The sequence below is a fragment of the Musca domestica genome, unplaced genomic scaffold, assembly GCF_030504385.1.
Source record: "Musca domestica strain aabys unplaced genomic scaffold, Musca_domestica.polishedcontigs.V.1.1 78, whole genome shotgun sequence".
NCBI lineage: Eukaryota > Metazoa > Arthropoda > Insecta > Diptera > Muscidae > Musca > Musca domestica.
The window spans coordinates 2,129,167-3,282,599 of record NW_026712403.1 but is presented as its reverse complement, the minus strand read 5'-3'; the positions used below and the strand labels follow the sequence as shown (position 1 = coordinate 3,282,599).

At 35.3% G+C, this 1,153,433-nt stretch overlaps 41 protein-coding genes and 1 long non-coding RNA gene across 53 annotated transcripts; 23 read left to right on the top strand and 19 right to left on the bottom strand.

The window, feature by feature from the left end:
* Window positions 1-59,686: 59,686 nt before the first annotated feature.
* Window positions 59,687-62,522, bottom strand: LOC101898688 (uncharacterized). Its single transcript, XM_005190119.4, has 2 exons — window positions 62,172-62,522; window positions 59,687-60,948 (listed from the first exon to the last, which is right to left on the bottom strand). The coding sequence occupies exons 1-2, from the start codon at window positions 62,287-62,289 to the stop codon at window positions 59,969-59,971; spliced, it is 1,098 nt and encodes a 365-aa protein (XP_005190176.3). The 5' UTR covers window positions 62,290-62,522; the 3' UTR covers window positions 59,687-59,968.
* Window positions 62,523-64,802: 2,280 nt separating this feature from the next.
* Window positions 64,803-65,559, top strand: LOC105262415 (uncharacterized). The gene is made up of 2 exons (XM_011297395.3): window positions 64,803-64,972; window positions 65,027-65,559. Exons 1-2 carry the CDS (start codon window positions 64,864-64,866, stop codon window positions 65,494-65,496), a joined length of 579 nt encoding a protein of 192 aa, XP_011295697.2. The 5' UTR covers window positions 64,803-64,863; the 3' UTR covers window positions 65,497-65,559.
* Window positions 65,560-74,408: 8,849 nt separating this feature from the next.
* Window positions 74,409-75,255, top strand: LOC101899719 (uncharacterized). Its single transcript, XM_020039297.2, has 2 exons — window positions 74,409-74,559; window positions 74,626-75,255. Exons 1-2 carry the CDS (start codon window positions 74,463-74,465, stop codon window positions 75,195-75,197), a joined length of 669 nt encoding a protein of 222 aa, XP_019894856.2. The 5' UTR covers window positions 74,409-74,462; the 3' UTR covers window positions 75,198-75,255.
* A 23,166-nt stretch (window positions 75,256-98,421) lies between these two features.
* LOC101898855 (succinate--CoA ligase [GDP-forming] subunit beta, mitochondrial) lies at window positions 98,422-102,032 on the bottom strand. Its single transcript, XM_005190592.4, has 4 exons — window positions 101,786-102,032; window positions 101,567-101,708; window positions 101,398-101,497; window positions 98,422-99,651 (listed from the first exon to the last, which is right to left on the bottom strand). Exons 1-4 carry the CDS (start codon window positions 101,831-101,833, stop codon window positions 98,682-98,684), a joined length of 1,260 nt encoding a protein of 419 aa, XP_005190649.1. The 5' UTR covers window positions 101,834-102,032; the 3' UTR covers window positions 98,422-98,681.
* Window positions 102,033-103,979: 1,947 nt separating this feature from the next.
* Window positions 103,980-105,430, top strand: LOC101899205 (CAAX prenyl protease 2). Its single transcript, XM_005190594.4, has 3 exons — window positions 103,980-104,517; window positions 104,576-104,812; window positions 104,957-105,430. Exons 1-3 carry the CDS (start codon window positions 104,124-104,126, stop codon window positions 105,220-105,222), a joined length of 897 nt encoding a protein of 298 aa, XP_005190651.2. The 5' UTR covers window positions 103,980-104,123; the 3' UTR covers window positions 105,223-105,430.
* Window positions 105,363-107,113, bottom strand: LOC101899035 (glutaredoxin 3). The gene is made up of 4 exons (XM_005190593.4): window positions 106,945-107,113; window positions 106,721-106,880; window positions 106,408-106,658; window positions 105,363-105,637 (listed from the first exon to the last, which is right to left on the bottom strand). Exons 1-4 carry the CDS (start codon window positions 106,992-106,994, stop codon window positions 105,460-105,462), a joined length of 639 nt encoding a protein of 212 aa, XP_005190650.1. The 5' UTR covers window positions 106,995-107,113; the 3' UTR covers window positions 105,363-105,459.
* Window positions 107,114-107,373: 260 nt separating this feature from the next.
* On the top strand, window positions 107,374-109,660 carry LOC101899387 (glycosyltransferase-like domain-containing protein 1-like). The gene is made up of 4 exons (XM_005190595.4): window positions 107,374-107,579; window positions 108,278-108,560; window positions 108,620-109,138; window positions 109,198-109,660. The coding sequence occupies exons 1-4, from the start codon at window positions 107,501-107,503 to the stop codon at window positions 109,436-109,438; spliced, it is 1,122 nt and encodes a 373-aa protein (XP_005190652.1). The 5' UTR covers window positions 107,374-107,500; the 3' UTR covers window positions 109,439-109,660.
* A 218-nt stretch (window positions 109,661-109,878) lies between these two features.
* On the bottom strand, window positions 109,879-111,604 carry LOC101899559 (abscission/NoCut checkpoint regulator). Its single transcript, XM_005190596.4, has 3 exons — window positions 111,421-111,604; window positions 110,567-111,337; window positions 109,879-110,392 (listed from the first exon to the last, which is right to left on the bottom strand). The coding sequence occupies exons 1-3, from the start codon at window positions 111,466-111,468 to the stop codon at window positions 110,120-110,122; spliced, it is 1,092 nt and encodes a 363-aa protein (XP_005190653.2). The 5' UTR covers window positions 111,469-111,604; the 3' UTR covers window positions 109,879-110,119.
* A 2,631-nt stretch (window positions 111,605-114,235) lies between these two features.
* Window positions 114,236-164,149, bottom strand: LOC101899892 (nuclear cap-binding protein subunit 1). The gene is made up of 8 exons (XM_059130622.1): window positions 163,938-164,149; window positions 162,487-163,825; window positions 162,315-162,418; window positions 118,035-118,282; window positions 117,719-117,962; window positions 115,482-115,606; window positions 114,670-114,858; window positions 114,236-114,598 (listed from the first exon to the last, which is right to left on the bottom strand). The coding sequence occupies exons 1-8, from the start codon at window positions 163,978-163,980 to the stop codon at window positions 114,485-114,487; spliced, it is 2,406 nt and encodes an 801-aa protein (XP_058986605.1). The 5' UTR covers window positions 163,981-164,149; the 3' UTR covers window positions 114,236-114,484.
* LOC101898329 (uncharacterized) lies at window positions 142,871-160,450 on the top strand. Its single transcript, XM_059130621.1, has 4 exons — window positions 142,871-143,224; window positions 150,042-150,298; window positions 157,541-159,275; window positions 159,338-160,450. Exons 1-4 carry the CDS (start codon window positions 143,162-143,164, stop codon window positions 160,331-160,333), a joined length of 3,051 nt encoding a protein of 1,016 aa, XP_058986604.1. The 5' UTR covers window positions 142,871-143,161; the 3' UTR covers window positions 160,334-160,450.
* A 42,658-nt stretch (window positions 164,150-206,807) lies between the features above and the next one.
* LOC101898154 (probable G-protein coupled receptor Mth-like 1) lies at window positions 206,808-215,817 on the top strand. Its single transcript, XM_005186860.4, has 2 exons — window positions 206,808-210,350; window positions 215,425-215,817. Exon 1 carries the CDS (start codon window positions 208,111-208,113, stop codon window positions 210,337-210,339), a length of 2,229 nt encoding a protein of 742 aa, XP_005186917.2. The 5' UTR covers window positions 206,808-208,110; the 3' UTR covers window positions 210,340-210,350; window positions 215,425-215,817.
* Window positions 215,818-256,184: 40,367 nt separating this feature from the next.
* Window positions 256,185-284,702, bottom strand: LOC131806511 (uncharacterized). Of its 2 annotated transcripts, none has more exons than XR_009344064.1 (3): window positions 284,520-284,702; window positions 263,165-263,368; window positions 256,185-256,512 (listed from the first exon to the last, which is right to left on the bottom strand). It is a non-coding gene; the product is annotated as an uncharacterized LOC131806511 (long non-coding RNA). The 2 variants fall into 2 exon arrangements; XR_009344065.1 differs by lacking the exon at window positions 256,185-256,512 and adding an exon at window positions 261,767-262,230.
* Window positions 284,703-337,659: 52,957 nt separating this feature from the next.
* On the bottom strand, window positions 337,660-339,547 carry LOC101889124 (inositol polyphosphate 5-phosphatase K). Its single transcript, XM_059130630.1, has one exon. It carries the CDS (start codon window positions 339,267-339,269, stop codon window positions 337,743-337,745), a length of 1,527 nt encoding a protein of 508 aa, XP_058986613.1. The 5' UTR covers window positions 339,270-339,547; the 3' UTR covers window positions 337,660-337,742.
* A 1,541-nt stretch (window positions 339,548-341,088) lies between these two features.
* LOC101890040 (actin-related protein 8) lies at window positions 341,089-342,970 on the top strand. Its single transcript, XM_005183976.4, has one exon. The coding sequence runs from the start codon at window positions 341,203-341,205 to the stop codon at window positions 342,964-342,966; it is 1,764 nt and encodes a 587-aa protein (XP_005184033.2). The 5' UTR covers window positions 341,089-341,202; the 3' UTR covers window positions 342,967-342,970.
* Window positions 342,971-345,871: 2,901 nt separating this feature from the next.
* Window positions 345,872-351,381, bottom strand: LOC101889303 (putative sulfiredoxin). 4 transcript variants are annotated; one of them, XM_005183977.4, is made up of 4 exons: window positions 351,170-351,381; window positions 350,486-351,098; window positions 349,713-350,423; window positions 346,454-346,582 (listed from the first exon to the last, which is right to left on the bottom strand). In XM_005183977.4, the coding sequence occupies exons 1-3, from the start codon at window positions 351,293-351,295 to the stop codon at window positions 349,714-349,716; spliced, it is 1,449 nt and encodes a 482-aa protein (XP_005184034.2). In that variant the 5' UTR covers window positions 351,296-351,381; the 3' UTR covers window positions 346,454-346,582; window position 349,713. The 4 variants fall into 4 exon arrangements, with proteins under 4 accessions (XP_019892485.1, XP_005184029.1, XP_005184028.1 ...); XM_020036926.2 differs by lacking the exons at window positions 350,486-351,098; window positions 351,170-351,381 and adding an exon at window positions 345,872-346,358 and having other exon boundaries at window positions 346,419-346,582; window positions 349,713-349,841; XM_005183972.4 differs by lacking the exons at window positions 349,713-350,423; window positions 350,486-351,098; window positions 351,170-351,381 and adding exons at window positions 345,872-346,358; window positions 347,535-347,694 and having other exon boundaries at window positions 346,419-346,582.
* A 3,055-nt stretch (window positions 351,382-354,436) lies between these two features.
* Window positions 354,437-358,475, top strand: LOC101890372 (uncharacterized). 2 transcript variants are annotated; one of them, XM_020036923.2, is made up of 7 exons: window positions 354,437-355,109; window positions 355,169-355,396; window positions 355,672-355,702; window positions 355,765-355,818; window positions 355,946-356,178; window positions 356,236-356,398; window positions 356,462-356,734. In XM_020036923.2, exons 1-7 carry the CDS (start codon window positions 354,774-354,776, stop codon window positions 356,590-356,592), a joined length of 1,176 nt encoding a protein of 391 aa, XP_019892482.2. In that variant the 5' UTR covers window positions 354,437-354,773; the 3' UTR covers window positions 356,593-356,734. The 2 variants fall into 2 exon arrangements, with proteins under 2 accessions (XP_019892482.2, XP_005184035.2); XM_005183978.4 differs by lacking the exons at window positions 355,672-355,702; window positions 355,765-355,818; window positions 355,946-356,178; window positions 356,236-356,398; window positions 356,462-356,734 and adding an exon at window positions 356,935-358,475 and having other exon boundaries at window positions 354,581-355,109.
* A 1,329-nt stretch (window positions 358,476-359,804) lies between these two features.
* On the top strand, window positions 359,805-364,252 carry LOC101889702 (zinc finger protein 879). Of its 2 annotated transcripts, XM_059130624.1 has the most exons (4): window positions 359,805-360,083; window positions 360,157-360,539; window positions 360,597-360,842; window positions 361,179-364,252. In XM_059130624.1, the coding sequence occupies exons 2-4, from the start codon at window positions 360,210-360,212 to the stop codon at window positions 362,568-362,570; spliced, it is 1,968 nt and encodes a 655-aa protein (XP_058986607.1). In that variant the 5' UTR covers window positions 359,805-360,083; window positions 360,157-360,209; the 3' UTR covers window positions 362,571-364,252. The 2 variants fall into 2 exon arrangements, with proteins under 2 accessions (XP_058986607.1, XP_005184031.2); XM_005183974.4 differs by having other exon boundaries at window positions 359,805-360,539.
* A 417-nt stretch (window positions 364,253-364,669) lies between these two features.
* On the bottom strand, window positions 364,670-365,077 carry LOC131806506 (cytochrome c-2-like). Its single transcript, XM_059130645.1, has one exon. It carries the CDS (start codon window positions 365,006-365,008, stop codon window positions 364,682-364,684), a length of 327 nt encoding a protein of 108 aa, XP_058986628.1. The 5' UTR covers window positions 365,009-365,077; the 3' UTR covers window positions 364,670-364,681.
* Window positions 365,078-368,346: 3,269 nt separating this feature from the next.
* LOC101889875 (ras-related protein Rab-35) lies at window positions 368,347-375,312 on the bottom strand. The gene is made up of 3 exons (XM_005183975.4): window positions 374,006-375,312; window positions 369,668-369,967; window positions 368,347-369,602 (listed from the first exon to the last, which is right to left on the bottom strand). The coding sequence occupies exons 1-3, from the start codon at window positions 374,055-374,057 to the stop codon at window positions 369,352-369,354; spliced, it is 603 nt and encodes a 200-aa protein (XP_005184032.1). The 5' UTR covers window positions 374,058-375,312; the 3' UTR covers window positions 368,347-369,351.
* Window positions 375,313-387,123: 11,811 nt separating this feature from the next.
* LOC101890542 (serine/arginine repetitive matrix protein 2) lies at window positions 387,124-945,987 on the bottom strand. Of its 2 annotated transcripts, none has more exons than XM_059130660.1 (9): window positions 945,432-945,987; window positions 937,118-937,594; window positions 906,798-911,176; window positions 904,293-904,940; window positions 399,013-399,930; window positions 391,998-395,389; window positions 391,771-391,930; window positions 391,531-391,699; window positions 387,124-388,071 (listed from the first exon to the last, which is right to left on the bottom strand). In XM_059130660.1, exons 3-9 carry the CDS (start codon window positions 911,170-911,172, stop codon window positions 387,867-387,869), a joined length of 9,867 nt encoding a protein of 3,288 aa, XP_058986643.1. In that variant the 5' UTR covers window positions 911,173-911,176; window positions 937,118-937,594; window positions 945,432-945,987; the 3' UTR covers window positions 387,124-387,866. The 2 variants fall into 2 exon arrangements, with proteins under 2 accessions (XP_058986643.1, XP_058986642.1); XM_059130659.1 differs by having other exon boundaries at window positions 945,502-945,987.
* A 10,863-nt stretch (window positions 945,988-956,850) lies between these two features.
* Window positions 956,851-958,886, top strand: LOC131806518 (annexin B10-like). Its single transcript, XM_059130654.1, has 4 exons — window positions 956,851-957,071; window positions 957,138-957,846; window positions 958,337-958,518; window positions 958,588-958,886. The coding sequence occupies exons 1-4, from the start codon at window positions 957,060-957,062 to the stop codon at window positions 958,642-958,644; spliced, it is 960 nt and encodes a 319-aa protein (XP_058986637.1). The 5' UTR covers window positions 956,851-957,059; the 3' UTR covers window positions 958,645-958,886.
* Window positions 958,887-961,554: 2,668 nt separating this feature from the next.
* Window positions 961,555-963,577, top strand: LOC101897906 (annexin B10). The gene is made up of 4 exons (XM_005180935.4): window positions 961,555-961,802; window positions 961,858-962,566; window positions 963,123-963,304; window positions 963,371-963,577. Exons 1-4 carry the CDS (start codon window positions 961,791-961,793, stop codon window positions 963,425-963,427), a joined length of 960 nt encoding a protein of 319 aa, XP_005180992.2. The 5' UTR covers window positions 961,555-961,790; the 3' UTR covers window positions 963,428-963,577.
* A 3,393-nt stretch (window positions 963,578-966,970) lies between these two features.
* On the top strand, window positions 966,971-969,227 carry LOC101898074 (annexin B10). 2 transcript variants are annotated; one of them, XM_059130636.1, is made up of 5 exons: window positions 966,971-967,093; window positions 967,198-967,440; window positions 967,506-968,214; window positions 968,752-968,933; window positions 969,001-969,227. In XM_059130636.1, the coding sequence occupies exons 2-5, from the start codon at window positions 967,429-967,431 to the stop codon at window positions 969,055-969,057; spliced, it is 960 nt and encodes a 319-aa protein (XP_058986619.1). In that variant the 5' UTR covers window positions 966,971-967,093; window positions 967,198-967,428; the 3' UTR covers window positions 969,058-969,227. The 2 variants fall into 2 exon arrangements, with proteins under 2 accessions (XP_058986619.1, XP_005180993.2); XM_005180936.4 differs by lacking the exon at window positions 966,971-967,093 and having other exon boundaries at window positions 967,175-967,440.
* Window positions 969,228-971,820: 2,593 nt separating this feature from the next.
* Window positions 971,821-973,804, top strand: LOC101898253 (annexin B10). The gene is made up of 5 exons (XM_059130628.1): window positions 971,821-971,938; window positions 972,002-972,216; window positions 972,288-972,996; window positions 973,324-973,505; window positions 973,568-973,804. The coding sequence occupies exons 2-5, from the start codon at window positions 972,205-972,207 to the stop codon at window positions 973,622-973,624; spliced, it is 960 nt and encodes a 319-aa protein (XP_058986611.1). The 5' UTR covers window positions 971,821-971,938; window positions 972,002-972,204; the 3' UTR covers window positions 973,625-973,804.
* A 3,795-nt stretch (window positions 973,805-977,599) lies between these two features.
* LOC101898425 (very-long-chain 3-oxoacyl-CoA reductase) lies at window positions 977,600-987,806 on the top strand. The gene is made up of 5 exons (XM_005180938.4): window positions 977,600-978,016; window positions 978,410-978,456; window positions 986,623-986,698; window positions 986,768-987,108; window positions 987,181-987,806. Exons 1-5 carry the CDS (start codon window positions 977,854-977,856, stop codon window positions 987,514-987,516), a joined length of 963 nt encoding a protein of 320 aa, XP_005180995.2. The 5' UTR covers window positions 977,600-977,853; the 3' UTR covers window positions 987,517-987,806.
* Window positions 987,807-992,339: 4,533 nt separating this feature from the next.
* On the top strand, window positions 992,340-993,116 carry LOC131806497 (NADH dehydrogenase [ubiquinone] 1 beta subcomplex subunit 1-like). Its single transcript, XM_059130631.1, has 2 exons — window positions 992,340-992,481; window positions 992,673-993,116. Exon 2 carries the CDS (start codon window positions 992,850-992,852, stop codon window positions 993,012-993,014), a length of 165 nt encoding a protein of 54 aa, XP_058986614.1. The 5' UTR covers window positions 992,340-992,481; window positions 992,673-992,849; the 3' UTR covers window positions 993,015-993,116.
* A 2,115-nt stretch (window positions 993,117-995,231) lies between these two features.
* Window positions 995,232-996,169, bottom strand: LOC131806493 (FUN14 domain-containing protein 1-like). Its single transcript, XM_059130627.1, has one exon. The coding sequence runs from the start codon at window positions 995,999-996,001 to the stop codon at window positions 995,471-995,473; it is 531 nt and encodes a 176-aa protein (XP_058986610.1). The 5' UTR covers window positions 996,002-996,169; the 3' UTR covers window positions 995,232-995,470.
* Window positions 996,170-997,385: 1,216 nt separating this feature from the next.
* Window positions 997,386-1,000,038, bottom strand: LOC131806524 (TRAF2 and NCK-interacting protein kinase-like). Its single transcript, XM_059130657.1, has one exon. It carries the CDS (start codon window positions 999,951-999,953, stop codon window positions 997,620-997,622), a length of 2,334 nt encoding a protein of 777 aa, XP_058986640.1. The 5' UTR covers window positions 999,954-1,000,038; the 3' UTR covers window positions 997,386-997,619.
* A 7,120-nt stretch (window positions 1,000,039-1,007,158) lies between these two features.
* Window positions 1,007,159-1,008,816, top strand: LOC131800595 (protein YIPF5 homolog). Its single transcript, XM_059130647.1, has 5 exons — window positions 1,007,159-1,007,418; window positions 1,007,476-1,007,719; window positions 1,008,046-1,008,156; window positions 1,008,233-1,008,417; window positions 1,008,550-1,008,816. Exons 1-5 carry the CDS (start codon window positions 1,007,333-1,007,335, stop codon window positions 1,008,710-1,008,712), a joined length of 789 nt encoding a protein of 262 aa, XP_058986630.1. The 5' UTR covers window positions 1,007,159-1,007,332; the 3' UTR covers window positions 1,008,713-1,008,816.
* Window positions 1,008,817-1,008,889: 73 nt separating this feature from the next.
* Window positions 1,008,890-1,009,910, bottom strand: LOC131806509 (INO80 complex subunit C-like). Its single transcript, XM_059130649.1, has 2 exons — window positions 1,009,396-1,009,910; window positions 1,008,890-1,009,327 (listed from the first exon to the last, which is right to left on the bottom strand). The coding sequence occupies exons 1-2, from the start codon at window positions 1,009,694-1,009,696 to the stop codon at window positions 1,009,128-1,009,130; spliced, it is 501 nt and encodes a 166-aa protein (XP_058986632.1). The 5' UTR covers window positions 1,009,697-1,009,910; the 3' UTR covers window positions 1,008,890-1,009,127.
* Window positions 1,009,911-1,010,166: 256 nt separating this feature from the next.
* On the top strand, window positions 1,010,167-1,011,112 carry LOC131806508 (rhythmically expressed gene 2 protein-like). The gene has a single exon (XM_059130648.1). The coding sequence runs from the start codon at window positions 1,010,302-1,010,304 to the stop codon at window positions 1,011,064-1,011,066; it is 765 nt and encodes a 254-aa protein (XP_058986631.1). The 5' UTR covers window positions 1,010,167-1,010,301; the 3' UTR covers window positions 1,011,067-1,011,112.
* Window positions 1,011,113-1,013,784: 2,672 nt separating this feature from the next.
* Window positions 1,013,785-1,014,913, top strand: LOC131806495 (large ribosomal subunit protein eL30-like). The gene is made up of 4 exons (XM_059130629.1): window positions 1,013,785-1,013,872; window positions 1,013,948-1,014,014; window positions 1,014,084-1,014,229; window positions 1,014,691-1,014,913. Exons 2-4 carry the CDS (start codon window positions 1,013,994-1,013,996, stop codon window positions 1,014,857-1,014,859), a joined length of 336 nt encoding a protein of 111 aa, XP_058986612.1. The 5' UTR covers window positions 1,013,785-1,013,872; window positions 1,013,948-1,013,993; the 3' UTR covers window positions 1,014,860-1,014,913.
* Window positions 1,014,914-1,016,690: 1,777 nt separating this feature from the next.
* On the top strand, window positions 1,016,691-1,018,498 carry LOC131806498 (zinc finger protein 501-like). Its single transcript, XM_059130635.1, has 2 exons — window positions 1,016,691-1,016,884; window positions 1,016,949-1,018,498. Exons 1-2 carry the CDS (start codon window positions 1,016,762-1,016,764, stop codon window positions 1,018,329-1,018,331), a joined length of 1,506 nt encoding a protein of 501 aa, XP_058986618.1. The 5' UTR covers window positions 1,016,691-1,016,761; the 3' UTR covers window positions 1,018,332-1,018,498.
* Window positions 1,018,499-1,021,982: 3,484 nt separating this feature from the next.
* On the top strand, window positions 1,021,983-1,028,132 carry LOC131800594 (zinc finger protein 160-like). Its single transcript, XM_059130643.1, has 5 exons — window positions 1,021,983-1,022,323; window positions 1,022,401-1,024,016; window positions 1,024,999-1,025,005; window positions 1,026,135-1,026,437; window positions 1,026,498-1,028,132. Exons 1-5 carry the CDS (start codon window positions 1,022,198-1,022,200, stop codon window positions 1,028,094-1,028,096), a joined length of 3,651 nt encoding a protein of 1,216 aa, XP_058986626.1. The 5' UTR covers window positions 1,021,983-1,022,197; the 3' UTR covers window positions 1,028,097-1,028,132.
* Window positions 1,028,133-1,029,549: 1,417 nt separating this feature from the next.
* Window positions 1,029,550-1,035,806, top strand: LOC131800492 (zinc finger protein 43-like). Its single transcript, XM_059130642.1, has 4 exons — window positions 1,029,550-1,029,740; window positions 1,029,797-1,031,511; window positions 1,034,005-1,034,083; window positions 1,034,146-1,035,806. The coding sequence occupies exons 1-4, from the start codon at window positions 1,029,615-1,029,617 to the stop codon at window positions 1,035,712-1,035,714; spliced, it is 3,489 nt and encodes a 1,162-aa protein (XP_058986625.1). The 5' UTR covers window positions 1,029,550-1,029,614; the 3' UTR covers window positions 1,035,715-1,035,806.
* Window positions 1,035,807-1,039,004: 3,198 nt separating this feature from the next.
* On the bottom strand, window positions 1,039,005-1,041,542 carry LOC101901411 (cytoplasmic dynein 1 intermediate chain). Of its 2 annotated transcripts, none has more exons than XM_059130633.1 (6): window positions 1,041,318-1,041,542; window positions 1,041,118-1,041,249; window positions 1,040,925-1,041,055; window positions 1,040,321-1,040,787; window positions 1,039,806-1,040,259; window positions 1,039,005-1,039,729 (listed from the first exon to the last, which is right to left on the bottom strand). In XM_059130633.1, exons 1-6 carry the CDS (start codon window positions 1,041,467-1,041,469, stop codon window positions 1,039,218-1,039,220), a joined length of 1,848 nt encoding a protein of 615 aa, XP_058986616.1. In that variant the 5' UTR covers window positions 1,041,470-1,041,542; the 3' UTR covers window positions 1,039,005-1,039,217. The 2 variants fall into 2 exon arrangements, with proteins under 2 accessions (XP_058986616.1, XP_058986615.1); XM_059130632.1 differs by having other exon boundaries at window positions 1,039,008-1,039,729; window positions 1,040,321-1,040,829; window positions 1,041,318-1,041,541.
* Window positions 1,041,543-1,042,255: 713 nt separating this feature from the next.
* On the bottom strand, window positions 1,042,256-1,042,844 carry LOC131806507 (small nuclear ribonucleoprotein F). The gene is made up of 2 exons (XM_059130646.1): window positions 1,042,493-1,042,844; window positions 1,042,256-1,042,428 (listed from the first exon to the last, which is right to left on the bottom strand). The coding sequence occupies exons 1-2, from the start codon at window positions 1,042,665-1,042,667 to the stop codon at window positions 1,042,337-1,042,339; spliced, it is 267 nt and encodes an 88-aa protein (XP_058986629.1). The 5' UTR covers window positions 1,042,668-1,042,844; the 3' UTR covers window positions 1,042,256-1,042,336.
* Window positions 1,042,845-1,045,055: 2,211 nt separating this feature from the next.
* LOC101901575 (serine/threonine-protein kinase ATM) lies at window positions 1,045,056-1,067,802 on the top strand. The gene is made up of 30 exons (XM_005180957.4): window positions 1,045,056-1,045,650; window positions 1,045,706-1,045,873; window positions 1,045,948-1,046,171; window positions 1,048,781-1,048,879; window positions 1,048,944-1,049,189; window positions 1,049,254-1,049,402; window positions 1,049,466-1,050,441; window positions 1,050,502-1,050,679; window positions 1,050,745-1,050,923; window positions 1,052,749-1,052,875; window positions 1,052,933-1,053,454; window positions 1,053,512-1,053,632; window positions 1,054,656-1,054,800; window positions 1,054,863-1,055,144; window positions 1,055,214-1,055,897; window positions 1,058,448-1,058,642; window positions 1,058,709-1,058,862; window positions 1,059,107-1,059,542; window positions 1,061,686-1,061,854; window positions 1,061,912-1,062,400; window positions 1,062,461-1,062,634; window positions 1,062,699-1,062,827; window positions 1,062,887-1,063,249; window positions 1,063,310-1,063,928; window positions 1,063,994-1,064,146; window positions 1,066,409-1,066,770; window positions 1,066,830-1,066,975; window positions 1,067,048-1,067,154; window positions 1,067,219-1,067,470; window positions 1,067,524-1,067,802. The coding sequence occupies exons 1-30, from the start codon at window positions 1,045,335-1,045,337 to the stop codon at window positions 1,067,703-1,067,705; spliced, it is 8,346 nt and encodes a 2,781-aa protein (XP_005181014.2). The 5' UTR covers window positions 1,045,056-1,045,334; the 3' UTR covers window positions 1,067,706-1,067,802.
* Window positions 1,067,803-1,069,866: 2,064 nt separating this feature from the next.
* LOC101899678 (sodium-dependent nutrient amino acid transporter 1) lies at window positions 1,069,867-1,085,579 on the bottom strand. The gene is made up of 11 exons (XM_005180946.4): window positions 1,084,891-1,085,579; window positions 1,077,050-1,077,139; window positions 1,076,759-1,076,990; window positions 1,076,424-1,076,694; window positions 1,074,443-1,074,546; window positions 1,074,187-1,074,376; window positions 1,073,941-1,074,117; window positions 1,073,617-1,073,716; window positions 1,073,373-1,073,549; window positions 1,073,203-1,073,297; window positions 1,069,867-1,070,261 (listed from the first exon to the last, which is right to left on the bottom strand). Exons 1-11 carry the CDS (start codon window positions 1,085,147-1,085,149, stop codon window positions 1,070,082-1,070,084), a joined length of 1,875 nt encoding a protein of 624 aa, XP_005181003.2. The 5' UTR covers window positions 1,085,150-1,085,579; the 3' UTR covers window positions 1,069,867-1,070,081.
* Window positions 1,085,580-1,090,611: 5,032 nt separating this feature from the next.
* Window positions 1,090,612-1,115,809, bottom strand: LOC131806499 (sodium-dependent nutrient amino acid transporter 1-like). The gene is made up of 11 exons (XM_059130637.1): window positions 1,115,275-1,115,809; window positions 1,097,902-1,098,121; window positions 1,097,753-1,097,842; window positions 1,097,239-1,097,464; window positions 1,096,906-1,097,176; window positions 1,095,097-1,095,200; window positions 1,094,662-1,095,028; window positions 1,094,499-1,094,598; window positions 1,091,127-1,091,303; window positions 1,090,974-1,091,068; window positions 1,090,612-1,090,903 (listed from the first exon to the last, which is right to left on the bottom strand). Exons 1-11 carry the CDS (start codon window positions 1,115,329-1,115,331, stop codon window positions 1,090,727-1,090,729), a joined length of 1,884 nt encoding a protein of 627 aa, XP_058986620.1. The 5' UTR covers window positions 1,115,332-1,115,809; the 3' UTR covers window positions 1,090,612-1,090,726.
* Window positions 1,115,810-1,127,641: 11,832 nt separating this feature from the next.
* LOC131806492 (A-kinase anchor protein 1, mitochondrial-like) lies at window positions 1,127,642-1,146,197 on the bottom strand. Of its 3 annotated transcripts, XR_009344057.1 has the most exons (6): window positions 1,146,017-1,146,197; window positions 1,134,177-1,135,436; window positions 1,132,588-1,132,978; window positions 1,132,383-1,132,516; window positions 1,131,481-1,131,782; window positions 1,127,642-1,128,534 (listed from the first exon to the last, which is right to left on the bottom strand). XR_009344057.1 is itself a non-coding variant. In XM_059130625.1 (5 exons), exons 2-5 carry the CDS (start codon window positions 1,135,413-1,135,415, stop codon window positions 1,131,714-1,131,716), a joined length of 1,833 nt encoding a protein of 610 aa, XP_058986608.1. In that variant the 5' UTR covers window positions 1,135,416-1,135,436; window positions 1,146,017-1,146,197; the 3' UTR covers window positions 1,127,642-1,131,713. The 3 variants fall into 3 exon arrangements, 2 of the variants coding, with proteins under 2 accessions (XP_058986608.1, XP_058986609.1); XM_059130625.1 differs by having other exon boundaries at window positions 1,127,642-1,131,782; XM_059130626.1 differs by lacking the exon at window positions 1,146,017-1,146,197 and adding an exon at window positions 1,140,627-1,141,155 and having other exon boundaries at window positions 1,127,642-1,131,782.
* Window positions 1,146,198-1,149,128: 2,931 nt separating this feature from the next.
* Window positions 1,149,129-1,150,182, top strand: LOC131806522 (large ribosomal subunit protein eL36). The gene is made up of 3 exons (XM_059130655.1): window positions 1,149,129-1,149,237; window positions 1,149,401-1,149,528; window positions 1,149,805-1,150,182. The coding sequence occupies exons 2-3, from the start codon at window positions 1,149,406-1,149,408 to the stop codon at window positions 1,150,027-1,150,029; spliced, it is 348 nt and encodes a 115-aa protein (XP_058986638.1). The 5' UTR covers window positions 1,149,129-1,149,237; window positions 1,149,401-1,149,405; the 3' UTR covers window positions 1,150,030-1,150,182.
* Window positions 1,150,183-1,153,433: the final 3,251 nt, after the last annotated feature.

The window sequence follows — 1,153,433 nt, the reverse complement described above, 5'->3', positions numbered from 1 at the left end:
TAAATCGCTGAAAACTCAATATTTAAGGAGTTATGGCCATTTTAAAGTTTTCAATAATTCATGCCTTAAAAAGTGATCACAAATAATAGCTAAATCGCTGAAAACTCAATATTTAAGGAGTTATGGCCATTTTAAAGTTTTCAATAATTCATGCCTTAAAAAGTGATCACAAATAATAGCTTAAATCGCTGAAAACTCAATATTTAAGGAGTTATGGCCATTTTAAAGTTTTCAATAATTCATGCCTTAAAAAGTGATCACAAATAATAGCTTAAATCGCTGAAAACTCAATATTTAAGGAGTTATGGCCATTTTAAAGTTTTCAATAATTCATGCCTTAAAAAGTGATCACAAATAATAGCTAAATCGCTGAAAACTCAATATTTAAGGAGTTATGGCCATTTTAAAGTTTTCAATAATTCATGCCTTAAAAAGTGATCACAAATAATAGCTTAAATCGCTGAAAACTCAATATTTAAGGAGTTATGGCCATTTTAAAGTTTTCAATAATTCATGCCTTAAAAAGTGATCACAAATAATAGCTTAAATCGCTGAAAACTCAATATTTAAGGAGTTATGGCCATTTTAAAGTTATGGCAATTTTCATGCCTTAAAAAGTGATCACAAATAAAACTCAATATTTAAGGAGTTATGGCCATTATAAAGTTTTCAATAATTCATGCCTTAAAAAGTGATCACAAATAATAGCTTAAATCGCTGAAAACTCAATATTTAAGGAGTTATGGCCATTTTAAAGTTTTCAATAATTCATGCCTTAAAAAGTGATCACAAATAATAGCTTAAATCGCTGAAAACTCAATATTTAAGGAGTTATGGCCATTTTAAAGTTTTCAATAATTCATGCCTTAAAAAGTGATCACAAATAATAGCTTAAATCGCTGAAAACTCAATATTTAAGGAGTTATGGCCATTTTAAAGTTTTCAATAATTCATGCTTAAAAAGTGATCACAAATAATAGCTAAATCGCTGAAAACTCAATATTTAAGGAGTTATGGCCATTTTAAAGTTTTCAATAATTCATGCCTTAAAAAGTGATCACAAATAATAGCTAAAATCGCTGAAAACTCAATATTTAAGGAGTTATGGCCATTTTAAAGTTTTCAATAATTCATGCCTTAAAAAGTGATCACAAATAATAGCTTAAATCGCTGAAAACTCAATATTTAAGGAGTTATGGCCATTTTAAAGTTTTCAATAATTCATGCCTTAAAAAGTGATCACAAATAATAGCTTAAATCGCTGAAAACTCAATATTTAAGGAGTTATGGCCATTTTAAAGTTTTCAATAATTCATGCCTTAAAAAGTGATCACAAATAATAGCTTAAATCGCTGAAAACTCAATATTTAAGGAGTTATGGCCATTTTAAAGTTTTCAATAATTCATGCCTTAAAAAGTGATCACAAATAATAGCTAAATCGCTGAAAACTCAATATTTAAGGAGTTATGGCCATTTAAAGTTTTCAATAATTCATGCCTTAAAAAGTGATCACAAATAATAGCTTAAATCGCTGAAAACTCAATATTTAAGGAGTTATGGCCATTTTAAAGTTTTCAATAATTCATGCCTTAAAAAGTGATCACAAATAATAGCTTAAATCGCTGAAAACTCAATATTTAAGGAGTTATGGCCATTTTAAAGTTTTCAATAATTCATGCCTTTCAAAAGTGATCACAAATAATAGCTTAAATCGCTGAAAACTCAATATTTAAGGAGTTATGGCATTTTAAAGTTTTCAATAATTCATGCCTTAAAAAGTGATCACAAATAATAGCTTAAATCGCTGAAAACTCAATATTTAAGGAGTTATGGCCATTTTAAAGTTTTCAATAATTCATGCCTTAAAAAGTGATCACAAATAATAGCTTAAATCGGCTGAAAACTCAATATTTAAGGAGTCATGGCCATTTTAAAGTTTTCAATAATTCATATCTTAAAAGTGATCACAAATAATAGCTTAAATCGCTGAAAACTCAATATTTAAGGAGTTATGGCCATTTTAAAGTTTTCAATAATTCATGCCTTTCAAAAGTGATCACAAATAATAGCTAAATCGCTCAATATTTAAGGAGTTATGGCCATTTTAAAGTTTTCAATAATTCATGCCTTAAAAAGTGGATCACAAATAATAGCTAAATCGCTGAAAACTCAATATTTAAGGAGTTATGGCCACATTTAAATTTTCAATAATTCATACCTTAAAAGTGATAACAAATAATAGCTTAAATCGCTGAAAACTCAATATTTAAGTAGTTATGGCCATTTTAAAGTTTTCAATAATTCATACCTTAAAAAGTGATCACAAATAATAGCTTAAATCGCTGAAAACTCAATATTTAAGTAGTTATGGCCATTTTAAAGTTTTCAATAATTCATGCCTTAAAAAGTGATCACAAATAATAGCTTAAATCGCTGAAAACTCAATATTTAAGGAGTTATGGCCATTTTAAAGTTTTCAATAATTCATGCTTTCAAAAGTGATCACAAATAATAGCTTAAATCGCTGAAAACTCAATATTTAAGGAGTTATGGCCATTTTAAAGTTTTCAATAATTCATGCCTTAAAAAGTGATCACAAATAATAGCTTAAATCGCTGAAAACTCAATATTTAAGGAGTTATGGCCATTTTAAAGTTTTCAATAATTCATGCTTTAAAAAGTGATCACAAATAATAGCTTAAATCGCTGAAAACTCAATATTAAGGAGTTATGGCCATTTTAAAGTTTTCAATAATTCATGCCTTAAAAAGTGATCACAAATAATAGCTTAAATCGCTGAAAACTCAATATTTAGGGAGTTATGGCCATTTTAAAGTTTTCAATAATTCATGCTTTAAAAGTGATCACAAATAATAGCTAAAATCGCTAAACTCAATTTAAGGAGTTATGGCCATTTTAAAGTTTTCAATAATTCATGCCTTAAAAAGTGATCACAAATAATAGCTAAATCGCTGAAAACTCAATATTTAAGGAGTTATGGCACATTTAAAGTTTTCAATAATTCATGCCTTAAAAAGTGATCACAAATAATAGCTTAAATCGCTGAAAACTCAATATTTAAGGAGTTATGGCCATTTTAAAGTTTTCAATAATTCATGCCTTAAAAAGTGATCACAAATAATAGCTTAAATCGCTGAAAACTCAATATTTAAGGAGTTATGGCCATTTTAAAGTTTTCAATAATTCATGCTTTCAAAAGTGATCACAAATAATAGCTAAATCGCTGAAAACTCAATATTTAAGGAGTTATGGCCATTTTAAAGTTTTCAATAATTCATACCTTAAAAAGTGATCACAAATAATAGCTTTAAATCGCTGAAAACTCAATATTTAAGGAGTTATGGCCATTTTAAAGTTTTCAATAATTCATGCTTTCAAAAGTGATCACAAATAATAGCTTAAATCGGCTGAAACTTCAATATTTTAGGGAGTTATGGCCATTTTAAAGTTTTCAATAATTCATACCTTAAAAAGTGATCACAAATAATAGCTAAATCGCTGAAAACTCAATATTTAAGGAGTTATGGCCATTTTAAAGTTTTCAATAATTCATGCTTTCAAAAGTGATCACAAATAATAGCTAAAATCGCTCAATATTTAAGGAGTTATGGCCATTTTAAAGTTTTCAATAATTCATGCCTTAAAAGTGGTCACAAATAATAGCTAAAATCGCTGAAAACTCAATATTTAAGGAGTTATGGCACATTAAAATTTTCAATAATTCATACCTTAAAAAGTGATCACAAATAATAGCTTAAATCGCTGAAAACTCAATATTTAAGTAGTTATGGCCATTTTAAAGTTTTCAATAATTCATACCTTAAAAAGTGATCACAAATAATAGCTAAAATCGCTGAAAACTCAATATTTAAGGAGTTATGGCCATTTTAAAGTTTTCAATAATTCATACCTTAAAAAGTGATCACAAATAATAGCTTAAATCGCTGAAAACTCAATATTTAAGGAGTTATGGCCATTTTAAAGTTTTCAATAATTCATGCCTTAAAAAGTGGTCACAAATAATAGCTAAAATCGCTGAAAACTCAATATTTAAGGAGTTATGGCCACATTAAATTTTCAATAATTCATACCTTAAAAAGTGATCACAAATAATAGTTTAAATCGCTGAAAACTCAATATTTAAGTAGTTATGGCCATTTTAAAGTTTTCAATAATTCATGCTTTCAAAAGTGATCACAAATAATAGCTTAAATCGGTGAAAACTCAATATTTTGGGAGTTATGGCCATTTTAAAGTTTTCAATAATTCATACCTTAAAAAGTGATCACAAATAATAGCTTAAATCGCTGAAAACTCAATATTTAAGGAGTTATGGCCATTTTTAAAGTTTTCAATAATTCATGCTTTCAAAAGTGATCACAAATAATAGCTAAAATCGCTCAATATTTAAGGAGTTATGGCCATTTTAAAGTTTTCAATAATTCATGCCTTAAAAAGTGGTCACAAATAATAGCTAAAATCGCTGAAAACTCAATATTTAAGGAGTTATGGCCACATTAAAATTTTCAATAATTCATACCTTAAAAAGTGATCACAAATAATAGCTTAAATCGCTGTGAAAACTCAATATTTAAGTAGTTATGGCCATTTTAAAGTTTTCAATAATTCATACCTTAAAAAGTGATCACAAATAATAGCTTAAATCGCTGAAAACTCAATATTTAAGGAGTTATGGCCATTTTAAAGTTTTCAATAATTCATACCTTAAAAGTGATCACAAATAATAGCTAAAATCGCTGAAAACTCAATATTTAAGGAGTTATGGCCATTTTAAAGTTTTCAATAATTCATACTTTAAAAAGTGATCACAAATAATAGCTTAAATCGGTGAAAACTCAATATTTTGGAAGTTATGGCCATTTTAAAGTTTTCAATAATTCATACCTTAAAAAGTGATCACAAATAATAGCTGAAAACTCAATATTTAAGGAGTTATGGCCATTTTAAAGTTTTCAATAATTCATGCTTTCAAAAGTGATCACAAATAAAAGCTAAAATCGCTCAATATTTAAGGAGTTATGGCCATTTTAAGGTTTTCAATAATTCATGCCTTAAAAGTGGTCACAAATAATAGCTAAAATCGCTGAAAACTCAATATTTAAGGAGTTATGGCCACATTAAAATTTTCAATAATTCATACCTTAAAAAGTGATCACAAATAATAGCTTAAATCGCTGAAAACTCAATATTTAAGTAGTTATGGCCATTTTAAAGTTTTCAATAATTCATACCTTAAAAAGTGATCACAAATAATAACTTAAATCGCTGAAAACTCAATATTTAAGGAGTTATGGCCATTTTAAAGTTTTCAATAATTCATGCTTTCAAAAGTGATCACAAATAAAAGCTAAAATCGCTCAATATTTAAGGAGTTATGGCCATTTTAAGGTTTTCAATAATTCATGCCTTAAAAAGTGGTCACAAATAATAGCTAAAATCGCTGAAAACTCAATATTTAAGGAGTTATGGCCACATTAAAATTTTCAATAATTCATACCTTAACAAGTAAGCAAAGGCTACAGTCGAGCGTGGCCGACCGTTGAATACCCTACAACACTATAATAAACGATACAGTTTGTATAGGCGAGATACTCGAAAGAATTGCACAAGATATTGTGACAAATAATAAAAGAAAACCATCAGGTTTCGTTCTCTAATTTTCGAAAAATAGCAACTTAAACTAATTTGCTTATTTCCAATTTATTGGTAATTAAATGGTCTTCCTAGATCTGGAACCAATATTTCCCAAAGACCTATAATCTCTCAGAAGTGGGAAAAAATTAACATTTATTATTGGTTTTTGACTGAAACGCATCTATATGAGATACAGACATTTGACTATATTCTTCAACGAAATCGGCGTTAACGAAATAGTCAGAAGTGCGTCTTCCCTGTATTTGTGAATTCTCCAAAGAGTCACTGGAATAAACATTTTCGTATTTTGTCTACAAAAGTTGGCAAACTATTTCGCACATTGAATATTTTTGGATGACCATCCAAAACTGCTTGGCTTTTGCAATGTCCGGTAACCCCCATTCAAATGTGCGTGAGGACCGGGCGATAATTACGACCTGCTGACAATTTTGCAGTTTTTTGGTCCATTTCAACCCCTAAATATATGGCGATCATCTCCAAAAAGAGTAGGCTTCTATTCTGACCCTCATCTTATCCCCATGCAAAATTTCGTAAGGATCAGGCCATAAATTCGATCTGTATATGATATCCTGATATCCTAACTACTTAGTTTTGTTAGCTGTAGAAATATTACCAAATGTTTAATTCAAAATGAAAATATGCCAAAAATATGACAAAATCGGAAAAACTATGAGAAAATTTTACAAAATCAATATTTTCATCTTTAGAGAGATATTTTTATGCGATTTTTTTAGACGTTTTTTCTTTCCTGCCAAGAGGCCATTCTGAATTAATGAGAACTGTCGAAATCAGTTCAGCCGTTTTCGACATATAAGAGATTTTTCAAGCATATTTTCTTTGATAGACATATATATCGCACATATTGTGCTATATATTCGATTTGTTGGATCTTAACATCAATGTAAAGATAAGAAGTAACCTTGTCATGGCTTTGTGACTTCGCCGGGATTAAAAATATTCGCGGTTTAATGAAAAATTTTGAATTTTTTCAACACAAAAGTTATGGTCTATTTTACCCGCTAGATATTATCCGATGACCACCCAAATTGGTAGGCTTCTTCCCCGCCCTAAACTCTAGCTACATGCGAAATTCCGCGTCGATTGATCTATAATTGCGACCTGTATAGCTACTGCAAAATCCGACATTTTTTCAGTATTTGGTCCATTTCAACCCCTAAATATTATGCGATCATCTTCAAAAGAAATAGGGTTCTATTCTGACCTTAACCCCACCTCCATTCTAAATTTCGTGAAGATCGGGCCATAATTGCGACCTGTAGAGTGATTACAATTTAACATGGACAGACGGACAGACGGACAGACGGACGGACGGACATACATAGCTAGATCGACTCAGCTCGGCGAGCTAGGAAGATCCATATATACTTTCCTATATGGGAAACCAATATTTCGAGGTGTTACATAAATTCTGGCCCAATCAAACTTATAATACCCCCAACACATAGTGTTGTAGGGTATAAAAAGTGATCACAAATAATAGCTTAAATCGCTGAAAACTCAATATTTAAGTAGTTATGGCCATTTTAAAGTTTTCAATAATTCATACCTTAAAAAGTGATCACAAATAATAGCTTAAATCGCTGAAAACTCAATATTTAAGGAGTTATGGCCATTTTAAAGTTTTCAATAATTCATACCTTAAAAAGTGATCACAAATAATAGCTTAAATCGCTGAAAACTCAATATTTAAGGAGTTATGGCCATTTTAAAGTTTTCAATATTTCATACTTTAAAAAGTGATCACAAATAATAGCTTAAATCGCTGAAAACTCAATATTTAAGGAGTTATGGCAATTTTAAAGTTTTCAATAATTCATGCCTTAAAAAGTGGTCACAAATAATAGCTAAAATCGCTGAAAACTCAATATTTAAGGAGTTATGGCCACATTAAAATTTTCAATAATTCATACCTTAAAAAGTGATCACAAATAATAGCTTAAATCGCTGAAAACTCAATATTTAAGTAGTTATGGCCATTTTAAAGTTTTCAATAATTCATACCTTAAAAAGTGATCACAAATAATAGCTTAAATCGCTGAAAACTCAATATTTAAGGAGTTATGGCCATTTTAAAGTTTTCAATAATTCATGCTTTCAAAAGTGATAACAAATAATAGCTTAAATCGCTGAAAACTCAAGATTTAAGGAGTTATGGACATTTTAAAGTTATCAATAATTCATACCTTAGAAAGTGATCACAAATAATAGCTTAAATGGCTGAAAACTCAATATTTAAGGAGTTATGGCCATTTTAAAGTTTTCAATAATTCATGCTTTCAAAAGTGATCACAAATAATAGCTTAAATCGGTGAAAACTCAATATTTAAGGAGTTATGGCCATTTTAAAGTTTTCAATAATTCATGCCTTAAAAAGTGGTCACAAATAATAGCTAAAATCGCTGAAAACTCAATATTTAAGGAGTTATGGCCACATTAAAATTTTCAATAATTCATACCTTAAAAAGTGATCACAAATAATAGCTTAAATCGCTGAAAACTCAATATTTAAGTAGTTATGGCCATTTTAAAGTTTTCAATAATTCATACCTTAAAAAGTGATCACAAATAATAGCTTAAATCGCTGAAAACTCAATATTTAAGGAGTTATGGCCATTTTAAAGTTTTCAATAATTCATACCTTAAAAAGTGATCACAAATAATTTAAGGAGTTATGGCCATTTTAAAGTTTTCAATATTTCATACTTTAAAAAGTGATCACAAATAATAGCTTAAATCGCTGAAAACTCAATATTTAAGGAGTTATGGCAATTTTAAAGTTTTCAATAATTCATGCCTTAAAAAGTGGTCACAAATAATAGCTAAAATCGCTGAAAACTCAATATTTAAGGAGTTATGGCCACATTAAAATTTTCAATAATTCATACCTTAAAAAGTGATCACAAATAATAGCTTAAATCGCTGAAAACTCAATATTTAAGTAGTTATGGCCATTTTAAAGTTTTCAATAATTCATACCTTAAAAAGTGATCACAAATAATAGCTTAAATCGCTGAAAACTCAATATTTAAGGAGTTATGGCCATTTTAAAGTTTTCAATAATTCATGCTTTCAAAAGTGATAACAAATAATAGCTTAAATCGCTGAAAACTCAAGATTTAAGGAGTTATGGACATTTTAAAGTTATCAATAATTCATACCTTAGAAAGTGATCACAAATAATAGCTTAAATGGCTGAAAACTCAATATTTAAGGAGTTATGGCCATTTTAAAGTTTTCAATAATTCATGCTTTCAAAAGTGATCACAAATAATAGCTAAAATCGCTGAAAACTCAATATTTAAGGAGTTATGGCCATTTTAAAGTTTTCAATAATTCATGCCTTAAAAAGTGGTCACAAATAATAGCTAAAATCGCTGAAAACTCAATATTTAAGGAGTTATGGCCACATTAAAATTTTCAATAATTCATACCTTAAAAAGTGATAACAAATAATAGCTTAAATCGCTGAAAACTCAATATTTAAGTAGTTATGGCCATTTTAAAGTTTTCAATAATTCATACCTTAAAAAGTGATCACAAATAATAGCTTAAATCGCTGAAAACTCAATATTTAAGGAGTTATGGCCATTTTAAAGCTTTCAATAATTCATGCTTTCAAAAGTGATCACAAATAATAGCTTAAATCGCTGAAAACTCAATATTTAAGGAGTTATGGCCATTTTAAAGGTTTCAATAATTCATACCTTAAAAAGTGATCACAAATAATAGCTTAAATCGCTGAAAACTCAATATTTAGGGAGTTATGGCCATTTTAAAGTTTTCAATAATTCATGCTTTCAAAAGTGATCACAAATAATAGCTTAAATCGCTGAAAACTCAATATTTAAGGAGTTATGGCCATTTTAAAGTTTTCAATAATTCATACCTTAAAAAGTGATCACAAATAATAGCTTAAATCGCTGAAAACTCAATATTTAAGGAGTTATGGCCATTTTAAAGTTTTCAATAATTCATACCTTAAAAAGTGATCACAAATAATAGTTTAAATCGCTGAAAACTCAATATTTAAGGAGTTATGGCCATTTTAAAGTTTTCAATAATTCATGCTTTCAAAAGTGATCACAAATAATAGCTTAAATCGGTGAAATTTCAATATTTTGGGAGTTATGGCCATTTTAAAGTTTTCAATAATTCATACCTTAAAAAGTGATCACAAATAATAGCTAAAATCGCTGAAAACTCAATATTTAAGGAGTTATGGCCACATTAAAATTTTCAATAATTCATACCTTAAAAAGTGATCACAAATAATAGCTTAAATCGCTGAAAACTCAATATTTAAGTAGTTATGGCCATTTTAAAGTTTTCAATAATTCATACCTTAAAAAGTGATCACAAATAATAGCTTAAATCGCTGAAAACTCAATATTTAAGGAGTTATGGCCATTTTAAAGTTTTCAATAATTCATACCTTAAAAAGTGATCACAAATAATAGCTTAAATCGGTGAAAACTCAATATTTTGGAAGTTATGGCCATTTTAAAGTTTTCAATAATTCATACCTTAAAAAGTGATCACAAATAATAGCTGAAAACTCAATATTTAAGGAGTTATTGCCATTTTAAAGTTTTCAATAATTCATGCTTTCAAAAGTGATCACAAATAAAAGCTTAAATCGCTCAATATTTAAGGAGTTATGGCCATTTTAAGGTTTTCAATAATTCATGCCTTAAAAAGTGGTCACAAATAATAGCTAAAATCGCTGAAAACTCAATATTTAAGGAGTTATGGCCACATTAAAATTTTCAATAATTCATACCTTAAAAAGTGATCACAAATAATAGCTTAAATCGCTGAAAACTCAATATTTAAGTAGTTATGGCCATTTTAAAGTTTTCAATAATTCATACCTTAAAAAGTGATCACAAATAATAACTTAAATCGCTGAAAACTCAATATTTAAGGAGTTATGGCCATTTTAAAGTTTTCAATAATTCATGCTTTCAAAAGTGATCACAAATAATAGCTAAAATCGCTCAATATTTAAGGAGTTATGGCCATTTTAAAGTTTTCAATAATTCATGCCTTAAAAAGTGGTCACAAATAATAGCTAAAATCGCTGAAAACTCAATATTTAAGGAGTTATGGCCACATTAAAATTTTCAATAATTCATACCTTAAAAAGTGATCACAAATAATAGCTTAAATCGCTGAAAACTCAATATTTAAGTAGTTATGGCCATTTTAAAGTTTTCAATAATTCATGCCTTAAAAAGTGGTCACAAATAATAGCTTAAATCGCTGAAAACTCAATATTTAAGTAGTTATGGCCATTTTAAAGTTTTCAATAATTCATACTTTAAAAAGTGATCACAAATAATAGCTTAAATCGCTGAAAACTCAATATTTAAGGAGTTATGGCCATTTTAAAGTTTTCAATAATTCATGCCTTAAAAAGTGGTCACAAATAATAGCTAAAATCGCTGAAAACTCAATATTTAAGGAGTTATGGCCATTTTAAAGTTTTCAATAATTCATACTTTAAAAAGTGATCACAAATAATAGCTTAAATCGCTGAAAACTCAATATTTAAGGAGTTATGGCCATTTTAAAGTTTTCAATAATTCATGCCTTAAAAAGTGGTCACAAATAATGGCTTAAATCGCTGAAAACTCAATATTTAAGTAGTTATGGCCATTTTAAAGTTTTCAATAATTCATACCTTAAAAAGTGATCACAAATAATAGCTTAAATCGCTGAAAACTCAATATTTAAGGAGTTATGGCCATTTTAAAGTTTTCAATAATTCATACCTTAAAAAGTGATCACAAATAATAGCTTAAATCGCTGAAAACTCAATATTTAAGGAGTTATGGCCATTTTAAAGTTTTCAATAATTCATACTTTAAAAAGTGATCACAAATAATAGCTTAAATCGCTGAAAACTCAATATTTAAGGAGTTATGGCCATTTTAAAGTTTTCAATAATTCATGCCTTAAAAAGTGGTCACAAATAATAGCTAAAATCGCTGAAAACTCAATATTTAAGGAGTTATGGCCACATTAAAATTTTCAATAATTCATACCTTAAAAAGTGATCACAAATAATAGCTTAAATCGCTGAAAACTCAATATTTAAGTAGTTATGGCCATTTTAAAGTTTTCAATAATTCATACCTTAAAAAGTGATCACAAATAATAGCTTAAATGGCTGAAAACTCAATATTTAAGGAGTTATGGCCATTTTAAAGTTTTCAATAATTCATGCTTTCAAAAGTGATCACAAATAATAGCTTAAATCGGTGAAAACTCAATATTTAAGGAGTTATGGCCATTTTAAAGTTTTCAATAATTCATATCTTAAAAAGTGATCACAAATAATAGCTTAAATCGCTGAAAACTCAATATTTAAGGAGTTATGGCCATTTTAAAGTTTTCAATAATTCATGCTTTCAAAAGTGATCACAAATAATAGCTAAAATCGCTCAATATTTAAGGCCATTTTAAAGTTTTCAATAATTCATGCCTTAAAAAGTGGTCACAAATAATAGCTAAAATCGCTGAAAACTCAATATTTAAGGAGTTATGGCCACATTAAAATTTTCAATAATTCATACCTTAAAAAGTGATAACAAATAATAGCTTAAATCGCTGAAAACTCAATATTTAAGAAGTTATGGCCATTTTAAAGTTTTCAATAATTCATACCTTAAAAAGTGATCACAAATAATAGCTTAAATCGCTGAAAACTCAATATTTAAGGAGTTATGGCCATTTTAAAGCTTTCAATAATTCATGCTTTCAAAAGTGATCACAAATAATAGCTTAAATCGCTGAAAACTCAATATTTAAGGAGTTATGGCCATTTTAAAGTTTTCAATAATTCATACCTTAAAAAGTGATCACAAATAATAGCTTAAATCGCTGAAAACTCAATATTTAGGGAGTTATGGCCATTTTAAAGTTTTCAATAATTCATGCTTTCAAAAGTGATCACAAATAATAGCTTAAATCGCTGAAAACTCAATATTTAAGGAGTTATGGCCATTTTAAAGTTTTCAATAATTCATACCTTAAAAAGTGATCACAAATAATAGCTTAAATCGCTGAAAACTCAATATTTAAGGAGTTATGGCCATTTTAAAGTTTTCAATAATTCATACCTGAAAAAGTGATCACAAATAATAGTTTAAATCGCTGAAAACTCAATATTTAAGGAGTTATGGCCATTTTAAAGTTTTCAATAATTCATGCTTTCAAAAGTGATCACAAATAATAGCTTAAATCGGTGAAATTTCAATATTTTGGGAGTTATGGCCATTTTAAAGTTTTCAATAATTCATACCTTAAAAAGTGATCACAAATAATAGCTTAAATCGCTGAAAACTCAATATTTAAGGAGTTATGGCCATTTTAAAGTTTTCAATAATTCATGCTTTCAAAAGTGATCACAAATAATAGCTAAAATCGCACAATATTTAAGGAGTTATGGCCATTTTAAAGTTTTCAATAATTCATGCCTTAAAAAGTGGTCACAAATAATAGCTAAAATCGCTGAAAACTCAATATTTAAGGAGTTATGGCCACATTAAAATTTTTCAATAATTCATACCTTAAAAAGTGATCACAAATAATAGCTTAAATCGCTGAAAACTCAATATTTAAGTAGTTATGGCCATTTTAAAGTTTTCAATAATTCATACCTTAAAAAGTGATCACAAATAATAGCTTAAATCGCTGAAAACTCAATATTTAAGGAGTTATGGCCATTTTAAAGTTTTCAATAATTCATACCTTAAAAAGTGATCACAAATAATAGCTTAAATCGCTGAAAACTCAATATTTAAGGAGTTATGGCCATTTTAAAGTTTTCAATAATTCATGCCTTAAAAAGTGGTCACAAATAATAGCTAAAATCGCTGAAAACTCAATATTTAAGGAGTTATGGCCACATTAAAATTTTCAATAATTCATACCTTAAAAAGTGATCACAAATAATAGTTTAAATCGCTGAAAACTCAATATTTAAGTAGTTATGGCCATTTTAAAGTTTTCAATAATTCATACCTTAAAAAGTGATCACAAATAATAGCTTAAATCGCTGAAAACTCAATATTTAAGGAGTTATGGCCATTTTAAAGTTTTCAATAATTCATGCCTTAAAAAGTGATCACAAATAATAGCTTAAATCGCTGAAAACTCAATATTTAAGTAGTTATGGCCATTTTAAAGTTTTCAATAATTCATACCTTAAAAAGTGATCACAAATAATAGCTTAAATCGCTGAAAACTCAATATTTAAGGAGTTATGGCCATTTTAAAGTTTTCAATAATTCATACCTTAAAAAGTGATCACAAATAATAGCTTAAATCGCTGAAAACTCAATATTTAAGGAGTTATGGCCATTTTAAAGTTTTCAATAATTCATACTTTAAAAAGTGATCACAAATAATAGCTTAAATCGCTGAAAACTCAATATTTAAGGAGTTATGGCCATTTTAAAGTTTTCAATAATTCATGCCTTAAAAAGTGGTCACAAATAATAGCTTAAATCGCTGAAAACTCAATATTTAAGGAGTTATGGCCATTTTAAAGTTTTCAATAATTCATACCTTAAAAAGTGATCACAAATAATAGCTTAAATCGCTGAAAACTCAATATTTAAGGAGTTATGGCCATTTTAAAGTTTTCAATAATTCATACTTTAAAAAGTGATCACAAATAATAGCTTAAATCGCTGAAAACTCAATATTTAAGGAGTTATGGCCATTTTAAAGTTTTCAATAATTCATGCCTTAAAAAGTGGTCACAAATAATAGCTAAAATCGCTGAAAACTCAATATTTAAGGAGTTATGGCCACATTAAAATTTTCAATAATTCATACCTTAAAAAGTGATCACAAATAATAGTTTAAATCGCTGAAAACTCAATATTTAAGTAGTTATGGCCATTTTAAAGTTTTCAATAATTCATACCTTAAAAGTGATCACAAATAATAACTTAAATCGCTAAAAACTCAATATTTAAGGAGTTATGGCCATTTTAAAGTTTTCAATAATTCATGCTTTCAAAAGTGATCACAAATAATAGCTAAAATCGCTCAATATTTAAGGAGTTATGGCCATTTTAAAGTTTTCAATAATTCATGCCTTAAAAAGTGGTCACAAATAATAGCTAAAATCGCTGAAAACTCAATATTTAAGGAGTTATGGCCACATTAAAATTTTCAATAATTCATACCTTAAAAAGTGATCACAAATAATAGTTTAAATCGCTGAAAACTCAATATTTAAGTAGTTATGGCCATTTTAAAGTTTTCAATAATTCATACCTTAAAAAGTGATCACAAATAATAGCTTAAATCGCTGAAAACTCAATATTTAAGGAGTTATGGCCATTTTAAAGTTTTCAATAATTCATACTTTAAAAAGTGATCACAAATAATAGCTTAAATCGCTGAAAACTCAATATTTAAGGAGTTATGGCCATTTTAAAGTTTTCAATAATTCATGCTTTCAAAAGTGATCACAAATAATAGCTAAAATCGCTCAATATTTAAGGAGTTATGGCCACATTAAAGTTTTCAATAATTCATGCCTTAAAAAGTGATCACAAATAATAGCTTAAATCGCTGAAAACTCAATATTTAAGGAGTTATGGCCACATTAAAATTTTCAATAATTCATACCTTAAAAAGTGATCACAAATAATAGTTTAAATCGCTGAAAACTCAATATTTAAGTAGTTATGGCCATTTTAAAGTTTTCAATAATTCATACCTTAAAAAGTGATCATAAATAATAGCTTAAATCGCTGAAAACTCAATATTTAAGGAGTTATGGCCATTTTAAAGTTTTCAATAATTCATACCTTAAAAAGTGATCACAAATAATAGCTTAAATCGCTGAAAACTCAATATTTAAGGAGTTATGGCCATTTTAAAGTTTTCAATAATTCATACTTTAAAAAGTGATCACAAATAATAGCTTAAATCGCTGAAAACTCAATATTTAAGGAGTTATGGCCATTTTAAAGTTTTCAATAATTCATGCCTTAAAAAGTGGTCACAAATAATAGCTAAAATCGCTGAAAACTCAATATTTAAGGAGTTATGGCCACATTAAAATTTTCAATAATTCATACCTTAAAAAGTGATCACAAATAATAGTTTAAATCGCTGAAAACTCAATATTTAAGTAGTTATGGCCATTTTAAAGTTTTCAATAATTCATACCTTAAAAAGTGATCACAAATAATAACTTAAATCGCTAAAAACTCAATATTTAAGGAGTTATGGCCATTTTAAAGTTTTCAATAATTCATGCTTTCAAAAGTGATCACAAATAATAGCTAAAATCGCTCAATATTTAAGGAGTTATGGCCATTTTAAAGTTTTCAATAATTCATGCCTTAAAAAGTGGTCACAAATAATAGCTAAAATCGCTGAAAACTCAATATTTAAGGAGTTATGGCCACATTAAAATTTTCAATAATTCATACCTTAAAAAGTGATCACAAATAATAGCTTAAATCGCTGAAAACTCAATATTTAAGGAGTTATGGCCATTTTAAAGTTTTCAATAATTCATGCCTTAAAAAGTGGTCACAAATAATAGCTAAAATCGCTGAAAACTCAATATTTAAGGAGTTATGGCCACATTAAAATTTTCAATAATTCATACCTTAAAAAGTGATCACAAATAATAGCTTAAATCGCTGAAAACTCAATATTTAAGTAGTTATGGCCATTTTAAAGTTTTCAATAATTCACACCTTAAAAAGTGATCACAAATAATAGCTTAAATGGCTGAAAACTCAATATTTAAGGAGTTATGGCCATTTTAAAGTTTTCAATAATTCATGCTTTCAAAAGTGATCACAAATAATAGCTTAAAGTTCTTAAAACTCAATATTTAAGGAGTTATGGCCATTTTAAAGTTTTCAATAATTCATATCTTAAAAAGTGATCACAAATAATAGCTTAAATCGCTCAATATTTAAGGAGTTATGGCCATTTTAAAGTTTTCAATAATTCATGCCTTAAAAAATGATCACAAATAATAGCTTAAATAGCTAAAAACTCAGTATTTAAGGAGTTATGGCCATTTTAAAGTTTTCAATAATTCATGCTTTCAAAATTGGTCACAAATAATGGCTTAAATTGCTGAAAACTCAATATTTAAGGAGTTATGGCCATTTTAAAGTTTTCAATAATTCATGCTTTCAAAATTAGTCACAAATAATGGCTTAAATCGCTGAAAACTCAGTATTTAAGGAGTTATGGCCATTTAAAAGTTTTCAATAATTCATGCCTTAAAAAGTGATCACAAATAATAGCTTAAATCGCTGAAAACTCAATATTTAAGGAGTTATGGCCATTTTAAAGTTTTCAATAATTCATACCTTAAAAAGTGATCACAAATAATAGCTTAAATCGCTAAAAACTCAATATTTAAGGAGTTATGGCCATTTTAAAGTACTCAATAATTCATACCTTAAAAAGTGATCACAAATAATAGCTTAAATCGCTGAAAACTCAATATTTAAGGAGTTATGGCCATTTTAAAGTTTTCAATAATTCATACCTTAAAAAGTGATCACAAATAATAGCTTAAATCGCTGAAAACTCAATATTTAAGGAGTTATGGCCATTTTAAAGTTTTCAATAATTCATGCTTTCAAAAGTGATCACAAATAATAGCTAAAATCGCTGAAAACTCAATATTTAAAGAGTTATGGCCATTTTAAAGTTTTCAATAATTCATGCCTTAAAAAATGATCACAAATAATAGCTTAAATAGCTAAAAACTCAGTATTTAAGGAGTTATGGCCATTTTAAAGTTTTCAATAATTCATGCTTTCAAAATTGGTCACAAATAATGGCTTAAATTGCTGAAAACTCAATATTTAAGGAGTTATGGCCATTTTAAAGTTTTCAATAATTCATGCTTTCAAAATTAGTCACAAATAATGGCTTAAATCGCTGAAAACTCAGTATTTAAGGAGTTATGGCCATTTAAAAGTTTTCAATAATTCATGCCTTAAAAAGTGATCACAAATAATAGCTTAAATCGCTGAAAACTCAATATTTAAGGAGTTATGGCCATTTTAAAGTTTTCAATAATTCATACCTTAAAAAGTGATCACAAAAATAGCTTAAATCGCTGAAAACTCAATATTTAAGGAGTTATGGCCATTTTAAAGTTTTCAATAATTCATGCTTTCAAAAGTGGTCACAGATAATAGCTTATATCGCTGAAAACTCAATATTTAAGGAGTTATGGCCATTTAAAATTTTTCAATAATTCATGCTTTCAAAAGTGATCACAAATAATAGCTTAAATCGCTGAAAACTCAATATTTAAGGAGTTATGGCCATTTTAAAGTTTTCAATAATTCATGCCTTAAAAAGTGATCACAAATAATAGCTTAAATCGATGAAAACTCAATATTTAAGGAGTTATGGCCATTTTAAAGTTTTCAATAATTCATGCTTTCAAAATTCGTCACAAATAATGGCTTAAATCGCTGAAAACTCAATATTTAAGGAGTTATGGCCATTTTAAAGTTTTCAATAATTCATACCTTAAAAAGTGATCACAAATAATAGCTTAAATCGCTAAAAACTCAATATTTAAGGAGTTATGGTCATTTTAAAGTACTCAATAATTCATACCTTAAAAAGTGATCACAAATAATAGCTTAAATCGCTGAAAACTCAATATTTAAGGAGTTATGGCCATTTTAAAGTTTTCAATAATTCACGCCTTAAAAAGTGATCACAAATAATAGCTGAAAACTCAATATTTAAGGAGTTATGGCCATTTTAAAGTTTTCAATAATTCATGCTTTCAAAATTGGTCACAAATAATGGCTTAAATTGCTGAAAACTCAATATTTAAGGAGTTATGGCCATTTTAAAGTTTTCAATAATTCATGCTTTCAAAATTGGTCACAAATAATGTCTTAAATCGCTGAAAACTCAGTATTTAAGGAGTTATGGCCATTTTAAAGTTTTCAATAATTCATGCCTTAAAAAGTGATCACAAATAATAGCTTAAATCGCTGAAAACTCAATATTTAAGGAGTTATGGCCATTTTAAAGTTTTCAATAATTCATACCTTAAAAAGTGATCACAAATAATAGCTTAAATCGCTAAAAACTCAATATTTAAGGAGTTATGGCCATTTTAAAGTTTTCAATAATTCACGCCTTAAAAAGTAATCACAAATAATAGCTGAAAACTCAATATTTAAGGAGTTATGGCCATTTTAAAGTTTTCAATAATTCATACCTTAAAAGGGTTAACAAATAATAGCTTAAATCGCTGAAAACTCAATATTTAAGAAGTTATGGCCATTTTAAAGTTTTCAATAATTCATGCTTTCAAAAGTGATCACAAATAATAACCTCAATAGCTGAAAACTCAATATTTAAGGAGTTATGGCCATTTTAAAGTTTTCAATAATTCATGTTTTCAAAAGTGGTCACAAATAATAGCTTAAATCGCTGAAAACTCAATATTTAAGGAGTTATGGCCATGTTTTCAATCGCTGAAAACTCAATATTTAAGGAGTTATGGCCATTTTAAAGTTTTCAATAATTCATGCTTTGAAATGTGATCACAAATAATAGCTTAAATCGCTGAAAACTCAATATTTAAAGAGTCATTGCCCTTTTAAAGTTTTCAATAACTCATGCCTTAAAAAGTGATCACAAATAATAGCTAAAATCGCCGAAAACTCAATATTTAAGGAGTTATGGCCATTTTAAGGTTTTCAATATTTCATGCTTTGAAATGTGATCACAAATAATAGCTTAAATCGCTGAAAACTCAATATTTAAAGAGTCATTGCCCTTTTAAATTTTCAATAACTCATGCCTTAAAAAGTGATCACAAATAATAGCTAAAACCGCCGAACACGCAATATTAAAGGAGTTATGGCCATTTTAAACTTTTCAATAATTCATGCTTTATAAAGTGATCACAAATAATAGCTTCAATCGCTGAAAACTCAATATTTAAGGAGTTATGGCCATTTTAAAGTTTTCAATAATTCATGATTTCAAAATAGATCACAAATAATAGCTTAAATCGCTGAAAACTCAATATTTAAGGAGTTATGGCCCTTTTAAAGTTTTCAATAATTCATGCCTTAAAAAGTGATCACAAATAATAGCTAAAATCGCCTAAAACTCAATTTTAAAGTTTTCAATAATCCATGCCTTAAAAAGTGATCAAAAATAGAAGCTAAAATCGCTGAAAACTCAATATTTAAGGAGTTATGGCCATTTTAAAGTGATCACAAATAATAGCTTAAATCGCTGAAAACTCAATATTGAAGGAGTTATGGCCATTTTAAAGTTTTCAATAATTCATGCTTTAAAAAGTGATTAGAAATAATAGCTAAAATTGACTTTTCGGCGAATACTCAATATTTAAGGAATTCTGGCCATTTTAAAGTTTTCAATAATTCATGCCTTAAAAACTGTGATAATAATGCATGCCTCAAAAATAATAGCTTAAATCGCTGAAAACTCAATACTTAAGAAGTTATGGCCATTTTAAACTTTTCAATAATTCATGCCTTAAACAGCGATCACAAGTAATAGTTAGAATCGCCGAAAACTCAATATTTAAGGAGTTATGGCCATTTTAAAGATTTCAATAATTCATGCCTTAAAAAGTTATCTCAAATAATAGCTAAAATCGCCGAAAACTCAATTTTAAAGTTTTCAATAATTCATGTCTTAATAAGTGATAACAAATAATAGCTAAAATCGCCAAAAACTCAATATTTAAGGAGTTATGGTCATTTTAAAGTTTTCAATAATTCATGTCTTAAAAAGTGATAACAAATAATAGCTAAAATCGCCGAAAATTCAATTTTAAAGTTTTCAATAATTCATGCCTTAAAAAGGGATAACAAATAGAAGCTTAAATCGCTGAAAACTCAATATTTAAGGAGTTATGGCCATTTTAAAGTTTTCAATAATTCATGCCTTAAAAAGTGATCACAAATAATAGCTTAAATCGCTGAAAACTCAATATTTAAGGAGTTATGGCCATTTTAAAGTTTTCAATAATTCATGCCTTAAAAAGTGATCACAAATAATAGCTTAAATCGCTGAAAACTCAATATTTAATGAGTTATGGCCATTTTAACGTTTTCAATAATTCATGCCTTAAAAAGTGATCACAAATAACAGCTTAAATCGCTGAAAACTCAATATTTAAGGAGTTATGGCCATTTTAAAGTTTTCAATAATTCATGCCTTAAAAAGTGATCACAAATAATAGCTTAAATCGCTGAAAACTCAACATTTTAGGAGTTATGACCATTTTTAAGTTTTCAATAATTCATGCCTTAAGAAGTGATCACAAATAATAGCTTAAATCGCTGAAAACTCAATATTTAAGGAGTTATGGCCATTTTAAAGTTTTCAATAATTCATGATTTCAAAAGTGATCACAAATAATAGCTTAAATCGCTGAAAACTCAATATTTAAGGAGTTATGGCCATTTTAAAGTTTTCAATAATTCATGCCTTACAAAGTGATCACAAATAATAGCTTAAATATTGAGTTTTTGGCGATTTTAGCTATTATTTGTGATCACTTTTTAAGGCATGAATTATTGAAAACTTTAAAATGTTCATAACTCCTTAAATATTGAGTTTTCGGAGATTTTAACTATAATTTGTGATCACTTTTTAAGGCATGAATTATTGAAAACTTTAAAATGGCCATAGCTCCTTAAATATTGATTTTTCAGCGATTTCAGGTACTATTTGTTATCACTTTTTAAGGCATGAATTATTGAAAACTTTAAAATATTCATAATTCCTTAACTATTGACTTTTCGGCGATTTTAGGTATTATTTGTGATCACTTTTTAAGGCATGAATTATTGAAAACTTTAAAATGGCCATAACTCATTAATTATAGATTTTTCGTAGTTTTAGCTATTATTTGTGTAATTTTTTTAAAGCAAGAACTATTGAATATTTTAAAATGGCTATAACTCCTTGGCACAATCTTGTTCAACGGACTGTATTTAAGTCTTAACTTTGTCTCTGGTATTTAAAGGAAATACGCAAACCCTCTACACACATATTCTAACAAGATGTCCTTAAATAAGCCTTAAACTTCAGTAAATTTCAACGTATTGTGTTCTTCCGAAATTGCATTGGTTTGGCTGGGTTCAGTGGTGGGAGCAGTTACTGCAGCTAGCGATAGCAACTGGTGCTGCTGTAGCATTTTACAATTTGGATCATGATGAATCTTGATTAAGTATTTCACACATTGTCTCTTTACATTTAATACATTCGAGAATATTCGAGGTTAATAATAGAAGTGGAGGAGGTGAGTAGGGAATTGAGGGGGACTAGCTAATGTGTCAAATGTCTACGTATTGATTTTACGAAAGTAATGGAAACTTTGAAAGACATTCAACTACTTCGTATCTTCGTAGGACTTAAAAGTGGGTTATACATATTCGTAGAAGACCTTTAGAAGGCCTTGTGTCCTTTGACATCCATTGAAAAAAAATCTATTCAGAGAAGACCTTTGGAAAGTTTTCATTTACCCCTTTTGCAGATGAAATCCGAAATATTCTTCTAATAACCTTCACCATTTGGAAGTCCTTTAAAAGGCACTTATAAGGGATATTCAGGAGGTAGATTATCAATTAAGACCTTTTTGCAGACTTTTTATCTAAAAAGGTGCATTAGAAGGTCACCTACAAAAACAAAAAATGGGAGGTCTTATACCTATTTACTTCTTAGGAGAGGAATTTCATATGTAGCGGATTTTTAGATGGTATTTAGGTAAATGCCCCCTTTTAGTTCATTAATATTTAGAAGACCTTGGGGGGTCTTTCAATGGAATTATGAATTATCAACTTTTAGAGTTCTTTTAGAGATTTTCTTTCTTTAAAAAAAAAACACAAAAGGTCTTCTTCCTACAGATGACCTTTATGAAGAAGAATTCTATTCATAAAAGAAATTTGGGAGACCCTCAAACTGAGGATACTTCTAAGGTCTTCTTTTCATAAATGAAATATCATTCATTTATGGAAAGCCTCTTGGTGTCTTCGGTTTTAGAAAATTCCTTGTTCTTGTCAATTTTGGAGAGACCTTCTACCAATGTTGAACATGGGGCAGGTCTTTTATCTATAAAGGACCTTAGAAGGGACTTCCATCTACGAATTAACTATTTTTTAACGGCTCTTCGGTGCTTTCAATATTTAAGAAAAATGCTTAAGTAGATCCCCTTTACAAAGTCTTTCATATACTAGAGGCCTTTTGGAGACTTTTTCGAGATTTTCTACACATAGAAGGCCGTTGGTAGGTTTTCCATCTATAAAAGACTTTTGGAAGGTCCTTTACTTTTAAACGACCTTTGGAAGATATTCTATTGATAAAGGAATTTAGGAGGTCTTCATATATGGGCAAACCTTGAGATATAACATTATAATGGGCTCAACAAATAACTTTGGCTGTGTGACACTTAGCGCCGTCCTGTTTAAAACAAATGCTGCCAATATCCTTTTCTTGAAATTCTTGTAAACAACAGTTTGTTAACATGGCCCGATAACGTAACGGTCACTCCTGGCGCATTTTCGATGAAAAATGGCACAATTACGCCTCTTGACCATAATCCGCACCAAACAGTGACTTGTTTCGGCTTTTCAATGTATGCATGCCGACAATTAAGTTTGTTTACAGGCAGAGCTGACGGTGTTTTTATTCTCCCAAAATCCGTACGCAATCTTCTCACAAATTCTGCAATATTGGCATGACTTTCAAAGTAATGTCGCAATACTTCCCAGCGTTGTTCAAGCGTATACACAACCATGTCCGTTCAGAGGAATAATAAAAAAAAATAAAAAAAAATCGCAAGGAGAGAACTAACCTTTCAAGAACGCCAAATTCCAAGTTTCAACTAATTTTGTTGGAATGTGTGGCCTTCGAAAATCTGGAGATACCCCCATACTATACAAGCAGCCTGTATATAATATAACACTCTATATTAAATAATGTGGACTCTATCGTGATTTCAAGAGAGAGACGGACCGAAAGACGGACCTCGCTAAGTCGCCTTAGAATTTTATTTAGATCAAAAATATATACACTTTTTTGGGTCTCCAACGAATATTTCGAGGTGTTCCTTTGTTCCATTCCATTGTATGGTGGAGGGTATAACAACGTTAGATTGCGGGTCCAATAGAGGACATTCGAATATTTTAGAAGACCTAGACATTTTTATACCCTCAAAATTCATATTTAAAGTTCGTAATGGGTACTACAGCCTATGACAAAATTTTTTGTTTGCAAGTCCACGTTTTCGTATAGCCCTCATATGACGATACCCCCCGATATTCGTAGGTATTCATAATTTTAGCGACATTATTGATCGGAATTATTTCAAATTTGATATTTGACGTTCACAATGGATACTACAGCCTATGGCAGAAAATTGTCTGTGCAGGTACAGGTCTTCGTATAAGGCACCTCCTGATATTCGGTACTTTGATGACTTAAGCGACATTATTCACCGGAATTGTTTCAATTTTGGTATTTTAAGTTCATAATTGATACTACAGCCCATGACAGAAAATTTTCTGTGCAGGTCCATGCCTTCGTATAGCCCTCATATGACGGTACCCCCCATTACTCGGTATTTTATGATTTGTGCGACATTATTTACCGAAATTGTAACAAATTTTGTATTTAAGGTTCGTAAGGGGTGCTACAGCCCATTACAAAAAAAATCGTATATAACGGTACATCCCGATATTCGGTATTTTCATGATTCACCGAAATTGGTATATGATATTTATTTGAAGTTCGTAATGAGTACTACAGCCTATGACAAAAAAAAAATCGTAGGCAAGACCACGTCTTCGTATAGTCTCCATATAACAGTTTTCATTTAAGTGGTAGTTTCCGAAAGTTTTTTGAAATTTTTCAAGTTCCTTCCAAATAGTGAATGGTATTAAAAATTCGGCCGAACTTAGCTGCTTTATTACTTGTTTAGATTTTCGTCAGTTTTTCTTTACTATTGGAAGACCAATTTTGTCTAAATTCCGATATCTTCCTTACGATTCTCTACCCAAAGTTTGTAAAGACCTCTTCTATTCCAAACGCAACAATTGACCTTGCTTTGAAAAAAACTCGGGGTTCCGCATCTTACAACATGCTTACATTGCTCCACATAGATTCAAAAAAAAAGTAATTTTCGCACAAAATTTCCACGTCCCAAGTGGAGGGGAAACCATTCCTTTTCTTAAATTGTTTTCTTTTCGATTATCTATTGTGGCTTTCAGTTTTCCCATGATTTTTTGTTCATTTTTCTTACCGAAATCCAAAATATGTGGGTCATTGTCACTCAAGGATGGTTGCTCCAAGACGCAGTCACACATACACACACACACACAGCTATCAAATATCAACAAGCTTCGTAATCATTGCATCCTCCATTCCATCATGAATTGCTGGTTGCATATCAAAAACAACAACAACAACATATGTAACAAAAACACAGAAATGTAAATATATTCCAAATCGCAACGATATATAGGAATAATGTAAAACAAATATTTGTAGATATAAATTTCTTCAATGTTTTCGATAGTTTCTATTTTTTTTTTTGTTCTGGGATTAAAAAATGACATGAAATATTAGGGTGTGACACATACATAGAGGGTGAGATGAAAAAAACTGCAACCAAGTTCAGACTGCTGTCATTTCTAAACAACTTGTCCGACAGCTGTTAAAATTATTCCAGTGACAGCTCATTATATTGTTTACAAGCATACAAAAGCATTTTGGTGAGAATGTTCCAGAAACAAGGCTATTCCTGATGGAATTCAAGCGTGATAGTGTGATTTCTTTATATTTGGCTGGAAAACCACAAGAGGCTATAGTTAGAGCACTCCAGCATTTAAATGAGAATAATTGTTTTGTGTCTCGTACCATCGCTCTTTACCGTGATACTGATAGCGTAGCCCGATGTCATTGAAGTGGACGGAAGAAAACAGCAACATCAGCAGAAATAGTCCGAAAAGTAAAGAAGCGACCGACAGGCGTGGCTCTTGAGCTGAACATATCACAATATTCCATTTGACAAATATTGAAAAATGAGTGCAAGAACTTACACCGCAACAGAAAGAAAATAGACTCAAAAGAGCTAAAGAGTTGCTTCGATTGGCCGGAAGTGATGAACTGCCAAATTTAGTTTTCTCCGATGAGAAAACATTCGTTGTCCAGCAGGTAGTAAACGAACAAAATGATAGTGTTTACTTGCCGAAGAGGTCAGTTGAACCTTCGGTTGGCTACCAGAACTCAAGTGCCGGCCATGGCGATGGTGTGGGCCTCCATAACAGTCGCTCTCCACTTGTATTAATCGACTGTCGCAACAGAATAAATTCCGAATATAATCGCGAAAATATTATGAAGGGTGTATTAAAGCCGTGGTCACTCAAACATTTTGGCCGCAGACTTTAGACATTCCAACAGGACTCAGCAACACGAATGGCTACAAAATGAGATTCCTCGCTTTATTTCCAGCACACAATGGTCATCAAAGTCTCCGGATACCAATACGTTAGACCTATGTGTCTTGAGTATTTTGGAAAACAAGGTTGGCACTAAAAAATACCAAAGTGTCGATTACCTCAAGCAAGCACTTCGCCAGGAATGGGTCAAAATACCGCAGAGCAACATTCGGGCAACGTGTGACTGTTTCATTGGCCTTTTGAAGGCCATAATTCGTGCCCAAGTTGACCAATTCGAACAAATCCAAACTTATTCTAAAATTTGATGCTATTTCCGACATTTTTATACCCTACACCACAAGGTGGTCAGGGTATTATGTCTTTGTGCATTTGTTTGTAACAGGCAAAAGGAAACGAGATAGACTCATAGTTCCTTTTGATGATCTGCATAGAATCACTTTCTGAGTTGATTTATGCATGTCAGTCCGTCCGTCCGTCCGTCTGTCCTTGTATTCTTGTGAACAAAATGCAGGTCGCATTTATTATGCGATTGAGATGAAACTTTCCAAACAACATTTGTTTGGCCCAAGGACGAACCCTATTGAAATTGGAGATAATCGGTAAAAATTAGATATAGCTCCCATATATATTTTCGTCCGATTTGCCTTTTATTGTGCACCAAACGTGTAATGACTGTAGCCATGTAGGCATCTACTCTGTAGCAGTTGCCTTTGGGGCCACCTACTCTTTGGCAGTGTTCTCTGAGGCCAACTATTCTATGACAGTGATCCCTAAGGCTAGCTACTCTATGGCAGTGTCAATGGGGGTAGCTTCTTTATGACTTAGGCCTCTGAGGCTATTTGACAGTGACTCCTGAGGGCAGTTAACCTATTACTGTGGCCTCTGTTCTCTAGTTCTCTATTGCTGTAGCCTCTGTAAAAACTACTATATGGCAGTGGCCTCAGGCTACTCAATGCCAGTGGCTTCGGAGTGTAGTTTACCTATGACTGTTGCCTCTGAGGCCAGCTTCTCTGTGTCAGACAGACTGAGGCCAGCTACTCTGTGGGAGTGTCCCTGATAGTAGCTTCTGTACAACTCTGGCCTCTGAGGCCAATTTCTCTGGTGAGTTCACTTGGGGTAATTTTTGTCGTTTTTTAGCTTTTTCTTCCATTAGGGTATTATGTTTTTGTGCATTTGTTTGTAACAGGCAAAAGGAAACGAGATAGACCCATAGTTCCTTTTGATGATCTGCATAGAATCACATTCTGAGTCGATTTATGCATGTCCGTCCGTCCGTCAGTCCAGCTATTTTTGAGAACAAAGTACAGTTCGCATTTATTACCCGATCCATATGAAATTTTTCACAAATAATTTGTTTGGCCCAAGGACGAACCTTATTGAAATTGGAGATAATCGGTAAAAATTTAGATATAGCTCCCATATATATCTTCGTCCGATTTGCCTTTTATTGTGCACCAAACGTGTAATATCAGCCCGAATAGTACCAAACTATGCACATACAACCAAATTAGGCCTGAAAATAAGTATGCCAAATTTGATCGAAATCGATTCAGATATAGCTATAGCTCCCATATATACTGTTCATCCGATTTGTTATTTTTGTCCTCCGCAGCCGTAATATGCACTCTTTAACAACAATATTTGGGGAAATATATCAAATGCAGCTCAGAAATACATTTGCTAAATTTTATCGAGATAGGTTCAGATTTGGATATAGCTGCCATATATAACATCGTCCGACGTAGCTTTTATTGTGCACCAAACGTCTAATATTTGTCGAAATGGGATGGAATTTGGCACTTACGACCGAATTTAGTGTAGAAGCTAGTATGTCAAATTTCGTGAACATCGGTTCAGATATAGCTATAGCTCCCATACATACTTTTCATCCGATTTGTTATATTTGTTACCCACAGCCGTAATATGCACTCCGTAACAACGATCTTCAGGGAAATATATCAAACACAGCTCAGAAATATCTTTGCCAAATTTTATCGAGATCGGTTCAGATTTGGATATAGCTCCCATATATATCTTTATCTGATTTCAAATTAATTGTGCACCAAATGGTCAATACAAGTCCGAATTTAAAAGATACAAATGCTTCGGCATGTTTAGTCCTTTGAACTTTAAATTATAATTATAATCATAGCGTGTATGATTGAATTCTCCCATAAAAACTTTTAATTGTTATGTGGAGCTCTACAAAATTAGCAAAGTGGTGTAGGGTATCATAAAGTCGGCCCTGCCCGACTTTAGGACATTCTTTACTGGTTTTTGACTGACTTAAGTCGTCGACTGACTTTTTCGTAGAGGAACAAAAGAGTTTTAATTTGTTCTTTTCCGAAGAAGCCAGCCGATGACTTAAACCAATCAAAAAAGTGTTTTATGTATTCTCACCTTTACTGTGACAAAAACGCCTCGTGTTACCTTTCAAAAATGTAAAAAACGCAAAAAGGATAACATTTCAATTTATCTCTCAAAATATTTTGCATCCTCTCTGAATTGAAATTTTATTCTTCAAAAATGTTTAGTAGTAGTAGTTAGTAGTACCAGATTGGCACATCTTGCGCTACATAAGCGGCAATTTATCTAACAATATTGACAATGGAATGATCGATGTTCAGTCCAGAAAGTAAAAATCAATTCGGGCCACTATCACAAAAAGTGCGATTTGACAATTCCGGAAACAATTATAATGTTATATTTAAAAAGACCTCCAAGTCCGTTTTTAGGTACCGAAAGTATGTGTTAATCTATATAGCTCATTCATTACTATGGCCAAATTTCAAGTCTCCCCATAAAATAATCTGAGCTACATCTCGATTTCAATAGAAAAACGTACATCTAAAGCGAGTCAATCCAAATATCCCACCCATTATTTGAGAAATCGTTTCCGGATTTTATAAAAAAGCTATGCCTAAATTTAACCCCAAGTGGCATAAAAATTCCTTCCCAATCATTCCATCCCAATATTTTCTTGTTATTCATGCAAACAAATTCTCAAAATGCACATTTTATTGAAATTGGCTTTTGGCCAATCAATGTTAACTGGCCCCAAACGATAACTGAGCACATATGAGAGCAAGGGGCGAGAGAGAGAGAGAGCGAGATAGCACACCACAGCTACTGTTGCTTCCATTGTTTGTTCTTCGTAGCTGTGTGTTTTCTGTTTTTGCTGCTATTCATTTCGGTTCGTTTCAGTTCAAATCAATTTTCAGTTTTATCGAGAAATTGTTTGGAGAATAAATAAGAACTGAAATAGCAAACTTTTCAAAAAGTTGTTATTTGTTGTTGTTGTTGCTGTATTTAAATAAATAAAACGATGATATGTAATATCCAATGATTGGATAACTAACAAGGACTGATATGTGATGCTAATTGACTGAAGCATTGGACATAATTGTGTTAATAAATATTAAATTATAAATTTTTGTTAAATGTAATAAAATTCTGAAAAACTCGAAAAAGATGCAATAAAAAGTTCGACTTAGGCAAGTTTACTTGCGGCATGTCTCTGCTTGTAGAAGAGATTGGTAAGGGGAAAGGAAATGGAAAAAATTATTCCTCCTGGATTTTTTCATTTGTCTTTATTTTGCTTAAAAGATGTAAATAACCAGTAAAGAAAGTCTTAAAGTCGGGCGGGGCCGACTTTATGATACACTACACCACTTTGCTAATTTATTAGAGCTCAACATAACAATTAAATATTTTTATGGGAGAATTCAATCATACACGCTATGATTATAATTATAATTTAAAGTTCAAAAGACTAAATATGCCGAAGCATTTGTATCTTCTAAATTCCGACTTGTATTGCCCATTAGATATATATTGGAGCTATATCCAAATCTGAACCGATCTTGATAAAATTTGGCAAAGATATTTCTGAGCTGTATTTCATATATTTCCCTGAATATCGTTGTTACGCAGTGTATATTACGGCTGTGGGTAACAAATACAACAAATCGGATGAACAATATATATGGGACCTAGAGCTATATCTGAACCGATCTTCAACAAATTCGACATACTAGCTTCTAGACTCAATTCGGTCGCATGTGCCAAATTTCATACATTTGGGCAAATATTAGACGTTTGATGCACAGTAAAAGGTAAATCGGACGAAGTTATATATGGGAGATATATCAAAATCTTAACCGATCTCGATAAAATTTAGCAAATGTATTTCTGAGCTGTATTTGATATATTTCCCCAAATATTGTTGTTACAGAGTGCATATTACGGCTGCGGAGGACTAGAATAAAAAATCGGATGAATAATATATATTGAAGCTATAGCTATATCTGAACCGATTTCGATCAAATTTGGCATACTTATTTGCAAACCTAATTTGGTTGTATGTGCAAAATTCAATACTATCCGGGCTGGTATTACACGTTTGGTGCACAATAAAAGGCGCAGGGTGCGTCCTTGGGCCAAACAAATGATTTCTGCAAAATTTCATCTGGATCGGGTAATAAATGCGAATTGTACTTTGTTCACAAAAATACATGAACAGAGGGACGGGCGGACAGGCGGACGGACATGCATAAATCGACTCAGAATGTGATTCTATGCAGATCATCAAAAGGAACGATGAGTCTATCTCGTTTCCTTTTGCCTGTTACAAACAAATGCACAAAGACATAATACCCGGACCACCTTGTGGTGTAGGTTATAAAAATGGCCGAAAAAGCTATGATGAAAAACAAAAATTGCTGAAAAAGAAAATGCCTTGTATAATTACGAGAGGTTAGTAAAAAAAAAAAACGACAAAAATTGTCGCAGGTGAACTCACCTAGTCTAGTCAAGAGCAACTACCGATAGTTTTTGAAACATAGTTTTGGTTCTAAACTAACTTGGTTTTGACGGAGAATGACTTGAAATCGTCATAGGCTACATGGAGCTGATAGCCAGAGTTTACTGCTATAAAATAACATCAAGAGCCACGACTGTAAAATAGATGGCCATAGAGGCCATTGATGCATTGTAGCTGGCCTCAGACGTCACTGCCAAAAAGAAGCTTCCAATAGCATAGAGTACCTGGCCTTTAACAGCTCGACTCAGAAACCTCAGTCATCAAGAAGCTTGGCTCAAAGGCCACTGCCATAAATTAGCTGCCCTTAGAGGCCACAGGCATACCGAAACCGACCTCAGAGGCCAGAGTCATAAAGAAGCTACATCCGGGGACATGGCTTAAAGTAGGAACCACTGAAATATAGATGCTTGCTTCAAAGGCAAGAGTCGTAGGTGAACTGCCCATAGAAGTTACTGGCATTGAGTAGCTGATATTTGAGGCCACTGCCATGTAGTATCTTCCGCAGAGGCTATAGTCATAGAGAAACTGTCCGCAGAAGACACTGGCTTAGAGTAGGTGCCTCAGAAACCTCAATCATAAAGAATCTACCCTCAGAGAAATTTCATGGAGTAGCTGTTTTAAGGGCCACTAACATAGAGAATCTGACTTAAGAGGCAACACTCATGTAGAAACTGGCTTCAGAGGTCACTGGCATATATTACCTGATCTCAGATGCCATTGCTATAGAGTAGATGACTTCATAGGCTACAGTAATAGAGAAACTGACCTCAGGGGTAAGAGTAGCTGCCTCAGAAACAGTCATAAAGAAGCAACCCCCAGGAACACTGTCATAGCGTAGTTTGCCTTAGGGATCACTGCCTTAGAATAGTTGGTCTCAGAGGCCACTACCAAAGAGTAGGTGGCCCCAAAGGCAACTGCCTTAGTGGCTACAGTCATAAAGAAGCTTACCTGATCGACCATTGCCATAAAGTAGCTGACCTCAGACGCGACAGTAATAAGGAACTGCCCTCAGAGGCCACTGCTGCGGAGTAGCTGCCTCAGAGGCCAAAGTCATAAAGAAGCTATCCTCAGGGATATTACCATAAGGTAGTTGGCCTCAGGGGCCACTGACATAGAGAAGCTGGCTTCAGAGGCAACTATCATAGGTAAGCTGTTCTCAGAGGCCACGGGCATATAGTAGCTAATCCCTGAATCTACTGCCATGTAGTAGTTTCCGCAGAGTCTACAGTAATGGACAAACTGGCCTCAGAAGTCATTGACACAGAGAAGCTGGCCTCAGAGACAACAGTCATAGGCAAACTGCCCTAAAAGGCCACGGGCTACAGAGGCTACAGTAATAGTAACAGAGACCACATTAAAAGATTAACTGCCCTCAGGAGCCACTGTCAAAGAGTAGCTGCCTCAGAGGCCTAAGTCATAAATAAGCCACCCTCAGGGACACTGCTATAGAGTAGCTAGCCTTAGGGATCACTGCCATAGAATAGTTGGCCTCAGAGAACACTGTCAAACAAAAGGTCATTGCCATATAGTAGATGGACTTATGCTTAGGAGCTATATGTAGTTTAAACAAGTAAAAAAGCTGTAAGTTCGGCCGGGTACTCCTCCATTTCTATACGACTACGTAGGCAACTTTTGTCATAAGGCATTACAATATTCAAATACGAAACTTAAAAATATCAGTGAATAATGCAGCTAAAATCATCAAAATGCCCAACATAGGGAGGTACTATTATATGGGGCTATACCAAAACATGGACCTGCACAGACAATCCAATATCATAGGCTGTAGTATCCATTACGAAATTCAAATACCAAATTTGAAACAATTCCGGTAAATAATGTCGCTAAAATCATCAAAATACCGAATACCGGGAGGTACCGTTATATGGGGGCTATACGAAGACGTCGACCTGCACTGACAATTTTCTGCCATAGGCTATAGTATCCATTACTAACTTCAAATACCAAATTTGAAACAATTCCGGTGAATAATGTCACTTAAATCACCAAAATACCGAAAATAGGGAGGTACCATTATATGGGGGCTATACGAAGACGTGAATCTACATGGCCCATTTTCAATACCAAAAGTCCTGCAGATATAATATATATTTGAGTAAAATTTTATTCACCAACTTCATTTCGTTCGGAAGCTAGAGTGATATTCACAGACATACAGACGAACGGACGGACATCGCTAAATCGATATAGAATTTTATGCTGATCAAGAATAGATACACTTTGTGGGGTCTAAAATGTATATTTCGAGGTGTGACAAACGGAATGACAAACTTAATATAGAGGAGATACTCATAACTAGAGTCTGCATTTTGTAGATTTTGCTCCGTAGGAATTTGCAAACTGTTTATTGTGGACCGTAGTGCGTATAATTAATGGCAATAATAAACACTCACAATTATCATACGCCACCTGGTACACCTGTTTCATTTCAAAAAAAACACAAACGAATAACATTTTATTCAGAGTCAAATATAAATTACACATTTCAAATCTCCAAAACAATTTGTTTTATTAAAAAAAAAAAAACCAAACAGGCTACAACATCTGTCACTGGGGACAAAGAAAAAAGAAACAAATTCTTATTTAAATTGATTGAATTTGATAATGGTTTCAATGGAAAACGTGATATTTTTCCAATATCGCAACACAATTTGAGGAGAAGAAATTTATTGCCACAAAGCCAACCATAAAGAGCCCAAAGGAAAAGAGAAAAAAGAAACAATTGGAAAAAATAAGTATCGTATTTTTCAAGTGTCAATGTTTGTGGAACGTTTTCATAATATAAGACAAAAAAAGTGCAATTTAACGGCTGCAACAACAATAAGTGCATGTCTGTCTGGCGATATATTCCATTTTAAGGTGAATATTTGAGTAAGTAACAAATTATGAAATTTGTAGATCAGAAATAACAAATAATGGACTATTTCCATATCTTAAGATATATTCTAAAAGCGGTCATATTTTACTAGCCGCATCCAGGAAAGTTAGGATTTCTGTGAATTTCCTATTTTTGTATTTCTTAATTGGAGTTATCTTAAAATTCCATCCCAACATTCGCAAGATCCTGGATGTAATCAATTAATTTTTAAACTTTTACGGAAAAAGAACATTTAAACAAATTTCAGAGAGACGGCAGACATCGATGTCTGATTAAGGTACATAAATTGGATAGGTCCAAATGTGCATCATAGAAATTACCGTTTTAGACTCCAAAAATTATGTAACACCTCGAAATATTGATTTCCCACATAGAGAAGTATATATGGATCTTTCTATCTCGCCGAGCTGAGTCGATCTAGCTATGTATGTCCATCCGTCTGTTCATGTTAATTTGTAATCAAGCTACATAGACCGATCCCCACGAAATTAAGAATGGAGGTGGGGTTAGGGTCAGAAAAGAACCCTTTTGTTTTTGGTGATGATCGCAAAATATTTAGGGGTTGAAATGGACCAAAAATTTTTCTTGATTTTGCATTTGCTTTATAGGCCACAGTTATGAACTAATCGACGCGGAAATTTACATGGAGTTAGATTTTAGGACTGGGCAGAAGCCTACCAGTTTGAGCGGCCATCAGACAATATTTAGCGGGTAACTTGTATGTAAGAAAATTGGAAAATTTCCTCTAAACCGCGAATATTTTTAATCGCAACCAAATTATAAATACATTAAAAGGTCAATTCTGACCATTAAAGTGATGCTGATAATCACGAAATTGGATATATAGCAAAATAGGTACAATATACATATGTATTGAATTTTCACAATTCCCATCAATTCGGAATAGTCTCTTGCCAGAAAAGGATAAAATCAAAGAAAATCGCGAAAAAAATATGCCAATAAAAATGAGAATATCTTTTGTTTCATTTTTTTTTTAATTTTTGTCATATTTTTTTATCGCATGCGATTTTTTTTCAATTTGACCTACAATTTTGAATTGTACATTTTCTAAATTTTTACACCCCGCAACACTACGTTTTTAGAGTATTACATGCATGTCGCAATTATCGTTCGATCCTCACGAAATTTTGCATGGGGGTAGGATTAGGGTCACAATTAAAGGCTATTGTTCATAAAATGTACATTTAGGGGTTCAAATGGACTAAAAAAAATATTAAAAATTAAAACCGCCTTCATATATTAAACTTACTTCAAATGTTTGTAGCTCTTTCCGTTTATATAATATCAAATGGTACAATTTTAGAACTTTTCGTAACTTTAAAGTTTGAATTTCCAAAAACATGGTGATATATCTGTCCTGCACTCCAATACAGACTCTCATTCGAAATTTCCAAAAACCAAGACTTATCACACAACTACGCACCATGATTTACCCTCGTGAAAATTTCATTTTTTTCAGCCTTTAGCATTTTAGCTTCAGCCATTTCGTCTGGGCATTGGTCCGAGATCAGTCAATTATTTCACTTCTCTTTAGTATATATATAAAAAGCCCTTGGCACCTTTTCGGGTATATGTATACCCATTTATGTCTTCTTATTCTAGGGCAAAAAACGGTGTCATATTTAGTTACTTTCTTTTACTCTTCGGATTTTCAAAATAATTTAGTCCTCTAAATCGATTTTTACTAAATTCGACTGAGACATTTGTGTCCGAACCGATTTAGGCACATTAAAAATTAAATCGGATGAAGATATATGGGAGCTATAACCAAATCTAAACCAATCTCTGTAAAATTTAGCAGAGTTATTTCTAAGCCGTATCCGATAGCTGGCACCAAATATCGTTGTTGTGGAGAGATTTTTACGGGTGCAAGTGACTTAAATAGATGAAAATCAGATGAAAATTATACATGAGACCTACCGATTTTTACCAAACTTGATACACTTTTTTCCAGGCCGAATTGGCTGGTATGTGCCAAAATATATTCAATTCGAGCTTATATTATCCATTTGGTGCACAATAAACTTGAAATCGAGTAAAGATGAATATGGAAGCCATATCCAAATCTGAACCGATCTCGATAACATTTGTAAAAGGTATTTCTCAACTGTACTTGATATATTTCATCAAATATCGTTATCATGGGGTGCATACTACGACTGTGGAGGACAAAAAAACAAATCGGAACGAAGATATATATGGAAGCTATATTTAAATGTTGACCGATTGTGTCCATTTCATGATTTGTACAAAATTTCATCTCGTTCGGTTAAAAAATGCGACCTGTACTTTGTTTACAAAAAAGAAACAAGGGACTATCTCTCTCCCTTCTCCATGTTACAAACAATTGCACAATTACATAATAACCTGGCCACAGTGTGATATAGCGTATAAATTTCACCCGCAAAATATTATTCATGTCCATCCGATTTCGTAGACATTTGCCTAAACTCTCATCCCAAGCAATTTCAATTGATCGAGTATCTTCCCCCCAACGAAAGGCTTAATTTCTGACCCCAAACATAACTCCATGCAGAATTTCGTGTGACCTGTAGCGTGTTTAAAAATTTACATTGACAGACCGTTGGACGGACGGATACACATGGCTAAATTGAGTCTGTTCGATATATCGATTCATATATAACATCGTGGTCTCTGGCCAATATTTCGAAGTGTTAAAAACCTTTTGGTCCAGTGAAGGTTATACACAACATACAGTTTTGTAGAATATAGTAATGTGGTTGAGGAAAAATCAAAACACCAATGCTCGTGTCTTCTATTTTTGGCTCTACTTCCATAATCTACAGAATTTTTCCTTCCTGTCTGTTGTAATCATGCTATCTTTCGAACGAATTGAGATAGAATGCTAAAATTTTGCATATATGCATAGTTTAACAGTAGGCAGGTTAAGTTCGAAAATGGGTCATGTCGGTCCACGTTTTCGTATAGCCCCCATATACGGTACCTCCTGATATTCGGTATTTTGATGATTTCACAAACATTATTCTCCAGAATCGTTTCAAATTTCGTATTGAAAGAACTTAATGGGTACTACAACTTATGGCAAAAAAAAATCGTTTGAAGGTCCACATCTTCATATAGCCTCCATATGACGGTACCTCCCGATGCTCCGTATTTTAATGATTTTTGCGACATTATTCACCGTAACTGTAACAAATTTCGTATTTGAAGTTCGTAATGGGCACTTCGGCCTAAGACAAAAAATTCGTATGCAGGTCCACGTCTTCGTATAGTACCCATATAACAGTTTTCATTTAAGTGGTAGTTTTCGGCATTTTTGAAAATTTTCAATTTCCTTCGAAATGGTGTAGGGTATTGAAAGTTCGGCACGGCCGAACTTAGCTGCTTTTTTACTTGTTGTTTTTGTTAATAATGCATTAACCCCTTCCAATGCCGGCAATGAAACACGTTATCAAAATGGTTAAAACATACTCAGTTGGACATAATACCACCCCATTCCACTGTTCGATTATTTTTGTTTCCCGCAAAACAAAAGAGAAAATTATATGCTCAATGACAATGACTTGTGGAAAAATAACCTTCCAGTGTTTGGGTCATTGTGACAGTTGTTTATGCCATTTTCAGATCATATGTTAAAGTTGTTGTTGTGTGGCGAAGTGTTTTACTTTTTCTTCTTCTTCTTTTTTCTGGCAACAGTTATGTTTGTCTTTCAACCAGGCCATAAAATTGTGGCGCCACGTTGTTTCTTTTAACAACAACGGAGACGACGACGAGGACGAAAACGAGCGATTTGCAATACATTCTGTCATGGATTGCATTGTCACACTTGTGGAGGAGAGACATATAAACTGGCAAATGGATTCTGCTCTGCACATGTTTATGACGGAGTAACATTGGCTTTTTATGATTTTTAAGATGCTCTTCGCCGAGCAGACAGTTAGCAATGATTTGACAATATCGGGAGACATAAATTTAAATCGAAATTCAAAATTAATACGATTGGAGTCATATTCAAATCATAGTTTCGATACGTGATGGGATAAAATGATTGTCAATTTGAATATTGTAGGCCAGTTAACACATTATATTTATTGGATTCGTGCATAAAATGCCTCTCTTACATTTTATGTTTAAAATTATACTTTTAAGCGAAGGTTAAAATTTTGCACACACATGTGTATTTTGCCAGTTGGCAGGTTAAGAGAAATTTTGAGATATAGCTAGTTGTAAAGAATCGCCGACTTGTTTCGCAAGTTATGACAGATAAAAGTATTGACAATTGTGACTCCTGTTGTGGGTGAGGTGCCCAAAGGGGTTCGCAGATTATATCAACTTCACAACAGATCCTACGATAGCACAAATATTTTGATGTGTAAAATGTAGTTTTTCAAAATCTTGAACCCTTTGTGGGGGAGGTAACAGAAAAAATGGTCCGATTCCCACCATTTTTATACCCTACCATTGGTAAGGGTATTATGTCTTTGTGCATTTGTTTGTAACAGGCAAAAGGAAACGAGATAGACCTATAGTTCCTTTTGATGATCTGCATAGAATCACATTCTGAGTCGATTTATATGTTCGTCCGTCCGTCTGTCCATGTATTGTTGTAAACAAAGTACAGTTCGCATTTATTGCCCGATCCAGATGAAATTTTGCACAAATCATTTGTTTGGCTCAAGGACGAACCCTATTGAAATTGGAGATAATCGATCAAAATTTAGATATAGCTCCCATATATGTATTTCTTCGTCCGAATTGCCTTTTATTGTGCACCAAACGTGTAATATCAGCCCGAATAGTATGGAATATTGCACATACAACCAAACTAGGCCTGAAAATAAGTATGCCAAATTTGATCGAAATCGGTTCAGATATAGCTATAGCTCCCATATAAATTGTTCATCCGATTTGTTATTTTTGTCCTCCGCTGATGTAATATGCACTCTGTAACAACAATATTTGAGCAAATATATCAAATACAGCTCAGAAATAACTTAGCTAAATTTTATCCAGATCGGTTCAGATTTGGATATAGCTCCCATATATAACTTCGTCCGATTTGCCTTTTATTGTGCACCAAACGTCTAATATTTCCCCAAAAGGGATGGAATTCGGCACTTACGGCCGAATTGAGTATAGAAGCTAGTATGTCAAATTTGGCGAAGATCGGTTCAGATATAGCTATAGCTACCATATATATATTGTTCATCCGATTTGTTATATTTGTTACCCACAGCCGTAATATGCACTCCGTAACAACGATATTCAGGGACATATATCAAATACAGCTCAGAAATAGCTATGCCAAATTCTATCGAGATCGGTTCAGATTTGGATATAGCTCCCATATATATCTATATCCGATTTCAAGTTAATTATGCACCAAATGGGCAATACAAGCCCCAATTGAAAAGATATAAATTCTTCGGCAAATTAGTTCTCTGAACTTAAATTATAATTATAATCATAGCTTGTATGATTTAATTATCCCACAAAAACTTGTAATTGTTATGTGAAGCTCTACTAAATATGCAAAGTGGTGTAGGGTATCATAAAGTCGGCCCCACCCGACTTTAAGACTTTCTTTACTTGTTATAATAGATCTTGTGTTTATTGAAATATTGTGCTTTACCAAGTCTGAATGGAATAGAATGTTATCTTCCCGTTTTATGAGACTCATGGGTACTCAAAATGTTGATCCTTTGTGAGGGAGGTACCTGGAGGAGCGGAACGATATATCCCATCTTCACACCAGACCTTGGATTAATAAAAATATTGTGATGTGTGTGATTTGAAGAGAACCGTATGCTTATTTAGGATTTAATAATCATTTTGTTATTCAAAACATCGACCCTTTGTGGAGCAGGTACCAGAAGGAATGGTCCGATTTCTGTTATCTTTATAAAATATCTTGTGTTGTTGAAAATATTGAGATGTACCAAGTCAGAACGGAATCGTATGTTAATTTCGCGTTTTATGAGCTTCATGAATAGGGGAGGGGGAGGTACTGGATAGAGTGGACTGATATTGTCCATTTTCTCACCTGACCTAGCTCTGATGCAAATATTAGAATTTGCAAAGTTGGAGCAAAATCTGATTATTCTTTCTCTTTCTGTGCAGTAAATTATTTTCTTCGAAAAAGTTTACATTTTGTGGGGGAGGTACAAGAAGGAGTGGACCAATATTGGCCATCTCTGAGTCACGTTTTGGCTGCATCAAGTGATATATAAAATCTCTAGCCATATGGCTGAGGGTATAAACATGTTTATAGCGGGTGAGATAAAAAAATGCAACAAAATCAAACGCCATAATCTTTACATATTTTTCTTTAAATTTTATTGAATGAAAATCAAAAATTTCGGAAATAGCATCAAATTTTAGAATCAGTTTAGATTTGTTCAAATTTGCCAACGAATGTTTTCCAATCGGAGAAAAACAATTTCGGCAGTTCACCATTTTCGGCCAAGCGAAGCAACTCATTAGCTTTTTTGAGTCTATTTTCCTTCTGTTGCTGTGTAAGTTCTTGCACTTTTTATACCCTCCACCATAGTATGGAGGGTATATTAAGTTTGTCATTCCGTTTGCAACACCTCGAAATATACATATATTGATCAGCATAAAATTCTATGTCCATTTAGCAATGTCCGTCCGTCTGTGGAAATCACTCTAGCTTCCGAACGAAATGAAGTAGGTTGATAAAATTTTACTCAAATGTGTATTATGTATGCAGGATTTTTGGTATTGAAAATGGGCCATGCAGGTCCACATCTTCGTATAACCCCCATATAACGGTACCTCCTGATATTCGGTATTTTGATGATTTTAGCGACATTATTTACCGGAATTGTTTCAAAATTGATATTTGATGTTTGAAATGAATCCTACAGCCTATGCCAGAAAATTGTCTGTGCAGGTTCACGTCTTCGTACAGTGTACAGGTTTGGTATAGCCCTCATATAAGGGTACCTCCCGATATTCGGCACTTTTTGATTTTAGCGACATTATTCACCGGAATTCTTTCAAATTTGGTATTTGATATTCGTAGTGGATACTACAGCCTATGACAGAAAATTGGCTATGCTGGTCCACGTCTTCGTGTAGCACCCATATAATGGTACCTCCAGGTATTAGGTATTTTGATGATTTTAGCGACATTATTAATCGGACTTCTTTCAAATTTGGTATTTGATATTCGTAGTGGATACTACAGCCTATGACAGAAAATTGGCTATGCTGGTCCACGTCTTCGTATAGCCCCCTTATAACGGTGCCTCCCCATATTCGGTATTTTGATGATTTTAGCGACATTATTTACCGGAATTGTTTCAAATTTGGTATTTGAAATTCGTAATGGATACTACATCCTAAGACAGAAAACGAGCCATATAGGTCCACGTCTTCATATAGCGACTTCCGATATTGGGTATTCAGGTTATTTTAGAGACATTATTTACCGGAACTATTTCAAATTTAGTATTTGAAGTTCGTAATGTATACTACAGTCTGTGACAGGAAATTGTCTGTGCAGGTCCATGTCTTCGTATAGCGCTCATATAACGGTACCCCCCGATATGTAGCGACATTATTTAACGGAATTGTTTCAAATTTCGCCTATGCAGTTGCCTATGCAGATCCACGTCGTCGTATGGACCTTAACAGAATTTTTAACGGATTTTATTTTTTTGAAAATTGTCAAATTTGTACCAAATGGTGGAGGGTATTCAAAGTTCGGTCCGGCCGAACATACCGCTTTTTTACTTGTTGGTATTTTAATAGCTTTGACCCGAGCTCATTTTTCAATATTTGCCAAATGGAATATTGCGATGTGTTCAGCTCACCAGCCATTTTTCGGCCACTACGACGTGGGTTTCGATCAAGTCGCTTCTTTACTTTTCGAACCTTTTCTGCGGATGTTGCTGTTTTCTTTCGTCCACTTCCTTGACTTAGGGCTACGCTGCCAGTATCACGGTAACGAGCGATGGTACGAGACACAAAAGATTTATTAACATTGAAATGCTGGAGTGCTCTAACGATAGCCACTTGTGGTTTTCCAGCCAAATATAAAGAAATCACACAATCACGATTGAATTCCATCACGAATAACTCTTTTTCTCGAGAATTCTCACCAAAATGCTTTTGTACGCTTGTAAACAACATAATGAGCTGTCACTGGAATAATTTTAACAGCTGTCGAACGAGTGGCTTAGAAATGATAGCAGTCTGAAGTTGGTTGCATTTTTTTCATCTCACCCTGGATATGGGAGCTATCTGTATGGATGTATAATGAAGCTATATCTAAATCTAGACCGATTATCATTAATTTCAATAGATTTTTGCTTGCAGTTCAATAGAAGGCGTTTTTAAAAATGGTTGATGTCACTTTTGAATTTCAAACAACCACCGTAAATCTCTGAATACCCAGCGTATTTAAAAATGCAGTGCTGAAAAGTGGCGTTCACTTCTTATTTGTGCCAAAAGACTTTAAGCACTTGACCGCACGCATTCATGGCTCACACATTTGTTTTGCTGGCGTTATGGTGGTAATGGTGTTGCGCATTTGTGGCAGGCAGTGTCATGTATTGCTTGGGTGCCTTTGTGGCTTAGATATGCCTGCATTAGTTGTTTTATTTCATATTTTATTCTCATATTTGTGTGTGTGTGTAGTTGTAACACAAGTATTATAATGGCATTGTTGTAGTTGAAGTATTCTTTTCCAAGGTTCGCATAATGGCAAAGTGGTTGTTGTTACTACAAACAAACAAACACTCACACACACACACACCCTTGCACACACATTCCAACATTGGAACTGTACGAAATTTTTTACCACTTTTTTTGCCATAACAAACATAATAACTGCATTCTCGGCATGTCGGAAATTTTGTTTAGCACAGAAAAGTGGTACAGCAAAACGAACCACAACAACAAAACTTGTCCTCCAGGCAACCACTGGGATATATCCATGGCGAAACATGAGAATGCACTTACAAAATGGCATCATATCTGGGAAAAATATGAAATAAGACAGCGCTACAAGTTTAACTCACATGTGGTTCGAGGGTGAAAGTGAGATTAACATCACCCGCGTGTGATGTGAAAATGCGTTTTAAATCAAAAACATAAATGGAGTTAAGAACAAGTTAAAAAACAGTAAGTTCGGCCCGCCGAACTTTGAATACCCTCCACTCTTTGGAACGAATTTGGAATTTTCAAAAAATAAAAACCGTTAAAAATTCTGTTAAAATCTTAAAAATACCGAATATAGCCGTTATATTGGGGTCTATACGACGTGAACCTACATAGGTATTGTTTGTTGCAAGCCATTACCATATTCAAATTAGAAACTTGAAACAAATGGTGAATAATGTAGCTAAAATCATCAAAATACCCAATATAGGGAGGTACTGATATATGGGGCCTATACGAAGACCTGGACATGCACAGACAATTTTCTGTCATAAGCTGTAGTATCCATTACGAAAATCAAATCCCAAACTTGAAACAATTCCGGTGAATAATGACGCTAAAATCATCAAAATACCGAACATCGGGAGTTACCGTTATCGGGAGACTACACGAAGACGTGGACCTGCACAGACAATTTTCTGTCATAAGATGTAGTATACATTACGAACTTCAAATGCCAAATTTGAAACAATTCCGATGAATAATGATGCTAAAATTATCAAAATGCCGAATATCGGGAAGTACCGTTACATGAGGGCTATATGAAAACGTGGACATACATGACCCATTTACGAACTTAACCTGCCTACTGGCAAAATAAACATGTGTACAAAAGTTCCTTCTATCTCAATTCGTTCGAAAGATAGGGTGATTACAACAGATAGACAGACGGACATCGCTAAATCGTCTTAGCATTTTACGCTGATCAAGAATATATATACTTTGTTGGTTCCGACAAGAGTATTTCGAGGAGATACAAACGGAATGACAAAGTTAATATACCCTCCATAGTGGTGGAGGGTATAAAAAAGGCTTCTGTGGATAGAGGTAACAGTTTGACTCCCATGCGATTTAGTTGAGGAAGGAATAAAGTTGTTCTGCTTTGTGGCCTGGGGAATACATTCAATATCGGAAACTATAATCATCTCACCAGCCTACCATAGGTCTATATATGTGTTCCCCACCATAACTACATCAAAGGTAAAACAGTTCAGCAGACCTCCGCTCGAATTTTTAAAAAGAGTGAAACTAACTCGAATTAGAGCGAAGCGCTCCTGGCAGAAAAAAATTGATCAAACTCACTTTTTCGATGTCGCTCGAATAGGAGTGTGTCCGTTTTCCTCGTTCTTGAGTGGAAGCGAATTTCGTTAGAAATCTCACCCCCTTTTCTCCCTCTTCCGCCTAAATGGAATTATTTAAGGGCTCCCAGGTTCTAAGGTAAATCTGTTGAGCAGACCTCCGAAAAACTCGCTCGAATTTGTATAAAACTGATTCGAATTCTGGAAGCAGAAAAAAAGTGAGCAAACTAATTTTTTCGATGTCGCTCGAATAGGATTAAGCGAGCAAAACTCGATTGAAATCGAGCAAATTCTACTCTTATATTTTCTTTACACGATCGCACCCCCTTTCCCCCTCTTCCACCTAGATGGAACTTCCGAAAAACTCGTTAAAATTTGTATAAAGTATAAATATCACTCGAATTCGAGCGAGGGCATTCCTTGGGGCAGAGAAAAAGATCGATCCAACTCGTTTTTTTCGGTATCGCTTGAATAGGAGTGAGCATGTTTTCCTCATTTTTTAAGTAAAGGCAAAATTCGTTCGAAATCTATTAAACTCTACTCTTGTATTATTCCTTCTCCCTCCCCTCTTCCACCTAGATGGAATTATTTAAGGGCTATTAGTTAGATTAAAGGATACGCAGCTAAACTGGAGTCGGAAGCTGCCTCAATCGGAGACCAATTAATGGTTAGAGGAGAGATATAAATCAAGAAAGAAACAAGTTGAAAAGTATCAGTCGGTTTTACCGACAGATTTATACCCTCAGCCTTTCATTACGATTGTTCAAACTGTTTACCCTTTATGGGAGAGGTGAGCCAATATTGTCCATTCTGTCTCTGATCTAAATCTGATATAAATATTACAAAATTCCAGATGTGGACTACAGGGTGCGATAAAAAACTACAGCAAAGTCAAACGCCATAATTTTTACATTTTCTTTAAATTTTATTGAATGAAAGCAAAACATTTCGGAAATAGCATCAAATTTTATAATAAGTTTAGATTTGTTCGAATTGGTCACCTTTGGGACGAATTATGGCCTTCAAACGGCCAATGAAACCGCCACATGCTGCCCGAATGTTGGTCTGCGATATTTTGACCTATTTCCGCCGAAACGCTTGCTTGAGGTGATCGGCACTTTGGTATTTTTTAGTGTCTACCTTGCTTTCCAAAATACTCCAAACGCAATAGTCCAACGGATTGGTATCCGGAAATTTTGGTGGAGGAACCTCACCAAAATGCTTTTGTGGAAGAGTGGCTTAGAAATGACAGCAGTCTGAAGTTGGTTGCAGTTTTTTCATATCACCCTGTATTCAAAATGTTTAACCTTTGTGTTGAAAGAAATATTGAGATGTGCCAAATTTGGAAGCAATCGGATACTCATTTCGGATTTTACTAGCTTCGTGGCTATTCAAAATTCACCCTTTGAGGGGGAGGTACCAGAAGAAGTGGACCGATATATTCCATCTTCGCAGCAGACGTTGTGTTAGTAGAAAAATTGAAATGTGCGAAATTTGAAGACAATCAGACTCTTATATCCTATTGTATACGAGTTGTAATTATTGCAAATTTTAACCCTTTATGATATAGATCAATACTGTCCATTTTGACAAAAATACTGGAATTTGCAAGGTTTGCACAAAATCGATTGATCCTTTCTCATTTTATGAGGTAATTTATTTTTTCTTTGAAAATGGTGATCTTTTGTGGGGGAGGTGCCAGAAGAATTGGACCGAGGTTGCCCATCTCCAAACTAGATTTAAGTTTGGTAAAAATATTACGATGGTTCAAATCGAATACACCTTTAATAGTTGTCATGGGCACCAATCAGGCAGACGGACGACTCCAAATGTCCTGAAACGGATTTGTTCCAGCGAGACCTAGGGTCTAAAACCGTTATTTCGATCAGATACGTTTTGGTCGTATCAAATAATATATACCCTCTGTAGCCATGTGGCTGAGGGTATAAAAAGGTAAAAAAGAGCTAGTAATATCAATGTCCAGCCATGATATACTTTTACCAAACATATGGATGATGATGGTACCTCAGTCAGGATCAGTGTTATCCTATATTGAGGTCAGATATCTGATACTGCAGTGAGCAGTCAATATGCCCATCGCAATTCATAGATCAGGCCTACTATTTGCCAACCGAATGGTCCTAGATAGATTGCAGCTGGTTTTCAAGTTTCATCTTCGGCCAGCTGGATTAATATATTATATGTGGTTTGTTATATCGAACGAGCTAGTTCATTAGCCATTTTTTCCCAACTATATAAGTTCTTGGACCCAACTAAGCTTAATGAATTCACGTATTTCAAGGAGGGATCTTATGATCCTAGCTCGTCGTGGCCATCCTCTTGACCAACTTTGCCCAGACTTTCTGTTTCTTCGCCTTCAACAACGTTGCAGTAGCTGGAAATGGCGAAGGCACTGCTGGACTCGTCAGAGCCGATTTGGAGGGTTTTGAGGCATACTTCGGATTGGTCATCTTCCCCATGTGTGAGGTTCGGAAAACTTCTTTGTACTCTTGCCTTACTATTGAATTGGAAAGAGGTCTCTTCGGTTCTGAAGTCAGCTCATTGTGTCCACCCTCTTGGCCGACTTTGCCCAGCCCTTCTTCACCTTCTTCACCTTTGACAATGTTGCAGTGGGTGGAAATGGCGAGGCCTCAACTGGACTCGTCAGAGCCGATTTGGAGGATTTTGAGGCAGACTTCGGATTAGGCTTCTTCCCCGAAGAGCGAGCATCGGCAGTTATAGCGGCCCACACCATCACCATGGGGCCGCCATAACTGCCGATGCTCGCTCTCCGCTCGTATCGACCGTGACATCAGAATAAATGCCGAATATTATCGCGAAAATATTCTGGTGGGTGTACTAAGGTCAAACATCTTGGCCGCAAACCTTGGACATTCCAACAGGACTCAGCACCATCGCATTCAGCACAAGAATGGTTACAAAATGAGGTTCCTCGCTTCATTTCCAGCGCACAATGGCCACCAAAATCTCCGGATACCAATCCGTTGGACTATTGTGTCTGGAGTATTTTGGAAAGCAAGGTTGGTACTAAAAAATACCAGAGTGTCGATCACCTCAAGCAAGCAAGCGCTTGCCGCCGGGAATGGGCCAAAATACCGCAGAGCAACATTCGGACAGCGTGTGATGGTTTCATTGGCCATAATGAAACCATCACATATTTCGTGCCAATCACATATTTCATAATTCGTGCCAAAGATGACCAATTCGAACAAATCTAAACTTATTCCAAAATTTGATGCTACTTCCGATATTTTTGCTTTCATTCCATAAAATTTAAAAAGAAATGTAAAAATGATGGCGTTTGACTTTGTTGCAGTTTTTTTTATCTCACCCTGTATAAGCACTTTCCTCACATGAATTTCCATATTGTGCCCAATTACAATTCATGACAAGAACATGTAAATTTACCAAAGATTCGTTAGAAAAAAATTCTTATAAAACTATTTCTTTAATGTTTTTTTTTTTTTTCTTCCGACACATATTACAACACCCTAAAACATCAGCAGGAAATAGCCAAGTAATGCCATAAATCTTCCCGTTTTGCCCCTTACGAAGTTAAAAAATCTCACAACTACCATTACAATATGTTAAAGTCAACGAAATCCTTCATGATTGGCAGGACGGTAGATAGCCTTCTAATGGCAAAGAAAAAAGGAAACAAGCAACGATGAATATTAATGTTTGGCAAGTGAATAGTTTGTAGCAGGAGGAGAGCTCAAAAATTTAGAACTGTTAAAAAAACTGACGGATGAAATATATACTCGTATCGCTATAATGCGAAATGTCAAAATTTCAACCTTTCAAATCCATCCCACTCCTAATTTAAATCTTTTTAGTTGGAAATCTACCATGGTATGGAGGGTATATTAAATTTGTCACTCCGTTTGTAACACCTCGAAATATACATTTTAGACCCCACAAAGAATATATATTCTTGATCGGCATAAAATTCTATATCAATTTAGCGATGTCCGTCCGTCTATTCGTCTGTCCGTCCGTGGAAATCACTCTAGCTTCCGAACGAATTGAAATAGATTGATAAAATTTTGCTCAAATGTATATTACGTCTGCAGGACTTTTGGTATTGAAAATGGGCCATGTAGGTTCACGTCTTCGTATAGCCCCCATATAACGGTACCTCCCGATATTCGGTATTTTGACGATTTTAGCGACATTATTCACCGGAATCGTTTCAAATTTGGTATTTGAAGTTCCAAAGGGATAATACAGCCTTAGACAAAAAATTGTCTGTGCAGGTTCACGTCTTCGTATAGCTCCCATATAACTGTACCTCCCGATATTCGGTATTTTGATGATTTCAACGACATTATTAACCGGAATTGTTTCAAATTTGGTTTTTGAAGTTCGCAATGAATACTACAGCCCAAGACAGAATATTGTCTGTGCAGGTTCAAGTCTTCGTATAGCCCCCCATATAGCGGTACCTCCCGATATTCGGAATTTTGATGATTTCAACGACACCGGAATTGTTTCAAATTTGGTATTTTAAGTTCGTAATGGATACTACAGCCTAAGACAGAAAATTGTCTGTGCAGGTCCACGTCTTCGTATAGCCCCCATATTACGGCACCTCCCTATTTTCGGTGTTTTGGTGATTTAAGCGGCATTATTCACTGGAATTATTTCAAATTTGGTATTTGAAGTTCGTAATGGATACTACAGCCTGTGACAGAAAATTGTCTGTGCAGGTCCAAGTCTTCATATAGCTCCCATATAACGGTACCTCCGTATATTCAGTATTTTGACGATTTTATCGACATTATTTACCGGAATTGTTTCAAATTTGGTATTTGAAGTTCGCAATAGATACCACAGCCTAAGACAGAAAATTGTCTATGCAGGTCTAGGTCTTCGTATAGCTCCGATGTAACGGAACCTCCCTTTTTTCGGTATTTTGATAATATTTGCGACATTAATCACCTGAATTATTTCAAATTTGGTATTTGAAGTTCGTAGTGGATACTACAGCCTAAGACAGGAAATTGTCTGTGCAGGTCCAGGTTTCCGTATAGGCCCCATATATCAGTACCTCCCTATGTTCAGTATTTTGATGATTTTAGCTACATTATTCACCGGAATTGTTTCAAATTTGGTATTTGAAGTTCGTAATGGATACTACAGCCTAAGATAGAAAATTGTCTGTGCAGGTTCACGTCTTCGTATAGCCCCCATATAACGGTATCTCTCGATATTCGGTATTTTGATGATTTCAACGACATTATTAACCGGAAATGTTTCAAATTTGGTATTTTAAGTTCCAAAGGGATAATACAGCCTATGACAGAAAATTGTATATGCAGGTCCATGCCTTCGTATAGCCCCCATATTACGGCACCTCCCTATTTTCGGTGTTTTGATGACTTTAGCGACATTATTCACCGGAAAAAATTGGCATTTGAATTTCGCAATAAATACAACAGCCTATGACAGAAAATTGTCTGTGCAGGTCCACGTCTTTGTATAGCCCCCATATAATGGTACCTCACGATATTCGGTATTTTGACAATTTCAGCGACATTATTTGCCGGAATTGTTTCAAATTTGATATTTAAAGTTCCAAAGGGATAATACAGCCTATGACAGAAAATTGTCTGTGTAGGTCAACGTCTTCGTATAGTCCCCATATAACGGTACCTCTCGATATTCGGTATTTTGATGATTTTGGCGACATGATTCACCGGAATTGTTTCAAATTTGGTATTTGAAGTTCGTAATGGATACTACAGCTTATGCAGGTCCAGGTCTTCGTCTATGCCCCATATATCAGTACCTCCCCATATTCGGTATTTTGATGATTTTAGGTACAATACTCACCGAAATTGTTTGAGATGTCATAGTACGAAGTTCGTAATGGATGCTACAGGCTGTTACAGAAAATTCTTTATGTAGGTCCAGGTCTTCGTATAGCTCCGATGTAACGGTACCTGCCTATGTACGGTATTTTAATGGTTTTAGCTACATTATTCGCCGTTTATTTTATGTTCCGGATTTTGAATATGGTATGTGTGGGTCCACATCGTATAGTCCCCAATACAACGGCTATATTTTTAAAATTTTTAACAGAATTTTTAATGGATTTTATTTTTTGAAAATTTCCAAATTCTTTCAAATTGTGGAGGGTATTCAAATAGCACCTACCGATATTCCCTTAAATTCAAATTCAATGTCTATTTTGTTTGTAAATATTTTCGATAAGAATTTCAGGGTTTAATATATTTACCCCCCGCGGACCATAAAAATTTAATATAGCTCGGTCATATTGGATAATATTACCGTATCCTCCTTCTCTTTTAAAATTTAGGCAATCCCAATCCATTTGCACCAAACCTCGTACAACAATTTTGTGCTACAATGTGTAATGCAACCATGAATTCAATTTTTCTATTTGCATAAAAATGCATGCATAAAAATTGCAATCTATCCTCCTCCATGAGTTGGCAAATATCACCCCAATCTCCAAGCAAACGCAGCACCGAAAAAATAATAGAAAATCTAAATAAAAGACTCTAAAAGTCAAAAATGATTTATGATTTGGTGTCCAAAGCAATCGAATTTCTGAGCGAGAAAAAAACGCTTTGCAAACAAATAGCCAATAAAAATTGCCAATCAAATAAAAATATAAAGCAATGTCCTTGAATTCACATCGATGATGAATAAATTCGGCACACTCACACACACACGCGCTCACAGCTGCTGCACATTACTTGCATTTTCAATTGGCAATTGGCAACAACAAAAAACATTCGCTTGTAATTATCATTGGTTGGGCAAATATTTTGTCGGAACATAAATAATTCTTCAAATGATCGTAAATAATGAATATAAAAGTGTACTTAAATGCAGGCACAAACACACACACATACACTCGCAAATGCGATTTTAGTATCTCTGTATGTGAACACACATGTATACACATACTTACATATTTATGCACTTAACATTTCCACAGCTATGCCTTTGGCATTTCGTTAACAGCGCCAACAAATATCAAAGAGTGAAAAATGCAAATATCCTCCCGTAAAAAAAATATAGCAAATGTAAATACACCGACACAGAAATAAGGATTATTGTTTTTGTTGTTGTTTGTGTTACAACGTTTATGCGTGTAATCCAAGGACAATTCTTTTTTGAAATTTAAACACTTGGATTGTTACATTTTGCTAAATAATTTGAGGAGCTCATCGAAATATTTTGTGGATTGAATTTGAAACGATTATATTGAAAGGAGGGCCACTTAAAGGCCTTCCTTATGTAGTTTATATAATCAGGTTTCCAAAAATTCCTTTACACAAAAAAGTTCATTTTTAAGATATCTTTAAATAGACTTCTTAATGCAGAAGACCTCCAAAATGCAGGCGCTGCTCCAAAACATGCACCCACCCTGTAAATTTATTGCGAAGAGGTATTCTACACCCTGAGAAAGATACTATGTAAAAGCCTTAAAGATTCGTAGTTATGGATACGACCCCAAAAAGATGTAAGCTCAGGGGTATCTTAATAGAAGGGCTATGCCAGAACGTAAAATGTTAAAAAATGCTTGAAATTAGGGTTTACAATTACATGTGCACTATACCTACAAACGTCGACATATCACATTTTATACTCTAAGTCATATGGATAAACCGGGTATATATCATATTGGCCGTGTAATATGATATATACCCGGTTTATCCATAACGTGCCTCATCGAAAAAAAACTCGTTGGAATATGAAAAATCTATACAATTTGGTCTGATATTACTTATATGGTGGACAATAACCGTAAAATCGGATAAAGATGTATAGCGAGGGCATTAAAAACTCTGAATCGATTTCAATAAAATTTTACAAAGGTATTTTCGAGCTGTAGTGCATATTACCCATGTGAGGGACTTAGCTATAGCTATATTTGATCCCATTTTCACCAAAATTTGAAGCACTTGTTTTTGGGCTGAATTCCATCGGAAGTGCCAAATTTGAGTCCATTTGGGCTAATATTAAGCATTTTGTTCACAATAAACTTGAAATCGGGTAACGAAACATATGGGAGCTATTTTCAAATCTGAACCGACCTTGACAACATTTTAGGCATTTATTTCTGGTCTGATATCTGGTACCACAGATCATTGTTGAGAAGTTCATATTATGCATGTGAGAGACTTAGCAATAGCTATATATGAACCGATTTTCACCAAATTTGAAGCACTTGTTTCTAGGATGAATTCAGTACGAATTGCCAAGACTTAGTTCATTTGGGCCATTTGGTGCATAATAAATTTGATATCGGATGAAGATATATATAGGAGCTTTATACAAATCTGAACCGATCTCGATAAAATTTGGTAAAGGTATTTCTGAGCTGTATCTGATGTCCGGTATCAAATATCATTGTTTTGGAGTGCATATTACGTATTTGAGGCACTTTAACACCAAATCGGATAGAACATATATAAAAAAAATATTTTTTAAAAGCCTAGAGGACGTGGATTTTTTAAAAAATATTTTTTAAAAGCCTACAGGACGCGGATTTTTTAAAAAATATTTTTTAAAAGCCTAGAGGACGTGGATTTTTTAAAAAATATTTTTTAAAAGCCTAGAGGACGTGGATTTTTTAAAAAATATTTTTTAAAAGCCTAGAGGACGTGGATTTTTTAAAAAATATTTTTTTAAAAGCCTAGAGGACGTGGATTTTTTAAAAAATATTTCTTAAAAGCCTTGAAGACGTGGATTTTTTAAAAAATATTTTTTAAAAGCCTTGAAGACGTGGATTTTTTAAAAAATATTTTTTAAAAGCCTTGAAGACGTGGATTTTTTAAAAAAAATTTTTTAAAAGCCTAGAGGACGTGGATTTTTTAAAAAATATTTCTTAAAAGCCTTGAAGACGTGGATTTTTTAAAAAATATTTTTTTAAAAGCCTAGAGGACGTGGATTTTTTAAAAAATATTTTTTTAAAGCCTAGAGGACGTGGATTTTTTAAAAAATATTTTTTTAAAAGCCTAGAGGACGTGGATTTTTTAAAAAATATTTCTTAAAAGCCTTGAAGACGTGGATTTTTTAAAAAATATTTTTTAAAAGCCTTGAAGACGTGGATTTTTTAAAAAATATTTTTTAAAAGCCTTGAAGACGTGGATTTTTTAAAAAATATTTTTTAATAGCCTTGAAGACGTGGATTTTTTAAAAAATATTTTTTAAAAGCCTTGAAGACGTGGATTTTTTAAAAAATATTTTTTAAAAGCCTAGAGGAAGTGGATTTTTTAAAAAATATTTTTTAAAAGCCTAGTGGACGTGGATTTTTTAAAAAATATTTTTCAAAAGCCTTGAAGACGTGGATTTTTTACAAAATATTTTTTAAAAGTCTTGAAGACGTGGATTTTTTACAAAATATTTTTTAAAAGCCTTGAAGACGTGGATTTTTTAAAAAAATATTTTTTAAAAGCCTTGAAGACGTGGATTTTTTAAAAAATATTTTTAAAAGCCTTGAAGACGTGGATTTTTTAAAAAATATTTTTAAAAGCCTTGAAGACGTGGATTTTTTAAAAAATATTTTTTAAAAGCCTTGAAGACGTGGATTTTTTAAAAAATATTTTTTAAAAGCCTTGAAGACGTGGATTTTTTTAAAAAATATTTTTTAGAAGCCATGAAGACGTGGATTTTTTTAAAAAATATTTTTTAAAAGCCTTGAAGACGTGGATTTTTTAAAAAATATTTTTTAAAAGCCTTGAAGACGTGGATTTTTTAAAAAAATATTTTTTAAAAGCCTTGAAGACGTGGATTTTTTAAAAAAATATTTTTTAAAAGCCTTGAAGACGTGGATTTTTTAAAAAAATATTTTTTAAAAGCCTTGAAGACGTGGATTTTTTAAAAAAATATTTTTTAAAAGCCTTGAAGACGTGGATTTTTTAAAAAAATATTTTTTAAAAGCCTTGAAGACGTGGATTTTTTAAAAAAATATTTTTTAAAAGCCTTGAAGACGTGGATTTTTTAAAAAAATATTTTTTAAAAGCCTTGAAGACGTGGATTTTTTAAAAAAATATTTTTTAAAAGCCTTGAAGACGTGGATTTTTTAAAAAAATATTTTTTAAAAGCCTTGAAGACGTGGATTTTTTAAAAAAATATTTTTTAAAAGCCTTTTTTAAAGAGCTTACAAGAGTTGAATTTTTTTGAAGAGTCTTTGGGATCTGGATTAGCCCTGGGTTTTTAAAGAATATTTTTCGAAGAAATTTCAAAAAATTTTATTAGCAGAAATTCAAATTCTGATAAAAAAAATCGCTATTATATTTACACAATATAATAAACTATAAATTATTTTGAAAGAGAAAATATTACACGAATGACGTAAGAAAATATTTAAGATATTGAGGTAATGGTTTAAAAAAAATATAAATAAGTGGCCCGCCGAAAATTTAATATAATAATAATAATAATTATAGCAAACTATAACTGCACTAAAAGCCAAATATTGATAGGTGGTATGATCTACTAGAAATATATTCTTTTGTTACGGGAGCTCTACTAAATATGCGTAGTGGCCCCACCCGATTTTTGACTTTTCCTTACTGGTTTAGTCTATAGATTACAAAGAAACAATCAAATGTACACACACTTTCAATTTTTATAGATATTGAAGATACTAGAATATTCTCTATTTCCTATAGATATATTTATTTTTTTCCGAATTTATGGCTCACTTGGTCTATAAACTTGAAAGTAAGTGCGTGGAGAAATTTTCAAAATCATATTATGGCTCCAGTGAATAACCTTGCGACGTTGTCATACGAAGTGACCCACATACGACTACGTGCATATGTATGTATGTATGTGTGTGCAAGTCCATGAATAAGCATGTATTGGATATGTCAACGCAATGAATTACGTATTCCAAACAGAACAAAATAATACGCATTTTATGTTCCCCGTCTGAAGTGAAAACCAAACCCAAAGCGCATTGGCGGCACATAAAAATGAAAGAATTTGACTTTTTTCCAACACACAAACCATTGCAGCCGAACTGCAGTATTCAACACAAATCGGACAGACAGCCAGAAGATATTTCAGCCGGCGGCCTTCCAGCCAGTGAGTGGCTTTACTCGGAACAGCATCACGAATACTTTGGTGGTTTACACTGGCGGATGATACACTAAGCCGCCGCTGCCGCCACAGCCATCAGTGCAATGCAGGGATGGAATATTGACCGAATAACAGTGGCAAGGATTTTTGAATAGGTCGGACAATCCGTCGGCCGTGGAATGTGAGTGTGTCAGTGTGAGTGTATGTGTGTGTGTGTGTGAGTCTGCATTTGATATTGAATTACTAACCCAGTTTCTGAGGCACCAGTCGCCATCGTCGTCGTCCTGGGAATATAAATGAACACTTACCACCAATACATGGACAACTGTTGTATTTCGAAATACTTCACAATTACTGACTCACACAGACACAGAGGACATTTTTGAAATAATAGAGACAACTTGTTATGAAATAATATATACATATATGTATATAAGTATATACATGTGTGCGGCATCCAACAATGTACTGTGGGGTGGTTTAGTCGAGCCAAGTCAAGTAACAATTTGCAAGCAGGACAAATTGGATATGTTATATCTATGTACAAATGCCAACAGTGGACAAATTAGTTATTTATAATATAATTGGGTTTAATATTGGATGTTATTTCGTCTAGACTTCATTGGGTAGCAGAATTTTAGCTAATCATGTGCCTCATTAATGTATCCATGCCAGAAGGAAGATGTAAAAATACAGGTATTTTATCGAACTAATTAGTGAAGGAAATAGACGTGACATAGTCTGGTCTGTCATGGAATGAAGTTAAACTAGCCGATGACCTCTACGTTTGGTTACGATACTCGAGCGTATATGTTATTTGGTCATCAGATCTTATATTGGCAGAAATATTGAAAAAAAGCGAATTGTGATGAAAACTGAAGCCAATATCAAAATTTTAAAAGTTATTATTTCTTTTCTTCTTTAAAGTTATGAGCTTTTGCGGAAAAGGAGTTGTCCGATATATCCACCTCAGCTCTAGATACAGGGTTAGATGAAAAAACTGCAAGCAACTTCAGACTGCTGTCATTTCTAGCCCACTCATCCGACAGCTTTTAAAATTATTTCAGTGGCAGTTCATTATATTGGTACAAAAGCATTTTGGTGAGAATTTTCCAGAAAAAAATTATTCGTGATGGAATCCAAGCGTGATAGTGTGATTTCTTTATATTTGGCTGGAAAACCCCAAGTGGATATCGTTAGACCACTCCAGCATTTAAATGTAAATAAATGTTTCGTGTCTCGTACCATCGCTCGTTACCGTGATACTGGTAGAGTAGCCGGATGTCGAGGAAGTAAACGGAAGAAAACAGCAACATCAGCAGAAATGGTTCGAAAAGTAAAGAAGCGACTTGATCGAAACCCGCGTCGCAGTGGCCGAAAAATGGCTCGTGAGCTGAATATATTCCAATATTCCATTCGGCATATATTGAAAAATGAGCTCGAGGTAAAGCCATTGAAATTTCAAAAAGTGCAAGAACTTACACCGCAACGGAAAGAAAATAGACTCAAAAGAGCTAAAGGGTTTGTTTCGCTTGGCCGAAAGTGGTGAACTGCCGAATTTGGTTTTCTCCGTCTCCGATAAGAAAACATTCGTTGTCCAGCCGTTTGTAAACAAACAAAATGATCGTATTTACTTGCCAAAGAGGTCAGCTGAAAATGTGCACCTTCGGTTGGCCACCAGTGCCGGCCATGGTGATGGTGTGGGCCGTCATAACAGCCGATGGTCGCTCTCCGCTCGTAATTATCGACCGTGGCATCATAATAAATGCCGAATATTATCGCGAAAATATTCTGGAGGGTGTATTACAGCCTTGGGCACGCAAACATTTTGGCCGCAGACCTTGGACATTCCAATAGGACTCAGCACCAACGCACTCATCACGCGCCACCCAAGAATGGTTATAAAATGAGGTTCCTCGCATCATTTCCAGCGTACAATGGCCACCAAAATCTCCGGATACCAATCTGTTGGACTATTGTGTCTGGAGTATTTCGGAAAGCAAGGTTTACACTAAAAAATACAAAAGTGTCGATCACCTCAAGCAACGCTTCAGCGGGAATGGGCCAAAATACCGCAGAGCAACATTCGGGCAGTGTGTTTGGCCGTTTTATTGGCCGTTTGTGAATTCGTGCCAAAGGTAATCAATTCGAACAAATCTAAACATATCCTAAAATTTTATGCTATTTCCGAAATTTCTTTCTTTCAATAATTCAATAAAATTTCAAAAGTATGTCGTTTGACTTTGTTGTAGTTTTTTTATTTCACCCTGTAATTTCCATCATTTTCAGTTTTAGCACGTGCCCGTTTTATTTAATTCAAATTATTATAACTAACATAAGTTAAATGGATTAAACCCAACTATTCTAGCGATGCTGCTATATTTGAACTGGTATCTTTTTAAAAATGCCAACCCAGTTTTCGTTAAAAAGACGTGTATCCTTCTATTTACGCCCTATCATGTATCGACCTATAAGAATGGCCCTATAGAAGCCATGTGCCCTACGAAAGGGAGCAGAGGAGAGTATTTATCTTTCCCACAACCTTAGCCTTTTCACCGTCGAACGCCTTCTGATATACTACCCATAAGTATCTTATCCGAGACGGGAACCTGCTCCGAGCCTATCTTCAAATCGGCTGAGACCTCTGTCCGACCAAGGACAGCCATACCACATCATTTCCCTACGTTCAACTTTTAGCGCCATATAAGCAAGTACTTCCTTACGTCTATCGCTTTCTTTTTTAAAATCCTCGTCACAGATCTTCTTTTATAACATATGAGGGGGAGGTACCAGATGGAGGGGTTAGTAGAAATAATGAAATTTGTGAAATACAGGGTTGCCCATATTCGACGGACTTTGGGCCCTTTAGGCCCTTTGGGCCCATTCCAATCGGCGAGGCTTGTCCGCAAGCAACATTCTTTGCGTCAATTGAATTTTGTACGCGAACAAATGCAAATCAATGCCAATAATCCGTTGTAAAGTGGACCGAGCCATGCCCAACTGCTGAGAACGGCGTTTTTGGGATGTTCTTGGGGACCTCTCAACACTGGCTCGTACGGCAGCGATATTCTCGGCCGATCGCCTTGGTCGACTTTTATATGGCCTCTTCGGATTAGAAAGAGCCTTACCAGTCGAAAATTTTTCGTATAAACGCTTAATGGTGTTCTTAGAAGGCGCACTTCTCACATTTTTTAATATTTTAAAAACACGTTGAGTTTTCACAATCGACTTCTTCTGTTGAATGTAAATTAAATTGGTTCGTGGTAAAAATCTGCTTGGACTGACGCTTCAAACGCAGTATGTCATTAAGCGATGTGACATCTCTGTCAAAAGTTATGTTGTTGCCAGATGGGTCCGTCGAATATGGGCAACCCTGTATGAAGAGAACCGGATTCCTAATCCCTGTTTTATAATCGTTTTTGGTTATTCAAAGCTTTGAACCTTTCATGGGGGAGGTACCAGCAAGAGTGGACCGTTAGATCTCATCTTCACAGCAGATCTTGTGTTAGTAAAAATAATGGAATGTGTGAAATATGACGAGAACCGGATGCTTATTTCCGATTTGAAAATCGTTTTTGTTATTCTAAACTTTGACCCTTTGTGTGGGAGGTACCAGAAGGAATGGTCCGATCTCTGCCATCTTTATAACAAATCTTGTGTTGATGATAATATTGAAATGTACCAAATATGAATGGAATCAGATGTCAATTTCGCGTTTTATAAGCTTCATGGATATTCAAAATTTTGGCCGATATATCCCATCCTCCCGCAGACCTTGGGTTAATAAAAATATTGTGATGTGTGTAAATTGAAGATAATCGCACTCTTACATCACATTTTATAAGAGTTATAATTATTCAAAATTTGGACCCATTGTGGGAGAGGTACTTGATGGAGTGGACCGATATTGTCCATTTTTGCACCTGACCTGGCACTGATGTGAATATAAGGATTTGCAAAGTTGGAGCAAATCGGATTATCGTTTCTCTTTCTGTGAAGTAAAATATTTTTTGAAAATTTCGTCCTTTTGGGGGGGGAGGTACCAGATGGAGATGGTGTTTTGATGGGGGGGAGGTACCATCTCCGAACTCGATCTAAGTTCGATAATAATGTTACGATGTACCAAGTTTGGAAAAAATCAGTTACTCCCTTTGAGAGTTATCGTAAGAACAAGCCAGCCATACAGACAGACGGACGAACGGACATCGCTAGATCTACTCCTGCCCTGAAACGGATTTGGTCCCAAGAGACACAGGGTCTAAAACTGATTTTTCGATGAGGCACGCTTGGCCGTATCAAATTATATATACCCTCTCTAGCTATATCGCTGAGGTTATAACTAGCCATATGGCTGAGGGTATAAACAATGAGGGTCCCGTGATCAGGCAGAAAAAAATTAACGAGGACAGCAAATTATGTTTATTTATTTGAAAATTCATTTTTAACAAAAATAACAACAATTAACAATTCAACATTGGTGGGGACGAAATCGAGGATAGCGAATTTTGTCGTATCCAACTTCAATATGGAAGTTTGATAGAAACATAAAGTAAGATTCGTAGAAAAAATAGGAATGGCTAAATCAAAAAAAAATATTTTTTAATTATCCCACTCTTGAGTTAATGTTTGTTATTTAAATTTCATAAAATATTTATTTTATATTTCAAATACATTTCAAATACTTTTCTAAAAAAATGAATTTAAACCCAAGTACACCCCTAACAATGCCACCAACAAATATCCCGAAACTGCTGCATTGTTGGCACTGTTCTTTTTCTCTTTGCCATAGATTCCGGTTTTTTTGGAAAGCACATAAACCTGGGGTGAACCTCCGGTTGCAGGTTGCTGAACGCCTACGGGTTGTTGGGGTGGATTTGAAACGGCGATGGGTGATGGTGCAGCAACATTGGTTTGAGGAACGACAGGATTTACTGGAGCCAAAGAGGCACTGTTCGATGGCGGCTGATTATTTGCAACGTTTTGATTAACATCTGCCACCGGATGATAATACACCGGAGTGACGGGAATCAAATTCGAAGGGGGTAGGACATTTTGTAAAATAACACTAGGGGTGGAGGTGGCGATCTCTGGATTGTTGTTCGGTGGAGGTGTTACATAACCAATGTTTGTAACTGGCATGAAATGGGTTACATTTGAATTGGCATCAATATTCAGAGAAGGATAAATATTCGTTGCCGGTTGCTGATTAACGCTAGGAGGTGGATTTGTGTCATTGACGCTGACAAGTGTAACTACAACCGGTGGTGGTGCGGGGGCATTCACGGGTTGTACAGGTGGTAATACTGGTTGTTGCACAATAGCGGGTTGATATAGTGTTGGTATGGGTATCGATTGTACCGGTGTTGGGACCAATGGTTGCACGGGTTGCATTACTTGATTCGTTGGTTGTTGTACGACAATTGGCTGCTGCACACCGGGTGGACATATCAGCTGTTCGGTCTCAACAAATATCCGTGGATCATGGCTGCTGGGTTCCTTTACGACTTGTTTGTAACAACCATTCGGTAGTGTTTCACGTCTATCAATAATTGTTGGGGGATTTGCCACATAAACATTTTGCGGTTCGGCTGGTTTGTTGCGATTGGCAAGATAGCTGCCCAGCGCCACACCCGCCATGCCGCCAGCTAAGCCACCGGCAAAAGATCCTGCAAATACAAAGGAGAAATGTTTAGCATTATGAAACATGTTATAAGTATTTTTATACCCTCCACCATAGTATGGAGGGTATATTAAGTTTGTCATTCCCCTTGTAACACCTCGAAATATCAGCTTAAAATTCATTAAAATCACTCTAGCTTCCGAACAAATTCAAGTAGATTGATAAAGCTTTACTCAAATGTATGTTATGTCTGCAGTACTTTTGATATTGAAAATAGGTCATGTAGGTCCACGTTTTGGTATAACCCCCATATAACGGTACCTCCCGATATTCGGTATTTTGATGATTTTAGTGACACTATTTACCGGAATTGTTTCAAATTTGGTATTTGAAGTTCATAATAGATACTACAGCATAAGACAGAAAATAGTTCATGTAGGCCTACGTCTTCGTATAGCCCCCATATAACGGTGCCTCCCGATATTCGGTATTTTGATGATTTTAGCGACACTATTTTCCGAAATTGTTTCAAATTTGGTATTTAAAGTACACAATGGATACTACAGCCTAAGACAGAAAATAGGCCATATAGATCCACGTCTTCGTATAGCCCCCATATAACGGTACCTCCCGATATTCGGTATTTTGATGATTTTAGCGACACTATTTACCGGAACTATTCCAAATTTGGTATTTGAAGTTCGTAATGAATACTACAGTCTATAACAGAAAATTGTTCATGCAGGTCTACGTCTTCGCATAGCCCCCATATAACGGTACCCCCGATATTCGGTATTTTGAAGATTTTAGCGACATTATTTACCGGAACTATTTCAAATTTGGTATTTGAAGTTCGTAATGAATACTACAGTCTATGCCAGAAAATTGTTTGTGCAGGTCCACATTTTATAACCACCATGGTACCTTCCTCTATTCGGTATTTTGGTGATTTTGGCTACATTATAAACAGATTTTTCAAGATTCGCATTTGAATTTTGTGGTAGCTTATGACAATAGTTGCCTACGTACGTTCACGTCGTCGAATAGACCCTAATATACGGCTACATTCGGTATTTTTAAGATTTTAACAGAATTTTTAACGGATTTTATTTTTTTGAAAATTGTTAAATTTGTAACAAATGGTGGAGGGTATTCAAAGTTCGGCTCGGCCAAACTTGCAGCTTTTTTACTTTTTTTTGTAAAATGGGTACAGCAACAAGTTTCCACATTTGCTAATTCAATTTAACTAAGTAATATAATTAAACTTACCCAACGCCTTTTTTCCCGACTTCCATTTCGGTTTGGGTGAACATTGCACCGCTGATATATTTATTAGAGTTAGAACAGCTAAAACTCCACTTAAAATTTTGGAATTAAATAAAAACATATTTAACTTAATGGAAAAAACAGTAATACTTCACTTAACCCACAAATCACTTCGATTTCAAAATTCGCACTAAATTATCTGAAGAACATTTTTTCTCATTTCAGGTCCCATGATTAATGAAATTTGAATATTTACTCTAAACCGAAATACTCCAAGTGTTTACATTAGAAACACTTGTTCCCTTTTGTTTTTGTTGTTGGAATATTTCCAATGTTCGTGTGTGTGTGTATAAATGTAGTTGTCACACTATGCCGTACAAGTGTAAACAAATGCCAAATGTTTTATATAACCGTCGAAAGAAATAACAAAATTTTATTACTTAAAAATTATATCTGAAATATTAAATAGTTAAAAATGTGTATTGTTTTCATTCGTTTCGTAAAATCCACTGAAAATTAAGTTAAACGTAAAAAAAGTTAAAAATGGATTATGGTCGACTATTATATACCCAAAAACATACGATTTACATTCATAGAATAAACCTTATTAATGATTAAACAAGTAAATAAAGTCATAAATTCGGGCGGGCCGACTTTATGATACCCTACACCACTTTACTAATTTAGTAGAGCTTCGCATAACCCAAATATTGTTGTTACAAAGTGCATATTACGGCTGCCGAGGACAAAAATAACAAATCGGATGAACAATATATATGCGAGCTATAGCTATATCTGAACCGATTTCGATCAAATTTAGCATACGTAATTTCAGGGCCAATCTGATCATATTCCATACTATTCGGACTGATATTACACGTTTGGTGCACAATAAAAGGCAAGTCGGGCGAAGATATATATGGGAGCTATATCTAAATTTTGACCGATTATCTCCAATTTCAATAGAGTTCGTCCTTGGCCCAAACAAATGATTTGTGCAAAATTTCATCTGGATAGAGCAATAAATGCGAACTGTACTTTATTTGCAAAAATACATGGACATACGGACGGACGGACATGCATAAATCGACTCAGAATGTGATTCTATGCCGATCATCAAAAGGAACTATGGGTCTATCTCGTTTCCTTTTGCCTGTTACAAACAAATGCACAAAGACATAATACCCTGACCACCTTGTGTTGTAGGGTATAAAAATAAGAAATTCCTTCTGTGAAAATCATTCTAGCTTCCGAACGAAGTGAAATTAGGTTGATGAAATTTTACTCAAATGTATATTATGCCTGCATGACTTTTGGTATTGAAAATGCTCCATGTAGGTCCACGCCTTCATATATTCGGTACTCCCGATATTCGGTACTTTGATGATTTTAGCGACATTATTCGCCGGAATTTGTTCAAATTTGGTATTTGAAGTTCGTAATGGGCACTACAGCCTATGACAAATAATTTCGTAAGCAGGTGCACGTCTTCGTGTAGTCTCCATATAACAGTTTTCATGTAAGTGGTAGTTTCCAGAAGTTTTTTGAAAATTTTCTAGTTCCTTCCAAACGGTGGAGGGTATTAAAAGTTCGGCCCTGCCGAACTTAGCTACTTTTTTACTTGGTTATAATAAATTATAATCAATCAAAATTCGCACACTGCAATATTTCTACTAACATTAGAACTAGTGTTAAGACGTCACCCAGAAATAAAATACATGTTCGCAATATTAGTACTATTAGTACCACAATGTAGCGTAAAGTATAGAAAAAGAAACATCACACTTTAGACAATGGGAACCCATAAAATCTAAAAAAGTCTATAATTTGACTAATTTATGAAAAAAGAGCATATTCAAATTTATTTAAAAAAATTTCAAAATTAAATACCATATGGCGCCCAATGTGGAATTCGTCAAAATCAAACGTTCAGAAAATCATATTTGATTTTTGAACCTCACGATGGGCTCCCGATAACAACAGCCGATTTGTAATACACAGACATGGGACAGTTTTGGCAAAATTTTAAGAAATAACTCGCTTAAATGTTGGAAACTCTTCAATTATAAATGACACGTTGGGCGCCACCTATTAAATTTAATGTTTATGCTTCAAGTTTATGAATATAATTCTCCACAGCTTTTCTAGAACTGCTTAAGAGTCTCAAATGCCAATGCAGTCATGTCATAAAATGCGTCCGCCCATCTGGAAGGGAATTCCAGATTCGTAGTTTTTCAAAATTGTAAGTCTTTATTAGTGCCGAACGAGTCATATCTTGCAATTTCGTTATATTTCTTCAAATTGAGATTATGGAAATGTTTGTTAAGTTTTTTAGACAGGAAGATTTGGTAATTAAAAAAACATTAAGTATCCCTCTCTTCAAAAAATTAAATGCTTTAACCAAATATTTTCTTTCGTGGGAATGTTGAACCTGCTTAAATTGGAAATGTTACAAGCAAAATGATGAACTTAATAATAAACCTATTGTTCTTAACGTTGAATAACAGAACAAATACATTTTTTCGGAAATGAGTAATAGCTTAAGTCAATAAAACATTTTTATTATGAATGTATGCATAATTAAACGCTAAATTAAAAAAAAGCGATACCCCAATTACATTCACAGGCACGTTCCAAAGACAACAAAAATTTCCCAGCTTAAATTGTTTTTCCAAAATATGAAATCATTTGAAAAATGGCAACAGCCAATGGAGCACTTCGTACCACAATAACGCTGGCATTGCTGATGCTAACGACGCATTCGCCTGGCATTGAATGTAGGCCTGAACCCAAATCAGGTTTTCGTGAGTAACACTTTTTATTGATTTTGAACAATTATCAGATATTTCTCCTTCCAGTCGGCGGGGTGCTTGGTGGAGCCGTTGGCTCCATGATTGGCAAAAGCATCAGTGATCACACTAGCCATCATAAGAAATATCAAAGCGTGCCCCAAACCACCATCGAAACACGTGAAACATATTCGAATGGCTGCTACAAACAAGTGATCAAGGAACCAAATATCTCTAGCCCTGGCACGTTCATTGAGACCGAACAAATTATATGTCCACCAAATGTTGCTCCGCCAGTGGTTAATGTCATGACACAGCCTGCAAGTGTTCCTGTTGTTGGAGTAATGCCAGCACAAACACCAGTTACAACTGTATATCAAACAAATGCAGTGGCATCATCTCCAGCCATTGTTAGCACCCAACCCCATATCACAGTTCTCTCCAAGAAAATCGGTTCTTATGGTAATGGTGGTAACAGCTTGACAAAAACGGGGTTGTTTGCAGTAATACCCTTAGTATTTTTGATTCAATTTATGTAGAACATTATCATTGGTATCTTTAAATAAATATATTGTTGGAGGGAAGTTTGGTACTTTATGATACATTTGATGCCTTGAATTCATGCCCATGGTTGTGTAGGTAGACTAATAGAAATTCTCGGTTGGATAACACCAATTTTTATACCCTACCCAATATAGTGGTAAGGGTTTTTGTCTTTGTGCATTTGTTTGTAACATGGAGAAGGAAGCGAGATAGAGCCATAGTTACTTTTGAGGATCATCTTAGAATCACTTTCTGAGTCCGTCCGTCCCTCTGTCCATGTATTCTTGTGAACAAAATGCAGGTCGCATTTATTATCCGATTGGGATGCAATTTTCCAAATAATATTTTTTTTTGGCCCAAGGATACAGTCCATAAATACCACTGCCAAATTTTATCAAGATCGTCTCAGATTTGGATATAGCTCCCATATATATTTTCAACAGATTTCGGATAAATTGTGCACCAAATTTGCAATATCTGTCCAAATGACATGATTGCAAATCCGACCGAATTCAGTCGAGAAGCAAGTATATCAAAATTGCTGAATATTGTTTCAGATATAGCTATAGCTCCCCTATATATGTTTCATCTGATTTGGTGTTTAAGTCGTTTTAATATAATCTTTCTCGAAGTGATATCATGAATTCTATGGCAATGTTATTGGGTAGGCGAGGTAAAAATGTGCCGGTCAAATTTCGTAAAAATCGATTTCGAATTGGATATAGCTCCCATTAGTTCCCTCAGTTCCCACATTCAAATAAGCTTCATATTTGGTATGGCCTTCTTCTCTTAAATTCCCAAAATACAGGGTGACATAAAAAATAAAAAGATAAAAAAACTGCAACAAATTCAAACGAAATAATTTTTAAACATTTTGTTCGATGTTATTGAATGAAATCGAGAAATGTCGGAAATAGCATCAAATTTTAGAATAAGTTTAGATTTGGGCGAATTGGTCACCTTTGACACGAACTATGGCCTTCAAACGGCAAATGAAACCGTCTCACGCTGCCCGAATGTTGCTCTGCGGTATTTTGGCTCATTTCAGAGAAGCGCTTGCTTGAGGTGATCGACATTTTGGTATTTTTTTATTGCCAACCTTGCTTTCCAAAATACTCCAGACACTATAGTCCAACGGATTGGTATTCGAAGATTTTGGTGGTGGTGGCTGAAAATGAAGCGAGGATCCGCATTTTGTAACCATTCTTCGGTGGCGCGTGCTGAGTGCCATGGTGATGAGTCCTGTTTAAATGTCCAAGGTCTGTGGCCAAAATGTTTGCGTGCCCAAGGTTTTAATACACCCTCCAGAACCTTTTTGCGATAATATTTGTCCTTTATTCTGATGTCAACTATGGCGGCCCACACCATCACCATGACCGGCGCTTGAGTTCTGGTGGCCAACCGAAGCTGCACATTTTCAGCTGACCTCTTTGGCAAGTAAACATTTTGTTTGTTTACAAACTGCTCGACAACGAATGTTTTCTCATCGGAGAAAACCAAGTTCGGAAGTTCACCACTTTCGGCCAAGCAAAGCAACTCTTTAGCTCTTTTGAGATTATTTTCTTTCTGTTGCGATGTAATTTCTTGCACTTTTTAGAATTTCAATGGGTTAGGCCGAGCCTTGTCGTTAAAACGCCAAAATGCTTTTGTAGCTTGTAAACAATATAATGACCTGTCACTGTAATAATTTTAACAGCTGTCGGACGAGTGGCATAGAAATTACACCAGTCTAAAGTTGGTTGCAGTTTTTTCATCTTACCCTGTACTTTTCACTTATACATGCATTTTTACCCTCCACCATACTATGGAGGGTATGTTAACTTTGTCATTTCGTTTGTTACTCCTTGATGTCATAGCAATGCCCATCTATCTATGTATCTGTCTATAGTAATCACGTTATCTTTTGCACGAATTGAAAAAGAAGGCTAAAATTTTTCACACACATGTGTATTTTGTCTATAGCAGTTTAATTTTGTTGTTGCAAAATGGTCAGGCTTATCCCTTTATTGTTGTTTTTATAAAAACAACGTTTGTTTATTAGTGGAGAACGATGGTAATGTTTACCAGGGGGTAAGGCAGGGAATACCTAGGTTTCGGAAAGAGCCACCAATCCTCATCAGTTCCCTTGTTTTTGTCTGGGATATTCTCCCCAGAAGTTATTTTAAAAATAACTTCTATGACAAAAAACATTTTTTACCCAAGTGACGAGATCGTAAGCTCAATAGAAGAGGAACCAAAGAATTATATAAAACTAAAATTCTTTTGGAAAGTCTTCTAAATCTTACAACCGCACTTATAAACATTTTCATCTTTCTCCACTTGTTATGCTTTCGTTCAACCTGAACGAAGTAGCATAACCATGTAAGTTGGTTTTGTCTGTTACAACAAAAACCCCTTCGTCGACCGTGCCTTGTCTATAAATAGAACAGTGTGGCTTGTTTGTTCGGGATACCGTAGTATTTTGTTGTTGCAAAATGGTCAGGCTTATCCCTTTATTGTTGTTTTTATAAAAACAACGTTTGTTTATTAGTGGAGAACGATAGTTCGTAATAGGTCCACGTTTTCGTATAGCCCCCATTGTACCACCATATATTCGGTATTTGGACGATTTAAGCTTAATTTTCAAACGAAATTGTTTACAATTCGATATTTTGGGTTCGTAATGGGTTCTACCACCTATTACTGGCATTTTGCTGATTTTAGCCACATCTTTTATCAGATTTGTTTATACCCTCAGCCATATGGCTACATAGGGTATATATCATTTGATACGACCAAAACGTTTTAGACCCTAGTTCTCCTCGGACCAAATACGTTTCAGGACATTTGGTGTCGATCTAGCGATGTCCCTCCGTCCATCTGTTTGGCTAGTGCGCACGATAACTCTCGAAGGGAATATCCGATTTGATCCAAACTTGGTGCATCGTAATGTTATTCTCAAACTTAGACCGAGTTCGAAGATGGACAATATCGGTCCACTCCTTCCTGCACAGAAAGAGAAGGAATAATCCGATTTTGCTCCAACTTTGTAAATCCTAATATTTGCATCCGTGCTAGGTCAGGTGCGAAATGGACAATATCGGTCAACTACATCAAGGATCAACATGTTGAATAATTATAACTCTTATAAAATGTAATGTAGGTGTTCGATTGTCTTTAAATTCACCACTTCTTCTGGTAGCGCCCTCACAAAGGGTCAAAAGTTTGAATATTCATGAAGCTCATAAAACTCGAAAATAACATCCGATTCCATACATCTCAATATTTCCATCAACACAAAACCAAGATGGTAGAGACCGGACCATTCCTTCTGGTACCTCTCACACAAAGGGTCAGAGATTTGAACATCCAAAATGATCATAGAATCCGAAATAAGTATCCGGTGCTCTTTATACTTCACACATCTTAACATTTTCGATAACACAAGATCTGTTATGAAGATGATAGAGATCGAACCGTTCCTTCTGGTACCTCCCCCACAAAGGGTCAACATTTTGAACAGCCAAAACTATCATAAAATGCGAAATAAGCATTCGGTTATCTTAAAATTTCGCACATGCCATTATTTTTACTAACACAAGATCTGCTGTGAAGATGAGATATGTCGGCGCACTCCTTCTGGTACCTTCCCCGCATAAGGTTCAAGAAAGCGAAATAAGCATCCAACTGACTTGAAATTACCAAATACCGAACATTTTTGCTAACACAAGATCTGTTGTGAAGATGATATATATCTGGGAACACCTTCTGGAGCCTCATCCACAAAGACAATAGGGTAAGTGTACCAGTAGTCGGCACTTTTAGGATTTTCGCGTTTGTAATCGCTCACCATTCTGAGTGGAACTTTTCAATCATTACAAAGTTAATTTATTCAGATTTGAAATTTTGTATAGTTTTTGCAATAATAAATAAAGTTTTAATAACCTTTTATTAAATTTCATAAATTTGTAGTTTTATTAAAACAATGCTTTTTTGCCAGTAGTCGGCACCACTTGCCAATTGTCTGTATGGCATGTTGCAACAGTCGGCATACCAATTTTTTTGTAAGAATAATTAATGATAATAATAAATTAATTCATAAAAATATAATATTTTTGTTTAGTTAAACTGATTCGACGTCTTTACTGTACTTCTCTTAAGAATATGGATTGTTGAGGACTTTCACATACAGAAATTTAATTTTTATTAGAATAAATCATCTTTTCTTAGCGAAATTGTACACAAAGATAGCTGACAATATATTTGAAGTAAACAAAATATATTTAGTTATAAAAGTTTCATTTATTTGGGCTTAAAAATAAAAAGTGCCGACTACTGGGACATGCCGAACTTAGGCACACTTACCCTAGTTGTTTTTATAAAAAGAACAATAATAGGATTAAGCCTGACTTTTTTGCAACAACAAAATACTATGGTATCCAGAACAAACATGCCAACACTTTTAAAGGTTTTATTTGCGTCATGGTGGAGGCTATTAAGACTTATCGAATTATATTTTTTATACCCTCTGCATATATCATCTGATACCTATGTCTCTTTGAACCAAATCCGTTTAATGGCATTTAGAGTGTCCGCCCGTTCATCTGGCTGACTGATGCGCACGACAACTCTCGAAGGGAATATCCGATTTTGTCCAAATTTGGTATATCGTAATATTAATGTCAAACTTAGATTGAGTTCGGTGATGGCCGACATCGGTCCACTCCTTCTGGCGCCTTCCCCCACAAAAGGTCAAAAATTTCAAAGAAAATGATTTTTCTCATAGGGAAGAACTAATCATTCGATTTTGTGCAAACTTTGTAGTTTTTTCAGGTGCGTAAATGGACAATATCCGCCCACCCTTTCAAGTGCCTTCCCCACAAAGGGTAAATATTTGGAATATCTCTAACACTTATAAAATGTGAAATGAGAGTCCGATTGCCTTCAAATGATATATCCCAATAATTTTATTAACGTAAGATCTGGTATAAGATGGGATATATCGATCTACTCCTTTTTGGTACCTTCTCCACAACGGATCAAAACATCTATGAAGCTCATAAATAGCAGAATTAGCATCAGATTCTTTTCAAACTAAGTACATCTTAATATCTCTATCGACACAGGATATGTTGTGAAAATTGTAGATAAAAGCTCACTCCTTTTGGTACCTCCCGCACAAAGGGTCGAAATTTTGAATAAAATGCAAATAAGGCATCCAATTATCTTAAAATCCAACACATCCGAATATTTTTACTAAAACAATATTTTGTCTAAAGATGTAACATATAGGACCACTCCCTTTGACATCTCCTATACAAAGGGTAAAAATTTGGAATAACCTAAACTCTTAAAAAAATGCGAAATAAACATCCGATTCATTCGAAGCTTCACACATTTCTATAATTCCACTACCTTTAAAATTGTCATATATGACCCGGCAGCATATACCCAGTAAAACTTATTTCCCAATAAAGATCTTGTATTCTACTACGCATTTGCCAAAACGATAACACTGTCCTCTCTGCCGCTTCCGCCACAAAAACATTGAAATTAGTTTCCAATCTATAACAAAAAACGCCACACTCTGAAATGAGAACATTTTTAGACCGATGACTTTATTCTTACTGCGTTCTCTTCACAGTTAGTTTGAATTGAATATTGACTAATTGAAATTATTTTAATTTTATTTTGTGAAAACACTTGTCTCTCTTGGTAAATACAGAGTTGGTGTGACGTAGCTGTTCAAACAATAGTTTCACATTTGTAAATGAATGCATAACGAAAGCTATTAAAAGGTGTAGGTGATTCATTTAAACTTGAATTTATGCAAATGTAGTAAAAAAAATAGTATAAAGTAAGTTCCTTAGAAAAAGTACCCTTCAGGTCTAATTGAGCCCCTATTTTTTTGAAATTGTTTACTTTTTAATTTACCGGAACGAGTTTCACCAAATGGTAGAATTCGGTGGAATATGAAAAAATCAATTCAATTTAGGCTGATATTACATATGTGGTGAGCAATAACCGTAAAGTCGTGTAAAGATATATATCGAAGCTATAAAAAAAATCTGAACCGATCTAATAAAAGTTGGCAGAGATATTGTCGAACAGTATCTGATGTCCGGTATCAAATATGATTGTTGTGAAGTGCATATTACGCATGCGAGGGACTTTAACACCAAATCCGATTAAACATATATATGAGAGCTATAGCTATATCTGAGCCGATTTTCACCAGCATTTGATGCACTTGTTTTTAGGCTGAATTTCGTAATCAATAAAATTTGCAGAGGTATTTTGGAGCCCCATAGGTTATCTGGTACCAGATATCATTCTTGTGGAGTGCATATTATGCATGTGAGGGACTTAAAACCCCAAATCGGATGAAACATATACAGAGTGAGATAAAAAAAAAATACTGCAACAAAGTCAAACGCCATAATTTTTACATTTTTTTTCTTAAATTTTAGTGAGTGAAAGCAAAAAATGTCGGAAATAGCATCAAATTTAAGAATATGTTTAGATTTGTTCGAATTGGTCACCTTTGACACGAATTATGGCCTTCAAACGGGCAATGAAACCGTCACACGCTGCCCGAATGTTGCTCTGCGGTATTTTGGCCCATTCCCAGCGAAGCGCTTGCTTGAGGTGATCGACATTTTGGTATTTTTTAGTGCCAACCTTACTTTCCAAAATACTCCAGACACAATAGTCCAACGGATTGGTATCCGGAGGTTTTGGTGGCCATTGTGCGCTGAAAATAAAGCGAAGAACCTCATTTTTCTTTATATTTGGTGCAATGGTGCTGAGTCCTGTTGGATTTGCGGCCAAAATCTTTGCGTGCCCAAGGCTTTAATACACCCCCAGAATATTTTCGCGATAATATAAGGCATTTATTCTGATGCCACGGTCGACAATATACGAGCGGAGAGCGACCATCAAATGTTATGGCGGCAACACCAGGCCGGCGTGTGAGCTCTGGTGGCTAACCGAAAGTGCACATTTTCAGCTGACCTCTTTGGCACGTAAACACGATCATTTTGTTTGTTTGTCTGCTGGACAACGAATATTTTCTCATCGGAGGAAACCCAATTCTGCAGTTCACCATTTTCGGTCAAGCGAAGCAACACTTTAGCTATGTTGAGTCTATTTTCTTTCTGTTGCGGTGTAAGTTCTTGCACTTTTTGGAATTTCAATGGCTTTAATCCGAGCTAATTTTTCAATATTTGCCGAATGGAATATCGCAATATGTTCAGCTCACGGGCCATTTTTTCGGCCACTGCGACGTGGGTTTCTATCAAGTCGATCCTTTACTTTTCGAACCATTTCTGCTGATGTTGCTGTTTTCTCCCGTCCACTTCCTTGCCGTCGGGCTACGCAAGGAGCGAGACACAAACGATTTATTCACATTTAAACGCTGGAGTGCTCCAACGATAGCCAGTTGTGGTTTTTCCAGCCAAATATAAACAAATCACACCATCACGCTTGAATTCCATCACGAATAACTTTTTTTCTGGAAAATTCTCACCAAAATGCTTTTGTACGCTTGTAAACAATATAATGATCTGTCACTGGAATAATTTTAACAGCTGTCGGACAAGTGACTTAGAAATGATAGCAGTCTGAAGTTGGTTGCAGTTTTTTCATCTCACCCTGTACATGGGGGTCGATTTCCTCCAAATCTGAAGTACTTGTTTCTATGCTGAAATCGGTCGTAGGTGCCAAAATTCAGGTCAGTTCGACTGATATTGGTAATTTGGTGCACAATAAATCTGTTATTGATATATATGGAAGCTATATCCAAATCTGATCCGATCTTGATAAAATTTGACAGAGGTATTTCTGAGCTGTATCTGATATCTGGTACCATAGATCATTGTTGTGGAGTTTATATTACACATGTAAGGGACTTAAAACACCAAATCTGATTAATCATATGTATGGGAGCTATAGCCATATCTGTACCGATTTCCACTAAATTTGATGTACTTGCTTCTAGACTGAATTCGGTTGGATGTGCCAAAATTCAGGTCATTTGGACTGATATTGACCATTTGGTGCACAGTAAACCTGATATGGGATAAAGTTATAAATGGGAGCTATATCCAAATCTGAACCGATCTTGATAAAATTTGATAGAGCTATTTCTAGACTTTATCTGATATCTGGGACCATAGATACTAGTTGTGGAGTTTATATTACACATGTAAGGGACTTAAAAACCCAAATCGCATGAAACATATATTTAGGAAGCTCTAGCTATATCTGTATCGATTTTCAAAAATGATGTACTTGCTTCAAGACTAAATTTGGTCGAATGTGCCAAAATGCAGGTCATTTGGACTGATATTGGCAATTTGGTGCACAATTAACCCGAAATCGGTAGAGCTATATGGGAGTTATATCTAAATCTGATCCGATGATCACCAATTTCAATAAGGTTCGTCTTGGCCAAGCAAATATTATTTAGAAAATTTCATCTCAATCGCATAATTAATGCGACCTGCGTTTTGTTCACAAAAATGCATGGCCAGACGGACTGGCATGCATAAATCGGCTCAGAAAGTGATTCTATGAAAATCCCCAAAAGTAACTATGGGTCTATCTCGCTCTCTTCTCCATGTTACAAACAAATGCATAAAGACATATTACCCTTACCACTATATGGTGTAGGGTATGAATAGCTAGCTGCTACCTAGAAACAAGTTATACAGATCGTTACAAATCGTTCAATCATCAAAATACTCATCTATTCACCTTCTAAAATTCCATCATAGAGGCATCCCACTGTATTAAATAAATTGCACTGTTGTAACAAATGTTTAACTCGAACATCAAATATGTAACCAATATGTAAACATTGCAAAGGTGACAATTGAAATATTTTTCCGATCTAAAATAGTATAACGAATTAGTTCAATACAGACCTCTTATCAACGAATGTGAAAAATTCGAATTTTATAATTTTCCGATAATTAAAAAAATGATCGCAAAAATAAACCAAAAGTATGTAACATATTTTCTAACGGCAATCCTAACATTTACCACACTTCAATTAATCCATTGTGAGCCGCAAATAGGTAAAATCATTCAACAATATTATTTTCTTTGGATGTCTAAAAATTTATTTGCTTTGCTTTATTAAGCCTACAGCAACAGAACCCACCAACAAATTATTGTTCCCGCAACGGTTATTGAAAGAAGTGAACCCTTGGCCAATGGCTGTTACAATGAAACCATTAAGGAACCCGATCATAGCGACTTGAGTCGTTTCATTTACACCGAACAGTTGATATGTCCACCCGGGGTTAATATGACAGCAATGACTCAACACTACGCTAGGCCACAGACAAATTCTGGTTTTCCGCCCACTGCACCAGCGGATATTGGAAAATCATATGTCGCCCTACAACCTGTACCGACGATGCAGAACCACTCAGCATTTAATACTCACTACCAGAATCAATCATACGCTGTTAATGCCACGCCACCGTTGGCACCTGCCTGGCCAGCTCCAATGCCACCGACAGCAGCTGTTGCCCCTCCACGACCCATTGTAACAGAAAAACCTAACACTGTAACCTCACAAGTTATGGTCTTGTCTCAGAAAACCGGCCAGTATGCCAAAGAGCGAAAAGCTAATACCGCTGCTAATTTGTTGGTCGTCAAAACATATGTTATCGTTGTGTCATTGTTTTTGTTTTCCATATTAATGTAGAATAATTAAAAAATGTATTGACGGGAAATAACAATAAATACGTCTTGTGATACTGACAGTGGGTTTTAAAAATCAGTTTCGAAAATACTTGGTATTTATACCCTACACCACATAGTGGTAAGGGTATTATGTCTTTGTGCATATCTTTGTAACATGAAGAAGGAAGCGAGATAGACCCATAGTTACTTTTGAGGATCTTCATAGAATCACTTTTTGAGTTGATTTATGCACGTCAGTCCGTCCGTCCGTCTGTCCATGTATTCGTGTGAACAAAATGCAGGTCGCATTTACGATCCGATTGAGATGGAATTTTCCAAACAACATTTGTTTGGCCCAAGGACGAACCCTATTGAAATTGGAGATAATTGGTAGAAAATTAGATATAGCTCCCATATATATCTTCGTCCGATTTGCCTTTTATTGTGCACCAAACGTCTAATATTTGCCCAAATGGGCTGAAATTTTGCACATACAACCTGAAAATAAGTATGCCAAATTTGATCGAAATCGGTTCAGATATAGCTATAGTTCCCATATATAATGTTCATCCGATTTGTTATTTTTATCCTCCGCAACCGTAATATGCACTCTGTAACAACAATATTTGGGGAAATATATCAATTGCAGCTCAGAAATACCTTTGATAAATTTTATCGAGATCGGTTCAGATTTGGTTATAGCTACCATATATAACTTCGTCCGATTTACCTTTTATTGCGCACCAAACGTCTAATATTTGCCCAAATGGGATGGAATTTGGCACTTACAACCGAATTGAGTCTAGAAGCTAGTATGTTAAATTTGATGAAGATATGTTCAGATATAGCTATAGCTCCCACATATATTGTTCATCGGATTTGTTATATTTGTTACCCACAGCCGTAATATGCACTCCGATATCCAGGGAAATATATCAAATACAGCTCAGAAATATCTTTGCCAATTTTTATCGAGATCGGCCCAGATTTGGATATAGCTCCCATATATATCTTTATCTGATTTCAAATTAATTTTGCACCAAATGGGCAATACAAGTCCGAATTTAGAAGATACAAATGCTTCAGCATATCTAGTCCTTTGAACTTTAGATTACAATTATAATCATAGCGTGTATGATTAAATTCTCCCATAAAATCTTTTAATTGCTATGTGGAGCTCTACAAAATTAGCAAAGTGGTGTAGGGTATCATAAAGTCGGCCGACTTTAGGACTTTCGTTACTGGTTTTATCTACAATAACTTGCGAGACAAGCCAGCAATTCTAAGCCTAATCTTCGGAACCTACTCCATAGAAGGTCAACAATTTGAATAATCACAACAGAAGTCAAATTATATTTAAATAATCGAGCATTGGCAGAGGGTATACATCTGTCGGGGAAGCCGATTGGTACCTTTTAACTTGTTTGATTTAATTTTTAATTATTGAAAGTCTACTGATATTAAAGTCCTCGACCTTGATCTATGTTTAGTAACAATACTTGAACCAAATCGGATTTTGGCTTCCATGGTTGTGCTGCCACTGGACCGATTTTTATGAAGTTTAAATAAAGTTTAAGCTGTCTCTCCTGCCATATTTTTCCAAAGTAGCTAACATACCATAAGAAAATCTTCAAAGTTGGGCACCGCTTTCAGTTTATCAAAGCATTAATATGATTTCAGTAATGTTATAACTTTTTGAAAGGATTAAAAATGTGGAACCACTTTATATTCATGTCTTAATCAAAATTCATAATGTGTTTGGTATAGTATAGCATGGAAGTATAGTTCGATCTTACGAATTGTCTAACATTTTTAAGGTACATTTGATGAGAATTCTACTTTATTCTATTTAATTTTCTGTTCAACTATGTCTTAATTACGGAACTTACAAACATTTTAATTTGAATTTAATTCCCATGTTCCGCAGAAACAAATAATGCAACATACTCAAAGGCGAACTACCACCATGACAACATATATGAAACATTCTCCAACACACACACACATCCACAGTGTAATCACAAACATATATCTGTGGCGACAATTTCATTCTCAGTCTCTTGATATTAATTATATAGCCAAGGCAATAATGACAACTTCTCACTTCCAGAATATGTGACGCCAGAGCAGACAGTCAGCAGCCAACCAAGTCCAGTGCACAAAGCGTTCAGTACTACAGAAGGATGTAAATCACCTCTTTTAGACAGAGAGACAGACAGACAGTTGACAGTGGCATACAATTAAAATTGCATACCTAACTGTACATTACTACCACGTGTATCCTTGAGCAGGAGAAAACAAAGAGGTGAAAATTGGCAAAAGAAAAAATGCGATGCGAAAGAAGGGAGTGTGCTTTGCCATAGCCAAGATTTAGCAGACTGTGAAAATAACATTTTATGCAAACACAAAGGATGTACAAACCTTGGAGAGTAATCGGTTACAAAGATTTGAATAAAAATAATATTCTTCGACATAAATATAATTTCAAAAAGTAATATTCTGAGCAGCTATCAATAGATTTTTCTACGACAGAGATAGAATTTTCTCTACAGCGAAATATATACTCAGAAGCTATGTTCAAACTGAATCTGAACCGATCTTGACAAAAATTTAGGCATTTATTTCTGGGCCTGATACCAAAGATCATGGATGTGGAGTGCATATTACGCATGTGAGGGACTTAACACCCCAAATCGGATACAACATATATATGGGAGCTATAGCTATTTCTGAACTGATTTTCAAAATTTGAAGCATTTGTTACTAGGATGAATTCAGTCGGAATTGCCAATATTCAGGTCATTTGGGCTGATATTAGCCATTTGGTGCACAATAAACCTGGTATCGGACAAATATATATATATATATATATATATATATATATATATATATATATATATATATATAAATTTGAAGTGCTAGCTTTTGGGCTGAATTCCGTCGAAAGTGGTAAAATTCAGTTCATTTGGGCTGATATTAGCCATTTAGTGCACAATTATCCCGAAATCCGTTGAAGATATATGTGAGAGCTATATCCGAAATTGAAGCGATTTTCACCAATTTCAATAGGGGTTGTCCTTGGGCCAAACGAATATTGCTTGGAAAATTTCATCTCAATCGAATTATAAATGTGACCTGCACACAAAAATATATGGACAGACAGACAGAGGGACGGTCGGACTGACATATATAAATCGACTCAGAAAGTGACTCTATGAATATTCTCAAATGTAACTATGGTTCTATCTCGCTTCCTCACCACAATGTGGTGTAGGGTACAAAAATTCGTTGGAAAATTTTGTTGGGCAATATAGCCAACTATCTGTCAGTGAGGCGGTGCGATATTCAAATACCAAGTTATAATCTTATTCCAATCTAGATCCAATAGGAAATAAGGCGGCAGCACCATCCGGATCTTAATTGAGACAAAACTACTCGGATTTGTCGGAGCAGCTCTTGCTCTTCAGCTGTGATGGAAGGCGGATGGTCTACTAATACAGTATACACTCTATATCCTTCCATAACTTCTGAGACCGCGTTAGAGTGAATTCTATTCAGTCCCGCTTGATAGGCCTGTTGATTCAGAGGCTCTATCTTATACTTCTGTATCTCTCACTCTCTAGATAATGAAGGTATTTCCTTACGTGCCTGGGCGGAGGTTGCTTTTCCGGCATATGGTGATTCAGATAGCTCTGCCTGTAACACCCAAGCAGGCATTGCATTTTATTATGCTGTCGCACCGGTAAGACCTTTGCCTTCTCATGTTGGTGGTCGACAGGTGTCATAAGGAGGCACCCTGTTGCGGTCCTAAGGGCGACATTCTGGCAGGACCATACCGGAGCCGCATAGTTTACCACAGACCGGTCTATCGCGTTGTAAGAGGTCAACAAGGTTTCCTTATCAGCTCCCCAAGAGCTGCCTGCCAGAGACTTGAGAACCTTGTTCCTACTTGTAATCCTATCGCAGATATATGTGGTATGCGCAGACGACTTGAAGAGGCTATCGAATGTGACCCCTAAGACTTTGGGGTAGTTGGTGGTTGGAATTACAACACCATCGACCTGCACATTCAAAGATAGCCTCATCTTCGCAGTCGATGTGGTTAAAAGTGTGACCGTCGATTTATTGACGGATATCTTCATATTCCCTGCAGTGAATAAGGCGGTGAGAACATCTTAGTAAGCATTTAACCGATCGCATATGTCATCTATGATGGGTCCGGACGCCACGAGCGTACAATCAAATACAAATACATCTTTAATATCTTTGTATTCTGCTTTAGTACTTATTAAGGTATCCTGCAACCGTAGTTTTGAATATCCTTGTAGTCTGCTTGAGCACTTATTGAGACCTCTCGTATCCTTGAACATCCTTGTAGTCTGTTGAAGTAATTAAGATCTCCCGCAACAATATCCTTGAATATCCTCATAGCCTTCTTGAGTACTTTTTAAGGTTTCTTTCAACCGTTGCTTTGAATATCCTTGTAGTCTGCTTGAGCACTTATTAAGGTCTCTCATAACCGTATTCTTGAATATCCTTGTAGTCAGGTTTAGTACTTATTAAGGTCTCTTGCAACCGCGTCCTTGAATATCATTGTAGTCTGTTGAAGTATTAAGTTCTCCCGCAACAATATCCCTGAATATCCTCGTAGTCTTCTTGAGTACTTTTTAAGATTTCTTTCAACCGTAGCTTTGAATATCCTTGTAGTCTGCTTGAGTACTTATTATAATCTCTTGCAACCGTATCTTTGAATTCACCTGAAGTCCTACGAATCTCCTGTAGACATAGCCGTACACACCCTCATAGGTCCTGTTTGAGTTCCAGTATCCAGGTCTCTTGCATTAAATCCATATGATAGTCAAAAGAAAACTATCCCGAACCCTGAGCACCAAATCATGTTTCCCTGTCCCTTATCTAGTTTTCGAGTTAAAGGTCAATTTTCTATTCCGAAACGAAGACGATTAAGATTAGTTTCACTTTCCGCAGAATATCAAATAAAAACCACTGTCTTTCACTGTCTGTCTCAAAAGGAATACATTTCTGTACGAACTCTTCGAAACCGACGAGCTATTCCAGCCCAAGGGGAGAAATCCTGTCCTTACAAAGTTCGAGATAAGTCGCTTAAAAAATGTAGTCAAAATCTTCAAAATACCGAATGTTAGGAGACACAGTTATATGGAGATAATCTCCAAAACCTGGAGCTATATAGGCAATTTTCTGGAAGGATGTTTCCAACAGACCGGACACACAAATTGGAAAGTTCGGTTCAAAAATGTTGCTAAATCTCTCAAAAAATCTTAATTCTTCGGGAATAGTTACATAGGACCTATACCAAACCTTGGACCTATATAACCCATTCTCAATTCTACGGATTTAAAATATATTTAAGTGAAATTTTGTCAATCTACTTCATTCCGTTCAGAATCTAGAGAAATTTCCACAGACGGACATGTGTGACCTTTCAATGAGGTACATTTTGGCACATCAAGTGATATATATCTTCTGTAAAAATACCGAATATCGGGGGTACCGTTATATGAGGGCTATACGATATCGTGGACCTATATAGATAATTCTCTGCCGAGGTATAAAGTACCCACAAGGAACTACTTGTGTGGATTTTAAGACAATTCCATTGAAAAGTGTGGCTAACATCATCAAAATACCGAATATCGGGGGGTACAGTTATATGGGGGATATACGATATCGTGGACATATATAGACAATTCTTTTTGAGGGGGTAAAATGCCCACAAGGGACTTCTTTTGTGGAATTTCAGACAATTCCATTGAAAAATGTGGATAAAATCATCAAAATACCAAATATCGGGTGTACCGTTATATGGGCGCTATACGATATGGTGGACCTATATAGATAATTCTCTGCCGAGGTACAAAGTACCCACAAGGAACTCCTTGTGTGGATTTTCAGACAATTCCGATGAAAAATGTGGGTAAAATCATCAAAATACCGAATATCGGGGGGTACCGTTATATGGGGGATATACGATATCGTGGACCTGTATAGACAATTCTCTCTCAGGGGGTAAAGTACTCACAAGGAACTACTTGTGTGGATTTTAAGACAATTCCATTGAAAAATGTGGCTAACTCATCAAAATACCGAATATCGAAGGGTACCGTTATATGGGGGCTATACGATATCGTGGACCTATATATATAATTCTCTTCCGAGGTATAAAGTACCCACAAGGTACTCCTTGTATGGATTTTCAGACAATTCCGTTGAAAAATGTGGGTAAAATCATCAAAATATCTAATATCGGGGGGTACCGTTATATGGGGGCTATACAATATCGTGGACCTATATATATAATTCTCTTCCGAGGTATAAAGTACCCACAAGGTACTCCTTGTATGGATTTTCAGACAATTCCGTTGAAAAATGTGGGTAAAATCATCAAAATACCGAATATCGGGGAGTAGCGTGATTACAACAGACAGACGGCTAAATCGTCATAGGATTTTACGCTGATCAAGAATATATATAATTTGTTGGGTCTAAAATGATTATTTCGATGAGTTACAAACGGAATGACGAACTTAATATACCCTATATACTATGTATAGTGGAGGGTATAAAAAATACCAAAGTGTCGATCAAGCAAGCGCTTCAGCAGGAAGCGTGTGACGATTTCATTGGCCGTTTGAAATCTAAATGTATTCCAAAATTTGATGCTATTTCCAACATTTCTTGCTTTCATTCAATAAAATTTAAAAAAATGTAGAAATTATGGCGTTTGACTTTGTGGCAGTTTTTTGTATCTCACCCTGTATATACATATATATATATATATATATATATATATATATATATATATATATATATATATATATATATATATATATATATATATATATATATATATATATATATATATATATATATATATATATATATATATATATATATATATATATACACCCTATATATATACTGTAACCGCAATGCAGAGGTTGTATTCTTCCTTCAAACCGGTTATTTCCCGGTATCTTTGAAACCTCTGAGCCCAAAACAACGTCCAATATGTACATGTGTGTATTTACCTTCTGACCCGCATATTCAATCCCATGTCTAGAAGAACATGCTTACGCATGTTATTTATCTTCTATTGAAATAGCATTGAAATGCTACAAAAGGCCAAGTAACGAATGCCAAGTTGGCAAAACAAAAGCAAAAACAAGTGGAAATTAGTGAAAAGAACAATCGTCAGCTCTAAACTTACAACATCCTTTGCTGCTGCTGCAGCAGCGTCAGCAACAACAACAACACCAATACGAACAAACAAGTGCAACAAATATAATGGGTTGCAGTTGGCACAAACACCAATAAAACTACCATGTAAATGGTGCTGATGTTGGTAACAACCTGAAGGTTATCCTTCAACACAAAACACCTACCGAATAAAGCCATGGCCTTTTGCAACAACAGCTGTATTTGTCGTCTGTCTCAGTAGGCACCATCAGCATCACCATCATCCGCAATTCTAACTACGATGTTGATGACATCAACATACCTATGAGTATGCTTCTACGCTTTATGTTGCCACTTGCAGCACAGGTTCACAAATGTAATTTACCCCAAGAGCCAACCAACTAGTAGGGCGGGCGGGCAGACAGGCAGTCGGCCAGGCAACACAATCTCAACGCCGACGAAGACATTTGTAAGCCATGGCCTAACGCGGCACATTCGGTTCCGTTTTATGTCGAGCACTGTGGAAAACATTGTGTGTCTGTTGGCACACTGACTGGAACTAACACCCTGTTCGAATGAATGACACAGATTCCCATACAGACGTAAAACCACAACAAGTGCGTATTAAAATGGAATTGTCGGTTAATCTACATGCCGTAAAACTGGCTGAATGTTTTTTTTTTCTTCTTGGAATTTTGTCAATATCAATTAAATTTGTATTGCGTTTTCAGAATTTAAACATAGCGCCAGACAGGTGTTTGCTTGGATGATTACAACATCAACGGAAGGTGAAATATGTATCGACAATTCTATAACCTCCACCATACATAGTATGGAGGGTATATTAAGTTCGCCATTCCATTTGTAACTGATCGAAATAATAATTTTAGACCCACGATTTAGTCCTGTCCGTCCGTCCGTCTGTTGTAATCACGATAAAAGATAGGAAGCTAACATTTTGCACAGATTAGTCTATTGTCTGCAGGTAGGTCAAGTTCGAAGATGGGCTATATAGGTCCACGATATCGTATATCGCCCATATAACGGTGTGTACATTACTCCCTGAAAGAGAATTCTCTATATAGGTCCACGATATCGCATATCCCCATATAACGGTACCTCCAGATATTCGAAATTATGGAATTTTCTGAAAATCCACACGAGGAGTCCCTTCTATGAAGGAGAATTGTCTATATAGGTCCATGATATCGAATAGCTTCCCATAAAACGGTACCCCCCGATCTATAACGGAAAATTGTCTATGCTGGTCCATGTCTTGGTATAGCCCTCCCTTTATTCGGTATTTTGATGATGCTAGCCAGATAACGAGACTGCAGACGAATTGGCCTGGCTAGAATCCGAATCAACTACCATCGAAGCAGATAACTCGGTTAAACCACCACTTGGCCACTTCCTACAGGTTATTCACAGACACTGCTCTGAGAGAATCCAGCTGGCTGGACGAAATGGCTTGCACCATCTCCAAAAGAATCTGGCCCACACTCTCGGAGAAGAGAACAAAGTCGCTACTGTCATTATCGAAACCTGATTTAAAGCTTGTGGTGGGTATCATCACAGGTCACTGTAAGGTGAGGGCAATGACCTCGAAATGGTATAGCGACGATATTGACTACTGTAGGATCTGTCAAGATGAAGAAGAAATTGAGACAGTCGAACACTTGCTCGGTCACTGCCCAGCACTCATTAATGTGAGACATAGGCTGGTGGAGGAACTAGGGTCACATGATCTGTCTTTTTTTCTAACACTGACCCTCTAGTAATTCTTCAATTAGCCAGAAGATTCAAGTTGCTACAAACGACACGGCAAATTCGTTAGCCGTATATCACACTCTATAATTCAATCTTCACCCCCTTCTATCAACCATTCCTTCCTTTTTTCTCACTATTCTTTCTGGGATGAACACAATGGACCTATAGGTCTCCGAGTGGAGCGATTATCAAATGGTAGCTGAGCGTCCTTTAACCTTACCTAACCTTACCGTAATTGTTTCAAATTTCGTATCTGAAGTTCGCAATAGGTATTACAGCCTATGATAAAAAATTACTTATCGAGGTCCACGTCTTCATCCAAGTGGTATTTTTCAAAAAAAAGGTTCTGATTTTACCAACATTCGTAGAGGATTTGTTTCTTTAGTTCTACACTCTGTATTGTCAGATGGATAAGATGTGCAGGATCATTACCACCGGTCATCGAGTGGCGGATTTACACCAAAATAGAGGGTAATTACATCATGGCATCAGTCACAGTCGTACTAACCCTTGCCAAAGATAACCGAAACTTTTCATCTACGATTTGTTAGCTTAAGTGAAGTTCTCTTTTAGCGTTCGTCCGTTTCCAGAGCTGGCAAAAAACCCCGAGCATCATCGAGCCGACTACGATCTACCCATTCTTACCAGGCAGACTAATACAATTCGAGCATCATAGAGCCAATTGCTCTAGCCGATCGTCACTTAGCAGACTTTATAACCCGAACACGTCTAGACGACTGCACCAGAATACTATACAACCCGATTGTTACCAGTTTGACTACATTTACCGGAACACGTACAGTCGCTTGCACCATAATAGTATAAACTGCTTGTCATTAAGCCGACCTCATTAGCCCGAACTCGTCGAACTGACTGGCGAATGTCACTAAGCCAATTCTATATATTGTACAGTTCGACTCCATCAACTCGAACACGTTGAGCAGCCTACATCGTAATAATAATTCCCAATTGACACCATGCGTACTATGTTAACCCAACTCGTCGAGTCGACTGCTATACCCAATTGTCACCAGGTCGACTACATAAATACCAACACATCGAGACGACTGCTACAGCCAATTGTCACAGGGCGAACTGCAGCAGAATACTATAACCTCTTTGGCAACTGACCTATTGGAGTTAAACTAACTATGAAATGTCGAACAAATTTTATTTGTTTGAAAATTGATTCCGAAACCTTTAAACACCGAAAATTAACAAGTACCGTTATATGGGGACCCAATCGCAGCGAGAACTGAATTTCGAGACTATTTCGGATGGGCTCATCCGACAATAATGAGATTTTCAAGCAAAAGTCTCTACAAATAACTTAAAATTTAACATTTCGGAGGGGCCGTTGCTCTTTCTGTGCGACCGCCAGACTACGTCGTGGTGTGAGGACTATACTATATCGTCATCCGATGTATTCCATTTTCAAGACCAATCAAGATACGTATAATATGAAACGTGGTTAGGTAGGAAAATGAACTATTTACGTCTGTTCCCTTCACAAACGGTCATAAAAAATTTTGGAAATCGAGGACCCCAGGAATGCCTCACTAAGAATTGTGAATTTTATAAGAATAATAATAATTTTATAAGAATACAAAAGTGGCCGCTACATCGTCAGCCAAAAGTCCACCTTAAAATTTTAGATTTGTTCCAAAAGTTCGTGTCAGGCCTTTTTAGAACTCAAAATGCACAATTTGTTTAGATTGACAAAAAAATTTTTTGAATCCAAACATTATGCATCGTACTAAATTTTCAGACTTTCAAGGTTTTAAGGAATCGGTTATATATTATATTATATATATCGTGTTTTGAGCATAACATATAGGGTGTTTTTTAAGCGCGATAGAACTTGAAATTGTAAAAAATATCACAAAAAATTTAATTTTAATCACATTTTTTTTTTTATTCGAAAGATCAATACGTGACATTAACATTTGAAAATGATTTCGGGCATATGGGCACAGCGGCTGAAGTGCTTTCTGGACGTCCAATTTTTTGCCACTTTTTCGAGTATGTCACGAAAAACACGAATATTGCTGGCCTCCAAGGCGTCAATTGTGGCTGGTTTATCAGCATAAACCAGTGACTTCACGTAGCCCCACAGGAAATAATCGAGAGGTGTCAAATCACACGACCTTGAAGGCCAATTGACAGGTCCACTTCTGGAAATCAACTTATCGCCAAATTTTGATTTCAATAAGTCTATTGTTGCGTTCACATCTCCTCCGGATCAATGTCATCCATATTTTTAAACAAATAATCATTGATCATGGTGTGGTAACGATCTCCATTGACCGCAACGCGAGCTCCGGCCTCATTTTTGAAGAAAGAAGGTATGATGATGCCACCAGCGTAAAAATCGCACAGTGCATTTTTCTGGATGTATTGGTGTCTGTTTGGTCTCTTGTGTATTGGTCCCACTCTAAATGCGACAATTTTGCTTATTAACAAAAATGCGCCTCATCGCTGAACACAATTTTGCGTTAAAACAACGGGTCATTGGCCAACTGCTCTACAGCCTGATTTTCGAAGTAAATTTGGATAAAATCGTAGCGTTGTTCAAACGTGAGTCTATTCATGATGATTTGTTAGAGTATACTGAAACAAATAAAACAAGATTCATCAAAATTGAATTTTTTGTGTTACTTTTTACAATTTAAAGCTCTATCTAGCTTAAAAAAACACCCTTTACATGAAATCGACCGAAATATATTATGGGAGCTATACACAAATTTGGCAATTTTTTTGGTACCAAATGTCGTCTCTCTGTCCGAATTTCATTGGAATCGTACATACATATCGTTTTTGGTGCATCAAATACATGAATTCGGCCGAAAATGTATTTTGGAGCTATATCCAAATCTGAACCGATTTTATTATAATTTGGCAAACAATTTTTTAGACAAATTGCATCGCACATTCCAAATTTCATTGAAACGTGGCGTACACAGCGGGTTAAATGCAGCATATATATATGAAATCAGCCGAAGATATATATGGAAGCTAGATTTCAATATAATTTGGCAAATTTATTTTTTTCCAAATTCCGTTACGCATTCCAAATTTGAAGACTGTATCTGTAATCGATCAATAGATATGTGCATATAAAATCTAATTTTTTGGAAGTACCTCCAATTCTGATACTATATCTCCAGTTTCAAGTGGAATTTCAAAAATTTATATAGCCTATGTTACTTTCAGGCGATGTTGTAGTATACTTGGAAATTGTCAGGAAAATCTGTGCAGCGGTTTTCGAGTACACAAACTACAAACAAACATTTTCTTCTTTTAAAGATATCTATCTGAAAAATATTTTAAGCAAATTTCGACTTTCGATATTATATATTATATATTATATAATTATACCCTACACCACAAGGTGGTCAGGGTATTATGTCTTTGTGCATTTGTTTGTAACAGGCAAAAGGAAACGAGATAGACCCATAGTTCCTTTTGATGATCTGCATAGAATCACTTTCTGAGTTGATTTATGCATGTCAGTCCGTCAGTCAGTCCATCCGTCAGTCCGTCTGTCCATGTATTCTTGTGAACAAAATGCAGGTCGCATTTTTTATACGATTGAGATGAAATTTTCCAAGCAGTATTTGTTTGACCCAAGGACGAACCCTATTGAAATTTGAGATAATAGGCAAAAATTTAGATATAGCTCCCATATATATGAAATAGTATGAAATTTTGCACATGCAACCAAATTAGGCCTGAAAATAATTATGCCAAATTTAATCGAAATCGGTTCAGATATAGCTATAGCTCCCATATATATTGTTCATCCGATTTGTTATTTTTGTCCTCCGCAGCAGTAATATACACTCTGTAACAACAATATTTGGGGAAATATATCAAATACAGCTCAGAAATACCTTTGCTAAATTTTATCGAGTTCGGTTCAGATTTGGATATAGCTCCCATATATAACTTCGTCCGATTTAATTTTTATTGTGCACCAAACGTCGAATATTTGACCAAATGGGATGGAATTTGGCACTTATGACCGAATTGAGTCTAGAAGCTAGTATGTAAAATTTGGTGAAGATTGTTCAGATATAGCTATAGCTCCCATATATATTGTTCATCCGATTTGTTGTATTTGTTACCCACAGCCGTAATATGCACTCCGTAAAAACGATATTTAGAGAAATATATCAGCTCAGAAATATCTTGGCCAAATTTTATCAACATCGGTTCAGATTTGGATATAGCTCCCATATATATCTTTATCTGATTTCAAATTAATTTTGCACCAAATGGGCAATACAAGTCCGTATTTAAAAGATACAAATGCTTCGGGTTATTTAGTCCCTTGAATTTTAAATTATAATCATAGCGTGTATGAACTTTTAATTGTTATGCGGAGATCTACTAAATTAGCAAAGTGGTGTAGGGTATCATAAAGTCGGCCTCGCCCGACTTTAAGACTTTCTTTACTGTTTTTAATATAATCCTTCTCGAAGTGATATCATGCACTCCATAGCAATGTAATTTGGTATAAAAGATTAAAATGTTTCCGACAAATTTTGTGAAAATCGATTCAGAATTGGATATACCTCCCATGTATTTGTTCCCTCTGAAACCAAACTGTAACTGCTCCAAATGTTGATAGGTGGAATGATCTACTTCAAAAAAAATTATTTTGTTAGCTCTACTAAGTATGCATAGTAGGGTGTAGGGTATCATATTGTCGGCCCTGCCCGACTTTTGATTTTCCCTACTGGTTTAGCTTTCTACTTGCCGAAATTCGTTTCCAACATAAATAGTCATTTCATATGAACTTATATTGGCAACCACTCGAAAGAAATACATGCACTTATCTTTTCAAGAATTCCCTTTTTACCTTGAAATAAATGCACACACACGCATACCTTGTTCGAAATTTATTCAAACAAAATATTGCAAATAGTTGACAAAAATTTGATTGTCAATAACTTTGTGTTTTCAATGGAAACATTTGTGAACTACAAAAGAATACAAAGAAAAAACTCTTAAATTGGTGATCTCAAGATATGTCATTATTCGAAAAATAAGTCAATGTTCTTCTTTGGTATTTGTGTTCCAACTTGACCGGTTGCTTTTGATTGGAGTGATGCATATTTCAGGTGTATGTTTATGATGTATGTTTGTGATGCATGTGACATATCTATATTCATTAGTGGAGATAATTGAGCAAAGTTTCAACGATATACATGTATTTTGAACACAGAATTTGTCTCAAGGGCAGTCAGTGTTTGTTTTGTTACATGTGCCCGTTCGAATGTGTGTGTGTGTGTAAAAAGGATATTGAAGTTGGCTGAACTTTGACCATTCAATTAATTACATGCACTCGTCAGATATGTTTCTTATAATTAACCATCATTAATTAGCATTAAGAAAATCGTGTTTTTAGGATTCTGATCCCTGGATGTATTTGCAGAGTGGGAATGCATGTTGCTTGCTATGTATTCTATTTCCATGGTTCCAAAATATTTTTGATGGACATAAATAAGTAAGAATATTTGGGCGACAGAAGGACAATCGCTCTAACGTCCCATTCTTAACAAAATTTCGGAAATTTCGAAAAAAAAAAAAATAATAACGTTTGAAATGCAAAATAGGTAAAATGATAAACATATTAGAAAACAGTGAGTTTGGGAGCTATACCTATATCTGGACCGATTTACATCGAATTTTAAGTACTGGTTTCAATGCAGAATTCAATCATAATTCCCAAAATTCAGTCCATTTGGGCTGATATAAGCCATTTAGTGCACAATAAACCTGATATCGGATAAAGATATATATGGGAGCTATATATATGACAGAGGTATTTTCGAGCAGTATCTGATGTTCGGCACCAAATATCATTCTTGTGAAGTACATATTACGCATGTGAGGGACTTAAAACCCCAAATCGGATGAAACATATATATGGGAGCTATAGCTATATCTGAACCGATTTTCTCCAAATTTGATATACTTGCTTCTAGGCTGAATTCGGTGGGCTGTACCAAAATACAGGACTTTTGGACTGATATTGGCCATTTGCTGCACAATTAAATAATCCGGAATCGATTGAAGATATATGTGAGCTATATCTAAATTTGATCCGAATATCACTAATTTCAATAGGGGCCCAAGGTCGACCTTGGGCCAAATAAATATTGTTTGGAAAATTTCATCTCAATCGGATAATAAATGCGACCTGCATTTTGTCCACAAGAATACATGGACAGACGGACGGACTGACATGCATAAACCGACTCCGAAAGAGATTCTTTGAAGATCCTCAAAAGTAACTCTAGGTCTATCTCGCTTCTTTCTTCATGTTATAAACAAATGCACAAAGACATAATACCCTTACCACTATGTGGTGTAGGGTATAATCAATGATGCTTTTACTAAGAAGTCCTTGAAAAATTCTTCAAATTCCGAGATTTATTTTGCTAAGGAATTATGGCTGGAAAGATGCAAAAAAAGGTTTTTGGAAAACCGAAATTTAAGGTTACAAAAAATTCTAAAATGGTGAAAATTAGAAGTTTTGTAAGAAATGTAAAAAATATGGTATTGTGTGAACTGATAGTGGTAAAATCTTGGAATTTGTTATAAAGGTGGTAAAGATGGTTTTCCCAATGTGTACTAGGTGTGCGAACTGTACTAAATGGTACTAAAATTGAAATATATTGGTTTATTGGGGTCCCTTTTGGTGGTAGGTTTGTAATAAAGACGTGGTTTTGGAAATGTGAACCACAAGTGTACGAAAAGTACTAAATAGTTCATTATTAGGTACAATTTAGTATAGAATGAATAGATAATGTTCGGTACAGATGGCGATTCGGTATTAGAGTCATTCATGTCATACGTGTCTTGTCATTCATATAGCCTGGACATTTGAAGATGGTTTCTGAAATGTGTGCTATAATTGTACGAAAAGTACTGAAAGGTACTATATATGGTATTGGTAAAGGGATACATAAATTAGACGTTAAGATTAATGATGGTGTGTGTGTTTGTGATTTGATGGTGGGTATGGGGAATGTGGGAATGTGTCCTATATTTGTACGAAAAGTACTAAATGGTACTAAATTAAGTATTAGGCGAAGAAATAGGGAACTTTGATATTAAGGTCACTGTTGATGTCTGTGTTCAAGATAAGGAAGTGGTATAAAAAATGTGTACAATAAATATACGAGAAGTACTAAAGAGTACTAAATGTGTTACAATTCAGTATTGCGTGAACAGGTGGTGCTTGAAATTTGAAATTTGGTGTTAGGGTCGCTGTTCATGGTCGCGACTGAGGTGGAGGTGGTATTAGAAATATGTACTTGGTATGGGGTGAAGAGACAGGGATAGAATCCCGAATTGAATACTGTGTTTTTTATTGGTATCTGGAATTGTGATATGGAACAGGTTTTCGAAATGTGTGCTATAATTGGACGAAAAGTGCTAAAAAGAACTAAATTTTGTATTAGGTGCAGGAATAGAGGTGAAATTAGATATATATGTCACTGTTGGTATCTATGGTTAAGATAAGGAGGTGGTATTGGGTGTGTGTACCATAATTGTTCGAAAAGTACTAAGTGATACTAAATTAGGTGTTGGGTGAAGGGATAAATTTGGAATCCCGAAAATTGATATGGATGTCTTTTTTGGTATTAGGAATTCAGAGATGGATGTGGTTTTGTAAGTACGTACTATAATTGTACGAAAAATACTAAATGGTACTAAATTTGGATCAGTGATGATGTCCAGGATCGAGAGATGTTGATTGTTTTGGATATGCGTACTAAATGTTACTAAATTTGGTGTTGGTTGCATCGATAGAACTGAAATTCTGTAATTTGATATTGAGGTCACTGCTGGTTTCTGGGGTTTATAGGGGTGGAGACGTTAAAATAGTTTTGGTCAGAAAAATTCGATGTATGTCCATTGCGCAATTGTTTTGCAAATATCCTCCCCGGAAATCTTCAAAATGAAAGATTTTTAAGATTTTTGGTGTAAAAAGTTAAGAAATTGCGCATTTTGAGTACTAACGATTGGAAAAGCAGTAACTTCGATCGGGTCGAACTTTGAATACCCTCCACCATTTGGAACAAATCTGAAAAAAAAAACAAAATCTGTTATAAATTCTGTTAAAATCTTAAAAATACCGAATGTAGCCGTTATATTGGGGTCTATACGAAAACGTGTCATAAGCCATTACAGTATTGAAATACGAAACTTTAAACGAACTCTAACTTACGAACTCTAAATACGAAATTTGAAACAACAAAAATGTCGCTGAAATCATCAAAATACCGAATATTGGGAGGTACCGTTATATGGAGGCTATACGAAGACGTGGGCCTGCATATGCAATTTTTTTTTCATAGGCTGTAGTACTCATTATGAATTTTAAATACGAAATTTGAAACAACTCCGGTGATTGATGTCCCTAAAATCGTCAAAATATCCAATATAGGGGGGTATCGATGTATGGGGGCTATACGATAACGTGGACCTATATATAGACATTTCCCTTCCAGGGGGTAAAGTGCTTAAAAAGAACTTCTAGAATGGATTTTTAAACAATTCCATTGATAAATTTAGCTTAAATCATCAAAATACCGAAAATTGAAATATATGGTCTGTTTCAGAACAGCAAAATTGTAAAAATTGTTACTACTATAGCCGATTTTCCCTTTACGATATCGAAAAATATTGCAAAAATAGTAGATTCTTGCAGGTTCTGGAACAGGCCAATAATGATAGGCAAAGTTTGTGATTTATAATTTTTAAAAAAGTTTGACAATTTATGGAGAGTTACCAATAAGAGTAGCAATAATATTTAAATGAGATGAGATGAGGCAAAAGAAAGAGAGGGTCAATATTATCCTGATTTAAGCGTGATAGGATATTACTTTGTGGCAAGTTTTTATAAAATCTGACACTCCCTAAATTTCATTAATTTTGAATTTTTGTAACTGAGATACCAGATTCCGTCTTAATAAAGGGTTTTAAATTGCCTGAAATGTGGAGATGTGCGAAGTTTGTAAAATCAAAAACGTTTCGAAATGCTCCCCTCCAAAGGTGTTGCTTGGTCGAAAAAAATGTTATAACTGAATTTTAAATAAATTTATCTTGAGCAAAAATACAATGGGTGCCGTCGTAACTATGCCCCTCCCTAGTTCCTTGTACTTGGATCTAATCAAAATAGTCGAAATCAGTACGATCTGCTTCAACAACCCCAAAAAAATGCATCAAACCTTGATGTTACACTACTCCCATTTAATATTAAAGGTATTTCTCTTATTTCCAAATGAATCGACTGAAGTTTTAATAAAAGGACTCACAATAAATACAAAGCTGTCCTGCAAAAGTTTGGTCAAATAGCTCCCATACAAAAGTACTACACTTCTTCCACCTTTATCCAATTATTATTTAAGTGAACACATGTAAACACTTCCTGGAACATATGCATTTACGTATGTTTTCAATGTCACAATTGTCAATGTTAAAATACTGGATTCATAGCCTATGGCTCTCAATGAATGAATAACCTTCCGAGCCGACACCCACACACGAACACACACAGACCCGTCCAGGTTATGCATAACATGTTGCAATTTACAATTCTCCTGAATGCTAGCATCGTTTCGAGTATCTTACACAAAATCCTTTACACGCAAAATGCCAAGTGTAATTCCCTTTGACTTGCCATGCAAAACGTTTCCAATTACTGGCACTGGCTCCTACGTACACATCTTTATCCCACTCAATGGAAAGTCATTTGCCGTGCTGTTGTTGTCCTCGTCGTCGCCATTCGTTCGTTATTACTTCCCGTTCAAGTACGCACACTGCTGCCTGCACACCTGATTCTTTAAATAGACCGAGTGACAACAGACGCTTCTTTCTTTCTTTTTTTCTTTTTTCCTTGTCCTTTTTGCTTATGAAGAAGAAGGTTGTCCGGAATGTGTGTTAGTTTTGCATGATTGTGGCTTGTAAGTTTACCCAACATCTTCGTTTATCATTGATACTCAACATCGCTGTGTCCTTCAACCTGCTACCACCAAGGAGGAGGGGTGGACATTGCCATCTATGACCAATGTGTATAGCGTTTACGTAGAACTCAGCTGGTAAAGAGGGACAGCCGTGGGTATGTTATTATTGTCGGTTGACATTTGAATGCATTCATTCATGCATCCATGCATCCGTGGTCAGGTTCAATTGCATTTACTCACCTGTCGGAAAACAGAAAACAAGTGCGTGCACTGCACACAGCCGCTAGTCGTAACGAAAATCCTTTGGCTATTTTTAAACCAGCTTTGCTTGAAAATTGCATTTCAATGTTTTGGTTGCAACAACAGACGGCAACATTTTCGACTAGTTCTCTTCTCTTGTTCTCAGACACACAAACATGTCTTTATTGTTGCTGATATTAGTAAAGGATACGGTACGACTCTCACTTGGCATTGACAATCAACTTTGTGTTGTGTCAATGCCTGTAAGTTAATGGCGAGAGAGAAAGAGAGAGCGAATGCAAAACTGCTAGAATTTGCTGAATTGTGTCGTGAGGGGTAATAGAAATGGTTTCACATTACGTTATAGTGCCGTTTACGCATTGTGGGGGAAAATGTAATGTTATCGAAGAGTAAATTATGCAGTTCCCATGCTTTTAAATAGTTGGTGCGTCGATGCGTATACGTATTGACAATTAATAATACTATGCATCACCTCTTCGAAATTTTTTAATTCTTTTTTTTATTATATAGTGTCTTCGGCAATATTGTAGATCAAATCAGAATAATTATTTTGATAAAAAAAAATTAGCCCTCAAGCGTGTCAGCAAAGGGGTCTTTTTAGATTTTTTTTAAAAACTTTTTTTAGAAACTCCCTTTAAACGGGACCGTAGTAAGTCCAAATATTCTAGAAAATTATTTGTCATAAAATTCTACTGTGTGTTCTAGAACATACTAAAAGACAAAAATATTTCTTATCGAATTTTACTATAAATCTCCATAGTAAAGAAATCTCTATTTCCACTGCATATCAAAACCAGAAAGGAAAAGTCAAATGTCGGGCGGGGCCGACTAAATGATACCCTACACCACTATGCATATTAAGTAGAGCTCCCGTAACAAAAGAATTTATATTCGGAATTTCTTTGCAGTACATCATACCATCTGTCAACCTTTGGCTTTAGATCAGTTATAGTTTAGTTTCTGAGGGAACATATCCAATTCTGAATCGATTTCGAGAAGGATTATATTAAAAAAATATATACCAGAGCCGAGTTCCACAAAATGGAAACGTACGTCCCGAAATTTACTCCATTTGGGCTGATATTAGCCATTATTTGCACAATAAACCTGAAATCGGATTAAGGATATATATGGAAACTATATCCAAATCTTAGCCGTTCTCGATGAAATTTGGTAAAGGTATTTCCGAACTCTATAAGATATCTGGTAACAAACATCATTGTTGCCGAATGCATATCCCGAATCGGATGAAACATATATATGGGAGCTATAGCTTTATCTGAACCGATTTTCCAAATTTTATGTACTTGCTTCTAGAATAAATTCGGTGGGATGTGCCAAAATTCAAGTCATTTGGACTTTTATTGACCATTTGGTGCATAATTAACCCGAAATCGGTTAAAGATATATATGGGAGCTACATATATCCAAATCCGAACCGATCTTTATAAAATTTAGCAGAGGTATTTCTGGGCTGGTACCAAATATCATTGTTGTGAGGACTTAAACACCAAATCGGATGAAACATATATATAGGAGCTATAGCTATATCTAAACCGATTTTCACCAAATTTGAAATACTGGGTTCTAGAATGAAATCAGTCGTAAAGGCCAAAATTCAGTCTATTTGGGCCGATATTAGTCATTTGGTGCACGATAAACCTGATATCGGATAAAGATATATACGGCGGCTTTATCCTAATCTGAACCGATCTCCATAAAATTTGACAGAGGTATTTTCGAGCAGTGTCTGATTTTCGGTACCAAATATCATCCTTGTGGAGTGCATATTACGTATGTGAGGGACTTAAACAACAAATCGGATGAAACATATACATAGCTATAGCTATATCTAAACCGATTTTCACCAAATTTTATGTACTTGTTTGTAGACTGAATTCGGTTGAATGTCATTTGGTCATTTGGTCATTAACCCGAAATCGGATGAAGATATGTATATGGGAGCTTATCTAAATCTGATCCAATGATCACCAATTTCAATAGGGTTCGTCCTTTGGTCAAGCAAGTATGTTTTGGAAAATTTCATCTCTATCGAATAATAAATGCGACCTGCATTTTGTTCACCAGAATACATAGAAAGATGGACGGACGGACTGACATGTATAAATCGACTCAGAAAGAGATTCTATTAAGATCCTCATGAGTCTATCTCGCATACTTCTCCATGTTACAAACAAATGCACAAAGACATAATACCCTTACCACTATGTGGTGTAGAGTATAAAAATAGAATCCGTGAAAAATTCAGTTAAAATCATCAAAATACCGTATATATTGAGGTACGGATATTTAGGGGCCATACCAAGAACTGGACCTGCATAGACAATTTACTGTCATAGACAGTAGTACCCATTACCAACTTCAAATAAGAAATTTTAAAGAATTCCTATGAATTATGTCGCCAAAATTATCAATAGCTAAAATTATAAAAATATGGAATATAGGGGGGGTACCGTTATATGAGGGCTATACGATGAGTTGGTCTTGCTTAGACAATTTTCTATCATGGGCTGTAGTACCCATTAGGAACTTCAAATATGGCATTTGATACAATTCCGGTGAATAGCGTCGCTAAATCATTAAAATACCGAATATCGGGAGGTATCGTTATATGGTGACTATACGAAATCGTGGACCTGCATATGCAATTTTTCGTCATAGTTGTAGTATCCATTAAGATCTTAAAATACGAAGTTTAACACCATTCTGGTGGATGATGTCGCTAAAATCATCAATATACCGAATATCGGGAGGTAATGTAATGGTAATGTTTTGCCAACGAAGCTAGAACCCACCAACAAATACCAATTTTTAGACAAATCCGTGAAAAAAAATGTTGCGAAAATCATCCAAATCATCCATCCGAATATCTTTATGGGGTCAATGAATATTAAGGGGTGTTACAAACGGAATGACAATGTTAATGTACCCTCCTTTCTAAGGTGGAGAGTATAAAAATATTATCAATTTTAGTTAATAAAAAATATTGTTTATATCAAAAAAAAATTAGTTCCTTTATGCACTTCTCTGCAAGTATCCTTATCATCTCAATGTACAATATCCAATTCCAATATTGTGGAAAATTCCAAGTGGAGTAGTCAGATCAAGGCTTCACTAAATCAAAACCCCAAACTCAGTTTCGGGTTCTAAGGCCAAACGTTGTAAAAGCCCTTATATAGTTTTGAACCTATACAAAGGGACAAAGGGATATAGATATATTTCGCTACATTTAGGATAGAGCTTTGAAATGAAATTTTGGCAGTACTGCACCACATTTATTTAACTTTGCCAAAATTTTCATTTTTTTTCGCGATATTAAACGATTCCAAATTTTCAGCTGCTTATGCCTTATTATGACATATTGGGCCCGCAGAAATATATAATATATAATTGTCGAGTTTTATATTTGCCTTTTAAGTATTTTTCTTGGTGAGAGTGCAAAAAAGTTTAGTTCATTCAAATTTAACGGGGTTTTTAAATTGTTACAAATATTTCAGAAAGCATTTGAAGATAATGTTAAAAAATCCCTAGTCTTATGTATCAAAAATTATCTGTTCCCAGCTGTAAGTCTAGGCAAGCTTTTCCTATAATACATGCTAAAAAACTCTCCACAATTGCTAAAAATATCACTAGATGGCAATGTAGTTAACTTTCCCATTGAGATAAAGGATAACAAAATTTAAGTCTATCCAAAATTCATAGTTTGTTCTAAAAGTATGGTGGGCTAAACAAATTCATTGCAAACAGTTTTGCGACATTAAAAAGCTCCAAAGTCAATAGCTTTTCCGAAAGCTGTTTTTGTCTCTAGCTACACCCCTACTGTAATTTCTATGAAGCAGTCTGCAGTTTGAAATTCTATAAAGTTGTCCCATTATTTCTAATCGAAGCAATGTTAAGCATTGCTTTATATTACATCCATATTCATGAATTTACTTACATAAAAACAACACTTTCTTATCGGGTTGTTTGTAAAAAAGGCACATAAAAAACAACAAATTACCTTAAAATATATTTTCAATTTATTTTCAAAATAAATGTAAAGGGTGTAAAACAAACAAAAAATTGTATATCTAATATGAAACTTCTACTTTTGCTTTTAATTGAAAAATATAGCGATCCTTTAATTTTCTACAAGAAAAAAATTTAACATACGGAAATGCACGTCTGGTTCAAACCATAATTTCTATATTTTAATATGTCTTCTGAACACTTCGAAAACGGGATAACAACTAATCCTTAATTTCCTTACGAATTCTTTAATTAAGAGCTGCAACAGCTTTTTGGGCAGCATCGTCCAAATCTGTTGCCGTTTGTATAGCTAAACCAGAATTTTTCAAAATTTGACGAGCTTCATCGACATTGGTGCCTTCAAGGCGCACAACTAAAGGTACATTTAGACTTAGTTTCTTAGAAGCTGCCACAACACCATTGGCAATTGTTGCACAATTGACAATGCCACCGAAAACATTTACCAAAATTCCTTTCACTTTGGGATCTGAGGTCAAAATTTCAAATGCCTTCAACACTTGATCTTCCTTGACACCACCGCCAACATCAAGGAAATTAGCTGGATCACCGCCATTCAGCTTAATAATGTCCATGGTGGCCATGGCCAAACCAGCTCCATTTACCAAGCAACCAATATTACCATCCATGGCAACATAATTGAGATTATGTTTGGCTGCCTCAATTTCCCTTGGATCAGATTCCTCTTCACTTATGTCCATGGCAAAGATTTCCTTCTGTCTATACTGGGCATTATCATCAAAGTTCAGTTTGGCATCTACAGAGATGACCTCACCTTTGTCAGTCTCAGCTAATGGATTAATTTCGATTTGTACTGCATCAACAGCCTTAAATAAGGTAAAAAGTTTTTGAATCTCCTCAGCACATGTTTCAATGCATTTTCCCTTGAATTCCAAAAATTTAGCAACTTTTTCTAAAGTTTCCTGAGGTATGGGTTTGTCAATGTTCAAAGGAATTGTAAGAATTTTCTCTGGGGTTTCTTCAGCCACAGCCTCAATGTCAACACCGCCGGCAGGTGAGGCAATCAGTACGGGTCCATTGTGTTCACGATCCAGTAAAATGCAAAGATAGGTTTCACGAATAATATTCACACTGCGTGCAACCATGACTTTCTTGACCATAATACCAGATTTTGGTGTTTGTTTGGTAATCAAACGATTACCAATCATCTTTTTGGTCAAATCGAGGACTTCATCTTTTCTGGAAAAATAAATAATAATGTAAGTGGTTATTATTGGTTTTGAATACTTTCAATAAGAGTATTTATAACAATAAAATTTATAATAACAATAAAAAACAAGTAAAAAAGCTGAATACCCTCCACCATTTGGAACGAATTTGGCCATTTTCAAAAAATAAATTAAATTCATAAAAAATTCTATTAAAATCTTAAAAATGCCGAATGTAAATGTTATATTAGTGTCTAAGCCATTACAATATTCAAATGCGAAACTTGAAAAAAATCGGTAAATAACGTAGCTAAAATTTGAAACAATTCCGATGAACAATGTCGCTAAAATCATCAAAATACCGAATATCGGAAGGTTCCGTTTAATGGGGGCTATCAATTTACTGTCAACGGCTGTAGTATCCATTTCGAACTTCAAATACCAAATTTGAAACAATTCCGGTGAATAATGTAGCAAATATTATCAAAATACCGAGTTTTGGGAGCTGCCGTTATATGGGGGCTATACGAAGGAGTGGACCTGCACAATCAATTTTCTGTCAACGGCTGTAGTATCCATTTCGAACTGCAAATACCAAATTTGAAACAATTCCGGTGAATAATGTCGCAAATATTATCAAAATACCGAATAAAGGGAGGTATCGTTGTGTGGGGGCTATACTAAGACGTGGACCTGCACAGACAAATTTCTGTCATAGGCTGTAGTATCCATTGCGATCTTCAAATACCAAATTTGAAACATTTCCTGTGAATAATGTCGCTTAAATCATCAAAATAACGAAAATAGGGAGGTACCATTATATGGGGGCTATACGAAGGCGTGGACCTGCACGGACAATTTTCTGTCATAAACTGTAGTATCCATTATGTACTTCAAATACCAAACTTGAAACCTTTCCGGTGAATAATGTCGCTTAAATCACAAAAATACCGAAAAAGGGAGGTAGCATTATATGGGGACTATACCTAAACGTGGACCTACATGGCCTATTTTCAATACCAAAAGTCCTGCAGGCATAATATACATTTGAGTAAAATTTTAACATCCTACTTCATTTTTTTCGAAAGCTATAGTGAATTCCACAGACGGACATCAAAGTAAATACACTTAGTACATGGATGTATCTACACCGATTCTTCCAAACAGAATATGTATTGCCGAATTTGTTATTTTATAAGTCGTTGCTCTTTCAAATGAAGATGTCCAAAGTTCAGAAAACAGAGATAACAAAAGAATTAAATACATATTATACTGATTCGCCAATATTATTATGATTAAGACAATTATAAGTCATCAATTGAATTATAAAATTAGCAATAACAATCAAAAATTTGTTTTAAATATTAATTTGCCTATATCTACCCACCCTTTTAATTATATGAGATATAGCTTTGGCCTTATTTCAAACAGGTTCAACCGTATGGTTATACATCTTTCCTAGTTAATTAAAGCGTTAGTAAACATCATCCGACCCATTCTGACACAAGCAGTAGGGCTGTCATTTAAATATTTATGGACTGTGCCTTGTGTTTCCACGATTCAAAAGATAGCTCTTTGTTTTCCCTTATTGCATGATCCTGTTTGTGTGAAGTAAGGATAACCATGTCTTGTTTTTAATTTTGCCTGTCACTATGCCTGTCTGTAGCATTGAATCCATAACATGCTCAACATACTTCTATAGGTTCTCTATTTACATTTAATCTACTATCACAATTCAAGCACCTATTACCAGTAATACCACACATGCCATACTTACTTTGTGGTTATGTGTACACCACCTTTGAAGCCATTATCGAAGGTACCCTTGCCACGACCACCGGCTAAAATTTGAGCCTTTACAACATATTCGGGACACTCTGTAACAAAATTAAAAAATAAACATACCAATTAACAACCTACAACATAAACGTACACACACAACCTACCAAATTGCTTCAAAACTTCAGCATCTTTGCCTGAGTTATCCAACACCTTGAATTGCTGTATGGCCACATTGTACTTTTGCAAGAGATCTTTACTCTGGAACTCCAATAAGTTCAAATGACGTACTTGTTGCAAGGCTGTGATCTATATTATTTATTGATCCATAGAGAAATTTTAATTTCCATTTTCAAAAAATTTAAATATTTCCACAAAAAACTAACCTTTTTGTTGAGTGTATTACGCAGGGTATGGGCAGCAATGTTAATCATGTTTATTTTGTTATTATTGTACTCAAAATGTCGTCAGTCAGAGAATCCTTAGTTTGTTTTGTGTTCTCAATGCAAAATATTGATAATCTATATTCATAAATAACAACTCTATGCAAAAGAACTTTGAACTTTTGAAGAACGAAAAAAGTCGGTTCAACTTGTTATCAACAGCCGGTCGGTCTCAACGGGAAGGGCTATCAAAATCGACTTATAGCTAATCGATAAATCGATTTTTTTTTATAATTTTTAATACCCTTCACAATGTAATGGTGGGCATATTAGTTTGTCGTTCTGATTGAAACCCACTGAAATAATAATTTAAGATACTACGAAGTATATATTTTCTTGATCGCGTAAGATGAGGAGCATATGTCAGCGTGAACAAACATATTGAAAACATAAAAAACAATTTTCGTTTCGCTATACGTTTTGTTGACAAGAACCAGTAGTGGAATTCTGTAACTCATTTTCTGAGTTACCGAAAAAATCGGTAAAATTCAAATGCTTATAATTTCGGTAATTAACGAAAATTTTCGGTAAGCTAGCGACGAAATGAAAGTCGTCTCTAAGACCTGCCGATAGATTTTAATGTTGTAACCTTTTATTTGATTTTTATAACAAAATTTTGGCTCTGAAAGTTACTAATTTTTGTCGGTAACTCAAAAATGAGTTAAGGAATCCCACTACAGAACTGCAAGAACGTAAAAGTTTTTACTACGATAACCGATTTTAACTTTATGATATCGAAAAAAATTTCAAAACTGATAGATTCTTGCATGGTACTATGATATCAAGGTAGGGCTATGATACCATATGATTTCAATTTTTTTATTTTCTTGGCTTAATATGTCATCTTTATTTGTTTATGTATGTGTTTTCTTTTCAATAACAAAAAAAATGTTCAGAAAACATTCAAATTCGGATGTTTTCAAAATGTTTATTTCATCGTATGCATCGACAAAATCTAGAGTTTTTGTAGCGAAATAATCCTTTAGAGATATATAGAACCTGGTTTTGAAAAGAAGTGTTGAACTTTCATTCAGTTTTCGAGGTTTTCAATTATTTATTCAGAATAAATGCAACAAGTTGTTTGATTTTTTATTGTTTTGATACTAATTCTGACATTACAAGCCAAACAGGTAGACCTCTATACTTGCAATTTTTTCAAAGTTGACCTACCTTCTCTTCATTGTACCATGGATTCTTGTAGGTTCTGGAGCAGAGCACTCGTCTTTCTTTGTTTATGATTTTTCTGGTGACATTAGTATTACCTTCTACCAACAAATGCCTATATTTGGTATGTTCCAGAACTGTTATTGTGTAAAAACAGTTCATATGTTAATTTCCCATTATACACATACAATTTTAGCGTTATTCTGTAACAAACGGCCAATTTTTGTTAAAAATTATAGGTATTTTCCAATTGTTCTCCCTCTCTCTTTTTCTCTGATGATCTCTCTCGTATTTCTTATTACAAAATCCCAAAAAAGCAATGCGAAGTAAAAGCTTTAGCGGTTATGTCACTGATATTGAAAGCATTTTCTTCAAAAACCCAAATATTTTTTCTATAGTTACACAAACAGGCTGAAGAAGAAGTTACTAAGAAAAAAATATTTTCTCTCTCTCTCTCTCAATTACAAAAAGTAAACAGCTTCTATCAAAACATTTGTAAAATAACAGCTGCTCCATCAAAGCGACTTTGGAGCAAATCTTAATAGCATAATTTGTGACATTTTATAAAGGGATTACATAGCCGCACCAAAATCCTGCCGTCGTTTTCCATTATAATTGAACATTAAATTGCTTAGCCATGACTTCAAGCTTTTTATGTACTTTCACCTTTACTTTATGGAGGTTTTATTTTTAAATTTTCGTAATACAAGAATTGAGCCCCAAAATCTGCAAGAATGTAAAAATTTTTTTGTAGCTTGTTTTGATATGGGTTTTTCAAAAATTTTATCAAAATTTTAATAATTTTTCATTCACATTTTTGAATTCCTAATATGTTTTAAAAGTTCACTATACCAATTTCACGTTTGTTCCATGATGCCTACTCTACTCAGTTCTATCGTAGCAATTTTGGCGCTAACTGTAAAATGTCAACTTCGGCAAAAGAGAGTTATCGATTTCCTCGACTCGATGTTTTCTAAAAGTCGATTAATTTGTTAGTTCATAGTCGACGTATTGACATTTTCTCATCGTAAAATATGTTTATATTAAATATTTGTTTTAATTAGACAATAACAAACGTAGCTTAGATAGGTCACGATCGCACATTTATTGCCCCACCATGAATGAAACAAACGAAACTAAAATGGAGCCCAACTACATATTTGACGATGTACCTCGAATTTCTCCCCTAATAACAGTCAGCTGCTGTCTGGCCATGTCCGTGCTTTATGTGTCAAGTTTGTACATATGGAACAATAAACACAATCGTGATCACCCGGCCACAGTCAAGAGACGTTTCCTTAGTGTGACCGTGGTGATGTTGATAACACCGATATTTGTATATAAATTTTCATCCAAGGAACTGTTGGAAAAGATTCCATTTTATGAGTTACTTGGATTGCGGTGGCACGGTCTTTTAATGGCCATTGTTGTTCCTTATCTCTTGACAATGTTGCTGTTTTTGGGACCACTGTGCGTGGAGCTGCAAAACGATACAATGAAAGTGTTCATGGGTAGGTGTTAAAGCTCCTAAGTGAAAATAATAATGATAATTTCCTTCTTTTTCAACAGATATAAATTTCTGGAAAAGTTCTTTTAAGAATATTTTGTGGATACGTAATCACATAATGGCACCATTGAGTGAGGAGTTTGTGTTCCGTGCCTGTATGATGCCACTAATACTTCAAAGTTTTACACCAGTTACAGCTGTGTTCATTACACCATTATTTTTTGGTGTAGCTCATGTACATCACATAGTCGAGAGACTAAGTATGGGCATGGAATTTACAACAGCTTTAATAATATCAAGTAAGTTGTAGAGAAACTATGACGTTCACCTTTGATTTACAGTTGTTTAAGTGTCACAAGACCCTGACCTCTGGGACCACACAATGTGTTTAACAAATTAAATTAAAAATGTTTTCTTTTCGTATATGTTGTTTTTTCTTTCAGTCTCCCAACTGACATATACAACACTATTTGGATTTTACTCCGCTTACCTCTTCCTACGCACAGGGCATTTCGTAGCACCATTTTTGGTACATGCCTTCTGTAATCACATGGGACTGCCGGATATACAGGAATTGTGGCAGCAACATCTGTGGAAACGCATCCTTTTAATTGTCTGTTATTTTGTTGGTTTCATCGCGTGGATATTTGTCTTACCCATTGCAACGCATCCAACCTTATATGCCAATAGTATATTTTGGCCTTACTAGCAGTCTGCGCTTGCACAATTAACCAACAAGTCTGTTGTATATGCCAAACCAGGGACAATGGCGGAATCAAAGTGTCCAGCAAAATACATAGAATATTAAGTTAAAAAGTTTTAATTACTATTAGTTTACTACTAACAATATTTAGTTAATCTTAATCCATTTATTTTGTAAAAAATAATAGTCTCACATGTTTGTTTATTTGAATGAATGTTACTCGTGTATTTTATTTTTCATTTATTAGCCTTTTAGAGTAGTTTCCAGTTCGTTGTTGGCTTTGAGCTCTTTGATAATGTCCAGACCGCCAACTAGTTCTCCTTTAACATATACTTGGGGATATGTTGGCCAATCGGAATATGTTTTGAGACCTTGACGTACTTCTTCATCGGTTAGGATGTCAAACGTTTCATAGGGAAGTCTGAAATGAGTAAATACAATTAGTTACGGATTTTCATAAAAATTAGGAACATCGAAGAGATTAGAGATTTGGCATATTTAAATTTTTGTCGTAATTTAAAAGCCAAAAATATTTTCTATCAAAAATCTTGATTGTTAAAATATTTTGGTCAAAGGTCGTTTGTGCGTTGCTGATTACGTTTAAACAAAAGAATATGAAATAAATTATCACCACATGGCAAATTCGTCATGAATTCTTTCCAGGGAAATTTCTGGGTTTACATTTGCAAAGGGTAAATGTATCAGGCTTGTCAGGAAACTTTTATTTTGTAAACATAACCTATAATTGAGTTCATAAAGTGTGGCAGCAACAGAAATAGGCAAAATGCCAAGAACTTTATGTTTGATCATATCATAAACATTTAAAATATCTATAAAAATTTCGCGATCTTAAGAAACAAGTCTATCTTCCACATTAGTAGCCCATAATTGATTTTTAATTTGAAACTTTCAAACTAATATAGTTTAGCATAGCCAGACAAAATTAAAAAAAAAAAAACTTTTTATTGGCTCGCAATCCAAACCACTGATCCATTTTGAATGATAAAAGGTTTCTGACAATTTTATACAAAAAAGGCCTTCAAATCACCACATATATTATTTAGGTATTGCCTGTAAAAAAAGTTGCGAAATTACTGAAGTATTCCTTGAATCAATGAATCCAGTAATTCAGTTTTACGTTTCTAATATCAAACTCTTTTAAAAAGGATTCGGTAATATCATCCTACATACCCAGTTTCATTGACAATAGCAATCAGTTGCTTGGAAAAACCACAACGGGGAGCTTCACGATCACCCTTCATGAAAATCATTAGAGGTGCTTTATTTATCAGTGCCTTCAGACGTTCCTCCAGGGGTTGATCACTTGTGGCCGATGCACCCAGTTTTTTACATTTTGCACTAAGTGAGGGGATATCTACACCATCAACACGATCTACCGCCGTTCCTTTGGTGAAAAAGATTACAGTGGGTACAGCCTCAATCTGTTATGAAAACAAACGCATTAATAACTCAGGCGATGTGTGTAAAAAATTAAATCACCCACCTGATGTTTCATTGCCACTTCGGGATATTCTTCGGCGGTAATTGTTATAAATTGCAATTTATCACCTAATAATTTGCTCAGATCTTCCAATACATCCAAAACCTGTTTGCATTGTTCTGCCCATTCTGCCGAAAATAATACCACTGATGTTTTGTCGGCACTGCAAAGGAATTGGTCAAGTTTAGGTTTTAATTGTCGAGCAAATTTAACAACAAATTACATACCCAATTAGTTGTTTGTATTCCTCTTCAGATTTAATTACAGTTACCGGCATTTTGAATTATATACTTTTGTATTTTCACAACTTTTTTATATATATAATTTGTTTTGCAAATGAGTATGGTACGTGATTTTTCTCCTTTTCGATGGGTCAATGCAAATGTCAAATGAAATGTTAGGTTAAAATGTGTTAGGGTTGCCAAAGTATTGTAAAAAAGTAGACGGTAGGGGAAAAACAACGAATGTGCTTTCTGCTGTCACTTGTAGTGGTTGATAAAAACAAATATCTAATATGGATATATTTCATCACTTCATTTCATCCATTCCAATCAGACATAATTAATCCCTTCTACAAATGCACTTTGCCACACGTTTTCATTTAGGACGCCAACAGAGAAAAACATATGTGCTCCCCGCCTTGTCAAATAAGCAAAACAATGTTGAGCCGTTCCATTTTGATTAAGTAGACTTTGTACTCTGGATAAATGAAATTCTTGTAATTTTGTTTAATAAATTCATTAATTATACACACTTTTTACAATAAATATACTAAGTCAAAGTATGTCGAAGCCTTCTATTTTGATAATAGAACCATTTTATGGTGGTAGCCATAAGCAGTTAATTGATACACTGATCGAATGTAAGTTGTGGTCGCATAGGCATGAACTGTGTATCTCACTAAATATACCCACAAAAAATTCCGATTGGAAAGCCACATTTGCGGCTTAAAGTTATTTGAAGTGTTTCTCAATGAAGCCATGGCTATTCCACGTTGTGTATAGTATGTTGGATAATTGGAAGGAGGTGCAGATTGTTCTTGCCTTGGTATATGACGGTGCTGGAATGCAGGAATACGACTGTGTTGGAATGCAGTTTGAATCGGTGTAATCATTAAAAGGCCAAAATGACTTAGGCATATTACAATACCCTACAAGAACGTGCAACTCCCGTTTTTATGTAGCCACGACTCCATACGGTCAACATAAATGCCAATAGTTATTTGTACTCCAAACCAGACATGCTCATCGCTAGATGTTTTTGCACAAAAAAATGGAAACTACTTCTTCATTTATAGCTACCATGGTTTTACAAATTCCACAGAGACACCTACCAATTTAAAGTCTCTTGTTATTGTCTGCATCGTTGTTCCAAGCACGTGCTAGTTGTTAAATCTGGCTTCCTTTACGATTATTAAAGCAGCTCGATATAGGAAATGACCTAAAATAGACTCAGAAATTCACACCCATGGTACCAAATATTCTCCCATAATTCCTCAAACAACACTGTGACTAAGAAAAGAGTTACTTCTTTAATAATAGAATCTATTTTCCTTTTCAGGTCTAAATGTGACTGATTATGAAATTTTTAGTCTTCCGGCAAAGAAATGGCATTGGCGTGCCCGCACAGGAGCATTGTATTTTTCCCAAGTGATTCCACAAAATCATGAGTACAAAGTTTTATTCTCATCATCTGTACTAAACTTGGCTGAGCTATTGGGCTGTCGTCCTGATTTAAATGTTTGCAAGAAAATCATATATTTCCATGAAAATCAATTGGTTTATCCAGTGCGGGAAGTCAAAGAAAGAGATTGTCAATATGGTCTTAATCAAATAATGACATGGTATGTATTATAATTCTTTAACATTAAATATATTATCATTTTTCTCTTCCCCCATTTAGTCTTGCGGCTGACAATATAATTTTCAATTCAAATTTTAATCGCACATCGTTTCTGGATAACATTCAGCCATTCCTGAACATACAACCTGACTTAAAACTAAAACATTTACGTGAGAAAATCGAAAAGAAATGTGAAGTAATCTACTTCCCCATCAAGTTCCATGCGTTTCCAAATAAGCGCCTTATTGTGGGCGGTGATGTACAAATGAACTCACTGACCACAGAGAATGCAAATGACTGTCTTCACCTAATATGGCCACATCGTTGGGAACATGATAAAAATCCCAAATTACTAGTCGAGGTGTTGCTGGAGTTAAATAAACGTCAGGTGGATTTTAAAGTTACAATATGTGGTGAAACGTATCACACCTCACCGGAGGCATTTGAGGGTTTACAGGATAAGCTGGGCTCAAAATTAATCAATTATGGTTTCCTGTCGCGTGATAAATATGTTAAGACACTGCTGGATGGTGATGTGGTGATATCGACTGCTGGCCATGAATTTTATGGAGTAGCCATGTAAGTACAAAAAAAAAACTATATCTAATTTCATTAATGCATTAATGAATATATTTCAGGCTTGAGGCGACCTATTGTGGCTGTATGCCCATTGCCCCCAACAAACTGGTCTACCCCGAATTATATCCCAAAGAAAACCTATACAATACTTCCAATCAACTTATCAAAATGCTTTACAATTGGTGCCGTAATCCAGCCCTGTTCCGCAAACAACGTGAGAAATTCTTTGAATATTTCACATTTGATCGTTATTCTGCGCAACATTTAGTACCAAAATATTTGGAAAAAATGCGTTTTTAGTCTCAACAATAGAAATATTCAACATTGCCCAGCACAATGCCATAGTGCAATAACTCGAATTTAGAGTATAAGTCTGATACGCATGAATAGTAGAGTAGAAGTTAAACTCCATCATACCCTCTCCCTACCCAAAGATGAAAAGCAGAAGTGACATACATATATATTTTTTGGTAACTGAATATTATTTTGATACAAAATATGACGCCACAAAACCGAAACTAACTAAAACTGACCAATTTTTGTAAGTGAAAAAGTGCTGAACTTGTTAGAATGTATTAGCAAATTGTAATACAAGATATTACAACTATTATCAAGTTGTATAATTTGTTATGACTAAGTAAAGATCAAATAGAACATAGTAGGAACTATATGTGTTTTTCCCCGCTTAGAGGAAATGTTTTTGACCTTAGCAATTATATAAATATTTTTAAATATTATGCTTCCGTGTAGCTTAATTGGAGCAAAAAGTTTTTTATTTGAAATTCAAATATTTTTTTATAAATTGTTCGTTTTTTCCTATGTGTATTGCCTTAAATCCTTTTATTTGGACATTAAATTAATGATAATTGTTAAGTTTTTATAACAAAAAAAAGTAAAATCAATAAGCATATTGATTATAAATATATAATATCAAAATATGTCTATTAGAATATAAATAATAAAGAAATAACAAAGCTGGTCCTAGAAGTGGTCTTCTTTGAATTTGGGCGGTGCACTGTAGGGTTCCTTGACATGACTGCGATATTCTTCATCGTCATCGTGGCATTCTCGAAAACAGGTGGCACAGAAAAGTTCACCTTCACAGCCTAGGCAACGAATAACGGCATCTTCATTACAAATATTGCACCAGGGCAATTCTTCGGTTTCAGTGCCCGCTGGCGGTGGCGGGACACTGGATGCCAGTTCACTTTCCAATGTATTTGGAGCTTCTGGTAAACGGGCTTCAGCCAAATACTGAAAATATAAGGGAGATACGCTTAAATCTACTTATATGACTCAATTCTAAACATAGGTGGATTTTATTTTTTTAGAAGCTTATTTCAACAAAACAAATATTTAAAAAAATTGGGTTCCTTAATTGTCTACCTATGGGTGTGGGTTTTGTACCGAGCGCACAAATATTCTTACCTTCTGCATAATATCCTTTAGTATCGCTTCATCATCGATTTCATTATCACTCGGAGTATTGGTATCCGGTGATATGTCTCCCACCGGTCTCGTTAAACCACTTGCAGCTGCAGCACCATCGACTGGTGTATCACGCAATGCTCTTAATCTTCTCTCAATATCTGATATTGCATCATTACGTTCACTTTCAATACGCCGATCCAATTGAGCTTCACCCATAAATTGTTTTAACAAATCATTCATTTTTTCTTGATCTGAACGTTGATCCACATTCAAAAGTAAATCCTTTTTCGAATAGTCCTTATAAGGTATACCATTCAAGTTCGCCAATCTGGAGCGAATTTCCTCATCCGAAGGCAATTGCTGTGGGCCACCATTGGTCTTTAAGTTTTTCAAACGTTGTAATATTGCCGAATCCAGATTTTCCGTTATATCCGAATTTTCACCACTGGAATGTGTAGATGTTGTCATTTGTGTGGGTGATATTGGTGCCAAAACCTCACCCGTCAAAGCTGCCGATGGCTCGACCTCAAGTAATTTGTTAATATCTGTATTCAGATTGTTCTCGATGGTCTTTCCCCGATTGGTTTTCGTCACAATTGTACCAGGCAAAGAATCCACATCGATTACCTTTTCGGCGGCTTGCAATTTAGATAGCTTATCAAAGCATATTAGACAGACATTCATCACCTTGTCGTTGTGTTTGGGAACAGCCACTGGTCGCTTGAGACACTTGGCACAATAGGAGTAACCACAATTCGGACAACCATACTAATTGGGAATAATAAAGATATTGGAAATCAATTAACTTTTATCCTGTTCTGAGTCATTGTTTACTTAGTTGTCTTTCCTACCTCTTTGGTAAATAGGCCATATTTTTTACTGCAGCCAAAGCAGGACATTTTTTGGGCCAATTGAACAGTCAAATTCAAACTATTTTTATCATTAAAATAAAGTTTTCTTATTTGTTTATCTTGTCGAATAAGAGAACAACAAAAGATTTTCTTTGCAAAATAGGAATACGAAGCCGTTGATATTTCAACGCCGTTGTTTAATCTGATTAGATAGCAGCTGTTGTTAGGGATGCCGATATTGGAATTTAAGCTGGCAAAAGAATTCGTGATGCCAGATCTAAAAAGTAAAAAGCCGTTATAGATGGTGATGTTCAAAAAAAGCTAATTGAGACTAATTTTTGTCGACATCTAAATTATTTGACTTATAATGGATTTAACAATATATAAGGTGTATCTTCCATCTGAAGTGGATGTTCAAGATGTGATAAGCGGTAGCAGAGCAGACTGCCACACATTCTGCGCTGTAAACTAGGATGCCCAACTTCGTCTCCTTAAGCAGATTGCCGATTTCATAACCTCTGAACGCTGCACTTTTCTTAACAATGGAAGAGCTCACTGGCCAGAATTCAGAGAGTTCACTAAACGTCGCTACATAGGTCTGTCCAATCCTTCTGATGTATCGATAGCAGAAAAGTTTTTGCGAGACACAGTGAAAGCTGTAGCCGCTCGCTATATATACCTGCTGGTCGAATACCCGAAATAGGACAAAATTTCCTAGCAAAGGCAGCGGGACTAGCAAATGAGAGCTAAGATCTCAGTATTTCCAACCCTATTAATCCCAAAATTAGTCTAGCCAGGCAAGGATGCCAGGCAGCTTAGAGATCGTTACGTAGGCGGATGGTTGTACGATCATGGCATAGTGGTTGATGAAGTATGTGAAAGTTTGAACCCCTACAACGCGGAGCTTGCCGTATACTTCCACGCGAGGAATATGAAAATATTCGCCACTAAATTAACGGCCACACACTTCACCACATGGTCTGAGGATATTAGAACAAAGCTGAATGTGTAGGTCGAGGGAAACACAATACCGACTACAACTGCTCCAACATCCTAGAGACAGCATGATCAAGTCGCCCGCGCAAGCCACAGCTATTTGCGACAAAATGAAAAATGGGAACAAGGTCCTAGATGGCACCACTTGGGATGCGAACAAGGAGACCTTGTTGACTTCTTATAACACGATAGGCCGGTCTTTGGTCAGCTATGCGGACCCAGTGTGCTCAGCGAATTTGTAAGTGTTGAGCAGTAGAAGAATATCGAGACCTGCCAAAATGCTGGTATGAGAACTGCGACAGAGTGCCTTCTCATGACACCAGTGGACCATCAACATGAGGAGGGGAAGGTTCTTCCCTTATGTCAGCATAATCATATGCTTTCGTGGACGGCACTTCTCCACCCAGGCATGTCAGGAAGAACCTGTATGATTTAGAAAGAGATATTAAACGTACAAGGGAGAGCGTCCAGATCAGGAAGCGTTTCGGGCAGGCCTGAATAGCATTTATACTGACGCAGTTGACGATGTAGTTAAACATTACTATATGAATGCCATCCTCGGAGTCCACCCCCATCCATTGAACGTCGGGTGGGTAGTTTTGTCTCAATTTCGTTCAGGATAGTGCAGCCATTGCAATTCTTATTAGACGCGAATTGATATGAAATGCTCGCAAAATGCGCTGAACCTTTTTTATTTGCCTAACCTACCCAAATCCAGAGGATTTTTAGCTGCAGCCCATAAAAGTAGTTGACTTCATAAACCTTGGCGTTGATGCAGTATTAGCCCAGAAGATTATAAACCCGTAATTCCAGAAGAAATTTTTACACATAGGCTCCTTTTCATAGGCGATCTTTGGAAAACTTTCCTTTTAAGGACGAAAATCGAAGGCCTCCTAAATGAAAGGTTCTCCCATCTCCAGGTCTTCATGGCCAATGGAACAGCTCCAGCTTTTTCATAGACAACAGAACTAGTCTAACTTTCTCAGTGACAACAGAAAAGCATCAGCTCTTCCATGGACAATAAAAGAGCTCCAGGTCTTTATGCACAATGGAAAAGCTCCAGCTCTTCTATGCACAATGGAAAAGCTCCAACTCTTCCATAAACAACAGAGGATATTCCAAAGGTCTTGCTGTTAAAAAATATTTTTTGAAGTTACAGACAAAAAACAAGGGAACTGATGAGGTTTGGTGGCTCTTTCCGACACCTAGGTATTCCCTGCCTTACCGCCTGGTAAACATTACCATCGTTCTCCACTAATAAACAAACTTTGTTTTTATAAAAACAACAATAAATGGATTAAGCCTGACCATTTTGCAACAAAATACTATGGTATCCCGAACAAACAAGCCAAGACTGTTTTATTGCATCAGCTCTCCCATGGACTATTAAAGATTTTTTGAAAGTTCTTCCTTTTTAAAAACATATTTTGAAAGTCTTCCTTCTATAGAGCAAGAACCTCAGTTTGTAGAACACCTCCGTCTTCTATTTACCGAAGATCGGCTGTGTTTTAGCGATCTTTCATCTATAGAAGAATCTTCCTTCAATAGAAAAAATTTAGAAGGTATACCTTCATTTATAAATCGTCGTTTCATAAAAGAGTTTTTAAAATACTCTATCTAGTCAGGGCACTTAGAATTTATTTTGTCTATGGAAGGTCTCCTTAAAACCCCTAAATTGTCTTCTATTCGATTAGAATATTTAGAAGAGTCAAATATTGTTTCGAATATATAAAGAGAAATATTAAAACACTATAAATAATATTTCTACCTAAAAGTAACTTTAGCACATTTTAATTAAAATAATTATTAAAACTCTCCATTAACACAAAACCATTTATTAAGTTTAAGTAATTTATTTTTTCATTAAACTTCGTTAACATAATTGGGGGAGGGTTTCCCGCTACACTGTTTCAATTATATTTATACAATACAAATATTGTTATGATTACAAGTGATATATTTTCAATTTGAAAACATTTATTATATAATTAAATGAAATGTTATAAACACAAAAATTATGTCCTTGTTTCCGCTTATGATGTTTCTGGTATAGCTATTCTGTAAACGCTTAAGCCCGGAGTGCAACAAACTGATGGAACACATCCAATATGTGTGAATCCAGATCGGATGTGAACAGAAGGGTCTCCAAGGTGCTACTGTATTTTTGGACTTGTTCATGATGCTGTGAAGGATAAAATGGAGAATATTTTTTTAATTAAAAGGTTTTTTTTCAATAAAACTTTAAACTCTTACCATTAGGAAAACTTGTTGTAAACGCCCAATTGTCCAGCGATACCAATCTGTATCGGGATCACGTCCATCTGTGTCCGATCTAACTAAATGTTCTGAGAGAATCATAATGAATCTCTGGAATACAATGAGAAACAGACGTTTCTGATCGACATTTGCAGCTTCCAGTTTCTCCTCCATGCGTTCAACCATCTGGAAAATAAGAGTCATCTACATTAGTTACATTCAGTGTTGGTAATAGAAAACATGTTTAAACATGCGATTTCTCACTATGGTAGAGTTGCAATTGAAAAACATATTTAAATATTTTCTAAAGTGAAATAAAACCTTGATAAGATTAATGAATATGCTTGATTCTTCTTGTCGTTTTGAAACAGATTTAGAAAATATGTAAAAACTTGGCATGGGCATTGTTTCCATCTAGATTTTGTTTCATGGTGTCTAAACGAAACTAAAACTAAATCTAAGTGAAGATAAGAAGAAGACGTTGGTGGTGGTGCTATGAAATATGCCATTAAACGAAGCGTGGTGAATAAAAGCACAACAACTCCATTAGCTGTTGTTAAATTACAAACAAATATTGTTTAATTCTTTAATTGCATAATTAAATTCGTACAGCAACAACAACACCACAACTATGCTATCATAGCCCCCAAATTGTGTTCTTTAGTCTTTTAATGCGCATTATACTGTAATAAAAGCGAACGTAAAAGAAACTCTTCTAATGGCCAGAGAAGTAGTTGTGGTTGAAACCATCATATCACAGACATAGATTGAATACGCATTGTTTCGCCTGAACGCTACAATTCACTTACCTCTTCTGTCGGCTTGTCGACCGTTGTTACGGGTTTCTTACGTTTTGGTGCTGCCTCATCTTCTGAATCGCTTGATGATGAGTCGGCTTTTGATAATTTTTCCTTGGCGTCATTCAATTCAATTGCTAAAAATAAAAACAAAATAGAATATGATTTTTAGATACTAATCATACAGAAAATGAAAACGATTAGAGCTGTATTACGATGTAGCTCTTTTACATTTCTAAATTATTTTGTATTTTAATTTTTTATCCAAATATTCAGAAAGTAATAAGTTGTGAGCTATTGTCAATAGTAGAATAAAAATGTTAGATCCTTATTATAAAGAAAGTAAAAACAATTTGAGCCTCAATACCACGAATTTTTAAAATTTAACATTTTTTGCCAAATATTCAAAGAGGAATAACTTGGTGTTGTAACAGCAATAACATGCTGAGTATTGAGTTCCACAAATCTGTTTCTTCCCCTAACTCCAAATTGAAAAATTGGGCTACCTTCATGCGCTTCTTTCAAAGATCATCGGAAGTGGGTTTTGAAGATTTAGCGGAGCAATAAAGAGACACAGCATATATAACCCTGGGCTGTCGTTTCACACATTTTCGTCAGCTCCCACCCAATAGGATTAGAGACATTTGCATCATCCAGGACAAAAACTACACTGATTTGTTTAGGCAGTTAACGTTCTTCAGTTGCAAAGGATGATGGGATGGAATCCAAAGATGGCATTCAAACTGTAATGGTTGTTGTAATAGCTTCACATCTTTTGTTTGATTTCTGCTAGTCTGGCTCTAACTGCAGGTTCAAAAAATTCGACTACATTCGCGGACTGTAACCAAAGATCCGCTGGAATGAGTTGGGAAAGTTAGGCAGGCAATTGAAAAGATGCAGTGTATTGTGCGGGCCTGTATCACACGCTGGGCTGACGTTCCGCACATCTTTATCAATTCGTGCCAAATACGAACAGAGACCATTGCTCCATCCTGGACGTAGTTGGGCTAAAACTACCATGGTTTGTCTATACAGATTACGTTTTTCAGCTGCAATGGACTGGGGTGGAATCCGACGCATGAGTGTGATTGCTATTCAGACCTTCCGGATGAGCTTCCTGATCTTGAGGCACCCTCCCTTGTATCGTTGGACTATTTTCTATAGATCAAGTAGTTTCTTCCTGACTCGCCTGGGTGAGGAAGTCTACCATATAACGGTGAGGACGACTTACACGGTAACACCCAAGCGGATACTGTAACGAAAGCATGCAGATGGTCCATTGGTGTCATGATGAGGCAACCTATCGCAGTTCTCAGGACTGTATGTAGCACTTATTTTTGCAGAATACATAGCTGACCAGCCAAGTACTGCCATCGCCTTAGCGCCTTGAGGACCTTAGTCTTACTTTTCATTTTGCCGCTGATAGCTGTGACTTGAACATGCTGTCGAATGTGACCTCTAGGATCTTGGTGTAGGCTCACGGTTGTTATTATATTTCCCTCGACCTGCAAATTCAATTCTGTTCTCATCTCCGCAGACCATGTGGTAAACACTGTGGCCGTTGATTTTTTGGGGGATATTTTCATATTTGTCGCGTGAAAGTAGTCGACAAGCTCCGCGAGATAGCTGTTCACACTGACACATATGACAAGTCAAAGGCTACCAACACTGTTCTAACATGCTTGTTCCTGTGTCCAACAAGCTTGTTCCTGTGTTGTCTCCCCACTAAGATATATGGATATGGCGGGCAATGCTGTTGTGATACTACTATGTAGTGTGTAGAACCTATGTTGATGGCTGACTTCAACTTAAATGGAGACTATTCCTGAAAATTTGCATACTGATATTATCCTCGAGGTCAATTAACTTATATAACAACACAGTATATTTCCAAACGGAAGTCTACGAATTAGAGCAATATTGGTTAATAACTCTAACTAAATTAAAAAAGCTCTCAATGGGGCCTATACAAAAATATGGACAGCCTACATTATTATGGAGGTCAAGAGAATATGGGCATACAATTTTACACTGAACTTAAAAATAGGAGTACAACATTTTCGACGAGTAGTTTGAGTAGAAAACATGTAGAACAGAAGGGCATAATTCCATCCCATAACAGATACAAAATGTAGCAATTGCTACAAAGTATTTTAAATTTGATGTTCATGTCCTTCGATTCTACCTATCTAATTGAAACTTCTGTAAATTATCATAAAATTAATATACAATCTAATTCCAATACTTACTTAGTTTTATAACATGCTTATTCATTTTCCGTATGGTCAAATGTAATATCTCCCAAAGATACATTTTTGTAAATTCACCAGTCATTTCTTTCGAGAAAATCCAGGTGGCTACTGCCGAACAGTCCACAATCTGAGTCTTCAACAGCTTATCAATAATGACAACCATCATTTGTTGATGATTTTGCCACAATTCGAAAACATTGTGAAGTATGCAGATTTGGGCTTCTTCAGATTCTGCCAAGGCCTAAAAGCAAAACCAAAAGAATTTTCATTAAAATATTTTTAAAAATAACTATTTTTAATGAAAGAAACTCACCTTAAAAACTAAATGAAATTTCGATATTGCCGCAAAACTGTGTGAAAATGATTTCGAGCCCAAATTCAACAGAGTCTGAACAAAGACATCGATTTTCAATGGATTAAACGAGGTTTCCGACATTTCCTGATCGGCATTTTCACCTGAATTTGGCAATTCTTTTAGGATGTTGATAACTTCCTCGGGGGTGCATTTTTGGCGTATAGCCACCACCAGTTGATGGGCTACTTGGGTGCCAGCCAATGAAGCTGTAAACGAAATACAAATAAATAAATAAAATAATTAAAAACAATTGTTGTGATTACATAAATGGTGTAAACTATAAAAACGACGAAAAATAAGGAAATGCAGTGCAAACAGAAACAAGACCACCATGTGTGCGATAATATTTCTTTTTTTTCTGTTTTTGCAATTAATTGCCGAACGCAAAAGTGTCGCGTTAAGCAAAAACATTTTTATAAACAATGGGTCTATACACTTTCATTTATTTATTTAATGAAATTGTTATTACGTTGACATCGCGATTATTACATATTTAGGTATGGTTTGGTATTCAGACATCACAAAATGCCTACAGACTAACTTTCGTATATAGAAACAATATTTGTAATGGACAGTGGTTCTTTGGTGAACCTTTCAGATTTACAAGATTCAAGTGTTAAAAAACATTGAAGGCAAAGAACGGCTTCCAATTGATTCCTTATTAGAAAGCTTTTCTTATATGCATTTGTAACTATTTTCCAGACGGAAATAGTTAATCTAATTTTTTCCAAATGAATTTTGTGGCCAACGTCCGTTACCACTGTACCACATTCTTTTGTTACAACTCACTAGAGGACAATGCACGTTCACCACTATTAAACAAAACAATGCTACAAGCCACCCACAAAAAAGCCATATGTGCTTGTATGTTAGGGTGGAATGAAATGCGTGGACAAAGTTTTCCCAATCCAACAGCCGTGAGTTCTACGATGTTTAGGATTGACCTGAAACGTCGATTTGGCGATCGCTCTATCTTAGCGAACGAATTGAAGTAGGTTGATAAAATTTTACTCAGATGTTTGTGTGTTCTGAAGGACTTTTGGTATTGAAAATAGGCTATATAGGTCCACGTTTTGGTATAGCCCTCAAATAACTGTAACGACAGATTTAAGGGCTTTTGTCCGTTTTAGTTACAATTTTATCCCATATTTGCTGTAAATTGGTAGCATATGTTCCTATTATGTAAGGAACATCCTTGCATAGAACTGTCAATGTAGGTCCAAGTTTTGATATAGTCCCCACATAAACTGTACCTCCAAATATTCGGTATTTTATTGATTTGAGTCACACTTTTTACCGGAAATGTTTCAAATTTGCAATTTGAAGTTCTTAATTGGTACTACATCCTATGACAGAAAATTGTTCATATAGGTCCACGTCTTCGTATAGCCCCCATATAACGGTACCTCCCTATATTTGGTATTTTGATGATTTTAACGACTTCATTCAAGGGAATTGTTTCAAATTTTGAATTTTAAGTTCGTAATGGATGCTACAGCCTGTGAACGAAAAATTTCATATGCAGGTCCAGGTCTTGGTATAGCCCCCATAAAACTCTACCTTCAGATATTCGGTATTTTTATGATTTTAGCGACATTATTCACCGGAATTGTATCAAGTTTCGTATTTAAATATCGTAATGGCCTATGACGAAAATTGCATTCACAGGTTCAACCTAAACTTCCCTATTCGGTATTTTTATGATTTAGCAGTATTTTTTAACGGATTTTTTTTTAATTTGTAAATTTGCTTCCAGATTGTGGAGGGTATTCAAAGTTCGGCCTAGCGGAAATTACTGCTTTTTTACTTGTTTCATTTAACGTTACACTTGCACAAATTCGATTTTGAAATTACAACGGACTCCAAGGTAAAATAGATGAGATATTGGATCTTATGACTCCTGCAGAGGTGTAAAGAAACTAAAGTTAATCTGAATATTTATGGGTACACCCCATTTTTAAAAGAAAGCACAAGAAGTAAACTATTCGGACCAGCATTCCGATTTATCATTTTCAGGATAGGCCTATCTCGCTTGAGGTAGTCTCCAGTGACCCATACATAGAGTGTATATGGGAAACAGGGAGCATTGGGTGCCATATCCACACATGTTAGTCGAGGACTCAACCAGAACAGATATATCAGAGGTCAACCCTCCAAGTCAAGTTTTAAACCTGGAATAATCAACTATATGTGTGGACCCAAATTGTACATGCAAATCCGAAATAAAAAAGTCCAAGCTCCGTAGTGTACAACATGGAGTTCCCAAAGGTTGGGTGATATCTCCGGAAATGTTCAACCTCTTCCTTTCCGGAGATGGGAATACAAATGAATGGTGCTGGTGGAGGAACATTAATTTCCGACCACAAACTATCTCGGTCTCCCTAGTGTCATATTCGACAACATATTTCAGTCATCAGCGCGATAGATTGAAACGAGAGAACAAGGTCCTCAAGGCGCCAGGCGGCAGCGCTGGTGCGGAAAAGAAGACCTTGTTGACCTCTTATAACGCGAGTGGAAAATATTCAGAATGCTGTCATAAGAACTACAAAAGGTTGCCTTGCCATGACACCAGTGGACTGACTATCTACATGAGGAGGCAAAGGTCCATCCCGTACATCAGCATTAATATAAGCTTTCGTTGCAGTACTAACTTGGGTTTTACCGTTTGAGTCATCCAAACACTGATGCAATCGCCGATGCAGTCAACCATTACAGTATGAATGCCATCTTCACCCCCTATTCAATGCAACTGAAGAGCGTCGGTTGCCTAGATAAACCAGAGGAGTTTTGTCTCAATTAAGTTCATGATGGTTTAGTAGTCACAATTCTTATTAAGCATAGATTCATAAAGATTTGCAGAACGTCCGCCTAGCGAGTGATACGCTGCATATTTTTAATTTCCCTGCTAAATCTGCCTATTGTTATTCCTTTCTCTTTTATGTTTCCCTATCCCTCACAACAACATCGCAACCTTTAAGCTAATTTAACCTACACCATTCGCACCAGAAGATCTTTGGCACCAGCCCATCAAAGCAGCCGACTTACAAACATATGTTACTGCAACAACAACAGAGTAAATTTCGCAAATAAAAGTTGTAGCCACCGGATCACCCTAATATCTGCATGGCTCATAGCATACAACACAAATGGTGCACACAGAAAATATAGTGACGTCGCAGCAGAGTGTGTTTTTATGCTGTTGTCACCATTACATTTGTTTCGCCAAGAAAGTACTTCGATTTGAATAACTCAACACTGTTATTATTTGTCTGGAACTAAATAAATGAGTTTAGGCTAAAACCATTCGTCGGCATAGGACTGCGTTTTTCTTTGGTCGCACATGTAAAGATTAGGTTGTATCGATCTTTGTAGTATTTTTACAAATTTTTCAGTTATAAATTTAATTTAAAACAATTAAGGTAAAGATCATACAAACTATTATCGTTTTTTGAATGCCTATTATGGCTTTAAAGGAGTTATAATTTGAAACCGAAAGGAACTACTCTGAATCAATTTTAATTCATTTGAGATACATCAACAGTTATCGCAATATAATATTTCAATTTCAGATACCAACAGAGTCCTTGATATCAAAGCTGAGGATTCCGATTATATTCTTTCACCCAGTACGAAATTTATTACCATTTATTAATTTTGGTACAAATAAAGGACTCATTTTCGAACCACCGCCATAACTCAAACACAGATACCATAAGTAATCTAAATATCAAATTTCAGAATGTTATCTCCATCCCTTCACCCGGTAACAAACCACCTCAAAAAAATTTCAGATTTTAAGCACGATGGGTGAAAACCCAATATCAGATTGTATCAAATTTAGTATCATAAGTACGAATTTCCAAAACTTCCTACATAATCTTCATTCCAAATTTCAGGATTCCAGCTCTATCGGATTACCTAAATCCAAATTGTACCAAATTTAGAACTTTTAGTACACATAAGTACAAATTTCAAAAATTAATTACCCCTCAGTCTTAGAACGCAATAGAAATCTTACTTCTAAATTTCAGAATTCTGTTCATCCCAATCGAAATTGTGCCAAATCTAGTACCATTTAGTACTTTTTGTGCACATAAGTACGAATTTCGAAAACTTTCTCCATATCCCAATTCTGCATTCTGCCAGTAATGTTAATTCCAAATCTCAGGATTCCATCTCCATCCGTTACTCCAAATTCAAATTGTAGTACTTCTTGTATACATGAGTACACACACGTCGACTCTACTCCCCAACCTCGATTCCCATTCCAAATTTAAAGTTTTTATCTCTAACCGTTCACAGTACTTTTCTTTTCTCAAATGCAAAGAGTAACATATTTAGTATTTTTTAACACTTTTCGTATCATTCTAGTATGAATTTCCAAAAAACAAGTAAAAAAGCAGTAAGTTCAGCCGAGCCGAACTTTGAATACCCTCCACCATTTGGGACGAATTAGAAAATTTTCAAAAAAATAAAATCCATTAAAAATTCTGTTAAAAACTAAAAAATACCGAATATCGGAAGGTGCCGATATATGGGGGATGTACGATATTGTGGACCTATATAGACAATTATCTTCTAGGGTATAAAGTACTCACAAGGAAATCCTTGAGTGAATTTTCAGACAATACCGTTGAAAATGTGACTAAAATCGTCAAAATACCGAATATTGGGGGTATTCATGTATGGGGGATATGAGATATCGTGAACCTATATAGATAATTCTCTTCCAGGCACAAAGTATTCACAAAGAACTCATTGTGTGAATTTTCAAAGAATTCGATTTAAAAATGTTGCAAAAATCATCAAAATGCCGAATATCGGGAGGTGCCGATATATGGGGGCTATACGATATCGTGAACCTATATAGACAATTCTCTTCTAGGGGACAATTCCGATGAAACATGTGGGTAAAATCATCAAAATACCGAATATCGGGGGGTACAGTTATATTGGGGATATACGATATTGTGGACCTATATAGACAATTCTTTTTGAGGGGGTAAAATGCCCACAAGGGACACCTTTTGCAGAATTTCAGACAATTCCATTGAAAAATGTTGCTAAAATCATCCAAATACCGAATATCGGGAGGTGCCGTTATATGGGAGCTATACGATATCGTGGACCTATATAGATAGTTCTCTGCCGAGGTAGTACCCACAAGAAACTACTTGTGTGGATTTTCAGACAATTCCATTAAAAATGTAACTAAAATCATCAAAATACCGAATATCGGGAGGTGCTGTTATATGGGGGCTATACGATATCGTGGACCGATATAGCCCATCTTCGAACTTGACCTACCTGCATACAAAAGACAGATCTGTGCAAAATTTTAGCTTCTTATCTTTATTCGTTTTGACTGTAGCGTGACTACAACATACAGTCGGACAGGGCTAAATCGTCTTAGAATTTTACGCTGATCAAGAATATATATGCTTTGTTGGGTCTAAAATTATTATTTCGATGAGTTACAAACGGAATGACGAACTTAATATACCCTCCATACTATGTATGGTGGAGGGTATAAAAACACCCTTTCCTTCCAAGCAAGGTGGCCCTCACTCAAAATTTCAAGCTTCTAGCTTCAGTCGTTTCGTCTGGGTGTTGATGAATCTTTCAGTCAGTCAATTGCTTAACTCAGACAGACATTTTTGCTGTAGTAAGGCTTAAAAAATTTCCATCACGATCTTCCCTTTACAATTTAATTTCCGATACGTCCCAATGTGAATGTGCATGCAACCATGTAATCTTAGACGAACATATCTCCGCGTCGGATACATGTTGTGCCTACTTTTGATTAAAAGAAAAAAATATTACGTCTATATTCACGATTAGAGTAACAAACACTTAGACATGTTCGCAACCATAAATAAGAGAGTTGTAGCTCGGAATAGCACCGAAGCGATAAATTATCCAATTGATGTTTGGATATTAGAGATGGATGAATGGGCGATGAATGAATGAATGAATGGTACATGCAGAAGATTGGGGTTTTCATTCGCAAAAAAACGCATGTTCCAATATGACAAGAGTGTGGTATGACGCTGAATTACGCAAGCCTACCCTAGCGATTGTAATGAGCCATGTTTGATGCCAAAAAATTAAAACAATTTAATTTTATTAATTCGCCTCTCAAGCTGAAGGTTTTATGAGAAAAATTCGTCGAGGTGGCATATAATAAATAAATAAGGTTAATCAGCGAAACATTTATGAAATTTAGTACCAAAAGAAACATTAAAGGCAACACTGCTGGGTTAACAAGGTCTTCCTTGACATGCCAGCAAAGAAGTACCATCTTTTGGTTAATTTAATGTAAAAAAAACGAAGAAGAGAAGTAGCCATTAATCATCTCTTGGAAAAACATGTCCAATGTCAATGAAAATTTATGTAAATTCAAAATTTATTTAAACTTGTATTTAAAAATATTTGTTAGTTTTAAGACAATGTACACTGAGAGATTTTTGTTGTGGCATTTCAATTTATCGCAATAAATTGATAATTGGCTTAAGTCTAGTTCAGTAAAAACTCGGAGCCTTTTTTTTGTTTTTGAAAAAGTGTCCAGGAGTCGTTATTTGTACCCTGATTTCGTGAAAGGCCCCAGATATCCGGATATTAAAGTCCGGGTCCAATATGTATTATATATGTACATATATCATATAAAAGCTAAAAACTTAAATATTCACATGATTATTTGAAATGGTTCGGAATTACATCAAAATGATCGATTTTTTATCCGGATTTATTAAAAAATCCCTAAAAGTCTGAAAACCCCATTTTTGAGAGTCCACAAATATATATGCCATCCATGGCACTATAACCTTTCCAAAATGCTACAATATATATTATTATCATGGTTCCAAAGATATCTTTGAACCCGGTCGAGCCGATTCTGTTCAGAACATTGGCATTATATTTTCAGAATGAAATTTTTTTTTGAAAAAATGTCCAGGAGTAGGTATTTGTACCCTGATTTCGGGAAAGGCCCCAGATATTCGGATATTAAAGTCCGAGTTCAATATGTATAAAAAAGCTAAAAACTTAAATATTCACATGATTATTTGAAACGGTTCGGAATTTACATCAAAACGATCGATTTTTTGATCCGGATTTTTTAAAAAATCCCTAAAAGACTGAAAACCCCATTTTTGAGAGTCCACAAATATATATGCCATACATGGCACTATAACCTTTCCAAAATGCTACAATATATATTATTATCATGGTTCCAAAGATATCTTTGAACCCGGTCGACCCGATTCTGTTCAGAACATTGCCATTATATTTTCAGAATGAAAAACTTTATTTAACGTAGCCGTCGTTGGGAAAATCCATCCTCAAGCCTCGGGCAAAAGGTCGGCTATTTAAAAATATCAAATTTAGGAAAACTTTGCTTGGCGGAGCCAGTTTTTCACATTCCCTTAGGAGGAAATCTTAAACACCGGCAGAAGGCAGGCTACTTAAAAAATATCAAATTAAAAAAATGGTTTGCGTAGCCGACTTTGGACAGGAGAAAATCTCAAAAAAATTATTTCGATGAATTGAACAGAATTGGGTTGCCCGAGTTCAAAGACTCTTATCTCTGGATCTAGGAAAGATATAGCACAGATTGTAGCATTTTGGAAAGGTGATAGCGTAAATTATAATTCTGCATATATTTTGGAGACACCCATAGTGGGGACTTTTTTGTCTTTTGGGGAAATTTTTAAAATAAAAGTCCGGGTCCAAAAAATCCGCAATTTTGATATAACTTTGGTTTCGAATAATCAAATTTAAAAACTTTAGTTCGCGTAGCCGGTGTTGGACTTACACAGAAGAGAATATGTAAAGCCCCGCTACCTAGAATAGCATCAAATTCAGATGTACTGAACAGAATCGGGTAATCCGGGTTCAAAGACACTTATCTCTAGATCCAGGAAAGATAAAAGTACATATTGTAGCATTTTATTGATGATAGTGCATATATTTCGTGGACACCCAAAATGACGATTTTTTCGACTTTGGTGGGATTTATTAAGAAATCTTGGTTCAAAAAAATCGATAATCTTGATATAACTTTGGTTTCTAATAATAAAATTTAGAAAGTCTTTAATTCGCGTAGCCGGTGTTGGACTTACCCAGAGGAGAATGTCTACCTAAAACAGCATAAAATTTAGAAAAACCTTGGTCCGATGTACTGAACAGAATCGAGTCGACCGGATTCACAGACCCTTATCTCTGGATCCATTTTGGAAGGTGATAGTGTCAACTATAATTCTGCATAAATTTTGTGGACTCCCAATGTGGAGACTTTTTCGACCTTTGAAGAATTTTTTAAAAAAATCCGGGTCCAAAAAATCCCTAATTTTTTTGATATAACTTTGGTTTCGAATAATAAAATTTAGAAAGACTTTAGTTTGTGTAGCCGGTGTTGGATTTACACAGAGGGGAAAATGTCAAGCCCCGCTAACTAAAACATCATCAAATTTAGAAAAACCTTGTTTCGGTGCAATGAAGAGAATCGGGTTGTTCGGGTTCAAAGACACTTATCTCCGATCTGAATGAAAGATGAAAGCACATATTATAGCATTTTTGAAGGGTGATACTGTCAACTATAATTTTGCATAAATTTTATGGACTCCCAAAATGGGAACTTTTTCGACTTTTGGGGCATTTATTAAAAAAATCGAGTCCAAAAAATCGATAATTTTGATATAACTCCCGAACTAATTTATATAATGTGACCACTTGTTGGATAGGTGTTTCAATAGCTTTCATATGATATATAAATTATGTATATAACCATATCGGTAGATCTGAGTCTAACCCGGATCTTGAAACCGGGTTTTCGGGTAAAATATCCGGGTCCATCCCCAAGAAAAAATACTTTCTCGGAATCAGGGTACAAATACCTAGCTCCGGAAAAAATGTTTAAAAAAATCTGAGATTTTTTGCTAAACTAGAGTTCCAAAATGTTTTCATCGAAATAAAGGCATTGGTATGGCATCTATGTATCTTTGGAAGAAATCCATTTCAGGAGATTTGCATTCGATTTGATCCAGGCTATGCAAGTCGTAATATTTCTATCAATCTAAGATCTATGGTGAAGATGTATAATATTGGTTCATTCCATTTGCTACCTCACACACACTCGGTGAACAGAAAGCAAAGACAGGCCATAGCAACATCAAAACCGGTTTTACTACTAAATACATAAATCAGTAAAAAAAAGTTATTACTCGATTTTACTCTTTCTCTATTTCGAGCATTTCGAATCCCATTCTTATTTTTCAAACATGAGTAACTCGCGAGTAAAAACGAACAACTCTGAGTGTTTCTCATTATTATTTTTTGGAACATTTTTTTTACTTCAAAATAGGTTCCATGCCTCATTTTCTAAGTGTATGCAACGCCAAATTCTGCCACAAACTGAAGAATCTTCATTAACTTACAAGACAAAGTTAATTGAAAGCAACAAAATGTAGAAGGCCAAAGTTTGGAAAACAATTTTTGCTACGCCGCTACACAATGATGTTTGATGTCAAAGATTAAGGTTTTGGGAAAAAAAATCTGCACTTGACTCACCCACACACACACACACAATCGTCTGTCATACAAATTTATCCCAAAGATTATCCACCAGCTATAGTTAGTGCGAAATCATGTCTTTGTATTTTTTGGTATTGTTACAACAAAGCTAATTAGCAGCGACGTCGTGGAAAACACTGGACAATGGAAGCACGCGTTTAGAGTCAAAGAATAATGAAATTTGCTTGGGTTTTCAATTCAACTTATGTGAATATGTTTCGGGGGAACTTCAGTTTTTTTTTATATTTTTAATAACTGTAACACAACGTTTTTTATGTTTTCTGAAAATAATAAAACAAATTAGCAAACTTCACGAGGGAAGACAGACGGAGACCTTGGAAGACATTGGAGACGGGAATAGATGTTAACAAGAAGAGTTACAGCTAAATCTTGTTACTGAAAATGACAACATGTTTCCCTACTAAATGATTAATATGAAAATTAGTAGCTTATCCTATGGTAATTATATATTTATAACCTTGAAATCTATATATGCAAAATAGTAGTGAAATAACTGACTGACAGAAAATGAACACCCAGACGAAGCGGCTGAAGGTAAAATCTTAAATTTTGCACGAGAGCCAGTCTTGGAGCGTAGGCTTATGATAAGGCTGGGTTTTTGATAATTCATACCAAAAGGATACGAAAAGTACTAAATTTGGAATGAGGGCATAGTTCTAATTTATTAAAACTCTCGTATTTTTTTTTAATTTTTTTTTTAGAGATAGATACTTGTATCCTGATTCCGGGAAATTTTTACGAGACAAACGGACGGATGCCCGGATATTTGACGGAAAATACTGGTCCAAGACCCGGATTAGATCCGGATCTACTAAGATGGACAATATAGATATCATTTGAAAGCTAATGAAAATACCTATCCAATAAGTCAGGTCACGTGATGGTGTTTTGGGAGTTGTATCAAAATTATTGATTTTCGGGACACGGATTTTTAAAAAATCCCACAAAACCGGAAAAATGTCCCATTTTGGGAGTCCACAAAACCTATGCCAAAATGTAGTTGACACTATAACCTTTCTAAAATGCTATAATATGTTTTATTATGTTTCTTGGATTCAGAGATGTGGGTCTTTGAACCCGGACGAGCCGATGATATTTGGCACATTCTGTTTAGTTTTTTTTTTTTCTAAAATTTATTCTGTTTAAGTAGCCGGCCTTGGGGCTTGGGATGATGTCGTTGTATATATCGGTTTAGTAGGTCCGGGTCTTGGATCCGGACTTTTGGGTCAAATATCCCGGTAACCGGATATGTCTCCCAAGAAAAAAAAAATACTTTCCCAGAATCAGGATACATATACCCACCTTTGGAAAATTTTCCAAAAAATTGGAGAATTTTTACTAAACTAGAGTTGTTCCAAAATGGTTTCATCGAAATAACGGCATTGGTACGGCATCTATGTATCTTTGAAAGAAATCCATTTCAGACGTTTTTGGATTCGATTTGACCCAAGCTGTGCAAATCGTAATATTTCTATCAAACTTAGATTAAAGGTGAAGATGGAATATATCGAGCCACTCCCTTTTGTATATCACACACAAACGGTGAACAGAAAGCAACGACAGTCTACAGCAACATCAAAACTGGCAAACACAATTTCTTTTTACTCGATTTTACTCTTTCTCTATTTCGAGCATTTTGAATCCCTTTCTTATTTTTCAAACATAAGTAACTCGCGACTAAAAACGAAGAAATCTGAGAGTTGTTTTATTTTAAGATTTTTACATACAAATAGATTTTCTGCCTCATTTTCCAAGTGTATGCAACGCCAAATTCTGCCACAAACTGAGGTATCTTCTTCTGCACTTTACAAGACAAAGTTAATTGAAAGCAACAAAATGTAGAAGGCCAAAGTTTGGAAAACAATTTTTGCTACGCCGCTACACAATGATGTTTGATGTCAAAGATTAAGGTTTTGGGAAAAAAATCTGCACTTGACTTCCCCCTCCCCACACTCACACACACAAAAAATCGTGTGTCATACACATTTATCCCAAAGATTATCCACCAGCTATAGCTAGTGCGAAATCATGTTTTTGTATTTTTTGGTATTGTTACAACAAAGCTAATTAGCAGCGACGTCGTGGAAAACACTGGACAATGGAAGCACGCGTTTAGAGTCAAAGAATAATGTAATTTGCTTTGTTTTTCATTTCAACTTATGTTTGGGTTAACTTCATTTTTTTCAATAACTGTAACACAGCGTTTTCTATGTTTTTTTTTTTTAACTATGAAGCAAATTAGCAAACTTTACGAGGGAAGACAGCCGGAGGCCTTGGAAGGCATTGAAGAAACGAATTGATGTTAACAAGAAGTAATACAGGTACATCTTGTCACTGAAAATGACAACATGTTTCCCTACTAAATGATTAATATGGAAATTTATAGCTTATCCTATGGTAATTATATATTTATAACCTTGAAATCTATATAAGCAAAATAGTAGTGAAATAACTGACTGATTGAGAATCAACGCCCAGACGAAGCGGCTGAAGTTAAAATGTTAAAATTTTGCACGAGAGCCAGTCTTGGTGCGTAGGCATGTGATAAGGCTGGGGTTTTAGAAATTCGTACTAAAAGTACTAAATTTGGAATGAGGGCAGGGCATAGCTCTAGTTAAGTAAAAAAGCTCTCATATTTTTAAAAGTTTTTTTCAGTGTTGGTATTTGTATCCTGATTCCGGGAAAGTTATTTTTACGGGGAAACGGACCCGGATACCCAGATATTTGACTCGAAAAGCCGGGTCTAAGACCCGGGTTAGACCCATACCTACTAAACCGATATGGACAATATAAGTAACATGAAAGCTAATGAAAATACCTATCCAACATGTGATCACATGGGAGTAGTATCAAAACAAATGATTTTTTCGACACGAAATCTTAAAAAAACTCCTCAGAGTCGTAAAAGGTCCCACTTCGGATGTTCGACCCGAAATTCCGGGTCCAACACCAGGGTTAGACCCGGACCTACTAAACCAATATTGGCAACATCGGAGAGCTAATGTAAATACCTATCCAACAAGTGGTCATATAATGGGGTTCGGAAGTTGTATCAAAACCATTGATTTTTTGGAAATGAATATAAAAAACCTAAAAGTCGGAATAGGCCCTCTTTGGGGAGTCCATAATATGTATGCCAAATTATAGTTGACACTATAACCTTTCTTTCTTGGATCCAGATATATGGGTCTTTGAATATGGACGAGCCGATTATGTTCAGATTCGCATGCAAATGCTCGCAAAATGCGCTGATCCTTTTAAGGGCGAAAATCGAAGGTCTTCTAAATGAATGGTTCTCCCTCTTCAGGTCTTTCATGGTCAATAGAACAGCTCCAGCTCTTTCATAGACAACCGAACTAGTCCAACTTTCCCAGTGACAACAGAAAAGCATCAGCTCTTCCATGGACAGTTGAGAAGCATCAGCTCCTCCATGGACAATAAAAGAGCTCCAGCTCTTCTATGTACAATAGAAAAGCTCCAACTCTTCCATATACAAGAGAAGATATTCCAAAGGTCTTGCTGTTAAAAAATATTTTTTGAAAGTCTTTCTTCTATATAGAGGAAGGACTTCAGTTTCCAATGTTAGTACAGGGTGAGATAAAAAACTGCAACTAACTTCAGACTGCTGTCATCTCTAAGCCACTCGTCCGACAGCTGTTAAAATTTTTCCAGTGACAGCTCATTATATTGTTTACAAGTGTACAAAAGCATTCTGGTGAGAATAGTGTGATTTCTTTATATTTGTCTGGAAAACCACAAGTGGCTATCGTTAGAGCACTCCAGCATTTAAATGTGAATAAATCTCTTGTGTCTCGTACCATCGCTCGTTACTGGTAGCGTAGACGTCAAGGAAGTGGACGGAAGAAAACAGCAATATTAACAAAAATGGTTCGAAAAGTAAAGAAGTGTCTTGATTGAAACCCGCGTCGCAGTGGCCGAAAAATGGCTCGTGACCTGAACATATCGCAATATTCCATTCGGAAAATGTTGAAAAATGAGCTCGGGGTAAAGCCATTGAAATTCCAAAATGTGCAAGAATTTTTACTGCAAAAGAAAGAAAATAGCCTCAAAAGAGCTAAAGAGTTGCTTCGCTTGACCGAAAGTGAACTGCCGAATTTGGTTTTTTCCGATGAGAAAACATTCGTTGTCCGTGTTCGCAGTTTGTAAACAAACAAAATGATCTCGTTTACTTGCCAAAGAGGTCAACTGAAAATGTGCATCTTCGGTTGGCCACCAGAACTCAAGCGCGGCCATGGTGATGGTGTAGGCCCCCATAACAGCCGATGGTGGCCCTCCGCTGGTATTAATCGACCGTGGCCGATTAATTATGCCGAATATTATCGCGAAAATATTCTGGAGGGTGCATTAAAGCCTTGGGCACGGAAACATTTTGGCCGAAGACCTTGGACATTCCAACAGGACCCAGCACCATCGCACTCAGTACGTGCCACCCAAGAATGGTTACAAAATGAGGTATCTCGCATCATTTCCAGCGCACAATGGCCACCAAAATCTCCGGATGCCAATCCGTTAAAGTATTATGTCTGGAGCATTTTGGAAAGCAAGGTTGGCACTAAAAAATACCGAAGTGTCGATCATCTCAAGCAAGCGCTTACCCGGGAATGGGCAAAAATATCGCAGAGAAACATTCGGGCAGCGTGTGACGGTTTCATTGGCCATTTGAAGGCCATAATTCGTGCCAAAGGTGACCAATTCGAAAAAATCTAAACTTATTCTAAAATTTGATGCTATTTCCGACATTTTTTGCTTTCATTCAATAAAATTTAGAAAAAAATGTAAAAATTATGGCGTTTGACTTTGTTGCAGTTTTTTATGTCACCCTGTGTGATGGAGGTTATATAAACTGACCCAACATCCTTTAACATTCCTTTTTATACCCTCCACCGTGGAAAGGAGGGTATATTAACTTTCCGTCATTCCGTTTGTAACATCCTTAAATATTCGTCGTATCCCACATTTTTTCACGGATTTGTCTGAAAATTGGTATTTGTAGGTCATAACGGGTGCGTGTGGCAAAACATTACATGTATGGGTTCACGTTTTGGTATAGCCCCCATATAAAGGTACCTCCCGATATTCGGTATTTTAATTTTTTTTGCCACATTTTTTCACGGATTTGTCTATAAATTGGTATTCGTCCATGATTTGGTATATGTATGGGTCCATGATTTGGTATATTTGATGATTTTTGACACATTTTTTCACGGATTTGTCTGAAAATTGGTATTTGTAGGTCATAATGGGTTCTAGCTCCTTTGGCGAAACATTGTATGTGTACAGTTTTGTAGATAGGCTGAACGTACACCAGAAAACAGCCACGGTTGTCTTCTTCCTAGAATACTTAAATGATTTTGTTACATGTGTAGTCTGTTTGGGTCAGTCATAAATATTGTATTGATGATAAGGAAATGTCTCGCCCAACTAGTTGTCTTAAGGATAAAAGGTTTTATTACCCGCCATGCTGTGTGTACGTGGGGTGCATTTATTACCCCTAGCATTTATGACTGCATTGTGGGAATTTACTTTAAGGTAGAGTGTCTAGGTACAGCATGCATCCTAATGGCTGTTGAAGTATTTGTTATGTACTCTAATAAATAAGTGTATTGGTATTTGTAGTTTTAGTGATAGTTTAAAGATATGATAAAAAATAAAGTTAGTTCCCTTAGAACATTCAACGAAACGACATCGAGCGGTCTTATTTAATTTTCTCCCCCTAACAAATTGGTGACCCCTAGATTTAAACACGCGCCGGAAATAGTAAAAAAAAGTGCAGTGCAGTAGTGAAGTTAAAAATTATCGAAAAAAAAGTGCAGTGCAGTAATCGAAAAAAAAAAAAAAAAAAAAAAATAATAATAATAAAAAAAAAAAAATAATAAAAAAATAATAATAAACAAAAAAAAATAATAATAAACAAAAAAAATAATAATAAACACAAAAAAAGTAGCAGATTAAAGTCGGTAAGTCCAATTTTTGTTTGTTAATTGTCTTATTATTGTTAGGAAGCGATCCAAGAAAGCTTAGTTCACTCGCTGAAAAAATGGAGAGTTTAAAGACAATAGACAGACAACAAGTTTTAGGCCGTGACTTGACACTATTGTATAATGAGTTGCAGGTTTTGTTAAAAAAAACTATATGGGGAGAAAGTGTAGGACAGCGAGTGGACGAAATTTGTAAATCTTTCTTGGAATTTAGTGCCGAGTTTGAGGCAAATGACAAGGGACTCCAATCACCATCCCATGTATTGAGTAAGAACGATTACTTTACAAGTTCGTTCGTTACTCAAGTAAAGGATGTGATTGAAAAATTTGCGATACAATATCGGGAAATTAGTGGGAAGTTAGAAGAATTTAGGAATTTAAGAGGTTCCACATTAACGTTGAACCAATTTCCTGGCGCAAGTGCTCTTCCTGCTAATTCTGATACGAAGCGTTTATCTCTAATGCCGTCAAATTCGAGTAAGGGCATGGAGAATAAAGAAAACGATGCAGAAAAAAAAGCATCGCCGGAAAAAGAAATAAATTCTAATTCCCGTCTGGTGTCACATTTTCAGTACACCTTAGGTGATTTAGATGGTATTTTGAATGAGGCCTTGGAAAATGAGATTCCACGAGAAGAAATTCGTGAAAATTTTAACAAGGCCGAAGCGGTTTATTTTAAATATTTTAATGAGTTTGGTGACGACGAGTTAACCGAACTCTTTTTTAATTTAAAAGACAGGTTCATGGCAATTCCTAGGAAAGAGAAAAAACCAATGTCTCTTCCATTTAAGCTTCCAACGATTGAAATTCCGGTATTTAATGGAAAAATGGAAGAATGGGAATCGTTCAGGGAATTATTCGAGCAGCTTGTACTCGATCAGCCAATAACGAAAACACAAAAAATGTGTATGTTAAAGGCGAAAGTAAGTGGCGAGGCACGTAGAAAAATATCTAAATTGCCCGCTACAGAAGAATATTTTGAAACGGCATGGAATATATTGAAGGATCATTACTCTAACAAAAGAGCTACTACTTCGATATATTTCAGATCCATCATAGATGCTCCTTACGTGTCATACAATTCACACAGTGTGAAAAAATTTGTAGACATGGTAGGGGAAAGTTTACAGGCGTTAGAAGCAACACGACTTGATGCAGAAGAAATGTATCAAGGATTCGTGTGCTATTTACTGCAGAGAAACCTGGATGAACAATTAAGAATCCAGTTTGAGCAGTCTGTAGGAGCACAGAAACAGCTTCCAAAAGTTGACGATCTAATGAAGTTTCTGAAACAAATGCAGTACTCATTAGAAGCGAGTCAACAATTCACTGGGTATTACGGTAAGCAAAAATCCGTAGACTCAACATATATAGGGGGGGATATGTCAAAAACGCTTTCACAAAATGTGAAAGAGGGGCGTTTTGACAGAAAGACGAAAGGGCAATACGGACCAAAGGAAAAATGTCCTCTTGGGTGCCCAGTGGCGCATGTGCTAAACAAATGTTCCAAATTTCGCGTCCTTCCCGTGGATAAAAAGTGGAACATTGTTGTAGAAAACAACATTTGTTCTCGATGCCTAGCTAGTGGGCATTACAAAAAAATATGCACTAGTTCTATAAATTGTAGAAGTTGTCAAGGCGAACACAACTCCTTGTTACATAAGGAGAAAGTTTGCTCTAAAAGTGCGGTCGTTAACAATAGGCATAAGGAGAATACATGCGTATTGTTAGCAACGGCTACTGTCTTGATAAAGGACAAAGAAAATAAATGGAGAACTTGTAGAGCATTATTAGACAGTGGCTCTCAAGTCTGTCTGATGACGGAAACGTTAAAAGACAAATTAGGATTAACTGGAACAAGATCTCAAATTGAAATTGAAGGTTTATCCAGGAATAAATGCCTATGCCAAGAAAAGGTAGATATACAAATGAAGTCAAGAACTTCAAAATATAATATCAATATGGAAGTGTTGGTAATACCAACCATATTGTCAAACGTGCCAGAAACTAAAGTTGTGGAAGAGAACTTTCCGCAGGGAATGACTCTAGCAGACCCCAATTACAACATACCAAATGGAATAGATATGTTGTTGGGGGCAGAAATATTTTATGACGTACTGGTGGATGGTAAGATTAAATCTGGGACTAGTATCCTAAAAAATACAAAATTAGGATGGTTAGTTAGTGGTCCGGCGGTTATCGACACATCTACCAAGGATATTAAGGTCGTAGCAACAATTCAGACGTCATGCGACGAGGAATTGCGAAAGTTTTGGGAGATTGAGGAGATCCCCAAAATGGTAAAACTTACATCAGAAGAAAAAAGATGTGAGGAATTGTTTGATAATGGCGTCAAAAGAACTCCAGATGGCAAATTTGAAGTTCGACTGCCATTCAAGCAAGGCACAGACATGTTAGGCGATTCAAAAATAGTGGCAAGGAGAAGGTTCATGGCATTGGAGAGGAAGCTGAATAAAAATAGTGAGCTTAAGATGCAATACCATGAATTCCTTAGACAGTATTTAGAGTTGGGACATATGAGCCTGGTGAGGAATCTACGTGATGTAGAAGGTGGTTATTATTTACCTCATCATTGCGTCCTCAGACCAGAGAGCTCAACAACAAAATTGAGGGTAGTGTTTGACGCATCGTGTAAGTCGTCAAAAGGGTCTTCGTTAAATGGCGTGCTCCATACTGGGCCAAGAATACAAGACGAGCTGTTTAGTATTCTGCTCAGATTTAGGAAGCACAAGTATGTGTTTTCTGCCGATATAGAAAAAATGTATCGACAAATATGGGTTGCAGATGCAGACAAGAAATTCCAATTAATATACTGGAGGTTTAATGCGAATCATGAAATTAAAACATATTCATTAAATACAGTTACCTACGGAACTGCATCTGCTCCATATTTAGCGGTAAAATGTCTGCAAAGAATAGCAGATATAAAGGAAATGTCGCATCCTTTAGAGTCACTGGTGATAAGAAGTGATTTCTACATGGATGATCTCATGACTGGTGGAGATAGTCTTCATCATGTCATACAAATGAGAAAAAATATCGCAAGAATATTGGATGAGTTTGGCATGCCACTAAGAAAATGGGGTGCAAATAATGATGCAATTTTAGAAGGAGTAGAAAAAAATAATATCGAAGAGATACTCGATATTGAAAATGGAGAACCATCGGTGAAGACACTAGGAGTCAGATGGTCTCCAGAAAGTGATGTATTTTCTCTCAAGTACAAGGCCACAGAGGATACAAGAATTACGAAACGATCCATATTGGGTGAGATCGCGAAGTTATTTGATCCTTTAGGGCTCGTTGGTCCAGTCATAGTGACTGCGAAGATTTTGCTTCAAGATTTGTGGAAGCAGAAAATAGATTGGGATGATGAAGTTCCACAGATTATATGTACCACCTGGACGAAAATTCGGAAGGAGTTACTAGAACTCGAGAAAGTAAAGGTTAAGCGCCACATAATCTGCCAGGATCCAGAAAGAGTAGAACTGGTAGGGTTTTCTGATGCTTCTATGAGAGCATATGGTGCTGTGGTCTATTTGAGATCTATAGACAGAGAAGGGAAAATTTCGGTGCGGTTGGTAGCTTCCAAGTCGAGGGTAGCACCAATAAAAATAGTTACGCTACCAAGATTGGAACTATGTGCTTCAGTATTACTGGTAGACCTAATGACAAAGGTTAAGGAAGCATTAAGAATGGAAGTTGACGGAGTTTACTATTGCACCGATTCAGCAATAGTTCTAAGCTGGATTAAGCTTGATCCAGGTAGGCTGCAGATATTTGTCTCCAATAGAGTGAATGAAATTCAAACCAAAAGTATGGTAGAAAATTGGAGACATGTATCGTCGGAAAAGAATCCTGCAGACTTATTATCGAGAGGCGTATTTCCAAAAGAAATAATTGGAAATTCACTTTGGTTTGAAGGCCCAGACTTCTTAAGGGAAAACTCACTCATGGCGAGGGAACCGGAACCTTTAATAGATATACCGGAAATTAAAAAGGCGGCTAAAGTTAACGTGGGGGTAAAAAAAACACCTGTGTGGGAAATGGTAAATCACCGAAATAAATTTTCGTTTTTAAGAAATGTGATGGCCTGGGTGTTGAAGTTTATCAACACAACAAGAAAGGGTTCCGCGAAGTCGTATGTGGTATATAGAAAAGAGGCGCTTCAATTAATATTGAAGGATATTCAGAAGGACTGCTTTTCCCACGAAATATCTTGCTTAAATAAAGAAGATAAAATAGCCAAATCTTCAAAGATAGGGACATTTTGTCCATTTGTGGATGAAGCAGGAATTTTAAGGGTAGGTGGAAGACTACGAAATAGCAATTTGTCTTTTGAAGCCAAACACCCCATATTGCTGCCATACAAAAATAAGATAGTGGAATTAATGATGGAAGAATTACATCAGGAGAAGCTTCATATCGGACCTCAAAGGTTACTAGCCATATTTAGGCAACAGTTTTGGCCTCTACGTGGTAAGCAGTTGGCTAAAAAAGTGGTGAGCAAATGCTACAGATGTTTTAGGGCAGAGCCTAGGAATTTACATCAATTGATGGGTAATTTGCCTGAGGATCGAGTTATTAGAACCCGACCCTTTTTAAACACAGGGATCGACTTTTTAGGACCACTGACGATACATCACAAAATTAGAGGGAAGAATTACATCAGGAGAAGCTTCATATCGGACCTCAAGGGTTACTAGCCATATTTAGGCAACAGTTTTGGCCTCTACGTGGTAAGCAGTTGGCTAAAAAAGTGGTGAGCAAATGCTACAGATGTTTTAGGGCAGAGCCTAGGAATTTACATCAATTGATGGGTAATTTGCCTGAGGATCGAGTTATTAGAACCCGACCCTTTTTAAACACAGGGATCGACTTTTTAGGACCACTGACGATACATCACAAAATTAGAGGGAAGCGAACGGACAAAGGATATGTATGTGTGTTCGTGTGCTTTGCTACAAAAGCTGTCCACTTAGAGGTAGTATCCGATTTGACAGCGGCAGCGTTCATTGGGGCATTGAAAAGGTTTGTCGCCAGAAGAGGTTGTCCACTAAAAATTTATTCAGACAACGGAACAAATTTTGTTGGGGCTGCAAACAGTTTGCATGAAGTGTATAAGTTGTTTAAGAGTAGCAACCTTACGAAAGATATTGACAGGTTTTGTACATCAAGGGATATTGAGTGGGTTAATATTCCGGCTAGGTCTCCGCATGTAGGAGGTCTGTGGGAAAGCTGCGTCAAGTCGGTAAAAAGGCATTTACATAGAGTAGCAGTTGGAACCATGACATTTGAAGAAATGTGCACGCTCATGGCACAGATAGAGTCCATTTTGAATTCTCGTCCGTTAATACCATTGTCAGACGACCCAAATGATTTCAATGTTTTGACGCCGGCCCATTTCCTGATAGGAGAAGACCTTTCAACGTTCATTGACGCAGATTCGAATAGAAGCTATCAAGGGATGCGGGGACATTGGAAAGACGTGCAGGCTAGAACAGAGGAGTTTTGGAAGAGGTGGTCCGGTGAATACTTATGCGAGCTCCAAAGAAGGTATAAGTGGGCTGACAAGTGGGAAAATATAAAACCTGGAACCCTGGTTCTATTAAAGGAAGATAACCTTCCACCCCTTTCCTGGAGGCGCGGCAGGGTCATCCGAACTATAATGGGTTCGGATGGATTGTGCCGTATGATAGACGTAAGGACAAGCAATGGAGAAACGAAAAGATCGGTCCACAATGTTTGTCCTTTTCCTATCGACGATAATGATATTGATCATGATAAAGCGGGAGCAGTCAAAACAATTCCCGTAATGAAAAATAATGGTGGCTCGGTCGAATCGGCCACATCAATTAAAGATAAGGGTAGAAAATTCAAAGCAAAAGATCTATTCTTATATATTTTATTTATGCTAACAATATGTAACCCAGTTAAGAGTCAAGTAGAGGTAACTAATTTTGAAGATAGGGCTGGCGTGTTTTTTGAGGAAGTTGTTGCTGTCGGCCTGACTAAATCATCTTGGAATATTGTGGCGCACGTGAAAATGACTGAGTATACGTCTGGGATAAAGGCGTTAGACGAAGCAGTAAAAAAATTCAACGAGGATGTGATGAGAATACCCGAAATGAAGCAGTTAAAGTGCATTCAGCGGTTGCAAGAAGCCCATGACCGCATGAGGAATCAACATGACGTTATAATGTCGTCAGCTCCAGTTCAAAGAATTAGAAGGTCGGCGGTGCCGTTTGTTGGTAGCATATTTCGCTCGCTATTTGGCTTGATGGACGAAGAGCATGCTGATGATCTGGTCAAGAGAATTACAATGGTCGAAGATAACCAAAAATCCTTGGTAGAGTTGTTAGACAATCAGACATCTCTCCAGGACATTACGACCAGAATAATAAAGGAGCAGAATCAGGCCGTGTTTACAAACATTGCAAATTTAGATGAATCTCTTGGAGAGCTGAGTAAAAAAATCGACGAGATCAACAGGAGAGAGAGCGTGGCTATGAAGGCGACGGAAGCGTTGTCTGCTATCCAAGATGTGGAGATCGTACAAAGAGATCTTATTGAGGCAATGGTTAATGTTCGGGGTAGCTTTCTTCATGAAATTCTTCCCGTGAAAGTCTTCAAGCAGCAGATCCAGGTCATAAAATCATCTATTGGAAGAAGATTACACCTGCCAACCGAGTCTCCGATCGAGCTAGCAAAAATTGCTGATGTGTCGACCAGAACAACTGAAGAATATATGTTGTTCAATATCCGCCTTCCTCTGATAAACACTGATCAATTTACCGCTTATGCAATACAGTCCTATCCAGTCGTACAGGACGGGTTGTCTGTTCAGTTAAAGGCTCACAGCAATTACCTATTGATAGATGAAAAGAAAACAACATTTTACGCCCTCACAGAAGACGACTTTGCCAGATGTCAAAAAATGGACAGAATGATCATATGCCAGCAATTGCATCCCATCTATAATACAAGAGAAGCCACTGAATGTGAAGTTAGGTTGTTTTTAAAACCGAACCAAATGCCTGAGAGTTGTGACTTCGCCATTACAAAGTTTCACAACTTCTGGAAGCAACTTCGAACACCCAATATGTGGGTATTCTCAGTTACGAGCGGTACCGTCACAGAAGTCAAATGTGGTGGTAAGCGACAAAATACTAGAATTCGAAATCAAGGATTACTAAGAATGCAGCCGGGTTGTACGTTAGAGACTGAAGAGATGAAGTTGTGGGCGCACGAGAATTACCGCAGTGAAGTCAACTACGTTTTTCCGCAATTCAACATTTCCGCATCCCTGCCATCTCTCACCCATCTATCTTTGAAGAATAAAATCGAAGTCTACAAATTACCTGACATTCCGCAAGTTAAACGGTTTCTGGGTTTTCCTGTTCATCTCGATACGCATCACCTAATGCACTACAGTCTCAACTTTACAACGTGCCTTTTCATCGCGGGTATCATCATTGCGCTGTACTTGGTTATCCGAAGGTTGTATCATCTATCCAGCCGTTACCTGCCGGTGTCTATCGCCCTTCCTCAAATTAGATAGGGTAGTTGTATATAAAAGTTTGATGAATGTAATTAGAAGATAGTTATGTTTATATCTGTATATTATTCTGAATAACTAAAAGAAATATATATCGGGAACTAAAGTGTAACAGATACTATTAACATATATTAGTCAAATAATCAATCTTCCAAAAATGATAATGTATAGTAACGGTTGTAAGATAAGGAATAAAGAAGATCGCTAAAATTAAAATAAATGTTAGAACTTAAGAATTTGATAAAGTCATTTTCATATTAAAACTTTCATTGTCATGGGTATATTTTTTAATATGATGTAGTTGCTCTCCATGTTATGTTGCTTTGAATTGTGTAAAATTAATATATTGACAACTAAAATAATTGGTCAAGTACTGCATTGCATATTTACAAGATACAATCTCTTATTTATAAGTTGTTGGAAAATTACAATCTTCCAAGGCCGGGAGCATGTACAGTTTTGTAGATAGGCTGAACGTACACCAGAAAACAGCCACGGTTGTCTTCTTCCTAGAATACTTAAATGATTTTGTTACATGTGTAGTCTGTTTGGGTCAGTCATAAATATTGTATTGATGATAAGGAAATGTCTCGCCCAACTAGTTGTCTTAAGGATAAAAGGTTTTATTACCCGCCATGCTGTGTGTACGTGGGGTGCATTTATTACCCCTAGCATTTATGACTGCATTGTGGGAATTTACTTTAAGGTAGAGTGTCTAGGTACAGCATGCATCCTAATGGCTGTTGAAGTATTTGTTATGTACTCTAATAAATAAGTGTATTGGTATTTGTAGTTTTAGTGATAGTTTAAAGATATGATAAAAAATAAAGTTAGTTCCCTTAGAACATTCAACGAAACGACATCGAGCGGTCTTATTTAATTTTCTCCCCCTAACAGTATGTGTAGGTCCACGATTTGGTACCCTAAGGTGGAGGGTATTAAAAGTTTGGCCCGGCCGAACTTAATGTTTTTTTACTTGTTCTATGGAGATATATTTACAAGTTAGTTTATTCGACTCTGTACGCTCCAAGTATATGTTAAGTATATTCGAAAATCTGACCATATCCACGAAATCTCTCCTCACTCCAGTCACGTTAAAATTCAATCACTTAACTACTGACCTGTTAATTAACGATGACAAATATTAAACCAAATGGTTCAGCATAAATATGTCATACAATTTTGTTCAAATCCAAGCCAAGTAGATTAAATGTTTATTGTTTTCCATTAATGAAATCAATATGGATTTCCATTTGGCAGAGAAGCCGCCTGGCTGGTGGGCCTAACCTATGGAAACAATAAAATGAAAATTGTTGTTATTTGTACTTTATGTGGTTACATGAACTATTGGCGGATTTGCAGAAGTACCTACTACTCACACAAGTACTCTATGGCCCCATCATATGTGGGTGCACTCTCCCAAAACATTTGTGTTTTCCAAGACAAGCTTCAACGAAAGCGAAATAAAGAGACTCCGTTTTAAGCATTGTTTTTGGCGGGTGTCTGCTGTTTTTTTTTTTTTTTTTGGTTTTTCTTCGAGAAAACCCAAACCCCACAAACGCAATGGAACATTTTATTATGGCCTGTCGGTTAGCTTAATATTTCAGTTGTTGTTATTTGCGCGTTGCGACAGGTCGTTTTGAAAACTGAACCTTCCTCGATACGAAAACTGAAGTGCGTTTTAATAAACGAAAAAATAAAAAATTAATGAACGGTTTCTTTTTGCTGCTCTAATTAGACAAATTAAGAGATTGTGTCTGTGTTTCGTTGTCGTGTTTTATTAAAAGGAGTTATGAAATTTAATTTGAAAATTGTCGTTTAATGAAATACCTAGTTAAAAAAATAAGTGAATCATATCCTAAACAATTGGACGATAATTTTAAAGTCTTCACAAAATCAATGCACAATTTTGGACAATGGATTACCAAATTGTGTTCAAATGTTCAACGCTTTTGAAATGCTTGTTAATATTTTCAATTGTAAGTGTTTTATATGAAAATGTGAAATTAAGTTTCAAGGAGAAAAGGAATATCTATCAAAAAATAAAACGTATAACATTATTTATTTTACATATAAATTGAACAAGAATTCAGCCTCGGATGAGAAAAAAATATGATAAAAATATGATATCCTTCATGCAAGGATATATCAATATACAAGAACTTTCTAAGGACTAAGGACTGAAAACAAATTCATTCACAGCGGGATTTTTTTATACCCTACACCACAAGGTGTTCAGGGTATTATGTCTTTGTGCATTTGTTTGTAACAGGCAAAAGGAAACGAGACAGACCCATATTTCCTATTGATGATCTGCATAGAATCACATTCGATTTACGCATGTCGGTCCTTCCGTCCGTCTGTCCATGTATTTTTGTAAACAATGTACAGTTCGCATTTATTGCCCTATCCAGATGAAATTTTGCATAAATCATTTGTTTGGCCCAAGGATGAACCCTATTGAAATTGGAAATAATCGGTCAAAATTTAGATCCCATCCCATAGCTCCCATATATATCTTCGTCCTATTTGCCTTTTATTGTGCACCAAACGTGTAATATCAGTCCGAATAGTATGGAATTTTGCACGTACGATCAGATTGGACCTGAAAATAAGTATGCCAAATTTGATCGAAATCGGTTCAGATATAGCTATAGCTCCCATATATACTGTTCATCCGATTTGTTATTTTTGTCCTTCGCAACCGTAATAAGCACTCTGTAACAACAATATTTGGGGAAATATATCAAATACAGCTCAGAAATACATTTGCTAAATTTTATCGAGATCGGTTCAGATTTGGTTATAGCTCCCATATATAACTTCGTCCGATTTACCTTTGATTGTGCACCAAACGTCTAATATTTGCCCAAATGGGATGAAATTTGGCACTTACGACCGAATTGAGTCTAGAAGCTAGTATGTCAAATTTGGTGAAGATCGGTTCAGATATAGCTATAGCTCCCATATATAATATTCATCCAATTTTGTTATATTTGTTACCCACAGCCGTAATATGTACTCCGTAACAACGATATTCAGGGAAATATATCAAATACAGCTCAGAAATATCTTTGCCAAATTTTATCGAGATCGGTTCCGATTTGGATATAGCTCCCATATATATTTTTATCCGATTTCAAATTAATTGTGCACCAAATGGGCAATACAAGTCGTCCGAATTTAAAAGATACAAATGCTTCGGCATATTTAGTCTTTTATAATCATAGCGTGTATGATTGAATTCTCCCTTAAAACTTTTAATTGTTATGCGGAGCTCTACTAAATTAGCAAAGTGGTGTAGGGTATCATAAAGCTCCGCCCGACTTTAAGACTTTCTTTACTGTTTTTTTTTTCCGAAATTTGTGACTATTTTACCAAAAAATTCATAATATGAATTAATTATTCATAGTTCAAAAGTTGCAGGACATAATTATCACTATTAATTTTTTGTGGGGGTTTTTGTATCCGTTCGAAATCACTTTTGTTTTCTTAAAAACTTTACTACCATATCGGTCATTTAATTTAGTGTCAAATTCCAAAAATTTCAGTAAAAAACCATTTTTAATTTTACCATTAAAATTTGACTTCCCCAATAAAAAATATCATTGCCCAGAAAGTGAAACAACATAGACAATTATTTCCCAAGAGGTCACCAGAGGACTGCAAGTAGAAAAACTGTAACTCACTGAGTTCTACCGATATCAGCATTGCTCTCTATCTTAGAGTAGGATGAGACCGTAACCTTGTAACAAATGTCGCATTTGAGTTCTTAAAACTACGCAGTTCATCATTTCAATCAGTGATTCTTGGTCAGGGATAATAGCAGTGCACAACCGTTCTTAAAGGAATAGCAATATTTAAAGACTGTTAGGTTATAGTTAAAAATTTCCTAAGGGTTGCCCAAGGGCCGATTTTAAATATTTTGAATGTCACTACAATATTTTTATCTTTTTAATGAGTATAATACCCTCACACAAATAATTTTCAATATAATTCACGTTTTGATATAAAAACCAGTAAAGAAAGTCTTAAAGTCGGGCGGGGCCGACTTTATGATACCCTACACCACTTTGCTAATTTAGTAGGGCTGCGCATAACAATTAAACGTTTTTATGGGAGAATTCAATCGTACTCCCTATGATTATAATTATAATTTAAAGTTCAAAGGACTAAATATGCCGAAGCATTTGTATCTTTTAAATTCCGACTTGCATTGGCCATTTGGCGCACAATTAATTTGAAATCGGATAAAGATATATATGGGAGCTATATCCAAATCGGAACCGATCTCGAGACAATTTGGCAAAGATATTTCTGAGCTGTATTTGATATATTTTCCTGAATATCGTTGTTACGGAGTGCATATTACGGCTGTGGGTAACAAATATAACAAATCGGATGAACAGTATACATGAGAGCTATAGCTAAACCGATCTTTACCAAATTTAACATACTAGCTTCTAGACTCAATTCGTTCGTAAGTGCCAAATTCCATCCCATTAGGACAAATATTAGACGTTTAGTGCATAATAAAAGGTAAATCGGACGAAGTTATATATGGGAGCTATAACCCAATCTGAATCGATCTCGATAAAATTTAACAAAGGTATTTCTGAGCTGTATTTGATATATTTCCCCAAATATTGTTGTTTTAGAGTGCATATTACGGTTGCGGAGGACAAAAATAACAAATCGGATGAACAATATATATGGGAGCTATAGCTATATCTGAACCGATTTCGATCAAATTTGGCATACTTATTTTTAGCCCTATTTTGGTTGTATGTGCAAAATTCCATACTATTCGGACTGATATTACACATTTGGTGCACAATAAAAAGCAAATCGGACGAAGATATATATGGGAGCTATATCTAAATTTTGACCGATTATCTCCAATTTCAATAGGATTCGTTCTTGGGCCAAACAAATGATTTGTGCAAAATTTCATCTGGATAGGGATTTATTGCCCTTATTTATTGCGAACTGTACTTTGTTAACAAAAATACATGGACAGAAGGACGGACGGACGGACATGCATAAATCGAAAAATAAATCGCCTACTTCCCACACTTTATATGAGATATCTGCAAATTTTTGGAAAATGTGGAAATATGCGTGATTTAATAGATATAGAGGACCGAAGTATTCCATTTTCATACTTCATCTAATACAGATAAAAATATATGTGCAAAATTTGATGGAAATCGGACTTTTATATCCAATTTTATGCGAAATCATGAATGCTTTACTCATCTCAGTTTTCAGGTTGAGAAAAATATTTAGATATAGCAGGTTAAAAAGAATCGCTGACTTGTTTTGAAAGTTATGACAGATAAATGTATTGAAATTTGTGACCCTTTGTGGGTGAAGTATCAGAAGGGGTTCGAAGATATATGTCATCTTCAAAACAGATCTGTGTTAGCAAATATGTTTGTATGTGTGAAATTTGAAGAGAGTTGGAGGCTTATTTCGCTTTCTTTGAGCGTTTTTTATACCTTGAACCCTGTATGGGGGAGTTACCAAAAGAAATGATCCGATCTCTACCATTTTTGTAACAGATCTAGTGTTGATGGAAATATTGAGATGTACCAAGTCTGGAATGGAATCGAATGTTAATTTCGCTTTTTATGAGCTTCATGGATATTCAAAATGTTGACCCTTTGTGGGGGAGGTACCAGAAGGAGTGGACCGATCTCTACCAACTTTATAACAGATCTTGTGCTTATGGAAATATTGAAATGTGCCAAGTCTGAATCGGATATTAATTTCGCTTTTTATGAGCATGAAATTCAAAATTTTGACCGTTTGTGGGGGAGGTACCATAAGAAGTGGACCGATATATCCCATCTTCACACCAGATCTTGGGTTAATAAAAATATTGTGATGTGTAAAATCTGAAGACAATCGAACCCTATATAACATTTTATAAGAGATATAATTATTTAAAAGTTTGACCCTTTGTGGGGGAGGTAATATATGGAGTGGACCGACATTGTCTATTTTCGCACCTGACCTAACACTGATGCAAATATTAGGATTTGCAAAGTTGGAGCAAAATCGGATTATCCTTTCTCTTTCTGTGCAGTAAAATTTTTATCATCGAAAATGAAGTATCAGAAGGAGTTGACCGTTGTGCGTACCAGCCAGACAGACAAACAGACGGACACCTCTAGATCGACTCCAAATGTCCTGAAACGGATTTGGTCCAAAGAGAACTAGGGTCTAAAACCATTATTTCGATGAGACACGTGTTGGCCGTATCAAATGATACGTACCCTCTGTAGACATATGGCTGAGTGTATAATAAACATTGATAATGTGACTTAAATGAATCATTTTGGGAGGTAATGTCATATGAGAGTTATGTATAATGCTGGAACCATATACATAATTTCCTACCAGAGGAAATTATGCGAACTTCGAAAACCACCCTTCAATTGATTCTATTGAACATGCGGGTAAATTCATAGTACTGATAGTACAGTTATGGCCTGTTATATCAGGGCTATGTATCTAAAATCGTGTAAATAGGAGGAGGGGAGGTACGGTTATATGGGGTCCATACCACAACTTGAACCCATATGGAAATCTCACTGCAAGGATAGTTTCCGTCCACTGTAAACAAAAATTGCCTTTTTACAGCCAATTCGGTAGAAAAATATTACTTAAACCCCTATACTATCCTGATTCAGGTTGTTTAAGGGGGTTATAACAAATCCCATATATTGACCCATATATCCCATTTTCAATACCAATAAGTTCGGTTTTGCCGAAAGAGGAGTATCCTCAAACAATGTCCGTTTGTATCTGACCTAAATATTACAAGATGCCAGGTTTTGACTATGTCGACTACATCTTTCACTTTATATGAGATATGTGTTTATTATTTATGGAAAATGTTGAACTTTTGTGCGGGTTTAAGACGTAAAAGTGGCCCGAAGTATCTAATTTTCATAATTTCTACAATTCTGATAAAAATCGAACAATTATTTCCAATTTTATGCAAATAATGTGAGATCTGTGGTTGATAGAAATATTTAGATACACGAAGTTTGAAGAAAATCGAAGATTATTCAAAATGTTGATCCCTTGCGGGGGAGGTACAAGAAGGAGTAGGCCGATATTGTTCGATCTCACATCTCACATTGCACAAATTTGGATAATAATTTCTCTTTTTATAAGAAAAATTATTTTCATTAAAAATTTCGACCTTTCGTTGGGGAGGCACTAGAGGTAGTGGATTGATATTGCCCATCTCGAACACGATCTAAGTTTGACAACAATAATACAATGTACAAAGTTTGTACCAAATCAGATACTTCATTCGAGAGTTTTCGTGCGCACAAGCCAGCTAGGCAGAAGGACGGACACCTATAGAACGACTGCAAAGGTCTTTAAACGGATTTCGGTCCAAGTTGAGTGTCTAAACCGTTAATTCGATAAAGCTCGTTTTGGCCGTATCAAACCATCTGGAGCCGTATGTCTAAGGGTAAAAAATACTAAAAACCTAAAATATATTTAAGTGAAATTTGTGCCCCTACTTCATTCTATTCGAAAGCTAATGAATGATTTCCACACATACACAGAATCACACAACCATACAATTTTATGTTGATCAAAAATATATATAATTTGTTTGGTATAAAATGCTTATTTCGAGGAGTTATAAACGAAATCACATGAGAAATACCAATAATACCAAATAAGAGCCAAATTAATGAGGGCTACTTCAAACCATTGACCTACATTGAAAAATGTTTAAGGTGTGGATAAGACCATTTATATAGCTGAAATCCGGGAGTACCTACCCCATATGTGGAATCACATTGATCATTTTTGTCATGGAAGGTTTCTACTAATTAGAAACTCAGAATATGAAAATTTGCAAAAATTAGTTGGAAAATATGACTAAAACGTAAAAAATACCAGAAATTTGGAGGCTATACTAAAAAGTGCACCTATATGATGTTTTGTAGCAAAAATTCTAGATATAATCAAAGGATCCCTATTAAATTTCAAAGCTCTGTCTTAAAATTTCCGGCAAAATAGATCAAAATATTGGAGACCTTTGTGTATGGTTATGGTTGAAAAAAGTTTGGCCTGAGAACTATTACTATCATCTCTATTTGGAATGTCTCCACTCCCCTGACCATGACCCAAGAATCGTTGCACTGTGTTATAACTGAAATTTTTTGCAAAGCATGTAGGATCATATTCACACCAAGAACTGTGACAATCCACCCATGGTAGTGCACGCATTAAACCCAGGGTTTGGGTACAGAGACCATCGAATAATAAATCTACCCGTCGTATTTTCTTTTTTTTTCGTTAAATTCCACCGCTCCGCACTTTCTAAACCTAACCAATCCAACACATCGTCATTTAAACTAATCAATACAATTTATAATGTTATATTTAGAGAAAGTTATAATTTTTTTTATTTTCAATCAATCTCCGTTTCCATAAATAATTGAAAAACGTGTCCAAGGCCCTCGAAATAGTTGAAATCAGGGAGTACCTTCATATGAGAGTTATACGTATTAAATATGTTTTATGATTTATTTACTTTTGAGGTCCAATAATAACAATTTTCGCAATTCGAAAAAATTAAATTTTTCTTAACATCATGGGAAATTTAAAAATTAGTTTTCCAACACATTCATATATATATTTTTTTGTTTCCACGAATTTAATATCCAATTATTTTATTATTATAAATTGCACATTTTTTGTATTTTTGGATAAATTGCCAATAACGTTTAACAACAATGTTTTCTTTTTCGTTTCCAGGTCAACTGTGTGCTGAGTATAGTCAATCGAGATTTAGTGCTAACACCCAAACAAGGCCTACAGTTGAGCGGCAAACGCATTTACTATGATGAAAATGCTGGCGCTGATGCAACAACGTCCATCGGCCACAGTGGCCGGAGTAACAGTAGCAGTGAAGCGGCGTCGTCGGTACGGCCATGGGAGCGTACATTGAAACATGTTACATATCTAACACTTTTTACAAATACCCCGAATGGCATTATTACCGGTAATTTCAGGTAAGATGTAGGGCTTTTCTTCTTTGTTTTATTGTGGTTGGATTTAGATTGCATAGATGCAAGTGAAAAAGGAGAGAGAGAGAGAGAGTTTGATGGAGTGTTGGGTTGGCAAAATGCAGGTGTTATGAAAGCAACAGTTTTGGGGGAGTAAAAAATGACGAAGTAATAAATTTGCATACATTCACAACGATGAGTGTGAATTAGGCAATGAAGGGAAAATTATAATGTGGTAATTTAACATCCTGCTGGCCAATATTTTTGTGTTTCTACCTTTGTAAATAGAAATGCAAATAAATAACATGGAAAATATAGTCGTTTGTAGAAACTAAAACAAAAGCAAGTTTATGTCTTAAGTCTTTTGTTTTTAAAACTCATCACATACTTTGAGATGACTAATGGTTTAATACCGGGTAAATTGGATAAAAACGCTAGAACTGGAAATGTCCCGAAACGGATTTGATTCAAAGAGACCTAGGATTTCAAAACCGTCATTTCAATGATGCACGTTTTGGCCGTATTAAATGATATATACCCTATCTAGCCATATGGCTGATGGTATATCAAATTAAATGGAATCAGTCGGTGTTGCCAACAGCTGCATATCAATGTTCGGTTATCTCAATATATTTTGACTTGCGTTATGATTATTAAAACTGTTGACCCTTCATAGGAGAGATTCCGAAGGAGTGGGACAATATTTTCCATTTCATATCTGACATAAATCTTAAAAAAATATTAACATTTATTACATTTGGATTTCATATCGATTACTTGCTTCACGAAAAGTCCGCGTTTTAAGAGAGTTATAATTATTTAAAATTTTGACCCGTTGTGGGGGAGGTACCAGAAGGAGTAGTCCGATATTGTATATCTTCATAAACATCTTGTGTTGATAGAAGTTCTTAAAATCAAATCTTGTGTTAGTGGAAATATTGAATTGAGCGAAATTTGACGATAATCGAACTCTTAGTTTCAAATTTTATAAACGTTTTAATTATTCAAAATTTTGACCATTTGTGGGGGAGGTACCAGAAGGAGTGGTCCTCCTTCACACCATTTCTTCCTTAGGTAGAAGTATTGGGATATGTGAAATTTGGAAAGAATCGGATGCTCATTTCTTGTTTTACGATCTTCATTGTTATTAATTGTTTATTAAATGTTAACCCGCTGTGGGGGAGGTACCAGATAGGGGTATGCCGAAATATCCCATCTTCACACCAGATCTTTTGTTAACAAATATAATGGAATGTGTGACATTTGAAGGCAATCGATTCTTATTTCACATTTTATAAGAGTTATTCGAAATTTTGACCCTCTGTGGGAGGAGGTACTTGATGGAGTTGACCGATATTGTCCCACCTGACGTTGCACTGATGGAAATATTAGGATTTACAAAGTTGGAGCTAAATTGAATCATCCTTTCTCTTTCTGTGCAGTAAAATATTTTTTTTTTGAAAATTACATCCTTTGGGGAATGTACCAGAAGGAGTGGACTGATATATCTCCTTTTTGCAGCAGATCTTGTGTTAACTAAAATACTGGGATGTGTGAGATTTGAAGATAAACGTATGCTAATTTCTCATTTTACGAGCGTTTTATTTATTTAAAATTGTGTCCCCTTTATGGGTTAGGTACCAAAAGGAGTAGAACCATATATCCCATCTTCACACCAGATCTTGTGTTATTGAAAATATTGGGATGCGTGGAATTCGATGAAGATAATCATTTTACAAGCGTTTTTATAAAAAGGTTGACCTCTTTGTGGGGGAGGTACTTAATGGAGTGGACCCATATTTTCTATTTTTGGACCTATCGTAGCACTGATAAAAATATGAGCATTTGCAAAAATTTTACAAAATTGAATAATACTGCCTTGTTCTGTATAAGGTTACTTATTTTCTTTGACAATTTGAATTTTTTTGTGGGAGGTACCAAAAAGAGTGCCAACACCGAACTAGAACTAATATTACGATAAACCGGATACTCCCTTGAGAGTTATCGTGCCCACCAGCCAGCCAAATAGCAGACGGACGGACATCACTAGATCGACTAAAAATGTCCCGAAACGAATTTGGTCTAAAGAGAACTTGGATTTAAAACCGTTATTTCGATGACGCACGGACACCCATATATTGACTTCAAATGTCCTGAAATGGATTTGGTCCAAGGAGACCCATGATCTAAACCCGTTATTTCGAAGAGACACGTTTTGGCCCTATCAAATGATATATCCCTTTATAGCCATATGGCTGAGGGTATATAAAGCAGTTAAAAGTATAAATTTAAATATGCGTTTCAAATTAAAAAAAATACAGAATACTGGGTAGTTCCCATATAATTGAGAGGTATACGAAAATCTGGACATTTATAGACATTTTGCTGCGGAGGGAATAACACCCATTACGGACTTCAAATACCAAATTTCAAACAATCATATTGAAAAAAGGGGCTAATCATAAAAACACTAAATTTCTGAAGTTTTCGTTATAAGTGGTTTAAGTAGTTTTCGTTTTCAGAACGTAAACCTGTAAAGAACATTTTTTTGTCATTTTGTGGTGGCAACCAAAATGAATTACAACTATCGAATTAAAAAAAATCCTTGAAAAAAGTGGCTTATATGGTCGAACTACTGAATATCCGGAAGTACCGTTATATGGTATTAAAGTAATCGAGGACCAGCATAGGGAAATTTTTGGCGGAGACTTTGAAAGGTAGTGTGAACTTTAATAACCGCTTTGTGAAAATTTCGTTCAAAAATGAGGCTAACTCATCCAAATAGCCATTACCAGGAGCAACGGTTATTTGGGGTCTCTACAACAACTTGAACCCATTTTGACTTGTTTTTTGCACCATAGTATGGTGGAAGTTATAGGGAAAATTAAAAATATCGATGATATAGACGTTTAAAAAAAAACTAAAACAAAATAAAACAAGTTCGTGTCTTAAGTCTTTTGTTTTCGAAACCAACAACATTAGTCATTTCTTCTGGTTTAAGTCCGTTTGGTATATGAGAATCTTTTTTTTTTATTTTTGCCCATACACGCAATGGCATGTTGACATCTGTATTTATTAATACTTTTTGAACAACATGATGAAATAATTTTCTCACAATTATTATTGAGAAAGTCAGACTATTATCAAATTTTATGATATAATTTCTTGTTTCATAAGATTTAGAAAAGGGGATAGTCCAAAGAAATAGTAAAAAATTGTATTTTAATAATACGCAAGTCATTTCTTACATTTGTTTAGTATATTTTTGTTTAGAGAACAGCAGCTATAGAAAAATGTAAATAAATTGAAAATAATAATTGATAATATCGAATGCCTTAAATTCTGAAATTTCGTATGCTTTTGGTGCGTAGTGGTGAGATATGTCCAAGTTTTTAGGAAATTTTGTCCTAAAGACAATGAAATTACTGAAAAGTACTATGTGCTGTGTCTGAAATTTGGCATGTGGGTAACAGTAATTGCGTATGGAAGAGGTGCTATAAGTTCTATATATAAGGTACTAAATGTGTGAATAATTCTGAAATTCAGAATGTCACTGTAGGTGTATTGGGGATATGATACATATCCACATCTAACAGACTACTAAGAGTTACCAAATGTTGTACTCCGCTATTCAGAGAACGATATTTCGGTTGAGATATGGTTGCATATTCAGAAATTCGAACAGAAAGTGTAGTAAAAGTAGCAAAAGGTACAAAATGCTGTACCATGGTATTAGGCAAAAGGGAGTAGCTGGAATTCTGAATATGTTACACACTGCACACTGTTAGTGTGTAGGAGGGACGTTCGCAGGGTTGGCCCGGGACCACTCCGAAATGGCTACTATTCTACCATACTTTACATGGAAAACACTTTTCTGCTAGTTGGCCATCCCATTAAACGAATGAAAAGTACAAACTTTTAATACCCTCCACCTTAGGGTAAAGCAAACATTAGAGCCTATATACCAAATTTTAAACATATTCATGGTAAAATGTGCCAAAATACCGAATATCAGGAAATTCGGCTATATGGGGCTATACAAAAACGTGGACCTATACATACAGTGTTTCCCCAAAAGAGCTAGAACCCATTAAGACCAACAAATACCAATTTTTTAGACAAATCCGTGAAAAATTGTGGCATAAATCATCAAAATACCGAATATCGGGATGTACCGTTATATGGGGACTATACCAAAACGTGGACCGATATATCTCATTTTCAATACCAACCATCATAGACACAATGCAAATTGCTCTGCTAAATTGTGACGCCCTACGTCAAATAATGTGGGCTGTATCGTGATTTCAACAGACAGACAGACGGACATCGTTAAATCGACTTAGAATTTTATGCTGATTATGAATATATATACTTTATGGGGTCTACGACGAATATTTAAGGATGTTACAAACGGAATGACAAAGGTGGAGGGTATAATAACTTCTGGAAATTTCTGTGAAAAGTAAAAAATGGTGTAAATGAAAAAATTAGCTTGGACTTTTAAGTTTGCATAAGGTTTACGGTTCATTTGGGTTTAAACAAGGAGAAGTAATGAAATAACTGACAGACTGAGAATCAACGCCCAGACGAAACACCTGAGCCTTGAATATTGAAATTTTGCACGAGGGTCAGTCTTGGTGCGTAGGTATGTGATTAGGCTGTGTTTTTTTCTTTTTTTCGGAAATTCGTACTAAAAAGGTAAGAAAAGTTCTAAAATTAACTAAAAATTAACTTAACTTGTATTGGCAATTGGAACGAGAGTCACTGATGGAGTGCACGATAGATGTACCAAAATTGAATCCTTTTTATTGGAAAAACGGAAGGGACTAGTATTCTGAAATGGAGTGCAGGATATATGTACCAAAGGCATACGATTCGAATTTAAGGATACGAAAAGTTTAAAAATAGTACTGGAAATTTGGTATGAGAACCAAGGTTTGAAAATAAGTTTGATATAAGAGTTTGCGTGAACTGTTTTAAATGGTACAACATTTGGAACAGTTTGGTTCACGGTGAACGGATGAAGCTGGAAATTTTGAAAATTTGTATTAGGGCAATTTGGTATTGGGTGAACAGATAGTGCTTGAAGTCTGAAATTTGGTATGTGGGTCACTTTTCATATGTAGCCTGGACATATGGAGGAGGTTTCGGAAATGTGCGCTATAATTGTACAAAAGGTACGGAATTGTACTATATTTGGTGTTGGGTGAAGGGATCGAAATACAATTGATATTTCAATTGCTGAAGGTATCTTCTTTTGAGATTTGGCAGAGGTTTGAAAATGCTTCCTATCCTAGTACGAAAAATACTAAATGGTACTAAATTTGGTATTGGGTGAAGGGATATGGCTGGAATCCCAAAATTGTATATTTGAGATATTGTTTTAAAATGCGTATATTAAATGTTCGAAAAGTAATAAAAACTACTTAATTTTGTAATGGGGGAAGTTATAGAGCTGAAACTTGAAATTTTATATTGAGATTCCATTGAGATATGGAACGATTTAGCAAATGAGTGCAAAAATTATAAGGAAAGTACTAAATGTCACTAAATTGTGTATTGAGTGAATGTATGGAGCTGGAATCACGGAATTTCATATTGAGGTCTCTGTTGGTAACTGGTGGAAGTTTTGCAAATACGTACTATAATTGATAAAAAAAAGTACTACATGGTACCAATTTTGAAGATTGATAGTTGATATTGAGACCACTGTTGGTTTCTAGGGTTTACATATGGAGACGTTGGAATAGTTTTTGGACAGAAAAATTGGATGTGGGTTTTTAGATCAAAATAAGCTTTGAACATTCGTCCTGTTTTATATATATATTTTTTTGCTATAATTTAAATATGCGTATGTATCATATCTTTCCGATTACAGGTTAAGTTGTTTGTACTTCCCTTTGACCCGTAGAAAGTTGTAGTTTCTACCAACAAAATATTTTTTTATGCGACAAAAATATTCCTAAACAACGGATCGACTTTTGAACGATTTTGTAACGACTGAGAAATGTAGCCCAAATAAAGTTCGGAATAGGTTCATATTTTGACATAGCCCCCATATCTAGATACACCACGATGTAAAATATTTATCAGGTTTTAGCTAAATTCCATGATATTTTTTTTTAATAAATGTTTTTTTTGAGTTATGATGAGGATGCAAAAAATTACCTATATGGGCACCCCATATGTACGTCCCCATAAAACGACAAACAGATTTAAGTTATTCGATATCTTAAAAAAATTTTGAACAGATTTTACAATAGTTGTGTGTTTTAAGTTGCATAAGCATAGAAACCAAACTATGGGTCCACGATTGCCAGCAGACTCCAAAAATCAGCCAAAAGTTGTTTATCATTATTCAGTTGCAAAGCGAAAAAAGTGAATATAAATAGTACTCCGCAGAGAGAAAACTACGTCGATTTAAGCGTGATTATACAATGGTTGCATCAGTATCGTGCTTAAGCCCAAAGTAATACCCGCGGTATTTTGTCCATTGGAACCTCCGAAATGATACAATTTGCCCATTACTGGCAACGTTGGCGATGCCACCCCACCGCAAACTCCATATCTCAAGGCGCTATATTTGGGTTCTCTGCCAATTTTTTAACACGAAAACGTTAAATAATACTAGGGCTGCTTGAATGCACAAACCCAGTCTCTCTCAGTCACACTATATAAGAAATTGGACTTGTATATTTAAAGCCCTAATATTCATTACGTAAGATACGAAGAGGAGCTACGAAGTCCTATGTATTCAATTATAGAGCAAAATAACCTCGTTAACGGGAATCTGGGAAAGTAAACCCTCTTCAAAAAAATTCTTGAATTCTGCTGAAAAATAACAATACCGAGCTCTGACTGCAAGGAGCTACAGTCAAAAAAATCGTGTAATGGATGAAAAAAAACATAGGGGTAGACTGGTTTTCCTCTTGGCCGTAACGGGCATACAAAAACGTTTCGAAAATCTTATATTCTTACTCTTTGGGTACGAATTAGTCGATGTATTCACAATTTCGACTACTTAGGTGGTTCATTTTCAGTGATACCTGTCTTTTTGACTGTCATTGTACTTATGAGCATGTTTCCTATTAATTATCCAACAGTGTTCGTGACTTGTCTTTTGTATTCGATTTAAATCCTGCAAAGCATAGTTCTCTTCTTCTTAATCTCTTTACATAAAAATCATATTAAAGATCTCTCTGGATTAACTACCACCCGTTCATTCAACTTATTTCCTCATTTCAGCAAAGTTCGTGAATACAATGAATTTTTACAATCGCCTTACCTACGCACTCCCAAACCTATCGACTCACGTTTCGGAGATATTGTTACTCTGGCCCAGGGACGTTTGGAATCACTGACAAACGGCAGCTATCGTTTTGTTGAAGGCAATTGTGATTATGCTTGTGCCCGAGAAAATAAAATGGTTGCAACATGGCATGTCCAAAAGATACGACATCGGGATGTGGATCGTAAATTTCACTATGAAATTAAATTCAGTGTTAGTCCCATGACGGCGACACAACCCAGTGAAACTGTGGTAAGAGGTGGACCCAATAAACGAACAGCAATGGATAATAATAACAATGCCCTTCAGCATAAATCGAATAATATCCAAACATTTATTCAGAAAGAAGATGACTATCCGCATAGTTTTAGTAAATTGAGATCAATCGCTAATAGTGATGATGACGGCTTTGTGGAACGTCGCTATGATGGTTCAAGAAATATAAGACAGTTTAATCCAGGTCAACAGCACACACAAATTACTCCCATGCCACAATCCACTTTTCTGCGGGGTATTTATCGACCACCTCCTCCTCAGCCTGTGGTGCAGCATGCACATCACCCCCACTTGACAAATTCCGGGCCACCATTGCCAGATCAACTGAATATTGGTGAATATTACAAGGGAAGCTATGGCCCCAAGGCCTCATCAAAAATTGAATTGTTTCCAAATTTATTGACCATGATGTTTGGTAAACCTCATATTTATCCCAAATATCCAACAACATATCGACCGCATAACGTTGCTGTGGAACAACAAATACATTTTCCACGTCCCGAAGCGTATACAGCACCAGCTGTGGCCACCGTTCCCCAACATCTACCCTATGTGCAACAGCAGCATCATCATCCAGAATTTCCAGCTGGCGGACATTTTATCCATGGTCAGGAGTACACGAAGATACCAGAATACTATCAATCCCATGAACATATTACCTCGTCCAAAGAAGTTCTAAGTCCGGTAATAACACATCACTATCACCATCACTTCTTTATGACGAATTCAAGTGACAGTGAAGAGCATAGTTCTGCTGGCAATCGTAATGGCGGCAATGGTGGCGGGAGTGAGGAAGAACAAAATGTCAATCCCAACATTTTATATAAGACAAATGTCCATGTTGTAACACCCCAACCGGAACAAGCAGTTCAGGTTAGTCAAACGAATGAGGAACATAAACCACATATCGTTTTGGCCCACCAAATCTTGCAGCAACAATATCAAGTACAACAACAGCAGCAGCAGCAGCTGGCTAAGCATCAACCACCACAGCACCATGAACATCAACATCTACAGTTTCCCAACACCTCTCCAGCACCACAGAAATTTGTTTTCCCTATTGCTGAAATAGAACAACACCGGGTGGTGCATGTAACACCCGTACCACCTTTACGTAAACCACAATATCAACAACATCACTATCAGCAGCCCTATGTCCAGCAGCAATACTCTACAGCTCATGCTCCCATTGCAATTTATCCGGCTCCTGTAGAAGAACAAGATAAGGCAGATATTCCCACACCGCGTAGTAAACCTTTTATACAGAGTCAGCCAATGGATGAAGAGCCCATACGTTATTCGGAACCTGATCCCTTATATGCCAATGTGGATGAACATCAAGAAGATCAGGTAACCTATGTTCCGGTACCAGAAGAGGAGGAATCTCAAGAGCCCCAGTTGGAAGAACCTCAACATGTAAGTGAAGTATCTGCAAAAAATTATCAAAATTATTAATATATTCACAATTTATTTTTCAGTACGAAAATCATCCATTCCAGGAAACAGAAAGAACAGATGATACTACAAAACAACATTCTGAATCTATAGAAGCTCAAGTTCCGGCGCCACAGCAAGGTTATGCGGCGAAAAATTCCTATGAAACCAGTCGTCATGACAATGAGGACAATATTGATACTGACAACGAAGAACATGAAGCCAGTACCCATCATCAAGGAACTCAAGAATATTTGGAAGAAAACACCAGTCAGTCCACAACCACCACGAAAGCTTCTACCCATAAATCCACAGATAATAACATTGACACCGAAACGGAAGCTAATAAAGCAACTCTAGCAGCAACCCCGAAACCCAAACCCTTGTCTGTCAGAGGCAAAAGGGTACGGGTTAAAGTCACAAAACTCACTTCAAGTACTACGACCAAACCAAAACTGTTTTCAACCCGTGTAACAACTGAAAAGGAAATTCTAGCCACAACTCCCATTTCAACAACGAGCAGCAGCACTGCAAACTCGCTCAAAGAACAAAAACAATTCATATCCACATCGACCACAGAAAGTCCTTTGAAATCCCTGAGCCGTTATCGTAATACCAACAAACGTCTAACCTTCACCACAACGACAACTGAAAAGCCGGTCTTAAAATGGAAGCCAAGACGTAAAGAGGCCACGGCCAAAGCCTTAAGTCTAAAGAATTTTGGAAAACAAGCAGCATCCGAGCAAAAAAATCAGGCAACCATTCGTGAGGTAACAAAGGCGAATAATATCGATCCAATAGTTTCCACAACGGAAACACAACAACCCGACAATACTCTGGATAATGTTTCAATGCTGGAGACAACCTCCACCACAATGTCCTCGCTAATTGTAGATGCCTCATTGCCGCCAGCCACAACAAGTGTCTCGGAAACTTACGAAGTTTTGACACAAAAATCGATTAGCTATAAAGTTGGAGAAAATGGCGAAGAAATTCCACTTCTAATCAATGATTCAGACAATGAAGTGAAAGCTTTGTAAAAAAAAAACCCAAAAGTTTGAAAGCAAAACTGGAGGGTTTTTGGAATTTGAGAGTATTCTGTAAATATAATTTTTCTTAATAATTTTGTGAATTTTTAAAGCAACGAACGAATATTGTTAATTATTTATTAAATAAATATTTTATATATGATACTAAATATAAAAGCTAAACCGAACATTTTTATATTATGCCAGTTAGGACGGTTCATGTTTCGTTTTTTATGTTTCCTTTAGGAATGCGCTAATTTGGAAACTGAAATGTCTAGAATACCTTTTTCCGATTTTCCCTTAAAAAAGCGACAGATGTGATTTTTACATGTCGTGTTCAAAAGATTCGACATCGTGATGTGGATCGCAAATTCCAAATTAAATTCAGTGTTAGTCCCATGACGGCGACACAACCCGTTGAAACTGTGGTAAGAGGTGAACCCAATAAGCGAACAGCAATTGATAATAGCAACAATGCCCAACAGCAAAAATGGCATAATATTCAAACATTTATTCAAAAAGAAGATGACTATCCACATAGTATTGAAATCAATTACTAATGGCGATGATGAAGATTTTGTGGATCGTCGTTATGATGGCTTAAGAAACATACGACAATTTAATCCAGGTCCACAGCACACACAAATTACTCCCATGCCACGATCCACTTTTCTACGGGGTATTCATCGATCACCTCCTCCTCAATATGTGGTGCAGCATGCACATCATCCCCACTTGACAAATTCCGGCCCACCACTACCACATCAACTGAACATTGGTGAATATTACAAAGGAAGTTATGAAACCAAGGCCTCATCAAAATTGAATTGTTCCCAAATTTATTGACCATGATGTTTGGCAAACCTCATATTTATCCCAAATATTCAACAACATATCGGGCACATAACGTGGCTGTGAAACAACAAATACATTTTCCACGTTCCGAAGCATATGCTATACCAGCAGTTGCTGCTGTTCCCCAACATCTACCATATGTTCAGCAGCATCATCATCAAGAATTTCCAGCTGGCGGAAATTTTATGCATGGACAGGAGTATACCAAGATTCCAGAATATTATCAACCTTTTTCCGATTTTACCTTAAACAAGCGACAGATTTGATTTTTAAATATTTAAACTTTAGAACCAGCATAAAAATTCACGAATATCCTTATTGATTTGAAGACCTTCGTCCTGGGGGCGGGCTTGTACCGCATGCTGGACAGATGTTCTCTACATTTTTATTGTTCTGCACACTAAAAAAATTTAGACAACAAGCAACATTATCTTTGCTTATGTGGTCAACGGTGATCTAAAACGTTAACAGCATAGGCAGATCAATAAAAATGTGGAGAACATCTGATATATCTCTTATATCTTTGGAGCTTTGGAGTGGGTTTGTTAATCGGCAGTTAATAGAAAATCTCCATAGAAAAATGTATCACGGTATCTTATTCAAAATTTTACCCATTCGAGGTATTTCAATTTCTTCAGAATATAAATATGATTTTTTGTAAAAAATCGTTATTGTTTCTGGTGTTAATCCACACATAATCAGCAGCAAGTTCTAAGTCGATATGGCCTTGGTCATCTATTGATAGAGATTTGATATTATGCATAGGATATGTCGTGTTGAAAAGAAAATTGATTCTTCCACGTTTAGGTATGACCCCATATATCGCTAACTAATGGTTTTTCGTATTTTGAAGATTTCGGCTCCACTTTACAACCACATCAGCTGTAATTTGTAGTTCCTATTTTTTTTTTTTTTTTTTTGGTTAGAATAACTCCAATGAAAGGATTTTAGATATAGCCTATTAGTCAAAGTTATCATTGATTTTTGGTAAATTTTGTAGAACTAAAATTACAAGTTGCACCAGGCACTCGCCAATTGCCTTAAAACGTAAAACTATTTGCCAAAATGAACAATTTTTCTCAGTAAGGAAGTATTTTAATGCATTTTTAAAATTAAATAAAAAATTCTTTCGACTTACCGGCTTCCTCAGATGCATATTTGTAATTTGGTGCTGGTTGAACTGGTAACAATTTACCATAGGTCTCGGGCATCATTTCCACGATACGTTGGTGGTACGATAATCTAAAATAATTAATAAATTAGCATTAAAAAATATCTTATTTTCAAATAATATACGCTCTTTGGCTTACCTCAAACACTTCTGTAAAACTTCCTGTATAAATTTGGGACGTGGATGTTCCATGTCCAATAGCAAGCAACTATCCCATTCCTCCCATGACCAAGTAAATTTGAAATTACTCAAATGGTACGAGAACCAGTTAACAAAACGATCAAAGCATGAAGTATTCATGGAATCAATGCGCATGAAAAGAATTTCCGTTGCTTGGGCCAACACTTGCGGCAATGTGGCCGGATGTAATTTACACAATTCAATCAGAATCGAACCATAAACAATATCTAAATAACGTGGAGTTGGCATGTGGAATAGCTCAGCAAAAATCACCTCCACAATACAATATTCGAGTGGTACTTTATTTTTATATGGGAATGCCAATAGTTGTGCAGCACAATCTTTACGTTCCTTATGATGCATTTCAATAATGTGATGAAGATGTTCTTCGATCAGAAAACGTTCAATTGAATGGGCTCCGGGTAGATTTGGGCCATCTGGACAATCGGTATAATCGAACATGCGATACACCACCCAGGGCATGGGATACTCATATGATTCGTGATGTGGTGGTGGTACAATCTGTGGCAAGTTATGTTGCAGAGCTTCACACAAAATGGAATCGAATGACAAGTAGGGTCTTTGAAGATGCTTTTCGGCCCAATTATCTTGACGCAATTTACGTATTTGTGCCCACAAACAATCCAAGTATTCTTCCTGGGGATGAGGAGCATCCACAGACCATACACGCAATGCATTGTGATGTTTCTTGGAACGTTTATTGAGATATACCTCAATACGCAGCAATAATGACTCCAACGAAGTTTCTTTCTTCTCATAGAGATCTCGACCAACCCATGGCAGGGTTGATAACACAGCAAACACATACCAATCACGTCTTACTTGTGGTACTGGATCTTCATTGGATACATCGATCATGGTATCCAACAACTGCAGCAATGAAGAAGCCGAAATGACATGACAATTCACCAAATCGGCCAAGAAACGCAGTGAATAGCGTGCATTATTCCATTTGCACTGTTTCAAAGACTCCTTGAATATTTTAACCATGTGATCGACAAACTCGCCGCCAAATTTGTAATTTTTGGCATTCAACAGGCCCACGAGCGTCGTATAAATGGTACACTTCTCCGGCATTTTCACGGCACAATCTGAGAGGATGCGTAAGATTTTCAGGCGAAAGGTACCCAAATCAGCTTCAAGCACCGACACCAGACCCTCCAAGTTGGACTCCACCGATGAGGTGCTACGTTCACCCACACGCAAAATCAAGGACTCCAAACGATCTTCAATTTCTTGATTCTCTGAAACGCGGCGGCGCTTACGGTTGCGGTGTTCTGGAAATGGGAACATAAACATCAATTTTCCAAATTTGCATGTCCATGAAAATAAATGCACTGTGGCATTCGGCAAATGTGGTGCCACACATATTGCCATTGTGTGTCTTACCATAACCATCGTCGTCTCCATCGTGATGACGTCTGCGATTCATGTTATTTGGTATCGGTTCCTCGAATAACTAATGAAACAAGAAATATTTTGCTAATTGTTAATTAAAAACGTATTGAAAGTTTTCTTTTTTTGCAAAATTTTCAACACGCCGAAAATGCTTTTGTTTCAACCCAGACACGAAGCGGAACGATATGTTTGACGGCGGCGGCTTACAAGTGTAAACTAATTATCGGCGTTGCGTTGTGCTTCCTGTGTACTCTGTACACAAACACATTAACATCTCATATGCAATTATGCACCAATACATTCAAAATAGAGATAGTTGCGAATGAAGGATGAGGCAACACGTCGAATGTATAGAAAGTGGAAGAGGCAAAACGCCGCAACAGCTGTCTATTCACACGAGGAAACGAGTGTGGAAAATGTATGTGTTCACTAAATGAACGAAGGGGCGAGTGTCAAGGAAGAGCTGTCTGCATTATTCACCGTACCAATTTGGTTTTTACAAATTGTCAAAAATACCAAAAATTGTCTTTCTCCCCAGGTACGCTTTCCAATAGAAGTTTTGCGTTGTATTTCAAAGAAATTAGGTTCCACTTAAGCTAATCGATTAAAGATGAATACCATTAGACCCAGTTATTTATTCAATAACCTTTGTTCTACCTTCTGTATGTGTGGCATAGGCATATTATTTGATTTTTTTATTTTCTTCGCTTAATATGCCAACTTTTTTGTTTATGTGTGTGTATTTTTTCAATAATAAAAAATTGCATAGAAAATATTCAAATTCGGGTGTTTTCAAAATGCTTATTTTAAAGTATGAATCGACAAAATCTACAGTTTTTGTAGCGAAATGAGCCTTTAGAGATATAAAGAACATGATTTTGAATAGAAATGTTGACCTTTCATTCAGTTTTCGCGGTTTCCAATTATTTATTCAAAATCAATGCCACAAGTTGTTTGGTTTTTTGATTGTTTTGATAGTAACATTTTTTTCAAAGTTAAGCTGGAAATACATAAAGAGCATATTTGGCTGGCTTAAGTCATTGGCTGGCTTCTTCGGAAATTAACAAAGGAGCCTAGGGCCAAAATCGAACTAAGTCAACCTAAAACTCCTTTGTTCATCTACGACATAGATGCCCAGTAGTGGCTGATTTCAGCAATTTCAACTCACACGTATTCTTACGCTCTTTTGTTTGATCGCCAATCAACCAATAGGAAAGCAGAAATATGAGTGGGAGAGACAAGCTACACAGGCAGAAGTTCTGTGTAATATTAACATTTAATCGTAATCGAGACTGCTGTTAGTGAACACATAAACTGAAAATTATTGCGATATGTCAATGATGTCATTTGAAAAGTATTTTATGATACAAAATGCTTTTGATGATATGCAATGTTTTATATGTTATAAGACATTAAAAAAAATAAGAAATATAATTTAAAAAAAACATTTTGAAACTACTTAAATAAATGCATTTATCAAGAGTATTACTAAAACATGTATATTCATTAATTTTACATTTCATAGAAAAAGAAAAAAAAATGACGACACCCGCCACACATATGCTTTCGTCGCTATCCCGTTGACGACTAAATAAAATGAATAGAAAAATCTTTTCTTCCAGTGTTATTTTGTCGCTCTCACCAACACTATTACATTGGGCATCTATGATCTACGAAGAAGCCAGCCGATGACTTAAGCCAGCCAAATATGCTCTTTATGTATTTCCAGCTTTAGCCTACCTTATCTTCATATTTCTGTTCAAAATATATATTTCTAGAGATTAATTTCAATTAAATTAGTTATGTTTGGACTGGACTCATCTATTTAATTTATATAATTTTGAGAACAAACAACGTATCTAAAATATTAATGGGAACATGATATAAATTTGGCATATTTAAAAGGGATAGCTAGATCGACGCGTAACTTTACATTAAATCGATTGTAAGCTAATCGAAAATCGATTTTGTCAGTAGACGACGGAACTGTTACCACTGATTTTGAATATTTCACGTTTTTTTCTTGTTTTGACTAAAAGACTACTCTTTCAACAATAGCATATTGATAATGCATTATTACAATGATGTAGAAAATTATAAGCAAAAAAGGTCCATCAAACTTTATTTTTATTTCACTTAAATATGACACATGTTGAGACGAGTTATAGCATAACGTAACGTGAAAGAATTGTTTGTCCATTTATAGAACATAAACGATATATGTAGATATGGAACTTGAACTGCACACAGAGAAAGAAAGCATAATCCGATTTTGCTTCCAGGTGCGAAAATGGACAATATCTGTTCACTCCATCAAGTACCTCCCCCACAAAGGATCAACATTTTAAATAATTATTACTGTAATAAAATGTGATGTAAGAGTCCGATTGTCTTCAAATTAAACGCATCACAATACTTTTATTAACCCAAGGTCTGGTGTAAAGATGAAATATATCGGTCCCCTCCTTCTGATACCTCCCCCACAAAGGGTTAAAATATTAAATATCTATGAAGCTCATAAGACGCGAAATAAAGAATATTTCTATCAACACAAGATCTGTTATAAAGATGATAGAGATCGGATCATTCCTTCTGGTACATTTTCCACAAAGGGTCTAAGTTTTGAATAACCGAAATGATTATTAAATTCCAAAAAAAAAAAGAAACATCCGGTTCTGTTCATATTTCACACATCCCATTATTTCTACTAACACAGGATCTGCTGTGAAGATGGGATGTATCGGTCACCTCTTTCTGGTACCTTCCCCACAAAGACTCAAAATTTTGAATAACCATGATGCTTCTAAAACGCGAAATTAACATCCGATTCATTTCAGACTTGGTAAATCTTAATATTATCATCGACACAAGATCTGTTTTAAAAATGGTAAAGATCGGGCCATTTCCAGTGCTACCTCCCCCACATAGGGTTAAATATTTTGAAAACCAAAACGCTCAAAGAAAACTAAAAACGCATGCAACTTCCTTCAAAGTTCACACATTTCGTTATTTCTACGAACACAAAATTTGCTGTCAAGATGGGATATATCTGCGAACCCATTCTGGTACCTCATCCTTAAAGGGTTACAATTTTCAATTCTTTCATCTGTCATAACTTGCGAAGCAAGTCAGCGATACTTTACAACTTAGTATATCTACATATTTCTCTCAACCAAAAACCTGGAATGAATATGGAATTTGTGATATCGCACAAAAATTGGATGTAAATGCTAGATTTTTTCGTAATTTTGCCCATATCAATATTTTTAACTATATTATATGAGGTATGAAAATGGAATACTTCGGTCGACTATATCTTTTTAACATTTTCTAAAAATTATCGTATATTTCATATAAGTTGAAGGAAGTAACCAAACCTGGTACGTCGCAATATTTATATCAATATATTATAATCATAACAGAAGTCAAAATATATTTAAATAATCGAACATGGGCTGAAGGTATACATCTGTCGGAAAAACTAGTTTTTCTTTTAATATAAGTAGATTTTATATATTTTCTTATACGACGGAAATCGGAGGTGAGAATACATAAAATGCTTTTTTGACCAGCCTTAGGCTGGAAATACATAAAGCGCTTTTTTGGCTGGCTTAAGTCATCGGCTGGCTTCTTCGGAAATGAACAAAGGAGCCTAGGGCCAAAATCGAACTAGGTCAACCTAAAACTCCTTTGTTCATTTACGAAGAAGCCAGCCGATGACTTAAGCCAGCCAAATATGCGCTTTATGTATTTCCAGCCTAAGGCTGGTCAAAAAAGCATTTTATGTATTCTCACCTTTATTTTCACAGAACGTTATTATTGTACCATGGGAAATGTTCCATGTTTCGTAAACACAGAGTAGAGAAACCCAACAATTTTTGGAAAAAATACCGTACAATAAATTCTCACCCACTAATTTCATCTAGAAAAAAAAGCGCCTATGCACTTTAAAGCTATAAAACATAATCCGACAATAGTTTAAGGGCGAAATAAACAAGATCATGATGAAGTGGAAAATATTCGTAAATCATTTTCCTAGAGTAATTAATTACCAGCAACACAACACTTCTTGTTTGGTAAGAATGTCTAATAAATTTTCTAATCCCTTTTCTCTTAGACCATCAGCCCACAATTTTGTGTGTCTGTTTTGGGGGTTCTTCTCTCTGCTGCTTCTGTTTGTTTTCCAAAGAAGATCGTTTTTCACCAAAGACAAAATAAAGAAAACAAACAAAATTTGAGAAGAAGAACAACAACCAGATTACAGAATACAAATCGTATGGGAAATCTTTGGGGTAGAGATATCTCCATCAAAGGAATATGGGTTTCGTTCTTTGTAATTAAAATAAATTAACATATTTTATGATATTTATCAATCGAAATGGATACTAAAATGTGACTGCGTCTCTAAATTTCAATCGAAAAAAATAATAACTTTTTAGGTGCTGCACTCACTCCTCACTCATTAAGTAGAGACATTTTTCCAATATTTTCTCATAAGTGGTTGGGATGGGGAGACGGGCCATAAATTGATAATTAAATTAAAAAGAGATGGCATAGGATTACAACAACTTTAGGAATGACAACAAAAACAACACATTCCAATATGCCAGCCTTTTGTTGTTTTTTGAAAATAGATAAAACCAAACTCTAATTTTAGAGATTATAGAATATTGGAATCTGCGTTTTTTTTTCTTGTTAATGAAAAAGACCGGAATGTGTTACGTTTTGTTTTTGGTGTGGATGAATGCAGAGCGACATTTCATTTATGAAATGTCACTTACTAAGGGTGATTTAGGCAGACAGACAGACAGATATATGATTGGGGACAGAAAGACAACATACTTAAGAACAAATGAATTTGTTACAAGCAAGATCTACACAAGGATGGGAAGGGGAAGAGTCACTTAAATCGATATTATATTCATCTATGGATTATTAAACAATACAAGGAGTTTTTTTTGGTATAGATCATGTTACGCGGAGATTATGAGAAATGATTCTAAATTTTATTTTTGGATCGAATGCGCTATTCTTTGTCACAAATCAAATCGATAGAAGATATGTCATTATATACAGTATGTCACATATTACATTACACGCAGTAACATTTTTTTTTCAATATTTTTCTTAAGATTTCAGATTTAAGATTTATTTCAATTCTGGGCATTTTTAACTAAAATGAAATTTCAATTTTTTATAAATTAAACACTCAATTACAACAGAAATAAAAACTGCAACAGTTTTGAGGTATAACAAAATGCTTGGCACAAATCAGATTTTATGAAGTATAAAGTTCACATTATTGGGGTCTCATTATTACATATTTCCTTTAAAATATATGCATTTTCCAATAGATATCTTAAAAATCAAAGATATTCGTGCAAAAAAAAATCCACACGACATGGCAAAACGATAGAGGTAAACTTACTTGCTAAATCGAATATGGCAACCCTTTTCTAACGTACACGACCTTGCCAATTCTCATATAAACATATCACATCTAAAATATTTACGTATGGCGAGTGTCAATTTAACAAAAATAATATATAGGCCCGTTTTGTGTATCTTTTATAGTCCGGTTTTGTTATATCTAAATTTAGAAAAAAAGTAAGGGATAAAGTTCACAATATCGGGTTTTCATTATTACATCTTTCCTTTAAAAAAATGCATTTTTTACAGAGATATGACAAGCTTTTTGTAAAAGTAACTGGTAGTAACTGCATTTTTTCACAATGGCATCTTAATTTTATTTTAAAACTAATAAACAAAATGCGAATTTGTAATTAATTTCGTGATATAAATTTATAATTCAGTTCTTCAACATAAAATAAACGATTTGCATTATCCATTTTTTTTACTTAACTAAATTTTGCTGTTACTGTATTTTATCAATAAACAAATAAAAAAGCTGTTCGGCCGGGCCGAACTTTGAATACCCTCCACAATTTAGAACGAATTTGAAAAATTTCGAAAAAGATAACATTCGCCAAAAATTCTGCTAAAGTTTTAAAAATACCGAATATAGCCGTTATATTGAGCCTGTACGACGTGCACCTACATAGGCATTGTTTGTCACAAGCCAATACCATATTCAAATTCGAAACTTGAAATAAACGGTGAATAATGTAACCAAAATCATCAAAATACCGTACAAAGGGAGGTACCGTTGTGTAGGAGCTATACGAAAACCTGGACCTGCATAGACAATTTTCTGTCACAGGCTGTAGCTTCCATTACGAATTTCAAGTACGACATCTCAAACAATTTCGTTGAGTATTGTACCTAAAATCGTCAAAATACTGAATATAAGGAGGTACTGATGTATGGGGCCTATACGAAGACTTGGACCTGCATAGGCAATTTTCTGTCACAGACTGTAGTTTCCATTACGAACTCTAAATACGTAATTTGAAACAATGCTGTTGAATAATGACGCTAAAATCATCAAAGTACCGTATATCGAGAGGTACCGTTATATTGGGGATATACGAAGACGTGGACCTGCACAGACAATTGTCTGTCTTAGGCTGTAGTATTCATTACGAACTTCAAACACCAAATTTGAAACAATTCTGGTGAATAATGTCGCTAAAATCATCAAAATACCGAATATCGGAGGTACCGTTGTATGGGGGCTATACGAAGACGTGGACCTACACAGACAATTTTCTGTCATAGGCTGTAGTACCCATTACGGACTTCAAATACCAACTTTGAAACAATTCCGGTGAATAATGTCGCTAAAATCATCATAGTTCCGGATATCGGGAGATACCTTTATATGGGGACTATATGAAGACATGGATTTGCACAGACAATTTACTGTCATTGGCTGTAGCATCCGTTACGAACTTCAAACACCAAATTTGAGGCAATTCGGGTGAATAAAGTCGCTAAAATCATCAAAATACCGAATATCGGGAGGTATCGTTTTAAGGGGGCTATACGAAGACGTGGACCTGCACAGACAATTTGCTGTCATAGGCTGTAGAACCTATTACGAACTTCAAATACCAAATTTGAAACATTTCCGTTGAATAATGTCGTTTAAATCATGGGGGCTATACTAAAACGTGGACCTACATCATTTTCAATACCAAAAGTCCTGCAGACATAATACACATTTGAGTAAAATTTTATCAACCTACTTCATTTCGTTCGGAATGGGTTGATATCTTTATGTGTTTAAGTCCAAGAACAGATCAATAAACATTGTATTCCTAAGATATAGAGCGTATTGCTGTTACGTGTAATTTGGGTAAACGTAATTTATTATTTTTGTAAAATCTGCCACTCGTCATACGACAATATGTTAGATATGAATTAGATGTTATTTGAAAAATGACAGAAAAGGGTTGCCAAGTTAAGTTTAACAAATGTTTATTGTTTTGTCATGGAAAAAACCAAGAAAAAGGGGATATATGTCTGTCATTAAAAAATACTCTGAAAGCAATCTATGATTAAAGCAATAACTAATCTATAAATGAAAAGAAAACTGAATAGTCGGAAAATATTTCAAAAAAACATAATCAAAAAATAAATTTGATAAAACTGGACAAAAATAGTTGTGTTCCAAAACCTGCAAATTAGTACTAATTAGCACTAATTCTGCTACAACGCGTTCCCGTACTCCAAAAACTAGCAAAACTTGCAGCTTTCTCGAGAAAAAATGGCGCTGAGTGGTGCTCATTTCTGCTTGTTTTAGCTACATGAATTTGGCCGAGCAGAAATGTGCATATTGTAAGTTTGACATTTAATTGGCAGGGCTAACAAGGTTGAAAAATGTATTGATACATTTCAATAAAGAAAATGATCAACTTGAAAACTAAATGAAAAACTAATATTTGTCGTGCAAAAAAAAAGAGAAAATATGGAGCACCTAATGTATTCACTTTTGGATGATTCCAGCAGTGAAGAGGACTGGCTGAATGAGGAATCAGATTATTAATTATTATTATAAATTATTAATTTTAACTTATCGTCTTCAATACTCATTTTTTAAATGTTGGCGCTCTTTTCAGTAAGGTTTCACGAGTCCGATTTAGGCTGTTTACTTTTGGAATTTTGAATTTTGACATTTTATCGCATTTCTGCTAATTTTCCGTTCCCTTATTTTTTTAGCAAACCTAAATGAGAATGACATTTCGAACTGTTCTCTCTTCTGCTATTTTTACTACTAAAAAAGTACTGGAACACAACTAATAATAATGAACATTTTTTGAATATCTAAAACACCGACCGATTCTTTGAAAATATGCCATCAAAACATTCAGATAGTCGTCTTTTACGAAGAAGCCGATGACTTAAGCTCTAGTCAAAAACCTTCTACATACCTCCATGGTACCATGGCTCAATAAGAAAGGTTGCTCAACTTCAAAGAAACTAGAAAAATGCAACTCTGTAACGGAGTCTTATAGTGTCAAATAGACTTTTAAATATGCAACAGTTGGTTTTGTTTATTTTTAATTTTTTTTTTACGAAATTGTATCTAAAATAGTAGAACAACACAGTTTTATCCTAAAATTGTACAAAATGTTGTCCATTACCGTCGAAAATATGCATTTATTTTGCAACGAATTGGAAATATTTTCAAATTGTTGTAGTTTTTATTTAAAACAGTACACACACATACACAAAATTGACAGATAGGGGGTAACCTTGTTCTACCTTCTGTTCTACCCATGGTACAATGAATTCAAGGTAGGGCAGAACTACGATATGATTTAATTTTTTTTATTTTTCTGGCTTAATATGTCAACTTCATTTGCTTATGTGTGTGTCTTCTTTTCAATAATAAAAAATTGTTCAGAAAATATTCAAATTCGGGTGTTTTCAAAATGCTTATTGCAACGAATGCATCGACAAAATCTACAGTTTTTGTCGCGAAATAAACCGTAAGAGATATATAGAACATGATATTGAAAAGAAATTTTGACCATTCATTCAGTTTTCGCGGTTTTAAATTATTTATTCAAAATCAATGCAACAAGTTGTTTGCTTTTTTATTGTTTTGATAGTAATTCTGACATTACAAGCCAAACAGGTAGACCTTTATACATGCAATTTTTTCAAAGTTGACCTACCTTCTCTTCATTGTACCATGGTTCTACCTATTGCAATGTATGCATCGACAATATCTACAATTTTTGTAGCGAAATAAACATTTACACTGCCTTTACACGGTGGCATTTTTAGTTGGCATTTTTATCGATTCTCTTTTAAAATTTCTGTGTAAATCTTCGCGCCTTCACACGATGGCATTTTTCGCTTGACATTTTTTCTGACATTTTATTTTATTCAGTATTTCGTATAGAGCTGTATTGTTGTGCTAATTGTTTGTAACAGATATTTATTTTAAAATTAAATGTGTGAATCTAAAGAAGAAATGATGGAAAAAGTTATTGAAGTGTTAAATATTGCAGTGGAAAGCTCAGATTTCAGTAATGAGCTTGATGTCGGCATTGTTTTGGGGCTATTAGAGTGTTGTGAAACAGTGGCCAATATATCTAGTTATTAAAATTATTAAATTCAATCACATCTCAATAAAAGAAACGCATCAAAAAATAACAATAAAGAAACGATATGAAATGTCAAAATCAATCAAAATAAAAAATTCGGAAGAAGCAAAAAAGGAATTGCAAAGAAAATGGCTTATAACCCTGTGCGGTGGCTTATTCTGCCATGCCACCGTGTAAAGGCAGTGTTAGAGATATATAGAACATGATTTTGAAATGAAATTTTGACCTTTCATTCAGTTTTCGCGATTTTCAATTATTTGTTCAAACTCAATACAACAAGTTGTTTGTTTTTTGGTTGTTTTCATAGTAATTCTGACATTACAAGCCAAACAGGTGGACCTCTATACTTGCATTTTTCAAAGTTAGCCTACCTTGTTTTCATTGTACCATGATCCAAACGGGCTTTAAGGGTGTATCCAAAAACACGTGGTCAAACCACTGGATATATTAAGCACAGTGGCATAATCTTCAATAAAATAAACGCGCTATTAGTTAAATGTCGGCATACACTAATATACTCAATTTACATCCTCTGTGAAAATATTTTATTATGCGCTGCTTAACAATTTATAACAAAAAAGAAAAAACAAATCACAAAATTCTAAACTGGATCCTAAAAATATCATGAAGAACATCTAGAGATGAAAAATACACGATAAGTGGAGAAATTGTTGAAGTTCCAAAGAAAACAAAACTAAAAGAACCGCATTTCATTCAGTGTCAACATAATGAGTATCTTTGTTTGTCTTTATGGCCATGACTGTCTGCCAGACTGTTTATGTGCCCGGTTGTCTTCATCTTCTTCTATCTGTCTGCCAGTCTCTCGGTTTCTACGATGTCTTGTAAATGTTAACGGCAACTGCTATGGAATGTCATAAAATAGAAACAACAACTTAATACAAGGGTACAATTTTTAACACCTCCCATTTCGAATAAAAACAAATGAATTCTTCACAAATCTAAACGCAAACATGAAATAGTTTTGGAGCGGATGTTCGCACTTAGGAACACATTAGTTGGAAATTTTTGTAATAATAACAAATAGTTTACCTTTTTCTACTCAAAAAGACCGAAATATATCGCACAATTGTTAGAAGTGCAAACAACATTGAGGTTATGTTGTTTTGGTTTTAGAACGATGCAACAAAATAGTGAAAAGTTTGCACCTTGTGAAGTTGCTCGATTTACTAATCAATAGTTAAATATTGAAAAAATGTTAAACTAATGCAATATTTACAAGTTGTTAGTTTCGGGTACAGGTGTCCCATGGATGTATGTATTGTGTAGCAACACATGGCGAAAAAAATTGATACTACATTTATAACAGCTGATCATTAAAATATATCTATCGGGTTTACATGCAAAACTTTTACCCAGGTTAACCACATGGTAGAAGGGAAAGTCATGCAATCACATGTTTGCAATTTAATTTGACAACATTCCATTGTCAAAAAGTACATTTATAGATCCATTGTATAGGGTAAGTGTGCCAGTAGTCGGCACTTTTAGAATTTTCATGTTTCAATCTTTCAAAAATAAAGTTGTTCAGATTCCTAATTTTGTTTAGTTTTCGAAATAATAAACAATAATTGAATTTGTTTTTATTAAATTGGCAAAATTTGCAATTTTACTAAAATAGTTGTTTTTTGCCAGTTGTCGGCACCATTTTCCAATGCTCGGCATGTCTATTTGCCAGTAGTCGGCATATAGTATTTCAGTAAAAAAAAAAATTTAATTTGGATTTTTTTATTTCTAATAGTATAAAACAATGATATATTACTAATTCACAGTTCAATTAATTAATTTCGTTTTTAAATAGTGTTTTATTAAATTATCATTCTAAACCAAATATAGGTAGAAAATCAAGAATAGTATGGTTACCTTCAGTAACGTATGGATTTTCAATTAAAATACAAATGAGATTAAATAAAAAAGTACCTTTCTTATATTTGGAATTTGTGATTTGATTCCATTCCTTTCTTCAAAAATGCCACCGCTATCTAAAACGTCAAATAGCTGATTTAAAAAACCTACTTAATTTAGAAAAGTTGGTCAAAAAGCACAAACAAAAACAACTGCCGACACAATTTTTTTTTATTTGTGTAGTTTTTGGATAATTTTTTAATAGTTTTCTCAAGTTTTGTTGAAATGGATCAAAAATTATATTTTTCTAGTAATCGGCACCCCCTGCCGACTACTGGCAAATCTCTTTTTTTCTGTTCCTAATGTCGGCATTAAATAATATAACAGAAAAATGCTTGATTTGGATGTTTTTAAGTTATAAAAGTGATCTTCAGAATGTTATTTACTATTATTAAATATTTCTGATTCCAAAAGTATTAAATGTAATTTACTTAAATCGATTATTAAGTTGACACTACCACTAATTTTTTCTTTACAAACAAGCACTATCGCATGCGTTGGAAGACACTCACTGACGAAAACCGTTATTCTCTCGTAATAAATGATTGTTTTTTTTTACAGAAAGAGAGCAGAGAAGACTGTTGACGTTTATGCTATTATCATAGACAAATTAGGTATAGACTAAAAAGTTGTACCATCTGCTATCTTCGAAAAAAGAGCTTCAATAGATGTCGTTCATGCTGTGAGGGTGCAAAAGTCTATTCACTCAATTCTCTCAAAATACAAAATATTGAATATTTTTATGATTTATTATTATTTATCAATTGAAAACGAAACAGTGACTTTGTTTACATTGACATTACCCAACTATGTCGTAAAATATAAAAATATAGAACTTATGCTATGTTTACGTTAGAACTTTTTGCAGGGTTAACCTACTTCAAGAGGATTTATTTGAAGTATATATAATGGATATGACAATTTTAATCCAAATCTAGTGGTTTAACCCATTTATATGTAAACGTACTGTTAAATAGCAGAAACATAAATAATTTTTTTTCGAAGTCGAGTGACTTCACTGGCCCTGAGTGACTTTACTGGCCCAAGATCAATCATAGTGACATCTGCCGGAAGGCGTAAATTTTAAAACTTTTTAGTCCAAACCTTTATTTGTCTATGCTATTATTTCATTATTTGGTCAATTCTATTCTTAGTGATTTAAGTTTAAATTTCAAAACTGCCGACTACTGGGACATACCGACCTTAGGCGCACTTACCCTATAGATAAATCAGAGGTGGAAACCTGTTTTCTATGCAGTGAAATTTTGACAAGGTAAATTACAGAAAATGCAGAGATGGATATGCTTATTTGAAATGAATTTTACCATGGTTAACACAGACAAATGGCCAATAAATTCAACTACAGGGTGAGATGAAAAAACTACAACCAACTTCAGACTGCTGTCATTTCTAAGCCACTCGTTCGACAGCTGTTATAGTTATTCCAGTGACAGCTCATTATATTGTTTACAAGCGTACAAAAAAATTTTGGTGAGAATTTTCCAGAAAAAAAGTTATTCGTGATGGAATTCATGCGTGATTTCTTTATATTTGGCTGAAAACCCACAAATGGCTATCGTTAGAACACTCCAGCATTTAAATGTGAATAAATCTTTTGTGTCTCGTGCCATCGCTAGTTACCGTGATACTGGTAGCGTAGCCCGACGTCAAGGAAGTGGACGAAAGAATACAGCCACATCAGCAGAAATGGTTCGAAAAGTAAAGAAGCGACTTAATCGAGACCCGCTTCGCAGTGGCCGAAAAATGGCTCGTGAGCTGAACATATCGCAACATTCCATTCAGCAAATATTGAAAAAAGAGCTCGGGGTAAGGCCATTGAAATTCCAAAAAGTGCAAGAACTAACACCGCAACAGAAAGAAAATAGACTCAAAAGAGCTAAAGAGTTGCTTCGCTTGGCCGAAAGTGGTGAACCGCCGAATTTGGTTTAGTCCGATGAGAAAACATTTGTTGTCCAGCAATTTGTAAACAAACAAAATTATCGTGTTTACTTGCCAAAGAGGTCAGCTTCCTTCGGTTGGCCACCAGAACTCAATCGCTGGTGATGGTGTGGGCTGCCATAACAACCGCATTAGAATAAATGCCGAATATTATCGACATGTTTGGACACGCAAGCATCAACACCATCGCTCTCAGCACGCGTCACCCAAGAATGGTTACAAAATGTGGTTCCTCGCTTCATTTCCAGCGCACAATGGCCACCAAAAATCACCGGATGCCAATCCGTTGGACTATTGTGTCTGGAGTATTTTGGAAAGCAAGGTTGGCACTAAAACATACCAAAGTGTCGATTACCTCAAGCAAGCGCTTCGCCGGGAATGGGACGGTTTCATTGGCCGTTTGAAGGCCATAATTCGTGCCAAAGATGACCAATTCGAACAAATCTAAACTTGGTCTAAAATTTGATGCTATTTCCGACGTAATCTGCTTTCATTCAATGACATTTAAAAAAATGTTAAAATTATGGCGTTTGACTTTCTTGCAGTTTTTTTTTATCGCACCCTATATCTTCAACCGATTTCGGGTTAATTGTGCACCAATTGGCTAATATCAATCCAAATGACCTGCATTTTGGCACATCCGACCAAATTCAGTCTAGAAGTAAGTACATCGAATTTGGTGAAAATCGGTTCAGATATAACTATAGCTCCCATATATAAAAATGTTTCTACTGCTCTAAAGCCAAAGGTTGATAGGTGGTATGATCTACTGTAAATAAATTCTTTTGCTACGGGAGTTCTACTAAATGTGCATATTGGTGTAGGGTATCATATAGTCGGCCCGTCCGACTTATGACCATTCCTTACTGTTTTTTTTGTTTTTTTGAAATATTTCAAGTTCCTTTCCAATGTTGGAAGGTGTAAAAATCAGCTTTTTTACTTGTTTCTTTGATGATATCGAAAAAATTGCAAAGCTAGTAGATTCCTGCAGGTTCAGTTACATACCTTATGTTTTTCTATCTTGGACTCAATTTTGGGGAATAACCCAATGATAAAACTAGTAAAGTAAATGAGATAAATGTGGCATTCCCTCTGAAAGAACCAACTTAACCAGAAAGACTGGAACGGATATATTTGATGATGGTTGAAGTATTGCCATCTTAATCTTATTCCAAGTTTACTTTAGTAGTTTTTGTAGGGTTAACATAGAGTGGAAATACATAAAGCGCATATTTGGCTGGCTTAAGGGTGCAAGTACATAAAAGGCTTGAAGTCAAGGCTAGACATATTAATGTCAAGTTATAATGGATAATGACGGCAGGATTTTAGTGCGGCTCTGTACTCCCTTTATGAAATGTTACAAAATATGCCTAGCCATGACTTCAAGCTTCTTATGTACTTGCAGCTTAAGTCATCGGCTGGCTTCTTCGTAGATGAACAAATGAGTTTTAGGTTGACTTAGTTCGACTTTGGCCCTATGCTCCTGTGTTCATTTCCGAAGAAGCTGGGTGGCTTCAATTTCTTCCGACTGTTCTGATTTCAGATTTTTTTTCCGAAATTTCTGACGTTTTTTTCAGAAATTTCTGGTAGAAATTGGTCCGATTTTCTAAATGTTTTTTTTTAGAATTTCTGCACATTTTCCTTCGTTCGCGAAAAAAACTCGAAAAATATCCAAACTGAGAGTAGACTGTCTAGACTGCCTGTTAGAAAATCGAAATTTTTTCCCAAATTTTGGGCGATTTTTTTTTTCGGAAAATCTGAATTATATTTTGAATTTTCTTTCGAATTCTGACCGATTTCTTTTAGAAAATCTGAATATTCCGCCGAGTTACCTGACGAATTCTGCCCGATTTCTTTCTTTTTTCCGAAAATCTATTTTTTTCTCATATTTTTCCAAGAATTTTCAAATCCGGACCGAATTCGTCCAGAAAATCTAACATTTGCATATGAGAGTAGACTGTCTGTCAGAAAATCGAAATTTTCTCTCAAATTTTGAGCGATTTTTTTCGGAAAATCTGAATTATATTCTGAATTTTCTTTCGAATTCTGACCGATTTCTTTTAGAAAATCTGAATATTCCGCCGAGTTTCCTGACGAATTCTGCTTGATTTCTTTCTTTTTTCCGAAAATCTATTTTTTTCTCCTATTTTTCCAAGAATTTTCACTGAATCCGGACCGAATTCGTCCAGAAAATCTAACATTTTTTTCGATTTTTTCCGAATTCGGTGACCACGTCCATACAACTTACGTGCCGAAATCGGAATCAGAATTGGACATTTTTTCAGAGATTCCGACAGAAATCAGACGAAATTCGGCAAAACTTGTTTACTGGGCAACCAGATAAGCGCTTTATGTATTCCCACCTTTAGTTAAAGAGGATTTATTTGAATTATAAGTAATGGATATGACAATTTTAATCTAAATCCATTTATATGTAAACGTACTGTAGCTAGGCATGGTAGAAAAATACAGGTAGATGCATCAACGCTTAAGAGCATTGATATGTCAAAAATTTTTAAATTTCTTTTCAAATATAAGTAGATTTTTATATGTTTTCATATACGGCGTCATTCTGAGGTTATTATAATATGCATTTTTCAACAACTTTTACAAAATTTAAATAATTTTTCATTCAACATTTTCAATTCCCAAATTGGTTTGACAGTTCATTGTCCCAGCAGCTGCGTCGATGCGTCTACCTATATTCTTCTACCATGGTAGCTAGGTTTAAAGCATGGTACAATGAAGAGAAGGTAGGTCAACTTTGAAAAAATTGCAAGTATAGAGGTTTACCTGTTTGGCTTGTAATGTCAGAATTACTATCAAAACAATAAAAAAGCAAACAACTTGTTGCATTGATTTTGAATAAATAATTTAAAAAAACGCGAAAACTGAATGAATGGTCAAAATTTCTTTTCAATATCATGTTCTATATATCTCTTATGGTTTATTTCGCGACAAAAACTGTAGATTTTGTCGATGCATTCGTTGCAATGAGCATTTTGAAAACACCCGAATTTGAATATTTTCTGAACAATTTTTTATTATTGAAAAGACGACACACACATAAGCAAATGAAGTTGACATATTAGGCCAGAAAAATAAAAAAATTAAATCATATGGTAGTTCTGCCCTACCTTGAATTCATTGTACCATGGTTTAAAGGTAGATGAATTAGCTACTCGCATTTGCGAATTGATTCAACAAACTTATAATTTTGACATTTAATAGTGCCATCAGCTGGGACAATGCGACTACCTAGTACGGAGTTCAACTCAAAAATTGTAAAACTATTACAAAATAGTATCATATTTTGGAATACAAATAATATTTAAAGGGATTTTACCAAATGTCATTGAGTGGGGCATTCAGTAGATATTTCATTATAATGGTTAAAGAAAAAACCCCTCTTTCCCATTAAAAAAAAAATACAATTTGAACGCCTTCATTCTATTTAGTAAATAAATATCTTCATATAAACAAATGTGTGCATTCTTTATTTTACCTCATCCCATAATCATCCGGAAATTCGATAAACTCCCATCAGAAATATAAACATGGAAACACATTTATTTTCTCGGAAGTGCATCTATTTTCGGTGGAATTATTATTAAATGCCACATTTGTTAGACAGATAACGACGACATCACCAGGCTATAAATAGAAACGATGAAGCATCCGAATGTGTTGTGTTTTGTTTTTTAACTAAATCCGTGTAAATGATCCAGAATTGCTATAATTACGAACCGAACTTCCCCACAATTGGATATGGTAGAAGATACTAAAAACAACAACAACAACGGCGATATATTCAAGAGTCAATCAAAAATTCCCACTCATAAGTCTGTGTGGGGATGTGTGTTCGACGTGAGAATAATTTATGTACACACATCACATAACGCCCGCCCATCAGCTCCGTAAAAAAAGATCGATCAGACCATGTGCACAAATCACTTTTTTGCCCCAAGTCGTTGTTGTTGGTGTTTTTTTTCTCTAGTCGAAAAGTCATCAACACGATGCGAGTGATGAAGCAATGAGCGCGTTTTGGCCTTTCCCATTCATTCTCTGCACTTTCTTATGGGGAGAAAAATAGATATTTGTTGTTTTAATAACGAATTGTTTGTTTATATTTGGGCGAACGTTGAACGAATGAACTAAGAAACGATTGAACACAGCAAGAGAATCTCCCCACTCGGTTCAATAAAAAAACTAAGAAATGTAAACAAACCAAACAAATGATAAACAACAACAACGACATCGATGATGAACAATGAAAAGAAAATCGAAACTAAAAAACCCGAAAAAATGCCAAGGTCAGTAAACCTCCATGTGTTCGGGCGAAACAGCATGACACGCCACGCCAAGCTACGGTACATCTCTACCGCATCATTGGGACTACTTAAAGATACTTTTTTTTTTACATGTGCAGTTACATACATCCGCACATACGCAACACACATGAGTTCGTCTCGGCGTATATTTACACGGACGGATGTCTGGCGACATTAAGTTGGTTGGCATTGTTCGTTTTCATTTTCATTACTGAAAATTCTTGAGAGCTATTTTTTTTTATTCTGAGATATTTTTTTTTTGGTTCTCTTTCCCTGAAAACACCACACAACAATGTCTGATGTATTTGGTTCCATATAAAAAAAGTGAAAATTTCACACAAAAAAGAGTTAATTTCTTGCATTAATTCCAAACACATTCATATTTTTTCATAAACAAATTGATTCGTTAAGGAAATGTGAACAGTTAATGGTATTTAACTGCTTTTAATTAATCTGGCAGGGGAGTTGCCAGATTTAGGGATTTATATTGGGTATTTTACACACATTGAACCATCATCCTATAAATTGGTCATTTAGCAGAAAAACCCGATCTCAGCGAAGCCGCAAAATGCTTATTGTATCAGTTTTAGATGTATCAGATTTAGATGTTAGATGGAAAGCTATGGCAATTCTGAACCATTGGGACGTGTTATTTTATTAGGCTAAAACCAAGCAATCTTTGATCGTTTATATGGTTAAACTCTAGATAACTTGTATGTTCTCGTACCGTAACTTTTGACGGTAGTATCTAAAGGTGGGAATGCATAAAGCGCTTATTTGGCTGGCTTCTTAATAGAGGAACAAAGCAAAAAACCTAAAATGCTAAAGACTAGACAAAATGCATTTTGAGCAAATGGTTTGTGTCTACAATACAAAGAGTAACAGCTCATGGCAGTGACATGCTAATATAAATCCCACAATTACAGAAACGAATAACAAATAAAAATTTGAAAAATTCAAAATTTTATTCCATAGACTTTCCCAGTTATTTGCATATTACCTTAGCGGTTTAAATCACATAACATTGGTAATTATGTTGTTACGATATCATAACAACAGAGGTATTTTCAAAGGGTTGCCATATTTTGACTCTGTTTTATTCCTATCTTTATACTTTTATGTCTTTGGTTACGATCATGGCAGAAGAATACATGAAGATGCATCAACGCTTGGGAGCATTGATATGTCAAAAAAATTTAAATGTTTTTTCAAATATAAGTAGATTTTTATATGTTTTCTTATACTACGTCAGTCGGAGGCTATTATAATTCGCGTTTTTCAACAATTTTTACAAATTTAAATAATTTTTCATTCAACATTTTCAATTCCAAAATTGGTTTGACAGTTCATTGTCCCAGCAGCTGTGTCGACACGTCTACCTAATTATTCCATCATGATAGCAACAGAGGTATTTTCAAAGGGTTGCCATATTTAGACTCTGTATTGTCCTATCTTTCGTTGTTCATTTCCAAAGAATAAACGCTTTATGTATTCCCACCTTAAGAGAACTATGGTTGAAACCATAGGTACAATAGGGAAGTAGAACAGCTTCGTTTAACTACATAAATACATTCCTGAGGGTATGCCCGTTTTCAGTCAGAAGTATAAAGTTATACGCAACAAGTTAATTGTTTTTTATATCCTCCACCTTGAAAGAGATGGTATATTAACAGGATGAGATGAAAAAACTGCAACCAACTTCAGACTGCAGTCATTTCTAAGCCATTCGTCCGATAGCTGTTAAAATTATTCCAGTGACTCAGCTCATTGCATTGTTTACAAGCGTACAAAAGCATTTTGGTGAGAATTTACCAGAAAAAATGGTATTCGTGATGAAATTCAAGCGTGATGGTGTGATTTCTTTATATTTGGCTGGAATACCACAAGTGGCTGTCGTTAGAGCACTCCAGCATTTAAATGTGAATAAATCTTTTTTGTCTCGTACCATCGCTCGTTACCGTGACACTGGTAGCGTAGCCCCACGCCAAGGAAGTGGACGGAAGAAAACAGCAAAATCCGCAGAAATGGTTTGAAAAGTAAAGAAGCGATTTGATCGAAACCAGCGTCGCAGTGACCGAAAAATGGCTCGTGAGCTGAACATATCGCAATATTCCATTCTGTAAATATTGAAAAATGAGCTCGGGGTAAAGCCATTGAAATTCCAAAAAGTGCAAGAACTTACACCGCAACGGAAAGAAAATAGACTCAAAAGAGCTAAAGAGTTGCTTCGTTTGGCTGAAAGTGCTGAAGTGCCGAATTTGGTTTTCTCCGATGAGAAAACAGTCGTTGTCCACCATTTTTTAAGAAGCGAAATAATCCTGATTACTTTCCAAAGAGGTCAGCTGAAAATGTGCACCTTCGGTTGGCTACCAGAACTCAAGCGCCGGCCATGGTGATAGTGTGGGCCGCCATGACAGCCGATGGTCGCTCTCCTTTCGTATTAATTGACCGTGGCATCAGAATAAATGGCAAATATTATCGCATATAAATATTCTGGAGGGTGTATTAAAGTCTTGGGTACCCAAACATTTTGGCCGCAGACCTTGGACATTCCAACAGGACTCAGCACCATCGCACTCAGTACGCGCCACCCAAGAATGGTTACAAAATGAGGTTCCTCGCTTCATTTCCAGCGCACAATGGCCACCAAAATCTCCGGATACCAATCCGTTGGACTATTGTGTCTGGAGTATTTTGGAAAGCAAGTTTGGCGCTGAAAGTGTCGATCACTTCAAGCAAGCGTTTCGCCGGGAATGGGCCAAAATACCGCAGAGCAACATTCGGGCAGCGTGTGACGGTTTCATTGGCCGTCTGTCCATGTATTCTTGTGAACAAAATGCAGGTCGCATTTATTATCCGATTGAGATGAATGAACATTTCCAAAAAATACAAATTTGGCCTAACGACGAACTCTATTGAAATTGGTGATAATCGGATCAGATTTAGACTTTTTCGAATTAATTGTGCACCAAATGGCCATTATAAGTCCAAATGAATTTTGAAATTCAGTCTAGAGGCAAGTACATCAAATTTGGGAAAATCGGTTCACATATAGCTATAGCTCCCATATAGGTGTTTAGGTCCCTCACATTTGTTATTGCAGTCTGGAAGAATGATATTTGGTACCAGATATCATATACAGCCCAGAAATAACTCTGTCAAATTTTATCAAGATTGGTTCAGATTTGTATATAGCTCCCATATATATCTCAAACCGATATCGGGTTAATTGTGCACCAAATGGCCAATATAAGAGCAAATGACCTGAATTTTGGTACATTCCACCAAATTCAGTCTAGAAGCAAGTACATCAAATTTACTTACTGGGTTATTATTTTTAAAAAATATTAATAACATTAATACAAAAGACAATGTTGAAAAAAAAAATGCTAAAAATAAATTAACATGTGGTTATTAATGCAAGAGGAGGATGATAAAAATTGCGGCCAGTAAACCCTCGTGGTCTAAATGTGGACTAATATAACTTCCCAACATTTTAAAAAATCCTTTTTTGAGTTTCAAAAATTAAAGCCACTTGCACATCCCACCCAGCATAAATAAATCTGGCAACACTCCATTCAAGTCAACGACAAAAAAAGCAATTAACGATTACAAGACACCTCAACCCCGGCCACCAAAACAATCCGCAACCAACACAATTTATTTTCGAGTGAGTGAACGAAGGCAAACATTCAAAATTGACGAACAGATGGATGGACAGACGACGGAACCACTTATCAAAAGTTCAACCACAAGTTCAAAAACATTTTGTACGATGTGGACATGCCAGCAGCAACCAAAAAAAAAAATATTGCACAATATTCATTGTTGACTTTGTGTGTCGAGTGGGGGGGGGGGGGGGATGGAGAGGATTGTCAATGGATTTAATGACGTTTACTACGTCACAAGTCGGCATTAAGACGACGACTACGACGACAGCAACAACAAAGTCCACTTGAATGAAAAAGCTTAAAGGTGACAATGCAAAATGGCTTGACTCGAGAGTTCGGGGACGTATTGCTTGCTGCATGCAATAGGCCGGCAGGCAATGCGTAAAGCCGGAATTATGTAAATGATTACGTTATGGTGTTGTTGGGGTTTTTTTTGCATGATATCATATGTTGTTGGAGGTTTATTTGCTGTCTCTCAGTCCGGCTAGGCATGAGTATGTCTGTCCGTCCAACCAGTGCCTGGGCTCTTTGCCACACAGTCGATTGCCCGGCGCATTTAATCGCACAATTTAAGTATTTATGAGTTGGCCTGCCTTTGCCTTTGTTGAGGCCTGGTTGGTTATGCGTGAGGTTTTTGTTAATTCTCGAATAAGCAATAAGAAAAACAACAACAACAAACAGAAAATCTAGGACAAAATAACAGAACCATACGAAATTGTTAAATGCTCGTTTTGGTGGGGTTTTTGAAATGCACAAAAATATGTGAATTTGTTTGTTGTTGCAATCATCATGCAAGAGCAAGGAAAGATGAACATCTAAGTGTGGCACCCCCTCCTCTGCTGCAAATTGTTCTGTTGCCATTGTAAAATTCACCAGTGCGTTTGGTTTTTATACCCTACACCACAAGGTGGTCAGGGTATTGTCTTTGTGCATTTGTTTGTAACAGGCAAAAGAAAACGAGATAGACCCATAGTTCCTTTTGATGATCTGAATAGAATCACATTCTGAGTCGATTTATGCATGTCCGTCCGTCCGTCTGTCCATGTATTTTCTTAAACAAAGTACAGTTCGCATTTATTGCCCTATCCAGATGAAATTTTGCACAAATCATTTGTTTGGTCCAAGGACGAACACTATTGAAAATTTAGATATAGCTCCCATATATCTTCGTCCGATTTGCCTCTTATTATGCACCAAACGTGTAATATTATCCCGAATAGTATGAAATTTTGCACATACAACCAAATTAAGCCTGAAAACAGGTATGCCAAATGTGATCGAAATCGGTTCAGATATAGCTATAGCTCCAATATATATTGTTCATCCGATTTGTTATTTTTGTCCTCCGCAGCCGTAATATGTACTTTGTAACAACAATATTTGGGGAAATTTATCAAATACAGCTCAGAAATACATTTGCTAAATTTTATCGAGATCGGTTCAGATTTGGATATATCTCCCACATATAACTTCGTCCGATTTGTCTTTTATTGTGCACCAAACGTCTAATATTTGCCCAAATGGGATGAAATTTGGCACTTATGACCAAATTGAGTCTAGAAGCTAGTATGTCAAATTTGGTGAAGAACGGTTCAGATATAGCTATAGCTCCCATATATACTGTTCATCCGATTTGTTATATTTGTTACCCACAGCCGTAATATGCACTCCGTAACAACGATATTCAGGGAAATATATGAAATGCAGCTCAGAAATATCTTTGCCAAATTTTATCGAGATCGGTTCCGATTTGGATATAGCTCCCATATATATCTTTATTCGATTTCAAATTAATTTGCACCAAATGGCCAATGCAAGTCGGAATTTAAAAGATACAAATGCTTCGGCATATTTAGTCCTTTGAACTTTAAATTATAATTATAATCATGGCGTGTATGATTGAATTCTCCCATAAAAACTTTTAATTGTTATGCGGAGCCCTACTAAATTAGCATAGAGGTGTAGGGTATCATAAAGTCGGCCCCGCCCGACTTTAAGACTTTCTTTACTGGTTTTATTTGTATTCATACATGGCCTGAATGAATTTGAAATACCCACCACTCACTCACAGTCGGATGTCGAATGGATCACATCAAATTTTTTCCGGCATTTCTTTTTTTCCTCTGCTATTGTTATACAATTTTTGGGCATTTCCCATTGAGGCGTTCGTACGCGCATTCACATTGCTTTGAGTAGGCTGCTTTTCAAAAGGCCTATAGAAATTGTGCCTCGTATTTCATCAATGTGACAAAAGAAAACTGATATCCATACATCTTCCGAATGATCTAAATTGGAAGAAAAGAGATTAACACCTCATTTTGCGTTACACATGTTTTTAAGCCGTTTTCAATGTTTTTAAATGCGAGATCTAAATAGGTTTATGGTTTCAGTCAAATATGTGATGTTCAAATTATATTTGAGATGTGCGATTGCACAAAAATTTCCAAAGCAGCCTTGTTTTTGCGAACCACCACAGGTATTTGTAGTACTCATAAAGGTGGGACAACATAAAACGCTTTTTTTGACTGGCTTAAGTCATTGGATGGCTCATGATCCAAGTATAAGGGTGGAAATATATAAAGCGCATATTTGGCTGGCTTAAGTCATGGGCTGGCTTCTTCGTAGATGAGCAAAGGAGTTTTAGGTTGACTTAGTTCGATTTTGGCCCTAGGCTCCTTTGTTTATTTGTAGATGAACAATGGAGTTTTAGGTTGACTTAGTTCGATTTTGGACCTAGGCTCCTTTGTTAATTTCCGAAGAAGCCAGCCAGATAAGTGCTTTATGTATTCCCACCTTAAGGGCCCCCTTTTCAGCTCGGCTGATTACCAAACGATCTGTTAATAAAATTTGAAATCGCTGCAATTAGAACAAACGGCATTTATTCAAATTTATAAAATTTTTTGAAAAATGCATATCGTAACAACCTCCGATTGGTGTCGTATAAGAAAACTTATTCTACCAGCGCTGTTATACATACATTTTCCAATCCAGTTGTCAAAAAATTTACACCAAACATATTCGCCATAAAATTCTTCTGTCAAGTCGAAAATATTTATTTTCGCCGAAGCATGATTTTTGACATTTCATCAGATAAAATAACAGCTGTTTTTAGATTAATTCGATCGAAGGAAGACCCTAAGGTGGGAATACATAAAGCGCTTAAGGGGCTGGTTTCTTCGGAAATTAACAAAGGAGCCTAGGGCCAAAATCGAACTAAGTCAACCTAAAATTCCTCTATTCATCTACGAAGAAGCTACACAGATAAGTGTTTTATGTATTTCCACCCTTATAGTTAGGCAATGGGATTCTTCGTAGAAGAACAAAGGAGTTTTAGGTTGACTTAGTTCGATTTTGGCCCTACTCTCCTTTGTTCTTTTCCGAAGAATGCGACCGACGACTTAAGCCAGTCAAAAAAGTGTTTTATGTATTCTCACATTGACTGCACCACATTTGGCACGGTAAACGTTTTTCAGACCCATGGTAGAAGAATATAGGTAGACGCATCGACACAGCTGCTGGAACAATAAACTGTCAAACCCAATTTGGAATTGAAAATGTTGAATGAAAAATTATTTAAATTTGCAAAAATTGTTGAAAGCGCGTATTGTAATAACCTCCGAATGATGTCGTATAAGAAAACCTATAAATATCTACTTATATTTGAAAATACATTTGACAATTTTTGGCATATCAATGTTCCCAAGCGATGGCGCATCTACCTGTATTCTTCTACCATGGTCAGGCCTAAGCATAGTGTCGCCAGGACTGATAAATGACGTGACTTTGTCAACCCGTCATTTCTCTTGGGTCAGAAAAACTTCCCGATTACCGTCTCCATAAGGAGATCGTCTGATTTCATAACCTTTAAACCCCGCTCTTTAACCTTTGAGAAAGATCACAGGCCAGAATTCAAAGAGTTCACCAACTTTCGCTTCAGAGAACTGCTTAACGCTTCTGATGTTCGGGTAGCAGGAAGGATTTTCCGTGATATCATGAAAGCTGCAGCCGCTAAATACCAGGTAGTCGACAACCTGAAATTGGACCAAATTTTCCTGCAGCCTCATCCGTTTCAACCCTACTGATGCCAGAATCAGTGAATTGACAGTGGATATCAACCGGTTGGTACAGGAACAAAAGAGTAAAAAGTGGCTAAACCATCTGAAGTGTTGCAACATTGGAACCGATATAAGTAAACTACGGGAAACCGTTAAAGCGCTCTCGAAACCTGGGAAAAAGGTGATAGGACTTCAATCACTTTAAACGACGTAACGTTCACTGATCCGAAAAGATGCGCTGGATATTTTAACTGACAATTTGACGAGCGCCGCGAGAACGATTGGGCAAAGCGAAGAGTACTTCTTCGTATAAGGCCTCTTCCCGACGAAGAGACACCACCACCGTTTACTATGGGTGATGTTGCGAAAGCGTTGAACTCAGACGGCAACAAGTGGATACACCTGAAGTTTAGTACCTGACAAAAGTCGCTCCCATCCTTCCCGAAGCCTAGAAAATGGGCCGTGCAAGGATGGCAGCAAAGGCGAATCATACAGTCCATTTTCGCTTTTGTCGCCAGTATCAAAGACTCTTGAGGCGTTACTCCTCTCCAGCCCAGAGGAAACAATCCAGTTACCAACCATCAACACAGATTTCGTATACAACACAGCCCCACAACAGCATATACATCGAAGATTTAACCAGAACAAGCCTAGTCATAGAACCGTATTGGAAGCCCTTGACCTTTAAAAAGCATTTGACACAGTCAATTACGCCACACTGTTTGAGGATGCATACCCTCCGGAGAGTTTGAAATATTGGATAATAAACTATACGTGTTGGCGAGTCGTACGTGAAATTCTGGAACAAGTAGTCCAAATACCCCATTGAAAAGCGTGAACACAACATATATTTTAAATTCCTTGATGGTACATCAATTAAATGGCTTATTTTTTAATGTGTTAAGGTGTGAGTACATAAACAGATTGACATCATGGCTAGGCATATTAATGTCAAACTATAATGAAGGAGGAAGTCATCTTCCTCTTCTGTAGGATCTAGGAAAAATTATCTAAATACACAATGATAGATCTGACAATTTTTATGCAATAAATAGAAAAATGGATATGTGAAAAATTTCCACTCAAAATGTTTAAAAAAATATTTTCAATTTCGAAATCACGAACATAAAAAAACATTAAATCATAAAAATATTAAGTGAAAAGCCCATAATCTCATTTCACATAAAACCCATTAACATATTATTTTGATGGTTTTTTAAGAATTCAATGAATTTTAATGTTTTTAGTAGAGCAAAATTATGGTGGGAGTTGCGCCCATTAATGGACGATATAATGGCGTGCTGTAAATATTAATAAATCCCCATCGAGGTGTTTATGTGAAAAAGAGAAATGGGTTTAAGACGCGTATAAACATATTGTGGTTTTCACACAAGATGTTTTTTCAGACACAATACGACATGCTATTTTGGAAAAAATATCAATTATATTATAAAATCAAAATATTTAAAATTAACCCTTGGTAAAATTAAGAAGGTAAAGTCATGCAGTCATATGTTTACAATTTTTTCAAAATTATTCATTTGACAACTTCTCATTGTTAAGTGTATCTTCATAAATCCATTGTACATACACAAATCAGAATTGGGAACCTGTTTTCTATGCAGTGAAATTACAGCAAAAGCTTATTTGAAATGACTTTACCTTCTAATTTTTACCATTATTTTATACATGTTTCGATGAAAATTGCCCGGTAGAATTAAGAAGGTAACGTCATGCAATCAGAAGTTTGCAAAAATTTGTAGAAATGGAAACCTGTTTCCTATGCAGTTAATTTTGACAAAATGCAGAGCTGTGAATGCTCATTTAAAATGAGTTTACATTAATTTCATTATACCATGGTATATACTTAAATCGAAACCTCTTTACAACTAAGCCAAATCTGACAAGGTTAATTACAGAAAAAATGCTGAGCTGGATATTATTATATGATTATATCATGGTAGAAGAATACAGGTAGATGCATCAACGCTTGGGAACATTGAATGTCAAAAAATTTAAAATGTTTTTTCAAATATAATTACATTTTTATATGTTTTCTTATACGACGTTATTCGGAGGTTATTCTAATTCGCGTTTTTCAACCATTTTTGGAAATTTAAACAATTTTTCATTCAACATTTTCAATTCCAAAGTTGGTTTGACAGTTCATTGTCCCAGCAGCTGCGTCGTTGCATCTACCTATATTCTTCTACCGTGGATTATATGAAATGAGGTTACCTTGGTTTAATTGTAGGTGTTTTTTTTTTTTTTTTTCTTAAAGCACTATCAGACTGAATGGGATTTTCGTTTGTGCTATCAATTTTACTATCCATATGTATTTCCGTGTGTCTGTCAAAATTGCCACTTTACATATGACTCATAATATTTGCAATCACACAGTTGCATATGCTTATTTTGTTTTTTGATTATATTATATATTAAAAAAAATTAAAATTATTTGTGAATGAATTTTTACTGCAAATTTAATTGTATATATTTTTAGACAATAAACAAGCGTTTTTGATTAAATTATTAATTATGAAAATAGGGCTCGCTGTGATCGAAAAATTGCTTATGTACTTATGTATTTCACAACCTAAATGTCGTCCATGTATCACACGATATGTGCAACTTCTGCATATGGAAATTTTGACATTACCAGTAAGGAAAAGTCGGTCGTGGCCGACTATATGATACTCTACACCACTATGCATATTTAGTAGAGCTCCCGTAAAATATAGTTTAATTGAAGTAGATCACACTATAATTTGGTTTCAGTGGGAACTAATATATGGGAGGCATATCCGATTCTGAATCGATTTTCACTAAATTTAACGGAGATATTTTAATCTTTTATAGCAAAAAAGATTGCTATAGAGTGCATGATATTAGTTCGAGAAGGATTATATAAAAAAATATATAGCGGAGCCGAGTTCCACAAAATGGAAACGTACATCCCGAAATTCACTGCATTTGGGCTGATATTAGCCATTATTTGCACAATATCAAGGATATACAGGATGAAATAAAAAAAATGTAACAAAGTCAAACGTCACAATTTTTAAATAATTTTTTTAATTCTATTGAATTAAAGCAAAATATGTCGGAAATAGCATGAAATTTTAGAATAAGTTTAGATTTGTTGGAATTGTTAACCGTTGGCACGAATTATGGCCTTCAAACGGACAATGAAGCCGTCACACTCTGCCCGAATGTTGCTTTGCGGTATTTTGGTCCATTCCCGGCGAAACGCTTGCTTGAGGTGATCGACACTTTGGTATTTCATAGTACCAACTTTGCTTTCCAAAATACTCCAGACTCAATAGTCCAGCGGATTGGTATCCAGAGATTTTGGTGGCCATTGTGCGCTGGAAATGATGCAAGGAACTCAGTTTGTAACTATTCTTGGGTGCGGCCAAAATGTTTGCGTGCCCAAGGCTTTAATACCCTCCCGAATATTTTCCCGATAATATTCGGCATTTATTCTGATGCCACTGTCGATTAATACGAGCGGAGAGCGACCATGGCTGTTATGGCGGCCCACACCCTCACCATGGCCGGCGCTTGAGTATCTGGTCTGGTGGCCAACCAAAGGTGCACATTTTCAGCTGACCTCTTTGGCAAGTAAACACGATCATTATGTTTGTTTACAAACTGTGGGACAACGAATAGTTTCTCATCGGATAAAACCAAATTCGGCAGTTCACCATTTCACCGGCCAAGCGAAGCAACTCTTTAGCTCTTTTGAGTCTATTTTCTTTCTGTTGCGGTGTAAGTTCTTGTACTTCTTGGAATATCTGGTACCAAATATTGCTGTCGAATACATATTACGAATGTGAGGGACTTAAACACCAAATCGAATGAAACCTGTATATGGCATCTACAGCTATATCTGAAGCGATTTCCATTAAATTTGATGTACTTGCTTCCAGACTGAATTCGGTCGGATGTGCCAAATTTGAGGACTTTTGGACTTATGTTGCCAATTTGGTGCACAATTAACCCGAAATCGGACGAAGATATATATGAAGCTATATCGAAATTTGAACCGATTCTCACCAATTTCAATAGGGCCAAAAAAATATTGTTTTGAAATTTTCATCTCAATCGGATGCATTTATTATCCTGCATTTTGTTCACAAGAATACATGAACAGACGGACGGACGGACTGACATGCATAAATCTACTCAGAAAGTGATTCTTTGAAGATCCTCAAATGTAACTATGGGTCTATCTCGCTTCCATCTGCATGTTACAAAGAAATGCACAAAGACATAATACCCTTACCACTATGTGGTGTAGGGTATACAAATTATAATTGTTTGTTAATGAGTTTCTACCGCGAATTTTAATAAACAAACATTTTTAATTAATTTTTTTTTTTAATTTAAATTACTGATTATAAAAATAGGGCTCACGGTGATCGAAAAAGTCATCCATGTATCACACGATATGTGCAACTTGTACACATGGAAAATTTGACATTACATATCTAAAAAACATTTCGTCTGATAGAACCTTTAGCAGGCAGGTTACAAAATGTATCATATTTTGTTTCGATCATTACAAAATATGGCCAAACCCCATGATTATTGATGATGTCTAGAATACCCAACCAAATACACATTTTTTGCCATTAATTGGATTCCCATCGAGATTGATGATATCTCACATGTGTTAATAGTTGTAGAAATAATAAATTAGAATATGACCTTAACTTCTTGTAAATACAACATAAATTAATAACGTACATACATACATAAATACATAAATTAATAACGAGACTTCAATCTAATAAATATCATTAATCATCCGAAAGTGCCAATAGTTTTTTTCAACGCTTTTAAAATAGCATTTCTTGCCAGCCCAGGAACACTTGCTGGGCTGTTGCCACATGGAAAATCAGAAAAACCATGGAGGGATTGCCATTGGAATTATGTTCTCATTCTCTACAATGTGTCACTCTCTCTCTACCTCTCTCTTTCTTTGCTCTCTGCGTAAATCTGTTGGTGACACAGTTTTTTTCTTTTGTTTACATTTTCAAATAAAAATATTATTCCTTCATTTGTTGGTTAATGCTGTCGATGCTGTTGTTACAGATTTAAATTATGAAATCTCAACTTTCATCAACTAAATTAGGCCGCATCATCATGTCCCCCCAAAAACAACAACAACAGCAGCAGCAGCAATGAGATCAACCAAAAAAAAAACAAAAATGCTACTAGAAAAAAATTTGTGTGCACATCTATGAAAATCTCATAGATCATCGTCAGTTTGCGTTAAGGTTGCACAATGGGTTGAAACATACGACGCTGTAAAATGGTGTTATACCAGATTCCAATCAGTGTGTTCCAATAGAGTGTTTTGACAACTCGTCTGGATGATCAACTGTGTCAAATGGAATATCTATCGCTTGTGTCATGATTCGATCTATTAAGGCTCTATCAGACGAAATGTGTTGTTTTAATAAGTAATGTGAAATATTCCATATGTAGAAGTAGCACATATCGTGTGATACATGAACGACATGGTAGAATAATACAGGTAGCTGCATCAACGCTTGGGAACATTTATGGTAGAAGAATATAGGTAGACGCGTCGACACAGCTGCTGGGACAATGAGCTGTCAAACCAATTTTGGAATTGAAAATGTTGAATGAAAAATTATTTAAATTTGTAAAAATTGTTGAAAAACGCGAATTATAATAGCCTACGAATGACGTAGTATAAGAAAACATATAAAAATCTACTTATATTTGAAAAAAAAACATTTAAATTTTTTGACATATCAATGCTCCCAAGCGTTGATGCATCTACCTGTATTCTTCTGCCATGGGAACATTGATATGTCAATAATTTTTAAATGTTTCTTCTATGACAAAAGTATAAGGCACCCATTCCAAGCTAACTACTGAAATCACAGAACAAAAGATAAATAAAAGGCAAAAAAATTGTAAACAAGTGATGACATTTGCAGGGACATATTGTTGTTGCGCCATGGTTTCTTCAAAACTAAGTATATTTGTACAGGGTGAGATGAAAAACTGTAACCAACTTCAGACTGCTATCATTTATAAGCCACTCGTCCTACAGCTGTTAAAATAATTCCAGTGACAGCTCATTATATTGTTTACAAACGTAGAAAAGCATTTTGGCGAGAATTTTCCAGAAAAAAAAAGTTATTCGTGATGGAATTCAAGCGTGATAGTGTGATTTCTTTATATTTGGCTGGCAATCGTTAGAGCACTCCAACCATGGTAGAAGAATACAGGTAGTAGCATCGACACAGCTGCTGAGACAATGAACTGTCAAACCAATTTTGGAATTGAAAATTTTGAATGAAAAATTATTAAAATTTGTAAAAATTATTAAAAAATGCATATAATAACAACCTCCGATTGGTGTCGTATAGGAAAACATATACAAATCTACTTAGTTTTGAAGAAACATTTAAGAAAAGTTCACATATCAATGTTCCTAAGGGTTGATGAATCAAAGGTTGATGCATCTACCTGTATTCCTACCATGACTGCAACATTTAAATGTGAATAAATTGTTGGTGTCTCGTATCATCGCACGTAACCGTGACACTGATAGCGTAGCCCCCCGACGTCAAGGAAGTGGACGAAAGAAAACAGCAACATTAGCAGAAATGGTTCGAAAAGTAAAGAAGCGATTTGATCGAAACCCACATCGCAGTAGCCCAAAAATGGCTCGTGAACTGAACATATCGCAATATTCCATTCGGTAAATATTGAAAAATGAGCTCGGCGTAAAGCCATTGAAATTGCAAAAAAGTGCAAGAACTTACACCGCAACAGTACGAAAATAGACTCAAAAGAGCTAAAGAGTTGCTTCGCTTGGTTGAAAGTGGTGAAATGCCGAATTTGGTTTTCTCCATCTCCGATGAGAAAACATTCGTTGTCCAGCAGTTTGTAAACAAAGGTAGTGATCGTGTTTACTTGCCAAAGAGGTCAGCTGAAATGTGCACCTTCGATTGGCCACCAGAGCTCAATCGCCGGCCATGGCGATAGTGGCGCCACAACAGCCGAAGGTCGCTCGTATTAATCGACCGTGGCGTTAGAATAAATGCCGAATATTATCGCGAAAATATTCTGGAGGGCGTATTAAAGCCTTGGGCACGCAAACATTTTGGACGCAGACCTTGGACATTCCAACAGGATTCAGCACCATCATTTTCGGTTGACCACCAGAACTCAAGCGCCGACATAACAGCCGACGGTCGTTCTCCGTTCGTATTAATCAATCGATGGCATCAGAATAAATGCCGAATATTATCGCGAAAATATTCTGGAGGATGTATTGAAGCTTTGGGCACACAAATATTTTTGCCGCAGACCTTGGACATTCCAACAGGACTCAGCACCATCGCACTCAGCACGCGCCACCCAAGAATGGTTACAAAATGAGGTTCCTCGCTTCATTTCTAGCGCACAATGGCCATCAAAATCTTCGGATACCAATCCGTTGGACTATTGTGTCTGGAGTATTTTCGAAAGCAAGGTTGGCACTAAAAAATACCATAGTGTCGATCACCTCAAGCAAGCGCTTCGCCGAGAATGGGCCAAAATACCGCAGAGCAACATTCAGGCAGCGTGTGACGGTTTGTTGGCCATTTGAAGGCCATAATTCGTGCCAAAGGTGACCAATTCGAACAAATCTAAACTTATTCTAAAATTTTGATGCTATTGACATTTTCTCCGTCATTCAATCAAATTTAAAAAAATGTAAAAATTATGGCGTTTTACTTTTATGCAGTTTTTTTTACCCTCCACCATAGTGTGGAGGCTATATTAAGTTTGTCATTCCATTTGTAACACCTCGAAATATACATTTTAGACCCCACAAAGTATATATATATTTTTTTTTTGATCGGCATAAAATTCTATATCGATTTATGAAAGTCCGTCCGTCCGTCTCCCTCTGTGGAAATCACTCTAGCTTCCGAACGAAATGAAGTAGGTTGATAAAATTTTACTCAAATGTGTACTATGTCTGTAGGACTTTTGGTATTGAAAATGGGCCATGTAGGTAAGCGTCTTCGTATAGCCCCCCATGTAACGGTACCTCCCGATATTCGGTATTTTGATGATTTTAGCGACATTATTTACCGGAATTGTTTCAAAATTGGTATTTGAAGTTTGTAATGAATACTATAGCCTATGACAGAAAATTGTCCGTGCATGTCCACGTCTTCGTATAGCCCCCATATTAACGGTACCCCCGATATTCGGTATTTTGATGATTTTAGCGACATTATTTACCGGAATTGTTTCAAAATTGGTATTTGAAGTTTGTAATGAATACTATAGCCTATGACAGAAAATTGTGTGTGTAGGTCCACGTCTTCGTATAGCCCCCATATAACGGTACCTCCCGATATTCGGTATTTTAATGATTTTAGCGACATTATTTACCGGAATTGTTTCAAATTTGGTATTCGAAGTTCGTAATGGATACTATAGCCTATGACAGAAATTTGTCTGTGCATGTCCACGTCTTCGTATAGCCCCCATATAACGGTACCTCCCGATATTCGGTATTTTAATGATTTTAGCGACATTATTTGCCGGAATTGTTTCAAATTTGGTATTTGATTTTTGTAATGAATACTACAGCCTACGACAGAAAATTGTCCGTGCATGTCCACGTCTTCGTATAGCCCCCATATTAACGGTACCCCCGATATACGGTATTTTGATGATTTTAGCGACATTATTTATCGGATTTTTTTCAAATTTCGCATTTGAAGTTCGTAATAAATACTATACGGGCTTATGACAAATTTTGCGTATGCAGGTCCATGTCGTCGTATAGACCCTAATAATATACGGCTACATTCGGTATTTTTAAGATTTTAACAGAATTTTTAATGGATTTTAATTTTTTGAAAATTGCCGAATTTGTACCAAATGGTGCAGGGTATTCAAAGTTCGGCCCGGCCGAACTTACAGCTTTTTTACTTGTTAGAAAAAAATTTCCTCAATAAATAAATCATGACAACGGAAAATATTAAACTGAATGACAACCCTGAAAGTTCCAAATACATTAAAGGATTTTTGGCTGGCTGGGGTCATCGGAGGTTGACTTAAAAATACCTTTTTTATGTGAGAATACATATAAAAAGTTTTTTAATGGCGTAACTCATCAGCCGACTTATTCGTCAAAGATCAGAGGAGCATGGGGTAAACAAGTACAAATTATGGACCTAAAACGTCTATTTTTTAAGAAGAAGCCAGTCAAAAAAAGGCTTTATGTATCCTCACCTTTAATCAGTAATTTTGTTGCGGAAAGTGAGAAAGATTTTCCATTTTCACTGGAAAAATAAAAATTACCTTTGATAACATCTCCATTAATTATGTTCGTCCACCATATGCATAACATTGGATCCGCTCTCAAATCGGTACCTTTCCGAGATCTTCAAATATTTATAAACCTAAAATCTTTATGCTCCCTCACAGCCCACTGTGCATCGTATTGTACTGCCAAAAAAACCACATTACACGCAGACTGACTACCACACATCGTCTATCGTTCGGCTTTCAACGCATTAAACTACAAACACCACCACCAACAACAACACTAAAAGCTCTCATAATCCAATCCAAGACATCAAGGCAAATCGATCGACCGAATCGACGATTGTTGCCACACTAATTATCATTACGAGTGCGTCTGCCAATGTGTTCCGCCGTTCGCTGTGTATTTTGGGCAGTCAACAAAAAGAAAAAATAATATTTTCTTTTTTTCTTTGGATCTGAAAGACAAGCGTTACGTCGCCACACGCCGCCAGTGAAGGGGAAATCTGGATCTATTGAAAAACAATATCAATGGCAGAGCCATCAACATTATTTGCATTATTAGTTTATTGTTCGCCTTCTTTGTCTCAATAGTTTTCCGAAATTTTCCGCCACCGAAGACAAATACAAATGACCTAGCGCTAATGTGTTCGAAATCGAATTGACAGTTTCACTGAAAATTTAAATAAATATTTTTCTTCGAAGCTGATGATGATTGAGGTTAATGTGGGTGAACATTTCCGTACTCTTTGTTAAATTTTTGCGAATTTTTTAGAAAATGACGTCAGGAATTTTCGAAAATCAAAGGGGAGCTTTAAAAATTAAAAAGGAAACTTTGAAATGTTTTCTATGCAGGTGACCGAAATCGAACTAAATAAACCTAGACTTAGGGTGGGAATCATGGTAGAAGAATATAGGTAGACGCGTCGAAACAGCTGCTTGGACAATGAACTGACAAACCAATTTTGGAATTGAAAATGTTGAATGAAAAATTATTTAAATTTGTAAAAATTGTTGAAAAACGCGAATTATAATAGCCTCCGAATGACGTAGTATAAGAAAGTATATAAAAATCTACTTATATTTGAAAAAAAATTTAATTTTTTTGACATATCAATTCTCCCAAGCGTTGATGCATCTACCTGTATTCTTCAGCCATGATGGGAATACATAAAGGTGCAAGTACATAAAAAGCTTGAAGTTATGGTCAGGCATATTTTGTGACATTTCATAAAGAGATTACAGAGCCACCTTAAAATCCTGCCGCCGTTTTCCATTATAATTTGACATTTATATGCCAAGCCATGACTTCAAGCTTTTTATGTACTTGCAACTTAAAGCGCATTTTTGGCTGCCTTAAGTCATCGGCTGACTTCTTTGTAGAGGAACAAAGAAGTTTTAGGTTGACTTTGTTCGATTTTGGTGCCAGGCTCCTTTGTTCATTTCCCAAAAAGCCAGCCGATGACTTAAGCCAGCCAAATAAGCGCTTTATGTATTCCCACCTTTATGTCGGAAAAAAATCTCTTAAAGGTGAGAATACATAAAAAACTTTTTTGACCGGCTTCAACTTTAGGCTGACTAAGTTCAAATTTTGCCTTCATTCTTATACGAAAAACCTAGCCGATGAATTAAGATGAGCATACATACAGGGTGAGATAAAAAAACTGCAACAAAGTCAAATGCCATAATTTTTAAATGTTTTTTTTTTAAATTTTATTGAATGAAGGCAAGAAATGTTGGAAATAGCATTAAATTTTAGAATAACTTTAGATATGTTCGAATTGGTCACCTTTGACACGAATTATGGCCTTCAAACGGCCAATGAAACCGTCACACGCTGCCCGAATGTTGCTCTGCGGTATTTTGGCCCATTCCCGGCGAAGCGCTTGCTTGATGTAATCGACACTTGGGTATTTTTTTAGTGCCAACCTTGCTTTCCAAAATACTCCAGAGACAATAGTCCAACGGATTGGTATCTGGAGATTTTGGTGGGCATTGTGCGCTGGAAATGAAGCGAGGAACCTCATTTTGTAACCATTCTTGGGTGGCGCGTGCTGAGTGCAATGGTGGTGGAGTCCTGTTGGAATGTCCAAGGTCTGCGGCCAAAATGTTTGAGTACCCATGGCTTTAATTTACCCTTCAGAATATTTTGTGATAATATTTGGCATTTATTCTGATGTCACGGTCGATTAATACGAGCGGAGAGCGACCATCGGCTCTTATGGTGGCCCACACCATCACCATGGCCGGCGCTTGAGTTCTGGTGGCCAACCGAAGGTGCACATTTTCAGCTGACCTCTTGGGCTAATAAACACGATCATTTTGTTTGTTTACCAACCGCTGGACAACGAATGTTTTCTCATCGGAGAAAACCAAATTCGGCAGTTCACCACTTTCGGCCAAGCGAAGCAACTTTTTAGCTCTTTTGAGTCTATTTTCTTCCTTTTGCGGTGTAAGTTCTTACACTTTTTTGAATTTTAATAGCTTTACCCCGAGCTCATTTTTCAATATTTGCCGAATGGAATATTGCGATATGTTCAGCTCACGAGCCATTTTTCAGCCACTGCGACGCGGGTTTCCATCAAGTCGCTTTTTGAACCATTTCTGCTGATGTTGCTGTTTTCTTGCGTCCACTTCCTTGACGTCGAGCTATGCCACCAGTATTGCCGTAACGAGCGATGGTATGAAACACAAAATATTTATTCATATTTAAAGGCTGGAGTGCTCTAACGATAGCCACTTGTGTTTTTCCAGCCAAATATAAAGAAATCACACTATCACGCTAGGATTCCATCACGAATAACTTTTTTTTCCGGAAAATTCTCACCAAAATGCTTTTGTAAGCTTGTAAACAATATATTGAGCTGTCACTGGAATAATTTTAATAGCTGTCGGACGAGAGCCTTAGAAATGACAGCAGTCTGAAGTTGGTTGCAGTTTCTTCATCTCACCCTGTAAGTCTACCTAAAGCTCCTTTTTTTACGGAGAAGCCAGCCAATGACTTAAGGGTGGGAATATATAAAACGCTTAAGGTGAGAGTACATACATATTTTGTGACATATCATAAAGGGATGCCAGAGTCGCACTCAAATTCTGCCGTCGTTTCTCTTTATAATTGACATATAAATGCCTAGCCATGATGCCAAGCTGCTTATGTATCCTCACCTTTATTTGACTGACTTAAGTCATTGTCTGGCTTCTTCGTAGAGGCATAAAGAAATTTTAGGTTGACATAGTTCGATTTTGGGTCTATGCATCGCCAGTCAAAAAAAGCGTTTTATGTATTCTCAGCCTAAGAAGGGTTTAGTTCAGTTGTTTCTTTTTTCAAATTAATTCAAAATGACCTACCATGCTTTGAAGAACACAGAACATCTCAAAAAAATTCTCTGTTCCAATACCTGCAAGAATCTACTAGTTTTGCAATTTTATTCGACATTATTAAGGGAAAATCGGTTATCCCGGTAAAAACTTTTACATTCCAAAAATTTGTTGAAAAAATCAAAAAATTAATAAGGCTTTAATTTAAAAAGAAATTTTCCATATGGCAAAACGTGTTTTTTTACAAAGCAAAAAAAACAAAAAAAATAAATAAATTCCAATCTTAAATATCGGGCAATCAAGTTTCCTGAAATGAGACTTGTTAAACCGCTTTTTATAAACAAAATTTTGAAAAAAAAATATGGCTAAAAATTGAAATTTATTTTCGCAAAAAATAACAAACCCATTAATTAGTGAATTTTTGTTAATTGTAAACAAAATGTCAAACATTAAATAAACATCCCAAAAATAACATCTCCATGGAAGAGACATCAAAGAGTTTGTTACACGCACACACACAAATACACATTATATTGTGATAACGATCATCATCATTGTCGTCATTAGATACTCTTTAGCAACGACAAAAGGAAAATGTGATGATGAACTACATTTTCCATGCACACACAACGAGGCAGGCAGTCCACATGATTATTGTCATGCAATAAAAAAAATAAACAACAACAACACCAAGAAAAACATATCACATTTATTTGTTTCCAAGAAAAATATGATAGCACATTAAAACAAAAAGAAAACAAAATTACAATTAATGAACACATGTGGGTATTCTATTCTCTCTCATCTAATGAAAGTTCATATTAGATGAGAGATAATCAGCGGCAAACGCATTCAGAGAGAGAGAGAGAGAGAGACCGAGAGTAAGGATCAACCACATACTTATTCTCTTTCTTGTTGGCTTGGCTGAACACATGTTGTAAAATTTACATTGTAAATCATAGATGCCCAGTAGTGGCTGATTTCAGCAATTTCAACTCACACGTATTCTTACGCTCTTTTGTTTGATCGCCAATCAACCAATAGGAAAGCAGATATATGAGTGGGAGAGACAAGCTACACAGGCAGAAATTCTGTGTAATATTTACATTTAATCGTAATCGAGACTGCTGTTAGTGAACACATAAACTGAAAATTATTGTGATATGTCAGTGATGTCATTTCAAAAGCATTTTATGCTACAAAATGCTTTTGATGATATGCAATGTGTTATATGTTATAAGACATTTAAAAAAATAAGAAATATAATAAAAAAACATTTTGAAACTGTTCATAAAGACATGAATTGTTTGCAGGGGGAAGAAAAAGAAAAACGATTTAAAATGTATAAGAAACTTTTTATAAAAAAAGTTGAAGGAATGGGTAAATCAATATAGAGGTAATGATGAAGATATGGTGGAGGAGAATTTAAAAATGGGTTTATCTAACTTAATAAGTTTATATATTATAATAAAAAAGGGAAGGCCATTTTCAGATGGGCCGTTTGTCAAAAATATGTTGTGTCAAGTTTTTGAAAAACTTAATTTTAACACTAATTTTATTAAAAAATTACCTTTGTCCCGCAATAGTATAACCCGGCGATCCCTGTACATTCATTAATTTTACATTTCCCAGAAAAAGCAAAAAATTACGACACCCGCCACACATGTGCTTTCGTCGCTATCTCGTTGGCGACTAAATAAAATGAATAGAAAAATATTTTCTTCCAGTGTTATTTCGTCGCTCTCACCAATACTATTACATTGGGCATCTATGTTGTAAATTCACCATAGGCACACACACACACGCTTTAGTAGCAGCAGAGAATGGTGCCGCAAAATAATACCCTTTTATACAACACTGCTTGCTGAAGTGCAAGCAGACAGAAGCAGAGGCACACTACGTCATACAAAAACAACATAATGAGAATATACAGTGTTGCCAATGAACCAATAAATTCTACTTGAAAATCGCCATTTTTCTATTGGTAACAACGTTGCGTTTTTCAACATGGAAGCTTTAAATCATGATAAAATTAAAAAGATAAAGTCGTTTCAAATAAGCCTATCCATCTCTGCATTTTCTGTAATTGACCTTATCAAATTTCAATGTACAATGGATTTATAAATATACATTTTGACAATGGGATCTTGTCAAATAAATAATTTTGAACAAATTATGAACATATGATTGCTTTTTAATTCTACAATGCTTTAAATATATATTGAGGAATTTAAAAATTTGATTGGGCACCATCGCAGTCAAAAAGCGATTAATGATTGCAAATTTGCCAAAAATTTTCATTAATTACCGAAGTTATAAGTATTTTAATTTAACGATTTTTGTCGGTAACTCAGAAAACGAATTACAGATTTGCACTAGTGAGCTCAAATTTTAAATAAAAAAATAAACTAAGTCAACCTAAAAATCATCTGTTTTTAAAAAAATGAAACAGTGGACGACTTAAAGGTGAGCATACATAAAATGCCTTTTTGAGTGGCTTAAGTAATCGACTGGCTTCTTCGGAAAAGAAAAAAGGAGCGTAGGGCTAAAAACGAACTAAGTCAACCTGAAACTCCTTTGTTCCTCTACGAAAGGCCCAACCGATGACTTAAGGCAGTCAAAAAAACGCCTTTTATGTATTCTCACCTTAAGTTTCTCATTCTGTTTGTTACACCTTGAAATAAACATTTACAAAGAATATATATTCTTGATCAGCATAAAATTCCGTTTCGATTTTGCAATGTCCGTTCGTCTGACTGTATATCCGTCTGTGGAAATCACCCTAGCTTCCGAACGAAATAAAAATAAATTGATAAAAATGTATTCATATGTATTTTAGGTTTGCAAGACTTTTAGTGTTGAAATGGTCTATATAGGTCCAAGTTTTGGTATAGGTCCCATATAACTATACCGACCGATTTAAGTTTTTTTGGGTGTTTTAGTCACAATTTCCAATAGCATTTTCTGCAAATTGGGGATATGTGTTCCCAGTATGTAAGAAACTTCCCTGCAGAAAATTGAACAAATGGGCCAAAAATTTTGGTATAGACCCCCTATATAATTGTACCTTCGAATATTTGGAATTTTAATGTTTAGTGTCATAGCTTTTAACGGAATTGTTTCAGATTTGGTATTTGGAGTTCGCAATGGGTGCTACCTCCTATGAAATAACATTTGCTGTTCAGATACACGCCTTCATTTAGCCCCCATATAACAGTACCTCTCAATATTCGGCATTTTTAAGATTTTAGCCACACGAACTCAAATTCGAAATTTGGAGTTTGAAGTGGATACCGCCATATAACTGCACTTCTCAATATTCGGTATTTTGATGATTCGTGTCACAGTTTTCACCGGAATTGTTTCAAATTTGTTATAAAGAGTTCATAATCGGTACTGCCTCCCATGACAGAAATTTACCTGCACAGATCCACGCCTTCGTATAGCCCCCATATGCCTCCCAATATTCGGTATTTTGACGAATTTAGCCACATTTTTCAACAGATTATCTCAACTTCGGAATTTAGAGTTCGTAATAGGAACCGTCTTCTCTGGCGGATAAGTGGTTATAAGGGTCCACGTTTTCGAATAGCCCTAAAATATCTGTAATTCGGAATATTTTAAATTATAGTGCCATTTTCAACGGATTTTTTTCCGATTTCAAAGTTTCATGCAAAGGGTGAAGTGTGTTAAATGCCCGGCCTGGACGTACTTATCCGTTTTTTTATTTTTAGATTTAATGTCTATTGAACTCAACAGGACCTTCTAAATCCAGCTATGTGTAAACGTAGTATAAAAGTATAATTGTTCTGTTCGTATTTTTTCTATCAAATGCTCTGTTCCAGGGGCTGGATTCTTTCTCATTTGACATTTCTTTCCTTTATAAAAAAATTTCATTTCACTTTTTCATAGAACAAGAATTGAGGCCCAGAACTTTGGCATTTCTTTCCTTTATAAAAAATTTCATTTCACTTTTTCATAGAACAAGAATTGAGGCCCAAAACTTTTACATTCTTGCAGTTCCGAAACAAAGCAGATGGAAAACCCATGTTAAAATTAAGAAAGTAAAATCAGTTCAAAAATAACTATCCCAAAGACTCTGCCTTTTCATGTAACTTACCATTTTTTTACCACAAATTTTACTGAAGTAAAAACAGGTTCTCATCTCTGATTTCTGTGTATACAATGGATTTATAAAGGTTTACATACCAAGGTTTACATACCAAATCTCTACCCGTCTTAACCCTGTTAATTGACCAATCATGATAAATTTGACAATAAAAATAATATATTAATTTTATTGTATTGTAAATAATTTCGATAATAGCACGTTTTGTTCAAATGTGGTGCATATAAAAATCACCATATTAGCATTACTTGAATGCACGCACATTGTTTATGTGCCGCGAGATGTGTGCATGTGTGTTGTACATCTGGCATACAACATGTTTTTTTTGAATACAACAAAGGCGACGACGCCAGCAGCGACGTCGACGGCGATGACACCACAACGACGGCAGCTTGCCAATGTTGAATATCTCTCAAGAGAAATCAGATGTATTTTACAATTCGAACGCTACAATACATGATTACGGATGACGGGCGCGTTAAATACTGAACAAAAAAGAAGAAAACAACAAACATAAACAAAAATAGTGAAGAAAAGAAATTTGTTATAAAAAATAAGAAACAAAAATATACTTAAAAAAATTATAGAAAAGTCTAAAGAAAGAAGTTAAAAGAAATCGATTTACTGAATCTTTTTATTTGAAGTGAGTGCTAAAGAAGTTAAAAAAATAACGCAAAACAAGAAGAAAGAAAGAGTATGACAACAATACGAGTTAGTGAGCTAGCTCTGTGTCTACAGATGATGAAGAATGTGAAGTACATTGCCATGTAGTACTTCTTCTTTTATTAAATCCAGGCAGTGTGTACTTACTCGCATACATACAAACAAACAAACATAGATAATAGTAATACGAGAATAAACAAAAGCACCGGAGCAGCTCCAGCCGTCAGTCTCATTGTCTTAAACCAGTAACAGTGTGTGTTTTTATTGTTGTTACTCGATATTAGTTGGTTTCTTAAGCAACAGCCCCCCAAAGAACTAGCAGCAACTACTTTTCTTATTGTCTTACTTTGAGAGTGCGAGAGAGAAGAGAGCAAGTGTGCGGTCCAACAAAATAATTGATGACAATGACAGAGTAAAACAAATAATTGAATGTTATGTGAGAGTAATTGCATTTACAAACAGAATACAGTGGTCAGAAACCAGTGCATAAAACAAACAGAGAGTTGCATTTATCAAGTGAGAGGTAGAGAGGAGAGAGAGTGAGTGTGTTGTGAGTTGTAATAAGCAAGAGTAGAAGAAACAACAACTGCAATAGTGAAATTGTAACCAATTGCTTGCAAAACAATGGAATTCATCAAGTGAAGCCAAGCAAAGCAGAACAATACCAAACAAGAAATAATAGCAGCAACAGACAACCACAAGACATTGATGAAAAGAAAATAGTTTGAAGTAAAAGCAAAGAAAGAAATAAAAATACCTACCTTTCGACAATCAAAAAGAAGACAACAAAAGGTGTTAATACTACTCCCCTTTTTGTAGATGACATCAAGAGCAGGGGGAAAATCACCAGCAGCAGCAACAAAACGAACGACATACCAAACAATGCATTTTTAATTACACAGTGAGAAAAGAAAAGCAAATTTAGATAAATACCTTAAAAAAGTGAAAAATAATAAACAGTGTGAAAGAAAAATACACATAAATTTTCCTCTTTTTGATACCAACTCGAGAGAATTGAAATTAATTGCAAAGTGTTGTGTTAAACAACCAAGGAAAGTTGAATGTTTATTTTATGAATGAATTTTATAGCTGCTGCCATTCCTCATCATCACCATCACCCGGTGACCACTACCACTGCTACAAATCAGCTGCCGATCATTTTAATTTTGCCATTAAAAGTGAAAGAAACAAACGTTGAGGGTTTATTAAACTATAAAATACGTTCGGAAAGTACCTAGCACTACTCCGAGAAGAGACGTAGACAGGACAAGACACAATGGCTGCGACATTTATTCAAGATAACAGCATGCAGCAGCACAATTGCCATGCGAAAGGGGGTAACAGTCGGCCGCCACACAGAAAAGAAAGGCAAAGCAAAGCTGCCGTTGGAATATTATGTCAACGATTATGGCTGGCATTGTTCTGTTTAAGCATCATCATGACACAACAGTGTTTAGCTTTAGTTTTAATGGAAACACCAGCACCACCACCACACACAACATCAGACAATTTGGCAGCTGCCGAGGATAATTCAACAAATCGAACAGAGATACCCTTACCACCACAATACATAAAGCCCTCCACCAACTCACCCCCTGTGAGCAGGACACCAGCAAATCGTTTGCCAGCACCCAAGAGGGTTGAACTTAACAAATGTTGTCTTTTTGCTGAATATCTGGATAAAACCAAAACTTGTTTGGCCGGAGCCACAGATAAATGGGTACCTTTGATTTATCTAATGAATCGCAAGGAATACTACCGACCACAGGGTTCCAGTCCAAAGTTCCTAACATTTCAGGATAATGTCTTTCCCATCAGTAAGGCCCGCGGCCTTGAGGAAGAACAATTGAATGGGGATGATGATGACAATGTTTCCTGTACCGTAGACGATTTGGTTTTATACACTGGCACCGACAGTTTTGTCATCTTCTCCAATGGCTCCCTCTTTCTGCCCGATCGTCTGCTATCCATACCACCACAACGTTTCTGTGTTGATCAACAAGCCGCCTTGGTGTGTTTCCCCAAGCCCAAACACCCGGAACCCACATTAAAATTTCGCAAATGCTGTCTACATGGCATCTACGATATTCGCAAGAAACGCTGTGTCACCGATGGAACCCATAAAAACCAATTGAATCTATCCCTGCCACACAATGTCAGCTATCAAACTATCTACGGATTTCCAAAATGCAACGAAGAAGATGCCATTGAAAACTCCAGCTATGCCTTGGCAGGAAATTGGTCTGTCGAACAATTGCTGTCAAACGAAACAGGGCACTTTCATTTGTCCGATCATCAAAAGAACATATCCGGCGAGGATTACTGCCTAGAGTACATACGTTCCCACAACAACGAAGCTGAGGAACTAAAGGTCTTTGCTTGTCTTCATCACTTTGGCAAGGTTTCGGATGAGGAGTCTCACATTGCCACCCTCAGTGTTGGGCTATTTATCTCCGTAATATTTTTGGCCGCCACCCTGGTGGCCAGCTATCTAATGCCTTCCATACACCATGTCCTGCATTGGAGATGCCAAATCTACTATGTGTTCTGCTTATTAATTGGCAATTTCCTATTGGCCTATAGTACAGTGAGTAATTCAACCATCACAGATGTTGGCCTGTGTAAATTGGTGGCCTCTGGCATCCACCTATTTTATCTGGCTGCCTTCTTTTGGCTCAACACCATGTGTTTTAATATTTGGTGGACATTCCGAGATTTCCGTCCAAGTTCATTGGAAAGAAATCAAGAAGTAATACGTCTACGCTTGTACTCAGCCTACGCCTGGGGTATCCCCCTGCTAATTGCAGCCATTGCGGCATGTGTTGACCTGATGCCCGAATCGGCCTTATTACGTCCTGGCTTTGGTGAACGCAATGATAATGGAGACCTTGTCTGTTGGTTCAATCGAAAAGAAAAATCACCCATTTCTGCCTATTTCTTTGGACCAATTGGAATTTTATTGGGCATCAATATTATGCTCTTCCTATCCACCACCTATCAACTGACCTGTGGTCTGTGGAAACGCGATGATGTCAAATCGACCACAGAGAAAACGGCACTGGGTAAAGTTTGCCTTAAACTGGTTGTTGTAATGGGCGTTACCTGGTTTGCCGATGTCCTGGTGTGGATAATTTTTGGCGCTGCCGGCGATAACGTTGTCATCGACTTCATCAATGCCATACAAGGTGTATTCATATTTCTTGTGGTCGGTTGTCAACCACAAGTATGGGCTGCATGCCGTCGTTTCTGTTGTCCCCGATCGCGTCAAGAAATCACCAATACCACAAACGGTGTACAACATTCTTCATCGTCACAAGGTCTACCTTCGTTGGCAGCTTGCGGTGGCGAAATAACTCAGAATACATCAGTGCATAATACAACGCTTGGCGGCGGGGGAGGTGGAGGAAATAGTCTTGGTAACCATATACCACCACCACCATCAGCGGCGGCGACGGCGGTAACCACAACATCTACAATGAAAATTCCCATGGAGACTGTATGCTAACAAAATAAATGGTAAGTAATCTACAAAAAATGTTGAGGGAGGGAAGGGTGAAGGGTTATTTAATATTTGATATCTTTGGTATTTCGTAGAGTGCATACTGATATTCTTGTAGCCATAATTTTACACTCTAGTTCAAAATAGTTATTTTGAAATTTAGATTGTTAATCATTTGGTATGGTTTCGCAATCAACTTATTTTATTAAGATTACTACCTAAACGGGTGTAATGGGAAACAATTTCGCATGTTCCATAATATTTAGAATAGCGAGTACGTAGTTATTTTGTTATATCGAAGTAGGATTAATCTCAATAGGGGTTAGCTATGAGAGCGTATGAGCAGGGCATATAATTGACTCCCATTTTAAATTTTGAAAGTATAGAGGAGGACCATGCTGTTTTAGGTGCATCCATAGAAGGAAGGATCCGCTTGTCGATCCGCTTGTAATACCATCAAATATTCGTCGGAGACCCCATATAGGGGTCATATTTCTGATCAGCATAGACTTTTTAATTCGTCCGTCTGTCCATCTCTCTGTCTGTTGAAATAAAGATATATACCATAATTTTTGACGTAGATCTTTGAAATTAGGTACTTTAGGTTGCATTGTAATAGGCATTGACAAGTTACAAAGTATCAGCCAATGTCCGTTTATTTAAATATATTTTGACTTGCGTTATGATTATTCAAATGGTTTGCTACTTATGGGAGGGTTATCGAAGCAATTGCAATACCAATATTGTTGACCTAAGTCTGATATACATATTACTACTATATTTCCATTATATGAGATATGTGACAAATTTTGGAAAATTTTACAAATGTACGTGTGGTACCAAATGTAATGGATCGAAGTATTCCACTGCATAAAATATTGGGATAGGCAAAATTTAAACTTGTTTCGAATCTTACGCGAACAATTGCTAATCAATGCGGATAATTTGTTATGATGCTTTTTTAGGAAAGGCAGGAAGTGAGTGTGATTCTTATTCACTTGAGAATGTTCGACACTTATAGAGATTGCTTTTCACCAAAGTCGTCATATCAAAAAACTGAAAAAGCCAAGTGACCATTGCCTTTGCCGGGATGGAATCATGATATTGGTAGCGAATAGCAAATATTGCAATTACTGATTCAAAAACATAATAATAGAGAGTAATATGAAGTTAGGCCATTGAGAGAATGCTCCAGACTAAAGCAATCGTTAATCATTTTTTTTAACTAACCCACAAGAAGTGGGTGGGTAGTCAGACCCACAAGAAGTGGGTCGATAAGTTCCATATTCACATCAAATTTTGATTGAGAGAAATATTTATATATGGTGGTAGGGTGGTACCAGAAGGAGCGTTTTTGTAATAGAAAATGTTAGCCTGTTTAGGGGGGAAGTATTAGAAGAAGTGGACCGATATATCCAATCTTCAAGCCACATATTGTGTTGATAGAAATATTGGAATGTGCCGAGTTTGAAATTAATCTGATGCTCATTTTGCCTTTTTGAAATTTTTGATTATTCCAATATAATTTGGAAAATTTATTTATGTACCAAATCTCATTACAAATTACAGATCTGGCTCACATAAGTGGTACAATTGTTATACCCTACAACACATAGTAGTAAGGGTATTATGTCTTTGTGCATTTGTTTGTAACATGGAGAAGGAAGCAAGATAGATCCATAGTTACTGTTTATTATACGATTGAAATGAAATTTTGCAAACAATATTTGTTTGGCCTAAGGACGAATCCAATTGAAATTGGAGATAATCCGATCAGATTTAGATATAGCTCCCATATATCTTCAACCGATTTCGGGTTGACTAATATAAGTCCAAATGACCTGTATTTCGGTACATCCCACCGAATTCAGTCTAGCAGAAAGTAAATCAATTTTAGTGTAAATCGGTTCAGATGTAGCTATAGCGCCCATATATATGTTTTATCCGATTTGGGATTTAAAGTCCCTCACAAGCGTAATATGTATTCCTCAACAATGATCTTGGTATCAGATATCAAATACAGCTCTGAAATAGGTGTATCAAATTTTGTTACTTTAAGGTACAAAAAGATTGGTTCAGATTTGAATATAGCTCCCAAATGTAGTCAGATCCATTCGACTTTAACTCTCGTATAATTTTTTTTAATTTTGTGATATACCTACATACCCAATTGTGAAGGATCAGAAATAGGGGACTGATAAAGAATCCTTACTACACGGAGTGAATAAATTGCCTCTCTAGCATGTGTTTTAGACCCGTTGTAGGGGATGTACCAGAAATAGTGGGCCGTTTTATCCGTTCTTGATAGCGGATTTTGTGTTGAGAGAAATATTTGGATTTGAGAAATTTGAAGACAATCAGACTCTTATTTTTTAATTTTTGTTTTGAACCTTTGTGGGGGAGCTACTTGATAGAGGGGGCCGATATTGTCCATTTTCGCACCTGATCCATTTTCGCACCTGATCAAATTCTAGGACTTGCAAAGTTTGCACATAATTGGAAGATTCTTTCTTATTCTTAAATAAATTATTTTCTTTAAAAATTTTAAATTTTTTGTGGCGGAGTTAATGGATCGAGTGGGCCGATCTTGTTCATCTTCGAACTCGATATAAATTTGATAATAACATTTCGATGTACCAAGTTTGGATCAAATTGGATATTTCCTTCTAGAGTTATTGTGCGCACCACGCAGTAAGACAGACGGAGTGTCCGTCCACCCCTAAATCGATTCCCAATGTCTTAAAACAGATTTGGTCCAAAGAGACCTAGGGTCTAAAACCGTTATATCGATGAGGCGTATTTTGACCTATCAAATGATAGCTGTATGGCTGAGGGTATAATGAGCAATATCGGTCCAGGTTTCGTATAGTCCCCATATAACGATGCCTCCCGATATTCGGTATTTTTTTAATTTCTACCACATTTCTCAACGTAATGGTTTTAAATTTGGCATTTGTAGTTCAGTATGGCTTCTAGCATACTACAGAACATGACAGGGCTTATTTTCCTATAGACCCTTATTTTCCTATAGACCCTTCCAATGTAACGATACCTCTCTATATTCGGTATTTTGATGATTTTAGCCATGTTTTTTTTTCTAATTGTTTTAAATTTGGTGTTTGAAACTTTTAATTAATAACAACATCTCTGCTGAAAATTTTTAATCTAGGTCCTCGTTTTGCTATAACCGTTCCATCCGATATTCAGTATTCTGATGATTTTAGCTACAGTTTCCAAGGATTTTGTTTTGAATTTGATATTTAGAGTTTGTAATGGGTTATGTATCCGGTCGTTGAACATAGGTTATATAGGTCCATGTTTTCCTATAGCAGCCCCATATAACCTTGTGTCGATATTCGGTATTTAAACAATTGTAAATGTCTCAAATTTGTTATTTAGAAGTGGAATTGGGTTCTACCTTCTATGGCATAATTTTGTCTATATAGGTCCACGATTTCCTATAGCCTCCATATAACAGTACCTTCAAATATTGGGTATTTTTATGATTATACCAACTTTTTGCAATGTAAAGATAAAAGATAAAACCCATCTAGGCAAAAATAGTCTACGTGCGTCCATGTTTCAGCCGATATCACTGCTATTTACAATTTCAAATGGATTTTGTTTGTATATTGCGAAGTAAAGGTGATAGTTTTTGGTTAGTAGGTCAAAATCCGTTTTGGGTTTCAGGGACAAAATTTTTAGGACCCATTACATATGGCTTTAACCCTACACAAAGGGCCTTAAATACTGTGCTCTATACTTCGCAACATTTAAGATAGATTTTTTTTTTAAATTTGAACCAGGTCTATGGGTCACATCTACAATTATTTGTACAAAATATTATTCATGTCGGTATAGCCCCCGGGTATAACCCGATTTAATTTAACAATATTTTTTTCATACTAATTTCGGGAAATTTGGGTTCTTCGTGAGAAAAGAAAACATCCTCGCAAAAACTTATCAACAAAGGCACGCGCTCTTGTAAAACCCTCACATGTAGGTGTCCTCAGATTTAAGCTATTTCCGGTGTCTTGCCACATTTTTCAGTTGATATTGAGCTTTTTTTGGTTTCTAAGGGGGTAGAAAACCTCTGCAGAAATTTTTCAATGTAGGTCAATGTTTCGGAATATTGCCCCTATAAATTTACCTCCTGATTTTACCTATTTCGAGGGACTTTGCAACATTTTCCAATTTAATGTACACCTTTAAAACCCGGTTAAATTTACATTACTTCTGGTGGCCTACTCTTTTATAAGACAGTTTTAATAAAGGAATTGCTTTATCCTTGTCATACCTCCCTCGTCCTCTATCTTTAATAACTACTTACCCCAGGGAAGGAAACAATGTTATGCATTTGGGTGTTTAATGTATTTTTCTATAATGTCACATAGGTTATTGCAACCTTCTGGGGGCCTGAGGGCTTTAACATGTGTTCGTGTTCGTGTTGCCGTTGCAGCTGCAGCTGCAAACAGAAACTTGTTTGTTTCGCTTTTATTGATATTTTTTATGATTTTTAATTTGTTCTCTTTGCGTGTGTATGTGTGTGTAAACATAATCCCATATGGCGGGATTTGATTATGCCCCTTGAATTTTATTGGAAAAAACGTTTTGTTTTGGTCCCTTTTTATTGCTGCTGATTGTGTTATGTTACTTCAGCTGTGATTTTAATGATCTTGTCATTTTTGTGAAGTGTTTTCAAATGATTACATTCTTGGGATTAAGTATCAGTTTCGGTGTCAAGAAATTCTTTAGTATGTAAATGTGGTCAGCCAAGAGAGGTATATTATTCAATACGATCGAAATGCGTCTCGTCGAAAATAAAGTTGTGGAATGAAATCCGTGTCAAATCAGATCTTTAAAATAGATATCAAATCTTTGCTGTTATGACCGCAGTCTGACAGTCAGTCTCTACCAGCCCAACTCTCCCACCAAATATAAGACGTTTCTCAAAAATTTTTCGTAGACAAAAGATCATCTCCTTAAAAACTTTTCTAATCTATCTATCCAACTTTGGCTAACCGCATGCATTTTTAATAAAAAAAACAAATTACCAAAACGACAGTCCACTATCCTTTTGATTCGTTACAGGTTGGCTCTCTATGATGCATGGGAAATGTAAATATCCAAAGAAGGACCTCAATTTGCGCCCGCCCCGCCCCTCGATTGCCGAAAAAGAAACCAAGGACATATTGCCAAAGGTATAAGGACGACAAAGGCTATCGATGCTCTGCCAAATTTTTTGTTTGGTTTGGCCAATCAAAGGCTAACATTTCAAGGACACAACGAAAGGACAGTTCAAAACAAAAAAAAACTATGACGATTTGATGACATTTGTAAAAAATCACTGAGGAGTTTTGCAATGCAAGGTTCCCAAAAAAATTAAAAACTGTATTATAACATACTATTACCATAACTTATTGTAAATATAATTTTAATAAAAAAAAAACTGCGATAATAAACAATTTTATACAACGACAAAAACATTCCGAGTTCATCTTCACTTCATTTTATGGTTTTGGAAGAGATTTCAAAATTTCGTGGTAAATAGAGGTAGTTAGGAAATTTTCATTTTCAGATTGGTAAGTGTCCTAGATTTTGGACTTTGAACCCCTAACACCATAGAGTAGAGCTTTTAGGGAATTTGTTTCAAGGACCAAACCAGATTTTGAAAAAAAAAAAAATGTTTAAGACCTACCGTGAATTTTTAGAGGAATATTCCCAGGACTTTTTTACACAAATTAATGCACTGTACCACAGCGAGGTTGCGTTTCCTCCAACAAAGGCAAAAAATGGCAATGAAGAAGTTGGGTTTTCGCTCCTGAAATTCAATTATGAATGAAAACAAGTAAAATCGGGTTTGCCGACAGATGTATACCCTCAGCCTTGAGTTATGATTACTGTCATAGAAACCAATTTTGTCACTATTGGTTTTAAAAATGACAAGAAAAAATGATTTGGCGTCATGAAAATCAATGTTATTGGTTTTATTTTCGAATTAGAATTTTATCGGTTTTGGTTGTCATAGAAGCCAATGTTATTGGTTTTGTTATTGAAAATAAACCAAGTTGCTTAGAGCTCTCACTTTTCATTTGCTTGGGATTTTTTAAACAATTTTTAAAGGACTATAAACGTGGATTTTTTTAAAGAATTTTTAAAGGACTATAAACGGCGATTTTTTTAAAGAATTTTTAAAGGATATTTAAAGGGCCATAAACTTGGATTTTTTAAAGATTTTTAAAGAACTATAAACGTGGATTTTTTTAAAGCATTTTTAAAGGACTATAAACGTGGATTTTTTTAAAGCATTTTTAAAGGACTATAAACGTGGATTTTTTTAAAGAATTTTTAAAGGACTATAAACGGCGATTTTTTTAAAGAATTTTTAAAGGATATTTAAAGGGCCATAAACTTGGATTTTTTAAAGATTTTTAAAGAACTATAAACGTGGATTTTTTAAAGATTTTTTAAAGGACTATAAACGTGGATTTTTTAAAGATTTTTTAAAGGACTATAAACGTGGATTTTTTAAAGATTTTTTAAAGGATATTTAAAGGACTATAAACGTGGATTTTTTTTAAGAATTTTTAAAGGATATTTAAAGGACTATAAACGTGGATTTTTTTTAAGAATTTTTAAAGGATATTTAAAGGACCATAAACTTGGATTTTTTAAAGATTTTTAAAGGACTATAAACGTGGATTTTTTAAAGGACTATAAACGTGGATTTTTTAAAGATTTTTAAAGGACTATAAACGTGGATTTTTTAAAGATTTTTTAAAGGACTATAAACGTGGATTTTTTAAAGATTTTTTAAAGGACTATTAACGTGGATTTTTTAAAGATTTTTAAAGGACTATAAACGTGGATTTTTTAAAGGACTATAAACGTGGATTTTTTAAAGATTTTTAAAGGATATTTAAAGGACTATAAACGTGGATTTTTTAAAGATTTTTTAAAGGATATTTATAGGACTATAAACGTGGATTTTTTAAACGTTTTTTAAAGGATTTTTAAAGGACTATAAACGCGGATTTTTTAAAGGATATTTATAGGACCATAAACCATAAATCTGCAAAGCAGCTTTATGAGTAAGTTCACAATCTTACTTTATTTATAGCGACTTATTCCTTTTTTTATTCACTTTACTTTACACCAAATGAAACCAACATTGGTTTACAAAAACGACAATAAGCAAAACCGACATGGTTTCTGTGACAGCCCTGATAATTAATCAAAATTTTGACCCTTTGTGGGGGAGGTACTTGAGACCTAGCGTTATTTCGATGAGGCACGTTTTGGCCGTAACAAATGATATATACTCTCTCTAGCCATATGGCTGAGGGCATAATTATCTGTTATTATTATACCCTCTGCACCACATAGTGGCGGTAGTGTAACATGGAAAAGGAAGCGAGATAGACACATAGTTACTTTTGAGAATCTTTATAGAATCACTTTCTGAGTCTATTTATGCATGTTAGTCCTTCTGTCCTTCCGTCTGAACAAAATGCAGGTCGCATTTATTTTCCGATTGAAATGAAATTTTCCAAAACAATATTTGTTTGGCCCAAGGACGAACCTTATTGAAATTGATGAGAATCGGTTTCATGCGATTTATGGCTTTAAATCCCTCACTTGCGTAATATGCACTACACAGGAATAATATTTGGTACCAGAAATAAAACAAAGCTCAGAAATACCTCTGCCTAATTTTATCAGGATCGGTTCAGATTTGGATATTGCTCCGATATCAGTTTAATTGTGCATCAAATGGCCAATATCAGCCCAAATGAACTGAATTTTGACAATTCAAACTGGATTCATCCTAGAAACAAGTATTTCAAATTTCGATTCAGATATAGCTATAGCTCCCATATATATGTTTCATCCGATTCGGGGTTTCCCTCACATGCGTCATATGGACACCGTAGCAATAATATTTGATAGCAGATATCAGATATAGCACCGAAATAAGTATTTGGATATAGAGTTTTTGGATCCCATATATATCTTTATCCGATTTCAGGTTTTTTTGCACCAAATGACTGAGAATTCAGCCTAAAAGCAAGTGCTTCAAATTTTGGTGAAAATCGGTTCAGATATAGCTATAGCTCCCATATATATGTTCCATCCGATTTGGTATTAAAGTCCCTCACATGCTATGCATATATGCACTCAACAACAATGATATTTGATACCGGGCATCAGATACTGCACGAAGATTCCTCGGCCAAATTTAATCGAAATCGGTTCAGATTTTTATTTCGCTTCGATATACATCTTCATCCGTTTTTAGGGTTATCGCTCACCATACATGTTAGGTTAGGGGTAAATTGAATAGATTTTTTTATACTCAACCGTATTTTACCGTTTGGTGAAACTTGATCCGGTATATCTATTGCTCCAATAAATATTTTTTAATATAATCCTTATCGAAGTCATATGCACTCGCACGCTATTTGGTTCATGGATCGTATGATCCACTTTACATAAATATAAACTTTTTTTGCTACGGAAGCTCTATTAAATACGCATAGTGGTGTAGGGTATCATATAGTCGGTCTCGCCCGACTTTTGACCTTTCCTTACTGGTTTTTTATTGATTACAGTCATTCAATTTGGCTGTGCCAAAATCTGCTAAAAATTTATAAATTTTTCGCAGTTTGTATTCAACGTGAAATTCTCATTTAATTATCGGCAAAATGTAAACGTGTCATATTTCCTTTTTCTCAATTTTTATGGCAAATTGTGTCTGTAAACTATTTAGGGCGTTCGTTTTCTACCAATATCCGGGTTGTGTAAAAGGAAACATACTCGAAAGACTTTTTAAACACTCGAACAATGTTTTTTTAGAACAGCCTCGGTAATTTGCTTTTGCTTTGATTGAAAATTTCCAACTGTGAGGTAATATAATTGTGATATTTTGTAATACGTTCTTTAAAATCGTCTACCTGCAATATCATGTTTCCCATTCACAATTATCCATGCACGTTATTATTTTTATGCCGTCTAAAGGACGTGGAGTGTCAGAAATGTAGAGCCTAAACACTTCCGGAAATATCACCCCAACTAGGGGAAATCCCTGTTACAACATACAGATATTCGACTTCTTATTTCTGAATTCCACGAAGAACTGGCGCCCAACATTTCAAACTTGCCTGGAGGGCGAAGTGCTTATATGTGTGCAAATGACGTGTAAAGCTGTTGTTGTGCTGCGCAATTGCCACCAGGAACGGGAACTATTAACGACAAGTTTAGGAGTTTAGTTAGAAACTCAAGTTCTTATTAATTCAGTTGTTTCAACATTATCATATAGAATCCGTCAAGATCAAGCGATTTGGATGACTTTGCGCCTCATGACAACATCTCCCAACGTATATTGTGGTGGTACCTCCTGGGCTGGGAGAGATTGTACTCTTGTCACTCTCAGGGTGCTCTATAAATTTCCGGTTAAAAAGACTTACGCACATCTTCGGATCTGTCACTACAACGCCTTTAAATAAGATAGATGTCCAGTCTAGAAATGTTTTCCTAGAAATGTTGTCCGTTTGTGGGGGAGGTACTACAACTAGAGGACCGATCATCGCTCTATATGACAGAAATTTTGAAATGTAAAACAAAAACACAGGAAATTTTCTGAAATAATTCCGTAAAAAGTGTAGCTATAACATTTTATGTATTCAAACTACTGTGAAGAGTACAAAAACTTAGCAAAAAAATCGAAAGACATTTTCGAATTTTCAGACTTTTCAATACAAACAAGTTAAAAAGCAGTAAGTTCGGCCGGGCCGAAACTTGAATACCCACCACCATTTGAAACAAATTTGGAAATTTTCAAAAAATAAAATGATTAAAAAAATTTGTTAAAATTTTAAAAATATAGAATATAGCCCTTATATTGGGGATCTGCATAGGCATGGTTTGTTATAAGCCATTACCATATTCAAATACGAAACTTGAAATAAACGGTGAATAATGTAGCTAAAATCCTCAAAATATCGTTTATAGGGAGGTACCGTTATATCGGAGCTGTGCGAAGACCTGGACAAGCATAGACAATTTTCTGTCACAGGCTATAGCATCAATTACGAACGTCAAATACGACATCTCAAATAATTTCGGTGGGTATTGTACTTAAACTCTTCAAAATACTGAATATCGAGAGGTACCGTTATATGGGGCCTATACGAAGACGTGGACCTGCATAGACAATTTTCTGTCACAGACTTTAGTTCCCATTACGAACTCTAAATATGCAATTTGAAACAATTCCGATGAATAATGACGCTAAAATGATCAAAATTTGGGAGGTACCGTTATATGGGGGCTATACGAAGACGTGGACCTGTAAAGTCAATTTTCTGTCATAGGCTGTAGTATCCATTACGAATCTCAAATACCAAATTTGAAACAATTCCGGTGAATAATGTCGCTAAAATCATAAAAATACCGAATATCGGGAGGTACCGTTATATGGCGGCTATACGAAGACGTGGACCTGCACAGACAATATTCTGCCTTATACTGAGTATCCATTGCGAATTTCAAATACCAACTTTGAAACAATTCTGGTGAATAGTCTCGCTAAAATCATCAAAATACCAAATATCGGGAGGTACCGTTATATGGGAGCTATACCAAAACGTGGACCTACATGGCCCATTTACGAACTTAACCTGCCTACTGAAAAAAGAAACACGTGTGCAAAATTTTAGCCTTCTATCTCAATTCGTTCAAAAGATAGCGTTATTACGACAGACAGACAGACAGACGGACATGGCTAAATCGACTTAGAATTTTACGCTGATCAAGAATATATACACTTTGTTGGGTCTGACATAAGTATTTCGAGGAGTTACAAACGGAATGACAAAGTTAATATACCCTCCATAGTATGGTGGAGGGTATAAAAACCAATCGATCGAAAGCGGAGTTACATGAAGTGCTCCTGGAGGGAATTTTTCGCTATTTCTTAAACTCTATCATAATATGATGGAGGCATAATAAATGTGTCATTCCCTTTGCAACACATCGAAATATTCGTTTCAAATCCTATAAAGTATTTGACCTTAAATGTTTAGAATTAATTAACTCAAATCTTTTTCGTGAATGGAAAATTTGTATCGGGTTTTAACCATTAGAATATTTTTGCAAATTTTTGTTATGAATGGAATTTTCAAGGGTTTCACCCTAAATTTTCAATACATTTTCAAAATCTGTTTGCAATTTTCAAATAAGTTGTTCCCGAGGCGTGACGACGTTGCATTTTATTGCCTCCTTGATCTCCCGTCGAATGTTATTGCAATATGTTTCTGTGAAGTAATTTAAGGCGTAAATTTAAACACAAAATTACCTTGTTCTAATTACCCAGCTAATCCCAAATGCAGTGTTGGAAGGAGAGAAAAGAGAGAGAGAGTGAATTAACCCATTTCAAACAATGGGATTCTTTTGGAATATCCTTCTTCTCTTGAAAAGGTTCAACGACAGTAATGTTTGTCTTTTTAGGAATAACCATAAAATCTTTTGAAGGACTCGTGTGGATTTTCTACCTGAGTTTTGTTCGCCGAACAGCTTGATGCCACTGTTTCCTCTTGTCGGAATTTGGTTTGAGAAGTATTGAAACAAAGTTACATACATAAATACATGAGATAAACTCTAATTGCATGCAATCATTTTGCAAACAGGGAACACTTGGGAGCTCTATAATAAGGGGTTAATACAAAAAATAAGCAAAGGATCTTATCTTTCTTATTATCAATGGCACAAAGTGTTCAGGTCTGACTAGGAAAAGAAGGGTTGAAATTTGGAGACTGTACAACCCTTTATGTCTGCAAGAGTGGCAAATTACAAATTGAAGTTCAATACCAGCAGAGGACCAAACCAAATAAAAGAAAACAAGTTAAAAAGCATCAGTCGGTTTTGCCGACAGATGTACAGGGTGAGATAAAAAAATGCAACAAAGTCAAACGCCATAATTTTTACACTTTTTTTTAATTTTATTGAATAAAAGCAAAAAATGTCGGAAATAGCATCTGTCTGTGCGGGTCCACGTCTTCGTATAGCCCCCATATTACGGTACCTCCGATATTCAGTATTTTCTTGATTTTAGCGACATTATTTACCGGAATTGTTTCAAATTTCGCATTTGAAGTTCGCTATGAATACTACAGCCTATGACAGAAAATTGTCTGTGCAGGTCCACGTCTTCGTATAGCCCCCATATAACAGTACCGCCCGATATTCGGTATTTTGATGATTTTCGCGACATTATTTACCGGAATTATTTCAAATTTTGTATTTGAAGTTCGTAATGGATACTACAGCCTATGATAGAAACTTGTCTGTTCAGCTCCACGTTTTATAACCCCCATGGTACCTCCCTATATTCGGTATTTTGATGAGTTTAGCTACATTATAAACAGTTTTTTTTTCAAGTTTCGCATTTGAATATTGTAATAGCTTGCGACAAAAGTTGCCTATGCAGGCCCATGTCGTCGTATAGACCCTAATATAACAGCTACATTCGGTATTTTTAAGATTTTAACAGAATTTTTAACGGATTTTATTTTTTTGAAAATTGCCAAATTTTTTCCAAGTGGTAGAGGGTATTCAAAGATCGGCCCGGACGAAATTACAGCTTTTTACTTGTTTTTTTACTAATTTGACGACGTTTTGTGGAGAAAAGTACCACTTAGTTCAGGTGACATGCCTTTGTAAAGGGTGTGGGGTGATTTGTAAGTAGTTCCAACTGCCAAAAAAAGAAGAACATTATTTGTTAATGGGAGTTTTGCAGTACTTTTAAAACAGGATAGTTAGTTCCTGAGATCATTATCTGATAAAAAAAAAATTTGGCAGTTTTTAGTTGGGTCCATATTTATTTCTAAAATCGTAGTATTTCTGTACTATTTCATCGTTTCATACTACAACTCGGAAATGATTGTTTCCTCATATTTTGCCCGACAATAATTGTTGAAATTTTGGAAATATTGGTACCTCATAAATGTCCAATTTACACAAATAATTCGATTGAAACGAAAACAAGCTATAAAATATCTTTCAATACTTGGATCTGATCTACATTTGGAAAACCATAAATACGGCACATAACTAAATTAATAAATTTCCTATTTGTTGTTATGCCCCGTCAAAATGGTCTTCTTCTTCTTCTTGTTTTGGATCTGTGTTGTCTTAACAACCATTTATAACCATTTTCACACCTTTAATGTTTGCGTTAATGCCATATTTAGTTGTGGGATTATAAATTCAATTGCAATTGGATTATGGAAAAACCGCACCAATCAGCCAGTCGGCCGACCAGCCTGCCAGTAAAAACTTAAAATGCATTTCCAATCGGCAAGTGTGTGCGCACATATCGTTTCGAGTTTGTTGCTTTTATTCGTATCTGTTATTGTTGCTTTTTCAAATGCCATTAATTTCGAATTTATGCATTTCTAAATATTTACACAATATAAATAATATCGTAGCCAAAGAGTAGCAGGAGGAGGAGGAGGAGGGGGAGGAGGAGAGGGGGGGAGAAATATACTGCCGACAATTAACGTCTTCTGCTCTGTCGATTAAGTAGACAGTCAGCAGTTTTTTTTCAGTGCGCGTAGCGAAAATTTTGTGTCTTGAAAAAGTAAATAATGGACCGACAAAAGGCCACAAAGTACATTTGTGGTCAAGAAAATATCAGAATAATTATTATGGCAGTTAGAAACGAATCTCATAAATATTTAGTGATCTAAACGCCAGCAGAGCTTTATTTGGCTGGGTTAATTCTCCCTCTCTCTCTCTCTCTCACTCTTTAAGTTACATTTACATACGTCAGAGTAATTACATTATCTTTTTTGGTCCTTCGAACGCAAAAATATTTTCATAGAAGAGAAGAAAGTCTAATAGCCCAACAATTGCCAGAAGTTTAGATTTTAGGGTACCAGAGGGCCACAGAGGGTATATATCTTTTGATACGGCCAAAATGTGGCCTTTTCGAAATAATGATCTTAGAGACTAGGTATCTTTGGGCCAAATCCCTTTCCGGACATTTGGAGTCGATCTCTCTCACTCTTTAAGTTACATTTACATTCGTCAGAGTAATTACATTCTCTTTTTTGGTCCTTCGAACGCAAAAATATTTTCATAGAAGAGAAGAAAATCCAATAGCCCAATGATTGCCAGAAGTTTAGATTTTAGGGTACCAGAGGGCCACAGAGGGTATATATCTTTTGATACGGCCAAAATGTGGTAGGTATCTTTGGGCCAAATCCCTTTCCGGACATTTGGAGTCGATCTTGGAGTGTACGTCTATCTTCCTGCCTCTCTGGTGAGCACGATAACGAAGGGAGTATCTGATTTGGTCCCAACCTGGTGTAGATTTGTATTATTATCAAACTTAGATTGAGTTCGGAGATGGACGATATCGGTCCACTCCCCCACCCCCACCACACAAAAGTTAAAAATTTTCAACGAAAATATTTTGCTTCATAGAAAGGGAAAAGATTATCCGATTTTGTTCAACATTTGCAACTCCTAATATTTTTTTATCAGTAAAAGGTTAGGTGCGACAAAGGATAATATCGGCCCACTCTAACAAGTACCTCCCACACAAAGGGTCAGCATTTGGAATAACAAGTTAAAAAGTATCAGTCGATTTTGCGGGCAGACGAATACCCTCAGCCAATGTTTGATTATTTAAATATATTTTGACTTGTGTTATAATTATTCAAATTGTTGACCCACTATAGAGTAGGTTCCGAAGAAATGGTCCAATACTGTCCATTTCGGACCTAAATAAATATGATATAAATATTGCGACGCGCCAGATTTGGTCTATATCGACTACTTCCTTCTCTTTATATGAGATATGTGATAATTTTTTTTTTGAAAGGTTAAAATGATCGTGGGGTACCAGATGTAGTCGATCGAAGGATTCCATTTTCATATCTCATCCAATACAAATAAAAATATTGGCAAAGGTAAAATTACAAGAAAATCGAACGTTTATATCCAATTTTATGCGGAATCATAATTTCCATGTTCATTTCAGGTTTCTGGTTGAGAGAAACATTCAGATATATCAAGTTGTAAAGAATCGCTGAGTTGTTTCGTAATTTTTGACAGATAAAAGTATTGAAAATTGTGACCTTTTGTGGGGGTCCGCAGATATATATCATCTTCACAACAGATCTTGGGTTAGCAAAAATATATGTATGTGCGAAATTTGAAGGGAGTTGGATGCTTATTTCGCTTTCTTTGAGAGTTTCGTTTTTTTAAATATTGAACCCTATGTGGGCAGGTCCCAGAAGAAATGGTCCGATCTATACCATCTTTATAGCAGATCTTGTGTTAATGGAAATATTGAGATATACTAAGTCTGGAATGGAATCTGATGTTGATTTCGCTTTTTATGAACTTCATGGATATTGAAAATTTTGAACCACTGTGGTGGAGGTATCAGAAGGAGAGGACGGATTTATCGCATCTTCACAACAGATCTTGTGTTAGCAAAAATATTTGTATGAGTGAAATATTAAGATAAACTGATGCTTATTTCGGATTTTATAAGCGTTTTGGTTATTCAAAACTTTGACTCTTTTTGGGGGAGTCACCAGAAGGAAGGGTCCGATCTCTACCGTCTTTATAACATATGCTGTGTTGATAGAAATATTCAGACGTGTGAAGTCTAAATGGAATCGGATGTTAATTTTGCGTTTTATGAGCTTAATGGATATTCCAAATTCCGACCTTTTGTGTGGGAGGTACCTGAAAGAGTGGACCGATATATTACGTCTTACTACCACATCTTGGCTTCATAAAATTAGTAGGATGTGTGAAATTCGAAGACAATCGTACACTTACATCACATTTTATAAGAGTTATAATTATTCAAAATTTTGACCCTTTGTGGAGGAGGTACTTGATGGAGTTGACCGATATTGTCAATTTTCGCACCTGACGTAGCACTGATGCAAATATTAGGATTTGCAAAGTTTCAGCAAAATCGGATTATCGTTTCTTTTTCTGTGCAGGAAATATTTTTTTTGTGGGGGAAGTACCAGAAGGAGCGGACCGATATATTCCATCCTAGCACCAGACCTTGGGTTGATAAAAATATTTGGATGTGTGAAATTTGAAGACAATCGTACACTTACATTATATTTTATAAGAGTTATAATTATTCAAAATTTGGACCCTTCGTGGAGGAGGTACTTGATAAAGTTAACCGATATTGTCAATTTTCGCACTTGACCTAGCACAGATGGAAATATTATGATTTTCAAAGTTAGAGCAAAATCTGATTATCCTTTCTCTTTCTGTGCAGTAAATTCTTTTCTCTGAAAATTTTGACATTTTGTGCGGGAGGTACCAGAAGGAGTGAACCGATATTGCCCATCTCCGAATTCGATCTAAGTTTGATAATAATATTACGATATACCAAGTTTGGACCAAATCTGTCGGACTAGTCAGACAGACTGACGAATACCCCTAGATCGACTCCAAATATCCGGAAATGGATTAGGTCCAAAAAGACCTAGGGCCTAAAATCGTTATTTCAATGAGGTACATTTTGGAGGTATCAAATGATATATACCTTCTCTAGCCATATGGCTGAGGGTATAAACATTATAATTAAAAACAAGTAAAAAAGCAGTAAGTTCGGCCGGGCCGATCTTTGAATACCCTCCACCATTTGGCAATTTTCGAAAAAAAAATAAAATCCGTAAAAATTCTGTAAAAATCTTAAAAATACCCAATGTAGCCGTTATATTAGGATCTATACGACGACGTGTACCTGCATAGGCAACTTTTGTCATAAGCCATTACAATATTCAAATGCGAAACTTGAAATAAAAATTCGGTGAATAATGTCGATAAAATCATCAAAATACCGAATATCGGGAGGTACCCTTATATGGGGGCTAATACGAAAACGTGGACCTGCACAGACAATTGTCTGTCATAGGCTGTAGTATTCATTACGAACTTCAAATACCAAATTTGAAACAATTCCGGTGAATGATGTCGCTAAAATCATCAAAATACCGAATATCGGGAGGTACCGTTAAATGGGGGGTTATACGAAGACCTGCACAGACAATTTTCTGTCTTAGGCTGTAGTATCCATTACGAAGTTCAAATACCAATTTTGAAATAATTCCGGTGAATAATGTCACTAAACTTATCAAAATACCGAATATGGGGAGGTAACGTTATATGGGTGCTATACGAAGACGTGGACCTGCACAGACAATTTTCTGTCATAGGCTGTAGTATCTATTACGAACCTTAAAAACCAATTTTTAAACAATTCCGGTGAATAATGTCGCTAAAATCATCAAAATACCGAATATCGGGAGGTATTGTTATATGGGGGCTATACCAAAACGTGGACCTACATGGCCCATTTTCAATACCAAAATTCCAGCAGACATAATACACATTTGAGTAAAATTTTCTCAATCTACTTCATTTCGTTCGGAAGCTATAGTGATTTTCACAGACGGATATCGCTAAATCGGTATAGAATTTTATGCTGATCAAGAATATATATATATATATATATATATATATATATATACTTTGTGGGGTCTAAAATGTATATACTTTGAGGTGTTACAAACGGAATGACAAACTTAATATACCCTCCATGCTATAGTGGAGGGTATAATTAAAAAAAAAACATTTTAAACCTTTAACGCCCAATTTAAAATCCAGAATATACGAGTTTAAAAATGAAGCGGGTTGTCACTGGGCCCAAATAGTCTGGAGGATTACTTTCCGAATATATAAACTTTATAAGCAAGACAAGAGTTTCAGACTTAGGAATTTTTCGAATTTTCTGAAAAAAATATCGCTCAATTTTAGAGATGTTTCAGATAAAAGGGTCCACTGAACAGAAACTAAGACTGAAGCGAGATTGCGGCTGATTGAGGGCCCAAATGAAAGTTCTCAAGGCGTACTTCCCAGGGCATAACTTATTATTGTCAACCCCCACTGGCAATACATGAAGTAATTTGTTTACCTTAATTTGTTTGTCGGGCTAATGTTGAAAATAAAGAGGTTGTCTGCAATTAGATTTTATCTCGTGTAGGTATGTCATTTTGTTTCGAAAATTTTGCACACATGACGTAAACAAAAGGAGGCCGTTTGCTATTGCGCACAAAACTCAGGTAGAAAAATCCACATGAGACCTACAAATGATGGTGTGCTTCATCTCTCATAAACACAGAATAAGAAACAAAAATACTTCAACGCCTTTTTCAAGCGGAAAAGGATATCCCATTGTTTGAAATTGGTTACCTACCATTTTCCATCCAAAACGGAGTTTGGCATTAGCTGGGTAATTAGAACATGGTAAATCTATGTTTTTGCGCCTTAAATAGTTCCACGAAACATATTGCAATAAGATTTGTAAGAAAGTGCGGATGCTCGTTGTGAATAGGGATTAAAGTGCCCATAAAATACATCACGCCATGCATTCTACCGAATTAAGAAGTGCTAACACATTTTGCAAAAGGTATTGGAAATTGCGGTGAAAATTCCATTCCATTCATGGCAAAAAAATTGGATTTCTCTTGGATAAGACCCAACATAGATTTCCATTCATAAGGACTATAAAAGATTTGAAAAAATTATAAAAACCTTAAGCTTCATCTATAATCGTTGATTTTTTAAACACTTTTTTTCGAGGCACGTCGTACACGACGTACATTTTCTGAAAAATGTTCGTAAGGTCTTTCTAATGTTGTGATTTTTTATATTCTCTATTACAGTTCGTCCTTGAAATAAACATTTAAGACCCCACAAATATATTTTTGATCAGTATAAGATTATCTCTTCATCCTTCTGTGGAAATCACTTAAGCCTCCGTACAAAATGAAGTATGTTGATAATAATTTTGTGGAGATGCATTTTATGTCCGCAGAATTTTTGGTATTGAAAATAGGCAATATAGTCCTCATTTAAATATAGCCCCATATAACTAACTATAACCGCCACATTTAAGGTGGTTTGGCGATTTTTGTCATATTTTAATAACCTCAGCCATATGGTTGGAGAGGGTATATAACATTTCATACGTCCAAAACGTTCCTCATCAAAATAACGATTTTCGACTCTAGGTCTCTTTGGTCCAAATCCGTTTCAGGATATTTGGAGTCGATCTAGCGATGTCCGTCTGTCTGTCTGGCTGGTGTGCACGATAACTCTCGAAGGGAGTATCAGATTTGGTCCAAATTTGGTACATCGTAATATTATTATCAAACTTAGATCGAGTTCGGAGATGGGCAATATCGATCCACTCTTCCAAGGACCTCCCTCACAAAAGGTCGAAATTTTCAACGAAAAAAAATATTTTACTGCACAGAAAGAGAAAGAATCATCCGATTTTGCTCCAACTTTGCAAATCTCAATATTTGCATCAATGCTAGGCCATGTGGGAAAATGGACAATATCGGTCCACTCCATCAAGTACCTCCTCCACAAAGGCTCGACGTTTGGAATAATTATAACTCTTATAGAATGTGATGTAAAAGTCCGATTGTCTTCAAACTACACACATCACGCAGTATCAACACAAAATCTGTTATAAAGATGGTGAGGATCGGACCATTCCTTCTGGTACCTCCCCAACAAAGGGTCAAAGTTTTGAATAACCAAAACTATTATAAAATCCGAATTAAGCATCAAGTTCTCTTCATATTTCACACGTCACAATATTTTTATTAACCTATGATCTGGTGTGAAGATAGAATATAATGATCCACTCCCTCTGGTACCTTCCACACAAAGGGTCAAAATTTTGTATATCCGTAAAGCTTAAAAAAATCGAAAGTAACATCCGATTCCATTCAGACTTGACAAAACTCAATATTTCTATCAGCACAAAATCTGTTATAAAGATGGAGAGGATCGGGCCATTCCTTCTGGTACCTCCCCAACAAAGGATCAACATTTTGAATACCAAAACGATTATAAAATCCGAAATAAGCACCCGGTTCTCTTCATATTTCACACATCACAATATTTGTATTAACCCAAGGTCTGGTGTAAAGATGGTCCACTCCTTGTGGTACGTCTCCCACAAAGGGTCAAAAATGTTAATACCCATGAAGCTCATAAAACGTGAAATTAACATTCGATTCCATTCCGACTTGGTACATCTCAATCTTTCCATCAACACAACATAAGTGATAATGATGGTAGAGATCGGACCATTTCTTCTGGCACGTCCCTCTCATAGGGTTCAAGATTTTGAAAAACAAAACACGAAAGCGAAATAAGCATCCAACTCTCCTTGAATTTCACACTTACAAACATTTTTGCTAATACAATATCTGTTGTGAATATGATATATATGTGCGAACCCCTTCCGATACCTTACCCACTAAGGGTTGCAATTTTCTATATTTTGATCTGTCATAACTTGCGAAACAAGCCAGCGAATCTTTACAAAATTCCCCACAAAAAAAAAAAAAAAAAAAAAACTCGCACGATCTAGGCAGAGAATTGACCGGTCCGGAACCTGAAATAAAATGTTCACCAAACGCGCCTCTCAATTAGTCCATTGCTAGACGTTCTGTGTAACAGGTATTTTTTCGATTCGATTGGTTGATCTTTTATAATTATGCCAGCATATCTTCTGAATGGTCCTTCGAGCTACACAAAATTACCTCCCATTTTTATACCCTCCGCCATATATAGTATGGAGGGTATATTAAGTTCGTCATTCCGTTTGTAACTCATCGATATTCAGACCTAACAAAGTATATCTATTCTCAGTGTAAAATTCTAAGACGATTTAGCCCTCTCCGCTCGTCCGTCTCTGTAAGAGTGAAAACGAGTTAAGATGAGAAGAGAATTGTGTAAACAGGTCCACGGTATCGTACATCCCTCATATAACGGTACTTCCCGATATTCGGTATTTTGATGATTTTAGAATTTTTTTAATGGAGTTTTCTGACGATTAGCACAAGAACATCCTTCTGAGTACTTTACCCTTGGAAGAGAATTACCTATATGGGTTCCTATAGGTTCACGATGTCGTATATCCTCCACATAACGGTACCTCCCGATATTCGGTATTTTGATGATTTTAGCCAAAATTTTTGATGGAATCGTCTGGAAATGAAGACAAGAAGTTCCGTCGGAGCACTTCTTCCAGGGGGTAAGGAAGAGAATTGCCCCCATACAATGGTACCTCCCTTTATACGGTATTTTGATGATCTTAGGGACATTATTCACAGGAATTATTTCATATTTGGTATTTGAGGTTTGTAATGGATACTACAGCCTATGACAGAAAATTTTCTGTGCAGGTCCACCTCTTCGTATAGCCCCCATATAACGGATTTCCCTCGAGCTATATTTTCGACGGATTTTTTTGGAAAATTTTCAAGATCCTTCAAAATGGTGGAGGGTAATAAAAGTTCGATCCCCCGAACTTAGCCGCTTTTTTCCTTGTCATAGTTCCAAAGGAAATCCCAATCTTTAATAATTTATTAATTTAATGCCTTTATCACATTAGAGCCACAAGCTGAATTATTTCCCTCTTCGTTAGAAGCTACTGTGGCGAATTCGGAACATAAATCGAAAACAGTGAATTTTTAATGGACAGCTGAGTATTAAATTGATTTGCAACACCACTTGTTTAAATAAAATCGCAAAAAATCGCCACGGCAGCTATGGTTTTACATATTTTCCTTCATTTAGTCCACGAAGTGGAATATAAATTTGCCCATAACTTTTGTTCCAGACATTTGGCCAATTTCATGGTTTCGTGGCATGCAAACCAATTCAAATTTTATTGTGAAGCAAAGAAAAACGAAACACAAAAAGAAGAAGCAAAAACGGCTGCCATGAAGTAGAACTATCGATGTTGATGATGTGCAGCGGACATTTAGTCAATGTCTTCTTGGCTGGGACAGCAGGGAGGGACGTCGATTATTTTTTTCAGGAAAAAATTGTTCATTAATGTTCAATAATGCCATTATTTATGGTTTATTTTTATATATGTGTGTACATTTCAAACATCAAAGATATAAAAGACAACAACAACAGCAGCAGTGCCGGCAACACACTTGAGTAGCATTCGCCACAAAATAGACAGAATATTACTTGAGGAGACCAGCAGAAGACATGCTCACCAGAAAAACTAATGGCTGGTTTCTCGAGATCACAAGCAGAAGTCCAGCCAGCAGTAATATTTAATATTTTTTGTTGTTATTATCATCGTCATCAATGAATAAATGGATGAATGCCGGATCGCCACGGCCACAGAAGCCCAAAACAGAAAACACTGAAGACAGCACACATCATATTTCCTGTTGTTTATGTCTTGCCTTCAATCCCTTTCATTCCTTTGTTGTCTTCCTCACATTTATCTCCTGCATCCATTTTCTTTATTACATATTTGCGGCGGAATAATTGAGGTTATATTGTAGTAGATGTGCGGATAAATTCGACGTGCAAAATTACAAGGAGTAGCTGAAAATTATTGATGCTGCGTTTATTCAAAAGAAAAAAAAGAGAAATAGTCGCTGCAATGAGTAATTTGAAAACTCGATATTCCTTGGTTCCTGCCAATAAAATTTCACAACTTTAAATACTGAAGGAACTGAAAATGATTCAAGCCACCCAAATTGGAAAAATATATTATTAATCGGAAACGCATACACTCGTTTTCCCTCGAGATTGGAACTTGCTCATGAGCGAGATTTCTCGAAGAGTGGGAGTTTTATACGGAGAATTCTCTTCACTCTTCTTATACTCTCCATCTTGAAAAGGAGGGTTCATTAACTTTGTCATTCCGTTTGTAACATCCTTAAATATTCGTCGTAGACCCCATAGAGTATATATATTCCTGATCAGCATAGAATTCGAAGTCGATTTAACTATGTCCTTCTGTCTGTCTGTCTCTTGAAATCACAAAAGAGCCCACATTATTTGACGTAGAGCTTAAAAATTTGGCAGAACAATTTGTATTGTGTCTAGGATGGTTGGTAATGAAAATGAGATATATCGGTCCATGTTTTGATATAGACACCATGTAACGGTACCATCCGATATTTCGATGATGATGATTTTTTCACGGATTTGTTTAAAAATTGGTATTTGTAGTTCGTAATAAGTTCTACCTCCGGTGGCGGAACATAGTATATATGAGTCCACGTATTGTTATAGCCCCATATAACGGTACCTCCCGATATTCGGTATTTTGATGATTTTTGCTACATTTTTACACGGATTTGTCTAAAAATTTATATTTGTAGGTCGTAATAGGTCCAAGCTCCTGTGGCGAAATATTGTTTGTATAGGTCCATGTTTTGTTATAGACCCCATATAACGGTATCTTCCGATTTTCGGTATTTTTGCGATTTTTGCCACATATTTGCACGGATTTGTCTAAAAATTGGTGTTTGTAGTTCATAATGGGTTCTAGCTCCTGTGGCAGAACATTGAATATTTATGTCCACGTTTTCCTATAGCGCACATATAACGATACCCACCGATATTCGGTATTTTGATAATCCTAGTCACATTTACCCACGAAATTGTTTCAAATTTGGTATTTTAGAAGCTTTGGTAGAAGACAATCCTTGAAGTATAAAATTGCCTATATAGGTTCCTGTTTTGGTATGGTCCCCATATAAAGGCCTCGCCCACTTTATAGTTTTTTTGAAAAGCTGAACTGTAGTTTAAAGTGGAACACGTTTGAATTCAGATACTTTTATAAAAATTGTTTTCTTTACCAAATGGTGGAGGGTTTTAAAAGTAAGGTCAGGCCGAACTTAATACATACGTCAGGCCGAACTTGTTATACCCTACACCACATAGTGGTAAGGGTATTATGTCTTTGTGCATTTGTTTGTAACATGGAGAAGGAAGAGAGATAGACCCATAGCTACTTTTAAGGATCTTCATGGATCACTTTCTGAGTCGATTTATGCATGTCAGTCCACCTGTCCGTCCGTCTGCAGGTAGCATTTATTATCCGATTGAGATGAAATTTTCCAAACAATATTTTGTTTGGCCCACGGACGGTCCCTATGGAAACATATCTTCAACCGATTTCGGGTTAATAGTGCCTCAAAAGGCCAATATCAGTTTAAATGACCTAAATTTTGGTACATCCCACTAAATACAGTCTAGAAGCAAGTACATTAAATTTGGTGAAAATCGGTTCAGGTATAGCTATAGCTCTCATATGCACTCTACGTGGACTATATATTTCAGCCGAATTGGTCTTGAAGTCCCTCACATTCGTAATATGCACTCCACAAGAATTATATTTGGTACCGGGCATCAGATACTGTTCGAAAATACGTATGCCAAATTTTATCAAGATCAGTTCAGATTTGGGTATAGCTCCCATATATATATTTAACCGATTTCGGATTAATTGTGCACCAAATGGCCAATATAAGTCGAAATGACCTGGCACATCCCACCTAATTCAGCCTAGAAGCAGGTACGCCAACTTTGGAGAAAAACGGTTCAGATATAGCTATAGCTCCCATATGTATGTTTCATCCGATTCGGTCTTAAGTCCCTCACATTCGTAATATGCATTCAACAACAATGATATTTGGTACCAGATGTCAGATACATCCCAGAAATACCGGATATATCTCCCACATATATCTTCAACCGATTTCGGATTAATTGTGCACCAAATGGTCAATATAAGTCCAAATGACCTGAATTTTGGCACATCCGATCGAATTTAGTCTAGAAGCAAGTACAACAAATTTCGTGATATTTGCTACCACATATCTTATAGAGCTCGAAAATACCTTTGCAAAATTTTCTATTTGAAGGAACTCGGCTCCGATACATATTTTTTTATACCCTCCACCATACTATGGAGGGTATATTAACTTTGTCATTCCGTTCGTAACTCCCCGAAATACTCATGTCAGACCCAACAAGATATATATATTCTTGATCAGCGTAAAATTCTAAGTCGATTTAGCGTCTGTCTGTCTGTCTGTCCATCTGTCTGTCTGTTGTAATCACGCTATCTTTCGAATGAATTCAGATAGATGGCTAAAATTTTGCACACATGTTTATTTTTCCAGCAGGCAGGTTAAGTTCGTGTATGGGTCATGTAGGCCCACGTTTTCATATAGCCGGACGTTATTCACCGGAATTTTTTCAAAAATTGTTATTTGAAGTTCGAAATGGATACTACACCCTAAGACAGAAAATTGTCTGTGCAGGTCCACGTCTTCGTATAACCCCCATATAACTGTACCTCCCAATATTCGGTATTTTGATGATTTTAGCGTCATTATTCAACAGAATTGTTTCAAATGACGTATTTAGAGTTCGTTATGGGAACTACAGTCTGTGACAGAAAATTGTCTGCAGGCCCAGGTCTTCGTATAGGCCCCATATATCAGTACCTCCCTATATTCCGTTTTTTGACGATTTTAGGTATTTGATAAATTGTTTGAGATGTGGTATTTGAAGTTCGTAATGGATGCTACAGCCTGTGACAGAAAATTGTCTATGCAGGTCCAGGTCTTCGCACAGCTCCGATATAACTGTACCTCCCTATATACGATATTTTGATGATTTTAGCTACATTATTCACCATTTATTTAAAGTTTCGAATTTGAATATGGTAATAGCTTATGACTAGCAATGCCTATGTAGGCCCACGTCGTATAGACCCCAATAAAACGGTTACATTTGGTATTTTTAAAATTTTATCAGAATGTTTTAAGGATTTTATTTTTTGAAAATTTCCAAATTCGTTCCAAATGGTGGAGGGTATTCAAAGTTCGGGCCGGCCGAACTTACTGCTTTTTAATTTGTTTAATATAATCCTTCTCGAAGTGATATCATGCACTCTATAGCAATGTTATTTGGTATAAAAGATAAAATTGTCTACATCAAATTTAGTGAAAATCGATTCAAAATTGGATATGATTCCGCTACATATTAGTCCCCTCTGAAACCAAAAAATAACTGCTCTAAAGCCAAAGGTTGATAGGTGGTATGATCTACTTCACATAAAATCTTTTGTTGCGGGAGCTCTACTGAATATGCATAGTGGTGTAGGGTATCATATAGTCCGGTCCGCCCAACTTTTGACTGCTCGGCAAGAGTAGAATCTTCTTGTTTTTCGGACGAATTTTGTCGCCACTCTAAAACGAGCAAAGCATGCTCTTCCTTATACGTGCGAATAAGGTTGCTCGTTTGGTTTTTTACTATTCTCAGGAGTGCGGGAGTGAAATTCGATCGAAGTTTTTGGAATGTCTGTTTATGATATTTTATAACCGATACATTTTTTTATCATAAAGTATCGAGCGATAACCACTTGACAAACTGCTTATTGTATACACTGTACAACAAAAATAATTACAGGAAAACCCACTAGCTTATGAAAGTAGAGCTAATAATAGAGTTTAGATCGCAAAGTAATCTGAATAGAGGGGTAATTTCGCCTCTCTCCCATATTTTTTTTTTAAATGTTCGGATTGGAAATTCTTGGAATCCTCATGTCCAAGGAATATAGTGTCTTCAACAATATTATTGGTAAGAATATGAGGAATATTTACAAGGACATTTTTACCCTCAAGCGAGTAACAAGCCGGGTCTTTTCGGCCCTTTTTTATGTGCCCTCAGTCATATGGCTACCGAGGGTATATATCATTTGATACGGCCAAAATGTGCCTTAACAAAATTACGGGTTTAGACCCCAGGTCCTTTTGAACCAAATCCTTTTCAGGACATTTGCAGTCGATCTATGGGTCTCCGTCTGTCTGTATGGCTGGCTGGTGCGCACGATAAAACTCGAAAGAGTATCCGATTTCTTCCAAACTTGGTACATCGTAATATTTTTGTCTAACTTCGATTGAGTTTGAAGATGGGCAATCTAAGATGGGCCCTAATTTTAATAATTATAACTCTCACAAAATGGAAAATAGGAGCCCGATTTTCTTGAAATTTAAGAAATCCTAATATTTCTACTAACACAAGATCTGATGTGAAGTTGGGATATATCAGTCCACACCTTCTGGTACCTTCCCCACAAAAGGTTAATATTTTCACAGAAAATAATTTGCCGTATAGAACAAGAAACGATCATCCAGTTTTGTAAAAACTTTGGTACCTTCCCATCATTTTCCTAATTATAACTCTTAACAAATGTGAAATAAGAGCTCGATCGTCTTCAAATACCGCACATCTCAATATTTTTATTATCACAAGATCTAGTACCATTAACAGATACAACGGATCACTGCTTCCACGTCAAAATTTCCTTCCAAATGGTGGAGGGTATCACAAGTTCGGCCCGGTTGAAATTAGATTTTTTTTTTGTACATCTTAATGCCTCTATCCACTTGGCCGCATTTCCGGCTTCATAAGACACAAATTTGTTTCTGCTTTTTTGAAAAAATAAAAAAAAATATATAATCTCAAAAACGTAACGTGCCAAATAAAGAATGTCATGGACAAATTTGTGAAAGTAGACAAAGTAAACCGCAGACAGCAGTTCTGCTGACTTACAACTGTGCAACTTTTAAATGGCTATTTAAAAAACAATTATTATTATTTTTAATTCTGGCAAACCGCAATTTTTCTGAAAATATTTTCATTTTTTCGGTCGCTTGGCAAACCAGAAGCCGTCAAGCAGCCATCAAGTCATGCACAATAACATTATTGTAATTGTTCGTATTGTTATTGCTGTTGTTGTTCCTCATCTCTTTAATTAACACATGCTTGCAATGATGAGCAGCGGCATAAGTTATCGCTTGCTTTCATGTTTCCTGGCCGCTTAACGTTTGGCAAAGAACAGCAAAATTAATGTCCGAAAAGAACGACAACGTTTACATTGATGGCTTCAATTTATTTCGATCAGAGATAAATAAAAACAATTAAAAAAGTTGTAAGTTCGGCCGGGCCGAACTTTGAATACCCTCCAACATTTGGAAGGATTTTTGGCAATTCTCAAAACAAAAAAATCCATTAAAAATTCTGTTAAAATCTTAAAAATACCGAATGTAGCTGTTATATTAGGGTCTATACGACGACATAGACCTGCATAGGTCACTTTTGTCATAGGCCATTACAATATTCAAGTGCGAAACTTAAAAAAAAAACGGTGAATAATGTAGCTACAGTCATCAAAATATTGAATATCGAGAGGTACCGGTATATGGGGGCTATACGAAGACGTGGACCTGCACAGGCAATTTTCTGTCATAGGCTGCCAAATTTGAAACAATTCGGGTGAATAATGTCGCTAAAATCATCAAAATACCGAATATCGAGAGGTAACGTTATATGGGGGCTATACGAAGTCGTGGACCTGCACAGACAATTTTCTGTTTTATGCTGTAATATCTTTTACGAACTTCAAATACCAAATTTGAAATAGTTCCGGTAAATAATGTCGCTAAAATCATCAAAATACCGAATATCGGGAGATACCGTTATATGGGGGCATTACCAAAACGTAGACCTATATGGCCCATTTTCAATACCAAAAGTCCTGCAGACATAATATACATTTAAGTAAAAGATTATCAGTCTACTTCATTTCGTTCGGGAGCTAGAGTGATTTCCACAGACTGACAGACGAATGTATATTTCGAGGTGTTACAAACGGAATGACAAACTTAATATAATACTATGGGTGGAGAGTATAAAAACTGCAACAAAGTCAAACGTCATAATTTTTATATATATTATTTTTAAAAGATGTCGGAAACAGCATCAGATTTTAGAATACGTTTAGATTTGGTCGAATTTGTAACCTTTGGCACGAATTATGGCCTTCAAACGCCACACGCTGCCCGAATGTTGCTCTGCGGTATTTTGGTCCATTCCCGGCAAAGCGCTTACTTGAGGTGATCGACACTTTGGTATTTTTTAGTGCCAACCTTGCTTTACAAAATACACAAGACACAATAATCCAACGGATTGGTATCCGGAGATTTCGGTGGCCATCGTGCGCTGGAAATGAAGCGAGGAAGCTCATTTTGTAACCATTCTTGGGTGGCGCGTGCTGAGTGCGAAAGTCCCAGGTCTGCGGCCAAAATGTTTGCGAGCTCAAGGCTTTAATACACCCTCCAGAATTTTTTCGCGATAATATTCGGCATTTATTCTGATACCACGGTCGATTAATACTAGCGGAAATAGTGGGATGTGTGAAATATTAAGAGAAGCGGATGCTTAATTCGTATTTTAAAATCCGTTTTGGTTATTTAAATTGTTGACCCTTTGTGGGGGGAGGTACCAGAAGGAGTGGACCGAAATATTCTATCTTCACACCAGACTTTGAATTAAAAAAAGATATTGGAATGTGTGTAATTTAAAGACAATCGGACACTTAAATCACATTTTATAAGAGTTATAGTTATTCCAAATGTTGACCCTTTGTGGGGGAGGTACTTGTTGGAGTGGACCGATATTGTCCATTTTCCATTTCCATTTGTCCAAAGTTGGGACAAAATCGGATTATCCTTTCTTTTCTGTGCAGTAAATTATTTTCTTTGAAAATTTTGACATTTTATGTGGGATTTACCAGAAGCAATGGACCGATATTGCCCATTTCCGAACTGAATCTAAGTTTGACAATAATATTGCGATGTACCAAGTTTGGATCAAATCGGATGCTCCCTTCGAGAGTTATCGTGCGCACCAGCCAGACAGAATGTCCTGAAACGGATTTGGTCCAAAGGGAACTAGGGTCTGAAACCGGCACGTTTTAACCGTATTAAATGATATATACCCTTTCTAGCCATATGGCTGAGGGTATAAAAAAGCCTAAAAGGAACTCTAGGAATGAATCTAAAATTTGAAGTTAGACAACTTGCTGATGTAGTAGCGGGCACTAGCTAGGCCCTTATATTATTACAAGAGTCGTGGCCATATCAATCGATTTGATTGAAAATTTGTATTTTGGTTTCTCTGGGGGAAGAAAGCCTTCAAACAGAAGACCGGACCGGTTCCAATGTCAATTAGACTTTTATTAAAAATTTCAAAGCTCCATATGAAATTGTATGGACTCTTATCACAGCACAGACCATATCTTGGAGGACGTTGTTCAATTATTTTTTTTTACCCTCCACCATACTATGGAGGGTATATTAATTTTGTCATTCCGTTTGTAACTCCTCGAAATACTCATATCAGACCCAACAATGTATATATATATTCTTGATCAGCGTAAAATTCTAAGACGATTTGGCCATGTCCGTCTGTCTGTCTGTCCGTCTGTGTCTGTCTGTTGTTATCACACTATCTTTCGAACAAATTGAGATAGAAGGCTAAAATTATGCACACATGTATATTTTGCCAGTAGGCAGGTTAAGTTCGTAAATGGGCCATGTAGGTCCACGTTTTCATATAGCCTCTATATAACGGTACCTCCCGATATTCGGTATTTTGATGATTTTAGCGACATTTTTCACCGGAATTGTTTCAAATCTGGCATTTGAAGTTCGTAATGGATACTACAGCCTAAGACAGAAAATTATCTGTGCAGGTCCACGTCTTCGTGTAGCCCCCATATAACGTTACCCCCCCCGATATTCGGTATTTTGATGATTTTATCGACATTATTTAGCGAAATCGTTCCAAATTTGGCGTTTGAAGTTCGTAATAGATACTGCAGCATAAAACAGAAAATGGGCCATATAGGTCCACGTCTTCATACAGCCCCCATATACCGTACCCCCCGATATTCGGTATTTTGATGATTTTAGCGACATTATTTACCGGAATTGTTTCAAATTTCGCATGTGAAGTTCATAATGGATACTTCAGCCCATGCCAGAAAATTGTCTGTGCAGGCCCACGTCGTCGTATAAGCATTCGGTATTTTTAAGATTCTAACAGAATTTTTAACGGATTTTATTTATTTTTTTTTTTTTTTTTGGAAATTGCCAAATTTGTACCACATGGTGGAGGGTATTAAAAGTTCGGCCCGGCCGAACTTACAGCTTTTTAACTTGTTTTTTTTTTGATTTTGAAAATTCCCACGAAACTCACGTAATATTCGCCAAAAATCCTTCCAATTCATTCTTAATAAGTAAGAAAAGGCTATAGTCGTGCTGGGCCGATCATGTGATACCCTACAACACTGCAATATGTTGGAAGACCCCTTATGTCCAAATCCATTTCGAACAATTTGTTTTTGAAATTATGCCCATATGTTACCCTTGGCTTTTTGACCGGGGGAATTTGGCCAATATTTACGCATTCCGTCGTGTTAAGTACTCAAAACAATTTCAAACGAAAGTTGTGGTCCATTGTACAGCTTAATATAATCCAATGGTGGTCCAAAATGCTAGACTTCTTCCCTGTACTTAACTCTCTTTTCATGCAAAATTCAGTGTCGATTGGTTTTCAATTTTGAACTGTAGAGCGACTGCAAAATCAGAAAAATTTAAATTTTTTGGTCCATTTGAACCACATCTTCTGTAATTGTGAACCCCCAAATGTACATCTTCTATTGTGGCCCGTAGAGAGACAGCAAAGTCAGGAAAATCTTTCTGTTTATGGACCATTTCAACCCCAAAATATTTTGCGATCATCTCCAAAAACATTAGGCTTCTATTCTGACCCTAACCCCACCTCCATTTTTAATTTCGTGTGGATCTGGCCATACTTGCGACTTGTGGCGTGATTATAAATTACCATGGACAGACGGACGGGCGGACATACATGGCTTGATTGACTCAGCTCAGCGAGATAGGAAGATGCATATATACTTTCCTATCTAGGGGTTTCCAATATTTCGAGGTGTTACATAATTTTTTGCCCAATCAAACTTATGGGGGCATTAGTAGTTTCAATCATAGTGGAACCAACTTTCCATCCTCTCTCCCTTTCTCGGCGGTTCAAAAATTAATAATTATTATTTTCAAAAAAAAAAAAAAAAAAAAAAAAAAAACTTCAAGTGAATTGTGAAAGGTAGGGCAAAAAGTTCATGCCGTAACCCGACAATCACCCATCACCAACCACACATTCTAAACCTGAACTCTTTACCTATCCTCCATTTTTTCCCCTTGTACTTCTTTTCTAATTGCTTTCTAATCACCTTTTAGCTCAAAAATTTTACGCCATGCAATTATTTATGGTCAGAGATTTTTTTGTTATTGTTGTTTTGATTTTAGGAAATTACTTTCTTGTCTTGAAGCTAATTTATGGTACGCAATGGAGGATTTAGTGTGGCTGGGAAGAATGAGAAGAAAAAAAACAAATGTTTCTTTTTCACGCTTTGATTGATAGATAAACTGACAAAATGAAAGATTTTCTAATTTTCCTCGTATTTTGTAATTGAAACTCTCCCACTCAGAGCGAGTGATGGATTTCACGATGACGGCGACGATGGTGATGTAGGCAATAGGTTGTTGTTGCTGCGATCGTTTAGTCAGGTAGAATTATAAATAAAAAGAAAATTTATTAGAGTTTTCACTTTCGCAAAAAAGAAAAAAAAACAGAGAAAAACAATTGTTGTTGTTGTTTATGTTTCCACGATGTTTGATTTTCGGAGAAATTTGTTTTAAGTGTTCTGTGGAAAAATTTGCACAGCAGAAATAAAAAAACAAAATAATTAAAACGAAACAAAACATTTTTTTAAGAATTGTGTTAATCTGTTTTTTGTTCTTTTTTTGGTTGCTTGCCTCTGCTTGAATTGGTTTCCTGTTTTCCAAAGAAATAACTCAAATACGACAACAACAAATAAATACGAAACATCAGCAAGAAATTATTCTCGTTTTTTATTCGTTATTTATTTTTTGGCGCATGCCATAAAAAACATTTATGAGGTCCAATAAAGAAAAATCTGTGCAAAAGGGGAAATTAAATGAAAATACAATATTTTCACCACCATAAAAAAAAAAACAACAAGAACACCAGTTCTCCAAATAAATCAGAAATTGATGGATGGCATTTGGGAAGGACTGTCAGAACTATGATCTTGAATTTTTTTGAAGGACAGAATCGTGCATTTTGTACTTTTTTTTAAAAAGCTAGAATCGTGGACTTTTTAAAAAAGGTCAATCAGGACCATATTTGAGGGATTTTTTGAGGAATATTTTTAAGAGAATAATCAGGGTTATAATCGCAAAGTTTATTTTTAGAGTGACATTTTCAGCCATATTTGAGAATTTTAAAAGAATTGTTTTGGTAAGACATTCAGGGTCATAATCTTGGACTTTAGGAATATTTTTAAAATAACAATCAGGCCCGCATTCGTGGATTTTGAAGCTATATCAGGATAATAATTGCGGATTTTTAAAGAAAATTTTGAGGGTGATATTTATACCCATATTTGGGAATTTGTAAAGATTTTTTTTTAGAAAGACAATCCGGGTCCTAACTTGAATTTTTAAAACTTTTTTCGAAAAACAATCAGGCCCATATTCGTGGATATTGAATATATATTTTTAGGAGGGCAATCAGTGGATTTTTAAAAATATTTTTGAAAGGACAATCGGGGCCATATTCAAAGAATTTTTGAAGAATATTTTTAAAAGTATATTCAGGATAATAATTGCGGATTTTTTAAAGAAAATCTTTAGAGTGATATTTAGAGCAATATTTGAGATTTTTTTAGAGGACAATCAGGGACAAAATCTAGGAATTTAAGATTTTCTTTAAAAGAACAATCAGGCCCATATTCGTGGATATTGAAGGTATGCCTCTAAAAGAGCAATTAGGTCTATAATGGTGATTTATTAAGGAAAATTGTTAGCAGCACTATCGGAAGTGTCTCTCTACAAAACTATTTTTTTTTTTCAAATCCAAGCTTATGGCCCTGATTGTCCTTCTAAAATTTTTCTTAAACATTCGGTCTTCTAAAGATAATTTAACAAAATCCACAACTACACAACTAGATTTTTTAAGATTATCTTTAGAAGGGCAAATTTTAAAGAATATTTTAAGAAGAACAATCAGGGCCATAATCTTGGATTTTGTAAAAAATGCTTTTGTAGAGATACAATCAGGACCATTATAGAGGACTTTTAAAGAAAAATTTAAGAACGACTCTAGTAGAATTTTATGACAATTAATTTTATAGAATATGTTTCCTTGCGACGATCCCGTTCAAAGGGAGTTTTTAGCCATATTTAAAAAAAGAACCAACTCGCTTAAGGTTTAAAATTTTCAACCAAAATAATCCTCTCAATATTTCTATCAATTTAATTTCTATCAGGCGGAAAGATGAATTATATCGGACCACATAATACCAAATTGTTTCCTTTTAGAAGTTTAGTGCCATTTTAGAAGTTTTCGAAACCTTAAATTTCGAATTTCCAAAAAAAAAAAAAAAACATGTCCTGAATTCCGAAAAATTTTCATAACTACCTACACTATACAGTCCAATAGAAATTCTAAGGGGAGAGATAAAAAAACTGCAACCTACTTCAGACTGCGGTCATATATAAACCACTCGTCCGACAGCTCTTAAAATTATTCCAGTGACAGCTCATTATATTGTTTACAAGCGTCAAAAAGCATTTTGGTGAGCATTTTCCAGAAGAATAACGAATAACTTCGTGATAGAATTCAAGCGTGATATCTGTATATTTGGCTGGAAAACCACAAGTGGCTATCGTTAGAGCACTCCAGCATTTAAATGTGAATAATTCTTTTGTGTCTCGCGCCATCGCTCGTTACCGTGATACTGTTAGCGTAGCCCGACGTCAAGGAAGTGGACGGAAGAAGACAGCAACATCAGCAGAAACGGTTCGAAAAGTAAAAAAGCGACATGATCGAAACCCGCGTCGCAGTTGCCGAAAATGGCTCGTGAGCTGAACATATCGCAATATTCCATTCAGCAAATAGCTCAGGGCAAAGCCATTGGAATTACAAAAAATGCAAGAACCGCAACCGCACTGCTACAGAGAGAAAATAGACTCAAAAGAGCTGCTTCGCTTGCCCGAAAGTGGTGAACTGCCGAATTTGTTTTTCTCCAATGAGAAAACATTTGTTGTCCAGCATTTTGTAAACAAACAAAATGATCGTGTTTACGTGCCAAAGAGGTCAGTTGAAAATGTGCACCTTCGGTTGGCCACCAGAACTCAAGTGCCGGCCATGGTGATGGTGTAGACCGCCATAACAGCCGAACAGCTCTCTGCTTGTATTAATCGACCGTGGTATCAGAATAAATGCCAAATTTTATCGCGAAAATATTCTGGAGGGTGTATTAAAGCCTTGGGCACGCAAACATTTTGGCCACAGACCTTGGACATTCCAACAGGACTCAGCGCCATCGCACTCAGCACTCGCCATCTAAGAAAATGAGGCTCCTCGCTTCATTTCCAGTGTACAATGGCCACCAAATCTGGGAATACCAATCTGTTGTACTATTGTGTCTTGAATATTTTGGAAAACAAGGTCGGCACTAAAAAATACTAAAGTGTCGATTACCTCAAGCAAGTGCTTCGTCGAGAATGGGCCAAAATACCGCAGAGCAACATTCGGGCAGCGTGTGGCGGTTTCATTGGCGGTTTAAAGGCCATAATTCGTGCCAAAGGTGACCAATTCGAACAAATCTAAACTTATTCTAGAATTTGATGATATTTTCGACATTTTTTGCTTTCAATCAATAAAATTTAAAAAAAATGTAAAAATTATGGTGTTCGATTTTGTTGCAGTTTTTTTATCTCACCCTGTATCTGCAACATTTGAAGGAAATCGAACAGTTATCCAGATTTATGCGAAATCCGATCTCTACCATCTTTATAACAGATCATGCGTTGATGGAAATATTGGCATACGTCGAGTTTGAATGCAATTGGATGTTAATTTCACGTTTAAGAGATTCTTGGATATTCAAAATTTTTACCTTTTGTGGGGAGTGGACTGATATTTTCACACCAGCACTTTATCACAAACCTATTACAGGACCCAAATACAAAATTTCATCTTCATCCCTATTTTTTATCTTTACCCTTAATAAAAAATCTAGTGCCATTCAGTGCAGTTCTCATATTTAGTACATATTTCCAAAACCACCTTCACATATCAAAATTTCCAAAATTTGATTCTTATACCGAATTTGTTTAAAATCTAGTACTATTTAGTACATATAAGTTCGAATTTCCAAAGTTTCTCAAATACCGCAATCCTAAACTCCCACAGTAACCACAATTCTAATTATCAGGATTCTATCCTTATCGGTCCGCTTAAGTAAAAATTGTAACAAATTTAGTATCATATAGTACAGATAAGTACGAATTTCGAAAACTTCCTACATATCACAACCCTACACTTTGACAGTAATATTTTTTTTTTCAATTTTTTTAGCTCCATTGGTTTACCCAAATCCAAATTGCACCAAATTAAGCACCATTTGCTGGACAACGAATGTTTTCTCATCGGAGAAAATCAAATTCGGCAGTTCACCACTTTCGGCCAAGCAACTTTTTAGCTTTTTTGAGTCTATTTTCTCCCTGTTGCGGTGTAAGTTCTTGCACTTTTTAAAATTTCAATGGCTTTACCCCGAGCTCATTTTCCAATATTTGCCGAATGGAATATTGCGATGGCGATGTTCAGCTCACGGGCCATTTTTCGGCCATTGCGACTCGGGGTTTCGACCAATTCGCTTCTTTACTTTTCGAACCATTTCTGCTGATGTTGCTGTTGTTCTTCCGTCCACTTCCTTGACGTCGGGCTACGCTACCACAAAAGATTTATTAACATTTAAATGCTGGAGTGCTCTAACGGAGTATGGTTTTCCGCCCGAATATAAAGAAATCACACTATCACGCTTAAATTCCATGACAAATAACTTTTTTCTGGAAAATTCTCACCAAAATGTTTTTTGTACACTTGTAACCAATATAATGAGCTGTCACGGGAATAATTTTAACAGCTGTCGGACGAGTGGCTTATATATGACAGCAGTATGAAGTTGGTTGAAGTTTTTTGTATATCCAAATTTCAGGATTCTAACTCTATTGGTTCTCCCAAAATTTAAGTTGTACCAAATTTAGTACACATAAGTACGAAAAATTAACTTTTTCCTCTTTGCCTCAGTCCTGAAATGTAACAGTAATTTGTTTCTAAATTGCAGAATTTCAGCTCGAAATTGTAATAAATTTAGTTTCATTTAGTACTTTTCCTGCACATAGGTACAAATTGCGAAAACTACCTCTATATTCCAATCCTACACTCCGTCAGTAATGTTAATTTCAAATTTCAGGATTCCAATTCCATCCATTTTTTCAAATTCAAATTGCACCAAATTTATTACCGTTTAGTACTTTTCGTATACATGAGTACCCACTTCTAAAACTATCTCTAATTACTAATCCGAATTAATTTTTTATTCTCATTTTAGGTAAGGATTGTAATCCACAACTCCGTCTGTTTAAATTCTTGTGATGCAAATAATGTAAGTATTTAAAAAAATATTTCCGTCTTGAAATATGGTACACCGATTTCGTGTAGCTACCTTCTGGAATCGGGTTTAAAAGATTAATTGAATTAGTTTTTTTCTGTGACTATATCTTTTTCATTTTTTTTTTTATCGAATATTTCGAATATTACATTTTCTTGTTAACAATTTCTCCCACAACGGCTAGAATTTCATCCAGCGAGATGTATCCTTTTCGTTACCCTAAATCCCATAACAAATGACATACCAAATACGTATGTGTGTCACATGTCACACAAATAGTAGTCGAAACAAACCAACAAAAAAACGAGTTTCAGCTTGCCTCAATGCAGTTCCCTTTTTTTCACTCACCGGCATTGTTCTAGGCCACTCCATTGCTTTAACCTTTTTTTTTAATAAAACGGGGAAAAAACCCAATTATTGTCTTCAAGTAGAACGCCCCATATAGGGTTAAATATTGTGGCAGCTGTTGAAATGAGAAAATAAAAAACGAAGCGATCAATACAAAAAAGTAAAAATGATTTACCTGACTGGCTTGGTGTCTGTCTGCCACTCTGACCGATTGTTGCCTGACGGTCTGCTGTTGCGCTTGATTGGCGGTAACACGCACACACATGTATTTCCAACAATTTTGGGTTGGGTTTACATTAAAAAATCGACTATTTAAACGTTCACTGTTCAATTTATTATCGAACGGCATGTGGTTGTGGGGGTAGGGGTAAGAGAGTAGGCCGTTTTCTTTCACCATCCACCCAGAAAAGAAAGGAGCTCTATTCAATAGTGCAATGACAAAAAAAAAGTTATGCGTGCAACATATTTTTTCCTAGACCCACACATGAATGCCACAAACAAATAATATTTTCTGGTATCTGGGTAATGAAAGTCTCAATACAGTCTGGCGGAAAAGTGTTAGTCTCCATACAGTCTCTCCGAAAAGTATGGTACATAAAGGCAAAATCCAAGGGTGAAGTAGTGGTACGAACATTTTAAGTAATTTTATTTAATTTCTAATTTAATATTTTTTGTTCGCAAGGGGCATAAAATTGTTTCTTACGTCCAGAGGGGCAGTGTTGATTTGACCAAGACTTCACTGATACATCGCCGCTAATTTCAATAAATTAATTGGGTATACAATGGGTTCAGCGTGTGGGTTATTTTCCATCAACATATTCATTTTATAAATTTCATGCATTTAACAAACCCATTGTATTAATTCTCTCGCCCTAAATCCCAATATTGGTACCAAGTTTAGAAAAATAAGAAGATTTTCGCCGACTTCCAATGCCAACAAGTTTCGTACAACTACATATTTCTAAATATTATCACATCAGAAATTATGCATTCGGATTTTAATTTTTTCAAATAATTTTGGTTCCCTGATCATTCTTTTATTTTTCGTGTCCACGTTGGGCGCCAAATTGTACTCAATTATTTTTTATACCCAAATATGGAACAATTTTGGCCAAATTTAATGAAATAACTTTAGGTATTTTACGTTTTATCAAAAGGAATGGGCCAATTCACATCAAGTTTGCCATATTCACATCAGGTCTTGTGCTGGTAAAAAGATATAGAAAGATCTACTTCGTCAGCGAAAAGTCCATATTAAACATTTTAGATTCGTTCCATCAGTTCGTGTGAGGCCTTCTGAGTACTCAAAATGCACAATTTGTTCAGTTTGACAAGATTTTTATATTTTCAGCCATATGACTTCAGACCCCAGGTCTCTTTGGACCAAATACGTGACAGGACATTTGGTGTCGATCTAGCGATAACTGTCGAAGGTAGTACCGATTTGGTTCAAACTTGGTGCATCGAAATATTATTATCAAACTTATATCGAGTTCGGAGATGGGCAATATCTGTCCACTCCTTCTGGTACCTCCCTCACAAAATGACAACACTTTCAAAGAAAATAATTTGCTGCACAGAAAGAAAAAGGATAATCCAATTTTGATCCAACTTTGCGAATCCTAATATTTGTATCATTGCTAGGTTAGGTTCGAAAATGGACAGCATCGGTTTCAGTATCATCAAGTATAAGTATGACTCCTCCACCACTAAGGGTCAACAAATTATAACTCTTATAAAATGTGATGTAAGAGTTCGGTTGCTTTCAAATTTTACACATCCCAATAATTTTATTAACCCAAGGTCTGGTGTTAAGATGGAATATATCGGCCCACACAAAAGGTCGAAATTTTCAAAAAATATATTTTCCGCACAGAAGGAGAAACAATAATCCGATTTTGCTCCAACTTTCCAAATCCAAATATTTTCGTCAGTGTCAGGTCAGGTGCGTCCAATTGTCTTCAAATTTCTCACATCCTAATTATTTTGGTGTTAAGATAGACTTTATCGGTCCACTCCTGCTGGTACCTCCCCCACAAAAGGTCGAAATTTTGAATATTCATTAACCTCATAAAACGCGAAGTAAACATCCGATTCCATTTAGACATGGCAAATCTGAATATTTCCATCAACACAGGATCTGTTATAAAGGCGGTAGAGATTGGACTATTCACAAAGGGTCAAAGTTTTGAATAACTAAAACATTTATTAAATCCGAAATAAGTATCAAGTTTTCTTTATATTTCACATATCCCATTATTTTTACTGACACAAGATCTGCTGAGAGGATGGGAAATATCGATCGACTCTATCAAATACCTCCACCACAAAGGGTCAACATTTTGAAAAATTATAACCCTTAAAATTACACACATCCCATTATCTCTACTAACACTAGATCTGATGCGAAGATGGAATGTATAGGACCACTCCTTCTGGTACCTCCCCCACAAATGATCAAAATTTTGAATATCCATGAAGCTCATAAAAAGCCAAATTAACATCCGACTCCATTCAGACTTCAATATTTCTTTTAATACAAGATCTGTTATAAAGATGGTAGAGATCGGAGCATTCCTTCTGGTACCTCCCCACATAGTGGGAAAAATAAAACGCTCAAAGAGAGCGGAATAAGCATCCAATCCTCTTCAAATTCCACACTTACAATCATTTTTCCTAACACAAAATCTGTTGTGAAGATGATATATATCTGCGAACCTCTTCTGGTACCTCACACACAAAGGTCACAACTTTCAATGCTTCAATCTGTCATAACTTGCAAAACAAATCAGCGATTCTTTTCAACTTTCTATATCAAAATATTTCTCTCAACCACAAGCCTCAGATTTCGAGCACTTTTTGTTCACCTAATCCCTAATTGTATCAAACATAGTACTATTTAGTACTCTTTGTGTACTTGTAGTACATATTTCCAAAATCACCTCTTTATCACAAACCTACTACCAACCGGGACTCCATTACAAAATTCTAGCTTCATTCGTTCTCCCCTAATCAAACTTTTCCCAATTTAGTACCATTTAATACAGTTTGCACACTTAGTACACATGGCTGGCTTTGGAACCACCCCAACATATCAAACGTTCTTTTCAACCTTGATTCTCATAACAAATTTCAAGTTTTTAGCTCTATCCGTTCACATAATACCAAAATAGAACGATTTTAGAAGTTAAGTACCATTGTAGAACTTTTTGCACGCTTGAAGTTCGATTTTCGAAAAACCCTTTGTCCCATCGGTGATTCTTCTTACAAATTTTACACTATATCTTGTTTTGGAGAAATGTTGGGGTGAACCGATGTATTTCATCTTCATACTAGATCTTGTGTTGGTGAAAATATTAGGATGTGCAAAGTTGGAAAATTATTGGATTTTCATTTCGCCTTTTATAATTTCAAACTATTAACTCTATGTGCTCGCTATATATTATGTCACGGAATTAGTACCTTTTGTACTTTTTGTACCCTTTCGTGCTCTTACAACCCTCTTTCTTCCTGTTTCCAAAAAATACAGTCATATTTTTCTCTTCAACATCACTTAATACCATTACCCATTTGCTTGATACTACAGGGCATCATTTAGTACTTTAATGTACTTTTCGTACCTTTTTGGCTCGAACGCCTAAAAATCCAGCATCGGCTTAGCCCCAAGAACAAAGAGTGACGCATATTCAAATTTCAAGTTTTCAGCCTGGCCCATTCGTTAAAAAATATGAATAAAATTTTGTACTGTTTAGTACCATTCAAACACATTATTTAGTACTTTTTGGTACTATTAGTAACATTATAGCTCAAATGTCCAATTCCCAGCTTCGCCTTACCCCTATATGGACACAGTAAGCCACATTTGAAATTTAATGATTCTATTTTACCCACCCGTTATCATGGCAGGGCTTTTAGTACATTTTAGTACTATTTGTACTGTTTTACTTCGAATTTCTAAAAAACTCAGACTATCATTGAAACACGTTACAAATTACAAAGTTCTAGCTTTATTGGCACGCGAAATATCATGTCACAACATTTAGTACCCTTTGGTACTTTTTGTACCCTTTTAGTTCCTGTTTCCAAAAATACATTCCTATCTCAGCCTTAAAACCGTCAATGGTCTACATTCTAAATATGAATATTCTTGCTTTTTCAATTCATATCTTTCTTCTTTCTCTCAAAAATACATTCATATCTTTGCCCTACACCCTACAAGCGATCTACATTCCAAATATCAGAATTCTAGTTTTATTCATTAGCTAAATTCCACGGCACAACGTGGCGCATAAGTAATACTCCTATCGGAAAATGCTGTACATTTTACGATTGGTCCGTAATTTTTCAATTACAGCCAAAAAAAAAAAGAAAACATCGGAAGTTTACGTTTGCGCCACCTTGTACATTCATATGTATGTACTTGACAGACATTCTGAAGTTTCTGGCTATATTTAAGACATTAGGGGCTAATCGTAAAATTTATAACATTTTCTGAAAGGAGGATTACTTTTGCGGCACTTTGTACTAGTTTTTTTTCCTGGTTTAAGTACCTTTTTAGTTCGAATTTCCTAAAATATAGCCATATATTTACCTTATACCCCACTAGGGACCTACATTCTGAATATCAACTTTAAAAATAAATGTACTTATTAACTAAATTCCATGACAGCGTGTGGTACATTTTGCATCCTATTATTTCAAGAAAAGTTCAACCTAAGCTCTACACACCACCATTCCGATTTTGGTAATACAAGCTTTATCCCTTGGTATTATACCAGGGCACAGCATTTGGTACTTTACTATTAATACCCTACACCACATAGTGGTAAGGGTATTATGTCTTTGTGCATTTGTGTGTAACATGGAGAAGGAAGCGAGATAGACCCATAGTTAATTTTGAGGATCTCCATAGAATCACTTTCTGAGTTGATTTATGCATGTCAGTCCGTCCGTCCGTCCGCCCGTCTGTCCGTCCAAACAACAAAATACAGGTCGCATTTATTATCCGATTGAGATGAAATTTTCCAAACAACATTTGTTTGATCCAAGGACGAACCCTATTGAAATTGGAGATAATCGGTCAACATTTAGATATAGCTCCCATATATATCTTCGTCCGATTCGCCTTTTATTGTGCACCAAACGTGTAATATCAGTCCGAATAGTATGGAATTTTACACATACAACCAAATTAGGCCTGAAAATAAGTATGCCAAAATTGATCGATATCGGTTCAGATATGGCTATAGCTCCCATATATATTGTTCATACGATTTGTTATTTTTGTCCCCCGCAGCCGTAATATGCACTCTGTAACAACAATATTTGGGGAAATATATCAAATACAGCCCAGAAATACATTTGCTAAATTTTATCGAGATCGGTTCAGATTTGGATATAGCTCCCATATATAACTTCGTCCGATTTGCCTTTTATTGTGCACCAAACGTCTAATATTTGTCCAAATGGGATGGAATTTGGCACTTCCGACCGAATTGAGTCTAGAAGCTAGTATGTCAAATTTGAAGATCGGTTCAGATATAGCTATAGCTCCCATATATAATGTTCATCCGATTTGTTACCCACAACCGTAATATGCATTATCATAAACCGTAATATGCATTATCATAAAGTATCATAAAGTCGGCACCGCCCGACTTTAAGACTTTCTTTACTGGTTTTCGCATATTTTAGATCGAACTTTCAAAAACACAAAAGAATGACATTCCTAGAGTCAACATTGGTCCAAATTCTAAATCCAAGCTTATTCGTTCGGTAAATACCACGGCACAATATATAGTACATTTTAGTACCGATTCAATTCGAATGTCCAACCTATTCTCCCCTGACCTCTACACATTAACAGTGAAATACATTCCAAATGTATGTTCGCTTTTCTAATTGGTTTAGTACTATAACACAGTGTAAAATGACTATTGGTACACTTTAGTACCATTTTATTTATAATTTCCAATAATCAAATCGTTTTTCATACCTAATTATACACTTATGACACACTGTACCAGTCAAATATACATCCATGTTTAAGGTACGCTATTAACATGTTTTGGCCATAGGTTGCATGCTCTATGTGCGATTGCAGTTACACATGTTGTATGTATCAACCTCCATACATCCACATGCAACAATATCAACCTCCATACATACATCCATGTATGTATGTTTATACAAAGATTTATACAATCACAACTACTACCCGTTATGATCTTCTTTTCTTCAGGTACACAATTCGTAAGACTCACAACTGGGGGATATTTGAAAATCTCATTGCTTGACGGTACAGTTGGTAGTGAGCGACAAGGGGGGATGGGGTATGTCTGTATGTACGTGTGTCTGCGCATGCGTGATAGATTGATAGATAAACTAGTTTGAATGATGACGATGACGACGACGACCAGATGATAATGATAAAGACAAATCTTAAGAAATAAAACTAAAAATAACATGTACCTAGACTTTCACATTGGGGCATGTTGGGCAAGGAACAAGGTATGGAATTCTATCACAAATTCGTTTAGTGCAACACTTGTCTGATCATGTCAAAATAATAAGTGAAGAAAATGTGATGTCCCCCCATCTGGATTGTAATACCCATAGGGTATGGCGCCCAATGTGAAATCCGTCATTATCAAATGTTTCGAAAAATAACTGCAATCTTATTTTTTCTGAAATAACTGTTGGGTTTCTGATCGAATTTTGAATTTGTAAACCCCACGTTGGGCGCCATATAGTGTTCAATTATTTTCAAAACCAATATATGGGTGAGTTTTGGCAAGAATTTATGAAATAACTTTGGGTAAACTATGGAATCTTAAAAGTAATTTGAAAGAAAATAAACATCACTCAATGGCGCCCAACAAGAAATCAAAATTTAAAAAAAAAAATGAAATTTATGAAGTTTACCCGAAGTTATTACAAAAATCTGGGGCATATCTGCATTGAAAAAAAATACATTAAATAACATCACATATATTAAATAATATGCAATGTTCCGAAAATATCTGCAATCTTCATTATCCTTAAACATAACTTTTGGGTTTCTGATCATCTTTTAAATTTGTGAACCTCACGCTTGGCGCCAAATACTTCTCAATGATTTTTAAAATCCAGACGTGGATGATTTTTGGCAAGACTCTATGAAATAACTTTAGGTTAGTTTAAATAAAACAAACATCAAACAATAGCGCCCAATGAGACGCTTTTCTAAAAATTGAGTTTTTGAAAAAAAAACAATGCATATCCAAAGTTATTTCAGAAATATAGGCCAGGACTCCTCCCCGTCTGGATTGTTAAAAAAAAAACAAGCTAATAAGTTTTAATCAATATCCGTTTGTTTAAATAAATGTTGACTTGAGTTATGATTATTCAAACTGTTGACCCTTTCTGTGGGAGGTTCCATAAAGCCCATTTCGTATCTGAATTTAATCTGATAATCTAATAATATTACGGTTAAGAGGAAATCGGATACTCTCTTCGCAGCAAGCAGGCAGACGGGCGGTTGGACATCCCTAGATCGACTCCAAATGTCCTAAAACAGATTTCGTCCAAATTGACCTAAGATATAATGATTAAATACATCCAATGTAAAATTAATTCATACCAGAAATATTCACAGCACAGATGTAAATAGTTTTTATACCCTACACCACAAGGTGGTCGGGGTATTATGTGTTTGTGCATTTGTTTGTAACAGGCAAAAGGAAACGAGATAGAACCATAGTTCTTTTTGATAATCTGCATAGAATCACATTCTGAGTCGATTTATGCATGTCCGTCCGTCCGTCTGTCCGTCCGTCCGTCTGTCCATGTATTTTTGTAAACAAAGTACAGTTCGCATTTATTGTCCTATCCAAATGAAATTTTGCACAAACCATTTGTTTGGCCCAAGGACGAACCCTATTGAAATTGGAGATAATCGGTCAAAATTTAGATATAGCTCTCTCTTCGTCCGATTTGCCTTTTATTGTGCACCAAACATGTAATATTTGCCCAAATGGGATGACATTTGGCACTTACGACCGAATCGAGCTAGTATGTCAAATTTGGTGAAGATCGGTTCAGATATAGCTATGGCTCCCATATATATGTTTCATCCGATTTGTTATTTTTGTCCTCCGCAGCCGTAATATGCACTCTGTAACAACAATATTTGGGAAAATATATCAAATGCAGCTCAGAAATACCTTTGCTAAATTTTATCGAGATCGGTTCAGATTTGGATATAGCTCCCATATATAACTTCGTCCGATTTGCCTTTTATTGTGCACCAAAGGTGTAATATCAGCCCGAATAATATGGAATTTTGCACATACAACCGAATTAGGCCTGAAAATAAGTACGCCAAATTTGATCGAAATCGGTTCAGATATAGCTATAGCTCCCACATATATGTTTCATCCGATTTGTTATTTTTATCCTCCGCAGCCGTAATATGCACTCTGTAACAACAATATTTGGGGAAATATATCAAATACAGCTCAGAAATACATTTGCTAAATTTTATCAAGATCGGTTCAGATTTGGATATAGCTCCCATATATAACTTCGTCCGATTTACCTGTTATTGTGCACCAAACGTCTAATATTTGCCCAAATGGGATGAAATTTGGCACTTACGAATCGCGTCTAGAAGCTAGTATGTAAAATTTGGTGAAGATCGGTTCAGATATAGCTATGGCTCCCATATATATTGTTCATCCGATTTCTAGTATTTGTTACCCACAGCCGCAATATGCACTCCGTAACAACGATATCAAATTAGGTCTGAAAATAAGTATGCCAAATTTGATCGAAATCGGTTCAGATATAGCTATAGCTCCCATATATATTTTTCATCCGATTTGTTGTATTTGTTACCCACAGCCGTAATATGCACTACTTAACAACGATATTCAGGGAAATTTATCAAATACAGCTCAGAAAAATCTTTGCCAAATTTTATCGAGATCGGTTCAGATTTGGATATAGCTCCCACATATATCTTTATCTGATTTCAAATTAATTTTGCACCAAATGGGCAATACAAGTCCGAATTTAAAAGATACAAATGCTTCGGCATGTTTACTCCTTTGAACTTTAAATAATAATTATAATCATAGCGTGTATGATTAAATTCTCCCAAAAAATCTTTTAATTGTTATGTGGAGCTCTACTAAATTAGCAAAGTGGTGTAGGGTATCATAAAGTCGGCCCCGCCCGACTTTAGGACTTTCTTTACTGGTTTTTTTTTAATAAATTTGTACGCCAGACTCTATTCAATTTATTTACAATCAGATCTGAGACAGTTTTGTGCAAATTATTATAAACTATCTTTGTGTTTACCCCGAAGTTTTAAAAATAATTGAAGGAATTATGTGAAACTATACCACATTTTACAAAATTGAGAAATTTGGGAGATACACATAGCATACTAAAGGTATTACAAAAATCTTGGCAAAACCGTTCCATCTGAAATTAAAAAAAAAATATTGAATATGGCGGCCAATGCAAATCAAGTGGTCCGAAAAATATGTACAATACAGATGCAAAAATTTCGCATTTGTTTTCAAAACAATTTTTAGTTTATCATAATTTTTTATTGTGAACCTCTCGTTGGGCGCCAGATGATATTTACCGATTTGTAATACACAGACGCAAAATTTTATGAAATAGCTTTGGGAGTTGTATAACTTTTGAGTTTCCGATCGTTTTTGGTTTATGAATCTCACGTTGCGGGCAAATGATATTAAATAATTTGTAATACCCAACTATGGCCCAGTTTTGGCAAATTGTTAAGAACTAACGTTGTGAATGGGTAACACGTTGGGCGCCATATATAAAAATTAATGTTTTTGCGTTATTTTTTAGCATATATTTCTCAAATGGCTTTAAGAGTTCCGAATTCCATAATAAACTCCTCATTCTTTATCGAGTTATTCGTATAATTTTTGAGTTGCTGATCATTTTTGATGTTACGAAACCCACATTGGGGGCAAGATGAGATTTATTGATTTCTAATATAACGACGTGAGCCAGATTTGGCAAAATTTTATTAAATAACTTTTGGAATATATCGTTTTATTTCCTTTAAATGTTGAAAATATTGCATTTCTGGGTAACAAGTTGGGCGCCATATATAAAAAATAATGTTTATATATCAATTTTAAGCAGCTTTTCTAGCATTGCTTTAAGAGCTCCAAAGTTCATAATAAATTCCTCGTTATTTGTATATATTCTAATCATTTTTGATTTGAGGTCCCCCGTTGGGCGCCATGTAATATTAAATGATTTTTAATATACAGACATGGCACAGTTTTGCCTAAATTTTATGAAACATCATTGGGGAATGTTACGTTTTATCTCCTTTAAATGTTGGACATTTTGCATTTCTGGGTGACAAGTCGGGCGCCATATATTAAAATTAGTATTTATACATCAAGTCTTAGCATATATTTCTTGAATTGCTTTAAGAGTTCCAAATTCCATAATAAATCCCTCATTTTTTATCATGTTATTCGTATAATTTTCGAGTCGCTGATAATTTTTGATGATACGAAACCCACGTGCGTCAGATTTGTTAAAATTTTATGAAATAACTTTAACGTTTTATTTCCCTTACATTTTGGGTAGTTTTCCAGTTCTGGGTGACACATTGGGCGCCGTATATAAAAATTAGTGTTTATACGTTAAGAGTCCCAAAGTTTAAGATAATCCCGCATTTTTTATCAGTTATTCGTATAATTTTTGAGTTTCATATCATTTGTGATTGGTCTACCCCACGTTGGGCGCCAGATTATATTAAATGATTTCTGATACACAGACAAGGAATAGTTTCGGCAACATTTTTTAAAGAACAGGTAAAAATATAATTTGGATATTTTGAAAGTGGCTCATGGTAGGGATATTTTTGTTTTAATTCTAGAAATAAAGGAACAAAAATGACTTGTAATGTGCAATATTAACTTGCTTACACATTTCATTACTTTTCAGCACAAAATCCTTTAATACTCTTTACAATTTGTAAATAGTGCCACTGTTCATTTTTTCATACAAATCAAGATAATATTCCACATACATTTTTAATGCGTTTTGTTTAAACGGAAAGATAAAACGACGACGACAAAATGTGGCAATAGATCAAGTTTTCTGTTATTTTTTTATGGTTTGTCCATTTCATAGCTGTCTCTCTGGGTAAAAAGTTCACATTGCGTGCCGCGAGATTTGTTTAATGCATTTTCCTAAATACACACACACACATCACAACAACAACAAAATATCGCTAAATGTTTTTTGAAATCGTAAAAAAGAAATGTTCAACAGAAAAAAAGAGTTCAAAAAGTTAATGTAAATGTGTTTACAAATTGCTTTCGCAAGAAGTCGGTAAAACGCTTCCACAACACAACTTGGGTAGGGGAATGCAACGGCACAACTTTACAACAAATGAACGAACGGGGAAAAATGAACGAAAAACAACGATTGGTTTATTAACTCATTTGCTGGTGAACCGGAAAACTTCTACGAGTCGGACGGGCAATCGTCGTAAAACGCCAAGAAACATATCTGGGCTGCATGGCTCAACTGCTGCGGCTGCATTCTGCTAATTGCTTTTGAAATTAGCGTTTTTTGTCTTCAGTTGTAGCAAGCATGAAGGAAAATAAAGAAAACAGCAGCAGCACCAGCAACAATATCAACTTTAGTAGCAATGCAATGAATGCCTCAAAGAAAGCAATAAAACGTGGACTGAAGTGAAATGCGTGAAACAGATTTGTTTCACTTGACCGTATTTTCGAAATAGATAATCTCTTAGTAAAATGAGTAAAACGCAGTTTAAAAAAATAAATATTTTTTTAAAAAAACTATCAGTCATGCATTTTTTTCTTTGAAATCGACCAAACCCTGACATGTAACAAAAAATGTTTCAAGGACAATCTCATCCGTGATTTTTATACCCTCAGTCATTTGGCTACAGAGGGTATATATTATTCGATACGGGCAAAACGTGCTTAATCGAAATAACGGTTTTAGACCCTAGGTCTCTTTGGACCAAATCCGTTTCAGGACATTTGGAGTCGATCTAGCGAGGTCTTTCCGCCCGTCCATATGTCTGTCTGGCTGGCTGGTACGCATGATAACGCTCGAAGAAGAGTATCCGATTTGATCCAAACTTGGTACATCGTAATATTATTGTCAAACTTAGATCGAGTTCTTAGATGCGCAATATCGGTCCACTCCTTTTGATGCCTTCCTCACAAAAATGTCATCATTTTCAAAGAATATAATGTACTGCAAAAAGAGAGAAAGCATCATTCGATTTTGTTCAAACTTTACAAATCCTAATATTTGCGTCAGTTCTAGGTTAGGTGGATAATATCGGTCCACTCCAACAAGTGACTCCCCCACAATAATTCTAACTCTTATAAAATGTGATGTAAGAACCCAATTATCTTAAAATTTTACACATCCCAATATTTATATAAACCCAAGATATGTTGTGTAGATGGAATATATCGTTTCACTCCTTCTGGTATCTCCCACACAAAGGGTCAAATTTTTGAAAACCCATGAGGCTCATAAAACGCGAAATTAACATCCGATTCCTTTCCAGACTTGGCACATCTCAATATTTTCATCAACACAATATCAGTTATAAAGATGGTAGAGATCGGACCATTTCTTCTGGTACCTCCCCCACATAGGGTTCAAGATTATGAAAAACAAAACCCTCCAAGAAAGCGAAGTAAGCATCCAACTCTCTTCAAATTTCACACATACGAATATTTTTGCTAACACAAGATCAAGTTGTGACGATATATATACAGGGTGAGATAAAAAAAACTGCAACAAAGTCAAACGCCATAGTTTTTACATTTTTTTTTAATTTTATTAAATGAAAGAAAAAAGTGTCGGAAATAGCATCAAATTTTAGAATAAGTTTAGATGTGTTCGAGTCGGTCACCTTTGGCACGAATTATGGCCTTCAAATGGCCAATGACACCGTCACACGCTGCCCGAATGTGGTTCTGCGGTATTTTGGCCCATTCCCGGCGAAGCGCTTGCTTGAGGTGATCGACACTATGGTATTTTTTAGTGCCAACCTTGTTTTCCAAAATGCTCCAGACACAATAGTCCAATGGATTGGTATCCGGAGATTTTGGTGGCCATTGTGCGCTGGAAATAAAGCGAGGAACCTCACTTTGTAACCAATCTTGGATGATGCGTACTGAGTGCGATGGTGCTAAGTCCTGTTGGAATGTCCAAGCTATGCGGCCAAAAAGGTTGCGTGGCCCAAGGCTTTAGAACAACCTCCAGAATATTTTCGTGATAATATTCGGCATTTATTTTAATACCACGGTCGATTAATACCAGCGGTGAGTGACTATCGGCTGTTATGGCGGCCCACACCATCGCCATGGCCGCCGCTTGAGTTCTGGTGGCCAACCGAAGGTGCACATTTTCAGCTGACCTCTTTGGCAAGTAAACACGATCTTTTTGTTTGTTTTTAAAACTACTGAACAACGAATGTTTTTTCATCGGAGAAAACCAAATTCGGCAGTTCGCCACATTCGGTCAAGCGAAGCAACTCTTTAGCTCTTTTGAGTCTATTTTCTTTCAGTTGCGGTATAAGTTCTTGCACTTTTTGGAATTTCATAAGCTTTACCCTGAGCTCATTTTTCAATATTTGCCGAATGGAATATTGCAATATGTTCAGCTCACGAGCCATTTTTCGGCCACTGTGACGCAGGTTTCGATCGAGTCGCTTCTTTACTTTTCGAATCATTTCTGCTGATGTTGCTGTTTTCTTCCCTCCTCTTCCTTGATGTCGGGCTACGCTACCAGTATCACGGTAACAAGCGATGGTACGAGATACAAAAGTTTTATTCACATTTAAATGCTGGAGTGCTCTAACGATAGCCACTTGTGGTTTTCCAGCCAAATATAAAGTAATCTCACTATCACGCTTGAATTCCATCACGAATAACTTTTTTTCTGGAAAATTCTCACCAAAATGCTTTTGTACGCTTGTAAACAATATAATGAGCTGTCACTGGAATAATTTTAACAGATGTCGGACGAGTGGCTTAGAAATGACAGCAGTCTGAAGTTGTGTGCAGTTTTTTCATCTCACTCTGTATAGGTTCCATTAAGACTTAGTGCATCTCAATATTTCCATCAAAGATCTGTTATGAAGACGATAGAGAGTGAAGATGACATATATATGCGAACATTTTTTGGTATCTCACCCACAAAGGGTCACAATTTTCAATACTTTTATCTGTCATAACTTGCGATTCTTTACAACTTGCTATATCTAAATATATGTCTCTCAACCAGAAACCTGAGATGATTATGGAATTTATGATTTCGTATAAAATTGGAGAAAAATTTTCGATTTTCTTGTAATTGTGCCCAAACCAATATTTTTATTTGAATTAGATCAAGTATGAAAATAGAAAACTTCGGTCGACTATATGTGGTACCTCACGCACACTTTCTAAAAATTATCACATACCTCATATAAAATGAAGGAAGCAGTCGATATAGTCCAAACCTGGCACGTCGCAAATATTTATATCATATTTATTTAGCTGCTGTGCGAGATTGACAAAATAGACCCATTCCTTCGGAACCTACTCCCTAGAGGCTGAATAATTTGAAAAATCATAACAAAAATCAAAATATATTTAAATAATCGAATATAGGCTGAGGGTATACATACATCTGTCGGCAAAACCGACTGATACTATTTTACTTGTCTTTTTTATTTTTTGTTATTTTAAAATTGTAAAATTAAATAATCTTCAGCTTTTATAAGATTTTCTATTTTTAGCCTAATTTCCCTTTTGCTTTTGCCTAATTTTAATTTCAATATTACTTCAATATCCCCAGTCATTGCTCTCTTTTTGACAATTAATCAAATTAGCTTCCTCATAAACATTCCTTATCGCATTTCTTTGCAGAACTTCTATTCTTTGTCTATTTGGCCATGCCCTCTGTCTATTACTAATCAAACAAATGGGGGAAGTCTTCCCATTAACATACATACATACGACAGTATGTACAAATGTCTGAAGATTAGTGCATCGAACGACATACATACATACATACACTCACAATTGAAACGTGATAAATTCATTGAATCCGAACACCCATGAAATCATTGAAAAGAACTCGTCATCATTCATTCATTCGGCTGCTGAAAAAGTGACGTTATCGTCGTTGTTTCGTCATTTCGAGCATTTGGGGGGAATATTTTGACACATGTTGTCGCCGGTCAGCACGAAGAATTGTGATTCACATGTAAATACCGCAGGGCACCTGCAATGTATGATTAAATTAAATTTTTTTAAATATAATTTTAATAATTGTCGATGAGCTATTTATGTGATTTATGTGTATTCACGCTATCTTTAGAACGAATTGAGATATAAGGCTAAAATTCTGCATACATGCATGGTTTAAATGGGCCATGTTGGTCCATGTTTTCGGATGGCCCGACCTCCCGATATTTAGTATTTTCATGATTTTAGTGACATTATTTACCGGAATTATTTCTAATTTCATATTAAACGTTCGTAATAGGTACTGCAGTTTATGACAACAATGTTTGAATGCAGTCCACGTCTTCGTAAAGTTCCCATATAACGGTACCTCTCTATATTCGGTATTTTGATGATTTCGGCAACATTATTCGCCGGAATCGTTTCAAATTTCGTATTGGAAGATCTTAATGGGTACTACAACCTATGGAAAAAAATTCGTATACAGGTCTACGTCTTCGTGTAGTATCCATATGAAGGTACCTCCCGATATTCGGTATTTTGATGATGTTTGCGACATTTCATATAACGGGTTTCATTTAAGTGATAGTTTTCGGATTTTTTTTTTAATTTTCAAGTTCCTTCCAATAGTGGAGGGTACTAAAAATTCAGCCCGGTCGAACTTGGATGTTTTTATACCCTCAGCCATATGGCTACAGAGGGTATATATCATTTGATACGGCCAAAACGTGCCTAGTCGAAATAACGGTTTTAGACCCTAGGTCTCTTTGGACCAAATCCGTTTCAGAACATTTGGAGTCGATCTAGCGATGTCCGTCCGTCCGTCTGTCTGTCTGTCTGGCTGGCTGGTGCGCACGATAACTCTCGAAGGGAGTATCCGATTTGGTCCAAACTTGGTACATCGTAATATTTTTGTCAAACTTAGATCGAGTTCGAAGATGGGCAATATAGGTCCACTCCTTCTGGTACCTTCCCCACAAAAGGTCGAAATTTGCAAAAAATTTATTCTTTGCACAGAAAGAGAAGGGAAAATCTGATGTTGCTCCAAATTTTGCAAATCCTAATATTTGCATCAGTTTTACGTTAGGTGTAAAAATGGACAATATCGGTCCACTCCTTCTGGTTCATCCCCACAAAAGGTCGAAATTTACAAATCATATATTTTTTGCACAAGAGAGAAACGATGACCCGATTTTGGTCCAACTTTGCAAATCCTAATATTTGCATCAGTGCTAGGTCTGGTCCGAAAATGGACAATATCACTCCTTCAAGTACCTTACCCACAAATGGTCAAAATTTTGTATAATTACAACTCTCATAAAATGTGATTTAAGAGTTCGATTGTCTTCAAATTTCACCCATCCCAATCATTTTATTAGTCAAGGTCTGGTGTTAAGATGGAGTAGATCGGTCCACTTCTTCTGGCACCTCACCCACAAAAGGGACACAATTTTCAATATTTTCATCTATCATAAATTGCAAAGCAACTCAGCGATTCTTTACAATTGTTATATCCATCTACTATAATTTATTTTTTTATATGTAATTAGTTTTATATATAATAATATTTATATCATATTTATTTAGGTGGGATACGAAATAGACAATATTGAACGATTCTTTCAAAACCCACTCCATAGAGGGTGAATAGGGCTGAGGGTATACATCTGTCGGCAAAACCGACCGATACTTTTTTACTTGTTTTTAACTATTAGAGCCTTTGTGGAAAAGTCTTACATTATTACAAGCAAGTACACGCTACTTCGTCGGCGAATAGTCCTGTAAATTAGAATAGAGACCAATCTCCCTCTTCGATTGTCAACTCTATTCAGTTTTCAGTGAGAAAAGAATACAACCGCTTTGCTTGGGTGTAGATTCAATTCTATTTTGGATCCTGCTCGGGGGATCAATGTTTTTAATGATAAGAATAGAGTCCAATTTCCCTCTTCGATTGTCAACTCTATTCCGTTATCGGCTCGACTGGAGCAATATTTAGTGAGAAAAGAAACACGACCAAATGGTTTGGGTGTTATTTCAATTCTTAGTATTTGGCTCGAAGTACCAGTCCACCTTAAAATTTTATATTTGTTCCAATATTTCTCCGTCCTCGACCTCAACAGTGTTCCCAAATAAGTACCATTTATAGTACGCATTTGCAAAACGATCACCAGATGTCAATATCAAAATTCAGGATTTCGGCTCTTTAATCTCCCCCATTACCAAATTTAATACCATTTACTACACATTTTTAAAACAATCTCCCTATCTCAATCCCAGATACCAACAGTGACCTCAATATCAAAATTCAGGATTTCGGCTCTTTACTCTCCCCCATTACCAAATTTAGCACCAATTAGTACAATTACAGTACGCATATCCAAAACCAGCCCTTTCTCTCAAACACAGACACCAACAGTGACATCCATATCAAATTTCAGGACTTCAGCTCTACTCCTTCACCCAATGCCAAATGTAGTACCATGTAGTACTTCTCGTACTTTTTAGTACACATTTCAAAAACCATCTCCATATCTCTATCCCACATACCACATGAGATCTCAATGTCAAATTTCAGGATTCAAGCTCCTTTCCCTTCACTCAATACCCAATTTAGTAACACTTAGTACTTTTCGAACAATTTTAGTAGGCATATCCAAAATCACCTCCACAACTTAACCACAGACACCAACGGTGATATCTATATCAGATTTTAGGATTTCAGCTGTATTCCTTCACCGAATACCAAATTTAGTATCAAATTTCAGAATTCCAGTTTTATCCCTTCACCAAAAAGAAAAAAACAATTTAGTAACATTTAGTACTTTTCGAATAATTATGGTACACTTTTTCAAATCCACCTCAATATCATAACCACAGACACCACAAATTTCAGGATTTCAGCTGTATTCCTCCACCGAATACCAAATTTAGTACCATTTTGTAATTTCCGTGCAAGTATAGGACGCATTTCTAAACCTCCGCCAAACTCATTCCATAACTAATCTAAATATCAAATTCCAGAATTGTATCTCTATCCCTGCAAGCAATGCAAAATTTAGTACCATTTAGTACTTTTCGTACAATTATGGTACACATTTCCGAAACCACCTCCATATGTCCAGGCTACACGTGAACAGCGATCCTAATACCAAATGACAGATTTCAAGCAGTATCATTCACCCAATACCAAATTGTACCAGCAATATAGTTCTATTTAGTACTTTTCGTGCACTTCTAGTACACATTAGTACCATTAGGTACTTTTCGAACAAATATAGGACACATTTCAAAATCATCGCCAAATATCATCATTTAGTACAGTTCGCACATTTAGCACACATTTGTATAACTATCTTCATATATCAAACTTACTTTCCAATTTTGATTTCCGTACCAAATTTCCAGTTTTAAGCTCTGTCCGTTCACATGATAGCTAATGGTACCATTTTAGAACTTTTCGTAATCTTAAAGTTCGAATTTCCAAAAGGCCTATCCTGCACTCCACCAGTGACTCTCATTCCAAATTTCAGTATTCCAGCTCATTTCGTTTGTCTAATATAAAGTATTCAATTTTTGGAACGTTTTAGTACTTCTTTGAGTACGTATTAAAAAAAAAAACAGTCTTATCACGCGCCTAGGCTTACCCTCGTGCAAAATTTCAAGAGCTGTTTCGTCTGGGATCAACGTCCCTCGATCCGTCAGTTAGTTATCTCACTATTCTTTTTTTATAATCTCAGCCATATAGCTAGAGAGTGTATATATCATTTGATGCGGTTAAGATGAGTCTACTCGAAATAAGGGACAAAATCCGTTTCAGGACATTTGAAGTCGACCTAGCGATGTCCGGCCTTACTGACTAGTACGAACGATTACCCTGGAAGGGAGTATCCGATTTGGTCCAAACTTGGTACATCGTAATATTATTATCAAAATTAGATCGAGTTCGGAGATAGGCAATATCGGTTTACTCCTTCTGGTACCTCCCGCACAAAAAGTCGAAATTTAAAAAAAAAAACATTTTATTGCACCTAAAGAGAAAGAATAATCGGATTTTGCTTCAACTTTGCAAATTCTAATATTTGCATCAGTGCTAGGTCAGATGCGAAAATGGACAATATCGGTCAACTCCATCAAGTACCTCCCACACAACGGGTCAAATTTTTGAATAATCATAACACTTATAAAATGCGAAATAAAATTAAATTAAAATTAACATCCGATTCCATTCAAACTTGGCAAATTTCAATATTTCCATCAGCATAAGATCTGTTATAAAGGTGGTAGAGATCGAGCCATTCCTTGTGGTACCTCCCCCACAAACGGTCAAAGTTGTGAATAACAGAAACGATTATAAAATCCGAAATAATCATCTTGTTCTCTTTAAATTTCGCACATGCCATTATGTTTACTAAAACAAGATTTGCTGTGAAAATGGGATATATCTGCGTATTCCTTCTGGTACCTCCCCGACAAAGGGTTCACAATTTTGAAAAACAAAACGCTCTTAAATCGCAAAATAAGCATTCAACTCTCTTCAAACGTCGCACATCCAAACATTTTTGTTAATGCGAACCCCTTCTGGTACCTCATCAAAAAAGTGTCACAATTTCCAATACTTATATCTGTCATAACTTGCGAATCAAGTCGGTGTTACTATAGAATTAGGTATATCTAAATATTTCTCTTAACCAAAAATCTGATATGAATATGAAATTTATCGGAATTTATAATTTCTTATAAAATTGGATACGAATGTTCGATTTCCTTTAAATTTTGCACATACCAATATTTTTATCTGTATTAGATGAAGGGGAATATTTCGGTCCACTATATCTGGTATCTGGCGTATTTCCAATTTTTTCAAAAATTTCCATATCTCATATAAAGTATATTAAGTATACTATATAGTCCAAATATGGTACGTGGTAATCTTTATATCAGACTTAGGTTAGATATGAGTTGGACAATATTGGCCAACTGCTTCGGAACCTCCCCCATAAAGGGTCAACAGTTAGAATAATCATAACTCAAGGCTGGGGGTATATATCTGTCGGTAAAAGCGACTGATATTATTTGACTTATTTTAAGTATTACTGACTACACCTTTTTGAGTTTCTGGTAGAAATTACTGAGTAATCTTAATTTCCAAAAAAGAACCAGTAAAAAAAAGTCCTAAAGTCGTGCGAGGCCGACTTTATGATACCCTACACCACTTTACTAATTTAGAAAAGCTCCGCATAACAATTAAAAGTTTTTATGGGAGAATTCAATCATACACGCCATGATTATGATTATAATTTAAAGTTCAAAGGACTAAATATGCCGAAGCATTTGTATCTATTAAATTCGGATTTGTATTGCCCACTTGGTGTAAAATTAATTTGAAATCGGCAAAATATATATATATATATATATATATATATGGGAGCTATATCCAAATCTAAACCGATCTCGATAAAATTAAAAAAATAGATATTTCTGAGCTGAGGACAAAAATAACAAATCGGATGAACAATATATATAAGAGCTATAGCTATATCTGAACCGATCTTCACCAAATTTGACATACTAGCTTCTAGACTCAATTCGGTCGTAAGTGACAAATTTCATACCATTTGGGCAAATATTAGACGCTTGGTGCACAATAAAAGATAAATCGACGAAGTTATGTATAGGAGATATATCCAAATCTGAACCGATCTCGATAAAATTTAGCAAATGTATTTCTGAGCTGCATTTGATATATTTCCCCAAATATTGTTGTTACAGAGTGCATATTACGGCTGCGGAGGACAAACATAACAAATCGGATGAACAATATATATGGGAGCTATAGCTATACCTGAACCGATTTCGGTCAAATTTGGCATACTTATTTTCAGGTCCAATCTGATCGTACGTGCAAAATTCCATACTATTCGGGCTTATATTACACGTTTGGCGCATAATAAAATGGAAATCGGACGAAGATATATATGGGAGCTATATCTAAATGTTTACCGATTATCTCCAATTTCAATAGGGTTCGTCCTTGGGCCAAACAAATGATTTGTGCAAATTTTCATTGTTTACAAAAATACATGGACAGACGGACGGACGGACATGCATAAATCGACTCAAAATGTGATTCTATGCAGATCATCAAAAGGAACTATGGGTCTATCTACTTTCCTTTTGCCTGTTACAAACAAATGCACAAAGACATAATACCCTTACCACTATGTGGTGTAGGTTATAATTATTTAAAAAAACAAACGTTGGCTGAGGGTATACTTCTGTCGGCAAAACCGACTGATACTTTTGGATTTGTTTAAATATTATATAATAATGTTGCTTTTAATATATTTTTTTAAAATATGACTGACTACAATTTTTTGAGTTTCTCGTAGCTGAGAATTGAATTTCCAAAAAAGAAAAAGCTCATTGACCTTTTATTGAATAAATATTTACTTGGCGTATCTTACGACTTTACAGGTACTATCTCAAAAGGCAGACATTTGATTTCGATTTTCATGAACACTTGACGGGAGTGCTAATTGACTGACTGATGGATTAACCTCAAGTGAGTGCTCACCACTCCTCCGATGTTTACACTCTGGCCACTTCTTTAAATTCAACAAATAAAAGCAGCTATGGGCGGTCGATCGGTCGTTGACTTTCCAAATAAAATACCAGACAATTGAACATATCATCATCGTCATGATCGCATAGATATGCCATATATGGTTCTTATAATTGAAAAACAAATCTCTTTTTTGTTGGCATTCACACTTCCAGATTAATAATGACAGCCAATGGACAAGTGAAAAAAAAACTACTCCAAATAATCTTCTTAATTCGGATTTGAATGTAGCTGGGATTTAAGTTAATTCGTCTTCTTGTCACAGACAACAATGCAGCCAGGCATTTTCCAGTGGAATATCCCATGCCTTTGGAATTTGTTGTAATTTTCAAAAAAATTTAAAAAAAAAACAATGCAAATGAACTTCACAAACAATTATACGACCCCGCATTTTTTCTATAATTTCCGAATTAAATTATTTATTTTTTTCTCTTCGATGTTGTTGCTATTCCTTTTAATATTTGCGTGGTCGTGGTCGTCGTTGTTGTGATGACGTTTTTCTATACTCGGCATTAATTCATTCATCTCTCCTCCATTGTCTACACGTTAATTTCCTTATTAATTTCTTCTCAGGCACTCAGCAATTGTTTCAATGGCCACTGCAGCTGCAGCTAAAGCAGCAGACCCCCAAGCACATTGAACCACGACCCTCATGCCATGTTGTTGTAGGCGTTATGAATCTGCTGCTAATTAATTGAATTACATCTCCAAACATATTTTACGAGTGTAGACGGAGTCTAGCATCCTCTCAGACAGATACAAACAGAAATACATGCATATGTGTATGTATGTAATTAAATTAGTTACAAAGAGATTCCATCTCGACTATGATGAGGGTAGATTAGAGTTCAAATACAAAGTTGAGAGACAATATCCAAATTACTATCAATTTGATATGTAAATTGAGGGTGTGTTCGAAAGACAGTACAATAACATTTTTTGATCTGAAAACAAGTAAAAAGCAGTAAGTTCGGCCTGGCCGATCCACGATTTGGAACGAATTCGGAAAATTTCAAGAAAATAAAATCCCTTGCAAATTCTGTTAAAATCTTAAAAATTTCCGAATATAGCCGTTCTATTCGGGTTTGTACGAAGACGTGGACCTGCATGGGCAACTTTTGTCATAGGCCATTACAATATTCAAATACGAAACTTGAAAAAAAAAAATCCGTTGAGTAGTGTAGCTAAAATCATCAAAATACCGCATATAGGGAGGTACCGATACATGGGGGCTATACAAAAGACCTGGGCCTGCATAAACAATTTTCCGTCACAGGCTGTAGTACCCATTAGGAGCTTGAAATACAAAATGTGAAACAATTCTATTGAATATTGTACCCAAAATCGTCAAAATACCGAATATTGGAAGGTACCGATATATGGGGGCTATACGAAGACCTGGACCTGCATAAACAATTTTCTGTCACAGGCTGTAGTACCTAATAGGAACTTCAAAGACGAAATTTGAAACAACTACGGGGTATATTGTATCCAAAATCGTCAAAATACCGAATATAGGGAGGTACCGATATATGGGGGAAACCAAAGACCTGGGCCTGCATAAACCATTTTCCGTCACAGGCTGTAGTACCTAATAGGAACTTCAATTACGAAATTTCAAACAATTTAGGAGAATATTGTACCTAAAATCGTCAAAATGCGGAATATTGGGAGGTACCGTTTTTTTAGGCTATATGAAGACGTGGGCCTACTGACGCAATTTTTTGTCATGGGTTGTAGTAACCATTATAAACTTAAAATACGAAGTTTGAAACAATTATGGTTAATATTGTACCTAAAGTACCGAATGCAGGGAGATACCGATATATATGGGTGCTATACGAGATCGTGGTCCTGCATTGAAAATTTTCTGTCAAAGGCTGTAGTTCCCATTAGGAACTTAAAATACCAAATTTGAAACAATTCCCGTGAATATTGTACCTAAAATCGTCAAAAGAATTGTATGCTGATCAAGAATATACCTACTTTGTGGGGTCTAAAATGTATATTTCGAGGTGTTACAAACTGAATGAGAAACGTATACCCTCCATACTATGGTGGAGGGTATTATTAGTTAATGGTAACACAATATGCCCTTGGTTTGAGAAATATTTTAATGAGAAGAAATTGGGATTTTCTGAAATTATGTTAGGTTCAATGTACAAATGTTACACAGTAACGGCAATAAAAATTGCACACCCCGATGAAGCAAACTTCCCCCCCCCCCCCCCCACTGGATTTTTTTGGGAATAATTGTTAATACTTTTTCCAACAAAATCATTTTCCATGTGGTAATAGACGAATTTGCTTTGAGAAGGGAGAACTGTTATTATGGAATATGTCGGTCCAGTCCTTCTGGTACCTCTTCCTCAAAGGGTCAAAACTTTGAATAATTATATCACTTATATTATGCGAAATAAGCATCCGATTCTCTTCAAATTTCACACATCTTATTATTTCTACAAGCACAAGATCAGCTGTCGATATGGAATATATCGGTCCAACCCCCATATAATGGTACCTCCCGATATTTGGTATTTTGATGATTTTAGGGACTGTAATCACTGGAATTGTTTCATATTTTTTATTTGAAGTTCGTAACGGATACTACAGGCTATGACAGAAAATAGTCTGTGCAGGTCTACGTCTTTGTTTATCCCCCCATATAACGGTACCTCCCTATATTCATCATTTTGATGATTTTAGCGACATTACTCACCTAATTATACCCTACACCACAAGGTGGTAAGGGTATTATGTCTTTGTGCATTTGTTTGTAACAGGCAAAAGGAAACGAGATAGACCCATAGTTCCTTTTGATGATCTGCATAGAATCACTTTCTGAGTTGATATATGCATGTCAGTCCGTCTGTCCATGTATTCTTGTGAACAAAATCCTGGTCGCATTTATTATCTGATTGAGATGAAATTTTCCAAACAACATTTGTTTGGCCTAAGGACGAACCCTATTGAAATTGGAGATAATCGGTAAAAATTTAGATATAGCTCCCATATATTACCTTTATTGTGCACCAAACGTGTATTATCAGCCAGAATATTATGGAATTTTGCACATACAATCAAAATAGGCCTGAAAATAAGTATGCCAAATTTGATTGAAATCGGTTCAGATATAGCTATAGCTCCCATATATATTGTTCATCCGATTTGTTGTTTTTGTCCTCTGCAGCTGTAATATGCACTCTGTAACAACAATATTTGGGGAAATCTATCAAATACAGCTCAGAAATACCTTTGCAAAATTTTATCGAGCTCGGTTCAGACTTGGATATAGCTCCCTTATATAACTTCGTCCGATTTACCTTTTATTGTGCACCAAACGTCTAATATGGGATGGAATTTGGCACATACGACCGAATTGAGTCTAGAAGCTAGTATGTCAAATTTGGTGAAGATCGGTTCAGATATAGCTATAGCTCCCATATATACTGTTCATCCGATTTGTTATATTTGTTACCCACAGCCGTAATATGCACTCCGTAACAACGATATTCAGGGAAATATATCAAATACAGCTCAGAAATATCTTTGCCAAATTTTATCGAGATCGGTTCAGATTTGGATATAGCTCCCATATATATATTTTGCCGATTTCAAATTAATTGTGCACCAAATGTGCAATACAAGTCCCAATTTAAAATATACAATTGCTTCGGCACATTTAGTCCTCTGAATTTTAAATTATAATTATAACCATAGGGTGTATGATTGAATTCTCCCATAAAAACTTTCAATTGTAATGTGGAGCTCAACTAAATTAGCAAAGTGGTGTAGGGTATCATAAAATCGGCCCGCCCAACTTTAGGACTTTCTTTACTGGATTTTTTATTCAAGTTTAGCATTTGAGTATTGTAATGGTTTATGGAAAATGTTGCCTATGCACGGTCCAGGTCCACGTCGTCGTATAGACCCAAATATAACGGCTACATTCGGTATTTTTAAGATTTTAACAGAACTTTTAACGGATTTTATTATTTTGAAAATTGCCAAAATCGTTCGAAATTGTGGAGGGAATTTAAAGATCGGCCCGGCCGATCTTACACCTTTTTTATTTTTTTTTTTAAATTCATAATTTTTAAATTTATTTTTGAAAAGTTCCATGACTCCAAAAAATTAAACATTCAATATATTCAGGAATATTAAAAATCACTAGCGTCAAAAAAGTGTCACAAAAATTGCATAAATCAGGAGCGTGAAAAATAATTTAAGAACAAGTTTTTTTTTTAATATTTTTCACGATAGTGGCCTTTTAAAAAAATGTTTTCATGAATACTTTGCAAAAAAATCTGGAGTGCCAAACAATTTAAAAATTCACGAGTTTTTAAGAATATTTTCGAAACATCCCACAAATCCACAAACTTACAAAACTATTTCATAATTTCATAATACTGGATGGCGTTCGGTGTCGAAATTTCCCTTTGTTTCACAATGGCCAATGTTTCGATTCTTCAAATCAATATTAATTAGTCCATATTTTCACTGGATTATTCTTTCAACATTTTTAATTAATATTTAAATATTTTTTCAGATATAACTTACCATCCCATATTTGGTTAAGAAAACGAAATTATTCTTTTTTAACATCTGGCAAATTTTCGCAATTTTCACAATAACATCAGTTAATTTGCTGTCTTCAAGACACGTAAGTTATTATTTGCAGAAGCCAACTGCTGGCCTCCTCCTTAATCAACAAAAAAATAAATACAAAAATCCGATGATTAATTGTTTTGTGCCAATATTTTAAATGAATTTTTATTTATAAACAAAAAAATTCCGCCAATTTAATTTATATGTATTGGGAACAACAATAAATTCATGAGTAAAAAATTTGTTATAATTTTCTCCACCTATAACGACCCTCTTCCCCCGCCCCATCCCCTCTGACTTCTTGGCATATTACATTGATCCAAAGCAATATTTTGTGGCCAGTGGTTGATGAAATTTTTGCCATTACTCTGCACTTGTCAGTCGGCCGATGTCGGCTGGAGTCATAAATCAAGTTCGTTGGAAATTTTGTATTCCAATTTTTATCTAAAAAAAAAACAAGTCTCTTTCTTGTTTCTTCTTCTTTTCCATTTTGGCTTTCATTGCAATTTTAGTTCTCCGGCTTTCAAGTTTTGTGTAATTTACGCACACACAATGGAAATTAATTAAAAAAATATATACTTGACTTTTTGGCATATGGCCGGCCAAATGGAGATGGCCAGTCCAGTTGGTTGTTAGTGTTGGTAGTTTGGAGGGGGGGACTTTCTAGAACGGCACTTGGCCGTATTGCCTCAGCAGCAAAAACAAAATCACGTAGCATTATTTCAAAGAGTTTTTAATTTGTGCTCTGATTTCTCTGCAGAAGTACTCGAGGCATATGCGGACACACATATCTTTGTGCGTATTTTTGTAATATTCTGGTTAATAAAACAAATATTTTTGTTGGTATTTTTAAATTCCATTTTAAATGACACATATTGCGGAAATTTCATTTATACAAAAAATATTGCTGTGTAAACATTGTATTCACAAATTTCTGGCAACAACTTGAAGCTGTAAATTTTCCGCATTTTAATAAGCCCACATCAAACACATGTGTTTTTAAAAAAAAAATATAGAATTTTAAAATATTTGAAATTATTTTTTATGTCTGTGGTTAGTCTTTGAAAAAAGTATCAATCGGTTTTGCCGACAGATGTATACCCTCAGCCAATGTACATTTCTCTCTCTATATATACATATAAAACCAGTAAGAAAAGGTAAAAATTCGGGCAGGTCCGACTATATGATACCCTACACCACTATGTGTTTTTAGTAGAGCTTCCGTAACAAAAAAGTTAATATTGGGAATTTGTGTGAAGTACATCATACCAACTATGAACCTTATTTGAATGCGTATCATGGTTTTAGAGTAGTCACAATTTGGGAACTATCGATTGAATGGATTTTAAACAAATTCGACATAGGCTTTTGTATCTCTAGTGCATGATATGACTTCGATAATAATTATTTAAAATAATATTTATTGGAGCAATAGATATACCGGACCGAGTTTCACCAAATGGAAAAAACGCTTAGTATGAAACAAGTAAAAAAGCTGTAAGTTCGGCCGGGCCGAACTTTGAATTCTCTCCACCATTTAAAACGAATTTGTCAATTTTCAAAAACAATAAAATCCGTTAAAAATTCTGTTAAAATCTTAAAAATACCGAATGTAGCTATTATATTAGGGTCTATACGAAGACATGAACCTACGTAGGTAACATTTGTCATAAGCCATTACAATATTCAAATGCAGAACCCAAAAAAAATCGGTTATAATGTCGATAAAATCAAAATACGGTATATCGGGAGGTACCGTTATATGGAGGCTATAGTAAGACGTGGACCTGCACAGACAATTTTTTGTCGTAGGCTATAGTATCCATTACGAACTTCAAATATCAAATTTGAAACAATTCTGGTGAAAAATGTCCCTAAAATCATTAAAATACCGAATATCGGGAGTTGCGTTATATTGGGGGCTTGATGAAGAGGTGGACCTGCACAGACAATTTTCTGTCTTAGGCTGTAGTATCCATTATGAGCTTTAAATACCAAATTTGAAACAATTCCGGTGAATAAATTCGCTAAAATCATCAAAATACCGAATATCGGGAGGTACCGTTATATGGGGGCTATACGAAGACGTGGACCTGCACGAACAATTTTCTGTCTTAGGCTGTAGCATACATTACGAACTTTAAATAACAAATTTGAAACTATTTCGGTGAAAAATGTCGCTAAAATCATCAAAATACTGAAAATAGGGAGGTACCATTATATGGGGGCAATACCAAAACGTGGACCTACATGGTCCATTTACCACCAAAAGTCCTGCAGACGTAATATACATTTGAGTAAAATTGTATCAACTTACTTCAATTCGTTCGGAAGCTAGAGTGATTTCCACAGACGGATGGACGGACGGACATCGCTATGGAATTGACATAGAATTTTATGCTGATCAGGAATATATATACTTTGTGGGGTCTAAATGAATATTTCGAGGTGTTACAAATGAAATGACAAATTTAACCTAGAACCGTTGCACTAGGGCCAATCTCAGTGCGCAGACGTGTGATAAGGCAGAGTTTTTTGAAATTAGTGCTAAACAGGTAGGCCTATGATAAGACTGTGTTTTTCGAAATTAGTGCTAAAAGGGTACGATAAGTACTAAAATGTACTAAAAACAAATAAATTGTATTGGACAATTAAAATGAGCTAAAATTCTGAAATTTGAAACGAAAATCACTGATGGAGTGCAGGATAGATGTACCAAAGGATTTTCGGAAATTCGAACTTTAAGTTTACGAAAAATTATAAAATGGTACTAAAATTCTAAAATGGTACCATTTGGTGATGTGTGAACGGATAGAGCCAAAAACTTGAAATTTGGCATTAGAATCAAGATGGGAAAGTAAGTTTGATATATGAAGGTGGTCTCAGAAAAGTGTACTAAATGTCAAATGTTACTAAATTTGGAACAGTTTGGTTATTGGTGATCAGATGAACCTGGAATTTTGAAATTTTGTATTGGGCTCTCAGTAGGATGATAAGTTTGTGATAAAGAGGTGGTTTTTGTAATGTGTACTACAAGTTCAAAAAGTTCTAGATAGGTATACACTTGGTACCATTTGGTATTGAGTCAAAAGATAGTGCTTGAAAACTTACATTTCGTATTAGGGTCACTGTTCATGTGCAGCCTGAACATATGAAGATAGTTTTGGAAATGTGTACTTGTACGAAAAGTACTAAGTGGTACTAAATTGGGTTTTGGGGGAAGGGATAGGGCTGGAATCCTTAAATTTGGTATCTGGAATTGAGAGAAGGAGGGGGTTTTGAAAATATATGCTATAATTGTGCGAAAAGTACTATATAGTACTAAATTTGGCACTATTTGGTATTAGGTGATAAGATAGTGTCAGAAAGCTGAAATTTGGTATTAGGGTCGCTTTTCATGTGTAGCCAGGACATATGGAGATGGTTTCGGAAATGTGTACTATAATTGTACGAAAAATTGAGAATGGTACCATGTTTGGTGTTGGGGGATAAAACTCTGAAATTTGATATTTCGATTATTGATGGTATATGCTTTTGAAATTTTGAAGGTGGTTTGGAAATGCGTCCTATATGTAAACAAAAAGTACTAAATTTAGTATTAGGTGAAGGGATAGAGATATAATTCTGAAATTTGATATTAAGATCTGTTGGTATTTGGAATTGAGATATAGATGTGGTTTTGGAAATGTGTACTATAATAGTACTAAATTTGATACTGGGTGAAGGAATAGAGCTGAAATCATGCAATTTGATATAGACGTCACAGTTGTTGTCTGTGGTTAATATATAGAGGTGGTTTTGGAAATATGTACTATAATTGTTCGAAAAGTACTAAATGGTACTAAATTTAGTATTGGGTTAGGGGATATAGGCAGAGCTCTGAAATTTGATATTAAGATTACTTAGGGTATCAGTGTTAGAGATTTGGCGGTGGTTTTGATATGTGTACTATAATTGTACGAAAATTACTAAATATTACTAAATTTGATATTGGGTGAAGAAATAGAGCTAAAATCTTGAAAATTAATAGGGTTTCCACTATTGGTGTCTGCGGATATGAAATGGTGGTGGTTTTGGAACTGTGTTTCATATTTGTACGAAAAATACTAAATGGTACTAAATTTGGTATTGGGTGAAGTGATAGGGCTGAAATCTTCAAATTTGATACTGAGGTCCCTGTTTGTTTGAGGTCTTTTTTTCCTGTCAACCTCTCCAAAGATTTCAATTGAGGTTCTGATACCAGTCCTTCAACAAATATCTTTGAAATATCAAATTAATAGAACCTTTGAAGATATTTATGTATCAAAAACCGTTAAAAAATTTTTTTTGTAAAAAATAATAATAAGTAATAAGAAAATTAATTAATTGCAATAGAAAAAACAATGCATTTTAATCCGAAATTTTCAAAAAACACGGAAGGGGGGAACTTGCCCCACCTCTATATTCTGGTTACTTTGCGATTTAAAAACTTTCCAAACGCCGATACACGGGTCTTCTTTTTTTTGGCTCCACTTTCATAATCTGCTGAATTTTCCCTCTAAGTATTGAAAATATTGAATTTTGTCGCACAGTGTAATAGGAATATAAAATTCATCAATTTTTGCCACTGTTACTTTTTTAGTCCTTGGTGTACATTATGATTTATACAGTTCTCGTTTTTTCTGATTTCCCCTTCAATGCATTCCCAACTCATCTTGAACAAAAATGTTAATGAGCCTCCTCAGTTGATGTAGAATTTTTAATTAATGTCTTATTAAAAATAAAATTATTCATATTTTGATCACGAAGTTTCGGAACGATATCACATTTTTGGGCACATTTCCAAAAATTGGAGTTGTGTTGGAAATCCATATATCTATAGTAAAGAGGAGACAGGAGTATGTCTGTTACACGTTTTTTAATTCAGCTGGCTTGTCAAGCAATGACAAAAATCACAGACATCAGACAGCCACTGGGCTCCAAAGGCGGAGCAAGAGACGACATGTTATTTCAATGACTACGCTGACGCCTCATTGCAAAGGGAAAACTTTCCAAGGAAAAAAAATTACGTTCCCTTACTAATTGAATTTTCTAGCAAAGGTACGAGTTACTTAACATTTACCCTCCCCTAGTTCTGGCGGGCACAATTCTTCTTCGTCTTCTTTTCCATATTACAACAATTTATCACAACTAAAATTAATTAGTTTTAATTGTAAATTAAACAAAAAGTCATTCATCCCGGCCAGCCCATCCATACATCCATTTCTTCATGTAGCCGTATGGCCACCGTCGACGGACAGGCAGACAGACATGGCGCATTGCTGAACATTTCGTCATACGTATATACGTACGCATTGCATATCATTGAATCAGTGAAGATTCAAGAACTCCAACAACAACACCAAATGTTATGTAAACGAGGGGAGTTACCCAGCAAACAGCTGTAGGAGCCAAATAACCATTTGAAAGGTAATATAAACCGACTACCTTCTACATTACCAGTAGTTTAAATATAAGGGGATATTCCATAAAAAATAGTAAAAATAAATTACTTTTCTCATTACCAAGTAATGAGTAAGGTTGGCACAAATTATACCCGTTCGACTACAACACCGAAGGTTGTGAGTTTAAGACTCGGCATCGGCAAAGGATGAAAAACATAACAAAATAAGAGAAGTTGTAAATATAAGACTGGAAACAACCCTCTCTCTTCCCCTCAATGTGACAGCGTGCAGGGTATAAGCCTTCTAGTTCAATACCAGCTGGAGACAAAACTAAAAAAGTCAATTTAAAGAAAAAAAGTATGGAAAGGTCAAAAGTCGGACGGGGCCGACTATATAATACCCTACACCACTAAGCGTGTATAGTAGATCTCTCGTAACAAAAAATATGAAACTTATTTGAATGTGTACCATGGCTATAGAGCAGTCACAGTTTGGGAACTATATCCTACTCTAAATCGATTTTCAACAAATATGACGGTGGCTCTAGCACCAAACAACATTAAACAAGTAAAAAAGCTGTAAGTTCGGTCAGGCCGAACTTTGAATACCCTCCACCATTTGGTACAAATTTGGAAATTTTCACAAAAATAAAATCCGTTAGAAATTCTGTTCAAAACTTTAAAAAAACACCGAATGTAGTCGTATATTAGGTCCATGCGACGACGTGGACGTGGAAGTTGCTTATGCAGAACTTTGACACAAGCTATTACAATATTCAAATGCGAAACTTGAAAAAAAAAACTGTTTATAATGTAGCTAAAATCTTCAAAATATAGGGAGGTACCATGGTAGTTATAAAACGTGGACCTGCACCGATAATTTTCTGGTATAGGCTTAGTATCCGTTACGAACTTCAAATATAAAATTTGATATAATTCCGGTGAATAATGTCGCTAAAATCATCAAAATACCGAATAATGGGGGGGGACCTGCGCACGCGATATTTTGTCATAGGCTGTAGCACCTCCTACGAACTTCAAATACGAAATTTGAAACAATTTCAGTAAAAATATCATTAACATACCGTACATTGGGAGGTACCGTTATATGGGGGCTATATGAAAACGTGGATCTATATGGCCCATTTAAGAACTTAACCTGCCTACCGGTAAACTACACGTGTGTTCAAAATTTTAGCCTTCCATCTCAATTCTTTCGAAAGATAGCGTGATTACAACCGACAGACAGACCGACGGACATCGCTAAATCGACCTAGAATTTTACGCTGATCTAGAATATATGTACCTTGTTGGGTCTGACATTAGTATTTCGAGGATTTACAAACGGAATGACAAAGTTAATATACACTCCATAGTATGGTGGAGGATATAAAAAATGTATCGTGGTTCTGAAAGTTTACATCGCAAAGTAACTCTACATTTTTTGAAAATTTCGGTTTAATATTCCTTGGAATTTGCTGATTTTGTTTGGCTTCGGCAACATTGCAAATAAAAACACAAGGATTTTTTTGGTTGAAAATTTAACTTTAATTCGAGTCTACAAAGGGGTCTTTATGGTCCTTTTTTGAAATCATGGTTAAAGTCAAGTCAAAATATTCCACAAAGTTGTTCGTCATAAAATTCTACTAGAATACGTCAAAAATCTAAATCTTGTCTAAATGCCAGGATAGAATTCCTTAAAACATATTTTAGGGTTGAAGATGTACTTTCTGTGACTTTATGAAAAAATCTCCTACAAAACATTATTCCAAAAGAATTAAGTCAAAGTCAAAAATATTCCCCATCAAGTTCTGTTTTAAGTTACCAAAGAAAAGAAATCTCGATTTCCACTGTATACAAAAAAAAAAATTCCAAAAAAATTTCCTAATTTTATACCCTACACCATATAGTTGCAAAGACATAAAATGGTAAAGACTAGACAAAATGCATTTTGAGCAAAAGGTTTGTGGCTATACTACCTTGAATAACAGCTCATGACAGAGGCAAGTTAATATAAAAACACAATTATACGAAAGAATGACAAATAAAAATTTGAATAATCCAAAATACTGGTTTCAAAGTTCTATTCCATATACCTTCCCAAATAATTGCATACGGTCTTAGCGGTTTAAATTGCTTAACATTGGTAACTATGTTGTTACGATATCATAACAACAGAGGCATTTTTCACAGGGTTGCCATATTTTACTCTGTCTTGTCCTATCTTTACACTTCTATGTCTTTGATAGTTGTAGGGGTTTTATGTCATTGTGCATTTGTTTGTAACATGGAGAAGCAAGCGAGATAGACCCATAGTTACTTTTGAGGATATTCATAGATTCACTTTCTGAATCGATTTATGCATGTCTGTTCGTACGTCCTTCTATACATGTATTTTTGGGAGCAAAATGCAGGACATTTGGATGAACCCTATCGAAATTGGTGAGAATCGGTTCAAATTTAGATATTGTCCCATACATATCTTCAACCGATTTTGGGATAATTGTGCAGCAAATGGTAGAGGCAAGTACAGGGTTGCCCATATTCGACGGACCCATCTGGCAACGCCATAACTTTTGACAGAGATGTCACATCGCTTAATGACATACCGCGTTTGAAGTGTCAGTCCAAGCAGATTTTAAAAAATGTGAGAAGTGCGCCTTCTAAGAACACCATTAAGCGTTTATACGAAAAATTTTCGACTGGTAAGGTTCTTTCTAATCCAAACCACGACCACGGCGATCTGCCGAGAATATCGCAGCCGTACGAGCCAGTGTTGAGAGGTCCCTAAGAACATCCCAAAAACGCCGTTCTCAGCAGTTGGGCATGGCTCGGTCCACTTTACAACGGATTATTCGCATTTGTTCCCGTACAAAATTCAATTGACGCAAAGAATGTTGCCTGCGGACAAGCCTCGTCGATTGGAATGGGCTCAAAGGGCCCAAAGGTCCGTCGAATATGGGCAACCCTGTACATCGAATTTGGAGAAAATCAGTTCAGATATAGTTATACCTCCCATATATATATTTCATCCGAATTGGGGTTTTAAGTCTCTAACATGCGTAAGATGCACTCCACAAGAACTTATAGACTTCAAAATTTCCTCCTCTATTTATACGAGATCGTATCGGATATAGCCCCCATATCTTTATCAGATATCAGGTTTATTGTCACAAATAGCTAATACCAGCAAAAATGCGCTTTTCGGTAATTCCGAATGAATTTATCCTAGAAACAAGTACTTTAAATTTTTGTGAAAATTGGTTCAGATTTTCCTCATGCGCAATATGCAATATTCCCTTACATGCGCAATATGTACTCCACAACAATTGTATTTGATACCGGGCATCAGATGCTGCTCAAAAATTCCTCTGCCAAATTGTATTCAGATTGATTTAGATTTTTACATAGCTTCGATATACACCTTCATACGATTTTACGGTTGTTGCTCACCATATAATAGATTTTTTCATATTCAACCGGATTTTACCATTTGGCGAAACCCGGTCCGGTATATCTATTGCTCTAATAAATATTTTTTAATATAATTCTTATTGAAGTCACTTCAGGCACTGCATATTTCGTTCATAGGTGGTATGATCTATTTCACATAAATCCCCAATATATATTTAGGTTACGTTGCGATGTGAATTTTCAGAAACTCCGATACCCGTGTCTTCTATTATAAGCTTTACTTTCACAATTTGCTGGAGTTTCCCTGTGATTATTTTTTCTGTTGCACAGTGTAATGGATGTGTTTGCTGGGTTGTCATGTTGTATGAGAGTCTCATAGGATTTTGGTTTATGTGTGGACCTGCTACCTTTAGTGAAATTCGTATGAAGTTGTTTTTTTTTTGCTTTAGTTTGTCTCCCTGTTTCGATCCGTTTTCTTTATGAGCTCCTGCACTTGATGTAGTAGAATATGCGTACCGGGTGAGTTACTTGCTTCACCATGCAAAACATTTATCCAATTTAACATTTTTTAAAGGAAAAGAAATGGTGGATGAGCGTATATTTCATTTTCCGATTAATGACGACTTCAATGTAACCCTATATTGCATTATTATGGATCAAATCAAAACATTCTAAAAGGGTTCTTCAATATTTCGACTGTGTAATTCTGGCCGTCATTCTAAAAATATTCTCCAACACAAGCAAAACGAAACGTCAAACTAGATAATCAATACATATTAATCGAGTCCATCCAAACTTGTGCGCTTCTTAACTGTTCTTACCTCATGCAAAATTCCGGGTCGATTGATCTGAAATTATGACCTGTAGAGAGATTGTAAAATCTAAGAATAATCTGTTTTTGATCCATTTCAAACCCTTAAAGACTTCTATTCTGGCCCTGACTCAACGCAAAATGTCGTGAGGTTTGGAGTCATAATTGTGACATGTAGCGTGATACATAAATTAACTCAGCTCGGCAAGATAGGTAGATCCATATGTAAAATCGTGGGTCTTGAACCAATATTTCGTGGTGTTACAAATTTTCGTTGTAGGTTTCAAAACAATTTGCATTAATGCACTTACCAATCGTCTGGATGTTCCATCTTCAACTTTTTACGGATTGGGTTGATATTTCCGTCACTTTCATTTACACTTTTATCCAAAACCAACGAATCATTTTTAGAAAATTTTCAGAAAAAATTTGGAAACATAAATTAATTTTTGACAGAAGGGCAAAAGTTAAAATGAGCCTTTACTCCCAGACGAAAAAAGCAATTGAACTCAAATAAAAACTTGATTGTCTGGGTAGCAATTGGTTGTCTGCCTTGAATAAAACTTCTGTTAAAAGGCTATATGACTTCTTTATAATATATGTTGAAAGTTTTAAGATTAACTCTGGTAGTCCTTTCAAAAGAATTCCCAACAATTCAAGATTGTTTTCATACCCTCAGCCATATGGCTACAGAGGGTATATATCATTTGATACGGTCAAAACGTGCCTAGTCGAAAAAACGGTTTTAGACCCTAGGTCTCTTTGGACCAAATCCGTTTGCGAACATTTGGAGTCGATCTACCGATGTCCGTCCGTCCGTCCGTCTGTCTGTCTGGCTGGTGCGCACGATAACTCTCGAAGGGGGTACCCGATTTGATCCAAACTTGGTACATCGTAATATTTTTGTCAAACTTAGATCGAGTTCGGAGATGGGCAATATCGGTTCACTCCTTCTGGTACCTCCCACACAAAATGTCAAAATTTTCAAAGAAAATAATTTATTGCACAAAAAGAGAAAGGATAATCCGATTTAGCTGGAACTTTGCGAATCCCAATATTTTCATCAGTGCTAGGTCATGTGCGAAAATGGACAATATCGGTCCACTCCATCAGGGACCTCCCCCACAAAGGGTCAAAATTTTGGATAATTAAAACTCTTATAAAATGTGATGTAAGAGTCCGATACTCTTCAAATTTCACACATCCCAATAATTTTATTAGTTCAAGGTCTGGTGTGAAAATGGAATGTATCGGCCCACTCCTTCTGGTAGCTCCCCCACAAAGTGTCGAAATTTTGAATACCCATGAAGGTAATAAAACGCCAAATTAACATCCGATTCCATTTAGACTTGGCACATCTCAACATTTCTATCAACACAAGATCTGTTATGTTATAGATCGAACTATTTCTTCTCCCTCATACATAGGGTTCAAGATTTTGAAAAACGAACGCCCAAATAAAGCGGAATAAACATCCAACTCTCCTCAAATTTCACATATACAAATATTTTTGCTAACACAAGATCGGTTGTGAAGCTAATTTATATCTGCCAATCCCTTCTGGGGTCACAATTTTCAATAATTTTATCTGTCATAACTTTCGAAACAATTTCGCAATTCTTTACTACTTGCTATGCTCAAATATTTCTCTAAATAAGAAGCCTGATATGAATATGAAATTTATCGGAATTTATGATTTCGCATAATATTGGACATAAATATCCTTTCTTTTATTGTTGCCAAATATTTCGCTCAATATTTTTTATTTGTATCAGATGAAGTATAAAAGTGGAATATTTCGGTAGACTCTATCTTGTACATCACGCACATTTTAACATTTTCTAAAAATTATTACATATCTCATATATAGTGAAGGAGTTAGTCGATATAATCCATACCAGGAACGTCGGAATATTTATATCATATTTTGGGGTCCGATACGAAATAGACAATATTGGCCCATTCCTTCGGAACCTGCTCCATAGAGGGTAAAACGTTTGAATAATTGTAACACTAGTCAAATTATATTTAAATGATCGAACACAGGCTGAGGGTATATATCTGTCGGCAATACCGACCGATACTTTTTAACTTGTTCTGGTATTCTTTGGGCCTTTGCTTGGATATTGCCCTGAAAGTCCTTGAAAATATTTTTTAAAAAAAAATCGAAATTATTGTCCTTGAATTTTTTTAATCCGATCAAATTTCTTTGGAAATATTCTAAAAATATTCACGTTAATGGTTCTGATATACCTTCTAATATTGTTTCTTTAAAAATTCTACGATTATCACTTCAGAACTACTTCTGAACATATTCTTTAAAAATCATGATTATAGCCCTAGTTGTCCTTTAAAAATTATCTTAAAAATCCTCTAAATAATTTTTAAATTCACAATTATGGTTTTTAAATTTCTTCCAAGAAGAGAGATCTTTAAACAATCCACGATTATATTCCTCCTTTGAAATATCCTCCTTAAATATCCACGATCATGACTCGAATGCTTCTTCCAGAAATGTTCTCATAAATCCACGATTAAAGATATCGGAAATCGGTGTTTATGGCTCTGATAGTCTTCGTGAATTTTCTTCTTTAAAATCTTTGATTATGGCTGAAATAGCCCTTAAAAAATCCTTGAATGTGTAAATCGTAAAGTAACCTAAATGGAGGGGCTAGAACCAGATTAAGATTCCTTGGAATACTTGCATTTAACTAATAGCAATAGTTTGATCATTTAATTTAATTATTTTAACCCTTACTCGAGGGATCTTTTTTAAAATATGATTAAAACTCCCTTTAAACGGAATCGTAAAAACTCAATATATTACAGAATTTATCAAAAGTTCAAATCTTACCTAAACGCCAGGAATTCATATGCATAATAAAAAGGCATTATTTATTATTTAAAATGCTGAGTTTTGATTTCGTAATTTGTTCTACTGCTGTTGCAGAACAATTTCTATAGCCCCATTCCGCCTATATTCGTTTTAAATTTAATACGAACAGAGCCTGCATTCGTAAAAAATTTACATGGCTGGATTAACTCCGAATATTTTGAATAATTTTCGTTTTCACAATGAAGTCCATTCAACCATCCACGATTTTGGCTCAGGTCATAATCTGTGACGAGCCTTCGCACAAGGAACCCTACTAATATTCTATGGGAAATATTTTCAAAACTCAAAAAATATTGTGCTTTGAAAATAATTTTTAACAATCCCTTTTAGTCCTGGCAAAAATATTTAAAACAAGTAAAAAAGCCGTAAAGTTCGGCCGGACCAAACTGAAGTAACTTAGGAAATTTCAAAAAAAGAAAAAAACCGTCGAACAATACCGACTAAATGAAAACCATTATGTAGGCCCTATGCGAAGACGTGGATCTGCATAAGTAATTTTATGTCATTGTCTGTAGTACCAATTCCGATCTTCTAATACAAAATTTGAAACAATTCCGGTAAATCATCAAAATAACGAATATTGGAAGGTACTGTTATATGGGGGCTATACGAAGACGTGGACCGACATGGCACATTTACAAACTTAACCTGCGTACTGACAAAACACACATTTGCACAAAATGTCAGCCTTCTATCTCAATTCCTTTGAAAGATAGCGTGATCACATGAGACAGACATCGCTAAATCGGCTTAGAATTTAACGCTGATCAAGGATATACACAGGGTGAGATGGATATATTGCAACCAACTTCAGACTGCTGTCATTTCTAAGCCACTCGTCCAACAGCTGTTAAAATTTATTATTTCATTTTATTGCTTACAAGCGTACATAAGAATTTTGGGGAGAATTTTCCAGACGGAGTTCAAGCGTGATAGTGTGATTTCTTTATAATTGGCTGTAAAACCACAAATGGCTGTCGTTGGAGCACTCCAGCATTGAAATGAGAATAAATCTTTTGTGTCTCGTACCATCGCTCGTTACCGTGATACTGGTAGCATAGCCGACGTCAAGGAAGTGGACGGAAGAAAACAACAACATCAGCAGAAGTGGTTCGAAATGTAAAGAAGCGACTTGATCGAAACCCACGTCGCACTGGCCGCAAAATGGTGAGCTGAACATATCGCAATATTCCATTCGGCAAATATTGAAAAATGAGCTCGGAGTAAAGCCATTGAAATTCTAAAATGTGCAAGAACTTACATCGCAACAGAAAGAAAATAGACTCAAAAGAGCTAAAGAGTTGCTTCACTTGGCCGAAAGCGGTGAACTGCCGAATTTGGTTTTCTCTGATGAGAAAACATTCATTGTCCAGCAGTTTGTAAACAAACCAAATGATTGTGTTTACTTGCCAAAGAGGTCAGGTGAAAATGTGCACCTCCGCTTGGCCAACAGAATTCAAGCCCCGGCCATTGTGATGGTGTGGGCCGCCATAACAGCCCATTGTCGCTCTCCGCTCGTATTAAACAACCGTCGCATCAGAATAAATGCCGAATATTATCGCAAAAAAATATTCTGAAGGGTGTATTAAAGCCTTGTACACACAAACATTTTGGCCGCAGACCTTGGACATTCCAACAGGACTCAGCACCATCGCACTCAGCACGCGCCACCCAAAAATGGTTACAAAATGTGGCTCCTCGCTTCATTTCCAGCGCACAATGGCCACCGAAATTCACCGGATACCAATCTGTTGGACTATTGTGTCTGGAGTATTTTGGAAAGCAAGGTTGGCACTAAAAAATACCAAAGTGTCGTTCATTTCAAGCAAGCGCCAAAATACCGCAGATCAACATTCGGGCAGCGTGTGACGGTTTCATTGGCCGTTTGAAGGTCATTGGCCTTTTTAAGGCCATAATTCGTGCCAAAGGTTACCAATTCGAACAAATCTAAACTTATTCTAAAATTTGATGCAATTTCCGACATTTTTTTCTTGCATTCAATAAAATTAAAAAAAAAAAAAAAAATAAAAATTATGGCGTTTGACTTTGTTGCAGTTTTTTTTATCTCATCCTGACAATGAGTATTTCGAGGAGTTACAAACGGAATGACAATGACAATGGAGATTATAAAAAATGTGTATTTAGTGGAAAAATGTTTAAAATTTTTTCCGGAATTTTTTCCGCTTAAAAATCCAAATTCATATCTCTGATATTCCCCCTGCAAAAAATTTTCTCTCACACTCCACGATTATTGCCATGACAGTTTTTCTAAAAATATTCTTTAAAAACACAGGATCTTAACTTTTAAAAATATTCTTTAAAATCTGCTATCTTATCTCTTATACTATTCACGTTCATATCTCTTATAATATTCTCGTTATAAGTTCTATAGTCTTTTTATAAAAATATTCTCCTAAAATTCACAATTATGACTCGGATGGTCCTTCTAAGCAATATTCTTTAAAAATAAACGTTTATGGCTCTGAAAACCTTCTAAAAACGTCCATTAAATAAGCCGGAATGCAGCCTCAATTGTCCACCTATATATCCCTCTCTTAATTTTTTTTTTATCTCTAAATGATATATTATTTAACATATCTTGACGATTTACTGTGGTAGTACACCGGTCCCTAGACCCTCTTTTGTTTTATTGTCTTTGAGCTTTGTTTTGACCTGGCTTCTTTCCATTCGATTATCATGTTTTGTTTTTGTTGCTACTCCAAAAAAACGGGTGGTGTCGTTGCTTTTTTTTAACTTAAAGTTAACTAACTACTCAGTAGTGAGTCCAAAGTGAGCGCATATGGACTCACTATGGAAGTGTCTGTGCCGACGAGAGGATTGAGTGGCCTGCACGATAAATATGTCTGTGTGTGTTATTACGAACATTGCGGTTGGCCTGCTTGTTGGCTGGCTGACTGCATGCAGGCATGTAAATGGCCATAATGTTGGAAATATCGCACCGGCAGCTGGTAATGGAAGTTCGTTCTTGCGTAATACATAATTCGTACGAGCTTGTTCGAGTGGCTGACAGTGGCGTTGTATAGCTGGCTAGCTCTCTGGCCTGAGGTTGTTTGAGTTTTTTTTTTTCATTCCTCTTTTGCTGTCGTACATCTTCCAAATGTTCAAAGTTTAATTTTTTGCTTGTTTATAAACACAAGTAAATAGCAATAACAACAACAAGAACAACATGTAACAACATTTTGTGGTTTTTGGTTTGTTGTTATTATTATTGTTGGTTTTTTGTCTTTTCGTATAAATTCCAAGTAGTTGGCTGGCCTTTGATGGGCCTGAACTCGATTTAAATTGCACACGCATATCATTAAAAAAAATGTTTATTAAAGTAAAATAATAAGGTTTTCCAGTTGAATGTTTATATGAGACAATCCACGTTTTTATAAGAACAGATTTAACCCGTCAACAAAATGTTTTTAAAAATTGCAAAATTTCATCGACCTTAGTCCCGAAAACTTAATTTATAAAAAATCAAGATTAAAGAACTGATGGCTCTTTAAAAATGTATTTGTTAAAAATTCATGATTTTAAAAAATGATCGCTAATTGAAACATCGTGTTAAAAAATTCACGATTATGCACCTGAATGCACTTCTAAAAATATTAATTGGTAATTGTTCAGTAATTACGGGAAAATCCAGCAGATTACGAAAGTAGAGCTAAAAAACGAAGACAAGTGTATGAGTTACTCTCCTTTCCACTTTTTTTTTTAAATTTTCGGATATAGTGTCTTCGTCAATATTACAGATAAAATCACTAGGATTATTTGGTCGATAACACTGTGCAATAAAATTCAATTTTTTCAATTATTACGGGGAAATTCAGCAGATTTTGAAAGTAGAGTTAAAAAAGAAGACACGTATATCGTCGTTTTGAAAGTTAACATCGCAAACTAACCCATATAGAGGGGACAAGGCCCTTCCTTTTCCACACTTTGTAACACCTCGAAATATACATTTTAGACCCCACAAAGTATATATATATTCTTGATCATATAACATTCTATGTCGATTTAGCGGTGTCCGTCCGTCTGTGGAAATCCTTCTTGCTTCCGAAGCAAATGAAGTAGGTTGATAAAATTTTACTCAAATGTGTATTATGACTGCAGAAATTTTGGTATTGAAAATGGGTCATGTAGGTCTACGTTTTGGTATAGCCCCCATATAATGGTACCTCCCTATTTTCGGTATTTTGGTGATTTAGGCGACATTATTCACCGGAAATGTTTCAAAGTTGGTATTTGAAGATTGTAATGGATACTCAGCCTATGACAGAAAATTGTCTGTGCAGGTCCACGCCTTTATTCACCACGACATTATTCACCGGAATTGTTTCAAATTTGGTATTTGAAGTTCGTAATGGATACTACAGCCTAAAACAAAATAAGATAAGAAAATTCTCTGTGCAGATCCACGTTGTGGTATAGCCCACATATAATGATGCCTCCCTTTATTCGGTATTTTGATGATTTTTGCTACATTATTCATCGAATTTTTTCAAGTTTCGCGTTTGAATATTGTAATATCTTATGGCAGAAGTACGTCGTCGTATAGACCCTAATATAAGGGCTACATTCGGTATTTTTTAAGATTTAACAGAGTTTTTAACGGATTGTATTTTTAAAAATTGCTAAATTCGTTCCAAATGGTGGAGGGTATTTAAAGTTCGGCCCAGACGAGCTTACAGCTTTTTTACTTGTTAGATGTATAGTGTTAGGTACATAGTGTATTCCGAATAACAATGCGAGAATTATTTTTGCCTACATTTTTAACCCTCAAGCGAGTCACCAAGGGGGTAATTTTGGTCTTTGTTTCTAAACATGGTCAAAAACTCCCTTTAAACGGGATCGTAGCAAGTCAAAATATTCCACATAATTATTTGTAGTAAAATTTTACTATAGTTCCCAGAAGACAACAAAAGTCCACATCTTACTTAAACGCCTAGAATTATTACTTCATGTAATCATGCGAGTTTTTGCAAAATTCTCATACAAAGCTCCTTTTAAGACTGATAACGTCAAAGACAAAAATATTCTTAATCAAATTTCACTGCAAGTCACCACAGAAAAGAAATCTCTATTTTCAATGTAGGTCAAAAAACCATTTGCATCAATGTTGCCAAAAAACACTCGAAAATATTTATTAATTTTTTTAGATCAAATTTCTGCGGTATTTCATTTTAGGCGGAGGCTGTCAAAATAAGAAATATTCTACACAAAATTTAGTTATTATAGTTTTAAAATAAATTACATTCGAAATTTAAGTACTACCACACAGACAAATTCTGTGTTTGATTTTTATACCCCCAGCCATATGGCTACAGAGATATCACTTGATACGAAATAATGGTTTTAGAACCTAAGTCTCTTTGGTCCAAAATCCGTTTCAGGACATTTGGAGTCGATCTAGCGATTTCCGTCCGTCCGTCTGGCTTCAGACTTGGTACATCTCAATATTTCCATCAACACAAAATCTGTTATAGAGATGGTAGAGATCGGACCATTTCTTCTGGTATCTCCCCCACATGGGGTTCATTTTCGCACATGCAAACATTTTTGCCAACACAAGAGCTGTTGTGAAGATGATATATAATTGCGAACCCCTTCTGGTACCTCACCGACAAAGGGTAACAATCTTCAGTACTATTATCTGTCATAACTTGCAAAACAGGTCAGCGATTTTTCACAACTAGCTATTTCTAAATATTTCTCTCCAAGTCGAAACCAGCGATGAATATGGAATTTATGATTCCGCATAAAATTTGATATAAATGCTCGATTTTCTTCTAATTTTGCCCATGCCAATAGTTTTATTTGTATTAGAAGAAGTGTGAAAATTGAATAATTCGGTTGACTATGTCTGGTACCTCACACCCATTCTAACATTTTCTATAAATTAACAAATATCTCATATAAAGTGAAGGAAGTAGTCGATATAGTCCAAACCTGGCACGAAGCAATATTATTTATCATATTTATTTAGGTCCGATACGAAATAAACAATATTGGCACATTCCTTCGGAACCTACTCCTTAGAGGGATCAATATTTGAGTAATCATAACATAAGTCAAAATATATTTAAATAATCGAACATTGGCTGAGGGTATTCATCTGTCGTCAAAGCCGACTGGTACTTTTTAACTTCTTTTTTGTAAAATCTGCCACTCGTCACATGTAAATATTTTAGATATGAAAATAAATGTTAATAAAAATAAAAATGACGAAAAGGAGTTTGTCAGAAAAGGGTTGCCATTACCGATTTGGCAAATGAGATTACCTCCATAAATTTTGCCATGTTACTTTCCTAAAAAGGTGTAACAAATATTCTGATATAATTCACAATTATTAGACTAATAATTCTAGTCTTAATATCTTTTGGTAAAAATAAACTTTATATTCGGATCCAAGAACTTTCTTAAAAATATTTTAGAAAAATCCACAATTTCCAATCTCTGATCTATGTCAGATATCTGGTACCAAATACCATTGTATTGGAGTGCATATAGCGAATGTGAGGAACTTAAACACCAACTCAGATGAAACACATATATGGGAAATATAGCTATATCTGAACCTATTTTCACCAAATTTAAAGTACTTGCTTCCATTGAAGATGCACAATAAACCCGTTAAAATGTAAGAGATGCATTACTGGGGTTTCTCGATTTTAGTACTCATAAAAAAATTATATTTTTTATTTCCTAATTATGGAGCTAATATCAATTCCAGAAATACTTTTTTCTTGACCGCAATCACCTGTGGAGTTTATTGTTATTATTTTTCAAACCTAATTAAACAAAGGCTGCATTCCGGCAACATGATCTGAATATTTTCTTGACTAAATACAAAACAAAAACAATTGATACAATTTGTCGCCGATGAGTCATCCAACCATCGAATAAAATAATTAAATAACACACACAAAATATGTTTGGCAATATTCTCCGCGTGCATTCAATTTACGCTCAATTCAACAAAAAAAATCCAAATTCCCATTTAATGCCGATAAATATTTGTGTTAATTGTTGGCCATTGTCGGTTTAGTGTTTGGCCTAAAAGTCTTCTTCAATTGTTATTAGCCAGCATGGTGAAATTAGCCTGAAGGTGGGTATTTGTTTTTCTTTCGCTGAGGAGGTGATAATTTATTCAATGCGTAGCATTTTTCAGTTCGCTTGATGATGGAATTTGCGGTTGGTCAGGTGTTGCTTGGGTACACGTCGTCGTCGGTGTCGTCATTTATTCATGTCATGATTCATGCATTCCATCATTTAAGCCCCAATAAAAGGTGTTAACATACACAAATACAAATTTCTTGTTCGATATTGGCTTTGATTAAGAAGAGAGCTTGTTCTTATTGTTATCGTTGTTTTTATTGGCAGAGATAAGAAATGATGCCAATTAGAGGTTAGGTTTGAAATTTCTTTGTGCGGTTTGATTCTAAAAAGAATGTAATAGAAAGTTGAAATACAGAAGCCATTGTTTGGTGGGGAGTCATATTACAATAAATGAATTTATCAATGGGGGGAGGGAGGCGTTATTTTCATACCACATTACCACATTATGGTGCGATAGTGAGAATGACGGAATTCTGTCACTTTGGAATTTCATTTTCATGGAAAAAACATAGCATCAAACCCAAGTAAAGACAATTTTCTTGGAAAAACTTTAAATTGGGAATGTAGGGCATACAAATTAGAACATTTGTAATTATTTTCAAATTTATTTTGAACATTTTTGAGGACTAAAAATGCACAATATCTGACAACAAACAAAATAAGCCTGTGGCCGAAGATGATTAAAAATTGTCATAATTTTCAAAGTGAAGTAAAATTTTTAGTGTTATGAGGAAGTTATATCAAGATTTTAAATTGAAAACTTTGGCCAATACTTTACACGAAATTCGCAACTACAGCTACTTCGAGAAGAGAAATAAGCTAACATTTTCAAAACCTTTAAAATCGTACTAAATTACAAAAATGATAGTTAAAAAAAATCCAAATACAAACAACATATTTGAAAAATCAAGTACAATATTAAATAATATCATGGCCAACAAAAATTAATCTGCGAGTTTAAAAAGCTAACGATTTGAAAAAAAAATTAGAAATGGAAAGGACTTCTTGTAAATTTCTTATTAAAAAGAATATTTTGAAATTCGTTGTTACTTTATTGAGTTGAAAAGAATATATAAAAATATGACTTTATTAAAAAATATGTTTTAAAACTCATGATATAAAAATTTGATTATGCAAGATTAAAATATTTAACAATTTAAGATTTTGGAAGAAAATCACACTGTGGCTATACTTTTTTTAGTGTAAAGTTTGCAAAGAATTCTTTAAAAATAATTTGAAATGTGCTTTGGAAATTTCGTCAATTGAAAATAATAATTTGATATTGAAATAAATATTTCATTAATGAAGACTCGACTAAAAATTTAAGACTTATAAAAAATCAAAATCACGTTAAGACTTTAAAAACATTAGATTTTTATAAAAAAAAATATTTCAAATTCTAAAAAAAATCAAAAATAAGTAATTTTTTATTAGTTGTTGCAAAATTGTGAAGCTTAATCCATTTATTTTTGTTTTTATGAAAACAACGTTTGTTTATTAGTGGAGAACGATGGTAATGTTTACCAGGGGGTAAGGCAGGGAATACCTAGGATTCGGAAAGAGCCACCAATCCTCACCAGTTCCCTTGTTTTTTGTCTGTCTAAATAAAAATCCATGAATGAAAAAATTGAATGAAAAGAATTGCAAATATATTAAAAAAAAAAGGAAAAATTATATTAAAAAAAATACTTAAAATTTAATTTTAAAATTATTTTGAATTACACTTTGCCACAAAATTAAAGCTTTCAATAATTACGGGAAAAAACTGCAGATTATGAAATTAGAGCTAAAAATAGAAGACACGTGTATCGGCGCTTTGAAAGTTTAGATCACAAGTAACATAAATAGAGGGTTAAGGTCCCTCCTCTTCCACATTTTTTTTTTAATTTTTTGGAATAATATTACTTGAAATCCTTTAATTTTAGGTATATATATCTTCGGTAATGTAGCAGATAACAACACGATGAAATTTTCGATAAAAAATGTTAACCATCAAGCCATTCGAATTGGAAGTATTTTGGTTATTTTTTAAAATATGGTTAAAAATTACCTTTAAACCTTAAACAGAATTTTTTGTCATAAAATACTACTACAGGTCCTAGAAGACATCAAAAGTCAAAATCTTACCAGAACGCCAGGAATTCATATATATTTTAAAGAGACATTCTATGGTTATAGCCATACTTTATGTAAGTTTATGCAAAAAATCTCTAATAAGGCATAATTTTAGAATAATGACGTCAGATTGATCATTATCTATCTCTATATTCATTATTTATCAATCAAATATTTACATTAATGTTGAAAAAAAAAAAACTAAAATATATTTCGTAATTTTTTTTATAAATTTTTCTTCGGCCGTTTTTATTATTTTTTATTTTTTCTTTTTTTATTGAATTTACGCCTGAAAGTAACATAAAGTTTAGTTTTGAACAGAAGGTGTCAAAGGAAGAAATGTTCTACATAAAATTTCACAATAAAACTCAAAACAAACCATCTATATACTATAGTTTTTAAGAAAATTATATTGGAAATCATCTATTTTGGCTGATATTAGCTATTTGGTCCACAAAAATCCTGAAATCGGATAAAGATATGTATGGGAGCTATATCCAAATCTGAACCGATCTTGACAAAATTTAAGGAACTTACTTCTGAGTTGTATCTGACATCTGGTACCAAAGATTATTGTTGTGGAGTGTATATTACACATGTGAGGGACTTAAAACCTCAAATCGGATGAAACATTTTTTTTCACCAAATTTGAAGTACTTGTTTCTAGGATGAATTAAGTAGCAACTGCCAAAGCTAAGTCCATTTGGGCTGATATTAGCCATTTGGTGCACAATTAAACCGAAATCGGATAAAGATATAAAACCAATATATGGAATCTGGAGCTATATCCAAATCTGATCTGATTCCGATAAAAATTGTTAGTGGTATTTTTGAGCTCCATAAGTATCTGGTACCAAATATAATCCTTGTGATGTGCGTATTACGCATGTGAAGGACTTAAAACCACAATTCGGATAAAACATATATATGGGAACTTTAGCTATATCTGAGCCGATTCGATGTACTTGCGTCTAGACTGAATTCAGTTGGATGTGCAAAATTCAGGCCACTTGGTGCAGAATTAACCCCAAGTCGGTTAAAGATATATTGGAGCTATATCTAAACTTGAACCGATTCTCACTAATTTTAATAGGGTTCGTCCTTAAATAAAAGGAATATTGTTTGAAAAATTGCATCTCAATCAATCTCAATAAATCGACCTGCATTTTCTTCACAAGAATACATCAGATCACACAGAAAGTGATTCTATGAAGATCCTCAAAAGTAACTATGGGTCTATCTCGCTTTCCTATCCATGTTAACAACAAATGCACAAAGACTTCATACCCTTGCCACTATGTGGTGTAGGGTATAATTAGGAAATATTTTCGGTTTTTTTGGGAACATATTTTTGATATATAATGGGAATTCAGGTTTCTTTTCATTGGTGACCTATAGTAAAATTTGATAGGGGAATATTTTTGTCCCTGATGACCTTCTTCTAAAAGGATGTTTTGTAAGACAATTTTGCATAAACTCACACAAAGCACGACTTAAAGCCTACAATACTCGACGGATTTTGAGGAATCTTGATCCGAAAATTTCCAAAAATGCTGGAGAGGGGAGAACTTGTCCCCTCTATTTAGGTTACTTTCCGATGTAAACTTTCAAAATGCCGGTGAACGTATCTTCTATTTTTAGTCCTACTTTCATTATCTGCTCGATATTCCCCGTAATGATTTAAAAAAATTCAATTTTTTCGCACAGTCTTATTGGGGGCAAGAAAACACACAAAAATGCACCTGAGGCTAATTTTAAAAAATAATCTTTAAATATAAGAAATAAATAAAATAAAATCGACTTAATTTACGACAATAATTTCAATTGCTCGCTCTTATCTTTCACGATTTTTTATAAAAAAAAAAAGAAAACCCAAATGCCCAATATTATGTTTCGATCTACCCAGAATTTCCTGTAATTATTGTGGTATAATTATTATTGGGTCAAAGTCATAAAGTACGAACCATTGTTAATGACGTTCATTGATTTATGGGTAATTATTTTTATTATTAAATGCCACACAGTAACTTGATATTGTTTTTTTTTTCTCATATTCTGTTTCATTATTTAATTCCACATTAAAGAAAAAAATATAAACATTTTTTCTTTGTTTTCTTCCGTTTCTTTTTCTAGGCCGAACATTTATTGGGAAATGGATTTTTAACGCAGCTACATTGACGTATCAGAACTGAAAAAAATGCAACTTATTAACAACGAACATTAAACTACAGTGCAAAAATTCTATGGAAACTTAGCAACGACAATTTATGCCAAAAAACAAAAAAACAACAACAACAAAATCAAGCCTAGATGATCATTAAACTTGACAACAGCAATGTGTATCATTATGCCTTACAATTTTAATTATTATATGACAAATTCCATAATCCAAGAGCCCATAATTATGTTTAATGGAACTCCAACTCGAATATCCCCCCAAATGTAAACACAAATGAGAGAAACGAGAGAGAGAGAGAGAGAGAGATTGAGAGGCTGATGATCATAACATGCAATTGTTTTCAATTGCCAATGAAGTTCCAAGAGGAAGAGCTGCTTTACTTGTAAACAGTATTTTTACACACACGCACACAAACACATACTCATACTTACTTATAAGAGATCAAACCTCCGACCACAATCCAGTCATGCAACCCATCATTGCCTCAACTAAATTCTGAATTATGATTTATTAAAGAAAATTATTGAAACCAATTGAAGAATGATGATGATGCTGAAACCACAACCCAATATCTTGGCAACAGCAGAGTTTCGGTTCAGGAAAAAAGAGGGGAGCAATTGCAGAAAATTACCCCAACACCATGTTGTCTTGCTCATCTCATAAATAAGACAATCTGGACAGCCGGCAATTCAATCATCCACCAGCATATTACTTCAAACATCATCATCATCTTCAACGACAACTTCATCATCATTATTATCAGGCAGCATATTGCCACCACACTAGCTGGAGTCCCCCTCCGAAAAAAGCTTAATTTGAAAATATATCAACAACAACATCATGGAACAAATTTGCCACCACAACCCAAAGCTTGAGATCAGTTGGGGCAGCAACATCATCATTATCAATATCAAGCAGAACATTGCCGCCGCTACCTAGAGGCCCAGTTCAGTTGGGTCATCAATATTACTTCAAAAATTCATCATCATCAACATCATCGTTATTATCATCCAGAATATTGACACCACCACCAGCTGGAGGAGCCATAACAGACAACCACATCGAAGTAAAGCGAAAAAGAAGAAGAAGTGATCACTTCAGTTGCGACGACGGCTATGACAGGAATTTTGTTTCGTCTGGGCTTCTGCTCGATTCTGTTTGAAATCAATGCCTTGAATTGTGATGTGATTTGATTTTAATTAAGTTTTTCTCTACTTCGCCAGCAAGGAGAGAAGGGATTCCGAAAACAAAGCAAAACCAAGCGAAGCCAATACAGAGGATGATGTCTGTCCTCCATTCATTCATTCATGCACATTCTGGCAAACAAAAAAAAAACTGATTACCCATAATCGCTGTCGTCATTGTCGTCGCCTGGTGGCTGAAATAAATTTCATCTGAAAAAAATCAACAGCACTCTGCAGTGGATTTGCTTTTGTCTTCTTTTACCCAGGAATCCAAACAAACACAACGAACAATGGCCAAGCAAAGGAGAACTGTCTCTTGTGTGGATTTTTATACTTATAAGGCTTCCTTCCCTGTTTTTTTATATGTCAAAATTGAACAACTATCATTTAAGTTTTTTTTTAATTTTTAAAGTCTGATTCAGAAATTTTTGTTAGAATGTAAATTATATTTTTTTTATTTAATTAAAAAGAACCTTATTTTTTATTGTTTTATTTAAGTACAATCAAACATTGTTATAATTTTAATGTTATACAAAAAGAAAACTTAAAATATTGTTAAGATTCAATTCTGTATGTATGTATGTATTCAATGTATTTATTGTCTTATTAATTTATAGTAAACTAGCAAGTGCCCGCCACGAAAAGTCCAGCTTTTAGATTTTGGAACGTTGTTCTTAGGCTTTTTATACCCTCAGCCATATGGCTGCAGAGGGTATATATCATATGATACGGCCAAAACGTGCGTCATCGGAATAACGGTTTTAGATCCTAAGTGTCTTGGACAAAATCCGTTTCAGGACATTTGGAGTCGATCTAGCGATGCCCGTCCGTCCGTCCGTCCCTCGGTCTGGCTGGTGCGCACGATAACTCCCGAAGGGCTTATCCGATTTGATCCAAACTTGGTACATCGTAATTTTATTATCAAACTTAAATCGATTTCGGATATGGACAATATCGGTGCACTCTTTCTGGTACCTCCCCTACAACTTGTCGAAATTTTCAAAGAAAACATCTAATAATATCTGCATTAGTGCTAGGTAAGGTCGAAAATGGACAACATCAGTCTACTCTATCAAGTGCCTCGCCCACAAAGGGTCAAAATTTTAAATAATTATAACACTTATAAAATGTGGTGCAAGAGTCGATTGTCTTCAAATTTCACAGTTTCCAATATTCTGGCGTCCACTATAGGTCCACTACTTCTGGTACCTCCTCCTAAAAAGGTCGAACATTTCACAAAATATATATATATTTTCTGCACAAAAAGCGAAACGATAATCCGATTTTGCCTCAACATTGATATATTAAATATTAATATTTGCATCAGTGATAGGTCAAGTACCTCCCCCACAAACGGTCAAAATTTGGAATAATTAAAACTCTTATAAAATGTGATGTAAGAGTCCGATTGTCTTCAAATTACTCATATCACAATATAATTATTAGCGCAAGGTCTGGTGTGAAGATGGAATACATCGGTCCACTCCTTTTGGGACCTCCCTTACAAAGGGTTAAAATTTTGAATATGCATGAAGCTCATAAAACACGAAATTAACATCCGATTCCATTTAGACTTGGTACATCTCAATATTTCCATCAACACAAGATTTGTTAAAAATATGGTAGAGATCGGACCATTCCTTCTGCTACCTCCCCCATATAGAGTTCAAATTTTTTGAAAAACAAAACGCTCAAAGAAAATTAGATTAACATCCAAATCTCTTCAAACTTCACACATCCAAATATTTTTGCTAACGCAAGATCTTTCGTGAAAATGATATATACAGGGTGAGATAAAAAACCTGCAACAAAGTCAAACGCCATAATTTTTACACGTTTTTAAATTTATTGAATGAAAGCAAAAAATGTCTGAAATAGCATAAAATTTTTGAATAAGTTTAGATTTGTTCGAATTGGGCACCTTTGGCACGAAACGGCCAATGAAACCATCACACGCTGCCCGAATCTTGCTCTGCGGTATTTTGGCCCATTTCCGGTGGATCTCTTGCTTGAGGTGATCGACACTTTGATATTTTTTAGTGCCAACCTTGCTTTCTAAAATACACCAGTCACAATAGTCCAACGGATTGGTATCCGGAGATTTTGGTGGCCATTGTGCGCTGGAAATGAAGCGAGGAACTTCGTTTTGTAACCATTCTTGGGTTGCGCGGGCAAAGTGCGATGGTGCTGAGTCCTGCAGGAATGTCCAAGGTCTGCGACCAAAATGTTTGCGTGCCCAAGACTTTAATACATCCTCCAGAATATTTTCGCGATAATATTCGGGATTTATTCTGATGCCACGGTCGATTAAGTTCCGGCGCTTGAGTTCTGGTGGCCAACCGAAGGTGCACATTTTCAGCTGACCTCTTTGGCAAGTAAACACGATCATTTTGTTTGTTTACAAACTGCTGGACAACGAAAGTTTTCTCATCGGAGAAAACCAAATTCGGCAGTTCACCACTTTCAGCCAAGCGAAGCAACTCTTTAGATCTTTTGAGTCTATTTTCTTTCTGTTGCGGTGTAAATTTCTGCACTTTTTGGAATTTCAATGGCTTTACCCTGCGATATGTTCAGCTCACGAGCCATTTTTTCGGCCAGTGCGACGCGGGTTTCGGTCAAGTCGATTCTTTACTTTTCGAACCGTTTCTGCTGATGTTGCTGTTTTCTTCCGTCCACCTCCTTGACGTCGGTCTACGCTAGAGACACAAAAGATTTATTCACATTTAAATGCTGGAGTGCTCGAACGATAGCCACTTGTGGTTTTCCAGGCAAATATAAAGAAATCACACTATCACGCTTGAATTCCATCGCGAATAACTCTTTTTTTCTGGAAAACTCTCACCAAAATGCTTTTGTACGCTTGTAAACAATATAATGAGCTGTCACTGGAATAATTTTAAGAGCTGTCGTACGTGTGGCTTAGGAATGACAGCAGCCTGAAGTTGGTTGCAGTTTTTTCATCTCACCCTGTGTATTCGTGATCTGCATAAAGTTCTAAGTCGTCTTAAGGACGTCCGTCTGTCTGTCTGTTGAAAACACGGTACCGCTCACATTATTTGACGTAGAGCTTAAAAATTTGGCGAACAATTTGTATTGTATCTAGGATGGTATTGTGGCTAGGATTGATATTGAAAATGAGATATATCGGTCCACGTTTTTATATAGACGCCATATAGCGGTACCTCCCGATATTCGGTATTTTGATGATTTTCGACACATTTTCCACGGATTTGTAAAAAAATGTGCATTTGTAGTTCGCAATGGGTTCTAACTCCGGTGGCAGAACATTGAAAATTTTAGGTACACGTTTTTGTATAGCCCCCATATAACGGTACCTCCCGATATTCCGTATGTTGATGATTTTTGTTACATTTTCCACAGAGTTTTCCAAAACATGGTATTTGTATTTGGCAATGGGTTCTAGCTCCGGTGGCAGAACATTGAATATTTAGGTCCACGTTTTCCTATAGCTCACACCCACCGATATTCGTTATTTTGATAATCCTTGATGGGTAAATACCCACGAAATTATTTCAAATTTGGTATTTATAGAGATTTGGTAGATGGCAATCCTTGAAGTATAAAATTGTCTATAGAGGTTCCCGTTTTGGTATGGCCCCCATATAGCGGCCTCACCCATTTTATGTTTTTTTGAAAAGCTTAATAGCATTATCTAACTGTGTTACTGGTATTTGTTTTGTTTAAAGTGGAGCACGTTTCAGATACTATTATTTAAACATTTATTCTGTACCCAAAGGTGGAGGGTATTAAAAGTTTGGCCCGGCCGAACTTAATGGTTTTTTTTTTACTTGTTTGCTCTATTTTCGTAATCTGATGGACTTTCCCTGTAAAAAATTGAAATTTGTCGCACAGGGTTGAACAACGAATAAAGAGCCTTTGAATTTTACACGAATACTTCGAGGTCGAGGTAAAAATAAACAAATGAATGTAAAATTTTGGGAAAAAAACAAATGTGGGAAGAAAATCACTACTCCCTTTCATATGTTTCGAATTTTACTGAAACATATTGATACTTTAAAAATTTAGAATATTTATTTATTTAATTTATTTATTTATTTATTTTTTTTTTTTTTTTTGAAAAATATATCTAAATTGTTCTCCTCACATGTTTATCATAACCATGTTTGACTGTATTCCTTTTAAACTGACTTTGTGTCTTTTTTTTTAAGCATTATTTTAGACTACTTTGTTATAATTTATTTTTAGTTTGATTTTCTTTGTTATAATTAGGATTTATGTATAAAATATGTGAACAGCTAACTCATTTCCTTTTGTATTCTCATTCTGCCTTACATTCATACCTTTAATCATCAATATCACAGGCACAAATACACTGTGCTACAGTCCATAAATAATATTATCAAGATGCGATTTACAGTCTTTTACTGCACACTCGCTAAAGGTTTTTAGAGGAATACGTAGTTTCCAGCATAAGTTCACTTGGATGGTACTCGTCGAGCATGGCAAGAGCTTTCCGTCGTCTACATCTTTAATAGTCCGCATTATTAAAACGTCCCCCAAATTTTTTGTAAATATATGTGGTTTTAATTATAAGTTAAATAATATTAAATATATTATATAAGTAAAGTATTATTTTAAATGTAATGTGTTATTTAAATTTGAATGCTGTTTATTTGTTTTGTTTTAATTATGACCTAATTTAAACCAAGTTATTGTCGATTTGAAATCTGTGACATGGCTGGGAAACAAATGAGTACGTCATTAAAATAAATGTGTATAAATTTAAATAAAGTTAAGAATAATACAATTTATTTTTTGAAAGCAAGCAAAATTTTGTTTTTTTTTTTTTTAATTATTTTTATTTTCCATTTTGTATATTCTTGATCAGCATATAATTCTATGTCGATTTAGCGATGTCCGTCCGTCTGTTTGTCTGTGGAAATCACTCTAGCTTCTGAACGAAATGAAGTAGATCGATAAAATTTTACTCAAATGCATATTATGTCTGCAGGACTTTTGATATTGAAAATGGGCCGTTTTGATATATCCCCCATATAATGGTACCTCCCGATATTCGATATTTTGATGATTTTAGCGACATTATTCACCGGAATTGTTTCAAATTTGATATTTAAAGTTCGAAATGGATACTACAGCCTAAGAAAGGTCTACGTCTTTGTATAGCCCCCATACAACGGTACTCCCCCAATATTCGATATTTTGACTATTTTAGGGATATTATTTACCGGAGCTGATTCAAAGTTCGTATTTAGCGTTCGTAATGCGTAATGTTCGCATTTGAAGTTCCTAATAGATACTACAGCCTGTAACAGAAAAATGTCTACGCAGGTCCAGGCCTTTGTATAGCCCCCATACAATAGTACCTCCCTATATTGATGATTTTAGCTACATTATTCACCGATTTTTTTCAAGTTTCGCATTTGAATATTGTAATGGATTATGACAAAATTTGGTTATACAGGTCCACGTCATCTTTGGGATCCTAATATGACGGCTACATTTGGTATTTTTAAGATTTTAACAGAATTTTTAACGGATTTTATTTTTTTGAAAATTGCCAAATTCGTTCCAAATGGTGGCGGATATTCAAAGTTCGGCCCGGCCGAACTTACAGTTTTTTTACTTGTTCATTATTGGATTTTGGATATCGGAAGATATTCAGTATTTTTAAATCAAGGAAATGTAGATGTAAGCAAGCGTGCTCTCAGCCAGCGTTATTTGTCTGCACATGCGCACAATTAAAACCATAAAAAAAAACATTTAATAAGAGAATAACAATATAGGGAGAACATTAAAGTGCAACTCTTTCCGGTCCCGTTTTAGGCTCTGGGATGACGCTTATGCAACCGTTACCCTAAATCTTAGATATTTTGAAACTAAATTATTTGGCTATTCAAAAAATGTTACCTAGACTATTGTGGTGATTTTTAAAAGAGGCGAAAATGAACGCATTTTTACTGGTTTATGGTTACTAGTGTTTTTTTAAAAATGAATCATCTTAAAAAAAAAAACTTTATTAATTCATTTTGACAATTTAGTGTTTTTAACAAATAAAATGCAAAAATAATTTTTGCAAAAAAAAAATGGATTCTGAATCCCTAACAAAATTCTCAATATATATATTCGGGCGACTCTATAAGAATTTAATTTTTCCTGTAGCACAGTGTCATTGTCATATTATTTGACTTTGGTGAACTGGGAGCATGTGCGCCGCCTGAGAAACAAATTATTCACTGGAAGCTTAATCAAAGAAATGATACAACGAATTTAATTAAGCCTTACAAGTCATTTAACATTTCATTTGATTTGAGAACAACAAATTTAACAAAAAAATATTAATACGGACCAACAGAATACAAAGAAAAGTCACAAAGGCCTGGCAATATTGTCAATTTTTGGTTCTCTTTGTGCATGGAAAGTACATTTTGAAAGTATCGAGTTTAGTCGGTTATGGCAAAAAAAGTCAGAAAAATTCGACAAAATTATTTTTTTAAATAATTACAGGGAAAATTTTGCAGATTATGAAAATAGAGCTAACATTAGAAGATACGTGTATCGACGCAAAGTAACCAAAGTGGAGGGGGCAATTGAACGCCTCTTCCACACTTTTTTGAGATTTTGAGTTAATTATCCTTGGAGTCGGTTAATTTTAGGTAATTGGTTTAGGTCTTCAGCCATGTTACAGATACAAACACGAGTTTTATTTCGGTCGAAATATTTAACCCTCAAATATGTCTTCTTTGTTCTTTTATGAACTGATGGTAAAAAATCCCTTTAAACGTAATTAAAATATATTCAAAATATTGTACAAAATTATTTATCATAAAATTCTACTATAGGTCCTAGAAGGCGTCAAAATCTTACCGAAACGCCACATTTTAGTGTTAAAGCCATACTTTATTGGAGTCTATGCAAAAATCTCCTACAAAGCATAATTTTATATTCTTCTTCAAATTTTACTATGAGTCACCAAAGACAAGTAATCTATAATTCCACTGCATATCAAAAAATTATTTGCATCAATGATCCCAAAAAACCAAAAATATGTATTTCCCATTTTATTTCCACTGCTCTTTTTTTTTTTTTTTTTTTTGATTTTGCGCCTAGAAATAAAATAAAATTTTATTCAGAAGGTGTCAAAAGAAGAAATATTTTACCTAAAATTTTATTGTAAATCTCAGAAAAAAAACATTCATTTAGGTATAATAGTTTTTTTTCGAAAATTACAAAACAACGGGTCAAAATTTTGAATCATCTTGGAGCGAAATAAGAATTCTTTTGATTCTTTCTAAACTCCACATATTCCATTATTTCTACTAACACAAGGTCTTGTGTGAAAATAATAGATATCGGCCTACTCCTTTCGGTACTTCCCCACAGAGGAATAACATTTTTTAAAATAAATTCTCTTTAAATTTCACAGATTCGAATACTTTTTCTAACGCAAGATCTGGTGTAAAGATGATAGATATCGGCCCACCCCTTTTTGGCACTGGCCCCACAAAACTTGACGGTTTTCAATACTCCTATTTCTTATAACTAGGGAATAAGTGATTCTTTTCAAAATTGGTATATATAAATATTTCGATCAACTAGAGATCTGATATGAATTTGGAAATTATCGGTCTACTCCTTATAGTACCTTCCACCCACTAAATTTTGCTCATCGCAATATGTTATCATATTGTTCAATATATCTGGTACCTCACTCACATTTCAGCAGTTGTATGTATATACATATTTTGACATGCCTTATGATTATTCAAACTGTTGACCCTTTATGAAGGAGAAGGAGGTGCCGAAGGAGTAGACCAATATTGTCCATTCAGTATCTGGCATGATTTAAATATCACAACCTGCCAGATCTGGACTATATCGGCTACTTCCTACCCTTTATATGAGATATGTGATATATTTTAGAAAATGTTAAAATATGCGTGAGGTACCAGATATAGTCGACGAAAGTATTCCATTTTCAAACTTCATCTAATACAGATACAAATATTGGGATGTGCAAAATTAGAAGAAAATCGAACATTTATATCCAATTATCTGCGAAATCATAATTTCCATGTTCATTTCAGGTTTCTGGTCGAGAGAAATATTTAGATATATCAAGTAGTAAAGAATCGCTGACTTATTTCCCAAGTTATGACAGATAAAAAAATTGAAATTGTGATCCTTTGTTGGGGAGGTACCAGAAGGAGTAGACCAGTATATCCCATCATCACACAAGACCTCTTAGACTAATAAAAGCGAGTGTGTAATTTGAAGACAATCGGACAGTTACATCACATTTTTTAAGTGTTGTAATTATTCAAAGTTTTGACCCTTTGTAGGGGAGGTATTTGATGGTCCATTTTCCCACCTGACCTAGCACTGATGCAAATATTAGGATTTGCAAAGTTGGAGCAAAATAGGATTATCCTCTCTCTTTATGTGCAGTAAATTATTTTCTTTGAAAATGTTGACATTTTTTGGGGGGAGGTACCAGGAGGAGTAGATCGATATTGCCTATCTTCAATCTCGATCAAAGTTAGATTATAACATTACAGACAGAAGGACTCCCCTAGATCGACTCCAAAAGCCCCGAAACGAAATTTGTCCAAAGGGACCTAGGGTCAATAACAGTTATTTCGATGAGGCACGTTTTGGCCGTATCAAATGATATAAAATATGGCGAACTTACCCTACATAATTAAAAAACAGATAGTCGAGCATACGTCACTGAAGGTTAGGTTATAACAAACAACTTTAATCCGAACCCTATTCAAAACAATTATATTTGTGTTTGAAATACACATTGCTTCATTCCTAGAATCAACACTAACAGCAAAACATTCATTTAATTGTTTTAGTTTTAAAAAGAAAATTATCTCATAAATAAAATATTTGCAAACCAAACAAAAAAAATCGTGATCTTTACGTACAAACATACTCATATACAGACTAACAGGCTAGCGGGCAAACAAACATAATTACCCCCCATCTAGCCATTAAGACAAGCAAATATGCTGTAAATATGTCTAATTACCGCCCTCCTACTCCATACACACCAACGCTCTTTTAAGATTTTATAGTTTCAAGAAAGAAAAAAAAAATGAAAAGTATATACAGGGTGAGATAAAAAAAATTGCAACAAAGTCAAACGCAATCATTTGTATACCTTCCACCATACTATGGAGGGTATATTAACTTTGTCATTCCGTTTGTAACTCCTCGAAATACTCATATCAGACCCAACAAAGTATATATATTCTTGATCAGCGTAAAATTCTAAGTCGATTTAGCGATGTCCGTCTGTCTGTCTGTCTGTCTGTCTGTCTGTCTGTCTGTCTGTTGTAATCACGCTATCTTTCGAATGAATTGAGATTTTTGCACACATGTTTATTTTTCCAGTAGGCTGGTTAAGTTCGTAAATGGGCCATGTAGGTCCACGTCTTCATATAGCCCCCATATAACGGTACCTCCCTATATTCGGTATTTTGATGATTTTAGCGACATTATTCACCGGAATTGTTTCAAAATTGGTATTTGAAGTTCGTTATGGGAACTACAGTCTGTGACAGAAAATTGTCTGTGCGGGTCCAGGTCTTCGTATAGGCCCCATATATCAGTACCTCCCTATATTCGGTATTTTGACGATTTTAGGTACAATACCCACCGAAGTTGTTTGAGATGTGGTATTTGAAGTTCGTAATAGATGCTACAGCCTGTGACAGAAAATTGTCTATGCTGGTCCGCACAGCTCCAATTTAACGGCACCTCCTTATATACGATATTTTGATGATTTTAGCTACATTATTCGCCGTTTATTTCAAGTTTCGAATTTGCTTAATGGCTTATGACAAACAATGCCTATGTATGTCCACGTCGTATATACCCCAATATAACGGCTATATTCGGTATTTTTAAAATTTTAACAGAATTTTTTAAGGATTTTATTTTTTAAAAATTTCCAAATTCGTTGCAAATGGTGGAGGGTATTAAAAGTGAGATGCTGTCAAACGAATAATTTTGAAAAAATGTAAACATAACTTTACCTTCTTGATTCTACTATGATATATATTTTTTTAATTTTATTGAATGAAAGCAAAAAATGTCGGAAATGGCATCAAATTTTAAAATAAGTTTACATTTGTTCGAATTAGTCCCCTTTGGCACGAATTGTGGCCTTCAAATGGCCAATTAAACCGCCACACGCTGCCCGAATGCTGCTCTGCGATATTTTGGCCCATTCCCGGCGAAGCGCTTGCTTGAGGTGATCGACACCTTGGTATTTTTTAGTGCCAACATTGCTTTCCAAAATACTCCAGACACAATAGTCCAAGGGATTGGTTTCCAGAGATTTTGGTGGCCATTGTGCGCTGGAAATGAAGCGAGGAACCTCAGTTTGTAACCATTCTTGGGTGGCGCGTGCTGAGTGCGATGGTACTGAGTCCTATTGGAATGTCCAAGGTCTGCGGCCAAAATGTTCGAGTGCCCAAGGCTTTGATACACCCTCCAGAATATTTTCGCTATAATATTCGGCATTTATTCTGATGCCGCGGTCAATTAATACGAGTGGAGAGCGATCATCGGCTGTTATGGCGGTCCACATCATCACCTTGGCCGGCGTTTGAGTTCTGGTGGCCAACCGAAGGTGCACATTTTCAGCTGACCCTTTTGGCAAGTAAACACGATCATTTTGTTTGTTTAAAAACTGCTAGACAGCGAATATTTTCTCATCGGAGACGGAGAAACCCAAATTCGGCAGTTCACCACTTTCGGACAAGCGAAGCAACTCTTTAGCTCTTTTGAGTCTATTTTCTTTCTGTTGCGGTGTAAGTTCTTATCCCACTTTTTGGAATTTCAATGGCTTTACCCCGAGCTCATTTTTCAATATATGCCGAATGGAATATCGCGATTGCGATATGTTCAGCTCACGAGACATTTTTCGACCATTGCGAAGCGGGTTTCGATCAAGTCGCTTCTTTACTTCTAGAACCATTTCTGCTGATGTTGCTGTTTTCTTCCATCCACTTCATTGAAGTCGGGCTACGCTACCGGTATCACGGTAACGAGCGATGGTAAGAAACACTAAAAATCTATTCACATTTAAATGCTGGAGTGCTCTAACGATAGCCACTTGTGGTTTTCCAGCCAAATATCAAGAAATCACACTATCACGCTTGAATTCCATCACGAATAACTTTTTTTCTGGAAAATTCTCACCAAAATGTTAATATAACATGTTAAAAAGCAGAAAGTTCGGCGGGCCGAACTTTGAATACCCTCCACCATTAGGAACGAATTTGGAAATAAAATGCTTAAAAAATTCTGTTAAAATTTTAAAAATACCGAATGAAGCCGTGGACCTACATGGGCATTGTTTGTCATAAGTCATTACCATATTCAAAATAAAAACTTGAAATAAATGTTGAATAATGTAGCTAAAATCATCAAAATATCGTATATAGGGAGGTAGTGTTATATCGGAGCTGGGCGAAGACCTGAACCAGCATAGACAATTTTCTGCCATAGTCTGTAGCATCCATTACGAACTTCAAATACCCAAATTGAAACAATTCCGGTTAATAATGTCGCTAAAATAATCAAAATACCGAATATCGGGAGCTACCGTTATATGGGGGCTATACGAAGACGTGAACCTGCATAGACAATTTTCTGTTTTATGCTGTAGTATTCATTTCGAAATTAAAATACCAAATTTGAAACAAATCCGGTTAATAATGTCGCTAAAATCATCAAAATACCGAATATAGGGAGGTACCGTTATATGGGGCCTGCACAGACAATTTTCTGTCTTAGGCTGTAGTATCCATTACGAATTTCAAATACCTAATTTTAAACAATTCCGGTTAATAATGTCGCTAAAATCATCAAAATACCGAATATCGGGGGTACCTTTATATGGGGGTTATACGAAGGCCTGGACCTGCATAGACAATTTTCTGTCTTTGGCTGTAGTATCCATTACGAATTTTAAATGCCAAAATTGAAACAATTCCGGTTAATAATGTCGCTAAAATCCTCAAAATACCGAATATCGGGAGGTACCGTTATATGGAGCCTATACGAAGACGTAGACCTACATGGCCCATTTACGAACTTAACCTGCCTACTGGAAAAATAAACATGTGTGCAAAATTTTAGCCTTCTACCTCAATTCGTTCGAAAGATAGCGTGATTACAACAGACAGGCAGACGGAAGACAGACAGACAGGCGGAAATGGCTAATTTGACTTAGAATTTAACGCTGATCAAAAATATATGTATATACTTTGTTGGGTCTGACATGAGTATTTCGAGGAGTTACAAACGGAATGACAAAATTAATATACCCTCCATAGTATGGTGGGGGGTATAAAAACCACAGTTACAGAAACAAATAACAAATAAAAATTTGAAAAATCCAAAATTTTGGTTTTAGAATTTTATTCCATAGTCCTTTCCAAAAATTTGCATATTGCCTTAAAGCTTTAAATCAGTTAGCATTGGTAGCTATGTTGTTATGATATCGCATGGCAGAAGAATACAGGTAGATGCATCAACGCTTGGGAGCATTGATATGTCAAAAAATTTGAAATGTTTTTTGAAATATGAGTAGATTTTTTAATGTTTTCTTATACGACGTCATTCGGAGGTTATTATAATTCGAGATTTTTAACAATTTTTACAAATTTAAATAATTTTTCATTCAACATTTTCAATTCCAAAATTGGTTTGACAGTTCATTGTCCCAGCAGCTGTGTCGATGCGTCTACCTATATTCTTCTACCATGTGATATCGTAACAACAGAGGTATTTTAACAGGGTTGCCATATTTTGACTCTGTTTTGTCCCATCTTTACACTTCTATGTCTTTGACAGCTGTCGTACCTGTGGCTTGGAAATGACAGCAGTCTGAAGTTGGTTGCTGTTTTTTCATCTCACCCTGTATATATAATGTGTACATATATATTTGAAAAAAAAAAAACTAATTTAAACAACAATTTAGTTAACGCAAAATAATTAATATAATTTTATTGTTATTATTTTCATTTTTTTTTTTTTTTTGACTTTATGTTCAACGTTTGTATACAATTTATGTGTAGTTACTATTAATTTATGATTTGTTTATTAAAAAAACACACGCATTTTTTGGCAAAGTTGCAAAGAAATTATAATTTTGTGTTTATTTTATTTTTTCTTTCTTCAAATCGATTTTTTTATGAATTAAAACAACGAACAAATATTTTGAACCAAACAAAAACAATGTAAACATTTTTTCCATTTTTTTTCTTCAAGTGTTTTTTATTTCTTCTACTCGGTGATAAAAAGCAGATGCAAAACTACATGCCATGCTCGCCATGTGCTTTGCTGACCAGATAGATAATTTTCCCAAGTTGTTGCTGTTGTTGTTTTCTCCTTGTAATTTATTTAGTTTATTAATGCAGTCAAACACACACACAGTGCCAGCCAACCAGCCAGCCAGGCAGGCACTTGAAACTGCCATTTTTGCCTTGCTTTTTTTATCTCAGACCTCAGAAGTGTCATGGAATGCATTTTGTGTAACAACAGCTGTCCGGGATAGTGGCTGGCGCTAAGAGCGGTTTCTTTGTTCCGAAATCACTGTTGTATGGAGATTTTGTGAATCTCAACTAAATCCATTAGAATATCCATTAACTAGGGCATTTCGTTGGAATATTCCTTTTGTTGTTGTATTCGAAAGAGTGCATATTTCGGTGATTAGATAAACGATTGTTGTTTTTGTTTTACCCATGGCGATGGTCAGTATTCAGAATTTGTGGTAAAAAAACAACAACTCCACAATTTCCCCATAAACTTTTTGTTTTGTTTCCCGCTGTGTATTAAAAAAAACGACGTCATAGCCCGGCACATGTTTACATGGTAATTAACTTAATATCTTTTCAATTACAAAATTCCATTCAATGTTTGCTTGCATACCGGTCCGAAAAACGTGGGAAGATTTTTAAAATAATACTTGTTACAATAACATCTCAGCTTAACAGTCGATTTGAAGAGAGTGTCACAATTCCATGCAAAAAAAAAAATAAATTCAATTAAGAACTCATTTTTATACCCTCAACCAAATATGGCTACAGAGGCTACATATCATTTGATACCGCCAAAACGTGTTTCATAGAAATAATGGGTTTAGATTCTAGGCCTCTTTGGACCAAATCCATTTCAGGACATTTGGAATCGATCTAGGTGTGTACGTCTGCCTGTAACTCTCAAATGGAGTATCCGATTTAGTTCTAACTTGGTCCATCGTCATATTGTTATCAAACATAGATCGGGTTCGGAGATAAGCAACATCGGTCCACTTCTCTGGTACCTCCCCACAAAACGTCAAAATTTTGACATAAAATAAATTATCTTACAGAACAAGAGAGGATCATTCAATTTTGTGGAAACTTTACAAATCCCAATATTTTTGTCAGTACTAGGTCAGGTGCAAAAATGGACAATATCAGCCCGCTCCATCAGTACCTTTACAACCATGGGTCAAGATTTCGAATAATTATTATACCCTCAGTCAATATGGATAGAGAGGGTATATTATCATTTGATACTGTCAAAAATGTGCCACATCGAAAAAATGGTTTTAGACCCTAGGTCTCTGGAGTCGTGAAGTCGATCGAGATCGGAGATGAGCAGTATCGGTCCACTCCTTCTGGTACACAGAAATTTTCATAAAAATAGTTTACTGCACAGATAGAGAAAGGATAATCCGATTTTGATCCAACTTTGCAAATCCTAATTTTTGCATCAGTGCTAAGTCAGGTGCGATAGCGGACAACATCGGTCAACTCCATCAAGTCAACATCAACTCCATTGACCCCACAAAAGGTCAACATTTTTAATAATTAAATTAAAATTAAATTATCTCTTATAAAATGTGATATAAGAGTGTGATTGTCTTCGAATCTACACATCACAATACTTTTATTAACCCAAGACTTCGTGTGAAGAGGGATATATCGGTCTACTCCTTATGGTACCCACACATGGTCATAATTTAGAATATTAATAAATCTCATAAAACGCGAAATTAATATCCAATTCCATTCAAACTTGCCACATATCAATATTTTTATCAACACAAGGTCTGTTATAAAGATAGTAGAGATCGGATCTTTTCTTCTGGTCCCCCAACCCCCATTAAGGGTTAACATTTTGAATAAACAACACGAGCATAAAATCCGAAATAAACATCCAGTCAAATCAAATTTCACACATCCCATTATTTCTCCTACACAAGATCTGCTGTAAAGATGCGATATATCGGCGCAGTGATTCTGGTACCTCCTCCACAACGGGTCAAAATATAACATAACCATGACGTTCATAAAAGGCAAAATGAACATCCGATTCTTTTCAAACATTGTATGTCGTAAGATTTTTACCAACACAAGATCTAGTATGGATATGGGATACATCGGTCCACTCATTTTTGTACTTTCCCCACAAAGAGTCGAAATTTTAAATAATTATATTCTATCCATATTAATACATGAGTAAAGTAATTAACTGACTGAACGATTTATCAACGTCCAGACGAAACAGCTGAAGTTCAAATCTTAAAATTTTGGGTGAGGGTCACTCTTGGTCCGAGTCGATGTTAGGAGGTAGTTATGGAAGTGTGTACTCATGTATACTAAAAATACTAAACGATACTAAATTTAGTACAATTTGAATTTGGATGAACGGATGAAGCTGGAATACTGTAGTTTGAAAATAACATTACTGGCGGAGTGTAGGATTGGGATATGGAGGAAGTTTTCAAAATGTGTACTTATCTGCACGAAAAGTACTAGAAATGTTTGCAAACTGTACTAAATGGTATTAAATTTAGAACAGTTTGATTTAGGGTGAACGAATGGAGCTAGAATTTCCAAGTTTTTGTATTGGGATCCTAGTTGGTGGTAGGTATGCGATAGAGGTGGTTTTGGAAATGTGTACTACAAGTGCACGAAAAGCACTAAAATGTACTGAAAATTTAATACTTTGTTTTGAACAATCGAAATGAGCTAGAAAGCTAGAAAAAAATCGGAGTCACTGATGGAGATGCACAAAATGGTTATGGGAAATTCGAATTTTAAAGCTACGAAAAGTTCTATAATAGTACTAAACTTTTAAAATGGTACCATTTGGTATTATGTGAACGGATAGAGTTAAGAACTAGAAATTTGTTGTGAGAATCAAGGTAGGAATTAAGTTTGATACATGAAGTTGGTTTTGAAAATGTGTACTAAGTGTGCGAACTGGACATGTTGTTTGTTTTAGGGTGAACGGATGAAGCTGGAACTTTGAAGTTTTGTATTGGGGTCCCTGTTGGTGATAGGTTTGTGATAAAGAGGTGGTTTTGGAAATGTGTACTGTAAGCTGTTCCTGTGTAGCCTGGACTGTACGAAAAGTAATACCATGTATTTGGTATTGGTTGAAGGGATAGAGATTAAATTCTAAAATTTTATATTTAGATTACTGATGGTATCTGTGTTGGAGATTTGGCCAATTGGGTGAAGAGAGATAGAGCTGGAATCCCTATATTTGATATTGAGGTCTCTGTTGGTATCTGAGATTGAGATATGGGGGTGGTTTTGGAAATGTGTTCTATAATTGTCCGAAAAGTACTTAATAATCCTAAATTAAGTAATAGTTAACAAAATAAAGCTTTAATCCCTATTTTTGATATTGAGTTCTCTGTTGGTATCTGAGACTGAGATATGGAGGTGGTTTTGGAAATGTTTACTATAATTACGTGAACTAAATTTTACTAAATTTGGGTATTGGGCGAAGGGATGGGGCTGGAATCCTCGAATTTGATATGGAGGTCTTCGATGGTTCGAAAAGTATTAATTGGGTTTTGGGTGAAGGGATAGATCAGGAAACCTTATATTTGACATTGAGGTCTCAGTTGGCATCTGGGATTGAGAAATGGAGGTGGTTTTGGAAATGTGTACTATAATAGTTCGAATATTACTAAATGTTCCTAAATTGAGTATTGGGCGAAGGGATAGAGCTGGAATCCCTGACTTTGATATTGAGTACTGTGTTGGTATCTGGGATTGAGATATTGAGGTGATTTTGGAAATGTGTACTACAATTATATGAAAAGTACTAAATAGTACTTAATTTGGTTCACTGATGGTATATAGGATGGGAAAAAGTCGATTGTTTTAGATTCGTATTAAATGTTGCTAAATCTAGTGTTGGGTGAAGGGGTAGAGCTGAAGGTCTGAAATTTGATATTGAGGTCACTGGTGGTTTCTAGGGTTTATATATGGGGAAGTTTAAATAGTTTTGGCCAGAAAAATTGGATGTGGGTTCATTGTGTAATTTTTTTGCCAATATCCTCTTCGGTTAAATGAACTATTTTGTAGACATTTTCTTTACGAAAAAGGGCAAATTAGAATAATATAAAACCAGAACATTTACATCTTTTTTTTTTGTATATTGAAAATAAAAACGAACAATAATAAAAATATAAATGTTTGGATTTAGAGAAGAAGAAAAAACTCTTGCTATTATTTAGTCGGCTTAAAGATATGGGCCATAGTGGGAAGGCGAGTATTTTTGTACGGTTCTTTGGATATTAGCAAAAGACTCTAAAAAAATGACCTACTTTGAACATTTTTTGCTGGGACAACTCATTTTGGCCGGAAGGTATAGGCCTTTACCAAAAAGAACTAATTTTTTATATTTTGTTTAAACGCTTTAAGTGAATGAATTCGCTCATACATTCTCAGCTAGTCCTATTTTGGTTTTATTCCAAAAAATCCTCTTATGTATTCACAACTTTAATATGCTTTTGAGTTTGATTTCCAAATGCATTTTATGTCTCAGGTTTTTTGCTGAAGCAATAATCAACCGGTTTTCTGTTTCATTCAAAAAATAGAAATGTTTTTATTATTGCTGTTATTTGTTGTGTCAATATAACAAAAGGTTAAGATTTCAGTAAGAAATATTCGACATATCTTAGAACTGAAGTCATTTCATAAAATGTACAGTGGAACATGGCAATACTGATGTTGGGTAAAAAGTTGCCATGGAAATTGATTGATTTGTTAGCTAAATGAAATCCCTGTAAAAGTTCCGATATAGAAGAAGAGTAACGCCTTGTTTGTGATGTGATCTCATCAATTCTGTATAAATCTAGATCGATGACGGCCATTTCGATACCGCCATCAATAAGGTTGGCTTCACTTCAACTTCTATTTGTATTGAATTCCAATTAGTGGCGCCCAATCAGGCGATGTGATTGTAGCCATTATTTTTTTTAACCTATCAACTTGAGTTCGTTATAACCACATCACACTGTATGTGTATGCATTTATTTTGACATATCAATTTACATACGCGACAACTGGTATTAAAATCTTGAGTCCGAGTCAAGTAGATGTCGCAGAGGAGAGATAGAGAGAATATGACATGGCTCGTAAACTGATCACAATGACCTTGATCATTGTCGCATCGCAGCGCACGGCGTCGATATGTCGTAGCCACTATAATTTATTTAATAAAATCACAAAAAACACCAGCAACAGCAGCAACAACAACATCGACATCAAAATCAAAAGGGGCACACACCAAACAAAATATTCTCTCTTAACCATTTAAGATAAATTTATGATGATAAACCGCAAAAATGGAAAAAAGAAACACTAACGAAGAAATTAACAAAACAAACACGAAGAAGAAGAGGTAGAGGTAAGGAAAAAAATCATCGCACAAATGACAACGAATTAAGAAATCATAACGTTTTTTTATTTTTTATTTTATTTTTTTTATTAAATTAATTCAATTAACAATCGAACGAACGAGCAACGATGATGATCACGACCTTGCTGCCCAATCAGCTGCCTGGTCTTTAACTTAGTTTACATATGTACACCCAGTTTATGAATGTACAAATATGACTGAATATTGCAGCAGATTATAATTAATAATGGGTTTTTATACGATTTACATGGATATATAAATGAAATTAAAAATTAAATTAATTGTACAAAAATAAAAAAAATATTTAAACTTTTTGGAAAGACTTTAAATGTAAGTGATATAATTTAATTATCTTATAAAATTTATAAAATTAAGGGAACTCATGTTTTAAATTATACCAAAATAAATAATGTTTTGAGACGTGCCTCATCAAAATAACGATTTTAGACCCTAGATCCCTTTGGACCAAATCCGTTTTAGGACATTTGGAGTCGATCTAGCGATGTCCGTCCGTCCATCTGTCTGGCTGGTGCTCACGTTAACTCTCGAAGGGAGTATATGATTTGGCCCAAACTTGGTACGTCGTAATATTTTTCTCAAACTTATATCGAGTTGGGAGATGGGCAATATTGGTCCACTCCTTCTGGTACCACCCCATTAAAGGTCAACATTTTCAAAAAAAAAATATTTTAGGATAGGATAATCCGGGTTTGCTTCAACTTCTCAAATCCTAATAATTGCATAAGTTCCGGGACAGGTGAAAATATGGACAATTTCTGTCCACTTCATTAAGTACCTCCTCCGCAATAGGCCAACATTTTGAATAATTATAACTCTTATAAAATGTGATGTAAGTGTCCGATTATCTTTAAATTACACACATCACAACATTTTTATTAATCCAAGGTCTGGTGTGAAGATGGGATATATCGGTCCACTCCTTCTGGTCATAAAATACAAAATTAACATCTTATTCCATTCAGACTTGGCACATCTCAATATTTCCATCAACACAAGATCTGTTAAAAAGATGGTAGAGATCGGACCATTCCACCTGACACCTCCCCCACAAAGGGTCAACGTTTTGAATAACCAAAAGCGATCATAAAATTCGAAATAAGCATCCGATTGTCTTCATATTTCACACATTCCATTATTTCTACTAACACAAGATCTGCTGTGGGATCTGTCCACTCCCTCTGGTACCTCAGACTCGCAAAGGAAATTTTCTGTCATAAGCTGTAGTACCCATTTGGAAGTGTAAATTCGAAATTAGAAACAATTTCGGAGAATAGTGTTGCTAAAATCATTAAGATACCGAATAGAAGGAGGTACCGATATTTAGAGGCTATACGAAGACGTGGACCTGCATAGACAATTTTCTGTCATAGGCTGTAGTACCCATTAAGAACTTCTAAGAGCTGGACCAGCATAGACACTTTTTTATAATATATTTTAGTACCTATTAGGAACCTAAAATATGAAATTTGAAAAAATTCAGATAAATAAAGTCATAAAAATACCGAATATAGGGAGGCGCCGTTTTATGGAAGCTATACGAAGACCTAAACCTGCATAGACAATTCTCTGTCATAGGCAGTAGCACCTAATAGGAACTTTAAATAAGAAATTTGAAAAAATCCGGTGAATAATGTCACTAAAATCATCAAAATACCGTATATAGTGAGGTGCAGTTATATGGGGGCTATAACTAAACATTTTCAATACCAAAAGTCTTGAAGACGAAACACACATTTGAGTATAATTTTATCAACCTACTTCAATTCGTTCGGAAGATAGAGTGATTTCCACAGACTGACGGATCTTCAAAGTAGATTTTGTATTTTCAATGATTTTAGCCACATTATTTACCGGAATTATTTCAACTTTCATATTTAAAGTTCGTAATGAGTACTACAGCCTATGACAAAAATTTTTGTATGCAGAACCATGTCTTCGCATAGCCCCCATACAACGGTACCTCACCATATTCGGTATTTTGATGATTTCAGCAACATTATTCACTGGAATTATTTCAAATTTCGTATTGGAAGATCTTAATTGGTGATACAACCTATGGAAAAAAATTTGGTATGCAGGTCCACGTCTTCGTATAGCACCCATATAACGCTACTTCCCGATATTCGGTATTTTCATGATTTTAGCTACATTATTTACCGGAATTATTTCAAATTTCATATTTAAATTTAGTAATAGGTACTACAGCCAATGACAAAATATTTCGTATGCAGGTCCACGTCTTTGTATAGTCCCCAAATAAGTTTCATTAAATGGTAGTTTTCAGATTTTTTTTTTTTTGAAATTTTAAAGTTCCTTCCAAATGGTGGAGGTTATTAAAAGTTCGGCCCGGCCGAACTTATCTACTTTTTTACTTGTTTGAATATGAATTTGCATTTATTATGGAGCTTTTAAATTGTATTGTAAGGTTTGAATTACTTCAGAAATCATTGATGCATGTCGGACCACTTTCTGTCATAGCCTAAACCTCGGGTAAACCTCGATTTACGTTTTTGTGATATTTTCAACATATGCTGCCTGAAATTTGGTTACAAACATACACAGATACACTTTCGACTCTGAAAGTGATTCAATGCAGTTTTTAGGGAAGGGTTTGATCACACACCCAAATGGGAGACTAATGGTCTAGCCCAATATATTTGAATCAAAACAAAATCAACCACAATTTGGTAATAAAACTTAATCCATTGGACTCAATGGGGTCATTACACTCGAGCAGGCCTACGCCATAAAAGATGGTGTCAATCAATTACAATTACATGTATTGATTTTTTGAAATAAATAAATAAATAAATAAAAATAAATAAATAAATAAAACAAATATTATTTGTAAACCTATATATTTCTTCGAAAGAAGAGTTGAATGCACCAACTATTTACATGAACCTCATAAAAATATCTACATTTATCTTGGTATTAAATTTGAAAAATAAATGAAATGCTATAAATAATCAAATGTAAACAATTGTTACGAATTTTCTTTTCCAATAATCGCGGTGAACGCAATTCTTATCGCAACACAAAGTGTGACAAACAGCGGAATGGTAACTTCATTTATTGGAACCACCTTCGTTATCTTTCCGCTATTTGTTTATATGGCCAATGTTTACAATTGCATGATGATGGTGTTTACCAACTAACAAGAGATAAAGGTCTATCAGGCCTACATCACCGATGAGTCGATACTCAGTTAAATATTGAACTGTGTGTGTGTTGTTTTAAATATTATTGACGTATTTGTTAAAGAGTTTAATTAATTATATATTTGTTATCAATGTTGCGATCGTAGCTCAATTTTTTTTCAATAAAATGCTGAAATGAATTGTTTTATTTCGGAAAGAAAAATGAGATTACGATTTTAATGAAAATAACTTTTTTCATTTTAAATTTTCATAAAATAAGAACCTAGCCCTTGGATGACAAATAAATACTTTGGTAAAGGCTAGTTCACACATATACACAAATTGTTTTTTGAACATTTATAGCACACTTTTAGGCGCATAGTTGTTCAACTTAAAATAAGCATTTTAAAGGGGTTTTCAACAAGAGTAAATTGGTATTACTTGGCATTTCATTACCTTTTACTTCTGAAGTGAAAGGTACCGACATTGGACAAGGATATAGCGTTTCAATAATGCATTGACATTTTTAAAATTAACTACAAAGATATAGAAAATTTCAGCCGGAGTTCCGAGGGACATACAATAAAGATAGTATTTGCATATCCTATCATTATACTACACCAAATATTCGTGAAAATAAACAGTTGGCGAATTTTGAAAAAAAAAATGGGGAGTAATTTCGAACTTTATGTGAATTATGATTATTAACAATATCACTCCTTTGTAAAATAGGTACCTGACGATTTGAACCAAAATATGTTGGCATGCTAAAAACATATAGACCAGAGGGCTGCAATGAGTATGATCGAGTAGGCTTGATCACACACAGTGGAAATACAATCAAACTCAATCAGTCGGTCAGATGTAACATGTTCATTCGAGTTGCTCAAGTCATACGATAAAGTTGTGATCAAACATGTATTGATCGAAGTTTTGTGTTCACAATCAAACAGCTCACATGAGTTATTTGTTTACGAACTTATGTTGAATTGCACATAACGGGTCGATCATGTATGATGAGTCTGATCGGTTTTATTTATCCTAGTTAAGTGAGTGATTTGATTTGATTAAAACACAAATGTTCGAATCTGAGCGAAATCATGATTGTAATTTTACTAAGGATTTCATAACTATAAGCTGTTCCCATTAAAGAAATTGGTGCAAATTATATTTAATAAACATACAATTTTTTCATTTTATTTGGGTTTTTCGTATGTTAGACCTCAGTAACTTATTAAAAAGAAAAAAAATAATAATATTTTTAATAAAGAAACACATCATTTAAAGAAATTGGTGCAAATTATATTTAATAAACATACAATTTTTTCATTTTATTTGGGTTTTTCGTATGTTAGACCTCAGTAACTTATTAAAAAGAAAAAAAATAATAATATTTTTAATAAAGAAACACATCATTGGTATTTAGTAAACTAAAAATGTTTAAATATTTTTTTTGTTACAATATTGGTCAAGATTTTTCACAAACTTCGACCATTTCGTTTACCTACCCGTGTGTAGTTTCTACTTGCATCAATTTCGGTCACACTACCACAATATTTATTTATTTTATTTATTTATATATTTATTTCATACCATAATACTAAAGCCTCCAAGGCCAATGATAGTATTAATAACGTAATTATGCTCCGAGTAGAAAATAATAACTTAAAACTAATTATAACTAAGTCAATATTCTTCCATTTCAAATATTAAAAAAGTTAAAATAAACTGCCCCAACTTGATTGAATGGTTGAATAAACAATGACGCTGAGCGAACTCGATTCAAAGAAGACAATCACGGTTGTGATTGCTCATTTACATTCATGTGTTCGATCAACTCATGTTGCTGAACACATCAAACCGTCTCGAACACTCATTTTTGATTGTGAGTGAAGTGATTCAAACTGAGCGTTCGATTCGATCCGAAGCGAAAACGGTCATTTCATTCAGATCAAACTAAACGACAGCATCAACAAAAATCATGTAAGAAACCGAGTGTGCTTGAATTTTTGCATACTCGTTGCAGCCCTCTGATATAGACAATAATACGGGTGAGATAAAAAGATCTGCAACAAAGTCAAACGCCATAATTTGTACATTTTTATACCCTCAGTCATATGGCTACAAATGATACGGCCAAAGCGTGCCTAGTCGAAATAACGGTTTTAGACCGAGTATTCGATTTGATCCAAAGTTGGTACATCGTAATATTATTGTCAAACTTAGAGTTCGGAGATGGACAATATCGGTCCAAAATATTTTTCCACATTTCCACATTTTTTCCACAGATGGAGAAACGATAATCCGATTTTGCTCCAACTTTGCAAATCCTAATAATTGCATCAGTGATACGTCAGGTGCGAAAATGACCAATATCGATCCACTCCATCAACTACGTCCCCCACAAAGGGTTAAAATTTAGAATAATTATAATTCTTCTACAATGTGATTTAAGAATCCGATTGTCTTGAAATTTCACACATCCCAATATTTTTATCAATCCAAGGTCTGCTATAAAGATGGAATATATCGGTCTGTTGCTTTTGGTACCTCCCCCACAAAAGTTGGATATTTTCAAAAAAATATTTTTTGCACAGAAGGAGAAGCGATAATCCGATTTTGCTCCAACTTCGCAAATCCTAATATTTCTATCAGTGCTACGTCAGGTGTGAAAATGGACAATATCGGTCCACTCCATCATGTGCTTCCCCCACAAAGGGCCAAAAATTTGATTATTTACAACTCTTATAAAATTTAATTTAAGAGTCCGATTGGCTTCAATTTTCACACATCCCAATAAATTTATTAACCCCAGGTCTGGTGCCAAGATGGAATACATAGGTCCACTCTTTCTGGTACCTCAACATAAAAGTTCGACATTTTCAAAAAAAAAAAATATTTTCTGCACAGAAAGAGAATCAATAAACTGATTTTGCTTCAACTTTGCAAATCCTAATATTTGCGCCAGTTCTAGGTCAGGTCTAAAATGTGATGTAAGAATGCGATTGTCTTGAAATTTCACACATCCCAATATTTTTATAAACCTAAGATCTGGTGCTAAAATGGAATATATCGGTCCACTCCTTCTGGTACATCCCACACAAAAGGTCGAAATTTTGCTCATAAGCGAAATTAACATTCGATTCCATTTAGACTTGGCACATCTGAGTATTTTTATCAACACAGGATCTGTTATAAAAATGGTAGAGATCGGATCATTCTTTCTGGTACCTCCCCACAAAGTGTCAAATTTTTGAATAACCAAAACGTTTATAAAATCCGAAATAAGCATCAGGTTCTTGTTATATATCACTCATCCCACCATTTTCCCTAAGAAAAGGTCTTTTGTGAAGATGGGATATATCGGTCCACTCTTTCTGGTACCTCCCCCACAAAGGCTCAAAATTATGAATATCCATGAAGCTCATAAAAAACGAAATTAACATTCGATTATATTCAGAAGGTACATCTCAATATTTCCATCAACACAAGATCTGTTATAAATATGGTAGATATCGGACCATTTCCCCCACATAGGGTTCAAAACGATTAATGAAAGCGAAATAAACATCCAACTCTCTTCAAATTTCATACAGTCATTTTTGCTAACACAAAATATGTGTGAAGATGATATATATCTGCGAACCACTTCTGGTACCTCACCCATAAAGGGTCACAATTTTCAATACTTCTTTACAACTTGCTATATCTAAATATTTCCAAAGACCTAAAATGGTAAAGACTAGACAAAATGCATTCTGAGCAAATGGTTTGTGTCTATACTATCTAGATTACAGTTCATGACAGTACCTTGTTAATATAAAAACACATTTATAGAAAAAAATGATAAACAAAAGATAGAAAAATCCAAAAATTGGGTTTCAAAATTCTATTCCATAGACTTTTCAGATTAATTGCATATTGCCTAAGCGGTTTAAATCGCATAACATTGCTAACTATGTTGTTACAATATCATAACAACAGAGGTATTTCCACAGGGTTGCCATATCATTTTAACATTTTCTAAAAATTATCACATATCTCATATAAAGTGAAGTAGGTAACCCATATAATCCAAACCTGGCACGTCGTAATATTTATATCATATTTATTTAGGTCCGATACGAAATGAAAGGATCAACTATTTGAATAATCATAACAAAAGTCAAAATATATTTTAATAATCGAACCATGGCTGAGAGTATACATCTGTCGGCAAACGCGACTGATATTTTTTAACTTGTTTCCGTAGATTTTGGATATGTTTTATGCATATCCAACTGTCATCGAAATGTATCTCTACCAGTTACATAATTCTCTTTTTTTCCTTTTCTCATCTTCACATACAGTTTCTCTATAGACAGTCATTGTCATGAAAACTATTCGGATCATCGTTCTTAGCACACTTCCTGACCTGATGTGCATTATCTTCGTTTTGTTTGGATTAAGTACAAGGTCATTGTCGTGACACCATTTTGTGAAGTTTTTGCATTTCTCCTGCATGATATCTTTTTGCTTCGTTTTGTGATGTGATACTACAGTGGCGCTATCGTCTGCATATGTTGAATATGCTTATACGTATGTACATATGTAAGTGATGATTTATTTTGTTGGTGCATACAAGATATTAAATAGAGCATAACTCTGTCTCACACTAAATTCGGCTGTGTTCACAAAGCTTGCAGCTTGATTGGACGAAGTTGGTCTCATTGAGGTATTATTTGTATGAAATAAAATTATATGAGGCTGGGTCTCAATTCTTGATTTACGAGGATATTTTATAGGAAATATATTTTTAATTTCATAGAACAGGAATCCAGCCCCTGGTGTTCAACTGTCTCTAAATCCTTTTCCAATAAAAATGTTATTTTATAATCCACACCACATAGTGGTAAGGGTATTATGTCTTTGTGCATTGTTTCGTAACATGGAGAGGGATGCGAGATAGACCCATAGTTACTTTTGAGAATCTTCATAGAATCACTTTCTTAGTCGATTTATGTCCGTCTGTCCGTCCATCCGTTCGTCTGTCCTAGTATTATTGTGAACAAAATGCAGGTCGCATTTATTATCCGATTGAAGTGAAATTTTCCATACAATATTTGTTTAGCCCAAGGACAAACCCTATTGAAATTGAGGAGAATCGGTTACAATTTAGATATAGCTCGAATATATATCTTCAACCGATTTCGGATAAATTGTGCACCAAATGGCCAATATAAATCCAAATGATCTGAATTTTGGCACATACGACCGAATTCAGTCTAAAAGCAAGTACATCCAATTTGGTGAAAATCGGTTCAGATATACAGGGTGAGATAAAAAAAAAACTGCAACCAAGTCAAATGCCATAATTTTTACATTTTTTTAAATCTTATTAAATAAAATAAAAGAATGTCGGAAATAGCATCAAATTTTAGAATACGTTTAGATTTGTTCGAATTGGTCACCTTTGGAACGAATTATGGCCTTCAAAAGGCCAATGAAACCGTCACACGCTGCCCGAATGTTGTTCTGCGGTATTTTGGCCCATTTTCGGTGAAGCGCTTTAGCGCCAACCTTGCTTTCCAAATATTCCAGACACAATAGTCCAACGGATTGGTATCCGGGGACTTTGGTGACAATTTTGCGCTGGAAATGAAGCGAGGAACCTCATTTTGTATCCATTCTTGGGTGGCGCGTGCTGAGTGCGATGGTGCTGAGTCCTGTTGGAGTGTCTAAGGTCTGCGGCCAAAATATTTGCGTGTCCAAGGCTTTAATACACCCTCCAGAATATTTTCGCGATAATATTCGACATTTATTCTGATGTCATGATCGATTAATACCATGACCAGCGCTTGAGTTCTTGTGGCCAACCGAAGGTGCACATTTTCGGCTGACCTCTTTGGCAAGTAAACACGATAATTTTGTTTGTTTACAAACTGCTGGACAACGAATGTTTTCTCATCGGAGAAAACCAAATTCGGCAGTTCACCATTTTCGGCCAAGCGAAGCAACTCTTTAGCTCTTTTGAGTCTATTTTCTTTCTGTTGCGGTGTAAGTTCTTGCACTTTTTGGAATTTCAATGGCTTTACACCGAGATCTTCCTTCAACACTGGAATAATTTTAAAAGCTGTCGGACGAGTGCCTTAGAAATCACAGCAGTCTGAAGTTGGATGCAGTTTTTTCATCTCAACCTGTACTACTGATAATCCTTGAAAAAATATATTTAAAAACACCCACGACTTCTACTGGTCCTGGGAAAATATTTTTAAAAAATTCACGACTTGAGATGGTCCTTGAATTTTATCGAGATTGGCTAAGATTCGGATATAGCTCCCATGTACATCCCTAATCCGATTTTAGGTTTATTATGCAAATAATGGCTAATATCAGTCCAAATGGATTGAATTTTGGTACATCCGACCGAATGTAGAAGCAAGTACCACAAATTGGTTCAGATATAGCTATAGCTCCCATGTATACATATGTTTCATCCGATTTAGTGTTCAAATCCCTCACATTAGTAATATGCAACCCACAACAATGATATTTCATACCAGATATCTTATAGAGCTCGGAAATACCTTTGCCAAATTTTATCGAAATCGGCTAAGATTTGGATATGGCTCCCATACATATCTTCAACCGATTTCCGGTTAATTGTGCACCAAAAAGCCAATATCAGTCCAAGACTGAATTTTGGCACATCCGACTGAACTTAGTCTAGAAACAAGTACATAAAATTTGGAGAAAATCGGTTCAGATATAGCTTTAGCTCCCATATATATGTTCCATCCGATTTGGTGCTTAAGTCCCTCACATTCGTGTCATTCCGTTTGTAACTCCTCGAAATACTCATATCAGACCCAACAAAGTATATATATTCTTGATCAGCGTAAAATTCTAAGTCGATTTAGCGATGTCCGTCTGTCTGTCTGTCTGTCTGTCTGTCCGTCTGTCTGTCTGTTGTAATCACGCTATCTTTCGAATGAATTGAGATAGGTGGCTAAAATTTTGCACACATGTTTATTTTTCCAGTAGGCAGGTTAAGTTCGTAAATGGGCCATGTAGGTCCACGTTTTCATATAGCCCCCATATAAAGGTACTTCCCTATATTCGGTATTTTGATGATTTTAGCGACATTATGTACGGTAATTGTTTCAAATTTGGTATTTGAAGTTCAAAATAGATACTACACCCTAAGACGGAAAATTATCCGTGCAGGTCCACGTCTTCGTATAGCCCCCATATAACGGTACCTCCCGATATTCGGTATTTTGATGATTATGGCGACATTATTCACGGGAATTGTTTCAAACTTGGTATTTGAAGTTCAAAATAGATACTACACCCTAAGACGGAAAATTATCCGTGCAGGTCCACGTCTTCGTATAGCCCCCATATAACGGTACCTCCCGATATTCGGTATTTTGATGATTATGGCGACATTATTCACGGGAATTGTTTCAAATTTGGTATTTGAAGTTCAAAATGGATACTACACCCTAAGACGGAAAATTATCCGTGCAGGTCCACGTCTTCGTATAGCCCCCATATAACGGTACCTCCCGATATTCGGTATTTTGATGATTATGGCGACATTATTCACGGGAATTGTTTCAAACTTGGTATTTGAAGTTCAAAATGGATACTACACCCTAAGACGGAAAATTATCCGTGCAGGTCCACGTCTTCGTATAGCCCCCATATAACGGTACCTCCCTATATTCCGTATTTTGATGATTTTAGCGACATTATTCACCGGAATTGTTTTAAAATTGGTATTTGAAGTTCGTTATGGGAACTACAGTCTGTGACAGAAATTTGTCTGTGCGGGTCCAGGTCTTCGTATAACCCCCATATAACGGTACCTCCCTATATTCGGTATTTTGATGATTTTAGCTACATTATTCACCGTTTATTTCAAGTTTCGAATTTGAATATGGTAATGGCTTATGACAAACAATGCCTATGTATGTCCACGTCGTATAGACCCCAAAATAACGGCTATATTCGGTATTTTTAAAATTTTAACAGAATTTTTTAAGGATTTTATTTTTTGAAAATTTCCAAATTCGTTGCAAATGGTGGAGGGTATTAAAAGTTCGGCCCGGCCGAACTTACTGCTTTTTAACTTGTTTTAATATAATCCTTCTCGAACTGATATCATGTCTCCGTCAAATTTAGTGAAAATCGATTCAGAATTTGATATGCCTCCCATATATTAGTTCCCTCTGAAACCAAATTATAACTGTTCTAAAACCAAATGTTGATAGGTGGTATGATCTACTTCAAATAAATTCTTTTGTTACGAGAGTTGCATAGTGGTGTAAGGTATCATATAGTCGGCCCCACCCGACTTTTAACTTTCCCTTACTGTTTTTTTAATAAATTTTACATTGTTTTAGAATGTCCTGAACCTCAAAAAGGCTTCCTTGAAAAGCTGGGACTATTTTTCGTACAAGCATTCTTAAAAAGGTCCTTCTTAACCAATCGCCATCAAATCCTTATTTGCCAATAAGTAAACTACATTTTTTATTTAAATTTTCCATAGTTTTCTTTATTAATTTTCTTTATTTAAGAATTGAACTTCAAAAATTGCACTTTTTCTAAGATGAACATTGAATATAACAATTGCAAGACTATAATATATATGTTGGGTATGTTGTACATTTTTATATATCACATTTATAAATATAATTTAATTTAATTAATTATTTATTTATTTATTTATTTGTATAAATATTACACTGATATACATGCCATAAAAATGTGTTATTTTCCAGTAAATATGTAATTTAATATGTAATTATGTTATTTCAGTAAATGTGTATTAATATCGAATATACAATACGTGCAAATATTTGGAATGAAAGCTTCTCTTTGCTTGGCTATGTGGCCCCTCCATTCGTAAATTGTGGTTTAGTTATTTCATTTAAGTGCATGTTCAATATTTGAGACTATTAAATATTTGTATTTAGCAAACAAAAGATGAACTTAAAATCGATTACAACAATAAAACCATCAAAAGAAACAAGTATCTTCATTAAATATAAGTAGGGAGAGGAAACAATAATATTTACTTTGTAAATTGTAATACTGAAAATAATACTTTGGACGGGAGATATGGTTATGTTAAATATAGTCTTCTTTTATAATACTATTGATATTTGTTGGGAAAGGGAGTTGAAAATATTATTTGTTGTTTATCTCGTAGGTAGACTTTAAGAGTTTAAGTTTATATACGAGTATATACTAGCAAGTGCTTGCTACTTCGTCAGCGACACCTTAACATTTTAAAATCGTTCAGTACTAAAAATAAACAATTTTTTCAGTTTGACAATATTTTTTAATCAAAACTTCATAAATCGTACTAAATTTTCAGATTTTATATGTTATTCAAGTTTTTTTCTTCGGAAAGAACGATAGGAACATTTTTAACTTATCATCAAAAAGTCTTCAAGATCTTTAATTTTTAAACCTACAGAAGAGTATATCCAATTTTTCTGTCCAAAAATATTTCAAAGTCTCCATATGTATACCCTAGAAATCAAACGTGACTTCAATATCAATTTTCAGAATTTCAACTCTATCCCTTCACCCAATATCAAACTTAGTAACATTTAGTACTTGTCGTACAATTATACTACACAATTGCAAACCCGTTCCATATCTCTTTCTAGACACCAACAATTAACGCTCTCATCTCCATCCTTTCACCCAATACCCAATTTAGTACAACTCAGTACTTTTCGAACAATTATAGTACATATTTCCAAAACCAACTCCAAATCTCAATCTCAGACACCAGCTGTGGCATCTATATCAAATGTCAGGATTTCAGCTTTTTTCCTTAACCCATGATCAAATGTGGTACTATTTATTACTTTTCGTGCATATATTACGCATTTCCAAAACCATCTCCATACCCTTAATTCCAGATGCCAACAGGGACCTCAATATCAAATTCGAGGATTCCAGCAATAGCATTTGACCACATAACAAATTTAGTACCATTTAGTACTTTTCGTACAAATATAGGATGCATTTCGTAACCACAGCCAAATCTCAAGTACAGATAACATCAGTAATCGATGTACTTTTCGTACAATTACAGTTATAGCACACATTTCCGAAATCACCTCCATATTTCCAGGCAACACATGAACTGCCCCCAATATTAAATTTCCGATTTCCAGCACAATATGTTCTCACAACACGTAACAACATTTGGAAGGATGGAGTTCCTGGGAATGGTTTCTTGTTCAATAAAAATATGAAATGAAAATTTCCTTTTTTTAATGGGTATCTACAACTTTTGCTACGAACGAATAATAACTCGGGCCATCTTCCAATTTATCCGGAACAAATTGAGTAATTGATAAATCCAGGAATAAGGTCAGATAACCTCAACCTATTGTTTCAAGTTTCTTTAAAATCAGCATGGATATGCCAACTGGACCAAGGACTTTGAATCGCTTGGATTTGGAGTTAACTGTATGAGGGCAAATAGTTACGGATGCCGATGGATATATTTGAATCTCCTTGCATGGATGTTCTATGAATTGAAGATAGAACTGTGTGGCATATATTTTGTCATCGAAATACGTAATGTTATTGAAGGCGAGAGCAAAGAGATTTTTCTTTATTTTAAAGCAGCTCCTATCGGTAGACCAAAGTTGCTTCGAATTGTTATTGCAATGGTCAAGGTGTTCTAGCCATCTGAAGCATGGGTACTCATGAAGAAGAGTGTATATTTTAATAGTTTGAATTGAATTTTTATTTCTTCAGACAGCCGGGTTGTCAAAGAAAGTTTCTTTCCGCAGAAAATAAACACTTAGCCGCTTTTGGTACTGTATCTCGAATATTTTCTCATCCTTCCTGGTACATGATAATATGAATATAGAGATTATCAATGAATATTGTGTTGTCATCCCACATGGCCACATAATAATGCCTAAATGTAAATTTTCCGGGTTCAATTTAATCGTTGGATTCCTCTAAACTGGCAAGGTAAGAATTGTTCGTTAAGAAGAAACAGAAGAGAAAAGAAGAGAAGAGAATAGAATAGAATAGAAGAGAAGAGAAGAGAAGAGAAAAGAAGAAAACAAGTGATAGACTGTCGATTGAAATCTCCAGAGAGTTTGTGCATCCTACAATTAATTCTTGACGAGAAGTCCTCTTTGTTGGAATCGAAATCGGATTCTTCTATCTGGTTCACAATACGAAGACAGCATGGATTGTTCGATATTTAGGAATACCAAATAATTTAGGAACGTTCAAATCTCAAAGAACAAGTAAACAAGTATCGGTCGGTTTTGCCGACAGATGTATACCATCAGCCAATGTTCGATTGTTTAAAAGTATTTTGACTTCTGTTATGATTATTCAAACTAATAACCCTCTATGGAATTGGTTGTCCCTTTCGTATCGGACCTAATTAATGTGATATAAATATTGCGACATGCCAGGTTTGGACTATATTGGTAACTTCCTTCACTTTACATGAGATATGTGATAATTTTTGGAAAATATTAACATGTGCGTGAGGTACCAGATCGATCGAAGTATTCCATTGTCATGCTTCATCTAATACAGATGAAAATATTTATATGGCCAAAATTACAAGAAAATCAAACACTTACAGGGTAAGATGGAAAAACTGTAACCAACTTCAGACTGCTGTCATTTCTAAGCCACTCGTCAGACAGCTGTTAAAATTATTCCAGTGACAGCTCATTACAATGTTTAGATTCGTACAAAAGCATTTTGGTGAGAATTTTCCAGAAAAAAAGTTATTCGTGATGGAGTTCAAGCGTGATAGTGTGATTTCTTTATATTTGGCTGGAAAACCACAATTGACTATCGTTAGAGTACTTCACTCAAGCGGCGGCCATGGTGATGGTGTGGGCCGCCATAACAGCTGATGGTCGCTCTCCGCTCGTATTAATGGACCATGGCATCAGAATAAATGACGAATATTGTCGCGAAAATATTCTGGAGGATGTATTAAAGCATTGGGCACGTAAACATTTTGGTCGCTGACCTTGAACATTCTAACAGGACTCAGCACCATCGAACACAGCACGCGCCACCCAACAATGGTTACAAAATGACCTCGCTTCATTTCCAGCGCACAATGGCCACCAAAATCTCCGGATACCAATCCGTTGGATACTCCGTTGGAGTATTTTGGAAAGCAAGGTTGGCACTAAAAAATACCAAAGTGTCGATCACCTCAAGCAAGCGCTTCGCCGGTAATGGGCCGGGAATGGGCCTTTGAAGGCCATATTTCGTGCCAAAGGTGGCCTATTCGAACAAATCTGATGCTATTTCCAACATTTTTTGCTTTCATTCAATAAAATGTAAATAAAATGTAAAAATTATGGCGTTTAACTTTGTTGCAGTTTTATAGCTCACCCTGTACAACTAAAAGCAATCAGTTTAGTTTTATTAGAAGCAGATTTGCATTCCCTTCGCCTATACCTTTTTTTTTGCTTCTCTTTTCTCTGTTTTTTTTTATTTGTATCTTTTTTATGCACGTTTTAGTTTCATATTCATTCAGCTCTTTGGAACCTAGTTACTTATTAATAACTGCATGCACAATTAAATAATAATTACAAAATTTAAATCAATAATAATCTTAAATTTTCAAGCGTTTCAAGCCACATTTTCAATTATGTCAGATTCCATAATAGTTTAGATTTCGTCTCTTAAATACTACTCATAGCGTTGAATTCAATGATTTCATATTATTAGTTGACTATTTGCAATTTCACATCATAATACTATTCTTAGCTCTGGCTTAATAAAAACATTACGTCAATAAATATGGTTAATTGTTTACTTATTTGTATTTTGTATTTTTCCCAAATAACTTAGTCACAACTTGTTGATTTTAACAAGCAGAAAACATTTGAAAGTTTTAGCTAGAGCGTAACATAAGAGCTATAGGTGACGTTAAAGGAAATATGTCTGGAAATGGATTTAAAAAAAACTCATAAAATAAGAAAACATTTAATTAAGAAAAACTATTTTTGGGTACATCTTTAGATTTAAGAGCATAAGGACCAAGCAGTAATACATCTTTTGTTTCATTCGAGTTGATGTGACTTTTTATGTAGCTATTTTTAATAGATTTAGCTTTCTTTCACTTTATTCTCTATTGCCATATATCGTCTTTATTTAAATGTCTTTAAAACTTTACAAAATATTATTAAACCAAAATAACAGAAAACAAAACAAAAACAGCAAGGTATAAAACTATTTTATAAAACAATAACAAATAACATAAAATAAAAGATAATTGTTCAAAATTTGTTTTTTTTTTTTTTTCGTTTGGAAGCTATTTTATATTGCACCATATTTATGATAATTTATGTACATTGTGTAACGTTGTAACGTGGTAACGCTTTAATACACAGGTCCACATTAAACAAGTAACACGATTTAAAAAACTGGAACATCGAATCGACAAGTGCTGTGGTAAACGTGTTAATATGGTGATTGGTCGGTGTTTGCTATAAGAAAAGAGAAAAAATGGGTTAGTGAAAATATTATTTACTTGTAATTAAATGTAAAGAAAGTATTTTATGGAGATTAGTTTTGAAAATATGTAAGAATGTAAAAACTAATGGATGCTTTATATTTATAATAATAAAATAAAAAATAAATAGAAAAGGTGAAAATTTAATGGAGCAAAGAACCATTTTATGTTTCCTCGAACATTTCGTGTTTCCTCCTAACATTGTTGTGTCATTTTTTCTTTTCTGATAAGATGCCTCACCCCCTTGCATACATTACCATCTTTCTCCACTAATAAACAAACATTGTTTTTATAAAATCTACAATAATAGGATTAAGCCAAACTATTTTGCAACAACAAAATAAAATTATAAGGTTAAACAAACATGAGATTATTGGCCGAAATGTTGTGAATAAATCTACATATGTTTAGGTTTTTTTCACCAAATGTTTGGAATCTTTTCTCTTCATTGAAAATCTGAAGTGCGAACTTGCAACCGATAGTATACAAGGTAGCGCAAAAGTAATCTTCCGATTGTTTTGTCTGTAATTAAAAAAACGGAATCGGTTTGATTCTTCTTGTGGATTACTTTTACTTGGGCTTTTAGTTATTTTACATCAAGTCGAGAATACGAGACGATACGAAAGAAGTCTGGAGTGGTAAAATCCGACGATCTTGCTGGATGTAAATTACTTGCTAAAATGAAAAGTGGCCTCATCACTCATGATTATTTTTGGTGAAAAATCATCTGCTTCTTGGTGGTGATTAAGGATGGATTGAGCGTATGTTAGACGCGATTGGCGGCCAGCAGCTAACAGCTGATGCATCCGGACTTTGTACGGAAACATCTTCAAATCTTGTACCGAAATTCTCTGTAAAGACTATCGACTGATACCCATTTGCGTGGCACATCGTCTTGTCGATGTCGACGGCGGTTCCATGACACTCTCGGCTACAGCAGCTATATTATCTGCAGAACGAAAACTCCGGGGTCTGCCACGTCTGACAGCATCTTTTGTTGTGCAAGTCTCTTCAAGGCGAGCGGCTAAACGTCGCAGTGTTTCACAAGTAGGCGTTGGACAGTCAGGAAATCTGCGCCGAAATTCATGTTTTGCTAAAGTCCCTAACCGATTATTGGTAAAAAAAAATAGTCACAGACAGCAACATCAGCAGAAATCGTTCGAAAAGTAAAGAAACCCGCGTTGCAGTGGCCGAAAAATGTCTCGTGAGCTGAACATATCGCAATATTCCATTCGGCAAATATTGAAAAATGAGCTCAGGTAAAGCCATTGAAATTCCAAAAAGTGCAATAACTTACACCGCAACAGAAAGAAAATAGGCACAAAAGAGCTAAAGAGTTGCTTCGCTTGGCCGAAAGTGGTGAACTGCCGAATTTGGTTTTCTCCGATGAGGAAACATTCGTTGTCCAACATTTTGTAAACAAACAAAATGATCGTGTTTACTTGCCAAAAAGGTCAGCTGAAAATGTGCACCTTCGGTTGGCCACCAAAGCTCAAGCGCCGGTCATGGTGATGGTGTGGGCCGCCATAACAGCCGATGGTCGCTCTCCGCTCGTATTAATCGAACGAGGCATCAGAATAAATGCCAAATATTATCTCGAAAACAATCTTGAGGGTGTATTAAAACCTTGGGCCGCAGACCTTGGATAATCCAACAGGACTCAGCACCATCGCACTCAAGCACGCTTCATTTCCAGCGCACAATGGCCACCAAAATCTTCGGATACCAATCCTTTGGACTATTGTGTCTGGAGTATTTTGGAAAGCAAGGTTGGCACTAAAAAATACCAAATCGTCGATCACCTCAAGCTAGCGCTTCGCTGAGAATGGGCCAAAATACCGCAGAGCAACATTTGGGCAGCGTGTGACGGTTTCATTGGCCGTTTAAAGGCCATATTTCGTGCCAAAGTTGACCAATTCGAACCAATCTAAACTTATTCTAAAATCTGATGCTATTTCCGACATTTTTTTGCATTAATTCAATACAATTAAAAAATAAAAATAATGGCGTATCTCACCCTTTATAATGCGGAAATATTTACATTGATAGCATATTTATGTATATACTAATGATTTTAAAAATTTACATTTCTAGAAGAGATAATTTGGGATTTTCTTGCGAAGATTTTAATATATAATGTATAAAAATCCAACGCATTTCCGCATTTATAAAAACTACTACTATCAATGCCTAAAACTTTCCAATAAATAACAAATATATGTTGATAAATTTTATCGCTGTTCATTGGAGCCCCCCAACATTTGTCTTTGCCAATCTATATTTATATTAGATAAGCACAATGTCATCAATATCAATGTAAGCTTGTTACTTTTTCCACAGTGTCACTAATTACATGTGATAATGGATGTGTGGAAAATCGTCAACATCACAATGGACAATTAGTTTTACGATGTTAATTTACATTTTGAATTATTCTACTTACAATTCGGTGTAATTTTTTTGTTTTTGAAATGCCTTTTTCCATAAATTTGGGTAAATCGAGGTAGGACCGAGGAGGTTTCATTTAAGGTTTTATTGGTTCGGGGGTTGTTTGGTGGTACGGATTTCATATCAATAATATATCACTGGCATAGCCAAATGAAAACCTCTGTTAGTCTACGTTGGAAAGTCTCGGTGTTGAGGGTCGCTTTTCGGCCTTGAAAACATTACTTATGCCAGCCACACTTGATACACCCCGTAATCCGGTGTTATGGAAATAGATTAGCACATATTCTTCGCCATCCTTAAGATCGGCATCATCATCAAATTCAAGACGAACTAATTCCTCATTGGCTTGTTGTTGACGTCGTACACGCTCACGATTTGGATTGTGATGGCGATGGCCATGCCTGCGATGTCTGCGTCCTCCTGTATTGCTATCCCAAAATGGATCATTAGCCTCTGGAGTGGATGGAGGAGACTCTGTCTTATTGACATATTCATATGAAACATATTCCTTAAGACTAGCATAGTTGACCGGATAAATGCCTATCCAATCGAAATCGCGTTCTTGTAAATCCAAAGGTTTCTTGTACTCCACAGTGTTTTCCTCGTCAATTTTCCAAGCAGTGATGTCCTTGAATTCAACACATGGCGCACGATAATTGGGATATAGTTTAATGGTAAATTCACTAGTCACCGGCTTGTGATCACTGATGCAATAGCCAGGAATGGATTTGTAGGCACACTGTTCTATTTCCAAATTATTATTGGGTTGTTTATTGTTCGGTTGAACCGAATACAAAATACGATCTGTCCATGCTGGTCTTCTCTTCAGATTATAGTCCGAAGTACCTTCGTGAAACTTAAAGGTGGGTGGAAAGGCAGGTTTACGTTCTTGCAGTAATTGGAATGCCTCTTGTGTCTGTTGCCGAACATATGAAAGCTGATCACGACTCATTAATTCCTCTAGAGCCTCGTCTTTGATAACTTTATCACGAATTTCCTGGGCTGAATCATCACCCATAAGGCGGAAATTTAAATCACCAAAAAGAAAAACGTAATCGTGGTCATAGATTTCCCTATAGCGTGGCACATGATAGTGGTGATTATCCATTATTTGTTTGAAATCCTCAATCCTCTCGTCCAAATGATGGTCATGGGCAGCCAAATGGCATACCACAAAACACAAGGCACAGCCATAAAGATTGAAACGCACCGAAACGGCACCCTTATTGCCCCAAATGCCACCGAATCCAGTCCGTGTAAATTCTGGTTCAATATCACGTAAATGTGGTACATGCTGCCGTCTCACAAATAAGCTAACCAATAATCCTTGCATTTGCTCGGTTTTAATGAGCACATAATTGAAATCCTTCAACAAGTGCTTGACCTTGTCCGTCCAAGGGTCTTCCTTGAACAAACCCAATACTTGTTGTTGAGGTTGAACATTGACCTCTTGCAATCCAATAGCATATATATCGGGTAAATGATGATCTTCGACCAGATTGCTAATACCCAACAAGTTGCGCAATGAAATGTTGTCTGGAAAACGGGAACCAACATTCCAAGTGACCACAAACACTCGATATGTTGCTAGCTGGGTGGACAATATGTTTGTACCCGTAGTGGTGCTGCTGCCTTCTCCATTCATATGGGCAGCAACAGAAGCTGCACTATCTTTATTACTTGAACTCATTGCCTGGAAAGTTCAAGATTGTAACTGTGTGTTCTCTCAACAATAGTTTTATCCAATTAAATTACAGCGATTTCGTAGTTTACTTATCGAAAATATGGTCAAATATGGTAGCTGCTTGTTTGTTGTTGTTGACACTTGCTTCGCACTTGTCGTTTCACGTTCACTATGGTTATTGTTTTTGTTGTTTTTTTATTAATTCACTAAATATTGCGCTACCATAAATGAAGTCACTCTCATGAGTCTGACACAAATAAACAATAAACTCGACTGACAACATAGGGCTATACAAGTCGACATTTAGATGTATCAAAAAAAATAGTGACATTTCAAAGACAGCTGTATTATGTGGTCGCATAAGCGAAGTAGGCGGTTGCATATTTCAAAATAAGTTGTTTTTAAAACAAAATATCGGGGGAGTAAATTGTGGTGGTTTGGAGTAATGAAAATTGTAACCATATTTTGAAGTACAGTGAGTGTTTTTAATCAAAAATTTTAAAAATATTTTTTTAATCATATTTTGAAGTCCAAATTGTAAAAATTCCGAGGAGTTCAATTCATTTTTCGAGATTTTCTCTCAAATTAAAATGTCAAAAAATTTCTGACACATTAATGTTCCCTAGCATTGATGCATCTAGCTGTATTATTTTACCATGAAAGGAAATGTGGTCACATCAGATGTTATGTTGGTTTATATATACATGGATATGCAAAGTTAGACGAAAATCGGTCAATCGGTTCGCATTTTATAAGTATTATGAATATTTGTGATAGGTGCCAAAAAGCGTCGGACGATATATATCATATTTACACCAGATGTAGTGTTGGTTGAAATATTTAGATAAGCGAAGTTTGAAGCACAGCGTTTGAGTATTCAAATTTAGTACCTTTGTGGAGAGCTACCGGAAGTATTAGGCCGATATAAGACGTAATGTTGGTTCAAAAATGAACTTGTGCCAAAATTTGAAGAAAATTGGAGGACATTTTACTTGTCTGCTTTATGCAATTTACAAGAGATTTTAACTAGAATTAAAAAAAAAAATATTTTTAAACAAAGTCAAATAATAGATACAAATAGTTTCATTTGACATGATTGAAACAGATTTGCTTCTGAATTCTTCAAGTGACACTATCTTTCTAATCTTTTATGATTTCTAGTTGAAAGACGCTAGCTTCAGAGTTGTGTTTTTGAATTAAGCTGACCTATCTTGTAATCATGGAACAATCAGGAGATAGAGCAGCTCCGTAAAGCTACAAAAATACAGACCTGAGACTATATCCGCATCCTGTCAGAATAATTCAAAATTATGTCTACGAATTTTTTTCATTAATTTGATAATTTTTCCCATTTCTAAAAGGAGTTGAATAGCGCGAAAAATAAACGATATGACTGATATAATTTTTAATTTTTTTTATCATTAAACATACATATAAACTTTGTTTATTCTACCTCGTGTTATTGTTCCATGAATCAATCCATGGCAGAAGAATACAGGTAGATGCATCAACGCTTAGGAGCATTGATATGTCAAAAAAAAATTTAAATATTTTTTTAAATATAAGTAGATTTTAATAAGTTTTCTAATACGACGTCATTCGGAGGTTATTATAATTCGTGCTTTCCAACAATTTTTACAAATTTATATAATTTTTCATTCAACATTTTCAATTCCAAAATTGGTTTGACAGTTCATTGTCCCAGCAGCTGTGTCGATGCGTCTACCTATATTCTTCTACCATGAATCAATCCACATTTACACTGGAACGCTTTTAACTTTGCCTTCATAACAAAGTTAGATATCATTTCACTTTGACTATTGTTTACATTGTATAAGAAGCTGATATAAACAAACCGAACAGGTTTTTCTCCCGGTTTTAGGAAACATAGAACCCAAAGGTTCCCAATATAAATATATAATTGACTTGAAACCTCACAATGCATGCCCAGAAAATAATAGTAATCCATCCAGGATCGCTTCATTTGCGCATTGGTCGTGCTAGTGACCTAAATCCCATAACTATACTGCACGCAATCGGAAGGCTTCGTAAGACGACAGACAGCAAACAAGACACGAGCCTGGGATATCATGATACCATGTTACCAAACCTGGCCAAAGAAAAGGATATTGACATAATGCAAGAGTTTGAGGAAAGCCGACTTCTAGTTTCTCATTCATTACAATCGCATGTCACACAATATGAAGAACGTGGAGGAGGTGCAAAGCGACTTCGAATAGCCACGCCGCCACAGCAAATTGCAACATTCAATCGAAGATCTGTTCCTGAAGAACTTCCATTAGATACTTCAATTAAAAGTGAGATAACAGAAGTAAAAGAAGATGATAAAGTGGAATCAAAGAAAATAAAAGTAAACATTTTTGATGATGATATTCTTAGACTGAATAAAGATGAAAGAAACGAATATAACATACACTTTCCAATGAAGAGAGGAGATCTTAATTTACATAGCAACATTGGTGGTTCTGTGACCTCTGTAATGTCTGATTTGGAGTCTATATGGTGCCATGTGATTGAGGAACGCATGGGAATACCCCGGCGTACTTTGGGACAATACGGAGCTGTTTTGGTAATTAGTGACGTCTACAATCGAAGCGTATTGCGAGAATTAGTGACAATACTGCTACAACGTCTGGGATTCCGTGCTTGTTTTCTAGTCCAGGACCATGTTGCCGCCACATTTGGAGCTGGTTTAGGTTATGCATGTGTCGTTGATGTGGGCGATCAAAAATGTTCAATATCATGTGTTGAAGATGGTATATCACATCCCGACACCCGAGTACGCTTAGGCTATGGTAGCGGAGATTTAGCGCAAGTTTTCCTTGCATTATTGAGAAAATGTAGTTTTCCCTACAAGGAATGCAATGTTGAGGAAAGTTACGCTGACGCTGCTCTTATCAATAATCTAAAAGAGCTCTATTGTCATTTAAACCTGGAGGTATGTGGAGCCCAAGAGAAAATCTTTGAGGTGAAAAAGGAAAACAAGCGACTACGTTACACCTTCCAGTTGGGCGATGAATGTGTTGTCGCCCCTCTGGCATTCTTTCATACTGAATTATTTAATATAACTGGGAAAAAGAAGACGGTACAATTACAAATGCGCAGCAGCCAACAATCTGATCCAGAAGATTGCTTCGATGCAGAATATATTCGGGAAACGGGACGAGTACGTAATGGCAGAGGAGATCAATTGCTTGACGGAGCTATGCCCATAACTGGAGATACACCAGACGAAGAACTCGTTGTGGTTGACAATTTTGATGTTGACGATCGTTCGGCGAATGTACGTAACACGGATAAGGAAGAACAGATGTACTTTGCACCTGGTAGCGGTCAAATTGTACCCATTGACGTGGCTGTTGTACGCAGTATTGAACGTTGCATGACCGAGGATATGAAACGTAAAATGTATGGCAGTATTTTATTGGTGGGTGGTGGTAGTAAATTAAGCGGCTTCTCCAAGTGGTTGGAACAAAAAATTATTCTACACGTACGTTCGGCTGAACAATATGCCTACGAGGTAAATGTATGTGTCAAGGAAATGGAGGCATCAATGATTGCATGGAAAGGTGCTGCCATTATGTCATGTTTAGAAAGTGCGCCGGAACTATGGTTATTCGCTGATGAATGGCAAAAATGTGGACTACGTATATTACGTGAGAAAAGTATATTTATGTGGTGAATATGGAATTGTACTGCCGTTATTTTTAAAATTGTAAATTTATTATATTATTTAAAAGCTTAGCATTAAGATTTTTAGGAATAAACAAGAAACCAGTAAAGAAAAGTCAAAAGTCGGGCGAGGGCGACTATATGATACCCTACACCAATATGCATATTTAGCAAAGCTCTCGTAACAAAAGAATTTATTTGAAGTAGATCACACCACCTATAAACATTTGGCTTTAGAGCAGTTTTAGTTTGGTTTCAGAGGGAACTAATATATGGGAAGCATATTCAATTCGAAATTAATTTCCACTATAGATTTGATGATATCTCTTCGAGAAGGATTATATTAAAAAAAATATATATCGGAGACGAGTTCCACAAATGGAAACGTACGTCCCGAAACTCACTCCATTTGGGCTGATATTAGTCATTTTTTGCACAATAAGCCAGAAATCGATTTAAGCATATATATGGGAGCTATATCCAAATCTTAACCGATCTCGATAAAATTTGGCAAAGGTATTTCTGAGCTCTATAAGATATCTTGTACCAAATATCATTGTTGTCGAATGCATGTTACGAATATGAGGGACTTAAACACCAAATCGGATGAAACATATATAAGGGAGATATAGCTATATCAGAAGCGATTTTCTCAAACTTTGCTGTGCTTTCTTCTAGACTGAATTCTATCGAATGTGCAAAGATTCAGGCCATTTGGAATGTTATTGGTCATTTGGTGCACAATTAACCCGAAATCGGTTGAAGATATATATGGACGCTACATCCAAATTTGAACCGAGCTTGATACAATTTGGCAGAGGTATTTTCGAGCAGTATCTGATGTACCGTACCAAATTTCGTTCACACCAAATCGGATGAAACATACAGGGTGAGATAAGAAAACTGCAACAAAGTCAAACGCCATAATTTCACATATTTTTTAAAATTTTATTGATTGAAAATATCGGAAATAGCATCAAATTTTAAAATAAGTTTAGATATGTTCGAATTGTTCACCTTTGGCATGAATTATGACCTTCAAACGGCCAATGAAACCGTCATAACTGCCCGAATGTTGCTCTGCGGTATTTTGGCCCATTTCCTGGTGAAGCGCTTTCTTAAAGTGATCTTTCTTGCTTTCCAAAATATTCCAGACACAATAGACCACTAGATTAGTATCCGGAGATTTGGTGGCCATTGTGCGCTTGAAATGAAGTGAGGAACCTCATTTTGTAACCATTCTTGGGTGGCGCGTGCTGAGTGCGATGGTGCTGAGTCCTGTTGGAATGTCAAAGGTCTGCGACCAAAATGTTTGCTTGCCCAAGGCTATTTTCGCGATAATATTGGGCATTTATTCTGATGCCACGGTCGATTAATACGAGCGGAGAGCGACCAACGTCTGTTATGGCGGCCCACAACATCACCATGGTCGGTGCTTGAGTTCTGGGGCACATTTTCAGCTGATCTCTTTGTCAAGTAAATCAATTGAGTTCTGGTGCACAATTTTAGCTGACCTCTTTGTCAAGTAAACACGAGCATTTTGTTTGTTTACAAACTGCTGAACTGGTGCGGTTGCGGTTCTTGCGCTTTTTGGAATTTTAATGGCTTTGCTCTGAGCTGATTTTTTTAAAATTTACCGAATCAAATATTGCGACATGTTCAGCTCACGAGCCATTTTCGTTCAAGTCGCTTCTTTACTTTCCGAACCATTTCTGCTGATGTTGCTGTTTTCTTCCGTCCACTTCCTTGACGTCGGGCTACGCTACCAGTATCACGGTAACGAGCGATGGTACGAGACACAAAAGATTTATTCACATTTAAATCCTAGAGTGCTCTAACGATAGCCACTTGCGGTTTTCCAGGCAAATATATATAAATCCCACTACCACGCTTGAATTCCATTACGAATAACTTTTTTCTGGACAATTCTCATCAAAATGCTTTTGTACGCTTGTAAACAATATAATGAGTTGTCACTGGAATTATTTTAAAAGCTATCGGACGAGTGGCTTCGAAATGAAAGCAGTCTAAATTTGGTTGCAGTTTTTTATCTCACCCTGTATATATGGGAGATGTATATCTGAACCGATTTTCTCCAAATTAGATGTTGCTTCTAGACTGAATTCTGTCGGATGTGCTGAAATTCAGTTCATTAGGATTTATATTGGCCATTCGGTTGAAGATAAATGAGAGCTATATCTAAATCTGATCCGATTATCACCAATTTCAATAGAGCTCGTCCTTGGGCCAAACAAATAATGTTTGGAAAATGTTATCTCAATCGGATAATAAATGCGATATGCCTTTTGTTCACAAGAATACATGGACAGGCGGACGGACAACCGGACTTACATGCATAAATCGACTCAGAAAGTGATTCTATGAAGATCCTCAAAAGTAACTAATGGTCTATCTCAGTTCCTTCTCCATGTTACAAACAAATGCACAAAGACATAATACCCTTACGACTATGTGGTGTAGGGTATAAAAAAGGCCATTCTTCCAATCAATATTAAGTCAGACCTTTAAAGATATTTAACTTTGGTTCGTTGGCATGAATGTGAGGTTAGGGTCTCTCGTTTATATGGACGCTACATGTAGCAATTTCGTAACGCTCAAAATGAAATCCAGTAATCAACTCAGTTGAATAAATATATGTTTCATTTCTGTATAATCCAAACTTAATATATTATATATGGGTTCTTATTTACAACGTAATAACAAATTTCTTCAAAAATAAAATCGAAATCTAATATTTATACAATAGCGCAATAAAATTGCAAATTTAATAACAATATATATTTGCAATAAAGTCCTCCTGAAAACCGGTTAACATTCATGAAGGGAATATGTTACGCAGCAAAATTTTAATTCCCAAGATGTTGTGGAATCTTTTACATTGGGTGAAAGAAGTCTTCTGGGCGTGGGTAAAGAAGTATTTATTGAAATATTTTAAACAATTGTAAAACCTATATGTCTTCTAGAAACCCAACTTATATAAGAATTGTGTATTTTGTCCTTAAATAGAGGACTTGTAAATTTATATATAAAATGTCTTCTTTATTAATACCTGTGGAATTTTTGTGGAGGAACCAATATTAATTTTAATATTTTTTATACAATAAAACGGAATAAAACATAAAATCTCACATAAAAAAATTAAAAAAAAAAATCTCTATAAAGTTGAGCTTATTCTAAATTTTTGGGTGTGCTGGAACCCATATAAGTATACAAATCGGCTAGTGTTGAATGGACGAGTTTTGCTTTAATTGTGTCACGATTCAATCGTTTGTGGGCCTCAAAGCGGTGACAACCTCCGAAGCTGTAGAAATAATCACCTCCCTTGGAACCTTTTATCCAGAGAACATCAATGGGTGGCACATTAACAGATTGCTGATCATTCTGAAAAAAATGAAAATAAATTAATAACAATATGAAAATCGAATACTAAACGGAAAATACCTCTAAGGTTTCCATCAAAGATTTCACTTTATCATCATCTAATACTGGTGGGATGGGTCGATGTATAACTCGCATTGGCACATTATGAATTTCCTCAATATTGGCTGAATGTACGCTGCGATCAACACAGGTGGCTGCCGACATTTTGGTGGAATCAAGTCTTTCTGTAATATGGAAAATTGTTATTACAATCAGCAACTTGGAGTTGTACATTTTTCTTTGTTGGATGCGAGAGAGAATTGAGAAAGTTTTCAAGTTTTTGCCAATTCACTCCAAAGCGAAGAAAAAAAATGAGTAAATAAATTAAATGTTTACAATTAACGTTCATACTTGTTGTGATCTGGACGAAAACACGTCTGCTCGCTGGCAAAACAAACTTTGTAATGAATTCCATTTCAAGACGTTGACCGATTTGCCCAAACAAAAGCTTTGCATGAACAGCCTTGCTGTTGTTTTGTCACCCCTCCCTCACTAGAACTTGTTTTGATTTTGCGTTGCGCTTTCTTTGTTGTTTTTGTAGTAGCTAACAATTTTATTTTTGTTTGTTTTTAAGGCAACCACACCAGCAGCTAAGTATATCTTAAAAAGCCGGGTAATGAGACATCTGTGGGAGGTGCAGGTACATAGCGTTTATTATTGCCACAAGAGTGTCAGAATATTAAAAGTGGGGGAAAACATCCAAGATAAAGTAACACCGAGCAAACAGACTTATTATTAGCTTGTCATTTGATAACAATCTTCAATTAATGGTTTTGAACTTGTTTAGATTGAGACAAGTTGAAGGCAAAAAAGGCCAAAAAATTGGTGCACCTATTATGCAGAAATACCACATTTAAAGAAAACAATATATATATAAATATTGGACATTGCAATGTATAACAATAGCCCCTCTCTCATGCACTTTGTTAATTAGCATTCAATTTATACACTACACATGTATATTTGTTTATTTTTAAAGCTTGATAAACATTTAAATGTCTTTTTTTCCACTTTTGTTTTGATACAGAAAAATAATATATGCTTTTATTTTTTATTTATCAGCTGTGGCCTCACCCCAAAGCCACTTGAATATTCTACTGTAATATTCGTTGTTTTATTCAAATGTATTTTCAATACCTTGCCTCCGTTTAGATGTCTAACAACTTTTCACATGTTTTCTTTTTTTTTTACTTTCCCTCTCTGTAGTTTTTTTTGTCATCTTATCTTTTAACGCGATTGATAAGGATAACAACTTGTGTTTACTTTTTCACCAAATTATTAATTTATCTTCTCACTCAGTCAACACCAAACTATGCACTAAACGTTTGAGTTTTAGCTGTTTTAGCTTTAAACGGAAATAGTTAAAAGCTTTAAGTTTTCATATTTGTATGCATGCCGGTGGTCATCGAATTTGTTATACCTACCTAACATCATGTACTCACTCTTCGAATATAATATTTACCTTCAGAAATATTGTTTTGACCAAATTAGATTATATCTCTAGATATTAAAACATTAAAATAACTATTAGCCCCGCACGATAAACGTAGAAATTTGTGAGGAAAATTATAAGTTCGAAATAAACCCAACGATTGATAGCGCAACGATCAAGTTAAATCAAAGAAATGATTCATAAGAAACATGATAATTGACTTTTATTTTTGTTGTCATTAAGAGCACGAGAAAATTTCGCCATAAAAGCCATTATTGCAAGGGCTTAGATCTAGTAAAATGTGGCTAAAATCATCAAAATATTTTATATCGAGAGGTACCATTATATGGGGGCTATACGAGAAAGTGGACCTATATAAACTATGTTCCGCCATCGGAACTTGAACCACACGACAAATTCGTAAAAAAATGTGCAAAAATTATAAAAATACCGAATATCGGAAGGTAGAATTTGGTGCTGATTATGAGATAAAAAAAACTGCAACAAAGTCAAACGCCATAATTTTTACATTTTCTAAAAATTTAATGAATGAAAGCAAAAAATTTCGGAAATAGCATCAACTTTTAGAATAAATTTGGATTTGTTCGAATTGGTCACCTTTGGCAGCACGAATTATTGCCTTCAACCGGGTAAATGAAACCGTCACACGCTGCCCGAATGCTGCTCTGTGGTATTTTAGCCCATTCCCGGCGAAGCGCTTGCTTATGGTGATGGACACTTTGGTATTTTTAGTGCCAACCTAGCTTTCCAAAATACTCCAGACACAATAGTCCAACGGATTGGTATCCGGAGATTTTAGTGGTCGTTGTGCGCTGGAAATGAAGCAAGGAACTTCATTTTGTAACCATTCTTGGGTGACACGTGCTGAGTGCGATGGTACTGAGTCCTGTTGGAATGTCCAACGTCTGCGGCCAAAATGTTTGCGCACCCAAGGCTTTAATACACCCTCCAGAAACGAATAACTTTTTTTCTGGAAAATTCTCACCAAAATGCTTTTGTACGCTTATAACCTATACAATGAGCTGTCACTGGAATAATTTTAACAGCTGTCGGACGAGTGGCTTGGAAATGACTGCAGTCTGAAGTTGGTTGCAGTTTTTTTCATCTCACCTTGTATACTATATGGGGTCTACGACGAATATTTAGGGATGTTACAAACGGAATGACAAAGTTAGTGTACACCTCCTTTTTTAAATTTCTTTCCAGAGGTAGGTATTTGCACCCTGATTCCGGGAAAGTAATTTCTTCTTGGGGTACGGACCCGGATATTTGACTCAAAAGTCCGGGACCAAGATGATGGATGGTATAGTTTAGTATCATTTGAAAGCTAATGAAAATACCTAACAAACAAGCGGTCAATTGTGGTTGATTAATTTTTTGAACCGGATTTTTTTTAAAAAATCTTCCAAATGTCGATAAAGGCCCCGTTTATGCCAAATAATAGATGACACTATAACCTTTCCAAAAAGCTACAATATTTTGTTCAGTTTTTCTAAATTTTATGCTGTTTTAGGTAGAGCTTGAGATTTACTCCTCTGGGTATGTCTAATAATGGTTACGCGAACTAAATTTTTCTAAATTTGATCCTTTTTTAAAGTGGTGGTCATGTGAACACTTGGTGGGTAGGTATTTTCATTAGCTTTCAATTTATACTTATATTGTCCTTTTCCCATAAAGGGGTCAAAACTTTGAATAACAAAACGCTCATAAGATATGAAATAAGCATCCGATTCTCTTGAAATTTTACACATCCCAAGTTCTTGTCTGAAGATGATATATATTAGATGATATATTAGCTTAAAAAGGTTAGTCTCATTAAATAGGGAAATAAATAAAATGAAATAAACAAAAAGTAAACATACTTCACTTGAATCCAAAGACAGATAGGAAATGATCAACGGCCATATCAATGGCATAATCAGGTGGATCTTCATCACTCTCTGCATTTTCATCATCGCTGTTATTTGCAGTGCTTTTGTCTTCAACAGTCAATCGCATGTCATGATCTCGAATATTGCTTTCATTTTGAATTTGTTGTAAATTCCTGTGTATTTCCATATTTATAACTTCCGTAGCGGGTTGCATATTATGATCATTTGCATTGCCATCTATTCGATTCATACTTTTATGTAATGTGGAGTTCTTTTCATAATGGCTGCTACTACTAGGAGTGACTTCACACATTTTTGCTGCCAAATCAATTGATCCTATTTTTTCATCCCCTTTCGACGTTTGCAAATCCTCGGAATTTTGTGTTAAATGTGGAATTAAACCTTCCAATGATGGATTTACAGCTGTTGCTATCGAATCATTGGATATTTCGGTACTAACACTACTGCACTGCTCATCTAAATTTTCAATAGTTGGTCCTTTATTTACCCTCAAGGATATATCTAAATCAGATATCTCTTCAAAATGATGAGTTTCTGATAATGTTCTAACTATGGTACGTTCCGTTACCGAACATGTATCACATTTAAATTCTCGTACTGGAATGTCTGTGTCGGGAATACAAAATGGATTGTGGGCCCCAACAAGACCACACAAGGTACATCTTATGATTGACCATTTGGCTGGAATATGTAAAACCAATGTTATTCCAAATTGTCCACTTATTATTGAAATGTGATCTTACGTGATGTATATACCCGCCCTTTCGGACAATTGCATGGTGTCATGTCGCAACGCTTTGTGGATCGATGCAAATCTCTGTATGCATCTTTTTCACGTTCCCAATCTGCATCACGATCAGGCACAAATATACCCATATATTTGATATCTTCTCGAAACTCTTTATTTTTACACCATATACACTTCAAATAGTAGCCAGCCTTCAAAGCATACTTCTTTAGACATAAACTATGAACATACCCATTTTTACAGCATTTCGCACTAATCCAATTAGTCGGACTGTATATTCCCATATATTGTCTACATATATAGCACGCAGCTTTGTTTGGTTGGGGATTAGATTTCATTAGGGCCTTTTGTTCATCGCTGAGAGGAACACAGTTCCTACAATATGATTTGAACTCGCCAATAAACTCCGACAGACACTTATTGGTGTGACCACAAATTAGGTGGAAATATTTTTTGCAACCATGACACATTATTGTAGCATAATTTGCGTTGCAATACATGCAATGCCGTTTCGTCGCCAATTTTATTTCCTTTCGTATGTCACGCAAATGAAATCCCAATATTCCTCCGTGATCTTCACCATTCTGTGGCAAGTTTGTCGAAAGGAGCTGGAGGAGGAGAAATGATATATATAGTTAATTTACATACTATTATTATAAAATAGTTGCAGACTACGTACCAAACAATAATAGTGAACAGTTATATTACTTCTTGTCATCCATTCTCCAAAAAGGATAACATCTTCCTCATCGGTACTGGATGTTTGTTTACACAAATCACAAGTTTTCTCACCTTTGTTATTCATATTTATTTCAATGTCATTTTAATTTATAAATCTAAAATTAAATTAATAGAACTTAAATTTAAATTAATTTAAAAAAATCTCTTGGTTTGCCGCATTCCGGGGAAAGAAAAGTTCAATGGAATTATTCTGTGAAGTGAACTTCTGAATTTAATCCAGTTATCTGTGACTTTTGTCAGATTTCTAGGCTATAGAACATTTACAAACATGTCCATGGTAGAAGAATACAGTTAGCATGGTACAATGATATCAAGGTAGGGCTATGATACCATATGATTTCAATTTTTTTATTTTCTTGGCTTAATATGTCATCTTTATTTGTTTTTGTATGTGTTTTCTTGTCAATAACAAAAAATTGTTCAGAAAATATTCAAATTCGGGTGTTTTCAAAATGTTTATTTCATCGTATGCATCGACAAAATCTAGAGTTTTTGTAGCGAAATAATCCTTTAGAGATATATAGAACCTGGTTTTGAAAAGAAGTGTTGACCTTTCATTCAGTTTTCGCGGTTTTCAATTATTTATTCAAAATAAATGCAACAAGTTGTTTGATTTTGTTATTGTTTTGATACTATTTCTGACATTACAAGCCAAACAGGTAGACCTCTATACTTGCATTTTTTTCAAAGTTGACCTACCTTGATATCATTGTACCATGACAGTTAGAAGCATCGAAGAATACAGTTAGACCTCACAAGGTATATATTCTTGATCAGCATACAATTCTATGCCGACTTAGCGATGTCCGTCCGTCTGTGGAAATCCGTCCGTCCGCCTGTGGAAATGACAGGACTTTTGGTATAACTGTACCTCTCCATATTCGGTATTTTGCTGATTTCAGCGACATTATCATAATGGTTACTACAGCCTATGACAGAGAATTGTATATGCAGGTCCAGGTTTTTGTGTAGCTCCCATATGTCGCTACCTCCCTATATTCGATATTTTGCTGATTTCTGTGACATTATTCACCGGAATTGTTTCTAATTTCGTATTTATAAGTTCCTAATAGTTCCTGTGACAGAAAATTGTCTGTACAGTTCCACGTCTTCACATAGCCACCCTATATCGGTACTTTGATGATTTTAGCTACATTACTCACCGGAATCGCGGCCTGTGACACTTTATTCGGTTTTTTTTAATTTTTTGCCACGTTATTCATCGGAATTGTTCCAAGTTTCGAAATTGGAATACTATAATGGATATGACAAAAGTTGCCTATGCACAACCACATTGACCCATGGTACAATGAAGAGAAGGTAGGCCAACTTTGAAAAAATTGCAAGTATAGAGGTCTACCTGTTTGGCTTGTAATGTCAGAATTAGTATCAAAACAATAAAAAATCATTTATTTTGAATAAATAATTGAAAACCGCGATAACTGAATGAAAGGTATTGAAAAGAAAACACATACATAAACAAATAAAGATGACATATTAAGCCAAGAAAATAAAAAAATTGAAATCATATGGTAGTTCTGCCCTACCTTGAATTCATTGTACCATGATTGTACCATGCATTGACCCCAATATACTGGTAACTCCTTATATTCTGCATTCGGATTTTTTTTATTATTACCAAATTAGTTCCATTTTTTGGAGGGTTTTATAGCCTTTTGATTGTTCAAATAGAAATTTATTTTCATAAGACGAGTCACATATTTTACAAAAATAATAAATTATTTATAATTTTAGGCGTTTCTCGACACGTAAAAAAGTTGTATGTTTGCTATTTTTGAGGACGAATTTTGCTTATCTTTGCTGGGGCCTGGTCATATAAAAGTAGAGATTTTGAACTCTTGGTCTTGTGTAGTCCTCGAATGACGTTTTATTTTAATTCAGTTTTGAAGAGTCAAAGCCCCAGAAAATCTTCACATTACATGCGGAAAAATCTTCCAAATAGAATGACAAATCTTCGCAAATCAAAACTTTTACTGAGTATTTCCTGCAATAAATTATAAAAAATATATTTGTAATGAAATGGATAATATTTTTATTCAACTTCTGTGACATAATTCACTTTAAGTACAATCATGGCATAATTACAGAAGGTAAAACAAAGCCACCCCGCAAATTTTTCTTTTTGTGTCCTTATTCTGTCAAAACATATACACATTTGGTGTATGTGTGTGTATTGTTTTGAATAAAAAATACAATAATTTAAAATTATATCAAATTAGGCTGCAAAATAAATGCATATTTCGACATTAATACGCAACACATTATACAATTTTGGAACACAACTATATTGTACCTAAAATTCCATTCTTGTTTCGCCGGTTTTCACTATTATAAAAATTAAAAAAAAGAAAAAGAAACGAAACCAGTAGTTGAATGTTTATGAATTCTTTTGTAAAAACATTGTTTGATTTTTCCTGATAACCTATTTTGCTTTAATGGTAACTGATGGTGAATTTTCTGTGTCTGCAACTTTTTGTAAATTGTAATCTTTTAATATTGAAAGTAGAGTTGCACTTTGGTTGATGTGGTTCTTCTCGAATTTCCCTGTGGTTAAAGTTATATGGGTCGTGTAATACAACATGCCAACCAAAATAGTGTATCATGTTTGGAATCTGTTCAAATGCACAAAAATGTACTGAATTTATGAAATTTTAACGATATACAGATGCCCCATTAATGAAAATCCATTAAAGAAAAAAGCCCGTTGTGCGTAGATATGATGGAAGATAAAATTATTAATATTTTTAAATAATAAATTCGTTTTACTTATTCTGTGATAATTCACAATGGTAGAAAATAATACAAACGTCACTTGTGAAACTTACATGAATTTAAACAAAGACGACCAATCAATATAACTTGTCTTTAGGAGCAAATTTATTTTAAAATTTATTAAATGTGCGTTTTAATATCAAAAGAAGAGGGCAGATGGGCCTTTACGCCACTGAACGTGAACGTAAACACACTGACCTGTGTGAACACACTCTATCAAGAATTGCTGATTTGTTTGGCATCGTTAAATGCCATTGATCGCCGATTATCAAATTCGTCCACGGGCTCTGTAGTTAAGGATGGGAAAACAAAATTTCTAGTTTCTAAGATTTATCTTTGTTATCTGTTGACGAAGCATAGGTGAAAAACATTGCAAACATTTGCCAATATTTCAAATTTCTCTGTAAATATACATTTTGTAAATATACATTGATCCCGGACTTTCGTACGCCGTCCGTCTGTCATGTCGCACCGCCGTCGAATTCAATTTAATTTGTAACTAGTTCCGAGCTCTTTAGTGAAGAAGTTATGCATTACACTCATTCGTAAACAACAGAGACAGATTACCCGGAGTTTCTTTCTGTTTTTTTTTTATCGGGTATTCCTTTGTGGCCTTCATATTTGCAAAGGAACTACAATAAAAAAGCTAAGCCACTTAATATAGTTTGCCCACTAGTATGCTTATATAGAGAACACGGAAATTTTCCATTTGCGAAACCCTTCCACGCTGTAGAAAACACAAAATAACCATGAGTGTGCTAGCATATCCACCAACAACAAATGAAGAATTTCGTCGCTGCACCAAACAATGTGGAATTGTTATGTCGACGGAAGATCAACAATATTTCGCTTTGGAATGTGTGTTGTGTACAGAGAGATTTCTTTATTTAAATGCTTTCATTGAACATATAAGAAGGAAACATGCATCGCGTCCAACTAGCAATGAAGTGAGGCCAAATAAACGTCGTCACGATGATGGAGAAGTAAATGAAAGCTTGACAGGCGGCCATCCGCCAATGCCAGAGACTTCGTCTGTCGTGATCAAGGAAGAAAAGTGCTATTTGGACGAGGACAATCCTGACGATGTGAGTATATTTTGATCGTTCACTATTTACAGAGAGGATATTAAGAATATTTATTACAGGCTGCATGTATTAAAAATGAACCCTTGGTGAACAACGATTTTGATGGATATTATGGGGGACAAAATGACACAAATCTCAGTATGACGGCTGAGGATTCAAGTTATATGGCAGATACCAGTTATGCGGCCGAATCTAATGCCAGCTATAATGATGATTATGAAGATGATGGAGAAACCGGTGGCGATGATACTAATTATGATGACATGGTTGAAGAGTCCCTATTAAATGTAAGTACGGCCTATATTTGACAAATACGGTTTTAAGAACGTAAATTCGAGGAAGTACACAAAGCAAAGTATAAAACTATGTAATAAATACTTCAGCAAACAAAAAGTCTTGTAGAAGTCAAAAAGATGTGCGTTATTTCTGCCTTTTTAAAATAGTAATTAAAAAACAATATCTAAACATTGATTTCGCACAAAAACAGGTTTAACCCATCTCTGGAGATATTCTAAATAACAGTTTAAAAAGTTTGTCTTTTTTTGAATTTGTTTTAAAACAGGATGTAAAGAAAAGGACCCTAGAATCTAAAGGTAAAACGTTAGCGAAACTCCGTAATTTGTATACGTATTTATATATCTTATTTTCTCGATAGTTGATAATGTCACACAAATGATTGATATTAGTGCGGACAAGATGGCCGTAGCTAGTAAGTATGAGTATATCCTCAATCAAATAGTTCTGTTCACTTACTAATAGATTAAAGTATTTAGATAGTTTTACTGGGTCACGCTTTACAAAATTATATTGAACCATATCTTTATTTGTCCTAACAGATATTCAAAGATTACTTGTCACCGTTGTGAAACAAAATAAGACTATCATTGAACAAAATGAAAGAAGAAATCAGGAATTCGTAGCTTTGAGAAATACATTAACAGAATCCATGGCGGATGTTAAACGTACAACTTATTCAAATACAAATATTCAACCGTTAATATTTAAGACCGTTGATGATGTACTAAACTATGATAACGAATTGAAAGATGAGACGAAAAAATTAGGCTTGGTACGTAAAATTTCGCGACTTAAATTCGAATTTAACTCTGAACATTTTAAATTTCAGATATCTCGATTCAAAAGAGAACCACAGGACGATATTAGGAAATTTGTACACAATAATCTGAAAATTATATTTCAGGATGATAATCTTTGCTCTAAATTTTCTTGGTCCAGCCTAAAGTCTAATATTGCAGTGAAAGATTTTAATTCAATACAAATTCTCAAAGGTATTCGTTTATATTAGGTATTTTACATGGACACCATATAATTTATATGAAATCTTCGAACAGATGTAGCTGTAGAATGTATTCCGCAAACCACATATTCGACGGTGGAGGCAAATGTACGTAGATTTTTTAATTCAGCCAAAGATAGACTGAATAAGTGCAAAAAAAGGAAACTAGAAGTGGAAGAGGCATAATTTTACTTTTTATTTATAATTTAAGTGTAATTGTTCTTTATGTTGATCTTTTAATGGAAGAATGTATTAGTTTACAATTTTGGTAAACAATTTCTTTGCGATAATGATTTTTGCATTCAATTCAATAAAAAATAAAAGCATATCCAATTTGTTATAAAGTTTCTAGAGATTTTGGAATCTGTAGCAATTTTCCACTTGCGCAGTTCGAACGACTTTTGAGTTTGCTGGATGATTAGATTAATTTCAAAATATTAGATTTCGAATTGAAAAAGTTTGAAACTCCTATACCTTATATCGATACTATAACTTTATATAATGAAGTCTTTTTTTCCCACCACACAGAGTTCCCCGATTCCGGGTGTAACCAACCACATAAAAGATCGTAAAATGATTGTATTTCTTATTGAGGCCTTTCGACGCAACTCCTTTCTTTGGAATCCTGATCATCCGCAATTTCGAGATCGTATTAAACGCAACCAATTTCTCAAATGGATGCATGACGAATTTAAGAGACGTTATAATTTAACATTAGCCAGAGATGCAATAACACGCAAATGGGAAAATTTGCGCACTGTCTATAAACGTGAATGTACGCGAATGGCTTTGGAAAATACCAACATCAGTACTTTGTGGTATTTCAAGGAATTATACTTTTTAAACCATTTATATGGTGGTAAACAGGAAAATATGGAGACTGTTGTTCAAGGGGCCGCCTCTCGAAAGCGTATGTTTGCCATATGGAATGATGTATCCACAAATAAATTGATAGAACTTTTAAGAGTATACGCCTGTTTTTATGACAGAAACCATGCTGACTATGGCAACAAAGAAAAGAAAGCTGAGGCATTTCAACAAATGGCCAATGAACTTGCACCCATCATCGAGGTGACACCCATACAGATATCAAAACGAATTGCCCAATTGAGATACGATTATGCAAAACAAAAGCAGGAAAGAATTAGGTGTGAAATAACCGGCAAGATATTCACACCCAACTATAGCTATTATGATCAGCTGTTATTCATGGACAGTGATATTGCTCCGTTTAAGTGTGACCTTTGTGTCTCGGTTTTAAGATCAACACAAGAACTAGATGCCCACATGATGTCTCACAAGCAGCAAAATTCTCAGTTTTCGAATATATCTTCGTCGAGCAGCATAAATCCGAGCGGTAATAGTATTAACGATTTTAATGGTGGTTCGAATTACTTTTGTCCCGTTTGTGAATTATGTTTCAATGATTTGGAGCAGCTTAATCGCCACAAACAAATCCATCCACAATTCAGGGAAGTGCGATATCAGTGTGATCTATGCACAGCTAGTTTTCGCGATAAAACCATCTACGATGAACACATACGAAGGCATAATGATGAGTTACTTTTACCTGATTTGAATCTCCTTCCACCAATAGACAACAATGCTGAAATAATAACAGGTGAAAATTCACCATATTTCTCTCCGGCAGACGATTCCCACTCTTCATCACCCAAATACAAATGCAACTATGCCGGATGTCATAGAGAATTTACGACACGTTCGAATATGATGGTTCATTCGAAAACTCACTGCAGCGACGAACAATTCGGTTGCGATGTTTGCGGAAAAGTATTTAGAACTTCTAAAAATCTACAAAATCACAAACAAATACATAGTGCGATTAAGAAATATGTATGCAAGATATGTGGATCCGCATTTGCCCAGGCTGCAGGTCTATATCTACACAAAAGGCGGCATAATCGCCAGATGTAATACATCAAAAAACGAAATTATTTAAGAACAAAGTAATGTAAGTTGAACTTGAAGTGATCTTTATAAAAAAAAATATCATGAACGATACATGTAGAACAAAATTTTAATGCAAAGGAATTGACATAAAATAGAAATTGCGGGCTTTTTTATTTTTCTGGGTTAAATGAGAAAAAGAAAATAATTCAAAACATTTTAATATCATACTAATAGTATGTTTACATTATAGTTTTTCTATAGGGTTAACCTCCTTTTTAAGACTTATTAAATCCAGGGCCTCAATTCTTGTTCTATGAAAATGTGAAATTAAAACTTTTATAAAGGAAAGAAATGTCAAATGAAAATTAAAAAAAAAAACATATTCTCATAGAACAAATTCCAGCTTCAGTAAACTGTAAACGTACAGGCAATCTACCATGGAAGAAGAATATAGGTAGACCCATCGACACAGCTGCTGGGACAATTAACTGTCAAACAAACTTTGGACTTGAAAATGTTGACTGAAAAATTATTTAAATTTGAAAAATTGTTGAAGAATGGGAATTATAATAACCTACGAAAGACGTTGTATAAGAAAACATATAAAGATCTACTCATATTTGAAAAAAAAAAAAACATTTAACATTTTTTGACATATCAATGTTCCCAAGCGTTGATGCATACCTGTATTGTCCTACCGTGCAAATTACTTTCAGTAAAATCACGTTTAGATATTTCGTTTAAAAGTACGTCTACACTTGGTCTGTGCCTGTAATGTAAATTTTGTTTTTACTACGATAACCGATTTTCCCATTCTGATACCGAAGAAAATTTCAGAACTAGTAGATTCTTGCACGTACTGGAACAGAGCAACTTACTAAATCGTTAGGAGTTCAACTGCCAGTTCTATAGCGTACACGTTAAACTAAACGACTCTTTTTATTGTGTCATATACGTAATGAAATTGATAGTTGAAATCCACTGGAATTGTTATGTGTACGGCCTTTGACTTTTATACTCCGTTTCCATGGGTCTTGATCGCAACTATGTTCCCTTTATTATGGAAACTCAAAAAATAATAAAAAAATTGCGAGATTTCAAAGTATAAAAATAAAAAATACTTCAGAAAGAGTGAAAATCTTGAATTGACATCCTCGTTTTAAAATTTACGTTACAGTTTACCGGATATGGTAAATATAATAGCCAATTCCATTGCATATACTATCAACAAATTCTCATAAAGGGAGGTAAACACAGAAAAATTCCTAATGTAAACATATTATAACATGTACTATGTCGCAATCAAAATCGTATACAAATGCTCTGTTCTAGAACCTGCAAGAATCTTCTAATTTTGCATTCGATATCATTAAAGGCTAATCGGTTTCCGTAATAAAATCTTACATTTTTGCAGTTCTGCATCAGACCAAATTATCTTCATTCATTTATAACATGTTTACATATGTGATATAAGACTCACACGATATCCTGAAATATGACACAGAAAAATAAAATATATATTTTCTTATGCCTTCCGGCCCGTAATATTGAAAATATGCATAAGTTAACAGCTACCCTTTCAATGTGATATATTTGTTTACTGAAACTGTGGCGCCGGCAACAGTAACAACATGGGACCAAGCCAAAGAGTCGCCAACGCCGTCAACTATAATGTGTCAGCTTCGACGACAATGTTTGCCACTAAAAGTCGGTTTGCGTATCCCTAATCGAAAGGAATCAAGGAAGAAATACAAATAAAATATACTGTAATTAGAGAAAAACACATAAACCAAATCGTATATATATACACAGGAAAATCTCTATTATCTTTATATATAGCGAGATTTTCCTCTTGTGAAATTTTTTCCCAACTATAAAGTGTACAACAAATTATGAGTGTACTCGCATATCCACCCACAAATGATGAGGAAATATTACGCCGATGCACAAAACAATGCGGAATAATTACATCCACGGAAGATCAACAATACTTTGCCCTAGAGTGTACATCGTGTCAAGAGAGGTTTCTTTACTTTGATGCCTTTATAGAACATATTCAGACAAAACACGACACATCATGCAACAGTGAAGGTAGACCACGAAAACGTCGCCATGATGAAGATGAGAATGAAGACTTGACGGATGACCATCCGCCAATTCTTGAACCTCCGGTGGTTATGATAAAGGAAGAAAAGTATGACTTGGGAGATAATGACGATGATGTACGTTTAGTGTAAAGATTAATATTCATTAGCCCAACTAATGCGTTGTTTTTACAGGAGGCACGAATTGACAATGAGCCATTGTTTAATAATGATGATGACTATGCTGATGGCTACTATGGTGGCGTTAAAAAGGAGCAAATTGATCCCGATCTTAGTATGGGAGGAGGGGATTCAAGTTATATGGCTGATACTAGTTATATGAGTGATTCTTTTCCCGGTTACAATGAGGATTATGAAGATGGAGAAGAGGGTGGTGACGATGTAAACTATGATGATATGGTAGAAGAATCCTTGTTAGATGTAAGTTTGATTTGGCGTCAGTATGCGTATGTAATCGTATTCTAAGTATTAATAGCCGTATTTTAAAAGATGACTGCCATTTATACGGTAGTCAAAGGCCTACATTTTCCTTTGTTAACAGAGGCAATTGATAATGGAGCATAATTTTTAATTTGTCAGTTTCTAAGACGTCCTTCTATTCTTTTTCTTATATTTTTATATTGAAATAGAATGGTGAAGGGAGGAATAGTAAACATATTGAATTAGGTGGATAATCATATTTTAAGTTGAAAATGACAATTTTTAATATTTTGTAAAGTCATTAAATATTACATTCTCTTTATTTTCATGCCCCAGAGCTCTGCTGGTCCAGGCGTTACCAACCACATAAAAGATCGCAGAATGATACAATTTCTAATCGAGGCCTATCGCAGAAATAACTTTCTCTGGGATCATCATCATCCACAGTTTCGAGATCGTGTTAAGCGCGGACAATTTCTTGAGTGGATCAATGCAGAATTCAAGAGACGTTTTAATTTGGTACTGGCTAAAGATGCTGTAACGCGAAAATGGGATAATTTGCGCACTGTATACAAGCGTGAATGTAATCGTATGGCTTTGGAGAGAACTAATGTCAGTACTTTGTGGTATTTTAAAGAATTATTCTTTCTTAATCGAATGTATGGTGGCAATCAAAAGATGTCCGATGCCATTATAAAGGAAACCATCTACCGTAGACGATTTTCGGCTCTATGGAATGACATATCAACAAACAAATTGATAGAACTTTTAAAAAATTATCCCTGTTTCTATGACAAGTATCACATTGATTATCGCAGCAAAGAGAAGCGGGGCGAAGCATTGCAAAGAATGGTAAAAGATCTGGCACCATTCATTGAAGTGACCTCAATACAGATATCAAAACGTATATCACAATTGAGATTCGATTATTCAAAACAGAAACAAGAAAGAATTATGTGTGACATGGCTGGGAGATCGTTTACACCAAATTATACCTATTACGAAACTATGTCTTTCATGGACGGTGACATTGCGCCGTTCAAGTGCGATCATTGTCCTTTGATTCTCAATTCACCGCGAGAATTAGACACTCATCTACTATCACATCAGCACAAAGCTGAATCTCAAAATATGAATTCGTCTGGCGCGGCCAATCAGAGTGGTGGTTTTAATGGTGTTTCAAATTACTACTGTCCTATTTGTCAGTTATGTTTCACTGATCTGGAACAATTGAATCGACACAAACAACAGCATCCACAACTCAAGGAGGTAAAATATCACTGTGACCTGTGTACAGCTAGTTTCCGGGAAAAAAGTAACTACGACGAACACATGCGAAGGCACAATGATGAATTGCTTCTACCGGATTTGAATCTCATTACGCCAGCAGACAGCAATGATGAGGTTATAACCGGTGATAATTCGCCTTATCACTCGACATCTGAAGATTCAATTAAATCACCAAAAAAACATAAATGCACTTATCCGATGTGTACAAGAGAATTTACGACACGTTCTAAATTGAACGAACATGCCAAATTACATTACAGCGATGAGGTATACCCCTGCGATGTATGCGGCAAATCTTTTAGATCTATGAAAAATCTACAAAATCACAAACAAATACACGATGCCGTCAAGAAATATGTTTGCAAAGTATGTGGCTCTGCATTTGCCCAAGCGGCTGGTTTATATTTACACAGGAGGCGGCACAATCGTCCGGAGTAATGTACTTAAAGCAATTTTATTTATTTCGAAAAGTAATGCAAGTTGAACTTTGCGCGACAAAGGTGAAACATATATATACAGATAAATTATGATATTGATACAATTAACAAGATTTGCGGTTTAACACAGTTGGACAAACATTTAAAAAGCAGTACGTTATTTTAATATGTTTTGTATTCCCTCTTGTCTTTTCTATTTTTAAAATCTCAAAATATTGTAACTTTAAATAATTTAACTTTTATTTTAATCGTATAAACAAAATAATTGTTTAGCTCGCGAACTATTTTTCGACTCATTTTCAAGAATTTTTGTTTAACATAAAACTATTATATACTTCTATGAAATTCAAACTATTTTGTCGCCTATATTTCCACAAAACCCCGGCTTACAAAAAGAAATGCTATTTGTCAGCGCCTTAGTAAATATTTTCCATTATTCCTTTTCATAGTTTCCATTGCTTTATTATTGATTTCAGTGGTATGTGCGACAAAAATTCCAACAACAAGTCCCTGCAAAAATCGAAAAAGTTATTTTTTTGTACGAAAATGGCTTCAATTTGTCAATAGTTTAATATTTAATTAATCACTTTTTTCTGATATATTTATTTTATTACTTTTCCTCCTAACTCAGTATTAAAGAAAAATGATGTATGATTTCATTGCTTTTACCTATATATAATGCAGCAGCTTAATAAGTTATAATGAATATAATTTAAAATTAAAATATATATTGTATATAATTACAAAATAATGCATTATTTTTTAATTTATCAGCATCCACCACTATATATCTAGAGATTATTATTTGTATGTAGCGATAAATGTTTAAGTATTTTATTTTCCCATTTAAAAATCAGATTTTATAAAACTAATCATGTATCTCCTTTTCGAACTAAGCATAAAATCCAAACATTCCACACATCACCGAACATCAAACAAAAACTAGAATTAAACGTAATATTTTTAATGCAAATATATAGACACATACACCAATCTACTTAACTAATAACTTAAACGAAACAATAATATTTTTTTATAGTTTTAGTCCATTCTTATGCAAGGTTAAACAACAAAGTATTTGACACAACAGCAAACAAGAATTAACCGAGATTATCTGCAAAAAAAAAAAAAACAAACAAATAAATAAATAAGTTTAGAAACAACACAAAAAAAAAAAATTAACAGCATAGATCACCAATGCTTTGCAATAAGTAACCTTTAAGATAAAATAGCAAAACTACCATGGAAATTTAACATGTACCAGCAACCATGTATGTGGCAAGTTTTCTTTTGGATATTTCTGCTTTTGCATCACTACAAAGCAAAATTAAAATTCTTGAAAATTTAAAATAGGGCTGTTCCAGAACCTGCAAGAATGTTATATTTTTTCGATATCGTAAAAGTAAAATAGGTTATCGTAGTAAAAATTTTGTACTCTTAAAATTCTGAAACAGACCAACAAAAATAATTAAAAAGCTTTTCTTTAAATTTCATTTGAAACAAGCATCTTCTTTGGGAAATTCAAAATCATATCGTGGTTGTTGGCCCTCATACAACAAGATGAATTAGAAATAACAATTTGTTAAGTAATAAATAGCAGTGTCTTACATATGGTATTGAATAACAACAAACAGTTTATTGTCTTAAAATATAAATAATAAAAACAATCCTTTAATAAGATCATTAACTGGCATTTTAATATCTTTTGGAATTCGTTTTTATACCCTACACCACACGGTAAGTGGTAAGGGTATTATGTCTTTGTGCATTTGTTTGTAACAGGGAGAAGGAAGCGAGATAGATCCATAGTTCCAATATCTCTCCAAATGACCTGAATTTTGGTGCATCTCAAGTACATCAAGTTTGAAGAAAATCGGTTCAGATATAGCTATAGCTCCCATATATACCTTTATCCGATATCAGGTTTATTGTGCACCAAATGGCTAATATCAGCCCAAATGGACTGAATTTTGGGAATTACGACTGAATTCATCCTTCTTTTTTTTACATTAACTAAAGTAATGTTTATTTAAAATTTAGGTATTAACATAAAGAATTGATTTAGGTTGTGTTACATAAATTATAATTTGTGGCGATGAAACGGGATGGAAATTAAGCGGTAGCGGATTTCAGGTAGGCAATGAGGTCAGCGCAATCTCCAGGCTTCTTCAAACCAGCAAATATCATCTTTGTGCCTGGGATGTATTTCTTGGGGTTTTCCAAGTATTTGAACAAGGTATCTTCATTCCAGGCGATGCCCTTGGATTTGTTGGCATCTGTGTAGGCGAATCCAGCGGCTTGACCAGTCTTGCGGCCGAACAAACCATGCAAATTAGGGCCTACTTTGTGTTTACCGCCAGCTTCGACAGTGTGGCATTGAGCACAACGTTGGACGAAGAGTTTCTTGCCCTTTTCAACATCACCAGCTGGAACACCCATGTTTTTCAATTTGATTTCGATTTGCACAGCGCGGACTCTTGAACACTTCAAATTTGGTGTAAATCAGTTCAGATATAGCTACAGCTCCCATATATATGTATTATCCGATTTGGGATTTAAAGTCCCTCACAAGCGTAATATGCATTCCACAACAATGATCTTTCGTACCAGATATCAGATACAGCTCTGAAATAAGTGTATCAAGATCGGATCAGAATTGGATATAGCTCCCATATATATCTTTAACCAATTTAGGGTTAATTATTCTTCAAATAGCCAATATCAATCCAAATGACCTGAATTTTTGTATTTCCGACCGACTACATACATTAATTTTGATGAAAATCGGATCAGATACAGCTATAGCTCCCATACATATGTTTCATCCGATTTGGTGTTGGAGGAACTTAAATATACATTCGACTAAAATGTTATTTGGATATCAGATACAGACCAGAAATACCTCTGCAACATTTTATCGAGATCGATTCATATTTGGATATAGCTCCCATATATATCTGCAACCGATTTCGGATTAATTGTGCACCAAATGGCCATTATCAATGCAAACAGCTTGAATTTTGGAACATCCGACCGAATTCAGTCTAGAAGCAAGTACATCAAATTTGAAGAAAATCGGTAAAGATATAGCTATAGCTCCCATTATATATGGTTTCATCCGATTTGGTGTTTAAGTCCCTCACATTCGCAATGTGAATTCGACAACAATGATATTTGGCCCGAGATAGCTTATAGAGTTCGGAAATACCTCTGCCAAATTGTATCAAGATCGTATCAGATTTGGATATAGCTCCCATATATGTATATCTTCAACCGACTTCGGTTTAATTGCCAATCTGCCAATATCTGTCCAAAAGTCCTGAATTCTGGCACATCCGACCGAATTCAGTAGAAGCAAGTACAGGGTGAGGTAAAAAATGCACCAAAGTCAAACTTTATAATTTTTACATTTTTTTAAATTTTATTGAATGAAAGCAAAATATGTCGGAAATAGCATCAAATTTTAGAATAAGTTTAGATTTGTTCGAATTGGTCACCTTTGGCACGAATTATGGCCTTCAAACGGCCAATGAAACCGTCACACGCTGCCCGAATATTGCTCTGCGGTATTTAGGCCCATTCCCGGCGAAGCGCTTACTTGAAGTGATCGACACTTTGGTAGTTTTTTAGTGCCAACCTTGCTTTCCAAAATACTCCAGTCACAATAGTCCCACGGATTGGTATCCGGCCATTGTGCGCTGGAAATGAAGCGAGGAACCTCATTTTGTAACCATTCTTGGGTGGCGCGTGCTGAATGCGATGGTGCTGAGTGCTGTTGGAATGTCCAAGGTCTGGGGACAAAATGTTTGCGTAACCAAGGCTTTAATACACCTTCCAGAATATTTTCGCGATAATATTCGGCTTTTATTCTGATGCCGCGGTAGATACGATAATATGAGTGGAGAGCGACCATCGGCTGTTAGGGCGGCCCACAACATCTCCATGACCGGCGCTTGAGTTCTGGTGGCCAACCGAAGGTGCACATTTTCAGCTGACCTCTTTGGCAACTAAACACGATCATTTTGTTTTGTTTACAAACTGCTGGACAACGAATGTTTTCTCATCGGAGAAAACCAAATTCGGCAGTTCACCACTTTTGGCCAAGCGAAGCAACTCTTTAGCTCTTTAGAGTCTATTTTCTTTCTGTTGCGTTGGAAGTTATTGCACTTTTTCGAATTTCAATGGCTTTATCACGGCACATTTTTCAATATTTGCCGAATGAAATATTACGATATGTTCAGCTCACAAGCCATTTTTCGGCCACTGCGACGCGGGTTTTGATCAAGTCGCTTCATTACTTTTCGAACCATTTCTGCTTATGTTGATGCTTTCTTCCGTCCACTTTCTTGACGTCGAGACAAAAAAGATTTATTCACATTTAAATGCTGGAGTGCTCTAACATAGCTGCTTGTGGTTTTCCAGCCAAATATAAATAAATTGCACTATCACGCTTGAATTTCATCGCGAATAACTTTTTTCTGGAAAATTCTCAAAAATGCTTTTGTACGCTTGTAAACAATACAATTAGCTGTCACTGGAATAATTTTAACAGCTGTCGGACGAGTGAAATGACAGCAGTCTGAAGTCGGTTGCAGTTTTTTTCATCTCACCCTGTATCTCTATCGAGTCGATCTATTAATCAAAGACTAGATAAAATGCATTCAGAGCAAATGGTTTGTGGCTATACTACCTTGAATAACAGTTCATGACAAAGGCATGTTAATATAAAAAACACAATTATAGGAAAGAATGACAAATAAAAGTTTGGATAAGCCAAAATATTAGTTTCAAAATTCTATTCCATATATCTTCCCAAACAATTGCATACTGCCTTAGCGTTTAAATTGCTTAACATTGGTAACTATGTTGTTACGATATCATAACAACAGAGGTATTTTTCACAGGGTTGCCATATTTCCTATCTTAAGATCATTTCCAATTGGCATGTTTTAATACTTTTATAGCGCGAATTTCCTCAAACGATTTCCTAACTAAGTTAGTTAAAACCTAATAAACATAATTTACGGATGGAAAGAAGACATAAATTTATACGTTATGAATGCCGTTCCCGAGGTCAACCCATTGCAAAGACATAGAAGTGTAAAGATGGGACAAGATAGAGTCAAGATATGGCAACCCTGTGAAAATACCTCTGTTGTTATGATATCGTAACAACATAGTTAGCAATGTTAAGCGATTAAAACCGCTTAGGCAATATGCAATTAACTGGGAAAGTCTATGGAGTAAAATTTTGAAACCCAATTTTTGGATTTTTCAAATTTTTGTTTGTCTTATTTTTCTATAAATGGGTTTTTTATATTAACATGGTCCTGTCATGAGCTGTTGTCTAGATAGTATAGACACAAACCATTTGCTCAAAATGCATTTTGTCTAGTCTTTACCATTTTAGGTCTTTGCCCATTGCATTTGAAGAATTTCCACTGCATAAACAAATCTACTACATTCTCACCACCTCAATTCGTATTGACCACAGATTAATGATAATGTGTAGAACATTTATCAAGCAGAAGGAACCGGCCGGTACAGCAAGCACCATTTGTTCAAGGATAAATGGAAATTGTTAAGGTTTTTCAAAGAATGATACGATTCTTTAAGATATAAGAAAAGCTACTGGCCGGCACACCATGCCCCATTTGTTCAAGGATTCATGGAAATTGCTAAGGGTTTTCCAAAGAATGATACGATGTTTTGAGATAGTGTCAGACAATTGTGTAACATACAAACTGAGATTTTAGAGTGAAATAAAATGTAATAAAATAGTTTAAAATTTTTATACTTTATTTTCCTTTTTATAATTATATGTGGGGCATTTATCATTTGTTTATAAATCGATCAGATCATATAAATAGGCTTTTATATAATATAGAGTTGAATAGAGTTTGAAATAAAATTTATATAGTTTAGCCATTTAATATAATTGCTAATTTATGATTCAATCTAAATAATATATATATTAAAAATAATAGTGTGGGAGTGTTTTTGTTGGTTGTTCTTCCGTTTTATATTATGACAGAGACATAATTGTTGGTAAGACGATGTTTCACTTACATTATTACATTGGGTAGATGAAACCAAGGGCGGGGAAAATAATAAGAGAAGTGGTATAGGCTAACATTTCAGCACTTGGAAATGCAATTCAAAGGAGTTTCAATCAATTGAACGCCATTTAAAAATGCTGAAGACAGACAGAACGTGGTGAAGGAAATGAAAAAAAAAAAACACATTTCAACAGAAGAGTTATAAACAAAATAACTGTGGAAAAAAGAAAATGAAACAAATCTAACATACATTTTGACCAATGGCCAAATTTAAATGAAAAACAAATATGTCTTTCAATCCAATCCAGTTCCAGCTATGACTGCAAAGAAACCCTTTTATTTTTCACGACATTGAATGCGCATTTTAATATCAATTTAAAAAACGGGCTCTGTTCTAAACTCTAAATACATATGTATATTCGATTATTACATGCACCAGTTGGGAGTTTTGAGGTGTTCCTACGTTACGTTATTATTACGATTTCGTTTTGTTTTGTGTGTTTTTCTGTCTTATAAAAGTTATCATATTTTTTATACAAAATAATCCTTTTTACATTCTTTCTTAGTTTAATTTATTCCCAATTATGTTTGTTCGCATTGTTTTTGCTGCATCTCTTGGAAAGATGAACATGTTAATGATGGAAAATAGAATGAAAGCGACAACGGCAACGGCGGTAGTGGTGGTTGTGGTGGTCTACGTGAAAATACAATTGTCTTCCGTTTTCAACTACAACATCTAGTCTTTTTGGGTTTATTGGATTTCTTTAAATTGATGGTATCTTTTTGCTGTTCATTTTGTGCGGTGCGCAACTTGTGCTGAAGGACTTGTCTCGTTATTGAAAGGAACATTTCCTCAACTTTGATATTTTCTTTGGCGGATGTTTCGAATAGTTCAATATCCATTTGTTGTGCAAAACGTTGCGCATCTTCGGTAATGACAACTTTTCGTTCGGGATCGTCGTTTTTATTGCCAACTAGGAAAAAAATCACAAAAATAATAAGCATTCAATTATCTCAATTGGAAACGCTTTTAACATACCTAATACTTTGTTTACAACATCACAATTATTTTGAATTTCATCCAACCATCGGCGTACATTCGCAAATGATTCACCATTTGTTACATCGTATACAACAATAACGCCATGCGTTCCACGATAGTAGGTGCTTGTAATTGTTCGAAATCTCTCTTGGCCGGCTGTGTCCCAAATTTGCAATTTAACACGTTTGCCATCGATCACCACTGTGCGTATCTTAAAGTCCACACCGATTGTTGTTATATAGCTTCCCGAAAATGTGTCATCGGAAAATCGGATCAGTAGTGAAGATTTACCAACACCTGTGGGAGAAAAATAATAAAAAGATACAATTTGTTTAAACTTTACGTGGGCAATTTTTTTAAACTATTAAATTGTTGTTATTGTTCAGTTTGATTGTTATTGAAAGTTTTTAAAAATTTGAGTTATTATTCTTTTCAAAAGCTGTTATCTATAAAAAAATGTTTGTGTCCAACCAACTGACTGCCTTATCTTGTCCGTTAAAGCATCACAACTGAACTTAGAAACTTAACCCTTTATAGTCTTATTCGTAATGAATTTCACATATACAGGGTGAGATGAAAAAACTGCAACCAAATTCAGACTACTGTCTGTGAGAATTTTTCAGAAAAAAAAGTTATTCGTGATGGTTGGAAAACCACAAGTGGCTATCGTTAGAGCACTCCAGCATTTATATGTGAATAAATCTTCTGTGTCTCGTACCATCGCTCGTTACCGTCATACTGGTAGCGTATCCCGACGTCAAGGAACTGGGCGGAAGAAAACAGCAACATCAGCAGAAATTGTTCGAAAAGTAAAGAAGCGACTTGATCGAAACACGCGTCGCAGTGGCGGAAAAATGGCTCCTGAGCTGAACATATCGCAATATTCCATTCGGCAATAGAGGTCAGCAGAAAATGTGCACCTTCGGTTGGCCACCAGAACTCAAGGGCCGGCAATAGTGATGGTGTGGGCCGCCATAACAACCGATTGTCGCTCTCCGCTCGTATTAATCGACCGTGGCTTCAGAATAAATGCGGAATATTATCGCGACAATATTCTAGAGGGTGTATTTAAGCCTTGGGCACGCGAACATTTTGGCCGCAGACCTTGGACATTGCAACAGGACTCAGCACGTGCCACTCAAGAATTGTTACAAAATGAGGTTCCTCGCTTCATTTCCAGCGTACAATGGCCACAAAAATCTCCGGCTACCAATCCGTTAGACTATTATGTCTGGAGTATTTTGGAAAGCAATATTGGCACTAAAAAATATTAAAGTGTCGATCAATGGACCATTTGCCGGGAATGGACCAAAATACCGCAGAGCAACATTCGGGCAGCGTGTGACGGTTTCATTGGCCGTGTGAAGGCCATACATCGTACCAATTCGAATCTAAACTTATTCTAACATTTGATGCTATTTCCCACATTTTTTTGCTTTCATTCAATAAAGTTTAAAAACAAGTGAAAATTATGGCGTTTGACTTTGTTGCAGTTTTTTATCTCAATATATGTCAATATAAAGCTACAACGGCCATTATTTCGAGAGGTGCAGTACATTCTCTCTCAACCGACGATTAATGTTGGGGAGCAAACACTTCTTTTCTAACAAAAAAATCTCAAATTGATGGCATATTCTACAAGAATAAAAATATGTGTCGCACATATATAGTTCGTAAATTCCGATTATCGAACTAGAACGACACAAACTTTAAGTGTGCGAACTGCACTAAATGGTACTAAATTTGAAACAACATTGTTTAGAGTGAACGGATGAAGCTGAAATGTGTTTGTATTGGGATTCCTATTGGTGGTAGTTTGGTAATATAGAGGTAAGAGGTAGCAAAGGCACAAACCACTTACATTTTGTGTTGGTACACAAGGGTTTAATTAGCAAATAGTTTTTATATTTTTAATGATTTCTACTTTTTTTTTTTGTTAAATCAAAGTATTTTCAGCAGAAATAGAAATAAAATAATTCTCCTAAATTAATTTAAGAGGAAAATGACACAATATCCCGACGAAGACGAATAACCAGAGAGATGTTTGCAGAAGGGAAACTGCATGGAATTTGCTGAATTGCACAAAAACTATGATAGCTACTTCAGCCCGGCTTCAATAACACAATTTGTACTTAAATGCACGAAAAGTACTATATTTGGTATTGGGTGAATACATAGTGCTCAAAATCTGAAATTTTACATTAGGGTGGTTTCGGAAATGTGTACTATAATTGTACGAAAAGTACTAAATTGAATTGAATTTGATTTGAAGGTCACTGCTTGTTTTTAGTGTTTACATATGGAGACGTATAATGGTTTCTCATCGATAAACTTCAAATTTTGTTGTGAAAGGTAAACATTTTCCTATTATTCTATTCGAAATAAAGAAACTTGAATAATATATAAAACCTTGAGTCTGAAAACTAAGTACGATGTATGAAGTTTTGATTAAAAATTTTGTCCAACTCAACAAATCGTGTGTATTTAGTACTAAAAAGAGTTTAGATCCAGCTGGAGGAAAATTCTGAAACTTTTAAGGTGCAAGTAGAATAAGAAGCTTGAAGTCATGGCTTGGCATATTTTGTGACATTTCATAAAGGGATTACAGAGCCGCACTAAAATCCTGTCATCGTTTTCTATTATAATTTGACATTAATGTGCCTAGCCATGTCTTCAAGCTTTGTATGTACTTGCACCCTTAGGTCTTGTTATCCTAATCACAGCGACAGAACTTTTTTTTGGGAAAATCAATACTTTCCGAGATATAGGGTTCTAAAGTTCCAAAAGTACCCCCTTTTTTCTTCCCATTTCCTTTCCAGTAATCGAAATGAAAGCTTACAACAACAAAACATTTTCGGGAGGTGGGTCCACACTTCCCGAAATATAGGGTTCCAAATATTAAAAAGTAACTTCCTTATATTTTGTAGGTTATTTAAAAAATATTAAATTTAAGTGAACTTTTGTTAGCGGAGTCGGTGTTGGACATACATCAGAGAAGATTTCAAGCCCTGGCAGAAGTCTGTCTACTTTAATAAGTTTTCGTTCGCGAAGCCGGTGTTGGACATACCACAGAGGAGAAAATTTCAGGCCCGAGGCCGGCTACTTTAAAAAGCTTTGGTTCGCGAAGCCCTTCTGGACATATCTACATAACGTAAGTGAGTAAAATAGAACCTTGATTTAATAATGAGAAGGAAAATTTATAGTTATTTTCAATTTTGGACATGGGTATTTCATAGACGTGTTTGTGAAAGTGGTGTTCTAGTATTGATATTTTACCCACATGTGGGCAAGATAATCCGTTGATATAACATGACAAGATTCTTGTCAGTTTTGGTTTGTATTTGTTTGTGTTTCATTATTCTTTGTAGACAATATCAGAATCTCAATTTATTTCTTTCTTTCCACAGTGCAAACCTATGACCTGTCTATCTTTGAGTTGATGTTATATTCCTGTTTTAGAAAAAGAACATAAATATAATTGATTGACTTGTTCCCTAAAAAATTACCTTAGTAGCTACTAAAGTTTTCCAAATGATCATTCCTAAAGCTTCGCATCTTCATAGAAAGTTTAAATTTAGTTTTCATATTTTGCACATTTTACTTAGGACGCACATGATTTGCACATCTAATCTATTAAGGCCAATCACAAAAATTTAAAGAATCATATAAGAACAGATTATCTTTTTTTTTGGTCAACAACAATGTGACTAAAGTGTGTAGAGAAATAGCAACAGAACTATGCAGCATGTATGCTGATTAGTCACACCATTGCACTACATGCAGCGGCATAGAGGGCACGAATGTGCAACAACAGGAACGATGACATGCATATGAAGCTCGGGGATCTTATGAAAATGAATGCAGGCAAAATGGGAAAAAAATAAAATAAACAAAACGGCATATTAAAACAAAAGAAAAATAGAAGTTTAAAACTGGCCATACCGAATAGTGTTCATGCTTCTTGCAACACAATAAATACATTAAAAATATTTTCCATTCTAGGAATATTTCAGAAAAAATTTGGCATTTACAAAACTAAACTGCTATGAGAGAAGCTTAAAAAGCAGATTGCAAATATTTTTAAATTCATATTTGAAAATTTTTATAAATTTTGGTTCGGATTGACGAATAATGATCAGGGTTCACGGTTACAAACGACCTGACATCTAAAACACACCCCTTCCTAGATTGTAGTGACCCTGCTTACAATGCTATATATTTGCAAAAATTAGGACAACTGGGTAAAGATCTCATCTCAGTGCCAATACATACAGATGATATACATGTACAAAAAAGTATAAACGAAAATAAACAAAGAATTCAGTGAAAACTTACCACTATCGCCGATAATTAAAAGTTTGAATAAGTGATCAAAACCACGAGACATGTTTGTAATGACGATTATGATGATGATGGTGGTGGTTGGTGAGTGTGTTAAGAGACGGGTAAGATTACTGCTGCTGCTGGTGGGAGGGTGGCTATTAAATAATATTTGCTGTTATGCGTTTAACACAGCGGCTGGAATAATTACTGTCTGCTCTGGAATACTGCTATCAAATCGTATGTTAAATTTTGCTTATTAATATCCAAAGAGGATCGGGAAGACTAAAGAATGATGAGTATGCGGTATCTTTGTCTACGTCGCGATATTCGTTAAATGCCTTTAGTTAATGTTAATAAGCGAATTAGCATACAAATGCATTGAATTTGTTTATCAACAGTATTCCTTTCCCGCATGTGCAACCAGTAAACAATGTAGACTTGTAGTTTGTTCGAGGGCGGGTGGGTTTCAAATGCTTCCGTTTCGTTTTCTTGTTACTTATTTTGGGATTTGATTTGGGGCCTTATTTTGTGACTTTGGAATTGATAAGAAAATCACTTGTTCATATCTTTTGTTGTTGTTGCTTCTCGTACTCCTCTCCTCTCTTCTCTTCGCTTTGTAAATGTGAAGGTGATTCTCTCAGTGGTCAGGGCTTGAGGGCGTTAGACAACCGGTAATATGTTGCGTGGAGCAAAAAGTTTTTATCGTTCCGTCTTAGTTTTGATATGCCAAATACTTTAGATAACATCAATGAAATGAGAGAGACGCGGGGAAGACAAGACTTTGATGATGTAAAATTCTGCCTCCAAAACAATAATTTTAACTTTGATCCATGTCAATGAGAGATAACAATTACAACACTTAGAAGCTGTTCCTATGCTGATTCTTTTAATTCCTCCAACTCCTTGCCCTTTCCCACAAAACCTTTGTCCAATACGACCGACCGACGTACACACACACAGATATATTATTGACTTGATGGCTGGCTGGCTGCTGTTCGTGTTTGTTGGTTATGATGTTCTGTTGTTGTTGCTTTTTTTGTATGAATTTACTACTCCCTCTTCATTCGTTTTTTTTTTTGCAATTCGCTTCCTTTTCACTTTCACACTCAAAATCCAAAATTGTACCAGATTTCTTTGATGGTTTACCGTAAAACTTCGTTATTTATCTGACGGCCGACAAAATATTGTTGTTCAATCACAATATTTCACTAAACGATACTAATTTTAGTTATTTTACATAGAATTATTAAAATTTTTTTATAATCTCCCCTTCAAATGCGTCATATTTGTCTACGGCAACAAAGAACCGAGCCATGCTGGAAATATAGCTATCGGCGTCAGTTGGAAAATTGCATTGCCATTATTTGTTTCTAGAACGGCGTTAATTATCAATGTTCAAACTTGGAACAACAATTATTTCAATAACAGTTCGTACATTTCTTTTCTTGATGTACAGTACGATTTTTCGTTTGTCCAATAATATGATACAGTACATGATACAATAATAGGAGGGGGAATAAATCAACATGTTAGATATATACATATTTCTGCTTTTGGTGAACTTACTCTTTCAAAATATATACAAATTTTCGATATGTTATTTGAAAATAAATAGAAACAAATTTGGAAAACTGCCAGATACAACAAATCAAAAAAAAAAAAAAAAATTATAAAATAAATGATCAAAAGCCTCATTAAAAAAATTCGTTTTCGATGTTATAGTACGTTTACTTATAAATGGGTTAACCCACTGGATTTGGATTAAAACTGTCATATCGATTACTCATACTTCAAATAAATCCTCTTAAAGCATCAAGTTAACCCTTAAAAAAGTTCTAACCTAAACATCAATGAGAAATCAAAAAATGTTTCGGGTTAACTTACATTATCAGGATTAATTGCTTAAGTCGGGTGTATTCAACCAGATTGACCATAAAAACATAGCTCTTCTTCGCTAGGTTTTTGCGTTTGAAAGTGGTAAAGGTGAGAGTTCATAAACAGCTTGAATTCTTCGCATGGCACATTGTGTGACATATCATAAAGGGTTGTCAGAGCCGCACTCGAATTCTGCCATCGTTTCCCTTTATAATTTGACATTAATATGCCAAGTCATGATGCCAATACGTTGTTTTCGTATTGCATTTACACAAATCAAAAAATAACTTAATATTGTATTTGCTCACGATAATACATTGGAAGATGCACTATTTTCCTTACAGGCGGTCACTAAAGTGAATAAATACATAAGGTGGGAATACATAAAGCGCTTATTTGGCTGCCTTAAGTAATCGGCTGGCTAGCCATGACTTCAAACTTCTTATGTACTTACACCTTTATTGTGATTGGCATGGTAGAAGAATACAGGTAGACGCATCGACACAGCTGCTGGGACAATGAACTGTCAAACCAATTTTGGAATTGAAAATTTCGAATATAAAATTATTCAAACTTGTAAAAATGTCTTTAAAAACACACATAATATAATAACCTCCGTTTGACGTCGTTTAAGAAAACATATAAAAATATACTTGAAAAAAAACCAAAATAAAATTTTTGACATATCAATGTCTCCAAGATTTAATACATCTACCAGCATTTTTCTACCATGGTGATTGGCCAATTATCAAGTTTAACCCAGATAAAGATTTTGTATATAGACGCGCTACAACCCTATTATTGCCAAAAAATAATAATTTTAAATAAAAAAATTAAAACAAACAAACAAAAAAAAAAAACAGCTGGTGGGACAATGAACTGTCAAACCAATTTTGAAATTGAAAATTTTGAATGAAAAATTATTCAATTTCGTTAAAACAGTTAAAAAAGCATATTATAACAACCTATTGGCGTCGTATAAGAAAAAATTTCCAAATCTACTTAGTTTTGATAAAAAAAAATATATTTTAAAAATTTTGACATCTCAGTGTTCCCAAGCGCATATGCATCTACCTGAATTTTTTTACCATGGTGTCAACTAGCAAATATACCTTTACAATACGTTTAGAAAACCCAGTCGGTTTAAATTGTCAATTCCATTGTATATACCTCAAATAAATCTTCATAACCAAGGTTAACCCGGAAAAAGCTCTAACGTAAACACACCTTTATACTATTACTACTATACTATTGGCATCGTTAAACCACCAAATCCCCAGAATGCGAACAAATAATACGCAACAAAGTTTTGTTTTTTTACTAATATTTTTATATGTATATGATTTTTATTTTATTCAATTTTTCTTATTGATTTCTGCACATCATTGTATCATTTCACTATTACTTCCTTGTATTTTCTTTTAATTGATGTTTTGTTTTTTGGACTTTGCAAATTAGAATAAAAAGAAATACACAGTTGTTTTTGGTTCAATTGCAGGGACAATTAAAAAAATATATAATAAGCATTTTAACACTGGTTTTTGTAGTTGTTTTTGTATTGTTGATGAAGATGTTATTGCTGGTTGACATTTCATTGTTGGTTTTGTTTACATTTATTGTGGATATTTTAGTTTAATTAATTCGCTAAACACATTCACAATTACAGTTACATAATTTTTAATCGTTTTCTTTTAGTTAATTAATTAATAATAAATTTCAAATATAAATATTCAACAACAAAATTTTATATGGTTTTTTCTTAATTTTTTCGCTTAATTATGTTGGGAATTTTAAATGGTTTTGCTAGGTAAGATTTTCATCAACAATTCTTTTTTACTGTTATCATTTGAAAAACAAAAATTAATAAACACAAAATACACAATGTGTTTTTTATTATTTTAAAATAATTGCTTTTACAAGCGCGATTATAAACGTTTAATAAAATTTAAAGATATTTTTCTTAATAAAAACAAACAATTATTTTCAATCAATTTCTGTTTTCTGTTTAAATTGATCAATTATTTATCCATTTTGTAGTTTATTTCCTATATTTTAACATTGTTGAGGCCTTTTTTTCTCATAGTTCAGTATTCGCTTGATTTTGTTTCTCATAATTTCTAATAATGTTTTATTCCGTGTTGGTTTTGCTTTAATGGTTTCTTACCGTTATATATAACTACTACTATATAGAATATATTTATTGTTTTTTTTAAATATATATGTATATATTTCTTTAAAGTATATGTATAAATATAAGTGTTTCTTTTGGTTGTTGTTACAGTTTTTGTTTTGCTTTTCATACATAAGTTTTTCATTACATTTGCTTAGGCATAAAAATGTTGTTTTTTTGTTGTTGTTTTATAATTGAATTTGTATTTCCTGTTTGTTGTTGTTCTGCGTGTATGTTCCATTATAAGTTTGGTACAGAGTAGTACCGATTCCAATTGGGGTTTCCACATTAGCGGTTAATATCATATTAAAGTAAGGAAGTGTGGTAACATCAAAGTAAGACAGTGTTCACACAAAGCAATTTTTAATGTTGACAAACAGTCGTATAGATTAAGCCATGGTAGAAGAATATAGGTAGACGCGTCGACACAGCTGCTGGGACAATGAACTGTCAAATCAATTTTGGAATTGAAAATGTTGAATGAAAAATTATTTAAATTTGTAAAAATTGTCGAAAAACGCGATTTATTATAGCCTTCGAATGACGTAGTATAAGAAAACATATAAAAATCTACTTATATTTGAACAAACTTTTGAATTTTATTGACATATCAATGCTCCCAAGCGTTGATGCATCTACCTGTATTCTTCTGCCATGGATTAAGCATAGGTCATGGTAGAAGAATACAGGTAGTCGCATTAACAGCTGCTGGTACAATGAGCGAAATTAAAAATGTTGAATGAAAAATTATTGAAAAATTCGTTTAATAACAAACTCCCATTTGCATCGTCGAATCTAGGTAGATGCATTAACGCCTCGGATGAGTGATATGTCAAAATTTTAAAAACGTTTTTTCAAAAATAAGTAGATTTTTATATATTTTCTTATACAACGCAAATCGGAGGTTGTTATGATATGCATTTTTCAACATTTTAACGAATTTGAATAATTTTTCATTCAACATTTTCAAGTTCAAAATTTGTTGGACAGTTCATTGTCCCAGCAGGTGTGTCGAAGCGACTTCCTGTATTCTTCTACCATGCATTTCTCTTAAGATTAAATCCATGGTAGAAGAATTCAGATAGTCGCATCGACACAGCTGATGGGACAATGAACTGTCAAACTAATTTTGGAATTGTAATTTTTGAATGAAAAATTTTTCAAATTTGTAAAATTTGTTATGAACGCATATCATAACAACCTCCGATTGGCGTCGTATAAGAGAATATATACAAATCTAATTATTTTTCAAGAAAGTACGTTTACATACTCGGATTAACACTGATAATTTAAATTTCATGGTATACATGTAGCCGATCAACACAGGTGGTTACCACAGCTGGTCATCGGTACAATGAACTGTCAAAACGTTTTTGCAACATAATATTTTTAATGAAAAACGATCTAATGTTGTTAAATTTATTGGAAAACATATATCATAACTTCGTAAAAGAAAATTTTTGCATATTTTTTAAATATTTTTGACATATCAATGCTTACAAGCGCTGATGTATCCACCTTTATACTTCTACCATGGATTTTGTATGTAAACGTATTTTTACTGTTTATATTAAAAGTATTTGTTATAAAAAAGATTTGTGTGAACACTGTATTAAATATTCCATAAAAGTATTTAATTACGTTAAATTATTAAAAAAATATGTTTGTATTTGTATACAAATCATATGTATAAAACCCCATCTAAATCTTAATCAAATTTTATCCGCTGACCCTAAGTAGTACGTACAAAGTTTTTCATATTAGTATGTTTGCTTATATTTTACTAAATATATAAGTTTCTTTTGCATTAAATGCATCTCAAATATGTTTGTATATAAATTCAATTTAATGTGTGTATGATGAAAATTGCACAGTGGTTGGTTAATAATTTAAATATAAATAATACAAATATTTGAAAATAAAAAAATGTATATAAACGTCGTCAAATACACTATTGTATGAAAATCAAGCTTTAGTAGTTCATGTAAACGTACCTTAAAACAAGTACTTCCACTCATGGCATTAGAATACAGCTAGTCGCATCGACGCTGCTGCTGGGACAATGAACTGTCAAACAGATTTTGGAATTGAAAATATTGAATGAAAAATTATTGAAATTTGAAAAAATTGTTGAAAAATACATATAATAACAAAATCCGATTTGCTTCGTAAAAGAAAAATATAAAAATGTACTTATTTTTGACAAAACATTTTAAAAATTTTGACATATCAATGTTTAAATGTTCAAATTACCGACCAAAATGAAGTAGTCGTTAAGTCTTTCCGATAGCAACAGTGTTTTCAACGTTAGTTTGGACTTTTCATTTATAATTTTGCGTTATATTTTTACATATGTTTGTCGGTAACTCAAAATGCGTTAGAGAATATCATTACTGACGTGTTTATATACAATGTCAAATGAGATGCTGTCAAAGATTTTGGGAAAAAACTGTGAACATTTGATTGCATAAGGCTACCCCCTTAATTATACCATGCATAAGGGTTCAAATACATAAAGCGAATATTTGGCCGACTTTAGTCATCGGCTGGCTTCTTCGTAGATAAACAAAGAAGTTTTAGGTTGACACAGTTCGATTTTGGCCCTAGGCTTCTTTGTTCATTTCCGTAGAATCCAGCCGATGACTTAAGCCAGCTAAATATGCGCTTTGTGTATTCCCACCTTAATGGTCATAAGTCAAACAATTTAAATGTTTCTTTAAAAATAAGTAGATTTGTATATTTTTTCCTATTCGAAGCCAATCGGAGGTTGTAATAATATGCATGATTAAGAAGTCTTAATAAATTTTCATTCAAAAATTTATTATTATTATATTTATTCATTACGTTTAGTTTTTTTTTTGACTGGCTTAAGTCATCGGCTGGCTTCTTCGGAAATGAACAAAGGAGCCTGGGGCAAAAATCGAACTAAGTCAACCTAAAACTCCTTTGTTCCTCTACAAAGAAGCCAGCCGATAACTTAAGTAAGTCAAAAGCGCGTTTTATGCATTCTAACCTTAAATAATCAGCTGGCATCTTCGTAGAAGAACAAAGTAGTCTTAGGTTGACTTAGTTCAATTTCGGCCTATAATTTATATTTGCTCATCCTACTTAAGCGAGTCAAAAAAGCGTTTTAAGTATTTACACTTTAAATTCTTTTTCAAAAAGTTAAAATTGACAAGGTATATTACAGGGCAGGATATTATTGTTTGTACCATGCATTTTATAACAATAAGAATAATGACAATAATAATAATTATAATAATAATAATATTAATAATACTAGTAATAATAATACTAGTAATAATAATAATAAACTAATAATACAATAACCACTGCACAATTATTTCCATTTTATGTTGTTTTTCGGTAACATAATGTATGCTTTTACATTATTTGCTTAACATACGTTTAAAAGTTGAAGGTTCTTATTCTCGTTATACCTTGTTAGTTACAATATTCAGATTTTTTCTATTATGTAATGTATTATGTATGTGTACATATACGAAATTCAGTGGATGTCAATTGTCAACTTAATTGCCAAAACGTCATATGAAATTCACTACATTTCAACCATTACGTTACAACTGAATTTCGTACATGTAAACATACTAAACATTCTTGTTATGATACAATTCCAATGAGGACTCAAAACATCGCTTTTATTTAAAATTAATCCATCTTTACACTTAAACCCTTAAACCTCTGGATTTGTTATATGTGTACAGTGTTTTATACTCCATATCGGGATAGAAGAGTGATCCCTCGTAATTAACTGGACGAAAAATTTCCGTGTGTATGTCAAAATTGTCATTTTACATATGACTTATAATTCTCGCTATCACACACTTGCATATGTTTTTTCTATTTCTTTTGGTTACGTTGTCATGATATTGTATTTTCTAAAAAATAATATGGATGACTTTATACCGCAAAATTATTTTCACACAACAAACAAACAATACTTTTGATTAAAATTTATTTTTTCGACGAAAATAGGGCTCGCTGTGATCGAGAAATTAAATATGTATTTTACTCATGTATTTTACAACTGGAATATCGTCTACGTATCGCACGATGACTCTACATATGTAAAAACATATTGTCTGAAATAGCCTGAATACATAAATTATTGTTGTAAAGGGCTACAGAGTAAACGTAACCTGAATAATGATGATGATGTCAACTCTGCTGTGATACATTATAAATACAAAGCGACGCCTTGTACCTATAAAGGTGAGAATACATAAGACGCTTTCTTGACTGGCTTCTTCGAAAAGGAACAAAGGAGCGTAGTGTCAAAATCGAACTAAGGCAACCTAAAATTCCTCTACGAAGAAGCCAGCAGATTCTTAAGCTAGCCAAAAAAGCGGTTTATGTATTCTCAGCTTTAGTCAAAACACAAAAAAAGATGTTACCGTATGAGTACTCGGTCACTTAAAGACTGTTTACACCGACATCTAAATTACGAGACTTGCGATGTAAAAAGAACTATAACTACCCACCTACATTTAATTATGCATTTAATCATGATAAAGAAAAAAGGTCGCATCAACTCAGTTGTCAAAGAATTTTTGAAATGCAAACATTTTTGAAATATCAATGTTCCCAAGCGTTAATGCATCTCTCTGTATTCTTCTATCATGCATTTAATGAAGATTTATTATTTATTTGACGTATAACCAAAGGATTTGACAATCTAAATGACGCGTTTTACGATAACGTGTTCGATGTAAATAGACTTATTCCGCTTGGGAACATTGATATGTCAGAAATTTAAAAATCTTTAAGTAGATTTTATTACTTTTATTATATGACACCATATTTGAATAATTTTTCAATCAAAATTTTCAATTTCACAACTGGTTTGACAGTTCATTGTCTTAGCAGCTGTGTCGATGCGACTTATAGCCACTTCTAGTATGCTTAGCCCCATGGTAGAAGAATATAGGTGGACGCGTCGACACAGCTGCTGGGACAATGAACTGTCAAACCAATTTTGGAATTGAAAATGTTGAATGAAAAATTATTTAAATTTGTAAAAATTGTTAAAAATGCGAATTATAATAGCTTCCGAATGACGTAGTATAAGAAAACATATAAAAATCTACTTATATTTGTAAAAACATTTACATTTTTTGACATATCAATGCTCCCAAGCGTTGATGCATCTACCTGTATTCTTCTGCCATGCTTAGCCATTAGTCTTAAAATACGTTTACAATTACAAAATCTAGTGGATTTCATTTAGATTGCCAAGGATTTACGTAAAGCACATAATTTAGGTGGCGGTGTAATTCAAACGCTAGAGAAATCATTTTTTTTGGAAGTGGTGTAAAAAGGCGAAGAATTTTGAAGCTTTGTGTTTTAGCCTTCATTGGTCATGTAAGTTCTACGTTATGTTTATATTTTTGTAAATGTCCTAAAAATGTATTTTAGTTCTGTTTTCTCTTTTTATTATTAATTTTGCTCTTTTTCTTGTTCTCCTAATATATATTTATGCCAAAATTTTTTTAAGTATGAGTGTGTGTATGATTTTTTTTATATTGGACTCCACATAAGCTATAGCTTATTAAGTAGGTGAATTGGGTTAAATTGGTTATAGTTACGGATTTGATTTTGTCTGTTCTTTATGTAGGATATAGTAATAATAATAATAATTTTAATAGAAAACGTAATTTTATACCAAAAAAAAAGGAAAAATAGAAGTGAAAAATTGCCAAATTTGGAGATTTCGTAATACTGTTAAAGAAAGTATAAACATTAAACCAACTAGCGTCATTTATTTATATCGCACGAAAACACTTTGCTATTTTATACTATTATATGAATTTGCAAACAATGCAATTTTCCCTATGCATGTTAATTTGAAAGGAAAAACAAGTAATCAAATTCGTTAAAATTGTTGAAAAATGCATTTCATAAGAACCTCCGATTGCGTTGTATAAGAAAACATATAAAAATCGACTTATTTTTGAAAAACATATTTAAAAAAAATTGACATATCTATGTTCCCAAGCGTGGATGCATCTACAGCATCTACTGTTTTACCTCCTTAGTTTTAATTTGGAACGAAAATAGGTTAAAAGTACGAAATTGAAAGTTGAAAAAATTCAACTTTGACGGAACATAAATTACAGATAATGCAGGCTACCTTGAAATAATCGTACCATGTTTGTATCACACCAGAATTAAAAAAGTTAATATCATTTGCCAAATCGCTAAAGGCATCCCGTTTTATACCCTCAGCTATATGACTACACATTCGGACCAAATCCATTTCAGGACTTTTGGAGTCGATCTGGGGGTGTCCGTCTGCCTGTCTGGCTGGTGTGCACGTAGTATTATTATCAAACTCAGATCGAGTTCGGAGATGAACAATATCGGCCCACACCTTCTGGCACCCAAACAAAGGTCAACATTTTCACAGAAAATAATTTAACTTATAGAACATTTAATTTAGTTCAAACTTTGCAAGCCCTAATGTTTTCATCAGCGCTAGGTCAGATGCGAAAATGGACTGTATCGCCTCACTCTATCAAGTACCTCTCACACTCTTATAAAATGTGAAATAGGAACTCGATTATTTTCAAATGTCGCACATCTCAATATTTCCAACACAAGATCTGGTGCGAACAAAGGATGGAACAGGCCACTCCTTCTAATACCACCCCCACAACAGGTCAACATTTTGAATAATCATGCAGCTCATAAAATCTAAAATCAACATTTGGCTTATCCCAGTCGGACCACGTCTTCGGGTATCTCTCCCAAAATTGTTGAATAATTATAATCCTCACAAAATGTAAAATATGCATCAGATTCTCTTCAAACTTCAAACATCCAGAATATTTCCTCGGCCCATTTTTTCTGATGCATCTTCCACAAATTATCTGAATTTTCAATATTTATATCTCTCATAACTTTCAAACTTTATAATATGAATAGTCCTCCCGTTGTGGGGAGGTACAACGGGCTAAAATTCTGATTAATAAATATTCGCATAAAATTGGAAATAAATGCTCGATGTTCTTTAAAATTTGCCCATCCCAATATTTTTATCAGTGTTAGATGAAGTATGACATTTAAAAAAGCAGTAAATTCGGCCGATGAATAATGTCACTAAAATCGTCAAAATACCAAATATAGGGAGGTACCGTTTTATGGAGGCTATACGAAGATGTGGGCCTGCATTCGCAATTTTTTGCCATAGGCTGCAGTACCCATCACAAATTCTAAATACGTAATCCGAAACCAAATCCGGTGAATAATGTCCCTAAAATCGTAAAAATATCGTATATCGGGGGGTACCTTTGTATGTTGGCTACACGATATCGTGGACCTATATAGACATTTCTCTTCCAGAGGATAAAAAGAACTTGTAGTATGGATGGAATGTAGATAAAATCATCATAAAATACCGAACATAGGGAGGTACCGTAATATGGAGGATACGATATCGTGTACTTATATAGAATATACTCATCCAGGGGGGTGAAGTACTCAGAAGGAACTCCTTTGGTGAATTTTCAGACAATTTCATTGAAAAATTAGGTTACTATCATCAAAACACCGAATATCGGAGGTACCGTTATAGCACATCTTCCAAATTGACTTGGCTGCAAACCTAATCTGTGCAAAATTTTAGCTTCCTATCTTCATTCGTTTTGACTCTAGCGTGATTACAACAGACGAGCAGAAGGACGGACAGGGCTAAATCGTCTTAGAATTTTACGCTGATCAAAAATATATATACTTTGTTATGTCTAAAATTATTATTTCGATGAGTTACAAACAGAATGAGGAACTTAATATACTCTCCATACTATGTATGTTGGAGGGTATAAAAAGCATGGAACCCTTCGGTCCACTATATTTGTTGCCTCACGCACATTTCCACAGTTTCCAAAATTATCATATATCTTGTAAAAAGTGAAAGAAGTAGTCTATAAAGTTCAAATCTGACACGTTTTAAACATTTAATATTGACTTCCACTTCTCAAAAGCAACTATGGGTATATCTCGCTTCCTTCTCAAAACACATAGACATAATACCCTCCACTATGTGGTGTAGGGTATAATAAAATCCACTGGATTCAAAATTTGAAGTGTGCGCAATAAGAAAAGTGACTTGGATACAAAATTTTTGTTTTGGAATATATGTATAAGAATACCCGCTGAGTTCAAGTCCATGTATCAGCACAATCAATTAGAATATGCCAAGGTACAAACCAGGGAAATACAATAAGCCACTTCATTTAAAAAAAAAAACATGATAAATGGACTGATAGAAAATATTGGGGTTTAGTCAACTATCTTCAGAAATAAATAAAAAATAACTTTTTTTGAACATTTTTTTGAATGCATTTTTTTTATTCAGAAACTTAAGAAATTAAGGCGTTTTTCAAAATGGCCATAAAACTAAACAACAAATATTTCATCAATAATAAAATAAATGTAAAAAAAAAACAATGGAAAATATTATTAGAAAAAAATCTATATATGTATGTGTGTATATATGCGTATGTATGAATATACAAAACATTTGTTTCTATATATCAAAATCAAATATAGTATTAAATAAATACATAAGCTTTTTTTATTTAAAATATAAATATTTATTTATAGATAATTACTAAATTCAAACAATTGTCTAAGCTCTAGAGCTTTACAAAATATAAACTGAAGTTTTCCAAAACTAAATTGTTGAAGTATATGTTTAGGTATTTATTAGTAAATACAATTGAAATAAATATTATTAAATAATACTTAAGCAATGTTATATAAAAATAGAATTGAAAACACACACAAAACTAAATGGATATATTTTTTTTTTGATTTTTTAGCGGAAAATAAAGAAAATTTATTGAAAAGGAGTTTAAGGTAGATATACTATCTTAAATGTGTCCATATTTCTTTAAAAATTCTCTGAAAGAACTTAAAACTGTTCGAACGTGGCGATTTTTAAAATCAGTAAGGAAATTATTTTGTTGCTTGCAAATCAATTTGGTTTGAGGAATTCAAGAGGATTAAATAGGGCTAATACACTTTTTCACTTCTATTTTAGACTTAAACTAAATGAAAAGGGTTTTTGAATATAGAAATTAGAAAATATATTCTTTTCTTAAAAAAATATACATATGCAACTTAAATTTAAACTCACAAAAGTTCCTTACAAAAACAATTTACATTACAAAAATTAAAAAAAAAACTAATTTCAAATTAGCCTTGGTTTCTAATATTATTAGAGTAAAAATAATAGTTTCAATAGATAATTCTGCTTCCGGTTTTGTGTTCTTGTTGTTGTTATTTTCTTAAATTTATGCCTAAATATTTTGGTTAAATTTTGTGGTTAGTTTTGTTGGTAACTTTTTCTTAGCTTTTGATGTTCAGTTTTTTTATTTTTTAATACTAGTTGTTGTAGTCTAGATTTGATGTACATACATACCACACACACATTATGTATGTGGATGTATGTTTTAATGTAAATGTACCTTGTATGTAATAATAGTATTTGTTTTTTAGCTTCATTGTTTTTGTGTTAATTATTATTTTTTTGTTATATAATTTAGTTTAGTTTTACACCTCCCCCCATCTTGTTGGTGAGGAGGGAGAATGCAAAATGATCTACTAAAAAAAATTTACTTAAATAAATGTTTACTGTTTCATAAAAGGCCTTAACAATTCATTTCTTTGTTTGTTGTATGCACTTTTGAGGTTATGTTTTATTTCTTGTATTGATATCCATCTGCTCTTCCACTACGTGTTGATGGGGGAGAGAGAGACAGAGAGAGCGAGAGCACGTCGAAAACAGCTCGTGTTTACATCAATCTATGAATTAACTACATAATAATCCTGCTTATTTGGCATCTTAAGAAGACGTCTGGTCCGGAACTCATATGCTCGACGACAGAACATAACCAATTCCGGATTTGTGTTCTCTGGTACAACACGTATACTATAGTAATTGGGTCGTTTCGGTACAATATTGACATCTTCGATATCTTCTTCGGCTGCTCGTAGTCTTCGGCGATATCTGGAATTGAAATAAAAAACGAAATAGTGAGAATAATAATTAAAAGTTAAGAGGTTTAATAAAACTAAACATATACAGGGTGAGATGAAAAAAACTGCAACCAGCCGACAGCTGTTAAGATTATTCCAATTACAGCTCATTATATTGTTTACAAGCGTACAAAAACATTTTGGTGAGAATTTTCCAGAAAAAAGTTATTCGTGATGGTTGGAAAACCACAAATGGCTATCGTTAGAGCACTCCAGCATTTAAATGTCAACAAATATTTTGTGTCTCGTACCATCGCTTGTTACCGTGATACTGGTAGCGTAGCCCGACGTTAAGGAAGTGGACGGAAGAAAACAGCAACATCAGCAAAAATGATTCGAAAAGTAAAAAAGCGACTTGATCGGAACCTGCGTCGCAGTGACCGAAAAATGGCTTGTGAGCTGAACATATCGCAATATTCCATTCGGCAAATATTGAAAAATGAACTCGGGGTAAATCCATTGAAATTCCTAAAAGTGCACGAACTTACACCGAAAGTGGTGAACTGCCGAATTTTGCTTTCTCCGATGAGAAAACATTCGTTGTCCAGCAGTTTGTAAGCAAACAAAATGATCGTGTTTACTTGCCAAAGAAGTCAGCTAAAAATGTGCACCTTCGGTTGGCCACCAGGCGCCGGCCATGATGATGATGTGGACCACCGTAACAGCCGATGGTCGCTCTCCCCTCGTATTAATCGACCGTGGTATCAGAATAAATACCGAATATTATCGCGAAAATATTGTGGAGGGTGTATTCAAGCCTTTGGCACGCAAACATTTGGGCCGCAGACCTTGGACATTCCAACAGGACTCAGCACCATCGCACTCAAGCACGTGCCACCCAAGAATGGCTACAAAATGAGGTTCCTCGCCTCATTTCCAGCGCACAATGGCCACCAAAATCTCCGGATACCAATCCGTTGGACTATTGTGTCTGGAGTATATTGAAAAGCAAGGGTGGCACTAAAAAATACAAAAGTGTCGATTATCTCAAGGAAGCGCTTCGCCGGGAATCGGCTAAAATACCGCAGAGCAACATTCGGGTAGTGCGTTTGAAGGCCATAATTCGTGCCAAAATGATCAATTCGAACAAATCTAAACTTATTCTAAAATTTGATGCTATTACCGACATTTTTGCTTTCATTCAATAAAATTTAAAAAAAATGTAAAAATTGTGGCGTTTGACTTTGTTGCAGTTTTTTTAGTTCATCCTGTACTACGATCTTAAAAAAAACTTCGTACAAAGCCCTAAACATGACTGGCCCTTTTGACTGATTAAAGTCATCGGCTGGCTTCTTCTAAACTAACCTAAAACTCCTTTGTTCCTATACGAAGACGCCAGCCGATGACTTAAGCCAGTCACAAAAAAAACGTTTTATGTATTCTCACCTTTATGTTTCAGTAAAGCAAAGAAGTTTCCGTTTAATTCCTCGGCAACAATAAATAGGCTTATACCTCCTAAAAACCTGAATACTATGAATTCTCAAAGAAGAAGAGCTTTCAATTTCTGAAACCTTCGGACAAGCCACGCAATGGAGACTACCTTAAGAATTTCTCAAGATGTTTTTTCCGGACGTAGAAATCGAAAAAAACGTCGAAGTGGTCGAGAAACACCATCAGCTCAATCATGAGTGTCCGCAGGGAATTCTACTCCCACGAAAATCATTTTTCTCGAGAGATTACTCCTCCATTCATGAATAATTGAGAAGAAATAATTTGCGAATATGGCCACACCAATGGGCCTCCTTCGTACCTTGCGAATCCTATTTGTTGGGCAAATTTGAAGTGTTTTTGTTCTTTTTATGAAAATTAAATGAAAAAAAAAAAAATGGCAAATTATTGAATAAATAATGGTGTAATGGTCATGGGGTTAAGCCTAATTATTTTGCAACAACGGACAAAATATGTTGCAAACTTACTCCTCTTAAATAGTTTGGTAAAAAAATTCAAAATCAAACAATGATACGTCAAATGTTTTATCAAAAATAAGTAGATTTTTATATGTTTTCTTATATGGCACTAATCGGAGGTTGTTATGATATGCATTTTTCAACAACTTTTACAAATTTCAATAATTTTTAATTTAAAAATTTCAATTCCAAAATTCGTCTGACAGCTCTTTGTCCCTGCAGCTGTGTTGATGCGAATACCTGTATTCTTCTACCATGGTTTCTGGCAAATCGGTAGGTAAATGTAGGTATAGACAAAAGTGGGTTTTTAGATTTTTTTGAAAGGAAATGTCTTTATTTCAGTATTTCGATTTTTCCGATCAGTTGACAATCGACTTTCTATGATCTCAAAATTGAAAATCGAATACAAAAAGTCGAAGTCAATATTGCCTGCAGCAATGACCACAAATTCGATCTAGGCTTTTAAGACTAACACAGTTGTTTAATGGTTAGTCGATAGTCGACTAGAAACCACAGAAAAAAATGTCAAGGCGAAAACCCCAATAATAAAGAAGTCATGGACAAAATAAGGCAAAATAAATATTTTACAGTACCAAACCGAAGATTTCAAACAATCTAAAAATGCAAAAACTCAATAATAAAGAATAATATATTGAATGTGGATCATGGTTCAAGCCCTCCGCAGTTAAATGTGGAAGCTCACAGGAAGACAGTTAGCAATCAAAAGCGAAGGTGTACCTCAAATAATGGGACACCGAGTTCTAGAAGGAACATGTTTTCTTTAATCTAAGAATTAGGAAGGGAAGAAATTAAAAAATGTTCATGGAAGAAGTTACAAAAAAGGTTACGATGCAGGGCCTAAATAAACCAGTACCGGCTGGTGTTTGTAATCCAGCCACGAGTCACATCTCGTCGATATTCAGCGATCGTGAGCAAAATTCTTCCACAGATGTGGGCGCATTGGCATCTGTGGTCGAGGACACTGCTACAAACAGCAAACAGATTGATAAGGAAATTTCGGAGTAGGTTAAGTTCGATCCAGTATACGTCAGAGAATTTCGCAGCAAGTTCGAAACTTGAAGTCGTTGGACGCCAAAACAAGACTTTGGACGCGAAAAGATGGGAAGCATCGGATGAGCATTCCATTTCGGATCATCGATATTTAAGTTTTAAACTAACACTAATCGGAACTGCAATACGCAACTCCTGGAAACTTTTTGGCGAAAAAGTTGACAGATTAAATGATGTATCAAAAATAATTCTGAAAGATAGTGTAGGGCGTTTGGCGAACATACACTTTCCGCGGAGCAGACCGGCACGCCAAGATATGTCAGCAGCTAGTGGAAATATGATTGATGAAATTGACGAAATTACACATCATAAAATCGAAATCGACGTTAGCCGACTTTGTCAGTAAAGTTAAAATCGAAAGTCAACTTTTTTGTTTGACAATCGAAAAGTTTCAAATTCGACTTTTGTGTTGGATTACATATCCTAAGAAAGAACTACTCCATAACACTTACCTGCAGTATTCACTAAATGTCAGGACATAGCATTTATCTTCAATACAGGCAACCGAATTGTGATCACGATGTCGTGAGGCATACACCTCATCTGGGCTATCGCTGGGTTGGCGTCCCTGTTCGGTGTGTTCGGGGCGATAGTACCACAAGAGAGACATCATCATTTCACCTGTTAAAGAGAAAACAAGAGCAAGGGTTCAAATCAATCTATTTTTAAATGCATCTCAATCGGGAACTTACCATCCTCAGGATTTTCCCAGAGATGGGCAACCTTGGCCACATAGGGTAGCTCGTTATCTTCATTGGCCTTTAGAAGAACACAGTCACGGGTGCGTATAATATCACCCTCAACGTGACGCATAGCAGGATAACAAGTACGTATGACCAAAGGATCATCGCTCTGAAAGAAGCAACAACAATTATTGAAAAATATAATGTCTTTGTGTGTGTGTGTGTGTGCAACTCACATTCAAGAACACCGCCCCCTGGAACTGTTCACCCTCCCATGTCCAGCCATTATTCCATTTTGGCACAACATCATTACGTGTGGCCGGCGGCAGTGTTTCGTCCAGCTCAAACGACACTGTGGAATGTTTCAACTTTTGACGCTTTCGATTGCCAAATTTGGAACGTGAACGATTTCGCTTGACCCCATGATGGTGACACACCACCCGGGGCATTGGAGGTAATGTGGGCTGTATAAAAAGTTGTTGTTGCTGCTGCTGCTGCGGCGTTGGTGTGGTTGATGTTGTACTGCTATTTCCATTGGAATGTTCTGTCACAGATGTATGTTCTGTTGTGGATGGAAGATCAGCATCAGCTCCAGCATCTGGTAGTTCGGGGGTGTTTTGAGCGTTTAATGTGACAACAGATGAAACATTGTGCTGTTCCCCATCCAGCTCTATTACCATCTCCTTTGTCCCATCTACAGCCTGTTCCGCCGTTTCGTCGGATTTGGTATCTTCAGGAGGTTCCCCATTCAAAATTTGAGCTTCTTTAGGAATTTCATTGTTGTTCGTTTCCATTGCTGCACTGGATATCGGTTCGGCTACGCAGTCCATGGAGTTATTCTCCATCGAGTGTCGTTCCTTGGATTTTGATTTTTTAGAAGACTTTTGTTCCACCTTTGATTTTTTCGATTTTCCCTCCTTGGCGCTCTTGGTTGTCTGTTTGGGTTCCGCGGATTTGCACCTATTCTGGTCGAGATATTCAATGCTGGGATCACTAGCCGTCATGTGCGTTGTATTCGCCAAAGCTGCTGACTTTGAGGTAGTTGCTGTTAGTGATGGAACTGCATCGAAAACCGTTCGAACATTTAATGGTTCAGAGTTGATGGCATTTTGAACTTTGAGAGGTTTCTTTGTTTCCGATTTGGAACGTTTTTCCGAAGTGGTTTTTGATTTCTTGTGGATTTTATGGGCCAAAGGACTGCGGCCAGCTTTTGATTCGTTTGCCATATGGGAGGACTTGTGTGGACTGGGAGAGCATGTTGTTGTTGTTGTTGTTGTTGTGACCAGTGACGATGATGTACGGCATTCGGGTTCTGAGAAATATCCTCGGGCAACTGCATCAATAGTTTCCATTAAATGCAAGGGTATGGCTGGTTTCTTGGCCGGTTTACCTCGTTTCGGTGAGGGTTTTGGGGTTATCTGAGGCGATGACTTGGCCTCATTGTTGTTGGCCAATAATTGTGGCTGTGGCTTCTGGATTTCCAACATTTCCACTTCATCCTCAACCAAGTTAACCACCTCATCCTCTTCGGCTTCTTCTTTTTTAATAGCCTGCTCCTCTCTATCAGGTTCCTCTTCACCCTTAATGTCGGGTTGATTGCTTGCCTCTTTGGCTTCCTTGCGGCGTTTTTGCCGCAGCTCAGCTCTCCTTTGCTCCTTCGTCTCACGCCGTCGTTTCTCCATGGCTGCAAGCTTTTTCTTTCGATTCCTTAGACTTTCCTTCTGCTGATCGGTCAACATTAATTCTCGTCTTCGTATGCCATTGTTGAGGGCAGCACTACCTTTGGGCGATTTTGAGCAGTGGATGCGACCAAATCGTGATTTCTTTTCAAATTTACGACTCAGACAGAGATACGTTTTGGGTTCGGCTTGTTTAATTAGGCTCTTATAGCTGTTGGGGGGTGATTTTTTGCATTGGTTTTTGTTAATTTCCAAAATTCCTCTACGCTTCCCCGAACATTTGGGCGCCACAGGACTGTGACACAAATCGAGCACCTCATCATCTGATGTTGTGGAGAGGTCTATGTCACAGTTCACGGCTGGCAGGGGTGATCGAGCTGTGGCGGGTAAGCAGTGTCTGGAGGACAATAGACGCATTCTACCTTGAGATTTGCTAGCACCCTCGCCCATGCTGCAATTGGGCGCCACTTTTCTCTCTTCGTGTGGCGTAATAATTTCACAATCTAGCTCCACCTTTACCTTGCTTTCATGTAAAATTTCGCAGAGTGTAATCGGCTCGGCTTTTATGACTTTAAGCTCTTCTTTCTCTTGAATGATATGTTTTTGAGAGGCTGATTGTTGGCTGAGCGCCTGTTGTGGAGCGGCTGCAACATGCTGTTGCTGTTGCAGCAACATTGTATCGATCAGCTGCTCATCTTCCAGTTTGATTTTCTCGGATTTGATTTCGGCCTTAAGCAAAAGTGGGGCATGGACTTCATCGATTTCCTGTTTGGTCATGACATTATGCACCAGGTAGTGTGCTGGAGATGGAGATGCAGCTATTTTACCCAGGCCATTGTGCTCAGGTGTTGTGACTTTTTGGGTAACGGAAGTTTTTGGCAGGGGTGTTGTGGTGGCTTGGGATGAAGTGTTGCTGCTATGTAGTGGTGATGCAGGCTGGGATCCATTGCGACTCTGGATGCCAACAGGCGGTGGTGGCTGCTGTACTCCAGGCGGATTTGTAGAACTTACTTGATTGGCTGCATACACCATATTCCTGGCCATTGATTTGCCAATGCGAGCCTTCCTTCCCACCGTGTTCATATGTGGAGAATTTGTGGCTCCCACAATGGGAACGCTGGCATTTACCCCATTCGCTAGGGGTGGGGTACTGGTGGTTAAATCATAGGCCTCTATGGGTTGGACCTGGGCAGCTATGCCACGTAAATGAGAGGTGACCTCCATCTCGGCACTGTTCGCCGTTTTATCTATGACTTGATCCTGGTCCTGAATATCGGCCATATGATCGGTGTCGATCGTATCCCTTAGTTTGTCTTCATTTGTACTATAACAGTCGGGCGGTGTTAGGGGTGTAACGACATTCTCTTCGTACTGGCTCTTGTTGTCGGTGTCGTCGACAGCCAATTCGGTTTTTACCGCTATCGTTAGTAGGGGGATTTTATTCGGGTTTGTCGGTATTGGTTCCATTGGGTTGGGAATATTTTTAACTGGGCCTCTATTGGTATTGACGGCATTATTGTTGTTGGCATTCGGTGTATTGTTGTTAAGACGATTACTGTTGTTGTTGTTGTTGTTCGTCATAGTCGAATCGTTCGTTTGCGACTTGTTGTTGTGCTGTTGTTGCTGCTGCTGCTGCTGCAAACTCAATACATTCAAGGTGTTGCTGTTGTTGTTGTTGCTGCTGCAATGATTGTTGCTCATGGATGCCACCGTGGAGGTTGAGTTGTTGTTGCTGCCGCTGTGATGATTGTATGATGTATTGTTGTTGCTGCTGCTGCCGTTGAGAGAGTGATTGACATTGTTGTTGCTGTTGTAATTGCTGCTGCTGCTGTTGTTGACGATGTTGCTGTTGTTGTTGCTGCTGCTGCTGTTGCTACCAATATGAGGCCCAGTATGGACGTTTTTTGGACACGATTGTTGCATTGGACACGGACATTGTGGTGGATATTCTGGAAATGTAAAAAAAATGAGAGGAATGAAATTTGGCGAAATGTGTAGGGGGAAACTTAAAATGTCCGAAAGTTTTTGACATTTTGACAATGTGTTTTCCCGGGGAGGAATAAATTGGAAACAGCTGTGAAATGTTATATTCGTTTATAAGGAATCACTGATGGTGTGACGTGGTCAAATAGGATTTTTTACGAAGTAGTATGAATAGTACAAAAAGTGCAAAATGGTACTGCAGTGTAAATTAACCTATTCTGAAATTATGTATTAAGGTCTCTTGGGGTAAAACTTTAATAACGGCACGAAAAGTACCAAATTGTACTAAATACGTACGTCTTAATGGAGAGGTAGTTTGAATTTTGACAAGAAAATCAAGCCGTCTCAGGACATTTGGAGTCGATCTAGCGATGTCCGTCCGTCTGTCCGACTGATGCTCTCGAAGGGATTATCCGATTTGATCCAAACTTGGTACATCGAAATATTATTACCAAACATAGATCTAGGTCGGAGATGGGCAATATCGGTCCACTCCTTCCGGTACCTCCCCCACAAAATGTCAACATTTTGAAGGAAAAACAATTTACAGCGCCGAAAGAGAAAAGATAACCCGATTTTACTCCAACTTTGCAAATCCTAATATTTTTATGAGTGCTAGGTCAGGTGCGAAAATGGATAATATATGGTCACTCCATCAAGTACCTTCCCACAAAGGGGCCAAAATTTTTAATATCCATAAAGCTCATAGAACACGAAATTAACATCAGATTCCATTCAGACCTGACACAGCTCAATATTTCCATCCACACAAGATATGTTATAAAGATGGTAGAGATCGGACTATTTCTTCTAGTACCTCCCCCACAAAGGGTCAAAATTTTGAATAACCTAAACAATTTTAAAATCCGAAATAAGCATCCGGTTCTCTTTAAATCACACACATCACAATATTTTTATTAACCCAAGGTCTGGTGTTAAAATGGGATCACCATTGGGATCAAATTTTTGAGTATCCAAGAAGCTTATTAAACGCGACAAATAACGTCCGATTCCATTCAGACATGGTATATCTCAATATTTCCATGAACACAAGATCTGTTATGAAGATGGTAGATATCCGACCATTTCTTCTGGTACCTCCCCCACATAGGGTTCAAGATTTTGAAAAAACGTTCAAAGTAAGCGAAATAAGCTTCCAACTCTCTTTAAATTTCTATTGTGAGGATGATGACTTTCTGGCACCTCATCCCTTCTGGTACCTCATCCACAAATGGTCACAATTTCCAATACCTATAGCTGTCATAACTTGCGAAACAAGTCGGCGATTCTTTACAACTTGCTATATCTAAATATATATCTTAACCAGAAATCTGATATGAATATGCAATTTATCGGAATATATGATTTCGAATAAAATTGGATATAAAAGTTCAATTTCCTTCAAATTTTGCACATAACATTTTTTTATCTCTATTAGATGAAGTATGAGGATAGAATATTTCGGTCCGCTATATCTTTTACCTCTCGCATTTTTCCACATTATTCAAGAATAGGCACATACCTCATATAATGTATAGAAAGTAGTCGATATAGTCCAAAAGATACGAATTGGTCAATATTGGCCAACTGCTTTAATATTGGCCAACTGTCACATAAAGAGTCAACTCAAGGCTGGGGTTATACATCTGTTGGCAAAAACTACTGATCCTATTTTACTTGTTATTTTAGATGAACTTTTTGAGTTGGGATCTTGAAAATTGGTATTAAAATCATTTTTGGAAAGTAGAGTTCAGTTGAGGAGTTCGATTGGAAATTCGGAATAACTGCTAAATGGTAGTGGAAATTCGGAATAACTGCTTTGGTAGCAATTGCATGGTAAAATTCACGGTACAATAAGGAGGTAGAACAGCTTCGTAAAACTACAGAAGTGCAGCCCTGAGGCTATGACCGCTTCCCGTCAAATTTCCTTTGAACAAGTTGTTTTCATTTATTCAATAATTTTCCTCAATTTTGAAATCAGTTAAACAGCGGGAAAAATTAATTAAATGCCTGGATTTTTTTTTCAAAAATATGATCTAAACGAGTCTATCGAATAGCTTTAGTGCGTGTCTCGTTATTCTGTTTTTATTTTTCAAAACAATAAACACATACACTTAGAAAAAAATTGTAATCAGCTGGTAGCTCTACCTTACCTTTTTATTTTACCATGTTATCAAGTATAGAATTAGAATAAAAATGTACTTTAAATGTACAAAGTGTATAAATGTTGCTAGATTTGTTTCTGTCAGATAAACGAATAGCCTGTGAATTCTAGAGTAAGGTATGAACTTCATTTTAGGCATGTAGGGCTAAGTTTGTACTAAAGTACGAATGGTTTTTGATTTGGTACCACTGAGATTTCGAAATTTTGGTATTACAATCTCTATTTGCGTATTGGGTTTCGACGTGGTAGGGTTTTTGTTATACCGGTGTTGTTCTACATTCGACTAAGTTGGATAACATTGGCATGGGGCGTAAAAAAAGAGCTGTTTTTTTTACAATTGTATTAGGATCACTGTGGGGGTCTAGAGTTTTGTTTCTAAAAATGTACGGAAAAGATAAAACTTTGAATTTTTATATTCACTGTATTTTTGGCAAGACCGATCGATATTTGTATTATAAGCTTGCGAAAAGTCCCAAGTGGTACTAAATTTGAAAGAAATTGTGTTAGGGTAATAAATGGAGCCCTTATATCGAGTTTGGTTTAAAGTCTCTCAAACAAACCGTTTTACAAAAAAAAAAAAAAGACTTTCAATGGACTGGTCCTTTATCCAGTGTCTTAAGAGGGATTTTCTTTTGGTAGAAGTCCAATAATATTTGAAAACTTAGCACTCATGATAATTTAATCCAAACTATAGTAAGATAATGAACCTTTCTCTGTGTATCTGTGTATTGCTCTAGACTTATAGAGCGTTCTAAATCATTTTTTGTTATAATTTTCTGAGCCAAAATTTCATTTTCTAGTAGTTTCCCAAAAATACGATCGTTTCTTATTTTCATTTTTGAACAATGGCCCTACTGGCGTATGAATAACGATAACACTCATACGCCCGCACAAACACACATAAATTCATTAAGAAAATGTCATCCTCTCTCTCTCTAAAAACCATTCACTTCGTTCTAAATCATTCCAACAAACGTAATATCTAAAAAACCATCTACCTTTGAGTGACTCTTGCCCAGTGCTTGAGTCGAATTTTCTCTTGGCGAAACCTTATCCCTGTTATAATTCCTCCCGAATTTAATTAATTTATAGAAGCCTTCTCTAAGATTCTGCATTAGGTTCTGAGCTCAATATTGATTTTAAATTGTTGTCTTAAGACTGTTTTTGTTATTAGTTCCAGACATATCTGTTTTAGTAGTTTCCCAAAAATACGATCGTTTTTTTCCAAACAATGACCTTCCTGGCGTATGTATAACGACAACAATTATACGCCCTTTGCTATCCATAATTTAATTAATAAATTCTCATCCTCTCTCTCTCATTCCCTCTAATTCATCATTTACCACTCATTTCAACTATCATCATCATTCCCAATCATCACTCATCAACATCTGAACTTAATATAAGAACCATACTTTTCCTTACCCATATACGGAGCCTGAATACTGCGTGTATAACATTGACCGGCTGCACTGCTGCCAGTACCATAGCCCGCATAATAGCCCTGTGGTCCGGCATAATGTTCCAAATGTTGACTGTGACCGGCCGGCGGACCTGCTGGCACCAATTGTGTGCCACCCGGTGGCGGTGGTGGTGGCGGTTGACCTGCCTGACTTGGCGGCGGTGGTGGTCCTGCCACCTGGCCGCCAGTCGAACCAGCTGAGTTAGGTGGTGGCGGCGGCGGTCCTTGTTCATATAGATCGCTGGGTGGTGGCGGATGACCCGGCTGATAGTAGGGGTAACGGCGATAGGCCGAATGATGTGGCGGTGGTGGTGGGGCACTTTGATAAACTTTGGTTGTTGGAAAATACGGTTGATAGGCAGGTGGTGAATAACACATTGGTTCACCGGGATACGGTGAATAATAGCTTGCAGGATATGCGGGGGCATAATGCATTTGGGCATGCATTGATCGGGGATATGGTGGGCTTTGATGTGCTGCTGCGGCCGCAGCCGCCGCTGCTGCTGCATGAGCGGCTGCCTGTTGGTGTAGCTGATGTTGTTGCTGCTGCTGTTGTTGATTGTGATGGGCAGCGGCTGCCGCTGCGGCGGCACTGCTATTACCACTTTGTGGTGGATAACGATAGGGTGCCAAATCGCCGCCGGTTAGTAGGAGTTCGGAATCGCCACCCTCGGCGGGCGATGCATTTGGTTGGCCGGGCGCCGGAAGATGTTCGCCGCCATCGACGACCGTCGCCGATTGTGTTTGGGATTTGACTTTTGTGTTGGTCGTCGCTAACAATGGCACATTTGGTGGTAACGATGATGGAGGCGGTGGTGGTCCAGCTGTAACTGGCTGTATAACATGTGGTGAGATCAATGGACCCGCTGGTTGGTAGTAACCTGAAAAAAAAACACGAAAAATGAATTAATTTTTATTTACTTTTGCAGGTAAAAAAATTGAGATCGTTACACAAATAAAATTCGAAAAATACAATAATTAGACTATTAGGCAGAATCCCAATTCTTCTCCCAATAGCACGGAAAAGAAGAGTGATATTCAGTCGACACCGAACGCAATATGTGAGATCTATGTTAAAAATATATGCTCTGTTCCAGAATCTGCAAGAATCTACTAGTTTTGTATTTTTTTCGATATCATAAAGGATAAATAACGTTATCGTAGTCGATACCTAACCGATTGTCGATAGCTTATCAATAGCTCATTGGTAGCTTACCGCCAGGTTATTAATCAAGTCGATAGCTTATCGGCAGCTCATTAATCTATATATATAAAATAAAGTTGTGTTAGTTACTACGCTTATAACTTAAGAACCGCTGAACTGATTTTAATGATTCATACAAATTCGGAATTGTCTCCTATCCGAAAAGGATAATATCCAAAAAAAAATTGCGTAAAAATGTGATATATTAACATTTCCATTTTGACTTTTGAAATGTACAATAGTAATGTTTTATTTTGCATGATTTTTTTCCATTTTGACTTATAGTACGTTTACATATAAATGGGTTAACCCACAGTATTTGGATTAAAATTGTCATATCCATTACTTATACTTCAAATAAATCCTCTTGAAGTAGGTTAAACCTGCAAAAAGTTCTAACGTAAACATGACATTACTTTTTTTCTAATGTACATTTGTAGTGTTTTTTATATTTTATTTTTGAATTCGAATATTAATACCAATTTATTTAATTGACTTGATTTCTTGAGAACTGAAATTGAAAAAAATGAAATAAGTGCGAAATACGATATTAACTGACATCTACCATTCAACTCCAGGGCCTACATCGTACTTCAGCTGGAAGATGCGCACACATTTAAACAAACAAAAATGACCGAAAAAGCCTAATGGGGCTCATTTCAAAGCGTGGACCTACTTCTTTCATGTGACAATAATCCGTTCAATGAGAGCTCAAAATGCAAAATTGTTTGGGAGTACAATCAGTAAAATACCAAATATAAAGGGTGCAAAATAGTAGAGCGAATGGGACTTTTAGTAAGAAAAGGATTTCTATCCTTCCAGAAATTCTTCCCGAACATTCAAGATACCTTAAATTGCAGGCCATGATATCGATCATATATAGCCATCGTATGATTTAAGCTATTTTTGGGGTCTTTGCACTTTCTTCTATTTTTGGCCCTTATTTGGCATCTTTGTTTGTAAGGGGGTAGAGAATCTCTTCGCATAACATTTTCGGAGTAGGGCCCATATTGGTCTTGACCACATTCATCAATTGATTAGACTAAAAAATTTATGCTACCCTGGGGTAAGGAACCATCATACAGATAATTGCCACATAGGAATTTATTTAAGTAATGTCCCCACATTGGAGTATCTCCAAGTCCACTTTCACATCTAATGTGTGGTCAGAAAAGAAAATTTTGTATTCGATTGAATTTGTAACCCCCAAAACAATATTGGTTGGGAACGTAGATTTGGGATGTACATCTATATGAAATAAATTGTGAAAACATGAACAAATTACAAATATAAGAAAGTATCACGGGACCGAATATTTGTTGAATCGTCATTGAATTATACTATGATGAAAAATATGGACTTTATGGGGTCTCCAATTTACAATTTAAATGACAAATAAAATTAGTTCCCATCTTACGGTAATGGGTGTAAAATAGTAATTATATTTGACTATTCTGAAATCAGTCTGCCTTCAATTATGAGGTGGATAAAGCTATTTTTACTTATTTAAATCACGTGATTTTTTTTTCAGGTTGACATGCTATGTTGTTCTGCTATATTTTTGACTTGGCCTCTATTTGTCATCTTGGATTCTAAGGGGTGATGAAAGTTTTTAATGTAGGTCGATGTTTCGCAGTAGTGCCCATATAAAGGTACTTCCTGATTTTACCATATTTCAAAGGATTTGACTAAAAATGTGTATTTGGGGGGTGAAAATCTTACACAAAAATTTCAACATATCTACAAATTTTAGAAGTTTCTCCATGTAATAGCACTCCCTCAAGTCCACCTTTTGGCGGACACTCAGATCGACATGGTTAGGGGGACTTATGTGGGCTCAAATGTACAATCTGAGGTGCTAATGGGTTTAAAAAAGTAATTAACTTTGGCTATCCTTAAATCATTCAGTCCTCAATTATGAGGTGTACAATATACAGTAAATTCCAAATTACTGCTCATTTGACTAAAAATTAATCGACCAGTATGTGAACACTTATAACAGTCATATCTGTGAATAATTATGCTTTGACAAATATGCATAATAGACAAAAACTACGGGCCGGCAACGCGGACCGGGCCAGCTAGTAGCTCATAAATGTCAAGTCGGTAGTTCATCCATTCTTCCAGTTCTGGAACAGAGCAATGGCCTGTCGATAGCTAATCGACTGCTTTTCGATAGTTCACCAATAGCCCATCGATGATTCGTAGATAGCTCGTTAAGATTTTATCAATAGTTAATCGTTTCTTTGTCGAAAACAAATCGATTACTTGCTAATAGCCCATAGATACCTCACCGATAATTTGTCGATACCTAACCGATTATCGATAGCTTATCAATAGCTCATTGGTAGTTTACCGTCAGGTTGTTAATCAAGTCGATAGCTTATCGGCAGCTCGTTAATAGCTCATAAATGTCAAGGCGGTAGTTCATCCATTCTTGCAGTTCTGGAACAGAGCATCGACCATCTAGATAGCTATTCGATTGCGTTTTCGATAGTTCTCCAATAGCCCATCTATGACTCGTCAATAGCTTAAAAATAATTCATTGAGATCTCATCAATTGTTAATTGTTTGCTTATCGATATTTTGTCGAAAACTAATCGATTACTTTTGATAGCTCATAAATATCTTACCGATAATGTCAAACCGATTATAGCTCATTGGTAGCTTACCGCCAGGTCGTTAATCGATACCAAGTTGATAGCTTATCGGCAGCTCGTTAATAGTTCATAAATATCTAGTCCGTAGTTCATCCATAGCTCATCGATAATTTATTGCTAACTTGTCGATATTTGAAGTATAGCCTATTGAGAGCTCATGGATAGTTAATGGTTAGCCTGTATAGTCAATAGAAGGTTAGCCTTATCAAAAGCTTGATGGCTCGTTGAAGCTCAATCGCAAATAGCTCAATTATAATTAAGTCGATACCTAACCGGTAGTTCGTCGATAGGTTACCGACAGGTTGTTAATCGATGCCTAGTTGACAGCTTACTGACAGATCGTTAAAAATTTAGTCGGTAGCTCGTCGTTAGTTCATCCATAGCATGTCGGTAGGAAATCGATAAAACATTGCTAACACATAGATAATCCAGCGAGAGCATGTAGATAGCTCATTCATAGCTCGTCGATACAATGTAGCCGTCGATAACCCATTCTTAATCGATTGCCAGTTCATCGATTGCACGTCGATAGCTCATCCATGGTTTGTCGACACTATGTCGTACAAGTCGACAGCACTCCAGTATCCTATTTTTATACCCTCCATCATACATAGTATGGAGGGTATATTAAGTTCGTCATTCCGAGATCGTATAGCCCCCATATAACGGTACCCCACGATATTCGGTATTTTGATGATTGTAGTCAAACTTTGTCAATGAAATTATCTGAAAATCCACAAAAGGAGTTCCTACTGAGTACTTTACCCACTGGGACATTATTCGCCGGATTTGTTCCAAATTTCGTATTTAGAATACGTAATGGATACTACAGCTTATGACAAAAAACTGCGTATGCAGGCTCACGTCTCCGTATAGCCTCCATATAACGGTACCTCCCAATATTTGGTATTTTGATGATTTTAGCGACATTATTCACCGGAGTTGTTTCAAATTTCGTATTTGGAGATCGCAATGGGAACTACAGTTTGTGACAGAAAATTTTCTATACAGGTCCAGGTCTTCGTATAGGCCCTATATATGAGTACCTCCCTATATTCGGTATTTTGATGATTTTAGATACAATATTCTCCGAAATTGTTTGAGATGTCGTGTTTGAAGTTCCTAATAGGTACTACAGCCTGTGACAGAAAATTGTCTATGAAGGTCCAGGTCTTCGTATAGCTCCGATATAACGGCACCTCTCTATATTCGGTATTTTGATGATTTTAGGTAGTTTACTCACCGGATATATTTTTTCAAATTTCGTATTTGAATATTGTAATGGCTTATGACAAAAATTGCCTATGCAGGTCCACGTCTTCGTATAGATCCCAATTTGACGGCTTAATTCGTTATTTTTCAGATTTTATCAGAATTTTTAACGGATTTTGTTGTTTTTTTTTTTTTGAAAATTTCTAAATTCTTTCCGAATATTGGAGGGGATTCAAATTCGGCCCGGCCGAATTTACAGCTTTTTTACTTGTCATATTCTATATACATAACCTATAGAGGTTTTTCGGGGTGAAGTTTCTTGGAAATTGTCGATCTATAAACCCCTGTAGTAGATGTTCATCTATCTCTAGAAGACTTGTAATAAATATTTTATCTAAGAAATCCTGTAGAAAGCCTTCGATCTTTAGACGGGGAATATAAATTCAAAAAAGTAGTTGTAAAAAAGGAACAAACTCCGAAAGTGTTAAGGTGTTAAGGTCAGAATGCAAAGTGTTAAGATGAGAATAAATAAAACAGCTTTTTTTTGACTGGCACAAGGAGTTTTAGGTTGACTTAGTTCGATTTTGGACCCTAATTTACACTTGTTTACTCTACGCTACTTTGTTCTTTTCCAAAGAAGCCAGCCGATGACTTAAGCCAGCCAAAAAAGCCTGTTGTGTACTCTCACCTTTAGAGATTAAAACCTGGTAGAATTTTGGATTTACTGTTAATTTTAAAATAAATTTTGAGACCAACAAATCTAAAAAAAAATAAAATCTCCAAAAATAGCAACGGCTAAAACATAAGCAAACTACAGCAGCAACAGCATCCATATTGGCTTTAAATCTTCGCTTGACATTATCGGTAGTCATAAGTAGCCAATGCATAATCAATGTTTTTGCAGATTGTTGTTGTTGTTTTTTTTTTTTCATTTTTACTTCTTTTTTTTACCAATCTCTGGCTATGTATCCACGTACATAGGAAATGTGAAGGAAAAACACAACCGAACAATCCAATACAACGTACTCCTTGCTGGGGGCCTTAACAATCAGCATTGAAGTAAAACATTACCCCCTACCTATGATTAGGCAGGCTTATGGTCTGTAAACTATATGACAGGCATCGTCACAATATCGCTTTGGGCCATAAGCAGCTAGCTGGTCAAATATAATCTTGGTCATATTCATGGTAATCATCATGACTGGTCATGGCTGTAAGATACGTTGTTGTTGATGTTGTTGGAATTTGTTTGTAAGCCTTGTAATTGCCAAATGACTTTAAGACCTTTTCATTGCTAACAGAACTGACAGTCGTTCGACTATCCGAAAAAAGAAATTACATGCAATTAGTTGTTGTTATTTTTGTTGTTGTCGGTATTTGTGGTGTTATAAGAGCTTTTGTCTTGTAAATTGAGCGCATATTATTGCCGATAACAAGGAAAACGCTTTCACTTTATTATTTACCAATGTAATCATTAAATCGAATCATAAATCAATTTTATTAATAAAGCTATTAAATCGAGAAAAAAAACTTTCACTGCTATGGTAATGGAATTTATTATTTTGTAGATTAGGTTATTGATTTATCGGGAAATATGCGGAGAAAAAGTAATCCCCTTTATTGAAAGTTTATCAATAGTTCGTCGATACTTAATCGATAGCTCTCCGAAATCTCATCGATTAAGGTTCATCGATAACTCGCCGCTAGTTGGTCAATAGATAGTGGATAACCGATAGTTTGTCGATAGCTCATTGCTAGTTAATCGAAAGCTCGTTGATAGTTCATTGACGCTTTCTCGATAGATCTTCGATATCACATCGATAAATAGTCGATAGCATGGAAACACTTTCACTTTATTATTTAGATACGTAGCTATTAAGTCGAATCATAAATAAATTTTGAGTTTTGCCTTGTTAAGGCGAAGATCATATGTTTTATGATTTAAGTGTTTGTTTTCTCTTTCGAGACGAGCTTAATGATCTGAAATTTGCAGTGAAAAGGAAAGCCAGATAGACACTATCACACACTCACCACTATGCGACGCGTTTCGCCGTTGGTTAAGCGGCTCATCAGGCATATTTGGTGTGGATGATGGCTTACAAGGGCCGTTCTCTGGAAAGTAGTATATATTTCGAACTTATTGCAAATTAGCATATGCGAATTATACACTAGAAACTCTCCAGGTTCGACTCAAGTTCTATTGGCAGATCTTTTTCACAGCAACGTTTTGTTTTTGTAGTGATGGATTTTTTGTCCACAACAACTACATTGCTTCCAATGCATACACTTGTTTTAGTGCTGCTTTAGGAAGACGGGTTAATGGCTCAGAACGTAGAGACGGCAACTCAGAATTTCAGCCGAGCCTGGCTGTGGGATTTGAACCGCGGACCTCTGTGTGCAGCCAACTAGAAGTTGCCGTCTCTACGTTCTGAGCCATTAACCCGTCTTCCTAAAGCAGCACTAAAACAAGTGTATGCATTGGAAGCAATGTAGTTGTTGTGGACAAAAAATCCATCACTACAAAAACAAAACGTTGCTGTGAAAAAGATCTGCCAATAGAACTTGAGTCGAACCTGGAGAGTTTCTAGTGTATAATTCGCATATGCTAATTTGCAATAAGTTCGAAATATATACTACTTTCCAGAGAACGGCCCTTGTAAGCCATCATCCACATCAAATATGCCTGATGAGCCGCTTAACCAACGGCGAAACGCGTCGCATAGTGGTGAGTGTGTGATAGTGTCTATCTGGCTTTCCTTTTCACTGCAAATTTCAGATCATTAAGCTCGTCTCGAAAGAGAAAACAAACACTTAAATAAATAAATTTTATTAATAAAGCCTTTTTTCACTTTAACTGGAATTTAAATTATTATTTTTGTAGATTAAGTTATTAGTTTATCAAGAGATGGAAAAATGGATGTTTGCGCGTAATCTCGTCTATAACTCAACGAGAGCTAAGAGGTAGTGCATCGATAGCTCGTCAATATTTGATAAACAACTCCCTGAAAATTAATCAATAACTCGTCGATAGTTAGTCAATAGATAGTTGATAATCGATAGTTCCGTCGATAGCTAGGTATGGAATATAAATTCATCGATTTGCAGTTTAAGTTAATAGTTTTTTCCGCGAAATCAAAGCTATCGATAGGTAGTTAATAACTTGAAGATGTTTCATCGATATATCAGAGATAGCACATCGATAGCATGTCCATTGTACAACAAATGGCACGTCGAAAGTAAATCGATAATACGGCGAAAGCTTACCGATAGCTAGATGCTAAGTAATATATAGCTTTTCTATAGCGCATTAATTAAGGCCCGATTACACATGATGTACGAGCCATATACAAAGTATTTTTTCATATTATAAATTTTACATTAATATAGCATAATTTAAGGAGCTCTCAACAATTTTTAAATTTAAAAGTAATGCTATTAAAAGTAAATACTATAAATAAACTCGTATTAAATTTATTATATACTTTTAGTATTTTAAATTAACTTATTTATTTTTAATTAATTTAATTATAGTTAAAAGTTTCTAGAGAGAGCCTAAAAGTATGTTATAAAAATGAAAAAGAAAAATGTAGAAAATTTAGCTTTACATATGACTTTAGCATAATGAGTAATGTTGCCTGTACTAATTGCTAAATCGACGATGGCTCATAAATGTCTTCTCGATATTTCACCGAAAATTCTTTAATTACTAATCGATAGCTCGTCGATAGAATGTCGAGAGCTAATTCATAGCTAGTCTATAGTTCACTATCAATTCATCAATAGCTCATTAAAAGCTCCTCGATAGATCCACTATAGCTAGTTGTCAGTTCGCTGATGGCTGGTGACTAAGGCACAAATAGTTCATCGATTACTAATCGATAGATTTTCTATAGAAGATTAATAGCAGGTCGAGTTCTAATCCATGGCTGGTTGATCGTAGCTCAGCGATAACTTATAAATAGACCATCTAAAGCTCGTCGACAGCTCATCGATGGCTTGTTGATAGCGTGCTAAAATCTTGATAGCTCCTTAGCTCATAGACAGCCTATTGATAGCTAAACTAAACTATAAGTGGCCATTCGATTACTCATCTCTAACATATCGTTAGCTCAGGGATAGCACGTCTATAGCTTATAAATATTGCTTAAAAGCTCGACAAGAGGTCATGTATAGCTTGTCCATAGGAAATCTATAACTCGTCAAATCTCATCGATTGATCGATTATAGATAGTTTATGGTTCACCGAAAGTATGGCAAGAGCTAAGCCATAGTTCGACGTTAGTTTATTAATTACTCATCGATAGCTCATTGAGAGCTCGATAATGTCTCGTCGACAACATACCGATATAAAGTCGAAATATCTCGATAGTTCATCGATTATTTTCATGAATACAATTGGTTCTCAATAGACAATTTTAAGCTTTCTTTTGTGTTTCGATGGTACATCGATAACTCATTGATACGTCATAGCTCATCGAAGACAAATTAAAAACTCGTAAACAATTTATGGTTAGCTTAAAGAAAGCTCATCTATAAATCGTCGTTAGCTTGTGGATATATAGTTAATAGCTCATCGATAACACGACGAGAGCTAATCGGAATCTTGTACATAGCTCGTCGCATGATAACACGACGATAGCTCATCGTTGGCAATTTATCGATAGTCGGTCGATAGATCGTTTACAGTTTTCTGATATCTCGTCGATAGCAGGGCGATAGATAGTTAAAATCTTGTCGAAAACGCAACAACAGCTCACCGATAACTATTGAATAGCTTCAATTTAAAGAGAAGGCAGAAAGGGAGTTCTGTTTCTATGGAGGACCTATTGTATGTCTTCTTGTGGGTATAGAATACAGATGGTAGGTATTTTATCACAAAAAGACCGATAAAAATTCTTTTTTTAATAGAAGACACAAAGAAGGTCTTCTTTGTAAGAATGACAATAGAAAGGGGACTAATTGAAGGTCTTCTTTGTTTAGAAGAACAATTGAAGGTCTTTGTGAATGATCTTAAAAAGGCCAGTGGAAAACTGAAAAGCCTGTGGAAGGTCTGCTATCACTGAAAGACCTGTGGATGGACTCAGCCAAATGGCTACAGAGGGTATATATAATTCGATACGGCCAAAACGTGCTTCATCGAAATAACCGTTTTAGACCCTAGATCTCTTTGGACCAAATCCGTTTCAGGATATTTGGAGTCGATCTGCGATGTCCGTCCATCTGTCTGCCGAAGGGAGTATCCGATTTGGTCCAAAACATTGTATATTGTAATATTGTTACTAAACTTCGATCGAGTTAGGAGAAGGGCAATATCGGTCCACTCCATCAAGTACCTCCCTCCACGAAAGGACAAATTTTAAAAAAAAAAAAAAAGAATTATTATACTGCACAAAACGAGGAAGGATAATCCGATTTGGCTCCAACTTTGCAAATCCTAATATTTGCATCAGTGCTACGCCAGGTGCGAAAATGGACAATATCGGTCAACTCTATCAAGTACCTCCCCCACAAAGGGTCAACATTTTAAATAATTAAAACTCTTATAAAATTTGATGTAAGTGTTCGATTATCATCAAATTACACACATCACAATATTTTTATTAACCCAAGATCTGCTGTGAAGATGGAACATATCGGTCCACTCCTTCTGGTACCTCCCCCACGAAAGGTCAAAATATTGAATATTCATAAAGTTCATCAAACACTAAATTAACATCCGATTCCATTCAGACTTGACATATGTCAATATTTGTATCAACACTAGATCTGTTATAAGTAAAGATCGGACCATTCCTTTTGATACCTCCCCCACAAAGGATCAAAATTTTGAATAACCAAAACGATCATAAAATCCGAAAGAAGTATCCGGTTCTCTCCATATTTTACACATCGCAATATTTCTACTAAGACAAGATCTGATGTGAAGATGAGATATGTCGCCCAACTCCTTCTGGTACATCACCCATAAAGGGTCAAAGTTTTGAATATCCTTGAAGCTCATAAAACGTGAAATACACAGCCGATTCCATTCAGACTTGGTACATCTCAATATTTCCATCAACACAAGATATATTATAAAGATGATAAAGGTCGGTCCACTCCTTCTGGTACCTCCCCCATGAAGGGTCAAAATATTGAATATTCATAAAGCTCATCAAACACTAAATTAACATCCGATTCCATTCAGACTTGGCAAAATTTTGAATAACCAAAACGATCATAAAATCCGGAAAAAGTATCCGGCTCTCTCCATATTTTACACATTACAATATTTCTACTAACACAAGATCTGCTATGAAGATAAGATATATTGCCCAACTACTTCTGGTACCTCCCCCACAAAGGGTCAACATTTTGAATATCCATGAAGCTCATAAAACGTGAAATTTACAGCCGATTCCATTCAGACTTGGTACATCTCAATATTTCCATCAACACAAGATATGTTATAAAGATGATAAAGGTCGGACCATTTCTTCTGGTACCTCCCCCATATAACGTTCAAAGAAAGCTAACTAAGCATCAAACTCTCTTCTAATTTCACAAATACTAACATTTTCTATAGATAGTCCACAGGCTATCTATAGAAAACGTGTCGAAGAGCTAGGTGGCGCTGTGGGAAATATTCCATTTCTAAAAGACCTGTGGACGTATACTTGTTTTAGAATAACTGTTGAAGGTATCTTATGTATTGAACATTTTTGTAAAGTGTCTTAATTATGGAAGCCCTGTGAAAAATATTCTAACTAAAATTTCTCTTTGTAAGATATTTTATCCCAGGAGGACCTCTGGCGGGTTTTTCATTTTTTTTTCAGAAATTGTGTAAAGACTTCTTTTTGTAGAAGTTGTACTAAAAGTCTTCCATCTGTAAAATACCTGGGGTTGACCTTACTTTTGTTGAAAACCTATAGAAGTTCTATTATCTCTAGAAGACCTTTAGAAGGTATTGTATCTCTCTCTCTCTCTCTGATTAACCCCTATGCTAAGTCGTCTATCTCTACTAGGCCTGTCGGAAATTGTCCATTTCAACCTGAGTTTTTCTTTGAGTGTAACATAACTGCAACTGAAAAAATATATGTATGTTTATGTGCAAACATTTCCTCATTTGCACCGTTAAGGCTGGTTGGAAAAACTCTGGATGCAACTTTTCCTCTATGAGAGCAACTTCAACTGCAACTGCAACAACAGCAAAAGCAACAGTAATTGATGCTGGTTGCTTTGCCTGTCTGCCTGCCTGCTTGGTTCGTTGCTTGTCTGCGATAAAAGAGTTATGTAAAAATATTTTCAACTCTCCTGTTTTTGTTGTTGGTTTGCCAAACAACTTGGACAAACTGTTTGTACCGTTGTTTTTTTTTTGTTGTAAACGCTGGTGCTTTTTTATTTCAGTTTGGTATGAGTTCATTTGGCTGGAATATATGTTTCAACTTCAAATGTTTTCGTTTTGTTGCTGCATTGGTTTGGCCAACAACAATAACAACAACAAGATTGGTCAAAAGAAAAAGTTGACAGCTTGTGTGTTGCAGATATTTGTCGTCGTCTTTGTTGTCGAAGTTGTTGCCAGTGCTGTTTTGCCATTGCCTACCACACTACTGCTGTTGCTACAGCAGTTATTTATCGTTTAGTTGGGTTTTCGGCTTGTAAGAGCTGTTGATAAATCTGAATTTGCAAAAAAAAAATCCTGATTTGAGTACATTTTTTGATGCTGTTGTTGCAAAAAAAAAAAAATAAAAGAAACAAAAACTGATTTTTTCCCGATAGAAATCTGGTTAAACTGTTAGTCCACAAAAAATACGAAAAAAAACTTCCAACAGCATTTTTATATGACATTAGCTTATAAAGCTATTTCCTGTCGTCATTTGATATGGTTTTGCCTGTTATGGAGATTTTTATTTTTTTTTTATTTAAGAAAAATTACCAATTTTGATATGAATCGTAGCAATATTTCCGTATTTGATGGTGTTGAAAATTATGCACGTTTAATGGTGGCCATTTGGGTGTTATATAACGTTTTTTTTTCGATTTTTATGATAATGCTAATGGTTTGACGAGCTGTGTGTGTGTGTTCTGTACTCACAGTTGACGGAAGCCAAAGGCGGACAAAAAGTGGAAAAAAGCAGACAGCCACAAAAAGGGGCAGGGTTTCCATGATCGAACTTATCGCTCACTTAATTCCTTTAAATTTGTTATCTGCAACTGAACCTCATCTGCTTAAACCCGGATTACACATGATGTTTTAGAGTCACGTGTAAAGAGATTTTTTCCACTATTATCTGTAGCACTTTTGTAGACTACTTTGAGCCGCTTACATGGGGTTCGCAGATATATATCAGACTCATAACAGATCTTGTGTGAATTTTGAAGGGAGTTGGATGCTTATTTCGCTGTCTTCTAGCGTTTTGTTTTTCAAAATCTTGAACCCTATGTGGGGGAGGTACCAGAAGAAATGGTCCGATCTCTACCATCTTTATAACAGAACGTATTTTGATGGAAATAATGAGATGTATCAAGTCTGGATGGAATCGGCTGTGAATTTCGCGTTTTATGAGCTTCATGGATATTCAAAATTTTGACCCTTTGTGGGGGAGGTATCAGAAGGAGCGGACCGATATGTGCCATCTCTACACCAGACCTTGGGTTAATAAAAATATTATGATGTGTAAAATATGAAGAGAACCGGATGCTTATTTGGGATTTTATAATCGTTTTGGTTATTCAAAATTTTAACCCTTTGTGGGGGAGATATCAGAAAGAATGGTCCGATCTCTACCATCTTTATAACAGATCTTGTGTTGACGGATATATTGAGGTGTACCAAGTCTGAATGGAACCGCATGTTAATTTCGCGTTTTATGAGCTTCATAGATATTTAAAATGTTGACCCTTTGTGGAGGAGGTACCAGAAATAGCGGACCGATATATCCCATCTTTACATCCGATCTTGTGTTAGTAGAAATAATGGGATTTGTGAAATATGAAGAGAACCGGATGCTTATTTGGGATTTTATAATCGTTTTGGTTATTCAATACGTTGACCCTTTGTAGGGGAGGTACAAGAAGGAATGGTCCGATCGGTACCATCTTTATAACAGATCTTGTGTTGATGGAAATATTGAGATGTACAAAGTTTGAATGGAATCGGCTGTGAATTTCGCGTTCAAAGAGGTTCATGGATATTCAAAATTTTGATCCTTTGTGGGGGAGGTACCAGAAGTAGCGGACCGATATATCCCATCCTCACACCAGACCTTGGGATAATAAAAATATTGTGATTTGTAAAATATGAAGAGAACCGGATGCTTATTTCTAATTTTATAATCATTTTGGTTATTCAAAACTTTGACCCTTTGTGGGGGAGGTGCCAGAAGGAATGGTCCGATTTCTACCATCTTTTTAAAATATCATGTGTTGATAGAAATATTGAGATGTATCAAGTCTGAATGGAATCGGCTGTGAATTTCGCGTTTTATGAGCTTCATGGATATTCAAAATTTTGATCCTTTGTGGGGGAGGTACCAGATGGAGTGGACCCATATATCCCATCTTTACACAAGACCTTGGGCTAAGAAAAATATTGTAATGTGTAAAATATGAAGAGAACCGGATGGTTGTTTCGGATTTTACAATCGTTTTGGTTATTCAAAATGTTGACCCTTTGTGGGGCAGGCACCAGAAGAAATGGTCCGATCTCTACCATCTTTATAACAGAACTTATGTTAATGGAAATATTGAGATGTGCCAAGTCTGAATGGAATCGGCTGTGAATTTCGCGTTTTATGAGCTTCATGGATATTCAAAATTTTGACCCTTTGTGCGGTAGGTACCAGAAGGAGCGGACAGATATATCCCATCTCTACATCAGACCTTGGGCTAATAAAAAAATTTTGTGATGTGTGTAATTTGAAGGCAATCGGACATTTTTTCGCATTTTATAAGAGTTATAATTATTCAAAATATTGACCCTTTATAGGGGAGGTACTTGATGGAGTTGACAGATATTGTCAAATTTCGCGTCTGGGACCAAAATCAATCAAAATCGGATTATTCTTTCTCATTCTGTGCAGAAAAATATTTTGTTTGAAATTGCTGATATTTTGTGGGGTAGGTTCCAGAAGGAGTGGACCGATATTACCCATCTCCGAAGTCGATCTAAGTTTAACAATAATATTACGATGTACCATGTTTGGACTAAATCGGATACTCCTTACGAGAGTTATCGAAGACGGACGGGCATCGCTATATCGACTTCAAATGTCCCGAAACGGATATGGTCCAAAGAGGGTCCTTGGGTCTAAAACCGTTATTTCGATGAGGCACGTTGTGCCCATATCAAATGATATATACCATCTCTAGCCATATGGCTAAGGGTATAAATATACTATCTACTTGATATGGTGTAGGGTTGCTTTTAAGTTGAAACCATTTTTGCTATAAAAATATAGAATACAAAATGTGAAAAAAAATCAATTTTAATCTGACTACAAAATCATGTGTAAAAAATCAATAGTTAATCACATTTTCCCCGCTCCCGCTCACCAATAACACAACCGCTTCCGATTAACTTCATTTCGATTACTACCAATAAACAATAACAACCCGAGGATAATTGGCCATATCATCATCCTCATCAGTGTCGAGTGTTAATGGTAAATATTTTCATTTACCCTGTCATGTAATAACAATCGGTGCTTATGATATATATTCCCCTCCCTCCCTCAGCCGATAAATTATTCATTGCCATTGATTTACTACTGTTAATTAAATTTCACATAACATTTCAATACAAAATTAATGATATCAATTGGCCAAATGTGTGAGTTGTTGATGAGACTCTCGGCTGTTGCGTTGCGTTAAAAGTTTATTTTGATATTAAATTAAAACAGAATATATAATTAAATATTATCATTAGCAGATGGATGATAAGTTACTTTACTCATTAAGACAATTCTATTAGTAATGTGTGGGATATTTCACATTAAATGGGAATGTGTGGTGCATACCTTTAGGGGCATGTTTTTTTTCAGTATTGGAGAGTTGCTGTGACGAAAAATACAACATAGAGGGTTGGTTTTCACATCTTGTTCTCCATATGTAAAGTGAAATTTTCACATCGATCTTTAGCATTTTAGTTGTATACTTTTAGGCGCTCCCACAATTTTTAAATAACAAGTTTTAAAGTATTAGTCGATTTTGCCGACAGATGTATGTATGAAGATTTTATATTTATTTAAATATATTTTGACTTTTGACACAAAAAATATCCAGCAGATTATGAATGAAGAGTTAAAAGAAGAAGACACGTATATCGGCGTTTTGAAAGTTTTCATAGAAAAGTAACCAAAATATAAGAGGGGAAGGCCCCTCTCTCTTGAACACTTTTGTAAATATTCGGATTAAGATTTCTCGAAATTTGTGCATTTTAGGTATATAGTGTCTTAGGCAATATTACAGATAAAAATACGGGGAATATTTTTTGGCCTTTTTTTAATTTGGTTAAAAACATCCTTTAAATGGGATTATAGCAAGCCAAAAAAATCTATAAAATTATTTTTCAAAAAATTCTATTACAGGTCCTAGAAGATGCCAAAAGTCTAAATCTCACATAAACGCTAAAAACACATTTTAGGGTTAAGCATCTCCTACAAAGCATAATTTTAGGAGGATGACATCTAAGACAAAAATATTCTTTTCTATCAAATGTTATTATAAGTCATCAAAGAAAATAAATCTCTATTTCCACTGTATATCAAAAAATATTTACATCAAGGCTCTCAAAAAAATCTCGAAAATGGCTAGAGAGGGTATATATCATTTGATACGACCAAAACGTGCCTCATCGCAATTAACGGTTTTAGACCTAGGCCTTTGTGAACCAAATTCGTCTCAGGACATTTGGAGTCGATCTAGCGATGTCCGATCTTCCATCCGTCTGGCTGGCTGATTTAATCCAAATTTGGAAAATCGTATTATTATCAAACCTAGATCGACTTCGGAGATGTCGGTCCACTCCTTCTGGTACCTACCCCACAAAATGCCAACATTTTCAGAAAATAAATTAATACAAATAATTTAATGCACAGATAGCGAAAGGATAATCCGATTTTACCCCATCTTTGCATAATATTTCCATCATTGCTAGGTTAGGTGGGAAAATGTTGAATATCGGTTCCATCATGTACCTTCTCCATAAAGGGTCAACATTTTGAATAATTATAATTCTTATAAAATGTGATGTAAGTATCCGATTGTGTTCAAATTACACACATCGCAATTTTTTAATTAAACCAAGGTCTGGGTGTAACTCTTTCCACTCTTTCTGGTACCTTCCCACAAAGGGTCAAAATGTTGGATATCCGTGAAGCTGATAAAACGCGAAATTAACATCCGATTCTATTCAGACTTCGTAAATCTCAATATTTCCATCAACATATGATCTGTTAAAAAAATATGGTACAGATCGGAATATTTCTTCTGGTACCGCCCCCACCAAAGTATGAAAGTTTTGAATAACCAAAACAAATATAAACTCCGAAATAGACATTCGGTTCTGTTCACATTTCACACATTCCATTATTTCTACTAACACAAGGTATAATCTCAAGATTGAAGATATCGGTTCACTCCTTCTGGTACCTCCCCCACAAAGGGTGACATTTTTTAATATCTTTGAAGCTCAAATAATGCCAAATTAACATCCGATTCTAGGCAGCCTTGGTACATCTCAATATTTCTATAAACACAAGATCTATTATAAAAATGGCACAGGCCGGACCATTCCTTCTGAAACCACCAAGGGTCAAAGTTTTAAATAATCAAAACCATCATAAAATCCGAAATAAGCATTTGGTTTCCTTCAAATTACACACATCGCAATATTTTTATTAATCCAAGGTCAGGTGTGAAAATGGGATATATCGGCCTACTTCTTCTGGTGCCTCCCCCACAAAGGGTCAACATTTTGAGTTTCCGTGAAGCTCATAAAACGCGAAATTAACAACCGATTCCATTCAGACTTGCTACATTTCACTATTTCCATCAACACAAGATCTGTTATAAAGATGGTAATGATCGAACATTTATTCTGGTACCTCCCCCACATAAGGTTCAAGATTTTTGAAAAACAAAACGCTCAAAGAAACCTAAATACTCTCTTCAAATATCACAAATCCAAATATATTTTCTAACCCAAAATCTGTCATGAAGATGACATATATCTGCCAACACCTTCTGGTATATATCTGGTTCTGGTCCAACACTTATATCTGTCATAACTTGCGAATGCTTGCCAATCTATTTTGGGTACTTTTCGATATAAACTTTCAAAACGCCGATATACTTGTCTCCTTTCTTTAGCTGTACTTCCATGATTGCTGGATTATCCCTGAAATTATTGGATAATTTCAATTTTGTGGCTCAATGAAACAAAAGAAACACGAAATGTTGCCAACAAGATAATAACTAAAAAATTACCCTTTAGTTACTGGTGCCAAAAAGTCCTTAATAAACCCATTATTTGATATTCAAATTTATTGCAAAAGTGGAAAAAATAGCTAAATTTTGCTAAAGTAAATATTTTTTATTTTCAAATCAATAAATATTTTCCCTCAGTTTAGAAATTTTGGTAACGAAAGTAGAGGGAATTTACTAATTCAAAAATAGATAAGCTCAAGGTTTCTTATTCCTTCCGTTCTCATTACTTCTATTACTCATTCCCTGGCTAAAAATTAAAATATCTTCTCTCCACTCCCATGAAATAACTCATATATAAATATTTATTTGCAAAGCTATGATTTCTGGTCTCTCATGAATTATGAAGTCAAATATACGTATGAATCATTTATTGATTACATACCGGCTGACACACTGTTGAAATCTGTGTGCCTGTGTGAGTGTGTGTGTGGCAATACTTCATAATTACAGTAATTATGTTGAGAATACTTGGCCAGTGAAGTATCAGTTCACATTCAAACACATATAACACATACTTACATACATAGGTGTTAACTGTGATAAGTGGCTGCTTCAAATCTACTTCCATGTAATGATATACATGTATGGCTGTATGTGTGCATGTTGTTAAGTGCATATGTGTGTGTGTATTTGAAATATTTAATGAAATTAATATCCTGTCATTTACACTTCTTCCCCAAATTGTGCATGACAAACATACACACACACTTGCACACAAGTCGCGCCTTCTCCAATAATAAATTATGCGATAAATTTCAACATGAACATCATTAGTTGTAGGAATGAATGGAGGAGATGACAGGGGGGGGGGGAGGTGGTTAAACGAAGTAAGATTACAATTTTATAACATCAATAGATAGACAAACACTTCATGGCCGTGAATGTGGTTTAGTAGCTCCAACTGAACGACTGACTGACTGGATGAATGAAGGAATAAATGATAGATGGTTGACTGCCTCCTGACTGACTGACTAACAGATACGTTGATGGTGTTTGGTTGGATGAATGTTCAAATGACTTTTGGTCTCTCCTTTACCATTGAATGAACGAATGATTGAAAGTCTGAATGACTGAACGACTGCATATCTAGTTGTTTCGAATCACGTTTATCGTGATTTCATATTTAACGCACGTTTTCTTTTTTTTTGCTTTGTTAACACATTACACGGTTGGAGGAAGAGATAATGAGAAATCAATGAAAATCGCAATTATAAGAATGAACTTATTAACAGGGCTAATAGAATTATTGCTGCGGGATTCTGATGGGCTGTGAAAAAGGATTAGTTAAATGCAGTTCGATGTAAGGAGAGGAGGCAATTGGCAAAAATGTGATGCATACTTTTAGGCGCTAGAAAACAATAATAACGCTGCAAGGAAATAAATTGGTTTGAAATTAAATAATTTTATTTAAAACAAGTAAAAAAGCAGTAAGTTCGACTGGGCATAGCTTAAGATCCGTTAAAAATTCTATTAAAAATTTATAAAAACCGAATATAGCCGTTATATTTGGGCCTATACGAAGACGTGGGCCTGCATAGGTAGCTTCTGTCATAAGCCATTACAATATTTTAATAGGAAATTTGAAAAAAAAAAAACAGTAAAGAAAGTCCTAAAGTCGGGCGAGGCCGATTTTATGATACCACTACACCACTTTGCTAATTTAGTTGAGCTCCACATAACAATTAAAAGTTTTTATGGGAGAATTCAATCATACATCCTGTGATTATAATTATAATATAAAATTCAAATGACTAAATATGCCGAAGCATTTGCATCGTTTAAATTCGGACTTGTATTGCCCATTTGGTGCAATATTAATTTGAAATCAGATAAAGATATATATGTGGGAGCTATATCCAAATCTAAACCGATCTGGATAAAATTTGGCAAAGATATTTCTGAGCTATATTTGATATATTTCCCTGAATATCGTTGTTACGGAGTGCATATTACGGCTGTGGGTAACAAATATAACAAATCGGATGAACAATATATATGGGAGCTATAGCTATATCTGAACCGATCTTCACCAAATTTGGCATACTACCTTCTAGACTCAATTCGGTCGTATGTGCCAAATTCCATCCCATTTGGACAAATATTAGACGTTTGGTGCACAATAAAAGGTAAATCGGACGAAATTATATATGGTAGTTATATCCAAATCTGAACCGATCTCGATAAAATTTAGCAAAGGCATTTCTGAACTGCATTTGATATATTTCCCCAAATATTGTTGTTACAGAGTGCATATTACGGCTGCGGAGGACAAAAATAACAAATCGGATGAACAATATATATGGGAGCCATAGCTATATCTTAACCGATTTCGATCAAATTTGGCATACTTATTTTCAGGCCTAATTTGGCTGTATGTGCAAAATTCCATACTATTCGGGCTGATATTACACGTTTGGTGCACAATAAAAGACATATCGGACGAATATATATATATGGGACTATATCTAAATTTTTACCGATTATCTCCAGTTTCAATAGGGTTCGTCCTTGGGCCAAATAAATGTTGTTTGGAAAATTTCATCTCAATCGGATAATAAATGCGACCTGCATTTTGTTCACAAGAATACATGGACGGACAGAAGGACTGACATGCATAAATCAACTCAGAAAGTGATTCTATGCAGATCATCAAAAGGAACTATGGGTCTATCTCGTTTTGCCTGTTACAAACAAATGCACAAAGACATAATACCCTGACCACCTTGTGGTGTAGGGTATAAAAACGATAAATATTGTAGCTAAATTCATCAAAATTCCGAATATAGGGAGCTACCGTACATATATCGGACCTATACGCAGACCTGCACAGACAGTTTTCTGTCACAGGCTATAGTACCTATTAGGAACATCTAATACGAAGTTTCAAACAATTGCGGTGAATATTGTACCTAGAATCGCAAAAAAAACCTATATAGGGAGGCGCTGATATATGGGGCCTATACGAAGACCTGGACCTGCACAGACAATTTTCTGTTATAGACTGTAGTTCCTATTACGAACTCTAAATACGAAATTTGAAATAACTCCGGTGAATAATGTCGCTTAAATCATAGGCTGTGGTACCCATTACGAATTAATTCTAATAGGAAATTTGTAATAATGTAGCTAAAATCATCAAAATACCGAATATGGGAGGCATAGTTATATGGTGGATATACGATATCGTGGACCTATATAGGCTATACTTTTTTAGCGGGTAAAATACCCAGAAGGAACTCCTTTTGTGCATTTTCAGACAATGTCATTGAAAAAGTTGACTACAATCATCAAAATACCGAATATTGCGGGGGACCGTTATATGGGAGCTATACGGAGCTATGGACCGATATAGCGTATCTTCGAACTTTTTTTCTGCCTGCAGAAATAATGGGATGTGTGAAATATGAAAAGAACCGAATGCTTATTTCGAATTTTATGGTCATTTGGGTTATTCAAATATTTTGATCTTTTGTGGGGGAGGTACTTGATGGAGTGGATCGATATGGTTCACCTGACCTAGCACTGATGCAAATATTAGGTTTTGCAAAGTTGGAGCAAAATCAGATTATCATTTTAAAAATATTTTTTTTTTAATTTCGACCGTTTGTGGGGGATGTACCAGAAGGAGTGGACCGATATTGCCCATCTCCTAATTCGATGTAAGTTTGACAATAATTTTACGATTTACCAATTTTGGATCAAATCGGATACTCCCTTCGAGAGTTATCGTGCGCACCAGCGAGCCAGACAGACAGACGGACATCGCTAGATCGAGTTCAAATGTCTTGAAACGGATTTGATTCCAGGAGTCCTAGGATCTAAAACCGTACGAGCGAAGAGCGACTATCGGCGCTTTCGGCCAAGCGAAGCAATTCCTTCAATGGCTTTAACCCGAGCTGATTTTTCAATATTTGCCGAATGGAATATTGTGATATGTTCAGCTCACGAGCCATTTTCCGGCCACTGCGATACGGGTTTCGATCAAGTCGCTTCTTTACTTTTCGAAACATTTCTGCTGATGTTGCTGTTTTCTTCCGTTCACTTCCTTGACGTCGGGCTACCACTTGTGGTTTTCCGGCCAAATATAAAGAAATCACACTATCACGCTTGAATTCCATCACGAATATTTTTTTTCTGAAAAATTCTCACCAAAATGCTTCTGTACGCTTGTAGAAAATATAATGAGCTGTCACTGGAATAATTTTAACAGCTGTCGGACGAGTGGTGTAGAAATGACAGCAGTCTGAAGTTGGTTGCAGTTTTTTCATCTCACCCTGTATATATGAATTCGTGGCATATAGGTAAGATTTGGACTTTTGACATCTTTCAGGACCTGTTGTAAAATTTTATGACAAATAATTTTGTAAAATATGATGACTTGCTACGATTCCGTTTAAAGAAAATTGTTCAAAAAAAAACCCTTTGGTGACTCGCTTGAGGAATACAACTTCTTGCCAAAATAATCCTCGTATATTTATCTGCAACATTGCCGAAGAAACTATATATCTAAAGTCTACGGATTCCGAGGAATCTTAATCCGAACATTTCAAAAAAAAAAAAAAAAAAAAAAAAAAAAAAAAGTGCGGAAGAGGAACATGTCGAAGAAACTATATATCTAAAGTCTACAGATTCCGAGGAATTTTAATCAGAACATTTCCAAAAAAAAAAAATTTTGAACTTCCCCTCCCCCCATTTTTGATTCTTTGAAATGTTAAATTTCAAATTCACGTGTCTTCTCTTTTTAGATCTACCATTAGGATCTGCTGAATTTTCACTGTAATAATTTTCTGTGTTGCCCTGTGAAATATTTATTACAAGTCCGCCAAATTAATACCCTGTCTTCACCTAGCATTTACGTTTCTCTAATTCGCCTGACTTCCGATTTGATTAATTTACAACTTGACTGATTTAGAATGAATCGATGTCATCGATACCACAATCTCTAGACGGTGACAATTAAAATGTTGTCATTCTCACGCGCTGCTGTATTCCCTCCCAATTCCCGAACAAGAATCGACGAACATTCAAGTGGCGTATAACAATTATTGACACATTGGAAAGGCAGCAGATAGCTGGCTGTCAAATAAAATAACAACAACAACAAAGTTGTATTTCTCCATGACGAGCAGGGGAATGAGGGGGAAATCTATCCATCCATCTATCATATGTCGTATTAATCAATTTCCACATATTCTGTGTGTGCACTGTGTCCGTGGTGGTGGTCGTTCGGTCATGCATCAAGACTTGATGACACCATCAATTATTGCACGCTCGCGCCCATTTTTTTCTTTTTCCTCCACACTGCTGAATACTCCGCGAAGTTGACGTTTGCAGACGGATGTATGGAGGCATGCCGTGTTCCTGCACATTTTCAATTAATACAAAATTTTTACACGTTTTAATCATTTAATTGATAATTTGCATAACATAACACGGAGGGTGAAGAGAGGGACAGGGAGGGAGATGAGTAAATTATAAATTTGCAGGTTGTAAAGTTATGGGAGGAGCGAGAATATATACTCATATTCATAATTAACTAAACACAATGTTTTGACTCAACCATGAAACGAGGGTAGTTCGAGAAGAAAAGGTAATTTAATTTGGGGAATGTGTAAATTGATTTTAAATGAAAATAAAAATTTTAGTTGCATACTTTTAGGCGTGTACTTTTAAATAAGCAATTTAGACTGTAGAACAGGTATGACCAGCCTCCAGCGAAAAAGTATCAACAAAGCACAGATATTCTCTTTCGATTTTCATTTACCATTGATTGGATAGGGCTAGAGAATCCCTTACCACCACTAATGCATATTTTGTGGGCAAGGCTGCTGTTGAAACTTCATCAACGGCATTTTTGTATGGAACTATTCACTGAATTTTATCTGAATTAGTTTCAACTGATTTAGGGGCGAACTATTGATATGCAACTCGAAAAACGACCGACGACGATTTTTGAAAAAAAAAAATATTTTCTGAAAGATTACACTGTGCCACAAATTTCAATTTTTCGAATAATTCCATGGAAACTGCAGCAGATCATGAACGTAGAGCTAAAAATAGAAAAAACACGTGTATCAGAGCTTTAAAAGTAGATATCGCAATGTAACCTGATAAGAGGAAGCAATCCTGAAAAGAGGAGGAACACTTTTTCGGATTAAGATCCGTTGAAATCCGCTGATTTTAGGTAGAATTATTTTAGTCACACGAGAATTATTTTTGTCACAAATTTTAACCCCCATACAAGCCACCAAAGGGGACTTCTTGCTCCTGTTTTGAAAATATGGTTAAAAACTTCCTTTAAACTGCATCGTAGCTAGTCAAACTATTCTACTAAATTATTTATCATAAAATTCTACCATACGTCCTCGAAGACCTCAAAGGCCTAAATCTTACCTAATCGCCAGGAATTCATATTTTACAGATGAGATGAAAAACTGCAACCAATTTCAGACTGCTGTCATTTCTAAGCCATTCGTCCGACAACTGTTAAAATTATTCCAGTGACAGCTCATTATATTGTTTACAACAACTTTCCAGAAAATAAGTTATTCGTGATGGAATTCAAGCGTGATGGTGTGATTTCTTTATGCTTGGCTGGAAAACCACAAGTGGAGCATTCCAGCACTTAAATGTGAATAAATCTTTAGTCTCGTACTATCACTCATCACCGTGAAACTGGTAGTGTAGCCCGACGTCAAGGAAGTGGACAGAAGAAAACAGCAACATCAGCGAAAATGGTTCGAAATATAAAGAAGCGACTTAATCGAAACTTGCGTCGCAGTGGCTTAAAAATGGCTCGTGAGCTGAACATATTGCAATACTCCATTCGGAAAATATTGAAAAATGAGCTCGGGGTAAAGCCATTGAATTTCCAAAAAGTACAAGAACTTACACTGCAACAGTAAGAAAATAGACTCACAAGAGCTAAAGAGTTGCTTCGCTTGGCCGAAAGTGGCGAACTGCCGAATTTTGGTTTCTCCGATGAGAAAACATTCGATGTCCAGCAGTTTGTAAACAAACAAAATGATCAGGGTTTACTTGCCAAAGAGGTCAGCTGAAAATGTGCACCTTCGGTTGGCCACCAGAACTCAAGCGCCAGCCATGGTGATGGTGTGGGCCGCCATAACCGCCGATGGTCGTTCTCCGCTCGTATTAATCGACCGTTGCATCAGAATAAATGCAAAATATTATCGCGAAAATATTCTGGAGGGTGTATTAAAGACTTTGGCACGCTCACATTTTGGTCGCAGACCTTGGACATCCCAACAGGACTCAGCACCATCGCACTCAGCACGCGTCATCCAAGAATGGTTTCAAAATGAGGTTCCTCGCTTCATTTCCAGCGCACAATGGCCACCAAAATCTCCGGATACCAAGCCGTTGGACCATTGTGTTTGGAAAGAAAGGTTGGCACTAGGAAAATACCAAAGTGTCGATCACCTCAAGCAAGCGTTTCGCCGGGAATGGGCCGAAATACCGTAGAGCAACATTTGGACAACTTGTGAAGGTTTCATTGGCCATTTGAAGGCCATAATTCGTGCCAAAGGTGACCAATTCGAACAAGTCTAAACTTATTCTAAAATTTGATGCCATTTCGTACATTTTTGGATTTCATTTAATAAAATCGAAAAATATGTAAAAAATATGGCCTTTGACTTTGTTGCAGTTTTTTTCTCACCCAGTAAATTTTTAAAATATTTGAAATTCTGCCGTTTATTTAGGATTTAGACTTTTGACGTCTCCCGATGTAGAATTTTATGAAAAATAATTTTGTAAAATATTTAGACTTCCTACAACGCCTTTTAAGGGAAGATTTTAATCATATTTTCAAAAAAGAACCAAAAAGACTCCTTTGCGTGTCGAGCTTGGCGGTTAAATTTTTCGACCAAAATCTTGTGCCAATTTATACCCTACACCATATAGTGCTAAGGGTATTATGTCTTTGTCCATTTGTTTGTAACATGGAGAAGGAAGCGAGATAGACCCATAGTTACATTTGAGGATCTTCAAAGAATCACTTTCTGAGTAGATTTACGCATGTCAGTCCGTCTCTTCGTCCATCTGTCCATGTATTCTTGTGAACAAAATGTAGGTCGCATTTATTATCTGATTGATATGCAATTTTCTAAATAATATTTGTTTGGCCCAAGGAAGAAACCTATTGAAATTGATGAGAATCGTTTCAAATTTAGATATAGACCCCATTTATATCCTCAACCGATTTCGGGGCAATTTTTCACCAAATGGCCAATATAAGTCCAAATGACCTGAATTTTGGCACATCCGACCGAATTAAGTCAAGAAGCAAGTACATCAAATTTGGTGAAAATCGGTTCAGATATAGCTCACATATATATGTTTCATCCGATTTAGTGTTTAAGTCCCTAACATTCGTAATATGTACTCCACAAGAATGATATTTCGCACTAGATATCAGATACAGCCCAAAAATACCTCTGCCAAATTTTATAAAAATCGGTTTAGATTTGGATATTGCTTCCAAATATATATCTTCAACCGATTTCGGTTTAATTCTGCACCAAATGGCCAATATCAGTCCAAATTACCTGAATTTTGGCTATTTCGAAGGAATTCAGTCTAGAAGCAAGTACATCAAATTTGATGAAAATCGGTTCAGATTTAGCTATAGCTCCCATATATATTTGTTTCATCCGATTTAGTATTTAAGTTCGACAACAGTGAAATTTGGTACCAGATATCTTATTGAGCTCGGAAACATATTTGCAAAATTTTATCGAGATCGGCTAAGATTTGGATATAGCTCCCATATATATCCTTAATCTGATTTCAGATTTATTGTGCCTATAATGGGTAATATCAGCCCAAATGGAGTGAATTTTGGGACGTGAGTATCATATAGTCGGCCCCTAACCTAGAATACACGAATTCCCAAGAATCTTAATCCGAATATTCCCAAAAAGTGTAGAAGAGGGGGGAACTTGCCTCCTCCTTTAGGTTACTTTGCGTTGTAAGCTTTCAAAACACCGATATACAGGGTTGTCCATATTCGACGGACCCATCTGGCAACGCCATAACTTTTGACAGAGATGTCACATCGCTTAATGACATACCGCGTTTGAAGCGTCAGTCCAAGCAGATTTTTACCATGAACCAATACATGCCACGCGAGCGCTCTGAAATAGTTGAAATTTACATTCAACAGAAGAAGTCAATTGTGAAAACTCAACGTGCGCCTTCTAAGAACACCATTAAGCGTTTATACGAAAAATTTTCGACTGGTAAGACTCTTTCTAATCCGAAGAGGCCATATAAAAGTCGACCAAGGCGATCGGCCGAGAATATCGCTGCCGTACAAGCCAGTGTTGAGAGGTCCCCAAGAACATCCCAAAAACGCCGTTCTCAGCAGTTGGGCATGGCTCGGTCCACTTTACAACGGATTATTCGCATTGATTTGCATTTGTTCCCGTACAAAATTCAATTGACGCAAAGAATGTTGCCTGCGGACAAGCCTCGTCGATTGGAATGTGCCCAAAGAGTCATGGGTACGTCGAATATGGGCAACCCCGTACGTGTGTTCTACTTTCATAATCTGCTGGATTTTTGTCTCTGTAATTACTTTTTGTGTTGCACAATGTAATCTCTTGTTATAAAAAATTCTAAATTTCCGCATGTACTTTACTGATGGTCCTCAGAAAAATTCTTGAAATTATCTCCCCTTTCCCCCATCCTGATTAATTACATTTAAAATACTCCAGGATAATTAGCATCAGTCTCTCATATATATTTTCCCACAATTCACCATTCCCACCTGAAAAGGTATTTATTATTCAATCCATATATGCAAAAAATAAAAAATACGACGCAATCTCAAATCCCCAGTCGCACACAGCGGTAGTTTAGCAAATATTTATCAAATTCCTTCAACCCATTACATTATTCCTAACTATTTAGTTACTCCCAACTGGAATGACCTCATTGTTTGGTTGTTTCGTTGGCACGGAAACCTGCAGGAGATTATGATGATGCACTCCAATGATGACACCATAATAATCATAATTATATGCAACGTCATCGGAGTTCTCATCGCCATGCCATCACTGCCACAGTCAGTCACAGCCAGCCAGCCAGTCAGTCAGTCACTCAATCCATAGACATTGTCATTGGTGTGGACAAATTTGTACAACAATCTTGTCGTGAAGGGCTTTTGGTTGGGAACGCGGGAACATTGCTGAAATACTTGATGACGTTGGCAAATGTATGACAATTCGTTGTTGTTGGCTGTCATGTTTGGGAACACATTATGTTTAGTTCCCCCCCTCGGTAATTTCTAGTGCATAGCTTCGCATGCATGCAACGCAGTGGCTGGCTGCATTTCCATGGAACGAATCTCTCCTGTACTCCACTTGCCAAGCCACTACTCATTCATGGTCGGGTATTTACAGGTATGAATATTTAACATTTTACACAACAACAAAAAACAGTATCCCTCCTCTTCTTCCTACCGCTGTTGCTGCTATTTTCATCAAGTCCCCATGGAATAGAATAAATAAGTCTAACATTTTGTTGGTTCGCTTCACTGGCATGCCTCCTGGCACTCACTCCATTCCACTCTATGCCACTCTCTTATCGTTTGTGCTTAATATGGTCGAGTTGGGAATCATCAAAGTTGTTGTCCCTATGTAGGAGACCTGATGGTCCCCTTGTTGCAGAGTATTCTATGTTACATCAGAACGGAGGTAGCCAACCAGGCAACACTAAAGCTCATTGAAATGCATCGCCTGTCATTACGACAAGCCTTATTATGTTTAGTTTATTTTATTCTTCTTCTTCATTATTTTGTGTGTGTGTGTGGCATGCCACAATATAAGAGCTTGCGCTTCCCTTCGTTGGAGGGAGGACCTTTTCATGATAATTTTACAGGCAGTGGTGAGACATAAAACTTTGATTACTGAGTTGGAAGAAGAAACATAATTTTGAATAAAAAAATATTATTTCAGAAACACATTTTCTTAGACAAATTCCACGATGTCTAGCGATCTCTCCTCTCCAATCCTTAGAAAATTTTAAAATTTTAAAAACACGACCCTTATATACCTTTCGATTTATTTTACAAAAGTCAACGATTCTTTAGTGAATACAGAAAAAATTTAAAAAATCGTCGATCCTAACTCAAGTTCAGGAAGAAGTTCACAACCTCTGAATTAAAAAAAATAAATAAAGAAAAATAATAAAAGACTTCAGAACCTTTGGGACATTATCATCATTTGGAACGAATTTAGAAATTTTCAAACAATAAAATCCTTAAAAAATTCTGTTAGAAATTAAAAAAAAAACGAATATAGCCGTTATGTTGGGGTCTAAACGACATGGACCTACTGTCATAAAAAATCCAATTCGAAACAAAATCTTCATAATATCGTATATAGGCAGGTACCGTTATATCGGAGCTGTGCGAAGATCTGAATCAACATAGACAATATTCTGTCTATGCATCCATAACGAACTTCAAATACGACATCTCATTCGGTGGGTATTGTACCTAAACTCGTCAAAATACCGAATATAGGGAGGTACTGGTATATGGGACCTATACGAAGACCTGGACCTGCACAGACAATTTTTTGTCATAGGCTGTAGTATCCATTACGAACTCTAAGTACGTAATTTGAAACTACTCTGGTGAATAATGACGCTCAAATCATCAAAATACCGAATATTGGGAGGTACCGTTATATGGGGACTATACGAAGACGTGGACCTGCACAGACAATTTTCTGTCTTAGGCTGTAGTATCCATTTCGAACTTCAAATACCTAATTTGATACAATTCTGGTGAATAATGTCGCTAAAATCGTCAAAATACCGAATATCGGGAGGTAGCTTTATATGGGGACTATATGAAAACGTGAACCTACATGGCCCATTTACAAACTTAACCTGCCTACTGTATTTTTAGCTCTAATTTCATAATCCGCTAGATTTTTTCTGTAACTATTTTTTGTGTTGCACAGAGTCATACTCCAAGGATTCGTGGTGGACCTTTTAAAATATATTTTTTCCAAGGACTCTCAAGCGAGCAATTGTAGTTTTGTTAAAAATCCAAAGAATTGTAGGACTATAATAAATAATAAAATAAATAAAAGAAAATCCAAGCACTTATTCTGGATTTTTAAAATTATTTTTCTAAGGACTTAGAGAACAAAAATCGTGGATGTATTTACATTTGTTTCCCAAGGACTCGCAGGACATTAGTTTTGCATTTAAAAATGTGAGGAATTATATGATAATTGTCCAAGGATTTAAAGACAATTATAACTGATTTTTGAAATTATTTTTTTAAGGTTTCACAGGACGATCGTCGGACATATTTCTAAATTTTTGTCTCAGTCCTAAGACCGACAATCGTCGATTCCTTTCTAATATATTTTCCAAGGACTCTCAGACCAACAAAGCAACAGGAGAGACCATAAATTATTATATTTGCCACATATTTTTTGCTTTAGACTGAGTTGTTTTGCCACATTACGTATGCGTTTAGAAGATGAATAGAAAAAGTTCTTCTAACTTAAAATGTATGTGAGTATGTGTCTATGTGTGTTCTATTATATTTTCCATGTCAGCCAGCCACTTATTCCTCACAACTATTACTGCTCTCTTGCATATTTGCTACTACTTCTGCCACTAGTACTTCTAAAACGATGACGACGTCGGATTGTTAAAATGCCAGGCATCCTTTCGGTTGGAACACTTCTCCCAGGGGGTTAGGTTGTTGGGTGTTAATGCTAATGATGATACTTGTAATGTTACATTTAATGAGGCATCCAGTTTAAGTCTTATTCAGTTGTTGTTGTTGTTGTTGTTGTCGTCACTCTATCACTTCCATCATCGTCGTCATCATCATCATCGTCTCGTCATCGCAATGCTCATTCTCAATCTCCGTCGTAATTTTCTTGTTGTTAACACTTCAAGAAAAATACGGTGTGGCGTAGATCAAAAAGTCTTGGCATGAATTAACATCCACTTGTATCACAGAAAAAATAAGTAGCAGTGGAAGATTGACAAAAGAGAGATAGAGACTAGAAGTAGGGATAGAACTAAGGCCACTGAGACTCAACACTATTTAAGTGTGTCATCAAATGTGGAGGGTGGGTGGCTAATCGAAAATATGAGGTTATTGCCTTTTTAATGAGAACTAAATCAAGGATACTTATAAGGCATGTGATTGAGGTTCTACAGAGGTTAAAATTAGACAATCATAACACTGAGCGACAATATTCAAATTTTTCAATAATTGCGGAAAAAATCCAGCAGATTATGAAAGTAGAGCTAAAAAGAATGGACGTGTATCGGCGTTTTAAAAATTTAACTCACAAGGTAACCTAAATAGAGCTGGAACATTTTTTTTGGAAATTATTAAAACAACAATGCGTGGATTATTTTGGCCGAAAATTTTAACATTCAAGCGAGTCCATAAAGGGGTATTTTTGTTCCTTTTTTAAAAGTATGCTAAGGTAAATTCCCTTTGAACAAAATAAAAAAAAAATACCAAAAATATTCTCCAATTTTTTGTATAAATTTTTCTTTGGACTATAGACGCCTGAAAGTAACATAAAATTTCGTTTTAAGAGGAAAGTGTCAAAAGAAGAAATATTCTACACAAAATTTCATTATAAATCTCAGAATAAACTACATATCTAGAGGTAATAGTTTTTATGAAAATTACAGTCGAAATTTATGTAGTACAAGTGAGTATTATGTGTTTTTAACTTTTGACCGTCAATTTAACAGGTTTCCATTCTAAGTTAAAATCTCCCTTAATACTTCATTTTTTGGTCTATGTAGTCGAAACTCCTTCGGGGGTTTGATCTAAAAACGTGTGCTATCAATAGGCTATTTTTCAAAACTCAAACTGGTTACTGTACTGTGAAATTATAAAAAAAATGAAACAAATTGGTAAAAAGTGAACAAGGACTTTTTATTAACATAAATTGCTGATATTTTTTCATAGTACATATTGAATATAAAGATTTCTTTTGTTCACAAGCTTACAATGAAATTTAATCTAGAATAATTCTTCCTTTGAGACTTTCCCCAAAAAAATGAAGTATAACGGCAGATTTTGACTTGGATTGGAAATGTGTTAAATTAACAGTAATAAAAGCAACACACAAAATGTCCACTTATAGAAGATAAGTTTTGAATGTAATTTTCTTAAAAAATTATTGTACCTAGATATAAGGTTTATTCTGTGATGTATAGTGCAATTTTGTGTAGAATATTTCTTCTCTTAGAATCTTATGCCTAAAATTAAACTTTATCTAACTTTTAGGCGTTAACTCGAAAAAGATCCGAGAAAAAATTGCTAAAAAAAATTAGGAAATATATTAATTTTTTTTTTATTACCAAAATTGATTATACTTTTTCATGATAAATGTTGTACAAGAACATAAATTTCGAATGTTATTTTCAGAAAAACTATTGTACCTAGATATATAGTTTATTCTGAGATTAAAATTGAAATTTTGTGTAGAATATTTTATTGAACCTTTTGCCTAAAACCAAATTTTTTGTTACTTTCAGGCGTCAACTCGAAACAAGTTCGTGAAAAAATTGATCAAAAAATTATGAAATATTTTCAAGGTTTTTTATTAAGAAAAATTTATGATACTTTTTTATAATACATGCTGAATATACAAATTTCGTTTGTTCAGCGACTCCCAATGAAATTTGATCTAGAATAATTCTTTCGTTCAGACTTTCCGCAAAAAATGAAGTATAAAGGTAGATTTTGACTAGAATTGAAAACGACTTAAATTGAGAGTAAAAAAGCAGACACATAATTTTCATTTATACTACTTACATTTCGAATGTAATTTTCTTTAAAACTATTGTACCTAGATATATAGTTTATTCTGAGGTTTATAATGAAATTTTGTGTAGAAAATTTCTTCTCTTAGAACCTTCTGCCTAAAACGAAATTAGATCTAACTTTCAGGCGTCAACTCGAAAAAGATCCGAGAAAAAAATGAAAAAAAAAAAAAAAAATAGGTAATATTTTTTTATTTTGTTTTATTACCAAAAGTTGATGATACTTTTTCATGGTACATGTTGAATACACAAATTTGTTTTGTTCAGCGACTTCCTTTGAGACTTTCCCCAAAAAATGAAGTATGAAGGGAGATTTTGTCTTGAAATGAAAACGTCTTAAATTAAGAATAAAAAAAGCAAACACACCATTCTCACTTATAGCACATACATTTCGACTGTAATTTTCAGAAAAACTATTGTAGCTAGAATTACGGTTTATTCTGAGTTTTATAATGAATTTTTGTGTAGAATATTTTTTCTTTAAACATCTTCAGCCTAAAATGAAATTTAATGTTACTTTCAGGCGTCAACTCGAAAAACGGCCGAGGAAAAATTGATCATAAATTATTATGATACTTCACAAAAATTTGTGATACTTTTTCATGATATATGTTGAATACACAACCTTCTTTTGTTCAGCGACTCCCAATGAAATTTAATTATGAATAATTCTTCCTTTGAGACTTTTCTCAAAAAATGAAGTATAAAGGCAGATTTCGTCTTGGATTGAAAACGACTTAAATTAAGAGTGAGAAAGCAAGCACATAATTCTCACTTATAGTACATACATTTCGAATGTAATTTGCATAAAAACTATTGTACCTAGATATATGATATATTTATAGTGAAATTTTGTGTAGAATATTTCTTCTCTTAGACCCTTCAGTCTAAAACGAAATTTTATGTTACTTTTAGGCTTCAACTCGAGAAACGGCCGAGGAGAAATTGATAAAAAAAATTGTGAAATATTTTTTACAGTTTTTTATTAATAAAAATAGATGATATTTTTTAAGGAATATATTGAATTTAGAACTTTATTTTGTTCAGAGACTCAAAATGAAATTTGATCTAGAACAGTTCTTCCTTTGATATTTTCTCCAAATAATACTTGGATTAAAAACATCTTAAATTAAGAATAAAATATCAGACACATAATTTTCATTTGTAGTACATAAATTCAAATGTAATTTTCTTAAAAACTAGTGTACCTAGATATATAGTTTATTCTGAGATTAATAATGAAATTTTATGTAGAATATTTCGTCTTTTAGACCCTTTAGACTAAAACGAAATTTTACTTTACTTTCAGGCGTCAACTCGAAACTAGTCCGTGAAAAAAATTGATGAAAAAATTTCGAATTAATTTAGAGTTTTTTTTTTTCTGGCAAAATTGATGCGAATATTTTTTTAATATACAATGAAAATAGAGATTTCTTTTCTTCGGTGGCTTATAGTGAAATTTGATAAAGAATATTTTTGTCTTTGACGGCATCCTTCCTAAATGATGTTTTGTTAGAGATTTTTGCACAAACTCACATAAAGTACGGCTGTAACCCCAACATGTGTTTTTAATAAAAAGGAATTCCTGGCTTTCGGTTACGATTTAGACACTTGATGTCTTCTAGGACCTAGAGTAGAATTTCATGACAAATAATTTTGTAGAATATTTTGACTTGCTACGATCCCATTTATGGGGAGTTTTTAACCATATTTTCAAAAAAAGACTAAAAAGACCCTTTTGTTGTCTCGCTTGAGGGTTAAAATGTTCCATCTAAATAATCCCCGTGTTTTTATCTGCAATATTGCCAAAGACACTATATACCTTAAATGCATGGATTCCAAGGAATCTTACTTCGAAAATGTCCAAAAAGTGTGGAAGAGGGGGAAAATTGCCCCCTCTATTTAGGTTACTTTGTCAATACAGGTGTCTTTTATTTTTTGCGCTAATTTCATTATCTTTTAGATTTTTCCCGTATTTTTATTTTGTTTTTATTACACAGTGTAATCGTGAAAAAATATTTTCTACGATTGTCAGATCCATAAATGTTATTTTTAATATATGTCCTACAATTTTGTATTTCAGGCGTATCTTTATTGCCTTTTTGTTTATCTCTCTCTCTTACATTTTATCTCCATTGAGACTCCCAATAAGATTTTCTCACCTGTTGTTGGCATTAACGCCTTCAATGAAACTGCTAATAATCATCACCATAAAATTGAGCCATTAAATATATTTCCACCCATAGAATCAGCCAAGTGGTGTAACATTAGACGAACATCCAACCACTTAAATAGATCACAGAGTAAAGGTGTAAACACACACACATGCATACGCAAAACCGTGTACGGTAGCACATACAATAATTACAATACTACACGCACTTGTTCTTACATAATTTAATTCTTGTACACCCAAAAAAAGGGAGAAGAGAGGGAGGTGAGAGGGTTTACACCCCCCCCCCCACCACAACTTGCATACCTATCAACAAAACTTGTAAGGCGGCATGTTAGATGAATGTGTAAGGCGTGTTAAAACACAACCGTAAACTATAACCAAAAAACCTGGGGGAAGGCAAAGAGGGCGGAGCGGAGTGAGTTGTTTGTTGTACACACATGGAATAGATAGTGATAATTATTATTTTCATGGTTAACACTTGTGTGTTTTGTTTTTGTGTCGTATTCGTATTCTTTTCTCAGTTAATAATCTTGTAACCAGTTTGTTGTTTGTGTGTTTCTTTTACAACCTACCCCACTGAATTGAGTGTTGAGCCCAAGTGTGAATCAGATTAGGTTGTGTGTTGCGTACGTGCGTGCCGCCTAAGGGCCTATCGTAAATGTTGTTGTCGCCTAAACGTTGGGTGCTTTTCCACTTAGCATTTGGTAAATTTAATTACATGGAAAATATTTGGCCTAATAGATTTCGTATTACATTCCAAAGAAGGTGAGCAGTTTTGTTATGAGAACTTGAATGAAGGTGGGAATTGTAAATAAAAAACAATGAATATTCATGGGCCACATGAAAGAATTAAAACTTTTAGTTGTTAGTAGTTCAGAATTATTCCGACAAATTTCTGGAGTTTTTCAGAATATTTTTGAGCGAATATATTTTAAAGAGAATCCGAGATATACAGTGTGAGACAAGAGAACTTCAACAAAATCAAACGCCGTAATTTTATTATTTCTTTAATTTTATCGAATGAAAGCAAAAAAATGCCGGAAATAGCATCAAACTTTGGAATAAGTTTAGATTTGTTCGAACTGGTCACCTTTGGCATGAATTATGCCCTTCAAACGGGCAATAAAACCGTCACACGCTGCCCGAATGTTGCTCTGCGGTATTTTGGCCCATTCCCGGCGTGCCAACCTTGCTTTCTAAAATACTCCAGACACAATAGTCCAACGGATTGGTATCCAACGGATTGGGGCCATTGTGCGTTGGAAATGAAGCGAGGAACCTCATTTTGTAACCATTCTTGGGTGGCGCGTGCTGAGTGCGATGGTGCTGAGTCCTGTTGAAATGTCCAAGGTCTGCGTACCCAAGGCTTTAATACACCGTCCAGAATAGTTTTGAGATAATATTCGGAATTTATTCTGATGCCATGATCGATTAATACGAGTGGAGATCGACCATCGGCTTTTATGGCGGGCCACACCATCACCCTGGCCGGCGCTTGACTTCTGGTGGCCAACCGAAGGTGCAAATTTGCATCAAACCACTTTGGCAAGTAAACACGATCATTTTGTTTGTTTACAAACAGCTGGACAACGAATGTTTCCTCATCGGAGAAAACCAAATTCGGCAGTTCACCACATTCGGCCAAACGAAGCAACTCTTTAGCTCTTTTAAGTCTATTTTCTTTCTGTTGCGGTGCGAGTTATTCCACTTTTTGGAATTTCAATGGCTTTACCCCGAGCTCATATTTTAATATTTGCCGAATGGAATATTGCGATATGTTTAGCTCACGAGCCATTTTTCGGCCACTGCGGTGTGTGTCGATCAAGTTGCTTCTTTACTTTTCGAACCATTTCTGCTGATGTTGCTATTTTCTTCCGCCCACTTCCTTGACGTCGAGCAGGAGTAAGCCAATTACAACGAGAAAGGTGACGAAACTACGGTTAGACAGGGCAGAGCAAAGTGCAAAGAAGGCTACAGCGAACGGGGGCAAGAGTGTAATCTCGCAAAAAAAAAAAACATCATCAAAGGCGGCTGAAATGTGCGGATTGGTCGAACTGCAATCTATAAGGGAGCCAGGGTCAATACCTGAGATTATCAGTAATCTGTAGACATGCCGTAGTCCATTGACTACTGCCTTGAATCCCTATGAGAGGGAAGCAGAGACGCCTTCCTGCCTTTCTTTGAGATATCTCCTATAATGGAGTTGAAAGATATCCTAAGACCGGTTGAGAAGTACAATTAAGGCCTTCGCGTTGGAAATTTGTGTGTTCTAAATTTCGTTATAACGGGATGGTTCTTAAAGTAGCCATATGTGAGGAAGGAGGTGCCTTCCTCAGAAGCCGAGGGGGACTGGTAAGCTGTGGGTTGCGAAGAATTTACATTCGCTTCTTACAAAACAAGGAGTCTGATCTAAGCTTGGTATAGATCAATATGTAACATTGCAAGGCCGCGGCTGCTGAACTCCAGCTGAACATAGTCCTCAACCCCATAGCAAGAGGGAAATGCAGCTCATATAGATGATCTTTGAATTGGCACTTGCGGTATAGATCGATAACTCTGTGAGGACTTTCAATCTCTGAGAGAACTCTGGGTAATTCAAAAAAGGCCAAGGCATCGTATCACCACCCCGGTGCATCATGGTTGGAGCCGTCAATGAGAGAATAATGTAAAATCCCCTCGACTTTATCGTCATGGTCCAGGAGCCATATACATATAGGGTTACCATATAGGGTTATCGGGCTGTATGGCAAGAACTTTGCGGTTTTTGCATCCACAAATGGGAGAAGGAGACAACACCACCGAAAGGCTGGATGGAGGTAGTACGAAGATGAGGACCCACCACACAAAAATAATCTGTACCTACACTGGGATACTATAGTATTTTTTTGTTGCAAAATGGCCAGGCTTAATCCCTTTATTGTTGTTTTTATAAAAACAACGTTTGTTTATTAGTAGAGAACAATGGTAATGTTTACTAGGGGGTAAGGCAGGGAATACCTAGATTTCGGAAAGAGCCACCAATCCTCATCACTCCCCTTGTTCTTTGTCTGGGATATTCTCCCCAGAAGTTATTTTAAAAATAACTTCTATGACAAAAAAAAAAAACCTTTTTTACCAAAGTGGCGTAAGAGAGATCGTAGAGATCGTAAGCTCAATAGAAGAAGAACCAAAAAATTAAATAAAACCAAATTTTTTTTTGGAAAATCTTCAAAATCTTCCGACCTACTTAAAAAAATTGGCAGTACAAGCGACATCCTCCAAGGATGTGACGCAAACGCCCATCAATTTCTCAGGGTAAGCATTGATACGCATTATTTAGAGGATGAACACGTCAGACCAAAGGTCTCCGAGTGAAGCAGTTACCGACTTCCGTGTAGAGCTGTTCATCCCTCTACCAAAAACAAAGGGAGAGAACTAAGAGATCTTTGGAAGAAACTGCTACAAAACAACATTTTTTGGATTTTTTAACTTTTCCTAACCATTAATATGTTATATACTTTAGAATAAATATTTTCCGATTATATATTTGCAAATCGCATTTAATTTTCCCCCTTCTGATTTCACTCTCCCACGTGTCGCATGTCACTCAAATCGTTTAACGGCAAAATCAATTTTAAATACCTCAAGTGAACAAATAACTCTCATGCCTCTATCTCTCTCTCCCGCTCTTCAAAGCGAGTCGTCCGTTCGTTTATTGTCAACCTTCAGCTTAAATCACGCCAAAATAAACTCATGGCTATTTAAAATTCAAAATCGTGTCAAAAGCTATGACACTTGGAGCTACAAAATGGTAACCAAAACGAAACGAAACGAAATGCCATTAACGGGCAAACATCACTGGTTGTTGTTGGAACGCACCATAGCAGCTTATAAAATAGCACGGGTATGCCAAGGACGATTCTGTGTGTGTGTGTGAGTGTGTATGTGTGGCTGTGTGAAAACAATGAATAACTATGTACAACTACTGGCCCAACAACAACAAGAACAGCAGCAACAACAACGATACAACTATAGAAAAACATTTTGACAAGCTTAGTGACTTAACTACCACTAACTATGCGAGTGAGTGAGTGAGCGAATGAATGAGTGACTGAATTCTTGGATGGATGGATGGTTGACTACTTGAATGGCCAGCTGGGTTTACTTGTTCGGTTGGTAGATTTAGGTTCTATGGTCGACTACCTTCGACTCGAACCAGTGACAAAATGCCATAACAGGCCAACGATGAAAGGACATATTGCTGCTGCTGTTGTTGATGATGTTTGGAAAATGGAAAAACGTCCAACGAGAAATGAATGAACGAACGAGCGAATGAAGGTGTAGCTGAAAGGAAAATGCAAAACGTTAGTCAAATTTCGAAAAAAAACACCGGAGTTTAGGTTCATGCGGCTGCTGTCAAAGGTGCTTCAATGGCTGGGCTTATTAAAAGAGTTTACCGTTACGCAAGTTATGCACGGTGGGCATGAAGCAGGAGATATAGGGATTATTTCATGGTTTGAATGAAACCAAGCTCGGTGTTCCACGCGAACATGTTTTTCAACACCAGTCAAGGACAATTTTAGATTATTTAAAAGAAATACTGCTAGAGACATTTTTTAAAATATGTATTTTCATGTTATTTTTTTGCAACAACTAATTATTTTTATTATTTTAAACACAAAATATTTTTCCAAGGACTATCAAGACAATTAATCTCTGAGAAACGTTCACATATTTTTTAAATACTGCTGAAGGACCAGGGACATTTTTCATAATATTTTCCAAGGACTACAAGGACATTTCTGTTTTTTTTTTAAATATTCTCCATTTTTTTATTTATTTTTTTTTTTTTGAATAAAAAATATTTTCCAAAGACTATCATGCCAATATTCATGGATTTTGTCGACACATTTTTCCTAAGGACTATCAAGGCAAAATCCTTGAAAATATTTTTATTAATTACGAATAAAATACAGCAGATTAAGAAAGTATTTCAAAAACTAGAAGACTAGAAGAAGATTCCTTGGAAATCGTTCAAGGAATATTTTGGTCGAAGATTTTAACCCTCTAGCCGGTCGTCAAAGGGGTATTTTTGGTCCTATTTTGAAAATTTGGTTAAAACTCCCAAAGGACTACAATGAAATTTGTTAACATATTTTTCCAAGGACTAAAATGGAAAAATTCATGGGTATATTTTTTATTATTATATTATGCAGCAGATTATGAAAGTAAAGCTAAAAATAAAAGTTTTGAAAATTTATATGGAAAAGAAACCTACCATGGGGGGGGGGGTAAATTTCCCCCCTCTTACACAGTTTTTGAAATTTTCGAACTAAGATTCCTTGAAATTCGTTCAATTTAAGTATATAGTGTCTCCGATAATATTGCAGATAAAAATACAAGGAATATTTTGGTTGAAAAATTTTAACCCTTAAGGGGCCTTTTTGGTCCTTTATTGAAAATATAATAAAAAATTCTCGAATGACTACAAGGACATTTGTGATTTTTTTAATATTTCCCAATTTTTTTCAATAAAATATATGTTTTCGAGGGCTATCATGACAATATTCGTGGATTTTTTTAACATAATCTCCAAGGACTAACATATATTCGTGGATATATTTTTATAAATTACGAGGAAAATACAGCAGATTATGAAAATAAGAATAGAAGATACGTCTATCGACGTTTTGAAGGTTTATATGGCAAAGTAACTTAAATAGTGGGGACAGGGTCCCCCTCTTCCACATTTTTTTGAAATTTTCAGATTAAGATTCCTTGGAACCCGAGTGTCGGCGTTTTGAAAGTGTCGGCGTTTTGAAAGTTTACATAGTAAAGTAACATAGTAAATAGTGCGGGAAAGTTCCCAAATTCGGCACTTTTGGAATTTTTTGGATTAATGTTCCTTGGAATCCGTTTATTTTAGGTATATAGTGTCTTGATTCTCTAGAAAGTCGGCAAAAGAGCCTTTTTGATATTTTTTTGAAAACATGGCTAAAAATTCCCCTTAAACGGCATGGTAGCAAGTCAAAATATTCTACAGAATTATTCGTCATACAAATCTATTATAGGTCCTAGAAGACGTCTAAATGTCTAAATCTTACCTAAACGCCAGGAATTAATATATATAACAAATACATTTTAGGGTTAAAACCGTACATTATGGGAATTTATACAAAAAAAAAAAAAAATCATTTTAGAAGGATGACGTCAAAGACAAAAATATTCTGTAACAAGTAAAAAAACATTAAGTTCGGCCGGGCCAAACTTTTAATACCCTCCACCCTAGGGTAAAAGAACATTAGAAGAAATGTGGCAAAAAACATTAAAATGCCGAATATCGGGAGGTACCGTTATATAGGGGCTACACCAACACGTGCACCTATAATTACAATGTTTCGCCACACGAACTAGGACCCATTATGACCCACAAATACCAACTTTTACACAAATCAGTGAAAAAATGTGGCATAAATCATCAAAATACCGAATATCGGGAGGTACCGTTATATGGGGACTATACCAGAACGTGGACCTATACATGCAATGTTTTGCCACACGCTCAGGGACCCGTTGTGACCTACAAATACCAATTTTCAGACAAAGCCGTGAAAAAATGTGGCATAAATCATCAAAATACCGAATATCGGTAGGTACCGTTATATGGGGGCTATACCAAAACGTGGACCTACACATGCAATGTTTTGCCACACGCTCAGGGACTCGTCATGACCTACAAATACCAATTTTCAGATAAATCCGTGAAAAAATGTGGCATAAATCATCAAAATACCGAATATCGGGAGGTACCGTTATATGGGGACTATACCAGAACGTGGACCGATATATCTCATTTTCAATACCAACCATCCTAGGGACAATACACACACTTGTGCCAAATTTCAAAGGTCTACGTCAAATAATGTGGGCTCTATCGTGATTTCAACAGACAGACGGACAGACAGACAGACAGACGGACAGACAGACAGACGGACATGGCTAAATCGTCTTAGAATTTTATGCTGATTATGAATATATATACTTTATGGGGTCTACGACGAATATTTAGAGGTGTTACAAACGGAATGACAAAGTTAATATACCCTCCTACCCATGGTGGAGGGTATAATAAATTTCCCCATGAGCCACGAAAGAGAAGAAATCTGTATCTCCATTGTATATCAAAAAAATATTTGTATCAATGTACCCGAAAAAAACCCCGAAAATATTTCTTAATTTTTTATTAAGTTTTCGTCGGACTTTTTTCGAGTTGACGACTGCAAGTATCATAAAATCTCGTTTTAGACATAAAGTGTCAAAAGAGGAAATATTCAACACAATATTTCACTACAAATCTCAGAGTAAACCATGTACCTAGGTACTATAGTTTTAATGGAAATTACATTCGAAATTGCTACCATATAGGCTTGAACATATTACAGTCTGGTAATGTGAAATTATAAGAACATTTGCAGCGAATTGGGAAAAAGTGCTAATTTTTTTTTTTTTAAAGCTATAGTGGTTTTTTATTTACAACCAATGATCATATTTTTATAGGGTTTATATTGAATATACATATAATTTCGCCTTTGATACTTTCCACAAAAAATGATGTATAAGTGGAGATTTTGGCTTGGAGTTAAAATTAGTTAAATAAACAGTAAAAAAGCATTGTCACTTTTAGAACATAAATTTCGAATATATTTTCAATTAAAACTATTGTCCATAGATATATGGTTTATTCTGAGATTTATAGTGAAATTTTGTGTAGAATATTTCTTCTTTTGACACCTTCTGCGTAAAAAAAAAATTATGTTACTTTCTGCAGTCAAATCGAAAAAAGTCCAAGGAAAAAGTGATACAAAAACTTAGGAAATGTTATCGATTTTTGTTGGAAACATTGTTGGATTTTTTTATATAAAATGGAAATTGAGATTTCTTTTCCATGACAACTCATTCTGAAATTTGATGAAGAATATTTTTGTCTTTGACATCATCTCTCTAAGATGATGCTTTGTTGGAGATTTCTGCATGAACTCACATAAAGTATGGCCTTAACCCTATAAAGACATCCTCAGGGCGGTCTATAAAGACATCATTGAGGCGATCTATAAAGACACCCTTGAGGCGATCTATAAAGACACCCTTGAAGCGGTCTATAAAGACACCCTTGAGGCGGTCTGTAAAGACCGCCATTGAGGCGGTCTATGAAGACGTCCTTTTTTTTGGTGACTTACAGTGAAATTCGGTGAAGAATATTTTTGTCTTTAATATCATCTCTAAGATGATGCTTTGTTGGAGATTTCTGCATGAACTCAGACAAAGTATGGCTTTAACCATAATGTATTTTTACTACATTTGAATTCCTGGCGTTTAGGTAAGATTTAGACTTTTAATGTCTTGTAGGATCCATAGTAGAACTTTACGGCAAATAATTCTGTAGAATATTTTTATTTTCTATGATCCCGTTTAGTGGGGTTTTAAACCATAGTTTTACAAAAGGTCGAAAAAGAGTCATTGTGGACTCGCTTAAGGGTTAACATTTCTAACCAAAATAATGCCCGTATTATTGTCTGAAATATTGCCGAAGACACTATACACTTAAAATTAACGGATTCCTTAATAGGATTCCTCCATTGAGATTATTTCGGATGTAAACTTTGAAGATGCTAATACACGTGTCTTCTATTTTTAGCTCTAGTTTCATAATCTGCTGGATTTTTCCTGCAATTATTTTTTGTGCTTGCACAGTGTAATCGGCTTTGTAAATCGTATTTTTCCAAGGACTAACATGGATTTAAAAAAAATGTTCAGAGCTATCATTGCAATTTTTGGCGGTTTTTTAGAAAAAAATTATATTTAAGGACTATCACCTGTTACTTTCCTACTTTCTTTTGCATTGCTAAAAAATCTTCATTTGTCCAAGATATATTTTCTCAGCCTAGGAGAATTATTTGCATCATACAAATTGCTCTAATTTCCCAAAACACTGTCCAGCACGTTATGCCGACATTGAAGGGTTGTGTCCTTCTCCCACCTTTCCCATGTTTTCGTTTTATTTTTTGCAAAGTCTCAATCGCTCCATCAAATATACTTTGTTATTTGCTTGACGCAAACGATCTGTCAATTTTATTGACACTTGGTATATGTTCAATTTCGAAGCCCATCAGCAAGTACCGGGGCCATATGAGGAGGTATCCTTTAGGTGTTGGACGGTGATGTCAAATCAGTACAGGAAACATTGAAACAATAGCAGAGCCAGTGAGAACAAACCTTCAAATACACATCCACACCAAAAGCAAGAAACAACAACAACGAAAAAATAATGGGCTTTCAACATTTGTTGGACAAAACTGTTAAAATCTCTTCAAAAGTTTTTTGTTGTTGTTGGTGTGCGTTTCAGTTCTTTTTCCTTCCGACCACAACATGGATTTTTTCTGCCTGGACTTGTCATTCTTTGCTTGTCATTAATCATGTTGTCAGTGCTGTCACCGTGACAAACTGCCAACAATTGGCAATTTCTTTCTCTCTCTCTCGCTCTGCAATGAAGTACAACATGTTAGTTTTTTTTTTTTATACAAAACTCTCAATCAGTCAGAGGATACCGGAATCTATTGCATGTTTGTTGCCATCCATTGAAGGTGAGGATGTAGCCAATATAAAAAATCTTCAATTTGGTCTATAATTTACCGATTAATCGTCTTACAAACGAACAACACTTCCAAATCAGAAAATTTTGTTCTAAAAATAAGTAATCTGTTAATAAAGTTCTCCCGGATGCCTATAAAGGCCTATTTGAGGCCGTTTATTGAGACGCCCTCCAGGTCGTCCATAGAGAGACATCCTTGAGGCGGTCTATAAAGACATCCTTGAGGCGGCCTATAAAGACATCCTTGAGGCGGTCTATAGAGACATCCTTGAGGAGGTCTATAAAGACGTCTTGAGGTCATTAATAAAGACGTCCTTGAAGCCTATAAAGACGTCTATAAAGACGTCCTTGATGTTGTCTATAAATACATCCTTAATGTTGTCTATAAAGACATCCTTCAGTCCGTCTATAAAGACATCCTTGCAGCTGTCAATAAAGACATCCTTGAGGCGGTCTATAAAGACAGCCTTGAGGCGGTCTATAAAGAAATCCTTGAAGCGATCTATAAAGACATTCTTGGGCGGTCTATAAAAACATCCTTGAGGCGGTCTATAGAGACATCCTTGAGGCGATCTATAAAGACATCCTTGAGGCGGTCTACGAAGACATCCTTACGGCAGTCTATAAAGACATCCTTAAGGTGATCTATAAAGACATCCTTGAGGCGGTCTATAGAGACATCCTTGAGGAGGTCTATAAAGACGTCTTGAGGTCATTTATAAAGACGTCCTTGAAGCCTATAAAGACGTCTATAAAGACGTCCTTGATGTTGTCTATAAATACATCCTTAATGTTGTCTATAAAGACATCCTTCAGTCCGTCTATAAAGACATCCTTGCAGCTGTCAATAAAGACATCCTTGAGGCGGTCTATAAAGACATCCTTGAGACGGTCTATAAAAATATCCTTGAGGCGGTCTATAAGGACATCCTTGAGGCAGTCTATAAAGACATCCTTGAGGCGATCTATAAAGACATCCTTGAGGCTATCTATAAAGTCATCCTTGAGGCTGTCTGTAAAGACGTCCTAGATGCGGTATATAAAGACATAGTTGAGGCCGTCTATAAAGAAGTTTTTGAGGCGGTCTATAAAGACATCCTTGAGGCAGTCTATAAAGACATCCTTGAGGCGGTCTATAAAGACATTCTTGAGGAGGACTATAAAGAAATCCTTGAGGCTGTCTATAAAGACATCCTTGAGGCCGTCTATAAAGACTACCTTGAGGCCGTCTATAAAGACTACCTTGAGGCCGTCTATAAAGACGTCCTTGAGGCCGTCTATAAATACGTCTTTGAGGCTTTCTATAAAGACGTTCCTCTTCTGACGTCCTTTTTTTGTTTAATTTTCAAAAAAAGCCTTCGAAGATAATATAAATAAGTTCATGCTTTAGTAATTTTTATTGACTTACTTATCCGATGACGTCACAATATAGTCTAGTTTTCTTACCTATAAAGAAAAAAAAGAGAATGGCAATTAGATTTTTATTCTAAGTAATAAAAAAATTATTTTTTTTAATTAACAAAGTTAACAAAGTTTCCTTCATAGCTAGAATATATTTTAAGTTGGCAAAGCTTTAAGGAATTATAAAAATTCTATAGCACACAAACCCATACAACAACTTAATTAAATTGAGGCAAAAGAATTCTCCCGTGACCCACCAATTGAAATAAACGAAGAGAAAATCAAACATCATCATAAATGTCACATTAAAATGGAATAACAAAATTGACATTGTGCTCCACAAGAGCATGGCACTCACATGGACACGCTCTATGCCATTCAATTAGGCTTCTACATTCCACCCATTTCACCCCCCATCCCCTACCATCCATTTTTGTGCTACACCAGAGGACGACAACATTGCAATGATGTTTACTTTTTACCTGTCAACACTTGACAGGAGATTTGAAAATATAAATAAATAAGAAAAAATACAAAAAACAACAACAACTATGTTAACTATGAGGGCACACTTCTGTGGAACGACAACAACTCGTCTACAACAGCAGCAACACCAACAACAACAACAATAGAAACACTAACAGCCTGACAACATTCTCACAAAATTTATGGTCAAATGATAAATTGCTGAAATGTTTTGTGAGGCGTCGCAAAACACCAACGACAACAACAACAACATCGGAAAAAACGTAACGTAAAAAAATGAAATATTTTTAAAAATTTGCCAAAGAGAACAAAACGCAACCCTACTCATGTCATGTGTCAATATTATAATAAATTTGTCATAGCTTTTTGTCGTGGTGTTGCTGTCTCGCTTCCTCTATCTGTGTGTGTGTGTGTGCTCACTTATAATGACATTATTTGTTGCCCATTGTCACTGACCATGGCTAGCTGGAGTTTTCTTTATAAACATGTGACATGGGACAACGTTATTTGTGGTGTTCAAGTGGTCCACTTGGCTAGGGTCTATTTGCAGGAATGCTGGTAAAATTATCTACGATTATTGCTATAGGCCAGGGATGGGATTATTAGTAACTATTGTTTTTTTTTTTTTTGTAAATCGATTATGAGAATGCATTTACAGTGACTTCATGGAAAATTAAGTTTTTGATCCTCATAAAGATTCTCTTGAGGCTGTCTATAAAGACGCCCTTGACGTCTTTAAAGGCTGTCTACAAGGCATCCTTGAGGCGGTCTATAAAGACGTCCTTGAACTGTCTATAAGACATCCTTGACGCGGTCTATAAAAATATCCTTGAGGCTGTCTATAAAGACATCATTGAAGCTGTCTATAAAGACATCCTTGAGGTGGTATATAAATATATCCTTGAGGGGGTCTCCAGGCCGTCTATAAAGACCCCCTTGAGGCCATCTATAATGACGTCCGCCCTCCAGGTCGTCTATAAAGACGCCCTCCAGGTCGTCTATAAAGACGTCCTCCAGGCCGTCTATAAAGACGTCCTCCAGGCCGTCTATAAAGACGTCCTCCAGGCCGTCTATAAAGACGTCCCCCAGGCCGTCTATAAAGACGTCCTCCAGGCCGTCTATAAAGACGTCCCCCAGGCCGTCTATAAAGACGTCCTCCAGGCCGTCTATAAAGACGTCCTCCAGGCCGTCTATAAAAACGTCCTCCAGGCCGTCTATAAAAACGTCCTCCAGGCCGTCTATAAAGACGTCCTCCAGGCCGTCTATAAAGACGTCGACCTATTGGCCGTTTAAAAATTCTTCCTATTGGTGGTATATAAAAATTCGCCCTATTGGCCAAATACAAAGCCATCCTATGGGCCCTCTATACAAGGTGACATAAAAAACTGCAACAAAGTCAAAGGCCATAATTTTTAATTTTTTTTTTTAATTTTATTGAATGAAAACAAAAAATGTCGGAAATAGCATCAACTTTTAGAATAAGTTTAGATTTGTTCGAATTGGTCTCCTTTGGCACGAATTATGGCCTTCAAACGGCCAATGAAACCGTCACACGCTGTCCGAATGTTGCTCTGCGGTATTCTGGCCCATTCTCGCCGAAGCGCTTGCTTAAGGTGATCGACACTTTGGTATTTGCTTTCAAAAATACTCCAGGCACATTGGTCCAACGGATTGGTATCCGGAGATTTTGGTGGCCATTGTGCGCTGGAAATGAAGCGAGGAACCTCATTTTGTAACCATTCTTGGGTGGTGCGTGCTGAGTGCGATGGTGCTGAGTCCTGTTGGAATGTCCAAGGTCTGTGGCCAAAATGTTTGCGTGTCCAAGCCTTTTATACACCCTCCAGAATATTTTCGCGATAATATTCGGAATTTATTCTGATGCCACGATTAATACGAGCGGAGAGCGACCATCGGCTGTTATGGCGCCCCACATCATCATCATGGCCGGCGCTTGAGTTCTGGTAGCCAACCGAAGCAGGACATTTCCAGCTGACCTCTTTGGCAAAAGAAAAAGAAATCACACTATCACGCTTGAATTCCATCACGAATAACTTTTTTGTGGAAAATTCTCACCAAAATGCTGTTGTACGCTTGTAAACAATATAATGAGCTGTCACTGGAATAATTTAAACAGCTTTCGGACGAGTGGCTTAGAAATGACAGCAGTCTGAAATTGGTTGCAGTTTTTTCATCTCACTTTGTAAATAAGCCCTATTGATCGTCTGTATAGAAGTCCTATTGGACTAAAGATGCTCTTCGGTCACCCATTAAAAAGTCTTCTGCCGATCCACAAAATTCTCTTTCCGGCCTTCTATGACCGTCTTAAACACATCCCTTTGGCCGAATAAGAAAGGCGCTATTCGGGCCATCTGAAAAGACATCCCTTGAATTACCAAGAAAGACGTCATTATATAAGTCTTAAAACAGGTATATCTGCCACCATAGAGATATCCTTCTGATTCCCTCTTAAGATACCCTTTCGTTTAATACGAGTATACATTCCAATTGTCGTTAATATCCACTTCTAAATTTTTTATTAATTCCAGCTTTCCATCTCTGTGATCATACGCACTTTTGCTCTTTTTCCTGCAAGATCACTCCTTGTGTCTGACATGGATTATATGCTCGTTTCGTTTTCCTTTGCCATAACTTGACGTTAGGCGTCGTTGTGCTTGGGTGTATTGTCTTGTCGGTGCGTATCTCTGCCGTTTTGGCCATGGCGTGACAAATTATTTATGATCACGACAAACAATGTGAATGTGTAGTTCTCTCGTTAGGACAACATAATAAAGTATCTGCTATCGACTTGTCGATACAGACAAACAAACAAGCGAAAAAAGAAAATGCAAAAGCTATTTTTTAATTTTTAATGACATTTCGCTCTATTTCGTACCAGGTTTCAATGTGTTTGAGGAAATCGGGGTTATAGAAGAAATACATTTCATTGAATATAGAATTTCTGTTAAAAAAAATATAATCTAAGGTTCCGTATTAAATGCCTTACTCATTAAAAGATAAAAAATGTGTTTTTTTTAAATCAACCCTATCATTTGAATATTTGCTACATTGTTGCATCGGTTGGGGTTTTATTCCGACAATAGCTTTTATCGCAGTCCAATTGTGTGTTTTCAGCGACAAGAATAACCTAATTCAGTTTTAAATAAGTTTGCGGTTTTGTGGTTTTTGGAATCGGAGCAAACAGAAAAAAAAACAAGAAAAGAAATAAAAAAAATCTCAATCCAATCCCGAAGTGTGAAATTCCACACTTGATAATCAAATTTACAAATTGTGCATGAAATTTGTGTCACTCCGAAGTCGGATTATGGCGCGTGATTGTTTGTCGTTGTTGTATAAAATAAGTTTGAGATTATTAATGTATGTGTGTTTCGATTTCAAAATTAGGTATAAAAGGTTCGAATTTAAGATATTAAGGGCATACATGCGGATCTTTCAAGCACATGTATCGATGGTGCGTTAGATATAGCCTTCTTCTTGTTGATCTTTTGAAAGATCTCCTAGTTATAGAGGAAATGTCATATAGTTTCTTTACAGGTCTTCTGTAGTTGTAGGATCCTTTACAGGCCTTCTATAAATAGTTTACTCCTGTACCGATCGTCTATGAATAAAATAATTTCCACAGGTCTTCACGGATATAATACCTATATATTTATATAGGAGCTTCTACAAGACTTTTATGCATAGAAGTGCTTTTATAGGTCTTCCACAGAAATAAGAGTTTTTACATGTTTTCTATGGATAGGAAAGCTTTCACAGCCCTTTTGGGGAAGTTTTCACAGACCTTTAATCCTCTGTAGATTAAAAAGCTGTTACAGGTCTTCCAGGTATGTAAGAGCTTTTACATGTCTTCTATAGCTGAAGGAGCTTTCAGCGAACTTTTACAGTTTGGAAAAGTTTTCACATGTCTTCTATAGATATAAGAGCTTTTGAAGGACTTCTGTGTATGGAAGAGACTTTACTCATTACATAAAATATCCTCTGAAAATCTTCTTAATACAGAAGAGTTTCTCCCATTATTTTGCGGATAGATTAGCTTTTATAAGTCTTCTATGGATGTACGAGCTTTCGGAGGCAGCTTAATATGGTATTATCTGGATGGAGGACTTTTTACGGGTCCTGAAAAGATAGAACACCTGGAGAGAAAAGATTTTTTTGAATAATAAAGCTTTTACAGCTTATACAAGCAGTCTTCTAGGAGTTAAATAAGTTACAAGACATCTATGTATGGAAGAGCTTTTACATCTCTTCTATAGTTGAAAAATCTTTAAGCGAACTTTTACAATTAGAAGAGTTTTTAAAAGTATTTTATGGATTTAAGAGCTTTTACGGGAATTCTATGTATGTGAGAGCTTTTAAACGCCTTCTGCATATAAAATATCCTCTGAAAATCTTCCATAGACAGAAGAGTTGCGGCAGGAATTATGTACAGCTTTTACAAGTCTTCTATGAATATAAAAGCTTTTTTCGGAAGATTTTTATATGGTATTATCTGGTTGAAAGACTTTCTGCAGGTTGAAAAGATAGAAAAGTCTTCTATGGGTCGTAGAGCAGTTAGAGATCTGTTTTTAGTTAAAGAGCTTTTGCATATAATCTATAAATGGGGAATCTGATGTAGATCTCCTTTGTATGGAAGAGCTCTTGTACGGTCTATAACGGTAGCTTTTACAAGTCTTGTAGGCCATTTTCTTTAGGTCTTTTGGGGATAGACGAGCTTGTATGAGGCTTTACGGATGTAAGAGCTATATTTGGTCTTGTAGGGATAGATGAGCTTTGATAGGGATGAGAGCTAGGTCTAGGTCTTATATGGATAGAAAAATTCGAGTAGATTTATTGTCTGTAGAGAAAAGTCTTTTGGATAGAAAAGCTTTTACAAGCTGTCTTCCATGGATCTCTACGGTCGATTAGAGTAGAGGTCTTTTTTTGAATAAAAGAGCTTTTGCATGCCATCTAAATACTGAGAATCTGATAGAGGTATTCTTTGTCACTTCATATAAATGTAAAAAGCATTTGCTAGTCTTCTATGGACAGAAGAGTTTCTACAGGTCTATTGGGGATAGAAGAGCCTTTTTGCGTCATCTATATAATATAAGAGCTTCATTAGGTCTTTTAGCTATAGATGAACTTTGATAGGTATGAGAGATTTTCTAGGTCTTATATGGACACCGATGATTTGTTTTTTTGGCTAGAAGTCCTTTCCCATGTTCACAAAGAATAAAATTTCTTTTACAAGACCCATTGTTATGGCAACGCTTTTAGTCGAACAGGTTTGACTGGCATTTTATTGATGAAAGAACTTTTATAAGTTGTGTGAATTGAAGAACCTTTGAAGCTCTATTGTAATAATCAATCCTTTTGAAGATCCCCTCCTGTTCCTTGGAGGATGTGGGTCGTTCAATGCCTTTTTGGGGAAAGCTTGAGAAAAGCTCATTAAAACTTTTGTTAGGTTATCGTAACCTAATCGTTAGTTTATTGATAGAGCTTCTATAGCTGACTGATGTCTCATATATCATATCATGACGATAGCTTTGATTCAAATAGAGAACCTGTTATGGGTATATTTTGCATGGAAAAGCCTTTAGCTTTTACAATTCTTCTATGATCAGAAGAGTTTCTACAGGTCGTTTAGGAATAGAAGAGCCTTTTTAAGTCTTCTAGAGGATTATTAGGACTTATAGCGATATATGAGCTTTTATAGGTATGGGGGCTTTTCTAGATAGAAGTCCTTTTCCTTGTTCACAAAGAAAATAACTCCTTTTACAGGACCTATTATCACTGCAGTGCTTTTAGGGGTTTTCTGTGGATCGAGCAGCCAAAAGAGCTTTAAAAAGTTCTATAAAAAAGGTTATTTCAAGTTATTCCATAATAACAAGATCCTTTATGGACCTTTCATATAAAAAGATCCTCTCAAAATCTCATATAGTTATAAGACCCTTCCCTGGTCCTTGGAGGATATAGGTCTTCTATGGATAGAATGCGTATCTATAGCTTTCCCATGCCTCATCGACAGCACAAAAAAAGTCGTACAAGAAGCTCATCGGTAGCCCTTCGATTGCTCATTGATTGGCATCTGTGGCTCATCGATAAAAGATCGATAGCTTGTCAAAAGCTCATCGATATTACATTGATAGCTAGTTGACAGCTCTTTGATATTCCATTCCTAGCTCATTGTCAATAGCACTTCGTTAGTTAATCGATGACTTGTCGGTAGCCAAGCCACATACATCGATATTTTATCCGCACCTTATCGACAGATAATTTATAGTGCATCCATAGTTTAGCTCGTCGATAGTAGGTCGAAAGTTCATTGAAACTTCATCGATAGTTCAACGATAACTCGTAGAAAGCATCGATAATTCGTCGATAGTCAATAAATAGCCCTTCGATTTTTTCAATATCAATATCTTGTAAATAGCTTATCCATAGCCAGTGGATATTTCATGCATAGCACATTCCTAGCTTATCGATAACTATCCGAGACCTCATCAATATTTTGTCGATATCTCATTAATAGTACGACATTAAATTATCGATTGTTTGTCAATAAATATATCGATAAATATCGATAATTCATAGTTACCTACGCGAAAGCTCATTGTTAGAGCATATATAGATCTCCGATAGATAGCTCATAACTGATTGAATATTAGTAGTTTATCGCATTGATAGCTTATCGATAATTTATTGATATCTGATAAATAGTTGGCAATAGCTTTGATAGTTCATCGGTGGCTCAACGATAGGTAAGAGCTATTGCTTATTGATTGTCAGTTATAGCTGGTCAAAACCTGGTCGATAGGCCAACGATAATTCGTCGAAAGCTGTTAAATAGCTTATCGATAATTTTTCGATAGTCAATAAATAGCCCTTATACATCTTCAATATCGACATCTTGTTAATACCTTATCGATAACCAGTGGATATTTCATCCATAGCACATACCTAGCTTATCGATAATTATCCGAGACCTTATGAATATTTTGTCGATATCTTGTCAATATCGATAGTTTGTCAATATCTATATATATATATATATATATATATATATATATATATATATATATATATATATATATATATATATATATATATATATATATATATATATATATATATATATATATATATATATATATCATAGTTACCTAGCCCATACCTCATGGATAGTGCATCTTTAGCTCTTCGGTAGATATCTCATTATTAGCATCAATTTCATTGATATCTTATCGATAATTCATTTATATCGAATAAATAGTTAATCGATAGTCTAAAATGATTCGAAGTGGTATTTACTTCGATGGCGTGGCAATAGCTTATCCAAATCTCTTGGATATCTCAACGATGGCACATTCCTAGGTTATCGGTAGCTTATCGATAATTCATCGACTGCTAAACAATATCTTTTCTATATTTCTCTGATAAAACATCGATAACCTATCAATATCTCATCGAGAGGCTTTTAATATCTCTTCGACAGCTCATTCATAGTAAGTCGATATCTCACCGATTGTTCATCGAAAAATGTCGATAGTTCATCGATAACTCGTTGTAACTCAATAATAACTCGTAGATGGATTGTCGATAGCTCGTCAGTTACATGTCGATATCTTTTGGATTGCTCGACGATATATCCCCGATAGCTCATCGATAAACTGTCGAAAGCTTATCGATAAAGCGTCGAATGCTCATCTATAGCTTATAGACAAATTGTTGATAGCACATCGATAACTCGACACACAACGTTGGGCAATGGGCACGAACCCCTTTGGGAATTCGTTAAAGCCTCGTAAAAAGGTCGCTAGCTCCTGGAGAAGTGTTTGATAATTTATCGATAATTAATCGAAAGAAATTCGATAGCATGTTGATAGATTAATTGCATGTCATCGTTAACTATTGATAACTCACATTACGTCAATAGATTGCTTATAGTTTATTCGTTTTTTTATATCGTACCTCCTCGATATCAAGAGAGGACCTTTTTCTTGATTATAATTGACTTCAATATATCTGCAATCCTATGGATAACTAAAAATTCTAAAAATAAAATATATATTTTTTTTCTGAGATTAATCATTTACCTCGACCCAAGATTTGTGCGGCATAAAAAAGTTCCTGAAAATGATTTGCCTGCTGGCGTAACAATGAAAAGGATTCAGCCAAATTGGCGGCCATGGCAGCGGCCCCTAGGCCTCCAACCAGGGGTGGTAATGTGGGAGCGGCAGCAGCAGCAGCCGCTGGTGCTGGGGGTAATGATGTTGTTGTTTGCTGCTGCTGCTGTTGTTGGGTGGGTGGTGGTGCTGCAGCGCCGGATAATGCGCTGGGTGTTGATGGCAACGCCAGCGGCTGTATGGGTGGTGGTGCCAATGCCAAAAGCGATGCTGTTGCTGCTGCCGCTGACGCTGGGGGAATATTACTTCCAGGTATTAGTCCCAGTGTTGGCTGTTGTGGTTGTGGTTGGGTGACACGAGACGCTGCCAAACCGCTGGCAGCACTTGCATTTGAGGGCACGAGACTTCGACTGGTTTTCGTGGAAGTCATTGTGGGAGATGACAGTGCGGCCAGGTGATGTTGATGCTGATGATGATGGTGCTGTAGCAATTGCTGTTGATATAAGGGGGAGGTGGTTGTTAAATGGTGTTGAGATTGTTGATGTTGCAGTTGCATCTGATAATGTTGCGGCTCTGTCGGAGACATTGCCAAACCCGAATCGGATGACACAGTTTCACAGATACTGCTTGTCGTGCTGCCAACACTGGAACACCGTTGCGGATTTTGTAGAGTCGGTTGCAACAGATGTTGACACAATGCAGGGCTGGGGGGTATGATCGTGGTTAAGGGTAAGCTGGCAACACCTGTTGGGGTTGTCGTTGTTGTGGTTGCTGGCATTGCTGTAGTACTAGTAGTTGTTGTTGTTGCTGCCGTACTGCCGGCGCTTGGATAACGCATTGACTTAATCATGTCTGTGGTGTTAATGGCCAGCGCTGTGACTGCGGCATCGTCGGTCATTAAACCGCCGGCTGGGCTGGACTTTGGTATATTTTTCAGCGACTTCATGGTAAAGTTGTTAAATAATGTTGTTCCCGCTGTTGCTGCTGTTGTTGTTAATAATAATTTACTGTTTGGTTGACAATGTTCACAGTTTTGCATATTTCGCATAAATTGAGTGGTGGTAGTGGGGAGGGGGGAATGCTAGCGAATTATGCCAATAACAAGAATAATAAATTTCCGCAAAACAGATAGCGGCTGCCGATGGTGTTCCTGTCGGCGTTGTTTTCAGTTAGTTGTTGTTGATTTAATGTTAACAATTTTCAATATGTTGTTGTAGTTTTTGTTGTTGTTGTTGTATAATAAAATATAGATTTGTAATTGTTGTTGTTTTTGTGTTTGGTTTGGTTTTATAACAAGGAAGTATTGTTTTAAGGCATCTTAGTTTAATAATGATTTTATTTTTTAATTAAAGTTATTTTGTTGTTGTTTTTTGTAATTGTTATTGTTGTTGAGTTTTGTTTTATTTGGCCACAATATTTTGATTATTTTGTTGTTGTTGTTCTTTTCTTGTATACTTGTCTTCACATTGTTTACGCTGTAAAAAAATGGAGTTTGTCTTCGAATCAATTTGTTGCATGGCAGTTTTCTGCAATAACGTTGGCACATGAATCCATTATGGATTGAAAAATTGGGGTGGTATCGGAAAATAACCCAAAATTTTCAAAAAAAAAGTAAATAAATAAAAAATACCATAAAAGTATACAACCCGTAGCACCATGTTAATTAGGTCAACCGATATGAACAATAAATCCTGTATATATTTGGAAGATATATAGATCGAATATTCCATTAAAAAAATTCTACACTGTGCGACAAATTTCAGTTTTTCCAAAATTACAAAAAAAAAAAAGAAAAAAAAAATAAATAAATAAAAAGATTTTAAAAATATGAGACATGTGCATAGACGTTTTGAAAGTTTACCTCGGGAGGTAACCAAGATAGAACGCGTAAGTTTCGCACCATTTTTATACCCTCCACCATACATGGAGGGTATATTATGTTCGTCATTCCGTTTATAACTCATGCACGATTTAGCCCTATCCGTCCGTCCGTCAGTCCGTCTGTTGTAATCACGCTACGGCCAAAACTAATAAAGATAGGAAGCTAAAATTTTGCACAGGTTTGTCTTTTGTCTGCAGGCAGGCCAAGTTCGAAGATGGGATATATCGGTCCACGATATCGTATAGCCCCCATACCTCCCGATATTCGGTATTTTGATGATTTTAATCACATTTTTTAAGGGAATTGTCTGAAATTCCACACAAGAAGTTCATTGTGAGTACTTTACCCCCTGAACGAGAATTGTCCATATAGGTTCACCATATCGTATAGCCCCCATTTAATGGAACCCCCCCTCCCTATATTCGGTATTTTGATGATTTTACTCACATTTTTCAATGGAAGTGTCTGAAATTCCAAACAAGAAGTTCATTGTGGGTACTTTAACCCCTAAAAGAGAATTGTCTATATAGGTGAACGATATCGTATAGTCCCCATATAACGGTACCCCCTATACTCGGTAATTTGATAATTGTAGCTACATTTTTCAATGGGATTGTCTGAAATTCTGAAATTCCACACAAGAAGTTCATTGAGAGTACTTTACCCCCTGAAAGAGAATTGTCTATATAGATCCACGATATCGTATAGTCCCCATACAACGGTACCCCCCGATATTTGGTATTTTGTTGATTTTAACCACAATTGTCAACGGAATCGTCTGAAAATCTACAAAAGGAGTTCCTTGTGAGTACTTTACCTCCTGGAAGAGGTCGACGATATCGTCTTTGTGAATACTTTACCCCCAGACATAGATTTGTCTATATAGTTCCACAATATCGTATATCCCTCCAATATGTCGGCACCTTACGATATTTGGTATTTTTAAGATTTAAAAAAAATTTTTAATGGATTTTATTTTTTTGAAAATTTCCTAATTCGTACCAAATGGTGGAGGGTATTCAAAGTTCGGCCGGGCCGAACTTACTGTTTTTTTACTTGTTTGATTTTTGAAAATATTGGAAGAATTGTAGAAACCATGCATTTTGGGTGTATAGAGTCTTTGGCAATTCCACTGCCAAAAAAACCGGGGAATATTTCTTTAATGCGAATTAAACTTCAGTCGAGCCATTGAAGGGGTCTTTTGGGATATTTTCTTCAAAAAATTTGAAAACTCCATTAAGTTGCGACGGTATCATCAAAATATTCTACAAAATTGTTCATAATAATTTTTTTACTATAGGCCTTAGAATACACCAAAACTTCGGAACTTAACTAAAAGCCGCAAATCGTGAGAACTAAAATCACGTTGTAGGGTTAAATTCACACTCCCTCTGAGTTTATGCCAAATTTTTCAGTAAAATGTCATTTGAGGGTTTGGTATGGGCCCCACATAATTGTTTCGACAGATTTAAGGTTTTTTCTTTTTAATACCCTCAGCCATATGGCTAGGGTATCATTTGATACGGCCAAAACGTGCCTCATCGAAATAACGGTTATAGACCTTTGGACCAAATAAGTTTCAGGACATTTGGAGTCGATCTAGCGATGTCCGCACGTCTGTCTGTCTGATAACACTCGAAGGGAGTAACAGATTTGGTACAAACTTGGTACATCGTAATACTATTGTCAAACTTAGATCGAGTTCGGAGATGGGCAACATCGGTTTACTCGTTCTAGTACCTCCTCCATAAAAGATCGAAATTTCAATTTTTTTTTTCTGCACAGAAAGAGAAAGTATAATCCGATTGGAGCAATCCAACCTTGCAAAACCACTCCGTTCCTTCCTCGCTATGTATCGAAATTTTCGAAAAATTACATCTCTCATAAAAACCAAAATAAACATCCGTTTCTTATCAAATTTCACACATCTCAATATCTTTATTAGCAGGAGATTTGATGTGAAGATGTAATATATCGGTCCACACCTTCTGGTACCTCCCCCACAAAGGGTTACTATTTTGTATAACCAGAACACTCACAGTGTGAAATTACAATCCGATTCATTCTTCTCATTCTGATCAAATTTTACACGTCTCATTATTTCTACTAAGACAAGATCTGTTGTGAAGATGGTATATATCGAACCACTCCTTCTAGTATCTACCCGTTTCGTTTTTGCCAGAAGTATAGACCGCTATGCCAACTCTCTGAATTATAACTCCATTTCTTGGCATTAGGCAGACCTCCGAAAAACTCGCTCGATTTCGAGTAAAGACTGAAACTCATTTTAAGTCGGGCGAGAGCAGTGCTGCATGTAGAAAAAAACCAAAACTCTGTTTTTAGAATTTGCTCGAATAAGGGCGAGCATGCCTTGCTCGATCTAGAGTGGGAGCAAAATTGACGTGCTTTCTTTTAGTTGTTGTCATACAATTGTAATATTTGTATGTATGTAGCAAACAAAATATTTTTTTATTCGATTTCACTTCTTCTTCACTCTTTTGAAAACTCTCACTATATTTCGAACGATTCGGCTTCCACTCTAATTTTTGCAACAGGAGTGACTCGGGAGCGCTCCGACACAAAACAAGAGTGACAAGTAGAATTTGTAAAAAAAAACTCAAACTCAGCGATGACTCTCGCTCCCGACCATGTTTCACTCCCGACTGAAGACGAGCAAATCTGTGTTCTGCTTATAGCTCGAAGACAAATCGAGTCAGTTCTGAACACTTGTGGAACTTCAAGACGATTTTGAGTACTATTTCTCTCTGAAATGTTAATAAATCAGCATAATATTTTAAATCTCAAAAAATCACATGGATTCAGATTTGCACTCCCAGTTTTTTTCCATCAAAATATTCATTGACATTGGAAGATAGCACATGTGGCATCAGGGGGAGGGCCATAACAAACAAATGCATAACAACAAAAACAACCGGCAATAAAGGAAATACAAACATGTGTTAGGTTAACAATTTTATTTATGTCATAACATTTTTGTTGAAAATAACAACAGCAGCAGCATTTAGTTTATTTGTATTTTAATTCAGTCGTTCGGATGTGTCGTTTAGATAACTCCTCTTGCTCTCCCTCATTCATCACACCCCCATGTTTCTCATCTACTTTCTTTGCTTCACCCGGTGTTTGGTTTATTGCAAATAAAGCAGAACATTTCATTTTAACAAAAAAAATCTCTCTACTGTTGCTATTTTTTGGCTTTTGTTAAACCGCATGTGGTAAATAAACGAATAACTGAACTGCAAGCAGCAGTGTATTCGAAAATACAATAATAAAGCGAGTGAAACTATGCAAATAGAATTTGCGGTCTGGAGTGTAAATACATATGTACGTATGTTTGTATGTATGATTGTTTGCAGTCGAATAACATACAGGTAGTGTGTGTGACAATTTGTCAGAATTTTAGATTTAAATAAAAATTTGCTTTTGTCTGTGTGTGTATTTGAGAAGAATATGTTAGATTATTTATGAGTTAGTTTCGGGTGAATTGTTTGGCTGAAATGAAGCGCATATGTCGGATAAATTTTTGATAATAAAAAATAAATGTTTGAACAATGAGAAATCGACATTTCCCTGTAATTGGAATTTAGCCATAGGGAGTATGAGTGCTGCCAGCAGTCATACAACCCAGTGTACAATTATTAAAATAAATTTAGTACATTATTTGTTATGACCAAAGTATTCAGATTATCCTTATAATTCTTCCAACCGTAAATGAATAAAAAATACAAAATACTCATTTTTAACCAAATCAATTGGAAAATATGGACAAGAGCTCCACAATAATTTATAATTATTATAAGGGTTTCACAGAGTGAGATGGAAAAACTGTAACCAATCTCAGACTGCTGTCATTTCTAAGCCACTCGTCCGACAGCTGTTAAAATTATTTCAGTGACAGCTCATTATATTGTTTACAAGCATAGAAAAGAATTTTGGTGTGAATTTTCCAGAAAAAAAGTTATTCCTAATGGAATTCAAGCGTGATAGAGTGATTTCTTTATATTTGGCTGGAAAACCACAAGTGGCTATCGCTAGAACACTCCAGCATTTAAATGTAAATAAATCTTTTGTGTCTCGTACCATCGCTCGTTACCGTCATACTGGCAGCATAGCCCGACGTCAAGGAAGTCGATGGAAGAAAACAGCAACATCAGCAGAAATGGTTCGAAAAGTAAAGAAGCCGCTTGATCGAAACCCGTGTCGCAGTGGCCGCAAAACGGCTCGTGAGCTGAACATATCGCAATACTCCATTCGGCAAATATTGAAAAATGAGCTCGGGGTAAAGCCATTGAAATTCCAAAAAGAGCAAGAACTTACACCGCAACAGGAAAAAATAGACTCAAAAGAGCTAAAGAGTTGCTTCGCTTGGCTGAAAGTGGTGAACTGCCGAATTTGGTTTTCTCCGATGAGACAACATTCGTTGTCCAGCAGTTTGTAAAAAAAATCAAAATGATCATGTTTACTTGCCAAAGAGGTCAGCTGAAAATGTGCACCTTCAGTTGGCCACCACAACTCAACACCACTCGTATTAATCGACCGTGGCATCAGAATAAATGCGCGGATATTATCGCAAAATATTCTGGTGGGTGTATTAAAGACGTGGGCACGCAAACATTTTGCCCGCAGACCTTGGACATTCCAACAGGACTCAGCATCATCGCACTCAGCACGCGCCACCCAAAATGGTTACAAAATGAGGTTTCTCGCTTCATTTCTAGGGCACAATGACCACCAAAATCTGTGGATACCAATCCCTTACACGATTGTGTCTCGAGTATTTTGGAAAGCAAGTTTGGCACTAAAAAATACCAAAGTGTCGATCACCTCAAGCAACCGCTTCGCCGGGGATGGGCCAACATACCGCAGAGCAACATTCAAGCAGCGTGTGGCGGTTTCATTGGCCGTTTGAAGGCCATAATTCGTGCCAAAGGTAACCAATTCGAAATTTCGACATTTTTTTCGTTCAATAAATTAAAAAAAATGTAAAAATTATGGCGTTTGACTTTGTTGCAGTTTTTTTATCTCACCCTATAAACAAATGGCCACATTTTGGGTCTAGGTATCGGAAAACCGACTGAAACTTTTTAAGTTGTTTATATTTAAGTTTTATAATAAGTGACATCCAATTCTGAATTTCAATTCAAACCTGTATCTTAACCCTTTTTTCCCATTTCTCCTAAACATTTGCTTTCTTATTTCCCCAAAAAATTAAAATTTTACTCATTCTTTCCCTTCGTTTTGTTAAATGTTTCCCATTCACACAGGACATTGTTTTCACACAAAAATCACCAAAACGCAAACACATCTGTAACAACAACATGGAAAAGGCAACAAAGCAATTGAAATTCAAAAAATAACATACTCTGGGCTTTTGTTTTTCTAACTTTCATTTAGGCAGCAGGAAGATAGCATAAAAATATATCACCCATTGTCTGTGGTGGTGTGTGTGCGCCACTTTTATGTGAATGGGTGTTTCCCCGATAACAGCTTCAAAAAACGTTAAAAAAGTGCCTACGAAAAAAAACTCCCAGGATTAGGAAACATTTTGTTTCAATTCTTTTCTCCTCTCCTGCTCTCAGAAAAAGTTAAAAAATGTGCAAAATCAAGAGGAACTAAGAGATATGTTAGAACCATCAAATAACCTTAGGTTGGCGTTTTGAATGTCGGTTTGAGGTTTTTTGGTGTGTGCTTTTTTGTTCATATTTTGTGTTTTTTTTTTTTTTTTTTTTTGCCGGACCATGTGTGAATTTGTGAGGCGGAAAAAAGTGCCCAAGTGATAAATGCCAGTTTATCACTTGCATGAAATATTCATAGTTGTTGCTCTTTGTTTTTTTTCCGCTTCGGTGATATAAAAAATAACGAAGAAACTCGAAAGAGAAACACATAGAAAATATTATTCGTTTAGCCATGATTGCGTATACTTGGTGTCATAACGTATACGCCATGCTAGCTTAGTGGAATTTGATACTTATTTCAGAAAAGTTTTAGATAAATAAAGCAACAAGTAAACATCATCCAATTGAATATTTAGATGCTGTTCCTTTTAAATACTTCAAACATCATCTAAATATTCAGAAGTTTTTTCAGAAGAATAATAGGAAAAATTTCCCTTTTTTTTACCAAAGGTCTTCAAAATCTTTAATTTTGTAGTTCACCGAGGCGGATTCATCCTAGACACCAACAGATCAAAATTAAGTACTATTTACTACTTTTCGCAATTATAGTACGCATTTGCAAAACCAGCCCCATACCCAAATTCCAGATAACAACAGAGGCCACAATATCAAATTTTTGGGATTCCAACTCTTCCCTTTCAACAAAATTATAGTACACATTTCCGAAACCACTTCCAAATTTCAACCTCAGACACAAACAGAGATCTCAGTCAATCAATACCATATACTAAGAGAGACCTCAATACCAAATTTCGGGATTCCAGCCTTATCAATTTCAAATTTGAGGATTCCATCCCTATCACTTCACCCAATACCAAATTTAGTACCATTTTGTACTTTTCGTACAAATTTAGAACGTATTCCCAAACCACCGCCAAATCTCAAACACAGATACAGTCAGTAGTCTAAATTTCAGAATTTTATCTCTATCTCTCCAACCTATAGCAAATATAGTATATTCAGTAATTTCCAGGCACTATCTGTCCAACCAAAACCAAATTTCACCAAATATAGTACAATTCAATACTTTTCGTACATTTATAGTATACTTTTCGAAATCATACCCATATGTCCAGGCTATACATGAACAGCAACCCTTATAACAAATTTTAGATTTCAAACACAATCTCCGAAGATTTCACCTGTATTCCTGTACCCAATGCCAAATTAAGTACTATTTAGTACTTTTCGTGCTATTATACTACACATTTGCAAAACTACCTCCATATCTCAAATCCAGATATCAACAGAGACCTCAATATCAAATTTTGGGATTCCAGCCCTATCCCCTCATCCAATACCCAATTTAGTACCAATCAGTACTTTTCGTATAATATATAGTATATATTCGTATTCGTATAAACATAGCACGTATTTTCAAATCACCGTCAAATCTCAAAACACAGATAGCATCAGTAATCTAAATATCAAATTCCAGAATTTTATATACACATCTTCACACAAAACCATTTATAGTACCATTCAGTATGTCCCGGCTACACATGAACATCATCCCTAATACCAAATTTCAGATTTCAAGTACTATTCGTTCACACAATAGCAAATATAGTACCACTTCTGTTACAAGTATAGTACTCATTTACCAAATCTCCACCTCAGATACCAATAGGTGGATCTATATCAAATTTGAGGATTTCAGCTCTATTCCTTCATCCAATACCAAATGTAGTACTCTTTAGTATATTCTGTACAAATATAGGACGTATTTCCAACCATTGCCAAATCTCAAATACAGATGTCATCAGTAATATAAGTATCAAATTTCAGAATTTTATCTCTTTCCTTCCACCCTATACTAAATATAGTACCATTTAGTACTTTTGGTACAATTATAGAACATATTTCCGAAATCACATCCATATCGTCCAGGTTACAAATGAACAGAGACCCTAATAACAACTTTTAGATTTCAAGAACTATCTGTTCATCCAAACTTAGATCGAGTTCGGAGATGGGCAATATCGTTCCACTCCTTCTAGTACCTCAGCCACAAAAGGCCGAAATTTAAAAAAAAAAATATATATTTTCTGCACAGAAAGAGAAGCAACAATCCGATTTTGCTCCAAGCTTGCAAATCCTAATATTTGTCTCAGTTATAGGTCAGGTGTAAAAATGGATAATATCAGTCCCCCCATCAAGTACCTTCAGAATAAAGGGTCAACATTTTGAATAAATACAATTCTTATAAAATCTGATGTAAATTTGTCCGATTGTCTTCAAATTTCTGGTCTGGTGTTAGGATGGAATATATCGGTCCACTCCTTCTGGTACCTCCCCACAAAGGGTCAAAATTTTATGAAGCTCATAAAACACGAAATTAACATCCGATTCTATTCAGAATTGGCACATCACAATATTTCTAGGAACATAAGATCTGTTATAAATATGAAAGAGATCGGTCCATTCCTTGTGGTACCTCCTCCACAAAGGGTCGAAGTTTTAAATAACCAAAACAATCATAAAATCCGAAAAAAAGCATCTGGTTCTCTTCAAATTACACATATCACAATATTTTTATTAACCCAAGGTCTAGTGTGAAAATGGGATATATCGGTCCACTTCTTCTGCTACAAGATCTGTTGTAAAGATGCTATATATCTGCGAACCGCTTGTAGTACCTCACCCACGAAGGGTTACAATTTTTAATACTTTTATCTGTCATAACTTGTGGAACAAGTCAGCGTTTCTTTACCACTTGCAATATCTAAATATTGCTCTCAACCAGAGACCGGAGATGAATATGGAATTTATAATTTCGCCAAAAATTGGATCTAAAAGGTCGATTTTGTTGTACTTTTGCCCATTCAAATCTCTCTCTCCATAGAGGACAACAATTTGGTTCATGATTATTCAGAAGTCAAAATATATTTATATAATCGAACATTGGCTGAGGGTATACATCTGTCGGCAAAACCGACTGATACATTTTAACTTGTTGTTTTCGTACTTTTTGTACCCGTTTAGTACGAATGCCAGTTATATCACTATCCCACTTTTCCGATATTTTCAATTTTCACCCTGCTTCAAAAAGTGGACATAAAAATTATGTTGTGCAAATTGTGGGTTGTGTCCTCCTTAAATTCGGTTTTGACAACATAAAATATGTGAATATTCATAGCAGCTCACAAAATCTTCAAATACACCGCAGTGGACCACCACACAACGACTCTGTTGTATTTTTGGTGAAAGTTTTTGCAGCTCTCGAAAAAGATTTATTGTTATGTGAAATGTTTTGCATTAAAGAAAGTGGTGGCTAGCCACAACCATTTTAATTGACAAAATAAAGCCGATTTTCCACATCACCGAAAAGGTGTTATTTAAATCCGGATTATGGTTGTTACATCATGGCAGTGACATAAGCAGGCGTTAATGTTTGGTTAAAAGTTAATGAGCCTTAAAAAAAAATATTAAAATATGCAAAGGGATTAATTATGGCTCGAAGTTAATAGTTCTTTAAATAATTGAAATATTTTAATTTTAAATTGCCTTAAAAATTATAGAAAAATTGTATTTAAGTTCGCCATGAGCTGCCAAATGCGTCGTTGGCAAAGAAAATGTTTTTTTTTTTTTTTTTTTCAAAATTTATTTAAATTTTGTATTTGGCATTGGGGTTTATATTTCGACTTAGAAAGTCATTGCAAGTGGCGCATCTGCGACAAGAGTTTGAAAGACACACAGACATTTAGATGTATAACTACTGCTCTACTCCCTCGTTCTCTCTCTCTCTCCCTCAATATCCCTCTCCCAGGCAAGTTGTTTTCAAGATTTGTAAAACATTGCAAAAATAATATCTCAGCTCTTCACAACTGGACAACCCACCCACACACACTCAATTTTTGGTGCGTTCCAACCATTCATGTTAACTGGCTGGATGTCTGTCGGCCTGCCTGCCCGTCTGTCCGTCCGTCCGGCCCTGCTTTGTATATATTCCAGTTAATCTCATTTGTATTGTTGCAATGTTGCTTTTTATTGTTTGGTAGTTTCTTTCATTGGGGCTTCAGGCTGTGCTGTGTTTTTAGTTGCCGCCGTTTATGGCCATAATCGGCTTAACTAACTCAAAGCTTTTGGTATTACAAAGCCTTATAAAATGCCCGATTGACAAAAACAATTCAAATGAGCTTTTATTTTGAATTTGAATTTAATTCAATTAAGATTTAATTTTAATGTCGCAGACTATGGAACGGGAATTTGCTGATGGTATTTTTTGAGGGAGTTAAGATGGGGAGTTTTAAAACAATTAATTTTACATTGGTTGGACCTAATTTTTAGTAGGAAACATAGCATAAATATGATTCGAAGTAGCTATTCTATGTTAAAAGTTATTGTGCGTATGACTGATGTCATCACTTATACGTCACGTTAGTTGGCCCATCATTTAATGATTTACTTTTTATAAAATATAATTTCTTATAATATTATGGATCGGATAAGTAATGAAATAGTACAAATTGTACCGAACAGTTTGTAAGAGACTCTGAAGATATAAATTAGTAGAAATTCGCATTTTGGGATTTTTCTTTTTAAATTTCGGTTAGGATTTTTCTTAATTTTAGTACTTTAATGGTACGAAATGTACGTATAGGTACACCACGGCACAACATTATTGCTGTGCGATCGGTAAATGCTATAGTTTTGATTTTTTATTGAGGGTTACTCTTGGGTACGGAATTATGGAATTTTCTTAGTACAACATAGTTAATGGGCGATCTGTAATAGCTAGAGCTTTGAAATTTTATATTGGGAACTTTAAAATCATTAATTTTAAAGTGGTTGGAGCTGATGTTTAGTAGGAAATGTTGTTTTTAGAAGATTAAGTTACTTGTTCTTCCTTAGAAGCTATTGTGCGTATGACTGATGTCATCACTCATACGACATGAGTAAATGGGCACATAAGTTGATGATTTAGCAGTTGCTTGCGAACTTTTTATAAAATATAATTTCCAATAATGTGATGGGTCGGAAAAGTAACGAAATAGTAAAAATTGTACCGAAAATTTTGTTAAAGGACTCTGCAGAGATGAAATAGTAGAAATTCCCATTTTTGGAATTTTTTATCACAACATGGATAAATACTGTGCGGGGGTGATCTTAAAACTTCGACTAGGATTTTTCCTAATCTTGTACTTTAAGGGTATGAAATGTACATAAGGTTACAGCACAACATTTTTGCTGTGCGATCGGTAAATGCTAGAACTTTTATTTTTTATTGAGGGTTACTTTTGGATGCGAAAATACGGCTTAGGGGATTTTCACTTTGAGGGATCTGTAATAGCTAGAGCTTTACAATTTTATATGGGGTGATCTAGAAAATTCGGATTGGATTTATAAAATTTTAGCACTTTGTAATTTTAGGTACGAAATATAATTTTAGGTACAAAACGGAACAATATTGTTGTTGCGCAATCGGTAAATGCTAGAGCTTTGATTTTTTATTTAAGGTTACTTTTGGGTGTGATTAGACAGGTTTTGGGGATTTTCACTTCGAGGTTACGGAATTTTGGCACTTTTTTAGTACAACATAGATAATAAGCCATCTGTAATAACTAGAGCTTTGAAATTTCATATGCGGTGATCTGAAAAATTTGGATTGGGCTTTTCAAAATTTTGTACATTAAAGGTACGTACTTAAATGTACAAAACGGCACAACATTATTATTGCCCGATTGGCAAATGTTATAACTGTATATTTATACCCTCAGTCATATGGCTACAGAGGGTATATATCATTTGATACGGCCAAAAACGAGCCTCATTGACATGACGGTTTTAGACCCTAGGTCTTGTTGGACCAAATCCGTTTCTGAACATTTCGAGTCGATCTAGCGATGTCCGTCCGTCTGCCTGGATGGAGCGCACGATAACTCTCAAAGGGAGTGTCCGATTTGGTCCAAACTTGGTACATCAAACTGAGATTAAAGTTCGGAGATGGACAATTTCGGTCCACTCCATCAAGTACTCCCACAGAGGGTCAAAATTTTGAATAATTATAACTCTTATAAAATGTGAAATAAAAGTCCGATTGTCTTCAAATTACACACATCATAATATTTTTGTTAACACAAGGTCTGGTGTGAAAATTGTATCGGTCCACTCCCCATAAAGGGTGGGGGTGCCCATATCACAATATTTTTATTAACTCAAGGCCTGCTGTGAAGACGGGATATATAACTCCACTCCATCTGGTATCTCCCCAAAAATGGTCAATATTTTGAATATCCATGTAGCTCATAAAAGGCGAAATTAACATCCGATTCCATTCGGATCGCTCGTTATCGTGATACTGGAGCGTAGACCGACATCAAAAAAGTGGACGGAAGAAAACAGCAACTTCAGCAGAAATTGTTCGAAAATTAAAAAAGCGACTTGATCGAAACCCGTGAGCTGAACATATCGCAATATTCCATTAGGCAAATATTGAAAATTGAGCTCGGGGTAAAGCCATTGAAATTCCATAAAGTGTAAGTTGCCAAGTTGCTTCGCTTGTCCGAAAGTGGTGAATTGCCGAATTTGGTTTTCTTCGATGAGAAAACAGTCGTTGTCCAGCAGTTTGTTAACTATAAAATGATCGTGTTTACTTGCCAAAGAGATCAGCTGAAAATGTGCACCTTCGCTTGGCCACCTCAACTCAAGCGCCGGCCTTGGTGATGGTGTGGGCCGCCATAATAGCCGATGGTCGCTCTCCGCTCGTATTAATCGACAGTGGCATCGGAATGAATGCCGAATATCATCGCGAAAATATTCTGGTGGGTGTATTAAAGCCTTGGGCACGCAAACATTTTGGCCGCAGACCTTGGACATTCCAACAGAACTCCGGATACCGATCCGTTGGACTATTGTGTCTGGAGTATTTTGGAAAGCAAGATTGACACTAAAAAATACCAAAGTGTCGATAACCTCAAGCAAGAGCTTCGCCGGGAATGGACCAAAGCACCACAGAGCAACATTCGGGCAGCGTGTGACACTTGGCATTGGCCGTTTGAAGGCCATAATTCGTGTCAAAGGTGACCAATTCGATCAAATCTAAACTTATTCTAATTCTTTGATGCTATTTCCGACATTTTTTGCTTTCATTCAATAAAAATTAAAAAAATGTAAAAATTATGGCGTTTGACTTTGTTGCATTTTTTTTATCTCACTCTTTAGTCCAAACCTGACACGTCGCCATATTTATATCATATTTATTTAGGTCCGATACGAAATGGAAAATACTGGATCTTTCCTTCGGAACCTACTCCATAGAGGCTCAAAATTTGAATAACCATCAGAAGTCAAAATATATTTAAATCATGGAACATTGGCTGAGGGTGTACATCTGTCAACAGAACCTACAGGTACTTTTTAAGGGGTATTTTTTAAGCTAGATAGAACTTTAAATGGTAAAAAGTAACACAAAAAATTAAATTTTGATGAAACATTTTTTTATGTGTTTCGGAATGCTCTGACAGATTATCATGAATAGACTCACGCTTGAACATCGCTACGAAATTATCCAAATTTACTTTGAAAATCAGGCTCTAGAGCAGTTGGCAAATGACCCGTTGTTTAATTGCAAAATTGTGTTTAGCAATGAGGCGCATTTTTGGCTTAACGGGTTTGTTAATAAGCAAAATTGCCGTATATGGAGTGAGACCAATCCACAAGAGACCCTACAGACTCCATTACGCTGGTGGCATCATCGGACCTTATTTCTTCAAAAATGAGGCCGGAGCTCGCGCTACGGTCAATGGAGATCGTTACCGCACCATGATCAATAATTTTTTGTTTACAAATATGGATGACATTGATCCGGAGGAGATGTGGTTTCAACAGGATGGCGCTACGTGCCATACGACCAACACAACCATCGACTTATTAAAATCAAAATTTGGCGTTAAGTTGATTTCGAGAAGTGGACCTGTCAATTGGCCTCCAAGGTCGTGCGATTTGGCACATCTCGAGTATTTCCTGTGGGGCTACGTGAAGGCTCTGGTTTATGCTGATAAACCAGCAACAAATGACGCCTTGGAGGCCAGCATGTTCGCGTTATTCGTGACATACGGCCAGCAGGGCTCGAAAAAGGTGGCCAATAATTGGACGTCCAGAACAGCCGCGGTGCCCGTATGCCCGTAATCATTTTCAAATGTTAATGTCACGTATTGATCTTTCCAATAAAAAATTGTTTAAAATTTGATTTTTTGTGTTAATTTTAACAATTTCAAGTTCTATGGGGCTTAAAAAACAGCCTTTATCTTGCTTTTATTTAGAATGGTTTAGATTCAAGAACCAGTTTTAAAATTTCGAATAATTTCCATTATTATAGGGCTATGGTGCGTATGATCGACGTCGTCACGCATACTTTTGCTTGAATTAAAATAGAATCACTATTTCAATAGCATTTGAATACAATTTTTTTGGCGACTAATAACTTAAACAAGGTGGTCAAGAAGACTTATTAGGACAACTATTTGACAATGAACTAAGTATTTTTTGCGCTATTGAGATTTGACTCTCTTTGATTTTCAAATCACAATTATATTTTTTGAGAGCAAACTTAGATGTCATATGGACTTTCTTGCCGACCTTATATGGGCTATGACTTATTCGACAACATTTTGGAAAAAATATTCACTCAAACATAAATTAAAACTACTTTGAAGTTTTCTTCTAATTTTGAACATTAGTTTCTCTAATAAAGCGTTATTTTCATATAAAATTACTAAATTAAACACATTTCTTGACAATAGAATATTATTTAAAAATCTGCCATAACCTCATTCTAAATTTCTCAAAATTCCATCACAAATTCCTACCACAAATTATAGCTTGATTGATTGCTGTCATTGCCACCTCATTGCAATTTCGACAAGACAAATTCCCAACACCCCCCCCCCATTTTAGTTATACAATTTGCCCTCCCTGGCAGCGGAAAAAGTTTTGCCCCGAAAATAAATTATGTTCTTGAAAAACTGCTCGTCCTTTCTAATAACATTTCAATGGTGGTAGGAATCTTTGATGCTTGTTATGCAAATTGTAATGACTTCACAAAATTTTTTTCTTCCTCTTCTTCTTTTTCGATGTGGAAAACAATTTGTTTGATAATGTTGATGGAAGTTGATGTTGTCAGAAAAAATGAAAAAAAAAAAAACAATTTCCTTTTAAGAAAATGTCACATGAATTTATACGCTAGTAATTCCAACACATTTTCCTTTCTCTTTGGCCATCCACCACCCACTTTCTAGACAGGAAACAGGACTTAGAAATATGCCAATGATTGCTCTAATTTTTTGGGGCGAGAGATTAAAAGCAAAAAGTGCCAAGTTGGTTTTGTTTTTTGAGAAAAGATCTTGGATATAGAAATTTTTGAAAGAATTCTGGGGAAATTGCTTGAAGACAGCTTGAAAACAATTACTAAATTTATAATTTATTTAAAATGCCTAATGACACCAATTAAAACTGTCACGGAGGTTGGGGTGTCGTATACGTATTGGCATCACTCATACACACTATAACGTATACGCCACCAGTTTTTGTTAGTTATTCGGCATTTTCTTCACCTTTGAATTTTTAATTTATGGTAATATTACTTTGACTCTATGAAACAATAGAAAAATTTCTTTCTATGCAAGTGTCGGGAGCAAACACTATTTATCTTATTTATCGATTATTTCTTAAATACAATTACATATCTAAAGAATGTTTAAGCATGTAGCATACCCATTTAATGTAATGATATTAGAATAATACATGATAGTTTTAAGTGTCCCTGATATTTATTGTTAATACCTTGTCTTTAATGAAATGAATGAAGTCTCAATAAATAAAAAAAAAGGCCAGAATTGTTCCAAAGTTACTATTTTCTGATATTTTTGTTTATTAACAAGAAGTACACCCTCAGCCAATGTTCGATTATATTTAAATACATTTTGACTTCTTTTATGATTATTTGAATTGATGACCCTCCATGGAGTAGGTTCCGAAGGAATGAGCCAATATTGTCCATTTCGTATGGGACCTAAATAAATATGATATATATATTGCGAAGTGCTAGATTTGGACAATATTGACTACTTCCTTTACTTTATTTGAGTCACGTGATAGATTTTGGAAAATACTGAAATTTGCGTGAGGTGACAGATGTAGTGGACCAAAGTTTTCAACTTCCTCTAAAACTGAAAAATTATCGGGATGTGTGAAATTTGAAGAGAATAGGATGTTTGTTTAGATTTTTATTAATGTTTTGCTATTCAAAATTTATACCCCAGGTACCAGAAGGAGTGGACCGATACATTCCATCTTCACAGCAGATCTTGTGTTAGTAGAAATAATGGGATGTGTGAAATATGAGGAGAGCCGTATGCTTATTTCAGATTTAGTGATCGTTTTGTTTATTCCAAATGTTGACCCTTTGTGGGGAGGTAACAGAAGGAATGGTCCGATCTCTACTATCTTTATAACCGATCTTGTGTTGATGGAAATATTGAGATGTGTCGAATTTGAATGGAATCGGACGTTAATTTCGCGTTTTATAAGCTTTATGGATATTCAAAATTTTGACCCTTTATGGGGGAGGTACCAGAAGGAGTGGAGCTATATATCCCATTTTCATATCAGATCTTGTGTTAATAAAAATATTGGGATGTGGGAAATATAAAGAGAACCGGTTGCCTATTTCAGATTTTATGATCGTTTTGGTTATTCCAAGTTTTGACCCTTTATAGGGGAGGTATCAGAAGAAATGGTCCGACCTCAACTATCTTAACAACATGTCTTGTGTAGCTCAAAATATTGAAATGTGCCGAGTTTGAATGGAATCGGATGATAATTTCGCGTTTTATGAGCGTCATGGATATTTAGAATTTTGACCCTTTATGGAGGAGGTACCACAAGGAGTGGACCGACATATTCCATCTTCATACCACCCCTTGTGTTAATAAAAAAATTTTGGATGGGCGATTTTTGAAGAGAACCGGATGCTTATTTTGGATTTAGTGATCGTTTTGGTTATTCTAAATTTTGACCCTTTATAGGGGAGGTATCAGAAGGAATGGTCCGATCTCTTCCATCTTTATTACAGACCTTGTGCTGACGGAAGTATTGAGATGTGCCGAGTTTTAATGGAATCGGATGTTAATTTCGCGTTTTATGAGCTTCATGGGTATTCAAAATGTTGAACCTTTGTGGGGGAGGTAACAGAAGGAGTGGACCGATATATCCCATCTTCCCAGCAGATCATGTGCTGGCAGAAACAATGGGATGTGTGAAATATGAGGAGCACCGTACGTTTATTTCAGATTAAGTGATCGTTTTGTTTATTCCAAATTTTGACCCTTTGTGGGGAGGTAACAGAAGGAATGGTCCGATCTCTACTATCTTTATAACCGATCTTGTGTTGAAAGAAATATTGAGATGTGTCGAGTTTGAATGGAATCGGATGTTAATTTCGCGTTTTATGAGCCTCATGGATATTCAAAATTTTGACCCTTTGTGGGGGAGGTACCAGTAGGAGTGGACCTATTTATCCTATCTTCATATCAGATATTGTGTTAATAAAAATATTGAGATGTGTGAAATATGAAGAGAATCGGATGCTCATTTCGGATTTTATGATCGTTTTTTGTTATTAAAAATTTTGACTCTCTGTGGGGGAGGTACAGAAGAAATGGTCCGATCTCTACCATCTCCACAACATGTCGTACTTAATGGAGTGGACCGATATTGTCCATCCTGACTAAGCACTAATGCATTCTCTTTTTGTGCAGTAAATTTTATTTACTTATTTTTCTGTTTTTTTCATTTTTTTTTTGTTTGAAAATCTCCACTTTTTGTGGGGAAGGTACCAGAAGGAGTGGGCCGATATTGTCCATTTTCACACCAGATCTTGGGTTGGTAAATATGTTGTGATGTGTGAATTCTGAAGACAATCGGAGTCTTATATAAGGTTTAATGGGGTTATAATTATTCACAATTTTTACCCTTTGTGGAAGAGCTAACAGAGGGAGTGGACCGATATTACCCATCTCCGAACTGTATCTAAGTTTGACAATAATATTACGATGTACCAAGTTTGGACCAAATTGGATACTGTCTTTGAGAGTTATCGTGCACACCAGCTAGTCGGACAGACGGACGGACGAACATCGCTAGATCGAATCCAAGTGTCCTAAAACGAATTTGGCCCAAGAGACATAATGTCTAAAATAGTTATTTCGAAAAGGCACGTTGTGGCCTTATCAAATGATATGTATCTGATATATGTAGCCAGATGCCTAAGCGTACCCACTTAATGTTGAAGAAATTTCCTTAGTCCCCCAGAAACCGCACTTAAGCTCTTTGGCATTTCACCTTATCCTGGGGGAAATTTTTGTGCATAAATAATGATAATGACGTGAAAGATGTTGTTGACGTTAAGGCTCCCTAAACAATGTTGGCATTAATGAAATCAAGTGACAAAATAAAAATTCCTCAAAAAGTAGGACCAACATTTTCTAGGAATTTATAAGGCATTCTGTTCATGAGTTTCGAACTTTGCTACTTGCTGACACTTTTAAAGCCAGTAAACAAGACAACGTTGATAACTAAACCCATAACAAAATGTTCACGTTTATGGTGCCAACATTTTCACCCAAAAAAAAGTCATTTTGGCAAAATGTGGGCGTTCTTGTGTTGTTGTTGGCACATCTTTTGCTTAGCGTTGTTGTTATTGTTGTTTTTGTTTCTTGTTATTATTGGCAATTCTATTTCTGCTCAATGCTGGTTAATAATAAACCGTATTATTTTCGTTAACAATATCTCTGATGATTGCGGGTGTGTGTGAGTGAGTGTGTGTATGTGTGTCTGTGTGGGTGGGTGGGATGTGATTGTGAATTTAATTAAAACGTCTTTCACCATAAGCGTGAGCATGAACACCTCGCAGCACGTGTGTGTGGTTTTGCAGAAACGCCCTCGCCCTACCCTCACTCAGAGCCTTAGAAGTTCGCAACAAGAAAACGAGAGTAAAAGAAACACAAACGTGGGGAATTGTCAGCAGTTAAATACATTTGTTGCGATAAGATCCTACAATTGTTGAGGCGTTCAGTATCGTTGTTGTTGTTATTGTTGCTAAGATGTGTTGTTTTTTTGTTGTTATTCTTCTTCTGGTTTCTGTTAATGCTTCGTGGGGATTTGTCGCATTGAGGTTGCCATGAGGATTATGATACATAAAACCCTTAATCCGTAGGTGTTGACAGATGTGATTAATTTATTAAGTGGAGGAAAAGTGTGTCTTAATTGGCGGTAGACCAATACCGGCAGGCAGCCAGGCACAAATAAGACGGATCATTAGATGTGAAAAATTAATTTTCAAAGGTAATTTTTTTGGGTGGCCAATTAAAAATGCGAAAGGTAATGAAGGTGTTGAAAAATGCAACAAAAATTTTCTAAATATTAAAAAAATAAATTCAAATTTTAAATTTGTAAAGCCAAAAAAATGACATTTAAGTGAAATATAAATAAAAAAAAAAAAATAACAAATAAAAAATAAAACAAAAAATAAAAAAATTAAAAAAAAATAAAAAAAAAAATAAATAAATAAGTAATAAAATAAAATAAATAAATAAATAAATAAATGAAATATAAATAGAAATTCGGCCAATCGTCCTGTAGCTAGAGAGGGTATATATATTTTTATGGCACCATTATCAAAACAAAGATTTTAGACCCTAGGCCTCTTTAGACTAAATCTGTTTTATGAAATTTTTAGTCGATTTAGCGATATTCGTTCGTCTGGCAACGAGTAAAAAGTAAAATATCCAATTTGGCCCAATCGTGATATTTTAACCAAAATTAGAACAAGTTCGGAAATAAAATTTCGGATTAAAAATTATCGATCAACTCCCTTCGGTATCTTTCCCACAAAATTTCGAATGTTTGCGAAAAAAACACAAATCTTATATTAAGCGATAGGAGCGATAGTTAACATAGTTAAAATTTGGCTTAAACTTAATTCAGGTTCAAAATTGGTACATTCCCAACAACGAGTGAAAATTTTCAATAATTATCATAATTCTCGTAATTATGAAAATAGTACTCGATTTTTTTTTTAAACTTACCACATCCCAATACTTGACTATATTAGAGCAGAGAGTGTAAAAATGGAATATATCGGTCAAATCTTTTTAATACCTTCCCAACAAAAGTTCAAAATTTAGAAAAAAAACACGCATTGGGCAGCTGTTACGTATAATCATAGCTTATACGACATCACAATCGTACCTTACTTAAATTCGATAGCAAAAATTATACAAGTGATTCTCATTAACTTGGTAATGCCGGTCCCATATAGTGTTCGGTTTGGGTTACGATGAGAGATTTTCCGGATCATCTTCCGTCCTCCGACTAACAAAATCGTCAGTTGGAAATACTGAGTGGCCAGTAATTAATTTACACAGGGGAATCGGCTCGCTGTTCCGCAGGTGCTTTGCCGCACCGTATTATAGCTTAAACATTGGTAGTGAATTAGAAGTAGTCATAAACCGCAGTGCTAGCTAGAAAGTTTTGTAGCCATTATAGATGACCCAATTAGTTAAACCCGAACATACTCACAATGAGTTGTCGAATACGAAAGAGGCCCGGTCCATCTGCAAAGGCCTAGACATCGGCTGTCGAACATATCTTCGGACCGCTGCAAAATTCGAACGAGCCCCGGTCCATCTGCAAAGGCCTTGACATCGGCTACTGAGCGTATCCACAGTTAATTACAAACCCGAACCAATGCCGATCCATCTTAGAAGACCTGGACAGCTGATCCTGAGTATATCTTCAGTGAACTACAGTCTCCTAACTATTATTTCACGAGTTCACAACTCGTCTTCAAAGATCTGGAAGAAAACCACGTTCATCGTAAATACCAATTATCCGCCACTCGTCAGCCCGATAACCATTCACCGAGGTTCCAGATTACATATAAATCGTCAACATACTGAACGACGACTTGCAATACAACTCCTGATCTTCCTCACTTTATCCGTGGGTTACCCACGAGTATCACACTTCACATCAATCACCCAAGTACCAATCGTGAACCCGACATCGTTACGTGATAGTTCTAGATTGTTCACGAGTCATTTACTCTCTTGCCTACGAGACATTGTAAACTTTGATTTCCTGATCATCAATTGGACAGCTCTAATTCGAATTCCCAAGCATTTTCGAAGGCAATTCGCTGTACTATATTTTGAATTCATCTTATCGCATTTAAACTCTATTGGATTGTAATTTAGTATTCAAATCAATAAAGCATCTGATTTATACCTCAAGGAAAGGGTAAGGTTTTCTGGGTCCTTATGGAGACTCTGGATAATTCTCAGTTTACCTCAACTGACGAGTCGACGGCGTTACAATATTTTTAGAGATAAGAATTCAAACAGACGACAACCCAATGAAATGACAAAGTTTTGGCCTTAAAAATAGAAACGGACAATGTTTGTACAGTAAACTGTGCTTATACCTCAGTTGCTCAGTGTTTTGAGGAACGTTCCCCATTAACAACGAGATCAGAAACTCATAAGCCACCGCTATATAATTTTGTGGTAATAGGGGCTATTTCAAAATCTTGACCTACATCGGATATTGTTATTGTATAGAGGTGTTTCTATCTATGAAGATTTTAAGATACTGAATTTCAGCCAAGCCAGCTGGAAAAAAGCGGCTGGGACACCTTTATATGACTACAATCGGCCAGTACCGCTATATAAAGCTTAGGTAAAAAAGTGGATCATTTAACTTTTTCTTAATGCGAATTTACATTCTTTGAGAACTTGCATGCTAAATTACACCTTGCGGTTAGAATCTTCCGATGTATGGGGTTTATGTCTATTAGTAGACAGACCTCCGAAAAACTCCCCCGAATTAGTGTAAAGTGTCGAAATTGCTTGAATTCGAGCAAGAGCACTCTTGGAAGTAGAAAAATCAAAAAGAGCTATTTTTCGGTATCTTTTTAATAAGGGCGAACGTGCTTTGCTCGTTTAATAGTGGGAGCAAAATTCTTTTAGCTTTTGTCACAACGTTTCTATTTTCTATTTCTATCTATGTGAATTTTCTCAAACTTCTGATTTCACTCTTTCAGCAAACTTTTACTCAATTTTGTACGATTCCGCTTTCACTCAAAATTTTGAAACAGGAGTGACTGTGACTTTCGGGAGTGCTCCCAAAGAAAAAAAAAAAAATGAAGAGTAAACTTCTCATGAAACTCTTCTTCCACTCTTTGAATATTTCCTTCTCTTAGAAGAAATATGGAAATTTTCAAAAAAAAAAAAAAAAAAAAAAAAAATTGAAATATACTGTTAACATCATAAAAATGCCGAATATAGGGAGTAACCGTTATATTGGGTCAATATGAAGACGGGACATAGGCATATTTTGTCATAGGTCATTTCAACATTCCAATATCTCATTTACGAATTGGACACACGAAATTTGAAAAAATTCCGGTGAATAATGTCGCTAAAATCATGAAAATACCGAACATAGGGGGTACCATTATATGGGTCTATACGAAGACGGGGACCTATATACCTTATTTTTTAATTCCAAAAGTCCTTTTAATTAACTGTGACTTGAAAGAGCGTTTAAAAAGTTTTAAACATTTTCTTTTTTCGAAAACCAAACTTCGTACATTAAATCTAAGCTTAAGTCCTTCTAGATCGGTCTATGCTTATAGTAAAATATGTTGTATATTCTAGTACTTTATAGTATTATTTTTTTTAAAGCTTAGTTTATTTCTAACTTCCACATTAAGCATGTCGATCATATCAAATTTGAAATTTTTAATAAAAAAAAAATACTTTCAAATTTTCAACAAATTCCGAAAAATATGCAAAAACGAGGAAATACATAAGCACTATTTTGTCATAGGCTGTAGTACCCATTAAATACAAAATTTGAAACAATTCTGTTAAATAATGTCACTAATATCATAAAAATACCGAAAAAGTTAGGTCCCGTTATATGGGGGCTATACGAAGACCTGGATCTGCAGGTACCATTTTCTATCATCGACTTAGAACCGACTTTACGCTGATCAAAAATATATTTATTTTGTTGGGTCTGACATAGGTATTTCGAGGAGTTAAAAACGGGATCACGAAGTAACCAGTAAAGAAAGTCCTAAAGTCGGGCGGGGCCGACTTTTTGATACCCTACACCACTTTGCTAATTTAGTAGAGATCCACATAACAATTAAAAGTTTTTATGCGAAAATTCAATCATACACGCTATGATTTTAATTATAATTTAAAGTTCAAAGGACTAAATATGCCGAAGCATTTGTATCTTTTAAATTCGGACTTGTATTGCCCATTTGGTGCTTAATTAATTTGAAATCGGATAAAGATATATATGGGAGCTATATCCAAATCTGAACCGATCTCGATAAAAGATATCTCTGAGCTGCATTTGATATATTTCCCCAAATATTGTTGGTACAGAGTACATAATACGGCTGCGGAGGACAAAAATAACAAATCGGATGAACCATATATATGGGAGCTATAGCTATATCTGAACCGATTTCGATCAAATTTCGCATACTTATTTTCAGGCCTAATTTGATACATTTCCCTGAATATCGTTGTTACGGAGTGCATATTCCGGCTGTGGATAACAAATACTACAAATCGGATGAACAATATATATGTGAGCTATAGCTATATCTTAACCGATCTTCATCAAATTTGACATACTAGCTTCTAGACTCAATTCGGTCGTAAGTACCAAATTCCATCCCATTTGGGGATGGGGATTCCATTAGACGTTTGGTGCTCAATAAAATGTTAATCGGACGAAGTTATATATGGGAGCTATATCCAAATCTGAACCGATCTCGATAAAATTTGGCAAAGATATTTCTGAGCTGTATTTGATATATTTCCCCAAATATTGTTGTTACAGAGTGCATATTACGGGCGGCGGAGCACAAAAATAACAAATCGGATGAACAATATATATGGGAGCTATACCTATATCTGAACCAATTTCGATCAAATTTGGCATACTTATTTGCAGGCCTAATCTGGTTGTATATGCAAAATTCCATACTATTCGGGCTGATATTACACGTTTGGTGCACAATAAAAGGCAAATCGGAAGAAGTTATATATGGGAGCTATATCTAAATATCAATCGGATAATAATTGCGACCTGCATTTTGTTCACAAGAATACATGGACAGACGGATGGACTGACATGCATGAATCAACTCAGAAAGTGATTTTATGGAGATCCTCAAAATTAACTATGGGTCTATCTCGCTTCCTTCTCCATGTTACAAACAAATGCACAAAGACATAATACCCTTACCACTATGTGGTGTAGGGTATAAAAATCGTGGATGTTTCGAAAAAATCCACCTTTTTGTACTTGTTAAATAATCAAAGCTAATACTTTTTTTTTTTAAAAATTGAATCTCCAAATGTGTATTTCATGATTTTAAAATTGTTATTCTAATTTCGCGATCTTTCTTCCTACTATCTTAAATAAGAAACTTCTGGGAAGGACAACATTTAATCAGTGATGAAGCAGGAGTTTGGGAGATCTGACATTCTTAAAACAAACCAAACTTAACCCCAAATTCCAACCACAACAAAAAATGTAGTCTTTTTAGAGATTTTATGGGATTTACATAACTAATAGATCACACCTTACTCGCATGGCCAAATATTTAAAATAAACCCCACTTCTTCCTAATTCCCAACCTAATGTATTCCAAATCTTTTTAATTTTTAAGATTTTTTTTTTAAATTCCCACATAATTTTTAGTTTATCTTAAATTAGAGACCAATATATTTGAATAACATTAGCTGTGGAATAGATTAGCATTAATTTTTTTTTTTCGTAATTTACTAGATGGCTACCTTAAGGTAAAACGATAGCCCCCACCCTCCTAGAGCTATTTAACAAATCTCTTGTTGAGACATTTCACAAATTGTTATTGTCTTTTTTTAAAAATTATTTGGCGATAATTTCATTTCATCTTTTGAGTTGTGTTGACAAAACTAATGACCTGGGAACTGGACAAAAAAAGGCCAAGAAGTCATGACAACAAAACTGGGAATCTCCTTCTCATGTTGTTGTTGTGACTTGAAATATTTCAACTGTTGTTAGGCAGCTTATCAGTCCATAAAAAAACGAAGCAAAAACAACATTTATATTGGGCAGAACACAATCGTCACCGGCAGTAACAACAACATTGTCGTCATCATCATCGTCTCACAGCTAGCGTGAAATCAAACAAACAAAACGATAACGAACTGCTGCTGTGCGTAGCTCACCATTCTCTTTTTTTATTGGGTTTATGGATGAGCGGCCGGCCGGCTGAGTGACACGGCAAATAGCCATTCATGCCAGTCATTGAACCATTTAAGACATTCATTCATTCATTAAATGTTTGTTAACACAAAAGACCGGCAAACAGCAGCCAACAAAATGTGAGCAACGGCCAATGGCCAAATGTGAAGAGGAACACAAGGTATGGTGGCCAGCATTAGCGTGGGGCACAGTGGTTCGACTTCCCTAGTCAAGCTAATTTTTTTTTATCGCAAATATAAAAGTTATTTGTGGATTTCGTAGGAAAACATTTTGAATGGTAGTCAAAAACTTATTTCAAAATATATGAAAGTGTGGGCGTGGCATATTTTTAGTTGTTTTGGAAATAATTTGAATTTTGAAAATTTATGGAGGAATATGAATTTATTTATCGAAAACAATTACCGATATAGGTTTAATTTTTATTTTGCTAGATTGGTAGAATTTATGATACGAAGTACTGTAGCCTTTTCACAAGAAACAAAATACCTCAGGCAAAATAAAATGCCTCAGGCGCAATGTTCTCGACATATTCAAACTTCTGGGGACTCGAGCTCGTGATTCAAGGAAAGGCATTAAGCAATGCTTCTTTTGAAAATATTAAAATGAAAGTAGTCAAAAACCAGTAAAGAAAGACTTAAATTCGGGCGGGGCCGACTTTATGATACATACACCACTTTGCTGATTTAATAGAGCTCCGCATAACAATTAACAATTTTTATGGGAGAATTCAATCATACACGCTATGATTATAATTATAATTTAAAGTTCAAAGGACTAAATATGCCGAAGCATTTGTATCTTTTAAATTCGGACTTGTATTGCCCATTTGGTGCACAATTAATTTGAAATCGGATAAAGATATATTTGGGAGCCAAATCGGAACCGATCTCGATAAAGATATTTCTATATTCTGAGCGGTATTTGATATATTTCCCTGAATATCGTTGTTACGCAGTGCATATTACGGCTGTGCGTAACAAATACAACAAATCGGATGAACAGTATATATGGGAGCTATAGCTATACCTGAACCGATCTTTACCAAATTAACGATAAGTGCCAAATTTCATCCCATTTGGGCAATATTAAACGTTTGGTGCACAATAAAAGGTAAATCGGACGAAGTTCTATATGGGAGCCATATCCAAATCTGAACCGATCTGGATAAAATTTAGCAAATGTATTTCTGAGCTGTATTTGATATATTTCCCCAAATATTGTAGTTACAGAGTGCATATTACGGATGCGGAGAACAAAAATAACAAATCGGATTAACAATTATTATGGGAGCTATAGCTATATCTGAACCGATTTCGATCAAATTTGGCATACTTATTTTCAGGCCTAATTTGGTTGTATGTACAAAATTCCATACCATTCGGGCTGATATTACACGTTTGGTGCACAATAAAAGGCAAATCGGACGAAGATATATAAGTGAGCTATATCTAAATTTTGACCGATTATCTTCAATTTCAACACGGTTCGTCCTTGGACTAAACAAATGATTTGTGCAAAATTTCATCTGGATATGGCAATAAATGCGAAGTGTACTTTGTTTATAAAAATACATGGACAGACGGACGGACGGACAGACGTACATGCATAAATCGACTCAGAATGTGATTATATGCAGATCGTCAAAAGGAACTGTGGGTCTATCACGTTTCCTTTTGCCTGTTAAAAACAAATGCACAAAGACATAATACCCTGACCACCTTGTGGTGTAGGATATAAAAAGTTTATATTATTTTATGGTGTGGGTTTGGCGGGACACGCCCATTTTTTTTTGTCATCTACATATATAAAGGGGTGACGAAATAAAGCCAGAATTTTGAAATGTTCTCGAAAACTATTACCGATAAAGGTTTTATTTGTTGTTTGTTCGAAAGGTAGAATTGTCTTCTTTAAGAAATTGAAAAACAATCTATTGTAGCGTTTACACGAGATTGGGCAGTTTATTTTTCCGCAGGTAGTAATTTTTTGGAAAATTAAAAGTTTTAGGGGATAAGATCTTTCAATGATCGGGAAGGCATGGATCAATGTCTTCAACAGAAAACTAGCTGAGAGTATCGTCTTTTGGAAATATAAAAAAAATGAAAGTAGTCAATAAAGGAAGGTTATAATATTTTATGGTGTGGGTTTGGCGGGCCACACCCATTTTTGGCATCTACATATAAGAAAGGGGCGGCGAAAAACCCGACTCATTGAGAATCAATGCCCCGACAAAGCGGCGGAAGCTAGATTTTTGAAATTTTGCACGAGGGTCAGCCTTGGTACGTAGTCGCGTGAAAAGGCTTAATTTTTGGAAATTCATACTCAAAGGCTACGAAGAGTACTAATATGTACTAAAAATTAATACTTTGAATGTGCATTCTGATGAAATTTTTAAATGTGAAATGACAGTCACTGGTGGAGTGAAGAATATATGTACCACCGGGTTTTTCGAAATCCCAAGTTTAGGATTTCCAAAAATTCTAAAATGGTACTAAATTTCTAAAATGGTACCATTTGGAAATATGTGAACGGGTAGAGCTAAAAACTTGAAATTTGGTATGAGAATCAATGATGGCGAATAAGTTTGGAAATTGAAGTTGGTTCCTTGAAATGTGTACTAAGTGTGCCAGCTATACTAAATGGTACTAAATTTGGAACGGAATGAGTTTGAAAATTAAAAAATTTGAATGTGAGAACCATTGATGGAGTGCAGGATAGATGTACGAAAGGGTTTTTGGATATTCGTACTTCAAAGTTACAAAAAGTTCTAAAATAGTACTAAACTTTTAAAAATGGAACTAAAATATTATGTGAAAATTTGAAACTTGGTATGAGAATCAAGGTTGGAAAGTACGTTTGATAATTGAAGGTGTTTTTTTTTTGAAATATGTTCTAAATGCGCGGACTGTACTAAAAGGTACTGAATTTGTAACGGAATGAGCTAGAATTCAGAAATTTGTATTTGTTAGTCACTGATGGAGGACAGAATATATGTACCACAGGGTTTTTCGGAATTCGAAGTTTAAGATTTCTAAAAGTTCTAAAATGGTAGTAAATTTCTGAAATGGTACCATTTGGTAATTTGTGAACGGATAGAGCTAAAAACTTGACATTTGGTATGAGAATCAATGATGGATAATGCTTTTGATAGTTGACGGTGGTTTTTTGAAATGTGTACGAAGCCGGGGAGCTGTACTAAATGTTACTAAATTTGGAAAATTTGGTTAAGGGTGAACGGATGCAGTTGGAACTTTAAATATTTGTTTTTGGGAATTTTTGAATTTTTAAATTTGGTATTAGGGTTGCTGTTCATGTGCCGTCTGGACATACAGAGGTGGTTTCGGGAATGTGTACTACAAGTACACAAAAAGTACTGAGTGATGCTATATTTGGTATTTGGTTAAGGGATAGAGATACAATTCTGAAATAAGGTGCAACTTGGAATTTGGTGAAATATATAGTGCTTGAAATCTAAAATTTGATGTTAGGGTCGCTTTTCATGTAGCCTGGACATATCAAGGTGTTTTGGGAAGCTCGTACGATAATTGTACAAAAAGTACTGAATGGTACTAAATTTGGTTTTGGGTGAAAAGTTAGCTGAAAGCATTAAATTTAATATGATATATGTCACTGTTGGTGTATGAGGTTAAGATATGGAGGTGGTTTTGGAATTGTATACTATTATTTTTCGAAAAGTACTAAATAGTACTTAATTTGTTATTGGGTAAGAGGATAGGTGAAAGCATGAAATTTGATATGATTTATGTCACTGTTGCTGTCTGAGGTTAAGCTATGGAGGTGGTTTAAAAAAAGTGTACTATAATTACTCGAAAAGTAGAAAGTGGTACTAAATTTGGTATTGGGTGAAGGGACAGAGCTGGAATTCCGAAATTTTATATTGAGGAGCCTGTTGTTATCTGAAATTGCAAAATATAATAAAATTGTACGAATGTACGAAAAGTACCAAATAGTACTAAATTTGGTATCCGATAAAGGAATAGAGCTGAAATCCTGAAATTTGATATAGATGTCACTGTTTGTGCCTGTGGTTAAGATATTGAGGTGGTTTCGAAAATGTGTACCATAATTGTACGAAAAGAACTAAATAGTACCAAATTTGATATTGGGTGAAGGAATAGAGATGAACTCATGAAATTTGATGAAATGTCACTGTTGGTGCCTGCGGTGGTTTCGAAAATGTGTGGTATACGAAAGGTACTAAGTGGTACTAAAATTTGTATTCGTTAAAGGTATGAAGCTTGAATCCCGAAATTTGATATTGAGGTCTCCGTATACATCTAGGATAAAAATAGGGAGGCGGTCTTAGAAATATGCACTATAATTGTACAAAAAGTACTAAGTGATACTAAATTGGATATTGGGAGAAGGGATAGACATGGAATCCTTAAATTTGATATTGAGATCTCTGTTGATATCTGGAATTGAGATAAGGAAGTGATTTTGGAAATGTGTACTATAGTTGTACGAACAGTACTAAATAGTACCAAATTTGAAATTGTGTAAACGAATAGAGCTGAAATCCTGAAATTTGATGTTCAAAAACAAGTTAGTTGTACTAAATTGGGTATTGGATGAAGAGCTGGGGCTGGAATCCCGAAATTTGATAATGAGGTCTATATCTGTTGGTATCTGGTGTTGTTGTTCGAAAAGTACTAAATAATACAAATTTAGGATCTCTGTTGGATATCTGGCGATATGTATATTGTTTTGAATATGCGTTTTAAATGTTAATTAATTCGGAGTTGGGGAAAAATTCAGAGCAGAAATCCTGAAATTTCATATTAAGGCCTCCTTTGGTTTTTGCGGTTTACATATGGAGACGTTGAAATTGTTTTGGACAGAAATATTGGATGTGGGTTCATTGTGCAATGGATTTACCAATATCCTCTACCTAAAGCACACGGATTCCAAGAAATGTTAATCCGAAAATATCAAAAAGTGTCAATAACTCGCACCCCTCTATTTAGGTTATTTTTCGATGTAAACTTTCAACACGTCGATATGGGAGTTATATCCAAATCTGTACTGATTCAATTTTAATTTGACAAATTTATTTTGGTACCTTCCAAATTTCATTGAAATTTGAGATACATTGCGTTTCTGATGCATTAAATATACGAAATCGGCCGAAAATATATATGAAAGCTATATCAAAGCCTCAACCGATTTCAATATAATTTGGCAAATTTTTCCAAATTTATTTATTTATTTATTTAGTTCCGTCACACATCCCAATTTTTTTTAAATTTTCATCTAAAATCCCTCACCAGTCACTGGACCAAAAATTTTAAACTTGTTACCTGCCGAACAAATAAGAATTTAAATTAAAAAAAAAATATTTTGAACCCCTGTTCGTTGCTGAGTTTGTGGTATTTTCAGATGCTGCTATGGTTGCCGCTTTTATTTGGCCGCCACTCTACTTAGCCTGCCTCGAATGTCATGCTCAATGTGTACTAATACCCCTCTTATCTTCTGCTTCTTCTAAAGCGTGTTAACTAAGCCGTTATTGCCAACACTCCGGTTATTTGATTATTTAATGCTTTCCGTTGATTTCCTCTTCTTGTTTCTGTCTGCTAGTTGTTGTTGATGTTTACCTGCTCACAGCTTATAGCGCTTAGAGCGTGGTCTTATTATGTGTTTGTTGCGGAAGCCGATAAAGGTAATGCCGTTGAAAGCCCCCCAAAAGTTTCTCAGGTATTTGCTTTGCTGAGAAAATCTATTTTAATTTCGTTGTCTGCTTCTCCCCACCAGGCTTCCTTTTTCATATCCATCATCATCTTCTTTGACTTACATCAAGATATTTATTGATTACTCGGTGAAGCCCATCATTGGCGCCAAACTTTTTGATGCCTGAAAAGAATTTTGCGAACAATTAATCTGCCGTTGCTGCGGCTGCCAAAACTGACGGGTATTCGTTTAATATTTGCCGCCAACTTTTCAAGTTATGTGAGGGAATGAAGTGGCCGGATAATTGTAATTTGAAGTTTCCAAAAAGGCAGGGAGTGGAAATGGATACGACCAGTACTTATAGTTCGCATTCTAGTTATGAAAGTATTTGCAAGTTTTGTGTGAGAGTTGGGGGAAATATTAAAATGTTTTAGGACTCTTTTATTTGAGGAATTTGGGAGGACGGCAGCAAATTTTATTCGGTAAGAGGAAGCGAGTCTAAAAGAAATTTTTTTCGAAGTGTTTCGAAAGGAAATTTATGGAAATTGCCACTGAAGACGGGGAAGTTATGGATAACACTGTGCAACAAAATTTATTTAAATTGCCACTGAAGACGGGGAAGTTATGGATAACACTGTGCAACAAAATTTATTTTCTTTTTTTTTTCTAAATAATTACCACAAAAATCCAGCAGATTATGAAAGTAGAGCTAAAAATAAATGACATGTGCTTTTTTAAAATTTGCAGCGCAAAGTAACCTAAATGTCCCCCACTAAGTTCCTCTATACATTTTGAGATTTTCTAATTAAGATTCCTTGGAATCTATTGATTGTGGAAATAGGGTGTAGGATAAAAAATGTCGGAAATAGCATCCAATTTTAGAATAAGTTTAGATTTGTTCGAATTGGTCACTTTTGGCACGAATTATGGCCTTCATACGGCCAATGAAATCGTCACACGCTGCCAGAATGTTGCTCTGCGTTATATTGGCCCATTCCCCTCGAAGCGCTTGCTTGAGGTGATCGACACTTTGGTATTATTTTAGTGCCAACCTTGCTTTCCAAAATACTCCAGACACAATAGTCCAACGGATTGGTATCTGGAGATTTTGCTGGCCATTGTCCGCTGGAAATAAGGCGCGGAACCTCATTTTATAACTATACTAGGGTCCTGTTGGAAAGTCCAAGGTCTGCGGCCAAAATGTTTGCGAGCCCTAGGCTTTAATACACCCTCCAGAATATTTTCGCGATAATATTCGGTATTTATTCTGATGCCACGATCGATTAATACGAGCGAAGAGCGACCATTGGCTGTTATGGCGGCCTACACCATCAATCTGGTGGCCAACCGAAGGTGCACATTTTCAGCTGACCTCTTTGGCGATCACGAAACACGATCATTTTTTTGTTTACATTCTGCTGTACAGCGGATGTTTTCTCATTGGAGAAAACCAAATTCGGCAGTTCACCATATTTTCTTTCCGTTGCGGTGTAAGTTCTTGAACTTTCTGGAATTTCAATGGCTTTACCCCGTGCTCATTTTTCAATATTTGCCGAATGGAATATTGCGATATGTCCAGCTCACGAGCCATTTTTCGGCCCCTGCTACGCGGGTTTCGATCAAGTCGCTTCTTTAATTTTCGCATCATTTCTGCTGATGTTGCTGTTTTCTTCCGTCCACTTCCTTGACATCGGGCTAAGCTACCAGTATCACGGTAACGAGCGATGGTACGAGACACAAAAGATTCACCTTTAAATGCCACTCTAGGTAATCTGTTAGGGAAGCTGTGGGAGACGTTGGAAATTTCAAAAACTTATAATATACTCGTTCATATTACCATTTATTTCAAGCGGTATGTCGAAACAGTTTTTCTCTTCAATACTACATCAACATGTTTTGCATTTGTTCTCGACAAATGTGTTTTATATTTTTTAATCATTTTTACATATCCACGTAAATACGCATCAATCAACACATCATTAGAAATAATTGGATTTCAGTCTCTTCTCGGTTTTTACAACAAGTGTTTAAAAGCACAATTTTGTTTCTAACCAGACCAAATCATACAACTATGACCTTTCCATCTTGACACTTCATTTCTGGCAGAAAAAATAAACAAAACATTTCTGACAGAAAAATAAACAGCAATTCCTACCTATTTCACGTTGCACATCTTTTTAGATCTTTTCGCCAAATAATTTCATATATACTTTCAAATCATATATTTCCACCTTAGCTTCATCCCACTGGAGAAACGCCTCTGCAACTTGCATGGTAATGAAACTACACCAGATAATTTGATACGTTTGCTAATTATTCTAATTTTTTTTCCTTTTAAAACAATTATTGATCTTTACCTCTGACCTTGCTGTAATAATGTTTTGTTTTTGTTCTAGTCTCCTTTGTTACGATCAAGAACCTGTTTTACGTGTTCCCTTTTAACCTTAGCTTGAACTATCAAAAGTGATCAGACTGTACAGTACAGATATAAATATTGTAAACTTCTGCTTGGTACTGAAAAAATGCATTTTTTTTTGGATAAGCTTATTTCATCGATAAAATAGAAATAATACTATTTACCAAAAATTCGATATAATCCAATCGCAAAAAAATAGTCGAAAAGTGGTTTAAACTTTTGAGCAAAAATAGTACAAAACCATACAACTTTGGTTGTCCATTATCGATAAGCGCGCAATCGTTCTTGTAGTTTTGACGTTTCTTTTCTTATACCCTCGAAAATTTGCTCTGGTCTACATCAAAAATCCAAAAGTACTTCCTTTTTGTATTAACCTTCAAAGCGGAAAGTTCATAATCTGCCCGATTAACCAAACTAAATCCGTTTGCATCCCAATACTTCTATTAAAATAAAGCAAAATTTAAATCAGGTTTGTGTTATCCCTTAGCATGTTTTTGGATTCTTTGATTATTATTGAATAATTAAATTTTAAACAGGGTAAATTACGTACATGCTAGAATCCAAGCATAGATCAGACCCAATCAAGAAAATTCAGTTGGCTGATATACCCAAACCATCAATTTTCGGAGCGTAAAAGACATTTCAAGTGACCAGGATAAGGATTTTTACATTGAGATCGGGACCTCTCTCTTTGTGGCGGGGCGAAGCCGCTAACAAAAGATTATCCCTATAACACCTACCGGAAAGTGGTAACCAGCCCTCAATCTGGAGTAAATTTTGTAATTAATTCCCCATACAAATTGTGGAAAGTGGTTGCATATAAAGTTTGAAGCTTAATTGAGGCCCATCCTCCTAAAATCCTCTTGACCCAATCTGGACACACCTTCAAATCGGCATCTCACAGTCATTTTTAGATTGGAAACCAAGTGATGTTTGTTTTTTTAAAGAAACCCCGAAAGAATTACAAAGAATTGTATTTCCGCATAATTCGATTTAATATTGGTGCCATAAAACACTCTGAATCCAATTGGACCTAGTAAGCAATGCGTAACGTCGGCAGAATCCTTAAATCATATAAAATAGTATTATAAACTAACCATAAAACACATCTATGGTCCATAGAAAATTTCATTTTCTACAAAGAAAATTATTTTCCACACCAATATCTATTTCCATCTTTGAACACCCGCTTTTAGTTTTTTTTTATGAAAATAGGTCAAAAATCATTTAATACTGAAAAATACAACAAATCTTAAAAGGGGATACTTCCCTCGTTAGTATCTATGAATTTCATTATGCTCCATCTCTCTCTATACTACTTTGAATCGTAAAAAAATTATCAATGAAATATTACAGAGCACTAGTAGTTTGAATAGCACTGAAAATTTAGAGAAAACAAAATCAATATTTTACATACTTAACTCTCCCAGCTATGTAAGCAACAACAAAAACATCATCACCCGCATCCAGTCGTGCTTGGAGGCCTTCACCATGATCGGAGAAAGAGGGTAAGCAATAACACAGATTATATTTTTTTTGTATGTTCTCTTATTGATTTTGTTTACGTTTTACTTGGAGAGACACCATAATTCAGAGGCAATCACAATTATCAACGTATTTGAGTGTAACATTCATTCACTTGCATTTTTGCTTCTTACTCCATTTTTTTTTTTTTTTTGTTAAATATCTATTGTGATACCTGGGAATCTTATGATCTCTCTCCGATATTGATTACTTTGTTTTTGTGCCTCTTTGATAATTTCATTGTTTGCTAACCATGAGGTATTAATCCATTAAGAACCTCGATAAAATTTACTCCTAAATATTTGTATACTCAGAAAAAAATAATATTTATAGAACTTATTTAAGCATAAATAATATGTTTTATTAGAAATTTTCGGCATACCGAGTTTCTTTATTTAATGTATATTGTATATTTTTTTTTATAATAATTTTCATGATTTTTAATATGAAATTTTGCCCTCCCATAAATTTATAAATATGTAAGGAATAATAATTGTAACATATTAATAGGAATTAGTACACATTTCAAAGTTTGGCCAATGTTAGAATTTTTTTTTGAAACCAATATGCCATCGTTTTTAATATATTTTGAATAAACTATTATTTTGTATTCAACATGGAATTCTAAATAACTTGAAGTTTCTTACTTATATGGGTTAGTTAATAAGGAGTGACACACATTAGGGGTTCTACTATAATTCATAAAGGCCAGTAGAAAAATGGTCGGCGAGGGTCATGAGGCCTATACTCTCAATAATATCAGAGAGTACATAAATCTATATAAGCATCGACTAACAACCAAACTACATATAAAATCATGGTTTTTCAGTTTGTGGGGTATTTTATCTAATTTTTAATTTTCTCTAATAAAATTTTTCTTTCATTTTTTGCTTAATATTAAAATTAAATCCGGGAGTCTAAAATAATTATGTAATGTAAAAATGGCTTGGGTATGAGGAGGACGCGAACCCCCCCAACCGACTGTAGCTAGAATTGCAAAGGCTCCCAAAGTCCGAACTCATCCCAATATCCTGAATGCATCAGATGTTCAGAAAAATTGCTTTCACACGAATTAGTACGAGTTCATTACAAAGCAGGCCCTAAGTATATTTCTCCCCAATCCTTAAAGAAGTCAAGAAAAATAATAAAGTAGTCCCCTTTCCTCATTGTTCATACCTTCTCCTCTCCCTTTTAAGCAAATTTTTCAATTTGTAATTTCAAATATAATTTTCATAATTACCCTCCCGTCGACATTTGCTAACTTCCGCAACAACCAAACATAAATGCATGTTCATATAATTGGTCCTTGCAGAAAAAAACGAAACATGCAAATGGCCAACACTTTGTCGTTTAGGTTGTAATCACCTTGTCTTGGACAAAGTTTTACCAATGTTTTGGCCAAAGTCTAGACGTCGCACAAATCGTTCCGTCACCTTGGTGTGTTAACTGCATATAAAAATGAACAATATTTCCAAACTGCCTCTCATGGTTATGCTTTCAAACAATTTTAATGCCATAACTATGTTCGTAGAAAAAAACGCAGCACTTCAGGGAACTACCATTGCACCGACACTTTGAAAAGTCTTCCTGCAGTACAGTACAGGAATTCAAAGTAAAGTTCTAAAAAGTAAAAACAATATGAAAATTTTTCCAACCAGCAACCATTCTCCGTAACATCCAATAAACACACACACACACTTCTGTGGCCGGGCAAAGAAAGTAAGGCATAATTAACTTTGTTAGTAATTTTTAATTAGCCGTCATCGTTGATTTCAACACAATTTGCCCAATTAATCGCCCGATTTTAGTTTGTGCAAAAAGAATGCACAAAACGTTTTGTGGGGGGGCGCAAAACTTGGCCAAAGTTTTCCCAATGGCTTATGATTGAAATTAAGTGTATAATTAATATCTTGAAAATTTGTAGGAAATTTGGTTGAAGATTTTTGTAAATATTTTCAAAAGAGCCGTAAATCATGACGGAAGAATTTATTATTTATTGTTAGGGGGCAAAATTGTGCAAATAACACAATGGCGTATACATTGTGACAATATGTATACGCACCGGAGCCCGCATTTAAACTAACTATCAGAAAAGAAGATTGTCTTAAGTTATTCATGATTTTTTTTGAGGATATATACTAATTCCTATCTTTTGATTATAAAAATACTATAAACTTTATTTTTTGCGAATCAAATCGGTGAGTTTGGGTCACGAAAAAAAAAATGCAGAAAGCATATGGGAGGCAAAACTTGCCGAAAAATTGCCCTGGCTTATGCTTGAAATTATTAATTTAATTTCTTGAAAATTTGTAGGAAATTTGGTTGAAGATTTCGTAAATATTGGGAAATAGCGATGAGTCATGGTGTCTAAAGTTTGTATTTATGATCAAGAAGCAAAATTGTGCATGGTGGCGTATACATTGTGACAATATGTATACGCAACGGATTTTTTTTGAGATGGTCTACTAAATCCTCTCTTTTGATTATAAAAATAGTACAAACCAATGAAACAAATGCAAATCAAATCGATTGAATTTGGTTCACGAAACAAAAATGCAAAAAGCATTTGGGAACCAAAACTTGCCGAAAATTTGCCCATGACTTATGGTTGAAATTAAGTTTATAATTATTTTTTTTTTTTTTTTTCAAAATCGTAAGAATTTTTGTTGAAGATACTGTAAATATTTCCAAATGCCGATATGTTATGACGGATAAATTTATTTTATATTGCCAAGGAGCAAAATTGTTTAATTAACACTATGGCGTATACATTGTGACAATATGTATGCGCACCATAGCACCAAATTAAACCAGTAAAGAAAGTCTTAAAGTCGGGCGGGTCGACTTTATGATACCCTACACCACTTTGCTAATTTAGTACAGCTCCACATAACAATTAAAAGTCTTTATGGGAAAATTCAATCATACACGCTATGATTATAATTATAATTTAGAGTTCAAAGGACTAAATATGCCGAAGCATTTGTAACGTTTAAATTCGGACTTGTATTGCCCATTTGGTCACAATTAATTTGAAATCGGATAAAGATATATATGAGAGCTATATCCAAATATGAACCGATCTCGATAAAATTTGGTAAAGATATATCTGAGCTGTATTTGATATATTTCCATGAATATAGTTGTTACGGAGTGCATATTACGGCTGTGTGTAACAAATATAACAAATCGGATGAACAATATATATGGGAGCTATATCCAAATCTAAACCGATCTCCATAAAATTTAGCAAAGGTATTTCTGAGCTACATTTGATATATTTCCCCAAATATTGTTGTTACAGAGTGCATATTACGGCTGCTGAGGACAAAAATAACAAATCGGATGAAAAATATATATGGGAGCTATAGCTATATCTGAACCGATTTCGATCAAATTTGGCATACTTATTTTAAGGCCTAATTTGGTTGTATGTGCAAAATTCCATACTATTCGGGCCGACAGTACACGTTTGGTGCACAATAAAAGGCAAATCGGACGAAGATATATATGCGAGCTATATCTAAATTTTTACCGATTATCTCCAATTTCAATAGGATTCGTTCTTGGGCCAAACAAATGATTTGTGCAAAATTTCATTTGGATAGGGCAATAAATGCGAACTGTACTTTATTTACAAAAATTCATGGACAGACCGACAGACAGACGGACGGACGGACGGCCATGCATAAATCGATTCAGAATGTGATTCTATGCAGATCGTCAAAAGGAACTATGGTTCTATCACGTTTCCTTTCGCCTGTTACAAACAAATGCACAAAGACATAATACCCTGACCACCTTGTGGTGTAGGGTATAAAAAGTGCGGAAATTTAAGTTGTTCCTGAATTTTTTGAAAAGGCCAAGTTAAATCTTTTTTCTTTACTGAAGTAAAATAAGTAAAAAAAGCTAAGTTCGGCCGGGTCGAACTTTTAATACCCTCCACCATTTGGAAGGAACTTTTAAATTTATAAAAAAAAACTTCCGGAAACTACCATTTAAATGAAAACTGTTATATGGAGACTATAAGAAGACGTGGACCTGCATATACAATTTTTGTCATAAGCTGTAGCACCCATTACGGACTTCAAATACAAAATTTGTTACAATTCCGTTGAATAATGTCGCACAAATCATAAAAATAACGAGTATTGGGAGGTATCGTCATATGGGGGCTATGCGAAGATGTGGACCTACAAACAAACATTTTTTTGTCATAGGCTGTAACACCCATTACTATCTTCAAATAAGAAATTTGAAATAATTCCGGTAAATAATGTCGCTAAAATCATGAAATACCAAATATCTGGAGGGAGGTACCGTTATATAGGGGCTATACGATGACTTGAACCTGTATGTGAAACTTTTCTTCATAGGTTGTAGTAACCATTACGATCTCCCAATACGAAATTTGAAACGATTCCGATGAATAATGTTGCTGAAATCATCAAAATACCGACTATCGGGAGATACCGTTATATGGGGTCTTTATGAAAACGTGGACCTACATGGCCCATTTACGAACTTAACCTGCTTACTGGTAAACTATACATGTATGCAAAATTTTAGCCTTCTATATCAATTCGTTCGAAGGATAGCGTGATTACAACAGACAGACAGACAGAGAGAGAGAGAGAGAGACGGACGGGTGGACTGAGAGACAGAGGGACATCGCTAGATCATCTTAGAATTTTACGCTGATCCAAAATATATGTACTTTGTAAGGTCTATTATGAATATTTCGAAAAGTTACAAACGGAATGACAAAGCTAATATACCCTCCAAAGAATAGTGGAGGGTATAAAAACATAACAATTTGACATCGAACTAGGTTGTTTCGTCCGTCTCTCTCACTGTTTGTCTGACTGCTGGTTGGTGCCCACGATAACTCTCGACAGAAGTATCCGATTTGGTCCAAACTTGGAACATCGCAATATTATTGTCAAATTTAGACCATCTTCGGAGATGGGTAATATCGGTCCACTCCTTCTGATACCTCCACCACAAAATGTCAAATTTTTTTAAAGAAAAAAGTTTACCATATAGAACAATAAAATATCATCCGATTTCGCTCCAACTTAGCATATCCTAATATTTGTGTTAGTGCTAGGTCAGGTGCGAAAATGAACAATATCGGCCCAGTCCATCAAGTACCTCCCCCACAAAGGGCTTAAGCTGCGAATAATTACAACTCTTATAAAATGTGAAATAAGGGTCCAATTGCACAAGATCGAGTGTGAAGATGGGCTATATTGAACTAGTACCTCCCCCACAAAGGGTTAAAAATTTGAATATCCATGAAGCTTATAAAACAGGAAAAAGAGCATCCGATCCCATTCAAACTTGGTACATCTCAATATTTCCATCAACACAACATCTGTTATAAAGATTGTAGAGATCGGACCATTCATTCTGGTACCTCCCCAAAAAGGGTCGGAGATTTGAAAAACCAAAACGATCATAAAATTCGAAATAAGTATCTGGTGCTCTTCATATTTCACACATTCCACTATTTCTACTAACACAAGACCTGGTGTTAAGGTGAGATATATCGGTCCATTCTACTGTACCTCCCCCACAAACGGGTCAAAATTTTGAATATCCATGAAGCTCATAAAATGCGAAATTATCATCCGGTTCCATTTCGACTTGTAACATCTCAATATTTCTATGAACACAAGATCTGTCATAAAGATGGAATATGTCGGCCCACTCCTTCTGATACACCCTCCCACAACGCATTAAAATTTTGAGTAGCCATGAAGTTTGTAAAACTCGAAATGAACATCCGATTGCTTCCAAACTTGGCATAACCTTTATGCTTCTATAAATACAAGATTTGTTGTAAAGATGTAATATGTCGGACGACTCCTTGTGGTACTTTTCCCATAGAGGGTAAAAATTTGGAAAAAAATATATATATTTCTAATAAAATTTTAAATAGCCATTTGGTTTTCTTCAAATTTGATGCATTCAAATATATTTATTAACAAAAGATTTGTTGTGAATATGGTAGATATGGGACCACTCCTTCTGGTACCTCCCCCACAACGGGTCAAAATTTTGAGTAGCCATGAAGTTCGTAAAACGTGAAATAAGCATCCAATTCTTTTCAAACTCGGCACACCTCCATATTTTCATCAACTCAAGACCAGGTATGAAGATGGAATATGTCGGACCACTCCTTCTGATACCTCCCCACATCGGGTCAAAATTTTCTGTAATTATATCTCTCATAAAATGCGAAATTCGGATTCTCTTCAAATTTCACACATCTCAATAATATTTTTATTAACGCAAGTTCGATGCAAACAATAGAGATCGGCATACTCCTTCTGGTATCTTTCCTTCAGAGGTTCATAGGTGTCTGATTTTTCTCCTGGAACCTCTCGGTAAACCCAACTTATACTTTTTAACATCTTACTTTTCTACAAAAATCGATCACCTTTCATCACTTTCACCGTTTATTCCTCCTTTCCTTTTCTTTTTCACGCAGGATGATGACAATGGGCTGAAAAATCTCCGAGTGAGGTATTTACAATTTCAATTGTAACTTTACATCCTCTAACCTAACCTATGTGGGTCCTTTTACTTAAAAAAAGTTCTCACTTTATTTGAACAAATTTGCCAAATTGAAATCTCCCACCTCCTACTTATTTTCCATAGAATTCTAAAAAATGGTAAAACATTTTTCAAATCTTCCCAATAAACGCTTCCAGTCAAGTGGCCAATTTGTCGTTATGAATAAATTAGCGCAGCGCGAAAAAATACAAAACACAGATGGCCATTCCCAAAACGTTTGAACTTTGGACCTTCACCGTGTTCCTCGGGCCTCCTCATTTTGTGAGGAGGCAACCATAGCCAACCACTTGTTTTGTTTCATTGTTTCTCTTACCTTGGCACTTGACAGAAGCCAATGGCTGCAGCAACACGAAACGAAACACCAGCCGCTGCTGTCAGTGTGTGGGTTTTAGTTTAGTTTGATGTTCGTTCGTTTGGTTCGGTTCGGTCATTGTCATAATTATGTGAAAAATAACACCTTTTCGTTCGCTAAGTTTGTTTGGCGTTCTTTTATGATTTTGATTGATGGTTTCATTTTGGTTTGGAATTTTCTCTGTGCCTGTATTGCGGTGTCGATGAAACGATGACTGGCTAATGGAATTTGATGCCAAAAACATTTGAATGAAATGGAATTTTTCCTAGCAGCAGGGCGTAAGAAGAGTAGATTTTGTTCAAGTGGACGAAACGAAGAAGAAACGAAAAAAATCTGTTCGAAGGCTAATTGCAAAGAAAGCTAAGCAATATTTTCTGCCACTCAAATTTCTGACAGCAATCAACACCTCTTGAGCACAACAAAAAATTCCTCAGCTGTCATTGATCTCGTTCGAAGTTTCCTGCATTCATTTCTCGAAAATTGATTTCTTCTTTTGGTCCATTGCAACTAACCAATTGATTTTCCAACCTTGTTTTTCTGTGTGCTCTCCAAAGCACAAAGAAGACATTCTTTAGTATCCTTTCATTCGTTTATGGCTTGTATTGTAATACAGCTTTCCTCAAATGTCCTTACACACACACACACACACACTCATGGACTCACTGGACCATCAATGTACGTGTGTGCACACAAGTCAATCAGGACACGTTGCAAATACATGCATTGAATATGCATCATTTTCTTACAACAGCAGTATCCTTTCTCTATTATCCTGTTTCTGTTGCTTTCTATTCCTTTTTCCTAAGTTCTTTATTGAATTTGATGTTGAGCAGGCAGCACGTAGCTAAGCTACAGAATATCGGATGATAGAAATGGAAAATTTATTGTTATCCTGTGCAAGTATGTGGCTCGTTTGAATGCCCTCATAATGCCTCCCCATTGCAACAGAAACAACAATTCCAACAAAAAAAAGGGGGGGGGGGAAACATATATCCGACTAAAGCAACAAGATGTTCAGGCCATAAGTATTCAATGACATAATACTGTTGTTGTAAACTAGTTTATTGTTGTTGTTACTATTATTATTTTTTTTTTTTAATGGGAATCCTCGGGCAGGAATTTTAAATAGAAAATATTATTTTTATGCCTGAAACGTGTGTATGAGTGAATTGAACATGGATAATCCCCAGAAGGCATGGATGAGGTAATTTCTTCATTTCAATGGACAATATGGCATTTGGTACTATTTTGGTACAAATTTTTATATGCTCAAAAATACCAAAGGCTACCAAATTCAAAACTTTTAGTTCAATGAAAATCGTACAATATTTTTGAAACTTTAGTACTTTTCGTACCTTTTTAATTTCAAATTCTCAAGACTATTAAGATGATCAAAATCCAAAAATCTGGTTTCACAAATATTTAGGACCAATGGTACAATATTTAGTTTTACCTGTCAGTAGTATTTGCCCCTAATGTCCAGTTTCAGGTGTTTAGCAACACACCCTCTCATTTGGTCTTTTTGTAGTCTCAAAACGCACGAGTTTGAAAATTTCATGATTCTAGCTCTTAGAGTACAAAAAGTTGCCTCCAATATTTTTCTCTTGCTGCGTAGGATGAAGTTTTGGAAATTCGATCTAAAAGCGTACGAAAAGTGCTAAAATGTACTAAAAATTTCATACTTTATATTGGACAAGCGGAATGAGCTAGAATTTGACATGAGAGTCACAGATGGAGTGTAGGATATATGTACCAAAGGGTTTTTGGAAATTCGAACTTTCATGTTACGAAGAGTTCGAAAATAGTTCTATGCCTCTAAAAGGGTACCATTTGGTATTGGAGTGCCTATTGGTGGTTGGATAGTGTTGAGAGGTGGTTTTGGAGATGTGTACTATAAGTGCACGAAAAATACTAAATAAAACTACAGGGTCAGATGAAAAAACTGCAACAAACTTCAGACTCCTGTCATTTCTAAGCCACTCGTCGACAGCTGTAAAAATTATTCCAGTGACAGCTCATTCTATTGTTTACAAGCATACGGAAGCATTTTGGTGAGAATTAAAAAAAAAAAAAAAAGTTATTCGTGATGGAATTCAAGCGAGATTTCTTTATATTTGGCTGGGAAAACTACAAGTGACTATCGTTAGAGCACTACAGCATTTAAATGTGAATAAATCTTCTGTGTCTTGTACCATCGCTCGTTACCATGATACTGGTAGCGTAGCCCGACGTCAAGGAAGTGGGCGGAAGAAAACTGCAACATCAGCAGAAATGGTTTGAAAAATAACTAAGCGACTTGATCGAAACCCGTGTCGTAGTGGCCGAAAAATGGCTCATGAGCTGAACATATCGCAATATTCCATTCCGTCAAATATTGAAAAATGAGCTCGGGGTCAAGCCATTGAAATTCCAAAAAGTTCAAGAACTTACACCGCATCGGAAAGAAAATAGACTCAAAAGAGCTAAAGAGTTGTTTCGCTTGGCCGAAAGTGGTGAACTGCCGAATTTGGTTTTCTCCGTCTCCGATGAGAAAACATTCGTTGTCCAGCAGTTTGTAAACAAACAAAATGATCGTGTTTACTTGCCAAAGAGACCAGCTGAAAATGTGCATCTTCGGTTGGCCACCAGAACTCAAGCGCCGGTCATGGTGATGGTGTGGGCCGCCATAACAGCCGATGGTCGCTCTCCGCTCGTGTTAATCGACCGTGGCATCAGAATAAATGCCGAATATTATCGCGAGGGTATATTAAAGCCTAGGACACGCAAACATTTTGGCCGCAGACCTTGGACCCAAGAATGTTTACAAAATGAGATTCCTCGCTTCATTTCCAGCGCACAATGGCCAACAAAATCTCCGGATTCTAATCCGTTGGACTATTGTGTAGGAAGTATTTTGAAAAGCAAGGTTGGCACTAAAAAATACTGGCCAAAATATCGCAGAGCAACATTCGGGCAGCGTGTGACGGTTTCATTGGCCCTTTGAAGGCCATAATTCATGCCAAAGGTGACCAATTCGAACAAATCTAAACTTATTCTAAAATTTGATGCTATTTTCGAAATTTTTTTCCTCTCACTAAATACAATTTAAAAAATATGTACAAATTATGGTGTTTGACTTTGTTGCAGTTTACTGTTCATTGGAAGCCTTGACTTATGGAGGTGGTTTCGGAAAAATGCACTATAATTGTATGAAGAGTACTAAGTTGTACTAAATTAAGTTTTGGAGTAAGATAAAGTGTTAGAATCCCCAAATTTGATTTAAGTTCTCTGTTGGTGTCTGAAATTGAGATATGGGGATAGTTTCGGCAGTGTGTGCTTTAATTATACGAAAAGCACAAAGTGGTACTAAATTGGGATTTGGGGGAAGGGATAGAGCTGGAATCCCGAACTTTGACATTGAGATCTCTGTTGGTATCTGGAAATGATGTACTTAGAAATGCGTACTACTCTTAGAAATGTGTACAATTGTTGAACGAAAAGTACTAAATAGTGCTACATTTGGTACAATTTAGTATTGGGAGAACAAATAGTGCTTGCTGTTTTAAATTTGGCATTAGGTTTCGGAAGTGTGTACTCTAATTGTACGAAAAGTACTGAATGGTACTATATTTGGTGTTAGGTGAAAGAATAGAGATACAAATCTGAAATTTGATATTTAAATTACTGATGGTATCTGTGTTTGAAGATTTGTAGGGTGGTTTGAAGGTGAATCTTATATTTTTACAAAAAGTCCTAAATGGTAGTAAATTGCGCATTGGGTGAAGGAATAGAGATGAAATCCTGAAATTTGATACAGATGTCACTGTTGGTGCCTGTGGTTGAGAGAAGGGGTTAGTTTTTAATATGTGTACTATAATTGTACTAAATGGTACTAAATTTGGTAATGGGCGATATTAAGGTATCTGCTGGTGCCTGAGGTTGAGATATAGGGATTGAAAATGCATACAATAGGTGTTCGAAAAATACTAAATTGTACGAAATTTGTACCAGAAAATGTTGTCCTTTTTATTCTATTTTCACACCACAGCTAGAGTAGACGGTGGATATTTGCATGTGCGAAATTAAAAGACAAGAAGCTATTGTTTTACAATTTATAAGAGTTGTAATTACTTAACACATTTGACCCGTTTGCGGGGGAAATAACAGAAGGGGTGAGCCTTTATATCCGATCTTCCCAGCAGATTTTGTGTCAAATAAAATATTGGGAAGTGGGAAATGTCGAAGAGAATTGGATGCTTGTTTCGCATTTTATGGGGTTTTTGGTTATTCATAATTCTTACACCTTTGTAGAGGAGGTACTAGAATGGGTGGGTCCATATATAGAAGCTCTATCAAAATCTGAATCTTCCAAATTTTGAGTTATTATATCCGTGAAATAAAATACAGATATATATATAGAAGCTCTATCAAAATCTGAACCGATCTCGATTGTGAGGTTTATGGGAGCTATAGCTACGCCTGAATTCAATTTTCACATAATTTGTGGTACTTGCTTCTCGGCTGAATTCGGTCGTGTGTGCCGAAATACATGCTATTTGGACGAATATTACACATACGGCTCACAATCAAAATAGAAATCGGATGAAGATATATATGGTAGCTATATCTAAATGTGGACCAATTCTCACCACTTTCAATGCGACCAAACGGACTCAGCCTCAGAATGTGGTTCTGTGAATATCATCAAAAGGAACTATAGGTCTATCTCGATTCATTTTGCCGTTCCAAAAAAAAAAAAAAAAAAAAAAAATTCCCTGCGCCGCAGCAGCGTAGGGTCTAACTACCCTGCTGACCACTTCATAAATTAATTTTGTTCATATTTTTACATACTTTTTCCCCTAACATTATTATGCATTGTTTATAATTTATTGTATTTTAATTGACTTAGCTGAACTCAATTTATTCTTATTTCAAAAAAACATAAATTTATATTCATTTAGTTATGGGGTAATAGTTGTAAAAAACCTCCATTATTTTGTTGGACATTTTACAATTGGCAACAAATTATGGAGCAATAAAAACTACTTCCGTATCCTATTTAAAGAGTCATAAAAAGGATAATAACAAACGAAAAAAAAGACACAAAACGGGATAGATGATTGAAATTTACAGTTATTGGCAACAGATTTACATAGAAATACGTGGCAGCAGTGGATGAACAACTATAACGACCATAAATTATTAAATAACTACATACGCATATAATAAATAACAATAATAGTGAAGATCAATCGATATTAGGGTGGAATGAAAAATCAGAAAATAAAATTAAAGTTACATCAAAAATATAATTTTTATATTTATTTTATAATTTTTTTTTCTTCGTAGCTTCAGAAGGCCACTTATTGTCGCAAGGGGCCTTTCTAATACTTTAGAGAGCTAAAAGCTTTTTTTTGCATTATTTCTTTTGGCAAAGTAGACAGTCTGTCTCTCAGCTCATACCCAACCAAATTTTGTATGGCCACTAAAAGTATTGTCGTTCTATAAACGAAACATATGCTGTTGGCTGCCAATAAATGTTGCATTCAGAGGAAAAAAAATAAAATAAAAATAAAAAATAAACTACAGCAACCTGAATGTATCCACTAAACGAGAACCTAACTAAAATCTTAGAAATTTGCAACAGTTTAGAAATGAGCCGCAACTAAAGAGGAAAAAATGAAACGGATTTTCAATATTTTATGGCATCCTGCAGCGTTGGCGACAATGGTGCGCCAGACATCCAATAATTGAACGTTTTAGTGGTGCTTTGGCTGTCGAATGGTGGTGACTGCACATTTGATGACAACAAGCGAGAGGTTGAGGTAGGCCAACCAAAAACAACACGTTAAGGCACAGTGGGGTTCTTCAATGAAATTAAGGAAATTTGGAATTAAGGAATTCAGAAAAATTGCTGATATAAAATACTCTCAGTACTCAGAACATTAAAATTCTTTGGAGACAGAGTAGAGACTTTTATCAACGGAAAATTTATCGCCTTAAGAGCGATTATTTCTGTAGAGAAAAGTGAAGAATAAATTTTTAAAATAAAAAATATCCGCAGTGGCATGAGGAGATTTTCTTCTAAGCGAGAGGTTGAGGTTGGCCGGCCAAAATAACACGCCAAGGCACTGTGGCGTTCTAGATTGAAATGAAATTCACGATAATTGCATCGAAAAAATATTCTTAAATTTTAGTGGGCGGAGTAGGAAATTTTATTTAAGAAGAATTTATCGCCTTACGATGGCTTCTTTTCTGTGGAGAAAAATTAGGAATGATTTTTTTATAGAAACAAATATTCTCAATGGTCTGAGGAACGATTGAACCGACTGATAATTAATTTTTCCTATGGAAAAAAACTAACCTCAGTATTTTGAGTTTCTCAGTGGTTAATACTGACTCAGGCCGACTGAATAGTGATTTTTTTGTATAAAAAATTATCTTCTTGTATTTTTTTATTTGAAAGACTTATCTCTGTACCCAAAGGTACGATATTTTATCTTCAGATGCCTAAGAAAGAACTTTTTTCTATATAAAAAGTCCTCACTGGCCAAAGGAGTAGTCTAAACGAAACTCAGTGGTCGGGTCTTTTAATAGCAAAAATCTCGCCTCCTACCAATATGGAAGGCTATTATTCTAATGATTTTTTCTATAAGAAAAATTGCTAATGAAAGCCATTGCAGATATATTTTCTCCTGAGGACATAGAGGATATTTTTCTATTTTAAGCTAAAACAAAAAAATATTCAATGCCACTTGGGATTTTTTGTCGTTTTTGAGAATTTTTTTATAGAAAATATCGGTCTCCAGGTCACTGATAAAGACTCTTCTAGACTCCTGGCCACTGAAGCTTTTATTCTCTCTAGAAAAAAGTTCATCCTCCTGCCAATGAGGATATTTTTGAAAGTCAGGCCACTCAGCCTATTTTTTTTTCAAAAGAAATAATTGATCCTCGGGCAACTAAGGCCTTTTTTTCATAAAAGAAAATTGGTCCACTGGCTGCTGAAACTATTTCGTTTCTATGGAAAAAATAATTCGTGGATATTTTTTTTTCGTAGAAAAAATCTGACTCCTGGCCACTGAAGCTTTTTTTCTCTCTAGAAAAAAAGACCATTCTCCAGCCAATGATGATATTTTTGAAAGTCAGAACACGCAGACTATTTTTCTTTAAAAAAAAAAAAAAAAATAGATTCTTAGGTCACAGAGGCTCTGACAGATGAAACTTTCTTTTAATAAAAAAAGTGATCTCCTATCACTGAAGCTATTTATTTTATTGAAAAAAAAATCGATCCTCTGGGCACTCAGGATATGTTTTCTATAGAAAAAAATCAACGCTCTGGCCATTGAAAAAAAATATTTTTCACAGAAAAAATCGATTCTATGGCCAAGGAGACTAATTTTCTATAGAAAAAATCGATTCTTTTTCTGAGGCTAGTCTTTTTTATAAAATAATTCGATTCCAAGGCCATTGTAGCAAGAGCTTGTTTTTATACCCTCAGCCACATAGCAACAGAGGGTATATGACATATAATGCGAGCAAAACGTGCTTCATCGAAATATCGGTTTTAGACTATGGGTCTCTTTGGACCACACCTGTTTCCAAAATTAAGTACCATTTAGTACTTTTTGTCCAAATATAGGACACATTTCCCAGGTCACCTCCAAATTTCTGATTTCAAGCAATATATATTCGCCCAATACCAAAGTGTACCATTTCCAAAACAACCTCTTTATCACAAACCTATCACCAGCAAAGACCCCAATTCAAAATTTCAAAAAATCCGGATTCATCCGTTCACCCCAAACTAAAATCTTCTAAATATACAGGCTGAGATGAAAAAACTGCAACCAACTTCAGACTGCTGTCATTTCTAAACCACTCGTCCGACAGCTGTTAGAATTATTTCAGTGACAGCTCATTATATTTTTTACATGCGTACAAAAGCATTTGGGTGAGAATTTTCCAGAAAAAAAGTTATTCGTGATGGAGTTCAAGCGTGATGGTGTGATTTCCTTATATTTGGCTGGAAAACAACAAGTGGCTATCGTTAGAGCACTCCAGCATTTAAATGTGAATAAATCTTTTGTGTCTCGTACCATCGCTCGTTACCGTGATAATGGTAGCCTAGCCTGTCGTCAAGGAAGTGGACGGAAGAAAACAGCAACATCAGCAGAAATGGTTCGAAAAGCAAAGAAGCGACTTCAACGAAACCCTCGTCGCAGTGGCCGAAAAATGGCTCGTAAGCTGAACATATTGAAATATTCCATTCGGCAAATATTGAAAAAAGTACATTGCCATTGAAATTCGAAAAAGTGCAAGACCTTACACCTCATCGGAAAGAAAATAGATTCAAAAGAGCTAAAGAGTTGCTTCGCTTGGCCGAAAGTGGTGAACTGCCGAATTAGGTTTTCTCCGTTGAGAATACACTCGTTGTCGAGCAGAGCAGTTTGTAAACAAACAAAATTATCGTGTTTACCTGCCAAAGTGGTCAGCTGAAAATGTGCACCTTCGGTTGGTCACCAGAACTCAAGCGCCGGCCATAGTGATGGTGTGGCCCGTCATAACAGCCGATGGTTGCTGCTCTCCCTTCGCATTAATCGACCGTGGCATCAGAATAAATGCCGAATATTACCGCGAAAATATTCTGGAGGGTGTATTAAAGCCTTGGGCATGCAAACATTTTGGCCGAAGACCTTGGATATTCCAACAGGACTCAGCAAGCGCCAAATGAGGTTCCTCGCTTTATTTCCAGCGCACAATGGCCACCAAAATCTCCGGATACCAATCCGTTTGACTAATGAGTCTGGATTATTTTGGAAAGCAAAGTTGGCACTTAAAAATACCAAAGTGTCGATCACTTCAAGCATTGGCCATTTGAAGGCCATAATTTGTGCCAAAGGTGACCAATTCCAAAAAAATATAAAATTATTCTAAAATTTGATGCTAGTTCCGAAATGTTTTGCTTTCATTCAATAAATTAAAAAAAAAAATTAAATGATGGCATTTGACTTTTTTGCAGTTTTTTTTTTATCTCACCCTGTATATATATCGTTTAACTATTCATCAACGCCCAGACGTAACGGCTAAAGCTAGAATCTTGAGATTTTGGGTAACTCTTGGTCCGAAGGGGTCTGGGTTTTTGAGAATTCGTACTATCGTTCTAGTACGAATTTTTAAAGACGAAAATTAATAAACGGTAATAAATATGGTACCCTTTGAGGAAGCAGTAGAGCTACAACTCTTAAATTTAGAATAGGGGTCACTAATGGAGTGTATGATAGATGTACCAAAGGGTTTTTGGAAATTCGAACTAAAAGTGTACGTTAAATTCCTAAAATGTACTACATACCGTATCATTTGGGAGTATCTTCTCCTAATGCAACCGAGGATATTTTTTCTATAAAAAAAGATAATTCTCCAGGTCAATGAAGATATCGTTTCCATCCTTAGGATTTTGAGGATACTTTATTTCTACAGAAAAGAATATACCCCGCCGATGTACATACACGGTGCATGCCTACACCACTTAACACAAAAAAAAAATTCCCCCAGCCTAAACACTTCGATTACAGATTAACCACGAATGAAGTGCAGAGCAGTGGTAGTCCGGCACTTAGCGGATTAACTGCCTGCCAATTTTCTTAGATTGGCCGAACGTTTGGCATTGCGGTTAAATCTAAGAATCGCATAGCAAATCTTTGCTTTTGGATTAAACTGACCATGATCTCATAGCTAGGCTTACGAACAAAAAAAAAAGAACCGAACAAACACCAGGCATGGCAAAACAAACAATGTACCACCATGTGTTTGTTCGGAGTACACTTTCATAATTCTTGTTGCGAAATGGAAACAGTGAAAACAAACAGCAGCAACAACAAGAAGGAAATACGGTAGCTCAACATGTCTACACCCCAAAGTGGTTGTGGTCGGATGGCCGGTCGCTTGGTGATTCTCTTGGCTGGGGCTATTGAGAAGATGAACAGTAAGGCTATTTGCTTTCTTGATGCCACCACCACCACCACCATTGTTGTTGTTGCTGGCATTGTTGTCTAAGGCTCTAAAGAAGACAGAACAACAACATGCCAACTGTTTTGTTGTCTTGATTGCTGTTGGCCATATATCGACGACTGCTAACGATATGTTGGCATTGGCCCCATGAAGTTGAGAGGAAAAAAAATAGCCGTATCAGCACCCGAAGAAGAAGAAGAAGATGTTTAATGTTGTTGCCGAGGCTGGCTGCCAATGCCGCCACATAGCGAAAACGCCACTTGTTGTTGCCTCGCTATGGCATCTGCTGGCATCGTCGTTGTATGTATTTATGGTGGAACAATTGTTGTGTCGGCCCATGGGGGATCCATGCTCAGCCATAAACAATGGCAATCCCTGTTAAGCTTCTAAACTGGCTACTGGTATTTATCCTTTCGACTGTGTTTTATTTGCGGGTTTTTTATTTTAAATTTCCTCCTTTAGTCATATAATAATCCGGCCAATGTTTATTTTGCATTTGATTTGCCTAGGCCATGTTCTCCCAATTTTTGTTCAAACTTTAAAGGCGTTTCCATGCCCCGTTAATGTTTAATAAATGCCTGCAATTTCCAAGCTCTTTTTGCGATGGGAGGTGAGGGTCGTTTTTCGTATTTTTTTTCTTATTGTTGTTGGCTGCCAATGATGATGAATAGCACTGCTGCTGATGCCAAATATAATAGCCGGCAAACGCGTAGGTGGGTGTGTTGCTGTTGCATAGCTTATTTATTTTTGTGGTTGTGGCTGTTACTTGTTTTGGCATTGATGCCCATCATTTATTTGTGTTTTTTTTCTATTTTTTTTTTTTGGCTGTCGTGGTTTCATAGATTCTAACATTCTCGGTTGCAGATGGTGTTGTTGTTGTCTTTTTTTTTTGTTTTTTTTTTTGGTTTTGTTGTGTTTTCATTTGAACATCTTTGTTTATTTTGTTGGTAATATTCCAACTACAACCATTACAAGTTCTAATTGAGGATATTTAAATATGGCCAAGATTTGGAGACTGAATATATTTAGAATAACATTTTTAGGGGACTGTCAGGGACGTCATCGTAAATTTTTAAAAATGTCAAAAGATCACAAAATAGAGCTGTGTTTTGAGAAATTCGTACTAGAACGGTACGAAAAGTATTAAAAGGTACGAAATGTGATACTTTTGTATGTGAGGAAGCAATAGAGCTAGAACTCTTAAATTTGTAATTACGGTATATGATAGGTATACCTAAGGGCTTTTTTACATTCGAACTATAATTCTACGAAAAGTACTAAAATGTACTAAATTTGGTACCGTATTTTTAGGGGACTATGTGTATGATAGATACGCCAAATGAATGTATGATAGATATGCCAAAGGATTTTTTTGAAATTCGCACTATAATTCGTAAACAATTTTTTAAAATGTCATAAGAGCATCAAATAAGGCTGGGTTTTATGGAAATTCCGACTAGAACGGTACGAAAAGTATTAAAAGGTACTAAATATGGTCCCCTTGGGATTTGAGGAAGCATTAGAGCTAGAACTCTTAAATTTGGAATGAGGGTATATGATAGATATACCTAAGGTTTTTTGGAAATTCGTACTATAGTTGCACGAAAAGTACCAAAATGTACTAAATTTTGTACCGCATTTTTAAGGGACTGTCAAAATCGTAATCCATTTTTCAAAGTGTCATAAGATCCTAAAATAAGGCTCATATTTTGGAAATTGGTACTAGAAAGGTAAGAAAAGTATTAAAAGGTACTAAATATGGTCCCCTGGGGATTTGAGGAAGGAGTAGAGGAAGAACTCCTAAATTTGAAACGAGGGTCACTGATTGAGTGTATGATAGATATGTCAAAGGATTTTTTTTTTGAAATTCGCACTATAATTCTACGAAAAGTACTAAAATGTACTAAATTTGGTACCGTATTTTTAGAGGACTGTCAGAGTCGAAATCAATTTTTCAAAATGTCATAAGATTATAAAATAAGGCTCGTTTTTTGGAAATTCGTACCCGAACGGTACGAAAAGTATTAAAAGGTACGAAATATGGTACTCTTTCTACAGGGTAAGATGAGAAAACTGAAAAATGAAATATTGAAAAATGATCGTGTTTACTTGCCAAAGAGGTCAGCTGAAAATGTGCACCTTCGATTGGCCACCAGAACTCAAGCGCCGGCCATGGTGATGGTGTGAAATTTGGAATGAGAATCGAGATTGAGGAATAGAGTCGAAGTTAAGGAGGTAGTTTTGGAAGTGTGTACACAGGTATCCGAACAGTACTAAACGGTACTAAATTAGTACATTTGGAATTTGGAGGAACAGAAGGGGATGGAATCCTGAAATTTGAGGGTTGGTTGAATTGGGATATGGAGGAAGATTTCGAAATTTGTACTTATGTTCACGAAAAGTACCAAATGGTACTTAATTTGATAAATTTCAACTTTTCGGAAAACCAATAGAGCTGGGATCCTGAAATTTGGATACAAGATTACTTATACATTGTAAAACTTAGGTATGTAGGTAGTTTTGAAAATTCGTACTTATGTGTACTAATTGGGTACAATTTAAATTTTTAGGACAACAAATATAATTGGAATCCTGAAAATATAGAAATTAATTACTAAATGCAGGATTGGGATATGTAGAAAGTTTTGGAAACTCGTACTTATGTGTGTACTAAGTGGTACTTAATTTGCTACATTTTAAATTTCGGGTGAACCGGTAGAGCTGGAAGCCTGAAATTTGAAATGGTGCTAAATGTGGTACAATTTGTATTTGTGTTAAACAATAGAACTGGTGAACTGGTGGTGAAAATTGGCATTGTGATTAATGTGGGAGTGTAGGATTGGGGTATGTAGGAAGCTTTAGAAATTCGTACTTATATGTACTAAAATGTACTAAATAAAGTACAACTTGTATTTGGGCAAACCAGATGGAGTGAAATCTTAAAATATGGAGTTGGGATTACTGTGAGAGTGTAGGATCGGGATTATTGGGAAATTCCTATTGCATTGCAGGATTGGGATATGTAGGAAATTCGTACTTATGTGTACTAAATGGGACTAAATTTGGTACACATTGGAATTGTGATGAACCGATGGAGCTGGAATTCTGAAATTTGGAATGAGAGCCACTGCTGGAGTGTAGGTAAGATGTACAAAAGGGTTTTTGACAATTCAATCTTAAAGTTTCGAAAAGTTCCAAAATTGTACTAAACATCTAAAATGGTACCATTTGGTATTATGTGAATAGATAGAGCTTAAAAATTGAAATTTGGTATGAGAATCAATTTTTGAAAAGTAGCCTTGATATAAGAAGATGGATTAGGAAATGTGTACTAAGTGTGCGTACTTTACTAAATTTGAAACAGTTTGAAAGTTGAGATTTAGTGTGATCGGATGAAGCTGAAATTTTGTATTGGGTTCCTTGATGGTGGTAGGTTTGTAATAAAGAGGTGGTTTTGGAAATGAGTACTACAAGTGTACGAACTGTACTAAATAGTAATTACATTAGAATAGTTTGGTTAAGGGTGAACAGATGACGCTGGAATTTAGAAATATATCTGATGGTGGCATGTTTGTGTTGAAGCGGTGATTTCGGAAATGTACACTAAAAGTATACGGAAAGTACGAATTAGTACTATATTTGGAAAAATTTGGTATTGGGAAATCTAAAATTTCAAATTGGGGTCTCTGGTCATGAATACCTTCGAGATGGTTTCGGAAATGTGTACTATAATTGTACGAAAAGTACTGAATGGTACTAAATTTCGTATTGTGTGAAGGGAAAGAAAAGAATTCTAAAATTTAATACTTAGATTACTAATGATATCTGTGTTTAAGATTTGACGGTGGTTTAGAATAGCGTAAATTTTTACTAAATGGTACCAAATTTTGTATTGGGTAAAGGGATAGACCTATAATCCCGAAATTTTATATTGAGATCTCTCTTGGTATCTGGAATTGAGGTATGGAGGTGGTTTTAGAAATACGTGCTATTATTATACGATGGACGTTATTAAAGTTTACATCGAAAAATAACCCTAAATAGAGGAGGCAAGTTCCACCCTCTTCCACATTTTTTGAAATTTTCGGATTAGGAACTCTTAGAATCCCATGATTTTTAGGTATATACAACAATATTAAAGATAGCAATACTCGGATAACTTTGGTCAAATATTTTAATCCTTAAGCGAGAGGTCTTTGTTGGGCCTTTTTTAAAAATATTGTAAAAAACACTTTTTAAACGGGATCGGGATCTCGTCACTTGGTAAAAAATGTTTTTTGTCATAGAAGTTATTTTTAAAGTAACTTCTGGGGAGAATATCCCAGACAAAAACAAGGGAACTGATGAGGATTGGTGGCTCTTTCCGAAACCTTGGTATTCCTTGCCTTACCCCTTGGTAAACATTACCATCGTTCTCCATTAAAAAACAAACGATGTTTTTATAAAAACAACAATAAAGGAATTAAGCCTGACCATTTTGCAGAAACTATGGTATGCCGAACAAACAAGCCTACACTGTTCAATATTCTACAATTTTATTTGTCATACAAATCTAATATAGGTCCTGGAAGGCATCAAAAGTCTAAAACTTATGTAAACACCAGAAATTCATACTATAAAGGCATTTTAGGGTTAAACTCCTACATTGTTTGATTTTATGCAAAATTCTACTACAAAGCATCATTTTAGGGAAATGACGTCAAAGGCATAAATATTCTTCACTAAATTTCCATATAAGTCTCTAAAGAGAAGAAATCTCTATTTCCATCAATGTTCCTATAAAAATCCGAAAAAAAAATATTTCTTATTTTTTATTTATTTTTTTTTTGGACTTATTTCGATTTGATGCCTGAAAGTAACATAAAATGTGGTTTTAGGCAGAAAGTGATAAAAGAGGAAAAATTCTACACAACATTTCACTATAAATCTCAGAATAAAGCAAATGTCTAGGACTAATAGCTTCTGTGGAAATTACATTCAAAATTTATATACAACAAGTGAAAATTATGTGTTTACGGTTTTTGGTGTTAATTTAACACGTTTCAAATTTAAGCCAAAATCTCCCTTTATACTTCACTTTTTGGACAAAGTGTCAAAAGAAAAAATATTCTGGATCAAATTTCAATGTGAGTCTCTGAACAAAAGAAGTTTGTATATATAATATATACCATAGAAAAGTGTCATGAATTTCGATTTATAAATACATTTTTTTATTTTGGGCAAGTGCAGCACAATACTTTCTCATAATTTCACTGTCCAATACCACAGAACTTATCAAATGTAACATTCCAAAACCAAGCCCTACACCCTCCCGCTTTGTGTCACTGAAATTGTTATCCCAATTTCAACACCGTATCATTGAGCCGTTAGCTTTTTGACATTGTATTGACATATCAATAATCAAAGTCATGTTCTGTTTTCTTTCTGGTGGGCTTCTGTTATTTTCCCCATTGGTATGCATGTATGTGTGTGTGTGGTAAATAAAGTCCCCCTCCTGTTTTTTGTTTGTGGTTGTGTGGGTGTTGACGATATTTGTTTTCCATTTTCCATTGGGATATCAATATGTTAGCTGGTGTTATGGCCAACAGCAACAAAAACAATATCGAGCCGAATTGTAACCAAGGGATTTTGGGATATCAACGAATGTTGTTGTTGTTGGGTTAATATTTGTATTTGTTTCAGGTTGTTGTTATTTTTTGTGTGTTCTTCATTGGCAGCAGCATCGGTTTGATGACTTTATTACATTTAAAATTCATGAATTGGCCACAGGCTATTTACAATTCAAAGGGAGGACGTGTTTGTGTGTGTGAGGTAGTTGATTTTTTTATTTCTCCTACATTTACACATGCAATTCACCACCACATATATATGCACTTCATCAACATCATCAGCATCATAACCCATCAGCGATTCCATTCCACATCAATGCCGGTGATATATTTTGCACGCCACCTGTTCCTCATGGATTTGTCCATTCATATGTTTCGTTTGATTCACTTATCCCATGAATTGATAGTTCAATGATTCCGTTTCATTTTTTTTTTTTTTTGGTTTCCATATCAAAATGGTGTTAATTTGCAGCGGAGATCAAAGGGAGACACTGAGGAGAGAAGTAGAGAGAGAGGTATACCCCAAAAAATCGTTGAAGTGGCAAAATCTATTTATTGAAGCAGACCAAACACTCAATAAAACAAAGTCACCAACCACAAAAAACACACACAAATAAAAAAAAAAGAAAAGAGGGGAGGGAGGGAAACCAGAAGAAACGTTTCTGTCATTGTGATTTGTTCAGCAATTTGTGTTCGGTTTTCTTTTTTGGTGTTACGTTTGCTTTGGCTTCTGATTTACAATTCACAATTCAAAGTTTTTGTTTTGGTTTCGGTTTTTGTTTCAAGTGTTTTCTTTTCAACGAAAGCAAAAAGAATATTTGATTATGAGTTACCATAGAAGAAGAAGAAGAAGAGGAAGTGTGTTGGGAAAAATAGTTGCAATGGCAAAAAGTGATGTCGTTGGGGGAAGGGGCAAGGAGAGGAAATTGGTCAGCATTACTGGTATGAATGAGAAATAATAAAAAAAAGTAAGGTGAGATTTTCGTACTTGGATTTTCTAAAATATATTACACTGTGCAACACAAAAAATAATTACAGAGAAAATCTAGCAGATTATGAAAGTAGAGCTGAATGGCAGGTGTATCGGCATTTTGAAAGTTTACACCGCCAAGTAATCTAAATTCAGGGGGCAAGTTCCCTCCCCTTCAACACTTTTGGAAATATTCGGAGTGCAATTCTTTGGAATCCTAACATTTTAGGTATATTGTGCCTTCGGCAATATTCCAGATAACAATACGAGGATTATTTTAACCCTCCAACGAGTCAAAATATGGGTCTTTTTGGTCCTTTTTTCAAAGTGTGGTTAAAAACTCACTGGGATCTTATAAAGTTAAAATATTCTATAAATCAAATATAAAATATAACTACAGCAGGTTATAATGTAAAGATAAAAATACAAAGCACGTGTATCGGGCATCGGTGTTTTGAAAGTTTCCCCCCTCTTCCACAGTTTTGGAAATATTCGGCTTTAGATTCCTTGGAATCCTTTCATAAGTATAGGTATATTGTGTCCTAATATGTCAAAAAATTCTACAAATCAAACATAAAATATAACTACAGGGAAAAATCGACCAGATTATGAAAGTAGAGCCAAAAATAGAAAACACTTGTATCAGCGTTTGGAAAGCTTATATTGCAAAGTAACCAAAATTGAGGGGCAAGGTCCCCCCTCTTCTACACTTTTGGATATTTTCGTATTAAGATTCCTTGAAATCATTTGACTTTAGGAAATTTTGTCTTTGCCAATATTACAGATGACAATACGAGGATTATCGTGGCCAGGAAATTAAACCCTCGAGCGAGTACAAAAGGGAGTCTTTTTGGTCCTGCTTAAAAGCTCTCTTAAAATGGAATCTTATAAAGTCAAAATATTCTACAAATCAAATATAAAATATAATTCCAGGGAAATTCAGCAGATTATGAAAGTAGAGCTAAAAATAGAAGAAACGTGTATCGACTCTTAGAAAGTTTATATTGCTAAGTAATCAAAATACAGGAGGGAGGGGGAACCCCCACTTCCACACTTTTGGAAATTTTCGTATTAAGATTCCTTGGAATCCGCTGACTTTAGGTATATTGTATCTTCGGCAATATTACAGATAACAACACGAGAATTATTCCCTCACAATGGGATCTTATAAAGTCAAAATATTCTGCAAATCAAATATAAAATATAATTCCAGGGAATAATTCCAGAGCTAAAAATATCGGATATCGGCGTTTTGAAAGTTTGCATAGCAAGATAGCCAAAATTAAGGGGTTAAGTTTCACCTCTTCTCGCACATTTGAAAGTTTTCGTATTAGCATGCCTTATAATCCGTTGATTCTAGGTATATTGGTCAGAAATTTTAACCCTCAGGCGAGTCAACAAATTTTTCTTTTTGGTCCTTTTTTCAAAATATGGTTAAAACCCCCTCAAAATGAGATCCAAGCAAGTCAAATTATTCTAGAAAATTGTTTGTCATAGAATTCTACTATGGGTCTCAGAAGACACCAAACTCCTTATTCTTACCTAAACGTCAGGAATTCATATATATTTAAAATACATTTTAGGGTTAAAGCGTTGGAAAAAGCGTTAATGGAAAAATCTCCAACAAAGGACCATTTTTGAGGAATTACATTAAAGACAAAAATATTTATCATCAAGTTTCAGTATAAGTCACCAAAATCTATATTTCCATTCTATTTAAAAAATATATATTCCTATCAAAAATTCCAAAAAATGTTTTCTAATTTTTTCGAATAATTTTTGCTTGACCTTTTTTCGAGTTGAAGCCTGAAAGTTACATAAAATTTCTTTTAAGACAGAAATTGTAAATCTTAGACTAAACTAAAAACCTAAGTGCTACAAAATTCTACAATAGGTCTTAGAAGACATCAAACGTCAAAATCTTACCTAAACGCCAGGTATTCATACATATAAAAAACCCGTACTTCATGTGAATTCATGAAAATGCTCCTACAAAGCATCATTTTAAAAAAAATGCCGTCAAAGACATAAGTTTTTCTCATCAAATTTCACTATGAGTCACCAAAGAAAATAAATCTCTATAACCATTACGTATCAAGAAAATATATGCTTTAAATTGCCAAAAAATCCCGAAAATATTTCCTTTTTTATAATTTATTTCTCGGACATTTTTCGAGTTGACGCTGAAAAGTAACATACAATTTTGTATAAGGGTGAAAGTGTCAAAAGAGGAAATATTCAGCACAAAATGTGACTATAAATCTCAGAATAAACCATATGTCTAGGTTTAATTGTTTTGAAGAAAATTACATTCGGAATATACCAAAACGCCACGAATTTTATTTTATTTATAAATATTAAAAATACATTTTAAGTTAAGACCGTACTTCCTGTAAGTTTATCATTTTAAAAAAAATGCGTCAAATATTGCTCATCAAATTTCGTCATGAGTCACCAAAGAAAATATATCTCTATAACCAATATATATTAGGAAAAAATGTGCATTAAAATTACCAAAAAAAAAAAAAAAAAAAAAAAAAAAAAAAAAATATTACCTATTTTTTACAATTTTATCCCTTGATTTTTTCCAAGTTGACACATAAAATTTTCATTTGACTATAAATCTCAGAAGAAACCATATATCTAAGTTTAATAGTTTTCATGGGAATTACATTCGAAATTTACCAAATTGCTACGAATTGTATTTTATTTATAAATATTGTAAACACGTTTGGAGTTGAGGCCGCACTTTATGTCAGTTTATGCAAAATTATGCTCAAAGCCCCATTTTAGAGGAATTACGTTAAAGACAAAAATATTCCTTATCAAATTTCACTATAAGCTCCTTAAGAAAAGAAATCTCCATTTTCAACATATATCGAGAAGATAGTTGCGTCAATGTTGCCAAAAAAAGCAAAAATTATTAATTTTTTGGTCAATTTATTTTTTTTTTTAATTGGTGCATGAAAGTAACATAAAATTTCGTTTTAGGCATGTGTCAAAATAAGAAATGTTCCCTATAAAATTTCCTTTAAAATCTTAGAATAAAATATATGTCTAGGTTTAATAGTTTTTAGAGAAAATTACATTCGAATCTGATGTACCACAAGTGGAAATTAGGTGTTGACGTTTTTTACTATTAATTTAAAATGTTTCCAATCCAAGTCAAAATCTCACTTTATACTTTAATTTCTGCAGAAAGTGTCAAAGGAACATTTATTCTAGATCAAATTTCATTGTAAGTCTCTTAACAAAAGAAATTTGTACATTCAATGTGTGCCATGAAAAAATATCATCAATTTTTGTTAATAAAAAAACAATTTTCCTATTTGGCAAAACTATTTCCTAATTTTTTGATGAATTTTTCCTCGGACTTTTTTGGTGTTAACTCCTGAAAGCAACATAAAAATTCGTTTTTGGCAGAAGGTGTCAAAGGAAGAAATGTTCGACACAAAATTCCACTATAAATCTAATAATAAAAAGCACATCTAAGATTTGCAGTTTTTAAGAAAATTACATTCGAAATTTATGTACCACAAGTAAAAATTATATGTTGAAGATTTTTACTATTAATTTAATTTTTACTATTTCCAATCCAAGTCAAAATCTCACTTTATACTTTAATTTCTGCAGAAAGTGTCAAAGGATGAATTATTCTAGATCAAATTTCATTGTAAGTCTCTTAACAAAAGAAGTTTGTATATTCAATATATATCATGAAAAATATCATAAATTTTTGTTAATAAAAATCTTGTTTATTTCTGAAACATTTAACAGCTTTTTCCAATTCGATGGACATTTTCTTATAATTTCACTAACCAATAGCCCTTAAAAGTATAAATAGGCCTCAGAAATCATGGTTCTTCAATATTAATTAAGGGCGAGAAGGGAAACCAAACACTCTGTGTTGAGATCAGTTCCAAATCTCACTCCTGAGAAATAAAACACAACCGCTCGTTTGGGTTGCTGGTTTAAATCTGATTTTATTTTCAAAAATATTGTTCTTAACTGCTACAAAAACTGATCTAACTTAACCTATTCGCAGCCACACAATTGTCCTTATCTATTTTTAGATTTACAATGAACCATTGCGTAGCTGTTTGTCCCTTCATTCAAGTGGTCTTGGCTACCTACTGGCGCATCGATAATTGTGTGTGTGTGTGGGTCATGGACTTTATTATTTTACACATTACCATATGCGACAGCGCACAAGATCACTGAATTGTACACATGTGGTATTTTATGACCGCTGGGAAACTGATAGTGTTTAAATATTTATTTTTAATTGTTAGATTTTCCCAGCGCCTCAACCGCACACAAAAGGATGTACAAAGTATTTTGTACAAATATAGTTCCGACATTTAATTCTTTATTTTTCGAAACCATGTGGAGTGATTTTTCGTGATAATTCGTTCCCAAAAAAAAAAAAAAAAAAAAAATCATTTCCATACTCTCAACCTCAACATATGGCCACATGAATTCCCCTTTCGCTTTTTTACGATAAACTAAAAAAAAATACTTAAATGTCAAAACTTTCATAATAACAACGCAATGTCCGAAAAGAAGAATGGCCAAAGTTTTCCAATGAACACCCCGATAATAACAAATTTTGCTAATTTTCTTCAAGTTGCCAAAAAAAAAAAGAAAAGCAAAGCAAAAAGAAATTGTTTGGTCTCAAAATGTGTGGTAGCAGCAGACCTGGTCAAATGGTCAGAGGACACACCCAACATGATGTCTCTCTTTCTCTCCCTGTCTAAGCAAACGACCAAGAAGCTGTTATGGATGATAATTTGTAGTGAAGTTAGGACATCGTAAAAGCAGTGTTGCACCGAAAGAAAAAAACTTGTGCATTAAAATGTTTAACAAGTTACCGGGCATTGAAACGAGCCAGCGAAGAAGAAAAAGCTAGCAATCTCCAAGAGCAGTTAAGGAGCATAAAAGTACTGATAAATTACCATGCTCCCAAAAGAAACGAAAAAACACGAAACTTTTTTACGATCTTCAAAAGTTTTAACGCGGGCGTGGGTGACCAGGGGGAGGTTGCCTTTTTCAGGCGACTTTTACAACAAGCTTTTATTGCAAAACTGCGAAAGCGGGAGCATAATCAACTGAAAGTGAACTATTCAAAATTGCACACATACATATACACAGTGTATGTTCCGAGGTTTGTTTTTTTGGCAACAACATTATGGCCTAAAAGCCAACCATCAATACTGCTGGCTGGCTGGCTGGCTGGCTGGTTGGCTGGTTGGCTGTTTGGTTGGCATCAGACACCACACAAAGAGCAGCAGCAGCAGCAACATGGGCCATCAGTACCATCACGTCAACATCATGCTGCCATCATCAAGCCACACCAAACAATGGCCAACCGCATAGCCATGGCCATAAACAAAACATTGTTCAACATGAAAGCAGCAACATCCGTAGAAACTACAGCAGCAGCAGCAGCAGCAGCACGCCAAACAACATTCAGACAAATGTTGCATCCATCCAACTTTCTCCTTTCACCAAAATCGGTCAAAAAATAAAATGCAAAAAAAAAACGACAACAACCACAAACAAAAAAATGAGAACCCAATGAATTACAACAAACATCGGATTGCAACGAACAACAACGAAAAAAACGGAATGTATGTCGTTCATATATTGACGTTGTTGTTGCTGCTGACTGTTTTAATTCTGTTGCAGTTTGAAGCAAAATTGTCTGCCAGCAAACATTAAAAACGAAATAACATTTGTTTCGGCCAAATATTTAGGTCTCATTTTTATGCTGAATTATCGGAGCATGCTGCTGCTGCTGGCCCGTTGCATTGCTGCTACACTCATTTCGACGTGTGGCCGAATTGAACGAAGGAAAAAAAACAAATATGACCACAACGTCCAAATATGAGCATTGAATTCGATACGCCACCAAACCAATGGCCGATGAATTTTTAATGTGCGTTCTTGTTCTGTTTTTTTTTTGTAGAACATAAAATTGAAAGTGTGGTATGACATTTTTTAATTTTGAATGATAGGATTTTGGTCTTCAAGGTCGAAGGGGGAACGATTTGAATTTGGAAGAATTTTTGATGATTTTAGGAATTTTTTATATTTTCCCAAGAAATTGGGAACATTTTATTCCTACATAGATATATATTTTTTTATACATAGAAATCGGAGGTGATAGGCAATGAGTAAATCGGCTTGGAAAAACACATAGGAGGTTTTAGGAAAGGCCAAAAAAAAAAAAAAAATACTTCCATGATCTTGAGAGAGACATGGGCAGCGATAAAGAGTCCTCGCGAGTACATCTGCTTGAATATTAAAAAGGGGAATCACAATTTTCCCAATTGAGTAAGAGTTTACTCTAAGAGCAAAATTGAGAGTACTCGCTCTCATTCGAATGGCACCGAAATAATCATTTGAGAGAAAGTATGTATAGCTCGGACATTTAAAGAGATCGACCAATATGGCTAAAATTGTTGTTATGTTTGTAGATATTACGGGATTGAAATCCCTTATTGTAAAATATTTTTTTTTTGCGTATGAATCTGTTAGTGCTTGACAAGGGACCCATAATCTAGGATTATTGACAAATATTTTTAAGAAACAATAGTTGTGTTTTTTTATACCCTCTACCATGCTATGGAGGGTATATTAATTTTGTCATTCCGTTTGTAACTCCTCGAAATACTCATGTCAGACCCAACAAAGTATATATATTCTTGATCAGCGTAAAATTCTAAGACGATTCAGCCATGTCCTTCTGTGTGTCTGTCTGTCTGTCTGTCGTAATCACGCTATCCTTCGAACGAATTGAGATAGAAGGCTAACATTTTGCACACATGTATATTTTGCCAGTAGGCAGGTTGAGTTCAGTTAAATGGGCCATGTAGGTCCACGTTTTCATATAGCTCCCATATAACGGTATCTCCCGATATTCGGTATTTTGATGATTTTAGCTACATTATTCAACGGAATTGTTTTAAATTTGGTATTTAAAGTTCGTAATGGATACTACAGCCTATGCCAGAAAATTGTCTGTGCAGGTCCACGTCTTCGTATAGCCCCAATATAACGGTACCTCCCGATAATCGGTATTGTGATGACTGTAGCTACATTATTCACCGATCTTTTTTCTAAGTTTCGCATTTGAATATTGTAAAGGCTTATGAAGAAAAATTCCTATGCAGGTCCATGTCGTCGTATTGGCCCTAATATAACGGCTACATTCGGTATTTCTAAGATTTTAATGGATTTTATTGTTTTTGAGAATTGCCAAATTCGTTCCAAAATGGTGGAGGGTATTCAAAGTTCGGCCCGGCCGAACTTACAGCTTTTTTACTTGTTAAATATATTTAAAAGGTCTTGGTGATAGTTTTTTTTTTTAATTTTTCAAAGAAGTTTTCAAAGGATTAAAAAAAGCCGAGGATATTTTAAAAGTATTTTGGAGGAACAAAAATTGTTTTGGAACACATAAATATATTTTTAAAGGACCAAGAATTGTTGCAATTTTCTTTAAAAATATTTTTATACCTAGATCTTGGGATGTCCGTCCGACCGTCTGTCTGGCTGTCTGTCTGTCTGTCTGTTTGACTAGTGCGCACGATAACTCTGGAAGGGAGTATCCGATTCTGTCCAAACTTGGCACATCGTAATATTATTGTTAAACTTGGATCGAACTTGGAGAGGGGCAATATCGGTCTTCTCTTTCTGGTACATCCTCCAAAAGAGGTCAAAATTAAAAAAAAAAATATATGTATATATAGGGTGAGATGAAAAATCTGCAATCAACTTCAGACTGCTATCATTTCTAAGCCACTCGTCCGACAGCTGTTAAAATTATTACAGTGACAGCTCATTATATTGTTTACAAGAATAGAAAAGCATTTTGGTGAGAATTTTCCAAAAAAAAGTTATTCGTGATGAAACTCAATCGTGATAGTGTGATTTCTTTATATTTGACTGGAAAACTACAAGTGGTTTTCGCTAGGGCACTCCTGCATTTAAATGTGAATAAATCTTGTATGTCTCCTACCATCGCTCGTTACCGTGATACTGGTAGTGTAGCCCGACGTCAAGGAAGTGGACGGAAGAAAACAGCAACATCAGCAAAAATGGATGGATAGAAAACTAAAGAAGCGACTTCATCGAAACCCGCGTCGCAATGGCCGAAAAATGACTCGTGAGCTGAACATATCGCAATATTCCATTCGGCAAATATTGAAAAATGAGCTCGGGGTAAAGCCATTGAAATTCCAAAAAGTGCAAGAACTTACACCGCAACCGAAAGAAAATAGACTCAAAAGAGTTGCTTCGCTTTGCCGAAAGTGGTGAACTGCCGAATTTGGATTTCTCCGATGAGAAAACATTCGTTGTGCAGCAGTTTGTAAAAAAACAAAATGATCGTGTTTACTTGCCAAAGAGGTCAGGTGAAAGTGAGCACCTTCAGTTGGTCAGCACACCAGGCACTCAGCGCCGGCCATAACAGCTGATGGTCGCTCTCCGGTCGTATTTATCGACCGTGGCATCAGAATTAATGTCAAATATTATCGCGAAAATATTCTGGAGGGTGTATTAAAGCCTTGGATAATCAAACATTTTGGCACCATCGCACTCAGCACGCGCCACCCTAGAATGGTTACAAAATGAGGTTCCTCCATTTCCAGCGCACATTGGCCACCAAAATCTCCGGAAACCAACCCGTTGGACTATTGTGTCTGGAGTTTTTTTTTGGAAAGCAAGGTTGGCACTAAAAAATACAACAGTGTCGATCACCTCAAGCAGGCGCTTCGCTGGAAATGTGTCAAAATACCGCAGAGCAAATTCGGGCAGTGTGTGGTGGTTTCATTGGCCGTTTGAAGACCATAATTCATGCCAAGGGTGACCAATTCGAACTAATCTAAACTTATTCTAAAATTTGATGCTATTTCCGACATTTTTTGTTGTCATTCAATAAAATTAAAAAAAAGTAAAAATTATGGCGTTTGACTTTGTTGCAGTTTTTTTTTTCTCGTCCTGTTGAAATGTTTTAAAAATTAAAACTATAAGCCTTGAATATTTGTTTCTTTTAAATATATCTATGTTCACCTTGAATTGTTTTAATAAAAATCCAATCTTAATTCCCAGAGTATTTTTTTGTATAAAAATATTTGTTGTAACTTTAATATTTTGCCATTTTCTTCTTCTATCCATTACAAATATTCGCCCCTCAGAAGCTTGAACGCTGCTGTTATTTTTTATTTTTTATTTTTTTGTTTAATTTATGCCATTCACCCAAGTTATCCAAAGATTGTTGCCATTAGCTGAGACGACATTGCAACGGACGGCAACGACTTCAACAAAGTCGGTATGAACCCATATTTGGTAGAAGCTCTAAATTTGCAGTTAAGCAAAGTTTAATAGGCACCCATTCGATGTTAACTTGCCTCTTTTATTTATTTTTTTTTTTTCAAATAATTAAATATTTAATTTACTGAAAGATAAACTAAATATGGAGACTATATGTTCGCATAAGGCCAAAGACAAAAGTACAAAGCAGTGCAGACTGCATTCCTAATCGACGCTTAATTAATCATCGATATCCGATAAAAGTCTGGTGTTGGTGTTGCTGTCGCACAACATTGCAATTTTGCGACAATTAACAGAATAACAACGGCTACAAAAACAACAACAAGAAAGATGAACGTCCTACATATCAATCTCTGGTGATTTGCTGCTTGCTGTCGCTGTACAGATACTTTGCAGGGGCGTAGTTTGTCGATTGTCGGATACGGTGGTAATTGGGGGGTGTCGGAATTTATAAGGAATTTTTTTGGATTATGGGTAAGTACGCTGCAAACACTTCTAATTACCAAATAATGTGTTGGTATGCTATATTTAGACACCAGTAACCACTAACAAAGCAGCATGGAAATATAAATAAAAGTTGCAAAAGCAAAGGGTGATTTTTTAGCCTCTATGTTGTTGGCAAAACTGCTTCATATTTTGTTTCACTGTCAAACATCGTAAGTTTGGTCTATAATTTTTACCATGAATCGTTTTAAAAACGGACATAAGATTGCATCTATGACTGACTGACCGAGAATCAAGGCCCAGACGAAACGGCTGAAGCTAGAACCTTGAAATTTTGCACGAGAGTCAGTCTTGGTGCTAAGGCTGAAGTTCTTACCAAAAGGGTACGAAAAGTACTAAGATGTACTAAACATTTAACGTATTGGACTATCGGAATGAGCTAGAATTCTTAAATTTGGAATAAGAGTCATTGACGGTGTGCAGGATAGGATTTTTGGAAATTCTGGAACTTTAAAGTTACGAATAGTTGTAAAATGGTACTAAATTTCTACAACGGTACCATTTGGTATTATGTGAATGGAAAGAGCTAAAACCTTAAAAATTTGGTATGAAAATGAAGGTTGGAAAGTAAATTTGATATATGAAGGTGGTTTTGGAAATGTGTACTAAGTGTGCGATCTGTACTAAATGGTACCTAATGTGGAACATCTTTGTTGAGGGGAAGCTGGAATTTTCAATTTTGTGTGTGGTGTCCGTATTGGTGGAAGGTTTCTGAAAAAAGAGGTGGTTTTGGAAGTGTGTACTACTAGTCCACGAAAAGTACTAAATATTACAATATTTGGTACAATTTGATATTGGGTGAATAGTTAGTGATTGAAAACTGAATTTTGGTATTAGGGTGGCTGTTTATGTATGGCCTGGTCATGTGAATGTGGTTTCGGAAATTTGTACTTTAATTGTACAAAAAGTACTGAATGGTACTAAATTTGGTATTGGGTGAAGGGATAGAGAAATAATTCTTAAATTCGATATTTAGATCACTGATGGTCCCTGCGTTTGAGATTTGGAGGTGGCATTGGAAATGTGTCCTATATTTGTACGAAAAGTACTAAATGGTACTAAATTTGGTATTGGGTGAAGGAATAGAGTTGGAATCCTGAAATTTGAAATAGATGTAACTGTTGATGTCTGTTTTTAAAATAAGGTGGTGGTATTAGAAATGTGTCCTATAATTGTACGAGAAGTACTAAATCGTACTAAATTTGGTACAATTTGGTATTGGCTGAATAGTTTGTGCTTGAAATCTCAAATTTGGTATTAGGGTCGATATTTATGTATAGCCTGGACATACGAAGGTGGTTTCGGAAATGCGTACGATAGTTGTACAAAAAGTACTAAATGGTACTTAATTTGATATTGGGTGAAGGGATAGAGAAATAATTCTTAAATTTGATATTTAGATCACTGATGGTGCCTGCGTTTGAAATTTGGAGGTGGTATTGGAAATGTGTCCAATATTTGTACGAAAAGTACTAAATAGTACTACATTTGGTATTGGGTGAAGGAATAGAGCTGGAATCCTGAAATTTGAAATAAACGTAACTGTTGATGTCTGTTTTTAAGATAATGTGGTGGTATTAGAAATGTGTCCTATAATTGTACGAGAATTACTAAATCGTACTAAATTTGTTACAATTTGGTATTGGCTGAATAGTTTGTGCTTGAAATCTCAAATTTGGTATTAGGGTCGATATTTATGTATAGCCTGGACATACGAAGGTGGTTTCGGTAATGTGTACGATAATTGTACAAAAAGTTCTAAATGGTACTTAATTTGGTATTGGGTGAAGGGATAGAGAAATAATTCTTAAATTTGATATTTATATCACTGATGGTGCCTGCGTTTGAGATTTGGTGGTGGTATTGGAAATGTGTCCAATATTTGTACGAAAAGTACTAAATGGTACAAAAGTTCGTATTGGGTGAAGGAATAGAGCTGAAATCCTGAAATTTGAAATATATGTAACTCTTGTATGTAATATATGATGTCTGTTTTTAAGATAAGGAGGTGGTATTATAAATGTGTCCTATAATTGTACGAGAAGTACTAAATAGTACGCAATTTGTTACAATTTGGTATTGCGTGAACAGGTGGTGCTTGAAATCTGAAATTTTATTTTTGGGTCGGTGTTAATGTATGGCCTGAACATATGAAGGTGGTTTTTGGAAATTTGTACTTCAATTGTACGCAAAGTACTAAATGGTACTTAATTTGGTATTGGGTGAAGGGACAGAGAAGTAATTCTTAAATTTGATATTTAGGTGCCTGATGGTGCCTGCGTTTTAGATTTGGAGGTAATATTGGAAATGTGTTCTATATTTGTAGGAAAAGTGCTAAATGGTACAAAATTTTGGATTGGGTGAACATATAGGGCTAAATTGGGGACATTTTATATTGACATGGCTGAGATATGAAAAGGTTTTGCCAATGAGTATTAAATTTATACGAAAAGTAATAATTGCACTAAATTTGGTATTGAGTGAATGTATAGAGCTATAATTCTGAAATTTGACATTGAGGTCTCTGTTAGCATTGTGTTCAGATCTGGTTTGTTGTTATCAATTTTTTGCTGGGTAAGAAGAGAGGACACTTCTTTACTCTTCCTATCTCTATTTCCCATCTCTCTTCCTACCTCTTTTAAAAGTTTTCAAACTCTCTCTTTTAGCAACTGACATTCAAATATGGAATCTACAAATTTCTTAGTGTTGCGGAATTAATGCATTCAGTCATATTTTAAACATTTTTTTTATCGAATTTCCCCTTCCTCAAACTACGCCCCATTCCTTTCCTACGCCAACCTCCTGTCCCGTGGCCATTAATCAAAAGCAATTTGTCAATAAATCATTACAAATTTAATAATTATTTAGAATCTGGTTAATGAATTGTCACAGTCGGCGGGACAATGAAATCACAACAAAGTCACACAACAAACGCCATAAATGACTTGGTCTTGTCATCATCGTTGACGTTGGCTTTTGTTGTCATTTTTAACAGCGAGAGCGAGAGATAATATATTAAATAACTTAACAATGGAATTAATTCATTAGATATTAATTATTTATAATCGCAATTTTTAATCAGGCCAGGAAGTAAAAAAAAGAAAACAGAAAAAAAGTGTTTAAATTAAATATGTAATATGGAAGGTATTTGTTGGCTGATATGGGCCTGACGGTATAGTAATTATATTAACATGATTTCACAATTAAACACAGGGTCTTAATTGAGAGAGGGAGAGAGAAGAGGGTCATATTCAACCAAAATAACAAAGAATTTTTGTCAAGAGTAGGCATCATTTGCAAATTTAAAGACAAGTTAGCTAAACGAAATGGCGCCCAAATGATTTTCAATTGAAAATAAAGTTAAGTTGACAAAAGCTTGTGTGTGAGCAAAGGAAGTTTTTAAGAAGACCACCAGGCATTGTCGAAACTGGTCCCTGGTGATATTTAAATCAAAATTTGTTCCTGGAGCTATTAAGAAAAATACCGGAAAAATACTCCTTCTTGAACTCTTACCCAAGAGGTAAAACTACGGTTCTAACAACATGTGAAACCAGCTTCCATTTTGTATCAAACTTAGCATATATAAATTAGATAGCATAAGATTTCGCATGCAAGTTCTCCCCGAACTTGTGCCTAAATTCCCCAAAGAATCTGAGGAAGTTACAAACAATGTGGATACACTTCCTTCACTTTATATGAGATATGTGATAATTTTTAGAAAATTTTAACATGTATATGAGGTACCAGATACCGATCGACTATCGAAGTATTCCACTTTCTTACTTCGTCTAATACAGATACAAATATGGGCAAAATTACAAGAAAATCGAACATTTAGATCCAATTTTATGCGAATTCATAAATTCCATATTCATCTTAGGGCAGATCATGACAGATAAATTAATTGAAAATTCTCACCCTTTGTGGGTGAGGTACCAGCACAGGTTTTGTGTTAGTTAAAAATGTTTGTATGGTGGAATTTGAGAGAGAGAGAGAGAGAGAGAGAGTGAGGGGGAGTTGGATGCTTGTTGCGCTTTCTTTGATCATTTTGGTTTTCAAAATCTTGAACCCTATGTAGGAGAGGCATCAGAAAAAATGGTCCGATGTCTGGCATCATTATAACTGATCTTGTGTTGATGGATATATTTATATGTACCAGGTATAAATGAAATCGGATGTTAATTTCGCGTTTTATGAGCTTCATGGATATTTCAACATTTGACCCTTTGTGGGGAGGTACAAGAAGGAGTGGACTGAGATCTTGTATTAGTAGAAATAATGGGATGTGTGAAATATGAAGAGGACCAGATGCTTATTTCGGTTTTATAATCGTTTTGGTTATTCAAAACTTTGACTTTTTGTGGGGGAGGTACCAGAAGGAATGGTTCTATCTATACCATTATTATAACAGATCTGGTGCTAACAGAAATATTGAGATGTGCCAAGAATGAAATTGAATATTAATTTCGCGTTTTATGAGTTTCATGGATATTGAGAATGTTGACCCTTGTGTGTTGGAGCTACCAGAAGGAGTGGACCGATTTATTCCATCTACACACACCAGACCTTGGGTAAATACAAATATTGTAATGTGCGAAGACAATCGGGTTCTTATATAAAATTTTATAAGAGTTATAATTAATCAAAATGTTGACGCTTTATGGGGGAGGTACCAGAATGGTCTGAATGGTCTGATCTTTACCATCTTTATAACAGATAATTCTGAATGGAATCGAATGTTAGTTCGTGTTCTATGAGCTTTATGGATATTCGAAGTGTTGACCCTTTGTGGGAGGTACTTGATTGAGTGGCCGTTTTCGCACCTGACCTAGCATTGATGCAAATATTAGTATTTGGAGCAAAATCGGATTATCTTTTCTCTTTCTTTGCAGTAAATTATATTCTCTAAAAATGCAGATATTTTGTGGGGGAGGTACCAGAAGGAGTAGACCGAACTCCGAACTCGATCTAAGTTTGACAATAGCATTACGATGTACCAAGTTTGGATCAAATCGGATACTACCTTCGAGAGTTATCGTGCGCACCAGCCAGGCAGACATATAGACGGACGAACGGACATCGTTAGATCAACTCTAAATGTCATGAAACGGATTTGGCCCAAAGAGACCTAGGGTCTAAAACCGTTATTTCGATGAGGCACGTTTTGGTCGTATCAAAAGATATATAATGACGAAGAGTCAATATTTAAGGAGTTATGGCAATTTTAAAATTTTCGATAATTCCTGCATAAAAAACTGATCAGAAATAATAGCTAACAAGTAAAAAAGCATCTAAGTTCGGCCGGACCATTTGGAAGGAATTTGAAAAACTTTAACAAAATCTCGTCGAAAAATATCGTTTAAATGATACGTGTTTTCTTTTTAGCTCCACTTGCATAACCTGCAGAACATTGCACCGTGTTAATGATAAGCACCGTCTCACAGTCCCTACCTCGCATTCTTTTAAAAGTGTTCCAATATTAATGTACAGTGCTAGGATCAACTTCAAATCGTTCTAATTTATAAAAAAAATTATCTTCCATTTGGGCGCCGTTTTGTAATGTAAATATTTTTTTTGGGGTGGTCTAAGATAATCTGAAATCTGGCCGGATCGTAACGAAATGTGGTATAGGCATAATTGCGCAAAAGCTCATATTTTAAGAGATAAACAGATTTTGCCAAATGGCGCCCAAATGTAAGATACGATCTTTTTTGTGAATTAAAGCGATATTGAAGTCGATCTGAACACTTTAGGGTACAAATTAAATTTTAATTTTATTGGACAACTAACAAAAATATACCACATGATTTAACTAAAGAATATTTCATCTGATACCTAATAACACCGCTAATCTATTTTACCTTTTTCTGCTTAACTTGTATTGGCGAGTAGATTAGAAGCTTGTTTTTTTGGCAGGGCAAGCCAATACAAATTATTACAGAAGCCATATTTTTTGAAGATAAGAATTGCTACAAATCTCTACCAAATCACACACCTATGCAGGCCTACTGGACATAGAGGGCCCAGAAGTTAATACCAGACGATGGAACAAAATTTCCAAGTATAAAAAAGGGAAATCCAACTGGTTTTTAGCATTGTTATACCCTCCACCTTGGAAAGGGGGGTATATTAACTTTGTCATTCCGTTTGTAACATCCCTAAATATTCGTCGTAGACCCCATGATGTTTATATATTCATAATCAGCATAAAATTCTAAGTCGATTTAACGATGTCCGTCTGTCTGTCTGTCAGTCTGTCTGTCTGTTGAAATCACGATACAGCCACATTATTTGACGTAGAGTGTCAAAATTTTGCAGAATAATTTGTATTGTGTCTAAGATGGTTGGTATTGAAAATGAGATATATCGGTCAACGTTTTGGTACAGTCCCCATATAGCGGTACCTCCCGATATTCGGTATTTTGATGATTTTTGCCCCATTTTGTCACGGCTTTGTCTGAGAATTGGTATTTGTAGGTCATAATGGGTCCTAGTTCTTGTGGCGAAACATTGTCCACGCGTCCACGCTTTGGTATAGCCCCATATAATATGTATATCCCGATATTCGGCATTTTGATGGTGTTTGTCACATTTTTTCACGGATTTGTTAAGAAATTGGAATTAGTTGGTCATAATAGGTTCTAGCTCCGTTGGCGAAACATTGTATGTATAGGTCCACGTTTTTGTATATCCCTATATAGCGGTACCTCCCAATATTTGGTATTTTGATGATTTTCCCACGAATATGTATAAAAAAAATTGGTATTTGTGCGACATAATTGGTTCTAATGTTTTCTTTATCCCAAGGTGAACGGTATTAAAAGCTCGGCCCGGCCGAAGTTAATGTTTTTTTAACTTGTTTTCTTCCTGACGATAAGAAATTCCTAAACTTCACAGCTGTTGAAAATATAAAAAGCATTTTAGCAATTTTTCGAAATTACTGTGCTTTTAACCGAAACACGATAAAATCTCAACCAAAAAATGAAAATTCCCTGAAAAAACCCTCACAAAATTCGAATTACTGAAATTTTCTTAATTGTGAAATAAGTTCATAAATACATAATTAGTAAGTACATTTTTGAAAAAATACAACCATTTTGCACTAGCTGAGTTGTGGCGACAAGTGTATGAAAAGGTTGAATGCGTTGTTGGTACTTAACATGGGAGAATACAAAAGTCCACAAACCTCCTTTTTCCAAGCAAAGTAAAAAAAAAAAAAAACAAAAAAAGAACGTGTGTCATTCTATAGCTGACAATTTAAGCAGCAAAGCGAATGGTGTTCATGTTGACAACAACGTCGACAATGACGTTAAGTATCTTAAGTTGCGTTATTTTTTCTCGAGCTTGTATATAATTTTTTTTTCGTTCTTCATTTTCAGTTACGCTGCCAGCCAACGATGTTCAGCAATTTCGTAGATGCCCTGTAAAATGTCCTCACACATCGTTGCGAATGTGTGTGGCTGAGTGTGTGTTTGTGTGTGACATGGTGGTAGTATGTTTCTAAGTTATGGAAAACCATTAAAATCATAAAATTCTCTTGAAGTGTGGGTGCAGAGAGTAGAGTTGAGTTCACTTTATTTAGTTGTTGTTTTTTATTTCCTTTCAACCCATGTCCTTTCATTTCCAAGTGGAGGAGTGGTTTGTTTTCCATGTGTGTGTTTGTTGTGTCGACATTATGTCGATTATAATGTATGTTGTTTAGTGGGTTTTTATATGTGAATCATATATGTCGGACAGAATTTGGTCCAGTGAATTAAGACATCTAAAGTATTTTTTTTAGCAAGGAAGATGAAGAAGAAAACTAGGATCTTCCTTGGAGAAAATTTTGAAAATAAAAATAAAACAAGTTAAAAAGTAACAGTCGGTTTTGTCGACAGATATATACCCTCAGCTTATGTCTGATAATAAAATATATTTTTGGGATGAAGTGGGCCAACATTTCCTATTTCGTACATGACCTAAGTCTGATATAATTTTTGCGATGTGCCAGGTTTGCACCATCCACCCCCATATTTGAGATACTTCTATTTTTTTTTAACTGTAAAACTGTTGTGTGGGAGGTAGAAGAAAACTAATAATATTAATAATGATAAAAATATTGAGATGTGCAATAATTACTTATTTCCAGTTTCAACATTTTTAACGCTCCTCCCTACAAAAGGGGGTATCTAAAGGAGAGGGTTGAAAAATACGTTAATAATTGGGATATGCGATATTTGAACAAAATCTGATGTTTATTTCGCATTTAAAGAGAAATATAATTATTCCAAAAATTTGAACTGCTGTGGGGGAGGTACCGGAAGATGTGGTCCGACATATTCCAACTTCATATCCGGTCTTGTGTTGATAGAAAAATTGTGATATTCCCAGTTTAAAAGGAATGGAATGCTCTTTTCACGTTTTACGAGCTTCATGGCTATCGAAGACCCGTTGTGGGGGAAGTATCGGAAGGGTATATTTTACCTTCACGCCAGATCTTGTGTTAATAGAAATATTGCAGTGCAGAGCAATGTGAAGACAATCAAACTCTTATTTTTCATTTTATAAGAGTTATAATTATTCCAAATTTTGACCCTTTGTGAGGGATGTACTAGAAGCTGTGAGCCGATATTGTCCATTTTCGCATTTAACATAACATACACTTGTGTGTATCTATTATCTTTGAAGAGAAAGAATCGAATGGACCTTTTCCTTTCTATGAGGTAGATTATTTTTTGTGAAAATTTTGACCTTTTGTGGGGAGATATCATCAGGAGTGGACCGCAGTTGTCTATTTTCGAACTCAATTTACTTTTGATAATAATAATACGATGTACCAAGTTTGGGCGAGAGTTATCGTGTCAAACAGACGGTCACCCCTAGAACAACTCCAACTGTCCTGAAACAGAGTTGGTCCAAAGAGACCTATGGTCTAAAACCGTTATTGCGATGAGACTCGTTTTGACCTCATTTAAAGATCTTCCAGTTATGGACAACAGCTTCATTTTAAACTTCTGGTATTTCTTGCAAAGTCTCCTTTTTGAGAAAACTTTATGGTCTTATTTTAAAGGTGAGGCCTTCAGTTCTGTCTTCTTTCCTAAAAAATAGGAGTGGACCGACATTGCTCAATTTCGAACTCAATTTACTTTTGATAATAATATTGCGATGTACCAAGTTTGGACGAGAGTTATCGAGTCAAAGGACGGTCACCCCTAGAACGACTCCAACTATCCTGAAACAGCTTTGGTCCAAAGAGGCCTATGGTCTAAAACCGTTATTGCGATGAGGCTCGTTTTGGCCTCATTCGAAGACCTTCCAGTTTTGGACTACAGCTTCTTTTTACACTTCTGGTATTTCTTGCAAAGTCTCCTTTATGAGAAACCTTTATGGTTTTATTTTAAGGTGAGGCCTTCAGTTCTGTCTTCTTTTCTAAAAAATATCCTTTGTTCGTTTAAATTTTATATTTTTTTGGTACGTCTTCTTCATGAAGGAACCTTATAGTATTTCCCGAAATAATATTCTATTCTAAAATGTAGAAGGATTCTGGTCTACTTTAAACCTGACTTGCCTTGGTCTTCAGGTGTTTTTTTTCAGAGAAGATCGCCATTTGAGTGATTCTATGTCTAACAACTGGCATTTTTACATTTTCCCAATTGCAGATTGGATTTTTATGGGGACAAACCGTTTATTTTCAATGCAGCTCCATTGACTTGAAAGAGTTATCATCACTTATACGTTTTTATAATCAGAATTCCGAAATGTATAATCAATTTTTTTTGGCTAACAGGACTACAACTCGAGTAGAAAGTAAAACCCACTCGAACTTCCGTGAGTAGCAAAAAATAAATTGAGTATACGCTACATTTCTATGTCACTCGAATAACTTGACTGTTTTTCAAGAGAGAGTAACAATTGTTTCAAATTCCAGATTCTACTCTTGCCTAGTACCTTAGAGTAAACTTAAACTCTATTTCAAAAAAGTTTGCTCTCCCTCCTCGTTTTTAAACAGAACTATTTGAACTTTTCCAACTTACTTGCATAAAACAAAAGAGTGGAGAGTTAATGTCTTGTAAAATTCGCTCTCTTCGAGTTCTCCCACTTGCGAGTATTTTTTTAACTTCAGCTATAAGTACTCTAATATATTGGACTAGAAATACATAAATATTTGATGCCTAAACCACTTCCAGATTTAGCTATTGAAAAAAGTGGTTTATGTTCATAGTTTTAGGAACATAAAGGCTTGGGATTCGAGTTTGGAACCTGCGTTTCTCGTCTAATTTGAAAAATTTAAGAAGTGTTTTGACTTCGTATAAAAATTAATACTCCAACTTCGGTTCTGTTGAAAAGAATGTTCTATAACTCCAAATCTTTGTTTAGAAGATCAAATACCTTCGAATTTGTATACCCTACACCACATAGTGGTAAAGGTATTATGTCTTTGTGCATTTGTTTGTAACATGGAGAAGGAAGCGAGATAGATCCATAGTTACTATTGAGGATCTCCATAGAATCATTTTCTGAGTTGATTTATGCATGTCAGTCCGTCTGTTCGTCCGTCTGTACATGTATTCTTGTGAACAAAATGCAGGTCGCATTTATTATCCGATTGAGATGAAATTTTGCACAAATCATTTGCTTGGTCCAAGGACGAACCCTATTGAAATTGGAGATAATCGGTAAAAAATTAGATATAGCTCCCATATATATCTTCGTCCGATTTGCTTTTTATTGTGCACCAAACGTGTAATATCAGCCCAAATATTATGGATTTTTGCACATACAACCAAATTAGGCCTGAAAATAAGTATGCCAAGCTCCCATATATATTGTTCATCCGATTTGTTATTTTTGTCCTCCGCAGCCGTAATATGCACTCTGTAATAACAATATTTGGGGAAATATAGCAAATACAGCTCAGAAATACATTTGCTAAATTTTATCGAGTTCGGTTCAGATTTGGATATAGCTCCCATATATAACTTCGTCCGATTTACCTTTTATTGTGCACTAAGCGTCTAAAATGGGATGGAATTTGGCACATGCGACCGAATTGAGTCTAGAAGGTAGTATGCCGAATTTGGTGAAGATCGGTTCAGATATAGCTATAGCTCCCATATATATTGTTCATCCGATTTGTTGTATTTGTTACCCACAGCCGTAATATGCACTCCGTAACAACGATATTCAGGGAAATATATCAAATACAGCTCAGAAATATCTTTGTCAAATTTTATCGAGATCGGTTCAGATTTGGATGTAGCTCCCATATATATCTTTATCTGATTTCAAATTAATTTTGCGCCAAATGGGCAATACAAGTCCGAATTTAAAAGATACAAATACTTCGGCTTATTTAGTCCTTTCAACTTTAAATTATAATTATAATCATAAACACTTTTAATTGTTATGTGGAGCTCTAATAAATTAGCAAAGTGGTGTAGGGTATCATAAAGTCGGCCCGCCAGACTTTAGGACTTTCTTTACTGTTTTTTTTTTAATTAATTCACTGGTGTTCTTTTCAAAACAATTACTTTTCGAACTTTTGACAATAATCTGCCCCTCCATAAAGACCTGGAGGTTTTTTAAGGCCCACAAATTCTTTTATATTAACTCTTCTTTTCCCCGAATAAAACTCAGCTTCCAAAACATGGTCCTTAGACATCCACCAAAGGTTTCAAGTCAGTATACCATATAGAAACAGTACTTCTGCAAGTGTAACAGTGAATAACCCCAAAAGTGAGCATGAGTTTGAGTTGAAGTTCTTTTATAACGTTTTGGTACAGAATCATGGATGGTGTAACGGAGTTGGGGGTGGGTTTTTGAGGAGAAACCTCAAGTGATTCAAGTGTTCTGCGAATAAATGAGAATGCATCTAGAAAAAGAAGAAAAAAAGAAAAACACTGGATGCCAGTTTAGGGTTTTTTGGTCTTACCTGGATGGTTGGATGGCTGGCTGGCTAGCTGCCGGGTATAAGTGTCTTTGCTTAACACAGAATGTGAGCAAAGACAAAAACACAGTACCGACAAAGTTTCAGGTTACAAGTGTTTTTAACATAAATTTTTATTTTGTTACGACACACACACACGCACACACATGCCTCACTCACACACACACACATATGGATGTGTAGAGTACGCAATGCATACGAAAAAAATTCCTTACATATGTATGTATGTGTGAGTGAATAAAAATTCCAGCTCTTATGGCTTTTGATGACTGACTGTGTGTGTGTGTGTGTGCATGGTGCGGGCCAGCCCCGGCTTGTGGCAAGTAGACGATGCTAAGTTTTTGTTGTTGTTGCTACATAAAGGCAACTGTTTACCATGTACTCTCTGATGTTGCAAATTCGGCCCTAAGTGCGAACATATTCTCGCTTTAGAGCAGAGAACTTTTTTCGCCGTTGAAGATCTGAATAAAAACAAAGCAATTCCACCACAATGGCAGCCGGTTGGAGTGTGAAGTACCTGCACCTGCAAACAACATATGGCTGTGTGTGTGTGTGTGTTTGTGGCACGTGCACACTTTACACTGGCTGTTGTTTTACACTTGTCGTGTTGGTTATATCTCAGAAATGTCTGAGAGACACAGATATACGTGCGTGTCCGTGCCACTGACGTCATGTGTAAAAGTGATTTAAGCCATGGCGATAACATTTGAAAAGGTGTTGTCAGCGGTGGTGGTGGGAATTTTGTCGGTTGGCAGTTTTTGCCAAAATAATGGTGGTATTCTGTTTTTAGATGTTAATGGCCCCTAAATGTACAAGATGAGATGAAAAAACGACAAACAAATTCAGACTGCTGTCATTTCTAGGCCAATCGTCCGACAGCTGTTAAAATTATTCCAGTGACAGCTCATTATATTATTTACAAGCGTCCAGAAGCCTTTTGGTGAGAATTTTTCAGAAAAAAAGTTATTCGTGATGGAATGCGGAAGCGTGATAATGTGATTTCTTTATATTTGGCTGGAAAACCACAAGTGGCGATCGTTAGAGCACTCCAGCATTTAAATGTGAATAAATCATTTTGTGTCTCGTACCATCGCTCGTTACCGTGATACTGGTAGCGTAGCCCGACGCCAAGAAAGTGGACGGAAGAAGACAGCAACACCAGCAGAAATGGTACTGGTAGCGTAGCCCGACGTCAAGAAAGTTGACGGAAGAAGACAGCAACACCAGCAGAAATGGTGTGAAAAGTAAGCGAAGCGACTTGATCGAAATCCGCGTCACAGTGGCCGAAAAATGGCTCGCGAGCTGAACATATCGCAATATTTCATTAGGAAAATATTGAAAAATGAGCTCGGCAGAAAGCCATTGAAATTCCAAAAAGTGCAAGAACTTACACGGCAACAGAAAGAAAAGAGACTCAAAAGAGCTAAAGAGTTGCCCCTGCTTGGTGGAAAGTGGTAACCTGCCGAATTTGGTTTTCTTCCAATGCGAAAACATTCGTTGTCCAGCAGTTTGTAAACAAACGAAATGATCGTGTTTACTTGCCATAGAGGTCAGCTGAAAATGCGCACTTTCGGTTGGCCACCAGAACTCAAGCGCCGGCCAGGGTGATGGTGTGGGGCCGCCATAACAGCCGATGATCGCTGTCCGCTTGTATTAGCCGACCGTGGCATCAGAATAAATGCCGAATATTACCGCGGAAATATTCTGGAGGGCGTATTAAAGCAGGAATGGTTACAAAATGAGGTTCCTCGCTTCATTTCCAGCGCACAATGGCCACCATAATCTCCAGATACCAATCTGTTAGACTATTGTGTCTGGAGTATTTTGGAACGCAAGGTTGGCACTAAAAAATACCAAAGATCACCTCAAGCAAGCGCTACGCCGGAAACGACCCAAAATACCGCAGAGCAACATTCGAACAGCGTGTAAGGGTTCCATTGGCAGAACTCAGCACCATCGCACTCAGCACGCGCCACCCAAGAATGATTAAAAAATGAGCAGCCTCGCTTCATTTCCAGCGCATAATGGCCATCAAAATCTCCGGATACCAATCCGTTGGCACTTACAAATACCACAGTGTCGATCACCTCAAACAAGCGCTTCGCCGGGAATGGGCCAAAATGCCGCAGAGCAACATTCGGACAGAGTGTAAGGGTTCCATTGGCAGAACTCAGCACCATCGCACTCAGCACGCGCCACCCAAGAATGATTAAAAAATGAGCAGCCTCGCTTCATTTCCAGCGCATAATGGCCATCAAAATCTCCGGATACCAATCCGTTGGCACTTACAAATACCACAGTGTCGATCACCTCAAGCAAGCGCTTCGCCCGGAATGGGCTACAATATCGAAGAGCAACATTCGGACAGCGTGTGACGGTTTCATTTGCAGAACTCAGCACCATCGCACTCAGCACGCGCCACCCTAGAATTGTGACAAAATGAGGTTCCTCGCTTCATTTCAAGCGCACAATGGCCACCAAAATCTCCGGATACCAGTCCGTTGGACCATTGCGTCTGGATTGTTTTTGGAAAGCAAGGTTGGCACTAAAAAATACCGCAGTGTCGATCACCTCAAGCAAGCGTTTGGCGCGGAATGGACCAAAGTACTGCAGATCACCATTCGGGCAGCGTGTGACTGGTTCATTGGCAGAACTCAGCACCATCGCACTCAGCAGGCGACACCGCCCAAGAAAGGTTATAAGATGAGGTTCCTCGCTTCATTTCCAGCGCACAATGGCCACCAAAATCTCCGGATATCGATCCGTTGGAATATTGTGTCTGGAGTATTTTGGAAAGCAAGGTTAAAACTAAAAAATACAACAGCGTCGATCACCTCAAGCAAGCGCTTCGCCGGGAATGGGCCAAAATACCGCAGAGCAACATTCGGGCAGCGTGTGACGGTTTCATTGGCCATTTGAAGGCCATAATTCGTACCAAAGGTGACCAATTCGAATAAATCTAAACTTATTCTAAAATTTGATGCTATTTCCGACATTTTCAAAAAAAAAAAAAAAAAAAAATTATTGTTTATCTCATATAAAGTGTAGGATGTAGTCGATATAGCCCAAACCTGGCAGGTCACAATATTTATATCATATTTACTTAGGTCCGATACGAAATGGTTAATATTGGCCCATTTCTTCGAAACCTACTCCAGAGAGGGTCAGTAATTTAAAAAATTACAACAGAAGTCAAAATATATTTAAATAATCCAACATTGGCTGAGGGTATACTTCTGTCGGCTGACTGATACTTTCTCACTTGTTTTGTGACATAATTTCATTTAATTACCACGAATTCTGGCAAGAAGAAAAAACACTAAATAAAAATGCAAATTTCGAAGGAATATTTTGAATAAAATCTCCCATTCTCCCATTCTCTCACCCGCCATATCCTTTTTAATGCTGTAAATTTCGTAGAGACGTTCAGCAACCATAAAAAGCCAAAAAAGTGTAAAAAACCGAAATGTGCGAAATTTTACGCTTTTCACAGTAAAATATATTATCCGCTTTATTGTATTCCAAAAAAATTTAAAAGTGTTTGTAAGTGAGTGAGCAGTGGTGTGCGTGAGCGAGAAGTGTCCTTTTGTTATCAACAATGGAGAAATGCCAGTGACAGAAACCAACTACTACTGTCACAGCCAAAAGACTTACACAAATGCCTCCACTGCACAAAAAAGCCAGAAACTGGAACTGGAACGCAGTAAATAGCAAGGCATAACGTTGCGACTAAAAAAAACAGACTAAAATATGCTGAAAATTTAGCTTATTTTGTGGAGAAGCGTAGATGTGAAAAGAGATGGCTGTGGAGGAGGAGCAGGAGTAGGCAAAAGATATGCCAACTGTCAAATTGTAGAAAAGCAAAAAAAAAACGAAAACGAAAACTAGAAATGTTAGCCAACCATCAAACTGAAAAAAAATGAGAAAAAAAAAAACAGTTAGGAGGAGATTTTGCAAGCCACCTTCTTCTCTTCGTATTTTTGTATCTCAGAGTATGTCAGTGTAGATACGCATATCATTCAGCATTTGGCATCTCAATGCTTGCAGCTTAAAATGCCTGTCACTGTCGTCGTTAGATTAGAAATGTATGCCAAAAAATGCATCAACATTCGGTCGACTGTTTGCCTAGCCTACCCACCTATCTTCTGGCATACCTCCCTTGTTTCTCATTCTCCCCTCCCTCTCCATTAGTGCTTTGCTTAAAATATTTACCGAGAAATAGTAAAGTAGTCTCATTTTATGCTATCTTTGTTTTCCACGGGCTTTCTACTTTCCTTGCTTTGTTTGGTTGCATTGTTGTATACCTTTTTTTCCTGTTTCTTTCTTCTTCGTCTTCGTCGTTGTTGTTGTCGACGTCGTCGTCGCCGCTGCCGTTGTAAGTTTACAAGAGGAAGTGCTTTTGTTTATTTTTCTGCATTTAGCAGCTATAACAATGGAAGCAAAACGAACAAAAAACGAGAGAAAAAAACTCGTCAGTAATCAAAGAACAATAGGCAAAAGTCTGGCTTTGGGGAAGTTAATAAAAGGTAGACAAACTCAAGAGGAATGATGGAATTTGAAAAAATGATAAACATTTTATTAAACGACAATTTTTGGATTACAAAAATTCGGAAAAATTCGTTAGAATTTGGGTATCAGATAATACAATAATTACACTATGCTACAAAATTAAATTTCTTCAATAATTATAGGGAAAATCCAGCAGATTATGAAAGTAGGGCTAAAAATAGAAGACACATATATCGGCGTTTTTAAATTTTACATCGAAAAGTAACTAAAATGCAACTAAAACTCTTCCACACTTTTTTAAAAATCCTCCGATTAAGATTCCTCGAAATCCATATATTTTAGGAGGCCTCCAGCTTGTCTATAGACACTGGCTGGCCTCCAGCTCGTCTATAGACACTGGCTGGCCTCCAGCTCGTCTATAGACACTGGCTGGCCTCCAGCTCGTCTATAGACACTGGCTGGCCTCCAGCTCGTCTATAGACACTGGCTGGCCTCCAGCTCGTCTATAGACACTGGCTGGCCTCCAGCTCGTCTATAGACACTGGCTGGCCTCCAGCTCGTCTATAGACACTGGCTGGCCTCCAGCTCGTCTATAGACACTGGCTGGCCTCCAGCTCGTCTATAGACACTGGCTGGCCTCCAGCTCGTCTATAGACACTGGCTGGCCTCCAGCTCGTCTATAGACATTGGCTGGCCTCCAGCTCGTCTATAGACACTGGCTGGCCTCCAGCTCGTCTATAGACACTGGCTGGCCTCCAGCTCGTCTATAGACACCGGCTGGCCTCCAGCTCAGAAAGAAAATAGACTCAAGAGAGCTAAAGAGTTGCTTCGCTTGGCCGAAAATGGTGAACTGTCGAATTTGATTATCTCCGATGAGAAAACATTCGTTGTCCAGCAGTTTGTAAAGAAACAAAATGAATATTCGGTATTTTTATGATTTTATCGTCAGTGTTCACCGGAATTGTTTCAAATTACGTTTTTAGAATTCGTAATGGGATCTACAGTCTGTGACAGAAAATATGTCAGTATCTCTATATGTCAGTACCTCCCTATATTCGGTATTTTAACGAGTTTAGTTACAATACCCACCGAAATTGTTTGAGATGTCGTATTTGAAGTTCGTAATGGATGCTATAGGCTGTGACAGAAAATTGTCTATGCTGGTCTTCTCACAGCACCGATATAACGGTACAGCACCCTATATAGGATATTTTGACGATTGTAGCTACATTATTCACCGTTTATTTCAAGTTTCGAATTTGAAGATGGTAATGGCTTATGCCAGACAATGCCTTTTTTGGTCTACGGTATTTTTAGAATTTTAACAGAATTTTTTAAGGATTTTATTTTTTGGAAATTTCCAAATTCGTTCCAAATGGTGAAGGGTATTCAAAGTTCGACCCGGCCGAACTTATTGCTTTTTAACTTGTTTTTTATTCGTTTGTTTCTGCTAAAGAGGAAGTTCCTTAAGGTATATGACAGGTTTTTGATGCCTTATCTTTGAAAATGTTCCCATCCCCCAGATGCAAAGGAACACACATTTCACCTTTTTCACAAATTCATAAAATTATTCCTATTTTTTTTATTTTTGTTTGCTAACTAAAGTCAATTTTTCCATATTTCATAATTTTATGGATTTTTATTAGCATATTTCCATGTTGTCTGTGGTTTCAGTTAATACGAAGCTCTTATTTGCGGTTAATTGGTTTGTATGGCGGAATCGCATTGCATTCGCTTGTGGATTCCCATATTAAAACGCTTGTTAATTATCAGATGATGAGTGTGTCATTTGTGGTCTCTTTTGTTGTACCCCTCCGTTACTGCGATGTTTCTCTTCCTTTGAAGAGGGTGAGAAGTAATAATGACAGAAGTATGACCAACAAACAGTGGGGTATTTAAATTCAAAGTCCTAATTGATAATTTACATAAAAGAGGGATTTCCCGTCGTAGCTACATTTGAAAAGGTTTTGGAAAAATTCCTCAACAATTCTCTGCCAGTTTTGCCTTGAAATTCCCATTGATATGATCAACTGTTCTTTTTTGGCATTGACAACAATGTGAACAATATTTAGTGCCTTCATAACATTTTGCCAAAACGTTGTGAATTTTGTAACTTATATATTTATGTAAAAACAGGGGCGTAACTTCAAATTCTTCTCTTGGAGGTGAAGAAATGTAATCTTCCTAAGGAAATATTTTTTTTATTTTATTTTATTTATATTTTAGAAACTCAAATCAATATCCGGGTAATTTGAAATATTTTTTTACTGGCACCCCCCCCCCCCCCCCCCCTCTTCTCTAACATATATCGACCGACGCCACTGATATGTGAAAACATATATTTTACATTTATTCACCATGCTCATGTTCAACATAAAACCTAAAATAATTGATGCCTTTGGAATTGAGCCATACACAAACTTGCCTGGCCTGAACGGCTGACTATAATGCTTTAGGCCACACAAAGGAAACTGGGCTGTTATTAAACTGTTAAGCGGCAGTCTGTTTTTTCTCAGCTGTTGTGAGATCACAAAAATTAGTATTAATCTACAATGGCGGTTTAGCCAGTTTTATTTCATTTTTTTTTTGCTCGACATCATTTTATTTTAATTTGATGTTGTGATGTGGAGGTTAATATGTTTTCAAGCAAATTACTTCGGAATAAAACGGAATTTCTTTACATGATATATACATACATATATGGTATTATATACATATATTCAATATATGATAAACTTGCGGGTTTTCTGTGTCCCAAATGCTAAAATTGAGCTTACATACCCGAAATGTCGAATTACAGTTGATTTGGTTTTAAATCGGGGCTGGAACCTCCAAAATAACAAGGCAGGGGTATCGTTATATAGGGAGTAAACATATAGCGATTATTTTTTGAAAAGAGTAAATCTACCTGCTGCGAACAAGAAAAAATATCACATTACAACAGATTAATTTGGACAGGTAAAAATGCTGAATACCCTCCACCATTTGAAAAACTTCTGTTAGAATCTTAAAAATACCGAACGTAGCTATTATATTAGGGTCTATCTATCTGTTTATAATGTAGCTAAAATCATCAAAATACGGAATATATGGAGGTACCATGGTGGTTATAAAACGTGGATCTGCACAGACAATTTTCTGACATAGGCTGTAATATCCATTACGAACTTCAAATGCGAAATTTGAAACAATTCCGGTAAATAACGTCGCTAAAATCATGAAAATACAGAATATCGGGGGGTACCGTTATATGGGGGCTATACGAAGGCGTGGACCTGCTCAGACAATTTTCTGTCATAGGCTGTAGCATCCATTACGAACTTCAAATACAAAATGTGAAACAATTCCGGTAAATAATGTCGCTAAAATCATCAAAATACCGAATATCGGGAGGTATCGTTATATGGGGGCTATACGAAGGCGTGGACCTGCACAGAAAATTTTCTGTCACAGGCTGTAGCATCCATTACGAACTTCAAATACAAAATTTGAAACAATTCCGGTAAATAATGTTGCTAAAATCGTCAAAATACCGAATATCGGGAGGTATCGTTATATGAGGGCTATACGAAGACGTGGACCTACATGGCCCATTTTCTGTCTTAAGCCGTAGCATCTGTTATGAACTTTAAATATTAATTTTGAAACAATTCCGGTAAAACATGTCGCTAAAATCATCAAAATATCGAATATCGGGGGGTATCGTTATATGGGGGCTATACGAAGACGTGGACCTACATGGCCCATTTTCTGTCTTAAGCCGTAGCATCTGTTACGAACTTTAAATATTAATTTTGAAACAATTCCGGTAAAACATGTCGCTAGAATCATCGAAATACCGCGGAGGTACAGTTATATGGGGGCTATACGAAGACGTGGACCTACATGGCCCATTTTCAGACAGACGGATAGACGGACAGGCGGACGGACATTGATAAATCGACATAGAATTTTATGCTGATCAAGAATATATATACTTTGTGGGGTCTAAAATGTATATTTCGAGGTGTTACAAACGGAATGACAAACTTAATATATGGTGGAGGGTATAAAAATGGGACCAACCAAAGCCTTCTAAATATCGAAAACCAGGTGGCTCATTTATATGGGGTCATATCAGAAATCGGACTTTTTTGGGAGGTGTTAAATTTCCCAAAGAGAACACGAAAAGATAGATTACAGTTGGTTCGGTTGGAAAGTTGAACCGAAAACTTCAAAGTGTGGGAAATTCGAGGTATCGTTATGCGGGGCCTATACTTAAACGTGGACCTATATAATATCAATATTTCTGAAAGGTTTCAAAGCTCTATATTTGATATTGTGAGTTCTATCGTAATTTCGAAAGACAAAGAGGCATATGGATTGACACCGGGATGGGCATGGCTAAATTACAACATTAGATTGAAAATGGTACCAAATGTGGATTCTTATAAGAAAGTGTTTTAGCGAGAAGTTAAATTGCCCAAAGGGAATCCGAAATGGTAAATTATAGCTTGTTCGGTCGATAATTTTAAAATATCGAAAACATCAGGTACCGTTATATGGCGGCTACGTGAACCTTGACCTATTTGATATCAATGCCTATAAAAAAATTCAAAGCTCTATCTTTAATAGTGAGCGGTCTATTGTAATTTCAAAAGACATACGGATGAACACTCGGACAGACATGTCTACATATGTTATAGTTGGTAGATCTTTTGCAGGTCCGTTGAGGATAGAAAATCTTGTGCAATTTTTTTTTTATGGCCAGAATACTTTTAAAGGTTTCTGTGAATAAAATATAAAAATCTTTTATGGTCATTCTATGGATTGAAGTGCTGTTACTGGTCTCCTATACAGAGAATATGTTTTACAGGTCTTCTACGGGTAGAACACTTTATAGAGGTATCTTCTACAATCCCTTTATGACTAGAATACCTCTACAGGATCTCTATGACATCTTATATGTCTTTGAAGGACACTTTACAGATTTTCTATGGCTACAATACCATGGACAGGTCGCTTATGTACAGAAGAGCTTTTCTAGGTGATCTAGGGAAAGAAGATAGGACTTCCAAGACTAGGAGACCCACTCGATGACCTTAAAAATAATTCCCTCCGGCAAATAACCTATTTAATGTATTCTATTGGTTGCAGATTCCTCCAATCCTTTGAAGATCCTCACAAGGTTTTTCATTCATAGGAGACCTACTAAACATTATTTCCGTGAAAATATATTTAAAATTAAGCTAGCAAAGACATAGGATATTAACCGGAATCAGAATAGATTAATACAGAGAGAGAGAGAGCTAGAGAGAGAGCGAGAAAGCTAGAGAGAGTGATCACCTATATAAGTAAAAGAGTAAAGTAATTGATAAATTGTCCTAACGATTCATCAACGCCCAGACCAAACGGCTGTAGCTAGAATCTTGAGATTTTGGGTGACGGTCACTCTTAATCCGATAAGTCTGGTTTTTTGGATATTCGTACTAGAAAGGTACGAAAAGTACTAAATATGATACTCTTTCTATTTGACAAACCCTAGCTAGAATTCTTAAATTTGAAATGGGGGCCACCAAAGGGTTTTTGCAAATTACCACTATAAGTGTACGAAAAGTACTAAAATGTACTGCATTGGTACCATTTCGTATCATGTGAACTGTTAGAGGTAACAACGTGAAATTTGGAATGGGAATCAATGTTGAGGTGTAGGGTCGATGTAAGGTGGTTGTGTAAGTGTGTACACAAAAAGTACTAAACGGTACGAAATTTGGCACAATTCGAATTTGAAGGAACGAATGGAGCTGGTATTCTGAAATTTAAAATTAACATTACTGGCGGAGTATAGGATTGGAATATGGAGGTAATTTTCGAAATATGTACTTATGTGCACGAAAAGTACCAAATGGTACTGAATTTGGTACAATTTCGATTTTGGTGAACCGATAGAGCTGAAATGTTGAAATTTGAAAATAAAATTACTATGAGAGTGTATGATTGATAAGTACGTATATAGTTTTAGAAATTTGGGGTGTAGAATTGAGGTATGCAAGAATTTTTTGAAATTCCTACTTATGTGTACGAAATTTGGTACAATTTGAATTTGTGTGAACCGGAAACCGGAAATCTAAATATCGTATTACCACTGGCAACCTTAAACATGCCTCTTATGTAGAAGATATTTCATTCATTTAGCACCTGTAAAATCCTCTATTATTAAGAAAAAAAAAACGTTCTACATATCTTTTATGGACGGACACCCTTCCAAAAGGGCCTCCAGGGGACACAAGATACGATTTTGAAGGTTTCCAATGAAAATAAGTTATTTAAATATCCGAGAAGACAAATTTAATATTTATTTAGCAAAAACGCCAAATTCTCGGGTTTTACTCGAGTTCAGAAAGGGTTAATAGAGAGAGAGAGAGAGAGAGGGAGAGAGATTCAAATTCAACGTTGTAGAAAGAAGGCACTTGGTAGAGCTCCCATGGATTGAAGACTTTTTATAGAGGTTTAATAAAGAGAAAATCTTTTAGAGATCTTTATTTTTATTTTGGGAGTCTCTTATGAATAGAAGACCTTTATAGGTATTTAGTGGCAGGATGACCTTTTCAGGTTTTCTTTGGAAAAAGATGGTTCACAAGTCATCTAAAGAAAAACTCTCTTTTAAACATTTTCTCTTGATAAAATAAACGAATATTTCCAGTATAGGGAGAATTTCGTACCCGGCTCTAATTTTTCCTGACCTTCAAACATATTTTTGTTATAGAATAATCCTCAATCTTATAGCAAAAATTAGAGCTGGGAACAAATTTCCTTCCTGATTGGAAAAATTCGATTGTTATCCAGTTCTCCAGAATATGTGAACGAATTTCGTCGAATACCCCTTGCTTTGAAAGATATGACTTTTCTGCTTTTTCTCTCCGCTGCTGAAAAGAAGTGGCACATTCTTCTTGACCACCGAACCGAACATTTCGGTTCGAGTGTAACGACGACAACTTAACCTGTTAAGAACCATAATTATGCAAATGATTTCCCTTCGTTTGGGGTTATTGTTGTTCGGGCAAAAAGCAACAAAAAAGGTTGCCGTTGTTGTTGTAGAGTTAGCCTGGGCCATGCTTCAACAACAAACATTTAGCCTTCAGAATGGTTGGGTTGAAATGTTTCTGTTAAGATATGGAAAAATTCAATTAAAGATTACCTTGCCAGCAACCACTAGGTCTTACTGTAGGTTCTTCTGTTGGGCCATGGAGTGTAGACAGCGAAAACATTGGCATTGTTTGTTTTTCGTTCTTCCCAAAAAAAAACGAGGTAAATGAAGGAAAAGAAGAAGATGGTGATGAGGAAGATTATCATCATCAACGACAGCAAACAACAGTTGTTGTATGAAGGAAGATTATCGTTGTCCCTGGAACAGCTGAAGTTGATATGTTGTTGGTTCGTTCTTCTCTTCCGCTGGCTTTTGTGGTCGATAGCCGTCGTGGCATCTCCACTGCCTCTGCCTTTGGCTAAATGGCATGCGTCATAAGGCAAATTGCTGCCGTTTTGTGGCCAATACAATATGGCTTGAATTCAAACCAAGCAAAGAGCAGACAATTGTTTCGTTTCGGGCTTATTATCGTCGTTGTGGTCGTGGATACTGGTGTCGTCGTCGTCACAAGAAACCGCAAATAAAGAAATACATATTTTCATCAGTTTCCACCAGGAATTGGTAGGGCCGTTTTTAGCTGTTATTGTTGTTGTTGCTGCTGCCAGGTATATTGTTTTCAATATTGTCTTGGTCTTGACCTGTTGTGGCAGTTGGCCAGCCAGCCAGTCTCTTTCTTTCTTTTTTTTTTGTTATCTTAAACGTCACGGTCAGCTTAACACATTTGGTGTGTGGCTGTGAATGGATTGTCGATCGGGGGGGCATAGCAACCTGCAAAAACAGCTGGATTTAAGGCAAAGCTAAGGAATTGCAAATAAAACACAAAAGCCAAAAAGAAGACATTTTCTTTCCCCGGCTAATAAGAGAGCAAAGGAACTGTGGCCGTCTTCAAAACAGTAGTTAAGTTAGCGCATCAGTAGCAGCAGGCGCAGCGGACTATCAAAAGGAAAAAAGGGCGTTCTTTTGGCTGTTTTTAGAGATAAAATATTTCCCTTAACTACAGGTGAGTTGTTGCAAAGACGAAACAAAACGAAGGAGTAAAACAGCCACTCAATTGACAGGAACAGCAACAACAACAATCGACGACGGGTTCACAGTGTGTGCTTAATAAGTGTCATGTTGTGGTTGTCTTGTTGCACCTGTTGGTTGGATGGGTAGATTGGTTGGCTGGATGATTGTTGGTGTTACGTTTTATGTTGACCCTTTTCTTGGCATTGTCGTCGTTGGGGGGGGAGCCGAATGCCAACCTAATGCTTTGTTTCGCCAACAAATATCACTGAAATGGACTCCCTGTTCACAGGTAGTGCGGCAAAATAAGAAAACATGGAAGATACAAAAAGCGATGTGTTAATGAATTAATTGATCGCCTGAGAGGAACACCGAATGAAATCATCCTGGGAAGATATATTTATTTTTTTAATAGGGGAAATTGATATTTTGGATAAAAAAATATAAAAATTTGATAAAAAAAAAAACTCTGGAAATTGCGCAGAAGAGAATGGTTGTAAAAATGTATTAACTTTTCGAAGGGTCTTGTTCTCATACAAGAGCTGTAGAAGGGTTTCCATTAATGCAAGATCAGTAAAAGCTTTTCCGAGATCTATCCATAAGACCCTTGTGGAGAATTTTCGATTCATAGGTTCTATGTGTAGGTTTTACACATAGAAGGTGGTATATATTTATCGATCCATAAAAGACCTATAAAAGGTATTGTATACAAAATGTTGAATGACATCGCTGCAAAGGTTCATCTCTCCATGAGAGATCTTTAAAGAGTCATCTCACACCCAGTAAGGCATGCAAACTGGGTTTCTATCCGTAAAAGGTATCCTATCCACGTAGAGATGACTTATATTCATAAAAGTACTTTGAAAGCTCTTAATTCATTTTGAGCTAAACTTGTACTTTTGAGGATAATAATTTCACAGGACTATTCATCAGAGAAGACCGGAAATACATCTACTGTTCATAAAAGGTCCTTTATGCTTGCAAGATTCTACTCCAAGGAAAAGCTATAGAGTCTTCTATCCCTAGAAGATTTATACACAAACTTTAAAAGATTTACTATCTAGAGAAGTCCATAGAGCTTTTAAAGATCTTCTAACCATAGAATCATTTAAAATTGATTCTATTCATAAATTACTCGAAGATTCTTCTCATGGGCTTCCTATCCTTCCATGGAAGACCTGTAAAATCTCTTTCATTGATATTTGAGCTTTGGATTGTCTGGTACCCATACAATTTCTATAGACGACATTAAAGATATTTAAAGAGTTTTTAAAGCTAAATGTGAAGAAGATTCCGGATCCAAGGAAAAGCTATAGAGTCTTCTATACCTAGAAGATTTATAAACAAACTTTAAAAGATTTACTATCTACAGAGGTCCAACGAAATACTACCTAACCATAGAGCTTTTAACGATCTTCTAACCATAGAATCATTTAAAGTTGAGTCTGTTCATAAATTACTCGAAGATTCTACTCATGGACTTCCTATACTTCCATTGAAGATCTGTAAAAGCTCTTTCATTGATATTGGAGCTTTGGATTGTCTGCTACCCATAAAATATCTATAGACGGCCTTAAAGACATTTAAAAGTTCTTTAATTAACAGAATATTTTTTAAAGCTCTTCTATCTATAGACAACCTCAGCAAGTGTTTTATAAATAGAATATCCGTAGATACAATAGAAGCTCGATGCATAAACGACGACGAGAAGGCCTTTTATCACAAGATCTACGAAAGTTCTTCTTTTCGTTGACATTGAAGTCTCTCAAAATGTCCTCTGACAAAGATCTCTTTTACTCACAGAAGCTCTATAAAAGCTTTTCATGACATAAGATACCTCTAAAAGGTCACCTGTCCTTAAAGTTTTCTTCTTCCTTTAGAAGACCAGTGGAAAGCGAAAGTTCTTATATCCATAAAATACCTGTGCCTAAAAAGTCCTTCTTTCCGCTTAAGGCTTGTAAAGACTCTTCCATCTGTCTATTATACCTTTTGAAGATATTCTACTAATACAAGGCATGTAGAATCTTTTCTCTCTTCAAAAGAATTGAAAAAGAATAGAGGAGCAGAGAGGAAACCTACCTGAAAACCTCTCCATTCCATTGAATTCGTGTAAAAGCTCTTCCATCTATAAAATATCTTTTACGAATTCAAGACCTTCTCTCCACAACAGATGTTTAAGAGGTCCTCCGTCCATAGAAGACATGCAAAAGCTCTTCTGTCCATTAAAGAACAGAACAAAATATGTGAAAGGTCTTCTTTTTAAAAGCTTCAAAGTCCTCCAAAAAGCCTGCTGACAATTGAAAGTTGAATTGGAATTGAAAGCTGTTCAGGCTATAGAAAATATGAAAAAATCTTCAGGCGGCATATAACCTCTTAGGGCTATAAAACATCTACAAAGGGGACTTCTTGCCACAGGGTGCCTGTGGAAGGTCTCTTATTCGTAAAAGACAAGTAAAGATTCTTCTAGCCGTAAAATATCTGTGACATGTTCTGTGAAAGCACTTCTATCCGTAGGCAACTTTAAAAGCTGTATCATTCGTAGAGTAACCGAAAAGGCTGTTTCATCCCCTTCGAAAGACTGTCTTGAAGAAGGTCTTCTATTCACAGAACATCTTGAAAAGGCTGTTTCATCCCTGTCGAAAGGAGTCTTGAAGAAGGTCCTCTATCCACAAAATTTCTTTAAAAGCTCTTAGTTCATAAAGATCCTATAAATAGTCTTCTACTATCAGATTATCCGTAAAAGTTGTTCTAGCTACAAAAGACAACTTTAAAAGCTTTCGTAGAGAGTCTGATAAAAGCCATCTACATGTAGACGTAAATGGCACTCAATCCCTAGAAGTTCTGCAAAAGCGTTTTTATCCACAGAATACCTGAGAAAACTTTCATATTCGTAAAAAACCTGAGAAACCTTGTGCATCTGCTGAAGGATAATACAAGGTATTTTTCCATAGATGTTTTACAAGAGGTCCTCAATCAATAGAAGTTCTGTAAAAGCTTTTTATACGTATAACACTTTTAAAAGCTCTTCTGTTAAAGATGTGCTATCTATAAAGGCTATAAAAGCTTAGATCTTCCGTCGAAAAGAGTCTTATAGAAAATCCTCTATCCCTAGAAATGCTGTAGAAGCTCTTCCATCAGTAAATCGGTAAATGATCTAACGTCCATAAAATACCTGAAGAAAATCTTCTATCCATAGAAATTCTGAAGAAGCTAGAGAGAAAGCATTCGTCGTCCAGCAGTAGGTAAACAAACAAAATGATCCTGATTGATCCTGACGCGAGGTCAGCTGAAAATGTTCACTTTCGGTTGGCAACCAGAACTCAAGCGCCGGCCATAGTGATTGTGTGGGCCGCAATTAAAGCCGTTGGTCGCTCTCCACTCGTATTAATCGACCGTGGCATCAGAATACATGCTGAATACTATCGCGAAAATATTCTGGAGGGTGTAATAAAGCCTTGGGCACGCAAACATTTTGGCCGCAGACCTTGGACATTCCAATAGGACTCAGTACCATCGCACTCAGCACGCGCCACTCAAGAATGGTTACAAAATGAGGTTCCTCGCTTCATTTCCAGCGCACAATGGCCACCAAAATCTCCGGATACCAATCCGTTGGACCACTGCGTCTGGAATATTTTGGAAAGCAATGTTGGCACTAAAAAATACCAATGTGTCGATCACCTCAAGCAAGCGCTTCGCCGAAAATGGACCAAAATACCGCAGAGCAACATTTGGACAGCTTATGACGGTTTTATTGGCCGTTTGAAGGCCATAATTCGTGCCAAAGGTGATCAATTCGAAAACATCTAAACTTATTCTAAAATTTTATGCTATTTCCGGCATTTTTTGGTTTCATTCAATAAAATTTAAAAAAATTATCTCACCCTGTATAAGTAGGAGTATTTCAGTTGAGAGGAGATGTGTAAACTGCATCCTACATCTTCAATTCCTGGAAAGAAAAGTCTGTTTCTATCAAACCCCTGTCTTGTATCCGAATTTGTGGAATTCAAATCCCCCACTTATGGAATATGGCTTTGCTTCTTCGAATCCTCTCAAATATCAAATTTCAATTTCCCCAATGTGAACACATACACATGCAATTACGAAGCAGCTTGAAATGACCAGCAATTTCGTTATCCTGCGTAATATATACTTCTATTAACTTCCCTGGCTATATCATTTCCAAACACACAAAAATACCGAAAAATATAATTATTTTGTCCAAAACAAGTCATATCAAATCAAATCGATTGCCAATAATTTGCTGCAACAATTTGGTAAATATTTGGCAACATGTCCCCCCCCCCACCTTCTCCATGTTTACATTAGTTGTTCATTTCGCGCGGAGAATTAAGTTATTCAAACATTTAGTCATTTGGCGATTTGTTCAATGTTTTCATACATTATTTGCATTTTGAGTAGCTAATGTTGACCATTCATTGACCATTTGCGGTGGGCCTGGCCAGGTTGGCCGGCCGCTCTGTGGAACTCCACAGAGTTAAAGGCTACATCGTTATGTTAGGAGTATCCATTCATTTGTAATGTCATGTTTCAAATAGTGATTGCCACAAATCCCCAATAGACGGTGATCCATGACAACAATTACAGAAATCGTAACATTTATTTAACCGCGCGCACTCACACATACACGCACAGCTATTTCACATACATAGACAAGTGGTTAACATTTTATTCTACCCCAGAGGGTATTTTCTCAATACTCGCTAGGAGCAGCAGCAATGGAATTGGTGTAGCCAACCAGCCAATGCCAATTTTGTGGCATTACAATTTCACAGACACACACACATACATATACACATATGTATACACACACATTTATTTGTACATCTTCATGAGTCATTTATGTGCAGAGAATACATTGTCCAACCAACCGACCGACAGTTAGACAAACAATCCGCCCCAGTGCGGCTATGCTCAAAAGCATATTGCCATTCATTCATTCAATAAATCAAGTTATGTTTGATTGCGATTAATTTGGTCAGTTTACAACAAATTGATTGGCATTGGTCTAATTACATAAATGTGTGAGTGTGCGAGTATACACGTGTGTGTGTGTGTGCGTGTGAGTATGTTGGAATCTATCACCGACCCAATAAGCCAATAAAAGTAAATAAATGTATTCTAATTTGTAATTATGTCGAAAATGGATCAGGTGGCTATTTTGTATTTGAAAATTATGTTTAACATTAAATTAGGCCGATTGAGAGAGGTAAATTAAAAAAAAAACCGAACATAAAATAATCAAAAATTATAGACTATCTCAGATTATGACCAAAAAGTACAGAATCCTTCGTAGTTTGAGGACTTCCTAGCCCATGTGCTTGCCTCACGTTTTCATGCAGAGGATCTGCCTTCATAAGGAACAGGTTAGCGATCTTCCATTTATATATCACAATTGAATGTCATCTACCATCATACACCTTGACGAACTTAAATATGGAAAACATGCAACAGCTCTTTTATTTAAGAAAGACCTTCGGAAAATTACGACTATAGAATATAAGAGTTTTTTATACCCTCCTCCAACATATTATGGAGGGTATATTAAGTTTGTCATTCCGTTTGTAACACCTCGAAATATACATCTTAGACCCCACAAAGTATATATATTCTGATCAGTATAAAAATATATGTCGATTTAGCGATGTTCGTCCGTCTGTGGAAATCACTCTGGCTTCCGAACGAAATGAAATAGGTTGATAAAATTGTACTCAAATGTGTATTATGTCTTCAGGACTTTTGGCATTGAAAATGGGTCATGTAAGTCTACGTTTTGGTATAGCTCCCCTATAATGGTACCTCCCGATATTCGGTATTTTGATGATTCTTGCGACAATATTCATCGGAAATGTTTCAAATTTGGTATTTGAAGTTCGTAGTACAGCCTAAGACAGAAAATTATCTGTGCAGGTCCATGTCTTCGTAAAGCCCCCATATAACGGTACCTACCGATATTCGGTTTTTTGATGATTTTTGCGACATTATTCACTGGAATTGTTTCAAATTTGTTATTCGAAGTTCCTAGTGGATACTACAGGCTATGACAGAAAATTGTCTGTGCAGCTCCACGTCTTCGTATAGCTCCTATATAACGGTACCTCCCTATATTCGGTATTTTGGTGATTTTAGCGTCATTATTCACCGGAATTAAATTACGCATTTAGAGTTCATAATGGAAACTACAGTCTGTGACAGAAAATTGTCTATGCAGGTTCAGGTTCAGGCCCCATATACCAATTTAGGTACAATACTTACCGAAATTGTTTGAAATGTCGTATTTGAAGTTCGTAATGGATGCTACAGCCTATGACAGAAAATTGTCTATGCTGGTCTATGTCTTCGCACAGCTCCGATATAACGGTACCTCCCTATATACGACATTTTGATGTTTTCAACTACATTATTCACCGTTTATTTCAAGATTCGAATTTGAATATGAATATAATGGCTACATTCGGAATTTTTAAGATTTTAACGGAAATTTAATTTTTTGAAAATTCTAAATTCGTTTCACATATTGGAGGGTATTCAAAGATTGGCCCGGTCGAACTTACAGCACAAGATCATCCATATATGTTGGTCTTCTTAAGGAGTTCAATTTATGGACTTATAAAGCTTTTAAAAGCTTTCCAATCTCCAGATGATCTTCTCTTCATAAAAAATCGGCATATGGCTCATGAGTTTTAAAAAATGTCCTGCCAAAGCTCTTCTATCTACAGAAGACCTACAGAAGAAGCTTACGATCTCTGAAGACCTTCCAGAAATGTTATAATAAAGAAGACCTGTGCAAGATCAGAAACCAGAACCTTTTGAATGAAATCTTCTTGGCATAGAAAGTCGTCAAAGAAATTCTATTAAAAACTGCAGAAGGGGCTCTATCTGTAGAGACCTAATGAAAGACCCTCTTGCAATAGGCTTACAGAAGTTCAAGACATGAAAGATCTGCCAAACATCTTCTCTTTAAGAATAAAATACTGGGTTCTAATAACAAAGAACTTGTGTTAAGTCCTCTAAATATAGAAAACATGTAAACGTTCTTCGATGTATAGAAGACCTGCAGAAGATCTTTTCTCTTGGAGCTGCCATTCCAGAAATTGCTGATAGTTTGCAATTGGCAAGACATCTTGTTGTAGAAAATCTCTAAAAGGACTTTTATGTTCTAAAAGCCTGCTAAGCATTTTCTATCTATAGCAGACCCACTAAAAGTCATTCAAAGTCAAGGTAGGATTTGCCATCTGTAAAAGTACCTTCAAAATATTTTAATTTACAGAAACTCTTCTATTTATGGGATAGAAGCTCTCTATCCATTGATGGATCTATAGATGACCTGTCGAAGTCTTCGAAAGATTTCAGAAATGTATTCTGCCTTTAAAAAAAATATGATCTTGCTTTAAAAATTGAAGGTTTAAAGAAAGACTTCATTCGATAAAACCCTTTGAAAGATATTTTATCTCTAGAAGGAATAAAATTGGTATTTTTTGTAGAATAACTGTACCCGGCCTCCTCTTATGAAAAGGCTTCCATTTGTAGAAGAATTGCTGAAAATCTCTTATCTATAGAAGACCTAGATTGCAGCTTTTATATGAAGTTTAATTACAGAAGGACTACGGAGGAAAAGTACAATCTGCGCAGTTTGACAGGACAAAATTCCAAAATCACCTCCATATTTTGACATCTATATCAAATTTTACTTTTGGTAAAATTATAGGACACATTTTCAAAACCGACGCCTCTATATCACAATTCCAGATACCGAGATATATCTCATCAAATTTGAGAATTCCAGCACTATACCCTCACTCAATACCAAATTTAATACCATTTAGTACTTTTCTTACAATTATAGTACAATTTTTCAAAACCACATTCATATCTCAATTCCAGATATCAACAGAGATCTCAATATAAAATGTGAGAATTCCAGCCCTACCCTTTCACCTAATACCAAATTTAGTGCCATTTAGTACTTTTCGTGCAAATATAGGACGCATTTCCAAAACTACCTCCATATATTAACAACAGACACCAACGGCGACATCTACATCAAATTTGAGAATTCCATTTCTATCACTTCACCCAATACCAAATTTAGTATCTCTATCCTGGACACCAAAAGTGATTCAAATTTAGTACTATTTGGTACTTTTCGAGCAAATATAGGACGCATTTCTAAAATCACCTCCATATCTCAATTCCAGATACCAAATATCAATATTAAATGTGTGGATTCCAGCTCTATCCCTTCTTGTACAGTTATAGTACATATTTCCGAAACTACATCCATATGTCCAGGCTATACATGAATCAGCGATCCTAATACCAAATTTTAGATTTCAAGTACTATCTTTTAACCCATTTACAAAATTGTACCAAATATAGTACTATTTCGTACTTTTCGTGCACTTGTAGTGTAGATTTCCAAAACCACCTCTTTATCAGAAAAATACTACTAACAGGAATCCCAATTCCAGCACTTCAAATTACCAGCTTCTTCCGTTTACCCAAAACGGGATTGTACCAAATTTGGTACCAATTAGTACAGTTCCTACACTTGGTACACATTTCCAAGGCCACTTTCCTACTTCAACCCCATATCCAAAAATTGATTCTCAACCCGAATTTCAAAATCTTACCACCGTTCGCGTAATTCTAAATGGTACCAAATTTCGTGCATTTTAGTACATGTATTGATAGAATTCTATGCTACACAACATCAAAGACTGTCTCTCCAAATTTCCAGAAGGGTAAGATACAGTTGGATTTGTGGAAATTGGAACTGAAAGAGTACATTATGTGCATTATGTGGCAGGACATGACATTTGTAGAACGGTTAGGCTGGAGTTCTGTTGGTGTGAAGGTGTATTTTTGGAATCAGCAGCTGAAATGGCACTAAAAAGTACTGAATTACTAAAAATGGGGTTTTATTTGCATCTATTGAATTCGAGTAAACGCTTTGCTACCCAGAGAAGTCCTGGAGACTTCTTTTTTTTAATTATTACAATGGGACCTGGAGATTAAATATACAAAATTCTCTACTCTCAAGATACTAGGAGCTACAATGTAATTTAAAAAATTGTATATTCCGCCACTATTGCAGCGCAAACGTTTTCATAGCACAACCTAAACCAAATTTTTACAAACGTTTCTATTTTTATACCCTCCACCTTTGAGAGGAGGGTATATTAACCTTGTCACATAAAGTATATATATTCATAATCAGCATAAAATTCTAAGTCGATGTAACGATGTCCGTCTGTCTATCTGTGGAAATCACGATACAGCCCACATTATTTGACGTAGGGCACCAAAATTTAGCAGAGCACTTTGTATTGTGTCTAGGATGATTGGTATTGATATTCGGTATTTTGATGATTTATGCCACATTTTTTCACGGATTTGTCTAAAAATTGGTATTTGTTGGTCATAACGGGTCCCTGTGCGTGTGGCAAAATATTGCATGTATAGGTCCACCTTTTTTGGTATAGCCTCCATATAAAGGTACCTCCCGATATTCGGTATTTTTTCACGGATTTGTCTAAAAATTGGTATTTGTTGGTCATAATAGGTTCCAGCTCCGATGGCGAAACATTGCATGTATGGGTCCATGATTTGGCATAGCCCCCATATAACGGTACCTCCCGAAATTCGGTATTTTAATTTTTTGCCACATTTTTTCACGGATTTGTTTGAAAATTGGTATTTGTAGGTCATAATGGGCTCTAGCTCCTTTGGCGAAACATTGCATGTGTAGGTCCACGATTTGGTATAGCCCCCATATAACGGTACCTCCCGATATTCGGCATTTTAATGGTTTTTGCCACATTTCTTCTAATGTTTCCTTTACCCTAAGGTGGAGGGTATTAAAAGTTTGGGCCGGCCGAACTTAATGTCTTTTTTTTACTTGTTTCCATTTATTGAAAACCTTATTCAGCTGATTTTTTATAATTTTTTTTTCTCCTCTATCTTTGGAGACCCTCGCACAGCAAATTTTGGCCTTATAAGTAGAAGTCTGAATAAGACATAAAAATTAAATAAACTTTGAAATGAAAAAAAAAAAAAAATAATAATGAACAGAAAAAAAGTCATAAAACCTTCCAAATAAAGACATTTGATAGAGACTAGAGCAAAGCAAAGTGACGACGACATACAGACATATTTCTATACACACAGCAAATTAAATGGAAAAACAACAACAACAAACGCTATAATAAATTATTGCATAAAAATGCAAAATAAATATCGTGCCGAACTAAGCTTTAAATGCTCGCACGTTTTTTTTTTTTTTTTTTGGCTTTTGTGGGATTTTTCAATGTGACAGAATAGAGAATTTGTAAACATACACACGCACATTAAAATGGATACATATGTATATGTGCACCAAAATATACATATGTATGTTTAATAGAATAAAAAAAGCAGAATAACAAAAAATAAGTCCCAAAACAACAAAGCATTCAATTTGAAATTATTTCAAACACCAGACCAGACAGACATAAAGCCATTGAGGGGCCTGACAGACAACTTTTAGTTTTATTTAAATTTTCTGTTTCTTTTTTTTTTGTCTCTGTTGTTGACGCTGTTTTTTTATGACGATTATCATTTAGCACTTTATGAATTTATGAGAAATGCGTGTGCAGAAATAAAAAATAATAGTCACAGACACCGGCACATTAACACTTCGGAGTCGTAGCCTAACGCTGTTTGGTTGGTTGGTTGGTTATTGGCCGACGACGTTAAATTTATTGTTGCGCATGCGTAAATGCTTGACTTAATTAAGCGATAATAGCACCAGCTTAACTACAATATAAGTTCCACAAACACTTCAAGCTGTCGCGCTTTATATGGGTTTCACTTTTTAGTTGTTGTTGTTGTTTTTTGTTGTTGTTGTTGTTACTATTTGGTGTCATTAGTGTAATTAAATGATAGTGTCGAACACCAGAGGAGGCTTTTCGATTGGAAAGTTAGAACATAGAAGTTCTCATAGAAGTGTTTGCAGGCAAGAGCTCTCAACTGCCAGTGGGAATTATTTTCAGCCATTTCTTGATAGTAGATATGGGAGAAAGCATTGATTTATACACTTCCGGTTTAATACGTATACGAAAATCTGATCTGAGTAAAGTGTTTACCAATTTTGAGTAATCAAATCTCTAGAAGTCGAGGCATCAAAAATATACGAAATAAGAACTAAGGCAATACCAAGTTGGGCCGTAGATATATATGGCTGTGAGGCATGGACAAGCGGTGCCTGACAATTATTCAAAAGAAAAACCTCCAACAATTTTGGGTCTAATAATTCTTCGGCAATTTTCTTAAAATATTTCACAATAATAACGCCTTAAAAATCGTCTTAAGACCACCAGAATTAGACTTCCCATAAAAATTCAACACTTTGAGTTCATGGTACTCCAAAAAAATTTATTTCGCCAACGAGAAGTTCACCTTAGAATTTTAGGTCTTTTTAGGTCTCCAAATGCAAAGTTTGTTCAGTTTGACATTCACACATTATACTAAATTTTCAGACTTTCTAGTTTTTATATATTACTCAAGTTTATTCCTGTTTCGAAAAAAATAATAGAAAAATGTTAATCTTTTACACCAAGAAGTCTTAAATTTTTTTAATTTTTATTGATAAAACCATTGCACAATGGACCCACATCGAATTTTTCTTTTCATAACTATTTCAACGTTTCCATATGTAAACCCTAGAAACCAACAGAGATCTCAATATCAAATTTCAGGATATCAGTTCAATCCCTTCACTCAATATCAAATTTAGTAACATTTAGAATGCATGTCCTAGACACCAACAGTGATCCAAATTTAGTACTCTTTAGAATTTTTCAACACTTTTCCAATTTTCAAAACCACCACCAGACACCAGCAAAGACCTCAATATCAAATTACGGGATTCAAGCCCCATCACTTCATTCAATTTTATATTGCTGGTGTCTGGAGGTGGTTTTTATACCCTACAACACTATGTGTTGGGGGTATTATAAGTTTGATTGGGCCAAAAATTATGTAACACCACGAAATATTGATTTCCCACATAGGAAAGTATATATGGATCTTCCTATCTCGCCGAACTGAGTCGATCTAGCTATGTATGTCCGTCCGTCCGTCTGTCCGTCTGTCCGTCTGTCCATGTTAATTTGTAATCACTCTACAGGTCGCAATTATGGCCCGATCTTTACGAAATTTAGAATGGAGGTGGGGCTAGGGTCAGGACAGAACCCTTTTTCTTTTGGAGATGATCGCCAAATGTTTAGGGCTTGAAATAGACCAAATACTAAAAAAATGTCGGATTTTGCAGTAGCTATACAGGTCGCAATTATAGACCAATCGCATGTAGCTAGAGTTTAGGGCGAGGAAGAAGCCTACCAATTTGGGTGGTCATCGGATAATATTTAGCGGGTAAAATAAGCCTTATCTTTTTTGTTAAAAAAAATTCAAAATTTTTCGCGAATATTTTAAATCCCGGCGAAATCACAAAGCCATGACAAGGTTACTTCTGATCTTTACATTGATGTTAACATCCAACAAAACGGATATATAGCAAAATATGTGCGATATATATGTCTATCAAAGAAGATATGCTTGGAAGATCTCATATATGTCGAGGACGGCTGAACTGATTTCGACAGTTCTCATTAATTCAGAATGGCCTCTTGGCAGGAAAGAAAAAAAGTCTAAAAAATTGCATAAAAGTATCTCTCTAAAGATGAAAATACTGATTTAGTAATATTTTCTCATATTTTTTCCATTTTGTCATATTTTTGGCATATTTTCATTTTGAATTAAACATTTGGTAATATTTCTACAGCTAACAAAACTAAGTAGTTAGGATATCAGGATATCATATACAGATCGCATTTATGGCCCGATCCTTACGAAATTTTGCATGGGGATAAGATGAGGGTCAGAATAGAAGCCTACTCTTTTTGGAGATGATCGGCATATATTTAGGGGTTGAAATGGACCAAAAAACTGCAAAATTGTCAGCAGGTCGTAATTATGGGGGTTACCGGTCATTGCAAAAGCCAAGCAGTTTTGGATGGCCATCCAAAAAGTATTCAATGTGTAAAGGAGTTTGACAACTTTTGTAGACAAAATACGAAAATGTCCATTCCAGTGACTTTTTAGAGAATTGACAAATACAGGAAAGACGCACTTCTGACTATTTTTTAACGCTGATTTCGTTGAAGATTGTAGTCAAATGTCTGTATCTCATATAGATGCATTTCAGTCAAAAACCAATAATAAATGTTAATCTTGTGCCACTTCTGAGAGATTATAGGTCTTTGGGACATATTGGTTCCAGATCTAGGAAGACCATTTCCGTGCAAAATCTACCAATAAATTGGAAATGAGCAAATTAGTTTAAAGTTCTATTATTCGAAAATCAGAGAACGAAACCTGATGGTTTTCTTTTATTATTTGTCACAATATCTTGTGGAATTCTTTCGAGTATCTCGCCTATATAAACTGTATCGTTTATTATAGTGTTGTAGGGTATTCAACGGTCGGCCCCGCTCGACTGTAGCCTTTGCTTACTTGTTTAGATTGGAAAAGAGTTGGAAAAATACTAAATAGTACTTTTCGTACAAATATAGAAAGCTTTTCCAAAACAACCACCATATCATAAAAACAGACACCAAATTTAAGGATTTCAGTTCTATTCATTCACCCAATATCAAATTTAGTACCATTTAGTACTTTTTCGTATAATTATAGAATACATTTTCAGAACCATCTCCAGATCTCAATTCCAGATATCAACACAGACCGCACAATACCAAATTTCAGGATTTAAGCTCTACATATTTATTCACCCAATACCAAATTTCGTAATATTTGGCCCTTTTCGTACAGAAATAGGACGTATTCAGAAGGCACCGCCAAATCTCATACGCAGGAACCATCAGTATTAAATTTCAGGATTTTTTCTACATCCCTTCAACCAATACCAAATGTAGTACCATTCAGTACATTTTGTACAATTATAGTACAGATTTTCGAAACCACCGCTATATGTCCAGGCTACACATGAACAGCGAGCCTAGTTCCAAATTTCAGATTTCAAACACTAATTGGTCACCCAATAATCAATTTAGTAACTATTCGTACAAATATAGGACACATTTCCAAACTACCGCCAAATATCACATTTCAGAATTTTATCCCTTCAACCAATACCAAATATTGTACTTTTCGTACAATTGTAGTACATGTTTTCGAAAACACCTCCACGGCTACACATGCACAGTGACTCTTATATTAAAATTTAAAGATTATATGTTCACAAAAAAACAAAAAAAAAAAAAAAAAAAAAAATTTTGTACCAAATTTAGTACTATTTAGTACTTTATGTTATCACATACCGACCACCAACAGGGACCCCTATACAAAATTTCAAAATGCCTCCGTTCATCCTAAACCAACCTGTTCCAAATTTAGTATCATTTAGTACAGTTGGCACACTTCGTGCACATTTTCAAAACCCCTTCGTTATATTAAACTTATTTTCAAACCTTGATTCTCATTCTAAATTTCAAGTTTTGAACCCTATCCCTTCACATGCTACTAAATGGAAACACTTTTGAAGTTTAGTACCATTTTAGAACTTTTGGTAACCTTAAAGTTCAAATTTTCAAAAACCCTTTGGTCCATATATCCTGCACTCCATTAGTGACTCTCATTCCACATTTTTTTCTCATCCCATTTGTCCAGTAAAAAATATTAAATTTTTAGTAGATTTAAGTATTTTCCGTACCCTTTTAGTACGAATTTACAACAAACCCAGCCTCAAAAAATAGTTATTCGTCCAAATCCGTGCCAATTGGTTGTAAGACAATCGGATTCTTACATCACATTTTATAACACTTATAATTATTCAAAATGTTTAGCCTTTGTGGGGGAGGTACTTGATAGGGTGGATCGATATTACCCATTTTTGCACCTGTCCTAGAACTGACGCAAATATTAGGATTTGCAAAGTTGGAGCAAACCCCGATTATTGCTTCTCAGATTTTTTTTTTTTTTTTGAAAATTTGAACCTTGCGTGGGGTGGTATCAGAAGGAGTGAACCGATATATCCCATCTTAACACCTGACCTTGGGTTAATATAAATATTGGGATGTATGAAATTTGAAGGCAATCGGACTCTTACATCACATTTTATGAGAGTTGTAATTATTTAAAATTTTGACCCTTTGTGGGGGAGGTACTTGATGGAATGGACCGATATTGTCCATTTTCACACCAAATTTTCAACTCCAAATGTTCTGAAACGGTTTTGACCGTATCAAATGATATATATCCTCTGTAGCCATATGGCTGAGGGTATAATTAAGAACAACTATAGTCTCCAAATTTGCTATCCAGTGTATCGGTAGCCTTCAATAAAGGCCAACAATTAACCCTTTGAGGACCTGGTCAAAAATAAGGAATGTGCTCCAAAAGAAATCATGAACTATAAATCTATAATCAATATATTGTGGATTAAAATAGTCTCGTTGTCCAAAGTGGAGGCTCTCACGGACTGTGGTATAGCAACTCCTCGAGAAGACTTAAACTGGTGGAAAGAAAAGATGTTCCATGCCCGTCTAAGCCGAAGGTTTGGTTTAAAGTGTACGGCACGGAAGCGATGCTTGAAATATTTGGTCTCCAAATTAAGATGTTGAACGTCGATAGATGAGCCTTTTTACTGGGTGGAGAAGAAGAATGGCGTTCTCCTTATAGCCAGTCCGAGAAGCACAAAGAGTACGGCATCTTATTTCTCTAATGTCGTCTCTTTAAATTAGAGCGGGCAAGCTGGATAATAAGCGATAACACGCAGCGGGAACACCATACTACGTAGAACCCAATTTATTGAAGGTTCAGTGAACCAGGTGAAATGATTAGAGCCATGTCGGTAAATAGGGGACCCTAGGAATGTTCAGAGCTATGTTCTTGGATTAAATTCTGTAAAATATGACATTTTTCGTTAGACAATTTGGTTTTCTAGTCTGTCCATTTGCATCAACGGTTCTCTATATCTGTTCGACGAATGGTAGATAGAACAAAACACACAAACTGGTAAACCAAACAGCTAAGTTTGGACAGAACATGGTCCAAAAAAGTAAGGGGAAAACTTCAGGTTTTAGATCGAAGTGAATATGAAGTGGCGTTTTCTGTCTGTAGTTTCAACTCATATAAATCACTGTCTTTAGCAGAAAAAATATAAGGGGTTACTATAAAAAAAAAATCAGAGATAGCTTCAACCCTAATGATATTGAGGATTCATTTAGTTGTACCGAAACTATTCATTTAAAATTTCTCATACATGTATTTATTCTGGGATCCATATTGAATAGCTTTGTTTTTAGCTTTATTTAATTTAACGTTTTTGACTTTTATGTTCTGCCGTCCAAAAATCGGCTACAGAACAAAAGTCGCAGATAAAACAAAATGTTTTTTTGAACAAGGTCGACCAGGTTGTAGTTTTTTTTTATGGCAAATATTGAAAAAATAATAATAAAAAACCATAAAAAAAACGAAATAAAAATCTAAAACCAATGAAAAACGGCAATCATGGCTCACGCAAGTCATGACGTTGATGGTGGTCGGTGGTGGAGGCGGCGGCGGAGATAGTGGTGGCAAAGTGTGAAGCAAAGCCGGTATAAAAAAAAAAACAAAAACAATGGCACGTTTTAAGCCTCTCCTATTTCAAAGCAAAGCAAAATGAAAAACAAAAAAATAAATCAAACAAAACACAAAGAAAACAAAAAAGCTACTTTGTTGAAAATAATTACATTTGACCATTCTTATCACACAATTCAAATAACAATGGCAAAACAAAAATGAAATAGAAAAAAAAAAAAAATAAAACAATAAATATCGCAAAAAAGCGGTTTGAAATATTGTTTAGAATAGTGTGGGGATTAGTATGAAATTAAAAACAAATAATACTATTGAAAAGGTTCTTAACCTTTGCAGTTGGAAAGGGAAAGGCAATGCCCTGATGATTATGAAATTATAGATTCAATATTAAATAATAGATTACAAAAAAGATGCTTAAATTTGGAAAATGCCATTTTTTTGCTATGGACATTTTGTAAAGGGAACAGATTTTCATGGCTGATTTTAAAAAGTTAGGGTCAAGATTGTTGTTACATATTTTCCGTATTAAAAATTGTTATTTGTTCCTGGATATTTTTTCATAGTTTTTATCAGGTTGACCAAGTCTAAGTCTGGTAGGCGGAGTCGAAAATAGTAACTTTATTTCAGGATGATTTTTTCCCTTTATTCTTCTCGACACAAGTATGCACCCCTTACCCATTTTTTGGAATTTGGAATTTTGGACAATAATTATTACACTGTGCGACAAAATTAATTTTTTTCAATAATTTCAGGGGAAATCTGGCAGTTTTTGAAATTAAAGCTAAAAATAGAAAACAAGGTAAATTGACGTTTTAAAAAAAGAGTTAAAAGGACACTGTAAATCGGCATTTTGAAAGTTTACATCGAAAAGTAACCCAAATGGAGATGGCAAATTTTCCGTCTCACGTATTTTTTAATTTTCGGATTAAGATTCCTCGGAATTCCTGATTTTAGGTATATAATGTCTTCGGCAATATTGCAGATAAAAATAAAAGGATTATTTTTGTCGAATATTTTAAACCTCAAAGGAGCCCACAAAGGGGTCTTTTTCGACCTGTTTTGTAATATATGGTTGAAAACTCGCTTTAAACGGACGGGATCGTAGCGAATCGAAATATTCTGCAAAATTATTTGTCATAAAATTCTACTATTGGTCTTGGAGGTGTTAAAAGTCTAAATCTTACCTAAAGGTCAGGAATTCATATTGAAAAATATTTTAGGATTAAAGCCGTACTTCATGAGAATTTATGCAAAAATCTTCTTCAAAGCATCACTCTATAAGGATAATGTCAAACAAAAAAATATTCTCCATTAAATTTCAAGGAAAGGAAATCTCTATTCTCATTGTATATCTAAAAAATATTTTATTGTATATTTTTATTAAAAAAAAAACAACTCGGAAAAATTTCCTAACACTTTTATTTAATTTGTTACTCGTTTTTTTTTTTTTTTGACGCCGGGAGGAAACATAAAATTTCGTTTTAGGCGAATGGTGTCAAACGAAGAAGAAATATTCTACCCAAAATTTATCTATATACTTCAGGATAAACAATATTTGCAGGCTTAATAATTTTTAAGAAAATTACATTCGATATTTAAAGAAAAAATGAAAATAGTGTGTTTGCGTTTTTACTTTTAATTTCAATCCAAGTCAAAATCTCCCCTTTTCATTAATTTTTTGGCGAAAATGTCAAAGAAAGAGCTCTTCTAGATACAATTTCATGAAGAGTTTTAGAACAAAAGGAATGTGTATATTCAATACCTACCATGAAATGATATCATAACTTTTCGTTAACAAAACCTTGCATATTTCTGAAATATTAAGCATGTTTTTCAAATTCGCTGCAATTGTCTTATAATTTAAGTAACTATTTATGTAAATACAATTTTCTTTTGTTCACAGACTCACAATGAAATTTGATCTAGAAAAATTCTTCCTTTGACACTTTCCCCAAAAAATGAAATAAAAAGGGAGATTTTAACTTGGATTGGAAAGGAGTTACATTAACCGTAAAAAAGTAAACATATTGATGAAAAAACTGCAACCAACTTCAGACTGCTGTCATTTCTAAGACACTCATCCGACAGCTGTTAAAATTATCCCAGTGACAGCTCATTATATTGTTAACAAGCCTACAAAAGCATTTTGGTGAGAATTTTCCAGAAAAAAAGTTATTTGTGATGGAATTCAAGCGTGATAGGGAGATTTCTTTATATTTGGCTGGAAAACCACAAGTAGCTATTATTAGAGCACTCCAGCATTTAAATGTGAATAAATCTTTTGTGTCTCGTAGCATCCATCGCTCGTTACCGTGATAGGAAATGGACGGAAGAAAACAGCAACATCAGCAGAAATGGTTTGAAAATGTAAAGAAGCGATTTGATCGAAACCTGCGTCCCGAGGCCGAAAAATGGTTCGTAAGCTGAACATATCGCAATATTTCATTCGGCAAATTTTGAAAAATGAGCTGGGGGTAAAGCCATTGAAAGTCCAAAAAGTGCAAGAACTTACACCGCAACAGAAAGAAAATAGACTCAAAAGAGCTAAAGAATGGCTTCGCTTGACCGAAAGTGGTGAACTGCCGAATTTGTTTTTTTTGGTTTTCTCGTTGTCCAGCATTTTGTAAACAAACAGGATTATCCTGGATCGTGTTTATTTGCCAAAGAGGTCAGCTGAAAATATGAACCTCCCGAACTCAAGCGCCGGTCATGGTGATAGTGTGGGCCGCCATAACAGCCGATGGTCGCTCTCCGCTCGTATTAATCGACCGTGGCATCAGAATAAATGCCGAATATTATCGCGAAAATATTCTGAAGCCTTGGGCACGCAAACATTTTGGCCGCAGGTCTTCGGACATTCCAGCAGGACTCAGCAACATCGCACTCAGCACGAGCCACCCAAGAATGGTTGCAAAATGAGGTTACTCGCCTCATTTCCAGTGCACAATGGCCACCAAAATCTCCGGATACCTATCCGTTGGACTATTGTGTCTGGGTTATTTTGGAAAGCAAGGTTGGCACTAAAAAATACCACAGTGTCGATCACCCGTCAGCGCTTGCTTGGGCGCTTAGCGCGGAATGGTCCAAAATACCGCAGAGCAACATTCGGACAGCGTGTGACGGTTTCATTAGCAGGACTCAGCATCATCGCACCCAGCACACGCCACCCAAAAATTGTTACAAAATTAGGTTCTTCGCTTTATTTCCAGCGGACAATGGCCACCAAAATCATCGGATACCAATCCGTTGGACTATTGTGTCTAGAGTATTTTGGAAAGCAAGGTTGGCACTAAAAAATACCAAAGTGGCGATCACCTCAAGCAAATGCTTCACCGGAAATGTCAAAATACCGCAGAGCAACATTCGGGTAGCATGTGACGGTTTCATTGGCCGTTTGAAGGCCATAATTCGTGCCAAAGGTGACCAATTCGAACAAATCTAAACTTATTCTAAATTTGATGCTATTTCCGATATTTTTTGTTTTTATTCAATAAAATTTAAAAAAAAATGTAAAAATTATGGCGTTTGACTTTGTTGCAGTTTTTTTTTAATCTCACCCTGTAAAGGGGATTTTAACTTGGATTGGAACCGATTTAAATTAACCGTAAAAAAACGTACACACACAATTCATTAAAAAATATATACATTTCGAATTCAATTTTCTTGAAAACTATTAAACCTAGAGATATGATTATTTCTGAGAACTAAGGTGAAATGTTGTGTAGATTATTTCCTTTTTTGACACTTTCTGCCTAAAACCAAATTTTATGTTACTTTCAGGTGACAACTTGAAAAAAGTCCAAGAAAAAATTGATCACAAAAATTAGGAAATATTTTCGTTTTTTTTTTTTTTTTTTTTTTGTTTGGCAACATTGCTGAAAACATTTTCTAGTTACAGAATGGAAATAGAGATTTCTTTTCTTTGGTGACTCATAGTGAAATGTGATGAAGAATATTTTTGTCTTTGACGTCATCCTTCTAAAGTGATGGTCTGCAGTCGGTTTTTACATAAACTCAAATGAAGTACGGCTTTAACCTACATAGAAATATTTGTTTCAAACTCCATGAATTATGTAATTTTGATGAGCATAAAATTCACATCTGGTTTTCAGTCTAAAAACCTGTTAAAATCTAATTAGAGGCTCTGTGGACCCTCTCTTTGAAGATTTGCAAAACCATGTTCTGTTTTCACGACGACTTTTATTGAAAAAGTGCCATAACGTCCCGCATTGGTATAGCCCACATAAAACAAATCAAGATAAATATTTCCTTATTTTTTATCATTTTTTTTCTCGGACTTTTTTCGAGTTAAGGCATGAAAGTAAGGTAAAATTTGGTTTTAGGCAGAAAGTGTCAAAAGAGGAAATAATCTACACAACATTTCACCTTAGTTCTCAACCTAATATTTAGCACTTTCATGGTTTCAACTCCAAATTTCAACAAATTTGGCAGTAATTTTCCATGTTCGTTGTTTTCAATATTTAGGTTCTCCTCAAATGTTTTAGTATTTCAAATTTATAAATAGAAACTTTTGATGTTTATTTTTAGTTAAGAATTCACTTATTTTTTTTTTTTGCACAACGACCCGTTCATATAAATAAATCACTCGCCACAAATATTTTAATATATTCTGTTTCCCCTTAGTTATTTGAATTAAAGATTTATGAATTTTTAACGCCGCCCACATTCCACTAAGAAGACAAATTCCTTTTAGTAGTTTTATTGGCACTTTTGTTTGTTTTTATGGTTTGATTTCAAAATCTTTTTGATACAAAGAAATTTCAACGAAGCACAAAAAAAAAACAACAAAAAATTCGAAATAAAATTCACAGATGGTTGTCTAATTCTTGATAGGGTGAGTTTTATTTCTGTAGCCGCAAAGTCTAATTTATTTGATAACAAAAAAAAAAAAAAATAAATAAATAAATAAAACAAAAATTAAAAAAGCTAAAACAAAACAGAAAAACCACTAAAATTTGCTCTTTTGTTATGAGAAGTTCAATAAAATTAAAATTTTAGTGGAAAAAGTTAAATAGTTTTAAATGCTAGACTGGTATACGGGTTGCTTTTCGAACACCATACAGTGACTTCAAATTCGATGTTGCCAACCAAAACCCCAACCCCATTTTTCCATCACAGATTACAAATATTATTAAAGAGATTTGAGGGAAAATAATATGAATTACGGTAGCGAAGAAATCATGTCAAAATATTAAAAGAAAAATATTTAAAATGCCCACTACTTCGACAGCGAAAAGTACACATTAAAAAATACTACCATTGTACCATTAAGTACAATTATATTATGCTTATCCAAAAGAAGCATCTTCTTTCAAGCACAGACACCAACAGTGACATTCATATCGAATTTCGGGATTTCAGACTCTATTCCTTCACCCAATACCACATTTTATACCATTTAGTACTTTTTGTACAAATATAGGACGAATTTCTAAATCCACGTCCATATCTTAACCACATTCCGGGATTCCAGCTCTGTTCCTTTGCCTACTATCAAAATTAGTACCAATCAGTACTTTTCGAACAATTATAGTACGAATTTCCAAAACCACCTCCATATCTCAATTCCAGATAACAACAGTAACATCCATCTCAAATTTCGGGACTTCAGTCCTTTCCCTTCACCCAATGTCAAATATAGTACCATTTAGTACTTTTGATAAAATTATGGGAAGCGTTTCCAAGACCACCGCCAAATCTCAAATCTCATAGACACCAATATTTTTCCAAATATCAAATTACAAAATGTTATCTCAAACCCTTCACTCAATTCCAAGTTTAGTACTATTCAGTACTTTTCGTACAATTATAATACACATGTCCGAAACCACCTTCATATGTCCAGATTTCAGCGACTGAACAGCGACTCTAATACCAAATCTGATGTTTCAAAAATCTCCAAACCATGATGCAATATTCTCCTTTAGTATTACCTAGACTTCTATTAGAAAGTGGTAGCACCCCCCCACAGAGTTCCAAAGTTCTATTCCACTGATACCAATACGAAGATCAGTTATATGAGCTTTACTTCCCTCGTGGTTAGGTGAGAAGGTTTATTTTACACCTTTGCTGCTGTATGGGTTACAGTATCCGGTTGAGAATGCCACTCCACATCGAGCCGATGCTCTAGCGGAAATTTGGGTATAAACCACAACTAGCACGTTCCACCCAAAAACAGGGGTCTCGTCGTAGTCGGGCTAGATCAACGGGCCTAGGGGCTTTTGACACAGACGGTACCTGCAGAGTCTCCGGTCAGGCTTCGTAGTCGAAACAACTACAAATTTTTGTTTCAAATATTTGATTTAATTTGGAGCGGAAACACGAAAATCTGGGACTAGATCGACTCGGAACTTTGAAAAAATGTAACAGAAAAATAAAAAGGTGGGTCCAATTCCATTATAATTTTTCCTCCATCAGCCTTCTGTCTCTTTTATTTATTTATTTCCTTCAACACGAGTTTGCTTATCAATTAATATTTTACCGTAATGTTTATTACAAAAATATCTAGCACCTGCACTTCGATATACCCATAGTTGATGTCAGGGTTGGGAAAGAGTAATTGTCAATGTTTGCTTGAGTCGGAGAATAAGCCAAACATTTAAAAGGAGCTACTTTTGGAGGAACTAAATATTTTTCTTTTTTTAAGATTTTTCATAAGGTGTATAGAATGTTTCTGTTGTTGCCAGGGTTGGGAAAGAGTAATTGTCAAGGTTTGCTTGAGTCGGAGAATTAGCCAGGAATTTGGAGGAGTTATTTTTAGTGAAATCAAATATATTTTCTTTATTTTAAGATTTTTCATAAAGTTTTTTTATTTGAATTTATTTTTTGTTGTCAGGGTTGGAAAAGGGTAATTGCAAAAGTTTTGCATGGGATCGGAAACATAACAAAAAGCTAATTGAGAAGAAATGGGAATAAGTACTCTTGGAAGGACTAGACCTTTTTTTATTATTGCAATTTAAAGCTGAGCAAATATACTCATTACAAATCTGCTTACCAACCCATTATTTTAACAAGAAAATGCCACATGAAATAGATATTTATATTTTATCGACTTTGGCCATTCAAAGGTTAAATGTACTTTTATTAACCGATCTTCAACGACTTGTTCAGTGTGATATACCTTTGTGAAATAATAAAAATAATCGGAAACAGGGTTGTGAAATTGCAACAATATTCAAAAAAAAAAAAAAAAAACTCTCATTACAACTCTGGTTACCATAATGGGTTGGTTTTTTCTTTTGGATATTATTACAACTTCCCACCACTGTTTTCGAGTTTTTTTTTTTTCATTTTGCAAAATAAAACCACCAACAATATTTAATTGCAACAAACGAAAACGAAAAAAAAAAAAAAACAATCAAATAAACAACAAACAATACGCAACCTTTCGTTATCTAAAATTTTATCTGCACACAACAAAGCAAAAAAAAAAAAAAAAAAAAAAATAAATAAACAAAACAAATGCAAAAATATAAGCGTTGTTATTATGAAAATAACCAAAAAGGTGATATAATATGTCAAGAGCGAATATTCTACTTTTTTGGAAATTTACCTGGAATTCGACAATCACAAATGCAATGAGATTTGTGTCAATATTTTTCATTGGAATTTTTTTTTGGGCAGAATGGTGAATGATTTGACAATTAGAAGATAAATAAGTTATTCTATGGGTATTACTGAGATTGTATTAGGTGTATAGGTATTCAGGGAATTAGAATAAATGATGATATTATTGGAGCCTAAATAATTTTGTTTAAATTGAAGATTTCGTCTAACCTTGAGTTAAGTAATCGAACGCTGGTAATATTTTTTGGTAATAAAAAAATCATTTTTGGTAATAAAAAAGAAGTTCGTTTGCTTTGAAAACGTTTAAAGAATAACTCTTTATTTTTAACCACTTTGATACACAATTCGGCTATTCCAAGTTTTCGGTCGGTGGAGATAAAAAATATTTAATAAAAAAAATTAATAAAAAACAGTAAAGAAAGTCCTAAAGTCGGGCTGGGCCAACTTTATGATAACCTACACCACTTTGCTAATTTAGTAGAGCTCCGCATAACAATTAAAAGTTTTTATGGGAGAATTCCATCATACACGCTATGATTATAATTATAATTTAATGTTCAAAGGACTAAATATGCCGAAGCATTTGTATCTTTTAAATTCGGACATGTGTTGTCCATTTGGTGCACAAATAATTTTAAATCGGATAAAGATATATATGGGAGCTATATCCAAATCTTAACCGATCTCGATAAAATTTAGCAAAGGTATTTCTGAGCTGTAATTGATATATTTCCCTGAATATCGTTATTACGGAGTGCATATTACGGCTGTGGGTAACAAATACAACAAATCGGACGAACAATGTATATGAGAGCTATGGCTATATCTGAACCGATCTTCACCAAATTTGGCATACTAGCTTCTAGACTCAATTCGGTCGTGAATGCCATCCCATTTGGGCAAATATTAGACGTTTGGTGCACAAAAAAAGTAAATCGGACGAAGTTATATATGGGAGATATATCCAAATCTGAACCGATCTCGATAAAATTTAGCAATGGTATTTCTGAGCTGTATTTTATATATTTCCCTGAATATCGTTGTTACAGAGTGCATATTACGGCTGCAGAGGACAAAAAATAACAAATCGGATGAACAATATATATGGAAGGTATAGTTATATCTGAACCGATTTCGATCAAATTTGGCATACTTATTTTCAGGCCTAATTTGATTGTATGTGCAAAATTCCATACTATTCGGGCTGATATTACACGTTTGTTGGACAATAAAAGGCAAATCGGACGAAGATATATATGGGAGCTATATCTAAATTTTTACAGATTATCTCTAATTTCAATAGGGTTCGTCCTTGGGCCAAAAAAATGTTGTTTGGAAAATTTCATATCAATCGGATAATAAATGCGATCTGCATTTTGTTCACATAAAATACATGGACAGACGGACGGACGGACAGACGGACTGACATGCATAAATCAACTCAGAAAGTGATTCTATGAAGATCCTCAAAAGTAACTATGGGTCTATCTCGCTTCCCTTTCCATGTTACAAACATGGAATTGCACAAAATTTACGCTCTAAAATACATAGTTTACTCTACATTAAATTTTCACTCTTTAAGACACATTTTTTGATCCCGCTGGGTCGAAGTTGTGATGGCTCACTACAAACAAAAGTACTTCACCTTCACATCGATTTATCAAACGTTGATTTACCTCAAAAAATCTCGGATATATGTCTAAAGGAAGATTCTTTTTCGAATGGATTACCATTTATATTTACAATGAAATTCAGGAAACCCACAGCTCTAAAAAAATGCCGCCTACAATTCGAGTGGAGAGTGAAAATCATTCGCCTTCTGGTGGGAGAAGTCCTGCGAGTTAAAAAAAAGAAATCGAATATTTTCTATTTTCCTATACCACTTACATAAGAGCGAGTAGGCATTGCTCATTTCGGAGTGAAAGAAAAATCGTCTCGAAATCGAGCAGATTATAATCTTCTCTAGCATTTGTCATATCTTTGTTGTATTTGTAAATACGTGAATTTTTTTAATGCGCAAATGCAAACGAAACAAAAACAAAGCATGGTCTCCAATTTTGTCGATGTGTCGATTTTACTCTTAGAGTAAAAGTTTACTCTATTTCGAGTTAATTCATTTTTTTCATACAGAAATAACTCGTGAGTACTCCAAAATACAACAAAAGTGTGGAAAAGAAATTTCGTGTAAAATTCGTACTCTGCGATCACTTCCGATAGTGGTCAATTTTTAATCGCGGAAAAATGTGAGGAAATCTGATCTCTGACTCTGTGATTAATTATTCTATGTTCAATATTTTGACAATGAGAAAAATGTCTCATCTGTTATAGACTGAAGATCCGATTTAAATCGAAATCGTGAAATCCGGCGATTTATGTTGGAATTCTATGTGTCAGGAAAACTTCGACACCCTTTACCCCAGCAAGGATATTTCTGCCAAAAAAAAAAAAATAAAAAAAAATACTAGCCTTTAACTGATGTTAATATTGCCCTGGCCAAAATACTTTAACTGGGGCTTAGGTAGTCGAAGTTATCCTGACACATAGAATTCCGAAAAAATCGCATATTTTGACGTTTTTGACAAATTGTTAGGTTATCGCCGTTAAAAATGGGGTTACTCTCCCTCTATCTCTCTCTGTCTATCTCTCTATCTCCCTCTCTATCTCTCTCTTTCCGAAACTGAGTAAAATTTAGGTGGTTTGTATCTTCCTGAAAATTTTTAAAATTTATTTTCAAAAAGATTTTTTTATAACGAAACAAGTAAAAAAGCAGTAAGTTCGGCTGGGCAGAACTTTGAATACCCTCCACCATTTGAAACAAATTAGAAAATGTTTAAAAAAATAAAATCCATTGAAAATTCTGTTAAAATCTTTAAAATACCTAATATCGGAAGGTGCCGATATATGGGTGGATATACGATATTGTGGACCTATATAGACAAATCTATGTCTGGGGGTAAAGTACTCACTGGGACCTCCATATATGGACTTTCAGATAATTCCATTGGGAAATGTGGCTAAAATCATCAAAATACCGAATATCGGGGGGTACCGTTATATGGGGTCTATACGATATTGTTAACCTATATAGATAACTCTCTTTCAGGGCGTAAAGTGCTCACAAAGAACCTCTTGTGTGGAGTTTCAGACAATTCCACTGAAAAATGTGGCTGAAATCATCAAAATACCGAATATCGGAGGGTACCGTTATATGGGGGATATACGATATCGTGGACCGATATAGCCCATCTTCGAACTTGAACTGCCTGCAGACAAAAGAGAGATCTTGGCAAAATTTTAGCTCTCTATCTTAATTCGTTTAGCCTGTAGCGTGATTGCAACAGACGGACAGGGCTACATCGTCTTAGAATTTTACGCTGATCAAGATTATACAAAACTTTGTTGGGTCTAAAATGATTATTTCGATGAGTTACAAACGGAATGACGAACTTAATATACCCTCCATACTATGTATGGTGGAGGGTATAAAAATATGATCCAAGCAAAATATTGGAATCAGTAGGAACATTTTTTAATTTACAAACCTTCATTTTCGAACATTTCTTATTAAGAAAAATGCGTTTTTTATGCTAAGTATTTTTTCCAAATGTATGTCAACTACCCTACCCTTTGCCAAGCATTGCATAAAGTATTTTTGATCTATTGGCCATATATCATTCATAGCAAAGCAAAAGAAAGGGGGGGGGGGCCTAATATTCGTATCTGTATCTATCTATCAATTTATTTGCATCTACAAACAAATTTGCCAAAATGACTGCAATATGTTGCCATAAATATTTTTTTTTTATGTTGTTTCATTATGGATTTGCAGTGTTGGCCTGCCTCATCAGATTGAATGTAAAAAAAGAGAATAAAAAAAAAAACAAAAATAGAAAACTGATACAAAATTTGCCGCATGAGCTTTTTATGTTTTTTTTTATGAATATCTCAAGATATGTGTCAATGTATGACCTCCATAATGGCGTGCAGGGTATAGTAATTTTGACATTATTTTTATACCTTCCACCATAGTATGGAGGCTATATCAAGTTTGTCATTCCGTTTGTAACACCTCAAAATATAAATATTAGACCCCGCAAATTATATCTATTCTTGATCACCATAAAATTCTATGTCGATTTAGCGTTGTCCGTCCGTCTGTCCCTCTGTGGAAATCGCTCTAGCTTCTGAACGAAATTAAGTACATTGATAACATTTTACTCAAATGTATATTATGTCTGCAAGACTTTTGGTATTGAAATTGGACCATGTAGGTCCACGTTTTAGTGTAGCCCCCATATAACGGTACCTCCCGATATTCGGTATTTTGGTGATTTTAGCGACATCACTCACCGGAATTGTTTTAAATTTGGTATTTGAAGTTCATAATACATAGTACAGCCTAAGACAGAAAATGATCTGAACAGGTCCATGTCTTCGTATAGCCCCCATATAATGGTACCTCCCTATATTTGGTATTTTGATGATTTTAGCTCCATTATTCACCTATTTTGTTTTTTTCAAGTTTCGCATTTGAATATTGTAATGGCTTATGACAAAAGTTGCCTATGCAGGTCCACGTCGTCGTTTACATACGGTAACATTCGGTATTTTTAAGATTTTAGCAGAATTGTCAATGGATTTTATTTTTTTGAAAATGGCCAAGTTCGTTCCAAATGTTGGAGGGTATTCAAAGTTCGGCCCGGCCGAATTTACAACTTTTTTACTTTTTTTTTTTTTTTTTTGATGGTGCATATATATGTATATATTTTTTTTTTTTGATATAAAGTGAAAATAGAGATTTCCTACCCTTGGTGACTTATAGTGAAATTTGATGAGGAATATTTTTGTCTTTGATATCATCCTTCGAACATTATGTTTTGTAGGAGATTTTTACATAAAGTCACACAAAATACGACTTTAACCCTAAAATGTGATTTTAATATATTTGAATTCCTGGCGTTTAGGTAAGATTAAGACTTTAAATGTTTTTACGACCTATAGTAGAATTCTATGACAAATAATTTTGTGGAATATTTTGACTTGGTACGATCCCGTTCAAAAAGAGTTTTTAACCATATTTTTAATAAAGGACCAAAAAGACCACTATGTTGACTCGCTTGAGGGTTAAAATGTTGAAGCAAATTAATCCTCGTGTTCTTATCTACAATATTGATAAAGACACTAAACACCTAAGGGCACTCTTCATCAAGGGATTCCAAGGAATCTTAAACCGAAAATTTCCAAAAAAAATATGTGCAAGAGGGGGAAATGTCCCCCCCCCCCTCTGTTTACGTTACTTATCAATATAAATTTAAAAGACGGCGATACTTGGTGTCCTCTATTTTTAGCTCTACTTTCATAATCTGCTAGTTTTTTCAGTTTTCTCCAGGATATTTACGAGAAATTCAGAGGGGAAATAAGAGTTGTCGTGCCAATTTCAGTCCGAATTCGGAAACCCGTAAACACTAACTGCCATAGGGAAAAATGTTAAATTAAAAAGTTGATTTCAATTAAAAAAAATTTTTTGGTCGCCGTCATCGTTGACCTATCTTGGAAAACTTATAGCCCATCGAACACTCTTTTTTTATCGTTATAATGCCTGATGACACGACATCAGTTACGTTGCTTTTCTTTGCTGATTGATTACGAAAAATGCAGAAGAGAAACGAGAAAAAAGCTATAAGTTCGACCGGGCCGAACTTTGAATGCCCTCCACCAATTGGAACGATTTTGGCAAATTTCAAAAAAAATAAAATCCGTTAAAAATTCTTATAAAATCTTAAAAAAATAATAGAATAATAACGAATATCGGGAGATACCTCTATATGAGGGCTATAAGAAAACGTGGACCTGCATAGACAATTTTCTGTCTTAGGCTGTAGTATCCATTACGAACTTCAAATACCATATTTGAAACAATTCTGGTGAATGATGTCATTAAAATCATCAAAATATCGAATATCGGGAGGTACCCTTATATGGGGGCTATGAGAAGACGTGAACCTGCACCGTCAATCCTCTGTTATTGGCTGTAGTATCCATTACGAATTTCCAGTACCAAGTTTGAAACAATTCCGGTGAATAATGTCTCTAAAAAAGTCGAAATACCGAATATCGGGAGGTACCGCTATATCGGGGCTATACGAAGACGTGAACCAGCACAGACAATCTCCTGTCATAGGCTGTAGTACCCATTACGAACTTCAAATGACAAATTTGAATCATTTCCGATGAATAATGTGGCTAAAATCATCAAAATACCGAATATGGGGAGGTAACGTTATATTGAGCCTTTACCAAAACGGGGTCCTACATGGCCCATTCTCAATACCAAAAGTCCTGCAGACATAATATACATTTGAGTAAAATTATATCAACATAATTCATTTCGTTCGGTAGCTAGAGTGATTTCCACAGACGGACAGAAGAATAGACGGACAGATGGATATTGATAAATCGACATAGAATTTTATGCTGATCAAAATGTATATTTGGAGTTGTAACACCTCGGAATGACAAACTTAATATACTCATTACAAACGTTGTGTGTTACAATAAAACTTGAATTTACCTAAACTACAATTTGGTCATTGCTTTTGCGGCTATTTGGCCATATTCCCAAAAAAAAAAAAACAGGCAACCCGAGGGGCAGACACATGGAGGCAACATAAAAATTACGAAAATTGGCCGAAAGAGGGAAAAAAACTTTATTTTCATTTACATTTTTCCGAACTTCCAAATTTCGTTTTTGATGCACTGCTGAAATGAATGAAGAAAAATTGTCAGTGATGCCTGAAATGAAGATGGACTGACGACGACTGGTGGCTATAAGTTTCATTGCTGCAAAGACTACACTTTCTGTGTGTGGGAGGTCCATGGTTTTCGTGGCTCTCCTGGGGTGGAGAGGGGTTGCATTTGTATTTCTTCTGCCGGCAAAAAAAAAAAAAAAACACACATTTTATTCAATTCATTGGCAGAAACGTAACGTTACGAATTTCAGCTGCCTGAATACAAGAAAAACATATTTTGAGCTCATCATTAATTTATCCACAACTCTAGCTGGGGCGGTAGAACATGAAAAAGCATTTCCTTTAAGATTTATTTGCATATTTGTGCGCTGCAATGAATTTTTTCGTCGTCGTTTAAATACTTTTTGCTGATGTTGCTGAAAGTACTTTTTTCGATTGGATTATTTTTTTTTTTTTTTTGAGTATGGAAATGCTTTCATCAAAGAAATATACAATTTTCTATTTGGAAATGCACAGTGGGCGGGAAGCGAAAAATTATTTTTTTTTAGTTTTTCAAATATTATATAAATATTTTTGGTTCTTTTTTAGCAGCAGCATCAAAAATTGTTTAAAAATTGTTCGAATGCAGATAAAGTGGTGAAAATAAAATATTATTAAAATATTTTGGTTCTGTTTTAGTGCCTCGCTATCCCATCCTAAGTCCCTGTACTACGAGGACTGTAATTTTTATACCCTACACCACATAGTGGTCAGGGTATTATGTCTTTGTGCATTTGTTTGTAACAGGCAAAAGGAAACGAGATAGACCCATAGTTCCTTTTGATGATCTGCATAGAATCACTTTCTGAGTCGATTTATGCATGTCCGTCCGTCTGTTCATGTATTTTTGTAAACAAAATGCAGGTCGCATTTATTATTCGATTGAGATGAAATTTTCTAAATAACATTTGTTTGGCTCAAGGACGAACCCTTTTGAAATTGGTGAAAATCGGTATAAATTTCGATATAGCTCCCATATATATGTTCCTCCGATTTTAGGTTTTTTGTGCACCAAATGGCTAATATCAGACCAAATGGTGTGAATTTTGCTGCATCCGACCGAATTCAGCCTACAAGCATGTGCTTCAAATTTGATGAAAATCGGTTCAGATATAGCTATAGCCCCCATATCTATGTTTCATCCGATTTTGGTGTTCAAGTCCCCTACATTCGTTGCATGCACTGCACAAGACTTATATTTAGCACCAGATACCAGATACAGCCTAGCAATTCATAGATCAAATTTTATCAAGATCGGTTCAGATTCGGATATAGCTCCCATATATATCTTTATCCGATTTTAGGTTTTTTGTACACCAAATGGCTAATTTCAGCCCAAACTGAGTGATATGTTGCACTTCCAAGCGAATTCATTCAAGAAGTTAATATTTAAAAATTGGTGAAAATCGCTTCAGATATAGCTATAGCTCCCATATAAATGTTTCATCCGATTTTGGTGTTTAAGTCCCTCACATTCGCAATATACACCCCATAAAAATGATATTTGGTACCAGATATTAGATTCAGCTTAGCAATACATGATTCAAATTTTATCAAGATCGGATCAGATTTGGATATAGCTTCCCTATATATCTTCGTCCGAATTTGGGTTTTTTGTGCGCCAAATGGCTAATATTAGTCCAAATAGATTTTCGCACTTCAACCGAATTTAGCATAGGAGCAAGAATTTCAAATTTGCTCCCATATATATGTTTCATCCGATTTGGTGTTTAAATCTCCAACTTTCGGAATATGCACTCTACCATAATCATATTTTGTACCAGATATCTCATAGAGCTCAGAAATGTTCAATATAGACCTTTATTTTCTGAGAGCTATACTAAATAGGCATAGTGGTGTAGGGTATCATATAGTCGGCCCCGCCCGATTTTTGAGCTTTCCCTACTGGTTTTATCATAAAAATTCCTATTTTTTTCATTGTGATAGAATTTTTAAATATATTTTCGGTCAAAAAAACCTACATCGATTGAAAAATAAAAAAGAGATTTTTTCATAAAAATTAACATTCTCGTGGCACAGGGACTTGGGATAGAATAGCGAGGCACCATAATATTTTAATAATATTTTACCTTTACCACTGTCTTCTTTATCTGCCTTCGCGCAATTTTTGAACAATTTTTGTAATGTCTTGTTGCCGTGTTTTTCCTCTGCCTGCCTTAATTTCTCGCTAATGTGTTAATGTCATGTCATTTGCTGCATTTAACCTGGATCCATTACAAGTAATTAAATTTTATAATTTTGTTTTGATATTGCGTTGTATTTTCTGTCTCTGGCTTTAATTAACGAACAATTATACTCTTGATGGATTTGTAAATTAACGGACATGTGGATTTTGGTTCACACGTAGCAAAAAAATAAGCGAATATCAAGGGGATATTAAAAAAAACGTTGGCGTTTTGAAAGCTTACATCACAGAGTAGCCTAAACAGAGGGAGAACAGTTCCCCCTCTTCCTCTTTTTGAAATTTTTTGATTAACATGTTTTGAAATTCTTACATTTTAGATCGAGTCTTCGGCAATATGCCTGATAAAAAGGATTATTTTGGTAAAAAATATTAGACCTTCAGAGAGACACAAAGGAGCCCTTTTCAAAAAAAAAAAAAAAATAAATAAATAAATAAAATAAAAATAAAAAATAAATAAATAAAAAAAAAAAATAAATAAAAATAAAAAAAAATAAATAAATAAAAAAAACCCGTATCAAACGGAATCGTAACAAGTCAAAAAATTGTAGAATTTCACTATAGGTCCCAGGATATATCAAAATTATTAATTAATTCCTAAACGCCGAAATTTTATAACTTTTAAATACTCTTTTTTAAGGGTTAAAGTTGTACCTCATTCGAGGTTATAAAAATTCTCCTGCGAAAACTCAATTAAAAAGTATGACGTAAAAGACAAAAATATTCTTCTTCGAATTTCATTTTAAGCCACCAAAGAAAAGAAATCTCTATTTCCCCTACAATTCAATAAAAATATATTTCCATTTTGGCAAAAAGTATTATTTCTTCCATATTTTTTCCCTTATATTTTCATAACTTTTCGGTATTCTGAATTCTATATATGAAGGAATGATCTAAAAAAAAACTGCAACAAAATCAATCGCCATAATTTTTACATTTTTTTTTTAAATTTTATTGAATGAAAGCCAAAAATGTCGGAAATAGCTTCAAATTTTAGAATAAGTTTAGATTTGTTGGAATTGGCCCCCTTTAGCACGAATTATGGCCTTCAAACGGCCAATGAAACAGTCGCAACATTCATTCGCAGCCTGCATGTTGATCTGCGGTATTTTGGTCCATTCTCGGAAATGGGCTTGCTTGAGGTAATCGACACTTTGGTATTTTTTAGTGCCAACCTTGCTTTCCAAAATACTCCAGACACAATAGTCCAATGGATTGGTATCCGGAGATTTTGGTGGCCATTGTGCGCTGGAAATAAAGCGAGGAACCCGATTCTTAGAAGGCGCATGTTGAGTCTGATGGTCCTGAGTTCTGCCAACAAAACCGTCACACGCTGTCCGAATGTTGCTCTGCAGTATTTTGGACCATTCCGGGCGAAGCGCTTGCTTGAGGTGAACGACACTTTGGTATTTTTTAGTGCCAACCATGCTTTCCAAAATACTCCAGACACAATAGTTCAACGGATGGGTATCCGGATATTTTGGTGACATTGTGCGCTGGAAATGAAGCAAGGAACCTCATTTTGTAACCGTTCTTGGTTGGTGCGTGCTGAGTGCGATGGTGCTGACTCAGGTTGGAATGTCCAAGGTCTGCGGCCAAAATGTTTGCGTGCAAAAGGCTTTAATACACCCTCCAGAATATTTTCTGATGTCACGGTCGATTAATACGAGCGGAGAGCGACAGTCGTCTGTTATGGCGGCCCACACCATCAGGATGGCCGGCGCTTGAGTTCTAGTGGTTAAATCTGGTACCCAAAAAAATTTGCCGAATTATTTTGAAATCGGTTGTGGTTTAGGTGTAGCTCCCATATATATATTTCGGCCGATTTCATGTATGTTATGCACCATTGTTATGTTATGACCGATTCCGACTCGATAAAAAAGCTTTTTTGGCAATTTTCAAAAAATATCATAAAATCCATTAAAAATTCTGTTAAAATCTTAAAAATACCGAATGACGACGTGGATCTGCATACGCTACTTTTGTTATAAGCCTGCGCAGACAATTTTCTGGCATAGACTGTAGTATCCATTACGAACTTCAAATACAAAATTTGATATAATTCCGGTATTCAAAATACCGAATATCGGGGGTACCGTTAAATGGGGCTATACGAAGACGGGGACCTGCACGGACAATTTTCTGTCATTGTCTGTGGTATACATTACGTATTTCGAATACCAAATTTGAAGCAATAATGTCGCTAAAATCATCAAAATACCGAATATCGGGAGGTATCGTTATATGGGTGCTATACGAAGACGTGGACCTACATGGCCGTTTTCTGTTTTAGGCTGTAGCATCCATTACAAACATCAAATACCAGTTTTGAAACAATTCCGGTAAATAATGTCGCTAAAATCATCAAAATACCGCATATCGGGAGGTACCGTTATATGGGGGCTAATCGAAGATGTGAACCTACATGGCCCATTTTTAATACCAAAAGTCCTGCAGATGTAATACACAGGTAAGTAATTTTTTATCAACTTACTTCATTTCGTTCGGAAGCTATTGTGATTTCCACAGACGGACAGACTGACGGACATTATCGACATAGAATTTTATGCTGATCATATTCTTCGGGTCTAAAATGTATATTTCGAGGTGTTACAAACGGAATGACAACCTTAATATACCCTCCATACTATGGTGGAGGGTATAAAAATTGATTATAATAGTAAAAACATTTACAATCTTGCAGTTCTGCAACAGACCACCATATGTTTCACATTTTAATCTTATTTCCGTTTAATTTTGGCAAATTTTGGTATTTTCATTGGATCCAAGTACATTTACCTTACCTCCACCCCCATTTAAACTAGTCTACATTTTATTTTTCGTTTTCGATCTAAAATTTATTAAACACAACACCTTTTAACAACTATTTCCAATGCATTTATAACGTTGTTCCGCTAAATGGAAATATGTTTAGAGCACAAATTTAACAGCAACAACAGAAAAAAATATTTAAAAAATTATATTGCAAAAAAAATAATATAAACAACAACAATTTTGAATATTTAGTGCGCGGTGGTTATTTAACATATGAATGAAGCGGATTTTTATTTGAATATTTCAAATTATGCACGTAAGTTGTTGAATGGTGATGGTGTTGTTGTTGCTGTTGTCGTCATTCTTGTTGGCTGTTGACTGAATTTATTGTTGTCACACACAGCAGGCATTTCTGTATGAGTTGGCTGCTGTCGTTGTTGTTATTGTTGTTGCTGCTGTTGTCTATGAATAAACAAGTGAATTGTCGCTGTTGCTGTTTTCAGTCATTGCACACAGTCCAGTGTTTATTTAAAGTTCTTATTTTTTGGTGTTGTTGCTGTAGTTTTGTTTCTATTTCTGCCATTAAATATGCAAAATCTATTCATTGAATACAATTTGTTTAACGATTTAGCCAACCAGCCAGCTATGACTGACTGCAGCTGGAACAGAATCCGCTCAGAAATAATATCAACACATCTGTGGCGGGAGATCGAAAAAAACACAAGTGAGAATTGCAAAAAACAAAAAAAAACCAGTAAAGAAAGTCTTAAAGTCGGGCGGGCCGACTTTATGATACCCTACACCACTTTACTAATTAAGTAGAGCTCCACATAACAATTAAAAGTTTTTATGGGAGAATTCAATCATACACGCTATGATTATAATTATAATTTAAAGTTCAAAGGACTAAATATGCACAATTAATTTGAAATCGGATAAAGATATATATGGGAGCTATATCCAAATCTGAACCGATCTCGATAAAATTTGGCAAAGATATTTCTGAGCTGTATTTGATATATTTCCCTGAATATCGCACTCCGTACATATTACGGTTGTAACAAATATAACAAATCGGATGAATAATATATATGGAAGCTATAACTATATCTGAACCGATCTTCACCAAATTTGAAATACTAGCTTCTAGACTCAATTCGGACGTGCGTGCCAAATTCCATCCCATTTGGACAAATATTAGACGTTTGGTGCACAATAAAAGGTAAATCGGACGAAGTTATATATGGGAGCTATATCCAAATCTGAACCGATCTCGATAAAATTTAGCAACTGTATTTCTGAGCTGTATTTGATATATTTCCCCAAATATTGTTGTTGCATAGTGCATATTACGGCGGCGGTGGACAAAAATAACAAATCGGATGAACAATATATATGGGAGCTATAGCTATATCTGAACCGATTTCGATCAAATTTGGCATACATATTTTCAGGCCTAATTTGGGTGTATATGCAAAATTCCATACAATTCGGGCTGATATTACACGTTTGGTGCACAATAAAAGGCAAATCGGACGAAGATATATATGGGAGGTATATCTAAATTTTGACCGATTATCTCCAATTTCAATAGGGTTCGTCCTTGAGCCAAACAAAAGATCTATGCAAAATTTCATTTGGATCGGGCAATAAATGCGACCTGTACTTTGTTTACAAAAATACATGGACAGACGGACGGACGGACAGACGGACGGACGGACGGACAGACGGACGGACGGACGGACAGACGGACGGACGGACATGCATAAATCGACTCAGAATGCGATTCTATGCAGATCATCAAAAGGAACTATGGGTCTATCTCGTTTCCTTCTGCCTGTTACAAACAAATGCACAAAGACATAATACCCTGACCACCTTGTGGTGTAGGGTATAAAAATCAAGAATAACAGGTTCTCATTGCACAAATGAGGTGAGGGGATTGGGATGCTGTCAAGGATACAAGACATTTCTTCCTGACTATAAGGTCCTCAGGTATCGTGATATGTATCCCAAAAAGAATTATTTAAGATAAGTTTTATTTAAAAAAAATCCACTAAAAAAATACAATGGTCAAAAAGCAAGCATTCGTCTTAGGTGAACAACTATCTAAACCTATATCCATAAAAGCGGAAAATGCTTGTACGTTGGATTATTTGTCTGTAATTTATGGACTCAAAAACCGCTAAAGAGATTTTTCATAGAGCAACATAGGTTATATAATTTTTTTAAATTCCACTTGGTACTGAAGATATTGCATCAGAATTGGAGATTCCACCAAAAAAAAAAAATATATATATAGATTTTGTATGCACTTATCTGTTCATCGATTACAGGAACAATATTCAATTTTAAAATTTTTACCGAATTCCTCCAAAATTTTGGAGGAATTTAAAAAATTTCCAAAAATTCCATGGAAAAATTCCGCTCAAAGGAAACCCCGATATATGGGGGGCTATAAGAAGACGTGATCCTGCATATACAATTGTCATCAGCTGTAGTACCCATTACAAGCTTCAAATACGAAATTTGAAAAAGTTCCTGTAAAAATATATCGCCAAAATCATCGAAATGCGGAATATCGGAGGGTACCGTTATATGGGAGATATACGATATCGTGGACCCATATAGACAATTCACTTTCAGGGGCTAAAGTACTCACAAAGAAGTTCTTGTGTAAAATTTCAGAAAATTCCATTGAAAAATGTTGCTAAATTATCAAAATTTCGAATATCGCGTGTTACCGATATATGGAGGCCCATCTTTGAACTTGACTGGTAGCTGCAAAATTTTAGCTTTTTATCTTAATTTGTTTTGATTCTAGTGTGATTGCAACAGACGGACAGGGGGTGCTTAGAATTTTACACTGCTCAAGAATATATTATTAGGGTGAGATGAAAACTAAACTTCAACCAACTTCAGACTGCTGTAATTTTTAAGCCACTCCTCCGACAGCTGTTAAAATTGTTCCAGTGACAGTTCGTTACAAGCGTACAAAAGTATTTTGGTGAGAATTTTCCAGAAAAAAAGTTATTCGTAATGGAAGTCAAGCGTGATAGTGTGATTTCTTTATATTTGGCTGGAAAACCACAAGTGGCTATCTTTAGAGCATTCCAGCATTTTTAATGTGAATAAATCTTTTGTGTCTCGTACCATCGCTCGTTACCGTGATACCGACGTCGACGTCAAGGAAGTGGACGGAAGAAAACAGCAACATCAGCAGAAATGGTTCGAAAGGTAAAGAAGCTACTTGAACTAAACCCGCGTCGCAGTGGCCGAAAAATGGCTGTTGAGCTGAACATATTGCAATATTCCATTCGGCAAATATTGAATAATGAGCTCGGGGTAAAGCCATTGAAATTCCAAAACGCGAAAGAACTTACACCGCAACAGAAAGAAAATAGACTCAAAAGAGCTAAAGGCTTCGCATGGCCGAAAGTGGTGAACTGCTGAATTTGGGTTTCTCCGATGAGAAAACATTCCTTGTCCAGCAGTCTATAAACAAACAAAATGATCGTGTTTACTTGCCAAAGAGGTCAGCTGAAAATGTGCACCTTTGGTTGGCCACCAGAACTCAAGCGTCGGCCATGGTGATGGTGTGGGTCGCCATACCAGCCGATGGTCGCTCTTCGCTCGTATTAATCGACCGTGGCATCAGAATAAATTCCAAATGTAATCGCGAAAATATTTTGGAGGGTGTATTAAAGCCTTGGGACATTCCAACAGGACTCAGCACCATCGCACTCAGCACGCGCCACCCAAGAATGGTTACAAAATGAGGTTCCTCGCTTCATTTCCAGCGCAAAATGGCCACCAAAATCTCCGGATACCAATCCGTTGGACTATTGTGTCTGGAGTATTTTGGAAAGCAAGGTTGGCACTAAGAAATAACAAAGTGTCGATCACCTCAAGCAAGCGCTTCGCAGAGCAATATTCGAGCAGGGTGTGACGTTTTCATTGGCCATTTGAAGAACATAATTCGTGCCAAAGGTGACCAATTCGAATAAATCGAAATTTATTCTAAAATTGATGTTATTTCCGACATTTTTTGCTGTCATCAATAAAATTTGAAAAAAAAAAATTGTAAAAATGATGGCTTTTGACTTTGTTGCAGTTTTTTTTTTTTATCGCACCCCGTATACGGGGGCTATATCCAAACCTGAACCGGTCTTGATACATTTTGGCAGAGGTATTTCTGGGCTGTATCTGATATCAGACGCCAAATAGCATTCTTGTGGGGTGCCTACTAAGAATGTGGGGGACCTTAAACACAAAATCGGATTAAACCTATATATGGGAGCTATAGCTATATCTGAATTGATTTTCTCGAAATTCGATGCACTTGCTTCTAAAATGAATTCGGTCCGATGTACCAAAATGTAGGTCATTTGGACTTATATTGGCCATTAATCCGAAATCGGTTGAAGATTATCACCAATTTTAAGTTGGTCTTCCTTGGGCCAAACAAATATTGTTTGGAAAATTTCATCTCAATCGGATAATAAATGCGGACGGACTGACTGACATGCATAAATCGATTTAGAAAATGATTATATGAAGATCCGCGAAAGTAACTATGGTTCTATCTCCATTCCTGCTCCCTGTTACAAACAAATGCACAAAGACATAATACCCTTACCACTATGTGGTGTAGGGTATCAAAAAATCAAAATTTTCGATATAGTTTCAAAAAATATTGACTGAATATTGCTTTAACAAATATTTTTCCGTCTTCTCCCAACTTCCCACAAAAAGAAAAAATTCTTGACTTTACAATGTCAGGTGTTCGCACAAATCCGCCATTGCACTTGCCACTACGACCCTTATTAGTCAATGGAAAAAAAAAAAACACACTTCGCAAATATTTCACATCAAGTGGCGTCGTAGCATTAAAACAAACTGTTGTGCCTTGAGAAAATAAAAAAAATGATTTATTTGGCGCACGTGTTCCAAAAGCCAAACAATATTTTGTCTTATATCCTCCATTTAAGCTGCATATCAATCAGTCAACAGAATATTCACATTTTTCGAAACAGACCCAGCTCAAAACACACACACACACAAGTGGGAAATACAAAATGAAAACAAACATCATTCAGTTATGTTTGCCCAGAACAAACAAATGTCTACACCGAAAAAAGAGAATCAAACAAACATAGACCTCAAAATTTCAATTTTGTGTTGGGTCAGGTTTTTTGTCGTCCCAGCCAGATTCTTTTGGGGACTTGCAGGGGAATTTTTAAAAAAATCCTAAGGCAAATCGCCAGTTTTTATTTTTTTTGTGTTTGGATTTTCAAGGTTATCCTCACATAAGAGTGCAATAAATTAATGTAAGGCTCGACTTTGTATCATCAAAAAAGTGGAAAAGGGAATATTTAAGTGTGCCTCTTAAACTCAATAGCTTTCGGCACTAAGGAAAATTTATATGAAATTCCATATACAAAATAAAAATATATATCAATATCGATACTTATTTGCGTATGTGTATTCATTTTAGTTCTCGCTTGTCGCTTATATTCAAAAAGGCAATCAAACCTGACTTAAAAAAAAAAAAAAACAAGTAAAAAAGTATCAGTCGGTCTTGCCGATTCACCTCAGGTTTCTGGCAAAGAGAGCTACATTTAGATATAGCAAGTTATAAGGAAATGCTGACTTGTTTCGCAAGTTCTGACAGATAAAAGATTGGAAATTGTGACCCTTTGTGAGAGTGGTACCAGAAGAGGTTGGCAGATGAATATCACCTTCACAACAGACCTTGTGTTAGCAAGGGTGTTTGTGTATGTGTGTGGAATCTGAAGATAATTGGATTCTTATTTTGCTTTCTTTGTGCGTTTTGATTTCAAAAATCTTAAAACCTATGTGGGGGAGGTACCAGAAGGAATGATCCGATCTCTACCATCTTTATAAAAGATCTTGTTTTAATAGAAATATTGAGATGTGGTAAGTTTGAATGGAATCAGATGTTAATTTCGCGTTTTATTGGCTTCAAGGATATTCAAAATTTTGACCCTTTGTGGGGGAGCTATCAGAAGGAGTGGACCGATATCTTCCATCTTCACACCAGACCGTGGGTTAATAAAAATATTGTGATGTGTGTAATTTGAAGAGAACCGGATGCTTATTTCGGATTTTATAATCGTTTTGTTTATTCAGAACTTTGACCCTTAATGGGGGAGGTACCAGAAGGAATGGTCCGATCTCCACCATTTTTATAATGGATCTTTTGTTGATGGGAACATTGAGATGTGCCAAGTCTGAATGGAATCCCGAGCTAATTTCGCGTTTAATGAGCTTCATGGATATTTTACATTTTGGACCTTCGTTGGGAAGGTAACAGAAGGAATGTATCGATATATTTCATCTTCACAGCAGATCTTGCGTTAGTAGAAATAGTGGGATGTGTGAAATATGAAGAGAAACGGATGCTTATTTCGAATTTTATGATCGTTTTAATTATTCAAAAAATACCAGAAGGTATGGTCCGATCTCTACCATTTTTATAACAGATCTTGCGTTGGTGGAAATATTAAAATGTTCCAAGCCTAAATGGAATTGGATGTTAATTTCGCGTCTTATAAGATATTCAAAATTTTGGCACTTTGTGGGGGTGGTACCAGAAGAAATGGTCTGATCTCTACTATCTTTTTAACAGATCTTGTATTGATGGAAATATTAGAATGTGCCAAGTCTTAATGGAATCTGATCTAAATTTCGCATTCTATTTTGTGGGGGAGGATTGGACCGATATATTCCATCTTCACACCAGACCGTGGGTTAATAAAAATACTGTGATGCGTATAATTTGAAGAGGACCGGATGCTTATTTCAGATTTTATAATCGTTTTGGTTATTCAAAACTTTGACCCTTTGTGGGGGAGGTACCAGAAGAAATGGTTTGATCTCTATCATCTTTTTAACAGATCTTGTGTTGATGGAAATATTAGAATGTGCCAAATCTAAATGGAATCGGATGTAAATTTCGCATTTTATGAACTCAATGGATATTCAAATTTTTGTGGGAGAGGAGTGGACCGATATATTCCATCTTAACACCAGATATTTGGGTTTAAAAAACTATTGGGATGTGTGAAAATTTAAGATAATCGGATAATTACCACACATTTTATGAGAGTAAAAATTATTTAAAATGTTGACCCTTTGTGGGGGAGGTACTTGATGGAGTGGAATATATTATCCATTTTTTTCACCTGATCTACAACAGACACAAATATTAGGATTTGCAAAGTTGGAGCAAAATCGGATTATTGCTTCTCTTTCTGTGCAAAAAATATTTTTTGGTTTTGTTTTTTTGAAAATTTCGATCTTTTGTAGGGGTGGTATTGGAAGGAATGGACCGCCTTATTCCATCTTGGCACCAGACCTTAGATTCATAAAATTATTGGGATGTGTGCAATTTGAATACAATCGGACTTTTACATCACATTTTATAAGAGTTGTAATTATTCAAAATTTTGACCCTATGTGGGGGAGGTATTTGAGGGAGTGGACCGGTATTGTCCATTTTCGCACCTGACCTAGCACTGACGCAAATACTATGATAAGTTGGAGGAAAATCGGAATATCGTTTCTCTTTCTGTACAATAAATTATTTTCTTGGAAATTTTTGGCATTTTGTGTGGGTGGTACCAGAAGGAGTGAACCGATATTACCCATCTCCGAACTCGATCTATGTTTGATAATAATATTTCCAGGTACAAATTTTGGATCAAATCGGATACTCTCTTAAAGAGTTAGTGTGCGCACCAGCAAGGCGGACATCCTTAGATCAATTCCAAATATCCTGAAACGGATTTGGTCAAAAGTTACCTAATTCGACGAGGCACGTTTTGGCCGTATCAAATGTTACACTCTTTGCTAATTTTCGAAGAAAAATTACCCAATTTTGCTTTTGGACTAAAATCTGCAACAAGCAATGACTCATTTTCGGTTGGTGGTGGGTTTTTCAATGTATGCGTGCGGGCTCTCTGTGCCCCGACTGGGACAAATTTGTTTGTTTACATACGGAGCTGACGGTACTTCTCTTCTTCCAAAATCCGTATTCAATTTCCGCACATATTCTGCGGTATTGCCATGATTCATCAAGGTAATGTTGCAATATTTCCCAGCGTTGTTAAAGCTGATACACAACCATATCCGTTCAGAGGAAGGATAAAACTAATTATCTTTCATACCAGATATGACCTAAAAAATAAGCACTAGTTGAAAGATACGGAAGTAGAAAACTGAACTAGAGTGAAGTTTAGTAAAAACTCTTCGAAATTTGTTTCCAGAGATAGGTATTTTTACCCCGATTTCGGGAAACTATCTATCTATCCTATCCAACAAGTGGTCACATTGTGGGGTTATTTAAAGCGGTTCGGAAATTATACTCAAATTATCGATTTTTTTGGACCCGGATTTTTACCCGGATTATAGCTAACACTCTTACCTTTCCAAAATGCTACAATTTGTGCTAATACCTTGTTCGCACCCTTTTATTAACTCCCTTTTTATCAAATTCTGTAGGTCAAATTTATTGTACAACAACTGTTGAGATTTTCTCCTCTGGGTATGTCCCACACCGGCTAATGCGAACCGAAGTTTTCAAAATTTGATACCTTTTATAAATAGCCGGCCTTTGGACGGGGCTTGAGATTTTATTCCTCTTGGTGTGGGACATACGGCTAACGCGAAACAAAGTTTTCTAAATTTGACACTTTATGTAAGTAGCCGTCCGGGTGGAAGGACCCATTTATCTGAACCCAGAAAAGGTATTAGCACATATTTTAGCATTTCAGAAAGGTAAGACTGTCAGCTGTAATTTAGCATCAACTTTGTTAACCTCCATAATGGACCCTTTTTCGACTTTTTGGGATTTTTATAAAAAATAATTTGGCTATAACTTCCGAACCGCTGCAAAATAATCCCATGATGTGACCACTTATTGAATAACGATACCTATTTTATTAATATAGGGTAAGTGGATCCGGGTCTAGAACGGTCTCAAACCCAGACTTTCTGGTCAAAAATCTGGGGTCCTGTGTCCGTCCCTCAAGAAAAAAAATAGCTTCTCGGAATCAGGATAAAAATACCTACCCCTGGAAAAATTAAAAAAAAAAAAAATTGAAGAATTTTTATTGAACTAGAGTTACTGGTGATACATCCAAAAATGTAGAATTTGAACGCCACCAGATCTTCTAGACATCGAAGGCCACTCACAAAATAAGTACATTTCCATTGAACATATGTTAGATCTGCCCCCTCCAATATCACCAAAAAACAGTACACCACTTGCTGTTGTTGTAAATTGCCCATTAATCTGAACCACAGCAACAACAAGTGTCGAATTATCAAAACTCATTATGAGTGGTGTAGGTTATACACTCCAAGCCAAATATGTTTCATGTAATAACATTTACAACAATGCCCTCCATTTAGCATTTGTTTATAATTGTTGTTGTTGTTGCGACAAATGTGTGTGAACATTAAATATGACTCATATCTATGCTGACTAATGACAAGGGCTGGTTAGGCCGAGGAATAACATATTGTAACACTAGCTACGCAGCTAAACACATTATTAAGGCAATAAACCAAGAGGGAGAGTGAGTGCGAGAGAGAGAGCCAGGCCTAATGCCATGTGTCTGGCATAAAAATATGGACTAGAACTTCATAAAGCATTACGCCAAACAAAGGCTGTCCCACAAAATTGGGTGGCCATCTAAATTGTGTGTTAATAATCTCAAATAGGCAGGCCTGTTGAGCAGTGTTGCCGTTTTGGGCGTTTCCGTCCAAATTTGGGCGGAAAAAAGATTAATTTTGAGGTTTGGGCGGATTTTGGGCGGATTTTTTCCATATTGAGTACAAATTTATTTTTCATTGTTTATTTTTAGGTAATTTAATTTTTTTTATTACTAACTGAATTTTATACTTTTTTTTATTGAGATGAATCGTTTTTTATTTTATAGATTTTTGTTAAGTTTTTTTTAATAATATATATAATACATTAGGCTGTAGTCGTGCGGGGCCGACCATGTGATACCCTACAACACTACAATATGTTAGAAGCCCCCTCATGTCCAAATCTATTTTGGAAGATTTCGCTTTTGAAATTGTCACGGAGCACTGACCAGATATTACCCTTAGCATTTTGAACAGGGACATTCTCCCAATAATTATGCTCTCCGTCGTGCTGTTAGTTTTTGTGGTCCATTTTACGGCTAAATATATTCCAATGGTCATCCAAAATGCCAGAATTCTTCCCTGTGCTTACCGATCTTCTTAGGCGTGTCGATTGTCTTCAATTGTGTGATCAGGAATTTTTTTCTGTTTTTGGTTCATGTAAACCCCTAGATATTTTCCGATCATCTCTAAAAGCAAGAGGCCCCTGTGTCTCCGATATCCGTGTCTACGATATTTGGTCAACGAAATATTCGTCAACGAAATCAGCATTGTGTATCGCCTGTAAGTAATGTTGGAATTTTTTTACACAAAAGTAGTGGTCCATTCTACCCGCTGTCCTAAGCTCTAACTTCATGCGAAATTTCGTGTCCTTAGGTTTATATTTGGGACCTTTATAACGGCTGCAAAATCAAGAACATTTTGAATTGCTGGTCCATTTCAACCCCTAAATATATTGCGGACATCTTTGAAAACAATAGGCTAAGCCCTTCTGAGCCTAACCCTACCTTTGTGAAAAATTTCATGAGGATGGAACGATAATTGCAATCTGTATATAAATAATAACCATAACCTGTGTCGTAAAGTGAAAAAAATATTACAAAACAAATACTTCAATATTATAAGTCAATTTAACAAAAAAAAAAAAATAGCATGCGACAAAAATATGAAAAAATAAATAAAATGTCACAAAATACTACAAAATCTATATGAACATCATTATTGGTATCTTTTTATGTGATTTTTTAGTATTTATACTTTAATGCCCCAAGGGCATTCTAAATTGACAAAATTTGTCAAAATCGCTCAAGCCATTCTGAAGATATAAGCATTCTAGTTGACATCCCCTTCCTTTGTATATATACATTGTATATATTTCTCTATATATATCCGATATTTTTACTATCGGCATCTACGTAACGGTCAGAATTGACCTGTTCGTCTATTTGTGATTTCGCCGGCAGTAAACATATTCGCGGATTAATGGAAAAAATTGACTTTTATTCATCGCAAATGCTATGGTCTACTAAACCACTAAATATTACCCGATGACCATCAAAATTGGAAGGCTTCTGCCCACTCCAAAGCTCTAGCCCCATGCTAAATTTCGATTGGTCTATGATTGTGACCTGTAGAGCAACTGCAAAATCAGGAAATTTTTCAGTTTTTGGTCCATTTTAACCCCTAAATATTATGCGATCATCTCCAAAAGAAGTAGGGTTCTATTCTGACCTTAACCCCAGCTACAGACGGACAGACGGACATACATAGCTAGATGGACTCAGCTCGGCGAGATAGGAAGATCCATATATACTTTCCTATGTGGGAAACCAATATTTCGTGGTGTTACATAATTTTTGGCCCAATGAAAGTTATAATACCCCCAACACAAATTTTATTTTCTCTAATGTATTTAATACATTGAATGTAATAAAACTTGAGTACCTTTTTTATGTATAGTGTAAGATTTTCAAAAAAATTACTTGAATACAAACTACATATAAATTATTCAACTTTTTACAGTTGGGCGGATATGGTCGATTTTGGGCGGTTTTTAGAAAAATGTTGGGGTGAAATAAAAATTTCAAACGGCAACACTGCTGTTGAGACTAATGCCAATGAAGATGATGATGGAGATGGAGATGGGGATAACACGATGGGAATGATGACGACAATAATGTGAGGCTGGTCGGTTCTGCTTTTATTTCTGGCTAATGAAGTGTAACGATTTGTTATTTTATTTTGTTGCTGTTGTTGTTTTTGCTGCTGCTGCTGGCTTTTGAATGTTTATTAAATGAATTTCATGCATTTGTGGTCTTTGTTATTGTTTTTTTTTTCTGTTTTGCTAATGATATTCGCAATCTATGAATATTCACTGCTACAATTGTATTGGTGTTTATTGGTATTTTGTACTTTTTTTGATTGTTGCTGTTGTTTTTGCAATTTCGACTTGTAAATTATGGCCGGCTCATTTGTTTTTGTGTGGCGAAAATTTATTCAGTGCAGTGGAAAAATTTTGCAAAACTGCTAAAAGTTTTCCATAATGGCTTGATTGAGAGACAAAAAATTATATGAATATTGGCAATTTTCCACTGAGTGGTGGTAACAGACTTGGGGGCAAAAAATTAAATGAGATAAATGTTTGGGGATTAAGAATCTTTATCGCGGTATATTATATTAAAAACAGCAAAATATTAAAAAAAGAAAATGATTTTTATACCCTACACCACCAGGGTGGTCAGGGTATTATGTCTTTGTGCATTTGTTGGTAACAGGCAAAAGGAAACGAGATAGACCCATAGTTCCTTTAGGTGATCTGCATAGAATCACATTCTGAGTCGATTTATGCATGTCCATCCATCCGTCCGTCAGCCCATGTATTCTTGTAAACAAAGTACAGTACGCATTTATTACCCGATCCAGATGAAATTTTCCACAAATCATTTGTTTGGCCCAAGGACGAACCCTATTGAAATTGGAGATAATCGGTCAAAATTTAGATATAGCTCCCATATATATCTTCGTCCGATTTGCTTTTTATTGTGCACCAAACGTGTAATATCAGCCCGAATAGTATGGAATTTTGCACATACAACCAAATTAGGCCTGAAAACAAGTATGCCAAATTTGATCGAAATCGGTTCAGATAAAGCTATAGCTCCCATATATATTGTTCATCCGATTTGTTATTTTTGTCCTCCGCTGCCGTAATAAGCACTCTGTAACAACAATATTTGGGGAATTATATCAAATACAGCTCAGAAATACATTTGCTAAATTTGATCGAGATCGGTTTGGATATATCTCCCATATATAACTTCGTCCGATTTACCCTTTATTGTGCACCAAACGTCTAATATTTGCCCAAATGGGATGGAATTTGGCACTTACGACCGAATTGAGTCTAGAAGCAAGTACATCAAATTTGGTGAAAATCGGTTCAAATATAGATATAGCTCCCGTACATATGCTTTATCAGATTTGTGGTTTTAAGTCCCTCACATTCGTAACATGCACTCCACAAGAATGATATTTTGTACCAGATATTAGATATAGCTTAGGAATACCTCTATCCAATTTCATCGAGATTTGAATATAGCTTCCATATATATCTTTATCCGATATCAGGTTTATTCTGCACAAAATTTCTAATATCAGGCCAAATGACCTGAAAATAGGCAATTGCGAATGAATTCATCCTAGAAACAAGTACTACAAATACCTAAATCAGCTAAAACTAAGAAAATTTGAGTTAAGCTAGAATAAAATATTTATCCTTGGAAAAACCTTCTTAAATCTGAAGACATAAAGACTACATATTGTTATGAAGAAGGAATAATAATAAAAAATATATAAAAAAAATTGGCAGGCAATTAAGCCCAAATGAACTGTATCTTGGCAATTCCGACTGAATTCATTCTAAAAACAAGTACTTGAAATTTGGTGAAAATATATATAATATATATACAGATATATAGCTATAGCCCCCCATATATATGTTTCATCCAATTTGGGGTCTTAAGTCCCGCGCATGCGTAATATGCACCCCACATCAATGGTATTTAACACCGGACATCAGTTACTGCTCAAAAATACCTCTGTCAAATTTTATCGAGATCGGTTCAGATTTTTATATGCCGTCGACATACCTCTTCATCCAATTTTACGGTTATTGTCCACCATATATGTAATATCAGACCAAATAGGTTAGATTTTTTCGTATACAACCGATTTTACCATTTGGTGAAACTCCGTCCGGTATACCTATTGCTCCAATAAATGTTTTTTTTAAATATAAGAAATTTATATAAGTCATATCATACACTATACAACAAATAGGGGTGTAGGGCCCAGCCCGACTTATGACCTTTCCTCATTGTTTCTTTTTGTCCCTGGTGAAAGTATTGTATATCCATTGATATTAAAAAGTTGGATAACTTTTGAAAAATGTTTGAAAGGTTTTCTTGAAGTTACGTTGACCTTTGATTCGAATACATATTGGCTAAATAACACTGTGCAACACAAAAAATAATTACCAGGGGAAAATCCCGCATATTATGAAAGTAGAGCTAAACAAGAAGACACGTATATCGGCGTTCTGAAAGTCAACATCAAAAAGTTACCAAACGAGAGGGGGAAGTCCCCCCCTCCTTTCCACACTTTTGGAATGTTTCGGATTAAAATTCTTCGGAATACGAGGCATATTTTCCTTGAATTACCTTCTATTTTAGTTATTGCAAGGGTCTTGGCCATAAGTTAAATTAACTCAAAATAGATTGGAAAATAATATCACTATATAACTGCTGTACCAAATGGTGGACCTATAATGATAATTTTTGTTCATAGCGATTCTTTATAATAAGAACTCAAAATGGTCAAATTAGACAATATTATGTGGAATACATGGTCAAAACGTAAAAAATACTTGAAATCGGAGTTATAAGGGGACTATGCCAATAAGTTGACCGATAGGACCCATTTTCTGTGGCTACGGCTTTAAACCAAAAATGTGTTTCAATATATATGATTTCTTGCGTTTAGATAAGATGTAGACTTTTGATGTCTTTTAGGACCTATAGTAGAATTTTATGGTAAATAATTTTTCACAATATTTCAACTGGCTACGATCCCGTTTGAAGGAAGTTTTTCACCAAATTTTACAAAAAGGACCAATAATAGCCCTTTGTTGAATCGCTTGCGACTTAAAATTTTCAAATAAATTGCCTCGTGTTTTTTGTCTGCAATATTGCAAAAAAATCTACGAAAACCGAGGAATCTTAATCCGAAAATTTCCTAAGGTATGGTAAAGAGGGGAACTTTTTTTGGGTACTTTTCGATTTTGGTTATTTTTCGATGTCTTCTTTTTTTAGCTCTACCTTCATAATCTGCTGCATTCATATTGGAATGTCTTACATCTCCATAGTTTTAATTTTTTTACTTTATTATTCTTTACTTTTCTTTTGTGGTCTACTTCCGTAATCTTCACTTAGGAGCTAGGGAAGCATGTAAAGTGGTATTAAAGATGAAATCGGTTTTAAATAATACGCCCCAAGAGAGAAGTTAAGAATAACAAAATACTTCTTTTAAGCGCCACTAAATCCTATTATACTGGTATGAGCGGATTTCTTGACCTCAGGCATGAGCATTGCGGCAAAGATGATGAAATAAATCTTGGGGCTAAAAATATGACATGACTAGAGGTTTTTTTTTCTGAAATTGTGTATTTTAAATTGTTCGCACACAGAGATAGAGAGAGAGAGGGTCTCTAAAAATTAAAAATAATTTTTTAAAGCCATCTTTATGCGGGAAATTTTGCCACCACTGGATTAAGATTCCCAGATGCTCGATACATTCCTTGGTATTTTACGTAAAAAAGTCGTATACGTTATGTCATCACTTATACCTAACGATATGCTCGTTAATGCAACCTTGAGGGACAAATTTAGGTTTATTTATTGAAATCTAATTGGTTATCCTGAATTAGAGATTCTACAGTAAAATTGGTGTTTTGGTCCTTTTTTAAAAATATGGTTAAAAACTTCCTATAAACCGGATCGTAGCAATTCAAAATATTTGAAAAAAATATTTGTCTGAAAATTCTGCTATAGGTTTTAGAAGACGTCAATAGTCGAAGTTTTATCTTAATGCCAGGAATTCGTAAATATTTAAAACATATTTTAGGTTTAAAGTCGTACTTTTTGAGAGTTTGTGCAAAAATCTCCAGCAAAGCATTATTTTAAAAACGAAAATACTCCCAAATTTTTCTCGGGCATTTTCCGAATTCACGGCTGAAAGTAACTTAAAATTTGGTTTTCGACAGAAGGTATCAAAGGAAGAAATATTCTACACAAAATTTCGTTATAATTCTCAGACTAAACCATATATCTAGGTGCAGCAGTTTCTATGAAAATCACATTCACAATTTATGCATTAAAAGTAAAAAATAATGTCCTTGCTTTGTTGCTGTTAATTTAACACGAATTCAATCCGAGTTAAAATCTACCTTTATACTTAATTTTTTGCGGAAAGTTTTAAGGAAAGAATTTTTCTAGATCAAATTTCATTATGAGTCTCCGAAGAAAAGAAATTTGAATACTTAATATGTACCATAAAAAATAGCACACATTTTTTTTTTTTTTTTTTTTTTTGTTAATAAAAGCCTTGATTATTTTTGGGAAAATTTAGCACTTTCTCCCAATTCGCTTCAAATTTTCCCACAATTTCATGATACAATAGCCGCACGAAGTTGTGGAAAATACCTTGTAACTTGAAAGTACTCGTCTTTCCTCCAATATTTTAGAAATCAGTGATGAAAGAAAAATGGGGTATTGGCCAGAAAAATCGGATTCTGATTATTTTTTTTTTTCGTTGGGGATTTAACACAATTTCCAATCGACTTGGTTTTAATTTTGGTTTATCTTTTGATAGAATTCCTCTAGAAAGAATCGTTTGATATAAGTTCACGCCTCATGTACAATGTTACTATTCATGTACAATGTTACTATTGGTACATTTTCGTTTTTTAGGTTAAAACATTTTTCGGATAATTCTTCTTGGTCTTCTTACGCCTATTTCAAAAGAACGTTTTTTCTTCCCTATTCGAGTTTCTATTAATGTAATATTCTGGACATAAACGACAATTCGATACTGTTCTGAAAGTTATCAAGCGGAATTTAGCCGAAAAATTATGAAATGTATATTCGTTATGTAGGCGTATACGTTATGACAACACTCATACGCTCTGTAGATCCCCGAAAAATGAGACACATGCTACTACCTTAATGAAAATATTACATTCATACATTTACTTAAACTTGCCTAAATGATAATCAAAACTTTCACTAGCAAACAAAAATAGATGGGGCGAGTTCTTCTCTCTTCAAAAATTTTAAAAATTTTCGAATTCAGATTCCTCGGAATCCGTGAACTTTAGGTATATAGTATCTACGGCAATTTTGCACATACAAATACGAAAAAAATGGTTAAAAAGTCAAGTCGAAATATTCTACGAAATTATTTGTCAGAAAATTCTACTATAGGTCCTAGAAGACGTCAAGAGTCCAAATCTCATTTAAACGCCAGGAATTCATAAATATTTAAAACGCATTTTAAGGTTAAAGCCGTAATTTTTGACAGTTTGTGCAAAAATATCCAACAAAGCCTTATTTTAACAACGAAAATACTCCCCAATTTTTTTTGATAAATTTTTCCTCGAACATTTTCCGAATTCACGGCTGAAAGTAACTTCAAATTTGCTGAAAGGCTGAAAGTAACTCAAAATTTCATTATAAATCTGAGACTAAACCATGTATCTAGGTGCAGCAGTTTCTATGAAAATCACATTCAAAATTTATGCATTAAAAGTAAAAATAATGCACTTGCTTTGTTGCTGTTAATTTAACACGTATTCAATCCGAGTAAAAATCTACCTTTTTACTTCATTTTTTGCGAAAAGTGTTAAAGAAAGAATTTTTCTAGATCAAATTTCATTACGAGTCTCCGAACAAAAGAAATTTGAATACTTAATATGTACCATAAAAATGGCATACATTTTGTTCATAAAAAAATTGATTATTGTTCCGAATTCGCTGCAAATGTTCTTACAATTTTACCGTACAATAGCCGCTCGAAGTTTGTGAAAAATGTACAGTAGACGTGATAGTAGGTGTCTTACCTCCAATGTTGTAGAAATCAGTGATGATAGAAAAATGAGGTATTGGCCATGAAATCTGATAATATTTTTTTTTTTTTTTTTTGGTGGGGGGATTTTACGCAATTTACAATCGATGGTTTCTTTTTTTATTGATAGAATTCCTCTAGAAAGAAACATTTGATATAAGTTCACGCCTCATGTACAATGTAACTGTTCGCATTTTTGTATTTTGAGGACTGCTTTGGTACATTTTCGCTTTTTTAGGTGAAAACATTTTTCGGATAATTCATCTTGGACTTCTTACGCCTATTTCAAAAGCACGTTTTTTCTTCCTTTTTCGAGTTTCTATTAATGTAATATTCTGGACCTAATCGACAATTCGATACTGTTCTGAAAGTTATCAAGCGGAATTTAGCCGGAAAAATTAAGACATTTATATTCGTTATGTAGGCGTATACGTTATGACAACACTCATACGCTCCTCAGATCCTCAAAAAGGAGACACATGGTACTACCTCAATGAAAATATTCCTTTCATACATTTACTTAAACTTGCCTAAATAATAATAAAAACTTTCACTAGCAGCCTTAAATATTTCTTACCAATCCCAAAACAATCCATGAATATGTCAACACCCTTTACGGATAAACACACACAGATGGTTATGCTGTGAAACATAAACATGGATAAGTCATAAATTTCATTAACTCTTACATCTGTCAATCTGACTGACTTTTCTGGCTGCCTGATGGTTGGGGAGAGATATGGAGGTAGGATGGGTAGCCAGGCAGCCAGCCAGCCAGTAGATGGCTAAGTAGTCAGTCAATCTGTGCGCGTCACTAACAGAATAAATCAGTCAGAGTGTGAGTACTTACTGTTACTGTGTTTGTGTAGCAAGTTGGAAAAAACAAAACATGAACATGACTACACATGGAGAAATTTGGCATACCAATAAAAAAAATATTGAAATAAACAATTATAAAATTGTAAACGATTAGGGGCGAACACAACAACGCCAAGATAAAGCGCCTGGGGGATAGAAACTTGAAATTATCGACAAGATGAAGCACCTTGAGCCAGAATCTTAAAATTTTGCTTGTAGGTGGATATTAGTGGTAAGGTGGACGATAAGAGTACAAAAAAATTTATGTTTGGGAGTAAATTCTATACATTTTGGGTTCGAACCTTCCAATTTCTCATATTGGACAGTACTGATAGGGGAAATAAGATAATGTTGTGTTTTTGGAATTTTTAATAAAAAGGGGACTAAAAAGTACTAAAATTTTTTTATGGATTCAAATTTTGTTTTGTGAAAAATAGAATTTAATTGCCTCCTTCAACGCCAAGATGAAGAACACAGGGCGAGAATCTTTAAATAGTGCATGAAGTTAGCTATTATTTGCTAGGTTGGCATCAAGAGTCGGTTTTTTTTTTTGGAAATTCGTACAAAAATGTACCTAAAAAGTACAAAATAAATTTTTCAAAAAAAAAAAAAAAAAAAAAAAAAAAAAAAAAAAAACATTAAGTGGGTTAGGCCGTTATATGGGGGCCATACCAAGAAGGGGAACCTATATAGAAAATTTTATACTTCAAGTATAGTCATCTACCAAATCTTCTAAAATACCAAATTTGAAAGAATTTCGTGGGTAAATGTGATTAGGATTATGAAAATACCGAATATCGGAGGGTATCGTTAATATTCAATGTTCTGGCACCGATGCTAGAACCCATTATGAACTACAAATACCAATTGTAATACAAATCGGTGGAAAAATGCTAACATCGCTAAATCGACTCCAAAAGTCCTGAAACGGAGTTGGTCGAAAGAGGCTAAGGTCTAAAATCATTATTTCGATGAGGCACGTTTTGGACGTATCAAATGATATACACCCTCTGTAGCCATATGGCTGAGGGTATAAACCATTATATGGAGGCCATACGAAGACGTGGACCTGCATAAATAATTTTCTGCCATGGGCTGTAGAACCGATTGCGTACCGCATATACCGAATTTGAAACAATTTCGACAAAATATGTCGTTAAATTCATCAAAATACCGAATATCGGGAGGTACCGTTATATGGGGGCTATACGAATACGTGGTCGTGTATAGACAAATTTCCGTCATAGGTTGTAAAACCCATTACGAACTTCAAATACGAAATTTGAAACAATTCTGGTCTATAATTTTTCTAGAATCATCAAAATACCGAATATTGGGAGGTACCGTTACATGGAGGCTATACGAAAACGTGAACCTACATAGGCAACTTTCTGTCACAGATGGAAGTACTCTATAACGAACTTCAAATGCGGCAGGTACCGTTATATGGGGGGCTATACGAAGACGTGGATGGAATAGAAAATTTTCCGTCATAGGTTGTACTACCCATTACGAACTTCAAATACGAAATTTGAAACAACTCCGATGAATAATGTCACTAAGATCATCAAAATACAGAATATCGGGAGGTATCGTTATTTGGGGGCTATAGGAAAACCTGGACCTACATAAGTAATTTTCTGCGTAGGCTGTAGTACCCATTATGAACTTCAAATACGAAATTTGAAACGATTACGGCTAGTAATGTCTCCAATATCATCAAAATACCGAATATTCGGAGGTACTGTTATATGGAGCTATACGAAAACGTGGACCTACATAGGCAACTTTCTGTCAAAGATGGTAGTACCCATTAGGAACTTCAAGTACGAAATTTGAAACAACTCCGATGAATAAAGTCACTAAGATCATCAAAATACAGATTATCGGGAGGTATAGTTATATGGGGGCTATAAGAAAAAGGTGGACCTGCATAAGTAATTTACTGTCATAGGCTGTAGTACCCATTACGAACTTCAAATATGAAGTTTGTAACAATTTCTGTTTGCTATGTCGCCAAAATTATAAAAATATCGAATAATTGCATTGGGGGCTATGCGAGGACGTGAACCTGCACAGACAATTTTCTGTCTTAGGCTGTAGTATCCAATACGAATTTTAAAAACATTCTGGTCTATAATGTTTCTAGAGTCAATAAAATACCGAATATTAGGGGGTTCGGTTATATGGGGACTCTACGAAGACGTGGACCTCCATTCGAATACGAAATTTGAAACAATTCCGGTAAATTATGTCACTATATTCATCAAAATACAGAATGTCTGGAGGTCCCCGTTGACCGAAATTTCCAATTTACGAACTTAACATGCCTACTGGCAGGTTTTAGCCTGTGTTTTTTAGCCTTCTATCTCAATTCGTGCGAAAGATAGCCCGTTTACAACAGAGAGACAGGCAGGCAGACAAACGGACGGACATCGACTAAGAATTCTACGCTGATCAATAATATATGTTGGATGGTCTGACCGGAGTATTTCGAGGAGTTGCAAACGAAATGCCAAAGTTAAAATACCCTCCTAAAAACTACCAAAAATTTAGTAAATGTTGAGGAGTTCAGCTAGAATTCTTACATCTTGGGGCTTAGAGGTGATAAACTTCAGCATTTATGGAAGTTTGTACTGAAACATACTAAACATTGGTAGGTACTAAATACTAAAATCTACCAATAACTGAATTCCTGATCTGAAAATTTACAGTTTTAGAATAAGAAAAATGAAAATGTTATCATAGTTTTGAAAAATCCAATATCGTTTCAATGGTTTATTTTTATATATCTCTGTGAGACCTTAGTGGGTAATGGAACTCTTTCCGGATTTTTATTAATAAATTGCCAAATTTGTCTACCTTTCCGAAATCCATTTCTTCACCGTGTACCAAAAAACTGGCACACATTCACTTCATATCTCATCCACATCCCAATCCAATCTCTCGCTCTTCTACGGCGAACATAATGAAACGAAATGGGAAATAAATCAAATTAAGCTGTCAATGTTGTTATACGTTTCTGGTGCTGGTTCGATGGTGCTTTGCAACACATCGTTGTTACACACGAACACACACACTCGATTTTCATCACTACCTCCGCCACTCACCGTTTCGTCCCTTTTAATTCCCTTAGGCAAACTTAAAATTGTCTGTTGTAGTTATTTCCATGGAAAGACAGGAAAAAAGTACTCATCTGGGTGATGGTGTTGAGAAAGTGAGTGAATGGGGAGTGAGTAGAGAGTGAATGGATGAGAGAAATTGTGTAAAGTAGTTGAAGTTAATGGTGACTAGTTGTTGTTGTTGTTGCTGTTGCAACAAGTCCATCCATGTTGTATTCAATCCAAAAAGAACTTCATTAATGCCAATATTTACGCTTACATTGAAATGATATCGGATGAGAAGAATGGCTTGCTAATGCCCAGGATTATAGTTGGAATTTTTGTTTGATATGATTAGATGGGATTTGTGATAACAACGGTGAGAAGTTTTCTTTTTTTTCATGGCTGCTGTTTTGCGTGCTGATAGGTTGCTGAATAAAAATGGAAGTAATCCAAATCGAAAGAATATCTCGAACTGGCCATGAATTCAGAGATGAATACTAAAATAACCGTTTTAGACCTTAGGTCTCTTTGGACCAAATCCATTTCAGAACATTTGGAATCGATCTAGCGATGTCCGTCCGACCGTCCGTCTGTCTGGCTGGTGGGCACAATAACTCTTAAAGGGAGCGTCCGATTTGATCCAAAGATGGTACATAATAATATTATTGTCAAACTTAAATCGAGTTCGGAGATGCGAAATATCGGTCCACTGGTACCTCCCCCTTAAAAGGCTGGATTTTTTTTTCAAAAAAAAAAAAAAAAATGACTTACTGCACAGAAAGAGAAAGGATAATCCGATATTGCTCAGAATTTGCAAATCCCAGTATTTGTATTAGTACTATGTTAGGTGCGAAAATGGATAATATCGGTCCACTCCTTCTGGTACCTCCTCCGTGACGGGTAAAAATTTTAGAATAACCATGAATCTCATAAAACGCAAAATAAGTATCCGATTCCTTTCAAACTCGGCACATTCCAATATTTCTATCAAAACAAGATTTGTTTTGAAGAAGGAATATATCGGCCCAGTCCTTCTGGTACGTTCCCCTCAAAGGTTCAAAATTTTGAATAACCAAGACGATAATAAAATCGTAGTCAAAATCTGATTCTTTTTAAACTTCACACATCGCAATAATTTTCATAACGTAAGATCTCGCAAAAGAATGGTAGATATCGGACCACTCCTCCATATACCTCCCCCACAAGGGGATCAACATTTTGTATAACAAAACGCTCATATATGTGAAATAGGCATCCGATTCCCTTCAAATTGCACGTACCCCAATATTTCTCCCAACACAAGATCTTGGTGTGAAGATAATAAGATATCCACCCAACCCTTCTGGTACCTTCCCAACAAAGAGTCACAATTCGAAATTTCTCATAACTTGAAACAAGTCAGCGATTCTCTTTTTAAATATACTATATCTAATAATTCTCTCAGCCAGAGACCTTGTGGTATCTTCCACACAAAAGCTGAAAATTATTATTATCATCTATTCGAATAAAATTGGAAATAAATTTTAGATGCTATTTAAATTTGACATACCAATATTTTTGTCAGTATTAGATGAAGTGTAATACCGTAGTCCACAATGTAGGGGACCTCACGCTGATTTCAACATTTTCCAAAAATTATCCCGTGAAGGAAGTACTCGATATTGTCCAAATCTGGCCCGTTTTAATATTTATGGAAGACTTAGGCGAGTGAGGTGGGCGACTCCTTCGGAATCTCTCCCAAAAAGAGGAGAGGCAAAACTGACTTCTATTTATACCCTACACCACATAGTGGTAAGGGTATTATGTCTTTGTGTATTTGTTTGTAACATGAAGAAGGAAGCGAGATAGACCCATAGTTACTTTTGAGGATCTCCATAGAATTACTTTCTGAGTTGATTTATGCATGTCAGTCCATCCGTCCGTCTGTCCATGTATTCTTGTGAACAAAATGCAGGTCGCATTTATTATCCGATTGAGATGAAATTTTCCATACAACATTTGTTTGGCCCAAGGACGAACCCTTTTGAAATTGGAGATAATCGGTAAACATTTAGATATAGCTCCCATATATATCTTCGTCCGATTTGGCTTTTATTGTGTGAAATTTTGCACATACAACCAAATTAGATCTGAAAATAAGTATGCCAAATTTGATCGAAATCGGTTCAGATATAGCTATAGCTCCCATATATATTATTCATTCGATTTGTTATTTTTTTCCTCCGCAGCCGTAATATGCCCTCTGTAGCAACAATATTTGGGGAAATATATCAAATGCAGCTCAGAAATATCTTTGCTAAATTTTATCGAGATCGGTTCAGATTTGGATATAGCTCCCATATATATATAACTTCGTCCGATTTACCTTTTATTGTGCACCAAACGTTTAAGATTTGCCCAAATGGGATAAAATCTGGCACATACGACCGAATTGGGTCTAGAAGGTAGTATGCCAAATTTGATCGAAATCGGTTCAGATATAGCTATAGCTCCCATATATATTGTTCATCCGATTTGTTATTTTGTCCTCCGCAGCCGTAATATGCACTCCGTAACAACGATATTCAGGAAAATATATCAAATGCAGCACAGAAATACCTTTGCTAAATTTTATCGAGATCGGTTCAGATTTGGTTATAGCTCCCATATATATCTTTATCTGATTTCAAATTAATTGCGCACCAAATGGGCAATACAATTCCGAATTTAAAAGATACAAATGATTCGGCATATTTAGTCCTTTGAACTTTAAATTATAATTATAATCATAGCGTGTATGATTGAATTCTCCCATAACAACTTTTAATTGTTATGTGGAGCTCTACTAAATTAGCAAAGTGGTGTAGGGTATCATAAAGTCGGCCCGCTTGACTTTAGGACTTCCTATACTGGTTTTTAACTTGTTTAACAACTTTTCTGTGACCTTCATGAAAATTCCAAAGTTCGAATTATACAGTCCCGTACTTTTTATTACTTTTCGTACCCTTAAAGAACGACATTTTAAGAACTCCACTTATCTTAACGTTTTGCATCAAGGCCGACCTCATTCCAAATTTTCAAATATTTGGCTCTTACCGATCACTGAATATTGTACAAATGTTAACACTTTCTAACTTCTCCAAACCTTAAAGTACCAAGTTCGACATTTCCCGATAAATATGGTGTCTTCCTAGAAGGAGTTTCTATTGCTAAGGTGAAAATTTAAATATCAAGAGCAAAAATTCCTTTATTACAAAATATCTTTTGTTTGGATAAAAAAAAAATAAAAATGCAAAAAGGGATAATTCCCAACATGTCCATCTTTAAAAAAAAATTCCCTGCTCAAAAATTCAAATATTTCCAGGCAAATCAACCCCTTGGGATTTTTTTCCTACAAAGAAAATTCAAATTCCATACGCATATCGTAACATCCCCCTCGCTTTAAAAATCCATACACAAAAACAAAATACTACGCAACAAGAAAAAAAATAAAAGACCGAAAACTACCGACCAGCAATAAATAGTGCGTAATAAGAACGAAATTCAAGAATAAATTATGGCGACGACAAACAAAGAATGGAAAAATACTCCAAAAGGAACAGGGAACTGTATTTCCGCATTAATCATCAGCACAAATAATCAGCATCATTATCAACATCATTGTCATTAGAGTAATGATTACGATGAGGATGATGATAATGATGACCACCATCATTATCATCATCATCCTCCTCATCATTCTCTTGATGATTTCCACAAGAATAACAAAGAGATTTCACTTCATCTTAGGGGAGGCCAACAGATACAATTTACATTTGCTCTCTCTCTTTCTCTTTCTCCCTCTCACTCTCTCTCGCTCTCCCTTTCCATTTACTCACACACAACAATGTCCTTGACTTTTTGGTAGGGATATTCGACAATTGTTTCAGTTTTCGTTATTGTTGTTGTTGTTGCTTTTCTTGTTAGTAAAGACTTCATTAGCACCCAGAGCAATTGTGTAGCGAGCGGGGGAACTCAAGGACACAGAAGGACGGAGGACAGAGTAGAAGAAATTAAACAAACTTTAAGTGAAACGTGTCAGAGTATTTGTGGTTGTCTTACAACACAGCTTGGGCTTTAATTCTTCAAATGAATACAACTACTGCCATTGTCCTTGCCTTTGGTATCCTTGATGAACTGTGAGTGTGTTAAAACTTTACCCTCCTGAATCCTTGTATGTGTGTGACTACACTGCTTTGCTTTGTTATTGTACCCCTCACAAGGTATCTTCGTCGTTTATTTGCCACTGCCACAGTGTGGTATTATCTCCCTATCATGTCAGTGTATTGGTGTGTATACACAAACAAGGTCAGTGAATACATGCATGCAAGCATGCATACAATTCAATGCAATCAATGTAGGATATTGCATTGGAAAAACAACAAAAGCAACAACAACACCGACACCAACAACACTCAGACTGAGAATGAACTGTTGCTATTCCTTTTTGTGTGAGAAACGTTAAATGTTTCAGTTTTTCGTATCGATTGTGCTACTGGTGAGGTAAATCGTTTTGCGTCATTCAGTGCCGTTAAGTGGTCGGGGCACAGTGTTTGGGAATAATAAAAAGTGGGATTTAAATTGAAAATGCATGGTGCTTTCTTATTGGGGATTGAAAGGGCCTAGCTCTAGTTAAGTAAAACCTTCTTTTTTTGTATTTTTTTTTAAAAGGGCAGATATTTTTACCCTGATTAGGAAAAGTAAATAAGAATTAAATTTCGGGCAAAATTCTAATATCACATAATTGCAGGAAAATCCCAGTAGGTTATAAAACTGGGGATAAAAATGGAATATCGTGTACCGGCGCTTTGAAAAATTATATCTCAATGTAAACTTACTAAAATAAAGAAGGCAAATCCTCTCTACTCACTATTTTTATACCCTCATCCATATGGCTACAGTGGGTATATATATCATTTGATAAGACGAAAAATGCCTCATCGATTTTTGATAAGACAAAAAAATGCCAGATCCTAGGGCTCTTTGAACCAAATCCGTTTCAGCACATTTGGAGTCGATCTAGGGGTGACCGACCATCTGTCTGTCTAGCTGGTGCGCACGAAAACCCTTGAAGGGAGAAACTGATTTGATACAGACTTGGTACATCGTAATAATATCGTCAAACCTAGATTGAGTTCGGAGATGGGTAATTTAGGTCCACTACTTCTGGTACCTTACCCACAAAAGGTTACATTTTTCGCAGAAAATAATATACTTTTTGGAACAACATAGAATAATCCAATTATGTGCAAACTTTGTAAATCCCAATATTTTTGTCATTGTTAGGTCAGGTGTGAAAATGGATAATATCGGTCCACTCCATCGTGTACCTCCCCCACAAAGAGTCAAATTTTTTGATAATTATAACTCTTACAAAATGCGAAATAGCCATCCGATTCTCTCCAAACATCCTAATATTTCCACTAACGTAAAATCTAGTGTGAAGATGGGATATATCGGACCAATCCTTCTAGTAACTCCCTCACAATGGGTCAAAGTTTTCCTTCTTTTCTTTTTATCTTTCATAAAATGCTAAATATTCATCCGTTTCCTTTCAAAATTCATATATTCCAATACTTTTACTAAGACACGATTTGGTGTGAAGTTGGGATATATCAGTCCACTCCTTCTGGTATAACCTCCATAAAAGGGTAAACATTTTCAATAACCATGAAGCTCATGGAACGCGAAAAGAGCATCCGGTTATTTTAAAACTTAGCAAGTCTCAATATTTCTATCAACAAAAGATCAGGTGTGAAGTTGGATTATATCAGACCACTCCTTCTGGTACCTCCGCCACAACGGGTGTAAATTTTGTATAACCATGAAGTTCGTAAAACGCGAAATGAGTATCCGATTACTTTCAAACTTGGCACATACCAATATTTCTATCAACACAAGACCATGTGGAAAGATGGAATGTGTCGGACTTCTAAAACTTTTATAAAATGTAAAATGAGAGCTCGAATGTCTTCAAATTTCGTACATCTCAAAATTTCTACCCAAACAAAATCTCGTATAAAGAACAGGTAGAACGAAACACTACTTCTGGTACCTTTCACACTAGGGGTCCAAATTTTGAAAAAAAAAAAAAAAACCATGAAGCTCATAAAGCGCGCAATGAGCATCCGGTTCTTTTCAAACTCGGAACACCCTAATATTTTTATCAACACAGATCTGGTGTGAAGATGGAATATATCGATTCACTGCTCCTGGTACCTCCCCCACAAAGACTAAAAAAATTGTGAATATTCATGAAGCTCATAACACGCGAAATTAAAATACGATTCCATTCAGGCTTGGTACATCTCAATATTTCCATCAACACAAGATCTTTTATAAATATGGTAGAGATCGGACTACTTCTTCTTTTACCTCCCCACAATGGGTCAAAGTTTTTGAATAACCAAAACGATTTTAAAATCTGAAATAAGCATTCGGTCCTCTTCATGTTTCACACATCCCATTATTTTGATATATCGGCCCACTCCTTCTGGTACCTCCCCCACAAAGGGTCAATATTTTGAATATCTATGAAGCTGATAAAACGTGAAATTAATATCCGATTCAGTCCAGACTTGGTACATCTCAATATATCCATCAAGATCTGTTATAAAGATGGTAGAAATCGGACCATTTCTTCTGGAACCTCCCCTACACAGGGTTCAAGATTTTAATAAACAAAACGCTCAAAAAAAGCGAAAAAAGCTTTCAACCCTTTGCGGAGGTACTTGATGGAGTGGACCGATATTGTCTATTTTCGCACCTGAACTAGAGCTGTTGCAAATATTAGGATTTGCAAAGTTGGAGAAAAATCGGATTATCCGTTCGTTTCTGTACAGTAAAATATTTTTTGAGAATTTCGACTTTTTGTAGGGGGGGTACAAGAGGTAGTGGGCCGATATTGGCTATCACCGAACTCGATCTAAGGTTGATAAAAATATTACAATGTACGAAGTTTGAACCAAATCGGATACTCCCTTCGAGAGTTATCGTGCTCACCAGCCAGGGACCTAGGGTCTAAACCGTTATTCCGATGAGGCACGTGTTGCCGTATCAAGTAATATATACCCTCTCCAGTCATATGGCTGAGGATATTCAAATTGGGGTCAGATGTATGGGGATTGCTGAAATGGAGAAATGTTACAATGACAACATCCGACCTTTAAATTAGAAGTGGATTCATTATTTTTACAAGAAATTTAGAGGACAAAACTTAATATTTGAAAAGGCATTTCCATTTTTGCTTTAGTCCTAACGCTTTTAAGATACCCACCAAAATCTTGTTTTTTTTATAACCCCAGTGTATTTTTGTGCCACTGTGCCAAATGTTACGAAAATTCCGACTTCGTTTTCATTCTCACCAATGTCGCTCTGTCATTCTTGTTATGTGTGTTGATACTCAATTAGTGAGTGAGTTTGTGTGGTCCTTTATTTCCCCCGACCAACCTTATAATTCAGGCATCAGCACCCAGCTGCAAAAGCAGCTGCTACTGACAAAGATCATCTCTACGATCAAGGCGTTTACCTTTTTCTTCCTGTTGACGGCGTTGTTGTTGTTCTTATTTTTCGAATTAAACGTTAAAGGGGTGAAGAGAATTTTGCTATAAATTCGTAACACCAAGGAGTTCGGTAGGTATTTTTATAAAAAAAAAAATACCAGACCAATTTCAAGGTGTTCTATTCAATACCAGCTCCTGCATTCTTCTAAAATTAGTCTTTTGTGCGAGTAATCCTTGCTGGAATTGGCATTGGCAATTCATGCAATAGACATTGACTAATAGATGGAGTTAAGCAGCGAGATGAGTAGCCGTGGTAGGAATTGACATTGTGACGACTGGTGCTTGTGCAACAATTCTGCTTTCATGCGTCATTGCGGCACGTATTTCGTCTACAATTCACATTTAAATGCCACCACGAAAAAGCGACAGCAGTCCTACCGGCCGTGGATGGTCGATGGAGGATGATTATGACGTTAAAGGGAATGTTTTCGTAAATCCTACCAGTGTGTACCTTCCTTCCTACCTACCATTCACTGTGTGTTACATGTTGCCGATTGTCCTTTCTGTCGTTCTGCATGTCTGTCTATCTTTGCTCTGATGCTCTTCACTGTCTTCTACGCTGTCTTTGGCAGCCAACACCACCATTCAACATTAAGCCGATGACTGACATTGATGCCCGTCGCAAATGATTACGCGATTGCGAATTTCATTCCACGAGTATTCCACGAGGGGGGAATTCGGAGATAGATGGGGGGGGGGCATTGCTTACTGTCATTGTCCAAAAAAAAAAGACAAGGAGAGGAACAACAAAAGGATTTCAATTTGTATGCCACATCATGTATGCAAGTAAAGGTGAATGTATGTGCGCGGGTCTTTTTTTCAGGTCTGACGTATACGCCGAACAATTCGTGTTTTGATTGCCTTGGGACAGGATTTTCTCATATGCATTGTTCAAGGCTAAAAAAAAAACAAAAATACATTCGTGGCACAAAATTTAGGTTAAGGTTTGCATTACGTCTGCACCATGGCATTCGGTGGACGATTGGCTAACTGAATGCCTTTCTAAGCTGTAATAGGTAAACAGATTTGCTGTTGGGAATGGGAAGGGCATGAAATGAGTTCTTCCAATCAAATTTTTCTCAAAAATAGAAAGCAACTTTAAAGAACAAATTCGAATATTTTTTGAAAGAATGTGAAAGGATGTGACTCGAAATCAATTCTCATTTCCAATATACAAAACCAACTCAGGGCCCGTTTATCTTTCGCATTCATTTACTTCCGACATACATACGCAGAATCTCAGAGTAAGGTGAATGGATGGGTGGCAGACTTACCAAAGCACAGGTGAAAGGAAAAGGTTTTGAAACTTCGCATTGGGGTTACTGATGGTGTAAAGAGGTAATATAGGGCGATATTTTCGGATCTGTTTTATTCTTAAAATTTCGAAAAGTACAATAAAGGACAAATATTAAAAAATGAGCTCAGGGTAAGCCAAAGAAATTCCAAAAACTACAAGAACTTACACAGCGACAGAAAGAAAATAGACTCAAAAGAACTAAAGAGTTGCTTCGCTTGGACGAAAGTGGTGAACTGCCGAATTTGGTTTTCTCCGATAAGAAAACATTCGTTGTCCAGCAGTTTGTAAACAAACAAAATGATCGTGTTTACTTGCCAAGGAGGTCAGATGAAAATGTGACCTTCGGTTGGCCAGCAGAACTCAAGTGCCGGCCATGGTGTGGGCCGCCATAACAGCCGATGTTCGCTCTCCGCTCGTATTAATCGACCGTGGCATCAGAATAAATGACGAATATTATCGCGAAAATATTCTGGAGGGTGTATTAAAACCTTGGACACGCAAATATTTTGGTCGCAGACCTTGGACATTCCAAAAGGACTCAGCACCATCGCAATCAGCCAGGCGCCAATCAAGAATGGTCACAAAATGAGGTTCCTCGTTTCATTTCCAGCGCACAATGGCCACCAAAATCTCCGGATACCAATCCGTTGAACAATTGTGTCTGGAGTATTTTGGGGTGGTACTGGATGGGGTATACTGATATTGTCCATTTTCGCACCAGTGCTAATGCAAGTATTACGATTTGCAAATCTTGAAGATAAATAATTTTCTGTAAAAATTTTGACCTTTTGTGGGGGAGCTACCAAAAGGGGTGGACCGACATTGCCAATCGATCTAAGTTTGACAAGTTTGATTAAATCGGATACTCCCTTCGAGAGTCATCCTTTGTACCAGCAAGACAGAAAGACAAACGGACGGACATACAGATTTAGATCAACTCCAAATGTTCTTAAAAGGTTTTGGTCCAAAGTGACCTGGCGTCTAAAATCGTCATTTGGATGAGCAGCGACATTTTTGTGGACCGCAACTTGACAATGTCAATATTTTGGATTAAGGCAAATACAGAACTTATTTCGCCCAATAACAAGTTAGCATGTGGCTAGAGTTTAGGGCTGGGCAGAAGCCTTCCAATTTTGATGATCAACGAGTAATATTTAGTGGGTGAAATAGACCATAACATTTGTGTAAAGTAAAAGTAAAAATTTCCATTAAACCGCGAATATTTTTAATCCCCGCGAAATCACAAATAGACGAACAGGTCAATTCTGACCGTTACTTCGATGCGAAATATATGTATACAATGTGTATATGCAAAAGAAGGGGATGTTAGCTAGAATGCTTATATCTCAAGAATGGCTCAACCGATTTTGACAAATTTCGTCAATTCAAAATGCCCTCTTGGGCATGCAAATCGTGATATTTATATAGCTTTTGTAGTATTTTGTAACATTTTTGAATTTTTCATATTTTTTATCGCATGCGATTTTTTCAATTTGACTTAATATTGAAGTGTATATTTTGTAATATTTTTTTTACCTCATAACACAGGTTAGGTTTATTATATACAGTCTGCATTTATCGTCCGATCCTCACGAAAATTTTTACAATGGTAGGGTTAGGCTCAGAAGGGCTAGGCCTATTGTTTTCAAAGATGCCCGAAATATATTAAGGGATTCAAATGAACCAAAAACAGAACAATTTTCCTGATCACACATTTGAAACCAATCGACATGCCTGAGAAGCGATTTAAGGTCAGGGATGAATTCTAGCATTTTGGATGAACATTGGATTATATTTAGCTGTAAAATGGACCACAACAACTAACAGCACGACGGAGTGCGTCCCTTTTCAAAATGCTAAGGGTAATATCTGCGCAGTGCTCCGTGTTATAATTTCAAAAGCGGAATCTTCCAAAATGGATTTGGACATAAAGGGGCTTTTAACATATTGTAGTGTTGTAGGGTATCACATGGTCGGCCCCGCACGACTATAGCCTTTGCTTACTTGCGGGCATTTTTGCGGGTCACCGTAGTTATTTTGTTGTTGCAAAATAGTTAGATTTAATCCCATAAGGTCCTTTTACGATGTCCTTTTAATTTGAAAAAAAAAATGTTCATGGAATTGTCCTGAATTCTTTGCAGAGTACCCTTAAGTTATTGTAGGAGAGATTCACCCCAAGAATTTAAGAGCTTATACGGTCGTGTAATATTGTACTTATATAATTTTTAAATACATTTTTCATATACACAATAAAATTCATGTGCCAACGTTATAGGAAATATTTTTTTTAATAAATTTGATAATAATTTATGCTTACTCATTGATATAAGGATTAACATTATTTTGTTTTCAATTTGTATCCATAAAATACAATATAGTTTTAATATATTTCACTTTTATTTGGTTTACGTTTTATTCACATTTTTTTTTTATTCACAAAACTGCGACTTTGGGCACAATTTAAATATATATTTTATTGCCTGCAAATTGATAAACACTTTTCATATTATTTTTGTAATATTCTCACAAACTTTGTTATATATTGTTTATTTTTTCAGGTATTTATTGCATTTTGTTGGATTTAAAGAGGTTGGTTTTTATTAACAATATGTTCCCACGAATATCATCCATCACAGAATGAAAAAAAAAAAACAAAAAAATTATTTGTTTTTCTTTGAGTATTGAATACATTTAAAGAGATTTTAGATAGGACTCTCATATGGTTATACTCTCCAACCTATGATACAAGTTCAAGTATTATTTAAATAGTTTCCTGTGTGGTTAGCTTGAAATCTTCACATAACAGAACGATTATATTTGACTTCCGTTGAGGCGTTAGACTACCGATTTGAAAATGGTCTGCTAAATTTTTGTTATACCCTCCACCTTGGAAAGGCGGGTATATTCTCTTTTTAATTCCGTTTGTAACATCCCCAAATATTCGTCGTAGACCCCATAATGTATATATATTCATAATCAGCATAAAATTCTAAGCCGATTTAACGATTTCCGTCTGTCTGTCTATTGAAATCACGATATAGGCCACATTATTTGTCATAGAGCTTCAAAATTTAGCCGAATAATTTGTATTGTGTCTAGGATGGTAGGTATTGATTCCGACTACAATTACACATTTTGTGCACAATAAAAGGTACATCGGACGAAAATATCTATGGGAGCTGTATTCAAATTTTGACCAATTATTTCCAATTTCAATAGGGTTTGTCCTTGGACCAATGATTTGTGCAAAATTTCAATAAATAGATAGGTGGACGGACAGACGGAAGGATATGCATAAATTGTCTCAGAATGTGATTCTATGCAGATCATCAAAAGGAACTATGGGTCTATCTCGCTTCCTTCTCTATGTTACAGACAAATGCACAAAGACAAAATACCCTGACCACAGTGTGGAGTAGGACAGCATTACATTTCGCATGACAATGCAATTTTAGGGGTCAAATCCTCCATGCCGTAAAATGTTCAAAATTTTTGTTAAGGAAACCGGAATTTTGAAATGAATATTTTCTTGCATAGAATTGAAGAAATAAATGTGGATGGACATTTGATCAGTCATTTCTCGGTCATGATATTCCGTATTTTGAAGGCCAGAATTCCCCGCCTAGATCGTATGATTTAACACAGTTAGATTGTTCTCATTGTGAGTTTTTGAAATCGATGGCCGAATTTACTATTTTTATACCTTCCACAATAACTTCCACCATATATAGTGTTCCGCATTCCGTTTGTAACTCATCGAAATAATAATTTTAGACCCAACAAAGTATATAAATTCTTGATCAGCGTAAAATTCTAAGACGATTTGCCCTGTCCGTCCGTCCGTCCGTCTGTTGTAATCAGGCTACAGTCAAATCGAATTAAGATAGAAAGCTAAATTTTGGCACATATCTGTCTTTTGCCTGCATGCAGGTCAAGTTAGACCCCATATAAATGTACCCCCGATAATCGGTATTTTGATGATTTTACCCACATTTTTCAAGGGAATTGTCTGAAATTCTGCACAAGGAGTTCTTTGTGAGTACTTTACCCAGAGACATAGGTCCACAATATCGTATATCCCCCCATATATCGGTACCTTCCGATATTCAGTATTTTTAAGATTTTAACAGAATTTTTAATGAATTTTATTTTTTGAAATTTTCTTAATTAGTTCCAAATGGTGGAGGGTATATGGTCGATATTTCATAATTTCATTGGGATCTTAATTCGCACCTACATTGGGTCCATTGTGGGGTTCATTCCAAGCTATGCCCGTCTTGTAAAGAAAATTTGAAATCATATCTGTGATGGAAGATATTTGCCGAGAAAATTTATTAATTAATAATTTTTCTTTCTTTAATTTTATTTTCGACACAACATAAATATTTTTTATAAAATTTCTTTTGATTTTGTTTACTAAAAAAATATTTTTCATTATTTTTTTTTTTTGTAATTTGTTTACACGTTTTGCCTTCAAAACATTATATTTATTTTTCAATTTTTTTACATGCACACTTATTTAAATTAAAAAAATATTTTTTATCATTTTTTTTCTGCATTTACAACGACACAAAATTATTGTTAATTGACGCGAGCCGCCAACGTAACACGAAATTGTAAACGTATGGAATGTAACAGCAACGCGAACGAGCGAGCGACCGAACGAACGAACAACACATTCCGTTGATGTTGGCGACGGCAACACGGCAACGACACAAGACAAGGCGCGTTGCTGCAGCTGTTGATGGGACTGATTGTAGAGTTGCCGATTATTGCCAAGTGCTGCGGCGGTTGGTGGTTTCATGTGTGAGATACTTGTTTTTGGTGTTTTTTTTTTTCTGAACAACATGGACCGATGCTGACCGAACATGAATCCGATTTACACGGCAACAATCAGACAAACCAACAAACAAACAGACAGACAGACAATTTATGGTTGTTGGTTTGATGTTGCTGTTTGTTTGGGTTTGAAATGAGTTTTCTTTATTTTTTTTTTTTTTTTTTTGTTTGTGTCGAACGAACAGTGGCTTTGTTGTAATGTGAATGTTGTACGTTGTTGTCGTTGTAATAAACAAGTAATATATGATGTTGTTGCTGTTGTTGTTATTGCTTTTATGTCGTGTGCTGTAGTTTAAGATAATTTCACAAATTCCAACTCGGCTGAGAAGAGGTTATCCCTCCATTCTCAATTCTCTTGTTCACTTCTCACACTCGCACTCAGTCGTTGGCTGGCTGTGGCTGGCAGTGACACTCACTTACAATGCGGCAGCAGCACAACCCAGGCGGGCAAACAGCCAGCCGCCAGCCAGTTATGTGGACTGACAGGATTTTCTCTTTTTTTCATGTAACAGATATAGGAATTTTTTGCACTTCTTTTTTTTTATCGGATTTTGTATGTTGCACTGCCACACTACTTTTCATTCATCTCCGAGTGGTTGAAATATATACATATATATCCGAGAGAGAGAGGGTGAGAGATATGTAACAAAAATTCTGGTAAATTCTAAAATTTTATTTCAATTTTTATTTCCATCTTTTTCACAAAAATTACACTTCACTTGGATGCGATTTTTTTGGGGGGTGGGGGATTTCATTACCATTTACATAAATTGCTTTTTGTTGTTGCTTTGATTGCATATTCCACAATTGGGTTGTTGTTTTTGTTGTTGGTGTTGCATTGGTAGTATTTCATACTACACGGCGTATGATTGATGGCATATTTAATGCCCCAAACAATAAGGACCTTTTTCAATGAATTTCTTCTTCTTTTCTCACAAATGCCTTTTTCTTGTCGATGTATTTCCGTGAAAGGCGTGCTTTCCAAAATTTCACTTAAATTTTCGTTTAAATTTCCATTATCTTTTCAGGAATTTTCCACACTTTACGAATTTTTATTTTGACAGCAAAATAAAGCCGAACCACAAAAACTCAAAACTTCGACAGCGACAACTTAACAATGAGAAAAACTAAGGCAAAACAACTAAAAAACCATAACAAAAAAATCGCTGCTTTTTTGTTGTTGATTTGTTGCTGTTTTTTTTTCTTGTTTTCTTCAATATAAAATTTTCCTTTTAGTTGTTGTTGTTATTTTTCTCTTGTTGTGTTGTTTTTTTTGTGCGCGAATTCACTTGCTTTACTCTCAAGCGTATGGTTCCTATAAAACGGTTGTTAACGAGACGACAGGTAGAGCAACACTAAAAAATATTTCGACCATAGAAAATTCCATGAGATACGCTTGAGAAATTGGCAAACTACTACTCATTTAATGCTAATGCTCTCAATGTTATATTGTTGCCTCTCTATGGAAGAGATATAACAACAGTTGCTTACGTTTTTTTCGTGCTCTTTGGAGCCATAGCTCAACTGAATGGTAGGTTTCTTGGTGTTGACATAACGGCACACATTTGGGGAGGGGGATTCTCTTTGCATTTGACTCTCTTTACAGATGGATGTCTCTCACACAATAAAGGTAAATTGTGATAGAGTACTTAGGGGCTGCTTGGGTTGTTTAACCGTACATATGTTCAGTTAGGTGTATGACTTGTGTGTGTGCATGGTGTACTCTTTTTATTGATTCTTTCTCATGTACGTCTCATTTAGTCAGTAGTTGAGAGTAACAGTGGGTAATAACATTTTAGCACACAAAACAAAAATGTTAAAGTTTTCATTTGAATTTTAATTTGTTTTGGAAATTTAATGGTGAGAGGAACTCCTAAATACGATCAATAAAATCTATCCTGAAAAGTAGAAATGAACGAAAGGAACACAAAAGGATACGAAAACACTATAATTCTGTAAGAAGTCGATAAGGAAAAGCTGGGTTTTAAGACCACAGAATATCTTCGAATTCGAACCTGTCCCACTTTAAACTGCAAATACCAGTAAGATCGGTTGTGGAATGAATACAATTAATGTTTTTTTTTTAATCCCATAATGTGGGTGCTGCCGTTATAAGGGCGATATACCAAACTGTAAATCTGCATGTCGTTATAAGGTTTCTATAGGAAAACGTTGACCTATGTATAAAATGTTGTGCTACACACAACAAACTCTGAACAAAAACATTTAAATTTCTTGAAAACAATTTAAAAAGTATCAGTCGGTTTTGCCGACAGATGTGTTCCCTCAGTCAATATTCGATTATTTATATATATTTTGACTTCTGTTATGATTTTTCAAATTGTTTACCCTCTATGAAGTAGTTTCCGAAGAAATGTAGCAATATTGTCCATTTTGTATCGGACCTAAATTGGTTACTTCCTTCACTTTATATGAGCTATGTGATAGTTTTTAGAAAATATTAAAATGTGCGTGAGGATACCAGAAGAATTAAATTTTCATACTTCATCTAATACAGATAAAAATATTGGTGTTGGCAAAATTACAAGAAATTCGAACAGCTATATCCAATTTTGTGCGAAATCATATATTCCATATTCATCTCAGGATTCTGGTTGAGAGAAATATTTAGATATAGAAAATGGTACAGAATCGAAGACTTGGTTCACAAGTTATGACAAATAAAAGTATTAAAAATTTTGACTCTTTATGGGTGAGTTACCAGAAGAGGTTCGCAGATACATATATATCATCTTCACAACAGATCTTGTGTCAGCAAATATGTTTGTATGTGTGAAATTTGAAGAGAGAGTTGGATGCTTATTTCGCTTTCTTTGGGCATTTTGTTTTTGAAAATCTTGAACCTTATGTGTGGTTGATACCAGAAGGTATGGTCCGATCTCTACCATCTTTATAACAGATCTTGTGTTGATGGTAGTATTGAGATGTGCCTAGTTTGAATAAAATCGGATGTTAATTTTGCGTTTTATGACCTTTATCAGTATTTATAATTTTGACCCTTTTTTTTGGGGGGGAGGTACCAGAAGGACTGAACCGATATATTCCATCTTCACACTAGACCTTGGATTTATAAAAATTTTGTGATGTGTCTAAATTGAAGACAATCGGAGTCTTACATCACATTTTTTAAGCTTTATAATTATTCAAAACCTGGACCCTTTGAGGAGGAGTTGACCGTTATTGTGCATCTTCGCACCTGACCTAGCAGTGATGCAAATATTAGGATTTGCAAAATTTAACCTGGGCAATAAATTGTTTTTTTTTTTTTTTTTTTGAAATTTCGACCTTTTTTGACCCATCTTCGAACTCGGTGTAAGCTTGGCAATAATATTACGATGTACCAAGTTTGGACCAAACTGGATACTCCCATCGAGAGTTATCCAAATGTCCTGAAACGGATTTGGTCCACAGAGACCTAGGGTCTAAAACAGAGACCTAGGGTCAAATGATATATACCCTCTCTGGCCATATGACTGAGGGTACAAAAAACAGAAGCATTATTTCCACTTGCAGTATATACGATTTCCATTGTCCGATTTTCGACAAATTTAGTACCACATAGTACTTTTCGAACAATCATTGTACACATTTCCAATACCACCTCCTTCTCTCAAGTATAGACACTAACAGTGAGATCTACATCAAATTTCAGATCTATCCTTTCATCTACTACCAAATATAGTACCATTCAACACTTTTCGTAGAATTATAGTACACATTTCCAAACTTATCACCATAAATGAATCTCAAATACCAACAGAGACCTCAATATCAAATTTCGGGATTCTAGCACTAATCCTTAACCCCTAACCCGAAGAATATATCAAATATGGTGCCATTCAGTACATTACGTACAATTAAAGTACACATATCCGAAAGCCCCTCTATATGTCCAGGCTACACATGAAAAGTGACCTTAATACCAAATTTCAGATTTTAAGCACTATCGCTCCACCCAATGTTAAATTGTACAAAATTTAGTACCATTTAATATTTTTCGTACACACCTTCTCTATATCTCAAATCTACCACCGACAGGGACTCAAATAGAAAATCTAAAAATACCAGCTTCATACGTTCAATCTAAACTAAACTTCGCACACTTAGTACACATTTCCAGAACCACCCTCATATATCAAATTTACTATCCAACCTTGATTCTCGTAACAAAATTCAAGATTTTTAACTCAATCCGTTGACATAACACCAAATGGTACCATTTAAGAAGTTTACTACCATTTTAGGACATTACGTGACCTTAAAGTTCGAATTTCCATAAACCCTATGGTACATCTATCCTGCACTCCATTAGTGAGTCTCATACCAAATTTCAGAATTCTAACTCATTCCGATCGTCCAATACAAAGTATTTAAATGTTAGTACATTTTAGTACTATTCGAGTTTATTTAGTACGAATTTCCAAAAATCTATCCTAATCTAACTAACTCCAGTGAACATTTCAAAAATTTGTAGCTAATTCCGTTTGTCCGATACAAAATATCTAATTTTTAGTACATTTTAGTAGAATTAGTATTCTTTTAGTACTTTTCGTATTCTTTTATTTATCACAAGCCTACGCGCCAAGACTAACCCTCGTAAAAATTTCAAGATTCTAGCTTCTGCCATTTCGTTTGGGCATTGCTTCTCGGTCAGTCAGTTTGATATCGAATATCAAACTGGGGGTTTTAAAAATTAACAAGTAAAAAAGCTGTAAGTTCGGCCGGGCCGAACTTTGCATACCCTCCACCATTTGGTACAAATTTGGCAAATTTTCAAAAAAAAAAAAATAAATAAAATAAAATCCGTTAAAGAACCTGTTAAAATCTTAAAAATACCGAATGTAGCCATATATTAGGGTCTATAAGACGACGTGGACCTGCATAGGCAACTTTTGTCATAAGTCATTACAATATACAAATGAGAAACTTAAAAAAAAATCTGTTTATAATGTAGCTAAAATCATCAAAATACCGAATATAAGGAGGTACCATTGGGGTTACAAAACGTGGCCCGGCACAGACAATTTTCTGGCATGGACTGTAGTATCCATAAGGAACTTCAAATGCGGATTTTGAAACAATTCCGGTGAATAATGTCGCTAAAATCATCAAAAAACAGAATATCGGGGGGTACCGTTGCATGGGGGCTATACGAAGACGTGGACCTGCACAGACAATTTTCTGTCATAGGCTGTAGTATCCCATAAGGAACTTCAAATGCGAAATTTGAAACAATTCCGGTGAATAATGTCGCTAAAATCGTCAAAATACGGAATATCGGGGGCTACCGTTATATGGGGGCTATACGAAGGCGTGAACCTGCTTCAAATACCGAATTTTAAATAGTTCCGGTAAATGATGTCTCAAATTATCGAAATAGCCAATATCGGGAGGAACCATTATGTGGGGGCAATAGGAAGACGTTGTCCTACATAGCTTATTTTCTGTCTTAGACTGTAGTATCCATTACGAACTTCAAATACCAAATGTGAAACAATTCCGGTAAATAATGTCGCTTAAATCACCAAAATACCGAAAAAAGAAAGGTACTATTATATGGGGGCTGCACAGACATTTTCTGTCATGGGCTGTAGTATCCATTACAAACTTCAAATGCAAAATTTGAAACAATTCCGGTTAATAATGTCGCTAAAATCATCAAAATACCGAATATCGGGGGTATCGGTATATGGGGGCTATACGAAGACGTGTACCCAGATGGCCCATTTTCAATACCAAAAGCAGACATAGATACATTTGCAGACATAATATACATTTGACTAAAATTTTATCAACTTGCGTCATTTCGTTCGGAAGCTAGAGTGATTTCCACAGACGGACGGACATTGCAAAATCGACATAGAATTTTATGCTGATCAAGAATATATATACTTTGTGGGGTCTAAAATGTATCTTTCGAGGTGTTACAAACGGAATTACAAACTTAATATACCCTCCATACTATGGTGGAGGGTATAAAAAGGGGAAATCTTGGGTCATCATACAGTGTAAAGGAGTATTTCAATATATCATTCTAATATCAAACGGTGTATTTCAAAAATTAGCTAGAATGCTTTGGACAAAAACAGTGCAGTTAAGGCACGATCAATACTAATTTCAAACAAGACGATATAAAAATAAGTCTGGATTATTTGAAAATCAAATAGTGTGTTTTGAAAATTGTTACGAAAACTTGTTGGCAATATCGGTTCCAAAAATATTTTTAAAGGCTTTTTTCCCGATGGTTCAATATTTTAAATTGTTCTCCTAATTTAAATCATTACCACCTGACTACATTTTCAATTGAATTGCAATTGTGCTATTTTTTCACACATCACTGTCATTACAACTACGTAACACTTTTGTTGTATACACTCGTTCTCATTCATTTTTGCAGGTTAAATGAGAGATAAATATGTTTATACTTTTTTTTCATGTTTCTTGCTCGCCCGCCAACCATAGGACGAGGCGTTTGACATTTCATGTATCATTTAGTTCGAAGAGACAGAGAGAGGGAGAGATGGCTAATTTGTTGCAAATGCTCTTAAAATGGAAAAAATAAATAAACAAAAACATAAATAAAAAAAGTATTCTCAGTCTACCTACACGAAATAAAATAAATTCAACTCTTTTAAAATCTTTTGTAAACAAAAAAAAAAATTAAATATTCTATTTTTTGAATTTCCATATCGATTATGGTCGCCTGATCTAAACGTGAACGTATAAACGTCACCTCGCGTTACTCAGGGATCAGCTGACACACAGAACGATTGTAGGTTGGTTGTTGCCGGTGACGATCACCAGCAACAAAGAATCGACGAATACCAATGACGAGAGGGTATTCCGCTAGCATCCATGGTGATGATGACGATGTCCCCACTGAATTCTGTTGCGATTCAGTTGCTGTTGTTGGCGGCATACATCAATTGTAATTGATTTGTTTATTTCACAATTGTATTAAATGAGGGATGAAATCATTAAAACAACAAGAGCAGCAACAACACTTTTTTCCTTCACCCGCAATTTTCAATTTTTTCACTAGTCTGCTTGGACAAATTTCGCTTTTTTTCTTGCTGTCTCGTTGCAGATTTTTTTAGTTTTTTTTTTTGGTTTTGGGGAATTTATGATTCAGACGACAAGATTTTTTTTCCGTTGCGTTGATTTTAAAATCGAAAAAACCGTCGCAGACAAAACCCATCACCATCCGCCACCGCAGCGTCAGCAGCATCATTTTTAAATGGTTAATTATAATGTCGCTGATGAAATAATGTAGGCGTGAAATTGTTTCACAGTTCAGTAGATGATAATACAACATTTAAATAATTGCAGGCGGGTGTCGGCGGAGTTTTAACGTTATGAAAAATAAAAAAAAAACATTTTTTTAATATTTTCATAAATGTTTTGATTTTCCCACCTATAGTGAGAAAATATTGTGAAACTATTGAAAAAATTGGAATTCTGATTGGTTTTAAGGAAATTCAGGCGGGGAAATTGCTAAAATGATAACTTTATAAAGGGTCCAAAATCTTACAATTTATTAACTCTTTCATATTTTGTGATTGGTGACACTCATGTCTAATTTGAAAGATAACACTGTTCGACGAATTTCAATTTTTCCAATAATTTCGCGGAAAATCCAACAGATTCTAAAAGCAGAGCTTAAAAGGAGACACGTGTATCGGCGTTTTGAAGAGATAGCATAGAAGGAATGCGAACAATTCGACATGTCACCTTTAGTCGAGTTAAATCTGACTCCAGCTGCCGACGAATATTTCTGATAAAAGCACAACTAGTTAACCGTCTAACACAATAGAGTGATTGAGAATTATTTCTCCATGTAATGGGCGGTTTGTGAGTAGAAAAAAGAAAACTGTAGCTGATATGTTACAGGTTGTGGCGTAAAATCGATCGATTGCTCTAGATATTAGAGAAGATAACTTTATCATAGAATTTAGTTGTGACTTATTGAGAAGACCTCTTATATACAGAAGGTCTTATAAAAACCATTTACAGGGTGAGATGAGAAGACTGCAACCGTGAGCTGAACATCGCAATCGCAATATTCCATTTGGCAAAGCCATTGAAATTCCAAAAAGTGCAAGAACTTAAACCGCTACATACAGAAAATAGACTCAATAGAGCCAAAGAGTTGCTTCGTTTGGTCGAAAGTGGTGAACTGCCGAATTTGGTTTTCTCCGATGTCAGAACATTCGTTGTCCAGCAGTTTGTAAACAAACAAAATGATCGTGTTTACTTGCCAAAGAGGTCAGCAATGATCGTGTGCACCTTCGGTTGGCCACCAGAACTCAAGCGTCGGCCATGTTGATGGTGGATGGCCGCATTAACATCCCATTGTCGCTCTCCGCTCGTATTAATCGACCGTGGCATTAGAATAAATGCCGAATATAATATTCTGGAGGGTATATTAAAACCTTGGACATTCCAACAGGACTCAGCACCATCGCACTCAGCACACGCCACCCAAGAATTTTTACAAAATGAGGTTCCTCGCTTCATTTCCAGCGCACAATGGCCACCAAAATCTCCGGATACCAATCCGCAAGCAAGTTTGGCACTAAAAAATACCAAAGTGTCGATCACCTCAAGCAAGCGATTCGCCGGGAATGGGCCAAAATACCGCAGAGCAACATTCGGGCAAGGCTTCATTGGCCGTTTGAAGAGGATAATTCGTGCCAAAGGTGACCAATTCGAACAAATCTAGCTTATTCTAAAATTTGATGCTATTCCCGACATTTTTTGCTTTAATTCAATAAAATTTAAAAAAAAAGTTAAAAATATGGCGTTTGACTTTGTAGCAGTGTTTTTTATTTAACCCTGAATATATAGACAATTCTCCTTCAGGGTGTAAAATACTCACAAGGAACACCTTTTGTGGACAAGAAGTTCCTTGTGACAATTTCATTGCAAAATGCGGCTAAAATCATCAAAATAGCGAATATAGGGGGGGGGGGGTACCGTTATATGGGGGCTATACGATATTGTAGACCTATATATGTATATAAATCTCCTTCAGGCGGTAAAGTACTCACAAAGAACTCCTTGCGTAGAATTTCAGACAATTCTATTGAAAAATGTGGCTAAAATCACATAAAGAAGCTATACGACACCGTGGACCGATAAAGCCCATCTTCGAACTTGTCCTGCCTGCAGATAAAAGTCAAATCCGTTCAAAGTTTTAGCTTCCTATCTTAATTCGTTTTGACTGTGGAGTGATTACAACAGACGGACGGACGTACAGGGCTAAGACGTCTTAGAATTTTTCGCTGATCAAGAATATATACACTTTGTTGGACTGCGGGACATACATATCTTAATCGATTTCGAATTTGATGCTGAGCAAAAATAAACATGAATACTACATGGGGTCTGAGACGTGTATTTTGAAGCTTTGCAAATGGCATATCAACAAGTCATTGTATTTATACCCTACACCACAAGATGGTCAGGGTATTATGTCTTTGTACATCTGTTTGTAACAGGCAAAAGGAAACGAGATAGACCCATAGTTCCTTTTGATGATCTGCATAGAATCACATTCTGAGTCGATTTATGCCTGTCCGTCCGTCCGTCCATCTGTCCGTCTGTCCGACCTTCCGTCTGTCCATGTATTTTTGTAAACAAAGTACAGTTCGCATTTATTGCCCGATGCACATGAAATTTTTCACAAATCATTTGTTTGGCCCAAGGACGAACCCTGTTGAAATTGGAGATAATCGGTAAAAATTTAGATATAGCTTCCATATATATCTTCGTCCGATTTGCCTTTAATTGTGCACCAAACGTGTAATATCAGGCCGAATAGTATGGAATTTTGCACATACAACCAAATTAGACCTGAAAATAAGTATGCCAAACTTGATCGAAATCGGTTCAGATATAGCTATAGCTCCCATATATAATGTTCATCCGATTTGTTATATTTGTTAGCCACAGCCGTAATATGCACTCTGTAACAACAATATTTGGGGAAATATATCAAATACAGCTCAGAAATACATTTGCTAAATTTTATCGAAATCGGTTCAGATTTGGATATAGCTTCCATATATAACTTCGTCAGATTTACTTTTTATTGTGCACCAAACGTCTAATATTTGTCCAAATGAGATGGAATTTGGCATTTATGATCGAATTGAGTCTAGAAGGTAGTATGTCAAATTTGGTGAAGATCGGTTCAGATATAGCTATAGCTCCCATATATATTGTTTATCCGATTTCTTACTCACAGCCGTAATATGCACTCCGTAACAACGATATTCAGAGAAATATATCAAATACGGCTCAGAAATATCTTTGCCAAATTTTATCGAGATCGGTTCAGATTTGGATATAGCTCCCATATATATCTTTATCCGATTTCAAATTAATTGTGCATAAAAACTTTTAATTGTTATGTGGATCTCTACTAAATTAGCAAAGTGGTGTAGGGTATCATAAAGTCGGCCCCGCCCAACTTTAAGACTTTCTTTACACCAATATAACGGCAATATTCGGTATTTTTAAAATTTTACCAAAGTTTTTTCAGGATTTTATTTCTAAATTTGTTCCAAACTGTGGACTTACTGCTTTTTAATTTGTTTTATTAAACATTTGTTTCATATTTCCTCATTATTGGTGGACATATTGAAGTTTACTTTCTTAGCAAACAAATTTCAAATTGATTTTATTTTCAAGAATATTCCGGAAAAATAATAGATTTTTTATGGCCCCAAATACAATCCTGGGATGGGACTTAATATATAAAATTTCTATTTTAAAATATATATTCCAATATATTATAACTTACCCAAAGTTACAGTGTAAGTAAAATTATTACAAAAGGATGTACATACCTGGAATGAGAGAAAATAACAAGCAAATTATTGTAGTTTTCATTAAATATATATCTATGTATAGAAGAGCAGAGTGAAAATGATGTTCATGTTAATCAACGCCCAGAAGAAACGTCTGAAGCTAGCATCTTACAAATTTTTATGCGGGTCACATTTGGTACTATGAGTCGGTTTTTGAATTTTCGTACCAAAAGGTACGAATGGGCGTACCAAAACAGAAGAGCTAGAATTTAGTAAAAGTTAAGTAAAATGGTATCAGTCGGTTTTGCCGACAGATGTATACCCTTGGTCAATGTTCAATTATTTTAATATATTTTAACTTCTGTTATGATTATTCAAATTTTTGATCCTCTATGGAGTAGGTTCCGAAGGAATGGACCAATATTGGCCATTTCATATCGAATCTAAATAAATATGATATAAATATTGCGACGGGCCAGGTTTGGACTAAATCGACTACTTCCTTCACTTTATATGACATATGTTATAATCTTAAAAAATTCTTAAAATGTGCGTGGGGTACCATATATAGTCGACCGAAGTATTCCATTTTCAAATTTCATCTAATACAGATAAAAATACTGGTATTGGCAAAATTACAAGAAAATCTAACATTTATATCCAATTTTATGCAAAATCATAAATTCCATGTTCAGGTTGAGAGAAATATTTAAATATAGCAATTTGTGAAGAATATCTGACTTGTTTCGCAATTTATGGCAAATAAAAGTATTGCCAATTGCGACCTTCTATGGGTGAGGGATCTTCTTTACAAAAATGTGAAATTTTGAAGAGAGTTTGATGCTTATTTCTTTCGTTGCCCATTTTGTTTTTCAAAACCTTGAACCCTATGTGGGGTGATGTGATGCGATCTCTACCATCTTTATCACAGATCATGGTAGAAGAATACAGGTAGATGCATCTACGCTTGGGAACATTGATATGTCAAAAAAATTTAAATGTTTTTTTTTTTTTTTTTCAAATATAAGTAGATTTATATATGTTTTCTTATACGACGTCATTCGCGTTTTTCAACAATTTTTCCAAAATTAAAAAAAAATAATCATTCAAGATTTTCAATTCCAAAATTGGTTTGACAGTTTATTGTCCCAGCAGCTGTGTCGAAGCGTCTACCTGTATTCTTCTACCATGTTACAGATCTTGTGTTGTTAGAATTATTGAGATGTGCCAAATCTGAATGAAATCGGATGTTAATTTCTCGATTTATGAGCTTCATGGATATTTAAAATTTTGACCCTGTGTGGGGAAGGTACCAGAAGGAGTGTACCTATCTTTACACCAAATCTTGTGTTAAAAAAATATTGTGATGAAAAATTTGCAGGCAATCGGAATCTTATATCACATTTTATAAGAGTTATAATTATTTCAAATTTTGACCTTTTCTGGAGGAGATACCAGAAGGAGTGGATCGACATATCTCATCTTCACAGCAGATCTTTCTGGGGGGAGTAAACAGAAGGAGTGGACCGAAATATCCCATCTTCACAGCAGATCTTGTGCTAGTTAAAATAATGAGATATGTGAATTATGAAGAGGACCGCATGCTTACTTCGGATTTTATAATCGTTTTGGTCATACAAAACTTTGAACCTTTGTGGGGGAGGTACCAGAAGGAATGATTCGATCTCTACCATCTTTATAATAGATTTTATGTTTACGGAAATATTAATATGTTCCAAGTCTGAATGGAATCGGATGTTAATCTCGCGTTTTATGACCTTTATAGATAATCAAAATTTTGACCCTCTGTGGGGAAGGTACCAGAAGAAGTGGACCGATATAATCCATCCATAACCCAGACATTGGGTTAATAAACACATTGTGATGTGTGTAATTTGAGGACAATTTTGACCCTTTGTGGGGGAGGTACTTGATGGAGTGGACCGATATTATCCATTTTGCATCAATGCTATCAAATATATTGCCCATCTCCGAATTCGATGTAAGTTTGACAATAATATCACGATTTACCAAGATTGGATGTAATCGGATATTCGCTTCGAAAGTTATAGTGCAGACAGACGGACGGACCCACATCGCTACTCCAAATGTCCTGAAACGGATTTCATTCAAAGAGACATAGGGCCCAAAACCGTTATTTCAATGAAGCACGTTTTGGCTATATCAAATGATATATACCCTCTTCTCTAGCCATATGACTGAGGGTATAGAAATATTGCATATGTGTCCGGTATCCCATATCTGGCATAATTCTGAAACATAACATGAACGACAGATTCTCCATTTGTTTGTTGTCGTATTTTAATAAATACCTATTACAAGTGGATGTCCTTTAAAAAATTTGGTCTTGAAGATTTATTAGTTGTAATGTATTAGTAATTAGATATTTTCAAATGAATCTCTGTTTCGGAGTTTGAACACTATGCAAGGTGCAAATCTACAAAATTTGAAAATCGCCAGAATCACGTTTTGTTTTGTCTTTTTTTTAATTTTTTTTTGCTCAACTTAATTTTCTACGAATAGTTTTTGTTTTACGAACCACCAGGCAGGAAATTCATAATCAATGATTACAACATTATGATGTTATGAATAATGCTGCTGCTTGAAAATATATAAACAATAGGTCTGTCTAACAAGTGATGTAGTAAAAATTCCTCAAGAATTTAATCTCACCGCCAAATAATTGCAAGGTTTGCTAGAAATTTTAACAAATGTTACCAAATGTTGTCTTTCTTAGGCAAAAGTCATGTAGTCATGTGTGTGGGTGGTTGGATTTACTGACCGACACACCACATCTTCAAGCGAGATATGATGTGGTCTAATGGGGAAGGTGAAGTATGAGAAACATCGGATACTGAGAGCTTACACTCGGCAATAGAAGACAGTTATGAAGACATATGTGAAAGGTGAATTTTGTATTGGGGTTCCTGTTGGTGGTTGCTTTCTGATAAAGAGGTGGTTTTGGAAATGTGTACTACATGTGCACGAAAAGTAGTACATAGAACGGTATTTGGTACATTTTGGTACTGGATGAACAGATACTGCTTTAAATTTGAAATTTTGTATTATGGCATCTTTTTATGAATAGCCTGAGCATATGGAGCTGGTTTCGGAAATGCGTACTATAATAGTTCGAAAAGTACTAACTGATACTAAATTGGGTATTGGGTAAAGGAATAGAGATAACATTCTAAAATTTGATATTTAGATTAATGATGGTATCTGTGTTTGAGATTTGGCGGTGGTTTGGAATTGTGTCCTATACAGGGTGAGATGAAAAACTGCAACAAACTTCAGACTGCTGTCATTTAAAAGCCACTCTTCCGACAGCTGTTAAAATTGTTCCAATGACATCTCAATATATTGTTTGTAAGAGTACAAACGCATTTTGGTGGCAATTTTCCAGAAAAAAAGTTATTCGTGATAGAATTCAAGCGTGATAGTGTGATTTCTTTATATTTGACTGGAAAACCACAAGTGGCTATCGTTAGAGCACTTCAGCACTTAAATGTGAACAAATCTTTTGTGTCTCGTACCATCGCTCGTTAGCGTGATACTAGCGTAGCCCGACGTTAAGGAAGTGGACGGAAGAAAACAGCAACATCAGCAAAAATGGTTCAAAAAGTAAAGAAGCGACTTGATCGAAACCCGCGTCGCAGTGGCCGACAAATGGCTCGTGAGCTGAACATATCGCAATATTCTATTCGGAAAATATTGAAAAAAAAAAAAAAATATAGCTCAGGGTAAAGAAATTGAAATTCCAAAAAGTGCAAGAACTTACACCGCAACAGAAAGAAAATAGACTCAAAAAAAGCTAAAGAGTTGTTTCGCTTGGCCGAAAGTGGGGAACTGCCGTATTTGGTTTTCTCCGATAAGAAAACATTCGTTGTCCAGCAGTTTGTAAACAAACGAAGTGATCGTGTTTACTTGCCACACAATGTGCACCTTCGGTTGGCCACCAGAACTCAAGCGCCGGCCATGGTTATGGTGTGGGCCGCCATAACAGCCGATGGTCGCTTTCTACTCGTATTTATCGACCGTGGCATCAGAATAAATGCCGAATATTATAGCGAAAATATGCTGGAGAGTGTATTAAAGCCTTGGGCACGCAAACATTTTGGCCGCAGACCTTAGACATTCCAACAGGACTCAGCACCATTGCACTTAGTATGCACCACCCAAGAATGGTTACAAAACGAGGTTCCTCGCTTCATTTCCAGCGCACAATGGCCAACAAAATCTCCGGATACCAATCCGTTGGACTATTGTGTCTGCAGCATTTCGGAAAGCAAGGTTGGCACTGAATATTACCAAAGTGTCAATCAGCTCAAGCAAGCGCTTCGCCGGTACCCGAATGTTGCTCTGTGGTATTTAGGTCCATATATCACAGAGCAACATTCGGGCAGCGTGTAACGTTTTCATTGGCCGTTTGAAGGTCATAATTCGTGTTAAAGGTGACCAATTCGAACAAAAATGAAATATGATGGTGGTTTCGGAAATGCGTACGAAAATTTGTAAATGGTACTATGTTGGGTATTGAGTGAAGGGATAGGGCTGAATTCCCGAAATGTGGAAATCTGAGATTTTTAGTATGATTGTGGTTTTGAAATTTTGTACTTTTATTGTACGAATAGAAGAAAATAGAACCAAATTTGTAAATAATAATAAATAGTTCTAAATGGTACTAATTTGTACTTAGTACTATGTATGCCAGATTTGGACTATATCGACAATTTCCTACACTTTTTTATGAGATATATGATAATTTTTGGAACATGTTGAAATGTGCCTTAGGTACCAAATATAATTTTACTTCAAGTAATACTGATAAAGATATTGGGAGCTCTAATATAAGTATTGGAATGTGTAAAATCTTTAGAGAATCGTAAGCATTTTTCGCATTTTATGATCGTTTTTGTTATTCCCATTGTGGGAGAGGAACCAGAAAGTGGGGACCGTTTTATCTCAAATTTATATATTATATTTATATATAAACGATTTGTGTTGGTAGAAATATTGAGATGTGAGAAATTTGAAGACGACCGGACTCCTGTGGTGGAGGTACTTAATGGAGTGTACCGATATTGTCCATTTTAACACAAGATCTTGTGTTGTCAAAATTATTGTTACACCACATCTTATGATGGTAGAAATATTGGGATGTGCAGAGTTGAAATTAATCGGGTACTTATTTCGCGTTTATGAGGTTCATGGTTATTAAAAATGTTGACCCGTTGTGGGGGAGGTACCAGTAGGAGTTGGCTGATAAATCTTGCATGAGTAGAAGTAATGATATGTGTGACATCTGAGGAGAATCGGATGATTATTTCTAATTTTATGAGCGTTTTGGTTTTTCAAAATTTTGACCCTTTGTGGGGGAGGTACCAGAAGGAGTGGACCGATATTGTCCATTTTTGCACCTGACTAAGAACTAAGGCAAATACTAGGATTTGCAAAGCGGAAGCAAAATCGGATTATCGTTTCTCTCTCCGTGCAAAAAAAATGTTTTTTTTTTTTTTTTGAAAATTTCGACCTTTTGTGGGGAGAGGTAGCAGAAGGAGTGGAGCGATGTATTCCAGCTTTACACCAGACCTTGGGTTAATAAAATGATTGGAATGTATGAAATTTGAAGACAATTGGACTCTTACGTCACATTTTATTAGAGTTCTAATTATTCAAAATTTTGACTTGATGGAGTTGACCGGTATTGTCCATTTTCGCACCTGACCTAGAATTGACGCAAACATAAGGATTTGTAAAGTTGGAGCAAAATCGGATTATCGTTACTCTTTTTTTTTTTTGAAAATTTTGACCTTTTGTGGGAGGGAACCGGATGAGGTGAACCGATATTGCCCATCTCCGAACTCGATATAAGTTTGATTATAATGTTACCATGTAACGGGTTTGGACCAAATCGGAAACTCCCTTCGAGAGTTATCGTGCGCTCCAGCCAGCCGGACAGACGGACGAACACCCCTAGATTGACTCCAAATATTGTGAAACAGATTTAGTCTAAAGAGACCTTGGGTCTAACCGTTATTTCTTTCAGCCACTTTTGGACGTATCAAATGTAGCCATATGGCTGGGGGATTAATAAAAGTAACTACCTTTAAGCAACAATTGATAATCAGCTGGATCTTCTAAACCTACTGACAGCTGATCAATATTAGGGTAGTTCACATTCAATCATTTATCGTTACTAATAAAACTAAAATAGTAACAAATCATTTATTATGAAAATTAACTGATGAAGCGTGGAAATATATACAGGTAGCCGCATCAACCCAGCTGGTGGTAGAATGAACTTTCAGAAAAAAATCGGATTTCAAATTATGTATATTAATTAAATTTATGGAAAAAAATATATATAAATTAAATTTTTAAATATTTTTGACATATTAATGTTGAGTGAATTTTACTGTCAAAATTGCTCTCCCAATTCGCTCTCATTTACTGGAATTTTAAATTATCAAATGTTTGTCAAACTATTTATTTGTCAAACAGACCTAATATAAATAATAACGGGACGTTCCCTTAAATGAAACTATTTCACCACGTTATTCAATAATTATTTTTGGAATAGATTATCTCAAATTCCGAGAAAATCTATGAATTTGACTTACCATCTTGGGAGTCATCCTCTTCCTTAATGGTTATCATTTTTTTGGAAAACCAGCAGCTAAGTTGATAGAATTTCGTTGCGACGTAATTTCAGAACCAAAATATATTTTCTTTTTTTTGGAAAATATTATCCTTTACTTGTTTTTTTTTTTAATGCCCGCAATAACCCGGCAGAAATAAATCGCAAAATTAAGACGTTCCAAAACAAAAGCGAATCAAAACAAAAATCACAAATTGAAATTCACTTCAGCCAAGAAAAAAAACAAAATAAATATCAGCTCACAGAGAGCTATAGGCACAGCCAAGCTATGGTAACCGCACTTAAAGCGCCACTAAAGCAATACGAAATACAACGAATCGGGTATAAAAACAAACTACACACAAAAGTGTAAAGAGAAATGGCAAACAGCAATGAAAAACAAAACTAGTGGCGCAAAATGCCAGGCATCGAAAAAACACAGAAGGGTGAAGCGGAGACCCGTAAAGGGGGCATAGCCAAAGAGAAAAGCTAAACGCCAAACAAAAAACAGAAACAAATATAATTAACAACAGCAACAACAACTACCATAAATGGTCTCATGGCTTGTCAAGACCTGGACGGGGAAAGAGAAAGAGAGCCATGGACCGACCATATGTAAAAAAAACGATATCACAAATAAACCGACACGAAGTATGGCAACGAACGAAGGAAAATGTCAATGTGCAAAAATTGAAAGAATATTGCCGCTGCTCGTGTAGTTGGTTTATTTGTTTTGTTGTTATTGCTCGTATTGGGCACCACCAACAGCAGCAGCAACAACAACGACGACCAAATGAGTTGAGAGCATGAAAAATAAACAAAGAGGCAATAGTTCTCCCCATCAGGAATGGAGAATAACCGCTAAGAGAGGCAACATCAAACACATTGGGCAGCACTCTCATGATAGCGGCAAAAGCCGATGCCGATGGAAACAAACAAACCAAATACGAGCACCAACTCGTATGAGGACTCCATAGACTTCGTGAATACACGAATTTCCACGAAGTTGTAATGCATTGTGATTGGTTCACGAAGTTGCAACGACAAGTACCTCGTGCCGGCAGCAAGAGTTGTTTCATTCATAAAACAAGAAATAAACAACAGTAAGAGAATTGAATATCTTTGCTCTCTTCCACCTCACTCTCCCACAGAGAAAACAAATATTCAACACTCTTCTTCGTTTCTTACAATCAAAACAAAACAACGCAATTTTTATTCATTTAATTTTTTGTTTTTACGTCACTGGCATTTTGTTGATTTTCTGCAATAAGAACACCCCCCTCCCGATTACGGATTGCGTTGCTGGGCCATTGGGTAGATGTGTGGTGCCTGGAAGAATTTTGTTGGTTTGGCGGCTTGTTTATTTTATCTGTTTTATTTTTTTCATTCGGGGCGATTTGTTTGTTGTTGGCATGTGGGGGGTTTTGGGTTAATGGTTTAGTGTTGTCAAGGTGTTGGGTGCACTTGAAATGTTGTCTCATATTGTGGGGCTGGCTGGGCGAAGGTGGCAAGTGTTAAACGATTCACGGGGTTTTCAAAAATATTGCAAAGGTTAAAGTTCAGTACAGGGGGAGGAGGGGTTTTGTAAAAGAAGCTAACGAACACTTATGGACATTTTGCTGGTATATGGACAAAATGTCAAGGGGACAAATTTGAAAGGTCTTCAGGACTGGATGCATGAGTTGTTTTTTCGTCCTAGATTGTAAACACAAGTTCGGGAATCCAGGGAACCGGACCCCACTTTTTATGTGAACAATTTCCTTGTGTGCCAGTTGGACCCCAAAAATGGTCCCGATATGCATTTGCAACTATTTCGGTGAATGGAGTCCAATTTTTCATTTTCTTACCCTCCGCCACATTGTGACATGGGGTATTATGTCAGTGTTTTTTATATCCTCCACCATACATAGTATGGAGGGTACATTGAGACCGTCATTCCGTTTGTAACTCACTGAAATATTAAATTTAGACCTGTATATGATTAGCTTTAAATTCTAAGACGATTTAGCCCTATCCGTCCGTCCGTCTCTCCTTCTGATTGTAATCACATTAGAGTCAAAACGAATAAAGATAGGAAGCTAAAATTTTGCACAGATCAGTCTTTTGTCTGCAGACAGGTCAAGTTCGATATCATATACCCTCCATATAACAGTACCCGTCGATATTCGGTATTTTGATGATTTTAGCTATATTCTTCACCGGAGTTGCTTCAAATTTCGTATTAGAGTTTGTAATGAGCACTACAGCCCATGACGAAAAGTTGCGTATGTGGGCCCATGTCTTCGTATAGCCTCCATATCACGGTACCTCCCAATATTCGGTATTTTTTTGATTTTAGAGACATTCTTCGCCGGAGTTGCTTCAAGTTTCGTATATGAAGTTCCTAGTGGGCGTTCTCGTATAGCCCCCAAATATCGATACCTCCCTCTATTCAGTATTTTGACGATTTTAGGCATAAAATTCACCGGAATTCAAATTTCGCATATGAAGTTCCTAATGGGTACTACAGCCTGTGGCAGAAAATTGCCTATGGAGGTCCAGGTCTTCGTATAGCCCTCATATATCGGTACCCCATATATGCGGTATTTATACCCTACACCACAAGGTGGTGGCAAAAAGAAACGAGATAGACCCATAGTTACTTTTGAGGATCTCCATAGAATTACTTTCTGAGTTGAATTATGCATGTCAGTCCGTCTGTCTGTCCATGTATTCTTGTGAACAAAATGCAGGTCGCATTTATTATCCGATTGAGATGAAATTTTCCAAACAACATTTGTTTGGACCAAGGACGAACCCTATTGAAATTGGAAATAATCGGCAAAAATTTAGATAGAGCTCCCATATATATCTTCGTCTAATGGAATAGTATGGAATTTTGCACATACAACCAAATTAGGCCTGAAAATAAGTATGCCAAATTTGATCGAAATCGGTTCAGATATAGCTATAGCTCCCGTATATATTGTTCATCCGCGTCTAATATTTGCCCAAATGGGATGGAATTTGGCACATGCGACCGAATTGAGTCTAGAAGCTAGTATGCCAAATTTGGTGAGGATCGGTTCAGATATAGCTATAGCTCCCATATATATTGTTCATCCGATTTGTTATATTTGTTATCCACAATATGCACTCCGTAACAACGATATTCAGGGAAATATATCAAATACAGCTCAGAAATATCTTTCCCAAATTTTATCGAGATCGGTTCAGATTTGGATATAGCTCCCATATATATCTTTATCTGATTCAAATTAATTTTGCACCAAATGGGCAATACAAGTCCGAATTTAAAAGATACAAATGCTTCGGCATATTTAGTCCTTTGAATTTTAAATTATAATTATAAGGTGTATGATTGAATTCTCCCATAAAAACTTTTAATTGTTATGTGGAGCTCAACTAACTTAGCAAAGTGGTGTAGGGTATCATAAAATCGGCCCCGCCCGACTTTAAGACTTTCTTTACTGGTTTGATGATGATATTGATTATTCGCCGGATTTTTTTCAAGTTCCGTATTTGAATATTGAAATGGCCTATGACAAAAGTTACCTATACAGGTCCAGGTCTTCGAATAGGGTCCAATATAATGGCGACTTTATTCGGTATTTTTAAGATTTTAAAAGAATTTTTAATTTTTTATTTTATTTATTTATTTTTTTTTTTTTGAAAATTTTCAAATTCTTTCTTGAATGGGTATTCAAGCCTCGGCCCGGCCTAAATTACTGCTGTTTTACTTTTGTTTTTGTAAAATGAATATGGAAACGAGATAATCCCATAGTTTATCTTGGAGATCCTCAAAATATCACACCGCCCCTCAGCGTGTCCTTATATATTAGTCAGCAAGGTGCATTTATTGTCTTATTGAGAGGACAAGCCCTCTTAAAATCAAATCTTGATTCCTATGTGGGGAAGGTACCGGAGAAAGTGGTGCGTTTCCTTCTATCTTTAAAACAGATCTTATGTTGATGGAAATATTGAGATGTACCAAGTCTGAACGGAATCGGATGTTCATTTCGAATTCTATTAGCGCCATTGATATTCAACATTTTGATTTTTTTGTGCTGGAGGTACCAGAAGGAATGTTCCGGTCTCTACCATATTTATAACAGATCTTGTGTTGAAGGAAATATTAAGATGTGCAAAGTCTGAATGGATTCGGATTTTAATTTCACGTTTTTTGAGCGTCATGGGTATTCAAAATGTTGACACTTTGTGGGGGAGGTACCAGAAGGAGTGGACCGATATCTCCCATCTTCACAACAGATATTGTGTTAGTAGAAATAATGAGATGTGTAAAATATGAACAGAACCTAATGCTTATTTCGGATTTTATGATCCTTTTGGTTATATAAAATTTTGACTCTTTGTGGGGGAGTTACAAGAAGGAGTGGACCGATATATTCCATCTTAACACCATATCGTGGGTTTATAAAAATATTGGGATGTGTGAAATTTGAATTTAAAAATTTGTACCCCTTGTGCGGGAGGCACTCGACGGAGTGGACCTACATTACCCATTTTTGCACCTGACCCATAAATGACGAAAATATTAAGAATTGCAAAGTTGGGGGAAAATTGGATTATCCTTTCATATTCTGTGCAGAAAATATATTTTTTTTAAATTTCGACCTTTTGTGGGGGAGGTTCAAGAAGGAGTGGACTGATATATTCCATCTTAACACCAGATCTTGGACTATTAAAATTATTGGGATGTGTGAAATTTGAAAACAATCGGACTCTTACATCACATTTTATAAGAGTTGTAATTATTCAAAATTTTGACCCTTTTTAGGGGAGGTACTTGATAGAGTGGACCGATATTGTCCATTTCCGAACCTGATCTAGAACTGACGCAACTATTAGGATTTGCAAAGTTGAAGCAAAATCGTATTATCTTTTACCTTTCTGTGCAGAAAAAATATTTTTTTTTCAGAAAATGTCGAACTTTTATGGGTTAGGTTCCAGAAGGTGTGGTCCGATATAGTGTCCATATCCGAACTTGATCTAAGTTTGACAATAACTTTACCATGCATCATTGGATCAAATCAAATACTGCCTTCGAGAGTTACCGTGCGCACCAATCTGACAGACTGACGGACGGAGGGACGGACATCGCTTGATCGACTCCAAATGTCCTGAAACGGTTCAAATAGACCTAGAGACTAAACCCGTCATTTCGATGAGGCGCGTTTTGGCCGTATCAAATGATATATATCCTCTTTAGCCATATGGCTGAGGGAATAAAAATTAATAGGTCATCGTCTTTTAATACCTAAATTCAGATGAGACTACTTCTAAAAAACGTCATCGAAACAAAGTTAAACCAAACGCTTTATTAATTACAAATTAACATAATAAACAAACACAACGTTGTTGTTGTTTTCTTCTTGCAAATAGAACCGTCACAAATCGTACAAATCTAAAAGTAAATATTTTTCAAGTACCCACACACCGTTGTTGGTTTTTTAAATATTTGCTGCAAAAACAAAACAAAATTAAAACACTTTGTTTTACACTCGTCATTATTTGTGCACCTGAGAAGCGTTTTAAGAACTTTTTTGTTGTTGTTGCTGCTACTTTTGTTGTTTCTGTTATTTGCCACCGTTTATCTTATCGTATGGCAGCGAACCATAAAACTCTTAAGGCGGCTTTTCTTTTCTTGTATTCACCCCCCTCCTATCTATCGATTGTCGTAGAGAGGGGGGGGGGGGGAATTGTTGTTATATGTTTATGGCTGTAAGTCTTTGCCAACACACGCCGAACACATCATAAATCATTTAAGAAATTTGATTACTTTTTGATTTGATTAACATCGGCTGAACTAAACGACGAGGTCTAATGCAAAGGCGCTGTGTTGCGACAGCAGCAACAACAATTTTATGTTGAGGGTCAATTGAAAAAGAAATTGAACGTTTTATTAAATCATACCGCCGCGCTAAACGGGAGTCAATGGGTCCAGCAGCAAACAGCATAATTGGCCAATGTGAGATGATGATAGGCAAAATGTTTTTTTTTTTTTTTATTAGGGTATTGGACAAAAAAATGAATCAGGTTGAAGGATATGGAGTAGAGCTTGGTTAATATTACTGGGGTATTGTCATAAGCCATTACCATATTTAAATTCGAAACTTGAAATAAACGGTGAATAATGTAGCTAAAATCATCAAAATATCGTATATAAGGAGGTACCGCTATATCGGAGCTGTGCGAAGATCTGGACCAGCATAGACAATTTTCTGTCACAGGCTGTAGCATCCATTACGAACTTCAAATACGACATCTCAAACAATTTCGGTGGGTTTTGTACCTAAACTCGTCAAAATACCGAATATAGGGATGTACTGATGTATGGGGCCTATACGAAGACCTGGACCTGCATAGACAATTTTCTGTTCTAGGCTGTAGTATCCATTTCGAACTTCATATACCAAATTTGAAACAATTCCGGTGAAAAATGTCACTAAAAACATCAGAATACTGAATATCGGGAGGTACCGTTATATGGGGGCTATACGAAGACGTGGACCTGCACATACAATTTTCTGTCTTAAGCTGTAGTATCCATTTCGAACTTCAAATACGACATTAAAAACAGTTCCGGTAAATAATGTCGCTAAAATCATCAAAATACCGAATATCGAAAGTTACCGTATATATACGAATTCTAATCTAAACTCCAGGAATTCACATGTCTTAAAAAATCGTTATAAAAAATTGCATCAATATTGGCAAAAAATATCCGAAAATATTACCAATTTTTATACCCTCAGCCAGCTACAATACGGTCAAAACGTGCCTCATCGAAACAACGGTTTTAGACCCTAGATGTCTTTGGTTTAAATCCGTTTCATTTGGAGTCGATCTAACGATGTCCGTCCGGCCGTCTTTCTGTCTGTCTGGCTGGTACGCACGGTAGCTCTCGAAGGGAGCATCCGATTTTGGTCTAAACTTGGTACATCGTAATATTTTTGTCAAACTTTGATCGAATTGGGAGATTGGCAATATCGGTTCACTCCATCAAAAAATATATTTCCTGTACAGAAAGGGAAAGGATAATCCGATTTTGCTCCAACTTTGCAAATCCTAATATTTGCATCAGTGCTAGGTCAGGGGCGAATATGGACAATAATGGTCCACTCCATCAAGTGACTCCCCCACAGGTCAAAATTTTGAATAATTACAACTCTTATAAAATGTGATGTAAGGATCCGATTGTCTTAAAAAGTGCAAAAACTTACACCGCAACTGAAAGAAAATAGCCTAAAAAGAGCTAAAGAGTTGCTTCGCTTGGCCGAAAGTGGTGAACTGCCGAATTTGGTTTTCTCCGCTTCGATGAGAAAACATTCGTTGTCCGGCAGTTTGTAAACAAACAAAATGATCGGGTTTATTTGCCAAAGAGGTCAGATGAAAATGTGCACCTTCGGTTGGCCACCAAAACTCAAGCGCCGGCCATGGTGATGGTGTGGGCCGCCATAACAGCCGATGGTCTCTCTCCGCTCGTATTAATTGACCGTGGCATCAGAATTAATGCCGAATATTATCGCGAAAATATTCTGGAGGTGGTAGACCTTGGACATTCCTACAGGACTCAGCACCATCGCACTCATCACGCGCAACCCAAAAATGGTCACTCCTCACTTAATTTCCAGCGCACAATGGCCACCAAAATCTCCGGATACCAATCCATTGGACTATTGTGTCTGGAGTATTTTAGAAAACAAGGTGGGCAATAAATAATACCAAAGTGTCGATCACCTCAAGTAAGTGCTTCGCTGGGAATTTGTCAAAATACCGCAGAGCAACATTCGGGCAGCGTGTGACGGTTTCATTGGCCGTTTGAAGGCCAGTAATTCGTGACAAAAGTGACCAGTTCGAACAAATCTTAACTGATTCCAAAATTTGATGCTATTTCCGACATTTTTTGCTTTCATTCAATAAAATTTAAAAATAAAAAAAAGGTAAAAGTTATGGCTTTGACTTTGTTGCAGTTTTTTTATCTCACTCTGTATATAGCCTTTGGTGCCTGGTTCGATTTTCCACAAAACCTTGTTCATCCTAATCAGTTGAGGAGGGCCCATCGCAATAGTCGCGTAATTTACAAATTATAACACAGATAAAGACATTCCGTTTTTATTATTGTCTCCAAATATAGATATTTCTCTAAGTTAATTATCAAATAAAGAACCTCCCGGCACACATCATGCCTGCCATACATTCGACCATAATTGACTGGCTGGCTGACAACAACAACGGCAACATAAATTTTATCATCAGCAGACTAGCACCAAACCCTTAAGGAAGGCAACACAACTGCAAACAATCGAAATCAAGACAAATGCACACACACACACACGATGTGCTATAATTATATTAAGTGCTCATAATAAACAATCATAAAATATCTACTACTCGCTGGCATTCACCTGCGAGTCTAGCTTCTCCCCACATCTCAGATATGGATGTCTAAATGTTTTGGTGGGTTAGATGCCGTTTTCCCAGGCACATCTCCGAGAATCTCTCACACACACACAGCGCAATAACCGTCTTCATTAAACCAAGCAAAAACGTGAGATGACGATGCAGGGAAAAATCAACAAAAAAAGAAGCAAACAGAACAAAGAAACTTCAAAGTCGTTAATTGCCAGCAGTAGCTCCCTATCGGTCCGAAGCCAACCAGCCAACCATCCAACCATCCAACTTGTCATAAATGTGTGACTTGAACAAAATATGAGGTGTCACTTGCAACTGTTGCCGCTTGCAGCTACATGGGGTTCTATGGGCTCCTTACCACCCCCCTCCCCCCTCTACTCCTTCTTTCAAACAATTCCAAACACTCCATGGATATCCCTTTCTTGCGGAATTCTTCTTGGTTCTTTTATGGTCGCAACCGCCATATGTGCTGTTTTTATGGCGAAAATCATAACGAAGATGTGCAATAAAAAGTGGTCCCCTTCTTTCTCATATATTTAGACATTTCTAATATGTTGGCAGAATGAGTTGCCCGGAATTTAAGCTTGTTCACAATTAATTGAGAAGTTGTCATAACGTGTAAGTGTTGCTAATTATTAATTTAACGATCCCAAATGGAGTAAAGTTTTGCGACCACCGGGGGTTGTTAATTATAATCAAAAGAAAAGGAATCTTGTGACAAAGTGGGTAGACAAAGCACCAGAAGACTATGGCAGATAGCTCTATGTAACAGCGGCGTAAAAAATGAATCCCAGACGAAAAGAAACAAGTCAAAAAATACATAAAGTTCGGCAGGGCTAAACTTTTAATACCCTCCACCTTAGGGTAAAGGAAACATTAGAGCACATTATGACCCACATATTACCAACTTTTAGAAAAATTCATTGGAAAACTTGCCAAAAATCATCAAAATACCGAATATCGGGAAATATGGCTATATGGGGCTATACATAAACGTGGACCTATACATACAGTGTTTCCCCAAAGGAGCCACCCACTATGACCTTCAACTACCAATTTTCAGAGAAATTCTTAAAAAAATGTGGCAAAAATCATCAAAACACCGAATATCTGGAGTTACCGTTATACCAAATCGTGGACCCATACATGCAATGTTTCGTCACCGGAGTTGGACCAACAAATACCAATTTTAAGACATATCCGTGAAAAAATGTGGCAAAAATAATAAAAATACCGAATATCGGGAGGTACCGTTATATGAGGACTATACCAAGACGTGGGCCGATATATCTAATTTTCAATACCAACCATCCTAGACACAATACAAATTGCTCTACTAAATTTTGGCGCTCTTCGTCAAATAATGTGGGCTGTATCGTGATTTCAACAGACAGACAGAGGGACATCGTTAAATCGACTTAGAATTTTATGCTGATTATGAATATATATAGGTTATGGGGTCTACGACGAATATTTAAGGATGTTACAAACGGAATGACAAAGTTAATATACCCTTCTTTCCAAGGTGGAGGGTATAAAAATGCCCATACTTAGGGTATATTTTCATTTAAATCTGATACAAAAGGACCCCAAGTTCCCGATTTTCTACACTTATGGAATTTTTCAGATTAAGATTTTTCGGAATTCGTGGATTTTAGGTATACAACCTCTTCGGGAAAATTGCAGATAAAAACACGAGAATAATTTTATTCGACAATCTTAACCCTCGAGCGGGTAAACAAAGGGGTCTTTTTGGTACTCTTTTTAAAAGAATGCTAGTTAAAATATTCTAAAAAATTTTTGACCTATTTTGTTGTTGCAAAATGGTCAGGCTTAATCCCTTTATTGTTGTTGTAATAAAAACAACGATTGTTTATTAGTGGAGAACTGTGGTAATGTTTATCAGGGGTTAAGGCATGGAAACATGTAAAACCACATTTTAGGGTTAAAGCCGTACTTTGTGTGAGTATATCTTCCGCAGCATGTCAAAAAATATTTGCACCAATGTTCCTAAAATACAATGTGCCCCAAATTTTTAGACCTTCAGCCCTATGGCTACAGAGGGTATATATCATTTGATACAGCCAAAACGGGGCTCATCGAAATATGGGTTTTAGACCCTAGGTCTCTTTGAACCAAATCCGTTTCAGGACATTGGGAGTCGATCTAGTGATGTCCGTCCGTCCGACTGTCTGGCTGGCTAGTGCGTACGATAACTCTCGAAGGGAGTTTCCAATTTGACCCAAATTTGGCACATCGTAATATTATTGTCAAACTTAGATCGAGTTCGGAGCCGGATCTTGAATGGAATCGGATGTTCATTTCGCTTTTTATGAGCTTAATGGATATTAAACAATTTCAGCTTTTGTGGGAGTGGTACCAGAAGGAGGGGACCATCTTTTGTTAGCGGAAATAATGGGATGTGTGATAGATTAAGAGAATATGATGCTTATTTCGGATTTTATAAACATTTTAGTTATTCCAAACTTTGACCCTTTGTGGGGAAGGTACCAGAAGAAATGGTCCAATCTCTAACAGATCCTGTGTTGATAGAAATATTCAGATGTGCTAAGTCTAAATGGAATCAGATATTAATTTCGTGTTTTATGAACTCGATGGATATTAAAAATTTCCAACTTTTGTGGGGGAGGCGCCAGAAGGAGTGGACCGACATATTCCATCTTAACACCAGATCTTGAGTTTATAAAAATATTGGGATGTGTGAAATTTTAAGACAATCGGATTCTTACATCACACTTTATAAGAGTTATAATAATTCAAAATTCTTACCCTATGCGGAGGCACTTTATAAAGTGGACCGATATTATCCAATTTTGCACCTGACCTAGAACTGACGCAGATATTAAGATTCTCAAAGTTGGAACAAAATCGGATTATTGCTTCTCTTTCTGTGCAGAAAACTTCCACCTTTTGTGGGGAGGTACCAGAAGGAGTGAACAAATGTATTCCATCTTGGTACCAGACCATGGGTTAATAAAATTATTGGGATGTTTGAAATTTGAAGACAATAGGACTCTTACATCACATTTTATAAGAGTTGTAATTATTCAACATTTTGACCCTTTGTGGGGGAGGTACCTGATGGAGTTGACCGATATTTTCCATTTTCACACCTGACCTAACACTGATGAAAATATTAGAATTCGCAAAGTTGGAGCAAAATCGGTTTATCCCTTCACTTTCTGTGCAATAAGTTATTTTCTTTGGAAGAAGTGGGCCGATATTGCCCATCTCCGAACTCGATCTGAGTTTGACAATAGTATTACGATGTACCAAGTTTGGACCAAATCGGATACTCCCTTCGAGAGTTATCGTTCGCATCATCCAGCCAGACAGACGGACGATCGGACGGACAGACAGACGGACATCGCTAGATTGACTACAAATGTCCTAAAATGGATTTGGTCCAAAGAGACCAAGGGTCTGAGGGTATGAAAAACTCCGTTTAAACGGGATGGTATCAAGTCAAAATATTCAAAAAAAAATTATTTGTCATACGATTCCGAGATCCTAGGAGGCGTGAAAGATCCAAATCTTACCCAAACGCCCACAATGTATTTTTAATATATAGGAATTAAAAAGGTTAAATCCGTGCTTTCTGTAAGTTTGTGATGATGTTAAAGACAAAAATATTCTACATCAAGTTTGTATATAAGTCACAAAAGAAACGAAATCTCTGTTCTCATTGTATATAAGGAAAATATTTGTATCAATGCTGCAAAAAAACACTTAGAAATATTTTCGAATTTTTTTCTCGACTTTTCTTCGAGTTGACGGCTCGAAGTTGCATAAAATTTAGTTTTAGGAAGAATTGGCCAAAAAAAATATTCTACACAAAATGTTACTGTAAGTCACAAATGAAAAAAAAATCTCATTTCTCATTGTATATCAATAAAATATCGGTACGAAAGTTGCAAAACCGAAAAAAAAACGAAAATATTTCTGAATTTTTTGATACATTTTTCCCCTGTCGTTTTTCTATTTGATGCATGAAAGTAACATAAAATTTCGTTTAAGGCAAAAGTAGTCAAAAGAAGAAATATTCTACACGAGATTTCCCTATAAATCTCAGAATAAACTATACATCTATGTTTGCTAGTTTTTAAGAAAACTCTATTCGAAATTTAGATTTTAAAAGCGAAAATTATGTCTTTGCTCTTTTGACACGTATCCAATCCGAGTCAAAATCTCCCTTTATACCTCATTTTTTGGGGAAAGTGTCAAAGGATGAATTATTCTACATCAAATTTCATTGTGAGTCTTTGAACAAAATAAATTGGTATACTTAATATTTACCTTAAAAAAACTTTATTAATTTTTGTTAATAAAATGCCTAGTTTATTTCTGAAAAATTAGCAATTTTTCCCATTTTTTTTTTGTTTTGCAAATATTTTCCTCAATTTTTTGCAAATAATTTCAGTGTAAAATGGCTTGGTTGCAGGTTGTGAAATCACCAATCTTCAGTGTTTTTTAAAAGCACCAGAAGTGCTAAGATCTGCAAACTTAGTGGCATTTGTCAATGTGGATTTTGAAGAAACCCGGTTGTAATAAAGAGCTATCAAACTCATTCCTCTACCTAATCTTCTGAAACTCCAAGAATTCTGTTGAAATGGATGATAAATTACACCGACGATAAAATTCCTTGCTTTTCAAAGATGGTCTTAAGCATATATTTTTACACCAGTTCGGCCTCAAAATGAATATGTATGTTGGCGGAGTTTTGAACAACTTCAATTGTGCTACCAATGTACCTTACATTCCAAAAAAAAAAAAAAACAATTTAAAAAAGTTCAACCGGGCCGAACTTTGAATACCCTCCACCATTTGGAACGAATTTGGAAAATTTCCAAAAAATAAAATCCGTTTAAAATTCTGTTAAAATCTTAAAAATGCCGAATATAGCCGTTATATTGGGGTCTATACGACGTGGACCTACATAGGCATTGTTTGTCATAAGCCATTACCATATTCAAATTCGAAACTTGAAATAAACGGTGAATAATGTCGCTAAAATCATCAAAATACCGAATATTGGGAGGTATCGCTATATCGGAGCTGTGCGAAGACCTGGACCTGCATAGACAATTTTTTGTCACAGCCTGTAGCATCCATTACGAACTTCAAATACGACATCTCAAACAATTTCGGTGATTATTGTACCTAAAATCGTCAAAATACCGAATATAGGGAAGTACTGATATATGGAGCCTATACGAAGACCTCGACCTGCACAGACAATTTTCTGTCACAGACTGTAGCTCCCATTACGAACTCTAAATATACAATTTAAAACAAATCTGGTGAACAATGACGATTAAATCATTAAAATACCGAATATTGTGAGGTACCGTTATTTGGGGGCTATACGTAGACGTGGACAGACAATTTTCTGTCGCAGGCTGTAGTATCCATTACGAACTTTAAATACAAAAACTGGAACAATTCTGGTGAATAATGTCGCTAAAATCATTAAAATACCGAATATCGGGAGGTACCGTTATATCGGAGCTATACGAAGACGTGAACTTGCTCAGACAATTTTCTGTCAAAGGCTGTAGTATCCATTACGAACTTTAAATACAAAAACTGGAACAATTCTGGTGAATAATGTCGCTAAAATCATCAAAATACCGAATATCGGAAGGTACCGTTATATGGGGGCTATATGAAAACGTGGACCTACATGGCCCATTTACGAACTTAACCTGCCTACTGGAAAAATAAACACGTGTGCTAAATTTTACCCTCTTATCTCAATTCGTTCGAAATATAGCGTGATTACAACAGACAGACGGTGAGACATACAGACAGACAGACATACAGACAGACGACATACAGACGGACATGGCTAAATCGTCTTAGAATTTTACGCTGATCAAGAATATATATACTTTGTTGGGTCTGATATGAGTATTTCGAGGAGTTACAAAGGGATGGACAAAATTAATATACCCTGCATAGTATGGTAGAGGGTATAAAATCAAAGAAAATATTTAAATCCCTGAAAGAACATGTTGTCATAAATATTGAAAAAAGCCAAACGCGACAAAAAAATATTCGTCACTGTATTTACAGTTCAGTACGGTGGCAATCTAACCCAGTTATGGGGATAATCTTTGACATCGTTTAAACCACTAGAAGGGCTTTGCCTTCCGCACAACAACGACATGTCGACACAACAACGACAACAAACATATTTTTCTGGATTCTCGCAAAACTGTGTAACACCAACGTCAATCATTAGATAGCATCCGGGGCCAAAACAGTGAATGAAGAGTATTGGGACGGACATCATTTCGTAGCTGAATTTTACGTATTCCTCTTCCTCTCTTCTTCATTGTCCTCTAACATCTCGCATCGCCATTTCAAAACTCACTTTGTCATCAACATGTTGTCTTGTAACCGCATTCATAATCCCGTTTTTTTTGGGCAACGACACCATCCGCTAGTTATTCGCTGACAAACCGTTATGATTCCTTTCTTTGCAGCGGATAAACCCGAAATAACACGAAATGCCACAACAGCGGTTTGAAAAGCCCGAAAATAAACAAAGCAGCTTTAGAAAATTCCGGAATTTAGAATTGGGACAAAAAAAGATAACCAAAGCAAAGCACATGACAAGCGACAAACGGTGAATACATAACGAAATGTTTAGGACATAAAATGTGAGGGAAGAAGATGGGAAAGGGGGGAAAGTGTTTTCAGGTGAAAGATGATGGAAAGGAGCTATGGGACAAATATCTAAAAACGACGTACGATTTTTTTATACCCTCCACCATACTATGGAGGGTCTATTAATTTTGTTATTCCGTTTGTAACTCCTCGAAATACTCATGTCAGACCCAACAAAGTATATATATTCTTGATCAGCGTAAAATTCGTTTCGATGAGTCGATTTAGCCTTGTCCGTCTGTCCGCCTGTCTGTCTGTTGTAATCACGCTATCTTTCGAACGAATTGAGATAGAAGGCTAAAATTTTGCACACATGTTTATTTTGCCAGTAGGCAGGTTAAGTTCGTAAATGGGCCACTAGGTCCACGTTTTCATATAGCCCCCATATAACGGTACCTCCAGATTTTCGGTATTTTGATTGATTTTAGCGACATTATTCACCGGAATTGTTTCATATTTAGTATTTGAAGTTCGAAATGGATACTACAGCCTAAGGCAGAAAATTGTCTATACAGGTCCAGGTCTTCATATAGGCCCCATAAATAAGTACCTCCTTATATTCGGTATTTTGACGATTTTAGGTCAATACTCACCGAAATTGTTTGAGATGTCGTATTTGAAGTTCGTTATGAAAGCTACAGCCTGTACAGAAAATTGTCTATGCAGATCCAGGTCTTCGTATAACTCCTATATAACGGCACCTCCCTGTGTACGTTATTTTGATGATTTTGGCTATTCACCGTTCATTTCAAGTTTCGAATTTGAATATGGTAATGGCTTGCGACAAACAATGCCTATGTATGTGCACGTCGTACAGGCCCTAATATAACGGCTATATTCGGTATTTTTAAAGTGAATTTTTGCCGAATGTTATCTTTTTCGAAAATTTCCGAATATGTTGCAAAAGGTGAAGGCTATTCAAAGTTCGGCCCGGCCGAACTTACGGCCTTTTTTTCTTGCTTAAATATATTCAGGGAAATTCCGGCAGATTATAAAAGTAGAGCTAAAAATAGAAGACATGTGTAACGGCGTTTTGAAGGATTACATCGCCAAGTATCTTAAATAGAGGAGGTAAGTACTGACCTCTTCAAAATTTTTGAATATTTTCAAATTAATATTCCTTGGAATCCGTGCATTTTAGTTAAATAGTGTCTTTGGCAATAATACTGACAACAATACATGGTTTATTTTCGTCGAACATTTTAACCGTCTAGCGAGCCACAAAAGGGGTCTTTTTGGTACTTTTTTGAAAATCTGGCTGAAAACTCCCTTTAAACGGTATGGTAGGATGTCGAAATATTCCACAAAATTATTTGTCATGAAATTCTACTATAGGTCCTAGAAGACGTGAAGGGTGTAAGTCTTATCTAAAGGCCAGAAATTTGGATATATTAAAAACACATTTTAGGGTTAAACCGTACTTGACGTGAGTTTGTGCAAAATTCACCCACAAACCAGCATTTTAGAGGGATGATGCCAGAGACGGGATTATTCTACATCAATTTTCACTATAGGTTACCAAAGAAAAGAAATCTCTATTTCAATTATATACCAAGAAAATATTTGTAGAAATGCTGTCAAAAAGGTGAAATTATTTCTGAATTGTGTTATCAATTTTTTTTACTTTTTTCAAGTTGATGCCTTAAACTAAAATAAAACATCGTTTTAGATAAAAAATGTTAAAGGAGGAAATATTCTACACAACATTTCACTATAAGTCACCAAATAAAAGAAATCTCTATTGTCATTGTATATCAGAAAAATGCTTCAATTCTGCAAAAGAAACAAAAAAATAAACCAACTTTTGATCATTTTTTCCTTGCCTTTTTTCGAGTTGACGCCTCAAAGTAACATAGAATTTCGTTTTAGATAAAAAATGTTAAAAGAAGAAATAATCTACACAAAATTTCACTATAAGTCACCAAAGGAAAGGAATCTCTATTGTCATTGTATATCAGAAAAATGCTGGCATCAATTCTGCAAAAAATAATAAAAAATTATTCAAATTTTTGATCAATTTTTCCTTGGCTTTCTTCGATTTGACGCCTGAAAGTAACATACAGTTTCGTTTTTGGCACAAAGTGTCAAAAGAAGAAATATTCTACCCAAGATTTCACTATAAGTCACCAAAGAAAAGAAATCTCTATTCTTATTGTATATCAGGATAATATTTGTATGTTGCCAAAAAAAACTCAAAATATTTTCGATTTTTTTGATCAATTTTTCCTTGGCTTTCTTCGATTTGACGCCTGAAAGTAACATACATTTTCGTTTCTGGCAGAAAGTGTCAAAAGAAAAAATATTCTACCCAAGATTTTACTATAAGTCACCGAAGAAAAGAAATCTCTATTGTCATTGTATATCAGGACAATATTTGTAGGTTGCCAAAAAAAACCCAAAATATTTTCGAATTTTTTGATTAATGTTTCTTTGGACTTTTTCCAAGTTGACGCCTGAAAGTAACATAAAATATCGTTTCTTGCAGAAAATGTCAAAAGAATAAATAATCTACACAAAATTTCACTATAAGTCACCAAAGAAAAGAAATCTTTATTGTCATTGTATATCAGAAAAATGCTGGCATCAATTCTGCAAAAAAAATAAATAATAAAAAATTATTCCAATTTTTGATCAATTTTTCCTTGGCTCTCTTCGATTTGACGCCTGAAAGTAACATACAGTTTCGTTTCTGGCAGAAAGTGTCAAAGGAAGAAATATTCTACCCAAGATTTCACTATAGGTCACCTAAGAAACGAAATCTCTATTTTCATTGTATGTCGGGAAAATATTTGTATGTTGCCAAAAAAACCTCAAAATATTTTCGAATTTTTTGATCAAATTTTCTTTGGACTTTTTTCGAGTTTCTGGCAGAACGTGTGAAAAGAAGAAATATTCTACACAAAATTTCACTAAAAGTCACCAAAGAAAGATATCTCTATTGTCATTGTATATCAGAAAAATAATGGCATCAATTCTGCAAAAAGAAAAGACAGAAATGTTTCCAATTTTTTTGATCAATTTTTCTTTGGCCTTTTTCGAGTTGACACCTGAAAGTAACACAAAATTTCGTTTTTGGCAGAAAGTGTCAAAAGAACTAATATTCTACACAAAATTTCACGATAAATCTCACAATAAACCATGTATCTATGTTTTATTGTTTTTAAGAAAATTGCATTTGAAATTACATTCAACATTGTCAAAAAAAACCAAAAAATATTTCCAAATTTTATTGATCCGTTTTTCTTTGGACTTTTTCCGAGTTGATGCCTGAAAGTAACATAAAATTTTATTTTTAACAATAAGTGTCAAAATAAGAAATATTCTACATAAAATTTCACTATAAATCTCAGAACAAACCATACATCTGGGTATAATAGTTCTGAAGAAAATTACTGTCGACATGTATATACTAAAAGTTCAAATTTCAACTTGAGATAAAAAAAACTGCAATAAAGTCAAATGCCACAATTTTTACATTTTTTTTTTTTAATTTATTGAATGAAAGCAAAAAATGTCGGAAATATCATCAAATTTAGAATAAGTTAATATTTGAATAAATTGATACAATATCTACGTTTTTTAATAACGTAGATACAATATCTACATTATTTGAATAACGTAGATACAATTTCTACCTTATTTGAAAAACGTAGATAAAATATCTACGTTATTTGTAAAACGTAGATACAATATCTTCGTCATTTGAATAGCGTAGATACAATATCTACGTTATTTGAATAACATAGATACAATATTTACATTATTTTAATGTCATAGATACAATATCTACAATATTTGAATAACATAGATACAATATCTACGTTATTTAATAACGTAGATACAATATCTACGTCGTTTGAATAGCGTAGATACAATATCTACGTTATTTGAATAACATAGATACAATATTTAGATTATTTAAATGTCATAGATACAATATCTACAATATTTGAATAACATAGATGCAATATCTACGTTATTTAAATAACGTAGATACAATATCTACATTATTTAAATGTCATAGATACTGTTTCTCTCCGTATGAGACGTTGATGTTCTCTCAGGCATACAAACCGTGACCGTATAGAAATAAAAAGATAAAAAAAACCAAGGGGGATTAGTATTAATATAATATAAATGACCGTTTATTGTTGTGAGAGTTTGTCAACCCGAGTTGACAGATTACCTTTTTTATGCGGTTAGCTCCGTAGCTAGCAAGAGAGTTACTATGAATGCCAAGTCGCAATGCATCGAGGTGGCTGGAAGCACCGATGCTTCCAGGAAATCTCTAACAGCAACACGGGCTGAGAGAGTACCCAGAGAGAGTTGTAGAGAAATGACTTGGAAAAGCTGCCTACGGTCCGAGCTGTGCGAACGTAGGCCCCAAGGAGAGTTGTAGGGAAAATCTTCAGACTAGGAAGGCTTTCTCCCTACGGTCCGAGCCAAGCGAACGTAGGCTCCAAGGGGAAGTAGCAGGCAACCTTTTAGCCCAAGAATGCATCTCTCTACGGTCCGTACTAAGCGAACGTAGGCTCTCTGGATCGTTTGGCAATTTGCAATTCTAACTTAAACATTGCCGCCCACCTTGAAACATTGGACAATGTTACAATAATTATAAATATAAATTAGTTTGCTATATTAATTATTATCGTTTGTACCAAATTGCGTGGAATCAATATAATTCGTATTGGCCATTTAATTTATGGTAGCAAGCAATGTAATTCGACGGATCCCGAGATCCCTTTGACCATAAATTAAATGGAATCAACAAGTTATGAACTTAATCAAAGTAACTTAATAGTAAGAAGACGTGAGATCAGTTTCTAGTGAGCGTATTTCATATTTTGTTTATTAATTCATTTGTAAATTGATAACGAGTGCATGAGTTTAAAATAATCCATCCGAACCGTATATTGTGACATAAATAAGAAACCCAAGAGAAAGTAGCATAATTTAATTGGCGAGAACGACGCGCTTTGTTATTGGCCCTTGTGATGTCTTTACGTTAATTAGCCGAACCATTCCATTACCGCCGGGGTGAACCTTAACAACTCGATCTAGCCTCCAAGCCAAATTTTGTGAGTTTTCTTCCCGTTTTCTATTACAAAACGATTGAGGTACAGCTGAACCTCTGCGAAATCTTTTAATCGGAGGAGACAATATTGAATCGCCTAAAAGATTTTCCTTTTTTTCGAAATGCAGCCTAGAACTAAAAACTTGCATATGTTTTGTTAACAATGGGCCCGTTAAGATCCAACCGAATACCGTATTTTGAGCTACAAGTGACCCTAGAACCTTTTGATGAGCTCCCTCTAACACTATCTGGGGATACAAATCAGCACCTATCAACAAATCTACCGGACGACTGTCAAAGAGGTGAGGATCAGCTAATGGTAGCTTGGGCAATTGATCAAAAAGATTAGACCGAACAGCAAATGAAGGCAAGTTTTCCGAAATCTGAGGGAGAATGAAAGCGACGGTCTCAAGCTTAACAGAAGGAATGTGGTTAGAACCAAGGCAAATCGAACAATTTTTCCTTACTGTGGCAGAAACGGAACCGTTAACACCCGAAACCGTAGCATCTACCGTACGTACTGGTAACCGAAGTTGCTTTTGAATGCGATCAGTAATGAAGGACGCCTCAGATCCAGGATCAATTAGAGCCCGAACTGGATAAGAGGCACCCTGATGAAGGATATTGACCATAGCCGTACCTAGCAAGACATTCCTATTCTGCGATGTGTGAAAAACTTGCGTATTGGTGGTAGTGGGATTAGAACCAGTAGAAGTGGATGCGACGTTAGGATTTGATAGGGCAAACGAGGGCGAGGATGAGCTATTTGATACCCGAGTATCACTGCTTTGTCTATGTATTAACGAATGATGAGTGCCTTTGCAAATACTACACCGATTAGAACTTTTGCACTCTTTAACTGAATGTCCCCGAGACAGACAGTTCCAACAACATCCCTGTGTTTTGACAACAGACAATTTCTTTTCTATCGACAATATTCGGAATTTAGGACATGACCGAAGAGAATGGTTTTGTCTAGGGCAGAGGGAACAAAAGAATTCCGAAGTGGATTTGGCGTGAACAATCACCGAAGCGCTAGTGAAGTGAGGCTGAACCCTGGCCTGATTAGATCTGGTATGTGAATCAGGTCCCTTAATGTCCCGTAAACAATCAAGAGTCTGAATTCTCTCTGTCAAAAATGCATCTAAATCTGACCACAAAGATATTGCTGATTTATCCCGTATACTTTGCTCCCACAAGGTGACCGTTAACCTAGGCAAACGTTGAATGCACAAAAAGACTAAAATAGGATCCCATTGATCCGTTGGAATATCATAAACTGCCATAGCCGACAAACAAGTGTTTATGCCCCGTTGAATTATTTTTAAATTGGAACTAGATTCTCGATCTACAGCGGGAAGGTCAAATAAAATCTTCAGATGACTATTTACAATGACTCGTTTATTGTCATATGTGTTTTTTAAAGCGGTCCAAGCTAAAGTGAAACTTCGGTGAGTAAGAGGAAATTTGTTTACGATTTCCCTAGCTTCCCCGGATGTTTTTTGCACTAAATGGCAAAGTTTCTCTATATCACTTAAGCGGGCATTGTTTATGAAAACCGTAGTAAACAAATCCCGGAAAGTCGGCCATGAAAGAAAATCTCCTTTGAAAACCTCAATATCGCACGGAGGAAGGGTAAGAGAGTGAACATTATCCGAAGGAAACCAACCCGAGACGTTGTTTCTAGCACTTTTCATTGAATCAACTTCAGAAGCAATTGTATCGACCTGCGTTCCCATATCCTTAGATGTTCGGGACGACGAACTTAAATTGGGAACTGCGTTTTCCGAAGTTTCAATTAATGACACAATAGAACCATTTAAGATAGAATTAGAAGGTGACGATGGGAGTTTCCGATATTTGGTAAGTCTCCGCTTAATGGCCGAAAGACATTTAATATATGTCTGATGCGAAACCTCATATTTACTGTCTACTGAATCGATATCCTCATTTTGTGAATCTACCGATGACATCAAATAGTCCAGGCATTTATCAAACATTTCCTGAACTTTAGCCCACAATTTCTCGATTTCAGCGCCGCGAACCTCTAGTTCAAACTCATCTATATCCTCATCGCGCACCAAATTGAAATGTGCATCAAATTTAATGAGAGCATCCGAAGCTCTAATAAACATGTCCAATGGGGTAAATGGCATGGTGAATAAGAAACCAGAAAAATACTTAAAATTGCAGCGGAAAAAATATATACTCAATAAGATCTACGATTTATCAAGTTAAAGGCAAACAACGAGCACTAGATAGGTAAAATCTCTAAAAATATTGATTTCCTACGAAATTATGCTTGAAATCTGCAAAAAAATAATTTCACCTATTATATTTTCAAAATTTCAGTGGGGCTGTCCGTAGGGTGTGCGTTTAGAGAAAAAGTAAAATTCCGAGAAATACTACACAGCTGATATTTAATGTAAGAAAATATAAAAACAATCTGAAAATCTCGTTCAATTTTCCAAGAGAAATAAACAATTTTGTTATTTTTGGCGTATATGACCGAATGTAGGGTACGCAAGAAAATAAAACTGAAGTTCAATGAAAAACAGATAATAATATTTGCAAAAAGAACCCAAATAAATATTTTTATACAAATAAATCAAAACTATTCTTAGCCGACAAAAAATATTTATTTGTACATATGTGGCTGGTTGTAGCGTGCACAACATCCAAAAACCCGTTGGTAGCAAAAAATTAATTAATTTGAGAAAATACGCCAATTTTCTGTTTTAATAAATTTATTAAAAATAAATTATGAATTTTTCACCTGCGACCCACTGTGCAGCGAAATAACGAAAGCAGACAAAACGAAATAAAACACAAGCGACGTCGACAGCGTAGTCAACGTGCCTGTGGTGGTGCATAAGAAAGCGGTCAAGCGGCAGAGCAGCAACAACTGAGTGTGTTGTTGTTAGAAAAAATAAAGAAGTAAGTGCAAGCTCTCACAACAACGGAGCGAACAACCAAATAGTTTTTTTTTCGGTATGCGACCAGTGGTTGGAATATCGATATGTTGTTATTGTTATTTTTTTTCAATGCAATGAGAGACGGCGAATAGGCATAACAATAACAACAAACAACTAGATCGTTTGGCGAAGTAGGTATGCTGTAAGTGAATGATCAAAACGAAAGGCAAATTCACTACTGCATAAACCAATGCTCTTTTTTTTTTTTTTTTTTTTTTTTTTTTTTTTAAACGACAATAAATGATGCTTATAGAGAAGTATGTCTGTCCGAATTCAAACTTTAACAAATATTAAATTGTTAACACTTCTTGGAAGGGACTTCAATGCATGGGTATTATAAAAAGGAAACACAATGCTAACCAAATACGTATATTGCCGTTAATGCCGAGATTAGGGTGATAGATGGACGACCAGCACATATGTGTTTAATACAATTATGTTCCGAATATGCACTCGCGACTTTTTTCCTTTCGTTTATTCTATTTTTTCCTTTTCGCTCACTTTTAGAAAATGATTTCACGTACCTGTTATTTTGTTGATAATTGATGAAGATGATGGTTTTATGTATGTTGTGTGGACTGTATGAGGATGCGGGGGGATGATTTTCCGTACGTAATGCCTGGAGAAAGCAAAGGGAAAGGCACTGATGAGAAATCCGGCTCGATTGGACCAAATGTTTCTCTCCGTATGAGACGTTGATGTTCTCTCAGGCATACAAATCGTGACCGTATAGAAATAAAAAGATAAATAAAACCAAGGGGGATTAGTATTAATATAATATAAATGACCGTTTATTGTTGTGAGAGTTTGTCAACCCGAGTTGACAGATTACCTTTTTTATGCGGTTAGCTCCGTAGCTAGCAAGAGAGTTACTATGAATGCCAAGTCGCAATGCATCGAGGTGGCTGGAAGCACCGATGCTTCCAGGAAATCTCTAACAGCAACACGGGCTGAGAGAGTACCCAGAGAGAGTTGTAGAGAAATGACTTGGAAAAGCTGCCTACGGTCCGAGCTGTGCGAACGTAGGCCCCAAGGAGAGTTGTAGGGAAAATCTTCAGACTAGGAAGGCTTTCTCCCTACGGTCCGAGCCAAGCGAACGTAGGCTCCAAGGGGAAGTAGCAGGCAACCTTTTAGCCCAAGAATGCATCTCTCTACGGTCCGTACTAAGCGAACGTAGGCTCTCTGGATCGTTTGGCAATTTGCAATTCTAACTTAAACAGATACAATATCTTCAATATTTGAATAACTTAGATACAATATTTAAGTTATTTAAATAACGTAGATATTGCATCTATGTTATTCAAATATTGTAGATATTGTATCTATGACATTTAAATAATCTAAATATTGTATCTATGTTATTCAAATAACGTAGATATTGTATCTACGCTATTCAAACGACGTAGATACGTAGATACCTCAAGCTGCGCTAGATACTCTACTGGGTTTAAGCCCGCTGGCCATACATGTAGAGGAACTGGCATTCAGGTGTGCTCTTCGGCTCAGGGAATTAGGTGAATGGCGTAGCCAACCATTTGGTCACTCTACGATTCTAAGGCGTGTAAGGACTGTGGGAGAGATAGCCTATGCAAGTGATTATATTTCACCACGATTAAGCTTCTGCCCACCTGAAATACACATACCTGACAGAGAAGTCTGGTCCCAAAACAGCCCACCTTTCCGCGGCATATCTGTATATACCGACGGCTCAAAGATGGAATGCGGTACGGGAGCAGGTGTCTTCTGTGACACCCTTAATATCCGTGAATCCTACAAGCTCAGAAACAACTGTAGCGTTTTTCAGGCAGAAATCCTGGCGGTCAAAAAGGCCACAGACCTGCTAGTCACGAGGAACATAGAGGTCGGAAGTCCGGTGACTATATATGTCGATAGTCAGGCGGCACTGAAAGCACTAAATTCCTTTACTATCAAGTCTAGGGCTGTTTTAAGCTGCAGGGAAGCCTTGGAACACTCTAGGTTGTCAATCAAGCTTTGTTGGGTTCCCGGCCATTACAATATCACAGGTAACGAAACTGCAGATGAATTGGCCAGGCTAGGATCCGAATCAACTACAATAGAAATAGATAATTCGGTCAAACCACCACTGTGCCACTTCCTACAGATCGTTCGCAAACACTACCAGGAAAAGACACAACAAAAATGGCTGGATGAAACGGGATGTACCATCTCCAAAAGAATCTGGCCTGTGCTCTCAGAGAAGAGAACAAGATCGCTGATGTCATTGTCTAAACCAGATTTAAAACTTGTGGTGGGCATCATCACAGGTCACTGTAAGGTGAGGGCTATGACCTCAAAATGGGACAGCGATGATATTGATTACTGCAGGATCTGTCAAGATGAAGAAGAAATTGAGACAATCGAACACTTGCTCTGCCACTGCCCAGCGCTCATTAACGTGAGACATAAACTAGTGGGAGAACTAGTGTCACGTGATCTGTCCTCTTTTTCTACCACGGACCCTGCAGTGATCCTTCAATTAGCCAGAAGGTTCAAGTGGCTAAAGACGACACGGCAAACTCAGCCGTAGACTACGTACTATCTACTTCCTACTGTCAATTCTTATACTTTCTCTATCTTTCGCTCTAACTCTTTCCTAGGATGAACACAATGGACCTATAGGTCTCCGAGTGGAGCAGTTGCTAAATGCAGCTGCGCGTCCTTTAACCTAACCTAACCTACGTAGATACAATTTTTACATTATGTGAATATTGTAGATACAATACCTACGTTATATGAACAGCGAATATCGATGTTTGAATATCTTAGATACAATATCTATGAAATATAGATATCGTAGTTTCAATATGCGATCATCATTTCGATATAATATTTACATGACATAGATATAATATCTAAACCATTTGAATATCGCAGATACATTATTCACATTATTTGGATAACATAGATACAATATCTTCATTATTTACCAAAAATATATGTATCCGATAGATGTATATCCATGAATTTTTTCCATCCACCTACCTGGTGGCATTATTTCATACGCTCCCCTTGAAAGCCAGGCATGCAAACTTCGTTTGCTAAGAAATTTCTTTCGCTGCTTTCGTCCATTGGAAATAAAAGTTGAAGCCATGCTAGGAGCAACAACGACAAAAACGTTGACAACAACAACAACAATTCCCCCCACCAAAATAGAATCAACAAAAAATCTAGAGCAAGTCAACACTCTCGAAAGATGACACAAACTTTGGCTAACAAGAGGAGCATTGAACGGTACTGCCGATGTTGTTGCTCCAAAATACAAGTACGGCATAGATGCGAGTTTTGCACTGGGGGGAGCTTGGAAAGGGGGGACATTGGAAACACACAGAAGATGATGGAGCGAACCAAAATAAAGCAACGACACCAAAAAAAAAAAGACCAGCAGAGACCCTGCAGCAAAAATGGCACAATTTTAATGGATTTTACCGCAACAGCAACAAGACGATACAACATTCCGCATCCTGCATTCAACTATTTCTGTTCTTCGTTTCATTTCGTTTTTTCGGGGAGACATGCCATGAGGAGGAACTAAACCAGTTTCCATCAATGATGAAATGCTTGTGGAAAGGCAGATTCGTAGCAGCAGCCAGAAGTTTCACTGGCCAACAGAGGAGAAAAACAAAAACCACACACATGAATGTGAAACATATCTGTTGCACAAATGCACGGCAGACGTTGTAGCTGTGCGTTGTAGGAAAGACAAAAAACTTCTTAAGCGGCAGCAGATGTTGCAACATGAAATGACCAGAGAGCATCGTTGTTATTTGCGCACACACGATGATTATCATGATGCGGAACTTTGCTTTCCAACTTTTTTTTCAGGAGGAAATAAATTCCCGATAAATGTTCTAAGTGATAGGTTTTTACCGTTTGCAGATTTTTTGTGTTTTTTGCTTGTTTTGGTGGTTATGGCTCTGATTTAGTTTTGGAAAATGGGAGATAAGGATGTTTTTTTTTGCTGAGAAGCTTAAAAATGAAATATTTGATAGGGAAATACATGGGTTTTAATTATACCCTACACCACAAGGAGGTCAGGGTATTATGTCTTTGTGCATTTGTTTGTAACATGGAGAAGGAAGCGAGATATACCCATAGTTCCTTTTGATGATCTGCATAGAATCACATTCTGAGTCGATTTATGCATGTCCTTCCGTCCGCCTGTCCGTCTGTCCATGTTTTTTTAAACAAATTACAATTCGCATTTATTGCCCTATCCAGATGAAATTTTGCACAAATCATTTGTTTGGCCCAAGGACGAACTCTATTGAAATTGGAGATAATCGGTAAAAATTTAGATATAGCTCCCATATATATCTTCGTCCGATTTGCCTTTTATTGTGCACCAAACGTGTAATATAAGCCCGAATATATGGAATTTTACACATACAACCAAATTAGGCCTGAAAATAAGTATGCCAAATGTGATCGAAATCGGTTCAGATATAGCTATAGCTCCCATTAATATATTGTTCATCCGATTTGTTATTTTTTCCTCCGCAGCCGTAATATGCACTCTGTAACAACAATTTTTGAAGAAATATATTAAATACAGCTCAGAAATACGTTTGCTAAATTTTGTCGAGATCGGTTCAGATTTGGATATAGCTCCCATATATAACTTCGTCCGTTTTAACTTTGATTGTGCACCAAACGTCTAATATTTACCCAAATCGGATGAAATTTGGCACTTACGACCGAATTGAGTCTAGAATCTAGTATGTCAAATTTGGTGAAGATCGGTTCAGATATAGCTATAGCTCACATATATACTGTTCATCCGATTTGTTACTCACAACCGTAAAATGCACTCCGTAACAACGATATTCAGGGAAATATATCAAATACAGCTCAGAAATACCTTTGCTAAATTTTATCGAGATCGGTTCCGATTTGGATATAGCTCCCATATATATTTTTATCCGATTTCAAATTAATTTTGCACAAAATGGGCAATAAAAGTCCGAATTTAAAAGATACAAATGCTTCGGCATATTTTGTCCTTTGAACTTTAAATTATAATTATAATCATAGCGTGTATGATTGAATTCTCCCATAAAAACTTTTAATTGTTATGCGGAGCTCTTCTAAATGAGCAAAATGGAGTAGGGTATCATAAAGCTTAAATAAATTAAAACTTTAAGACTTTCTTTACTGGTTTTTATTTACGAATGATTTAATAGAAAATGTTTTGGCACATTTGAGACCATTTCGACCGTATTTGGGTATCGACGGCAGCTTCAGGGGAGTTTTTCGATACATACCATTTTCAAACTTACTTAAACACATACAAATACATAGAAATAATCTTGTATTGATTTTCCACTTTTAGGGAATGCACATCTTATCTAAGTCCTACCTAAATATTGTGATTAGCCCAGGTACTCACTTCCCTAAATTAATAAACTCCTGCTTGTACCTCCCTCACAAAGGGATACAATTTGAATAATCATATTCATATGTAAAATTGGTCGCTGATTTTAAAACGTCGTACATCCAGATATTTTTCCAATATGAGATAAAGTGCAAATTGGTGATCTGATTCATGTACCTCCATTTAATGAATTCCTTTCTGGTACCTCCAATATAAATGGTCAAACATTTTTGAAAGTTATGAAGGGTGGAACTCCTTTTTTCTCCGCAATTCGAAACTCTCAATATATCTACTAGAGTATGTACGCTATTAGGATTTGCAGCTTTGCTCAGAAGTCAGATTTAATATTTAGCTCAATTTTTGCACATCTTTATATGCTCTTCCAACACTGACCAGGTTAATTTTAAAGGCTCGCTGGAGAAAAAAAGAATTTGAAAATTATTGTCAGGGACTATCAGAATAGTAGATTCAAAATTTGTTTTTATACCCTCCACCATAGTATGGAGGGTATATTATTCTTGTCATTCCGTTTGTAACACCTCGAAATATACATTTTAGACCCCACAATGTATATATATTCTTGATCAGGATAAAATTCTATATCGATTTAGCGATGTCCGTCCGTCTGTCCGTCTATCCGTCTGTACGTCTGTGGAAATCACTCTAGCTTCCGAACGAATTGAAGTAGATTGATAAAATTTTACTCAAATGTATATTATGTCTGCCGGACTTTTGGTATGGTCCCCATATAACGGTACCTCCCGATATTCAGTGTTTTGATGATTTTAGCGACATTATTTACCGGAATTGTTTCAAAGTTCGTATTTGAAGTTCGTACTAGATACTACATCCTATGACAGAAAATTGTCTGTGCAGGTCCACGGTTTATAACTCCCATGGTACCTCCCTATGTTCAGAATTTTGATTATTTTAGCTAAATTATAAACAGTTTCGCTTCGGAATATTATAATAGCTAATGACAAAAATTGCCTATGCAGATCCACGACCCTAATATACGGCTACATTCAGTATTTTTAACGGATTTTAACAGAATTTTTAACGGATTTTATTTATTTATTATTTTTTTTTTCTTTGAAAATTACCAAATTTGGAAGGTATTCAAAGTTCGGCCCGGTCGAACTTACAGCTTTTTTACTTGTTTCAATATGAGATCAAGTGTAAATTGGACCTTGATTCCTCATCCTCCATTTAATGAATTCCTTTCTGGTACTTCCAATAAAAATGGTCAAAACTATAAAAAGGTGGAATTCTGAATTTTTCCCCAGATAGAAACTCCCAATATATCTACTAGATTATGTACGCTATTAGGATTTTGCAGGTTTGCTCTGAAAACAGATTTAAGATAAAGTTGGAATCTCGCATTAAGATGTGGTATACGTTTTAGCTCAATTTTTTGGAAAACTTTATATGTTTGTCCAACTTTGACCAGGTTAATTTTTTAAAAGGCTCCCTGGTGAAAATATGTATTTTTTAAAAATTATTGTCAAGGCTTTTTAGACCAAAAATAGTAGATTTAGTTTTTTTAAGTTCTAGAACAGGAATCGCGGATTTTGCATATATATTTGTCAAGGACTTCCTTACTATATATGAATCGGAGATTTTTTAAATCCATTTTTATAATCACGTTTTGTATCCCGGCGTAATCACAATTACATTAAAAGGTCACTTCTGGTCATTACGGTGATTCTGTTGGTCACGATATCGGATATATAGGAAAAAGAGGTACAATATACATGTAAAAGAAATACAGGGCGAGATGAAAAAACTACAACCAGCTTCAACAACTGCAGTCATATCTAAGCCACTCGTCCGACAGCTGTCAAAATTATTCCAGCGACAGCTCATTATATTGTTTACAAGCGTACAAAACCATTTTGGTGAGAATTTTCCAGAAAAAAAGTTATTCGTGATGTAGTTCAAGCGTGATAGTATTATTTCTTTATATTTGGCTGGCAAAACCACAAGTGGCTATCGTTAGAGCACTCCAGCATTTAAATGTGAAAAAATCTTTTGTGCTTCGTATCGTCGCTCGTTACCGTGATACTGGTAGCGTAGCTCGACGTCAAGAAAGTGGGCGGAAGAAAACTGCAACTTCAGCAGAAATGGTTCGAAAAGTAAAGAAGCCACTTGATGGAAACACCCGTCGCAGTGGCCGAAGAATGGCTCGTGAACTGAACATATCGGAATATTCTATTCGGCAATTATTGAAAAATGAGCTCGGGGTAAAGCCATTGAAATTCCAAAAAGTGCAAGAACTTACACCGCAACAGAAAGAGAATAAACTCATAAGAGCTAAAGAGTTGCTTCGCTTGGCCAAATTTGGTTTTCTCCGATGGGAAAACATTCGTTGTTCAACAGTTTGTAAACAAACAAAATGATCGCGTTTACTTGCCAAAGAGGTCAGCTGAAAATGTCCACCTTCGGTTGGGCACTAGAATTCAAGCGGCGGTCATGGTGTTGATGTGGGCCGCCATAACAGCCGATGGTCGCTCTCCGCTCGTTTTAATCGACCGTGGTATCAGAATAAATGCCGAATATTATCGCGAAAATATTCTGGAGGGTGTATTAAAGCCTTGGGCACGCAAACATTTTGGCCGCAGACCTTGGACATTCCAACAGGACTCAGCGCCATCGCACTCAGCGCGTGCAACACAAGAATGGTTACAAAATGTGGTTCCTAGCTTCATTTCCAGCACACATCGACCACCAAAATCTACGGATACCAAACCGTTGGAAAAAATTCCAAAGTGTCGAAAAGAAATACCTAGGTGTCGATCACCTCAAGCAACCGCATCGCCGGGAATGGGACAAAATACCGCAGAGCAACATTCGGACAGCTTGTGACGGTTTCATTGACCGTTTGAAGGCCATGATTCGTGCCGAAGGTGACCAATTTGAACAAATCTAAACTTATTCTAAAATTTGATGCTATTTCCGACATTTTTTGCCTTCATTCAATAAAATTTAAAAAAAAAATTACGTATTGTAGAGATTATGTCGAACTTGCAACAAGTATGAGTCATACCAAAAAATCTATGTTTTTGTTTGAAAATCTACATAATTGCTTGAAAGACTCAACATAGCACCTTCAATGCCTTGCTTAAACCTCCCAGCCAGTATGTTCGAACCTCATGTTATTTACAACAATTTGTAAATACTCAACTTATAAAAAATATGCTAATTCTGCAATGTTGCTAATACACATGACCAGCGAGTTATTTATTTGTTAATATCAGTTATTTTATATGCAAATAACTTTACTAAGTTTTTTTGCTGCAATGAAAAGGAATCATAAAATTTCAGCCAACAACATTGAAATGGCAGACCTCCAGGACAGGAAAAAAAAAATAAAGCAGAAAAACATAAAACGGAACACATTTTTACCTGCATTGCTGAGCATAACAAATAAATGGGATGGCTAATAAAGACTTTAAGAGTCAAAATAACCACAAGAAGACATTCACATGGCCATAAACCAGCCTCCATACACTCTGCCGGACATAGGAGAAAACATAGCACTCCAATGGCAAATATCTCCCAGTTTGGGATGGGGGCCCGCTTGATGGCCAATAAAACTTTTTTTTTTTGCTTTAGTAGTAGTTGTAGTAGTGTGGTTGTTGTTGTTGCTGCTGCTGTTGTTGTTTGCCAACAGCTTTTAGACATTATTTAAAGGCATAATAACATTATTTCTTGGCAAAAATATCATAATTTTCTTTTATGTCTGGATACCCCAGCCATTGAAATGTTCAACTTTTAATCCCCTCTCCTCTCCCTACTCCAATTCCTCACAGCCGACAAAATATGTTCAATGCCTGGGATTCTTTCCATTCAATCGATAAGCTCTGCAGTAGCGTTGAATTTGACATTTCCAATTGCTGCAAATAAAATAAATTTTTCAAACTATACCTCCTCCAAGGTACTCGGAGATAGAGGAGAGAACCCACCGAAACAGACACTCACCCAACATTGTTGGGTACTAAGCTACCAATTTCAAATGTGAACACAACATAAAAATGGGAAAACTTGGAAGAAACGAAACAAAACCATCATGGCAAAGCCATAAGGAGTTAGGATGCTGAGTGTCTGCCAGGCGCATTCATTGTGGGTCTATGACAGCTACCAGTATAGAAATATCTTCCCTTCATACCTCTCCATTCCTTTGTCAAAGATGTGGTTGTTTTTTTTTTGCATTTTTTTCTACTGAAACTCGGGAGAAAATGGAACAATGTACTCCATGGCACTCAGAGGCCCAGCAACACCGGTACTATGGAGCAACTCCACATGCCTTGCTGCCGCCAAGCTTTAACATAAATTTGTGTTTTATTTCTCTGTTTTTTTTTTTTTTTTAGTTTTATTTTTATTTCGGTTTTCAACTTGCAACACCATTGACAGCAGCAACGGCAGCAATGACAGTCACAGGCACCAATGAAATGACAAGCCAACAACATATTCGATGTTTGTCTCATACATCTCGTAGTTGTAAAACACCATCGACTGGCTTTACCTTCCAATATTTTTTGCTCCCTAGCTGAATGTCTGAAAGCCTAGCAGCCTGTTGGTGGCGTACATTTTTGGATTGTCAGAATTTTTTTTAAAGGAGACCAAGATGTGGAAAAAATTTGGTATGTTCGACCAAACAGTTTTGAATAAGGGTTTTGAAATTGAGATTTTTGTTTTCAGGAAAGGTAAAATTCTCCAACTGAACAACATTTTAGAAGGATGACTTCAAAGACAAAAATATTCTTTATAAAATTCTACTATAAGTCACCAACAGAAAGAAATCTATATTTCCATTTTTTATCAAGAAAATATTTGCATCAATGTTGCCAAAAAATTAACCGAAAATATTTCATAATTTTTTTTTACCAATATTTTCTATGGACTTTCCTGAAATTTACATAAAATTTCGTTTTCGGCAAAAGGTGTCAAAAGGACAAATAATTTGCACAAAATTTCACTATAAATCTCAGAAGAAACCATATATCTAGATTTCGTCATTTCTTAGAAACATACATTCGAACTTTGTATATCACTCATGAAATTTGTGTGTTAACATTTGTTGCTACGAATTTATCATGTTTCCTATCCAAGTCGAAATCTCCCCGTAAACTTCATTTTTTTTTGTTGGGGAAAGTGTCAAGGGAAGAATTGTACAAGATTGAATTTCATTGAAAGTTTCTGAACAATAGATATCTGTATAATTAATATGAACCATAGAAAAATATGAACAATTTTGGGTCATAAAACACATTTTTATTTTCGACAAATTTAGCAGTTTCTCCGAATTCTCTCTCTCTCTCAGCCGTTTCATCTCGGTGTTAATTCCAAATCAGTCAGTTATTTATGAAATAATTGACTAACTGATCAATGCCAATACAAAACGGCTGAAGCTAGAAATTTTGCACTAGGGCCAGTCTTGGTTCGTAGGCCGTAATAAAAGGGCACGGAAAATACTAAAATGTATTAAAAAACAAGTTAAAAAGTATCAGTCGGGTTTGTCAACAGATGTATACCCCCAGCCTTGAGTTATGATTTTTCAAACTGTTGACCCTGTATGGGGGAGGTTCTGAAGCAGTTGGCCAATATTGTCTAATATTGTCCAATTCGTATGTGACCTAAGGCTGATATAAATATTACAACGTGCCAGATTTGGCCTATTTCGAATACTCCCTACATGTCTCCCTATGAGATATGGATAAATTTTTGGAAAATATGGAAATATGGGTGACCATATTAAAGGAGGGTATATTAACATTGTCATTCCGTTTGTAACATCCTTAAATATTCGTCGTAGACCCCATAAAGTATATATATTCATAATCAGCATAAAATTCTAAGTCGATTTAACGATGTCAGTCTGTCTATCTGTCCGTCTGTCTGTCTGTTGAAATCACGATACAGCCCACATTATTTGAAGTAGAGCGCCAAAATTTAGCAGAGCAATTTTTATTGTGTCTAGGATGATTGGTATTGAAAATGAGATATATCGTTCCACGTTTTGGTATAGCCCCCATACAACGGTACCTCCCGATATTCGGTATTTTGATTATTTTTGCCACATTTTTTCACGGATTTGTCTAAAAATAGGTATTTGTTGGTCATAATGGGTTCCAGCTCCGGTGGGAAACATTGCGAAACATTGGGTCCACGATTTGGTTTAGCCCCCATATAACGGTACCTCCCGATATTCGGTTATTTTGATGATTTTTGACACATTTCTTCACTGATATGTCTAAAAATTGGTAGTTGTAGATCATAATGGGTCCCAGTTCGTGTGGCGAAACATTGTATGTATAGGTCCACGTTTTGGTATAGCCCCATATAACGGTACCTCCCGATATTCGGTAGTTTGATGATTTTTGCCACGTTTTTTCACGGATTTGTCTGAAAATTGGTATTTGTAGGTTATAATGGGTTCTAGCTCCTTTGGCGAAACATTGCATATTTAGATCCAGGATTTGGTATAGGCCCCATATAACGGTAACTCCCGAGGTTCGGCATTTTAATGGTTTTTGCCACATTTCTTCTAATGTTTCCTTTACCCTAAGGTGGAGGATATTAAAAGTTTAGGCCGGCCGAACTTAATGTTTTTTTACATGTTATACTTCATCTAATACAGATAAAAATATTGGTATGTGAAAAATTTGAGAGGAAATCGAACATTTGTATCCAATTTCATACGAAATCATAAATTCTGATTAATTGCATATTCATATCAGATTTCTGTTTCAGAGAAGTATTTAGATATTGCAAGTTGTACAGGGTTGCCCACATTCGACGGACCCATGGCCCATTCCAATCGACGAGGCTTGTCCGCAGGCAACATTCTTTGCGCCAATTGAATTTTGTACGGGAACAAATGCAAATCAATGCAAATAATTCGTTGTAAAGTGGACAGAGCCATGCCCAACTGCTGAGAACGGCGTTTTTGGGATGTTCTTGGGGACCTCTCAACACTGGCTCGTACGGCAGCGATATTCTCGGCCGATCGCCTTGGTCGACTTTTATATGGCCTCTTCGGATTAGAAAGAGCCTTACCAGTCGGAGATTTTTCGTATAAACGCTTAATGGTGTTCTTAGAAGGCGCACTTCTCACATTTTTTAATGTTTTAAAAGCACGTTGAGTTTTCACAATTGACTTCTTCTGTTGAATGTAAATTTCAACTATTTCAGAGCGCTCGCGTGGCGTGTATTGGTTCATGGTAAAAATCAGCTTGGACTGACGCTTCAAACGCGGTATGTCATTAAGCGATGTGACATCTCTGTCAAAAGTTATGGCGTTGCCAGATGGGTCCGTCGAATATAGACAACCCTGTATGTTGACCACTCTTTCTGGATATTTACCAAAAAAGTTGAACATTTTCAAAAAGTATATACACATTATTCAAAGCTGTCACTTCCAATGAATATATCAGACTAAGGTCATAACCGAAGTGGACAATATTGTTCTACGCCATCGGTAGCTCTCTTATAAAGGGTAAAAATTTTGAATAATAAAAAAAAAACAAGTAAAAAAGCTGTAAGTTCGGCCGGGCCGAACTTTGAATACCTTCCACCGTTCGGTACAAATTTGGCAATTTTCAAAAAAAAAAAAAAAAAATAAATAAATAAAACTTAATATACCCTCCATACTATGGTGGAGGGTATAAAAACATCTTAAAATATATTTTAATAAACGGATAAAGGCTGAGGGTATCAATTTGTCGGCAAAGCCGACTGATACTCTTAGCTTGTTTAATCAGCATTTGATGAAATTAAATACTTCGATCCACCATATCTTCTACCTCACGCATATTTCAACATTTAATATAAAGTGAATTCATTAGTCAATATTGTTCAAATCTGGTACGTTGTTATTTTTTTATATCAGATTTTGGTCAGATACGGAATGGCTAAACCGAATGATACTTTTTTTGGTATAGTCTCCTATTTCAAATATTTTTCGTTTTTGACATATCTTTCGCCAAATTGTGACATTTTGGGTAGAACAATTATTAGCAATGTGAGTCCACTATTTAGAAGAGTCCATTCAATGAACATGCATACCGAGGTAGTTATTCATAGAATTTTTGTCTGTCGGAATTTTTACAACAAGTTGCTTGAAATATTTTCCATTTAGAAAAAATGCAATTTTTTCTATTTTAAATATCGCCCCTCTTAACTTCAAGTTCCTCAGTTGTTCCTGGTCCCTTATATGTGGAGATATTTTATAATTCCTTGATTCTTGTCTAATTTTATTTTCAACACAATCAGTATTCTAATTTCAAGTGAAAGAACTCTAAATTTTTAAATCTTTCATTTCGATACTTTTAATTCCTTTCTATTTTGCTACTACGGCAAAAAAACAACAAGAAGTTCTTGAAATAAAACGAAAAAACGAATCTAATAAATGGAGATAACTTTTCGGCCAGAAAACCGCACACACACATACAGACACACTGAGACAAGCTACGGGGGAAAAAACGTCCAGCTCAGTGGATAGAAAACTAAACTAAATTCATAATTTACCCGATATACAAACTGAAAGACAGATAAGCCCGGAACAGAAGAAGATTTTTGCTTTTTGCTGGATGGCTGGCCGGCTGACTGGCCAAGCTCTTGTTGTCCAAACATTAGCAGCAACAACAACAACGACAACATTGGGAGTTTATCCACTCCGGTCCGATCGTTAGACCACAATTGCATTAGTTTTATCCCCCCAAAAAAATAGAAAAAAAAAAAATAAAAACTCTACGGGAAAAGAAGAACTTTTTAAAAAGTATTTTTCTGCAGTTTATATGGCCAGCTTGTTGTGTTGACTAGCTGGATAGCTAGCTAACTGGTCGGTTGTTTGGATGGTTGCTTGCTTGACTCCATGGACTGAATGAGTGACCGGGAATGGGCCTCTGTGGGGCAGAGTGTTAACAGTGCCTAATACTGTTGTCCAAAACCAAAAGCAACTGTTGGCATCAACAACAACAACTCCAACTTCAATCCGACGAAGAAGTGGTAACAACTTGTTTAGTCAACTTTCTACTGGAGATTTGAGGTCCTCCTTTCTTCGATGCGGACAGAGTGCTATAGCCTAAAATGCCATACCATGGGGGTTTATTTTTTTTTTCAAAACAAATAGTTATGAATATATGTTTCGAGTGCATGTTTTTGTGTTTAAAAATACATAAAAATTTCCCAAAACAATAAGCAAGAGAATGGCTGGAGTACTAACTGCCAACAACAACAACTTCAATTTATATTATTTGTTTAGGACATTCCGAGATTAACTTTTGTGGCTTTGGAAAAAATTTTAGTTTTACATGTGTATTTGTGTTGCTACATAAATATTTGTAAAACATAAATAATAAAGTAATTATAGATGCAAATGTTAGTTGGAAGTCAAGAGATCTCAAATCATGAGAGATTTGGAAAAATGTGGAAAGATAGAGAAAAGTTTTTCCAAAACAGGCTACAAGCTTTCAGCCCAGTTGCCAACAAATATATATATCCTTAGCCTATGACTTTTTTACATATATTTTTATGAACAGTATGCAATCAAAATATATGATTTGTACTTTAGCCAGAAAGTCCGTAAAATAGGTTTGAAGAAAATCCAGGATTTTTTGTCCGGAGGTCCTTAAAAATGTATTTTTATAACCTTCACCATACACAGTATCAACGTAAAATACGATTTAGCCCTGCCCGTCCGTCCGTCCATCAATTGCAATCGTAGTATATTGATCAGCGTAAAATTCTAAGATGATTGAACCCTCCGCCTGTAAGTCCGCCTATCCGTTTGTTGTTGTAGCAGCTCATACATCTGTGTTCGTTCGGTTTCCATTTTCTGACTCAATTCAATCAGGTTCTGCCTCTAAGTCCAATCTCAAAAAGGATGCAACCTGTATGGGTTGTGTCCATAATGAGACTGGAGTTAGGTGAGTAGGCTTGGCTGGGCAGCGAAAAAGGTGCAGCGTGTCATGTGGGCCTGTGCCACATGCTGGGCAGATGTTCTGCACGTCGCCGTTAATCCGGGCCCAGTTCAATGGCTTCTGACACCGCATTAGAGTGTCACCGTCTAGTGTCAGAATAAATTAAGATAGGAAGCTAAACATTTCCACAGATAAGTCTTTTGTATGCAGGCATGTCAAGTTCGAAGATGGACTATATCGGTATTCGATATCGTATAGCCCCCATAAACCGTACCACCTGATATTCGGTATTTTGATGATTGTAGCCAAATTTTTCAATGGAATTGTTTGAAAATCCACACAAGGAGTTCCTTCTAATACTTTACCCCCTGAAAGAGAATTGTCTACAGGGTGGAGATAAAAAACTGCAACCAATTCCAGACTGCTGTCATTTCTAAGCCACTCGTCCGACAGCTGTTAAAATTATTCCAGCTCACTATATTGTTTGCAAGCGTTTTAGTGAAAATTTTCCACAACATTTTCCAGAGAATAGTGTGATTTCTTTATATTTGCATCAGCAGAAGTGGTTCGAAAAGTATAGAAGCAACTTGATCGAAACCCGCGTCGCAAAGACCAACAAATGACTCGTGAGCTGAACATATCGCCATACTCCATTCGGCAAATATTGAAAAATGAGCTCGGAGTAAATCCATTGAAATTCCAAAGAGTTCAAGAACTTACACCGCAACAGAAAATAGACTCAAAAGAGCTAAAGAGTTGCTTCGCTTGGCCGAAAGTGGTGAACTGCCTAATTTGGTTTTCTCCGATGAGAAAACATTCGTTGTCCAGCGGTTTGTAAACAAACAAATGATTCTGTTTACTTGCCAAAGAGGTCAGCTGAAAATGTACACCTTCGCTTGGCCACCAGAACTCAAGCGCCGGCCATGGTGATGGTGTGGGCCGCCATAACAGCCGATGGTGGCTCTCCGCACGTATTAATCGGCCGTGTACTCAGCGCCATCGTAAAAATACAAAAATTATGGCGTTTGACTTTGTTGCAGTTTTTTATCTCACCCTGTATACGGGAGTTATATCCAAATCTTAGCCGATTTCGATAACATTTGGCAAATGTAATTTCGCATTTTATGAAATACATAATTATTTAAAATGTTGACCCGTTATGGGGGAGGTACCAGAAAGAGTGGACCAAATCTTGTGATGACAAAAATGTTGGAGTGTAGGAAATTTAAAGGCAATCGTGGCATTAGTTTCCATCTTATAAGAGTTATAATGATTCCAAATTCCGTCCCTTGGTGGGGGAAGTACTTGACGGAGTGGCACGATATTGTCCATATTTCACATCTGATCTAGCACTGACAAAGATATTGGGATTTCAAAGCTTGAACAGAATCGAAGTATCCCTTCTCTTGCTTATTTCGCATTTCATGCGATATAATTATTGAAAATGTTGAACTGTAATGGAGGAGGTACCAGAAGGAGTGGTTGTATATATTTCTTATTCATACCTGATCTTGCGTTGATGAAAATATGGCGATCTGTAAAATTTGAGACAATCGGTCTCGTGTTTCACATTTTATTAAAATTAAAATTATTCCAAATGTTGACCCTTTGTGGGGGAGGTACTTGATGGAGCAGACCGATATTGTCCATATTCGTACCAGGCTTATCACTAATACTAATATTGGGATTTGCAGTTTGAAATAAATTAGATGATCCTTTTCATGCTTTAGTAGATAAATTATTTTCTATGAAAACTTCGACCTTTTGTGGGGGAGGTATGGGAAGAAGTGGACCGATATTGCAAATATCGAACCTGATTTAAGTTTCTCAATAAATTTACGACGTACCAAGTTTGCACCTAATCGAATACTCCCTTCGAGGGTTATCGTGCGCACCAGCCAGCCAGACAGACGGCTCCAAATGTCCTAAAATGAATTTGGCCCAAAGAGACCCAGGCTCAAAAACCGTTATTTCGATGACGTACGTTTTGGCCGTATCAAATGATATACACAAATATGGCTGAGGGTATAAATACTGAAAATCCCCAAACTTGACTCAAATTTATATAACCTTCATGATCAAGTGTAGAGTACTTCAAATTTTTTCTTGATACGTCCCCCATATAACACTACTTCCAGATTTTCATTATTTTGGAGATTTTTGCCCATAATTTCGAACCAAATCAGCTGCAATTTGGCATTTCGGGCTCCTGTGGGTAGATTTATTCCTCTCTAAACCAACCAAATCAACTCTAAATCTTTGCACAAAGAATATCTAATATTTGATATTTGGATAAGATTAACTCCTCGAAAGATATGTTCAAAAAGATAGAGCCCGCATATAACGTTCATAACTTCACATGGTGGAGGATATAAAAATTTCGATCGAGTCTAAAAATAAAATAGCAGTGTTAATTTTTGACCTTAAACTCCTCGACACTTGCTCTACTGATTTTTATACGCTATCAGTCGAAGAAAATCTTAAGATGTTGTAAAGAAAAGAAGTTTTTTACCGAACTTTAACTAGGAAACGTTACCTTATAAAACGTAAAAGTAAAAAAAAATTGTTTCAAAACTTTTTTTATCACCCCATTTACACCACCTTAAAGTGCCTGTAACCCATTTATTTTAATGAAATTTAACCAGAAAATATATTTCATCAACCTAAAGCGTTTCAAAAGATTGAATTTTAATGAAATTTCTTAACCGCCAACTTTATTTTGACAATTTTCATTTTTAAGATGGCCCTCCGTCCCCAGAAACTTATCTGCCAGCCACAAACGAAAAGACGACAGCAAAAAAGTCAACGCGAAACCAAAAAAAGAAGAATGGCGTTGAACAAAAGCCAACAATTTTCCTGGAGACGGAGAGAGAGAGCGGGAAAAGTCAAACATGAACTTAAGAAGTTAAAGGCTTTATAAACGAAAAGGTCAAACAAGTCAAATTTTAAGGGTTTTTGATGCAGTTGTTTTGGTGTTTTTAAACGGGCAACAACAACAGCAGCAGTGACAGCAAACAAAACCAACAACAACAACGATAACATCGTCACCAACAACTGAAAAACTGTTTTTAACCTTTTAAACGCTTTTAAGATTAGTTTTCTCCTGTCATCATCAACGACGTCGTCGTTGTTGTTGACGCTTTTGTAGTTGACTCAAAGGAAGGGAAAACAGCATCTTTCCTGGAGTCAAAAAGAAAACGTCAGGTGGGGCACGGCATGAGGAGAAATAAAGTAGTTACGAACCAAATTTCAATGCTACCATCAAATTTTCTTACCACAGCAGATTTTTGGTGTTCAAAGCGCAGCCAGGATTTGTGGCCGAAGAAAATTGTCATGCACCACAGCACAGAGTCCCCAAAATCATCTTCAGTAGGATAGTATGGATAGTTGAACAGAGTTGCAGTTCGAGTTCAAGACAATAAAGAAAATAAAATGGAAATGGACAAACGTTGCAATAATGTTGTCTTTGTTGCCTTCGATGTTATTTGAGCTGCAGCAGTTTTCCATATTGTGAACAATTTACAGATTATCACCCGGACAATTACAAATGACTGGAGAGAGAAGGGATAGACTCGGAATGGAAGAAGCAAATGGCTATAACTTTTGTTGTTGTTGTAAATGTGTGTGTTTTGAACACCGTTTTCAAGGAGCTTTGAATTATTTTTTTTTGAAATGCAAACAAAAAAATACATTTAGTCCTTAACAGGTTAATAAGATATTCATTAATTTTTTGTGAGGACTTCCCTTCAAGGAAGGCGTTTTTTAAGGTTTTTCATAACCTCAGACATATGGCTAGAGAGGGTATATATCATTTGATACGGCCAAAAGGTACCTCATCGAAATAACGTTTTTAATCATAGGTCTCTTTGGACCAAATTCGTTTCAGGACATTTGTAGTTGATTTAGCGATGTCCGGCCGTCCGCACGATAACTCTCGAAGGAAGTATACAATTTGGTCCGATCGTGATACATGGTAATATTATTATCAAACATAGATCGAGTTCGAAGATGGGCAATATCGGTTCACACCAACTCCACATCTTTACAAATCCTATTAATGGCATCAGTCAGGGGGAGGTACTTAACCCCACACAAGGCCAAAATTGTGAATAATTATAACTCTTATAAAATGTGATGTAAGTGTCTGATTATCTTTTATTAACCCAAGATCTGCTATGAAGGTGGGATACCAAGTCTGAATGGAATCGCATGTTATTTTCGCGTTTTATGAGTTTCATGGATATCAAAACATTTGACCCTTTGTGGAGGAGATACCAAAAGTAGTGGCCCGATATATTCCATCTTCACGCCAGGTCTTGTGTTAGCAGAAATATTGGGATGTGCTAAGGTTGAAAATAATTGTAAGAATTTTATTAGCTTCATAGTTATTCGAAACTTTGACCCTTTGTGAGGGAGGTACCACAAGGAGTAGACCGACATATTCCATCTTCACTCCAGATCTTGGGTTAATAAAAATATTGTGATGTGCGAAAAATGGAGGGAATCGGACACTTACATCACATTTTATAAGAGTTATAATTATTCAAAAAGTTGACACTTTGTGGGGTAGATACTTGATAGAGTGGATTGATATTGTTCATTTTCGCACCTGACCTAGAACTGATGCAAATATTAGGATTCGCAAAGTTGGAGGAAAATCAGATTTTCATTTCTCTTTCTTTTCAGTAAATAGTTTTCTTTGAAAATTTTGAACTTTTGTGGGGGAGGTACTAAAAGGAGTGGATCGATATTGGTCATTTCGGAACTCGATCTAAGTTTGATAATATAAAAATAATATAATATTACGATGTACCAAGTTTGGATCAAATCAAATACTCTCTTCGAGAGTTATCATGCCCACAGCCAGACAGACGGAAGGACATAGCTAGATTGATGCCAAAAGTCCTGAAACGGATTTGGTCCGTTTTGACCGTATCAAATGATATATACCCTCTCTAGTCATATGGCTGGGGGTATAATAATCGAACATTAGCTGGCTGATACTTTTTAATAGGACGTAAATATGGGGCACTTGCCACGAAATTTAGCACAGTCTCGTACCTCCGCGGTTAAAAACATCCAGTTTTTTTAATTGAATCATTTTTTTTAAATCAATCATTTAATTGAACTGAACAAAGCTGGGAAATATTTCTTTGAAAGTCATGGTAATGTTGCAGATTTGAAAGATCCGTATTTTGAAAGATCAAAATTTCAGCTCTAGCCGTTATACATTTAGTTCCCATTAGTTGCTCTGTTAAAGCAATACCTTATCTCATGTTTCGCACAAATGGGGCATGGCAAAAATAGAAAATTCTAGCCGCAAAAATATAGGTTTTAAGCCAAATGAACTTAGTTTATGCAGTAATAGTAACATTTAGTAGTAGTCTCGCATCATCAATGACCTTATATGGAATTTTAAGTTTCTTACGGTAAAAATACATAATTTTAGTAAAAATTACAGTTTTTAGAACTTTTGGTTTCTACGAATTTCAAAAATTCGAAAAAAAGAGTTTTCTCACGAAAATGGTGTTATCACACACAAACATTTGCCAATCTCTCCATGGAATATTGTTTGTTGCAAACAGAAAACAACAAGAGGAGCACACAACAAAACCAACAAAATCAAATCTTTATAAACTCAGCAGAAAAATATGTACGAATGTTTGTCGGTTACTTTGCAACGAGCAATGTGAAAGTACTGAGATATTCGAAGAGCAACAACAACTGCAGCTAAGGAAAAAGCAGATTTGCTTGACAAACTAAAGTTACAGACTTAATGTTGGCCAACTACTAATGTTGCTCCACTTTGTCTATAACTTCTAAGGTTGTTGTTGTTGTTGTTTGTGAGGGAGAAGGAGTTCTCTCTGGATGATATCGCCCAGACATTTGGTGTCTTAATTACTTTTATGCAGTGACCAAACAACAAATGACAAGCAACCAAACAGAAAAGGAAGACACAAATTGCAAGTTATCTTTGCCTAACAAAAGAAATTGGTAGTTTGTGTAAAAAAGGGCACATAGTTAAGTAAATGTAGTCTATATTTTATGACTACATTTCTAATGGTTCCAGAATTCAAAATATAAAAATCTACACTTTTCGCAGGCATATTCTGCACTAATATCAAAAAATAGATATTGAAAGAGATGGTATCACCCAAAGAATTTCAACATCGAGAATTCACTCCCACAATTTGATCATCTGAACCGAACATACACAAAAATTTCTCCGATTTTTTTCTACGAATAAAATCTGCATTATGACTTGGCTGACGACTGGGGTTGATGAAGGATATCTGCTCCATATAAAAGAACATGTTTAAATTAAGTTTTTTTTTTTTACCTTAATTCTCTGCAGCATCCTTCTACACCCTTGGCAATAATTTGTGTTTTATGAAACATTTGTACTCAACTCCTAGGATAATAACTCATCATCGCACATATAACCACTCTTAAAAATTGAGGGATTTTTTATACATACCCATCGTGAGAATTAAAATTAATTTATTCAAAATGTGTAAGAAAACATACCTGAAATGAAAAAAGAAATTGAATATTATTGAATTATGCAAGAAAATAACAAGTAAAAAAGCTGTGAGTTCGTGGTCGGGCCGAACTTTAAATACCCTCCACCATTTGGTATTAATTTGGCAATTTTAAAAAAATTAATACCCATTAAAATTTCTGTTAAAATCATAAAAATACCGAATGTAGCCGTATATTAGGGTGTATACGACGACGTGGACCTGCATACGAAACTTTTGTCATAAGCCTGTACAGACAATTTTCTGGCATAGCCTGTAATATCCATTACGAACTTAAAATACAAAATTTGAAATAATTCCGGTAAATATGTCGCTAAAATCATCAAAATACCGAATATCGGGCGGAACCGTTATATGGGGGCTATACGAAGACATAGACCTGCACAGACAATTTTCTGGCATAGGCTGTACGAACTTCAAATACAAAATTTGAAATAATTCTGGTAAATAATGTCGCTAAAATCATCAAAATACCGTATATCGGGGGTACCGTTATATGAGGGCTATGCGAAGACGTGGACCTGCACAGACAATTTTCTGTCTTATGCTGTAGTTTCCATTACGAACTTCAAATACCAAATTTGAAACATCCCGGTAAATAATGTCGCTAAAATCATCAAAATACCGAAAATCGAGGGGTACCGTTATATGGCGGCAATACGAAGACGTGGACTGCTCAGACAATTTTCTGTCATAGGCTGTTGTATCCATTACCAACTTCAAATACCAATCTTGAAACAATTCCGGTGAATAATGTCGCTAAAATGAACAAAATATCGATTATCGGGAGGTACCAAAACGTGACCTGAGCCTCAATTCTTGTTCTGTGAAAATGTGAAATGAAAACTTTTATAAAGGAAATATTTTTCATTTCATATTTTCATAAAACAAGAATCCAATCTCAGCACAGACAATTTCCTGTCATAGGCTGTAGTAACCATTACGAACTTCAAATACCAAATTTGAAACAATTCCGGTGAATGATGTCGCAAAAATCATCAAAATACCGAATATCGGGATGTACCGTTATAAGGGGGCTATACCAAAACGTGGACCTACATGACCCATTTTCAATACCAAAAGTCCTGCAGATGTAATACACAGTTGAATAAATTTTTATCAACTTACTTTATTTCGTTCGGAAGCTAGAGTGATTTCCACAGATGGACAGACGGACGGACATCGCTAAATCGACATAGAATTATATGCTGATCAAGATTACATATACTTTGTGGGGTCTAAAATGTATATTTCGAGGTGTTACCAACGGAATGACAAACTTAATATACCCTCCATACTATGGTGGAGGGTATAACAATTATTCATTTTAACATCACTTTAAGTAATTCTTACTTTTTATCAAGTAACGAATAAAGGGTATTTGTATTTCCTGGAATACCGGATGAGATGAAAAAACTGCAAACAACTTCAGACTGCTGTCATTTCTAAGCCATTCGTCCGACAGCTGTTAAAATTATTCCAGTGACAACTCATTATACTGTTTACAAGCGTACAAAAGCATGTTGGTGAGAATTTTCCAGAAAAAAAGTTATTCGTGATGGAATTCAAGGTGGATAGTGTGATTTCTTTATATTTTGGCTGGAAAACCACAAGAGGCTATCGTTAGAGCCATCCAGCATTTAAAATTGAATAAATCTTTTCTCGTACCATCGCTCGTTGTCGTGATACTGGTAGCGTAGCCCGACATTAAGGAAGTAGACGGAAGAAATCAGAAACATCAGCAGAAGTAGTTTGATAAGTAAAGAAGCGACTTGATCGAAACCCGCGTCGCAGTGGCCGAAAAATGGCTCGTGAGCTGAAAATCGCAATCGCAATCTTCCATTCTTCAAATATTGAAAACTGAGCTCGGGGTGTAGCCATTGAAATTCCAAAAAGGGCAAAAACTTACACCGCAACAGAAAGAACATAGACTCAAAAGAGCTAAAGAGTTGCTTCGCTTGGCCTAAAAAGTGGTGAACTGCCGAATTTGTTTTTCTCTGATGAGAAAACATTCGTTGTCCAGCAGTTTGTAAACAAACAAAATAATCGTGTTTACTTGCCACAGGGGTCAGCTGAAAATGTGCACCATCGGTTGGTCACCAGAACTAAAGCGCTGGCCATGGCGATGGTGTGGGCTGCCATAACAGCCGATGGTCGCTCTCCGCTGGTATTAATCGACCGTGGCATCAGAACAAATGCAGAATAGTATCGCAAAAATAGTCTGGAGGGTGTATTAAAGTCTGGGCACGCAAACATTTTGGCCGCAGACCTTGGACATTCCAACAGGACTCAGCATCATGATTACAAAATGAGCTCGCTTCATTTCCAGCTCACAATGGCCACCAAAATCTCCGGATACCTATCCGATGGACTATTGTGTCTGGAGTATTTTGGAAAGCAAGGTTGGCACTAAACAATACCAAAGTGTCGATCACCTCAAGCAAGCGCTTCGCCGGGAATGGACCGAAATATCGTAGAGCAACATTGGACCCTACTTCTTTTAAGTTGTTGCAATGGGAACGTTACTTTGTATGGTGAGAGACGATATCCAATTTTTTATACCCAAAATTCAAGAGCTTTGACTTGCATGATGTGTGGTTTCAACGAGTCGATGCCACACAGCAAACTTAACAATGGATTTACTGAGAACCGAGTTCGGTGAACATTTTATTTAACGTTTAGAAAAGGTTAGGCTATTTTTTCTGGGACTGAATTCAGGCTCATACCTATACAGATGAGCCAGCTTCAATTGATGCATTGGAAGATAACATTGAAGAATTTATTCCAGAGTTGCTGGCCGAAATGTTGGAAAGAGTATGACAAAATTAGACTTAGTGGATGGACCTTTTAAGTGACATGAATTAATCGAGGACTCTGAAAAACTAGCTCGAATTTGTTCAAAGAGTGAAACTAACTTGATTTCAAGCGATTTCAGGGAGCAGAAAAAATTTAGAGCAAACTAAATTTTTTGATGTCGCTCGAATAAGAGCGAACATATTTTACTCGTTTTCGTGTGAGAGCAAAATTAGTTAAAAATCTAGCAGATTCTATTATTGGCGAGCTCTCTGTTACTTTTTTTATACCTCTACCATACTATGGAGGATATATTAACTTTGTCATTCCGTTTGTAACTCCTCGAAATACTCATGTCAGACCCAACAAAGTATATATATTCTTGATCAGCGTAAAATTTTAAGTCGATTAAGCAATGTCCGTCTATCAGTCTGTCTGTCTGTTGTAATCACGCTGTCTTTCGAATGAATTGAGATAGAAGGCTAAAACCTCGGTATTTTGATGATTTGTGCCATATTATTAACCGGAATTGTTTCAAATTTGGTATTTAAAGTTCGAAATGGATACTACAGCCTAAAACAGAAAATTGTTTGCCCACGTCTTCATTTACCCCCCATGTAACGGTGAATTGTTTCAAATTTGGTATTTGAAGTTCGAAATATATAGTTCGCTCTAAGACAGAAAATTGTCTGTGCAGGTCCACGGCTTCGAATAGCCCCCATATAACGGTACCTCCCAATATTCGGTATTTTGATGATTTTAGCGACATTTTTTACCTGAATTGTTTCAAATTTAGTATTTGGAGTTCGTAGTGGATACTTCAATACAATTGTCTGTGCAAGTCCATGTCTTCGTATAGCCCCCATAAAACGGTACCTCCCGATATTCGGTATTTTGATGATTTTAGCCTCATTATTCACCGGAGTAGTTTCAAATTACGTATTTAGAGTTCGTAATGGGAACTACAGTCTGTGACAGAAAATATATCAGTACCTCCCTATATTCGGTATTTTGCCGATTTTAGGTACAAAACCCACCGAAATTGTTTGAGATGTGGCATTTGAAGTTCGTCATGGATGCTACAGCCTGTGACAGAAAATTGTCTATGCAGGCCCAGGTCTTCGCACAGCTCCGATATGTGCGGCATTTTGATGATTTTAGCTACCATTATTCACCGTTTATTTCACGTTTCGAATTTGAATATAGTAATGGCTTATGACAAACAATGCCTATGTAGGTCCACGTCGTATAGACCCCAATATAACGGCTATATTTGGTATTTTTAAAATTTTAACAGAATTTTTTAAGGATTTTACTTTTTGAAAATTTCCAAATAAGTTCCAAATGATGGAGGGTATTCAAAGATCGGCCCGGCCGAACTTAATGCTTTTTAACTTGTTAAAGTTGTTATTATATTTCTATGTATGTGTATTTTTTCTGTCCCTCTACCCCTCTCCTCCCTCTCTTATCCCTTTTACCCAAAAATTTCCCGTTTTTTCGTACATTCGTAAAGGACACTAAAATAAACCTTTGGTATTGGAACACGAAAAAAAATTTAAATTTGAAAAAATTTCAACCAATATCATCCACCCTAGTTCAAATTTGCTAACCCCCCAGATTGACTGTTTTATTGTGTTTTGCTGGAGGGTCACTAGGCAACGTGACGTCTATGTTCATTTCCCATTACAATTATAACCCCATCAGGTGCTTGGAACAATACCACCCAGATGAGAGTTACCTGGTATATCATATCGTACATGTATGGAACATAGTAGGTATTGAAAGGAAATCCCAAAGAAAACAAAAAAATGAAAGATAATTTATTAATGATTGCCAATGTTGCCATGTTGCATAACGAATTTATCCCCTTTGTAGGTGTACATTCGTGTGTGTGTGCGGGAACATCAAATGCATATTCTACTCTCATTACAACAGGGTTTTAATGGAATAAAAAGCTTCTCCATCTCAGCAAAATATTAAAGGATAACGGTGGCTTGATGTTCCCGCCGCTACAGTTAACGTAATTATGTATTACGTGTAGCAACACACACAAGCACCCGCGTACTCACACACACATACAACGTTAAGGACAAATTCAAAATCAGAAATGCATTGTGTGTTGTAGCCCCCCCCCCCCCCTTTTAATTAAGGATATCATGATCCAGTAATACTCCACAAGCAAAGCCAAATGGGAAAATTTGCATCAAGGACATTACTAAGCATCTCAGCGAGGAAATTAAACCAAGAGGAGATTTGAGTTGGGGTTAACTTGATGTCAGATATAATTTTAGTTTGAGTGATGAATTGCCATGAAATGAGTTTAAATGATTGCATTTTCGAGGATGAAGTGGCCGTTTAAGCAGTCGAAAAAAACAGCTAATCGTTTAATTTTAAAATATAAAAGTAAAAGTCTTTTATTGGGGTTAATGGCTCTGAATGAAGTTATTCAGGTCAATCAAACCAAATTATTGGAAAATTGTGTGGTAGGTTGTAATAGAAGTAGGAATGAAGCAGTTGAGACAGAGAAATGGATAACATCAGTCTATTATGTTTTTTGACGGTGCTACCAGAAAAGGAAAGATGTGCCTTTATTGGAATATCTGTCTCTTTAGGTCAAAGGTCATTTGTGACTAAGTATTTTAAGACTTTCCTTTCGAGTTGAGTTATTAACTTTGGAGTCGAGTTATTAACCTAGCCCAGGCCCATATATTCCCTCCTCGATCGACTCCAAATGTCCTGAAGCGGATTGCGTCCAAAAAGACCAAGGGTCTTAAACCATTATTTCGATGAGGGCGTTCTTTCCTCAAGTTATATAAAACCTCTGTAGCCAAATGGTTGAGGGTATAACAACAGAATCAGGACTCCAAAAAAATCTGAAAAAAATCTGTTTTCTCCGAAAAAATAATATTTAATTGTAATTGTAATAATTGTACCGACGTTATTCCAGCTCATCAATAACACTGTGCGACAAAGTTCAACTTATTCAATAGTTATGGTAAAAATCCAGCAGATTATGAAAGCAGAGCTAAAAAGAAGACATGTGTATAGGGGTTAAGAAATTTAACATAGCAAAGTAACCTAAATAGAGGGGGCATGTTTCCCCCTATTCCACACATTTGGAATTCGAAATTTCGAATTGAGATTCCTTGGAATCCGTGCATTTATGGTATATAGGGTGTTCAGCAATGTTACAGATAAAAATCGGAGGAATATTTTAACAAGTTAAAAAAGGGTATTTTTGATCCTTTTTTTAAAAATTTGGTAAAAACTCCGGTTAAACGGGATCGTAACAAGATAGAATATCCTACAAAAATATTTGTCATAAAATACTACTACAGGTCCTAGAACACGTCAGAAGTCTAAATCTTACGGTTAAATTAGAGTTAAATTTCCCCCTCTTCCACACTTTTGGAAATTTTCGGATTAAGATTCCTCGAAAGCCGTGCACTTAAGGTATATAGTGTCATTAGCAATATTGCAGATAAAAATGCGAGGAAATGTAACCCTCATGCGAGTCAAAAAAAGGGTCTTTTTGGTCATTTTTTAAAATATGGTAAAAACTCCCTTAAAACGGGATCGTAAGAAGATAGAATATTCTACAAAAATATTTGCCATAAAATTCTACTATTGGCCAGAAGCCTACGTAAACGTCTGGAATCCATATACAGGTTAAGATAACAAAAAAATGCAACAAAGTCAAACGCCATAACTTTGACATTATTTTTATTCTATTAAATGAAAGCAAAAAAATTTCGGAAATATAATCAAATTTTAGAATAAGATTAGATTTGTTCCAATTGGTCACCTTTGGCACGAATTATGGCCTTCAAACGGCCTCTGCGGTATTTCGGCCCATTCCCAGCGAAGCGCTTGCTTGAGGTAATCGACACTTTGGTATTTTTTAGAGCCAACCTTGCTTTCCAAAATACTCCAGACACAATAGTCCAACGGATTGGTATCCGGAGATTTTGGTGGCCATTCTGCGCTGGAAATGAAGCGAGGAACCTCATTTTGTAACTATTCTTGGCTGGCGCGTGCTCAGTACGATGGTGATGAGTCTGGTTGCAATGTCCAATGTCTGTGGCCTCCAGAAAATTTTCGCTATAATATTCGGCATTTATTCTGATGTCACGGTCGATTAATACGAGCGGAGAGCGACCATCGGCTGTTAAGGCGGCCCACACCATCACCACGACCGGCGCTTGAGTTCTGGTGGCCAACCAAAGGTGCACATTTGCTGCTGACCTCTTTGGCAAGTAAACACGATCATTTTGTTTGTTTACAAACTGCTGGACAACGAATGTGTTCTCATCGGAGAAAACGAAATTTGGCTGTTCTCCACTTTCGGTCAAGCGAAGTAACTCTTTACCTCTTTTGAGTTTATTTTCCTTCTGTTGGGGTGTAAGTTCGTTTTGGAATTTCAATGGCTTTACCCCGAGCTCATTTTCCACTATTTGCCGAATGGAATATTGCGATATGTTCAGCTTACGAGCAGCAGTCTCAAATTGGTTGAAGTCTTTTCATCTCACCCTGTACAAATTTCTTTTGTTCAGAGACTAACAACGAAATTTGATGTAAAATAATTTTTGTTTAGACACTATTCCCAAAAATGTAATTTTAGGGGAGATTTTGACTTTGAATGGAAACGTGTTAAATTAACAGAAAAAAAACGTAGACACATAATTTTCTCTTGTAATATATAAATTTCAAATGCAATTTTCTCACAAACTATTAAACCTAGATATGCGGTCTATCCTGAGATTTATAACGAAATTTTGTGTAGAATATTTCTTCTCTTTGAACTATCTTCCTAAAATGAAATTTTATGTTACTTTCAAGCATCAACTCGATAATGATCCGAGAAAAAATTCATCAAAAAATTAGGAAATATTTTAAAATGTTTTTGTATTATAAAAAATTGATTATATTTTTTCATGGCACATATTGAATATACAAAATTCTTTTGTTCAGAGACTCACGATAAAATTTGATCTAGAACAATTTTTTCTCTGAGACATTTTCCAAAAAATGAAGTATAAAGGGTGATTTTGACGTGAATTGAAAACGCCTTAAATTAACAGTAAAAAAACAAAACACATAATTTATAGTACATACATTTCAGGTGTAATTTTCAGAAAAAAATATTGCACCTAGATATATGGTTTATTCTGAGATTTATAACGAAATTTTGTGTAGAATATTTCTTTCTTTAATACTTTCCACAAAGAATGAGACTGAATGCCACTTTCAGGCGTGAACTCGAAAACAGTCCAAACAATAGTTTATCATTTTTTCTTTTTTTTTTGGGAATATTGATACAAATTTTTTTTGCAATCCAATGGAAATAGAGATTTTTTTTGCTTCTGGTAACTTATAGCAAATTTGATGAAGAATATTTTTGTTGTCTTTAACATCATCCTTCTAAAATAACGATTTATAGGTGATTATTGCATAAACTCACATTAAATACATCATTAATCCTAAAATGTTTTTATATATATATATATATATATATATATATAAGAAACATTTTAGGATTAATGATGTATTTAATGTATATATATATATATATATATATATATATATATATATATATATATATATATATATATATATATATATATATATATATATATATATATATATATATATATATATATATATATATATATATATATATATATATATATGGACCTATGGTAGAATTTGATGAGAAATATTTTTGTGGAATATTTTGACTTGTTATGATTCCGTTTGAAGGGAGATTTTAATCTAATAAAAAAAGGACTAGAAAGACCCCTTTATTGACTCGCATGAAGGTTAACATTTTCCTCGTTTTTATGCCCTCCACCATAGTATGGAGGGTATATTAAGTTTGTCATTCCGTTTGTAACACCTCGAAATAAACATTTAAGACCCCACAAAGTATATATTCTTAAGCAGCATAAAATTCTATGTCGATTTAGCAATGTCCGTCCGTCTGTGGAAATCACTCTAGCTTCCGAACGAAATGAAGTAGGTTGATAAAATTTTACTCAAATGTCTATTATGTCTGCAGGATATTTGGTATTGAAAATGAGCCATGTAGGTCCACGTCTTCGTATAGCCCCCATATAACGGTACCTCCCGATATTCGGTATTTTGATGATTTTAGCGACATTATTCACCGGAATTGTTTCAAATTTGGTATTTGAAGTTCGTAATAGACACTACAGCATAAAACAGAAAATGGGTCATGCAGGTCCATGTCTTCGTATAGCCCCCATATAACGGTATCTCCCAATATGCAGTATTTTAATGACTTTAGCGACATTATTTACCGGAATTGTTTCAAATTCGGTATTTGAAGTTCGTCAAGATACTACGGCTTAAGGCAGAAAATTGTCTGTGTAGGTCCACGTCTTCGTATACCCCCCATATAACAGTACCTCCCGATATTGGGTATTTTGATGATTTTAGCGAAATTATTTACCGGAATTGTTTCAAATTTCGCATTTGAAGTTCGTAATGGATACTACAGCCTATGACAGAAAATTGTCTGTACAGGTCCACGTTTTATAACCCCCATGGTAGCACCCTATATTCGGTATTTTTATGATTTTAGCTACGTTATAAACAGATTTTTTTTCAAGTTTCGCATTTGAATATTGTAATAGCTTGTGACAAAACTCGCCTATGCAGGTCCACGTCGTCGTATAGACCTTAACAGAAATTTTAACGGATTTTTTTTTTTTTTTTTGTGTTTGAAAATCGCCGAATTTTTTCGTCCCGGCCGATTTTACAGCTTTTTTACTTGTTTTATCTTCAATAGTGCCAAAGACACTATATACCTTAAGTGCCTGGATTCCGAGGAATCTTAATTCGAACATTTCCAAAAGTGTGGGAAAGGGGGGGGGGGGGGTGCATACCCCTTCAATTTAGCTTACTTTGCGATGTAAACATTCCAAACACCTATACAGGTGGCTCCTTTTTTAGCTCTATTTCATACTCAGCTAGATTTTCCCGAAATTATTATTTTCTTCTTCTTTTTTTGTGTTGCTCTGTGTAATTTTTCCTTCATATCTCATAACAGCGATTCTCAACATTCTTGTGTAAATATTACGCCTTAATGTTGCTAATGTGATATAAACATTTTTTAATTAAGGTTACCATTATTACAAACACATAGAACGAACTCCACAAAGAGATTGGGAGAGAGATAGAGAGAGAGCTAAAGGTCTTCTGCCCCATTGTAGTTGTACTTCAACATCATTGCTCACTATCGTCATCATCATTATCATCATTTACAATGGATGGATTTGCTGAGGACAAGCGCTGGTAAATACAGTTGCGCATGCTCATACAACCGTAACCGTTCTGCCTACATTGTCTTCCCTGGCGATGGGCAACTTTTGTACTACAGCTCAATGCAGATCTGTGAGAGAAAAAAATGAAACTGGTGAACTGACTGGCAGACAGACAGCCACACAGATCAGATAGAGCCAGTCAGTCAGACAGACAGACTGATTGTTAGACAGGCATTCAGATCTTAACTGGCGTATGAAATTGTACTTCTTTGGTTTCTTGCTGCTCTTGTACCACCACAGAGGTCTTGAACTGTAAAGCGCGATATAAACCTTAGGAATGGCAAATGAAGCCAAGCAGTCAGTCAGCCAGCCAGCCAGCGAGTCATCCACCAACAAAAGAATAAATATTTTGAATTTTTTTGTTCATTGTTTTCATTTGGATGGATGTCGAATGCGAAGCAAGTAAAGAAGCAGTCCATCTCTCCGCTCCGTGTTGCTTTGAATATGAATGTGTAACGCAAAAAGCTGAGGGAAAAATATGCCATCGCACTTTTTTTGTTATTGTTGTTGTCGTTGTTGCCGTATTCACATGGATTTCTTTATTCCATTATTCTTCTGTCCATTTCCGTTTCGCACAAAAACTTTTGTCGCCCGTTTCAAGTTCACTTATTCGTGAGAAAATTGTCTTGTCATTATCGCGCCAGCCAGACAGTGGTCTCGTCAGCGTCAGCGCTTGAACTTTGCGCCGATGGGGAAAATTCAAAGTCAAAGTGAAGGTTCCGCATTGACATAATGTACAACAACCACAATGGGGAAGCAAATAGTGGCTGTGGCATGTAAATTAGACATAAGGGTATTCGATGTTGAAAAATGAAAAAAAATAAAGAAAATATAAGTATTAAAATATATTAAGAACCTGAGTTCAAATATTGCTAAACGGAAACTCTTATTAAAAATAGAAAGATTAAATGAAAAATTTTCTACGAACCATAATCTTATAAAAGATATTTTATTCTATTCATGGGAGATTTTCAAAGACGTAAAGGGTATTTTTTAATAAACCCCACAGGAAGAAGTCGCAATGTATTAATGTATCAACTTCTGATTCTGATGATAACACAGCTCAGAAATTTTTCCAAGAAAAAAGCTGTAAGTTCGGCCGGGCCGAACTTTGAATACCCTCTACCTATGGGAACGAATTTGACAATTTTCAAAAAAAAAAAATAAAATAAAAATTGTTAAAATCGCTAAAGTCATAAAAATACCGAATATCGGGAGGTATCGTTATAAGGGGGCTATACGAAGACGTGGACCTGAACAAACAATTTTCTGTAGTAGGCTGTAGTATCTATTACGAACTTCAAATACCAAATTTGAAACAATTCCGGTGAATAATGTCGCTAAAATCAACAAAATATCGAATAGTGGGAGGTGCGGTTATATGGGGGCTATACCAAAACATGGACCTACATGGCCCATTTTCTATACCAAAATTCTGCCTACATAATATACATTTGAGTAAAATTGTGATTTCTGTGTGATTTCCACAGATGGAGAGACGGATAGACGGACGAACATCACTTAGTCGACATAGAATTTTACGCTGATCAAGAATATACAGGGTGAGATAAAAAAACTGCAACAAAGTCAAACGCCATAATTTTTACATTTTTTTTTTTAATTTTATTGAATGACCGCAAAAATTGTCGGAAAGAGCATTAAATTTTAGAATAAGTTTAGATTTGTTCGAATTGGTTACCTTTTGCACGAAGTATGGCCTTCAAACGGCCAATGAAACACGCCACGCCATTCCCAGCGAAGCGCTCGCTTGAGGTGATCGACACTTTGGTATTTTTTAGTGCCAACCTCCAGATACCTCCAAATACCAGAAGAAGTGAATCGATATATCCCATCTTCACAGCAGATTGTGTTGGTAGAAATAATGGGATATGTAAAATATGAAGAGAATTGGACGCTTATTTCAGATTTTATAATCGTTTTTGTTATTCAAAAATTTTGACTCTTTGTGGGAAGGTATCAGAAGGAATGGTCCGATCTCTACCATCTTTATAACAGATCTTGTGTTGATGGAAATATTGAGATGTGCCAAGTCGGAATGAAATTGAATGATAATTTCGCGTTTTATGAGCTTAATGGATATTCAAAAATTCGACCCTTTGGGGGTACCAGGTACCAGAAAGAGTCGACCGATATATTCCATCTTAAAACCAGATCTTAGGTTAATAAAATTTTTGGTATGTGTGAAATTTGAATCAATTGGATTCTTACATCACATTTTATAAGAGTTATAATTATTCAAAATTTTGTCCCTTTGTGGGGGAGGTACTTGATGGAGTGGACCGATATTGTCCATTTTATTACCTGACCTAGCACTGATGCAAATATTAGGATTTGCAAAGTTGAAACAATATTGAATTATCCTTCCGCTTTCTGTGCAGTAAATTATGTTCTTTGAAATTGCTGACATTTTGTTGGGGGTGGTACCAGAAGAAGTGGACAGATATTGCCTATTTCCGATCTCGATCTAAGTTTGACAATAATATTACAATGTACTATGTTTGGATCAAATCGGATAACTCCCTTCGAGAGTTATATTGCGCACCAGCCAAAGTGACCTACGGTCTAAAACCGTTATTTCGATGAGGCAGTAGCCATATGGCTGAGTATATAAAAATATGGAAATATTTTTGGGAAATTTTTCTTGACGACTTCTAGGACCTGTAATAGAATTTGGGGACAAATAATTTAGCAGAAATATATACTAATATACCGTTAATAGGAAGTTTGTATCCTTATTTTAATAAAGGACCACTCGCTTAGGGTTAAAATTTACGGTCAATATATTCGCCTTAATATACCCACACACCTCCAAATCTCGTTAGAGTCCACATTCTTTAAACTAGAACTTTGAATTTGACACAAGGGATTATATTATATGCAGGCTGATTCCTGTTGAAAATGGGGTATATTCTCTCACAATTTCCAACCAAATTAGGTGAAACTTGACAATTGGTGTTGTCTGTAGGTCAGTTTCCTCTATGCAAAAAATTGTCGATTCAGGTCCACTAATTGGTACCTCCTCCCGATTTTAGGTATTTCAAAGGTTTCTGCCACAATTTTCAACTAAATTAGCTGAAACTTAACAATTGGAGTTCTCGGTAGGTCTGTTTTCCCCCAGCAAAAATATTCGCTACAGGTCCACCAATTGGTATGCACCCATATAAAGGTACCTCCGGGTGTTCGGTATTTTTGAGGTTTTTGCCACAATTTCCAACCAAATCAGTATTCGGCCCGGCCGAAATCAAAGCCCTTGTTATTTGTTAGCTCTACTTTCATAATCATCTGCATTTTACTCGTAATTATTTTCCTGAAAATATATACTTCATACACAGATTTTGGGAATTTTAGGAAAAAACTATTGGAATTTTTGTCACAAAATTTAAAATTGACCACACTGCCGTATAAACTATTTATTATACCCTCCACCATAGTATGTTGCGTATATTAAGTTTGTCATTCCGTTTGTAATACATCGAAATGCACTACAGGGTAGATGAAAAAACTGCAACCAACTTCAGACTGCTGTCATTTCTAAGCCACTCCGACAGCTGTTAAAATTATTTCAGTGACAGCTCAATACTTTGTTTACAAGCGTACAAGAGAATTTTTCAGAAAAAAAGTTATTTGTGATGGAATTTAAGCGTGATAGTGTGATTTCTTTATATTTGGCTGGAAAACCACAAGTGGCCATCGTTAGAGCACTCCAGACTTCAAATAAATGGACGGAAGAAAACAGCAAAGTCAGCAGAAATGGTTCGAAGTAAAGGATTGACTTGATCGAAACCCGCGTTGCAGTGGCCGAAAAATGGCTCGTGATCTGAACATCACAATCGCAAAATTCCATTCGGCAAATAATAAAAAATGTGCTCGAAGTAAAGCCATTGAAATTCCAAAAAGTGCAAGAACTTACACCCCGATGGAAAGAAAATAGACTCATACGAGCTAAAGAGTTTCTTCGCTTGGTCGAAAGTGGTGAACTGCCGAATTTGGTTTTCTCCGATGAGAAAACATTCGTTGTCCAGCAGCTTGTAAACAAACAACGCAGCGAAGCGCTCGCTTGAGGTGATCGACACTTTGGTATTTTTTAGTGCCAACCTCCAGATACCTCCAAATACTCCAGACCAACCTTACTATCCGAAAAAGGTAAGGTTGGCCTTGTTGTTGTGGTACCTTCCCCACAAAGGGTCAAAGTTTTGAAAATTTATGAAGCTCAAAAAAGAATAGAAATAACCATCCAACCCTCGTAAAATTTCACTCACATACAAACATTTTTGCTACTACAAGATTGTGAAGATGATATATACAGGGTTGCCCATATTCGACTGACCAATGACCCATTCCAATCGACGAGGCTTGTCCGCAGGCAACATTCTTTGTGTCAATTGAATTTTGTACGGAAACAAATGCAAATCAATGCGAATAATCCGTTGTAAAGTGGACCGAGCCATGCCCAACTGCTGAGAACGGCGTTGTTGGGATGTTCTTGGGGACCTCTCAACACTGGATCGTACGGCAGCGATATTCTCGGCCGATCGCCTTCGTCGACTTTTATATGGCCTCTACGGATTAGAAAGAGCCTTACCAGTCGAAAATTGTTCGTATAAACGCTTAATGGTGTTCTTAGAATGCGCACTTCTCACATTTTTTAATTTTGAGTTTTCACAATTGACTTCTTCTGTTGAATGTAAATTTCAACTTCCGTCGGCTATATCTGGTAATTCACGCACATTTTAACATTTTCCAAAAATTATCACATATCTCATATAAAGTGACGGAAGTACCCAATGTAGTCTAAAACTGCCACTTCGCAATATTTATATCATATTTATTAAGGTTCGATACGAAATGGACAATATTGGCCCATTCCTTCGGAACTTACTCCATAGAGGGTCATCAATTTGAATAATCAAAACAAAAGTCAAAATATATTTTAATAATCGAACATTGGCTGAGGGTATATATCGGTCGGCAAATCAACTGATACTTTTCAGCTTGTTTTTATGAATTCGGACCTCATGACCAATATTGCAACTAAATATTGCAACGTGCATTGTCCATTCCCTGGTTTTTAGATTCGGGTCATAACGAATGGCCCTAAAGAGACATTTGAGCAGGAGAAATCAATTCGTAATACAGACATAAAGAAAGTATAGCCCCACCTTTCATTTTCGACAGGTATTTACTTTTCTACACCCAAAATTTACTCCGATTTTCACAAAATTTATTTTCTACTTCAATTGGACTACTGTGTCAATGGCAATTTTCCAGTGTCAACGACTTCATTTTTTTGGCCTTTTCCTCTCCTCTTTTATTTAACAATGAATGAATTGTAAAAGAACAAAGAAATGTGAAATAACTTTTACAATTTGTTCACAAATTATTATTTATAAATGTCGTAGTTTTTATCTGTGAGTGTGTGTGTGACCTAACCATTGTTAGCTCTATATAATTAAAGTTTACAAATTATAATAATTTCTTTTTCTTTCGTAAATAATATAATGTGTGTGAGTGAGTGTGTAACTTGAATAAAACTTTTTGTACAGAGAGAAGACGACGACGATGACGATGACGACGCAGAAGAACAATAGAGTTTGCCAAAAATTTGTATTCTTTGTTGCCGGAGTCTTCCTGTTCTCGGGCTGGCCCTCATAATGACTTAATGTTCGTATAATTTGTAAATTGACTTAATTGCGATTAATTTATGCAAAAAACAGAGTACTTGTTACTTAAAGGTTGGGGGAAAAGAGGTTAAGAATGGCGAAAGGCGGAAATGAAATGTCCAAGAAAAAATAAGTTGAAATGAAATTTCACCATGACCGACAAAATAAAAAAGAGGTCAAAATAGCACAATTTTCCGTTACGATAATTGAAGATTATACAGAGAAGACCAACTCAAATTCCCTACTTATTTCCTCTTATTTATTTATACATATTTTTCAAATTTCCAATTTTTCAGACGCAACATTGTCGTAATGCTAATATCAGCCAGACAGCCAGCAATGTGTGTTTGATGCAACCATGGGCGTAGTTAGGCTAAATTTTAGAGGGAGCTTTAGGATTCTAAGGGATTTAAATACACAGACAAATTTTATAAAATTTATCTTCGAGGGGGGGAGGGAGGTTGAATTTGAAAGGGGGGGGGGGGGTAATCTACACCTCTGGATTTTGATTTACTAGACCCTGTAGGAATTGCAATGGAAAAACGAGATGCTGGTCACAAAATACACATATCCCGTAACTCAGCAAGAATCTCATTACCAAATAATGCCTTTGACAAGCACTGGTAATAAAATACAAACTGGCAATCCTAACCCCTTAAGTTAGGTGGGAGTTACCGTCGGATTTGTAACCGCCTGAGAGAGACTTCCCAGTTCTCCTCTATTGGATCATTGCAGAAGTAGCATTTCTTCACCCGTTCTGCGACATTTTTGTGTAATATCGTATTATACCCTCAGCCATATGGCAAGAGAGAGTATGCAGGGTGAGATAAAAAAAAAAACGGCAACAAAGTCAGAAGCCATAATTTTTATATATTTTTTTTTTTCTAAAAAATGTCGGAAATATCTTCAAATGTTAGAATAAGTTTAGATTTGATAGAATTGGTCACCTTTGGCACAAATCATGGCCTTCAAATGGGCAATGAACCGTCACATGCTGCCCGAATGTTGCTCTGCGGTATTTTGGCCCATTCCCGGCAAAGCACTTGCTTGAGGTGATCGACACTTTGGTATTTTTTACTGCCAACCTTGCTTTCTAAAATACTCCAGAGACAATAGTCCAACGGATTGGTATCCGGAGATTTTGGTGGCCATTGTGCACTGGAAATGAAGCGAGGAACCTCATTTTGTAACCATTCATGGGTGGCGCGTGCACTCAGCCGATGGTGCTGAGTCCTGTTGGAAGGTCCAAGGTCTGGGGCGAAAATGTTTGGGTGCCCAAGGCTTTAATACACCCTCCAGAATATTTTGGCGATAATATTCGGCATTTGTTCTCTGATGTCACGGTCGATAAATACGAGCGGAGAACGAACATCCGCTGTTATGGCGGCCCACACCATCATCATGGCCGGCCCTTGAGTTCTGGTGGCCAACCGAAGGTGGACATTATCAGCTGACCTCTTTGGCAAGTAAAACCGATCATTTTCTTTGTTTACAAACTACTGGTCAACAAATGCTTTCTCATCGGAGAAAACCAAATTCGGCAGTTCTCCACTTTCGGCCAAGCGAAGCAACTCTTTAGCTCTTTTGAGTCTATTTTCTCTCTGTTGCGGTGTAAGTTCTTGCACTCTTTGGAATTTCAATGGCCTTACCCCGAGCTCATTTTTCAAAATTTGCCGAATGGAATATTGCGATCTGCGTTCAGCTCAGAAAGTATTGATAGGAACGATTTTTAATAGCAAAAATTTCTGCCCGGAATAGGCTGCAGTTGTTGTTAAGATTGAATGAATTTCTTATAGTCAAGCATTCATAGAACTTCCCGCAGCCGTTCCGCTCTCCATTGTTTAAATATTGCTATATATGGCTATGTTTCGGGTCCAGATGTCCCTGTCAGGTATATGAATTCCTTGTAATTCGAAGTTCAGCCGAGATGCAGTCACTGACTTTGACCCCACCTACTCCGGAATGCACCTGTAATCAGTAGAGATGCTCCTCTTTGAACTTTATCAATGCTTCTCTTAAAATATGTTTCCCCTAACGAGAGCCACCAAACGAGCGTTCCGTAGCTGAGAATCGAATGGACAAGTGACTCCTACATCCATTTGTAGCTCATACCTACAGGGTGAGATAAAAAAAACTGCAACAAACTCAAACGCCATCATTTTTATACCCTCCACCATACTATGGAGGGTATATTAACTTTGTCATTCCGTTTGTAACTCCTCGAAATAATCATGTCAGACCCAACAAAGTATATATATTCTTGATCAGCGTAAAATTCTAAGTCGATTTAGCAATGCTCGTTTGTCTGTCCGTCCGTACGTCTGTCTGTTGTAATCACGCTATCTTTCGAACGAATTGAGATAGAAGGCTAAAATTTTGCACACATGTTTATTTTTCTAGTTAAGTTCGTAAATGGGCCATGTAGGTCCACGCTCTCATATAGCCCCCATATAACGGTACCTCCTGATATTCGGTATTTTGATGATTTTAGCGGCATTATTCACCGGAATTGTTTCAACTTTGGTATTTGAAGTTCGAAATGGATACTACAGCCTATGACAGAAAATTATCTGGGCAGGTCCAGGTCTCCGTATAGCCCCCATATAATGGTACCTCCCAAAATTCGGTATTTTGATGATATTAGCGACATTATTAATCGGAATTATTTTAAATTCGGTATTTGAGATTCGTAATGGATGCTACAGCCTATCACAGAAAATTGTCTGTGCAGGTCCAGGTCTTCGTATAGCCCCCATATAATGGTACCTCCCAAAATTCGGTATTTTGGTGATTTTAGCGCCATTATTCACCGGAATTGTTTCAAATTTGGTATTTGAGATTCGTAATCGATGCTAAAGCCTATGACAGAATATTGTCTATGCAGGTCCAGGTCTTCGTATAGCCCCCATATAATGGTACCTCCCAAAATTCGGTATTTTGATGATATTAGCGACATTATTCGTCGGAATTGCTTCAAATTACGTATTTAGAGTTCGTAATGGGAACTACAGTCTGTGACACAAAAATGTCTATGCAGGCCCAGGTCTTCGTATAGGCCCCATATATATTAGTACCTCCCTATATACGGTATTTTGACGAGTTTAGGTACAATACCCACCGAAATTGTGTGAGATATCGTATTTGACGTTAGTAATGGATGCTATAGCCTGTGACAGAAAATGGTCTATGCTGGTCCAGGTCTTCGCACAGTTCCGATATAATGGTACCTTCCTATATACGACATTTTGATGATTTTAGCTACATTATTCACCGTTTATTTCAAGTTTCGAATTTGAATACGGTAATGGCTAATGGCAAACAATGCCTATGTAGGTCCACGTCGTATAGACCCCAAGGTAACGGCAATATTGTTTTTTTTTTTTAAATTTAACCGAGTTTTTTAAGGATTTTATTTTTTTTAAATTTCCAAATTCGTTCCAAATGGTGGAGTGCCGAACTTACTGCTTTTTAACTTGTTACATTTTTTTTAATTTTATTGAGTGAAAACAAAAAATGTCGGAAATGGCAATCTCTCAATGGCTTACCCCGAGCCATTTATCGGTCACTGCCACGCGGATTTCGATCAAGTCGCTTCTCTTACTTTTCGAACCATTTCTGCTGATGTTGCTGTTTTCTCCCACCCACTTCCTTGACGTCGGGCTACGCTACCAGTATCACGGTAACGAGCGATGCTACGAGACACAAAAGATTTATTCACATTTAAATGCTGGAGTGCTCCAACGATAGCCTCTCGGGGTTTTCCAGCCAAATATAAAGAAATCACACTATCCCGCTTGAGTTCCACCACGAATAACTTTTTTTCTGGAAATTTCTCGCCAAAATGCTTTTGAACGCTTGTAGACAATACAATGAGCTATCACTGGAATAATTTTAACAGCTGTCAGAAGAGTGGCTTAGAAATGACAGCAGTCTGAAATTAGTTGCAATTTTTCCATCTCACCCTGTATTTTTCCCACCACTATATTTGCAGAATATATTTGAGGGCGATTATAGAGAAAACCAACTCAAATGCCCTACTTATTTCCAAACACTTATTTATTAATCTTTTTAAATTCGAAACTATTTTTGATTTGAAATCCATCTATTTGCCCCCCATGGGGATTCGATTTGCCAAATTGAATTCTCCTCCGCCTCATCACATGACTTCTTGCTAATGTTCTCCTTAATATTCTCAAAAATAACACATTATTATAATTAAGTTTGATATTTTGTTTTCAATTTAGTTGATGATGCCAACCGACCACCACTACCACACAGCTACCACCTACCGATTGACTGACTGACAACCCGACTATCCATTTATTTATCCATTCATAAATGCCCGCCATCTATTCACATTTCAATTCAATTCGATTCGATTCGTTTCATTTGCAATTTTGTTTATTTATGAAGCCATCCATAAAAATTTTTCAAATCAATTGAATTGAGTTTTCTTTACATTATCACACTGTAGGTGTGATGGTGTGTCTGTGATGGTGTTAGTGCTGCCCTGAAAAATTCGATGATGATCTCACATTGCTGCTGCTGCCCCGGCAACTCATCACAAATTTCTCAAATAAACTTGGCCAAGTGTTTGGTCTATGTTTGTAGGTGTAATTGTCGGTTTATTTATTTATTTATTTGCATAATCGGAAGGAATTGTATAAGGACCTTAAGTCTATTTGAATTGAGAAATTAAATGTTATGTCTTGAAGGGACTTGCAAATATTGAAAACCAGCAGGAGAACTTTAATCAGTTACTGTTATATAAATACCAAACGTGGTTAATTGATAGGCAATTGCCAAGGAATTAAACGGGAGGGTTAATGGGAAAACAACAAAGAAAGGAAGAGTTTGAAGGAGTCGACTATATTTTAATTGAATACCATAGCAAATATTAGTGTATAGTAGGTCAAAGAAGATTTAAACAAGATAAAGAGTACCAGTCTACCAGTTTGCCGACAGTTTGATACCCTCAGCCTTTATCCCTTTATTAAAATATATTTTGAAATATTTTATTATTATATAAAATTTTCATCCTCTATAGGAGAGCCACCGATGGAGTAGAATAATATTTTCCATTTCACTTATGACCTTAGTCTGATATAACCAAAGGATTTGGCAGGTTTGGATAATGTGTATATACTTTTTGAAAATACTCAACTTTTTGTTGGGAGTTACCAGAAAGATTGAGTCAACATACCCCATATATCAGATTTTTTAAGTAAATCGCGGATTTATTTCGCATCTATAGGAGTTATAATTATTCTTAATGTTAAAAAGTGGAGAAGGTCCAGGGGAAGTGGGTCTACAAAATTCATATTCAAATCAGATCTCTTGTTGGTAAAAATATTGTAATATACAATGTTTGAAGAAAATCTTTGACATATTTGGCATATTATGAGAATTATAATTATTTAAAAAATTGACCCATCGTGGACGAGGTACCAGAAAGGGAGTACCGATATATTATATTTCCATAGTAGATCTTGTGAGGTATAATGTTGTTTCAAATCGCCTCATGTTTGTTTATTCAAAATATTAATCCGTCGCACAGTGGGATAAAATGCCCAAAAACGGAGATTAATTCAGGGAAGCATTCTATCGCTCTAAAATTTTGCTCAGACATTCATATTACCTCTAATATGTTTGGCATTAAGAATGGGACATATCGGTCCACGTTTCTGTAAGGCCCCCATATAGCGTTTCTTCTTGATTTTTGGTATTTTGAAGGTTTCGGCCACAATTTCAAACGCAATCATGAGTATCTTGATATTTTGAGTTCTTAGCGGAAAAAATCTTTCTCCTTGCAAAATATATAATGGTACTTCCTAATATTAGGTATTTTGAGGGTTTAAGACAGAGTTGTTTACAAACTTATTATTTGGTATTTTGTTTCCCAATGGATGGAAACAAAATACACAAAAATTGCCTATATAAATCCAAAATTTGAGTAAAGCCAGAAAAAATAATTTTTCTTTTGTAAAACCTTCTAAAAACTGAAGAAAAAAGACTATCTGAAATAGACTAAAACCTTATTAATATATTTAGAAGAAAAAAATATATGTGACTGATATTTAAAAAATCATCCTCCCTTAAATCTCTCTCATTGTCTAAAATCGGATAATCAGTCAAAATTGAGGGTGAGGCAAGTAACCTCATCACTGATTTTTTAAAAAGGCTGGAATATATATAAAAAATAAAAAGGCAACAAAAATAAAAAAACAAATAAAACAGAGAACTAGATCAAAGTACATTCACTGCAGAATCAGTTGACTATTTTCACGATTTTTTAAATTTAACAAAAACGGCAGAAAACGGCACGAGTTTTTCGTTGATTATAAAAGATGACATTCCGTACTAAAATACAAAATTGAAGTTTTAAGACATTTTCGATATCATTTTTTTTAAACTCCATATACTTTTCGGATATGGCGAAAATATGGTAATATTTTGAATTAATTTTTAAAATATTTTGACATCATTATTTTTAAAACTTTTTAATTCAAAAACACCGGAAACAACCTGTATTCGATGTTTCAATTTTAAAATGATCATTTTTGATGAGAAAGAAACTAAATTATTGCACTTTAAAGCACCAAGGATAAGTTTTTTCGATTCTTCTTGCGAAAAAGTGAAATATTTCTTAACTTTGCCACTGTGCAATTAGAAAACTAAACAAGGTATGACTTTAAAATTTTCGGTATTGGTGTAGAATTTAGTGTTCTATAATAGTGTACAAACATTTAATCCAAACGACGGATTTTATTTTTCAATTAATCTCCGTGTTTTGTGATTTCACACCTCTGTGTGTCGTGGGGGGTTCCATCTATCCCTTCATCATGCCTGATATTGTGTTGGTAGAAATATTGGGATATATGTAATTTGAAGGAAAATTGGATTCATATTTCACACTTTATAATAGTTGTTATTATTCAAAGTTTTGACCCGTTTTGGGGGAGATATTAGAAATTCAAATTATTCAAAATGTTGACCTTTGTGCAGGAGGTACCAGAACGTGTGAGCCGGTATATCGCATTTTCACACCCTATCTTGTAATGACTAAAAGGAGCAGTCCAATCTAGTCCATTCACTCTCCCGATCTTGCGGTAATGCAAATATTACGATTTGCAAAGTTTAAACAAAATTAGATTATCTTTTCCCCTTCGGTGCAGAAAAATAATTGTCGACAGATGTATACTTTCAGCCAATGTTCGATTTTTATACCCTCAGCCATAAGCTAGAGAGGGGTATATATCATTTGATACGGCCAAAACGTGCCACATCGAAATAATGGTTTTAGACCCTAGGTCTGTCTGGACCAAATCCGTTTCTGAACATTTGAATCGATTTAGCGATGTTCAACTCTCGAAGGGAGTATCCGGTTTGGTGCAAACTTGGTACATCGCAATATTTTTATCAAACTTAGATGAAGTTCGGAGATGGGCAATATCGGTCCACTTCTTCTGGTTTCTTCCCCACAAAACCTCAAAATTTTCATACTGCACAGAAAGACAAAGGATAACCCGATTTGGCTTCAAGTTTGTAAATCCTAATATTGACAATATAGGTCTACTACATCAAGACCCCACAAAGGGTCAACATTTCGATTAAATATAACTCTTATAAAATGTGATATAGGAGTCCGATTGTCTTAAAACTTCACACATCACAATATTTTAAATAACGCAAGATCTGATGTAAAGATGGAATATATCGATCCACTCTTTCTGAATATCCACGAAACTCATAAAACGCGAAAACATTCGATTTCATTTAGACTTGGCACATGTCAATATTTCCACAAACACAGAATTATAAACGATCATAACGAACATAAAATCCGAAATAAGCATCCGATTCTCTTCATTTTTCACACATCCTATTATTTTTACTAACACAAGATCTGTTGCGAAGATGATATATATCTGCGAACCTCTTCTGGTTTCAATATTGGCCATCTTCTTCGGAATCTACCCCATGTAGGGTTAAAAGTTTTAACAATCATAACTCAAGACGGGGGTATAAATCTGTCGGCAAAACCGACTGGTACTATTTTATTTGTCTTTTCAAAAATTTGAACTTTTGAGTGGGAAGGTGCCAGGTGCTATATGGCCCATCAGAGAACTCGATCTAAATTTTGTAAAAATATTACTATGTCGAAGTTTGGAAGGGCAGACGGCAAGTTGGTATTTAAATGTCCTGAAACGGATTCCGCCCAAAGAGACCTAGGGACATTACATCGAGTTCGGAGATGAGTTTGTGGTCATATTAGTTAAATTCGGGATTTATCAAAACGAACCTTAGGGTTTCGGCACAACTGCTACCTGATGAGGGCCGATGTTCTACCTTAGAGCTGAATGAGGGCACGTTTTTATACAGCGTGAGATGAGAAAACTTTAACAAACTTCAGACTGCTGTCATATCAAAACCACTTGTCCGACAGCTGTTCAAATTATTCTTTTGTGTCTCGTACCATCGCTCGTTGCCGTGATACGGGTAGCGAAGCCTGACGTCACGGAAGTGGACGGTAGAAAACAGCAACATCAGCAGAAATGGTTCGAAAAGTAAAGAAGCGACTTGATCGAAACCCGCGTCGCAGTAGTCGAAAAATGGCTTGTGAACTGAACATATTGCAATATTCCATTATTGAAAAATGAGCTCGGGTTAAAGCCACTGAAATTCCAAAAAGTGCAAGAACTTACATCGCAGCTTAAAGAAAATAGACTCAATAGAGCTAAAGAGTTGATTCGCTTGGCCGAAAGTGGTGAACTGCCGAATTTGGTTTTCTCCGATGAGAAAACATTCGTTGTCCAGCATTTTGTAAACAAACAAAATTATCGTTTTTTCTTGCCAAAGAAGTCAGCTGAAAATGTGCACCTTCGGTTGGCCACCAGACCAGACAATCAAGCGCCGGCCATGGTGATGGTGTGGGTCGCCATAACAGCCGATAGTCGCTCTCCGCTCGTATTAATCGACCGTGGAATCAGAATAAATGCCGAATATTATCGCGAAAATATTATGGAGGTGTATTAAAGCCTTGGGCAAGAAAACATTTTAGCTCTAGACCCTGGACATTCCAAGAGGACTCAGCACCTTCGCACTCAGCACTCGCCACCCAAGAATGTTTACAAAATGAGGTTCCTCGCTTCATTTCCAGCGCACAATGGCCACTAAAATCTCCGGATACCAATCCGTTGGACTATTGTTTCTGGAGTATTTTGGAAAGCAAGGTTGGCACTAAAAATACCAAAATATCGATCAAGCAAGCGTTTCGCCGGGAATGGTGGGCCAAAATATCTCAGAGCAACATTCGGCCTTTTGAAGGCCATAATTCGTGCCAAAAGTAACCAATTCGAACAAATCTAAACTTTTTCTAAAATGTGATGCTATTTCCGAATTATTTGCTTTTATTAAAAAAAGTAAAAATTATATCGTTTGACTTTGTTGCAGTTTTTTTATCACCCTGTTGCATCTCTTTGATGTAACAACCCTAGCACCTTATTTTCGAAATCCGTCTCATGATATATTTTAGTCGATGTAATGTCTTCCGTTTCTGGATGCACTAGTGTTCCTCCACTTTTATCATTTTTATAAAAGAAAAATAAAAAATTGGGTCCGTTGATATTACAATTTTCAACTTCGAAAAAGGGAAAGTTGTGCTGAATATTGCCCATCGCAATACTAATGTTCAACAAAAATCCGGTGCAACGAAGGACTAATTCCCTGCACAATGTTTGATAACATTAACTTTTCATATATAGATTACTAAAACGTATATTGAAATACTCAAAATATTCTATTACAATCCAATAAAATCTAAATTTCAACATTCTATTATGGTGCCAAGAGAACATCACCCATTGGCACACCTCGAACCATCTGCCTTATTCTGATTGTCCCATATGTGCGTTGTGTGTGAACACATTTCACAAAAATTGAACTGTATGAAGGAGAAGAAAAAAAATAACAACACAAACAAAATGCTTTTGACAAGTTTGCCGTGCTGTCAGACGCTTTTTCGTTTTGAAAATTAAATAGAAAAAAACAGCAGATACACTTACACACACACACATACAAAAAAAGTAATAACACCAACGATAGTTTCATACGATTCGTATGTACGATTATTGTGCCGTCGTAGAATTTGTACGCGCCACACAAATGCAGTCATTGAGTTCAAGGCATTTTTGAATTCAATTTCAATTTCAATGCAATTATTTTGAAATGTCTGTTTATAAACGTCGACAAAATACTTTGGGAATTCTCAACGAAAAGTGGGTATTTAGAACAAATTGTGAAAAGTTTTTTTGTTTTTTTATGAGGTACCTAAGAGACTTTGGTTGGTGATTTTGGAAAAAAAAAGGATAAGAAATGATAAACAAACGCATTAAAAGTTAATGCTTGAACATTTTATTGAATTGTTTTGAAATGAAATTATGTATACAGGGTGAGATAAAAAACTGCAACAAAGTTAAACGCCATAATTTTTACATTTTTATACCCTCTACCTTGGAAAGGAGGGTATATTAACTTTGTCATTCCGTTTGTAACATCCTTAAACATTCGTCTTAGATCCCATAAAGTATATATATTCGTAATCAGCATAAAATTCTAAGTCGATTTAACGATGTCCGTCTGTCCGTCTGACTGTCCGTCTGTCTGTTGAAATCACGATACAGCCCACATTATTTGACGTAGAGCGCCAAAATTTAGCAGAGGTATTTGAACTGTGTCTAGGATGGTTGGTATTGAAAATGAGATATATTGGTCCACGTTCTGGTATAGCCCCCATAAAACGGGACCTCCCGATGTTCGGTATTTTGATGATTTATGCCACATTTTTTCACGGATTTGTCTGAAAATTGGTATTTGTAGGTCATAATGGGTTCTAGCTCCTTTGGCGAAACATTGTATGTGTAGGTCCACGAAAGTAAAAAATGTCGGAAATAGCATCAAATTTTAGAATAAGTTTAGATTTGTTCGAATTGGTCACCTCTGGCAGGAATTATGGCCTTTAAACGACCAATGAAACCGTCACACGCTGCCCGAATATTGCTCTGCAGTATTTGGACCAATTCCTGGCGCTTGCTTGAGATGATCAACATTTTGGTATTTTTAGTGCCAACCTTGTTTTCTAAAATACTCCAGACACAATAGTCCAACGGATTGGTAACCGGAGATTTTGGTGGCCATTGTGCGCTGGTAATGAAGCGAGGAACCTCATTTTGTAACCATTCTTGGATGGCGCGTGCTGAGTCCTGTTGGAATGTCGAAAGTCTGCGGTCAAAATGTTTGCGTGTTCAAGGCTTTAATACGCCCTCCACAATATTTTCGCGATAATATTCGGCATTTATTCTGATGCTACGGTCGATCAATAGTGCGGAGAGCGACCATCGGCTGTTATGGCGGCCGACACAATCACCTTGGCCGGCGATTGGTGGCCAACCGAAGTTCCATATTTTCTGTTGTGGTGTAAGTTTTTGCACTATTTGGAATTTCAATGGCTTTACCCCGAGCTCATTTTTTAATATTTGCCGAGTGGAATATTGTAATATGTTCAGCTCACGAGCCATACTGTTCTAGCCATTTCTGCTGATGTTGCTGTTTTTTTCCGCCCACTTCCTGGAGTATTCTAACGATAGCCATGGATTGCTCTAATGATAAATGCTGGAGTGCACTTACGATAGCCACTTGTGGTTTTCCAGCCAAATATAAAGAAATCAAACTATCACGCTTGAACTCCATCACGAATTACTTTTTCTGGAAAATTCTCAACAAAATGATTTATGCATGCAAAATCGCAAAATTGAGATGTACAAAGTCTAAATGGAATCTGATGTTAATTTCGCGTTTTATGAGTTTCGTGGATATTCAAAACCTTGACTCTTTCTGGGGTAGGTACCAGAAGGGGCAGATCGATATATTCCATCTTCACACCAGACCTTAGAACCGGTTGCTTATTTCGGATTTTATGATCTTTGACCCTTTGTGGGGCAGGTACCAGAAGGAATGGCCCGATCTCTTCCATATTTTAAACAGATCTTGTATTGATAGGAATATTGAGATGTGCCAAATGGAATCGGATGTTAATTTCGCGTTTTATGAGGTTCATGGATATTCAAAATTTTGACCGCTTGTGGGGGAGGTAGCAGCAGGAGTGGGCCGATATATCTCACCTTAACGCCAGGTCTTGTGTTAGTAGAAATAATGGGATGTATGTAATTTGAAGACTATCGGACTCTTAGTTCGCATTTTATAAGAATTACAATTATTCAAAATTTTGACATTTTATGAGGGAGGTACTTGATGGAGTGGACCGATGTAGTCCATTTTCTCACATGACCTAGCACTAATACAAATATTAGGATTTGCGCAGTTTGTTTGTTTAAATTATTTCCCTTGAAAAATGCCAACATTTTGTGTGGGAGGTACCAGAAGGATTTGGCCGATATTGCCCATCTCCGAACTCCACCTAAGTTTGATAATAATATCAGAATGTATCTAGTTTGGATCAAATCGGATGCTCCCTTCGAGAGTTATCGTGCGCACCAGCCAGACAGACGGAAGGACGGACGGATTTGGTCCAAAGAGACCTAGGGTTTAAACCCGTTATTTCGACTAGGCACGTTTGGCCGTATTAAACGATATAGGGTATACAAATGTCTTAGGGTATAAAAAAACTTAATTGATCTGAAAAAAGGTACAAAAAGTACTAAATTTGGTATTGCGTGAAGGATAGTGCTTAAAATCTCAAATTTGGCATTAGGATCACTGTTAGTGTGTAAGGTTGAGATTTGGAGGTGGTTTTGGAAATACATACTAGAAGGTACGAAATTTTACTAAATTTTGATATTTGGATAATGTCTAAAATTTGCAATAAAGACCGGCGTTTAAACGATTGGGTTGATACAAGGATGAGGGATTTGGAAATACGTAATAAAAAAGTACAAATTAGTTTTAACTTTGGGTATTTGGGGAAGGAATAAAGCTAGAAATCTTAAATTTAGACTGAGAGTCATTGATGTTGTTAGATACATACATATATACATACTAATAATAAAATATGTACCAAAATTCGCTAAAATTAGTACCATTTAGAATTATGTGAATGGATAGTGTCAAGTCTTCAATTTTGCTTCTGATGGTTTCGAAAATATATACTTAGTGTAAGAACTGTACTAAATGGTACCAAGTTTGGTACAATTCCGTTTTGGGTGAACGGAAGAGGCTTGTTATTTGAAATGTTAGTATTGCTGTCACTATTAAGGCAAAGAGTTAGGGCTCCCGACATTCGGTATTTTGATAATTTCAGCAACAATTTTCTCCGGAATCGTTTCAAATGTAGTATTTGATGTTCGTAATGGATACTACAGCCTATTAAAAAAAGTTTTGTAAGTAGGTCCACGTCTTCGTATAGTCCTCATATAATGATTTTCATTTAAGTGGTGGTTCCAAATGGTAGAGGGTATTGAAAGATTGATCTGGCCGAACATAGCTTCTTTTTTACTAGTTTTTTTTTTTTTTTTTTTTTGAAAAATTTCAAATTCCTTCTAAATGGTGGAGGGTATTCAAAGTTCGGACCGCACGAACTTACTGCTTTTTTACATGCTTTCTCCTGAATTTGAGCGATTTTACCTCGTCTGTCCGGGATTCTTTTAAGCAATGTAATTATTCAACCACTAACCTATGGACTTGAAATTTTGCGTGACGTTCGGCAAACAATCATATGTATTGAATTTTGATTAGGTAGAATATTTAGGGGTCACTACGAATGTATGTCTATGGTCTTTGCTAGATTTCAAGGAGAGATGGCTTTGTACTGAGATTGATGTGGCTAAAAAATCCGGAAAATAAGTGAATATAGACATATTTAAAATTTGAAAAATTTTAGTTTGGCCATAATGACACTCTATCATGTCGGCGAAAAGCTTCAAAATTTTAAAGAGGGCATTAAAAAACGACCAGTTTGAGTTGAACAAATTCTTACTTGCATTTTTTTGTGTTTCTCACATCCCAAAAAATACGAGAATATGCGCTACGTAAATTCAGATTACAAAATAGCGGAAATATGGTTTTCGAAACGGTTGTTGTTGTAGCATTGATATATATTGTTGTTTATAAACTGCTAGTCAGGTGGAAGTCAGCTACTCTTATGGGCTGTAGCCAAAGATCCTCTGGAATGAGAAGTGTAGATTTGGCAGGACAATTTAAAAATGTGTAGCGTATTGTGCGAGCCTGTATCACACTCTAGGCAGACGTTCCGCACATCTTCGTCCATTCGCACCCACTACGAATTGATACGGCTACACCATCCTAAACGTAGTTGGGTCTAAAAACAGAGAATTACACACACGGTAACACCCAAGCACCCCAGAAAGCATATGATTATGCCTTCTTCTCCATTAGAGTCAAGGGGTTGCACCCCGTTGCTGTTCTCGGAACAACTCTAGTTTAGTAAAAACTCTTCGATTTTTTTCGAAATTTTTTCCTGAGGTAAGTATTTTTACTTTGATTCCGGGAAACTATTTTTTCTTGGGGGACGGACCCGGGAATCCAGATTTTTGACCCGAAAGTCCGGATTCAAGATACGGCCTGGATCCGGATGCACTTACCCAATATAGACAATATAGGTATCGTTTGAAATTGAAGAGTTTTTACTAAACTAGAGTTAAGCCCAGCTCTCATGTCGACATTTTGGCAGGTCTACGTTTCCATTGTGTTCCAGTTGTATGTGCAGTCCTGTGTGGTCTGCCGCATAGTTAACTACAGACCGCTAGTTCGCGATAGTTCGCTTTATAAGAGATTAACATGGTTTGCACGGATTTCGAGGATTCTTAATCCGAAAATTTCTAAAGTGGGCTAGAGAGGGAACTTGCCACCTCTCTTTGGGTTACTTTGCAATGTGAACTTGGAAATAGCCGATACAAGTGTCTTCTTTTTTATACCCTCAGCCATATGGCTACAGAGAGAATATATCAGGACATTTGGAGTCGATCTAGGAATGTCCGTTCGTCTGTGTGTCTGGCTGCTGCGCCCGATAACTATCGAAAAGAGTATCCAGTTTGATCCAAACTTGGTACATCCCAATATTACAGTCAAACTTAGATCGAGTTCGGAGATGGGCAATATCGGTCCAATCCTTCTGGTACTTCCGCCACAAAATGTCAATATTTTCAAAGTATAATAATTTACTGCACAGAAAGAGAAAGAATAATCTGATTTTGCTTCAACTTTACAAATCCTAATATTTGCATCACTGCTAGGTCAGGTGCAAAAATGGTGAATATCGGCCCACTCCATCTAGTACCTCCCCCACCAAGGGTTAAAATTTTAAATAACTATAAATTTTATAAAATGTGATGTAAGTGCCCAAATGTCTTCAAATTACTCACATCTCAATATTATTATTAACCGATGATCTTGTGTGGAGATGGAATATATCGGTCCACTCCTTCTGGTGCCTCCTCAAAAAACGGCCAAAATGTTCAATGTGTCAGAACCCCATAAAACGCGAAATTAATATTCAGTTTTATTCAGACTTGGCACATCCCAATATTTCTATCAACACAATATCTGTTATAAAAATTGTAGAAACGGAACATTCTTTCTGGTACCACCCCTACAAAGGGTCCAAACTTTGAATATCAAAAACGAGCATAAAATAAAATTTTACACATCCCATTATTTCTACTAACCTAAGGTCTGTTATGAAGATGGAATATATCGGTCAACTACTTCTGGCACCTCCCCCACAAACTGTCAAAATTTTGATTACCCATGAAGCTCATAAAACGCGAAATTAACATCCGATTCCATTCAGACTTGGTGCATCTCAATATTTCCATCAACACAAGATCTTTTATACCCGCCACATAGGGTTTAAGATTTTGAAAAACAGGCATTTTAGACCCTTTTCGGTGAGGCACATTTCGGTTGCATCATATGTTACATACCCAAAAATCCAGGTTTTGATCATTTGACCTGACCACAACACAACTATAATAAATCAAGGTCATCCATGAATTTTTATCCAACCCAGAACCCAATAACCCAGATATTTTCCTCCTCTGATTTAAAATGACCTACATCCCTCTGCAAAAACGAACGACACTCTTACTCTTATTTATGCATATTTAAATAATTATTATTATTGTTATTATTTTTATTTGAGCATCGAATCAACAATGTATTCCGAACGCAATCAGCCAGCCAGCGTAATTTGCTCTAAGCATTTTAGACGATTTACACAATAAATTAAATTTTAATGGGAAATACCTTTTTATGGGAAATGGAAAATTAGTCAAACGAATTGGCAACCTAGCTGGAGGGGCTGTGATGTTTATTTTCAGTTTCAGCTCATTGTTATTTCGCCCTGATGATAGCAGCAGCAGCAACGGCAACAGTATTACTATAATCAGTGTAATTGTTATTGCACTGCCGTTATGCTTCCGTGGTTACCTTAATCAGTTTCAGTTGCAATTAAATTGGTCGAACGACTAAAACGACCGAACGGCAGGCATGCCCCCTAAACATGGCAATTGCTGTTGTGTGACAAAATCGCAGGGAGCAACAGAGGAGAGAGGGGAGAGAAAACTAAATAAACGTTATTTGCATTTTCAATATAAAACCTCAGTGCTGTCCTCCCTACTCTATGAAAATCTCCAGCACCTTGTTATTACTCTGCCACCCCCTACTGCTTTGCAAGCATTTTTGGCCTAGCATTGCTCTTTATTTCTGTTGCCATTTGTCATCGTATTTCTTGGCTAAGGTATTCTTTGTCTCTCTCCCATCTCCCCTGTCCGGTCTGGACTGTCCAATGACCAAGTCATTTGCCTGCGGTGGCTAATTAAATTGTTTATGCGTTTTCTGCTAAAATTGAAAAAAAGGCAACATCGCAAATACAATTCACTTGAAGATCATCTGATGATGATGATAGCGACTGTGGCGAACTACGTCACAGTCCCACACGGAGGAATATTGAGAAAATTGTATTTGGTTTTTATAATTCGTTTTAAAATTTAATGTCGCATTATATGGCTATTAGGATGATGAAGAAAATTAAATTTGAAAATTTGTTTTAGAAATGAAAATGAAAGCAATTTTTTCTTTTAATGAAGCCAAGTAAAAATGGAGGACAGCCATTGTAGTGATGGGAATCAGGACTTTCCAAAAGTATCATTTGTAATGGATTCATTCAGAAGAACATTATTTCGCTCAAAGTCTGTCAATCCAGCAACTAAATTTTCGCATTGTAAGATTTTTCTTTATTTGACCAATGCTGAAATCTGTCAGTTCGAAATTATACAGGGTGAGATAAAAAAAACTGCAACAAAGTCAACTGCCATAATTTTTACTTCTTTTTCAATTTTTTTTTTTTTTTTTTTTGAATTTTTTTATACTCTACACCACAAGGTGTTCAGGGTATTATGTCTTTGTGCATTTGTTTGTAACAGGCGAAAGGAAACGACATAGACCCTTAGTTCCTTTTGATGATCTGCATAGAATCACATTCTGAGTCGATTTATGCATGTCCGTCCGTCCGTCTGTACGTCCGTCTGTCCATGTATTTTTGTAAACAAACTAAAGATCGCATTTATTGCCCTATCCAGATGAAATTTTGCACAAATCATTTGTTTGGCCCAAGGACGTACTCTATGGAAATTGGAGATAATCGGTAAAAATTTAGATATAGCTCCCATATATATCTTCGTCCGATTTGCCTTTTATTGGGCACCAAACGTGTAATATAAGCCCGAATAATATGCAATTTTGCACATACAAGCAAATTAGGCCTAAAAATAAGTATGCCAAATTTGATCGAAATCGGTTCAGATATAGCTATAGCTCCCATATATATTGTTCATCTGATTTGTTATTTTTGTCCTCCGCAGCCGTAATATGCACTCTGTAACAACAATATTTGGGGAAATATATTAAATACAACTCAGCAATAGCCTTGCTAAATTTTATCGAGATCGGTTCAGATTTGGATATAGCTCCCATATATAACTTCGTCCGATTTACCTTTTATTGTGCACCAAGCGTCTAATATTTGCCCAAATGGGATGAAATTTGGCACTTACGACCAAATTGAGTCTAGAAGCTAGTATGTCAAATTTGGTGAAGATCGGTTCAGATATAGCTATAGCTCCCATATATACTGTTCATCCGATTTGTCATATTTGTTACCCACAACCGTAATATGCACTCCGTAACAACGATATTCAGGGAAATATATCAAATACAGCTCAGAAATATCTTTGCCAAATTTTATCGAGATCGGTTCCGATTTGGATATACCTCCCATATATATCTTTATCCGATTTCAAATTAATTGTGTACCAAATGGGCAACACGAGTGCAAATTCAAATGCTTCGGCATATTTAGTCCTTGGAACTTTAAATTACAATTATAATCATAGCGCGTATCATGGAATTCTCCCATAAAAACTTTTAATTGTTATGCGGAGCTCTACTAAATTAGCAAAGTGGTGTAGGGTATCATAAAGTCGGCCCCGCCCGACTTTAAGACTTTCTTTACTGGTTTCATTCTTTGATTGAAAGTAAAAAAGCATTGAATTTCAGAATAAGTTTAGATTTGCTCGAATTGGTCACCTTTGGCACGAATTAAGGCCTTCAAACGCCCAATGAAACCGTCACACGCTGCTCGAATGTTGCTCTGCGGTATTTTGGCGAAGCGCTTGCTTGAGGTGATCGACATTTTGGTATTTTTTAGTGCCAACCTTGCTTTCCAAAAACACTCCAGACACAATAGTCCAACGGATTGGTATCCAGAGATTTTGGTGGCCATTGTGTGCTGGAAATGAAGCGAGGAACCTCATTTTGTAACCATTCTTGGGTGGCGCAGTGCTGAGTGCGATGGTGCTGAGTCCTGTTGGAATGTCCAAGGTCTGCGGCCAAAATGTTTGCGTGCCCATGGCTTTAATACACCCTCCAGAAATGGTTCGCTATAATATTCGGCATTTATTCTGATGCCATGGTCGATTAATACGAGCGGAGAGCGACCATCGGCTGTTAAGGCGGCCCACATCATCACCATGGCCGGCGCTTGATTGTCTGGTCTGGTGGCCAACCGAAGGTGCACATTTTCAGCTGACTGACCTCTTTGGCAAGTAAGCCAGATTATTTTGTTTGTTTATAAACTGTCGGACAACGAATGTTTTCTCATCGGAGAAAACCAAATTCGGCAGTTCACCACTTTCGGCCAAGCGGAACAACTCTTGAGCTCTTTTGAGTCTATTTTCTTTCTGTTGCGGTGCGGTTACGGTTCTTGCTCTTTTTGGAATTTCAATGGCTTTACCCCGAGCTCATTTTTTAATATTTGTTGAATGGAATATTGCGATATGTTCAGCTCACAAGCCATTTTTCGGCCACTGCGACGCGGCTTTCGATCTAGTGGCTTCTTAACTTTTCGAACCATTTCTGCTGATGTTGCTGTTTTCTTCCGACCACTTCCTTGACGTCGGGCTACGCTTCCAGTATCACGGTAAGGAGCGATGGTACGAGACACAAAAAATTTATTCACATTTAAATGGTGGAGTGCACTAACGATAGCCACTTGTGGTTTTCCAGTCAAATATAAAGAAATCACACTATCACGCTTGAATTGCATCACGAATAACTTTTTGTCTGGAAAATTCTCACCAAAATGCTTTTGTATGCTTGTAAACAACATGATGAGCTGTCACTGGAATAATTTTAACAGCTGTCAGATAATGGTAAAACTTTGAAATTTGGTATGAGAATCAATTCTCAGAAGTGGGTTTGTTGTAAGAAGATGGTTTTGGAAATGTGTACAAAGTTTAAGAACTGTACTAAATGGCACTGAATTTAGTAAAATTCTGTTTTGGATGAACGGACGAAGCTGGTAATTTGAAATGTGGGTATTAGGGTCACTGCTGGTGGGTAGGGTTAAGATAAAATTTTGAGGTTGGAAATTCGTTCAGCAAGCGCACGAAAGTTATTAAGAGACCGATATTACTTGGAATCTAAAATTTGGCATTGGGGTCACTGTTAGTGTATAGGATTGAGAATTGAAGCTGGTTTAGAAATGTGTACTATAGGTGCACGCAAGGTGCTAATTAGTACTATATTTAGCAAAATTTGGTATTGGTTGAGCTGTTAGTACTTGAAATCAGAAATTAGGGTCGCTGTTCATACGTAGCCTGGAAATATGAAAGGTGGTTTCGGAAATGTGTACTATAATTGTACGAAAAGTACAAAATGTACAAACAAATTTGGCCTTGGTTGAAGGGATAGAGATAATATTCTGAATTTATCAGGGCTGTCATAGAAACCAATTTTCACTATTGGTTTTAAAAACGACAATGATTTGGTGTCATGGAAATCAATATTAGAATTTTATCGGTTTTGGGTGTCATAGAATCCAATGTTATTGGTTTTGTTATTGGAAATAAACCAAGTTGCTTAGAGGTGTCACTTTTCATTTGATTTGAATTTTTAAACAATTTTTAAAGGATATTCAAAGGACTAAAAATGTGGATTTTTAAACAATTTTTAAAGGATATTCAAAAGGCTAAAAATGTGAATTTTTTAAACAATTTTTAAAGGATTTTCAAAGGACTAAAAATATGGATTTTTTAAACAATTTTTAAAGGATTAAAGGATTAAAGGACTATAGACGTGGATTTTTTAAAGATTTTTTAAAGGATATTTAAAGGACGATAAACGTGAATTTTTAAGGATTTTTTAATGATTTTTTAAAGGATATTTAAAGGACCATAAACGTGGATTTTTAAGGATTTTTTAAAGATTTCTTAAAGGACTATAAACGTGGATTTTTTAAAGATTTTTTAAATGATATTTAAAGGACCATAATCGTGGATTTTTTAAAGAATTTTTAAAGGACCATAAACCAAAAATATGCAAAGCAGCTTTATGAGTAAGTTCACAATAAAAAATTTACATACGCTATCTCCAACAACTCCAGTGGGTTGCTGAAATCTCTAAGAGCTTTTCTCGTCACCTTTTCTGAGCGTTTTTGTCCAACAACACCACTGCTGATGCCATCTTACTTTATTTGTAGCGACTTATTCCTCTTTTTATTTACTTTACTTTTATTGATATTTCAATGACAAATAAACAAACAACACATGTAAGCAACAACAGCTGTTTCGAACATTGGTTTTTTGTTTACATTCGAAATTGACAAAACCAACTTGCTTTCATGACACCAAATGAAACCAACATTGGTTTACAAAAACGACAATAAGCAAAACCGACATGGTTTCTGTGACAGCCCTGTATATATTTAGATTACTTTTGGTGTCTGATGTTGAAATTTTGCAGTGGTTTGGAAATAAGTCCTATATTGACACAAAAAGTGGTAAATTGTACTAAATTTGGTATTTGGTGAAGGGATAGGGCTGGAATCCTCAAATTTGATATTGAGGTCTCTCTGTTGGTGTTCGGAATCGCAAAATGGAGGTGGTTTCGGAAATGTGTACCATAATTATACAAAAAGTACGAAACAGTACTTAATATGGTACAATTTGGTATTGCGTGAACAGATGCTGTTTGAAAACGGAAATTTGGTATTAGGGTAGTTGTTCATGCGTATCCAGAGCATGTGAAAGTTGGTTTCGGAAATGTGTACTATAATTGAACAACAAGTACTAAATGGTACTATATTTGGTATTGGTTGATGAGATAGATATACAATATCAGATATTGAGATTAATTAATTAATCTCTGATTAATATCAGAGATTGAGATAAGGAGCTGGGTTTGGAAATGCGTCCCATATTTGTACGAAAAGTACATAGTTTGGTATTGAGTGAAGGAATAGAGCTGGAATCTCCAAATTTGATATTGAGGTCTCTGTTGATATCTGTAATCGAGTTATAGAGGTGGTTTTGGAAATGTGTCCTATATTTGTACGAAAAGTACTAAATGGTACTAAATTTAATACTCGGTAAAGGAATATAGCTGAAATCCAGAAATTTGATATTGAGGTCTTTGTTGGTATCTGTAATTGAGATATGGAGGTGGTTTTGGAATTGTGTACTACAAGTACATCAAAACAGTACTAAATTTGGTACAATTTTGTATTGGGTGAACTGATGTTGTTTGAAATCTGAAATTCGGTATGTTCATGTGTAAGCTGTACATATGGAGATGAAATGCCAACTACTACAATTGTTCGAAAAGTACTAATTGTTACTAAATTTGGTATTGGTCCAAGGAAAAGAGATAAAATTCTGAAAGTTAATATTTGGATTACTGTTGATATCTTTGTTTGAGATTTGGAGGGGGTTTGGATATGTGTACTTTATACGCACGATAAGTACTAAATTTGGTCTTGGTTGAAGGGGTAGATCTGAAACCATGAAATTTTATATTAAGGTCTCTGTTGGTATCTGTGATTGAGATATGTAGTTGTTTTTTTTTTTTTTTATTTGGAAATGAGTACTATAATTGTGCGAAAAGTACTATATTGTACTTGTTTTGGTATTAGCTGAAGGGATAGAGCTGGAATCTTGAAATTTGATATTGAGGTCTTTGCAGATATCTGGGATTGCGATATGGGGATGGTTTTAGAAATATGTACTGTAATTATTAAAAAAGTATTAAATATTACTAAATTTGGTGGAGGTGCTTTTTTTTTTTTTGATGTGGAGGTGCTTTCGGAAATGTGTACTATAATTGTTCGAAATGGTACTAAATTGTGTAGAATTTGGTATTGGATGAAGGAACAGAGCTCGAATCTTCAAATTTGATATTGAGGCCTCCGTTGGTATATGGAATTGAAACATGTCGGTGGTTTCGAAAATGTGTACTATAATTGTACGAAACGTACTAAATGATGCTAAATTTGATATTGGCTGAAGCGATTGAGCTGGAATTCCTAAGTTTGTTATGGATATCGCTGATGATGTCTATGGTTAATAGAAGGAGATGGTTTCTGACATTCGTACTATAATTGTAATAATTGGCAATAAATTTTGATAATGGAGGAAATTAAAGAACTGAAATCCTGAAATTTGATATTAACGTCGATGTTGGTATCCGAGGCTGAGACATGGAGATTGCTTTAAAATTGGTAATTTAAATGTACGAAAAGTACTAAATGGTACTAAATTTGGTATTCGGGCAAGGAATGGAGCTGAAATTCTGAAATTTAATATTGAGGGTACCAGGGTTTACATATGGAGACGTTGAAATATTTTTGGACAGAAAAATTAGATGTGGGTCCCTTGTGGTTTTACAGTGTCCACCTAAAGAATGAATGATTCTTAAGACTTTTTGGTGTAAAAGTTTAACATTTTCCTATTATTCTTTGCGTAAAAGGAAAAATTTGAATAATATACAAAATCTGGAAATTCTGAAAATATTGTACGATGCATGAATTTTTAATTTAAAAAACTGAATCTGAACAAATTGTGCATTTCGAATACTAACAAGTAAAAAAGCTGTAATTTCGGCCGGGCCGAACTGACTTCAACTTCAACTACAAAATTTTAAAAAATTCCGGTAAATAATGTCGCTATAATTATCAACATACCGAATATCGGAGCGTACCGTTATATGGGGGCTATACGAAGATGTGGACATACATGGCCCGTTTCCTGTCTTATGCTGTAATATCCATTACAAACATCAAATACCAAATTTGAAACAATGCCGGTAAATAATGTCGCTAAAATAATCAAAATACCGCATATCTGAAGGTACCGTTATATGGGGCCTATACGAAGATGTGGACCTACATGGCCCATTTTCAATACCAAAAGTCCACATTTACATACACATTTGAGTAAATTTTTATCAACTTTCTTCATTTCGTTCGGAAGCTAGAGTGATTTTCACAGACGGACACACTGACGGATATCGCCAAATCGACATAGAATTTTATGCTGATCGGGAATATATATACTTTGTGGGGTCCAAAATGTATATTTCAGGAGTTACATACTATGGTGGAGGGTGTAAAAAGGCTCTAAATTTTTAATTTGGATTGGTGGCTCTTTCCGAAACATAGGTATTCCCTGCCTTACCCCCTGGTAAACATTACCATCGTTCTCCACTAATAAACAAACGCTGTTTTATAAAGGGATAAGCCTGACCATTTTGCAACAACATTTTTTTGAAAATGCAAGTAGAGATTACTAAATATCGAATGTTAGAGTTGAGTCTGAAACGAGCATAGAGAATTTCATTTATATCGAATTTTTTCGATATCAAATGCAAAAATGTAGGGAGGTTTTCTTTCATGAAACCTCTAAAATCCTTTGAAGACAATATATTACAAATGTCCTTTGCTTACTTTACACTTTCCTTAGACTTCTTTAGGAGGTTCTATTATACAGAATTCTTAAAGTATATTATGGACTGTGAAGTGTCCATGGATAACTTGTAACATTTCAGAACATATTTCATTTAATTTAAAGAAAAAACTCCCAAGGAATTTCAACCATTTAATATCCGTCTAGAGATTCAGTTGAAAACAAAAAAAAAAAAAAAAAAAAAAAAAAAAAAACACACACCAGGACAGAAAAATTTGTTACCATATCTGTGAACATGCATGTTGTGGTTTATTCCAATATCGTTCAGCAACAACATTTCTAAACGACGACGATGACGACAACAACATTAATTGATTGATTTCGAAGCGTGTTCAATGGAACACCACAAGAAATGTAACCAAACACCGGCGCAATAGGAACGCGGTTAGAGGTCTATAAAAATATCAACAAATCGAAATGGTTGACCAACAAAGTCTGTGTATCTCTTGTGGCCGGTAGTGTAGCTCAGCTTCAATACTGCAAGAGTTTGTGGGGTAAATGCATACATGGCAGCGAAAAAAAGTGTTTCCCCTCTTTATATCTCATGTGGCGAGATTTCTTTTTTTTTGTTTCGATCGAAATGCATGCGGACTTTGAGGTTTTACAAGTCATTGCAGCCGTGTGGCTAAATGGTGCGATTGGTGGTTTTGTTGCAAAGTTAAATATATATTAACATAAAATGCGCATGTTTCCAAACCGTAACAGGCGTTAAAACATTTTGTTTTATAAGGTTGTTGTTGTTGTTTTTTTTAATTTGTTGGGTTTTATTGCACTCAGTGCTAAATGTCGGGGAGTTATGTTGAATTTGTTGCTTGATAGACGACGGTGTCAAAGGGGCCCAGTCCGTATCGATGGTTTCACCAGGGACTATCAGGGAAGTAAAATATTAACTATTTGCAATCCAATTTTTTTTTCAACGAGGAATTAAAATTGAAATAAATGTGAATACATTATCTTGTTGATAAGGGGGCTTATACATACCCTGTTGATACATGTTTTTGACTATTAATAAATATTCGGTACATACCTGAAAGTAGATAAGAAAAAAACATAAAATTAGTATCATTATATGGCGACATAAATAACCAGAACTTTAAAAGAATTTACGCCATAGATGAGACTTAAACCTTAGTTTACGAAAATAAAAATAAATACAGATTAGGCAAGGATTCGAACTTAACTCTTTAAACAACTAAAGAACATGTTGGGTAATCATTTAAACTCCCCTCGAGAATTATCGTTCGCCAGATGATCGACGCCAAATGTCCCAAAAAGGATTTCGTCCAAAGAGACATGGGTTCTAAAACTTTTTTTTCGACAGGTCATATTTTTAGCTGTAGTTAATGTACAGGGTTGCCCATATTCGACGGACCCATGTTTTTTTTTTTTTTTTTTAAATCATAGAAAAAAATAAAAATTTGGCGGTTGGCAATGTTAATCATTTCATTTGTTCCAAGTAGATTTGTTTACATCAATTTTTGAATTTGATATCTCTCAAATGGCCGCCTCTGGCGTTGATGACGTATTGTGCCCTTTTTGCTGCATTTTCAATCGTTTTTGCCAACATTTCGGGCGAAATAGCGGCTATTTCTTCACGAATGTTGTCCTTGAGCTCGTCTACGGTCCTTGGCTTGTTAACGTAAACCTTTCACTTCAAATATCCCCACAAGAAGAAGTCAGGCGGCGTCAAATAGGGCGAACGCGGTGGCCAGTCCAAATCACCACTTTTCGACATCAAACGGCCCGGAAACAAATTCTTCAGAAAATCGATTGTTATGCGACTTGTGTGCGGTGAGAACTGCCTCATACGCTTTCGACGAATAATTGGCATCACAAAATTGGTCATCATGTCGCGATAACGCTCCTGATTGATGGTAACAGCATGGCCATTTTCATTTTGGAAGAAAAACGTCCCAATGACCGTTTTTGCACTAACGCCGCACCAAACTGTGATTTTTTCTTCATGAAGAGGCACTTCTTGAATCTCCTGAGGATTTTCAGTGGCGTAAAAACGGCAATTTTGCTTATTTACGGTCCCATTCAAAGTGAAATGGGCTTCATCGGACATGATAATTTTGTTCCAAATTTGCTCGTCATCTTCGGCCATTTCGATGACTCTTTGGGCCCATTCCAATCGACGAGGCTTGTCCGCAGGCAACGTTCTTTGCGTAAAGTGGACCGAGCCATGTCCAACTGCTGAGAACGGCGTTTTTGGGGTGTTCTTGGGGACCTCTCAACACTGGCTCGTACGGCAGCGATATTCTCGGTCGATCGCCTTGGTCGACTTTTATATGGCCTCTTCGGATTAGAAAGAGCCTTACCAGTCGAAAATTTTTCGTATAAACGCTTAATGGTGTTCTTAGTAGGCGCACTTCTCACATTTTTTTAAGTTTTTAAAGCACGTTGAGTTTTCACAATTGACTTCTTCTGTTGAATGTAAATTTCAACTATATCAGAGCGCTCGCGTGGCGGGTATTGGTTCATGGTAAAAATCTGCTTGGACTGACGCTTCAAACTCGGTATGTCATTAAGCGATGTGACATCTCTGTCAAAAGTTATGGCGTTGCCAGATGGCTCCGTCGAATATGGACAACCCTGTGTTATCGTGCAACAAATGATCGACATGTCCCTGAAAGGGATTTCGACCAAAGACACATGAGGTCTAAATCGATTTTCCGATGAGATATTTATATTTATTTAAAGTTGCGTATATCGTGAAGCTAATTCCGTTAATAACTTGTGCTTCGTTCGAAGCAATTGACTAGCAGAAAGGGATAAGGTCCGGTAATAAAACGGGGAAATTCTAACTCTATACATAGAACAAAGATCAAAATATCCTTGTATATAAATATGGGAAATGTTGATAACATTCAGAGTCTATCTTGACCAATTTTTCCTAACTTCAGCTTACAGTCACTTCGGATGCAGATCATATAGTTATAAAGAGTTAGTCGGTTGTGCCGACAGATGTATACCCTCAGCCAGTGCTCGATTATTTAAATATATACTCAAATTGTTGACCCAGCATGGAGTAGGTTCCGAAGGAATGGGCCAATATAGTCCATTTCGTATCTGTCCTAAATAAATATAAAATAAATATTGTGACGTGCCAGGTTTGGAATATATTGGTGACTTCCTTCACTTTACATGAGATATTTGAAAATTTTTAGAAACTGCTAAAATGAGCGTGAGCTGCCACATTTAGGCGACCGGCGATAAAAATATTGGTATGTGCAATATTACAAGAAAATCGAACATTTATAACCAATTTTATGCGGAATCATAAATTCCATACTCATCTCAGGTTTCTGGTTGAGAGAAATATTTTGTTCTAAAAAATCGCTGACTTGTTTCGCAATTTCTAACAGATAAAAGTATTGAAAATTGTGACCCTGTTGGGGGAGGTCCGATCTCTACCATATTTATAACAGGTCTTGTGTTTATTGAAATATTGATATGTGTCTAGTCTCAATGGAATCGGATGTTTATTTCGCGTTTAAGGAACATCATGGGCATGCAAAATTTCGCCCCTTTGTGGGGGAGGTACCAGAAGGAGTGCGCCGTTACGTCGCATCTTCACAGCAGATCTTGATTTAGTAGAAATAGTGGGATGAACGTAATTTGAAGAGAACTGAATGCTAATTTCGGATTTTATGATCGTTTTGGTTATTCAAAATTTAAACCCTTTGTGTGGGAGGTACCGGAAGGGATGGTTCGATCTCTACCATCATTATACCCGATTTTGAGTTGATGGAAATATTGAGATGTTCCAAGTCTGAATGGAATCGGATGTTAATTTCGTGTTTTCGATAGCACGGTTTGGCTGTATCAAATGATGTACAAGGTTTCCCATATTCGACGGAGCCATCTGGCAACGCCATAACTTTTGACAGAGATGTCACATCGCTTAATGACATACAGCGTTTGAAGCGTCAGTCCAAGCAGATTTTTACCATGAACCAATACACGCCACGCGAGCGCTCTGAAATAGTTGAAATTTACATTCAACAGAAGAAGTCAATTGTGAAAAAAAAAATGTGAGAAGTACGCCTTCTAAGAACACCATTAAGCGTTTATACGAAAAATTTTCGACTGGTAAGGCTCTTTCTAATCCAAAGAGGCCATATAAAAGTCGACCAAGGCGTTCGGCCGAGAATATCGCTGCCGTACGAGCCAGAGCTGAGAGGTTCCCAAGAACATCCCAAAAACGCCGTTCTCAGCAGTTGGGCATGGCTCGGTCCACTTAACAATGGATTATTCGCATGGATTTGCATTTGTTCCCGTACAAACTTCAATTGACGCAAAGAATGTTGCCTGCGGACAAGCCTCGTCGATTGGAATGGGCCATGGGTCCGTCGAATATGGGCAACCCATATATAAATATATTCAGACTTCTGTTATGATTATTCAAATTGTTGACCCTCTGTGAAGTCGGTTCCGAAGGAATGGGCCAATATAGCCAATATATATTGCGACGTGCCAAGTTTGGACTACATACTCTACTTCCTTCACTTTATATAAGATATGTAATAATTTTTAGAAAATGTTGAAATGTAAAGTGAGGTGCCAGATATAGTCGACCGAATCATATAAAACAGATAAAAATATTGGTATGGGCAAAATTACAAGAAAGTCGAAAATTTATATCCAATTGAAAGTTGAAGACAGACCGACAGACTTCTTTCGCTTTCTTAGAGAGTTTTAATTTCAAAATCCTGAAGATATGGTCCGCTCTCTACCAACTTTTTAACAGATCTTGCGTTGATGGACATTGTGAGATGTACCAAGCCTGAATGGAATCAGATGTTAATTACGCGTTATATGAACTTTATGGATATTTAAAATATTGACCCTTTGTGGGGGAGATACCAGAAGGAGTGGACCGATATATCCCATCTTCACAGCAGATCTTGCTTTAGTAGAAATAATGGGATGTGTGACATTTGAAGAAAATTGGATTCTTATTATGGATTTTATGATCGTTTTGGTTGGTTGATTAAATTTTTTACCCTTTTTGGGGAGGTACCAGAACAAATGATCCGATCTCTACTAACTTTAAACAGATCTTGTGTTTTAATAAAATATTAAAATTTACCAAATATGAATGGAATCGGCTGTTAATTTCGTGTTTTATGAGCTTCATTGATATTCAATATTTTGACCGTTTGTGGGGGAGGTACCAGAAGAAGTGGACCGAAAAATTTCATCTTCACAGTAGATTTTGTGTTAGTAGAAATAATGGGAAGTTCGAAATATGAATAGAACCGAATTTTATTCGAATTTAATAATGGTTTTGGTTATTCGAAACTTTGTGGGGGAGGCACAAGAAGAAATGGTCCGATCTCCACCATCTTCATAATAGGTCTTGTCTAAATGGAATCGAATGTTAATTTCGGGTTTTATGAGCTTCATGAATATTCAAAATTTTGACCATTTGTGGGGGAGGTCCTCTCGTACGTGGACCGATATAATCCATTTTCACACCAGAACTTGGGTTAATAAAATATTGTAATGGGTGTGGAATTTGAAGACAATAGAACTTCTATATCACAATTTATGAAATGTTGCCCCTTTTTAGGGGAGGTACATGATAGAGTGGACTGATATTGGCCATTTTCGCACCTGATCTAGCACTGATGCAAATATTAGGATTTGAAAAGTTGGAGCTAAATCGGATTATTCTTTCCCTTTCTGTGCAATAAATTATTTTCTTTGGGGAAGGTACCAGAAGGAACGGACCGATATATTCCATCTTAACACCAGGCCTTGGGTTAATAAAATTATTGAGATGTGTGAAATTTGAAGACAATCGGACTCTTACATCACAATTTATAAGAGTTGTAATTATTCAAAATTTTGACCCTCTGTGGTGAGGTACCTGATGGAGTAGACCGATATTGTTCATTTTGAATGAAAGCAAAAAATATAGAAAATAGCATCAAATTTTAGAATAAGTTTAGATTTGTTCGAATTGGTCACCTTTGGCACGATCTATGGCCTTCAAACGGCCAATGAAACCGTCACACGCTGCCCGAATGTTGCTCTGCGGTATTTTGGCCCATTCCCGCTGAAACGCTTGCTTAAGGTGATCGACACTTTGGCATTTTTTAGTGCCAACCTTGCTTTCCAAAATACTCCAGACAAATACTCCGGATTGGTATCCGAAGTTTTTGGTGGCCATTGTGCGCTGGAATTGAAGCGAGGAACCTCATTTTGTAACCATTCTTGGGTGGCGCGTGCGGTGTGTGATGAGTCCTGGCATGCCCAAGGCTTTTATACAACCTCCAGAGTATTTTCCCGATAATATTCGGTATTTATTCTGATACCATGGTCGATGAATACGAGCGGAGAGTGACCATCGGCTGTTATGGCGGCCTACACCATCACCATGGCCGGCACTTGAGTTCTGTTGGCCAACCGAAGGTGCACATTTTCATCTGACCTCTTTGGCAAGTAAACACGATCATTTTGTTTGTTTACAAACAGCTGGACAACGAATGTTTTCTCATCGGAGAAACCCTAACTCGGCAGTTCACCACTTTCGGCCAAGCGAAGCAACTCTTTAGCTCTTTTGAGTCTATTTTCTTTCTGTTGCGGTGTAAGTTCTTGCACTTTTTGGAATTTCAATGGCTTTACCCCGAGCTCATTTTTCAATATTTGCCGAAAAGAATATTGCGATATGTTCCGCTCACGAGCCATTTTTCAGTCACTGCGACGCGGTTATACCGCCAGTATTACTGTAACGAGCGATGGTACGAGACACAAAAGATTTATTCATATTTAAAGCCGAAGTACTCTAACGATAGCCACTTGTGGTTTTGGAGCCAAATATTTGAAGAAATCACACTGCCATGCTTGAACTCCATCAGGAATAACTTTTTTTCTGGAAAATTCTCAACAAAAATGCTTTTGTACGCTTGTAAACAATATAATGGGCGGTCACTTGAATAATTTTAACAGCTGTCGGACGATTGGCTTAAAAATGACAGCAGTCTGAAGTTGGTTGCAGTTTTTTCATCCCAGCCTGTATACCCTCTGTGAACATATGGCTGAGGGTATAACAATCAAAGACATAGAAGTGTAAAGATAAGACAAGACAGAGTAAAATATGGCAACCCTGTGAAAAATGCCTCTGTTGTTATGATATCGTAACAACATAGTTACCAATGTTAAGCAATTTAAACCGCAAAGACAGTATGCAATTATTTGGAAGGTATGTGGAATAGAACTTTGAAACCAATATTTTTGATTATTCAAATTTTTATTTGTCATTCTTTCCTATAATTGTGTTTTTTATATTAACTTGCCTCTGTCATGAGCTGTTATTCAAGGTAGTATAGCCACAAACCTTTTGGTCAGAATGCATTTTGTCTAGTCATTACCATTTTATGTCTTTGTAACAATTCCACCAATGCTCCTTAGAGTTCTCTTCTGAAGCCAAATATTTGGACACAATTTTGGGACTAAGATAGAACATAAACGTCGCTGAACGGGTGAAGAAAGTCTTTATTGCACCCTACCCCTACAATAATTCAATAGGAAAGAACTGGGAAGTCTGCCTCAGGCAGTTACAATTCCAAATGTAACTATACATCCTCCCAGTCTCTCTCAAGTCTCTCTCAGGTAGTTTCAATTCCAAATGTAACTATTCATCCTCCCAACTAGCTTAGGGGTTAGAATGCCAGTTTGTATTTTTATACCAGTGCCAAAATATGCTTGTCGAACCCATTATTTGGTAATGAGATTCTTGCTGAGTTTCGGGATATGTGTATTTTGTGACCAGCGTTTCTCTTTTCCATAATAATTTCTTTATGGGTCTAGTAAATGAAAATCCAGAGACGTAGATTTCACCCCCCCCCCCCCCCTTAACCAAATGCGAAAATTATTCCCCCCTTGAAGCTAAATTTTATAAAATTTGTCTTTGCTTAAAAACCCCTAAAATCATAAAGCTCCCACTAAAAATTAGTGTAACTACGCCCATGATTGCATCACACACACTTTGCTTCTGGTTGACTGATATTAGCATTACGACAATGTCGCGTCTGAAACAATTGCAAATGTCCGTTTTTGTTGTTGTTGTTTTTGTTTTTCACTCTTATTTTATATTCATCGACAGCAGGGTGTGGCCCCCAGGTTTTATGTCTTGCCATACGACTCGAACACTTGCCTGAACTGATTTTATTTAGCTTTGAAACAAAGTGCCACCAAAGCTTATGAAAAAAAAAACATTTTGCAAAAAAAAAAAACAACAACAACAACTACAACAAAAACACATAGAGTATCATAAAATAGCAAACAAAACTAAGACGGGAACAAGCGTTTGACACTTTTGCATCTATGCAGAGAGCAGGCAGGCAAGGAGGCAGACAGTCGGTAAGCCAGTACTTTTATTGAACAATTTCAAAATGCAAAAAAAGCTAACTTGGGGTCTAGGAAAGGGTGTCTGAAACCAAGTGCCACCACCACCGCCAGCCAGCCAGCAGCCTGTATTGTGCCTATAACTCGAGGTGTTTTATGATTTGTGGCTTTGCTCTCTGACGTGACGTGACATGTGATGTGAGTTGAGTTGAGCGAAGCGCTGGACTGAAATGAAGCGAACTATGGCTAAGGTGTCGATTGTTGCAGCAACTGGTGCTGTACAGACGGACCACAGAACGTGTGTCGGTACAATGTCTGTCAGCCTTTTTTTCTCTCCCCCACCACTGCTGAGACCCCAGATTTGCCATTTATAGCTTCATTTTGTTATAATTAGTTTAGCTATTTCAATTTTTCTCTTCAGTGCCCATAGGAAGGCTCAGCCATTGGCGTGGTCGTATAATGATATTATTTTTCATTTTCATTTTTTTTTTTTTTTTGCAAAAGTGTAAATTAAATATTTAAATGGATTTTTCATTTAAAGTATTTAAGCGGCGTATTTAAGAGCTTGTTGTTGTTATTATTGTTAAGTGGCAAGTGGTATTAGCATGGAATGCCTTTTCCTAGCTGGTGTTAGTGGAAGCGTGAAACACGAAACACGTCATATCAATGTAAGTTGGTGTTTTATGTGTGAGCCAACCAACTGCAAGCCATTGGGGATATGAGTTGTGGTGGGCCCAGGTCGCTTCTCGCTCTTTGCCATTCATCGATTTTCTCCATCACCAATTATCAATTACATGATTTATAAGCCATAGCATAATTAACACACTCGGAATTAATTGAATGGCGAAAGTAAGAAAAATTGGGGGAGCGAAATGTGAGTTGTTAAAAGGTAGGGGTTTTTTTTCAGGATATAACGTTTTTAGGGTCAAAGTGGAATTAGAAAAAATACTTAACATAATTAAAATTTGAAGGTTGAAAACGTAACGAGGGTATCTCAAAAGCAAGTGAAAACAACATTCTGCTCTGAAGGGACGAATATTTTATGCTCTCCACATTGAAAAACTTACAGGGTGAGATGAAAAAACTGCAACAAACTTCAGACTGCCGTCATTTCTAAGCCACTCGTCCGACAGCTGTTAAAATTATTCCAGTGAAAGCTCATTTTATTTTTTACAAGCGTACAAAAGCATTTTGGTGAGAATATTTCTGCAAAAGAAGGTTATTCGTGATTGAAGTCAAGCGTGATAGTGTGATTTCTTTATATTTTGCTGGAAAACCACAAGTGGCTATCGCTAGAGCACTCCAGCATTTAAATGTGAATAAATCTTTTGTGTCTCGTATCATCGCTCTTTACCGTGATACTGGTACCTCGACGTCAAGGAAGTGGACGGAAGAAAACAGCAATATCAGCAAAAAAGATTCGAAAAGTAAAGAAGCGACTTGATCGAAACCCACGTCGCAGTGGCTGAAATTCCAAGAAGTGTGAAATTCCAAGAAGTGCAAAAACTTACTCCGCAACAGAAAGAAAATAGACTCAAAAGAGCTAAACAGTTGCTTCACTTGGCCGAAAGTGGTGAACTGCCGAATTTTGTTTTCTCCGATGAGAAAACATTTGTTGTCCAGCAGTTTGTAAACAAACAAAATGATCGTGTTTACTTGCCAAAGAGGTTAGGTGAAAATGTGCACCTTCTGTTGGCCACCAGAACTCAAGCGCCGGCCATTGTGATAGTTGGTGTAGGCCGCCATAACAGCCAATGGTCGATCTCCGCTCGTATTAATCGGCCATGTCATCAGAAAAAAAATGCAAAATATTATCGCGAAAATATTCTGGAGGGTGTATGAAAGCCTTGAGCAAGCAAACATTTTGGCCGCAGACCTTGAATATTTCCACAGGACTAAGCACCATCGTACTCAGCACGCGCGCCACCCAAGAATGGTTACAAACTGAGGTTCCTCGCTTTATTTCCAGCGCACAATGGCCACCTAAATCCAACAGGACTAAGCACCATCGTACTCAGCACGCGCGGCTCCCAAGAATGGTTACAAAATGAGGTTCCTCGCTTCATTTCCAGCACCACCAAAATCTCCGGATACCAATCCGTTGAACTACTATGTCTGGAGTATCTTGGAAAGCAAGGTTGGCATTTAAAAATACCAAAGTATCGATCACCCCAAGCAAGCGCTTCGCCGGGAATGGGCCATAATACCGCAGAGCAATATTCGGACAGCGTGTGACGGTTTTCTTGGCCGTTTGAAGGCCATAATTCGTGCCAAAGATGACCAATTCGAACAAATCTAAATTTATTCTAAAATTTAATGCTATTTCCGACATTTTTTGCTTTCATTCAAAAAATTAAAAAAAAAATGTAAAAATTATGGCCTTTGACTTTGTTGCAGTTTTTTTTTTTATCTCACCCTGTATTTAAATGATCGGATATTAGCTGAGGGTAAACATCTGTAGACAAGACCCACTGAGACTTTTTAACATTGCCGTGAAGATAACTTGTAAGTAAACTGTTGTAGCAAAGACACAAACCACTTGGAATTTATGTTGGTACACAAAGGGTTATTTGAATAATTACAGTTTTAATGATTTTTAGCTCTATCCATTCACATTATATCAAATGGTGTCACTTTAGAAGTTTAGTACCACTTTAGAACTTTTCGTAACCCTAATGTTCGATTTTTCCAAAACCCTATGGTACATCAGTCCATCGGTGACTCTCGTTCCAAATATCTACCTTTATCTGTGTTTCCATTACAAGGTATTTACTTATTGATACATTTTAGCACTTTTCGTGACTTCTTAGTACGAATTTCCAGAAACCCAGCCTTATCAGCGCCTACACTTCAAGACTGACCCTTATGCAAAATTCGTCTTGCCATTGATTTCAGACAGTCTGTCAGTCAGTTATTTTTAACTAATATTTTAAATATACAGATGAACAAAAATAGGGGATTTTCAATACTTTTTCATCTGTTTAGGGACCTCCTCACAAAGAGGAGTTTATATTTAAAGATCTTTTCAAAGAAAATCTTACTCACTCATATCTCATAAAAAATTTATCTTTTTTATAATTTTTAGAAAGTTTATAAAGTTTACTCCTTTCAAGTTTTCCACATTTGAGAACAAAACTTGTAATTTATTCCAAAATGGAGGCTTCTTTATCGAACAGTTATTTGAAAGGAGGTTTCCTCCAAATACAGCTTCCATTTTTATTATGCCCTCCACCATACTATGGAGGGCACCTCTTTCCGTTTGTAACACCTCGAAATACTCATGTCAGACCCAACAAAGTATATATATCTTTCGAACGAATTGAGATAGAAGGCTAAAATTTTGCACACATGTTTATTTTTCCAGTAGGCAGTTAAGTTCGTAAAGAGGCCATGTAGGTCCAAGTTTTCATATAGCCCCCATATAAAGGTACCTACCGATATTCGGTGTTTTGATGATTTTAGCGACATTATTCACCAGAATTGTTTCAAATTTGGTATTTGAAGTTCGTAATGGATACTACAGCCTAAGACAAAATTGTCTATGCTGGTCAAGGTCTTCGTATAGCCCCCATATAACAGTACCTCCCAATATTCGGTATTTTGATGATTTTATCGGCATTATTCAGCGGAATACTTTCAAATTAAGTATTTAGACTTTGTAATGGGAACTACAGTCTGTGATACAGAATTTTTTATGCAGATCCAGGTCTTCGTATAATCCCCATATATCACTACCTCCCTATATTCGGTATTTAGACGATTTTAGGTACAATACCCTCCGAAATTGTATGAGATGTGGCATTTGAAGTTCGTAATGGATGCTACAGTCTGTGTCAGAAAATTGTCTGTGTAGGTCTATGTCTTCGTATAGGCCCCATATAACTGCACCTCCCAATATTCGTTATTTTGATGATTTTAGCGTCATTATTCACAGTCTGTGACAGAAAATTGTCTATGCAGGTCCAGGTCTTCGTATAGCTCCGATATAACGGTACTTCCCTATTTTGATGATTTTAACTACATTATTCACCGTTTATTTTAAGTTTCGAATTTGAATATGGTAATGGCTAATGACAAACGTCGTATAGGCACTAATATAATGGCTATATTCTGTATTTTTAAGATGTTAACAGAATTTTTGGCGAATGGTATCTTTTTCGAAAATTTCCAAATTCGTTCCAAATGGTGGAGGTTATTCAAAGTTCGGCCCGACCGAACTTACTGCTTTTTTACTTGTTAGGATTAGGTTCGGCACTAAAAAGCAGCTTTTTTAAGAAGTGTTTCCCTAAGTCCAAGAATAGGTGTTCAAGAGGCTTCTTATAAAGAGGAGTAAATATTTCAAGATTTTTTCAAGGAAAAACGTATTCATATCCTATGAATATTGTTATTTATATTCTTTTCCTAATTTAGGGGGATTAAAAAATGTAGGCTCTTTTCAAATTCATTTTCCAAATTTGTTAAGTGAAGTATGTTGTTCCAAAATTGAGGTTTGCTTTATGAAAATTTATTGACTATTTAAGGCTTTAATTTTCATTATTTTTTTACCTTAAGTCTAAATACACCTCCCAAACATACCTCATGTATTTTTTCCAAAATTTTGAATATTTTTCATCCATTTGAGTTAAATTCATTTTTGAATTATAATTAAAATATGGCTACTATTCCCATATCCCAATGTAGAGATATTAAAAAAATAATAAATTTTACATTTTAATAACAATAAAATTAATAATGTGCGAAAAAATGTCCTACCGTCAACATTTGTATACATATATATTTTTTAACCACAAGCCACACTTACCGATTGTCATATAAGTGGTGAAGAACATAATCGCGCTACGTTGTAATTGTGGTGTTCGATGATGCGTGGCAATGGAAAAACGGAATATGAATTATATCCGGCTGATGACAAATACTGTTGCGCTGCTATGCCTGCCGGCGTTTGTAATCGCTTTACAGTTATTTATCGACGACGGGAACGACGACGACGATGATGGTAAATCGATGTAAGCTGTCATTATTGTCTCTGTTACATGTCAACGCTGGCATTCGTTTCATTATTTCACAGTTGTCGTCTCAATGCAAAACACCCTCACTCACATTCGCACACACACACACATACATGTGCATGCAGCAATAAAATTTGTAACACTGATTGTTTGAGGAATTTAAATTACTTCACATTTAATTTGATTGATTTATTTATTTTTGTTGTTATTTTCAGTTTTTCCTTTTTTTGCTTTTTTTGTTTGGAAATCGAAAACAATTTTGTGGTGAAATCGTTGATTTAAAAACCACAATTTTCCATTCGAATGATGCCGGGTCAAAGGAGGGAGGAAGGGGGAATATTGAATATTGTTAAATTACATTTGCGAAAAAATCATGGACAATTTAAATTTAAATTGAATCCGTTTAACAAAAGCACAAAAAAAACAAAAACTATGGTCATGCAAATTGTTCAGATAATTGCAATAATTGAATGTGATTTTTATAGACGATATTGGGATTATGTTTTACTCACTAAATTGAATAATTTCACAAAATGATCTAAACGAAGAATTAAGTATTTAAAAAAATATAAATAAATAAAGGGCTAAAATTCACAACAACAAAAAATTGAAGATGTATGGAATTTAATCCGTTTCTCATAATTACAAAATAAATTTATTACAAAATTCATTTTCAAAAATTTTTACTACCTGCAAATTTTTTGAATAAAAAAAAAAACAAAAATATTCGATGACAAATATTGAGTTGAATCATAGGTGCAGCCGTTGCTGGTCTTAGAATATTTATACCCTACACCACATAGTGGTAAGGGTATTATGTCTTTGTGCATTTGTGTGTAACAAGGAGAAGGAAGCCAGATAGACCCATAGTTACTTTTGAGGATCTCCATAGAATCACTTTCTGAGTTGATTTATTCTGTTATTCTGTCCATGTATTCTTGTGAACAAAATGCAGGTCGCATTTATTATCCGATTGAGATGAAATTTTCCAAACAACATTTGTTTGGCCCAAGGACGAACCCTATTGAAATCGGTAACAATTTAGATATAGCTCCCATATATATCTTCGTCCGATTTGCCTTTTATTGTGCACCAAACGTGTAATATCAGCCCGAATAGTATGGAATTTTGCACATACAACCATTTTGGGCCTAAAAAAAATATGCCAAATTTGATCGAAATCTGTTCAGATATAGCTATAGCTCCCATATATATTATTCATCCGATTTGTTATTTTTGTCCTCCGCAGCCGTAATATGCACTCTGTAACAACAATATTTGGGGAAATATATCAAATACAGTTCAGAAATACCTTTGCTAAATTTTATCCACATCGGTTCAGATTTGGATATAGCTCCCATACATAACTTCGTCCGATTTACCTTTTATTGTGCACCAAACATCTAATATTTGCCCAAATGGGATGGAATTTGGCACATACGACCGAATTGAGTCTAGAAGCTAGTATATCAAATTTGGTGAAGATCGGTTTAGATATAGCTATAGCTTCCATATATATTGTTCATCCGATTTGTTATATTTGTTACCCACAACCGTAATATGAACTCCGTAACAACGATATTCAGGGAAATATATCAAATACAGCTCAGAAATATCTTTGCCAAATTTTATCGAGATCGGTTCAGATTTGGATATAGCTCTCATATATATCTTTATCCGATTTCAAACTAATTGTGCATTAAAACTTTTAATTGTTATGTGGAGCTCTACTAAATTAGCAAAGTGGTGTAGGGTATCATAAAGTCGGCCCCGCCCGACTTTAGAACCTTTTTTACTGGTTTTCAGATGAATCAGCATTCCATGTTGTAAGTTCTATGACTGGAAGTTATTATGAAGGACCACGTCTTCGTATATATGAATTTCTGGCGTTTGGGTAAGATTAAGACTCTTCCAGGACCTACAGTAAAATTTTATGACATTTTGTAGAATATTTTGACTTGCTACGGTTCCGTAAGAGAGTTTTTAAACGAATTTTCAAAAAAGCACCAAAAAGACCCTTTTGTTGGCTCGCTTGAGGGTTAGCGTTTTGATTAGAAAAATCCTCGTGCCGAAGAAACTATGTACCTAAAATCAACGAATTCCAATTTCAATTCGAAAATGTTAAAAATGTAGAAAGAGGGGGATTTAGGTTACTTTACAATGTAAACATTCAAAACGCCAATACACATGACTTCTATTTTTAGCTCCACTTTCATAATCTGCTTGATATTTAGTGTTATTTAGAACCTATTAGTTTAAGTTCCAAAATTAAGAATGTATGAAGGTACAGCTACATTGATGAATCATATGATGTGTCGGTCTACTCCTACGGTGACGTAGCTGGAAATATCTTTCCGATCGGAAAGAGCAGTGGTTTCAATTGCATAAAATAAACATGTCCAAACAAGCTGTGCAGAAAACGTCTAAAAATACTCCAATACTCTCGAAATAACTAAAACAACGATCGATTTATGCAGCGAGATGTAGGCTATCAGACAGTCGGCCCACTTGACTTTAGGCCTTCCCTTGCTTAATTTTTTTTCTCTCTCTTATCCCTTTTGCTTTTTATAGAAATATTTTTTTTTGTTTTCGAAAATTTCAATTATCGAAAAAGCCATTCTTAAAATTCACTGTTGTTTGTAAAAACGCCTGCGAATCAGTACACATTTTGTGCTCCTTTGAGAGATAGTGGAATTTTAAAATTTGTTTACTTTATCCTTGAATCTCATCAGTCAGTCGATGAATTTTGTGTCAACAAAATTTATTCCAATGCAAAGCTTTGACACCATGAAACAATGGCTTTGGCCATTGGAAGGATTTTCAAAAGAGATGTAGAGAATATCGTATGAGTGAGAGAAAAACACCACACACACAAACCCACCCACAGTTTCAAATCCATCCAAGTAAACATCTTTCAAGGACCCGAGTATGTTCAAGTGGCATTGGCGGAGAATTGAATTTTGCACATTTGCCTGAATAAATTAGGGAGTGAAATTTAACTGGGTCAAGGTTGCGAGGGTGATATTGTTTGAATAGTTGTGAAAATGTGAAACGAGCAATATAGAGTATCAATTTTTAGTTGAAGTTGCATTTTGAAATTTTCTGCCATCCCATTCGAAATAAATGTGAATTTTTATCTAACCATAAAAACTGAAAAATGATGTAATTTACCATAATATGTGACCTATTGACTCCCCCGTGCAATCAAATTAATTTTTCCCATAATTACAAGAATACTACAGTGGATTTTGAAAGTAGAACTAAAAATGTAAGACATATTGTTTACATCACAAAGTAGCCTAAATACAGGGTGCAATTCCCACAATACCCCCACACAGTTTTTGCAATTTTGGAATTAAGATTACTTGAAATTCTGGGATTTTCAATATAAAGTGACTCCGGTAATAGTATTAACAACAATTCAAGGGATTTATTGGTCGGAAAGTTTTACCCTCTGGGGAATCACAAAAGGGGTCTTCTTTGTCCTTTTCTCAAAGAATGGGCTTTACCCTTAAGTAGGGGGTACACCAAAAACAAAAAAAAAAAAACGCAAAAAAACGGACCGACATGATTCTTGAAGCATTCCAAAGCTATCCATAAGTTTGCCAAGCTCTACATTAAATGTCCAATATCAAAATATTGGATAATGGTTAAGGCTATATTAAGGGCCCTAAATAAAGTTTGATCGGAGAACTAAAAACATTTTTGAGGTTTTAATCTACAAACCGAATACTAACAAATCCGCTATGAATTTCCCCATTTCCCAGATTGACTGTGGTACAATGAAATTTTAAGAAAATTTGCAGGGAATTTGAAAAAAAGTGAAATATGTCGAAAATATAGGCAATTTTTTAATAAAGAAAAATTTATGATACCTTAATATGATATATATTTTAAGTTTAGACATTTCTTTTGTTCAGAGACTCATAATGAAATTTGATCACGAAAATTTCTTCCTTTGACACTTTCCCCAAAAAATTAAGTATTATTGGAAATTTTGAGCAAAGATTAGAAACGTATTAAACTAACTGCCGAAAAAGTAATCCAACGATTTTCACTTTTAATACATAAACTTCGATTGCCATTTTCTTAAAAAATATTAGACCTAGATATATTGTTTGTTTTGAGACCTATAAAGACATTTTGTGCGGAATATTTTCTCTTTTGACAGATTCTAGCTAAAACGAAGTTATATGTTACTTTAAGGCGTCGACTCGAAAAAAGTCCAAGAAAATCTTGAACAAAAAATTAAAAAATATTTTGTTTTTTATTTTTTTTTTTGTGTTTATTATTCGGAATATTTTTTATAAACACTAAAAATAAAGATTTCTTTCCTTTGGAGACTTATAGTGAAATTTGATGAAGAATATTTTTATCATTGATGGCATCCTTCTAAAATGATGATTTGTGAGAGATTTTTGCATAAGCTCACCTAAAGTGCGGTTTTAATTCTAAAATGTGTGTTTTAACTTATATGACATGTTTTTAACATATATGTATATATATTAAGTTTAGACATTTCTTTTATTCAGGGACTCATAGTGAAATTTGATTGAGAATATTTCCTTCTTTGATACTTTCCCCAAAAAATTAAGTATTATGGGAGATTTTAAGTCAAGATTAGAAGCGTATGAAATATACATTGGAAAACGTAATCAAAAAATTTTAAATTTTAATATACAAATTTCGATTACAATTTTCTTAAAGACTGTTATACATAGCTATATAGTTTGTTCTGAGACATATAGTGAAATTTTGTGCGGAATATTTTCTCTTTTGGAACATTATTAAAAATATTTTTTGATAAACAATAAAAATAGCGATTTAATTTCTTTTGTGACTTATAGTGAAATTTGATGAAAAATATTTTTGTCTTTGACATTAGCATTCTAAAATGATAATTTGCAGGAGATTTTTGCATAAACTCACCTAAAGTACGTTTTTAATTCTAAAATGTGTTTTTAACATATATGACATGTTTTTAACATATATGTATATGTTAAGTTTACACATTTCTTTTCTTCAGAGACTCATAGTGAAATTTGATTTAGAATATTTCTTTCTTTGATACTCTCCACAAAAAATTAAGTATTGTGGGAGATTTTGAGTAAAGATAAGAAGCGTATGAAATAAACACTCGAAAATAAAATCAAAAAATTTTCACTTTTAATATACAAATTTCGATGACAATTTTCTTAAAAACTATTATACATAGACATATAGTTTATTCTGAGACTTATAGTGAAATTTTGTGCGGAATATTTTCTCTTTTGACAGATTTTAGCTAAAACTAAGTTATATGCTACTTTCAGGCATAAACTCGAAAAAAGTACGAGAAACAATTTATCAAGAAATTTGGTAGATTTATTTATTTATTTATTTATTTATTTTTTTTTTTTGGAATATTAATGCATATATATTCTTGATATATAATGAATATAGAGATTCCTTTCCTTTGGTGACTTATAGTGAAATTTGATGAAGAATTTTTTTGTCTTTGATGGCATCCTTCTAAAATGATGCTTTGTAGCAGATTTTTGCATAAACTCTCACAAAGTACGGTTTTGCCCCTAAAACTCCTGGCCTTGAGGTAAGATTTAGACTTTTGGAGTTTAGAGAATTGAATTTTGCACATTTGCCTGAATTAATTAGGGAATGAAATTTAAAGGGGTCAAGATTGTGAAGGCAATATCGTTTGAATAATCATGAAACTGAGATAAAAGCAATATAGTGTCAATTTTGAATTGAAGTTGCATTTTGGAAATTTTGGCCTTCCCAACTGAAATGTATGCAATTAAATGATTAATTTGAATTGTTCTGCTGTATTGCTATAAATGGATAAGAAAAAAACCAATAAATACGAAAAACACCTGCCAATATTCTCAATTTTTCTTGAGTGGCGCCCAAACATCAATTTATGCCACATGCCACTTAATACTCTCAGCGGATTTGCGTCAATTAAAAAGAATCACACCCACTTCGATTGTCATTCAAGTTGCCGCTGTTGTTGTTGTTGTTATTTTTATTGCTACTGCTGTTGTTGCTGAATAAGTTTTTTTCTTGCCAATTGCCAGTCATTAACGCCACGAAACTCCTTTGGAATGCCAAATCATTAATTGTGGTTCTATGGCTGGCAGTTGGTGGTTCGCTGTTTCTTCACTTGTTTTATTTTCTTGGTAATAAATTCCGACATAATTTATATTCTGAATTAATATTTCAACACCAGCACCACCATCACCATCACAGAACACATTTCAAATGTTGGCCGTGGGCACATCATTCAAAAAGGCAAAGAAATATGACTGGAATGGAACAGGAGTTGCTTTGGCGGCGGCTGAGGTGATGGCCAAGAAATGCTCAGTTTTTTTTTTTTTTTTTTGTTGCAAAAAAAATACTAATCACTCAAGCACCTAGCTACCTTTGTTCGCAGAATAATAATTTTTTGTCCCGGGGCCAAGGTGTTACCTAGCATTTTCCGCAGTAAAACAACATTTTATTAACTTGCCACTTGGTGTTTCCCAACGCATGTTTGGCGGCAGCGTTAAACGAATTAGCAAGTCGACGTGAATGCGTGCATGTGATAATTACCCAGAAACGTTCCTTTATTTTTTCCACACTCACTTGAGCCTATTTGCGGCGAAAATGGATAATATGTGAAATGATGTGATGAAAAATACCAGGAAAATGCTGAAATATAAATGAGCCACAAAGTATTTCGCTACTGCCAGCGTTTCTGATGATTTATGGAGAGGAAATGCCATAGTGACATGCAAAACGCTTTGCTGCTGCTAATGGGCGAAATTCTCGGGAAATCATTTTCATTTTTTGTCTTAGAATATTTTGAGTTATGACATTGGAAAAACGGGGAAATCTTATTGGAATTATAACAAAAAAAAAAATCTAATTTTACGTAACGTTGAGTTAATAGGGAATTTTGTTTTTCCTTGGAAATAATGTCATTTTCATTAGTTTTTTTTTTTTTTTTTTGAAGAATAAAATTATTTAGTGATTCTCGATATAGGAAAGAAAAGTCTAAATACCTAAACGCCACAATTTAGGGTTAAATCCGTACCTTATGTGAGGTTTTGGGAAAAATCGCCTATAAAGCATAAATTTAGAAACATGACGTCAAAGACCAATATATTCTTCATCAAATTTCACTGTAAGTCACCAAAGAAAATTAATATTTAATTAATTAAAAAAAAAAAAAAACAAATCAAATAGTATCGGTCGGTTTTACCGACAAATGTATACCTCCAGCCATGACTTATGGTTATTCAAACTCTTGACTTTTCATAGTGGAGGTTCCGAATAGTTGGTCAATATTGACCAATTCATATCTGACCTAAGACTAATATAAATATTACAACGTGACAGATTTCGACTATATCGACTACTTCCAGTACTTTATATGAGATATGTGCAAATTTTTGAAAATGTGGAAATATGTCTGATACAGATAAACATATTGGTATGTGCAAAATTTAAAAGAAATCAAACATTTATATCCAATTTTATGCGAAATCATAAATTCCCATTAATTACATATTCATATCAGGTTTCTGGTTAAGAGAAATATTTAGATATAGCAAGTTATATAGAATCGCCGACTTGAAAATTGTAACCCTTTGTGGGTATTCGCAGATATATGTGTGGGGGAGGTACCCGAGGAGGTCTACAATCTTTATAACAGATCTTGTGTTGACGGAAATATTGAGATGGATCAAATCTTAATGGAAACGGACTTTATTCTCCCGGTTTATGGATACTCAACATTTTGACCCTTTGTAGGGGAGGTACCCGAAGGGATAGACCGATATATCTCATATTTAAACCAGACCTAAACTATTGTGATGTGTGTAATTTGAGGAGAACCGGACTCTTATATCGGATTTATGATCGTTTTGGTTATTCAAAATGTTAACCTTTTGTGGAAGAGGTACCAGAATTAACAGTCCGATCTCTACCATCTTTATAACAAAACTTGTAATAAAAGAATATATAAATAATATTCAAATTTTTTACACGGTACCCGAAGGAGTGGACCGATATATTCCATCTTTACACCAGATCTTGGATTTTAAAAAATAATGTGATGTGGGTAATTTGTAAACTATCGGATTTTTATATTTTATAATTATTCTTATATTTTATAATTAATTTTAGATATAATTTTAATTTTAGAATAATTATATAATAATTTTAAAGTGAGAATAATTATAAATTTATATAATTATACTTATTTTATAATTATTTTATAATTACTCTAAACTTTGACATTTTGTAGAGGAGATACTTGATGGAGTGGACCTACATTGTCCATTTTCGCTGACCTAGCACTGATGCAAATATTGGGATATGCTAAGTTGGAGCAAAATTGGGTAGTTCGTTCTCTTTCTGTGCAAAAAAATATTTTCTTTGAAAATGTTGTCATTTTGTGTGAGAGGTACCCGAGGGAGTGGACTGATATTGCCCATCTCCGAAATCGACCTAAGTTTGACAAGAATATCACGATTTATTAAGTTTGGGTCAAATCGAATACTCCATCTTCAAGAGTTATCGTGTGCACCAGCCAGAGAGACAGACAGACGGACGGACGGACATCGCTAGTCGACTCCAAATTTCCTGAAACGGATTTGGTCCAAAGAGTCCTTGGGTCTAAAACCGTTAATTTGATGAGGCACATTTTGGCCATATGAAATTATACATACGTTCTGTAGCCATATGGCTGAGGATATAAAAATATATATAAATATTATAACGTGGCAGGTTCGGACAGTATCGGCTACTTCCCTCACTAAAAGTATCGAATAATTACACTGTGCCACAAATTTGTATTTTTTCAATAATTACAGAGAAGTCCAGTAGATATATTGTGTCTTGGGCAATATTACAGATAAATACAGGAAGATTATTTTATTTTAGCCCTTAAGTGAGTCTTTTTTTTTTTTAAATATGGTTAAAAACTCAAAATATTCTACAAAATTATTTGTCATAAAATTTTACTATAGGTTCCGGGAGACGTCAAAACTTTAAGTCTCACTCAAACGCCAGGAATTTATATACATTAAAACACATTTTAAGGTTAAAGGCGTACTACAAACATGTTTATGCAAAATTCTCCCATAAAGCATAAGTTTAGAATGGTGACATCAAAGACAAAAATATTCTTTATAAAATTTCAAGAAATGTCAACAAAAAAAAATTGATCTGTATTTCCATCTTGCCAAAAAATCGCTAAAATATTTCCTAATTCTTTGGATAAATTTTGCATCGGCCTTTTTTGAGTTGATGCATAACATTTTAATATTGCTTTAAAATATGGTTAAAAACTCTACTTAAACGGGACCATAGCAATATAAAATATTCTACAAAATTATTTGTTATTCAATTCTGCCATAGGTCCTGGAAGACATCATGACAGGAATTTTAGGGTTAATACCGTAGTTTATGTTTTATACAAAAATCTCCTACAGAGCATCATTTTAGAAGACTAATGCCAAGGGGAAAAATCAAAAATTTACTATACTTCACTATAGGATAGAAATCTCTAAGTAAACTATATATCAAGAATATGTTTGCGTTAACGTTGCAAAAAAACACGAAAATATTCTCTAATTGCTTATTTTTCCTCGGATGTTTTCCAAATTGATGCATAAATCAAAATATGATTAATTAACCAAGTCAAAATATTGCACAAATTTGTAAAATTTTACTATTGGTCTTAGAAGAGATAAAAAAATTCTAATATTACCTTAACCAGCAAATCATATATATCAAAAACACCTATTAGTGTTATTTTAATTTGTGGGAAAATCTCCTGCAAAGCATCTTCTTAGAAGGATGCCTTCAAAGACAAACATATTCTTCTTAAAATTTCACCGTAAGTGACCAAAGAAAAGAATTCTCTATTTTTATTATATATTAAAAAATATGTATATATATGTTCCAAAAGAAAAAAAATAAATAAATAAAAAAAATATTTCCTAATTTGTTGTTCACTTTCTCTCTTGGACATTTTTCTATTTTATGTCAAAAATTAACATATAACTTCGTTTTAGGTAGAATCTGTCAAAAGAGAAAATGTTCCGCACAAAATTTCACTATAAGTCTCAGAATAAACTATATGTCTATGTATAACAGTTTTTAAGAAAATTGCAATCGAAATTTGTATATTAAAAGTGGAAATCGTTTGATTACGTTGTCGACTGTTAGTTTTATACGTTTCTAATCTTGGCTCAAAATCTCCAGTAATACTTAATTTTTTGGGGAGAGTATCAAAGGAAGAAATATTCTAAATCAAATTTTAGTATGAGCCTTTGAAAACAAGAAATGTCTAAATTTAATATATATCAAAAAAAAAAATATATCACCAACTCTGGTATATAAAAAATAAATCTGATTTTCGACAAATTTAACAATTTTTCAGTATTCCCTGCAAATTTTCAATTTTTAAGCGGATCGTAGCAAGTCTATGTAAAAATATCCAACAAAGCATCATTGTAAAGAGATAATGTCAAAGACAAAAATTTTCTTTAATAATTTTCACTATAAGTCACCAAAACAAAAAATAAATCTCTATTTTTATTGTACAACAAAAAATATTTGCATCAAAAAAAAGCTTTCCCCAATTTTTTGTTAAATTTTTTCTTGCACTTTTTTCAAGTTTACTCCCGAAAGTAACATACAACTTCATTCTAGCAAGAATCTGTCAAAGGAGAAAATATTCCGCACAAAATATAACTATGAGTCTCGGAATAAACTATATGCCTATGTATAACAGTTTTTAAGAAAATGACAATCGAAATTTGTATAATAAAAGTGGAAATCGTTTGATTACGTTGTCGACTGTTAGTTTTATACGTTTCTAATCTTGGCTCAAAATCTCCAGTAATACTTAATTTTTTGGGGAGAGTATCAAAGGAAGAAATATTCTAAATCAAATTTTAGTATGAGCCTTTGAACAAAAGAAATGTCTAAATTTAATATATATCAAAAAAAAATATATCACCAACTCTGGTATATAAAAAATAAATCTGATTTTCGACAAATTTAACAATTTTTCAGTATTCCCTGCAAATTTTCACCTTTTAAGCGGATCGTAGCAAGTCTATGTAAAACTATCCAACAAAGCATCATTGTAAAGAGATAATGTCAAAGACAAAAATATTCTTCAATAAATTTCACTATAAGTCACTACAAAAAAAAAACGAAATCTCTATTTTTATCAATATGTTCATCAAAAAAGAAGAAACTTTCCCCAATTTTTTGTTAAATTTTTTCTTGCACTTTTTTCAAGTTTACTCCCGAAAGTAACATACAACTTCATTCTAGCTAGAATCTGTCAAAGGAGAAAATATTCCGCACAAAATATAACTATGAGTCTCGGAATAAACTATATGCCTATGTATAACAGTTTTTAAGAAATTTGCAATCGAAATTTGTATAATAAAAGTGGGTTGATTACGTTGTCGACTACTAGTTTTATCATGGCTCAAAATCTCCAGCAATACTTAATTTTTTGGGGAAAGTGGCAAATGAAGAAATATTCTAAATCAAATTTCAATATGAGTCTCTCAACAAAATAAATGTCTAAACTTAAAATATATATCATAAAAAGGTATCATAAATTTTGCTTTATTAAAAATTTGCCTATATTTTCGACAAATTTGGCTTTTTCGAATTCCCGGCTAATTTTCTTAATATTTCACAGTAGAACAATCAATCTGGATTGTGTGGAAATTCATAGCGGAGTTGAGAGTATTTGATTTGTAGATCAAAACCTCAAAAGGGGTTTTGGTTGTCTAATCAAACTTTGTTTAGGATCCTTTATATAGCCTTAACCGTAGATCAATATTTTGATATATGTACCACAACATTTAATATCGAGTTTTGAACATTTATGGAAAGCCTTTGAATACTTCAAGAATCATGTCGGTCCGATATATCCCTTGTATTGTTGTTAATACTATTACCGGAGTCACTATATATTAAAAATCAATGATTTCGTGTAATCTTATTTTGAAAATTGCAAAAAACGATGTGGGGGCTAGGGTGGGAATTGCTCCCTCTATTTAGGTTACTTTGTGATGTTAACAATATGTCTTACATTTTTAGTTCTACTTTCAAAATCTACTGTGGTATTCCTATGATTATGGGAAAAATTAATTTGATTGCACAGGGAAGTCCATAGGTCACATGTTGGAGTAAATTACATCATATCTTAGATTTTATGGTTAGATAAAAATTCACATTTACCTTGAATGGGATGGCCGAAAATTCGACAATGCAACTCCAACTAAAAATTAATACTCAATATTGCTCTTTTCTCATTTTCACGATTATTCAAACAATATTGCCTTCCTAACCTTGACCCAGTTAAATTTCACTCCCTAATTTATTCAGCCAAATGTGCAAAATTCAATTCTCTGCCAATGCCACTTGAACGTACTTGGGGTCCTTGAAAGATGTTTACTTGGATGGATTTGAAACTGTGGGTGGATATGTGTGTGGTGTTTTTCTCTCACACATTCAAATGGCCAAAGTCATTGTTTCATGGTGTGAAAGCCATGGATTGGAATAAATTTTGCTGACAAATAATTCATCGACTGACTGATGAGATTCAAGGATAAAGTAAACAAAACTTTAAAATTCCACTTCCAACCAAAAGAGTACCAAACGTGTGCTCATACGAAAAAGCGTTTATACAAATACAACAGTTAATTTTAAGAATGGCTTTTTCCAAAAAAAAGAAGATATTTAAAAAAAAAAGCAGTGAGGGGTGAAATGAGACCAAAATCCTTCTACAACTGGTATTTCTTCTCAGCAATATGATAAAAGAAACAGGTAGGGAAAGGGCATGGGTCAAGCGGGCCGACTATGTGACAGCCTACATGGCCTACATTGGTGCTTTTCTATTTTAAGATGTTTTCTGAACAGATTGTAAAACCTTAGTTTATGCTGTTGAAACTTCTGCTATTACCGTTTGAAAAAATATTTCCAGCTAGGTCGCAGTAGGGGTAGGCCGAAACATCACATCTTCTCGGGAGAACTCAATTTATGTTAAATGATATACAGGGTGAGATAAAACAAATAAAAAAGAAGGTAAGTTCGACCGGGTCGAAATATTAATATCCTCCACCATGTCAAAGGAAATTGAAAATTTTCAAAACAAAAAAAAAAAAAAAAAACATCCGAAAACTACTACATAAATGAAAACCGGTTTATGGTGACTATACGAAGACGTGGACATGTATACGAATTTTTTTGTCATAGGCTGTAGTGCTCATTACGAACTTAAAATACGAAATTTTTTACAAATTCGGTGAATAATGTCGCAGAAATCATGAAAATACGGAGTATCGGGAGGTACCAAAGACGTGGACCCGCACAGACTATTTTCTGTCTTAGGTTGTAGTACCCATAAGATCTTCCAGTAGGAAATTTGAAACAATTCCGGTGAATAATGTCGCTGAAATTATCAAAATACCGAATATCGGGAGTTACCGTTATTTGGACAGACAGACGGAGGTCGATAGATCGAATTTTACGCTGATCCAGAATATATATACTTTATAGGGTCTAGTGTGAATATTTCGAGGAGTTACAAACGGAATGACAATGTTGGAGGGTGGAGGGTATAAAAAACTGCAACAAAGGCAAAGGCCATAACTTTTGCACTTTTTTTTAAATTTAATTGAATGACAGCAAAAAATGTCGGTAACAGCATTAAATTTTAGAATAAGTTTAGATTTGTTCGAATTGGTCACTTTTGGCACGAACTATGGCCTTCAAAGGGCCAATGAAATCGTCACACGCTGCACGAATGTTGCTCTGCGGTATTTGGGTCCATTCCCGGCGAAGCGCTTGCTTGAGGTGATCGACACTTTGGTATTATTTAGTGTCAACTTTGCTTTCCAAAATAATCCAGACACAATAGTCCAACGGATTTGGTATCCGGAGATTTTGGTGGCCATTGTGCGCTGGGAATAAGGCGAGGAATCTCATTTTGTAACCATTCTTGGGTGGCGCGTGATGAGTCCTGTTGGAATGTCCAAGGTCTGCGGCCAAAATGTTTGCGTGCCCAAAGCTTTAATACACCCTCCAGAATATTTTCGCGATAATATTCGGCATTTATTTTGATGCCACGGTCGAATAATACGAGCGGTGAGCGACCATCGGTCATTGGCTATTATGGCGGCCCACACTATCACCATGGACGGCGCTTGAGTTCTGGTGGCCAACCGAAGATGCACATTTTCAGCTGACCTCCTTGGCAAGTAAAAGCGATTATTTTGTTAATTTACAAACTGCTAGACAACAAATGTTTCCTCATCGGAGAAAACTAAATTCGGCAGTTTACCACTTTCGGCCAAGCGATGCAACTCTTTAGCTCTATTGAGTCTATATTCTTTCTGTTGCGGTGCACTTTTTGGAATCTCACCACGAGCTCATTTTTTAATATTTGCCGAATGGAATATTGCGATATCGAACCATTTCTGCTGATGTTGCTGTTTTCCTTCCGTCCACTTTCTTGACGTCGGGCTACGCTACCAGTATCACGGTACGAGGCACAAACGGTTAATTCACATTTAAATGCTGGAGTGCTCTAATGATAGCCACTTGTGGTTTTGCCAGTCAAATATAAAGAAATCACATAATCACGCTTGAATTCCATCACGAATAACTTTTGTTCTGGAATATTCTCACCAAAATGCTTTTGTACGCAAGTAAACAATATAATGAGCTGTCACAGGAATAATTTTAACAGCGGTCGTGCGAATGGCTTAGAAATGACAGCAGTCTGGAGATGGTTGCAGTTTTCTCATCTCACCCTGTATATGACACCTTCGAACCAAAAGTGATTATCTCCCAATATTTCAAGATTCCAACTTCCATAAAATGAGGACCATATGGAATAACACCTTTCGAAAGTTATGGTGCGCAGCTCCTATTAAGCCTATATTGCTGGCAACCTTTTATGTATATATCCTCGTGTAGTCATATGGCTGAGCGTATAAAAATCAATATCCTTTACAATTAGTTGTTGTTTTTGTTCCTACCTTACCGATTTGTTTTCCAAATGAATTCCCCACGGTCTAATAACATCAATTTGCCTTGATGTTGTATAAATTTCCCCCTTTTGTGCGACATGTAAATGCATTGTTTGCAGTTTTATCCTACAAAGTTCAGAGTACTGGGCGTAGCAACGTAAATTCTCAAGGGGGGACATTTTAAGCTGTACTCAATGTACTCTTTGGTAATCCTTTATAAATGTGCGATGCAATTTGTTTCCTCTATGGGGTCTTGAAACCCCCCACCCCCCTTCACTCACATGTAGCATCGCTGCATCGCTGAAATGTCAACAGAATTTATTCCCTCCAACCACAAAACGTTCCAAAATTTATTATCCTTTTTCACATCCTTTGTCCTTTTTTTCGCTGTTGTGACGACGATTGTGGGTTATGTGTTCGCACACACACACACACACCACACAGCGTTCAATGTTTGAACAACAGCTTTTAAATTAAATGAAACAAAAAGGACAAGCGTTTGAATAAACAACGAGGCGAACAAAACATGGATTGGAGGTTAAAATGTCAAGGTCAAAATGTCACATCCAGGGTCGTATTGTGCGTGTGTGTGTGTTGTAAAATACATGCATTCATCTGTGCTTAACTGAAAAATAAACAAACTGGGGTAAAACAATAGTTTTTTGGAGAACATTTAAGAGATCCCCCCTTTATTGAAATAAAATGTGAGGAAGCTAAGAAAAGGAAGAGCCCTCCGGTAGACTCAAAGTACAATCGTTCTAGTCAATAATGGAAAATAATTTCTTTCAAATGACCACGGCTGGCCACGCACTAGCCTACACTGCGCCTATATTTCGCCAAAAAGACTTTACGAATATTGTCCTTTAAAGTGTCGATTGTCTCTGGCTTGTCCGAGTAACACTTATCTGTGAGGGCACCCCACAAATAATAGTCCCACGGTGTCAAATCGTAGATTCGAAATGGACAACCGACATCAGCTCTGCTGCTTATAATGCAATCTTCAACAAGTAAAAAAGCAGTAAGTTCGGCCGGGCCGAACTTTAAATACCTTCCACCATTTGAACCGAATTTGGAAATTTTCGAAAAAGATAACATTCGCCAAAAATTCTGTTAACATCTTAAAAATACAGAATATAACCGTTATATTAGGGTCTGTACGACGTGGTTTGTCATTAGCCATTACCATATTCAAATTCGAAACTTGAAATAAAAGGTGAATAATGTAGCTAAAAACATCAAAATTCCGTATATAGGGAGGTACTGTTATATCGGAACTATACGAAGACCTGGACCTGCATAGACAATTTTCTGTCACATGCTATAGCATCCATTACGAACTTCAAATATGACATCTCAAACAATTTCGTTGAGTATTGTACCTAAAATCGTCAAAATACCGAATATGGGGAGGTACCATTATATGGGGGCTATACGAAAACGTGGACCTGCACGGCCCATTTACGAACTTAACCTACCTACTTAAAAATAAACATGTGTGCAAAATTTTAGACTTCTATCTCAATTTGTTCGAAAGATAGCGTGATTACAACAGACAGACAGATGGACAGACAGACAGACACGCACACACAGACAGACGGACATGGCTAAATCGTCTTAGAATTTTACGCTGATCAAGAATATACGTTGTTGGGTCTGACATGAGTATTTCGAGGAGTTACAAATGTAATGAAAAAATTAATATACCTTCCATAGTATGGTGAAGATATAAAAACAGGATGCAAAACATCGAGTGTAGTTTTGTCGGTGTGGCACTCAGCGCCATCTTTTTGAAACCAAATCTTGCCAATAACCTGCCTTTAATTTTTGTTAACAAAAATTCGTTCAACATCGTCGGATAACGTGCTTCTTGCTCCTTGTTCATTTTCGAAGAAATATGGCTCCATCCCACACTTTTCCTTCATTCCTTTTTCTATTTCCCTACAAAGTTCTAAAGCCTAGTATCGGTTAATGCCGTCGAAATAACTTTAATCAGGGTATGTTTTTATAAAGGGCTTTACCAGAACGTGGACTTGTTTTAATAATTTTTTGCTGTAGCGTTTCTATACATTATTAATAAAAGCAAAACAAAATCTGGCAGAATTAAAGGGAAAACATATCCAAAACCTCGGAATCCTTACATGGGGGCTATTTCCAAAAGTGGGCAGTATCAATAATTCTGGATGTAATCCAAAGATCTCTATAAAATTTCAAAGCTTAATCCTAAATGTTGCGAAATATTTCTCAAACTTTTGTTTAGAGTCCCTTGAATATAGTCAAAATCAAAAAAAGGTCCTGAAAATTTTGATTTTTTTGGATCGTGAACGATAATGCAAAATATCATTCCACCTGTACTTTGTTGGGATATTTTTTAAAAAGTCCTGATTTTTCTCAAAATTGGGTTAGTTGAGTATTTTTATACCCTCAGCCATATGGCTAGAGAGTGTATATAGGGTAAGATGAAAAAAACTGCAACCAACTACAGCATGCTGTCATTTCTAAGCCTCTCGAGGGACAGCTGTCAGAATTATTCCAGTGATAGCTGATTATATTGTTGACAAGCGTAAAAAAGCATTTTGGTGAGAATTTTCCGGAAAAAAAGTTATTCGTCATGGAATTAAAGCGTGATAGTCTAATTTCTTTATATTTGGCTAGAAAACCACAAGTGACTATCGTTAGAGCACTGCAGCATTTAAATGTGCATAAATATTTTGTGTCTCGTAACATTGCTCGTTACGGTGATACTGGTAGCATAGACCGACGTCAAGGAAGTGGATGGAAGGAAAACAGCAACATCAGCACAAATGGTTCGAAATGTAAAGAAGCGACTTGATCAAAACCCGCGTCGCAGTGGCCGAAAAATGACTCGTGAGCTGAACATATCACAATCTTCCATTCGGCAAATATTGAAAAATGAGTTCGGGGTAAAGCCATTGAAATTCCAAAAAGTGCAAGAACTTACACCGCAACAGAAAGAAAATAGACTCAAAAGAGCTAAATAGTTGCTTAGCTTGGCCGAAAGTGGTGAACTGCCGAATTTGGTGTTCTCCGATGAGAAAACATTCGTTGTCCAGCATTTTGTAAAAAAAAAACACAAAATGATCATGTTTACCTGCCAAAGAGGTCAGCTGAAAATGTGCACCTTCGGTTGGCAACCAGAACTCCAGCGCCGGCCATTTTGATGGTGTGGGCCGCCATAACAGCCGGTAGTCGCTCTCCGCTCGTATTAATCGACCGTGGCAGCAGAATAAATGCCGAATATTATCGCGAAAATATTCTGAAGGGTGTATCAAAGCCTTAGGCACGCAAACATTTTGGCCGCAGACCTTGGACATTCCAACAGGACTCAGCACCATCGCACACAGCACACGCCAACACAGCATAGTTACAAAATGAGGTTCCTCGCTTCATTTTCAGCGCACAATGGCCACCAAAATCTCCGGATACCAAATCCGTTGGACTATTGTGTCTGGATTATTTTGGAAAGCAAGGTTGGCACTAAAAAATACCAAAGTGTCGATCACCTCAAGCAAGCACTTCGCCGGGAATGGGCCAAAATACCGCAGAGTAACATTCGGGCAGCATGTGACGGTTTCATTGGCCGTTTGAAGGCCATAATTCGTGCCAAAGGTGACCAATTCGAATAAATCTAAATTTATTCTAAAATTTGATGCTATTTCCGAAATTTTTTCCTTTTATTCAAAAATATTAAAAAATTAAAAAAAATGTAAAAATTATGGAGGTTGATTTGTTGCAGTTTCAGTTTTTTTAGCTCACCTTGTAAATTTGGCATCAGGTAAAGGGGTAGGGATAAAAATATGAGATTTTATATTTAGATAACTGAAGGTATCTTTATTGGAGATTTGACGATGGCTTGGAAACGCGTCCTATATTTGTACGAAAAGTACTAAATGGTACTAAATTTGTATTGGGTAAAGGGATGTGGCTGCAATCCCCAAATATGATAGAAAGCTCTCTCTTGGTATCGAGAATTAAGATATGGAGGTGGTTTTGGAAATAATCGCACAAAAAGTACTAAGTAGTACTAAATATAGTATCGGATGATGGAAGAGAGCTGAAATCTTGAAATATGTGGTATTTGTGGGAGATATGGATGTGATCAAAACAAAAGTTAAATATTGAAATTGAAGTATTTGAAAGTGGAAATTAAAACAAATTTCTAAAGGGTTCCTTGCCGAAGAGATTTTTGCTCGCACAAATGAAAAAGTATGTCCTTTGGTCACAGCCTATGGTTATTATATATACAAGTAGGATTTTTTTTCGCTGAGAGGTCTCTCGAAACTGAATTATGTTGTTGTACATTTTACATGAAGTAGGTAATTTTTGGCTAGTGGGGCACCCCTTTTCCCTGGAAATAGTTTCGATAGAATATATCTGCCAGCAATCCGATTAATAGTTTCCAACTTGTTGGAAGTTCTTTTGCTTCGATTTAATTCTTATTTAAATACTTTCAAAACAGTTTCCAGCAACGCAATTGAAAAAGTTGTACCTTTCGAAAAAATCCCTTAAAAATTCTTCTTCCCCTAATGGAATAACATCCTCTGGAAAAAAAATCTAACTAAAACCCCCACTTTATTCACTTTACCAACACGTCCCATTCTGTGCCACACTCAACTACAGCAACTTGTTGCTTTTTTTCTTGTATGCCAATATATTTCAGTTTTTATTTCATTGGCCCCAAACACTTGCCAATCATTGGTGTTCAGACTCCAAATCCATGTTGTGGCTTTGTGCGAGAAACCTCCTTCCCCCTCTTCTCAACCCTCTCCTCTCGATGAACCACAACAAAAAAAGTTAACAGTCGTAAACACGTACAGCACATTTATTGTTTCGATTGCAATCTTCGATTGAAAAAAAACAGCAAAAACTGCAACTGATCCTAAGCCAAAGCCTGAAACCACAGTATGCGTTTAGAAAGCTGGTTTCATTGCTGGAGCTCTCCCAGCAGCAAAAACGACAATCAGCTTAAGAGTTTTTCGTTTCGTCCATAAAGAAACTAACATTAAATGCGTGTACTGCCATCCGCTTGGCCATCGATATAGAGTGGAGGCTTTGTTATTTGTCTCGTGGATTTGAAACGGAGTTGCCAGATTGCTGAGGGTGATCTGAGTAATTAAAAAAGGTAGTGTACTGAGTGGGTGAATATAGGATAGTCAAGGTGGGATGTCACCTTTCACGAAAAGGTGTGATATGTGAGGAGGTTCGGTCTTGGTTAGTAGACGCGTGATAAGGATGGGTTTTTTTGAAATTCGTTACGAAAGGTACTCAAAAATGTACTAAAAATTTAATATTTTGTATCGGCCAAAAGGAATGAGCTAGAATTTGGAATGAGAGTCACTAATGAAATTCAGGATGAACCAAAAAATGAAATTCGAACTTTAAGGTCACGAAGAGTTCTAAATTGGTACTAAACTTCTAAAATGGTACCATTTGGGATTATGAGAAACTTGTTTTGGAAATCAAAGTTAGAAAGTAAGTTTTATATATGAAGTTGTGGTTTCGAAAATGTGTACTAAGTGTGCCGACTGTACTGAATGGTACTAAATTTGGAACAGTTTGGTTTAGGGTGAACGGATAAAGCTGGAACTTTGAAATATTGTATTGCGGTCCCTGTTGGTGGTAGGTTTGTGATAAAGCGCTGGTTTTGGAAATGTGCACTACAAGTGCACGAAAAGTACTAAATGGTACTATATTTGGTACAAATTCATATTGGGTGAACTGATATTGTTTTAAATCTGACATTTGGTATTAGGGTCGCTTTTCAGGTGTACCCAAAACATGTGGGGGTGGTTACGGAAACGTGTACTATAATTGTACCAAAAGTACTAAATAGTACAAACTTTGGTTGAATGAATATAGCAGAAATCCCAAATATTGTTATAGATACCACTGTTGGTGTCTGCGATTGAGATAAAGAAGCGGATTTGGAAATATGTACTACAAGTGTACTAAAAAGTATGTTTGGTACAATTTGATTTTGCGTGAAAGCATAGTGCTTGGAATCAAAATTTTGATATTTGGGTCGCTGGAAATATGTGTGGCCTGGAAATATGGAGGTGATTTTTGAAATGTTTACTCTAATTATACGAAAAGTACAGAATGGTACTAAGTTTGGTATTGGGTGCAGGGATAAAGATACAATTCTGAAATTTGATATTTAGACTACTGATGGTATCTTTGTCTGAGATGTGGCGGTGGTCTGGAAATGTGTCCTATATTTGTACGAAAAGTACTAAATTCGATATTAAATCCAGATAACTTGTTGGTATCTGGAATTCAGATATGGAGGTGGTTTGGGTGATGTGTACTACAAGTACACGAAAAGTACTAAATTTGAGAAGATAGTGCTTTAAATACGAACATTTGATGTTGGGGTTGCTGTTCATGTGTAGCCTGGACATATGGAGGTGATTTCAGAAATGTATACTATAATTATACGAAATGGTACTATATTTAATATTGGGCGACGGGATAAAGCAGGAATACGCAAATTTGATTTTGAAGTCTCCGTTGGTATCTGAACTTAAGATATGAAACTGGGTTTGGATATGTGAACTATAAATGTACGAAAAGTTCCATATAGTACTAAATTTGGTATTGGGTGGAGGAATAGAGATGAAACCGTAAAATTTTATATTGCAATAACTGTTGGTGTCTAGGATTGATATATGGAACGGTTGTCAAATGTAAATATTCCTCGGAATCCGTAATTTTAGATATATAGTATAGAAGATAAAAATACGAAGAATATTTTAATCGAAAGTTTTAACCTAAGATCCTAAAATCTGATATTGATTTCTCTGCTGGTATTTGGAATTGTGAAAGGGAGATGGTTTTGGAAATATGTACTATAGATGTTCGAAAAGTACTAAATGGTACTAAATTTGGTATTGGGTGAGGGGATAGGGCTGAAATCCTCAAATTTGCTATTGAGGTCTCTGTTGATATCTGGGAAAGAGATATGGACGTGGTCTCGGAAATGTGTACTATTATTGTACGAAAAGTACTTAATAGTACTATATTTGGTATTGGCTGAAGGGATAGAGATAAAATTCTGAAATTTTATATAGATATCGCTGTTGGTGTCTGTGGTTAAGATATAGAGGCGGATTTGGAAATGTTTACTATAGTTGTTCGAAAAGAAGTAAATGGTAATAAATTTGGTATTGGATCAAGAGATGGGGTTGGAATCCTAAAATTTGTAATTGAGGTCTCGGGTGGTATCTGGGAATGAGATATGGATGTGGTTTTGCAAATTTGTATTTTAATTGTAAACGAAGGTACTAAATAGTACTATATATGGTATTGGATGAAGGAATAGAGATGAAACCGTAAAATTTTATATTGCGTTAACTGTTGGTGTCTATGATTGATATATGGAACGGTTGTCAAATGTAAATATTCCTCGGAATCCGTAATTTTAGATATATATTATAGCAGATAAAAATGCGAAGAATATTTTAGTCGAAAGTTTGACACTAAGATCCTAAAATCTGATATTGATTTCTCTGCTGGTATTTGGAATTGTGAAAGGGAAATGGTTTTGGAAATATGTACTATAGATGTTCGAAAAGTACTAAATGGTACTAAATTTGGTATTGGGTGAAAGGATTGAGTTAGAAGCATGACATTTTATACTGCGATAACTGTTGGTGTCTAGGATTGAGATATGGAACGGTTCTGAAATCTTAATATTCCTTGTAATTCGTGAATTTTAGGTATATAGTGTCTTTAGCAATATTGAAGATTAGAAGAATATATATATATATGGAACGTTTTAACCCTCAAGCGAGTCAATAGAGAGGTATTTTTGGACCTCTTTTATATCCTCGCCCATATGGCTACAGAGGATAAATTTAATTTTCGAAATATCTGTTTTTTACAGTAGGTCTTTTTGGACCAAATCCGATTCAGGGCATTCGGAGTCGATCTGGCTAGCTGATGCGCACGATAACTCTCGAAGGTAGAATCCAATTTGGTAAATCGTAATATATTTATCAAACTTAGATCGAGTTCGGAGATGGGCAATATTAGTCTACTTCTTCTGGTACCTTCCACAAAATGTCGAAATTTTCAAAAAAAAAAAAAAAAAAAATACTGCACGGAAAATGAACGGATAATCCGATTTTGGTGCAACTTAGTAAATCCTAATATTTGCATCGGTGCTAGGTCAGGTGAGAAAATGGATATCGCTCCACTCCATGAAGTACCTGCCCTGAATAATTATAACTCTTAAAAATGTGATGTTAGAGTCCGATTGTCTTCAAATTACACACAACTAAATATTTTTAGTTACCCAAGGTCTGGTGGGAAGAGGGAATATATCGATCCACTCCTTCTGGCATCTGCCCCACAAATGATCAATATTTCTGAATATCCATGAAGCTCATAAAACGCGAAATTTACATCCGATTCAATTCAGACTTGGCACATCTCAATATTTCCATCACCACAAGATCTGTTATGTAGATGGTAGAGATCGGACCATTTCTTGTGATACCTCCCGCACCAAGGGTCAAAATTTTGAATATCCATGAAACTTAAAAACGTGAAATATTTATCCGATTTCATTCAAATTGCCACATCTCAATATTTCTATCAACACAAGATTTGTCACAAATAAGGTAGATGTCGGACCATCTCTTCTGGTACCTCCCAAAGGGTCAAAGTTGTGAATAACCAAAACGATCATAAAATCCGAAGTAAACATCCGGTTCTCTTCATATTTCACACATCGCATTATTTCTATCAACACATGATATACTGTGAAGATTAAAGAAATGTATCAGCCCACTCCTTCCTGTACCTCTACACACAAAGGTTCAAATAAGTACATGTGATGCTGTTGTAATAGTCAAATTTTTGGTAAACAAGTTAACGTTACTTCACCGCGAATACGTGGTGGAGTCGGTTATAAAAGGCCAGTCGATGGCAGAATCGGGGGAGTGAGTGTAAGACCTTGAACGTGACAACACCAGCTTCGATAAATGCTTAATTCGAAAATTTTCCTTGACATCCTTCCTTAGATTACTTATCCAGATTTCTAATCCTTGAATCCCGGTGATAATTTTTTAATATCCTTTACTTCTTAAGTACTTATTAGGGTCTCTTGGAACCGTATCCTTGAATATCCTACAGTGCTTGAGTACTTATTAAGGTATCTTGCAGCCGTATCCTTAAATATCCTGTAGTGATTGAGGACTTATTAAGGTCTCTTGCAACCGTATCCTGCTTGAGTACTTATTAAGGTATCTTTCAACTGATCCTCGTAGTGATTGAGAACTTCTTAAGCTCTCTTGCACTGTATTCTAGATCCCTGAAGTGCTTGAGTACTTATTTAGGTCTCTTGCAACCAAATCCTTGAATATGCTGTAGTGCTTGGCTACTCATTAAGGTATCTTACAACCGTATCCTAGATCCTTGTAGTGCTTGAATACTTATTAAGGTCCCTGCAACCGTATCCTAGATCCTTTTAGCGCTTGAACTTATTAAGGTCTCTTGCAAGCGTATCGTTGAATATCCTGTAGTGCTTGGGTACTTTTTAAGGTATCTTGCAACCGTATCCTAGGTCCCCGTAGTAATTGAGTACTTATTAAGGTATCTTTCAACTGATCCTCCTAGTGATTGAGTACTTCTTAAGGTCTCTTGCACTGTATCCTAGATCCTTGTAGTTTGCTTGAGTACTTATTAAGGTCTCTTGCAACCGTATCCTGAATATCCTGTAGTGCTTGGGTACTTGTTAAGGTATCTTGGAAACGTATCCTAGATCCTTGTGGAGGTTGAGTACTTATTAAGGTCTCTTGCAACCATATCCTTGACTATTCTGTAGAGCTTGAGTACTTATTAAGGTCTCTTGCAACCGTATCCTTGAATATCCTGTTGCCTGCTTGAGTACTTATTCAGGTCTCTCGCACTGAATCCATCCCGAATCTTGAGCATCCAAATCCTGTGTCTATGTCCCGTTTCTCAAGTATTTACCCATGTCTCGAGGTGAAAAACCACCTGCAATCCCTGACCGAAGGGGATTAGGATAATTTTTATTTACTGTACAGGGTTGTTCATATTCGCCGGACCCATGTTTTTTTTGAGCCCATTCCAATCGACGAGGCTTGTCCGCAGGCAACATTCTTTGCGTCAATTGAATTTTGCTCGGGAACAAATGCAAATCAATGCGAATAATCCGTTGTAAAGTGGACCGAGCCATGCCCAACTGCTGAGAACGGCGTTTTTGGGATGTTCTTGGGGACCTCTCAGCACTGGCTCGTACGGCAGCGATATTCTCGGCCGATCGCCTTGGTCGACTTTTATATGGCCTCTTCGGATTAGAAAGAGCCTTACCAGTCGAATATTTTTCGTACAAAAGGTTAATGGTGTTCTTAGAAGGAGAACTTCTCACATTTTTTAATGTTTTAAAAGCACCTTGAGTTTTCACAATTGACTTCTTGTAAATTTCAACTATTTCAGAGCGCTCGCGTGGCTTGTATTGATTCATGGTAAAAATCTGCTTGGACTGACGCTTCAAACGCGGTATGTCATTAAGCGATGTGACATCTCTGTCAAAAGTTATGGCGTTGCCAGATGGGTCCGTCGAATATGGGCAACCCTGTATAATACCACTATTTCTCTTTGAAGGTAGTGGTCGATATAGTCCAAACCTGGTACGTCGCACTTTTTATATCATATTTTAGGTCCGATACGAAATGGACAATATTAGCCCATTTCTTCGGAATCTACTCCACAAAGGGTCAACTATTTGAATAATCGTAACAGGAGTCAAAACATATTTAAATCATCGAACATTGCCTGAGGGTATACATCTGTCGGCAAAACTGACTTATACTTTTTAGCTTATTAAACCCTTTTTTTGTTCCATAGTGTAGTCTGGCAACTCTGTCAAATCTATGATTCAAATACTGCGAGTCTGTCCTTTATGTGTGTACTTTTTTTTTTGGACTGTGCCTAAGTGTAGTTTGGTAGCTGATTTCGCAAAGCATACAAGACCAGCAACAACAACAACAGCAATAACAACCACAAAAGCAACACAAATTACATTAATAATATAAACTGGTGGCCGTTATCGCGCTGCTGGATGGAAACCCGCTGTTACACGCCTTCCTTTCAAAGGTGTTTTTCATTTGTTTTTGAATTTTTTTCCTTTTTTTCGCAAAGCTTTGGTTGTTATTTTTTATGTGGCATTTTATTAGCACTGCTCCGTATTTGTCTTTGGACTTTAACTTAAATTTAATAGCTTTACGTAGCTCAATTGTGTGGCGCAAAACAATGGTGGCGGCGGTTTGCTTCGCTATGGGCGGGGGTCGTATCTGGGGAGTGGGGGGGTTGGCGTATGATGCATAAAATGTTGTTGTTTGCATAAATTTGTTTTAAAATAAATGTTTTTATTTGTCAGCATTTTCTTCGTTATTAATTTTTATTTGCCTTCACAGCTTTACAATAAAGTCGCTCTCTCGGCATGTATCTCCCAGTGTGTGTGCATCTCCGTGTGTGTGTTTGTCTGTTGTTGGTGAAACTTTGTTGCTGCCACGACAATTTTATGTTAATTTTTTTATTTAGTTGAGTTTCTTTGTTTATTAAAGGCAAATATATACTTTACTATTTTCTTTTATTATTTTGTGGATTTCGTTATTTATTGAGCATTAGGTGGTTGTAAAAAAATTGAAGAGGCAATAGAAAGCAACTAGGCAGGGCAATGGCAGTCCAAGGGAATGTTGATGGTATGTGTGATTCACCACGGGTCTATTGATAGTCTCATGAATACTTAACACTGAAAAAAAATTAAATACTACGGCATCCGTGAAATCACAAGACTTTTTAAATGCCCTGCTATTGGGATACAAACAATCTTTCCAGGATTTCTTTCAAAAGTTGGAACAATTTTAATAATTTCCAATAGAAACTGGGGAGCTATTCGAGCCGAATAATTCGTTGAAATGTAATCTATCTTCCTTAGTCCTTTAGTAAAACATATATATTTAGACTGATGCTGGTGTGGATGCTCTTAAAAAGTCAACAAATAACACCCTCAGCCACCATAGCTACAAGTGCGAAGTTTACCTCCACCTCAACAAAAATGATGATTAAGATTGGACCCGAACTGCGATTCTTGATTGTCTGCTACCACTGGCAGGGCGAAGCGGACGAGAAGCTTGGGAGAAGACCTTAACTTTTTAACGACAGCGTTAAAAGACATCCGCTAGCAATCCGCCATATCACTGCAAATATAAGAATAAGGCTAAACCAGGACAGTATTCCTGTAGAGTTCTGGAAAAACCATGTCAGGCGCTCCAGGCCTAGACTTCTAGTAAGGAGTTGACTCCCAAGGAAGTCGACCTGAATAGTCCCAGCGGCTCCAATACCAACTCGTCGGTAAATACTGACGAGGCCACAGTCCCAAGGCAGAACACAATAGATATAGAAAGAGCACAGATCGGAGACAGAGCTCTCCCAACACCAAGACCGCCAAACCCAGGGGGATGAGGAATAAAAAGGCTACATCGACGAGCAATAAAACACTGTACGAGTAGATGATGGAAATTCAACAAAGCTTGCTAGTAAGGGGCTACAGCTTTTCAGAACGAACCTGAATTTCGTTAGGAAATTCGATAGGAAATATCCAGCGCACACGAATGAAATCAGTGAAAGGTCTAAAACAAGGCAACGACAGCGGGAAACCTCTGCTCATCTGGAAAGGAAAGAAGATCTCAAAAAAGGTATTTTAGGTGCCAGAGTCGTAGGTACCCAGACCGGGCCTATAAAAGATTCAAGGAAGAAGACGAAAACTGGAAAAAAAAGCTCTCAAAAAAGGCCTCTGATGTACCAGAGTCCCATACCGGGCCTCAAAAAAGACTGCGAGAAAAAGAAGACGAAATCGAAGCCTGCTAAACCCTTTAAACCGGGTTTGCCGGGCCCATCAGTTGATTCATCAACATAACCCACAACAAGGGAGAACATGGTGAAGAGGGCAGAGACGACTGCAACGAAGGCTACAGAGAGCGGACATGAGCGGATTTCTTCCCTGTAGAGTTGCCAACCTCTCAATCAATGGCTGTGAAGAGGATGCGTTCAGCTAAGGACCAGCAGACCAATACGAAGAAAATTGTGACGACGTAGATGATATATTGCCCGTCTCGTATGCTTTGGAAACACACTTATGGCAAGGCGAATCTCTTTCCTGTCGGTAATGTTTCGAAAAAAAAACTTTTCGATCCAAAACTAGGTGACCTTAGAGTAGCGGTCATTGAGGCTAATGCCAATGGATACATCAGCAAAGAACATTGGCTGTGAAACATTGGGAAGATCCAGTACATCTACCTGTCCGATGAGGTTAAACAGCGGAACAGTGGGGATTGGCCGAACTGCAATCTATAGGGGAGCCAGGGTAATTACAGGCGAAAATAAGGAATCGGTAGATTTCCTAGTTTTCGCAACTAATTGTCTTGAATCCCTTTTGGGAAGACAGCAAGTTCGCCGCCGTGCCTGTCTTGGAGATTTAATGCTTCACTAGGATGCCACCTCTTACACTGGAGTAAAAGGAGATCCTAATGCCTATTGAGAAGCGTGTACTAAATTCCTTTACTAAGATTTTTGCGTATATTTCCGGACAAAAATGGTGCAAATGATACCACCAATACAGCCATTTACGAAATTTTATCCCGAGTATTCCAAGCCAGTAGCAACCCGAAAATGTCGAATTGATTACTATCATCAAGCTACATGAACATTCATTGAGACGATTTCCAACGGCCTCATCAGCCCATAAATAAACTCTTCCAGGCAACTCCAATCTATTCGGGCGATCGATATGTACTAAAAGGGTACGAAAAGAACTAAAATGTACTAAAAACTGAATAATCTGTATTGCTCAAAAACAATGAGATAAAATACTAAAATTTGGATTGAGATTTTTGGGAATTCGAACTTTTCTAAAATGGTACCAAACTTCTGAAATGGTACAATTTGGTATTATGGATTGGTATGGATTGGTATTATGGAACGGATTGAGCTAAAAACTTGAATTTTGCTATGAGAATCAATGTTGGAAAGTTACTTTGATATATGGAGATGGTTTCGGAAATGTGTACTGTAGTACTATAAAATTTGAAGGTTTCTGTTGATGTCTAGAATTGAGATATGGAGGTGGTTTTGGTAATGTGTACTTCAAGTGCAAAAAAAGTACCCACAGTGCTTAAAATCTAACCTGGACATGTGGAGATTAAGGGATAGAGCTAAAGAGCTGAGAATGATATTCGGGGGTGGATTTGGAAATGCGAACTGTAGTTTTTTGAAAAATACTAAATGGTACTAAATTTAGTATTGGATAATACAATAGAGCTGGAATCCCGAAATTTAATATTGAGGCTTCTGTTGGTATCTGGTGTTGAGATCTGGTGGTGGTTTCGGAAGTGTATACTATAATTGTACGAAAAGTACTAAGTGTTTCTAAATTTGTTCTTTGTTGAAGGGATAAAGATTACATTTGATATTTAGAAGGCTGAAGGGATAAGGCTGAAATTTTTGATTTGATATTGAGGTCTCTGTTGTAGTCTAGGATTAAGATATGGAACGGGTTTTCAACTGAGTGCTACAATTACACTAAATGGTACTAATTCTTGATCACACTTGATGTCTAGGATTGTTTTGGATATGCGTACTAAATGTTACAAAATACGTTGTTGGGTGAATCGAGGTCATTGTGGTTTCTAGGGTTTTCATATGGACACGTTAAAAAAGTTTTTAACTGAAATATTGGATATTGTGTGGCGCTAAAGGTAAATCGTTTCTTTATTGGTCAAACTGAACATGCGGAAAGGTGCTAAATTTTTTAGGAAAAAAAAATAGATTTTTTATTAACAAAAATTTATGCAATTTTTATGGTACATATCGAATATACAAATTTCTTTTGTTCGGAGACTCGTAATGAAATTTGATCCAGAATATTTCTTCCTTTGACTCTTTGCCCGAAAAATGAAGTTTAAAGGGTGATTTTGACTCGGATTAGATATGTGTTAAATTAACGGTACAAAATAGCAAAGACATAATTTTCACTTTCAGTTTATAAACTCTGAATGTAGTTTCCGTAAAAACTATCAAACCTATATATATGGTTTATTCCGAGATGTATAGTGAAATTTTATGTAGAATATTTCATCTTTGTATACCTTCCACCTAAATTGAAATTTTATGTTACTTTCAGGCGTCAAATCGAAAAAAGTCCGAGGAAAATTTGATCCAAAAAAATAACTATTCATTTTTTTTCGTTTTTTTTTCGGAACATTGATGCAAAATTATTTTGGCATAGAATGAAAATAGAGATTTTTTTTCTTCGATGACTCTTAGTAAAATTTGAAAAGGAATATTTTTGTCCTTGACGCCATCCTTCTTAACGATTTGTTGGAGATTGAACACAAATTACGGGTTTAACAACAAACAAATGTCTTTTAACAGTGACCTTTACCTTTAGGTAAAATTTAAACCCTTGACGTCTTCTAAAACCTATAATAGAATTTTATGACAAATAATTTTGTGGTATGCTTTGACTTACTCCGATCCCGTTTAAAGGGAGTTTTTTACCATATTTTAAAAAGAGGACCAAAAAAACCTTTATTGAATCGCCTGGGGGTTAATATTTTTCTACCAATATTCCCCGTATTTTTATCTGGAATATTGCGAAGACACTATATGGCTAAAAAAAACCTTTTGCTGACTCGTTCGAGGGTTAAAATTTTTCCAACAAAACATTCTCCGTATTTTTATCTGCAATATTGCCAGAGACACTATAAACCCAAAATGCAAGGGTTTCGCCTGATCTTAATCTGAATATTTCCAAAAGTGTTGAGGAGGGGGTAATTTGCTTCCTCTATTTTGGCTTCTTTGCGATATAAACTTTCAAAACGCCGATACATGTGCATTCTTTTTATATCCTCCACCATACTATGGAGGGTACATTAACGTTGTCATTCTACTTGTAACTCTTCGAAATACTCATGTCAGACCCAACAAAGTATATATGTTGTTAATCAGCGTAAAATTCTGAGTCGATATAGCGATGTCCGTCGGTCTGTTTGCCGTCTGTCGTCTGTTTGTTGTAATCACGCTATGTTTCGAACAAATTCAGATAGAAGGCTGCAATTTTTCAAACATGTGTATTTTGTCAGTAGACAGGTTATATTCGTAAATGGGCTATGTAGGTCTATGTTTTCATACAGCCCTCATATAACGATACCTCCCGATGTTCGGTATGTTGATGATTTTAGCTACATTATTAACAGGAAGTGTTTCAAATTTCATAGCAGAAGTTCTTAATGGGTGTTACAAAGTATGGCAAAGAAGTATCTGTGGAAATTCTTGTCTTCGTATAACCCCCACATAACGGTACCTCCCTATATTCGGTATTTTGATGATTTTAGCGACATTTTTTACCAGAATTTTCACAAATTTTGTATTCAAAGTTCGTAATGGGTACTGCAATATATAACAAAAATCGCAGGTACTTGTCTTCGTATAACCCCCATATAACGAGACCTCTACCTCCCTCCCTCTCTTCGGTATTTGGATTATTTTGAGGTATTATTCACCAGAATTGTTTCAAATTTCGTAAGTGAGGTTCGTAATGGTTAATACAGCTTTTAAAAAAAGGTTAACTATGTAGGAACATGTCTTCGTATAGCCCCACCATATGGTTTATCATTTGAGAGGTTTTTACGGATTTGTTTTTTTTTTATTTATTTATTTATTTATTTTTTTTTTTTTTTTGAGGAAATTTTTTAAGGTCCTTCTATAACTGTGCTACCTTTATACACTCCACGATACTATGGAGGGTATATTAACTTTGTCATTCCGTATCACGTTATCTTTCGAACGAATTGAGATAGAAGGCTAACATTTTGCACACGTGTTTATTTTTCTAGTAGGCAGGTTAAGTTCGTAAATGGGCCATGTAGGTCCACGTTTTCATATAGCCCCCTTATATAAGTACCTCCCGATATTCGGTATTTTGATGATTTTAGCGACATTATTCACCGGAATTGTTTCAGATTACGCATTTAGAGTTCGTAAGGGGAACTGCAGTCTGTGACAGAAAATTGTCTGTGCAGGTCCACGTCTTCGTATTGCTCCCATACAACGCTACTTTCCGATATTCGGTATTTTGATGATTTTAGCGACATTGTTCACAGGAATTGTTTCAGATTTGGTATTTGAAGTTCGAAATGGATACTACAGCCTATGACAGAAAATTGTCTGTGCAGGTCCACGTCTTCGCATACCCCCCATATAACGGTACCACCCAACATTAGGTATTTTGATGATTTTAGCGTCATTATTTAACGGAATTGTTTCAAATTACGTATTAAGAGTTCGTAATGGAAACTACAGTCTGTGACAGAAAATTGTCTATGCATGTACAGGTCTTCGTATAGGCCCCATATATCAGTACCTCCCTATATTCGGTAGGTACAATACCCACCGACATTTTTTGAGATGTCTTATTTGACGTTCGTAATGGATGCTATAGCCTGTGGCAGAAAATTGTCCATGCTGGTCCAGGTCTTCGCACAGCTACGATATAACGGTACCTCCCTATGTACGATATTTTGATGATTTTAGCTACAGTATTCACCGTTTAGTTCAAGTTTAGTCCAATATGACAACTATATTCAGTATTTTTAAAATTTTAACCGATTTTTTTAGGGACTTTATTTTTTGAAAATTTCCAAATTAGTTTCAAATGGTGGAGGGTATTCAAAGTTCGGCCGGCCGAACATACTACTTTTTAACTTGTTTTAGCTCTAATTTCAAAATCTGCTGGATTTTCCCCGTAATTATTGATCAAATGTAATTTTGTCGCACAGTGTAATAAAATCAGATATTTTTCAAAAGGTCCTAGGCCACAAATAGTTTTTCAGGTATTTTCCAGCCTCATATTTATCGAGGATTTCTTAAAGATATTTTTTACAAGGTTTTCGTGGAAAAAAATATTGAATTGTTAGAAATTATTTCCCAGGACCTTCCTTATCAATATCAAGGATAATTTTAAGAATAATTTTCAAATATCTATCTCAATAAGTCTGCTCTTGAGCGACAAACGTATTTAAGATGTGACAGAACTTAACAGAAACTTGTTGGACTGTTGAGGCCGTATTACTACTTATTTTTTCTGCTTCAATGCCAGAGATTTTACATTTTTAAATCTAAAGTCTTGGTTTTCCACTTTTTAAGAATATTGAGATTTTATGAAAAAAGTTCATAGGCTGAGGATATATTTCTGTCGGCAAACTAATTCAATTGAATACAATCAAGTTATCCATACGACATTACGATAGTAAATTTTCCTAAATTGTTCCAAATTCGAATACCTACGACAAAAATAGTCGCAAAATCCTTTCCATTTAATAATAATTTCATTTAAATTGAACCGTTCAAGTGGTGTGAATAATAAGAACATTTAAGACTGACATTACCCTCTATTTTATCTGCACTGACATCGGCTCGAATTACTTAACAAACCTAGTGTGGTTGACATAATCCCATAACACTTCTGCTGCCATAAATTCTACTATCTTATCTCTCTCTCTATCTCTTTTCTGTTTTCCATTCTTTCAAAGATTCCGACAATTGCCACATTTACATGCGATCAAATGTTGAAATTAACAACAATTTAATAAATTCGTCTAAACGCCAAGCTAAGCTCCTTAATTATAAACTATGACTAGAGACGCAGACACACACGCAGGCACACACATACACACGCACAGAGGCATTGCCTCGTAGTCACACATTCAGCCATAGATCCACAACCAAGCCCAGACGAACAACAACACCATGTAATACAACTACAAATTCAATCTGTTTTATAATCTGGCTAAAATCTACTAATCGCTTTGAGGCTTATCGGATATTTGCCATTTTTAACTCTTTAAAAGAAAAAACGACTTTAATATTCAAATTGAAAATTTGCCTGCTTAGCTACCAGCCACCAGAGGTAGGCTAGACAATGTCTATGGTGAACATACTCGTATATTGGGGTTTACTGTTTAATATTTTGTGGATGGCGTTTTTTTTGGCGTTGCGTTAACTTAAATCAGCAGCCATAAACGCTGGGAGGAAAAATCATAGCCGAAGAAAAAAACTACAAAAATCGCCTGAAAACAAGTTTCCTTAAACGTTTTAACAACACAAACAAATTTGTCGGAACGAAACAACAAAGGGTAAACCGAAATTGGAGACCATATTTTTCGACATGTGATCATTTTCAAAATGGAACTTAAATTTGAAAAGAAATTAGAAGATCCCAGAGAAAATTTGGAGGATAAATGAGCCGATAACATATTAAAAGGTGATGTAGAAATTAATATTTGTTAAGAGATTTTGGCACAGTTGCGATACTTTTAAAATAAACGGCCAAAAAATACAGAATAAATAATTTAATAAAATTTCAATTTTTTTAATGTCGTTTTCATAAAAAAAGTCTTATACCTAGATATATAGTTTATTCCGATATTTATAGCTCCTTTTTTTTTATTAAAATAAAATATGATTATTATTAAAAATTATGTTACTTAAGGCGTCAAATCGAAAAAAGGCAGAGGAAAAGTTGATCCAAAAATTAGGAAATATTTTCAGGATTTTTGGAAATATTTAAGCATTTTTTTTATATATATATCCAATATATAGCGATTTATTTTCTTTAGTGACTTATAGTGAAATTTGGTGGGGAATATTTTTGCCTTTGACGTCATCCTCCTAAAATGATGCCTTGTTGGAGATTTTTGCATTAACTCCCACAAAGTACGGCTTTAACCCTAAAATTTGTTTTTAAGAAATACGAATTTCCAGCGTTTAGGTAAGGTTTTGATGTCCTCTGGGACCAATAGTAGAATTTAATGGCAAATAATTTTATAGAATATTTTGGCCGGCTACGATCCTGTTTAGATGGAGTTTTTAATCATATATTAAAAAAATAACCAAATAGCCTCTGTATAAGTTCGATACGTTCCACCACAACATCCCAATTCCCGTCAATCACGGATGCTGGTTGGCACACTAGCATCTCCGCTACAACTGCCTTGGCGGAGACTGTAGTGAGCGGATCGCCGCTGGGCATTGGTTGTTGTCGGTTTTCTTTCATTGGAAGTATAAAAAAAACAAGGGATCCTCTGCGACCACATAGAACCTCTGCGTTCATTTGTCTGTATTTGTATATGTAGTAGTAGATAGACATGGGATTCTCAGCGATCACTCAGAACCACTGCGTTCACTTGTCTTGTAGAAACGGAAGCATAAACACACGCCTCAGTCGCCAACATACCAAAAGGTAATTTATCGATGAAAAGAAGGAAACCTAATAAAGCATAAATTATATTTGGAAATATACTAATTTATCTTTGTTTTATTTCTCGTAATTTTCTTTCTTTACACACCACACACGCGTATCACCCGCACCTCACTACATCGCTCACCTACACAACATCTCACATAAAAGCTCTGGAGAGTTTTGTTGCTCTTGCCGCTATACGAAGCCTTTCCTCCAATCCCCTTAGTTAAATAGCCTCCATTTTTTTATTTGCTTGAAGGGTTAAATTTGTCTACCCAAATAATCTTTGTGTTTTTATCTGCAAATTGCTCAAGGCTCTATAGACCCAAGACCGATTCCAATAAATCAAAATCCGAAAGTTTTGAAAAATGTGGAAAAGGTAAGAAAACGTAGACTTAGGTAACCTAAGAACACTTCATAAATTTTTTGACCACTTTGGGGAGGTGGAACGAAATCGTCTACCTACGTGACCTATTCACCCTTCTGGGATATTTTGACTAATTTCCACAAGGAACGAAATCGAGGGGTGATTGGGTAAATTTTGGCCAGTTCCGGTGGTACGATAACATGAAACCAATAGAAAACACTTTTTGTAAATGTTTATCAATTCCGAAGGAGGTACAAAAATGTGGAAGAGTGTGGGTGCTTTTTTGATAGTTTCGACCAGTTTGAAGGAGGAGCTAATGCCGGCCTAACCTTTTTGGTATCAGTCTAGTTGACCTAGGTCAGACAAGGAAATTGAAAATGTGCGCCGACTTTCTGTCGTACTTCTTCCAAAAAAAAATTAAAAATTTTAATAAAACAGGTTAAAAGATATCATTCGGTTTTGCCGACAGATGTATACCCTCCGCCAATGTTCAATTTTTTAAATATATTTTGACTTCGGTTACGATTTTTCAAATTGTTGGCTCTCTATGGAGTAGGTTCCGAAGGAATAAATATGATATAAATATTGCGACGTGCCAGGTTTGGACTATTTTGAGATAGTATAGATAGATATATATGAGATAATTTTTAGAAAATGTTTAAGGTGCGCGCGTTTCGAGATATAGTCGACCGAAGTATTCCATTTTCATACTTCATCTAATATAGATAAAAATATTGGTATGGCCAAAATTATGAGAAAATCGATCATTTATATCCAATTTTATGCGAAATTTTAAATTCCGTGTTCATTACCGGTTTCTGGTTGAGAGAAATATTTACAAGCTGACTTTTTTCACAAATCATGGCAGATAAAAGTGTTGAAAATTGTGACCCTTTGTAGGTGAGGTACCCGAAGGGGTTCACAAACATATAGCGTCTTTACAACATCCCTTGTGTGGGCAAAAATGTTTGTATGTGTGAAATTTGAAAAGAATTGAGAGGTTTTTGTTTGCTTTTTTTCAAAAAGCTTGAACCCTATATGGGGGAGGTGTCAGAAGAAATGGTTCGATTGCTACCATCTTTATTACAGATCTTGTGTTAATGGAAATATTGAGATGTACAAAGTTTGGAATGGAATTGAATATTGATATCGCTTTTTATAAGTTTCATGGATATTCAAAATTTTGAGCCTTTGCGGAGGAGGTACCAGAAGGAGAGGACCTTGTGTTAGAAAAAATGTTCGTATGTGTAAAATATAAAGAGAAGATGATGCTTATTTCGGAGTTTATAAACGTTTTGGATATTCAAAACTTTGACCCTGTGGGGGGGGGGGGGAGGTCCTAGCAGGAATGGTCCGATCTCTACCGTCTTTATAACAGATCCTGTGTTAATGGAAATATTCAAATGTGCCAAGTCTAAATGGAATCAAATGTTAATTTCGCGTTTTATGAGCTTAATGGATATTCAAAATTTCAAAATTTTGTAGGGGAGGTACCAGAAGGAGTGGATTGATGTAGTCCATCTTAATACCAGATCTTGGGTTCATAAAAATATTAGGATGTGTGAAATTTAAAGACAATCAGATTCTTACATAACATTTTGTAAGAGTTGTGACTATTCAAAATTTTGACCCTTTGTGGGGGAGGTACTTGATGGAGTGGACCGATATTGCTCATTTTAGCACCTGGCCTAGAACTGACGCAAATATTAAGATTTGCAAGTTGGAGCAAAATCGAATTATCATTTCTCCTTCTGTGCAGAAAATATTTTGTTTGCTTGGTTTTTTTATTTTTATTTTATTTATTTATTTATTTTTTTTTTATAGAATTCTGCGCTTTGTGGGGGAGGTACCAGAAGGAGGTTCAATAAATTTATTGGGATGTGTGGAATTTCAAGACAATCGGACTCTTAAATCAAATTGTATAATTATTCAAAATTTTTATAATTATTCAAAATTTTGAACCCTTGTGGGGACTAATATTGTCCATTTTCGCACCTGACCTAGCACAGATGCAAATATTAGAATTTGCAAGGTTGGAGAAAAATCGGATTATCTTTTCTCTCTCTGTGCAGTAAATTATTTTCTCTGAAAATGTTGATATTTTGTGTGGAAGGTACCAGAAGGAGTGGACCGATATTGCCCATCTCCATCTATGTTTGGCAATAATATTACCATGTATCAAGTTTGGATCAAATCGGATACTTCCTTCGAGAGTTATCGTGCGCACCAGCCAGATGGACCGACGGACATCACTAGATCGACTCCAAATGTCCTGAAACGGATTTGGCCCAAAGCGACCTAGGGTCTTAAAACGTTATTTCGATGAGACAGGTTTTGACCTATTAAATGATACATATAACTTCTCTAGCCATATGGCTGAGGCTATAAAAACAGTTAATTGATGCATTCCATTTCAATTGTTTTACCCTCCACCATACATAGTATGGAGGGTATATTACGTTCGTCATTCCGTCTGTAACTCATCGAGATAATAGTTTTAGACCCTGCAAAGTATATATATATATATTCTTGATCAGGGTAAAATTCTAAGACGATTTAGATAGGAAGATAAGGAAGCTAAAATTTTGCACCTATCTGTTTTTAGTCTGCAGGCAGGCCAAGTTCGAAGATGGGCTATATCGGATCGTATAGTCTCTATATAACCCCAATATTCGGTATTTTTATGATTTAAACCACATTTTTCTATGGAATTTTCTGAAATTCTACGCAAGGAATTCTTCGTGACAACTTCAATCCATATCGTATAGCCCCCCTACAACGGTACGTCCCGATATTCGGTATTTTGATGATTTTAGCCACATTTTTCAAAAAATGAAAATCCACACAATGAATATCTGACCCCCTGAAAGAGATATAGGTTTACGAGATCGTATAGCCCCCATATAACGCCCCCTCCGGTATTCGCAATTTTTATGACTTAAGTCACATTTTTTAATAGCATTGTCTGGAATTCTACACAGGGCATTCTCTAGGAGTACTTTACTGTCTGAAAAAGAATTTTCTATATAGGTCCACGATATCGTATAGGTCCACGATATCGTTTCAAATTTCGTATTTGAAGTCCGTAATGGGTACAACAACCTCAAGCTAAAAATATTATTATTTAAACAATTTCCTTGCTTAAAATAAAATTTAATTTTCTTGGATTGTTCCAATTTGCTAAAAAATATTACTCTGTGCTAAAATCCATCCAAATCGGATGGACATCACTATATTGATTAAAAATGTCCTGATACACATTTTATCAAAAGATACATGGAGACTTAATCACCAATTGGATGAGCCGTATCAAATGACAAAAGACCAAGGGTTTCAAAAAAGATGTTGTAGGTGCAACCCGAAAAATGAACAAATGGCTGGCTGGCATGAAATTGTCATTAGACTCGTAGCAGATCATATAAGCCCAATTCTATAGAGTCTAATCTAATTATATCACCATAACAAGCACGCCAATAAAGCTGCAGCATCAACAACTTAATAAACAGACCCTCCAAAGACTCTCCACAGCTTTTTCGTAACCTAAACCCCCAAGCACTAATTCCAAATTCTGCTAAACCTCATTTCAAATTAATTTCACCTCTTTAACCATTTTGTTATACATTTCATTCATCGCGCCGATCACGCAAATTGGCAAGCACTCAAAAACATTCCCCCCATTTACATATTTGCCGCCACACTACAAAACACGACCCACCGTTTAGTGTTCTGTCAACGCAATTAGCGACACCCTATCGATGGTCTTTTAATTTATGCACTTATTTTTCACTACTCAATTTATGGTTAATTTTATGCTTTTAACTTTTTTTTTTTTTTTTTTTTTTTTTTTTGAGTCACGCAACTTTATCTTTGTGTGTTGTTTTTGTACACACACACTTTTTTCCCCATCGTTCTCCAAATAGATTGGCATGGAACGCAACGATTTTCTTGGCGTATGGGATTTTTTTTTGTCGTTGTCGTTGCTTAGGATTTCGTACGCGCGTCATGTCCAATGCTCGGCAAAAAGAAAACACCACAACTAAACAAAATAACTCGGTGCCGTGGAAAACCACTTCGGACTTCTTTGTATATTGCCCTGTCTGTTCACTGATCATCGCTGCTGTAGCTGTTGTTTGGCAAATTCCCGATTTGCTACTTAGCCAGTGTTTTTTTCGATTCCGCATCTTGCCAATACTGCTGTGTTACTGTTTGGGAGCGCTCGCGCACAAAGCATCAGATTTGCAATGTTGACACTTTTGACATTTCCACAGCATGTCTCTATGCAGGGTTACAGAGCAAGAAGGAGGCGAGATATGGAATAGGGTTATGGAAACAGATGTTGATTTTTCTTAAAATCCTGAAATTTTGGGTGAGGATCACTCTCGGTGAGATAAGACTGGGTTTTTGGAAATCCGTACTAGAACGGTACGAAAAGTACTACATATGGTACGCTTTGTATTTGACGAAACAGTAGAGCTTGAATAGAGAGTCCCGATGAAGTATATGAATGATATACTAAAGGTTTTTTGGAAATTCGCAAAATAAATTTACGAAAAGTACAAAAATGTACAACATTTGGTACCATTTTGTATCATGTAAATGGTTAGAAAAAAATAGAAATTTGGAATGGGAATCAAGGTTGAGGAGTAGAGTCGATGTAAGAAGGTTAATTTTGGAAATGTATACACATATATACCAAAAGTACTAAACCGTACCAAATTTAGTACAATTCGAATTTGGAGGAATGGATGGAGCTAGAATCCTGAAATTTGAAATCTTGGTGGAGTGTAGAATTGGGATATGGAGGTAGTTTTCGAAATTTGTATTTTATGCACGAAAAATACTAAATGGTACTAAATTTGGTACAATTTCAATTTGCGTGAACGGATTGAGCTAGAATGCTGAAATTTGAAAATCATATTACTATACCATTGTAGGACTGAGATATGTAGGGAATTTGGGTAGGGTACTAAAATGTTTACAATTTAAATTTTAGGAGAACCAAAAGATTTGGAATCCTAAAATTTTAACATTAATTTTAATATATGGAGGTAATTTTGGAAATTTGTACTTATAGTTCATATAAGTACTAAATGGTACTAAATTTGGATTTGGGTGAACCGATAGAGCTGGAAATCTGAAATTTGAAAATAATATTACTGTCAGAATGTTGGATTGAAATATGGAGGTTGTTTTGGAATTTGTACTTGCATGTACTACAACGCACTAAATTTGGTACAATTTAAAATTTAAGTGAGTCGATACCGCTAGGATCCTGAATTTTGAAAATAAGATTGCGGAATATAGCATTGGAATATAAAGGTACTATTGGAAATTTGTACTTATGTGTACTAAATGGTACTAAATTTGCTACAATGTGGGTTTAGATGAACCGATAGGGCTGGAATCCTGGAATTTGGAATTTCGATTATTGTTGGAGTGTAGGATTTGGAAATTTTGGGAAATTCGTACTTATGTGTACTAAGTGGTACTAAATTTGTTAAAATTTAAGTTTTGGGTGAACCGATAGATATTGACTCCCGAAATTTTAAAATAAGGTTTCTATTGGATTGTATGACGGGGTTGGGAATGTGTACTTATGTGTACTAAATTTGAATTTCGGTGAACCAATAGAGCTGGAATCCTGAAATTTAACATTCAGATTACTGTTGGAGTGTAGGATTGAGATATGGAGTTAGTTATGGGAATTTGTACTTATGTGTACTAAATGGTACAAAATTTGGTAAAATTTCAATTTGGGCGATAATAGAGCTAAAATCCTGAAAATTGGTGGTTGGTTGGGCGTGAAGGAGTGGTTATGGACATGTGTACTACAAGTGTACGAAAAGTACTAAATTTGTTATTGGGTAAATCCCGGGGTAAATAAAACAGATAGTGTTTGAAATCTGGTATTAGGGTTGCTATTTATATATATCCTGGATATATGGAGGTGGTTTCCGAAATGTGTACTATAAATGTACGAAAAGTACCAAATGTTACTAAATTTGATATTTGGGTGAAAGGATAGAGCTGGAATCCTGAAATTTAATATAGATGTCACTGTTGGCGTCAGTGGTTAAGATATCGAGGTGATTTTGGAAATGCGTACTATTTTTGGCCGAAATGTACTAAATTTGGTACTGGGTAAACGCATAGAGTGGCAATCCTAAAATTTGATACTAAGAACACTGATAGTATCTTGGTTTGAGATTTGGCGGTGGTTTAGAAATGTGTCCCATATTCCCACGTAAAGTACTAAATGGTACTAAATTTGGCAGTGGGTGAAGGGATAGGGCTGGAATCGTCAAATTAGATATTGAGGTCTTTCTCGGTACATGAAATTCAGATATGGAGGTGATTTTGGAAATATGTACTCTAATTGTACGAAAAGTTGTAGATAGTACTACATTAGGTAGTAGGTAAAAGGATAGAGCCTGAAATTAGATTCTGAGGTATCTGGCATTAATATTTTGCAGTGGGTTTGGAAATACCTACTATATTTGTACTTAGAGTATTAAGTGGTACTAAATTTGGTATCGGATGAAGGGATGAAGCTAAAATTGAGAAAACTGATATTTAGATTATATATTGTATCATTGTTTGAGATTTGGCGGTGATTTGAAAATGTGTCCTATATTTGTTATGTTATGTACTAAATGGTACCATATTTGGTGTTGGATGATGGGATCGAGCTGGAATCCGGAAATTTGATATGGATGTCACCGTTTGTGTCTGTTGTTGAGCGAAGGAGCTGGTTTTGGATATGCGTACCATAATTGCACAAAAAGTACTAAATGGTACCATACTCGCTTTTGGGTGCAGGGAAAGGGCTGAAATCTCCAAATTTGATATTGAGGTCGCTCTTGGTATATGAAATTGAGGTATAAAGGAGGGTTTGGAAATGTGTACCATAATTTTACAAAAAGTTCTAAATTTGGTGTTGTGTGAAGGGATAGAGCTGAAATTCAGAAATTTGATATCGAGGTTTCTATGGGTATCTGGAATTGAGTATTGTTATTGAATTGTACGAAAACCCTGAGGTCAGTTTTTTTCTATAGAAAAAAATTCACACCTCAGTTCACACTGAGGTCAGTTTTTTTCTATAGAAAAAAATTCACAACTCAGTTAACTAAGAATTTTTTTTTTTTTCAAAAAAAATTCTTTACTCCTTTCTCATAACCCTCCCTAAAACAATTTCGCCGATTCCAATATTTTGAAGTACCTTGCGGTAAGTTTAGAGTAAATATTTTACGTTTTAATGCCTTGTAAATGCCACGCGTTGTAAATGTCTTCCATCGGATATTAGACGCAGCGACTTTTGCCAAGCCGGCGATGATGGCTGATGCATGTTCAGCGATACATGCAAGAATTTATTTATTACATAGTTGCCTGCCGTTCGCCTGTGGAGCTGGGGGCATCCATTTGGGCCCATAGTCATGTATGAGCGTATTGCAACCAGTTGGCAGGATGGCTGGCATACACTCATGTGTATGAGGAAATGGCATCTTTGACAAGTCGCACTTTATGTTCAATGAATGATGGCGAAGATGCATTAGGCGGTTCAACAAAGATTTATCTGCTGAAGGGAAAACAAATCGAACAAAAACATGGGCTAAGTAGAAATCTTGATTTCATGGGTGGTGGTTGTGGTGAAGACTAGGAATTTAGGAAAATTTGTAAGCAGCCTTGAAGATAGGCAATAAAATATGAAATTATTATAAAAAGCCTAAGCACACCTAATGAACTGACGTGAATGGTGTGAACCCTTATGGATGATTAAAATATCAAGTAGTTGATACAGTATACTGGATTTTTTCTGATTCCAAAAAAGAAACTGCAAGCTATACTTCGAATTACTTTTACCCTTCGTTATTGTAAATGTAAAAAAAAATTGCCTAGTTTTGGGAGTTATTCTTCTCCTCTGACAACCACCTTCCAGCAACCAATTCCATTCCCCTTACGAACTTCAAATAATAATCGTTCGTCGTCGGGAAACACAGATTAAATCATTTTAGACCAGTAAAGAAAGTCTTAAAGTCGGGCGGGGCCGACTTTATGATACCCTACACCACTTTGCTAATTTAGTAGAGCTCCACATAACAATTAAAAGTTTCTATGTGAGAATCCAATCATACACGCTATGATTATAATTATAATTTAAAGTTCAAAGACTAAATATGCCGAAGCATTTGTATCTTTAAAATTCGGACTTGTATTGCTAAATGGGAGCTATATCCAAATCTGAACCGATCTCGATAAAATTTGACAAAGATATTTCTGAGCTGTATTTCATATATTTCCCTGAATATCGTTGTTACGGAGTGCATATTACGGCTGTGGATAACAAATATAACAAATCGGATGAACATTATATATGGGAGCTATAGCTATATCTGAATCCGACCTTCACCAAATTTGACATACTAGCTTCTAGACTCAATTCGGTCGTATGTGTCAAATTCCATTCCCCATTTGGACAAATATTAGACGTTTGGTGCACAATAAAAGGTAAATCGGACGAAGTTATATATGGGAGATATATCCAAATCCGAACCGATCTCGATAAAATTTAGCAAAGGTATTTCTGAGCTGTATTTGATATATTTCCCCAAATATTGTTGTTGCAAAGTGCATATTACGGCTGCGGAGGACTAAAATAACAAATCGGATGAACAATATATATTGGAGCTATAGCTATGTCTGAACCGATTTCGATCAAATTTGGCATACTTATTTTCAGACCTAATTTGGTTGTATGTACAAAATTCCATACTATTCAGGCTGACGTTACACGTTTGGTGCACAATAAAAGGCAAATCGGACGAAGATATATATGGAAGCTATATCTAAATGTTGACCGATTATCTCCAATTTCAATAGGGCTCGTCCTTAGGCCAAACAAATAATCTGTGCAAAATTTCATCTGGATCGGGTAATAAATGCGAACAGTAATTTGTTTACAAAAATACATGGACAGACGGACGGACCGACATGCATAAATCGACTCAGAATGTGATTCTATGCAGATCATCAAGAGGAACTATGGGTCCATCTCGTTTCCTCTTACCTGTTACAAACAAATGCACAAAGACATAATACCCTGACCACCTTGTGGTGTAGGGTATAAAAATCATTGCCTATTCTTAGGCGCATAACATAATTCCGCTCACACTTCATTAGCATACTGTGGACAATGTCTGCATATTCGTGCCATCCTTAGAGAGCCCATTTATCATTCTGTCAAAAGTTCTCAATAATTCATATCAATTGACAGTAATAACTGTCAGTTTACCTTAAATTACTCTGACCATAGAAATGAGTTGATTCGTTAACCAGTCAGTCACTCGGTGTTCAGTCGATTAATCGCTACTGTTGTGATACATTCAAATGCGTTTTGTATTCAAATGAAAATCGAAAGAAAAAACTCTCTCGGCAGACAAACGGACAGACAGACATTGGTCTAGACGACAATGGTCATGTGCCATAGTCGGCTGGCTATTTTGTGTGGCATGATGGGTTTTATAAGCAAACAAAAATTAACATATGAATATGATGTGTGTGTGATTGTTGTGAGGTGATGAGGAGCGGTGGAGGAAGGGGCAGTGGAGATTATGACAATAATGGTGACAGCAACTTATGAATTTTGTAAAATCAATTATAATATGGCCGCTGTTGTCTTTATGGATATGGATATTCAATTAGAGACTGAATTGAAGGGTAAATAAATTTATTTGAATGACTTTTATGTGCATATCCATGGAGGGGGATCTAGACAATCTAGGAGGGCCTAGAGATAGATGAAGGTTTAAAAAAGATATTATATCGGAGAAATTGTTGATTTGAACGGTATGGCCCTCAATTTGTGTTTTACTAAAAATTTTTAGGCCCGATATTTTTTTAAAAATTTCAACATCTTCTGATACTGAAATCTCTAAACAAATATATGCCGAAAAACTTACACAGTGCAACAAAATTCCACTATTGTCAATAATTACAGAGAAGTAGATCCAGTAGGCTATCAAAGAAGAGATAAACGACGAGGAAAGTTTGTAATGCGAAGTAACCGAAAGTAACATATAAAGACAGAAAATTGTCTATGCAGGTCCAGGACTTCGTATAGGCCCCGTATATCAGTACCTCCCTATATTCGGTATCTTGACGAGTTTATGTACAATACCCACTGACATTGTTTGTTATTTTAAGTTTGAATTTGAGGCTACAGCCTGTGACAGAAAATTGTCTATCCAGGTCCAGGTCTTCGCACAGCTCCGATATAACGGGTTCACGTCGTATAGATCCCAATATAACGGCTATATTCGGTATTTTTAAAAATTTAACAGAATTTTTTTAGTGATACGACAAAATAACTTCTTTTCAATAATTTCAAAAAAATATCCAGCAGAATATGAAAGTAGCTCTAAAACAAGAAGACACTTGTATAGACTTATAAAAACATCGCTACGTAACCTAAATAGAGGGGGTAAATTCCCCTTTTCCATATTTTTGGAAATTTTTGGATGGCAATATTAGAGACAAGAATACGAGGATTAATTTGCCGACAATTTTAACCCTCAATCGAGCCCCCAAAGTAATCTTTTTGGCCCTTTTTTCAAAATTTGGTTAAAAATTCCCCATATTTGGGATCGTAGCCTGTCAAAATATTCTTCAAAATTACTTATCGTAAAATTCTACGATAGGTCCTAGAAGACGTCAAAAGTCTTAACCTTACCCAAACGCCAGAAATTCATGACAATTAAAAAAACAACTCATTTTAGGGTTAAAGCCGTACTTGAGGTGAGTTTGTGCAAAAATGCCCATCAAATCATCATTTTAGAAGGATGACGTCAAAAACAAGAATATTATTTAACAAATTTTACTGTAAGTCACCAATAAAAAGAAGTTTCTACTCCCCCTCCTTATCACAAAAATAATTGCATCAATGTTCTAAAAAAATTAAAATATTTCCTAATTTTTTTTGATAAATTTTCTTAGGTCTCCTTGGAGGCTGCGCCTGAAAGTAACGTGTTACGGGAAGAAATATTCTTCACAAAATTTCACTATAAATCTCGGATTAAACCATATATATCATTGATATTTCTTAAACGAATCACCAAAGTGATGTTTTTGGTCCTTTTTTCAAAATATGCTTGAAAACTCTCCTTAAATGGGGTCGTAGTCTGTCAAAATATTCTACCAAAATATTTATCATAAAATTCTACCATAGGGCCTAGAAGACGTCAAAAGTCTTAATTTTACCCAAATGCCAGGAATTCATGAAAATTATGAAAAAAAATCATTTTAGGGTTATTAATGTTCTTCATGCGGATCATTGCTAAATTTTCCTACAGATCATCGTTTTAGAAGAATGACGTCAAAGACAAAAATATTCTTCATAAAATTTCACCATAAGTCACCAAAGGAAAGAAGTTTATATTCCCCTCCCTATCAACAAAATATTAGCATCAATGTTACAAAAAAAAAAAACTGAAAATATTTTCTAATTTTTTTGATAAATTTTTCTTGGGCCTTTTTGGAGACTGCGCCTGAGAGTAACATTAAACTCCATTTTTGGCGAAAGGTGTTAAAGAAAGAAATATTCTTCACAAAATTTCACTACAAATCTCAGAATAAATCATATATATCTTAACCTTCAAACGAGTCACAAAAGTTATCTTCTTGGTCCTTCTTTTTTAAATATGGTTAAAAATTCCCCTCATTTGGGATCGTAGCCTGTCAAAATATTCTACCAAATTATTTATATAAAATTCTACCATGGGTCCTAGAAGACGTCAAAAGTCTAAATCTTACCAAAAGGTAATTAAAAAAAAATTAAAAAAAAAATCATTTTAAGGGTTAAAGCAGTACTTAAGGTGAGTTTGTGCAAAAATGCATATCAAATAATCATTTAAGAAGGATGACATCAAAAACAAAAATATTCTTTAACAAATTTTACTATAAGTAACCAATGGAAAGAAATTTATACTCCACCTCCCCCATCAAAAAAAAATAATAGCATCAATGTTCTAAAAAAAATTAAATATTTCCTAATTTTTTTTATAAATTTTTCTTCGGTCTTTTTGGAGACTGCGCCTGAAAGTAACGTGTTAAGGGAAGAAATATCACAAAATTTCACTATAAATCTCGGATTAAACCATATATATCATTTGATATTTCTTAAACGAATCACCAAAGTGATGTTTTTGTTCCTTTTTTCAAAATATGCTTGAAAACTCTCCTAAAATGGGGTCGTAGTCTGTCAAAATATTCTACCAAAATATTTATCATAAAATTCTACCATAGGACCTAGAAGACGTCAAAAGTCTTAATTTTACCCAAATGCCAGGAATTCATGAAAATTATGAAAAAAAAACTCATTTTAGGGTTAAAGCAGTACTTAAGGTGAGTTTGTGCAAAAATGCATATCAAATCATCATTTTAGAAGGATGACGTCAAAAACAAAAATATTCTTTATTAAATTTTACTGTAAGTCACCAATGGAAAGAAATTTCTACTCCCCCTCCTTATCACAAAAATAATTGCATCAATGTTCTAAAAAAATTAAAATATTTCCTAATTTTTTTGATAATTTTTCTTAGGTCTCTTTGGAGACTGCGCCTGAAAGTAACGTGTTAAGGGAAGAAATATTCTTCACAAAATTTCACTATATATCTCGGAATAAACCATATTTCTTAAACGAGTCACCAAAGTAATCTATTTGGCCATTTTTTTTTTAAATTTGGTTAAACATTCCTATTGGGCGGGATCATTGCAAATTAAAATATTCTGCAAAATTATTTGTCATAAAATTCTACTATAGGTCCTAGAATACGTTGAAAGTCTAAATCTTACCCAAACGCTAGAAATTCATGAAAATTAAAAAAAAAAACTCATTTTAGGGTTAATAATGTTCTTCATGCGAATCTTTGCTAAATTTTCGTACAAATCATCGTTTTAGAAGGAAGACGTCAAAGACAAAAATATTCTTCATAAAATTTCACCCTAAGTTACCAAAGGAAAGAAATCTCTATTCCCCTTCATATCAACAAAATATTTGCATCAAAAACAAAAAAAAAAAAAAAACTGAAAATATTTCCTAAATTTTTTGATAAATTTTCCTTTCTTTTTTGTCTTTTTTGGAGACTGCGCCTGAAAGTAGCATTAAATGCCATTCTTGGCGAAAGGTGTTAAAGGAAGAAATGTTCTTGACAAAATTTCACCATAAACTTCAAAATAAACCATAAAACTTAAACTTCAAACGAGTCACCAAAGTTATCTTTTAGGTCCTTTTTTTCAAAATATGTTTAAAAACTCCCCTTAATTGGGATCGTAGCCTGCCAAAATATTTTACAAAATTATTTATCATAAAATTCTACTCTAGGTCCTAGAAGACGTCGAAAGTCTAAATCTTAGCCAAATGCCAGAAATTCATGAAAATTAAAAAAACAACTCATTTTAGGGTTAAAGCCGTACTTTACGCGAGTTTATGCAAAAATTTCCTAGAAAGCGGCATTTTAGAAGGATGACGTCAGAGACAAAAATATTCTTCATAAAATTTCACCCTAACTCACCAAAGGAAAGAAATTTCTACTCCCCCTCCTTATCAAGAAACGATTTGCATCAATGTTAGAAAAAAAGTTGACAATATTTCCTAAATTTTTTGATAAAATTTCCTTCGGTCTATTTTTGGAGACTGCGCTTGAAATTAACATTCAATGCCATTTTTGGCGAAAGGTGTTAAAGGAAGAAATATTCTTCACAATTTTTTTTAAAATATGGTTAAAAATTCCTCTTAAATGGGATCGTAGCAAGTCAGAAGAATCGACAAAATTATTTGTCATAAAATGTTTAAAATGGTCCTTAAAGACGTCAAAAGTCGAAAACTTAGAAAACGGCCCGGTATTCATAAATATTAAAAAAACACACATTTTAGGGTTAAAAAGGGACTTCATGTCATTCCTTGCAAAATTTTCCTACAAATCATCAATGATGAAATGATGACGTCCAAGACAAAAATATTCTGCATAAAATTTCACCACATGTCACCACAGAAAAGAAACCTCTATTTCCCCTCTTTATCAAAAAAAAAAAAAAAATAAATAAAATATTTGCATCAACGTTCCAAAAAAAAAAAACTGAAAATATTTCCAATTTTTTTTTTTTTGATAATTTTTTTCTCGGACTTTTTTCGAGTTGACGCATTAACAGTCACATAAAATTTCGTTTTAGGCAAAAAGTGTCCAAAGAAGAAATATTCTTCACAAAATTTCACTATGAATCTCAGAATTAACCATATATCTTAACCTACAAACGAGTCATCAAAGCGGTCTTTTTTGTCCTTTTATCAGAATATGCGTAAAACACCCTTTAAACGGGATCGTAGCAATTCAAAATATTTTACAAAATTATTTCTCATAAAATTCTAATATAGGTCTTAGAAGACGTCAAAAGTCTGAACCTTACCCAAACGCCAGGAATTCTTAATTATTTTCACAGTGCACACATCACAATATTTTTTTATTAACCCAAGGTCTGGTGTGAAGATGAAATATATCAGTCCACTCCTTCTGGTACCTCCTCCAGAGAAGGTCGAAATGTTGAATATCCACGAAGCTCATAAAACGCGAAATTAACATCCGATTCCATTCAGACTTTGCGCATCTCAATATTTCCATCAACACAAGATCTGTTATAAAAATGGTAGAGATCGGACCATTCCTTCTGGTACCTCCACCACGAAGGGTGAAAGTTTTGAATAATCTATACTATCATAAAATCTGAAATATGCATCAGGTTTACTTCAAATTTCACAAATCCAATTTTTTTTACTAACAAAAGATCTGCTGTAAAAATACTATATATCGGCGCACTCTTTCTTGTACTTCCCCCACAAAGGGTCAAAATTCTGGAGCTCATAAAACGCGAAATCAGCATCCGATTCTATCAGACTTGGTATACCTCAATATTTCCATCGACCCAAGATCTGTTGTAAGGATGGTAGAGATCGGACCATTTCTTCGTGTACCACCTCCATATAGGGTTCAGGATTTTGAAAGACAAAATCTTTACAGAAAGCGAAATAAGCATTTAACTCTCTTCAAATTTCATGCACACAAACATTTCTGCTGAAACAACATCTGTTGCGAAGATGCTATATATCTTCGAACCCCTTCTGGTACCTCAGCCACAAAGAGTCACAATTTTCAGTAACTTTATCTGTCATAACTTGCGACACAAGTCAGCGATTAGTTACAACTTCCTATATCCAAATATCTCCCTCAACCACAAACCTTAAATGAATATGGAATTCATGATCTCGCATAAAATTGAATATAAATGTCCGGTTTTCTTTTAATTTTGTCCATACCAATATTTTTATCTGTTTTACACAAAGTATGAAAATGGTGGACTTCAGTGGACACTTCGAACATTTTCTTAAAATTATCACATATCTCATATAAAGTGAAGGAAGCTGTCGATATAGTACAAAACTGGCACGTCGCAATATTTTAATCCAATTTGTTCAGATCCGATACGAAATGATCAATATTGATCCATTCCTTCAGAACCTTCTCCATAGAGGGTCAACAGTTTGAATAATCAAAACAGAAGTCAAAATATATTTAAATACTCGAAAATTGGCTAAGGGTATACAACCGGCGTTTTGGAAAATTTGAAGATAAAGTAATAGTGGTCGTTTGTAGATCAAAACCCCAAAGGAATTTCGAGTTCTTAGGTCAAAATTGTTGAGGTCTTTATATAGTTTTGACCAAATACCAGAACAAAAGGGGTCCGTACGGTATGAGATATATTTCCCAACATTTAGAACTGAGCTTTGAAATTCGATAGAGAGCTTTGAATTACATCCAGAATCGTTGGAACAGAAATTAGGTTAATTTTTTGAAATGATCATCCTGTATGGATAACTTCGATTTCATGGCCGACGTTTTCCATTTAATTTCGCCCAAATGTTGGCATTTTGAGCATATATCCCTTATTTTGCCGTGCCATATTCCGATAGAAGACCTCTTACAGGTCCTGACGTATAGAATACCTCTTCTAGGGCTTCCTATTCATATATGTATAAAAATATATTCCTACTCAGTCCATAAATGTGTTTCTTTTCTCATAATCTCCCCTCACGGAGTAAATTTTTTAATTTCATATTTCTACATCTCTTGGTGTCGCATGAGAACACCAAACTTCAGCAAAAGTGACAATTAAAAATCCATTAAAGAGAATTAAATTGTTTCAAATCATCACTTGACATCATCACCTACAAATGACGACTACGACGACAACAACGAGACCGGTAGTTAGTAACATGAATTATCCGCGAGCCCAACAGGCAGTGACGGAAAGCAGAACAAAAAATCTAAACATCCCATTTTAAGTTGGGAGTACAAAATTACATATTTGATGTAAGGCAGGCAGGCAGGCGGACGGCACTCCCTTTTACTGGGGAGTAAACGTACACCGAAAGAAAAAATTTTCTAAAATGGAGAACCGAAATATATTCCAGAGAAAAATTGGACCAATATTTTTCATCTATAAAATAAACAGATTACAAATTTGAATATCTTCAGGTATTTCAAAATTTGCGACCAATTTTTAATTTTAGAAAAAAAAAATTAGTGCAATTTTTTTCCAGTGTATACAGACGACGCCTTCTCTGAGCTCCCTATTCCTTCTTGTCAAATTTGATGTTTTGCTGCTAAATTTCCCATTACAAATCTGCCTAGCTACCATTCCCTATTCCACCACATCACCTCTAGGCACCGACTGCTGGCCGCCCATCCATCCATACAGCCATCCATCATAAGAATAAATCACATGAAAATCAAGTCATTGGCGAAATGTGCACCGCATCGTCCCCTAACCAAAAAGAACATCTCTGGGCAAAAGAAAAGATCTCCAACATCACTTAAAGCCTGTGCAGTGCTCACCCATTCCAACCAACCGAACTACCGACCGACCAACAACAGGCACATCATTTGCACCATTTAACGCATGTTTTTACTTTCCGGCCGAACAGCAACAACAAAATGCAACATTAATAGCGCCAGACCCAACATCAACAACAACAAAATAAACCAAGAGTAGCAACGATTTAAAGATGAAGGCCCAGATATGACTTAAAAGCGAAATGGAAGCAAAAGCAAAAGAAGGATGAAGAACAGAATCGCACCGAGAAAAAAAAAACGACAAATCTGTTGACAAGTCACTTGACACATTCAACTTTTAGTCGGTTGTGTTGGCAGCCAAGCAGAGGCAGTCCGTCAGACAGGCGAATGATTTGTATGGCAGCCACTAAAAAACACACATCAACAACAAATATACACTCATCCAAACACACACACACACGCACACATGACGAAGTAGATTTGCGGAAAGGAAGCACCCAGTCAGTGGAGAGGTGTGAGAAGGAGTTCCACACACACATCTTTTAATGAATGTCGTATTTATTTATGAGGACTTTCATGTTCGACACACACTCATTCGCAACTGATGAGGTTGTTTAGAAAGGGAATCATTCTCTAATTCCTGCTTGACATTATATTCAGTGTTAATACTTAAGTAAGTGTGCAATTTTTTGGTACGGCTGAAAATTTAGAGGGATTGTAAAAACAGCGATCAACCCAAATCCGTGAAAGTGCCTTAGCAAATATATATGACTTTTATGAGTAGCCAAGTTAGGATATGACGATTTTTTTTTAATTTGTTGCAACTAAGCTCATACATACAGTGTTCGAGAACTGAGAACTCTATAGAAAACTCTCCTCTATGGAAAACATAGAGAAAATGTCTTCTATAAAAATGTGACTTTAAAAACAAGTAAAAAAGCTGTAAGTTTGGCCGGGCCGAACTTTGAATACCCTCCACCATTTGGAACGAATTTGGCCATTCTCAAAAACAATAAAATCCGTTAAAACTTCTGTTAAAATCTTAAAAATACCGAATGTGGCTATCATATTAGGGTAGCTATTAGGGTAGGGTAGGGTAGCTATTAAATTAGGGTCTATTCGACGACATGAACCTGCTTGGGTAACATTTGTCATAAGCCGTTACAATATTCAAATGCGAAACTTAAAAAACAATCGGTTATAATGTCGATTAAATCAAAATACCGAATATCGGGAGGTACCGTTATATGGGGGCTACACGAAGACGTGGACCTGTACAGACAATCTTCTGTCGTAGGATGTAGTATCCATTATGAACTTCAAATATCAAATTTGAAACGATTCTTTCGAAAAATGTCCCTAAAATCATTAAAATACCGAATATCGGGAGGTACAATTATATGGGGGCTTTACGAAGAGGTGAACCTGCATAGACAATTTTCTGCCTTAGGCTGTAGTATCCATTACGAACTTCAAATACCAAATTTGAAACAATTCCGGTGAAGAAATTCGCTAAAATCATCAAAATACCGAATATCGGGAGGTACCGTTATATGGGGGCTTCACGAAGAAGTGAACCTGCATAGACAATTTTCTGTCGTAGGCTGTAGTATCCATTAAGAACTTCAAATATCAAATTTGAAACGATTCCGGTGAAGAAATTCGCTAAAATCATCAAAATACCGAATATCGGGAGGTACAGTTATATGGGGGCTATACAAAAACGTGGACCTACATGGTCCATTTTCAATACCAAAAGTCCTGCAGATATAACATACATTTGAGCAAAATTTTATCAATCTACTTCAATTCGTTCGGAAGCTAGAGTGATTTCCACAGACGGATAAACGGATAGATGGACAGACGGCTAAATCGACATAGAATTTTATGCTGATCAAGAATATATAGACTTTGTGGGGTCTAAAATGTGTATTTCGAGGTGTTACAAACGGAATGACAAACTTAATATACCCTCCATACTATGGTGGAGGGTATAAAAATGTCAGTCGGTTTTGCCGACAGATGTATACCCTCAGCCGATGTTCCATTTTTTAAATATATTTTGCCTTTTGTTATGATTATTCAAACGATTGACCCTCTATGGAGTAGGTCTCGAAGGAATGGGACAATATTGTTCATTTCGTATCGGATCTAAATAAATATTATATAATAAGCATCGTTTTCTTTGAGCGTTTTATTTTTCAAAATCCTGAACCCTATTTCGGAACGTACCGGAAAAAAATTGTCCGATATCTACCATCTTTACAACAGATCTTGTGTTGATGGAAATATTGAGATATACCAAGTCTGATTAAAGTTCGATGATAATTTCGCGTTTTATGAGCTATATGGATATTCAAAATTTTGACCCTGTGGGGGGAGGTACCCTAAGGAGTGGATATCCCATGTTCACACCACACATTGGTTAATAAAAAATATTGTGGTGTTTGTAATATGAAGAGAGCCGGTAGCTTATTTTGGGTTTTATAATCGTTTTGACTATTAGAACTTTGACCCTTTGTGGGAGAGGTAACAGAAGGAATGGTTCGATCTCTACCATATTTATAACAGGTCTTGTGTGGGTAGAAATAATGAGATGTGCCAAGTCTGAATGGAATCGGATCTTAATTAATTATGAGCTTCATAGAAATTCAAAATTAACAAATTATGAGCTTCGATCTTATGTGGGCGAGCTACCAAAGGAGTGGACCGATATTGCCGATCTCTGAATTCGATCTAAATTTGATTATAAGATTACGATGTACCAAATTTGGATCAAATCAGATACTCCCTTTGAGAGTTATCGTGCGCACCAGCCAACCAGACAGATGAACGGTCGTCGCTAGATCGATTCCAAATGTCTTGAAACGGATTTAGTCCACAGAGACCTAGGTTCTAAAACCGTTATTTCGATAAGGACATTTTGGCCGTATCAAATGATATGTACCCTCTCTCGCCATATGGTTGAGGGTATAAAAAGTGTAAAGTAATTGACTAACTGACTTTTGGATACGGGATACCCTTGACCCAAAGGTGCCAGATAAGGCCGGGTTTTTGGAAATCCGTACTAGAACGGTACGAAAATTACTAAATAGAGTACCCTTTATATTTCAAGTAGAGCTAGAACTCCTAAATTCGGAATGAGGGTCAAGGATGGTGTACAGGATAGACATATCAAAGAATTTTTGGAAAATCACACTAACTGTGCGAAAAGTACTAAAATGTACTAAATTTGGTACCATATGATATTATGTGAACGGATAGAGCTAACAACTTCGGTTTGGTAGTAAGTTTTATATATGAAGGTGGTTCTGGAAGTGTGTACTAAGTGTGCGAACTGTACTAAATGGTACTAAATTTGTATCAGAATGGTTTACGGTGAACGGATGAAGCTGAAAATTGCCCTGGGATCCCTGTTGGTGGAAGGTTTGTGTTAAAGAGGTGGTTTTTGAAAATGTGTACTACAAGCGTACGCAGTATAATAAATAGTTCTATATTTGCTACAATTTTGTATAGTGATTGAAATCTGAAATTAGATATGATATGGCCTTGGTTTTGGAAACATGTACTATAACTGTACGAAAAGTACTAAGTAGTACTAAATTATGTATTGGTGGAAAAAATCCTCAAATTTGATATTGAGCTCACTGATGGTATCTGGAAATGAGATAAGGAGGTGGTTTTGGAATTGTGTACTATAATTGTGAGAAAAGTACTAAATAGTTTTAAATTTTGTATTGGGTGAAGGAATTGATCTGAAATCCTGAAATCTGTCGTGGGATTCTCTAACTCATTTTTTTAGTTACCGACAAAAATCGGTAACTTTCAGATGCAAAATTTTGTTATAAAAAACAAATAAAAGTTGACAACATTGGTATCTATCGGTAGGTCTAAGCGACGACTCTCATTTCGCCGCTAGCTTAGCGAAAATTTTCGTTAATTACCGAAATTATAAGCATTTGAATTTTAACGATTTTTTCGGTAACTCAGAAAATGAGTTACAGAATTCCACTACTAATATAGAAGACACTGTCGGTGTCTGTGGTACAGAAAAGGAGGTGGTTGTGGCAATGCGCCGTTGGCTGTTAGGATAGAGATGAATTTCTTAAAATTGATACAAATGTCGCGCTGTTGATGTCTGTGGTTGAGAGAAGGAGCTGGTTTCGGATAGGTGTTCTATAATTGTACTAAATGGTACTAAATTTGGTAAAGGCGGAAATTCCAAAGCTGAAGTCTTGCAAATTTTTATTAAGGTTAATGTTGGTTTCTAGGGTTTGACACAACTCAATATTTCTGTCAACACAAGATTTGTTTTAAAGATGGTAGAGATCGGACCATTCCGTCTGGTACCTCGCCCTCAAAGGGTACAAGTTTGGAACAACCAAAACGATTATAAAATCCGAAATAAGCATCAGGTGCCCTTCACATTTCACACATCTTATTATTTCTCTTAACACAAAATCTGCTGTGAGGATAGGATATATCGGTCCACTCCTTCTGATACCTCCCCCAAAAAGGGTCAAACTTTTAAATAACCAAAACTATAATAAATACAAAATAAGCATTCGGTTTTCTACATATTTCACAAATCTCAACATTTTCGATCTGTTGGCAAGATGGTTGACAATTTGCAGTACTTTAATTTGTCATAACTTGCGAAACAAGTCAGCGATTCTTTACGACTTGTTACATCAAAATATTTCTCTCAACCAGAAACCTGATATGAATATACAATGATATATACACTGTATAGCCATATGGCTAAGGGTATAATTAATCGGAATCCTATCCAAGCCGAGCCAAAATCTCCCTTTATTCTTAATTATTTGGGCAAAGTGTCAAAGTAAAAATTATTCTAGATCAAATTTCATTGGAAAATATTACCAATTTCGGTTCAATAATTTATTATTTTTTTTAAATTGTTTTTTTTTTTTTTTTTTTTTTTTTTGAAAATTGAGCAATTTTCCAAATTCGCCGCTCTAAGACGAAATATTGTTAGGGATTTAATATAGTTTTGCCATGCACATGTTCTCAACATTTAGGACAGAGCCTTGAAATTTGATAGAGATCTTTAGATTATATCGAGAATCATTGTTACAAAGGTAGGTTGTGTCGGTCCAACTTTTGCTATAGCCCCCATGTAAGAATAACTCCAATTGCACTGCTTTTTCAATTTTTACCTGTTTTCTATTTAATTTCTGCAAATGTTTACATTTTGCAATCTTATTTTGTTAAAACGAAGTTTACAAAAATTATCAATATACGTCATTCTTTGGTAATGGGATGTTTTTATGGATGATTCGCATTTAATTTACGCCTCATTTATTTCTTTTGAATACATTTGTAATATGTAATTACATTTGTTTGTCAGCAAACAAATTCTGAAAATAATTTTTAATTTTAGAAAACTTATCCCCTCGACAATTCATAAAAAAAATCTACAATAAGATTATACCTAATAACATATTTAAAGTAATTAGAACAAGATGACAGCAATTAATGAGTACTTATTAAAAATTTAAAACAAAACAAAAGTCATTAAAAACTTTGACAATAAAAACAATTACAACGTTTGCAAAAGGAGCCGTTGCTATTGTAAAAATGGACAAGTCACTTGTGGTTGTCCAACAAAAAACAAAAACTGTCAATTTAAGATTAAAGAACAACAACTTGTGATTATTAGTAAAGGCAAAGGAGCTCCATCAGCCCCGTCATCGTACAGGCCACTTTGCATGCTAAATACGGCTGAAAATCTATTCGAGAGACTACTGAAGACCAGAATAGACGATGCGGGAGGATTATCTGAAGGGGGCAATATGGCTCCAGAAGTGGAAAGTTAACAATTGGTGCAATGAAGGAAGTAGTTTATGTGTTTTCCGTTGCTCAGCAGCGAAATAACTACAGCAGGTCGATAGTCCTACTAGCCACATTTGGTGTGAAAAATGCTTTCAATAGCCTAAGATGGACAGATGTCATATACCCCATGGAATCTAGCTTTTAAATCCCTTTTAAATCTTATGAGAGTAATAAGAAGCTATCTAAGTCGAAGAGTGATTAAATACAGTACACCTGATGGCACCATAGAGGTGCAGGTAACATCAGGAACTGCGCAGGGTTCCATCCTAGGCCCCGACCTATGGAATATCAGTTATGATGGAATACTAAATCTGGATATACCCGAGAACACCTTTATAGTAGGATACGCAGAGGATATTGCTGCCGTCATCCAGGCCAGGGCCATAGATGATGTCCAGCGTGCGTTTAAACAAGTCATGATCCGCACCAGAGCATGACTGATATCGCATGGATTAGAGCTAGCCATGTACGAAATATAACTCGTATTATTGACCAGGCAACATATTTCAGTAGAAATCGATATGCATGTGAACAGCCCCACCATTCGTACGCAGAGAGCCATAACGTACCTCAGTATAAGACTCGACAATAAACTGACGTTTTCGTCGCAGTTGAGCCATGTAGCCGAGAAGGCTACCACTAAGCAGATTGATGGCAAACGTCGGAGGGCCCCTACCCTGCAAGGGGAGGTTACTGTATGGTTGTGAAATCTGGGCCGGGAGCATGCTCAATAAGCAGAGGGCACAGAAACTGCTGAAAGTACAGAACAGCGGCACTGAGCGATACAAGTTATAGCGTTTATGGTACCTACCGATTTGGTAGCAGAAGAGAGACAGAAAATATTTGAGGTCTTTTGAAAAATGCCAGACACGCTGGCAGCGAGAGACATATGGAAGATGGACAGCGAGGGTCATCCCAAATATAGAAGCATGGACAAAACGGAAGCACGGCAATGTAAACTGTTAAATAACACAGATGCTTTCCGGACATGGGTGTTTACGTAAATATCTGTTTAAGGACGGAAAGAGTGATTCCCCTTATTGTTGGTATGAAGACGAAGTAATTTAAGACGACGCAGAACATACCATCTTATCATGCTGTCGGTGGACAAACCTACGCTCAGAAGTAGAACTGCAAGGAAGTGCAATCACGGTGACGAACATAGTTGCGAAAATGATAGAAGCCGAAGAAAAATGGAATGCAATTTCCAAATTCTGCAAGCATTTATTAAAAATAAAAAAGAAGGACTTCGACAACCCTATAAGACCACGAAATGAATAGCGGAGCTCGGACGTAAGCTAGAAAAAGAAGAAGGCCAAAGAAACGCGGGAGCCACTTGAAGTAATACGAGAGTGGTGCCGAGGTGGTAGTAACTCTCAGAGGTCGGCAGGTGGGTGTTTAAGTCGGTACCAAGATCAAGCCCGACATACCACGATGATTGACGGCTCACATGAATGCGTAAATGTGCATTTTTCGCAATTGCTCCGCAAAAATATATATATGTTATTATTATTATTATTATTATTATTATTATTATTATTATTATTATTATTATTATTATTATTATTATTATTATTATTATTATTATTATTATTATTATTATTATTATTATTATTATTATTATTATTATTATTATTATTATTATTATTATTATTATTATTATTATTATTATTATTATTATTATTATTATTATTATTATTATTATTATTATTATTATTATTATTATTATTATTATTATTATTATTATTATTATTATTATTATTATTATTATTATTATTATTATTATTATTATTATTATTATTATTATTATTATTATTATTATTATTATTATTATTATTATTATTATTATTATTATTATTATTATTATTATTATTATTATTATTATTATTATTATTATTATTATTATTATTATTATTATTATTATTATTATTATTATTATTATTATTATTATTATTATTATTATTATTATTATTATTATTATTATTATTATTATTATTATTATATTATTATTATTATTATTATTATTATTATTATTATTATTATTATTATTATTATTATTAATTAATTAATTAATTTCAAGTTTTTAATTCACTCCTTACACCTTTTTTACGAAATTGTTTCTTTAAATACAATTATGTCCCAAAGTTTTGCAATCTCGCAAAGTGTTTAACACGCATTTACCGGCTTATAATTACATGTTGTTATTGTTATTTTTTGTTAATATTTCCAACAAATGTTATTCTTGTTGTTGCTTTTGCGGAACAATTGTGTTTGTTTCATAATTGCCCAACATCAGAAGAAATCTAACTTTAATTGAGGTGCTAAAAATAAATTATCGCACATTTGTAAAACAAGCTGAAAAAATCATAAAACACAATCACTGCCCCCTCACTCCACCTCCACCAGAGAGAGAGCTCCTTGCCTAAAAATGGCGGCATATCACGAAACGAAACACAACGCAACGTTTGGCGTTCGGTAGGCAATCATAACACATTTCTTGTCGATTCGCAAAAAAAAATGTTGCAGAGAAAAAATGAATTCGACACACAAAAAATATATAAACTCAACATTATTTGGTTAACACAATTGCGTGCCTGTAATAGACCGGTTAAAAATGGGAAATGAAAAAAAAATGAAACGAATGGGGATATTTTGTTTGTTGCCGTAGGGATGACAGTACAGGATTTGCCCATGATGGTTAGGAAATAAGGGCAATCCCAAATCAAAAAAAAAAAAAGTAGGAAATAAGGCCATTCCCAAATCAAAAAAAATTAAAAAAGGCTGTAAGCCGGGCCGAACTTTGGACCTGCATAGGTAACTTTTGTCATAAGCAATTCCAATAATCAAACGCGAAACTTGAGAAAAATAGGTGAAGCATGTAGCTAAAATCATGAACATCGGGAGGTACTATTATATAGGGGCTATACCAAAATGTGGACCTGCACAGACAATTTTCTGTCATAGGCTGTAATAACTATTGCGAACTTCAAATACCAAATTTAAAACAATTCCGGTGAATAATGTCGCTAAAATCATCAAAATAGCGAATATCGGGAGGTACCGTTATATGGGGGCTATACGAAGACGTGGACCTGCACAGACAATATTCTGTCTTAGGGTGTAGTATCCATTTCGAACTTCAAATACCAAATTTGAAACAATTCCGGTGAATAATGTAGTTAAAATCATCAAAATACCGAATATAGGGAGGTACTGATGTATGGGGCCCATACGAAGATTTGGACCTGCATAGACAACTTTCCGTTACAGGCTGTAGTATCCACTACGAACTTCAAATACTAAATTTGAAATAATTCCGGTGAATAATGTCGCTAAAATCATCAAAATAGCGAATATCGGGAGGTACCGTTATATGGGGGCTATACGAAGACCTGCATAGACAATTTTCTGTCTTAGACTGCAGCATCCATTTTGAACTTCAAATACCAAATTTGAAATAATTCCGGTAAATAATGTCGCTAAAATCATCAAAATACCGAATACCGGGAGGTACCCTTATATGGGGGATATATGAAGACGTGGACCGGCACAGACAATTTTCTGTCACAGGCTGTAGAATCCATTACGAACTTCAAATACCAAATTTGAAATAATTCCCGTAAATAATGTCGCTAAAATCGTCAAAATACCGAAAATAGGGAGGTACTGATGTATGGGGCCTATACAAAGATTTGGACCTGCATAGACAACTTTCTGTCACGGCTGTAGTATCCACTACGAACTTCAAATACCAAAATTGAAACAATTCCGGTGAAAAATGTCGCTAAAATCATCAAAATACCGAACATCGGGAGGTACCGTTATGTGGACCTGCGCTGACAATTTTCTATCAGAGGCTGTAGTATCCATTACGAACTTCAAATAACAAATTTGAAACAATTCCGGTGAAAAATGTCGCTAAAATCATAAAAATACCGAATATCGGGAGGTACCGTTATATGGGGGCTATATGAAGACGTGCACCTGCACAGACAATTTCCTGTCCTAGGCTGTAGTATACATTTCGAACTTCAAATAACAAATTTGAAACAATTCCAGTGAAAAATGTCGCTAAAATCATCAAAATACCGAATATCGTGGGGGTACCGTTATATGGGGGCTTTAGGAAAACGTGGAGCTACATGACCCATTTACGAACTTAATCTGCCTACTGGCAAAATAAACATGTGTGCAAATTTTTAGCCTTCTATCTCAATTCGTTCGAAAGATAGCGTGACAGACAGACAGGCAGACGGACGGACAGACAGACAGACGGACATCGCGAATCGACATAGAATTTAACGCTGATCCAGAATATATAAACTTTGTTGGGTCTGACATGAGTATTTCGAGGAGTTACAAACGGAATTATAAAGTCAATATACCCTCCATAGAATGGTGGAGGGTATAAAAATGGATTTGTTTGTCCCCTGTAAAATCTTGAAATGACGTCACTCGGCATCCCTACCTCAAACTTTTACATGTATTACGGCGCAATTATGACAAGTTGTGTGTTTGTGTGGAACTTTCATTCCATCATTGTCGTTCGCTCGTTCATACAACATTATTTTGTGTATTTTTTCCCCTTAAACAAGTAGTCAGGGGGTAGTAGGGGTGGGAGAGGGGTAATAGCATGAGCTGTGATTGCGTTACCACAAAATGATGTGCAAATGATTGCGCATATCCGTCGACATAAACTCCTGTTAATTCGTTCTTATGACGAAAGTTTTCACTTGTGTATTTCACATATGCGAACTCACAACAGGGCGATTATGGATATAAATAACTTAATGGGATTATAGGGGTGGAGCGAGGTTGTTCCTGTGATACTCAAGGTGGAATAGGAAATTTGTAAATGACAATGTGAATACAATACAAGAGATTTTTGATCTCAAGATAACAATAACTGAGCGATATATGGACTAAAAAATTAAAAAGTTCTGAAAATTATTTCGACCCTTATTTTTTTAATTAACTGACATTAATAAATATATATTTAAAGCTACACGATATGCTGCCATTCCAAGTTTTCCAAACTCGTATTCAAAAACCAAGCCTATCCTCTTCACGAAAATTAAATTTCCCTTCTCACTTATAAAAATGTCAGCGTCCTGTCAACGCCTGATATTGAAACCCTTCCTTAATTTGTTCACTCCTGTTATTCCGTTTTTTTTTTTCCTCAACAAAAAATGTTCATCACCTCAACTTAAGAAGTAAATGAAGGCGAACTTCTTCTTCTCCTTCAAGTGCTGAGTGAACAGCAAACAAAGCATCCTTAAAAATGTAATGCGATTACTGAAAAAAACAAATATCCTCCACCTCCAACATCTCGAAGAGGCCCATGACGACGTCATGTGATGTGATGCGATGCGAATGATGTTGATGAATGAAAACTTGAAATATTTTTCATGTAGTTAAAAAAAAAGTTTTAAGTAGAGAAGATTTTTACTTACTTTTAATTTTAAGAACTTGACATGAGAGTTGAAGAAATTCGTTGTGGTATTTGGAGGGGGTATAGGAAGTCCTCAGATGTTAAGGAGTCTCTGAGTAATACACTCAAGGAACATGATTTTTTAAGACAAACTCTGTGGCGATTCCGCCGACTTTTTTAAATGGAAGGATCAGCCTACAAACACATGTATGGAAAAGGTACAAACCAGACAGAGCGAACACATTTAGTTCAATGTACGTCCTATATCCATGCCAACGGTTCGAAGCAAGCCATGTTTAGACGTTTTACGGAAGGTTTGAACCAAAAAAGTGAATATTCGAATATAAACTTCGTCTTGATGACACATTACTTTGTGGAAACTTATTTTAATCTGAAAATTTCCAAAACTTGCCGCCTTTATTTTGGTTATTTTGCGATGTAAACTTTCAAAGCGTCGATACATGTGCCTTATATTTTTATTCCCTCAGCCATATGGCTAGAGAGGGTATATATCATTTGATACGATCAAATTAACGGTTTTTGACCTTAGATCTCTTTGGAATAAATCCGTTTCGGGACATTTTGAGTCGATCTAGCCATGTCCGTCCAACTGTCTGGCTGGTGCGCACGATAGCTCTCGAAGGGAGCATCCGATTTGGTTCAAACTTGGCACATCGTAATATTTTTGTCAAACTTAAATCGAGTTCGGAGATTGCCCATCTCGTCCACTCCTTCTGGTACTCCCCCACAAAAGGTCGAAATTTTCAAAAAAAAAAATATTTTCTGCACGGAAAGAGATACGACAATCCGATTTTATTCCAACTTTGCAAGTATTAATATTTGCGTTAGTGCTAGGTCAGGTGTGAAAATGAAAAATATCGGTCTACTCCTTCTGGTACCTCTCCCACAAAGGGTCAACATTTTAAATAATCACAACTCTCATAAAATGTGATTGTCTTCAAATTTCACACATTCCAATATTTATATTAACCCAAGGTCTGGTGTTAATGTGGAACATATATGTCCCCTCCTTCTGGTATCTGCCCCACAAAAATAATATATTTTTTGCACAGAAAGTGAAAGGATAATCCGATTTTGTCCCACTTTGCAAATCCTAATATTTGCGTCAGTGCTAAGTTAGGTGGGAAAATTGACAATATCGGTCCACTCCATCAAGTACCTCCCCCACAAATGGACAACGTTTTGAATAATTATAACTCTCATAAAATGTGATGTAAGATTCCGATTGTCTTCAAATTTCAAACATTCCAATATATTTTCGAAATTTTGAAAAAATATATTTTCTGCACAGAAAGAGAAGCGATAATCCGATTTTGCTCCCACTTTGCGAATTCTAATATTTGCCTCCGTTCTCGGTCAGGTGCACAAATGGTGCTTCCCCTACAAATGGTCAACATTTTGATAATTATAACTCTTATAAAATGTGATGTAAGAATCTGATGGTCTTCAAATTTCACACATTCCAATATTTTTACAAACACAAGATCTGGTGTTAAGATGGAATAAAAGGGGAATCTCATTCTGGTACCTCTCTCACAAAAGGTCGACATTTTATATATATACATTAACCTCATAAAACGCGAAATTAACATCCTCTAAATGGAGACTGGGCACATCGTAATATTTTCATCAACACAGAATCTTTTATTAAAACGGCAGAGATCGGACCATTCCTTCTGGTCCCTCCCCTACAAAGGGTCAAAATTTTGAATATCCATGAAGATCATAAAACGCGAAATAAGCAACAGGTTATCTGTATATACAAGATCTGTTGTAAAGATGGGATATACCGGTCTCCACTCTATCTGGTACCTGCCCAACAAAGGCTCAAAATTTGAATATGATTTTGAATATTGAGCGAAATTAACATCCAATTCCATTTCAAAATTGGCACATCTCAATATTTCCATCAATACAAGATCTGTTATAAAGATGGTAGAGATCGGATTTTCGGTACCTCCTCTACATGGGGTTCAAGATTTTGAAAAAGAAATCGATCGAAGAAAGCGAAATAAGCATCCAAGATCTGCCAACCCCTTCTGGCACCTCACCCACAAAGGGTCACAATTTCCAATACTTATATCTGTCTTTACTTGTCAAACAAGTCGGCGAGTCTTTAAAACTTGCTATATACAAATATTTATCTTAACCAGAAATCTGATATGAAAGTTCTTTATCGAAATTTATGATTTCGTATAGATCATACCAATATTTTTATCGGTATTAGATGAAGTCGAATATATCGGTCCGCTATATCATGCATATTTCCACAATTTCCAAAAATTTGCATATATTTCATATAAAGTATAGGAAGCAGACAATATAGTCCAAATATGGAACGTTGTAATATTTATATCAGATTTAGGTCTTATACGAATTGGACAATATTGTTCAATTGCTTTGGAAACTCCCCCATAAAGAGTCAACCGTTTGAATAATCATAACTCAAGGCTGAGGGTATAAATCTGTCGGCTAAACCGACTGATACTATTTTACTTGTTAGCTCTACTTCCACAATCTATATGATTTTCCTTGTTATTATAAAAAAAATCGACATTTCACGCACACTGTTAAATAAAATATTTATAGAGAAATCGAAAAAGAGTTTCTGTAAAAGAAGTTTTTATATACCAAAATTGTTTATATATTTTTATGGTATATGTTAAGTATAGAAATTTCATTTGTTCTGGGACTACAAATGAAATTTGATGTACAATATTTCTTTCTTTGATATTATCCCCAAAGAATGAAGTATTAAGAGAGATTTTGGCATAGAATGGAAAAAGGTTAAATTTGAAGAAAAAACCCATAACACCCATAACATACACATTTCGAATACAATTTTCTTAAAAACTATTAAACCTAGATAAATGGTTAATTCTGAGTTTTATAGTGAAATTTTGTGTAGAATATTTCTTCCATTTACACTTTCTGTTTAAAACGAAATTTTATGTAACTTTCAGGCGTTAAATGGAAAAAAGTCCTAGAAAAAATTTACCAACAAAAAATCGGGGAATAATTTCTTGTTTTTCATGGGAAAATTGATGCAACTACTTTTTTGATATACAGTTGAAATGGAAATTTCTTTTCTTTGGTGACCTATTGTAAAATTTGATGAACAATATTTTTGTCTCTAACGTCATGCTTCTAAAATGATGTCTTGTTGGAGATTTTTACACAAACTCACACAAAGTACAGCTTTAACCCTAAAATGTTTTTTTTTTATGTACGCGAATTTCTGGCTTTTGTATAATATATAGACCCTTGACGTCTTCTATGATCTACATATAGTAAAATTTTATGACAAGTAATTTATTCGGAATTTTTCTACATTGACACTTTCTGCCTCAAATTAAGCTTTATGTGACTTTCCGGCATCAAGTCGGAAAAAAGTTCGGGGAAAAATTTATCAAAAAAAATAGGATATATTTTCGCGGTTTTTTGGAAACATTGATGTAAATATTTTTTTTTTTTTTTTTTTTTGATATACAACAGAAATAGAGATTTCTTTTCTATGGTGAGCTATAGTTAAATTTGATGAAGAATATTTTCATCTTTAACGTTATCCTTCTAAAATAATGCCTTGTTGGAGATTTTTGCAAAAACTCCCACAAAGTACGGATTTAATCCTTAAATGTGTTTTTGATGTACACGTATTTCTGGCATTTGTAAAAGATATAGACCCTTGACGTCTTCTAGGACCTATAGTAGAATTTTATGACAAATAATAATTTCAGAATATTTTCTCCATTTACACTTTTTGCCTCAAATGAAACCTTATGTGACTTTCTGGCATCAAGTCGGAAAAGTCCAAGGAAATATTCCCCAAAAAAATTACAAAATATTTTGGTTTTGTTTAGGGACATTGTTGAAAATATTTTCTTGGTATATAATTGAAATAGAGATTTCTTTTCTTTGGTAACTCATAGCAAAATTTGATGAAGAATATATTTGTCTTTGATGTCATCCTTCTAAAATGAAGATTTATTGGAGATTTTTGCACAAATTCACACAAAGTGCGGATTTAACCCTAAAATGTTCTTAATGTATATTAATTTTTGGCGTTATGGTAAGATTTAGAGTTTCGATGTCTTCTAGGAGCTATAATAGAATTTCATGAGAAATAATTTTGCGGAATATTTTGTCTAACTACGATCCCGATAAAAGGGGGTTTTGAACCATTTTTTGGAAAAAGGACCAAAAAGACCCGTTTACTGACTCGCTTGAGGGTTAACATTTTCGACATAAATATTCCTCGTATTTTTATCTGCAATATTGCCAAAGCCACTATGTAGCTAGAATCAAAGGATTCCAAGGAATCTTAATCCGAAGCTCATTATCATTTAGATTGCTGCTGAGGCAGAGTGTTGGTAGGTGTCATTATTTTTGGGATACTGTAACGCAGATGGGATATAATTGGGGTTACTAGGAGTAATGAAAGTGACGTGTGAGCCCACTAAATTCTTGGTGAATTGTTAAATGTCTTTCGCTGCATTCGTATCCTTGCATACGCCCAAGTAGTCTACTTCTGAAATTTTTAAATACCAAACTTTTTAAATTTTTTTATTTTATTATTTTTGTTTTGGTTCCTCCACTAAAGGAACTAGAAACCCGTTCAAGGCCATTTATTGACATTTATAAATTTCCATTTCGTTTTGTATTGAATATTTACAACAGTGTTGTTCATATCGCATGAATGAATGAATGACTGAATGCATATAAAGTAGCATTTCAAAATTCATATGGAACGGTTTTTTTTCTCATGGTAAGAGAGGGTGTGACGACAATGGCAGGAAGAGGAAATCACATGCAAATCACTTTGAATTGGCAAACTTATGTCATGTCATGATTTCATATTTTCCGCTTGAATTCCATTCACTCAGTTTTGTGGAGGGAGGGCGGATGGGTGGCTGATGGATGGCTGATGATCAATAAATGCAGTTTTGGTTATCGGTGCGAGGGGGTTTGGGGCATATGCACAAAAAATGTTCGTAACACAGAAAAATCGAAAAATAGAGATTGGGAAAGGGATTTTGTTTTAGCGGAGCGAGTTAGGAGAATTACACATTTTGTGTGGAATATTGGGTGTCTTTGAAACGAAATTTGTTATGAAATTTCTGGGAAAAAGTTATTATTGTTACAATTGATTTGAATTTAGGAACATATGCTTTTTGTAAGCCAAACAAGTAAAAAAGTATCTGTCGGTTTTGCCGACAGACGTATACCCTCAGCCAATGTTCGGTTATCTATAAAAGAGTAAAGTAATTGACTGGCTGGATGACTGACTTAACGATTCATCAACGCCAAGGCGAGGAATGTGGGAGGGAATGTGGGAGAGATAGTCTATGACATACACATACCTGACAGAGTCGCCTGGGCCCATAACAACCCACCTTTCCTTACATTCCTTTACTATCAAGTCTAGGACTGTTTTGAACTGCAGGGAAGCCTTGGAAAACACTGGGTTGTCCATCATAACATCCCAGGTAACGAGACTGCAGACGATTTGGCCAGGCTAGAATCCGAATCAACTACAATTGAAGTAGACAACTCGGTTAAACCACCACTGTGCCATTTCCTACAGGTCACTCACAGACATTTCTCTGAGAGAATCCAACAAAAATGGCCGGACGAAATGGTATGCACCATCTCCAAAAGAATCTGTCCCACCCTCTCAGAGAAGAGAACAAGGTCGCTAATGTCATTGAGCAAAACCTGATTTAAAACTTGTGGTGGGTATCATCACAGGTCATTGAAAGGTGAGGGCTATGACCTCGAAATGAGACAACGACGATATTGACTACTGTAGGATCTGTCAAGATGAAGAAGAAATCGAGACAGTCGAACACTTGCTCTGCCACTGTCCAGCACTCATTGATGTGAGACACAAACTAGTGGGAGAACTAATGTCAAATGATCTGTCTTCTTTTTCTAACACTGACCCTATAGTAATCCTTCAATTAGCCAGAAGATTCAAGTGGTTAAAGACGACACGGCAAACTCCTCAGCCGTAGATCACACTCTATAACTCTATCTCTTATCTTCACCTCTTCTACCAACCACTTTTTCCTCTTTTCTTAACATTCTTCTAGGATGAACACAATGGACCTCCACTCTTGGTCCGAGTAGAGCGGTTGCCATATGGTATCCGCTCGTCCTTTAACCTAACCTAACATAACGCCAAGGGGAAACGGCTGAAGCTAGAATCTTGAAATTTTGAGTGAGGATCCCTCTTGGTCCGAATGGGTCATAAGGCTGCATTTATGGAAATACCTACTATAACGGTACGAAAGGTATTAAAATGTACGAAATATGGTACCCTTTGTATTTGAGGAAGCAGTACAGCTAGAATTCTTAAATTTGGAACGAAGGCCACTGATGACGTTTATGATAGATGTTCCAAAGGGTTTTTGGAAATTCGCACTATAATTGTACAAAGAGGTTTAAAAAAGTACTGCATTTGATACCAATTCGTATCATGTGAACGGTTAGAGCTAAAAACTAGAAATTTGGAATGGGGATCAACGTTGAGGAGTAGAGTCGATATAAAGAGGTAGTTGTGGAAGTGTGTGTACTCATGTATACGAAAAGTACTAAACGGTACTGAAAAGTACTAAATGTTACTTAATGTGCCACAATTTCGATTTGGGCGAACCGATAGAGCTGAAATTCTGAAATTTGGAAATAAGAACACCATTACATCCAAGGATAGAGGAATGTAAGTAGTTTTGGAAATGTTTACTTATTTGTACTAAATGGTACTAAATTTGGTAATTTAAATTTTGGAAGAACCAATAGATTTGGCAACTTGAAATTTGGAAGTAAGATTACTATTGCATTCTAGGATGGCGGTATGTAGGCAGTTTTGGACATTCGTACTTTTGTGTACTAAATTGTACTAAATTTGGTCCAATTTAAATTTTTGTATAACCCATAGTGTTGGAAACCTTGAAATTTTGAATTGAGATTACTATTGCATTGTAGGAATGAGGTGTGTAGGTAGTTTTGGAAATTCGCAATTATGTGTACTAAATGGTACTAAATTTAGTACAATTTTAATTTTGGGTGAAATATTACTACTGCATTCTAGGACTGAGGAATGTAGGTAGTTTTGGAAATTCGTACTTGTGTGTACAATTTAAATTTTGGGTGAACCGATAGAGTTGGAATCCTGAAATTTGAAAATTGGACTGGATGATATAGGTACTTATGAAAACTTTTACTTACACTTAAATGGTACTAAATTTGGTACAATTTGGATTTCTTAAAATTTGGTATTACTATTACTCTTTGAGTTTAAGATTGGGTTATGTAGGAAGTTTTGAAAATTCGTACTTATGTGTACTAAATGCTACTGAATTTGGTATTGGGTGAAGGGATAGGGCTTGAATCATCAAATTTGATAATGAGGTTACTGTTGCTCTCTGTGTTTAAGATATGGAGGTGGTTTTGGAGTACTATTTTCGTATTAGGTGAATGGCTAGAGCAGAAAACCTGAAATTTGATATGGATGTCACTGTAGATGTCTGTGTTTGAGAGATTTTGAAATTGGTATAGATTTGGAATTTTGGAATTAGTAACGAGGTAAGTTTTGGTGCCTTTGGTGTAAAAAAAGGAAGTAGTACATTTGTAGTATAACTGTACAAAAAGTATGGTAATGCGTTTGTGATTGGGATAGAGACGGAATTGTGAAATTTGATTTGGAAGCCACAGTTGGAATATATTTTTGAGAGAAACAGGTGAATTTGGGAATGCGTACCGTGATTGTTCAAAAAGTACTAAAGGTTACTAAATTTCGTATTGGGCGAATGTATAAAGCTGGAGTCTCGAAACTTGATATTGAGGTATATCTTGTTATCTGGTGTTGAGATATGGGGGGGGGGGTAGTTTTGGAACTTTGTACTATAATTGTTCGAAATTTTTCTAAATGGTACTAATTTTGGATCATCGTTGCTGTCTAGGATGGTGAGGTGAGTATCGAAATAGATGCTAATATATTTTTAAAATATATTTGGCTCTCGTTATGATTATTCAAACTGTTGACCCTTCATATAAGAAGTTCCGAAAGAGTGGGCCAATATTAACCATTTCGTATCTGACATAAGTCTGATAAAAATATTAAAATGTATCAGATTTGGATTTTTTATCGACTAATTGTTTCAATTTGTGTTAGATATTGGATAATATTTCAAAAAGTTCACGTTCTATGAGAGTTTAGGTTATTTAAAATTTTGATCTGTTGTGGGGGAGATACCAAAAGCAGTAGCTCGATATTGTTCATCTGCACAACACACATTGTATTGATGTTCATTTCGCGTTTAAGCACATAGGTAAATCCAAATTTCAACCCGCTCTTTATACCAAAACTTGTGTTAGTGGTAATATTGAAATATGCGAAATTTGAAGATAATCGGCCTCAGATTATAAAACGGCCTCAAATTTTATAAACGTTATAATTATTCAAAATTTTGACCCTTTGTGCGGAGGTACCGGAAGGAGTAGACCGATATATTACATCTTCACACCGGACTGTGAGTTAATAAAAATATAGTGATGTGTGTTATTTGCAGACAATCGGACCCTTATATCGCATTTTAAGAGTTATAATTATTCAAAATTTTGACCCTTGTGGGGGAGGTACTTAATGAGTGGACCGATATTTTCCATTTTCGCAACTGACCTAGCACTGACGCAAATATTCGGATTTGCGTTGAGTTGAAGCAAAATAAGAGTCTCCTTTCTCTTTCTATGCAGTAAAATATTTTCTTTGAAAATTTCGACCTCTTGTTTATGGGAGGTACCAGAAACAGTGGACCGACATTGTCCATCTCCCAACTCCATGTAAGTTTGATAAAAATATTGCGATGCAACAAGTTTGGACCAAATTACTGAATACTCCCTTCGAGAGTTATCGTGCGCACCAGCCATCAAGACAGACAGACGGACGGACGAACATCGTTAGATCGACACCAAATGTCCTGAAACGGATTTTGTCCAAAGAGACCTAGGGTCTAAAACCATTATTTTGATGAGGTACGTTTTTGACGTATCAAATGATATATACCCTCTCTAGCCATATGACTGAGGATATAACCAATAAGGTCAAAAGTCGGCCGGGACCGACTGTATGATACCCTACACCACTATGCATATTTAGTAGAGCTCCCACAACAAAATAATTTATATGAATTAGATCATATCACCTATCAACTTTTGTCTTTAGAGTAGTTATAGTTTGATTTCAGAGGGTACCAACAGATGGGAGGCATATCCAATTCTGAATCGATTTTCACTAAATTTGACGGAGACATTTTAATCTTTTATACGAAATAACATTATCTTTTAACATAATATTTTATACGAAATAACATAAAGTGTATGATATCTCTTCGAGAATTATTTAAAAAAATATATATATGTATATATCGAAGCCGAACTCCGCAAAATGGAAACGTACGTCCCGAAATTCACTCCATTTGGTTGAATGTGCCAAAATTTAAGTCATTTGGACTGATATCAGCCATTTGGTGCAAAATTAACCCGAAATCGCTTGAAGATATATATGGGAGCTACATCCAAATCTGAATTGATCTTGATGGAATTTGCCATAGGTATCTCTGGGCTGTAACTGATGTCTGATACCAAACATTATTCTTGTGGGGTGCATTTTTACGAATGTGAGGGACTTAAACACCAAATTGAATGAAACATATATATGGGAACTCTAGCTATATCTGCACCGATTTTCTTTGATTTACTTGCTTCCAGACTGAATTCGGTTGGATGTGCCAAAATTCAGGCCATTTGGACTTATATTGACCATTTGGTGCACAATTAAAACGAAATCGGTTGAAATAATATATGAAAGCTATATATATATTTGATTCTAACCAATTTCAATAGGGTTCGTCCTTGGGACAGACAAATCTTGTTTGGATAATTTCATCTCACTCGCATAATAAATGTGACCTGCATTTTCTTCACAAAAATACATGGACGGACGGACGGACGGACATGCATAAGTTGACTCAGAAAGTGATTCTATGAATATCCTCAACAGTAACTACGTGTCTATCTCGCCTCCTTCTCCTTGCTACAAACAAATTCACAAAGACATAATACCCTTATATCTATGTGGTGTAGGGTATAAAAATTGAAAATTGTGATCCTTTGTGGCTGAGGTACCGAAGGGGCTAGCAGATATATGTTGTTAGCAAAAATGTTTGTATGTGTGAAATTGGAAGAGAGTTGAGTGGTTATTTCGATTTCTTTGAGCGTTTTGTTTTTCAAAATCTCGAACCCTATGTGGGGAAAGTACCAAAAGGAATGGTCCGATCTCTACCTTTACCTTTACCTTTATTTACCTTTCTCTTTATAACATATCTTGTATTGATAGAAATATTGAGATGTGCCAAGTCTGAACGGAACCGCTTGTTATTTTTGCATTTTATGAGCTTCATGGATATTCAATATTTTCACCCTTAGTGGGGGAGGTGCCAGAAGAAGTGGGCCGATATTATTCCATCTTCACTCCAGACCTTGGGTTAATAAAAATAATGGAATGTGTGAAATATGAAGAGAATTCGGATTATATAATCGTTTTGGTTATTCAAAATTTCGACCCATTGTGGGGGAATTACGGATTGTGTTCTCTCTCTTTCTCTGCAGTAAATTATTTACTTTGAAAGTTTTGAAATTTTGTGGGGGAGGTACCAGAAGGATATATTGCCCATCTCCGAACCCAATCTAAGTTTGACAATAATATTACGATGTTCCAAGTTTCGAGAGTTATCGTGCGCACCAGTCAGCTAGAGAGACGGACGGTCATCGCTAGATCGACTCTAAATGTCCTGAAATTGATTTGGTCCAAAGAGACCTAGGGGATTAAACCGTTATTTCGATGACGCACGTTTTGCCCGTATCAAATGATATATACCCTCTCTAACCATATGGCTGAGGGTATAATAAATTATTGTTTCTTTCTATTCATATATGACGTGTTACGGAGCTCTCTATTCAAAGTGATCCAATATAGAACTTTTAGTTGTATTCCAAATAAATTTTTTATTAAAAAAGGCGACTCCACAATTCATTCTGCTTAGCTATTTACATAGATTCCAATTTTAACGCATTTATTTCCCGATCCTGTTACAAATTCCCAAAACAAATCACCGATTTTATTTTCCAAATCTAAAGCTTTTTAGATTTTCCATTGAATATCACCGACGCAGAGATTGAAAAGACATTTAGCCATCCTCAATGGCATTTTGAGATTCTTTTCCCACAAATAAAAGTAGCATTTGCATCCAATCTGCATTTGCAGTTGACATTTTGGTATTTCAAATGAACAGAACGTCCTTGAAAATGTTAATGCCATATTGACCCAACAAAAGCACACGCACACACACGGGCGCACACACTTACAAGTCTATAATTACATAACAAATGCACATATCACACACACACTGTTGGCAAATGTATATAGTCTGGTTTGAATATGGCATGGCAATCTGGAAAACACACACATAAACATATGTGTGTATGTGAGTGTGTTTATCGATTTATTTGTACATTCGTTGCTAGCATGACCACCACTCACATATAGGGTATGTGTGATAGCATGTATGTGTGTTTGTGCATTTTCAAAGTTGAAATGTCAACATGCACTCGTAGTTTACGCACTTTTTCATTTGCATTGCCCCGAAGGATAATTTCATACTGTATTATGGCAACAATTGAATTTGATTGAGTGTGTGCACAGTGGTTTTATAAATGGATATATAATTTATAGAATTCAATCTGCAAAATCTGCAAAATCTCCAAACAAACCTCTTCAATTGCCGTCATCATAATTGAAGAGGTTTGTTTGGAGCAGAGATATATAATATAATCCAGTTTCTCTTAGATGTTATCTACGCTGAAAACTTATCATTCTCATACGTTCTGATAGAGGATGGTTCCAATTTGATATCTACAATTTTGTTATAATAATACCTAAATCATTTGAATATCATACAAAAGGCCATGGAGAAGGGATATTATGTTTCAATATGGAGAAATGTGCCTAATTTACCTCTATTCCTATATCTTGTAGGCGAATGTGTGTATTTCAGCATTCTGAATGTTCTCTCTGAATTACCAGAAGCCGCAATATTAATTGCAACTACATACCCTCTGTATTACCAGTAAGCTAAAAAATAATGAGATTTTATTATAAATTATGTAAAGCAAAGCAGCTGACTTTTGTCATAAAAAGTAATGAATAACTGCGAAACAGAGTATGCACGTCTGGCTAGCTAGTAGAGGAAATCGCGCTCTTTATCGACAAAAAATTACAAATTGAAGTGTGCTAAATAAAACAAACATCTAACACTAGTGTTTGAACTGTTTTTATACACTCCGGCATATGACTAGAGAGGGTATATATGTCATTAAATACGGCCAAAACGTGCCTCATCGAAATAACGGTTTTAGACCATAGGTCTCTTTGGACCAAATCCGCTTCAGGACATTTGGAGTCGATCTAGCGATGACCGTCCGTCCGTCTGTTGTCCAAATTAGATACATCGTGATATTATTATCAAACATAGATCAAGTTCGGAGATAGGCAATATCGTTCCACTCCTTCTTGTACCTCCCTGACAAAAGTTAGAAATTTTCCAAACAATATTTTACTGCACAGAAAGGGAAAGGATCATTCGATTTTGCACCAACTTTGCAAATACCGATGATTTTGCCAGTGCTGAGTCAGGTACGAATATGGACAATGTCGGTCCACTCCTAATACCTCCCCCACAAAAGGTAAATATTTTCATAGAAGATAATTAACCGCATAGGAAGAGAATGGATAATCTGATTTAGTTGGATCTAAAATCGTTATTTAGATGAGGTACGTTTTGGGGCCGTATAAAATGATATATACCCTTTCTAGCCGTATGGCTGAGGGTATCAAAAATATTTTACTGCACAGAAAGAGAAAGGATCATCCGATTTTGCTCTATCTTTGCAAATCCTAATATTTGAATCAATATTAATCAATATCGGTCGACTCCATCAAGTACTTCCCCCACAATGTATCAAAATTTGAATAATTATAATTCTCAAAAAAGGTGATCTAAGAGTCCGACTATCTTCAAATTACACACATCACAATATTTTTATTAACCCAAATTCAGTTATAAATATGGAATATATCGGTTCACTCCTTCTGGCACCTCCCCCACAAAGGATCGAATATCCTTGAAGCTCTTATAACGCGAAATTGGCATCCGATTTCATTAATACGTGGCATATCTCAATATTTATATTAACACAAGATTTGTTAAAAATATGATGGAGATTGGCCCATTCCCTCCCTCAAAGGATCAAAATTTTGAATAACGATTATAAAATAAGCTTCCGGTTCCCTTTATATTTCACATAATACAATATTTTTAGTAGCCCAGGGTCTGGTGTGAAGATGGAATATATCGGTCGTCTCCTTCTGGTACCTGCCCCACAAAGGGTCAATGTTCTGAATAACCAAAATGATTATAAAATCTGAAATAAGCATCCGATTACCTTTAAATTACACACATCGTCTGGTACCTCCCCCACAATGGGTCAAAATGTTTAATGTACATGAAGCTCATAAAACCGGTGGCACATCTCATTATTTCCATAAACATAAAATCTGTTATAAAGAAGGTAGAGATCGGACGATTCCTACTGCTTCCTCTCCCACAAAGGGTCAAAGTTTGTATAACCAAAACCATTATAAAATCCGAAATAAACATTCGGTTCTTCTCATATTTAACACAAGCCATTATATCTACTAATTCAAGACCTGCTGTGGAAATTGGATATATCGGTTCACACCTTCTGGTACCTACCCCACAAAGGGTCAAAATTTTGAATATCCATGAAGCTTATAAAAACGCGAAATTAACATCCGATTCCATTCAGACTTGGTCCTTTAAAAAATTTCCAACAACACAAGATCTATTATAAAAATGGCAGCGATCGGTCCATTCCTTCTTGTACCTCCCCAATATAGGGTTCAAGATTTTGAAAAACAAAACGCTCAAAAAAAAAGCGAAATAAGCTTCCAACTCTCTTTAAATTTCACACATGCAAATATTTTTGTCTAACACAAGTTCTGTTGTGAAGATGATTTATATCTGTGAATCCCTTCTGCTACGCCACCCACAGAGGGTCACAATTTTCAATATTTTTATTTGTCATAAATATGTTTCAGTCAGCGATTTTTTTCGACTTGCTATATTTAAATATTCCTCTCAACCAGAAACCTGAGATGAATATGGAATTTAGGATTTCGCATAAAATTGTATATAAAATGTTCCATTTTCTTGTAATTTTGCCCATACCAATATTTTTATCTGCATTAGATGAAGTGGAATCTTTCGGTCCGCTATATCTGGTACCTCATGCATATTTCCACAATTTTGAAAAATTTGCTCTTACCTCTTACTCATAGGAAGTAGTCGATATAGTCCAAATATGGCCTGTTATAATATTTATATCAGGCTTAGGTAAATATTGGCCAACTGCTGCGAAACCTCCTCCATAAGGGGTCAACAGTTTATATAATCATAACTCAAGACCGGGGTTATATTCTTGTTGGCAAAACCGACAGATACTATTTAACTTGTTGTAGTAAATTTCAAAAACTCCACCCAACTCATGTTTTGCACCAAAAGTGAGAAATATCGAAATTCGAATTGCAAAAGTATATAATTTTCTGGTTTAAAATACCCGATGTGGCCTTCATACTAAATTTAGAAGTCCTAGCTCTGCTTCTCTTCGTTTAGCACTTTTTAGAAAGATTTCCAAACCAAAAATGTAATTTTTTAATAATTTTTAGTACTTTTCTAGTACAAATTTCCAAAGCAACAACTTATCTGTTATCTCGTATCAGTATTGACTTATATGCCAATCTTACAATAAAAGCCTCAAGAGTGTAGAATATTAACCCAAAAACACAGATCATCGACCACCTACTCAACAACAGCTACCTAAATGTCAAGTTTCACAATTCTAGTCCTCCCTAGCGTTCACAGTTTTATTTATTGAAGATAAATTTTATATTTTGTTTGGAGAAAGGTAAGACCTAACACATTTGTAGGTGAGGTTCTGCCACACTTGAATTTATCCCATTGAATTTAGCCATTTGCCAGCTATTGAATAATTTGCTTAAATCTTAAGCAAATTTTACGATATTTTCTATGCCCTTTATCGAAGCGACCTAATTTTGTCCCCCATTTCCTTCTCACTTTGTATTTTTATTGAATTTCCCTCCAATTATTTTTGCAAAATAATGCAATACAAATTTTTCTTACCATCCTTCTTTTGCAAGACAAACAAAAATTAGGTTTTCTCCGTTCTACAAAAGGCGAAGCAAAGCCATCTGCCCTTAAGAGGAAACCCTTTGAAGAAAGCAAAGGTAAGCGCATTGGGGGGGGGGGGCATCAACACACTAGAATTGATAACATTTTTATTTACTTTATATGAATATGAGAAAGTAACGAACGTACACACACACACACACACACACATGTACATCAGTGATGGCATATGTAGGTGAAGAATACGTGGTCTCAATGAGTTTTTATACCCTCCACCATACTGTAGAGGGTATATTAACCTTGTCATTCCGTTTGTAACTCCTCGAAATACTCATGTCAGACCCAACAAAGTATATTCTTGATCAGCGTAAAATTCTAAGTCGATTTCGTCGATGTCCTTCTGTCTGTCCGTAGCGACATCCGTCTGTCTGTTGTAATCACGCTATCTTTCGAACGAATTGAGATAGGAGGCTAAACTTTTGCACACATGTTTATTTTGCCAGTAGCCAGGTTAAGTTCATAAATGGGTCATGTAGGTCCAAGTTTTCATATAGCCCCCATATAACGGTACCTCCCGATATTCGGTATTTTGATGATTTTAGCGACATTATTCACCGGAATTGTTTCAAATTTGGTATTTGAAGTTCGTAATGGATACTACAGCCTTAGACAGAAAATTATCTGTGCAGGTCCACGTCTTCGTATAGCCCCCATATAACGGTACCTCTCAATATTCGGTATTTTGATGATTTTAGCGACATTATTCACCGGAATTGTAGCAAATTCGGTATTAGAAGTTCGTAATGGATTCTACACTCTAAGACCAAAAATTGTCTGTGCAGATCTACGTCTTCGTATAGCCCCCATATAACGGTACCTCCCTATATTCGTTATTTAATTATCCTAGCGACATTATTCACCGGAATTGTTTCAAATTTGTTATTTGAAGTTCGTAATAGATACTACAGCCTATGACAGAAAATTGTCTGTGCAAGTCCACGTCTTCGTATAGCCCCCATATAACGGTACCTCCCTATATTCGGTATTTTGAAGATCTTAGCAACATTATTCACCGGAATTGTATCAAATTTGGTATTTGAAATTCGCAATGGATACTACAGCCTAAGACAGAAAATTGTCTGTCCAGGTCCACGTCTTCGTATAGCCCCCATATAACGGTACCTCCCGATATTCGGTATTTTGATGATTTCAGCGACATTATTCACCGGAAAGGTTTCAAATTAGGTATTTAGAGTTCATAATGGGAACTACAGTCTGTGACAGAAAATAGTCTATGCAAGTCCAGGTCTTCATATAGGCCCCATATATCAGTACCTCCCAATATTCGGTATTTTGACGAGTTAAGGAAAAACACCTACCGAAATTGTTTGAGATGTCGTATTTGAAGTTCGTAATGGATGCTACAGCCTGTGACAGAAAATTGTCTATAGCCCCCGTATAACGGCGCCTCCTTATATTCGGTATTTTGAAGATTTTAGTGATATACGATATTTTGATGATTTTAGCTACATTATTCACCGTTTATTTCAAGTTCCCAATTTGAATTTGGTAATGACTTATGATAAACAATGCCTATGTAGGTCCACGTCGTATAGACACCAACGGCTATATGTGGTATTTTTGAAACTTTAACAGAATTTTTTTAAGGATTTTAATTTTTAAAAATTTTTAAATTCTTTCCAAATGTTGGAGGGTATTCAAAGTTCGGCCCGGCCGAACATACTGCTTTTTAACTTGTTTTTTTTTTTTTTTTTGCTTTACAAACCCCTAGTCTGCTGGGGGAGCGTAGAAAGCAAGCAGATTATGTCACTGCACTTGCAAGTGTCGGTCGTGGGTGCATGTGTCTGTGTCTGTGTCTGTGTGTGTGTGACAAAGTGTTAGTACAAAAGGACCTTTTTGCAAGGATGCACTTTGCAATGTAGCAACCACAGTTTAGCATGTTTTACCATAATAATACTTTAGCAGCTTATAGGGTGGTGTACACGTGCACACACACCAACACATTCACACACACTGACACCCCAACAACACATCATCACAATAATGTATGCATATGTGTAATAATGTCATAATACATATATAATAGCAAAGTGTAACATATACATATAAAGGTATACATATATAATCATGACACAGTAAATGGATCATGTCTGGAGGGTAATATTTACCGTAACACACACACACATACGAACAAATGCCATTGCATTGGCTTTTGCAACAAAAGCTAAAACACCTACAAGCCGACTATTGTTTGTATGTGTCAGTTTCGTTTCTTGCCTACAAAAGGTGTATGTATGTATGTAGGAATATGTGATTGCATAAAGAACAACATCGATACAAAGCAACAAAGGCAGGGAGGGTGGGAGGTAGACAACAGACCATTGTCATGACCTGCTTATTGTGTATCCAAAAAAGCCTGAGATTTATTAGGTTGCAATGGTATAGCAATTATAGCATTTTCAGATTAAATGAAACCTTTTGCAATTCAAATGAAACTTTTTGCAGCGGAAATGAAACCGTTTGCAGTGGAATTGAAACCTTTTGCAGTGGAAATGAAACCTTTTGCAGGGGAAATGAAACCTTTTGCAACCGAAATGAAACCTTTTGCAACCGAAATGAAATTTTTTGCAAATCAAATGAAACTTTTAGATTTTTAGAAGGAAAAATAACCAAACATTTTTAATTTTAGTAGGTTTAAAATTAAATCAACTAATTATAACTAATATATAGTTAAAGAGGTATTTTTATTGATTATTAATATCTATGTTTTTATAAAGCTTTCATAAAACGCAAGTGTAGATGCAGAAAGATTGAAAAAAGTTTTTCAAGGTATTTTTTCAAAGGACCCGAAATAGGTACCTTTTTATAATCTCCTCCATGGAAAGGAGGATATATTAAATTTGTCATTCGGTTTGTAACACCTCTAAATATTCGTCGTAGACCCCATAAAGTATATACAATCATGATCATAGTTGATTTAATGATTTCCACTTATCTGTCTATTGAAATCACGACTGCTCTATCTCAATAATCAATAAAGCTGCGAAGCGGGAATCCTTCATTAGGTAAGATTAATAGTATACTATAACTATAAAAAATTGTGGTAAAGCTTAATTTCACATTTCAGTCCTGGCCATACCTATAAAGGCCAAAATTTGTTTAAATTTCTCTTTTTAGTGTTAAGCATTTGGAATTTAATAATATGGAAGCATTTTATATCAAATCAATAAAGAACCATTTGTTATTACAATAATTGAAAATTTAAAAATAATATAAATAAATGTAGACATTTATAATCAATAAAAAATCCTCTTTGCCAATATATTAGTTATAGTTAGTTGATTTAATTTTAAACCTACTAAAAATAAAAATGTTTTGTTATTTTTCCTTCTAAAAATCTAAAAGTTTCAATTGATTTGCAAAAAGTTTCATTTCGGTTGCAAAAGGTTTCAATTCCACTGCAAAAGGTTTCATTTCCGCTGCAAAAAGTTTCATTTGAATTGCAAAAGGTTTCATTGAATCTGAAAATGCTATATTTAAACTATCCATATATTAATAAACAAATAAAAAAGCAGTATGTTCGGACGGGTCGAACTTTGAATACCCTCCACCATTTGGTAAAAATTTTATAATTTTCAAAAAAATAAAATCCGTTAAAAATTTTGTTAAAATCTTAAAAATACCGTATGTAGCCGTATATTAGGGTCTATACGACGACGTGAACCTGCATAGGCAACTTTTGTTACAAGCTATTACAATATTCAAATGCGAAACTTTAAAAAAAAACATCTGTTTATAATGTAGCTAAAATCATCAAAACACCGAATATAAGGAGGCACCATGGGGGTTATAAAACGTGGACCTGCACAGACAATTTTCTGTCGTAGGCTGTAGTATCCATTACGAACTTCAAATGCGAAATTTGAAACAATTCCCGTAAATAATGTCACTAAAATCATCAAAATACCGAATATCGGTGGTTCCGAAGACGTGGACCTGCACAGACAATTTTCTGTCACAGGCTGTCATAGGCTGTAGTATTCATTATGAAATTCGAATACCAAATTTGAAATAGTTCCGGTAAATAATGTCTCTAAAATCAGCAAAGTACCGAATATCGGGGGGTACCGTTATATGGGGGATATACGAAGACGTGGACCTACATGGCTCATTTTCAATACCAAAAAATCATCCAGACTTAATACACATTTGAGTGAAATATTAACAACCTAATTCATTTCGTTCGGAAGCTAGAATGATTTCCGCAGACGGACAGACGGACGGACAGGGCTAAATCGTCGTGTTGGGTCTAAAATGATTATTTCGAGTAGTTACAAACGGAATGACAAACTTAATATACCCTTCATACTATGTATGGTGGAGGGTATAAAAAGTAAAGACAGTCAATTACTGTCTGACTGATTGACTGACGATTCATCAACGCCCAGACGAAACGGCTGAAGCTAGAATTCAAATTTTTGGTGAGGTTCACTCCTGGTCCGAAGAGTTATATTATTTAGTACCTTTTAATATTTTTAGTAAATAGATAAAGCTGGGTATTTGGAAATTTGTACTAGAACGGTACGAAAAGTAGTAAAAGGTACTAAATGTGATACCCTTTATATTAGAGGAAACAGTAGAGCTAGAAATCTTAAATTTGGAATGTGGGTCACTGATGAAGTGTATGATATATGTACCAAAGGGTTTTTAGAAACTCGCACTATAGGTTACGAAAAGTACTAAAATGTACTACATTTGGTATGGTATTTCGTATCATGTGAATGGTTAGAGCGAAAAACTGGAATGGGAATCAAATTAAAGGAGTAGAGTCAATGTAAGAAGTAGTTTCGGAAATGTATACTCATGTATACGAAATGTACAAAACGGTACTAAATTTAGTACCGATTGAATTTGAAGGAACGGATGGAGCTGGAATCCTAAAATTTGAAATTAACATTATTGGCGGGATGTAGGATTGGGATATGGAGGAAGTTTTCGAAATGTGTGCTTAAGAAAAGTTCTAAATGGTACCAAAGGGTTTATTAGAAATTGACACTTAAGTATAAGGAAAGTACTAAAATGTACTAGATTTGGTTCTATTTGGTATCATGTGAACTTTTGGAACTAAAATTTGAAATTGGAAATGGGAATCAACGTCGAGGAGTATGGTAGGGAAGGTAGTTTTGGAAGTGTGTACACATGTACACGAAAAGTGCTAAACGGTACTAAATTCGTTACAATTTGAATTTGGAAGAACGGATGGAGCTGGAATCCTGAAATTCGAAATAAACATTGCTGGTGGAGTCTAGGATTGGGATATGGAGGACATTTTCGAATTTAGGACTCCTGTGCAGGAAAAGTACTGAATGTTACTAAATTTGGTACGATTTCGATTTGGGAGAACCAATAGAGCTGGAATTCTGAAATTCAGAAATAAGATTACTATTTGCGTTCTAAGACTGAGGAATTTAGGTAGTTTTGGACATTTGTACTTATGGGTGCTAAATGGTACTAAATTTGGTACAATTTAAATTTTGGGAGAACCAATTGAGTTGGAATTCTAAAATTTGAAATAAGTTTACTATTGCATTGAAGGACTGAGTTTCGTGTACTAAATGGTACTCAATTTTGTACAATTTAAATTTTGAACGAGCCGGTAGTGTTGGAATCAAGAAGTTTTGAAATAAGATTTCTATTGGACTATATGATGTAGGTAGTAACGAAAATTTGTACTAAATATTCTAAATGGTACTAAATTTGGTAAAATTTGAATTTTGGTGAGCCAATAGAGCTGGTGTCTTGAAAAGTGGAAATAAGATTACTGTCGGAGTATAGGATTGGAATATGTAGGTAATTTTGGAAATTAGTGCTTATATACTACTAAATGGTACTTAATTTGGTACAATTTAAATTTTGGGAGAAATAGAGTTGGAATCTCAAATAAGTTTATTACTGCATTGTAGAACTGAGGTATGATTTGGATTTGAGTGATCCAAAAGAGTTGGTATCCTGAAAATTAGAATTAAGATTATTATCGGAGTGTAGGATTGGGATATGAAGGTTGATTTGGAAATTTGTACTTATATGTACTAAAATGCACTAAATAAAGTACAATTTATATTGGGGTGAACCAACAGAGGTGGAATACTAAAATTTGGAATTGGATAACTGTGGGAATATAGCATTGGGGTATGTAAGAAGATTTGGAAATTCGTACCTATGTGTTCTAAATTGTACTAAATTTGGTACAAACTGGAATTTGATGAACTAATGAAGCTGGAATTCTGAAATTTGGAATGAGAGTCACTGATGAAGTGCAGGGCAGATGCCCCAAAGGTTTATTGAAAATTCGAACTTTAAATTTAGGAAATGTTCAAAAATGTTACTAACCTTCTAAAATGGTACCGTTTGGTATTATATAAACGGATTAAGCTAAAAACTTGAAATTTTGTATGAGAATTAGGATTGAAAAGTAAGTATTTTGGTTTTGGAAATGTGTACTAAGTGGGGGAACTATACCAAATAGTACTAAATTTGTAACAGTTTTGTTTACGGTGAACGGATGAGGATGAAGTTGTGAAATTTTGTATTGAGGTCCCTGCTGGTGGTAGATTTGTGATAAAAAAGTGGTTTTGCTAATGTGTACTACAAGTCCACGAAGGGTACTAAATAGTACTACGTTTGGCACAATTTGGCTTTGGATGAACTGATAGTGCACAAAATCTGAAATTTCGCATAAGGCTCGATGTTCATGTGTAGCCTGGAAATATGGAGGTGGTTTCGGAAATATGTACTTTAATTGAACGAAACGTACTGAATGGTACTATATTTGGTATTGGGTGAAGGGGTAGAGGTAAAATTCAAGAATTTGACATGGATAGCGCTGAAATCTTCAAATTTAATATCGAGGTCTCTGTCGGTATAAGGAATTGAGATTTGGTAGTGGTTTTGCCAAAGTGTACCATAATTGTTCGAATAGTACTTCGTAGTACTATATTTGGCATTGGGTGAAGGGATAAGGCTGGAATCTTGAAATTTGATATAAAGGTCTGAGTTGGTATCTAGAATTGACATATAGAAATTGTTTTGAAAATGTGAACTATAATCGTACGAAAACTACTGAATGGTGCCATATTTGGTATTTAGTTAATCTATAGAGCCGAAAATTGGTATATAGAGGTATCTCTATTGGTATCTGGTGTTGAGATATGGAGGTGGATTTGGTAATATGTATCATAGTTGTAATAAATGGTACTTAATTTGGCAACGGGGGAAATTAAAGAGTTAAAACTCTAAAATGTGATATAAGGTCACTGTTGGTATCTGAGTTTGCGGTAAGGAGAATGCTTTGAAACTGCGTACTTTAACTGTATGAAAAGAACTAAATTTATATTGGTTGGAATCCTCAAATTTGATATTGAGGTCACTGTTGGGGTCTGTGATTCAGATATGGAGGTGGGTTTGGATATGCGTACTATAATTGTACGAAAAGTACTAAATTGTACTCAATTTGGTATTGTGTGAAGGTATAGAGCTGATGATATAGACGAGGAATCTACGTGTGTGGAAATCCGCATGAATGAATAAGGTGGAAATTTAAGTAAATTAAAATTTTAAGGGTATGAAAAGGTACACATGGCCTAACATTGTTGTAGAACAACCAATAAAAGCTAAAACGTTGAAATTTTGAAAGAGCTTGGATATAAGCTACAGTATGATTTTTTGTATGAGGTCCACTTTAGGGGTATATGGTCAACAATCAAAAAAAAAAAAAAAAAAAAAAAAAAACAACGGTATATTTGTGTGATAAGGCGGGATTTTGAAAAATCTCTCCCCCTTTTCCATAGTTTTTGAAAGCCCTTGGAATGACAGATTTTAAATATTATGAAAATATTTTGTCCTCGGATTTATTCCCTTTCTTAATTTTGGTTCATATAAAAGATTCAATATAGGCTCTTTTTTCATGAATACCCTTTGATGTCTTGCCAAGATGACAATACGAAATGTACATATGTGGCTTTATAAATATATGTGGGGTGCAGACAAAACCGCAAGGTATTCTTTTATTCACAAATCCATATATCTTTGTATATCCATGTCAGACTTCAGACAAAAGTGACTTTTGTGAGGTGCAATGGATTTTTTGTGTCATTGGCTGGTGGCAACACCTTTGTCTGGCATACAGCAAAGGAAGGATGTTGGACAATAACAATGGCCGGATGTTCTTTTTTAAAATGAAAAAATTATATAAGCATCCTATAATTGCATAAAAAGTAAAAAAAATATATATCAAAATATACCATGGCAAAGATCATATACTACCAAAATTCTAGGCTTAATTACTTTCCGCCTTGAAATGTATAAGATTCAAAAAATCGTAGATAAAATGTTAGAGTTGCTTCAAAATAACCCCTGTTATCAGAGATTCCACTTCATTTTAGTTTTCAAAAAAGGTTATATAACGATATTACATTTATTTTTTTTAATATTTCCAAACAGGATTTAAATGCACATCTGTTTAAGCTAAACGCTTTTTTTTGAAATCGGCAAATAATATTTTACCCAATTTAGTATTGAGCCGAAACACATGTACATCACATGCAGATAACCCCGCTTACACCTGTCTCTCTCCCGTTCTCCTACCCTCTCTCTCTCTCTCTCTCTCTCTCTCTCTCTCCTACTCCCTTTCTCTCTTTATACGCGCCCTCACATCGTCTACTTGACATATTTCTGCCAGGCTTATGGATCAGCCGAATGCACATGCAGCGAAAACACAAGTCATTAAACATCAACAAAGGCATGATGCGGAAAAACATAAACATGAAAAGGGAAGCGGGGGAAAATCATTTCCATCAATGATGGCACACAAAAAAGGTGAAATATCAAAGGCACAAAAACATCAAAAGGAGAACTTAAATTTTATTTAATCACAAAAAAGGAAGAGATGAAAGGTTTTCGTTTTTGGCAGTTTTTTTTTTAACGAAACAAGTCAAATCAATTGCGAAATACAAGAACACAAAAAAAGGATTTTAAAGTGAAATCGATGTCACAAAGTCGATTGCCGCGTGACAAACCAAAACCAGATATAGGGCACCTGTGTGTATAATTGTTGACAACATGTATACGCCATGAAGTCCCATAAGAAGCAAATAATAATGTCGATCTTAACATACTCCCAACAAAATCTGTAGAAAATTGTTATCATTCAATTCTTGAAATACCGTAGAGTGTTTTGTTTCCTAACCAAAACCAGAGGTCTGATGTGAATATAGGTTCAGTTCTTTTAGTAGCTCCACCACAATAGCTGTATATTTTGATTAACAATTATACGCATAAACTAAATGTTAATTTTTTTTTTAATTTTGCTCATAACAATATTTTTTTCAGTACTTTATGAAGTGGAATACTTCGGTCCACAATATATGGTACCTCACGCAGATTTCTACATTTTCCAAAAATTATTACATATCTCATGTAAAGGTGAATGAAGTAGTCGATATAGCCCAAATCTGGTACCTTAGACTTTGGTTAGATACGAAATGGGAAATATTGGCCTACTTCTTCGGAAATCCCACCACAAAGGCTCAATAGTTTGAATAATCATAACGCAAGGCTGTAGGTATACATCTGTCGGCAAACCAGAGTGATATCTTCTAACTTGTTTTACTTTTTTTACTTGTTTAAAGTTCAAGATCGTATTGTTATTTTAGCGTGTTGTTATTTTCAACACGCATACACCATGAAGACCTACAGCGTACACTAATATTGTCAATATTTATATATAAATAATTTCGAGCCTTCAAAATCAGAAGTTGTAAAAATATTTTGTAAGGAAAATTTTTTATTCTATAGAGACCGTAGACCGATATTGTCTATCTCCGAAATCGATCTAAGTTTGACAATATTACGATGTACCAAGTTTGAATCAAATCGGATACTCCCTTCGAGATTTATCGTGCTCACCAGTCAGCCACACAGACAGACGTACGGATACCCATAGATCGACTCCGAAGGACTCCTAGGATCTTAAACCGTTATTTCGATGAGACTCATTTTGGTCACATCAAATGATATTTAGAGACTTTTTATTCATTAATTAGATAAGAAAGAGATGGAAAATATGGAGAGTTAAAGGCTTGATGAAATGATTTTAGGACAGTAATTTGCCAAGCCAAGAGATACTTTAAGCAATAAATGATAATGATGTGAAAAACATGTTAGATTTTTTATCTCTCGCCTATCAAGTAGTCTAACACTTCTTTGATAATATGAGACATCTGTTATATCATCTCAGAATGGGATCCTAACTGCTTTAGACTATGCGAGGATGGATATTACTATGTTCAATCGCCTCTATATCTTCTTCATCCTCGCATAGTCTAAAGCAGTTAGGATCCCATTCTGAAATCATATAACTTAAACTTAAAGTTAATAGGTTTACCACGACTCTTAGACCTAACCTTCTGAATGAGAGAAGGAAACAGATTCTTCTGCTCGAGACACAGTTACCAAGTGCCATTGCATGCCAGCTATCTCAAAGAAGATCTCATTGACACAACTGCTGTATATTAGTCCAACATTTGGACGGTACAAATTCTAAACAGGTATAAAAGAAACTAAGTTCGGCCGGGTCGAACTTTTAATACCCTCCACCGTTTGGAAAAAAACTGGAAAAACTTAAAAAAATCTCCACTTAAATGAAACCCGTTATATGGGAGCTATAGAAAGACAAGGGCCTGCAATTTTTTTTACAAGAGGTACAGAATATGCGGACAAAAAATACTAGAATATCTCAAGAAATTAGTAAAAATGTCTCCAACTTTGGCTAGGAATATTTTTGAATTACATCATATTTGTATTTTTCGCCAGGAAGATTTTTAAAATTGTGGGGCGTGTCAGACTTTATCATACCCTACACCATAATGCATATTTAGCAGAGCCACCAGTAACAAATAATGAAAACTATGACCGTCATCGAATAGAACCAACATATGGGAGCTGTATCTTAATCGATTTCCAATTTTTTTGTAATAGACTGTAGTAGCCATTAGGACATTCAAATACGAAAGTTAAAGCAATTCTGTTGAATAATTTCGCTACAACCATCAAATACGTGGGCCTGCATAGACAATTTTCTGTCATTGTTCGAAATATCCATTACAAACTTCAACCACGGAATGTGAAACAATTTCGGTGAATAATGTCGCTAATATCATCAAAATACCGAATATCGGGAAGTATCGCTATATGGGGGCTATGCGAGGACGTGAACCTGCACATACAATTTTCTGTCATAGGATGTAGTATCCATTACGAAATTCAAATACCAAATTTAAAACAATTCCGGTGAATAATGCCGCTTAAAACACCAAAATACCGAAAATAGGGAGCTATATCAAATTATGGGGGATATACCATAACTTGGACCTGCACAGACAATGTTCTGTCTGTCGGTTGAAATGTCCATTACGAACTTCACGCTAAAATCATTAAAATACCGAATATCGGGAGGTATCGTTACATGGTGGCAATACGAAAACATGGTCCTGCAATTTTTTGTCACAGGCTGTGGTACCCATTACGAACTTTAAAAACGAAATTTGAAACAATTCTGGATTATGACGTTTCTAATACCATAAAAATACTGAATATTGGGAGGTACTGTTATATGGGTGCTATATGAAAATGTGAACCGACGAGACCCATTTACGAACTTATCCTGCCTACAGGCAAAATACACATGTGTGCAAAAATTGTAGCCTTCTATCTCAATTCGTTCGACAGATATCGTTATTACAACAGACGGACATTGCTAAATCGACTTAAAATTTTACGCTGATCCAATATACATAGAGTATATATACTTTGTAGGGTATAACATGAATATTTCGAGTATTTACAAACGGAATGACAAAGCTAATATATCCTCAATAGAATGGTAGGGGGTATAAAAACAATTAGAATACGTTATAAGGTTCTTCACGATTCCTTCCTTCCTGCAAAATCCTCATTAATACTTACGATTTTGTTCAAAGGTTTCAGACCCAAAAAATTGAAAATTATGTTAGAATATATTTTAAGGACCTCTTGCCCAAAATTGAGAATTGTGTGGAAATTCTTTAAGGATTTGCTTGTAAAAATCCATCTAATCCGGTACCGTTTGATTCGATTCTTAAATAATTCTCGTCCCTTTGAAAATAACACAAACCACATTTTTTTGTGACATATAGCGTATTTAGGAAATAGATCTGTCGACATACAAACTTGCATGAAAACCTTAAAATCAAAAAAAAAATTAGATCTGAAATTACAAAAAATTAGATCTGAAAATATTCAAGTATTTTCATCTGCCTTTAATGTGAATTACAATTATAACCATCACTGGATTCAAACACTATATAAAGAGATTAACATAAATAATTATATTATTATTTCGAACCAATCTTCCAGTATCATATTCAATATCCTGTTTCAAAAACTTAATTAGCATTGCAGGGATGATGTACTTGACCAGGAATCTTCTTGATTGTTTTAACTAGAATGGCAAATTAAATTTACATTGGTTGCTTCCCATGTCTTTTTTCAAGATCTGCCCTAGCATATATCCTTTATATCCTCTATAATTTTTTACATTTATTAAAGTAGAGATTTAGTTGTTTTGTTGGTGTTTGTAAGGCACACACATACACTGATATGGTTCAATATATAAGGAAAATGACTTGTAGGAGCTAACATGTCACCATGTGTGACCCATAGGTAAGCATATACACACATAGACATCCTTACACACGCGCATCTTTAAAACAACTAAAGGATCAATTTTAATTGTTATTCTTATACATATACAAACTCTCTCTCTCACACACACAAACTTTGTCTTGTTGGAAGTCTGATGAACATGTGTGTGTTACAACACACATTTAGCTATAGCATCATCATTGATAGTTGGTATCCCATCTCTGGCAATTTAAATTGATAGTTTTGCTGTTACATATCTTCTTTCTATTTTTCCATTCATTCAATTTTTTAATGGCCACCATGCGATGGCTGCCGCTTCTGCCACTGTTGCTTTCTATGGCCATTGAAATGGCAAGAATTTAATTGCCTGTTACAAGTGCCATTAATGTTGTGTTTTTTTTTTCCTTTTTTTAGAAAATTACTTTTTTCCTCCAAGTGCAGCAAATTATTGAAGGTATTTTATTTCGAAAGCTGCTAAAATGTGCTCCGATTATAACACCTTTAATGGCATATGGATAAAGTTAATGTGTATTCATTGGATGAGATTCAATGAGAATTCAAATGGTTTCATTGATTTGCATGGACATTCAAGTAGTGAATTTCAAGGAGATTCAATTTAATTCAATATTCGATAAAAGTTTTTGCTAAAAAGGATTTTTTGTCCAGAAAGAGCAAAAGGTGGAGATAAAAATTGATTGAATTTTTTTAAATCCAATATTCAATAAAGAAGATAAAAATCGTATGGGAGGAGCATTTAAGGGTCCACACTGTACCATAATCGATATTAATAAAAGAGTAAAGTAATAGACTCACTGACTGACACCGATTCAGGGTCACTAATGGAGTGTATGTACCAAAGGGTTTGTGGAAAATAAAAAAATCGATAAAATACTAAAATGTACCACATTTGGTACAATGTGAACGGTTAGACCAAAAAGCAACTAAGTTCAGCCGGACCGAACTTTTAATACCTTCCACCATTTGGAAAGAAGTTGAAAAATTTCAAATAACTTCCCGGAACTACCACTTAAATGAAAACTGTTATGTGGAGACTATACGAAGACGTGGACCCGCTTACGACATTTTTTTTTTTTTTTTGTCATATGCTGTAGTACACATTACGAACATCAAATACCAAATTTGAAACAATTCCGGTGAATAATGTCGCACAAATCGCAAAAATACCGAGGCTGCAGCACCCATTACGAACTTCAAATGCGAAATTTGAAATGATTCCGGTAAATAATGTCGCTAAAATCATGAAAATATCGAATATCGGAAGGTACCGTTATATAGGGGATATACGAAGATGTGAATTTTCATACGAAATTTTTTCTCCATAGGTTGTAGTAACCATTAAGATCTTCCAATACAAAATTTGAAACGATTCCGGTGAATAATGTTGCCGAAATCATCAAAATATCGAATATCGGGAGCTACCGTTATATGGGGCCTATACGAAGACGTAGACCAACATACAAAAGTTCTTGTCATAGGCTATAGTACCCATTACGAACTTCAAATACCAAATTTGAAATAATTCCGGTGAATAATGTCGCACAAATCATAAATATACCGAGTATCGGGAGGTACCGTCATATGGGGGCTATACGAAGACGTGGATTGAAATACAAAAATTTTTGTCATAGGCTGTAGCACCCATTGAGAACTTTAAATATGAAATTTGAAATAATTCAGGTAAATACTGTCGCTAAAATCATGAAATTACCGAATATCGGGAGGTACACGAAAACTTGGACCGATATGGCCCATTTAAGAACTTAACCTGCCTATTGGTAAACTATGCATGTATGCAAAATTTCCCAATTTCCCTATCCCAATTCGTTCAAAAGATAGCTATTATAGATTACAACAGACAGACGGACAGAGGGACATCGCTAGATCGTCTTATGCTAAATGGTACTAAATTTGGTACAATTTCGATTTGGCGAACCAATAGAGCTGGAATTTTAAAATTTAAAAATAAGAATACTAATGCATTCTAAACTGAGTAATGTAGGTGATTTGGAAATTCGTAATTATGTGTACTAAATGGTACTAAATTTGGTACAATTTAAATTTTGGGAGAACCGATAGAGTTGGTATCCTGAAATTTGGAAATAAGTTTGCTATTGCATTGTAGGACTGAGGAATGTAGGTAGTTTGGGAAATTAGTACTTTATGTACAAAATGGTACTAAATTTGGTACAATTTCAATTTAGGGAGAACGAATAGAGTTGGGAATTCTAAAATTAGAAAATATATTTTCTATTGGGCTTATAATGTAGATAGTTTTGGAAATTCATACTTATGTGTACTAAATGGTACTAAATTTGGTACAATTTCAATTTTGGGTGAACCGGTAGAGCTGGAGTCCTGAAATTTGAAAATAAATTTTCTAAATGTACAAAATGGTACTAAATTTGGTACAATTTAAATTAAGGGAGAACCAATAGAGTTGGGAATCCTGAAATTTCGAAATAAGGTATTTTTGGAAATTTGTACTTCATACTAAATGGTACTAAATTGTTAAGGTTAAGTTTTGGGTGAACCAATAGAGCTGGTTTCATAAAAATTGTAATTAAGATTACTGTCGGAGTGTAGGATTGGGATCAGAAGGTAGTTTCGGAAATTTGTACTTATGTGTACTTAAATGTACTAGATTTGGTACAATTTGGATTTAGGTGAACAAATAGAGCTGAAATTACTGTGGTAGTGTAGGATTGGAGTTATGTAGAAAGCTTTGGAAATTCGTACTTTTGTGTACCAAATGATCCTAATTTTCGTACAAATTGGATTTAAGTAAAGCAATGGTATCCTGAAAAATTAAAAAAATGCTACTGTTGAAGTGTGGGATTGGGCTATGCAGGTAATTTTAGAAACTCGTACACATATGTACTAATATGTCGTAAATATGGTACAATTTGTATTTGGGCGAACCAAAAGGGGTGGGTTCATAATATTTGGAAATGGTATTACTTTGGAAGTGTGGGATTGGGTTATGTAGGAAGCTTTGGAAATTTGTACTAATTTCTACGAAATGGAACTAAATTTGGTATAAATTGGAAATTGCTATGAACCGATGGTGCTGGCTTTCTGACATGTGGAATGATAGTCACTGATGGAGTGCAGTAAGATGTACCAAAGGGTTTTTGAAAATTCCAACTTTAAATTTACGAACAGGATGCTTTTGGAAAAGTATGCTATGTGTGCCAACTGTACTAAATGGTACTAAATTTAGATCAGTTTGTTTTAGGGTAAACTGATGGAATTACGAAATTTTGGTATTGAGATCCCTGTCGGCGGTAAGTTTGAGAGTGAAAGTTAATTTTGGAAATGCGTACGATAAAAGTACTAAATAGTACTATTTGCTACAATTTGATATTGAGTGAACAGATAGAGCTTGAAATCTTAAAATTGGTATTGGGGTCGCTGTTCATGTGTAGCCTGGACATGTGGAGGTGGTTTAGAAAATGTGTATTATAGTTGTACGAAAAGTACTAAATGGTACTAATTTTGGTATTTGGGTTAAGGAATAGAGATGTAATTCTGAAATTTGATATAGATGTCACGGTTGGTGTCTGTAGCTGAGAGAAAGACCTGGGTTTGGAGCCATAGAGCTGAACTCTGTTTTGAGGTCTCTGTTGGTATCTGCAATTGAAATACAGAGGAAATGTGTTATATTGAAAATGTGTACTAAATAGTACTATTTTTGACACAGTTTGGTATTAGGTGAGCAGATAGTGTTTTAAATCTGAAATTTGTATTAGGGTCGCTGTTCAAGTGTAGCCTGGACATATTGAGGTTGTTTCGGATATGGTAAATGGTACCAAATTTGGTATTAAGTGAAGGGATAGAGCTGTAAACCTCAAAAGTATTGGATTTTTTAGTCAAATCTTTGCTGGTATCTGAAGATGTGGACTTGTTTTTGGAAATGTGTGCTATAATTGTACGAAATAGTACTAAGTTTGGTATTAGGTAAAGGGATAAGGTTGAAATTATCAAATTTAAAATTGAGGTCTCTCCTGCTATCTGGAATTGAAATAAGAAAGTGGTTTTGGAAATGGGTACCACACTTGTACGAAAAATGCTAAATAGTACTAATTTTGGATCACTGTTGGTATCAAGGTACTTAATTTGGTTCTGGATGGAAGGATAGAAATACAATTCTTATGTGGTGAAGATATCAATACAATTGTACTAAAAGTACTGAATGGTACAATATTTGGTATTTTGTGAAGGAATATAGATAGAATTCTGAAGCTTCAGAATGCGAGCGCATAATTTACGAAGATTTGAGATTTGGCGGTAGTTTTGGAAATGTGTACTATAATTGTACTAAATAGAAATTACAGAGCTGAAATCCTGGAGTTTGATATTGAGGTCACTGTTTTCCTATTATTATTTAGGAAAAGGGAAAAACTTAAAAAACGTATTAAACCCTGAAAGTCTTAAATTTAGTAAGAAGTATGAGGTCTTGATTGAAAAATTTACTGCAATTTTGAAAAAAAAAAATAATTTTGTCGCGCAGTGTTATTTTCTTTCCATAAACTTATTGCCCCCAGGTGAAAGATACATGAGTTTAATAAATCCAAATCAAACACTCTTTTGTTCCAATCCCTCAAAAAGGGCCTAAAAGTCACTTCCAGTTTTCCTATTTTATTCTAATGGATCTCTCGATTACAAATACCTCCAATGACTTTACTTGCTTTGCCCCATAGGGCAAACATTCATTATACGCACCATTAACCCATCCAAAACAAATAAAGGTGTCAACCGGAACACCAGGCAGAACAAATTCAACAACCAACTAACACAAGTAAACAAACGAACCAAGCTATGATGAATTACAAAACACTAGAAAAAAAACAACTCAATAGTTATTTACAATTGATAGATAGCTAGACAGAACCAAAAAAAACAACAAATCGATTTCACACTCAAACACCCATCCATACCACCCATCCACCCACCAATCCAGCCACTCTATACCACACCACACTTGGGTTCACCCAACACTTGGTTGGCTGTTTGATTACTGGAAGCAAAAGTGTGAACAGATGCCAGCTGCGATAAAATTGGCAACAAAGTGGAACAATAACAGCAACAACGACAACAGCAGCAGCAAGTACACGCAACAAGAAGCCAACACCAAAAACAAAAAAAAAAACAATCGATAAACTCCATATGGTACCGCAGAATGCCGGAAAAAACACTTGTTAGCTTACGCACTAAAATTTGTATTGTGATAGGGGGAGGGAGAGATGTGAAGCAGGGAAGTCATACACACAACGCATTCCCTTACACAGCCACACATGTGAGTACAGTAAACGGAAAACACCGGTAAAACAACGACACATATGTGGGAGAGAGTGTGAGAGAAAATAAAGAGAGAGAGAGAGTTAGAAGAAGGACATTTCTTTATAAGGTAGGTTCCTGCATTTGTCACATGTTTCACCAGAAAAATGAAACAAGGCTCTCAGAATATAGGGTATACACAACATTCTCTTTTTATGTAACATCATATCTCCCTCTCTCTCTCTTTTTCATAATTCTCTTGGAAACACGTGCAAAATAAATGTTAGGAACTCTTGAAATGTAAACTTCTCTTCTATGCAACCATGTGTCTGAGAGTCCTTTGCGAGAGTAGGAAGACTAAAGCCGGCACAGTGAATGCTGATAACAAAAACAAACAAAAACGAAAGAAGGAAGTGCAATGAGCGAAACAGCGAAAACAAAATACAAACAAAACATAAATTATAATTTCTAGGAAAATTCCAGAACACCATCTTCTTTGGACCAGGAAATAGGGATATATACGTTGAAATGTGTGACAGAGAAAAAAAAAATAGAAGGAGAGAGAGTGAGTGAGAGAGAGAGAGGCAACAATGAATGAGGAAATGTATATAGAATAAAAAAATAAACAAACTACACGAGAAACCGTCTAAGCCAAGAATATTTTCGTGCTCGATATTTTGTTCCTGCCGTTTCGGCAGAAGGATGTGGAAAGGAGATATAACTGCCAAAATTTCTAAAGCACACACCCCCACATTGGATTTCTTCTTTTAGAAATAAGGATACTCAGGCAAAAATACAGTGTTCGGAACATAAAACTGGGCGTTCGGAACATATACCCTCAGCGATATGACTACATTTGATACGGCCAAAATATGCCTCATCGACATAACGGTCTTAGACCCAAGCTCTCTTTGGAAAAAATCAGTTTCAGGACATTTTGAGTCGAACTGGTTGGCTGTTGCGCTCGAAGGGAGTATCCGATTTGATTCAAACTTGGTACATCGCAATATTGATGTCAAACTTAGATCGAGTTTAGAGATGGGCAACATCGGTCTACTGCTTCTGGTACCTACCCCCATTTTTAACAGACCAATATTTTTATCTGTATTAGATGAAGTATGAAAATTATATACTTCGGTCGGCTATATCTGGTAGCTCACGCCCTTTTTCAATATTTTCTAAAAATTATCACATATCTTATACGAAGTGAAGGAAGTAACCAATATAGTCCAAACCTGGCACTTCGCAATATTTATATCATTTGTATTTCGGTCGATTACGAAATGGACAGTATTGATCCATTCCTTCGCAACGGAGACAAAATATATTCAGATAATCGAACGGCAAAACCGACTGATAATTATACCCTCAGCCATAAGGCTAGAAAGGGTATATCATTTGATAGGGCCAAAATGCGCCTCATCGGATTTAGATCCTAGGTCTCTTTTGACCAAATTCCGCTTCAGGACATTTGGGGTCCATCTTTCGATGTCCGTCTGTCCGTCCGTCTGTCTTTATAGCTGGTGCGCACGACAACTCTCCAAGGGAGTATTCGATTTGATTCAAACTTGGTACATCGTAATATTGTTGTCAAAATTAAATCCAGTTTGGAGATGGGCTATATCGGCCCCCTCCTTCCGGTACCTCCCCCATAACGGGACATAATTTTCCAAAAAAAAAAAATCTTATAGAACAAAAAAAGCATCATCCAATTTTGTGCAGTCGTAGCAAATCGTAATATTTATATCAGTGCTCGGTATATTGACAGACAATACCAAAATGCATCAGTGCTAGGTCAGGTGAGAAAATGGACAATATCCGCGCACTCGATCTCAAGTAACTCCCCCACAAAGGGTCAAAATTTTCAATATCCATGATTCTATTCCGACTTGTACATCTCAATATTGCCATTAACACAAGATCTTTTATAACGACGGTAGAGATCGGACCATTCTTTCTGGTACCTCCCCCACAAAGGGTAAACTTTTGAAAACCCAAAACGATTATTAAATCCGAAAATTCTTTTCCCATTTCTTCATCTGCTGTGAAGATGGGATGTCTGGGTCTACTCCTTCTGATAACTTCCTCACAATGGAAGTTATCAGAAGGAGTAGACCCATTTTTCAAAGAAAATATTTTACTGCCCAGAAAGAATATTTTACTGCCCACATTTTCATATATTTGCATCAGTGCTAGGTCAGGTGCGAAGATGTACAATATCGGTCCACTCTATCAAATATCTCGCCCACAAAGGGTCACCATTTTGAATAATTTTAACTCTTTTAAAATATGAAACAAAAGTCCGATTGTCTTCAAATTTGACATATTCCAATATTTCTACTAACAAAAGATCTGCTGTGAAGATGGCATATATCGGACCAATCCTTCTGGTACCTCCCCAACAAGGAGTCAAATATTAAATAAGAAAAAAAGATTTAAAAAATCCGAAACAAGCATCCAGTTTTCTTCATACTTCACAAATTCCAAAATCTTCTCTAAAGATTGGGTATATCGGTCCACTCTTTCTGGTACCTCCCCCACAAAGGATAAAAGTTTTAAGTAACCAAAACGATTATAAATTATGAAATAAACATCCGGTTCTCTTCGTGTGCCACACATACTATTATTTTTAATAAACCAAGATCTGATGTTAAGATGGAATATATCGGTCCACTCCTTCTGGTACCACCCCCACAAAGGGTCAAAATTTTGAATATCCATGAAACTCATAAAACGCGTATTTAACATTAATTTCCATTCAGATTTGGCGCATCTCATTATTTCCATCAACACAAGATCTGTTATAAAGATGGTAGAGATCAGACAATTTCGTCTGGTACCTCCCCTCACATAGGGTTAAAATTTTGAAAAACCAAAACGATCATAAAATCCGAAGTAAGCATCCAACTCTCTCCAAATTTCACACATACAAACATTTTTGCTAGCACAAGACCTGTTGTAAAGATGATACATACCTGCGAACCCCGTCTGGTACCTTACCCATAAAGGGTCACAAATTTCAATACTATTATCGGTCATAACATGCGAAACAAATCAGCGATTCTGTACAACTTTCTATATCTCTCAACCAGAAACCTGAGTTGAATATGGAATTTATGATTTCGCATAGAACTGGATATAAATGTTCGATTTTCGCGTTATTTTGGTCACACAAATATTTTTATCTGTATTAGATCAAGTGTGACAGCGGAATACCTCGGTCGACTATACCTGTAAACACACGCACATTTTAAGATATTCTAAAAGTTATCGCATGTGGTTTACATACCACTGAAGGAAGTTGCCAACCTGTTACTAAGTTACCCCATATTTATATCGTATTTATTTAGGTCCGACACGAAATAGAGAAATTTGGCCCATTTCCTCAAAACCCTCTCCATAGAAGTTTAAAAGTTTGAATAATCATAACAGAAGTCAAAATATATTTAAATAATCGAACAATGGCTGAGGGTATACATCTGTCGTCAAAACTGATTGATACTTTGTAGCTTTCTTTTTAAATTTCGATCCTTGTGTTGAGCGGGGGTTGGGGAGAGTACCTGAAGTAGTCCACCTCCGAACTCGATCTAAGTTTGACAAAATTTTTACGAAGTACCAAGTTTGGACCACATCTGAGGGTATAAAAATTATACAACTCTGTTGTAAAGTAATCGGAATAGCTAGAGGTTTTAAATTATGCCTGAGATTCACACCAAGTAGAGGCATGAGATGCGGAAGGCTTTTCGGAACATCAAATTTTGACCTGTTGGGGTCTAATAACTTTGGAATGTTTAGCTCATTCTTTGGCAGAGGATGGTATGATAGCCAGACTGAAAAAAAATAATTGACGAATCCTACAAATATTTCCAACGAACTACGATAGGTCAACAAATTTGCTACCCATAATGGCGGAGAAGCCTATCGAAAGATCTGAAGGGGGAATACAAGGTTTTGGTTTGGGACCGATGACCGTGCATCAACGACCAGACGAAACCGCTGAACCAAGGTATAGAAACCAAACTAAGTTTGGTATATGAAGGTGATTTTGGAAATGAGTACTAAGTATGCAAACTTTACTAAATGGTAATGAATTTGGAACAGTTTGGTTTCGAATGAACGGATGATGCTGGAATTTTGAAAATTTGTTGGAAACAGGTTTGTGATAAAGAGGTGGTTTCGAAAACGTGTACTACAAGTGCACGAAAAATACTTAAGAGTTCTATATTTGATACAATTTGGCATTGGGTGCACAGATAGTTTGAAATTTGTTCTAAGGATCGCTGTTCATGCGTAGCCCGGAGTATTGGAGGAGGAGATAGAGATAAAATTCTGAATTTGATATTTAGATTAATGACAGTTTCTGCGTTTGAGATTTGGTGGTGGTTTAGAAATGCATCCTGTATTTGTACGAAAGGGACTAAATGGTACCAAATTCGGTGTTGGATGAAGGGATAGGGCTGGAATTCTCAAATCTGAAACTTGGCACAATTTGGTATTAGGTGATCAGATAGTGCTTGAAATCTGAAATTTGTTATTGGGGTAGCTGTTCGAGTGTAGCCTGGACATATGGAGGTGGTTTAGGAAATGTGTACTATTATTGTACGAAAAGTACTATATTTGGTATTGGTTGAAGGGATAGAGATACAATTCTGAAATTTAATGATTAGATTACTGATGGTATATTTTTTTGAGATTTTGATATTTAGATCTCTGTTGTTTGTATTTTTCAAATACAAACTAAAATGGTTCGAAAAGTACTAAATGGTACTAAATGGTGTTGGATGCAGAGATGTAGATTGTTTTGTAGATTTTTATATGCGTACTAAATGTTACTAAAATTGGTATTGGATAAAGGGAAAGAGCTAAAATTAGATTTTGAGTTCACTGTTGGTTTCTACGGTTCACATGTGAAGACGTTGACATAGTTTTGGACTGAAAAATTGGATGTAGTTCTATTGTGCAACGGTTTTATTTATATTCTCCTTGGTAAAATTCCCAATGAAAGATTTTGTCCTGTAAAAGGTAAACCCATTATTCTTTCATGAAAAGGGAAAAATTGAATTATATACGAAACCTTGAAAATCTGAAAATTTAGTACGATATATGAAGATCTAATGAAAAAAATCAAGAAGAACAAAAAATAGTGCATTTTGAGTATTAAAAAGGCCTAACACGAACTCTCGGAACGAATCTAAAATTTAGAGGTGGACTTCTCGCTAACGGTATAGAGAGCTTTTGCTAATTCAATATAAACTCATTTTTAGGACCTTTCCTTTTTATCTATTACATCCATTTCAAAAACCCCATTTGAATAATAATTACTGGCGAATTGGGCAGCTGTTTTTATTCCGGCTCATTTTAAAGCACCCTACTTCGCACTCAAATATTTTTATATTTATATTTAGGACGGTTCAAGACAATTTTGATAAACATTTTCAGTCAAAGTAGATTAGATCGATTTTTTATTTCATTTCGTTTTACTGTTCGAAATAACGCCAAAATGACGGTTGACAATGTAAGTCTGTTTGTAAGTGACACAGAGTTAACGGCAGTGGTGTCTTCATAAGCAGCACGAGGAGGAGGTGTCACAACGTACAATGGCACTACGAAGATGTGAAACATCTTCACCGAGAATCCACAGGAAAATCCAAATAAAATAGAAAACAACAACAAAAAACACAAACTAGGGAGTGGAACATGAAAATAAAAACAAAAAATACGATTTGGAAGAAAATTTATACCACACCATTAATATTGGAGGAATGAACGAAGGAAAATGGCACATATTTTTATAAAAACTTTAAATTTTAAGAAAACAGAACTTTTAAAGAATTATGTGGAATTTAGACATTTTTTCGATTTATATTTTATAATAAATTAAATTAATTCAAAATCGTTTGCTTTATTCATGTAAAACACTAAAGACTATTCACCACAAATACGTCTAGTGGTAATGACCGGCATTTTTAATTAAGCGAGCGATACCGGCTTCAAATGACATCCATGTTATGGGCTCAACACACGGCACATACTTTTAATTATTTTTATTTATTTTTTTTTTATAAAAAACGCTTTTAATTTTTATTTTAATTACAAAATTGTTTACATATTGTTGTTTTTTTTTTTTTTTTTCTTCCCAAAAAAATGCAATAAATTTTCGATGTTGTAACCGTTTCAAATAGTTGCAGTATCAAATGCTTACTAAGCTCTTCGAGGGATTTGAACGCGAGTTCAATGATACAATTTTTTTTTTGCCAGAAAAAGTCAACATAGCCCACATACACACACGTACACATACATATCTCCGTCCCATACTACTTATGTATTTTGTGCTCTGTTATCAGTGTAATGGAGTGGGTCGGAGGACATTCTTTTCAATAATGGAGAGCAAAAAAATTAAGAATTTTTTCTGAGGCTGGGATAAATATTTAACGTGACTGGCTGATATTTTAACTATGACTAAATGGAAGTTTCCCCAGACTTGAAGCTCCAACGTGGCTGAAAAACCAAGAATAGGTTCTTTCTGTTATACAAAAAGATTAAATCGTTGGGAAAATGTAAAATACTCATTGGGCATTACAGTAATATGGAAGTTGTGGCTTGAAAAATATTTGGAACTCTTCTGAAGACTTCAAAACAACATCAACTATTATTATAACTCTTTAAATCTGGAATGTGATGAGATCGGACATGGCATCCAAAGTTGGTTTTTGTTAAAACGACAAAGCCAAACCGCCTGGAAAAAATGTTCAAACCGAAATTGGGCCTTATGACAATATAAATATCGGTCATAAGCCTTCTGGACGTAGGGACAAAATTTTATAAAAAAAAAGCCAGTAAGGAAAGTTCAAAAGTCGGACGGGGCCGACTATATGATACCCTACACCACTATGCATATTTAGTAGAGCTCTCGTAAATGAAAGGTTTATATTGGGCATTTCTGAGCTCTATGAGGTATCTGGTACAAAATATTTTTATGGTAGAGTGCATATTCCCAAAGTTGGAGATTTAAACACCAAATCGGATGAAACATATATATGGAGCTAGAGATATATTTCAACCGATTTTTACCAAGTTTTAAATATTAACTTCTACAATGAATTAGCTCGGAAGTGTAATTTTTCACTCACTTTGGGCTGAAATTAGCCATTTGGTGCACATGAAACCTAAAATCGGACGAAGATATATAGGGAAGCTATATCCAAATCTGATCCAATCTTGATAAAATTTGAGTCATGTATTGCTAGGCTAAATTTAATATCTGGTACTAAATATCATTTTTGTGGGGTGTATATTACGAATTTGAGGGACTTAAACACCAAATCGGATAGAACATATATATGGGAGATATAGCTATATCTGAACCGATTTTCACCATATTTAAAGTACTCATTTCTACACTAAATTCGGTCGGAAGTGCTAAAATTCACACCATTTGACTAATATTAGGCATTTGGTGCACAAGAAAACTTAAAATCGGATGAAGATATATATGGGAGCTAAAACCAAATCTGAACCGAACTTCATAAAATTTGATTTATAAATTGCTAGGCTGTATCTGATATCTGGTGCTAAATACCGGTCTTGTGGAGTGCATATAACGAATGTAAGGGACTTAAACACCAAAATCGAATGAAACATACATATGGGAGCTATAGCTATATCTGAACCGATTTTCACCATATTTGAAACACATGCTTGTGGGCTGAATTCGGTCAAATGCAGCAAAATTCACACCATTTGGACTGATATTAGCCATTTGGTGCACAAGAAACCCAAAATCTGATGAAGATATATATGGGAGCTATATATAAATTTGGACCGATTTTCGCCAATTTCAATAGGGTTCGTCCTTGACCCAAATAAATGTTATTTAGAAAATTTCATCTCAATCGAATAATAAATGTGACCTGCATTTTGTTTCCTAAATTACGTGTACGGACGAACGGACATGCATAAATCGACTCAGAATGTGATTCTATGCAGATCATCAAAAGGAACTATGGGTCTATCTCGTCTATCTTTTTGCCTATTACAAACAAATGCACAAAGACATAATACCCTGACCACCTTGTGGTGTAGGGTATAAAAATCAAATTTTGAAGTTAAAGACTAAAGAATGACGAACGTCTGTGAATTCGCTGGATTTAACTTACGTAATAAAAACCCCGCCAAAGAGGATCAAATGGAGAAAACTCAGCAAAGAAATGAAAAAACTGGCATCATACAACCCAGCTAAGATTTAAAATCGGGTGAAACATATAAATGTGAGCACTAGCTATATCTGAATCGATGTAATTTAAACTTGGCAGACTTTATTCTAGTCGGACCTCGGGTCTATGAATCACGAAATTTCACTAAAATTAGAGGTGGCGCCGAATAGCAAGGAGTTATCTATCCTACCCACTGAGAATCCAGAAGTCTTCAAAATCTTATATTAGTAAAACCATTGCACAATGGACCACACATCGAATTTTTCTGTCGAAAACTATTTCAACGTCTCCATATGTAAACCCTAAAAATCAACAGTGACTTCAACATCAAATTTCAGAAGATTGGAATATTTAGTACAATCTACATTTCTCTATCCTAGACAAAAAATTTCAATTCCAAAAATTAGTATCATCTAGTACTTTTCGAACACATTTATAAAACCACCACAAGATACCAACCGCAAACTCTATTTCAAATTTCGGGATTCCAGTTCGATACACTCACTCAATACCAAATTCAGTAACATTTAGTACTGTTCGTACAGTTTTAGTACTTATTTGACACCAAGTACTTATTCATCACCATTCCTTCACCCCATACCACATTTAGTACTGTTCAGTACTTTTCGAACAACTACAGTATACAATTTCGAAACCACCTCCATATGTCCAGAGCCCTTTATACAAAATTTCTGATTTCAAGGCATATTTATTCCCCCAATACAACATTGTACCAAATATAGTACGATTTAGTATTTTGCGAACATCTTTAGTACCCATTTCTAAAATCACCTCCATATCTCAAACCTAATTACCAAAAAAACACCTCAATATCAAATTTGAAGACTCCAGTCCCATCCCTGCACTCAATACCAAATTTAGTACTACTAACTTTCGTACAATTTTAGTACACATTTCCGAAATCACCTCTATATCTTAACCGCAGACATCACATCCATATCAAATTTCAGGATTTCAGATCAATTCTTTCACCTAATACCAAATTTAGTACTAATTAGTACTTTTCGAGCAATTATAGTACATATTTCCAAAACCACCTCCATATCTTAATTCCATATATCAATAGAGGGCCTCAATATAAAATTTGAGGACTCCAGTCCTATCCCTTCACCCAATACCAAATTTAGTACCATTTAGTACTTTTCGGACAAATATAGGACGCATTTCGAAAATACCGCCAAATCTCAAACACAGATACCATCTGTAATCTAAACGTCAAAATTCAAAATTTTTACCTCCATCCCTTCATCCAATACTAAATGTAGTACCAGTTAGTACTTTTCGTACAATTATAGAGGAAGTATTTCCGACCCACAATCAAATCTCAAACACACATGATTTTCCAATATACCAGCCTTATATTGACCCTTGTGCAAAATTTCAGATTTTTGTTTCAGCTCTTTCGTAGGCTTTGATTAAAAATGTGTAGAAAGTTGGGCACTGATTTTCGACGTTAATTGTTCAAAATTTTGACCATTTGTGGGGGAGTGAAACTAACCTATCTCTTCTCTAAATATAACCCGGAGCTCACTTCCTCAATGTGAGATTTTTATGTTTTTTTGTGAACATTTATTGGGATGGTACCATTTTCCCACTTGATCTAATCTAGGCAAAAGTTTATTGAAGTTTGGAAATTGATGCCACATTTTGTGATATTTATTGTTGCCTAAAAATTTGAACCCTTTGTGGGCAACGAGGGGAAATAAATACAAAATCTTAAACAAGTCCCTTGGCAAATGTGGCTGGAATCGTAAAAATACCTGAAATCGTAAAAATACTGGGTACGGAGAAGAGATAACCTATCAACTGAGAAGCCAAAATATTAAATTACAGTTGAATTGGTTGAAAATTGTGAATAACATCTTTAAAATATCAAATGTTCGAAGGTGCTGTTATATGAAGACTAGACGTAAATGAGGACCGATGTAGCCTACTTGTACAGACAGGCAAACAGACTCTGTCTGGCTGACTCGCTGGTGCGCACGAAAACTCTCGAAGGTAGTATCCGATGTAGTACAAACTTGGTACATAATAATATTATTGTCAAACTTAAATCGAGTTCGGAGATAGGTGACACCGGTCCATTAGATACCTCCCCTACAACAGATCAAAATTTTCAAAGAAAATAATCTACCATACAGAACAGGTAAGGGTCATTTCAGTATTTGTATCAGTGCTAAGATAGGTAAAAATTGAACAATATCGGCATACTTCATTAAGCACCTCGCCTCACAGACGATCAAAATTTGGAACAAATAAAAGCTTATAAATTGAGAAAAATATTCCGATCGCTTTCAAATTTGACAAATCCCAATACTATTTTTTAGCACAAAATCAGATGTGCAGTTGGAATATGTCGGACCACTCCTTCTGGTACCTCCCCCACAAATGGTCAAAATTTTGAATACCCATGAAGCTCATAAAACGCGAAATTAAATCCGATTTCATTCACCCTTGGAACATTTCAATACTTCTATCAACACAAGATTTGTTATAAAGATTTTAAATATCGGACCATTCTTTTTGGTGCCTCCTCCACAAAGGGTCAAAGTTTTGAATAAAATCCGAAATAAGCATCAGGTTCTCTTCATATTTCACACATCCAATTATTTCTACTAACACATGCTCAGGCAGCAAATGCAACCACATTATCTATCTAAGACCCGACTTAATGTACAACAACACAAAAAAACATATTTAATACATAGAAAATATTTTTTCCCACATCTATGTTGCCCGAAAAGGATGAATGACTGCCGGTAGAAGGTAGAAAGAAGCAATAGAGAACATTGTAAGTTGGATGTGGCGGGGCCAAAACTAGGGAAGAAGGTGGGGGTGCTGGTGCACTCAACAAATCTCAATGTGCCACACGAAGTCAGTTTTCGTTGCTGTAAGCAACGACCGGCATTCTGGTGTAAACCCCTCTTCCCCACCGAAATCTTCTCTTCTTCTTAAGCTACCATTTCTCTGAAATGTTTTCTTCCAACGTTGCTATGAAAGAATAGAAACGTGATAGCAGAATGACATTTCCTTAAATTTTAAAAACATTTCCCACTCTCTCTGGGAGAAATCTATGTAACATGGCTCTCTTTTTTCTCTAACTCTCTTTTTTGGGAAAACATTTGCTATTTCCTTGGATAGCATTTCTGGCTCTTAAATTAAATTATAGTCAACTTTTTGGCTCTCTTTTTTTCTGGCTTCTCTTTCGCAATTCCTCAGGTTATGGATTTTCGTCATCATCAGTGTCTTTGATTTGCAAGGATAATCACCCGAAGCTATGGTCTGTGTTTCCTGGCTACTTTGTTTTTGCATGGCCTTTGATGGTAGCTCATCCAATTTGTTGCTATTCTTTCGATTACCAAATGTGGTGCGGCGTGGGTGCCCCCAGCTTATTTTTTGGGGGCAAAATGCCTGACGTCAGTAATGCCGTTGAATGGTGACTCAAAAGGTCAAACTGATGGACACCTTTGACATTATTAAATTCTCAAATCGGGAAGGACAACCATATGGAGGACATTACTTACGGTTATATTGACTGTTACGAAAGCAGGATATAGCGAATGGAAGAAGTTGAAGGACTTACCTAAAACGAAAAAAGAGAAAAAAAATGAAATTAATTTTGGGGAATTTTAAATGTTTAAAAAATTAAGGATAATTAAAAAAAAAGAAGAGAAAAATAATTGATTTGAATCGGATAGAAGGGATCTGCATAACAACAGTCCTGGAGAATGTTTTTTGGGACTTCCAAGGCAATAATCGTTGATTTGTAGAGAATATTTTTGGAGGGATTTTCGGAAAAATAATCGTGGTTTGTTTAAGAATATCCTATGAAGGACTTTCAGGACAATAGTCCTTTTTTTCTTTGAAGGAATTTAGAAATATTCGTTGAATGACTTTCTGAGCAATAATCCCGGATTTGAAGGACTTTCGGACCAATCATCGTGATTTGTTAAAGAATATTCTTTGAAGGACTTTTAGATTAATAATCCAGGATTTTTTAAGAACATTCTTTGAAGGACGTTTGGATAAATAATCGAAGCACTTTCAGAGCAATAACCGTAGATATTTTAAAAATCTACTTTGAAGGACTTTTAGAGCAGTAATCCTGGATTTTTTAAGAAAATTTTTGAAGGACTTTCAGAGCAATAATTTCTGATTCTTTAGGAATCTCTTTGAAGGACTTTCAGAGCAATTATCTTCGATTTTTTAAAAATATTTGTTGAAGGACTTTCGGGACCATAGTCCTATATTTTTTAAAAATGTTCTTTAAAGGACTTTCAGAGCAATAATCTTGGATTGTTTAAAAATATCCTTCGAAGGACTTTCGGACCAATCATCGTGATTTGTTAAAGAATATTCTTTAAATGACTCACAGAGCAATAAATGGGAATTTTTAACGAATCTTTTTGAAGGACTTTCAGAACAATAATCGCGTATTTTTTAGGAAACTCCTTTGAAGGACTTTCAGGGGAATAATCGTGGATTTTTTTAAGAATATTTTTGAAGGCTTTCAGGGTAATAATCGAGGATTTTTTAAGAATCTCCGTTGATGGACTTTTAGGCAATAATCCAATAATTCAGAACATTCTTTGAAGGACTTTCGGAGAAATAATCGTGGTTTGTTTAAGAATATCCTTCGAAGGGCTTTCAGAACAATGATCGTGGATTTTTTAAAAATCTACTTTGAAGGACTTTTAGAGCAGTAATCCTGGATTTTTTTAAGAAACATTTTCGAAGGATTTTCAGAGCAATAATCTTGGATTCTTTAGGAATCTCTTTGAAGGACTTTCAGAGCAATAATCGAGGATTTTTTAAGAATCTCCTTTGAAGGACTTTCAGAGCAATAATCGAGGATTTTTTAAGAATTTCCTTTGAAGGACTTTCAGACCAATAATCGTGGATTTTTTAAAAATATTCGTTGAAGGACTTTCGAGGGGTTTTTAAGAATCTCCTTTGAAGGACTTTTAGGATATTATTCTTTGAATATTCTTTGAATGACTCCCAGAGCAATAAATGGGAATTTTTAACGAATATTATTTGCAGGACTTTCAGAAAAAATAATCGTGAATTTGTTACGAATATTCCTTGAAGGACTTTCTGAGCATTAAACGTGGACTTTCTGAGCCAAAGTCCTGGATTTTTTTAAAAATGTTCCTTAAAGGACTTTCAGGGGAATAATCGTGGATTTTTTAAGAATGTTTTTAAATTCTTTCAGGGCAATAATCGTGGATTTTTTAAGAATGTTTTTAAATTCTTTCAGGGCAATAATCGTGGATTTGTTAAGAATCTTCTTTGAAGGACTTTCAGAACAATAATCGCGGATTTTTTAGAAATATTCTTAAAAGGACAATAATCGTGGATTTGTTACGAATATTCCTTGAAGGACTTTATGAGCATTAATCGTGGTTTTTTTAAGAATCTCCTTTGAAGGAATTTCAGGGCCATAGTCCTGGTTTTTTTTAAATGTTCCTTAAAGGACTTTCAGGAGAACAATCGTGGATTTTTTAAGAATATTTCTTAAAGGCTTTCAGGGCAATAATCGAGGTTTTGTTAAGAATCTCCTTTGAAGGACTTTCAGAACAATAATCGCGGATTTTTTAGAAATATTCTTTAAGGGACTTTCAGGGGAATAATCGTGGATTTGTTAAGAATCTCCTTTGAAGGACTTTTAGGGCCATAGTCCTGGATTTTTTAAACATGTTTCTTAAAAGACTTTCAGGGGAATAATCGTGGATTTTTTAAGAACACTTTTAAAGGAATCTCCTTCGAAGGACTTTCAGAGCAATAATCGCGGATTATTTAGGAATCTGCTTTGAAGGACTTTCAGAACAGTAATCGCGGATTTTTTAGAAATATTCTTTAAAGGACTTTCAGGGGAATAATCGCGGATTTTTTAGGATTATTCTTTGAAGGACTTTCAGAGCAATAATCGTGCATTTATTGAGAATCTGCCTTGAAAGGACTTTCAGAGTAATAATCCAGGATTTTTAAGGATAATTTTTGAAGAACTAGAATAGAATATTCTTTCAAGGACTTTCTTAAGGATATTCCTTGAAGGACTTTTAGAGCAATAATCGTGGATTTCTTAAGGCTAATTTTTAAAGGACTTTCAGAGCAATAGCCGTAGATTAGTTAAGAATATCCCTTGAAGGACTTCCGGAGCAATAATCCTCGATTTTTTTAAGAATCTCAATTGAAGAACTTTCAGATCAACAATCGTGGATTTTTAAGGATCATGTTGAAGGATTTTCAGAGCAATTATTATGGATTTTTTAAGGATACTTTTAAAAAGACTTTCAGAGCAATGATCGATGGTTTTTAAGAATCTCATTTGAAGGACTTTTAGGGCAACAATTGTTGCCTTTTTAGGAATATTCTTTGAAGGACTTTCAGATCAATAATCGTGAATTTTTAAGGATCATGTTGAAGGACTTTCAGAGCAATAATCGCGGCTTTTTTAAGAACATTCTTTGAAGGACTTTTAGGGCAATAGTCCCGGATTTTTTTAAAAATATTTTTTGAAGGACTTTCAGAGCAATAATTGTGGATTTTTTAGGAATTTTCTTTAAAGGAATATTCTTTTGAATTTCTAAGAATATTTTTCAAGATTTCATTGCATCAATCTTATTTATTTCTAGCCACAACCTCAGTTTATGTAAGCTATCCAAATTTTCACTGCCGACAAAATTCTATAATTTCAAGCAACAAATTTCCGTTTTGTTAGCTTTAATAAAATTTATTGCCACTTAAAGTATCATAAAATGCTGTTTGGAAAAGTCAAGAGCATTAAAATATCCAACAAATCCTGCTATTAAACACCCAGCGCTTAAACGAGAAGAATATGATTTATTCAAATTGAAACAAATGCTCAGCATGGAATTCAAGAGACAGGGGGGACAAACGAATGCCAAAAAAACGAATTTCTATAAATCACAAACAATTTATCCTTGTTGCGAGCAGGGGGTCACCTCTTCCCAACCCCACCAGTCACCCCAACAATTGTAAGTAGGGAATTGTCATCTAAGAAGCAATCAGAAGAGAACAATTCCCAATGCGGGGAGGATGATTGAACAAAACAGAAATGGTAGAATGTTGAGCAGAATTTGGGAGAACAACAATTGGGGTGCCAAGGAGGAGGACGAGGAGGTCGAGCACCATATTTTGTGCTGTTTTCCATCTCAGCGTATTTTAATTTTCATTGCTTTTGGCATTGTTCCGCTCGCTTTTAGTTGCGACTTTTTAGTTTGAAAATTTCCTGCCATTTGGCAATGGGGCGGGAGCGAGGGCAACAAATTCAGTTTGTGTTAAGGCCAAGGAACAATTTTTGCACAAAATGTTCCTAGCTTTATTCCCCATGCTTGGTAGAGATGATGAAAATGTTTCATAAAAACGAACTAAAGAACCGAAACGTGCTCAAGTGCCACCAAAAAAACAGAGGAAACTCAAAACGTTATTCATTGCTGCGAAATTTTCGGCTAGCATCTCGCCGTGGCAAGTCTGCCAGCAATGAATAGAAATTCCTGGAAACACATTCCAATAGGACACACACAAGGATGTTCATATGTACGAATGTATGTTTGTATGTGTGTGATAACCAGGAAGTTTTTCGTTGTACATTTACATAACTGATTATTTGTTCCCGTTTGTCTTATTGTTGTTGGTGTCGTTGCTGTTATCATTATGGCAATGGAGGACTGGCGTGAGCACAGCATCAAACGGGGAAATCATGTTCATATTTATGTGTCAAGCTGTGCCATTTTTTGTTGTGATTTGAAAAAGGAATATTACCCAGCAAACATTATGATTGGAAAACAAAAAAATATATATAAAACGACTTTCGAAGCCAACTAAGGCCCGTTGGAGCAATAATCGTGTTTGATAATATCCTTTGAAGGACTTTCAGAGAGACAATCGTGGAAGGACTTTCAGAGCATTAAGCGTTTATTTATTAAAAATATTTTTTGAAGGACTTTTAGAGCAACAAACATCGATTTATTAAAAAAATATTTTTTGAAGGATTTTCAGGGTAAAAAACGTGAATTTATTAAAAATAATTTTTAGAGGACTTTCAGAACAACATTGATGGACTTTTGATAATATCCCTTGAAGGACTTCGGAGCAAAAAACGTGGATTTATTAAAAATATTTTTTAAAATATATTCAGAGCAAAAATCGTAGATTTTTTTATAATATCCTTTGAAGGACACTTGGATCAATAATCGCGGATTTATTAAAAATATTTTTTGAAATACTTTCAGAGCAACAATCGTGGATTTTTTTATGAGTATCCTTTGAAGGTCTTTCAGAGCAACAATCGTGGATTTTTTTATGAATATCCTTTAAAGGACTTTCAGAGCAATAGACGTGGATACATTAAAAATATTTTTTGAAGGACTTTCGTATCAACAATCGGGGATTTTTTAAAAATATTTTTTCAAGGATTTTCAGAAAAAAAATCATCGTGCATTTGATATCCTGTGAAGGACTTTCAGAGCAATAATCGCGGATTTATCAAAAATATGTTTTAAAGGACTTTCAGAGCAATAAACGACGATTTATTAAAAAATATTTTTTGAAGGACTTTCATGGTAATATACGTGGATTTATTAAAAATAATTTTTAAAGGACTTTCAGAGCAATAATCGGGATTTTTTTTAAGAATATCCTTTGAAGGACTTTCAGAGCAACAATCGTGGATTTTTTTGAAAATATCCTTTGATGGACTTTCAGAGCAACAATCGTGGATTTTTTAATAATGTCCTTTGAAGGACTTTCAGAGCAGCAATCGTGAATTTTTTGAGAATATCCTTTGAATGACTTTCAGAGCAATAAACGTTGACTTATTAAAAATCATTTTTAAAGATAATTTCCCTTGAATTCCCTTTGATAATATCCCTTGAAGGACTTTCAGAGCAATAAACGTGGATTTATTAAAAATATTTATGAAATACTTTCAGAGTAAAAATCGTGGATTTTTTGATAATATCCTTTGAAGGACTTTCGGATCAATAATCGCGGATTTTTTAAAAATATTTTTTGAAGGACTTTCAGAGCAATAATCGCGGATTAATTAAAAATATGTTTTAAAGGACTTTCAGAGCAATAATCGGGGATTCTTTTAAGAATATCCTTAGAAGGACTTTTAGAGCAACAATCGTGGATTTTTAGGGAATATTTTTTAAAGGACTTTCAGAGCAACAATCGTGGATTTATTAAAAATATTTTTTGAAGGACTTTCAAAGCAACAATCATGGACTTTTGATGATATCCTTTGAAGGACTTTCGGATCAATAATTGTGGATTTTTTAAAAATATTTTTAAGGACTTTCAGAGCAATAAACGTTAACTTATTAAAAATATGTTTTAAAGGACTTTCAGAGCAATAATCGCGGATTTATTAAAAATATTTTTAAAAGATTCTCAGAGCAGTAAACGTGGATTTATAAAAAATATGTTTTAAAGGACTTTCAGAGCAAAAATCGTGGATTTTTTGGTAATATCCTTTGAAGGACTTTCGGATCAATAATCGCGGATATTTTAAAAAATATTTTTTAAGGGCTTTCAGAGCAACAATCGTAGATTTATTAAAAATATTTTTTGAAGGACTTTCAGAGCAACAATCCTGGACTTTTGATAATATCCCTTGAAGGACTTTCACAGCAATAAAAGTGGATTTATTAAAAATATTTTTTGAAAAACTTTCAGAGCAATAATAGCGGATTTTTTGATAATATCCTTTGAAGGACTTTCGGATCAATAATCGCGGATCTATCAGAAATATGTTTTAAAGGACTTTCAGAGCAATAGTCGCGGATTTATTAAAAATATTTTTTGAAATACTTTCAGAGCAAAAATCATCAATTTATTAAAAATAGTTTTTAAAGGACTTTCAGAGCAACAATTGTGGATTTTTTGAAAATATTATTCGAAGGACTTTCAGAGCAATAAACGTGGATTTATTAAAAATCATTTTTAAAGGACTTTCAGAGCAACAATCGTGGACTTTTGATAATATCCCTTGAAAGACTTTCAGAGCAATAAACGTGGTTTTGTTAAAAATATTTTTTGAAATACTTTCAGAGCAAAAATCGTGGATTTTTTGATAATATCCTTTGAAGGACTTTTGGATCAAGAAAAGCGGATTTTTTAAAAATATTTTTAAACGACTTTCAGAGCAATAATCGCTGATTTATCAAAAATATGTTTCAAAGGACTTTCAGAGCAATAATCGGGAATGTTTTAAGAATGTCCTTTGATGGACTTTCAGAGCAATAATCGCGGATTTATCAAAAATATGTTTTAAAGGACTTTCAGAGCAATAATCGGGAATTTTTTTAAGAATATCCTTTGAAGGACTTTCAGAGCAACAATCGTTGATTTATTAAAAATATTTTTTGAAGGACTTTCAAAGCAACAATCATGGACTTTTGATGATATCCTTTGAAGGACTTTCGGATCAATAATTGTGGATTTTTTAAAAATATTTTTAAGGACTTTCAGAGCAATAAACGTTAACTTATTAAAAATATGTTTTAAAGGACTTTCAGAGCAATAATCGCGGATTTATTAAAAATATTTTTAAAAGATTCTCAGAGCAGTAAACGTGGATTTATTAAAAATATTTTTTAAAGGACTTTCAGAGCAACAACCGTGGATTTTTTATATATTTTTTCAGAAATATTTTTTGAAGGACTTTCAGAGCAATAATTGATGGATTTTTAAGAATATTTTTGAAGAACATTTTTATATTTAAAAGAGTAAAAAATGAATGAGTGAGTGACTGACTGATTTATCAAAAGCTAGATTCTTGAAATTTTGCATGTGGGTCAGTGTTGGTGAGTAGAGGTAAGACAAAGCTGGGTTTTTGGCAATTCGAACTAGAAGTGTACTAAAAACATTAAATTTCGTACCTATGGTATTGCGAGAACGAATATAGCTAAAATCTTCACATTTGATATACAAATTAAGTTTGGGAAGTAGCGTTGGATAGGGAAAAATTTTGAAATCTGGTATGAGAAACAATGTGAGGAGCTGGTTTTTGAAATGTCTACTAAGTTTAAGAACTGTACTAAATAATAATAAATTCAGTACAATTTGCTTTTGGTTGAACTGATGGATCTGGAAATTTAAAATGTTGATATTGGGGTCTCTGGTTAAGATAAAGAGTTGGGTTTGGAAATTTTTTCACCAAGCGTACGATAGGTACTAAATATGGTTTTGCGTGAACGAATACTGCTTGAATCTGAAACATGGCATTAGTAACACTATTAATGTGTAGATGCTAGTACTAAAAAGTACTACATTTGGTATTTGGGTAAGGAATTGCGTTGGAAGTCTAAAATTTTCGGATTGGTTTATACATGGTGAGGGATTTGGAAATACATACTAAAAATTTAGAAAATTACTAAATAGTAATAACTTTGGTATTTGGAGAAAGGAGTACAACTGGCAATCTGAAGTTGAGAGTCTTTGATGTTATGTAGGATAGAGAAAATAAAGGGTTTGTCGAAATTCGAAAAATACAAAAGTACTAAAGGTACTAAAATACACTAAATCTGGTACCATTTGGAATTATGAGAACGGATAGTGGTAAAATCTTGGAATTTGATATCAGGATCTATTCGTGGAAACCTGGTTGATGTACGCAGTTGGTTTTGGAAATGTATACTAAGTGTAAGAACTGTACTAAATTATACTAAATTTGGTACAATTCCATTCTTGGGTGATTAGAAGAAGGTGGTAGTTTGAAATGTTGGTTTTGAGATCGCTGTTGGATGTTGGTGTGTGATACACAGGTGGTTTGGGAAATGTATACTACAAGTGCACGAAAAGTACAAAACAATACTGTATTTGGTACAATTTTGTATTGGTTGAGCAGATAGTGCTTGACATCTGAAATGTGTTATTTGGGTCGCTGTCTATGTGTAGCCTGAATACATAGAGGTTGTTTCGGAAATGTATACTATAATTGTACGAAAAGTACTGAATGGTACTATATTTGGTATTGGGTCAAGGTATAGAGATAAAATTCTCAAAATTGATATTTGGCCTACTGAAGGAATCAGTGATTGAGATTTGGCGGTGGTTTAGAAATGCGTCCTATATCTTTAGGTATTAGGTGAAGGGATAGGGCTGGGATCATCAAATTTGATACTGAGGCCTCTGTCGATATTTGGAATTGAGATATGGATGTGGTTTTGGAAATGCGTACGAAAAGTCCTAAATTGAATTATATTCTGTTTTGGGTGAAGGTATAGAGCTGAAATCCTGAAATTTGATATAGATGTCCCTACTGGGGTATGTGGTTCAGAGAAGAAGCTGATTTTGAATATGAGTAATATAATTGTACAAAAAAGTACTAAATTTGGAAATAGGGAACAAAATATAGAGCTTCAATCCTGAAATGTGATATTAAGGTCACTGTTGGTATCTGAGATTGAGATATGGAGACCGTTTTTTTTTATGTTTTTTTTTTTTTTTTTTTTGTTTATTGACTACACTATACGAAAAAAAACAATTGGATGGTATTGGATGAAAGGATAGGGCTGAAATCCTCAAGTGGGAAATTGAGGTCTCTGTTGGTATCTAGAATTGTACTATATGGTACATTGTTGGTGTCTAGGATGGAAAGATGTAGATTGTTGTGGATAGTTGTTATATATGTTACTACATGTTGTATTGATTGAATGGATAGTTCTGAAATTGCGTAATTTCATGTTGAGATTGAAGTCTTTTCGGTGTAATAAGTAAATATTTCCGATTTTTTTCTTTACGAAAAAGGAAAAACTTGATTAATATATAAAATCCTGAAAGTCGGAAAATTTAGTACGATGTATAAAGTTTTGATTCAAACATTTTTTCAAACCGAACTGTTGGAACGAATCTAAAGTATTAAGGTGGACTTTTCGCTGTCGATGTAGCGGGCACTTGCTAGTAGTCAATGTGCAGGGTGAAATAAAAAAAGACGGCAGCAAAGTCAAACGCCATAATTTTTACATTTTTTTTTTAATTTATTGAATGAAAGCAAAAAATATCGGAAATAGCACCAAATTTTAGAATAAGTTTAGATCTGTTCGACTTGGTCACCTTTGGTAGGAATTATGGCCTTCAAACGGCCAATGAAACCGTCACACGCTTACCGAACGTGGCTCTGCGATATTTTGGCCCATTTCCGGCGAAGCGCTTGCTTGAGGTGATCGACACTTTGGTATTTTTTAGTACCAACTTTACTTTCCAAAATACTCCAGACACAATAGTCCAACGGATTGGTATCCGGCCACTTGTGGTTTTCAAGCCAAATATAAAGAAATCCCACTATCACGCTTGAATTCCATCACGAATAACTATTTTTCTGGAAAATTATCACAAAAATGCTATTGAACGCTTATAAACAATATTATGAGCTGTCACTGGAATAATTTTAACAGCTGTCGGACGAGTGGCTTAGAAATGACAGCAGTCTGGAGTTGGTTGCAGTTTTTTCATCTCATCCTGTATATGAAGGTTCCGATAAATGTAGAAGAGAGTGAAATTTGCTATTTATGTTACTTGGCGTTGAAAACTTGCTAAAGGCCGATATACCTGTCTTCTACTTTTAGATCTATTTTTATAATTTTTATAATCTATTTTTATAATCCTTTAATTATTGAAAAAATTGAATTTTACCGCACTCGGTAATTGTAGATTTTTAAATATATACTTTTGAGGAATTTTTGAAATATTTCTTAGGATTTGAATTAATTTTAAAAATATTTCCTGGGTTATTAACCGGAAAACATTAGCATGTGAAAATATGTTCTGAAAAACAACAACAACAAAAAAACAATACATAATGATTTTCTATGCCAGATAGAACACAGCTGGTTATTCCGCTCTCTCTCCCCATTTTAATGTGCCCACATGCTGTGCTTTTTATATTGTCTTAAATGTGACAAAACACTTCCTTTTAGGTAACTCCTTTTTGAATTTTGTTTTTTACAAAATGCGATTTGGCAGGCACAAGGAATGTGTGTGTGCGTGTGTCGGGATTTTCTGCAAAAGAAAAATTCCATGAGTTTTGAATTTAAGATAAAAACCCCTTTTTGATTTATTACACTTTCACTAGGAGAAGGGGCTTTAAAAATGGATATTTTTTTGGGTTACAAAATTCGATTGTTAATTCAGCATGGCATAAAATTTTACCGGTGTAAGAGGAAGTGTATATGGAAAATTATATTACCTGGAATTTGGTTTCGAATTTTTATGGATAAAGTAATCGTTAGACATTTCCAAAAGCTGAAATTAAAAAAGTTAAAAATTTGGATTTTCACAAAAATTCTAAGGGTGGAAATACATTAAGAGCTTTTCTGACTGGCTTAAGTCATCGGCTGGTTTCCTCAAAGAGGAACAAAGGAGTCCTATGTTGACTTAGTTCGATTTTGGTCCTACACTCCTTTGTTCTTTTACAAAGAAGGCAGCCGATGGCCACCCTTAGAATTTTTGTGAAAATCCAAATTTGTTTTAGAGTTGTGCCAATCTAGTTCATAGTTCAGTAAACCAGTTCCTAGACGTATGAGCGATTTCATTAATTTCATATCACTCATACGCAGTGTCATACTCAGTGTTTTTCATACTAAAGAGTCCACGGTACTAAATAAGGAAATACAGGTTGATATGAAAAAAACTGCAATCAACTTTAGACAGCTGTCATTTCTAAGCCACTCATCCCACCGCAGTTAAAATTATTCCAGTGACAGCTCATTATATTGTTTACAAGCGTACGAAAGCATTTTGGTGAGAATTTTCCAGAAAAAAAGTTATTCGTGATGGAATTCAAGCGTGAGAGAGTGATTTCTTTATATTTGGCTGGAGAACCAAAGGTGGCTATCGTTAGAGCACTCCAGCATTTAAATGTGAACAAATCTTTTGTGTCTCGTATCGTCGCTCGTTACCGTGATACTGATAGCGAAGCCCAACGTCAAGAAAGTGGACGGAAGAAAACAGCAACATCAGCAGAAATGGTTCGAAAAGTAAAGAAGCGACTTGATCGAAACCCGCGTCGCAGTTGGCCGAAAAAAATGGCTCATGAGCTGAACATATCGCAATATTCCATTCGGCAAATATTGAAAAATGAGCTCTGGGTAAAGCCATTAAAATTTCAAAAAGTGCAAGAACTTACACCGCAACAGAAAGAAAATAGACTCAAAAAAGCTAAAGAGTTGTTTCGCTTGGCCGAAAGTGGTGAATGGCCGATTTTGGTTTTCTCCGATGAGAAAACATTCGTTGTCCATCAGTTTGTAAACAAACAATATGATCGTGTTTACTTGCCAAAGAGGTCGGCCGAAAATGTGAAAATGTGCAAGCGCCGGCCATGGTGATTGTGTGGGCCGCCATAATAGCCGATAGTCGCTCTCCGCTCGTATTAATCATCTGTGGTATCAAAATAAATTCCAAATATTATTGCGAAAATATTTTGGAGGGTGTATTAAAGCCTTGGGTACGCAAACATTTTGGCCGAAGACCTTGGACATTCCAACAGGACTCAGCACGCGCCACCCAAGAATGATTACAAAATGAGGTTCCTCGCTTCATTTCCAGTGCACAATGGCCACCAAAATCTCCGGAAACCAATCCGTTGGACTATTGTGTCTGAAGTATTTTGGAAAGTAAGGTTGGCACTAAAAAATAGCAAAGGATCGATCACCTCAAGCAAGCGCTGCACCGGGAATGGGCCAAAATACCGCAGAGCAACATTCGGGCAGCGTGTGACAGTTGGCTGTTTGAAGGCCATACTTTGTGCCAAAGCTGACCAATTCGAAGAAATCTAAAGTTATTCTAAAATTTGATGCTCTTTCCGAAATTTTTTGCTTTCATTCAATAAAATATAAAAAAATGTAAAAATGATGGCGTTTGACGTTGTTGCAGTTTTTTTATCTCACCCGAGTACAGAGTTCAGTACTGCCGTTCCTAGACGTATGAGTGATTTCATAAATTTCACATCACTCATACGCAAGGTTTTCATGCAAAAGACCGGGGTAGTCTACTGAACTAAATACGGAACTAGATTGGCAGAACACTAAATTTTTAATTACCCAATGACTTGCAGTTTTTTATAATTTTATAAAACGACTCTTTTCAAAATTTTTCTTGAATCACAAAAGGTTTCCAAATGGCTTCATGAAAATTCTTCCTTCAAATGTTAACACTATAGCCATTGCCCTCAACATTCCACCATCACAACTTCTTTCTCTTTTAAGAAATGCTTAAAAATTGCCAAATCCTTTTTAAAATTCTCTTTGCTACACTACTGCGCATGTTTTCAGAGAGAGGGGGAGACAGAGAGAGTAAGCGATTTTTTATTCGAATTTGTAGATTGTCCATGGACACAATTAGTTTGAAAACTGCCAACGATTTCGTTTTGGTTCCAAACAACATCTGGTGTCTTGTCGCACAGCACACCCATGAGACTCATTAAAATCAAATAAAATAAATGATTTTTATTTGTCAATTTTGTTCGAACACAACAAAGTTTTTGATTAGTTACTCATACATACAGATATACAGATGCTATAAATTGTCAAAATGTTTGGCATCGGTTCAAATAAATGGGGTCTCTTTAAACGAGAAGATTAAATTTTGAATTGAGGTTGAAAAACATATTTGTTTGTCAATATCTATTTTAACCTTAAATTGAAAGCGTATACGCAATGACATCCATCATACGCACTGATGGGAGTAATATTTAAAAAACTAAAAGTGGTGGCGTATTAGTAACGACGTCCATCATACGCCCGAAAGTTCTCAATGAAATTTATTTAAACGAAGACAATTTTAATTTTTTTTTTCAAAATTTTAATTTTCATTGCATAATTGACCCAGTATGATCCCTTCTTGGGAAAATAAATATTAGAACCCCAGTAGAAGACTATTAAGGAATTTTTTTTTTTGCGGGACGTTCAGAGCAATAATCTTGTGATTTTTTTATACTCTCCACCATTCTATGGAGGGATCAGCGCAAAATTCTAAGACGATCTAGCGATGTCAGTCTGTCTGTTGTAATTACGCTATCTTTCGAACGAATTGAGATAGAAGGCTACAATTTTGCACACATGTTTATTTTGCCAGTAGGCAAGTCTAGTTCTTAAATGGGTCAAGTCGGTCCGTATAGCCCCCATATAACGGTACCTCCCGATAGTCGGTATTTTCATGATTTTAGAGACATTATTCACCAGAATCGTTTCAAATTTCGTTTTTGAAGTTCGTAATAGGTACCAAAGCATATGAAAAAAAATGTTTGTATGCAGGTCCACGTCTTCGTATAACAACCACAGAACGGTTTTTATTTAAGTGGTAGTTTTCGGAATTTATTTGAAATTTTTCAAGTTTTTTTCCAAATGGTGGAGGGTATTAAAAGTTCGGCCCGGCAGAACTTAGCTGCTTTTTTATATTTCAAAATTTTAAAATACAAAAATGTTTGATTTTTTTAATATTTTTACAAAATTAAGGGTAATTTTTGAACAGGTATAGTGCTGGTTTGTATATCTAACATGAGCTCTAATACAGCCCCACACAAAATAGTCTAAAGGCAATAAATCGCTAGATTAAGGTGGCAAATGGACCGGTGCCGAATGTGAAATAAAATGTTCACCAAAATCGCCCTTGAAGTCGCATGTTACGCGTGCCGTGTTGTTGAAACCATATGTCATGCAAGTCAAGATCTTACACTTAAGGAAAAAAAAATGGATATTATCTTAAGTCCTCCAAGATGGAAGAAGGCACAGGCGTGGATATTTTAAACATATCCAAGGACTATCAACGCCATAGCCGTGGATTTTGATACCCTCAGCCATATGCCTACAGAGGGTATAAAGTGTGAGATAAAAAAAAACTTCAACAAAGTCAAATGCCATAATTTTTAATTTTTTTGATTTTATTGAATGAAAGCAAAAAATGTCGGAAATAGCATCAAATATTAGAATAACTTTAGATATGTTCGAATTGGTCACCTTTGGCACGGATTAAGGCCTTCAAACGGCCAATGAAACAGTCACATGCTGCCCGAATGTTGCTCTGCCGTATTTTTGCCCATTCCCGGCGAAGCACTTGCTTGAGTTGATCGACACTTTGGTATTTTTTGGTGCCTACCTTTCCAAATTACTCCAGACACAATTGCATTGCTGTCCGCAGATTTCGGTGGCCATTGTGCGCTGGAAATGAAGCGAGGGACCTCATTTTGTAACCATTATTGAGTGGCGGGTGCTGATAGAATGTCAAAGGTCTGCCGCCAAAATGTTTACGTGCCCAAGGCTTTAATACACCCTCCAGAATATTTTCGCGATAATATTGGGCATTTATTTTGATGCCACGGTCGATTAATACGAGCGGAGAGGGACCATCGGCTGTTATGGCGCCCACACCATCACCATGGCCGGCGCTTGAGCTCTGGTGGCCAACCGAAGGTGCACATTTTTAGCTGACCTCTTTGGCATGTAAACACGATCATTTTGTTTGTTTACAAACTGCTGAACAACGAATGTTTTCTCATCGGAGAAAAACAAATTCGGCAGTTCACCACTTTCGGCCAAGCGAAACATCTGTTTAGCTTTTTTGAGTCTATTTTCTTTCTGTTGCGGTGGAAGTTCTTGCATTTTTTTAGAATTTCAATGGCTTTACTCCTAGCTTATTTTTCAATATTTGCCGAATGGAATATAGCGGTATGTTCAGCTCACGAGCCATTTTTCGGCCACTGCGACGCGGGTTCGATCAAGTCGCTTCTTTACTTTTCGAACCATTTCTGCTGATATTGCTGTTTTCTGCCATCCACTTCCTTGACGTCGGGCTACGCTACCAGTATCACGGTAACGAGTGATGGTACGAGATACAAAAGATTTATTCACATTTGAATGCTGGAGTGCTCTAACGATAGCCACTTGGGGTTTTCCAGTCAAATATAAAGAAATCACACTATCACGCTTAAATTCCATCACGAATAACTTTTTTTCTGGAAAATTCTCACCAAAATGCCGCTTGTACGCTTGTAAACAATATAATGAGCTGTCTCTAGAATAATTTTAACAGCTATCGTACGAGTGGCTTAGAAATGACAGCAGTCTGAAGTTGGTTGCAGTTTTTTCATCTCATCCTGTAAATGTCAAATTACAAATATTACAATATTTTTATTAACCCTAGGTCTGGTGTGAAGATGGAATACATCGGTCCACTGCTTCAGTTACCTCCCCCACAAAGGGTCAACATTTGGAATAGCCACGCAGCTCATAAAACGCGAAATTAATCCGCGGTTCCATTCAGACTGAGTACATCTCAATATTTCCATCAACACAAGATCTGTTTTAAATATGATAGAGGTCGAATATTTCTTCTGGTACTTCCCCCACATTTAGTTTAAGATTTTTAAAAACAAAACGCTTAAGGAAAGCAGATTAAGAATGAAAATTGAATTCTTCGGTCGACTTTATCTGGTACTTCACGCACATTTTAACATTTTTTAAACATATTAACCAAATTTTTTCAAAAATTCCCGGAGCCATTAGCGTGAATTTCTTAAACATATTTTTCCAAGGACTATCAAAGCCATTGGCGTGGATACTTTAAACATATATTTCCAAGGACTATGAAAGCGATATGCGTCGTGGAATTTTTTTAAACGACTATTAAAGCCATAGGCTTCGTGTATTTTTTTCAAAGGACTATCAAATCCGTAGGCTTCGTGGGTTTTTTCCAACGACTATCAAAGCCATAGGCGTCGTGGATTTTTAAACATATTTTTCCAAGGACTATTAAAACCATAGGCGTGGATATTTTTCCAAGGACTGTCAAAGCCATAGGCGTGGATATTTTTAAAACCTATTTTTTCAAGGCCTATTAAAGCTATAGGCGTGGATATTTTTCCAGGGACTATCAAAGCCATAGGCGAGGATTTTTTTAAAACCTATTTTTTCAAGGACTATTAAAGCCATAGGCGTGGATATTTCTCCAAGGACTGTCAAAGCCATAGGCGTGGATATTTTTAAAACCTATTTTTTCAAGGACTATTAAAGCTATAGGCGTGGATATTTTTCCAGGGACTATCAAAGCCATAGGCGTGGATATTTTTCCAAGGACTGTCAAAGCCATAGGCGTGGATATTTTTAAAACCTATTTTTTCAAGGACTATTAAAGCCATAGGCGTGGATATTTTTAAAACCTATTTTTCCAAGGACTATTAAAACCATAGGCGTGGATATTTTTCCAAGGACTGTCAAAGCCATAGGCGTGGATATTTTTAAAACCTATTTTTTCAAGGACTATTAAAGCTATAGGCGTGGATATTTTTCCAGGGACTATCAAAGCCATAGGCGAGGATTTTTTTAAAACCTATTTTTTCAAGGACTACTAAAGCCATAGGCGTGGATATTTCTCCAAGGACTATCAAAGCCATAGGCATGGATATTTTTCCAAGGACTATCAAAGCCATAGGCGAGGATTTTTTTAAACCTATTTTTTAAGGACTATTAAAGCCTTAGGCGTGGATATTTTTCCAAGGACTATCAAAGCCATAGGTGTGGATATTTTGCCAAGGACTATCAAAGCCATAGGTGAGGATTTTTTTTCAAGAATTATCAAAGCCATATGCGAGGATTTTTTTAAAACCAAATTTTCAAGGATTATTAAAGCGATAGGCCTGGATATTTTTCCAAGGACTATCAAAGCCATAGGCGTGGATATTTTTCCAAGGACTATCAAAGCCATCGGTAAGAATTTTTTTCCAAGGACTACCAAAGCCATAGGCGCGAATTTAAAAAAAAAAACATTTTTCCAAGGACTATCAAAGCCAGACCACTTTATTTTAATTTTCGAAATAAAAATATTTCCTCCCTCTCACTAACTCAAATCCACTCCGAATTTATTCCCTTTTAAAATTATACTCAATTCATTTTAGAATCTTTTAAATATTCTAAACTAAATTACATAGTATCATTACCAAGCAAAGCCCATTTAATTAATGGCTTTAGAATACCAAAATTCTCATAATGTTCATTTGTTATCTCTCTCTCGCCCTCTGCCTTGCATAGTTTCCAAAACAACATAAATATTATTGAACATCAACCGCTTACATTGTGTATGTGTGCGTGGCATTTATTATTAACATCAGAGTCCACAATTCATTTATAAATTATGTGGAATTATTGTTGCCTTTGTTGCTGTTGTTTCTACCATGACCGAGGACATAATTAAAATGCCATTGAATGTGCGATAATCCGTTGACAAATACCATCAATAAAAATTAGCGGAAAAAGCTGCTGGTGCTAATTGTGAGCAGCCGGTGAATAAATTTTGCAAAAAAAAAAAAAAAGAAATACACAATAACAAAATGTATTCTATTACACTGGGCAACACAAAAAATAATAATTAGAAGAAAAAATGAGTAGATTATGAAAGTAGAGCTAAAAATGGGAGACAGGTATGTATATCGGTATTTTGAAAGTTTACATTGCAGAGTAATCGAAGTAGAGGAGAAATGTTACCCGCCTCTTCCACATTTTTTTCCTGGATTAAGATTTCCTGGAAACAGTTGCTTTTAGGTATATTGTGTCTGACTTAAGGTATATAGAGACTTCGGCAATATTGCAGATAAAAACACGTGGATTATTTTCATAGAATTTTAATCCACACGCGAGTCAACAAAAGTTTATTTTTGGTCCTTTTTCAAAAACTATTTGTTTTAAAATTTTACTGTACGTCCTAGAAGACATCAAAAGTCTAAATCTTCCATAAACACAGAAATGCACATATATATTGAGGCACATTTTAGGGTTAAAGCCGTACTTTATGTGAGTCTAAGAAAAAATCTCCAACAAAAAATCAATGAAGCAGGAAGATGTTAGGGACAAAAATATTCTTCATCAAATTTCACCCAGGAAGAAAAATCTCTATCTATTTCTATTACATACCGAGAAAATATTAGAATCAATGTTGCCAAATAAAACTCGAAAAAATATTTTTTCCAAAACCCCCTCACATACACATATATACATCTATATCAAATTTAAAGCTTCAGCTCAATTTCCTCACCCAATATCAAATTCGGTACCATTTAATACTTTTCGAACAATTACAGGCTGAAATGAAAAATCTGAAACCAACTTCAGACTGTTGTCATTTCTAAGCCACTAGTGCGACAGCTGTTAAAATTATTCCAGTGACAGCCCATTGTATTGTTTACAAGCGTACAAGCGGCATTTTGGTGAGAATTTTCCAGAAAAAAAGTTATTCCTGATGGAGTTCAAGTGTGATAGTGTGATTTCTTTATATTTGGCTGGGGAACAACAAGCGGCTATCGCCAGAGCACTCCAGCATTTACATGTGAATGAATCTTTTGTGTTTTGTATCATCGCTCGTTACCGTGATACTGGTAGCGTAGCCCGACGTCAAGGAAGTGGACGGAAGAAAACAGCAACATCAGCAGAAATGCTTTGAAAAGTAATGAAGCGACTTGATCGAAACCCGTGTTGCAGGGGCGAAAATTGGCTCGTGAGCTGAACATATCGCAATATTCCAATTGACAAATATTGAAAAAAAGCTCCGGGTTAAGCCATTGAAATTCCAAAAAAAGCAAAAAGCGTGATAGTGTGATTTCTTTATATTTGTCTGGAAAACCACAAGTGGCTAGAGGTTAGAGCACTCCAGAATTTAAATGTGAATAAATCTTTTGTGTCTCGTACTAACGCTCGTTAACGTGATACTGGTAGTATAATCCGACGTCAAGGAAGTGGACGGAAGAAAACAGCAACATCAGCAGAAATGGTTCGAAAAGTAAGCGAAGCGACTTGATCGAAATTCGCGTCGCAGTGGCTCGTGAGCTGAACATTTCGCAATATTCCATTCGGCAAATATCGAAATATGAGCTCGGGGTAAACCATTGAAATTCCAAAGAACTTACACCGCAACAGAAAGAAAATAGACTCAAAGGAGTTAAATAGTTGCTTCGCTTGGCCGAAAGTGTTGAACTGCCGAATTTGGTTTTCTCCGTATCCGATGAGAAAACATTCGTTGTCCAGCAGTTTGTAAACAAACAAAATGATCGTGTTAACTTGCCAAAGAAGTCAGCTGAAAATGTGCACCTTCGGTTGGCCACCATAACTCAAGCGCCGGCCATGGTAATGTTATGTGCCGCCATAACAGCCAATGGTCGCTCTCCGCTCATATTAATCCACCGTGTCATCAGAATAAATGCCGAATATTATAGCGAAAATATACTGGAGAGTGTATTCAAGCCTTGGGTACGCAAACATTTTGGCCGCAGACCTTGGACATTTCAACAGGGCTCAGCACCATCGCACACAAGCACGCGCCACCCAAGAATGGTTACAAAGTGAGGTTCCTCGCTTCCTTTCCAGCGCACAATGACCACCATCCAATCTGCGGATACCAATCCGTTGGACTGTTGTGTCTGGAGTATTTTGGAAAGCAAGGTTAGCACTAAATAATACCAAAGTGTCGACCGCCTCAAGCAAGCGCTTCGCCGGGAATGGGGCAAAATACCGCAGAACAACATTCCGACAGCGTGTGACGGTTTCATTGGCCGTTTGAAGGCCATAATTCGTGCCAATGGTGACCAATTCAAACAAATCTAAACTTTTTCCGACATTTTTTTCTTAAATAAAATTAAAAAAAAAAATTAAAAATTATGGCGTTTGACTTTGTTGAAGTTTTTTTATCTCGCCCTCCATATCCCGCTTCTATATGCTAACAGCGGCCTCAATATCAAATTTCGATATTCCAGCACCCTTCACCGAATACAAAAAAACAAGATCTGTTATAAAGATGGTAGAGATTGGATCATTTTTTCTGATACCTCCCCCACAAAGGGTTAACATTTTGAATAATCAAAACGATAAAAAAAATCCGAAATAAGCATCCGGTTCTCTACAAATTTCACACATGTCATTTTTTACCAAGACATGATCTGCTGTGAAAGTTGGATGTCTCCGCGCTCTCCTTCTGGTACTTCTCCCACAAATGGTTCAAAGTTATAAAAAACCGTCTTAATCGGTTATGTAACTTGTTTTGATATCGATTATCTCTCTATTTAAAAAACTCCTCCTCCCCACAAAAAAGAATTCCATTCAATTTGGCCATGCTTTAATTAATTGGCACCAATTTTCTTTTGCACTCGGAAATTTACTACAAATGGCCTTGCAATTCATCCGTAACAACTGTGGCATGGCGACATAATTTGCAACAAACAAACGAGCCAAGTCAATGGCCTTCCCAAACGGAGGTCCTTGCAAACAAACAAAGTTTGTTCTTTCTTAGAACTGCAGAGTTGGAAGAAAATATGGAAAAAGAAGAGAAAAAACTAAAAGTCACTTCGTGACATAACACAAAGGCAAATAATATATATATTTTTTTTTTTTTTATTTGCAGAATTTTCTTCAAAATTTCCATTTAGTGTTTTGCTCAATCCGAAATCCTTCCACAGCACTTTCCCAGAACATTTCCTTAAATCCCGAAAAGAAATCATGCCACACACCAACGAATGAATTGGATTTTAATGAAACTGCCTGTCCCGCGTTCCTCTTTTCAATTAATTGCATCATTAATTTTTAATGTTCTCACATCCGGACTTGGTGGTTCGAACACTTGAAAATATATTTTTTTGTGACACGCTAACGAGGAAAAACAAAAGCTTTTCCCTTTTTCGCCTTGTATTGTTTATCGGTTCTTCGAAGACATCAATGTGTGTGTGTGTGCCAGCCATTGCAATCATCGTTCCGGGCTTTTGTTTTCCATTTGAAATTAATAGACGTCTGTTATTTTGCGCTATAATGGCGTTTTATTGTCGTTTCGATTTTTTGTAGTCGTTGTTGTTGTTTTTGTTTTTTGTTGTTGGCAAAAAATATTTTAATTGAAAAGGAACAGGAAATTTCATTAAACTTGTATTTCCGTTTTTCCACTTAGCCGTTTTTTTTTTTTTTTTTTTTTTTTTTTGCCCAGTTAAGTGATTTCACGAAACATAGAAATAAAAGGAGATTGGAAAAACAAAGACACAGAGCTGTTGAAAAATAGTTGAAAAGTTTTCCACGGGATTGGCAAAAAATCGCATGGATTTTTAATGACAAAAAAAGGGTTTGGCAAATTCTGATCTACTAAGTGACACACATTTTTAAAATATTACAAAATGGGGGTCGCGGAGTCGTTAATACCAAAATTGTACCATTTTAGAAGTTATGTAATCTTAAAGTTCGAATTTCCAAATTGTCTATCTTGCAACCCATTAGTGATTCTCATTTCAAATTTCGGAATTCTACCTCATTTTGTCCAATACAAAGTAGTACATTTTTAGTACTTTTCGTTGAAAAATAGTTGAGAAGTTTTCCGCAGGATTGGCAAAGAAAATCTCATGTATTCTTAATGATAAAAGAGGGTTTGGCAAATTTTGATCTACTAAGTGACACATATTTTAAAAATATTATAAAGGGGCGTGTCGGAGTCGGGGTCGGAAAATTTTGCCAGATCAAAGTCCAAGTCGAGAATAATAACTCAACTCCTTCTCCTAATAATAATTATGGCCTTTGCAGCATGGCCTCAGAGGCAATACAACATTTTATACCGCCAAAATGCCTGATAACTTTCGTATGAAGAATCTAATGTGTTCCAAATCTTCACCCATCATAATATTTTTGTCAAGCTTAGATCTAATAAGAAGTTGGGTAGCATCGTCCCACTCCTTAACCTTTTGCCAATTAAGGATCTCACAGGAAGCGAATGCAGCATAGGATTTATTTTTTCTTGAATTTTGTTGAAATTGGGGCAATATTGGCCCACTCCTACCCCTTCCATATAGTAATCTAATAATTCAGTCAACTGTAGATATAGCGCAAAGATGGGCCATATAGATCGATCAACTCCTTTTGGTACCACCCCCCACAAAAATTGTAAAAATTCCAGAAAGTTGTATAACAGTTTTATACTCTAGGTCTATTTGGACCAAATTCGTTTCAGGGCATTTGGAGTCGATCTGGGGTGCCCCTCCTTCCGTCTGGCCGGCTGGTGCGCAAAATAACTCTTGACAGAAGCATCCGATTTGGTACCAAACTTGGTACTTAGTTATATTATTGTCAAAGTTAGATCGAGTTCGGTGATGTCCAATATCGGTCCACTCCTTCTGGTACCTCCCCACAAAAGCACAAACTTTTCATAAAAAAAAAAACAATTTACTTCAAAAAACAATAAAGGACCATCCAAATGTTGTAAATCCTAGTATTTGTATTAGTGCTGAGTTAGGTGCGAAAATGGAATGTATCGGTCCACTCAATTAAGTACCTTCCCCATAGGTCAAAATTTTGAATAATTATTATCTTTTATAAAATGTGAAAAAAGACTCCGATTCTCTTCAAATTCCACACAGTCTAATATTTCTAGTAACACAAGATCTGGTGTAAAGATGGGATATATCGGTCCACTACTCTTGGTATCTCCCCCAAAAATGGGGTCAACATTGAAGATCATAAAACGCGAAATGAGCATACGATTATTTTCAAACTCAGCACATCCCAATTATTCTATCAACACCGTATCTGGTGTGAAGATGGGATAAAGCAAAGGACAAAGGGTCAAAATTCTGATTAATTATATCTCTTATAAAATGCGAAATAAGCATCAGATTATCTTCAAATTTCACACATCGCAATATTTCTAGTAACACAAGATGGGATATATCGGGAAACTCCTTCTGGTACCTCCCCCACAAATGGGTTAACATTTGGAATAACCATGAGGGTCATAAAACGCGAAATGAGCATAAGATTATTTTCAAATTCGGCATATCCCAATATTTCAATCAACACAAGATCAGGTGTGAAGATGGTACATTTCGGAAAATTCCGTCTGGTATCTCCTACAAATAGTCAAAATTTTGAATAATTATATATGTTCTAAAATGCGAAATAAGCATCAGATTCTCAGATTCTAACACAAGATCTGGTGTAAAGATGGGATATATCAGGCAACTCCTTGTGGAACCTGAAAACAACAGTTATTGTACAGGGTTGCCCATATTCGACGGACCTTTGGGACCATTCCAATCGACGAGGCTTATCCGCAGGCAACATTCCTTGTACGGGAAAAAATGCAAATCAATGCGAATAATCCATTGTAAAGTGGACCGAGCCATGCCCAACTGCTGAGAACGGCGTTTTGGGATGTTCTTGGGGACGTCTCAACACTGGCTCGTACGGCAGCGATATTCTCTGCCGATCGCCTTGGTCGACTTTTATATGGCCTCTTCCGATTAGAAAGAGCCTTACCAGTCGAAAATGTTTCGTATAAACGCTTAATGGTGCTCTTAGAAGGCGTACTTCTCACATTTTTTAATGTTTTAAAATCACGTTGAGTTTTCACAATTGACTTCTTCTGTTGAATGTAAATTTCAACTATTTCAGAGCGCTCGCGTGGCGTTTTTTGGTTCATGGTAAAAATCTGCTTGGACTGACGCTTCAAACGCGGTATGTCATTAAGCGATGTGACATCTCTGTCAAAAGTTATGGCGTTGCCAAATGGGTCCGTCGAATATGGGCAACCCTACACCTTTCCAAAACTACCTCCATTTCTCAATCTCACATACCAACAGATACTCCAATATTAAATTTCGGAATTCCAGCTTTATTTCTTTACCTAATACCCAATTTAGTGCCGCTTAGTACGCATTTCCAAAACCACCTCCATATCTCAATCCCAGGCACCAACAGTGACATATATATCAAATTTCAGTATTTCAGCTCAATTATTCTATTCTCAATATACTCTCATTAGTACAATTTGGTACTTTTCCTACAATTATAGTACATATTTCCGAAACCATCGCCATATCTAAACCATAGACACCAACGGTGACATCTATGTCGATTTTGAGAATTTCAGCCCAATTCCTATACCGAATACCAAATTCAGAACTTTTCGTACCACTATATAGTACACATTTCCAAAACCATCTCTATATCTCCATTCCATATACTTACAGAAACATATATATATAAAATTTTAGGATTCCAGGCCTATACCTTCACTCAATACAAAACTTAGCACTGATTAATACTTTACGTACAATTAAAGTATACATTTCCGAAACCAACTCCATATCTCTATCCCAGATACCCACAGAAACCTCAATATCAAATTTTGGAATTCCACCTCTATTCCTTTACCCAATATAAAATTTAGTACCACTAAGTACTCTTCGTACAATTATATTACGCATTTCCAAAATCACCACCATATCTGAACCACAGACACCAAAAGTGTAATTTATATCAAATTTTTGAGATTCCAGACCTATTCCTTCACCGAATTCCAAATTTAGTACCATTTAGTACTTTTTGTACGAATATAGGTCCCATTTCCAATACTTACTTAAGCATCATTTTCAACCGATTTCGGGTTAATTGTGCACCAAATGGCCAATATTAGTCCTAATGATTTTGGCACATCCGACCGAATTCAGTCTAGAAGCAAGTATATACAATTTGGTAAAAATCGTTTCAAATATAGATATAGCTGTCATTTGTATCTTTATCCGATATCAGGTTTATTGTGCACCAAATGGCCAATATGAGTCCAAATGGCCTGAATTTTGGTAATTCCGACTGAATTTATTCTAGAAACAAGTAATTCAAATTTAGGTGAAAATTGGTTCAGATATATCTATAGCTCCCATATTTATTTTTGATCCGGTTTGCTGCTAAAGTCCCTTACAGGCGTAATATGCACTCCACAGCAATGATATTTGATACCGAACCTCAGACCATTTCCCATACTTACTTAAGTACCATTTGGTACTCTTTGTACAAATATACGACGTATTTACAAATCTTAACTAAATTTCAAACACAGATACAGTCAGTTATCTCAATATAAAATTTCAGAATTTAATCTCTATCCCTTCACCCAATACAAAATATACTAGCAATCAGTACTTTTAATATAACACATTTCCGAAGCCACATCTATGCATCCTAGGCATCAATAGTACTTTTCGATCAAAACCACCACCAGATACCAAAAAAAGAGCTCAATATCAAATTTACGATTCCAGCCCTCTTCACCCAATTCCAAATTAGTACTTTTGGTACAATTATAGCACATATTCCCGGAACCACCTCTATATGACCAGGCTTCACATGAACAGTGACCCTAATACAAAGCACTATCTGTTAACACAATACTAAATTCTGCCAAATATAGTACTATTTAGTACTTTTCGTGCACTTGTAGTAGACATTTCCAAAACCACCTCTGGGACCCTAATTCCTACATTTCAAATTACTAGCTCTTTCCGTTCACCGAATAATTCAACCAAATTTATTAAACTTCTCACACTAAGTACATATTTCCAAAACCACCTCCTTACATCAACACATTTCCAAGAATTGATTCTCATTCCAAATTTCCAGATTTTACCACTAGCCGTCCACCTAATAAACCAGTAAAGAAAGTCTTAAAGTCGGGCGTGGCCGACTTTATGATACCCTACACCATCTTTCTAATTTAGTAGAGCTCCGCATAACAATTAAAAGTTTTTATGGGAGAATTCAATCATACACGCTATGATTATAATTATAATTTAAAGTTCAAAGGACTAAATATGCCGAAACATTGTATCTTTTAAATTCGGGGCAATGGTGCACAATTAATTTGAAATCGGATAAAGATATATATTGGAGCTATATCCGAATCTGAACCGATCTCGATAAAATTTGGCAAAGATATTTCTGAGCTGTATTTCATATATTTGCCTGAATATCGTTGTTACGGAGTGCATATTACGGCTGTGGGTAACAAATATAACAAATCGGATGAACAGTATATATGGGAGCTATAGCTATATCTGAACCGATCTTCACCAAATTCGACATACTAGCTTCTAGACTCAATTCGGTCGTAAGTGCCAAATTCCATCCCATTTGGGCAAATATTAGACGTTTGGTACACAATCAAAGGTAAATCGGATGAAGTTATATATGGGAGCTATATCCAAATCTGAACCGATCTCGATAAAATTTATCAAATGTATTTCTGAGCTGCATTTGATATATTTCCACAAATATTGTTGTTACAGAGTGCATATTACGGCTGCGGAGGATAAAAATAACAAATCGGATGAACAATATATATGGGAGCTATAGCTATATCTGAACCGATTTCGATCAAATTTGGCATACTTATTTTCAGGTCTAATTTGGTTGCATGTGCAAAATTCAATACTATTCGGGCTGATATTACACGTTTGGTGCACAATTAAAGGCAAATCGGACGAAGATTTATATGGGAGATATATCTAAATTTTTACCGATTATCTCCAAATTCAATTGGGTTCGACCTTGGGCCAAACAAATGATTTGTGCAAAATTTCATCATCGGGCAGTAAATGCGAACTGTACTTTGTTTACAAAAATACATGGACAGACAGACATGCATAAATCGCCTCAGAATGTGATTCTATGGAGATCCTAAAAAGGAACTATGGGTCTATCTCGTTTCCTTTTGCCTGTTACAAACAAATGCACAAAGATATAATACCCTGACCCTGACCTTATGGTGTAGGGTATAAAAATGGTACCAAATTTTTTGCATTAAAAAAATCCCTTAGTTTGTCTACAGGATCAAAGGACTCTAACTACAAATTTCAGATTTTCTGCTTTATTCCTTCACCCAATTAAAAACTTAGTACCATTTGTTTCACAGCGTAGACCTCAATATCAAATTCCAGAAATTCAGCTCTTTCCCTTCATCGAATACCCAATTTAGTACTACTTAGTACTTTTCGAACATTTATGGTACATATTTGCAAAACCACCTCCATATCTCAATTCTAGATACCAACCGAGACCTCAGTATCAAAATATGGGATTCCAGCCCTATTCTTTTACTCAAAATCAAATTATGGCAATAATTAGTACTTTTCGAATAAATAAAGGACTCATGCCCGAAACCACCTCCATATATCCAGACTATACATGAACAGGCAACCCAATACGAATTTCAGACTTCAAGCATGACATGTTAACAGAATACTAATTTGTACCAAAAATATAGTACAATTTAATACCTTTCGTTCACTTGTAGTAGACATTTCCACAGCCACCTTCACGTCTCAAACCTTCTTTCCAACCTTGGATCTCATACCAAAAATTCAGGTTTTTAGCTCTATCCGTTCACATAACACCAAAATTGTACCATTTTCAAAGTTTAGTACAATTTTGGCACTTTTCCAATTTATCTATCCCACACTCCATCAGCGACTCTTATTTCAAATTTCGTAATTCTACCTCATTCTGTCCAATAAAAAGTTTTACATTTTTAGTACTTGTCGTATCCCTTCAGTATCCTTAACCCACGCCTACACACAAAAAATGAGCCTCGGGCGAAATTTCAGGATCCTAGATTCTAGCTTTCTAGCTTCAAACCGTCTCGTTCTCAAATTAGTTATTCCGCAAAATAAACATCTGCATTGTGTAACAAAATTGAATAGTATTACGTGCAGTAAACATCCTGCCTCATAAGAATAAATACCAGATTTGAAGAAGATCTCTCATGTCGTGATGAAAATAATGATGAGCGTATGCCAAAAAACTGAATAAGTATGAATGAAGAAGAGGCAAACAAAGCCATGAAACTAAAAACACAAACCATACTTTTATTTGAGGAAAAAGTAACAACAAAGGATCTCCCAGGAAGAGAAAGAGAAGTAGGCCTGTATAAATAGACATCCTCATAAACTGCCACAACAACGATGTCGTCTTCCACGACTTACTTTCATTTCATCTCCATCGCAAGTAGCAAGCGGCGGCATCATGATTGTGTCCTACTTAAATTTTCAGTTTTATCTTCAAAACACATTCCAGCCATTGAGCGGTAAATGAAAATCCCAAAACTGAACAATACAACCAAAGGGAAACAATCAAAAATTGAGTGGCAACTAAGGCAACAATGTCTTCATTTTCATCAGCATCATCTCCAAAATTTCACCAAACTGTGAAGATGTGCCAGGAATTGTGTGTGTGTGTTTGTGCGTCTGTATGCGTCGTCCTTATAACATAACCAAAATTAAGATCCTATTGTAGTCCTTAAAACAAAGGCCTTACATCGTGGAAAACCCAAAATCGTTTAACTGCTTTAAAAGGCGATATTTTGTTAAATATTAAACAATTGGAAGGTTTTCTGGTTGATGAGTCGTTGGTGGGGGTCGGCCGGAGATGCCTGGAATTTTTGAACGTTGATAATTTATTATTTCAGTTGAAATTGCCGTTAACGATTGACGAAGTAAAAATAAAAGCGAAGAAAGTGAAAATTCTTTGAATCCTCTGGCCATGGGGGAGATAATTAAATATTATGGATTTATAAAAGATTCAACTTCGGAACCTGATGAGTCAGCATTTGGTATTTATCCCTGCACCACATAGTGGTAAAGGTATTCAGGGCTGTCATAGAAACCAATTTTGTCACTATTGGTTTTCATAGAAGCCAATGTTATTATTGGTTTTGTTTTTGGAAATAAATAAACCAACCAACCTGTCACTTTTCATTTGCTTTGGATTTTTAAAACAATTTTTAAAGGATATTCAAAGGACTAAAAAAGTGGATTCTTTAAACAATTTTTAAAGGACTAGAAACTTCGATTTTTTAAAGAATTTTAAAGGACATTTAAAGGACAATAAACGTGGATTTTTTAAAGAATTTTTAAAGGACTATAGACGTGGATTTTTTGAAGGACTATAGACGTGGATTTTTTTAAAGAATTTTTAAAGGACTATGAACGTGGATTTTTTTAAAGAATTTTTAAAGGACTATAAACGTGGATTTTTTTAAAGAATTTTTAAAGGACTATAAACGTGGATTTTTTAAAAAATTTTTAAAGGACTATAAACGAGGATTTTTTAACATTTTTTAAAGGACTATAAAGAATTTTTAAAGGACTATAAACGTGGATTTTTTTAAAGAATTTTTAAAGGACTTTAAACGTGGATTTTTTAAAAAAATTTTAAAGGACTATAAACGAGGATTTTTTAACATTTTTTAAAGGACTATAAACGTAGATTTTTTTAAGTATTTTTTAAAGGATATTTAAAGAACCATAAACGTGGATTTTTAAGGATTTTTTAAAGATTTTTTAAAGACTTTTTAAAGAATTTTTAAAGGACCATAAACGTGGATTTTTTATAGAATTTTTAAAGGACCATAAACGTGGATTTTTTAAAGAATTTTTAAAGGACCATAAACGTGGATTTTTTAAAGAATTTTTAAAGGACCATAAACGTGGATTTTTTAAAGAATTTTTAAAGGACCATAAACGTGGATTTTTTAAAGAATTTTTAAAGGACCATAAACGTGGATTTTTTAAAGAATTTTTAAAGGACCATAAACGTGGATTTTTTAAAGAATTTTTAAAGGACCATAAACGTGGATTTTTTAAAGAATTTTTAAAGGACCATAAACGTGGATTTTTTAAAGAATTTTTAAAGGACCATAAACGTGGATTTTTCAAAGAATTTTTAAAGGACCATAAACGTGGATTTTTTAAAGAATTTTTAAAGGACCATAAACGTGGATTTTTTAAAGAATTTTTAAAGGACCATAAACGTGGATTTTTTAAAGAATTTTTAAAGGACCATAAACGTGGATTTTTTAAAGAATTTTAAAGGACCATAAACGTGGATTTTTTAAAGAATTTTTAAAGGACCATAAACGTGGATTTTTTAAAGAATTTTTAAAGGACCATAAACGTGGATTTTTTAAAGAATTTTTAAAGGACCATAAACGTGGATTTTTTAAAGAATTTTTAAAGGACCATAAACGTGGATTTTTTAAAGAATTTTTAAAGGACCATAAACGTGGATTTTTTAAAGAATTGTTAAAGGACCACAAGCCATAAATCTGCAAAGCAGCTTTATGAGTAAGTTCACAATAAAAAAAAATACTTGCGCTATCTCCGGCAATTCCAGTGGGTTGCTGAAATCTCTAAGAGCTTTTCTCGACCATATTTAGACCCGTATCAGACCCATATTTACACTTGTGGATCTTTACAGAATAACTTTCTGAGTACATTTATGCATGTCCATCCGTCCGTCTGTCTGTCCATCTGACCATGTATTTTTGTGAACAAAATTATTATCCGATCGAGATGAAATTTTCCGAACAAAATTTCTTTGACTCAAGGACGAACCCTATTGAAAATGGCCCCAAATGACAAGTATCAATCCAAATGACCTGAATTTCGGCACAACCGGACGAACTCAGTCTAGAAGTAAGTACATCAAAGTTGGTGAAAATCGGTTCAGATAAAGCTATAGCTCCCATATATATGCTTCATTCGATTATGTGTTTAAATCCCTAACATGCGTAACATGCACTCCACAAGAATGATATTTGGTACCATATGTCAGATACAGCTCAGAAATCAGTGTCAAGATCGGTTCAGATTTGCATATAGCTCCCATATATATCTTTATCCGATTTCAGGCTTTTGCGCAACAAAGGCTAATATCAGCCCAAATGAACTGAATTTTGGCACTTTCAACGGAATTCAGATCAGAAGCAAGTTTTTCAAATATATTTAATATCGAGCATCAGACACTTGTCGAATATACCTTTACCTTTTATGTAGCTTCGATATACAGGGTGAGATGAAACTGAACTGCAACCAACTTCAGACTGCTGTCATTTCTAAGCCACTCGTCCGGCAGCTGTTAAAATTATTCCAGTGACAGCTCATTATATTGTTTACAAGCGTACAAAAGCACTTTGGCGAAAAATGGCTCGTGAACTGAACATATCGGAATATCCCATTCGGCAAATATTGAAAAATGAGCTCGGGGTAAGGCCATTGAGATTCCAAAAAGTGCAAGAACTTACACCGCAACAGAAAGAAAATAGGCTCAAAAGGGCTAAAGAATTGCTTCGCTTGGCCAAAAGTGGTGAACTGCCGAATTTGGTTTTCTCCGATGAGTAAACAAAAAGGTTAGCTGAAAATGTGCACCTTCGGTTGGGCACCAGAACTCAAGGGCCGGCCATGGTGATGGTGTGTGCCGCATTACATCCGATGGTTGCTCTCTGCTCGTCTTAATCGACCGTGGGATCAAAAAAAATACAGAATATTATCGCGAAAATATTCTGGAGGGTGTATTAAAGCCTTGGGCATGAAAACATTTTGGCCGCAGACCTTCGACATTCCAACAGGACTTAGCACCATCGCACTCAGCATGCCCCACCCAAGAATGGTTACAAAATAAGGTTTCTCGCCTCATTTCCAGCCCACAATTTCCACCAAAATCTCCGGATACCAATCCGTTGAAGTATTGTGTCTGGATTATTTTGGAAAGCAAGGTTGGCACTAAAAAATACCAAAATGACGATCACCAACACCAAGCACTTCGCAGGGAATGGGCCAAAATACTCCAGAGCAACATTCGGGCAGCGTGTGACGGTTTTATTGGTCGTTTGAAGGCCATAATTCGTGCAAAAGGTGTCGAATTCGAACAAGTCTAAACTTTTTCTAAAATTTTATGCAATTTCCGACATTTTTTGCTTTCATTCAAAAACATTTAAAAAAAAAATGTAAAAATTATGGCGCTTGACTTTATTGCAGTTTTTTTTATCTCATGTTTCATCCGATTTGGTGTTAAAGTCCCTCGAATGCATATTATGCACTTCGCAACAATTATATTTGATAGCGGACATCATATACAGCTCGAGAATACCTCTGCCAAATTTGATCGATTTTCATATTCAATCGAATTTTATACCCTACACCACAAGGTGGTCAGGGTATTATGTCTTTGTGCATTTGTTTGTAACAGGCAAAAGGAAACGAGATAGACCCATAGTTCCTTTTGATGATCTGCATAGAATCACGATTTATGTATGTCCGTCCGTCTGTTCGTCTGTCCATTTACTTTTGTAAACAAAGTACAGGTCGCATTTATTGCCCGATCCAGATGAACATTTGCACAGATCATTTGCTTGGCCCAAGGACGAACCCTATTGAAATTGGAGATAATCGGTAAAAATTTAGATATAGCTCCCATATATATCTTCGTCCGATTTGTCTTTTATTGTGCACCAAACGTGTAATATCAGCCCGAATAGTATGGAATTTTGCACGTACCATCAGATTGGACCTGAAAATAAGTGTGCCAAATTTGATCGAAATCGGTTCAGATATAGCTATAGTTCCCATATATATTGTTCATCCGATTTTTTAATTTTGTCCTCCGCAGCCGTAATATGCACTCTGCAACAACAATATTTGGGGAAATATATCAAATACAGCTCAGAAATAACTTTGACAAATTTTATAGAGATCGGTTCAGATTTGGATATAGCTCCCATATATAACTTCGTCCGATTTACCTTTTATTGTGCACCAAACGTCTAATATTTGCCCAAATTGGATGAAATTTGGCACTTACGACCGAGTCTAGAAGCTAGTATGTCAAATTTGGTGAAGATCGGTTCAGATATAGCTATAGCTCCCATATATACTGTTCATCCGATTTGTCATATTTGTTACCCACAGCCGTAATATGCACTCCGTAACAACGATATTCAGGGAAATATATTAAATACAGCTCAGAAATATCTTTTGCCAAATTTTATCAAGATCGGTTCCGATTTGGATATAGCTCCCATATATAGCTTCATCTGATTTCAAATTAATTTTGCACCAAATGGGCAATACAAGTCCGAATTTAAAAGATACAAATGCTTCGTCATATTTAGTCCTTGGAACTTTAAATTATAATTATAATTATAATCATAGCGCGATTGATTGAAGTCTCCCATAAAAACTTTTAATTGTTATGTGGAGCTCTACTAAATTAGCAAAGTGGTGTAGGGTATCGTAAAGTCGGCCCTGCCCGACTTTGAGACTTTCTTTACTGGTTTTTTAGATAAGACTTTGGTCATGAACTATATTGCCCTCTCCTTCTTCCATAGTTGTGAGTGGCTGACTGACTAATACATCAACGCCCAGGAGAAGCGGCTGAAGCTAGAATCATGAAATTTGACATGTGGGCCAATTTTGATGTTTAGGGGTGAGATAAGGCTGGGTTTTAAGAAATTCGTACTAAATGGGTACTAGAAGGTATCAACAATTGAAACCACTCTGTTGGGCAAACATATAGAGCAAGAAGTCTTTGGAATAAGGATCGATGATGGGGTGTAGGATAGATGTACCAATGTTTTTTTTTTTTTTTTTTTTTTTTTTTTTTTTGGAAATTCGTAAATACTGCTTGAAATCTGAAATCTGAGATTTGGAGGTGGTTTGTCGAAATACGTAAATAATAAATAATACTAAATTTATCATTTGGGAAGGGGTTTAATTGGGAAGTCGAAACTTTGGACATTATGAACACATTTTATGCGATTTGAATGCAACATTCCTGGGGATTTGGAAATACGTACGAAAAAAGTACGAAATCAGGTCTCTGGTGGTAATTGTACGAACAGTACTAAATGATACTAAATTGAGTAATGGGTGAAGGGATAGAGCTGGAATTTCGAACTTTGATATTTGGGTCTCTGTTGCGAAAAGTGCTAAATGGTACTGCATTTGGTATTGCGTGAACAAATACTGCTTGAAATCTGAAATTTGGCATTAGGATCACTCTTAGTGTGTAGGGTTGAAATTTGGAGGTGGTTATGGAAATACGTACTAAATAGTACTATATGGCACTAAATTTGGTATTAGGGTAAGGGATTGAGTTGGAAGTCTAAAATTTGTGGGGGGTTGGGAAAATACGCACTAAAAAGTGTTTAAAGTACCGAATAGTATTGACTTTGGTATTCGATGAACGGATAGGTCTAGAATCCTCAAATTTGATATTCAGGTCTCTCATGGTATCTGAAATTTAGATATTGAGGTGATTTTGGATATTTCTACAAAAATGAGGGTATTGAATGGACTAAACTGAGTATTGGATGAAGGAAGAGAGCTGGAATCCCTAAATTTAATATTAAGGTCTCTGTTGGTATCAACTGCGTCCTATATTTGTACGAAAAGTACTAAATGGTACTTAATTTCGCATTGCATGAACGGATACTGAAATTAGGCATTAAGATCACTCTTAATGTGTAGGTTTGAGATTTGGAGGTGGTTTTTCAAAATAAGTACTAAATGGTCCTAAATAGTACAACATTTATTACTCAGGTAAGGAATTGATTGGGAAGTCTACATTTTGGCATTTTGATCATATTTTGTGCGATTTGATTGATACATGGCTGGAGATTTGGAAATACGTACGAAAAAAGTACGAAAACTTAATTTTGGTATTTGGGGTTGATTTTGAAAATGTCTTCAGTACAAGTGCACGAAAAGTACTAAATAGTACTATATTTGGTAAAATTTGGTATTGGGTGAACGGATGGTGCTTGGAATCTGACAATTGGTATTAAAGTTGCTGTTCATGTGTAGCCTAGACATATGGGGTGGTTTCGAAAATGTGTCCTTAATTTGTACAAAAAATACTGAATGGTACTATATTTGCTATTGGATGAAAGGATAGAGATAAAATTGAGATGTGGAGGTGGTTTTGGGAATATGCTCTATGTTTGTACTAAAAGTACAAAATGGTACTAAATTTGGTATTGAGTGAAGGATAAGAGCTGAAATCCTGAAATTTGATATAGATGTCACTGTTGGTGTCTGTGGTTAAGATATGTAGGTAATTTTTGGAAATGTATATTATAATTGTTCGAAAAGTACGAAGTGGTACTAAATTGGAAATTGAGTAAAGGAATAGAGCTGAAATCCTGAAATATGATATTGAGGTCTCTATTGGAATCTGGAATTGAGATGTGGAGGTGGTTTTGGAAATTGCCAAAAACTGGAACTGGAAGCTACTACAAATGTAATACCTTTTAAAATGTTTGAATGTGCTTTTTTTACTTACTGTGCCTAATAGTCTGATAATTATCGTATAGTGAAATTTTGCCGGAACTTACCTAAAAAGAAAAGAAGAAATTAGAAAAAATATTAGGGCTATGTGCGGATTTACTAAAATATAAACAAGAAGATACTATTACTGATATATTAAAAAGTTAAAAAAATATCAGTCAGTTTTGCCGACAGATGTATATGCTCAGGCTATGTCATTTTTTTAAATATATTTTGACATAGATTATGAATATTCGAAATTTTTTGAACCTTTATGGAGGAAATGCCAAAAGGAATGGACCAATTCTATTCACATCACATCTGAACTAACTCTGGTGTAAAGTATTTGGATGATATTAAATACATCCTTAACTCTATATGAGATATGGGATAATTTTTCCAGATATAGTGGACCGAAGTGTTCTGCTTAATCTGAAAAATAAAAATATACTGAAAAAAATATTGGGATGGGAATAATATTTAATCAAAAATTAATTTCATATTCACGTCAGATCTCTGTTTGAGAGAAATATTGAGACATTCCAAGAAGTAAGAACTGTGTTAAATCGTACTAAATTTGGTACAATTCCGATTTGGGTGGATGGAAGAAGCTGGTAGTTTGAAATCCTGGTATTTGGGTCCCTTTTTGGTGGTAGGTTTGTGATAAAGAGGTGGTCTTGGTGGAAAAGTGGAAATGTGTACCTAATATAAGAACTGTACTAAGTGGTACTAAATTTGGAAAAGTTTGGTTTACGGTGAACGGAAAAAGTTAAAACTTTGGAATTTTGTATTGGGCTCGCTTTTGCTGGCAGATTTGTGATAAAAAGTGGTTTTGGAAATGTGTACCACAAGTGCACGAAAAGTACTGAATAGTACAATTTTTTGACACAATTTGGTATTGGGTGAACGGGAAGGGTCGCCGTTCATTTGTAGCCTGGACATATGGAGGTGGTTTCGGATATGCTTACTATAATTGTACGAAAAGTACTAAATTTAGTCTTTGTTGAAGGAATAGATAAAATTCTGAAATTTTGATAGTTAGATTATTGATGGTATCTGTGTTTGAGATTGGGCGGCAGTTTGGAAATGCGTCCGATATTTGTACGAAAAGTACTAAATGGTCCTAAATTTGGTATTGAGAAAAGAAATATAGCTGTAATCGTGAAATTTGATATTGAGGTCTTTGTTGTTATCTAGAATTGAGATATGGAAGTGGTTTAGGAAATGTGTACTATAATTGTACGAACAGTACTAAATGGTACTAAATTTAGTAGGGGGTAAAGGAATAGAGCTGAAATCCTGAAGTTTGATATTGAGGACTCTTTTGGTAACTGATATTTTGATCTGGTAGTGGTTTTGGAAATGTGTACTATAATTGAGCATAATGTACGAAAAGTACTAAGTAGTAAAAAATTTGGTATAGGCTGAAGGAATAGGGCTGGAATCCTTAAATTTGGTATTTAATATATTTAATGAGATATGCAGGTGGTTTTGGAAATGTCACTATAATTGTGCGAAAAGTACTAAATGGTACTTATTTTGGATCACTGTTCGTTTTGAGGATGGAGAGATGTTACTAAATTTAGCATTGGATGAAGGGATAGAGCTGAAATCCTTAAATTTGATATTGAGGACTCTATTGCTTTCTAGGTTTTACAGATGGAAATGTTCAAATAGTTTTGGAGAGAAAAATTGGATTTGGGTCAAATGTGCAACGGTTAAACTATCCTCCTCGATAAACTACAAAATGAAAGATTTTAAAGACTTTTAAAGACATTTTCCTATAATTCTTTCCGAAAAAGAGAAAAACTTAATTTTTTTAAAAAACCTTGAAAGTCTGAAAGCTTAGTACGTTTGGGAGGTTTTGATTGAAAAGTGTCTTTAAACTAAAATAATTGTGAATTTTGAGATCCAAAAAGATCTCATATGAACTATTGGAACGAATCTAAAATTTTAAGGTGAAATTTTCGTACGGGTAATTTTAAGTCCGCAAAGGCGCTTTAAAAACACTTCTGAGAAATAAATTTGTTTTATAAACATTTTCCGCTGATTTTATCCATTAATATAGCCAACATTTTCCGCCTAAATGTAACCGGTAATATGCAACTGCATAGACAATTTTTTGTCGTAAGTTGTAGTACCCATTACGAACTTCAAATTCGAAATTTGAAACAATTCCGGTGATTAATGCCGCTAAAATCATTAAAATACCGAATATTGGGAGGCACCGTTATATGACACCGCTAAATCTACTTAGAATTTTACGCTGATGCAGGATATAATATTTTGTAGGGTCTAACATGGGTATTTCGAGAAGGTACAAAAGGAATGTTAAAAGTAAATATACCCTCCACCTATTTTAGTTGTCTTTCGAAGTAAAATTTAGCCGTATGTTAAGTTTGTCATTCCGTTTGTAACACCTCGAAACATATATTTAAGATCGCACAAAGTATATTTATTCTTGATCAGCATAAAATTCTGGTCGATTTAGCGATGTCCGTCAGTCTGTTCGTCTATCCGTCTGTGGAAATACTCTAGCTTCCGAACGAATTCAAGTAGATTGATAAAATTTTACTGAAATGTATGTTATGTCAGCAGGACTTTTGGTATTGAAAATGGGTCATGTAGGTCCACGTCTTCGTATAGCCCCCATATAACGGTACCTCCCGATATTCGGTAATTTGATGATTTTAGCGACAATATTTAACGGAACTATTTCAAATTTGGTATTCAAAGTTCGTAATGGATACTACACCATAAGACAGAAAATGGACTATGTAGATCCACGTCTCCGTATAGCCCCCATATAACGGTGCCTCCCGATATTCGGTATTTTGATGATTTTAGCGACTTTATTTACCAGAACTATTTCAAATTTAGTATTCGAAGTTCGTAATGAATACTACAGCCTATGACAGAAAATTGTATGTGCAGGTCCACGTCTTCGTGTAGCCCCCACATAACGGTACCCCCCGATATTCGGTATTTTGATGATTTTAGCGACAATATTTACCGGAACTATTTCAAATTTGGTATTCAAAGTTCGTAATGGATACTACACCATAAGACAGAAAATGGACTATGTAGATCCACGTCTCCGTATAGCCCCCATATAACGGTGCCTCCCGATATTCGGTATTTTGATGATTTTAGCGACTTTATTTACCAGAACTATTTCAAATTTAGTATTCGAAGTTCGTAATGACAGAAAATTGTATGTGCAGGCTTATAACAAAAGTTGCGTATGCAGGTCCACGTCTTCGATATACGGAATGTTAACGATTTTAGCGACATTATTTACCGGAATTATTTCAAATTTGGTATTTGAAGTTCGTAATGAAAATTACAGCCCATGGCAGAAAATTGTATGTTCAAGCTTATGACAAAAGTTGCCTATGCAGTTCCACGTCGTCGTATAGCCCTAATATAGGGCTACATTCGGTATTTTTAAGATTTTAACAGAATTTTTAACGGATTTTATTTTTTTGAAAATTCCCAAATTTGTCCCAAATGGTGGAGGGTATTCAAAGTTCGGCCCGGCCGAAGTTAAAGCTTTTTTACTTGTTTCTCGTAATTTTTGAAAAAAAAAAAAAACAATTTTGTCGCACAGTGTAATAGAAAGGATAAAATTGTGTGGAGCGAGCCACATACTTTAATTTTTAGATATTTGATAGTATGTATGTATGTATTTCAATACAACAATTTCTGAAACATGTAAAACCACATTTTAAAAAAATCCAAAATTTTTCCAACACCCCTCGTACATAGATAGATCTTCTGCTCCAAAACTTCCAACATATTTCGATTTGCAATCATGTTAATTTTTTTTCTTCTTTGTTTATTTTTGCAATTCAATTTAATAAAAATTCATTCCCATCTCTGTCAACTGACATTTACACCAGCGTACGAAAAAAAAACAACAACAACAAAGTTTTATTTCGAAGAGCAGCAGCAACAACAAAAACTTAAAATTGTTTTAAAGCTGATAAATACAGGACCAACAACCACTGCAAAGGCAACGGCATCAGCCGGCGAAGGTGTAAAGTACAAGTAAAGCGGAAGTAACTAAAGAACAAATAGAAGACGATAAAAGTTGGTGGAGGATTGATGTTGCACTTTCAACTTTGTTGGAAATGCGTCGTTCCTGTGTGTGTGTGAGAATGGGTGTGTGTGTTGTATGCACACACAACATTCCAACGTTAACAACTTTTAATGTTGATTTCTACAAGTTGTGTGTGTGTGTGTGCGTGCGAGTGTTTGTGTGTTTTTCTATTTGCCATGACACGAAAAAAAAAAAAAACAAAAAACTAGAAGACGAACTAAACATTTTACAAGAAGTAACACTTAAACACTTACTTCAAATACGAAGAACAACATTTTTCAATAAGAAAAATTATCACCGTTAAGAAAAAGGGAAACGGGGGGAGACGAAGAAGGGGAAGAGAGAAAGAAATGAGCTACGAAAAAAAAAAACTCATTAAAACTTGTGTTACACTAGCCAATGGCAATATATGTATGTATGTCTGGATGTGAGGGAATTCTCGGGAGCTTGAAGAAAAGGGAGTTGTAAAGGGGGATAGAAAGTATGATGGATGTTTTTTCCTATTTTTTTTTGTTTTTGTATTTCTTCCTTCTTTTTGTTAACTGATGAAGCCTTGAACTTTTTCCAGTAAAGTCATTAGTGTTGCGATATGTTGGAGCACATACATGTATGTCGCATTTTATATATGTATGTGTGGGTTTGGTATAACATTCTCATTATTTATGTAATTGACAGAATTTCTTTTGCATTATCCAAGCAATAGACAATTTTGGAATTTTCTCAAAATGTAAGAAAGACTTGTGAAGTTCAAGTCGGCACCTTCTCTGAAGTCGGAGTCTAAGTAGAAAAAAAAATAGTTGAAAGGAGTCCACAAATGAGCGCTTAATTTTTAGTGGTTTGCCGTTATATAATTAGTTTCAAAAAAATATTTTAAACAAGTAAAAAAAGCTGTAAGTTCGGCCGAGCCAAACTTTTAATACCCTCCACTTTTTGTTACAAATTTGGCAATTTTCAAAAAAAAAAAAATACGACGACATGGACCTGCATAGGCAACATTTGTCATAAGTTATTACAATATTTAAATGCGAAACTTGAAGAAAAATCTATTTATAATGTAGCTAATATCATCAAAATACCGAATATAGGGGGTACCGTTATATGGGGGCCATACGAAGACGTGGACCTGCACAGACAATTTTCTGGCATGGGCTGAAGTATCCATTACGAACTTCACTTGCGAAATTTGAAACAATCCCGGTAAATAATGTCGCTAAAATCATCAAAATACCGAATATTGGGGGGTACGGTATATGGAGGGCTATACGAAGACGTGGACCTAGATGGACCATTTTCTGTTTTATGCTGAAGTATCAATTACGAACTTCAAATACCAAATTTGGAACAATTCCGTTAAATAATGTCGCTAAAATCATCAAAATACCGAATATCGGAGGGTACCGTTATATGGGGCCTATATGAAGACGTGGACCTGCATGGCTCATTTTTTGACTTAGGATGTAGTATCCATTACGAACTTCAAATACCAAATTTGGAACGATTCCGTTAAATAATGTCGCTAAAATCATCAAAATACCGAATATCGGGGGGTACCGTTATATGGGGGCTATATGAAGACGTGGACCTGCATGGCTCATTTTTTGACTTAAGATGTAGTATCCATTACGAACTTCAAATGCCAAATTTTAAACAATTCCGGTGAATAATGTCGCTAAAATCATCAAAATACCGAATATCGGGAGGTACCGTTATATGGGGGCTATATGATAACTTGGACCTACATGGCCCATTTACGAACTTAACCTGCCTACTGGAAAAATATCAATTTGTTCGAAAGATAGCGTGATTACAACAGACAGACAGATAGACACACAGACAGGCACACAGACAGACACACAGACAGACGGCTGATCAAGAATATATATACTTTGTTGGGTCTGACATGAGTATTTCGAGGAGTTACAGACGGAATGACAAAATTAATATACCCTCCATAGTATGGTGGAGGGTATAAAAATGGAATATTCTCTAAATATACGGAGATGGGCTGCATCGGTGCGTGATACGTATAACGGCACCCCCCCCCCCCCCCCCCCCTATATTCGGCATTTTGATGATTTTAGCCACATTTTTCAATGGAATTGTCTGAGTACTTCTTTGCGAGTATTTTACCCACGGAAAGAGAATTGACTATATAGGTATACGATATTGTATATCACCCAAATAACAGTACAGATTCCAGCCCCATCCATTCACCGAATACCAAATGTAGAACTATTTAGTACTTTTCGTACCTACATATTTATGGCATTTCCAAACCACCACCAAATCTCAAACAAACACACCAATAGTGACATCTATATTACATTTCTGTATTCCAGCTCTAATCCTTCATCCAATACCCAATTAAGTACCATTAAGTACTTTTCGTACAAATATAGGACATACTTCCGAAATCACCTCCACATGTCCAGGCTACACATGAACCCTCATACCAAGTTTCAGATTTCAAGCACAATATGTCCACTCAATAAAAATTGTACCAAATATACTACTATAAAGTATTTTTCTTGCATTTATAGTACACATTTCCAAAACCACCTCTTTATCACAAACCTACCATCAACAGGGACCGCAATACCAACATTTCAGATTAAAATCTTCATCTGTTCAACCAAAACAAAATTATACCAAATGTTGTACCATTTATTTCAACCTTCAAACTTAGTACACATTTTCAAAAACCACCTCCTTACGTTGACCCCATCGCCAAGAATAGATTCTAATACTAAATTTCAGGATTTTACCACTATACATTCACATAATTCCAAGTGGTACGAAATTTGGTGCATTTTAGTACTTTTGGTACACTTACTGTTAGAATTTCAATAATCCCTCAGTTTGTCTATCCCACACAACATCAAAGACTCAATCTCCAAATTTCCAGTTTTCTAGCTCTACTCCTTCACCCAATACCCAATTTAGTACCACTTAGTACTTTTCAAGCAATTATAGTACACATTTCCAAAACCACCTCCATATCTAAATTCCAGACTTCTCCCAATACCAAATTTAGTACCATTTAGTACTTTTCGTACAGTTATAGTAAACATTTCCGAAAAGGCTACACATGAACAGCAACACATTCATCCAAAACCATTTTCTTACACCGCAACCCAAAATTACAAAATTTATCCGTTCACCCTAAACTAAACTGTTCCGAATCGACATGAGATGATAGCCAACTTTCTTCTGCCCAAATTGAAAGGGCTTAACCTGCATGCCAAGTATTTTCAACAAGATGGTGTCAAATGCCTGTAACAATAAGCTGATTGAAAGGCGAGTTCGGTGAAAATTTTATTTCACGTTCGGAGCCGGTATATTGGCCGCCTAGATCTATTTTTTGGGCTATGTCTGTTTTTTCTGGGCTATGTTTAAGCTCATGTCTATACAGACTAGCCAGCTTCGATCACCTCATTGGAAAACAACATTGAAGCATTTATTCGTGATATACCGGAGCTATTTCAGGAGACCATACAACAAAGCCAATTGAACTAAACCTAGTACTGATTGGACCGCCTATAAGTCTAACTTTAATAAATACAAAAGTGATTTAAAGAAAGCTAAAAGTAAGTCCATATAGGTAGGGGATAATGCTGCCAGCCAGCTTCGTAGGCATTTTAAAACGAGGATAATCTCTGGTCTAGAGACTCTTGACCTTCTATCAGGTATCCACTTCCCTGGTTGTAAGGATTTAGATGATAGATATCAATCATTAACACCTACCTCATGAAGAGGAAGTGGAGACACTCATCGAAATTATAACAAGCTATTTCAAGCTCTTATGGGTGAACAACACCTTTCCCCAGGTCCTGATGATAAAATAGCGTCAATATTGCAAAATGCATGTGAGTCAGTGTTAGACGTCTTACAGGAAATCATGAATGCTTCTGTCAGGTTCTTGATTCTAGATATCAAAATATAGGATTCCAGCCCTATTCCTTGACCCAATATCAAATTATGGCACTAATTACTAGGACGCGTCCGCGGAACTACCTACATATGTCCAGGCTACACAGAAACAGCGTCTCTACTCAGCTTTCAGATTTCAAACATTTTCTCTTCACCTAAAGCCAATTTGTACCAAATATAGTACTATTTAAAACAGTTCGTACACCAGCTTCATTTTTAAACTTATTTTTCACCCTCAAATCTCATACAAAATTTCAAGGTTTTAGCTCCATCTGTTCACATAATACGAAATGGTACCATTTTAGAAGTTAAGTTCCTTTTTAGAACTTTTCCTAACTTTAATGTTCGAATTTCTAATAACCCTTTCGTGCAGCTATCATTTCTAAGCCGCTCGTCCGACAGCTGTTAAAATTATTCCAGAGACAGCTTACAAGCGTACAAAAGCATTTTGGTGAGAATTTTCCAGAAAAAAGGTTATTCGTGATGGAATTCAAGCGGGATAGTGCGATTTCTTTATATTTGGCTGGAAAACCACAAGTGGCTATCGTTGGAGGACTCCAGCATTTTAATGTGGATAAATAATTTTGTGTCTCGTACCATCGCTCGTTCCGTGATACTGATAGCGTAGCCCGACGTCAAGGAATTGGACGGAAGAAAACAGCAACATCAGCAGAAATGGTTCGAAAAAAGGATTGAAGCAACTTGATCGAAGCCCGCGTCGCAGTGGCCGAAAAATTGCTCGTGAGCTGAACCTCTCGCAATTTTCCATTCCGCAAATATTGAAAAATGAGCTCGGGGTAAAGCCATTGAAATCCATAAAAGTGCTGGAACTTACAACGCAACAGAAAGAAAAAAGACTAAAAAGAGCTAAAGAGTTGCTTCGCTTGGCCGAAAGATGTGAACTGCCGAATTTGGGTTTCTCCGTCTCCGATGAGAAAACATCCGTTGTCCAGCAGTTTGTCAACAAACAAAACGATCGTGTTTACTTGCCAAGGAGGTCAGCTGAAAATTTACACCTTCGGTTGACCACCAGAACTCAGGCGCCGGCCATGGTGATGATGTGGGCCGCCATAACAGCCGATGGTCGCTTTCCGCTCGTATTAATTTACCGTGGCATCAGAATGAATGCCGAATATCGTGAAATATTCTGGAGTGTGTATTAAAGCCTTGGGCACGCAAACATTTTGGATGCAGACCTTGGACATACCAACAGGACTCATCAGCATCGCACTCAGCACGCACCACCCAAGAATTGTTACAAAATGAGGTTCCTCGCTTCATTTCCAGCGCAAAATGGCCACCAAAATCTCCGGATACCAATCCGTTGGACTATTGTGTCTGGAGTATTTTGGAAAGCAAGATTGGCACTAAAAATACCAAAGTGTCGATCACCTCAAGCAAGCGCTTCGCCGGAAATGGGCCAAAATACCGCAGAGCAACATTCGGGCAGCGTGTGACGGTTTCATTGGCCGTTTTAAGGTCATAATTTGTGCCAAAGGTGATCAATTCGAACAAATCTAAACTTATTCTAAAATTTAAAATTTTTTGCATTCATTCAATAAAATTAAAAAAATTAATAAAAATTATGTCGTTCGACTTAGTTGCAGATTTTTTTATCTCACCCTGGAGATATATAAAATGTGCCTTAATCCTTCACCTAAATTAGGATGACCAAACGACGAACATTGCTTAATCAATATTATGCTGAGAACTCAATATACCCTCTCTTCTATGAATGGCATTGCAGTATTAAGACTATCTTCAAAAAGGATTAGAAAGTCGGAAGTCAGATTAACTGTTATTTGTTTCCAAATACTCTGTATTTGTTGTTGTTGTTGTCCATATTTCCTTGAGTTACTTTGGAATTGCTAAACTAGTCATAAAGTTGTGCCTTCGGAAAGTTAAATAAACACAACACCTTAACAAAGTCCAAAAACAAAAGCAAAAGTTTTCCATCATCCCCCCCATTCCAGCTCCTGCATTTAGTAGTCACAAGGATCCTACAACTAACTCCTCCCACAATTCAACTCCCATCAATGTGTCTGATACACAACACACACCGAACATTGCTACTTTTAACGCCCCCGTCTAAAACTAGCAACGTTTTCCGTCTAACCACACCTTCCTTCCTTGCTTCCTTCCTTGCTGGCATATCCTTTTTCCGGTTTTAAGCAAATGTTTTACTATTCTCTCAACACGTGCCATATTGTTTGTTTTAGACACTGTTATTGTTTTCCATGTTCTCTGCTTTGGCAAACATGATTCATCACCAGAACTGCAAGTTATGGTGAGAGGGGAGGTAGAAAATGCATGAAAAATTGGAACGGAAACTTTTATTTTTAGAATTTTCGGTGCGGTTAAACAACAAAGTCCACATGTGTTGGAGATTTTTCCCCAACAGATCCAAACAATTCGGAGCAAAGGACCTCTGACATATTTGTTGTTATTGTGATGTGAACAAACAAAAAACAACCGAAGAAGAGCTCAACAGTGAAAAAATAACAAATTTGTTTAGCTCTTTTTTTCAGTTCGAAAATCTGTTCTGGATTAAATGCCAAAGAAACCACCTAACAACAGCAAAAACAACAAAAACGCCAAGAAAAATTCAAACTCCGGGGTGTTGACAAAACTTTTAATGTTTATGAGGAAAATATTTTAAATAAAAATCAAAAGTTTTTCTTGTTGTCCAAAATCATGTAGAGGAAAAATCACAGATGAGAGAGGATGTGGACAGAAAGAGAGAGAGGGAGAGGAATATATATCAGGAAAACAAGTTACTTTCAATTAAATTATATGAAGAGGAGCAGGAAAATTGAAAAATAGTAGTATACGACACTAAGTTCGGTCGAACCTGACTTTTTATACCCCACGCCTTAGAAAATCATATTAGAGATTTTTTGTTAGGCGGTATATTTTTGGGGAATGTTTCATAAATTGGACCCATTAAAGCGCAGACAAAGCGGCAGGAACTAGAACCTTGAAATTTAGCATTTAGTCACTGATGGTGTGAAGGGGATGAAATAAGGGGGATTTAACTTAAAGGGTACTAAATTATTAAATGGTACGAAATGATATAATATAGCTCAGTACGAGCTAGGACTTTGAAATGTAGCATGGGAATCGCTCTTGTCATATATATGATATATTTATATCCTCAGCCATATGGCTAGAGGAGGTAATTATCATTTGATGCGATCTCTTTGGACCAAATCCGTTTCAAGGTACGAAATGGTACAATATAGCTCAGTATGAGCTAGGACTTGAAATGTAGCATAAGGGGTCACTCTTGTCATATATATATATGATATATTTATATCCTCAGCCATATGACTAGAGGGTGTATTTATCATTTGATACGGCCTCTTTAGCCAAAATCCATTTCAGGACATTTGAAATCGATCTAGCGATGTCAGTTCGTCTGTTTGTCTGGCTGGCTGGTGCGCATTTTAACTTTCGAAGGCAGTATCCGATTCGGTCTAAACTTGGTACATCGGAATATTATTATCCAGCCATATGGATAGAGGGGGTATTTATCATCTGCTACGACCTCTTTAGACCAAATCCGTTTCAGGACATTTGAAATCGATCTAGCGATGTCCGTTCGTCTGTTTGTATGGCTGGCTGGAGCGCATTTTAGCTTTCGAAGGCAGTATCCGATTCGGCCAAAACTTAGTACATCGGAATTTTATTATCAAACTTAGGACGAGTTCGGTAGCTCCCCTTTCTGGTATCTCCACCACAAAATGTCGAAATTTTCACAGAAAATAATCTATCTCAGAAAAGAAACTAATTCAAACTTTACAAATCCTAATAACAATTTCAGTTCTAGGCCAGCTACGAAAATTGACAATATCGGTCCACACCATCATGTACCTCCCACACAAAGGTTCAAATTTTTGAATAATTATAACTCTTTTAAAATATAAAACAATGGTTCTATTGTCTTAGAATAAATCAATAATTTTACCAACACGAGATTTAGGAAGAATATGAAATATATCGTACCACTTCTTCTGGTACCTCCCACACAAGGGCGTCAAAATTTTGAATAATTGTATATCTCATAAAAAGCGAAATAGACATATGATTGATTCTAAACTTCTCACATTCCAATATTTATACCAACATAAGATCTGGTGTGAATATGATACATATCGGCCCACCCTTCTGGTACCACTCCCATACAGGTTCTCAATTTTTAATACTTATATCTTTCATAACTTGCGGAACAATTCGGCGATTCTTTTCAAATTTGGTATACCTCTACCTTTTTTTTTCAATAAAATCTGACATGAATATGGAATTTATCGGATCACTCCTTCTCGTACTTTCCCGCAAAAGGTTAAAATTTTGAAAATGATTATAGATGTCTGATTTTAATATAGCTCCATTGCGAAGAGTAAGAACTCTGAGTTTATCAAAGGACACGAAACTTTTTGGGATGAAATACGTTTCAGGACATTTAGAGTCGATTTTTCCATGTCAGTTCGTCCGACTGTGTCGCTGAGGTGTGTAGTTGGCATTATTTATTGTTATTGCATTTTGCAACAATTTTCGGGTTATGGTCTGGGGAGGGGAAATTCTAAGTGGAGATGGTAGTATTCGATTAGTAAATCAAAATCCCCAAAAAGTTTTGGGTTGCCAGGCCAAACTTCTTTTTAGGACCCATTATATGTAAAGCCTGAACCATATGCAAAGGGTAACCAGGGGGTTGCATGTAGAATCAATTGTACAAAACATGGGTTATGTCGGTTCATCTTTTGGTATAGCCCCACATAAATAGCCTCCTATTTAAATATTAGTATACCCTTAGCCATATGGCTAGAGAGGGTATATATCATTTGATACGGTCAAAACGTGACTAGTCGAAATAACGGTTTTAGGTCTCTTTGGACCAAATCCGTTTCAGTACATTTGGAGTCGATCTAGCGATGTCTGTCTGTCCGTCCGTCCGTCTGTCTGGCTGGCTGGTGCGCACGATAACTCTCGAAGCGAGTAACCGATTCGATCCAAACTTGGTACATCGTAATATTATTATGAAACTTAGATCAAGTTTGGACCCCCACAAAAGTTCCAGATTATTAAAAAATATTTTTCCTGTGCAGAAAGAGAAAGGATAATTCGATTTTGCTCCAACTTTGTAAATCCTAATATTTGCATCAGTGCTAAGTTAGGCGCAAAAATTTACAATACCGGTTCACTCCATCAAGTAGCTCCCCCACAAAGGGTCAAAATTTTTAATAATTATAATTCTTATAAAATGTGATGTAAGAGTCCGATTGTCTTCCAATTACACACATAACAATATTTTTATTAATCTAAGGTTTGGTGTGAACATGTATCGGTCCACTCTTTCTAGTACCTCCCCCACAAAGGGTTAACATTTTGAACATCCATGAAGCTCAAAAAAGCGAAATTAACATCCGATTCCACTCAGACTTGCTACATCTCAATATTTCCATCAACACAAGATCTGTAAAAATGATGGTAAAGATCGGACCATTTCTTCTGGTACTTCCCCCACAAAGGGTCAAAGTTTTGAATAACCAAAGCGATTATAAAATCCGAAATAAGCATCCGGTTCTCTTCATATTTTACACATCCCACTACTTCGGCTAGCACAAAATCCACTCCTTCTGGTACCTCCCCTACAAGGGGTCCACATTTTGAATATCCATGAAGCTCAAAAAACGAAAAATTAACATCCGATTCCATTCAGACTTGGTACATCTCAATATTTGCATCAACACAAGATCTGTTCTGTTCTGTTGGACCATTCCTCCATCCAACTCTGGTACCTCACTCTCAAAGGGTCACAATTTTCAGTACTCTTACCTGTCATAACTTGCGAAACAAGTCAGCGATTCTTTACAACTTGCTATAGCTAAATATATCTCTCTTTGCCAGAAACCTGAGGTGAATATGGAGTTAAGATTTCGCATAAAATTGGTTCGATTTTTTTTTATAATTTTGCCCACAACAATATTTTTATACCCTCCACCATACTATGGAGGGTATATTAACTTTGTCATTCCGTTTGTAACTCCTCGAAATACTCATATCAGACCCAACAAAGTATACATATTTTTGATCAGCGTAAAATTCTAAGTCGATTTAGCGATGTCCGTCTGTCTGTCCGTCTGTCTGTCTGTTGTAATCACGCTATCTTTCGAATGAATTGAGATAGATGGCTAAAATTTTGCACACATGTTTATTTTTCCAGTAGGCAGGTTAAATAAAGTTAAAGTAAATGTCCTGGAAGAGGACACCCTATGAAACCATGGCGGGCACCAACAAGTACCGGAAGAAAAAATAAATACTCATGTCGAGAAAAGGCTTAAATGCAACAATCCTATATACATGCCTTTCATTGGAAATAGTCTGCCAAAATTGGCTGCTTTTTTCTCCAGAAAATATAAAAAAATTACGTTTATTTCGATATAAAAAAATATTGTCATTAAGGACCCGCCATGCCTACATTTACAACTAGTTTGGTCTACATTTTCCCATTTCTTAGATTCAATAAATAAAAAAATAAAATACTTTACTATCCAATTCCATAGAGAAATTAGAAATCGGATTTATGACCAAAAGTATTGACTTCTGAGCAACCGTCAACCGGGGAGGGAGATACCTGAATAAGTGGGCCGATATCATCCTTTGTTGCACTTTCCCCAAATATGATGCAAATATAGAACCACATTACATAAAATATATATTTTTGCAACCAACGTTTGATGAACTAGAGGTCCTTGAAAAAAAAATAAAATAAAATTCTTTAAAAAATCCACGTTTGATGATGTGAAGTTCCTTGAAAAAAATTATTTAAATTATCCATATTTGATGAACTGGAAGTCCTTGAAAAAAAAAATTATTTAAAATATCCACAATTGATGAACTAAAGGTCCTTGAAATAAAATTCTTTAAAAAATCCAAATTTGATGAACTAAAGGTCCTTGAAAAAAATTCTTTAAAAAATCCAAGTTTGATGAACTAAAGGTCCTTGAAATAAAATTCTTTAAAAAATCCACGTTTGATGAACCAAAGGTCCTTGAAATAAAATTCTTTAAAAAATCCACGTTTGATGGACCAATGGTCCTTGAATAAAATAAAATAAAATTCTTTAAAAAATCCACGTTTGATGAACCAAAGGTCCTTGAAAAAAATAAAATAAAATTCTTTAAAAAATCCACGTTTGATGAACTAAAATTCTTTAAAAAATGTCCTTTTAAACTAAAGGTCCTTGAAAAAAAATTCTTTAAAAAATCCACGTTTGATGAACTAAAATTCTTTAAAAAATGTCCTTTTAAACTAAAGGTCCTTGAAAAAAAATTCTTTAAAAAATCCAAGCTTGATGAACCAAAGGTCCTTGAAAAAAATAAAATAAAATTCTTTAAAAAATCCAAGCTTGATGAACCAAAGGTCCTTGAAAAAAATAAAATAAAATTCTTTAAAAAATCCACGTTTGATGAACCAAAGGTCCTTGAAAAAAAATAAAATAAAATTCTTTAAAAAATCCACGTTTGATGAACTAAAGGTCCTTGAAAAAAAATATTTAAAAAATCCACTTTTTATGAACTTTAGGTCCTTGAAAAAAAATATTTAAAAAATCCACTTTTTATAAACTTAAGGTCCTTGAAAAAAATTATTTAAAAAATCCAAGTTTGATAAACCAAAGGTCCTTGAAAAAAAATTATTTAAAAAATCCACTTTGATGAACTAAAGGTCATTGAAAAAAATATTTAAAAAATCCACTTTTTATGAACTTAAGGTCCTTGAAAAAAAAATTTAAAAATACCACTTTTATGAACTTAAGGTCCTTGAAAAAAATTATTTAAAAAATCCAAGTTTGATAAACCAAAGGTCCTTGAAAAAAATTATTTAAAAAATCCACTTTGATGAACTAAAGGTCATTGAAAAAAAATATTTAAAAAATCCACTTTTTATGAACTTTAGGTCCCTGAAAAAAAATATTTAAAAAATCCACTTTTTATAAACTTAAGGTCCTTGAAAAAAATTATTTAAAAAATGTCCGTTTAAACTTAAGGTCCTTGAAAAAAATATTTAAAAAATCCACTTTTTATGAACTTAAGGTCCTTGAAAAAAATATTTAAAAAATCCACTTTTTATAAACTTAAGGACCTTGAAAAAAATTATTTAAAAAATCCAAGTTTGATAAACCAAAGGTCCTTGAAAAAAATTATTTAAAAAATCCACTTTGATGAACTAAAGGTCATTGAAAAAAAATATTTAAAAAATCCACTTTTTATGAACTTAAGGTCCTTGAAAAAAATATTAAAAAAAACCACTTTTATGAACTTAAGGTCCTTGAAAAAATTATTTAAAAAATCCAAGTTTGATAAACCAAAGGTCCTTGAAAAAAAAATATTTAAAAAATCCACTTTGATGAACTAAAGGTCATTGAAAAAAAATATTTAAAAAATCCACTTTTTATGAACTTTAGGTCCTTGAAAAAAAATATTTAAAAAATCCACTTTTTATAAACTTAAGGTCCTTGAAAAAAATTATTTAAAAAATGTCCGTTTAAACTAAAGGTCCTTGAAAAAAATTCTTTAAAAAATCCACGTTTGATGAACCAAAGGTCCTTGAAATAAAATTCTTTAAAAATGTCCTTTTAAACTAAAGGTCCTTCAATTAAAATTCTTTAAAAAATCCACGATTGATGAACCAAAGGTCCTTGAAATAAAATTCTTTAAAAAATTCACGATTGATGAACTAAAGGTCCTTGAAATAAAATTCTTTAAAAATTCCACGTTTGATGAACTAAAGGTCCTTAAAAAAATTCTTTAAAAAATTCACGTTTGATGAACTAAAGGTCCTTGAAATAAAATTCTTTAAAAAATCCACAATTGATGAACTAAAGGTCCTTGAAATAAAATTCTTTAAAAAATCCACGTTTGATGAACTAAAGGTCCTTGAAATAAAATAATTTAAAAAATCCACGTTTGATGAACTAAAGGTCCTTGGAAAAAAATCTATGAAAAATCCACGTTTGATGAACTAAAGGTCCTTGAAATAAAATTCTTTAAAAAATGTATTTTTAAACTAAAAGTCCTTGACAAATTCTTTACAAGATCCACGTTTGATGAACCAAAGGTCCTTGAAATAAAATTCTTTAAAAAAAACACGTTTGATGAACCAAAGGTCCTTGAAATAAAATTCTTTACAAGATCCACGTTTGATGAACCAAAGGTCCTTGAAATAAAATTCTTTAAAAAAAACACGTTTGATGAACCAAAGGTCCTTGAAATAAAATTCTTTACAAGATCCACGTTTGATGAACCAAAGGTCCTTGAAATAAAATTCTTTAAAAAAAACACGTTTGATGAACCAAAGGTCCTTGAAATAAAATTCTTTACAAGATCCACGTTTGATGAACCAAAGGTCCTTGAAATAAAATTCTTTAAAAAAAACACGTTTGATGAACCAAAGGTCCTTGAAATAAAATTCTTTACAAGATCCACGTTTGATGAACCAAAGGTCCTTGAAATAAAATTCTTTAAAAAATCCACGTTTAATGAACCAAAAGTCCTTGAAATAAAATTTTTTGAAAAATCTACGTTTGATGAACTAAAGGTCCTTGGAAAAAATTCTTTGAAAAATCCACTTTTGATGAACCAAAAGTCCTTGAAATAAAATTCGTTAAAAAATCCACGTTTGATGAACTAAAGGTCCTTGGAAAAAATTCTTTAAAAAATCCACGTTTGATGAACTAAAGGTCCTTGGAAAAAATTCTTTAAAAAATCCACGTTTGATTAACTAAAGGTCCTTGGAAATTTTTTTTTAAAAAATCCACGTTTGATGAACCAAAGGTCCTTGAAATAAAATTATTCAAAAAATCCATGTTTGATGAACTAAAGGTCCTTGAAAAAATTATTTAAAAATCCACGTTTGATGAACTAGAGGTCCTTGAAAATAGTTATTTAAAAAATCCACGTTTGATGAACTAAAGGTCCTTGAAATAAAATTCTTTAAAAATGTCCTTTTAAACTAAAGGCCCTTGAAAAAAAATTCTTTAAAACATGTCCTTTTAAACTAAAGGTCCTTGAAAAATGTGATGATGTGAATTTCCTTGAAAAAAATTATTAAAAAAATCCACGTTTGGTGATGTGAAGGTCCATATGGGTCAATATTTTGTAATTAATTTTAAAGTTATCCCGACAATATTCTCTTGGGCAGTTTCAATTCTAAAGAAACGACCCTCAATATTTTTACACACACGTTTGCTGGAATTAATAACAGTTTCTCAACAATTTCCTTCATTAATCAACTCCGAACTCATTTAAAATTCCGCAACTATTTATTATTCCAACACCAAGAAAAACAATAGCTACTATAATGGAAAGTTATGATTTCTTGACCACGATTCTTCATTCCCTCCAATCTGCTCTCCTGGTCCCCAGTGAAAAGTTCAATTGAATTATTTGAAAATCAAGAGTTCAAAGTTTTCTCTCTCTCTCTATGTATATTTCTCTCTCCCACTCGCCTGCTCATCTTAAAGTAGAGTAGTTATAATTGACTGTGACTTGAACCTTTATACTTCATTTAATGATGGCAATTTTAGTTTTTCCACAACTTATCCCTAGAGAATCGAAAGAAAACCAAAAGAAGTCAAAGATACAGATATGTGTGCTTGGGTTTGGGGTTGGCTTATGCCTGGAATCCTAGGACCAAAGTTAATTTTCTTGGGGGTGGATGGTGACGGGTTAGGAGCAAAGAATTATTGAATTCAAACAATGAAATGAAGAAACTTTTATTATTTCAATACTTTGTGAAAACACAAGGCACACTCTCACACACACACTCTCTCAACTAACACACACTCATCCAACATATTAAAAATTCTTTATTTATTTTATAAAAGATCTTCTTCGTTGTCTTTTTCTTTTCTTTTTTTCCTCAAAGAAAAATGAATGAATGAAAAGTTTTCTTCTTGCAGCACTAAATGATGAAAAATAATTCCTCTGCCATCCGTTGTGGCATTCAAAAGAGAAAACTTATCGAAAAGGCTTTTCCTTGGTTTGAATTATTTCAAATATTCTCCTTTGTCTACTGGGGATGGGGGAGGGGTAGGTGTTAAAGTTTTTAAAAAGGATTTATTAAAAGATTTCAATGGCAAAATTTTATTTGAATGAACAAAGGAGGAAAAACGGTAATTTTAATAGGAAATTAATTTTAGAGGAGATAGAGAAAGATTACATGAAGAAAGAGACAGAGAGAGAGAGAGAGAGAGTGAGAGAGAAAATTACATAATTTAAAAAAAACAAGTTGAGAAGTAACAGTCGGTTTTGCCGACTGGTGTATATCCTCAGCCAATGTTCGATTATTTAAATATGTTTTGACTTCAGTTCCGATTATTCAAATTGTTGACCCTCTATGGAGTAGGTTACAAAGGAATTGGTCAGTATTGTCCATTTCGCATCGGACCTAAATAAATATGATATAAATATTGCCACGTTCCAATTTTGATAATTTGTAGAAAATTGTAAAATATGGGTCCGGTACCAGATATAGCCGACCGAGGTATCCCATTTTCATACCTCATTTAATAGAGATAAAAATATTGGTATTAGTCAAATTACAAGAAAATCGAAAATTTTTATCCAATTTTATGCGAAATCATAAATTCCATATTCATCTAAGGTTTCCGGTTGAGAGATATAATTTAGATGCAGCAAGTTGTAAAGAATCACCGTCTTGTTTCACAATTTATGACAGATAAAAGTATTGAAAGTCCCTTTGTGGGTAAGGTATCAGAGAGGTTCGCAGATATAGAGGGAGAGATGAAAAAACTGCAACCAACTTCAGACTGCTGTAATTTCAAGGCTACTCGTCCGACAGCTGCTAAAATTATTCCAGTGACAGCTCATTTTATTGCTTACAAGCGTACAAAAGCATTTTATTGAGAATTTCACAGAAAAAAACTTATTCGTGATGGAATTGAAGCGTGATAGTGCGATTTCTTTATATTTGGCTGGAAAACCACAAGTGGCTAGAGGTTAGAGTACTCCAGCATTTAAATGTGAATAAATCTTTTGAGTCTCGTACCATCGCTCGTTATCGTGATACTGGCAGCGTAGCCCGACATCAAGGAAGTGGACGGAAGAAAACAGCAACATCTGCAGAAATGGTTCGAAAAGTAAAGAAGCGACTTAATCGAAACCTCGCAATGACCGAAAAATGGCTCGTGAGCTGAACATCGCAATCACAATATTCCTTTCGACAAATATTGAAAAAAGGGCCCGGGGCAAAGCCTTTGAAATTCCAAAAAGTGCAAGAACTTAAACCGCAACAGAAAGAAAATAGACTCAAAAGAGCTTGGCCGAAAGTTGTGAACAGCCGAATTTGGTTTTTATTTTAACATTCGTTATCCAGCAGTTTGTAAACAATCAAAATGATCGTGTTTACTTGCCAAAGAGGTCAGCTGAAAATGTGCATTTTCGGTTGGCCACCAGAACTCAAGCGCCGACCATGGTGATGGTGTGGGTCGCATTAACAGCCAATGGTCGCTCTCCGCTCGTATTAATCGACCGTGGCATCAGAAAAAATGGCGAATATATTGCGAAAATATTCTGAGGTTGGAGGTTGGGCACGCAAACATTTTGGCCGCAGACCTTGGACATTCCAACCTGAGTCGGCACCATCGCACTAAGCACACACCACTCAAAAATGGTTACAAAATGAGGTTCCTCGTTTCATTTCCAGCGCACAATGGCCACCAACATCTCCGGATACCAATCCGTTGCACTATTGTGTCTGGAGTATTTTGAAAAGCAAGGTTGGCACTAAAAAATACCAAAGTGTCGATCACCTCAAGCAAGCGCTTCGCCGGGAATGGCCAAAATACCCCTGAGCAACATTCAGGCAGCATGTGACGGTTTCATTGGCCGTTTGAAGGCCATAATTCGTGCCAAAGGCGACCAATTCGAACAAATCTAAACTTAGTCGAAAATTTGATGCTATTTCCGACATTTTTTTGCTTTCATTCAATAAAATTAAAAAAATGTAAAAATTATAGCATTTGACTTTGAAGTCGATTTAAAGACGAAAATCTCACTTTCGGAATCTGGAAAGAGCCTTCCTTTCTACACCGTACTATGGAGGGTATATTAACTTTGTCATTCCGTTTGTAACTCCTTGAAATAGTCATGCCAGACCAAACTAAGTATATATATTCTTGATCAGCGTACAATTCAAAGTCGATTAAGCGATTTACGTCCGTCTGTTGTAATTACGCTATCTTTCGAAGGAATTGAGATGGAAGGCCAAAAATGTTGCACTCATGTGCATTTTGCCAGTATCCAGGCTAAGTTCGTAAATGGATCATCTCGATCCACGACTTCGTATAACCCCTATATAACGTTACCTCCCAATATTCGGTATTTTTATGGTATTAGAGAAATTATATACCGGAGTTGTTTTAAATTTCGTATTTAAAAGTTCCATAAACCTATATTTTTTAAACCAGTTTTTCGGCCGCCGACGTGCAATGGCTTTGAATGCCTTCGTTATGGCTTAATTAAGAAATTTCCATAAATTTTTAGGTGTGGTGAGTTTCGGCAAAAATTCACCACACCTTGAAAATACTGTCAAATAATCTTATATCAGATAGTGACATAAACTAGAAGGATTATAAACATTTTCTAAAGTGTGGTGAGTATTTTCTGCCATTTTTTGCACAAAGTAGGAACAATATATCATTTTTATAAAATTTATTTACGAAATTATAGGATATAAGGATGCTTATTCGTGGCACACGATCTTACAGCACTAAAATGTTGACGTCAAACGTATCTAATTATGCAATTTCATTAATTTTGCCAGTGTGGTGAGTTTTGCAAAAATTCAAATTCAGCAATTTTTTAACAATTTTATTATTTTTTTTTTTCTTATTTATTTCATAAAATTCTATAACTTTCGCTAGTTTATTCCTCGCAAATAAGCTTGTATCGAATTGTAAGGTCTTTGAATGCCTTCGCTGCGGTTTATATAAGAAATTTCTATAAATTTTTAGGTCTGGTGAGCTTCGGCAGAAATTCACCACACCTTGAAATTTATATAAAATGCATCTATATCACCTTCTAATGTAAGATAAAATCATTATAGGCCTTTTTGAGGGTATGGTGTTTATATATATACATGGCTTTTTCAACCTCTTGAGAGCAAAAGGATTTAGTTTCGCCAAATTTTAACTTCTTGCTAAGTACTATGTTACTAAGTGCTTGTTTCCACCAAATTTTTAAATTTTCTATTTTCGTAGATAATTTCCATTACGAAATCCAAAGATCGGAAAGATTTAAGATTTATATATAAGATTTGTATATTGTTAGGAAGCTTAAAATTAGGTCAACAGTACAGACAGTTCTTTACAAGGATATTTCAGTCCTCTGGAAACCAAACTGCTGATTTACAGCAAATTCGCTCGAAAAATATGAATAAATCGCCAAAAAATACCTTAATTGGGCGGTACTGATACTGTGGATATATATGGCCCATTTTCAATGCTAACAATTGCATGGACCTAAAATTCATCTGAGTTAAAATTTTACGAACCTATTTCGTCTCGATAAAAAGGTAGAGTAATAGAGTAGAGTAATTTCCACATAAGGATAGGCAGACGGATGGACATGGCTACAGCGATATAGGGTTTCATGCTGATCAAGAATATATATATTTTGTGGGGTCTAAAATGCTTATTTTGAGAAGTTACAAACGCGACTATACGAATATAGAACTGAAGTGATATCGAGTCAATATTGTCCTTAAGGAGAGGAGAATAATTTATTAGGGCACTCATTTTCTCTCCCAACAACAAGTCTCTGTTGAGCACACACTCATACTTGCATACACCACCACAACAAGTTGTCAAACAAGTTTCCTCTCCCTCCAACTGATAAGTAAATGTCAATCTCCTTGTACAACTCCTTGCATGTCCTTACCAAGTTGCAGGACCTTCAAGATGTCAATTATGCAGGACACCAATAAGGATTATTAAAATGCATTTAATTTGTAGATTTTCCAAAGGACTTGATGAGTCTCAAGTGTCACAGAGGTAATACATCAATTAAGTCGTAGTTCATAATTAATTCATTTTGTAAGGAGGAACAAGAATAACTTTCGGGAGAGGAGGGAGAGAATTTTAAGGAGAGATAACAAAGAAACTTTGCAAGAGCAAAGTTTCGAAGGATAAGGAGGGATGAACCGGAAAACAATTCTCTTAGAGTTTTACTTATTCAGTATTCCAATTAAGAATATACCAATATAGTGGGCCATGAGGTGTGGTAGGTCTGATCTAAGAATCGCAGTGGGCATACTGACTGGCCACTGCAGTATCAGGAACCTGACCTCAATATGGGACAACAGGGTTCCTAACTACAGTTGATAATTCATAAACGTTTAGGCAATTTTTCAAATTCCTACTCACCACTTGTTTCATTTGCTGCGCCCTGAGATCCCGACTGCTGTTGTGCTGCTGCTGCTGCTGCTTGTGCCTGCTGATGTTGTTGTTGTTGATGCTGCTGTGACTGCTGCTGATGATGGATGTTTGTGGAACAGAATGCACTGCCACCCAAGCCAGCCGACAATGGGGGCTGGCTTGAAGGAGGTGGTGCCGCTGATGCAACACCTGTTGCACTACTCGGATATCCACTACTGGCACGATATGTTGGCGGTGGCGAACCAGGATCACAATGACCCGGTGGTGGCGGCCCATAATGTGATGGTGGCGGAGGACCCGCGGCATAGTGATGAGGCGGTGGTGGCATACCATGATGTTCGGCACCGGCCTGTTGATACTGATGATGGGCATGCACATGGGCATATTGATGCTGATGATGCACCCCGCCAGCGCCATGTGGTGACATATGATGTGCATGATAGGCAGCAGCCGCTGCTGCTGCTGCCGCCGCATAGGAAGGAGGCGGTGGACCATGATGTTCCATGGGTTCAGTGTGAATGCCCAAATCGGCGGGGTTGTAGAGACCGGCGGCGGCATTCAGTGTCTCCGACAGTGATGAGGCCGAGGTTGCCTGCGAGGTGGCAGTTGTGGGCGGAGGTGAGACAATTGGAGTGCCTGGAATGAAGATATGAAGGATAATGGTAAGTAAACAAATAATCTAGGGTATTTTTAAAGAGGATTTCCAAGGACTCTATTGGCAATAAACGTGAATTTTTTACGAAGATTTTTTCAAGGACTCTCTAGCTCATAAAAGTGGATTTTTTAAAGAGGATTTTTTCAAGGACTCTCTAAACATAATAAACGGACTCGCTAGGCCATAAACGTGGATTTTTTAAAGAAGATTTTCTCAAGGACTCTTTAGGTCATAAACGAGGATTTTTTAAAGAAGATTTTCTCAAGGACTCTAAGCCCACAAACGTGGATTTTTTAAAGAAGATTTTCTCAAGGACTCTTTAGGTCATAAACGTGGATTTTTTAAAGAAGATTTTCTCAAGAACTCTTAGCCCATAAACGTGGATTTTTTAAAGAACATTTTCTCAAGGACTCTTTAGGTCATAAACGTGGATTTTTTAAAGAAGATTTTCTCAAGAACTCTTAGCCCATAAACGTGGATTTTTTAAAGAAGATTTTCTCAAGGACTCTTTAGGTCATAAACATGGATTTTTTAAAGAAGATTTTCTCAAGGACTCTTTAGGTCATAAACGTGGATTTTTTAAAGAAGATTTTCTCATGGACTCTCTAGGACATAAACGTGGATTATTTAAAGAAGATTTTCTCACGGACTCTCTAGGACATAAACGTGGATTATTAAATATTTTCTTAAGGACTCTTAGGCCACAATTGTGGATTTTGAAGGAAGATTTCCTCAAGGACTCTCTAGGCCATAAACGTGGATTTTTTAAAGGAAGATTTCCTCAAGGACTCTCTAGGCCATAAACGTGGATTTTTAAAAAAGATTTTCTCAAGGACTTTCTGAACATTAAACGTGGATTTTTAAAGAAGATTTTCTCAGGGACTCTCTAAGCAATAAACGTGGATTTTTAAAGAAGATTTCTTCAAGGACTCTCTAGGCCATAAACGTGGATTTTTAAAAAAGATTTTCTCAAGGACTCTCTAGGCCATAAACGTGGATTTTTAAAGATTTTCTCAAGGACTCTCTAGGCCATAAACGTGGATTTTTTAAAGAAGATTTTCTCAAGGACTCTCTAGGCCATAAATGTGGATTTTATAAAGAAGATTTTCTCAAGGACTCTCTAGGCAATAAACGTGGATTTTTTAAAGAAGATTTTCTCAAGGACTCTCTAGGCCATAAACGTGGATTTTTTAAAGGAGACTTTCTCAAGGACTCTTTGGAACATAAACGTGGATTTTTAAAGAAGGTTTTCTCAAGGACTCTCTAGGCCATAAACGTGGATTTTTAAAGAAGATTTTGTTAAGGACTCTCAAGGCCATAAACGTGGATTTTTTAAAGAAGATTTTCTCAAGGACTCTGTAAGACATAAACGTGGATTTTAAACAGATTTTCTCAAGGACTCTGTAGGACATAAACATGGATTTTTAAAGAGGATTTTTTCGAGGACTTCTAGGCCATAAACGTAGATTTTTAAAGAAGATTTTTTCAAGGACTTCCAGGCCATAAACGTGGATTTTTAAAGAAGATTTTTTCAAGGACTTCCAGGCCATAAACGTGGATTTTTAAAGAAGATTTTCGCAAGGACTTCTAGGCCATAAACGTGGAAGAAGATTTCTTCAAAGAAGATTTCTTCAAGGACTATCTAAGCAATAAACGTGGATTTTTAAAAACAGGTTCTTCGAGGTCATTTTACATGAATTTTTCTAAAAAAATTTAAGGACTATTAGAGCAAAAAATGTGAGTTTCTTAAAACAAATTTGAAGGACTCTCTGTGGTGAATTTTTAAGAAATTTCTTTCACGGACCATAACAGTATGGATAACACAAAACTTTACTCACCTTCACTAGCCCCACTGCCGGCAGCACCGGGAGGCAGCATACTTGACAGAGCACTCAATGGCGTATAAGACTTTGGCGGTGGCTCCGTTGAACCGGGCCTCAGCAAACGCTCCTCCGTAACGCTAGACTGAACACGATATTGCATCTTACAATAGGCCTCCTGGCCAGCACCTGAACTTGAATTGACATAGACCCCAGTAATGGTGACATCTGTATCCTGGACAATAACCACACTCGATGAGGTGGGACGACTTGAATCCTTGGCCTCTTTCGTGCTACTCGTTGTGGTACTGCTACCCGACGAACTCGATGTGGTGGTAGTAGTTGTATCTGTATTGGTTTCTTTGGTATCCTTGGAATACTTGGAATCATTGCTTTCCTCACAGATATTTGTGGGTTGTTTTTCCAGCTTCGTGGGTGTGTTGGGAGTGGCTTGGGTGGATTTTGTTTCAGCGACAGCAGGAGTAGAGGTTTTCAAAGGAGTTGTTGTAAGGGGAGTGGGTGTTGTGGTGGTGGTGGAGGTCGTGGTATTGCTGCTAGTTGCTGTAGGTTCCATAGATGTGCTTGTTGTTGTTTCTTTGATTGTGGGAGTACTTCGGGATACCACCGAACTGGGGTTGGCTGCTGCAGTTACAGTTGCCTCCCTTGTAAGATCGGGAGTGGCTGTCTTACTGGGTGATGCTGTTGCCGCACCTGTGGCCGAGGCACTGGCATTGCCGGGCGTTTTGACCGCTTTGCCTTCCCTACCCTTGGCCTCCTTGGACTTTTTACTCGGCGTCTTCTGCTCATCTTCATAGGTCTCATAGCCACTGAGCTGGCCCAAATTCCTATCCAAATGTCGTTCCACTTCATAGGTGGCTGCCACAATGGCACTGGCATTCAAGCTGGCCATACGCTTGCGGGCCAATATACCCTTATAGTCCCCAATGAGTTCCTCTTTGAAAATCCGCTTTCGTTTCTTCGGAGGCTTTTTGGCCTCTGGTAGCTTGAGTTTTGACGGCTTTTCTTTATCCCCGCCTTCTTCCTTATCCGAAGATTCAGAATTACCCTCCTCCGCCGAACTACCGGTGCTTAGTTTAACCATTTTCTTAAGGGGTTTCTTGATTTTTGTATACTTCCGTTTGACTTTAATGGGTGTTTCCGGTTCCTTGGATTCACCTTCTCCCTTGGCTTTTGCCTTAAGCTGCTTTTCCATTTCCTTTTCTTTCTTGGCTTGCAGCCGCTTTTGCAGCTTTTTCTTTTTGAGTCTCATTTGTTCGATTTCGTCTAGCTCACTATCGCTATCGAATTCCCAGTATTTGCCAAAACCTCGTCCGCCGGCATCATTGCGTTGCTCCCTTTTCAGCTCTCCCACAGGCTCTTCAATGGGTTCTGTGGGTTCCTTTTCCGCCTTAGGGGCATCCTCAATCTTCAAAGGGTCTTCGGACTTTTTCTCCTTCTTGGTTTTGGGTTTATCCTCTGATTTTGTGGAGCTGGCCGGCGTGTCCTTGGGTTTCTCTTTTTCCTTGTCCTTTTCTGCATCCTTTTCCTTTTGTTTTGGGGTGGGAGTATCCTCCTGTTTTTTATCCTTGTCCTTCTCCTCATCACTGTTGTCCAGGGTCCGTATCTTTGGCGGCATTAATGTGGCTTTGGACAGACCCAATTCATAGGCTGTGCGAGATTCATTTTCGTAGAGACACTGCACCTTGGCGAGGGCATTTAAAGAGGCCATGCGATGCCTTTTTTGGCTAAAGACAATCAGATTTTTATCATCCTCGGAGTCACTACTCTCGGCAGTTTCTTCCTCATCTCCATTGGATTTTTTACCGACTTTCTTGGTGGGCTTCTCAAAGTTTTTCCCTATTTTCGATTTTGCCGGCCTGCCAGCTTTCAGGTTCTTTTGCTTTTGCAGATTTTTGACCTTGGCGGACATTAGCTTTTTGTTCAGGGCAAGGGGTTTCTTTTTGGTTAATTCCTTTTTGGGTGGCTTTTTATTGACCACTTCCTTTTCTCCTTCTTCCTCTGTCTTTTCTTCTGCACCCTTTTCTTCTTCTGTCTTATCCTCCTCATTCCGATCCTTAACTTCCAACTCATCTTTGGCAAGATCCTCCTTATCCTCCTCTTTCGTTTCAAGATCCTCTTTTGCCACTTTCAGCTCTTTTTCCTCTTCTTTGTTTTCCTCCTTCTCTTCATCGTTTTGAGCCTTTTCTTTGAGCGAGGAGAACTTTGCCGGCTCCTTTTTGGGTGTGGACTTCTTCTGGGTCTTCTTCTCTTCCTCAGAGAATTCCAAGAGATTCTTAAGTGTGGGCAATTCCATGCGTATGTTCTCCTCATCTTCTGAGCCGGATTTAAAGGCATAGATATCATCATCCTTGGCCGTGGCTTCCTTGTTTTCCGTCTTAGCCTTGGCCGCCATGATTTTTGAGTATTGAGATTTTTTGGTAACCGGTTTGGGTATCTTGGGTTTGATGGGATTGACCTTGTATTTGGGCTGAAGCCTCTGCTTGATGTTGGCTATCTTGGGAGGCTGGGTCTTCAACACCTTGGGAGGTTTGTCAGAACTCAGAGTTTTACTGACTTCCTTTGGAGCTGATTCTGTTGTTGTCTCTTTTGTTGGAGTTTCCGCATCTTCCTTAGCTTGCTGTTGTTGCTCCTCCCTATTGGAGTTACCCCCTTGACCAGACTTCTGAACCGCAATCTCCTCGATTTCCATTTGCACTTCCTCCGTATTTGAGTCTATGGTCACCTTGAGTATTTCCTCCTTTTCTTCTTCATAGAATTCGTCTAATTTATTGCACTTTGTTTGCTTCAGCTCTTCGGATGCCTCCAGGGTCTCTGGGGGCTTATTGGAACCACTGGGAGATTTTTTGGGAGATTTACTGGGAGTTTTTGATTTTTCTTCTTCCAATGGGGTTGCTTCGACCTTCGTATCCTCTTTAACCTTATCATCTATTTTATTTTTCTCTTCTTCCGTTTCTTCTTCCTTTTCGAGTATTTTCTTGGTTTCCTTTTCCGGAGTTTCCTCCTTCTGTGTTATTTTGTGTTTTGGAGATTTTCGTTTTTGAGGTGTTGCCACCTTTGGTTCTTGAGATTCTTCCTTAGTCGACTTAATTGTTTCCTCTTCTTTGATTTCTTCTTTATCCTTCTCCACGTTCTTCTTCTCCTCCATTCCCCTACTTTCCTTTTCACTTTTCTGATCTTTGTTTACTTCCGAGAATTCATTGATTTCCTTGCTTTCCACAGCTTCCTGCTTTGTTTCCTTTTCTTCATCTTTTTTGTTCTCCTCTTTTGGCAGCTCTTCTAACTCTTGCTTATCCTTCTCTTCCATTTCCTTACATTTCTCTTCCTTTCCCTTTGCCATTGTCACTTTTTTCTGCTTTGGATTGCTTTCCATTCTGGCCTTTTTCTTTTTATTATCTCCCAAATCACCCGCCAATTGCTGATCCGCTTTACCTTCCTCCTCGTCTTTTTTCTCCTCCCCTTTAGACGTTTGTATCCCACTCTTCTCCACCTGGCTCTCTTTACCACCTGCCTTCGCCTTTTCACTTACTTTCGAACTTTGTGCTCTTCTCCTGTCCTCCTCACTCACCTTAGGCCTCTTCAGCGGCTTGTTATTGTTACTCAAGGTGGCTATAACTTTGACAGCTGCCGCCCGTGATTTCGTTTTGACATTTTCCGATATCGACGATTTCATACCAAGCTCCTGGATATTTTGTTCCTTGGGCAGGATATTATCGAATCCGCTTATTTTAATATCTAAGTTCTTAAGCATTTTACTAATGGCCTTGTGTTTGCCATCCTTTTTGTCCTGACTCTTGCCAGAGGACTCTACGGAACTTATGGTACTTGAATTGGAACTCTGAGGACCCTCTTTGCGTGAATCTTCCTTGTCTTTTTCCAATTGTTTTTTCAGTTCCTCTTTTTGTGACTTGAGTGGATGGGTTTCATTATTCTCCGTCGATGTCTTCTTGACATTCTCTCTGGACGAAGCTCGTGTTGTGCTCTTTTTCTCTTCTTCCGCTTTGGGTTTTTCTTTACTCTTCGAACGTTCGTGTAGCTTGGAAGCGTCTTTGCTGGGCGATGATGTTACCGGCTCTGGATCGGTTTTATCTTTAGCACTCCCAGACTTAGGATTCTTTTTGGAGGGTGACACCGTTTTTGTGTTATCCTTTTTGTTGGGTGTCCCAGCCGCCGAGGTGGAAGCTGGAGCTGTAGTGTTTCCAGTTTTGGCCGAAGGTTTACGTGAAGCAGGCGATTGACTGGCACTACCGGTGGCGGAACGTTGTTTTTTGGCCGAAGCTGTTGTTGCTGAAGACGCCGCTGCTGCTGTCGTACTGGCTACCGTACTTGAACGTTGCTGTCGCTCAGCAACAGATAAACGGCGTTTAGGTCCCATCCCCCTGAAAAGAGAGCAGAAAAAAAATTGAAATTTAGAAATTTGAAAAAAAAAATATTTTGAAAGAAAACACTCAGTGACAAAATGTTTATAAAGCCGTATAGCCAAGTGGCGTATACGTTGCAACATAAGTTATACGCCCTGGGGGAGCTCAATTCTTATTCAGGGTAAATGTACAATGAAGTATTTTTTATTCTCAAAGATAAAAAAGTAGTGGAATAACGCTGAGAAGTAACGCCCAGATGAAAAGGCTGAAGCTAAAATATTTAAATTCTGATGAGGCTGGGCTCTTGGAAATTCTAAAATAAAAGAATTCGAAAGGTACTAAAATGTACTAAAAATGAACGCTTTGTATTGGATAAACAAACTGAGCTAGAATTCTTGGAAATTTGGAAGGAGAGTCACTGGATATTTGGATATTCGAACTTTAGGGTTACGAAAAGTTCTAAAATTGTACAAAACTTCGAAAATGATGTCATTTGGTATTATATGAACGGATAAAGCTGAAATTTGGTATGACAAGGTTGGAAAATAAGTTTGTTTTATGAAGGTAGTTTTGGAAATGTGTGCTAAGTGTAAGAACTGTTCTAACTGGTACTAAATTTCGTACAACTCCGTTTTGGGTGAACGAATGAAGCTGAAACGTTAAAACTTTGTATCAGGGTCCCTGTTGGTGGTTGGTTTGAAGTAAAGAGGTGGTTTTTGGAATGAGTACTACAAGTACACGAAAAGTATTAAATAGTACTATATTTAATACATTTTGATATTGGGTGGACAGTAATGTTATGGTGGTGGTTATGGAAATGTGTACTATAGCTGCACGAAAAGTACTAAATGTCGGTATCAGGGAAGGGATGGCACTGAAATCCTCAAATTGATATTGATGTCTATGTTGGTATCTGGAATTGAGATATGGAAGTGGTTTTGGATGTGTGTACTATAATCGTTCGAAAAGTACTAAATGGTACTAAATTTGGTAGTGGGTAATGGACAAGAGCTGGAAGCCTCTGTTGGTATCTGACATTAAGATATGGTGGTGGTTTTGAAAATGTGTACTATAATTGTATGGAAAGTACTAAACGGTAGTATATTTGGTATTGGGTGAAGGGATAGAGAAAAAATTCTGAAATTTGATATTGAGGTCTCCGTTGGTATCTGGAATTGAGATGTGAAGGTGGTTCCTAATATGTGTCCTATATTTCTACACAAAGCACTAAATGGTACTAAATGCTGATATTGGGTAAATGGATAGTGTTGGAAGCCTCCAATTTGATTTGAAAATGTGTACTTTATTTGTAAGAAAAGTACCAGATAGTACTAAATTCTGTATTGGGCGAAGGAACACAGCAGAATTCGTGAAATTTTATATAGATGTCACTGTTGTTGTATGTAGTTAAGAGAAGGAGTTAGTTTTGGATATGCGTTCCGTAATTGTACTAAATGAACTACTAAACTTAGTATTGGGAGAAATTAAAGATCTGAAATCGTGAAATTGCCACCCTATAGTAATTATCTAATGTCCACCCAAATTGTCCTGTCTTAATTTCTCAATCCATGTAAAATTCCGTGTCGATTGATTTTTAATAATGGCCAGTAGAGCGACTACTAAATCAGGATTTTTATACCCTCATCCATATGGTTAGAGAGGCTATATATCATTTGTTACGGTCAAAACTTGCCTTATCGAAATAACGGTTTTTGACCCTAGGTCTCTTTGGACCAAATCCGCTTCAGGACATTTGGAGTCGATCTAGAGATGTCCGTCCGTCTGTCTGGCTGGTGCGCACGATAACTCTCGAAGGGAGTATCCGATTTGGTCCAAACTTTGCACATCGTAATATTATTATCAAACTCAGATCGAGCTAGCTTACGTCATAGAACAACAAAATATCATAAAATGTTGTTTAAACTTTCGAAATCTTAATATCTATATCACTGCAATATCAGTCCATCCCATCAAGTACCTCCCCCACAATGAATCAATATTTGAAAAATTATAGATCTTATAAAATGCGATGTAAAAATCCAATTGTCTGCAAATCACACACATCGCAATATTATTATTAACCCAAGATCTGTTGTAAAGATGGCATATGTAGGACTACTCCTTTTGGTACCTATCCCACAAAGGGTAAAAATTTGGAATATTTAAAAGACGTTTAAAATGTAAAAAAAGCCTTAGATTATCTTCAAATATCGCATATCCAAATATTTTTATTAACCCAAGGTCTGGTGTAAAGATGGAATATATCGATCCACTCCTTCTGGTACCTCCCCCCAAAGAAGGGTCAACATTTGAAGTTGAAGTTGAAGTGAATGAAGTTCATAACACCGAAATTAACTTCCAATTCCATTTGACTTGGCACATTTGAATATTTCTACTAACACGTAATCTGTTATAAAAACGGTAGAGATTGGAACATTCCTTCTGGTACCTCCCCCACAAAGGGTCAAAGTTTTGAATAACAGAAACGTTCATTAAATCCGAAGTAAGCATCAAGTTCTCCTTATATTTCACACACATCATTATTTCTGGGATATGCTGTGAAGATTGGATATATCGGTCCACCCCTTCTTGTACCTCCCCCAAAAAAAAATATCCACGAAGCTTATAAAACGCGAAATTAACATCCGACTCCATTCAGACTTTGTACATCTCAGTTTTGCCATCAACACATGTTATAAAGATGGTAGAGATCGCCCAATTCCTTCTGGTATCTTCGAGATTTTGAAAAACAAAACGTCCAACGAAAACGAAATAAGCATCCAACTCTCTTCAAATTTCACACACACACAAACATTTTTGGTAACACAGGATCTGTTGTAAAGAGTCACAAAGGTCACAATTTTCAATACTTATATCTGTCATAACTTGCGATGCAGGTAAGCGATTTTTTACAACTTGCTATATCTATTGAATTTATCGAAATTTATGATTTCGCATAAAATTGGATATAAATGTTCGATTTTCTTGTAATTTTGCCCATACCGATATTTTTATCTGTATTAGATGAAGTATAAATATGGGATATATTGGTCCTGGAATGTCGCATTATTTATATTATATTTATATAGGTCCGATACGAAATATACAAAATTGATCCATTCCTTCGGAACCTACTCCATAGAGGGTTAACAACTTGAACAGTAATATCATGAGTCGAAATATATTTAATTAACCGAACATTAGCTGTCTACTAAACCGACTGATACTTATTACCTTGTTATTTCTTCAATCAATTTTAAAAACTTGTTGTATTTTTTATTTCTCGTCAGCATTGATTGCAAATTGCTCTATTCTCTCAATAGAACTTTATGAGCCCATATGAGTTATTCATACTGGCGTATGAGTTATTCCAGTGGTTATACGCACTAGTGTACAAACAAATATAACGTCAAGGTATATTAAATAGGTAGTGTCGTCAACAAAATTTAAGACTAAAAGTGTGAAAAGTTTCTGTAGATTTAGAACAATTTTTGACTAAATATTGGGAAACCTATTTTAAATTGAAAATTTTGATTTTTTCATGCAAAATATATGTTGCATTTCACCCGCCCAAAGATTATCGAAATAGGTAGACTTCTGCCCCGTCTTAATCTTTGAAATTCCTAGTCAATTGTTTACAATCATGAAACACTCCCACAAAATCAGGAAATACTTCAGTTTTGGATTCATATCTTCCCCTAAATATTTTGTATAAACTCCAAAAAAATTATAGGGTTATATTCTGATCAAAAACCATACCCCTGTAAAATATGATGATTGTATACTTAAGAGCTACAAGCAAACAAAAAACTCTTCCCCCAGTATCTCAAAAGTTCGCCTCAGGACGATTTTTTACCCTACATCACATGTGGTAAGGGTATTATGTCTTTGTGCATTTGTTTGTAACATGGAGAAGGAAGCGAGATAGATCCATAGTTACTTTTGAGGATCTTCATAGAATCACTTTCTAAGCCGATTTATGCATGTCAGTCCGTCCGTTGTCCATGTATTTTTGTGAAGAAAATGCAGGTCGCATTTATTATCCGATTGCGATGAAATTTTCCTAATAATATTTGTTTGGCCCAAGGACAAATCCTATAGAAATTGATGAAAATCGGTTTAAATTTAGATATTGGTCTCTTTAATCGATTACGAGTTAATTGTGCACCAAATGGCCAATATCAGTCCAAATGACCTGAATTTTGGTACATCTGACCGAATTCAGTCTAGAAGCAAGTATATCAAATTTGGAGAAAATCAGTTCAGATAGAGCTATTGTTCTCATATGTATCTTCGACCGATTTCACATTTATTGTGCACCAAACGGCTAATATCAACTCAAACGGACTGAATTTTGGCACTTCCGATGGAATTTAGCCTAGAAGCAAGTATATCAATTTTAGTTCAGATATATCAATAGCTCCCATACATATGTTTCATCCGATTTGATGCTAAAGTCCTTCACATGCGTAATATGCACTCCAGAAGAATGATATTTGCGATATCAGGTTTACTGTGCACCAAATGTCTAATATCAGCCCAAATGGACTGGATCCTATAAACCAGTACTCCAAACTTGGTGGAAATCGGTTCAGATAAAGCTATAGCTCCCATTTATATATTTCATCCGATTTGATGTTAAAGTTCTTCACATGCGAAAAGTACACTCCACAACTATGATATTTAACACCGGACAACAGATGAAGCTCAGATATAAGTGTTGAAAATTTCATCAAGATCGGTTCATTCGATATAGCTCTCTTTACATTTTCGACCGATTTCACGTTTATTGTGCACCAAACGGCTAATATCAGCTCAAATGGACTGAATTTTGGCAATTCAGACTGAATTAATCCCAGAAATCAGTACTTCAAATTTGGTGTAAATCATTTCAGATATAGCTATAGCTCCCATATATATGTTTTATCCGATTTGGGGTTTAAGTCCTTCACATGCGTAATATTCACTTCACGACAATAATCGTTGGTACCAGATATCAGATACAGCTGAGAAATAGGTGTTTCATATTTTGTCAAAATCGGTTAAGATTTGAATATAGCTCCCATATATATCTTAATCCGATTTCAGGTTTTTTTGTGCACCAAATGGCTAATATCAGCCCAAATGAACTGAATCTTGACAATTCTGACAAATTTGGTGAAAATTGGTTCAGATATAGCTTTATCTCCCATATATATGTTTGATCCGATTGGATACTAAAGTGCTTCACATACGTAATATACAATCCACAACAATGATATTTGATACCGGACATCAAATGCAACTCGAAAATACCTCTGCCAAATTTTATCGAGATTGGTACAGATTGTTATATGTACCTTCGATATATATCTTCATCCGATTTTACGGTTATTGTTTACCATATATGTAAATCTAGCCCAAATTGAATAGAGTTTTTCATATTCAACCGAATTTTTCCATTGGGTGAAACTTGTTCAGGTATATCAATTGCTTCAATAATTATTTGTTTAATATAATACTCATATCATGCACTGTATAGCAAGGTATGACCTACTTTCCAAAAATTCCCAATATAATTTTTTTGGTGCGGGAACTCTACTAAATTCGCATGGTGGTGTAGGTTATCATATAGTCGGCTCCGCCAGACTTTTGATCTTTCCTTACTTGATTTTGATATACGTTGGGGCTTTCGTTCCCAAAAGTAATGCCCAGTACAAAACCTGAACCTATATTGGTTGAACCATCTCCCCACTGAACCTGAGACAACATATTGCAGGCATTAAAAGTTCTAGTTCAATATAATCTGAATTTGACTAAAATTGAGAGTTTGAATATGTGTATCATTGAATCCCATCAATTCAAAATATTTCTGATGACATAAATTGAGAGAAAACCAATTCTGAATCGCTACGGAGCGTATACGTTCTAACAACATGTATACGCACCATGAAACCCCTACATAAATTGAGTATTTCTAGAGAAATTACAAACATTTATATATGTTGGAAGTTGGTTATCGTCCTAGAATAACAAGAAATTGTCTCTTTGAATTTCGTTATTTAATTTTTAGGGAAAAAATATTTATCGAAAAAAAAAAAAAAACTATTCAAAACCTTATGTCCGAATAAAATGATATATACTCTCTGTAGCCATATGGCTGAAGGTATAAAAACAACATATTCCGTAAATCGAACTACTTTTTAACAGCTTTTTTCACTAATTTTTCTTCCGTCCTTCCTTCCGCCCTCTATTTCAAACATACAATTGTTGAACATTCAATCTCAGTTTCCGTTCGTCTGCGAGTACACACGGCACGTGTTAAAGTGTTGTAGTCAAACGTGTAGTTGACTAAACATGTCCAAGGGCTTTGTGTGTTCGCTCTCTTTCTCTCTCTCTCTCGCCCCACTGCTTTGAAGTGTATTTTTTGCCAGCATTTATGGGGTTGTAAGTGGAGTTGTTGTAATGTAAGCCATTGGCGATAATGTGTGTTTGATTTTTTATTGGGATTTTAATCGTTTGAATGCAATGTTTGTTTCCTGTTCAATACCTTTTTAGGATTTTCAAAAGTTTCTCTCTCTCTCTCCCTCTTTTAGATTTTACATTATTTACAATACCAAGAGCCAAAATAAAAAGAATAGAAATTTTAAAATGATTTCAATGGCCTTTCAAGTAAATCGTTTATAATAGTTTCCACTTTTTTCAGCTGGAGGTCACGTAAATTGAAAAGTTTTTCGAGCTCAAATAACAAATCTATTAGAACTTTTGAAATATTAGTTCAACAATTGAAATTTTGAAAGGAATGGTGGGGCGTGAAGAGGAAATTGAAGAATTTATTTAATTAGACAAAAACAAGAGGAAACAAATACTTTTTCATTTGTTTGTCTGTATAGCCACATCTGTCGGCTATGTTCAGCAAATGTTCGGTTAAATAAATATATTTCGACTTATGTTAGGATTATTCAAATTGTTGACCCCTCTATGGAGTAGGTTCCGAAGGAATGGGCCAATATTGTCCATTTCGTATCGGACCTAAAAAAACATGATGTAGATACTGCGACGTGCCAGGTTTGGACCATAATGGTTGCATTCACTTCACTTTATATGGGATATGTGATAATTTTTAGAAAATGTTAAAATGAGGTACCACTGCGACCGAAGTATCGAACATTTATATCTAATTTTATGCGATATCATAAATTCCATATTTAACTCAGGATTCTGGTTGAGAGGAATATTTAGATATTGAATTTTATATTTAGTATTGAAAATTGTAACCTCTGTGGGTGAGGTTCCAGAAGAAATGATTCGATCTCTACCATCTTTTTAACAGATGTTGTATTGATGGAATTATTGATATGTGCCAAGTCTGAATGGAATCGGATGTTAATTTCGTGTTTTATGAGCTTCACGGACATTCCAAATTTTGACCATTTGGGGGGGAGGTACCCGAAAGAGTGGACCGATATATCCCATCCATACAGCATGTCTTGTGTTGGAAGAAGTAATGGAAAATGGCGAGAACCGGATGCTTATTTCGGATTTTATAACCGTTTTGGTTATTCAGAATTTTGATCCTTTGTGGGTGAAGTACCAGAAGAAATGGTCCGACCTCTACCATCTTTATAACAGGCCTTGTGTTGATGGAAATATTGAGATGTGCCAAGTCTGAATTGAATCAGATGTTAAAATCGCGTTTTATGAGCTTCAGGGAAATTCAAAATATTGACCCTTTGTGGGGGAGGTACCAGAAGGAGTGGACCAATATATTCCATCTTCACAACAGATCTTACGTTAGTGGAAATAATGGGATGTGTAAAATATTAAGAGACCCGCATGCTTAATTCGGATGATATAATCGTTTTGGCTTTTCATAATGTTGACCCTTTGTGGGGGAGGTACAAGAAGGAATGGCCCGATCTCTACCATCCTTAAAACTGATCTTGTGTTGATGGAAATATTGAGATTTGCCAAGTCTGAATGGAATCGGATGTTAATTTCGCGTTTTATGAGTTTCACGGATATTCAAAATTTTGACCCTTTGTGGGGAAGGTACCAGAAGGAGTGGACCGATATATCTCATCTTCACACCAGACCTTGTATGTAATAATATGTAATATGAAGAGAACCGGCTGCTTATTTCGGACTTTATAATCGTTTTGGTTATTCAAAACTTTGACCCTTTGTGGGGGAGGTACCAGAAGGAATGGTCCGATCTCTACCGTTTTTAAAACAGATCCTGTGTTAATGGAAATATACAGATGTGCAAAGTCTAAACAGAATCGGATGTTAATTTCGCGTTTTATGAGCTTAATGGATATTTAAAATTTCGACTCTTTGTGGAGGAGGTACCAGATGGAGTGGGCCAATATGACTCATCTTCACACCAGACCTTGGGTTAATAAAAATATTGCGATGCGTGTAATTTGAAGACAACCGGACTCTTACATTACATTTTATAAAACTTATAATTATTCAAAATTCCGACCCTTTGTGGAATAGGTACCTGAATGAGTGAACCGTATATCCCATCTTCATAGCAGATGTTTTGTAAATACAAATAATGACATGTGTGAAATATGAAGAGAAACGGAAGCTTATTTCGGATTTAATGAACGTTTTAATTATTCAAATCTTTGACCCTTTGTGGGACAAGTACCAGAAGGTATAGCCCGATCTCTACAATCTTCATAACAAATATTGTGTTCATAAAAATATTGACATGTGCCAAGTCTGAAAGGAATCGGATATTAATTTCGGGTTTTATGAGCTTCATGAGTATTCAAAATTTTGAACCTTTGTAGGGGAGGTACCAGAAGGAGTGGACCGATATATTCCATCTTAGCACTAAATCTTTAGTTAAAAAAAAATTGGGATGTGTAAAATTTTAAGACAATCGGTCTCTTATATCACATTTTATCAGAGTTATAATCATTCAAAATTTTGACCCCTTGTGGGGGAGATACTTGATGGAGTGGACCAATATCCATCTTTGCATCTGACCTAGCACTGACGCAAATATTAAGATTTGCAAAGTTGGAGCAAAATTGGATTATCCTTTGTCTTTCTGTGCAAAAAATATTTTTTGAAAAATTTCGACCTTTTGTGGGGGAGGTACCAGAAGAAGTGGGACGATATTGTCCATCTTCGAGCTCGATCTAAGTTTGATAAAAATATTACGATTTACCAAGTTTGGAGAAAATCAGATGCTCCCTTCGAGAGTTATCGTGCGCACCAGCCAGCACACAAAGAGACGGATGAATATCACTAGATCGACTCCAAATGTCCTGAAATGGTTTTGGTCCAAAGAGACCTAGGGTCTAAAACCGTTATTGCGATGAGTCACGTTTTGACCGTATCAAATGTGATATACCCTAACTAGCCATATGGCTGAGGGTTTAACTAGCCATATGACAGAGGGTATAAAAACAATTATTAGGAGCGGATTCAATACAGCTAAACATTTCATAGCCTCCATTATGCGAAACTTTATTTGGTATTTATTTGCTGAGGTACGACGAAGTTCAACTCGCTCATTTGGTAATTTGCCACTACCTCCGCTGAAAAATTAGTTCTTGTTTCAGGTATTCGGCCAACAGGTATATAGCTAGCTTTGATGACGTCCACGAGGTACCTATGTGCTCCCTTAATATCCGATGGGTTGGGTAATTATCTGAGACTGCGATTGTTATATTCTTTGAATTCTTGCCAATTGGCTTTCCCATGGTTAAGGAAAGTGCGGTGTTCAGAGTCTATGTAGTCAGGTGGTCTGTTAAGGGCGACAATAATGGGGAGGGGGTCTAGGCCTAATGAAATTGCCAGGTTATGTCACTTTTCAGACCTTATATATATATATATCTGTCGGAGCACCGACTAAATTTTTCAAACATGTTTTTCCTCCATGAAAAGTGAAAACCATTTTTTATTTAAACACAGCGGAAAAATGACAATTTCCACAACAACAAAAAACACCTTCTCTCCAACAGCAACAATTTGGCAAAATATTAATATTCAGTGGATTTCCACGTGGAGCTGCTGGCAAAGGGAGATAAGTTCTGTGAAATGGAATTTATGTTCCTTTTCTTTTTTATGCCAGACAAATGGCAAACGCATGTTACCGGAACCACTGGCAATGAAGATTCCTCTGCTCGATTGCCATTACTACGAACTACGACCAAGAACATCAAACATGACACATTGACTGTACGAAAATGTTCTCCAGCATGGCGAACATGCTTTTCGCGTTCTGCGTCAAGTGACAAGTTTTGTGAAAAAAATAAACAAATGGTTTCATGACGGAAAAAATTGTGGTCCAACAGAGGCATGAAGGAATGTTTGAGAGCAAACACAGATATTCAGACATGTTTGCATGTGCAAGCCAGTAGGGCATGGTAACTAGTTGAATTCAACCTCCCCTAGTTGGGAGTTGTCTTGGCTACAGTTCTCATTAATTTCCATAAAATTGGCTTATTTTTTACACAAGTTTAGATGATTGGATTCTGAAGTTATAGAAAATTCGATAACTTCTGGTTCCAAAATAACTGATATTTTCGGAATTTATTTTTCTGATAAAATATCCTTCTTCCAATCCAGCTGTTGAAAATTTCAACCATATATATTAATATTGTGACAGATTTATGTTTGGTTCCTCATGACCCCCAACTAGTCACAAATCGTTAGTGCCATGAGGAATGTTGTCACTTCAAAGCACCCGAACGGTAGTAACTCACACGTGCCCACAATTTATTTGCCGAATGAAAAAAGGATGTTGCGTGTAGACCATGTGAGAGTGCAAATATTTACACTCCCTATTTTTTTGGTGATGTTTTTTTTTTAACATTTTCGCGGAACTAGAACATTTTTTTTTTTTTTTCGAAACACATGTAGGAATGTTCTGTACATTTGTATGTGTGTGTGGTGAGTATTTTGCATATGTCATGTATCTGAGAATATTTAAAATTTCACTTTCTAAAAGATATGTGGGTGAAGTTTCGAAACATGTTATTATTCATTTATGTTTGTTATTCTTCTGGAGGGAGATATAAGTGTTATAACAAAGAATATATTAACAAGTAAAAAGCTGGCCGAACTTTAAATACCCTCCACCATTTGGTACAAATTTGGCAATTTTCACAAAAATAAAATCCGTTAAAAATCCTGTTAAAATCTTAAAAATAACGAATATAGCCGTATATAATGGGCCTATAAGACGACGTGGACCTGCAAAGGCAACTTTTGTCATTCAAATGCGAAACTTGAAAAAAAATCTGTTTATAATGTAGCTAAAATCATCAAAATACCGAATATAGGCAGGTACCATGGGGGTTATAAATCGTGGACCTGCACAGACAATTTTCTGGCTTAGGCTGTAGTATCTATTACGAACTTCAAATACCGAATTTTAAATAGTTCCGGTAAATAATGTCTCTAACATCATCAAAATAGCCAATATCGGGAGGAACCGTTATATGGGGGCTATACGAAGACGTGGACCTACATGGCCCATTTTCTTTCTTTTGCTGACGTATCTATTACGAACTTCAAATACTAAATTTTAAACAATTCCGGTAAATAATGCCGCTAAAATCATCAAAATACAGAATATCGGAGTCTACCGTTATATGGGGGCTATACGAAGACGTGGACCTATATGGCCTATTTTCTGTCTTAGGCTGTAGTATCCATTGCGATACTAAATTTGAAACAATTCCGGTAAATAATTTCGCTAAAACCATCAAAATACCGAATATCGGGGGCTACCGTTATACGGGGGCTATAGGGGGCTCATTACCAATTGTATACACTAACAGCGACCCTAATGCCAAATTTCAGATTTCAAGCACTAGCTGTTCACCCAATACCAAATTGTACCAAATATAATACTATTTAGCACTTTTTGTGCACTCGTAGTACACTTTTCCAAAACCACCTCCATATCTTAACCCCAGATACCAACGGTGTTATCTATATCAAATTTCAGGATTTCAACTCTATTCCTTCATCCAATACCAAATTAAGTACCATTTAGTACTTTTCGTACAATTGTAGTTAACATTTCCGAAACCACCTGCATATGTTCAGGCCACACATGAACAGCGACCATAGTACCAAATTTCAAGCACCATATGTTCACCCAATAACAAATTGTAACAAAGATTGTACTATTTAGTACTTTTGGTGCACTTGTTGGACACATTTCCAAAACCACCTCTTTATCACTAAGCTACCACCAACAGGGATTTCAATATGGAAACTTCGAAATTTCAATTTAAACCAACGCCATATCTCAAACCCAGGTATCAACACAGTCTTCAATGTCAAATTTCGGGATTCCAGACCTATTCCTTCAGCCAATATCAAATATAGTACCATTTGGTACTTTTCGTGCAATTATAGTAAACATTTGCAAACAATCTCCATATTTCAACAAAAGACACCAACAACGACTTCAATACCAAATTTCAGGATTTTAGCTCTTAATTTCCCACGTTGCCAAATTTAGTACCACTTAGTACAATTATAGTACACATTTGAAAATCCACTTCTATTACTCAATTCCAGTTACCAAAAAAAAATCAATATCAAATTCCAGAGGATTCCAGACCTATCCCTTTACCCAATACAAAATATAGTACCATTTAGTATCTAAATACCAACATTTCAAAATATCCACTTCTTATGTTCATCTAAAACGGAATTGTACAAAATAAAGTACCATTTAGTACAGTTCTTATACATTTTTAGAACCACCTTCATATATCAAACATACTTTGCAACCTTGATTCTTATACCGAATTTCACATTTTTTGCTCAATCCGTTTACAAGTACCAAATGTATCATATTTTTTTAGAAGTTACGTACCATTTTAGAACTTTTCGTTACCTTAAAGATCGAATTTTCAAAAACCCTTTGGTACATCTAACCTGCATTGCATCAGTGAGTCTCATTGCAAATTTCTAGCTCATTCCATTTGTCCAATACAAAATATTAAATTTTTCGTACATTTTAGTACTTTTCATACCCTTTTAGTACGAATTACTAAAAGCATAGTCTTACCACACGCTTACGCACCAAGACTGACCCTCGTACAAAATTTCAAGATTCTTGTTCTTTTTGAAACCTTTTTTTTTCGATTGTTTCCAACGCCTCAAATTCTAAAGTAGGAAAATCCAGGGCCAGGGCCTGGCATCCATAAGGGTCAATTTTCAGATTATTTTGCTTAAAAAATCGAATTTTTGGCTACGCCGGATGTTGTGACCCTCATACCCAAAATGGAAGCTTCTCGAATACAAGTTTCACTGTTGTAGTGGTGATAGTAAAACTGTTCCTACTTTTTAGTATAAAATTCCAAGCCCTCTTCCTTTTGCACCAAATACCATCCGTACATAACACATCCAGTTTAGCACATCTGACACCAGAAGTGGCTGAATGTAACATTTAAGATATCCAGCTCTCTCCTCTTCATTTTTTCCTTTTGGTACTTTTTTGTACCCTCCACTATACTATGGAGGGTATATTTACTTTGTCATTCCGTTTGTAACTCATCGAAATACTCATTTCAGACCCAACAAAGTATATATATTCTTGATCAGCGTAAAAAAGTCGATTTATCGATGTCCGTCTGTCTGTTTGTCCGTCCGTCTGTCTGTCTATCTGTCCGTCTGTTGTAATCACGCTAACTTTCGAACGAATTGAGATAGAATCTAAAATTTTACACACAAGTTTATTTTGCTAGTAGGCAGGTTAAGTTCGTAAATGGGCCATGTAGGTCCACGTTTTCATATAGCCTCCATATAATGGAACCTCCCAATATTCGGTATTTTGATGATTTTAGCGTCTATATTCACCGGAGTAGTTTCAAATTACGTATTTAGAGTTCGTAATGGGAACTACGGTCTGTGACAGAAAATTGTCTGTGCAGGTCCAGGTCTTCGTATAGGTCCCATATATCAGTACCTCTCTATATTCGGTATTTCGACGATTTTAGGTACAATACTCACCAAAATTGTTTGAGATGTCATATTTGAAGTTCGTAATGGATACTACAGCCTATGACAGAAATTTGTCTGTGTAGGTCCACGTCTTTATATAGCCCCCATATAACGGTACCTCCCAATATTCGGTATTTTGATGATTTTAGCGTCTTTATTCATGTCCGGAGCAGTTTCAATATTCGATATTTTGACGATTTTAGGTACAATACTGACCGAAATTGTTTGAGATGTCGTATTTAAAGTTCGTAATGGATGCAACAGCCTGTGACAGAAAATTTGCTATGCAGGTATAGTATAGCTCCGATATAACGATACCTCCCTACATACGATATTTCGATGATTTTAGCCGTATTATTAACCGTTTTTTCCAAGTTTCGAATTTGAATATAGTAATGGCCTATGACAAACAATGCCTATGTAGGCCCACATCGTATAGACCCCAATATGTTTTTGAGATTTTAACAGAATTTTTAACTTATTTTATTTTTGGAAAATTTCCAAATTCGTTCCAAATGGTGGTGGGTATTTAAAGTTCGGCTTTTTAACTTGTTTTGGCTGGCTTAGTTCATCGGCTGGCTTCTTCGTAAAACAACAAAGGTCAGAAAAGCCTTTTATGTACTCTCACCTTTAATCGAATTTTCAAAACATAACCATCATCTAAAAAAGTTATTGTTTAATTTTATAGTTTTTCATTCGCTTTCTCTTCTCAGATGTCATTTTTATTCTTCCCCAACAATATCATTCCTCAGCATATGAAAAACTTTTCTCCTTCCCCCCCTCTCCGAATTAAAATGTTATTAAAACCAATAAGAACAGCAATTAAAACGCCATAATAACATTACTGTTATTATAAATACGATTAACATAACAGTCATAAATGTATACATAATAATAATTATATGAATGCATGTATGTGTGGGTATGTGTGAGTCAGTGCGTGTGTACTCGCGTGCGTGCAGAAAACATTTATCCCTACATAATTATTAACAATGTATCTGAATAAATAATCTCAGAATGTATCTACAAAATGGTTGGAGGAAGTAAACTGCAAAGAAAGAAAGAAGAACTACTGGCGGCGCTTATTTTACAATTTGTTGCATGTCACATGCTATGTTCTGGAAATCACACTCTCTCTCTCTCTCGCTCTTGGTTTGTTCTCCACTGTATAAAAGATAGTTAACATTTTATAAAACATTGTTGCAGACTGTTAACATTCGTAACAGAAATGTACATCTCGCTTTGTCAAACTCTCGTTTTTGTTCTCTCCACACTTCTAACCCTTAATTTGTGTCAGATAGAACATTCTGCCAGAGTAGATATCTGTAGTAAATTTTGCTTTTGTTATTGTTGTTTTTGTAAGATAAACAAAAAATGAAACGTGTTTAATGTAATCTGTGTTGTGTGTGTGTTACTTGTTGGAGGGTTCGGAAGTAGCAAACAACAAAAAGAAGAAGGAAGTTGAATAGAAAACCACCACGAAAAGACGAACACCAAAATCTTATAATACGATCATACAATGACACGGTATTAAGTTGTCGAATACAAATATTTTCGATTCTACTGTTCTATTCTAAATCTTGCGACAATAGAGGGTACATATCACTTGATACAGCCAAAAAAATTAGACGAGAAAAGGAAGCAACGGTCAAAGAACCTATGTCTCTTTGAACAATCGAAAGGAGTATCCGACTTAGTCCAAACTTGGTATATTGTTATATTTATATCCCCAGCACTGGCTACATAGGATATACAGGGCGAAATAAAAAAAACTGCAAAAAAAATGTCGGAAATAGCATAAAATTTTAGAATAAGTTTAGATTTCTTCGAATTGGTCAGCTTTGGCACGAATTATGGCATTGAAACGGCCAATGAAACCGTCACACGCTGCCCGAATGTTGCTCTGCGGTATTTTGGCCCATTCCCGGTGAAGCGCTTGCTTGAGGTGATCGACACTTTGGTATTTTTGAGTGCCAACCTTGCTTTACAAAATACTCCAGACACAATAGTTCAATGGATTGATATCCAGAGATTTTGGTGGCCATTGTGCGCTGGGAATGAATCTCATTTTGTAACCATTCTTGGGTGGCGCGTGCTGAGGGCGATGGTGCTAAGTCCTGTTGGAATGTCCAAGGTACACCCTCCAGAATATTTTCGCGATAATATTCGGCATTTATTCTGATGCCACGGGCACTTAATACGAGCGGAGAGTGACCATCGGCTGTTATGGCGGCCCACTCCATCACCATGACCGGCGCTTGAGTTCAGGTGGCCAACCGAAGGTGCACATTTTCAGCTGACCTCTTTAGTTTAGCTGGACAACGAATGTTTTTTCATCGGAGGCGGAGAAAACCAAATTCGGCAGTTCACCACTTTCGGCAAAGCGAAGCAACTCTTTAGCTCTTTTGAGTCTATTTTCTTTCTGTTGTGGTGTAAGTTCTTGCACTTTTTGGAATTTCAATGGCCTTACCCCGAGCTCATTTTTCAATATTTGCCGCATGGAATATTGCGATTGCGATATGTTCAGCTCAAGAGCTATTTTTCGGCCACTGCGACGTGGGTTTCGATCAAGTCGCTTCTTTACTTTTCCAATTATTTCTGCTGATGTTGCTGTTTTCTTCCGTCCACCTTCTTGAGATCGGGCTACGCTACAGTATCACAGTAACGAGACACAAAAGATTTATTCACATTTAAATGCAGGAGTGCTCTTGGTTAATTGTAATATTTTTTTAAAACCGTATCGGTCCACTCCTACTGGTCCTCCCCCACAAAAGCTCAAAATGTTCAAAGAAAAATAATTTGCCTAATAGAACAAGAAAGGATTAACCAATTTTGTCCGAACTTTGCAAATATTCATTTTCGTATCAGTGCTACATCAGGTGCGGAAATGGACAGCATCGGCCCACCCCATCAAGTAGCTCCCCCACAAAGGATCAACATTTATAATAATTATAAATCTTATAAAATATGATCATTCTGTGGTCACTCTTGGTCCGAAGGGGTCAGATAAGGCAGGGTTTTTGGGAATTCGTACTAGAAAGGTGCGAAAAGTATGAAAAGGTAATAACTATGGTACCTAATGTATTTGAGGAAGCAGTAGAGAGTTGAATTTGGAGGATCGGCTGAAACTGGAATCCTGAAACTTAAAATTAACATTACTGACGGAGTGTAGGATTGGGAGAAATTTTTGAAATTTGTACTTATGTGCATAAAAAGTACTAAATAGTACTAAATATGATACAATTTCGATTTAGGTGAACCGAGTGGAGTTGGAATTCTAAAATTTAGAAATAAGGTCACTATTGCATTCTGAGACTAAGGAATGTAGGTAGTTTTGGGAATTAAATTACTATTGCATTCTCGGACTGAGGTATGTAGGCAGTTTTGGGAATTCGTACTTATTAGTACTACATGGTACTAAAATTTGGAACAATTTTAATTTGGGGATAGACCGAAAGAGATGGAATCCTGAAATTTGAACATAAGATTTCTATTTGACTGTATGTTGTAGGTAGTTATGAAAATTTGTACTAAGTGTTCTAAATGGTACTAAATTTGGTACAATTTGGTTAAGGGCGAACGGATGAAGCTGGAATTTTGAAATTTTGTACTGGATGCCTGTTGGTGGTATGTTTGTGATAAAGAGGTGGGTTTGGCAATGTGTACTACAAGTGCACGTAAAAGTACAAAATAGTAGTATACAGGGTGAGATAAAAAAACTGCAACCAACTTCAGACTGCTGTCATTTCTAAGGCACTAATCCGACGGCTGTTAAAATTATTCCTGTGACTGCTCATTATATTGTTTACAAGCATACAAAACCATTTTGGTGAGAATTTTCCAGAAAAAAAGTTATTCGTGATGGGATTCAAGCATGATAGTGTGATTCTTTATATTTGGCTGGAAAACCACAAGTGGCTATCGTTGGAGTACTCCAGCATTTAAATGTGAATAAATCTTTTGTATCTCATACCATCACTCGTTACCGTGATACTGGTAGCGTAGCCCGACGTTAAGGAAATGGACGGAGGAAAACAGCAACGGCAGCAGAAATGGTTCCAAAAATAAAGAAGCGACTTGATCGAAACCCGCGTCTCAGTGGATGAAAAATGGCTCGTGAGCTGAACATATCGTAATATTCCATTCGGCAAATATTGAAAAATGAGCTCGGGGTAAAGTCATTTAAATTCCAAAATTGCAAGAACTTACAACGCAACGGAAAGAAAATAGACTCAAAAGAGCTAAAGAGTTACGTCACCTGGCCGAAAGTAGTTAACTGCCAAATTTTGTTTTCTCCGATGAGAAGACATTCGTTGTCCAGCAGTTTGTAAACAAACAAAATTATCGTGGATAGTGTTTACCTACCAAAGAGGACAGCTGAAAATGCGCAACTTCGGTTGGCCACCAGAACTCAAGCGCCGGGCATGGTGATGGTGTGGGGGCGCCATACCAGCCGATGGTCCCTCTCTGCTCGTATTAATCGACCGTGGCATCAGAATAAATCCCGAATATTATCGCGAAAATATTCTGGAGGGTGTATTAAAGCCTTGGGCACGCAAACATTTTGCCCGCAGACATTGGACATTCCAACAGGACTCAGCACCATCGTACTCAGCACGCGCCACCCAAGAATGGTTACAAACTTACGTTCCTCGCTCCAAATCTCCGGATACCAGTCCGTTAGACTATTGTGTCTGGGTTATTTTTAAAAGCAAGGTTGGCACTAAAATGTACCAAAGTGTCGAACACCTTAAGCAAGCGCTTCGCCGGGAATGGGCAAAAATACCGCAGAGCAACATTCGGGCAGCGTGTGACGGTTTCATTGGCCGTTTGAAGGCCATAGTTCGTGCCAAAGTTTACCAATTCGAACAAATCTAAACTTATTCTGAGATTTGATGCTATTTCCGACATTTTTTCTTTCATTCAATAAAATTTAAAAAAAATGAAAATTATGACGTTTGACTTTGTTGCAGTTTTTTTATCGCACCCTGTATTTTAATGAACGGACATGGGCTGAGGGTATACATCTTTCGGATTTGTCTAGCAAACAAGATCCTAAATACTCAACTCAGAACGAACAGATCTATTTTTGTATTCTCAGCCATATGGCTATACAAAAGCGCACCTCATCGTCTTCTCTGTGGACGAAATCCATTTCAGGGCATTTGGAGTCGATTTTCGTTCGTTCGTCTTTCTGGCTGGTGTGTACTATAACTCTCGGAGGTACTACCCGATTTCCTCCAAACTTCGTACATTATAATATTATTATCATGCTATAATCGGCTTCGGAGAAGGACAATATCGGTTCACTTCTTTTGGTAGCTCTCCCTCCAGGGGTCAAAATTTTAAATGACCACAACGCTTATTAAACGGATCAAAATCTTAAATACCCATAACCCACATAAAATTCTAAATGAGCATCAAAATGACATCTGGTGCAAAGATGGAATATTTCAGATCCCCTCCTTCTGGTACCTTGGTTGGTTCGGTTCAGTGGTTAACGCTACCTTTCGAACCATGGTTCGGTTTTAGAATTTGTTTTTTTTTTTTTTTTTTGTTTCAGGCGGCACGAATGTGGTCTTTGTTTGGTGAAGTGGAATGTGTAAATACGTACATATCGTACCGCACACAAACTGCTTGTCAAAATCTATTAGTCGCAGTGGATAGCCTCCAAGTAATTTTTAACATATTTTTAGTAAAAATACATTTACTTATATAATAAGAATTATTTTTTTTTTAATATTTCGTTCGGGCCGAACTTTGAATATCCTCCACTCCATTTCAAACGAATTTGGCAATTTTCAAAAACAATAAAATCCGTTGAGAATTCTGTTAAAATCTTAAAAATACCAAATATAGCCGTTATATTGGGATCTATACGAAAGCGTGGACCTGCATAGACAACATTTGCCATAAGCCATTACAATATTTAAATGCGAAACTTAAAAAAAATCGATGAATAATGTAGCTAAGATCAACAAAGTAGCGAATATCGGGAGGTACCGTTATATGGGGGCTATACGAAGACGTGAACCTGCACAGACAATTTTCTGTCTTAGGCTGCAGTATCCATTTTGAACTTCAAATACCAAATTTGAAACAATTCCGGTGAATAATGTCGCTAAAATCATCAAAATACCAAAATTCCATACTTCTATATGGGGGCTATATGAAAACGTGGACTTACATGGCCTATTTTCAATACCAAAAGTCCTGCAGACATAATATAACTTCTGTGTAAAATTTTATCAATCTACTTCATTTTCTTCAGAAGCTAGAGGGATTTACACAGACAGATAGACGGACGGACATCGCTAAATTGATATAGAATTTTATGCTGATCATGAATATATATACTTTGTGGGGTCTAAAATGTATATTTCAAAGTGTTACAAACGGAATGACGTACTTAAAATACCCTCCATACTATGGTAGAGGATATAAAAAGATTGCACAAAGGTTTACCTTTGTGTGACTCTTCCGCGTACTTTTCCGCATATAAACAAATGGCAAAATTTTAATAATAAAAAATAAATTCTCCCGCTCTCTTTGCCCATTTGCCAACAACAACTGCCAATGTTTTTGTTTACAAGTCACATAAACAAATACAAAACAATTGTGTCACACCAAAAGGTATTTGACAGATGACAACAGCAACGAATTGTAAAAAGTATCTCAAACTGTGTGTGCAGTAGACACGCGCCTTGTAATCTTGTGTGCTCTCTGAGAGAGAGAGAGAGAAACTGAGTGTATTTGGCTGAATCTGCACACCTGAAACGAAGTTGTTTACGTTTTGTTGTTATTGTTGTTTTGGAAAACTCTACAAAACGTATTTACCCAACACACTGACATTTGCCAATTGAAGTGCCGATTTGAGCTGATTGGACCTAAAGATTCATAGATTATCTTATTGAAATGTGATAGATATTGGAATTTTTATACCCTACACCACAAGGTGGTCGGGGTATTATGTCTTTGTGCATTTCTTTGTAACAGGCAAAAGGAAACGAGATAGACCCATAGTTCCTTTTGATGATCTGCATAGAATCACATTCTGAGTCGATTTATGCATTCCCTCTGTCCGTCTGTCCATGTATTTTTGTAAACAAAGTACAGGTCGCATTTATTGCCCGATCCAGATGAAATGTTTCACAGATCATTTGTTTGGCCCAAGGACGAAACCTATTGAAATTGGAGATAATCGGTAACAATTTAGATATAGCTCCCACATATATCTTCGTCCGATTTGCTTTTTTTTTGTGCACGGAACGTGTAATATCAGCCCGAATTGTATGGAATTTTGCATATACACCCAAATTAGGCCTGAAAATATGTATGCCAAATCTGATCAAATCGGTTCAGATATAGCTATAGCTCCCATATATATTGTTCATCCGATTTGTTACTTTTGTCCACCGCCGCCGTAATATGCACTCTGCAACAACAATATTTGGGGAAATATATCAAATACAGCTCAGAAATACATTTGCCAAATTTTATCGAGATCGGTTCAGATTTGGATATAGCTCCCATATATAACTTCGTCCGATTTACCTTTTATTGTGCACCAAACGTCTAATATTTGTCCAAATTGGATGGAATTTGGCACTTACGACCGAATTGAGTCTAGAAACTAGTATGTCAAATTTGGTGAAGATCGGTTCAGATATAGCTATAGCTTCCATATATATTATTCGTCCGATTTGTTATATCTGTTACCCACAACCGTAATATGCACTCCGTAACAACGATATTCAGGGAAATATATCAAATACAGCCAAATTTTATCGAGATCGGTTCAGATTTGGATATAGCTCCCATATATATCTTTATCCGATTTCAAATTAATTGTGCACCAAATGGGCAATACAATTCCGAATTTAAAAGATACAAATGCTTCGGCATATTTAGTCCTTTAACTTTAAATTATAATTATAATCATGGCGTGTATGATTGAATTCTCCCATAAAAACTTTTAATTGTTATGTGGAGCTCTACTAAATTAGGAAAGTGGTGTAGGGTATCATAAAGTCGGCCCCGCCCGACTTTAAGACTTTCTTTACTGGTTTAAATTTGAAGTAATTTTTAAACAAATGATAGGTTCTAAAAAAGATTTTTTCTGGGGAATAAGAGGCCTTCTCAAGATGGAAGATTATCAACGAGCTATTATAGGCACAGAAACTTATTTTGGGTTGGAGTTCTTCCAAAGATAGCATATCTTTAATGGTCTTCTAAAGATTCAAAGCTTGTAAAGGATCGAAGAAGTCGTCTTTCCAAAATGACAACTACTATTGATAAAGGATACAGATAAAAGAAAATCTCCAAAATGTATTTTTCTTTATTCGAAGGCTTCAGAGTGGTCTTCCTCAGCAACAATTTTTAAAGTGGAGTAGGCACCAGGAGGATTTTGCTATTAAGAGTATTAAATACCCAATTTGAATCAATTTCGTGAAAATGTTGGCTAAAAAAAAACAAAACACCCAATATCAGGGCCATAAAGGAAAATCCGGACCTACAAAGACAATGCTCTGCCACCGGAGCTAGAACTCATTACTGTTAGAAAATGTGGCTTATATCGTCAAAATACCGAATATCAGGTAATATCGGGATTAAAAAAAGTGGACTTATGTGGACAATGTTTTGGCAACGGAGCTAGAACCCGTTGGAAACCCTAATTATCAAATTTAGAGCAATTCCGTGGAAAATGTTGCTAAAATCAAATCAAAATACCAAATATCGTGAGATACCGTTATATGAGGGCTATACGAAAACATGGACCATTTCCAAACTTAATCTGCCTACCAAATTTGCAACAATTCCGTGGACAAATGTGAAACTCCAAAAATTTTGAGGCGAGCAAACACGTGAGTGACTTATTGGATCCACGCAGTCCCGGAATAGGCGTCTGTTTGGAATTTTTGACCAGCTCCGAGGAAGGAACGCAAAGTTTGATCGAGGTAGCCTATTGGGTCTACGCGGTACTGGAATAAGAATCTGTTTAGAAATTATGACCACCTCCGGGGAAGATACGAACAGTTTGATCCTGGTAACCTATTGGGTCCATGTGATCATGGAATAGAACCCTGCTTGACCTGCTACGGGTAGGTAAGAAAACGTGGATCCAGTTGATCAATTGCTGTCCCAGAATAGAACGCTGTATGGAAATTTTGGAAGCACACAAACGAGTGCCTAGGTGACCTTTTGGGTCCACGCAGTCCCAGAATAGGCGTCTGTTTGGAATTATTGACCAGCCCCGAGGGAGGTACGCAAAGTTTGATCCAGGTAGCTTATTGGGTCTAAGCGGTACTGGAGTAAGAATCTGTTTGGAAATTTCGGCCATCTCGGAGGGAGGCATGAATAGTTCGATCCAGGTGAACTGTTGGGTCCATTCGATCATGGAATAGGACTCTGCTTGACTTGCTACGGAGAGGTATGAAAACGTGGATAAAGTTGATCTTTTGCTGTCCCAGAATAGGACCCTGTATGGAAATTTTGGAAGCACACAAACGAGTGCCTAGGTGACCTTTTAAGTTCACGTAGTCCCGGAATAGGAATCTGTTTGGAAATTTTGACCAGCTCCGAATTAGGTACAAAAGGGTGGAACTAAGTGGCCTATTGGGTTCACACGGTCCTGAAATAGTGGCGTGTTTGGATATTTTGACCAGCTACGGAGACATACGAAAAGGAGGATCCATGTGGTCTATTACTGTTCTAAAGCAGAACGCTGTATAGAAATTTTCTGCATGGAAACTGGACCTAGGTGACCAATGACCGTTTTTCGGTCCACATTTTCGTATCTCCCTCATATTTTGACCTTGTTTAGAAAATGTTGACAAGTTTCGGAGGAGGAATAAAAGCGAGGACCTGGAAAACACCATGGCCGCTTTTGGATCTATGTTTTGTACCTCCAGGTTTGGACCCTCTTTGGAAATGTTCACCATAGGTCACGCTTTTCGTGAATGACGAACAGTCCAGTAGGATGTACCGAAACGTGGACCTACATGAACTATGGATCCTTTTTTTCCCACGGGGCCCTTAATGCTTCCTTTTGGGAGTTTCCACCAGTTCCTGGCCTATGGCTTCTTTTTGTTTCACGTGCCGATACCACGAACGGAATTTAATCGTTTTTTAAAATTTTTATCATTTTCGGGGGATGTACGAAAACCTTAGTGACCTATGGCCCCTTTCCGGTGGATGTGCGAAAACGTAGACCTATATGACATATGTTCTCTTTATAAAAATTTCGAAAAGTCCAGGAGGAGACAGGAGTTTCGACCAGTTCCTACGAAACCAGTGGTTCTTTTTAGATTCAGGCGTTCGTACCTTTCCCTGGAATTGTACCTAGTTTGAATAATTTTCACGATTGCTGGGGAGGTACGAAAAACGGATACCTAGGTGACATATAGCCCTTTTTCGAGAATATAACCCTTTTTGGAACTACAATTTCGAACAGTCCAGGTCCTTTTCGATCTTTCGATCCTTTGTGAGGTGCTCAAACCTTTCCCGGAATTACGAACAGTTTGGAAATGTTGACATATTGGCCCTGATCAGCCCACGTGGCCGGTACTGGTCCTTTTTGGGAATTTATGTCAGTTCCTAGCTGACCTATGGGTCCTTTCCGGTGAGGTGTTTAGACCTCCCCCAGGAATTAGACCTAGTTTCGAAACTATGGCCATTTCTGGGAAAATGTATACCTTAGAGACGAATGGCCCCTTTTGAGAATTTAAAACAGTCTAGACGGAGGTTCGATAAGGTGGACCTAGGTAACCAATGGGTTCTTTTTGTCCATGCGGACCCAGTAATGGATAAATTCCTAGTTGACATATAGCTCCTTCACGGTCTACGTACCGGGATATGCCCGGTTTTTTTTTGGATATTTTAACCAGTTCCGGCAGAGGTACAAACAAACAGAGAACTAGGTGACCTATAGTCCTTTTTGGAAAATATTGACCATTTCCGGGGGGATAAACGTAAACGGAAACCTAGTCCCCAAAATGTTGACCTTTTGTGATGAAGGGGGGGGGGGGGGGGGCACCAGAACTCAAGTGCCACCAGAACTCAAGTGCCGGCCGGCATGGTGCGAGTTGCCTTAACAGCCGATGGTCACTCTTCGCTCGTATTAATCGACCATGGCATCAGAATAAATGCCGAATATTATCGCGAAAATAGTTTGGAGGGTGTATTAAAGCCTAGGGCACGCAAACATTTTGGCACGCGCCACCCAAGAATGGTTACAAAATGAGGTTCCTCGCTTCATTTCCAGCGCACAATGGCCACCAAAATTTCCGGATACCAATCCGTTGGACTATTGTGTCTGGAGTATTTTGGAAAGCAAGGTTGGCACTAAAAAATACCAAAGTTACGATCACCTCAAGCAAGCGCTTCGCCGGGAATGGACCAAAAAACCGCAGAGCAACATTCGGACAGCATGTGACGGTTTCATTGGCCGTTTGAGGGCCATAATTCGTGTCAAAGGTAATCAATTCGAACAAATCTAAACTTATTCTAAAATTTAAGCTATTTCCGATATTTTTTGCATTCATTCAATAAAATTTAAAAAAAAAATAAAAGTTATGGCGTTTGACTTTGTTGCAGTTTTTTCATATCACCCTGTGCTTTCATAATCTGCCGAGTTTTTCTTGAAATTATTTTTGGTATTGCCTAGTGAAATATAAGACTTTAAAGAGTCTGCTATACATTGAAAATCCCCCCAACTTTTTTAATATTTTTCAAGGCCCCTTGGAGGCTTTCTATGCAATGGAGACTATTTCAAAGTTTTCTATACATATTAGAATATTTTGACAAAGACTTGCATTTCTGAAAGCGAAGGAAGAAAAGAGTCATAAAAATTTCAACTTTAAGACCCATCTTGAGATTTGACTGTACTCTAATTATACCATAACTTTCACTTAAATAATATTTCACTTAAAATAAATCTGATTTTAATTTTCATTTACTCTATAAAAACGCAATCTCGCATTGACTTACCTTTACATGTGACCCCCTTTATTGAGCGGTGTCTTTTTCATTACCGATGCCAGAGGGAAAGGGAGAAAGAAAACGAAATAAATCCGTAAAATGGGGATGTCGGGAAATTACTTAATATTTGTGTGGTTATTCCTTTGCGGGGCCCATTAATAATAATTTTGGGGGGGGGGGAGGGATTTCTGATGTTTTTATTTCACTTAAGGATGTACTATTTTCTTCTGCACGGAAGAAAAGCCATCATTGATCTCTCTTAACCGATTTCACAGGTATTCGTTTTTCGCAATTGATTTCACTTAAATGGGATTCACTTCGTGTATATGATTATCTTCCATTTTCTTGAATTTTCCACGTAACTTTTTGTTGTTGAAAATATGTATATTGCACAAATCCTATTTCGATTTCATATTTTTTTCTTTTGATATTTATTTTTCAATATTTTTTTAATGTAATTTTCAATGTTGCTTTGATAATTTTTGGCTGTAGAGAACATTTTTTATTTGAGTGTTTTTTTTTTTTTTTTTTTTTGGGGAAAAGTTACTTTGATATTCTTTCATTACATTTTGAAAAATTAAGGGAATATCAAGGAATATATTTTGCAGATACATGTCCGTCCACCATATAACCTGAAATATTGCACTCGTAGACTGGCTGACCGAGAATCAACGCCCAGACGAAATGGCTGAAGGTAAAATCTTCAGCTGTTGCACTAGGATCAGTCTTGGTGCGTAGGCGTGAGATAAGGCTGAGTTTTTCAAATTCGTACTAAAATGGTACGAAAAATATTAAAATGTACTAAAAATTGAATACTTTGTATTGGACAAACGGAGTGATCTAAAATTCTGAAATTTGTAATAAGAGTCACTGGTGAAGGATAGATGTACAAAAAGGGATTTTGGAGATTCGAACTTTAAGACTACGAAAAGTTCTAAAATGGAACTAAACTTCTAAAACGGTACCATTTGGTATTATGTGAATGGATAGAGGTAAAAACTTGAAATTTGGCATAAGGGTGCAAGTACATAAAAGGCTTGAAGTCAAGGCTGGGCATATTAATGTCAAGTTATAATGGATAACGACGGCAGGATTTTAGCGCGGCTCTGTACTCCCCTTATGAAATGTTGCAAAATATGCCTAGCCATGACTTCAAGCTTCTTATGTACTTGCAGCTTAAGAATCAAGGTTGGAAATGAAATTTGATAAATGAAGGTGATTTTCAAAATGTGTACTAAGTGTGCGAACTGTACTAAATGGTACTAAATTTGGGACAGTTTGGCTTAGGGTGAACAGATGAAGCTGGAATTTTGTATTGCGAGCCATATTGGTGGTAGGTTTGTGATGGTTTTGGAAATATGTACTACAAGTGCACGAAAAGTACTATATGGTACTATATTTGGTACAATTTGGTATTGGGTGAACAGATAGGGCTGGAAATCTGAAATTTTGTATTAGAGTCGCTGTGTATGTTTAGCCTGGACATATGAAGGTGGTTTCAGAAATATGGTATTGGGTGAAGGGATAGAGATAGAGTTCTGAAATTTTATATTGAGGTCTCTGGAAATGTAATATGGAGGAGGTTTTTGTAATGTGTGCTATAATTATACAAAAAGTACTAAATGGCACCATATTTGGTATTGGGTGAAGGGATAGAGATAGGATGCTGAAATTTTATATTGAGGTCTCTGTTGGTCTCTGGAAATGTGATATGAAGGAGGTTTTGGAAATGTGTGCTATAATTGTACGAAAAGTACTAAATGGTACTATATTTGGTATTGGGTGAAGGGATAGAGATATAATTGCGAAATTTTGTTATTGAGGTCTCTGTTGGTATCTGGAAATGTGATATGGAGGAGGTTCTGGAAATGTGTATCATAATTATACGAAAAGTAATAAATTGTTCTAAATTTTGTATTGTGTGAAGGTAGAGAACTGAAATCCTGACATTTAATATTGACGTCCTAGTTGGTATCTGGGACTGAGATATAGAGATGGTTTTGGAAATGTAATATATAATTGTTCGAAAAGTACTAAGTGGTACTAAATTGGGTGATTGGATGTCTTGATAGAGCTGGAATACTGAATGTTAGTCCGCCAATTTCACTTAATGATAGTACGCTAGTCGTTTTGTCCTCATGTCTGCGCATTTAATGCTCAAACCTTGAACTCTAGTCTTGCCGCCTCCCAAAGCTTTGCTCAATCTAGATTTATATCACTTGAAATTCGGGCATTTTAGGCTGTTATTTTTTTACCTCTAATCCCAGTATAGCCAAATACCACCGACGGAGCCCGAAGATCATTTTCAAGCTAAATTCTCTACAAAAAAAATCCTACATTCGTGCCAGGTACCCATATGATGCGTAATGATTCACCATTTTTATGGACGTAATGTTAGCGCACTAGCCAGTAGTGCTCCTACACCGAAACTACCACCCGGGCCCGCTTTTGCATTACTTCAAAATTATATCAAATTGGTCAACATTTTTTCATTAAAAAATTGAGAATTGCGACCATCTATCTTTATTTTCCAACATGAGTTTAACCAAAACCTCAATGAACAACTGAGAGGCAAATGTTATACAGACCCCTTTCGTTCTCCCAGCGTGTTTGGTGAAAATCGGTTCAGATGTAGCTTTAGCTCCCATATATATGGTTCATCCGATTTTGCACTCCAAGAGAGTGAGTGCTACTAAATATGCATAGTGTTGTAGGGTATCATATAGTCGGCCCGCCCCACTTTTGACTTTTCATTACTGATTTTATGTTTCGGTTTCATTGACGGAGGATCAACTATTCAAATTTCATTACATGCAAATTTTAGGGATTTTGAGGATAGCCGTCGTTTTTTACTATGATAATGTATCCGGGTCAACGGTGCGATATTTCAAAATATGGAGAGAGAGAGAGAGAGGAAGTCATTGACCTCACCAATAAGGATTTATAATTTATACTAGATTGGAAGGTATTCAAGATCTCCGTAGAAGACATTTATCAGAAACTTCATAGAAACCCCAATTTTCAGATTCTGCGATATGAAGGCTACACCGTTTGGGTGATTTGACCCCAACCTCAATCTTAGATGACGACAACTTTGTAGATGCGATAACGAGCGTTATGCTTGAGTGCTATGAGAAATTCTGTCCGCTTACATACCCTGGCAAAAAACACACACAAGTCTGGTGTCGAAACATCTAGCCAACCTAAGGAAGGATAGCAGAAGATTGTATAAAAGTACCTATAAGACCAAACAACATACGGACTGGGAAGCCTATGAGGTCGGCTTTAAAAAGTACAAAAATGAGAACCAAATTGTCTCACTGAGTCGATAGAGAACATCAATGACGTTGCCAGATTTCGTAAAGTCCTTTCAAAGGATCCTAAATCCATATCAAGTATAAAGCGGGGTGATGGCACATGTGGCTGATTCCGGTCTTGAGACTCTTAATCTGTTATTAAGCACTCAATTCCCAAACAGCTAAGATGCGATAATCAATTGGCAATTCGATCAAAGCAATCGGTATTGCAAAACGGAGAATAGAAATCTGATTGATTGGCCAAAAATCAAGCGGGCCACAGACAGTAGCCCTACAAATCAACCGGACAAGACGGTATTACTTCCGCCATGATACAATAGCTCCGATTCTGGGAGAGATTGTTAGGGTTTGTCTAAATCTAATGCCCATTCCGGTATTGTGAATGGAAGTCACCGTCATGATCAATGCGATCGCTATAGCTTAGCGGAGAATATGCATCTGATTGATAGAATTATAAGCACCCTCCAAAATCAAGTGGGCCATAGACATGTCCAAACCCTTCAAATCATCCGGGTATTATTCCCGCAATGTTACAACATGCTTCGGCGGCAATAGCTCCGATTCTGGGAGAGATTATTAAGGGTCGTCTACATCTATCACACATTCCAGTAGTGTGGAGAGAAGTCGCCGCCACTCACAACCCTAAAATTGGGAAACCAAGTCATTTACTTCCAAGGAACTACAGACCTATTAGTCTCTCCTCCTTTCTATTAAAAATCCTATAAAGGTTAATTGACGTTGACAGCAGACCTCTTTTACTCCCAACTGCAGATCAGCACTGCTCAGCATGCCTGTATAAAAGGTAAATCCGTTGAGACAGCGCAATATGATGTCGTGGGTTACATCGAGAAAAATATAAATGGTTCTCTATTCCCCTTGGCAGTCTTTCTCGATTTCGAGGGAGCCTTTACAAATGTCAGAGTCGAATCCATAACTCTTTTTCAAAGCTTGATTTATCCCAGCTCCTCATAGATTGGTTTGATGCCATGCTCACCAATTCGCAGATTGGGGAGATGTCTATTAGGAGATAGGTTAGGATAGGTTTTCAAATCCAATGCAAGGAGCTCTCGTTAAACTGTTAAGGTGAACACGCAGTAATGGACTAAGCATAAACCCATTAAAACCCGTGCTCGTCCTCTTCATGAGAAAACGTAAACGTCCTGTTTTTTCACCGCCAATGATAGATGGAGTTACGTTGAACTTATCTTCTCAAATACCTCGATACTGATCTCAAAATACAGAGGATCCTGTAAATATAGGTTTAATCGCACTCTACTCTTGTAAGAACTCAATAGGAAAAATATTAGATCTTAATCCGCGTATAATCAAGTGGATATATGAGTCAATTGTTCGCCCGATCCGAGTAATTGGAGCTCTACTTTGGGTAGGTCATCCTACTATCGAGGCATTGATAAAGTCCAAAGTGTTGAATCGTTATTGATCGCAGGTACATTTACAAACACACCTCAGGCCGCAATGGGTAACCTACTTTGCTTGAGTCCATTAAGTCTTTACTAGATGTACCCTTCGAATTTAGGCAATGGCGCAGGCAATCCTTTGGACACTTTGCGACCTTAGGACAAACGGAATGCATAGATGGCGAAATCAAAAACAATGACTACATATCACCACGGTTGAACTTCGAACCACTTGACATCCACATATTTGACAGGGAAGTTTGGACCGGTAACAACCCATTTTTATGAGGTGTAACTGTCTATACCGACGATTCTAAGATGGATTGAGGCACAAGTGCTGGGGTCTTCTGTGATGTCCCTAATATACGCAAATCCTACAAACTAAGCAACGGAAATTAGGCGGAAATCTTTGCGATCCATCAAGCTCTGCTGGCGTCAGGAGATTTCATCAAAAATGGATGAAGGGGTATGTGATGTCCCTAAGAAAATCTGGCTTTTAATCTCCGAGAAAAGAACACGATCGCTTATCTCCATTACCAAACCTGACCTACAGCTTCTGGTTCGAGCTCCAGGTTTAAAAATTCGGCTAACTTAAGGGGATGTAATCAGATATCTTCTGGAGTAAGATGGGTAGGTTTGGCGGGGCAGTTAAAGATTTGCAGCGTGTACTGCTGGCCTGTATCACACGACGGGCAAACATCACGGACATCTTCGTCAATTCACTAGTATTCACAGACCACAATAGAGCCGCATAGCTGACCACAGACCGACCTATCGTGTTGTAAGAGGTCAACATTGTTTCCTTGTCTGCACCACGAGTGCTGCCGGTTAGCGCCTTGAGGACATTATTATACTTTTCATTTCCCTACATATAAATAGAGGATTGAACCAGAACAAGCCGTGCCAAAGAACTGTGTTTGTAGCCCTTGACCTATCAAAGACATTCGATACGGTTAATCATGCCACACTGTTTGAGGATGTGAGGAGAACTACCCACCGGCCAAGTTTGAAACATTGGATAGTCAACTATATCTGTGGACGCCAGTCGTATGTGGTATTCCGGAACAAGAAGTCCTAAGCCCGTGGAGTGAAACAGGAATTTCCTCAATGCATGGTGATATCTCCGAAACTGTTCAACCTCTACCTTTTCGGAAATCCTCTCCATTCAGATGGCATAGAGATCAGTGGTCACATTCGATAGCATGTTCAAATCGTCCGCACAATCCACAGCTATTTGCCACAAGATAAAGCTTCTGGGGGTATCATCACTGCAGATCACTGCAGCGTGAGAGCCATGTCTTCTAAATGGAGTAGCGACGATACTAATGTTTAGGTATAGCCTCCAGGTTTCGATTTTTTAAAGGCTTCTGCCACAACTTTCAGCGAATAACCGTACCTTTCTGTCTCAATTTCCAACCTAATAAGATGATATGGGTTTCGCTTGTTGGGGTATTTCTTATTTTAATTAAAAAGGATTGACATATTTTACTCCGCTCATTATTTCATTTTACTTTGATAATCATAATAGTGGAGGGTATATAAATCACTTTTCACCTATTCAAATTTAAGATGAACCCAAAGGACCAGGAGGTCTCCGAGTGGAGTGGTTAGCGTAGGGCAACCGCACGTCCTTTAGCCTAACCTAATCCAACATAAGGGATCAGAGCAGCTATAGCACAATTCTCCAACTCGTTTTTGGAACAACTCTAGTTTAGTAAGAGCCCCTGATTCCGGGAAACTATTTTCCTCCATTTTTTTTTTTTTTAATTTTTTTTCCACTGGTAGGTATTTGTACCCTGATTCCGGGAAACTATTTATTTTTTGAGGGACGCCAGCTTTTTGACTTATACCAAAATAGATATTATATGTCACATAATGAAGTTATATAAAGTGGTTCGGAAGATATAGTCAAATTATAGATTTTTTCTACCCGGATTTTTTATAAAACCCCCAAAAGGTCGAAAAACGACCCAATATGGCTGATGCCAATTTATAGCTTTTACTCTCACCTTTCTAAAATGCTACCATTTGTGCTAATACATTTTTCGGGTTCAGAGATATGGGCCTTTCCACCCGTATAACCCGATTCTAACCAGTTCATTAAAATTATGTTTGGTTAGGATAGGTATTTTTATAAGCTTTCAAACGATACACATATTGTGTATATCGGATAAGCGGGTCTAGCCCGGGTCCAAACCTGGACTTTCGGGTCAAAAAATCTGGAGTCCTCCAAGAAAAAAAAATTGTTTCCCGGAATCAGGGTAAAAATACGTACCACTGGACAAATTTTCAAAAAAAATTGATTAAAAATAGTTTCCCGAAATTAGGAGAAAATTTCAAAAAAAAAATTGAAGAATTTTTTACTAAACTAGAGTTAAGCCATATTTTTTTCAGTGCTTGTTGGCTTGAAATTCTATAGATATTTCATCAAAGGGCTATCGGTTCTATAATCCCAGCAGGGCCTCAATACTTGTTCTATGAAAATGTGAAATGAAAACTTTTATAGAGAAATGTCAAATGAAAAATATTATAAAGGAAATATTTTTCATTTAATATTTTCATAGAACAAGAATCCAGTCCCAGAACTATTTTATAATCCCACATCTTGATCCAAATCTCATAAATTACTGTTGCGGAAAATATTCATCCATTCCCATAATTTCTTTATTTTATTTAAGTGTTTAAACATTAATTATTCATAACCGTATTTGTTTATTTTCTTTCATTTATTTTCCCATATTTTATTTATTTGTTTTTTGTTTATTATTTGCATTTTTTATACAAATATAAAAGAAAACAACAAATTTACAGAGTAGGATTAGCAATGCATGCAAATTCCCCCACCGCATAACAACAAAACCCCAGCACATTTTCTATGTCGTCATGATAGGCTGCCGCCGTTGTACACAAACACAGCTGAGAGAGAATTTACACTTCCCCTCTCACACAACCAAACAAAACCAATAAAACAAAATGTGTTTGCTTTTGCACCACACAGCAACAACAACATGTGTTGGTCTCTGCAAATTTGCCCCATGCAGAGAGTGTTTGCCAGAGAGAGAGCGGGAGAGAGACAGCGAAAAATACCAGAAATAAACAAATGAGAATTCTCTTTCTTTTTTTCCGTTTTTTTTTTTTGTTGTTTTCTGTTACACTCATTGATTTGATATCTTGTAGATACTTTACAGATTCCGAACGCAAAAAAAGAACACACACACACGCACACCGTTACAAAGGCAACATCAGCGAAAAAAAAATCCATAGATACACATACACAAAATATCGACGACAATGAAAAGCGAAAAAAATTCGCCTTTTATTTGAAAAATTAATAAAAATTCTGAGATATTTATTTCACAGCTCATCACTGTTGTAATGGACCAAAGGATGACAAATGCCAATGGCCTAGGGGAAATGCAAATGTAATGAAAGAAACCAAATGAAATTTCCCAAGAAAAACTCATTAAAAACTGGGCGCGTTTATGGCAATTTTTTCTACTGTGGCACACAACAGAGCAGCACAATGACGACGGCCTCATCGGTCGTTGCTTTCCACATTTTTTTTTTTTTTGGATTTTTTATACAAACATTTTGGCATTTCTTGGCGAAAAAATGGCCAGAAATTGGAAACTTATTTCACCACAAACACGCAACATACAACTTGCTCCGATCCGCACCTTTTGGCCGTACACTAGCTTTACAATGTAGCTACGAATTTTTACATTTTTACGACATTGCAGGGCAATGGATAAAGACGAAGACGCGAGCGACACTACCAACAGCTTGAGGTTTTTTTCTTTGCGATTTTTTCGTCTTGTTTTATAAACTTATTGAATGCATTTTGTTGTTGTTATTATTGCTATTATTTTTTCTTAATTATTTCTTGTTTTGCTGCCTTAATGGCAACACAAAACGCGTTGCACAAACACTCAATCATTCAATTCTCTTGAATTCATTTTTGCTTTGCTCTTTTCTTTCTGATTTTTCTTTTTTGTTTAACCTTAATTTTTATGCGAAAAATTCCAACCGGGAACACAAGGTATCTATAAGATTTTCGGCACAGTACTGGATTCCAATTTACATGAATTGGGAGTCGAAACTGGTACTGTTGGCTGGCTGGCTGACTGGCCGCTCTGTCTGTTGTGTGAAGTGACTTGGCTGAACAAAACAAAAAAAAACATAATGAATAGTTTCGCCTACTCTTGGTGGTGGCGGTGTTGTTGTTGTTGCTGCTTTATATGGTGTTGTTGTATCGTCCTCTTCTGCTTCGGGTTGCTTCTTTCTTGTGTTGTGTGTTTATTTATTTATTTTGTGTATTGTTTTGTTTCATATTCTCATTCAACATTCTGGCTGGCTGGCTGACTCTTCTTCTGCAAGGCTCTCATTGTACAATTTACTCTCTCTCTCTCCCCAATCTCACTTGCTCTGTTACTCACACACATCATATGGTGGTTACTCACCACATGCAATTGGGTACTCGAAATTGACAACGAATAATTAAGCCATTGCTGAATATGTTATTATCGTTTGTCTTTCGTGCCTTCATTCGTAAACAAAAACGGTTTGTTTACAAAATATTTGCCTCGCCAGCAGTTTTGTGGATTTTGTTTTTGACAACCACAGACATTCAAAGAAAGTAAAGATTAATGCAAATGTTCTTTCGAAATGATTTGTTAAACAATCAATCTGCCATTCCACCCTGCTCTTAGGTTTGTTGTTAATTATTTAAATTGTGTTTGCCTATGCGTGACCGGAAATAAGACAAGAAATTCGTGATTGTGTCATAATGGAGGGATTATGTTAAGTCTCTTACATTAACAGAGCGGAACTACTGTAGATTTAACAGTCTCTCTTATTTTTCTTTAGTTAGAGTTAACAGTTGCACACTAGGCCTCAAACGAAATATTCTTAAATGTCTTGCGGTTAATACACATTTTTATTATTTTTATTTATTTCTATTATTACACTGTGCAACACAAAAGATAATTACAGGGAAAACTCATTAGAGTGTGAAAGAAGAGCTAAACATAGAAGACACGTGTATCGGCGTTTTGAAATATTTTATTTACAGAACATTGTAAAATTTAGAAGGTAAAGTCATTTCAATTAATTACACTCATCTCAGCATTTTCTGTAATTTACCTTGTTAAATTTCACTGAATAGAAAAAAGTTTTCCATCTCTGATTTCTGTATATACAATGGAAATGTAAATATACTTTTTGACAATGAAATGCATAATCAAATGCATAATTTTGAAAAAAAATGTAAACATATGATAAAATGACTTTATCTTGATTCTACCATGATTCAGAATAAGATCCCTTGACTTTTACATTTATTGTGTCTGTAAGAAAATATTTTAAATGAGCAGAAAAACAAAATGAAGGATTTTTCAGTCGGAAAATATGCGATAAAAAATAGGGGAGAAATCGGTCTGTTTTGCCGACAGATGTAAAACTCTTGATCCTCCATGGAGTGGGTTTGAAAGAATGGGCCAATATTGTCCTTTTCGTATCGTTAATAAATGCGATATAAATATAGCGACGTGCCACGTTTGGACTATATTGGTTACTTCCTTCACTTTATATGAGATATGTGATAATTTTTAGAAAATTTTAAAATGTGTTGAGTTACCAGATATAGTCGACCGAAGTATTCAATTTTCATACTTCATTTAATACAGATAAAAATATTGGTGTGGGCAAAAATACAAGAAAATCGAACATTTATATCCAATTTTATGCGAAATCATAAATTTCTTATTCATCTCAGGATTCTGAATGAGAGACATATATTTAAATATAGCAAGTTGTAAAGTATCGCTGAGTTGTTTTGCAATTTATGACAGATAAAAGTATTGAAAATTTTGTCCCTTTGTATGTGAGGCACCAGAAGGGGTTCGCAGATATATAGCATCTTCAAAACAGATCTTTTGTTAGCAAAAATGTTTGTATGTGTGAAATTTGAAGAGAGTTGGATGCTTATTTCGCTTTCTTTGAGCGTTTTTCAAAATTTTGATCCCTATGTGGGGCAGGTAGCAAAAGAAATGGTCCTATCTCTACCATCTTTATAACAGATTTTGTGTTGATGGAAATATTGAGATGTACCATATCTGGAATGGAATCGGATGTTGATTTCCCTTTTTATGAACTTCATGGATATTCAAAATTTTTAGCGTCCGTCTATTCCGTCTTACTATCAGACCTTGGGTTCATATCAATAGTAGGATGTGTGAAATTTGAAGACAATCGGACTCTTACATCATATTTTTTAAGAGTTATAAGTATTCAACATTTTGACCCTTTGTGGGGAAGGTACTTGATGGAATGGACTGATATTGTCCACTTTCACACCTGACCTAGCACTGATGCAAATATTTCTCTTTCTGTGCAAAAAATTTATTTTTTAAAAATTTCGACCTTTTGTGGGGGAGTGCACCGATATTGTCCATCTTAACACCAGACCTTGGGTTAATATAAATATTGGGATGTGTTAAATTTGAAAACAATCGGACTCTTAGGTCACATATTATAAGAGTTATAGCAATTCAAAATGTTGACCCTTTGTGGGGGAGGTATTGGATGGAGTCTACCGATATTGTCAATTTTCGTATCTGACTTAGCACTGATGCAAATATTAGAATTTGCAAAGTTGGAGCAAAATTGGATTATCCTTTCGCTTTCTGTGTAGTAAAATATATTTTTTCAAAATTTTCACCTTTTGTGGGGGAGGTCGCAGAAGAAGTGTACCGATATCGCCCATCTCCGAATACGTTCTAAGTTTGATAGTAATATTACGATGTACCAAGTTTTGGGCCAAATCGGATACTCCCTTCGAGAGTTGTCATGCGCACCAGCTAGAAAAACGCAGACGGACGGACATGGCTAGATCCACTCCATATGTTCTGAAACGGATTTATTCCAAAAAGACCTTGGGCCTAAAACCATTATTTCGATGAGGCTCGTTTTGGCGGTATCAAATGTAGCCATAAATTGACGTGAAAAATCCCTATTGTGTTGAGTTATTCCAGCAACTAAAATCGTTTATCTCCCAACGGACGAAATATGGCAGATACGACCGAAAATTTAAATTCCAAACTGACCATCGACCTCCGGTTTGTCTTAACAGCCTTAATGAACCTAATATGTGACTTCAGAGAAGGAAAATTGAACTAAATAAATTCGATTTTGATATAGAACATAAAAAGGGCAAACGAATCAAGTTGCTGATTCCCTCAGTCGTCTAAATGTTATTAAGTCATATGGAAAAGCAGAATAGTCCATTTCCATCGCCGATAGAAGACCACGATATTGGTAGCGATCAGCAAATATTGCACAGGTGTCAGTTTTGTAAAACATTGCTCTCTTTAACCAAGAGTAATATGAAGTTAACCCAGTGACGGAATACTCTAGATTTAAGCAATCATAAGTTCAAAAATATGAACAAAATATATGATATACAGTAGGATATAGCAAATATTTATGGCGGTATTGAAGGCAATATGCATCTTAATGAAATACCTCAATATATTTTCAAAAACCAGATTACTATTGAATTGGGCTGTAAAAATAAAATATGAAAACAAAATAAGCAATCAAATTTGAATAAGAATCTGTGTTAGTCATACTACGAGATATATTACCTTTACATGGTAAAATATGATTATTTTGTGAAAATTTTAAAATAAATAAGCTCTTACAAAAAATAGGAGTGAAATATTATTCTAGAACATACGATATGACAATTTTAAAATGTTCCAAATTCCTTAAAGATATTTGATTTTATTTTCTTTGCTTAATATGTCAACTTTATTTGTTTCAAAAATAAAAAAATGTTCAGAAAATATTCACAATCGGGTGTTTTCAAAATGCTTATTGTAATGCTTATGCATCGACAAAATCTACCGTTTTTGTAGCGAAATAAACCTTTAGAGATATATAGAACATGATTTTGAAAAAAAAAATTACCTTTCATTCAGTTTTCTCGCTTTTCAATAAGTTATTCAAAATCAACGCAACAAAAGTTGTGCTCCAGAACCTATAAATTAGTACTAATTAGTACTAATTCTGCTACAACGCGTTCCCGTACTGCAAAAACTAGCAGATCTCTCGAGAAAAAAATGGCGCTGAGTGGTGCACATTTCTGCTTGTTTTAGCTACATGAATTTGGCCGAGCAGAAATGTGCAAATTGTGAATTTGACATTTAATTGGCAGGGCTAACAAGGTTGAAAAATGTATTGATACATTTCAATGTTCCCGCGTCATAACAAAAATAAAGAAATGATCAACTTAAAAACTAAAGGAAAAACTAATATTTGTAGTGCAAAAAAAAAAAAAAACAAAAAGAGAAAATATGGAGCACTTTTGGATGATTCCAGTAGTGAAGAGGACTGGCTGAATGATGAATCAGATTATTAATTATTATTATAGATTATTAATTTTAACGTATCGTCTTCTTTTTTTTTTTTTTTTTTTTTTTTTGTACTTCAGTAGTTGTCAAGTATGTTGGTGGAACACACAGTGTTCATTCACCATTACTGGTTATTGGTTACTTGCAACCATATAAAGTACTCTCTTTATTGTTGTGAATTTCTATTTACATATGATTACATTAGGGTGTTTTTAAAAGAGTTGTAGAAAAACAGAATTAATTAAAAAAAAAGAAAAACAATTTTCGAAAAAAAAGTTGAAATTACAATTCAATTTTACATTTCTGGATAAAATTTAAGAGATCATTGAAGTGGTCTATATTCATGGACATAAGAACATCAGGTAAGTTGTTGAAATGTTTGAAAACATTGTAGTTATTTCTTTCTCTTCTAAATTTTTTGCAATTGAACAATATATGCTCCTCATCTTCGATGACGTCACAGGTTTCGCAGTGATTGGAGTCGCAAATTCCCACTCTGTGGAAGTATTTTTTGGTATAAGTATGGCCGGTAAACAGTCTATTGATTATTTTTATGCTTTCAGGTTTCATCTGCAAATGTTTGTGCCATGGTTGCTTGGGAGGATTCGGGAAAAACCGGTAAAAGTATGCACCTTTTTCAAGTGATGTCTCCTTGAAGTAATCCACAAATTCATTCCAGAGAAGTGCGTCAATTTTTTGCGATGCATCAGTAACCGAAAATTCGAAAGGTATGATACATCCAGCTTCCGTTGCCTGCTTGGCATAGTAGTCAGCCGTTTCATTAATTGAAATTCCAACATGGGATGGAACCCAAACGAAAGTGACCTTATTTATGGAGGAACAGGCGATCTTTTGGACAATGTTGGCAGTGGTATGATTATTGGAGGAATTGCAATTCAAAAGTAAACAAGCATTCTTGCTGTCGGTGAATATAGCCGCTGTGCTGATTCCATCCTCGATGATTATGTCGATAGCTTTTTCTATAGCATATAGTTCTCCCGATAAGGAGGAAAGTTTTTCTTCAATTTTGAATAAAAAGTTCTGCTTGGCGGAAATATTACAAACAGCGCATCCTGTGTTATTATTGGATACCGAGGCATCCGTCGCCCAAATGGACACTCCTTCAGACATGAAATCATTTAGAGTGTTGCGGAAAAGTGCTTGTAAAACTTCAGAAGCAACATCTTTTTTTGAAGAATCAAAAATGTCTAGTTTAATTGAAATTTTGGAGGGTTTAACGTTTTGTCCAATTCTGGTTTTGTCAAAAATATTTTGAAATTTGGTATAAACATAGCCAATGCTGGTGTTCCTGGACGGATTAGTTATGAAGTAGTTATATAGAGAGGAATTATAAATTTTTAATCTAATTAACTCCTTGGCCGCAAGATGTTGAGCTCTAAGATCTGTTGGAAGAACACCAGCAAGAGCGCATACGACATGATTGGGTGTTGATGGGACAAGCCCCAAATTTCTTCTTAGCATTTGATTTTGAAAACTAGACAGTTTTTTGTTTATGTATGCTGGCCTATGAGCCATTGATGAAATAGCATATTCTGTTTTGGAAAATACTAAGGACTTACATAAATTTACAGCTTTATCCGGAAGAATTCCTTGCTTTGGGCCAGTTACCATTTTTAATGCATTTAAGGTGTTTTTGCAGGATAGAATAACTTCATCATAATGTTCTTTGAGGGAAAGACTATTTTTAATATGTCTGCCCAAGAATTTAATTGACGTTACGACGTTGACTTGAATTCCATTGATCAAAATACAGGGTTTCTTACGGCCTCCTTTGGCAACATACATCACAGCTGTTTTTTCGGTATTTACGCCAAGATTTAATTTGGAGAGTAATGTTACTAAATTGTTGGTTTTGTGTTGTAGTATCCGGTTTGCAATTTCAAAGTTTGAGTTATGTACTAGGAGTATAAAATCATCGGCATATTGAAAAAGATCTGTGTTGTTGTCTGATATACCATGCAGACCAAGTGTGTATAGATTAAAAAGAGTTGGACTTAAGCAACTTCCTTGCGGAATACCATTGTATATGTTGAGGCGGGAATTTCCTATTATAAGTGTTCTTTTGCATAAGAAATTTATGATCCAAGTCCTAATTTGCTCGGGTATGTTTAATTCATGTAATATGGTTCGCAGGCAGCAAATGTCAACACATTCATACGCCTTGCACACATCCATTGATAGCACTAATACTTTATCATTCCTTTCCTTGCAAATGTTAATTGTGTGGAGAATGTCGTTGATGCAAGTTGAGGTAGACACATGCTTTCTATAGGCATAAGATCTGGTTGGCAGTAAGTTATTTTCTTCTACAAAGTGATTTAAACGCTGTTTTACCATCAGGTTTATAATTTTTGCTAAGACTGATATTAAAGCAATGGGTCTAAAGTTCGTTGGCACATCTAAGTCTTTTCCTTTTTTTGGTATTGGTACAATTTTGATTTCTCTCCACGTATCAAGGAAACTGCAGTTTTTCCATAATTTGTTATAAGCAATTAGGAGGTTTTCCTTTGCTTCTGTTGAAAAATTGCTAATCATTTCATAGGTAACTCCATCCAGTCCAGCTGCAGATGGTTTCTTTTTTTGGTGTAAAACGTGAAATAATTCTTCTGTGGAAAAATCATGGGTTTCATTGATGTATACAACATTGGAAATGGTTTGGTTGTTGTTTGGAACTTGGTCCTTTAGATGTTGGAGATATGTTTCATTATTGTCTGAACACCACTTAGCGCAAGATTGAGTCTCAAAATATGCCTTACAGCCCTTGATGTATCGAAAAAGAGATTTTGAGTTGGATATTGTATTTAAATCATTTAGTTTTGAAGCTTTCGCTAGAGCTTTGGCCCTTTTTATAGCATTTCGGAAATTGTTCCTTGTTACTATGGCATTCAGAGCATTTTCTGTATTCTTGTATCTTTCAAACTTTTTCTCAGCAGCATCTTTAAGACGTAGTAATTTCATAAGGTCATCGTTCCACCACGAGTTTAACTTTGTTTTAGGTCCGATAACAAAGATCGATTTTTTCACCTGATTATTTAGATCGGATTGAATGCTATCCATATCAGTATCAATACGAAGATTGGAGATATTTTTTAGCAAATGTTTTTTTGCAAGAAAGGTTTTTTCTTTTTGTTGTATATTGTCAATATCCAATATAATGGGTTTATGGTGGCTACCGCCAATGGTTATATTTTGGACTTTCCAGGTAATTTGTGAAAGTGAGTTGGTAAAAGTGAGATCCAAGACAGAGCCATTAGATATATTTTGCAAATTTTTATTAAAAGTTGGAGAACCATCATTTATGCATCGAAAGACGGAACTATCGAACAAATTTTTTACGGTCAATCCTCGTACAGTGTCAAAAACGTCTCCATATTCTTTGCACCTTGCATTGAAATCTCCAGCAATTATGACATTGGACCTTCCTTCTAATAAAGTAAACAATTTGATCATTTCTGTTTTCAAGTCATTCGATTTGACTGAATGTGCAAAATACAATGATATTATGGTGTAATTTGGATATAAATTTGTTGTTTCACAGATTAAAATGTCTAAGTTCGTATTGAAGCTGATTTTTTTTATATGAATATTCTCCTTATGTAAAATGGCTACGCCACCATAGTTATCACTTCTCTTCTTGGTGATAAGCTTGTAATTTTGTATAAATGTGTTGTTGGTATTTTCATCAACATTAAATATTTCACTAAGTATGCAAATGTCCACAGACCATTTGTGAATGTATATTTCTAGATAGCTTTTATTTTTAGTTAGGCTCTGAATATTGTGCTGTAAAATTCTCATTGTTAGGAGAAACTACTGAATTTTCTTCTGTTGTTGCTTTTATGGCATTTGCAAAACTATTAAGCATATCTAAGCCTTCGCTGCAATTTACTTTTGACAAAATAATAGTCATTTGATGTGTAAATGACGACAATATTTTTTCGTAGTCAGAAACTTTTGAGAAATTCTTAAAATCAAAAGTTGGTTTGGTGGGAATTAAATGTTCGACATCTGCTGTATCGTGGGAACGTTTTGGGACTTCAGTTGCAATTTTACTATATTTAGTTCTGGTTATTTTTCGATTGAACTCTTCATCTAGAGTCCTGTGCGTTGGTTTGGATACCTTTGAGATGGTTGGGAACTCATTCTCGTATTGTGGATCATCTAAAATGGCGTAATAGTTTGGGGAGTTTTTCTGCACGACCTCCTTTCTAGAGAGATTTGAAATAGCCATAGCCTCATACAGATTTTTTTCTTCCGAATATTTAGGACATTTTTTCGCATCCATGGCATTGTGTTTAATATCATTGCATAAGATACAACGAGGAAAGGAACAGAATGTATTACATTTGATAGTTGAGAGACAAAAGTCGCATTTTGACTCTCCGCATTGATTTGGGCAGATTATTTTATTTCCACAGAGAAGACATCGTTTATGGGATCTACATCTGACAGCAATATGTCCTAATCGACCACAATTTTTGCAAAGGCGTATTGGCGGAATATAAAGCTCAGCTTCAACTAATGAGTTGAACATTCTGATTTCTTTCACAACGAAGTCGGCGACAAGACCAATTTTAATAGTTTGTGAGGGGACAAACTGTCCTTTATCGTTTTTGTAATTAAAGCGAAAGATTGAGACAGCTTTAAAATCATTATCACTGTTGTTTATTTGTTCGATAATCATTTTACCACTGAACACGGTAGGCATTGATTTCACCACATAAAATTTTTGCAAAAATCTATCTGGTATGAAAGCATTAAGACCAATATTTTTTAACCTTGGATCCAAAACAAAGTTATTCGCAGACTCGCTGTTGTTAAAAGTCAAACGGAAGGTTTTGTATGATACGTTTTTGGATACAAAATGATATTTGATATTTGCATTGGCAAGTTTTGCGTACAAATGAAGCTCTGAGTTTTTTCTCCTTAAGCTAATTGGCTCATCAGTAGTGACCAGTACAAAATAAGGACCAGGATGAAGTTTTTGATAAAGAATCTTTGTATTTTCATAGATGTTAAAATTATGGAAATTTGATTCATTGGTGTTAGCAGATTGAGGTATATTGGGTTGAGGTATGTTGGGGTGCGTAGGAGAGGTGCTATTGGTGTTGGAAAAATTGTTATTTGAGCTGATGGTGATGGAGTTGGTGGTATTGGGAAAGGTTGTGTTGGCAGTGGAATTATCATTAGTGTTAGTAGTTGTTTTGCATATTTTTCCATTTGACATATTTTTGTTCTGAGTATTTTGTACATCCATAAAAGTTGTTGGTGCTGCTGAAGTTTCTGCGACAATATTTTGCTGGGTGTTTTGTATGGCTGTTGTAGTTGTTGGTGTAACTGTTGGAAAAGACACCATTTTGTCCTCTGCTGCATCTTGAATTTGAACATTCTTAAATTTTTTCCTATCCGGGTTATTCACTGGTAGAAATTTCCTCCGCGTTACAGAACGAGGAGGTGGGTCCTCGTCCTCCATCCTGTGAGTTTTGAGAAACCTTTTTTTGGCACAAAGTGTTTATTTCCCAATAAATTAAAAAGGAAACAAAATAAACAAAGTTCTTTGTTTATGTGTTATGTGCGTGTGTTGAATATCAAAACAAAAAAGAACAAAAGAGAGAAGAAGATAAAAAGTTGCGGCCCGCGCGTGTAGTCTAACGTCAACAAGAGTTGAAAAGCGACTGACGTATCGTCTTCAATACTAATTTTTTTAAATTTTGGCGTCCGTTTCAGTAAGGTTTCACCAGTCCGATTTGGACTGTTTACTCTTGGAATTTTGAATTTTGACATTTTATCGCATTTCTGCTAATTTTCCGTTCCCTTATTTTTTGAGCACACCTAATTGAGAATGACATTTCGAACATACACAAAATTGATAGAAGTCGGGCACACTTAAAAAAATTGTATCATCCGGTAGCTCTGCCTTACATTTTTATTGTACCATGGTATGTAGTATGAAATTTTATTCTACCTTCCGTTATTGTGCCATAGGAAAACTATATATTTCTCACTCTTTAAGAAAGTTATTGGCAACCATCATAGATTTTGAAAGTAAATAAAAAACCCAAACTTTTTTGCATACTTTTAGGCGTTTACTAATAAATATACCACTTCGATCTTTTAAGTGCTAAGTACGTATATACGTTCTTTTCTAATATTATTAAGTAATATTTCATTTAAATTTTAAATATTAAAAAAACAATTTTTTTATATATTTACAATTTTATATATGTCGAATGTGTGTAAACGATATTCGACACTTGTTCCCGGTTTGGTGGGAGATAATTGTGTCTCTAGAACCCTTTTAAACTAATTTTTCGATCTTCTAGAAACCTTTTTGCTGTTTCTGATTCGATTCTTAGCTTTATCGCGCCTTTACGTTTAGTCTATTTGCCTATTTCCCTACGTTAACGAGTTAACATAAGAAGGAACTGTCCCATTTTACCCACTGTAACAGGGTAACCCTTATTCTCTACAAAACAGCTGGAATGCCGGTCATGTTTTCCGATCTAAGGGACACTTATGTTTGTCGGCCTTTCTGTTTTGATTCCACATATTCCGATCTAGGGAAAACTTATTGTTGTCGGCCTTTCTATTTTGATTTTTTGATTGCATATCGTATCGCAGTGTCGTGTCCTAAGTTCGTTGGTGGCGTCGGTAAAAGGAAGTTAACGAAGTTTCAGCGAAAGGAAGACAATTTTCTACGTGCTTTTAAACATTACAGGTCTATTCCGTAACACTTATCAATCACACAGATTATTTCCCTCTTATTCTCAAGAAATACTTCACTATGGATTATGATGTAAGTACTTTCTAAATATCCAAACATGGTAGTTTAATAAAACATACGAAAATTTGTTTTCTTTAGCCCATCCCAACTGTTGTACCAGCCGAGCCGTTGGATGTTGAAGCCGACACGGTGGCATTGCGTACCGCAATGAAAGGTTTCGGCACCGACGAACAGGCCATCATTGATATTCTAACTGCCCGCTCAAATGCCCAGCGTCAAATGATAAAAGAAAATTTCTTGCGTGAATACGGACGAGATTTGATTGAAGATTTGAAAAGCGAATTGGGTGGTAAATTCGAAGATGTTATCATTGCCCTGATGATGACACCTGTACAGTATTTGTGCAAACAATTGCATAAAGCCATGGCAGGAATGGGTACTAACGAAAGCACATTGGTGGAAATACTTTGCACTAAATCGAATGAGGAAATGGCAGAAATTGTAAAGTGTTACGAAGAGATGTACGATCGTCCATTGGCCGAGCATATGTGCAGTGAAACATCGGGTCACTTTCGTAGACTGCTAACATTGATTGTAACAGGTGTGAGAGATCCAGTGGGTACTGTAGATCCGGATAAAGCCCGGGAACAAGCTGAGCAACTGTATAATGCTGGTGAAGCTAAATTGGGTACCGATGAAGAGGTGTTCAATCGTATTCTAGCCCATGGTAGCTTTGCTCAATTGCGTTTGGTATTTGAAGAATATAAACAATTGTCGGGCGAGACTATTGAACAAGCCATTAAACATGAAATGAGTGGAGAATTACATGAAGCAATGATGGCCATTGGTGAGTAGAATGGAAAACACTGATTATGCATGCATTGAAGTTCTGGAGCACCAAATTAAAGAAAAACGTATATAGCAAAAATTTTCGATTTTTCAATGAGAGTATTATTATACCCTGCACCTCTGTTAAAGATAAAAGACATATTTATTTTTGGATAAATGATAAATTAGGCACAGCCGTTTGTGGTTTTGAAAATAAGCCACATCGATCCATATATATTTACTTTAAGTTCCTTATTTACTTTTCCTATCAAAAGAAGGACCATTTCGTTGGCAATGCTTTGAAATAAAAAAAATATATTCTTGATTAGCATACACTGACTCGGAACTACATACTATCATGAACGACAGGACAGTCAGATACAGCCGATTCAAACGCATTTTTAATTTTTTGAAGTCAATTCTTTATCTAATGGGATGAAAAACTTTAATTTCGAAGTAAATCAAATATTTGGTAAATTATTAAAATTTCATTTTCTTTTCATTTTCAGTCGAATGTGTTCAGTCTCCACCGGCCTTCTTTGCCAATCGCCTGTTCAAAGCAATGGATGGTCTTGGCACAGATGATACTACCCTAATACGCATTATTGTGTCACGTTCTGAAATCGATTTGGGTAATATCAAAGAAGAATTTGAACGTATTTACAATCGCACTCTGGTCAGTGCTGTAAAGGTATGTATTTGAGTTGATATTTTTTGTTTCAGTTCTTTTTTTACAAATGACCCATTTTTCTATTTACAGTCTGAAACATCCGGCGATTACAAACGTGCCCTGTGTGCTCTGATTGGCGGTGCCTAAAGATACTCTAAAATTGAAAAAACAACGAATCTCTTTGGCCAAATCCCTTTTCATGCAGGACGGCTCAAAATTTAAAATGAATCTTAGTTTTTGTGTAGAGCAGCTTTATTCATTTATACAAGTATTAAAAAGTGTTGTGTTATTTGTCCCTGTGTAATCGTCCTATATATCTCTGTGTTATATTTTATGCTGTTTCAGCACATAATAAATGTAGTGCCTCGTACAAAATTCATATCACAAAATGTAATACTTCTTTGAATTTTGGAGAAATATTAAAAAGTTTGGAAAGTATAAAAACTGTGATGAGGTAATGTATAAAATTCTACCAGAGGTTAACAATGGACGTCTTAACCATTACAATTATATCAATCATAAATGTAGTTGGTAATTGCAGGGCCACACGAAAACCCTCGGTTCAAAAAAAAGATTGCAGAAAATGAAAAATTTTGAAGTGCTAACACAGGTCTAAAGGCTTATTTTAGTTTATTTGTTTATTAAAACATTCATATAGGTGAATGCAAATAACAATAAGTTTTTATATTTTGTATGTATGGACAACCATGGTAAAATGAATTTAAGGTAGGGTAGAACTACCATATGATTTTAATTTTTTTATTTTTCTGTCAACTCTATTTGTTTATGTATGTGTATTCTTTTCAAAAAAAAAATAAATTGTTCAGAAAATATTGAAATTCGGGTGTTTTCAAAATACTTATTGCGACGTATGCATCGACAAAATCTACAGTTTTTGTCGCGAAATAAACCATAAGAGATATATATAACATGATTTCGAAAAGAAATTTTGACCTTTCATTCAGTTTTCGCGGTTTTAAATTATTTACTCAAAATCAATGCAACAAGTTGTTTGCTTTTTTATTGTTTTGATAGTAATTTGACATTACAAGCCAAACAGGTAGACCTCTATACTTGCAATTTTTTCAAAGTTAGCCTAACTTGTTTACAGTTTGTGTCTGTGGTTAAGATATGGATGTGGTTTTGTAAATATTTACTATAATTGTTCGAAAAGTACAAAGTGGTACTAAATTTGGTATTGGGCGAAGGAATAGTGTTGAAATGCGGAAATTTGATATGGATGCTACTGTTGGTATTTGCAGTTGAGAGATGGAGGTGGTTTCGGGAATGCCTACTACGAACGTATAAAAAGTGCAAAATGCCACAAAATGTGCCGGGTGTTGGAATAGAGCTGAAATTTTGATATCTGATATTGAGGTCACTATTTGTTTCATCCTTGTATAAATGAAATAGGGAATTTCAAAAGAGTACAATAAAAATTGCCATCAGTAAACTCACCTAATATATATCAGGACTAATATATAAAACTTTGAAAATCTGAAAATTAGCACGATGTATGAAGTTTTGAATAAAAAATGTGTCAAACCAAACAAATTGTACATTTTGAGTGTTAAAAAGGCCTAGGACGAGCTGTTGAAACTAATTTTAAGGTGGACTTTTCGCTGACGAAGCAGCCGGCCCTTGCTAGTAATATTGATATTTATACCCTCAGCCATATGGCTAGAGAGGGTATATATCCTTTGATACGGTCAAAACGTGTCTCATCGAAATAATGATTTTAGACCCTTGGTCTCTTTGGTCCAAATCCGTTTCAGGATATTTGGAGTCGATCTAGCGATGTTCGTTTGTCTGTCCGCCTGTCTGTCTAACTCTTACAAAATGTGACGTAAGAGTCTGATTGTCTTCAAATTACACACATCCCAATATTTTTATTAAAACAAAGTCCGGTGTGAAGATGGGATATATCGCTCCATTCCTTCTGATACCTTCCCCACGCGTAATTAAAATCTGATTCCATTCAGACTTGGTACATCTCAATATTTCCATGAACCCAAGATCTTTAATAAATATGGTAGAGATCGGCCCATTCCTTCTGGTACCTCCCCCACATAGGGTACAATATTTTGAAAAGCAATACGTTCAAAGAATAAGCTTCAAATTTTCCACATCCAAACATTTATGCTAACACAAGATCTGTTGTGAAGATGATACATATCTGCGAACCCCTTCTGGTACCTTAGTCACAATGGGTCACAAATTCCCATACTTTTGTCTGTCATAACTTGCGAAATGAAGACGAAATAACTTCAAATCAAAGTTTAAATTTGTTCGAATTGGTCACCTTGGGCACGAATTTTGGACTTCATACGGCCAATGAACCTTCACATGCTGCCCGAATGTTGCTCTGCGATATTTTGCCACATTGCTGGCGAAGCGCTTGCTGGAGGTAATCGACACTTTGGTATTTTTTAGTGCCAACTTTGCTTTCCTAAATACTCCAGACACAATAGTCCAACGGATTGGTATCCGGAGATTTTGGTGTATATTTTTATTTATTATAGCTAAGAAGTTATTGATAATTAATTCAAAATATTAAGCGCTCTTAGGAATTTGTATGCTTTTAAAAATAAAGACATCTATTATCATTGTTTCTGGATTTCCGGATTGGATTTATCCAACTATAATAGCACTTCTTTGTATCAAAGGATATACCTTTTAAATTCTTAATGTATTTATACATTCATTTGGGCATCTATATTTATTCAACAACATCATGGAATTAATCCATAAAATTTGGAGAGGAAAACTAATGGTCTGTTCCAGAACTGCAAGAATGTAAAAGTTTTTACTATGATAACCGATTCTCCCTTTACGATATCGGAGAAAATTGCAAAACTAGTAGATTCTTGCAAGTACTGGAACAAAACATGAAATAATATAAATTTTCAAATATTAACGGCCCGTGTGATGCCGTATCCCCTATAAAAAATTCCACCGGTATGGTACCAACACAAATTTCAAACGAAGAAACAAACAAAACAAATATCTGGAAAATATAATTATTCTTTTTTTGCTCTTGCCAATCGTGCTCTTTTTTTAGTTAGTTGTATTGTTGACAGACAACAAACTGGCGATTCAGAAGTAGCAGCGGTATTCGAAGTGTAGCAAGCGTGACAACAAAACACACACGTATACAACCCAAAGAATTTATAGGGGCGTCATAAAAAAAAGAAAGACGAGAAAAAAAGAAAGTACACTTTGTTTATAGTTGGAGTACGTAGTACAACGTCACTCAAGTATAATTAATTTATTAAGAAGAAATATTTTCAATCATGGATTACACAGTAAGTACGGAAAGTGAAAAATTGAAAATTACTTAAATATTTTATTTTTCTTTAGCCTACTCCCTCGGTGGTTCCAGCCAATCCTTTTGATGCTGAAGCCGATGCGGCTGCATTGCGTGGCGCAATGAAAGGTTTTGGCACTGATGAACAGGCCATTATTGATATTCTCACAGCCCGTTCCAATGCCCAACGTCAGCAGATAAAAGAACAATTTCTACGTGAATATGGTCGGGATTTGATCGATGATCTGAAAAGTGAACTGGGTGGAAAATTTGAGGATGTCATTATAGCCCTGATGATGCCTCCAGTCGAATATTTGTGCAAACAATTACATAAGGCAATGGCTGGTATGGGAACCGATGAAAGTACCCTGGTTGAAATACTCTGTACAAAATCGAATGAAGAAATGTCGGAAATTGTGAAATGTTACGAGGATATGTATGATCGTCCATTGGCCGAACATTTGTGCAGTGAAACTGGTGGCCATTTTCGCCGTTTGTTGACATTGATTATAACGGGTGTGCGAGATCCAGTGGGTACTGTAGATCCCGAAAAGGCCAGGGAACAAGCTGAGCAGTTGTATAATGCCGGTGAAGCTAAATTGGGCACGGATGAAGAGGTGTTTAATCGTATTTTGGCACATGGTAGCTTTGCCCAATTGCGCTTGGTATTTGATGAATACAAGGAGTTGTCGGGTCAAACTCTGGAACAGGCTATTAAACACGAAATGAGCGGTGAAATGCATGAAGCCATGATGGCAATTGGTAAGAACTTTTATGAAAATATAGATAAATGAGAAATCTTAGAGTTCATAAAGAGAATTGATGAAATTCTAATAAAAAACAATATTTCCAATTGCATAGCTGATTTGTGGTTAAAGTTCATGATGTGATTTAACTAGATTCTAATAAGATTTAAAATTGAAAATGATATAAGGCCTGTTCCAAAACTACAAGAGTGTACAATATTTTTACTACCATAACCAATATTCCGTTTATGATATGGAAAAAAAATTGTAAAACTAATAGATTCACAGAGCAATAAATGCACTTGGGTGCAAAGCATATCCACTAAAGTTCTAAGACACTATTCTAAACATATGTATCTTAGGCTGAGCATTCCTTTCTACTGAAGAAATTTTTGCTAACTTATTCTCTGTTTCAGAACCTACCATTATCTACTAGTTCTGCAACTTTTGTCGATATCATAATGGGAAAATCGGTTGTCCTAGTAAAAAAGTTTAATATTATTGCAGTTCTGAAACAAAGCAATATTTTTTTCCATTTTGCTATAATTTAACGATTCTTTTCTCCATTTCAGTGGAATGTGTTCAATCCCCACCTGCCTTCTTTGCAAATCGGCTATACAATGCCATGTCCGGAGCTGGTACTGATGATACAACTCTAATACGTATTATTGTTTCACGTTCTGAAATCGATTTGCTAAATATTAAAGAAGAATTTGAACGAATCTACAATCGCACTCTTGTTAGTGCTATAAAGGTAACAATAGAGTTGGGTAATTTGTTTAAAAAAATTTTAATTAATTATAAATGTTTGTATTTCTAGTCCGAAACATCTGGCGATTACAAGCGTGCCTTGTGTGCTTTGATTGGCGGTGCCTAAATTACTGTTGATGTTTTAAATTTTTTGGTGGTAGATCGTGCTGGCTTTTTATAATGCAAATTCCCAATTCGTGTCTTTAGCAGCTGTAGTTGTCAAGTAAAACTTAAAATTCCTGAAAATAAGAGATTATTTTAATGTTAAATTATTTAATACTGGCAGTTTTATTTAATGGTTTGAGTGCTGCCAGCTGTTAATTCCTTAGGTGGGGATACATAAAACGCTTTTTTGCCTGGTTTAAGTCATCGGATGGCTTCTTCGTAAAATAACAAAGGTGCGTAGGGTGAAAAAATATAGATTACGTGCTGAAATTAAACTATGTTTACCTAAAACTTCTTTGTTTATTTACAAAGATTCCAGACAAAGTATTCTCACCTTTACTTAAGTTTCACACGATAATACAAATCTCTTTTAGCATAGTTCATGCTTATTGATAAAGTAGTAAACTGCAAATGGCTCCAGCTTCGAATGATGTATTATCTTCATATAGGAATCTGAAAAAAATGTTGAAAAAACATGGTCAGTTTGAAGATTTTTAAAACATTATCCAGTAAAGAAAGTCTTAAAGTCGGGCGGGGTCGACCTACACCACTTTGCTAATTTAGTTGAGCTCCACATAACAATAAAAAGTTTTTATGGGAGAATTCAAACATACACGCTATGATTACAATTATAATTTAAAGTTCAAAAGACTAAATATGCCGAAGCATTTGTATCTTTTAAACTCGGACTTATATTGCCCATTTGATATATATGGGAGCTATATCCAAATCTGAACCGATCTTGATAAAATTTGGCAAAGATATTTATGAGTTGTATTTCATATATTTCCCTGAATATCGTTGTTACGGAGTGCATATTACGGCTGTGGGTAACAAATATAACAAATCGGATGAACAATATATATGGGAGCTATAGCTATATCTGAACCGATCTTCACCAAATTGACATACTAGACTCAATTCGGTCGTAAGTGCCAAATTTCATCCCATTTGGGCAAATATTAGACGTTTGGTGCACAATAAAAAGTAAATCGTATGATGTTATATATGGGAGATACATCCAAATCCGAACCGATCTCGATAAAATTTAGCAAAGATATTTCTGAGCTGTATTTGATATATTTTCCCAAATATTTTTGTTACAGAATGCATATTACGGCTGTGGAGGACTAAAATAACAAATCGGATGAACAATATATATTGGAGCTATATCTATATCTGAACCGATTTCGATGAAATTTTGCATACTTATTTTCAGGCCTAATTTGGTTTTATGTGCAAAATTCCATACTATTCGGGCTGATATTACACGTTTGGTGCACTATAAAAAGCAAATCGGACGAAGATATATATGGGAGCTATATCTACATTTTTACCGATTATCTCCAATTTCAATAGGGTTCGTCCTTGAGCCAAACAAATGATTTGTGCAAAATTTCATAAATGCGAACTGTACTTTGTTCACAAAAATACATGGACAGACGGGCGGACGGACATGCATAAACCGACTCAGAATGAGATTCTATGCAGATCATCAAAAGGAACTATGGGTCTATCTCGTTACCTTTTGCCTGTTACAACCAAATGCACAAAGACATAATACCCTGACCACCTTGTGGTGTTTCGCGCATCTTCATCAATTCGAGCCCAATACGAATTGAGACGGCTACACCATTCTGAACGTAGTTGCGCCAAAACTATAAAGGTTTGTCTAGGCAGCCGATGTTCTTCGGGTGCAATAGATTCTGTGGGTGGACTCCGAAGATGGCATTCGTAATGGTATCACCAATGGTTAACTACATCGGCGACTGCATCAGTATGAATGCTATTCATACCATAGACAAATGAAGATATAGACAACGAAAAGTTAGTTTTGTCTTTTTATCCAGGTGGCTCTCGTCATGTTTTGCATAGTCAACATGCTGATTTACGCGTACAAGTCACTCGACTTCGAAAACACATTTTATAGTTTTTCAAGAATTTCACTGGAATATTCTCATATTTTTCGATGTCACTACATAGTTTTCACTTGTCTTTTATTATGGAACAATTTACAACTGACAAATATCCTACAGTTTTTGTTATTTTTAACGTTTTAGAATTGAGTGACTTCAAAATTCCCACTCAAACCCCTGAAACAATATAGACGACATCTGCTGATCCGATTTTTTTCGAAGATGAACGGTGAGAGCATTTCGTTGTCTATATTTTCATTTGTCTATGTTCATACCTCCCTGATAGGTTTTCTGATCTAGATGACCCATAGACAAATGAAGATATAGACAACGAAAAGTTAGTTTTGTCTTTTTATCCAGGTGGCTCTCGTCATGTTTTGCATAGTCAACATGCTGATTTACGCGTACAAGTCACTCGACTTCGAAAACACATTTTATAGTTTTTCAAGAATTTCACTGGAATATTCTCATATTTTTCGATGTCACTACATAGTTTTCACTTGTCTTTTATTATGGAACAATTTACAACTGACAAATATCCTACAGTTTTTGTTATTTTTAACGTTTTAGAATTGAGTGACTTCAAAATTCCCACTCAAACCCCTGAAACAATATAGACGACATCTGCTGATCCGATTTTTTTCGAAGATGAACGGTGAGAGCATTTCGTTGTCTATATTTTCATTTGTCTATGGATGACCTCTCTTGTTTCTCTCTCTCTCTCTCTCTCTCTCTCTCTTTAGATCATACAACCATAGACAAATGAAAATATAGACAACGAAATGCTCTCACCGTTCATCTTCGAAAAAAATCGGATCAGCAGATGTCGTCTATATTGTTTCAGGGGTTTGAGTGGGAATTTTGAAGTCACTCAATTCTAAAACGTTAAAAATAACAAAAACTGTAGGATATTTGTCAGTTGTAAATTGTTCCATAATAAAAGACAAGTGAAAACTATGTAGTGACATCGAAAAATATGAGAATATTCCAGTGAAATTCTTGAAAAACTATAAAATGTGTTTTCGAAGTCGAGTGACTTGTACGCGTAAATCAGCATGTTGACTATGCAAAACATGACGAGAGCCACCTGGATAAAAAGACAAAACTAACTTTTCGTTGTCTATATCTTCATTTGTCTATGATACAACTCCATTCCCGACACGTCTGTGTGAGAGAGTGCTGTCCATCATAGTTAAAATGACTCGCACGGTTAGGATGACTCACACGGCAACACCCAAGTAGGTATTGCAACGAAAGCTTATGATTATGCTGACGTTAGGAAAGAACCTTTGTCTGCTCATGTAAATGGTCCATTGAGTCATGATGAGACACCCTGTAGCAGTTCTCAGTGCGGTATTCTGACAGGTCTTACCACTTTTCCATTGCGTTGCACTTGTATTCACAGACCGACCTATCGCTTTATAAGAGATCAACAAAATTATCTAATGATATCGGAAAAATGCAAATCTAGTAGATTCTTGCAAATTCTGAAACAGAGCCTATATTAATTTCAAGCCTCCAATCTTGAAGATTTGAAAACCTGACAACATAAAAGAATTACAATGATTACAATTTCTTTCGTATTTTTATTTTAAAGTTGGAAATTGGCAAACCAAAAACTTTCAAACTTATCAAAAAGCTGCCGTACCAATATCGAATATTAACGGCTGGTGCGATGCCAGCCAGTCTCGCATAAAAATTCCATCAATATGGTACCGACACAAATTACATACGAAGTGAACGAGCAAAACAAATCTCTGGAAAATTTATTAATCATTTTTGCTTTTGTTTTAATTGTACTCTCTTTCTGTTTTAGTTAGTTGTATTCTAGACAGACAACAAACTGGTAATTCGGAAGCAGTAGCGCGTATTCGACAAACAACTGCAAAGCACATACATACCTACATATTAAAGCTAAGGAATTTAGAGGGGCGGTACATTAAAAAGACAATACAAAAAAGAAAGTACAATTAATTATAGTTAGAGTACGTAGTAGTACGACGTCACTTAAGCGTAATTAATTCATTCAAGAGAAATATTGTGAATCATGGACTATACAGTAAGTTCTGAAAGTGCAATATTAGGAGAATTTTTTTTAATTAAATATTTTCAATTTGATTTCAGCCAAAGCCCTCAGTTGTTCCAGCCAATCCTTTTGATGCCGAGGCCGATGCCGCTGTATTACGTGGCGCCATGAAAGGCTTTGGCACCAATGAAGAGGAAATTCTTGGTATTCTCACAGCACGCACCAATGCCCAACGCCAGCTAATCAAGGAACAATTTTTGCGAGAATACGGACGTGATTTGATTGATGATTTGAAAAGTGAATTGGGTGGCAAATTTGAGGATGTCATCATTGCCCTGATGATGCCTCCAGTTGAATATTTGTGCAAACAATTACATAAAGCCATGGCTGGTATGGGAACCGATGAAAGTACGCTCGTTGAAATACTCTGTACAAAATCGAATGAAGAGATGTCGGAAATTGTTAAATGTTACGAGGATATGTATGATCGGCCATTGGCCGAACAGCTGTGCAGTGAAACAGATGGACATTTTCGCCGTCTGCTGACCTTGATTATTACAGGTGTGCGCGATCCAGTGGGTACTGTTGATCCCGAAAAGGCCAAGGAACAAGCTGAACAGTTGTATAATGCTGGTGAAGCCAAGTTGGGTACCGATGAAGAGGTATTCAATCGTATTTTGGCCCATGGTAGCTTTGCCCAATTGCGTTTGGTATTTGATGAATACAAGGAGTTGTCGGGTCAAACACTGGAACAGGCGATTAAGCACGAAATGAGTGGTGAAATGCATGAAGCCATGATGGCAATTGGTGAGTGTTATTCTGAAAAATATAGATAAATGAGAAGACTTAAAGTTCATATAGAGAATTTATGAATTTCTAATAAAAAACAGTATTTCCAGTTGCATAGCTGAATTGTGGTTAAAGTTCATGATGTGATTTAACTAGAATGTAGTAGGATCTAAAATTGAAAATGATGTATATGGCCTGTTCCAAAACTACAAGAAAGTCCAAATTTTTATGACATCGGAAAAAAATTGTAAAACTAGTAAATTCTTACAGGTCCTAGAACAGAGCAATAGTTGAGCTTTGGCCCAACCCATATCCAAGAGGGTTTTTAGAAACAATTTTAAATATATTTATCTTAGGCTGAGCATTGTAGTCTACTGAAGTACTGTTTCATAACGTATGCTCTGTTCCAGAACCTGCAAATGTTGCAACTTTTTCGATATCATAAAGGGAAAATCGGTTACCGTATTAAAAAGCTTTATATTCTTGCAGTTTTGGAACACAGCAATATTTTTTTTCATTTTGCTATAATATAACATTTTTTTATCTCCGTTTCAGTTGAATGTGTTCAATCCCCAGCTGCCTTCTTTGCAAATCGTCTATACAATGCCATGTCCGGGGCTGGCACTGAGGATACAACTCTAATACGCATTATTGTTTCACGTTCTGAAATAGATTTGATAAATATTAAAGATGAATTTGAACGGATCTACAATCGCACACTTGTCAGTGCTATTAAGGTAACTTAAAGAAGAGAAATATTTTTTTGTAATTAATTCATTTAATTTTGCTATTTTGTATTTCTAGTCGGAGACTTCTGGCGATTATGAGCGTGCCTTGTGTGCCTTAATTGGTGATGCATAAATTTGGGTGTTTGGTGTTTTAAATGTTTCGATGAACGAATCTCAATGGCCTTTTATGTGGAAATGTAATTTCGCGAATTGTTGTCTGCAGCAGCTGTAATTGTTTTGTAAAACTCGTGCTTCTTGAAAATAGATGTTACTTTTTTATGTTAAATTATTCAATATATACATTTTTATTGAAAGTTTGACAATAATGTGTTTTGTAATAGTAAACTGTAGAAGTGTGAAGTTTTAACAGTTTTGAGTTCTTAAGTCAATTTTTTAGGGGCTTTACCATGGGGCTTTATATTGCCTTGAACGGATAAAGGGCATATTTAAACCTTTTATTAAGCCTTCATATAAAAGAAGAATCCAATATTTTGATATATGCTGTGTGCCAGAACTGCAAAAAGTAATTTTTTACTTCGAAAACCGTTTTTCACTTTATGATATCGAAACCAGTAAGGAAAGGTCAAAAGTCGGGCGGGGTCGACTATATGATACCCTACGCCACTAAGTGTATATAGTAGAGCTCCCGTTACAAAAAAGTTTATATTGGGAAATTATGTGAAATAGATCATACCAAGTATGAACCAAATAACATTGCTATAGTGCATGATATGACTTCTATAAGGAATATATTAAAAAAATATTTATTGCAGCAATAGATATACCGGACCGAGTTTCATCAAATAGTAAAATTCGGTTGAATATAAAAAAATCTATTCAAGTTGGGCTGATATTACATATATGGGGTGCAATATCCGTAAAATCGGGTGTATATTATGAATGTGGGGAACTTAAACACCAAATCGGATGAAACCTATATATGGGAGCTATAGCAAAATTGCTTCTAGACTGAATCCGGTCGGATGTAACAAAATTCAGAACTTTTTGACAGATATTGGCCATTTGGTACACAATTAACCCGAAATCGGTTGAAGATGTATATCGAAGCTATATAAAAATCTGAGCATATCTCGACAAAATTTAACAGAGGTATTTTCGAACAGTATCTGATTCCCACTATCAAATATCATTGTTCTGGAGTGTATAATACGCATGTGGGGGACTTTAACACCAAATTGGATGAAACATATATACGGGAGCTATAGCTATATCCGAACATATTTTCACAAAATTCGATGTACTTTCTTCTAGACTGAGTTCGGTGTATATCGAAGCTATATAAAAATCTGAGCATATCTCGAAAAAATTTGGCAGAGGTAATTTCGAGCAGTATCTGATTCCCGGTATCAAATATCATTGTTCTGGAGTGTATATTACGCATGTGGGGTACTTTAAAACCAAATTGGATGAAACATATATACGGGAGTTATAGCTATATCTGAACATATATTCATCAATTTTGATGTACTTTCTTCTAGACTGAATTCGGTCGGATGTGCCAAAATTCAGGTCATTTGGACTGGTATTGGTCATTTGGTGCACAATTAACCCGAAATCTGTTGAAAATATATATGGGAGTTATAACCAAATCTGAACCGATCTTTATAGAACTTAGCAGAGGTATTTCTGGGCTGTATCTGATATCTAATACCAAACATCATTCTTGTGGGGTGCATATTACGAATGTGAGGGACTTAAACACCAAAGCGGATGAAACATATGTATGGGAGCTATTGCTATATCTGAACCAATTTTTTTCCAAAATGGATGTACTTGCTTCCAGACTGAATCAGGTCGGATGTAACAAAGTTCAGGTCATTTGGACAGATTTTGGCTATTTGGTGCACAATTAACACGAAATCGGTTGAAGATATGTATGGGAGATATATCCAAATCTGAACCGAACTTGATCAAATTTGGCAGAGATATTTCTGGGCTGTATCTGATATCTGGTAGCAAATATCATTATACGAATGTGAGGGATTTAAACACCAAAGCGGATGAAACATGTGTATGAGAGGTATAGCTATATCTGAACCGCTTTTCACCAAATTTCCCTGATATTGGACATTTGGTGCACAATTAACCAGAAATCGGTTGAAGATATATACGAGCTATATTTAAATCGTAGCCGATTATCACCAATTTCAATAAGATTCTCTTTGGGCCAAACAAATGTTGTTTCGAAAATTTTATCCCAATCGGATAATAAATGCGACCTGAATTTTGTTCACAAGAATACATCTCGCTTCATTCTCCATGATACAAACAAATGCACAAAGACATAATACCCTAACCACTATGTGGTTTAGGGTATAAAAACATTACAAACAAGTAGATTCTTGCAGGTTCTGGAACAGAGCAATATATTTCCCAAAATTGTATAAAGAGCTTTGAAAAATGTTGGCCAAAATATTTTCGAGTTTTTTGCCAACATTAATGCAAATATTTTTTTGATATGCAGTGGAAATGGAGATTTCTTTTCTTTGGTGACTAATAGTGAAATTTAATGAGGATTAATTTCGCCTTTGACGTCTTCCTTCTAAAGTTAAGCTTTGTGGGAGATTTTCGCATAAATTCACACAAAGTACTTTAACCCAAAAAATATTTTATATGCCTTCCAGGCGTTTAGATAAGATTCAGACTTTTGACGTTTCCCAGGAGCTATAGTAGAATTTAATGACAATTAAATTTGTAAAATATTTCCTTTAACTATTTTTTGTGTTGCACTGTGTTATGAATAATTCTCATTATATTGCATAATTAAAAAAAAAATATTTTTAGATCAAAGTCATACATTTGAATATATTTTTAAAACTTTGTGATATAATAACAGCTTTTTATTTTTATAAAATATTAAGCGAAGAAAATTCTTTCAAGTCTTACAGAATTTTGATGAAAAATAAGACTCTATATCAATGCTGAATCATTATATGAAATCTATTTTCAAATTTTAACGGCATTCATTCCTTCACTAAAATCCAAACGATATGGTAGCCACACAAATTTCAAACGACGAAAAATCTCTGAATAAATAATTTCTGCTCTTTCGTTAGTTGCATTGTAGACAGACAACAAACTGGTAATTCGGAAGTAAGTGCGGATTAGAAGTGCAGCTACCATCTTTAATAAAACACAAACGTATACAACGGAAGGAATTTAAAGGGGCGTCGCAAAAAGACGACAAATAAGGAAAGCATTGTTCTCTGTACTGGACGACGTCATTCATTTAATTAATTAAAATAACTTATTCTGAGTCATGGATTATGCAGTAAGTTCTGAAAGTTAATTAAAAGATATTGTTTTTTACCGGAAATGTTTTCAATTTTAATTTTCTTTTAGCCAACTCCCTCGGTTCTGCCAGCCAATCCTTTTGATGCCGAGTCGGATGCCGCAACATTGCGTGAGGCTATGAAGGGTTTGGGCACCAATGAAGAGGAAATTCTTGATATTCTCACAGCTCGCACCAATGCCCAACGCCAGCTAATCAAAGAACACTTTTTACGTGAATACGGACGTGATTTGATAGAGGACTTGAAAAGTGAGTTGGGTGGAAAACTTGAGGATGTCATTATTGCCCTCATGACGCCGCCAGTTGAATACTTATGTAAGCAATTACATGAAGCCATGGCTTGCATGGGAACCGATGAAAGTACGCTCGTTGAAATACTCTGTACAAAATCGAATGAAGAAATGTCGGAAATCGTAAAATGTTACGAGGATATGTATGATCGGCCTTTGGCCGAACAACTATGCAGTGAAACAGATGGACATTTTCGCCGTTTGTTGACTTTGATAATAACGGGTGTGCGAGATCCCGTGGGTACTGTTGATCCCGAAAAAGCTAAGGAGCAAGCTAAACAGTTGTATAGTGCTGGTGAAGCCAAATTGGGTACCGATGAAGAGGTATTCAATCGCATTTTGGCCCATGACAGTTTCGCCCAGTTACGTTTGGTGTTTGAGGAATACAAGGAGTTGTCGGGTCAAACATTGGAACAGGCTATTAAACATGAAATGAGTGGTGAAATGCATGAAGCCATGATGGCTGTGGGTGAGTGTGTTTACGAATATATAAGTCGGGATGGAAAATATTAAAGGTGGGAATACATAAAGCGCTTATTTGGCTGGCTTAAGTCATCGGCTGGCACCTTCGGAAATTAAAAATTAGCCTAGGGCCAAAATTGAACTAAGTCAACCTAAAACTCCTTTGTTCCTCTACGAAGAAGCCAGCCGATGACTTAAGCCAGCCAAATAAGCGCTTTATGTATTCTCACCTTAAGAATTAATATTCGAATTTATAAAAATCACAAAATTATGTTAATTTACATTATTTTATGAATAGATTAATTATTTCAAAACCTTTTCTCCACATTTTCAGTTGAATGTGTACAATCTCCAGCCGCCTTCTTTGCAAGTCAACTTAACAATGCCATGTCCGGAGCTGGAACTGAGGATCAAACTTTAATACGTATTATTGTTTCACGTTCTGAAATAGATTTGATAAATATTAAAGATGAATTTGAACGGATCTATAACCGGACACTCGTCAGCGCCATTGATGTAAATGAATATTGAAATTGTTTTTTTTAACATACATTAATTTAAATATTTTGTATTTCTAGTCGGAAACATCTGGCGATTATAAGCGTGCCTTGTGTGCCTTAATTGGTGGTGCTTAAATTTGCGTTGGTGTTTTAATGTTTCGTTGGAGGAATCTCAATGGCCTTTGATGTGGAAATGTAATTTCCAATTATTATCTATAGCTGCTAGAATTGTTATGTAAAATTCGTGCTTCTTTGAAATAGAGATTAGTTTTATGTCATAAAATTGCAACAAAATAAAAAAGACTTACAATTTTATTCGCTAATGACCAATACAAGGATTTTGAGTATGTAAATATAGACCTGTAGCTTAGACCTTGTTTTTATAGCCAAAAAGTCGAAAATATAGAAAATTCAAATGATTTTTGGAAAAAACAAAACGCAATTGGAAAGAAATGAAAAGTATAGATCAAAACCAAAAAACTAGTAATTAAAAGTCGGGGGCGGGGCCGACTATATGATGACCCTACACCACAATGCATATTTAGTAGAGCTCCAGTAACAAAATAATTTATTTGAAGTAAATCATACCACCTATCAAAATTTGTCTTTAGAGCAGTCATAGTTTGGGAACTACTATATGGGAGGTATATCCAATTCTGAAACGATTTCCACCAAATTTGACGGAGACATTTTTATCTTTTGCTATAGAGTGCATGATATCACTTCAGGAAGGATTATTTAAAAAAAAAAAATACATATATGAGTCGAGTTCCACAAAATGGAAACGTATGTCCGGAAATTCACTCAATTTGGGCTGATATTAGCCATTATTTGCATAATAAACCTGAAATCGGATTAAGGATATATATCCAAATCTTAGCAGATCTCGATAAAATTTGGCAAAAGTATTTTCTAGCTCCATAAAACATATGGTATCAAAAATTATTGTTCTCGAATGCATACTACGAATATTAGGGACTTAAACACCAAATCGGATGAAACACATATATGGGAGCTAAAGCTATATCTGAACCGATTTCCAAATTTGATTTACTTGCTTCTAGACTTAATTCGGTCGGATGTACCAAATTTCAGATCATTTGAACTGATATTGGTCATTTGGTGCACAAATAACCCGAAATCGGTTGAAGATAGATATTGGTGCTATATTTAAATCTGAACCGATCTTGATACAATTTGGCAGAGGCATTTCTGGGCTGTATCTGATATTTGGTAACAAATATCATTCTTGTGTATATTACACATGTGAGGGACTTAAAACCCCAAATCGGATGAAACATATATATAGGAGCTATAGCTATTCCTGAACCGATTTTCATCAACTTTGATACTCTTGCTTCTTCACTGAATTCGGTTGGATGTACCAAATTTCAGATCATTTGAACTGATATTGGCCATTTGGTGCACAAATAACCCGTAATCGGTTGAAGATAGATATTGGAGCTATATCCAAATCTGAACCGATCTTGATCAAATTTGGCAGAGGCATTTCTGGGCTGTATTTGATATCTGCATATTACGCATGTGAGGGGCTTAAAACCCAAAATCGGATGAAGTATATATATGGGAGCTATAGCTATATCAGAACCGATTTTCAACAAATTTGATGTAATTACTTCTAGACTGAATTCTGTCAGATGTACCAAAATTCAGCCTATTTTTCTGGTCATTTGGACCGACATTGGCCACTTTGGATTGATGGGAGCTATATTTAAGTCTGATCCGATTATTACCAATTTCAAACCAAACAAATATTGTTGTATTGGAAAATTTCAGCTCAATCGGATAATAAATGCTACCTGCATTTTGTTCACAAAAATGGATGGACAGACGGACAGACGATCTGACATGCATAAATCGACTCAGAAAGTGATTCTATGAAGATCCTCAAAAGTAACTATGGGTCCATCTCGTTTCCTTCTCCATATTACAAACAAATGAACAAAGACATAATACCCTTAGCACCTATTTGTTGTAGGGTATAACAAGTGGGAAAAGTTATTAATAGAAGATGAACACCTTAAAATGAACAAGTAAAAAAGCAGTAAGATCGACCGGGCCGAACTTTTAATACCCTCCTCCATTTGGAAATAATTTGGAAATTTTCAAAAAAATAAAATCCGTTAAAAATTCTGTAAAATCTTAAAAAAACTAATATAGGGAGGTGTCGTTATTTCGGGGCTATACGAAGACGTGGACTGCATAGACAATTTCATTTTCTGTTACAGGCTGTAGTACCTGTTAGGAACTTCAAATATTCTAACTAAAATCATGAAAATACCGAATATAGGAAGGTACCGATAAATAGAGGCTATACGAAGACCTGGACCGGAGTATTTTCCGTCACAGGCTGTAGTACCTATTTGGATCTTCAAATACGAAATTTCGAACAATTTCGGTGAATATTGTACCTAAAATCATGAAAATACCGAATATAGGGAGGTACTGATAGACACTTTCTGTCAAAGATTGTAGTTCCCTTTACCAACTCTAAATAATGTCAATAATGTCGCTAAAATCATCAAAATACCGAATATCGGGAGGTGCCGTTATATGGAGGCTATACGAAGACCTGGACCTACATACGAAATTTTTAGTCATATATTGTAGTACCCATTACGAATACTAAATACGAAATTTGAAACAACTCCGGTGAATAAAGTCCCTAAAATTGTCAAAATATCGAATATTGGGAGGTACCGATATATGCAGGTTATACGAAGGCCTACATACGCAATTTTTTGTCATAGGCTGTAGTATCCATTGCTAATTCTAAAATTCTAAATTCTAGAAAGAACTTCTAGTATGGATTTTTAGACAACACCATTGAAAACTGTAGCTAAAATCATCAAAATACCGAATATAGAGAGGTGTCGTCATATGGGGGACATATTATATCGTGGACCTATATAGATTATACTCTTCCAGGGGGTAAAGTATTCAGAAGGAACTCCTTTTGTGGATTTTCAGATAATTTCTTTGAACAATTTAGCTACAATCATCAAAATAAAAATAGGGGAGGGGTTGGTTACCGTTATATGGCGGCTATACGATATCGTGGATCGATATAGACGATACGGACAGGGCTTAATCGTCTTAAAATTTTACGCTGATCAAGAATATATGTACACTTTTTTATGTCTAAAATTATTATTTCGATGAGTTACAAACGGAACGACGAACTTAGCATACCCTCCATACTATGTGGATGTATAAAAAAGTGCACTTTCACATGGCAAGAACTGCCACAATGAGTATTCCAATGATTTTGCAATGTTTCAGAGAGTTCTTCTTTCAAAAGCTCCTCTTTCAGAAGTCCTCTGCAGTTATTTTGGGTATCGGCAGTTTTCAAAAGGTCTTCTATAGATATTTTTTATATTTACAGAAGTTTTTAGAAGATTTTGCTTCATGAACATTTATTTACAGGTTTTTTTTACCATTTTTTGTTTTATTCCATTTTGCTTCTTACTTAATATTCGGTGGTACTCAAATAAAATATAAATTATTCGGCCGTACCATCATCAGCCGAAAAATATGCTTTACTTTTTATCGAATAACTTACAGCACCAACAACCCCTAATGACATGCCACTCTGTCAAACTGAAAATCATCTGCGGCAGACGTTAAAAATCAAAACAAGGAAAATATCAACCCCACACACAAGAGAATAGGGGGTTAAACACAGAGACATTTATTCATTCAGATTGCATGTGTGAGCATAACGGTATTGCTGGGGAAACATTTGAGAGGCAAACAATGTGTAATGCGCACACCCTTTTTTTCTGAGTAGGAAAACATTTGCACACACAGCGAAAACTATTTTTAACGAAAGAGAAGGCTGAGAACGACAAAACGAAATTATGCCGGTTGAAGAGCCATGGCAATGTGAGAATGTATTTGGGAGCAGCATGTACAAAAAGGGGGAGAGAACACACTGATTGCCTCCTTATCAACAACCGCCAGTCATATGCCGACCCAGCGCACATGAATATTTGGCGTATGAGTTCTGAATATTGAATAGAAATAAAACGACTCAAAAAACCATCAACGGGAAAAAATTAAATAAAAGAAATGCCGAGTTGCTGTTCTCTGCATTTCAATTGGAAGCCAGACATACACATAGAACAACGTGTGGAACATCACTCGACACTAGGAGCTCACTCATTTACTTGCTCTAGCTTCACTGAAATCAATGAAATAAAATAAAATTTTTTTCAAGTGACATTAGTTAATAAAAGCGCCACAAACTAAGCGAACCAAAAAATTTATTTTTCACAATAACGCACGGAATAGTGAGAAAATTTAACAAAATTCAATCGAAAAGGGCTGCAAACAAACTTATTATGGATTTCGATACGAAGTGTATGCGTCTAGTGGGTACGGCTGCCGTTTCCATTGTTGGATATCAACTTCTTACAAAATTCCTGCCATGGCTGTATATGAACATAATTGGTCCGAAATTTTTTGGACCTAAGGTCGATGTTCGTCGCATGGGTTCATGGGCTGGTAAGGTGTTTTTTTGTTCTTTTTCGTTTTACAAGAAATGTGAATTGGAGAATGATAAGAACATAAGTCATCACCGGTGTGTTGTTGTTGTTTTTCTTTATCGAAAATGCATTGTTGTTATCAATGTGAAACATACGTACCTAAGGAAAATTAGTAAAATGTGATAAGATTTTTGGTGATTATGTTTGTTGGACTCCAAACAATTGCTCTTTTCCAGAACCAGCAAGAATCTACTATATTTTCGTATTTTTTTTCGGAAAATCGGTTATCGTAGTTAAAAGTTGTATATTCTAGCAGTTCTGGATCAAATCAAATATTTTGTGTGAAAATGTTAGACAAATTCTAATTTATTTTGTTTTTCCCACATTTTTTTTTTTCTACAATACCTTCTAGTTGTTACTGGTGCCACCGATGGTATTGGAAAAGCCTATGCAAAAGCGGTAAGTTGTTGAACAAAAATTAGACTCCAGCATGGGGAAAATTATGCTGGTGATTCACTCGCTCATTAATTAATTGTTAATTAGGAAATCAGAATGAATTGTTGAAAGCATGTTGTATAAACAACTAAAAAAATGGGCGAAGCAAAACATAATTTGTGTGTCTTCCAGAGCAAAAAAGCCTCTTTTCTAAATTTTTTTAAGACAATCTGCTCAATATAAGGAGTGAAGAACCGTATTTTTAAAGGATTCCATAACTTTCCAACAGTGTGGAGTAAAACATACCTTAAAATCTCACTTTGTAAGAGCCGATGAAGCTTATGTATTTGTCTGATGTCGTTAATGGAACAAATAACAACTAAAATTGCATTTATTCGACCGGGCCGAACTTTTATTACCCCCCTCATAAGGGAACAAAAATATGTCAGAATGCACCCCTTTCGAATAAGTATAACAAAATAATTTTTGGTTTCCAACAACAACAACAACGCGATCGTAAAGTACTTTCAAATAGTACCATAAAATCGAAACTTCATGCTACAGCGTTAAATATCAAATCGGGTTGACGGCAATAAAGCCAAACGCCATAATTTTTACCTTGCTTTCCAAAATACTCCAGACACAATAGTCCAACGGATTGTTATCCGGAGATTTTGGTGGTCATTGTGCGCTGGAAATGAAGCGAGGAACCTCATTTTGTAACAATTCTTGGGCAGCTTGTGCTGAGTGCTATGGTGCTGAGTTCTGTTGGAATGTCCAAGGTCTGCGGCCAAAATGTTTGCGTGCCCAAGGCTTTAATCTACCCTCCAGGATATTTTCGCGATAATATTCGGCATTAATTCTGATGCAACGGTCGATTAATACGAGCGGAGAGCGCTTGAGTTCTGGTGGCCAACGGAAGGTGGACATTTTCAGCTGACTTCTTTGGCAAGGAAACACGATCATTTTGTTTGTTTACAAACTTCTGGACAACGAATGTTTTCTCATCGGAGAAAACCAAATTCAGCAGTTCACCACTTTCGAACAAGCGAAGCAACTCTTTACCTCTTATGAGTCAATTTTCTTTCTGTTGCGGTATAAGTTCTTGCACTTTTTGGAATTTCAATGGCTTTATCCCGAGCTCATTTTTTGCCGAAAGGAATATTGTGATATGTTCAGCTCACGAGCCTTTACTTTTCGAACCATTTCTGCTGATGTTGCTGTTTTCTTCCGTCCACTTCCTTGACGTCGTGCTACGCTACCACTATCACGGTAACGAGCGATGGTATGAGACACAAACGATTTATTCGCATTTAAATGCTGGAGTGCTCTAACGATAGCCACTTGTGGTTTTCCAGCCAAATAAAAATAAAACGAATAACTTTTTTCTGGAAAATTCTCACCAAAATGTTTTCGTACGCTTGTAAACAATCTAATGTCACTGGAATAATTTTAACAACTGTCGGACGAGTGGCTTAGTAATGATAGTAGTCTAAAGTTGGTTGCAATTTTTTCATCTCACCCTGTACAGAGTTGACGTATTCAACTAGAATCAAAACATGTAAAAAAGCAGTAAGTTCGGCCGGCCCGAACTTAATACCCTCAACATTTGGATTGAATTTGTAAATTTTGAAAAAAAAAATTTGTCAACTTTTGTCTGAACCTGCATAGACAATTTTCCGTCCTAGACTGTTGTTTCATGCATGTATCTATAAAGAACATTCTGACAATTTTGAAAATCTTTAAATCTATAATGTGGAAAGTGCATAGATTCATCTTCATATTGATTTTATTATATGATTGAAAAATAAACACGTGCAATGAATTGTAAAACTTATTTTATTTAGTTTTTTTACCAATATCTCTAAACAAATATTTATTTGGAAACGAAAACCGCTAATGATTTATTTAACCCTGGAATAAGTTTTAAATATGTCTATGATGAGATGGAAGGTACTTGACAATGACTCTTCGAAAGATTTTCATGAATTAGCACATTTTCAATACATCTGCCACCACCATTTGCAGTGCAATGCAAATGCATTTAACAACACTCGCTTTATTTGTCCAACCAATCGATGCAAGTGTTTATTTGAGAATTAATTTTAAATGCATACATTTCTATTGCTGGTGTATTCAAATGATCTGCAAACAGAAAGTTTTTTTTTTAAATTTTGCAAATATGTATTTGCCTGGTCATCGCCTAGGTTAATGTTAATTAAAAAAATAAACTGTACTTAGTGCATTATAGTCTTTCACCTAAAGAGTATTTTAAGGAAGGAATTAGACGGAAAAAATTAAATGAAAAGAAGACTCAGGTTTCTCGGGGATGATGGGATAATTTCAAGCATAGCTTATACATATATAGTTTTTTTTTTCTAAGAAGTAAAATCTTTATTTTTGACTTAAAGCACGTTTACATATGCGAAAACCATAAAATGTCACCTGTCAACTTCATTGCGTATACGTTATGGCCATGGTAGAAGAATACAGGTAGTCCTAAGAATTTTGACACATCAATGTTCCAAATCGTTCATGTATCTACCTGTATTTTTCTACCATACCATTGACGTCTACGACTGGAATTGAGCGTTGGATCGCCTGGATTTCGTGTTTTTCGAGGTGCATGTAACTTTTTTTCAAAATTATATTGTCAGAACTCATTATGCAGCTATCGAACGATAAGGGTTTACATATGTGTTGTCATTTTTGATGACAATTTTGATTAAATTATATTTTTCCGATAAAAATAGGGCTCGCTGTGATCGAAAAATAACATATACACCCTACTCATGTATTTCACAACTGAAATATCGTCCTTGTATCACAGGATGTGTGGAACTTCAAAATATGGAAAATTTATCGTCAGAAAGCAGCTTTAGAATTTTTCCATGGTACAAGATTATAGGAAACATTGAACTGTCAAACCAATTTTGAAATTGAGAATTTTAAATGAAAAATTATTTAAATTTATAAAAACTATTGAAAAAGGCACATTATAACAGCCTTCGATTGACGCCGTATAAGAAAACATATAAAAATCTACTTATATTTAAAAAAAATAATTTTTTGACATATTCTGTATTCTTCTACCATGGGATTTTCCTAAGCCCTTTTTAAAATGCTATCCGTTGCCCTCCTCCGTATTGTCAAAATTCATGTCATTGTGAATTAAAAAAACGTAAGGTAAACAAATAATTTTGACAGTACGATGCATGGTAGAAGAATACAGGTAGATGCATCAACACTTGGGAACATTGAAATGTGAAAAAATTTAAATGTCTTTTCAAATATGAGTAAATTTTTATATATTTTCTTATACGTCGCAATTCGGGGGTTATTATAATACGTGTTTTCAACAATTTTTACAAATTTAAATAATTTTTCAATCAACATTTTCAATTCCAAACTGGTTTGCGTCTACTTATATTCCATGCGTCTACTTCTACCATGGTACGATGATATTTTGATCACAAATGTACTTTTTTTTGTTGTGCTCACACGACCTCTTTAAATATCTTCCAGTGAAAATTGCAAGTTTTATAAATAGATTGTAAATTGTAATCGGGTTTAATCCCGATATATGATCAATCATAAACATTATACTATCGAAAGTATATTGTGATTGATCAACAATCACAGTTAACCCGAGTAATAATTTAGTATGTAAACACGCTATTAAATGACAAGTAAAATAAAACAAATAGAAAGGGCGTTTACATACGAATCTTTATCCGGGTAACCCTGTTAATTGACCAAAAAGTACTTAATATTCGGATTTATTGTTTATTTGGTAATTCAATAGGCCTTTTTCTTACAACTTTCTCAAACTTATTCTACCTTTTACCCATGGTAGAAGAATACAGGTAGATGCATAAACACTTTGAACCTTGATACGTCAAAAATATTATATGTTTCTTCAAAAATAAGTAGAATTGTATATGTTTTCCTACACCATCGGAGGTTGTTATGATATGCGCAACAGATTTTACAATTTGAATAATTTTTTATTCAAAAATTTCCATTCCGAAATTGATTTGACAGTTTATTACCGCAGCAGCTGTGTCGAAACGATTATCTGTATTCGTCTACCATGCTTGTACCATGGTTTTACTTATGAAAAGGTTAAGAAGGTAACCATGTGCAATCATATGTTTACATTTTTATTTAAATGAATTTTGAAAACATCTCATTGTCAAAATGTATATTCTGGAATCCATTGTAAATCAGAAATGGGAACCTATTTTCTATACAAGAAAAGATAAATTACAGAAAAATTGACAGCTGGATAAAATTTTGATTCCATTTGATTTACCGTGGTAGAATCAAGAAGGTAAAATTATGCAAACATATGTCTACGATTTTTTCAAAATTATTCGTTTGACAAACTTCTCATTGTCAAAATATATATTTTATAATTCATTGAAAATACACAAATCAGAGATGGAAACCTGGTTTTTATACAGTGAAATTTGACAAGGTAAATTACAGAAAATTCAGGGATGGGTATGCTTATTTGAAATGACTTTGCCTTCTTAATTTTACTATGGCTTTTACTATGAAAAATTAAAGAAACAAAGCTAAAATAAAATTGTTTACATTTAATAATGTCAAAAAAACTCACAAAATCTATAAGAATTGAATACTGGCTTCATATATTTTTCATTTGAATGAATCGTATGTTTCAACCACATCTTCACCATTAACTATGAGTGCCTCAAACAATTTGGTGAAAGGGATTAACCAATTACTAAATTCAAATTTTTCTTCTTTTTCTTCTTAAATACAACTTTTCATTCGCATGTAAATAAATGCATTATTAACTATTAAAAAAAAAAAAAAAAACAAAAATTGAACTAAAGTCTCACGCAACAATAACGGATTTGCAACGAATTGGCGGCTGACGTTAAACTTGTCGCATTCATAATTTCCATTCAATGCGTTTATAAACATTTCGATTCGATAATGAATTGCCGCCAAACCAAATGAAGAGCCCGCGTTTGTTTGGCATGCCAAGACAAATGTATTTGAACCCAAAGGGTGTCAATAGATTTTTGTATCGATATTTGAATATGGTGGTGCCATAAATACATACGGCCGACAATGTTCGTCGTATTCGATGTGTACGTGTTGAAAATAATGATGAGTTAGCGGAATACCAATAATAAGGTACACATATTAATTCTTTTTTTCGTTTCGTTTTGTATAATTATGTGCAATAAATTTAAACAAGAACTTTGTACAAAAGGAGTGAGAAGGAAAGGTTTTGAGCGGGGTCAAGGGTATTGGGGAAATTTATTTCGTGGTGGGCATGGTAAAATTAAGAAGGTAAAGTCATTTCAAATAACAATATCCATCTCTGTATTTTCTGTAATTTACCTTGTCAAATTAAACTGAATAAAAAGAGTCCCATCTCTGACACAATGAAATTATAAATATACATTTTGACAACGAGATGTTGTCAAATGAAAAATTTTGAAATAAAAGGAAACATATGATATCGTGACTTAACCTTCTTAATTCTACTATGCGTAGTGGATTATTTTTTTTTTTTAAATTATTTGGTTACACGTGTAATTATCTTGGAATTGGTATTGAACACATATTTTTGTAAAAAAATAACTTTAATTCTAATATAATGTTGACTTTTGGAATTCTCCATAAAATCCATTTCTGGCCACTGTTCTTAACCAGGCTTTACAAAATACAAGACAATTGCGTTCATGTTTATTTGCCAAAAGACTATTTCTTATAATACATCAACCACGGCCTATATAAGGTCGGCCATCTGACAACTAAATTTGCTGCCAAATTCAATGGAAGTAGAATACAAGTAGATGCATCAACGCATGGCAACATCGATTCGTCAAAATTTTTAAAATGTTTTTTTTTTTAAATAAGTAAATTTTTATTAGTTTTTTTATACGACACCAATCGGAGGTTGTTATGATATGCATTTTTCAACAATTTTTACAAATGTTAATAATTTTTCATTGATAATTTTTAATTTTGACAGTTCATTGTCTCAGCAGCTACGTCGATACGTATACATGTATTCTTCTACCACACAAATTACATAACTATTGATTTGTTCGATTTTCGATATGTTTTTTACAAATGTAGGGTAAAATTTCCCATATGTAGAAGTTGCACGTGTGATACATGAACGACATTTCATGTGTGAAATATAGTATGAGTCATGGCAGAAGAATACAGGTAGATGCATCAACGCTTGGGAGCATTGATATGTCAAAAAAATTTAAATGTTTTTTCAAATATAAATAGATTTTTATATGTTTTCTTATACTACGTCATTCCAATTTTGGAATTGAAAATGTTGAATGAAAAATTATTTAAATTTGTAAAAATTTTTGAAAAACGTGAATTTTAATAGCCTCCGACTGACGAAGTATAAGGAAACATATAAAAATCTACGTATATTTGCAAAAACATTTAAATTTGTTGGACATATCAATGCTCCCAAGCGTTGATGCATCTACCTGTATTCTTCTGCCATGAAGCTTCCTAAGCACTATTTAAAATGTTGAATAAAACAGCTGATCTCTTCCATATTGTCAAAGCTCATGTATTTGTGAATTAAACAAACAAAACTTAAAAACAAACATTTTGTCTATATGAGGGGATCATGGAAGAAAAATACAGGATTGGGAACATTGATATGTCAAACATTTTTAAATTTTTCTTCAAAAATAAGTAGATTTGTATATGTTTTCCTATACGACGCCAATCGGATGTTGTTATGATATGCATTCTTTAAAAATTTTTACAAATTTGAATATTTTTTCATTCAACAATTTCAATTCTGAAATTGATTTGGCAGTTCATTGTCCCAGCAGTTGTGTCGATGCGACTACCTGTATTCTTCTACCATGGAGGGGATTTATATTTATAGAATGTTTACATTAGAGCTTTCGTGGTTACCACCTTTATAAAAGCCAAAAAACAATCAGCGCTGCGGTTCATTCTCTTGCTTTGCATCTGCAAAATTATAAAGGAAATACAGAGCCGATTTATTTAAGATTTATGTAAACGTACTACTCTTTAGCTTTTAGATTACAGCTCCTAAAAGTCCGCTACAAAAATATTTAATATACGTGTAAACTCGCCACTTGCCGCTAAAAATTATACTGAATTTCTTCCATAAATGAATCCAAAATCTTAGGTAACGCATCCGACAAACAAACAGACCACATCTACCTAGGACAAAGTTAAAAGCAGATCCTCAGGTGAGAGTACAAAAAAGACTTTTTTGACTGGCTTAGCCAAAGACTTAAGATGAGAATACATAAAACGCTTTTATTGACAGGCGTAAGTCATCGGCTGGCTTCTTCGAAAAAGAACAAAGGAGCGTAGGGCCAAAATCGAACTATTTCAAGCAAAGACTCCTTTGTTCCTCTACGAAGAAGCCAGCCGATGACTTAAACCAATCAAAAAATCTCTTTATGTTCTTCCACTCTTAAGTCAGTCAAAAAGCGTTTTATGCATTCCCAACTTAAGTTGTAGGCTAAGCCAGTAAAAAAGGCTTTTATGTACTCTCACCTTTAGCTTTTTATGTACTCTCACCTTTAGCTTTTTATGTACTCTCATCTTTAGGCTGCCTTCTTCGAAAAGAAGAAAAGCGTTTTAGGTTGACTTAGTTCGATTTTGACCCAACGCTTGTTTTTTTACGAAGAAACCAACCGATAACTTTTATGTATTCTCACCTTAACCGATAACTTAGTGTAGCTGACGAAACAAAAAAGTTGTGCCAAAAATGGTAGAATTAAGAAGGTAACCCCATGTATTATGTTAAATTTTACAAGATAATTTTCAGAGAATGCAGAGGTGAATATTATTATTTGCATGCATGGTAAAATGAAGAAGGTGTAATTTACATTGTCAAATTTCACTGCATAGAAAATAGGATTCATCTTTGATTTCTGTATATAAAATGGATTTATAAATATGCATTTTGGCAATAAGATGTTGTCAAATGAATAATTTTGAAAAAATTGTAAACATATGATTGCATGACTTTACCTTCTTGATTTTACCATGGTATGTGGTATTAAAATGTAACTCAAATATGAAAAAAATTGTCTTGTGTAAACTCAATAAATTAAGTAAATGCATTAATATTAAATTTTATTTACCAATAATAATCTTTCTTTAACGCTTCTCTATTTTCAGTTGGCTAAAAAGGGTCTAAATATTGTTCTAATCAGTCGCACGCCCAGCAAATTGGAAGCTGTCGCAAAGGAAATCTGTAAGTATTGCATAATTAAATATTTCTCTAATACACCAAAAAACCCAAACACTCCTCCATATATTGCAGCTGAAGCCTACAGTGTTGAAACAAAAACAATCGATGTGAACTTCACTTCGGGTCCCGAAATTTATGAAAAAATCAAAACAAACATTCAAGGATTGGATATCGGTGTTTTGGTTAATAATGTTGGCATGAGTTATGATTATCCTGAGTTCTTTGTTGAATTTAGTCAGAAAAATCCGAAATTTTTATGGGACATAATTTCCGCCAATGTACATTCTGTAACCCATATGACGGCATTGGTTCTGCCTGCTATGGTGGAAAAGAAGAAGGGTGTCATAATTAATATTTCTTCGACGGCTGGTGTTATACCCAATCCTCTATTATCTGTCTATAGTGCCACAAAGGTATGTATATTTTGTAGATAACTTGAAAATTGACAGAATTTTACTTATTGTTGTTGTTTTGTTCTCTTTCAGGCCTTTGTAGATAAATTCAGTGCAGATTTGCAAACCGAATATCGTACCCGTGGCATTTTCGTTCAAAGTATACAACCCGGATTTGTGGCCACAAATATGACGAAGATTCGCAAAACTTCCGCCTTTGCTCCATCGGCCGACACATATGTCAAGTCCGCTTTAAGTACATTGGGTATTGCTGAACGCACCGCCGGATATCTGCCACATACTTTAATGCAAAATGCCATAAATGGCATTGGCTACATTACCTGTGAACAATTCGCTAGTCAAATAGTTTTTAAGAATCTGCTGAAAACCCGGCAACGCGCCCTTCGCAACATTGCCAAGAAACAATAAATGGGAGCTAATTAGGGAATTGAATATAAGATTGAAATTTCTGTTTAATTTCAAGTGCATGCAGTGGACTGGGTTAATATTTAATTCTTAAAAAAGCAATGGCAAACAAATAACTTTGAAGTTGTTTTAAATGTCAAACTAAACCCATGCTAATTTAAGGTGTCGTATGCATTTTTAACGCTTTTCAAAACGTGTCATATTCAATTATAAATTAGATAATTTTTTTAGTTTAAAGTCAAATAAACATAAATACATACATGTTGTACATGTGTGTGTATATTGGAAATCAAGCAGTATCAAAATCTAAACGGACTTCGGCAAAATATTGCGGAGTATTTTTGGTGAATTTATGTGTATAATATATATTACACTATTCAGGTTTGTAAAAAGTTAAATCGACTTTAATTAATTTATAAATTTCCTTCTAAGCAGAATAAATGTGAAATCGGATGGAGATATAATGGGAGCTGTTTAAAGTCGTCAAACATTCAGGCTTTTATTTAAATACACAAACCGTTGAAATCTGTCTACTTCTAAAGGCTCTATTAGCCCAATTTTTTTTTAACGTATGTATGGTCATATTTTCCATATGTAAAAAATGCACATATCGTGTGATACATGGAAGACATTTCACTTGTAAAATCCATGAGTAAATTACATGCGTACATTTTCGACCACAGCGAAGCCTATTTTCATCGGAAAATATATATATATATATATATATATATATATATATATATATATATATATATATATATATATATATATATATATATATATATATACATATATATATATATATATAGATATATATATATATATATATATATAGTCTTTTCCAGAACTGCAAGAATGTAATAGTTTTTACTACTACAACCGATTTTCCCTTTATGATATCAAAAACTTATTGCAAAGCTAGTAGATTCTTGCAGGTTTTCGAACAGCCCAATAATTTAATCAATTTGTTATGTGAAAATATATAAAATTAAATTTGCCGAAAAGTTCATCCATAAGGTAAGGTTTTTTTTTTTAAATACCATATAATCACATTGAAATCAAAGGATATAAAAAGCATATGAAAGTGACAGCACATATGTAAACCCCATTCCATCTGATAATGCCTTAATTACAACATTCTTATTGTAGTAGGAGACACAGGACATTTGGCATATGATTTGACATACTGCAACCCATTAGGAATCTAGTAGTACGTTTAGATTTACGAAATCCTCTCGATCTCAAATGTCAATTCCATAGCGTATAAGCATGGTACATAAATACAGGTAGTCGCATCGACACAGCTGCTGGGACAATGAACTGTCAAATCGATTTTGGAATTGAAAATGTTGAATGAAAAATTATTAAAATTTGTAAAAATTGTTGAAAAGTTCATATTATAGTTGTGTTCCAGTACTTTTTAGTAGTAAAACTAGCAGAAGAGAGAACAGTTCGAAATGTCATTCTCATTTAGGTTTGCTCAAAAAATAAGGGAACGGAAAATTAGCAGAAATGCGATAAAATGTCAAAATTCAAAATTCCAAAAGTAAACAGCTTAAATCGGACTGGTGAAACCTTACTGAAAAGGGCGCCAACATTTAAAAAATGAGTATTGAAGACCATAAGTTAAAATTAATAATTTATAATAATAATTAATAATCTGATTCCTCATTCAGCCAGTCCTCTTCACTGCTGGAATCATCCAAAAGTGAATACATCAGTTGCTCCATATTTTCTCTTTTTGTTTTTTGCACGACAAATATTAGTTTTTCTTTAGTTTTCAAGTTGATTATTTTCTTTATTGAAATGTATCAATACATTTTTCAACCTTGTTAGCCCTGCCAATTAAATGTCAAATTTACAATATGCACATTTCTGCTCGGCCAAATTCATGTAGCTAAAACAAGCAGAAATGTGCACCACTCAGCGCCATTTTTTCTCGAGAGAGCTGCAAGTTTTGCTAGTTTTTGGAGTACGGGAACGCGTTGTAGCAGAATTAGTGCTAATTAGTACTAATTTGCAGGTTCTGGAACACAACTTATATTAACCTCTGATATGCGTCGTATAAAAAAATTAAAAAATACACTTATTTTTCATAAAACATTTTAAAAATTTTGACATATCAATGTTCCCAATCTTTGATGCATTTACCTATATCCTTCTACCATGCGTATAAGTTTAAATCATATCCACTCAACGCTTAGAATTGGCATTTGAAATCGAGTGGATTTAGTAGTCTAAATGTGTTGAAAATATCATATCAAAAATGCAGTTGAGATTCCATCGATCGTCTTCCTTGACTTGCAAGCTAAAAACTTCCGCTTTATTGTAAGAAGAACTACATATTGTAGCACTACACACATAAAAACAAAGCGATCTGCCAAACATTTACTAAATTTCTTTATTTACATCTAATATTTTGACGGGCTTCGCCGACACTTGTTCCCTGTAGAGTTATATCCATGGTACAATTTCAAAGGTAATCTCTACTATAGATTATAATTCTTTTATTTCATGTCCCTTCATTGTCAAATTTATATTTTGTAGTTCTTCCTTAAATACGGGCGTAAAGCTGGCAAGATTTTTCCTTTTATTTCAGACCAAATATTTTGTTACTTTCACGCCTTTTAGAGGGTATAAAAGTCAAAGCAGAATGTAATCTGAAACTTAACACTGAAATGTTAGTCTAATATGTCATGTAAGACTTATTTATGGAATGGTTGAATTTGTGAAGACAATATCACGTCTTGTTTGCTACAATACTGGTAAAAGTCTGTCATCCCTCATTTTAGTTGTATTGGCATTGTCAAAACAAATTGTCAGCGAAGTTTTCGTTTTAGTACACAATCCATATAGCAGTTATTGTGAACATTTTGGCAACATTTTTAGCTAGTAATTCTGTGGATTTGACCCCTAAAGGTGAACCTAAGGTAAAACCTTATTCGGGGCCTACACAAGAACTAAAATCACCGGAAACGCTTAGTAAAGATGAAGGGTTTGAAATCTTTATATTAATATGGTAAAGTCCAAGAACAGCTAAATAAACTTGGTATTCCATAAGTATGGAACGTAGAACCAAGGAAATTCAAAAATATAAGTTTATTTATTACAATTATAATATTACAATTTTTTTTCAAAATTATTAATTTGACATTTCATTGTCAAAATTTATGTTAATAATTCCATTATATATACACAAATTAAAGATGGGAACCTTTTTTCTATTTGACAAGGTAAATTACAGAAAATACCGAGATGGATATGCTTTTTTGAAATGACTTTACCTTCTTAATTTTACCATGCGAACATGCATAAGTCGGCTTAGAATGCAATTCAAAGGAGTAGTTTAACTTCGAATGAATTAGGAAAAATGCAACTCTGTACCCAAGTTTTTAATCATAAAACATTTGGTTGGGTTTATATTAGAATTTTTCATAAAATGTTGTATATTGGATGAAACCCACAAGATTTGAATGAAATGAAATACCACAGAATGGTATCCAAGGTGGTAGAATAATATTGTTTAAAATCGCAAAACTTATTACCTATTTCACTCGAACAATGCATTTTTGCTGCATTTGAACTTGAAATAGTTTCAAATTGTCAATATTTTTTTAAAATGATGTTCTATATATTTCAAAAGATTTATTTCGTTTTTACAACATGGTAGAATAATACAGGTAACAGCAAATGTTGCTGCACAACAAAAGTCAACAACAAGTGTCACAGTTATATGTCCAAAAATGTAACAAAAACAATTAATTTTCAATAAATTATTTTAATTTAAAAAATATACATTTTTGGAATTTGGATTATTACATTTATAATGACTATTAGTAGTCAAACAAGTGTTCACTTGTAACGGCAGTGAAATTTTTTATGAAATTATCATTTATAATTTACTAGCCGAACCCGGTGCGCTTAGCTACACCTTTTTATTTTATATGCATTATCGTATCATCGTATCATTATATCATATATCGAATATTTTTTGGTTTAAAAAAATAAAACAAACTCAACATTTAAAAAAACGTAATTGCTGTAATACTTTAATGCGTAAACAAACAAATAGCTCGGTGTACCAACGCGCGAATATGCCAGGAACAGCTGACTATGAGAAAAGCAGGAACATGCCAAATTTAGTCCGCATACATGAAGGGTTTGCCCGACTTCTGCCAATTTTGTGTATATTTTGAAAATGTATTTGGTTACGCTTTTTAATGCTGTGCCCATGGTACAATAAGGAGGTAGAACAGCTTCGTAAAACTACAGAAACACAGCTCTGAGGCTATGCCCGCTTCCTGTCAAATTTGAATGCAACAAGTTTATTTAATATTTATTTTATTTAATATTTTTTTATTTATTTTTATTTTTTTATTATTTAATATTTTTCCTCATTTTTAAAATCAATAAAACAGCGGAAGAAATGAATGAAATGCCTAGATCTTAACAGTTCTATCTTTCAATTCCATGAAAAAACTGGTGAATAGCTTTAATGCACGTCTCGCCATTTACGCGTCTTCCAGTCATTGTTTTTGAAAATATTCTGTTTTTATTTTTCAAAACAATAAATACATACACAAAATTAGCAGAAGTCGGGCACACTTCGAAAAAAATTGTAATCAGCTGGTAGCTTTACCTTACCTTTTTATTGTACCATGCTTATTATAATATATTGGATGATGCATTATTAACAAATTTTGTTGCTTTCAGTATTGCGTTTTTTAGTTTAATCAAAATGCTCATTCTTGTATTAGTTGCTATTGCTAGTGTAAAACAGCCTTGAGAACTCTTGCTTGATTTTCATATGCTACGTTTACGTTACGTTACGTTTTAAATGCTGGCTAACTCAATTTCATGTTTTATTACGCTTGGCAATACCACCAAGACGTCAAATAAGGAAATAAGAAACGTCAAAACAAAAAGAAGAAAAAAGAAAAATAATCTAAAAAACACGCAAAATTTTAGGTGAGTTGTGTGAGGAAACTGTTTGTTAATTCCTAAAAATAATAAAAAAAGAATTGAGTATGCAGTAAATAACTCCTAAAATTATCGGCAATAAATCTAAAGTATTTTTAAAGGAATTTACAAACTCACCATCGACAAAATTTTACAAACTTTTTCTGGAACTTACGTAATGTCTTGTGTTTCCTTTGCAGCACTTCATGGCCGGTAGTGTTGTTGCACGTCTGGCAAGAAAATACGGAGCTGTTATATTCTTCCCAACCGTCACCGTTACAACTATCTACGCCGACTGGTCTCACAAACAGCAGTGGAAGCGTGAACAAAAGGAAATTGCTAAAATCCAAGAGCTCTTGAAACACCAATAGATCAAAATGGTTTTGGGTCTTGATAAACGCTACGTTTGGGGTGTACTTCCCTTGCTTGGCTTCGCCATTGGTCACTTCCTGGATCAGAAGGAAACCGAGCGTATGACCAGATTCAGAGACAAAAGTGCTTTGTACGGTCGTCCCGAGGGTCGGGCACAGCCATCCTGGTAAAACAGCTCTGTGATGGATTAGAGTTTAAATTGTAAATTTATACGAAATAATCGAAAAAAGAGGTTTAAAATAAAAATAATGCGATCTGTCGCTTAGAAAGCTTTTTTTGTATTGACATTCGGTATTTAAATGGATTTAAAAAATTCATCAGAAGTTCACCTTTTTATAATGTAGCTTAATCCATTTGAGTAAACTCGGAACTATAGAATCTATAAATTAACGCAATTATATTTTTAGGATTTACAGGATGCGTCCCGCAAAAGGTTGTTTCCAAATAATATAAAGACCAGTAAAGAATGAAAAAAATAAATCGGGACCGATTATATGAAACCGTACACTACTGTATGTTTAGAAGTGGCTTTAGGCTTTTTTTGGATTTATTGCAAAGTAATCGTTCCAGTAAGATGGTTATTGATCGGTATTTAAATTTGGGTGAAACATACATGTGTGTGGGACCTATGTCTGAATCGTTTTCTCTCGTACCAAATTATAATTTCTATGATCGGACCTAAATCGCATGTTACAAACTTCGTATTATATAAAGAAAAAATACCAGGTTGAATCATTAACACCAAATCGGAGGGAAAGTATACGAACGTTATTTCTTATTAGCCAAAAATTGGCTGAGGTATTTTAATCTCAGGTAGTTCCAGCCACTCAATAATTCAATGAGCGTAATTGTCTCAGTACCACTGAAGAAAAACAGTGACATCAGAGAGTAACCAATAGGGAACATAAAAGTAAGACTCTTTGTTGTTTGATCCTGTTCTAGGCTTTATCTAATAACTTATATTTAATATCAGAGTGCATAGTACGGTCATTCTAAGTCGAGGCTCGCCAACTTGCAGCATTAATTCAACGCCTTGTGCTAAATTCCATATGGTTCAGGAAGACATTATACATTCTTTGCATAATAAATGTAAATTGGATTAAAATCTATATGACATCTGAGTTCAAATCTGAACCGATTATCGTCAAATAGGGTTTATTACTGGGCCGGAAAAATTAACAGTGCCAAATCAATGGAGCCAAAAATACAATTTGTACATTATTTACAAAAATGCTTGTGCTTAAATCGACAAATGCAGAAATATGGGTCCATTGTATGTTACAAACAATGTCACAGTCATAATACCATGTACCACGCGTGGTGTATGGTATATGAACACCTGGATGAAAACTAATTATATATAAAACCAGTAAAGTACAAAAGTCGCACGGGGTCAGCTTGTTGATTCCCTACACCACCTACAAACATCAAACTGGATAAAACAAATATATGAGAGCTATGGCTATATCTGTGTCTGATTTGACACATTTGGTGCACGTGAAATCGGATAACATATATATGTGAGCTATATCTAAATCTGAACCAATTTCCACAAAATTTGGCAGAAGTATTTCTGAGTTTCATCTGATATCCTGTACCAAATTTTGTACATATTTCGGCTGAGAGAATACCTAAATAGCAAGTCAGATGAAACATATACATGGAAGCTTTAACAAATTTGTCACAAAAAAAAGGAACTATGGGTCTATCTCGCCCCCTTCTCCATATTACAAACAAATACCCTGTACCAAAGTAGGACATAAAAACATATTTTAAAATTTATATGGACATCAACAACATTTGGCAATGAAAGCGGAACAAAAAATGCTTAATTTAGTCAAAGAACTTTAACATTTTAAAGGTTTAACTAGATTTTTCACCGATTTGGCTGTAACTTGTTTTCTGAGGGTGGAGCAATCATTTATGTCACGGCCAAAAATATCCTAAAACTCTTCTCAGTTTTCTTAAATATATGCCAGATTTTATCTTCATTGTACGAAAAAGATATTTCCACAGTTATTAGAAATCGATCTAATCTCGGCAAATCTTAGACCTGTAATGATTGTAGACTTAAACTAACTTTTTTTATTTAATCCCCACAGAATAGCACCCATCACTTATCTACCGCAAAAAATATGTTTGTTTACATATCTGTTATCTAGGTTGGTTTTTTTGAATAAATTTTATGCACATTCATTTATATGGCGGTCATATACATGTGACAATGTTGTATACTACACCTCTGCTCTACATATTGATGCGCATTTTTGTCTTATGTCTACATACTAAATAAAATAATAAAATGCGTTATATAAATGTGACTAGTCATTGTTAAAATTTGACTATTTTTTCCTTGGCTGATACACCAAATTGAACAATTCCCATAATTTAGGTATATTTTTGTTGGTTTTTATTCGATTGAACGCATTTTAATACTAGTTTAAAACATACATTAATATTTAGAAATATTACATACATATAAATTATAAATATCCTTTGTAATTATTAAATAAGTGCTGGAAATCAGGAGTTTAGGGGGAAATGAAATAAGGACGAAAAAGGGAGAAAAATAAATCACTTCAAAATCCACATTTATGCAATTACTTTCATGGCATGTGATTACTATTTAAGAGCTCGCAATGCCCAATGCAACACCACCTACGAAGGCAGTTAGGAAAATGTGCAAATCATTTATTTTTGGACCATTCTCGTCGCCAATGAGAGAGCTGTACCATTTCTTGGCCTTCTTTGTCTTGTTCCTGAGTAGCTCTTCGGCACGATCTAACTTGCGGTCCAATGACCTTTCGGCCTTGTCCACCCATGATTTTTCCTGGCCGGTAACAGCCTCCTCTACTTTATCGGTAACTTTGTCCAATTTTCGGCAAATCTTGGACCAATCGATTTCAATCACGCCCTCTTGATGTGCAATCTCCATGAGTATGATGCCACCGCCAATAGCAAAGGCGGCAAATTTGCCAACTTTCATTGTGGCAAAGCCAGTTGCCCATCCAGCAGCAGCTCCAATGCCAATTTGTGCATATGCCGATCTGGAGCTGATGTCGCCCAAGATGCCTCCCAAAAACTTAGATGCGTCATCGGACATTTTTTCAATGTTTTTATTTGTTTGGTTCTTCTGTGATTTCGCCCAATCGCTCATAATATGTATTAATGCAAAGCAAACAAACTTTTTCGCGTTCTTAACAAGTAATAACGATTTTTGCTTCCTTTTTAATGCAATTTATCGGAGAGAAAACGCAGGTGATCTAATAAATATGCAATTCTTTTCGTCTGAATATAGAGAACTGAGTTGAAGAAAAAATGTTTAACGGCGTGAATAACAAAGTGGTTTACAAAGTCGATGTGCGGGGACTAGGCTAACGCCGACAAAATGACTATTTGTTGGCCACCTCTCTCTTTCTTTAAAATTACCGCAACATTTAATTAAAACTAAAAAATTGATAAGTAATCTTGTTGAATTATTCAAAAATATAAGAATAAATATAATTCATACAACATTTTTTTTCTCCTAAATGTTTGTTTTCAGCGGTGTTAACAAGTATACGCTTAAGATCTTGCCAACTGAAGATGAGTAGCTTCCGGATACCTCAGAAATTGTTGATGCCATGTTCTATTTTTAAATGAATGTTACCAGATTTAAGTATTTGATAAGGCATATGACTTTTTTGGGCAATTTGGTATATAAGAAACTAGTTTTTTGGTCTAATCCAGAACTGCAAGAATGTAAAAGTTTTTACTACCAATATAAGGTGTGTCTGGTTACTTTTCCAGCGGGAATTGTCCAGCAACTTCTTTCTGAGAGAAAAGGTAGTTTTATTCTCTTTTGCAAGGAAAATGCGAAACGTAAACAGACGATATTCCTGCAGAAGCTTGCAACTAATCAGCTGATTTGTCAAAACAAACCAATTTGTCCCCATAAGGAGAATTAAAACAAAAGAAGCAATACCAATTTTACAAGTTTTTTAAATAAAAATGTTGGAAATAGTCTTTTATTTCCTTATTACATATTAATATTTACGTTTTCCACATTTTTTAAAGTTGTTCTCCAAAAACAATTAGTCTTTCAAATTCCAAAAAAAAAAAAAATATTTTCAAATTAAAAGCACAAAAATAAATAAACAAACAATAGAAAACATCTGATTAAATGTCGATAAATGAGAAGAAGAAGAGTTGCAAGTGATTGCAAGAAGAAATTTGTCCAGCACACTATCACTGAAAGAACTGTCAAAATTTCTCTCTCCAACCGCTCCCTTTTGCAGAACTTTCGGGTTAACAGACGACTTCCAGTAACAATTGTTACAAATTTTAGGGTAACCAGACACACCTATAGATTCTCGCAGGTTCTGGAACAGTGTTTTGTGTTTTTAAAAGCATTTCTTACATCTACTGTATATGGTATTTTTGGCTCCACTTTCCAAACAAATATAAATATTTGGACATGACTCAAGTTTTCGCAACGCTCCCTTTGAAAGTTAAAAACCCAAACTCTCGATAATAAAATGATATAAACAATTGGTTTACATAGATATTTCAAAACAATTTATTATAAATGTTTGCTTGTCGTCTAATAATTTATATTAAAAAATTATTAATCAGTTTATTTAATGTCTATATTAAACTATATCTTAAAATTATTGGAATTACTTCCAAATCACAAATCTTAATTGTTGTATTTTAATTCCTTGGAAGAACATATACCCATGGCAAGAGAGTAAGGGAGGGAGGGGAACAGTTTTCTATCAATGAGCACCACACTTTCAAAGTACAATCTGTTCCCGCATTCCAATGGGACCATGATGATTTGTTGGTGCCATTAGTGAACGTCGCATACGATTACGCTGCAGGGTGTTACGTTCACGTACCGATTGACGTATTTTGTGGCGAGGAGCCATGCTGCCTTCATTGCCGGCAGCATTCATTGCGGCCAACATCTCAAAAGCAGCCTTTTTATGTTCTTTGGTCCAAATGTTGGTCAAATCTGCAGTTTCACATTTCGAAAGAATGCGTTCTTCTTTCTGTGGCTGCGGGGCAAGACGTTCTTGGGCCGTTGTTACTTTTTCAATGATTAATGGTGCTGATGTTGGTGGCAGTGTTGATGGGGCAGATTTGTTGGTTTGATTATTGTTGGGCGCCATTGACTCCTTGTTATTGTTACGACTTAAACCGAATATCGAAAGAATCGATTTGCGTCGATTTGTGGTCGATGAACCAGCGGAAGTTGCAGAATTTGTGGTACTTGAACTTTCATTGGAGTCATCGCTGCCCTTACTCGATACACTGGTTTGCATTTGATTCGCACTGATGGCAGCCGATAGTTTACATGGCTTAGACTCAATGTCATAGGTAATGAACTTCTTGGGTGATTGAAATGTGACTTTACGTAATGCAGGAAAGGCTTTCGGGGCGGGCAGTGAAGCCAAGTTTAGTTTGGCCACTGTGGGTTCATGCAGTAAAGTGGTATCGGTGGGTTCGATAGTACAATATGTCTCATCGGGATTTACTGGTTTTCGGGGTGGTATTGGTGGTGGCAGTTCTGAGGCTGGTCTCATATCTGGCAGTGATATCCGTGATCTTTCATTAACACTGGATGGTCGTTGACTGGAATTTGTTTTGGCTATTTGATTTTCATTGAATGCCTTGTATTTTTCCATCAGACTTTGTTCGAAGGCTATCAGGCGTTTTTCTTTTTCATTAAGTTGCTGTTCCCTGGAATTGAGAGCTTCTTCTCTTTGTCGAAGCAAAGATTCCTGGGCACGAATTGCATGTAGTCTTTCCTGCAGAACTCCATCGAATATATCTCTTGTCAACACATCTGGGGATAGGCCAACGCAATGTTCTTCTTGGGGAAAATATCGGGGCTTTATTGTCTCATCTATTGTGGCATATTCTTCACGTCGTATAGTCTCATACAGCTCTGGATCGGACAGTTGTAATTTGGGATTAATGGGAAATATTCTACGTTTGGCTGAATAGAATAACTCCTCTCGCAGATCAGGTGTAAAAACACCCGTTATACTCAAACGTCGTTGACCATAACCTTCGTGGAAACTATTCTGCTCGGAATAGACAGTGCTGGAGAAATCACGCAGAGGGCTATATTCCAATTTACAGCGAACATCGCGTTCGTCTGTGGTCACATAAAAATCTTGCTCCACACTCTCAATGTCGATCAAGCGGGGGAATTGGTTACCCAAATCATTGATGTTACGTACCAGAATTGGATGTCTGGATATAACTTCAATGCTGGGTCGCTGTTCATATTCCACCTCCAGCATAAAGGCAATAATCTCTTGCAGATCTTTGGAATAGATTTCGGGAATTTTACTGAACTTTCCATTTGAAATATTTGCAGAAAGTTGGGTAAATTCTCTGCCTTTAAATGGAGGACGCAGAGCACACATTTCATAGACCAAACATCCCACAGCCCATACATCCGATTTGCGATCGTATTTTGAACCCTTCACCATTTCCGGGCTCATGTAGTAGGGTGTGCCAACAAAGGTTTCCGCAAAAGATTCGTTGCGCTTCAGCATACGGGCCAATCCAAAATCTCCCAATTTCACATTGCCCTCCAGGTCGAGGAAAATATTGGCTGGTTTTATGTCGCGATGCAAAATTGTGCCTTCTTTGATTTTATTGTGGCACACCTGCAGGGCCCGACACAGCTGAAATAGAACTCTCCAAATATAACGCTCCTCGAAACGTTTATTCTCAGCCTTGGCTTTGGCTATGAGCTGCGACAAATCGCCACCTTCACAGCATTCCATAACAATGAATATGGATTTGGCCTCATGATTGACCAAATGATGATAGTATTGAACAATGTTGGGATGTTGCAATTGCCGTAGCACACGTATTTCCGAAACAAGCGACTCTTTTTGCGATTCACTTAGCTCATCGTAGTCCATGCCTTTCCAGGCAAACAACTCGCCCGTTTCCTTGTCACGCACCTTAAAACATGTTCCGAAGGCACCGTTGCCAATTACCGATATAACTTCATAGTCTTGTAATGTTTTCTTGGCAAACTGAGAACTGATATCCAAGTCATGGGAGGAGGATGATGATGAGGTTTTCATTTTTTCGACACTCATTTTGTTCACATTTATTTTGTGCGCTCCATACAACCGTACCGTACAATCTCTAAAATTCAACTGATTTTGTAACCGGCACCAAGTGAAATGATTTGAGCCGATGCCGATGTCCAAGACAAAAATCTCTCTACCTGACGAGAGAGCACTCTTCATTGAAAGGAAATCTAAATCCCGGCTTGAAGCGGCGCACAGTAGGTGTGGGGATTTTGGTTACTCTTCTTCATTACACACTGGATATAGGCTTTCTCAGAAGGGTACAACACGCACACATACCAACATACTTAAATGTTTGTATACAATATTAACAACGATAAACAATGTTTGTCCACCACCACCACCGGCACCAAACAGGTATGGAAGCAGAGATTTGATCTCTTCGATGTTCAGAACAACCCAACAATGGGACAAAACAATTGTAGGTGTTTGTATGTTTGACTAACTATGACTATGTATGTAGCTAGCTGACTGACTGTTAGGCTCCATGTTGAGTTACCGGTTTCATGGCACTTTTCGCTCGGACTCTCTCTCTCTCTGTCTCTACGTGATGTATACAAATAAAAACCGTTGGATCTAATCTTCGACGTGATCAAGTCAGCACGCCTTCTATGGCATGGCTGTTGTTATTATTGTCTTGTACCTTTGTATAGAAAATCTTTAATTGGTTTGTATTGTTTTGAAATTTTAATTTTCCATTTTGTGATAAAGAAGAAAAAAAAAAAAAATAAACGGACTTGACCTTACTTTTGTGGCCTTACGTGTTAGATGCGCATAGATGAAAATAGGAAATTTTTTTCTGCAAATCCTTTGTGTGTCTCGACAGTTGCGTGAGAAAACTGATAAATACTATGATTACGGATAGTTTCCTCTTACATTGGTGTAACATGATATTGTTTGTTGTCTATCCGTATCCTTGGTAATTTCAGCACAATTGAAGGCCACAATCATCTTAAAAGATTTGAAGTTATACTGTTTTAAGGTTCGAAGGATTTTGGTCACAAAAAAGATTTAGAGGTTTCTTAGTTGGTATTTGTGTGACATAAGTTCGCATACTGTACACAAGTATTTAGAATTTAAAGGAAGTGGAGAATGTCGGCTACATTCTACGTGATAAGTCGACAAAGACTATTGTGCTTTAAGAGGGCGGTATATTGCAAAACACATTTTTTACGGTACAAAACTTCTCTTTCGGGTCATGCTATCAATGGTATAAGAAGAAATTGAAATCTAGCGAAGTACCACGCATCCAGCCAGTATGCTACTCGTTTCCCTCCAGTTATACCTGATACTTCCTCATAATGGTGGCGCCCGATGGACCAGTTGCATGTAATTTATAAAAGATTCTCTTTATAAATTTTACTTTATAAATATCAGATCATTGAATAGAAACCGTCCACTGTCCTAGATGTACGTACAATTCTATAAAAGGTATGTACGGTAACCCAACATTTTGTGGTGCGATGACTCATAAGTTCTGTAAATAAGAGCGAGTAACACAATTGATTGAAAGTTTGCATAATTTTACTGGAAAAACTTACTCATTAAAATTTATCCGGTAACATCAACAAAAATAGCTGCATTCTGGCGGATGAAAATATATTTCCAAATTTCTGTACTATACCATTAATACTTATTTTTTTATTTTTCGCTACTAATTTATGTGACATATTTTTAGCTATTATTTGTGATCACTTTTTTAAAACGCCCCTAACTCCTTAAATATTGAGTTTTCGGCGTTTTTAGCTATTAGTTGTGATAAATTTTGTAAGGAGGAATTAATTTTCGATAACTTTTTGGATAATATTTGGACGTGAGAGAGAACATTTCCTCAGTAAATGTTACTAGAAAAGTTATCGTACATTACTCAGTTTGTTTTTAATTTGCGGTAGAGCGTTAAAATACAACACTGTTGTCAGCTACAAGTGGCGGCCAAAAATGGCAACAATGTTGTCACGATTTAAACTTTGATTTGTTTCACCCTTAAAGGCATTATCGTATGTGTTGTGACTTTTATTACCCAAGTGTATTTCTGTATGTATGTCAAAATTGCAATTTCTCATAATTTTTACTATCACACATTTGCATTGTTTTTTATGCCCCTTGATTACATTGTGATTGTATTGGAGCTTATAAAAAATCATAATACTTTGTAAATGAATTTTTACCGCAAATTTATGGTCTGGTCCAGAATTGCAAGTGTGTAAAAGTTTTTTCTATGATATCGGAAAAATTAGATGCAAAATTAGATTCATACAGGTTCTGACACAAACCATGAATTTTTTTTATATTTTTACACAACAAACCCAAAACACGTTTGAATTAATTATATATTTCCGATAGATTTTTGTGATCAAAAAAGTACGCACGTACTTTACTCATGTATTTCACAACCGAAATGTCGTCCATGTATTACTTGTATTACTACATATGGAAAATTGGATATTACATATGTAAAAAACATTTGGTATGATAGGGTCTTACGATCTACCAATAGAAATAATAATAATAATAATAATAATAATAATAATAATAATAATAATAATAATGATAACAATAATAATAATAATAGTAATAATAACAATAATAATAATAACAATAATAATAATAATAATAATAATAACAATAAGAATAATAATAATAATAGCATATTGTTATCGGAAGTGTCTGTTAGCACAAAATCGGTTAAAGAAAGAATCTTTGACAGTTATTTTACTGAGAGTTGACAAATTCTTACCAGACAAATTAGTCTTTTTCTTCTTTAAAGCTAAATGCTGAAATCATTAAATTACATAACATTTGGTGATACCGTAGGGAGGAAGCAGTACCCATGGTCAATTCCAAATTTCGAATTTGAAATAATTCTGGTGAAAAGTGTTGATAAAATGGTCTAAATAGCGAATATATGGGAACTATATAATGTCGTGGACCTGTACATGAAATTTTCTGACATTACCATGGTACACCAAGGTAATCTCATGGTACAATAAGGAGGAGAACTGCTTCGTAAAACTGCAGAATTACAGCCCTGAGGCTATGCCCTGTCAAATTAGCATGCAAACAAGTTGTTTTCACTTATTCCATAATTTTCCTCATTTTTAAAATCAAGTAAAAAGCGCAAAAAATGAATGAAATGCCTGGATTTTTTTTTCAAAAATATGATCTAAATTGTTCGATCTCTCAATTGCATGGAAAAAAAACTTGCGAATAGCTTCAGAGACCGTCCCGCAATGTACGCGTCTTCGCGTCTTGATTATGAAAGTATTTTGTTTTTATTTTTCAGAAAAAAAAATTGTAATCAGCTAGTAGCTCTACCTATTGTATTATGGGTAATCTCATGCTATCTTACGATATCATTTTTTTTATTTTTTGTTCCTTCATTGTCATGTGTATATTTTGTAGTTCTTCCTTAAGTATTAACGTACCGCTGGTAAGAAATTTACATTTATTTTCCAACGAATATTTTTTGATTGCCATCTCTTATTTTCAGAAAATTGTCAGCGTAAGATTTCGTTTTATAATCTGAAAGTTTTGGCAAGCTTTTTTCAGCTTGGATCTCGGGGGGTTTTATCCTTAAAGGGGGGATTTAAGTAAAACATAATTCGAGGCCTAGACAAGAACTAACATCACCGAAAACGTTTGCTTAAGATGAAGCGGTTGAAATCTTTATCTTTATATGTTTAAGTCCAAGAACAGATAATTAAACGTACAGTATTCCTAAGATATGGAACGTATATGATTTTATGTGAAAATAAATGATTATTTATTATTTTTGTAAAATCTGCCACTCAAACGAAAATATTTAAGATATGAAAATAGATTTTATTTAAAAAATGACAAGGTCGAGTTCGTGCATGGTAGAATTAAGAAGGTAAAGTCATACCATCATATGTTTACAATTTTTTCAAAATTATTCATTTGACAATATCTCATTGTCAAAATTTATATTTATAAATCCATTGCACATTCACAAAACGGAGATGGGAACCTGCTTTCCATGCAGTAAAATTTGGCAAGCTAAATTACAGAAAATGCAAAGATAAGAATGCTTTTTTGAAATTACCTTCTTAATTTTACCATGATTTCGTCCGAAAAGAGCTGTCATATTAAATTTAGCAAATGAATTTACATTTATTGTTTTGCCATGGTTCTAACATATATACGGGATTTTTAAGCCCACTAAGTGCAACCCTATTAAACCTGGAATTTTAATGAAAATTCCATAGATATGTGTCCAAAAGGATTTTTATACAACCTAGTACTATTAAAAACCCTTATATTTATATGAATAAATTATAACGCATGTACGGGCTAAACATTTGTCATGTTCTTTTTTTTCTGCGCAAATGGTCACAAACAATCCAGCATTTTATAAGATCATAAGAATGCAACAGTTCTACAAAAAAAAGCACACAAACAACTTGTGTCGGCATACAATAGCCCATTGCTTAAAATTTATGACTCTGTTTTGTTGATCGTGGTGTTGTTGCTTGTTAAAGGTGACTCCTCATTCATAACGTCTAGTAACGGACGCTTCCCTTGTCCCAAGTCAGCTAACTACGAGCAAAGATTAACGACTTGACGGCAGGCCACAGGTACCAGCGGGCGCACGCACACACACAGAACCCATTTGTTCTGCTGGTTTGCACCAAAAAAACTTTGGGAATTGTTATCATCGTGGGCAACTGATGTGGAAAATTTGTGTTAAGTGTTTGTGGTGATTTTGAAATGAGAGAGCGAGAGAGAGAGATTAAACGTGCCCTTGATGCCTGTCTGCATTTCTAATCAAGAATGTATGTAGTGCATGTAAGTGTACAGTATTTCTATGTCGATATGTATGTTCGTTCATATGGACATATGAATATACATGTCCAATGGTCACAAGTACTTGCCCCATTCACCCAAAAGTTCCAAATTTTCAAGTGGCTTTTCTTTGAAAATCAATTGAAATGTTATGTGTTGGCCTTAACTGACATTTCCACAAAATTTGTTTCGTGCAGACATGTGTACACATATACATGCATCTGCATAAAATCTAATAGAGTGACAGTCCACTCATAAATTGTAACATGATATTATTAGAAAATTTCATGTTTGGTCGTGTCATTGGTTTATGATTGTTTGGCACTCTCTTGAATGACAGAGGCATCGCCAGCTTGTTGAGGTATTGAATAATGACAACATATGGGTTAAAACCCCAAAGCATCACAGAATGGATTGGATTTTCCAGTTTATTCCATTTTGAAGATAAGGTCTAATTTTACTGTGCTAAGTAAAGGTGAAAGTACATAAAAGGCTTTTTTGACTGGTTAAAGTCATCGGCTAGTTTCTTCGTAGAAGTTTTAGGTTCAATTAGTTCGATTTCAGCCCTTTGTTCTTGATGTTTTCCGAAGAAGCCAGTCAGAAAAGCATTTCATGTATTCTCACCTTTAATATCCCGATAAAAGCCATTTTTATAAACAACAATATATTTTTAATATAGATTTTTTGGTGGCAATTATTTTGTATTCATATCGGAAGCCCAAACCAATATAAATCATTAATTTATTTTATATAAAAACACACACAAATACATACATACGAGTTATGATCCCATGCATGCCTATGAAACTCGAAGTCATTGTTGACATTCATTAATTAACCACATAAATGAGCTGTACAGCGCTTGAATGAGTTTACACAAATATCTCTTCGCTTTTTGATATTTCAAGGATATTCAGGTAGAAATTTAATGCTTCGATATCAGGTAGGTAATGTTTTGTTAGTCATAAATTAGATTGTTTCAAGAAATAAACAATGATTTAGACGATATGGAAACGGTATTCCTTTGTCTTATCTTAGAAAAAAATAACACATACACACATGTGGATAATACACGCAGTCTATTGAAACAGCACATTTGTGTATGAAATCAAATCCTTTTCCCAATTTTTTGTTTATAAAACCCGAAAAGGTAGATATTTCGTAGAAATTGTAAATAGAAAATTTGTTGTCATTTTCATGGCCTTGTTTATTTAGGTTGTACATTTCACGTCGTTGTGTTTGTCTTAATGACTTCCTATCACGTGTGACCTGTGCTAAAAATATGTACAGTGACTCAAGAAAAAAAAAATACATTTTTATAAATGTAAATAACAATTTGTTTAAATCTTTGCGTTAAATCGCTTTAAATGACTTAGCAATTCAATTGAAAATTACGATGAACATTTTTTCATACACAAACATTACCATTTTGTCTACCCTATTTATTGTCCTTGCAGTTGTATCATGGTAGAAGAATACAGGTAGATGCATCAACGCTTGGAAACAATTTTCAGAAATTTAAATAATTTTTCATTCAACATTTTCAATTCCAAAATTGATTTGACAGTTCACTGGATGGACTCATAAGATGTGGGTACATAAAAAGCATCATGGCTAGGCATATTAATGTCAAATTATAATGAAAAACGATGACAGGATTCGAGTGTCACTCTAGCATCTCTTCATGATGTGTCACAAAATATATCATGCGAAAACTTCAAACTGCTTATGTACCCACACCTTTATTCTATGAAAATTTTTCATTTGATAAATATAACTCTGAAGATTTTTTTCAGGAACATATAACAATATGGTACATAAAGATTATGGATCTCTAAAAGGAATGCGAATCTGCTGCGATATCCATGTGTATTTCGGTGTGTATGTCAAAATTGCAATTTTACATATGACTCATAATTCCTGCTATCACACACTTGCATTAACTTTGTCATTCCGTTTGTAGCATCCCTAAATATTTGTCGTAGACCCCATAAAGTACATATATTCAAAATCACCATAAAATTCTAAGTCCATTTAACGATGTCAGTCTGTGTGTTGAAATCATGATACAGCCCACAGAATTTGAGCTTCAAAATTTGGGACAAAAATGTGTATTATGTCTAGAATTGTTGGTATAAATTAGATATATCGGTCCACGTTTTGGTATATATATTTTCGTGATTGTTAATAATCAACTATTAACAATAATATTGTTCTCAAGCTGTATTATAGTTTCATTTATTTTTAGTATGTTTGGTATATATTCAATCCCAAAACAATCTTGTGCACAATTATATATGAACCCGTTATTAGATTCTTAACATTTTTTTTGACATGCAATGTGTGAACTCCCTGAATGATACGAAATGACGCCGCTGATTCAGTAACATGCCGCCGACAAAGCAATTGCTAGCACTTTGTTATCCGTCACATAAATGCATAATTATAAGTCGACCTCGACATCCCTAAATCCAAATTCTTGTTTGCTTTCGTGGATTTCTGATTGAAATAGAAAAAAATAAAAAGGAAAACCTCCTTTTCCTAAGCTTAGTTTAAGGTGTTATTCTATAAACAATCACAAAATGGCTAATTTTGGTGGACCCAATGACTTCTACACGAGCGGTGATAATTCATACAACTTTGATATGCCGGAGTTCGAACAAGAATTGTAAGTTGTGGTTGCCATCATTCACACTATGTTATTTATAATGTATTTTTCTTACAGAAATTTTCAGAATTTTGAAAATACACCAACAAATGTACCCCCAAATTATGATATGAATTATCCCAATACCAACAACAGTGGCATGAGTTCATTTTACGATCCAAATGCCTATGCACCAAATCCATACGATCAAAACGATAAGGGCTTTAAAGCTGGAGGCGGTGGCAATACCGGAAATGAGTTTGAAGATGAACCTCCATTATTGGAGGAGTTGGGCATAAACCCTAACCATATCTTTCAAAAGGTAAATTTGAATATAGAAAACATGTAAAGGGATCTCGGACCTAGACCTTAGATATGATGAATCATTGTTGGACAGCTCCTTTTGTTTACAGTAATGTTATATGATCCTTTATTGTATTGTTTGTATTGTGTATTGTTTCCATTAGATTCTTCTTAACGAATTTAAATAATGCCTAAATTGACTTAGAAAATTGCAATTGCATTATTATCCAGGATCTTATTTAATATTTTAAGAAACCGACAATTTTCTAAACTTTGTTTTTTTTTTTTTTTTTGATTACGTGGTTTTTATTGTTTAGTATTTACTTAATTTTTTCTTATTGACAGACATTGGCTGTTTTGAATCCCATGCGTGGAGCCGATCAACAAATACTTCAGGATACTGACATGGCTGGACCATTAGTCTTCTGTTTAGCATTGGGTGGATTTTTACTTTTGGTAAGTGCCTCGCTAGAGATCAACAATGAAACAAATTTAATAAATAAAAATTTTCCACATTAAATTTTCCTTTCAGAGTGGCAAAGTGACATTTTCTTATATTTATGGCATTGGAGTTATGGGTAGTATTGCATTCTATTGTTTGCTAAGCCTTATGGCTTCACAAGCAAACGTAACATTTGGTGCAGTTGTCTCAGTGTTGGGTTATTGTTTACTACCCATGGTGGTGTTATCAGGGGTTAATGTCTTGATAACGATACAGTAAGTAAATACAGTAAAATTTTAATTTAAGCCCTAGTTTAAAAGAGTGGCGCGATGTCAAATAGATAATTCTGGACATGTGCTAACAAATTGACGAAGAATTATTTATTAATATATATTTTACATTTTCAGAGGAACAATCGGTTTAATTGTTGCTGGCGTGTGCATACTATGGTGCTCGTTGTCAGCATCTAAGCTTTTTGTTACAGCCTACTCAATGGATCATCAACAAGTTTTGATCGCCTATCCCTGTGCCCTATTGTATGGAGTCTTTGCTTTAATTACCATTTTTTAATCCATTAAATCAACGAGAATGTTATTTGTGTACTCTATGTTTCATAAATTTAGTTTAATATTATTTCATTTAATACAACAAAATAAAAGATAATCGAAAAATTATTTCAATTATTTTCAAATTAAGACAACAGTAAATGGTATTGTTCAGTTAAATTTCAAAACCTAAGAAAAAAACAATCGAAAAATGTTGTTGCTACATACCTATATAGGACAAATTACTTTCAATTTTCAATATGCATTAATAAATGCCATTAAAAATTTAGTTGAAGATCAGAGAAATGTTGTGAATGAAATGTCCTAAATTGTTGAAGCCAAAGGCTCACTAGATAATGGATTTTGCTTCTGTTTGGAAAATACTTAAATTCTTTTTTATTACGCCTTACTGCCTATTCTAATAGTAATATATTTTATTATTAACCGACAATATTAGTAGCACCTCTGAGTGCTAAATATCCTTGTATAATATCGGATGGTAACGTTCTTATGATACGAAATTCCTCCGCATTGTGATAATGTAGCTTTGTTTGTGGGTCAGTATAAGGTGCTTCCAAGCCGGAAATATCGGAATACTTCTTGGCAGGTTTTAACGATGGTGGCGCATTGAGAGAATTATCTGTAATCCACAACAAGTATATACATATATATCATAATATCTAGTCAATTGGCACATTTTATACATACACAAAACAACATCATCCGGCCATGGTAATGATCTTTCTTGTGTAACAATTTGTTTTAAGGATTTCCAAACAAACTTTTTACCACCAGGTTCAATGTAACTGAATTTGGGATTTTTACAAGAGATTTTGGGACGTTTCGCAGTAACAGCTGTGGTTGGTGACGAAGCATCTGATGTGGTCTTGGTTATATTTACATCCTTCGTTTTGCCCTCCTTATCGTCAGATGCCACATCTTCCTTAGTTGGTGTTATGGATACCGTACTAGATTTAGACTTCTTACACGGAACCTCTTCTCCATCCATTGTCCAGTTGTTAGTACCTCTTCGCTAAGAAATCAGCAACTACTACCTTCGACATCCGGCAATACGATCAGATATATATATATTTTTAGTTATGATCTTTCAATAGGCTTTATTTTGATGACAATTTTGACAAAAATACTAATAAATGCACAAACAGCAAATTAGCGAGTACTCCTATTGTTTAGGGCATAAACTGAGCGACACTACACTGAACTGCATGTACAGCTGTTTCTATGCTATGTAAAAACGACCACAGTTGTAAAATAGGGACATACAGTTCTGATGGAAATATCAAATGAGTTGTTGTTTTGGGAAAGGATACTTGTTGATATACTTATTAAAAATTAATTATTTTATGACACGATCTGCATGATTAGGAAAAGGGGAGTACTTTTAATGCAACCATTTTTCTAAATCTTCCGAAATGTAGTGTCAATTTGATGCGACTTCTACCGCTCATTTTTGCGTCGAGTAATCAATTAGGCAAATTTAGACTTACGAACACCTACCTAAAGGTAAACAAACATAATTGGACATATGGGGAAGAAGGAGAGTAAAGGATTTCATAATACTTAAAGCCAGAGCGGGGGAAAATAATCAAAATAATGTCCAATACGACGAGATTAATAGACAACTTAAAACGTTTTCGTTTGGTAACATTCGACATCACCGATACATTGGTACGTTTTAGTAAACCACCTGCAGTGCAATATGCCAAAACAGCTGCTCAACTGGGAGTCACCGACATAGACCAAAGTGCCATGGAGGCGTGTTTCAAACGCGAATTCAAAGCTATGAAGAAAATGCATCCGAACTGGGGTTACAATACGCCAAATTTCACCTGGCAAGAATGGTGGACGTCTCTTGTAAAAAATATTTTTCTATGCGTTAAGCCGGACATCGACCCTAAAAAACTACAAGAAGTTGCAAACACACTAGTTCGAATCTATCGTACAAAGGAGTGTTATAGTCACATAGATGGCGGAGTTGAACTAATTGATAAGGTGCGAAATAGTGGCAAGAAAGTCGGTGTAATATCCAATTTTGACCCCAGCCTAAGGCAGGTGTTAAAAGAGGTAAATTTGGATGAGAAATTTGACTTTATAATGACATCGTATGACGTGGGTTTTGAAAAGCCACATAAGAAAATTTATGACGCCTGCTTAAATAAATGCAATATACAATCCAATGAGGCATTACATATTGGAAATATGTACACCATGGATTATGAGGGAGCACGTAACGCTGGCTGGAGCAGCATTCTGATAACGACGAACGAAGAAGATCTCGAAAGAACACAACCCACACAAGGTTATCGTAATATTAAAGATTTATTAAATGCCTTAGATAATGACGGCATTAAATGGTAGCTTATTAAGATAACCTTTTTGGATTTTTCTTTAGTTGTATGCAATGGTACATGTTCACATATATTATGATATTTAAGAAACATTTTAGTATTTTGTGTATATTCGATTTAATATAAATAGGTACAAAACAATATAATAAACAAATAGAAAAATGTATTAGAATTTCTAAGAAATATTGCATGCAGACTTTTAATTAACTGATAAGTTAAATGGTTAAAAAAGATGTAAAGTAAAGTGTCCAGGTCAAACATTGCAACCTTCCAATTGCAATTTTTTTGCGTCCTAACATATACGTGTACTCTGTTCCAAAACCTGTAAGAATCTGCTAGTTTTGCAATTTCCTTACATATTATGATGAAAAATCGGTTATCGTAGTAACAAGTTTTACATTCTTGCAGTTCTGGAACAGAGAAATGTTTTTAATAATATTGAAATTGCAAAAATATTGATATACTGTAAAATTGAAAAGAAATTTCCAAAAACAAAATAACTTTTTGCGTTTATAGTAAATTCGAAGCTGTTTGTGCCGTGTTAAAAACACGTTTTTTTATATAAAAATGAGAAATGTTAATGAAATTTATGTAATAAAATAAAAGCAGCATGTTCTGTTTCCGTATATCGCAGTGCTATACACAAAACGGATAAATTAAGGTTGCTTTTAATAAAATATTGCTCTGTTCCAATGAATAACTTATTTTTCACTACAAAAATTACAATTTTGATTTCAGTTCCCCAACAATTAAAAAGTATAATGCATTCATTGTTACAAACAGCCTTTTTTCTAGGGTTTACCGCAATATTTGAACGTAAGAGTGAAATTTTCTCAGGGAACTTTACTAGGTAATTTTTACATACCTATTGGCTTTCTATTTTGGATTACATTTTGTGAAAACCCCAAACTTTCCATTCATGTTTTCTAGTTCATCCCCAATAAACGAAATTGGTGGAAATGTTTAAAATAAACAATATAAGCGTACTATAAAAACATATTTGAAACAATAAGACTCTAGTACATAGTTGCATTTTCCCTTGCTCCTATGAATTTGAACAAACTCTCTGGTTAAGCTTTGGTTGTAAATATAAATGATTATTCCATGTGAATTTAAATCTATTTTAGTTTATTTTTATTAAGTTTTTTTTGACGGGTTTAGAGCGACACAAAAATAATATTTGGGAGGTTGCTTTAATCTACCTTTATTTTCGTGTCATACTTGGCAAAAATGTATTATTTTTTATCTTGGCAACATATGCCTACTTTTTACCACCATATTTAATGAAACTGAATTTGGGATTGTTACAATAAATTTTTGAGTGTTTGCAGTATTGGTTGTGATTGATCATATCGACCTTATTTGGTTTTATAGATAAAATGGATTTGTTCCCTACATTTTAAAAAGGTAAAATATGCCACAATAGCAAAGTGAAAAAAAAAACGCCTTTTCTTTGAATTTGAGATAAAATAATCGCTTTATTCCTTTTCTTTTCAATATGGATAAAGTTTTCAAAAAAAGGATTATGATATTTCCTTGAATTGTGCAGTTATTGCATGGCATAAGAACACATGTAGTCGCATCGACACATCTGCTAGGAAATGAACTGTCAAACCGATTTTGGAATTGAAAATGTTGAATGAAAAATTATTGAAATTTGACAAAAATTTTTAAAATGCATATTATAAATAACAACCTCCGATTTGCGTCGTATAAGAAAACTTATTTTTAACAAAACATTTTAAAAATGCGATGATGCATATTCATGTATTCTTCTACCATGAGTTATTGGTCTGTTCCAGAATGGCAAGAATGTAAAACTTTTTGCTATGATAATCGATTTTCTCTTTGAAATATCAAAAAATAATAATAATAATAATAATAATAAAATAAATTAAAATTAGTATATTTTTGCAGGTTCTGGAACAGAGCATACATGTTCATTTTTTTTTTTTGTTTTGAAATTTGTCCAATTGTAATATTTTTTCAAAAACACATGTTCTCAATAAAAATGTCAAGTAGAGCTACCAGCTGATTGAAATTTTTTCTGGGAGTGCCAAACTTCTATCAATTTTGTTCATGTGTTGATTGTTTTGAAAAATAAAAACATTTTTTTTCAAAATCAATGATGGGAAGAGGGGTACATATCGGAGCGCATATTAAATAAATTTATCGGTTTTGGCATGGAATTGAAAGATTGAACAGTTTGTATCATTTTTAAAAAGAAAATCCACGTATTTCATACATCTTTTGTGCTTTTTACTCATTTTAAAAATATTAAATAAATGAAAACCTGTTTGCATCTGATTTGAATAATTCTGACAGGAAGCGGGCATAACATTAGCTGGGACAATGAACTGTCATGCCTATTTTGGAATTGAAAATATTGAATGAAAAATTGTTTAAATTTGCAAAAATTGTTTAAAACCCTCCGAAGGAAGCGCTATAAAAAAAATAAAAATCTACTTATATTTGAAGAGACATTTCAAATTTTTTGACATATTAATGTTCTTAAGCGTTGATGCATCTATTCCTACACAAATTTTATGAAAGTATGCATTCTTTCAAATTTGAATTTGTTCAAATCATTTAAAGAAACTATCAAACGAAATCTCATATTATTCCATGGAAACGTGTAAGCGCATATTATCATTTAAAATATAGAACGTATGTACGTCATGCATAACGTCGCGCGTCAATTTTGGCAAATTGGAATGGACTGTCAAACAAAAATCAACACTGTGCGTTATTTTGACAATTTATACTTCCGTTGCCGAGGCACTATTTCTTTCTTTTTCCAGTATCCGTCGTTGGAGGTGGGTGCATTTTTTTTACTAAACAATGTATTTGTTTTATTATATATTAAATAATGAATTATTTTTTCTTAATAGAACTGTCATTGATTTTATATCAATTAAAACATAAGAACTAATCAACATGGTTGCCGTCAAGAAGACTGTAAGTTTTTACTCTACACGTGTTTTTATGAGAATTGTCTAACCCCTTATTTATTTCATACGATTACAGAAAAAGGCTTTGGATTCCATCAACTCCAAATTGGCTTTGGTGATGAAATCTGGCAAATTCTGCTTGGGTTACAAACAAACCTTGAAGACTTTGCGTCAAGGCAAAGCTAAATTGGTACTCATTGCCACCAACACTCCTGCCTTGAGGTGAGAAATTTGGATAGTGGATCAAAGACTTGATTGCCAAGTTATTTGGAACAAAATCACTACTTACCTAAGTGCAATTGTGCTGCGGGAACCATATGGAGTCTTGCGAGACTGAGAAGTATGATTCCTCATAAAGCAAATGCAGTTGTAGTTGTTGCTGAGGCACTCTCTGTTAATGCGTGTGCAGAATTGTACAAGATACTATTCAAAAGCATCTTCGAAATGTGTTACAAGACTTCATCGGGTTCCTGTTGCGTTAATTGTATAGAAGTAAGTTGTTGTTTGAGTTTCAAACGAAGACAATTATCATTTTTTTATGATGAATGTATTATGCAGACAATGTTATGTTGAAACATATTTTACTAGAGACTCTTTCTGATGAAAAATTAAAAACATCTATAAGCTTTGCCATTTGCAAGCCATGTAAAAATAACGAATATATTATTTTTTTTCCTTTATAGAAAATCTGAAATTGAATACTACGCCATGTTGGCCAAGACTGAAGTTCAACACTACAGTGGTACCAATATCGATTTGGGTACTGCCTGCGGTAAATACTTCCGTGTGTGCACCATGTCCATCACCGATGCTGGCGATTCCGATATTATCCGTACTGTCGGTGAAAACTAAATTTGTGGACTAGTTTTTATATAAATAAAATCTACAAAGTTATTTTGTAAAATATATGTGTGTGTTTACATTCGGGGTATTAATATTTATGAACGTAGTACGGCGTAGGTTTGTGTGTAGTCTCTCTCGGACCGATCAGAACATTTTACCACAGATTCCCCTCGGGGTCTTGAGCACAGCGGTATACATTTCCAGGGAAGTTATAGGTCTCTGAAGTCCCCTTAGTGTCTGGTGTATTTCCAGTCTTTAAAAGACCAGCCAGGCAAAATGGGTAACGATGTGTGAACCTCTAGTGCCGCAAATTACAAACCCTGGCCACCTACTGAAGACTTTAAATGTTAAAAGGAGGTTCGGTCGCGTTGTCTGTGCTCAGGTCTGTATATAGGTGGTCTATTAACCATATCGCATTGGTTGCTCTTAAACACTGTAAATATCCCAGACACTAGTAGAGCTTTACATCATCGTACTTAGAAATCCAAGGGGTTCCTGTGGTAAAATTTTTAAAATGATCGGTTGTTTTTAATTATATTTCGCCAAAGTATAAAATTCGGAGTCAAAAAATTCACGATTGAGTTTAAATTATAATATGCCACATATTTATACCAAACAACTCTTTATGTACATCGGTATTTTTAGGAAGAAATTTGAGTTTACACCAAGCTGGCTTAAAGTTTTTACCAGGGGTAGCCTAGTTAATTCTGCTTACAACGGTATAAATTAAGGTGAGGGTATATAAGCAGCTTGAAGCCTTCGCATGGCATATTTTGTGACATATCATAAAGTGATACCAGACGCACTCGAATCCTGCTGTCGTCTGCCGTTATAATTTGACATTAATATGCCTAGCCATGATGACATGCTGCTTATGTATCCTTTAGTTTGAAATCCATACTTCTCTAGATTGAGATGGTTTGGTGTAACCCCCATATAATGGTATCTTCCGATATGTGGTATTTTGATGATTTTAGGACATTATTCACCGGAATTGTTTCAAATTTGGATAGGTTCTACAGGCAAAAACATTGAATTGTTATTATTGTATGGTATTTGAAGTTCTTAATGGATAGTACAGCCTATGTCAGAAAATTGTTCGTGCAGGTCCACGTTTTGGTATAGTTCCCATATAATGTTACCTCCGTATATTCGGTATTTTGTTTTTTTTTTCAAGTTTCGCATTTGAATATTGTAATAGCTTATGACAAATGTTGCCTATGCAGGTCCACGTAGTCGTATAGACCCTAATATAACGGCAACATTCGGTATTTTAAGATTTTAACAGAATTTTTAACGATTTTTTTTATTCAAAGTTCGGTCCGGCCGAACATACAGCTTTTTTACTTGTTTTTATCATATACAGAACCTAAAGAATATTCATACAATGTCCTATCTTTGGACTTTCTTCTACAAACACACGCAATTGTAATACCCAAATAATACCATAATACCCATATCTTTAATCGGAAATGGATTAAGACTAGTTCTGATATGAAGTATAATCGATATTCAAATAAAGATAAATATATCCCATCCCCTTTTGTATGCTGCATATAAACGCATAAATATACAAGATCTTGAAGCACAGAGTGGTGGAGTTTGTATACTATACTCTTCCATGAGAGTTATTTAGCTTTCATACTGCTTTTCTTAGCCAGCTGGAAAAGATTAGCACATGAATGAGCAAACTATGTTGATGTCAATGTTTGACCTACTTAGGATTACTCCGACGTTACAATGTAACCCTTAAATGGAAAATGTTATGTTTACAATAATATTCCCACCCCTTCACTGCAAAACAAACATGCGCAGTAATGTTTAGTTTTAACCCAATTTAATTTTTACAGTAAAATTTATTTATTAATCTCAACGAAGTCAATTATTTTTAAGAAATCTAAATAAAAAAACATGTCCGAGGAAAAATTTTGCTGTCTATGTGTTACTTTATCTTCGGCGTATAAAGAGTTGTTCCATAAAAGTGGTGGAGAAACTGCCTTTTATGATATTACATCTAAATACTTCGATCCAGTGGTATGTTCCTATGGGCCTTATTACTTTAGTAACTTGCCAAATAATCTGTAATTATAATTGATAGCTTTTAAATGCGGAGGATGACAAAGAATCCAATGTTGTTTGTCTTGCATGCTGGAATACAATAAATGATTTCTACGAATTCCAAAATGTCATACAAAACGCACATAAGGATTTACAAGAAAGTCTTAGGGAAATCGCAAGAGAGGCTCTAAATGATGAATGTGAAAATGACCTAGAAGAAAACAACTTGGACAGTCAAACAATTGAAAATGGCACAGCAAATGAAGGGCAAATGGATGACTCTAAAGAAGATGAATGTTGCTTAGGAATCGATGACGATAAAGTGTCGCTGCAATTAAAAAGAAAACAGAGTCTCAGGAAGAATACAATATCAAAAAAAGAAAAGCAAAATCGGAAAATTGAAAAAGAAAACATAGAGCATGATGCAGAAGATTCCAATTCAAATGAAGAGTTGAATATAGATGAAATAATTGCCAAGTGGAAACCAGCATTGGAATGTGTAATATGTTCCATTACTACAACCACATTTGGACTGCTGCGAACACATTTTCGTATACACCATCCGGGTCAGAAATGCTATATTACTTGCTGCGAACGCAAATTTTCCAAGCGGTGTGATGTCTATGAACACATACAGCTACATCTTGATCCCAGCACATTTAAGTGTAAAGTTTGTGGCAAATGCAGCACAAATAGTCGCAACTTGGCCAAACATATGCGTGACTTACATTCCGAAAGGGGAAAAATTAGACCATTTGAATGTGGTGTATGTCAAAAATGTTTCCCGAACAAAACAAAGTTGCGTATACACATGGATGTGCACAAGACCGAACGTGAGTACGCCTGTAGCATATGTGGCAAGGGATTTTCGACGGAACAACGTAAAAAAGTACACGAAAATCTAGTGCATAACGTCGACAAAGTTTGCGAGCTATGCGGTAAGACTATACACGGCATATACGCTCTCAAACAACATCTATTGGAGCATCAGGGTGTTGAGAAACCTAAGTGGCCATGTGATCAATGTAGTGTCCAGCTTTATTCTCATACAAGTCTTAAACGCCACAAACAGTTTCGTCATAACGATGGATCAACCACACACATTTGTAGCGAGTGCGGTAAAAAATACCAATCCGAATGTGCTTTAAATAGTCATAAGCGATTAGTACATACCCTCGGACGAAAACACAAGTGCACAATTTGTGACAAATCTTTTAAACTTCCCAAAGTTTTGCGAGAACATATGGCATCACACGAGGGCAAAAATTTGTATCAATGTCCCCATTGTCCGAAAACATATCGAATGAGTTCTAATTTATATCATCATCGCAAGAAAGCGCATCCCGATGAATGTTCAAAAAGTAAAACTAATAAACCTGTTACAAGTACAACAAGTATTATAGAAACTGAAATTGTGAATTAGTAAAATTTGCTTTGTAAATTTTGTGGATAAAATTCCACAGACTAGTAAAAGTTTTTCTTTTCTTAATTATGAATATTTTGTTCCCTTAGAAATGAGTTTTCTAATAGTGAATTTTTTTAATAACTTCTCATATAATAAAGTACCTGTAAATCTCATACCCTATTTTAATGTTATATTAATTATATTTTATAGAACAATGTATAAAACAAAAATTCCCCATCAAAATATAATATGTGTTTTAAGCATTGAGTTCTTATATCACTACCTGAAAATAAATAGGATGTAAATGAAAAAAAAACTACAGAAATATTCATTACTACAAATTAGGCCATAGCTACCGACTAATTTTAAAAACTACTAAAAACAAGTTTAGGGTATGCCCGTTATCTCACTTTCGCAGTTGTGGAGGATACTCGGCACGGCCGGACTTAACTGCTTACTTATTTAAGAAATGTTTGAGTATTTAATGCCATTTGACTGTAACCTTACATCTGTCCGAAATTAACATCTGATTCCATTCACACATTTCAATATTTCCATCAACACAAGATCTGTTATGATGGTAGAGATCGAACTATTCCTTCTGGTACCTCCCAAACAAAGAGTTTAAATTTTGAATGACCAAAACGATCATAATAACCGAAATTAGCATCCGGTTCTCTTCAAATCACACACATGCGAATATTTTTATTAAAACAAGGTGTGGTGTGAAGATGGAATATATCGGTCCACTCCTTCTGGTACCTCACCTACCAAGAATCTTTTTGAGTATCCATAAAGGCACCTCCCCCACAAAGGGTAAACATTTTAAATAACTAAAACGATCGTAAAAACGGATATAAACATTCTGTATTCTTTAAATTACGTCACAATATTTAATTAGCCCAAGGTTTGGTGTGAAGATGGGATATATCGGTCCACTCCTTCTGGTACCTCCCCTACAAAGGGTCATTTTGAGAATCCATGAAGCTCTTACAACGCGAAAATAACATATGATTCCATTCAGACTTGATACATCTCAATATTTCCGTCAACACAAGATCTGTTATCGCAACATATGTTTTGGTACCTCCCATACATAGGGCTCAAGATTTTGAAAAACAAAACTCTCAAAGAAAGCGAAATAAGCATCCAAATCCATCCACCCATCTCCTCAAATTTCCCACATACAAACATTTTTGCTAACACGAGATCTGTTGTGAAGATGCTATACATCTGCCAACCTTACCCACAAAGGGTCAATATTTTACTTATATCTGTCATAATTTGCTACATCTAAATATTTCTCTTAATCAGAGATCTGATATGAATATGTAAATTATCGGAATTAATGTTTTTGCATAAAATTGGATATAAATGTTCGATTCCCTTCTGCATTAGATGAAGTATGAAAATGGAATACTTCACGTATTTTTCCACAATTTCAAAAAATTGCACATATCTAATATATAGTATAGGAAGCAGTCGATATATTCCGAATATATTACTTAGTAATATTTATATCAGACTTAGGTCAGATACGAATTGGACAAAATCTACCAACTGCTTCGGAACCTCCCCCATAAAGGGCCAACACTTAGAATAATCATAACTCAAGGCTAGGGGCATACATCTGTCGGCAAACCCGAGTGACACTATTTAACTTTTTTTTTGATTATATGTTGGCGCAGATATTCGAACAAGCACCTGAGGTTTTATAGTTTGTAAAAAAACACATGGATTGAGGTTTTGTCCCAGATTATTCCCGGAAATTATTACCGTATATTGGGACCCTATGTGTCCAGTCTTCCAGAAATGATATTGCTCTGTTCCAGATCTTAAAAGAATCTACTAGTTTTGCAATTTTATAGAAATAATAAAAAAGAAAAATCCGTTATCGCAATAAACAATTTTACATTCCGAAACACTACTTTGTGTTATTTTTCCGTTATCTATATCTATCTATTCTATATATATATATATAAATCAATTGTTGTTTGTTGGTAACGGAATCAGTTGAAAACGGCTGAACCGATTTGCATAATTTTTTGTACAAACGTTTGTCATACCCCGAGTTAGGTTTTTAAAGAAAAAAATATTGACCACGCCTCCTTTTACGCCCACTATTTCGATTTATCTAAAATCCTTATATTTCCCAAATAATGAAGATATTGGTTTAAAAATTATTACACGAGATACTGTTGACCTTCTCTCCAACCCTAAGTATTTGTTTGGGGGCTGAAGAACTGACCACGCATACTTTTTAATCTATCTATACATCTATATATATAAATGAAAGTTATGTTTGTTACTACCCTTATAACTTAAGAACCGCTGAACTGATTTTAATGATTCATACAAATTCGGAATTGTCTCTTATCCGAAAAGGATAATATCCAAAAAAATCGCGTAAAAATGTGATATGTTAACATTTTCATTTTGACTTTTGAAATGTGCAATAGTAATGTTTTATTTTGCATGATTTTTTCCATTTTGACTTACTTTTTTCTAATGTACATTTGTAGTGTTTTTATATTTTAATTTTGAATTCGAATATTAATACCAATTTATTTAATTGACTTGATTTCTTGAGAACTGAAATTGATGGCGGGTTACATGGAATATAGTACCGAATTATGTGAAAATTACTTTTTCAAAATCGTTAAAAAAAACACGAAAAAAGAGATCTCATTGCAAAAATTCTCAAAACGGGAAAATATCGAAAAAAATTTCCAATGGAATTGAATTTTAAAATAAAAGTACATTCTATTGACAAACTTTGTAAGGATCTTTAAACAGTTGCTGTAAAAAATCAGCAAACAAGTTGAAGGTTTTTTCAATTTGTTATTTTTCTTTTGTCAATTTTTTCAATTTGTATTATCATATTGAGTTCAGTGGATTTTTTGTGAACAAAATAAAGAATAATTTTTCACTATATACAATTTTTCACCAAAAAAAAAAAAAAAATGAAATAAGTGCGAAACACGATGGTAACTGACATCTACCTTTCAACTTCTGGGCCTACATATAAACAAACAAAAATGACCGAAAAAGACTAATGGGGCTTATTTCAAAGCGTGGACCTACTTTTTTCATGTGACAATAATCCGTCCAATGAGAGCTCAAAATGAAAAAAATTTTGGGAGTACAATCAGTAAAATACCAAAATACCAAAAATAATACAATGGGACTTTTAGTAAGAAAAGGATTTCTATCCTTCCAAAAATTCTTCCCGAACATTTAAGATACCTTAAATCGCTTTTGCATGACCTGCGATATGATATATGATATCGATCATAAATAACCATTGTATGATTTAAGCTATTTTTGGAGTCTTCGTCATTTTCTTCTATTTTTGGCCCTTATTTGCCATCTTTGTTTCTTTTGTTTCTAAGGGAGTAGAACATTTTCGGAGTAGGGCCCATATTGGTCTTGACCACTAAAAAATTGTATTTATGCTACCCTGGGGTAAGGAACCATCATACAGATAATTGCATTTGGAAAAACGATAGTAGCAGCTAGTTCCGCGCTCTTTAGTGAAGATGTTAAATTTTCTCATGTCTCATTCGTAAACAACAGAGTACCCGGGCGTTATGCACTCATTCGTAAACAACAGAGTACCCGGAGTCTTTGCTTTCTGTTTATTTTTTATCAAGTATTGCTTTTTGGCCTTTATATTCGCTTCGTTGGGACGTTTTCCATTTTTGTTTCCCAATTGGTTTTCGGCTGTGGCCCTTAGTGGATAATACCAGTCAAAAGGAAGAATTGCTGCGAGTGCTTCTGGCCACATCTGCTGGTGGACATAAGCCCATAACACTACTGGAACAGTGTACCAATTTATTGCAGCAGGAGTCATATAAAATGTAATAATACATTTAAAGTAAATAATGTACAACAATAAATCATTGTGCCGCCTGTGCGTGTCCTCGCAATCAGAATATAAAAGCCTGTATGACGACAATGGCCAAGGAAATGAAGTTTACGAAATTACTCTGAAATATTTTGATCCTATAGTAAGTGTTGGAACAATTTCTTGTAATAATTTGGATCTCGCTTATGTATCTATATTGCATTTTCCGAATTCTGACAGTTACTAAGTCCTGCAAATGAACAGGATTCAAAAGTTATATGCTTGGAATGCTGGCATCATATCAGTGAATTTTATGGTTTTCAACAATCGGTGCTTCAGGCTCAAGCCGTACTGCAGGCCCAGTTGGAGAACGATGTTAAACAGCTAGTTCCTGAAGTTAAGTTGGAAGAGGAGGTATTGCAGGAGCCACTACAAATCAGAGAGATAGCTACAGCGGAAATTCCAATTTGTAATGATAGCCTTAAGGATGAAAATATCACCTCAGATAAACATGACTTTGGCAGCGACTTTGAAGATGACTTTAGGGATGACAACCCCTTCTCCACTGATGACGATGAAAAGCCTCTTATCGAACACATAAATAGATTGAAAAATAAAAATAAGACGAATAAACAACAAAATAATGACAAATCATTAGAGACGCCGATGGCTGTTAGGAAGCCAAGAAAACCTAGAAGCCCAAACAAGAACAAAAAACAAAAGGAGACAGAACATACAACCAATAGAAGACGGAAAGGAAGGCCTAAGAAATTACAAATTGAGCATGTGGAAGATCAAATCAACGACCCCAATGCTTCCGCTAATGAAATGGAAGATGATGACGGTTCTAATAGTGAGAAGAAATCCGTAAAGGAGAAAACAAAAGAATGTGATGAATTTATTGCACAATGGAAACAAGAATTGGAATGTGTATGTTGTCCAGCAACGGTTGCAAATTTTACACTACTTCGCAAACACTTTCGACTAATGCACCCAACAGAAAAATGCTACGTTATATGCTGTCAGAGGAAATTTTACCATCGATTTCACATTGTCGAACATATACGACTACATATTAATCCTAATGCCTTCAGATGTGATGAATGTGGAAGATGCAGCACCAATAGCCGTAACTTGGCCAAACATAAAAAAGAAATGCACACAGAAGAGGGTAAACAACGTCCGTTTGAATGTGATGTTTGTCATAAGAAGTTTGCCAATAAAACCATTTTACGAACCCACATGGAGGTACACGAAGCCGGTCGCGATTATGTATGCAGCGAATGTGGCAAAGGGTTTCCATCGGAAAATCGGCGCAAAATTCACGAGCGAATGGTACATCAAGCCGATCGGGTATGTGATCAATGCGGCAAGACCATACATGGTATTTATGCTCTTAAACTGCATTTGATGGAACATGCCGGTTACAAAAAACCAAAGTGGCCTTGTGATGAGTGCAACGCCCAACTGAATTCACATTCGAGTTTAAAACGACATAAGCTAATAGCCCATCACGACGGTAGCACCGTCTACATATGCAGTGAATGTGGCAAAGTGTTTACATCAGAGAACGCATTGCGAAGTCACAAGAGAATTGTTCACTTAATAGAACGAAAGTTCAAATGCAATATATGTGAAAAAGCCTTTAAGTTTCCGAAAATATTACGTGAACATATGGCCTCACACACCGGCGAAGATCTCTATCAGTGTCCGCACTGTCCAAAAACGTTCAAGGTTAGCGCAAATATGCATCATCATCGAAAAAAAGTCCATCCAAAGGAATGGGCTGAAGCTAGGATTAATAAACCGGTAACGAAAAAAGTAGATATAGCTTTGGTATCCAATGAAATTATTATGTAAAAAGTGCACATTTCTATAGAATAAAAATTTCATGTAAAATAAAAATAATAATAGTTGTAAATAATAATTTACAATGTAGGTCATGGAAACACAGGAATAAGATTGTTTGCATTACACAAGGCCGGACAAGACGACCACTTTTGACGACAATTATTTATTTTGAGTCAAAATTTTTGATTCAAAATTTTGTATTTTAAGTCAACATTTTAAATTAAAAAATCCGTGGTCTGAAGGTAACCTTTTACTGTCAATGAAATTAAAATTTATTTTTTCCACGCATGTGGTAAATTTTAAAACATCATTTTTTAGATAAATGTTTGGAATTCATCTATCATTTTCACTTTGTGAATTAAATGCATAAATTCGCAAGAAAAGTGGCATATTTTTAGTTAAATTAAAAAATAACGACGTGTGACAAAAATAACGAGCCTTGACCTTCATAAACAAGTAAATAAGCTGTAAGTTCGGGCGGGCCTATCTTTGAATGCCCTCCTCCATTTGGAACGAATTTGGAAATTTTCAAAAGAATAAAATCCCTTAATCCGTTAAATACCGAATATAGAATATTAGGACCTAAAGGACGACACGTGTCTCCATAGGCAACTTTTGTCACAAGCCATTACAATATTCAAATGCGAAACTTGATAAAAAATTAGGTGAATAATGTCGCTAAAATCATCAAAATACCGAATACCCGGAGGTACTGCTATATGAGGGCTATACGAAGACGAGGACCTGCACAGACAATTTTCTGCCACAGACTGTAGTATTCATTACGAACTTAAAATACCTAATTTAAAACATTTCCGGAGAATAATGTCGCTTTAATCACCAAAATACTGAAAATAGGGAGGTACCATTTATGGGGGCTATACAAAATCGTGAACCTACATGGTCAATTTTCAATACGAAAAGTCCTGCAGACATAATATACATTTGACTAATGTTTTATCAACCTACTTAATTTTGTTCGAACAGATGGATGGTCAGCGCTTAATCGACAAAGAATTTCATGCTGATCAAGCATATGTATACTTTGTGGAGTCTAAAATGTATATTTCGAGGTGTTACAAACGGAATGACAAACTTAATATACCCTTCATCCCATGGTGGAGGGTATAAAAACGAACGCTTAAACAGTGCTACGATCAATACCACTCCATATGCTTTTGACAACGCTCAATACCAGATGAATGTATTATTTGCTCTAAAACCTGAGAAAATGGTGAACATTTTTTATTTTAAATAGAGTTAAAATTTAAAAAATGAATATTCGCATAGAACAATATTCATGTAGTTTTTCTAGATTAATTTTATTAATTATTAATAAGTATATTTATAAACAAAACATTTAAATTAAATTTACAAGGGTTTAAAATGCTGTCACCAAACTAGCAATAGCACCGAAAAATTTCTTTTGGAACAACTCTAGTTCTAGTCCGGGATAAAGACCCCGCCTGGACCCAGATCCACTTACCCGATATTGACAATATGGGTATCGATTGAAAGCTTATATCGTAGCTTATCCTGCTACGCGAAATATACCTTTTTTTATTTAAAACATAGTTTTAATGAACTGGTTAAAATCGGGTTATGGGGATGGAAAGACCCATATCTCTGGACTCAGTAAAGGTATTAGCACAAATTGTAGCATTTTGGGAAGGTAAGAGTGTCAGCTATAATTTGGCATCAATTTTGTTGTCCCCCATAATGAACCCTTTTTTGACTTTTTGGGGGTTTTATAAAAAATCGGTGTCCAAAGAATCGATCATTTAACTATAACTTCCGAACCGTAACATCTTACCCCATCATGTGACCACTTGTTGGATAGGTGTTTTAAGCTTTCCAACGATATCTATATTGTATATCGGGTAATTTGATCCGGGTCTAGTCGGGGTCTTGAATCCGGACTTTCCGGTCAAAAATCTGGGGTCCCAGGTTCGTCCCCCAAAAAAAAAAATAGTTTCCCGGGATCAGGGTAAAAATACCTACCACTGAAAAAAAATTCGAAAAAACTGAAGAGTTTTTACTAGACTAGAGTTAGGCCTTTCTTTTATAAAAAATACAAAAATTAATAAATTATAAATAAATAAATGTTAACAGTTTTATTTTAGCTTTGGAATTTTGATAACTTCCATTGCTTGAATGAACTAGTCGAACTAAACGAAACAACTGGATCATCCTCCTTATGGTTCACTTCAATGAACATTTTTATTGAACATTCGCATTGGAATCGGAAAAACTCTAAATTCTCCTGTTTAATAAACAAATGTGGAAAAGTTAGAAAAGTAAATATGGATAAATCAACTCTATGCCGATTATGTGTGGAAATTTGCGCCGATTGCAAAAACCTTTACGACGAGGATGGCAGCAGTACACAAGTGTACGAAACAACTGTAAAATATTTCGATCCCATGGTAAGGCAACAAAACCCCAATTCGTGACAACAGCATAAACAAATCTTCCTATGTTTACAGTTATTAAGTTTGGAATTGGACAAATCTCTCACAGTGATTTGTTTGCCATGTTGGAGGCATATCAGCGATTTTCATGAATTTCAGCAGACCGTGTACAATGCCCAAACGAAGTTGGCATTTGATATGAAGCAAGCCGACATCAAGACTGAAGACGACTCGCTTAACGAACAAATTCCGCTGGACATTGTTAAGGAGGATCCAGTGGAAAGTATGCTGATCGATCAATCACTCAACGTTACCACAGAAGATGATAAATATGAGATATCTCTGCCCGAAGAATTTTATGACGAACCTCATAATTCCGTTGAATTTACTTCAGACGACGAAAGACCATTGCTAGAATGTCTAAAGAAAACCAGAAAGAAACGTACCAAAACAAAAAGTCCGAATAAAAAAGAAGACAACGGCAAAACTCCTAAGAAACGTGGAAGGAAGCCGAAATGTGCTGATGTCAACAAGTCCAGTGAAATTGATGTAAACAGTTCCAAGAATCAATGTGATTCTTTTCCGTATGGAGACAATTCTCAAGATGGGCATTTATCATCATCAATTGGTGGCGACACCGATGACAATTCTGTCGGAAAACCACCAGCGAAAAACGTTGGCAGACAACGTAGAACCCAGGAAATAGATGAATTTATAGCTCAATGGAAACAAGATTTGGAATGTGTCGTTTGTGGTCAACTTTATCCGAATCTTACGTCGCTGCGGAAACATTTTCGAGAATTCCATCCCAAACAGAAATGCTATATTACCTGCTGCCAACGCAAACTACGTCATCGTTTTCATATCGAAGAGCATATTCGCATTCATTTAAATCCCGATGCCTTCAAGTGTGATGTTTGCGGCAAATGCTGTACAACGAGCCGGAGTCTAAATAGTCACAAGCTTGAAAAACATACCGCTGAAGGCCAAGAACGAACATTCGAATGTCCTATATGTCAGAAACGATTTGCCAAGAAAACCGTTTTAAAATGCCACATTGAAACGCACAAAACTGGAACGGATTATGTGTGCAGTGAGTGTGGCAAAGGATTTGCAACGGAACAGCGCCGCAAAGTTCATGAACGAACCGTTCATAATGTTGATCGAGTTTGTGATCAATGTGGCAAGACCATCCACGGTATATATGCCCTGAAACAACATCTACTAGAACATCAGGGCATTAAAAAGCCAAAATGGCCCTGTGATATATGTAATGCCCAATTGTATTCACATTCCAGTCTTAAGCGTCACAAACAAGTGGCGCACAATGACGGCAGCACAGTATACGTCTGCGGTGAATGCGGAAAAATTGCTGCAACCGAAACGGCACTGCGTAGTCACAAGAAGTATGTCCATCAAGCTGAACGCAAACACAAATGTACAATATGCGATAAAGCCTTTAAAGTGGCTGTTGTTTTGCGCGAACATATGGCTACGCATACCGGCGAAGATCTGTATACATGTCCGCACTGTCCCAAGACGTTTAAAGTCAGTTCCAACATGCATCATCATCGGAAAAAGGCACATCCCAAAGAGTGGGCGGAAGGCAGATTGAATCGGCCCACAATAGCAAAGGTTGATATCAATCAAGTATCAAACGAAGTGGTATTGTAAATAGAATTAATAAATATCAAAATATTTACTAAGTAAAAAGAAATTATGTGTTTTCTTGCTTTCATGTTAAAGAGTAAATGGCGTTCGTGGACATGTCGTGCTTTTTGTAGTTTAACCGTAGAATGAAAAACTACCAATTGAAATATGATGTCACAAAATTATACATTTCCCTAGTCCACAGTTGCATATTTCTTTTAAATCCAACCTTTGTTTTTGTAACATGCAAACTGAAAGACATATTTAGATATAGCTACCAATTTCTATCCGATTTTAGATCAGCTGTGATATTGATTCGTAACCAGTAACATCTGAACCGATTTATACAACGTATTTATCATTGAAAGCTTTTTACAGCCTGCTCCAACAAGTGGTCATATGAAGAGGTTACTTTGACTTGATAAGTAGTTAGATAGATAGACCGCACAATGTATATATATTCTGTATCAGCGTAAAATTCTAAGACGATTTAGCGATGTCCGTCTGTCTATATGTTGTAATAACGCTATCCTTCGAACGAATTGCCCCAATATAACGGTACCTCCCGATATTCGGTATTTTCGTGATTTTAGGGACATTATTTACCGGGATTGTTTAAATTATTGAAATTCTTAATAGATATTACAATCTATGACAGAAAATTACATATGCAGATACAGGCTTTCGTATAGCCCCCATATAACGGTACCCCCTACTATTCGGTATTTTGATGATTTCAGCAACACTATTCAGCGGAATTGTTTCAAATTTCGTTTTTAAAGTTCCTAATGGGCACTATAGCCTGTGACAGAAAATCGCCTATGCGAGTCCACGTCTTTGTATGGACCCCAAAATAACGGGGATTTTAGTGACACTATTCACCGGAATTGTTACAAATTTCGTATTTGAAGTTCGTAATGGGTACTACAGCATATGACAGAAAATTGTCTGTTCAGGTCCATGTCTTCGTATATCTCCCATATAACGTTACCTCCCGATATTCAGTACTTTCATGATTTTTGCGACATTATTCACCGGAATTGTTACAAATTTCGCATTTAAAGTTCGTAATGGGTACTACAACACATGAAAAAAAGGTCCACGTTTCGTATAGTCGCCATATAACGATTTTCATTTAAGTGGCAGTTTTCGGATTTTTTTTTTAATTTTTTCAAGTTCCTTCCAAATGGTGGAGGGTATTAAAAGCTCGGCCCGGCCACCTGTTTTTTTCTTGTTCCCTATTTCAAATAGAACCTTAATAGTACAAGTCGGGTCAGTACAAATTTTAAAGGAAAATATCACTGGAAGTCGAACATTTCGGGGAAAATGTACACTTTAGTAAGATTGGTAATAGTTCTGAGAGATGTCCTTAATATTAAATGTATATATTATTGAAAGCGTATTTTACTCTTGGTTTGTTTTTCGTTGATCTGTTTTTTCAGTGAATCGTTCATTTGAACTAGTTCGTTTGTGAACTACACAACACAGTTGCCTGCAGTAATGTAGTAATGTAATGGTCTGTTTGGTAGACAGGAGTATTCAATGATGGAAACGCACCCATTGTGCCGGCTCTGTGTAGAAATTTGTAGCAATTGTCAAGATATTTACGATGAAGATGGTAACAGTACGCATGTATATGAAACGATAGTCAAATATTTCGATCCTATGGTAAGACTTTTGCTATTGACTGTTGTGTATGGTTGTTAATAGCTTGTCTTTTACAGCTGCTGAATTTGGACATGGACCAGAAAAATCCGATTATTTGTTTTCAATGTTGGCGTAGCATTAGTGATTTCCACGAATTTCAGCAGTATGTTTACAATGCTCAAAATAAATTATCTTTGGGAATGGACCAAACGACAGACATTAAGACAGAAGATGATGAGCTGAACGATCAATTATCAGAGGATATTGCAGAAGAGGACCTAGACGAGGATATGCTACTGGTAGGATTGGAAATTAGCGTAGAGGGAGATGATGGAAATAACAATGCTTTTCCGGAAGAATGTTCCGAAGAAAATTCTGATTCAGTTGAGATTGAATCGGAAAATGAATATTCTAGGTCTGGAAATGACATAAACGGAGCAAACGCTGAAGGTAGAAGATCTGACAAAATACACGAGAGGTCTGAAAAAAGCATGTCATTTACATTTAAAGAAGACAATACTCAAGATCACAATTCAGGTGAATATGGCTCTGAAGATAAATATACGTTGAAAGAATTACAAGGCAAGACAAGGATGGAACAGCCTACAATAAAAAGCCACACAATGGAAGCAATCAGCGAACACAGGATGCCTAACGAAAATAACATTCACAAGGATTCCGAAATTATGTCTTTTACATTTGAAGAGGATTCTCAAGATGGCAATATATCACAACCAAGTTACGATGATGACTCGAACGACCATGCCGACATCAAAACTTCCACGGAAAATGACAAATATGCCAGGCAACGTAGGATAAAGGAAATAGACGAATTTATAGCAAAATGGAAAAAAGATCTTGAGTGTGTAGTTTGCTCTGAATCCTATCCAAACGTTGATACCCTGCGTCGACATTTTCGAGAGTGTCATCCCAAACATTTCTTTCATGTCATCTGCTGTCAAATTAAATTGCGACATCGATCCCATATCTATGAACACATTCGGATACATCTTGATCCGAGTGCTTTTAAGTGTGATGTTTGCGGAAAATGTTTTAAAACAAGCGAGAATATGAATAAACACAAGGTTCAGAAGCACACGGCAAAAGGTCAACAACTTTCGTTTGAATGTTCAATGTGTCAGAAGCGATTTTATAAGAAATGGGCACTTAAACATCACATGAATACACACAAAACTGGAACGGATTACGTCTGTGAGGAATGTGGCAAAGGATTTGCAACCGATGAAATTCGGAAGTTGCACGAGCGAAGAGTACACAATATTGACAGAGTTTGTGATCAATGTGGCAAGACTCTCCATGGTGCATATGCCCTGAGACAACACCTCTTGGATCATCAGGGCATTAAGAAACCTAAATGGCCCTGCGATATTTGTAAAGCCCAATTGTCCTCACATTCCAGCCTGAAACGCCACAAAAAGGTGGCTCATACGGACGGTAGTACCGTGTACATTTGTGGCGAGTGTGGAAAAATTGCCGCCACAGAAGAAGCTTTGCAAAAACATAAAAGTGTTGTGCATCGAGCCGAGCGTAAATATAAATGTACAATCTGTGATAAGGCCTTTAAGACAGCGATTTATTTGCGTGAGCACATGACAACTCATACTGGCGAATCTCTATACACGTGCCCACATTGTCCAACAAAGTTTAGAGCTCGTTCGAACATGTATCATCATCGGAAAAAAGCACATCCCATAGAATGGGCTGAGAGCAGACTAAATCGTCCAATCATAGCGAAGGTCGATATAAATCAAGTCTCCAACGAAGTAGTTTTGTGAAGAGATGTGAAAAATTGAATGTTTTCGGGAACATTGCTCGATTGTCAACGGACCAGGCGTATCGTCTGTAGATCTTAATCTTGGGTAACAATTGTACAAAATGTTACACGATGTTGTTTGTTTACATAAAGGTCCAATAAAACAAAGAGTGAATGAGGAGTGGAATACCTATGCTGAGAAGTTACTGGGTTTCACTGATACATAACAGGTATTTATATGACTGGAAAATAGAAAATGGAAAGATATATTTGGTCAGCTGATTTCTAACTAATTCTTACAAAATGTATGTTGTAACTTTCCTAGAGTAACTTCCATAGATGGAGTCATGATACAACCATTGCAAAGTAGGGCAGGTTGCTTTAATTTGAAAAACACAACTCGCCTTATTAACTCATTTTAAAAAAATAAAATAGTATCAGTCGGTTTTGCCGACAGATGTATACCCTCAGCCTTGTGTTATGATTGTTCAAACTGTTGACCCTTTATGGGGGAGGTTCTGAAACAGTTAGGCAATATTGACCAACTAGTATCTGACTTAAGACAGACAAAAATATTACAACGTGTCAGATTTGGACTATATCGACTACTTCCAATACTTTATATGAGATATGTGAACATTTTTGGAAAATATTGAAATATGCGTGAGGTAACAGATATAGCGGACCGAAGTATACCATTTTCATAATGCATTTAATACAGTTAAAAATATTGGTATGTGCAAAATTTGATTAAAATCGAACATTTATATCCAATTTTATGCGAAATAATAAATTTCGATCAATAAGATATTCCTATCAGATTTTTGTTTGAGAGAAATATTGCCGACTCATGTCGCAAGTTATGACAGATAAAAGAATTGAAAATTGTGACTCTTTGTGGGTGAGTACCAGAAGGGGTTGGCAGATATATGTAATCTTTACAGCAGATCTTGCTTTAGTAAAAATTTTTTTAAGTGTTAAATTTTGAAGAAAGTTTTCTTCGAGCGTTTTGATTTCACAAATATCTTGATCCCTATGTGAAAGAATGGTCCGATTTCTATCATCTTAACAACAGATCTTGTGTTTATGGAAATATTGTGATGTGTGAACCGGATGCTTACCTCGGATTTTATGATCGTTTACCTCGTATGGGGGAAGTGCCAGAAGGAATGGTCCGATCGCCATCATCATCAAAACTAGACCCATAGTTACTTTTGAGGATCTTCATAGAATCACTTTCTGAGTCGATTTATGCATGTCAGTCCGTCTGTCCGTCCGTCCATGTCCATGTATTCTTGTGATTGAGATGAAATTTTCAAACAATATTTGTTTTGGTGATAATTGGATCAGATTTAGATATAACGCAGATTAATCTTAATTTCGGTTTTATTAGTTCATATATAGGTATAGCTCCCACATATATGTTTCATCCGATTTGGTGTTTAAGTCCCTCACATTCGTAATAGCATTCAAAAACAATGATATTTGGTACCAGATGTCAGTTACAGCCCAGAAATACCTCTGCCAAATTTAATCAATATCGGTATAGATTTAGATGGAGCTCCCATATATATCTTCAACCGATTTTGGGTTAATTGTGCACCAAAAGTTCAGAATTTTGGTACATCCGACCGAATACAGTCCAGAAGCAAGTACATTAAATTTGGTGAAAATCGGTTCAGATATAGCTATATCTCCAATATATATGTCTCATCCGATTTGGTGTTTAAGTCCCTTACATTCGTAATATGCATCCACAACAATTATATTTGGTATCAGATGCAGCCCAGAAATACATCTGCCAAATTTTATCAAGATCGGTTCAGATTTGGACATAGCCTTAATCCGATTTCAGGAGTATTGTGCAAATAAAGGCTAATTTCCGCCCAAATGGAGTGAATTTTGGGACGTGCGTTTCCATTTTGTGGAACTCGGCCCCCATATATATATATTTTAATATAATCCTCCTCGGAATCGGATCCTGGATTGGGTATCGAAATGACGTTAATGTGAACATAGTCTAAGTTTCCGTTGCGTTACGTTTCTAATAACTTACCGATGTTTTTTCGATTACGTTTTCAATTGTATTCGTAAATAAAATAATTTAGTTGAAATCAAGACCCAACAGGGACTTTATAACAAAAAAGCTAAAAACCCTGGACAATTGTCCATAAATGGATATCTTTGAATCCAAAGAAAAGAAATTAACTTGAAAGGGTCCTGATATTTCGGACTTTTTGCGCTACAAAATTGTATTTCTAGCAGGCGACATATAATAAAACATCTAAATCTCTCCCAGATGCTACCTGTGAGGTTATCAATGGAATGTATGGACCACGATCGAATTTGCTAAAACCAAGAAAAAATCGCGAAACTTTAGAAATTTAATGGCATAAGTACATTCAACAGTACGATGGCTCTGTACTGACTCTATTCAATTGGAATGTTCTCAGCTCAATCTTGAAAGATGGCTCAAACAACTCTGTGCCGACTTTGTGTTGAAATTTGCAGTCAATATGAAACATTGTGCGATGAAAATGGTGAAAGCAATGCCATATACGAAACCACTGTCAAATATTTCGATCCAATTGTAAGTGAAGCTTTGTGGCATTTGTTATCTACTCTTAAGGACACTACTAATTTATATTACAGCTTTTGAATTTGGATCAGGAGAAACAACCCGTAATATGTGTTGGATGCTGGCGCCACATAGATGATTTCAATAAATTTCAAGTGTCAGTTATACTGGCACAATCCAAGTTAAATGAATATACTAGCTCACAGGTAGAGCCGGAGACTATAGTTAAAACCGAAGATGCCATTACTGAGGAATCTGTATTAGATTATAAGGAAAATATTGTTCAAATTTTTACCACTGCAAGTAATACCAATATCGAGGACAATGGGTATGACAAAGACTTTATTGGATTTCCAGAAGTGGATGGACTCGATGACCATCGTGATACATACTTCAGTTCCGATGATGACAAACCTTTGAAGATTCCCGTCAAAACCAAGAAGAATGATGATTGCATTAACGTTCCCAAAAGACGGGGAAGAAAACCAAAAGTGAAAGATTCAACAACTGTAAAGGAAAGCGTTTTAGATGTAGCCAATTCTGGCGAGGTAGACAATTTAATAAATGATGTTACATTAAAAGAAGAGGAAGCGGAGGACGATACAGCGCCCTCAAATGATGAAATCGGTGCAACAAAACCCAATAATTCAACGAAAAGATCATCCAAAGAAATTGACGAATTTATAGCAAAATGGAAACAGGATTTGGACTGTTACCTATGCAGTGCAACTGCCCCAAATATGATGGCTTTACGAAATCACTTTCGTAAACAACACCCCAAGCAGAAGTGTTATGTTCTTTGTTGCCAAAGAAAGTTGAGTCGTCGTCATCAGCTGGAAGAACACATTCGCGTCCATGTTGATCCTGGTGCCTTCCAGTGTAAACTATGTGGCAAATGTTGTACAAATAAACGAACTTTGAGTAATCATATGTACGAACAGCATACCGAGCAGGGACAGGAACGATCCTTTGAGTGTCCAATATGCCATAAATGCTTCGCCAAGAAACCGGTGTGGAAACGTCATATGGAAATACACGAGCCTAACAAGGATCATGTGTGCAGTGAATGTGGCAAAGGATTTCCAACCGAACAACGTCGTATTGTACACCAACGAATGGTTCACAATGTTGAACGTGTATGTGATCAATGCGGAAAAACTTTCCGCGGCATCTATTCACTGCGGACACATTTGCAAGAGCACGCTGGCATAGAGAGGCGAAAATGGCCATGTGATCAGTGCAGTGCAAAGTTAAACACCCACGCAAGTCTAAAGCGTCATAAATTGGTGGCCCATAATGACGGCAAAACCGTTTACATATGCAGCGAATGTGGAAAAGTGGCCCCATCCTCAGTGGCATTACTTAGTCATAAGAAATATGTTCATCAAGCAGAACGGAAATATAAGTGTACCATTTGTGATAAGGCTTTTAAAACCAGTCTGGTATTGCGCGAGCATATGGCCAGCCATACAGGTGAAGATCTCTATACCTGTCCACATTGCCCGAAAACGTTTAAAGTCAGCTCCAATATGCATCATCATCGTAAAAAAGCCCATCCCGTAGAATGGGCTGCAGCTAGATCGAAAAAGCCAATGACGGCGAGTATTAATATGGCACAAGTGTCACAGGAAATAGTTATGTAAATATTTTATACTATAGTTAGATGCATAGATTTTTATGTAATTAGTGCAATGTAAATATATATACAGATGTAGGACAAAATATTTTAAAATAACTGAGTTTAATTTGTGAAGACGACAAGTATTTTATGGAAAATCCAAAACTTATGTGATTAGGCAATTCTTTATAGCTCAAAGAACGTAAGTACTTTGCATGGTCTTGAAATAATGATTCCAAATAGTCTGAACAAAACAATTCTGCCTCTTAAGGGGTGTCGAGACTTCCGAACGGAATGAAGTGGGTTGATAAAATTCTACTCAAATATATTTTATGTCTGCAGAAGTTTTGGAATTGAAAATGGGCCATGTAGGTCTACGTTTTGGTATAGTCCACATATAATGGTACTTTCCTATTTTCAGTATTTTGGTGATTCACCGGAAATGTTTCAAATTTTGTATTTGAAGTTCGTAATGGATACTACAGCCTATGACAGAAAATTTTCTGTGAAGGTCTACGCCTTCGTATAGCCCCCATGTAACGGCAACTCCCGATATTCCGTATTTTCATGATTTTAGCGACATTATTCACCGGAATTGTTTCAAATTTGGTATTTGAAGTTCGTAATGGATACTACAGCCCATTGTCAGTGCAACTGTACGTGCAGGTCCACGTCTTCGTACAGTCCCCATGTAACGGCACCTCCCGAAATTCGATATATAGCCCCCATATAACGGTACCTCCTGATATTCTATATTTTGATGATTTTAGCGACATTATTCGCCGGAATTGTTTCGCATTTGAATATTGTAATGGTTTATTACAAAAGTTACTTATGCAGGTCCACATCGTCGTATATACCCTAATATAACGGATACATTCGGTATTTTTAAGATTTTAAAAGAATTTTGTTGTTGCAAAATGGTCAGACTTAATCCCTTTATTGTTGTTTTTATAAAAACAACGTTTTTTATTAATGGAGAATGATGGTAATGTTTACCAGGGGGTAAAAAACGTTGTTTTTATAAAAACAACAATAAAAGGATTAAGCCTGACCATTTTGCAACAACAAAATACTATGGTATACCGAACAATCAAGACAACACTGTTCGATTTTAAAAGAATTTTTTTGGTTTTTTTTTTTTTGGAAATTGCCAAATTCGTTCCAAATGGTGGGGGGTATTCAAAGTTAGTTATTTGTTAATTTTTAGAACAAGCCAGGTTTAGGTCTCATTTTCGATATTTCCTATGGGTCTCTTTTTACAACAATAGCTCAGTAAAAACTCTTGGATTTTTCCGAATTTTTTCCATTGGTAGGTATTTTTACCCTGATTCCGGGAAATTATTTTATTTTTTTTTTCGAACTAAGTCAACCTTAAACTCATTTGTTTCTCTACGAAAAAGTCAGCCGATGACTTAGCCAGTCAAAAAAGCGTTTTATGTATTCTCACCTTTAAGGTGGGAATACATAAAGCTATTTTGGCCCTACGCTCCTTTGTTATTTTCCGAAAAATCCAGCCGATGACTTAAGCCAGCCAAATAAGCGTTTTATGCATTCCCACCTTAAGAAACTTAAAAACAATTCAGGTCGTTGTAGTAAGGACGCCAAAAGCAATTTGTAAAATATCCAGAATTTGTTGCCGTTCACACCCTAATTCACCACATAGCTATTGGAAGATATTACCAGTACTACAAATATGTATAAGTAATTATTTGTTTAAAAATCCCATACCTGTATCATTCCATTAAAGATATATAAAAAACAAAAAAAAATGATCTTGTTATTTTTGTAAAATACGTTTGCAGTGCTTTTGCGAAACGGAATTAACAAAATTTATGAAAAATCGATGTTGCCACCTTATTGAAATTCGTAAATAAAAAAAAACGTGTTTGATTTGCCCATCAGATATATACCGAATTTACATTGTTTGTAGGAGACAGGGTGCACTTTCAATTACGTTGTTCGCTCTCAGAATTAGGGAATTAGGTACACGAATTAACCCGTTCATACGCACGATTCGTAATTCATAGTAAAATAATTCCTTTTTTCAAAAATTTTGTTTGTTGATTTTAATGGGAATTTATACGAAAATACATGAAATTCTCACTAATATGAATAGAAGAAATTATTGTTTTTCTCCCAAAATTTTATTATATCATTAATTTTATAATTTTCATTCATGTTTTCAACTTTTTGTGTAAATGTTGACATTTTGAACGTATTTCTTTATTTTTTAAATTCTGATGGAGAGATACTTGTCAAATATTTTTTCTGCCGATACAAACATTTTGAAAATATTCCAGATTCTGTAGAAATTTCATCTCGTGGACAAAATGCCCACCTCGGATGGGAGAGAAAACAACATTTACTTTCGTTTGAATGTACATACGCCATTCAACATTGTAGTTTTCATTCATAACTTTCAGTCTTCCCCAAATTTCATTAAATTTTTCAATTTTGAATTTTTAAATGTCATAATTTGTTTTTTCGATAAATGCTCTCATTTGTTAGGGATGGCACACACTTCATCTTAGTTCTGAGATTGATTTGATTTGAACAATGTACAAATATGAGTGTTCGCTTAGGAAATTTTGTGTGAAGAATTAAGTAGTTTTTTCATAGTTAAGGGTCAAACAACGAATAGAGAGCGAATCAAGTGCAGTGGAAACGCCACATAACACAGCTGCTGGGGCAATAAACTGTCAAACCAATTTTGGAATGGACAACATTGAATGACAATTTATTTAAATTCGTTAATATAGTTGAAAAATGCATTTCATAACAACCTACGTTTGTCGTCGTATAAGAAAGCAAAGAAAAATCTACTTATTTTTGAAAAAAAAAAAAAACCTTAAAAAAATTGTTGACATATAAATGTTCCCAAACGTTGATGCATCTACCTATATTCTTCTATCATGCGTGACATAGACCATTGCCGTAGCCATAATCAAGTTATCAATTACCGATGCCATGACCATATTAAATGTACATAAACGAATACAGGAAGATGCGTCGACGCAGCTGCTGGGATGAACTGTCAAACCAATTTTGATATTTAAAAATTCGAATGAAACATTTTTCAAATTTTTAAAAATAGTTGAATAACATATATCACAAAATCCTCCGATTCGTGCCGCATAACAAAACTTAGAAAAATATATTTATTTTTGAAAAAAACTTTTCAACATTTTTGATAGATCAATGTTCGCGAGCGTTGATGCATCTACCTATATTCTTCTACCGTGCTTCTAATTAAATCTTAAGATCGATTTTAAAAATCTGTTTTATATGGTTATAGCATAATTAGAAATATTATGAGAGTATATGAAAATGCTTCTTTTAGGTGTAATACAAAATGTCCTTTTTTTATAAAAAAAAATAATTATATATATTCATCAATATTATGCTTCTTAAAAATGTATATGCTCAATATACTCCCAAAAATATCTGAGGCTTCATAAATTTAAATTTTATCGATATGCCCTACTGCGCTCAAGAAAGTAGAATAGAATATGGCATTTGGAGACTCTAGTCTCTTATTAAACTTTTTTGCCTTAACATATCCAAGGTTTCAATAAGCGCAGAGTTTTCATTGTGCACAGGCTGTGTTAATCTATTGTCTGCCTCATATAGATACAGCCTTCCATCTAAATCACCAACTGCAATATGTTTAGCATTTGGCATCCATGAAAAACGATTAAGAGCTGGTTGACCATCTACAATTGTAGATACAATAGGTTCCTCAGAGTCCATATTTATATTCCATAAATCAATATGACCACTTTCATTTACAGTGCCAAATAGAGCAGGATTTGTTGGACACCATGATATATCCATAACATAGTCGAAGTTATTATTAATGGTATGTAATGGGGTTTCACTGTGTAATGACCATAATTTTATGGTCGAATCAATAGATGATGTTAAAAACAAGTGATTAAATTCTGAGGCTGATGAGTGTGACATCGATATTCCACTTATTGGACAGTCGTGTTGTTCATATTTAGCCTTGATGCCGTCATTTGCATCGAAACGATTAGCTAAAAGTCACAAATATTCAGATCAATTTGCATTGTAAGGGAGTTGTATATCTTATATCTTTATTTTGATAATTACCTTTGTAAACACATCCATCTTCACCACCCACAAGGAAGTCGTTATATTCAATGTCTGCAAACGTCATGCAGGTTGCTGCAATGGGACGTTTTTGTTTGGTTCCTAATGTGAAAACATCAATCGGCTTAGATAGCATATCCATGTTCCAAGTACAGAAACGACCATCAAATGAAATTGAATAAATATTGTGAGAATTAATATTTAAAGATCGAATGGGTTGTACATGAGCTCCGCTATTCAATTTGGTTGTTTGTATTGGAATTGATTTCGATGAACGTGTATCCCACATGACAATTTGTCCTGAATAGGTTCCACCAATAATAATGTTTGGATCGAAGTTATCGAAACAAATTGACATAACTGCGCTGGAAGAATGCATTATGTATTCCGGATATGTTTTGCCAAAAGATGCATTCCACACCAGTGCCATACCCTCTGGTGCTAAGGGTTCATTCTAAAAGATTATGAAAATAAGTCAGGGATAAAATGCTCAAGATATGTATGTTTAATTATACCACATTGGAATGATAGGATGCGACAATTCGATCAGCTACAAAAGGCGACCAATCCATGTCGGTTATACAACGATTGGTTGTAAGTTCACACTCAAACATGACATTTAATAATACTCCTGAATATGACACATCGTCGGCATCATCAATGCTGGTGTTAGGTCTCGTATAGTCCTTTGTTATATCTCTATTATTGGCAACTACATTTTCGACTACACTACCTATGCGGTTTAATGCATTTTGAAAATTAGTATTGGAAAGAAATGCTAGCTTTTCTTCTTCTGTTAATTCTGTAACTAAAAATATTGAGGTTTGATTAGGATTGTCTTGAGTTTTTACAAATGCGTCCCTCACCGCTTTACGCTCTTCAATTATGCTCTCTAAACGAGTTATGGCTGGCAGCACAAATTCAACCTTTGGCAAACCTGGTGACATACAACCGGGTGGTAATTTTGATTTGAATCCTCCCTCTAAAATGTCATCATCTTGGCTATCTTCAATATTTTTAATAACTAATATTTAAATACAAAACAATAATTATTTGGATATGTTTTCATTTCGATAATAGAATGAATAGAATATAATTAAAATTGAATTGCATAATTACCTAAACGTTGGAGACAAGCATTGCTATTTTTAGTTTGAGTTGACTTAGTAGATGTGAGTATTTCCCGAGGCTGAATATCCGTAATTTCTGTGTGGAATACTGTTAACTTGGAAAGTTTTTCCGATATGTCTCTAGGAATGAACATACGAAGAAAAAATTATTACAAAAGCATATATGTATATGTACAAGGTACCTTTTAGGCGTTTCAACGTTGTCCTTGAGAATTTGTATATTTTCGTTTTCTTTTTTCTTGGAACTAGACACTGTGGGGTTTTCTATCTGTGGTGTTAATCTCAACGTCTCTTCACATATTTTATCAAAATCACTGAAATAAAATTACTTTGTTAAAGATATTTGTTTTTCCCTACATAAAGCAGCATTCTCAATACTAACACAAACGACTTGATTTTTTCAATATATTTTTCTTTCGCTTTTTCAGCATCGCGTGCAGATTTTAAGAGCTCCAGTTGTTTTCTTTCCTGGCGTATCTCCTCCAATTTTGCCAATTTTCGTTTAATAACATCATCGAAGTTCTTTCCCGACATTCTTAAATGCTTTCTGTATTACTTTTGAATAATTGTGGAAATAATGCGACCAGTCATGTTCTGAATACCATTTTGCTAATAAAACCACAACTACATCATATATTGAGTTCTATATTTAAATCATAAACTTGAATTACCCACCGAGTGTTACTGTAATAACTGTATAAAGATTTCGAAGGCACCCTACATCAGTATCAGTTGTATGACCCTAAGACACAAATACAAGTTGTTTCGAACAACATATGAATACGAGAACACGAATAAGTAGCAATGGTTTGAGAATGAAAAAATACATTTTCTAGATCTAAATTTTTTTCGAAGATGATTTTTGGCATAGCAGTTACTGTTTTTTTAATATATCATCATTAAGAATTTGCTAGCAATATGAGAATTGTTGCGTTTTTTTCGCGCCAAAATTCTAAATGAATTAACCGCAAAACTAGTACATTATAAGATTATATGCTATGAAACATTATGCATGGTTCGTAAATTTTATGGGAATGCAATGGAAAACACCTAGCCCAATTATAATTTTTAGAAAAAATACTAGGTGTCTCACAATTGTCCTATCACTGTGCAAAAAGATACAGTCGAATGGAAATGGAAACATGCCCTAGGACCGCAGCAAGAGCATTTTATATCGCTGTTTTCCATGACAACTTTCAGACTAGAGCTGATTGAGTCATCGTAAAATTATAAGGAAATATTTACTGGTATATTTTGTTATCCTGTTGATTATTTTTTATTACAAAATATTTTGTTTTAAATTCATAATAGAATTCAAAGTATTATACATGAAATAAACGTAAAACTAGTACATTATAAGCTATGACCATTATAAATTTTATAAATGGTTTATACTTTTTATTAGTCTCTCATTTCGCCTTCTTCATCTTCATCGTCGACGCCTTTAATGTACAAAACGTTGTTGCAACGAATCAAGACTTCTCCCAAATTTCCTGTAAATAAGACGTAAATTCTTAGTAACAATTTCACTTTTTGGTAATTTATTCAAGTTACTACCGGTGACTTGACCATCAATGTGTTCCTCTGTATTGGCCAATTGCATGTTCATGTAGCCATCCACAGACACCAGATAACCTTTATACTCATGTCCCCATTTAAGTTTGATTATCACAGCTTTACCCGTTAGACCATTCAGAAATGGTTTGGGATTAATTGGCATAGCAGCAGACATTTTTTACGGAATATTTTATTTATTACTTTATAATCTTTATAATAGAACACGCGTGTTACAAGCCAAAAAATACAAAAAGTGCGAGCGTGGGAAACAAAAATGAAAAACGTCCCAACGAAGCGAATATAAAGGCCAAAAAGCAATACTTGATAAAAAATAAACAGAAAGCAAAGACTCCGGGTACTCTGTTGTTTACGAATGAGACATGAGGAAAACTGAACACATTCACTAAAAGAGTGCGGAACTAGCTACAAATGCCATGATATATAAAAGTGTAGTGTACACAATAGGTTGGTCAACTAAAATTACTAATAATTCAAAGCTAGAAGAAATATCAAAAGTTGTTTACGTTACAATCATGACGCAATTTTTTCAATCACAAAAGCATTTCCACATCCTGTGATATGGCGCAAAAACAAGACAAATTTGAAAACCATATTTAATGTCAAAATTTGTTTATACTTTTTTGGCCATTGCTCATCTCTTATTCTGCGATTTGGGTCACGTCAAAATCTATAATTGTAATTGAAATCACAGAACAAACGATAAACAATAGTCAAAAAAGTGTAAACAAATTTTGGCATTGTATCATTTTTTTAAAATTTACAGAAACACCTTGTTATTGCGCCATGGGTCATGCCATGGTACAATGAATTCAAGGTAGGGCAGAACTACCATATGATTTAAATTTTTTTATTTTTCTGGCTTAATATGTCAACTTCATTTGCTTATGTGTGTGTCTTCTTTTCAATAATAAAAAATTGTTCAGAAAATATTCAAATTCGGGTGTTTTCAAAATGCTTATTGCAACGAATGCATCGACAAAATCTACAGTTTTTGTCGCGAAATAAACCATAAGAGATATATAGAACATGATATTGAAAAGAAATTTTGACCATTCATTCAGTTTTCGCGGTTTTAAATTATTTATTCAAAATCAATGCAACAAGTTGTTTGGTTTTTTATTGTTTTGATAGTAATTCTGACATTACAAGCCAAACAGGTAGACCTCTATACTTGCAATTTTTTCAAAGTTGACCTACCTTCTCTTCATTGTACCATGGGTCATGCCTTATAATAAATACTTGACTTTTTCGCTTTGCAAATGTCAAAATTAAGAAATGTTAGGGAACTGTATTTCTAACACCGTTGACATTTATTATGGGCCTGAAGAATGTGATGTACAAAACGTAAGAAAAGATCTGCCAATAGAACTTGAGTCGAACCTGGAGAGTTTCTAGTGTATAATTCGCATATGCTAATTTGCAATAAGTTCGAAATATATACTACTTTCCAGAGAACGGCCCTTGTAAGCCATCATCCACACCAAATATGCCTGATGAGCCGCTTAACCAACGGCGAAACGCGTCGCATAGTGGTGAGTGTGTGATAGTGTCTATCTGGCTTTCCTTTTCACTGCAAATTTCAGATAATTAAGCTCGTCTCAAAAGAGAAAACAAACACGTAAGCTAAGGCATTTTTTCGATATGATGAAGTGAAAATTAGTTATCGTTGTCAATTATTTATACCCTCCACCTTGAAAATGAGGGTATATTAACTTTGTCATTCCGTTTGTAATCCCTAAATATTCGTCGTAGACTCCATTAAGTATAAAATTCTAAGTTGATTTAACGATGTCCGTCTGTCTGTTGAAATCATTTGACGTAGAGCTTCACAATTTGGCAGAACAATTTGTATTATATCTATGATAGTTGGTATTGAAAATGAGATGTATCGATTCACGTTTTAGTATAGCCGCCATATAACGTACCTCCCGATATTCGGTGTTTTGTTGATTTTCGCCACATTTTTTCACGGATGGGTTCTGTCTCCGGTTGCGAAACATTGTATGTATAGATCCATGTTTTTGTATAGCCTCCAAATTACAGTATGTCCAGAAATTCGGTATTTTGATGATTTTTGTTTGAAAATTGGTATTTGTAGTTCATAATGGGTTCTAACTCCTGTGGCGAATATAGTATGTATAGGTTAAAGTTTTCGTATAGCCTCCACATTATGGTACCTCCGAATATTTAAGTCCACGTTTTCCTATAGCGCACAACGATACCCACCGATATTCGGTATTTTGATAATCCCAGTCACATTTACCCACGAAATTGTCTCAAATTTGGTATTTGAGAAGATTTGACAGATGAAAATCCTTGAAGTTTAAAATTGTCTATAGGGATTCCCGTTTAGGTATGGCCTCAGCCACTTTATTAGCATTATCCAAACGGTCTTACTGGAACAAATATAACATCCAGTTACTTAGGGTCCGCAGTATTTGGTCCAATTCGAATTTGACAGGTCCAAGCCAAATTGATGGACTGTAATTATGAATTTATTTCCCATCCATTTGACAGTTCAAAGAAGATCAGCTGATCAACAATAACTTTTCTATGTCGGTGAATGGAATGGAATTCTGTCCCCAGTTGGCAAAAATATTCGCAAGCCGCCACTGAGAAAATCATTTGCATTCTTCGTCTGGTCTGTCGTTCTGTTGCTTATTTTTTTTATCGACCATTCTGTCTCGTCTTTTAATTCGTATCGTTTGGAACGCTTTTAAAATTCCTTTGGAGAAATAATTGTTCGCGGGTTTTTAAGTCCTTATAATATTATTTCCGTATTTTATGTCCGCAGGGGTTTTGTTTCGTTCGTTTAAACATTATGTCCAGTATTGTTTGTTTAATAAACCAACTATGTGCTGAATTGCGTTCCGAGAAAGTGACTACACGTAATAAAGCTGCCGAACAATTGGAGAATCATCTGGGCTCCTCCAAAAATGAACTCTTCGCCAAACTGCCAAAACGGGATGAGACCAATGTTTCTTGGACTACAATATTCAATAGTGTTGTTGATGCCACCATCAAACATGCAATTAAGGTGGACGAATCCAAGGACACAAAGAGCCAGGCGCCATTGCTTAATAAGAACTATCTCTACAGTTCCATTGTCAACAAGTTAATTAACTACAACCTGGAAGGTATTTTATGACATACTACTGATAAGATTAATGATTTAACTATTTATTTTTTAAGATCCTGAGCATTTGTTTAACAAGGCCACACTGTTCAATGGATTTCAAGAAGGTTTCAAGAGTCGTGTTGCAGTACTCTATTTCAATGACATTTTCCTATGCATCTTGAATCAGGGATTATTTAAGTCTGCTGTCTACATTAGAGACATGAAGGTCAATGAATTCAGTCGTAAGTAATGGAAAAATTATGAGCCTTTATTTCTCGGATATGAATGTTCTGATATTTTTGTTTGTTAATTGCAGTCATACTTTCGTACCTTTTTGAAACCAACAAAGGTACTGACGACCTATTTCGCTTTGCATCCCTAAAAGCCATAACAAAAACAATTGAACTATCCCATGAATATGTCCAAATGAGTGCAGATGTTATTGCCTATTTTCCAGAAATCCATGAGTTTGCGAACAGAGCCATAAAAGATGGTCAAAAGTCCGAAGTCATCAAATTGTATTTTCTAATGATTTCTCAGGTACAAAGATCTCAAAGTCTCTAGCTTTTAGCAAATTTCGAAAGATACATATGGTATTAGAAGAGCTCTTTACTCAGCGCTTTAATTTACATTAAAATTTCGTGTAATTTATGTTCTAAGACCTCTATTTGGAGAAACCCCCATATCGCATATTGCATAAGCTAACAACTTGTTGATAAAATCATATATATTTATGGTTGTTAAGAACCGGATTGAAAGCCATTTGCTGTTATGAACAATACAGTGATTCCAGTTCTAAGTCCTTTGAGACACGTGAAAATAAATCAAACAAAATTACATTTCTGCGGAAACAATCTACAAAATATTAAAATTTCTTTAACATTTATAAAAGAAATTGTCTGAAATTTTTCGAGACATTCGTCCATTGGATTACAACAAAACACACCAAATATGTCCAAATCAGTGGAACATGTTAGGACATTTGTCTCTGGCCTATTTAACATCCGAAAGCGTACCAAAAGTCCCATACAGTGATCGCTACCAACTTTTCGTAAATAAAGTGTTGGAGGAAACTATTGATTGCTTTACCTCAAATTGCTACAACACTGTTGTAGGTTTATCATCCAGTGCGGAATTCCATCATAATTTGTAAAACAACACTCAATTGCAGCTCCGTACAGAATATGTTGCTGTCGTTCCCATTACCGTTGTGGCTTTTAACCGTATCAAGGGAAGGATCGCACCAAAAATGTAAATGGAAAGGTGGAAGATTAATGACTCTATTACGCTATTCTGTTTCTATTGAATACTGATCTAACTCGCTTGAGAACCATAAAAACAATGTATATATATGGAAGTCAAATGCTCAATTTGTATATCCCACCGTGTACTATGGAGGATTTACACGCATTTGCAACTGAATTACAATGAACAACACAAAGTGTGCCTCTTTTTCCCAGTAAACATTTTTGCACACTTTGCCCGAATTAGGAGTGTGCAGTTTGCAGACATAACAATCATAGTTTGACAAATAGCGCTAATTGACAACTCTTCATTTTTCTTCAATAAAGAATAATCCAGCGATTATTTTTCGAGACATTTACACAGTTGTAGCCACCTGAAGGTTGAATTCTCGAAGTGGGAGAAAACTTCCCCGAAGATACTGCCGGATTAGCGAAAAGTTGTGACGACTTACATTAATGGTCAACAGATTGAACGAGAAACCAGTGAGGAAAAGTCAAAAGTCGGGCGGGCTGACTATATGCATATGAAGATCGTAACAAAAGAATTTATTTGAACCTATCAACATTTCCGATCTCTATCTGGTACCAAATATCATTGTTGTCGAATGCATATTACGAATGTGAGCGACTTAAAGACCAAATCGGATGAAACATATATATGGGAGCTATAGCTATATCTGAACCGATTTTCTCCGAAATCGATGTAATTGCTTATTTCCGAGCTTTATAAGAAATCTGGTACCAAATATCATTGTTGTCGAATGCATATTACGAGGGACTTAAATACCAAATCCGATGAAACATATATATAGAAGCTATTGCTATATCTGAACCGATTAACACCAAATTTAATTTACTTGCTTCTAGACTGAATTCGGTTGGATGTGCCAAAATTCAGGTCATTTGGACTGATATTGGCCATTTGTTGCACAGTTAACCCGAAATCGGTTGAAGATATATATGGGAGGTATATCCAAGTCTGAACCGATCTTGACAAAATTTGATAGACTTATTTCAGAGCGGTACCTGATATCTGGTACCAAAGATCATTGTCGTGGAGTGCATATTACGCTTGTGAGGGACTGTAAAGCCCAAATCGGATAAAACATATATATGGAAGCTATAACTATATCTGAACCGATTTACACCAAATTTGATTTACTTGTGTAGAACACTGAATTCGGTGGGATTTACCAAATTTCTTTCATTCAATCCTTCATTGGGACTGATATTGGCCATTTGGTGCACAATTAACCCGAAATCGGTTGAAGATATATGGGAGCTATATTTTAATCTGATCCGATTATTTGGAAAATTTCATCTCAATCGGATATAAAATGCGACCTACATTTTGTTCACAAGAATACATGGACAGACGGACGGACGAACAAACGGACTGACATGCATAAATCGACTCAGAAAGTGATCCACAAAAGTAACTATGGGTCTATCTGGCTTCCTTCTTCATGTTACAAACAAATATACAAAGACATAATTCCCTTACCACTATGTTGTGTAGGGTATAAAAAGGGATGTTCAAAATCGGATAGGCTAAATCACCTTCCAACCCCTTTAAAAGGAGGATAAAACCTTGGTCTCGTTAAAAAGTCATAATAACAGAAAACATACTTAGGAAAGCAAAAACCTAATTAAAAATTGGAAAGCAACAGTAGGGTGGTGGAGAAATGGGATGACGCCTCGAATTCAAAAAATTACCAGAACATTTTTATAAAAAAACTAACTTGTTTGCAACAACAAAAAATCCTTTTTTGACAAGGCTAGGTTTGTATTATGGTTTGTATGTTAAATATTTTGTTGCTGTCTGTTTGGCCGGAATTTTCAATAATTTTGCAAACTTATCAAATAAAACAGCGACTGATAAATAAATCTCCTTTTCAATTTTAGCATTCTGTTGACTATCACAATATTATATGTACCGATTTCCAAGTTGTTTTGCCCATTATTATTGGATTTTATCAATACAATATGAAGGCTGAGACAAAGGTATTTAAAGAAAAAAATCTCACATCCAAAGCGAAAATAAAACATTTCATTTTCTAAATTTTAGGAATTACTTTTTAAATCTATACTGATATCACTGCAAGCCTTATATCCTTATATACATCAGGGTGATACCAACACCATTAACATTACCCTCCACAATACATGGACGAAGACGATAAGAAAACTTAAGACATTAATCGAAATTGAAATAAAGGAACGTAAAAGTAGTCACTATCAGTTAAGTCGTTCTCAGCACAGTGATAAAAGTCTGGAGGTCTTTGTAAAAATGTCTGCCCTAGTAATGTATTTGGTAAGTAGTTAATAAATAGTCTACCTTGATGTCATTTAAAGTTGATTTTGATTTGTTACTCAAGTTTTTGTGGCACTTTGATAACAACACCAATGATGGAAATTCTGATAAGGATTCATCCGAACAAAAATCCAAAATATCAAGGCCCGCAGACAAGATTGAAATTTTATTGGATTTAGTACAGCCCCAAAAACTGAAATATAATGATATTTGGTAATAATTTTTTTCTCATGATTTGTTCTTATAAAATTGTATTAATTCATATTACACCCATAGGTTAGCAATATTGGCAGAACTTGTTACTGCAGTCGATACCATTGTAAATGTGGCAAATTATCAGCAATTGCTGAAATTAACATTAAACATTCTAGAGGATTATTCTAATGGAAGAAATATGCAATGCATTCGTCTGTTGCTAACTAAACTGTTAGTCAAAGAAAAGGAATTTGTGGCCACAAAATCTATTCCCGATAATTATTGCCACGAAGAATGGCTGCAAATAAAAAAGACTCTAATAAATGATACATCGTCGTGTTCAGATGTCATTGCTGAAAAACAAAAGCTTTTACAGAAACTTATTTTGCATCGAAAATTGTCCGTCGATTGTTGTACAACCCTTATTAATTCCTTTATAACGAATGCTGCTTTGAGGAGAACCGAATGTGTACAAACATTAAAAGAAATTTTCAAAAATGCCGACCATATTGGTTTGGACAAAACATCTAATCTTGTTGGTCAGTGTATTTCATGGCTATATGGTGATAAGGATAGAAATGAAGCCAAGAGCATACTACTGCATATAGAACCAATAAAACCGCAATTAATAGCCGATACATGTGCCATAGCTGTCATAAATTTTCTCAGTGAAGCATCACTAAATGCAAAGTTCACTGCCGAAGACTCTATTTTAAATGATAACTTACAAAATCTACAATTTAAATATATACGAAAATTTTTATGTCTAGAATGTCATGCCAAAGCTTTACAATTACATGAGCAAACGACAAATTTAAAGACTTTACAATCACCAGCGAATTGTCTATTCCAATGCAATTATGAACTGCTAATGCGTACTGTGAACTTTGAAACAACTCAGGGAACAAGCTGTAAGGATATCCTAGAAGATTTAACATCATTACAGAAAATATCGATGCTTATGAAATCGCTTTTGGAGCATGGTGTCTTTGACGACAACTCGTTTATGCAATGTCCACTTATCAAGCGTATTGGTTTCTTTTTGAGTCACTTGGAGGTATTTTAAATATAGTTTTTTTAATTTTCACTACCTAATAACAACTCTTTGTTTTTGTAGCTACAATTCAAAAATAACTCCTCAACAGCAATAGAACGTTCGACACTGAGTGAAATCCTCAATCTATTGGAATATATTATTAAATGTTTTACCAGCAATGTTACTCTCTTGCAGTATTTGGAGAAACAGCCGATTGAGGAAATGATTCAATTTTTGGGTACATCTTTGAAAATTTGTGGTATGTTTTGTATGCGCACGTTATTTATTTATCAAAAATATTGAAAAGTTTTTTCTCTTTTACAGCAAAAAATTCAACCACACAAACGGAATTCGATGACTGGACTTCAATAGCTGACAAAATTCTATGTTTGTTGGCAAATTTGTGTGCCAGCTCAAGCCATTGGAAGGAGGCTTTTGAATATGTGGCGAAATACAATTTTAATACAAAAACTCAAACCGCAATCATTTTGCAATTGACAAAGGTACGTACTTGGCAGTATTATGTATAACTATAATTTATTTTTTTATGGAAAACGGCGGATTGGACGCGGTTGGTAACTCCCCACTCGGAGATCTGTTGTTCCATTGTCTTCATCCTAAATTGGAAAAAGAGAAAATGATTAGAGACTGGAGAAATAATATGATAATTAAATGGTAGTCCACGAATAAAAGTTCATCATGACGTCTTTAGCCACTTAAATTGTCTGGCTAGTAGAAGACTTACTACAGGTTCTGTGTTAGATAATGAAGACAGATCATGTGTTATTTGATCTCTTACGAACCTATGTCTCACAGTGACGTGAGTTGGACAGCCATATGGCTAGAGACAGTTTATATCATTTGATACGGCTAAAACGTGCCTCATCCAAATCCATTCAGACTTGGCAAGTTTCAATATTTCTATCAACACAAGATCTGTTATAAAGATGGTAGAGATTGGACCATTCCTTCTGGTACCTTCCTCACATATGGTCAAAATTTTGAAAAATCAAAACGATTATAAAATCAGAAAAAAAAACATCCGGTTCTCTTCAAATTACACACATCACAATATTTTCATTAACAAGGTCAGGTGCGAGTGTGGGATATATCGGTCCACTCCTTCTGGTCAAAAAAATTTTCCATGAAGCTCATAAAACGCAAAAATAACGTCCGATTCTATTCAGACTTGGTACATCTAAATATTTTAAATAAACACAAGATCTGTTATAAACACGGACGTGATCGCACCATTTCTTCTGGTACCTCCCCCAGATAGGGTTCAAGATTTGAAAAAAACACGCTCAAAGAAAGCGATATAAGCACCCTCTCTCTCACCCACTCTCTTCAAATTTTACACATCCAAATATTTTTGCTAATGCAAGATCATTTGTGAAGATGATATAAATCTGCCAACCCCTTCTGGTACCACAAAGGGTTACATTTTCCAAAGCCTTTATCTATCGTAACTTGCGAAACAAGTCGGCGATTCTTTACAACTTTCTATATCTAAATATTTCCCATAACCAGAAACCGGATATGAATATGTAATTTATCGGAATTTATGATTTCGAATTCCTTAAAATTTTGCACGTGCCAATATTTTTATCTGTATTCGATAAAATATGAAAATTGAATACTTCGGTCCGCTATATCTGGCACCTCACGCATATTTCCACATTTTCCAAAAGTTTGCACATATCTCATATAAAGTATAGGAGTAGTCTATATAGTCCAAATATGGCATGTTGTTATATTTATATCAAACTTAGTTTAGATACGAATTGGAGAATATTGGTTAACTGATTTGGAACCTCCACCATAAAGGGTCAACAGTTTGAATAATCATAACTCAAGGCTGGGGGTATACATCTGTCGGCAAAACCGACTGACAGAGCCTGCAGTATTCGGTGACGTCGTACCTCCCCCTCCCACTTTGAAGTCATGACCCTTATATTACAGTGTCCGTAATTAGACCAACCATAAGTTTTAAATCGACTGATACTATTTTACTTGTTTTTTCCTCATCCTGGCAGATCCTACAGTAATCAGTATCATGGATATTTCATTTAGAGGTCACACGCTACAGTGACCTGTGACTAAACCCAAAATTTTTAGGTCAGGTTTCTCCGTGGAGATGAGCGATCTTGTCCTCTTCTCGCAGATTATAGATTTAAAAATCCCTCACATTCGCAATATACAGTCCTCAGCAATGATACCAGTTATCACATATACCTCACACTTGGATCTATGTTGATCTATCTAAATCTTGAAAAATGAAATCTAAAATCCATACATAAATCAAAAACCATTAATCTCTCCTTTTAGATATTCTGTAGGCAGAAGTCTCGTTATGTCAACATTGGATCATGGTTTGTTAACAAATTGAAAACAACATTTAAATTGTATTACTCCAATATCGAAATAATGAATTCAATTTTGGAAATTATACCAGGTAAATTAAAAAATCTTAAATTTTAAATACAAAATAAATTTATTATTTTTTATTTAGATATTTTTGTTTATATACAACTCTATGAAGACTCTCTGGACGATATGCTGTTGGCCATGTATTCCCTATTCAAAATCGCCTTTAGAAAATCATACTCCACAAAAATGACTGCCAAAATCATCACCAGTATTTGTTACATTGCTCGTGATTGTCGTAATATCTATGTTCAGGATAATTTTCGAAATCTCTGTTTTTCCATTGTAAATTTTCTACCATTTCCATCGTTGGATATACAATATGCTGCGATTAATACCATCACTGCCTTAATGGATATTAACTGGTTGAAAAATACAAAATGTGATATAGATTTATATTATGATTTCTGTGATAATATCTATGAGTTGATTAAATGGAAGAAGTTACAAGTGGCACCAACACAAGCGGAAAGTGCCGATCAGTTGCAAAATGCCAAGTCATTAAATGTCCAATTGTTGGTGGGCATTTTGGCATTTAGTTGTTATCATCGTAGCAATGCTTTGCAAGAGTTGTCACATGTCTGTGCATTTTACAAATTTACAGAAGGTAAGTATGTATTTATTTAAAAAAAAAACAACAAAGTTTTTCATTTTTGAATTTCAGCTGATTTCATAGAGTATCATCGCATTGCTTCGTTCTACAAAACATCGACCACTGAGCTACTAAAAACAAACATTCCGAGTGCCATACATACATGGATATCAAAATCATTTCCTATATTAAAGTAATTTTGAAATTTTAGTATTGGAATTCTGTAAAATTTTTGACCTAACACAATCTAAATGTTTTTCACAAACGTTCTTTAACAAGTTTTGAAAAATCGTTGTTATACCCTCCACCATAGTATGGTTTGTCATTCCGTTTGTAACACCTCGAAACATACATTTTGAACCCCACAAAGTATATATTCTTGATCAGCATAAAATTCTATGGCGATTTAGCGATGTCCGTCCGTCTGTGGAAATCACTAGCTTCCGAACGAAATGAAGTAGGTTCATAAAATTGTACTCAAATGTATATTATGTCTGCAATACTTTTGGCATTGAAAATGGGTCATGTAGGTTCACGTTTTGGTATATCCCCCGTACAACGGTACCTCCCGAAATTCGGTATTTTGATGATTTTAGCGACATTTTTCGTCGGAATTGTTTCAAATTTCGTATTTGAAGTTCGTAATGGATACTACAGCCTATGACAGAAAATTGTCTTTGCAGGTCCACGTCTTCTTATAGCCTCCATAAAGTGCTACCTCCCGATATTCGGTATTTTGATGATTTTAGCGACATTATTTACCGGAATTGTTTCAAATTTCGCATTTGAAGTTCGTAATGGATACTACAGTCTAAAACAGAAAATTGTCTTTGCAGGTCCACGTCTTCTTAAAGCTCCCATAAAACGGCACATCCGCATATTCGGTATTTTGATAATTTTAGCGATATTCGCCGGAATTGTTTCAAATTTTGTATTTGAAGTTTGTAATGGATACTACAGCCTATGACTGAAAATTGTATGTGCAGGTCCACGTTTTGGTATAGCCCCCATATAATGGTACCTCTCTATGCAGGTCCACGTCGTCGTATACATACGGCTACATTCGTTTTTTTTTTTTAGATTTTTTTTCAAATGGTGGAGGGTATTCCAAGTTCGGCCCGCCCGAATTTACAGCATTTTTAATTGTTCTAATATACAGAATTCCCCTACAAATGTTACCAAGCTTTAATAATCATAAATCTCTATGTTTTTGTAGATTTCCTTTTTATCTCTGCTATAAAACCAAAAACGATTTTCTCAGTGATAATATTGATTTAATTACCACCTGTCTTTTGCTCTACAACAAGTCGGATGAAATCAAGAATTTGGAACAATTTGGAGACATGCTGGAGCTATTAAAGGTTTTCCTTAACCGATATATAACTAAAATCATAAAAATTTAAATGAATATTTTCCATTTCAGATGGCTACGCCAATTATAAACTTCTTCATCTTGGTTGCTCAATGTCCTGCCAATGAAAACAATGAGCTTAAGAAATATGTACAAAATATGTTGAAATTAAAACTAGATTTTAGTAAAACAAAAAGTGATAACAATACCTGGAAAGTAGTGTATGCCTTGTTCGATGCTTTGCATGATGATGGCGATTCAAAGCTATTGGCAGGGTTTCCAATGTTTTTGCAAACACCAAAATGGTACAACATCAACAACAAATGTCTCAGATCGGCTTTAAATGTTTACATTGTAAGAAAATTGAAAAAAAAAAAAAATCACACAACATTTTTTATATCATCAATATTAATTTCCCTACAGAATAGCAACCCAGGAGAGGTTAAACCCGAACTTCTTTTGAATTACATAAGCAAACACTCTCTGCGTTTGGTGAAAACATTTGGTGCCCTCAAAAGGAATTGCAGCCAATGCATTTATCCCATGGATTCTTTGAAACAATTTTATAAATTTTACAAACTATCCGATATGGTTTTGGACACTCTTGCTGTACGATCGGCAGCGCTGCCTCAACATTTATGTTTTTATTTTCTACATGACATTATCTATTATTGTCTGCATTGTATTGAAACAGCAGCGGATACAACACAGAGTCTTAGAAAAGTGGCCTTAACCGGTTTGGAAAAACTAACCACAAAAATAATCGATATTGAAGATATCAATTCGTTTATGCAGAAGCATTTAAGTTTTATTTGCAAGTCTCTGGTCTACACTCACAAACGCAGCAATAGCATTGATGAGCAAACCAAAATTACATCCATATGTGAACATTTGATAAGCAACTATAAAAAGGCAATATCGGATAAACATTATATGCTGAATATATTTGCAAACAATGAGAACTTCAACAATGTTAATAAATTATTGGAGACCTTAAGTGAAAATATATCAGATGATGACAATGCCGATTGTTGGAAAAAATATTTGGATATATTTATGGAGAATACCAATTATACGCTGGATTCATTTAAATTTTTACAACAACATGTGAGTACATGATACGAAACTTTTTCAGAAGAATTTATTTACAAATACTTGACAATAACTTTGTTTGTGAGAGAAAATCGAAATTGTATACATTTCCTATTTTGAGGAGCATAGCCCAGTAGCTACCCAAGTATAGCTGTGAATTGGATAAGCAGTTATGTGCAGTCAGCGGGTCTGGGGGCGAGAGTCTCGGCTTAAATACTCGAGTGCCATTGATCCTTAGACTGACGAGGCAATCTTTCGCGACCCCTAAATCAAACCTCTGTGCTGATCTTCACATAAAGAGGACTCCCTTATCGCTGGAGCTTCGGGAGCTTCGTTAATACCCGGGCGCCTCAACGGATATCGGGTTCAGTTACCGAGTCCTAGCCATGGTACGGAGACTAATTCAGGCCAACTCAGTCCCTTGATTAAGTAGAAGTGTAGCTGGGTTTCTCGACACAAAAAATACATATTGGCGAGCAGTAAATTACTATAGTCGATATGTCGAGGGCGATCCATCAAAGCTCAACTGTAAGGAGTTGCAGTTTATCAGAACGAAAGGACATATCCTAACACAGCAATAAGGGAATTACCGATAAGCAGGATCCCTACATGCAGGACAAGGATGAAGCCAGTCGAAGCCTCAAAAAAAAAAAAAAAAAAAAAAAAAAAAAAAACTGACGACTGCGAGAAGCCATGGCTCATCTTCGAATGTGGTATCAAAGGGACTAAGGTGCCAACATCGGATGTACCACCCAAAAAAACAAGGGAAGGCAAGACTGAGGATATCCCAAACATTGGCTTTGGTGTGGATTCCACTTCCTATAATGTGGTTGAAGGAGATCCTGAAGCTATAGAGAAGCAGAATGCTGGTCGTAGTACCAAGAACACCGGGATGCTTTTTAAAGTATGAGATAGAAAACCAGTAAAGAAAAGTCAAAAATCGGGTGGAGTAGACTATATGGTACCCTACAACCCTATGCATATTAAGGCTCCCGTAAGAAAAAAATTAATTTGACTTTAGAGTAGTTATAGTTTCGTTTCAAAGATAACTAATAAATGGGAGGCATATGCAATTCTGAATCGATTTTCACTTATATTGACAGGGACATTTTAATCTTTTATACCAAATAACATTGCTATAGAGTGCATGATGGCACTCCGAGAAGGATTATATTAAAAAAATATATATCGGGGCCGAGTTCCGCAAAATGAAAACGTACCCGCTGAATTTGGGCTGATAATCGGATTAAGGACATATGAGAGGTATATCCAAGTCTTAGCTTTTCTCGATAAAATTTGCCAAAGTTATTTCCGAGCTCTATACGATATCTGGTACCAAATATAATTGTTGTCGAATGTATATAACGAATGTGAGGGACTTAAACACCAAACCAGATGAAACATATATATGGAAGCTGTAGCTATATCTGAACAGAGTTTCATCAAATTTGACGTATTTGTTTCTAGACTCAAGTCGGTCGGATGTGCAAAAATGCATGTCCTTTGACTGATATTGGCCATTTGGTGCCATTTCTGTTGAAATATATTGGAGTTATATCCCAAGGCTTTAATACACCTTCTAGAATATTTTGGCGATAACATTCGGCATTTATTCTGATGCCACGGTCGACACCATCACCATGGCCGGAGCTTGAGAAAACCAAATTCAGCAGTTCACCACTTTCGGCCAAGCAAAGCAACACTTTAGCCATTTTGAGTCTATTTTCTTTCTTTTGCGGTGTAAGTTCTTGCACTTTTTGGAATTCCAATGGCTTTATCCCGACCTCATTTTTCAATATTTGCCGAATGGAATATTGCGATATGTTCAGCTCGCGAGCCATTTTTCAGCCACTGCGACACAGGTTTCGATCAATTCGCTTTTTTTACTTTTCGAACCATTTCTGCTGATGTTGCTGTTTTCTTCCATCCACTTCCTTGACGTCGGGCTACGCTACCAGTATCACAGTAGCGAGCGATGTTACGAGACACAAAAGATTTATTCACATTAAAAAGCTGGAGTGCTCTAACTATAGCCACTTGTGATTTTCCAGCCAAATATAAAGAAATCACAGTATTACGCTTGAATTCCATTACGAATAACTTTTTTTCTGGAAAATTCTCAACAAAATGCTTTTGTACGCTTGTAAACAATATAATGAGCTGCGACTGGATTAATTTTAACAGATGTCGGACGAGTGGCTTAGAAATGACAGCAGTCTAAAGTTGGTTGCAGATTTTTATCTCACCCTGTACTTGAATACACTGCAATAATGGTCAAACGTGAGCAGTTTTGTGATAGGCAAGGGCGTGAAGGCTTTTGCCGGCCTTCCGTAATTTCGACGCTACAGGACAGATCGTACTCTTCGTATTCAATCGTGTATGATTATGAATTTCTTCGATGTGTCCGGACATAGTTTGCAAATACTATTTGAATAAATTCTGTTCAGGTCATTCCATCCTGCCTTTCCGTCGCCGTTTCCCAGACTTATAATTTTTTAAACCTACACATTATCCTCGTACATATGTCGAACCATATTAAACAATAAATTGTAATTAAATTCTTAGATTGCAGCCAACAAACACATTGTCCAAGCTGACAAAAATGTATTGTATCGATTAATTCGTCATCTGCTGCAATTTTTACGCCAAAGTGAAGATGAAGCTTTAAATTTGGAAGTCTTGAAATGTTTGGGGGAGATTGGACCATTAAATCTTTATCAAATGTCTTACTATTTTGAAGTGGAAAATTCAATAGATGAGGTTTGTAATCATTGTGGTTGTGATAAACACTTGTTATATATTAAACCAATTTTAATCTTTTCACAGGATACTAACAGTGCCAAACAAATCGAAAATTTTTATAATAACATATACTTAATTCTGGAACATCTATTGAACAAGTTTAATCCAAATACACATTTATATGTCATTGATGTGGCGCAATATCTGGTGAATTCAAAATATGGACAAGATTTAATGGGTAATCAGTGTATATTGAATTAATATTTAACTATTTTAGACCGCATGTTTAACCTTAAATAATACTATATGATTATGGATAAAAATGTTTTTTTTTTCACTGGGAATATACTATGGTGTCCCATGCAAAGGATAACCAATGGAAATGTGACTTTAAAATCGTTGAAAATATGACTATTATATCCAGAAAAACTACTATATCAGCTGTAAAGAAATACAAATCATTTACACTTTTTTAATTTTAGAAAAATTCCCAACGTTTATGGTATTTCGAGCAAATGTTACCCAAAATTATATGGATCTTTATGAGAGTATAACACCTGCAAATTGGTGTGACACCCTTAAGTCATGCGAACACATGGATTATGACAATTTTATACGGCAATTTGTTGCAAAAATCTATGACCATTGTTGTTGGCTACAATTTCGTGATTTATCAAAAAATGATCTGTATTTTGCTGAACATTCCATAACACCCTTTATTAAGCTACTTTTACATTGTGAAGAGGGAGAGAATCACAAGACTGGCATTATGACCATGTTGGAGTATTTCTTCGAAACATTTCAGCAGCAGCACAAAACCGATTTCGTTGGCTGCGAAAACAAAATGATTTACAAAGAGAAACGTATTGTGAATTTGATACTAAATATATGTGAATGTATTCGCATCAATAATTCGTGGTGAGTAAATACATGCACGTAAAAATAAGTAAAAAACCATTAAGTTCGGCCGGGCGACGGTAACCTTTATAGACAATTTTATACTTCAAGGATTGTCAACTACCAAATCTTCTTAAATACCAAATTGGAAACAATTTAGTGGGTAAATGTGACTAGGATTATCAAAAAACCGAATGTCGGTGGGTATCGTTATTTGTGCGCTATAGGAAAACGTGGATCTTAAAATTCAATGTTCTGCAACGGGAGCTGGAGCCCATTTTTAGACAAATCCGTGAAAAAAAATGTGGCCAAAATCATTAAAATACTAAATATTTGGATGTACTATTATGTGGGGTCTATACGAAAGCGTGTACCTATATATACTATGTTTCGGCACCGGAGCTAGAACCCATTGCGAACTGCAAATACCAAGTTTTGGACAAATCCGTGAAAAATTGTGGCAAAAATGATTAAAACACCGAATATTGGGAGGTACCATTATATGGCGACTATATAAAAACATGAAGCGATATATCTCATTTTCAATACCAAACATCCTGGAGATAGATTTTGAAGCTCTACGTCAAATAATTTGGGCTATATCGTGATTTCAACAGATAGAGAGACAGACAGACGGACATCGTTAAATCGACTTAGAATTTTATGCTGATTATGAATATATATACTTTATGGGGTCTACGACGAATATTTAAGGATGTTACAAACGGAATGGCAAAGTTAATATACCCTTTCAGGTGGAGGGTATAAAAATGTAGTTATTCTGACATTCCAGAGCTCCTTTTAATAACTCACATTTATTCGTTTATTCTACCTTCAGCGATTTATAGGTCATCCATGAACATCTTGACTAAGAAATCTAATTTATGTTGTTCGTTCTTGACTTTAGGTTGTGGATATGTACTCAAACGGATCTCCTGTGTGAAAAACTAATATTTGCACAAATTTTCGGAGGAATGAATGCATTTATAGTGATTTCTCCAAGGGGAAGTATATTTGAAAATACCGAGTAAAAATAGAAGTGAAATGTTAATGCAATTGTGAAGAATCCGTGAATTAATTGTACCCTCAGCCATAGGGCTAAAGAGGGTATATTTCATTTGATACGGCCAAAACGTGTCTTATCGAAATAATGTCTTTAGACCCTAGGTCTCTTTGGACCAAATCCGTTTCAGAACATTTGGAGTCGATCTATCATTGTCTGTCCGTCCGTCTGTCTGTCTGCCAGGCTAGCTGGTGCGTCCGATTTGTTTCGAACTTGTTACATCGTAATATTATTGTCAAACTTAGATCGAGTTCGGAGATGAGCAATATCGATCCACTCCTTCTGGTACCTCCCCCACAAAAGGTTGAAATTTTCAAAGAAAATATGTTATTGCAGAGAGAGAGAAAGGATAATTCGATTTTGCATCAGTTCTAGGTCAGGTGCGAAAATAGACAATATCGGCCACTCAATCAAGCACCTCCCCCACAGAGATTTCGAATGATTACAACTTTTATAAAACGTGATGTAAGTGTGAGATGGTCTTCAAATTAAACACATTACAATATTTTTATTAACCCAAGATGTGGGGCGAAGATGGAATATATCGGTACACTCTTTCTGGTACCTCCCCCACAAAAGGTCATATTTTTGAATATTTATAAGGTTCATAAGACGTAAAATTAACGACCGATTCCATTCAGGCTTGGCACATCTCAATATTTCTATCAACACAAGATCTGTTATAAAGATGGTATAGATCGATCCATTTCTTCTAGTATCTCCCCACAAAGGGTCAAAATTTCGAATGACCAAAACGATTATTAAATTCGAAATAATCATCCGGTTCTCTTCATATTTCACACATCCCATTATTTCTACTAACACAAGATCTGCAGTGAAGATGGGATATATCGGTCCACTCCTTCTGGTACATCCCACATCATACATAAGATTTAGAGCTCCTTAACGATTGTTTTTGGTAGCTTCTTTGAGGATAATTGATTTTCAGAGGATCATATACCAAGTTCTTTTGAAATTGTTACCGTTTGTTGTGATAGCTGGACACGAAGCATGAATAGTATATTATACAAAAAAGTTTTCTCAATTGTTCATTCATTTCTAAAAACTTTTTTATTTTTTTATTTATTTTTTATTCCCCAGGGATTTACCTTTAAATCTTTTGAATGTTGTGGAGGCTTGTAATTACTGTCAAGCTTACTTCTTGTCCATAATCTATTTGGAAATGTGGGCATTGGGTCAAATTTCCTTGGGTGATAAGACAAATGTTGAGATACTTTCCAATGAGTCGTTTCAAAGACTTGCCCGAAAGGTAAGTATTCTTAAAGTGTATTCATATGTGATGATTACCTAATTACTCGTTTTCTAGGCCTATGATGCGATTGGTTGCAATGATGCAATTTCTGGATTTATTAATCCCTTAACTTCACGCATGGATTATTTGAATTTAACAAATAATTGGCCAGATATATTGATCGAGACAACGGATACATCAGATATGTGTAATGAGGTGCTCAAACGAAATGGTATGCTTAATCTTGCCTGTTCCTCGGCGGATAATCGAAAACAAAATGTCGATTATGAAATCTGTTGGCGTTTGTGTCGTTGGGATACTGTCGTTGAAGGCCATTCTAAAGTCAATACCCTGAATGATATGGAATATGAATTTGAAAAACATCATTTCAATGCCTTAAAGTGTCTCAACAATAAGGAGGAGAATAACACCTTGGCTGCCATTGAGAAATCGCGTCATTGTGTTTTGAATATCCTCAAGGAGATTAGTGTGGAATGTTTGCAAAGTGTTTACAAGTATTTGACTTGGCTACAATTGTTGCAACAATGCGAAGATTTTTGTTTGGTGAGACCAACTTTTTGTTTGGGGTTTTTCAATGTTATTATTAAAATGTTTGTATTTTAGATTCAATTTTCCAAATCAACGGATGTTGATCATATATTCAAAAAATGGCAATTGGAAACAAATGATTTGGAATATGGTCTATTTTCCAGCAAGGAATTGATATTGTCTCATCAGATATCTCTATTTCAAACGGCTGGCATCAGGGCGAGTAGAAAGATTAAAGAATTTTATAAGGTGGGTAATAAGCTTTGAGAAAAATCTCCTCTTCATATTATTTGAATTTCTTTAAATAACTTAGGATGACCCCGTCGAGAAGTGCCTGCTAAAATGCATAAGAGATTGTAAAGCAGCTGGAGAAATAAATCTTGCCAAACGTTATGTGGCCATACTCAATAACATGTGTAGCAACAGTAGTGCTTCGTTGAAGGTAAGTTGTTGAGGAAAGTTGATGCTATAGTCAGCTATAATATATCAAGACAATTATAGATTAGCGCCTTACTCGAAGACGTGGATATATGCATGAAAACGGGTAAATCGGATATGGTTAAATCCATTTTGCATCACATATTCAAAAATCGTGAATTCCAATATTGCCTGCAACGTGTAAAAGCAATGCAACTAAATGGCCAGTATTTGATGGACACCAATGCCGAGACTTTTGAAAATGTTTTGAGAAAGTACTTTATGGGCTCGCTGGATGTTTTGGGAAAATATAGTCAGTCTAAGGATGTGATTTTACAAAAGTTTCCCAATTTATTTACCTTAGAAGAATTTGAAGTGTGCCAGGCGGAAAGTAAAAAAAGTGCCTACGAAATCATTGCCAAATATGCGGATAGGGAATATGTACAGGTAAGGTTCCTTTGAGGTATGTAACAATTCCCAAATAATGGATCTTCTTACATTTTGCAGTTAAACAATTATGCCAATTCCGATCAATTTGCAATTAAACGCCAAACAATGAAACTAAACCGGGAAGCAGTTTCCACCATTAACCCCCGTTCGATGGATCACGATAAACGTGTTGCGGCAAGTTTCATGAAGAAAACTTCCCACATGGACGAACAGGAAATTGCTCAAATTGAGAATAAAGTCACCTCAAATTTGTGCACAGCTGTGGAAAATTATATGAAATTTTCCTGTTTGGACAATGCCATATCAAGTCCGGTTATTTATCGCATTATCGGTTTGTGGTTTGCCAATAAACAAAATGACACGCTACGTGCCACAATACAAGAACACATCGATGCTGTACCCAGTTATAAATTTATATGTGCCCTCAATCAGATGACAGCTCGTTTGAATTCCAAACATGATGAATTCATCAAAATTCTTAAGAATATTATGATTCGTTGTGTCCAGGAGCATCCACATCATACCCTATATCAATTGTATCCCATTGTGTACGGGTACATGGATGGCACACAAAACAAAGCCGATTATCGTTCGAAACTTGCTCAGGAGATTATTGCCAAAGCCAAGTCGAAAATAAACGCGAATACGATTAAGCAATTGGAGAGCGTCATACCGGGTAGGTTTTACATATAATTGGAAAGTGAGGCATATAATGAAAAATATATGTCATATATTTTACAGCCCTAATTGAATTTGCCAATACCGAAATAAAGGACAACAAAGAGCCATCAATTTCTCTAAGTGAGAAACTAAGGCGAATGAAAAGTCTCGATGCCATACATTGTCCAACAATTGATTTGCCTGTCAGAATCGATAGGAATTATACAATCAAAGGTAAGAGAACTTGCAGAAAAATAAATTTTAATTATTTGTCACTTTAAAAATATTGGCCTGTGAAATTCCTTCAATTTTTGGCGACTGTATAGACTCACGACTTTCTCTCACATCGCACACAGATTTATCTTTTAACTTTAAAAGACAGATAATATTTTTTTAATATCGATCGTGTATAAAAGGATTGTAGTGAAAATTAGTTAATCTACTCGTCATGGAATTATCTTCTGGGGAAAACTATTATAAGGATCTGAATCCTGACTATGTTTTTACTACTTCTCTCTAAAGGAAACACAGAACCCACATCATTGGGAAATTCCAAGATAGTCGATTTATAAGAAAAGGATCTTGCTGATACTTACCCAATTAAATAAATATCGTAAAAGATTTTTTTCCATGCAGGCATTGAATTAGATCTCTTCCTTCACAGATGTCATCAACAATTACAGTATGACTGCCTGGGGGTCCCCTATCCATCGAATATATTCATTTTTATACCCTCAACCATATGGCCTCGTCAAAATAATAGTTTTAGACCCCAGTTCTCATTGGACCAAATCCGTTCCAGGACATGGAGTCGATGTAGCGATATCCGATTTGGCCCAAACTTGGTACATCGTAATATTATTGTCAAATTTAGATCGAGTTCGGAGATGAGCAATATCGGTCCACAACTTTTGGTACCTCTCTCACAAAAGGTCGAAATTTAAAAAAAAAAATTACAGCACATGAAGAGAAGGGATGATCCGATTTTGCTACATCTGTGTAAATCCTAATATTTGCATCATTGCTATGTGCGAAAATGGACAACACTCCTTCTGGTACCTCCCCCACAAAAAGGGTCAACATTTTGAATAATCATAACTCTTATAAAATATGATATAAGTGTTCGATTGTATTCAAATTACACACATCATAATATTTTTATTGGCCTAAGGTCTGAAGTGAGGATGGAATATATCGGTCAACTCCTTCTAGTACTTCACCCACAAAAGGTCGAAATTTAAATATATAGTTTGTGCACAGAAAGAGAAACGATAATCCCATTTTGCTCCAACTTTGCAAATCCCAATATTTGTGTCAGTGCTAGGTCAGGTGCGAAAATGGACAATATCGGTCGTCTCCATCAAACACCTCCTCCATATAGGGTCAACATTTTGAATAATTATAACTCTTATAAAATGTGATGTAAAAGTCCGATTGTCTTCAAATTACACACATCATAATATTTTTAATTAACCCAAGGTCTGGGGGGGAGATCGGTACACTCCTTTTTGTACCTCATCCACAAAAGGTCGAAATTTTGAATATCCATAAAGCTCATAAAACATGAAATTAACATTCAATTCCATTCAGCCTTGGCACATTTCAATATTTCCATCAACACAAGATCTGTTATAAAGATGGTAGAGATCGGACAATTCCTTCTGGTACCTCTACCACAAAGGGTCAACGTTTTGAATAACTAAAACGATCATAAAATCCGAAATAAGCATCCTGTTCTCTTCATATTTCACACATCCCATAATTTCTACTAACACAAGATCTGGGGTGAACATGGGATATATCGGTACCCTCCTCCACAAAGGGTCAAAATTTTGAATATCCATGGAGCTCATAAAACGCGAAATTAAAATCCGATTCCATTCAGACTTGGTAATCTCAATATTTCCATCAACACAGGATTTGTTATAAAAACGGTAGAGATCGGACCATTTCTTCTGGTACTTGCCCCACAAAGGTTCAAAATATTGAATAACCAAAACGATTATAAAATCCGAAATAAGCATCCGGTTCTCATCAAATTTCACACATCCCATATTTCTACCAACACAAGATCTGCTGTGAAGATGGGATATATCGGTCCACTCCTTCTGGTACCTCCCCCACAAAGGAAATTAACATCCGAATTTATTCAGACTTGGTACATCTCAATATTTCCATCAACTCAAGGTCTGTCCCACATAGAGTTCAGTGTAACAGAACATCCCCGTCAGAATAAGAGTTTCAACTACTTTTTTCTGGTCATCCACGATCAAAAACCAATACCGTACTATATACAGCAAGCCTGTCTAGGTATTTCATAAACAATCTGTCAAAATCAATTTATATAAAAAAATGCTTTTTATATGCGATTCAAGGTGTATCGTCGTACTTTTTGTAGCTAAATGTTGAAAAGTTGAAACACCAACAACAATAATCATTATTGCATTTGGAATTTTTTTAACCGTATATATTATCAATACGATATCATATTTCCAGGCATTGTCAAATGGGAATCTCAAGTTGGTTTGGTTGGCGGTATAAATGCTCCCAAAAAGTTGTCTTGTCTCTGTTCCGATGGTATTAAACGACCACAATTGTTGAAGGGCAAGGATGATTTGCGCCAAGACGCTGTGATGCAACAAGTATTTTGTATGATTAATAATCTGCTGCAACAAGAACCAAAAGCTGTACAGCGTAAGCTTCTAATTCGCACCTACAAAGTGATACCGCTCTCAACGCGCAGCGGTTTATTGGAATGGTGTCAAAACACCGTACCAATTGGTATGTATTTGACGCAAGCTCATCAAAAATATCGTCCAAAGGATTACACTGTTATGAATTGTCGAAAATTAGCTCATGTAAGTTCTCCCCGATCACAATGGTGTATGTTAAATACAAATATATTATTTTTCCCCAGGCACATTTAAAATCGAATCCTGAAAAACGTCACGAAACCTACATTAATATTACGAAGCATATCCAACCGGTGTTTCATTATTTTTTCTATGAGAAATTTTTGAAACCCGGAATATGGTTCGAACGTCGTCTGGCTTATATAAATAGGTGAGACAAAGTTTTTATTCTTTAGAATTAGAAATAATTGTTGTCATTTTATATATTTTGTAAAATATGTAGTGTGGCCACAACATCTATGGTTGGTTACATCTTGGGCCTGGGTGATCGTCACACACAAAATATATTAATCGATCAAAATTCGGCCGAAGTTATACACATTGACTTTGGTAAGGATAAACAGGATAGGATTTTGTTTCCAATTTTAATCATTCCACTTTTCATTTATTACAGGCATTGCCTTTGAGCAGGGTAAGATTATGCCCACTCCGGAGACTGTACCCTTTCGTTTAACCAGAGATATGTTGGCGCCCATGGGTATTTGTGGTCCCAATGGTGTTTTCAAAAAATCCTGCGAAACCACAATGGAGATTTTGCGGAGACATCAAGATGTTATAACTACAATATTGGAAGTTTTGCTCTATGATCCCTTGTATATATGGAATGTTGTGCCACAGATCAATGATAATGACAACAACAATACAAGTAAATATTTTAAAGTAATAGTTGTAATTTTTGTAACCTCTCTTTGATTTTAGCTGAAGAGAAAAATCACATAGCTCAACGTGCCTTAATTGTTGTCCAAAACAAATTGGAAGGCAAACAAAATGGTATATTTGGAACATCCAGTGTACCGGTACAGGTTGAACGTTTAATTAACGATGCCATTAATACTCGTAATCTTTGTATGTTGTTTTCGGGCTGGGACCCGTATTTGTAAAGAATTTTGTTTTTTATATTTTTAATTGTTTTTATATTATATGTTTTATGTAACTACTATGTGTGTGTGAAAATATATACTATTTAATCTGCAAAAAGTGTGAGACAGCTTTTACATATTTTTACCCTACATCACATAGTGGTAAGGGTATTATGTCTTTGTGCATTTGTTTGTAACATGGAGAAGGAAGCAAGATAGACCCATAGCTACTTTTGACCCAACAAACCCGAGTAGTTTTGACCCAGAAAAGATCCGGATGGTGCAGCCGCCTCAATTCCTATTGGGCCCCGATTGACAACGATGTGCAGAACATCTGCCCAGCTTGGCTCCGATATATGTTTTTTGATATAATCCATATGGAAGTGATATCATGCCAAAAAGTGAGATGAAAAACCTGCAACCAACTTCAGACTGCTGTCATTTCTAAGCCACTAGTCCGAAAGTTGTTAAAATTATTGCATCGACAGCTCATTATATTGTTAACAAGCGTACAAAAGCATTTTGGTGAGAACTTTCCAGAAAAAAAGTTATTCGTAATGGAATTCAAGCGTGATAGTGTGATTTCTTTATATTTGGCTGGAAAACCACAAGTGGCTATGGTTAGAGCACTCCAGCATTTAAATGTGAATAAATCTTTTGTGTCTCGTACCATCGTTCGTTACCGTGATACTCGTAGCGTAGCCCGACGTCAAGGAAGTAGACGGAAGAAAACAGCAATGGTTCGAAAAGTAAAAAAAGCGACTTGATAGAAAACCGCATCGCAGTGGCCGAAAAATGGCTCGTGAGCTGAACATATCGTAATATTTCATTCGGCAAATATTGAAAAATAAGCTCGAGATAAAGCCATTAAAATTCCAAAAAGTACAAGAACTTACACCGCAACAGAAAGAAAATAGACCCAAAAGAGCTAAGGAGTTGCTTCGCTTGGCCGAAAGTGGTGAACTGACGAATTTGGTTTTCTCCGTCTCCGATGAGAAAACATTTATTGTCCAGCAGTTTGTAAACAAACAAAATGATCGTATTTACTTGCCAAAGAGCTCACCTGAAAATGTACACCTTCGGTTGGCCACCAGAACTCAAGCGCTGGTCATGGTGATGGTGTGGACCGACATGACAGCCGATGGTCGCTCTCCGCTCGTATTAATCGACCGTGGCATCAGAATAAATGCCGAATATTATAGCGAAAATATTCTGGAGGGTGGATTAAAGCCTTGGACACGCAAACATTTCGGCCGCAGACTTTGGACATTCCAACAGGGCTCGGCACCACCGCACTCAGCATGCGCGCCACTCAAGAATGGTTACAAAATGAGCTGCCTCGCTTTATTTCCAGCGCACAATGGTCACCAAAATCTCCGGATACCAATCCGTTGGGCTATTGTGTCTGAAGTATTTTTAAAAGCAAGGTTGGCACTAAAAAATATTAAAATGTCAGTCACTTCAAGCAAGCGCTTAGCCGGGAATGGACCAAAATATCGCAGTGCAACATTCGGGCAGCATGTTATGGTTTCATTGGCCATAATTCGTGCCAAAGGTGATCAATTCGAACAAATCTTAACTTATTCTAAAATTTGATGCTATTTCCGATATGTAAAAATTATGGCGTTTGACTTTGTTGCAGTTTTTTATCTCACCCTCTATAGTAATGTTAGTTGGTATAAAAGATTAAAATGTATCCGTCAAATATAATGAAAATCGAATCAGAATCGGATATGCCTCCCATATATTAGTTCCCTCTGAAACCAAACTATAACTGCCTAAAGCTAAGTGTTGATGGGTGGTATGATCTACTTAAAATCAAAATTCTTTTGTTATGGGAGCTCTACTAAATATGCACAGTGGTGTAGGGTATCAAAAAGTCGGCCCCGTTTGACTTTTGAGTTTTCCTTGCTGGTTTTAATGTGATTTACCTTTCTATATTTGCCGTGTTCCAAAGACGACAACATCTAGTTTTGCCAATTATGTTCGATATCATAAAGAAACAAATCGGCAATCGTAATAAAGATGTTTACACTCTTGCAGTTCTGAATTAAATCAATTATAATTGAGCTCAGAACTATTGGAAGTCATGTGAGTTTTTAATTTTTATCCATCCAAACTTTCCTTATTATTTCGGTTTAGAAAGTAATCTATTAAAAAAAAACTTCTTATTTATTGCTAACCATTACGACTTTATTACTTAAATTTCTATACAGCTCTCATTACTTAAATACTACAGATATCGATATTGCTAATTACACAAACATATATTAAGTACTTTGGCATTTTCTCTCATTCTTTTTTTTTTGTGTGGAATAAATGCTCAGCGCAACAGAACATCACTTCGATGGAACAACAAATTTGGGAGTGGTGGGAAATGCAGTTATCCCTCTACTACTATGTGCTGCTGAAGAAAGTATTTTTAACTTTCCGCCAAAATAGTGAAGAACTATTGTCGGACTTTAATTTCGCGTTACGTTTTTCCTGGGCCTCCGTTTTGAACATCAGCCATTGTTTGCGAACATCTGGATTGCTGGGACCCCATTCATCACTAGGTGAACATGCTTTTTGCAGAGCCTGTTAGGGAAAATAAGAAATGTAAAACGTATTAGCAATAAAAAGAAAACACAAAAAACTGCTTTTCAGAGATAAAATGAAAATGAATAAAAAAATTAAATTGCATCATCGTGGCAGCTATAGAAACTGCTAAATTCGACTGAAGAAATGTCGATCAATTCGGCTTAACTCTAGTTTAGTAAAAACTCTTCGATTTTTTTCCAGAGGTAGGTATTTTTACCCTGATTACGGGAAACTTTTTTTTTTTTCTTGTTGGGAAGGACCCCTGATTTTTGACCTGAAAGTCCGGGTTCACTTACCCGATAAAAACAATAAAGGTATCGTTTGAAAGCTAATACATATTTAACAAGTGGTCACACGACTGGGTTATTTCACATTCATCTCATCAAATTATCGATTTTTGGACGCGGATTTTTTATAAAACCGCCAAAAAGGACCCATTGTGGGGGACAACAAAATTGATGCCAAATTATAGCCGACACTCTTACCTTTCCATAATGTTACAATTTGTGCTAATACCTCTTCTGGGTCCAGAGCTATTCTCTTTTGGGTTCAACCGGCTACACGAACTAATGTTTTTATCACCTCCACCATGGTATGGAGGGTATATTAAGTTGGTCACTCCGTTTGTAACACCTCGAAATATACATTTTTGACCCCACAAAGTATATAGTGTGGAAATTACTTTAGCTTCCGAACGAATTGATGTAGATTGATAAAATTTTACTCAAATGTATATTATGTCTGCAGGACTTTTGGTATTGAAAATGGTTCATGTAGGTCCACGTTTTGGTGTAGTTCCCATGTAGCGGTACCTCCCGATATTCGGTATTTTGATCATTTTTGCCGCAATATTCATCGGAATTGTTTCAAATTTGGTATTTGAAGTTTGAAATGAATACTACATCCTATGACAGTAGTAGTTTGTCGGTGCAGGTCCACGTCTTCGTATAGCCCCCATATAACGGTACCTCCCGATATTCGGTATTTTGATTAATTTAGCTCCATTATTCACTATTTTTTTTTAAGTTTCGCATTTGAATATTGTTAAAGCTTATGACAAAAGTTACCTATGCAGGTCCATGTCGTCGTATAGACCCTAATGTAACAGCTACATTCGGTATTTATTAACAGAATTTTTAACGGATTTTATTGTTTTTGAGAATTGCCAAATTCGTTCCAAATGGTGGAGGGTATTCAAAGTTCGGCCCGGCCAAACTTAAAGCTTTTTTACTTGTTATACCCTACAACACTATGTGTTGGGGTATTATAAGTTTGATTGGGCCAAAAATTATGTAACACCTCGAAATATTGGTTTCCCACATAGGAAAGTATATATGGATCTTCCTATCTCGCCGAGCTGAGTCGATCTAGCTATGTATGTCCGTCCGTCCGTCTGTCCGTCTGTCCATGTTGCAATTATGGCCTGATCTTCACGAAATTTAGAATGAAGACGAAATTTAGACCAATCGACGCCGAATTTAGCATGTGGCTAGAGCTTAGGGCTAGGCAGAAGTCTTCCGATTTTGGTGATCATCGGGTAATATTTAATGGGTGAAATAGACCACAACATTTGTGTTAAATAAACGTCAAATTTTTCATTAAATCGCGAATATTTTTAATCCCGGCGAAATCATAAATAGACGAACAGGTCAACTCTGACCGTTACGTAGATGAATATAGTAAATATATCGGATGTATATAGCGAAATATATACCACGTATATATAGAAAGGAAGGGGATGTTAGCTAGAATGCTTATATCTCAAGAATGGCTAGACCGATTTCGACAAATTTTGTCAATACAGTATGCCCTCTTAACTAAAAAATCTCATAAAAAGTTGTCTATAATGATGATGTATATAGATTTTGTAGTATTTTGTGACATTTTTTTATTTTTTCATATTTTTATCGCATACGATTTTTTCAATTTGACTTATAATATTGAATTGTACATTTTGTAATATTTTTTCACCTTACAACACTGGTTGGGGATATTATATGCAGATTGCAATTATCCTCACGAAAAAGGGTAGGGTTAGGCTCAGAATGGCTAGGCCTATTGTTTTCAAAGATGTCCGCAATATATTTAGGGGTTAAAATGGACCAACAACTAAAAATGTTCCTGATTTTGCAGTCGTTATAAAGTTAACAAATTGAATCCAAAGGAAATCTCGCATGAAGTTAGAGTTTAGGACAGCGGGTAGAATGGACCACTACTTTTGTGTGTAAAAATATTAATATTACTTACAGGCGCTATCCGAAATACACAAAAGGTGAACTTCTGGCTTTTTTTTGCTGATTTCGTTGATGAATAAAGCCAAATATCATAGACAAGCAAATCATATAGATGAGTTTAAATTTGGTGATACAGAGGGGCCTCTTGCTTTTGGAGTTGATCGCAAAATATTTAGGGGTTGAAATGAACCAAAAACAGAAAAGATTTCCTGCTCACACAATTGAAGAGAGTTAAGAACAGCGAAGAATATTAGCATTTTGAATAAACATTGGTATATGTAGCTGTAAAATGGACCACAACAACTAAGAGCACGATGGAGACCGTAAATATTGGGCAAATGTCCCTGGTCAAAACGCTAAGGGTAATATCTTGGCAGTGCTCCATGACATAATTTCAAAAGCTAAATATTCCAAAATGGATTCGGGCATAAGGGGGCTTCTAACATATTGTAGTGTTGTAGGGTATAACATGGTCGGCCCCGCACGACTATAGCCTTTGCTTACTTGTTTTATATAAGTTGTCTATGAAAGAAGTGCAACTTCGAAAAACAAAAGGCCAATGAGAATATTATCCTTCTGCTCAAAAGCCATAGAAAGAAAGTTTAAGGCTTTACATCATTTTGCGCTGCGTTTTCGACTACGAACTTTACAACCATTCTACGTGATCCATAACATTAATTTATATGTATGTGAAAAAGACTTACATTCCACAGTGAACCACCACAATTAGAGGTTGTTGTCCATATAAACCATAGTGGGAATTGTACAAATCCTATGGCCAATAGAACCCAACCGGCAACTGTAGAAAAGAAAAGATGGGCATAAATTGTTCATTAAATATTCTAGATCCTCTTAGAATAAATCCAGTACTTACTATTTGCCGATTCTGGATAATCCATGCCAGCATATTGTAATGTTTTCAACTCAGCCATGGAATAAACGAAAATGAATAGAAGTAGGAGGGGTGTAATAACGGCCCAGCATATACGCCAATAGAACGATACACGCATGCGGCTCATAAATTCCACATCATCACAGAAGTTTTGTAAACCTTATAAAGATTTTAGAAATTATAACCTGAATTTTTTATAATTGAATGCTTTTTCCTCCCCACTTACCATAGACCCATGCAACGCCGATGATTTGAAATAGTGCCAAGCCAAATATGACAAATGTGGCACCATAATAATCCACCAAATTTAGAATCCATTGCCCAGCCTAAGAGGAATGCGAACATGGAAAAAAACACAAGAATATTGAACATCATTTGGAGCTCTAGGCAGCATTATTGTGCATTAATTGCGAAGCTAGTTGAAAGCAATATTGAAATGGGATTAATGAAAGCGAAGATAATTTTCCGACCTTCGGTTATTGATTTTTTTTAATTTTGAAGCGAATTCTATGAAATATGCTAAGCCTTCAAAAATATTGCTCATAACTACCGGAGTAACGTAAATAATGCCACAAAGAAAGCCGCCAATTGATGTTGCCAGGGCCACCATCCAGGCCTTCATCCATTTAAAGTGATCACATAATATCGCCACGAGGGTATTGGCCTGGGCCACCAATGTTCCAATGCCCAAAACGAAAAGCATTATGAAAAATAAAACGGCAAATAACTGGAAAAGAAAAGCCAATATTTAATACTTTAAAAAGTTGTTAAAATATTTTCACAGCCAAAAAAGTACCTGCGGTACCCCATTAAACTTTGCGATAGCATCTGGATAGGATATAAATGCCAAACCTGTACCGCTGCGTACAACCTCATCGATATTACTGATATTTAGATTGTGTGCCAAATTACCCAAGATGCCAAATATTGTGATGCCCGCAATCAGACTCGTTACCGTATCCAAACTGGTTACAATAATGGCATCCCTGAAAAAGAAGAGAGAGAGATTTTTTTTTAATTTCGGAAGAATTTCCATATGTGATTTTTTATACCTATGTGAATTGTGATTGAATTTGTTGTAGGAGGAGAACATAACGATGGGACCCAGGCCCACTGCCAGAGAAAAGAAGCATTGTACAACGGCTTCTTTCCAGACCTGTGAAAAATATTCCAGATTAAAAGGCGTTCAGTAAAATTTAGATTTTCTCTATTAAGAAAGGTCATTTAAAGGTCTTCCCCTTTATTAGCAACTATTTGTAAATGCTGACTAAAGCTGCAGATCAATTAAAAAAACTCAAAAGGAAAAATCAAAAGTCGGGACTATATGATACCCTTACACCACTATGCACATTTAGTAGAGCTCCCATAAGAAGTAGATCATATCACCTCTCAACCTTTGGCTTTAGAGCAGTCACTGTTCGGTTACAAGGACAACTAATATATGGGAGGCATATCCAATTCTGAATCGATTTTCATTAAATTTTACGGAGCCATTTTAATCTTTTATACAAAATAACATTGCTATAGAGTGCATGATATCACTTCGAGAAGGATAATATTAAAAAATATATATGTCGGAGCCGAGTTGCAAAAAGTGGTAACGTACGTCTCGAAATTCACTCCATTTGGGCTGATATTAGGCATTATTTGCACAATAAACCTGAAATCGGATTAAGGATATATATGGGAGCCATATCCAAATCTTAGCCGTTCTCGATAATATTTGGCAAAGGTATTTCCGAGCTCTATAAGATATCTGGTATCCAAATTTCATTGCTGTCGAATGCATATTACGCATGTGAGGGACTTAAACACCAAATCGGATGAAACATATATATGGGAGCTATAACTATATCTGAACCGATTTTTTCCCGAATTCTATGTACTTGCTTCTATACTGAATTCGATCGGATGTACCAAAATTCAGGTCATTTGGACTTATACTGGCCATTTGGTGCACAATTCATCCGAAATCGGCAAAATATATGTATGGGAGCTACATCCAAATCTGAACAGTTCTTGGTAAAATTTGGCAGAGGTATTTCCGAGCTCTATAAGATATCTGGTCCAAAAAACATTGTTGTGGAGTGCATATAACGAATGTGAGGGACTTAAACACTAAATCGGATGAAACTTATATAAAGCAGCTATAACTATTTTTGAACTGATTTTCTCCGAATTCGATGTACTTGCTTCTATACTGAATTCGATCGGATGTACCAAAATTCAGGTCATTTGGACTTATATTGGCCATTTGGTGCACAATTCATCCGAAATCGGTTGAATATATGTATGGGAGCTATATCCAAATCTGAACCGTTCATGATAAAATTTGGCAAAGGTATTTTCGAGCTCTATAAGATATCTGGTACCCAATTTCATTGCTGTCGAATGCATATTACGGATGTGACGAACTTAAACACCAAATCGGATGAAACATATATATGGGAGCTAGAGCTATATCTGAACCGATTTCCACCAAATTTAATATATTTTCTTCTAGGCTGAATTCGGTCGGAAATGCCAAACATTCAGGACTCTGGGACTGATACACAATTAACCGGAAGTCGATTGAAGATTTATGGGAGTTATATCTAAATCTGATACAATTATCACCAATTTCTATAGGGTTCGTCCTTGGGCCAAACAAATATGGTTTGGAAAATTTCAGCTCAACCGACGTGCATTTTGTTCAAAAGAATATATGGACGGGCGGACAGATGGACTGACATGCATAAATCGACTTAGAAAGTAATTCTATGAAGATCCTCAAAGGTAACTATGGGTCTATCTCGCTTCCTTCTCCATGTTACAAACAAATGCACAAAGACATAATACTCTTACCACTATGTGGTGTAGGGTATAAAAATATAATCTTTGATTTTGACCAAAGATTTTACCGATAGAGAGGAAGGTTCACAGTTCTAAGAGAGATATAGATAGATTCTACATCAAAAATCCTATCAGACAGTTCTGAGATTCCATTAAATTCTGCTTTCTACATAACCCCTGCCAATTATTCCTGTAGTTTACCTTCAAATTCAGCAATTCGCTCCAATTGGGTTTTAGGAAAAATATAATACCATCTATGGCACCATCCAAGGTGACAGCTCTTATTAGCAGTGTTATTAGAATTACATATGGAAATATGGCCAGGAAATATGCAGCTTTGCCAGCCGTTTTTACACCACGAACTATAACCAAAAATGTGGTTAGCCAGGCCACAAACAAGGCCAATGTTAATCTCCAACTAGGCAAGCCAATGCCTTCAGATATGTCATCATATTCTCGGATAACCTGTTTTCTGTAATAAATAAAAAAGGAACAATTATTTTATCTCATATCGAATATACAGTGTAGATACTTACATAAAATACATTTCCGAACTACTTGTAGGTCGATCGTTGAACGATGTGTAATTATCGCCATTTGTGGCTTTAGAATTTGAATCGACACAATTTGAGCCCCATTCTTCGCGGCAATATGACCACGGCAGGGGGTTATAGAATGAGGCGATAAAGTAATACAGAGTCAAGGCCAGCAGGGAGGAATAATATGTGAGCACCGTAACTCCGGCATAGGCTTGACCAATACCCACACCTAAACAAGTTAAAGAATGGTTTGAAATATTTTTTTTAATTTTTTTTTCAGAAACTTACCTATAAATGAAGGACAAATCGACCATACTTTGACTGAACTTTTACTTGTAAATTGTCCCAAAAGCACCTCCAGATAATACATGGGCTTTCCTGGAACATTAAAAAGAAGTACACAATTAAATAAATTACTAAAAGTAAAAAAAACATTTAAATACTAATAACAGCAGTGTTATAAAAATGGAACGGTTCTATGACGACCAGTAGCTCGATTCTCAAACTAGTTACTAATATAAATTTTGCCATCTCCTTCTAAATCGATAAAAGAGGATTGTTTGTTTGTAATTTATAGATTCAAAAACGGCCAAACAGATTTTCCTGAAAATTCCCATATATACAACAGCATCGCCTGAAGGTAACATAGGCTATATAAATTTTTAAAATTCCACTTGGAACTGGAGATATATATCAGAATCGGAGGTACCTCCAGAAGACTTAGTTTTTGAATGCACATATCTATTGATCGGTTATAGATACAGTCTCCAGATTAAGAATGTGTAAAGGATATCGATACAAAAATTATTTTGCCAATTTATACTGAAATCGGTTCATGTTTTAAATATAGCTCCCATATATATTTTCGGTCGATTTCACATATTTTATGCATCAAACGCTGTATGTTTGTCCGATTCCAATGAAATTTGGAATGAGTGACACAATTTGGTACAAAAATAAATTTGCCAAATTATATTGAAATCGGTTAAGATTTGGATATAGCTGCAATATATATTTTCAACCGGTTTTTCTTTATTTGATGCACCGAACACGACATGTATGCTCGATTCCAATGAAATTTCGAAATAGTGACGGGATTTGATCAGAAAATAAATTAGTCAAATTTCAATGAAGTTTGGAATGTGTGACGGGATTTGGTCTAAAATTCTAACTGTTAACAAGTAAAAAAACTGAAGGTTTAGCCGGGCCGAACTTTGAATACCCTCCACCATTTGGAAGGAATTTGGCAATTCTCAAAAACAATAAAATCCGTTAAAAATTCTATTAAAATCTAAAAAATACCGAATGTAGCTGTTACTTTAGCGTCTACACGACGACTTTTTTCATAAGCCACTACAATATTCAAATGTGAAACTTAAAAAAAATCGGTGAAAAATGTAGCTAAAATCATCAAAATACCGAATTTCGGGAGGTACCGTTATATAGGGGGATATACTAAGACATGGACCTGCCCAGACAATTTTCTGTCATAGGCTGTGGTATCCACTACAGCAAATACCAAATTTGAAAGAATTCCGGTGAATAATGTCGCTAAAATTAACAAAATACCGAATATCGGGAGGTACTATGCGAAGACGTGGACCTGCACAGACAATTATCTGTCATAGGCTGTAGCATCAACCTACTTCATTTCGTTCGGAAGCTAGAGTGACTTCCACAGACGGGCGGACATCGCTAAATCGACACAGAATTTTATGCTGATTTGTGGGGTCTAAAATGTATATTTCGAGGTCTTACAAACGGAATGACAAACTTAACATGTCCTCCATACTATGATGGAGGGTATAAAAATGCAGAACTGGCTATTGTAACATAAGCGGAATTTTATGACAAATAATTTTCTAGAATCATGAATATACACGGAAAGCATTATTCTCGAGACATAATTTCTCCAATCATGAATAATTTCGTAGATGGCAATAATTTCGCGAATGTGTCGTTTTCGCACCATGTGTATCCTATTTGCTATATAAACAAAGATAGATATTTGGTATAAACATGGCAGAAGAGTACAGGTAGTTGCATCGACACAGCTGCTGGGACAATGAACTGTCAGACCAAATTTGGAATTGAAAATTTTAAATGGAAAATTATTGAAATATGTAAAAATTGTTGAAAAATACATATCATAACAACCTCCTATTTGCGTCGTATAGGAAAGAAATAAAAACCTACTTATTTTTTACAAAACATTTTAAACATTTTGACATATCAATGTTCCTCAGCGTTGATGCATCTACCTGTGTTCTTCTACCATGGGTATAAATTAGTGCATTTTTGAACTGCTTTTGTTTTTTTTTTTATAAAAATTAAGCAACTTAAACCAAATAATTTTCAATATTACGATTCGTGTTGGATATTATTTATTCATATCATATTTTCAGTTGGTTATTAACAAATACATCGTTCCTAAATTTTTTATTGAAATTAATCGCTCTGGATCGTATTTTCAAACTTCTATGTTGCTCCACATATGTTCGAATCTTCATATCTCAAATTTGTCGGTTTAAATTCCTTCATTTTTACAAATTTAGCTTGGTGCACTTAAAATTAGCATAAATCTTCGAAATAAGAAAAGAACCATTCGCATTGCCATCTTTGCGAATTATTTTTGTTCCAGTATAACTATGATCGCAGGAATTATCTATCGGGGAAAGAATTTCGCACTGATATTCATGATTGAGCCGTATAAGATTTTTTAATAAATTTCCCAGAAAGAACGATACAGATGCTTTCCGTTAGAAGAATTTCTTATTAGTTTTGAAAGGAATATTCTTCTGGAGCGACAACTATTTTAAGAGCATTCGCGTTACCAATTTTATCTACCTCAAAGTTAGTTTTCAAGAGAAATTTTTGTTCATGATAGCAAAAAAGGGAAAAGAGAAAAATTCCACATCGAGTTACACTTCATAATTGGACCGATAGTGCGTAACAGCCTATCAGATCAATGTAAATTGTCTCCAAAAGCTCTGAAATGAATTTTTGCCACAGGAATCCTAGGATCTAAAACCATTGTCATCATTGTGAGTTTTACATACCAACTGAGTTACCATGCTAAATTCCCCAACCGACTGCATACGGAAGCAAAATGTCATCGTTAATTCCTAACAGAAATATTTAATAAAATCAATTAAATGTCAATTGAGTTACAATTTCTACGTTGATTGATCTTATCTGAAAAGGAACAAAGAACGAGATTTGTTGCGGTTAATTCTTCAGATATCATCCAGATAACATGTCTAGCGTTCTTTTAGAGACTTTACTTTGACCGTCTCCGACAGTAAAATTAAGCACATGTTTGCTTAATAAACATAAATGTGAATTCTTATCATAATGATAGGCAATTTGTATTTAAACGCTGAGCCCCTAAAAAATTCCGAGACACTGTTAGCCATAGTAACTGTGATTTGTCTTTTTCAAATCACTTTCAGAATTGTTTTTTTATTTGATCGTTCATCTGTCTGTGCATTTTTTATGGTAGCCGCAGCTGCTGCCCCAAACAAACATATTTAGATAAGAAGGGAAGCTAGTAATAATCTCAAATAGATGTGTGAAGTTGCACAAATTCCCACAAAGCTGAATTTTGGTGTAGGGTTCTATTTTACCGTTAAAACAAAACCGTAAAAATTGAGCATCTCCAAATTGTCTACAAAACAAAGTTGGAAAGATTTAAACGGTATTCCGACGGCATTTAGCCATTTATTTATGTATATCCTTTTTGCTTCATATAACATGAAGGTCTCAGAAATAATTTCTCGTTCTATAGGAGTCATGATTATCATAAATTTTTTGGGAAAGGTATCAAAAGGAGTGGACCAATTCTTCTTCGTGCGAAATCTATGGTTTTCTAATTGGGATATGCGAAGTTAGATAAAAATCGGATACTGATTTCACATCCAGTCCAATCATTATTATTCTCGCTGAATTCTATTCCCACGGAAAGCTTTTTTCTCGAGAGATAATACCTCCAACCATGAATAATTGAGGAGAAACAATTAGCAAAGTTGGCAACGCGAATTGGTATTTTTCGCACCTAGTGTACTCTATTTGTTGTACAAATTGGTTCAAAAACCATTTAAAAGTTTTTAATAAAAAATAAGCAACTTATATCGCGTTTATACTATTGGAGATTAACCTAGTGGGTTTAGTAGATAAATTGAATAAATCTAGTGTGTTTATAAACACCAATAAAAGGATATAAATGCGGCTCAGCTGATATACAACCAAAAAAGAATACAAAACAATAGATGTGCGAAAAAACGTATGGAGACAATTGATACTGAACAAGTAAAAAAGCTGTAAGTAAGGCCGGGTCGAATTTTGAATACCCTCCACCAATTGGAACGAATTGAGCAATTCTCAAAAAGAATAAAATCCGTTAAAAATTCCTTTAAAATCTTAAAAATATCGAATGTTGCCGTTATATTAGGGTCTATACGACGACGTGGACCTGCATAGGTAACTTTTGTCATAAGCTATTACAATATTTAAATGCGAAACTTGAAAAAAAAAATCTGTTTATAATGTAGCTAATATCATCAAAATAACCAATATAGGGAGGTGCCATGGGGTTTATAAAACATGGACCTGCACAGACAATTTTCTGGCATAGGCTGAATTATCCATTACGATCTTCAAATACAAAATTTGAAATAATTCCGATAAATAATGTCGCTAAAATCATCAAAATACCGAATATCGGGAGGTACCGTTATATGGGGGCTATACGAAGGGGTGGACTTGCACAGACAATTTTCTGTCATAGGCTGTAGCATCCATAACGAACTTCAAATACAAAATTTGAAACACTTCCGGTAAATAATGTCGCTAAAATCATCAAAAAACCGAATATCAGGAGGTACCGTGATATAGGGGCTATACGAAGACGTAAACCTGCATAGACAATTTTATGTCATAGGCTATAGTATTCACTACGAACTTCAAATACCAAATTTGAAACAATTCCCGTGAATAATGACGCTACAATCATCGAAAAACCGAATATCGGGAGGTACCGTTATATCGGGGCTATACGAAGACGTGGATCTGCACAGACAATTTTCCGTCTTAGGGTGTAGTATCCATTTTGAACTTCAAATACCAAATTTGAAACAATTCCCGTGAATAATATCGCTAAAACCATCAAAATATCGAATATAGGGAGGTACCGTTATATGGGGGCTATATGAAAACGTGGACCTACATGGCCCATTTACGTACTTAACCTGCCTACTGGAAAAATAAACATGTGTGCAAAATTCATTCAAAATTCCATACACGGACCGACATAAATCGTTATAGAATTTTATGCTGATCAAGAATATATATACTTTGTGAGGTCTAAAATGTATATTTCGAGGTGTTACAAACGGAATGACAAACTAAATATACCCTCCATACGAGGGTAAAGAAACATTTTTATATAAAAGTATCTGAATTAAAGCGTGTTCCACTTTAAACTACACATATCAGTAAGATCGTTTGGATAATGCAGTTAAACTTATCAAAGTACCATAAAGTCAGTGGGTCGTTATATGGGGGCCATACCAATACAACAACTTTATATTACAACGATTGTTATCTATTGCAAGTCTTAAATTCCAAATTTGAAAAAAATGTCGTAGGTAAATGTGACTGGGATTATCAAAATACCGAATATCGGTGGGTACCATTACATGTGCGATATAGGAAAACATGGACCTAGATACTCAATGTTCTGCCACCGAAGCGAGAACTCTTTAAGAACTACAAATACCATTTTTTAGTAGTGGAAAATGTGGAAAAAATCATCAAAATGCCGAATATCGGGAGGTATAGTTATATGGGGGCTATACGAAAACATAGAGCTATACATACAATGTTCCGCCAGCCAACCTAGAACCCATTAGGAAGTACAAATATCAATTTTTAGACAAATCCGGGGAAAAATGTGACAAAATTATCAAAATACCGAATATCGGAAGGTACCGTTTTATGGTGGCTTTACCAAAACGTGGACCGATATATTGTCATCTTCGAACATTATTTCTCCTAAATTATTCATGATTGGAGGAATAGTTTCTGGAGAAAAATGCTTTCCGTGGGAAAAGAATTCCGTGCGTATATTTGAGAATTATCCTCGATGACGAGTAAAGATGGCAACGCGTATGGGTTTTTTTCGTACCTTGTGTATCCTATTTGTTATACAAATTGCTTCAAATTTTAAATACTCTGCTCTGTTTCTGAACCTGCAAAAATCTACAAATGTTCAATATAATAAAGGAAAATTGATAACTATTCGTTTTATGCTCTCCACCATTGTTGGGGGGTATATTAAGTTTGCCATTCCGTTTGTAACACCTCGAAATATACATTTTAGATCTCACAAAGTATATGTATATATATTCATGACCAGCATAAAATTCTATGTCGATTTAGCTATGTCCGTCTGTGGAAATCACTCTAGCTTCCGAACGAAATGAAGTAGGTTGATAAAATTTTACTTAAATGTGTATTATGTCTGCAGGACTTCTTGTAGGTCATGTAGGTACCTTATAATGGTACCTCCCTTTTTCGGCATTTTGGTGAATTAAGCGACATTATTCACCGGAAATGTTTCAAATTTGGCATTTGAAGTTCGTAATGTGTACTACAGTCTAAGACAGAAAATTGTCTATACAGGTTCATGTCTTCGTATAGCCCCCATATAACGGTACCTCCCGATATTCGGATTCGGATGCAGGTCCGTGTCGTTAATAGATCCTAATATAACAGCAAATTCGGTATTTTTAAGATTTTAACAACATTTTTAACGGATTTTATTGTTTTTGAGAATTGCCAAATTCGTTCCAAATGGTGGAGGGTATTCAAAGTTTGGCCCGGCCGAACTTATAGCTTTTTACCTTTTTTTTAATAAATTGCTTATCAATATGAGATTCAATATGAATGGTGAATGTTGATAAGTTAAAAAAGAATTGAAAATATGATCCTGAACGGCCACCATTGTTTCTTGGTCGCATTTTTAAATAAATTATTCAAATAAAATGCAAAAACAATTTAAAAACGCAGAGTATGATAATAACTAAAAAATTTGCCAGAATTACTTATTTTCCAAAACGTTTCAAAAAATAATATTTTTCTAAAAAAATCGGTAAAAAGAAAGAAAAATCAGTAAGTTCGGCCGAAACAATTTGGAAATTTTCAAAAAATAAATAAATAAAAAATAGAATTCGTTATAAATTCTGTTAAAATCTTGAAAATATCGTATATGGGGAGTTACCGTTATCTGGGGGGTCTATATGAAGACGTGGACCTGCAATTTTCTGTCACCAGCTGTAGTACCCACTACAAAGTGCAAATAAGAAAAACAATCCCGGTGAATAATGTAGCTACCGAATTAAAATACCGAATATAGGGAGGTACCTATGTATGGGGCTATACGAAGACGTGGACCTGCACAGACAATCTCCTGTCATAGGCTGTAGTATCCCTTTCGAACTTCAAATACCGAATTTGAAACCATTCCGGTGAATAATGTCGCTAAAATCATCAAAGTACACAAAAGTACACAAACGGAATGACAAACTTATTGTACCCTCCATACTGTGGTGAAGGGTATAAAAAGATGTATCGAAGAAATTAGAATTCACGAATTTCTGCAATTTTATCAGTCTATTTTGCCTTGGCTAAAAAACTGAGGAAAACACCTTCCTCCAAAAACCATCTACAGATGCAAATTTTTAAATCTCTAGTTTCATGTATAGAGGTTTCTTATTCGCCCTTTATCACAATCCCTTGTCGCCTACACTTTTCTTTGTTCTCCACTGCTATCTATGCATCAATTAGGTCATAAAGACCATGTGATATTTCATTATTTTAAAGCACCCTTTCCAATGTTTTAAACCTTAATTACCAACAAACCGTCAAAGTAAATTTGATGATGTCGCTATAAATTACAAACACAAATTAACCCCACCAGGAGACAAATTCAAGCAAAAAAACGCAAACCAAACCAAACAAAGCACATCGACATCAACTAACAAAAGCAAAAACAAAAATTAAGCAAAAAATTAAATACAATTTAAGTTAAATTGATGAAATCAATTTGCCATCAATATTCCGTCGCATACCAATTAAGAACAGCACCACGATGTAGGGTATCAAAAATGCACCGCCACCATTCTCATAGGCGGTAAATGGAAAACGCCAGATATTTCCCAGGCCAACGGAGACCGAGATGCAGGACATGAGAAATTCCAAGCCGCTGGCCCAATTTTCACGTTCTTTATTGTTTGGAGGCTGATTGGAGTTGGCATCACTTGGGGCTGGCGTGTTGCTGTTGCCGTTGTTGATGGAAGTTTGTTTGTTGCCGTCTTCAATGGAATTCATGTTGCTGCGGTTGTAGATCACTTTTTTTTTCAACTTAAAAAAATATATCACAGTTTCAAGAGAGAGACGGAGAGAAGGATCGTCTTAAAGCACCATCCAAATTTCGTATCCCCAGCTTATATAAAAATAATCTCTTTTCGCAATTTTAACAAAGATAGAAATTTTTGAAAATTTCAATATCTATGCAATCACTTTCAATTTTAGTTAATGATACCGCATCATAGTCGATTTTTTTTTTTTTTGGTTTTTTTTTTTTCGATTTTGTATTTTCTGTGTTCCTTGTTTTTTTTTTGCGAAATTTCTTATTCACTTTCACGTCACACACACGCTAAACCGTTTCTATACGACGAGAACCCTTTGTCAAACCGTGGATGTTGCTATTTCTTGAATGGTTCTTCAATCGACGACGATCCCTCAATGAATACTAAAAGAAGAGGGCATCACATTTTCACTCACTTGCATCCAAATCTGATATCAGACGGTCTGCCAGCCAGCAGCGCTGCCTGGCGTTAACGTTGACGGCCTTGTTAACCGAAAGAAAAGCGTCGAAAGCAATTAGCAATGAAGACCACACCAATGTGTTGCTGTGACAACAGAACTAGAGGGGTAAAAGTTCGTAACTGTATCAATCAATGAGGGATAAAGGCAGGGAATTATTTATGATTCGAAAAGTCTTCAGTTTATTTTTTTTTCGTTTCAAAAATCCAATCCACGATACAAAATGACCATAATGACCAAATACCATCTGTGATTTTTTTAATAATTCTTTAGACTGTTAAGTGGGTGTACCTTTAGTAGGTCATTTTAAAATTGGCTTATTTTCAAAAAAAAAAAGTAAAAAGACGGGCGGGGCTGACTATCATACCACTATGCATATTTAGTTGAGCTCCCATAACAAAAGGATTTATTTGAAGTTGATCATACCACCTATCAACATTTGGCCTTAGAGCAGCTATAGTTTGGTTTCATATGGAACTAATATATGGGAGGTATATCCAATTCTGAATAGATTTTCAATAAAAGTGACAGAGACTTTTTTATTTTTATTGCTCAATACAATAAACCTGAAATCGGATCAAGGATATATTTCTAGGAGCTATATCGATAAAATTTGGCAAAGGCATTACCGAGTTTAATAAGATATCTGGTACCAAATATTATTGTTGTCGAATTCATATTACGAATGTGAGGGACTTTAAACCCCAAATCGGATAAAACATATGTTTGGGACCTATAGCTATATCTGAACCGATTTTCACCAAATTTGATGTAGTTGCTTCTAGACTGAATTTGGTCGGATGTGCCAAAATTCAGGTCATTTGAATTGATATTGGCCATTTGGTGCACAATTAAACCGAAATCGGTCGAAGATATATATGAGGACTGACATGCATAAATCGACATAGAAAAGTAACTGTGGGTCTATCTCGCTTCCTTCTCCACTATGTGGTGTAAGGAATAAAAATCCATAATTTTTTATAAAGATTTAAAAAAAATAAAATTTGAAAAAAAATCTCAAGAAATAAGCGGAGATTTGTAATAAAAGCTCTTAAAAATAAATTTACGATTTAGAAAAAATTGAAAAATTCTTCATAGTTTACGAGGTCTTTGAACAAATCGTTAAAAATGTCCGATTTTGGTAGAATGGCTTCTGAAACCACTGAAGAAATATTCTAAAGAACAAGTAAAAAAGCTGTAAGTTCGGCCGAGCCGATCTTTGAATATCCTCCACCATTTGGAACAATTTTGGAAATTTTCAAAAAAAAAAAAAAAAAAAATCCCTTAAAAATTTTGTTAAAATCTTTAAAATACCGAATGTAGCCATTATATTAGGGTCTATACGATGACGTGGACCTGCATAGGCAACTTTTGTCATAAGCCATTACAATATTCAAATGCGAAACTTAAATAAAAGATTCGGTGAATAATGTAGCTAAAATCATCAAAATACCGAAAATCGAGAGGTACCGTTATATGGGGGCTATAAGAAGACGTGGACCGGCACAGACAATTTTCTGTCATAGGCTGTAGTATCTACTACGAACCTCAAATACCAAATCGCTAAAATCATCAAAATACCGAATATCGGGAGGTACCGTTATATAGAGGCTATACCAAAACGTGGACCTACATGGCCCATAATACCATAGGCTGTAGTACCTATTACGAACCTCAAATACCAAATCGCTAAAATCATCAAAATACCGAATATCGGGAGGTACCGTTATATGGAGGCTATACCAAAACGTGGACCTACATGGCCCATTTTCAATACCAAAAGTCCTGCAGACATAACATACATATGAGTAAAATTTTATCAATATACTTCAATTTGTTCGGAAGCTAGAGTGATTTCCACAGACGGATAGATGGACAGACGGACGGACATCGCTAAATCGTTATAAATTGTTATGCTGATCAAGAATATATATATATATATATATATATATATATATTGTGGGGTCTAAAATGTATATTTCGAGGTGTTACAAACGGAATGACAAACTTAATATACCCTCCATACTATGGTGGAAGGTATAAAAATAACAAAAAATCGACGATTTTGGTCAGGGCATTCTTGAAAAAATATTAAACAATCCAATTTTGGTTAGGAGGTCCTTTGAATTTTTAAACCTGATTTTCATCGGGAAAAATGCTTTAAAAAGACAGCCTTTTTGTGATGACAGGATTCTAGAAAAATTCCTAAAATTCCACGATTTTTCTTAGAAGGTCCTCGAAAAATCCATGTTTTGTCTAGTCTCCATGTCAACGATTTTAACTAAATTTCTCAATGGAATTATCTCCAATACCAAGTGTTTAGAGTTTGTAATAGGCGGTGCCTTCTCTGCCAAATAATTCCCTATACGGGTCCACGTCTTCCTAAAGTCCCAATTACCTATTTCGAATTTTATTAATTTTAGCAGCATTTTGCCACGAATTTTAATTACTTTTTGCAAGTTTCCCTCAAATAGTGATGGGTATCGAAAGTTCGTCCAGGCTGAACTTAGCTACATTTATATTCGTTTCAATATCTCAAAGTTAAATCAGTTATGGTAGTGACATTTTTACATTCATAAAGGTTCTGGAACAAGGCAATTGTTGCCCATTAACGTCGAAAATAGCTCTGTTCCAGAACCTGCAAGAACAATTGTACTTAGGAGATCATTTTATTTTGCCTCCGGATATTATATCACGATGATATGTATACATCATATACGTCAATGATTTGTATTTTTTTTTTAACGTTGTAATCTGCAACCTGTAACCTACAACAGTCAAATTCTTCCGATGGTAAACAAAGAACATTCCTCAACTTCATGATTTGCGCTTAGATTATCAACGCGTGCCAATTTTATTGCTCTACTCGGGCGTATAAAGTACAACCGCGCCACCCTACCCTAACACAATTCTTCATGAATGTTAGAACATAAACGTGATCACTTGTTGTTGTTATGTGCTATTATTAGCCATTAGCTTAAGTTTTACTAGACACAATAAAATTTCAAAATTTTGTTATCTGACTGTCTGATGAAGTCAAATAACCATAAATGAATTGCCCAAATAATATTTAAACATTTCAAAAGAGATGTCTGCAAAATTTTGAGAACCAATTAAAGAACAAGGCAAGCAAATAATAAAACAGTGGAACATTGATATGACGTCTATGTAGGTTTAAGGTCAAAATACATGAAAAGGACAGAATTTGGAATAATTATGATTGTAGTTTATTTAGGGCATTTTGAGTCGATCCAGCCATGGAATAACTTTGTCCATAGAGACAGCACATCTTCTAATTTTCCAAGAGATTTTCGGATTTAATAAAAAATGTACTCATGGAAAAAAAATGTCGGAAATAGCATCAAATTTTAGAATAAGTTTAGATTTGTTCGTATTGGTAAACTTTGGAACGAATTATGGCATTCAAACGGCCAATGAAACTGTCAGAAGCTGCCTGAATGTTGCTCTACGGTATTTTGGCCCATTCCCGACGAAGCGCTTGCTTGAGGTGATCGACTCTTTGGTATTTTTTAGTGCCAACCTTTCTTTCCAAAATACTCCAGACAAAATAGTCCAACGGATTGGAAGCCAGAAACCTCATTTTGTAACCATTCTTGGGTGGCGATTGCAGAGTCCTGTTGGAATGTCCAAGGTCTGCGGTCGAAATATTTGCGTGCCCAAGGCTTTTATACGCCCTCCAGAATATTTTCGCGATAATATTCGGCATTTATTCTGATGTCGATTAATACGAGCGGAGAGCGACCATCGGCTGTTATGGTAACCCACACCTCCCCATGGCCTGCGTTTGAGTTCTGGTGGGCAACCGAAGGAGCACATTTTCAGCTGACCTCTTTGGCAAGTAAACACGATCATTTTGTTTGTTTACAAACTGCTGGGCAACGAACGTTTTCTCATCGGTGACGGAGAAAACCAAATTCGCCAGTTCACCACTTTCGGCCAAGCGAAGCAACTCTTTAGCTCTTTTAAGTCTATTTTCTCTCAGTTGCGGTGTAATTTCTTGCACATTTTGGAATTTCAATGGCTTTATCCCGAGCTCATTTTTCAATATTTGCCGAATATTGCGATATGTTCAGCTCACGAGCCATTTTTCGGCCACACAAGTAGCTTCTTTACTTTTCGAACCATTTCTGCTGATGTTGCTGTTTTCTTCCATTCACTTCCTTAGCGTGGTGAAAATTCAGTTCAGGTATAGCTATAGCCCCCATATATATGTTTCATCCGATTTGGTGTTTAATTCTCTCATATTCGTAATTTGCACCCCGCAAGAATGATATTTGTTACCAGATATCAGATACAGTCCAGAAATAACTCTGCCAAATTGTATCAAGATCGGTTCAGATTTGGATATAGCTGCCATATATATCTTCAACCGATTTCGGGTTCAGTGTGCACCAAATGGCCAATATCAGTGCAAATGATCTGAATTTTGGCACATCCGACCGAACTCAGTCTAGAACTCAGTCTCCAAACAAGTACATCAATGATATTTGGTACCAGATATCTTATAAAGCTCTGGAAATACCTCTGCCAAATTTTATAGAGATCGGCTAAGATTTGGGTATAGGTCTCACATATATATACCTAATCCGATTTCAGGTTTATTGTGTAAATAATGGCTAATATCAGCCCAAATGGAGTGAATTTTGGGGCGTACGATTCCTTTAGTCGGAACTCGGATCAGATATATATATTTTTTTTTAATATAATCCTTCTCGAAGTGATATCATGCTCTCTATAGCAATGTTATTTGGTATACAAGATTAACATGTCTCCGTCCAATGTAGAATTGGATATGCCTCCCATTTATTAGTTCCCTCTGAAACCAAACTATAACTGCTCTAAAGCCAAATGTTGACAGGTGGTATGATCTACTTCAAATAAATTCTTTGTAATCGGCCCGCCCGGCTTTTAACTTTTCCTTACTGGTTTTATTTTAAAATCTTTTACAAATTTATTATTTTTTTTACTTTTACATCTTTTCCTTACAACTACTTTACATATGTACACATACACATTAATACTAAGTTAATAATACTCAACACACAACTCTGTTTCCAATTAATTGGGGGAATTAGATAGGTTATATACTTTTTGTTTAAAGAATCCCAATTTACTGCTGGATTGCTTCTTTTGTCGTTCCTCGGCAAGAGCTTCTTTATAGGCAAACCATTTGGCGCGTATCTCGGGATTTTTGGGTCCCCAAGACTCGGAAAATCTCAAAGATGTCTTGAAAGTCTACAAAGGAGTAACGATAGCAAACATTTCTATTATTAAAGTTTTATAAAATAAACTCCAATTTACTTACATTACAAAATGTATCCTTGTAGTTAGTTTTGATATACCAGAAACCCCACAGGGGAAATTGCACCACGCCAATGGCAAATATAATCCAACCAGCAGCTGTAATTGCAGGATTTTATTAGCAAAGAAATATATTCTTCCCACTCTTAATACTTACCATTGGCTGCTTCGGGGTACTCAATTTTCTTGTAAGTCAACGGTTCAGTGGTTACCATGGAATAAATGAAGATTACCAACATCATAACTGGTGTCAGGAATGACCAACATAAACGCCAATATAAGGAGACTTTTCGGTGTGTCATAAACTCCACATCGTCGCAGAAGTTTTGTAAGCCTTACAAGAATAAAACAAAAATTTTAAATTTGAATTTAACAAAAATACCGCTCCTAGCAATATTGTAAAGTTTCTCACTAGCCATTATCGTACTAAGACTAGAAATTTCCTGAAGTGACAGTTGGTGATCTGTCTGAATTCGAGTCAATTTGCTTCCTGTGGCTACAGAAAGTGTGGTGTTTAGGGTATATGAAATCTGCTGATGAGGATTATAGTGGTGCGGTAATTCGGATGCAAAAGTTCAACTTCCTAGTTTATTTCTATGTGTTTGGATCCTATCAAGTTTACAAACGATAAGCGTCCCATTGGTGTAAAGTTCATTGGCGCCCGAAAGATTATAGATGCGAAGTTATTTACGAAGTAACATGCAGAGACACTGAAGAAGAGACAATAGAGCAGCGGTGCTCAAGAAGAAATATCTCTTTTCAGTCAAATTTCTCTTTGCTTATTTAAATCAAGAACAAAACAGTGTTAAGTCATTATTTATACAAATATTTTTTAACCATTTACTTTATAAATTATTTTGGCAAACATTCGTGTTTAAAAACAATTAAATAGAACCGTAAAATATAAAGAAAAACAGAATTTTAATTTTCTCTTTTTTCTGTTCATGTTCTAGAACACGGATTTGAGCACCGCTGCAATAGAGTGTACGTGGGTAGAAAGGAGAGAATTTGAGATGAATAATTGTGAGAAGAAAAACGAAAAAAGGAAAAAAACTCAGATTTAAGCACATGAAGGAGTGGGGACGTTATGTAGACTTCAATAATGTGAGAGTTATTGATGAGGAGAGGAGAGAGAGAGATAAATAATCTTGAGAGCCTCCGCATACAAGAGAGAATGCACATATCGATGAATACAAAAACAAGTTAAATAGTATCAGTTTTGCTGACAGATGTATACCTCCAGCCTTAAGTTATGATTATTCTAATTGTTGACCTTATGGGAGAGGCTCCGAAGCAGTTGACCAATATTGTCCAATTCGTATCCGACCTAATGCCATGTTTACGTTAGAACTTTTTGTAGGGTTAACCTACTTTGAGAGGATTTATTTGAAGTAAAAGTAGTATTAGTATTAGTATTATGACGTGCCATATTTGGACTATATCGTCTAATTCCTATTCTTCATATTAGATATGTGCAAATTTTTGGAGAATGTTGAAAAATGCGTGAGTTTACAGATATGGCGGACCGATGTATTTACTTCATCGAATACAGATAAATGCATTGGTATGTGTAAAATTTAAAGGAAATCGAACATTTATATTCAATTTTATACAGTTTATATCAGATTTCCGGTTAAGAGAACTATTTAGATATAGCAAGTTGTAAAGAATCGTCGACTTGTCTCGCAAGTTATGACAGATATAAGTATTGGAAATTGTGACCCTTTGTGAGTGAGGAACCAGAAGGAGTTCGCAGATATATATCATCTTTAGATAGATCTTGTGTTGGAAAAATGTTTCTATGTGTGAAATTTGAAGGGAGTTGGATGCTTATTTCGCTTTCTTTGAGCGTTTTGTTTTTCAAAAATCTTGAACCTTACGTGGGGGAGGTACTAGAGGAAATAGTCCGATCTCTACCATATTTAAAACAGATCTTGTGTTGATAGAAATTTTGAAATGAACAAAGTTTGAATAGAATCGGATATTTTTTCGCGGTTTTTGACCTTCATGCATATTCAAATTTTTTACCCTTTGTGTGGGAGGTGCCAGAAGGAGTAGACATATATATTCCTTATTCACATCAGACCTTGGGTTACTAAAAATATTGTGATGTGTGTAATTTAAAGAGAACCAGATGCTTATTTCGGATTTTATAATCGTTTTGGTTATTCGAAACTTTGACCCTCTGTGGGGAAGGCACCAAAAAGAATGGTCTACCCTCTTTTTAAGAGATCTTGCGTTGATGAAAATATTTAGATGTACACTTGATATAGAATGTTAATTTTGCGTTTTATGAGCTTCATGGATATTCAAAATGTTGACCCTTTGTGGGGGAGGTACTTGATAGAGTAGACCGATATTGTCCATTTTCGCACCTAACACTGATTGAAATATTTAGATTTGCAAAGTTGAAGCAAAATCGGATTATCCTTCTTTCTAGTTTTGCTGTGCAGTATTTTTTTTTTTTTTTTTGAAAATGTTGACTATTTGTGGCTTAGTTTACAGAGGGAGTGGATTGCCCATCTCCGAACTCGATCTAAGTATCATAATAATATTGAACTAAATCCGATAATCCCTTCGAGAGTTATCGTGCGCACACCCAGACAGACAGACAGACGAACAAACGGACATCGCTAGATGGACTCCAAATGTCATGAAACGGATTTGGTCCAAAGAGACTTATGGCCTAAAGCCGTTATTTCGATGAGGCACGTTTTGGCTGTATCAAATGGTATATACTCTCTCTTGCCGTATGGTTGAGAGTATAAAAATCGAGGAGATGTACGCTAAAATTGTGAATTCCTTCCTCCCATTCAATATGAAGAAATACTCGTGGATTAGGGGGTAGTAAGGTCCATCGTGGATTATCGATTACAGAACAGGTTTCTCTGAATACTACCTAAGTAATTCATTTTACATTTTAAATAATAGACTATCTAATCCTAATAGAGTATCCTAAACTCTGTGAAAGAACTGTAAAAAATGTCTCTAGAATCTCTCTCAGAACTGTTAACAGACGACGAATTTTATTGTAACCAGTAACACGTATTATTAGACCATAAATATCCAAGCGGAATTTTATTCACACGGAAAGCATTTTTCTTTTTTTTTTTCATTTTTCTCGAGAGATCAATCCTCCAATTATGAATAATTGAGGATAAATTATTTGCTTTCTTTCCTATACCTTGTGTACCCTATTTGTTGTACAAAATGGTGCAAATTTACACATAAGGCGGATGCACTTTTTCTGAAATATTTCCAAACTCGCTTTAGGTTTGCCAAGAAGATTTTTCTAAAGGAAAAAACAATTTTGAGAGCATTTGCAATACCTACTTCTATCCCCCTCGAAATTATTTTTCAGGAGAAATTTTTGTTCATTATAGAGAGAAAGATAAAAGAAAAAAATCTCCGCGGAATTGTTATTCACGATTGGGCTGATGAAATTTGGACACGGTGATAAATATTACACAAAATGGATGCTAAGAAATCCGCTAAAATCTTTAAATAAGTGTATCATTTTTCCACTTACCATAAATCCAAACAATACCGACAATTTCCAAAATGGCCAAGGCAAATATCACATAAGTTCCGCCATAAAAATCAACTAAATTCAAAATCCATTGTCCTCCCTAAAAAAATAGAAAAGAATCCTCAATATAAGCGCACAAAATAATCCAGATATCACTACTTACAGGTGTTACATAGACCAATCCCAAAAGAAACCCGCATATCGATGTGACCAAGGCCACCGCCCAATATTTAAAGGATTTAAATTGATCGCACACAATGGTCACAATTGTACTTTGCAGTGCCACAATTGAGCCCACACCCAAGACGAACAGCATAAAAAAGAATAAAACGGCAAATAACTGTGGTACCGCCTGAAATTTGGCAATAGCATCGGGATAGGATATAAAAGCCAAAGCAGTACCACTTTGCACAACCTCTTTGATGTCTGAAATATTTAGATTGTGTGCTAGATTTCCGAGAATTCCAAATATCGTGACACCGGCCAATAAGCTAGTCACGGTATCCAAACTGGTCACAATCATGGCATCTCTGAAATGGAAGTAAAGATATAAAAACATTTGATGGTTGAAATGGGTGTCTGTAGAATAAATACCTACCTATAAATTGGATGATCGAAGCGATTATACGAAGAAAACATTATAATGGGACCTACACCAACTGCCAATGAAAAGAAACATTGGACAACGGCCTCTTTCCAAACCTGAAAATAAAAAAAGGTTTTTAATTCAAAATATTTTACACCATGTTCAGAGTCGTAAATACAGGATGAGATAATAAAAAACTGCAACAAAATTAAACACCATAATTCTAACATTTTTTTAATTTTATTTAATTAAAGCGAAAAGTGTCGGAAATAGTATCAAATTTTAGAATAAGTTTAGATTTGTTGGAATTGGTCACCTTTGGCACGAATTATGGCCTTCAAACGGCCAATGAAACCGCCACACGCTGCTCGAATGTTGCTCTGCGGTATTTTGGTCCATTCCCGACGAAACGCTTGCTTGAGGCGATCGACACTTTGATACTTTTTAGTGCCAACCTTGTTTTCCAAAATATTCCAGACACAATAGTCCAACGGATTGGTATCTGGAGATTTTGGTGGCCATTGTGCGCTGGAAATTAACCTCATTTTGTAACCATTCTTGGGTGGAGCGTACTGAGTCCTGTTGGGATGTCCAAGGCTTTAATACACCCTCCTGAATATTTTCGCGATAATATTCGTTATTTATTCTGATGCCACGGTCGATTAATACGAGCGGAGAGCGAACATCGGCTGTTATGGCGGCCCACATCATCACCATGGCCGGCGCTTGAGTTCTGGTAGCCAACGGAAGGTTTACAAACTGCTGGACAAGGAATGTTTTCTCATCGGAGAAAACAAAATTCGGCAGTTCACCATTTTGGCCAAGCGAAGCAACTCTTTAGCTCTTTTGAGTCTTTTTTGTTTCTGTCGCGGTGTAAGTTCTTGTACTTTTCGGAATCTTAATGGCTTTATCGCGAACTTTGAATACCCTCCACCATTTGGAACGAAATTGGCAATTTTTTAAAAAATAAAATCCGTTGAAAATTGCTTTAAAATCTTAAAAATACCGAATGTTGTCGTTATATTAGGGTCTATACGACGACGTGGACCTACATAGGCAACTTTTATTATAAGCCGTTACAATATTCAAATGCGAAACTTGGAAAAATCGGGGAATAATGTAGCTAAAATCATCAAAATACCAAATATAGGGAGGTACTGATGTATGGGGGATGTCTGGACCTGCAAAGACAATTTTCTGTCTTAGGCTGTAATATCCATTACGAACTTCAAATACCGAATTTGAAATAATTCCGGTGAATAATGTCGCTAAAATCATCAAAATACCGAATATCGGGAGGTACTGTTATATGGGGGCTATACGAAGACGTGGACCTGCACATACAATTTTCTGTCATAGGCTGTAGTATTCATTATGGACTTTAAATACGAAATTTGTTACAACTCCGGTGAATAATGTCGCTAAAATCATCAAAATATCGAATATGGGGAGGACCTTTATATGAGGACTATACGAAGACGTGGACCTGCGCAGACAATTTCCTGTCTTAGGCTCTAGTATCCATTACGAACTTCAAATACCACATTTGAAACAATTTCGGTGAATAATGTCGCAAAAATCACCAAAATACCGAATATCGGGAGGGATCGTTATATGGGGGCTATACGAAGTAGTGGAGCTGCACACACAATTTTCTGCCATTACGAACTTCAAATATTGAAACATTTCCGGTGTAAATAGGTCTAAAATTGTTATTTCGATCAATTACAAACGGAATGACGAACCTAATATACCCTCCATGTTTTGTATGGTGGAGGTGAATTTTACTGCTTGTACCTGATATAGACTAAAATAGCTTACCTTTAAATCCACCAATTGACCCCAATCAGGTTTCAAGAAAAACAAAATACCGTCCACAGCACCTTCCAAAGTAACGGCGCGTGCCAGTAATGCCACTAGCACCACATATGGAAACAGGGCCAAAAAGTAGGCTGCTTTTCCGGAACTCTTAACACCTTGACGTATCACAAAGAAAATGACAATCCATGAAACAAATAATGATGCCGTCAAATATAAATCTGGCCAACCCAAACCGTCGACAATTTGGGTTTTTTCTTTCGATACAATTTCTCTGTAACAAAAACAAAACTAATAAGAATTTTTGAAAATAAAATAGAAGATGTGTGTACTTACGTAAAATATAATTCAGAACTGCTGGTTAATTTGTGAGAAGCATTTGTGGCTACTAAGCTATCCTCTTTCGGCATAGAATCCACACAATCTTGCCATCCCTCGCGGCAATATGTCCATGGTAGTACGGCTTGGCACGACACGACCATGTAGTATAATGTCAAAGCTATCAGCGATGAATAGTACGTTATAATACAAATTGTACCGAAGGCTTGACCATAACCGACACCTGTAAAATTAAAACTTTTTTTTTCACAGGAATTGACAACATTTTTTTCATTTGATAGTGTCATGACAAAACTAAATAGTTCTATTTATCGCAAATATAAAATACCATCTAAAAATTTGCCGAGTAAAAAGAAGGCGACATGACTGTCAGCTTCCTATTCTTTGACATTTTTCAATTTGGCTTTTGAGAGTTAATTACCCAGACATGCCTAAAAGTATGCTATGTATATGTTACAAATGTTGGATCAAACAACTCTAGATAATGATCATTATTAGCGAGTGCACTTACCCAAAAATGATGGACATATAGACCAAATTTTCACCGATCCTTTACTTGTAAACTGTCCCATTATCATTTCCAAATAGTACATCGGTTTACCTTTGATAAAAAAATTCGAATGATTAATCGAATAACTGACCCTGAACTTTATTTCTTACCAATCAAAAATAACACCACCAAATATGGAATTAGAAATGCTCCACCTCCATTTTCATAGGCTGTGAAGGGAAATCGCCAGATGTTACCCAATCCCACAGACATGGATATACAGGACATTAGGAATTCAACACCATTTGACCAATTCGGTCTGTTGTCGTCGCCGCTAGCTGCGTCTTCAGTCTTATCATTTTTAGTAGTTTTGTTGTTGTTGTCCGAGAGCTAAAATAATTACAAGAAAAGACATAAATAAATATTTTTTTAAATGAGGAAAGGTTGATTTAGAAACGAATTTAAGCCTGTTTTGTAACAATATTCCTTCACATTTGTTCATAATTCTGAAAAATGTAAACATAAATAAAGTTTTTATACCCTCAGCCATATGGCTAGAGAGAGTATTTATCATTTGATACGGCAAAACGTGCCTTATCAAAATAACGGTTTTAGACCCTAAATTTCTTTGGACCAAATCCGTTTCAGAACATTTGGGGTCGATCTAGTGATGTCCGTTCGTCTGTCCGTCTGCCTGGCTGGTGTGCACGATAACTCTGTAAGGTATCGTAATATTATTATCAAATTCAATCATGTTCGAAGATGGGTAATATAGGCCCACTCCTTCTGTAACATCCCCCACAAAAGGTCGAACTTTTTAAATAAAATATTTTACTGCACAGACGGACAATTTCGGTCTACTCCATCAAGTACCTCCCTTACAAAGGGTCAACATTTTAAATAATTATAACTCTTATAAAATGTGATGTAAGAGTCCGATTGTCTTCAAATTACACACATCACAATATTTTGATTAACCCAAGGTCTGGTGTGAAGATGGAATACAACAGTCCACTCCTTCTGGTACCTCCCCCACAAAGGGTCAAAATTTTGAATATCCATGGAGCTCATAAAACCCGAAATTAACATCCAATTTCAATTAGACTTGGTACATCTCAATATTTCTATCAACACAAGATCTGTTATTATGATGGTAGAGATCGGTCTATTTCTTCTGATACCTTCCCCACAAAGGGTCAACATTTTGAATTTACAAAAAGTTTATAAAATCCGAAATAAGCATTCGGTTCTATTCATATTTCACACATCCCATTATTTCTACTATCATGAGATCTGTTGTGGATATGGGATATATCGGTCCACTCCTTCTGGTACCTCCCCCACAAAGGGTCAACATTTTGAATATCCATGAAGTTCATAAAGCCCGAAATTAACATCCGATTTCATTTAGACTTGGTACAACTCAATATTTCCATCAACAAAAAATCTGTTATAAAGATAGTAGAGATCGGATCATTTCTTCTGGTACCTTTTGAAAAACAAAATGCTCAAAGAAAGAGAAATATGAAACCCACTTCAAATTTCACACATACAAACATTTTTGCTAACACAAGATCTATTGTGAAGATGATATATATCTGCGAATTTTGCCCATACCAATATTTTTATATGTATTAGATGAAGTATGGGAATGGAGTACTTCGGTCGACTATATCTGGTACCTCACGCACATTTTAATATTTTCTATAATTTATTATGTTACGTTGTAATATTTATATTATATTTGTCAAGATCCCATACAAAATGGGCAATATTGACCCATTCCTTCGGAGCCTACTCCATAGAGGTCAACAATTTGACTAATCATAACAGAAGTCATGAATATATATCTGTCGGCAAAACCGACTGATACTTTTAAACTTGTTTATTTCAAAACTTATACAATCACAAAATAAATTTGTATTTCTCTGCCTACTCCTGATATAGGGCACACTGACCTAACTCAGAAAAAAAGCCTTCTACGTATTCTCACCTTAACGCTTTGCATACATAAGTATGCATATCATTGTCACTCTCTTTAGGAGTTTATCCCCGATATTCCTTGAACTTTTTTAAAAAAATAATTCTTATTTTTGTTCTTTGTAATTATTGACATTTATGATAAGTTGTTTTGGCATACATTCGCAAATATTGAATTTTTTTATCGTTACCAAAAATAAATGTAAACACCATTAAACGAATCATTGGGCCTTCAAACAACTTTCAATTCATGTGAAGAAATGCCTTTGGTTTGAGACGGCAATGACTTGTACATTAGGGATATGAGTGCAAAATACCTCTGTGTGGACAATTTAATGATAATATTAATAATAATATTTAAAGTAATACCAAAAATAATAAAAATATTAAATAAGTATTTTTTTTTTTTGGATTGGTATATTCGGTGAACGCGACCTCTTTAAAATTAGGTTTTTTTTTGAATTTTTGTTTAAAATATCTTTAAAAAAAAGTTCATCCCTATTGTACATGAGTATCCATTGCAACTTATGAACTCATTTATATCGAAGCTTCAAAAACTCTGCATGTGTCAAAAACATTTACATTTCTTATGAAGTAAGAAATTTAAATCGTTTAAAAAATCCCCTCTTCAGCTAAGGTTGAAAAAACCACCACTTCAGATTTATTAAAATGCAGGTCTCGTTGTTTTTATTTACATGTTAGTACACTACTTTTAGGGGATTTTCTGCCATTTCAAACAACTTTAATATGCAACATCATAAATGTTTCTCAATATTTGACATCATTAACTTTTTGTTTCTAAGAATTAACTAAATTTTTGGTAATAGGCTGTGGTTTTATTCCGTGTGGCAGTCAAAAAGCATCTTAGCTCCTTACGAAGGCGCTAAGGTAAAATTGGCGGGAAAACAACCAAAGCGATGATGTACTCCAAAGCATTTGTTTAAAAAACTAATTGTGTCTCAGTTTTTCATTATTATTTAGATAATTGCTATTAAAGCAAATTACAAATGTCAGACTTTACGGAAGCTTTGGCATAACTCAACTATTTTTATGACTAATAACACAACACTTGTATTGTTGTGACAAAAAGTCCCCCTGCAAATGAAAGTAAACAATAAAAGTAATTAGGAGAAAGAGAGAGAGAGAGCACGCGAGAGAGAGAACCGTTGCGAATGATGTATTTATTATTGTCTAAATGTGTGGGCTTATTGCTTAATTTATTCTATTGTATTTGTAAAAAACTAAAAAACTAACTAAATAGGGTGTACTGTGCCGAATCGTTTATACCCTCAGAAATATAATTCCCAATGGTAAATTAGATTTTTGTGGGAAGCAAACCTTTCTATGTGACAACTACCAAGTCCCATGTATTGTCAACGAAGAAGAGCGAAGAAGCCTACTTTTGACAACTATTATTTGACAATAAACTATAAGCATCGGTAACTTCAAACTGTGCACGACGGTGATTCAATAAATGTTATTTTTTTTTTTAATTTTAGAGTGGACGGCAACATTTTCCCTTTTCACGAGTGTATAGTTTGCAGTAAAGAATAATGAATTATTGTGAGAGAGGTACTAATTTGCCCTAATCAATTTACTTATATCCTATCAAACTTGAGATGAGAATACATAAAACGCTTTTTTAACTGGCTAAGTCCTAGGCTGGCTTCTCTGTAGAATGACAAAGGAAATTAAGGTTGACTTAGTTCGATTTTGGCCCTACGCTCCTTTGTTTTTATATGCTCCACCTTAACTTGGTCATTCCGTTTGTAACATACCTAAATATTCGTCGTAGACCCCATTAAGTATATACCGGGTGAGATAAAAAAAAGCTGCAACAAAGTCAAACGCCATAATTTTTACATTTTTTTTAAATTTTATTGAATGTAAGCAAAAAATTCGGAAATAGCATCAAATTTTAGAATAAGTTTAGATTGGTTCGAATTGGTCACCTTTAGCACGAATTATGGCCTCCAAACGGCCAAAGAAACCGTCACACGCTGCCCGAATGTTGCTCTGCGGTATTTTGGCCCATTCCCGGCGAAGTGCTTGCTTGAAGTGATCTTTGCTTTCCAAAATACCCCAGACACACGAGTCCAACGGATTGGTATTCGGAGATTTTGGTGGCCATTGCGCGCTGGAAATAAAGCGAGGAACTTCATTTTGTAACCATTCTTGGGGGGCGGAGCGGAGAGCGACCATCGGCTGTTATGGCGGCCCACTCCATCTCCATGGTCGGTGTTTGAGTTCTGGTGGCCGAAGGTACACATTTGCAGCTGACCTCTTTGGCTAGTAAACATGATCATTTTGTTTGTTTACAAACTGCTAGATAACAAATGTTTTCTTATCGGATAAAACCAAATTCGGCAGTTAACCAATTTCGGCCAAGCGAAGCAACTCTTTAGCTCTTTTGAGTCTATATTCTTTCTGTTGCGGTGTGAGTTCTTGAATTTTTTTGGAATTTCAATGGCATAACCCCGAGCACATTTTTCAATATTTGCCGAATGGAACATTGCGATATCTTCAGCTCACGAGCCACGAGCGACGCGGGTTTCGATCATGTCGCTTCTGTACTTTTCGAACCATTTCTGCTGATGTTGTTATTTTCTTCCGTCCACTTCCTTGACGTCGAGCGATAGTACGAGACACAATAGATTTATTCACATTTAAATGCTGGAGTGGTCTAACGATAGGAACTTGTGGTTTTCCAGCCAAATATAAAGAAATCACTCTATCACGCTTGAATTCCATCACGAATAACTTTTTTTCTGGAAAAATCTCACCAAAATGCTTTTGTGCGCTTATAAACAATATAATGAGCTGTCACTGGAATAATTTTAACAGCTGTCGGACAAGTGGCCTAGAAATGACAGCAGTCTGAAGTTGGTTGCAGTTTTTTCATCTCACCCTGTATATACAACCATTTTCCAGACTACATGAATGAAAGTATCCAGGCCTTAAAAATCATGTCCACAATTATTGAGGTAATAAATATTCAGAAACTAGCGGAAGTAATGATTTTCCTGGAGCAACAATATAAAGCATTGGAAGCTTCATCAGACAGAAAACAATTCAAAACTGGAACATCGACACTTAAACATTACAACGAATATACTTTCCCCAAACACTTAGCTCAATTATGTGAAATTTAATCATTCATGCACCATAACATCCTCATAAATTAAAATAAAATTAACTTTTATTGCACGAGGGTAATCGAACAATTAGCATCTCCAATTGACCTCCCCTAATAATATTCAAATAATTACCACCAGACAGACAGCGGCCACACGAAATTTTTGAAATTAATATAATATTGATAATTGCGAAAATCAACTGACTTAATTGTTAATGCATGCCATTAAGTAATTTGTAACGACATATGTTTGAATTTCCGGACAGGCATCGTTTTTTTTTTCTACAAAAATTTAACACACAATTATGAAGATAATTGTTTGGCATACAGTGTGTGGAGTTAGTGTATCTTAACAAAAAAAAAAAAAATAAAACTTAAATTGGCCATTGTTTTGTTTTCAAAATTTAACTCAGTGAATATCACATTCTAATTTATTATTATTCATTTCTACAATTACTTCCATTCTCATTGAGGTACTGTACTGAGAAAGCCATTGCTTGAATCATAAACGTAATGCTTAACATTATTCTGATAGAACTTAGTGTACAGTACCAGGATGTACGAAGTGCGATAAGGCTGCCAGAGCAGAATATGCTGCACACTACACGAGCCAAACTATCTCTAATCGGTCTGCCGATATATATAGACGAATGGAAGAAGACACGGGAGCCGGAGTCTTTTTAGAGTAACAAAGAATGACCTACAGTAAAGTATTTTTGAGGCAGAGATCTTTGCGATCATGAAAGCGACAGAATTGATTATGCAGAATGAAATAACTATTTATGTCGAACGGCTTTTAAGGTGAGAATATATAAAACGCTTTTTTGACTGGCTTAAGTCATCGTCTGGCTTCTTCGGAAAAGAACAAAAAAGCGTAGGGCCATAATCGAACTAAGTCAACCTAAAACTCCTTTGTTCTTTTCCAAAGAAGCCAGCCGACGACTTAAGCCAGTCAAAGAAGGCGTTTTATGTATTCTCACCTTTAGTTATAAGAATTGCGATTTTAATTGAAATATTTACTTCACTCTTTTAAAATCGCGATGAATTTCCGAACATTTATAGTCGAGCTTTGAAATTTGATACATACATTTTATACGCCACATAGTGGCAAGGGTTTTATGCCTTTGTGCATTTGTTTGTAACATGAAGAAAGAAGAGAGATAGACCCATAATTACTTTTGAGGATCTTCATAGAACCACTTTCTGAGTCGATTTATGCATGTCATGCAGGTCACATTTATTATCCGATTAAGATGAAATTTTCCAAACAGTATTTGTTTGACCCGAGGACAAACCCTATTGAAATTGGTGAGAATCGGTTCAAGTTTGGATATAGCTCCTATATACAGGATGAGTTGAAAAAACTGCAACCAACTTCAGACTGTTGTCATTTGTAAGCCACTCGTCCGACAGCAGTAAAAATTATTCCAGTGACAGCTCATTATATTGTTTACAAGCGTCAAAGCATTTTGGTGAGAATTTTCCCCAAAAAAGTTATTCGTGATGGAATTTAAGCGTGATAGTGTGATTTTTTAATATTTGGCTGAAAAACCACAAGTGGCTATCGTAAGAGAACTCCAACATTTAAATGTGAATAAATCTTTTGTGTCTCGTACCATCGCTCGTTACCGTGATACTCGTAGCGTAGCCCGACGTCAAGGAAGTGGACAGAAGAAATCAGCAACATCAGCTGAAATCGTTCGAAAAGTAAAGAAACGACTTGATCGAAACACACGCCGCAGTGGCCGAATAATAGCTCGTGAGCTGAACATATCGCAATATTCCATTCGGCAAATATTGAAAAATTAGCTCGGCATACAGCCATTGAAATTCCAAAAAACTTACACCGCAACTGAGAGAAAATAGACTCAAAAGAGCTAAAGAGTTGCTTCGCTTGGCCGAAAGTGGTGAACTGCCGAATTTGGTTTTCTCTGTCTCGGATGAGAAAACATTCGTTGTCCCGCAGTTTGTAAACAAACAAAATGATCGTGTTTACTTGTCAAAGAGGTCAGCTGAAAATGTGCACCTTCGGTTGGCCACCAGAACTCAAGCGCCGGCCATGATTATGGTGTGGGCCGCCGTAACTGCCGATGCTCGCTCTGCGCTCGTATTATTCGACCGTGGCATCAGAATAAATATTATCGCGAAAATATTCTGGAGGGTGTATTAAAGCCTTGGGCATGCAAAAATTTTGTCCGCAGAGCTTGGACATTCCAACAGGACTTAGCACCATCCCACTAAGCACGCGCGCCACCCAAAAATGGTCACAAAATGAGGTTTCTCGCTTCATTTCCAGCGCACAATGGCCACCAAAATCTCCGAATACCAATCCAAGGTTGGCACTAAAAATACCAAAGTGTCAATCACCTCAAGCAAGCACTTCGCCGGGAACGGGCCAAAATACCGCAAAGAAATATTCGGACAGCGTGTGACGGTTTCATTGGCCGTTTGAAGGCCATAATTCGTGTCAAAGGTGACCAATTCGAACAAATCTAAACTTATTCTAAAATTTCCGACATTTTTTGCTTTCATTCAAAAAAAAAAGTAAAAATTATGGCGTTTGACTTTGTTGCAGTTTTTTTATCTCACCCTGTGTAGCAAACTATAATTGTTCTAAAGCCAAGTGTTGATGGGTGGTATGATCTACTTCAAATAAATTATTTTGTTTCGGAAGCTCTGCTAAATATGCATAGTGGTGTAGGGTATCATATAGTCGGCCCCGCCCGAATTTTGACTTTTCCTTACTGCGTTTTCGATGAAAATAGGGCTCGCTGTGATTGAAAAAGTACATATATACCATGGTAGAAGAATGCTAGTAGATGAATCACCGCTGGGAACATAATATAAGTCAACATTTTTTTAATGTTTTGTTTAAAAATAAGTAGATTTTTAATTTTTTTTTTCATTCACAAATTGTTATAATTTTTTATTCATAAATTTCAATTTCAAAATTGGTTTGCCCGTTTAACACATAAATTATTTATACTATTGTATTTAGGTACGTAGAAATAATAATTCCAATTCAAAACACTATGCCATATAGTAATTTATTTGTTTCCCATGCAACCATCAAAACCAGTAGACAATAAAACGAAACATTTAACAAATCGTCTTGATTAGTTCGGGAATGAACGCAGACAGGTTTTCGTCATGTTTTCCATACATTTTGACTGTTGTCACTTTTGCTAATGACAATTTTCCCATTGTTGCGGCATTCACGTGTCAAAAAATGTGGTTTAAATGCTAAACTAAAAGGGCATAAAAACAAATTATTAGAACTTAAAAGACAAAAGAGATGATTGAATGTCAATAGAAAAAGTGCATTCTAAAGGGAATTGCAATTTAAGAAATCAGTTTTACAACTGCTACTGCTCAATGGAGGTCCAAAGAAGAATTAAGACAGCTACCTTCGTCGCAATTTTTCATTATGGGCCAAATTGAACTGAGTCAACTTAAAAATCCTGGCTGGATTCTTCGTAGAGGAATAAAGAAGTTTTAGGTTGACTTTGTTCGATTTTGGACCTACACTCCTTTGTCCTTTGAAGAAGCCAGCCGATGACTTTGGCCAGTCAACAAAGCGTCAGCCCTGAGACTATGTCCGCTTCCTGTCAAATTTACATGCAAGAATTTTTTTTATTTATTCAATCATTTTTCCTAATTTCTAAAATGAGTTAAGTAGCGCGAAAATTTAATAACATTTTCTTTCAAAATTGTGATCTAAACAATTCGTTATCTCAATTCCATGGGAAAACTGGCGAATAGCTTTAATGCGCGTTCCGCTATATATGTTTCTTCCAATAATAAATTTTGAAAATATTTTGTTTTTATTTTTCAAAACAACATTCATACACAAAATGCGCAGAAGTCGGGCACACTTAGAAAAAAAGTTGCAATCAGCTCGTAGCTCTACCTCACCTTTACATTGTACCGTGATTTTATTGAAGTTATGACTTTTCCAAATGTTCAATCCATTGTCAGAACGTCCGTGAAGATAAATTTGAAATTATCTAACAACGACACAAACCACACTAAATGACCCAGATTCTACACCGAAAATTATACGGATACATTTGAGTGAAATTTCGTCCATCTACTTCATTTCGTTCCGAAACTAGAGTTATTGCCAGAGACGGACAGATGGACGAACTATGCTTAATCGACATTGAATATTGTTTAAGAATATATAATTTGTGGGGTCTAAGATGCTCATATTTTGGATTTACAGAATACTCCATATTATGGTGGAGGGTATAGAAATACACGTATAGATGACGACTTGAATTCCTTAAAATGCCATTTAAAATCCACATTTAAGAATTTTCTTTAACAAATACATATCTAAATCTCTCTATGAGTCCCTCAAAACTTTATTTAAACATCCAAGTTTATGGGGGCGAAGTAGGCCTATCAAAATTTCATTTTAAACAAGTTAAAAGTTTTCAGTCGGTTTTGCCGACAGAGGTATACCCTTAGCCAACGTTCGGTTATTTAAATATATATTGACTTCTGTTATTCAAATTTTGGAGTAGTTTCCGAAGGAATAGGCCAATATTGTCCATTTCGTATCAGACAGGAATATAATATATAATTTTGCGACGTACCAGCCTTGGACTACTTTGGTTCCGTAACTTTGGAATGTGATAGTTTTTAGAAAATGTTAAAAATTTCGACCTTTGGGGGGGATATCAGAAGCAGTAGACCGATATATTCCATTTTCGCACCAGACCTTGGGTTAATAAAAATATTCGGATGTGTGGAATTTGAAGACAATCGGACACTTACATCACATTTTATAGGAGTTGTAATTATTAAAAAATTTTGACCCTTTGTGGGGGAGGTACTTGAATGAGTAAACCGATATTGTCCATTTTCACACTTGACCTAGCACTGACGCAAATATTAGGATTTGCAAAGTTGGAGCAAAATCTGATTACTACTTCCCATTCTGAGCAGATTTTTTTTTTTGAAAATTTCGTCCTTATGTAGGGGAGGTACCAAAAGGAGTGGACCAATGTATTTCGCCTTAACACCAAACCTTGGGTTAATAAAATTATTGGGATGTGTGAAATTCGAAGAAAATCAGACACTTACATCACATTTTATAAGAGTTGTAATTATTCAAAATTTTGACCCTTTGTGGGGAGGGCCGATATTGTCCATTTTCGCACTTGCCCTAGTACTAACGCAAATAGTAGGATTTGCAAATTTGGAGCAAAATCGGATTATTGCTTCTCTTTCTGTGCAGAAAATATTTTTTTTGTTGAAAATTTCGACCTTTTGTGGGGGAGGTACCAAAAGCAGTGGACCGATGTATTCCACCTTAACACCAGACCTTGGTTTAATAAAATTATTGGGATGTGTGAATTTTGAAGACAATCAGAATATTACATCACATTTTATAAGAGTTCTAATTATTCAAAATTTTGACCCTTTGTGAGGGAGGTACTTGATGAAGTGAATCGATATTGTCAATTTTCGCACCTGACCTAGCACTGATGCAAATATTAGGATTTGCAAAGTTGGAGCAAAATCGGATTTTCATGTCTCTTTGTGTGCAGAAAATATTATTTTTTTGAAAATTTTGACCTTCTGTAGGGGAGGTACCAGAAGGATTGGACCGATATTGCTCATCTCCGAACTCGATCTAAGTTTGACAGAAATATTACGATGTACAAAGTTTGGACCAAATCGGATACTCCCTTCAAGGGTTATCGTGCGCACCAGACAGACAGACAGACGGACCGACGGACATCGCTAGATCGACTCCATATGTTCTGAAACGGATTTGGCCCAAGGAGACCTATGGTCAAAAACCATTATTTCGACTAGGCACGTTTTGACCGTATCAAATGATATATACCCTCAAATGATATATACCCTGGCTGAGTGGATATGACAATTTTAATCAAAATCCAGTGGGTTAACATATTTATATGTAAACGTACTATTAAACCTGTTATTAGTTTAATAGTACGTTTACATATAAATAGGTTAACCCACTATACTTAAAATAAATCCTCTTGAAGTAGGTTAACCCTGAAAAAAGTTCTAACGTAAACATAGCATAAATGCCAATATGAGACAATCAAAACTTATTTTATACATCCAAATGGTGATATGAATCACTCAAATAATAATCCGCGTTCAAAGCCCCGTATGAATAATTTACAATTTCTTTTAAATAACAACGTATAGAGGACGATATTAGTACCTCAAAATACCTTTTAACAACCCAAATTTGAATCTCCATATGAGTCCCTCAAAATTTCATTTAGACATCCACTTTTAGATAGTGTTGTGAATCGGTAGAAATTTCTTTTAAAACCCAGGTTTAGAAGACGATATGAGTTATATAAACAAGCCCTTCAAAATGTTTTTTTTTTAATCCGCTTTCCTTTCAAAAAAATCAAAGTCCATGTTTTCTTCAAGGAATCCCCCACTAACCTCAAATATATTTAAGAATCAACGTTTAAAGGGCATCTCTCAAATTTTCTTAAAGCTCCAGCAAAAACCTTTGTGTAGGCTGTACCACGATATTTATTATGAATACGCCTACACGCAAATATTTCACCCCCCTGTGTGGAATTTATACTTTCACTTGAAATAATAAATATTAATTACGGTTTCAAGAGGAAAAAAACGTAATTTAAATTTGTTTTAATGAATAATTAGTGTAAATAGTCTGCTACGAGTAAATGTTTATTTATTTTTTTTTCTGCTACAAATAACTCATTTAACAAGTGTTAAACAATTCTCTCTAATTATATATGGTATGGTATGTCAGATGCCTATGGATATATTTGTTGTGTTATGATCACTTTTAACACTCTTTGCCCTTTGCCTTCACCATAACTCGACGAGTATCTTTACAATGTATTTGAAATAATGAAAATATTTTCTTTTATTTAACTAATGGAGTTGGACTCAATTATTCTCGATGCCTTCAGTACCGTTGTACAGTATTATTTAGTTGAGTATTTTCATCATTTTCTCTCCTCCAGAACATGCCGGAATGTACTAGTTTTGCAACTTTTTCGTATTAATATGCTTTGCATTCTTGTGGTTCTGGAACAGAGCAATTATTATCTATTATAGGTTAGATTTCGTTAACATTGGTACCCTTTACCACAATACTTGATATATGTGACGTAAATTTGATATATATATATATATATATATATATATATATATATATATATATATATATATATATATATATATATATATATATATATTAATATATATATATATATATATATATATTAATATATATATATATATATATATATATTAATTTTGTCATTCCGTCTGTAACTCCTCGAAATACTCATGTCAGACCCAACAAAGTATATATATTCTTGTTCAGCGTAAAATTCTAAGACGATTTAGCCATGTCCGTCTGTGTGTCTGTCTGTCTGTTGTAATCACGCTATCTTTCGAATAAATTGAGATAGAAGGCTAAAATTTTGCACACATGTATATTTTGCCAGTAAGCAGGTTAAGTTCGTAAATGGGCCATGTAGGTCCAAGTTATCATATAGCCCTCATATTACGGTACCCCCCGATATTCGGTATTTTGATGATTTTAGCGACATTATTTACCGGGATTGTTTCAAATTTGGGATTTGAAGTTCATAATAGATACTACAGCCTAAGACAGAAAATTATCTGTGCAGGTCCACGTCTTCGTATAGCCCCCATATTACGGTACCCCCCGATATGCGGTATTTTGATGATTTTAGCGACATTATTTAACGGAATCGTTCCAAATTTGGTATTTGAAGTTCGTAATAGATACTGCAGCATAAAACAGAAAATGGGCCATGTAGGTCCACGTCTTCGTATAGCCCCCATATACCGTACCTCCCGATATTCGGTATTTTGATGATTTTAGCGACACTATTTACCGGGATTGTTTCAAATTTCGCATGTGAAGTTCGTAATGGATACTTCAGCCCATGCCAGAAAATTGTCTGTGCAGGTCCACGTCTTCGTATAGCCCCCATATAACAGTACCCCCTATATTCGGTATTTTGATGATCTTAGCTACATTATAAACAGATGTTTCTTCAAGTTTCGCATTTAAATATTGTAATAACTTATGACAAAAGTTGCCTATGCAGGTCCACGTCGTCGTATAGGCATTCGGTATTTTTAAGATTTTAACAGAATTTTTAACGGATTTTAATTTTTCTTTTGGAAATTGCCAAATTTGTACCAAATGGTGGAGGGTGTTAAAAGTTCGCCCCGGCCCGGAACTTACAGCTTTTTTACTTGTTAACAACATAGATTTGCCCTAAGTTTCCAGTTTCCTCCTTTTAAAATGTTCATAATCAGATGAGTGTACTTCAGATTTGAAATGAAATCATCGTCAACCATTTGATCCCAAGGAAATCGATTTGAACACAAATTTCTGGTTAAATGCCTAACATCATGACACTAAAAATTTCATTAGACCCCTTTTGTTTTAATATTCATGCATGACAAGATATAAAATACGAATTACGCATTTGCAAACAAAATGACACCCAAAATGTGATTTTCCCTCAGCAATTTCTAAAAAAATCCCCTATTTGTACATGTTAATAAATTTCATGTTCAATATACCGTGGAATCCAAATTATTCGTTAAATTTAGAAGCCAATCAATTGCGTTGATGCATCTACCTGTATTCTTCTTCCATGATATAAGAAAACTAAAACAAACATGTAAAAACGGTCCATATTCAAATATACTTAAAAACACTGAAAATATTAAAATATTAAAAAAATATTAAAACCCGGTCTCTGTAAATTAATAACCTAAGCCCCTTTGTTAATTTCCGAAGAAGTCAATCGATGACTTAAGCCAGCCACTAAAGCGCTTTATGTATTCCCACTTTTTAGGTGAGAAGGTGACTTATTTTAAAGAAAAAAAAAAAAAAAACAAGTTAAAACCAGTAACGAAAGTCCTAATGTCGGGCGGGGCCGACTTTATGATACCTATAGAGCTCCGCTAACAATTAAAAGTTTTTATGGGAGAATTTAATCATACACGCTATGATTATAATTATAATTTAAAGTTCAAAGGACTAAATATGCCGAAGCATTTGTATCTTTTAAATTCGGACATGTATTGCCCTTTTGGTGCAAAATTAATTTGAAATCAGATAAAGATATATATGGGAGCTATATCCAAATCTGAACCGATCTCGATAAAATTTGGCAAAGATATTTCTGAGCTGTATTTGATATATTTCCCTGAATAAAATTTAGCAAATGTATTTCTGAGCTGTATTTGATATATTTCGCCAAATATTGTTGTTACAGAGTGCATATTACGGCTGCGGAGGACTAAAATAACAAATCGGATGAACAATATATATATGGGAGCTATTGCTATATCTGAACCGATTTCGATCAAATTTGGCATATTTATTTTCAGGCCTAATTTGGTTGTATGTGCAAAATTCCATACTATTCGGGCTGATATTACACGTTTGGTGCACAATGAAATCCAAATCGAACTATATCTAAATTTTGACCGATTATCTCCAATTTCAGTGGGGGTTCGTCCTTGGGCCAAACAAATGATTTGGGCAAAATTTCATTTGGATAGGACAATAATTGCGAACTAACTTTGCATAAATCGACTCAAAATGTGATTCTATGCAGATCATCAAAAGGAACGATGGGTCTATCTCCTTCCTTTTGCCTGTTACAAACAAATGTACAAAGACATAATACCCTGACCACTTTGTGGTGTAGGGTATAAAAATATTAATACCCTCCGCCCTAGGGTAAAGGAAACATTAGAACCCATTATGGCCCACAAAAGCCAATTTTAAGACATATTCGTGGGAAAATGTGGCAAAAATCATCAAAATATCAGAAGGTGCCGCTACATGGGGCTATACAAAAACGTGAACCTATACATACAATATTTCGGCAACGGAGCTAGAACCCATTAGGATACAAAAATACCAATTTTTAGACAAATCCGCAAAGAAATGTGGCAAAAATCATCAAAATACCTAATATCTGGAGGTACCGTTATATGGGAGCTATACCAAAACGTAGACCTATACATACAATATTTCCACCACCGCAACCAGAACCCATTATGACCAACAAATACCAATTTTTAGATAAATCCGCAAAAAAAGTGACAAAAACCATCAAAATACCGCATATCGGGAGGTACCCTTATATAGGGGCTATACCAAATCGTGGACCTATACATGCAATGTTTTTCCACCGGAGCTAGAACCTATTATGAACAACAAATACCAATTTTTAGACAAATGCTTGAAAAAATGTGGCAAAAATCATCAAAATACCAAAAATCAGGAAGTACCGTTATATGGAGGCTATACCAAAGCGTGGACCCATACATACAATATTTCGCCACACGAACTAGGACCCATTATGACCTACAAATACCAATTTTCAGACAGATCCGTAAAAAAATGTGGCAAAAATCATCAAAATACCGAATATCGGGAGGTACTGTTATATGGGACTATACCAAAACATGGACCGATATATCTCATTTTCAATACCAACCATACTAGACACAATACAAAATGTTCTGCCAAATTTTGACGCTCTACGTCAAATTATGTGGGCTGTATCGTGATTTCCACAGACAGACAGACGGACGGACATCGTTAAATCGACTTATAATTTTATGCTGAAGAATTGCTCTTTTATGAATAAGCTAGCCGATGACTTAAGCTATTAAAAAACTCTTTATGTGCTTGTGCTTAGTAGAATTAAGAAGGTAAAATTATGCAATTGTGAAGACCTGGACCAGCCAGACAATTTTCTGTCAGAGGCTGTAGTGTCCATTACGAAGTTTAAATACAACATATCAAACAATATCGGTGGGTATTGTACATAAACTCGTCAAAATATCGAATATAGGGAGATACTGATATATGGGGCCTATAAGAATAAGTGGACCTGCGCAGACAATTTTCTGTCTTAGGCTGTAGTATCCATTACGAACATCAAATACCAAATTTGAAAGAATTCTGTTGAATGTTGTCGCTAAAATTATAAAAATATCGAATATCGGGAGCTAACGTTATATGGGGGCTATACCAAAACGTGGACTTACATGGCCCATTTTCAATATCAAAAGTCCTGCAAACATAATATACATTTGAGTAAAATTTATCAATCTACTTCAATTCGTTCCGAAGCTAGAGTGATTTCCACAGACGGGCGGACATCGCTAAATCGACATAGAATTTTATGCTGATCAAGAATATATATACTTTGTGGGGTCTAAAATGTATATTTCGAGGTGTTACAAACGGAATGACAAACTTAATATACCCTCCATACTATGGTGGAGGGTATAAAAAGTGGATATGTTCCGCTAATTTCGTTATAAATTCTTGATTTTTTATACCCTACACCGCATAGTGGTAGTCTTTGTGCATTTGTTTATAACATGGAGAAGGAAGCGAGATAAACCCATAGTTACTTTTGAGGATCTCCATAGAATCACTTTCTGAGTTGATTTATGCATGTCAGTCCGTCCGTCCGTCTGCAGGTCGCATTTATTATCCGATTGAGATGAAATTTTCAAAACAACATTTGTTTGGCCCAAGGACAAACCCTATTGAAATTGGAGATAATCGGTAAAAATTTAGATATAGCTCCTATATATATCTTCGTCCGATTTGCCTTTTATTGTGCAAACGTGTAATATCAGTCCGAATAGTATGGAATTTTGCACATACAACCAAATTAGACCTGCAAATATGTATGTCAAATTTGATCGAAATGGGTTCAGATATAGCTATAGCTCCCAAATATATTGTTCATCCGATTTGTTGTATTTGTAACCCACAGTCGTAATATGCACTCCGTACCATCAATATTCAGGGAAATATATCAAATACAGCTCAGAAATATCATTGCCAAATTTTATCGAGATCGTTTCCGATTTGGATATAGCTCCCATGTATATCTTTATCCGATTTCAAATTAATTGTGCACCAAATGGGCAATACAAGTCCGAATTTTAAAGATACAAATGCTTCGGCATATTTACTCCTTGGAACTTTAAATAATAATTATAATCATAGCGTGTATGATTAAATTTTCCCAAAAAATTTTTTAATTGTTATGTGGAGCTCTACTAAATTAGCAAAGTGGTGTAGGGTATCATAAAGTCGGCCCGCCTGACTTTAGGACTTTCTTTACTGGTTCTTTTATTATTTTTTAAATACTTTATAAATTTATATTTATTGTGGACATCTGCAACTAAAATCCAGTCCATCTATAAACTTTTACAAAAACTCATTTTATTTTAAACTTTTCTCTTGCCTTTATATCACTCAACACCATTCGTTATTGGGTAATATACCAATTTTAAAATATTTTGTATTTCAAAATAAAAAAAATTAAAAAAATTCAATATTAATAATATTTACTTCGATGGACACAGTTGTTGTAACACGGCCATTGTTTTCATTAGTGTTGACCTCCATGTTGGGTATTTGAAAAAAAAAAACTTTAGTTTTTGTATTAATTTTAAACTCTTTTGTTGCCGTTTGTTTTTGTTTTTTTTTTTTCAAAACTGTAATTACTGGACACAATTAATGTTGCAATGTCGTTTCGATTCATTCACCGTTCGCGTTTATTTATTATTAATATTAAAATATATTTGTTGGGGTTGTTTTTGCCATTGTATTTCGCATTATTTGCCGCTAATTTCAATAACAACGTTGTTTTTAACACAAATTTCAATTGGATTGAAATATTCCCAGGTAAATTATAACACTTAAGTTCTACAACACGCTACGATGGATGGGATGGCACGCCAACTAATGTTAACAGTGGGTAAAAACAACAACTGCCACTGGCAAAACACCGACTCAAGGGCCCGTTCCGTTCAAACGCTGCGATGCGATGCGAGTCGTTGAAAGGTTTTAAAGTTACTACCGATTACCTCAAGCGAACATTAATAATTAAATGAAATGAATTGAATGAATGGATTGAAATGAAATAATTTTTTGTTCAACAAAATATCAATAAGTTATGACAGAAAATAAACTGTAAAACGGTTGCAGCCAACGCCAACGGCCAACAGTCCGATACCGGCGAAAGAGCAGCAGCACCAACACCAGACCAACAAATCTCATTATCATGATAGTAACATTTCAAATGATTATCCGCCGAATCCCACAACGACTAACAAGAATTTCACTGTCAATGTTAAATGAGTTCGCAAGTCGAACGAGAGGCATTTGATAAGGTAGGGAAATATGACTTTATACAATCATCCAAATTATTTGAAAACCTGTAAGGAAAAGTCAAAAGTCGGGCGGGGCCGATTATATAATACCCTACCCACTATGCATATACAGGGTAGAATGAAAAAACTGCAACCAACTTTAGACTGCTGTCATACCTAAGCCACTCGTCCGACAGATGTTAAAATTATTCCAGCGACAGCTCATTATATTGTTTACAAGCATACAAAAGCATTTTGGTGAGAATTTTCCAGAAAAAAAAGTTATTCGTGATGGAACTCAAGCGTGATAGTGTGATTTCTTTATATTTGGCTGGAAAACCACAAGTGGCTATCGTTAGAGCACTCCAGCATTTAAATGTGAATACATTTTTTTGTGTCTCGTACCATCGCTCGTTACCGTGATACTGGTGGCGTAGCCCGACGTCAAGGAAGTGGAGGGAAGAAAACAGCAACATCAGTAGAAATGGTTTGAAAAGAAAAGAAGCAACTTGACCGAAAGCCGCGTCACAGTGGCCGAAAAATGGCTCGTGAGCTGAACGTATCGCAATATTCCATTCGGCAAATATTGAAAAATGAGCTCGGGCCATTGAAATTCCGAAAAGTGCAAGAACTCACACCGCAACGAAAAGAAAATAGACTTAAAAGAGGTAAAGAGTTGCTTCGCTTGGCCGAAAGTGGAGAACTGCCGAATTTGGTTTTCCCCGTCTCTGATGAGAAAACATTCGTTGTCGAACAGTTTGTAAACAAACAAATTATCCGTGGTTACCTGCCAAAGAGGTCAGCTAAAAATGTGCACCTTCGGTTGGTGGTGGCCACCAGAACTCAAGAGCCGGCCATGGTGATGGTGAGGGCCGCCATAACAGCCGATGGTCGCTCTCCTCCCGTATTAATCGACTAAATGCCGAATATTATGGCGAAAATATTCTGGAGGGTGTATTAAAGCCTTGGGCATGCAAATATTTTGGCCGCAGACCTCGAACATTCCAACAGGACTCAGCACCATCGCACTCAGCACGCGCCATCCAAGAATGGTTACAAAATGAAATTCCTCGCTTCATTTCCAAAATCTCCGTATACCAATCCGTTATTCTATTGTGTCTGGAATATTTTGGAAAGCAAGGTTGGCACTAAAAAATACCAAAATATCGATCACCTCAAGCAAGCGCTTCGCCGATAATGGGCCAAAAATACCGCAGAGCAACATTCGGACGCGTGTGACGGTTTCATTGGCCGTTTGAAGGCCATAATTCATGCCAAAGGTGACCAATTCGAACAAACCTATACTTATTCTAAAATTTTGATGTAATTTCCGACATAATTTAAAATTTAAAAAAAATGTAAAAACGCCATATGACTTTGTTGCAGTTTTTTATCTCACCCTGTATTTTTACCTTTAATGTCAAATTATAAGTGGAAACAAGAGTAGGATTCTAGTGCGGCTCCGACATTCCTTTATGATATGTCACAAAAAATATCATGTCATGATGCCAAGCCGCTTATGTATCATCACATTTGAGGTGAGAATACAAAAAACAAGTTTTTACTGGCTTCAATCATAGGCTGGCTTCATCGTAAAAACCCAAAGAAGCATAGGGTAAAAATTATAAATTATGGCCCGAAATTGTATGTATTTGCACCTTTAAGGTGAAAATACATAAAACGTTTTTTCACTGAACTAAGGGTCTAAGTACATAAGAAGCTTGAAGCCATGGCTGTGACATTTCATAAAGGGATTACAGAGTCGCACTAAAATCCTGCCGTCGTTTTCCATTATAATTTGACATTAATATGCCTAGCCATGACTTCAAGCTTGTTATGTACTTGCACCTTAAGACATCGGCTGGTTTCTTCGTAGAGGAACAAAGGATTTTTAGGCTGACTTAGTTCGATTTTGGCCCTACTTTGTTTTTTTCCTAAGAAGCCAACCGATGACTTAAGCTAGTTAGAAAAGCTTTCTATGTATTTCCACCTTTATGCTGAGGTTATAGAAAGATACTCCACATTGTCCTACAACTGTACACCGGTTTTAATATCGAAACATCCATTTCAAAAATTCAGATAACTACCTTTAACATTTGTATTATAAAGGCTACTTTACACATCATGTTAGAGTTATATATAAACTGACTTTTTCAAATTAGATCGCTAGAATTATATAGCATACTTTTAGGGGTTCTCCACAATTCATTCATATTTATAATATAGACAAATAAAGGTATAGACTAAAAAGTTTTAATGTTTACCCCTAACGGCAGATTCCAACATGATCGTAAAGTCACTCAGGTATAGTAAAGTCACTCGATCTCATCTTTACAACAGATCTTGTACTAAATTGTGTACGAAATTTGAAAAGAGTTAGATGCTTATTTCGCTTTCTTTGAGCGTTATGTTTTTCAAATCTTGAACCCTATGTGGGGGAGATGCCAGAAGGACTAGACCAACCATTTTTATAAAAGATCTCGTGTTGATGTAAATACTGAGATGTAATATGTAATAGATGTTAATATCGCTTTTTATGAGCCTCATGTATATTAAAGATTTTGAGCCTTTGTGGGGGAGGTACCTAAAGTAGTGGACCTATATATCCCATCTTCACAACAGATCTTGTGTTTGTAGAAATAATGGGATGTGTGAAATATAAAGAGAACCTGATGCTTATTTCGAATTGTATAAACGTTTTGGTTATTCAAAGCTTTGACCCTTTGTGGGGGGGTGCCAGAAGAAATGGTCCGATCTCTACCATCTTTATAACAGATCTTGTGTTGATGGAAACCTTTATATGTACCAAGTCTGAATGGAATCGGATGTTAATTTCGTGTTTTATGAGCTTCATGAATATTCAAAATTTTGACCCTTTGTCGGTGAGGTACTAGATGGAGGGTAACGATATATTCCGTCTTCACACCAGACCTTGGGTTAATAAAAATTTTGTGATGTGCGTAGTTTGAAGATAATCGGACACTTACATCACATTTGATAAAAGTTATAATTATTCAAAATGATGACCCTTTGTGGGGGAGGTACTGGATGGAGTTGACCGACATTGTCTTTTTTCACAGCTGCTGTAGCCCTTATGAAAATATTAAGATTTGCTACGTTGAAGCAAAATCGGATTGTCCTTTCTCTTTCTGTGCAGTAAATTATTTCCTTTGAAAATGTTGACATTTAGTGGGGGGAGGTACCAGAAGAAGTGGACCGATATTGCCCATCTATGAACTCGATCTAAGTTTGATAATAATATTACGATGTACCATTTTTCGGATACTCCCTTCGATAGTTATCGTGCTCACCTGCCAGTCAAACGGACAGACGAACGGACGGGCATCGGATTTGGTCCAAAGAGACCTAGGGTCTTTAGCCATATGACTGATTGTATAATTATGTTTATAGTTTTGCAGCAAACACCAATCAAGAAAACAAACAAGTACATGCCTTCTAAAATTCGAAACAACGTAGTATATCCAGATCACTCTCCTTGAATGCCAATTATAATAATAATAATTGCTATTATCTGCATAAATAGATTTATCGTATCACTTCGTATGGATGATTATGAAATAGGCAATACCATAAGAACGGTTCCTTATCGCGCGTTGTTCTATAAAAATAAAGACACGCCCTTCCTGGATATTTCTGCTTCATTAAATTCCAGATTTATAGCTCTAAAGTGTGTCTTTGTTAGTTTTGGCGTTTTTAATAACTACCGAAATCGGTAGAAATTAAGGTGGGTGCTTTTTATTCGGAATTTCTTTCGATAACATTTGTAACTGACGATATTGGTATTACCACAACATTCACTTTATATCTCAGGTAATATTTTGAATGATATTTGTAAAAATCCATTTCGACTTGGACTTTTTATACCATACATAGAGAAGGAAGCGAGATAGACCCATAGTTATTTCTGAGGATATTCATAGAATCACTTTCCGAGTCGATTTATGCATGTCAGTCCGCCGGTCCGTCCATGTATTCTTGTGAACAAAATGCAGGTCGCGTTTATTATCCGATTGAGATGAAATTTTCCAAACAATATTTGTTTGGCCCAAGGACGAACGCTATTAAAATAGTGCTGAGTTCTGTTGGAATGTCCAAGGTCTGCGGCCAAAATGTTTGCGTGCCCAATACACCCTCCAGAATATTTTCGCTATAATATTCGACATTTATTCTGATGCCACGGTCGATTAATACGAGCCGAGAGCGACTATCGGCTGTCATGGCGGCCTACACCATCACCACGGCCGGCGCTTGAGTTCTGGTGGCCACCATCAACCGAAGGTGCACATTTTCAGCTGACCTCTTTGGCAAGTAAACACGATTATTTTGATCATTTCTCCTCATCGAAGACGGAGAAAACCAAAAAAAAAAGAAAATTCCCACCAAAATGCTTTTGTACGCTTGTAAAAAATGTAATGAGCTGTAACTGGAATAATTTTGACAGCTGTGGCTTAGAAAAGACTGCAGTTTGAATTTGGTTGCAGTTTATTCATCTCATCCTGTATATCCTTAATACGAGTTCAGGTTTACTGTGCAAATAATGGTTAATATCAGCCCAAATGGAGTGAATTTCGAGACGTACGTTTCCATTTTGTGGAACTCGGCTCCGATATATATTTTGTTAATATAATCCTTCTCATCTCATTAATAATGATAAAAATGTCTCCGCCAAATTTAGTGAAAATCGATTCAGAATTGGATATACCTTCCACATATTAGTTCCCACTGAAACCAAATTATAACTGCTCTAAGGCCAAATATTGATATGTGGTATGACCTACTTCAATTAAATTTTTTTATTACGGGAGCTCTACTAAACATGCATAGTGGTGTAGGATATCATATAGTCGGCCCCTCCTGACTTTTGACTTTTCCTTACTGGTTGTAAATATATCATTTTTGCTCTATTTAACATAACAATTCGGAATTATATATATATTCCCTTACCAAACCCACCACCTACACAATCCCCATAAACTAGTTAACGTTTGCTCCTAATCTTAAAGCAAGCACAAATAAAGTAATCAAATAAGCTTTAGATTTCCAATTTAAACCGAAATTTTTATCCGCTTTATTCATCTGTAACTCCAATAACAATATTTATTGTCTGCGTAAATCGAAAGGGGTGACATTTTCTTAATTACAGCCATAAGAATTGTGTCATTATCGCCCATTGCTCCATAAATACAATGACACACCTTGTTCTGATTATTATTGCGCGATCAAATTCCAAAAATAAAAATTTGGATGATAAGAGCCAACATTTATTGTACCCAAATTAAAATCTAGGATGACGATTCCAGTTATGTTTTACGACCACTAAATTGGTAATGAAAATGTGCACCTTCGGTTGGCCACCAGAACTCAAGCGCCAAGGTGTGGGCCTCCATAACAGCCGATGATCGCTCTCCGCTCGTATCGTGGCAATCAAAATAATCGACCGTGGCATCAAAATAAATGCCGAATATTATCGCGAAAATATTCTGGAGGGTATATTAAAGCCTCTGGCCGCAGACCCTGGACATTTCAACAGGACTCAGCACCATCGCAATCAGCACCCAATAATGGTTACAAAATGAGGTTCCTCGATTCATTTCCAGCGCACAATGGCCACCAAAATCGCCGGAGTGCACATTAAGCATAAGTGACTTAAAACCCTAAATCGGATGAAATATATATATGGGTGCTATACCTGAACCGATTTTCTCCGAATTTGATGGACTTACTTTTAGATTTAATTCGATCGTATGTGCCATAATTCACTCTATTTGGGCTGATATTAGTCTTTTGATGCACGAAAAACCTGAAATCGGATAAAGATATATACGAGAGCTATATCCAAATCCGAAACGATATGGACAAAATTTTAGGCACTTATAGCTGAGCTGGGAAGATTTAGTTAATTTGGTCTGATATTGGCCATTTGAGCACAATTAACCCGAAATCGGTTAAAGATATATGTGGGATTTTGAACAGATTCAATAGGGTTCGTTCTTGGGCCAAACAAATCTTGTTTGGAAAATTTCACCTCAATCGGATAATAAGTGCGACCTGGATTTTGTTCACATAAATACATGGCAAGACGGACAGACGGACTGACATGCATAAATCGACTCAGAAAGTGATTCTACGAAGATCCTCAAGTGTAACTATGGGTCTATCTCGCTTCCTTCTCCATGTTACAAAGAAATGCACCAAGGCATAATACCCTTACTACTATGTGGTGTAGGGTATACAAATGGTGACCCTTTCTGGAGTTTGGAGATATATATTATCTTCACAACAGATCTTTTGTTAGTAAAAATGTTTGTGCGTGTGATGCTTATTTCGCTTTCTTTGAGCGTTTTGTTTTTCAAAATCTTGAAACCTATGTGGGGGACGTACTAGTAGAAATGCACCGATATCTACCATCGTTATAATATCTGAACCCACTTCCGTTCATGTGTTATAAAGATGGTAGAGATCGGTCCATTTCTTCTGGTACGTTAATTTCACCTTGTATGTGCTTCACGGATATTACAATTTTTAACATTTGGACCGATATATCCCATCTTTACACCAAACCTTGGATTAATAGAAATAATGGGATGTGTGAAATATGAAAAATGTGGGGAGGTACTTAATAGAGTGGACCAATATTGTCCATTTTCACACCTGGCCTGGGCACTGATGCAAATATTAGGATTTGGATTTGCAAAGTTAGAACAAAATCGGATTATCCTTTATCTTCCTGTGCAGTAAAATATTTGTTGGAAAATTTCGACCTTTTGTGGGGGAGTTAACAGAAGGAGTGGACCGATATTGCCAATCTCCGAACTTGATCTAAGTCTGGCAATAATATTACGTTGTACCAAGTTTGTACCAAATCAGATACTCCCTTCGAGTGTTATCGTGCGATAAATCGACTCCTAATATCCTCAATCAAATTTATTCCAAAGAGACCTAGGGTATAAACCCGTTATTTCAATTCGGCTCGTTTTGGCCGTATCAAATGATATATACCCTCTCTAGCCATATGGCTGAGGGTATAAATATCGCTTACATTCTCAAAGGTACTGGACCAGAGCAAATATGCCAATTAAAGTCCCAGGTTAAATTGGGGTCATAATTAAGCTTGTGACTTATTGGTATGGCATTTATGCTGTTTCCCATTGTTCTTCACAGATTTTTATGAGAAAATAATCATTGATAATTATCCATAAAATTTTCAAAATGTTTCTGTCGTTACCATTATCTCGAAAATTTGTACTTCACATAGAGAACAACCTCAGTTATCTCAATTTGGCCATTCATAAATTCCAGGAAACATTCAATAATTTTAACAAATCAAAACAACGTTGATCTGTAAAAACAAATTAAACAATAAAAGAAACATATTTAGTACGCCCAATATACATCGTACTTTATAACTTTTTATCGACTAGAAATATCTTAAATTTTATGACAAGAATATAAATGATTCATAATGTTTTTTTACCGAACTATTTTGCAGAAAAATCCGCTGAAAATTCTATTGGGGTTGTTCAGAATCATTTCGACACCAACTCTGTATCTAATTTTTCGAGATTGGAGCTAGCAAATTTCAAATTGGCCAGAATTTTGTGGGTAATCAACACCAACCATATAAATTTGGGAGGCCGGGGCCTGATGACATCAATCAACGGATGGCTTAGGGCGAGAATATATAAAACGCTCAAACAGTTCTATGGAAATGAAGATGACGCATGACAAATCTACTTATTAGATGTCGCGGTCGACTGGCCGGTATCTTTAGCTCGAAGAAATCTATCATTACTCTCTCAGCAAATCCAAGATATAAATTGTCAAAGGGGTCATCACGAATTCGAATATCGAATTTTGCAGACTGTGCGAGGATGAGGCGTAATCAATCTAAATTTATAAAAGAGTAGTGAAGACCGAGAAAAAACGTCTAGACGAAATCGCTGAAGCTAAAATCTTGAAATTTAGCACGAGGGTTGGTCTTGGGGCATAGACGTGTGATAAGACCGGGATTTCGGAAATTCGTACTAAGAGGGTAAGAAGAAGTAAAAAAGCAGTAAGTTCGGCCGGGCCGAACTTTGAATACCAAAAAAAAAAATAAAATCCATTAAAAACTCTTTTAAAATCTTCAAAATATCTAATATAAGGTGCCGATATGTGGGGATATACGATATTGTGGACCTATAAAGACAAATCTATGTCTGCATGTAAAGTATTCACAAGGAACTCCTTGTGTGGATTTTCAAAATACCGAATATCTCTATATAGGTTAACGATATACGTTATCGTTAACCTATATAGAGAATTCTCTGTCGGGGGGTAAAGTGCTCACAAAGAACCCCTTGTGGCCATTCCGTTGAAAAATATGGCTAAAAACATCAAAATACCGAATATCGGGGGTACCGTTATATGAGGGCTATACGATATCGTGGACTTATATAGATAATTCTCTGCCGAGGTATAAAGTACCCACAAGGAACTCCTTGTGTGGATTTTCAGACAATTCCGATGAAAAATGTGGGTAAAATCATAAAAATACCGAATATCGGGGGGTACCGTTATATGGGGGATATACGATATCGTGGACCTGTATAGACAATTCTCTCTCAGGGGGTGAAGTACTCACAAGGAACTACTTGTGGGGATTTTAGACAATTCCATTGAAAAGTGTGGCTAACATCATCAAATTACCGAATATCGGGGGGTACAGTTATATGGGGGATATACGATATCGTGGACATATATAGACAATTCTTTTTGAGGGGGTAAAATTCCCACAAGGGACTCCTTTTGTGGAATTTCAGACAATTCCATTGAAAAATGTGGATAAAATCATCAAAATACCAAATATCGGGGTTACCGTTATATGGGCGCTATACGATATGGTGGACCTATATAGATAATTCTCTGCCGAGGTATAAAGTACCCACAAGGTACTCCTTGTGTGGATTTTCAGCCAATTCCGATGAAAAATGTGGGTAAAATCATCAAAATACCGAATATCGGGGGTACTGTTATATGGGGGATATACGATATCGTGGACCTGTGTAGACAATTCTCTATCAGGGGGTAAAGTACTCACAAGGAACTACTTGTGTGGATTTTAAGACAATTCCATTGAAAAATGTGGCTAAAATCATCAAAATACCGAATACCGTGGGCGTACCGTTATATGGGGGCTGTACGATATTGTGGACCTATATAGATAAAAATGTGCATGATGTACCTGTATAGAGCAGTATTCCATTTTCATGCTTAATCTAATACATATAAATATTTTGGTATGGGCAAAGTTACAGAAAATCGAACATTTATATTCAAATTATTGGAAATCATAAATTCCATATTCATCCCATGTTTCTGGCTGAGAAATATTTAGTTGCAAAGAATCGCTGACTTATTTCGCAAGTTATGACAGATAAAATTGTGGGTGAGGTACCAGAAAGGGTGTGCAGATATATCTCACTCTCACCACAGATCTTGATCATTTTGTTTTTCAAAATTTTGAACCCTATGTGGGGCAGGTAGCAAAAGAAATGGTCCGATCTCTACCATCTTTATAACAGATCTTGTGTTGATGGAAACATTCAGATGTGCCAAGTTTAAATGGAAGCGGATATTAATTTCGCGTATTATGAGCTTAATGGATATTCAAAATTTCTACCTTTTGTGGGGGAAGGAGTTGACCGATATATTCCATCTTAACACCAGATCTTGAGTTTTTAAAAATATTGGGATGTGTGAAATTTTAAGACAATCGGATTCTTACATCACATTTTATAAGAGTTATAACTATTTAAAACTTGGATTCTTTGTGGGGGAAGCACTTGATGGAGTGGACCAATATTATCAATTTTCGCAACTGGCCGAGAACTGAGGCAAATATTATGATTTGCAAAGTTCGAGCCAAATCGGATTATTGCTTCTATTTCTGTGCAGATTTTTTTCAAAATTTCGACCTTTTGTGGGGGATTTACCGGAAGGAGTAGACCGATGTATCCCATCTTAACACCAGACTTCGGGTTAATAAAATTATTGTGATGTGTGAAATGTGAAGACAATCAGACTCTTACATCACTAATATTGTCAATTTTCGCACCTGACCTAGAACTGACGCAAATATTAGGATTTGCAAAGTTGGAGAAAAATCGGATTATCCTTTCTCTTTCTGTGCTTTCTGTGTTGAAATTTTGTGGGGGAGGTACCAGAAGGAGTGGACTGATTTTACCCATCTCCGAACTCGATCTATGTTTGGACCTAATCAGATGCCAGACAGATACACAGACGGAGGGACATCGCTAGATCGACTAGGGTCTAGGTCTAAAACCGTTATTTCGACTAGGCACGTTTTGATCTACCAAATGATATATACCCTCTCTAGCCATATGGCTTAGGGTATAATGAAAGGATAGAGCTAAAATTCTGCGATTTGACATTGAGTTTACTGTTTGTTTCTAGGGTTTACATATGGAGACATTGAAATAGTTTTGGACAAAAAAAATATAAAAAATTAAAAGATTTTGTCAAACTGCACAAATTATGCATTTTGCGAACTAAAAGAACCCAACACGAATTTCTGGATTTAATCTAAAATTTTAAGTTAGTCTTTTCTCTGACGAAGAATATGGCACTTTCTAGTTGAGAATACTCTCTGCAATTGCCTACAACTTTCGTATCGGCGACACAGGTTGCTGGGCTCTTTTGTGTTGCAACTCCAAATCTCTTACCTTGAACCCTGATCGACCTCGATCGACTATCGATTTTTTTTTTTGGATTTAAAAAAAAACCAAGAATCTTAAACACGGATTTTCGGTCAAAAATCTGAGGTCCCCAGTCCGTCCCCCAAGAAAAAACTTTCAAAAAAAATTAAGTTTTTACTTAACTAGAGTTAAGCCTTTTTTAACATATACAGCGTTTTCTTTAAATTATTTTAGTATTTCTTTTTAAAACTATCTCCGCTACCCCTTTTGATTTAATTTTCCTCTTTTATAGATATAGAAGATATTGAATAAAAAACGGCCAAGAAACATTGGTGAAATTGACAATTCCGAATTGTGTTTCCAAACTTCTAATCTCTGAATAGACATAGACTATAATTAATTTAGGACGCTTTATTTTTATACAAAACAAAAGCACTAGAATTAGCAACTTAAAATCTCTGTTTGATTATCTCCCTCCCATTAGGCCGGTCTGGAACCCAGCCCGAATTCTCCAAAGCCTTTGAAAAAAAATATATTCCATACAATTGAAAAGAAACTTCAAAATTCACCCTCTATGGTAGTAATAGTAAAAACACATGTTGTTTACTTTTTTTAACGAATTTTATTTTTATGGATCATTTTTTTATTATTTTATTTTTATTTGAAATTGTTGTTATTAGCACATATCAGTTTTTATTTAATTTTTTTTTTTTAAATGTATTTCCAAACTATTGCTTAAGTTTTCCGGGATCTTTTTTTTTTTCGTCGGCATCATTGTGTAGAAAATAATGACAACTGAAGCAATTGTCATTGGTTTGCGCAGTAATGCTTATAAAGATTATCGCGTTTTCTTTTTGTTTTTTTTTTCTTTTTGCAAATGTTGTATATTAAGTATATAACAATTCAATCTTTTCAATTAAATTCCTGCATTAAATTATTTTTCTTTTTAATTTGGTAGATTTTTGTTTTCAAAATGGGATTGGTTTGCCTATTGTTGGTTTTTTGTTTTATTATTTCTTATTTATTTTTATATTTTTGTATATTATATATAATCATTATATAATTTGTTCATGTAAAACTCTAAATAACTTATATAGCAAAAAATATATGCAATGTATTTTAATATTTCTTTCTTTCATTGTATTTTGTTTTTAAATCTTTCATTACTTGGTTTAGGTGTATTTGTTGATTTTTATTTATTTTTATAAAAAAAAAACGAAGAATATATGCATTTATGTATGTATATAATGGTTGTGTTTGTGTGTGGGTAAGAGTTTACTCTGTATATAGATAGAAATATTTTACAAATTGTTTGTGTGTTTGTGGATTCTGTTGTTGTTGTTTTTTATTTATATATTTCTAGGAAAAATAATGCCCATAGTAACAAAAAGAAAAAATACCGAAAAACCAATGTAAAAGTCAATAGAAAAAAATAATAATTTGGGATTTTTTGTTTTCAAAAACTTTACTCTTTCTTTCATTTTATTACTTCATTTTACAACGGGATGCATTCAATGTTGTGGTGGGTGATGGATGATTGAAACAAGAAAATAGGTTTGAATGAATGTGGATAGATGTAGCAAATGTAACAATATAATAGTGAGTGAGAAATGATATTTGTAGAATAGATAGGTAAAAGGTCTGGGCTAGAGACAAGGTATACAAAAATAAAATAGCACAACCCCTTACTCTCCGGCGGCAGGTTAATGTAATAACTTGTTTTGTTGTTGTTCTTTTAACTAAAATGATAATTATAATAAAATAAAATACAATAATTAATATTACGTTTAGAAAGATTAACACTAAGCCTACAAAATATTCTCATCATTCTATTTAAAAAAAAAAATAAAGGAAACTAAATAATAATAGCATTAGATATTTTTTTTAATAATATAACAAAGCCATTTTTATCATCATTTTAAAAAAGGCATTGTAATTTCAAAATAAATATTATTGTTATGTGTATCTATATATTCTGTTACTCCTCCTCTTTTGCAATGTCGGCTTAAATTACTAGCAAAAAAAGTAAATTTTTAAAATTGAAGATCTGTGAAGAAATGTTAATTTAAAAACAAAAATAATTAAGAAGGAAAAAAATACTTGATATTTCAAGAACGTATCAAGGAAGAAACATGTCACTGTGGAGGAGGAAAAGGCAAACAAGGCAACAGATAATGATTTTAATAATTAATCGAAGGCTGTCTTTAGGCGTACAAATAAGAAGATGGTCCGAATGATAAGCCATAAAAACATAGGGGGTTACTTTGAATTTTTAAACGTTTTTCTGGTCCGAATGATACACATCAAGCAATACAATCATAGGAAGTTACTTTGAATTTCCAACCGGCGAATCAAGCTATAAAATCATGGGTAGTTACTTTGAATTTTGAAACGTTTCTCCTCGTTCCTTGTCAAATTGCTAAAATTATAGATCAATTGCTTGGGATGCACACCGAAAAGAGAATTCAGGTTTTGACACCATGAAAAACAATCAAAAAAAAAAAAAAAAACAGTAAAGAAAGTCTTAAAGTCGGTCGGGCCGACTTTGGGATACCCTACATCACTTTATTTAGCAGAGCTTCCCATAAAAAATAAAACTTTTTATGGGGAATTTGTGATAATTTAATCATTCCAACTATGATTAAAATTATAATTTAAAGTTCAAGGGAAATAATATATGAAAGGAATATCCTGCTCTGAATCGATTTCTACCAAATTTGCAGAGGCATTTGTGCCTTTTAAATTCTGTGCACAAGTAACTTGAAATTGGATAAAGATATATATGGAAGCTATATCCAAATCTGAAACGATCTCGATAAAGTTTGGCAAAGGTATTTTTGAGCTATATTTTATATATATTTCATTTCATCTAGATCGGGCAAAAAATGCGACCTGTACTTTGTTTACAAAAATACATGGACAAACGGACGCTGACCAACTTGTGGTGTAAAATACAAATGGTCTTCTCGATGTTAAATAAATATCCTAACGCCAAAAATCAATTTATCCCCGGTATTAATTGATATGCAATATCCTCCTGAGGTCATACAATCAAGCCACAAACCGACAGTACGAATTTCAATCGTGATTGTAGCTTTATGTTGGATATAATGTTTCTAAGAAAATGAATTCTTCTTCTGAATTCTTGTTTGGTACTAAACTTCACCACTTGTGTTGAGGGAGATTAAAAAATTGTGTTAAAAAGAAATTCAATTGAAAAAAGTCGCATCTCTTTTCCGAACCATAAGCACTTGTTTAATTCTAATTAACTAGTGAATTCTTGTTCCGAATTCTTGCTTGGTACTAAATTTCACACTTGTGATAGGGAGATTAAAAAAATTGTGTTAAAAAAGAAATTCAATTGAAAACAGTCGCATCTCTAAAATGCACGTCAGGTGTATTTTTATTTATAAGTTACATAATGAATTTATGTAGCTAGCTCTCTTTCTGTATATTGAACATTTTCGCAGTGGACAAAATCCTATGGAAAAACTGCTCTATACTCCTCTGAAAACCTAATCCCAAAGACACCCACATTTTTGATGTGCTATGAAAATGGTCAGAAACCTAATTTTCAAATTTAAGCTTTTTCTCATGACCCAGTTGTTTGTTTGTCTGCCTTGGTCTTCTTCTTCTCCTCCTCGTTTCGCATAACAGTAATTATTCTTGTTTTGAAATTACAATATATATTTTTTGTATGTTTGTATAAAAAAGAAAACAAAACTAAAAAAAGGATATAAATGTTATGTACACATGTATGTAATAGTATGGTAAGTTCCATGATTTAAGTGAATTTGAAAAGACCGACCACAATGAAAACTTGTGGGCTTTGTTTTTTGCATACTAAGAGGATAATATTTGACTGATTTTGTCTTATTATGATGGTGTAAAGTTGGGTATGGCGGAAGAAATTGCCATAGAAAGTAGAAAAATAACAATGACTAACTTCTGTGTGTTTTTTGTCACTTAAAACTTAAGAAAGGACTGCTGAACAAAATTAAAAAAAAAAAACAAAAATATAATAAATAAAAGGAGCATGAGGAATATGAAAATATAAGCACAGAAGAAGAGAATTTTAAAATAGTTTGTTTTTTCTGTTCTTGTTGTTTTTTTTTTTAAACTTCTTCTGTTACTTCTTCCTCTGCTGCTGCAGTTTCTGTGTGTATGTACTATATTTAATTACTAAATCCTATATAGTATATATTTACAAAAGATGCCTACATAAAAGCTTTTTGTTGTTCTTGTTGATGTTAATTTATGTTTAAGTTAAAAGAGCACTGACTGACTGCATTTTATATAACATGTGTGGTTCTCTTCCAGATGTTCCTACAACTACTCTTGGCTTTTTTTTTTCTTCTTTTTTGACATCATTCACTTTTTGTATTTGAATAAAAGTGCTGAAATATTAGCATATTTTACTTTCTTGTTCTTAATGTTTGTGAATGGTTTGTTTGTTTGTTTGAGTTATTCTTGACTAAAGCCTTGAATTAATTATTATAAATAATGGTTGCAGCAACAACCTTTCTTAAATATCTGTAATGGTGGTTGGCGGCTTTCTCATCGAGTTCTACTCTAAAATAGTTTCAAATATTTTGCGGAGTGAGAGCAAGATAAGAGACCTTTTGAAGGTATTATATGGCTTTTACAATTCTTAAGTGCATTTGTTTTGTGGCTTTAATAGTTACCATTAGAGCGTGTGTGTGGGTGTGTGTATGTGAGTGTATTATGTGTTGTTTTTGTGTTAAAATTCTGTTGGTAAAAACGTTTTGAGAACTTAGTTAATGTTGTTGTTGTTGTTGTGATTTGTTTCTGGTCTGCTAATTTTGCTGTTGTAAGCGACAACAACGTCCAATTCAATGTTATTATTGTTGCTATCGGCAGCCTCTGTTTCTGTATGCATTTCCTTAGCGGGATATAATCAGTCTCTTATGTCCACCCATTTTGCAAGATTTCTGGCAACAAGCTCCTTATTGATAAATATAACATTCTGTAAAAGGAAGACAAAAACTTATGGTTAAGAAATGTTTTCAAATACTTTTGTAAATGTGGCAGGGCAATGATTTTTTATTATTAAACTCATAACGTCAACTTTATGCAACAAAACCTTTTAAATGCAGGTCCTAGGGACAGCAAAAACTTCAATTAATGTGTGCGTGTGCGAGGGAGCGTTTTACATCGAATCTTTAAAATGCAAAACTACCCTCCTCCATCACATATATTTTCAACCGTGAAGAAGCTCATATTTTCAATTTGTTTAAAACAGAAATTTCACATGTAATACATTACCAGCATGCAAGCTAGCACAAACTAAGGTATGATGGACCAACCAAGTCGCTTTTTGCCTCACACTTCACATCTTCTGTCAACTTCTTGTGAGGCTCGAAAGAAACCCCTTGTCTCTCTTCTGTCAATTTCGTATTTTCCCGAATGGAGAAAATACATATCCGTTTTTGGATATTCATTATCAATACATCACTATGCAAAATTTAAATCCCCATTTCAAACTGGGGATTTTCTTTTCAACAAATTTTGCATTTCAGTATTTCATTTATCAACTCTTTTTCAGATAAAAGAGCAGAATACTCACATTGGGGCCTAAGCAAGCGAACAAAAATATTTCTGGTATATTATGTGAATTGTAACCGGCAATTTGTGCTTGCAGAACAATGCCTTTGGTTAGTCTACATAGAATATCAGCAAATTCTGGTGTCCAGCAGGAGTCTAAAGTAAGAAAAAAATATATAAATGTTAGTAAACTGTAATAACATGGCAAACACATTGCATGGACTTACCTATTGGCTCTATATTTGAGAGTATACATTCGGTGGCTTGGAATGGTACTGTCATGAAATCTGAACGTATTTGTCTCAGTTCACTCAAGTGTACATTCATATAGCCACCGAAATCCAAAAACTTAACAACACATCGCTCTGGATCTTCAACGTCACCATCGACAATTTGTACCCGATACCAAATAGCATTTACTGGCATAACACACACAGCATTCAACTCAACGCCAGGCAATAGAGGTGCATCTGTTGTTGTATAGCTTTCATATAGACATTTTTGTAAAACAGCTAACGAAGGATGTGTGGGATGTAGGGGTTGTTGTACAAATATATGGGTACCCGAGATAATAGCACTAACAACTACATCATTGTTGATACCTTCGATTAGGTTAAGCTGTAGGGAAGAGAAAACAAAGCGAAATAATTAGTAAAAATGAAAACTTTAAAATTAAAAAAGATACAAAAATTAAAAAAAAAAAAAAAAAAAACAATGAGTCTTGCAGGGCCGACCTATATGATACCCTACACCATTATGCATATTTAGTAGAGCTCCCGCAACAAAACAATTATTTGGAATTAGATCATACCACCTATCAACATTTGAATTTAGAGCAGTTATAGTTTGGCTTCAGAGGGTACTAATATATGCGAAGCATATCCAATTCTGAATCGATTTTCACTAAATTTGACGAAGAAATTTTAATATTTTATAACTAATAACATTGCTAAAGAAAGCATGATACCACTTCGAGAAGAAAATTAGAAAAAAGAAAATTAAAAAAATATATATCGGAACCGAGTTTCACAAAATGGAAACGTACGTCCCGAATTTCACTCCATTTTGGCTGATATTAGCTATTATTTGCAAAATAAACCTGAAATCGGATAAGGGAAATATATATGGGAGCTATATCCAAATCTGAGCGGATCTCGATAAAATTTGGCAAAGGTATTTCCGAGCTCTACAAGATATCTGGTAGCAAATATCATTGTTGACGAATGCACATTACGAATGTGAGGGGCTTAAACACCAAATCGGATGAAACATATATATGGGAGCTATAGCTATATCTGAACCGATTTTCTCAAAATTTGATGTACTTGCTTCTAGACTGAATTCGGTTGGGTGTGCCAAAATCCAGGTAATTTGATACGAAATCGGTTGAAGATATATAGGGGAACTATATCCAAATCTGAACCGATCTTGATAAAATTTGGCAGACGTATTTCTGAGCATGTATTTGATATCTGATACCTTGTTTATGAATACGAATCTGATCCGATTATCACCAACTTCAATAGGGTTCCTCCTTGGGTCAAACAAATATTGTTTGGAAAATTTAATTTCAATCGGATAATAAATGTGACCTGCATTTTGTTCACTAGAATACATGGACAGACTCACGGACGGACAGATGGACTGACTGACTAACATGCATAAATCAACTCAGAAAGTGATTCTATGAATATCCTCAACAGAAACTGTGGGTCTATCTCAATTCCTTCTCCCTGTGTAGGAGGGTGGTGTGGTGTAGGATGTAAAAACAGAATTTCAAGTTCAATTGTATATTTCAATTCAAAAGTATATTTACCTGAAGATTAAGCAGACTTTCGTTTGATAAAGGAACTACAGATTGTGGAAGTGCAAAATGTATTCTTTGCATTGTTAATTTGGGATAACGCTTGGCCGGCAAACGTTGACGGATTAATGCCAGAGCAGCTTGTATTTCACTATCGGTACCCTCAACGGCACACACACGCAATTTACCGGGGTACATCTTCTTGCGTAAAACTACTGTGGCATTTGTTTTGGACTTGATTTGATTGATAAACGAACGTCGGCGACCGTACAAATATCCAACTAGGCTGTCTGGCAAAAAGAATTCATATGTAGTTTTAGCACGTGTGGCCTCTGATCGGGGTAAACTGGAACCTTTACCCGAATCACCGGATTGCACACTACATAGGCTTAAGGAAGGGCTGGCGGCATCAACATTACGTTTATCTGACACATTTGTTGTGCCGCAATTGTCTGTGCAGTCGTCAGTGGCATTTTTAGCGTCAATATTGGTTTGTGCAACAACTTTCTCCGAGGGGGATATGCTTTTCTCGCCATTACCATTAATGCCACCTACAGACGATGACGATGCGTTGTTGTCCTTTTCATTGTGGTTTTCTTTCTTGTCTAATTTATTACTATCCTCTTCACAGTCTTTGGTATATTTACTTTCCAAAAATGAATTCTCTGGCGAAATTTTGGGTGTTGTCGTGGCCATTATAACAACCGGTTTGTCTTTTTTGATATCAACGTTACGCGAATAGAATGATGTACGATTATTTATGGAATCGGGTAGATCGACGGGAGAGGAAAGATTTTCAAAATCTTCTTCTATGGAACGCAACAACTTGTGTTCGGCATCTTGAATTTTGGTTTTTAAAACCTCCGAATCCAGTTGCTGTTGTGCCGTTTGTTTTACCGGTGAGGGGCCACGACCGTTTTGTACAATTTTAATGGGTGCCGATTTGCCAAACATTCGATTTGCGGGATTCTCTTCATCCGATGGTATAGTTCCGTTTATGTTCATTGATTTTGTGGGTGTGGATGTGGGTTTACTACTGTTATTATTACATGTGGTATTTGTTTTTGTGATTAGATCCTCAGTGACTTCGGTCTGTGATGGTAAATCCTTGTCGGCCGTTATCGTGCCATTGCCTAGTTTTTTCGTATCATTTTCTCCGCGATTTTTATTCCGACGCCGAAACCAAAATACGCCAAGTATAAATGCTACACCAGGCAGTGACAAATATAAAAGTGGGCGACCAGATACCATTTTCGCTGAATGTTGAAGAATCTGAAATATTGATTTGTGAAGACATATTAAAATCATATTACAGTGTGTATTATAATGGAGAACAAATTGCAAAAAAAAAAAAAAAACAAGTAAAATAACATTAAGTTTTGCCGGACGAACTTTTAAAATCATTCACCATTGGATAAAGAAAAATTTTTTATATAAAATTATTTAAATTCTAAAGCATTCCACTTTAAACCACAAATATCAGTAAGACAGATTGGATAATGCTGTAACTTTTAAAAAAACCATAAAGTGGGTCAGACCATTACATTGGGGCCATACCAAAACGGGAACATATATAGTCAAATTTATACTTCAAGGAATGTCATCTACCAAATCTTTTTAAATGCCAAATGTGAAACAATTTCATGGGTAAATGTGTCGAAAATGATCAAAATAACGAATATCGATGGGTATCGTTATATGTGCGCTATAGGAAAACATGGACCTAAATATTCAATGTTCTGCCACTGGAGCTAGTACCCATTCGTAGAAAAATGTGGAAAAATCAACAAAATACCGAATATTGGGAGGTACCGTTACATGAGGGAAAACGTTGACTTAAATATAGAATATTCAGCCACCGGAGCTAGAATCCATTATGATATCCAAATACCAATTTCTTGACAAATCCGTGGAAAATGTGAAAAAATCACCAAAATACCGAGTATCAGGAGGTACCGTCGTTACATGGGATATTTAGGGATTTTACAAAGGTGGAGGGTATGAAAAACGTTGTAAAACCCTACATCGTCTGAATTCAAAAAAAAGCCTTTGAAATGATGTTGATTCTAGTCAAAAAATATCTCATCAAAATTGTGAACTAAACAGCGGTGTTTAAATTATTCTTAATTTTAAACATTTCTTAATAATGACAAAGCTGTTCCAGAATACAACATATTAAGTTGTATGCTATAGTAGGTCTATTTTTTTATTTTTAAAATACTTCTCAGAGGCGTATTTAGAATTTAAAATGAGTTTTTCCTTTCGAAAAAAAGCTTTGGATTACAAAAAAAAGACATAACTTCCTCATGCCTTTGTTTTTACTTCCGCAAAAAAGTAGGGCTACATACATATTATCCAAAAAAAAAAAAAAAAACAAAAATATTTGGAATGATTCACGCATAATAGCTCTGCAAAGCCACATTGTCTCTATGTACTCTCTATCGTGTGTTTTATATGCTTTTAGCCAAAAAAAAAAAACCTTCAAATTAAAAATCAAAACAAAAAAGATCACGTGCTCAAATACAAAAAACTACAACAACAATGCATGGCATTTTTTTAATAGTTCATCGACGATGAAGCCAAAGCAACAGAAAATAACCAATCTTTCACACAGTAACATAGGTATTTGAAAGACTAGAACATTTTTATGTATAGATATACGGAAAAGATATAAGTGTGGAACATCAAAAACCTTGATTTTTTTCATTTACTTATAATAATCGTACTTGAGAGGTCATTGAATTACTATTTTGAAATAGAAAATTAAGAAAGAAAATCAAGTTTATAAAATGGAAATGGAAAATGGTTACGTCGTGTATTATTGGCAGATCTATTGGAAAAATTGGGTATCATGAATAGGTTAAAAGTATAGAAAACAGATTACCTGAAATCGGTCGGAAATTTATAATAAACGTTAAGATACAGCTTCATAAAGAAGTATTTTTTATTAGCTTAAGTCATCGAGTGTCTTCTTCGTAAAAGAACAAAGAATTTAAAGCTTGACTTTGTTTAATTTCGGCCCCTAATTTATACTTGATCATCCAACGCTCCTTTGTTAGTTTACGAGAAGTCAGCCGATAACTTAAGCCAGTAAAATAAACTCTTAATGTAGCTACATCTTTAGTTTGCTACTACCGGTAATGTATTAAGCATTGAAAAAATTTTTTAAAAATGATGTAAATTGAACTAATTCCTCATACTGGTCAAGTTTCAAATCTAAAGCAAATATTTTTAAATTGGAAGATAACAGGGTGAGATTAAAAAACTGCAACTAATGTCATTTCTGAGCCACTCGTCCGACAGCTGTTAAAATTATTCCAGTGTCAGCTCATTTTATTGTTTAGAAGCGTACAAAAACATTTTTGTAAGAATTTTCCAGAAGAAAAATTATTCGTGGGGGAATTCAAGCATAATAGTATGATTTTTTTATATTTGGCTGGAAAACCACAAGTGGCTATCGTTAGAGCACTCCAACATTTAAATGTGAATAAATCTGTTGTGTCTCGTACCATCGCTCATTATCGGGATACTGGTAGCGTAACCCGACGTCAAGGAAGTGGGCAGAAGAAAACAGCAACATCAGCAGAAATGGTTTGAAAAGTAAAGAAGCGACTTGATCGAAACCGGCGTCGCAGTGACCGAAAAATGGCGCGTGAGCTGAACATGTCGCAATATTCCATTCCATTGAAATTACTAAAAGTGTAAGAACTTACACCGCAACTGAAAGAAAATAGACTCAAAAGAGCAAAAGAGTTGCTTCGCTTGGCCGAAAGTGGTGAACTGCCGAATTTGGTTTTCTCCGATGAGAAAACATTCGTTGTCCGGAAGTTTCACCTTGGACATTCCAACAGGACTCAGCGCCATCGCACTCAGCACGCACCAACCAAGAATGGTTACAAAATGAGGTTCTTCGCGTCATTTACAGCGCACAATGGCCACCAAAGTCTACTAATCCATTGGACTATTGTGTCTGGAGTATTTTGGAAAGCTAGGTTGGCACTAAAAAATACCAAAGCGTCGATCACCTCAAGCAAGCGCTTCGCCGGGAATGGGGCAAAATACCGCAGAGCAACATTCTGGCAGCGTGTAACGGTTTCATTGGCCCTTTGAAGGCCACAATCCATGCCAAAGGTGACCAATTCGAACAAAACTAAACTTATTCTAAAATTTGATGCAATTTCCGACATTTTTTGCTTTCATTCAATTAAATTCAAAAAAAATGTAAAAATTATGGCGTTTGACTTTGTCCAATGACAGTCAAAATAAACTAAAAATATCTACCAGGTACGGGTGAGGAGCTTTACAACATAATGTAGCTACACTGCACTTTTTCTGATGGAATAGCCTTCTGATCTTGAAAAGTCTGTCTAAAAACTTCAAAACATGTCAAATCCAAAAGTACCCTTATATGGGTGATATGCCAAAAATGGAGCTATATGGAAAATTGTTGGCAGAATGAACACTGAGAACACTTGGTTTTGGTTAGATATCAGGATGAGCAGCTACACTAGAGTCCGAAGCTGCTTTACTTCGGGACCATTGGTGCATTGTGGGCATCCTAGGAAGAATTACTTTTGATAGGAAAGACATAATTTGGTAAAGAAAGAAGAGATAGTAAAATTTAGTTAGATAAAGGCTTGCATTGCCATGATATGCTTTTAGCCAACCTGCGGATGATAATGGGATCTAGTCTGAGAAGATCGTTAGTGTCTATCTCCCACCTACCAAACAGCAGCGTGGGATATCTACATAGTAGATGTTCAATTGTCTATACCTCTTCTTCGTCCTCAAATAGTCTACTGTAGTCAAAACTACCATTATCCCATCTAGAAGTCAGATATCAGAGAAAACTAAATGTAAAACAAGTAAAAAAACATTAAGTTCGGCCGGGCCAAACTTTTAATACCCTCCACCCTAAGGTAAAAGAACATTAGAAGAAATGTGGCAAAAAACATTAAAATGCCGAATATCGGGAGGTACCGTTATATAGGGGCTACACCAACACGTGCACCTATAATTACAATGTTTCGCCACACGAACTAGGACCCATTATGACCCACAAATACCAACTTTTACACAAATCAGTGCAAAAATGTGGCATAAATCATCAAAATACCGAATATCGGGAGGTACCGTTATATGGGGACTATACCAGAACGTGGACCTATACATGCAATGTTTTGGCACACGCTCAGAGACCCGTCATGACCTACAAATACCAATTTTCAGATAAATCCGTGAAAAAATGTGGCATAAATCATCAAAATACCGAATATCGGGAGGTACCGTTATATGGGGACTATACCAGAACGTGGACCGATATATCTCATTTTCAATACCAACCATCCTAGGGACAATACACACACTTGTGCCAAATTTCAAAGGTCTACGTCAAATAATGTGGGCTCTATCGTGATTTCAACAGACAGACAGACGGACAGACAGACAGACAGACGGACAGACAGACAGACGGACATCGCTAAATCGTCTTAGAATTTTATGCTGATTATGAATATATATACTTTATAGGGTCTACGACGAATATTTAGAGGTGTTACAAACGGAATGACAAAGTTAATATACCCTCCTACCCATGGTGGAGGGTATAATTACAGCTCTTTGTTGAGTTGAAAATACAAAATTCTGAAAATCAGGAGTTACCGTTGCATGGGAGCTATACTTACACGTGGGCCAGCATAGCTCACTTTTAACAATTCTAGACATAATTTAAACGTTTTTTGCTTATTTTTAACGTTTGATTATTTTAACGTTCTGCACAATTAGATATTGCCTCCATTTCAATTGCAATAGACTGGCGGTCATGGCTAAATCGACTTGAAATTTTTTTGCTGATCAAACCAAACCATTTAGGGTCCACCCTAATATCCACTTGCTCTCCTCTTCAATTCACCTATAGGAAAATTACTTTCCTGTATCAGCCAACCATTAAGAGATTGTCTTTGAAAACAAACCAAAACAAAAAAAAAAAACAAAAAAAGTTTTTTTTTCGAATTTTCAAATTCTTCACCATAGAAACGCCAACATAAAAATATACATTTCAACATAAGACACTGATATTTTTAGAAGCATTTTTTTGGTGTTAAGTGAAAAAGAAAAAAAAAAGTATTGTACGCAATTTTTTGTTAATGTTACGCCAAATTTTCTGGTGTCCCGTCGAACGCTATTGATAACAATAATGTGGTTGGTTGGTTGGTGTCTGTCTCATTGTTTGCATGTATTTAGCATCTGATCTTTCTTACAAAACACCGCATGAACGAACGAATGGATGGCGGCGAGACAAACATCTGTTGGACCAGCCACAGGTCCGAGCAAAAGCTGCTGATAACCCAAAGCGTTATAAAACATATCATGGCAAAAGGCAGCAAATGAAAAAAGTGTTTTATAATTATTGAAATTGGAATTGGTGAAACCAACACCACTTAGCACAATTATACCACTTACAGTTGACTTATATCAACAGCTTATTTCGGTTTTTTTTTTTTTTTTAAAGATGAGATCTTTCGATTTATTTTGAAACACTGCCACCTTTTGTAAAACAAAAATACAATGTTCTTGTAAGATATTTATTTTATTTTTAGTTCTTTTTATTTCTTGTTTAAATCGCGCGCACACACACTCACAAGCAAGGAGGGAGGTAAAGACGAAAACGTTATCGGTCGTTGTATTATGAAATCATTACAAAATATCCATCAGCATCCAAACATTTTTTTCGATCTTTACAAAGTAAAAACCAAATAGTTTTTGTTTTTCCTTTGGCAAGTAAATTCTTCACAATGGCTGTTTTGAAACAATCAATCATTCGTTTTTAATTGTTTTTTTAATAAGTTTATGTTGCAAAGTCGTTTTAGTTTTCTTTCATATCGAAAATATTTAGAAAAATTCAAATATTATTTATCGTTTCATCTAGAGAAGCGTACGCGACTATATTTCGTAATCGTTGTCGGCATACTAGAAGACTATCTTAATTATTTGTTAAGCAAACATTAACTAAAAGAAAAATACGGTATTTTCCTTTGCAAAACGATACAAAAAAATAAGAAATGGTCTCTTCTTCCCATTTTCCGTCTGTCGACAGAATTGATCTGCGAGAAATACATATGGTCTCTCTTTCTCTGGTCATCACAGTTTCATCTTTATCATCATGCGTTTTCAGAGGTCGTCGTCGTCTTCGCCCCGCCGTGTATAAATAAAAACAAAAATTGTTTTTTTTTATAGTTTTTTTTTCAGTATTTTTATTTACATTGCTTAGCACAATGTGTAGAAACTTTACAACGTAATTCTTGATCAGCTATTTTCATCTTGTGCGTTTTAATTTAATATTGAAATAGTATTAGTTACTATATTAAAATTTTGTTAAAAAAATTATTTATTTATTGATTTGAAACCCAAAGAAAATCAAACCAGTTATGCAGAAATATTACATAATTGAAGATGCATAATTTTTGAAAGATGTCTAAAGAAATCTCGGGAAGGTATTCAATAACTTGGAAAGTAAACGGAAATTTAAACGTATTTGTTTTGTTTTTGAATACGTGTGTTTTTGTTTGTCAGGTGGAAAGGCCAATTGAGATTGCTGCCTTTTGTATTGTTCTTATCAAGTTATTTGGTACCGAGGCTAAGGTTTATCTTCTGTGATTCACTTCTATTAAATATCTGCTATAAATCAATCAAGGAATATTCCAACATTGTTTGTAAGAAACTGTAACAAGAGTATCATCAATTTGCTCAATATTTTGGAAATGGATTTTGTAAATATACCATTCAATGTGAGAAGTAGACTTCTATTGAATTTGAGCTTTTGAAAATGGACTATTGAAGTTGAGAATGCTTTGGAAATGTTAAAAAATGAAATCTTCTGAAATTTCATAGGACAATTAAAGATTGTATAGGTAGTTCTATGGGCACAAAGATGTCAATGCAGGACATTCGATTTCCTAATTTAAATAAGAATTGTATAAGCCATAAACATCAGCAACTTTTTGAGTTGAGATTATTGAAAATCTTCTTTGTCGATGCCTTCTGACTTTATCGAAGAGTATGCAAACATAGAGGACATTTATCCTACATATCCTCCATGGAACTAAATATTTGATAAAATTGTCGTTGAAAATTAATTGATAAATCCAATGGTCTGCTGATCTCCACGAGATGAGCCATATTTACATGTCTATTAATTTCCTAAATAAGGTAAAAAAAATTATAAAAATTATCTTGCGGACTTGTTTGCCTATAAGTACCCCTGTTAATTGTGTCAGTATTTTTAATACAGTCTAAGGAAAGATTGTTGTTATTGGGAGTCACTTGAAATCTTGATTCCACCAATATCCGTATTTCCCTGAGTGTGTACTAAATTATGAAGCAGGCTTTAGATACACATACACAATAAAATGTCCTTTCAATAGTCTGTGAATAGACTAGCTTCAGGCGGAAATTTAAGATTGTACAGGGTGAGATAAAAAACTGCAACAAAGTCAAATGTCATAGTTTTTACATTTTTTTAATTTTATTGAATGAAAGCAAAAAATGTCGAAAATAGCATTAAATTTTAGAATAACTTTAGATTTGTTCGAATTGGTCACCTTTGACACGAAATATGGCCTTAAAACGGCCAATGAAACCGTCACATGCTGCTCGAATGTTGCTCTGCGATATTTTGGCTCATTCCTAGCGAAGCGCTTGCTTGAGGTGATCGAAACTTTGGTATTTTTTAGTGCCAACCTTGCTTTACAAAATTCACCAGACACAATAGTCCAACGGATTTGTATCCGGAGATTTTGGTGGCCATTGCGCACTGGAAATGAATCGAGGAACCTCATTTTGTAACCATTTTTGGGTGGCGCGTGCTGAGTGCGATGGTGCTGAGTCCTGTTGGAATGTCCAAGGTCTGTGGCCAAAATGTTTGCATACCCAAGGCTGTAATACACCCTCCAGAATATTTTCGCGATAATATTTGGCATTTATTCTGATGCCACGGTCGATTAATAAGAGAGGATTGCTGCCATCATTGAGTTGTGGTGGCCAACCGAAGGTGCACATTTTCAGCTGACCTCTTTGGCAAGTAAACACGATTATTTTGTTTGTTTACAAACTGCTGGACAACAAGTATTTTATCATTGGAGAAAACCAAATTCGGCTGTTCACCACTTTCGGCCAAGCGATGCAACTCTTTAGCTCTTTTGAGCCTGTTGTGGTGTAAGTTCTTGTACTTTTTGGAATTTCAATGGCTTTACCCCGAGCTCACTTTTCAATATTTGCCGAATGGAATATTGCGATTGCGATGTTCAGCTTACAAGCCATTTTTCGGCCACTGCGACGCGAGTTTCGATCAAGTCGCTTCTTTACATTTCGAACCATTTCTGCTGATGTTGTCGTTTTCTTCCGTCCACTTCTTTGACGTCGGGCTACGTTACCAGTATCACGGTAACGATCGATGGAATGAGACACAATAGATTTATTCACATTTAAACGCTGGAGTGCTTTAACGATAGCCACTTGTGGTTTTCCAGCCAAATATAAAGAAATCACACTATCACGCTTGAATTCCATCACGAATAACTTTTTTTCAGGAAAATTCTCACCAAAACGCTTTTGTACGCTTGTAAACAATATAATGAGCTGTCACTGGAATAATTTTAATAGCTGTCGGACGAGAGGCTTAGAAATTACAGCAGTCTGAAGTTGGTTGCAGTTTTTTCATCTCACCCTGCATTTTGGCGACTATAGCGAAAAATGGACCTACATTTAATGTTTTTGCGATGAGTTAACGAAAAACTATAACTGATTTGGTTGGAGATCGGGAATGAAACTTTACATGAAGACCATGGGCGTACATACAAATGCAATTCGAAACCATTTCAAGAGACCAAACCAGAAAATAGAAAATAACTTTTCTATTTAAAATAATCAAAAACTAAAAGAAAATGAGCCATTTTTGAGGTGGTCTCAGTCCCAACCTGCATATTACCCTGATGGGGGTTTTACGGTACCGATATGTTCCACTTTTCATACGCAATATCCTGAATATATTATCAAAGCCAGACAAATATGATTAAATTGATATAGAATATATATACTTGAAGTTTTCTGATAATACATTTTACACACCCCCCACCTTACAGTGAAGGACATATAAAAGGTCGTTTTTCCAGAAATTTCAACACAATGTATAAAATACCAATTATACCTTAAACGAATTGTACAAAATCCGAATACCGATTTCAATTGTTCTAATTTTTACCCCTATGTTATGCTTTTTTCAACGAATTTCCGTGTATTGTATAGAGAGGCGATAGATAAGCGATAAATACACACATGGTAATTATGAAAATAAAAATTACTTCGAAATAACTCTTCAGGCAAAACACAACAACACATGGTTCTTCATTAACACTTACTACTTCTTTTTCTTGTATAATGAAACATGTGGGGAAAAACAAGCCGACTGGCCGTCAAACAAAGAAACAAACTAAAACACGTTGTTTGTTTTTATTTTGTTGACGAAAACAATCGGCTCTCTCGCGACAATACTCATACTCATGATTGTACCGACATATATCTCTTTTACAAAAATTACACCAAATATGACATTGCCATGATGTAAATGCCAAAGACCGACCGACCGACAGACCGACCGAGCGAACGAACGAAAGGAAAGAGAAACTGAAGGTTACCACAATAACAGCAACATTACATTAGATTGTGAGACATTGGGTGGTGGTAAATACGTTGGTAAAATTTAAAGAGCAAGCCAAAAGATCGCCCCAAAAATGCAACACATGCACAAAACACATGGAATTGAATAAAAAAATATGCAAATGTCCCACCGTCGTTGCCTATTCGAATGGGCAAAATGAAACATTTAAATTATGAAACCATATCGAAGAAGCATAAATAAATAGCACACAGCTGATTTACCTATACATAATTATTGAACCACAAAGGTAGGAATCATGTAGGAATAGAGCTGGCGTATCTAAGCAAAAGAGAAAAAACTAACAAATGACGAATGCCGACATATTAACAAAAAAACACAACAGAAATTGTGCAATCACGCACTTTTCTATATACATATATATCGTATCTGTATGGATTGCATATATATTGGTGCTTATCGCACCAAAAACCAAATATATTTAAAAAAAATATGTATGGACTTTGGCAGTACCAAGCAGTTCTCAAGACATACCTGATAATAATTATGATTTTTTTACACATATTTCTTGTTTTGATAACATAATTTTAGATACTTCACTTAAGTGAAAGCAATCTTATGGTTTGCCATTTGCAGACGTATTTAAAAAAATAAATATTTTTCCATAAACAAAAAGAAAAAACGAGGTGTTGGCACTATCGATTATGTTGCCTGCTGCTGCCATTATATAGCTGAAGAAGCTATAGCAAAATACAAAAAGAAAGATACTTATAAAACACTTCACCCGCCAACTCCCTCCTCATTTCCCTCTCCGGCTAATATCCGTGATTCGTTACTTTCATGCCATAAGAACTCTTCGTACGGTGCAGCATTACCTCTGCCCCTCTTCGTCGGTACAACAAAGCATCATTGTTTTATTTTCATTAAAATTTTGAACATAATTCTTTGAATACACATTGAGAAATTCACTTTATCACAAACATAATTTAGGCTTTTGTTTTCCTTTCACTAGTTATGTGTGTTAAAACTGTTTTCGGTTTTTCGTATTTTTTCTTTTTTACTCGAGTGCAAAATCATCACTGCGAATTTTTCTCCATTTTTTTCCACTACGAATATATTTTGTGTATTTAGGTTATGTTTGGGTCGTCGAATTGTCGTAATTTGCTGGCATCCAACTTACCTTTGTTTTATCACAAAAATTAAAGTTATTTGATATTTTTTGATGCTTTGTAAGCGCTTCTACCGTTTTTAATAGTTTTTATAGCGTTTAGTTTGGGTTTTCACTGTTATTTCTGCATAAAATTGTGGAATTAAACACGTGTCTTGAAAAGTAGACTTTTTTCAATAACATGGCCGGTTCATATTAGTGATGATATATTTCATTCGATTTCGCCTAAAAATCGATAACCATTTTTAACGCCATTGCTATCGATGATAGTTTCTGTTATTGTTTTGGTATCTAGTAGTAAAGCAACATGGCGACATGTAAAGTATTTTGATAAGGTGTGTTAGCAAATGTTTTCTTATGCGTGCATGAATTTAAACATGGTGTCATGGTAGTCATATGTCAAAATAATACAAAGTAATGTAATGCTAACATAATGCTCTGTTTCAGAATCTGTAAGTATCTACTTTTTTTGGAATTCTTTTTGATATCGTAAAGAGAAAATCATTTATCGTAGTGAAAACGTTTACATTCTTTCAGTTCTGGAACAGTGCATGCATGGTGTATATTTTTTTCATAACAACATCCAATTTTTCACATTAAAAATGAACATTTACTCCTACGAAATGCACAAACAACTTGGGTTTTTGGGGCCACAAATATTAAAATTTGTCTGTTCCAGAACTGCAAGAATGTAAAGTGTCCCGTACATAGTCAAAATGCATGACATCAAAATCGTGTACGTGTGCATGAAGCTTTCAGCGCACATTGTTTATACAAGAATCTACAAATATTGCAATTTTATTCGAAATCATAAAGGAAAAATCGGTTATTGTAGTAAAAACTTGTAGATTCTTGCAGTTCTGGACAAGAACAATAATTGTTCTTTTTCCGATCACTTTATCACATCAGATTTTTTATGTATTTCAGAAGACTTATTTTTTAGCCTTACAAAAAGTCCACTCGTCTGGCCAAAATAGTTATGGAATTTATTTAAAAATTATTAGAAAATGATAAATGAGCTACAACATAAAAAAGAGTTGCCATTACCGATTTAACAAATGGAATTAACATGTTAATATTGAAATTATTCACATTTTTGCTGTGTTCTAGAACTGTAAAGGTGAGAATATATAAAGCGTTTTTTGGAGACTTAAGTCGTTTTTCCATAGTTAAAAATCAAACAATGAATAGACAGCGAATGTAGGGCTGTAGAAACGTCACATTACATTATTAAGGTGAGAATACATAAAACGCTTTCTAACTGACATAAGTCATCAGCATTTTGGCCCTACGCTCCTTTGTTATTTTCCAAAGAAGCCAGCCGCTGACTTAAGTCAGTCAGAAAAGCGTTTTATGTATTCTCACCTTAACAATGTAATGTAGCGTTTCCACAGCCCTTGATCTTTAACTATGGAAAAACCATTTAATTCTCAACATAAAATTTCCTGAGCGAACATTCATACTTGCACATTGCTCAAACCAAATCACTCTCAGAACAACGATAAAATATGTCCCATCCCTAAGAAATGAGAGCATTTATCGAAAAAATTAATTTTGACATTTAAAAATACTAACTAGGAATATTTAATGACATTTTAAAAATCTTCAGAAGGACTGAAAATTTTGAATAAAAAATAAAAAATGTCTGTCTTCTACAGAGTTGAAAATTTCAAAAATATTAAAACATATTGAAAATGTCATTATTTTCTGAAAAAGTGGAAAACATTAATTATTTCATATTTCGTGTCATTTTGTTCAAATTTCTATAAAAATCATGGGACCAAAAAATAAGAATATATAAATCATTCAATCATCAATCAAACTCTTTAAACAAAATCGAGCAGTTCTTCGATTTTGTTTAAAGAGTGAAACTCAATCAAAATCGAGCGAGGGCGCTTCTGGGAGGAGAAAAAAATTGAGCTAACCCATTTTTTGGATGTCACTCGAATAGGAGAGACCCTGTTTTCCTCGTTTTTGTGCAAAATTTGTTCAAAATCGAGCAGTTTCTACTCTTGCCGAGCAATCTTTCAGTTTTTGTTGTGTTTGTATGCAACCACCAGCAAACTGAACCCGTTGCCTCCCGCAGTACAAAGTTCACAGCAACATCAAAACCATGGTACGATAAGGAGGTAGACAGCTTAGCAAAACTATAGAAATACACCCCTGAACCCTAGCGCGCTTTTCGTCAAATTTGTATACAACAATTTGTTTTTCATTTATTCTATATTTTTCACACATTTTTAAAATGGATTAAATGGAGCGAAAAATGTATTAAATGTCTTGATTTTCTTTAAAAAAAATAGGATCTAAACAGTTTGATCTTTAAGTCCATGGCAAAACTGGCGAACATCTTCAATGCGCGTCCCGTAATGTACGTTTCTTCCAATCATTAATTTTGAAAATATTTTGTTTTTATTTTTCAAAACAATGTTCCTAATCGTTGATGCATCTATCTGTATTCTTCTACCATGATACATACTTATAGCAACAGTGCTGTCAACTTTAATTAGGAATTTTCATTCATAATTTTGTTATTTATTTTTACCGATATATGTCGGTAACCCAAAATATTTGTTACAGAATCCCACTATTGATCTTTCATTCACTTCTATAGCTAAAGTTTATCGGTGTTTCAATTTTACCAATTTTGTATGTGACAGATACCCTAAACATTATTACTCTGTTCCAGAACTGCAGAGATGTAATAGTTTTTACTACGTCTACCGATTTTCCCTTTATGATATCGAGAAAATTGCAAAACCTGTAGATTCTTGCCGGTTTTGAAACTGAGCATTTATTGTGAGAGTCGATGTATTCTGGATTTGTATAAAATCTATTGGAAATTTCTCGTCGAAACATGAATATGAACGAAGTATGCAATGTTTTTAAGACGCCACAAATGTTCACGCCAAAATAAAAACAAATATATATATATATATATATATATATATATATATATATATATATATATATATATATATATATATATATATATTTATATATATATATATATATATATATATATATATATATATATATAAATCATGGCTTGTCGTTGTTTGATATCATTTTCATGATATGTGAACACCTCTTGTCTGGCCGTTGTTATTTAGTAATTTGTTTTGGCAACTCGCAGTATGCTTATGTCAAAATAGTGTAAAAACGGCCGCGAAAAATGGCGACCAAACAAATTTCTCTGTCAAAGCTCTTTCCGCCTTTTGACAATTGCTAAGGTAGGTGGACGATTGGAAAAATGAATAAAAAATATGAAATATATTCGACATCATATGGATAATAACAAAAATGAATATGCTGTAAATAGTGTTCACAAATTGACAATGTTAAAATATAAATGTTTTGTGAAATGTTGACTAATAGTGCGAATTTCTATTGCAGGCAAAATGGCAGTACGCTACGAACTCTGTGTCGGTCTCAACAAGGGCCACAAGACCACCAAAGTCAAGAATGTCAAATACACCGGTACCAAGAAAGTCAAGGGCTTGCGTGGTGCCCGTTTGAAGAACGTAAGTATTCCAAAGAAGTTAAGTGTAATGGAATATGATATTGCATTTTGCACAAATGTAAACATTGCGAACATTTTCTGAATGAGTAGTTGTTATTGTTGTTTACATGATTTGGTTTGTTCCAATGACTAGGATAAAGGAATAAAAGATTTGGGGTGCTATTACTTCAAGCACCTAGTTAATGTTTACATTTGATGCCCATGAAAGCGTATTCTGTAACACTATGTTTCCTACTATATTTTGGTGACTAACTTATATTTTTTCGATTCATTTTAGATTCAAACTCGCCACACCAAATTCATGCGTGATTTGGTCCGTGAAGTCGTTGGTCATGCTCCCTATGAGAAGAGAACCATGGAATTGTTGAAGGTTTCCAAGGATAAGCGTGCTTTGAAATTCTTGAAACGCCGTTTGGGCACACACATCCGTGCCAAGAGGAAGCGTGAAGAATTGTCCAACATTCTCACTCAAATGAGAAAGGCTCAAACCCATGCCAAGTAAACAATAGATTTCCTGGTGTGTGTATAAAAACTGAGTCTGTCTTTGTTATGTGCTTAGTGTATTTTAACACTATTCTTAAAATTTTACTTGGACAGTAGTGATAAAATGAATGAAAAAAGAAATAAAAAATACAAAAAAAAAAAAAAAAAACAATATTTTGGTGTATTCAGTGTGCAAATATTTACATGAAATATCTTCAAATGTTTATTGTAACAAAAGTATTTGAAAAGATTGATATCGCGAAATTGAGATTTAAACATTAATATCGATCTGGTCGTGGGAAAAAGTATATGTACGGCAATGGATTTTTAAGGGCTTAAGGGTAGAATTTAAAAAATCTACATTCAGAACTAAAACGTAAAAGTGTATTAAGATTGTTGCAGATGTGATTTTTTTAGATTTGAAATTGATGAAGATGCTATGCAAAATATTGAATGTAAACAGAAAATGTAGGAATGTGTAGACAACTATTTCAAAGTAAGACAAGAAGTTTACGTTAGATGAAGACAACTCATTTCGAATCATAAGACTGCTTCGGACGTAAGTCAATTGGATTGAAACAATTGTTTATATAGATTTTGAAGATTAAAGAAGAGAAGATTATTCTTCCAGAGGATTGAGTTAAATATTCCATTCGAACGAAGATTCTAATTTCTAGAAAGCATACCAACAGATATGTAACCTCAGCCTGCAACCGACTGTCGGATTCGATAAATTTCCATTAAATTAAAATGAAATTTTCAATGGTTGCTATGTTCTGGGATCGGATGGTGGTATGAAAGTCTGAAAACGGACCGAACTCGCAATGATATTCATGGGAAATTAGCTCGGAAATAGTTTCGTGTGAAAGAGAAAAAATGGTTTAAATTATGTTTGGGGGCTATGTTCGGATCATTTTGATATTTTTATACTATGGCACAATCATGTACAATAAAAAGGTAAAGTGATTACAATTTGACCGACTTCTGCCAATTTCTGGTCGGTTCCAGAACTGCAAGAATGTAATAGTTTTTATTACGATAATGCGGGACGCGTATTAATGATACTAACCAGACTTAGCATGGAATTGAAGGATTGGACGCGCTGGATCATATTTGTGATAAGCATTTCATTTATATTTCGCCCTATTTTACTCATCTTAAAAATGAACAAAAAATATCAAATAAATGATAACTAATTGTTGCATTTAATTTTGAATAATTCTGATAAAAAGCGGGCGGTAGAAGAATTATTCTACCATGGCCTCAGGATGTAGTTTCTGTAATTCTTCCTCCAGATAGTTTCTGTAGTTCTTCCTCCAGATAAGGAAGAGCTACCAGCTGATTACAATGTGCCCGACTTCTGTCAATTTTTTGTATGCGTTTATTATTTTTGAAAATAAAAACAAAATATTTTCAAAATCAATGGTTGGAAGACAAGTACATTGCGTGGCGCGTTTTAAAGATTTGACCCAGGTTTGCCATGGAATTGAAATATTAAACAGTTTGAATCATATTTTTGAGAGGATATCCAGGCATTTCATTCATCTTTCGCGCTTTTTACTCATTTCAAACGTGAGGGAAAATATCAAATAAACGTAAACTAGTTGTTGCATTTAATTTTGTATAATTTTGACAGGAAGCAGGTATAGCCTGTTTTTATGTAGTTTAACGAAAAACCCATGGTTCAATTACAGGAGGTGTCCGTATTCTACCATGGGTAGACCCATGGTACAATAAGGAGGTAGAACAGCTTCGTAGAACTATTGAAATACACCCATGGCAGAAAAATACAGGTAGATGCATCAACGCTTGGGAGCATTGAAATGTCAAATAATTTTAAATGTTTTTTTAAATATAAGTAGATTTTTATATGTTTTCTTATACGACGTCATTCGGAGTTTCTTATAATTCGTGTTTTTCAACAATTTTTACAAATTTAAATAATTTTTCATTCAACATTTTTAATTCCAAAATTGGTTTGGCAGTTCATTGTCTCAGCAGCTTTGTCGATGCGTCTACCTATATTCTTATACCATGAATACACCCCAAATGCTATGCCCGCCTCCTACCAGAAATATTTAAAATTATAGGCAATAAATTATTTTTATTTATTTTGCATTTTTCTCCATTTTTATTATGATCTAAAAAACGCGACAAATTAATGAAATGATTGGGTTTTCTTACAAAAAGATGCTCTAAACAGTTCAATCATTTAATTCCTTGGTAAAACTGATTATCATCTTTAATACGCGGGACGAAGTGTTACTTTCTTCAAATCATCGATTTTAAAAATATTTTGTTTTTGTTTTTCAAAACAATAGATACATACACAAACTTGACAAAAGTCGGGCACACTCAGAAAAAAACTGTAATCAGCTGGTAGCTCTACCTTACTTTTATTGTACCATGGGTAGAACCATGGTAGAAAAATACAGGTAAATGCATCAACGCTTGGGAGCATTGATATGTCAAAATTATTTTAGTTTCTTTTCAAATGTAAGTAGATTTTTATATGTTTTCTAATACAACGTCGTGTGGAGGTTATTTTAATGCGTGTTTTTCAACGATTTTTACCAATTTAAATAACTTTACATTCAACATTTTCAATTCCAAAATTGGTTTGACAGTTCATTGTCCCAGCAGCTGCGTCGATGCGTCTACCTATATTCTTCTACCATGGGTAGAACAAAGCTTCCTCCTAAATATTTTGTTTTGGTGCCCCTATTATACACATATACACCGTTGGTATATGCCATGGTAGAAGAATATAGGTAGACGCGTCGCCACAGCTGCTGGGACAATGAACTGTCAAACCAATTTTGAAATTGAAAATGTTGAATGAAAAATTATTTAAATTTGTAAAAATTGTTGAAAACGCGATTGACGAATGACGTGGTATAAGAAAACATATAAAAATCTACTTATATTTGAAAAAACATTTAAATTTTTTGACATATCAATGCTCCCAAGCGCTGATGCATCTACATGTATTCTTCTGCCATGGTATATGCGTGTGTATTGTTTTGAATAAAAAAGAAAATAATTTGAAATTATCCAAGGTGTATTTATAAGGTGTATGCATCAAATACAACAACTAATATTTTACAATAACAACATTATGTTTATAGAAACTATAAAGTCATTCTAACAATTGGTTGGGATAAATCCATTGTATACAGAGATGGGAACCTGTGTTTTATTCGATGAAATTTGACAAGGATGGATAATCTTATTAGAAAAAAGGTAAGAATACGTAAAACGCTTTTTTGACTGGCTTAAGTCATCGGCTGGCTTCTTCCTAAAAGAACCATGGTATACAGGTGAATGAATCTATGGCATAAATACAGAATGTAGAACAAAGCTAATAATATGATTATAAATAAATAAATATAAATTTTGTTTTCTCTCTCATTCGAGGTACGC

What these genes read in the sequence shown, in the direction of transcription:
- LOC101898688 (XM_005190119.4), bottom strand. Translation starts at nt 62,289, where the DNA reads ATGTTTTTATTTAATTCCAAAATTTTAAGTGGAGTTTTAGCTGTTCTA. An exon ending in GTCGGGAAAAAAGGCGTTGG is followed by an intron (nt 60,949 to 62,171) that starts GTAAGTTTAATT and finishes TTGTATTTGCAG; the next exon opens with GATCTTTTGCCGGTGGCTTA.
- LOC105262415 (XM_011297395.3), top strand. Translation starts at nt 64,864, where the DNA reads ATGGCAACAGCCAATGGAGCACTTCGTACCACAATAACGCTGGCATTG. An exon ending in TGAACCCAAATCAGGTTTTC is followed by an intron (nt 64,973 to 65,026) that starts GTGAGTAACACT and finishes TTCTCCTTCCAG; the next exon opens with TCGGCGGGGTGCTTGGTGGA.
- LOC101899719 (XM_020039297.2), top strand. Translation starts at nt 74,463, where the DNA reads ATGATCGCAAAAATAAACCAAAAGTATGTAACATATTTTCTAACGGCA. An exon ending in CCATTGTGAGCCGCAAATAG is followed by an intron (nt 74,560 to 74,625) that starts GTAAAATCATTC and finishes TGCTTTATTAAG; the next exon opens with CCTACAGCAACAGAACCCAC.
- LOC101898855 (XM_005190592.4), bottom strand. Translation starts at nt 101,833, where the DNA reads ATGATTAACATTGCTGCCCATACCCTGCGTAATACACTCAACAAAAAG. An exon ending in GTAATACACTCAACAAAAAG is followed by an intron (nt 101,709 to 101,785) that starts GTTAGTTTTTTG and finishes TAAATAATATAG; the next exon opens with ATCACAGCCTTGCAACAAGT. An exon ending in GGTGTACACATAACCACAAA is followed by an intron (nt 99,652 to 101,397) that starts GTAAGTATGGCA and finishes TTATTTTTCCAG; the next exon opens with AAAAGATGAAGTCCTCGATT.
- LOC101899205 (XM_005190594.4), top strand. Translation starts at nt 104,124, where the DNA reads ATGAATGAAACAAACGAAACTAAAATGGAGCCCAACTACATATTTGAC. An exon ending in TACAATGAAAGTGTTCATGG is followed by an intron (nt 104,518 to 104,575) that starts GTAGGTGTTAAA and finishes CTTTTTCAACAG; the next exon opens with ATATAAATTTCTGGAAAAGT. An exon ending in AACAGCTTTAATAATATCAA is followed by an intron (nt 104,813 to 104,956) that starts GTAAGTTGTAGA and finishes TTTTTCTTTCAG; the next exon opens with TCTCCCAACTGACATATACA.
- LOC101899035 (XM_005190593.4), bottom strand. Translation starts at nt 106,994, where the DNA reads ATGCCGGTAACTGTAATTAAATCTGAAGAGGAATACAAACAACTAATT. An exon ending in GAATACAAACAACTAATTGG is followed by an intron (nt 106,881 to 106,944) that starts GTATGTAATTTG and finishes ATTCCTTTGCAG; the next exon opens with TGCCGACAAAACATCAGTGG. An exon ending in AAGTGGCAATGAAACATCAG is followed by an intron (nt 106,659 to 106,720) that starts GTGGGTGATTTA and finishes TTTTCATAACAG; the next exon opens with ATTGAGGCTGTACCCACTGT.
- LOC101899387 (XM_005190595.4), top strand. Translation starts at nt 107,501, where the DNA reads ATGTCGAAGCCTTCTATTTTGATAATAGAACCATTTTATGGTGGTAGC. An exon ending in CTTAATCAAATAATGACATG is followed by an intron (nt 108,561 to 108,619) that starts GTATGTATTATA and finishes TCCCCCATTTAG; the next exon opens with TCTTGCGGCTGACAATATAA. An exon ending in GAATTTTATGGAGTAGCCAT is followed by an intron (nt 109,139 to 109,197) that starts GTAAGTACAAAA and finishes AATATATTTCAG; the next exon opens with GCTTGAGGCGACCTATTGTG.
- LOC101899559 (XM_005190596.4), bottom strand. Translation starts at nt 111,468, where the DNA reads ATGTCCTGCTTTGGCTGCAGTAAAAAATATGGCCTATTTACCAAAGAG. An exon ending in ATGGCCTATTTACCAAAGAG is followed by an intron (nt 111,338 to 111,420) that starts GTAGGAAAGACA and finishes ATTCCCAATTAG; the next exon opens with TATGGTTGTCCGAATTGTGG. An exon ending in TAAAGGATATTATGCAGAAG is followed by an intron (nt 110,393 to 110,566) that starts GTAAGAATATTT and finishes TTATATTTTCAG; the next exon opens with TATTTGGCTGAAGCCCGTTT.
- LOC101898329 (XM_059130621.1), top strand. Translation starts at nt 143,162, where the DNA reads ATGGATTACCAAATTGTGTTCAAATGTTCAACGCTTTTGAAATGCTTG. An exon ending in ATTATTACCGGTAATTTCAG is followed by an intron (nt 150,299 to 157,540) that starts GTAAGATGTAGG and finishes TCCTCATTTCAG; the next exon opens with CAAAGTTCGTGAATACAATG. An exon ending in AGTTGGAAGAACCTCAACAT is followed by an intron (nt 159,276 to 159,337) that starts GTAAGTGAAGTA and finishes TTTATTTTTCAG; the next exon opens with TACGAAAATCATCCATTCCA.
- LOC101899892 (XM_059130622.1), bottom strand. Translation starts at nt 163,980, where the DNA reads ATGAATCGCAGACGTCATCACGATGGAGACGACGATGGTTATG. An exon ending in ATATGCATCTGAGGAAGCCG is followed by an intron (nt 118,283 to 162,314) that starts GTAAGTCGAAAG and finishes TTTCGTTTACAG; the next exon opens with CTTCATTGGCTGGCACCCAA. An exon ending in TACAACAAGTTTTCCTAATG is followed by an intron (nt 114,599 to 114,669) that starts GTAAGAGTTTAA and finishes TATCCTTCACAG; the next exon opens with CATCATGAACAAGTCCAAAA.
- LOC101898154 (XM_005186860.4), top strand. Translation starts at nt 208,111, where the DNA reads ATGGCTGCGACATTTATTCAAGATAACAGCATGCAGCAGCACAATTGC.
- LOC101889124 (XM_059130630.1), bottom strand. Translation starts at nt 339,269, where the DNA reads ATGAGTTCAAGTAATAAAGATAGTGCAGCTTCTGTTGCTGCCCATATG.
- LOC101890040 (XM_005183976.4), top strand. Translation starts at nt 341,203, where the DNA reads ATGCATGCCCAGAAAATAATAGTAATCCATCCAGGATCGCTTCATTTG.
- LOC101889303 (XM_005183977.4), bottom strand. Translation starts at nt 351,295, where the DNA reads ATGAATAACAAAGGTGAGAAAACTTGTGATTTGTGTAAACAAACATCC. An exon ending in CTGTTCACTATTATTGTTTG is followed by an intron (nt 351,099 to 351,169) that starts GTACGTAGTCTG and finishes CTCCTCCTCCAG; the next exon opens with CTCCTTTCGACAAACTTGCC. An exon ending in AGGGCGGGTATATACATCAC is followed by an intron (nt 350,424 to 350,485) that starts GTAAGATCACAT and finishes TACATATTCCAG; the next exon opens with CCAAATGGTCAATCATAAGA.
- LOC101890372 (XM_005183978.4), top strand. Translation starts at nt 354,774, where the DNA reads ATGAGTGTGCTAGCATATCCACCAACAACAAATGAAGAATTTCGTCGC. An exon ending in ACGAGGACAATCCTGACGAT is followed by an intron (nt 355,110 to 355,168) that starts GTGAGTATATTT and finishes TATTTATTACAG; the next exon opens with GCTGCATGTATTAAAAATGA. An exon ending in TTGAAGAGTCCCTATTAAAT is followed by an intron (nt 355,397 to 356,934) that starts GTAAGTACGGCC and finishes CCCACCACACAG; the next exon opens with AGTTCCCCGATTCCGGGTGT.
- LOC101889702 (XM_059130624.1), top strand. Translation starts at nt 360,210, where the DNA reads ATGAGTGTACTCGCATATCCACCCACAAATGATGAGGAAATATTACGC. An exon ending in TGGGAGATAATGACGATGAT is followed by an intron (nt 360,540 to 360,596) that starts GTACGTTTAGTG and finishes TTGTTTTTACAG; the next exon opens with GAGGCACGAATTGACAATGA. An exon ending in TAGAAGAATCCTTGTTAGAT is followed by an intron (nt 360,843 to 361,178) that starts GTAAGTTTGATT and finishes TTCATGCCCCAG; the next exon opens with AGCTCTGCTGGTCCAGGCGT.
- LOC131806506 (XM_059130645.1), bottom strand. Translation starts at nt 365,008, where the DNA reads ATGGGTGTTCCAGCTGGTGATGTTGAAAAGGGCAAGAAACTCTTCGTC.
- LOC101889875 (XM_005183975.4), bottom strand. Translation starts at nt 374,057, where the DNA reads ATGTCTCGTGGTTTTGATCACTTATTCAAACTTTTAATTATCGGCGAT. An exon ending in TTTAATTATCGGCGATAGTG is followed by an intron (nt 369,968 to 374,005) that starts GTAAGTTTTCAC and finishes TTTCTCCCACAG; the next exon opens with GTGTTGGTAAATCTTCACTA. An exon ending in TGTTGTAAACAAAGTATTAG is followed by an intron (nt 369,603 to 369,667) that starts GTATGTTAAAAG and finishes TTTTTTTCCTAG; the next exon opens with TTGGCAATAAAAACGACGAT.
- LOC101890542 (XM_059130660.1), bottom strand. Translation starts at nt 911,172, where the DNA reads ATGGGACCTAAACGCCGTTTATCTGTTGCTGAGCGACAGCAACGTTCA. An exon ending in TATTCAGGCTCCGTATATGG is followed by an intron (nt 395,390 to 399,012) that starts GTAAGGAAAAGT and finishes TTACATTTCCAG; the next exon opens with AATATCCACCACAATGTCCG. An exon ending in ACATTTAGTGAATACTGCAG is followed by an intron (nt 388,072 to 391,530) that starts GTAAGTGTTATG and finishes TTTCAATTCCAG; the next exon opens with ATATCGCCGAAGACTACGAG.
- LOC131806518 (XM_059130654.1), top strand. An exon ending in TGAAGCAATGATGGCCATTG is followed by an intron (nt 957,847 to 958,336) that starts GTGAGTAGAATG and finishes TTTCATTTTCAG; the next exon opens with TCGAATGTGTTCAGTCTCCA. An exon ending in CTCTGGTCAGTGCTGTAAAG is followed by an intron (nt 958,519 to 958,587) that starts GTATGTATTTGA and finishes TTCTATTTACAG; the next exon opens with TCTGAAACATCCGGCGATTA.
- LOC101897906 (XM_005180935.4), top strand. An exon ending in TGAAGCCATGATGGCAATTG is followed by an intron (nt 962,567 to 963,122) that starts GTAAGAACTTTT and finishes TCTCCATTTCAG; the next exon opens with TGGAATGTGTTCAATCCCCA. An exon ending in CTCTTGTTAGTGCTATAAAG is followed by an intron (nt 963,305 to 963,370) that starts GTAACAATAGAG and finishes TTGTATTTCTAG; the next exon opens with TCCGAAACATCTGGCGATTA.
- LOC101898074 (XM_059130636.1), top strand. An exon ending in TGAAGCCATGATGGCAATTG is followed by an intron (nt 968,215 to 968,751) that starts GTGAGTGTTATT and finishes TCTCCGTTTCAG; the next exon opens with TTGAATGTGTTCAATCCCCA. An exon ending in CACTTGTCAGTGCTATTAAG is followed by an intron (nt 968,934 to 969,000) that starts GTAACTTAAAGA and finishes TTGTATTTCTAG; the next exon opens with TCGGAGACTTCTGGCGATTA.
- LOC101898253 (XM_059130628.1), top strand. An exon ending in TGAAGCCATGATGGCTGTGG is followed by an intron (nt 972,997 to 973,323) that starts GTGAGTGTGTTT and finishes CCACATTTTCAG; the next exon opens with TTGAATGTGTACAATCTCCA. An exon ending in CACTCGTCAGCGCCATTGAT is followed by an intron (nt 973,506 to 973,567) that starts GTAAATGAATAT and finishes TTGTATTTCTAG; the next exon opens with TCGGAAACATCTGGCGATTA.
- LOC101898425 (XM_005180938.4), top strand. Translation starts at nt 977,854, where the DNA reads ATGGATTTCGATACGAAGTGTATGCGTCTAGTGGGTACGGCTGCCGTT. An exon ending in TCGCATGGGTTCATGGGCTG is followed by an intron (nt 978,017 to 978,409) that starts GTAAGGTGTTTT and finishes AATACCTTCTAG; the next exon opens with TTGTTACTGGTGCCACCGAT. An exon ending in AGCTGTCGCAAAGGAAATCT is followed by an intron (nt 986,699 to 986,767) that starts GTAAGTATTGCA and finishes CATATATTGCAG; the next exon opens with CTGAAGCCTACAGTGTTGAA.
- LOC131806497 (XM_059130631.1), top strand. Translation starts at nt 992,850, where the DNA reads ATGGTTTTGGGTCTTGATAAACGCTACGTTTGGGGTGTACTTCCCTTG.
- LOC131806493 (XM_059130627.1), bottom strand. Translation starts at nt 996,001, where the DNA reads ATGAGCGATTGGGCGAAATCACAGAAGAACCAAACAAATAAAAACATT.
- LOC131806524 (XM_059130657.1), bottom strand. Translation starts at nt 999,953, where the DNA reads ATGAGTGTCGAAAAAATGAAAACCTCATCATCATCCTCCTCCCATGAC.
- LOC131800595 (XM_059130647.1), top strand. Translation starts at nt 1,007,333, where the DNA reads ATGGCTAATTTTGGTGGACCCAATGACTTCTACACGAGCGGTGATAAT. An exon ending in CTAACCATATCTTTCAAAAG is followed by an intron (nt 1,007,720 to 1,008,045) that starts GTAAATTTGAAT and finishes TCTTATTGACAG; the next exon opens with ACATTGGCTGTTTTGAATCC. An exon ending in AATGTCTTGATAACGATACA is followed by an intron (nt 1,008,418 to 1,008,549) that starts GTAAGTAAATAC and finishes TTACATTTTCAG; the next exon opens with AGGAACAATCGGTTTAATTG.
- LOC131806509 (XM_059130649.1), bottom strand. Translation starts at nt 1,009,696, where the DNA reads ATGGATGGAGAAGAGGTTCCGTGTAAGAAGTCTAAATCTAGTACGGTA. An exon ending in GCCGGATGATGTTGTTTTGT is followed by an intron (nt 1,009,328 to 1,009,395) that starts GTATGTATAAAA and finishes TGTGGATTACAG; the next exon opens with ATAATTCTCTCAATGCGCCA.
- LOC131806508 (XM_059130648.1), top strand. Translation starts at nt 1,010,302, where the DNA reads ATGTCCAATACGACGAGATTAATAGACAACTTAAAACGTTTTCGTTTG.
- LOC131806495 (XM_059130629.1), top strand. Translation starts at nt 1,013,994, where the DNA reads ATGGTTGCCGTCAAGAAGACT. An exon ending in TGGTTGCCGTCAAGAAGACT is followed by an intron (nt 1,014,015 to 1,014,083) that starts GTAAGTTTTTAC and finishes ATACGATTACAG; the next exon opens with AAAAAGGCTTTGGATTCCAT. An exon ending in ACCAACACTCCTGCCTTGAG is followed by an intron (nt 1,014,230 to 1,014,690) that starts GTGAGAAATTTG and finishes TTTCCTTTATAG; the next exon opens with AAAATCTGAAATTGAATACT.
- LOC131806498 (XM_059130635.1), top strand. Translation starts at nt 1,016,762, where the DNA reads ATGTCCGAGGAAAAATTTTGCTGTCTATGTGTTACTTTATCTTCGGCG. An exon ending in CTAAATACTTCGATCCAGTG is followed by an intron (nt 1,016,885 to 1,016,948) that starts GTATGTTCCTAT and finishes TATAATTGATAG; the next exon opens with CTTTTAAATGCGGAGGATGA.
- LOC131800594 (XM_059130643.1), top strand. Translation starts at nt 1,022,198, where the DNA reads ATGTACAACAATAAATCATTGTGCCGCCTGTGCGTGTCCTCGCAATCA. An exon ending in TGAAATATTTTGATCCTATA is followed by an intron (nt 1,022,324 to 1,022,400) that starts GTAAGTGTTGGA and finishes GAATTCTGACAG; the next exon opens with TTACTAAGTCCTGCAAATGA. An exon ending in TAAAATATTTCGATCCCATG is followed by an intron (nt 1,026,438 to 1,026,497) that starts GTAAGGCAACAA and finishes CTATGTTTACAG; the next exon opens with TTATTAAGTTTGGAATTGGA.
- LOC131800492 (XM_059130642.1), top strand. Translation starts at nt 1,029,615, where the DNA reads ATGATGGAAACGCACCCATTGTGCCGGCTCTGTGTAGAAATTTGTAGC. An exon ending in TCAAATATTTCGATCCTATG is followed by an intron (nt 1,029,741 to 1,029,796) that starts GTAAGACTTTTG and finishes TGTCTTTTACAG; the next exon opens with CTGCTGAATTTGGACATGGA. An exon ending in TCAAATATTTCGATCCAATT is followed by an intron (nt 1,034,084 to 1,034,145) that starts GTAAGTGAAGCT and finishes TTTATATTACAG; the next exon opens with CTTTTGAATTTGGATCAGGA.
- LOC101901411 (XM_059130632.1), bottom strand. Translation starts at nt 1,041,469, where the DNA reads ATGTCGGGAAAGAACTTCGATGATGTTATTAAACGAAAATTGGCAAAA. An exon ending in CATCCTATCATTCCAATGTG is followed by an intron (nt 1,040,260 to 1,040,320) that starts GTATAATTAAAC and finishes ATAATCTTTTAG; the next exon opens with AATGAACCCTTAGCACCAGA. An exon ending in AGATGGATGTGTTTACAAAG is followed by an intron (nt 1,039,730 to 1,039,805) that starts GTAATTATCAAA and finishes TGTGACTTTTAG; the next exon opens with CTAATCGTTTCGATGCAAAT.
- LOC131806507 (XM_059130646.1), bottom strand. Translation starts at nt 1,042,667, where the DNA reads ATGTCTGCTGCTATGCCAATTAATCCCAAACCATTTCTGAATGGTCTA. An exon ending in CATTGATGGTCAAGTCACCG is followed by an intron (nt 1,042,429 to 1,042,492) that starts GTAGTAACTTGA and finishes TCTTATTTACAG; the next exon opens with GAAATTTGGGAGAAGTCTTG.
- LOC101901575 (XM_005180957.4), top strand. Translation starts at nt 1,045,335, where the DNA reads ATGTCCAGTATTGTTTGTTTAATAAACCAACTATGTGCTGAATTGCGT. An exon ending in TGGAAAATTCAATAGATGAG is followed by an intron (nt 1,058,643 to 1,058,708) that starts GTTTGTAATCAT and finishes ATCTTTTCACAG; the next exon opens with GATACTAACAGTGCCAAACA. An exon ending in ATATGGACAAGATTTAATGG is followed by an intron (nt 1,058,863 to 1,059,106) that starts GTAATCAGTGTA and finishes TTTTAATTTTAG; the next exon opens with AAAAATTCCCAACGTTTATG.
- LOC101899678 (XM_005180946.4), bottom strand. Translation starts at nt 1,085,149, where the DNA reads ATGAATTCCATTGAAGACGGCAACAAACAAACTTCCATCAACAACGGC. An exon ending in GATTTGTCCTTCATTTATAG is followed by an intron (nt 1,076,991 to 1,077,049) that starts GTAAGTTTCTGA and finishes TAACTTGTTTAG; the next exon opens with GTGTGGGTATTGGTCAAGCC. An exon ending in GCATTATTTACGTTACTCCG is followed by an intron (nt 1,073,717 to 1,073,940) that starts GTAGTTATGAGC and finishes CATTCCTCTTAG; the next exon opens with GCTGGGCAATGGATTCTAAA.
- LOC131806499 (XM_059130637.1), bottom strand. Translation starts at nt 1,115,331, where the DNA reads ATGGAGGTCAACACTAATGAAAACAATGGCCGTGTTACAACAACTGTG. An exon ending in TTCGATCATCCAATTTATAG is followed by an intron (nt 1,095,029 to 1,095,096) that starts GTAGGTATTTAT and finishes CTTCCATTTCAG; the next exon opens with AGATGCCATGATTGTGACCA. An exon ending in GTACCCCGAAGCAGCCAATG is followed by an intron (nt 1,091,069 to 1,091,126) that starts GTAAGTATTAAG and finishes CTGCAATTACAG; the next exon opens with CTGCTGGTTGGATTATATTT.
- LOC131806492 (XM_059130625.1), bottom strand. Translation starts at nt 1,135,415, where the DNA reads ATGGTATCTGGTCGCCCACTTTTATATTTGTCACTGCCTGGTGTAGCA. An exon ending in AAAGTCTGCTTAATCTTCAG is followed by an intron (nt 1,132,979 to 1,134,176) that starts GTAAATATACTT and finishes TCTTCCCTACAG; the next exon opens with CTTAACCTAATCGAAGGTAT. An exon ending in CTCAAATATAGAGCCAATAG is followed by an intron (nt 1,132,517 to 1,132,587) that starts GTAAGTCCATGC and finishes TTCTTACTTTAG; the next exon opens with ACTCCTGCTGGACACCAGAA.
- LOC131806522 (XM_059130655.1), top strand. Translation starts at nt 1,149,406, where the DNA reads ATGGCAGTACGCTACGAACTCTGTGTCGGTCTCAACAAGGGCCACAAG. An exon ending in GTGGTGCCCGTTTGAAGAAC is followed by an intron (nt 1,149,529 to 1,149,804) that starts GTAAGTATTCCA and finishes GATTCATTTTAG; the next exon opens with ATTCAAACTCGCCACACCAA.